General features: G+C 41.9%; 4 protein-coding genes across 9 annotated transcripts; 1 reads left to right on the top strand and 3 right to left on the bottom strand.

Moving 5' to 3' along the window:
* Positions 1 to 48,945: 48,945 nt before the first annotated feature.
* INSIG1 (insulin induced gene 1) lies at positions 48,946 to 59,402 on the bottom strand. Of its 2 annotated transcripts, none has more exons than XM_058023171.1 (6): positions 59,368 to 59,402; positions 58,579 to 58,991; positions 55,713 to 55,837; positions 54,466 to 54,632; positions 53,851 to 53,950; positions 48,946 to 51,202 (listed from the first exon to the last, which is right to left on the bottom strand). In XM_058023171.1, exons 2-6 carry the CDS (start codon positions 58,973 to 58,975, stop codon positions 51,173 to 51,175), a joined length of 819 nt encoding a protein of 272 aa, XP_057879154.1. In that variant the 5' UTR covers positions 58,976 to 58,991; positions 59,368 to 59,402; the 3' UTR covers positions 48,946 to 51,172. The 2 variants fall into 2 exon arrangements, with proteins under 2 accessions (XP_057879154.1, XP_057879146.1); XM_058023163.1 differs by lacking the exon at positions 59,368 to 59,402 and adding an exon at positions 59,240 to 59,357.
* Positions 59,403 to 192,846: 133,444 nt separating this feature from the next.
* On the bottom strand, positions 192,847 to 196,919 carry HTR5A (5-hydroxytryptamine receptor 5A). The gene is made up of 2 exons (XM_058031648.1): positions 196,179 to 196,919; positions 192,847 to 195,230 (listed from the first exon to the last, which is right to left on the bottom strand). The coding sequence occupies exons 1-2, from the start codon at positions 196,917 to 196,919 to the stop codon at positions 194,901 to 194,903; spliced, it is 1,071 nt and encodes a 356-aa protein (XP_057887631.1). The 3' UTR covers positions 192,847 to 194,900.
* A 20,528-nt stretch (positions 196,920 to 217,447) lies between these two features.
* PAXIP1 (PAX interacting protein 1) lies at positions 217,448 to 249,305 on the top strand. Of its 3 annotated transcripts, none has more exons than XM_058039887.1 (21): positions 217,448 to 217,578; positions 222,477 to 222,611; positions 224,451 to 224,494; positions 226,997 to 227,060; positions 227,401 to 227,514; positions 229,356 to 230,000; positions 232,836 to 233,433; positions 234,251 to 234,345; positions 235,290 to 235,385; positions 235,706 to 235,843; positions 237,136 to 237,257; positions 238,221 to 238,405; positions 238,529 to 238,572; positions 240,941 to 241,008; positions 241,380 to 241,482; positions 244,246 to 244,414; positions 245,961 to 246,061; positions 247,222 to 247,356; positions 247,441 to 247,516; positions 248,019 to 248,083; positions 248,564 to 249,305. In XM_058039887.1, the coding sequence occupies exons 1-21, from the start codon at positions 217,489 to 217,491 to the stop codon at positions 248,573 to 248,575; spliced, it is 3,099 nt and encodes a 1,032-aa protein (XP_057895870.1). In that variant the 5' UTR covers positions 217,448 to 217,488; the 3' UTR covers positions 248,576 to 249,305. The 3 variants fall into 3 exon arrangements, with proteins under 3 accessions (XP_057895870.1, XP_057895854.1, XP_057895863.1); XM_058039871.1 differs by having other exon boundaries at positions 232,710 to 233,433; XM_058039880.1 differs by lacking the exon at positions 217,448 to 217,578 and adding an exon at positions 218,422 to 218,469 and having other exon boundaries at positions 232,710 to 233,433.
* A 44,490-nt stretch (positions 249,306 to 293,795) lies between these two features.
* Positions 293,796 to 803,842, bottom strand: DPP6 (dipeptidyl peptidase like 6). 3 transcript variants are annotated; one of them, XM_058041744.1, is made up of 26 exons: positions 803,686 to 803,842; positions 471,428 to 471,542; positions 464,869 to 464,967; positions 440,840 to 440,934; positions 437,874 to 437,948; positions 417,245 to 417,297; positions 399,678 to 399,759; positions 382,276 to 382,396; positions 352,217 to 352,371; positions 350,662 to 350,759; positions 346,535 to 346,658; positions 345,667 to 345,705; positions 337,899 to 338,006; positions 337,265 to 337,356; positions 335,582 to 335,629; positions 333,543 to 333,661; positions 310,448 to 310,495; positions 307,249 to 307,347; positions 304,833 to 304,902; positions 301,853 to 302,047; positions 300,411 to 300,465; positions 299,452 to 299,557; positions 298,566 to 298,624; positions 297,217 to 297,289; positions 297,044 to 297,117; positions 293,796 to 296,051 (listed from the first exon to the last, which is right to left on the bottom strand). In XM_058041744.1, exons 1-26 carry the CDS (start codon positions 803,734 to 803,736, stop codon positions 295,905 to 295,907), a joined length of 2,400 nt encoding a protein of 799 aa, XP_057897727.1. In that variant the 5' UTR covers positions 803,737 to 803,842; the 3' UTR covers positions 293,796 to 295,904. The 3 variants fall into 3 exon arrangements, with proteins under 3 accessions (XP_057897727.1, XP_057897713.1, XP_057897720.1); XM_058041730.1 differs by lacking the exon at positions 803,686 to 803,842 and adding an exon at positions 717,092 to 717,931; XM_058041737.1 differs by lacking the exon at positions 803,686 to 803,842 and adding an exon at positions 557,427 to 557,872.
* Positions 803,843 to 1,153,433: the final 349,591 nt, after the last annotated feature.

Below are 1,153,433 nucleotides of genomic sequence, written 5' to 3'. Positions count from 1 at the left end.
CACCCCGCAGCCCGCCGTGGGACCGGCATCGCCATCCATCCCCTTCCAGCGGGAATGCTTTCCCATCAACGGGGGCAAAGAGACGGGTTGGAAAGCCTGGCTTCCACTTTCTTGCGAGATCATGAAAATTTCATGAGCTGCTCGTGGCGAGGGCAGAGCCCGCGGCTGCCGCCCCGGCCCGGCCCGAGGCGGGCTCCGGCCGGAACGAGCGAGGGCAGCGGAGCGGGGCACGGAGGATGCTCGGGAGGGAGCGGGTGAGGGTGAATGTCAGAGCCGTGGCTCGGGAAAGGAGCGCTCGGTCACGGCTGCCGTGCGCAGCGAGGAGGGACGGGGAGCAGCCGCCCCTTCCCACGGGAGGGAGGGTGCGCGGGTGGGGTGGGAGTGCCGGCCCCGGCTCGCCCTGCCCCTGGCCCGGCCCCTGCCCAGCCTCGCCCTGCCCCCGGCCCTGTCCTGTCGCTGCCCCGTCCTTCCCCTGCCCTCCCCGGCCCCTCTTCCTGCCCTGCCCCCTGCCCACGGGGAGCAGCCCCCTCCCCTCCGCCCGCAGGCTGGGACTGGGGACAGCCTTGCCGGGCCCATCGAAAACTGTCACACAACAGCGATAAAAGCCTCCAATTTTATTAAAGTTAGGTGGAAAGTAAGGGGTAAACAACAGCCCAGAGCACAATAATGTGGTGGTCGGCGAAAGGAAGAGAGAAGAGAAGAGAAGAGAAGAGAAGAGAAGAGAAGAGAAGAGAAGAGAAGAGAGAGAGAAGAGAAGAGAAGAGAAGAGAAGAGAAGAGAAGAGAAGAGAAGAGAGAGAAGAGAAGAGAAGAGAGAGAAGAGAATGGGAGGGGAAAGGGAAGGAAAGGAAAGGAAAGGAAAGGAAAGGAAAGGAAAGGAAAGGAAAGGAAAGGAAAGGAAAGGAAAGGAAAGGAAAGGAAAGGAAAGGAAAGGAAAGGAAAGGAAAGGAAAGGAAAGGAAAGAAAGGAAAGGAAAGGAAAGGAAAGGAAAGGAAAGAAAGGAAAAAAGGGAAAAGGGAAAAGAAAAGGAAAGGAAAGAGAAAAAGGGAAATGGGAAATGGGAAAAGAAAAGAAAAGGAAAGAGAAAAAGGGAAATGGAAAAGAAAAGGAAAAGGAAAAAGGGAAATGGGAAAAGAAAAGGAAAAGGAAAAAGGAAAGGGAAAAGAAAAGGAAAGGGAAAAAGGAAAGGGGAAAAGAAAAGGAAAGGGAAGAAGAAAAAGGAAAAGGGAAAGGAAAAAGGGAAAAGAAAAGGGAAAGGAAAAAGGGAAAAGAAAAGGGAAAAGAAAAAGGGAAAAGAAAAGGGAAAAGAAAAGGGAAAGGAAAAAGGGAAAAGAAAAGAAAAGGAAAAAGGGAAAAGAAAAGAAAAGGAAAAGGGAAAAGAAAAGGAAAAGGGAAAATAAAAGGAAAAAGGAAAAGTCCTTTCGGTTTCCCAGGGCAGTGTTCGCTGTTGCGTGGCTGGACTCCACAGCCCTCTAGCGCGGATCTCCCCGAGCCAGCGAGGCCCCGCCAGGACGCTCAGTGTCACTGGGTTCGCGCTCCCTCCCCGGAGTGCCTGGACTTTGTTTTGCCGAGCCGTTCTTTAAAACCCACCCGCCCGAAACATGACCAGGGATGAAACTATCTGTCGCTGCGGGAAAGTTTTTGGCCTGTGCGAAGAAATAGTTTGTTACTCCTTGTTAAAAATAAATAAATGAAATTAAAATAGATTAAATAATAAAGCCGGGAGCTAAACCTTCCGCCTGTGTCTTTGACTTACACCACAGCACCTTTGTAAAGAACCAGAAACGCGGCCCCGGTTTGTGCCCCCGCAGCTGGTGGGACACGGCCGGCACAGCCCGGCCCGGTGGCTCGGAACCGCCGGGGGCTGCTCGGGCTCTGTCCGTGGCTCTGTCCCGGGCAGGGCTGTCTGTCTGTCCCCGGCTGCGAGGGGCACCCGGCGCCTCTCCCGGCGCGGATCCGCGGGCTGGGATCGCCGTTCGCTTGCTCAGCTGTGGCTGTTGGAGGCAGAACAGCTTCGGAGAAGTACAAAATTATTTCCCTGAAACCATTTTTATTTAATCTTAGCGAGATGACGCGTCCGCCCGTTTCACACGCACCCCGCTATGCACCGGCGCCGACACAAGCGAGCACAATCGCGGATGTCGCGACTGAGGAACCTTTCCCCGCTTCTCCCGTGACTCGGAGGAGTTAATCCGTGCAGACACAACAGGAGCTGTTGTGACGGTAAAGTTCAGCAACTCTACACCGACCCCAGCATTAGCAGGGGCTGCGGCGAGATGCTGGAGCTGCTCCTGCACTTTCCACACAGGCAGCTAATTCCCCTAAATTCCCTTGGATTTACACCTCGGCATTTACTCACAGGCAGAATAAAGCCACCGCTCTAATTAACTAGGTAATTTCCACTCCAGCTCCTCACCGGATAATCAACTTTTATGGTCTCTCGAAGGCTATTTTCCAGCTGTTGCGGAGCGGGAGCGCAGCCGCGCTCGCACCGCACCGCCGAGGCTCCGGGAGAGCTCTGGGGAATCCCTGCCCTCCTCAGCAGCTCCGGGCTCCTGCCCCTTCCCCGTCCTTCAGTGCCCCGGCAATGCGGGGCTGGGGGGCTCCTGTCGGCCCCATCGTGGGGAGAAGGAGGGTGGGGGTCCCCGGTAGAGACACGGCCCCCCGCGCTGGGGCCGGGCTCTGGGGGCGTTCGGCTCCTGCCGGCGAAGGTGCCCCTTGCCCCGGGCTGTCCCCTGCCCCGGGTGCCTCTCGAGGGACCGGGATGGGCGAGGGGCTGCACGCAGTGACGGGGGCACGGCCCGGACACGCCGCACACACCCTGCATTTCCTCAAGGCTTCCAGGAAAACAAAATAAAACCCCCAAACCCAAGGGAAAAAAACCCAAAAACCACCCCAACCCCAGAACACAGAATACAAATAAAAATCTGCCTTTTCTTTTAACAAGCAACAAACAAAAGTGCAGTTCTCAGTGAGGGGTCCCTGTCAGCCAGGCAGGAGCGCTGCCCGCCGGCACCGGGGCCGGGGCTGGCTGCAGAACGGGCGGGAGATGCTCCTTCTGGTCCCTCCCTGCTCTCAGAAAGTTCCGCGGGGACACCAAGAGCCCCGAGCCCCGTCCGTGCTCGTCCTTGGCAGCTTCCCCGCCCCGCTGTGGGACCCCGACACCCTCCGTGTGTCCCTCCGCGGCCGCCGGGCCTGGAAAAGCGGGGAAAAGCGGGAGTTCGACGGGGGGAGGCTGGGCCAGGGGTCCGGGGGGGAGAGGGCTCTGCTGCACAGCCACAGCACCCGTTCTGTGCCAGGGAACAGGAGTGGGGAGGGCTGGCATGGTCTGCGATGGGCAACTTTCCTTCCTTCCTTCCTTCCTTCCTTCCTTCCTTCCTTCCTTCCTTCCTTCCTTCCTTCCTTCCTTCCTTCCTTCCTTCCTTCCTTCCTTCCTTCCTTCCTTCCTTCCTTCCTTCCTTCCTTCCTTCCTTCCTTCCTTCCTTCCTTCCTTCCTTCCTTCCTTCCTTCCTTCCTTCCTTCCTTCCTTCCTTCCTTCCTTCCTTCCTTCCTTCCTTCCTTCCTTCCTTCCTTCCTTCCTTCCTTCCTTCCTTCCTTCCTTCCTTCCTTCCTTCCTTCCTTCCTTCCTTCCTTCCTTCCTTCCTTCCTTCCTTCCTTCCTTCCTTCCTTCCTTCCTTCCTTCCTTCCTCTTCCTATTTTTCCCTTCCTTCCCTCTCTCTTTTCCCTATTTTCCCTCCTGCCGTTCCCCTTCCCGTGGCTGTTGCAGATCCCGGTTCTGTCACAGTGTCCGGTTCTGTGCCCGGACCCGCCGCAGGTTCTGTCCCTCTCCTGTCCTGCTGTCCCTCCCTCACCCCGAGAGCCCCTCCAAGGTCCCGGCAGCTGCCAGGGGTGGGGGCCGTGCCCTCCTCGGGCATCCCGAGAGGTTTTGGAGGTTTTCCCGACGGGATCAGCGGCTCCAGCCCGGCCAGCCCGAGCCCAGCGCCCGGCTCTGCTCAGGCGCATCGCGGGGCTCACCACAGACCTGCCCGTGAGAACAGCCAAATACCCCCCCAGGAACTTCAAAGCCAGGGTGTGGGGTGCTGGGGACAAGGCTGTCACCTCCCTTGCCTTGCCCGCAGGGATTTTTACGGGCGCTAAAAAGGGCGAGGGCGCTTTCAGCCCGTCGTGCGCGGTGCCACAGCGCTGAGCTGCTGCGTTTTGTGGGTTGATGCCGTCATATTCTTATTTTTTTTGTCCTCTAGTTTTCTTGGATTCCCGGGCTATATTTATCTTGTCTGTCTGGGGCTGCTTCCCTAAGTCACTGTATCCATTGAAAGGCTTTTCCCCCCTTTTTCTTCCCTTCCCCAGCTCACCACCTTTTTTTAATTAAAGCTTTTAACTCGCCTGGTGTTTACAGTCTTATGTAAAGTATCAAAACAAACAGACCCTGCCGAATACAAACACCAAAAAGAAGCTGGCCCCCCATTCTTACTCCTTTATTGTCCAAAAAAAAAAAAAAAAAAAAAAAAAAAAAAAAGCGCATCTCCCCATGTCATAGCTACAGTTCCAAAAGGAAATTGCTTTTATTTGTAAAGGAGGCTTTAAAAAGCAGTGACATGAAGGGGAAAAGCTCCTTAAGGGAGGAAGGTCATGGGGTTAGGGGTGAGATTAAAGGAGCTATCTTTCCACCTCGCAGCGAAAGCGGCGCTGGAGCCTCCCCAAACCTGGGGGAGAGAGGAGCTGCCCAAGGGAGGCGGAGGGGGCGAGGAAGGGGTCGATGCTGGGGGCCGGGGCTGGAGGAGGCCACGGGGCTCCAGGCAGCCCCTGGTGCCACACAGGCACCTCTCAGCTGTCAAAAGGAGTGGATGCGAAGGGGTAAAATCCCTCCCTTCATCGCCTAAACCCTCGCATTCCCTGTGTCATACAGGAGGAAACATCGCAGCGAGGGAAGCGGCCCCTCCAGGGCTCAGGAGGGCGGTGGGATGCAGGAGGGTGCTGGGGCTTGGCGAAGGAGATTGTGCCCCCTCCTCGAGGCTGCTGCCGCCGTCTGTTTGCAGGAAGCGGGGCACAGCCCTGGAAAGGGAAAGGGCTGCCGGAGCCATCACCCCCAACCCTCCCTTCCCCTCTTCCCCATCCATCCGTGACGGCTGCGGTTTTTGCTGAATTAAGGTCCCTGGTGAAGGCGAGTCAGCGTGAGGGATGCGAGGGCACTTCCCCTCGCCTCCCCACAAAGGCGGCACCCTGCCTGGCCTCAGGCACGGACAGGGGCCGGGGCTCGGGGGTCAGCGCCGACAGAGGTGGCCGCATCCTCCCTGCGTGCCCTCTGCCTGCCCTGCCCCTCTGGGTGGGCACGGAACGCTCCCCTCACCTCTCAAACCAGCCCTGCCCTGCTGGGGCCGTTCCTGCAGGGCAGCAGGGAAAGGACACGCAGCCCTGCTTTCGCTAGGGATGAAAAATGTCATTTACACGGCCAAGAGGGATGCAAACAATCCCAAGAGTGATGCAAGTGCCGATCTTGGCGCTGTTTGGAATTTGGGTGCTGACTGTCCGTGCTCAGGACGTCCCCAGTGATTTGTGACCCCCACGATGGCACAGGGAGGTGCCAGTGGCGACACCTCCCTTGCTCCGGGGCTGCTGCCAGCGCAGGGGAGCCGCCGAGACATTTCCCTGCAGCCCTGGAGAGGTGTCCTGCGGGAAGGGCGTTTGGAAGGAGAGCTGTGGCCATGAGGGTGGAGAGGGGACCGGGTCTGCCCAGTTCAGCACTGCAAGAGCTGTGCGCTTAGTCTTGAAGCCAGGATGCGGATCCAGGGGCGATTCTGCCCGGGCTGCACGGATGTTCGCTGCGTGCAGCGTTTGAGGGAGGTGTCGGTGAGGTGGCACTTGTGCCGTGACCCTGAGCAGACAGCTTTGTCCCCCCGTGTCCTGCCGAGAGGATGCTCACACGCCGCCTCTGCTGCTCTCCCCTGCAGCCCCAGGGCTCTGTGACATTTGGCTCGGCGGCTTCTGCCTGGCACCTCCAGCCCCCAAATCTATTCTCACTTTCTTCTCCAAAGTGCAGCGGCCGCATTGTTCTCTGTACTTAGAGAGAACGTGTGAGAGTGGTTGTGCGGGAGGCTGCTCCTCTCCTAAAATATGTGCATTTAAATTGTCCGAGGGAATTAGCGACATTAGCCTGCTTTGTTTTTTGGGTTTTATTAGTGTCATTCAGTAAATATCCCCCTGCAGCCCGGGTAGCGAATGCCCAGCCGTGCTCGCTGGAGATGCCGCTTGGCACTGCGCCTGCCACAAGTGCTGGAGGACAGTAAATCCATCCCTGCTTGGCTCGCAGGCTTTGGCTCTGCTTCGGCTTGTGCAGAGCCGGCTCCTGAGCCCGTCTGAGCCGGGTCACAGCTCCCCTGACTTACGGACTTGTGTGCCATGAAGCGTCTGCAAACTGCGCTGTCTGGGGAGCTCTCCCAGAGGTGTGGATTCCCCTCGCTCATGGAATGGACCAGGAATTTGTCTTTTTCCTTTTACCTTACCTTTCTGCATCATCGGTTTTATATAAAACCACGGGATAGAGCAGAAAGCCTAGCACACAGCACTCACTGAGAATTGACTGGGTATTGTAGATACACACTGCTGCCATAAATATTTATGGAGTTACAGTCAGCCTTGGTACGGGCAAACAAATGTAAATAACGCCGTGCACTCCTCGTGTGCTCCGGATGGTGCTGTGAGCAGGAATAGCCATTCCTTGTGAAATCAATTTAATGAATCACTTATAGTAGGAGGGAAATAATCCCAGCAGCATTATTATGCCTAATGGTAGGAGCATTGTGATGATGGCTGTGTTATCCAGCAAGCCCCTGCCTGGGAGCATGGGCCTGAGGAGGGGAGATGCTTCCCAGCAGAGGGAGAAGAAGATGAGATGTGGGTGCAGGTGATAGAAATGAAAAATAAAGTTCTGGATTTTCCTGGCTGCTACACATCAAGATGCTGTGATGTTACCTGGGGTAGTGGGTGTTGGGGCAGGGAGAGGCACTCTGGGCAGAAGGACTGTGTAGGGAGGGGGTGATCATGGGGACGATGACCTAAAATGGATGGGCTTGGGTGGGAGTGGATGCTGTGTGCCCTGGGCCCCTCTGGTTTCAAATGCCCCTAAGCAGAAAGGTTTATTTTCAAGTGATTTTGTCCCCTGAATATCTGCACTCTCAGCCAACACTGCCAAAGCTTCCCAGGACATGGATGTCTTGCATTTTTCATCTCTGCCAGAAAAGGGAAGAGATGAACAGTTCCAGGATGAAATCTCCATTTCAGATCAGAATTTCTCATGTCTTTGGGTGAGTGACTTCACCTTTCTCTTTCACTGGCTGTGGACATGCACCTGAAGTCATTCTCAGCCCACAGAATCATAGAACCATAGAATCCTTCATGTTGGAAAAGACCTCTGAGATCAGAACCATTGTTAGCCCAGCACTGCCAAACCCAGCACTAAACCTTGTCCCTGAGTGCCACATCCACATGTGTCTGAAATCCCTGCAGGAATGGTGTCCCCAGCACTTCCCTTTGCCAGGGTGTTTCAGCCAGGTAATTAATGTGAGGCCATGCAGGGAAAGTAAAAGCAGAAGGGGCTAGCCTATACACAAATAAAAGTGCATTTTTAAAATTTCAGCCTATATTTTGAGGTGTCCATCAGCTCAAACAGCAAGGAATATTTTCTTTATCTAGATGTGGCCTTTGCAGAATTCTCCGTGTGCTGATTCTGGGTTTACAAGCTCATAGGTAACTTGACCAAGATTTTCAAGGTGTTGGTAGAGCAGACAGGCCAGAGAAAAGCAGTGATTTGTTGTTTAAAGAGTTGAGCATCCCAGTTTTGATCAAAGTGCTTTCAGAATAACTTGAATAACTGGACTTGAGAGGCAAGGGGTGGACTTCCACATGGAGGAAGGATATGAAATCTGGATACAGCTGCATAGCACTGCATTAGCACTTTACAAGCATATTCCTAGCACTCCAATCCTTGATCCCACTCTTATTTTCAATTATTTAGTCTATCAGAAACTATTTTTGTCCTTGCTTTCCCTCCTTCCCCCAGTTTGCAAGGCTGTACTCAGAATTGTGCTCCCACACAGAGCTGTGTTTTGTTTTCATGCGTTTTTGGGTTGTCACTATATTGCATTAACATTAACATTCATTAATATAAGACACTTGGGCATCGTTAGATTTTTTTTTTTTTGTGGCATCTTTTCTTATTCTAATGAATGGAGTGAAGGTGTGTGAAAGAAAACCAGAAAAATGCAAGGGCCAGAAATGCTAGGGAATATGCTATAGGAAATCAGAAATTATTTCCTATAGCAATCAAAGATTTTGTCTCAGGGGCTGAATCCTGCTCCTTATCACAGCACCCAAAATCTGGAGTGCTCCACGGGGCTGAACCCCTTTCTCTGATAAGCCCAGGATGGGAGCAGGCACAGTTCTGCTGTGGCTGAGAACAGGCAATCAGCTGGGAGGGAACGGATCCAGGTGTCAGCTGAGCTGTGCAGCGGCACGGGGCTGAAAATAAAAGCAGGAATTTTATGGACCCTTGGCTGAGGGGACAGAGGGAAAGGACAGATAAAACAGCCTGAGGTTGTACAGTAGCTCAAAACACCCAGTTAGAAACCACAGTGCATTTTGGAATGCTCCTGAGGGCTGGTGTAGGTCTGTCGAAGAATGTTTCACTGAGAACTTGAGTAGAGTCTATGGAATTCCACGAAAAATAACCCAGGCTTTCCACTCCAGGCTTCATTGGTTTTAAGTCAAGAACACACAACCAGCTATAGGCAGGTTAGTGACAAATAGAAGAAAAAAATTGCGCTGATGAGCCTGAAAATATTCAAGATACATTGACCACAAGACGGTTTTTTTTTTTGTTTTTTTTTTTGTGGGAGGTTTTTTGTATGTTTGTTGGTTTTTTTTTTTTTTTTTTTTTTTTTTTTTTTTTTTTTTTTTTTTTGGTTTGGTTTGGTTTTTTTGCCAAAGACTCTTTTTTTATTTTTTTCTTTTTCAGTGAAGAAAAGCTCCTGAGGGCTGGTGTAGGTCTGTAGAAGATCCGCTGTCTACACTAAGCTGACCAAGGTAGGTCTGGGATTTTTCACACCGAGGATGCTCCAAATTGCCATCAAAGCCCCCTACCCTGGCTCCTGCAGCCAAGCAGAAGCTGGAAAAGCTCCGAAGTGCGAGAGGCAGCTGAAGCCTTCACGACAGCAGACGCAGAATATCAGATTGGAGGGAAGAAATTCGGACAAGGATTTCTGCGAGCTCTGTTTGTTTAGCCCTAAAGGAAGGAAGCAGGCTGCTCCCTCTCTGCTCTGCCCTCCCGAGCCTGGAGCATCCCCGGCGCTCCCCGGGGTCCCAGCCCTGCCGGTGTCACTCGCTCCGTCCCGCCCGCCACCGGCGGAGGTCACCGGGTCGGCGCGGCTTGATCTGCCCTGATCCCCCTTCACAGGGGAAATGAAGCGACGGGGACTTTGCTCCAGCACAGTGGCCACTTTGAAAAAATGTTTCAGGCAGATAATTTATCAGGTTTAATTGCTCTTTAATCCCCCTGATCGGCCTGGCGTGGAGAAATCCCCTCTGAATGGGGGATCCTGTTTGAAAAGAGCCGGGGAGGATGGGAGGGCTGGAGGGAGGGATGGGAGGAGGGATGGGAGGATGAAAGGAGGGGAAAAAGGGAGGAATGGAGGCGGGAGGGAAGGGAAGGGAAGGGAAGGGAAGGGAAGGGAAGGGAAGGGAAGGGAAGGGAAGGGAAGGGAAGGGAAGGGAAGGGAAGGGAAGGGAAGGGAAGGGAAGGGAAGGGAAGGGAAGGGAAGGGAAGGGAAGGGAAGGGAAGGGAAGGGAAGGGAAGGGAAGGGAAGGGAAGGGAAGGGAAGGGAAGGGAAGGGAAGGGAAGGGAAGGGAAGGGAAGGGAAGGGAAGGGAAGGGAAGGGAAGGGAAGGGAAGGGAAGGGAAGGGAAGGGAAGGGAAGGGAAGGGAAGGGAAGGGAAGGGAAGGGAAGGGAAGGGAAGGGAAGGGAAGGGAAGGGAAGGGAAGGGAAGGGAAGGGAAGGGAGGAAGGAAGGAAGGAAGGAAGGAAGGAAGGAAGGAAGGAAGGAAGGAAGGAAGGAAGGAAGGAAGGAAGGAAGGAAGGAAGGAAGGAAGGAAGGAAGGAAGGAAGGAAGGAAGGAAGGAAGGAAGGAAGGAAGGAAGGAAGGAAGGAAGGAAGGAAGGAAGGAAGGAAGGAAGGAAGGAAGGAAGGAAGGAAGGAAGGAAGGAAAGAAAGAAGGAAAGAAGGAAAGAAGGAAAGAAGGCACAGAGATTGAGGGAAGGAGGAAGTGCCTCTTGCTGAAACAAGCATTACCCTCTCTGGAGCCTGGTGTCCTGGTGCTGCTGCTGAATCCCTTTTGGAGATTTTATCAAGGCATTAAAAAGCCCTGGATCACCTCTCCTGCCTCCTGGACCAAACTGAGCCTTTCTCGGTCATGCCCACCCAGGGAAACATTCAGGTCAGCTTGGGCAGGGCTCTGGGCAGTGGGATCTGCTGAAGCTGCACCTGCTCACTGGGAGGGGGTTGCACCTTTACAGGTGAGTTGGAATCATCAGACACCAGAGCAAAACTAGACCTCACTGCAAAGGCAGGTGATACTGTGTGGAACCAGCAGAATAATCTGAGTAGCTTTATGTTGGAAATAATGGATATTTTAATTTCTTTGGTATGAAAACCTCCCCAGCCAAGGGCTTTTCCTGCCTCTGTTTTCATAACCCAACACCAGAACATCATTATTTTTATTTATTGGATATGTATGAGCCATTTCCTTTCAATCTTACAGATAATCTTCCTTTTGTGCTTAATTTCACCATGCCAGTTCAAGGTGTGTCTTGCCCTTTATCCCACAGGTACCATTCTGCTTTTATTACACATTGAAACCAGACTTTGACTTGCTTGGGCACAAGAAAAGACACTCCAGTTAATTCCCAGTGTTAGAATATTCTGCTGGGAACTTGACTAGGTTCTATGGAATCCCAAGAAAAATAACCCAGGCTTTCCACTCCAGGCTTCATTGGTTTTAAATCAAGAACACACAACCAACTATAGGCAGGTTAATGACAACTAGAAGAAAAAAATTGCACTGATGAGCCTGAAAGGTTCCAAGATACATTGACCACAAGACTGGCTGGGGGTTTTTTGTTTGTTTGTTTGGGTTTTTGTTTTTGTTTTTGTTTTTGTTTTTGTTTTTTTTTTGTTGGCTTTTTTTTCAGTGAAGAAAAGCCTCAAGGAAAAGCTTTGCAGTGGGAATGTGTGAGCCGTGGCACCAGCTGCAGAGGTCTGAGGAGATGATCATGGTCTGTCCTGCAAGCCCATCCCAGTTAGATGTTAGATGCCTGAAATGGGCTTTTTTGGGGATGAGAAAATTTGATCTGGGGATTTTGGCAGGTGAGGTGACACTACTGCTCCTCTGTGGCAATGAGCTCCATGGCATTGCTGTGACAAATTCCCGTGGAACCTCCTCACAGCAAGGAGCCCACCTAGGGGAGCCCACACCTCCCACAAGTAACCCCCAAAACCAAAAAGTCACTGAAACGAGGCCAGTCTGAAGGTTGGCTGGGTTTTCAACTCCAGGATTCATTTACAGATGAGCCTGCATGGCAAGAAACTCACAGGGATTTCTGAGCGATACAGTAAGGAGCAGAATTTCCCCTCTTGGTTCAAATAGATCATCCTGTTAAATCCAGGTAAAGATTTCTGATGATGTGACGTATGAGTGGAGTCTGAGCAGCACCTTTAGTTTTTAGCACAAGATCTGTTGGTTTCTCAGCCTCTGGGCCTCAGGGTGGGGGGCTCCCCTGTTGGGGGACACCCTCCTGGAGCAGTTTTGTGTCAGGAAAGGGAGATGCACTGGGTTTTTTGTGTCTTCAGGTTCTTGTTTATTGTTATCTTATCTAGAGTTTTGCACGCTGTCCACACCAGGCTCAGTGTACTGGAAAAGCACGGCAAAAATGGCCAACAATCTCTTGTTACAAGGTCTTTTAAGACTAAACAATCCAATTAAGAAGTGACAGCTAGATTATTTTCCTTTTAACCCAATAACTGATCCCACAGAGCTGCAATGGGGACTTTTCTGCCCAATTACAAATTGCCACCCAAACACAAGAAGAAGAAGGAAGAAGCATGAAGAAGAAACCCAGGATGAGACCCTGTGCCCTCCATCTTGCTTCCATCCACAACACACTAAAAATCCCAAAACCTCAATTTCTCACCAAGTGACACACCTATACTACTCTCTGCAATCTATTTCACACTTTTGTGGATTCTGGTCTATTCTGGAGTTTAGGAAACTTTCTCCATGAATGAGGGTCAGAGTCAGTGCTGCCCTGGTGGTCAGGGCACCCCAGAGCAGACAGGGAAATATTCCCAGTGCCCTGGGTTTCCACAAAGATCCTGCATTGTTCACCCAACGTGCTGTGATTCCTCCCTTCCATCCCTTTTCTGTGGTTCCCTCCTGATGGAGATGTTCCTTCCCTTCCTGTACCAGGGATTTTAGGGAGGGATATTTTGTCCTTGAACAGACACAGCCCGTCTAAGGGCTGCTGGCTTTTTTTCCCTTCTCCTTTTCTTATTTTAGCAATTTCTCCTTTGGCTGAAGAAACCCTCCCTGAGGCAGCAGAGTTGTTCTTTCCCAGGCATGCCAGGCGTGCTCCCCGGCCTCTCACTGCTCTAATTATTAGCAAGAGGACAAAGGGATTAGGAGCCATGAATGGGGTCATCTTCACCTGGGAAAAAATAAAAATATTAATATATCACCTCTGAAAACCCCAGGCCAGGGTGTGAAAGCAGGATTTGATGGGCACTGATGGCAGAGCTTGACTAGCCAAATGCTGGCAGATGCTCTGACCCCGGGGCAATGTCTGAGCTCATTTCCCACATAAGCACTAATTTACTGGAGAGAGAAGAGAGTGGGGATGAAAAGCATCCCTAGAATCGTTGCATCCTTCAGTATTGAGGAATTTTCCACGTGAAATTCCCAAGTAAGAAGCAGGAAATACCTTGTGGTCTTTGTAAGACTGAACTAACATGGGATGAAGAACCAGTACATCCCTTCTGCTTCTTCAGTCTGCTCCAAATCCTTGATAAACTGTCCTGCCTGCAGATCCTGCCTGCAAAGAGAGTCCCAATCTATGCTGGAAATGGAGATTTGGTCTTGTGATTCCAACCCAATTTAAAGGGGAAAAAAATAAAACAAGTGAAGATGTAGCTGGGACCACAGCTCTAAATATCTATTGGATCCTCACTATTCATTTAGGTCTGTGGAGCCTGGTGTCCTTGGGCTGGGCTTTTCTGGATGTGTGTGTGTGTGTGCTTGTACAATAAATCAGAAAGCATTCTTTCCAGGTGTTCTATTAAGAAGAAATCCTTTTTGCAAAATATTGCAATTTTTAAAAGAGTTGATTGCTTTCAGTGGGAAAGGGCATAGCAGGACACAGAAATCAGAGATTACACCAGGTCATTTCATCTTGACAGGCTGCTGCCAATTCCTGAGCTCAGTCTTTATCCAAAAACCTAGAAAAGTGTGTCAAGCTTGCTGTAATATTTAACCCTCCATGGAAAACACTTGCTCTCACTGCTGCTGGCTTAACTAGGACCAAACTAGGTTTTAGTCATAGTCAGCCCTAGCTCCAGCACGGCCAAGGCTGTGAGCAGCTCTCCAGGAGGAACGCAGGCCATGTCCTCACCATGGCAAAGGATGCTGATGGGAGGCCAGCTGCAGGTGTCTGTGGGCTGCAGCACATTGTTCTGAGGAGCAATAATGGCGAGGCACCTTCCTGACAATGAGTTTGATTATTTCGAGGAGCCTGCGTGGTCAGAGCGAGGCTGTTGCCAATTAATTGCTTGGGTGATGGGATGGAAGTCACAGCAGAGTCTGGGCTTTGAGTCTGGGGTTTTTCCAGCCTTTGCCACTTCAGCAACCAGCACTGGGTCCATGAGCTGGCAAGTGAGTCGTGAACAGATGCTCAGGAAAATTGGATCATTTACAAAGTGTTTACAAATACTTCCCGCTGGCCCCTTGCCAATTTTGCCATCCTCCCCACTTAGAGAAAACATGCATGAGTGTCCCCAGCCGCTGTCCTCGGGGTCCTTTCTGATGGGATTGGTGCTGAAGGCTTGGGGGGGCTTTGCAGGGACTTGTGTCCTCCCTATTAGCCCATCCACAAGGAGAAATGTCCCTGCCACAGCCTGGATAGGGAAGTGGAGGCAGCCACCAGCACTATAGGGTGCAAGGCACTTCTCTTTATTTTGAAATAAAGATACAGCAAATGGCTGATTATGTGCATTTAACTGAGTAGATACTGGAGGTATTTCCCCTCTGCTGTCACAGTTAGAGCTGCACACAGTAACTTTGGGTATCCTGACCCAGGGGAACCCCCAAGAAGGATTTGGAACATATTTTTAGGGTGAGATAAGCAGTGATACAAATTATTTGGGGGCCCTAAGTATAAACAAGACGTGAAGCTGCTTGAGCAGGTTCAGAGGACTCCATGAAGAGGCTCTGAGGGCTGCAGCCCCTACTCCTGGAGACAGTCTGAGACAGCTGGGGTTGCTCACATTGAGAAAAGAAGGTTCTGGAGAGAACTGAGAGCACCTTCCAGTGCCCTGTGTGTCAGACAGTGGGCTTGGCCACCTACTTGCATCATGAAAGAGCACAAGCAGTGCTCAATCTCTGTCTGCCTTCAGGACAGGCACATCTCTAAGCTGAGCCCTGGCAGACAGTGCCAGGGGCAGGGCTGAGCTTCTGCCTCCATCCCAGCCATGTCCTGGAGCTCATGACACATTTGCCCCAGTCTCACAATATTTGGTTATGGGTTAAACCTTCTGCAAGGGAGAGCAGGGTTCCTCAGGGCTGGCTGGGCTGATGCTGCAAGGGAGTTAAGGGGGACAAAAATCACCTCCTTCATTCAGCTGACCTCTTAATGATGCTACAGCCTCTCTAAGGCAAACAGCAGTGCTGATACAAGTCAGCATGTGCAAAGCCTCCAGGAATAAAACTTGTCCCTTTGCAGGCACCCACTGATCCTGCAGTCTTCCAGATATCTGTTCTTTGAGGTCCTGAACACAGGGGCCTCTGTGTTCTCTGAAACACAGATTTAACCTGACCAAGGGGCTCCAGAGCAATCACCCTATCACACCTTTGTCCCCACAGCTCTTTTCTCCAGCTTGCCTTTCTACCTGCCAGCAGCAGCCTGACACATGTGGCCAGGCAGAGAACATCCTCACTAGCTACTAAACCCTTTACTTTAATGTGAAAACAAGATCTTTGGCTGGACTTTCCCTTCCTGCTTTTGTGCATCCCTGCCCGGAGCCCATCACTGCTGCGGCCGCACGGCAGAGGGAGCACCCGGGCCCTGCCGGCTTCACACCCACAGCTGGCTTTTAATTTTAATTTTCTAGCAGCGGAGAGGTGGGCTAGAGCCGTCCATCACCCCCCCGGGTGGATTTTCCCTGACCAGCACGGAAGGCTCGTGGGTAGCAGCAGGGAAGGGCTTTGCTTTGGCGGCGCGAGAGCAAATCCTGCGGCGCAGTTGAGGTTTGCTGCCTGGTTAGAGGCTTGGAAATATTGATCAGGGCTGGAGAAGAGATGTGCACAGGAGAAAGAGCACAAGATTTGGGGATTTAAAAGTGATATAATTGGATTTCTGAATTAAAAACACAGCGAGTGGGAAGGTCAGCAGCAAGATGCAGCCGCGGGTTCAGGTTTGCTCAGCCTCAGCCTGGGTCTCCAACATGAGACTATTCCAGATGATGTATCCTGGGGAAAGGGAGTGTTGAGCAAATGTTTTTGGGAATTTCTTTGCTGATATGTCAAAAAGGTGGCATTGCTTCCATGTGCATCATGTCAGGCTGTTTCCCTGCAGTGGGATGACATGGAATGGTGCATCTGGTTGAGGCTGGACACTCTTTCTTTATGGAAAGTGATTTCTGGTTTCCAGGGCTGTCCCATAGCTGCACTTATCAGTGCTTTCTGTTTTCACTGATAACATTTAAAATATTTTAAAAATAACATTTAATATATTTAAAATTTGTAGGTTTTAATCTTTTATTCTTTTTGTTTTTGTGTAAATACTTAGACACATCTATTTATGTCCTACATCTTCCTTTATATAGACCTCAGGGACCACCCTGATCCTATCTTAACCCCCAAGCCCCAAAATCTGTCCCCAGTGCAAGGGACAAGGCCATGCACCAGAATCTCCACCTGAAGCTGAGACTCTCCAAAGCACCAGCCAGGTTTAGGTGGGAATATTTTGCTGTTAAACTCTGTGCTTATATTTGTTATAGGAAACTTACTAATCTTTTATTTGCATTTAAACATTTGGAGAGACTTGGGAGTCCCCAAGGAACAAAAACCCCGTGTTTTGCAAATTACCCCTTGTAGTTTTCAGGTATGGAACCCTCCCCAGGGGTTTCCCCACTCCCGGGCTGCCTCTGGCCGATTTACTGGCCATGTTTCCATGGAAACTAAACTGGATGGGTGAAAAAAGGGGGAAAAAAGTTCTTATAATAGGTGGCATTTCCCAGTTTGGAAAGAGGGTTTTTCCTAGGCTGGACTACTTCTTTTCCAGGATTTTTTTCCAGGCGAGAAGAAGGAAGGGCATGCCCTGATGTGGAGATGGATGGGCAGTAGTGAGTTGCTCAAGCTGCATTCAGAGCAGCAGCACTGATCTCCAGGCTTTAATGTTGTGATTTATGGCCACTTTGCTGCTATGGAGGTGTCAATTTGGTTAAAATAAAGTGTTTTCTAATGAGTGGGGCAGGACAGGGGGGCTGCACCATCCTGGCTGAGCCCACTCAGGGGTGTGACCTTCAGAAGCGATAATTCCTCTCTCTGTCTGTGCAGACATTTAATGATGCCTCTTCACTTTACAGCTCACTACGAGCCTTCATTAAAAAGCATCTGCAAAGGCTTTGAAGTCCTTGCTGGACACCTTGCACCATCATTGAGAGCAGTCACAGCAACACCATCCTGGGCTGGCACGGAGGCTCTGAGTCGTGATGAAGATATCAAACCCAAGGTGCAGCGCAGCCAGCTCAAAGCAAACCCGAAGTTACAGCCTCTGCAGGGAGAAGTGACAGCCCTGCTACAGAGATCAAGGATTTATGGAGATGGGGCAGCCAGATCTCTCTCTTGCATCCTGATAGCTGATGTGACACATCAGGTGTCAGGGTAGCTCCTATTCCTAAGAGGTTAAACAAGTTGTATGATCAGGAGGGGCTGACATGCTGGTCCAGGCGAGGAGCGAATCATTAAGTTGTATTCCCAGGGCTGAGACAGGCAGCAGCAGCTCACAGGGGTTTGCGTAGCCTCAGGTGAGCTGTACGACAGGAAAACACACATCTGATGGGAGGTGAGGTGCTCTGGATTGTGAAATGATAATCAGGAGAGCTGCTTCTTGCTGAGCCAGGCACGTTCTGTCCTGAGGGGCAGGGCTGTGGTTTGGGCTGGGCTTTTCTGGGTGTGTGTGTGGGTGTGCTGGTACAATAAATCAGCAAATGCATTGCTTATAATATTTTTTTTCCTTTAGGGTTCTTTTTATAAATAGCCTGCTTCACTTAAAAACTAACTTTTTAAGTGTCACAAGATGGAGGAAAGAGGATTTCTTGATGGGAATTAGGGCAGCTCTTGGCTACCTGTAGAAAAATGAGGCTGCTTTCATGTTCAGGGGCGCCAGCAGGAGAAACACTGGGGATGGACTGTGTCCAGCATGGAGAAATGATGTTATTTAGACATCATCAATGAGAGAGGAGTGATACAGGAAAATTTACACATGTATCTATTTACACACAAATATTTATCTATATATATAGATATGCATGTATTTGTATAAATGTACATACATATAAACATATGTACATATACACATACATATATATTAAAAACACCAGCATTTTGTAGAAATGCTTTTATATAAATTTTTATATAAATGCTTATGTAAAACCCCTATTTTATACATATACATATACATATACATATACATATACATATACATACACATTAAAAACACCAGCATTTTATAGAAATGCTTTTATATAAATTTTTATATAAATGTTTATATAAAACCCCCATTTTATACATATACATATACATATACACATATACATATATATAAATATACATATATATAAATTGTATATATATAAAATTTATATATAAATGTGTGTATATATATATATACATAAATGTATATATACAAATGTGTGTGTGTACATATATATATATATATATATATATATATATATATATATATATAAATAGACACATAGACACACACAGAAGGTGAGTGTCAGCATTTTTACCAAGGTGTGCACGCTTATGGGACACCTCTGTCCTGGGGCTGCTGAGATCATCCCTGTCCCTCACTGTGATTATTTGTATTTACCAGAGCTGGAAAATGATGCCACTTCTTTCCTGCCTTCTTTGCACAGCTGGGCTTCCTAACCCTATTTCTCTTCCTGCAGCTCCTGCCTATTTGCTTCAGGAATAGGATCAGGAGGTTTTAGAGCGACTCATAGAAGGAGAAACATCACCATCCTGAGTTCCTCATCCCTACAAACCTAACCTTGAGGACTGTGGGCACTGCTGAGGTGAAGGGGAGGAAGGAAAGTCTAATTTTCTCAGTTTCTCAGTGCCCAGCCCCATTCCAGGCTGGAATGCTGCTCCAGTGAGGAGGGGCAGGCAGGAACTCGGCACATATGGCGAGCCTGGCGCCACGCTGCTGCGGAGCCGCGAGAGACGGAAGCACAAGGGCACTGCCACGGAGAAAATATCAGCTCTGGGCTTTGGCTGGCTCTGGGAGTTGCTATTCAGAGCCACAGCACAGCCTTGTCGCAGAGGAGAGGGTTTGTTTACAAGCCCTTCTCCAGAGGGAAGGGGATGATGTCAGTTTTAGAGGAGCATGGTGCCTGCAGCAGCTGCTCATGCAAAGGGATTTGGGTTTGGGGTGATTTTAGGAGCTGGGAGGATGGGAGATGCAGCAAGGGCCCCCAAAGGAGCCTGAGCATGCTGTATCCCGAAATTGTGGTGTCTTCTGTCTCCTTGATGATGCTCAGAGAATGTCACTTCCTTTTGCTGAGCACAGTCCCTCTCCAGCTCCTTATGCTGGGACCCCTAAAACTCTCCCCAACCTTGTTTTCACTGGAGTTTCCCTGATTCCCATCAAGAATCCTCTTTCCTCCATCTTGTGCCACACTGAAAGTTTGTTTTCAAGTGGAGCATACTACAATAAATTATTCTTTAAAAAAGCAAACAACCATCTAAAATATTAAAAGAAATTAAAAGATTTGCCATTAAATGATGGCAAACAGCCATCTAAAATATTAAAAGTAACTACTGAGGATCTCCATTCCTCCTGTATGAGGAGCTGCTCCCAGTTTACCTGGGTAGAGTGAGTTGTCTCCAATTTCATTGCCAGAGCTTCGAGAGGAAGTTTCATTATTCTAATTTAGCATGAAAATACATTTAAATAGCATTTCATTTTGCCCTTTCACAGTATTAAGTAACTGCAAGAATCTTTTCAAGAGCAATTGCCCACAGCTTTTTGTGCAAATATTCTCTTCACAAAAGTCTCATGATGATTTGGGAGAAGCAATAGGGGAAAAACATGTTTCAGTGACAGAATAAAGGAGAAATCTAGTGTAATACTCAATACACTGTTATTTATCCTGTAGCTAATTACACTAATAATCTGCTGTATAAGGGAGGCATTTCAATGTCAAATTTCATAAAAGAGATTAACTCTCAAGGAAAGATGAAGCAGTGGGGGTCAGGGAGTGTTGGAGGAGCCCACCAGCACTGAGGGTCCCTCTGCTCCTCCAGCTGAGCTCTCAGCTCAGTCCCAGCCACACCCCAGGGCACCAGGAAAGTAGATTTGGAGCCGACTAATAAATATATTTGGTTGGCTTATTAAATTCATGGAATCAGAGAATGGTTTGGGTTGGAAGGGATCTTTTAAGATCATCCAGGCCAAGCTCCCTGCCATGGGCAGGGACTCCTTCCTCTATCCCAGGTGGCTCCAAGCCCTGTCCAGCCTTGCCTTTGACACTTCCAGGGATGGGACATCCACAGCTTCTCTGGGTGACCTGTGCCCGAGCCTCACCACCCTCACAGTAAAGATTTCTTCCAAATATCTCATCTGTACCTGCCCTTTTTCAGTTTGAAGCCATTACCCCTTGTCCTTGTCACTCTCCTCATCTTTCTTACAAATCCTCTTTCTTTGAGTATTTAAAGATCTCAGTAAGGTCTCACTGGAGCTTTCTTTTCTCCAGCCTGAGCAGCCTCAACTCTCCCAGTTTGTTTTCAGAAGAGAGGTGCTCCAGCCCTCTGAGCACCTTTGTGACTTCCTCTGGACTCCCTCCAACAAGTGACAATGTCCCTTTGAGCTGGTGATCCCAGGCCTGGATGCAGCACCCAAGAGGGGGCTCACAGGAGCAGATAGAGGGCACAATCTCCTCCCTTTACCCACTGACCATGCTGCTTGTGCTGCAGCCCAGGATGTGTTGGCTTTCTGGGCTGCAGCTGCACATGGCTGGGTCATTCAGCTTCCCATCCATCAGTGTCCCCAGGTCCTTTGTGCAGGGCTGCTCTCAGTGAGTATTGGCAGAGGGGATTGCCCTCACCCAGCTGCAGCACCTTGACTTGGCCTTGATGGACCTCATGAGGTTTTTGTGGGTTGATTTCTGACATAATTACACCAAAACAGCACAAATGTTGTGATTTTGAAATGTTTCAACATCCAAATGCGGCATTTTGTCAAAACATCAAGACATTGACATCTCTTCCCCATGGTCAGCAGGGGAGTCACTGGGCAGCAGGTTTACAAGAGCAGCTGTTACTATTCAGCAAAAGCATTTTAAAAACCAGACCAGCCACAGACCTCCTGCATGAGGAGCCTCCTCTGTCCCACATTTATGGCTGTAACATTTATCCTTGGGTTAGTGAATGGTGATCTGCAGGAACTGTATGAATTATCAGGTAATAAATCAAATTGCTTGCTCTGGAAAAGAGGGGCTCAGTATCAGACTGGGCATTGCTTAAGCAGGCAGAGACCAGAAATATTCAGGTGACACCCGTGGTGTTTTCCTGTCACTAATGAGGATGAACTGCTTGCTGTTGGTCGCCCATCAGCTTTTCCAAGCGGGAAATTTGCTCATAACCTTTCTGACATGTGCCTCCAGAAGCTGAGTGAAAAGGATCTAAGTCCCAGCAATGCTGTCTCTGAGAGGGCCTGTTCAATTAAATCTTCCTCAAGATGTCAATCACCTGCTAAATGGAACTGCTCTGGGCTTGGCAAGTGCAAATCAACAGGTTTGAATGGTCCAGGAAGGGCTGGATCACAGCAGCTGGTGAGTGGTCATGCCATGAGGGGACACCTGCCCAGGCTGAGACCAAACCAACAAAAATCCAATTTCTGAATTATGGATGTCCCCTGAACTCTAGCACAAAATGAAGCATTTATTCTCCTTGGGATGATGTACTTCATTCCAGAAACCAGAGTGAAGTTTCCAGGTATTGCACTTGTGATTTGTTGATCACTGATACTGTGGTGACCTTGCAGGTGACCTTGGAAAAGAGCAGTGGCCCTGTTTGTTTGTAGCTGAATTGTAAAAGGCAGCTAACAGCTCTCTTCTCCCATGGATCTGCATCTGTGGATTGAGAGCTTGTTGGGATGAGGAATGTTATGGTTTAGGCACAGAAAACACCAGGTGAGTTGATCCCTATATCCACCAGGGCTGCATGAGGCAGAGGAATAGTGATGATGATGACAATCCCAACAACAATCCTGACCAGGGAAAACCTTGTTTATAACACAACTGAGTAATTAGGAAGCTTTTTTCCCCCAAAAGCTTTAATGTGTGCAATTCCAGGCAAGCAGAATTGTTGTGAAATCACATATTCAGATGCTGTCTGTGCTCTAGAGGGTGAAGCGCTGCCTGTGCCTCCCCGTCTCTGGGCTCTAACCTAAAAATAAACCCCCAAGCAGAAAAGAACAAGCCCCCTGCAGGCAGGCTGGCACGCAGGCAGGGCACAGTCACTGCCAGGCATGTGCTCTCTTTGTCCTCACAGGTCAGACCTGGAGCTGAGTTAAGGATGCCAACCTCCAGACCAGCCACAGCTCCCTCCTGCCTGGCAGCCCTGCCCAGGGGGATCAGCCCTGGGATGGTGCCAAGCCCAGCACTGAGGTCAGAACAAGCTCTGAGGGCATCACCTCATGCCCTGTCCCCTTCCCCACCGTCACCAAGGGAAGCAAAACTGGAGCATTTTCTTCACCTGGTTGTGACAGTGTTCACAGGGGTCTGAGGATGAGGAAGAGATGAGGATTTGACTCCATGTTTCAGAAGGCTGATTTATTATTTTATGATATATGTTATATTAAAACTATACTAAAAGAATAGAAGAAAGGGTTTCATCAAAAGGCTGGCTAAGAATAGAAAAAGAAGGAATGATAACAAAAGCTTGTGTCTCGGACGGAGAGTCCGAGCCAGCTGACTGTGATTGGCCATTAATTAGAAACAACCACATGAGACCAATCACAGATGCACCTGTTGCATTCCACAGCAGCAGATAATCAATGTTTACATTTTGTTCCTGAGGCCTCCCAGCTTCTCAGGAGGGAAAATCCTAAGGAAAGGATTTTTCATAAAATGTGTCTGTGACACCTGGTGGCCCTGCAGCATTTTCACCCACACTTGTGGAAGGCATCACATTGCAAGACCTCAGCTTCAGAGCCAGTCCAGGAGAGGTGGAAACAGGAGTTTCATGTTGCCAGTGCTTTCTACTGAGTTCCCCTTGCTGCTTGCCCAGGGACCTGAGTCTGTTTGCTCAGGAGGGAGTGGGGGGAGGCTGGGCTGGGGTCTGATCCCATTTGTATCCTCCCACTTGCCGAAATCCAGGATAAACCACTGCAGTCCCAGCCCATCTGAAGCACAGCAGAACTAGAAAAGCCATGTCTGAGCTTTCAAAGTGGAAAGCTCAGCATCACCTGCTCTCAGGTGATGTCCTTTCAATGTCAGGACCCTGTTCTTAAGTCCCAGCCAACACTTGTATTTTGTTAAGCACATGGAGATAAAAAGGAAATAAACCAAACCTCTGTAATACAAGATTGAAAGAAAAAAACCCAAGCATGTCAAGGTTTCATGTTGCTCCAAATCATCACACAAACAGAGCATCATTAAAACAACATTCCTGGGGAAATTACCCTCACCCATCCTCTCCCCTGCCCCTGACTCCCAAGGCAAGGAGCTGAGAGGTTACAAATAAAACCCTAAAAGAGAGAAATTTTGACATCGATTCCAGCAACTGGGATTTCTAGTATGTCTCAAAAAAAAAGTGTCAAATCTGTCACTCAGTGCTTACAGGTTATCCTCTGTGAGCTCAGGCATGAGCCTGGTGTGTTTATTAAACCCCTGGCCTGGCAGAGGAAAGGTGTCTGTCTGAATTGCAATACAGCTGATTTTCAAACTGTTGGTTTAAAACTCTTTGTCCTGGTTTAGTGAATTACGGAGCACCAGGATAAAGTGTTCAAACACAGATTCTTGTGTTTTGGTACCAGGTGCCTTGCAAATGGCTCTGGCCACTTTAGCAGGCACTTAGGGCTCTGGGCTGTAGCACAGCAAGGTAAGATGCTCCTGTGTTCCTCTGTGAGTGTATCTGTCTGGAGGGATAGATATGTGCTAAATTTATATATATATTAGATTTAATTACGTGGGGCTGGCTTTGCTCTGCAATGCTCTGTCACAGACACATTTTATGAAAAATCCTTTCCTTAGGATTTTTCCTCCTGAGAAGCTGGGAGGCCTCAGGAACCAAATGTAAACAATGGTTATCTGCTGCTGTGGAATGCAACAGGTGCATCTGTGATTGGTCTCATGTGGTTGTTTCTAATTCATGGCCAATCACAGTCAGCTGGCTCAGACAGATAGTTTGAGCCACAAACCTTTGTTATCATTCATTCTTTTTCTATTCTTAGCTAGCCTTCTGAGCAAATACTTTCTTCTAGTCTTTTAGTATAGTTCTAATATAATATATATCATAAAATAATAAATCAGGCTTCTGAAACATGGAGTCAGATCCTCATCTCTTCCCTCATCCTCAGACCCCTGTGAACATGGTCACAATGCTCAGTGACAGGACCTGCCCTTCCTTGTGCCCTTTGGGGTTCCCTCCTGCTTGTCTGCCCCATCCCAGCCTTTCCCTATTGCTCCCCCCACTTCCACAACCCTTTCTTTTCCCCGTCTACACCCAGGAGCAGGAGTTAGTGTCTCTCTCCAGAAAATGTTCCCATTTATTTATGTTTCCCCCCTGCACAGGGAGATCCCACCAAAAGCTCTGAAAGCTGTATGAAGTTATTTTGCTTGAGTAAACTGACAGCAGCCCCTGGGCTAAACTTTTGATGCGTCAGTTTTCTGCCACCTTCACAAAGCACCTCTGGCTGCAGGCAGCAGCCATCCTGGGCTGGATGGGACCAGCACCCCTTGCCACAGGCAAAGAGAGCCAGCAGAGCAGGGTCTGGGGCTCCATCCTCTTGCTTGGCACCCCCAGTGTCCAGGTGTGGGTGTCTCCTGTCCCTTGCACGGGGGAACGCAGCAGAAAAAGCACACAGGGGCTCTGCTGTCAAAGCAAAGCAGTGTCACAGACACATTTTATGAAAAATCCTTTCCTTGGGATTTTTTTTCTCCTGAGAAGCTGAGACCTCAGGAACAAAATGTAAACAATGGTTATCTGCTGCTGTGGAATGCAACAGGTGCATCTGTGATTGCTCTCATGTTGGTTGTTTCTAATTAATGGCCAATCACAGTCAGCTGGCTCAGACTCTCTGTCCAAGCCACAAGTCTTTGTTATCATTCTTTCCTTTTCTATTCTTAGCTAGCCTTCTGAGGAAATCCTTTCTTCCATTCTTTTAATATAGTTTAAATATAATATATATCATAAAATAATAAATCAGCCTTCTGAAACATGGAGTCAGATCCTCATCTCTTCCCTCATCCTCGGACCCCTGTGAACACTGTCACAAACCAGAGCTGCAGGGACTTTGTCTTCCTTCAGTGACTCTCTTGGTGTTGTGCTTCAGGAGATCACCTCCTTCTGCTGCCCCTCAGGCAGGGGAAAAGTAGGAACCTGTCACCCATTTCTGTCCAGTTTTTCCAGAGCTTGCAGGCAATGCTTGTGGCTGACTCTCCTCTTCAGTGGAAGGTGTTTTTCAGTGCCTATCATCATCTCATATCCTGGGGCTTTTCCAGGCACTCACAGAAATTCAAAATGATCACACTGATGCCAACGTTGTTTCAACATTTACACTTCTGGGAAAAAAACCCTTAAAAATATGTGACAGGGATAAAACTGCAGGGAGGGATCCGAGCACAGAAGGAAGGAGATGGAGTGTGGAAGCTGTAAGTGAGAAGGCTCCCAGTCTACACTGAGTAGCTGAAATTTCCCACCCCAGCTTCTCTAGGATGCACACAGATCATCATGCTGTGAAACTTTGTTCCCTAAATAAATGGGAGGAACCAGCACAGATGAATGTCACCATCACATTTTCTGAAAAATCCTCTTTGCCCAGTATTCTTCTCCTGGGAAGCTGAGAAGCCTCAGAGAGAAATGAAAACAATAATTATCTGATTGCTTCTCCCTGTTTTGTTGCTTTGGAATGTGGCTTGGACATTGTTTATCAACTGGTCATTGTCTCATTGGTTTAATGTGAATTGTTTTTACTTAATTACCAATCATGGTCCAGCTGTGTCTGGACTCTGAGTTTTTTAATTATTCATTCTTGTCAAGTCTTCTCTGTGTATTCTTCTCTTTCTTTAGTATAGTTTAAGTATAGCATAATATGATATGATATAACATGATAATATAATATAATATAATATAATATAATATAATATAATATAATATAATATAATATAATATAATATAATATAATATAATATAATATAATATAATATAATATAATGTAATGTAATATAATATAATATAATATAGTATAATATAATATAATATAATATAATATAATATAATATAATATAATATAATGTAATGTAATGTAATATAATGTAATATAATATAATATAATATAATATAATATAATATAATATAATATAATATAATATAATATAATATAATATAATATAATATAATATAATATAATATAATATAATATAATATAATATAATATAATATAATATAATATAATATAATATAATATAATATAATATAATATGTCAGCCTTCTGAGAACATGGAGTCAGATTCTCATCTCTCACCTCATCCTGGGGACCCTCACAAACTCAACAGATGAAACCATGGGCACTGTGCATCCACAGGGGTAAAGAGAAGCACATCCATCACCCAGCTGATACTGAGAGGTTGCATGCTGTACCAGGCAGATACAGAACATGGGTAGATCCCACTCTGGACTAAACCACGTCCATCACAGACAAATCTTGGGAGTGGGATGTAGATGGAGATCTGTTCAGGGGATTTCCAGTGTTGCCATTCCTGTTTGTGAGCACCACAGCAGCACCAGAAAGTTATCCTGGAATGAAGCACAGAGGACAAAGACAAGGAAGGAAACTCTGCCAGCACAGGATAATGTCATCCCTGGTCCCTAAAAGGACAGAACTTGGGTTGGCACCTTGTAGTGACCCTTGCTCATCATTCTCACTGGGGGCCTTTGACATGCCCCAATTCTGAAGCTGTCTCTCAGAATTTGTCTCACAGCTTTCCCCATTAATATTGCAGATGTGTCTGGCTGAGAAGCAAATGAGAGCAGCAGCTCTGTCCACAGCTGGACACCCAACTCCACACTTAAGGAGAAGCCTGATTGTCTGAGATGTGGAGCATCCAAACTCCTCACAGGGTTATAGAAGGAGATCGACATATCTAACAAAACATGAGCTTTCTCACTGTCTCACTGGAGAATTTTAAGCCCAATTTGGCTGTTCACAGCTGTGCAGGAAAATCTGTAAATCAGGAGTTACTTCAGGCAAGATTTAAAATGCTCTAATTGCCTTTTGGATTTATGACAAAAGTACCACGAGAGACAAACGGGTTTCAGTACTCCACTGGCATAATTTAGGGGAAAAAAAATATAGCTTTCCTTCTGTAATAAGTCATTATTGCATTAGATTTGGTGCTCACACTTTCCCCATTAATAGTGCAGGGCATGTAGTGATAGAACAAAGGGGAATGGCTTTGAATTGAAAAAGGGCAGTTTTAGATTAGATTTTGGGAGGAAATCCTTCAGCATCAGGGCTGTGAGGCACTGGCACAGGCTGCCCAGAGAAGCTGTGGCTGCCCCATCCCTGGCAGTGCTCAAGGCCAGGTTGGATGGGGCTCTGAGCAGCCTGGGATAGTGGGAGGTGTCCCTGTCCATGGCAGGGGGCTGGAATGAGATGATCTTTAAGGTCCCTTTTAACCCAACCCTTCTGTGTTTCTATGAGATTAATCCCAGCTTGAGTATTTCATTTCCTCTGCTGGGTATTTTATTCCTCTATAATTTTTTGGAGTGAGAATTATAAAGCCAAGTTAAATAAGTGCACATAAATTATGGAAACAGCTGTATGAAGTACAGGAGACACTAAATTCAGGCTGTTACAGAAATTTTCTGTTCTGTGCCTGGATGGAACTCACTGACCTCATATGAGTTGAATTACAGGCAAGTGCTCACAACTTCAATTTCCTAAAAGCCCTGTTTTGGGGAAAAATACAAAAACAAATGATTCATCACAAATAGAAACAAGCAGGGATCAGTCCTGGACTGATTTGTGGGAGTGCACAAATCCCTTTGCTGCATTAACCTTGTGTCTGAAATGTGCTCAGCAAGGAGCCATGTTCTGGAAATGGGAAAGAATGAAACTGGATGTTATTCCCTCTGGAAATAAGAGCAATGGAGAGAGATTTTTGCCTGTTCAGATAGAAGACCATGACATTTCTGTACAGGCTTTGATGGCTTTTCAAAAAAGTTGTGTTATTGGGTGGTCTGATTTGTATTCCCTGCATTGATGTGTGTTGCATTTGGCTCCACCAGCAACAGTGAAGTTGCTGGGGGATGGGTTCTTTTTTTAAAGATAATTTCTTTTTTCAAATATTCTTGAAGTGCAGCTTGTATTAAACTGGGTAATAATTAGATAGTGAAAATGCTTCTATCTAATGCTTAGATTATTACAAGTGCCTGAGGCAATTCTTCAAGGTTTATAACAGACATAGAAATCAATGTTTAATGTCAAAAGTGATCCTGGAAGGTGTTTATTGAGAGTTATTTTTTAATATAAAGTGTAAAGATTAAAAAAATGCTTTTATTCTTAGTTTTACTTGCAGTGGTGACTGGGGGAAAGGTGTGGTATCATCAGGGAGAAGTATTACCATAAAAGCTGGTGTCAGACCTCCTTTCAAGATTCTTGATCCAAAATACCAGTTAAAACCAAACCAAGTCAGTGTATTTAAAGTCAATACCCCCCTGGCTGCTCTTACATTGCACTGATTTCTTAGAAAAGCACCAGGCACTTTCATCAGTGAAGCTTCATTACCGAGCCCTGTAAGAATCTTCCCTTTTGAGAGAAACTTCTGGTGGGTTTGGGCTTAACATCCATTAGAAAATCTTGTTGTACAGCATGGTGTGGACACTGTTTTCCTGCTGCTAGGATAATACACTCAGGAGCAGCTGGGGCAGCAAACCTGCTTCAGCATCCTCTGCCCCCCTCCACTCTGCTGTTTCACCCTTCACCCTTCCCCTCCACCCTCCCCTGGGCTGGAAGAGACCTCAAAGATTGTTCATTCCCAACCCCTGCCATGGTCAGGGATGCCTTGCACTGCACCAGGGTGCTCAGAAGGCAATAATTTGGAATCATAGATGGGAACCAGCCACCCCAGGTTGTCTGCTTGGGGGCACAGAGCTGTAGGAACCATTTCCCTGCGGGAACCCAAGCTGACCCCAAAAGGAGCTGTTCCACCCCCCTGTCCCTGCACAGGAGCACACACAGAGTCACTTACACTGGAGACAGCCACAGCTAAGTGGGGTAATCCCACTTCCCAGTGTCCAAACGATTTAATAGAGATGAAACCCAAGAGACATCGCTGAAAATGAGATAAATCTGGGCAGAAATGATTGCAACAGCGTTTGGGGAATGGAAAAAACAGAGTATACCCTGGCAGATACAGGGTCGAGAGAAAAATGCAGCTCTCTGGAGAAGCTTGGGTAAGAAGTGAAAGAAAGGCAGGAAAGAAGTGAAAGAAGCAGAAGCCTGGGTAAGAAAAGAGTGAATGATGGCTCCACAAGCCATCAGTGCTTGCTTGGACCCCATCCTGAAGGTGCTGGAATTGTACCTGTCTTGTAAAGAGCAGCTTTGGGTGCAGTGACCTCCCTGGGGGCTGCAGGAGTGGGATGGACACCCTGGACCCTGGGGGCTTTCCCAACATCCCCACCAGGCTGAGGGAAGACTGGGAATGGAGCTCAGTCCTTCAGGACTGACTCTGACCTGTGGCTGCCCAAAACCAGAGGAGTCACCTGCTTGAGGAGCTTTTGGGTAGGGGCTTCACACCCTGGGAGCATCCACTCCTCTCGCCATGGCTGTTAGGGCAGCCTGAGGGACACGCCTGGATGTGACATCTGCAGTGTCCCTGTGCACACTTGGGGAAGGTACCCAGCTCTCTGCAGCCCCAGGTCAACAAGGAGGGAAAAGGCTTCCCAGGGATGGTGGCTGTGGGTCAGGGAATGCCTTTTACCCCAGCTGGAGGGGTAGATGAGGTGGTGTTTGATGAGCTGGAAAGGCAGAGGAGGTGCATTGCACCCTTGCTTTCCTTCAGATCTGAAAGGTGCAGAGCCCACAGGCTCACTGCTGTGTGCAAGCACCCCAAGCAATCCAATGAAAAATGCCATTTCTCCCCACAAACTTTGCCTCTTTCAAATGCTTCACTAAGGATGAGCAACAACTGCCCCTACAGCAGTGTTTTCAACACAGTGGGAAGATTTCAAGCTCTCCTCAGGGCAGTGAAATCCAAAAAGTATGAGGTCATGACAATATTACCTGCCTTTTCCCAATATATCGCCACACACTTTGCAAACAGAGCTAAATGTGATTTGGACTCCAGGTATCAGCAAGAACATACAATGCAGAGATCAGGAAATGTCTCCTGGTGGAAGATAGCAGGTTAAAAAAGGAGAAAATGCTTGAGGAAGGATGGAGTTTAAGATGATAGAAAAACCAGAAATTTGTGGTGGAGGTGTAAATCTCCAGGTGTAAATCAGCACAACCTGGTGGATGCTGGAGTTTGCATCAGCCAGGGGTCTGCTCCCAGCTACTGGATCAAAAGTGGCTCAGTGCAGGGGAATAAGAAGTGGGAGAGAACAACTTCCTCCTCTGAGGGAGAGCTGGAATGCAAAATATGTCTAAAATAATACACTACCCAAGTAGTCTTTCAGCCTTTCCCAAAGGAAAAATACACTTCTCTACAAGGAAAATGCCACATATCTCTCTACAGCCCCAGGAAAAGAATGAGGTCACATCTTTCACTAATACTGAAAGAGAGGGATTTCTTTTATTATTTTTTTTTTTTTTGTGCAGTGTTTCATCCCCTTCTAGTAACTTGACATGCCTCACTGCAGTGGTACCCTGGTATTTATCTTATTTTGGGCTTCTTAAAAAAAATTCCAATTCTCACTCAATCTAAAGGGCTAAATCCTGCATCACCAAGGCAATGCTGCTTGGTGATGGAGGAAATGGGTTTGGCCCTTGTTTCCCTCAGTGTGAGCTGGGAGCAGCCCTCCCTGAGTTAAAAGGTGAAACCTGTCCCACTGACTCCAACTGCAGAAGGGTTCCTTGCCTGGGAATGAGGGAAAAAGAAACCAACTTCATAAACCAGATTTTGGTCTCTTTACACAAGGACAATTTGCAATAAACCCTGTGGCTAACATGAAGTTATTGCAGATTTGCACTGGCATGAATGAGGTCAGGAACCAGCCCGGGGTGGCTGGGAGGAGGCGGCACAGAGGTGTTGGAGCAGAGAAATTTGGAGTTTGGCTTTCTGCAGCCCCTGAACGATCTCAGAGCAGTGACACCCTGCCTTCAATGGATTTTGGGTCACACTGATGAGTGGCATGGCTCAGGACCAGGCACACCTGACATGGAGATGCCACATGGAGCAAGGGTGTGCTAATTAGAGCTGTCTGCTCAATGAGTTTAGCTTCAGCTGCTCGCAGAGTGTCGGCAGCTAGATTGGGATTTCCTCAAATTGATTTGTAATTTGAGGTTACTCAATTAATTTTTCTTTCTTTCTTTTTTTTTTTTTAAGTTTTTTTTATTATATTTTATTTTTGCTCTTTCTTAGTCACACAAGTGTTTGAGTCCCTGAATCTGCCCCTCCTTGCTTCAACAGGTGCCAGAGATCCCCACCTGGGTGCCCTCTCCAACAGCACAGCCCTGGCTTGGCAACCAGTGGGCCAAACCTCCCCAAATTCACCATCCCCATTAGGAAGGAGGTTACAAACAAGCAGGATGGAGGAAATTCAACCCTTTTCTTTTCCTTTTCTGGGCCACACAAGCCTTGCCCAAGGCGTTATTCATAGAAAAATTAGGCTGCTGCAAGATTCACTGGCGGGGTGCAGAATTTAAATAGAATTTTCTCTTGTCCCAGTTACACAAAGTCAGCCTGATTGTCCCATTCCCTATGCTGGTGTAAAGTGGGAGTAATTCCAGTCCTGAGGCTGGGATTTACAGCTCATTGGAGGGACAGATACCACAGGAGGCATCACATGAAAGCTGCTCCAGGCAGCAGCTCTCAGCCCTGGTGAGCTGGGTCACAGACACAGAGGATGTCAGGACCTTAAAAATCATCTTGTTCCAGCCCCCTGCCATGGGCAGGGACACCTTCCACTAGACCAGGCTGCTCAAAGCCCCATCCAAACTGTCCTGGAGGGGATGGGGCATGCACATCTTCTCTGGGCAACCTGTTTCAATGTCCCTCCACTCTGATAGTGAAGAATTTCTTTATATTATACAATCTAAACCTGTCCTCTTTCAGTTTAAAGCCATTCCCCTTTGTCCTAGCACTACCTGCCCGTGTAGAAAGGTCCTCACTGTGTGAGCAGCACTTTCCTTCTAACGTGAAAACCGACGGATGCAATTCAAATTTAATTTTTTCAAGCATTTTTTGTGGCCTAGCTTTCTGTACCAGCATGTTTGGAGGCAGAGAATGCAGAAAGTGTAAGAGTCAGTGCTGCAGAATCGTGACCCTGCATGGGTAATGCTTTATGGTGCTCACGTCCCACCACTTCTCCCATGGAGCAATCAGAGCACCCACTTGCCTTTCCAGTCTTTCAAATCTCTCACTACTTTGGGGTTCACAGACCAGAATCATTGCTGTGCAGTGGCAGTTTTGTGACAGGCAAATCTGGCTGATTCCAGGGCAAGGGTGCTGTCCCAAAACAAATGGTGCTCTTCTAGGAATGCTTTTGTTCTGGGAGTGAAAGTGTGGCTCCTGTTCAGAGACATCTTCTGCAGCAGCTGAGCCCAGAGACAGGAAGAGCTGAACCCTGCAAAGTGATGTGAATCTGCTGCTGCTGAGCCCTGGCCACTTGTTCCAGCACTCAAAGTCAGCCATCTGCTGGGGGGAAATTCTGGTGCACCCTGCACTCAATGAACTTCCCTTTCTCCTTAGGATTGGTCCCCAAAACACGTAAAATACCCCAGAAATGGTGCCAGGCTTTACTTGCACACCCAGGCAATATGGCTCATCATTTATGCACTTAAAAAGCACCAACACAAACACTTCTGTGATATTATGGGATTTTCATGACAGAGATGTTTGTTCTGGTTTCTGTTCAGCTTTGGGGAAGTGGAGCAGAGCCCAGAGCTGCTCCTCACTGCCTGTGGCTCTTCCAAGAGGGAGCTCAGACCCTCAGCCAGGCTTCCCTCCTCTTGACTTGAGATTTGCAATCAGAGCAATTCCTCTGACTTCAGAGAGCTGCTGCTCATTTCCAAACATATGCTTAGGAATATAATCAGGCTTACAAATCTCCACTGACGGCAGAGCCGAGTGCCAGCTTCCCTTAACAAGTAATGCAAAACACTGCCTGCTACCCAAAGCTCAAAAAAACCCAAAACAAGCACAGTCATGGCCTCCTCCTTGGAAATTGACATTTTATGAGCAGGATTGGAAATCTGTGGGTGCTTTGGTGCTGTGAGAACGTGATGGACCTGCAGAAAGGTGGTTATTGTGTTATTGTGGCACTGCTCTGCAGCCTGTGGGATAGACCTGGCATAGGGCAGGAGGGTCTCTGCAAATAACCAAACCCAAGGGAGAGATAGTGGGGCTTTCACCAGCAACACCCAAAGCACAGCTCACAGGAGCTGAGGGCTTCTCCCACCCTGCCCTGAGCAGCCCATTTCAGCTCCAGGGCCAGCAAAGGATGTCTCTGTGCTCATCCTCCCACAGGAGAGGCAGATGCAGGAATAAACGCCTGACACTGCTCAACATCACAGTGCTCCAGACACATCTCTGCTGATGGGAACGGTGGGGACTGTCAATAAACTGACTCATCTGCTGCCTGGCTGCTGCTGGAGCTGGAGGAAACAGTGCTCAAACTTTTGTCAAAGCTGCAGACACGCTAGGCAGGATTTAGCCCAGTGTCCCACGTTGGGCTGTACGTGTGAGTGAAGCAGAGCTGAGGTTAGCAGAGACTGGTGCCACTGGGATGGGTCTGGGACACTCCTGTGGGGATGGCAGATGTCACCAGGAGCCTACAACAGACCAATGCTCCTCTGCACCAGGTTGAGGAGGGCTTCACATGGGCAGCACAGAGGCCAGGTTCATGTAAATGCCCACATCCAGATACCAGCATTTGCAGATCCAGTCTTTTCCAGTTGTCCCCCTGTCTGTGTTGTTCCTCAGAAGACTGTTCTGGCCATTTGGGCTCCAGATATCAGCAAGAACAGACAATGGAGAGATCAGGAAATGTCTCCTGGTGGAAGACATCAGATTAAGAAAGGAGAAAATGCTTGAGGAAGGATGGAGTTTAAGATGATTATAAAAAAAACTAGAAAATTGTGATGGCCCTCTCTGACTATTTCTCCCTTCAATGCCTGGCCACTGTTCCCAGACTCTCTGGCAGTGCCCATCTCCAGAACAACAACAAATTCTTATCTTATTCAAAATTTGAGAAAAAACCCTATGGAAATGTTAAATCATCCATGTGAACCTTGGGAGCAGTGGAGTGGTTCTGCTCTGTGCAAAATCTCAAGGAAAAATTCATAAATTCAAACCCTCCAGGACCATTGATGGTGGGTGGACATCTCTGGGGTTGCTGTTGATAATCACTGCCCCGAGATGTGCAGGGTGTCTCTGTCTCTGCACAACTGAAGAACGAGTCTGGACTCTTCACTTTTCAGTCTTGAGGTTGTTTATTAATTCTTATCTATAAAATTTTCTTTCTGCCCAGCCAGGATCTGCCCAGCAGGGCAGCCACAGGCACTCTGACCGCCCCTGAGTTGGTGTTGTCCTTTTGTACTGCAAACTACATATAACATATTTACACTTAATTCCCAATACCTATCACCTATGTTAGACAGTGCACTTCTACTCTAAAGCAATCCCAAAGTGCCAACATCACTGCAGAAAATGGAGAACAAGAAGAAGAAAGAAGGACTAGACACGCCCAGATTCTTCCATCTTGTCCCCATAACCCCCATACCAAAATCCTAAAATCTACATTTTCACCCTGTGATCATTTTGTTATTACACTATTCAAACCTGTGTGACTTTCACGTCCTCACACAAAGTAGGCAACTCGCTCCAAGGGTCCAAATCAAACCCCCAGGTGTTCTGGGCAGCCTGCAAGGTCTCTGAACCCCCTGATGGGGTCCTCGGCAACTCTGGACACCCAGAGGGATGCACTGAGTTCCGACAGACATCCGTTCAGTCCAGGCTCACTGAGATGGCTACAGCAGTAAAAATGCACTAGAAACAGCACTAAAAGCAGCACAGCACCATACAAAACCAGTGGCAGAGGTGGCAAAACCCATGCCAGCTCTCTGGCTGCACTGGCACCTACCTGCATGAGGCCAAGCACATCAGCACCTCCAGAAGGAGCAGGGCTGGCAGCACCAGGGTCCTGGCTGGGTGACCAAACCTCCCAGCCCTGCCTCGGGGCACCCCGTGGCCCACCCAGCCCTACTGTACATCCCCTGTGTGTCCTCTGTGCCCCTGCTCTCTGCAGAGGAAAATGGAACTTGCCTTTTGTCTGGCAGGGGTCAGACAGAGCCGGTTTGTTCGATAAAGCTTTAACGCTTTGTGAACACGCAGAAAAGCTCAACCCGGGGCCCTTTGACAATCCCCATTGTTTTGTGCCTAAAAAAAAAAAAAAAAAAAAAGAAAGAAAAAAAAAAGGAAGGGAAAAAAAAATAAAGAAAGGCTGGTTCGATTTAAAACACCAAGTTCATGGCATTTCAAAGAGAAATGATACACAGTGTATGGATTTGTGTGATACGGGGAGATAAAGCTAGGAATAAAATGCCAGGCAGGAGCATTACAAATGCTGCTCTCGGGGGTGAGCCTGGTATTTTGCCATCTGATTATTTTAAGTGGTTTCCTTTTCTGCAGCAAAATCTCTGGCATTAGCTTCACATCCCAACTCAGCGTTTGGGGCAAAGTCTGGGGAAGGAAAAGGTGTGAAAAAAGATGAAAGAGTGAGTGATACTTCGCCCTGATGTCTGTCGTGCCTGGGAAATGGCACGTAGATGTGTGTACGGTCCACTTCAGCCACACTGGGCTTCATTGTCTGCTAAATTCATAAGCCACGTAATGCATCAGTTGCCAAGCAAAGCTGGGATATGAGAACCCTCCCTGCAGTTTATCTAAGGACTGAAATAAAATAAAATTAAAAAAGAAAAAAAAAAAAGTGGACTCCTGAAAGAATCATATGAGCTGGCACGGAGGTCAGTTGATTGAATATTTCATTTATTGAACGTGCGGTTGCCAAAATAAATAACTCGGGCAGGAAAGCAGTAGTCAGGAAATTGAATGTGGGGTGGTTTTTGTGTGTCTCTGGCGAAGTTTCCCTTGAGTGATTTCCTTTGGAGGCCGCTGCTGCTGCCCGCGGAGCGCATCCCGCTCCTCCGGCTCCTCGGGCGGCCCCGCTCCTCCCCGCCAGCCCGCATCCACCCGCCAGCACAACAAAAATGTGCCGTTTCACTGTCCCTATAATGCACAGAGGAAATAGGATTAGGTCCAAATAGCGGCAAGGTAAGTAGGATTAATGGCTGGCTTAAATAAACTCCGCCGTTCCTTACAAGGCTGCGGGATATTGTTTCCGCCTGGCTGTGCTGCGTGCCAGGCAGCGCTGCCGTGCCCACGAGGTGCACGTGGAGATAAGGCTGGGGGCATGTTGGGAATTCAGACCACTTTGTGGGGTTGTTTTTCCCTTTGTTTTTAATAAGAAACCTGAGATTTGCCGTTTTGAGGCGATGGAACCTCCCGGTGGGAGAGAGAAGGATGGAAGGGCGAAGGGTTGAAAGGATGGAGGCGCGGAAGGATGGAGGGATGGGGACAAGGAGGGATGGGAAGGATGCAGGGATGAAGAGATGCAGTCTTTGTGAACGCCTCTTGCCCCCTGGCGTCCCCTCGCTGCAAGGACAGCCGGGGATCCCGGGGAGGGCACCGGGGACACCGGGAGGGCACCGGGGACAGGGGGAGGTCGCCACGGGCCGTCTCTGTCTCTCATCGCCTCTTTCCCCAAAACCCGACCAACAAATGCAGCCAAACCGACGCGAGAGACACTCCCGTGCAAAACTTGTTTCTCCCTCTCCAAAACACCTCCTAAAAATAAAGATCCTGCCCAGTTCTTCAAAAGCAGTTTGAAGAGCAGGAAAAAAAATGTGTAAAAAATTTAAAGAGTTGGTTGCTAGGAAGGGAGTGTGGTGGCTTTTTTGGCATTTCTATCCTCTTTTGCTCAGTCTCAGTTTCAGCTGGCAGACCAGGATCTGTGTGGTTGCCTCCATTAAATCTGTTTCTCATTGCAGGCTGACAAGGTTTTAAGAAAGGTTCCTAATGACCGATACAGGTTGGCATCGCAGCCGAGTTTTGTAATTAAACGTTACTGAGCAGCAGCAGAAGCTGGGGATAAATGTCAAGGTGCTTTTTGTTTTTTTCTTTTTCTTTTTTTTTTTTTTTTTTTGCGATTTTCGGAGGAGAGTCTGGATATGTCACATGGAAATTGCAACTGCCAAAACAATCTACCAGGAGCACATCAATAAAAATAACTTCCACATACTTCCCCAGCGAGCCAAGGAAATGACACTCAGTGGCTGTCGATGCTGAGGATCTCCCAAATCCCCCAAAAAGCTGCAATTACCGACGGCCCCGGCAAATGCCCCGTCCCGCTGCGGCAGGACCCGCTCGATGCAGCCTGCACTCGTTAAATTGAATTTTACCGAGAAATGATGCTCGGTTGGCAAATTGACGGTAGGGAAATAAAAGAGGGAAAAAGAGAAGGATAAATGTGAGAGTTTTTGTGTGCGGGGGGAGAAGCGTCAGGGCAGGAGCGCTGCGGTGACAGCGAGATGCGGGCACTGCAATGGGATGCTCGGGAGGGCGCTCAGCTGGGGGTGTCCAGCCGGTCCCGGTGCCAATCCCTGACCCAAACCCGCAGTGCCCTGCCAAACCCAGGCAGCAAACTTGCCTGGTGTTTGTCTTCCCGTCTCTCTGCTGACTTTGTTGCTTTTTCTTTTTGATTTTTATTTTTCTCCCCCTTCCCTTCCCTTCCCTTCCCTTCCCTTCCCTTCCCTTCCCTTCCCTTCCCTTCCCTTCCCTTCCCTTCCCTTCCCTTCCCTTCCCTTCCCTTCCCTTCCCTTCCCTTCCCTTCCCTTCCCTTCCCTTCCCTTCCCTTCCCTTCCCTTCCCTTCCCTTCCCTTCCCTTCCCTTCCCTTCCCTTCCCTTCCCTTCCCTTCCCTTCCCTTCCCTTCCCTTCCCTTCCCTTCCCTTCCCTTCCCTTCCCCCATTCCCCCATTCCCCCATTCCCCCATTCCCGCATCCCCCTGGAATTCCGCGCTCCCCCCGCCCATTCCCGCGCTATGCCCGTTTATTCCCGCGCTGTCCCCGCACGGGATCGCCCCAAACCCCCATGAATTTATCTGAGTTTATCCCAAAGCGCATTAAACCATCTCCGGAGCGCGGGCCCGGCTTCATCCATATGCATGCGGAAAGTTTCGCGTGTGTGTGTGTGTGTGTGTGTGCGCGCGCGTGTGCGAAAATTGCGAAGTTAAATATTTGTTTTTAATTTTCTGGCTCAAAAATTTTAACTAAGAGGCGGGATTCCGGCCGCTCTAATGTGCTTGCATAAATGGCTTTGTTATTACGGCTTTCCTGCTAAAACAACATTCGCTCCTGGCCCCGACTCGCGGTGTTGGGGATCCGGGCAGGCTCTGCCATCCGGGATGGAGGAGCCGAGCGGCGGCACCCGCGCATCCCGCCCGCGCCCGCGCAAATTAACCCGCCGCGGCCTCCCATCAGCTTTTAATTAGATTTCCTGATTATACACGTGTTTAAAGGACAAGATTGCGTGTTTATGGAGGGAGATTTCCTCAGGAGTCTATTTGATTAAACGTATTTACAATAACTCCGGTGGTTAAACATTGTCACATTTTAAGGGACGGTTTAATGGAAGTGTGATTTTCAGACGGGGAAAAAGTTGCAGAGAATGGCCCGCTCCAGCCTGCCCCGGAGCTCGGATTTTATTATTTATTTATATATTTTTTATTATTTTATTTTTATTTTTATTTTTATTTTTTATATTTTATTTTATTTTACTTTACTTTATTTTAATTTTATTTATTATTTATTATTTATTTTATTTTTTATTTTTATATTTATTTTTAATTCATTTTTTATTTTTATATTTATTTTTAATTCTTTAAAAATTTTATTTTACTTTTTTTTTTTTTTTTTCTATCTTCTTTTATTTCCATCAGTCATTACAGCAAATAAACCACGGAACCCGGGGCCGGTGGCCCTACAGCCAGACAAAAGGGTGAGAGAGTCGGGGGGAGCCCCCCGGGCTGGGGGTGGGTGCTGCTCCTCAGGGCACAAATCCTTTGCTGCGCAGCAGGAGGGGCTTTATTTTTTTAATGGTATTTTTTTTTTTTTAGTTTTATTTTTAATTTTTTGAGGTTTTTTTGGGGGGCACCATTTCTCACTGATTCTCGCACTCCTGCCCCAAAAAGGTGCGGAGGATGCGGGGCACGGAGCGTCCATGCAGAGCCGGACACCGGGCCCCGACAGCACCGCTCTGCCCTGGGCTACACACGCTCTTCCTCCTCCTCCTCCTCCTCCTCCTGCTGCCCTCGGAGGCGGCCGGGCCAGGTCCTGCCGGCGGCACAGAAAGCACTCCGAACTCCCACCCACCCCTGACATTCTGCTGTGCCATCCCAAACTTATTGATGTGACACTCTGCTGTGACATCCACCAGCTAATATATATATATATATATATATATATTTAATTTCCCCTCTAGGTGTATAATTTCATAATGGAGAAGACTTTTTACCTCTTTTTGATTTTTTTTTTCTAATGAGGGAAGCTCCATCTGAGAACACATCTCTCTTTTTGTCTTGCTTATTAGATATAATTTAACATAAAATGCCTGTTATAATTACTGATTATACAAGGGATCCCTTGTTTTTACAAGCTACTAACAGGATTAGCTAACAAGTGCTGGATTTCAAATTAACCATAAACATTACGCTGGAATTCATTTCATTGCACTGGAGAGGAGGGAAGGTGTGGATTTGGGGATGAGGGCATGCAGTGATTCCGGAGCCTTTTGCCCAGAATCGCTTTTTCTTGCCCAAGCTGTCCACGCTGGGCAGCAGCATTGCCCCTGTAAAGCCTATGAAGGCATTGTTTTAATTATAAAAAAATTATAAAAATAGATCAAATGGAAAAAAAATCCCGTCTAAAGTGTTGTCTTGGGAGGGCTGGGGTGCCCTGATCCATCCTGGGGCAGAGCAGCAGCTCAGCCTCCTCCTGCCCGTGTCCTTCTCCCTGCCACAGGAAATGGAGGGCTATAAAAAACCCCATTACAGATGAGTTAATTACTGCTAATTGGAAAAGGGACCTCCCCTACACAAAATCGTCTCTCACCACAAAAGAGCATTTAAAAATAATCCGAGGGGGGAAAAAAGCCGAAAAACCACAACAGCATAATGAAGCTTTTGAGTGAAGGACCTCATGCCATCATTGCCGAGGAGGGAAATTCCCGCAGCTCCGGTCGAGCCCTGCTCTCCTCGCACACCCATGGTCTGTGTGAGCTCCGAGCAGCCCTGGCTGGAGCCCGGGCTTCCTTCTGCATGGAAATCAGCTTTTCCTGGCCACGGGGCACCTGGAGGGGCTCCCCAAGCACAGGGGACAGCGCTGCAGGGCAGGGGCGCCTCTCCATCCCTCCTGCCAGAGCCGCTGCTCCTCGCTGCTTCCCATCCTTCCACCAGAGCTCCGGCTCCTCAGGCCTGGCAGAAAAATAAATCCTTTTAATGAGTCAAATAATTTTGGACACAAGAAATTTTCTCCCCCTCTCCTTTTGTAATTAGAGCTGGCCGCGTGTCTAAAATGATCTGCTTTCCAGAGGGAAACAATAATTGAATTGTTGGGTGTCTCCCGAGCTTTGCAGGGCTCCGGGAAGGCTGCGGGGGAAGCGGAGCCGCTCTCTCGTTAGTGCCTGCAATGAGAGCGAGACACCCTCGAATTCAATTACGCTGCTCCTCCAGGAACCCTGATAATTATAACGTCAAGTTGTTTTTTAAAATTTCATAATTATGCTTTAGGATCCTTGTGTGGATGTTTGGGAACGCTCCTGCCCAGCCCCAACCCCTCCTCTTTGCTTCAGCACTGTCTGTGCTGCCGTGGCATTGCTCTGTCCCTGCACCCAAGGGTGCCCGGGGTGCTGTGTCCCTCTCCATGCCTGAGCAGAGCCCTCGTCTGCTCTGTGCCACTGGACAGCCCTCCCGAGTGCCACACGGTGCCAGGGAGCTGGTGGCACATCCCTGTGCCATGGAGCTGGGGGCACATCCCTGTGCCATGGAGCTGGTGGCACATCCCTGTGTTGGGAGCTGGTGGCACATCCCTGTGTTGGGAGCTGGTGGCACATCCCGTGCCATGGAGCTGGTGGCACATCTCTGTGCCATGGAGCTGGTGGCACATCCCTGTGTCATGGAGCTGGTGACACATCTCTGTGTCAGGAGCTGGTGGCACATCCCGTGCCATGGAGCTGGTGGCACATCCCTGTGTCAGGAGCTGGTAGCACATCCCTGTGTCATGGAGCTGGTGGCACATCCCTGTGTTGGGGAGCTGGTGGCACATCTCTGTGTTGGGAGCTGGTGACACATCCCTGTGCCATGGAGCTGGTGGCACATCCCTGTGCCATGGAGCTGGTGACACATCCCTGTGCCATGGAGCTGGTGGCACATCTCTGTGTCATGGAGCTGGTGGCACATCCCGTGCCATGGAGCTGGTGGCACATCCCTGTGTCAGGGAACTGGGGGCACATCCCTGTGCCATGGAGCTGGTGACACATCCCTGTGTTGGCAGCTGGTGGCACATCCCTGTGCCATGGAGCTGGTGGCACATCCCTGTATCAGGGAGTTGGGGGCATATCCCTGTGCCATGGAGCTGGTGGCACATCCCTGTGTTGGCAGCTGGTGGCACATCCCTGTGTCAGGAGCTGGTGGCACATCCCTGTGCCATGGAGCTGGTGGCACATCTCTGTGTTGGGAGCTGGTGGCACATCTCTGTGCCATGGAGCTGGTGGCACATCTCTGTACCAGAGGGCGCATTTCTGTGTCAGGTCTCCTGCCTGCAAAATTGATTCCCATGCTGAAATATTCCAGAAGAGCATCAGGGAGAAGTAGGTAGGAGAAACCAGTTGCAGAAAGTTTTGTGCTCAGCTGGTGAAGAGACAGGTGTCCAGGGTCCTCAGAGGGGTGACATTTGGGACATGCCAGGTGCTGCTGGGGACCTTAGCAGTGGGGTGCCACCTAGGAGCTCTGCCTATGCTCAGGTTGGCATTTCACCTACACCAATGAAATGCTAAAATACTGAAAACCTTTCCCATTCCTTTTGCAGGTGGAAATTGAAAGCTTGGAGGGGAGTGACACACCACTGGCAATGCCATGCAAGCTTGGCCTGGGAGCAGCATTACATTTCAAGGGTAGTTGAGTTACTTCCTGGCTCTGTTTAGAAAAGCGGCTCAGACTTTTACACTCCTGCTGAAATGAGAGAGCTGTGAGCCTGTCCTGCTGCAGAGCCCTGGCTCAGGGCTGCTTCTCTCCCCTGCCCTCACCATGGCCCTGCTGCAGACCCTCTGTGCCCTGCTGGACACGTGCCCTGGGAAGTGGCTGCCCGGGATTGGTTTGTGCAGACACCAGCTCTGCCTCTGCTGGATGGAGACCTGGCTGCACAGTGCTCTTTGAGGCGTTAAGGGAAGGAGATTCTTCTCCAAGACAAGAGACTGAGAATTTGAAGAATGGCAGAAGAGCAAGAAGATCAAATGGAAGGAATGTGGAAGAATCATGATCACTATGAGCTGCTTCTGTGAGGAGATGGTGAGCAGGAAATGGTGAGCAGAAAAGCCAAACCCAGTTAGACTCTGTTAGTGCACAGGTATTGCAGCACAATCTGTTTTCCAGGTGTGTGCTAAAATCCCAGCATCCTACTGTCAGAGAGATTTGTGGTATTCTGGTTTGGTTCTCCTCACCAAAGCTGAATGGGACCCAAGAATGTCCCAGAGTTTCATCCAGCCCAGTTTCCAGTGTCAAATCATGAAGGGTCTGTGGTGTGGGCTCATTTTGCAGAGCTCCTTGCTGTGCTGGACCAGGGGCCTTGCACAGAGGACTCTGCTGTGTGTTGGCCATGTCCTTTTTTCTGTAGAGAGAGAAACTGGCTCTCTGTATCCAGCAAAGAATTGCAAAGCACAAGCAGCAGCAGGCCTGGTGTTCTCCTCTCCTGCCCCACAGTCATTGCCAGGAAAGCCTGACAGCCTCAGGCAGAAAGCTGGTTAATCAAATAGTAACCACCCAGCAGCACCAAGACTGGCTGGCGACTCCAGAATAAACTTATTTTGATCCTGCATCTTGCACAGCTTCTGAGCTTGGACCCAGCTCCTGAGGAGGCTGCTGCTCCCCCTGCCTTTGTGGTGCACATTGCTGCCTGGCCAAGGAGCAGAAGATGAAGAGTTTGTCTGTTATTTGCAGGTCAGGGCCCCCTCTAAGAGTTGTGGCACTGGGACAGGAGAGCAGAGAGGAATTCACAATGACTGGGCTGATTTCAGACTGGGAATAGATTCGCTTTTCATTCTCTCAGACAAGCAATTAGAGCTGTCTCCCCAAGCAGTTCCCACCCAGCAAGGAGTTCCAAAATATGAAAATTCTTCCCTTTCATATTATTTTCCAGATGTTCAGTCTTCGCTTCCCTTTATTAATGCTTCTTTTGCCAGGGTGATTCATTTAACAATTAGCTAAGGCATAGGGTGGAGCAGCTGTTACAGATATTACCTGTGCCTCTGAGGCAAAGCTTCTTACTGTTGTTTTTTATCCATCTCTCCTTTCCTTCTAGGCCTTTAATAACCTGTAAGAATTATCTTTAAATTAGTGGGAAGCTCTGATTCCTCAACCAGGTCAACAGATGGCTCACTTGGACCTGCCTTCAATTAAGCAGGTGGAACATGCCCAAGGAGCAGGCAGACAAATGCAGCTGCTCCTTCCCCAAATCCCACTGCAGATCTGATGGGAATTATTCACCAGCTCCTGTGTGAGGGCACTTGTTCCATTGACCTCAGAACTTTGCATTCAAACTTCCATCACCTGGCTGCACCTTCCAGGAGAGTGATCCTTCCCATGACAATGAGTTGTGGGTGTGATGATGCTGAGGTACCTGAGCATTGCTGGCTTCATGGTCTCCTTCCAATGTTTGATTGTTGGGAAAAACGCCCAAACCCTAGTTTTTCTCATCATAAGCACTGATGGATGTCTTTTGTTCCCATATAAGTGGAGATTGAAGGTGGGGTTCAAACCTTGAGCCTCCGGCTGTTTTGTTTGGGATGAGAGGAAGCAGCCTCAAGTGAAGCCAGAGGAAGTTTAGATTGGATATTAGGAAAAATTTCTTTTCCTTAAGGGTTGTCAAGCAGTGGAACAGGCTGCCCAGGGCAACGATGGAGTCACCATCCCTGGAGGTCTCTATGAGGTGTGTAGATGAGGCACTTAGGGGCAGGATTCAAGCGATGGACTTGGCAGTGCTGGGTTACCAGCAGGACTCTATGACCTTAAATGTAATACCAGTGAAAGTGATCCTGTGATTCTGAGATGTCTCACATCCTCTCTGTGGTCTTCAGCTGCCACTTTTGGAGGCTGTGTGTCTCCTGTGCCAAATCCACCAGTCTATAGGGGCGCCTTTGAATACCCTGGGGTGTCTCCAATTATGGGAATGTTTATCCTTTGCAGCTGAGTTCCACCAAGAGAATCACGAATCCCCAGGTTGTACCTTCAATCTGTGTCAAGTACAGACTCATTTGTGCTGTGGTAGGACTCCCATCCCACCAGCACCACAAGTTGTGGGAGTACAGGTGGAATAAAAGCCAAACAGTGGCAGCAGGATCTGCCCTGGTGATACCAGGTGTTTGCTTTGCATGAAAAGACCAAACAATTGCTAACATTCTGAGTAAAATTCTGAGTAAACTGATCAGGATTGGTTATGCTGTTAGACACCATTACTATCTTCTCCCATTCAGCTGATAACTCAGGTGCTTACGACTGAGTGTGGCTCTTTTGCTGATGTCTTTATTCACTCTTACTCAACTGTTCCAGCAAGGTGCTTGGAAGGTGACCTGTGGGAGGTTTGGTAGGAGGATTATTCATGTCTGACCTCCAGCCCTCAGCAGTGACAGTCTCTGCAGCCCTGCTATGGCTGGGAGCAGAGCTCCAGCCCTGGAGCTGCTCGTGATGCTCAGCACATCTCCAGCCCCACTGGCTGCACCTGTGCTGCAGCTCAGCTCAGCTGTGTTTGAATCCTTTCTGGGGTGAGGATGTCACTGACTGCACTGTCTGTGTGCTGCAGCCAAGCAAGGAGAAATGTTGCAAAGAATTTCCCTGCTGCAGAGCTCTGCACAGAAATAAATCAGCTCTGCTTGTCTGGACAAGGTCTCTGCTGCCCAAAGAGCCCCTGGAGTTCTGATTTTTGCCCTGTTTATGTTGCTAGAGCTGGGTATGTCAGCAGGGTATGTATTCCTGGGGATTTTTCTTTAGCCCAAGCTCTGCATCTCCAGAGATTTCTGGACTATGCTGTCTGATCCTTGCAGGGCAAAATTTGGAGTGGTTTGATCAATGCTGGCAGGGATGTGTTGCACCTTCTTCTTTCATCAGTTCATGTCACCTCTTCCAGCAGCCCAGGAGCAGCAGATTTCCTGGAGAAATCAGATGCAGCAGCTCATCCCTGCAGCACAGCCCCACACAGCGCCCAGGCTCTGTGCTACAAGGTCCTGGTGCGAGAGCTCAGCAGCTCAGACCCCTCCAGCCTGGGCCATCAGCTGCACACCAGGGGTGAGCAGGGATCACAGACAGCTTCTCTTGCTTTTGGATGACATCTGTTCAAGTGATGGCCAGCATTAAACTCATCAGCAGCTGGGTTTTTTTTTTGTAACACAGGTATTAAAACCTGAGTGATGGCTTCTAGGATGCAGAGCTATCCCATCTCCAGGTGCTGCTGCTCAAAACCCCTGCAGCCTCCAGTGCCACATGGCAGTGACACAGCTGGCACTGCAAAGCTGCTCTTCTGAGCCAGGTGAGGAAAACGTGGGTTTGTTTGGATTGTTTTGATTGTTTTAAACATAAAACTTCACCTCCCCAAATGGAATTGTCAGAACAAGGCAGAGCTCTGCAGAACAGCACAGCTCCTTGCTTGCTCCCCCAGGTGCTGAGATGGGGATGCTGGTCCTTCCAGCAGGCTGACTTTTTATTGTAGAAAGAGTTTCTGACAGAAACAGGCAAGAAAACAGGAAAAAAACCCCAATCCTTGAATAAGTTCTGAGTAACATCTGAGAATGAAAAGGTGCAGACAGGGCAGCATGCAGACTGCAGATCCAGCACATGGACCTGCTGCCTTCCAAGCCCTTATTGGGGTGGCAGAGAGGAAGATGAGGTCTGAAAGACGATGAAGTATGAAGCCTAGAGAAGCTGTTTAAACAACAAAGGGCAGGAAGAAAGAAGAAAGTTATTACCCTGGGCCAGAAAATAAAAGATTGATGAGGGTGGTGCATAAGCAAGGTGATACCTAAAGTGATCAGAAATTTTTTGAAAAACCTTTTTATTGGGCCAAAAAATGCAGATTTATTAAAACAAAAGATAATTCCTACACCAACACATTCTTATATATTTCTGCAGCATTAAAATAACGGGGAAGAACATTTGGAAATTGAAATTTCTCATTTCATTTTTATAAAAAAGAGTGGTTTAGGTGGTTGAAGAGGTGAGGCATTGCACTGTCAGACAACTTGGAGCACTTTTCAAAGGTCAGAAACTTGGAGCACTTTTCAAAGGTCAGTGCATGTCAGGGTGGTAACAAGTGCTCCAGCTGACCCAAACTGTGAGCTTGGTGATTTTATCTAGCACAGCTTGCCCAGAGAAGCTGTGGATGCCCCATCCCTGGCAGTGCTCAAGGCCAGGCTGGATGGGGCTTGGAGCAACCCGGGACATCTCTGCCATGGCAGAGGGGGAGTTAGAACCAGATGGTCCTTAAGGTCCCACCCCAAACATTTTTATGATTCCATGATCTCTCCAGTGTCACGAAACTCAAAATGCAGCCAGAATTTCCGAAGCCCTTCTGTCTTAAAGAACTCCATAGTCACATGTGAACAACTTATATTTCCCCAGGAGCATCTCAGTGAGCCCTTCTGTCACTGGATGTGATCTTGACTCACCTCTGAATCCAGGTTAATTTATTTCCATTTTTTAGCCTCTACTCTAAGACACCTTGAAAAGGATGAACTCCTTGTGCATTTATATGAATGTGAGACACAGAGCCTCCCCTTCCCAGCCCCAACCCAAGGGACACTCACCTGGCTGCCAGAGGGAGCCCCATGCCAGCTACTGAGCTGGGAGAAAATGCTGCAGCTGTGTTGAATTTCTGCTGAATTGCAGCTGATGTTTTAATTCTTAGAAAACGGCAAGTTCATGTAATCTCTGTAGCATTTCTCTGATATTTAATAAAAGTGTAATAGCAGTTAAGCTACTGAACACACAAAGAAGACAATGAAATAGAGAAGGCATAATTTGCAGCTGAATAAAAGAATTCACTGACTAAAATTCAGCAAAGCTCTGACCTTTTATGTGTTTTTGGGTAGTAATGCATTATTTATAGGAATTATTGTATGTACTTTGAATTCTGTGTTTGAAAGTTAACTGGAGCAGGCCAGAAGCACCATCACAATCTACAGACTCTCTTGTCACACAGCCAGCCTCACATGAGGCTTTATGGAATATGAAATTCATCTGTCCCCATTTGCAGCCCATGAAGGCACAACATTATCAATGCACAATGTAAGAATTTAAACACATGATGACTCCAAACTATGCATGGGGCAGCTCCTGTGGTATTTCACTGGCCAGAAAGATCATCTTTATCTACCTATAGGAGCCCTTCTTGGCCTTTCAGCTGAAAGAACCCACTGTCACCCACAGCTCTCACCTATATGCTTTGTTCAATTAATCAAGCATGTAATGCTTTGTTCTCATGAATTTTGGAGCTACTCTGATGTGCAGTAAAGGCAATTGAGACCTAATTTCATTATGCATCTCAATATGTTCCTGCTGCATTCAGAGAACAGACCATGGGCCCTCCTGTGGCTAATTTAGCACCTGCAAATCCCCATGATTAAAGCCAAAGGCTGCACAAGCCACAGGATGGATCTGCAGGAATATGCACACGTCAAATCATCCCACTTGCTGGGAAGAGCAGTTTTTTTTTCCTTTATAAACTTTGTACACCTGTTCCTGACTCAAAAGGAGACCATCATGCTTTAGTTCTCCAAGACCAGGCTGTGTCTCACAACCTTTTATTTATATATATATATATGTATGTATGTATGTATATGTGTATATATATATATATGTGCATATTCACATACATAAAAACATGTATTTAATTCCTTTTCACAAAATTTGAGTGCAATTTCTGGGAAATCAATGTACCTGGAGAACATGGACCATGAGATTGGAGCTGATAACACCTCCTCAGCTGCTACACTGAAGTTAAACACAGGCTATTCCAGCTAAAATAGTTAAGAAATTTTAAGTTAAGAAAGGCAGTTAACCTGCCTAATGAAGGTTTCTTCAGCTAAGCAACTGAAAATTGACCAAAAAGTCATTCTACATTTCCACTGAAAATGCAGCAACTTCTAGAAGTCTAAAACAGGCATTTAAGTGCAGTAAAATTGAAGACTTTTGGTCTAAATTTGTGAGCTGCTATTAGAGCTGCTTAGCCTTAACAGCTCATTCTTAGCTTGCACTCTTCAAGATGCTTCAGACTTCAATAACCACTGCTGCACACAACCAAACCACAGCAGGAATTTGCATGCTTACCCTGCCCCCTCCATATTTTGTTTCAGATTATGAATTTCAGCATTTTGGAAGACAATGGCAGGAAGATTGTGTACTTTAAGGCACAAAACCACGACACACTTACTCTGCTTTCCTGCTATACAATAGCAAGGCTGTTTTTCTTCAACTGTACAACCCCTGCTGAAGCTGATCTTGCCAAGTTCAGTTTAGGATTTTTTTTTTTTTTAAACCACTGCATATGCATGACTGAATATTTGTTATGCAACCATAACAACTGTCCTTTTCAAGAAAGATTCCTGCATAATGCCAGCACAGAGAGTCCAAGGCAAACATGGTTTGATCTTAAAACTTTAATAGTAAAAAAAGTGTAAAACCAAACACACCGCTGAAAACTTACCAGTAAGAATGAGAATTTAAGTGTTCAAATTCAGAATAGTGCAAGTTTCCTTCACTCCCCTCCCCACCTCTTCCAAACTTAAATCACTTTGGTTAAGATACTCAGAAGTATTGGCAACAAACGAACTTTTGACTTATGTTTTTGGCTGTATTATTTCTAACAGGTACAGATTTAGTTTCAGTCTTTATAAATAAATCTGAGATACTTCTCTCTCAAATATCCATAGAGATCACTGCCAGCTTTACTCACATCTGGTTTCACAACATTTTGAAAAGGGTTTCAAGATGGTTACAAAGCTCTATCTCCAGCAAGGCAGCAGCTCCTTAAACAGTTGAGCTGAACCTGTCCCAATCTCTTCAAGTAGTTCTATAAAATTTCACTATTTAGGTTTTGAACATTTGAGGATGGATCTTATATCAATGAAATTACTTTTGATTTACACCAAAGTAAGGTTAGAATTGGGGTCTGCTCTGCAGTATAGACTTTGTGCTAAACTTTTGTTGCTAGCATTCCCTTAGAAGAGTGAAAACAGCCAGAACAGAAACCTCACCTCAACTTCTGTTTTGATGGTTCAACCTTTAACTGAAGCCTCTAACTATAACTGAAGCCATGTAAGATTGGAAAAGAACACAACAAAAAAAAAAATTGCATAATACAAAAAGGCAAATCCATAAAAGTTTACAAGTACACCATAACCACAAAATTGGGAGTATTTCTAAAAATTTGGGTTCAATGTAAGATACAACAAAACTAGCTTTACTAGTTAAATAAATTATTGCTCCATTTGACTCCATGCAGCATTGAAATGAACTCAGAACCCTTTTCTCTTGAATCTCTCATAAGAAATGATCGATATTGAAGAGAACTCGAGGCTCAGACTTACTGTACATTGCACTTCAACTTTTAAGACCTAATACTTGCTATTTAGGTCTCCTGTGGCCTAAGCTATCAAATGAATACGTTGTGCTCACCAGAACTATGTATTAAGAAACACCAAATGTTTAATGTAGTGACATAAGCACTTTTTGTTTTTAAGAAGGCAATCACAGATTGCAAGTTCTATAGGGTTGTGTAAAAACAAGTAGTGATCTCTTTCAGAAACTGAACTGAGAACACAAGCTGTTTGCTGTTCTTCACATACAGTTTAAATCACATTTGAGGCCCAATTCTGTTTCTCATCATTTCAGTCCAAACACAGATTCAAAGGACAGCTCTAGGAGGAAATGACAAATCAAAGAACTTGGAGGCACGTGCTAAATGGCCAAGCACTGACATGGAATGCATGGTTTTTCAGTGACATCAGACATTTGAGATATTTAAGATGTCCTTTGGTGAGACACTGAAGCAAGGTCTATTATTAAGCAGGCACAGTCACACACACACAGATTTCTTACTGAATTGTGGCCAGAGCTTGATTCTTGCAAATCTAACTGCAAGCCTCAGGAGTAATGAAATTTCCAGTTGGAATCTCTTGATAAAGGTTCACATTTGAACAAGATTGTCTCCTGTGCTTACTTCTCATACTGAAGTAATTTAGAAATTCCAAACTAGGGCTTTCAGCCTCTCATCCCCAAACCCTCTCCACCGTCAAAGACAGAAACTTAATGCAGCATTACAAGAAAGGGCATGATTCCTTCATAAGACTCCTAAAAGCATTAGTGCAATGCCTTTAATCTGTTTTGATCACTCTTATTTTTAAATAACCCTATTTTTTAAAGACTTGGATAAATACTATTCCTATTAAACCTTACTTCATCATTGTTAAGCACCATCGATCTACTTCCTTTGGGCACTGATACAAGAGCTTGTAATTAAATTTCAGTTTCAAGGCTTTAAAACATGGCAGCTGATTCAATAACTTACAGTGGAATCTAATACTTGGAAAACTGCCACTTAGCCTGAACAGTTGTATGCACTTGGTGTTAAACTCTTCCAGAGAACAGCCATATGCAAATGCTTATGTGGTAAATTGGGGTAAGATTTCAAGATAAGCAGTTAATTTCACTTGGCTACTCTAAGAGTGGATAAATTTTTTTTCCCCACAAGTCATTTGTGCAGTGAGCCCATAAAGAGATTATTTCTTCTAAATAATCTTCAGTTTTAGAAAGGAACACATCTTCATAAAGTTGCTTTCACACTGGCACTGGGTATTCTTCTTCAAAGGCTTAGTCATTGTGTGGTTTCTCTGGAATACCCTATGGATAAAAAACATCAAACACATGTTAGATTTTAATGCCATCTGATAAGTGACTACATGATGCAGTATTTTCAATTATTAAATAGTAAAGTAACTCCAGTTAGGCTGGCAATGACCTAGAGAGCATGGCTTATTTTAAAAGCTTAACAAGGACATGCTCCCTAACTGTGGACAAAAAAAAATCACTATGGGTGTTTGATGCCTCAATCAGTGCCTCTGAAAAATCCATCTGCCAATTGCATTTCTTTCTATAAGACTTTGTTATCTCTCCTCTCTATCTCAGTTTATTTCTTAGCAGAAGGCACTCAATGCTTCACTTAACTGACATTAATTCAGTTTAAACAGCCCTTTTTCAAACTGCCTTTAACCACAAGCTACTTCATTTTCCAGTCAAAGCCTGGTATCAGAGACTTACTCATTTCTTCCTAACTCTCTCTTCTAGTATGGAATGCAGCAATATGTCACTACAAGACATTTAACCCATTTTTCTTTGAAACAAAGCTTGTAACTTGTTATCTTTCTGAGGTCAAAATGCAAATATATTTTCAAGTACTGAATGCATTCTCAGTTCTCCAGCCTCTAGCACTAGTACACAATAGATATTTGTGAGGCCCAAGTTCTGAATACCACACTAATTTGTCAGATGCTGAGAAAGATGGTTACAGCTCAAAAATGAAGTGTTGCCACCCACTTAACCCAGCTGATGAGCACTGACTGAGCAACTCTAGGTGTCAGAATGAGCAGAAAGAACTGATGGCAGCAGCAGCATCTTCATATCTTCTTTTGCTATAAAACCTACTAAAAGAAAACACTGGACTTCATCCTCAAGCTGGTGGCAAAGAAATCCCAACAAGCCAAACAAAACCCCAAAGTCTCTGCTAACAGCAAGTCTGCTGAAAGGTCACACTGCACTTTGGGAGCTCCCTTGAAATCCAGTGACTGGAAAGCAGCAAGGATCTCCCAGCTAACATTTATCAGCATGGGAGGAGAGGTCTCAGGGACACTTTTCATTTCTAACTGGAAAATCTAGACAGGGGCTGAGGAAGAAGCAAAGCAACTTTACTTCATTAATTTCCACAGGTGCCCCCTTCTACTCTGGAAATATCTGTCACACGCATCAAACAGCTCAGGGGCTGCAGCACAATATAGCCAGAGAAATAACTGTTTAATTCAAGTATGGGTTAAAAAATTGCTACATTCCATCTTCCTGCCACAACCACAATGGCTGACAAAACAGACTGGGACTGCTGAATTACCTCTATAGAAGAAAGATGTGGTTGACTGGATTACAGACTCTACTTCTTGGGAATTCCAGCACACAGTGCTGCACAATGACTTGTAGAAGTCTTCCTATGAAAATGCTGCACTTCCCCAAATTTTTCCTGACTAAATAATGGCAATGTAAAACACATGAGAACACACCTCTAAATAACCAGAATGAAAAACTCTGCATTGCCAACTTTCCACTTTCTTTATAAGAAAGATGACAAGATTGACAGGAAAGCGGCAGGCAGGATCCAGGCCGATTTTAACTAACTCAGGTGAGATGCCAGGTGAAACAATAGTAAAGGAAAAAGTTCTATGTGTCTAAATTCATTTTAGCTCTTTCTTTAAGGCTGCCTTCCTCCTTTGTTTTCTAACAGGAGCAGCAGAGCAACTGGAAAGCACTGTGTGAAATACAGAACTGTAGCATAAAACCAACTATAATTTTATTTTGAGACTCTGCTGCAATACCAAAGCTTCAACAGAATTCAGTTAATGTATGGTTTCCACTTGATGTGAGTGGCAAATTTAAAAAGAGAAATTATGCTGCCTCTTCCCTCCATACATGTAGTCCTAAATAAACCCAAATGCTGATTGCATGCATCAGTGAGATTTGAAAGGGGAGTGGTGAACTTGTGTTTTAAAAATCCTCAAATGCCCTGCAGTAAAAATTGAAGGCACCTAAACCACAGCAGCCTTAGGAAAGTTAACTTGAAAGGTGTTTTCCAGGATATAGGACTTGCATAGCAAGGAAGACAGAAGTTAAATCAACATAATATTAATTATTATTATCCATCAGTGTCAGAACACATTTCACAACCAAGCCTTAGGCTGATGTGCAAACACACAGCCACGTTTACTCTTCAGTGTGCCACAAGGAAATAATTCCTTAAGAACCTGGCAAACAAGACAGCAATTTATATTATCCTTTTATATATGGAGTGATACTTGAATCATGTCTGAAGTAACCAGCAAGAGAATATTTGATTTTGGAGCAGTGGAATTTGATGCTATATAGGGACATTTCCCTATATATACTTTTGTGCATGAATAATTAGAGAAAGCCCAGCAGTGTCTCAGTTCTCCAGCTACCCTAAATGTTAATTATAAATACTGATGGAGCAGGAGCAATGTACTGATTCCAGTCTTATTTTGGCTGCCACTGGAAAAAGTTAAATACAAAAGATATTCAAACACTTACTAAGACAATACCCACTCTACTGGCAACACAGGTTGTCTGCTTACAACTCAGCTCTTAGGAATACATCTATTTAACTCTGACAGTTTGTGAGTCATACCCTTCAAGGCATAGTTTATTCTTGGACTAACAACAATGGAAGGCATTTGGATTGTTAAGGAAACTACTAATTATGCAGTAATTACCATAGCCAGCTGGCGTCCTATGTTTCCTACAGTCACACCTCCTGAGAAAAATATACACGGAAGCCAAGAACGAATGTAAAGGAAATCTGGGGATGTATACCTAGTGAAGAAAAGGGAACGAGTTAGAAAGTTAGAGACAAGTAATTTTCATCATCTTACATGCTCTTAACCAGATGATACAGAACTCTCTCCCCTGGGCTTAAACAAAAAAAAAAAAAAAAACAACCAAAAAACAAAAAACAAAAAAAGGCAGTAACAGTGGGGATAGAAACTCTTAATTTGGGAGACCAAATCAAGTCTGTAAACTTCACAAGCTTCTAAATGCCCTTGTTCTAGCCAGTAAAGTTTAGAAATTCACTCTGCTGAGAGCCAGCAGAAGTTCAGTTTTCTGAGGTGTTACCATTTCACCACACATCCCAATCCCAGTGCTCCCCACCTTCCACCCACAGTTCACAGTCTGGGCATTTGGAACAACTGGACCACTACCTTACAAAAACAAAAACATCTTCTTACAAAAATGTGCTAAAGATATTAACAACTAAATTCCAGTTCATGTGCACCCATGCTTTTAGTTAAGACAAGAGAATTGAAATAGTATTTTAGCAGCTAACTTACTGATAAACACCATTATATACAAGAAACTGGGTTATCAGTGTTGCTACAAAGGCTATTGTTATTCCAAGTCCGAGACCACTTCTTGAACGATCAAATGTCCACCAAAGCCCCAGTGATAAGGCTGCCAGAGTCAGGGACAGCTGGATGTTGTTTGCAAAGTCTAATTTCTGGAAAAAGATGTTAAGGACAGTGCTTTTTAAGTCTGTAGATATCCTGTGGCCATAACTGAACAAGTGCGAACAATTCTCTGTCTTTAAACACAATACATTTTAGGATTTGGTTTTCAGACCTGCCAAGCAATCATAGCCCTTGTTAACTCTGACTGGAGCATGACCGCAAAGTCAACATCAATTTTTGTCACACTGAGCATCTAGAGAATAGGTTACATTTTGAAACATTTAACTTTGATGGATTTTTGTCTCAAGTAACCTAAGTGAGCTGGATTACCCAGGTTTTCTGCTCAAGCCACCATATTTTTAATACAAAGAACACATTTTGTGCTTTTCACTATCACATCACTAGTTAGTTGTGTTAACTTTTAGATGTGGACAAGATGTAGATTAAAACAACACAGCTCACACTGTTATGCTTGCAGTTATAGAAGACATACCTCAATATCAGTGAGCTGTGTTACACATCTTACAGTAGCCACTGCAGCCTACAGCAGGTCTCACAGTGATATATGGTCTCTTCAAGCCAGTCTTATAAGCTCTTGGAGATTTACATCCCACCCAAGATATCTCAGCTACCTTAGAAGGCATAAATTCAGGTGGATGGCTTCTGTGGCAGCATTGGAAACAGAAAGTTTTAATAAAAGGCAAAATAACAAAACTCTTTACAGAGAAAACCCAAAGCCGGGTGCAAGAGGTTCTTGCTCCTGGTAAAACACCCCACAAAAGCCATTGGTTCCTTTGTTCTCTTCTTTTTCTAGTGAATTGCTTAGGCAGGACTTTTTGGCTCCTATCCAATTTGCTATCCTTAAGTTTGAGGTGAAGCCCCTCAGGTCCTATGAGGAGCCTTTTTTTACCTCATCGAGGAGAGAAACTTCTGGGCTTTTTTTTCCTGTTTTAGGAGACAAAGGAGAGTTTTGTCACTCCATCAACAGGGGGCACATTCCTATATCGCAGACCTTCTCTTCCAGCAGCACCACCCTTATCTTGGCAATCCTCCCCGAGACCCCAGAGAGTGGCAGAGCCAGTTTGCTGAGCCCAGAGCAAGCCCAGGGAGCAAACACTACTGAAGGATACAGCACTGGCGTGGTTGATGCCCACGAAGACGGCGATGCAGCGCATGACGCTGGCCCACTCCCGCTTGAACTTGTGGGGCTCCCCGAGGTGGCTGTCGATGCAGGGGTACAGCAGGCCAACCACAGCTGCAAGAGAAGGAACAACACTTGCACCAGCTGCCAGGCAAGGATTACTCCAATATTGCTAAATATTAGCTTGGCATGAAAGTGCTTGAGAAAGCAGTGAGGTGCTGATCACACTGCTGTAAGCCTGATGAGAAAAACACAATTATCACCTGCCTTTTCTACTTTAAAGAAGTAAAAGCCCAGCTCTTTGAACCTTTAAATATATATTGCATTGTTAAGGTTATCTGACTTGAAGCTCCTTTTGTTTAAAGAGATTTGTCACTTGACATCCTGAGCAAAGGCTTGTACCAATAAAAGCAAAGCACAATAAAAGCTTTGCCAGGAGTGGAATCTGTGTTCATTGCTCACGTGCAGGGCTGACAGCTTTATGAACATGATTCATCAGCTGTGAATCAGGCCCTGAATTAAATATTTGCATGGACTTAAAAGTTTATTAGCAGAGCTGCTTTCTCTCCTTCTGCTGGGCTGTAAGTCAGCCCAGGGCTCCTGTCCATGTCAGATGGATTTTGATACCAAACAGAAGCAGAGATGAACTGAAACAAGCAGCTGCCATCGGTCTATTTATATCAGGGAAAAATAGATACTCACACAATTAACCAGACAAAGTTTATCTCCATAAAGCATTTTTCAGCCTTTATCAGTCTGAAAGTTGATAGAAGAAAAACATTGGGTAGTGTTAGCTCAGTTGCTGGCAAGAACACCAGAGTTTCATTCTTCTAAGGATTGCAACTCCCTGAGTTACAACTCCAGGGTTAGACATGCTGCTTTTACTGAGTGCAACTTCTATGTTTATTAATTTCCTTTCCTGCTCTTTTTTTAATCCCTTAAACTCCTAATTGTAAGAAATGCTATGTTAAGAAGGTTACAGAACATACTATTCCAAGACAGATGTGTTCTGAAACAGCTTCACTGCTCTGATGCCAGCTACCAGGACTCTTGCCTTATGGTAACAGCTAAATTCCAAAGTTTAATCCAACTGTGACAGGACTATGAGAACTCTCACTGGAGAATATCCCAGGCCAGCCTTTAATGAACCCTTAATGTTCATCCTTTAATGTTCATCCATTAATGAACACAGTTCATTATTCATTTGAGTTTACAGTTCATCATTCATACCCCCTTCACTGTGTGATACAAACAGACATCACACAACTGCATGAAACAAAAACATGCAGGAGTTGTTTGAAGTATTTTCAATGCAAATTAAAAACCATTACAGTGGGTTTATTTCCTAAAATTTAACTTTTTTTTAATCCTCCAACCCTTCACCAAAACTTTGTCTAGACATGGACTGGGGGGGTTATGAATGATAAACCAAGAAGTATGTGCCAGCTGCTGTGACAATCACACCATGGCCTGAGCCTTCTGTGCCCAGCAGTGGGCAAGGGACAGGCAGGGACAGCAGGCAGAGGCCAGGCAGGGACAGCAGGCAGGGGCCAGGCAGGTGACAGGGCACAGTTAGGTGACAGGAGCAGCAGGCAAGGTGCTGAGAGCAAGCAGGTGATGGGGGCAGCAGGCAAGGGGCAGGCAGGTGACAGGGGACAGACAGGTGACAGGGGCAAGGGACAACAAGAGGGCAGCTGGCAGGGGCAGTGGGCAAGGGGCACCGGGCAGGGGCTAGACTGGTGACAGGGGTGGGGGCCAGGCCGGTCACTTTTTAAACTGATTATCATGCCCCATATATTGCCTGGTAGAACATCATCATGTTATTTTAAGTCACTGGATGATAGATAATAAATCATCTCACTTCTAGATTTTTTGGTAGGAGTAGCACAAGCATATTTGTACAACTGTCTTTGAGGACAAATTCAAAGCCTTAGCAATGAATTTACAGTAGAAGGGCTGGTGACAGGGCTCGGCTGGGGCCCGGGGTCAGGCCGGTGACAGGGCTCGGCTGGGGCTCTGTGGGGCTCTGCGGGGCCCGGGCCGGTGACAGGGCTCGGCTGGGGCTCTGTGGGGTCCGGGGTCAGGCTGGTGACAGGGCTCGGCTGGGGCTCTGTGGGGTCCGGGGTCAGGCTGGTGACAGGGTCGGCTGGGGCTCTGTGGGGCCCGGGCCGGGGACAGGGCTCGGCTGGGGCTCTGTGGGGCCCGGGGTCAGGCCGGTGATAGGGCTCGGCTGGGGCTCTGTGGGGCCCGGGCCGGGGACAGGGCTCGGCTGGGGCTCTGTGGGGCCCGGGGTCAGGCCGGTGATAGGGCTCGGCTGGGGCTCTGTGGGGCCCGGGCCGGTGATAGGGCTCGGCTGGGGCTCTGTGGGGCCCGGGCCGGTGACAGGGCCGCGCGCACCGCCGCACGTGACTTCCTTGTTGTGGCCCAGCCCGTGGCCAGTCGCGGGCGCAGCCAATGGCGAGCGCCGCCCGCCACTCACCAGTTCGGCGGCAGCCAATGGGCGGCGGGGGGGCGGGGCCGACACGCGGCGGAGCGGGGCGGGGGCAGCGCGGGAGCCCCGCGCGGGGCGGGCGGCACCGGGAGCGGCGGGAACGCCGCGGTCACCCCGAGCCCGAGCCCCGCTTCCAGCCAGGGACACCCCCCGATTCACCCGCGCACCGGCTCAAAACCGGCCCTGAGACACGCGGGGATGGAGCCGAGCGCGCATCCTCCCAAAAGGCCGAGCTCGCATCACTCGCTGCCGGATGGGAATGCGGGGCTCCCGCGCGCACGGGTCACGCATTCAGCCCCACCGCCTCTCCTCCACGAGAGGATGAGGAAAAGCCCAAAATCACCCGTGGAGGTCAGCGACTCACCTGCTGCTGTGCCGCAGCACGGGGGCACCCACCAGGCGGAGGAGAAGAGAGTAGAAATCACTTCGTCAGGGAACAAAGTCACATTCCGCTGGATCTGCAGCAAGTTCAGCACCAGGGCCATGAAAGCACCCACGACGAAGAGCACCACGCTCCTCTGCACCAGGTGCTGACTCCAGTTCAAGGTGCTGCTGGTGCTGCTGGCGGTGCTGCTGGCGCTGGAGGTGCTGGGGCTGCGAGCTGCGCGACCCACCAGCGGCAGCGAGGGGCTCGGCACGGAGGAGCTCAGCATCTCGCCCACCTTGGCGGCCAGCCCCGCCGCCGTGCCCCCCAGCTGGCTCCTGTGCCTTCCTCTGGCAGTGCCGGAACAGCTCCAGGCGCAGCTCTCCAACCTGGGCATTGGCTCCTCCGGACACCTGAAACACACGCACGGACACACACGCTAGTAAAGCCCCCAGCAACGGGTCAGGCCGGCGCCTCCCTCCGCCGCATCCTCCAGCGCCGCCCGGGCTCCAGAGGCGCCGGGGGATGCGGGGTGATCCCGGGGCTGCTCCGCCTCGTCCCCACGGGAGGACACGGACCCCGGCCCGCGACCCCCGCGGGGGCAGGGCTCGCCCCCTACCCGGGCCCGTCCGTCTGTCCCCGCGTCCCGCCGCCCGCTCACCTCGGGATGGGCTGGGGGAGCTGCGCCGCTCCGCCGCCTCCCTACCGGCTGCGCTCCGCCAGCCCGCGCCCCGGGGAAGGTTTATAAACCCCGAGCCGCGGATGTCACGTTACCCGCCGCCGACCTACCCGCGGCCGCAGGCAGCGCCGGGCCCGCCGCTCCGCTCCGCTCCGCGCCGCCGCCCCGCCCGTCCCCGCCCGGCCCCTCCCCGCCGGGCGGCGCGAGCGCCGGGCGCGGGAGCCGCCGCGCCAGCCCCGGGCGGCCGCGGCCCCGCTCGGGTGAGGCGGCGCAGCCAATGGCGGGCGGGCGGCTGATATGACGTGCCGGACACACCACCCGCCTCCCGGGCCCGCCGCTCCGCCCGCAGCGCGGCGGCGGCGGAAGGACCGGGCGGAACCGTGCGAGACCGTGCGGGGCCGTGCGGACGGGCGGGAGCGCGCCGGGGATGCGCGCCGCCCCCGGGCGGGAAGGGGAGGGCGGTGGAGGGATGGAGATGAGGGCAGTGGAGGGATGGAGATGAGGACGGTGGTGGGATGGAGATGAGGGCAGTGGAGGGACGGAGATGAGGACGATGGAGGGATGGAGATGCGGGCCGTGGAGAGATGGTGATGAAGGTGATGGAGGGACGGAGATGCTGGCGATGGAGGAATGGAGATGAGGGCGATGGCGAGACAGAGATGAGGGCGGTGGAGGGATGGAGATGCTGGCCGTGGTGACGCTGTCATGGAATCAGGGAATGGTCAAGGTTTGACGAGACTTTTAAGGTCATCGTGTCCAACTGTGAACCCAAGTGACCCCGTAGTCTTTAAATCTAAGCCACGTCACCCAGTGCCAGCTCCAAACGCCTCTTGAACACCTCCAGTGTTGGCATCTCTAGCTGGTCAGAGTGACCCCGAGAAAAGTTCCAAAGTCTGTTTTCCCAGCCCGGCGCTTGAAGAAAGAGTTAGGGCTCTTCATTTCTCATGTCCTGGGTCCTGACACTCCACCACCTCCCTGGGCAATCTATCCCAAAGCCTGACCACCCTAAAAGGGATTTTTTTTTTTGGTTTCCAACTATCTAATTTGAATCTCCACAGTGTCATTTTAAGGCCATGTGTCGGTGGCCTTTGCAGCCAAGCCCTTGTGTGCTTGCCCAGCCTGCTGCGTGTCCCTTTGGGAGATGGCAGCTAGTAACAGGGGAGGCTGTGGCGTCTCCTGAAGACGGAGGGATCAGTGATCTCTGTCATAATTCTAAAATGGTGTAAGGGGATCCTGCCAAGCCCGTGACTCCGTGAGACAGTGGTGCCAAAGCCAGACGCTGCGTCAGCGAGCAGCCGTGGGGTGAGCGGAGGATCTGAGGCTCCTGGCTGGTCCCTGACAGCCTGAGCAGCTGCTCTGCCAGCCCTGGCAAAGCTCAGGTCACAATCCTCCCACACTAAAATAACAAAAAGCCAGTTAAACACACGTTCACCCTCTGGACTCTGTGAGGGTTTGGGAAGAGGCCTGTCAGGGATGGTTGAGTGCGAGCTGTACATTATGGTAGAGTTCAGCACCAAAAAATGAGGGCACAGAGCAGGACTCGGCTCCCAGGGTCCTTTTTGAGTCCCCAGTTCTCCAGGACATGTGGGAGGCTGGTGTATGTAATTGGAATTGCTGGGCTTTGTGTTTATTAGCTGGCTTCAATGGACCAGCAGATCTTTTCACGTGAGGTGTGCCATCATTACACTTGGGAGGAATATAGGACACAAGGGCTTCCCAAGTGATGGCACTGAGGATTTAAGGATAACTGTTACGTATTTAGGATAACTGTGCCTATGATGGGCACAGTGATGGTCCAGGATCAGTGGTCAGTGGTGGTTCCAGTTGTCTTTCATTGGTGTGTTAAATGTAGCAAATCAAATACATGAAATCAGCTGAAGATATGGAAAGAGGCAGGTCTTCTCTGCACATATAATGAAGAGTGAAGTTAACCTGGGGTATGGCTGTCCCTTCTGATCTCTGCTCATTTCCAGCTGGGATGGAAAGAGTTAGCATAGCTGATCCTGCTGAGCAAAGTGCCTTTGGAAAATGTACTGGATAGATTGTTAGTGCCACTGCTGGAAGTGACAGATGAGCCCAGAATTTTTCTCTTAATGCCAACTGGGACCACCCCAGTAATGTCTTGCAGACTTTACTGCTGAACCAAGGTATTTGTGTAGTGTACTCTGTACTTGGAATTGTAAATACTCAGTTTCTATTGCTATTTATTGTACTGAAACAGCTTTTGGTTTTACTTTAATATGCTAAAATTGTTTAGATTCTTCTGTCAGATTTTTTAAGACACAATATATTTCTCTTTCTTCATTTGTTTTTGGATTTTCCCTGACCCAGTTGGATCTGCTCAAAAAGTTTGAGTCAACTATTTTGAGAGAAAACAGCCTTGATATATTGTCAGCTTCTGATGGGTTCCTCTGCAGAAATGTTTGATTTGTTTCAGGAAATCACATGCAGACCTAACACTTCCCCTCATGGCAACTGTGTATGAGCTTTGAATTGACACAGACAATTTATCTGCATCCCCAGACCACTAAGGAACACCTTTGGCATCTCTAAATAAGGGCTAGAGCTCATTCCCTGGGAAATACTCTTTCTAGGTGAATCACTCACTTTGAGATTTATCAACAGGATCCAAGATAAAATGATTCATCTTTATACAAAATCTCTTCCTGGACTTGGCTTATGGGAAACAAATATAATTCATCTTTGCTTGTGCTGCATTTCTTCTTTATTGGAAAAAAAAAATCTTTCTGTATTTAAATTCTCCCCCTGAATCTTGCTTCTATTTTCAGTGTTTGGGCAGAGTTTACATTCCCTTGTGCTGCATCTGCTAGTTTTCCTTCCTGAAAGAACCTCTTAAGCAATTTTTTTTTATCCTGTGTTTTTCCTTTCCTCATGGGTATGCCTCTTTTGCTACTTCCTGCAGAATATTTTATTTGAATATTTTATATGTATTTTTTTCATATTCATGATATCATGTGGTGGTGCCCTTCTTTCTTCCTGGTTCCTTTCAGACAACAGGGAACAACTTCTGAGAGGGTAAAACTTGCTGCAGCTTTTCCAAAACCAGCTGAATCAGTGCAAATCTAAACTATTCAATAACCTGTCCCTGAGCATATTTTCCCCAAAGTTACCCACTTAGAATAAAGGTTAAATGCCCCCTTTGTTCATGTTGCTTTACTGTCCTGTTGCTTTACATTTCTTTTTTGGAATCCTAAGGAAGGTTAGGCCTCAGCATGCTTTGATTAATGCCTGAAATTTTATGCTTAACAGTTATTTCTGGAAAGAAGCTCTCACATGTCTTTGTAAGATTAATGACATCGTTATTTTTATCCCATCCCTTAGCAAAGGCAGCAGAATCTCTAAGTACTCAGCATTGCTGCTCATTACATAAATAAATAATTTCACCTGTTCTTTCACACTTTCTGTGTTAAACTCTGCGATGTTCTGGAATCTGACAATGTGCTTGCCTCACGAGCACTGTCTCATGGGCCTCTTGTGTGGGAAGCTTAGGATACTTGGACAATTTATTTTTCTCCCTACTTAAAGTAGATCAAAACATGAGCTGTCTGCTGATATAAGCTCAGAAGGCAGTGGTGGAGAATCACAGAGCAAGGCCTGATTTATGGGTAAAACTGCTCTCCCTCTGCTTCACTGGAGATTTTTTTGACTTTTTTCACCTTCAAGACTTTTCTCCTATTGATACAGAGAATAGAAACCTTCCCAGTCATATGCTCAGCCTTAATCTCCTGTGTCTCCATGAAAGGATTTAGTGACATTCATTGTTTGATTCCCCATGCCAACCCTACGTACAAGAGTTCAAAAAATCTTTTGACATCAGTGGCAGTCTGTCATCCTGAGTTCTTTGCTTTATCAGAGGTCTCCAGTGTAGTTGTGTGAATTCTCAGGAACCTGCAGCAAAGCCTGCAGATCGTACAATCATAGAATGGTGTGGGTTGGAAGGGACCTTGAAGATCATCCTGCTCCAACCCCCTGCCATGGGCAGGGACACCTTCCTCTATCCCAGGCTGCTCAGAGCTCCATCCACCCTGTCCTTGAGCACTTCCAGGCATGGGATATTCACAAATTCCCTTGGCAACCTGTGCCAGGGTCTGACCACACTCACAACAAAGAATTTCTTCCTGCTATCTAATCTAAACCTGCTCTCAAGGGGAAGCCATTCCCCCTTGTCCTGTCACTCCAGGCTCTTGTGAAAAATCCCTCCATTTTTTTTGTGGGTTCCTTTCAGGTACTGGAAGGTGACAATTAGGTCACCTTGAAGGCTTCTCTTTTGCAGGCTGAGCAATCCCAATTCTCTCAGCCTTTCCTTGTAAGAGAGGTGCTCCATCCCTCTGATCATATTGGTGGCCTCTCCCAGAGTTGCTCCATGTCCTTCCTGATCTGGGGACCCCAGATCTGGATGCAGCACTCCAGGTGGGGTCTCACCAGAACAGAGACAGCATCCTCTCCCTCTCCCTGCTGCCCTCGGTGCTTTGGATGCAGCCCAGGGCATGGGTGTGAGTGAACATGGACAGGTCATGAACAGCTTCCCATCCACCAGCACCCCCAAATCCCTCTTGATCTGTTCCTCCTCCAGCCTGGATTGTCACTAGCATGGCCCCAACCCAGATCAGCACCTTGCACTTGGCTCAGACCACAGGAGATTCCTGTGGGCCACTTCTCAAGTTCATCCAGGTGCTTCTTCAGGTGTGGCCACTGCACCACCCAGCTTGGTGTCATCTGTAAACTTGGTGAGGCTGCTCCAGTCCCTTTGTCTATATCATTAATGAACACATTAAATAACATTAATGAAGACATTAAATAAAGCTGGTCCCAGTGAGGACCCTGGAGGACACCAGACCCTGGAGGACACCACTTGTCAGTGATGTCCTGGTTCCTTCTCAGAGGTCAGAACACCTGAGAGGGAAAAGGTGTATGCTGAGTTCTGCGGGGTGTTTCTGTGAGATTGCTCAAGCCCCAGGGCAGGAGCTCATTAAAAGCTGAAAGGAGAAGGACAGGGAGTGATTACAGGGTACAACAGGCAGGATGCAGAACGTACAGCTCTGAACAAGGCAAACTCCAGCCAGAACACTTCAGGCTTGTAAAACAAAGGGGGAAAACAAAGTGTGTTGGTGGTTAGTGTATAATAACGTGAGTCATCCACAGTGAGCAGAGCTTAAAAACTTGGCTGCTTTTACATAATCTGAGGGTGAGGAACAATAGTCGGAGTTTGAACATGGAAATTGAACCCTAAGATATCCAAACAAAGCCCTGTCTTTGTGTGGTTAATAATATTGTAGTGGGCATGTGACAAATGTTAATGGAACATTTTTTGTTTAGTTGCCGATGTTTCTCTAGCTGCTTTTTCTTTTACCAGAACAAAACAGAAAGAACAATTCTATGCAGGCTGCTGTCTTCAAATGTCTATAAATCCATGTAACAACTATCATATAATTAGCCAGCCAACATCCCACATGCAGCTGTGGGCACTGACTCCCTGTCAATGAACCTCTGTCCTGACACAAAGGCAGTGCCTCTGCCTCGCTTTTGACTTCATTCATCAGCACAGTTCTGCATATTTATGTAGCAGAGAGTTCAGTGAGTTCATACTTGGTATTCAAAGTGGTGATTTAATCTAAACTTCATCATGAAAAAATGCTGTTTGTTGGTTATAATGCTGGAAAAGTTACTTCTTTGGTGATGACAGTAGGTTCGTGAGGCTGACCTGAGCATCATTACTGAGGCAAGCTCTTCTAGCCAGGTGTGGTTAAAATTGTTGATACTCTAATCGTTCTATATTTCCATTTATGCATGTATTTATACTATGTCCAGACCTTTAAACATATTGATTAGAAGTGATGCTTCCATATTTTTTTTTAACATTAGCTGTGACATAAAGAGCAGGGCACAATGGACCAGGTTTCCTTGAGGGTAAATTTATTGACTGTAATAACTTTTTAAAGGAGTTGCTAGTCAAGTGTCATCTGAGGGAGTGGCCTGTGTTTTATAATACTAGTCCAAGTCATGACAGAGACTAAAGATTAGACACTAAATGGATGAAATAAACAGAAGTATCATGATAAACCACCAAACAATAGGAACATTTTATTTTAAATGCATTTATTTCTTGGTGGAAACATTTCTTGCATAAAGAAGAAGACTAGGTACATTTCTATCACCAGTCCTTGCATAACATTAGTCCTTTGCAGAAAGGCACCTCCAAGGTGTGTGTTCAGGAGAGCATGTCCATGGTTGATTTAAGATTAAATGATTTTCATTTGTTTGGTGACTTTGGACTCAGTCATTCCCACATAGGATAAAAAGTAACTTCCCTTAAGGATTGCATTGTGAACTGTCTTCCTCTTACATCCCTCTTCTTATGACACTTAATTCCAGCCCTTTTCCTCTGAGGCAGGCAGCCTCCCAGTTACTCTTGTCATATGTGCCTGAGGAAGATGCTTCTGGAATTCATATTTTCTAGTTTGTAGGGTTAAACATGAAACCCCCCAAAAGTGGTACTCCAGCTTACCTCAGGGTTTAGATTTCGTGGTGTTTCATAGTGGGGGAGGCATGCAGTGACACTGTAGGTTCATCTTGGAATGAGTGGTTACAGAGGACAGGAAGGAGCTCTGCAGCATCCTCATTTTCCAAACTGTTCCCACCTCAGAGGCTGCAGCCTCAATGTCTGATGGGGTGTGCAAGCTCTAAATCAGATCAGAACTCCTTGGGTCTGCCCTTCCCTTTCCCATCCTTCCCATGGCAATAACTATAAATAGAGCAGGAGTAGACTCAGTGTCACACACTCTGGTTGTGTCTGCACATCCTCACCTCCCTTCAACTCAGGAGCACAATGGCCAAGAGCTTTAGAGCTGCTCCTCTCATTTGGAAAACACTTTTTCCCATAGCTTTGCTCATTGGATGATTCTGCCAAATTCACACTGCTTTTAAAAAAAGAAAAAAAAAAAAGACAAAAGAAAAAGACAAAAAGGAAGAAGCCTTTAAGACATCTGTAGTTTATCTTAGAGGACAACATTATGACTACATGAAAGAGATCAGTGCCCAAGTACTGCCAGTGCCTCTTCCAGGCTGCCATCCTGAAAATGTGAGAATGCGGAGCTAACCTACCTGTGATTTTTTCCCCCCATCATGCTGTTGAGATTTATATTCAGGGAGCTGGCTTGGGTTTGAGCAGGACAATGGGAAAATCTTTCCAGTGTAAAGCTGCCCAAAGCAGCAAGAGCAGTGCAGAGGAAAAGCACCAGAGAGAGAACCTGCACATGTGCTAGTGCATGATGTGGTGTGGAACTGCGGTTTACATGTAACTTCATGATTACACTGGAAGTATTGCTGCTTTTCAGGCAAAATCCTAAGTTTCCCATGTCAGTGATTACATCAGTGCTCTGCAATGCAGCTCACTGTACCTTGGTGGGGAAAATTGCTGTCAGACATGGTTTCAGATTACCAAGCTGAACTTTAAGTTAAAAATGTGCAGCATATGGGAAGCCTACAACTTTGCCTGGAGAGATACTTTAGAAACTGCTGAAGCTAGGTTATGGTGAAAAATGTGTTTATGTAAAGCCAAACCCTTCAGCTTTTACTCATAAAAGGACACACTTGTAATAATAAGATCAGGCCACTTGCATGCAAACTCAAAGGACTAATTAAGTGCCAAGTTTGTTCTAGCTATACACTAATGTAACTCTTGCTATCACTGCACTGCAGGACTGGACCTTACACAGCAGCTTCAAATATGCCACTGTAAATTTTACTGTTTTTATAGGTACTAAAACAGATCAAATCAAATTCTAGGCAGTCTTAACCTCATTAATGATCTGAGCTGGTGCTGCCAGCTTTATTTGCTTATTCAGGCATATTTTTGGATGTTGCTTGCGCAGAGTGCTGAAGAAGAAGTTCAGAACACATTGGGCAGCAATATCTTTGGTTCAGGATCATGCACTGTGCCCACTCTGCTCCGATTAATGCCTGTGATGGTGCTGAAGTTAGGAGCTGTTGCTTTTAGCTGTTGCCCTTGGACAGAGCAGGGGGAAATAGAATCTCCAGAGGCTGCTGAGATCCCAGTTTGTCTGGGCTGGCCTTGGGAGTGCCCATTTCTGTCCTCTGACTGTAACAAAAGCTTCTGCTTTCTTTATTTAGAGGGAAGGAAGGACAGACTCGAGCTGTGAGGTCAGAGGGCAGCTGTATGTCCCTACCCTGTTATCATACAGAATGGTCTGTGGGTGTAGCACTCACCAGGTTTCACTGTTTGTCCAGGTTTGTTTGGGAATTGCCTCACAAAGTCAGGTGCTCGTGGCATTGGTAAAGATGAGGTTGGTGCCTTCACGGATGTTGCAGAGGCTGCAAGCTGTGATTGCAGAAAGATCCCAGGGCAGACAGGCATTAACCTCTTGGGTGTTACTGGGTAATAACATCCCACATCCGGCAAGAGAGAAAAAACACCAGGAATAAAATCCAATAACCCTGTCAGAGAAAACACAAGAAACCAATATGTGGAAACCCAGGGCCCTGGGAATATTTCCCTGTCTGCTCTGGGCTGCCCTGACCACCAGGGCAGCACTGACTCTGACCCTCATTCATGGAGAAAGTTTCCCAGACTTCAAGATAGACCAGAATCCACAAAAGTGTGAAATAGATTATAGAGAGCAGTGTAGGTGTGTCACTTGGTGAGAAATTGAGGTTTTGGGATTTTTAGTATGTTGTGGATGGAAGCAAGATGGAGGGCACAGGGTGTCGTCCTGGGTTTCTTCTTCATGCTGCTTCTTCCTCCTTCTCCATGGGTTTGGGTGGCATTTTGTAATTGGGCAGAAAAGTCTGCATTGTGGGCATTTGGGAACAGTTATTGGGTTAAAAGGGAAAATAATCCAGGTGTCAGTTCTTAATTGGATAGTTTAGTCTTAAAAGACCTTGGAACAAGAGACTGTTGGCCATTTTGTGCCTTCTAATGAAAAGCTGCCAAACTCACAGTAGTGAGACTTTTTTACTGATAAGAAATAATAAACACTTGAGTCTGAACATGAACTACTGTCTCAAGTGCCTTCAATCCAGACTCAGAAAAACCAACGAGTGGTATCCCCACACCAATACAAAACATCTCAAGCTGAATGGCTTTGTGTCCTGTCTGAGAAGCCAGAAAGTCTGTGCATCCCATCTGAGAAGCTCTTGGTCTTCTCATCAGCCAGCCTGGGCATCTATTCAACTGAATGTCTATTTAATTTTCTCACATGCACTGGAGGAATCTCAGCTGTAAAAATCAGCCAGACAACTTCCCCTATGTCTGAATCAGCAGCACGAAGATTTGTGGTTTTCAAAGAGAGCTTGCCCCTGATTTTTAACATTTAAGAATCTGCTGGTTTGTTGTTCCATGGTTAGCTGGTTGTCTGTGTTTGCATTCAGAAATCTGTTCTTGTGCTGTGTTGTTTCTCTGGAATGCTGTGAGCAGTTGTTTTTGTTTGTTCCTACTCGGGTGGAGCTGACTGTCTAATTGGGTAAATATTTGCAATGCCATACTTGCATGCACAGAAGACAAAGAGGGCTGGACTCCTGTTGACATAAAGGGCCTTTTACACCAGCCCAGCAATGTAAAGGCTTAAATAAAATTGATAAGTACAAAACCACTCCTTATGTTTATCCATATAAAGTGGATTTAATTTAACTGTCATGGCCATATTTATTTCTAATTACAGATGGACTGTATTTTCCAACATGATTACAGCCATAAAGGGGTTATTCACTCTGCCTTATTCACTGATTGCAAGTTCAAAACTGTTGGACTTCACTGTGTGGCAGTTAGCCCTGTTAATAAAATGGCATTTTTACCAGAGTGCATTTGGATATCAAGGGTGAGTTTGCAACAGATGTAGAAATTGCCTAAGTGAGCATTAGTAGGTCCAAATACCTAAAGGTGTTTTGAAAATTGCAAGCTTGTGGTGCTCAGGGAAGGTGTGTTTGTATATATAAAATACATACCTTGCATAAACCTTATCGGGTGACTATTGCACATGTAATCATTAGCTCCAAAGTACACTATAAATATCCACACACATAGAAACAGATTCTAAAGATTTGTCATTGAAGAGGCTATTAATAGGTAATTGAGCCTTTCTTTGAGCAAATGTTACTAAAAATGGTTGTGGCATGAGGAGAAGGGAACTTGAACTCCAAGCTGAGGTTTTGTGTAGACCTAGTTCAGCTTCTTTTTATTTGTCACAGCCTGGACCTTATTGGGAATGGATTTACTCTGGCTAGTCTTGAAAGACTTGCACAGTCTCATAGGGCCATTGCTTCACACACACCTGAACAGAAGTGTGTCTGTCTGTACGACTAAGAAAAAAAACTTTAGTACATGAGGGTTTTATTTTATTAACAATTATTTGTCTTGTTTGAACTTCTCACTATATTTCTTCAAGGTTCAACTATTTATTCATGTCTTCAAAAAACAAACAAGGACAATTGAGAGTTTCACCTCCACAAGGCCAAGCTCTGATTCTCTTACACCACCTGGTATCTTGCTTAGTCATCAGTTCCACTGGGTTCACTGATACCAGCTGTGGTGCCAAAGCCTGTGATAACCACGGTGCAGCCATCCCCTCCTCCCCTCCTCCCCCTCCTTTTCTGCAAGTCACAGCTTTTTGTCTGCCTTTATGATGTGAGTATTAAGGCCCAGGTTGCCTCTGAGCAAGCACTGATTGACCAGGTGCTCAGCCATATCTCTGCTCCTGCAGAGTTCATCCCATGGCTCATGGATCTCCCCACGTCACCATCCTGTGACCCAGGCAGCACAGGTTGCCTGCAGGTTTTGGCTGTGTCTGTTCCCTGGTCTAATCCCCTCCTGAACAGTGTGGAGAGTGGGGCAGGGCAGCTGTAGAGGCGTGGAGCCTGCTGAGGTCAGTGTGCCCCTGCCTGTTCTGCCCTCCCTGTGTGTCCCAGTGCAGCTCACCACCCAGCCCTTCCACCAGGGATGTGCTCTGTAGTTTCCTGTGAGCTCACTCAGCCTGTTTTCGTGTCAAATGATGGCAAACTGACTATAAAGTTTCATGTTGTTGGCATCTTTTCACTTGCTGTTGTGGATTCTTGTAAGCTCATGTTGAGGATTCCCCTCAGTCACGCATAACTGGAGTTCATAAAAATACAAATGATTCTGTGTTTCTCCTTCTGTCCTCATTCTGAAAACATCTTGAACTTTATTTCATAGTAACCTTTATCCAGCTGTAAAAGTTTTTTAAAACTGTCCAGTGGTTTGAAAGGTATGGGACAAGTAGGAAAGTGAATATTAGTGAAGGTAGCAAGGCTGAAATAAAGCTCCTTTCATTAAGAAAACAGGTTAAAACCAGTAGCACTTTGCTTCCCCAGTTAGATACTGGTGAGAGGGCAGGAGGTTTCATATTGATTGCTGTTGTAATGAGGTTGATTGCTCCTAGGATTGAAGAGATACCGGCTAGGTGTAGGGAGAAGATTGTGAGGTCAACTGAGGCTCCGGCGTACCGACAGCGATCCTTGTGATGTTGTGCTCACCAGTCCCATTCCTCTGCAGTGTTTTTCCTGTTCCTTGTGTGTAAACAAACTGTAATCACAACACCCTGACACCCAGTCCTCATCTTCTGGCAGCCGCCCCTGGAAATTACTTCCTCCTTCAAGTCTTGCCTTTTCTCTGGGTCCTGCATTTAGGGAGACTGGTGATCTCTGTGTGACTGTCCCAGGACGTTTCTCACTCTCCACCAGACCTTTTTCACACCAACACCGTGTTTTCTCAATACTTCCATCTGGTTTTGCTTGGAGTTTGGACAGAGCTTTCTAACCTGGATTTTATATGTATTTCCTTGACTGTCCTGTAAATGCTTATCTGAGCTGGACAGGAAGAACTTGTTCTGTTGTTTGGTCTGGGGATGTCACTGAAGACTCATTAAAGTAGCAGAGAAGCTTTCATGAGGCTGGGGAAGGAATGTTGTCATTTTGTGCTTCTGCTCATCTGCCTGGATGTGCTAAAGCAAAGGGTTGTCCATTCACAAGAGAAATTCTGTCATGAATGTCTGGTGTTAGGACTGGCAGCCAGTCAGAAATGTCTAACTGCCCAATGACTTTCCCCACAAGAAAAAGGTAAATTTGCACTTGAAATTTTCAGTCACGTGTAAAGTCCGAATCTTGATTTGCTCAGGGAGGTCATTGACATTTAGCTTTGTATTAGGAAATACCCTTTACCAATAAATTTCAATGGGAAAAGCAAAAACTTGGGTTTGTTCCAAAAGATTCATTCATGAAAAAATCTGCTGAATGAAAAAAGGAAATCTACAATTTTTTTGAAGACTTTCTCTATCTGGAATGAATGTTTTAATCTAGGCTAAGTGTACATTTTACAGATAATTCAACTCAATTTTAATTCAACTGATGCAACACTGTAATAAATAATGTAAGAATTAGTGGCATGTCTTTAATGTTCTTGCCTGCATACCATATCTGGATTCTCTGCAGGAATAAAGCCTGCTGTTATTTCATGTTGAAGGTGAAGTGTGTCCATCAATGTCTTTCCCAGGGGAACAGAGAGAACAAGGCTTGGGAGAAGGTTTGGCACACACACTCCTCGTGAGGAGCAAACTTGCACAGCAGCTTGTCTTTAACTCTTCCCAAGCAGTGGAGCGTGTCATTGCTTTTGCAATAAACCATTCCTCAGGAACAGATATAGACTGGCTGAAAAATAATTAAAAACTTAATTTTCTGTAATACTGTCCATCAAACAACTTTACTCAATCTTTTTGAAAGGCTGCTCTGCAGCATGGTAAAAAGACTGGCAGCAGTGCAAGAACAGGGAGTATTTATGACCAGTGGAAGCATGGTTGGCCTTTTGCCCTAGAGAAATGGCTGGATGAGATCTTCTGCCTAAACCAAGCATTAATAAAATAATTTGGACCTAGGCTTGAGGTGATGATGTTTGGCAAAGCAGCTGCAAAGCTTTTTTTACTGCCCAGACTGATACTGACCTGCAGGGATGTGCCGAGGTTCTGTTGTGTGCAAACCCACAGCTGTGGATTTGATCAACCCTCTCTTTAGGCAAAACCTGAATTTTAACTGAGGTATAAAATTTGTAGATTAGGTCTTTTACAAAGATTTGGTCCCAATAGCCAAAATCCTGTTGGATTTGTCTCCTGCAGTTGCTTTACAGTTTGTTGTGTAGCACCTCAAAGCTTTTTCCTCCTCTGGACAGCTGTTAGGGACAGATCCACTGACTCAACTGCTCAAGAGAACAACACCCAAAACTGGGTATCTTATTCCAAACTAGCACACATAAAAATTCTCTTCTTCCTAGGTCCACAGTTCTATTGGGTAGGTTTTCAACATATAACTAAAGACCAAGAGCAAATACAACAAACCCTGATATCAGTGTCACTAGTGACCTAGTCTGCTGGTAAACACAATTTTTTCCCTCCAAACTGCCTGAATCATAATTTTTCCAAAATTGTTTCCTATTTCCTGTCCTAATTGAGTCCATCTGATTATGCCAGCAGACATTATTTCATCTCCTGAGAAGACTGAAGAGGGGAGGATTCAGAGCTAGTGCAAATTCACTTTTCTCAAATTTCACTTTACCCATTAATCTGTGTCAAGTTATGCTGGGTGTGCTATTCTGAGAGACAGCTCAGGCTTCTTTATCTGTCACAGTAGCACTGCTTTGCTTTTCAAATCAGCAAACAAGAAGCCATGTCCTAAACAGACCTCTTAATTATCTTTTGTGTTGGTTATTTTTGTGCGGTGGTTTTTTTTCCCCTAACAAAAAACATAAATATTTCTTTATCACTGATAATAATTAAAAGCTGTATTTTCCCTTGTAGATCATAAACTGAATGGAGAGCCTGCAGCCATTTGTGTGTCCCTTCAATGGGGAAATCAATTCTCAGTTATCTACGCTTGGCTTGTCTGGCTTGAGGATTAACCAGGCTGGGGATGCACTGACCTCAGTTCATTCACCACGGGCAAAGTTGACTTTGGAGCAGGAGACTCTATTGATCCCAGCAGTGCTGCCTGCACATCTGTCAGTTCCAGGGCTCCCTCCAGCTCATCAGCACATCATCTCTGTCACTCACAGCTGTGTGGAGGCCCCTCCACAGCCTCTGCAGGCTGCTGCCATGGCCAGTCCTGCGGCAGCAGGGGGACATGGCACTTCCTTCCGCATTGACTTGGCATAAACTGAGCTTATTTATGCTCCTGGAGCCACGGTGGCAGCCCCTCAGCTGTCAGAAGTTGAGGAAACAATCTTCTTTGCTCCTTAGATCACCAGCAGAGGAGACATTTCCAACTTTAAATAAACCAGTTTGTTACTAGTTCATTTAATTTATTTAGTACAGAACTGGGGGAGATTGATACACTGCGCTTGTAGGCAAGGCTGCTCTTCCTGAAACCTGGTCATGGCTACAGCAAGATCCTGTTCCAAGTGTTTCCCAGCAAAATGGTTTTCCTTTTCACCCTCAGCACTTGAACTTGTATTTACTTGAAATAATTAGAATGTGCTGAGTTTAGGTCTTAATGCAGGTCATCAGTTAAATTTTAAATGTTTAGGTGTTTAAATAATAGACTTCTCATTAAAGTGATAGCAACAAAAAGGATCTAATTTGTATTGTTTAATTGGAAAAAACATTGCAGATTTGTATTTGCCTTGTTATATCTATCTTTTATTATTGCAAAGAGATTCTGAATAGAGATGTTATCTCCTCTTTAGCTGTGCTCTTGCAATCTTGCAATTCGTCAAACCAGTAATTTATGTTTCTGTTGAAAGGAGATGAGAAGTAATTAACTCATGCATTGCATCCTTGTCTTTGTGGGCCTTTCATTTTCAGCAAGCATCTACACTAACAGGTTATTTTTTTAAATTTCAGACTCTTCAAATCTCCTGAGCTTCCTCAGGAAGGCCAGCACTCTCAGCAGTGTCCTTGAGGGCTTGATGCCTTGCAGAATTAAGTCCCAGGAGTCCAGTCCTGCACTGATGTCATTGGTCACATCCACACTGAACTCAGCCCAGCGATTGCAATCCTGGGGTAGCAGGGTTCTTCGTCCCACTGAATTACTGGCCCTGGTTCCCAGGACATTTCCTCACTCTGCCAGGCACATCCACAGGTTGTTTGCTTGCCTGTGTGTGCTGCTGGCAGCCTGCATTCCTGGATGACCTGTTTTTGCAAGAGTGACATGCCCGTGGCAGCAGCATTTTATTGGCCCTTGCTGGGCTGACACCACTGCAGTGAGAGTGCTCCTGGTCAGTGACACTGCAAGCCCTGGCTGAGCAAACTCACCTCCTGCCAGCTTTGCAGCAGCTTTTATGGCAGTCACTTCCTAGCAGGAGAGGATGGGCTCATAAAGATGTGTTTTCCATTGACAGAACCAACTCCAAGGCTAACCAGAGAGCATGGCCAGTGTGGTGACAGAAATGAAGAGTTTCTGGGCAGAGCTCACCAATAAAGGAACCTGGACACCCTCCTCTTGTCCTACTGACCTGGTACTGAATCACATATAACTCATGGTTTCCTTTGTAGTTTCATCTTCCTCAGCTAAAATTGTAAGGGTGTGACAGATCAGCAGAGGTCAGGTGAGACTGGATGGAAGGGGAGGAGCTGCTCTCATTTAGATTTTTTTTCTCTGTAACAAAGTTGGTCACACCTCTAATAGCCAGACTCAGCTGTGTTTTCAGGTAATCTTAATAACAGGTTGCTAGAGTGCTTAGCTTGTTCAATCCATTCAGTAATTAGAGCTGGTGCTGAAGTCATAAAACTGAGTATGTAGTGAGATCTTAATGAACACAGTAATTGTCTGCAAGTACAGCTCTGTAGACCTTCCTCATGGATGGAGCAGTGCACTCACCAAACAGGGCAGGTCCTTGTGGCAGCTGGGGACACAACCTGAGCATTTAAGTGAGCATCAGTGAGATCAGCAGCGCAGGCAAAGGAAATTAAAGCCAGCAGCACTCCAGCTGGATTGGTTGTTTTTCCAAGTCTCAAGGTGCTGAGAACTTTGTGTTTTTATTCAGTGTTAAGGCTGATACTGCCAGAAATATCCACACGCTGAGGCAATGTTTTTAATGACTCAGGGGAAGAAGCTGTCCACTGAATCACCAGCATCCAAACCTGAAGAGCCCAACTGCTTTCTGTAAATCTGCATGTAATTAAGCAGAGTCTTGTTCTTTTCATTAGGCACAAAATAACCATAGATGATGAGACACCACTTACGTAACAGTTAAAATATTACTTGTTTTAGTTTTCTAGCCCAGAATCTGGAATGTATTTCAATGTGTTTTTTATAAGGACTGAGAAAAGGATAAAACAAATAACAAAGTATAAAACAAATGGAAAAGGATAAAACAAATAGAAGAAATGTATACCCTAAATATGAAAGCAACATTTCTGCTCATGAAATTCCTAAACCAGGTGTTGTTAGAAGCTGGAAAAATATTCTAGAGGGAACACCATGCAAGCTTGTGCTGTTCTTGACCCATTGGCTGCTGTCAGACCCTGGAATAGCAGGAGCTTTGATTTGATCTAGGGTGGCTGTCGTCAGCACTCCCCATGTTCTTTGAACACCACAAGCAGTTGCATCAGATTAGAAGAACAGGCAATGGGTGTTCCAGACTGTCCCAAAAATATGTAATAAAAAAAGCACCAGGTAAACATCGCATGAGGATGTGATTAATGTCAGAAGAACAGAGGGTGGAAGTCCAAGGAATGGCAAAAATTAATAATAATAACAGAAAATATGTATTTTTCAAGATCTAGAATGTAGTAAGAAAGATCTCCAGGGATGAATATCATTTAGTTTCAAAAGCAGACTAACTGAAAGGCTAGCAAATGCTGTAAAAGAAATGTTCTCACATTTTCATCTGTTGACCTGCTAATTTTTTATTTTTTGCTTTAAAGCATTTGTTACAAGAACTGTTCTGCAAATAATCTGGGGGCTTTTTTTTTTCTTGGTTTTGTTTTGTTTGTTAAAGCAGAAATCATTCTGATGCTGACTTGTCTGTTTTCCAAGCAGAGATGTGCCAGAACATCAGCAGAGTCATAGGGATTGCCCAATACTTGCCTGCTGAAGTGTTTGCACTAACTGCTCACAAAGAGGAAACTTTTTTTGGCTTTGTAGCTGGTTTTCATCACATCCTCCAGACTGAGGTGTAGAACAGCTGTAGAGAGCCAGAAAGAAGGACCCTGAGGCCTTCATCTTAAACTCCAGTTCTGTGTTTTTGCCTGTGTTAATCTGGAATAGGTCCCATTACATTGACCTGAATCGAAACAGGATTACATGAAATTCAAGTACTGGTTATACAGAAGAAATGTGCTGCATTCTCTGCTATATTAAGTGGATATTACTGTCTTAGTTTTGGGATAAACAGGACACTTTCCATGAATGAATGATAAAAATAGGAGGTAGATTCAGAACTTTTCACCTCGAGTTTCTACAATTCACTTAGAAAGGTATTGCATTTGTTATCCACATTGAAGTAGCAGATTTTGCCATCACAGTGGCATCAAGCTGACTTCCTCCCGATTGTCTTGTGATTTCTTCCAAAAGAAAACTAAAGGAGCAATCCAGGCAAGCTTTCCCTCTATCAGGTGTGCATGTCATGTGCACAGATGGACACACACAAGGTAAACACACTGCTAGAGAGCTGCAGGCGCTGCAGGTGCTGAATTCAGCTGTAAATGCACACACAGAAATAAGGCAGATCACAGCTGAACTCTGCTGAAATGCTAATGCGAAACTGGCCTCATGTTAATAGTTTTGTTGGAGTGGTTACATCGCCTGGAAGAGCAGAGAAAGGCCACAAGCTTTATAGTTATGACAAACTGCAAAAGAGCTGGAAATCGACAGTGGGAAGGGAAGACTTTGCTGCCATGTGTGTCTTCAACTGCAGGCAAAGCTCCCTCGGTGGCTCTGGTGCTATCATAGTTCTGACTTGTCTTTGATTAATGCATGTGGAACCCTGGGAGCCCTGGCACACTGTGTTGCTCCTATTTCATAACTGCCTGCAGTTTCTTGTTAAGTAATCTGGCTGTGAGAGTTACCAAGCTGTCCTGCTTAACATTCCAGAGGAGGAAAAAATGTAGTGTTTTCCCATTCTGTACTACAAAAGTGGCGGAGATTTACATCTTGCAAACAAGTGGGCACTGTCACTGGATGTGATAATTGAAAGTCTTCACTGATTAACTAGGTGAAAAATGCCTATTATATGATTGTCTTTTGGCAAATATTGAAATGAATATTATATGTGTTATGTTAGAAAGTTATGCTGTATTAATTCTCTTAAGTAGTGTGTTAAATATAGTTTTAGGTTATAATATAATGTTAAAATAGAAATTGTGCTATGTAAGATACTTTTTTAAAGAGAGGACTTGCACCAACATAGCAGCCACAGGACACCTAAATCCTTCAGAGAAAGAGAATTTATTGCTCTCTTATCGAGTTCTTCCCACCTTGCTTGGCCCTGAAGACGCTGTCAGGACTCAGAGGAAGAAGCTGACACTGACCACACAGAATCCTGTGTTTGAATGGAATTTATGCATCATGTATGAGATGTATGAATATGCAACAGGCTATTGCTTTTAAGGGTTAATCCTCTGTTAACTTGGGTCCTTTTTGGGGCTTATTTTGCCCAGAAAAAGGTACCCGGACGTCTTTGTTTATATTGTCTCATATTGTCGTAAATTCTAATTGTCCAAATTTTTATTACTCTAATTATATTACGATTTTTATAACCATTTTATTACTACTAAACATTTAAAATTCTAAAACCAAGTGATTGGCGTTTTTCACAAACCACAGCAGCTCCTCTCCTGAATGCCCTGAGTGCCTCTCTGCTCCTTGCCTCTCCCCCGAGCCACAGCAGCCCTCTCTGGCAGCCTGGGGCCTTGGAGACTTTGCTGCCTCTTGGATGCTGGGGCACAAAACACTGTTATGGTCTGTTCATGATCCTCCTCTCCTTCTGAGACTCAGGGGTTTCTTCTCTGGTGCCATTCTCTCCTCTTTTACTCTACCACCCACCCTGGAATTCGGGACTCCCTTTGCCTCCCACGCATCTGGTGCAGCCACCGACCCCGCAGACGTTTCATTCTGAGCTAGCACTTTTCTGGGAAGGCAGGATGCTCTGCCTGCCTGGGAAAGGAACTGAGGCAGAGTGTGGCTGCTCTCCAGCCTCTCCATGGCCACAGTGGTTTCTTTCCCTCCTCCCTGTTGCCCCAGTGCTGGGGCTGTGTGGGCAGACAGGGCAGCCCAGCCCAGCCAGGTGATGCAAGGTGCTGCAGGAAGGGCACAGGGCTGATGTTGCTGGGCTGGTGGCTGCCCTGGCCCTGTGGCAACATAAAGTTCATACATAATTCATAAATGTCATACACTGGCACTGTTTGTGCAATTTGCTCTTGAGGCTGGGAAGGTGTAGGAACGCTGCGTGTAGCCTCTTGTTACACAGAAAACCTGCTGGTATTTCCTGTCATCACTGGTGAAGGCATCAAAAATAGGGAAAATACTGTCTAAGCAGAGAGAAACAGAGCAGTGAGTGACTGAACCATTTACCACCACCCCCAAATGTTCCAGGATTATTTGTGTCCTGGACAGTAGTACTGTGAGTGCACAGGGCTCTACCCCAAGGTGCTGGAGTTGTTGGGGCTTTTGCCTTGAGCAGCTGGTACAGGTGGCATTGAGTGGGTGGGAGGAGGGATGCCAGTGTTTATTTTTTTTCCCAGCTGTGAAAACCAGAGGGTTGGACTGATTGCTTCACCTTCTCAGCCTGCAGGGACTCATTGCTGCACCAACACAGCCCCACTTTTCACCCAGGTGGCTGCACCCCTGTATTCACTCAGCTCTGCATAGATTATTCTGCTACGAAATTCCAATCTTTCAGCTGCCTCTTGTCACATCATTTTTCATTTCAGTCTGCAAGTAAGGATGACTGAAAAAATTATATTTTATTTGCTATTTACTATATAATTTGCTATGTGCTATTCTTATGCTGTTGCTGGAATTAATTGTTGACCAAGTTTCTTGTGGGGAATGTGATGAAAATGCAGTATGATAGTAATATATTTCTGGCATGATTCATGGCTACCAGAGGAAATATTTAATGATCTTTTAGTATACATATAGTAATTGCTTCTTCTGTGAGACAATAATAAGTTGCAATACAATTACACTCTTGTTCTTCTTCATATGAGAAATGGGCACATGAGTGGAACAGAATCAGAAAAGCAGAATGTCCCTGGTATCTTTTCAATATTCATCTACTCACCTGAGATTCTGCAGTCTTTTGAATAACACTAGACTTTTATAATCAGACTGATTGTGCAGACTTAAGATAAACAATTCATAAGATAGCTGAAGTTAATTTTCATTACAAAACTAGGCATCAAGGAGTTATTCCTAAGTCATTCCCTAAAGGTGAAAACCCTGAGGAATGCAATATGTTGCAGATAAATCCTCCTAATATAAAGCAATAAATCCTCAGTTACACAGAGATGAGCAACACTTATTTTTCTCTAATAAACTTCTGCTGGATCTTGGCTGCTGCTGCAAAAGCTGCTTTCTCTGAACAAAGGAGTCCCTGTCTTGTGAGAGCTCATTACCCATATGATAATACTGTTCATTTCCCCCACACAATTCATTGGAGGACCTTGCAAACTTCTAATTAGGTCTCACACTGTCCCTGAGCAGTAAGTATGATTTTACCCATTGTACAGTTGTGGAAGTTGGGCCAGGGGGCTGCAGCCAGTGGCCCAGAGGCACCTCTCCTGTCACTTCCACAGCTGGGAACAGACTCTGGATGTTGTTACTCCCTGCTCTCTGTTCCAAGCTCTAAAGCACAACCTCTTGCAGAAGCTAATTAAAAACTAAGAAAATTATTTGACAAGCTTTCAAAAATGTTATTGGTACTGCAGATTTCTTCTGGTACTGGAATGAAGCTTCTAGCACAGCTGTAATTGCTGTCTGTGTTGCTTAAGATTTTTTAAATCAGTCAGAGGACTCAAGCTGTATTCCTGATACATCCCAAAGTTCACCACAGTTCTTTGCCCTGTTTTTCACTGGCACCATTTATCATGGGCATTTAGAAGTGAAAACCCTGAAATAAGTGACACAACATCTTTCAGTTGCATGGATGCAGGCAAAAGCTTCTGGTGTGTGCAGGATGAGAGCTGATGTGTTTTCAATTACTTCTTATTGATTTGCTAGCTCTAAGATTATTTTAATTTTTGCAATCTGCTTTTAAGCATATAAAAAACCCTTAGAAGAAGTGTCCTGGGTTTGTTAAAATCCATTGCAACTCAGCTGTCAAAACAAGATGTGTTTGTGTTTGTGCTGGTGTTAAAACACGGAATCACAGAACCACAGGATGGTTGGGGGCTGGAAGGGACCTTAAAGATCATCCAGTTCCTGCCATGGGCAGGGACCCTTCCCCTAGCCCAGCCCCATCCAGCCTGGCTTTGGACACTTCCAGGGAAGTAGGGATCCATGCCTTAGCTCCATAAACCTTTATCTCACACATTTGTTTGGGGGGTGGAAAGGGGCTGGAAAGGGTTAAGCCACAGGCCAAGCTCCCTTGCTAACTTTAGAAAAAAGCAAGCCATGCAAAAGTCGAGGAGAAGTGAAAATCACTGAGGAAGTGGATTTTTGAGAGGAAAATATGACATGCTCAGCAGAATTCCCCTAAACCTCTTTCTCCTGGCACCACACATGGGTGAAAGCAGTCCCATGTCTGGCAGCGTGGCACAGGGCTCACAGGGAGAGGCAGCTGCTGCTCACCCACAGGGAGGTGTGAGCTCTGCTCAGCCTGGCTGAAACACTTCTTAGGAAGAGGATTTCACACGGGGCGAGGAGGGCTTGGCATATCAGTTGGAGCCTATTTCCCAACATCACATTAACTTCACATTTGTTAAAGCAACCCCATTTAATTCTGGTTTCAGGGTGGTGATAACTTGTGCTCCAGTGCAGTCATTGGCAGAGCCTGCTGCTGTCAGCAGAGCAGTGCTGCCAGTGCTGAAGCACATTTAACACTGCCAAGAAGCTGTTACTTGCAGGAATTTTGCTCCCTCTCTGGTAAAACTACAACAGTTTGCTCACTTTGAGTCATACTCAGAGCAAGGATTCTACAAGAGGATTTTAGAGAGCGCTTTTTTAGCTTGGGAAAGGGGTACAGCCTGAACAGGGAGTGTTTTCTTAACACACACACACATTTAAAACACACCAGCAGCAATGAGCTAAAAAGGCAGGGAGTCAAACTATTACCTTACAGATCAGCTATTAATCATAGAATCAGGCCTCTCACCCTTTCATCTTTCAAGCAGAGCGACGTGCCAGCTGTGAGGCTCTCCTGTGACACATGCAGGGTGTGACAGAGCAGGGCAGAGCTGCCTCACCCCTCCAGCAGCAGCACCACTGGGGTGACATGCTGTATCACAGACATCTTTTATGGAAAATCCTTTCCTTAGGATTTTTCCTCCTGAGAAGCTGGGAGGCCTCAGGAACAAAATGTAAACAATGGTTACCTGCTGCTGTGGAATGCAACAGGTGGATCTGTGATTGGCCCACATAAGTTGTTTCTAATTAATGGCCAAGCACAGTCAGCTGGCTTGGACAGAGCGTCTGAGCCACAAACCTTTGCTGTCATTCCTTCTTTTTCTATTCTTAGCTAGCCTTCTGATGAAACCTTTTCTTCTATTCTTTTAGTATAGTTTTAATGTAATATATATAATAAAATAATAAATCAAGACTTCTGAAACACGGAGTCAGATCCTCATCTCTTCCCTCATCCTCAGACCCCCTGTGAACATGGTCACAGTGTTGCTCCATCTGTGCTGTCCCTGAGCAATGTGGCAGTGTCAGACACTCTCAGAGGACAGGATCAATAATCCATCCTGCCAGCTACTGGCAATGATGAATCTCTTCTCCACGTGTGCACCCTATTTGGATTCTGCCTGGTATTTAGAATCTTGCTGCAGGACTGTCTGCTTTCCATCAGTTGGCCTCTGTCCTGTCTTCCAGCACACCAATAAATCAGGATGCTTTCCACTGGTTCCCCAGGTTGTGGCTCTGACACACCAGGCTTAAAGCTTTAGGGTAGGACTTGGATGTTTGGCACCTTGTGGGAGCAGCTTCTCCATTCAAAATGCCTCTCCACACTACCTCTGTTGGTATAGGGACAGACTTCCTCAACAAAGTCCTCATGTTGTGCTTTTACCACTTTCCAAGGTTTTTCCTTCTACTTGGCTGCCTAGAGTAGACAGAGAGTGACGTTCTTCAGTTTATACAGAGGTTAAACTTGGATTCATCAGTCTGATAGAGTTCATTGACAGCTTTTTGTCCCCTACAGCTTTTTATCCTTTTTCTCACTGGTAATATCTTATAAAAAGCATTGGTTTAATAAAACAGTATGCTTTGGTTCCTGTCCATATTAATTTTTGTAGAACCTTGCTCAAGCAGGATTAGTAACAAAGCACTGCTGGTGGTGGTGGAGCTTCAGTTCAGTGAGATTTCAGAAAATCCTCCATGTGACCGTGTTCACAGGGGTCTCAGGTTGAGGGAAGAGACGAGGATCTGACTCCACGTTTCAGAAGGCTTGATTCATTATTTTATGATATATATTACATTAAAACTATACTAAAAGAATAGAAGAAAGGATTTCATCAGAAGGCTAGCTAAGGATAGAACAAGAAGGAATGATAACAAAGGCTTGTGGCTTGGCTCTCTGTCCAAGCCAGCTGGGCTGTGATTGGCCATTAATTAGAAACATCCAACATGGGCCAATCACAGATGCACCTGTTGCATTCCACAGCAGCAGATAACCATTGTTTACATTTTGTTCCTGAGGCCTCCCAGCTTCTCAGGAGGAAAAATCCTAAGGAAAGCATTCTTCAGAAAACATGTCTGTGACACCTCCATGTCCATGTAGCCCATGGGAGAAACATAACCCTCATTAAACAGGAGGCTGAAGGCCTTGACAGTGTCCTGTGTGATGTGAGTGCTTTTCCAGCATCCCACAAAGCTCTGCCAGTGCTTTCAGTGCTGCCCCAGCCCTGCTGCTCTTCCAGCACAGGGCCCTCTGCTCCTCAGCCTTCTGCTGGGCTCTCATGGCTTTAAACTGCTCCTCTGCTTTTCTCTTTAAATCTCTGGTGTTTTGCCTTCCAAACCAGGGAAATTCTCTGCAGTTTAGGCCAGCAGACACGGGGAAGGATGCTGTGTGTGGATGCTATGTGCCTCCAGCCTGCCCTTGCACACAATCAGAGCTGAGGAAGAATCTGGCCCTTACTCCCAAATTAGGACCAAAAGGGCTTTGTTTCCATCCTGCTCTGGCACAAATGACTATGTGGGTCAGTGTGGAAGGATGAATCATGCCATGTGTCCTGTGCTTATTAAACCATGTTCTTTGTCTCAGGGCACATGCAGGTTCCTGGGGAGGGCTGCCAGGGTGGGGGCCCAGGCAGGGCTGGTTTCCACCACGGGCACAGAACTTGCTTGAACCACAGGGCAGCTTAAATCCAGTCCTGGTTTATGCATTCACCCTGGCTGAGGGAGAGGAAAGACAATTGCTTTGTGGTGGTGGTAGTGTACATGCAATGCTGAGATACTCAAGGTTTCAGTCCCAATTTTGTCATAATTTCTTTTTTTTCTGGCCTAGAGCAAGTTACTTGAAATCCTGTTTTCCTGGCTGTACTTAAACCACATATGTTTGTTTCTGATCAGAGAAGACCCAAGCACTGTTCCTTGTCTGAACAGAACCACAGTCTGCTCCCAGGGATGCTGGTGTAGAATAGCAGTGAACTGTGACTCTTACCCAAATATCTTACCCATTATGGTTGTCTTTGTGCTCTATAAATCAGAAAAACACCCTTCTCAGAGGGTATTTCTATAAGAATGAATGTATGGCTGATTTTAAGTACTCAATAGTACAGTAAGACATTGTGTTTTATTCCTCTTAGCTCTGGGGTGGAGGGTTTAGCTAATTTATTTATTGATAATTTTTTCCCTGGGTGCAGTGGCAGCTTTACCACTAAAACACTGCCTCAGTTAGGAAAGCAAGGAAGCAAAAAAAAAAAATAAAATCCTCAGTTCTGCCATTATCCTCCAAACAGCTTTAAAACTTTAAAGTGAGGATAAAAATCTCAGCTAAAGTTTGCTGACTTCAACAGAGACCTAGAGCTGAGCCACCCACCTCAGGCTCCCTTTGGAGCACATCTGTCCAGATTTGGGTTCTGATTTGGAGGAAGCTGAGCCATTGCATCCCTCCCTGCACAGCTGAGCTCATCTGGTGTAAGGGGCTGTGGGGTTGGTGGCTGCCCTGGGCTGAGCATTGTCCATCCTGTGTCTGTGGGGTGGGAAACAAGCATCACAGGACAGGCTTTGCATGTTTTCCTCTCTAAGCCCCATGTCATGTAGCAGCTGGAAAGTGGGAGCTGCTCCTGAACACCATCAGCATTCTTCTTAAGAGCTTTTCTCCCCTCTTAATTGCTCTGTAACCCATTTTGATTAGTCAGTGATGATTGCTGGGTCTGATGATAGCAAGTGCTCATTAGCACGTGGGCCAGGGGGCAGCTCCCCAGAGCACAGGGATTTACCAGGAGGGAATACACGAGACATGTGAGATTCCAAAACAGGAAACTGAAATTTTAGGATTTAATACAGCAGCATATTCTCCATTGCCATCATCTGCCACAGTCTAGAGGATGACACAAAGGGAATTAGGTCTGCATAATATAAACTCATGTAATTATAACAGTCAACCTGACTTCAGCCACTTGTTTTAGAAACAATTTTCAGCCACTTGTTTTAGAAACAATTGCCCCCCCTAAATATTGATGTTTGTCTGTAGAGAAGAAATACTCTGGGGTCAAGCTTAAATTTAGATAACAAATTAGAGGTGTAAATTAAAAAAGAAAAGCAAGTCACTTTGAAAGTAGCTACCCATGGTGTGATGTGGGAAACATCAGGGAGCTCTGCTCCATGGCCAGGGGTGCTGGGTGCAGCCAGCAGCTGAATGAGCATCCTGTCACAGCAGCACCTCCTGTGTGGGTGGGCTGAGGCCATTCATTCATTATGGAGAAGGCAGCAACCTGGGAACTCAAGGGCCAGGGTGATCATTTGGCAGTGGGTTTTCTTTGTACCAAAGCAGAAGGATCTAAGTGGTTGTCTTGGTTTGAAAAGACAGGTGTTTGCTAAGGAGGGCAGGAGCCTCCCCTGAAGCTGAAAATCCCTCCCTCCAAATTGCTGTAATTTTGAGATTAAGGGGCTCTCAGACAAAGATATGGGAATAGGAATAATGGATCTGTACAAGGGAAGAAAATAAAAATAAAATAAAAAATGCAGTAGTAAAAACCACCATTGACAGAGTCAGAATAGGACTTGTTACCCTGTGTGTCAGGGTGGTGTCCCAGCCCCATCCCATGGGGGCTCAGCCCTCCTGCAGTGCCAGCTGTGGCTCTGCTGCAGCAGGGATCCTGCACAAGGGGGGAGTTTTCCTCTGCAGCTCCAGGGCTGCTGCAGATGGGCCTGGGCTCCCTCTGGCCATGCAGGGCAGCAGAAAGCTGCTCCTCTGGCAATGCAGGGGGCAAAGGCTGCTGTGCTGTTCCAAACCTCAGATTGTATCCAGGTAGGAATGCTTGGCTCCTCCCCTGGGCGGAGCATCTCCCCATGGGATGCTGGGATTGGATCAGCCATGCAGGGACACTCACTGGCCATGGACAGCAGAGATCTCCTGGAGGGAGGATGGTTGTGGAAGAGATAAAGAAAACTGCCCTATGAACAGCAGAGAACTGCCCCAGTTCTGACAGATGGTGATAGAACACACCCCCAGCCACATCTTCCAACCTAAGACAATGGTCTAAACCCCCTGATGGGAGAAGGAGTCTGTGGGAGGCGCACAGTGCTGAATCCTGACACAGACATCTTTTATGAAAAACCCTTTTCTTAGGATTTTCCTCCTGAGAGGCTGAGAAGCCTCAGGAACAAAATGTAAACAATGATTATCTGCTGCTGTGGAATGGATCTTTGGCCCATGTTTGTTGTTTCTAATTAATGGCCAATCACAGCCCAGCTAGCTCAGACAGAGAGTCTGAGACACAAGCCTTTGTTATCATTCTTTCCTCTTCTATTCTTAGCTAGCCTTCTGATGAAATCCTTTCTTCTATTCTTTTAGTATAGTTTTAATATATGATATATAATAAAATAATAAATCAGCATTCTGAAACATGGAGTCAGATCCTTGTCTTTTCCCTCATCCTGAGACCCCTGTGAACACTGTCACACAATCCCGCTGAGGTCCCTGGGGCACATGGACATACTTATAGCTGTGACATTTATTTCCAGAGTGAAACTGCCTGAATCTATTCCAACATGAGGCACAAAAAGTGCTCTGAGTTTGTTCTTAAAATGCAAAAGCAAAGTCATTCCTGTGGAGATCTCCTTCATCCCATGCCTTGCAAACCTCACACATGGACCAGGTGAGAGATGGCCTGGCATTGCACTCTGGGAGCTGTGCATTTAAAGAGTCTCAAATCAAGAGGTTTTACAAAAAAATTAGACACTTAACCTGACCTCTACTGTGTGTGCTTGGAGCACAAGCTTTGCAAACACTTTTTCCACTTGAAGCAGCGAGAGAATCATTTTTAGCACCATAGGCAATTATTGTGGTCTGGAATTTCAAGATGGTGTTGACTTTTACCACAAATACACAGAAGAGATCAGTTTCAGCATTTCACAATAGCAGGGTCCCAGGAAAATATGTCCTCAGTCAGACTAACAGGGACCCAAGTTCAAAGTGGAGAAGATATTCCATTGTGTAAGAAGAGAGAAAAACAAGGAAAACCAAGGTATTGTCTTGTGCTGTTATCTGCTGGAGACCCAGCTGAATTTCTGCAGATGGCAGATAGCTTTGCCAGCCTTCTGGCTTTTCTTCCTGTTTGTTTTGTCTCTAGGGAAACATGCAACATTTAGCAATTAGATGTTGATCCAAGTATTCAGCAAGGTCAAGGAAAGCTTTTATGTTATTGCAGTTTTTTCCCCCTAACATAACTAGTTTTAGAGAATGTGCTCATGGGCCTCACATTGTGGCAACAGTGGAGGAAAAACTCTGTGACTGCAAAGTGCACAATTTAAAATGCAGAAAAGGCACTTGCTGGGAACCAGGGAAATAGGAGATGTGGATGAAACAGGGGCTTCCCAAGGAGCCCAGGCAGCAGAGCCACACCTGGGAGAGATGCTGCTTTTGCCTCATGAATTCTTTCTAACTTCACTGGGGTTTTGCACATAACTTCAGAGCTTGGGCCCATCCTCACAGAGACCCAGTCGTAATAAACTTGCATATTGAGTGTTTATGCCTTTTTTCCTTCTTATATTATTGTCTTTGTTTGGAAAGACAGGCGTCTGCTAAGGAAGGCAGGAGCCTCCCCTGAAAGGGAGAATGTAAACCCTCTCCTTCCAAATTGCTATACATTTTAAATTAAGGGGCTCTCAGGCAAAAATATGGGAGCAGGAATAACAGCTCTTTACTAGGGAAGAAAAAAAGATAAAATAAACAATGCAGTAAACTAAAACAACACTGACAGAGTCAGAACACAACCTGACACCCTATGGGTCAGGGTGTTGGCAGCAGTCCCATTGGAATTGTGGCTCAGCCCTCCTGCAGTGTCAGGGGTGGTTCTGTTGGAGCAGGGATCCTGTAGAAGGATGTATTCTTCCTCTGAAGATCCAGTGGAAGAAGAGACAGCTGCTGTTCCTCTGGGAAATCCAGTGGAGAAGCTGTGCTGGTGTTCCAGAATCTCCAGATTATATCCAGGTAGGAATGCTTGGCTCCTCCCTCTGGGCTCACATCTCCCAGTGGGATGCTGTAGTTCTTATCAGCCATGCAGGGACATTCAATGGCCTGTTATCAGCAGATGTCCCCCCAGAGGGAGGATTGGGTGTGGAAGAGATAAGGAAAACTGCCCACTGAACAGAAGACAACTGCCATACAGATGGCAAATAAAATACAATTTACTTGGCAATCCAGGACAGTTATGCAGTTCAACCAATTGTATTTTATTTTGCGCTGTTGCTTTCTTCTGCATCATCTGATGTCCTGCATATCACTCCATCATTCTTCCTTCCTTTGCAAATTTGCTGCAAAACTTTTCAGCATAAATGGCACAATACTAATAAAAATCCCCCCATCTCTCCGGTGTCAGGAAGGATGCAATAATTAAATATATGTCCAGAATTCTGTAATACAAATTGATTTGAACTTAGCTGAAAACCAATAAGTAATAAGGATTTGTTGGCTTTCCTACCACTTTGTATGACAGCAGAAGAAGATAGTGTCAAATCTCACATCCTGAAACACTCTGTTAAAAATAACATTCAGGGCAAAAGTGGCTGGTAGTGGTTAAAGGTCCATCCAGGATCCTGCAGAGCTGGGAAACGCACTTGGAGCCCCTGACAGTGCAGAGCAGTTCTTGGATGTCTGTCAGAGTCATCTCAGTGTAAGATGATGCAAACTGGTCTGCAGCTCTCAGGATCCCATTGTGAAGGCAGAGGGCAGGATGAGCTCATGTCTCTCCAGCAGGCAAGCCCGTGGTCCAGGATGCCAAGAGGAGCCACAGGGCACGCCAGGATTCAGACGTTGTCTTCGGCAGGAAGCACGAAAGTCCAGATCCAAAGCCAGGAATCAAATTCTGCTGGGAAGGGCAGAGGAATGAGAGAGCACACTATTTGTGGTGCTCATGTCACCCAGTAGCATTTCCTCAGACTCAGGAATTTTTCCTCATGTATTCTGTGGTGAGTTTTGCAATCAGATTTTGCTGAGAGAGGTTCGCTTTGGTAGGTCAAGGGTAGACTCTTCCAGAGGCCCTGTGCTGATGTTGAGTAGCACCAGATCTAACACTGGTGAAGTCCTCATCTGGAACTCCTCATATTTCCCGCGGAGGCAAAAATTTCTCTTTATCACACAGGGAGATCCTGACTGCAGCATCAGTTGGTTTCAGCAGCAGCAGCAGGGCTTGAAGCAGTGGAAGAAGCAGAGGTGGAAAAGTGGACCCAGCAGGAGTTCAGAGTGCAAAGCCATGATGTCATGATTGCAAAAATGATAGAAAAGCTGGCAAAGCCCACTTGTTTGGCACTTCAGGCCTGGTGGCAAGCTGTGCTGGTTCTTGTATTTTCCATTCAGCCCTGGCAGCACCATTGCAGAGCTTCAGTCAAAACCCCACAAGAACTCAGTGAGAGCCACTGCCCATAGAGGAAACACAGAGTTAATGCACCTGGAAAGGCAGCAGCTCCCCAAAATCCCTGAGTCTTTGTGGAAAGGCTGTTTGGCTCCACAGCAAGACCTTTCCTATATGTAAGGAGAGGATTCAGTGCAAAGGTCTCTCTGCTGCACCTTGTGTGAAGCAGGGTTTTCTCTGTATCAAACATCTGGGCCAAAAAGGCTTTCCCCAGCTCCTTGGTGATGGGATGACTCCATCAGGGGATGAAATGTGACCATGCATGATATATGGGTCTCCTCTAGCCAGGTCTCATAAGCTCTTGGAGATCTATATCACACCCAAGATAACTGAACTACCTTAGAAGGCATAAAATCAGCAGGATGGCTGCTGTGGTAGTGTTGGAAACAGAAAAGTTTTAATAAAAGGCAAAATAACAAAACTTCTACAGAGAAAACCCGAGCCAGGAGCAAGAGGTTCTTGCTCCTGGTAAAACAACCCACAATAGCCATTGGTTCCTTTGTTCTCTTCTTTTTCTAGTGAATTGCTCAGGCAGCACTTTTTGGCTCCTGTCCAATTTGCTATCCTTAAGTTTGAAGTGAAGTCCCCCAGGTCCTATGAGGAGCCTTTTTTACCTAATTGAGGAGAGAGACTTCTGGGCTTATTTCCTTTTTAAGGGGACAAAGGAGAGTTAGGTCACTCCATCAACAGGGGCCACATTCCTACACATTCATCCTTCCTCCTCTCCCTCCTGTGCCAGCCCCATACCCTGGGTCCCGTGGGAGACTTGCAACACGTGCCTATGCACAGGGTCTCATCTAAAGGCTTCTAATGAAATTTCTAATGAAATTACAGGAAAGAGTCCATGATCCACAAATGTGCTGAGTTGGGCCATGTTTGACCTGTACAGCTCCTGGGCAGCAAGTCAATGGAGCTGTGTTTGTGAAAGCTGACCCTTCCCCACCCATTCCTCATGCAAAGCAAGGGTGGCAGCAGAAGTGAAACAGGATAAAGGTCTTGGATAAAGCCATGTCTTGATTTTACAGCCACTTTGTTTCCTGTTTTTTCCCCTTTTTTCCCACTTTTTTGCAGTTTCCTGTCCACTCCTCTTTCTGCAACCAAGGTTCACAAAAGCCTGATGAGGCTGACAGGAATCTCTCCGTTATCTGGGAAATGAGGAACCATTATCTTGCCTCTTGAATCATCTTATTCTCTGCAAGACTGAGCTACTGGCAAAACCCTTGTCCCCTCCCAGTCCATATATTGCATTTCATCCTCATGAAAACCTGATCTATATTCTGTGGTTTGTGTCCCCTTCTGCCTTATTTTGATTCCATCCCATCAGTGGTGTTGCATGGTGGTAGACTGAAGTTTGTCTTTTTATAAATAAATTGGCACATGCTAATCAGTATTCAGGACTTGAAATTGCCATTTCTTTCCTGGCTTTTACAAAAAACCCCTCAATTTTCTTATGGAATCTTAAGAGATACCTGGTTCAGATGATTTGCATGGTTTCATCCTAGACTGAGGTATATTGAAAATATCCTCAGCATTTTTCTAGCATACAAAGACTTGATTTGTGGAGTAATTAAAAGCAAAAAAGCTTCTGTGCTGGAGTACATTTGGAACATCTTCTTTTTAAGTCAAACACAATATAGACTGGCATTGATGAGAATACTCTGCTCTGAAGAAGATCAGAAGAAGGATTTTTTGGCAGCACTATTGATCTGCTCAGGAAAATGAGGAGGCTGAGGGGACAGTGCAGATTTCCAGGGGACTGGAGGCTCCTCATCTCAGCTGTGATCAGCTGGCAGCTCTGCCTGTCCTGGCCTCTGAGTCACTGTGCAAGGCAGCTCTGCTCCCCAGGATGGGTGTGATGAGCTGGTCAGGTGACGTCTGGCAGGTCATTTTGAAGGGGGTGTTAATTTTCAAACAGAATTTCACTGAAATGCACTGATTTAGGAAATTTTCTTCAGGTTGTGCCTTTCCAGCGTGAAGTGATCTGTTTTTCTAGATGTCTTTACAGTTCAGCTTTTGATGTTTTCAAGTGATATAAAACAAAATATAAAGCCAATTTGGATTTTTTTCAGAGTCTAGAAATTTGAATAACAAACACATTTCCTTGGAATTTTAAGGAAATAGCAAATTTACTTTCTTTGTTGTATTTTCTAAAATGGACAAAATTCCAAATCATGCAATTTGCCATGAGAAACAGAAAAAAACAGATATTAAGAGTGTCTATGAACTTTAAAAGGAGTAACTCAGTTTAAAGCAGTACCTTTTTCTTATCCCTTTTTTTTCCTCATTGCATTAATTATCAGTGAAAATACTCTTGCAGGATCAGGAACTATTTAAACCAGATAAAATCTTATATCTCCTTGACACTCTGTTATCTTTTCAGCTTCCCTTTCCAGCTTCAGGCAAAAAGGCAAACAACAGTGATCTTTACACAGTTATTCTCAATTTTGTCTTTTGGGATCCAGCACTTATGGGGACAGCTGTAAGTCAGTTTCTGAGCCTGGAACTTCTTACAAGGGCACATGTTTTGGTGTGGATTCATCTCATTTAGGAAGTATTTGAGTGGAGCTTGAAGGTAAATAGGAAATATTGCTGATTTCCAGTAGCAGGTGGAATTGATGGGTTTCAGCCATCAACTAGAGGGGTTTAGAGGGGTTATGGCTGGGTTTTTGATTTATAAAACAGCAGGAAAGGAGTGAGTTTGGACAGCATATATTTTACCCTCTTCACGAGAGCAGTGTTTTGCGCCATCTAAACCACAGCAGAGACTGTCTGGTTTTATTAGGCTTTAGTTTTTGCCTTCTGTAATAGCTGAGTGTGGCCAGAGCAAAAATCCCAGGCATTTGAGCTGTTTCTTGGCTGAGCCCCTGGCCCTGGCGCTCGCCCCGAGCCTGGTGCTGCTCCCGAGGATGATGGAACGGCTCCCACTGGGAGCTGGATCAAGCTTTGAGCTGCTCCTCGCTGCTTGTTTATTTGTCCTATTCTCTGGGCTTGGCAGGTGGCATTTTTGCTCAGTGATTCATTCTCCAGCGCATGCATTTATCTGGGCTGACATTTTAATCATGCAAATAAGGCTCTCCTTAATGAAGAAAAAAATTAATTTCGCAACTGTTGCTGCGAACGCGGCGACAGTCCTGCTAATGTCATTACATTTCTAATACAATCAGTGGCTTTTCCATAATTGCTATAAACTGGTGCACTTAACAGCAGAGTAAAGGTTACACAAAGAGCTGTGAGGCTCCCCTTGTTCACTGGATTTTTTTATCCAGAGTGTTTGGCACTCTTCATGTGTCCTTTTGAAATCCTTTGGTCACCGCTGCTCCATTGCTTGTACCGCAGATGGCTTTGCCTTTGTTGGGGGAACAGACAAAATAAGTGGCAAGGAGACAACTCCTCTGTGACCTTTTGTGGCTTCTTGTCTTTCACATCACAGTCTGCAGGGTAAACACAGTGACTCATTCTCTTTCAGTAAGTAGCTGCCTTCCTTCCCAAGGTTTGTTTTTTGTTTTTTTGCAGGATTTTTTCCGCTATAAAATCTGCACCCAAAGAGCAGCGGGAGGGGAGCTGTGAGCAGCCAGTTTCTGCCTCCAGGCCACTGCACATTAGGTAGGCAATTAGGAATGAAAATTCCTGGGCAGGATCATACCTTTGTCATGCTTCCCTCCTCCTAAACCTTCCACAACGAGCTTCATTTTTTGGTTCTCCTCCAATGCAGTGTATCAGTGACAAGGTTAAAATAACAGTTATATAGCAAAAAAAGCAGTCAGAAGAAAGGGCTTCATAAGGGGGAAAGGGGCTAAAATGCTCTAAAATTAGCACAAAACCAGTGGCTTGGGGAACTGAGGAGTCAGGATGTTCAGCAGTGTTGTGCAGTGTCTATGGTATTCACGTTTTCTGGAAAAATCCCTTCACCCAGGATTTTTCTCCTGGGAAGCTGAGAAGCCTCAGAGAAAAAAGGAAAACAATTTTATCTCATTTGCTTCTCCTGTGTTGTGCTCATGTGGAATGTGTTTGGAGATTGTTTACCCACAGGTGATTGTTTCATTGGATTCTGCTGTGAGTTGTTTTCACTCTTTGGCCAACCAGTGCCAAAATGTGTTGGGACTCTGGAGAAAGAGTCACAAGTTTTTATTATTATTATTATTATCTTTTTAGCCTCCTGTAAATATCCTCTTTGTATTCTTTAGTATAGTATCGTTTAGTATTCTTTAATGTAATATAGTTCATAAAATAATAAATTTGCCTTCTGAGAGCATGGAGTCAGATTCATCATTCCTTCCTGCCATGGGGCACCCTGCAAGTACAGTAAGTGTCAGCCTGGGATGAGGAAGAGCTGTTTCAGAGCCAGTGTCTTCTCTTTGTCTTTGACATGCTGTCAGTGAGGTACCCAAGGCCCAGGTAAAGACCTTAATTCCTGTGAAGGGGGTTGGGAGCTCTGCTCTGGTCTCAAGGTGATATAAATCACCCTCAGGTTGTGTTACCCCTGCATAAAGGTATTTTCAGGTTGTATTTTGGCCTTTTTGTTAGCAAGGGAGGGTTTAAAAGTGCTGGAAAACATCTCTCAGAATAAAGCTCTTGAGCTTAGGGTACTTCCCACAGGCATTTGAGGTAGTTCCTTTAGAGCATTTCATGTGTCAATAATTCAGTTTTTACTGAAATGGGATGAGCTTCCCTCGTGGCAGAAATGCAGGAAAAGCAAAGCTCTCAGGAGCAGAGCAGCAGGTTTGCTGCCAGACCTTTGGGATTTCTCAGAAATGAAAGAGGAGGAGGAGAACAGAAAATGAATGGAGAAAAAGCACAAAAATAGAGAAAGGGCTGGAGGTTGTTGGCTGGGGAGGTTCATCATGTCAGTGGGCACTTCAGAACCCCTTCCAAGGTCACTTTGTTTGCCACCATACCTTCACTGAGTAAGGACATCATATATTTAATTGACCTACCTAAGCTGGAAAGCTCCTGGTTTAGGTGGAATATCAGACTGCATCAACCAGGTGAGACCTGTATCTGCACCAGCAGCAGTCCCTGTGAGTGGTATAGACTCAGTAAAAGCTCAGGAATTAAAAAAAGTCAGTGCTTGACCATGGTGGGCATGCTGCAGGAGCTGTTTCTTTGCAAAGCATCTCAAATGGCCTCAAGTTGCACCAGGTGAGGTTTAGATTAGAAATATTAGGAAATATTTATTCACTAGAAAGGTGGTCAGGAATTAGAGTAGGCTCCTCAGGGATGTGGTGGATGCGCCATGCCCTGAAACATAATTCAAAAATTATGTGATAGTGGCACTCAGGATCATGAGTTAGTGGTGACATGACAGTGCTGGGTTAATGGTTGGACTTGCTGATCCTAAATCTCTTTTCCAACCTTAGCAGTGCTCTGATCCTTTGATTCTGTCCCTGGGAACCAGAGTGAGTTTCTGTGTGCTGCACAGACCTGCCAGAAACTGGGACCACACTGATGAGGGCAGGACTGAGACCTTGGCACAGACCATCATTTTCACTGCCTCCCTCCCCTTAGAAAATGTGCAATTCTGCAGCTCAAAGAGACTTTTTCCATGGTGCCTTTCTGTCCTCTAAAGGCTCAGAATCATAGGTCAGGGGATCTGTTCATACATATAGAGGCAGTGCCTGTGTCTGGGCTGGGAAGCCCATTATTATTATTATTATTATTATTATTATTATTGGTATTATTATTGCTCAGGATATTTCCTTCTCCATATTCACCCCAGGGATTCTCAGTGGGAGATCACACCCTGTGACAAGAGAGTTTGTTGTCTTTGCATCAACTTCCAAGAGCCTGGAACGTGCCACTGCAGTGAAGGATCCCTTGAAATGTTACTGCATTTCTCTGGCTTTTCATGCAGGAGTGACTATCACAAGTATTTTTATTAACCATTCACTGTAATGTGTATTTTACCTAAGGCTGGAGCATGTCTCCAACCAGAGCCAGGGTTTGTAATATTCTTCCCCAGGTATCCTTCACAGCCCCAATGGTTTTTGTCTCAGAGTCCCAACCCACAGAGTTAAAATATCATTGATATCACCTTTGGTCTCCAAGACAAAAAAGAAAGAATGAGTGCTATGGCTTGCACAACAGTTTTCATTCCCTTTTGATTTTCCAGCTTTTCAGAGTTACCCTTTAAAAGCCTGTTTTCTGCAGGGGCTAGATCTTGGAGCTCATTTTTCAGCAGACATTTGTCCAGAACTGCATGACCCCAGGATCTGGAACAAGTAGCAGTGGAATCACATTGAGAGGACTGGCTGCTGCTGCTTTACCACTCCGACACAAAATCCATCCTGGTTGTGCCAGTTAATCTTCCTTCCTTCAGACAGAAGCGGAACAGCATCTCCCCTTATGCTGCTGTGCTGGTGGCCCAGCCCCAGGCCAGGCTGTGGGTTACCCTTGCCCTCTGTCTGTGGGGTGCCATCCATGCCCAAAGCTTACAGAACACCAAGTTCTGCAGGAGAATTAATTCTCTGAAGTGAGAGGTGCTGGACACTGTGTGCTGCTGGCGTGCCAGGGCTGGCCAGAGTGTGCCCTGGCAGGCTCCTGCTGCCTGTCTGCATTCCCTCCTCTTGGCCAGCAACTCTTCCCAAACCCTTTGGTCTTCTCCAAGAAATCTGAATATTCCCCGCCCCCTGCAGCTGTAGAATGGGACATTTCTCTGCTAGGATCCACTGGCTCTTTGACTGATCCATTTCTGGGATAGGAGAGGGGTTTTGGACCCACAGGTTTACACTTCTCACCACACATTTCTGTCTTCAGGATAACAATGGAACCTGACCAAGGTCTGTTGTGCACAGTCCGTTCTGCCTTTACATCAGGAAGAAAACTGGAAGAAAATTGGGAAGAAAAGTGTTTCTGAGCCTTTTCTGACTGAAGACAAATACAATTCCATGAAGCACAATAAAACTCATTAAAAAAATGTTTTGGCCAAAGCTTGAGGTGATGCTCTCTAGTCCAAAACCCCAAATCCCTTCTGAGCTCACAGGCAGCTCCTTGTGACACAAGCAGGGTATGTCTCAGAGTCAGCAAAGGAAAATTTGGCTTCAGAAAGCAAACTCAGCACGTGAGCAGTCATGTTCATGGCTGCTGGAATCTCCTCTGCCCCTTGCCTCCCTCTGCTCCCTCCCCCTGGAAGGACATGGAAATTCTTAGTTGGGGAATCACCTGCGGAAGATAAAAGGGACATTTCTGAGACACAGCACACGGGGGAAGCTGAGGTGTTTTGATCCATCCCAGGCAAGGCTGATGGCAATTTAAAGGAAGTGTTTTTGTACGTGCTGAGATGTCAGAATGCTGGGCTGATGGGCAGGAAAGCTGCTGGTGGAAAAGCAGCCTCATATAGGGGTTTTCCTGCAAGAGAGAGGCAGTCGAGGCAGGAACCGATCTTTAATTAACTCAGATATCAGAATGGAAACCACAAATACTTGCAAGATGATTTAAAAAAAAACACCCCAAAACAACTAACACTTAAGATAAATATTAAGTATTGGTCTGAACCCCATAGTTCAGTCCACTACAGACAATCTCTTCTGATTTAAATGCAGAACTTTATTCTTAAATATGTATTTCCGTGCTTTAATACAAACAGTTCGTGCAATTCAATGTTACAATGCACACAGCTAGAATATATTAAAAATGGTAGACGTTTTCTAGCTAGAGGTGATCCTGTGCTGAGTCAAAAGAGAGAGTGCAGCTAAGCCAGTACTGGTGCCTGACTCAGCAGCTGGTTGGACCTTTCCTTCTGCATCTTTCTTCCCAGTCTTACTTCCCTGCTCCAGTTTTCCTCTGCAAGGAGGAAATCTAGCAATTTGCCATCTTTAAATTGTCTTTGAAATTCAGAGTGGACATTGAAACAGGACAAAGCTCCTGTATCCTGAGCATGAGGTGCTGCTGAGCCCCTTAGTGCTTCACAACTAGTTTTGTTTAATTCAGAAATAGTTATGTGAGACTGCAGTACAAAGAGTCAACACTAGATAGCATTTTATGTTTGTTTTGAGGAAGAAAAGCCTTTTGTTCCCGTGTTTAGGTAGGTTCTGAAAAACTCCAAGCACATATTTTAGATATAATTAATTGTCAGTGTTTTATGGTGATCTGTGCAATGTCTTCTATAAATCAACAAAACTATATTTTTTTCTGTATGGCTTACTTGACATCATTGCATCAGTATAGAATTTATGTGCATTTCTAAAGTGATTAATCCTGTTTTGCCCCTGGCTGAAGAGGTCAGAGGCTTCTATTTGGTATTTGCATGGGCCACGTTGCTGCTCCTGTTGTCATCAGTGTGAAACCAACCTCCACCAGACTAAGGTGCAGCCCATGGTGCACTTGTAAGTGCAGGGCAGGGAAACCATGGCACAAGCAGAAAGGAACATTACCTGTGACCTGCAGAACAACAAAAAGCCTCAGGGTGGGATCTGGATCATGCACTAAGGCTCACTCACCTTGGTGTCTGTGTGGGGGTGCTGATGAGGAAAGTGTTGAGTTGCTGGCACTCAATCCAGTGTCCTTATTGGGCACCTATTACCATCCAATGCATCCCAGGATATCTGGGACACCCACAGATAACCCATGTGAGAGCCATGAGCTCCAGATGGGACACCCTGCAGCATTTCAGAGTACACCAGGCTCCTGAGTTTGGGCAGTGGAGTCGCCCTGATGTCCACTGACATTGGTGGGAATGAGGGACCACACCAACCTCAGCACCTCCATGAAGATTCCTTGACTCAGCTCTTGATCTTCAAGATGAATCCCATTCTTCATGAAGGATTAGGTCACCTAAACTTGGGCATGCACTTGAGGTGCCCTAAGGTACCTTGCCCAGCTTCCAGGTGTTGACCCAGAAGATTATAGGTCTCCTACAGCTTTTCATTAAAAAGCTCTAAGAAAGTGTCTTGGATACCCCAAGGTCTCTCAAAGGGCTCTACAGCTCTGTGCTTTGGCAGCTGCCTCCTGTTCTGAACATCTGAGCAGACACCTTCAGGCTCCGCCAAAACTGGTTACAGCCAGGGGCTTGATCCAATTGCAGCACTGGGTCTGGGTACTCTGTGGTGGAATTGCCCTCACCAGCACAAGCACAAGCAGAACATGACCCTATTTGCCCATATTCTACAGAAGAACTGCCACTGGGGGGTTCTTGGTGGAAGGTGGAGTGAGAACAGGCAGGGAACAGATCCTGAAGCATCCCAGAGGCTGCTGGAAGTGAGGAGCTCCCACACTGAGGAGGAGATGGTGGAGCCCAGCTGTGGCAGGAGGTGTGCTGTGTGTCCCCAGGGCTCTCCTGTGGTTGCACCATCCAGGAACAGCACTGCAGAACTCTCCTGGAGATGTGCTGATCCCACAGGAACTGGAGGCGGCTGAGCCACTGTGTGATAATTACCTGGCATGGCTTTAGCATGTGGAATTGTTTTGGAAGGGAATGACATGAGAATGTGTCAGGGGAGATTTAGGTCAGATATCAGGAGAAGGTTCTTCACTCAGAGGGTGGCTGGGCACTGAACAGGCTCCCCAGGGCAGTGGTCACAGCCCCAAGGCTGACAGAGCTCAAGAAGGTTTGGACAATGCTCTCAGGCACAGGGTGTGACTTTGGGGTGTCCTGTGCAGGACCAGGAGCTGGACTGCAATGTTCCTTGTGGGTCCCTTGGCATAATCTGTGGTTCTATGCTTTTTTTATGCAGGTCTAGTGAAGCTGAGCAGGATTTCAGAGCTTTGGAGCTTTTGTTTCTTTAAACACAGAGTTTTGGGTTTCTTTGGTAAGGGTTTGTAGCAAGACTCATTTCTTACCATCATTGCTGCCCCAAGACCTCATTTTTAGCATTAATAGTTAGTGCTGATATTTAAAATAAATCTGAGGTGTCTGGGGTGCTCTAGCACTGCTCAGAAACCATTGCTGGTGCTCACACCCTCACAGGGAAGCAGGTGGAGGATTTTGAGGATCAGCTGAACACTGAGGAACAACCTGCTCCTTGTTGGGACATTATGAGCCCACCCAGAGTTCAATCCAAAATTTTTGAGTGCTGGTTTTCAGTGCTGTGCCAGAAGAGCCCAGTCCACATATCCAACCTTGCAAGAGCCTTGTGAAAACTTCTGTGTCAGGCCTGGGGAATGCTGGCATTTCCACCTTCACCTCATCGCAGTAATAATCAGAATTATGGCAGTTTAGGTGGAAAAGGAAATATAAAAAGCAGTAAAAACAATAAACCCAAGAAAAAGTCCCTCAAGCTCAAATTAAAAGTGTTCAAATGTTTCTTTTTGCTGAATATGTTGATGCTTACCCCAGTCCAGAAGTGAGACAATTGCAGCCTGAGCTGCAGAACTGCAGCTGGGACTGGAATCCTGGTTTGTGTTTGGCTCTCTTGGCCCTGAGTCTTTCTTAAAGGATTAATCTGTGAAGGCACAGATGTGCCCATACAGGTCTTAACTCTGTGCTCCTCCTCAAGCTCTGCCCTGCAGGTAAATCAAAAGCATGATGGAGAAATGTGGGGTTTCTTGCAGCCCCATGTTCAGATTAATTGCACTGGGCATTGCTACCAGGGATTCTGTAATGGAAGAGAAAAACAAACGACTTTAAACTTTGGAATTCTGATATATTTCCTTAATTTTTTAATTTTTTTTTTTTTTTTGGAAGCAGAGTACTTGCTTCAAGCAGTGCTGTTTGCACAGCAAATGCTGTTATCTGCCCCCTGAACCTCCAAATGCAGCACCTTGCAGAAACTCTCTTCCTATTTTGGACAAAGAACTTGTCCTTCCTCCCAGACAAAATACTGCAGAGTCTGATGCCATGGCTGAAAGCAACCTGCAGCCAAAATTGATTCCTCCCTGCTAAGTCAAGATAAGGTGCTTTTAAACCAAAAATCAGATAGCCCCGAGCAGAGGGCTGCAGTGATCTGAGAAGATCCATTAAAAGCTGTGTCTGCACTGGCTTTGCCTGTAGCTTTCCACTCCCAGCAAGAAAATGCTCACAGGTGTCATCTGGTTCATGCTGACTGAATCTAAGTATGGCTGTGGGGGCAGGACACGAGAAATTATTCCAGAACTGAATTCTTTGGGATTCTTAAATACACTTTTAATAGCAGCAAAGGGAAAACACAGAGTGATCAGTGCTGAATGTACTACTCTTGACCTAGCATGCAGTCAGATTTCTGATTGAAATTTAGTGGTTTCTGTTTAATAATCTTCCTGACCTCTGTTTTTGTGGGAGGTATGTGTGAAGTTGTCACTTTTGGCTGAAGCAAACTCTTGCCTGATGTTCATGGGAGCTGCAATTTGTGTGTGCTGCACTGCAAAAGGCAACACTGGCTCCTCTCTGATGCTGCCACAACCCTCAAGGTGTGCTCATACAGAGCTGCTTCCCTTCTCCATCACCACAGGGGAGAGGATGGAGTCACTTACCTGCTCAGGATGAGAAGGAAAGCGACTTCACCAGTGCAGTTTCCATGTGGGATGGGCAGGGATGCAGCCCCTGCACATCACTGGGGCAGCGGGGCAGGCTTTTGGGAACAGGGGTTGGAGACTCAGCTTCCTCCTCTTCCTCCTCTGCACCTTTGTGTCACTCCAGGAGGATCGGGCACTGAACCTTTCAAAATCTCTTGCAATTTTATAGAAAATAAATAAGTTCAAGCATTTTACAGCAGTACATGATCAACTATGAGGAGTGGGAAGGTAACTGTGTGCGCCCTGGCTGCCATTGCTTTGTTGTAATTCTACCCAGGGGTGCAAATGACCCCCCCAAAAAGTCAAATTCAGGTTTTACAGAGTCAAGTGTCTGCATCATGCACGTTTAAAGGCACCACTGTCTGAAGTGTTGCCTTAAATTTAATACTCATTAACATTTAGAGGCATTTACATCCCATTTTAAAGGTGCTCTGGTTTTCACAAGGTTTAGGTATTAAAAAAAAAAAAAGCCTCTATTGTGTTTTCTCTAGTGTGTTTCCTCATGTTTAAGAAAATGTAAAAAAAGGAAAACAGAATGGGAACAGCCACTCAGGAGTACCTTAAACCCTGCAAGGGACCCAGGAATGGAACCTCTGAGACCTGCAGAAAGTGTGGGACATCATCCCCATCAGCCAGCAACTCTGTAGTTTGTCTTTTAAAGTTTGTGCTTAATAAAAAAAAAAATAATAATTGAAACAACTTTCTGTATAAGAATGTATCTTTTTCCCAATAAAGTTCCCAAATCTGAAATTTCAAGTGATTTTCCCACCTTATAAGACATTTTATGTAATTCTAAAATAACAGATGAAAACATTAGGTAAGGTGGAAAAAAATTAATTCAAAGAAAAAATTTTTCTAGAAAATGTGTGAACAAAAATCTGCAAGTAAGGAGAAAGCACAAATGGGAAGTCTCTCCAGCTATCAATGCTTTTTCAGGATTTATTTGCAGTCATTAATCTTTGCAGACTGCTGACTTGCCTGCTCCGTTTACCTCCTCCAGGAAGAGCACCTATTAAACCTGCACAGGTTTAACAGATGCAAACTGAAGTAAGAAGATTTAAAATAAGCCAAGCCTGGTTCTGTGCAGAGCCTGGAGAAGGTGGGAGCCCTGAGTTGAACTGTAGGGGGAAATGTTGCCACACACACTCTGCCTGCAGCTGCACAAGGCAGATAAAGCCATCCACTGCTTGGGTTGTTATGTGACACTCTGGATCTGCTGGGAGAGAATAAAAACTTGAGATTATTCAGAGACCTCCCTGCCCTGCCCTTTGCAGGGCACCTCAGTCTCCAGCTCTTGTCGGGACCCAGGACATTGCTCTGGCTGCCCTGGATGGCTCTAGACCCTTGCAAGGGGCTCAGAGACCTTGACACAGAGTCAAAAACACCTGTGCCTTTGATTTTAGCCCATGGAAACAATTACCAACTTTGTGTGAGGATTTACAAGCCACAAGGGTTTGAATAGAATGATAGTGAATTTATCACAGGGTGAAAAAGTAGAATTTTGGGGATTTAGAATGGGGGTTCAAGAGGCAAGATGGAGCAATCTGGGCATGTCCTGTGCTTCTTCTTCTTCTTGCCCTCCATCTTCTGCTGTGATGGTGACACTTCTGGATTGGTTTAGAGTAGAGACAGACTGTCTAACAAAGGTGATAGATATTGGAAAATTATTGTAAATAAAGCGCACGTAGTTCTTAGTATAAAAAGTTAACACCACCCCAAGGGCAGACACTGTGCCTCAACCCAACCTGCTGGACAGATCTCAACAGGTCAGAGAAAGAATGGAATAGATAAAAGAAAATAAACAACCTTGAAAAGCAGAGCTGAGGAATCTTGACTTCTTCTCTGGTGGCAGGGCTGGGAAAAGACGACTTTTAATACCTTGGGAGCCATTTCAGCAACAACAAACCCAAGAAGTTCTGACATCTCCATGTCGTGCTCTGCTCAGTGGTCTTTGCCTGGGACTGGATGTGCCTTTACAGCCTGGGGTCGTGATATGTGTTTAGTGTCCTTTTGGTCCCTGTGGCTGGCCCTGCTTGGTGCCAAAACACCCATTGATGCAGCGTTGGCACCGTCTGGGGAGAGCTGGGCAAGGGGGGAAGGCAATCTGTGGGTTTGGTGGAATAATGGGATGGTAACACAGTCCTGCTACAGGGACTGGTTGTGTTTTCATCCTGGAAGGAGGTGTAATATGATTAAGAAGGGACAAGGCTGAGTGGAGGTGTTAGCCAAGAGTGTTGGGGAAGTGACAGCCCTTCCACCTGTGGGCAAGTGGGTGAAACCTTCCCTCACTGCACAGCTCCCATAAAAGCACTGGAAGGGGCTTCCTGCCTCTGCTGCTCACTCAGTCCCTTTCACAAAGCTGAATCACAAAACTGAATTTTTCTTCTGCACGGGTAAACTGTTAATTTGAGGTGGTGGTGGCAACATTCACACCTGGATTTTGTGCTCAGCTACTTTGAGCCAAGGGAAATTAATTCAGTGGAAGCCAAATTGAGTGGCTTGGCATTTGCCCCCCTGTATTTGGCTTGGTTTTGTGTCCCCAAAATAAAAAGGTGAGCTGGGTCATCATTCTGCCTTTTGATGCACCAGGCTTTGATGAGGCCATTTTCATCAGCCAATGTGGATATTTTTTATCACCCAGTGGATACCAATGAATATCTTCATTCCAGCTGTTCATGTTGTGAAGTAACATGTGCTCCACATACAAGGACCAAAGATGTTATTTTTTCCATTAAGACATCTGTTGTGATTTAACCCCATCTGGCAACTCACTTTGCTCATACTCTTCCCCTCCACTTGGACCATTTTTGGGAAAAAAACAAGGTAAAAATCTTGAGTTGAGATGAAAACAGGTTAATTATTGAAACCAAATAAATTATAATATTATAATAATAACAACAATAATAGTAATAATTATAATGGAAAGGTGAAAGAGAGAGAGGAGCCCTAAGACAAACAAGAGGTGCACAGCACAGTTCCTTACCTGCTGACTGATGTCCATCCTGCCCCTGAATAGGAATTGGTGGCTCCCAGCCAACACTACCAGCTTATGTAACTGGGCATGAGGATCTGTGGTCTGGAACATCCCCCTGAGCAGCTGGGGTCAGCTGTCCTGGCTTTGCTCCCTCCCAGCTCCTGTCAGAGTATGGGAAACTGAAAATTCCCTGACTTGGGGTAAGCACTGTTAGCATCAGCTAAAATATCGGTGTGTTACCAAATTTATTTCCACATTACATTCAAAACATAAATTTGTACGAGGTATTAGGAAGAAAATTAACTCTATCCCAGCCAAAACCAGGAGTTGTCTGACACCCCTGACAGCCTCCATCACAACCTGAGGGGATTGCCAAGCCCAGTGAGCTGTCCATATCACCAGGTCCCTGTGTGTACTGAGTTATGGTTTGCTCTCCTGAGGATGACAAGGGCTACTGCAGCCTCTAATTGAGTTCTTCTTTGCCCTGATCCTGTGCTGTCAGAGCTGTGAGATCAGCCACGGGCACTGTCCTTCCCCACTGAGCCAGAGCTGAGCACTCTCAGCATCCCCAGTCCCGGAGTGGACAGTGTGAGTGGAGCTGTTCCTCCTGTCACACAAATGTATTTGTGTGTGGGAACCCATAAAATCAGAGGGTTTTCAGAAAGCTGCAAAAGGCAGCCTCAGAGACAGCAAGCTGTGATTAGAGCTAAGCAGTAGCCGTGAGATTGGTCAGCACAAAACTTATGTAAGAAGTAGAAAATTAAAGACAAATAGAACAGTGGTCTGTGTATTAATGGTGGTCTAGAATAACTCCTTAAGCTACAGAAAAGTTTATCTAGTGAGATATTAGGAAGTTCTAAGCTTAATAATGGAGCTCTGTGCATTGTGTTTTAAGGCTGACAAGCAGGTACTGTATTCGAAATAAGTAAGCATTGTTTAAACAAAGGTACGTGTGCTTATAGTGGTTGGATAGAACTACTGTCAATGTGCTTTTGCTTTGTGTGATTGGTCAAAAAACTTTTAAAGTAAGTTGTAACATTAAGTTCTGGGTGTGCTGATGTGCTGGGATGTGCTGATGGCATCTTCCCATTATCATAACCATGTAATGAGGCTGATGCTGGAAAATAAACAGCTCAAGGCACGTTCCTGGCGGTCCTGTCCCGTTGGTGATTTGTACACAGCCCCTGGTCAGTGATATTATGAACCAGGGCTGCATCCCTGCCTGGCTGGTTCCATGATGAATGGCACTCCTGGGGTTATTCCAAGGTGATACCAGCAGAGAACAGTGAGCAGTGCTGATTTGGGATACAAATGATGGAGATGAGCAGAATTAATGGACTTCTGCATCCTGAACATGTCAGGGAGAGTGGGAACAGCAACAGGCTTATTGTGTCTTCCAGTCCTGAACAGAGGCTGTATCAATCTCCCAAAATCTGAAACAATTCATAATCTGTTTTTTAGGGATTTTCAGGAAGGGTCTTTCTTTAAAAGTGCCTGCATGGAAAAGGAATCTGTTAATCCCTGCTGGGGGTTCCCTCCTCCTCTGTGATGTGGGCTCCTCACTAGTAGGGGGCAGGCTGGAAGGTGGCTGCAGACTTTCTTGCCAGTTTTCCATCAATTTGCAGGCTGGATGTTTCCCCTCCTGTCGTTATTGAGGGGAGTCCTGGCTGCTGCAGGATCTCAGGTTCCACCCCAAATGTGAAACGGGACTTGCTGTCCCCTGTGTCAGGCTTTGAATTGTAAAATGAACAAATGGGTGAAAAATACAAATTCTTTCATTCTGGAGCAGCTTGTGTTTTCTTTGCATGGCCACACATGACTTCATGTGGGAGGCTGGTGTTTTATCCTTACAAGATTCCTGCCCCTGCATGCACATCCCATCCTATCCATGCAAAAATCCTTTTCTTCCCTTACCTATGCACTGCAAAAGATCTTATGCAGGGCTACCATGTTAATGAAGCCTCTCTAATCACAAGAACAGATTTTTTTTTTGTGAGACCCCCTCTTCCCAAAGGAGCTGTGATGAATGCAAGGAAACTTGGCAAGAACTGAATTTTCACTCCTTTTTTTTGATTTTTTATTTTTTTTTACTCAGTGTCTGCCACATTGAGGCTCTCAGGTCTGATCACAGCACAGCTAATGCAGGAAAAATAAAGCTGCTCCCAAGACAGACTGACTGACAGACGTGTCATGATGATAATACACATATTTGAAATATTATGGCTGCTTTCTTGAAAACCATTGCTTGGGGAAGCTGTTTCCTTGAGAGCGTGTGGTAAAAATAACACCTGCTTTTTGGCAGCTGTGAAGATAAAGTGCAGGCATCTCCAAAAGCTCCACACATTTCGCTTTGCACACCAAAAAATAATAGGATTTTTTATGGAAAAAAGGCAGGATGAGATGTGAATTCCTAGGTACAAGGGGAGGAGTGTGCTGGGGGAATCTGTCTCAGTGGAACTAATAAAAAACCACCAGCCATGCCTCTCACATGAAGGTGCATCACTGTGAGGGTGTTCACAGGGTTCTTGGATGAGGGAAGAGACGAGGATATGACTCCATGTTTCAGAAGGCTGATTTATTGTTTTATGATATATATTACATTAAAACTATACTAAAAGAATAGAAGAAAAGGTTTCATCAGAAGGAAAGGAAAGGAAAGAAGGAAAGGAAAGGAAAGGAAAGGAAAGGAAAGGAAAGGAAAGGAAAGGAAAGGAAAGGAAAGGAAAGGAAAGGAAAGGAAAGGAAAGGAAAGGAAAGGAAAGGAAAGGAAAGGAAAGGAAAGGAAAGGAAAGGAAAGGAAAGGAAAGGAAAGGAAAGGAAAGGAAAGGAAAGGAAAGGAAAGGAAAGGAAAGGAAAGGAAAGATAATAAAATCTTCTGACTGCTCACAGGTGGCTGTCATTGGGCATCAAGTAAAAACAATTTCACATGCTGGGTAAACAATTCTCCAAATCACATTCCAAAGCAGCAAAACGTGGGGAAGCTGAAGCTTCTCAGCTTCTCAGGGGAAAAGGTCCTAATGAAAGGACTTTTCATAAAATATGTCTGTGACATGACACTGACTGCAGGAAGTGGTGGTGATCGTTCTCACTGCTCAGAAAACCATCAAGGCACGGTGGTTTCCTTATTTAGTGTGCCTTGGTGGCTAATCACCTTTCACGTGAAAAAAAAAAAAGTGTTCTATGGTTCATTGTTAACTGTTTGGGTCCACCTGTCAGCCACTGGTTCTGGTTTCCTGCCTTCTAAGGAATTCCTTCCTTTAACTGTATTTATGCTCTGTGATCAAACCAGGTTTTGGTCTTTTTCATGAATCAAGCAGATGGAACTTCTCAGTTTTTGTGTTTGTTAGGCATCATTATTACTATTATAACATTTATTACTATTAGTACTATTATTACATTATTATCACTAGTCTATCATTAAAAATCTGTTCTAAAATGTTGCCAGTTAGAACTACATTCAGTATTGTAGTTTCAGTATTTTAGTATTTCAGCATTTTAGTTTCCCTACATAATCTCACCAGTGGTGTACCTATACAGGTAAAAATTACCTCTCTGGTGTTTTATTACAGTGTTTCCTCATCCTTTTGTGAGTATTTTTCCACATTGCTTAAGAAAATATAATGTTGGGCTACTTATTCACGGCAAGTTGCAGTTTTACAGGATACAATCACTAAGTCTTTAAATTTGCTGATAGCTGTGTTCCAATCTTTACGCGCTTATTTTTATTTTATTTATTTGTATTTCTATAAAGCAGGTGGGTTTTTTTATAAATAGATGCACCTTGCCAAGAAATCCTGACACCTCCACATGCTATTGGAATTGCAGCTGCTGTTGCATTCCTCCCTGATTTCCCAGCAGCAGCCACTCTTCATGTCCCTCCTGAATATGAGCTGATCATTTGAATTTAAGAGATGAAAGATGCTGTCAACAGTTAAGATGCTTACACAGAGAATAGTTCTTAATAGGTCTTTCTTAAATTATTTTAAATTATTTTGATAGACTTCCTCAGTGAGCTAACAAGTTTAGCTGCTACAGGTCAATTGAATGCACTGAAATTATGCTTTTTAAAGGGTTTACAACCTATGGTGTGATCTAACTTTGTTAAAACTTTGCATAAAAAAATGGTACAACACATTGAATGGATTAAAAACGAACCTCTTTAATCTTTAAGCTAATCTCAAAAATAATTAAATTAATATTAATATTAAATGAATATTTTAAGTTAGGAATTATTAGACAATTTTTCCTTTCAGGAATTATGTATTTGCCCAAGAGATATCTGTGTATTTGCTGTAGGATCACAGGTCTGTCATAAATTGAGGGGAAAATATGAGTGAGTGGTGAAAAACATCCAAATGATGCAGTGATTGTTGGCATGAGGATGGGGCAGACATATCATTTACACAGCATGACCTTAATCACTTAATAGCTCAACCATAATTAAGAAGATATTTTAAGGTAATAAAATTAAGCTCATAAATTTAGGATTAAGGAATGCATATCATGGTACCAAAATGAGGGGCAGTCCTGGAGAAGACAGGATCCCATAAACATAAGAGGGCAGGTGAAGTCTCCAGGGGGTCAGCAGGCAGTGTAAGGTTTGACACAGCAAGAATTTGGGTCTCTGAGTATGAAACTGCAGCTCTGACTGCCCTCCTCAGCATTTAGTGAGCAGAACTCCTGGAGTTCTCTACTTTCTGTCTTAAAGACAAGATGTGACAATAGAAGATCAAAAGTGTCAGGCAAAGCCTCCCCCAGGCCTGTAGCTCCTCTCCAGAGCAGACACTTGTAGTGACACTTCCCCAGAGTCCTCTCAGCCTTGCAGTGATCTGTGATTTGGGACCTTCCCAAAGCCAAGAGCGTCTTTGTGTCAAAAAATCTGCACAGGGTTTTCTGCCATGCTTGTGCTGCTTGCCCTTGGAAACTTTTGGCGACTGCCACATCCTGTGGCCATGCACAGCTTAATGACTTCTGCATAAACAACAACCTCCCCAAACAACAGCCTGCTGTCTGCTGGGTGAGTTCCACCAGTCACAGTTCGTGCGTGGGAGTGGTTATCCTGTGTTACTTTAGTTTTTTAAGATTTTCTAAGCCTTCTGATGTTGACATTCTTGTAGAGAACTTTCTCGCACACATTTTCTGTAAATAACTCATTGTTTGGCATTCCTGTATAAAGAAAGAGAAAGTTGATAGACTTAGTTTGTCCAGTGTCACTGGAGAGGTGGCACTGTCACCCTCCAATCCACTGTCACTCTTAGAAAACTATAAATGTTAAAGTCAGAAAATAAACTTTCCTTTTTCTTCACCTTGAGAACAGCAGTGTGAACTTCTGTTCTTTCGTGTCCTATAGCGACAGTCCTGGCTCTGTGTGTGCTCACAGACCTGTCCCTGCTCTCTTGCCTGGTGCCTTCTGCAATCCTGGTGTTGGGATTCATCGCTTCATAGAATTCTTTGGGTTAGAAGGGACCTCAGACATGATCTAATGCTCATCCCATGGGCAGGGACACCTTCCACTAGACCAGGCTGCTTAAAGCCCCATCCATCAACCTTGTGACCGTGTTCACAGGGGCCTGAGGACGAGGGAAGAGACGAGGATCTGAGTCCATGTTTCAGAAGGCTTGATTTATTATTTTATGAGATATATTATATTAAAACTATACTAAAAGAATAAAGTATTTCATCAGAAGGCTAGCTAAGAATAGAAAAAGAAAGAATGATAACAAAAGCTTGTGGCTTGGGCAGAGTCTGAGCCAGCTGACTGTGATTGGCCATTCATTAGAAACAACCACATGAGACCAATCCCAGATGCACAAGTTGCAATCCACAGCAGCAGATAACCATTGTTTGCATTTTGTTCCTGAGGCCTCTCAGCCTCTCAGGAGGAAAAATCCTAAGGAAAGGATTTTTCATGAAAATGTGTCTGTGACACAACCTGCCTTGAACACTTGCGGAGCTGAGGAGAGACGTTGAAGAGTGCAGGAAATGCTGCACATAAACTGCATTTACCTCCCCATGATGCCCACAGAGAAGGGATTCCTTGAGGGTGTGCTCTTGGCATGCCCTGGGAAACCCATCCCAGCTGGGTGATCCTGCTGTGAGCACCAGGCTGTGAGAGAAGGGCAGAGATGGCATCTGTGGTTAACCAGACCAAAGATGAGCTTTAGGTGGGTCCTGAGCAGGAGCAAATGTTCCAAAGGAGGCCTTGCAGGATGGCTTTATGGTAACAAGGCTTCATTAAAGGATTTCATTTCTCTGGGAGTCCTTCAAGCACAACTGACTGATGTCAACAGCTTCTTCTCAAGCATCACAGGGAACAAGCAAACAGCTGATATATTGGTTCTGGCTGCTGTTCTTCATCCTCACCTGCCCAATAGATAAAGCAGCAGTGTCTGTGCAGATTTAAAATGACAGCAAACAGTGCTGCTGGGCTATATTTTTATTTCAAGGCAGGCAGGAAAATTTATCCTTTTGGTTGCTTCTTTGAGGCAGACCACAGCAGTATTTAGGTAGCTTTGATGAATAAACTTGATTGCTACAAACAGGGCAGCAAAAAGCATGCTTAGAGGTCTTGTTTTGGTTGACAGCAGTGCAGCACTGCTCCATCACCAGCTCCTGCAATTTTGCTGCAGCAGCAACATGCAGATAAAATGCAAAGGAACTGAACCTTGGAGTTGGACTTCCATGGAAATTACTGCTAAGCTAAATCTTTGGACAACCCTCTGACTCTCATTTATTTTAAGCATTAATAAAACAAGCTGTTGTTTATTTTAAGTGATAAATTCATTTTCAAGGGAGTTTGGTCCACACATGCCAACTACTTGAACTAGAAGGATGTAGCAGGTATCCCTCTGAAAGGAGTGGCATGAACCTCCTTGGGCATCTTTAAACATCCAGAGAAGCCAGATGGGATGGGATGGGATGGGATTACCTGGCCTGACAGCAGATGTAGAGAAGAAACAAACTTTGCATGGTGAGCTATCACACTCAGCTGCAGCAGTGTGGACTGGCTCCTGTCTCTCTCTGGTTCCTCAGGGTGTTTTTTCTTCACTCAGGTCCTTCATAAGGCTTTCTATTTGTGGAAAACTATTTTTCAGATCTGCTCTTCCATGCCTCCCTGATTCAATGTACAGTGCTTTGGTTTAGGGGGGATTTTGCTCTTCAGAGAAAGGAAATCCTTCCCTGGTTCAGCAGAGGAGTCCCAGGCTGGCTCAAAGGAAGACCCTGGGCTCCCTGCAGATCCATAAATGTGGCTCTGATGTTCCTGGCCTGAAGTGAGAGACCCGAGAGATCCCCACAGCCCTAAAAGCCAGGCTGCTTTTGCCATGGCAGGGAATGTCAGGGGGACCTTGGCTTTCCACATGGCTTGTGAGGAAGACCATGGAGACAAAATCCCTCAAGGACCATCCAAAGAGCCAGGAGCACTGCTGGGACACATGCCTGATGGCAAAGTGATGCCCCAGGAGCTCCTCCAGCTTAGGAAGTCCAGGCCAGCAGTGATGACCAACACATTTGGCAGAACCCAACCATGAAAGAGTTTGCGCTGTGCACTAAAGAAGCAAATGAAATGAAGGAGCAATTTGAAATAAACCTTCCCAGCATTAGCTGCTCTTCTCCAGGGGTCTGTTCAGCCCAGGGCACACAGGTGGGGTGGGTGGATGGCTGGACTGGCTGCTGTCACACTGAGTCCTTCATGGACAAGCAGGTATTACCACAGCCCCACTGAGGCTGGAAGGAGATGGGTGTTGCCTCTGTGACTCCTTTTGGGGCTCAGGAGCAGGCTGGTGTGCAGTGAGGCTGTGTTTTGATTAATTAATGCTGTGACTAAATGAATCCATCACAAGTTTCCTTGGTTGATGAAGTTGCCTTGTGACACAACAAACTGATGAGATTTTGCTGGGAGCCAGACTGTGATTTGTAGTGTGCATTTAAAAAACCACTATGCAAGGAACTATGTGCAGGAATCCTGATACTCTTTTCAACCCTTAATTCTCTACTCTTTCCCTTGAAAACACGTCCTGAGAGCTGCACAGTGGATTGATTAATAGGCCAACACTTCAGCTTTATGTGGTGATGATAAAAAAACCTGACACAGGGTTGGGTTCCTGTGACCGTGTTCACAGGGGTCTGAGGATGAGGGAAGAGACGAGGATCTGACTCCATGTTTCAGAAGGCTTGATTTATTATTTTATGATGTATATTATATTAAAACTATACTAAAATAATAGAAGAAAGGATTTCATCAGAAGGCTGGCTAAGAATAGAAAAAGAAGGAATGATAACAAAGGCTTGTGTCTTGGACAGAGAGTCCGAGCCAGCTGACTGTGATTGGCCATTAATTAGAAACAACTCTATGAGACCAATCATAGATGCACCTGTTGCATTCCACAGCAGCAGATAATCATTGTTTACATTTTGTTCCTGAGGCCTTTCAGCTTCTCAGGAGAAAAAATCCTAAGGAAAGGATTTTTCATAAAAGATGTTTGTGACAGGTTCCCAGTTACTTTATGCAGGAACAAACAGCATCAGTGTGTTCAGAGGTCCTTGGGCACAGCCCACCTGTCAGGCAGAGCTGTGTGCCCCTGAATCCCATCTGACAGGAAACATATTGCAGCACCTGGGAAAAAAATGTCAAAACAGCCAAAGTGTGAAAAAGTGAGGGACACAAACCTTCAGCAGCCCTGAGTGCATGGGAGGACAGACCCCAGGGAGCAGGGCAGCAGAGACCAGCTGCAGCACTGAAACCTGATGCAAAAGCCACTCAGTCAATGCCTTTAATACTTTTTCTCTCCCAGGGTTTGGCACACTGGAGTGAAGACAGGGCCAAGCCAGAGCTCTCCTGCCTCCAGCCCCCCACACCATCCTCTGCTGATCCCCTGCCCTCACCAGAGCAGCAGAGCTGGCTGGCATCCCTCCAGCAGGCCCTGATTCCAGCAGGACAGACACCCCACCATCTGCATGAGAATGAGGGCTGGGCTGAGACAGGAGCTGTGCCCTTCCCAGGATGATGGATGGGCACTGTCCCTGTCCCCATCAGCAGCAGCCCCCAGCTGCTGTTGGACACGAGCTGCTTTGTAAATCTGATGGTGTTTACACCAACAGGGCTTGATGAGCCTCATCAGGTTGCAATGCAAATGTCTCTGCATCAGCTGCTCCCCGAAGGAGGAGAGGCCACAAGCACCCAGCAAACACAAGCTGCAAACAAATTTCAGCTCACTCACGTGCTCCAGAAAGGAGCCAGAAAACAGAATTTTGTCAGGAAATAGATGAAGAAGCTTGAAGGCTTTGGCAAGAAATTTCTACAACCAGAATAAACAATAACATGGGCTTCAAACTAAGCAGTGTTTCTCCTCACTTAGGAAAGTGACCCAAGCAGCTGGCATGAGACTTTGTCTGAGTTCCTTCCCCACTGGCTTGTCACTCAGGAAGCAAAGAGCTTGTGTTAGCTGCTGCACGGGTTGGGCATCCTGCTCTGGTTGAACTGGGCTGCAGTGGCATGGATGCCTTCTTTGGGTGAGACCAGGGGGTGAGGGCTGAGAGGGGGCAACACCCTGGCACCCCTAACCCCAACCCTAACCCCAACCCTAACCCCAACCCTAACCCTTACCCTAACCCTAACCCTAACCCTAACCCTAACCCTAACCCTTACCCTAACCCTAACACTAGCCCTAACCCTAACCCTAACCCTAACCCTAACCCTTACCCTAACCCTAAACCTAACCCTAACCCTTACCCTAACCCCAACCCTAACCCCAACCCTAACCCTTACCCTAACCCTTACCCTAACCCTAACCCTAAACCTAACCCTAACCCTTACCCTAACCCTAACCCTAGCCCTAACTCTAACCCTAACCCTAACCCTAACCCCAACCCTAACCCTTACCCTAACACTAACCCTAACCCCAACCCTAACCCTAACCCTAACCCCAACCCTAACCCTTACCCTAACCCTAACACTAACCCCAACCCTAACACTAACCCTAACCCCAACCCTAACCCTAACCCCAACCCTAACCCCAACCCTAACCCTAACCCCAACCCTAACCCCAACCCTAACCCTTACCCTAACCCAAACCCTTACCCTTACCCTAACCCTCTCCAGTGTCCCCAGGGCTGGGGGTGCAGAGGGGCAGAGCCCTGCCTGTGCCCCCCACCCTGGCACACGCCTCCAGCAAGCTTCAGCAGAGTCTCTTTTCTCCAGCTCAGTGCTGGCACAAAGGCAAAAGATAAACTTTCAAAAGTAAACATCCTCCTGACCACCATGAGAAATTCCAAGCCTATCGTGTAAAATTTTGAATTGTACTTTGTTTAAGGCAGAGCAACAACAGAGTTTTCCCAGTGGCAAAGCTCCAGACAGTGTTTGAAGCCTAACTTTAGATGTACTTCACATGTAGATATTTGTCCCCGACACCAGACCAAATCCTCCCCTCTAAATATAACAAAACCAGGCAAATGATAATGCTTGGTAAGTTTAAACCAGGCTCATGGCATTAAAATGGGAGGAAATCCTGAGGATTCAATGCACCATCCAAGCAGACTGTGCTGTTTGATGGTAACAATCACACCAAACTATTTCCCTGAGCTGGACCCCAAACATTTCTGGGAAAAGAAGAGAATGGGAAGTCAAAATTTCCTTGCTGTACTCCAGTCTGAGGTGAGGTGGAGGCCCACCAGCCACAGGGTAGATCTTGGCCTCCCTCTAGTGATGGACCGACCAACAGCAATGGAAACCCAAGCTCCAGCTTCCTCCTGCCATCCTTCACCTCCACCCCTGGCCTCATGCTCAAACCCTTCACCCAGCCAAGGTCTCCTCACATACTTCCTGATATCTTCCCACTCCTCACTGGTGTGCAGAATTCCCAGTGCCTGGCTCATGGGATAACCCTCATCACTGAACATCTGAACGTATTCTGCTCAACTGTGGTATTTTCTGGGGTCCCCATTGATGGGAGGAAATGATGAATCTGACTCCATGTTCTTAGAAGGCTAATTTATTATGATATGATATGATATGATATGATATGATATGATATGATATATGATATGATATTATAGAATGCTATACTAAACGATGCTAAAGAATATAATATAATATAATATAATATAATATAATATAATATAATATAATATAATATAATATAATATAATATAATATAATATAATATAATATAATATAATATAATATAATATAATATATGATATGATATGATATGATATTATATTATATGATATGATATGATATTATATTATATGATATTATATTATATTATATTATATTATATTATATTATATTATATTATATTATATTATATTATATTATATTATATTATATTATATTATATTATATTATATTATATTATATATATAATAAAAGATTATGCCATAATAATTGTAATTTAATATAATAAATATATAATTATATATAATTAAATATAATATAATAAATATACTAAAGAGAAAGGATACAGACAGAAGGCTTAACAAGATACTAATGAAAAGCCCGTGACTCTCTCCAGAGCCTCAACACAGCTGGCTGTGATTGGTCATTAAGTTAAAACAACTCACAGGAAACCAATGAAACAGTGACCAGATGATAAACAATGTCCAAACCACATTCCAAACCAGCAAAACACAGGAGAAGCAAATCAGATAATTATTGTTTTCATTTTTCTCTGAGGCTTCTCAGCTTCCCAGGAGAAGAAATCCTGGTGAAGGGATTTTTTCAGAAAATATAATGGTGGCACTCAACAACTGTGCTGTTATTTCAAATCCAGATTACTGCATCGTGCAGGAGCAAGGGACAGGAGCTTCTGCCTTTCTCTGCTGCAGGGATTTCCTGAAGGACACCCATCACTGCAGCCCCCTGTGCCTGTCACCTCAGGAAAGGCAGAGACAAGCATGACACCCCTGAGTCGTGTGGCCCTTGGGGACATGCCCAGCCCCCAGTGTTTGTACTCTGCAGGAGCATCCACCTCCAATGAGGAATGCTGGAGAAGCTGAAGGTCTCAAAGCAGCTGTTCTGAAGTCACTTGAGGTAGGAGCCACTTACATAGTGTCCCTGTGTCCCATGGAAGTGAGATGGTGCAGCCTGGGAAGCTCAGAGTACCCAAAATCTCTGATGTTGGGTCATGAAGAAACCCAGAGCACATTTACTTCTGTGCAGTCCTTCAGGATGCACATGAACATCTTGAGTCACGTGTTGTGGGCCAATTTTGTTGGTAACCATGAGCTGGATGAGCAAGGGCTCCGTGGGTCTGATGGCATCAACAATTGTGTCTGCTGGATTTCACAACAAGGTCTTTCAGTTCTGTCGCTTCTCAGTGACATTGTCTCTTGCAGAGCTTCTCATTTTCCATTCAGAACTTCATTGCAGGATGTGATTAAAATGAGAAAGTTTCTGAAAGTCATGCACTTGAGAGGAACAAGCAAGGGAAAAATGCCCTGAGGAATGTGTCAACATGATTGGGAGAGGCAGTTGGGGAAATAAATGAATGACATTGTTTATGAGACATATTTTCAGCCTTCCCTTCCCTTCCCTTCCCTTCCCTTCCCTTCCCTTCCCTTCCCTTCCCTTCCCTTCCCTTCCCTTCCCTTCCCTTCCCTTCCCTTCCCTTCCCTTCCCTTCCCTTCCCTTCCCTTCCCTTCCCTTCCCTTCCCTTCCCTTCCCTTCCCTTCCCTTCCCTTCCCTTCCCTTCCCTTCCCTTCCCTTCCCTTCCCTTCCCTTCCCTTCCCTTCCCTTCCCTTCCCTTCCCTTCCCTTCCCTTCCCTTCCCTTCCCTTCCCTTCCCTTCCCTTCCCTTCCCTTCCCTTCCCTTCCCTTCCCTTCCCTTTTTAATTTTTAATGCTTTTGCCTAAAGATCTTCCTAGTAGGAAAGTATCACCAAGGTTTCTAAAAATAATTGGATTCCCATCTTCAAATGAAGTGGATATGATCTTGCATGTAAACATTTTCAAGCCAGGAATATGAAAAATGACATAAAATTACAAGAGAATGTATTATTTGGAAAATGCAGAAAATAAACAATGACATTTTTGTGGGCTGGACCTGCTGTTCTCCTGCCACAGAGCTGACTTCCCATAAAATAACACTGATTTTTTTATTGCTGTCTTTCTTGCAGTCAGACTGCCAAATGAGAGAGTACATGAAAGTTAACAATTCTGTAATCCTCCTCATTTTTTATGTATTGACATTTTGACTATTCTAACTCTAAGCATAGTTCTAAATAGACTTCATGTGCTAAATTTTTTAATCAAGGAATTGCTGAAGGCACTGACAGCAACAATGCATAAACAGCCAGATTTAAACTCCTCATTAAAAAAATTCATTACTGCAGGTCAGGATAACACTTAAGATTTATTTAAGGAGCTCATGTTTATGAAACATTTCATTTGCCTAGTGGTGTTTTCAAGAAAAGTTCCTTTCTGCTGAAGAGAAGGTGTGCAAAGGGATGTTCAGCACCCAGAATCATTTATTGAGATGGTTCCCCCATAGGCTGAAATATTAACAGGGAAAGTATTTCAGAGAATCGCACAGAGGATGGTGTCTCCAACACCAAACAAGCTGCTTTAGCTGCAGTTATGCCAATAAACTGCTCTGGGGTGTTTTTAAGGACTCTTGTTTTTGACAGAGCTGAAAGGAGAGTGTGATGTTTCACTACAGGGTCGAGCTGTTCTCTGTCAGGGTGAGCCCAAGGCCTTTCAAAACCCTTCATGACAAGGCACATTAAGTTCAGACCAAGTGAAAAAGGTGTTGAAAACCAAAAAGCTCTCAGGTGCAGACTGCACATCAAATAAGAAATAAAGCAGCAGCCTCCACAGCTGACAGCTATGGCAACACCACTGTCAAATACCTTCAGAGGCATGATGGATTTGAACATAGGTCATCTGGGTGCTAGCAAAATGTCGTGTCCTTGGGATGTGGTGTTAAACCCGAGAAACCCCTCTAGCAACTGTCTTGTTGAAGCACAGGGTGTTTTTCCTCACACAGCTTTGGTTTTCAGAAGCTCCACACGGGCCCAGCTTTGATTTTTTATTTAGAGTCTCAAAAGTATCTCAGCTCTGTGTCATTGATTTGTTCTCTGTTCAAATCTCCTGGCACTTAGTGAAAGGCAAACGTGAGCCTGGCTCATTCCTTCATCTGGTACAGCCTTGTCAACTTCAGAGCAATCTGGGAATAAAGATTGGGAAGAGACCCAACAAAACCCTGGGGGTTGATTCAGTTCCAGCCTGAGCACAAGGGCTGAGGGGAGAATTTCTGAATACAAATGCTGGAGGCTTCAATGTCACCTGTTGATAAAATAACAGAAAAAAACCCATGTGGTCAACCAATACTGGGTGTCTGAGGTCCCAGGTCTCATCCCCTGGGAAACAGGTCAAGCAGTGCTCACAAACAGGGACTTGACCTTTCCATCAGCAGCCAGCATGGTCCTGTTGGGATCTCTGCCAGGAAAAGCTGATATGACTGTGAATGAGTCCTTAGAGGCTGAACAAAAGGTGGTTTTGATGTTCATGTGCTCACTCAGAGGCTGAATCACTGCTCTGTGGGCTTGCCAGACTTCTGAACCTCCTTGACTTCCTGAAGGGTAGTGGAAGTCTCCCTCTCATGGTTTTATTCACACACCTTTTCTCTTTCTCAGATCATTAGAGGAATTAAAGAATAAGATGATAACCAGAAGGACTGAACAGGGGGATGAAGCAACAGAAAACTCCACCAGGAACACGTCAGACACGTTCTATGAATGGCCAGATAATTGAAGGAGAAGATGAGAGCCACAAAACAAGTGCATGTTTAATCAGAAGCTATAATGTTTGCTCTTTGATCCTGATAAACTCTAAAGAAAAACAGTTTATGAAAAGAATGGAATATACCCCTTCTTAACATCAAATAGGAAATCCTTGTCGTGGCAAGGAAATGAAATATGGATGACAGATCAAAGGTGTGTTCTGCAGAAAAAAAACACCTGTATTACATAAATATCTGCTCCCTTAAACATGGGGATTTCAGTCTTTGCAGGGCCCTTTTGAGAAATGCATCAGAGAATTTAGAATTATAGGGGATGAGAAAATAGACTTGTAAGATCCAAAATGAAAAATGCAAGATCAGTATTCTGAGAGAGAGAGAGAAAAACTGCTTTTCCTGTTATAAACTTGAGGTTACATAAGAAAAATTCAAAACCTGACCAATTATTTGCCCACAAACCAAGTAACCTCTTAAAATGAGGTAAAGTCCACCAGCAGAGAGACATGAGTGCTCTGTGCCCTCATGCACAGCAGACCCTGCCAAGCACAGAGCAAATGCTGGGTGTTGGTATGGACACCCTCTGTCTGTCCTTCAGGAGATACCAACACCATGATGAGACTGAAGGACTGGTTAAGCTTCACCATAAATAATGTAATTTGCATTGGTTGCCGTAACTTTCTTCCTGTTGCAAGGTTAAGACCTGAAACAGCATCAGACAGGAGGCAGACAGGAAACTCCCTAAGGAAAACAGAATGAAGTTGCTTCTGCTGAGAAGACAGAAACTGCTCCAGCTCCCCTTGGACAGCCCAGCACCTCCCTCAGGACCTGGAGTACCCCAGGCACCAAACACCACCTCATCCATCACCCCAAAGGCTGTGGTACAGCCCCTCCTCACAGGAGGAAGGCTGTGAAGAACCAGGCTCTGTCATTGTAATTCTTGCTGGAATGCTTCTTCCTCTCTGATCAACGTGAATGATGAGGTGCCAGCTTAAAATTTTTGCCCTCCCCAACTTTCTGTGGGCCTCTGCTCTCTTAATGTTGCATAAATGCTGATTTTGGCATTTAATAGTCTGTAGCTCAGAGCTGCAATAAAGTCAGACCGATCTAATAATGAATGACAAGCTTAATAATGTAACAAACTGGGAGCTTAAGTCAGTCTCCAGGGTTTAATAAGGCTGCCAAGTAAGAAAGCTTTAGCTATGTATTACAGCCCTAATAGCTGAAAATGTTGGTGTGAACAGAGCAGTAAGAAATGGGGCTGATGAGGGGTTTTTTCCTGGTGTTTGATGGACATAAAACTTCTTGTCAGACAAAGAGGTGTTAGGTGTCTGTTATACTGGTGTGCCTATGGAATGAAAAACAGCTGCCTTCTGTTTGCTGTTTTGTCAGTCTGACATGTTTTTTCTGGTTTGTTTGGGCAGGGAAGACAGGGAAGGTGTAGGATCACAGTTGGAAGGGACCTCTGGAGGTCCCCCAGTTCCAGGACACACATGGATCAGGTGGCTTGCTTTGTGCCATCAAGATTCCCCTTGACACCTCCACTGAAAACCCTTTTTTCCCTCACATCTGCTCAAGATTTCCCACATTCCATTTCAGATGATGTAGAAAACCTGGAGCAGGATGCCCAGGGAGGTCATGGAGTGCTCCTCTCTGGAGACATTCCCCCTGGATGTGTTTCTGTGTCAGCTGCTCCAGGTAACAGGAGCCCTGGCAGGGGGTTGGACTGGATGATCTCCAGAGGTCCCTTCCAATTCTGGAATTTCCCTAACAATTCTGGGATTCTATGATCCTGCTCCCATTTAATTTCAAGATGAACGCCTGGCTGCAAAAAACTCAGATCTGAACTTGAATGCCAAGTTCTAAGATGTTGCTTTGGCTCTTCTGTAGGTTTACAGGTAAGGAGAGATCAGCAGTCGGGGCTGAGAAGAGCACCTGAAATTAGGAAATGCAATAATTGTTGAAAGTGCCTCCAAAAACATTGACAAATGTTTTCAATGAACACTTGTGGTGCTTGAAAAATCTGTTGTAATAAAATACTTGTGTGTCCCAAGGAGGTGGAGAGATGAAGGCTGAAATCAGCATGTCCTCTTGTCCAGAAAGAGGCACTGCTGGAACAGAAGGGAATAATGAATAATCTCTTAAAATGTGCTGCTAGATCCTGGTTCATTCAGAGAGCAAGACAGGCTGAAATGGCAAAAGAGAGAACTGATTGCCTGGCAACCCACAGGAAAAAAAAAGGTGAATTAATCCAGCAATCTCAAATTAAGTACAGATAATGTGACTGCTGGGACAATGAATGCGAAAAAGTCAGAACCTCTCAAGAGCTCAATTTTTTCCATTAATTTTGGATATCTTATTGGCATAACATTTCTTTATACACTTTCATAAGAGACCTAATACTTTCAGATCCATAATTCAGTCTCAGCTACAGCAGAGAAAGCTGTTGCCTTTTATGACAGAGCTAATAAACTCATGTTTGCCACATAACCCATGTCAGAGGAGGGAAGTTATAATTTGCAATTTCCAGAAAATTTACCAAACAGTCTGAAGCTGCATTGTGATATACACAACAGGAAATCAACAAGACCCCTGTAAAATGACATTGGAGCCTTGGAGATAGAATATGCAGCAATTATAAAGCAGAGACACAGGCGTCATATTTCTCATAAGCATCATTAAAATTAAATTAGAAACAACGCTTCAAAGATAACAGATCATATTTTGCTTTAGCATTATCTTGGTTCTCTGGGGCTTAATAATAATTTCCAGAGAGAAAATGTCTCAGATCCACCAGACTTTCTGGAGTTTGCCCTGTGGTACTGAGGAGAAACTTCTTGTCTGAGTCATTGACTACATATTTTGGGTCATAACCCCTTGTTCATTTTTCTCCAGGCTTTGTCACAGCAAAATCAGCCAAGGGTGAGCAGCTGGGGTCTTGTAAAACAACACAAATGACTGCACAGACAGGCCTGTGACCACTCATGAACCTGGAGTCAGTGGCTACACACCACTCGTGTTGCTGTTCATGCCTTAACCTCTGCCATCAAGAAATCTCCACAAAATTGCTTCATATAATGCAAAATCTTTGATTTGAGAATTTAAAAGGCAGTTTTAGACCAGCTACACATCTTGGCTTGGCCCAGAAAGAACCTCAGTTAGAGCTGAGAGCAGACATTGAAATAGAGACAGTAAAAAAGAAGAAATAAGTAAGAGAACCGTGGGGAAATTAAAATGAAAATGAAACTCCAAGGAGCTAAATTAAATAATTGTGACACCATTAAAGTGATAAGGAAGTGTGTAGGAGGCATTTGCAAAAGAAGTTGGAAGATCTCTGGGCCTGGATGGTCAATGAGGTGTTACAGCACAGCCCCAAAGGCACAGGGGAGCACAGCAGCTCAGGGTGTGCCTGAAGCTCAAAGCCTGCCCTTGGTGCTGTCCTGGTCTGGAAAGACAGGTGTCTGCTAAGGAAGGCAGGATCCTCCCCTGAAATGGAAAATGTAAACCCCCTCCCTCCCTCCAAATTGCTATAATTTTGAAATAAAGGGGTTCTCAGGCAAAGATATAGGAGCAGGAATAACAGTTCTGTACTAGGGAAGAAAATTTTTACAAAACAAAAAAATCCAACAAAAAATAACCCAACCAAAAAACCAAAAAATCCAAAACCTAACCAAGACAAAAACAACAACAACAACAAAAAAACAACAACCAATGCAGTAATACAAAAAAACACTGCCAGAGTCAGAATAGGAGCTGCCCCCCTGTGTGTCAGGGTGGTGTCCCAGCCCCATGCCATGGGGGCTCAGCCCTCCTGCAGTGCCAGCTGTGGCTCTGCTGCAGCAGGGATCCTGCACAAGGGGGGAGTTTTCCTCTGCAGCTCCAGGGCTGCTGCAGATGGGCCTGGGCTCCCTCTGGCCATGCAGGGCAGCAGAAAGCTGCTCCTCTGGGAATGCAGGGGGCAAAGGCTGCTGTGCTGTTCCAAACCTCAGATTGTATCCAGATAGGAATGCTTGGCTCCTCCCCTGGGCGGAGCATCTCCCCATGGGATGCTGGGATTGGATCAGCCCTGCAGGGACACTCAGTGGCCATGGACAGAAGATAATTAATAATTAATGGCCCATGGACAGCAGAGATCTCCTAGAGGGAGGATTGGTTGTGGGAGAGATAAAGAAAACTGCCCCATGAACAGCAGAGAACTGCCCCAGCTCTGACAGATGGGAATAGAATTTCCCTATTTCCAACCTAACTCAGGTGTGAAGGGCCAATCCAGGTGCACACAGGAGGAGCAGCAGCTGTTCCAGGATTCCATAGGAAAGGATCAAGGAAGAGCATTTTGACTCAGGTGCCTCTTGCCAGGCTGCCCAAGGAGCCCTGGTGGGGAGGTGTCCTCATGGGCCACATGGGGTGACTTCAGAGAGCCCACAGGAGCAGGCTCTGATCACCTCCACACCCTGGCCAGCTCCTTCTCTCCTTCTCACCCTCCTGGGAATGGGATGTGGGGTGGAAGGGGCAGGGAGAGGTAGCTGCCCACCCTGGGGAAGCTGGAAGTGTTTCCAATGAACTTTTATGGTGTTTGAATTTCCTTCTAGTGGCAGGTCATGCAGTCAGGTCTTTGCAATCCCTGCTGGTTTGATTGCCAAGTGTTAATCAGACCCTGAACATAAAGAATTCTTAAAATAATTGGTTCAAACCCTCCTTTGTTGCTACTTTCTTTCATATTTCTGACAAAGTCTGTTGAGAGTAAAAGGCAAGAGAAATTCAGAAATTGGTTACATATATTTTTCATCCTTAGAAGGAAGAAAATTATGGAATGGGGAGGCAGGAATAAAAAATGAAAGAGCGCATAGACTTGGTAACAGAACCAGAGGCAGTGTAGGTGCAACCCTACTACATTGGATGGATACCCAGACACTCAGTCCAGTGCTCTAATGTCTAATAGCTCTGCCAGAAAAAAAGCCATTAAATTTTATTTTTTTAATGAAAATCTCTATGGCTGTAACCCCCAGAGGTGCCAGCCTGGTGCTGCACTGGCAGTGAAAGCAGAGGAATATCCCACAGGTGTGTGCTGCTGCTGAGGGGAGCTTCCACTGCGGACTGAGCCCCTGGCTGTGTCAAACTGACCAGTGAAATTTTAAAATCTTTCTGGAAGTTTTGCACCTGTCTTCCTTTGCACCTGGAACTTTTAGACCATTCTGGACCCTTCATTCTGTGTTTTCCCCTTTTCCAGATGACATATTCCTATGTGTATTTCTGAATTTTGCATCCTTTCCAAACAATAGAGGAACCTGCTGGTAAAGGAGGAGAAGTTTGGTTTAGAGGGATGAAAATATTTTCCTACAGTGTGTTGTGGTGTTGTTGTGAGGGTCCACAGGATGAGGTGAGAGATGAGAATTGACTCCAAGTTCTCAGAAGGCTGATTTATTATTTTATGTTGTTACATTACCGTCGTGTTATGTTACGTTACATTACCATTATATTATATTATATTATATTATATTATATTATATTATATTATATTATATTATATTATATTATATTATATTATATTATATTATATTATATTATATTATATTATATTATATTATATTTTAAAACTATACTAAAGAAAGAGAAAGGTGACATCAGAAGGCTGGAAATGAATGAATAATAAAAACTCGTGACAGACTCAGAAAGTCTGACACAGCTGGACTGGGATTGGCCATTAACTAAAAACATTAGTTAATTAACATGCTGGGTAAACAATTCTCCAAATCACATTCCAAAGGACCAAAACATGGAGAAGCTGAAGCTTCCCAGCTTCCCAGGAGAAAAATCCCGGTGAAGGGATTTTTCATAAAATATCATAGTGACAACAGTGTAAAGCCATTTCTCAGCCAGCACCATCAGAAGTAAAGCACAGGCATTTTGGGAGGTTGCAGAATGTGCTTCCATAAGGAATTAGGTCAAGTCCAAACCTGAATCTCACCTGAGGGCTGGGCAGGGGGTGCTGGACCCCTCATGGGAGTGCCTGGTGGCAGATTGCTGTTGTATGCACAGGGAGGGGACACGGAGCAGGGACACCGTGGGATGTCCCTGGGGGTCTGGGACCTGCTCTGAGCAGCTCCAGGAGGAGCATGGGCAGGAGATCCCCGTGCTGGAGCAAGAATCAGACACCTGGTGGTGCCCACACACCTGTGGGACTTCTGTATCAGCACCTGGATTGCCATTGACTCCTCATCTCCTCTGCTGTTTTCCTGCACAGGGTGAGAGCTGCTTTTGTTCATGACATGAGTTTCCATGAAGCCATGTGAGCTTTGTTTAGCTTGGTTACTCTCAAGCATGAAAATTAAGGCTAAATTAAAAAAAGCAAAACCCAGTGTAAATAGCCTCGTGTCTCTAATTAAGTTGTTTTGATCAACACTCTGCTAAGCGTGTATTTAAGGCACTTTTAGCTAATATTTTGGAGATAATAAAATGTGATTTTTACAGGCTGTGAGCTGTAAATGAAACTCTGTGTTTCATTTCAGACAAAAGGAAGAGCACACAATTGTAGACCAAGTGATAGATGGCACTCACAAAGTTCAAGCATTCAAGCAGAAGTTGAAGCAAAGGTGCCTGGTTGTTTAATAGGTGGTGTTGGATTTGAGCCATCTGAGCCTCCTTTCAGAAAAAAATGCAACAGATACACCCAAGCTCTTATTCTGCTGTTCTGGCCAGAATAAATTAGCCAAATTTACACTTCAAGAGGTAACAAGAGCAGAAGGAAAAAAAAAAAAAAGACAAAGCCGGAGATCCTGAATCAGCCCCACTTTATTAATCATTGGCATCTAATTACCAGCAAGACACAGCATAGCTACCAAGTGTGATGTTTCAGGAAGCTGCTTGTGGGTCCTGATTGTGTCGCAGAGTTGTGAAATTGCCACTTTTTTTTATTTTTAATTCCTCCAGAAATGAGCAGCAATGTGGCTGCCAAGGGCAGAGCCTGGGGCTCCCGGTTTGGAGAAGGAGAGGAGCTCTGAGCAGGATGCTGGGGATGCCCCTGGTCCCCAGGGCCACACACAAGGTCAGGAGTGGATAGAAAACTGAATGTCCCAGGCACCCTGAGCAGCCATCACATCTTGGTGTCACCTTCTTTGGGGTTCCCCCATCTCCAGGGCCCCCCAGGAGCCCACAGGACTCCTCCCCTGTGCCCTGTCCCCCCCTTGGCCCCAGGAATGTGGCCTGGGTGAAGTTTGTGCAGCCCTTGGGAAGTTGGGATGGAAGATGAGGTGTTCCTGAAGAATCTGTGTGTGTCACCCACTGCAGCCTTTGACTTTTCTGTGCTTGCCCTGTCCCTGGGTCTGCAATGAACACAGAGGGTGCAGAGGGTTTGGTAGTGGAGTTTCTATGCCATGAGTATTTGAATTGCTGATTTGTTTGTCCCTTTAAACCCCCCAGCTGTCCTCACCACCCTCTCACTGTCACATCACTCCTCTCTGCCTTCACTGGCATTTTTTCTCTCTGCACTTCAGGCATGGAGAATATTTGCAAACAACAGCTCTCCTGAGGGCTGGCACCTCTCCTTTCCAGCCATCCTTCTGGGAATGGCACTGTGGGTCACAGGGACCACCCAGCATCCCTGGGAAAGACCTCACAAGCCCCTTCATCTCCCCTTAATGCTCTCCCTACAGCGAGAGCTGAGCCTGCCCCTGCTGGAACTGATGCCATTTTCATCCTTGTGGTCACTGTTAGCAGTCAAGCAAGAAGATGTCAGATTTAATTACAGCATTTATTTACAAATATCTCTCCTGCTTTAAACTGGAAGAGAGGACCCCCTGTGCCTTCCTCACACAGGGCTCATGTGATGCTGTTAGAGAAACAAGTAAAACCCTTGCCAAAGAGAGTAAATCTCTACTCTTAGGTGGTAACACCTGCTTGTATTTCTTCTCAAAGCAAATAGCTGTAATCAATGACTTATTTAAAATATGTGACAATTAGATTTTTTAAAAATTGATTTTAAGCTTGCGAAGCAGGATCTGTAGTAAATCTGACACATCTCTGTTGTACTACTCTGGTAATCCCTGCTTGATTTTTATTTTTACATGTATTAGTTTTACTCTTTATGACAACATTAAATAAAATAGGTAAGAGAATACCAGACCTCTTTGGAGAAAGCACTTCAAGAAATATTATTTCAATGATTTTTCTGTGATCTGAAATTCCAGCTGTTTGGTTTTTCCACAGTCCCCTGAGCAGCTGTCCTCCGTCAACTTACCTGTCCTCATTTGCTTCCATCTCTTAGTTCATCTAATACTTCTTTTTTTACAAACTTTTCCTGGTGTTCCTCTTAAGTCTGTCAGTCAGCACCAACGAGTTTTGGAGGGTTTTTACACCAGGTTTCATATTTCCTGGAGTGGCTGGTAATGGCTGGTGGGGAAATCACTTTCAAGTTAACAGGTCTTTTCATTATTGTGAGTTTATGCTTTCTCTAGCTGCTTTCTTTTGAACTTCTGACTAAGCAAAAGTCTGTTCTGATCCAGAGAAGATGGAATTGGATCCATCCTAACTGATTTCCTTGTATTAGCCTTGTCTTTGACGCTTTAATGGGAGTTGTGGAAGGTGAAAAAGTTGAACTGTTTCTCTCCCTTGCACTTCTCATGACTTTTTAAAGTCTGTCTGATGTGTACAGTGTGGAGAATGACCTGGGTACCAGAAATCTCATCACACCCACAGAAAGACAAGCCCAGGCCTGGGAATCAGGCTGGTTCTAAGTGTTTGTGTTCTATACAGAAAATCAGTGTGGAGGAAAGATCAGAGTTCCAATTCACCTGCTTTTAATATGCACCTGAACAATCTACCTTGTTCCAAATGACATGATTTCTCAGTGTTTTGAAGCACAAAGTAGTGTTTATCTGCATAAGGCAGTGACACTGTTGGCTAAGAACCTGTGGCACTGAGCAGTGATTGCTTTCCTTCATCAGAAAACAGAGGAGGAACACCTTTGTTAGCCAGTGAAATGAGAGACATCCCAGTGGATATGAGTTGGTGACACACTGAACCAGCCTGAAGGAGTCCTGTGCATTCAATCTGCTTGAATCTGGAGAATAACCTTGGGAATATCATAAAAATATTAAGGGAGGAGTTTATTTTAAATTTAATGGAGTTCCTGGAGAGCAGGAAACCTGCTAGGGTTTATGTGACCGTGTTCACAGGGGTCTGAGGATGAGAGAAGAGACGAGGATCTGACTCCATGTTTCAGAAGGCTGATTTATTATTTTATGATATATATTACATTAAAACTATACTAAAAGAATAGAAGAAAGGATTTCATCAGAAGGAATGGATTTCCTCTAAGAATAGAATAGGAAGGAATGATAACAAAGGTTTGTGGCTTGGGCGCTCTGTCCGAGCCAGCTGGGCTGTGATTGGCCATTAATTAGAAACATCCAACATGGGCCAATCAAAGATCTACCTGTTGCATTCCACAGCAGCAGATAGTCAATGTTTACATTTTGTTCCTGAGGCTTCTCAGCTTCTCAGGAGGAAAAATCCTAAGGAAAGGATTTTTCATAAAAGATGTCTGTGACAATCTTCCTCTCACCTGGCCGCTTCCCTTGGATCCGAGTTCAGCTTTAACAACAGCAAAAACCTCTGGAGCCAGGAGCATGATTTTAGTAGGATTTTGGGACCATAGCCAACCTCTGGCAATGCTTTTGGAGAACAGAACCATGTCCTTGTTGGTGACAACCCTCCACATCCCAGGGCTGGAACCTCTGATTTCCTGTTGTGAAGGATCTCGCCTGGACAGCGAGCACAACGTGACGGGGCTCTGCTAAAAACATCACTCCTTCCAGGCTGAAAGTTTTCTTCCAGCATCCTTTTCCCCATTAATTGGGTGACCTCTGCTGCCCAGCACTGGGCTGTGATTCAGGAAAAGGTCAGGCCTTTTCCATGGCTGCTCTTTCCAATTAACTTTTTGGTGTTCTCAGGCCGGGGTCTCCTGCCCTTCAAGCGTGGGAGATGCTCAGCATGCCACAGAGCTCAAAGGAGAGCAGGAGGCTAAACAATCCTCCTTGGAGGAACCTGACCTGACTGCTAACTCTGGTTTTACGTGGCAGAAGGAGAAATGCCCTCACTGCTTTCTGCAGAGATATCACCACAGTGAAGCAGCTCCATTTTCTGTCATCAGCTGCACTTCCATCCCTCCCCAGCTCGGTTACCTGCTTGGCCCAATCCATGCCTCTGATGTAGGACTACCATCTTTTGTAGGACAGAACACTGCATTCAGTATTCCCAAAATATGCCTGCAAAGGAATAACCATTTGGATTGAAATTCCATAAGCAATTTTTGACCTGTGTGTGTTTCCTATAACCTGCACAGTTGTCAGTCTCTACCTGCCTATCCTCACTTTCACCTTTCCTCCTGAGGCTTTGGTCAGGCTTCTGCAGGTGGGAAGAAATTGTAAAGATAAGTAATTTTGTCTGAATTGGGCTAAATGAAAATGGGTGGCCAGAGAGAGGAGAAAGACGCACTGCAGACCTTTGCCAAAGAGAGAGTGGCAATGTGTGCTGAGACCATGCCAAGTGCCAGCAAATGCACAAAAATGGCAAAAAGCCCTTGTATTTGTGAATGAAATGTGAATGAAGCCCACTGAAGTGTGATGAGCTTGGATTTAAGGTCACTTCTCCTCTAGAGCCAGCAAAGAAGCAATGGGATAAAACCCAAAGGGCTTGAGGCTCTGGAGGCTCTGGTGCTCACCCTTACACCTCTGGAGGAAAATTTAATTCTCACCTAAAGGACAGGAACCCACTTCTGCCCTCCCTGTGACTCAATTACCTCCGGTTGTGAGGGTCTGTGTGTCCCTAAGTGTTTGGTTGATGCTCCACACCAGGAGGAGATGTTCCACCAGCCTCATTTCTAAGGATCTAATCTGCCTGGCTTGGCCCTGAACCATGTCCTCTCTGAAACCCGTCTGTGGTTTCTCATTGAACAAGAACAGGCTGAGATCATGTTTTTCCCAGCTCAAATGGATTTTCCAGCCTCACTCCTCAGGCACTCCAAATCAGTGGGAACTTCTGGCAGTTATAGAATCTCCCTCTGCCCCAGTGCCCCCTGCACAAGAGGAGGAGGATGAAAAAGCTGCTGAAGGTGGTAAGTGCTGGGTTGTTGACTCCAAAAAATGGCAGTGAAATTCTGAGTGGGTTATGGGCACAGTCCTGAGCCCAGGAGTGTCGCAGACATCTTTTCATGAAAAATCCTTTCCTTGGGATTTTTTACTCCTGAGAAGTTGGGAGGCCTCAGGAACAAAACGTAAACATTGGTTATCTGCTGCTGTGGAATGCAACAGGTAGATCTTTGATTGGTCTCATGTGGTTGTTTTTAATTAATGGCCAATCACAGCCCAGCTGGCTTGGACACAGTGTCCGAGCCACAAACCTTTGTTATCATTCCTTTATATTCTTAGCTTTGCCTAGCCTTCTGATGAAAACTTTTCTTCTATTCTTTTAGTGTAGTTTTAATGTAATATATAAAATAAAATAATAAATCAAGCCTTCTGAAACATGGAGTCAGATCCTCATCTCTTCCCTCATTCAAGAGCCCCTGTGAACGCCGGCACACAGGAGCAGTTTTCAGCCAGAGCAGGGTTTGTGCAGTGCCGTGGGCTGTGCCAAATCCCTGGGACCCCTCTGTTCCTGGCTTAGCTCCCCCTCACTGGGGCTGCTCTGCTCCTCCCTGCCCAGTGGCCTGATCAGCTCCTGGCACTGTTTTATTCCATGTGCACAGGCCAGCAGCAACATCCCCTCAGGACAGAGGAGGGGGAAATGACATTTCAGCATCCAGCAATAGGAAAGAAAGCTGCAAAAACTGGAAATCCACTACGGGCATTGCCTGCCTGGTGAGTGCCCAACTCTGCAGCCTTTGAAGCCCTTTGGAGTAGCTTGATACTGTCATACATATTTCCATGGTTATTCTCTTGCTGATCACTTTGGGCCTCCCCCTTCTCTGGGCAGGAGGGTTTTATGATGTTCAGAACAGGTTTTGTGATGTACAGAACAGGTTTATGATGTACAGAACAGGGTTTATGATGTTCAGAACAGGGTTTATGATGTTCAGAACAGGCCCCAGTCCTGCCAATCTCACTCTGCTTTATCCCAAAGCATTTGACCATTTCACCAGCAAAAAATATTTGCTCCCATCAGCACACCAACACAGCAAAAGTATTTATCACCTGATAAAATTCTGATTTCAGAATCACCCATTAATAAATGGGAATGCTGGAACTGGAAGTTGATGAGTATCCAAAGCCAAAGATTACCTTTATCAGTAGGGCATCTGTCATTGCTTAATTAAGATGCAAATCATCGCTGTCTCCATGGTGACAAAGTCACTTTTTGGTGTTGATGAAATACAAACAGCTGGATGTGCCCAGCTGAACTCTCAATAAGGGAAGGGAAAACATGTCAGGGCTGGCTACAGCTCCAGCAGTTCTCTGCCAGATTCTGCCTCATCTCCCCCACCAGCCAGCCAAAAAGAGGTCTCTGAGCATGGCCAGGTCCCAGCACTCACACCAGTGATGACAGACCGAGGTAGGTGCTTAAAAAGGTGCAGTCAATCAAGCAATAACAGGCTGAAGGGATTTTGTCACCATTTGCTCATGGCTGAGATCCCACCAGCCCTCCTGGGTTTGCCCAAAGACCAAATCCCAGCCAGGGCAGGGGCTCTGCAGAGCCTCAGGCAGGAGCCACAGCCATATTGCTGTGGGTGGTGAGAGCCATCCAACCCAGCTTGCAGGGAGCAAAAGGGCTTTAATTACAGGCAAGTAAAATAATTACAGGAGCCATAAAGATGTTTATGATATGTGCCTTCAGGAGGGATGCAGACGTGAAGATTTTATTCTGCCCTGCAGCTGCCATTTACCAGGTCTGTGATGAAAAAAACCAGTTTTCTCTGTTGTCACACTCACTTGCCAGCTGGCCCATGAGATCTTGTACATCCAAAGTGGGTGAAATACAAATATTCAGGCAAAAGGTCAGAGCTACCAGCGTCAGAGACTGTGATTGGTATTTCTGGGTGCCTGCCCCACCTCAGACCTTGGGGCTAAGCTTGTCTGGGTGTAGGAATCCCCACATTCACGCCTGAAAAAAAGCTGATGAAAATGGGAGAATTCAGGACTCACAGGATTATTTTTTTTTAAGCCTGGCCTTCTCCAAGCCTGTGTCCTGCCAAAGCTGGCTCCCTTGCCTGGTGGCTGTTGGTATCTTGAAGCAGCCACTGCTGGCAGCTGTGAGACTCCAACTCATTGCACAACTCCAGGGACCCTGATGCTGCCTCCTGAGGGACTTTGGACTGTCCTGCCTCAGTTTCCTTCTTCCTCACACCTCTGTCCCTGGAGTGGTCACTGCGAGCACATGCCATGTCAGGTGCTGCCCTCAGGGGGTTGCTGGGACCTGCAGGGGAGGCAAAGACCATCCCTCCTGCCTGGCTGAGGGCTTCCCATCCATCCATCCATCCATCCATCCATCCATCCATCCATCCATCCATCCATCCATCCATCCATCCATCCATCCATCCATCCCTCTCCAAAGTCCCCACTGGACCTGCTCTTCTGTCCATTTTCAGCCTTACCCACGTGCCTGATGATGACCTCCATGCAATCTCAGGTGTCATTGCCACTGTCACCCAGTGCCAGTGGCACAGAGATTTCTCGACTTTGTTAGGAAAATTCATCCACAAACATCAGAAGTTTATATCCTAAAAGGAGACAGAGGAGTCCTTTTACTTTATTTGAATAAATGGAGAGGCCATGGGGCATTCCCCTGGAATCTCTCTAATTTTTGTAGGACTCAGCCTCCCTTTTTATCCCAATTTCCTAGCCACATTTCCCTTCTCTCTTTCCCCATTTCTGAGGTACTTGAGAAGTATAGACTTCCTAGAACACCTGATACCAAAGATTTCCCTGTAAGGTATAATCCTCCCTTTTAATTTTTAATTCTTATGGAATTTAGGGGTTTTTCTTCCCCATTTTTCCTTTCATCTTTCAATGCCTAATTTCATTTATCAACAAACCTAAATATTTGTAAAAGCAAATATCTTTTTCCATTCATCAATCAATGGAACCCTTCCCATTGTTTCTTTTATCTCCCAGTGCTGATTTTATCTACCAGCCAACCCACAGCTTGTTTGTAAAGACAAATCCACTATTCCTCTCAACTTGAAGGCATCCCAAGAGCAGCCTCTGCTTGCTGGAGAGCTTTGTCACTGCCCTGACACAGAGAGAGGGTTTCTCTCCTACCTTATACCAAGCTTTGTGCTCCTGGCCTGAGTAGAAGCAATAAAAGCAATAAAATAAAATTCCCTAATGAGGGAATTTCCTCCATCAAGCTCCCTGGTGCACCCACACTAAAATTACTCACAAGTGGCCTGTCCCGTTCACACAGAGCTCATTTTGGCCTGTCCCGTTCACACAGAGCTCATTTTGGTCTGTCCCATTCACACAGAGCTCATTTCCTTGCCCAGCCCACACCTGGCCAAGAGCAATCAGCTGAGGCAGAGCAGGGCAGAGCCCAGGTCAGGCTGGCCACAGCAGTGGCTGCTCTGGAGCTGTGATATTTGTTTTCTTCCCACATTAAAGGCTTGGGAAAGCACAGCACTCATCAGAAAGCCAGCAGGATGGAGCATGCATTGCTGATGGCAGGCTGCTGTTCTTCCTAATTAAAGGCAGGTCCTGGGAAGGGCTGCAGCTGTATTTATTATACCTGTGCCTTCATCACTTCCCTCTCCTGCTTTCCTTTGCCACCTCCAGTCATTACATCCATCTATATCATGTCCAGATTGCTAATGAAGGCCTTGTTAGAATAATAATTGCTCTCTTATTTAGTAGACTCATAATGGCTATAACTGAAATACATTATCAGCCATAGGGCACAATCTATTTCAAACTGCAGAACATAGCAGCTGAGGTTTATGTTCCTTGGTGTGATTTCTTTTCCTTTTGTAGAAGCAATTATGTGCATTTGACTGTATATTGCTATTGTTGAAGCCTTTTGTGCAAGAGTTAGTTGTGCACAATGTGATTAAAGATGGAAAAAATCAAATTACAGGCAGCAATACAATGGGAACAGCAAGTGGGCTTAACCAGAAAGGAAACCGAAGACAGGAATGCAGTGTGCTCTCAAAAAGTGATCTGCTTCCACTCTCCTGATGGATTACCTTGTCAAGAGGCTGGATAATGGGGGAAATAGCAGTAACTGGATGTATTCCACTGTATTCCACATGCCAGGAATGTTTCTTTGCAGGGTGCTGATGGAGATCATAGCTGGGTGATGCTGGCAACATTCAGGGACAGAGCCTGAGGAACCACTTTTTGCTGTTCCTTGTGTGGATAACAAAATATTGCTGCTACTCTTTGCAGTTATTTCAGCAGTAAAAACATCTGAACTGGGGGTCTGAACCCCAACCCTCTCTCTGGAAGGTGTTGGTGTGACACAGCCTCAAATCTAAGTAGCCCAGAAGGTGCATGCACAAAGCACCGTGGCATGAGCTCCTTTGCCAAGTTCCTGGGGTCATATAAAGCATTTAAAGACACTGAAAAAAAGTTGTTTTAAGAGAAATTCATCACACCTGCTTTGGAAAAAAAAAAGATGTGGAGATGTCCTGCATTGACAAGCAAATTGCATTCCATTTGCCATCTGTATGGCAGTTGTCTTCTGTTCAGTGGGCAGTTTTCCTTATCTCTCCCACACCCAATCCTCCCTCTGGGGAGACATCTGCTGATAACAGGCCATTGAATGTCACTGCATGGCTGATAAGAACTACAGCATCCCATTGGCAGATGCTTTGCCCAGAGGGAGGAGCCAAGCATTCCTACCTGGATATAGCCTGGAGATTCTGGAACACCAGCACAGCTTCTCCACTGGATTTCCCAGAGGAACAGCAGCTGTCTCTCCTTCCACTGGATCTTCAGAGGAAGAATACACCTTTCTACAGGATCCCTGCTCCAGCAGAACCACCCCTGACACTGCAGGAGGGCTGCAGCCACAATTCCAATGGGACTGCTGCCAACACCCTGACCCATAGGGTGTCAGGTTGTGTTCTGACTCTGGCAGTGTTGTTCTAGTTTACTGCATTGTTTATTTTATCTTTTCATTTTCTTTCCTAGTAAAGAACTGTTATTCCTGCTCCCATATTTTTGCCTGAGAGCCCCTTAATTTAAAATGTATAGCAATTCAGCAGGAGGGGGTTTACATTTTCCATTTCAGGGGAGGCTCCTGCCTTCCTTAGCAGACACCTGTCTTTCCAAACTAAGACAGGAGAGAATGATGAGAAGTTTTTGGTTTTTATGCAAAATACTCAGTTTCCAAAAGCAACTGGAGACTTTTTTTTTTTCCAAAAGTACCTTGATTTTTGGCTGCTGAACTAAAATATGTTAAAAGAAGTGTTTGACAAGAGGTGGCAAACATAAATTTTCAACTAATAATCTACATGGATGTCTAAAAGGGAAACACCAAAGTAATGAGAAGCTTTAAATTTTAGCATTGAGAACAAAATGTACTTGGCTTGAGCTTCCCATGAACACTTTCCTTTAGCCTTTTTCTCTGAGTTTGCTCACATTATCCAGTACTTCTTTAGATCAAAAATTAATGGTATATACAGAATCTGCAACAACTTTTATTCTTCTAGAAGAAAAAACCCAAGGCTGAGCTTTCAGTTAGATGTTTCTTGGTTTTGCTATCATCTCTGTAATCTTGACTTAATTACTTCTGGTGTGCTTCAGGCCCCTTTTGGAAACTCCTGCATCGCTTGCTTTGTATTTCTCTACTGGCAAAATGCTTGAGAAGGGGTTGTATCCCAAGATGTGCCACACTGGCTTTTCCTAGAAGAAATTGTCATTGTCCATGTGCTATGCAGGAGTTCTGCATGCAGGAGTTTTTGGATGCATGTGGACAGATTCTTTGATGGCTACAGCAGGTCCAGCAGGTTTCAGAGGCATCAAACTCCGTCCTTGCCCAGAAAACACACTCAGAATCTCCAGGGAAGTCCAAGAGCCCTTAAATCCAAACCAGAGGGCATTGCCCAGCGGCTGGAGGGCAGGTGTGCGCAGGGCACAAACTGTCTGGGCTCATCCCTCATCTGAAATAATCAGAACTGGGTTAAACCAGATAATTTATGGACATTTGAATTTCTGTCAGAAAAATATAGTCCTAGAGGCAATTTTCATGGAGCTTTTTTGTGGGTTATAGGTGATGTGGATGATTTCATGTAACCTACAGGACAGTACGAGAGCAAGGGGTCCCAGGCTTGGATGGAGGCTTCTGCTGCTTCTGTGTGGCTCATAAACAACATTAACCTGGGCAATTAATTACTTTATAAGGGTTTAGCTTGTCTGTCAGCCTCCCATTTGCTGCCTGAAACATAAACTAACATGTTTCCTATTTTTCTTTTGTAAAAGCTGCTTCACATCTCCAGTTCCCTTCTAATGTCTCAGAACTGTACAAACCTCATTATCTTCCCCAAGACATTGGGAATTGGGATTTCTCCATGCTTACTGCAAATGCCAATTGCCAGTGCCAAAAAAATCCCCAGCCCACTGTGTTCCCCTGAAAGCACCATTCCTAGGAGCTGTTTGTTTTGAATTAAGAAATGCTGCAATAAGGATAATTAAATTAGGATGGAACTTAATATATAGAAATACTGGTAGGAGAGAAGAAGAATGTGGGCCTAAATTCCACCTGACAGAGGTAATGTGGCTGTACATCCAAGCAGAGGGTGGATGTTTTTTCCCCTTTCTTAGTACATCCCTGCCCAGTTTTTGGCATGAGATCCAGAATTTTGATAAGTTTCAGTGGCTTTCAGAAAGTCTGGATAATGACTGTTACAAATGCTTGTGATGAAGCATGATTTCAAAAATTTAAGATTTCAACTGAGGGTTAGAAGCAATTCATAGTGATCAGGATGTAAGTTAGATAGATGGATGATAGGTTAATGATTATTAGATGCTTAATCTAGAGCTGATTGTTATATTGTTTGCTATTATGAGCTTGTTTGTAGAAGAAAGTAGAGTAAGTGAACTGTTATAAGAACATATTGAAACCAGTAGAACAATGGTCAGGGTTTTTGTTTGGGGTTTTTTCCCCCCCAGGTAAGGAGAGTCTTGCACAGGAGGCATTTATCTCCTTCTCTTGAGAGCTTGGGTTGGCTCCTGGCTCCTCCACAGACTTCTTGTAACTTTGGTTCCTTCTTCCCTCTGAGGTGAGAGAGACCCACAGCTGGTTCTGGAGGGTAAATGCCCCCAAAGAGAAACTGTGCCCATGGAAGACACTGTCATAATCAGATCTCATTGTCCAGAGGAGAGAAACTTGTTTGAAATATGGGTCTCCTCAAGCCAGGTCTCCCAAGCTCTTGGAGATCTGTTTCACACCCCAGATAGCTCAGCTACCTTAGAAGGCATAAAATCAGCAGGATGGCTGCCGTGGTAGTGTTGAAAACAAAAAGGTTTTAATAAAAGGCAAAATAACAAAACTCTTTACTGAGAAAACCTGAGCCAGGTGCAAGAGGTTCTTGCTCCTGTTAGAACACCCCACAAAAGCCATTGGTTCCTTTGTTCTCTTCTTTATCTAGTGAATTGCTCAGGCAGGACTTTTTGGCTCCTATCCAATTTGCTGTCCTTAAGTTTGAGGCGAAGTCCCTCAGGTCCTATGAGGAGCCTTTTTTACCTAATTGAGGAGAGAGACTTCTGGGCTTATTTCCTTTTTAAGGAGACAAAGGAGAGTTTTGTCACTCTGTCAACAAGGGGCACATTCCTGTACTTGTCCTTCCCAGTCCAGAGAGAAAACTGGGGATGGTGTTGTTCCGACTTGGACTCTGCTGAGCATCTCTTGGCTCCCCAGCAGCAGATGGAGCTGCTTGCCAAGAACCAGGAGGAGCTGAGGCAGTTCAGGGCTGGCCAGGCTGACAGAAGGGCCAAGGCTGGGGACACTGGGACCACCATGTCTATTTGGACATTGGGGGACAGTCCCCTCTCTGGGACCCCCAACACCAGCAGGGCATCATCTCTTTTTGTGTGATTTTGTGTGATTGCCTCACAGTTGCTCTTAATGAACCTCTCCCATCCCCACTCATGGCTGTACCTGCTTTAGTATAGTTTTAGTATTACATAATATAATATAATATAATATAATATAATATAATATAATATAATATAATATAATATAATATAATATAATATAATATAATATAATATAATATAATATAATATAATATAATATAATATAATATAATATAATATAATATAATATATAACCTTCTAAGAACATGGAGTCAGATTAATCACTTCCTTCCTGCCACAGGAGACCCCAAAAATACCACAGTTTTGGGGTGCCTTAACCTGCCCTGCCTGGCCTCCAGAAAGCAGCAAGAGCCTTTTGGATCCTGTTCCACTCTGCCTGCACCACCCAGAGCTCCCAGGAGCCTGAAATGGCAGCAGATGCTCACAAATTCACAACTGAATTCCCTCTGTGTGTTTGTCCAGCTGGATCTCCCCCAAAATCTCCCAGAGGTGAAGCCCTTTGGTTGCATCAGTGGTGGATCAGCAGATGTTTGCAGCTGGAGCTAGTGAGGCAGTTTCATGGCACATGTTGATTTTGGTGCACTTTGAAATGCAGCTGAGGAAAAACCATCCCAGAGCTGCTGCCTGGCATGCTGGGGCTCACAGGGGCTGCAGCTCTCTGCTGCAGGCAGTGCTGGCAGCAGAAAAAATGGCTATCAAATGACCACAAGTACATTTGAACCTGCAAATTAATTGGAAGTTCTAATTATCAGGACTGCAATGCTCCCCCAGCATTCCCAGTGGAGCAGTACCAAATGCTTCTGAGGTGGATGAGTTTGCTAAACTGATCTGGAGACGAGGTTGCCATGGCTCTGGGTGAAAAAGCTTCATGGTGTAGGAAGGCTTTTAATTGTCTCTGCAAAGTGGGACACTTTGAATTCACTTGTAATGATCTGTGTTCCACAGGGCAGCCTGGAGAGTCCACAGGTCAAAGTTGTTTCCTTGCTTCATAATGGTAAAAATGATCTGACATTCCTTGGATTTTTTTTATTCTTATTGTTTGTTTTAACTTAATATTTCAGTATTTCCTATCTAGAGAAAAATTTTGAAAATTCATCTGCTTTATGAAAAAAAAAAAACATCAAAAGTTTCAACTTTTTTTAACACAGGAGAAAATTCAATATTTAACTCTCTCGGGCTGCAAACATAAATAAGTGACCAATTGGTTCCCTCGTTCTTATACATCTACTTCTCTGCTCCAGTGAGTAAAACATAAGTTTAATGAAAACAAGTTGAATGCATAAATTAAATAAATTATTTTTGTGGCTCATAGATAGAACTTGTGAGTCTTCTGGGGTGTCACAGAAATACTTGGGAAGGATTTGCTTGGAGTGAACACAGTGGGAAGCACCTTTTGATGGATGTCATTTGCAGGGGGTTGTACAGGCTTTCATTGATTTCAGTTTGTGGGAGTGCATCTCATTCAGATGAGAATAGAATTGAAGCTGAACAGAAAAAGGAAATAATGGGGTTGAACAGATTGTGGAAATTATGAATTCTGCTGTCAATGGGAAGATTTGAATAGCAAATGCTTCAGTTATATTCACAAATACTCCTCTTAAATTGAGCTAACTGCAAAATTCAATATTATTTCCATATTTTGCCTATTATAGAGCTTTTTGAACCCATTCCTGTTTGATTCCTGTGGAATCATCACAGCCCACATGGTTTTCCTCCTTGCAAGTTTCTTAGGAAATAGTCAGCAGTAATTTCCTTGATACTTTTCAGTATTTCAATAATATTTAGTAGCAAAAGGTGCTGTTTAATGGAGTCATTGCCTTCAGACAGACTCCAGATAAGCAATAGACCTGTGCTGAATGCAGAAATTGATTAAATTTCTTTTTCACATGGAGGTATGAAAAAAAATTATATTGTTCAAACTAAAATTAAACTAAAAATGATCAATATCTCAGAAAAAAACAGATGGTCCATAGCTTTAACTCTGTTTTTTGGGTTTTTTTCAGAAGCCACCTATTATTTCTGTAGTGTTCGTGGCTCAATCTTGCTCTCCTGAGATCACAAATCTTTTTGGAAGCAACATTAGAATGTGGTATTTTCTGGGTCCCCAGGACAAAGGAGGAATTGAGAATCCAACTCCACATTCTTAGAAGGCTAATTTATTATTATATTATATTATATTATATTATATTATATTATATTATATTAAAGAATGCTATACTAAAACTATACTAAAGAATAGAGAAAGGATACAGGCAGAAGGTTACAAAGAATGATAATGAAAAACTCGTGACTGACTCCAGACTCCTGACACAGCTGGCCTGTGATTGATCATTTAGTGAAAACAATTCACATGAAACCAGCCAAACAACCACCTGTTGGATAAACAATCTCCAGACCACATTCCAAAGCAGCAAAACAGGGAGACGCAATGAGATAATATTATTTTCATTTTTCTCTGAGGCTTCTCAGCTTCCCAGGAGAAGAAATCCTGGTAAAGGGACTTTTCAGATAAGTAGATGCATGTTTAGAGATGACTTTTGCTGGGCATCCTACAAGGACCTGGAAGCCTCAGCTCTCTCCACGTGGTGCTCAGTTGAAAATTCTGCTGTTTAAAAAAGAGTTTGGTGAATAGCTTGCAAAATGCACCAAAATAACAATATAGTATAACATTTGAAAAAATACTTCAGGGCAGAAGTCTTGCCCAAAAGTGGTAAAGCCCATGGAAGACTGAGATGTAGAGGAGCTGGGATGAGGTCATAGGAGAAAAAATTGAATTTTTTTTGTCAGTGTTCACCTTAATGTATCCTGGGGAGCATCTTTACTTAGGACTCAAAAGAAGCTTAATGCCAAAATGAGGTGCTGGTAGAACAGCTTATGGAAAAAAGTCTAGAAAATGAAGAGTTACACTCAGGACTGGGAGCTATTTATCATTGTGAAGCCAAGAAGAATCAGCTGAGCCATTATCAGTGGTGTGTTTTGCTCCTTAAATATGGCTCATTATCAGAAAACAGAGAGGTGCTGAATTTACTACCAACTTCTATTAAAATGGCTGGGAAGGGCAATGCAATGGGAAGTTTAAATCTTGGTGAAATTTAACAGAAGCTCACAATGCCTGATGTGCCCTAAAGGGCAGGAACATCACCTGTGTATCTTTTCAGAGCCACCTGCAGATCCTCTTCTGGATTCCAGGAAAAACAAGCTCAAGCCCCTCAGTTTGTCTGCAATATCAGGGTTTGGTGATGCTCCCCCTGCTCAGCTCTTGGCCATCTGCTGCCCTCTCCCACCCTGCTCCCATCCTTCACCTCACACACAGACCCCTTCAGCTTTGGATCTCAGGGAAACCCCTGCTCTTGGAGAAAGTGGGAAGCACCTTTTGATGGATGGTGGCTGCAGCTGGTGAAATTACTTCTACAAAATGTTATTTTAACTGGTAAGTACAAGTAAGTGTGACCGGCATAAATGTTTCTGAGTAAATATTTTGGGGGCAGAAAAATCAAGTAGTATGCAGGGATCATTTAGAAAAATGCTGATTAGCTTCAGAGTATTAGTGAAGCAGAAAACTGGCTTGGAACATGATTGTTAGCAGCTATCTTGAGAGCTTTATCCATTTATACCATGATTTTCCTTACAAATGAGCTGAGGGATTAACTTGCTCTAAGCAGACTTAGTTTAAGAAAGACACAACAAATTCCATCTAATAAAGAGCAGAGGACTTTTCCAGGGTTTTAAAAACGGACTTTCTTGTTAACTTGGCTGTTGCCAATGACGAACTTTTGAAGCTGCACATACCTGGCTGCTCCCCACAACTCCTTCCTCCCTAAGAAAACTTTATATTCATCTCTCAGTGGGGAATTTTGCATTTACCCAGTGGGATCTGCAGAAAGGGTGTGGGAAGGGCACCCCATTCCTGCCATGTTTAGTTTGTCAGGTCCGTCTATGTCCTGTTTTCACTCTGGACCCAGACACTGTTTGGCATTTGCTGCTGTCCCCTGTTCACAGCTCCAGGTGCTGCATCTGTCACAGAGCAGCTCCAAACCCTGTGCATGGAAATGTGCAGCTGCCTCAGGGATGCCTGGGAATCCTCTTGGATCTGTAGCCTTAGGGATGATAATTTGCCATCACAGCCACATCCCAGCCAAGGAGCTTCGCCACACACATTTGGGAAGCCGCCAGGCTGCAGCTTGTGACAATCACTCATCTTTTAATGACTATCTCAAGTCCTTGAGAATTATTTCAATAATTCTTTGTTTACAGTTGGAGACAGGAACTCTTGGGCACATCATCCTCTTTCAAGCAAACAGGACACAAATTCAGTTTGCTTTGAACCCAAAGGCAGAGGTTTGCAGAGTCCTTGCAGCCTGACTGAGCATCCCCATCCCTGGAAGTGTCCAAGGGCAGGAATGGCAGGTGGAGCACAGCAGTCCTGTGCCCTTCCAGGGGAGCTCAGGCAGGACACTGAGTGCATTAAAACATTGCCTGTGAGGCTAAGGAGGTGACAGTTCCATGGGTTTTATGTATAAAATGTTTTCTGATGTGAAAACATATTTCTCATGTCACCATATCATCACTCCCAGCAGCTGCATGGAACAGCTTTCCCCAGTTCTTACTCAGAACTTTCCTACCTTGGGTGGCTATAAATACAAAACTGTGCACATCTGAAATGCTTTGCTGTCATTTTCCTCTCTGAATCTTCATTCATGCTCAGAACCTGTTGCACTCCTCTATTCTTCATCTGCAGGGTGCATAAATTAATTTAATTCATGTTGACTGATTAACTTTTTCCCCCATTGACCTGAAAGCTTGAAAGGCCAAAAGATGATTGGGTATTTGCATGATGAATTAAAGGCTGATCAGAGCAGTATGTAGAATAGGCAAGAACATTCTGAAAGTAGCAGGAGGAGAATTGCTGCCTTTTCATTGCAGGATGAACTGTGGGCTCCACGTGCTTTGGTTTACAGGATCCAAACAAAATTACCATCATCAAGCAGAGAAATTCTCATTTTTGTAGCCTCTGGGTCAAAACAAACAACAGTGCTGAGGTGTTTGGGTCCAGCCAGTTCTTCTGTACCCTGTATATATCTGAATTACAGAATTGGGTGGGCTATGCCACAGAATCACAGAATTTTTGAGGCTGGAAGAGGCCAAGGCAGGGTCACCTGGAGCAGGTGACACATCCAGGTGGGTTTGGAATGTCAGTCTGGAATGTCAGTTGTCACTGTCATATTTTCTGAAAAATCTCTTTGCCCAGGATTCTTCTCCAGGGAAGCTGAGAAGCCTCAGAGAATAAAGGAAAACAATATAATTGCATTTGCTTCTCCTGGGTTTTGCTGCTTTGGAATGTGGTTGGACATGTTTATCCAACATGTAAATTGTTTTTGACTCAATGACCAATCACAGTTAGGCTGTGTTGGGACTCTGGAAGGAGTCATGATTTTAAATAGTATCTTTTAGCCTTCTGTCTGTATCCTTTGTCTATTCACTAGTATAGTTTAGTATAGCATTCTTTAATATAATATAGGTCATAAAATAATTAATTAACCTTCTGAGAACATGGTGTCAGATCCATCATTCCTCCTATCGATGGGGGTCCCAGAAAATACCACAGTCAGTCTTTCCCAGTGTGGACAAACCTTCCAGAGAAAGCTGGATATGAGAAGGAGCAAGGAGACAGGTGACAGTGGCTTGGGATCTGCTGTGCCACAGGCATTTGCTGGAGTTTGTTCACATTGTGACACCCAGGGCACTTCCATCTGGAAATAACAAAAAAATCAGGGTATTTGGGAGCCCTTCAGGCTGTTGATCCTAACAAAGAGGAGGGAGAGGAGCTGAGTGGCTTCTGCAGAAGGCATTAGGGGAGGTAAGTGCTAATGCTGCTTTATGATGTGTGAGATAAAATAATCTATTCATGGCCTAAGGATCCCAAAAATGTGAGGGAAGCTAAGTTAGGTTAGATTACCCAGCCCACGAATTTACCTCCACCAGAGGCCAATTGAGAGCCCTTCAGGAACTGCACTAAGGCTCCCCCAGGATGCTGTCCTGGGCTCCAGTTACTTGTGCCTCATGGAACTGCTGGACCAGAGATAATGACCTTAATGAATATTGCTAATTGTTTTTGAGATGATGGTCATAGATCCTCTCAGTCATTTCTCTCCCTTATTTTTCTATTAAGAAAATTTTTCAACAGGAACTTCACTTCATATTTGATCATCCCATCACTCTTTTCTTTAATTCTTCAATTTCTACAATATTAAATTTATGTGATACTAATTTTCAGTAGTGCCAGAAGATCAGATCTGTTTTTGATGTACTAGCACAGCTTGTTTGTGTTCTTTGCTCCTTTTCTAACCCTTTCTTATCAATGTACTCTTTGTACCAAGCTGATACTCTCATGTAACCTCATATTATAACCCCGAGATTTTCCTCCTGGTTGATAATAGCCCATCATTACACAAGCAAAACTATGATTATTTTCCATGTACATCATTTCATTTTAATCTCCACAGACTTTCGTGTGCCATTTCACTGCTTGGACACCTAGTGGCACACAGTGCTTTTGCAATTTTTCTGTTAACTCTTGTCTACTAGCCTGAATTTGTCATCCTAGTTATTGACCTGGATTGACTTTCTAAAGTTCCATTGATAAATACCCAAAGCAGTTTAGTCTGGGTGTGGCAGGTCTCATAAAGCAGAACAAACATGTGTCTGTTCTCCACTTACACTGAACCAAAGGAAAAATTAAAAGCCTCCAAATCTAAGATTGGTACCTCACCTCTGATACTCAAGTTTTGTGCTTCAACCTCAGTATTCCCTGATGTGAACAAGATTCCTGTGCTCAACATGGAATGCTCACTGGTGGCTTTTAGACAATAATACAAAACAACAAGAGGCTTGAACAAAAATGCATGCTGTGCAAGAAGTCTTTTCTTACCCAGAATTGTTCCAACAAACCCTGTGTGCAATTCTGCTCCAGCCATTCCCCTCCTTTTCTGCTTTCCTCCAGACATATCACAGCAAACACATTTATTTTTGACACAGCACAAATTTCCCCACTATTCCCTTAGCTGTGTTTGTTTTCTACCTAAAAGCTTGCTCTTTTAAAGAAAAGATGCTTTCAATAGATTTTTTTCCCTGCAAACCTGCCTTTATCTATTGTTGCCTGCAAAATAAACTACTTTAGCAGTGTTTCCCTGACCCCTTAGATTGAATCCTCCTGTCTGCTCATGGTGCCCCAGTTCAATATCTCCAGTTACTACAGATTCATCTCTGCTCTGCTGAGATCATGCACAGCCCATGGCTGGGAAAAGCTTGGTTTTCTCCTCTGCCAGGCTTATAAGACACTCAGTGTTTGCCCATCTCACCACTTTCCTGGGAAATTGAATAGGAATCTTCCTCTCCTGTGCATCCTCAGCCTGAGCACTGGGGGTATCTGAGTCGTGGCAGGTCTGGGATGAAGTTTTTGGTTTCTTTTATAGTATTTTGAGGTGTGTACTACTGCTGCTGATAAATGCACACTTTTCTCTCTCTAGATATGAGCAGCTTGACATTTGAGCAATGAATTATGTTCCCCTGGTCATTTCCTAACCAATTTCTCTGGTGAACTGTCAGGCCTTGGCCTCTGCTCCCTCTAAGCAAACAGCAGCCTCATGCAATTTGCACAAGGTATTGTTTTCCTTCCTTTGAAATGCCTTTCCTTTCCCATCACCATACAACCCTTTTCTCATTAGAACAGACAATTTCTATCGTGATTTCTCATCCTCTGTCCTTTCATGCATAATGACAATTTCATTACCAGGCCCTGTTTCACCCTGCAGCTCTGAGATTGCAGGAACAAGTCCTTCTGCTCCATGGTAAGAGCATGAGGATGTGCTGAACCTCATTTTCCTGAAGCTGGGAACACCCTGGAGATTGCCCCTGCCTGTGTGTGGATGCTGTGTGTGTGCACATTTGGGAAACAAATGACTGTAAGTGCCAAAAGTCTCCTTAGTGGGAGATGTACACGACTTCAGCCACGGTATCAATAACTCTCAAAAAATTAGTGACTGAGTGTGGTATATTTTGGAGTCTCCCATGGCAAGAAGGAAATGAATCTGACTCCATGTTCTTAGAAGGCTAATTTATTATTTTATATACTTATGTTATATTAAAGAATGCTATGCTAAAACTATACTAAAGAATAGAGAAAGGATATACTATAGTTTTAGCATAGCATTCTTTAATATAAGTACATAATTAGAAGTACAGAATAGAAGGCTTAACAAGATATTAATTAAAAGCTTGTGATTGCCTCCAGAGTCTGACACAGCCTGACAGTGATTGGTCATTATGTCTAAACAATTCACAGGTTAGATAAACAATCTCCAACCACATTCCAAAGCAGCAAAACACAGGAGAAGCAAATGAGATAATTATTGTTTTTATTTTTTCTGAGGCTTCTCAGCTTCCCAGGGGAGGAAATCCCGGCAAAGGGATTTTTCCAGAAAATTTGACAGTGACAACTGAGTCTATTGAGAATGGTCTTGATTTTGCATCTCAAAGCCCTTCTGCTGTGGGGAAGGTGGTCCCTTCCTGGACAGCACAGAAACAGCCACTGGAGGTGTAATAACCCATGCAAGGGCTGTGTGTGATACTGAGGTGTGGGTCACAGGGCTTGGGAGCTCTTCAAGAGAGCACAGAATTAATCCCACTGCCCTGAAAATGGATCATAAAATATATATATATATAGAAAATGGATCATATATATAGAATATGTTTCAATATATATAGAAATGGATCATAAAAACATATATAGAAGATCCTGGCAGCTGTCCCCAAATCTGTCCAAAGGGGAAGGCTCCACTGCCTCCAGGCACACACTGCCCTTCAGTGCTGCCCTTGCCATTTGCTGGTTCTTCCAGGGACACACAGAGCCCATTATTGTCCTCACTTGGTGTTTCAGGTTGTACTTTGAAATTTCCTCTGGTTTTCACAGGTTTTCAGTTCTGTACCATTGTCCAGCTAATGCTTTTCAATGCCTCCCTGTGAAATGATGGGCACACCATGATCAAGAGATCTGGAGTCACTTCACAGCACAGAAGGCAGCATTTACTGTTCCAGGCTGGTATTTTCTTTTTCCAGGAGATCCCACTCTCCAAGGGCTCGTATTCAAACAAAATCATTCTCTCTTTTCCTCCCCTGCCAGCTGGCCTTTTCAAAGCTGCCTCTGGAAATGCATGGGGCAAATTCTGTGATCCTTCAAGTGATGGCTGTGAATAGGCTGATGCAGTGGAACCAAAGATGATGAGACTTCAGTAATTGATGATACATCATTTCTTCAGGGGGTGTCAGATTGGTTTGTCTGCACACCTTGGGCCGCATCCTTGGAAGATGAGTAAATGTGTGAAATCCCTCAGGAATAAAAAATACTTTGAAATTCTCTATTATTTTCTCTTCAAAATGCCCAGCATCCATCAGACAAGGGGAGCTGTGCTGGTGTCTCCACCAGGCACCCTGCTTCCAAGGTGAAAGGTGCCAAGAGCTGCAGGGTCAAGGCAGAGCTGTGCTGTCTGAAGCCAATGACTGCTTCTGAATGGCTTTTTATCCACATCTCTCTTATTTATTCAGTTTAATATTGGCAAGCAATCCTAGAGCATGAGAGGAATACCCTGTGGTCCTCCCTACATTTGTTTTCTTTTCGTAAGTGCCCATGAGAAAAAATGAAGGTGTTTTATCTCCTAATACTTTATTTTTGTTAGGAGCTGTATAATATAATATAATATAATATAATATAATATAATATAATATAATATAATATAATATAATAAACGTAATATAACATAACATAACATAACATAACATAACATAACATAACATAAATGAGCCTTCTGAGAACACGGAGTCAAATTCTCATCTCTCACCTCATCCTGGAGACCTCACAAACAGCACATGAGATTTTCAGTAAACACTCCTCCAAGCTGGTGTGAATGACTTTTATTAAAGTTTCAGCTGATTTTCAGGCTAAAGCTCAATATGCAGAAGTTCCTTTTTCATGAAGAAAATTTTAGGTGAATCTGCAATAACATTTAACTCAAGAGGTGTCTTCTTCCCTTGTTCTTGTCTGTGGCACAGCTGGGAACTGAGAAAATGTCCATTCCATTTTTTATAGGAAAGCAGCTTTCTCCAGGCTGGAGGATGACACTGACAGACCACACAGGCAAAGCTTTCAACAGAAGTGGCTTTAAACTGGGTTTAAAGCTCCTTTTGGAAACACACCTCAAATTGCAATGCAGGTAGGGCTTTGGTGGATATATAACTGCACCTGTGTTTTGTGCATCCCTCAGAAAAGCCCCTCCAGACCCCATCACAGGAGGAAGAGCAGCAGATCTCCTCTCCAGCCCCTGCAGGCCCCATCACAGGAGGATGAGCAGGAGATCTCCTCTCCAGCCCCTGCAGACCCCATCACACGAGGATGAGCAGGAGATCTCTCCAGCCCCTGCAGACCCATCACACGAGGATGAGCAGATCTCTCCAGCCCCTGCAGGCCCCATCAGATGAGGATGAGCAGGAGATCTCCTCTCCAGCCCCTCCAGACCCCATCACATGAGGAAGAGCAGATCTCCTCTCCAGCCCCTCCAGACCCCATCACACAAGGATGAGCAGATCTCCTCTCCAGCCCCTCCAGACCCCATCACAGGAGGATGAGCAGGAGATCTCCTCTCCAGCCCCTCATCCCCACCACCCTGCTCTTTCTCCTCCTGCTGCTCCACTTCAGCACCTCAGGGCATCATTTTTAACCAACACTTCTAATGCTCCAATTTCACAGGTTCCTGGTGTATAATTAGATTCCTGACATCCTTGTCTCCTTCCTCCGTGGTGCCATGGGCCTGCTGAGAGGAGGAGAGAGGCTTTGCTCCCTGCCTCATGCAGAGCCAGCAGCAGGCCCTTCTCCAGGACAATGCATCTGTCAGCATCCCTCTGCCTCTCCGTAATTAGCTCTGAAGGTAACTGCTTTCCACCTCCCAAGGGGCCAACACCTCTGTGTTTACTTCTCACTGGAAAAAAATTCCTCCCACAGCCCCCTGAATGTGTCTGCAAGGCCCAAAAACGTGCAAATTCAGAGTGACGTTGCAAATCTCTGCTTAATATCCACCATGCTTCCCAAACAGAGCTGTCTGGGCAGGAAATGCACAAAGCTGTGGCACTGCCAAGCCAAAGGGCCACTCAAATAGAGGAGTTTTCAGACAAAGACAAGGCACAAGGGCTGTATTTCTAAAATTAATGTATTTTCCTTTTTCTCCCCATGGAACGGATTGTCACAATTGAGTGTTGCTGGGAGTGGAATGGGAAATAACTGGGGAGCAGGAGGAGGTTTTGCACAACAAACTGGGGCAAGTTTTCCAGCAGAGCTGAGCTCCAGGGACTGCACAGCCCCAGTGTGGAGCCCTCATGTTCACTTCTCTCTCCTGCCCTTCTCTCTGGGAATGGGCTTAGGCCAGTGGTGCAGCAGCCAAGGCAGATGCTATGCTGAAACTCAGACTTGTGTTTATTTTACCTCTGCCACTCATTGCCAGAGATTAGAAACATTGATTATAGCTTTCAGATGTCCAAAAGATTTCCACAAAAAAGACTTTTTTTTTTCTTTTTTTTTAACATCTATATGATGAATTATTCACACAATGATTACAGCCTAACTGAGCCCACCAAAAGGTTAATGAAAATTTTCCCAATGTCTTCAGGGCAGCAGAACCACATCAGAAACACAACCTTTGTATCCAAAGCACACCAATGAAAAAAAATCTACTGGTTTCAAGTGACCTGGATTGGACTGTACATTTTTATATAGTGGGTTATAACACTGTCTATTCACATGTTAATTTATTTGTGTAGTTCTTAATAATTGCTTTTGTTAGTGAGTTTGGTTTTTTTACCCAAAATGACATTTCTTTCCCCCATTCCTGTTTGTGTGTATAAAGCACTTGGTAGGATGGAGTCTGGGATGGGTGATGGGAAGGACCAGAGTGACTAAAACCAGCTAATATAAGGAAGAAAAGGAAGGGTGGGTTTGAGATTTAAGGTTTAGGGTGAGTTTGGGATTTAATATTTAGGGATCTTTGCTGTGTACCCTGTACAGGAGCAGGTCTGGGTTTAAGGATGAGTGAGGATGTTTATTTCTATTTTGCCCTTGGATTCCTAAAGACTGAGGAACCAAATGTCTAAGGTGTAACAGAGATTGGCTTTCTTCAACAGACTTTTCCTGAGCCTGGAGTATAATCAGCCCTTTTTGGCTATAAATCTGAGCTGTGCTGAGATTTCAGCCACATTGGGGATTTGCATTAGAAAACCCTGTCATGGGCATCTGCAGCTCCCCTGGAAACAGTCCTTTACTTCACTTGAATTAAAGAATGCTTCGAACATATTTTGGTAATGATTGAGGTTTAGATTGGCTTTGGAACACCCATTTTCTGTATTTATATGTACTAGGTTAGTTGGTGAGAGAATGGAGGTGACAGACCCCATTTGTGTGTTTGTGCCTGAGAAGGAGGAAAATTTGGTTATGCTGTTGCTGCATAACTCATTCTGGGGTTAATCCATGGATACATTGATAGTTTATTTCCCAAGGACATCAGGGATGACAGAGACCAAGTTATTTCTCTACCCAAGTAACAAAACCTAAATAGCCATGAGCTATTTAGCAGTGATTCATTATCAGTTTATCCACTTTTCAAAGGCTTATATTTCTACACCTGCCTCCTGCTTCTTCCCTGTGTCTTGTAGAAAAATCCTCAGTTAAGTAATCTTTTTGGGAGTTCTGACCAGTAAAAGAACCTTTGCAGAACTTTGCTGGTTCTATGAGCACAGCAGCAGCCTGGCTTTATAACTTTACAAAAAATCCTATTTCTGTTTATTCCTGGTAAGCACCAGTCCAACTTTCAAGGACTTTTAGAGGTAATTACTGTTATTACTAGAAAACACATCTGTCCCACTGAATGGTTAATTAATGCTTAGGTAGATTTCTGGGAATGTTCTCTTTGTGTGTTTAGAGGAAAGCTATCTATCAGTAGAATGTCCCAGCTCCTAAAAAAGTGTAAATGACTTCATGGTGAGATGATAGAAAATATCTGGATTCCAAGAAGCTTTTGTTAGGATGGGCTTTCAACTCCTTCAGATCCACATTCAACCTAAGATTTTTTTCCTCCCAAAACATAAGACTCTATTCTACCTTTCTTGTGCTTTCACAAGTTAAAATTCAGTCCCAGCCATAGAAACTGCATACTGGAAGGGTCTAAGTGGATTTTAAACATAATCTGGGTAATTCTGGAGACTAGCTCCCATCCTACCTTCTGTGCTTTCATCCTGCAGTGCAGATGATCTTCATGCATTAGTAAACAGAGTCAATATTCCAATATTCCTTCCACCCCTAGCCAGCAAACCCACATGCTTTGAATTTCAGAATGAGCCTTTTGTGGCTGGCAAGTCTGTGTTCCTAACAAAGGTGCCAAATATTCTGCATCACCTCGAAGTTCTGCCTTCCACTTCTGTGATCCCATTGATTTCAGGAGTGCTAAGACAAGAAGGGGGAAAAATCCATCAAGCTAATTCTTGAAAAAATGCACTAAATATTCTTAGGCAGAAACCAGCTCAACAAAGCTGTGCCTGAGGTTCCATCAATATTGAAACATTCTTTTAAAAGTGGATTTTTCTTCTTTTAAAATAACAAGATAGAACAATAAGTACACAAAGGAAGATAATACCACTGATGAGCTGAAGACTTTACTGTGTGCCATTGGGAACTGAACTGAAAGGAACCTGACATTTATTTCAGTGCAATTTGGATACTCCAGGATATAAAACCTCCAGGAGATGGTACACAAGTGATGGCAAATGTACTCAATATGTATCCCATACTGTAAAACTCATGGTCCTTTTCAGATAGAAAGGGCAAAGAAATGTTAATTAAGTGGACACCTAATTTCCTTTTTGAATCTTTTTGCAAAGGAGCAAAGCAACAGGAGGGACCAACAGTCAGGAGACATCCTGCATTTGGGGATGGGTTTTCTTTTTCATTTCCACCTGCTTTTCTTCCTTCCCATCTTAATTCTAGATTGAAAAAACCCTAGGAAAAACGACTTGCACAAATGTGCATTGTTATAAAGCAGGTTGTGTTGTTACCTTTTGCATGGCTATTTCAGGCAGTGACAGCTCACAGGAATGCTCATGAGCCAGGAATATTTAAGAATAAACAGGAAAATATTTGGAAATAGTTGATTTAAATGAATATGTGTAATGATTTCCATGGGAAACCCAACTTCTCCTTGGCCAAGACCAGAGTGGATCACTGCTCCTCAAGGGCTATGGCAAGGAGGATGGAGGGGAAGGGGACAAGGACTGGTTTAACCCCCAGCTCTCCAGGCAGTGAGCCATAAACCTGTTCTGTGCAGACACAGGAGGAGGGCTCATGAGTGCTTTGCAGGCTGTTCTCCCTGTGAGCAGCTTATTTGGGTTCAAATACCCATGTTGGATTTCCATAGTGCAATCAGGAGCCTGGAAAACCTTGCTTCATAGGACAGAGCTGTCACAGGGTTTCTTTACCCTACAGACAGTGGGGAACTGATGCTGTTGTCCTCCTCTGTTGGGGAAGATGGAACAGGAAAGCCTTATAAATATGATTGCCTGGCAAAAGATTTTGAGAATGTAGAAACTATAACTGAGTATGACATGAAAGCAAGCTTTGAGATACGTGAGTTACTGAACAATAGGAAAACAATGGTGTGGCCAGCTGAATGTAATCCCCTTTTGATTAAACAATACCCTCTGCTTGCAGACATGCCCAAAGGTCAGAGCAGACCCTGCCAGCTTGGCAGAAGGGGCCCAAAGAGGAGTTTATAGGGTTTAAAATGTAACACATTATGGTAATGTAGTGATTCTTATAGGCTGTATGTAAATGCTATAGGAATTGTATACTGTACTCGACTGGTTAGTGAGAATTAAAATATTCAACACAGAAGATTTATTTTATTGTAACGAGAACTTTGCTCGCTTACCCCTTTTACTCTCTTACCCCTTTTGCTCTCTTGCCTCTCTTACTCTCTCACCCTCTCATCCTCTCTCCCCCTCTCTTCTCTTGGGCCTGCTCTGAGCTGTGGCTGGCAGCTCCCAGCAGGGCCCTGCACCCAGGCCCTGTGCAATGAACCCCAAATCCCAGCAGGGCCCTGCACCCAGGCCCTCTGCAATGAACCCCAAATCCCAGCAGGGCCCTGCACCCAGGCCCTGTGCAATGAACCCCAAATCCCAGCAGGCCCCTGCACCCAGGCCCTTTGCAATAAACCCCAAATCCCACAACCTGGCTGCAGAGATCTCTCATCTCTATCCATCCCAACCATCCTACCCCCCAATGCTCCTACACTCCTCCCTCCCCTTATGTCATCATATTGACCTTGGCTTGGGTGAAACCTCAATTCCTCTTCCATTGGGGCTGAGACTGTCAGGAACCAGCCAGAAATGCTCCCTGCTGACAGCACTGCAGCTATTGAGCTTGGGAAATGAGCTGTCAGCACTGCTGACTGAGCTACAATTATGGGTAGGAAGGAGCTGAGGAATAATGTCAAATCAGTGTGATGCTGTTTGTGCCACACTCCAATCTGCAAATGAAATAGGAGAGAAATTCTTCAAATAAATGATTTGTTTAATGAATTATTCAGACAGCTTTAATTTACTCAATCAATCAGAAGTCCTCCAGCACCATGGGACATAAGTGGACTAATGTTTTTCCAGGCATCAGTACAGAAGGCAATTCCTGGTCAGCAGCACAAGTGCTCAGTGTTTTGGGCTGATAGATGTGTTCCTGGATGTAGCTGAGTCAATGTCTTCCTAAAGCACATTTCAGCTGTCCTACACTGAGATTAAACCCATTTTATTCTTCCTTAATAATTTCTCTCCCCTGGAACATCCCTGTACACAGCAGCCCACGTGGGCAGCCATGCAAAGGTCTGGTCTGCAACACCAGCCTGAGCTCTGAGGATGTGCAGGCCATGGTATTGTTGTGCACCATCCACCTGAGAAGGCAGGTGAGAGACAAATTCCATCATTTCCTCTTTGCAGCGAGAGGCCAAATCATTCCTTATGTTCAGCTTCTCTGTTCAGGCTTTCCCTGAGATCTTGTTTTATAGGAACTCTGTGTTCTCCCCACTGCAGCTCCCATGTACCATAGAAACACTGACAGTGATATTTAAATCCCACCATGAGATTTCTGGAGACCAAAAATCTTCACAACTGCTTTGTTTGGAAGCGGCTTCTCCTTTTCACGAGAGACTGAGCAAGCCACCTCATTTGCTTCTGTTTGTGTGGCACTTTCAATGTGATAAATAACCTCAGTTACACACATCACAGAAAACTCTCCCTCTGCTGCTTGGCACTGGGGCTACACTGCTCAAACATCCTCCTTCACCTGGTTTGGGCAGCTTTGTGCCTGCAAAGGCCACACAACAATTCACAGGGCTGTGTTTTATGCAAGCACAGGAAAAGCTCCATTCACCAGGCAGAGAAGTCTTGTCACAGACATCTTTTATGAAAAATCCTTTCCTTAGGATTTTTCCTCCTGAAAAGCTGAGAGGCCTCAGGAACAAAATGTAAACAATGATTATCTGCTGCTGTGGAATGCAACAGGTGCATCTGGGATTGGTCTCATGTGGTTGTTTCTAATTAATGGCCAGTCACAGCCCAGCTCACTCGGACAAAGCCCAAGACACAAGCCTTTGTTATCATTTCCTCTTATTCTATTCTCAGCTAGCCTTCTGATGAAATCCTTTCTTCTATTCTTTTAGTACAGTTTTAATGTAATACATATCATAAAATAATAAATCAAGCCTTCTGAAACATGGAGTCAAATCCTCATCTCTTCCCTCTTCCAAGAACCCTGTGAGCATGATCACAAAGTCTCATCCCATGGAGAACAGTTTTGCCAGGATGATGCATCCACCACCACCATCCTTCCCTGGCCCAGCACTGCCACAGAGCTTCAATCAGGGGCTGCCAGAGCTGCCAGCAGGGATTGGCCTGGGGACACAGCCAGGTTTTATTTTTGGTGTCACACCTGAAAAGCTCAGTGCAGTTCCACAGCTCAGGTTGGCTGGCACACGCTGCTCAGTTCCAGGACAATCATCTAGCCATGGAAGCAATCCCTAAATGAGGGATGCCATGGGAGCAATCCCTAAATGAGGGATGCCTGCAGTCCCCAGCTGGCAGCTGCTGGTTGCTTGGATTTCTCTCCAAAATCGAGAGTCACACTGTCATCCTGCTCTTTTCCTGGGGATTAGTTTGGGTATTTCAGCTATTTGGGATAACTCAGCTCCAGCTGGAGATGCTCACAGATGCTCGAAATGCTCCCAGGCTCCACCAGAATCATCTTGCACGTTTTTGAGTGAATTGAGGATCATGGAAAGCAAATGGGCTTCCTAAGAGCTGCTGTGGGCTTCAGTGAGAAGCTTAGTGAGTGATGTCAGCTGAGGACAGATTCACAACCCCAAACCTCCAAATTACTCACATTCTCCTGCAGACTGAGGGCATTTATCAGCTGGGGTTTGATGGTGACAGTCCTGGGTCTTATTACCTAGGGAATATTTCACCAGCTCCAAATTGCACCAGGAAAAGCCAAAACCAGAAACACCCAGGAGGAGGGAATGATCAGATTTGGTGTCTGAAGCCCAGAGTTGGGCATTTCTGCCTTTATGGCTGTCCCAGTTACTGATTGATTGGTAGGAGTCAGGGTAAATCCTCTCAGCCTGTGGAGAAGGTTAATGAGGTGTCTGCAGGTAAATGTTGGATGCTGGGGTGTCTGGGCAGAGCAGAGTGCAGCTGGCTCCTGGCTGGGTGCACACCTGCCTTCCCTCCCCTCAGGAATGGCCATGGTGCTGCCAGGTGGGCAATGGAGGGAACTGAGGAAGCAGAAAAGGGTCCAGGATCAGTGTGGGAACCCAGGACATCCCTCTGGCTGTCCAGGATGGCCAAGACCCCTGCCAGGGGGCTCAGAAGCCCTGGCACGGAGCCCAAAACTCCTGAGGGTTTGATTATGACCAAATTACCAACCTTAGATGAAGATCAGCAAGCCACAACAGTTTAGGTAGAATATTAGTAAAGTTATCACGGGGTGGAAAAGTAGATTTTGGGGTTTTGGTAGGGGGGTTCAGGAGGTGAGATGGAGGAATCTGGGCATGTCCAGCCTTTCTCCTTCTTCTTCTTGGCCTCCATCTTCTGCTGTGATGTTGGCACTTACAGATTGGTTTAGAGTAGAAGCTCACTGTCTAACATAGGTGATAGGTATTGAAAAGTAATTGTAAACATTGTACATGTAGTTTTTAGTATAAAGACATAACACTGCCCTGGGTCAGGCAGAGTGCCTGGAACTGTCCTGCTGGATGGACCTCAGCTGGACAGGAGAAAGAATTTTATAGATAAGAAACAATAAAAAACCTTGAGACTGTGAAATGAAGAGCCCTGACTCCTTCTTCAAGCACCGGGCTGGGAAAAGAGATTTTTAACAATCTTGGGGTCACAGTGATCCAGAAAGGCCCCGAGAGATCAGTAGGGACAGGGACAGGGCAGTGGAGGCTGAGCCATTGCAGCTACCTGGGTGTGAGAGCTGCAGGCTGAGTTTGTGGGTTTGAGGGGCAAAACAGAGCTCAATGGCTTTGTTTGGAGGTCATCTTCTGATCACTGCCACCACCACAGGGGACAGAAGTGCAGCCATGCTGCAAATAAACATCCTAAGCAACCTGATCCCATTGGAGATGGCCCTGCTTATTGCTGGGGTGTTGACCAGGGGTGCTCCAAAGGTCCTTTCCAACCCAAACTATTCTGTGATTCAATGAAACAACTCCTCTGCATCTTGGAAGTTGTGACAGTGTTCACAGGGGCTCGAGGATGAGGGAAGAGACAAGGATCTGACTCCATGTTTCAGAAGGCTTGATTTATTATTTTATGATATATATTACATTAAAACTATGCTAAAAGAATAGAAGACAAGGTTTCATCAGAAGGCTAGCTAAGAATAGAATAAGAAAGAATGAATAACAAAGGCTTGTGGCTCGGCTCTCTGTCTGAGCCAGCTGACTGTGATTGGCCATTAATTACAAATATCCAACATAGGCCAATCACAGATGCACCTGTTGCATTCCACAGCAGCAGATAATCATTGTTTATATTTTATTCCTGACGCCTTTTGGCTTCTGAGGAGGAAAAATCCTAAAGAAAGGATTTTCCATGAAAGATGTCTGCGACAGGGAGTGACTTTCCAGTCTCCTTGATGCTACTGTACAGTAGCTGAACAGCCTTTGTCACCCCCTGAAAGGAGATTCTGCATTCCCAAACCTGGATTGGAAGTTGTAGTTTTGTTTGTAATTAGGCTGAAGCAAAATCTTTCCTGTAAACCCCAAAGGATCCTTGTTTGTTTCTGACAGATGTGCTCAGATTCTCTGCTCTCTTCTACCACAACAAATCAATAGTTACTACATTAAAGTCACTGGATTCACACAATCCGAAATCAATGCAAAGCAGAAAGCAAACAATTCCACATTTTTATTACAGTAACAGGTATTGCAGTAACAATTACAATTGTTATCACAATACATTGTATTACAGGAACAGGTAATGTTTTGTCTCTCCTCATATTGTGATTGCTATTTTATACCCAGGGTATTTTCCCCTCCTCATTTGCATTGAGCCATTGTCTCACATCTTCCTTTGCTTTTCCATCCCTCCTCTCTCACATCCGCCCCTTCCCACCCCCACTGGCCAGGCTGAGGCAATCCGAGGTGCTTGTGCTTGTGTGATAACATATTTAAAAAGGGCAAAAAACTGCTGTGCAACGACAGCTGGGAGAGAGGAGTGAGAATGAGTGAGAGGAGCAGCCCTGCAAACCCCAGGGTCGGTGCAGAAGGACAGACAGGAGATTCCTCTGCAGCCTGTGGGGAGGCAGCTGTGCCCCCGCAGCCCAGGGAGCTCTGGGGGGAGCAGAGATCCTCCAAAATCCCCTGGAGAACCCCAAAGCAGAGCAGGGGAGGCTGGAGGGAGGCTGGGACTCTGTGGGAAGCTGGCAGAACCTGTGCAGAGAGGAGCTGAGGGTGACCCAGGCTTGCTGGCAGGACTTTGTGACCCTGTGGGTGACCCTGTAACAGTGTTCGCAGGGGTCTTAGGATGAGGGAAGAGACGAGGATCTGACTCCATGTTTCAGAAGACTTGATTTATTATTTTATTATATACATTATATTAAAACTATACTAAAAGAATAGAAGAAAGAATTTCATCAGAAGGCTAGCTAAGAATAGAAAAAGAAAGAATGAATAACAAAGGCTTGTGGCTAGGACAGAGAGTCTGAGCCAGCTGACTGTGATTGGCCATTAATTAGAAACAACCACATGAGACCAATCCCAGATGCACCTGTTGCATTCCACAGCAGCAGATATCCATTGTTTACATTTTGTTCCTGAGGCCTCCCAGCTTCTCAGGAGGAAAAATCCTAAGGAAAGGATTTTCCATAAAATGTATCTGTGACATGACCCGGGCTTGCTGGCAGGAGTTTGTGACCCTGAGGGTGACCCAGGTTGGCTGGGACAGACCCCAAGGGAGCACATGGAGAGCTGCAGCCCATGGGAAGGACTCACACTGGAGCCCATGAAGGAGTGACTGCCATTGGGAGACCCTGTGCTGCAGCAGGGGGATGGAGTGAGGAGGAAGGAGCAGGGGAGATGTGTTGGGAAGGATGAAAGTTTGATAAGAAAGTCTCACAGATATCTATGCTTAGCAGAAAGATTTTTTAAATGTAGAGTCTGACGAAGGAATAGAGATGAAAGCAAGTTTTGATATAGAAGAAGAGAATTGCTGAGCCAGTCTTACTGGCTAACCAAGGGTGTGTTAGTTAGATGGGGTTTTTATGGCTTAGAACAAAGGATAAACCCACCTCAAACAAGAAGATGTTTTTACCAAGCAGAAAGATAGCACAGGCAAACAAGTCAGCAAAGTTGCAAGTAGAAAAAAGGTCTCAGAATTTTCCACTGCAAGAAAACTGAAAAACAACTTGTAGCTTAAACTGTAATGTACTAACTTTTAGTGATTGGAGAATAGCAACATGAATATGATAATTATAGTAGTTATGATAGGCTATAGATAAAAGTTAAGGTATAGATTGGTTCTACTACATTAAGATTATCAGCAAAGGAAAGTATATAATACATTTGTAATCTAAACTAAGGGTCTCCAGGCCTGTCTGCAGCTGGAGCTGACAGCTGTAGCCACAGGCTCTGTCACCCATGGCCCTGGACTGCTGTAACATCTTGGATGGAATAAACTGAATTTTGGAGAGCCCCTGGAGTCCCACATCCCTCATTATGGCTCTTACAGAGATGAAGAGGAATGATGGATTTGCCTTTACAAACAAGCTGTGGGTCTGCTGGTAGGTAAAATCAGCACTGGGAGAGAAAAGAAACAATGGGAAGGATCCCACTGATGGAGGAATGGAAAAAGATATTTGCTTTTACAAGTGAACTTTAGGTTTGCTGATAAATGAAATTGGATATTGAAAGATGAAAGAAACGATGGGGAAAAACCCCTAAATTCCATGAGAATTAAAAATTAAAAGGGAGGGCTATACATTAAAAGGAAATCCTCAGTATCAGATATTCTGTACCTCTCAAGTACCTCAGAAATGGGGAAAGAGAGAAGGGAAATTTGGCAGGGAGATTGGGATGAAAAGGGAGGCTGAGTCCTCCAAAAATTAGAGACCCCAGGGGAATGTCCCATGGCCTCTCCCTTTATCTGAATAAAGCTACAGGACTCCTCTGTCTCCTTTTTGGACATAAAACTCTGGTGTTTGTGGATTAATTTTCCTGACCAAGTGATGTGAGCAGAACACAACCCCCAGCCCCTGCTCCCCTGTGCTGCTTGAGGGATGATTTTGAACACTGGAGGCTGAAGTTGACTCCAGGGAGAAAGGACTGGTGGGGGAAGGTGCTTTTAGATTTTCCCTTATTTCCTGCTATCATACTCTGATTAATTGTCACAAATTAATTTGATTTCCCCAAGCAGAGTCTGTTTTGTCCGTGACAGCCATGGCTCCCTGTACTTATCTCAATTTTTTTGTTATATTTTTCTCCCTCCCTGCCCATTTGATGAGGGGCTGGTGGAGCAGCTTGGGTGGGCTCATGACATCCCTCTCCAGTGCACTTTGGCCAATGTATTTCTTTTAACTAGAATTTACAATTTCCCCTTCTGACAAGAAAGAGAAGTGACACAAACCAGTCCATCCTGTAACATCTTGTGGCCCTGTGCTCTCTTTAACCTATCCCTGATGGTGCAGGATGAAAATTGGGATTTTGAGGGAGGTTTGTAGCAGTGTGAGCTCATCAGATAAACATTTCCACAAGTGTGTAGGCTGGAGCTGAAGCTTTTGACCATCAGGATCTTCTTGCTTTCCATAGAATCATAGAATTGTTTAGGTTGGAAAAGTCCTTCAAGATCTTTGGGTCCAACCATTATCCCAGCACTGCCAACTCACCGCTAAAGCATGTCAGAGGTGTTTCTGTCACAGTCTGTGAAAGGGCAGAGCTGCTCCTGAGACCTCCTGCCAGAAACTTCAGAAGATCCTAGAGATAAAGACAGAAGAAGAATTAAAGACCAAAGATAAAGGAAAGAATAATTCAGGTTTCTGCCTGCTCTTTCTGAAGAGCCACAAGTACAGACAGACCCAAGGCCAAGCACCTGGCCCTAATCTGTTCAGAAGGGTTAATAGCAGGCAGGAGCTGCTTCTGTTCCCTCTGAGAGATGTCTGAGAGGGGCAGGCAGGACCTCAGAGGAGCCAGGAAGATGCTGCTCCTCTGCACAGAAGCCCCTTCTCTCTAGAGAAAGCTTTGTGTAACTTGTGTTTCTTGCACTTAAGCAACACATTTTTAAAGGTAATGAATGTCTTTTATCATTGTATTTTTAATGAAGAGCAGAAGAGCATATTAAAAAAAAGAAACTAAAAAAAACCTGGCTAATGAACGCTTTTAGTCCCTATCATTTTTATCTCCATTAGAAGTGTTACCTGGTTACTTAACACACATTCTCTTTGGTTCCTTTAGCATTATTTTCCCTCTATTAGCCCACAATCTTTCAATAACAAGCCAGAAGATGAGCTCTTATCTCCCCTTAGAGCCCAGGCAGCTCTAGTGCTCTGTAGTGCATATGAGATGCACTGAAATGGCCTTTTCCTCTCCAGGTCTGCATGAGGAGCACACTCCTGCTCTCTCAGGCACTGATTTTCCATCACTGTGACATTCTCCAGCATTCCCACTCCTGGTTATCTCTCCCTGCTCGAGGTTTTGGCAGCAGCTCAGCCCTGCAGAAGGCAGAGTGACCACAGGGTCCCCCCTGAGGTCAGGGTTACCCCAGAGCAGGGGACACAGAGCTGCCCCAAGGGTTCTTTTCATGGAGGGCAGAACCAGCATGAAGCTTTTCTTTCCTTAGGCCATCCAAAATGACAATTTAAGATGTAATTCTTAGCAGCAGGATGATCCTTCCAGCTTGTTCCAGCCCTGGGCATGCTATTTATGTCTCTTCCAGGGTGTTTCCATGATCCTCAAGCAGCACACAGGGGAGAAACTGGTGCAAAGGCAATCTTCTCCCTGAAATCTGTGCTTGGATGTCAGCTGTGTGAGCCACTGCTCATTGATTGTGCTCATGGCACATCTCTAGGGTGAAACTCAAGGCTTGAACCTTATTTTTAAAATTTTGCTTCCTGTTCTACAAGCATGAAAAGTTCACAAGGAGGGAGAGGAACTAATCTAACGACAAAAGTTATTTCTCAGATGTTAAAAAATGCAAATGGAACTATGCCTGCCTGCTTTCTACAGATCCAGAGTCACAACTGGTCCCCTTGGTCCTCCCACCATGCTTAGTTTTTGTTCATTATTTTCTCCACAACAATTTCCTTGTTTTCTTGTCAACACTTCCACCACCTTTACCTTCTCTCTTGTGTGTGATGAATTTCCTTTCATCATTTTCTTTGGTTGAACCTGAAAGGATGTGGAAAAGATGTTCCTTGCTTTCCAGGAGAAAACTCTTCTTCCTCTTGCTCCTTGAGCTGTCTGTACTGGTGCACTGTTGCTAAATTCCTCCCATTTGTGATTGATAAAAATCCAGACTTTGCTTCAGCATATTTAATGATACACAGAAGATTGACCAAGCACTTCTCATTAACTCTGCTGTAATTATTTTCTCACAATTACACACTTTTCATTAAGGAAAAAAAAAAAGGCAGGTAATCACTGAAATTAAAAGCAATTCTTGGAAGTCTTAAATGCTCCAAACTAATGATCAAGTGAACCACAAACTGTGCATTTCCACTTCTGCAATCTCTTTGTTCATTTGAGTTCTTTTTTAGAAATTATTCTTAATTTCAAAATGCAGCTGTGATGGAAAGTTTGGTTCCCATCTGTTCTTGGCTTCATGGTTTCTGCTTCATGAGATCCCTTCCAGAAATGCATTAGTTATACATTCTTGCAGAGCAAATGTGGGCATTGTCTGCAGAGGCATTTACTGTGGCAGCCAGCAGGCATTAATAAACATGACACCTCTCCTGTGCTCTTTGAGCAGGGAGGTTTCTGCATTGTCATCCCCCAAACAGCATCCCTGTTAAACAGGTAGAGCTGTGCAGTGATCATCAGGCAAAAAACCATCAGCTAATGAGTGAACCAGCCTTTGGAACAGCTGGTAAGGACTGTAAGGCAAATCCCAGCCCTGAGTCTGAGCTCAGCTGGGTGCTATCAGACACGATTATTTATGGCACCCCCTGGGCACCAGCACAGATTCAGCAACAGGAGCTGGGTGTCTGAGCAAGCATGTACCCCTTCATGTTTGCAGCAGAATGAGGATGAGGATTAGCAGAATAATGTGATGACAGATGACTGAGACTTTCCCCTTTTCTTTAGCACTGCTGTTATTTGAAGTGTTCTAGTACCACCTGCTGAATGCAGAAGAGGACCAAAGTGTAGGGGGATACAGTATGGGTAAATGAAGGTGGCATAGAATGTAATCTTATCCCCTAAAGAGTTGCAGCTGAACAAATTGCTAAAGATGAGGAGCAGGCCTGATGCTAACAGGCCACAGCTGTAGCCAATAAGAAGAGTGTTATAAAAGAGTGAATTGGTGGGAGCTAGAGTCAGATAGTGACTGCAAGGACTAGGAAGAGTCAGTGCTTAGAAGAGCTGCCTACAAGAAAAATCAAGGAGGTATGAAACTCTGAGGATATGGAATCCTTGCACTATAATAATAATAGAACTCTTGATATATAAGACAACACCAAAGCATTTCTTCACTGGTGAGATTCCTCATTTTGCCCATTTTAGTGCTTTTCATCAAGGCTTTTCAAAGCCTTTTCCTTGTGCAGAGTTAATAATGACATGCTTGGGTCTGTATGGCCTCCAGTGCATGCAATTTTATCTGACATTTTGGAGGTTGCTGCTGTAGCTTCATCCCCCCAGACCTGCAGCCCCATCCAGACAGGGCTGATAGGAGGAACAAGAAGGGTTTTCTCCAGACTGAGAAGCAGCTCTCAGAAGAGGAGCTCTTCCCAACAAGATTGTCATTGTCCATAGCTAAATTCCTGAACTCAGGACTGGGGTGGGAGCTGGAAGGAGCGCTACTGTGTACCTGGGATTATGTAGAGTTAAACTCCAAAGAAACAAGGGGACTCTTGTTCATGTTATCACATGTTGTGGCCTGAAGTCCACTCATAAAAACCTTCCAGGTCTCTTGTTTGTTTTTGCCTGAGTTAAGAAAAAGGAAATTCACCGTTTGGAAACTCAGAGATGGGGGAAACAGATGCACATACCAATGATAGTCTTTGACAAGGCTTTGCCTTGGAGATTCACTTTAGAGACTGCTGCTTTTTTATGTTTTACTTATTGTCTTTTTTCCCCACCCCCAGGCAATTAGAAGATGGCACAGAGCCATGGCTCACTGGACAGCTTGGGGTGTTTTTGTGAGGAGCACCTCTTATGTTATTTTCAGTTGCATTTATATGTTGGTAGAACAGGATAATTCAATTTTGATGTCTCTCAGGCTTGTGCAGTCTTTCCCCCTTCCATCCTGCAGCTCTCTCTGCAGCAAACCCCCAGACCACTGTGACCCACATTCCTCTTGGTGGCTGCACAAAAATCTCAGAGCTGGGATGGAGCATCCTGAGCTCCCTGGAGCTCTCCAGGGAGGGATTTCCTTGCTGGGTGGAGGGAGCAGCAGCTGAAGGGGTCAGTGGTGAATGCAGCACCCACAGCAGGGGATACAGGATGCTGAGCCTTGCACTTACTGCCCATGTTGCTGGAAAAATGAAGGAGTGTGTGGATTGTCCTCCCCAGCCATGGCATGAATCTGTGAGCACCAGACCTGGGTGTCTCCATCCCTTTGCCATGGGCTGCCTGGGCAGAGCAAGGCTGTGCTCTGCCTGCTTTGCCTCAGTCATCACTCATTCCTTGGTTTCTGCAGCAGGAAACTGAAACACTGCTTTTTTACCTCATCCTTTTTAGCCTTTCATCCCCATTTCTTCCCAATTCTGTAAACTTTTGGACCTGATGACTTCTCTTCTACATTCTTTTTTGCACTTGTGTGATTTTGAGCTGTAACCCAGGCAACTCCTTCAGCTCTGAGAGCTTTTGGAGAGGCTGAATCTACAACATTGTCTGTGCTTCATCAGGGCTTTGCAGGGCTGCAGCTCACGTTACCAAGCCTATGGGATGTGTGTAGTTATAGAGCATCCCTGGGACATTGTGGTCACAAACATGGTTTGGTTTCCATGGTTTATAGAGGGGGAGGCTGGCCTGGGTCATTATTCTAAATTTCCCTCTTGAGATTGTAGAGACCTGGATCTTTAACTGTAAGTGCAAGAATGACAGTTCCTGATGAGTTTCAGTGGATATTTGTATTTTTTTCTTGCACAGATTGTCTGGATAGTGGAGATGTGTTCCTTTTTTCTATATGCTTATATGTTCTCCATATAGGCATAAAAACATTATACCCATGTAGGCAGCTCATTATCACAATATCTTTTTAGTTCCCTAGAACATATCAGAAGGGATTTAAGAGGTTAAGGAAAACCATCTTGAGGAAATTTGTACTGGTGGCTGGATACATATTGTATTTGCAGGGAATGCCCCGATGAAGGAGGGAATGATGTATCTGACTCCCTGTTCTCAGAAGGCTAATTTATTACTTTATAATACTATATTATATTAAAGAATATTATACTATACTAAAGAATACTTACAGAAGGCTAAAAAGATAATAATGCAAACTTGTGACTCTTTCCAGAGTCCCGACACAGCTTGGCCCTGATTGGCCAGAGAGTGAAAACAAACACCTGTGGCAGCTCAGCAAAGTGCAATGCCTGAAGTGTAGCATTACACTGGGCTTAAATCTCCCATCACAAACCATGTGCAGAATATAAAGATGGACCTTGACTCAAAGTATTTATATACTGGCTTTTATTTTAAAACTCATTTTAACTTGGTGCTATGATTTCTGGCTTCTTGAGATAGTTATGAAGGGCAGTATTTGTACTCAGAGTGGAACTGGGCTGTTGCTGACCCCTGAAAGTCCTGAGTTTGATATCCTGTGGTGTCATGCTGAGATCTGCCATGACAAAAGCCCAGAGACCAGGTGGTGAACAGCTTCAAACCCCTATTTAGTGTGCTAGCTCATTAGATGAACCAAGGGTTTGAAGGAGAAGTCATTTAAAGTTGAATGGAAACACTTAAAAATGCCTACAGAGAGAAGAGAAATACCAGCTCCATTAATTTCTTGGTGTTTTTGTAATGAAGTGGAAGTAAAATTTAAAAATGTCATTTAGAACTGCAAAGTATAAAGGTGACATTTTGAACACTGCAGAGTAATGAAAATTTTCTCTCTATTTTAGAAAATGAAGTGGAGATTTTTCCTTCTCATTCACTCTCCAGCCTCATCAGCTCCTCACCAAGCATTGCCACCCCCTCCAACCCTGACCTGCATCAGCCCTGGTGCTGTGAGGTGTGCTGGTGATTTAGAGTCTTGCACACAGAGGTGAGGATCCTTAGTGGGGCCACATGGAACAGAAGCTTTATTGTATTTGATGGATACCCCTGACAAAGGAGGGAATGATGCATCTGACTCCATGTTCTCAGAAGGCTAATTTATTATTTATGATACTATATTATATTAAAGAATACTATACTATACTAAAGAATACAGAAAGTTTACTTACCGAATGTTAAAAAGATAATAATGAAAACTTGTGACTCTTTCCAGAGTCCCAGCTTGGCCCCAGTTGGCCAAAGAGTGAAAACAACTCACACCAGAATCCAATGTGGGTAAACAATCTTCAAACCCATTCCAGGCAAGCACAACACAGGAGAAGCAAATGAGATAAGAATTGTTTTCCTTTTCTCTGAGGCTTCTCAGCTTCCCAGGAGAAAAGCCCTGGGTGAAGGGATTTTTTCAGAGAATGTGAATGCCACAAAACCTCACACCTGTCTGGCCTCCCCCTTCTCCCCATGATGGGCAAAGGCCTCCCCTGAGAGGGGCAGGAGGCGACAGCAGCAGAGGCACTGCCCATTCTGGTGAGCCACCCTCAGCCATCCCTGCAGCACACGGGACCTACAAGGGGCATTTATGGGTTCAGGACTCATCTGGGGCTGCCTGGTACAATGCCACTCAAATCCTCCAACTCTTCCCTCTAGAAATTTATATTCCCTGTTGGCTGTTCAGACCCTGTTTCCCTTATCAGCACAAGAAGTGGTGGAGCTGCTCTTCCAGCATCAAAGAGAGAGAAGGAAACCATTTAAAAGCAGCCCAGGCATAAAAAACACATCTTGTGCTGGTGTGATGAGAGGCTGCCACAGCCCTGCAGGGAAGGGAAGGGAAAGGCTCTTTGTCATCATGGCACTGTGGGAGGTCAGCTGGTCAAACACTTCAACAAGAGTTAATGGTACCAGGAAGACCAGAGAGAGGGAAAAATAAGACTTACCAGTTCTATCTGGTCATTTTTTTTCACAACTATAAGAAGGAAGGCTGTTTTGTGAAGGGCAGGAAATTAAATTTTTTATCCTTTGACCCTCTGTCTTGTAGATTTCTGGCAGTGAAGTGAGATGCAAGAGAGTAGCCATGACAGAAAAGTGGAATGATGTTATGGCTTTGAGACTCCCAAACTCTGTATTTAGTGTTTAGTTTAGTGCTTTCAGCCTCAGCCAGGGCAGGACAGAAAACTCCTTGCAGAAGTGATCTCTGTATTGTGAATTGGAATGCAGGTGAAAGTGAAGTCAAACTTGGAATCACAGAATTGTTTAGGTTGGAAAAGACCTTTAAGATTATAGAGTCCAAGCTCTGACTCAACATTGCCAAGTCCACCACCAAACCATGTTCCTAAGGGACACATGTTCCTGTTTGTGGAACACTTCCAGGGCTGTGACTCCACCACTGCCCTGAGCAGCCTGTTCCAATGCTTGACAACCTCTTTGGTGAAGAAATTTTTCCTAACATCCAACCTAAACCTCCCCTGGTGCAACTCGTGACCATTTTCTCTCACCCTGTCGCTTGTTACTTTGGGCAGTGTAAGGTGGCAAACAGATCTCCTTTGCTGTGGAGGTGTGTTGGGAAAATCAGTGCAGAGGGGGGTGGGAACTTCACTGCTGTGTCTGTGATTTTTGTGAGAAAAAAAACCCAATCAGGTTTTGCATAAGATTTTGGGGTTTTTGTGTGTGTGGGCTTTTTTTTTTTGTTTGGTTTGTTTTTTTTTTTTTTCCTGTTTTGTTTTTTTTTCTGTTTGTTTGGTTGGTTTTTGGGTGTTTTTGGTTTTTTTTTTTATTGTCGTTGTTTGGGTTTTTTGTTTGGGTTTTTTTAGTTTTTTGTTGTTGTTTGGTTTTTTTGGGGGGGGGGGTTGTTTGGTTTTTTGTTTCTAGATATTCCCTTGTAGGACTCCTAATATCAAAAGAATCACCATGAGAAGTTTGAGCTGCTGCAGCTGTTACCTAATTACACCATAAAACACTGCAGCTTCACCCCAGTTCTGTCCCTTGCTGATTTCTGCTCACGTCACTGGCATTTTTCTCCTGCTGTCAGAGTGGCTGAAGGGATTCAGAGGAAGAAAGCTGCTCAATAAAGGAGCAAATCCAGGCAGGATGTTACAGATATGATGGACTTCTCTGGGGAGGAAAGCCAAGGCTGCCAACACAGTGCCCTGACAGTGCCAGTGGTTACAGCACAGGCTTGGGGGTGATTTTCTCTGAGGTGGGTGAAACCTCTTTGGAGGTGAGATGTTTAATCAGCACCTTTAATGTGAGGCAATGTCACAGATGCTTAAGCAGGAGCTTGTATTCATAAAAGCAAACGTGAAATTACTCAGGAGTGCCAGCAGCCTGGGAGGAGATTTGTAGAGCATGGTACAGGAGGGAGCACGAGTGGGTGATGAGAAGCAGCAATTCAGGTAGTAAAGAAAGCTTTAATGCCTCCTGCCATCCTGTGTGCCTCTGAGACTGGGCTTTGGGACCCAGTGCTGGCTCAACAGGAAGCAGTGAAGTTCTTTGTGCTTGCTGGTTCATCCTGCACTCAGCAAAGCTGGGCTCTGGATGTCTCTGTGCATCAAGGTGGTGATGGTGAATCAGGGACTGAGCCTCTGCTTCTGCCTTGCACCCCATGCAGGACACTCAGGTATAGAGCTCTGAAATAAAGAGAGGTCATGGGTGAGTGTCTTGTTTTGGAGAGACAGGAGTCTGCTAAGGAAGGCAGGAGCCTCCCCTGAAATGGAGAATGTAAACCATCCCCACCCCTCCGAATTGCTATAAATTTTAAATTAAGGGGGCTCTCAGGCAAAAATATGGGAGCAGGAAATAACAGTTCTTTAATAGGGAAATGAAAAAAATAGGAGGATAAAATAAACAATGCAATACCCTAGAACAACACTGACAGAGTCAGAACCCAACCTGACACCCTGTGGGTCAGGGTGTTGGTGGCAGTCCAATTGGAAATGTAGCTGCAGCCCTCCTGAAGTTCTGTTGGAGCAGGGATCCTGTAGAGAAGGATGTATTCTTCCTCTGAAGATCCAGTGGAAGAAGAGGCAGCTGCTGTTCCTCTGGGGAATCCAGTGGAGAAGCTGTGCTGGTGTCTCAAAAACCTCTGGATTATATCTGGGTAGGAATGCTTGGCTCCTCCCTCTGGGCTCACATCTCCCAGTGGGATGCTGTAGTTCTTATCAGCCATGCAGTGACATTCAATGGCCTGTTATCAGCAGGTGTCCCCTCCCAAGGGAGGAATGAATGTGGCACTCAAAGGCAAACTGCCCACTTGACAAAGGTAATCTGCCATACAGATGGTAATTGAAAACATCTTGCATTACAATCTTCAACAGTAAGACAGCAGAAGTGCCCAGCTTTTAAAGGAGAATTGTGAGCCAGGCAAGGCAGAGCATGAAATAGAAAAGGTCACAAACTTGGGCGTGGCTAAAAAGGATTTAAAGCCCAGAGAATTTGCCGAAGGAGATAAAATCAGGTCTCTGTCAAGAGGAGCCAGTTTTCCTTAAAACGCAAAACATCTGGGCAACATCTTTCCATGACCAGCAAATGCTGAACATCTGCACATGTTGGGAGCCCACCAGCAAATCTCACCTTTTGAAACAGCAAACCAGCTCAAAAAATGACTCACTGCTCTAGAGCTTTTCCCATAGAACAGAGGAAAGCATGGATATTGAATTTGCAGAGCAGCCCTGATGAGGGGAGAGAAATTATGCATCTGACTCCATCTTATCAGAAGGCTAATTAATTACTTTATTATACTATATTATTCTATACTATATTTTACTATGTTGCATTACATCTAAACTGAATCTGCCAAGCACTCAGCTCTGCACACACTGCACAGTGTGACTGTCAGTGACAGTCCCAACACATACACACACATTTGGCCCTGATAGGCCAAGGAAACAAAACACCATCACTTTGGGTAAACAATCTCCATATTGCATTCTACTTTAGCACAAACACAGGCACAGCAAATGATAAAAATTTTTTTTCATTTCTCTGAGGCTCGGAGAATGTGAATCTCAGAAATATTCTTGGGAAGAATTGTGCCTTGCTTTTCTCTGTGAGGAGAAATGTGGCTACACATGGAAATATTGGGACTTACAGATATGCAGGGCAGCACAGGAGGCAAAAACCCATGATCAGAAAAAGACTCAGCGTGACCCAGGGGCTGGGCAGTGCAGTTGGCTCAGGTGGTGACGTTGGCAGAGGTGTGACATTCACAGCAGCTCTGAGGGGCTGGAGAAAGCTTTGGGTTAGAAAGGTGAGGTGTTTATGAGAGTCCCCAGGATGAGGTGAAAGATGAGAATCTGACTCCAAGTTCTCAGAAGGCTATGATATGATATGATATGATATGATATGATATGATATGATATTATATTATATTATATTATATTATATTATATTATATTATATTATATTATATTATATTATATTATATTATATTATATTATATTATATTATATTATATTATATTATATTATATTATATTATATTATATTATGTTACTACACTATATTATATTATTATATTACACTATATTATATTACACTATATTATATTATACTATATTATACTATATTTTATTTATTTTACTGTATTCTACTATATTTATTTCACTATATTTTACTAGTTATGTTACGTGTATTTTATTATATATGTTTTATTTTATATATTATATTGTGTTATGTTTTATTTTACTATATTATACATGCACTAAAGAAAAAGGAGAATACAGACAGAGGGCTTAACAAGAATGATCATGAAAGCTCATGACTGACTCCTCAGAGTCTGACACAGCTGATGGTGATTGGTCATTAATTAAAAACAATTCACATGTTTGGATAAACAACCTCCAGGCCACATTCCAGAGCAGCAGAACATGGAGAAGCTGAGGCTTCTCATCTTCCCAGGAGAAGAAATCCTGGCAAAGGGATTTTTCAGAAAATGTGACAATGACAGAAAGGACCTCCAGCAACTGGAAGTCAGGTGAGGTTTCCTTTAACTTCTCCCCACTCCCTTTTGGATAATGCAGGATCTCCCAGAGTTTGGAGGAAGAACAGTAGGAGGTGTTTCTTTCCTTTTTCTTGTTCTGACCTTTGCTAGAAAGAAAGAGGAGAGGTTGGTGGAGCATGAGCTCCCTGTGCAGATGGGTTTAATATGCATGAGGAAAATATTGATCCTCGGCTGCCTCGTGACATTATGGGATTCTGAGTAAAAGTCATAAATCCAACCTGCAAGACCGGGGAAATAAGTGATTATGGAAAAAAAAAAAATAAAAAAGACGGAGGCAATTCTGTTAACTGCAGGCACAGTGGAAAAACTGCCAAGAAAAAGGGCTACCCCAAATGAAATACCATCCAGGAAAAATTTAAAATTTAATTAAAAACTGAAATTACTCCTCCATTCTCTGAAAGATGGACGCTGAACTCAAGGAGCTGATGGCGGTGGGAAAAATATAATCTCTCCACATCTCATTTCCATCTTAACAACAACAGGAATTTGTCTCCTGTCATAATCAGATGTGTGGTGGATCCCAGCTGAGCCATCTCTGAGATGAGCTGAGTTGTGAGGTCAGTGATCAGATCCCATGGACAGCCACCTCCGCGGTGCCCACAGGTGACCTGAGGGACAGGTCTGCCACTCCCAAAGATGTGGGGATTCAACAAGGACCCTGGCACTGCAAAGTGGATGGGCAAATCCTCTCTGGGCATTTCCTTCAGGCCGATCTGAGAGGTTGGAGAGGTGCCCTGAAGGTTTGTCTGTGGCATTTACATTTTGAGATGGGGCCTGGCAGCTCTGCGGGGAGGATTTTTGCAGAAGAAGATGCAAGAGCCTGAAGCTGCATTTTGGGAAGAGATGATGTGCTTGGATCTGTGTGTTTCTGAGGCAGGGAAGGGATCATGAGCTCAGTGTTGATTGTGGGTGAAATCAGGTTGGTTGGAGAAGCAATGAGGTAAGGACAAACCTGAACTCCCACTGGTACCATCAAACACTTGAAATGTTGTCCAGCACTTGCTAAGGATCCTCAGGCCAAGACACATTTTGATCAGAATTTGGGAGATGCTCTTTGTTATGGATACAGCTTTGTTTAATACAAGTTGTACTGTGCTGGTTCAGCCAAAAAAAAAATGATACTGGGGGGAAGCAGATGGCAGCAAACAAAATTAAGTCACTTTTAAGATTCTTATCCATTACCACAGACATATAACTCCCTGGAGACTGTACCAGGCTGGCTTTTGGTTTTTCTGTATTAAATTTTTAACATTGCAAGTGGAAGTAAATCCAGAGGATGAGGGGAAACTGCCTTTGGAGCAGAGCAAAGCCTGCAGCACCTTGAAATGATGGCTCTGAGCCTGTGCATTGTTCCTGGCACATTTGGGAAGCTCATGGAGAAAGCATAACAAAGCATGTCTATTGAATTTCAAATAAATATAAAGCACCTTAATCCTTCTCAATTTATTCATTGAAAATATCTTCTACCTTTTCTACATATTGAGCCCTCTAAAAAACCTAGTTATAGAAGGACTAGTTGGGAGTAACTGGATTTGCCTTTTGGATGCTTTGATGTGCAGGATTTGAGTGCTTTGGAGGGGATTGAGTAAATGTCTCAGCATGCAAAACCAGCACAGATTGACCTGACAGGCAATGCAAATAGAAATTTCGATAGAGAGATAACAGTGACACTAAAGCAGTCACAGATCCAACGGGTACAATCCAAAAGTATTCCCCAAAGTGGAGATTTCAGCTCCAGTGGTGGGTATTTTCTAAATGATCACTGCCTGCTTGGTTTAACAAACGAGACTTTTATTCCCTTCATTGATTTTACAAGGGCAGAGAGTGATAGTACAAGGGGGGATGGATTTAAAACAAAAGAGAAGAGATGTAGGTGAGATGTTCAATCAGAGGATGGGGAGGCCCTGGCACAGGCTGCCCAAAGAAGCTGTGGATGCCCCATCCCTGGCAGTGTTCCAGGCCAGGCTGGATGGGGCTCTGAGCACCCTGGGATGGTGGAAGGTGTCCCTGCTCACAGCAGAGGTGCTGGAAATGAAGTTCCTTCCAACCCAAGCCATTCTGTGGTTCCACATTTTCATCTGTAATTAGCATTTTTTTAAATCCTTCTCAAGCCATATATTGTGTTCCCAGTTCTTGAAAGGCCACGTGTCCATGCTCTCCTGGGTGAGTTTGATTCTTGCACCAGGACAGATGCAAACATTCACAGCCAGAAGCATCCTCCAGCCCTTCACTGGCTGCGAGCTTGAAATTTGGCTTGTTTGCCCAAATTAAACTTCCCTGCTTTTCAATGGCTCCTTCACTTCTTCAAAACCAGTTCAATTTGGAACCCCAAGGTCTAGACAAAAACCCATCTGCACATCACCAGGCTGCAAACACGCAGCTGGTTTCTATTATTTGCAAATGTCAATATTTCTAAAGCACAAAGTGAAGAGCTCCCAGGGCAGCTGGGCAGTGCTGCATGGGAGCAGTAATGGGCATTACCATATATCTTGTTCTGAGGTTTATGTGCTTTGCACTGCTTTCAAGGCAGCCCTCCTGTAAAAAAACAGATTTGGGCAATCAAAGTTGTTCTTTGAACAAAAATGTTCTGAAAGAGCCATTCAGAAGAGAGGAATTAAATGCTGCACTGGGTTTCTGGAGTTCTGGGAATATTCTCTGCTTCATATGATAGGTTAAAAAAGGTATTATTTAAAGTATAGTTGGTTAAAATTACGGATGTTCAGCACTATGAAATACCCCCCAGCCAATCTTATCCAAGGTTTTTTCATAAAAGCTTTTCACATAACAGGCAGAGCCTGCCTTGCTATCTTCAGTAGCTGCTTTTAAATTGCCTGCAAACTGTGAACAAAGTGGAGACAGCATGTGAAAACCCACACATTCCTTACTACAGAGGATTTCATGCCTTTCCTGTCAAAAGATAACTACTACTATGAGCAGTTCAGGACAAGAAATCACAGCCCTGGAGCGAGCAGTGGGATACCAGGACAAGCTGAGTGTAATGTGTGGAGTGATCTCACTTTGTGACACGGATCCAGCCTCCCCAAAATGCTCTGTGGGGACTGAGTGGACCTGTGAAAGGGCTGCTGTGGTGTGGAGGGGCTGTTTCATGAGCCCTCCACCCTTCCAAGGTGGTCTCAGCATCCCCTCCTGCAGTGAAACTTCATTCTGCAGGTGGGCAAGAGGAGTGGGAGCAATATTGCTGTGTGATGTGCCATCTGCAAACAGGAATAACACTGAGATTCAAAGCAGAAAAAGGAAAAAAAAATGCTCCATTTGCCTCGAGCTGGTGTGTGTGGACTGAAAATACACAAGCAAGTGTCCTGGGTTGACTGTATGATGTTTTTATCCCAAATTGTCCGTTCTGTTTATGCTGAATAATAAGTTTTGCACCTTTATGACTTGTTCCAGAGAGTGAAGGGGGGACAGAAGAAGCAGCAGTTTGTTTTCAGACACTGCACTCACTCCTCCACACTCCTGCTCCTGGGCTGTGTTGTCTGTGGATGGACAGACAGCGGGACAGAGCTCTCCTTTGCTTTTAGTTAGTTTAGCTAGCTGAGGCAAAGAAGTTCCCTGGACTGTGGTTTTGTTTTTTTTTTTTTCCCTTTTCTTTGGACCTCGTGAAAAATATGTATTTTATGATTGGCTTTTCGCAAATATTAAAACTATTATAATGTATGCTGTGTTAGGAAGTTGTGCTGTATTAATTCTTTTAAGTAGTGTGTTAAATATAGCTTTAGGTTATGGTTTTTTAATGTTAAAATAGAAACTATGCTATGTAGGATACTTTTTGTAAGAAAGGGCTTGCACTGAGATAGCAGCCACAGGACATCTCAGTCTTTCAGAGAAAGAGAATTTATTGCCCCATTATCAGGAGAAATGAACTTCTTCCTGCCTTGCTCAGGATTGGAGACTGTCAGGATTAAGAGGAAAAAGTTGACACTGGCCAGAGAGAATCCTGTGTTTGAATGGAATTTATGCATCATGTATGAGGTGTATGAATATGCAACAGGCTGTTGTTTTTAAAGGTTAATACTTTGGTAATGTGAGTCCTTTTTTGGGCTTGTGCTGCCCAGAAAGAGGCACCCAGACATCCGTAACTCTTTGTTTTTATTGTCTCATATTGTCCTAATTCAAATTGTCCAAATTATTATTGCTCTAATTGTATTACTATTTTTATAACCATTTTTATTACTATTAAACTTTTAAAATTTTAAAAACAAGTGATTGGCATTTTTCGCAGACCTGTGTGAACCTGCTCTGGACTGAACACCAGCAGAACACTGACGGCTCCACCTGTGGCCACCTGGCCAGGCCTGAGCCCCATGGCATTTCCAGCAGCAGAGGGACTGATCAGAGACTGAGTGAGCTGAGCTGACACCCGGGGAGGAGACTGTGAAAGTTTAATAGTAATAAAAATGGTCATAAAAATAGTAATACAATTAGAGTAATAATAATTTGGACAATTTGGATTAGGACAATATAAGACAATAAAAACAAAGAGTTACCGACAGTCCAGGTACCTTTTTCTGGGCAGCATGAGCCCGAAAAAGGACCCACATTAACAAAGAATTAATCCTTAAAAACAATAACCTGTTGCATATTCATACACCTCACACATGATGCATAAATCCCATTCAAATACAGGATTCTGTCTGGTCAGTGTCAGCTTCTTACTCTGAATTCTGACGGCACCTTCAAGCCTGAGTGAGGTGGGAAGAAGTTAATTTCTTCTGATAAGAGGGCAATAAATTATTTTTTTCTGAAAGATTTAGGTGTCCTGTGGCTGCTATCTCGCTGTGAGTCCTTTCTTTTAAAAAGTTTCCTTGCAATCTGGAACGCACCCTTAACAGCTTTGTGCTGCTCTTACTCCGCACATTTCTCACCATGGAAGGAGACATCATAAATGTGTTTAAAAAAAAGATTGCTCTTTAGGAGAATGAGTAGTGGGAATTGCTTCTGTCCCTCCTCAGGCAACAAATTTGATTGTTGTTGTTAGGAAGCTGCTTTGCAAAAGCAGAATGCAGCTGAGAAACACCAAACAAGTTGAAAGGCAAGAGGTGTCTCTGAAGGGCCTTTCCTACCTCTGCCAGCACTGGGATTGGGACTGAAAACCCCAGCAGTGACAAGCTGCTCTGCTCCAGTTTGCACTGCTTTGTGGTGGTGTTCACAGGGCTCCCAGGACCTCCCATCTCTCCCAGGATGAGGGTAGAGACGAGGATCTGACTCCACGTTTCAGAAGGCTGATTTATTATTTTATGATATATATTATATTAAAACTATACTAAAAGAATAGAAGATTTCATCACAAGGCTTGCAAGCAAAGGAAAAGAATGGGATGATAATAAAATCTTGTGACTGACTACACAGACCAAGCCAGCTGACTGTGATTGGCCATTAATTAGAAACAACCACATGAGACCAATCACAGATGCACCTGTTGCATTCCACAGCAGCAGATAACCATTGTTTACATTTTGTTCCTGAGGTGTCTCAGCTTCCCAGGAGAAAAAATCCTAAGGAAAGGATTTTTCATAAAATGTGTCTGTGACACTGCTTGGTCATGTTTGTGTTAAAACTGATTTGCTAGCCCATTTTTGTTTCTTAAAACAACATTTTTCACATGAATGGGATAAAATCCCAGTAAATTTTATGGCCCCAGAATTGCTGGTGTGTGTTGGGGAATTGCTGCTGTGAAAAGGAAAAGCAGAGTCCCATTCCTGGGCAGTCCTGTAAGGAACAGGCCGGATGAGAACAAAACACTATGTTGTGTTTTGGGCTATGTTTGGCCAAAAAGTTGATCCTAAGGGCAGCACCAAGGGCATGGGACCTACAGATCATCCAGTCCAGCTGCCTGACCCTTTCAGGGCTCACCAGTTTGAAGGAAATTGTTAAAGGCATTGTCCCAATGCCTCTTAAACACTGACAGGTGGGAAGCGGCCATCTCCTTACCAGCTCCACTGTCCAACCACCCTCTGTGCACAGAAATGCTTCCCAACATCTACTGCACTTCTCAGGATCCAAAGGCCACACCTTTCACAGGAGAGTAAGTTATGAACCAGTGTCCTCTGTCCTGCACCAGAGGTACTCCACCCCTCGTTCCTCTTCATCCTCTTCATCCTCTTCATCACCCGCAGACTCCAATTAATACACTTGCATGACTCCAACTTGCTGGTCTCCTCACAGGGACCTGGAGATAGCCTTGCCATCTGTCTAAAACATTGCAGAGATGGTCTGAAAGGTCAGATTAAGAAAGAAAAAAAAGAAGAAATGGAGATTTTGAAATGTTCCTTAGTTCCGCTACTGCTCCACTACTGGCTCAGAGTGTAACCAGAACCAACCCAGCTGTATTTGTGTGGCCCAGACTGACTTTCTAAAGCAACTTCCCTACTATTCAACTAAATCATTTGGTGCTTTAATTTCAGTCTGATTAGCAGCATTCTAAACACCTCAAATGGTTGCTTACTGCTGTTAGTTTTAGATCATGATAATTCCAGAAAGAAGAAACTTTTATCATTAATAACAACTACTTTAAGGAAAAGTCTGCTGAAATGTACTCTGGAATATCTCTTTGGTGTTTAAGTTTTCTGAAATATGTTGTGGAATTAGAATGCATGAAAAATGCAAATTAGTTCATTTGGAGACAAAATAATTGCCAATGTATTGGGAAAGATGGTATGGACAGGATCTCCTAAATGGAAAACTCTTCTTGATGAAGATTTTATATTGGAACAGGAAAGGAGACTTGGAGACAAAGCAGCAACTCACAGCTTAAGTAAAGAAAAGCATTCTTTTTGTAGATATAGTGTATAAATAAGAGACTTCCCAATATCTGATGTCTCTATTTTCATTGGTGCTTCTTAGGCATCAGTGATCACTTTATATCTGCAATATAGAGGAAAAATGCAATTAAAAATGCCAAGAAATTATGTTCTAGATACTTTATTATTTGTAAAAGTAATTAGAATTCTATACTTGGCCTGATTTAGGTCTGATAATGACCTAAGTGAATGCTGCTGAATATTAGGTCTGATAATGACCTAAGTGAATGCTGCTGAATATTTCCAGATAGGCTTATGAATCTGTGAAGTTCATGCTTCTTCAGGGACAGCCTGGGAACATAGCACACATCCATCTTGACTTTTTCCCTAATTTAAACAAAAAAACCCATCTCAGATCAAGATACTTTCTTGCTTTCACATAAAATTCAGCTTCTGGTTCCTTTACTGTGTGCATAAACTTACCTAATAACTGGTGAATGAGATATTTATAATTTTTGTCTCTTTTCTGACTGGTGACAGCTTCTGGCAGTCTGAACCAGCCACGTAGATCTTGCATGCAGATGCATTTGTGGCCACCAGCCAGATCTCCAGGCACATTCCCAATGTCCAGGCAGGGCCATGACCAAGCCATGGCAAGGTGAGGGTCAGCCTGGGATAATAGCCATGGGTGGAGAGGGAGCTGCAGATCCTGTGTCCCTCACTGAGCCCCTGGCCAGGGAAAAGATGAGGGTTTACAAAAATCTCCCACAAAAACTCACATATCTTGGTGTCCAGATATTGTTGAGGCCACACCTGCTGCTGCTTCCTCAGGACAGTAGCTCTTCATAAGGAATTGTAATTTTTTCCAAACCTTCATTTTTCTCTCTTTTTTTTTTTTTAATCTTTAGCACATTTCTTAATGAATTTTATGATTTCATGGCCAGAAAGACCCCTCAGCTGGGGAGGTTCAGGAGCATGTCAGATCCTCCTCCTTGGTCATTAATTTAGCCTGGTACCAGGAAGCAGTTAAGGGGGGAAAGAATTGGTCCCTGTTATCTCAATAGATAGTTTAAATTTTTATTTTTTTTTAATTAAATTTTTTTTGGTAAATCAGTGAGTCGACCTGCCAGTTTTCATCCATATCCCAGGTAGTTACTGACTCTCTCAGGGCTCTTTGGCTTAATCCATAATTTTGGGTAATTTTTGGGAAGTGCAGCCAAGGCTCAGTGATTAATTGTTCTAAATGGAGAGCAAGCTGTAAACAAGATTTTTGGCTCCTGATTTGCAATGAGCATCCCCAAATCTTTGAGTTGGATTTTTTTTTTTTCTGGTAATTTTCTTAAGCACAGCTAAATTTTGGCAGCAATCTGCATTCTGACGTCTGGATTTAGATAAGTATCACTTCTGTAACTTTCCTACCAGAATGAGGAACAGTTTGAGGACCAAGGAGGGTTTGTTCTAGATGTTCCAAGTGTTCCAAGTGATGTTCCTAGTGTTCCAAGTGATGTTCCAAGGGTGGGTGAGATCCTGGAAGTCTCCAGGTCTTCAATACCAGGCTCAAGCACTGATCAAATCCAAATACTGGTGTAATGTGATTTTTTTCCTCCTGCCATTAACATGCCTTTAGGCACTTCTTGTACTCACTGCAGTTCTCTCAGTGCCTATCATTGACCATTTGGATCAAGAGAGTGGCTTACTGTGGGGTTTTTTTGGATTAGCAGGCTGGGAGTCTGAGGCTGCATTAATATTAATGTCAGCATCTCAGATTTTGGCTTCAGGGCAGTAATTTTTAAACATGAGGAAGAGGGAGGATTGAAGTATTTGAGGCAGCTGAATTCAGAACTCAGGCCGAAGCTGCAGAAATAATCCCAGATCTCTGAGTGGCTGTTGGCACCATACCACAAGGTGCCCTCTAATTATCATTTCTGTAGGCTTCCACCCTTGTTTTGTTCAGCAGCCTCAGGCCTTCTGCTACTTCTGGACAGAATCTTTCAGAAAAAAACCCGAGATTTTTGTAAGCAAGTAATGGTAAGCTGCTTGGTTAGCTCTTCCCACAGTTAACAGCTTTGGAAAAATTTAGCTTCTTTGTATGTGGCTGAATTTCACTTTGGCCCCTGCTGAGGAGGGTCCCTATTGTCCAAGTGTCCATGTGAGACAGGAAACAGGAGGATGGAAAGTAGGCATGGGAGAAGCTCAGATCCATGGTTTCCTACAGGAAAGTGATGACAAGAGCCTCATGAAGCTCCAGTGAGTTCCTCAGGGAGGAGATTTCTTTCCTCTCCCCACTTCATCTCCTGAGATGTGACCACAGCTTCCAAACCACAGCACAGCAGTGAATCACCCATTCAAACCCAGATCCTGTGGCATGCAAACAGTCATGGGAGACACCCCAGGGAGGGCAGTACAGGTGCTCAGGAGGCAGGGAATGTGCTGCTCCATGGTGCAACACCTGAGCATTACTGCTGGGATGAAATTGTGAGTTTCATAATTTCACGTATACGAGATTCCGCTTTGTATAATTCAAGGAGATGTAAAACACTACCACAACAGCACACACACTGTGATTTGTCTCCACAGCAAGCCTTCAGCTTGTGTCCCACTGAAACCCAGCAAATCTTGTCAACCCTTACAGCTTCTCGCTTTTTTCTGCCCACTGCCAACTTTTGCCATTTTTCCTCACTTTAAAAGGCATTGGGGATGAGTGGGTTCCAAAAGAATATGTATAATAAAATGTGGAATGATGACCCCAGAGCAGCCCATGGAGTAGGAGTGTGGGACCAGCCACGCTCAGAGCTCTTCTTGTTTTGATGCTTTGTTCAGCCAAACAATGCTTCCCATGCAGAGGAGCAACACAGCAAACTGTGGTGGTGTTCACAGGGGTCCCAGGATGAGGGAAGAGATGAGGATCTGACTCCATGTTCCAGAAGGCTGATTTATTATTTTATGATATATATATTATATGCTAAAATAATAGAAGAAAGGATTTCATCAGAAAGCTTGAAAGGAAAGGAAAGAATGGAAGGATAATAAAATCTTGTGACTGACCAGAGAGTCTGAGCCAGCTGACTGTGATTGGCCATTAATTAGAAACAACCACATGAGACCAATCACAGATGCACCTGTTGCATTCCACAGCAGCAGATAACCATTGTTTACATTCTGTTCCTGAGGCCTCTCAGATTCTCAGGAGAAAAAATCCTAATGAAAAGATTTTTCATAAAATATGTCTGTGACAGCTAATGTGCAAAAATTGTCTTCAAAAATACAAAAAGTCATCTGATAAGTGAGTCAAAAGAGGACAATTCGTATTCTGTAAGACTGCAGAGCTTGCTGGAGCATCACTTCCAACTTCCAAAGCACAGGACAGAAAACATCCTGCAAGAGTGACCCTGCTCCCACCGAGATGTCACTGCTTAATGTCAGTGTGTGCTCCAGAGAGGCACAGAGTGCCACTGTGACCTTTGGGCAGCAGGAACTCACCTCTTGCATTGCTCTGAGGTGTTGCTGTGCCCCTTTCCTGCTGGCCTGACTCAGGGACAGGTTAGAGGCAGCACCCAGGGGAGGTTACAGCTCGGTGAGTGCTCCCCACTCTCATTTTGTGGAAACCTGAGCTGCAAATGCCAGGAGTGTTTTGTTCTCCAGCACTGCCAGTCCCACCCCATTCACCAGAAACTGTCTGCATTGAGAGCTCTTCCTCCCAGCCTTTCTTTCATCTTGCACCTCCCATAAATCCTTTTGGAATCTGCAGCTGGGGAGCAGCAAAAATCCCGAGCTGGGATCGCAGCCCTTGGGAGGGAAGGATTTTACAACAGGTAGTAAAAGATAAAGGGGATGGAGTGTGTGTGCACAGATCAAAGGCAACATCCACACTGCCTGTCTGCGTGCCTTGGGCATCTATCTGCAATGCTTAAACATGGGCTGGTGCCTGGGATTTTCTGGGGTATCCACGTCTGGTTCAGCAGCAGTGGAAGGGAGCTCAGGGGAGCAGCCCATGTCAATGGCCAGAAGGGAACAGCAGAGCCTCCAGGAACCTTCTGCAGAGCAAGTCCTGGCCAGAAAACTGGCATTTGGAATTACATATAAATATTTTATGTATTAACCTCATGGAAAGTGAGAAACAACCTCTGCCCTCTTTCAACAGCATTCCCAAGCAAGCGCCATCAGCAGCAGCTCAGTGATGCTGGGCACCTCTGTGGGATGGGGACAGGGATGAACCAAGGCCAGGCAGGGCAGGGCACGGGGTCCATACAGAGCCTGTGGAGAGGCAGAGACAGGGTGGCACCACAAGAACAGCACCAACCCAAAGGACACTGTCATGCTTTCAGAGCACAGCGTGGGCAATGATGGTCCTTGGTGTGATGGTGTTCACAGGGGTCTTATGTTGAAGGAAGAGATGGAGATTTCACTCCATATTTCATATAAATAATTGATTTATTATTTTATGACATATATTACATTAAAACTATACTAAAAGAATAGAAGAAAAGGTTTTTTTCAGAATGCTAAGGCTAAGCTAAGAATAGAAAGGAATGACTAACAAAGGTTTGTGGCTTGGACAGAGAGTCAGAGCCAGTTGGGCTGTGATTGGCCATTAATTCCAAACATCTACATGAGACTAATCACTTGTTGCATTCCACAGCAGCAAATAATCCTTGTTTACATTTTGTTTCAGGCTTCTCAGCTTCTCAGGAAGAAAAAATCCTAAGGAAAGGATTTTTCATAAAAGGATGTCTGCACCTTGGTCAAGGCAGACATTTTCTACCTTCTTGCAGTGCAGAATTGCTTGGGAATAACCTGAGAATAATTAGGAAATGCAAAGTGCTACCAATAGAGCAACACTTACCTGGGTGGTGACTTCCTGCTGTTTGCCTGAAGGATTTTGAAAAACCAAATTAGAACCAGATGGGACCTGTTTAATACTCATCAATAACAGCTATGTTTTGAAGTGCTGTTCATGAGCCAGGTGCATCCATGTTTCACTTCTTGGACATCTTCTGAAAAATCCAGCTGGTGAATCCAACATCCATTTCCACTGAATATTGAAGGGCTAAAAAGCAGTGGCTCTGGGATTTTTAGTGTGGGTGCTTTTGGCATGAAACTGTGGGTTAGAAGTTCAGCCTGATGCTTTGTCTCCAGGACTGAAAATAAGTGTAACACTTGCAGTTGCCAGTGGTAAAGCTTTTGGTGTGTAACACCCAACTGCAAGAGAGTGATTTCCTTTGGAGATCACATGAGCCAGCACTTGAAACAGCATCAATATTTTTGCCTTTGGACATTCATGTTCTTATTTACAAAGAATGGCCAGTAGTCAAAGAAACTGTGTTTCTTTGTAAACCTGTTAAAAACCTGTAAAAACAGTACTTCTTTGTAAACCTGTTCAAAAACCACGCATTTCCCCATTTTCTTGCAAGGCATCTGTAGTAGATCTGCTATTGTGACGGATTTCATGAACCAGCTCCGAGGAGGAATTTGGGTAACAAGTTATTGAGCTAAAGAAGAAAGCCCCACTGTGCTCTCTCTCATTTCACCAAATAAAAAGAAACCCACATAATTAATTCCTGAGCTTTTCTCAGAACCGTGATTTCTAGCATCCAAGTCTCATCTTAAGAGATGCTTCTGTTTCCCAGACCCTCTCACTAACAGATTTGTGAGAGATTTTCACACCTGTGATGTGCTGGATTATCCTCAAGTGATAACTCCTGTTCCCACACCTGGGCTCTGCCTCTTTGCAAAGCCCATTTTGACTGTCTCAAGCAGAAGCACCAAGCAACAAGAACAGCACAGGGCTGTCAAAAACTCTTCCTGTGTGACCAGATCAGATCTCCCCAAAAACTCCTCCTGCCTGACCAGCTCTTCCTTCCCTTCCAGGAGCCAGTATGAGATGCACACGGCTGTGAGTGGAGGTGCCCCACCTGAAGCTGCCAGGCACACGGGGCTGCCTCCCTGGCACTGCACGGGGGTGCTTGGGCATTTCTGATCCCCACAGGGCGTGTGGAGGAAGGGGAGTCTGAGTACAGAGCAGCGAACTGGCAGCTTGTCACCTCCCCATTCAGATGAGCCTTACAGCAGAGATGGGCTCCACATCAGCCCCTGCTGCACGTCACTGTCTGTCACCTCCACACTCCTGACTGCTCTTCACTCCTCAAACCACCGTCTTTTCCCCCGAAATGCCAGTCAAATGAGTGATTGGAGGAGAGATGTTTAAGTTGTAGGCACAACTCCTCGTTCTTCCTCAGCTTCCCCCTGGCGAGATAGACACAGACATAACACACCCACACATCGCCAAACAGCTTCCACACAACTCACACAGCGGTTTTTTTTCCCTAAAAGAAGAAAAAGAAGAAGGAAAAAAGAGGCTATTACATGTTTTACTGCTTTAAATACTTGTGAGACATGTTGGTACAAGAATTCTCCTGATGATCCCTCAAGGTAGTAAGAAAAAAAAAGCATTTTTTCTCTATTTAAAAAGAAATATAGAAAAATTTTTCATTAATTCCTAGAACACTGTAAGTCAGAGTAGAGACTACATCCCTGCCTCCCACATGCAATCAGACACAGGAACAATACACTTCATTTAATTGCAGGTAAGGATGTGAATGTGAAGAGATAAAGCTATCTGTCATATTGCAGTCCAAATGAATGAAGCCCCTGCAAGCTTTTCCTGTTAGTCCAAAGCTAAAGACCCCTCAAAAAGGTCCAGTGGTGTCCAGTGACAGGGCCAGAGGCAATGAGGGCAAAGGAAAACACAGGTAGCTCCCTCTGAACATCAGGAAATGCTTTTGCTGGGGGTACCTGAGCACTTGCACAGGTTGCCCAGGGCAGGTGTGGAGTCTCCATCCTTGGGGACACCCAAAAGCCACGTGGAAATGGTCCTGGGCAGCCACAACAGGTGATCCTGCTTGAGCAGGGAGTGAACCAGGTGACTTCCACCCAACCCCAGCCACTCTGTGAACTCTTGGTCCCATTTCTAACTCTGTCTGTAGCAGTCTCTGTCTATAACATGAACCCTTCATGCATAATGATTAATAAAATTGCACTCATTCCTGAGGGATCAGAGGGATTACCAAAACATTCTGCTAATCTCCTCCAGGAAGAGCTCAGGAATTATCTCCTCAAATCACATATAATTAATGCAATAAAAAAAATTCAACAAGCTCTCAGAATTTTCCTTAGTGAAAATCAGTTTACCTCTCATTCACCTTTTCTTTTATCCTTGATGAGAGAGAGGCTTTAGTGATTAACATTTTTCTGAGAGAGGTTTTTTGTCCTTCACATGTTTATTCAGTATTTCTAGTCAGGAGCAAAATAACCAAAAATGAACAAAAATGGTGGATGCAGTGTGACTATTTCCCCATCCCTGGAGGTTTTCAAAGCCAGGCTGGATGGGGCATAGTGGAAATTGTCCCTGCCAGTGGCAGAGGGCTTGGAACTAGACGATTCTTAGGATCTCTGCCAATACAAACCATCCTACAATTCTATGAGTCTAAAATGAAATGCATGAGTGATTTTTTTGTGTGTATGTTTTGCAGGAAAAATGTTTGTTTGTGTTGGTATTTTCCAGAGTGTGGGGGCTGATCATTGTGCCCAAAGAGAACATATTTTCCTGGTATGTTTAGATATGCAGTGCTGTATGCTTGGTGGGAAAAACTCAGAGCAGTTAATCTAGGAAATTGCTGTGTGTATGTTCCCATGTGTTTTCTGCTCTGCTCTGCTTGGAGAGCAAAGGATCCCACACTCACCTGTGTCTAGAAAGGCTCATAAGGACATTTGTGCATGAAAAAGTTGCATCCTGGCCCCATAAAATAAACCAGTCATTCTTCAGAAAGCACATCACCCTACAATGTGGGTAATTGTGGTTTTCATGTCTTTTTGCTGAAGACAGAAAACACCCTGCTTGGGGCTGCAGCAGCCAGAGCCAGGCTGGGCAGCCGTGCCTTTGCCAGGAGCTGGAGTGTTAGAGGATGCAAAGCTGGACAAAGAAAGGAGTCTGGAAATGTGCAGTGCTAATTCTGCTCTGAGGCATCTCAGAATTCAGGGCAATCAGAAGAGGCAGAGGAAGGAGGCCAGTGGATTTTACAGAGTCACAGAAAGTGCTGAGTTGGAAGGGACCCACAAGGATCATCAAGTCCAGCTCCTGGCCTCACAAAGAACCAGCCTCAAGAGTCACACACAGGCCTGGGAGTATTGTCCAAACACTTTTTGAACTCTGTCAGGCTTGGTGTGGTTCAGAGGGCTGTTACAGGAGCTCTACATGGTAAGCAAGAAAGAAGTTTTCCACTTACAAGGGGCTGTGTGAAGCTGAGCATCCAAATGCTGAACAACATGAACACACTGCTCATTTTATACAGCGTTGAGACATCTCACAAAGCTGGAGGGGACCTGCTCAGTGACAGAGTGCATTTGTCCCTTCCACTGTCAGCACTAAGGTTTGCATTATCCAGGTTATTTAGGTGCCTCATTCCCATTCAAATAACAATTAAAAAAAGAAGTCTCTAAGCATGCTGTCATCTCTCAGGACTACATGTGGGGACAATAAAAGGGCTGTTGCTCCATTTCCCCCCTGCATGGCACCTGGCAGAAGGAATCAAGCCACAATGCATCTCTCTCTGCCCTGTGCTGCCGCCCTGGAGCAGATCCGAGCACACTCAGCTCACGTCTCGCCGAACAGAGCGATCTTGCCGCGGAGGAGCGGGAAGGCGAGCGGGCCAGACGGTGTTTTTGAGTGCCCTCCGAGCTGTGAGGAGCATCAGCTCACTGTGATCACCACGGGCATCACCTCGCTGTGCCAGAGCATCACCTCGCTGTGATCACTGTAAGCATCACCTCGCTGTGATCACCACGAGCATCACCTTGCTGTGAGAACTACCTCACTCTGATCACCACGAGCATCACCTCGCTGTGCCAGAGCATCACCTTGCTGTGATCACCGTAAGCATCATCTTGCTGTGATCACCACAAGCATCACCTTGCTGTGAGCACCACGAGCATCACCTCACTCTGATCACCACGAGCATCACCTCACTCTAATCACCACGAGCATCACCTTGCTGTGAGCACCATGAGCATCACCTCACTCTGATCACCACGAGCATCACCTCACTCTAATCACCACGAGCATCACCTTGCTGTGAGCACCATGAGCATCACCTCACTCTGATCACCACGAGCATCACCTCACTCTAATCACCACGAGCATCACCTTGCTGTGATCACCATGAACATCACCTCACTCTGATCACCACGAGCATCACCTCGCTGTGCCAGAGCACCCCCGCTGTCCAGGCGGCGTGGGGCGGGCACAGCGCTCCGGGTGCCGCCTGCAGCTCCAGCTCCGGTCCTGTGGGACAGAGCCCGCAGCTCTCTCTGCTCGCCCTTCTCTGTGCCTCCAGAGCCACCTCTCTGCGCTCAGCAGGCTCTGGGCTTGTGCAGGAGCACACGGTGGGTACGAGCAGGGATGGGAGCACAGCGCTCTCCATGTCCCAGTGGCCGCAGGTCCCGCTGTGCTGCTCGGGGTGAGCGAGCCTGTGACCGTGTTCACAGGGGTCCGAGGATGAGGGAAGAGACGAGGATCTGACTCCGTGTTTCAGAAGGCTTGATTTATTATTTTATGTGACATATTATATTAAAACTATACGAAAAGAATAGAAGAAAGGATTTCATCAGAAGGCTAGCTAAGGATAGAAAAAGAAAGAATGATAACAAAGGCTTCTGTCTCGGACAGAGAGTCCGAGCCAGCTGACAGTGATTGGCCATTAATTAGAAACAACCACATGAGACCAATCACAGATGCACCTGTTGCATTCCACAGCAGCAGATAATCATTGTTTGCATTTTGTTCCTGAGGCCTTTCAGCTTCTCAGGAGGAAAAATCCTAAGGAAAGGATTTTGCATAAAAAATGTCTGCGACATGAGCCCATCCCTAGAATGGGGGTCCAGAAAAAAACCAATGCCTCTCCCTCAACAGCGATGGAGAGACCAGGACTGAGACAATTCCTGAGATAATTCCCTCTTCATAAAGGAGGATCACACCTACTTTATGGTTTTGAAGTGCCCAAGCCCACTGCAATTTCAGAGAGATACCAGTGCAGCCCACTAGCGTTTTATAACCCCATTTAATCTGGGGCTTCATGACCCATTCAATTTATCATGTTTATTCAGTTTACCTTCTCCATGGGCCCTTGAGGAGCAGCCCTGACTCTGGGAGCACCACCACAGCTCTACAAAGCTCCACCAAGCTATGGAAGAACTCCTCAGGGCATCTCCAAGAGCAAGAAGGGAGCCAGGAGAAGCGGTGTGGAGCGGGAGCTGCTGCTCAGCTGGGGCTGCCAGACAGAAGGATGAGGAGCAGGGGTCTGAAAAGCAGCCCAGGTGCTCCTCACCCAGACACACCATGTACATATCAGTGTACCCTGAAGGCCAGATGACCAGGGAGGGGCAGGAGGTGCTGCCTTTCACCTCATGCTGGGGAATCCAGGACACAACCCCTGCAGGACAGTCACCTGTGGGAAGGTGATGTAGTGGGTATGTGGCATCTTGGAGATGTGTGAGTAAAAGTGGTGGGCAAGCTGATCTGATGAGCAGCAGCAGATTTTCTGTCAAATAAATTTCAGGTTTTTTGAAAGTCATTTGCTATGCTCTGCATGCAAGCACTGGCCAATTTGATGCTTTCAGAAAGAATTTATAGGGTTTATGCTACTTTCAGTGTTCTCCAGGTGCCTTAAATGCTCACTTTGATAAGAAACAGCCCTGACACTCATTTTGGTTGGCAACTATTAACAGCTTATGAAGTAGCCTGGGGGCTTTAGTCAGAGTAACGTGCTCTGAAATCCCCTGTAAGGCCAAGGTTTGTGCTGCAAAGCTGCTGGAAGCAGAGGAGCTGCATCACTTCTCCTCAGCATCTACCTGCCTCCTTTTTAAAAGTCTCAGAAAAGCTTAATTTCTTAATACCATGGCTTCTCAATTTCTTTTTGCATTCAAATTCCAGATACTGAGTAACCCCTTGGGCCAGCAAGTGTGCTTGCTCTTTGCATCTGCTGTCTGTTTAATATTCACCCCAGTGCTGTGATGGGAAGGTGGAAGGTCCAAGGCACGCAGCAGGAGCATCCTGCCTTAGTGCACCTGGAAACTTTGGCATCAGGTGAGCAGCTGAGGAGACAAAAAACATCACAGAACTGCAGCTCCCAGGCAATTGTGAGAGAGGCTCCATATGCTCCAGTGCCCACAGAAAGAGCCATTTGGCAACGCATCAAAATGAATCCTCCCCCTCCTCAAAGGCAGGTCTGCACTCAAACTGTGAAAATACGTGACCATGGCTCTGCTTTCCCCTCTAAAGTCTGCCTGGCAGCAGCACAGGTAGCTTGTGGGGCAGGATATCAGGCTGTTAGCAGATCTAGAAGGTGATCACATTTATTTTCACCATGGTCTGTGTGACACAGGCTCTTTTGGGTTGGAAACAGCCCTGTTTGGTCCAGCTGTGAGATACTGCAGAGGCAGCACCCTGAGCAATGTATGAACAGTCTTCTGACAGCCAGAGCTCCAGAACAGCACCACAGGGAAGCAGTGAAAACGTGAGACGTGTGATGGACTTTAGCAAGGTGAACCTGACTGGGCATGGGACTGCCCAGCCCAGTGTGTTGTGAAGAACCAGGTGATCCAAACATTGAATTGGGCAAGGAGAAGCAGATCTTGAGGCTTTGTTGCACATCAGCTATTTGTTTGGCATCTTGAGCCCAGAGATAAAGAGGTCTTCTTCACCAGCAGAGATGCTAATTTTAACAGGCTGCCCTCCTCTGTACCAGCAACTGAGGCTGGTGGGACCTGTGCTTAACGAGGATTTGGGGATGGAAAGGCACAAGGAAGAAGCACTGACCTCAGGCTGCAGCCCTGAACTGATGGAAAATGCAGTGTTTCCAACACCTGCACAGACTCAGGACCTGGTGAGCAGCAGGGAGTTTGGAATGGTACAGAGGTGCCCACCCTCTGCAGCCACCAGTGGGAAGGGACTGAACTGGGCAGAGTGGACATCTCAGCCACGTGGACGTTGTGTCCTCTCCCAGGAGGGCAGTCAGGGCTGGGAAACCTTTTTCCTGTAATTAGAGCTGCAGTGGAAGGTTTTTTTACCCCTCTCTTTCTCCTTCCTGCAGAGATGACCAGATCCATGGTAGTGGCTGCCTGGTCTCACCAGAAGCAGGGAGGGGACTAGAAGCTGGATTGGGAACAGTTTTGTTGGGAATGGCTCCAGCAGAAAACCAAGGGGAGGCTATAGCTCCAGTTTTATCCTTCCCCTTCCTAGGATAACCCCTGGAGCTGCACCCAGCCCTCTCTGGTCCCATCCATGGGCAGCAGTGGGGCTTCAGCATCACAGGAGCTGCTGTTCCCCCTGCTGAAATGGATAGACAGAGAACAACAACAATGCACTGGGGGATCCAGGGAAAGGACCCATCTGTCTGCCTTGCTTTTGAGGATGATTAGGGACAGTATTTGACTTGGCCAGCATGGAAAATGACACGGAATGGCAATGCTGAGGCTGACTGCCTGGCAGTGGCGAGGAAGAGAGAGGAGGGAGGAGCAAAAAGATGAACTGAAATCGCAGCCTCTCCTCCAGTAGCCAGAATGAAACCTACAGCTGAAATGAAACCTACAGCTGAATGAAACCTACAGGCATGAAATAAGCCTGCTTGTTCCTGAAATGCTGAAAAGTCCCATATGTTCAGCTCTTGATGCACCCCATCTCAGCCTTGTCTCTCCTCCTGCAATCAGGCCCCCATCCCACCGCTCCTGGACACGTGCCTTTCCCTCATGCCAGGTCAAAATGCTCCCAACCAGTTTTTATCCTCACTTCTCTGTAGAAGTGACCTTATTTTCTATATTTACACCTTCCCCAGTCCATAAGTCTCTAGCAATTATTGGACAGTTTGAACCTCATACTGGTTTCTTCTTCAATTTTTAATGGAGGCATTGAATGTTGTCAAGTCGGATTCATTATTGAGTGAATACTTTATAACACCATCAGCAATGAGCCATGTGCTGCAATCAAAAACATCAATGTGATTTATTTAAATTATATTTATTTCCTGTAATTTTTTATTCACCAAGTTATTTATCAGCTCCTCCACTTCTTTTGCCAAGGATCAATTTCAAGCTGTAAATCAGTAACAGCATTTGTCTTAGAAATACTTGGCTCTCAAAATTTGCCTTTTAAAAATACTGGCACAGCTCCAGCTCTTTTCCAGTCTTCTGTAACTTCCTCAGCACCTCGGTGTAACTGAAAATAATGAGGACTTAAGGAGCTCTTTGGCCATGTCCTAAATTTAATGAAATGCTGGCAATGTCATTATTTTCATGCCAGGGTGTATCCCAGTGGGGATGCTAATTTTGTCATGGCTGTTTCACCCCACTGTTCTTGCATGGAGCATTCATGGTGCCTGTATCATGTTCACCATGACTTTGCTGGAGCCCCAGGGGAAGCTCTACCAGTGATGGTAAAACAAGGGGTCCAAGAGTAAAACACAATGAACAAAGCAGCTCAAACCACTGCCTTGCACAAATCACTTTGACACTTTGTCAGTCGCACCTCACCACTGCAATCACTGGAAGGAATAGCCATTAATTAACTTTGTCAGGTGAAATTTCTTTAATTACCTACTTCCAGGAAACTCCCACTTTCAGCTGCTGCTGACAGTCCAAAGGACACATCTCCTAGCAGTAATTTTTTTGAAAAGCCCTGAAAAATTTCCAGAGGCTGAAGTCATGTGTGGCTCACCTCTGGCTGCGTAGGGCTGGTGCACGTCTTGAAATCACCAGCCTGTGATGAGAAGAGAGCCCAACAGGCTGGGGGTGCAGGAGGAAGGTGGTTAGCCAACCTGTCCTGTAATCCATGGGCATTCTTCAATGACCTTTTTTTTTCTTCCCTAAAAAGCAAAAGGAACCCAGAGCAGATTGCCCAGACAGAGAGCTGCTGTTCCTTGAGCCCTGACAGCACCATGAGGAGATGCTCAGCAGCAGCTGGAATTCAGCACACGCTGCCCTCACTACTGAACAGATGTTCATTGGGTTGTCAGGGCACTGAGAGGGAGCTAAATTAATTATAAGTGGGAGCAGGTTAGTTAAATCTGCTCTGGAAGTATTATATTGCCATTAAACTGCGTACAAAACTCAATAATAATGGGTAATAACGTTCTTCCAAGGAATTAAATAGAAGCTCAATTTATAATGCTGCTCGGCATTCAAACCAGAGTGTTCCACCTTCCTGGTACATGATCAACATTTTGTAATTAATCCTCACAAAGCCTCTGTGAGGCAGATCTCTTCACACCACTGATTCTGTGTATAAATGGGAACAAGGATGTACAAGATGCCTCCTTTGAAGCTGTGGTTGCCTATGTCTTCAAACATGATTTGCATCTCTGGGAGCCCACTCAGCATCTGTGTTTGAATAATGAGAGGTTTGTAAAAAGCCTCGGAGCCTGGATCAGGTGCCCAGGTCTCTTTGTGCCACTTCCCTGTGCTGGGATCATTGTGGCATGTTTCAATGTGATTCTGCAGTGCAACCTCTAGAATAATGATATTTTCCCTGCCTGGTCCTATTGATGATCTTCAGAAGGAAAGCCCATGGTGTTAGGTCTCAAGTATGAGCCAAAAGCTGCTGATCTTGTCAAGATTTAAAAGAACAAACCTTACCACCAACTGGAAGCTGTTTCTTTCCAGGAAATGATTTTATCAGATGTGGCCTGTCAAATAAATGTAAGAGTAATTTACACCAGGATGGTGGAATACTCATCACTACAGGCAAATTAGAATTATCTAGTGTCACTTCAAAATGATCTCCTGTCTCCCTGTCACTGTTTAAGGCACAGCATGAATAAACAGAGGGTGTAATGAAAGGGAGCCTCACCCCAGCACCAAACTGCAACTAAAGTAGGGAATTTCCCACTGATTTCAGTTTAACTCCTGTCTGCTCACAGTGGACATTGAGTTTACAGCTGATTCCACACCCTGCACAAGGACCCCACATAACAGAGACAAGAGAATCTGCAACACTCATCAAAAACCAAATAAAAATGGCATGGACACAGCTGGGACTGACATGGGGTTGTGCAGATATGATGTTAGGTGTGAAAATGGGGTCTAAGGGCCAACTTCCCAGGTAATCCATGCTTTAAAGTTTCACTCTGGTAGCCTAAGAAGTAGAAGAAGTAGTCTACTTTCAGGCACCACCAAGCTTAGCTGAAGTTCTTGAAGGCTTAAACAAGGAAGCATTTTTTCAAAGTCATTTTTGGCTAGACAGCCCTGTCACAACAAAAGCAGCAATTCCCAAACAGAACAACTCAGCATCAGTGATGGACTGTCCAGAGAAAGCAGCACAGCCTTTATACAGTCAGTAAAAAAAAAAAAAGCAGTTCAAGAGTTTATTACAATTTTTGATACATCAGAGATGTCACTAATAATATTTTAATATATAAACAAAGAAAGAAAATGCTCTTTACTAGTTGGAAAGATTGGCCCATGGTTAGGGGGCAGGTCAGAGCCTCTTTCATGGGAGTTAGAAGATTACTCCCATCCCATCCATCTTCTCCTTGAATTAATTAACATTAAAAATATGTTTTTACAAGACCAGACATGCCACATAAAAATCTGATTCACCAAAAAAATTCTCCTTTGCTTTCAATGAGGGCAGGGTTTTACCCAATATTTCTAACAGACTTTTATAAGATGGTGTCAAGGAAGATGTCAAGGGCTATCCTATTTCTCTTCTTGCCAAAAGGCAGGATCAACACTGTCCATGTCAGTGTTGATGGGTGTTTGTCTAACTGGTCCTGAAAGGGCTGCAACACTTTAATAGCACCTTGACCTCTGCATCCATTTTCACCTGTCCAGACACAACAGAAGAAAAAGGGCTTTTATTGCCAACTCTGCCAGGATTTTTGTCTGGTTTAAAGGACCAGCGACAATTTCAACATCTGATGTCTCATGATCTACTACAGATAGAAATTAATACTACCCAACCCTAGGGAGCTTTACCATCATTTATTGACATCTTTCCCTTTTATCTCTTCTTGAGATATCCAACATGAAATCGGGTCTTTCAGATTTCCATCTTGTATTTTTTCCACTGTTTTAATTGCCGTCTGATTTCAGTGGCTGTCCCAGAACCAATTTAATACTAAAGCTTTCCTTTATCTGCAGACCCATCAGTCCTTCAGTAGGGCAGTATAAAGTGTGTAACCCTAATTCTAGGAGTGAAATGCCAACTATTATAATTAAGTTGGCAATGTGGAAAGGCAGGGAGGCCACAGAGCAGTAACAGCCACGTGGGATGGAGCCTAAGAGGGGCAGGCAGAGAAGGACAGGTGGGCAAAAAAATAAATATTCAAGCCTGGTCCTTGCAGGAGAAAAGCTCCATGGTTTGATTATGCTTCCAGAAAGAAATGTCACCTGCCATTAACTGCCCTTTTCTTGCAACCCAGTGCTCATGGAAATAAAGTGGGGTTTTTGCTTTGGTTTCAAGTTCTGGATTGCATTCAGAAATAGTAAAACACAACTCCTCATTGAAAGGCAACTCGAAATACACCCCTTGCATCCCCTGAAACTACAGGAAATCTGCCCACAGCTGCTCAAAATACATTAATGTTTTAAAATGGGAAACAACAGGCAGGAAGATTAGCATTTACAGCTGGTATTTCTGAACATAAAGGTCTGAGGCAGATGCTCACATGTAGCAGCTGGGGAACGAGAGGTGAGTTTCCCATGCATTCTCTCTCATTCCAGGGTACACCATGCATTAAGCTTTCACAATTAGTTTGTTTTTATAAAAAAAAAAAAACACCAACCCTGTTACATAGCATCCAAAAGCAAAGAGACACAATTTGTTCTTCCCAAAGTATGTGAGAAAAAGCTTGGTACTTGTAGTCTGCACTTAACCCTTACCAAGGGTTTTATTTCCCAAAAAACCCAAACACTTTGCAGTCTTTACCAGTGAAAGACAAGACAAACCATTTTTTCAGCCAAGCCATAAAATGTGTACTCTCATATGTAACCACAAAACCTCCTGATGTTATAGGGTCCCAGCTTTGCACATGGGACAAAGATGATTAAATGCTGGGAGATTCCAGCAGTGGCCAAACCAAAGTTTCTTTGCCATTGGACTCTTCTGCACCTTTGGTGCCACCAAACAGAGCATCACTGGGGAGGCAGGAGGAACACAGCAGGGCACTGGAGCGAGGATGCCAGGCTGCTGGCAGGAGAAGCCCTTACATGCTACTTGCAGGAAGAACAGCAGCTGAGAGGCTGGGATGGAGAGCCTGCCTAGGGACTGGGACTGGGTCTGGGACACACGACCCGTGGCGATGCATTTTTGGCATCACCTCAGTATCTGCGGCTTTGATCTTCCTCAGGAATTTGGTCAGAATCATTGACACTTAAAATCAGCTTCCTGGGGCAGCAGGAAAGATTTTTCTGCTCACTACTGCCTAAAGAATAGGTTCCTGAAGGCGTTGTTGTAGTTTTTGTTGAAAGCAGTGTAGATGAGTGGATTAAAAAAGGAATTTGAGTAGCCCAGCCATAGAAAAATGCTCTTCCAAACGGGTGGGATGTCACATGAGCAGAGCGGGTTGATGAGCTCTGTGATGAAGAAGGGGATCCAGCAGAGCACGAAGACCCCAATAAGGATGCCCACCATGAGGGCAGCTTTCTTTTCCTTCTGCTCTCTCCATGTGTCTCCCTCCGTCTGGAACGTCACCGTGGCGTGACGGACAGTGAAGACCATCTGTGGCTGCTGGGCAGCTTCCTTCACCTGCCAAACACAAACACAAGTTGCACCACGTGTACCCCACTCAGGGGAGCCCACACAGCAGGCACAGAGCCCAGCAGGGCAAGCAAGGCCAGAGCTCCAGGGAAACACAGACCATGCAGGTCACACTCTAACTGAGGGCAAGGCGGCTGTGTAACCTCTTCTGGGTGATGGAGACTATTTAAGTGAGATTAGAAACTAGAGTACTGAGGGCACGTGGGGTTACTCGCAGTGCAGCACAATAACATTACTTCCCTGCTTACAATCTGATCAGCAGAACAGGCACACACCCACATGCCGTGCACAGAAGTCTGCTTACTTCCTCTAAATCCATTGAGTTTAAGAGTTCTTGGTAGGAGAGGGAAGAAAATTAGCACACATTTGCTTCCTCTCTGCAAGAAATCTTTACAGTGCAGAGTCACCGTGCCTGGGATGAACTGACACGATGCAGTCATGATTAGGAAAGATTTCCAAGGACATTCTGCTCAAGTGCTTGCTGTCTGGGTAAATTCACAGAGTCCCCAAAGCCCCAGCTGGTTGCCAGGGTATCGTCCCCAGCAGACACAGCTGCCCATCCATCCACTGTCCCCTTGCTTCCCCAGGGGAGGGACAGTGACCCCTTACTCATGCTGGTGAGCACTGATTCAGCATTCCATGGGGGGACATCTGTGAGTCACCGCTCGCCCACGTGGAGCTCAGGCTTGCAGTATGTCCCAAAGTTGTTCCAGCTACACCTTGAGTGCTCACACACAGCTGGGGGCTCAGATGGAGCCAACAGACTGGGTTTGCAAGGCTTTGCAGTCTGCCTTCCCTTGGAAGCCTCCAGGCTCCACAGGGCTTTGGTGGATCACTGTTCACTTGCACACTTCTGGTTTAAGTTTGCCCCATTTCTACAAAGGCTTGCCTGCTGTTAGTGCTTGACCTGAGCAAAACACAACCAAGCCGACCTACCTCCAGTGCTTCTGGTGTCACGGGGGTGATGGAGTTGCTCTTGCGAGATCCGACTCGAAACTTGGCAGCCCTGTAGATCTTCCAGTACACAAAGAGCACCACGCAGAGGGGCAGGTAGAAAGCCCCAAAGGTGGAGAAGATGGTGTAGGAAGGCTCCCGGCTGACTTGGCACTCTTCGCTGTCCTCTGAGTAAGTCTCTCCCCAGCCAAAGAGCAGCGGGGCCAGAGAGATGAAGGCAGAGAGCGCCCAGGTGAGAGCGATCATGATGTTGGAGATGCGGCGCCGGGTGCGCAGCGTGTACTCCAGGTGGCGGGTGATGGACCAGTAGCGGTCCAGGGCGATGGCCGTGACATTCCAGATGCTGGCAGTGCAGCACAGCACATCGAAGCAGATCCACACCTGGCACAGCGACCGGCCCAGCCGCCACCGCCGCCCGGACAACTCGTGCACCAAGCTGAGGGGCATGACGAGGGCTGCCACCATCACGTCGGAGACGGCCATGGAGGCCACCAGGTTGTGGGGCACCCGGTGGAAGCTGCGCACGCGGAGGATGGTGGCCAGGACCAGCCCGTTCCAGAGGAACGTGGCCACCACCAGCATGGCCAACAGGCTGAGGACCAACACGCTGAAGACGGAGAGATGGGGGGCCTGGCCGCCCTCGGGGCCGCCCTCGGACGCGCTCCTGTTGCCGCTGTCCGGCGTCGTATCGGCGAGGCAGCTGAGGTTGAGCGGGCGCTCCATGCCGGGGCTGCGGGCTGCTCCGCGCTGCTCCGCGCTGCTCCGCGCTGCTCCGCGCTGCTCCGGGCTGCTCCGGGCTGCGGCGGCGGCGGCGGGAGGCGCTGCCTGCACCGGCAGCGGGGGAAGCGCCGCCCTAGCGCGGGCGCGGGGGGTCCCCGGCCGCCCCGAGCGCCGCCGGCCGCGGGGGCTCCGGGCTGGCGGCCGCCGGGAGCTTCATCCCCGGCACGGAGAGCCCTGCGCCAGCCGCGGCTGAGGCACCCCCGGCCCGGCCCGGCCCGGCGGCGAGAGGCGGCGGCTCCGCGGGCGCGGGGCTGCGCGGCTGGAGCGGAGCTGTGCTGGAGCGGAGCTGTGCTGGAGCGGAGCGGCTGGAGCGGAGCGGGGCGGCGCTGGCGGCGGAGCGGCCGGAGCGGGGCGGAGGAGCCTCGGGCGGCCCCTGCGGAGGAGCCGCGCCGCGGGCTGGCGGGGCCGGGCCGGGCCGGGCCGGGCGGGCAGGTGAGTGCGGGAGCGGCCGCGGAGGGAGGGGGAGAGGGAGCGGTGCTGCTGCTTAGTCATGTCCGTGCGCGGCTCGGAACCGGCACCGGGCCGAGCGGGAGGGCAGAGCCGAGCCGCCGCTCCCTGCCCCGGCCGGCTGTCCCTGCCCGGGACGTGCCGCCCCTGCCCCTAGCGCTGCCCGCTGTCCTTGCCCTGCACCGTGCGGGAATCAGCCCCGGCTTTGTCTCCCCTCCGGGCGTATTCCGTGCCAGCCGCACAAAGTTATCATCCCTGCGAGATTGTCCCTGGGCTCCTCTAAAAATGTGTTAGTGAGGCGCCGCGGGAATTTCCTTGCTCCCAGATAGGCTCCAGTCTGCGCCCAGGAAAGCTGTTAGTAACCCTGGTTATTCTGCGTAGGGGCAATGTGGCAGGGGATTATTTCTTTGAGAACTTCTGTGCTGGCATTTCCTAACTTGTTAGCAATTGTCGGGGCTTTTATTAGAGATAATAATACACTTGACTGCTCTTATTAATTGTCTATTTAATAACATCAGCTATTAATGAAATGCTTGAGCATTTCCTATGGTTTTTAGCACACTGATTGTGATGAGTAGTGGGATTCTGGTCTTCCTAGCAGAAGTCAGAATTTAACCCCAGCGAGCAGGATTCCCTGTGCCCCAGCTCCATGCAGGGATGCCAGCTCCAGCCCACAAGCCTTGGATGGCATCCAGGCAGGGCAGTGCTGGTGCTGGCACTCTGCTCCTCCAGACAATCCTGAGATATCAGGTCCAAAGAACTTTTGGGTCAGACAGGTGAGGTGAGAAGCTGGCAGGCACTAACGTGGGGCTCACAGCTTGCATCTCTTGGGGGAGAGGGAAGGAAGGAAGGGCATCTGTGTTCAGATCAGGTGACAATGACATTTGCTGGTCAACTGCAGTTTGAGAGAGAGAGTTGGGGATAAGACACAAACAGAGATGTTCAGGGGTACCCCATGAATCCCATGCTTGTGGTATACAGAGGGTAAGCTGAACTGGTGCTTCCTTCTGCCTCTCCTGGATCTCTCTGGAATTTTTAATGAAAACAGCAAGTAACAATAACAAAGGGTAATGAACAAGATGTTTTCCACTGCTGCTGCTCGTTCCTCGGTGCTACCAAGGGAAATGCAAAGCAGCATATCCAAAACAGGTCCAGGACCTTGTTTTGGTGGAATGGGATCTTCCCCATAAGAATTTATTCAGTGCTGTGCTACCCATTCTCAGAACCAGGGATCCTATTGTAGTACTGGAACAAATGCAGCCTTAGAGACTATATCATCTTTTGGAAATAAACTGCCATCTTTTGGGGGGAGAAATTATTATTTTATCTTTTATACACAAGAACGCTGACAATTTTGGAATGAGTAGGTTTTTTATTTGCAACTCAAAGGACAAATAGGGTTTGCAGCCTTTCATAAAGCCTCTTGATTTAAAATTCCTGGTTTGTAAGGTGCAAAACATCATTGATTGTCATTATATTGATCAAAACACTTAGCAGCTCCAAGGCTGAGAGCTTTTTGTTGTGTGGGCTCTTCCTAGAAAAAAAACCTATGACCCAGAATTAATAGAATCAACCACAAATGATAAAATGTGTGCTCCTGAAAATAGATTATTATTTTTTGTTTCAGGAACAAATAGACAAAAATTACATTTAAAGGGAAATGAAAATAAAATGTATTAAATCTAAAGAAGTAAAACTAGATTATGTTCTCATGAAAATTCATTAATACTTTCATTATTTTACTTACTCAACTTTAAAAAAAAATATTTTTTTTATATATTCCAAAATTTAGTTGGAGCTGAATGGCTCAGTTGAAGGAAATACAGAATATAGACAAATATATATATATATATTTATGTGTAAGTATGTATATGGAAAATATACATATTTTCCATATACATGTGTAAGTATGTATATGGAAAAGCAAAGGTCTGCACCTGGAATGGAACAGAGCTAAATAAGAGTACAGGCTGGGGACTGACTGGGCAGACAACTTTGAGGACCTGATGAGTCTCCTGGACACATCCTGGAGCAGGAGCATCCTGGCCTATATGAGCAAGGTTGTGTCCATCAGGTTTGGGGTTATAACCATTTCCCTCTGGAATTTTTTGTCCTATTTGGGGTTCCTCACCAGGAGAAGTCCAGTCAAAGGTAATCAAGGTGAGGAGCAGACTCATGTATGATGTGTAAAGACAAAAAGAACTGAGTTTACCGCTCCTAAAAACAGAAGTTTAAGGGGAAAATCTTACTGCTGTCTCCAGCTACCTCAGGGGTGGGCATAGAAGGGGTAAAGCAAACTCTCTTTAGAGGTGCACAGCGATCGGAGGGGATGCAATGAGTGAGAGTCACAACAGCAGCTGCTGACTTGGGGCTGTTGGTTGGTGAGGAGCTCAGCATGAGCTGGGAGTGTGCACAGGCCACCCAGAAAGCCACCTGTGCCCTGGGCTGCAGCACAGGCAGCTGAGCAGCAGCTGGAGGGAGGGAATTCTGCCCCTCTGCTCCACCTGCAGTGCTGCATCCAGCTCTGGGGCTCCCAGTGTGGGAAGGACATGGAGCTGTGGGAGGAGTTCAGGGGAGGGCCAGGAAGGTGATCCAGGCACTGGAGCATCTCTGCTATAGAGGCAGGCTGGGAGAGTTAGGGTTGTTCAGCCTCTGGGGAGGCCATATGGCACCTTGCAGGACCTAAAGGGGCTACAAGAGAGCTGGAGAGAGACTTTTTTAAAGGGCATGGAATGATAGAACAAGAGGTAAGAGCATTAGGATGATGGAGGGTAGGTTTAAATTGGATTAGGCTAGCATTAAATTGGAAGGAATTCATTCCTGTGAGGGTGGTGAGTCACTGGAACAGGTTGCTCAGAGAAGTTGTGGATGGTCCATGCCCGAAAGTGTTCAGGGACAGGTTGGATGGGGCTCTGGTCTGGTGGAAAGTGTCCCTGCCCGTGGCAGAGTGGTTGGAACTAGATGATGTCTCAGGTTCCTTTCTGCCTAAACCATTCTGTGATTCTACATTCCAATTAGAAATTAAGAAATAAATATTCACCTGGGGAGTGGTCTGAAATCAGTTAAAGCAGCTGTGAAATCTTCAACCTTAGCAATGTGCAATTTTCCAGTGGACATCACTGAATGACCTGATCTGACTTTGGAGTTATCCCCTCTTCAGTGGGGGTTGGACCAGGTTGGATCTCCAGAGGTCCCTTCCAACCTGCGTCATTCCACAATTCTGATCCTGCATTTTTTAGGTGTTTTGGCTGAAAGCACCATATTCAGGAGGTGACTAAATATTGTTGTTTTTAAGGACAAAATGCTGTTTACTTTACACAGATTAGTAAGACCATTCATTTTCTCAAACTTGATATTACGCGAGCAGAAGGCCAAGATCTTTAGTGAGTGGATAATGCTTGTGGAACGATCACATCTGTGAAAGTCTCTGAGAAAAAGATCTATGTTACAAAGTCAGGGTTATCTCACATCTTCACTGATGGAGCCAGAGGAACTAAGTGACAGGACTTCCCTGGGTTTAGCAGCATCCACTCCAATAAAGACATTAAATGACGCTTGCTACTAAATGCCACTTACTGGAGGTACCTTCCAATTCAAAATATGTATCAGATAGTTGGAGGTTAGGAGGGAATTCACAATGTAATCTGTGCCACTGCCTAAATGCACATCCAAGTATTAGCTGCTCCCGAGCAAAGGCTGAATGGATTTCTGTTGTTAATCTCTATGGAGATCTTTTGAACCTCTGCCCTTATAACTGGCAGCAAAGGGAGAGGAGAAGGCTCAGGAGTTTTTGCTGGGCATGCTCAATGAATCAAAGAGAATTTCAGTCTCCAGGGTAGGTGGAGCTGCTAGGTTACACAAGGATTAAAGGAATACATATTCTCACTGTGTGTACACAGCACTACTGAAAGCTGTGCTCAGTTGCCAGCCAGACTGCTCAGTAAGTGTGCATCCTGTCACAGCAATTCCTAAACCTCAGGTATTCTCCACTTGAATTTCATTTCACTTTCAACCAGCCTCAGTCCTGCTTCACACCACATCCAGCCATGCTTTTGAACACCCTGGCAGACCACCCACTCTTCTCCTATTGCAAAATGGTCAAACATGATCACAGTGAGAATGCACAGACTGTGAGGCTGTTCTCATACCCTCAGAGCCCATCCTCAGCTCTGATGTCACTCTAGTCTTCTCAAAGCAAGAGCCCAGAATCATAGAATGGTTTGGGTCAGAAGGGACATTAAAGATCATCTATTTCCAACCAAGGTTCAAAGCATCAGAGCATATTGATCATCATGATGCTTCATAGTTCATGGAAGCATTTCCACAGCCAAGCAGCTGGCTTCTCTGGGTAGGATTCTCTCTTAGGTTTCTGGTGCTGCAGCTGGTTAACAATCACATATTTACTGGAGCTTGGACTTACTGGAGGTTTTCTCACATGCCAGCCAAGGGCCACAGTTGGAATCACCCTTTCTCTCTACTTACTTCAAAGTGGAGCAGTTCTCTGACTGAGAAGCAGAGATGAATCCTGGTGTGTGTTACTAGGAGACTCAGTGGGATTGTGGGAGTACCTTGGAGCAAGAACAAGAGGCACCTGAGTGCCCCACAGTGTCCCACTGAGTGACCTGTTTACCAACCTGTTTACCTGTCACCTGTTTGGGTTCTCTTGGTTTGAATGCTTATGAAGAACTTTGAGAAGTCTTTCTGTCTGGGGAAAGAAATTAAAACAATGAGTTGGAATCCTGTTGGTTTTTTGTTTGTATGACTGGAAAACTATTCCTCAGTCAGGTCTAATCCAGTTTAGGGCATGCAAAATTTCCTTTAGGGAGCCACCAACTGAATGACTGTCATCCCTTGAAGCCACTTGCTCCCCTCCCAAGTGAGGAAGAGAACTGGGGGGGGGGAAAAGTGGACCTCACGGATTGAAATAAGAACAGTTTAATAATTGAACAGCAATAACAATGATACTTCTGCTAGTACTAACGAAAAAAGAGAGGAAGAGGGGAATGAAATCCAAGAGACACACGGGATGCACAACACAATTGCTCAACACCTGCTGATGGATACCCAGCCCTGAGCAGCAGTCAGTGCCCTCAGCCAACTCCCCCCAGTCTATACACTGGGCACAATGTCCTGTGGTGGGGAATGTCCCTCTGGCCAGCTGGGGTCAGCTGTCCTGGCTGTCCTTGTCCTGCCTGTCCTGGCCGTGCTCCCTCCCAGCTCCTTGTGCACCTGTTTGATGGCAGAGCACAGGAAGCTGAAAACTCCTTGACTTAGGGTAAGCACTGCTTAGCAACAACTGAAACATCAGTGTGTTACCAACATTCTCATCCTAAATTCAAAACACAGCCCTGTAACAGCTACTAAAAAGAAAATTACTGTGTCGAGTCACAACCAGGACAATGATTTCAGTGACATAACTAAGGTGTTGTTTAATTCTGCAACAGGAACAAAGCAGAACAAGAACCAAAGCTGTTCAACCGAGCAGCCTCTTGCCTTGCCTGGAGCATGGTCCTCTCTGTGTAAAGTCAGTGGTGTCTCGGTGCTTGTGTATCTTGCATGTGGCCACAATTCCTTTGGCCTAGAGGCAGGATGGGCTCTGGTACCCTGCACTGTGTGTATGTCTCAGTAAATGGACTGCCAGGAGTGCTCATCTGTCCTCTGCCCAGCATGAATTAACTCCTGCTGGAATTAAACCCTCTGTTCTTGCATAGTGAGGAAGCACGTTCATGGTCACAGGGCCAGCTGGAATGTGACTCAATAAAGTCTGAGGGCAGCTCCCCCATCATTCCCTGCCACAGTTAAAAGTTCCATTCTGGGTAAAGAAACTAAATGTAAATAATTTTATCTCTTCTTTCATACCTTAAGGGGCAACATTAATCATCTGTGCAATTTCAGGGGAGTCAGCAGAGTTATGCTAGGCATCACATGGGCTTTTAGTCAAAGGTGCTTTGCAGTGAGCAGTTATGACAGTAATGCAATAACTTGGAGCCTGCCCCGGGGGCTCCTGCCCTCATATGGCATCTGCAGTTTTCATTTATTATTCTGGTGGTAGAAATACTTCACACATAAATACACCAGCACCTGTGATCTCTGTTACCATGGTCAGTCCCTGAGAAGTAAGTCTCCCCATTGACTCTGGTAGACTTGGTGTCTACAGGTGCCTTACAAACCACCACAGAAAATTATCCATATTTCTGATTAAAAAGAAAAAAGCAGTTTAAAAATACTAAAATATATTATGCTTCTGGGAGTACAGGGTATCCTGCAGTTCTGTGAATCATCTAGAATAGCAGGGCCATAGAAAAATAAGAAAATGTGTGTGGGAAGACTAGGTAAATCTAACTTAATACATGAGCTTTGGCAATCAAAGCTGCCAATGCAAGCTGTCAGGACTCTGCCAGGGAGACAGATGGCACGATGACAGCAAATGGATGGGTCTCTAAAACTCAATTACCATTTCAGTTCAGACCCTTTTTCCATATGCCAAGTTGTGGAAGAGCTTTGTTTATCTTGAGCTTTATGCATTGTGACAGATAATTTGCATAGGTGTGAAGCTATAGGGAAGGCTGTTACAGTGTGAGGCTGAACATGAGTTTTTCTGTTTGGTGCTTTCCAGGTTACCTTTCTGCTGCCTTGCAGGTGGCAGGTTTCTGAACCTTTATTTACATAAATCCATCCATAGTCTAGAAATGTTCTTTTGAGTTAAGAGGCAAAACGTTTTAGGATCTGTTTACCACAACAAGAATATAAATCACTCTCAACAGTTTTCTGAGCCAGAAGTTCTTCACCTCTTTTTCATATACCTGCTTTCATCCCCATTACATTCCCTTTGACTCCTTGTCAGTGTGTTTCCATGCCCACTGGGCAGCCCACTTCCATTGGCTGCAGTGCCTTATTCCCAAACCTCCTCTCACTTTAACATCCAGGACTAGTTTTGTTATTGTAATTAGTTGGTGATAGGTGCAAAAATTAAACCACTGATGCCATCTTCAAGGGACGTCTTTTCTCCCACTCCAACAGCCTGATTTCCTTATAGGCCTTTGCTTGCTACCTTCTTCCCTGGAGATCTCTGAGCAGCCACAGCCACATCCCTACCTGTGAAAGGAAGCACTGGCACAGTTGTACAGCTTTCTCAGCTAGGGTACCATCTCAGTCTCTCAGATTCATAGTCACATTATACTTCCTTCCAGCTCTGGAATACTTTCTTCCCCCTGGTTATTCAGTGTAGCTGGATGTTTCTGTGCCCCAGCCTACCCAGGTCATGCAGGTCAGCAGAATGGGTCTTAATTTAAGGAAGGTGAATTCCCAGTATTTTCAAGCCATACAACATGGCAGGTCATTAGAGAAAATACCAAAGCTGTGGAATTTTGCTTATTTGTATTTCATATCTGTGTTGTCGGGCAAGTGAGAGGTTCATACAAATGAGAGGAACTATTTACAAGTTTGAAAAAGTCAAATGGCAGGTTGTGACCACACACTTTCTGTCTGCAGCTAAAATGAGTCTGCTCCCATGTTTCTGCAAGAAAACTACTTGCAGATGTCTTCTGCAGGCTGATAAAGAGCTTGCCCCTGGATCATAGGCATGACAGCAAACTTTCCCAGCTATTTGAACAAAGACAACCATTTTTAGGGGTCCCCAAACATCATTTCCCTTGTAGAATTTGACAGTATCATGTTAGAAATATCTTGTTTTGGTCCCTACTACCACAGCAAGCACCTGATCAAGCAATCTACTTGCTACTGCCATAAAATTTTCTGAGCCCTTGGGATGGAAGGGGTTGTATAAATGCGTCTAAATGTCTGTGTTTTTCACAAGGTTTTTTATTAGTAGCATCATTATTTTTAACAACCAGTATTCGCTGCTATAACAGCAAAATGTTGCCAGACCTTTTTAATTGTCTAGCACTGCATTTTATTAAAAACACCAGATTTTTCTTCTGGCTGCTGATCTGTGATTCAAGGTTGGTAGATTGTGGCTCAGAGGTGGTGGCCCAGTGGTGTGTGAGCTGCAGCATCTCCCTGTGCTTCATGCTCAGCTCCCACTTTGGGGACATTTTGTGTGACACTGGGAACATGCTCACACAAGAGCTGCTGGTGGGAAAACCTATGCAGCAGGAGGGGCTGAGGCCAGCATCTCTGAGCCACCCTGGGGTACAGCTGTGTGCCCTCCTGTGCCTCGTCACATGCTGAAGCCACTAGGCTGCTGGCATCTGCCACCAGTGAGTTTCTCCTTTCCTCTCAGAGCCATTCTCTCCCTTTCTTTGGGTTCCTCCAGGCAGATGCAATGGATGATGTAATTCTTGTCCCTGCAGAGACTGACCTGAGGCAAAGGACCGGCTTGGACTTGGTCAGCTGCTGGCTCCTGTAAGCTCATCTTTTGTAGTTAATTTTTCCACCTCTTCTCTGGTTATTTTCTGCTTTTAGATTTTGACTGAAGCTTTTTTTCCCCCTGATTTTGTCAGGATTTTGGTGTAAATTAAGTAAAAAATCTTCCATGTTGACACTACTGAATTATTCAGGGTCTGATATGAGCATACTTAATGGTGTGTCTTCATTAAAGTCATCTGCACAGAAGGTGGCTTTGTGTAGTTAAAATCGTGTCTTAATTTGAAAAGACAGGTGTCTGCTAAGGAAGGCAGGAACCTCCCCTAAAATGGAAAAAATGTAAAAGCTCTCCCTCAGAATTGTTATAAATTTGAAATTAGGGGGGCTCTCAGGCAAAAATATGGGAGTAGGAATAACAGTTCATTATTAGGGAAGAAAATAAAAAGATAAAATAAACAATGCAGTACACTAGAACAACACTGACAGAGTCAGAACCCAACCTGACACGCTGTGGGTCAGGATGTTGGCAGCAGTCCCATTGGAATTGTGGCTCAGCCCTCCTGCAGTGTCAGGGGTGGTTCTGCTGGAGCAGGGATCCTGTAGAAAGGTGTATTCTTCCTCTGAAGATCCAGTGGAAAAAGAGACAGCTGCTGTTCCTCTGGGAAATCCAGTGGAGAAGCTGTGCTGGTGTTCCAGAATCTCCAGATTATATCCAGGTAGGAATGCTTGGCTCCTCCCTCTGGGCTCACATCTCCCAATGGGATACTGTAGTTCTTATCAGCCATGCAGTGACATTCAATGGCCTGTTATCAGCAGATGTCCCCTCCTGAGGGAGGATTGGGCGTGGAAGAGATAAGGAAAACTGCCCACTGAACAGAAGACAACTGCCATAGAGATGGCAAATAGAATACAATTTGCTTGGCAATCCAGGACAAATCTGAATCTCATTTTGGAAATAAATCACTGGTTTTTGAAAGGACTCCTCATCTGACCTTATACAACTTCAGAACTTTCTGGGTAGGCTCTCAGTGTCCTTCCTCCTCTCCACATTTCAGCATCTTCACTGTATGCTCCTGTGTCTCCATTCTTCTCTGTTTTCCTGACCACTATAGTAGTTAATGTAAGCAACTTTTACTACATCATCACTAGCAACTGATTTGGCTAGAGTTATAAATGCAACTGCATAACCATAACCAAGAATTCAGTGGAATAAAACCCCAAACCCCACCACCATTTGCATGTTTTAAAGCCTTCCATCCAACATTCACACATATGACATCCCCTGTCCCTTGCTTTGACTCCTAGCTGTAGTCCCAGTCTTGCAGAGCTGCCCACACAGACATGTGCTTCCCATCCCTCCAGTTTTGGTGTCACTCCAGCCAGTCTGGCTGTGGGTACTCGGTCCTTCTCCTGCCACTTTCCCTTCTGCAGCTTGATGGGAGGCTGCAAGTGGAGTCCTGGGCTTGAGTTGCACAAAGGCAAATGGTCTCTCCACAGTGCCTGTTCTTCATTTCAAGGAGGTTTTCTGTTTTCATGACAGCTGTGACTGTAAGGAGCCATAAATCCTGGTGTCCTTGTCCCAGGTAATCCCTCCTGCCCAGAGAGACACCTTTCCCACTGAACACCACATTACAGCCTCAGATTAATGACAGGTGTTACAAAAGAGCACCACAGGCCATGGAGAGCCACGGCAGCTTCCTAAGGGTGCATCTTGCAAACAATTACCAACAAACAACCAGCTGGACTGTTCTGCAGAGTGAGGTTTACTGTACAGCTGAGGCTGTGCAAACAGAGTTAGCCATCCATATGCCTGGCATTTATAATAAAAATTTATGGCAGCTGCTTTCTGTGAATGTCAGTGAAATAGGTGAGGAAATAGATTTTTGGAAGCAATCTATGGCTCTAGATGAATCTCTCCCATTCATTTCAAGGGGAATTATTATTCTGAAATGTATTAAGATTTTTTTTCTATATTAAACTGAGATGTCTAAAATGTAGATATCTAAATCCTGTGGACTGCTTAGTAAATCTCAGAAAGACATCCCTATCTGAAACAAGCTTTCTTTTCTTTAGCTGAATAATAATACTCCTCTACTATCTCTTGTATCCTTTATCATTTCAAGTGAAGAGAGACATGCTTTTGCTGTACAAAAGCAAGACCACTCTCCAAGGTATGTTCAGTAAGCAATCAAGGTAGCCTATTATGAGAAATTACCCTCCACAAATGTAGATACAGTAAAAGATGACATATATCCTTCTGTTCTTGTCAGGTTAAGATGCAAAGAGGGTTAGACCCACCTCTCTGCATGTCTCTCTTCCTTTTTTTGCACTGAGCCACAGCAGGGGTCAGCCCACAGAACCAGAAAGGCAATGTAACCTTCTGATATTTACCAACTGGATTATTTATGACTCTGTGAGTTGGCTCCAGCACGCAGGAGAGTCATGTGAAGCTGGGCCCTTCTGGGAGAGCAGATCTTCTCGTGGCCTGTGGTGGACCTAAATATTTGCATTGATTAGGTCCCACTTTGATGCTGTTATTTCATCATTATGAGCACGGTGTGACTCATAAATTATGAGCTTGTACTATAGAGCACAGGATGTGCAGGGCACCACAGCTTGAGGTGGGCATGTCAGCCTTTGGAACGTGGCCAGTGGATCCTTTTTAAGCTGAACTTATTTCAGGAACCCATCCTGATTCATGAGTGTTTCATTTCAAGTATGTGCTTTAGTCCTATCCAAACGAGCAGAGTTTGAGGATATGCTTAAAGCTAAGAATGGGATCTTGAAGTATCCCTGACTCAAAGGCAAAGCTTGGGAAAATTTTCACAAAGTTTGAAGGCAAAAAGATTGGACTGTAGAGAAATGTAACTACAGGGAAGCCCCCTCCCTTTTAGGAGGGGGATACATTTCCTTTTAGGAAAAAAGTGTAGAAATGTATCCAGTTCTCTGAAAGCAGACATTAAGGAAAATACTGTACTGCACATTTAGAATGAATTAAATCAATTGACAGCTATCCAGCCACAGAGAAAAAATAATGTAATTGTAACTGAGCAGCCAAAATGGTTCTGCCTAATAGTTAAACATCAGTGAGCTCCACTGTGTCTAATAAAATGCAGATCTCATTATCTGTTTGTTATGTGCATCGAGAGATAACTGTTCAAGTTGAAAAGTATAAAAATTTGATTTAATTCAGTGACATTTTGGATACAAGAGGGTCAGGTTGGTCTTATAAGAAATAACAGCTTGGGGCATATGGAAGGGAGTGTAATTGAAGATAAGGCTCTAGCAAGATGAGTGGAAAATGTAATGAGAGTTCAAGGATACATTAAACAAATGCACCCTGGCCCTCACACAGTAATCACCTACGTGTGCCATAAGGCAAGCAGCAAATGTAATTGACTCCCTGAAGGAAGATCATGACAGCTTTGGTGCTTGCTGCCTCATGCCACGATTTTTACTTCCATTTGCAGCTCTGAGAATTCAGATATGGGAAGTCCTGGGATCCTGAGGGGTTATGTAAGGAATAGAGCCAGCTCTAAATAAACCCAGAGACCTTTTGGTGGCTTTTTCAAAGGTTAAGCAGATATCTGTATCTGCCACAATGTCAAAGATTAAAAATGACCAACATTGACATGAATGTGGCTGAAGCCTCAGTGATGAAAGAGGTCCTTTGAGGAGGAGGATGGTCCTTTAAGCAAACGAGAGAAGTAACAAGTTTGGCTGAAATAGGCCAAAATAAAAAGAAACGACTTAGTAGCCTGGTGTCTTGAAGGGGCTCAGTGTGATCACAATCTCTTGTGTGTGGTGTGGCACTTGTCCTGCTTTCCCAATTCCTGGGCATTTAACCATTTCATTTTAACCATAACCAGATCTGACTGGGCTGTAGGGGTATCAGGGACATGGCAGAGGTGAAAGACCTCACCAGACACTGAAGGAGCCACACAGTGAACTTAAACCTTCCTTGGCCTCAGCCAGTTCCCAGAGGAGCTAGACCTGGGGACATAAATGGATTGTAGGATTTCCTGGCTCAGAGATCTATCTGCTCCTGTTGAGGGAGCTCTAGCATATCACAGAGATATCTTTCAACTAACCAAAACATTTGGAGGCTTACAGAGTCTTTATTTCCCTGAAAGCTTCCTGTGAGCCAAAAAATAGGATTAGAGCCAGAACTGGCCTAAGAGTACAAGCAGTTTACCTGCATTTGTCCTCAGCTTAGGCTCTAATGAGAAAGTCCTGACAGTGACACCTGTTTGTCTGAATCCCAACTCCTGCTTAGTACTCAATAGTTGAAATCAATATAATAGACATATTCTAGATATCAAATCAATAACTTTTTTTTTTGCATTTAAGAGTGGGAGACAATTAAGTAACAAATGCCTCATTTCATAATGTTTCCTGCTCTGTTATTAATTAAGGTGGAACCAAGGTCCTGTTAAGATTGATGAAGTGGATTCATCTCTTGATGTCTTCAGATTAGGACTCAATATTACCTTAGCTCAGAGAAGGAGTATTTGGGGTGAAATTTAAGGACAAATTATAAGGAAAACTGACTGGAAGAACTACTGATTTCTTCTGGCCTTGAGGCCATTATAAGAATGCTGTCAGAACACATTTTTCAAGAATGTCAGTTTAAGTTCTTAATTTCATTTGAAAATGCGTGAGAAACAGAAATCAGGTTCCTTCTACAGAAAAGGAATGTGGGATTTCAATCCAGCAGCAATAATACTTGTCTGCATAGTGCAGTCACATCCATGTCTAAGCACTGAGAGCTTCCCAAAGCTGCAGCCACAAACATGTGACAAATACATTCAGTTTCTCTGTTTGTTCTGTATCACAGGCAGATAATTTGCCTACCTGTGTCTGCATTTAAAGATGTGCAGGCACCTGTCTTTCAGCCACGCTGAAAATGCTTCTCTAAGCTTCAGCATTTGGGAAGGCCATAAAGCAGAAATGTGCTCCCAAGCAGGGGCTGCTTTTAGGGACGCACAATGGGATGATCAATTCTGCTCCCAGTGCTCCATGTGGAAGGTTAATCTGAATGGCCTTCTGGCCTTACACTCAGTAATTGGAGGAACTGCTCAGAAGATGATGCAGTTGCTGTGAAAATACATCAGCAATGAAATATTTTTCAATAGGTTTTAGCACTAAGATCCCATGGCTACGTATGAAATTCCCTGGTGGCACAGGTGGGCTGGTGGAGCTGCTGCCCTGTGTCTCTGCTCCAGAAGGGGAACCCTGAGTCACTGCCTGCTCCCAGCCAGCACTGGGTTAACTGAGGCAGGAGAACCTGAGTAAAACCAGCCACTTTTAATGGGCTGTTCCCAGAAAAACCAGCACAGGTCATCCCCCGAGACACTGGAGCTTCTGTGTGAGCACAGTGATGCATCCTCAGGCAAGGGTCTTCTGGCCATTCCTCCTTCTGGATGTAAAGGGAATATTTAACTATCTGGACAACATACAGAAAGAGAGAGATGGGATGTCAGTGTTTTATCAGTGCTAATTTATGGTTTTCACTCTACTCAGAAGCACAAAGCCATAAATGAATCCTGGAGATCATCTCAGAGCAGTTCCCAGGCTCACTCTTCACACTGTTCTGTAATATGCTCTGCAATGCCACCAACTTTAGTTGGCTTTTTCTGCTTTTATGCATTAATAATGTAAAAATAAACACAAATGTTAGTGTTTATTGAATAACAACAACAACAACAACAAAAGGATTTGGCACAAATAATGCCAAATTTGCTCATTTCTAGAAAAATTCATTTTGGTTACTTTGTGTTTCATTAGCTTTTTTCAAGCCTGCATGACTGAAAGCCCAGGCTCAAAGGAAAATTTGCATTCTCTGTTGTTTTGCTGATACTAATTTATCCCAATGGAAGGCCTGTAAATGATGTTAATCTTGACAAGCTACAAAGAAGGGCTACAGGGATAATTACCCACCATATTTCTCAAATTCAGAAAATGCACAGAAATTGGTAGGTACCTTATTTGGAGCAGAAACAAGGACTTCTCTTGAGGTGCAAAGAATGGAGTCTATAAATTATACTATCACATTTTATTTGTGGCAAATTTATTTGTTCTTTCCCAGAGCACTGGGAAGACTTGCATTCTTCTTTGCTGGTGCAATACAATCAGGTCCAAAATTCATTAAGAAAGTGTTATAATGCTTTATATATGTATTTTTATCTTATATATAAATAAATATATATAATATTTATATATATAATATTTATATATATTATTATATATTATTATATATTATTATACAATATATATTATATATGATATATGATATATTATATATTATATATTATATATTTTTAATATATCTAAAAGTATGTATGTAATTTTATGTATTAATTATATGTAATTTTTATAGAGGTGATTATTGGCAGTCTGAGGGAAAGACAGAAAGAATTTATTTCTAAAGGTAAATGAACCTTTCACATTCCTTAGCAGGTAACACAAAGGAGTATATCCCCTCTTTTACCACTATGTCTCACTTCTGACAAAAAATATCCTTACATTAAGATGTGCTAATCAAAACATTTTCCCCCCTGCTCCTTTATGCTCAGTTATAGTAAAGGTAGAACTTGCTACTTGGCACTTGCAAAAAAAAAAAAAAAAAAGTAACTATTATATTAAAAAAGAAAACTGTCAAGCAAATGACAAGGGATTCTCAGTGCAGTTCTGGAATTAGAGGAGAATCAAAAATGAAACTACCAGTTCCAAGGGAGCCTTTTAGGATTCAGTGTTGCTGTACAGATAATAAGAAAGTTTTTAATTATAAATCATATTTGCCATTGCAAGTAGTCCCACTGAAGGAAGGAGGAAAAAAGCATAGACAGCTCAAGCCAAAACAGAGCCCTCTGTGTACCTGTTTTGCACATTTTGATTCTGATTAAAAAGCAGATCTTGTTCACGTTAGGAAATGGGAATGGAGATGATGCAGGCAGCATGTCTTTTGGGTTTTCAACAACTTTCCAGGCACACTGAAACTAACATCAGCTTCTGTAAAACACTGGGTACTTTGTGAAGATATATTTTGTTGGAAAAGTAACATCTAGAGAGCCAGCTGCTACCAAACAAGTATGTATTATTAACAAAGGACTCAGAAAGCCTTCTGCTCACAAGAGTAAAACATATATACAATTTAATCTAAGCTTCAAATTTAATTAACTACAAATAAAAAACCAAGCTGTTGTTTTTTCACAAGCAATTACACCTAAATATGATACTGTAGGTGCATATGAATTTTTCATATAATCATTTGTGCACACAAGTAAGGCATTTGTGTAACCATGCACAAATCTTGTCAGCTCGGTGGGCTTTCACCTTGTGCAAGCAACACTCAGTACAAAATTTAGATCACAGTTCTTCTGGAAACAGGCTCATGAAGTTCTCTGTACAGAGCTCTCATAGTGAAGAGATCAGAGGAGTGTTTCTGGCACAGATGATGTGCTGTTCACATCGCTGTGGACTCTGGTGATGACAAACACTGTGCATGGCCAGGGTCACATCAGCAGGGACAGCTCCAGTGGCCTCACCCTGCTCTCCCTCTGGGGACACTGTGAGGCCGTGTGTGGTACCCTGGTTTGGGTTCCCATCTCCTGTTGCCGACCAACACGAAAGAACACAAGGACGCCACCGCTTTCAGGTGAAGGGAAAAAAGGGAAGTTTTATTCTCTGACTCCACTATTTATAGTTTTACAAGAGTGACAGTGGATTGGAAGGTGACAGTGACACCTCTGCAATGCCACAGGTCAAACCAACAGTCCATCAACTCTCTCCTCCTCCATAGAGGAATGAAAAACAATGAGTTGTTTACAGAAAGTGTGTGGGAAAGTTCACTACAAGAATGTCAACATCAGAAGGCTTAGAAAATCCTAGAAAACCAGGGCGACAATCTCCCTGTCTGCCCTGTGCTCCTCTGGCTTGTGGAGGTGGATCTTTGGTGGGCTGATGGTCCCTGGGATGGGCTGGAAGCAGCTTCAGAGGAGCTGGGCTCCCCCTGCTTCCGTTGTCACTGTGTCACTTGGCTCAGGCAGATGAGCTTTACCTCATAACCTCAAATCCATCTGAGGCTAAATACAGGTGAGCACTTTGCTCTACACCTGAGATCAGCCCACTGATCTGACTTATTTCTGTCTGCTGACATGTGAGCAGAATCCAGGATTTATTTCTGGCAAATTCAGGGGATATTTTTCTTCTTCAATAACAAATTTATCATGTTCAAAACCACACTTTTTCCATCTCGGTTTTTCCTCGTATGGTCTGGAAACAAGATCACACACATGATGCAAAACTGGAACTATTCATTTTTGTTAGAAATAATCTAATCACTAGAATTAAAAAAAAAATTCTTGACAGGCGACTCATGAAATCCATAAAGAAGTAAAAAATATGTTCATTAATCTAATTCCTCTGCTTATTTAGAAGGTACTTAAAGGGAAAAACTTGTGACTCATGGGAGCAGTCTTTTCTCCTGGGAGTGGTCATTTTGAAGACAAAAAAAAATGTGAATAAAGAAAGAAAGCTATTTCTGTGTGAGAAGATTAGCAGCACTGCTGATAATACAACAACCTGTCTGTGCAATCCAGTAGTGAGATCTACAAAATTTCTTTCTGGGGCCATTAGAACTGTTTAAAGTGCTTTAAGGCAGGTTTTGTGTAGAGTTGTTGCAGTGCATTGTTTCATGGTACATAATGCGAACTCTATTATGTGTGTTTTGACTGTGCTGCACAGCTGGGCACCTGCCTGGCATCTGCTCCAGTTGGGCTGGATTTTCCAAGCCCTCCTGCTCTCACCTGCTTTTCCTGGGGCTTTGTCCAGAAGCTGCTTCATTTGGGTCAGGGAGGTTGAGATGGTTTCATTCTTCAATTTTCTATAGAAAGCTCTGTGGTTAAAGAACACCCAGAGGATTTAGGCATCCCGTGGCCATGCCTACCTTGTGCCTCTGCAAATTTACTTTTATTCCATTCAGGAAGAGGAGGACAGACCCAAAAGTCCATGTCCCACACCCCAGGTCAGGGCAACAACAACCTTCTCTTTGCTATACAGGACCAAATTTATAAAACAGTTTTCTTCTGGTAAACCTATTACAGTTAATTCTTAGCCTTTCTCTTTTTTCACATTTCATTATACTTCCATGCTGTGGATGGAACCACACTTTATTCTTGGATTTTTATCATAATTAGTTAAAACAATTTATCCTTAAGGATAATTACAATTACTCTTATGCATGGTTACTTTTTATTTGTAAAACATTGATTTTGCAGTGAATTTCAATGATTTGATACAGTATTCTGACATTATATTTCTATAGAATTTTCAAATTGTTGTGATTTAAAACGGAAAATTCATCTCATATTCTTCTGATTTGACTAGCTGAACAAATGGGAGATCCAAGATGCAATAGCTGCAACTCCAGCTGAAAGTTTGGGAAGGAGCAATGAAATGAAAAATATGTGCAAGTTGTTTGCATTATGGTTTTTTTTTTGCCAGTATTAGCATAACTCTTGTTTTGAAATGCTTGTGATCTTGGAGTTGTACAAAGAACCAAAAATTATGTGACTCTGTAAAAAAAAATCCCAAGAATTAAAAAAAAAATATAGGCAGAGAAGGGAAATTAAGAGGACAAACCTTTGGAGGACAAAACTTTGGTTTTCTTTGTGTGGAACTGGAATATGTGATAGTGTAGGGGCTTAAATAAAAGGAAAGCATTCCTGTTGGAAAGGGCAATTTCTCAGTGATCACACAGAGAAAGATGAATCTAAGTAATGAATGGCATCAGGAAGAGGAAAGAACTCAGAGAAGAATGTGGAATAGAAACCTGAGAGATAGCTATATTTATCAAAGAAAAGAAGTGAAAATTACCAGTGCTGGAAGATGCAGATGATTACAGAGGCAATGAAATCCAGCAGGAAAGGAAGCTCAGGAAGCAGTGGTGGTAATGAAATCTGATAGATCAAGAAGAATAGAAAATGTATTTTGCTGCAGGTGAAGGAAGATTTTGGTCAAAGTAGTTCAGTTTGGTGTGAAGAAGTCAAAATGGATCAAAGATGGAATTGGAAAGAGTGAAAAGTATGGAACTAAGAAAGCAAAGGCTGGACATGGCAGCCTGGAGAGTGGCTATAAAGGAAACAGAGCTCAAAGTAATCTTTTCAAAGATAGTCCAGGAAACACATGGCACAGAAGAAAATTTGCCTGAACAAGGATTATGAGAAAAGATAGAAAGTGAGATGAGAATATGAATTGTTGAAAGAAAGGGCTAAATGGATTTAAAAGCAGATGGTTATTTCTACTTTTTTTTTTCCTGCCCCACAACAAAACAGTGCACCATGTAAAAGTTAAGGACTTTTTAGTTTTGATTTTCACTTTAAAATGTAAATTTCATTGGGAGGGTGGGCAAAACAGTAAAACTTTCAACCAAATGTCCTTTCTGGAGTGGAAAAAGAACAGGTGATATGTTGGGTATTTCTTGCATAGCTGGAGTAGAAAGGAGACAATGTCATGGGGAGATCCAGGGGACCTGGGTGAAGCCTTTACCCAGTAAAATTTTATCCAGTAAATAAAGTAAATAAATGACTTGTAAAACAATTTATAGTTTCTACCATAGTTTCAAGAATAACATAGGTAAGAAAAGAAAGCGAGACAGGCCTTGCAGGCAGGAGGGAAATAGTTGGTGCCCTGTATTTTCATTTCACTAAGTCTTGCAATGCCATCTCTTAACATTGCTCTAAGTATGAGAGGGAATCGTTGTCCACATCAAAGTATTATGAGGATGTTCAAAACTTTGGAAAACAGAATGCTTATTATATAGATACTGTTATATTATCTAATATTTGTATTTTAAGCATCCTTGTCAATGCAGCAATGCTTAAAATATATAACATGAAGCAGGCTCTGAAAGTGCTCGTTTCTTTCTGGTGACTCTAACCTATAGAAAGTGATAATTATTGTTTTCTGTTATCTGAAATGGGTAGGCAAGATACATCCCCCTCTAGGTGGGAATGCCTCACTGTCAATGTAGACGCATGCTTTCTAGTTTCTGAGGGAAAATACTTTATTTCGGTGGGGCTCGATGACCTTTTAGGTCTTTTCCCACTTTAGCGGTTGTATGCAATGATTTCGGGAGCAGTCGGTGCGCTCACTGAAGAGCTGCTTGTTGGAATACACACCACAGCCACCGGCTGCCGCTGCCGGCTGCGCGGCCCCGCCGCCATCGCCCGCGTCCCCTCACGGCGGGGCCGAGGGGCGGGGCCTGAGGGGGCGGGGCCTGGGCGACCCGAGGGGCGTGGCCAGGGGCGGTTGCCTTCCCTCCCCCGGCAATGGGCGGGGCCGGGTATCCCCGCTGCCCGCCTCTGTCGTTCGGGGCGAGTCCATTGCGTCCCGCGCGGGGGGAGCTCCGGATCCGGATGCTGTCTGCCGGTCCGGTTCGGGGAAAGCGGGAGGAGCGGGGATAGCGCCTGTGGATCAGAAGCGAGCGCGGCCTTGCAGCAGCCGTGGTGGCTGATCGGGCGGGGGGAGCCGCTTTGTGGGGGCGGCTCTCCCCTCCCCCTTCCACCCCCCCTACGTCCCGGCGGGGGATGGTGTGTCCCGCAGCGCGCGCCTTGCTCGCGCGGTTCGGCGGCTCTGCGGGGGGAGGGGGACGGGAGAGACCCGGGCCCCGGCGGGTTTTGCAGCGAGCGCGGGGGAATAGCGGGCAGGGGGGGAGCGCCCGCTGCTGCCGTCCGGGACCATGTTGGCGGACGACGAGGAGGAGCTGAAAGTCCCGGAGGAGATGTTCAAAGACGTCAAGTTCTTCGTGGTGGGAGACATCGACCCCAAGGTACCGGGTCATCCCTTCAGACCATTCCCGCCTTCCCCTCCGTCTCCCCCCCATCCCGACGGGGGGGGGGCACTGTGGAATCGTCCGGCTGCCGCGCGCGGGCTCGAGGCTCGCGCCGCCTCACGGGGAAAGGGCGGGAGTGGGGGCAGCGCGCGCCGGAGGGACCGTGAGGGATGGCCGGGGGGGGGAGGGGAGGCGGCCGGTCCCGATCCCGGTCCCGATCCCGGCACCGATCCCGGCTGAGCCCGCGGGAAGCGCCGCCGCCGCCGCCATGGGAGCCGCGGCCCCGCCGCGCAGGCCCCGCCGGAGCCGCCTGAGCGGAGGAGGAGCGGGCGGAGGGACTTCCTGTGCCGGGCCGGGCCGGGCGGGCAGCGGGGGCAGCGGCCGCCGCTCCTCCCGACTGGAGCGCTCCGCAGGCCCGGCCCCTCCCTGTGCCCGGTTCCGTGCGGGTACGCGGGGACAGGCCATGGGGAAGGCTCGTCACGGGGGGCCGGACTGGCTCTTCCCTCCCGCCCAGACCTTCCCGCCTTGGCGCGGCCCCGGGCACGGCCCTGGTACCGCCCCGGGCCGCCCGGCGCGGTGCTGCTGGAGCTTAGGCCGGGGGCCGCCCGCCCCTCTGCCTTCGCCCTGGGTAATGCAGGTGGCCTGGCCGTAACGCTCGTGGTGGGCGAAGGTGGTTGAAACAAAGTTTTTGTGGCGTGTCCAATTAGGCAGGTGTTTGAAGTGCACCCTACGGAGCTTTAGGACAGCGGCATCCTGCGAGCCGGTTACTGCATGCTTCACGCTGAAGTTAAAGTCTTTGCCTCTCTGGTATTTGCTGCAGTAAAGTCTCAGTTCAGCGTTGGGTTCCTTTAGCATCCTGTCCTGGCACTCACTGAGCTTCGGATGCCTGTAAGCGACCTGGAGGCACAGGCACTGGCCTGTTCAGATGGTTTTCATTCCTATTGTGCTAAAAGAAATACAGTCTGGGAAGAATACAGCTACAGATCAGGATGAAAACTTCTTTAGACAGTCTCTAGATATAAAATTTAGTTCTTAAGCCGTTAAGTCTTTACACATAAAAATTTTAATAGTGGCTTAGCACTCAGATAACAGATTCCTGTACTTACCAAAAAACTCTACAGCAGCAACGTTAGTCTGTGTATGAGGACGAGTGCAAAAATCCTGTAGCACTCTGGCACATCATTTGTCATAAGAGCAGTGTCCTCCAAAGCCTGCTCTTAGTTGTGTGTTGACATGGGAGGACAATGAGCAGATTTCCCATAGAGCAAGAAGACAAGCATTCTCTTAAACTGGTTTTCTGTCTCATGTTAAATTTTATTCTTCTTTGCAGTCATTGTCATAGGGCTTTGATTCAGTGCACTGAATTTTCCTCTGCCTGTCAGTGTGAGGAGGTGAGCTGGGCTGGGCTGAGCTCAGGGCCAGCTCCTGGGAGAACCCTCTGTACCAGCTCAAGGCCAGCTGGCAGCTAAGCACAACACAGCTGCTCTCTCACCCCCACCCTGTGCAGTGTAATGGCAAGGAGATTCAAAAATTAAACTTACAGGCGGAGATATGAAAACAGTAATAATTGAAAACCAGGTAAGGTACAATGTTAATGGTAAATAATAATGGTGAGAAAAAGGGAAAGAAAGGAAACCCCAAGCAAGTGATGTGCAGTACAGTTGCTCACTGTGCACTGACAGATGCCAGACTTCATTCCTGACTCCAGATCAATCCTTTTTGGGGGTAACTCCCCCAGTTTATATCCTGGGCATGACCTGCTTTGGTGTGGAATATCCCTTTGGCCAGTTTGGGTCACCTGTCAGGGCTGTGCAACCTCCCAGCCTTTTTTGTTCCTCCTCACTGGCAGAGCATGACCCAGAAAAATAGTCCTTGATTTAGGATAAACACTGCTTAGCAAAAGCCAAAACATCAGTGTGTTATCAGTATTATTCCCCCTCTGAATCCAAAACACAGACCTGTAGCAGCTACTGAGAATAATTCTTTTCCTTGCTGAGAGCAGGACACCCTCCTGTGAGCATCCTCTGTGGTACCCTGGGGCACCTGAGTGTGAGGAGCATTTATCATTTATGTGTTTTGAGCCAAGGCAGAATGCAGGAATTGTAAATCAAACTCAAACAGTTGAGTGACATTTGTCCCATGACTGATATAAGAATACAAAAATCTTTGGCACTTTTTTACTGCTTCATATACCAGTGGATGCCAACTTGATTTTTTCCTCCTTCATCTTCTGGGGAGGAGCACACTTTGATCAGCTTAAATTTCTAAATGGCTTCACAGAAAACCAGTTACTGTAATAAATATTAAAACAGACCTAGCACAAGTGAGTATGCTAATCAAAACAAATCCAAGAGCAAGAGGGAAAAAAGTAATTTTTTTTTTTTTTCAGGTGAATAACTGTATACCTGCTGCAGTTGTTAAACTCTGCCTCTTAGAGCATGTGCAGCATTCATTGGAAGGGAAGCAAAAGTCTGGAATTGTGCTGAGGTGTTCTCTGGCACATGAGGGAGAGTTGGGCTGGATCTCAGCTTCACATCCATTCCATTGGGTGCATTTTGCTCCCCACACCTTACTGAGGGTGATCAGTAGATGTCAGCTCCTCTTTTTGTTTTAATAAATGCTCTTCCTGCTTTCCTCAAACATAAAATCCCAAACCAATGTTTTGGAAACACCAGTTAAAATCAATATTTCCTTCAGAAAGAGATAAAAAGTAATGCAATGCAGCACAAGGTCTTTGAACAGGATATTTGGGATTTGGTTATCTTGTTTAATTTATTTTTATATGCCCATTGTCTTCTTAATTTTGAACTATTCCTCTTGCTTCTTCCAACACAGATTTTAGTGGGAGAGACCAAGATAAAATTTTAATTCTTCCCTTCCCCTCCCAAAAAAATTAATTTAATGGGTGTAAACCAGTACTTAACTGCAGGATTTTTACAGTGTTCATATTAAGGCTTTTCAGCATTATGTTTTCTAGTTACAGGTTCATATTTTCTGGTTATATGGTTGATATCAATGTAAGTGAGTTCTTTAATTGTGCCAATACAGCTTTTCAATGCAGGCACTACTTAATCTGAAGAAGTTATGTATTCTGAGAGGAGTTCTGAAATTGATGTGAGCTAAATTAGCCTGAGTCTTTTTTTCATGACACATAAAATAATCAAATGCATTATTATCTATCATATTTACAGTGTTTAAACTACATGAAACCAGTGTAACTTTTAGTGCAAGGAGATGCTTTGCACAAGTTCTGTAATGCAACATTGTTTTGATATAAAAAAATCATACTTTTAGCACATTTTTCATAGCTGCTTTGTGATGCTGTCAGATTTGGGTTCTCAGTTTTCATGACGTTCACTCCTTTTTTTAGCCTTCCCCTAAATGAGCAGTTGAATGGGATTGTAACTCAGGGGGAGCTGTGTGAGACAGGGAGCTCATGTGCTGAGACTGTTCTTTAATGCCTTCTGTTTTCAAAAGTGTTCTTTGGATTTAGCTTCTCCCTTTGGAGTGATATTTCTTTATGGACTTCATGAAGGAAGGTGTATCATGGTTTAGGGGATTGATGTGCAAAATGGAAACATTCACTCCTGTTTCTGGCGCTGGTGAGAAGGACAGCAAGCTCATGATCAATTTTCTTGGTTATTTTAGAGCATTTCTTTTGGTAATATTCATCCATTGCAGAAAAAAAAGTTGACTTTTGTTTTCTTTAATGGAGTTTTAAAGTCAGGTACTTCTGTCAGGAAGTGCCAAAGTTGTCTCCTCAGTAAGTGGTGATTTTTCTATCCCTGTTTTTCTACTTGGCAGAAATGCTTTATAAAATAGCTTGATGCTGTGTTTTGAGAGTCTCTTTTTCAGTGCTTCTTTGTCCTGGTGAGTGAACAGGGTAGGGAGTAATTGCTTAAGCACCAATTAATTTATTTATGCTTTGTTTGGTGAATGCATTGCCTTGCTCTGTGCTGTTCACTGCTGTGGGCAGAGCTCTGTTTTGAAGGCAATGTCCCCAGAAGGTTTGCAGGGACAAGCATCTGCCCCTGGCAGGTTTTGGGCAATGAACATCACACCAGTTTTGTTTTAAATCAAAGGGCAATGAAACAATGATCTTAAATGGCATTTTTAACTTTTAAACTCTTTTAGACTATAATGTTTTAAATAATTTTTCTCTTCCTCCCCTCTACACCCCACTACCTCTGTTACCTTCTTAGTTTAAATGAAAGTCCTGGTTTTGGGGGTGCAGGGCTCATCACACAGATATTACAGCAGAGCTGAGAGCATGCTGAACTCTTGAAGCACCACCTGCTATTTGGTTCTTGCAAATTGTGAGTGAGCTGAGCTTTGGTAGCTGGGAGGTGTTTTCCATTCTCAGGGCACAGCAGTGGAGTGAAGCACTTCAGTTCCAGCTCCTCGAGGTACTAATTTGGGGGAGCATGAGTCCTACTTGTTATTTTTCTTCTGTATTTCACAAAATCACTTAGTCCTTAGAACTCAGCTTCTTACTGGAAAGTATATTCAAGCACTTCCAGAGCTACCCTAAGCAAAAACAAACACTTAAAAGACCTTTCCTTCCCTGCATGAAGGAATTTTTTTTTAATATATTTTTTGAGGAATACGTGTTTTGGAAAAAACTTTCAATTCCCCAATTCCTTCTCCATCATCAATATTTTGAAAAGTAGCTCTTGAGATGCAGTGATGAAAATATAGTAAGGATGTAAACCTTTGGCAGTCAGGTTTTAAATGTGTTTGGCAATTTCAGGAGAAGTTCTGGCACCTACAGGAGGACAGCCAAGAGAGAAGGTCATATCCATCCCTCCAGTGTCAGTGTCTTCTGGCAGGAATGTTTTTCTCAAATAAAAGCTGCTAAAAATTGCTGACTTCTCCCTGTCCACTTTTGGATTTAGGTTATCCAACTTCTGAAAGCTGGGAAAGCAAAGGAAGTTTCTTACAATGCACTGGCCTCACATATTATTTCAGAAGATGGGGACAATCCAGAAGTTGGAGAATCTCGAGAAGTTTTTGATCTCCCTGTGGTAAAGGTGAGTGACTCATCCATGATATTGTCAAAGTACTGACATAGATCCTTCATTCTTATAACAAAATATTCATCTTTGGATGATGACTGAATAAAACATTTCTTGAAAAATCTTACATTCTTGTGACACAAACTTTTATCCTGACTTGCAGATTCTGTTACAGTTCTGTTCTCTCCTTGTGCTTGTTGCTCTGTATCTATCAGTGGTGTTGGGTAATTTTTAGTGCTCTGCTTTGGATTTTTTTCAGATTTTTCTTTCAGTCATCTGTGAGATGTTGTCCTGTTCTACTTTAGAAGTATTTCTGAAGGAAAGGTTCTTAAAAGCTTTTGGCAGTGGAAAACAATTTAGAATAAGTAGTAGTTGAGGAAGGTTTTTATAAAAACACATAAAATTGGCAAAGTGCAAAATAATTTTGTTCATTCTGCATATATGTACTGTGCTAATTATGGACTATAGAAACTTGTAGAAAATTAGGGGGTTTATTCCTCCTTAGTTTTTTTATGGTTTTTTTAGTATTTTTTCCTTTCTTACACTGGAATTACCAGTATTTTGTTACTACTTTCCAATAGCAGGTATTTGTCAGTGAAAAATTATGGGCTTCATCTTTGAATATGTGAACTTGTCACTCTGAAAGTCATGAGAGAGATTGGAGGAAATAACACTGGAATTTCACTGCTGATACCTTTGAGTCCATGATTTTGGGTTATTTTTTCCATACAGGTGCAGGTGGCAGTAGAGAATTTTGATAGGTTTTGTCATGAGAGCTCACCTGACAGTGCAGAACTGTGAATTAACTCCAAAAAACGAAAGGTGCTTGGATAGGAACCTTTATGGTTATACTGGGTGTACTGGTTAATTTGTAGTTCTTTTTTCTGAAGTGGTTTTTGGTGTAATTTTAATATCATAAGCCAGGAAACTGCTGCCATTTTCATGAGAAGGAAGGACATCAACATTGTATAGAGCACTTCCTGCTCTGTAATGCCACTTAAATAATTTAATTTGCTTCATAACTGCCAACTCATTTGCTGGAGAAGAGCAAATCTTTCACTAATGTCACTTGGCTTGACCTGAAAACATCACAACATGATCTATAATCAAGAAGATCAGACTAAGTATTAAAGGGACTGGAAGTCAGAGGCAGAAGTAGCTGGTTATAGGGAAAAAGGAAGGGGAAGAAAAGATCTTTATTTTTTTTCCAGAGGAGTTAGAAGTGTTTTTAGCTCTTTTTTGTATTATGCCTTATAGGGGAAGGAGAATAACCAGAACTGGACCACCATAAACACAGTTTCCACAATATATTCTTTTGTTTGTCTTTTGAGGAAAAATAATTCCATTCTGAATGTGATGTCACTCTTTGCCCATTCTTCCTTACCTGCTGCACTGGGACCAGTGTCCTACATCTCCTCCACTCAGTGCCACCTCCCTGTGTCCCTTTGGGCCCTCCTGTCCCAGAATGCTGTCAGAGAGGTGTCACTGCTCAGCAGCCAGCATTGTTCTGTCTTTAGAAAACTCCTTCTGTGTAAGGCTGTGGTTCTGCACTCCTTGCTGATGAGTGTAGAGTGGGATTGTCTGAATTATTTTTTCTTGCAAGTAAGAACTGCAAAAAGGGGGAGGATGAATAAATAATGTAAATGGCATGAGAGAAGGGGTTGCTGCACAACCTGTCTTTATGTGAATTCTTGCAAATAAATGAAAAGTGCAATGTCTTTGAAACACTTAAGACTTCCAAAGCTAGGACATGTATATTAAAACTAGCCAAAGCATGAATTTGAAAGGTAATTCATATTTTGTGCATGTAGAGCAAGGATTTTAATGTCTAAAACCAGGTTTTGTTTTTTTCAGCCTTCCTGGGTGATCTTGTCTGTTCGCTGTGGAGCTCTCCTGCCGTATCCTTTTTCTGTAGAAAACATCTTAAAATGGATACCAGTGAAGGATTCAAGTCTGTTTCAAATAGGTTCTGCTTAAACTTCTGAAATGGTGCTTGGAGCTTCTTTGTGCTCAGTTTTCCTGTCCTTTTGCCTATTTTGTGCTTCATAGGCACTTACAGGACAGCTGTTATCAAATGGAAAACAAGATCTGGTAGGTGCAAGAATCCAGGTGTTCATACTAGGAATTCAGGCCTTAATGTGCTTCAGAGATTCAGAATTTCTGTTTTATACCCAATAGTTTAAGGTGTGTGCCTTTGCAACTTGCTGTGTTTCTGTGATGTCTAGGCTAGTGATTTTGGTCATTTGTGTGTGGACATAATAAATGTGTTTGTTGTGCTTTCATCATCAGGGTGAGTGTTTAGTTGCTTATGGTGCATGTCTCTAAACCTTCTCCCTGTCCATGAGGAGTGTTCACAAAAAAAAAAAAAAAGCTTGGAATTAGCTACATTTTCAGATTTAAGTAACCTAACGTTGGTGTTAGCTTTACTGATGTTCTTTCACATGAAGAAGTTGCACTATTAAAAATTTGTTTTCCACCTGCAACCAGGGTTTTTTAAAAGGGTACTCTAAGAGCTGATGTTATTGGATACCCAGAAGAGAAATAAACAGATGAGACAATGGAATGGTGCAGTCCATAATTAAATTGTAGCTATAAATGTGGGAACGTAGCTCTCAATGGCTATTGCTCAGGAAGTCTTTATTGTGGGAACATTGGAATGGCCAAATGAAAAGGCCAGGTCTCAGTAGTGACTTGGGCTTCAGCTGCATGGAAGAAGGAAGTTTTGCACACCTGTGAGCAATAAATGTGTCCTTGGACCTTTGACTTCCTAGCACTTCATGTCCTTAGAACATGGTGGGTTTAGGTTTTACTCTGAGCCTTACTGTGCTCACTAAAATGGGTTGTTAAGTCTTTACTTCGTTTTAGCCTGTTTCAGTCTCTTTATGACTTCTAGTGCAGTGACATCTGGCCTTTCATGAAGGATTTAGGCACTGCCATAATGAAACAGATACAGTCATTAATAGGAATAGCTTAGCTTTTCTAGCTGAATGCTTTTGTTTGAGATTCTGCATTTTTGTCTTTAGTTTATGTTTTAGTTTGATAATGGTCAAAGTGGTCATTGAATTTCTGAAGAAGCAAGTCCTAGGAACATCTTGTGTCAGTTAGACATATGGATCTAATAAGAGCTTTAAGGATTTTATGTTGCCTTACCAGTTCTGGTGCTTATTTGATGGGCATTTTCCTGTCAGTTGCTAAAGGTAAAGTTTAATATAGAAAGATTTAATACATTGTAAAAGCACAGTAATTTTTTTCTATTTTAGTGGAAGTTGTTTTCACCAGAGGGAACTTAAGATGGCAGAATGTTCTCCTGTGCTCTGCTCACTGATGTGTGCAAAGTCTGACTAACCTGCAGTGGAAGGGAAGTGGCAGAAAAACGAAGCAGACTCTGAAGAAGGAAAGAGTTTCATGTGTGAAAACTGTGGCTATAATGCCTTAAAGAGGGCTGGCAATTTCTTTTGCAGCAAAAGCAAGAGTGAGGAGGGTGTGTTTTTCAATGGTCTTGTATAGATTAAAAAGAATCAGAGCACTTCTGAGCTTTTGTTGATGGCAGGAAGAAAAGTGAGTTTTGCTGTATTCCCTCTGTTTTATTTTATTGTTATGCTGCTTGTAACTTTTAAAAACGAGTCTCTTTCACTCCTGTTCTTTAGAGAGTGCAAGCTCCAGGCAAACTGATGGACCTCTTAAAAGTTAAATACTGACTGTCTCTGCTTTATGTGCTAGCAGTAGGTACTCAGGCAGGGAGTAGACACATGCACTTTTGAAAGATCCAGTACTGAATTTCTGCCTTGGATGAAATGGAGAACAATTCAGGGTGTTCATCAGGCTTGAACTTCTTGAGGTATTCTGGGTTTTGGCAGTAATTTATTCTGAAGTTTTAAAGTGCTCTCAGCTTTGTCATCAGCTTGCTGTGTGCTGTCTCTTCTGGCCCTCAAAATGTGAGTGTTGCTGGTGCATCTGTCAGCATCAGAGGGAAAATAATTTTGTTTCATTTAAAAAATCTCTGTCTGCATGTGGCACAATGTACACCCGTTTCTGTAGTCATTTTTTTGTGACAAATGTGTATGGATCTCAAACACAAGATGATATGAAAGTGTGGGAAATAGGGGCAAGTTGCAGAAGTCTGATAGTCCATCTGTCTTTCCCAGGTTAGTTCTGGTTTAGAATGTTGCCAGAATTGATCATAGTATTGATGGTGTTCTGATCCAGTTTGTACATCAGGTTTTTTTCTTGATGCATAAACTTTTATTGCAAACAGACAATGTGCTTTCAAAGATGAAAGTTTTGGAATGGTCAGGTACTTGGTATGATCTGAGAAGTACTGCATAGACTGTTTCATTTCCTTCTAATGTCCCTCAGGAAACTTATCTGATTATTTTGCATCCTTGACACCTGCTTTCCAGTGTAAATGGCTTTTCTCCAGAATCATGTCAGATCTTTTTTGGAGTCACTGCTTGTCTCTCTCAGGTAAGAAGTGAACCATATTTCAGTCTACTCCAGTGTGCATTGTATGTGGGATGTTTGCTTTTTTTGAGGAGAGATACCAGTCTTTCTGTTGTACTATGACTTTTTTTCCCTCTTTGTTTCCTCTGTCTCTGCAGGTTAAAAATTACTCTTTAGTGGTTTTTCTTGTGTGTCTTTGTCACCCTTTTTTCCCCTTTATTACTTTCTTGCTAATTTGGTATTTAAAAGTGATAGGTAATACATTAGCCAGCCTTGTAAATGGTGTGCTGTGGATTACTAAAATTCTTGCAGCTGAAGCCAGCTGGGTGCACAGAGCTAAAAGGCTTTTCCACCTTCCTTTTAGGTTTCATCTGAAGACCGAAGTACGCTGTGGGCTTTGATTACTTTTTATGGAGGGAATTGCCAGCTGAGCCTCAATAAGAAATGTACTCACTTGATTGTGCCTGAGCCAAAGGGGGTAAGAGTTTATTACATGTGCAGTTCTTGTTGTAGCTCTCATTTGCTTTCAAGTTGTCAAAAATTTTCCATCTGCCTGAAGTTAGAATTCTTAGCACTGTTGATTAACAACTAAATTCAGCAAAATTAGGCATTGCAGCTATTCAGTTTGCACTTGTTTTCTGCATGGCTTTAAGCCTGATTAATTTAAAGGATGTCCAATTTCACACTGGTATTTGAATTCCAGTTTGAATAAAGAATTTTATTCTGTATCTTGTTTGTCTTAGCCTAATTTTGATATGTCACAGTCATTAGTAATTGTGATTATATTATAAATCCACAGATACAGAATCAGTGAAGAAAAACAAGGGACAAAATTGAAATATTGAGGAATAAAACATGGGCTGGCACTGGGAGAAGAGAAAGTGTGGCCATGGGAAATGAGTGCTTTTCCTTCTTTAAAATATAGGAAGCTTTGTAGGGCTTGGTTCTTTTTGCTGAATATGTGTGTGTGTTGTTTTTTTTTGAATTAGGTGCTTGATATTTCTTCTTTGGACTGTTTAGAAGGGTGTATTGAACACCATTCTAGTTGTTCCTTTCATCACAATAAAATATAAAGCTTGGGCAAAACTTTATTACCTAAAATTTTGTTTGTAAGAATCAATGAAATGCCTTAATAATAGCTTACTTAAAAGCTTAAATAAGAAGCTTTTTAGAACAAAGGATGTTGTCTTTAGCTTGCCACTCAAGAAACTTAGAGGTTTTAGCATTCTCTGTCTGTAGGATACAAATATTTTAATGCACACAATCATGGAATGGGAAAAATTTTATGGGATTATTACTTTCTGCTTCCAGTCCTGCTGCTCTGATACACTACAAGGGAAACTGCAGCAGTTTGTAACAAGAACATTTCTTTCACTATGAAAACTTACATGATTGCTCTGAAGGATTACAGGATGAGAAAACAAGATTGTTAATAATTCTTAGCAGAAGAAAAGAATAAAATCTTGTGTTGCCAAATAAACTTGATTATAACTCCAATCTCTTTATTGTGCATGAATGACACTTTCATTGTAGGAAATAATTTCAGAGAATCACTATATCAATTTACTATGAATGTGCTTGTTGTTAATTTATGTTGTTTGACATAAAAGCTCAGTCATTTCTAAATATTAGATCCTGAAATAAGTTTCAAATTTTTGAAAGAAAGTTTTTCTCTACTGTTTTGATGTATGTGAGGGGTTTCCATTAAAGAGGATATTCAAATAAATAGGACACTGATTCTGTGTCTATTCTATTTATTAGGAAAGGAAACAGTGAAGCTTTAAGATTTAAGATATATTCCTGCTGAAGGGCTTTTTTTTTAGTGATCACCTTTTAAATATTTGTCTCTATTCTGAGATTCTGACTTTTTCCCCAAATGCTCTTTCGTAGTGGGACTGAGGTTTTTTTTTACTTTTTTTTTTTTTAATAGTGGATAAAACATAAACTGTATTTTGACTTGCCATTAATGTCCTCCTAAAATCACATGCATTTTAGTATTGACCACGATGTTCCTCGCTGCTGGGTTGGAATATTTGGATGATTGGGTTAGAGAAGAATTTTGCAAGTGAAGACATTCATCATCTGCAGTTGTGCCTTCTGAGTCCTTTATAGTGTAAATGTGGAGAATTTGTTTTTTTTCATTTTAATCTCTTGGAACTTGTGGTTCTGCACAGTGTAAGTCCTGTTGGATCTGGGCAAGATTACTCTCTGGTATTGGACAGTGTCCTTGTAATCTCCTTCTCCATTCTCTAGCCCTGATCTCAGAGAACTTATTTGTGATTGTTTTTGTCTTTAAATAACTTTTTTTCCCCCCCTCAGGAAAAATATGAATGTGCTTATAAACGGGACAGCATTAAAATTGTGACCCCAGACTGGGTACTGGATTCTATAGCTGATAAGAGTAAAAAAGAAGAGACTCCTTATCATCCTCGTTTAATTATATACGAGGAGGAAGAGGAGGAGGAGGAGGAAGAGGAGGAAGAAGCAGAAAATGAAGAACAAGATTCACAAAATGAGGCTAGTACTGATGAAAAATTATCAAGCCCAGCATCTTCTCGAGAAGGATCACCTTTGGGTGATCAAGCTTTTTCACCAAAATCTACTACTGCTGAGAAGGCAAAAGGGGAACTGATGTTCGATGATTCTTCCGATTCCTCTCCAGAAAAGCAAGAAAGGAATTTGAACTGGACCCCAGCTGAAGTCCCACAGGCATCTGCAGCAAAGCGTAGGTTGCCTCAAGGGAAGGACTCCGGGTTGATTAATTTGTGTGCCAATGTCCCACCAGTGCCAGGTAACATTTTGCCTCCTGATATGAGAGGCAACCTCATGGCTTCAGTGCAAGGTGCCCAAAGTTCTGACCGCCAGGAAATGATGGCCACGTGGAGTCCAGCCGTGCGGACGTTAAGGAATATTACTAATAGTGCTGATATTCAGCAGATTAATAGACCATCAAATGTAGCACATGTAAGTGTTGGATTTTTAATTTATAAGCTATTGGACTTTTGCTTAGGAGCTATAGTGTCCAAGAACTTCAGTTTTCTTTTGCTGTTCTTGAAATACCCAAAGTTAATGCTTCCCCTTATTACTTAAAATTGTAGCCAAATTCGTAATTTCCTTGTAATAAGTAACTTAATTTCTACCAAGTTCACAGAATGCATTTGGAAAAAACATATACACAGCTTTACTCTTTCATAACTGCAGCATGGTTTAGGTTTGCAGTAAGGACTTCTTGGTAAGAGAGGGAAAAACATGAATTTAGAATTATTTTGCTAGTTTAGGAAACCTGGTTTCCTGTCCTTCTAGATTCTCAGTCACTGCAAGGAATTCTTTATGCCATAAACACATGAAATTGTGGAACTGATTGTTCCCACAGCAGGTTCAGTTCTATAGTGCATTGTTCTGCTGGGCATTGTTAGGTTGTTATATAGTGTGCATATTATGATGGAGAGGTCCTAACTTACACTTCCTTATGCCACTTGTGTAGTTGAAATAATTGCTGCTCTTGTGTTGAATGTTTTTCTACAAGATAATAAAAAGCAAGTGAGCATGCTGCACCTGCAGCATTGAAATGCTTAGATGTTTGTGGGAAGGGAGGCCCTGGTAAATGTTAGACATTTCTTTCACTTAAATAATTGCATTGGTGCCTTTCTTCATGTTCATCTGATGGTAAAACTTTGAAAGGTGCCAGAGCAGTATAGAGGCTTCCAGTCAGTACTTACACAGTGTGGAGTCACTCAGAAATGTTGATTCTGTGCTGATTGTATGACATATTAATACAAAATGGAAATACAGGCTTTATTTGAAACCTGATTAGATTCCTCTTCTCAGTGCCTTGAATTGTTTAAGGGCTGAGACTTCTGGGCAAGGCCTGAGCAGAGCTGCCAACCATTTGCTCAGTTGGCCAGCACATCCTCTCCAGCCCAGTCACTGTGCCATCAAATACAGCAGGGGTGTCCCTGTGGAAGTATTTCTCTGTCAGCAATATTTGCAGAGCTGCAGGGCACTGGTGCTTGTGTGCTTTGGCTTGTCTCTGTTCACCCAAAGTCTGCTGAAGCAGGGGCTGGATGATGATGTGTGAGGGCTGTACCAGGCACCCTCTCAGGCTGCTGGGCCAGCTCCAAGGTTCTGCATCTTAGAATTGTGAATCTGCTTCCTGGAGGGAGGAATACCTGTTCTACCTTTTCCTCTATAACTTCTCTCTTTCTGCCCTGAATGAGAGCAAGTCTCAGTGAACATTACTGGAAAGTTAGTGTTTAGTTTGAATCTCAGATTTCTGCCAAGTAGCAAAATCTGTCATCATCAGGTGTTTACAGATACATAGTTACTTTCTGAATGTAGCCATAGAATGCTTTTGAAGGTTTTAGCCCTTTATTTTGAAATACATGTCCAGAAGCTTCTGTAATTTTGGCTTTTGCTTCTTGTTGTGGGGAGAAGCTCCTCACACCGAGCCTTGGAAACATTTTTTGTGTGTGTTATTTGTAGTTATTGAATGTTTCTACTGTGGTGCTGCCAAGACATGAGCGATGGGTGATGCATTGATAATCATGGCTGCACATGGGTGCAATACCAACCACATCAGAATTATTTATTGACACCTGAGGTGTTCTGATGTGCATTGTGCAAACACTTGAGCCACCTCTGATGGAGAGTTGGTGAATGGCTGAGAGGATACAGTAATTGGCTGTGTGCTCTGGTGATGGGCTTTGATTCCTCTCTCACACGTTGCTGAAGGTGACGCTGTGTGTGTTGAAGTAGTGAGGCTGAAGGAAACAAGCTTTGCAGGGTTCATCAAAGCTGATTTCATGTTTAAAAGACTTTATGAATGGCAAGTCTAGAATTTCCTCTTGCTCCTTCTCATTTGTAATAGGTAGTTTATATTAAAATATTTTAATAAATATGTAGAACTCATCTTAATCTATTAGAACTTTGCCTAATTTTCCCTTTTCCGATGCATAAAAATTCGCTGCTTAACTTATTTCTGCTTAGTATGCAATGATTTTTCTCTTAACAGTGGGTTATACATTTAAAAATAAAATTAAATTCTGGATTATTTCAGTACTCTATAAACCTAAAATCTAGAATTCTTAAGTAGGGAGGTTAGGTTGTTTTGGGTTTTTTCCCCAAGAAACCCTTAGTGCTCAGCAGAACAATGTTTCTTTGCTTTTTGGTATTGAGATTAAAACACAAGCTGTATTTTTCTGAATTGGTTCAAAACAGCACTAATTAATGAAGGTTTCGAACAGCACTAATTAATGAAGGTATCATTAGCAATTTTTAAGTGAAAATAGGACTATGGAACTAAGCTCTGAATTTAATGGGCCAGCGGGATTTTAAAATTAATATTGCAGTTGATCAATGTAATTATTAATATAGTGTTAATAGTCATAATGCTGTTGGAAAAAATATTAATAATACAAGGATGGGCTTTAATCTTAAATTTAACTAAAATGTGCATTGCTGTTTATTAGGAGTCACATGCAGCTCCACTCTTCTCTTTGTATAAGTCCTGTCTTTTCATTTTGCTATTAGGCACTTAAAGATTTTGTTTAGCTCACAAGGTATTTAGGTGTAGGGTTCTTTTCTTTTAGGAATTGTATTTTCCCAGTAGTTCTTTAAATATTTTTAAAACCGAATGACAACCAAAAGGTCACAAAAATAATCTTTGTTTTCTAGATATTACAATCACTTTCAGCACCTACAAAAAGTTTAGAACAACAAGTAAATCATAGCCAACAGGGACATCCAAATGTGGTGCTGTTTAGTCAAGTGAAACTAACACCAGAGACACATTTATTGCAGCAGTCACATCAAGCACAGCAGCAACAGCACCATCCTCTTTTACACCTTCAACCTCAGCAACTTATGCAGCTCCAGCAGCAGCAGCAGCAGCAGCAACCCCAGATCTCCCAGCAGCCTTTCCAACAGCAGCAGCCTCACCAGTTTCCCCAGCAGCAGCAGCAGCAGCAAGTCCATCAGCAGCACCAGTTCTCCCAGCAGCAGCTCCAGTTCCCGCAGCAGCCGCTCCACGCGCAGCAGCAGCTGCACCGCCCTCCGCAGCAGCTCCAGTTCCAGCAGCAGCATGTGCTGCAACAGCAGCTGCAACAGCTGCAGCAGCAACAGCAGCAGCTGCAACAGCTGCAGCAGCAGAACCTGCAACAGCAGCAGCTGCAACAGCAACAGCTGCAACATCAGCAGCAGCAGCTGCAGCAGCAGCACTTACAGCGACTGCACCAGCAGCACCAGCAGCAGCAAATGCAGAATCAGGCAGCGCAGCACTTAACTCAGACACCTCAAGCACTACAGCTTCCAGTTGCAGCCCAGCAGCCACAACACCACCAGCAGCAACAGCAGCAACTGCAGCAGCAGCCGCTTTTTGGGCACGATCCAGCAGTGGAGAGTTAGTAATCATTGCCTTCTGATCCTGGAAAAAAGTAGCTAATGATATGAAGTGGGGTAGAATATCAGAAAGTAATGCTGTGTTTACAGGATGGGATTGTAAGAAATGCCACTCCTGGCTCAGAACTGTTTTTTCTGATTTTTAGGCAAATACTTATATAACATCACATATAATATTAAAAATTATAATATTATTATAATTAAAATATTATAATAATACTTATTTTTTTATTCAAATAATAGCTAATGATGTTCCAGCAATCTGAAAAGCATGAGAGTGCTGAGAACGTTCTCTTTCCAGATATACAGTTGATACCACAAGCACACAACCTATACTTTCAGAACAGTGTTAGTAAATGCATAGCACAATTGTTTTAAAACTTTCCCTTGGAAGAGGGGGAGGGGGAAGCTTTCAAACAGCTACAGAAATACCAGTAAATTATTGAAGATTTAGTTTTGGAAAATTGTTACACCTTGCTTTGAATTAATAGTAGAACTGAAAGCTTTATGATTGCTTTGGCTGTTCATAGCTGATCTCTATAAAAGATGAAGTAGTTTATCTTTTCTTTCTGGTGACCCTTTAGCTCCTCTTCATCCAGGAAAAAAAAAACTACTCTTAACAAAATCAGACTCTGGGTTGAGCTGTGCCTTAAAGGCTTTCAGCTTTGGAATTTTGGATCCTACTTTTTCCAAGGAACTTAAAAGAGGTTTATAACCTGGTAATAGGAGGAGGTCAGTGTAGCAAACGTATTTTGAGATGAATTCTTCAGACTTTGAAGTTTTTAATTGTTTGTTCTTTATGTGCCATACTATTGCAGTTCCAGAAGAGTATTTCCTACTGGGCTGTGTCTTTGCAATTGCTGATTACCCAGAGCAGATGCCTGACAAGCAGCTGCTAGCAACCTGGAAACGGGTAAGATTGTGCATAATATAATATAACATAATGTCATAGTCCCTAAATTCTAAAAGAGAACATTGGAAGTACTTCTGTTCACTCTTCTTTAGGCATCCTTTTGTGTAATTCTTCTGTTACAAACTAAAAAAAAATATTCAACTGCTGCTGCCCAGAAAAAGTAATAGAAATACTTGAGGTGTGCAGCCTGGTTGAATTAAGTCTTCAATCAGAACATGATCTAAATAAGTTGCAGCCTTAATTATTTCCCAGTTATTTATGCTTTAATCAGGGAGCTGTAGTACAGCAAATGTAATATAGCATCGCTGTCTAGCTTTAACTTGATTGTATAAAACCATTCTTTTTTGCATATAATTTTGGCATTTAGTAGCCTGTGAGGTATCCACCTGAGTGAATAAGATGGAAGAATAGAGTGTTTCTATTTTTTTGCCAACTTCTATTTTTCAGAAAAATCTGATTGTATCCTTTCCTAAATAAGAGGACTTTGATGTTCTTCAGAAACCTCTGATGGATTTTATAGTTGAATTTTCCCTACAATTTTGCATAATCAAGTAAGCTGTTGACATTTTTAACAGCACTTGTGTTTATTGCTGAGATAGAATTGAATAGTTCATGAAAATTGTTTAATAGTTATACTGCAAAACATAAAAAACATGAGAAGGGTTGTTTTTGTTTATATATCTTTATTTTGTTTATTTTTTTCCATTTCTTCTAAAAAATAGACTTTTTGTTCAGTGAAAAGCCACATATTTAATTTTCTGTTTTGTTTTCAAAATTGTTCTAAAGCTAGATAACAAACCTAGTTTTGGGGGGTAACTCTTCAGTGAAGTGATGCTAATGAAGGCAGTGTCCTAAAGGGTGGACTTTCATTTCAGACTTTTTGTTTCTTAATGTCATGTAAAAATAGTTATATCCTAGAAGTTCTGCACTTGCTCTCTCACCAGATCATCCAAGCACACGGTGGGACAGTGGACCCAACCCTCACGAGCAGATGTACTCACCTTCTGTGTGAAAGCCAAGTCAGTAACATGTATGCTCAGGTGAGCCAGCTGGGAACCTGCTGGGTCCATGCTTTCATTTTATCATGGAAAGGCAGGCCTTTGCACTGTGTGCTTCAGGCTTAGACAGCAAATATAAAGTTTCTCATTGTGTTTTTATGATTTGTGGTTTTTTGGGTACAGACTTTCATAGTGTGTGTAGTAGACTTGTTCCAGAGAGCTCTGAGGAAGATGCTATGAGAAAGAGACATCTAAAATGTAGAGAAAAACAATTAAAATCTAAGTTTTAATTTGTAGAAAAAGTATAAAAAGAGAAAGCATGTATTTTGGGTTGTAAATGCTATTTGTGCCTGTGTTCCTAGGCTTTAAGAGAAAGGAAGAGATGTATTACAGCACACTGGCTGAATGCAATCTTTAAGAAGAAGAAGATGGTCCCACCTCATCGAGCCCTTCATTTTCCAGTGGCATTTCCACCAGGAGGAAAGCCATGTTCTCAACATGTAAGAAGGAAAAGCTTACTTTGAAAGAATGCTTGCTTCATTCCATGAGCAGCATTAAAACAGAGCCAGAAAGTTCTTTACACATTTCTTTTGCCTTGGAAGAAAAGCTTCTGTTAATCCTAAGGTGCTGTGTTGATGTGGTGGTGCTGCCAGGTGTTTGTCAGTGCTTTGCAAGTCTCCCTGAGTTCAGAGTGGTGAGGAGTAACACCTGCCTTTGTGAGTTACTCTCAGACACTGAGGGGCAGAGATTGCCTGACTTACACACAGCAAGGTAGCAGCAATCCAGGCTGCACATTTATAGCAGCAGCACATTGAACAGCATGTGCTTCCTCACCATAACCCAGGATTTTGAGAGGATTTTTAAGGGTTTTTCTTAGTCAGTGCTTAGCAAATACCTAAAAAGGAAGCATGTGCTGCTAATCAGAGGATAGGAGGTCACAGTTCCATTGCCTGTGCAATGAGGAGCTGTGAAAGTGGAATTTTGTGGAATTGAAAAACTCCAGTTCATTGAAAAGCATCTTGGAATGTGCTATGCTGTATTAACCAAGGTGCCAGAGTATGTCTTGGCATTGGATTTCTTTGTGCTGGATGCAGACATATGGGATGATGGCCTTGCTAATAGCCTGTCCTGACTGGCATAAAAAGAAATACAGATTTGGGAAAATTAGAGTATAACAACATGTGTGTTTTCTCAGTGGTTAGTAGTAAATGTAATATGCAATGTAATAAACACAGTTTTAAACAGAAGTACTGTTGCCTTTCCCTAAAGAAAAGGTGAGAATGGCAAAACCAAAAACCTGTCAGGATTAAAGATAATAATGGAAGATGTGGAATTACAGTTCACACCTATGATCAGCTAGCAGAGTTTATTTGGCTAAATTGCAGAGTAGAGCACAGTTTTGAGGTTTTTAGAGTAAAGCAAGTGTAAGAATTTTTTTGCTTGTGCCTCTATGTAAATTGCAGCAGAAGGAAGATGGCAGACATGTGAGAAGCAAATTAGCTCTGAGCTCTTCCATAATAATGCTGTGGTCTCTGTAAATAAGAAAAAGCTGACCAGAAGAATGAAAATTATTCTTTCTGAATCAGAAGCCTGAAATTTTTCTGTATAAACAAATGACTTTTAAATTGTACTGTTTGTATCCTACAAGCCACGCTTTAATTGAGTTCTTTACACACCATGCCGTGCAGTTCATTGTAATGTAAAAAGTTAGTCATGGAAACATATTTTTCATGGGAGTGTTTTATAAGTGCCATCAATGTTCAGTTACTTAAAACTGTCTTTCTGCCTGCAGATAATCTCAGTGACAGGATTTGTTGACAGTGACAGAGATGACCTCAAGCTCATGGCCTACCTGGCAGGTGCCAAATACACGGGCTACCTGTGTCGCAGCAATACAGTTCTCATCTGCAAAGAGTAAGTGCTGCACTCCACAGTCCCTGCTTTACAGTCCTTGCTTTCTCAGCAGCCTCTTGCCAGGTGGTGCCTCTCTGAATGTGAGGTGTCACTGACATATTTTATAGAAATCCTTTTGCTAGGATTTTTCTACTGAGAAGTTTCAGAAAAGTAATGTAAACGATAATTATCTGATGGCTGTGGAATGTGGTCTGGAGATGGTTTACCAACAGGTGCATCTTTGATTGGTTGTATGTGAATTGTTTTTAATTCATGGCCAATGACAGCCAGCTGTTTTGGACTCCCTGAGTCAGTCACAAGATTTTGTTATTCATTCCTGTCTAGCTTTCTGATGTCTCCTTTCTTTAGCACAGTTTTAATATGTAATTTTCTTTTAATATAATATATATCATAAAATAATAAATCAACCTTCTGAAACATGGAATCAAGTTTCTCATCTCTTCCCTCATCCTGGGGACCTTCAAACACCACCACAGTGAGGTGCTATGTGTGCTCATTATAAGAGTGTTAATTGTAATCAGTTCTGCAGTTTGTTAACAATAAACTTAGTGGTGTTATTTCTTGAACTAATTTACAGCATATATTAAGTGATAATTTGGCCTTCTGAACACAGATGAAACGGAAGTGATTTCTGACTTTCCTGTTTTATAATGTTCCTAAGTTGATGCTGACTCTTACATCATCCATAAATAAAATACCTTTTTTAATAATTGTTTTAAAACATTGGAGGAGGGAAAGTTTAAATCCAGGTCTAAAGTTTCCATTTTCAGCAGAAGTTCTCCCCTGACTGACTTGTTCTGACACATACAACAAAACCATTTTTTGGAGTATCTCCTCTGTCACAGTTAAAACAAACAATAGACCGATAAAAACCACTGATATTTTCGTTTTATTCTTAAAAATTCTTATTTTTACCAATTTCTTTGCAATGCAAATTCCTTTTCTCCTTCTCTGCCCACCAAGGGCCAGCGGGCTGAAGTACGAGAAGGCCAAGGAGTGGCGGATCCCGTGCGTGAACGCGCAGTGGCTCTGTGACATCCTGCTGGGCAACTTCGAGGCGCTGCGGCAGATCCAGCACAGCCGCTACACCGTCTTCAACCTCCAGGACCCCCTCTCCCCCAGCCAGCACCTGGTGCTCAACCTGCTGGGTAAGAGTCACAGAACCCTCAGTTCTGCAGCGTTTTATGTGCCTGTTCCATCAGCAGGAGTGTTTGCTCTGGTGTAAATAATTTGGCAGTGTTGTCATTTTTGTTCTGTTCTCCATTCCCTAGATGCTTGGAGAGTCCCATTAAAGGTGTCACCAGAACTTCTAATGGTATGTTGAATTATTGTATAATTTTTTGATAAGATCACTCCTTGCCTGTGCTGAAGCTCCTAGTTGTACTTTTTTTTTTTTTTTTTTTAGGAATCTGAGAATAATCTTTTGCAAAATTAAGGAATTTTAGTGAGATACACAAAATTAAATTACTGTTGACACACCTTGGGCTAGATGTTTCACTCTTCAATTTCTACATCAGACCTTAATACTTTTTAAATCAGTACCTAACACTCTGCATGTGAGACCACATAAGGGTTTTTAAGATAGAAGACCCCAAATCAGTAAGAATTTTGTTAGAATATTGGCTGAATTTTAAGTATGCTACATAATGTAAGTTAAGGGTGCTACTACGTCATATCATCTCTCTGATATATAGTAAGAATTAAAACCATGGGCATATATCCCAAGTATTTTAAAATTTAGAAATATATCATGCATACTAATAAGTGTAGTTGATAACCCTGAAATGTCAGCAGGAATGAACAGGGGAAAATTGAAAAACATACAAGAGAAGTAAATTTTTGTTGTGAAAGGTATTCTGTGAACCGTGCAAAATGTGAGTTTTCTGCATATTCAGATTAAGTTGCAGCTTTCCTGTGAGCTCTTACACCTATCTCATGTTTTTGTGTTGTAAATTTTCTTCCCATTTCCGATTTATACTCAATTTTTCACAGTATGTCTTGATGTAGGCAAATTTGTACTACAGGGGACTCTCAGATGACATTTTATAATTCACAAAAACGTTTTGCCTGACCTCTTGTGTTTGGATCATTTGTATCTCAGTCAGTTTGTAAACTCTTCAGAAAAGAGCTGCTCAGTAACTCTCAAAATGTAATTTGTAGCAATGTTTTAAATGGGGATTCTGGGCACTATAGCTTGAATACCTTTCAGCTCTAGCAATAAGCACTACTGTTTTCCTGACCCTAAGTTTGAAACATTCTTCTTACAGACCCTTGTGGATTTGTTTCATGGGCCTGTAGAAAACTGTCATTTAGAAAACTAAATGCTTGTAAAAGTTCGTGGTCTTCATATTTTCCTGAAGATGGAAAACATTCTGCTGTTACAAAAGAAAAAAGTCCTTGAGAAGGTTCAGTAACCAGTGTTAGGATTTAAAATAGCTTTTAACTAACTCAGTTTTGGTTTTCTTACCACCCCCCTTTGCATTCACATAGCAGTTGAGCTCATCTTAAAACTGGATACATTGTTGGTGTGGGTCAGTCACAGCAGATTTTTGTCCATGTTTTGTCTTGTGTAGCAAATGGAGACCTCAGAGATCTGATGGGTAATTTAGTACCTTCCCTTCTGTATTTTTATGGGGACCCTTCTGGCCCATGTGAGGTGGGAGTTTTGTGATTCAGATTGAAAGGAGCTTCTGGAGACAATCTAGTCCAGCTGCCCTCTGGGTGCCCACACAGGAATGTGGTTTGGTAATAGAAAATGCTGGGCATGTGGAAGTGTCAGGGAGGACAAGGTACTTCACTCCTTCACAGGAGACATTTCTATTTGTCTTGGGGTTTGGGGTCCTCTTCTGAGGACAGCTGTCTTGTCAGATGCTGTTGATGCCATCTACCTCTTGCATTTTCATAGTTGAAATGTCTATCAAAATGTGAATATGTGCACTTTTCTTTCCAGCTGCTCGTGCTATGGGCTGACTAGCATAAAAATGCCTGGCCTGAGAGCAGGGAACAAACCCCTGTGGCTTGTTCCTCCCAGAGGAACATTCTCACAGCAAGGCTGGTACAATGCTGCCTGTCTTTCTGGTCATGTGCCTCTTAGCATTCTTCATTAAATTTCAGGTATTGAAGGTTAAAAAGAAATAGATGTCACACACTCCTCCACCTGAGAGCTGTGGTTTCAAGTTACTCAGACCAAGGAGAACCTAAAAGCTACATTTGATCACCCCTGGGCACATGCTCTGGGGCTGATCTAGTACTGAGGAGATGGCACTTTCTCTCCAGCTTCTGTTTATGTAGTTAGGGAACTTGAGTTTATAACAGTATTTCCTGGGATATTACCATTCCATGAAATTTAGCACCAGAAAGAATATTGTATTTTTCATGTACTTAACAAATGGGCAGGCTTTAGTCTCTTTCTCATTTAATTAATTGGCTTTTCCATTGATAATTAGCAGTGTTACTTAAAGGAAGTAAATCCCACAATATTTTATTTGGTGTGCACTTTCAGAGTTACCCAAGTTTGTGGAGAAGCTTTGGCTGAATCTCAGCATTGCTGTTGGCCATGTTGTGTCAGTATTGGGTACCCCATATACAGCAGCAGGGTGTAATTTTCATTTGTGATTAATTCAGGACAGAAGTCATTTTCCCTGTTTAATTCAGATCTAAACATGTGACTGGTCTGATTTCAGGGAGTGAGGTTGCCTTTGAAACCAAAGCAGAATGAAGCCAGTCTTCAGCCGTCTTCCAAAAGAGCGAGGTAAGAACAGTGAGCAGTCAATGCCCCTTTATTCTCTGTTCCTCAGAAGTGTCAGCTGCACATCAGCCTGCACCATCCTGTGCCCTGCTCACTGAAATAACTCTCAGTGGGCTTTGGATGTTGCCAGTTCCTCAGCTGGCAGGGCAAAACAATAACTGGGAGAGTTGGGAGAGTGCAGAAGGAGTGTGAGAATATTTCATGTTCTCTGCATGGTGATTTTTTCTTTCAGAAAAAGTTATGCCTAATTCTCATTCATCTGGGTCATTCCATTGGTAAAACTTGCAAAAGTGTGCTTGTCTAAATTTCAAAATTACAATTCTACAGCCTTGTGCCCAAACATCACATTGTGCTGTATTTCCCATTTTCTGTAGGATTGAAGACCTGCCTCCACCTACTAAGAAACTCACCCCTGAGCTGACACCAATGGTGCTCTTCACAGGATTTGAACCTATGCAAGTGCAACAGTACATTAAGGTGACTTTCAGGCTTATCTCTTGTGAGCTACATTGAAACATCTGACAGTTTTTTATGGATGTTGAATTTTTGCTAAGACTTGATAAGCATATACCTAGTGGATAAAAACCAGTACTTACCAGCCCTGAGGTTAGGGTAGGTTTATGTGAAATGATTTTTATTTGGTAGCTGTTCTCCTTTAATTAACTACTTTACACTACTGTGCGACTTGCTTTTTCTTTCTGTAGGACTGCTTTAAAAAACAAGAAAGCCCTTTACACATTTGTTCTTAAATCAGCAAATTTCATGACCAAATTTAGGTGAGAAAAATAGTGATAGTTGTACTGGATAAGACCCAGGATTCTTCTAGTGGGGTTGCTGTCTGTAGTACCAAATGCTTCAAAGACAGCTGATGACAAAGCTTATGGCAGGTGTGAGATAAGTTCCTGGGGAGGTTTTGTTCTGTTCCCTAATAAAGCTCTGCTAAAACTTTAAAGTAAATTATTTATAACATTCAGATAGTGAGAAGTAACTGAGGCTTAGTTTGGGTTACTACATTTCTTAGAAATGTATATTTTGATGTCCTCAAAAATATAAAATATTTTCTTTATTATACCTATACTTGGTTTTAAAGTGGTTCAGCTTCAGAGGTCTTTTTTCCCTTGCAGTGTGTGCATTTGAAGCTTGATATTGAATATTTTGGGACATAAAATGTTTTTCAGTGTATCCCATAAAGTTCCAGTATCAATTTCTTGTTTCTGTCTTGTTGGTTCCAGGTTAATTATCTAGAGAATCTGTTTTGGTAACAGCTATGGCTCAGAAATTTAAAAAAAATCAACTTCAGCCTCAAAGCTTGTGAAGTTCAATGTAAACCTGTCAGCACTGATGCTAGGAAAACCATGCAGAGTTTGGGTACCTAACTGGGGCTGGGTACTCCTCATCTTACTGAGATGGAGGAGTAATCTTTGTGCCTGTATGGCCAAAGGGTCCCTTCTACATCAGGGTGGAAGCCTTGCAAGGTCTGCACTCATGAGTGTGAGTGCTTGAGGTGAACATAGAAAAGCAGCCTTTGCCTTTCAGGGGTGTGGGATCTCAGCACCTCAGGACTGATGTGCAGAGTGGCCGAGACCACCCTTGGGGGGCTCGGGAGTCCTGGAATGTTGCCAGAAGTGTCTGGTGGCTGGACTTTGATCCTACACAGGAGACAACACCTGTATGAGGATGGGAGGATTTCACTGGGTAAATGGTGAAGGGATAAGTTAGAGTGAAACACAGGGTTTAGGATTTCTGTACAGGGGGGTCTAGAAAAGTAAGATGGAGGAATTGGGGCGTCCTGTCCTTCTTCTTCTTCTTCTTGGCCTCCATCTTCTGTGGTGATGTTGGCACTTTGGGATTGGTTATTACTAGAAGTGCACTGATCAATAAGGGTGACAAGTATTGGAGGGAAAAGGTAAATATTGTATATGTAACTTTGAGTATAAAGATAGGTGACCGCCCCGGGGGCTCTCAGTGTGCTCATGGCTGGCTGCTGTGCAGACCTCTGTTGGGCTGAGAGAAAATCTTTTAGATAAACAACTAATAAATACTGAAGATTGAGAAAAAACCTGAAGCCTCTTCTCATCCTTTGGAGCGTGGGCTGCCCAAGGCTATCTCCGGCCATAAATCAGCCGGAGGAATCTGGCACAGGGGTACAATGTCCTGTTCACAGAGTGTTACCAGGAAGGAGGAAACAGTGGACAGGTTCAGTGTCATTAAATAATATTTTTGTGGGTCATCTTTATGCTAACCATCAGAGCATGGTAGAGAAGAGCCACAAGCACTGTCCCTGTCCTTTGTGCTCGTCATTATCAGAGCAGTGGAGTGCACAGAGACCTCTTAGGCCTTCTAATCTAACCAACCCTTAGGCCTTCTTGCTTTGGGACTCCCAGGCATTCATGCAATAAAAACCCTAGTCTGTTAAATATTTATACTTACAGATATTGGTATGGGTTTTATTTATTTGGGCCAGTTGTTTATCTCAATCAGAAGTCCAAGGTGCATGGTTACTAAAGCTGTCCAAGTATTTTTTTTATCCTTGAAATTTTTATGAGGGGAGCATTCTTTATCTCTGACACCTGTGGTAATCTGATGTGCCTCACCAACTCATTCATTGTGTCACTCATTCCTTCACATAATGACTGGCTTAATTGATAAGGTAGCAACTGTGAGGAGCTAGTTTGAGTTAGGTGGCTTAACCAAGGAAAAGGGAATAGTTGCTCAGTATCATCAAAAATGCATGTGGAATATGTGTTTTTCATGAGATGCTTTTCTCTTTAAAGAAAATCTAGCAAAATTAAGTTTGCTGTAGCTACTGTGTATACTGCTGTAGCTACAGTGTGTACTGTACACACCTACAGAAGAGAGCAAAATTATTATATATTCTTATTATTGCATACTTTACATTTAATATCCTGTTTCACTGAAAAAAAATTAATTTTTTCTTATAGTTAGTTCCTTGCTTTAAAAAAAGCACAACCCAAAATCAAAAAACTGCAGAAGTGGGAAATTGTTTTTAATCTTGCTAGGTGATGTTTATGTCTGGAAATATCTGGATTTTCAGTGGCTGTAAATTCTATCAAAATTAATCAGCTTGAGTAAAGGAAGCACTGCAACACATAAATCTATATTTACTCTTTCATTAGGAGCTTAGTTTGATTTGATGAGATGATATGATATAAAGTTTCTTTTTCCCCTCTATTTTTTAACAACTATTCCACTCTGGTTTGTGTTTTGTGCAACTTTCAGAAGCTGTATATCCTTGGGGGTGAAGTAGCAGACTCTGCCCAGAAGTGCACCCATCTCATTGCCAGTAAAGTGACCCGAACTGTCAAATTCCTGACAGCAATTTCTGTAGTCAAGCACATAGTAACTCCTGAGTGGTTAGAAGAGTGTTTCAAATGCCAGAAATTTGTTGGTAAGTTAAATTAGTGTCAATTCCTACAGTAAAATAAATGTTCATTGACATATTTAAATACACTTTGTTGTTTTGTCTTCTGACTTCAGTATTTCTTACAGTTTTCTAAGGAGTTCAGCTTTTGAAAGGAGAAATTCTAATTCTACAACAAGTCTGATTGTCATCATTCACACCTCTTGAAGAATAATTTGCAAAGATTTTAAATACAAAGCTAGTTTGTACTCCACTTGAGTTAGAATGTTGTCTTATTCTTGTGACAGCTTTGCTTAACCATACTGTTTGATTTTCTTTCCTTAAATCAAGTTCTCTTTCAGCAGAATATTTTGTTTCATTTCATTTTCATTTGTTTTAATACAGTTTTTTTCCCCTTAAATGGAAGAAAAACACACTTAAAAAGTTAGTGTTAGGGTGATTAAATGATTGGATATTGTTAAATACTGTATTTCTTTCTTGTGTAGCCATTTTGTAGATTTTTACTTGTGGCTGCATAATTTTTTAATTCACCCTTTCTGAGAGGGTGATTATTTGGTTTATGGTGATGATTGTTTTGTGCACATATAATTGTAAGAAAAAATGTATAACATCACTGGCTAATCACTGTAAAAACTTGAATCTATGGATCATTAACTAATAAACCAGCAAACATTTTTAGAAATCTCAAGAGGGCAATTTGCTTATTTCAGCATCAGTGAACTGAGAAACTGATTAATTTGAAAACTCTTAGAAGATGAAGAAAATCAGGGGATTTAGGATGGCTGTTGTGATCTAGTACTTGAAGTACTTTACTTGTTTTCTGAAATTAGGTTGATTTGTAGCTAATGGGCTGGTTCCAGCTTTGTCCCTGCTGTAATGATGGAAAATACAGCAGTTGTTTGCAAAAATTTTCCTAACTGTTTCTTTTGTCCTTTGGAAGAGTATTAACACTGTCTCTAACAAGCTGTCAGAATTGTCCTTGGGCAGACCAATTTGTTCTCTGTATAATTTTTTTGTTTTGGTTTTTTTATTTAGAGGTTTTGGATTAAATTTGATTTAGAAATGTGTTTGACATAGTTTTTGTGGAAAGATAAAGACTGAAATTCCATCCCTAATAAAAGAAGAAAAATTGAGTGAATTGCAGGACAAATAAAACAGATGAAAATTTCTTTCTGTTTAAGACTGTGTGAAGACTTGAAGATAGTTTCTGGGCTCCCATAAGTGGTCACAGTAATTTGAATTTAAACTTAATCCTTCTGCTTGATTATTCTCCTTTGCAGAAAACCAAAAAATAAAAATTTGCAAGTACCTCCAATAAACTAGAAAAAGGGACTTGATAGGACAGTGATTGTTGTTAGGTATGCAAGTGTAAAACAAAGTTTTAATTCCCCAAGTATTTGGGAGTCACCTTTGTAAAAAGCCTACTGAAGAGGGATATTATAATCTTGTTAAATTCTAGTTGGTGTCTGCCAGTCAGGGCCACTCTGCCACCAGGATGTTCTGCTCAGATTCCATCCTGGGCCATGGGGATGTCTGTGTTTTGTGTGCCACATCATCAGTCTTTCTTTTTCAGATGAGCAGAACTTTGTGCTCAGAGATGCTGAAGCTGAGGTGCTTTTCTGCTTCAGTTTAGAGGAGTCTCTAAAGAGAGCACAAGTAGCTCCACTGTTCAAGGTATGCAGTTTACCACAGCATTTAAACACTTGGGAGTTTTTCAACCTGATTTTTCAGCATTGGAACTGCAGGTTTTATATCTGAAACAGTAGAGCAAGCTGGCATATAACATGAAACATTTGTTGTAAATTTTGGTTTTGACTTTATGCCTGTTTTCTGCCTGAGCATTGGGGTGGATGTAAACCCTCTGAATGACTGGATCCTGTAGATGTTAACCATGCAGGCTCAGAATATTTGTTCCCTTCCAAAATTCAGAACATTGCTCTGTTACTTGCAGAAAGCCATTCATGGAAAGGACTTTCTTTTCTTTGTTTCCTCTTTTGTTTTTTACACCACCCTCACAGCCAGAGCACTTGCCCATAGAAATAGGAGTGTGAGAATGAGTTTGCCCCTCAGCCTCAGGGAGTTCTGTTGTGAATCTCCTTGGAGACTGCATTTCCACCAGGCTGTTTGCTAGGATGGTGGGAGATGTTTTTGTGCCTCTGGTTAAAATTACATTACAATTCAGAGAGGTTTCTGGTGATCTGAGTTGCTGAAGATTCTTCAGCCTAACTGAATTACAGACTGTTTATGGAGGTGAACCACCTAAAGCAGGTATTTTTTTCTGCCTGTAATGAAGAAGGATCTATGTCTTCTATTATGTTTAAATGCTACATTTTGCTCTCATTTTTGCAGATTAAATAGCAAGGTGTTTTCTGTTTTTTTTTATTCCTAGCTGATAAACAGAGATAATCTACTTTGTTATCTGGTCACCTATCTCAGTCAAGTAGTAGAATAATTTTTGTCAGGAAGTAATAAATTGGGTGTTAACTAAAAGGTAAAGTTCTTTTTTAACACTTGAGATGTCCCTGTGCTCAAAGAAGTGAGGAGCATTGTTCTGATGTGTCTCACCAAGCTGCAGTTGTTACTTTACAGGTTCAGAAATAGGCACACCTGAACTGTTCAAATTCATCAAAATTGTGCATTTGCCCCTCCAGGGGAAACATCAGCAGTAATTAAGGACAACTCATCAACTGATGAATCTGTGTCCATAAGCCCAACCCCAGCTTACAAAGCCTGCCCTGTTGTATAAAAGTGTCACATGACATTAAAACTTCATGTTTTACAGAAATCAAATAGCATAATAATGCTTTTTCTCATTCTTCCTTTTCTCTTTTTAGGGAAAATATTTTTACATTACACCTGGAATTTGTCCCAGTCTTTCCACCATGAAAGCCATTGTGGAGTGTGCAGGAGGAAAAGTATTGTCCAAACAACCTTCTTTTAGAAAACTCATGGAGCATAAGCAGAACAAAGTGTGTTGGGTGTTCCTTTCTAAAATTTATTTATAATACCTTACCATGTTTTTTCTGAGCTAACCATTCCTTTTTTTCCTTTAGAGTTTGCCAGAGATAATCTTGATTTCCTGTGAAAATGACCTTCATTTATGTCGAGAATATTTTGCACGAGGCATAGGTAGGTACAAGCTTTTGTTGTGATTGAACAGTATAACTGACACTTGGATTTTTTTTCTATTTCCCTATTATTATTATACAGATACAGAGATCTTTTGAAGCTTTTAGATACTAATAGAGGAATACATGGACTATCCTGCAAGCCATGGAGAAATCTAAGCCAGCTGTTTGTTGGATATATCTAATAGTTATTTTATTGGCAGATCACCATAAATTTTTGAATTTAGCATCAATTGAAACATCAGTGTATTACCAACATTATTCTCATCCTAAGTTCAAAGCACAGCCCTGTACCTAAGCTACTAAGAAGAAAATTAACTGAAACCAGGGCACCATCTTAGTATTCATCAACTGAGTTAGGGGTTTTCACTTCAGTTATTTTCACTTTAGTCTAGAGCCCCAAGAAATGCTGTATTTAGTAACAGTGCCAGGTGTGAGACACCTGCAGAATGAGGCAGAATTTCTGTGTAGAGTGTGAACTGTATGAATTTTGATATTTCCAGATGTCCACAATGCTGAGTTTGTCCTGACTGGAGTGCTTACTCAAACACTGGATTATGAATCATATCCTTTTTGTGTAAAGACATTCTGCTGCTTAGGGGAGTATGGTTTACTGAAAGTTTTTTCTTAATTAAGAACTAATTAATTGTAATTTTTTAGGATATGTAATGTTTACTTGGTAGGAGGGTAGTTTAACACCCAGGAAATTAACATAAATTCAGTATGGAATTACTTTTTGATGGGAAATACTTCAAAGGAGAAGTAAGGCAGGGTGGTCACAAAGGAGTAGTAAATATTAGTAAATAGTAGAATAAATTAGTAAATAGTAGAATATTAGGCAATGGGAAGAGAACTTGCCACTAAGGAAAATATTTGGCACAAGTTACTTTCAGATGAGGTAAGCAGCTTTTTCTGAAGATTACAAACCCTGTTTGGTAAATGCAGTGGAGGAACCACTAAGGCCTCTGTGTCTTTATACATGTTTTTTATAGAATTTGTATTTTGCTGTCATTTCTTACAGTTGTTCTTCCTTAACAAGCTTACATATAAATTTACTTGATGGATAGTAAAATGCCTTACTGCTCCAGGATCCTTGGAGCATTATATCTAGCTCTTCAGCCATTGTACAAAGCAACTAGAACTTCCTGTGGATGCTGTTTTCCAGCTGTTTTCCTAGGGATGATGAGCAGTTTAAAGCAGGAAAGCAAAAATAAACTGCATCTTTTTTAGGATGTGTAATTTTATTATGCTGAAACATAATTTACTATGTTTTGTATTATACTGCCATTTTAAAAGAGCCCACTTTAGGTATCATGATGAGCCCATTTTTAAGCATTTTAAAATAAATTATGGTACTTCAGCCAAAAGTGTAATTTGGATGTAAAAATGAAAGGGCTTGCTATCTATTAAATTATGGATGTCAAAGATGAAAATGTTTTGTACTTTATTTTTATTTCTTATACTCTATTTTCTTTTATATTGATATTTTGCCCACATTTGAAATAAATGTACTTTTAAATGTTTTACTCTATATTTTAGTGGTCGTTCATTTTTTTGAATACTGTGCAACAATAGCACTCTGGTAAGAGTAAATTACTCAAATCTTTTTCCAAGCAATGTGAAATTATTTTAAACTTATTTTACCAGGTATGTTTTAATATATGAATCCCAGTGTTTAAAGGGAAATAATTGTAAATGTATATATGTGTTTTTACTGAAGAAGAGAAGCAGCTTGAAGGAGAAACTATAACCCTGCATATTCCACTGTTGTGATAACCTTTTGTTTGTATAGTGAGTTTTACTAAATAAATATTAAAAAATCAGTCTCCTGAATCTATATTCAATGGTATTTCCTAAAACACACACAGTGCTAATAATCTGATTTGACCATTTTTATCAGTTTAGATTCCAGTAGATGGAAAAGTGATCCTAAAAGCATTTTTTTTCTTTCTGATCATCAAGGCAATTAGCTCTGATGCTGTGTAAACAAGTGAGTATCTGCACTCCCCCATAAGGAAATTACTGATTTCAAATCTCTTTTGTGCTGTGGCTTAAATCCAGCTGGTGCTTGCATTTACTGATTTTGTTGCCTTTCTCCCAGTGCCTTACTTGAACAAAGTGCTTAAGTGAATGACAAATTGCTGCTGTAAGAACACAGTGGTAGTAAATGTCACGATGAGTGAGGTTCCTCAGAGGTCACTGTGTGCCTGTTGCCTTTTATTGCTGCCTCTGGTTCCTCTCCTGAATCCTTGTCCTGACCTGCTCCTGGGCTTGGCTTTTCTTTTGGGAGCAGTAGGGGCTGAGTGAGGATCACAGGAATGGTAACATTTCTACCAGTGTGACTTTTGTAAGGTGGCAAAGTGGGATAAATGAGAATTTTGCACTTTGGTCACATTGGTTTAAAGTGAATGAAAGGTTAAAAAGGTGTGGTAAGGATGGGAGGAAATGGTAGTTTTTCACAAATGCCATTTATTTATGTCAGGGTTCTGTGTTTATTCTTAGTGTGATGTTCAGCTCTCTGAAGTGCAGCTTCCTTTTCACTATGAGACAGATGCAGGAAAAGTCTGTAATGTGGAGACCTAAGGTTGGAAATTGGTTATATGATTTTGTGCTTTAACTTTAAAAATAGTAAAAAAAAAAGGAGGGTCTGCAGTGGGAGGTAACTGTTGGTTGATGAGTTGTGGTACAAATTACTTGAATTGTTCAGACGTGTGGACCTGGCAAGTCTGGTCTCCCTGTCAGTGGAGGAGAGAACATCTCTGAAACCTGACTTGAAGAGCCCTGCAGAGACACATCTCTCAGCAGTTCAGCAAAGTAGTTCAGTTATCTCACTCTTTTAGAAGACAGAAAATAAATAAAGTTAATCCCACCCTAAAGAACATCACAATACATTGCATGAATACTATTTTTACTGGAGGAAATAAATGCACCTTTTTGCCCACATAAGAATGTAATACTGAAATGATCTAAATCTGTGTTCGTGTCTTTGAATGAAGAGATTTTCTTCATTGTACTCATTACCAAGGGCCAGGAAGATTTGTGAGTGCCTTTTCCTTTAAAACAATTATCACCTGTTTCAGCTTTGAATGCTTGGCAGTTTGGTGGTACACAGATCTTAACTTGGATGCATGTTTGTACCTGTCCTGCATTCAGCAAGTCTGCCTTCCTAGAGATGTGTTGTCCTATTATATATATCCAGCAAACAGTAAATGCTGCTTTTAGAGACAGGAGTGTTGTCAGTGTGTCAGGAGTGAGCTCAGTTGTGCACAAAGTCAGGCCCAAGGCACAAGACATTGCCCCACTGGGTCCTGGCAGCTAAAAGAGAACTGCTGCAACAGCTGGGTGAGGATGAGAGCCTCACTGAGGGAAAACAGGTTTGGTTTGTGGGCAGCTTCAGCCTCAGCACCATAGACTGCTCCACTCCATTTATGCTCATGAGTTCTCAGCCTCTTGCAGGATTGGCTTCCTCCACGTTTTCTACAACGAAGCAATGTTGAGGATATGTAATACCTTTGCCAAAAGCTGTTAAGAGATAAGACATGTGAATGCAGTAGCATCTGCAAGGTAAATTTCCTTATGAAAACTATCCAAAATGCTGTCAGATCCTGCACAGAGAAGCTTGAAGAAAACCAAATGTGATCATGGAACAAATGAACCCCTTGGGAAACATGAGTGGTAGTGCATCTGTTTCATGATCAGTGAGGACAGTGTGTTTATTTAGCCAACATAAAAGTATGACTGATTTGATTAACCTTTCAATTAGAGTGAAAAACACAACCTGCCAAGAAATAGTCTTTCAAGAACCACAGGAGCTGTCCAGAGCCAACTGGCTTGCACAGGTGTTACTGTGTGTGTGATTAGTGATAGAGAAAGGGTTTTGATGGAGTATTGTGGTACAGCATTGCTGTTAGGAACATACTCAAGTGTAATACTCAAATATCTATGTGATTCTGTCCTCTGTATCAGGGAAAAAAGAAAAAGTACCTTTTCATGTTGTTGCAAAAGATCCGTAATAAAAACTACACAACTTGGGTTGTGTAGAAAACCTGTTCTGATAAAGTAGTTATTTAAAGGTAAATTAGAACAGGTTTAACAGCAAAGACATTCCATCAGTTAGGGACAGGTTGGAAGTCAAGCACACATGGTCTCCACTGGTTACTGTGCAGCTTTCCTTGCTGTGAGTCATCAAGTAGAATTGTGGAATTGATTTTCAGAAATACATCTGGAGTAGAGCCCTGCATGTTAAGTGCCCAGTATCTCAAAGGATGGAGGTGCCACAACCTCGGTGGGCATTTTGTTTCTGCATTTTGCTACCCTCAAGAAAATAAATAAATAAATAATCTCTGTATTTAGTCAGAAAATCCATTGTTCCACAAGAGGCTGGTGATGCTCATTCCATCCCCACACCCCCTCCATCAGTGTCTGGCTCTCACCTTTTTTTTGTGACACACAAGAGGCTCTTCCCAAGGGACAGACATGGTTGAGAAGATTCCTCAGTGGGACAGAGGAGCTTTCCCTGGAGGACTGAGCCCTCGGGGGATGAGCACTTCAAAGAGAATTTTAGCCTGCATACTGTGTATGCTGACAAGTGTGAAGAGTGAGGGATGCTTGGAAAAATGCTGCCACCTTCACCAAAAGGATGAATTTTTCTGATCCTTGAGCAGTGTTTTGTCAGAAACAGACCAGGCTGGGTCTGCCAGGGAGGAAGCACCAGTAACAGCTTTGAGTGGGTTTGTCCTTGTAGCAAGCTACACCAAAAAGAAAAGGAGAATTTTAAACTCAAGAGGCCAAATTTCATTAATATGTCAGTCAAAAGACATATTAATCTAGCTCTATGAAAGAGATGGAACAGAAGTTTTCCTCCCTGCTTTTTGTGTCTTCATAGGACAGATCCTCATCTAATTCTATTTAACTTGGAGTGTTGTGGGCAATTACACAGCCCTTTCTGGTTACAGGAATTTTCTCCGTACAGATACTGCAAGCATTTCAATAAGCAAAGAGAAAACCTCACAATTTTCATGGCTTTTGGGATTTGATACTTAAATTTGATAAACTCACAGCTTTTTATTGACAATAGCTATGTCATACAGTCCCTTCCTGACTTTGTGAGAGAAGATAGAGAAATGTCTTTCTCAGAAAAAAAAAAACTTATTTTAACTGTATTTGTGAAGGCTGAATTAACCCCTGGGGCCCCCAAGAATGGAGCCCACCAGCCTTCCAGAGGCCAGGCTGGAGCAGAGGGAAGGAAGAGGAGCTCAGTGATAAGAGCAGGCAAAGTCAGTCAGCCTTACCCAGAGGAGCCCTCTGAAAAAAAAAAAAACAACTTCAAAGCAGCTCAGAATTTTCCATGTTCTGTTAAAGCAATGGAATATTTTCAAAGGAGAAAGGGAGAGAAGAGTGTGATTTTTCATGTGACAATTGTGGCTTCCAGCCCAGCATGGAGAGAGGCAGGCTGGAGCCACCAGGCCAGCCTGGAGAAATCTGAATTGCAGGTAAGTCAGGAGGGGTTAAAAAGTTACTGAGCTGTGTCTGGGCTGGGAGCTGCAAGGCTGTGACAGATGGGACACAAACCAACTCTGTTTATGCTGCTCAGCTGGGCCAGTGCAGCCACAGAGCCCTTGGGTGGTGACTCAGCATTCTTCAAACCTGGCTGTCTGTGGCTGTGGCCACACAGATCCTGCAGGTTTGTGCAGAGACTCTGCAGATGAGACTGGAATGTGCTGGAAGGAAAAGGGAGGGATCAAAAACAGGTGCATGCTCTTCCAGTGTAGCCATGACATTTCCTGAAAAATCCTTTCCTTAGGATTTTTACTCCTGAGAAGCTGAGAGGCCTCAGGAACAAAATGGAAACATTGATTATCTGCTGCTGTGGAATGCAACAGGTGCATCTGTGATTGGTCTCATGTGGTTGTTTCTAATTAATGGCCAATCACAGCTGGCTCAAACTCTGAGACACAGGCTTTTGCTATCATTCTTTCTTTTTCTATTCTTAGCCTTCTGATGAAATCCTTCTATTTTAGTATAATTTTAATTAATATATATATCATAAAATAATATCTCAAGCCTTCTTGAGTTGAAACATGGAGTCAAATCCTCATCTCTTCCCTCATCCTAAACCCCTGCAAACATCGTCACACTTCCAGCAGCCTTTATCTGAGGGGCTGCATAGTTACAGCTCACACCACCTCAGGGGAGAGCTCAGACTGTACAGACTGTGCTGGCCTCTCCTGATTATCGCTCAGCTGTTCTCCAAGGTATATTGAAGTCACCTCTCCAGCAATGTTTCAATCACAACAAACCTGTGCAATTCCACCTGGATAGAGTGAGACTCCCATCTCCCTGCCAAAACCAGCACCTTGCTTCTTCTGCTTCTCATTCAGTGAGTGTGTTGGTCAGTCCAGTGCTTATAGGGTCACATTTCACACTGCTTTTGCCCCTTGCTCCATTCCCCTCTTTGCCTGGAGAAGTCTGTAGTAGCCATGAATTAAACTTTCCAGACTCTAGAGTTCTTTACCTGGCCTCCCCAATTCTACCATCTTTCTGACAGAGCATCCACCACAGTATGAAAACTAGCCAGCATATTAAAAGTGCTATTTAGGGCATTAAAAGCAATATATTTAGTGTCCTTGGCCTCTGAACAGTCTGTAACCCCTCCAGGCTGCTGTCTGCAGCATGAGCAGCAGCTCTCATTTCCATCTGTGCTCTTCAGCTTGGCTGTTCCTCACGTGAGCATGGGCTCACAGCAGGGCTCTGGAGTGGAAATGGAGCAGTTTGCTCACGAGCAGATTCTCCACAGTTTCTTTGCAATGAGTATCTCAACATGCTGGGCTTATAGTGCATTTTCCTCTTGGAAAAGATTGCAATTCACAAAATTAAATTCTTTTCTACTCCCATGGAACAGACAATATAATGAAGTCCAGTTATTAAAGACATATCTCTTCATCTTGGTGGAAGAAAAGAGTGTTTGTAAAATGCTTTACAAGGAGAGAGATCATATTCCTAGAAGAGATGGCCAAGCTCTGAGTAATGTGTGCACCTGGAGAAGAGGTTTTGTGATTGGAAACTTGTTAATTTCATCTGGTGACATCATCTGATTAAGTGACATCATCCCTCTCAGCACAGGGCAAGCTGGGGCTGTGGGAAGCCCTGGGAGCAATCACAGCAAAAGAACAAACCCTGCCTGGGGGCTGGAGCTGCTGTCTGCAGATCATTTTGGATGATGAACTATTTACAGAGCCATTTGAAACCCCATTCTCACATGGGTGTGAGACACAGGGGCTTTCTGAGAGCCAGGAAAGTTGTAAGAGCTAAATGAAATGCTGAACTCAATGGCAAGGGAATGCAGAAGATGTGAGGGGAGCTGAGCATCCCATGCAGGTGTGGTCTTGCTTGCTTTGAAAGATGCAGGGAAAACAGCAAGCAAGAGTGGAAATTTCATGTTAGTGCCTCTGATCAATGAAAGAAAATGTACCCTGCCCAAAAAATGGGGGGTGTGTGGAATTTTGCAAGGATAGGAGCCTCTGGGAGCTGACAAATTAGTAAATTGTTCCATTTAAATTGATGTATATTGCAATAAACTTGATTTTAATGAAACTAGTTTGGGGGTTTTTGACTAGAAAGGCAAAATGAATTATTGAAGTATCAAATGATAATGTAACTGATATTAAACTAACTGATAAAATGAAATGGAAACAAAACCACTATAATCAAACCTGCTGAGTGTGGGCAAACTGAAATGGGAATTCTCATTTCCAGCTTTGCAGCAGCAACACTTCATAACTGCTGAAAAAATTGTGCAGTTTATCCAAACTGAACAAACAAGGAGAGAAACTTTTGAACTTTTCCTCAAGCAGCACCCTAGGCATAAGTGCTAGCTTACCACCTCCTCCTTGGCACCTCTTAACAGCAGGAGCACATCATGCAGCACTTCAGGGTTGTTCAGCCACTTATTTAGCTGATGTTATTAATTGCTTAACCTTCAGTTGCACAGACCTCCAGAATTCACCACCTTCCCTCCACACACGAGCTGCCAACAGCCATGGAGCCCTCTCTGAGCCCAGGGGAAGTTTCTGTCCTGAGAATCCTCTAAGGGGTCAGAAGTGGAAGGAGAAGTTCATCCTTCAAAGGACTGTCAGGAAAATTACAGGTTTGATAGCATCAGCCCATAAAACTTTTAAGCTCATCATGGGAAATATAAAGGCAGAAACAGGTCTTTATAGGTAAAAAAGGTTTAAATCAATTTCTTCTCCTTTGAGAAACTGCCAAACCAAACACCAGCTGGCACTGGGTTATATTTCACAGTGGAAAAACACGATTCCTGGGCTTCTCTACTTTTAAAAATTGGCAGTGACAAAGGAGGTTGAAGGAGCTGTTGCAGCCAGTGCCTCTTTGCTTTACCTTTTCCTGCAGAAAGTCTGGTTTGCTTTGCTGTGGTGAGTATGGCTCCCTGGATTTTGAGGAAAACAATATTACATCTTTGGGCCCCATGGAGAGAAGTTAATGGATCAGCAAAAACTGAGTTGCTCTCTCTGGGTTTACACTTTAGCTGCTGAACCCAGTGAAGGCAATCCAGGTAATGGATTTTCCCTGAATGAAAACGTGTTTAACATGAAGCGTGGGAGTAGCTGTACTGACCTCTCGTGATTTATACCAAATTCACCAAACTTACACCAACCCCTAAAGCACCAGAGCAGACCCAGCCTGAAAACGAGCAACCCCGGCAGAGCCACAGCCACCTGCTCCCTGGAGAATGAAAGATTTTGTGAATCATAGAATGGTTTGAGTTGGAAGGGACCAGGCTGCTCCAATTTCATCCAACCTGATCTTGAGGTCCAGGTTTCATGCTGGGGGCCCCAGAGCTGGACGCAGCACTGCAGGTGGGACCTCAGGAAGACAGAGCAGAGAGGGACAATTGCTCTCATCAAATTGTAGGGGTTCCATACTGTGGTCTCCTTATCACAAAAGTTCCATACCTTACTGGTGTTTCTCGTGGTCAGCTCCTCAGAGCACTGACTCTTTCTTCCTCACAAAGCAGCCAGCTGACTCCAGCTCCTTCTCACCCAGCCACCCCACTCTTTTATAGCATCTTCGTCTCATTGGTTGAAGCTGTGGCCTGTCAAAGTCAGGCCTGTTCCTAATCTTTGATAACTGGCCCAGCTGCAACTCCTTGGGGGTGAGATTACTTTCTACACTATCTTTATTTTCTTATATTCCATCCCCCTACTCCGTGCTCCCCGTGCTGCTTGTGGTGCAGCCCAGGCTGTGTTGATTTCTGGGCTGCCAGTGCTCATTGCCATTGTCACGTCCAATCTTTCATCCCACGGGTCCTTCTTGGCAGAGCTGCTCTCAGTCCCTTCATTGGCTCTGTGTTGGTTCGGGGGTTTTCCCTGGCTCAGGAGCAGGGTCTGCCCCTGGTGACTCCAGGAGCTGGAGCTGACAGTGGCACCCAAAGCACAGCAAGCTGCAGAGCTGCCAGCTCTTGTGATCTGCTCAGAGTTCCAGGGCCAAAGGAGAGCTGTGAGTGCTGCCCCTGTGGGCTGAGCTGTCACACAGGGCACTGAGCTCTTTATAACACACAGAGCACAGGATCGTGGTGGTAATTGAGTACTTCAAACACCAAAAAATCCTGTTGTGCCCTGGGTATGGAATACCTAATCAAATCATGTTTATTGCTCGGTGCTAGGCTGCTAATTTGCTTTGATTTAGAATTTATAAAGATAATTGTGGATGTGTGCATCTGCGTAGGGGGCTGTGAAAAGCCTTTCCCCCCTGTTTAATGAGCAGCACATTAATATGGACTGCCTTCTTTTGTGTTCCCTTTTCCAGTAGGATTGATTTTAGTCCCTTTGTTAGAGGGGATGGAGCCAGGGAAGGCCACTGCTCCCACCAGAGGTGTGGGAGATGGGGAGTGAGGAGCAGCCTCCTCTCAGCGTCTGTGGGATTCCCCTTGCCCTGGAGGAACCCTCAGGGGAAAAGTAGGGACAGATGCTCACCCTTTACAGCTCTGATATTAATCTTCTTGGTGGCACTTTGTGGAAGCCACTTGCACATATTTACCCCTGGTTTAGTGTTATTAAAAGTGGAGTGAGCTGAAAGCTGGAGTAGATGTGGTGTCAGCATAACACAGAAAATTATTCCTGTCTACCAGAACACTTTTCTTTAGGGCTAATTCCTACCTTCAGATGGTCCAAGGGATGAATCCCTGCTCGCACCTGCCTGTGCCCTGGTGCTGTGTGTTGCCCACTCTCTAGGGGCATTGTGGGGTAGGAAGGTTGGGACAGACGGACATGAGAGATCTCTGCAGCCAGGTCAGGAACTTGGGGTTTGTTGTAAAGCATGTGGGTGCAGGGCCCTGCTGGGAGCTGCCAGACACAGCCCAGAGCAGGCCCCAAAGAGGAGCCCAAAAGAGGAACCCAAGAGAAAGAGAGCAAGAGGAAAAGAGAGGATGAAAGAGAGGACAAAAGAGTGCAAAGTTCCCATTACAATACAATAAATCTTCTTCTGTGCTGAATATTCTAATTTTCACTAACCCAATCTAGTAAAAGAATGTCCTAGGTTGACTATATGATGCTTTTGTCCCCAGTTGTCTTGTTTTGTTTATGCTGAATAATAAGTTTTGCACCTTTAAGACTTGTTCCAGAGAGTGAAGTGGGGACAGAACCCCTTTGAGGGTTCTGTCCAAAATTTGCCCTGAACCAGGACAAATACACAAATCCTACATCATTTCCATACAGCCCATAAGAATCATTACATCACTATACTGTGTTACATTTTAAACCCTAAAAACTCCTCTTTGGGCCCCTTCTGCCAAGCTGTAGGGTCTGCTCTGACCCCTTGGACCTGTCTGCAGGCAGAGGGTATTGTTCCATCAAAAGGGGATTACTTTCAGCCAGCCACACCTTTGTTTTCCTGTTGTTCAGTAACTCAGGTATCTCAAAGCTTGATTTCATTTCAATCTTGCTTATAGTTTCTATATCCTCAAAATCTTTTGCCAGGCAATCATATTTATAAGGCTTTCCTGTTTCATCTTCCCCAACACTGCCCTTTGCAGCCTGTCACACAATCAGACACTGCCCAGGCTGGGCACACCTGGAGTGCAGCTCAGCCACCCCTTTTCCCCTTTTTTGCTGTTTATTTCATCCAGAATGACTCCACAGATCACCTTGCCTCCACCTCCATCCAGCCGAGGTTCCCTCCCAGGTACCAGCACCTACCTGGCAGATACCTGAGGTTTTTGAGTCTCATTAGTCAGAGCAGTTTTGAGGGTGAGGGAGCAAAGTTAATATGAGATCAAGTGTCTGGTGTGGGGAGCCTCCATGCCAGGCTGGTCAGCCTGGCCCCTCAGTACCCACATTTGTCAGAAAACACTAACTACAGACACCAAAGTGGAACAAAGGTGACAACTTGATGGCTGATCAACCCCCAAAATCATGGCAAAGGGGCTGGAGCAGCACTGCTGGCTGGGATTGCACTGGCTGTGTTGCTGCAATAACCCAGAGTGCAGCTCAGGCAATTCTGCTGCTGTGTGCTAAGAGCAAAGCAGAAAAAGTAAAGGACATCCTGGATGTTGCTGTGACCTTTGTCTGCCCTCTCCTTCCCCTGCCAACACGAATTTTCAGTGGTCCATACAGGCACTGCTGCCATCCTCTCACATGGGCTTAATCACATACAGAAACAGGCATTAAAATTCAGAGATCTCCTTCCTTCTGATGTTTCTTGCAAAGAGAGAGGAATCAATGCTTCTGGCCTTCAGGGATGGAAGCTTTCTCTGGAGATAGTCCTTGTCATCTCTTTTCCACTCATGGAAATGGTGATTAACTCCTTCAACTTTCCCAAAGTGGCATAAAGTGACAGGCTGTTTGAAATGTTGTTAAAATCCCTGAAGTCCTTGGCCACTCCAGGAGAAGTCTCATCATCCCAGGGTGACATCTCAAAGTCAACTGATCGTGGGCAGGACCCAGGATGAGATCAGCTCTTGTGCAGAATTCAGCCTCTTTGCCCAGTGCCAGGCTCCTCTCCATCCCTGTTTCCAAGATCTTTGTGGTTTTAGGATTTTTAAATGTGGATTTGGCAATCTGTGTTGAGGGGAGACAGATCATCCCAGTTCAGCATTTGGTGTCACTGCTCCATTTTTAGCTATTCTCTCTTCCTGTAAATGACATTTTACCTAAGCTGGCCTGGTATCATTTCACATGAAAGTGGTGTTGCCTGAGGGAATTCCTTGTGCTGGGTGTTTCCTTGTCCCAGGAGCAGCCTGGGCACGGTGTGAGGGCAGGGCTGCAGCTGCCAGCCCCAGAGATGCTGTGCAATCCAGACAGGGATGCAGGGAGCAGCACCACGTGTGAGTCTGGGTACCCTTTGGAGTATGAAATTTTTCCTTTATCTATTTCTTCAACAGCAGGAAACAAAAGCACCACTTAGAGTGTCTGCCCTCCCCAGGGGCCAGCTCTGAGCTCAGCCTGTGTCTGACACCTGTAAGAGATGAGCAGGTACAACTGTGTGACAGTGGTCACAGGGGTCTTTGCATGAGGGAAGAGACGAGGATTTGACTTCATACTTCAGAAGGCTTGATTTATTATTTTATGATATATATATATTACATTATAAATATACTAAAAATAATAGAAGGAAAAGTTTCATCTTAGAAGGCTAGCTAAGCTAAGAATAGAATGGAAAAGAATGATAACAAAAGGCAGCTGTCTCAGACTCTGCCCGAGACTGCTTGGCCTTGATTGGTCATTAATTATAAACATCTAAGATGGGCCAATCAAAAATCTACTAGATGCATTCTACAGCAGCAGATAACCATTGTTTACATTTTGTTCTTGGAGCTTCTCAGGAAGAAAAAACCCTAAGAAAGGGTTTTCATAAAAAGGTGACTGCGACATAACTGTGTCTCCTAAACCTGGAAAAGAAACTGGAAAACTCCCTGTTCATCTGCAGGGAATGTGCATTCCAAGGGATGCCTGATGCCAGCCCAGACAAAACAAAACATCTGCAGCCAGTGAGGGATGTCCCCACAACTCCAAGCAGCAAAACCTTTTCACCATCCATAGGGACCACATCAGAACCTGAGAATCCCTTCTGCCACTTGCTCAGTCCCTGACTTGCAGCAGAACTTTCCCCTTGAAACTCCATTTCTCTTGTTCACCAGCAAAGCAGGATTTCCTAAGCCCTTACAGGAGTTGTTTTCCTCTGTGTTTTGCACAGGAATTACAGCACATGAAGCAGATTTCTTGTATGATGAGAGGATGTTTTGCATACATCCCTTCAGAGAGCTATTGCTGCACCTCTGGGGAGCTGGACTGCTATATCTAATAATACACCTTAATTAAAATAAATAGTGCTCCTAATTAGGTCTTGTCACACAGTTTGTACCCTATAATTCATCAGTGTGATGCAGCTATGAATAAAACATTAAAAAAATATTCATATGTAATTTTACCCATACAAATGTACTGCTCATGGGCTTCTCACAGTGCTCTTAGTCTTTTATGAAGATGCTGCAGGTCACATCATGGTTTCCTTAAACTGTGTTTTCATAACTTTAAGGAGCTCTGATTCAAGAAGCAGTTTTGTAGCTGTGAGGATGCTGAGAGCCACGAGAACAGCGTCTCCTAACAAAATATATCTATTAATGGAAAATGGGAGGGAAGAAAATGAAAAGGGAGTTGCAATTTATAGCTAATGCCATGAATTAGGGCTACTCAAACAACAGGATCAAACAACAAGAATGAGCATCGTAATCATTCCAGGACTAGCTGGCACTTGTGGCTTCAGAAAGTTGTGGATTCATCCTGCTTGGGATGAAAAGCATCTTTGCAGAGCATCACTTCACATCTGGGGTCTCTAAGTGATCCCTGCACTTCTGAGGGACAGCAGCCTCTGGGTCACTGAAGTGGTTTGCTTTTATTCAGGATTCAGTGACAGTTTGGGCTCCATGAAACTTCTGTCTATCTCAATCCAGGCTCACCTGATTTCCTTATATGAGAATAAGAGAAGAGACAAGGATTTGACTTCATATTTTAAATTCATAAATTGAAAAGCTGATTGTACACACTCAACCTAAAAAAGAAAATGAAAAATGTTGTCTGCAAGTATCTTGTCCCTTATTAGTCCTCCTTTTGGTAGAGAAGAGGGAGTCTTCAGTTTTCAGAGTAATCCAGAATTGTTTTTTATTAACTAAAGTAGTTTAGTACTCAAAGTATAGGCTGTAACACTGGGTGTGGTACAGGAGGATCAGTCTGATGAGCACAGAGGCTGCTGGAGCTGCACTCCAAAATCAGCACTGACCAGGCAGAGGGAGCTGGGTTTAACACTGGCTCCAACTCAAACCTACTTCTTGAGAAGAAAGGTAACAGTAAAAGACACTATTAAGCCAATTGTTTTTCATTGCAATGGTCACTGAGGTATGTGATCACCTCCATGAAAATGTCATTGGGGGAGACACCTGGATTTGTGCTTGGCACTCCCTGCTTTGGAGTTTCAATCACAGACACCTGTGAAAGTCTCTCCTTTTGTGCCCCTCCCTTGACTGAGATGGGTTTTCTACCTTTTATTTACAAGAGGAGATTGGAAGAGTGACAGAAATAGTAAATCAGTTTGGATATCACGTCTCAAAAAGACAATGTCGTGCAGCAGGGGCAGCAAATCGCAGCTCTGAGCTGATCCCAGGATCCAGATCTGAGCCCCCTCCCCAGGGTGATCCTCAGCAAACACAGATCTGGGCTGGAAGAACTGAAGGCAAACTTCTCTGCAGAGTCACAGGGGACCCAGCAGCCAGAGCCTCAACCCTGCAATTCCCTGCAGCGTTCCTGTGTCCTGGTTTGGGGCAAATCTGGGAGAAAACCGCCAAAGGAGGCCCCTCTAGAAAGCAAACCCTCCTCTCAACAGTTTGGGAAGGATTTCTCACAGAGAAGTCTAAAGAACCTGTTTATTTAACAGTCACAGCACCCCCAGGACACAAAATGAACAATACCAGATGACACCACTCTGTCACTGCTCTGAAAAAGATGACAAATTCAGAAAGTCTCCTTTGGGGATGGTTCCTCTGTTATCAGGTCCCTCTGGCACTGGGGCAGCTCCTGCAGCCACAAGGTGCAAACTCTCGGTGTTCCCAGGTCCCAGCCCGGAGCAGGCTCGAGTGGTTCCAAAAAAGGGAAAGGAAAAACAATCCAGGGAAAATCTGGACTGCCTAGCTAAACTAACTTGCAAGCAGGAGCAAGAGCAAGAGCAAAGTAAAAGCAAGAGCCAAAACCAAAAGCTGCACTATGTACTGCCCTGTGTCCTGCCAGCTGTTGGGTGTCACAGACATCTTTTATAGAAAATCCTTTCCTTAGGATTTTTCCTCCTGAGAAGCTGGGAGGCCTCAGGAACAAAATGTAAACATTGATTATCTGCTGCTGTGAAATGCAACAGGTGCATCTGGGATTGGTCTCATGTGGTTGTTTCTAATTAATGGCCAATCACAGTCAGCTGGCTCAGACTCCCTGTCTGAGACAGAAGCCTTTGTTAACATTCCTTCTTTTCTATTCTTAGCTAGCCTTCTGATGAAATCCTTTCTTCTATTCTTTTAGTATAGTTTTAGTATTATATTTATCATAAAATAATAAATCAAGCCTTTTGAAACATGGAGTCAGATCCTCATCTCTTCCCTCATCCTCGGACCCCTGTGAACACTGTCACATTTGGGGGAGTGAGCAGGCTGATAACTGATAACAAAACAAAACAAAGCTTTGCTCTTCGTAGCCTGTCTGGAAGGCACAGGACATAATAATATCCAGCATAAACAGAACCATGACTGTGGATACAAGCATCATAACACCACGTAGGGCATCCTGTGACACCTCACAGCGTGTGACAGGAAAGGGAAGGGTGAAAGTGCCGGATTTCTGTCACTGCAGGGAGCTCTGGGCCGGGATGTGTCCCAGCAAAGCCTGCAGCACCCGCTGTCCCCCGTGCTCCAGCCCTTGCCTTCCGAGGCCTCAGCCCCGGGACCCTCCCGGGCGAGCATCCCCGGCAGCTGCTCCCGAAACAGCGCCGGGGGACCGGGAAAGGGCAGGGGGTGACGAGGGCCTGGCATGCTGGCTGCTGTGTCCTGGGACACCTTGTGCCCAGAGGGACACGGCGGGTCCCGGAGCTCCACGGCGTCCACGTCCGTGTCCGTGACTCTGTCCATGTCTGTGACTCTGGCCATGTCCTGTCCGTGGCAGCGGCATTCGCAGTGCCCGTGTCTGTGTCCCTGTCCGTGTGTCTGACTGTGTCCATGTCTCTGTCTGTGTTTCTGTCCCTGTGCATGTCCGTCTCTCTGTCTGTGCCCGTCTCTCTGTCCCTGTCCATCTCTTTGTCCGTGCTTCTGTTCCTGTCCATGTCCTTCTGTCTCTCTGTTCTCTGTCCGTGTTTCTGTCCGCGTCCGTGTTTCTGTCCGTGTCCGTCTCTCTGTCCGTGTTTCAGTCCGTGTTTCTGTCCGTGTCCGTCTCTCTGTCCGTGTTTCTGTCCGTGTCCGTCTCTCTGTCCGTGTCCGTCTCTCTGTCCGTGTTTCAGTCCGTGTTTCTGTCCGTGTTTCTGTCCGTGTCCGTGTTTCAGTCCGTGTTTCTGTCCGTGTCCGTGTTTCAGTCCGTCTCTCTGTCCGTGTCCGTCTCTCTGTCCGTGTTTCAGTCCGTGTTTCTGTCCGTCTCTCTGTCCGTGTTTCAGTCCGTGTTTCAGTCCGTGTTTCTGTCCGTGTCCGTCTCTCTGTCCGTGCGCGCTCCCGCTCTCAGCGCGGCCTCTGGCGCCCTCTGCCGCCCGCCCTGCGCCCCCGCAGGCCCCGCTCCGTGTCCGGAGCGCTCCGCTGGAGAAGAATATTTCATAACTGGGTTTTCGCAATTATTAAAATGAATATTATATGTGTTATGTTAGAAAGTGACGCTGCATTAATTTTCTAAAGCAGTGTGCTAAATATAGTTTTAGATTATAACATAATGTTAAAATAGAAACTATGCTACGTAAGATGCTGTTTTTAAGAGAGGACTCACTCCAGATAGCAGCCACAGGGCACCTAAATCTTTCAGAGAAAGAGAATTTATTGCTCTCTTATCAGAAGAAACGAACTTCTTCCCATCTCGCTCAGCCCTGAAGATGCTGTTAGGATTCAGAGGAAGAAGCTGACACTGACCAGACAGAATCCTGTATTTGAATGGAATTTATGCATCATGTATTAGGTGCATGAATATGCAACAGGTTATTGTTTTTAAGGGTTAATCCTCTGTTAACGTGGGTTCTTTTTCGGGCTTATGCTGCCCAGAAAGAGGTACTCAGATAGTCAGTAACTCTTTGTTTTTATTGTCTCATATTGTCCTAATCCCAATTGTTCAAATTTTTATTACTCTAATTGTATTACTACTTTTATAACCATTTTATACTATTAAACTTTTAAAATTGGAAAACCAAGTGATTGGTGTTTTTCACAGGCAGTGTGAGGTGTTTCTCCATCACCAACCACAACAGCCCAGACCACTTTCAAGGCTAAAAAAAAAAAAAATAGAAATATCCTGCTGGTGCCTCCAGCCCCAGATGTTGTTCCCAGTTAAAATTTGGCTGGGGAGCACTTGGAGAAGCAGATGGGTTTGGGGAGAGGGTCCCCACTGAACTCCTGAGCCTTGAGCTGCTGCTGAGGATGTGAGTGTGGAGCTGGGGATCCCTCCCATCCCATCCCCATCCCTCTGCACATCCCTGCTCAGAGCTCAGTCCCTGCCTCTCTGGGAGGTGTCCTGATGGTCCTCGCTGAGTCTGGGCCTTTGATGCTCATTCTGGGCTAATCCTGACTGTGCAGATTCTGTGTCAGACCCCAGAATGTGAGGAGTTTATGAACCAAGCAGCAATGTCACTCCAAATGAATGAGAATTCCTGTCCATGAATTTGATTTACTCCTCTGACTTTTCCCTTCCTGTTTAAAACTGCAGTGGTGCTACTGAGCCAGGTAAAAGCTGATCTCATCTCATCTTATCTTGTCTTATCTCATCTCTCTCCACACTCCAGGAGAAAGAAATGGATTTTAGAACAGCAGAACAAACATCATTTGCTTTCAGGGGACTTTCTCCTGTGCAACTTCACAGATCTCTAGGAATGTCACCAACTTTCCATGAGGATATTTAAGGTTATCATTCAATGCAGACACCTGTTCTCACTCAGAGCTCGGTATTTTGGGGCCTGTTATCTCTGCTAACACTGAGCAGTGGATAGGGGCTTTCAAGGCTTGAAGAGGGAGGACAGGCAGGAAAATTAGCACCTGCACCTGCAGAGAACATTGCACAAGGCTTAGCCTTGCTAAAATTAGCTAAAATTGTAACATCCCATCCCAGTGTCCCTCTCCTCATGCGACAACTTCCAGTTTTCTCTTTTATCTTTAGGGATACTTTTTTGTTTGGGGTTTTTTTTTTTAGGGGCATATTTTCTCTTTTATCTTTAGGGATTTTTTCTGGTTCTGTGGCTGCACTGACCTTTAACCTGTTTATCTGACTGTCCACCAGTATGGTGGTGGGATTTACAGAGCAGCCAGTAATTCTGGGCTTAAAGATTGACTTTCTGACCTAATCCAGTATGCTTTTAAACAAGAATCCAAGGAAGTTTGAAAATTAAGGGATGGAGTTAAGTAAGGAGGTGCATCCCCAGAATGGAAGAGAGGGAAGGAGTGGAATGGAGCAGTGGCAGGTGGAGAACTCTCCCCTCAAATCCTCTCTTGAACTCCATGGATGTTGGCAGTTTGCCTGCATTGGGATGGAGCAGGAGCACTCCCTCCTCGAGTTCAGGGTTTGTGCAGACATTCAGTGCCCCTTGTGAGAAATGGTTACTCACTTTTCACAATTTAGAAAGGTTTATTAAACCTTACCAAAAACACAACAGAAGTTTGATAGATGAGTAACACGATGATTGACTCTCACAATTAACAGACAAATACCATGGATATAGGTGAAGAAAAGTTTTATAGGTTTATAATTATGTTGTACCTCCTTGTGTGGTTATCAAGAGACAGCTGGAGTGGGGACATCTGGGAGGGCTGGCTTGTCACTATGGACATCTGACCTCTAACAAGGATCTGAGGAAGAGATCTCCACCACTGGACAGTGAAGGGCAGAACTTTGGGAGGGGTTAAAGGGTTAAAAGGTGAAATCTCCATTGTGTGGGGTAGCACATGGTGGGAAAATCCTTTGCTCCTGGTGCTGTAACGTTTTTCTCTATTCAGTCTTCTGTGAGAAATAGCTACTCACTTTTCATAGTTTAGTAAAGTTTATTAAACCTTATCAAAAATCCAACAGAAGACCGAATAAAGAAAAAAGGTTATGGTGCCAGGAGCAAAAGAGGTTCTCCCCACCATGTGCTCAGCCCCCTCACAATGGAGGATTTTTCCCTTTTTAACCCTTTAACCTCTCCCAAAGTTCTGTCTGTCGACCCCTTGTTCACTCTCCAGTGGAGATCTCTTCCTCAGATCCTGATTGGAGGTCAGATGTTCCATAGTGACAAGCCAACCCTCCCAGATGTCCCGACTCCCATTGTCCCTTGATGACCACATGAGGGGGTAAAACATAACTATAAATCTATAAAACATTTCTTCACCTGTATCCATGGTATTTGTATGTTAATTGTGAGTCAATCAGTGTGTTACTCATTAATCACACTCTGAGATCTGAATCCTTGCTTTGCTTTTGCCAGCCCTGGTGGATCCTCCCTCCTGCCCAGATCCCTGTGGGTACCGAGGCAGGGCAGGGCTTGGAGCTTGGCTGCTGTGAAAAACGCCAATCACTTGTTTTTAAAATTGTAAAAGCTTAATAGTAATAAAATGCATATAAAAATAGCAATATAATTAGAGTAATAATAATTTGGACAATTTGGATTAGGACAAATATGAGACAATAGAAACAAGGAGTTATAGACAGTCCAGGTACCTTTTTCTGGGCAGCACGAGCCTTAAAAAGGACCCACAGTAACAGAGGATTAACCCTTAAAAACAATAATCTGTTGCATATTCATACATCTCGTACATGATGCATAAATTCCATTCAAACACAGGATTCTCTCTGGTCAGTGTCAGCTTCTTCCTCTTAATCCTGACGGTGTCTTCAGGGCTGAGCAAGGTGGGAAGAACTCGAAAAGAGAGCAATAAATTCTCTTTCTCTGAAAGACTCATGTGTTCTGTGCCTGCTAACTTGGTGTGAGTCCTTCGTTTAAAAAAGTATCTTACATAGCATAGTTTCTATTTTAACATTTTGTTATAACCTAAAACTGTATTTAACACACTACTTAAGAAAACCAATACAGCATAACTTTCTAACACAACACATATAATATTCACTTCAATATTTGCAAAAAGCCAATCATAAAATACACATTTTCCACAGCTGCGGTGCCAGCAGCAGTGGTGCCTGTACTGCAGCCCTCCCTGTGTCCCACCTGGTGTCTCACAGCTCTGTGCAGCAGATTCCCACTAGATGGAGCGATGGCTGAGCCTCAGCAAACCCGTGGAAAGGCTTGGAAGTGGTTTCACAGGGGAAACAGCCACTGAACATAAAAGATTTTATTTTCCTAAGGCTTCTGTAGTAAAGTTTCCCAGCTGAGGTGTGAGGATGCCATGGGACAGAGAGAGAGAAATGGCAAGCTTTCCTCACAGCAGCTTGTGAGAATTTTTAGGGAGTTGTAAGGATGTGATAACTTGTTAGTATAAACACTTTGCAGGTAGTGTTTTTCTGCTTCGCCCTTCTGTTCTTCTCAAAGACAGTGTATGAGGCAGGTGTTTTTGTTAACTAGCCAATCAATAGAATCTATTGTACCACTCTATAAAAACCACTGGTGTGCAGAGCGTGGCAGCACCCAAAGCCCCTGGCCGCAGCCGGGGTGGTACCTGGATGTGGGAGAGCAGAGATGCTGCCAGGGCTGGTGCTCCCCTGGGTCAGGCACGTCCTCCTTTCCCAGCCCTGGGGGAGCAGTGACCACTCTGGCTCTGTCCTGCATGGCCCCATGTGCAGGGCAGGGTGCCAGGATGGCCCTGCTGGGGACTGTCCTCTCCCCTGTTATCCCTTTTGGGATGTAGCACCGGCCAGGGGCTGTGTACAAATACAAACAGGATGGGACTGCCAGGAACGTGCCTTGAACTCTTTTATTTTCCAGCATCAGCCTCATTACATGGTTATGACAATGGGAAGATGCCATCAGTCCACATCCCAGGCAGCAGACCAAGAACTCAATGTTACAACTCACTTTAAAAGTTTTTTGACCAATCACACAAAGCAAAAGCACATTGACAGTAGATTTACCCAACCACTATAAGCACATGTACCTCTGGTTAAAACAATGCTTGCTTATTTCAAATACAATACCTGCTTGTCAGCCTTAAAACACAATGCACAGAGCTCCATTATTAAGCTTAGAACTCCCTAATATCTCACTAGTGTGACAGTGTTCACAGGGGTCCAAGGATAAGTGAAGAGACGAGGATCTGACTCCATGTTTCAGAAGGCTGATTTATTATTTTATTATATATATTACATTAAAACTATACTAAAAGAATAGAAGAAAGGATTTCATCAGAAGGCTAGCTAAGAATAGAAAAAGAAAGAATGATAACAAAGGCTTGTGGCTTGGACAGAGAGTCTGAGCCAGCTGATTGTGATTGGCCATTAATTAGAAACAACCACATGAGACCAATCCCAGATGCACCTGTTGCATGCCACAGCAGCAGATAACCATTGTTTATTCATAATTTTGTTCCTGAGGCCTCCCAGCTTCTCAGGAGGAAAAATCCTAAGGAAAGCATTTTTAATAAAAGATGTCTGTGACACACTGGATAAACTTTTGTGCAGCTTAGGGAGTTATTCTAGACAAGCATTAATACACAGACCATTGTTCTATTTGTCCTTGCTTTTCTACATTTTATATATTTTTTCTGCTGACCTATCTCGTGGCTGCTGCTTAGCTCTAATCACAGTTCAGCTGTCTCTGAGGCCTGCCTTTTGCAGCTTTCCCAAAAACCCTGTGATTTTATGGATTCCCAGAGGATGCCCAAATCCAGTGGCTCTGGAGGAGGGTGCTCTGTGCTGGCTGCACTCTGGCAACACCCGGCTGCAACTCCTGACCTGGCTGTGTTTGGAGTGGTGAATTCAAGTCCTGTCACATTCTCAGGCCTCCTGTGGTGCAGGCATATGCTCCAGGAGCTGCAGTTCTGGCTGTTCCTGCAGGAGCTGGGCTGTGGTAGAGCTGCTGAATCCCAGGGTGCTGTCCCAGGGGGAGGATGTGAGTGAGGGTGCTTCCATCTGACAGCAGCCCCTCCTTCCTTGGAGATGATGCTCTGTGGGAGGAAGCAGGCAGAGAGTGGCACATGGGTGATAAAAGGGGAGAAGCACACGAGTTATAAAAGGTGAGAAGCACACAGGGGAGTTAGAGGGGCATTTCCAGCTGCAGACCAGCAGCCAGCCTGGGCTGGCCTCACTGATGGGTTTCACTGGGCAGTGGAACCTCTGTCCTTTTGCAGCTCCAGGTAATGTTGTGTTTCACAAGGGCAGAGGCTGTTCCTGGCTGATGCTGCAGACAATCTCCCCTCTTTGCAGCAGACCAGGGATAAATCCATCTGCACAGCAGGAGGGTGAGAGCTGCAGGAACCCTCTGCCCACACACAGCATAAGGAATAACAGAGCCTGGGCAGCCTCAGGCAACACATTTCAGAGTGACAAGCTGGAAGGCTTGGCTTCCTCCAAGCATAACTGGTGTCCCCAGTGAGTGATGATGAGGATCCAAGCAGGGAATCAGACACCCAGGCAGGCTGAAGGTCACCACATGCTCTCTGTTGGAGATGGCTCTGGGGATGTGGCTGCTCTCCACGTGAGCCCTGCACAAATTCTGTCAAGGTCATTCTGAAAACTTTACCTGACCTTGAAGTTTGGGGTTGGAGGAGCACTGATCTGTGGGAAATGGCAACTGATTCTCCCACTGAAAGGCTTCAGATGATCATGACAGAGCTTCCACTCAGGGGCCTGAGTTTCAGTTTGATGCCTCTTCTTGTCCCAGAGACTTTCATGGGTGTTAGGGATGGGAATTGTTTTACCCACCAGGAAACCACAGTAGATTTGGGGTAATTATTCAGCAAAGATTGTGTAGCACACAAAAGATCATTCTGCAATGCAGACAGACAGATAGAAGAACATGCCTGGCATTCTGGGCTGACCCTTCCTGTGGTTCATGGTGAGATCTTTCCTGCCATCCTTTCTGGAGAAGAACATCCTCTGAACCCTCGTGGATTGATCCCTCTCTGTCACTGGGCTGCAGACCCAGCTGAATTTTCTGAGTGTTTCACCTTTAATCCTAATGCAGGGGGGTGAAAATGCAAGATAGAGAGTTTTGCAGCCAAGTTTTCTGGTCATTTGGCTGCAAAGGACGGGAAAAATGCAAAAAAAAAATTTAATAAATTTGCATGCTTTAAAGATTTAGATATTGTTCAAGAATTATATGGTTTAATATGGAAATGTGCATATTATCTGATAAAAATGCAGAAAAAAATCCTATCTCTCTGTTACATTTAGAATGAAGCTCACTTTTAAGTGAAATGTTTGCTGTGATTCAGCACTTATCTGAGCCTGAGCTCCAGCATTATGACATTATCCTGCTCCCAAAGGCTCCCTGAAACCAAACTGAAGCAAACCTAGGGGGAGAGTTTTCCATCAGAGCAGCTGCCAGATCCCATGTGGGCATTTTTCCACCATATCCCACCAATCCCTTCCAGAGCAGTAGCTGCCAGCTGGGGTGGCTCTCTGGGAATGCCCTCCTGCCCATCTGCTGCTGTCAGGCTGTGCCTGGTGCTGTCCAGGTGTGCCCATGGAGATGATGAGTGTCAGGGGCTGTGAAATGCCCTAGAAAGGTGAAAACACAGATGTGTCTCCACTCAGCACTTTTGTTTTTACACCCACCTCAGTGGCATGGGGGATCAGGGCTGCACTGGCAGGTTGGAAACGTGAAAAGGTGTAAGGATAGTTTTCCCATCTCATCTTTGGGCTGTCCAGCATGGTTGGCTGCTCTCCTGTTCCTGGCTCAGACTGTTTGGGGGTCTTTGGTGTTCTCTGCTGGTGATGCCACTGTGTTTCCAGAAAAAAAACCAACCCAACCTGAAATAGCTGAACTTTTCACCCAAAGCCCATCAGACTTTCAGGGTGTGGGAGTGTGTGTGTGTATTGATCTGTTGTCCCAGAGCTGTGTCCTCAGCACACAGTCACTGTGGTCACTGTGTCCTGGCACAACCCTCCTGTCCTCAGCAAAACTGCTAAATTGTCACAGACATCTTTTATGAAAAATCCTTTCTTTAGAATTTTCCTCCTGAGAAGCTGGGAGGCCTCAGGAACAAAATGTAAACAATGGTTATCTGCTGCTGTGGAATGCAACAGGTGCATCTGTGATTGGTCTCATGTGGTTGTTTCTAATTAATGGCCAATCACAGTCAGCTGGCTCAGACTCTGTCCAAGCCATAAGCCTTTGTTATCATTCTTTCTTTTTCTATTCTTAGCTAGCCTCTGATGAAATCCTTTCTTCTATTCTTTTAGTATAGTTTTAGTATAATATATATAATAAAATAATAAATCAAGCCTTCTGAAACATGGAGTCAGCTCCTTATCTCTTCCCTCATCCTTCGACCCCTGTGAACACTGTCACACTAAATAATGAATCTCCAGCCACAAACCAGACCCTGTACAATCAGAAATCTGATTTGGCCCCTGTGGTGCAGCTCTCAGGAGCAGGGTTGTTGGATCAGAGCACTCTCCTGGCTCACAGTCAGAGCACACCTGGACCAAAGCCACTGAAAAGCCACCAGAGTGGCCCCCTGCCCTGTCATGGGCAGGCTGTGGCCTTTGCTGAGGGCTGCAGTGCTGAGCTCCGTGCCAGGGCTGTGCTCCTGCCCAGGGGTCACTCAGAGCTGCCCCCGTGCCTCAGCCATGCTCTTGCTCTGGCTGCACTTCTGGGTGGGTAAAATAAAGTTGCCTTGTGTGAAATAAAGCTCCTTTCTCTGCTCCTGTGGCATTTCTCTCTCTGCTGAGGGACAGAGCTTTGGCCGATGCCAGTGCAGGGAGGTGCCACTTGCAGCTCAGTTAATGTATGCTAAGTAAGAAATTTAATTAGCCAGCAGTGAGTCTGCAGGATAATTTGCTTGGTTTGATGTGCATCATTAACACTTCTTTGCTTTGTATGGGAATTAAAAATTCTGCTAGCATGTGGGTTTTTTTTTGTTGGTGTTTTTTTTTTCTATTTACAATTTCTTCCTTCTTCCTGTCACTGCCGTCTCTCCCCTACTTGTTGATGATAGATTAAAGCGAGCTTTGAATTGTACTAAGTCATATGATAGGATAAGGTAGAGTAGGGAAGAAGAGAAGAGAAGAGAAGAGAAGAGAAGAGAAGAGAAGAGAAGAGAAGAGAAAGAGAAGAGAAGAGAAGAGAAGAGAAGAGAGAAGAGAAGAGAAGAGAAAGAGAAGAGAAGAGAAGAGAAGAGAAGAGAAGAGAAGAAAGAGAAGAGAAGAGAACTTATTAAGACCTTAAAGTATGATATTAAGAGCATTATCTCTCTAAAGCACTGACCATCTTGGGGCACATGGAGCACTTCATATTCTTCCCTTTTGTACCTTGTTTTGATAAAACTTGTCCTCTCCATGTGTCTCATGCCTTGCATTTTTCAGGGAAGGGTACAGGTAAAGTCTGTGCTCTCTGACAGGGCCTAAAGTGGTCCTGCCTTCCTCACCCTCCTCTTCTGCCCTCTGTTGCTGGATGAAACATCCCTGAGGATGCATGTGGCTGTCATGTGGCTGCTCTCTCCATACGATGATATTTCTTATTGACCACGTTCACAGAACACATCCATCTATCCATCCATCCATCCATCCATCCATCCATCCATCCATCCATCCATCCATCCATCCATCCATCCATCCATCCATCCATCCATCTCCATTTCCTCCTCCCTCCTCTCCCCCTGCTCCCTGCCACCATGCCACTGCTTGCTCATCCCTGCTGCTTTGAAATCTTTTTTATTTTCCTGTTTGGCAGCCAGGGCCTGCTGATGGGGGCTCACCTGTGGGCTCTGTGCTGCCTCACCTCAGTGGAATAAGAGGCCTCTTACTCAGAGGGCAGAGACAGGTTGATAGGTGGTGTTTTACCTCTCTCTGAAACTCAGGGTTTGCTTTTTGGGGCTTTTTCAGAAGCTGTTCATGCACTGTTAGTTTGAAATTGTACTTGCAATAACTTATTTCTGGAGCTTTTCTATTGTGCTGTCTGTGCTGGCAATCAATTATTAAGGCAGCTTATTTACAGGCAGTGCTGACTTTTGTCTAGCACCTCCAGTGAGATGTGAATAGCAACATTTTTCCTTGCTGTCACAGAGAGGCAGACTCATCCTCCTTCAGAGCAAGACTGTAATCCAAACAATAACTCTAAGAGAGTCAACTTCGCTTTTAAGAAAAGTAATTCAGCCTTTGAAATCACACGTATAGGCCAGTGACCTTGGACTTGTTTGCTGTTGCTTTTTTGAAGTTTTTGTTTGTTTGTTTGTTTACACTTTACAGCAAAGGCTTTTCTCAGTAATTCCCATTCTCCAAGGCTGTAGTCTCTGTTGCTCTTGCATTGAGGCAATTTACAGCAGATGATTAAAAATCTGGGAAAGGTGAGTCCCTCTTCCTCTCAAGCCCATGCCTGGGAAGGAGAAGTGCAGTACTGACAGCTCAGCTCCCCTCCACCAAGCTGCATTTTTCTGTGCAGCTGCAGGCTGGGGACAGTGCTGGCTCCTTTGTCATCCCCCAGCACACAACAGGGGGCCGGACAGAAAGTCCTTGTGGATGTTTTTAGCATCAGCCTTCTCTGTCCCAGGGCTTTGGATGATCTCCTGTCCCAGGCTGGGGAAAAAGACAGGAGCTGCAGCCTCTGCTGCCTGAGGCCCAGTGGGAGAAGCCATCTGCAAGTCCTTGTGGGCTTGTAAAAGCCAACAGCATGAAGGTGTGGCCCATGGCTGCACTAAGGCCTGGAAAAAGCCAAAACCACAATGGGGTTTGTGAATTTTTTTCCCCTTTCTGTAGGAGCCATGGGAGGTAGCATGGTCGGGACAGACGGAGATAAGAGATCTCTGCAGCCAGGTCAGGAACTTGGGGTTTATTGCAAAGGGCCTGGGGGCAGGGCCCTGCTGGGATTTGGGGTTTATTGCACAGGGCCTGGGTGCAGGGGCCTGCTGGGATTTGGGGTTCATTGCACAGGGCCTGGGTGCAGGGCCCTGCTGGGATTTGGGGTTTATTGCAAAGGGCCTGGGTGCAGGGCCCTGCTGGGATTTGGGGTTCATTGCACAGGGCCTGGGTGCAGGGGCCTGCTGGGATTTGGGGTTCATTGCACAGGGCCTGGGGTGCAGGACCCTGCTGGGAGCTGCCAGCCACAGCTCAGAGCAGGCCTGAGAGAAGAGAGGGGGGAGAGAGGATGAGAGGGTGAGAGAGTAAGAGAGGCAAGAGAGCAAAAGGGGTAAGAGAGTAAAAGGGGTAAGAGAGTGAGGTTCCCTTTACAATACAATAAATCTCCCTCTGTGTTGAATATTTTATTTCTCACTAACCAATCTAGTACAACATAGAAATCCTATAGCATGTACATACAGCCTATAAGAATCACTACATTACCATACTGTGTTACATTTTAAACCCTGAAAACTCCTCTCTGGGCCCCTTCTGCCAAGCTGGCAGGGTCTGCTCTGACCTTTGGACCTGTCTGCAAGCAGAGGGTGTTGTTTAATCAAAAGGGGATTACCTTCAGCTGGCCACACCATTGTTTTCCAGTTGTTCAGTAACTCAGGTATCTCAAAGCTTGCTTTCATGTCAATCTCATAGTTTCTATATTCTCAAAACCTTTTGCCAGACAATCATAAGGCTTTCCTGTTTCATCTTCCCCAACACCTTTCCTTAATGGTAAATAGAATCCATCCAATCCAAGGCAAGTCTGGACCAACCAAAACCCAACCTGCATGAGCACTGGCATTTTTCCTTACACTTGTGCCTCTCTGCTTGACTTCTGCTTAGAAAGTTTAGCCAAGAAGTCAAAAATCCACCCCCTTTGATACACCAACTCTGCTGTTTATCTGCATTTTTCCAGTCCCAGCAACAGTCACAATGCTGAGAAGGCCATGACTGTAACCACGTGCTGGAAATTTCTCTTTCTGTTCAGAGATTTGGGGGATGTTTCTGTCCATCACCTTCCCCTTGCTCCAGTGGGACAGGAATCCTGTGGTGGGCTCAGCACCAGGGTCTTGATTCCAAGCCTTGCTCCTGAAACTGCCACAGCTCCTCCATGGACTTCCAGTTGGACACTGCCTCTGCAGGAACAGGCTCATGGACTGCTCTACAAACTGCCCAGGCATTTGTGCACTCCCTTAACTCATGGTCAAGACCTTCTCTTGCACAGGGAGACACCACAGAGATGCTCCTGGTGCTCACCTGGAGCCAGGGCTGCCCTGCCTGTGCTTCCCAATGGTCTTTTCTCTTCCTTCAGGCAGTGCCTTTGGCAATGAGTAGCACCCTAAAGCAGAACCCCCATGGCTTTTCCTGCTCCACTCTGCAAAATAACAGCTGTGTCCTTGGAATGCTCTTTTTCATTCAAATAGACACCATTTTACCCTCCTTTGCTCCCCCAAAGCTGTGGCTCTGAGCTCTGGCAGCTGCAGGTCTGAGCAGTGTTGTGGTGTTGTGAGGGTCCTCAGGACAAGATGAGAGAGGAGAATTGACTCCAAGTTCTCAGAAGGATGGTTTATATATTATATTATTATATTATATTATATTATATTATATTATATTATATTATATTATATTATATTATATTATATTATATTATATTATATTATATTATATTATATTATATTATATTATATTATATTATATTATATTATATTACATTACATTACATTGATATACTAAAACTATACTAAAGAAAGAGAAAAGAGACATCAGAAGGCTGGACAAGAATGAATAATAAAAACCTGTGACTGACCAGAATCCTGACACAGCTGGGCTGGGATTGGTCATTAAGTAAAAACAATTCACATGGAGCCAATCAAAGATGCACCTCCAAAAGGTAAGCAACCTCCAAACCACATTACAAGCAATCAGATAATTATTGTTTACATTTATTTTCTGAGTCTTCTCAGGAGAAAAAAATCTTGGTGAAGGGATTTTTCATAAAATATCAGGGTGACAGAGCAGGACCACAGGGCAGGAGTGTTTGCACCCAGTGCTCTGTCCCTGACACACAGCTGGACCCTCTGCTGAGGCACATCCAAGGGCTGCTCTCTCTCTCCCTGCCCTTTAAAGATGTGCTTGAAAATAAAACAAACACTGCCTGTGATGTTCCAGAGAGACAGATGCTGGTGAAAGTCCCCTGCTGACTTAGGGCAAGCAGGAGGACATGAAAAATTGTTTCCAACTTTTCCAGAAGTAAAAGATCCAAAAGAAGCATTTTCTGAGGAGGGAGGCTCAGCTCCCTCTCATCTTCACAGCTTCCCTTGGACCAAAACCCCTCAAACCTGGCAAGGGCAGTGGATGAACAGAGGAGCAGCATTGGGTGTCTGGGTTTCAGGCTCCTGCATTTTTCTCTCCCCTCTCTCACCTCTTGCTCTCCAGCACAGACATCGTTCCTATCAGCCACATTTATCTGCCTTCTGCACTTCTTTTTTCAGCCAGTCTCAAAAGCTGTCAACCAGATAGAAATCTCTGAAGGATTCAATGACCTTGAAGAGGTTTTGGGTTGTGCCCATCATGGGCTGTAGCACTGGACACTGTTTTGAACATGGTCCTGCTGTAACCTGCTCACCCCAAACTTCCCAAGGTATTCCTGCCTTTGAACATAGCACAGGAATGCTTTAACCTTGCCATGCTGCCTCCCTGCCCCTAACAGGGAGATTCCCCAGCCTCCCAGGGATGGGAGCTCCCAGTGCTGTGGGATGTGTGTGCAGAGACCTTCACAGCACCACAGGACCCACGGTGTCCTCCTGCAGCCTCCAAACCAGGCTGCTCTGGGAGGTCCTTGGGGACCATCTAGGAAGGAGGCACTCACAGAGACTCACAGAGGATCCAGCACTGCCCCAGAGATGTGTCCATCCTGTGTCACTCTGGAACTCGTTCCAGTGATTTTCACCTGTGGGCAGGAGCAGCCTGACCTAGAGAAAAGGGTTTTTCCTTCCTAGCGTTTTCAGGGTTCAGCATCTGCGAAGCTGCAGGCGCTCCAAAACAATGCTGGAAGTGTTAAAACAATAAACAGCAGGGTTGGTATTTTCCTTGTCCTAATAGATCCAGCCTCTGTGTGCTTCCCCAGCCCTGTGGGCAGTGCTCCAGCCAGGAAGGGCCATGCTGGGCTTATCCAGCAGCTCCAGGAGCTCTGCAGATGACCAGGGAGACCCTGACACCTTATCCTGATTAACACCATCCATCAGTGCCTGATTGAAACGAGCAGAAATGTTTCTTCTTTCTCTGCAGCAGAAGAGCTCTCTTATGCAGAAAATGCTTCTCTTAATTACCACTCTGTAAACCCTCAGTGAGACACAGCACCAGCATTGTAGCTTAATTCCTCTCTGTGGTGATAACCTTCTCATTTTATAAGTGCATAACGCAGGATGATACCTATGGGTTCCTTTCCTTTTCTTTCCTTTCCTTTCCTTTCCTTTCCTTTCCTTTCCTTTCCTTTCCTTTCCTTTCCTTTCCTTTCCTTTCCTTTCCTTTCCTTTCCTTTCCTTTCCTTTCCTTTCCTTTCCTTTCCTTTCCTTTCCTTTCCTTTCCTTTCCTTTCCTTTCCTTTCCTTTCCTTTCCTTTCCCCTTTTTCCTTTCCCCTTTTTCCTTTCCCCTTTTTCCTTTCCCCTTTTTCCTTTTTCCTTTCCCCCTTTTTTTCCTCTGCTATTTGTATCAGAGGTGTCCTTGTTTCAGTGATGGAACAGCAAAAAATGCAGTAGCATGGCAATTTCTATGGCAATTCCTGCAGCAATTAGAGGCAGAGCCCTGTTGTAACTCTCACATGGGGCAGGGGAGTTCAGGCTGAGATTGCAGATCCAGCTTTCACAGCTGGCTCATTTCTATTATCTGCTCATCTGTGCTCTCCCAGATTCTGAGTGAAACCCCAGCTTGGCTGACATCAGGGACAAAACTCCCATTTGCTTCAATAAGTTTGATATCTAATCCACTTTTCATTTTTTTTTCTTTTCATGCCATGACATGCTTCCTTTAAATAGATAAAGTTGGGTTTTAAAGTGTTTCAAAGCACAGGCACCTCAGCCACTTACAGAAGAGCATCAGTGGGCTTGTGAGAAGTGTGAAACTTTATTGTGAAACCTGATTGTGCCAACAAAACCCCCCAAAAATGGGACATAGCTGGCACTCATGCACAGCAAAAGGAACAGAAGGGCATGTGTTGAATAGGGGTGTGTGCCTAATCCTGTGTGGTGAGATTTGGACAGGATCCTGTGAGGCAGAGAAAGGGATGAACAGATGTGCCTGGGAAGATGCTGTAGCCCAGAAATGCTGGCAAGCAAAGACTCCCGAAAAGGCATTGAGGAATTTTTTGGAAATCAGAGCAAAAAAGTGATTTTTGGCTGGGATAAATGCAAGAGAGTGAAGGTGAAATATAAAACAAATGCAAGAGAAGGTGGGTAAAGTATAAAACAGTGCCAGTCACAGGAGGGGCTGTGAGGCAGGCACAGGGGGACAGAGGAGCAGGAGTCATCCTGTGTGCACCCTTTGCCCTGCTGGCATGTGTAGAAAGTGAGAAGAAAATCTTTATAATGGTTTTCCAGCTGCTTGTTGGGTTAAGAAGGGATTGTTTCAGCTGAGCACATAGGCTGGTGTGAAGGCAGGACAGAAAAATGCCATGGCACCTTGCTCCTCAGCAGGGATCTGCTGTACCCAGCCCCTTCCCAAACATCAGGGCAAAACACAGCCTGTGAAATGCAGAAAATGCCTTTTGCACTTTAAATTGTGGTGCTTTTTTTTGCCTTCCATGGAGAGCAGCACAAAGCTGTGTGGTTCTACAAGTGAAGAGGACAGGGCAGAGCTGAGCTGAGGCTAGGGAGGCAGGGGGAGGGATGGCAGCCTCAGCAGGCACAGGGGGGATGTGGGGGTGCAGGGGGTGCCCAGATTCTCTGCTGGGTGATGGGAGGCTGGAGAGCCACGAGTGAGGCAGGAATAAATGCTGGAAAATCCCTGGGGTGTCACAATCAGCAATTTGAGCTTTCCTGTGCTGCTGCTGTGACAGGAGAGGAAAATCTACCTGTGCCAAAGTGGTTTCAGGAGGTGGCTTTGACACGGAAAATCAGCTCTCCATATTTGTGGGCAGCAGAAAGTGGCCATGGAATATGGGAAAAGCATGGCAACCCTGACAAAGGGTGGAATGATGCATCTGACTATTGATATCAGACGGAATTATATTATATTATATTATATTATATTATATTATATTATATTATATCATATCATATCATATCATATCATATCATATCATATTATATTATATTATATTATATTATATTATATTATATTATATTATATTATATTATATTAATTTGCACAAGCATTCAACTCAACCGCTCAGAATCTTGTGACTATCAGCCAACAGTCCCAACACACGCATGTGGATTCAATTGGTCAATAAATCAAAACACTCACACCAGAATCCAATCACTAATTCCCTTCAGGTAAACAATCTTCCACAATGCATTCCACTTGTTCTAAAACACAGGAGCAGTAAATGAGATAAGAATTGTTTTTTCTTTCTCTGATGTTCAGGGAATGTGAATTTTAGAAAATCTTTGGGAAGTTGTGCTTTGCTCTCTGTGAAGAGAAGTGTGGCCACAATGGAACCCCAAAAATTCAGGAGCAAAGCTATAAGCTTCACCTGGTTGCCTGAATTACAGTCCAAAAGAAACCAAACCCAACATTTTGCTTCATGTTTTTGGAGCTTTTCAGACAGCAAACAAACCCTGTTCCCAAGCAGAGACTGGGGCAATCTTTGAGCTCCTGTCAAAGTCCCAGTCCCAGTCTGGAGAGCCACAGTCCCTTCTCCACCCTGGTTCCAGACCTGCTCCTGGCAGTGAGAACCAGAGCAGCTCCTGGGGGAACAGCCGTGGGGTTTGCTGTGTTAATCTTCATGAATTCTTTAGCCCTGCAAATGCCTTTTCTCTTGCCTGGCGCACACAAGATATTGACTTCTCCCCAAGGAAGAAGGGATTTTTTCCTGTTTTCAAAGGGGCCTCAGCCACAGCCACACAAACAGTGCCAGAGGTGGGCACAGCCTGGGCTCTGAGCTTTGCTCCAGGCCAAAGTTTCACCTTGAATGTCCTGAACAAATGACCAAATTCACAGCCTGGAAAAAGCAAAGCCCTGAAACGAGTCTGCAATCAGTTTTACCCAATTCTGGCACATTCTGGTCAGCCCTGTATGAGACACAAGAGACTCAAAAGTCCCAGGCAGACAAAGCAAATTTTAATCCCCAGAAGAAGAACAGGCTGTTTCAGCCTGATAGGAAATGTGGCTCTCCAGGGAGATGCCTGAGGGCAGGACTGGTCTCCAAGTGGTGGATCTGGCTTACCGCAGCACCAAAATGTAAAGGTTGTCAAGAGTTTTAATGGCTCCACAGCCCAAATAATGGATAATTGGTGTCCTCTGTAGGTTTTTGATTGTTGATTCTGATAAGCAAATACAACCACCTCAGAAATCCCACAAATTCACAGGGGCAAATATTACTTTTTATATGCCTTGCCCAAGACAACTTACCTTGCTCCTTCTCTTCTCTTCTCTTCTCTTCTCTTCTCTTCTCTTCTCTTCTCTTCTCTTCTCTTCTCTTCTCTTCTCTTCTCTTCTCTTCTCTTCTCTTCTCTTCTCTTCTCTTCTCTTTTCTCTTCTCACATTTGAAAAAACTTCCAGCAAGAATTTCCCTGTTCTTCACCCTCATTTCTAGACATAGAACCTTTTTCACACCTAATTGTCCTAATTGCCTGTCTCACACAATTGTGATTCACAGCTGTAAAATGCTCTTTATCTTCTGGATGAACACCTCATTCAGTTCCTCTCATGGAAAGCAAGGTGAAGTTGTTTTGCTTGGAAGAAAGGATGCCCAGAAGCCAGAACACCATTTCCCACTGCAAATCCAGCTGGATTTGGTTTCTGTCCCCATGCAGATGTCCCACAGACCACATGTCTGTGTGCCACCTCTGCAGGCTGGTGGAAGTGAGCAGCAGGGAAAGTGCAAAATGTAGGAGACAACTTCAGCATTCCTTTTTGCCCCTGGCAGAGCCAGATCTCCCTGTGCAATGTTTTGGGGTTTTGCTGTTTGTGGCTTCTCAGGGCTTAAGGTCCTGGAGGGAGAAATTCCAGAGGTGAAACGACATGAAAGCAGGCAGAGCTGGTATCTGTCCTTCTTCTGTCCTTTGAATAAACTCAGTGTCCATCTAAATACCCAGTGTTCCTCTTCAGCAGCTCCTGAGGGCTCCATTAGCTGTTTGAGAGACTGTACTCAGGCAACTCAACTTTTGCCAGTGTTTGAGTCACGAGTTCTGCACCACAGCACGGTGAGATATCAGCATGGTGCTTTTGCAAAAACAGTAACAGTGCCTGAATCTGTAATATTTTGGGGACTTTTTGCTAACTCCTGTCACAGACACCTTTTCTGAAAAATCCTTCCTTTAGGATTTTTTTCTCCTGAGAAGCTGGGAGGCCTCAGGAACAAAATGTAAGCATTGATTATCTTCTGCTGTGGAATGCAACAGGTGCATCTGTGATTGGTCTCATGGGGTTGTTTCTAATTAATGGCCAATCACAGTCAGCTGGCTCGGACTCTCTGTCCCAGATACAAGCTGTTGTTATCATTCTTCCTTTTTCTATTCTTAGCTAGCCTTCTGATGAAATCCTTTCTTCTATTCTTTTAGTATAGTTTTAATATAATATATATCATAAAATAATAAATCGGCCTTCTGAAACATGGAGTCAACATTCTCATCTCTTCCCTCATCCTAAGACCCCTGTGAACACGGTCACAAACTCCAAATGTTCCTGTCCTGAAGAAAGCATTGTTAGGAGTCTTGGAAAGCAGGGTGTTAGCAGCACAAAATACAGATGCACTGTGGAATGCTGAACAAGCTTATTAATTAATGAATTAATGCCGAACAAGGCTTGTCCCAGCACAGGGACACATCTCCAGATATCCATGGGATGCTCTGAAACAAGTAAAAACCAGCAGCCAGGGATCAGCCTCTTTCCCTCTGTTGAAGCTGTCAGAGGTGTGCACAGAAATGTGTCTGTTTATGCCACTCTGCAGAGTGAGAAAGTGATGAGGTTTAATCAGCAGACAACTGCCATATGTTCATATACTGACTGAAAGCCTGGGACTGCCAGTCTCTATTTGTTTTCCACAGTTGTATTTTCCTCACCAGCAGCTAGACACTGTGGATATGCATTGGATTTACCAGGTTTGTGCAGCAAGAAAGGTGCTGAGAACCTCTGGCTCAGATTTGTGGGGTTTAAAGTGTGTGGCAGAGACAGGGTGGCAGGTGCCAGTGAATGTCCCTCTCCAACTGTGAGCAAGGGTGGGGACAAGGCAGGTGGGCTTGTTTTTCTGTGTTTTCCAAGAACATTATCACTGGTAAATTAAATAACCCACAGCACAAACACAAAGACTCTACCTCGTGGCTTCTGTGGACACCAGCCCAGTGTACAAAATATGAGAAAATTTTAAGCTGTCCTCTGAGTGACAGTGAATTCATTTGGAGGATTTGACAATTCAGCAAGGATTTCCCTGGCAATACCCATACCTTAAAGCAGGCTGGTTTCCTGTGCAAATACAGTTCTGGAGCGCTGACCTGCCTTTCCCTGGGGTGTGTGGGGAGGGGAAGGCTGCACAAGAAGATTTTTGCTTCAACACCGGCACTTCCTTCATGCCTGGGAATATGCTGGATGGTTTCTTGGACGCTTCATACGTCTGCCCACTCTTTAGGGGAGCCAGGCACATTCACATCCAGGAGCACCAGAGCTCTGCTCTTGAACTGTGGTATTTGCCAGGTCCCCAGGACGAAGGAGGAATTGAGACTCTGACTCCATGTTCTTAGAAGGCTAATTTATTATGATATTATATGATATATTATTTCTATTTTATATCTATATTTTTATAGTTATTATAGTATTTTATTTTAGATTTATTATATTTACTATATTCTATATTATATTTTTATTTTAAAATATTTAAATATGTTATATTATTTTTATATTTTATATAATTATACATTATACTATAATTTTTATAATATAAATATTTTTATTACATTATGTATTTTAAGATTTATATTATATATTTTAATATTTATTATATAATATTTTATATTATATTTTATATTTTATATTAAACTACACTAAAGAATAGAGAAAGGATACAGACAGAAGGCTAAAAGATAATGAAAAAGTTGTGACTGCTTCCAGAGCCTTGACACAGCTGGCTGTGATTGGTCATTAAGTCAAAACAATTCTCATGGAACCAATGAAACAATGACCAGCTGGTAAACAATGTCCAAACCACATTCCAAAGCAGCAAAAACACAGGAGAAGCAAATCAGATAATTATTGTTTTCCTTTTTCTCTGAGGCTTCTCAGCTTCCCAGGAGGAGAAATACTGACGAAGGGATTTTTCAGAGAATGCGATGGTGACAGTGAACCAGCACCACTGATGCTGCTCCTCCCTCTGCTCACAGACCCGTGCAAGGACTGAGCTCATGTCACGTGCGTGGAGCTAAGGCTGCATTTGGAGCTGGAACTCTTGCTGTCACATCCAAATTGCCTGATTAGGAGAATAAGACACCCAGATGCTCTGAAATATGGGTGAGCTCTGTAGGGGGATGGAATATAAGAAGATAAAGATAGTGTAGTAACTAATCTTACCCCTAAGGAGTTGCAGCTGGGCCAATTATCAAAGATTAGGAACAGGCCTGACTTTAACAGGCCACAGTTGTAACCAGTGAGAAGAAGATGCTAGGAAAGAGTGGGGTGGTGTTAAAAAGGGAACTGGAGTCAGTGGCTGCTTTGTGAAGAAGAAAGAGTCAGTGCTCTGAGGAGCTGTCCATGAGAAACACCAAGAATGTATGGAACTTTTGTGATAAGGAGACAACAGTGTGGAACCCCTGCAATAAGGTGTCGACAGAGCTCTGGGAAGTTTACTTTTTATTTTATTAAAGAGGTAGAAGGTGCAGTCAGATGTAATTGGGTACCCTAATGGGCATCAGAGGGGGGTGACAGAATTCCCTTCAGTGATTCACTCCTGCTCTGTGCAGCATCATGACTCTGTCTGTGGAGCTTCCTGCAGCATGGGCCCAGCTCAGACTGGGCTGTGGGACATTCTTGGGATGTGTTTTATGGGAAATGCTTGAGCTACTGGCCTTGCACAGCTCCCCAGGACACATCTGTGCACAGGACACTGACCGAAGCACCTCTTGCAGCACATCTGCCCCAGCAGCTCATACACATTGACAGATACATATTTCTATAAAAGGACCCTTTTCAGAGCCCCTTTGTTTCTGCTGCTTTGCAAAAGCCCCTCCAGACATACATTAAAGAGCTTCACTGCTTTTGAAATGGCTTGTTTGCCTACTAAGGGAGGAAAAACCATCTCTGAAGTTGGTGCCTGAGCAGCACTTATATCTCAATTATCTGCACGTTGCTTCTCTGTGTGTGAGATTATGAGCTAACACGGTTTTCATGGCTTCATCAGCACCACTTAAGAGCAATATTTATCCCTGGTCATGTCAATCCTTTGGTCAGCTCAGCAACAAAGGTGATGCTTGCTGCCCTCTTGCCAGAGACTCCACTAATGAGCTGAGTGATTTATTCATTAAGGGCAGGGGAATCTGGAGCTTTATTCCAGAGGCCCTGGTGGGAAATTTGCATGAAAATTTCATCCTGTTCACTTGCAGGAGCCCTTCCCTGCTGTGCTGCCTTTCCCCTCACTGCAGGAAAAGGTCCTGCTGTGCTCCAGCAAACCCTTTAATAGAAATACTGAATTCAAAGGGGTTTTTCTGTAGTTGTTGTTGTTTTGAAAAAGTGGTGGGACAAGGATGTTGTCTGTTAAAAAAAATAAAGCAAAGTTGGGCTTTGGAGTCCTGGGTGGCTTTTTGACAGCTCTGGCCATGTTGAAACATCAGAAGTTTACTCTGGTCCCATTAAAGATCAGAAAAACAACCCCATTAAAACCTTTGGACATGCAGGAAAGCAGCTTCCCACTTTTGGAGCAAAGGGGTGGACCAAATTGGGTTGGCAGGTCTCCAGTATCTGGACTTGAAATTAAATTTGAGTGTATTTTAGAAACCAGGCTTCATATCCTCAAATGGGACTTTCTGTGTTGAGCTTGCTTAACTGAAGGCATTGCAGGCATTGGCTAGGATATCTAATGTCAAATCCAGATAAAATTTTTTGTGTTGTTTCATAGAGAATGTGGGGATTCCAAACCCAGGCTTTGTGCTGCTCTGTGCTGAGCTGATCCCCTGATGGCTGCTGGCCCCTGGGATTTCCCTTTCCCCATTTCTTTGCAGGAGGAAGGAACGGCAAAGAAATAAAAAATTAAACCAATATTTAATTATTTTTTTCAGAGGAGAAATGAATTGGGCTGCAAAACACAGCCAGCAACTTCCACATGGTCCAGCCTGAAACCTGGCTTTAAACAGAGAGGGTTTGATGTATTGACCCCAGAGGAGGGGGGCATGGACAGAGATGATGTGTGTGGGAGCTGATCTGGTCACTGTAACCCTGCCCTCAAACCAACCAGCAGCTGGACACAGCCTCTGGTCCTGTCTCTGTCTCTCAAACACCATTGGCAGAGGGAGATATCTTCAGGAGGAAAAGCCTAGGGTGGCTTCAGGTGGGGGTTCTGTCACAGACATTTTCTATGGAAAATCCTTTCCTTAGGATTTTTCCTCCTGAGAAGCTGGGAGGCCTCAGGAACAAAATGCAAACAATGATTATCTGCTGCTGTGGAATGCAACAGGTGCATCTGTGATTGACCATGTTGGGTGTTTGTGACTGATGGCAAATCACAGCCCAGCTGGCTCAGACAGAGAGCCGAGCCACAAACCTTTGTTATCATTCTTTCTTTCCCTATTCTTAGCTAGGCTTCTGATGAAACCTTTTCTTCTATTCTTTTAGTATATTTTTAATGTAATATATACCATAAAATAATAAATCAAGCTTTCTGAAACAGATGGAGTCAGATCCTTGTCTCTTCTCTCCCCCTAAGACCCCTGTGAACACGGTCACAAAGTCCCTTGGTGGAGATGTGACTTGGTCTGCTGGACTTGTTCATTCAAGTCTGGCTCTGTCTGCATGGAGGGTCCTGTCCTGCATGAAGGGTGAATTTGGGAGTGCAAGCTCTGGGATTGTTGATTTAATGGCCATTTGTGCAGCCCACAGAGGGAGATGCTGAAGCTGACATGTCTCTGAAGGCTCTCAGGGACCACACACAACCCCTCTGAGCGCTGCCACCAAGCTCCTGCATCCCTTCCTGTGGGGGGCTCCAGGCTTTAGGCTATTTTTTGACGGAGAAGCAATTTTGTTCTCTTATTGTTGGTGCTCCCAGCACTCCCTGTACCAACTGCCTCAGGGGCCTGGGTGGCAACTGCTCTGCTGAGGCTCCCAAGCAATAGATACCTTCTGTAATTGCACCTTCGGAGCACTCGACTGGCTCCTGCAATGAGCTCTTGAATAATTGAAGCAATATTTGCAGGGTTTGCACTGAAGTACTAACAGCTGTGGTATGTTTTGATATTTATGAAGCCAAATAAATTATGGATTAGTCAGTGCAGTGAGCCCAGCATGATGCTTATTACTTCTGGAGTGCCGGAGCTGATGGAGTGCTATTCATCCCCTTTTACTTCCATTGTGTGGCTGAGTATGACTGGTGTCTATTACTGGACTTAATAGAGCTTGCTTGCAGGTTCAAGTTCCAGTCTCTGAGAGCTGATGGGGTGTTTTAATTTGTTCTTCACTCTACAGGCTTTAGGAAGCCATGCTGGGGCCATATCTCAGGATCACAGGCCATCACAGATATGGAGGTGATTGTTCCTGTGGTTATGGGGATGGGTGCTGGCAGAATTAGCAGCAATTCTTGGCACTAAACTGGGAATTATACAAAATCCAATCTTCTTGGCAAGCTGGTCTGTGGGTAAATATTGTGTGTCTTCTCTAGGATGCCTTGTTCATTGCACAAACTTTTCTCCATAACTGAGCCAGCGCTTGTGAGATTAAACCCTTCATTCCATTTTCTATTATCTGAGAGTGTATTTTTTTTTATGGATGAAAAAATTTTCACTTCACAAATGTTCTGAATATATTTCAAATTTCTCCTATTAGTGGGAGCTGCCCACTGTGAAGGGATGAGGAGGGAGCAAGTAACCCATTGGAGCAGCAGATGGCATCCTACCCCTCCAAAGCTTCCCAGCACTGCAAAGTGTAATAAATACAAAATAGCAAGTGCCTGTGCTCTGCTCAGCAACTTGCTAGAAAACTGAGGGGTTAGGAAGCATTCCTTTACAAATAAAATACTTTCTCTGTTTCTTATCCCTGTTTTCTGGGATGAAAAGGGATTTCTGCATCTGCTCTGCTCACCCTGATCTGCCTGGCCCATGCAGCCCACAGAGTGTGCCCTCAGGAAGGGGGCACAGGGAGCTGGCTGGATAAATTTGGGTTGGAATGGGTGTTGGAACTAGGTGATCTTTAAGGTCCCTTACAATCTGTTCTAGTTCAGGGCAAATTTGAGAGGAAACTTCCTAGGGGTCCCTCTAGAAAGCAGATTGAAGCAGCCCTTCCTCCAACTGGTTTGGGAAAAGATTTCCTCAGAGGAAAGTGGAAAAACCTGTTTATTTGACAAGCAAAGTATTCACAAGCATAAAAAATGAATAATATTAAGCAATAAAACCTCTTGCTGTTCTGAAGAGATGGCAAATTCAGAAAGTCCTTGTTGTGAGGGGTAGCTTGGCTCTCTCAGTCTCTTATCAGTCCCTCCTGTGCTGGAAATGCCACGTCCTGGGCCCCAGTGGGCCACAGGTGTGACCTCCTGGTGTTTTATTGGGTTTTCAGTCCAAAGAAGGGCTGAATAGTTCCAAGAAAAAGAATAAACCACAGTCCAGGGAACTTCCCTGCCTCAGCTAGCTAAAAATAAACAAACTAAAAAGCAAAGGAGAGCTCTCTCCCACATGTCTGTGCTGCAGACAGCACAGTCCCAGAGCAGGATGTGGGGGAGCATGTGCAGCTTCTGAAAACAAACTGTGCTCTTCTCCCCCTTTGCTCTTGGAACCAGTCTTAAATGTGCAAAACTCAATATCCAGCATAAACAGGACAGACCACTTGGGTTACAAGCATCATAAAGCCACCCTAGGACACAATCCAAACCATGATTCTATGAAATTGTGCCATAAAGTGCCTGTTAGTCTGAATGAAAAGTTATAAAGTCTAGAGTGGCTGTCTCAGCTGATGCCTTGGGAAGGCTGATCTAGAACAGACAGAGTTAAAGAATAAAGTAGGGATTTGTTAAAAGGCCTCAGTGTATCCACCTTGGGCAGCACATGAGCCCAGCAAGGGCTACACCCAAGATGAACCAAAATGGTCACAAAATGTACAACTGGTCTCTCACTTTTATAAATTCTGGTCCATTTGCATATTGGAGTTAATTGTCCAATTACAGCTTTAGGTTATGAAGTACTTTCTTGTTTTTCTGTCTTCATTCTGCCATTGTTTATGCTCTTGGGCCTGCAATTTGAATTATTTGCCCTTGGTCCCCAGCTAGAGAAGGAAAGGAATTGTTTTGTCTCCCTGCCCTGTGCAGAGAGCTCACCACCCCCTCATATGAAGCTCAAACCTGCACATTAAAGCAGCACAAAATCTGAAAAATGTAAAAGCTGAAACCTGAGGCATCAAGCAGCAGAGATGTTCCATGTAGATGTTTCATGACATCTGCATTTTACGACACCCCTCCATGAGATTGGCTGACATCTGTACTGAAAAAACTGTGGCACTGTAACTTTTTCCTAAGAACATCTTTCTACAGGAGTTCCCAGAGGAGGTAACCCAGGACTACTTCAGATAGAGAAAGTCTTTGCATCCAATGAAGTGGGGATTAATTCCTCTTTTTCACTTTCTTTTCTGATGATGCTTAGTGAAGAGATGAAGGATATTTTCTCTTTAAAATCCTGATGTAAGTAAAGACTGTAGTTTTCCAAGTGTTATTGGCTGAGGCGGAGTTGCAGATACTTTAAAGGAAGCTTGGGCTGAGTTTGTGGCTGCTGTTCCTGTGTTGCAGATAAATTGTTTACAGCCTGTCTCTAGAGACAAGTGAAAAACTTTCTTCTATCCCAATTTCCTTGTAAACGATATAATTATCAGAATCATCGCAGCAAAAACAAAAGTCTACTGGATCACAGAGACATGAGGTTTGAATTAAATGTTTCTGGGGCTTCTACTTTCAAAAAATGCCTTTTCAAGAAGAACAGCAGCCCACTGTGCAGAGACGATAAGGATTAAAAATGATTCCACAGCTCTGGCTTTTGTTTGCACTCAGAGCTGGGACATTGTTTGCTGCTGTTCCTTACAACACCTTCATCACCATCATCTGACAAAAACCTTATCACCAGCTCTGGTGCTGATAGTCCTGCAGCAGTGATTTCTGCTCCTGCCATGGCTCCAGCCCCTCTCTGTCTTTTGTGTGCTTACTGCTCACATTCCAGTGCTGATTTCCTCAGTGACCATCACCTCCCATGAGCACAAGGTACAGAATAAAATTGCAGGCATGGCTGGTGGCTTTTGGGTGAGAATGTGCCCATAACTGTTACCCCCAGCACTCTCAACGTCATCATGGGTACGTACATGTGCTTCTTGCTCCTGGCAGCTCCGAGGGTGCTGGCTGTGATGAGCAGCTCCAAGGAGGAGCTGGGAGATAGATCTCAGCTGTCTTCAGCTCACATTGATTTTTAGACTCCAACAGAGTTCCCACAGAGGCTTGATAGCTAGGAAATTTATGTTTAATGTGTTAGTCTTGCTTTTCTCATCTGCCTTTTGGCACCTGCCTTAGTGCACAGACTGAAAATGTCTGGAGAGTCTTTCTGTTTCTCTAACCTTGTCAGAGGAGGGACTGTGTCTCAGGATGGGCTATCCCACCTCTGGGCTTATTTACCCTTTGCTCTGCAACACTTTTGAATAGATGACAAATTTTGGCATCACGTGCCAGCCTCCTGTGGTGGCCACGTGTCCCCCTGTGTGTGCCATGGCTCCTGTGATGGCAGCATCACTCTGATGGTGAAGGAGCTGAGTACAGGCAAAAGAACCTCCTCAATTCCCTGCTTTCTGGGCAAAACAGCCTCCTCAATTCCCTGCTTCCTGCACATTCAAATGGGAATTTACAGGGAGCAAAAGTCAACCAGGAGCTGGCACAGCCAGAATCTGGGCTCCTGACTCTCTGCACTCTTTTTTGAGGAAGGTGAAGGGAGACGAGCACATCCTAGTGATGATCTTTGTCTCAAATTTATTGATCCAGCTTACATACTTTTATAGTAGTGTTAATTAAGCTCATACATATTGCAAAAGCTGAGCTTTTGCATCATTGGTTACAGATTACATGTCAACCCTTCCTTTGTTGCTAATACCTGTGGCTTTCTTGTTGAGACTAATACTTGTTTTTTATCGTGCTGCTGACTACATTCAAGGACTCCATGTTTTTCACCATGTTTTTCTCAACATTTGATCAAGGATGCAGTGTTTTTGTTTTTCTCATAATCAGAAGGCTGAGAACTTACTGCTTACAGCTGCTTTTTACTGCTTAACCAGCTGTATATGATCATGGCCTTTTTTCCTTCAAGCCATGTCTGAACAAAACTCTCCAACACTTTTTCTGTGGTGTTTCAGAGCAGAACATGGAGCAGAGGATTTGCCTTGTCCATGCTTTGTTCTGGGTAAAAGACTAATCTCACTTTGAGTGCTCCCAAATAGGGTGGTGGGGAGCAGGTGCTCAGGATCTTCTGCAGGCAGGTTCCAAATACTCCCTGGAAATTACATGTCAGTTCGAGTTACTGGAACTGCTCAGCACAAGCTGCAGCTCAGGACATTGACAACAGCTGTTACCACTGCAAGGATTCCTTTCCCAGCAAGGATGAGAGCATTCACATCAGCTCAGAGAGTTGTTTCTTGCTTTAAAATGACCCAAAAGATAGATTTAAAGTGAAGGAAGGAAAAAAACCCAACAAAACAGCCTGGAGGGAACCTTGCTACTCCACAGGAATATTGGAGCATGGTTTACTTTTGTGCTTTCCTGGGGCCTTGTTCCATCTGTATTTGCTTTTTACTCTTCTCTGCTCAGTCATGGAAATGGACATCTTGATTAAAGCTGTTCTTCCAGTGAGGAGGCAGAATGTTGCATCATTTAATCTGAGACTTTTCATGAGTGTCTCAAAGCAAAAAGCAAAAAAAAAAAATTCATCATGCATTAGCTATTAGAATAAAGAATTTATTTTGGTTATGGCTTATTGAGGAGGCTCACCATGCTGGTTTTATATTTGTCTCTTCCTACTTTCCAAAGGGGTTCTAAAGCTCTAAAGCTGGGTTTGCTTTCAGACTGTGACCATGCTGAATGGGGAGAGGATGGAAAGATGAAGTGGGGAGAGGAGGCAGATCTTAGCAAGTGCCTTAAGCTCCACTCTGAGCCTCCAGCTGGGAGATTTACTTTAGAGAGCAGAATAAAAATAAGCAAACATTGGGCTCAGTAAAACAACACGATTAAGGAATTGGCAGCTGAGACCTTGAGCTTTTTCTGTATTTCTTTGCCATTTCTGCCATTTACTCTTCATTTGCTGGTGGAAAGCAGGCAAGAAGTCCAGGGAGGAATGAGCACCACAGGGAGCCAGCACTTACTCAGGTCAAGGAGGAAAGTTGTCCTCAGCCCAGGTCCCAGCCAGGCAGGTCTGGCAGCTCTGTGCCAGCCCCAGCAAGGGCTGCAGGCAGATGAGTCCTGAGATACAGCAAGCAAAGTTAAAACATCCAGAGCCTGGTCACTGCCAACCCAGGTGAGGTTTGGGACAACATGGGCATGACAGCAAATGCAGGAGTGTGACAGTGTTCACAGGGGTCCAAGGATGAGGGAAGAGACAGGGATCTGACTCCATGTTTCAGAAGGCTGATTTATTATTTTATATATATTATTATATTAAAACTATACTAAAAGGATAGAAGAAAATATTTCATCAGAAGGCTAGCTAAGAATAGAAAAAGAAGAAATGAATAGCAAAGGCTTGTGTTCCAGATAGAGAGTCCGAGCCAGCTGGGCTCTGATTGGCCATTAATTAGAAACAACTGCATGAGACCAATCACAGATGCACCTGTTGCATTCCACAGCAGCAGGTAACCATTGTTTACATTTTGTTCCTGAGGCCTCTCAGCTTCTCAGGAGGAAAAATCCTAAGGAAAGGATTTTTCATAAAAGATGTCTGTGATACAGGAGCATGTTCCAGGTACCAGCACTGGCCTGGTACCTTTGGTCTCCCCCACAAAATGTCATTTTTCCCCATTGCAAACAGCAGACTGCACTGTTCTTCCCATGGGAACATTCCACGTTCCCTTTCTTGTTCAATTTTTTTCCTTCCCACCCTTCAAAGAAGCAGTGTTTATTTGGCTTGAGCTTGTGAGCAGAGCTTGGATGGGTTTATGAGCTCTATGCCTGAACCCACAGACAATCACAAACATGGCTGGCTGCCTGGCTTTGTTAATTAGCTACCAGCAATGCTTCATTTTTCCCTCTGTGGTTTCCTTCTGAATTACTAGGGCACTGCTCATTAGTTCTCTTCCTCTTTGGGATGCCACAATTGAACATTATGGCATCCAGATATGCCAGGGAGCTGAGAGTACAAGCTTGATTTGTTTGGACAATAAAATATAATAGTTGCATTTAGATAATTAAACAAAATAAACAACAAAGCTATTTTGTACTGTTGCAATCTGTCCTTCCCTGTCCCAGTGCTCCATTTTCTTGTATCCTGATCTGCTGGAAAAAAAGACTGGAGTAAGTGTCCTCAATCATTTCTTGGTTTTGCTTTGAATTATTAAATTTCTCTTCTTCTAAATCTGGTTTGGTCTAGTGGGTGTCAACTGATGGGACAAAAGCAGCAAATCAGCACGTGCCAGTTTGGGCTCAATTCATCCAGAAACAGCACTTCCAGAAACTTAATGCTAATTTAGTAATTTAACACAAAATAACAGCAGTAGCAACCAGGGTGGTAAAATAATGTTTTATTCCATGAATGAACAAACACTACCATGCCACATCCTAAAGTTCTTTCTACAAAAAGATTGTGGACAGAGCAGATTTTTACGTTTCTCAGTTCAAGTTCATTTCAGGCTCTCGAGCCTGTTCAGCGTAGCAAAATCTGGACACGCAGCATTTTCATGGTCTATTTGGCTTTTTGCCAGATAAAGCAGATTTACACTGTAGTTCTTGTTCACACAATGTTGATGCACTGTAAATTAAAGGAGATAATCCCAACCAAACTAGGTAATTCTTGTGGTTTATCAATATATTTTTTCATGATGGTCAAAGTACAACCAACATTCAAAGCTTAAAATAAAGGTAATAAAAAAGACACACTAAAGAACACAATGGAAACATCATCATTGCTGTCAGGGTGTGAGTTTACCCACAGTACTATGTAAAAAGTAGGAACTGGCATTGACATTCAAGCTGTTAAAACAAGAAAAGAAATGACATTAATTGTTATATTTCCAAGCTAGTGCTTCTAAGGAGTCCTGACCAGCAAAGAAGTGTTCCCGCATGCATGTCGAACACAAGACTAATATTGGATTGGGGATCTGACAAAGAGCTGACTTACATTCCTTTATATACAACAAAATGAAATATACAGTATTAATACTGGCTGTACATTTGGTCAGAATATTTTACAAGGAGCGACACTGTCAAAATTCCTATGATGCAGCACGTGGAAGTGGATGGAGGTTGGATTCCTTTCTGAAAGCTGAATGTTTTCACAAGGAGTTTTAAAAGTTGCTTTCCACTGCTCAAATGAACAGTTGGACCTTTTAAAGCAAAAAAAAAATCCTCCTTTTTTCCCCTTTTACGGTTGTCAAAACTAGTGTGAAAAGAAGAGACAATTAAATGTGTTTGGAACATGCTAATCATTGACCTGGAATAAAACTAAGCCACAGACAGCATGTGCAGTAAATCTCTGCACATTGTCTCTGTTTAAAAGGCTTTATAAGATGATGTGTGAGGTCTCTGGTACAAATTCCTGTACCATAGCCTCACCTAGCTGTTCCCTAGCAGGTTACCAACCATTTGTTCCAACTCTAAAGAAAGAGAAAGAATAATCATGACTGTCGCATATTTTTCTACATCGCAATAAAAAATATCTCAATGTAAGCTGATTTAGCTTATTTATGTGCATATTTTTCAAGGCTGCAAAAGAAAATACTCAATCTTGCTGGCAAGAGCTATTTTGGGAACTCAAGAGTGAGTTTTTCTTTGCTTTATTCCAATAGATCTTTTAATATCTGGGTAGCTCAAGTCCCATTGCCTCATTAGACCCCTGAGGTCTAAAGTGAGTTGGTTAATTAATTTTATGTTTTTCCCCATCCAGAACAAGCTGAGAAGCTAATAAGGTAAGCATGAGACCCAATGAACAACAGAAGTAAAAGCAATACAGAATTAACAAGTAATTACAGGGAGGTTAAGATCAGTGTAGCTGTAGTGATATTTTGCCCAACTGGGTTTGTGTATCCTGTAGCAATGACAAACCTCCTGGAGATGGAAAAGAGCAGGCAAGTGCTGTATCCTTCAAAATAATTGTGCTATAATCTTCTCCATGTATTAGATTAGATTTTTTGTTCTGACACAGGGTGATGCTAACTATAGCAACCTTAATGTGGATGATGGATTTCACTGCTACTGCTTGACTGCTTGACTGCAAAGAGACATCAAATCTTCCAGTCCTCAAAGTGGTTTCTTGGAGTGTTCCTTCAAGTTCAATGTCTTCCCATTTTCATTCTAGAAGTCATTTTGTGGCAAACAAAAAAAAAAAATATAAAGGAAGAAAAAAAGAAAAAAAACCCAAACAAAGAAAAAGAAGATGTTGGTTGTGATGGATTTATTTCAGACAGCAGTTTCTGCTGAGTTCACCATGCTTAATGTTCTTCCATTTAGGAAGGAGTTGCTGTCAAGTAAAGCAGAGGAGCTGCTTTCAGTTTGGTTTTTTTTTGTTTTGTTTTGTTTTGTTTTTAAATACATGCTAACAACATCTCTTTCTTCAGGAAAATGATCCAGTTGCATATTGTCAGAGAGATCTGCCTTGTGCTTAGCACGGACAAGTAGGGTTAATCATCCTCCTCCTCCTCTTTCAGTGGGGCCAGTGGGACCTTGTCTGGAACCTGGAAACACTCCACAAAGAAGTTGACAATGGACTGGTACAAGTGCTGCTCAAACGCTGCATTGCTGAAGTAATGGCTTTGATCAGGGTAAATCTGCAAAGAAACAGGTAAATAAACAACTTTTAGAGTGAAAGTCTCAGGAGTGACCACCCACACCTGCAGCTTGAGCTGCAAACCCTCTGCATCTCCTCAGCATCCCGGGGCTTCCCATGGATGCTCCTGAGCCCAGGATAATTTGGGCACCACAGTGCTCTGCGTGCAGCCCTGCATCTTCCTTCACAAGAAACCTTTCTGGGGGGGAGGATTTTCCACTTAATTCTGTTCTGAACAGGTTCAGTCTAAGAAGAACCAGCCCACATTTTCCTTGTGAAAACCAAAAGACGTGCAGTTTTGGAGAGCAATGGCATTCAGTTATACTGACTAAAATGAGGGCTTTAAAGCAAAAATGTCATTAGTTAAAAAAAAATAATATAATAAATATTGCTGGAGAAGTAAATAAATTGGGAAAAAAATGGTGAAGCCAGAAATTAAATTGTTTAAACTCAACTTTTCAATAAAATGAAGCAGGTAACTTGAAGCAGATCATAATGGGTTGTCTAGGCAGGGATGCTAGGGTGGGTTCATTTTGAAAGATTTAATGGCTTAGACATGGACCATTCAGCAAAACAGAGATATAATTTGGTGAAAGTGGAGCTGTGCCATTCCCAGTGGGATGTCAGATTTAGGTGACATGTATCTTCGCAACTTTTCTGGTTGATTTAATATAAAACCCTGTTTCCCCAAAATTCATCCTGAATTTGTTCTGTTGTTCCCAAAGAAAGTCAACATGCATAAATTCTTTAGGGAAATGTCTGTCCCAACCTAATTTACTGTAATTCAATAATTGTTCTACAACTGTCCAGACCAAAACTCTGATGTCACATAAGCATGGGACTAATAGAAACATGTGATATGCTGGTGCTACTTCTACTGCCAGCCTGAGTTTGCAAGTGGTTTTTCAAACCTTGCTTCATAACAGCAGCTTGAGTTGAAATAGGGAAATAACTGTTCAAATAGAAAAAAAAAAAAAGAAACATATACTGTACCTGCAAGCTGTAATTAGCCTTTGCCCTAATTAGGTGTGTGATAAGGTCTGTAGTATGCTGAAAATGGATTTTTTCTGTGAAAACAGATTGCAATCATTAAAGAGACAAATTTAATTAACAAAAATCAAAGCTATCACAAACATATAATGAACTCAAATGATGGGCTAACTTACCATCAGCAGTAGGATGAATGATCAAAAATGTCTGGTCCTTTAGTAATGAGACTCTGTGTGATAATTTGCTGATCTGTGGAGGTAAAGGTTGCAATAAGATTAAAAAACTTGTAAGGAATTAGCAATTTATATGGAGGCAATAGGAGTGCTTATTTCCATTTAAAGCTTTATCACCAGGATAACAAGCAGGCACCAGCACAGCACATTCTCCTGGCTACTTATATAAATCTAGAGGTAAAATAAACCCCCACCCTGTGCTGGCAGGGCAATGTCAGCAGCAGGAACCTGTCAGAGACCCTCCTCTCTTCTGATATTGTTCCATAAAAGCCTGAACTGTAGAATACATGGAAAATATCAAAGTGAATAAAAAACTCTGATGAAAAGTGTGCCCAGGTGCCTATGCCTAAGGACACTTCATGGATCTGGAGGGACTTTGGTGTGTTTTGGAAGCTGCCTCAATGAGTTCTGGCAGCTTGGGGGATGATTTGATGTGAAATTCAATTGTCCACTGCTGAGAACACCTTTGCTCTCAGCTGTCTTTCAGATCCACAAGGGAATATAAATACAAACAATTTCCAAAACAACAAAAAGCGTTTGCACTAATGTAAAGATTATGAGCACAAAATTTGAGAGACAATGAACTCAGAGAGTTTAGGTAGCCAGGATAAATCTTCCCTTGTGAGGGCACAGGGTGGTATTTGCTTTCTCTGTGAGAACAGTGCCAGACCTTTGCTGCCTTCGTGTCTTCTGGCTGGACACAAGGCTTGGAAGCTGAATAGATTTTCTCCATAATTAATTTTGTTTGTGTGACTGTTCTTTATCAGGTTTTGCCTCCAAGTAATTTCAGCACAGGATCCAACTGATCCCATCACATGTATTAAACAATGTCTTTATTAACTGGTGCTGTGCTTCCTTTTCCATGTCCTGCTCAGTTCTGGCACAGAGTTCTGCCTATCTGAAACATCACAAAGCTTGAGAAAGTCAAGCTGAGTTTCACTTGAATTTGTTTATCTCAGAGAGAATCAAAGTAGCAAGATCATTGGCAAGAACTTTCCAGGAGGTCATGACACTGTGTCCTCTTGAGCACATTTGAGTCACTCAGCTCCTTCAGTCTCTAAAACTGTATTTACCCAATTTACAGAGGCAGACACCAGGACTAATCAATAAAAACTTCATCCACGATTACTATTAAGACAAGAAAAGCAGTAAGCAGGCTGAAGGACACCTTCAGAGCTGCACTAGAGAGTCCCTCTTGCATAACCTTGCTGCCTCCCCAAAGGAGAGCACATGGAAGGAGAGTTGAGGCCCAGTTCACATTTTATCAGGGAAATGCAGTGTCCATGCATTACCTCATATGCTCTGTTATCAACCCCGTGCAAGCCCAGGTATCTTTCAGAAAAGGCTGAAGCTTGAAGAGAAAAAATGAAAATATCACTTTCAGTCAGGAATACACTGCTGCTTTTGAGTCAAATATGGTAAATGCTAAAAAAACACCTTGTTTTCTAACATGGCCTTAATTATAGAGGATTCATTTCTAAAAGATTTGGAAAATGCACTAAGGATATGTGTGATACCACTGTCTGTCATCATCACCATGGACTTCTGGTCTCTAAATAAAACAGAAAAACCTTTTTTTTTCCTTTGTTAATGCAACTGAGAAACTGAGATAGAAGAGCTCTATCAGGTTGTGTCCCTTTCTCCTTTCACATGGACCAAGTTCCCTTTGGTCTCAGGGGTGACTGCACAGCTCCTGAAGTCTGGCTGAACACCACTGAGTTCCCTGGCAGCCCCCTGAATTTCAGTGGCACTAAGTGCAAAGGGAACTGCTCTCCCTGAGAGAAAGCACCCTCATGTGCAGGGCAGTGCTGTGGTCAGAGGCAGGATGGGCCAGGCAGACTGGACCTCAGCTTGCATGGGTGGGTGCTTCAGGCAGGAAGGAAGCATCTTCAAGGCAGTGGGGGTGGTTGGTGGAAACGGCTGGAGGGGTTTAAAGATGATTCTCCTTTATTTAAAAGGACTAATGAAGTGATTTGATTGCTCTAACTACCATGGTTGGTCTCACTGGTGCAGCTAAATTGCTTTAATGGGGAAAAAAGGTGTATGGCTACTCCTAAAAAGACACAGAATATAAAATAAGTAAGATCTTGGGAAAGAAAAATGGCAAGTTTTAAAGGATAGGGAAGAAACATCACTTGTGGTCAGCAGGGGATCTGTGGGCTGAGGAATGGGATTTACCATATAGTCTGAAGTCTGTCACTGGGGAAAGAGCAGCTCCACAGGTGAACACCTGGTTGTCTTCACCAGCTGGAAGCATATAAGTGCTGAGGTAACCACCATAATCCTGGAACAGAAACAGGGCAGGGGTGTCAGTGATCCTGCTGGGAGGCACTGCTGCTTTTGGGTTCAGAAACAGGGCAGCTGAGACCTTGCAGCACATGCTTGGCCATTACAGAGCCTGTAACACCTTGCTCTGGAGAAACACAAACCAAGGGACATCTCCTGGAGGCAGGAGGGTTGTGTGCCCAAGAGCTGGCCTTTCTCATCTCACTCTATGGCTGTAGCTCTAACCAGATCTGTTACCTCTCCAAAATGTTTGCTTTCTCTTACAGACTTTCTCTACTTAAAATGAGCATCACAATTTCAGTGACTGCTGCCAGCCTGTTAACAATTCCCTGCAGAGATGCTGCTCTACGTGCAGCTCTCCTCGCCCACTCCAAGCCCTTGTCTCTCAAGTAAACAATTTACACTCGCAGTCCCACTCTCATCTCAAACTGTTTGTACTTTACAGTGGCTGTTTCCCAGCCAGGCACACACGGCAAATCAGCCTCAGAAATCCACAGGGTTGTTGTACACATGAGTTAGATGTACCCACGTTCCCACAGGCTTTAGGAGACAAGGTGAATATAAAATGAAAGTTTGCAATGGGAAAAAAAAAAACGAATTATCTGATGATGTTTTCTGAGCAACAGTCACTTTTTGTACTTGGAAGTTAATTTAAAAGAAGTCATTGATGAATACATTGGTGATATGAAAGCCTCCACCTTTAACATCACTGAGCAAGGTGCAGTCTATCCCAAACATAAATAATAATTAAAAAGCCACCACTGATATATTCAATAAGTCAGGGTTTAACTCAGCTGTTTAGCCATATCAGGCAGCTGGGACAGCACAGAGGAGCAATGTCACAGCATTACCTTCCCAAACACACCGACTCTCGTTTTGTCAATGAAATGCTCCTCCAGCATTGTCCTAGAACATGAGAGAGGAAAAACAATGGGTTAAAAATATTTTTCTCTTTAAGAGCAAAACTTAAGAGTAATTTTAATCAGCTTTAAATTAAACTAGCCCCAGAAAAAAATCATAGAATGGTTTGAGTTGAAAGGGACCTTAAAGATCATCCAGTTCTAACTTCTCTGCCATGGGCAGGGACACCTTCCACTATCCCAGGTCACTCCAAGCCCCATCCAACCTGGCCTTGGGCACTTCCAGGGATGGGGCACCCACAGCTTTTCTGGGCAACCTGTGCCAGTTCTCACATCCTCTCACTTAAGAATTTCTTTCCAATATCTAATCTAAACTTACGCCTTTTCAGTTTAAAGCCCTTTCCTCTTGACACAGACAATCTAAATCAGGCCAAGCTGCTTTCACATGGTTCTCTCTGATTTAATCTTGTAACCTCATGTGTTGGATTTGACCAAGCAATGGCAACAAATAACCTGCACTACCTCTGGAAGCCATAATAAGCCATTGCACAGCTATTGCAATACTCTGATAGTGGTTTTAACGTGATTATGTGCAGAATAAATCTGACAATATGACAGGACATGACATTTAGGGTTTTGCCCTGGTTATTCTGTTTAAAAAGTTTAAGGATTTAAAGATGGATTTTTTTCCAACTACCAGGCAAGCAAAAGATTAATGTAGGAACAGATATTCAAGCTTGCTTGTTTGTAGCTGTGTGACTGTACAGAGCTAAAAATAAATAGTCTTTGAACATGTGATACAGATAAGTGTGCTCTAATTTAGCTCTGTTTAAGGCTTGTTTTCTCCCTCTGCTCTGGTTGACATGAGCTGCCTCTCACATGCAGTTGTGATTGCACAACATTTTCCCTCCCTCCCATCTCCTTGCTCTACCCTACACACGATTAAAGCAGTCAGGGCTAATGAGTCTTGGATTAATTGTCTGTGGTATTTTCAGGGTTCCCTGAATGGAGGAGGAATTGAGAATCTGACTCCATGTTCTTAGAAGGCTAATTTATTATTTTATGTTACTACATTATATTAAAGAATACTATACTAAAACTATACTGAAGAACAGAGAAGGGATTCATACAGAAGGCTAAAAGATAATAATGAAAAACTCGTGACTCTCTCCAGAGCACCGACACAGCTGGATGGTGATTGGTTATTAAGTAAAAACAATTCACATGAAACCAAAATGAAACATTGTTGTTAAGCAATGTCTAAACCACATTCCAAAGCAGCAAAACACAGGAGAAGCAAATGAGATAATATTGTTCTCCTTTTTCTCTGAGGCTTCCCAGGAGAAGAATCCTGGGCAAGGAGATTTTTCCAGAAAAGATAACGGTAACAATTATCCCAATGAACAAATTCCTTCAATAACAGTGCCATTCACCTGACAGCCTCCAGCTGATCCTTCTCCTCCAGAAGGCCCAGCCTCCTCTTGACCTCGTGCAGCAGCTTGGCGCCCTGGAAGCCGCTGCCGCGCCCGTCAAACTTGAGCACGATGGCGCTGTGCGAGCTGACCATGACGCTCTCCCACGTCACCTCAAACCTCTCCGTGACGATCTGGCTGCCAGGCGTGCCATCCCTGGAACAGAAACGGGCATCAAGGAAAGGTAACAGCACCCAACACCCTCCCCAGGGCTGTGGGATTGCTGTGGGATGGGCACACACAGCCCCATTGGGCAAAGTAAGGGAACACAGGTTTCTGGAAGGGGACTGCAGTCTCTGCAAGGATGGTGTTGTAGATGGATAAGGAGAGGATTGGTTCTTGCAATTAATAGATAACCCTTTCGTTAACTATTAAGAAAATTTTAGTGATGTATAGTTGTTTTAAAATTAAACAATTTTTCTCAAGACTTTGAGAAGAAAAAGGCTCTTGTTTATTAAAACCAACTACAGAGAATGGAGAGTTTGAGATAAGCTCAAACTCCCATGCAACAACCCAAAGATAACAAAACACGCTGGATTCTCCCCCAAAATTTAAGTGCCTCAGAAGGAGAAGAACCCCAAACTCAACAGAAACCCTCATTTTATAACCCCTCTCAGGTCCAGGATTGGTGGGTTTTGGATCCATGTGTTGATTGGTCAGTTTCCGGCGTTCTCATGGTCCTTATTGATATTCATTCTGGACCAATCATTTCCTCAGGGTGTTGAATGATTGGTCAAGTCCAATCACCCCCTGCCCCCTTTGACCATCGCTCCCACCAAACCTTAGATGTCCCTCCCCAGGACCCACAGCAAATATTCATCAACCCACCCCAAAACAACAATTCTCAACTCAGCCCTAATTTAACACCAATTGAACAGCATTTGTAACATAGTTATGTTATTGTAGTTTAGATGTCCTCTCTTCTCCCCACAGTTCCCTTTCCCCCCTGTATTGCTGCCATCACACAGCCTGGGCTGTCCAGGACATGTACAAAGAAGCTGCACAGGTGTCCCTTGCATGGGGCAGCTGGGAATGGAAAAGCTTGGTGCTTAGGGGGTAAGGCATGGCAACACCTGACCTCCAATCCAGTTACAAGAAAGCAGTCTCCACCAAAAAAAGGCAAAAAGCTGACTGACAGACCTTGGGAAGGGCCGGGGCTGGCTGATGCAACCCCCAGGGGTATAAAAGACTGAGCATCCATCTTGAAGATGAACTGGCCACGTGGTATCCATGAGGGCAGTTCCCACCACTGCAGCTTTTTCCTTATGTAGTTCTTTGTTGTATTTTTGTTGAGGTTTAATAAACCTTTTTATATTTTCAAAGTGAGCGGCTGTGTCTCACAATGGTGTGCAGGAGGATGATTGTGTAGGGTGGGTTTTTGAGGCTGGGTGGAAGCTGTGGGTTGGTTTCTGCCTCCCTCTGTGCACAGCAGCCCCCAAGCTGAGGTTTGAACCATACCAGCAAATCTCTAACTGGTCAGGATTCCTCCTGTGAGTAATCTGGTGTCAGTTGAGTTTTCCCTTTTATATGCCTGCTATAATGTATATCTGTTTTCTACATTCCCTAAAGTTCTTTATAAATTTCTGCTGAAGTGGTTCTGTTATCACTGCTTCACACAACTACAGAGGGAAAGGACTCTTCTAAAGTTATAAAAAACAACTTAATAATGCCCAGTTTGGCTCAAATTGAGAAGGGGAAAGGAGTGGGTAAGACCTCCTCTTGACCCTTCTGCTTAGGGTCTGATCCTGTACAGGGGAACCATCTTGAAAAATACAGACCCTACTTCAGCCAGGCTGCCCAGAAAAAATAAGGGATGATGATGATGATGACTTTAAGCAATAATTTTAGGCTGGGATTACTGTAGAGCCACTGGCATTTTTATCTGCTTTTTTTTTTTTTTTTTTTTTTTTGGTCATTTTTGTGGTTCTCAGAGACATCAGGCACTTCGCTGCAGGACTTCAATGCACATGTGTCTCCAGTCATTTACATTTATCCAAGCGAGACCCTAGCCCACCCAGCTCCAGGGGCAGCCTAATCAAGTGCTGGGTGCCTGATGAGAGCCAATCTTCCTGGAGCCCTTTGGAAATGAAGCAGGTTTTCTCTGCAGTAAGTCCATGATGTAATGACACGCTCCCTGCAGCGCCTTTGTCCTTCATGGAGGGCTGTGCAGGGTGGCACAGGCGTTCACCAGGCATTCATCCCTCCTGCATGAGGCTTTTCTCTCATGGGCTGTTCCCTGGCAGGCAGCAAGGGATGCACTGGGATGCAGCCAGGGCCAAACAGGTTCTTCCAAGGTCAGTGAATTCCCTCCCGCAGTTTCTTTCCAAATTGCCAAAAAAGCCCCACTCAGTAATGTGCATTATTGTTTCTAAATGTTGCATAAAGAAATACCCATCTGCTCTGCCTGCCAGGAGGAAAACCTTCCTATTTAATATAAATGCTAACTTTGTGGAGATATTCAAAGGTTTCCAGCTCTCTCTTTACTGTCACTTCAGCAAACACCAGCACTTAAAGGAGAATGATTTCTGCATGAGGGCACTTAAATTTAAGCTCTAGTAAGGCTGACTGAATTCCACTCTAAAATTACCTATTAATCGCAAGGTGGGTGCCCTAAGCACTGGGACAGGAAACCAAAATACATCTTGTATTCCTCCTCCTCCCATTTATGCCCCACAAGTGATTGAAGTGTGCATGAAACGCCTTCACAAAACCCCAAATTTGCTCTGCAGGATTTCAACAGGGAGCTGAAAACCTTGGTTCAAACCTGGGAAAGAAGGGATGTACATCTGGCCTCTCCCAGCTCTGAAGTGAGATGGGGTAGGAACCAGTGTGCTGGACTCTGGCATTTCTTGTACAAAACATCTATTAAAGGTTTCTGATCATGACCAAGGTTTCCAAGCTTCCCTGATAATGTGAACAGAAAGGACGAGAGAGAACTTACACAACCAAAAGCAAGGGGTAGTGAGCGGTGTCTGCAAAGGTTGCTGGCTTTAAGATCTGCATTGGCAATCCTAAGCAAAAAAAAAAAAAAAAGAACAATTACCAACGTATCTTTGATATGGCAATGCTGACATGATTCCAAAAGATTGTTCTGGCCACAGATAAGTAGGAGCAAAATGGAATATCACCTTAGAAACACCGATGTTGCCAGAGAAAAGACACACATTGTGATAGCTGAGGTGACAAGAAATGTAAATGGGGAGTACAGTGAGAGCTGCTCAGTCATGCATCACTTTTACAGCGTTCAATTAACACCTGTCAATAGCTACAATTTTCCTTTTTTGGCATCTGGATGAGTGATGCAGACAGAAATCAATATTTCAGGGCAGCAGAGAGGGAGGAAAATTGGCAATGAAAATGGTAATTTAAAACCCAATTAAGTAGGGTGGCTGGGGGAGAAATAGAATTATTTTGCTATAATGGTGTGAGGACAGAGGGAGAAACAAGTATTTGAATCCTAACTTCCAAAGGGTTAAATTTTGTTATAAATAGGAGGCAAAAGTGCTGAAGCCCAAGTTATACTGCTACAAAACCAATGTAAAGAAGGGGTGTGATCACTAAAGCTTCTTTTAACTGAATGTCATTTCTGTGGCTTTGTATCAGTAGCCAAAACTGCCTCCATAAAAACACTCTCTGCATCAACAACAGCACATTCATTTTTGAAATGTTAACTACAATCTAGATTAGCAAAGGCTCAGCAATTAAATCGGTATTAGGAGCATTTTCAGTAGATTAATACACAGATTAGCAGCATGGTTTAAGTGGTTTGCTTTGCAATCGTTGCCTGACACTCTGCCTAATTAGTTATTCCATCTGAATGCTAATAGCTGCAAATTGGATCAATGGCCCAGGGACAGCCAAAAAGGCCATGGATTGACTTTAAATATTCCAAAGTGCTACGTGCAGTGCTCCCCAGGCTGCTCAGCCCAAAGCTTTGGAAACACAGGGATGGCACAGCAGAATGGCCAGTTTTTATTTATTATATTTATATACACACAAGTATATTTTTGGTTAAATGAGAAGAATTTCAATGAGGCCTGTATTTAAAAAATTTAGTATCAAGCTGAGTTATCCCTAATAAACTGCCAGTCTCACGTGAGCTGGCTCATGGGGGAAATGTGGGTTCTTTATCCATCCTTTCCTGTCCATAAAACTTGGAATTGCATGTCGGTTCCTGTTATTTTATGCACTGGTTTATGTTCCTTATGCCCATGTGGCAAACAGAACATTTTAGGGCCATTGTTGCCCTTTTCAAATGGCAGCCATCTCCCAGCCTTTGTTTCACATTTTATAACTTCTGGAAATGGCTGCAATCAGTAACCTGCCCCCAGCACAGCTTGCTGCTTTCACTCCAATCCTCTGGCCTGAGAAATACACTTCTTCTGGCATGGGAAACATTATGGGCCACACTTTGAACCCAGAGTCTTTGGAGTTTTGTCCTAGAGTCGCCACCATACATGCAGGCTAGGACTTTGGGGAGTCATTGTGCATCTCTGAGTATGTGGATTTTCCCCATATGGGGAAGGTATCTGCCTACAGCCAGAGGAGGGGTTTTTTTTAGGTTGTTTCAGGTACAACTCCAGAGACAGGCTTACATTTTGGCTGTTTGCCACCAGGCTTTTCTCTCCCTTTTTGGGATATATATATATATATGTATGTGTATATGTATATATATATATGTATATATATATATGTATGTGAAGAATGATTATACAAGTGGTAGAAATAACACCAGCTGCAGGTGCAAACTGCTCTTAGTCTCTGCTTTCTTTACTACAGGTGAAATCTCCTTTTTTTTTTCCACATAAAGCTTTTTTTCTTTTTCTTTCTTTCTTTTTTTTTCTTTTTTTTTTTTTTTTTTTTAACCTCCCCAAATCATAGCTTTTTCAAAGAATCCTGAGTGACTCCAAAGGGCAGTCATGCAAGAGTCATCTTCATTCACTGCAGCTCAGGTTGTGCACTGGGAGGAAGCCACAGCTGTAGGCAGCAAGCACACACGTTATCCCACTCCAAACCCATTTCAAATGACACACACACACCCAGGGCAAAAGCTTCCAACAATGGGGCACCCCAACGTGTCATTTCCCAGAGTGGCTTTTTCTTCACAGAGAAAGTTTTAAGAGTAAAAAAAAATCCAACCCTATCATTTTGCCTTTCTTCAGCTGAGTTCTCATCAAATTCTGCCTCTGTAATAACCTCCTCATGTAGCACATTCCAGGAGAGTGCTTTGCAAACTGTGTGACTTTATTGAGAGTCAAAGTCATTTTTCCTCCTGCCAGTCTAGTCAGGATGGCTGTATCATTTCACAGCTACAGCAGTGAAAGAGGAAAATAAGTGAGAAGAAAGGTGCTACTTACTGTAATCATCTATCTTGATTTCCATGTATTCTACCTTAGGCATTTGCCTGTCATTTACAGCCAGCTGCACATTTTCATTTACCTCCAGCTCAAAAATTTCTGAAAGAAGAACAAGACAAAATCAAAAAATTTTGGCACAGTTTGTGAAAATGCATTTTAGCATTTTATAGTCGCCTTGATATATACAAAACAAGTTTCCTTACAAATGGATTTCCTTCTAGTCCTCACAGAAGTCCATTTCACTTAAATCTTTGAAACCCCTCCCAAGTTCTGCATTGGCAAAAAGCTGTAGTCCTGAAATCAGAGACATTCAGCTGATTTGCAGGAGGTGGAGAGGTGACCTGGGACACTACCACTCAGCATTGCCAAGATAGATCTCATATGAAGAGGTCCTCAAGGCTGTGTCCAAATTAAAGATAATAAATAGGAAGGGGAGGAGACTATGGAGGGCTTCAGCCAAAGTTGTGCTGCTGTGCGAGATAAAATCCATGGGAGGGAAAGCCATGGGGGCAGGAGAGTGGACAAAGCCCATACAATCCTGCAAGGTCAGGTTTTGCAGCAGTCTGGACTTCTGGAGTGTTTCAAAATTTTTTTCCTTTTGCTTGTCTGTCTGACCCAAGGACTGCCTGGGTCACAAATAGAGGATTCCTTCCTCCTTCCCGGAATTTAACTTTTATCCCCTCATCCTGGCCATGTGCTTTACCTGCTGAACCTCTTCTAGAAAAAACAGCCCCCTCCAGCAGCAGAAAAAGTCCTTCCCAGCTGGCAGGGAAAGGGCCTCTCTTTAGGGGACACCTCAGGCTGTGTGTCTTACATGGTGGGAAATGTCTCCATGTGTGGGCAAAGATCCTGAACCCCATGGAGGGAGGCTGGGGTGAGGGAATCCTGGTCTAGGGAGTGCTCATTCCCCTGGTACCAGTCTGAGTGTGAACCAGGGGGATCCAGGGCATTATCTTGCCAATGAACCCAAGGAGAATGTGAGATTTCACATGACATTTTGTGTGTCACTGACTGTAACTTCCCTTTTGAGACACTCTGATAAATTTATGTGTAACCCCAGCTCCTCAAATAACACTTCGGGTACCTGATCCTGTTTTCACTGCCCATGTCTGCTGGCCAGGCAGACAAACCCTTGCCCTTCCCAGTTAATATATTTCAGAGATGTCTCAGCAGTAGTTATTGGTTCAGTGACTATTCACCCTGCTTCTGCAAAGCCTGGCCCTTTATCAAAGCCACAGCCCCCACAAAAGTGGCAGAGCAACAGCCTATTACGTTTAGTTAAATATTAAGATTCTCATTTAATTATGGCACACACAAGTAGCTTTATCAGCAGAAAGGGGCTTGCCACGTAGGGGAATTTAGTCAAGCCCTTTTATTTGTTCATATAATTGCATTCACAGAAAGCCAGGAAGACTGGGGAGGAAATAAAAAAGATTGGCATATCTCCTAAAGGACTTTCCTTTTTGCTTTAGGACCACAGGGAGCTTGAGTCTGTGGAGTACAAATGGTCATTGCTTAATTAAATGTAAGCATTCTCTAATATTCAGTGCAACTCACTATTATCAGATTATTGCAGAATACAGAGGCAGACTCCCTTTTATAGAGTAATGGGCTCATATTAAATAAGTAAATTCAGTAACATGCAACTGTCAGTTGCCCTTTATTCAAAAGCAAAAGAATGACGGGGAAAAAAAGAAAAGAACCAGGGGAAATGGTAATTGTATGCAGAAAATCATGAATTTCAGTGGAGGATGTGTTCTGCACATGAGTAGACTGAGTTCTCTGTGTAATAGATACTACTCATATGCATCTGTCAAAGCAAAACTAGTCCTGGTGTGTTTTGGTTTAGTTTCTAAAGCCCTTCATTTACTGTTTCTGTTTTATATTGTCTGTCATTTTATTCACCTAAAAGTATTTTACAAAACTCTACAGGAGGGTATGAAACCACTCATGAGAGCCCTATCCCATGCTGGTATAGCCACTCAGACACCTCCATATCTACAGTAAAATTCAGGTGTTTTATTTAAAGTGGGGGAGAAAGAAAGTGACTTTGGAGCTGCAGGTCAGGGGGAAGAAACTCTCCTGTCTGAAGGGCCTTGTGAAAATCAGCTGGGCTGCTCTGGGGTTATCCCTGGGGAGGGCACTGCCAAAATCAGGCTCTGCTGGGATGAAGAAGGACCCGACACTCCCTGGTGCCAAAAGCCTTTCCTGTGACACTCACTGCCTCCAGTGGGAAATGAAACAGGTCAGCATTTCACAGTAAATCTTTAGTATATAAACCAAATTTCTTGATTTCCTCAGTCTCTTTTTTTTTTTTTTCTTTTGAGACAAGAGCAATGAGTGGCTGTAAATCCAGATAAGTAAAACTTATACTTGACAAACTGGTATTGACTGTGTAAAAAGCAGATAGAAATAGAATAAAGGTGTTGCTTAATATTTGGGTCATATCAGTGCCTGAAGTCCCTCACTGCAGTTAGGGCTAATTCTTTGTTAAAATGAAAGATGATATTTCCTAGCAAAATGATGGGAGCAGATAAATCTTGGTTTCACATGAGACTCAGTGCCACACTCTGTGACAGTGGGACCCCAGAATCTCCACGGATTTTTGGACTCTGCATTGCCAGTCTGCTAATGGCTATAAGGAGTGCCAAATATTTCATGGGATGAAACCTGTTTTTGGAATAATTCCAGCTTTGCACTGATGTAGATGCAAATAATTAGCATGACAAAGCTTTACCAAACAATAAGTGCTACAATCTCCATGGACAGATCTGGGAACCAGGCAGAGGCACCACTTGTGGGGCTCCCTCCCCTGCATTATCTCTGATAATTCATATCAGAGTAATTTTATTAAAACCGCAGATTAGGCTAAATATTTCTCATATTTATCTTATCTTATTTCTTATATATGAGACGCAAAACAAAATTAGAGGAAGACTAACAAAAAGAGAGATTTGAATTATGCATTTTTTTGAGGCAGAGGATAACAAACATGCCCCAACCAGTTTTTTCACCCCAAACAGCAGCTGTTGTGATGGCAGTACAACAGCTCTGCACATCCCTCTGCCTTGCAGAAAACTTGCATTTAGGCAGAGTCTGGAGTCCCCAGGAGTGTAAGTTTAGCAAAGAGCAGCCACATCTCACTGTCCTGCCCGGCTGCTTTTCTCTGAAGAGTTGCAAAGCTCAAGCCCATCCTTACTCTGTGCATCTGTTGTGTTGTGAACAGTCACCATCGGGACACGGGGACCTTGGAAAGGAAGAGAAAAGAACTTGGTTAAATTTCTGTCAAAACACACACACAGACACACGTGAACCTGGGTTTGAATTCCATGGAGCTGAAGGCTCTTGGGACTCGCTTTTCATGCAAGAGTAATCTAAAAAGCAAATCACACTGGTGTTAGAAAGAGTTTATGACTAGATGACAGTACTGTAGACTCAAAGACATGTGAGGTTTCAAAGCTCTTTCCCAACAGACCACTAAATGCATCTTTCCCTAATTTGTAAACATTATAATTAGCACAAACACAATTAAATCACTTGCCTTTAAAATTATTCTAATGACATCCAAACATCACAGCACAAAGCATTTACATTTTGTATGCTATGGATAAATATTGCTGTTTTGCATATTACTTTCTCTTAATGAATTAAACACCAGCTTGGCTCTCACACTAAAAAGGGCCACATATTCTGTCTTAAAATGCAATATTTGGGTATTGAAACCAGTCAGTGTTGTACAAAGAGGATTATCATTACTATGCAGTGTACATGAGTGAACCACACAATTCCCTGCCACAGGATGCTGCAGCATTCAGGATGCCACAATATTAACCACAAGATGCTGCAGGGTGCTTTAGTCCCTAGCACAGTGATCTGGGCTCATCTTCTTGTTCAGAAAGCCATCAGGTGAGTGATTGATAGGAAAAAGGGATGGTACATGAGATCAAACTCATATTATGGCTGTCAGCTTCTCTTTGTTTTTCAGTTGTCATCTGGTGACTGCTCTTGGAGACAGGACACTGGGCCGAGGTGAGCTGACCCAGGACAAACACTCACATGTTGCTCCCATGCCTGTTTGTAGATTTTTCCTTGGCCCTGACAGTACTGCTCAGGATGGAGAAAGTGGCCCTGCAGTGATTGTTAGCGTTCAAAAACACATAATCACGGAGTGATTATATGCTCTGCTTTTTATTTAAGAGCTCTGGGAATCAGGGTATCACCCAAATCTGATTCCGACCATACATCCAAGATGATCATGTTTTTATACTCTATTTTTATATAACTTTCAAGTTAATTATTAAACTTATATTGTTCTATTGTATGCATAGATTTCAGCTAAGCATATCCCCCTCTGAATTCCCAACATAGTTTCTCATTACTCTTCTTATGGTTATATAATAATTATATTTAACTACTAAACAATCATCACATCTAACAATTATATCATTTATCATATTGCTTTCGCAGGTGCAGTTGATCTGGGAAAACACAAAGCTTAACATTTTAGATTCTATCTTTAACTTTTTCCAGGGCTCCACTATCATGATGAAATGGTGAATTCTTCACCTCAGAGACAGTGGAGATCTCACTTTCCTTCCCTTTCCCCACAGTGTAAGGTGGTACAACAGCAGCAGGCGTGAGCAGCTGGGGGATCTCAGCTGTGTGCCCAGCAGAGATCCCAGCAGCAGGGCCAGGAGGTTCCCATGCTGTGCTTGTGGGAAGATCCCAGAACCAGAGACCCATGGAATCCCCTAGGTTGGAAAACACCTCTAAGATGATTGAGTCCAACCATTAACCCAGCACTGCCAAGCCCACTAAACCACGTCCCTCAGTGCCACATGTACTTGTCTTTTAAATACCTCCAGGAGTGGTGGCTCCACCACTTCCCTGGCCTATTCCAATGCTTGGGAAACCTTTTGGAGAAGCAATATTTCCAATATCCAATCTAAACCTCCCCTGGTGAAACTTGAGGCCAGTTCCTCTTCACTATCACTATTCCTTGGAGGAGAGATCAACCCCACCTGGCTGCACCCTCCTTTAGGGAGGTTGTAGAGAGTGATAAGATCTCCCTGAGTTTGTTCTCCTAAACACCCCCAGCTCCCTCAGCTGCTCCTCCTGCTTGTGCTCCAGATCCTTCCCCAGCTCTATTTCCCTTCCCTGGACAGGTTCCAGCACCTCCATGTCTTTCTTGTTGTGAGGGACCCAAAGCTGAACACTGAATATCAAAAAAACCCAACGTTCTTTAGGCTTTGAAAGTAAAACAGCTTTAAGAGATGATATTCCCTGAGATTTCAACACTTTTACGTTGCCTTCTGAAGCTGTTCAACCTAAAAATCCCAAATCCTGTGGGATCACCACTTGTGCAATGGCAATTTGGGTAGGGCTGGCTGGGAACATTCCTCTGAAATGCTGTAACTGGGAGTGTGCACACAAATGGCAACAAAAGCAGGTTCCTGTGAGCCGTTCACACTGCTTTGGTGCATGAAATAAGTTCTTGAGAGAAAGAAAAGCTTTAAGGTGCTGTAATTGTGTCAGTGGTTTTCCCTGTGCTGCCGCATCACATTGCAGGCAGTGTTTAATCAAGACTTTACCTATACAGAGAAAAGGCAGAAAATTATTTTACTTATAATTAAACTGACTAATATTGCAACTAATATCAGTTGCCACCTGATTTTATTTCCTTGGAATCAATAATCTTCTCCTGTGACAATCCAACTCTTTTGTTAGCACCATCTTTTAGTATGCAGGAAGGTGAATTGTAATGCACTAAGGAAAACAGGTTTGCTCACCAGGACTTAGCTGAATTTACCTTTCTTCTACTGATATACATTGATATGCTTACCATATTTATTTATAAATCTGCCCTGCTTTTTCCCTGTAGTCCCAGAAGCCAGACTGCTGGAAAAGCAGTGAAACCTAATAAACATGGGCATGATAAAATCATCACTGAAAATAAAAGGAATCCTCCCAAATGGCTTCAGTTGGAGCTAGAGCAGTCCTTTAATTAACACCAAAATGCCAACAAAAAGAAAGGGATAAAGAAAGAAATACAATGCATATAATCCTTTTATTTTCTATTATATTTTTCATTTTTTTGTTGTTGTTGGCACTGACAAAGATGTGAGAAACTATTAAATAAAGAGGAATTCTAGTGTGTAGTTTAGGAAGTTAGATGTATTATATATTGTGTTAGTCTCTCTACTAACTACTGCTACTGTTACTGTGCCATCTCCCCAAATCAATGTTCTTAAGCAAAGTCCTATATAAAGATATTCAGTTTGAGATAATATGAAATTTAAAAAAGTAATTAAAAATTAACAAGTGTTTTTGGAAAAGTAGATTTTTAAATTGCCTGATTTTTGTTTTTTAAAAAGCAAGCTAAAATAATAAAGACAGAAAACTACAGAGTAGAATCATCTCTGTGAAAAGGATTAGTCTTAATATTAAATATTCTCAGTGATAACACTCCAGCTAGAGAATGCACTTCACTTGTGAGTGGGCTGAAAGTCATCAAGAAGAAAAAGTCAATTTTTTTTAGGAATGACATAAATTGCTTATTTCAATTGAGGTTTTTAAAGTAAAACAACCCAGTTACATGCTAAACTGCATCTTTTAATGCATACACATCAGAAGTCTTTCAGCACTCACAAGTTGAGTGCCTAATGCCTGACAGGGACAGAAAGAATTCCTTGAAAGGAGAATTGTATATTCATTAACTGCCTCCCCAGCTTTATTTTTAAACCTGTGTTGGTGTGACAGTCCCATTACACATGCCATCTGCTAAATGCCATCCACTGTCATGTGTGGATCTGAGAGGGAAACCTAATTTGTTCAATGAGCTGCTGGGAGCTGACAGAAGCAGGGTGAGGACATCCCCTGCTCTGTCTCCTTCCTCCGGAGCCATCCAGAGGGGCTTTGATGGGGACTCCTGAGCCCCAGCACATTCTGCTGCTTCTGCTCTTTGATCTGCACTGATGATCCATCCCCCTGTGTCCACCCGCCCTCCTCAGGAACCTTGTGACTGCTCTGCCTCTTGCTCACAGGGGTCATGAGAGCATGGGAGTGCTGGGATCCTTGAAGGGTGAAACTCACTGGTGCTCCTTGAAGCATAAAACACAAAGTTCTCCCTCCACTTTAAAAAGTAAAGAGATACTGAGCTGTCAGGACCCAGCACATCCCTGTGGCTGTCCAGGACAGCCAGGAGCCCTGCCAGGGGTCTCAGAGACCCTGGCACAGAGCCCAAAACACCTGTGGGCTTGATTATGACCTGTGGAGCAAATTACCAACTTTGAAGCTCTGCAAGCCCAACAGTTTAGGTAGAATTATAGTGAAGTTATCATGGGGTGGAAAAGTAGAAGATGGTGTAGAAGATGGAGGGAACTGGATGTGTCCAGCCTTTCTCCTTCTTCTTCTTCTTGGCCTCCATCTTCTGGGTGATGTTGGCACTCACAGATTGGTTTAGAGTAGAAGCTCACTGTCTAATATAGGTGATAGGTATTGAAAAGTAATTGCAAGCGTTGTACATGTAGTTTTTAGTATAAAGACATAACACTGCCCCGGGGCAGGCAGAGTGCTTGGAACTGTCTTGCTGAACAGACCTCAGCTGGACAGGAGAAAATATTTTATAGATAAGGAACAATAAACAACCTTGAGACTGAGAACTGAAGAGCTCTGACTCCTTCTTTGAGCACCAGGCTGGGAAAAGAGACTTTCTCACCCTTCTCGGGGTCACTGTGACAAGCTAAAGATCCCGACACTGAGCTGCTTTGCCCTGATTTGCAAAGGCAAGAGAGACCCAGCTCACACCTTGTAACCCCATGACTGTCCCCAAAATCATGGGCAGGGCACTTTCTGCATGCCATGGTGAAGATGATGCTGTTGGATTTCTTGCCCCAGAGGGGTGGCTCCAAGCAGGGCTGTGACACTCCCCAAGGTGTGGGGCCTGGCACTGATGTTCCCTGACACCTCCACCAAAATTTTTAGAGGTGGCACCACACAGGCTCCTGCTGTCCCTCTCTGCATCCTGTGTGAGTGGCATGGGCTGTGCTTGAATGCCATTGCAGGCTCCACTCCCCTCTCCTGCCTCCAGCATTGTACCAGCCAGCTCCAGCACCCTGACAGAAATTTGAATGATGTTTCTTTATTTACAGCTTAAGAGAAAGGAGCAAAACTATTGACAGAACCTCTGTGTCCATCACACTCTGTACATCACAGATAGCTGCATGGTTAATAATGCTGCACAAGACTCTAGATACATCAATTAGATTTTCAATTAATACAGCTGAAAGTCTGGGTTTATCATAAGGCCTTTGACTTTAAAACCATTACTGTAATTATCCATGCAAGAAGTAAATTGAGCTATATTGCTGTAATGACAACAGGCGAATTTATCATCCAGGAAGGGCAACCCATCATGACCTGAACGGGCACAGAAACTCAGTGCCTCAGTAATTTGATAAGAAAAAACACTGGCCATGGTTTTTCATCAATTTTTAAGCAGCTTTTATTATTATTTCGAAGAGGGTTTTGCTTAAATATGAATGGAAAGAAGCAACTGTAGATATAAGGTAAGGTTAGATTTCTAAATTAAAAATGGAAAATCATTTTACAACCTTGAAGAAAATATTTACCAAACACTTATTTTGTAATACTTTCTATATTCCAGAGTATTCCTGATGATTTAAGCAGCATAGGGAATTATATCAGTTAATATAACTTTAAAATGAAAGTAGTGCTTATGAAAAGAATATGAAGTAAAATTGAAGAAAAGTTAATCAAAATTATAGAAGTGTTTAAAAAGGATAAAAAGAGGAATTGTCTTATTCTTCTCATCTATATTCTCAAAGGCTTCAATGTTGCAGATAATTTCAGACCAGAAGCTAAATTCACAGTGTGTAAACAATGAAAATTCAAATAGTCTCTGCCAGTGCCACCAGCATATCTCTTAAGCACTGATGAATGATTTAAAAGAGCAGCTGCAAGGGATGGGAGCTGAAAGGGTCTGGCTCTGCACAAGTGAGATAATTGGCAACAGCCATCTCTGTGTACAGATTCCAGATCTCTTTATTTGCTAATCCATGAATTATTTATATGTGCTGCATAAAGTTCATATGTTGGGGGTGATGTTATCAGCCTAATAAATAAAGACATGGGGAGTTCCATGAACCACTGCTCACAATTAAAAGATTTCCCCAATTTGCAGCATTTTCCAGCTGATGCTGTGGACAGATGTTTGTGCTGTTTGCTTTGCCAACCTTGCTGACATAAACATCAAACAGATTTATGCTACTATTCACCCTCCCCAAGGCATTTAATTTTTTAATCAAATCTTTACTTCCTCAAATGTAGCTTGTCTTGTAAAATAATCAATCCTGGCTTGTTCTCGGGCAACCACTCTGATGGTGCTGCTTGTCTCTGCCCTGTGTGATACTGGTAATAAATTTCATGCTTACTTTGTGTGGAGCAGAAATAAATCTGGGGGCTCTGAAGCAGCATCGGTTAGCAGTGACTAGAGGGAAAATGAACAAGAGATTTGGTCTTAATTCCACTACACAGAACAAGGCTGATGGGTTCTTCAGAAGGTTGCTGGAATGAATAAACATGGTCAGATCCATTCCATGGGATTTTGAGAGGTGCCTGCAAACAGCTTTGGGAAGCTGGGCTGGCACTGAGCAGCCCAGCCCGCTCTCTGCCCTATGGACACTGAAGGACACAGAGCCTCTGGGTCTGAGAAGATCCTCCCTTGCTGCTTCAGGAAATTTTGTGTTACAAAATATTGACAAAAACCCTCTAAATTTAATTGGGTTTGTTGATGTCTTGCTTTTCTGGGAGAAGCTGCTTCCAACTTGAAGCTGTAGTGGCTGTCACTCCTGTTTACATCTTTTTGGGGTTGTTCCAATAATCTGTTTTCTACTAATCATGAGTATTTCCATTTTAGTCAGAGCAGTCATGTGTCCCCAAAAGCTCTCATCCTGTCAGATAAACTAGACTATTTTAACTCCCTTTTGTAGGACAAAGTTGCTTTTCATCTTAGTCTTTGATGCAAAGGTGTTTTACATTCAGTTCCTCCTTCCTGAACAGAAATGACCAGAACTGCAGGTCATCCCTGCTGTTGAGGATGTCCTAATTGGTTTTTATAGTGAAACTGCTACTTGCTCATTCTGTGGAAAATTCCTTGCCTGATCCATCCTAAAAGAGCATTCACCTTTTCCATGACTCCACAGCAGGCAGGCAGTTTGCAGACATCCAGTGGGCAGCCTTGTGTGCCCAGGCACCATCTTCTGTGCTGAGGCATTTGTAACTTTTGAGCTTCAAAAATACATGAAAAATTCTTACCCTGAGTCACCATGTGTCTAAATTTTTCTCTTTCTATTATTAATTTCTCCCAATTCAGCCCTGCAAGACATCCAGCCTCGCTAGTATTTATCTCTGCCTTCTGATGATGCTTATCAGCTTTTTCTCTAAAATTCCACCAGCTTCAACCAGCTTTGGGTTCCCAGGCTGCCAGGGAGCAATGTGGGTAAGGTCATTTCCCACAGCAGCTCCTAATGAGCCCCGCTGCTGATCTCCAATTTGCCTCTTACCCCTCTTCATCATAATCCACTTCCTTTTGCTGGCACTTAACCTTCGCTCACAACTCTTTCACTAATCTCCCTCTTCTCCTTCTTAATTAATATCAGCCAATGAGGTGTCACACTGAGTGTTTCCTGAGCATTTCCTCTTTTCCATGAGGCTTTGGATAAGGTTTTCAGAAGCATAATGCAATAATGCATGTGGATAGATCCAAAGAGGAACATGGCAAACATACAAATTCCAGGGCATGGAGCAGGTGTCACTGTAGTGACAAGATCAGCTGTGAAAAGGAGATAGATTAGGAGAATTTTTTTGCAGAGTTCATGAGCCTGCCAGTGCCCCGCTGGAGCTGCAAGTACCAGAGGGAGGAGGGAAAAACTCCAGTCTACATGGGGGTACTTGACTTTCCAAAATCCCAGGCTATTTTGTTGTAGTGTGCTGGTCCAAGCTATGAAATCTGAACAGAAAAATCTCCATGCTCAACTCCCTCTTTTTTCCAGTTTCTGTTCTATTTGAATACCTCATTTAACCTCTTTCAAGTCAGTTTTAATCCAGGCTTCCTGCAAAGTCTGGAAAGAGATGAAACCAAAAGTTTACACTTGTCCCTATATTTAAAGACTAGGTTTCTTATTGGATTAGCACATGCTGGTCTCTTCCAATCCAAACCATCCCATGATTCTATGATATTCAGGGAAAAAAAGATAATTCATTATAATTGCAGCATGAAAGAAAATATTCTGTCTCAGTGCCATTTACACTTCATTAACAGACTGAATAAAACCCCATTTAATATTTTCTGTTTATTTCATTAAAAACCTAGTATAAATTGATTTAGATAATCTTAATTTATTCTTTTCCAGAAGTAAAATTCTCTTGCAACAAAATAATGGCTTCCTAGCTAATTAAGTAACAACTGGTGCTGGATATTAACTTAAAAAACACCACCAACAACCCATCAATACCATTGCTTCACATTGTCTAGTTATTAAGCTGTTTTCCTCTCATGAGTTCCCAGGTTTTAATACACCCTTAATGCACTGACTGCATTAATAAAGGGCTTAGCAACTACCATGCAAACAGCAAACAAAAGCCAGCAATAAACCTTACAGCTGGTCCAGCTGGCAACCAAGGTGAAAGAAGCAGTTTTCCTCAGAGGAAGCATTAAATCATGTGGGATGGTAACATCTGTACTACCCAGTGCAGAATAATGAGTTCATCCAAGGTTGCTCATATAGCTGGAAATAATGCACATGCACCCTGGTCTTGACATGCAGGAGGCTTCTGCCTGATTTGTGAGGCTTCATTATTTGGAGCATCAGAGGAAGCCTGTTGTCACGGTCATTTATCTCCTGCCAGTGGAGCTCAGATAAAATTTTATATGTACAGAATGACCAAGTGACAAGAGCCCTGGCTGGGAGCAGATGATAGATCACCTTCCTCTGGGCAATGCCAGGCAGCTCATATTTACAAGCAAGAACCAAAATGAAAACAGGGTGAAAACATTTAAAAGAAAAGAACACAGAGTGCTTTGCAGGAGAGGGCCATTTCAAAGAGGAGAGGAGTTTCTCTTTAATTCCACATTATTTTTTCAGGCACTGAAAATCACAGAAATTTTCCTTTCATTTTCTTGTTAAATATTCATGCATATTAGTTTGGGTTCTTTTTCACCTGTTTTTATGTTACTGAGTGTTTATGGGGAGTCTACAACACATTAAAGATGTATAAGACTAGAGTGTAATTGTTTATAACATAAATGAGAGATCTGCTTAAAGGAAGAAAAAATGTTCTGGAATATCCACAAAAGTCACCATATTAATTTATCTCAGACTATAAAAATAACTGAAGCCATAACTTTAATTAGTCTCAAACTGTAGTCATAACTGTATTGTTAACAAGAGTTAGAAAAAAAGTTCTCACCCAACTCCCAAACCAACAATACCATCCTCTCTTTTCCTGCAGGAAAACCTCTGGTGGTACCTTCTGTGCCAAAAGGGGGTTTTTCATGCCAGCCTGCTGTTGTGCAGTTGTACAGTATGTGGGGGAGTGAGAATGAGCATCCCCCACCCTGCCTTCACCCACAGGATCTGTGACCCATGAACCTCACACAAAGGGCTCGAGGAGCCAGAGCCAACCTCGGCTGTTAAGTAAGAAAAGGAGTCAAGTGAATGCAAATGTGAATTATATAGTAATTATAATATAAATAGGGCCAAGAGATTAAGCCTGCGCATGCTTTCAAACAGCAGAAACTAATTTAGGCTTCATAAGCCTCAGGAAAAGTTCCAGAAGGTCACAGTGTGCCTGGGAGCACTAATTACAGCGGCCTGCCACCGCGTACACAACAACCCGGGGTGGTGGCAATCATCCTTGTGTGGGAAACCACTCTGGTCACAGCAGATAACACTCCCCCAGTGTCCTGGGATGTGAGCAAGCCCTGGGAATGCCCCCCAGGCCCCAGCACGCTGCTGTGCCCGTTTAGCATCCCGCTGGGTGGCAACCTGCAGGCACGTGGCTGGGGCAGAGCCGGTTCCTCAGGCCCTGAGCGCATTGCAGGACATTCAGCTAGGTGTGAACATTGCCTCTGTGGTTCTGGGGTTTTTAGACAGGTATTTCGGGTGTTTTGGGGTAGAACCCAAGTCAGGATACCTGGCTTTTGTGGTCACATAAAGATAGAACCACTTGGGTTCTAGCCCAAGATAGATATTGGGTATCTTGGGTGCCCGGCTCTGCCTAGACAGACCCCCAGAGCACACAGTGAGCACTGTCGTAGACATCTTTTATGGAAAACCCTTTCTTTAGGATTTTTCCTCCTGAGAAGCTGAGAGGCCTCAGGAACAAAATGTAGACAATGATTATCTGCTGCTGAGAAATGCAACAGGTGGATCTGTGATTGGCCCATGTTGAATGTTTGTAATTAATGGCCAATTACAGTGAGCTGGCTTAGACTCTCTGTCCAAGACACAAGCTTTTGTTATCATTCTTTGCTATTCTATTCTTAGCTATCCTTCTGATGAAATCTTTTCTTCTATTCTTTTAGTATAGTTTTAATGTAATATATATAAGAAAATAATAAATCAAGCTTTCTGAAACATGGAGTCAGATCCTCAACTCTTCCCTCACCCTAAGACCCCTGTGAACACTGTCACAGAGCACTACCTGTGTTCAGACCCCCAGAGCACACACTGACAAATATTGGCTTTCTGCCCCTTGCTGGATACCCAGAACCCAGCCAAGGATAGCTCAGGCTGTTCAGAAAACACCAACTCTCAAGACCTGCACATCAATAACCAAGTAGCAAAAATTTATATTGAAGAATACTATAGTGGTGGGATTTTAAAAAAAATTATATCTGGGTGGACTGATGAAAACCAGATTTTATTTTTGAATGATATAGAATATAGATACCATTCTACTCTGGAGTGCAGCAGTAATAGGCTGTAGATATCAGGTGGCCCATAAAAAATTTCCAAATGATGCTTGGGATGGTCCTGTGCAGGGACTGGGGTTGACTTTGGTGATCCTTGTGGGACCCTTCCAACTCAGGGTATTCCATGTTTCTATGATGATGAAATCCTCACTGAGGTTCCCTAAGGCATTGAATTTGGAATTGTCCATTCTCATCCCCACCTCAGCACTTTGGTCCCATGCCAGCATGTCCCACTCCCTTGCAAGATCAGAAATGTTCGTAAAATCGTCCAGTAAAGCAGCAGAACAGCTTCTGGAACTTCTGATCCCAGCAGAAAAAAAATAAAAATCCGTTTAATTTTAATTTAGTTCAGTTCCTGGGCCCAGCTCAGAGTGAGTCTGTTTGTGGCACAGGCAGCAGCTTGGTGAAAAAGCCAGAGAATGGATCTGCCCTGACTTTGCCTTCCAGTCCTTGTGGACAGGCAGTGCTGTGTTCCTCTGAGATGTACTGAGGAAAAATACAATAAGGAGCTTAACAGGGGGTTATTGCATTTCTCAGGAGGGTGAGGAGGTGCCCAGGGAGGCAGAACCTGTTTGGACAGCAGCAGAAACAACCTTCCCCTGGGTTTCCTCCTCCCAGTCACCACCTGGCAGTTATTGCTTATAGTTTCAGCAGTAAAAAAAATATTTAAAGCAGGATCTCAACCTTGCCTGAGGTCTTCAGAGCTACTGGCATGTCTACATGGAACTGCAGCCTCCAGCTGGTGCATATCACAGCAATGAAATCCAGGTATCAGCTTTTCACATTTGTTTAAACCTAGGTGTGCCTTCTGCACTTTTATATCCATAGGCTCTTGACTTGGTTAATAAAACCCATTTTCAGTGCTAATAGTTATTTCAGCATCCAATTAAGTCTCTCTAGATCTCAACAACCTAATTTATCATGATATTTGCCAAAGGTCACCTGCCAAGATCTGGCCCTCTTAGCAGGACCAGCTGCACTTGGAAAGCATCTGCTTGAATTCCAGTAGGAAGTGAGCCTTTCTAAGATGCTTTGCCTTTACCATGATGGGCAGTTTTATGACATTTTTAGTTGACACAAATCCAGAAATCTTGCCAAGCAGCAGGCTTTCTACCTAACTAAATTTAAGTAGGGATTAAGTGAAGGTATTTCCTCTCCATGCACTTAATATTGTTTTTAGGCCCTGGAGTGAGATATTTGTATCCACAACCACAAGCTTTCCCTGGTTATCTGCCAGAGATGCTCGAAGTCACCATGGACTTGTTACCTGGGGAGGTTAAATGGGACCTTCAGCTTCTTTGTCTCTCTAGGAAAAGAGTTTAGATTATTTTAAATTGGGCATTATGGACAGAAAAATCTCCTAATGAAATATTAGCCCAGTAGCATTTGAGAAGCAAATTCTTCTAAGAATTCTTCTTCTAAGAAGCTCAGTAGCTCCATATCACCCACCAGAAGCAGCTAGCACACACATGCTTGTCTGAGCACCCTCCAAGTGAAAAAAAGCCACAGGAAGATAATTCCCCTTGCAATTATCTGCACTGGATCTCCCAGATCCTGATACACTCCCAGTACTGTGAGAACACATAATGACATGTTTTTACCAAAATGGGTTGTTACATTTTCCATATCTGCTTTTAGTGCTGCTGCAACTCCCACCCCAATCTGGTTTGAGATCCCTGCCTGTCTCTAAAGGCACTGAGTGCTGCAATGGGGGCACAGGAGGCTGGGCTTGCTGCAGCCCTGTCCTGCAGCACACAGAGGGACACAGAGGGCTCCTCTGATGCTGCAGCACCTGGGAGGACTGGCCCTGCACTTAATGAGGCCTGTGGTGTAATCACAGGCTCGTTTTTGGGGTGCTGTTGAGACGAGGCACAGCGTGAACGTCTCCAGCCATGCCTTGTTGGCCCCTCACTCCAGGGCCATTTAATCACTTTTTCATGCTGGTCCTGTCACTGGAGTGCTCTCCTGCATTCTGATGGCTGGGTTGCTGTGCTAGGAAGGTTTCTCTGCAGTGAATAGACTGAGGATTCACTGAAGCTTTCAAAACCATTCTGGAAATTTATCTGTCTCGGAGCCTCTGTGCCCCTTGTTGTCACTGCACACCTGAGCATGGCCGTCAGTAATGGACTTCATTTTCAGCTGGAATTACAAGACCTGCTTGAGTTCTCTAAAGGAGCTTGTGACAGCAGAAAAAAAACCCCAAATCCATGTCTCCTGTCCAGCATTTGGCAGCTGGTTAGGACTTCTCAGAGCACTGTTAGCAAATGTGTCCTTGAATTCTCCATGTTTGGATGTGGGTCAACAAATTAAAGCAACTGTTGTAAAAAACACCTGTTTGCAAGTGTATGTATCATAGGGATCCACATCCAAGTCAAGATTTAGAGACTCCAACAGTACTGTCCAAAAAACATGATTATTTTGTAACAGAAAGGGGAACAAAGAAGCAATCCACCTGCTTTTTGCAGATAAATTTGCCTAAATATGGAGCTGTTTTACAGTTCATAAATAGCCCAGTACATTGAGGGAAGAGCCAATGTGTACTTCCATTATGGCTTGCACTGATGTTTACCTGAGCATAACAACTGCTAATTACAACCTGCTTCCAGGGATGTTATTGATGAGACTGTGACATGCAACATTTCTATGTGATATTTAAGGCAACACATGGGCAATGCAGAGAGGTTTAAAACACTGCTTTATGCACTTGTGCTTTGTGAATCATTGATTTACATTCTGCTTGTCCGTGGTTAGTTAAAATATCCTTGTCTCCAGATTTTCCATTGCTTTCCTGGGATGGTAGGTCTGGCCCAAATGGCACAGGTTAAAAGGTCTGATTAAATGAAGGAACTGAGGAAGATGTAGAGAGAGGTTCATTATTCTCCTGCCTGAGGGCATGAACCAACCTCTTATTGCAGGAGCTGGGCAGACACATCCCTGATGGGTACATTATTGCAAAAATCCTGAAGAGGGTTAATTATCCACCAGCCACAGTGGAGACAGGCTGCAGAAGGAGTCATATTTCTGGTCTGCTCCAGGAGTCAGTGCTGCATTTCCTTGGAGTACTGGCTTGCAATATGAAGATGGAAATGGGGGTCACGATATTTGACTCCAGATGTGTCCATAGGCAAGCCCCCAATTTTCACTGTGCCTCTGCTCCCCACTTGGAAAAAGCATGAAAATGACCATCTGGAGAAAGGTTGCAAAAGGATTCTCACACCTTTCCATAATTCAAATTAAAACTTAGTGCAGTATTTATTTTGCCAGCAATAAAACTTCTACTCCCTGTATCCTGATAGATATCAGTATAGGATTTTCCTGAGATATTAAATAATATTAAGCTCTTTCTGTTGAAGGATCCATCAATGTAAAAATTGATGCCAAAAATATCTGTGTGACATGGCCCTCTGATTGTGATGGAGTCACAGAAGAATAATGTGATTTGATTCATTCACAGTGAAAGACAAATGTCATGATCTTCTGTCCTGAGGCAGAAAGGATTCAGACACTTTTATTCACAAACTAAGTCTTTATGAGTAGAGACCCTGTTTTTTGATGAATGTTGCATTCAAAATTTTCACAAGAGTGATATTTTAAGCAATTTTCATGTAAAAATTCTCCAAAGCCATTTATAAGAAGTCCAGATGAAACAGACTGAATCCATATGTAGATGGGCAAAACAAAGCAAAATATTAGTTTGTTAGTGAAATTCATCAACAAATCCATGTGATTTATTGATTTTAATTTATCTTTTCTATGGCACACATTCATTTCTGTCTAAATCAGCTGGAAATCCCATGAGAGAATAAAGATTTTCCAAAATATGAGTTTCCTCAAAAAAGGTCAATATCTTTATGCAGTAATGACATGAAGTATTGCCACAATACTAGAAACATTGCTCAGAATTTTATGTTTGCTGACATTAAGAAAAAAAAAAATAAATCCTGGGGTTTAAATCTTGAGCTGAGCTATTGAGTGATGCTGGATGCTGAAGCTGGTGCTTCAAAGGTTTTCCCACCCACCCAGCTGCTGGCTGAGCTTATCTCACACTGTTCATGGGATATGCTGCACACAAAGCAGCATTAATGACCCAGTTTTCCCACTTTTCTGACCACCTCCAGCCTCCATTAAAAGTTCCCTTGCCCAGGAATGCTGGTCTGTGAGTTTTAGTAGGAAACCTTCCCATATTATTGAAAGAAAGCGAGAGAAATGCTGGTGGGCAATCCCTGACTGGGTTTAGAGAGGTGGCACTGCTCAAGGACACAAACCTGGGTTTGGATCCTGGCCCAAACACCTCAAATGCTTCTCCTAAAGCAGCCCTCATCAGAAAACACTAATTTCACATCAGAAAACACATATTTCTCATCTGAAAACACTGATTTCACTCAAAGGATTCCATGGCTTAGACTCACCCATACTACAAATTTCTCTATCTATTGTAAACTCCAGAAGCACCAAACGTTTCAGACTTCTGTCATCTTGTGTTGTGTCCACATCAGTGGGCAGAACAACCTGGGATTCCAAATTCTCAAAGGATTCCAAACTAGAGATTTAGACCTCTTCACAGTGGAAGGCTGAACCTTGTTAAATCATGCTCTGGGCTCTTTGGTGCCAAAATGTGTTCGACAGCAAAGTCAGGACAACCTGCCACAAAGCAGAGCCAGATCATTTGATGAAACATGTTAGTGAAAATCTTTCCTGACCCCAGCAAAATTCTGGAAAATAAAACAAATGTGGAACAACAAAAGGACTTTTCAAGGCTCAGCATAAACCCATTAAGTGAAAGCAGCAAGTGATGCTCCTAAGTGCTCCCATCTCCAGATGGTCTTTCCAAGTTTCACCAAGAGGGAGGAAAGAAGATAATTAAATTCTCAAGAAACAGTTTAAGGAGCTGAGAAGTTTATAGCTACCTGCTGCTTCTATAAAGAAGAAAAACTTGCAGCACTTTAAAACTCATAAAAGCACAGACGGAATGAATGAATGTCCAATGGCATGAGAAACTTGACTCAGATCATTGCTAATTTGGTTGTGCTGCTCCTTCATTAGTGTGAATCACTCTCAGAGGAGATCCTTAAATTGCAGAGTTTTTTCTAATCAGTGCTTTTGTACCACTTGTTATCTGTGAATGGGATTGAAACACGATTTTGTCTGGCAAGATGTAAGAGCAATAAATCCTATTTTTAGGATTTTAAAGATTTCCCAGGCCTATGGGCACCCCTCAGTGCTCAGGGCCAGCACTGCAGTGACAGAGCTGTTGTCACAACGGGGAAAAGCAGATATACCCAGACCAATTCCGTTTGTACTTGTTCTTTAGGTATTTAATCAAGCACAGCTCAGTTACAACATAACATTTTGCTCCACAGCTGCAGAGTTGCCTGCTAGGAAAGGCAGAAATGGTTTCATTTTTGTTACCTGTCATTACTGATCTACAGCATCTAGGCTAAGCTGCTGAGAGCCCCTGTGCCAGAGAGGAGCCAAATCAGGTGACAATATTTTAACATTTTTCTTAAAAAAAAAAATCTGTTTTCTTCTCTTCAAAGAGAGAGGCAGCTTTAAAGTCATTTGGCCTGCACATGACTGACAATAAAGGCTGTCAGTCAGCCACAGACACAGCTTCCAGCAGAGATAATGTTCAAAGAGACAGAATAAATAATAGTGGTTTTATGGCATTTTGGAACAAAACAATTGTATTGTATCTGAAAGAAGAGGAAGAGCTATAGAAGAAGATAATTCCCTGTTCAGTTACACTGCTGCCCCTCCTCAAAGTGAAAGCTGTTTCTTCCCTAATTGGTGGCTGGTTGAAGAATAACACACAGTGTAGTGGCCAAGGCACTTCTCTATCCCCAGCAACCAGGCCAAGTGTGAGACAAATCTCCCCTTAGCACTTGTTACAGCCCTCTCCCCTCCAATTTTCTTTGTGACATCCCTAAACATGATTAATCCCTTCTTGATAACGCATGATTAGGGAGAACTTTGATTAGCAGGCTGGTAGGCATCCCAAGAACAACTCTGCCCTTCTCCCATAATTTTCAGTGTGTATTAAATGTCATTTATTGCAGAGATGTATGCACAGGCCAGGTCTTCCCCTCTAATCCTCTTGCCTCAGGAGTCATTAACCCTTTGTGGGGAAAACCACACAAAACCTAGGTCCAGGATGAGCTTCTGGATGAGGTCAGCTGATGGAAAAGGACCAACTGATGTAAAGGATGCTTTGATGCCACAGTCTGTAATGTCAGGGACTTGCACTCCAGGCTCCAGGGAACATTTGCCAGCTCTGCGAGTCCAGCTGAAAGTCTCTGTGAGCTCACAGATTTTTTTTACGACAATGAAGACACTGCAGCCGAAACACCTGAGTGCCAGAGTGCCAATTGTGCTGTGCCAGGAAGGGCTGCTTCCCTTGCTTTCCCCATGAACAACCTCATCAGGAGTTGGGTTTTGGTGGTGCTGCCTGGTTACACCGGGGAGAGACAGAAGGAGCCACTGAAGACAAAGTGTCCCCATGTGTCACACACATCTTTTGTGAAAAATCCTTTCTTTGGGATTTTTCCTCCTGAGAAGCTGAGAGGCCTCAGGGGCAAAATGTAGACAATGGTTATCTGCTGCTGTGGAATGCAACAGGTGGATCTTTGATTAGCCCATGTTTGTTGTTTCTAATTAATGGCCAATCACAGTCAGCTGGCTTCGAAAGAGAGTCAGAGCCACAAACCTTTATCATTCTCTCTTTTCTATTCTTAGCCAGCCTTCTGATGAAATCCTTTCTTCTATTCTTTTAGTATAGTTTTAATGTAATATACATAATAAAATAATAAATTTTATGATGTATATTACATTAAATAAATATATAATAAATAAACATACATCAAAAATAGTAAAAAAAAAAAATGTTTCAAGCCTTCTGAAACATGGAGTCAGATCCTCATGTCTTCCCTCATCCTCGGGCCCCTGTGAATATTGTCACACACCCATGTACAGTGGAAATACTAAAACACAGCACAGTTGACTACAGGGGTAGAAATTGATAGGGCTTCATCCTTCAGAGAAGGAGCTATCACCTAAAATGGGCTTTAGTGCATTATTGCCTGGTGTCATTCAGACTTGCCCCCTACATATCTGAGTCCCACTCAAGAAACAGGAATAAATTGCTTCCCATAGCCAAAATTTGCTGTTTCTTATGCTTTTTAAATGAAAGTAAAATTTACATCCCATTTCAGATGAGAAAAATCCAACCTCAATTAAATTTATGTATCAAATAGCAAACCACTTCCTTCCAGATTTTATTTCTGTTTATCTTAGAGGGAATCAGTGGAGGTGCTTGTGCTGGTTTATGAGAAGAGGCAGAAGTGTAAACCCATATATTTCATGGTGCAAATGACAGTAGGAGTGACCTTGGTCAAGCAGATATTGCTTTTTCAACCATGTCTAGAGGAGATAATCTAACAGCAGTCTGCAAAGCATCATGTTTCCTTAGATCCTGCTACAGTAATTCGATCATGAGCATATAAAATTAGATGAAAAATAAGGTAACTGGCCTTCTGGGACTGACTGATTGCAATAAATGCTGCCTCCTGACAGCAAGCACTACACTGTCCTCTTTCAAGAGAGGTTACCTTCTATTGCAGCAGCTGCTCTCATTTCAGCCTGTGCCAGGTAGCAAAGTTGTGAAATATATTCTGCAGGACAGCAAAAAATCTCTTAAAGAAATTATATGTTCCCTTTAAAGCATCAAAAGAGTGAGTAGAAAACTTCCAGCTCATGCCCTTTGGGATCAAATGAACGATGCCAGTCCTTTCTTGTTTTTTTGGGGTTCTTTTAGGGTTGATATTTTGCCTTTCCCTTGCCTTTCATTTAAGTATCACAAAGTATTTTATAAGCACTGATTGATTGCTCAAATCTTACAAACCTTGCCATCCATTGTAGAGAAGTTCAGCTGAGCCACAGGCATGTCTGTGGCTCTAAACTCAAAGAAATTTGCAACAAAAGGTCACAAAAGAAGAGACAGAGTGAAGCTGAGGTATGGCAGAGGTTATTCTCTGTCCATACAGAGATTGTTTTTAAGCCATAAAAATTTGTCCATGTGTTTGTCCTGTGTACAGCTGACAAAATACAAATTTTTAAGCTATTACAGGCTTGATTACAGGAAAATAATTTAATTTAGCTACCTCCAAAGATACATATGGGGCTGACATTGGGTACACCAGTATGAACACACATTTTCATGTCACAGTCACAGAGCAGACAGCAAGACCTGAACTCTGGGTGCTTTTATACACATTGATGAATTTTATATATTATGGAGAATTATGTACTTGACACATATTTAGATACAAATTTATGTATTTTAGACATGTTATGGAGAAAAAAAAGCACTAAACAGCCACAGGTACTGTCTGCCACTGTCTGGTCTTGAGCATTGGCTCCAACTCTGGGGGGATTTTTTGGGAGGAAGCAGAGATGGGAACTCCTGGCAGAAGCCCTTGGGGAAGAAGGAAAACTCTTGTTCAACCTGGTGGGCTTGCTCCGTCTGCTGGATCAACCACAGGATCTGCAGGGTCCCTTGATAAACCCTCATTCAAGGAGTGTGACCGTGTTCACAGGGGTCCGCGGATGAGGGAAGAGATGAGGATCTGACTCCATGTTTCAGAAGGCTTGATTTATTATTTTATTATATATATTATACTAAAACTATACTAAAAGAATAGAAGAAAGGATTTCATCAGAAGGCTGGCTAAGAATAGAAAAAGACAGAATAATAACAAAAACTTGTGACTCGGACAGGAAGTCTGAGCCAGCTGACTGTGATTGGCCATTAATTAGAAACAATCACATGAGACCAATCACAGATGCACCTGTTGCATTCCACAGCAGCAGATAACCATTGTTTCCATTTTGTTCCTGAGGCCTCCCAGCTTCTCAGGAGGAAAAATCCTAAGGAAAGGATTTTCCATAGAAAATGTCTGTGACAAAGGAGCTTTTCCTTTTTTGTGTTATATGTGCATATGAATAAATAAGATTTCCTGTTAATCTAAACAATATCAGAACATGAATGCTTGTGAGCAATGACCCAACACCCTGAGGAGCTGAGGCATGGCCAAGCTGTGGCTGAGCAGTCTGAGGAGCTGTGCAAGAGGAATTGTCCTCTTAGTGGATCCAGGTGATTCTCCATGAAACCACAGCACCTGTTTATATCACCAAAGCCTGACAGGATGATGTTTTTACCCAGAAATTTGTGCTTCATCCAGAACAGAGGTTTCCACTGACCTGGCCGACAGCAGCTGCAGCAGGAGCCAGAGGGAGCTGTCCCTGCTGCAAGTGCACCCACAGCACTCATTTGAATTGGATGGATCCTACATGAAAAATGCCAAGAAGAAACGTGGTTCCTGCAAACTGCTTGAAAGCCAACAGGTTAAAAGATCTCTCACTTTCAGTCATGTAAATAAGGAATAACTCCACCAAATGCAATAGACCGATATTTTTATAAAATCACTGAAAATGGAAATTCTGCCAAGATTTCTGGACTTTCCCATGTATGCATATTTTTTTAAAGTTTTCTGAATGGAGACACTGAGATGAGCTCCACAGATGAATCTAAGCTGAATTTGTGCTACAGTGAGATTTGAGGATTTACTCTTGAAGTCCTGAATAACTAAAATTCAAAGATATATTCAGCAGATGTAAATATATATAATCCTTATGACCTTATAATTGAGTTATTGTTTACAGCAGCTGAGGATCAGACTCATAGTTTATTTTTCAAAATCATTATCTTGTGTACTGGATTAATGTAAACACTAATAAAACTAATTAATCTCTTCAGGTATCACTGCAGGTTTTTTGTGGATGAGATATAATGTAATCAAAAACAAATCACCTCATAATTGTTGATAAGGCCCTTTAGAAACCTTAATTTTGTTATTCACAAATGCTTCTAATTACAATAAAAGAATTATCTTGGTGCAAAGGAAATGTACATTGTCTCTGGCAGCTCCTGATAGATGTTTTTGAAATGGAAACAAGAAGGAAACTAAGCAAGGTTTTTCTTTTTAAGGGAAGAACTTAGTAAACATGATATTTACTACAGAATTGAATGTTTATTGACAAATGACACTTCTCTGCATGTGTCTGCCATAACTATAAATGCAGATTTACAAATAAGTGCATTAAGTTAATTAGTCCATTAAATCAATTAGTGTATTGCCCTGTTAATGCTCTTTTTCTGTACTGTGCTGCCAGATATATTTTTAGTACCTCTAAATGCCTCTGACATGCAACCTATCATTGCCTTCCAGGTGAAAAACATGTTTTTACAATTGTCCTAGTCCAGGTATTTTACTTTATACAAACGGTTCCACTTCTCCACTTTATCTTGATTTTTTCCCATTTTACCATCTCAAATATTCCTTCCTTACCCTTGGTGCTCACCACAAACAGTGGCAGCAGTGGATACTTGGCAGTCAGAGAAGGGGCAGCTCCTGCATGACCAGAGCCCACTGCTGTCCCCCTGCCATGGTCACCACCATCCCAAATTGCTCAGAGTCCCTTCCAACCTGGCCTTGAACACTTCCAGGGATGGAGCATCCATAACTTTTCTGGGCAACCTGTGCCAGGCCATCATCTTGCTCACAGTAAAGAATTCCTTCCTAATATCCCTTCAAAACCTACTCACTTCTCTCTTGAGCTGTTGAAAATAAGGAATTTCTTGTTTGCTTTTCAGGCCTTTTCACAGAATTCACAGAATCACTGGGTTGGACCTTCAAGGTCATCGAGTCCAACCCAGCCCCACCACCTCAACCAAACCCTGGCACCCAGTGCCACATCCAGTCTGTTTTTAAACACATGCAGGGATGGGGACTCCACCACCTCCCTGGGCAGCCATTCCAGAACTTTATCACTTTTTCCATAAAAAACTTCTTCCTAATATCCAACCTATATTTCCCTTGGTGCAGCTTGAGGCTGTGTGCTCTGGTTGTGTCAGTGCTGCTGCAGACAGAGCCCAGCCCCAGCTGAGCACAGGCACCTTTCAGGAGCTGCAGAGAGTGATGAGGGCACCCCTGAGTCTCCTTTTCTCCAGGCTGAGCACCCCCAGCTCCCTCAGTGGTTCCTCACAGGGTTTGTGTTCCCAGCCCCTCTCCAGCCTCGTTGCCTCCTCTGGATGCCCTCAAACATCTCAACATCCTTCCCAAACTGAGGGGCCAGAATTGGACACAGTGCTCAAGGTGGGACCTCATCAGTGCCAAGTACAGGGGAAGGATGAGCTCCCTGCTCCTGCTGGCCACACCATTCCTGATCCAGGCCAGGATGCCATTGGCCTTCTTGGCCACCAGGGCACACTGCTGGCTCATGTTCAGTCACTGTCACCAGCACCCCCAGGTCCCTTTGTGCCTGGGCGCTGTCCAGCCACACCATCCCCAGCCTATGGCACTGCAGGGGTTATTGTAGCCAAAATGCAGAACCTGGCACTTGGACTTATTAAACTTCATCTTGTTAGACTCTGCTCATCCACCCAACCATTCCAGGTCTCCCTGCAGAGGCCATGCAGCCATTTGAGCAGCTTCACTCTCAGGAGCAGATGACTGGTGCGCATGCATTTTGCATGCAATTTTGGATAATCAAGCAGAATTAAATTATATAGGATTAAGTTTAGTGGAGTTGTGCATTTAGTCTTGACAGAGCTGAAGAAAACTTCAATGACTCTTCTGAAATGCATCTTTGGCCTCTTGGATACTCTCAGGCATTTTCAAAATATGAAATCCTCGTTGGACCTGCAGATTATGCCAAGTTAAAACAGATCTATGATGGATGAGCAGGGAAGCACCAAATATTCTGTACTCACACTGTCCATCAGGAGCACTTCTGTAAGCTGCCTTTTTGGCAAATTGTCTTCTCTCTGTAATTTACTTTAAATCCCTCTGTTCACAGTATTGGTTGATGTATCTGGAACTTAGTCCCAGTCACCCCCAGCCAACCCCACCTTGCTGGCCTCTCTCTCATAAATTTTCTGATGTTTTATATCCTCCAGGTTTTGCTGTTACTTTCCTTTAAGGATGCTTGTGGTGGCTGGGGAATCTACATCTACCTTCTGTGTGTGTATACACAGAAAAAAGTTGTAAATATTTGCTTTCCAGCTACAAGTAAAAATATAAAAGAAAATAAAAATGTCAAGAGTAAAGCTTTAAAAGAAACATATTCATGGCAAGTCTTTCAAAGCTGACCTCAGGTACACAGAATGTCTGAAGATGTCAGTGCTGGCTCTAAATCCTGTCCCTGAGGCACAACAACTGCAGTGACAGAACCCAGCACATACCTTCACATGTCAGCAGGAAGTATTCCAGATTGTGGCTGAAGGATGCACTGAAATAAGTGCAGTTTTCAATCAGATCACAGGACAGGCACCTCCTGTTGAAGTTCCCGTTTGTGCTTGCACTGAAAAAGTTAATACAATTCCATGAAGGTCACTGAGCAAATGTTATTTGAAAGCAACATTACTTGAACCTTTCTTTAGAACAAGAATATAAATCTAATGTGTCCAACATTAGCAAGAGACAAAGTATTTCCATTTGGTTGAGTTTAAATAGCAATGATGGATTTTTTTCCCCTCCTGCTTGAATAGAGAATATATAAATGGATACTGATGTCATCTTGCAAGGTCAGGTGGTTATGAAGGAAGGCACAGTTTTTAAAAGAAAATGATGGTTGCAATTTCACAAGAGGAAGTAATAATTTGGTGGATGAAGGCATGAAACAAAGGAACAACATTTCAGCACTTATTTATATTATAACAGACAATAAAGAGCTGGAATTGCTTCCTCTAAGTTTCTTATTGGTTTCACCACTGGTCTGATTTGTTAGCTGCTACCTCAGAGGCCAAAGCCCTTTGTACAGGTTTAAATAAAAATCCTCTGCTCTTAAAACCCCCAAGCAGAAAGGAAAGCTTGTATTTAGGGATCTGTTGTTGAGGAAGGTAATGTGGGCTGTCCATTTGCTCACAGGTTTGCACCTAAGAGTCCAATAAATGTTGAAGAATTACAGATTACTAGCAAATTTTATTAGATAGCATTTGAAACTTCAAGAATAGTAACCAAGAGATCTTTCTAGTATTACTGTAAAGGAGAGGAGTGTTTTTTGCTACCCTTTCAAGAGATGAGCAACCTTTTTAGGATCACAGAGACTGAAACGAGTAATCATGGGCTCTTGTTTAGGCTCAGATTTTATCTCTGACTACAATCCTAATTAAATCTACTAAATCAAACCCAAAAACGGAGGGGGAAAAACTCTCCTAAACAGGTCTTCATCTGCTCTGTCTCTGTTGTCTGTGTGGGGAGATGAGGCTGATGAGGCACCAGGGTGAGATGGATGCTGACAAGGAGGAGTGGGGAGTGCTTTCACTCATGCCAGCAGCTCTTGAACTCTGCCCGGACTCTGTTTTTAAAGTGAGGTTTCCTTCTCATTTCAATAGAAATGAAGGGTTAATTTAATTATTAAAATTTTCTTCAGGAAAATAAACACTCAAAAAACTATGGAGTGCAGGGAACAGACATACAGGTCTTTAAAGGAAAAAAATATTCCATCACAGGTAATTTACTTTGCTCTACTTTCCTTCCCACTGAGGAAAAAAAAAAGATATGATGTCATGTGAGAGAAGGAAAATGTACTGACTGTCCCTTGTCCACTGATGCCTTCACCAGCTCTGCCCTTCATGGCAGAGGTTGTGATGGCATCAGGGTGACTGAGAAGAAAAACAGGACAAATGGAATAATGATTCCAAAATGTTTATTTAAAAGTTTGTGTTTCCTCCACTCTGTAATCTGCTTCCACAACATTTCACAATGGCAACACTACCAATAGCTTGCTGTAAAACCAGCTTTTTACTCATCATATACTGAGGGACAATGCTAAAATCTTCTGGAACAGCAGAAAAAGGTTTGTAAACATAAAATATTGTTTATTCTTTTCAGTTTCATGAAGAGGTGAGCTACTATGAAATTTGTCAAAACCATTTTTGAAAAGTATAAAGACTATAAAGTCTATACCATTATTTTATATATCTCTGAATTCTTTCAAGTGCTAAGCAGTTCTATTGTGAACTATCTTTTTGTGATAGTCAATCTTGACACCAATTTAAAATTTGAAATGATATGAGAAAATTTCTAAATGTAAAACATTTCCAAGTGTCAAGCATTTTGATTGCTATGGTTACACTGTTTCTTCCAGTGACAGACTGAAAGATCTTGCAACGCCATTAAAGAAAAAAACTTAAGAAACTGCTCCTACTCCAATTGCTTATGATTCGTGTAAAACTGAAGAAATGGGAAATTCTGTATATGAAGTTAGTAAAGCACAAACCTGTATAAATGTCTTCTTCTTGGTGAATCTTCTGTGCTGTGGAAATAGCTGGAGGGGGAAAATAAAAGTGAATTGCACCTTTAGAAGGGTGTTTAGAAGTGTCTCATGCAACATCTTCACTCATACTGCCATTTTCATGATCTTGTAAAAGCAAGGCAAGTTTCAAACTGAACTAGGAAAGGATACAGAGGGACACATCACTGAGAGGGTCAAGGAAGTAATTGCAGACTGCACTGCAGTTAAAACAAGCATGGAAAACTTTGGGCCCTACACTGATCATGTCAGTGCATCAAAAAAGGATCAAGTGATTAAAAGGAAGACATCTACCTATTTACCTGAAGATTCATGGGTCAGAATTTCTTTTAAAGCTCCTTCTTCTCTCTCTAGAGGAAGCTTTTACTTCTCTGGCCACATTTATTCTTTGCCCAACTAGTCAGCTGATCAGAGCCTGAAGCTGAAGAACATTTTGTTATCCTTGTTCTGTGCTGAGCTCCTCTCTGGATGAACAACACAGGCTCTGCTGTGCACTGGCAGCTTCTGGAGGTAAAAGTGATGCTGCAGGAGGAGGCAACCTCAGTCCCACCTGTGAAATCTGATTTAAACCCCAGATGCATTTTGTGTGGATGATGCCAGAGCACAGGAGCAAACGTACATCCATGGTGTGAACAATGCCAGGAAGGGTTTTCATCCCTAATGGTCTGCACTTGCCTAGGCACACATCTTGATTCTACAAATTGTGTGTGCCATTTTCTGCTTGACTGGCCACTTAAAATGCCAATAAGGTTTTGGTGCTAGTCTGCTACTTAGGCCCCCCCTGGGAGTGTTCAAGGCCAGGTTTGAGGGGGAACCTGGTCCAGTGGAAAATGTCCCTGCTCACAGCAGGGAGATGGAACTGGATGCTCTTTCTCTGCCAGACCAAGCCATTCTGTGATTCTATATTTCTACGATTTTGTATTGTTCATAATATTGAAGTTATTGGTAATTGTAAGCATTCAAAATCTTGAGGAAGCGCTGTGCTCTTAATGATCTCTCAAAGTTTATCATATTCCACAGACTGTTTACTCCACTGTTCAGAGACCTTGAGTAACTGAGAGGTGAGAACCTTGTATCCACCCAAAAGTTTTTGTGGAAAGGAATCTGTTATTTGATTCCAGAAGCTGTCTAAATATTTTCTTATGTATTTGAAAAAGTGAATGTTTGCAGAACTTATTTTAAAATCATAAAGAGCAAGTGTGAAGAAGTGTGGGTTTTCTTTCCTTGTTTTTCTTTTTTTTTTCTTCCTCTAATTCTAACTAAATACTTTTTAATTTTTTTTTTTTCTCACTGCATTGGTATTTTTGCAGGTCAACAAAAGATTCTTTCCAAAACTGACTGAAGTGTTTGATGGAAACAGGCTGCTTTCCTACAGAAGGAAATATCCGAAGTTACACCAGGAGAAATTACTTGTCTGCTAAAGTATATTTAACAGTCATAGAAAGAGAGGTTTGAAATGTACAAATTATCCAAAATAACACAAGTGTAGTATGTGAGAGGTTAAGCCAAAATGGAGACAGCTTCCCCTGCTTTCTTATCCCCAGCTCCTCATGCTCACAGGTTTCAGTGCATGCACAACACCTTTGTAACTGACCCAGAGCCCAGGGCTAAACAAAGGAAGTCTGATTTGTCAGGCCAAAGTCTACTTACATTTTCTGCCTCTTTTCATCATATGCCAGTATCTTTGTCACATCCCAATCTCCAGATGTAATGGCCTGTAAGTCATCATTGCTACTGTTGGGCTGCCAGAAGGAAAAGAAAAGTAGATTTCTTTATTGTTAAAACTTCTGAAAAAGGGAGCTCTTCTGGCTCCATTGTCCATGAAAAATAAACAAAACATCTGCAATTTCCACCACTACACCTGCCATTTTTTTGTGAATCTGCAGGCACAGAAATAACAGAGAGTCAGAATCATCTTAACCATGACTCCACTGAAGATAATGAGGTGAATTCAGGCCAGAGCAACTTCAAACCCCTTCCTCTAATGCAGGTGCCCACATGCTTCTATTTATTTTTTTATGGGAGGATGGAAATTTACTTATCTACAGCTAAGGTGACATCACAAAAACCAAACCAATAATAATGTTTGGAAAGAGACAGTCCACTGACCTTTTGCTTTGGAAATTCACATTACCTTATGCCCAAATGAAGTATCATTGGAGGTTTTCTTTTATGCCCAAGACTTTTTACATCTGCACCTCCCCATCTCATTGCTACAAGCACAGCCACTATTTTTTATTGCTGTCTGCCTCAGGTGAGACCCAGGGCAGCAGCAGGGAGTTACCTGTGAGGATGACATGGCAATGTGGTAGAAATGCCCACGTCCTCCCTGGGGAATGGCCCGGACGAAGAAAAACTTTCGACTGTCCCTGGAAAAAACGGGCTCTTCATTCTGTAAAAGCAGCAAAATTAGGGGTGCGTTAGTGCTAATGGGTTGCATTTAGAATTGCTCAGCCCTCCAACACTATGTAAAATGAATTCACAGCAAATAGAAAGTACTCTTTGACAGCAAGCTGAGGCAAACAAAGAGCCCACTGAACACTGGAGGAAGTTTTGAGTTTTGCTTCTTGCTCCTGGGAAAGCAGACACCTTTCAGCTGGGGGAGGACGGGCAGCAAGGAGAGTTCCTTGGCTATAAAGTCAATTCCCATTTTCAAAGCCAAAATGCACATACACAGCTGGCTGCCTGGGGCACTTGGAGCCTTTAGAACTGCTGTGACAAACCCTGCTTACCCTGCTGGAAGAACCTCTGTGTTCTTCCAAGGGAAACACAACTGAACAGCATTAACTGCTGTCTTTTCCTACTGCCTTACAAATGCTTATCTCACCGAATTATTTATGAAGGAGAGGATGAAGGAGAGGATCTCCTGCAGAACTCTGACACAGAGCTCCCAGGTGAACGTGGTGATTGACTTTTATAGGGTGACTGGAACGTCCCCCCAGGGACAGAAGAGACTCAGCAGAAGCAAAATCAAACACCACAGCGGCAAGCAAGCATCTCCTGGAAAGGAGCATTCTTTTTGTGAACAAGAGCCCTGAGGCACATGAGAAGTCTCCACTACATGAAAAGGTGGAACAGATCACCAGGGAAGGCAGAAAGTTGGTCCATGTGGTGGGATTCAGGAGCACTGCACCAACAGGACTGGCTACATGAAGCTAACTCCAAGTCTCTGTGACAAGTGTTCACAGGGGTCTTAGGATGAGGGAAGAGATGAGGATCTGACTTTTTTTTTCAGAAGGCTTGATTTATTATTTTATTATATATATTGTATTAAAACTATACTAAAAGAATAGAAGAAAAGATTTAATCAGAAGGCTAGCTAAGAATAGAAAAGAAGGAATGATAACAAAGGTTTGTGACTCGGACAGAGAGTCCAAGCCAGCTGACTGTGATTGGCCATTAATTACAAACATCCTACATGGGCCAATCACAGATCCACCTGTTGCATTCCCCAGCAGATAATCAATGTTTACATTTTGTTCCTGAGGCCTCTCAGCTTTTCAGGAAGAAAAATCCTAAGGAAAGGATTTATCATAAAAGATGTCTGCGACAGTGCTCATGGTGTGCTCTGGGGGTGTCCTGTGATATCATGATTTTCTGTGCCTGGATGGGCCCTTCCTTGTTTGGGCTTTGTTAACCCTTCTTTATCCAGGGCAATTCACAAGGAGATTGATGCCAGCCTTTTCTGGGTCCTCTGAAGTTCAGTGTTAATCAAATCCCCTGACTTTCTGCTTGGCACATGCCAAGCACTGAACCACACTGAACCAGCAGGAACCTGATTGTACATGGAGACTTATGGCACAGCAAAGGAATAAACATTTTTATTTCCCATAAGCTAACACATTATTCTTACTCTATATTCCTTTGCTCCTTTGTTCTTTACTGATTAATTCTTTTCTGCTGTTTATCAGATTTGTCAGTGCTCTATTAGGTGTTCAAACTGTTCTTTTTGCCTTTTATTTTCCCCTGCTTATGTTTTCAGTGTATTTTAAAATGTGCCCATTTGCAGCTTGTTGCAGCTCAATGAAATAATGGTTTCATTTATTTCTGACATTGTTCTGGAACCTGAAACACGAAACTCTATATTATTTCCAAATGTCTTTCATGACAGCAGAAACCTCACTGAATAATGACTGTGATAGCTCAGGCAAACCTTCTGCTGGACAGGTTTTCCTTTGCTGAGGTGGGTAGCAATGATCTCACCCTCCATTTCTGTATCTGTGCCTCCTGCATTATGTATTCCAGCAATATGTCTCTGCCAGTGAGAGCAGGCTTTGTGCTGATGAGTTTGAGGTTCATTCAGAGCTGCAGGGGACAGAGGTTCGTGGCACAGGTGACAGATGTGATGGGCTGGTGATACAGGACAGTCTGTTTGCATGTTCCATTGCGGGAAAGGCAACACATGAATGAATGAGGCAGAACTTTGTGACAGAGATGATGGCTTACCCAGGGGGTAAATGGAGAGACAGGCTGAAATTCTCTTGGAACAGGATTTTATAATTTAGGGAACTACACCGGGCACATAATTATTCTGCTTGTGATATGAGCTGTCAGAACCTTTTGTCAACTATTGTTGACTGAATCCCACAATAATAGAACAGAACAGCCCTCTTTGAAAATAATAGATGAGTTTAGTGCTAGTAAAGACAATACTTTTACTATGCAGCAGGTATGGGATATTTGGAAGTTTTTGCCACAGGAGGATTATAGACACAGCTGGAATCAGTAGGTGAAAAAAGGTATTGAACAAACTCACGTTTCATTAATACATTTTAAAGGATATGGCTATAGTCTCAAATGTCAGTAATCTTTTTGTTGTAGATGATAGTGAAATATGAGAAAGTTATGCCACCAGGTACTTCAGCTTTATTGGAAAAGGGAAGGTCATGGGAGGCTGCTGGAGGGCTCAGAACCTCCTGGAGGGTTCAGTGCTGGAGCTCAGAGCTGCACAACTCAGCTCAGTGTATCTGCAAATGGTCAGGAGAAGAAAACAAGGAGTGCCTCAGGGGCTTATCCTGTGTCTGGCAGAATCAGGATGGGTGAGGAGACAATGCTAAATGCACTCTGAGCTTCTGTAGATCCTAGAGAGGGGCACAAAGTCCTGGTGTAAAGAATAACAATTAAAGAGAAAAAGGTAGAGTGTATTCAGTTGTGTTTGGAGAGGGATCACTGAGAATCACTGGATCTGCAGCCACCTAAGACTTCTCTGGCAAAACAAGGGAAGATAAGGTGTGTGCAGGATGGTGTGGAGTGCACAGGTGTCTCTGACTTTGGGGATTTGCATGATCAAACACACATCAGGACAAATGTTTGAAAGAGGAATTAACTGATTTATGGTGAGCTGGAATTTATGAAAGATTAGTGGGCACAGAAGGACAGCTCCACCAAACCCACCCACACATTAACATGGGGCAAACAATCCTCAGATTTCGGCACCACACATTGCAGCTCCAAACTGGTTTGTCCATGCTCAACACACTCCCAGCCCTTCTACAGGGCCTCACATGCTCTTGGACACATTTCCCCACAGAAATTAGTGGTAAAGCAGATTCTTTGCATGTTGGTTTTATTACTGACTGAGAGTTATACTTCCATAAGAATTATGATTTTCTGGTTTGTCCTCAGGTTTTAAAAAGGAAACAAACTAATCTGAATAACTGGATCCTTTCCAACTGATTCTCTGATGCATTTTCCCTTCCTCAGCACTGTCCTGCCCTCTCCACCTGATTCACCTTTGCCCAGATCCCAGAACTAGTGATTTTGCTGTGTTTTCAAATTATTCTTTCAATGAAATGCCCCAATACTTTCTGTGTCACAGGCCCATAGCTCTGATAAACAGATGGGTGTGACATGAATTCTTTTAATCCCTTGGTAAACACTTTGTTTAAATCCAACAAAGCAAACACCCAATGTGCATTGACTCTGATGGGACAATGCAGACACCTCCTCTTTAGGGCACAGGGGGAAATTCTCCTTCCATCTTCTGACACACTCAGCTCCAGGGGCAATGCTGAGCTTCATCCTCATCCCTATCCTCATCCTCTTCTGTGCCTGGGTGCACCGCAACTTTGGCCATCTCTGAAGCACCAAAATCAGGGTCAACAACTGGAGAGGATCCCATGTCTCTGGGTACAGATCCCTTCCATTGGGTGAAATGGGAAATCTTCATTTAAACACCAAAAAGATTGTTTGTAGGAGCTGCTTTTTTATCTCTGGTAGATGAATTTGAGTATTTGAGTTATGGAACTCTTGGTCCTATTTCTGCTGCATCCCTTGTCTTTAAAATTAGTTTAATTATGGGATAATTGTATGGCAAAAAGGCTTTACAGACTGAAAAAGTGGGTCCTGTTTGTAAGTTCCTCTGATCTCTGTTTTTAAATTAAAAATCTCTTTTCAAACCTCATATTAACTACATATAAGAATCATTACTGGGTTATCATGAAGGATTAAAGCAAGGGAGTAGTAAAAGAAAAATGGTGCCAGGTTTTCATTACCTCCACCTTTTAGGAGAGTCAGTCTTTAGCTTCAGACTGAGGTTATCTAAAACAATGGGCAAACAGGACTGGAAAGAAAAATGCAACCCAAAGAAGCTGTTATCAGGGAGGGCAGGCAGCCCATGCAGGCAGTTTTGGAGGTTATAGGTCTCTAAACAATTTTATGGTCTCCTGGTCCTGCCAATGTCAATACCAAAGACTGCAGCCTTTGGTGGAGTTGCAATTGCACCCTGGTTTCTAATGAAATCTTTTTTTCAGGTCACATTCACAATTAAATAAATAAAACAATTAAAATGCCACTAAAGTTTATCATCAGCAGGTGCTCAGAAATTGCCTGATTTCTCCCTTGCTGAATCATTGCCTGTACATGACCATCCCTAGAACTATTGGAAAAAGGCTTCTTCACAGAAATTGAAACAAAATTGTTTACAGCTATAATTAGTGTTTCAAACAGTTTGCGTATTTAAGCAAAAGCATGAGTGAAGTTCAGTCTGGCTCTTGTGATCAAAAGTGCACAAGCAAGTATATAAATAAAAGAAATATAAACTTGCAGAGTCCCTGGGCAGTTTTAGTGAACTCATCTGACAAAGAGTGACAGATACTTTTAACAATTCCTGTGTAAATATTCTTCATTATACTTTGGGTAGTTTATTCCATTTTTCAGCTGCACAGGGAGTGGCTGCATTATTTCTCCTTGCCTGTGTTGGAGAGAGGCTCTGCAAAGATTTTGGACTTGCATAAAATATATTTATGAACTTGAGCCCAGAAGGAAACAAGAGATTGTTTACCACGACCTTCCAAACACAAACTTTTAAATGCCACTGAGTCACCAAACTACCTAACAACAAAATTCAAATTCATGGCTTGTATGCTTTATCTCAGATCTCCCAGGATTTCAGGCAGCTGAAAAAAGTCAACCCTGTCATCCTTGGAGATCACCTCATGTCCCTGTTGAGTGTTGTCTTGTCTCCTGCTCCCAGCTGACTGTTTGTCCCTATGAAATTCCCAGGAAAAAGGTAAAATCTGTGCAAAAATCCTTTCAAACCAGGCATATGGAGAATTTTAAAGGAGTATTTTAAAAAACAAGGTAAGCAGTTGGATTCCTGGGTCCTGCTGATTTAAAATTGGGACACTGCTCACAAGGAGGTTTTTGGGGTGGGCTGAGCCCTGCCCAGGGTCCCTTGGCTGTGTGACCCCACTGTCACCACCCTGGTGTCTCACTTGCAAACACTTATATTGAAATGTCTCAACCAAGGAGTCCTCATCCTGAGCCCAGCCACACTCCTGAGCTCCTTCAGCAGCTGCCTGATGTGCAATTCATCTCCTTCTTGATGAGGTCAGTGGACGCAAACCAGCATTTAACTTTTTCACATCATCCTCATAATCAGGTACATATGCTATGAAAATACCTTTCCAGTTATCTAGATTAATGTGTCATAGAATAAAAAGCAAATATAGAAAATCTTCTTGTCTCCTGCTCCCAGCTGACTGCTTGTCCTTGTTTGAGGATGGACCTAAATTCCCAGGAAAAAAGGTAAAACCTGTGTAAAAAACCTTTCAAACCAGGCATATGGAGAATTTTAAAGGAGTATTTAAAAAAACAAGGTAAGCAGTTGGATTCCTGGGTCCTGCTGATTTAAAATTGGGACACTGCTCACAAGGAGGTTTTTGGAGTGGGCTGAGCCCTGCCCAGGGTCCCTTGGCTGTGTGACCCCACTGCCACCACCCTGGTGTCTCACTTGCAAACACTTATATTGAAATGTCTCAACCAAGGAGTCCTCATCCTGAGCCCAGCCACACTCCTGAGCTCCTTCAGCAGCTGCCTGATGTGCAATTCATCTCCTTCTTGATGAGGTTGGTGGACCCAAACCAGCATTTAACATTTTCACATCATCCTCATAGTCAGGCACACATGCCATGAAAATACCTTTCCAGTTATCTAGATTAATGTGTCATAGAATAAAAGGCAAATATAGGAAATACAATTATCCCAGTAATCATGTTCAGTCAAAACTAGAATTTTAAGTAATTTTGTTGTCAGAAATACTGGCAAAAGAGCTATATGATTCTTCAGACTGCTACAAAGGCTTTTGAAGGATGCTATCAAATGTCTCCAAAGTCCATAGAAAATGCTATTTTGGTTTAGCACTGAGATGTCTGACTCATTTGGCTGTAATGAACATCCTTCTCTAACATTAAACTAAGAGTGTGCTCTCAAACTAAGTATATGCTTTTTGGAGATGTAGTAAAACAAAATGTATTTCCCTGGAGCAAGCCCATTAGAGACTGACAGATCATTTACTTCAGATATGAGGATAAAGCACTATCTTTTAATGCCTGTCCACGTGGCAGGTGATGAAATAACCACAGCAGTGTAAAAACACAAGTTCTATTATGCTGTATTAGTAATATGAAACACAGAGTCTACTATACTGCAGTAAATAGCAATGAAAGGAGTATTTCACTGCTATTGCATTCAAATTTATAAAATAAATAATGCCAGGTAAGAGTGGGTTGTTGTTTTTTTTTCTTTTAATATGCAATATCTGGACAATTTAATTTTCCCTTGATTTGGCTTGTCTTTTAAGCTTTTGTTTCCCACTCAAGCCAATACAGTCCTTACGAATGTAAAGAATATTTCAGCACCATTTTTACTCTATATCAGCGAAAGATTATTTGAAATGCTTGGAGCACAAAATCTATTTCCTCATAAAATCAGTTTTCATGTGGATCACACACAGCCCATTGCTGCAGGACAGCCACTGGAACAGAGGAGAGCATTGCTCTTGCTGTGAACTGATGAAGTGCCATTTCTACAGGGTCTCGGCTCCTCTGAGCAGGCTGTGACAAAAATTTGAAATGCTTTAAATCCGGACTTGGAAAAATATATTGAACAAGCTATTTTGTGACACGCTGCTCCCTGTCTGGTGTTCATACAAGGCTTGAAAAACAGTTTGGTGTTGTGGCTGAATCGAGATCACAGCTTCTCTCTCAAAAAAAGCTTCATTTAATCTGAGGTGCCTTCACAAACTGACTCCTGGGCAAGTGTTATATATGATATATAAGTGACTCAACAGTCTATCTGCATGGCTTTGTCTCTGAATGGACAGAGATCCTCTCAATAAAATGACCAGAAAACAACAACAACCACAAAAGTGTTTGAACTGTCATTAAACTGTCATCATCAGTGTCAGGGCAGGGTATGAAGGGTTGTCTCTGAGGCTGATGATTCAGAAACTGCCAGTTCTCATATATATATATATATATATATATATATATATATATATAAATATATACAGATACTCCCACCCACATCAGCTTTTCATCTCTTTAAAATACAACTAAATTGCAGGCTAAGGACTATTGGACCAACCAGAGTGGATGGCACCTTTACTGAGAACTTGTTTGTTACTGAGAAGCTCTTTTCTGTTACACACATCATGCCATCTTCCAAGCAGCTCTCTCAAATCTGGAAATCAGCATTTTCTCTTTGGGGAAAAACTCAGCGAAGAAATTATCCTACCAAAAACTTGACTACAAGGGGAAGATCACTCTTACCTGTCTGTGCAGCCAGGCATCACTCTCATCTTCATGTTTCTAAAAGACAAAAAGATCATTAATACCACACTTGTCATATATTATGTTTTGCGTATCAATGCATGAAGCTGTTGGATTGGAGCTGAAAAGTTGCTCAGAAATACAGAGAAACTGTTTAAATATGTGCTTCTGGAGTGGAATCCAGTGGCTGCTTTTCTTGACTTTCCTCCCTGATGGATAAACATTCACTAGCTCAAGAAAGCATTTTACACATACAGAAAAAAACACATAAATCCAAAAGATGTACTATTCCCCAAAGAAATAAATCTTAAGAAATAAATAAAGGCTGAAATGAAAGTTTTTAAGAAAAAAACTTACCACCATGCTCTATGCACAGAATTGTATGATCTTTTTCAAGGGATGGGTGTATTAGAACAATTTTATACAGTGGAAATGCATGCCAGTTTAAATGGTGGAATCTGCTAATGGAATCTGCTGATCTTATATCAATACACCATTTGTGTTAGTGCATTTATAGAAGGGATTAATTAACTACAATTAAGGTATTTGTAGATAAGCATGAGCTTGTTTTGATGCTATTAAATACATATAATGCAGTTTGAATGTTGCAAAGGTATTTAGGTTGCAAATTGTTGCTTGTGTGTGGGTAAAGGTAATCAAGACAGGTAATCACTCTCCCTTCAAACACAGAATGTTCTTGGATTATTGGGTGTTAAAAAAAATTAAAAATTGAACACTGTTTATGTTCTGTCTGACAAAATTAATGTGTTCCAGCTGGCTTTTCACCATGAAAAATAAGTGTAATAATTTCTCCATGCATGGGTTTTGGACAGTGATGGCAAGTGAGTGCTCTGCAGACCCCTCCTACCTTGGTGCAGACCCCCGTGGTGGCGTCACAGAGCGTCAGGATGGACACGTTCTGGGCCCTGTTCAGCCAGTTCACTGCCACCTTGGTGCTGGTGGCCCATTTCACCATGGTGATGTAGTAATCCCTGCAAACACACACACACACACAGAAACCAGATCACAACGCTGCCATCCTGAACTGCCACATGGCAGAGCATCTGCTGCAGGCAAGCGGGCCAGGAGAGAGTTGTGGTTTTAGAGAACATCATGTCCTGATGTATCCAGACTGCTTTATGTATGGATTTCAACCCCTAAAAATGACATTTTTAGGACTGAGCAGGTGTTTTATCGGCCACTTCTGGAAGTTATTTTCAAAGAAGAGACGAATACAGAGATAAAGAATCTTTCAAGCTATTCTGTCTTCCAAGAGGGATTGAACTGCCTGGAGCTACACATTTATGCACAGGTGGAAAAGAAATTGCAAACCGTTTCCATTCTGAGCACACTAAGGTGAGCTGACTCAGACCCATCACTATCAATGGCTGGGTTCTTGATGCTTATGAAAAGCTGATGGCCTGCTGGCTACACACCAAAGTGTCCAGGAGTGTTGTATTAAAAGACAAATAGTAAGAAGGATAGAGTTTGGAGTTGACACAGGGTTCCTGTGAAGCAGATGCAGCTGGTTGCCATAAAGACATCAGCAGAGATAGTTTGCATGAGCAAAACCACCCTCCTACACTGCCTGCACCATTTATTGCTGGACATTTTCAGGTTGTGATGACACTTGGAGCAAGCCATGGGTGTGGGCTGCACAGTCCTGTAATTGATACCTCCAGGAAAAGTCCCATTCAATAGTGAGGACTGCAGCCACCTGGGCTGGGCTGGAAAATGCAGGAAAAAATTCTGCATTTATTGAATAAATTCAATAAAGGATGGTTGCTTTCTCAGAGCCAGGGCATGATGCTACCAATATCTACCTCTGCAGCAATTCAGGGCTCCACCACTTCATTTGTAGGGCACAACTCTGGCTGAACTGCCAAAGCTATGATGTTATAATATTCTGCTGGGCCATGTGGGCCAAGACATTCTTAAAGCATAATAAGACTTTTTACAGCACGCAGTCTATAAAAAATTTATTAGTTCATTTGTTTGCTATAAAATATGTATAAGAAATTGTTGCTCTCGTTGGAAATAATGCTCTGTGTCACAGGAGAGCCCTTTGTGTTCTGGCAAGAGCTCCTGCATATACTGAAGAGAAAGGGCAAAAGCACAAAGGTCTGTTTGTCTAGAAAAATAACAAGCTGGAAATTGATTTTGTACTTTTCAGTAATATTTAGTGCCTGAAATTGGCTGCAGGGAAAATGAACAAAAGGCCTCAATGCTTGCATCTACTGAACTAGAGGGAAGAATATGCCCAGGTGAGACAACAGCAGTCTGAAAATTTAGAGCCTGAAATAAAATTGTAATTTTACTCTTCATCAGCAACAGTGTAGGCCCTAAGAGGAAAAAAAAAAAAAACAACACAGCAAAATTAAACTGTATAGCTGTCTCTTCTTTCTCTCCAAAATGAACTGAGCAGATTCAGTCTCCCCAGAAAAGGATTGTGATTTTAGTACTTATTGTGGCTTGGAGCATTTCTTCTATAAATCCAATTTAAAGTTTCAAGGACATATATTCAATTTTTACATCCCTCTCACTGTTTGAACACAGGAGCCACAGTTCTTTCTCAGGAACTTTTAATTTTTATTTTGGGTGAATCATGGTCTTCCCTACCACCCCAGAGAAGGGCATGGAGTCTCAATTCCCCTCTGAACCCTCTTCCAGTCATCAAGATCATGGATAACCCATCAATTCCCTTGATGACTCTTCCAGTCATCAAGACCATGGATAACCCAGCCCACAGGTAACTGCAGATACCTGGATAGTCATTATTCTAGTTTTTTGAGTAGTGGGGAGTCTTAAATTTCATTTACTTCCCTTCGCATCTCTTCTATAGGACACCCAAGTTTTATGGTTCTCATTTTGCAGAGGAAAATGAGATGAGAAAGTGTGATTCATCTCAGCTAATGTTCAACATCTGCTGCTCCTGCAGCTGCACTGGTTGAGCACCAGTGGAGAGAAATGGGAAATCAGTGCAATTGCCAAGCCCTCTCTGCCTGACCTGTCCCACGATTTATGTGGAGCTGATTTAAGGGAGCACTTGTTTCTTCCATAGAACAAAATGCCAGCAGGTCCTTGAGCACTGCATTTACAGACATCCACAGCAGAGCAAAAGGGAAGGGACACCCTGCTTGAGCCCTGCCAGGAAGGGTGAAGCCATCCTGGGTTTTGCAATGGATTTGCACGTCCTGGTATAGACATTTTTGGTTTGATTTGAATCATCTGAGACTGAGGTTATTGTGCAGCAGCCTCGTCCATGCCCCAGCTCTCCATGGCTGCTTCCTGGAGGCAGGAATCCCAAACAGGAGGTGTGACCCTACAGTGTGAATATCTGCAGCATGGCCATGGTGACAAAGCCACAAACAGCACAAAGAGCAGACAGGGATTCATGACAGGCCAAGGGACAGGCAGCAGCCCAGCCCACGGTGCCTGGGCACAGACACTGCCTCATATCCAGACTGGAGTTGTCTGAGTTTTTCCATTATTTATTTGTTTCTGGCCCATGCAAGGGCCAGTGATGATTTCTGCACTTGAGAGAGATAATATCATCCCTCAATTTGCCACCTGAGAGGCAAATACGAGAAATAAGCTGGGTGATGATCCAATTCTGACCATCTTCAGATGAAACTCTTGAGGTCCAGTGGTTTTCACCAAAATAAAAAATGCCTGTCAGGCATTGAATGTTATAGTACTACTTTTCACTCTTCAATTTCCACCCCTTCTCTTCACTGTCTTTTTTTCACAGAAGAGCTTAGCATTGGAGAAAACTTGACAAAAATGTTCAGAATGAAAGATATTTAAAAAAGACAAATGATCAATATTGTACATTTCACCCACAAATATGTTTTCCTGTCATCAGCTTTGCTTCGTTTTTTCTTGTTTACTTTCCTCTTTGTTTATTTTATTTTATTTTATTTTATTTTATTTTATTTTATTTTATTTTATTTATTTTATTTTATTTTATTTTATTTTATTTTATTTTATTTTTTGGTTTTAACTGAAAAATATCCAATTTCTGTGGAAAGTTTCTGGCTTCTTTCAATTTTGAAAGAAAAAAAGGCCGTGGCATATCTCCACTTTATTCTCAGCTTTATTAATTGTACTAAATCACTTTGCTCCAGATAAAAAGAACACGAAATCCCACTCTGTCCATACATCACCTGCACTGAGCACACTGAAATGCTTCAGATAGGATGTGTCTGCTGGAAGATCCTTATCACCAGCTTCCCCTGCTTTCTTGAGACTCCCTTCTGTAACTGAATGTACAGTACATCCCTCTTGCATGTTTTAATAACATTTTATCACATTGATCTTCTCATTTCAGAAAACATATGCATAATGAAAATACACCCCTATTGCTCTGGCGGCACTACTTCTGTCATCCCTAGAGATGGCAATTGCCATGGTTTTGATGAAATATACAGGCACTAATTAATTATGATGTATTTTGCATCATTTTGCAATATTGATTGCAACTAAATAAATTATGGCCACCCATAACCATATAGAACAAATTTATGAACAACACTTGGATCCTGCAGTCAGAAATTATTGCTGTAATTAAAACCTTTCTGAGTCTCTCTGTTCACAGAGAATGCTACCAAAGAGAAATTATATTGTTCAGGAGCCACCATTCTGTTACTGTGATGGGGATACTGCGATCCTGAATTCCCACTTGCTGTAGACAGGTGTGAAGTTGTATTTTTGAAAGGCAAGTACCCATTTGGTTTGGCCACAGGTCATACATCTTCTTTTGCATAAATATGTTTGGATTAATTCAAAGTTATTCAGTGTAAGTCTGTTATAATACAGCATTCTATAAAATACATGTAAAAAATGAGTACATGAAAAAAAAAAAAAAAGCAGATTTACACAAAATGAAACTTTCTGATAGCAGCAGAGAAAGGTCCAGTGTTAAAAACTGAAAAATTATCTTGAAAATTCCCCAAAGGAACTGGGGCCAGCATTGAAGGGTGAGAAAGCACCTACCTCATTCTCTGATCATCTGGGGGAGTCATTTCCAGGTCATGAGTGGGTCCATTCAGACCAATCACGTGCAAAGAAATGGTTGGATTTTCCATTCCAGCCTGGAGTTTAGAAAAGAATAAATTACCATGCGATATACAACACAGAATGGTTTTGATTTATTGCATCCCCATGGATTATGAAAAGCATTCCCATTGAACAGGAGATGGATTGGACTGCTGTGGTCTTTCACAGGGAGGCTGCAAATCCAGGGATGTGGCACAGAGGTGTGGAGAGGCTGGCAGGCACAAAAAAAGGGGCAATTTTACTCAGGACACTTCTAACCTTAGTAAAAAAACCCTACTTTTCATGGCAACTAGAAATTTTGCTATTTCCTGCACCTTTTGACAAAAGATTGTCTAATGGGATGATGGCTGATACAGTGAAATACTGATTCATTTTGTACTGTAGGAAAGGGCAGGGCATCTCCTGCTGAACCATTGATTTCCACAAAACCTGCATATTTGTGGGTATCTCTCCTGTTAAATTATGCTCCAATTTGAACCAGCATGTGAGGTCTTAGGCAACCAGTGCTTAAAGGAAGAAACCCAGAAGGAATGAGTGCAGCAGACCCCCCTGTGCTGCTTTAGAGCAGGAAATTTCAGCAATACCAGCAGACTTTTTCTGTCTTTCAGGCACAGCAAACCTCTAAAAGCAATGTCTCCTCTGACATTAGGCTGTCCTGGATAGTCTGAGGAAGACCACATTGTCCTTCTATACAAAAAGGAATCTATGTAAATATAGGATATATGGATGTATGTGTCTATCTGTCTATCTATCTATCTATCTATCTATCTATCTATCTATCTATCTATCTATCTATCATCTATCTATCATTATCTGTCTATTATCTATCATTATCTATCTATCTATCTCTATCTATTATCTATTAATCATCTATATCTATCTATCTATCTATCTATCTATCTATCTATCTATCTATCTATCTATCTATCTATCTATTATCTAAATCTATCCCTGTCTGTTATCTATATATTAATAATCTATATCTATCTCTATCTGTTATCTATCTATTATCTATCTCTCTATCTCTCTCTCTATCTCTCTATCATCTATCAATAAAAAAATCTAAATATGAAAATGCATCTAAATATAAAAACATGTCTAAATATAGAAACATATCCAAACACAGAAATAAAGAAATTCCAAGCCCTCAGACACCAGCAACTCCATCCTGGAGACAAATCCACAGATTACATCCAACTTCCACCCATTCCAGCATGGAAGGACAATTGCTCTTGTGTGTGTAAAAAGCAAGGATTTTTAAATTTTATTTTCATTGTACACAGAGTTACTAATTGTCATAGAACCAGAAAAGTGCAATTTTACAAATGCAGCTAAAGAATGTGCTAAGTGCACATTTGCTGAGGAACAGCTGATCTGTTTATTTTCATTGCTTATGAGCATGCATTATTAGTCTCCTGTCTGAGCCTACTGGAAATAAACAATTATTTATTTCTGATAGAGCAGCAGGAATTATATTTTTATTTTCCCTTACCTTTGGATAATGGTATGTTTTAACAGTAGGGTAAAGGATGCCTGTATATATTGGGATCTCCATGGTGGGGACTCTGGAGGCATTAATTGTTGCATATGCCAACCTGGTGCCATCAGGAGACCACCAGTGAGCAATGTGAGTCTTCAAGATCTCCTCTAATTAAAAACAAGAGAGAGAGAACAGAAAAGAAAAGGCTATTAGAGGTAAATTACTAGTTAGCATTAAATGAAAGAGTGCAGATATGAAAATCCCAGTCTAATCACAGCACAGGGAGGATGCCACAGGAATATCAATCAAAAATACTCATCAAATTATGCCATATACACAAATGAGCACAATTGATAACAATTACTCTGTATTTATAGGTTATTAGGCTTAATTACCTTTGCTGAAGAAACATCAAATTATTCATATTAGTACACACACTCATGACAGCATAAAAGGCACTGCTGCTCCTGCCATGTGTCCTGCACATCATTAGAGTTCACAACATCAGACCAGACACATATCAATCAATTTAAACAGTGTTTATACAAGGGCTTCAGCAACAATTTAAATATTCCTAAGTTGCCAGTAGGGAATAAATAAATATAGAATTTTTCTGTAAATTATGAAAGGCTAGAACTTCAAGATACCAGGCCATAGAGTCTGTGCCTTTGATACCATCTTGACTTTTATCCCTATTTCATTTTTAAATCACTTTTGCAAGGCAATTTGCCATAAGGAGCCAGGATTAGAGACTGATCCTTTATACCACTGAAATTTGGGATTTTTGAGATTTCAGTAATATAATTACCAATGAAAATGTGCTCAGAAAAATGACAATGCAAACATGTCAGAGTTCAAGTATGTAAGGAGAAAACAATATTGCCATAATGTGAAATTATTTTTAATACTGGCAGAACCTAGTTCTTATTAAATTCAAATTCAAATTCAAATAGCTGCTAATTTCTAATACTTTTCATGTAATTGAATGTCCTTCATTGTAAAGATGAGTTCATCTTACAGATCTGCAGAAAAGCTATAAAATTCCCTCTTGGTCCAAAGTGTCTCCAGTTACTGACATTTGGAAGACATTAACTTGGCTTTTTAAACCTCCCATTTTGTGAAAGACAATAATGTAATACGTTTTCATTAAGAGGCTGAATATCATGTGAGTCATTCCTATTTAAACCACCAGAAGGGCTCGCATATGGTGTACAGATTGATGGGCAGGAAGATGGGTCCCATTACTTTAATGTGAGAATAAAAATTAGAGAGGCTACAGAGTGTTTCTAAGCCTTCACCATGAAGTCCGGATGCACAGGTCCAAGCAGCTCCAATATCTGCTGCCATCACTGGTTATTGAAAAAGGGATGAGCATTTTCTGAGATCAGACCCACCAGGTTTGTACAGCACCCTCTGATGACCCCCCAGTCCAACCAGGACATCCCTCTGGTCTAAAGAGTAAAAACTCACCAGACACTGTTTAATTAAAAAAAAAAAAATTGGATTAGCAATCCTTGGAGAAAAGACAATTATATCCATCACAGGGTAAATAAACACTTTGTTAATCAAGACTTGCATATGGCTTGGAATAAAACTCAAGGTAACATCACAAAAGGGTGCAAGGGAAATTCATCCTGGATACATATGGTTTTCAGAAATAACAAATTAATTAATCAATTCTTAATGCAGCATGGAAGTGGGGTTTTTGAAAGATATTTAGGAAGTTACAAATGTTTCATGGCAAAGCACATCTGGCAAATTTACTTTGCTGCATTGTCCCACCTGTTCTATGTACATTTAAAAGATTCTGCTTTTGACTTTTATATTGGTTGCCCATTAAAGAGATAATGAAGAGCATAAAGGAAAAGGAGTAAAGATGGATGGCACATGAATCATTGACATTTTAACATTAATTAGGGATGACTTTATTCAGCAAACATTTTCTCCAGGATCTCAGACTTAATGAAGCAGTTCTGCTGAAGGTCACATACCCAGGAAGGTTTTAGTGCAGGTTTTGTGGTCCTCTGTTAATGAGATTTAATTGAGTGAACCTTTGCCTTGAAACAAAGCCAGGACCTTGCTGTTATTGGAGAGATCAGTTAGTTTTAGCAAACCAGAGAACATTCTCGTGGACTGCAGAATGGATTAGTACTAGAAAATTCTTTCAGCTGAAAGAAAAAATGATTTGCCGACAATTGACTCTTGTAGAGAGTTTATTCATTGTGTTTGCATTTAGCACATGCTCTGAAAATCAGCTCCATTCAAAACTGTTGAGGTTTTCTAAAGTTAGTTCCGATCCTGCCTTGTGTGTGAAAAAACAGATTCTCCTTTACACTATAGCCCCCTAACAAATTTGGATCATGACCTCCTGACCAAGAGCATGAAGTGATAATTGACCAAAATTTTTGCCCTCTTCCCCAGAGCTTGCTGAGTGTCCCATGGTGCCAGGATGCTGTGAGTGAGCTGCTGAGATTCACAAAAGTCACATCCTGCTGGCTTTCTGCTCTTTCTTTCTCCACATTTTTGCCTGCCAGCCCCTACAGGACATCCAAACTTGAAAAATAATGAGATTAAAGTGTGTGGCTGCCTTAGCTGAACAAGGGCTGCTCAGACCTGCTGGCTGGCTTCAAGCACAGGGTTTGAGCCAAGTTATTCCATCTCAGCACATTTAGTAATCAATCACTCTGAAACAGCTGGATGACCCTGCTCTTGAGTAGTGACTCTTCAGTGGGGAAATGTATTAGACAGTGATGTGTTTGTGCCCAGGGAATGTTACAGGATGGGTATTTTAATCCTTTTTCCTAGTCGAGTATGGCCCAATTGAATGATCATTTTGAAGCTGTGTGAAACAAAGAGTCTTCAAAATTACCAGACCCTCAGGAAGAGAATTTGAAGTCCTAGGTCAGAGTATATTTGGTGACAACTGGGTGTATATCCCTCTTAGAGACTTCAATATCATTTGGAGGAGAAAAGCCACTGCAGGAAATACCAGAGGTGTGATGAGAGGGATCTTCCCTTGTCAGGGTACCTGTTGCTGATTCCCTGACTTCTGGGACTCTGCCTGGGCCCTCCCAGGGGGCTCTCCTGTCGGGGGAGACCCTCCTGGAATGGTTTTGTGTCAGGAAAGAGACACACTGGATTTTTTAGGTCTTCAGCTTTATTGTTATCTTATCTAGGGTTTTTTCACGCTGTCCACACAAGGCTCAGCGCACTGGAAAAGCACCACAAAGTGGCCAACAACCTCTTGTTCCAGGATCTTTTAAAGCTAAACTATCCAATTAAGAACTGACACCTGGATTATTTCCCTTTTTAGCCCAATAACTGATCCCAAAGAGCTGCAATGTGGACTTTTCCACCCAATTACAAAATGCCACCCAAACCCATGGAGAAGGACGAAGAAGAAGCATGAAGAAGAAACCCAGGACATAACCCTGTGCCCTCCATCTTGCTTCCATCCACCACATACTAGAAATCCCAAAACCCAAATTTCCCACCTAAGTGATACACCTACACTACTGATGCACCTACACTACTCTGTACAATCTACATCACACCCTAGTGGATCCTAGTATATTCTGGAGTCTGGGAAGCTTTCTCCATGAATGAGGGTCAAAGTCAGTGCTCCCCTGGGGGTAGGGCACCCCAGAGCAGACAGGGAAATATTCCTGGTGCCCTGGGTTTCCACACTCTCTGAACTGAATTCAGTGCTGCTGCATTTGTGCATTTTGTGGGTGTCTGTCTTTGGGATCAAGACCTGAGGAATACCCAGAGTGAACCAGGCTGCCCAAAGAGGGAATGCATATCTTCACAAGGATGTGCTTCCTGGTAGGAGCTCTCCTGCTCACCAACAAGGAGCAAAAGGAGAAGTCCCTTGTGGTGGCTCTCAGCAGACAAGTAGCAGGCTGTGTGGTTAATATGGGATTGGATGGAGCATTTGGCTATGATAGCATGTGAGTAATCCCTGGAAAGACTGAAGAGTGGATTAGAAGTTGGGTGGACATTTCCAGTAGGTCTGTCATCAAAAATTAGCCCAGCATGTGTAAAGTTAAGCAGGCACCCAGGTTGTTTCAAACTGCAATTTAATTCCAGCAGCACTTGCAAGAAGAGTGAAATGGGAGAATTTTATCTCACTTCAGGTAACAAACTTCTCATGGAATCACAGCAGATGAATTTGGAAGAGACCCTGCAAATCCTCTGACTCGTTCCTCCATGGATAATATCCACCTCAATCCTGTAAGGACCTTCACAAGTGGATTTTGCTATTCCTTGTGATACTCGTATAGCAACTTTAGCCATAGAACTCAAACATTTATAATTGTGACGTCCACCTCTGTCCAAACACTGAACAGTCCAGTGAAGAGCATTCAGACCTCTGAATTCCTTGATAGACTCAATGCAGGGAAAAGCACCAGGCCTTTGTCTTATGCCACCTCTGGGGCAACCAGCAGGTTCTGGACAAAAAAACCCTGTTGTATGCACCACATCTGTAAACCCACTGAGATGGTTTTAATGTTCTGAACCATAATCTGCCACTGGGGCATTTCTAAAGACATTTCCACGACAAATCCATTTCCCAGGCTTGCACAGAGCTCTAGACTGGCAGAGTTCCTCTTTGCTAAGAAACACATGCATGTAAAAGCCATGGCCATGGAGGTTTCTTCATGCTTTTCTAAAATCCAGCTAGTTCTGCAACCTATCCTGAGGCATACTTGTGATTTTTGCCTTTCTGCTGAAGGTGGCAAAGTTCTGGCTTGCTGTTTGGAAAAGATGAAGCCTTCACCAGTGACTGACTGAAAAATCCATTGGTAGCTTAGGGATTACTTCCGATGATATCAGGAGAAAAAACTGATAAAAAAGATAATTTGCAAGGAAAAAAAAAAAAACAAAAAACAAATCCACCTTTTCCTTAGCCTTCTTGTTAGAAGACACAAATAAATCGTAATTTTTAAGTGTAAGTTAAAAAAACAAAGACTTGCACAAGAAGACAAAGATGCTTGGCCAAGCCAATCCTCAGACAGTTTAACCTGTACCTTTTCCACTCTTTTCTATCACTAAAAATAAAATAAATTAAAAAAAAATCTAAGACATCAGCATTTTAAAGTTCTAAAGCTCTCAGGGCCAGTGTTTATTGCTGATATGGTAAATTACAGCAATTCTGGGGAGTATAACCAATGTTTCTGTTTGTGTGATGCATTGTAGCTGATGCTCAGATTATGAGGTATTTGGTGTGCTGAAGACATTTTGCTGTTTTATTAAAACTGTTAATAAAAAGGAATTTCAGGCAAAATGAAATTAAAGCCTGACATAAAGGCCGTGGTTTATGTTGGGAAAGAAAGCTCAAAAGAAATTGTCAGTAGGATGCATCAAAAGAACATGAGAGGAAGAGAGATCAGAGAACAGCAAGAGGGTCTAGGAAAGGAGAAAACAAAGAGTACTGAGATAGTGAAACCCCAAGGGTTCTCATAGAAACATCAAATAAATACAAATGCTTATTTGACAGCTGCCATCTGTTTTAAAATCAATTACTAGATCATCTCAAAGCACCAACCACGTGTCCAAATCGATTACTATTGTAGAGTGTGAAAGCAAGTATTTTTAGCCAGTTAGGGAAAACTCATTGCTCATATTCTCCTTTACTGACATGTGTTTCAGGGATGACTGTGGAAAATGACCTTTTATTCTATGCAACCAAATTTTTCTCTCAGTTGCTGTAGTGTAGGTCTACACTGACTTCCATTAAATCATTGTAATAGGTATAAAATGAGTGAAAAAAAGTAGTTATGTGTATGCAAATAGTATAAAACTGTTTTAGATTACCATACCCAATCTACATTTTCCTGTGTTGACATTATTTTGCGCTGATGTCAGCACGGCTGCACTGCTGCACTATTGATTTCAGAGTAATTAATCCTCTTTCACAGTTGTCTAATTGAGCCAGGTGGAAAAAAATTGAAATTTTGCAGGGTTGCTGAACAATTCAACAACCTTTTGTAGACAACATAAAAATTTATGTGGCTGAGGTCAGACCATGGGCTCAGCCCAATTCCTCAGTTCCTGACACTGAGATTAGCTTAGCTGGTCAGAGCAAGGTGCTGATAACACCAAGGGCTGGGTTTGATCCCTGTGCAGGCCAGTTTGAGCTCAATGATCCTTGTGGCTCCCTTCCAACTCAGAATATTCTGTGAATCTGTATGCAAACAAAACAACCCTTCTCAAGCTGCATTTTTCTTAAGGAACCCTTAAGAAAAATGAGCTGCAATGCTTCCAGAGATCCTCAGGAAAAAACAAGCTGCAATGCGCATCCCTGTGACCCTTTATTCCTACCCAGAACACAGAGTCTCCTCTGCCACTGACAGGCAACAAGCTTAGGAAGAATAAACTAATACTTGCTTTTATGGCATTCTTGAGGATGTGTTTTAGAGAGCCCTTGATAAATACCAAATCCTTGATCTAAAATCTCATGGTGGAAGGTGAGCAGCTCCTGCATGTTTGATATCCATGAGAGAATGGATAAGGGAAAAGAGTTCTGCATCTCCTCAAGCACAGGGAAGGTGAGGCCTGCAAGTGTCATTAGCTCCTCTTAGACATCTGGTTTAATTCTTTGGACATGGGTTGTTTTCTGCTCAAAATGTCGTGCTGAGACAGCAGGAGAGGGTTTGGCCACTGCTTTTGCCTCCCTGTTGCCAGATGCTGAGGGCCAGGAGAGAAGCTCATTCAGCAGGGCGGTTCATGTTGGACATTGAGGAAAACCACTCTTCATGTGTTCTGTGTGGTCAGCAGGATCATGTCTTGCTTCCACATCTCTGATGGGCCCCAGAGCTACTGTGCAGCCTAAGCCAAACCCAGGCTTGGCAAATGTCAGAACCCAGGAAATTCCTCTGGCTGCCCTGGAGGACTCGAGATGCTGACAGGGGGCTCAGAGACCTTGGCACAGAGTCAAAAAAAACTCTACCTTCAATTTTAGCCCTTGGATTCACAAGACATGAAAGTTTAAGTAGAATGATAGTTAGTTTGTTATAAGATAGAAAAGTAGAATTTTGAGTTTTTAGAATGGGGGTTCAGAAGCCAAGATGGAGGGATTTCGGCGCGCCTTGTCCTTCTTCTTTCTTCTTCTTAGCTTCCATCTTCTGGGTGATGTTAGCACTTTTAGATTGGTTTGAGTAGAAACACTCTGTCTAACATGGGTGATAGGTGTTGGAAAATTATTGTAAATAATTTACACATAGTTTTTAGTATAAAGCGATAACACCACCTCTGAGGTAGTCAGTGTGCCTCAACCCAACCTGCTGGACAGACCTTGGTGGGTCAGAGAAAGAATGTTATAGATAACAGCAAATAAACAACCTTGAAAACCAGAACAGAAGAATCCTGACTCCTTCTTTGGCTGCCAGGCTGGGAAAAGAGATTCTCTAACACATCTTGGGGTCATCCTGACCACAGACACTCCGAGAGGCAAACGGGCAAACCCCACTAAATGCAGACACAAATGGGCTGTGGTCCACCTGCACTGCTGTGAGAGGGAGGTGTGTGACCGTGTTCACAGGGGCCTGAGGATGAGGGAAGAGACGAGGATCTGACTCCATGTTTCAGAAGGCTGGATTTATTATTTTATAATATATATTACATTAAAATTATACTAAAAGAATAGAAGAAAGGATTTCATCAGAAGGCTAGCTAAGAATAGAAAAAGAAAGACTGATAACAAAAGCTTCTGTCTCAGACAGAGTCCAAGCCAGCTGACAGTGATTGGCCATTAATTAGAAACAACCACATGAGACCAATCACAGATGCACCTGTTGCATTCCACAGCAGCAGATAACCATTGTTTACATTTTGTTCCTGAGGCCTCACAGCTTCTCAGGAGAAAAAATCCTAAGGAAAGGATTTTTCAGAAAATATCATGGCTACAGAGGTGGCTCTGGGTAACAACACCACAGGCTGCAAAGCTCTGGAAGCAGACAAGTCACTGTGGGATGCTCGCTGGTACCTGGCCAGGATCCCTGAGGGAACACACAGGAATGAAGAGCAAACAGTGTCCAGCAAAGCCACAGTGGGCACATCAGAGGCAAATCTTCCAGCCAACCTGGCCAAATCCTGACCACTCCAACCTGGCCTCCTCATCCACTCTCCCAACTACCAGCAGTAACCACCAATGTTTCTCCAGGGTAATCTGTAGGACACCCATCCCCAAGAAGCAAGACAAGATCATGTTAGCATGGGACCAAGCTCCTGACAAACAGAAGAGAATTTCTGAAGCTATTAAATTCACTCTCTTTCAAAACTGCTATTTTAATGTGGGTTCCTTGTTTTGGTTTAGTTTTGTTTGTTTGTTTTTTTCCCCCTGACCCATTGATTCTTCTAATTTGTTGTGTTTCCAACACTAGAGGATTCTGTGCTTGCCATACGAGTCAGGGAATTAGGAATGTTGTTTATAAGGTTATTGGCAAGTAGCTGCCAGAGTTTCTTGAGTGTTTGATTTGCTTGGGGCTTCAAAAGCTGAATTTATTGAACACCTGCCTGATGCCATTTTCAGGTACACCTCTACAGCCCCTACAGAATACACACAGGAGGCCAAGCTCAGACTTCAATAACTAAGAAATCATGAATGTTTAAAATCTCCCTCAATCATGCAAATGCATTGGTTGGAAAAAAAGCCCAAATCAACCAACTAACAAAACAGATACACACAGGTATGAGATGTCAGCTGAGACATACAGGTGGATTCTTACAAATAAAAGAAGAATTCAGCTATTTGAAAATAGTCAGTGTGTTTCCTCCCGGCCACCTTCACACTGTGACACACTGAGTGCACCCAGCTCTGCAAATCCTACTTGAGGAGCAAAAAGCCATGGAGAGGAGCTGTCCTCCAGGTTTCACATGGATCCTGGTGCCCAGCAGGAGCAATGAGCAACTCCCCAGGAGGTTTGGCACCTCTCCAGAGCCATCACAGCAGGCAGACAGGGTTACCAGGTGTCATACACAAAGCCATACTATCCTCTTGGCATATCAGAATTTTGGGGCCTGATTTTTAATAAAAGTCATCCTTTTTCAAATAAACACACCAGAAAAATGTAGAGTTGCCTCCACATCCTCCCTCTCCTCTTTTTTGAAGTTTCTTTCTCTGTGCTTCTGGGTTTTTGTCACCTGTACCCCATCCTTAGGAATCCTTGATTTTCAAAAGCATTAATGGTTAATGCTCACAACTGCTCCTAACAATTAGCAAGTGTCCTTTGCTTGTGTGAGTCATTCTCAGTGTCAGTGACAACCTTTGGACCACGGTGACAAGACTGACGTGCAGATTCCGGCAGGGCTGTGATCTGTCAGGATGCTCAGATGTAATAATGAAAATGGGGTTTGAATTATGAAATGAGAAATATTAGCCATCCTACCCTCAGCCGTTCCTGTTTCCTGCACTCACTCCAAAGAGCAAATGCATCTAGGAAGCCCATCTGCAGTGGGAAACTGCTGTCTGCCACTAATGTACAATAAGAATGTGTTTTTCCACCACCTGGCACAAAACTTAAACCCGCAGCCTGTTGTCAGCTCCTCATGAAAGCCTGTTAGTAAAGGCACTAAATCTGTGAAACATTTCCTGGCAGAAGTCTTTGGAGCAATTTGCAGTGCAGGTCACTGATGTGAGAGTGAATTCTCACTGCAAGGTCCTGTTGTACCTGCTCAGCTACTGAGGACCCAGAGCAGAGAGAATCCACATGGCCCAAATGAAGCAGGGTTCCTTACAGACAAATCCTTTTCTTCTTTACCCCTCTGGAGCCACTGAACAGGTTGCTATGGCTGGAAATACAATTTGCTTATCTGTGCAATGCAGCGAGACAAATCAGGGCTTTCATTATGTGCTGAATATTTCTCTATTCAGACGTGCTCAAGCAGCTTCAACTTCACCTTTCCTTTAAATTAAAAGTTACAGGTTCTGTCTAACGAATCTGTGGGGTTTATGATAGGAGGAAGATGGACAGCCAGACCTGGCACAGGGGATCCATTTCAATAGCTGCAGATGTATCAAGAAAGTTGGTAATCACAAAACCCTCGGAATCAAAAATTCATTAGACGATTGCAATAGTTCAAGAACACAAGTGCCCAAAAGCAATCTCTTTTAATGTTTCATAAAGAAATATGAGAGATAAGAAGACTGAACAGCCTGACATTGCTATTAAAGAACTTGATTCTTCAACCCCATGGATTTTTATCAGCGCTTGCACAAGCTGTCTTTCATGTGAATTGCTTGCATGATTTATTCACCCTGAGCAGCACCTGCTAGTCACCTAGTCTGAGTGCTAATAAACGTCAGTTAATATTGCAGAATACAGCCCTGCTTTATGGAATGGGAACTGGAGCACACTGACTGAATTTAGTCTAGCTCCTAATTCCTTGCCCAGTTTAAACAGCTGAAGTCATTGAACAGCCATTAAAAAACCACTCAGGGTATATATTGCCCTGTTATGGCAATATTCCCGGAGGTTTCAACTTGAACAGTGACTCAGGACCTGGCTAACTGAGAGATTTAGCTCAATAATGACTCAGAGGGTGAATCTGACTTAACAGGACTGAATAATCAGAGGAACTACTGAGATCAATAGAATCACCAAGGAATAATAAAAAAAAAGAGAGCTGGATAAAACCAGAATTCAAATTAGCTTACAGCAATATTTCAGAAAAAAAATGTTCTTATCAAATAAGAGGAACATTTATTATTAATGAATGTAATGGCATGTAATCAGGTTATGCCACTGATGGATCAGTGGGGTTTGATGACTGTGTTTATCAGAGTTGTGGCACTTGCATGTTGAGCACAATTCTGCTCCTTCCTAGGTGTGTGTTTTGAAGGTCATCCACTCTGGACACAGGTAAGAATAAAGACAAACATCCCTGCAGGATAATGTCCATGCACCAAAATCTCATTCATCCCTGCTACCAGGAAATACTTTCTTTTATCAATATTTTTGATCTGTAGACTCTAGTGCAGTAATCCTAAATCTCCTGATAAAATAAGAGGAAAGCTGTGTCCCTGGGGCAGGGCCACCAACAAGGAGGAAGCCCCTAAGAAAGATGGGGACAAACTTTTTAGATAACCAGTTGTGGTAGGAAAAGAGGTGATGATTTTAAATTGAAGAGGGGTGGATTAGACATATAAAAGAAGCTTTTCCAATGAGTATGGTGAAGCTCCGGCACAGGTTGTTGCCCAGAGAGGTGATGGATGCCTCACCTCTGGTCATTCAAGATCAGTCTGGACAGAGCTGGGTTTGGTCAGGCTTAGGATGCTCATGGCATATTTCCCATCACAGGCACCACCCCCATGTACATCTCTATTCACTAATATTATTATTTTTGAATTTATGACCATCTGAATTTCCTCAGAGAGCCCAAAGTTTGTACCTCGAATGATCACTGTTTTTACTTTAAAGCTACAACAATTAGAGTCTTCTACAAAGAGTTTTAATTGGATAGTGAATTTAATACCAAATGAGTTTGACATAGAATTCCAGATATTTAAATGTGGCAATAGAATGCCAATTATTTAACATTCTTTAAAAATTTCATTGTATTGATTTTTCTATTCCCTGTTGTACCTTGTTTCTCTTGGCTGTACATTGATTCTATTATTTTCAACTTTTTAATTTCAGCCAACAAAAACTCTATCCACAAACCAGCATTAAAGAATCCTGAAAAAATATCCCAAAATATACAGAAATGTATATATAAAAACACACAGGGCCATGCAGTAACAGTGACAAGAAATTGCCTGTATAATTGGAACAGAAACTGGTAGGAGTAAAACTTATTAAAAATCAATATCATAGAAAGGCAATTAAGAATTTTAAGGGAAAAAAAAGCTCTGATTAATTAACTGCAAATTATAAGTATTACTTTGAATTGCATTGTACAGAACAGGCTCAAATTACCAATTATCCCTGCCCGCTTTGTTCAAAGATCATGAATGTGCATTTTAATTTACGCTGGAGAAAGCTAAATATGCTGAGAACCAGCATGCAGAATTTTGCAGAAATCACTGGGGATAAGGGTGAACTCCCCCATTACCATATAAATGACATGCACAGGCTTATAAATGCCATGCAGAGGATCCAGCTTGTATTGTTCCTTCAGATGTAGCAGGAAAATACCGGAAATTAAAATACAGCTTATAACCTGCCAGATAATAAATGTAACCCACACTGCACAAATCCCCATCTACCAAAGATAATTTTGTCTGCTGTTTTTTGCTGATTAAGGGTGGCTTTGGAAAGAAATACCCTCCTTTCCCCTCTTTATCTGTTGCACTTATTGGCAGGATGGAGATGGCTCTATTTTTATCTGCCCAACAGATCACAATACCTAACGTGGCATAATCTTAATTTCCAAGGTCGCTGTAGCCTGCTCTTAAAAGAGTTCCTATTTAGTACTGAGGACCATACCCACATAAAAAAACAAAAACAAGCAAAACAAAAAAAAAAACCCAAACCACAACCATTTAAAAAAGACTGATTATAGCAGCTCCTTTCCCACCAGTATATTTTTACCTCAACATCCATGACATTGGCAGTGCTGCTGTGTTGAGGCCACGGCTGAGCAATATTTCACTATTCCCTGCAGTGGTCTGGGTACCAGCTCTGGTTTTGTGGGGTGTTAGTTGAGCACTGAGCAGAGCCAGGCCACAGGACAAGCTGGTGAGAACTTTCCCATTTCCAGACTATGAAATGTAGGTTTTGAAAAATTGTTCTGATGGCAAACACCATGAAATTGCAAAGAAAATGCTGTTGTCCTTGCTGAGTAGGACCAGAAATGGTAATTTGTACTCTTTGCCATTTATCACTTATCACTAAAACCCAGTTTTCAAAGTCAGGTTATTCCTGGAACATTTGGATGTGGGTTACACTCAGAGGTGCCAATTTCAATACACATATTTTCCTTTCTTTCTAAGACTTCCTTGGCTGCCTTTCGTCTTTTCTTGGTAGCTAACTTTCCTCCTGGAGAGCCCAGCAGCTCTGGGCTGGCTGAGCACCCTCCTGCAGATGCCATGGGCAGTGCCTGAGGAGGGTGCTCAGCCCTGCTCCTGTTTGGGGGTGCTTGTCAGGGAGGGAGGCTGGGACTTGCTCCTCAGGCTGCTTCCAAGTGATATTTCTCTGTCATGCCCTCCAGTCCCCAAAGACTGTGTGCTCCAGCCTGCAGCTATAAATCCCAATTATGTTCTTGGCATGTTGGGTGGAAGGTTTCATCTTCATCAGGCTTAGCAGGATTCCACCAGGTTATGAAAATACTCAAAGCATGGTTACACCATGATTACACAGATTTTTATCATTATCATTTTTTTTTAGTGCAAAGAACTTAACTAACAGGATATCTGGTTTCTCTTTTGCTGATTTATGTTTCCAGACTGAAAATGTGACCATGATACACTGCTACAAACACAAGCACCTGGCTGACTAATTGCCTGCAAATTACCTTTCTGTGCCTCTTGTACTGTGACAGATGGTTTAATGTGGTTTTAAGTCCAAATTCATAACTGGTATAAATAGTAATACATACTTACTAAGGATCCAGTTTTTATTTTGTAATTTCTTTATCAAATATACAAAGGATGCAACTGTCAGGTTTGTCCACTAAGGACTCCTGTTTGAAAAGGCCAAATCCACTCCTTTAATTTCTGTGAATGCACTTGTGGTTCTTTCTTTGTTTTTCTCTTGAAACCAAAACCAGACATTTACCTAGGAAAACTGTGCAGCCAAGCAATGATTTTATGCTTTCTTTCATTTTTTAAGTGATCAGCAAAGTGCAAAGTCTTTCCACAAAGTTAAACTAAAGGTTTGGAAAGAAGTTAAGTCAGACTGGAGAAGTCACTCCATCTTTAGGCACAATTTAGCTGTTGTGCAGAAGGCAAAGAGCTGTTTCCCCTCTAAACCCTCTCTCAGCTGTGCTGTCAAATGTGTGTTTTCTCCTACAGGAAAAGATCAGGTCAAACATGGGACAGGGCAGGTCAGGAACCATCTCTGGATGTCCTAGGAAAGTTATTTTGCTGGAACCAAAGCCAAATTCTTTGTGATCTGGTATTTACTGTGCTCAGTGGACTTGCATTTGCGATTTCTATGAAGTCCAAGCAAGTAATTAATGCAGATCAATACCAGTTCTGGGAGGGAACAGAAGGTTCTGGTTCTGGAAGGTTCTGGAAGCTGGTTTAAAACAAATTAGTCAGGGACAAGCCTGGGCTCCAAGCAACGTGGCTAGATCCATCATGTTGCTGCGTTTTTCCTCTTCCAGGGGAAGAAGCTCTGCCAGGGCTGGATTCTGAAGTCTCAGTGGGAGGAAGGAAAACACACCTCTTGGCTTCTCCTCTCCTCCTGCAACTCCCTTCAGCTGCAGGGTCATTCTGCAGGGCTGTGCTGTGACATCTCCTCATTAAGGACAAACTTTGGCCTCAGTAATTGGGAGATCCTGCACTATAGCCCTTCCAAATGTCAGCTCAGTTGTTTTGAGGACTGCACTTCTCTCGTGTTACTCCCACCTCTCACCTGGAGCTGCAGGCTCTCTGCTAACATAGCCAGAAAAACTCCACTAAAATTACTATTTCTAAAGCTACCAATTCTTCCTCTGGGGTTTATTATTCTGTCTTGAGTAATCTAAAATCTCACAAAAGCACTGAAATATTCCTGATGCATGCCCAGCTTTCCTGGCTCACTACTTGCCAGCTCAGCCTCCTGTTCAATTTACTCTAAGTTGCAAGGTCAAAATCAGATGCCCAAAATTCACAGGCAAGTTCTTAAACAAGAGGTGTCCCATGAGCAGCCTTGTGTTGCTGTTTCTCAAAGAACATAATATTTTAGCTGGGTCATTCTCCAGAGAGAGTTTTTAAAAGGATCCTGAGTGGGCAGGAGGGAGCTGCTCCTTTGTCTCAGTGTGTTGGCACTGGGGCCATATGAACAGGGTGACAATTTCTCCCACCATGGCTCAGGGTCTGGTTTATCAGCAGTGCTCACAAGCCAGATTCACAGCTCCATTGGATCTGTTGAAATGGGGAAACTCACAAGGAAGGAAATCCCCAAATCCATTCCCTGCCCCAGAGAGCCAGACAATAATCAGAACTCCCTGCACCTCCTGACGCTCCCTTCCCACCACTGCTCACCCTCTATAATTGCTGAGATATCCACAGCTGTAGCAGATATGGAAAATGAATGAGGAGCACAAAAAGACTCTAAAAGAACAACATTTAGCTGGAAAATGATTTATCCAGTGTATCATCACACACAATACCATGTGGGCAAGGAGTGCCTTCAGACACGCAGCCCTTTGGGCGTTGGGGCACAAGGGTAGAGGGGAGGCAGAGTTAAAAAACAAGATCATACCAAAGCACCATAACCAATCCGTTCCCTCCTCATGGATTTATGCAACTTTGTGCTGTGCCTCCAAGGGGCAGCACAGCCTCAGCTATTGCATTCGAAATCCATCAGCTGCTGAGGACACAATTCTTGCCTCCTGTCCTATTCTCACCATTTCCAGCCTGCTGGTGATACTCCAAAATGCATGACAATTTAAGGGTTAGCATGGGTCAACTCAATAACCAAGTGAAGCTTAATTTTTTAAATGAGGTATTGAATCTTTTAAGTCATGTCCATGACTACAGTCTGAGGCAAAGGCTGGAAAATCAAAACAAATGCAATAAATACAATGATCTCCAGATAATTCCCTTCAAGTAAGATTTATTTTGATGCCTGTTTTCAGACTGTTGCCTTCAATTTTAAAAGCACAATAGCATGAAAACATAATGCTTTGGTTTTAGGAGCTGTTTTTCTTCAGCTCTGATTCTTACCAGTTTCTCAAATGTTTAATCTAGCAATCATGAAAGCCTCCTATAAGGAATTGCTTTTGATCTACTCTTATGCAGTAGCTACTGATGGCCATTTTTTTTCCTCCTGCTATTGTTGTTAAATCAAATACAAGACAATGACTCAACTTTGAGCAAAAGCAAAACCAATGTAGGAGGCAAATGCTTATGAGTCATTTGTGTAAAAAGGGAAGTGATTTGCTCCTTTTTTCTGGGATTTGAAAGGCAGGTAAGAGCCCATTAGTCCCTTAAGGATGCAGAAGAGTCTGCCAGAGCTGGGGCAGCTTTAAAAACAGGCATTTGCCTTCTGCTCACAGGGTGACCTGTGGGTTGGAAAGGTTCTTATTCCTGTGGAAATCACTAGGAATTAGCCCAGCCTTCCTGCAGAGTGACACATCTCTCCAGCTGTGCATCCCTCCTGTCCTGTGACCACAACTGAAGGGGCTCTGTGCTGAAACAGCCACATCTGGTTTTTTATACAACATTCTGCACTTTAGCTGGGTTCTAGGGACTAAGGTGAAACTCTGACTTCAGTTTTGTGTCCTAATTTCTCTCATCTCATCTAAAACCAGGTCAATAATTGTGCTTCAGTTTGCCTGCTTCTAAAAAGATGGTAATAACTCCTGTCCTACCAGGACATTATGTGCAGTTTTATTAATTGATGCTTGCAAAAGGCATTAAGATCAAGACAGAATAATTGCCTCAGTGGAGGTCATAATTAGACTTGTACCAAGAGCTACATCTGAGCATCAGCTGTGATGGTCATTTCATCTTTTTCTTGCACTTCAGCCACAAGTGTGGGGGTGCCAAGGGTGGGAGCTGCTCTTAAATACAGAAACAGCCACTGCATTTAGCATCAATTCAAGCCCTTTATGAACCCTGCATCGACCAGGGAAAGGCTCAGGCTGCAGGGAAGACAAGAAGCAGGGCTGGCAGCTGGACAGAGCTGTCTGGAGGGATCAGCAGCAATCCCTGCCTTGGCAGGGCCCAGCTCCCCTCGGCTGGGGTTCAGCTCAGGGGTCAGCACTAATCTGATCAAAAAGGGGATTGGGAAAAGCTCATCTGACTCAGGCTGTGAAATCATGCTCTTGAATCCTAATAATTTCTGCAGCAACCAGTTGTCATGCCATGAGGAATTAGGAGCTGGAGTTGAGGGGTAGGAGGAGAGCAAGGTGACGCATTTTTGTGAATCCCAAATCCTGCTGTAGGCAGAACTTCCATAAAAAATATATTTCCATATAATCTGTTCTAAAAACTACTTTATGAAACACTAAGGCTCATATTTCTAAATATTATAGAACTGGGAAGTATCCCAGATTTATCAGTAAAATTTGAAAAAATAAAAATTCATGCAGAAACGTTAAGGATGATTTCAAGAAGACATGCAACAGAATGATGGATTTTTGTACTCAAAAAAGCTTATGAATGACATCATTTTGAAGAGAGAACTTTCTTTTTCTTTCCTTTTCTGCACTCTGCTCACTTTTCCACTGAATATTTTATGCAACAGCATTTTGTATTAAAATTCAAGTCAAAACCCCCACAAACACACCACCAAAAACCCAACTGCACAGGCTAATCAAAAGCAGAAGAGGATTTAATCTCACATTGCTTCTTTCCAATCAGGATGCCATTTGCATACTATATTTTTTTTTTCTCCCCAGCAAATCATGCAGATTTCTGGCTGTTTGCAGCTCTCCTCTCGAATCCTGATGGGGAGAGGAGCTGCTCTGGCTCTCCACAGTTTTGCCACATGGTGGCAATGCAACCTCCACCTTCCTGCTCAGGAGGTGAGCTGCCTCTGATTTCCTCCTTCATTACTTCTTGTTCACTCTAATTATCATATTTGTAGGTGGCAATTACAGTCTTTCTGAGTTTCTGCTTTCTATTTCCTCAATAAATTTAATAGAGGCTTGTTGGGTTTATTTTTCAAATAAACTCTGCAACATTTCTAAGGACATTAACCCTCTAATAGAAGAGTTTTTCTTCCAGTTAATGCAATATTGCATGTTTTTCTGATCTCTAATGAAGTTTTGAGGACCACTCTGGAGCTGTTCCCTTTTGCCAACAAGCATTCATGTGCCCTTCAGCATTAACCCTTTGCTTTCAAGATAGGAGTTCTCTTTAGACTATGTTGCTTTTGTTGCCTCATTGGAATTGAGAACAGTCTCAAATTGTTTAAAAGCACCTTAAAAAGAATGAATGAAACACAAAAAAGAAAAATTAGGAATATGTACAACAACAAAACCAGTAAAAAATTCAGCCTGGAAAGGAATTACAGGTGCAGAAGAAAAGGTGATCCATGAGAAAACATGCTTTTAAAATCACTTTAGGGAGTAAACCTGTAGTCCTCATTTTAAATTACTGTGATTCTGAGAAAATGATAAAACAAGATCTATTTCTTACTAATTTTAAAATCAGTATGCATCAAAAGTCTACATCTAAACTGTAATGTAAACATTTCTGTCTGCACTTTTCAAAAGTGTGGATACTTCTCATATATAAATATAACATATAACTATACCAGGTCTCTGAAGAAAGGTTCTGTTCTCTGGTTCACAGACCAGGAACCACAGATTTAAGGCTTCATCAATGATAGCCAAGAACACAACATTAAATAAGTCAGTGAAAACACTCAAAAAATCTTGAAGCAAAACTCAGAGAGCTTTAAGGAATATGTACATTTGTTAGAGGTATCAGCTTCTGCTTAACTGTATAATTCTGATCTGGATCTAATACATGAATCAGGGCATTGTACATACTGAATGAGATTGTAATTGGGAATTTTACATCTAAATTTCTGGCAAATTTACCTGAACTATGGGAAATATTTCTCAGCTAGGAGTTTGAAATTCAAATAATGTGTCCAACAGGGTATTTGTTGTGGTCATCTCTGCTGTATAACCAATACCAGGTGAGATAGAGAGTAAAGAGTTTCTTGGTGCAGCTTATATCCATATAGCCAGTACAGCTGCAAAACCATCTAGGACACCTCACTACACCACAGGAAATTTAATAAATAAAAACACAGAGCACTTAATAGTTTGCTTTGGTACTATATGATACTTCCACTCATTAAAATCTGAAAAAACTTTAGAAGTGAAAAGACTTCCCTTCTAAATCCTCAGTTAAGGAACTTGTAAAGAAGAAGTATTTTAAATAACTATAAATAAAACACACTATTTAGCTCTTAGCAGCATTTTGTGCTCCTGTGCTGTTTGATGAGACTCAAAGCAATAGAATAAATTTTTCCAGTACGGAGCGACATGCAAGGACTTTCATGGTCTTAAAGTTTCTTAGGGTTGAGACTACAGCATAACAGCTTTTTGGAAAAATAAAATAAAATAAAATAAAATAAAATAAAATAAAATAAAATAAAATAAAATAAAATAAAATAACGTATTCTAATCACGATTTTCTGGTATGTAAACTGGCTGAGGGAAAGTTCATTCAGCACCAGAATGACACAGGCAAACACAGAAATGACCACAATCCCTTTAGAAGAAAAGAACTGGGAAGAATGGCAGCAAATCCAGCTCTACAAGGCTCATCTGTGCTGTGGAGATGGTTCTCAAAGAAACTCTGTTTTCAGTGGAAAGAGAGGAAAGCAGGCACAGAGGCTGGGCAACACGGAATTGTCGGGGCTGTTCTTGCTGGAGGCTGCAGAGCTGAGCAGACATCTCACCATGGGTTTGTTTTGGTCTTTTCCCCCCTGCAGGGTCTGGTTCTGCCTTGGTGGGCCATGAAACCTAGCTCAATATCTATCCCCCATCTCCAGACTCTGAGAAATCCTGGTGGATGTGGACAAGGGCTGCAGGGAGCCGGGGAAAGGTGCAGGTCTGAGCAGGGCCTGCTGCTGTTTGCCATGGATCTGAAGGAAAACATCTCCTACATGCCACTGCTTTGCTTGGTCTCTGCAGTCCTCATCCCAGGAGAGGACTGAAGGTTTCTGCCATCCCTCTGGAGCTGGTCCCTGCTGTCCCACACTGGCTGCTCTCCGCCTGTGTGTGCTGTTTGCAGGCACCTGGAGCCCCCAGCCTGGCACACAGCAGCCAATGCATCCCTGCCCACTTATACTTTACTGCTTAACCCATCCAAAAGCTTTAGGGTCACCTTTAAAACCTGCCATTTCCCCCTGCTTTTATAATTGCTGTAAACTCTGTGGCACAGTTTCCCCTTAGACCTGTACTTGAAGACTGGAGAGCAGCTGGTGCAGAAGCTGCACCATATGGTTGTTACTTATAGCAATGTAAACTAATTGAGTGTTGAGGGTGAAACAATCCCTGGGTGTTTTATCTTTCAGGAACTGCTGGAGTGTCAATTGATAGCCTTAAAGACCTGCTCTTCAGCTCTCCTGACACAGAGCAGAACCCAGCCAGAGTCAGCTCCTTGTCCTGGCTGGTGCCAACACTGCAGTCACCACTGGGCTGCTTTGGCAAAATCTGAGGAATTCCCTGTTGCAGACATCTTTTTATGAAAAATCCTTTCCTTAGGATTTTTCCTCCTGAGAAGCTGGGAGGCCTCAGGAACAAAATGTAAACAATGGTTATCTGCTGCTGTGGAATGCAACAGGTGCATCTGTGATTGGCCCATCTTGGATGTTTGTAATTAATGGCCAACCACAGTCCAGCTGGCTTAGACAGAGAGTCCAAGACAGCTGCCTTTGTTATCATTCCTTTCTATTCTATTCTTAGCTAGCCTTCTGATGAGAACATTTTCTTCTATTCTTTTAGTACAGTTTTAATGTAATATATACCATAAAATAATAGATCAAACCTTCTGAAACATGGAGTCAGATCCTCATCTCTTCCCTTAACCTGAGACCCCTGTGAACACGGTCACAATTCCCTGCACTGTATCACCCCCATCCCTCTTGTCTTCAAGGGCTGAGGTCCTGTGGAGAGCTGGTACTGGGAACACTGCTGGAAAACAGTCTTGTACATCCAGCAGGATCTGAGCATGTTGGGCATCATGCCTCCCGCAGCAGCAAGCACAGGCAGCACAGGAATATGGAAGGCTGTTTTTCGCATACAAAGATTTGACCTCTTGCTTATTTCACAAAGACTTAATCTCTGCTGGAGGAAACCATGGACTTGAGCTCTGTGGGGCCCTCCCAGGTGCCCAGCCAGCCCTTAGCACTGATACACCCCTTGCACTTCACATCATTACTCCTCTGCTCTTCCAGTCCCAGACCCGCTCTGACCTCTGATTGCTTCCAGATGGCATTAGGGTTTGGAGTTGTGTATTTTAAACTGCATTTCAATTTGGTTCTTTGTCTTTTCTTTTTTCCTTCAAATTAGGGAAGCTGATGTAAACAAATTATAATATGATTTTTGTCATAATTTTGGATGTTCTTTTCATTTCCCTGCTATTATACAACAATGGACAGGCCAGCTCTCTAGTGAGAATCACAAATGACAGCAGAATTTTCATCCTTTTCATTTGGCTTTCTCTCATTGGACATTCTAATTTGGACAGAGTACATTAATTTTTGATTTTTTTTATTCCTTAAGGCAGATACTCTTTATTCAGGCCAGCAGTGAGAGAGACAAATAGGAAAGTTATTTAATCAGCCTGTAGCTTTTGCACTGGCCCCTTAATTTCCACAAGCAAGGCTGTACCAAGAAAAAAACCTACAGGAAATTACCTTTTAACTCAAATTGATGGAATTACACACTAACATAAAATTTCTATGATTATCTTTCAATGTCTTTGTTCTTTCTGTAATAATTTCTTGATTGCGGCACTTTGAAAACATTAAGCTTTCTTTCTTTCTTTCTTTCTAACATGTTTTTCAAATAAAAGTTCATGGACATCCTCAGAAGAAGAAAATTACCAATTTTCCTCGGGGAAATAATGAGGCACATATAAATTTATGATAGGGAGCTCAATCCCCTACAACCATCATGTACAAGCAGTTTATGTGTATTTACCCTGTTGTATATAAAAACAGGCATTCTTTGTAATCCCAGAGCCAAAATGCCTAACTGCAAAGATATGAGAAAAAGACATCAAAACTATACACAAGATCATAAAATTGTAGTTCCAGAAGAAGCCCAAAGAAGTCTTAATCCCCTTCTTGCTCTGAAATAGGATTGATGTTTATCTCAACAACCCATGACAAAAATCTGTTTAATTCACTCTTAAAAATCCCTCAGGAGAGAGATCCCTGCAGTATCCCTGGGAAACATGCCCTAACAGCTATATTTCCACCCTATAATACTGTACATCATTTTTGTACAATTTAATTAAATTCTTTTAATCGCTTACAACATTCTACAGCCTGGAAGACTCCTACATGTGTCATAGCCCTCCAGCTCAATTCTACCAACATAGAAATGATGCATTTTTGTTTTACATGCAGTGAACATGATCACTTAAATACATTTTTTGTGTTTTATACTGTTAAAACATAGAAATTATTCTATGGAGGAAAAACATGGCTTTGAAATTTGACTGGATTTGAAAATAGTCTCTAACATGCCACTCTTTATTTTCTGGGAATAACAGTGTTTTAAGATATTTTCTCTGAAACCCTGAAAGTGGACATAAAACATGAATATTATAGCAGGACCCTCTCATTCAGCATCCTGGTGCAGATCCAGGGCATCACAATTATCTCCAGGGAGTTATTCCAGACTTCAACTTAGCGTGGCATAGGTCAAAATCTGTTCTGCAAGATCCAAAGTGCTGGTCTACTAATTAGTTATTAAAAATATCAGCATAATCAGAAAATGAGGACACAGCTCTCCAACAGGCAATTTAACCCAAGGCCACTGTAATAAAATTGGTGCAGAGAAACAGAACTTGTGTGCAAGCAGAAAACCAGAGTAGCTCTGTTATACAACTCACAATACACATTTTTTTTTTTGGGAAATATTTGACTCCAGTGATACAACACCTATTTTTTGTGATACCTATCAGGGCTTCAGGGCAAACAAGAACAACTTCACTCACTGAACGCCTTTAAAGCTGCTGGCTGTGCTGTGACATCAGGATGAACAGCTGGCTCCCTTCCACTGCCCCAAGGAGATCACTGACCACAGTAAATAATGTTCTCCTTTCCTTCCAAAAGCCATCCTGAAGCCTGAAGGATGCTGATCCAGAAATTAGAGGATGACAGGTGTTGGTTTTGGCTGGCATCCTCCTTCCAAACAACCTTCTGCAGGGAGGGAAGGTTGAGGACTGGGCTAGAGCTGGCAGGGTTTCTCACGGTGCAGTGCTGGATTTTGAAGCCAGTCCAGGTAACAGCACATTTTAAAGCATATTTTAAAGTCCAGGTAACAGCACATTTTAAAGCACATTCTAAAGTCCAGGTAACAGCACATTTCAAAGTTTTGAGGAGCTTGCTGGTTTCCAGGCAGGCATTCACAATGTGCACTGTAAATGGTTCAGTTTTTCCCTGACCTTTGCCAGCTGAGAAGGGCCAGAAGTTTATTCCTGGTGATGCAATCAGTAATGGGAGCTTCCTTGGGACAGGGGAACCTCCACCAAAGCCAGCACGTGATGGCACTTCTACAGAGCCTTTCATGACATCATCTGGTGAAATTTAAGACTCTTTTCCTCTGCTTTGACATGTATAAAGCAAAGTAATTTTGCATCTAGTTCATCTTCCTTGCAATGGAATCTTATATAGTAGAAATATCCACTTCAAACAAATGGCTGAGGTCAAGAGCTGCTCTTCATCCTTTGAATGCAACGAAACTGGGCAGGTTTTATGCACATTTGGTATAAATCCGTGTGCACATAACAGTTCATAGAAATCTAGTCACCTTAATGAGCTAAATAATGGCTAACTGAGGCTTGGATGGCTCCAAATGCTGCACAGCAGCTGCATGAACCCAATGGGCAACACTCAATGATGTCCAAATGCAAAACAGAGGAAAATTTCCTATTTTACTATGGGGACAATGCCACCAAAGCACCACTCTGCTTCTGCTACCTTGCCTGAGCAAGCACACAAATGAGGGAACAAATTCCATGCAGATTCCCCCAAAACCCCTCAAAAACACCAGCATGTACTTGAGAGCAAACTAATGGATTTTTGACTTGCATTTCTGGCACTATCTGATGTCATTTCCCAGTTCCATATGTTTTCCAAATTCCCTTTACCCCACAGCAGCTGTGTAGAACTGCAAATTTACCCATGTCCATGGAATATTTTCTTTGTGACTGAAAATAAGAAAGTTCCTAAAGTAAAATCTAGATTCTCTGTCCCAATGATTCTTCATTTCTTGTCAAAATAGAATAATTTGTAGTCCCATTAAGGCTGGTTTCTTTCACTGTCTGCAGAAATGACTTTAGTATGGCAGGAGATTTATTTATCCAGACTATCTTAAAAAATGCAGTGATGAGTCAGTCTAATTCCTCATCTCATTCTCCCCAACCAGGTTTTGGAGCTTCTAATTACTGGGAAAGGTTAGCCCTGCCTGTGAAATATGAGGATATGTCATCTCCTTCTCTGGTGGCACTAAACAGGAACTTTGGGACATACTTGCTTTCGGGCTAATTATGAATGTTCCTTTTCACATTCAGGCATAATTTGATCATCAAAGTTCCTGCTTCCTAGCAGAAGTTCAGCATTCTCATGTTATAAAATGAAAAATTGAGCCCACAGACGAATTAGGTAAGGCACTGCTTCAGCAGACTTACTGACTGCTTTCCCAGTACTAAGACCACTTCCAGAGTCTCAGAATTAATATTTCTAAATGTAAGAAATATGTCTACTTCACTTGCTAGAAATGCTATAGGCATAAAAGATACTGCTCAAAATAACTGATATTTGATTTGGCAGCTCCTGCCAGGCGCTGCACTTCCGAGACCAGTCATACATGATCTAAATTTACCCTCTGATATTTTCTGTGAGCTGCTGATTAAATTATGGAAAAGATTTTTCTTTATTACTGTGTTCTCTTTCCTCTCTTTATAAAGTGTACAAAAGAACAGAAGCAATATTAGCGTGAATCAGCCAGTGGCTTTGGATGCGGAGTTCCCATAAGCTGAGAGAGAGTTTCAGGGAAATGTATGTGAGTGGAAATTGGGAGCCTTTCCTAGATCTTGCAGCAAAAATAAAATCTGCAGTTTCATTGCCTTAATGGCGATGACATCCTGGCCTCTCCCACCAGGTGTCACTGCGAAGTCGCACAAGAGGATCTGCTGGTGATCACGCCGACAAAATGAAGATTAATAGGCCATGGGAGTCATCTCTGAATAAGAGGCTTTTCCCCCTCCTCCTCCTGGTTTCTGGCCAAAAAAGGAAACACAGCAACACCACTGTGTGGTAAGCTCAGCAAAGCAAGAGTATCAGCTTTAGAGGATGACTGTGTAAAGCTCATACTACTCAAGAGGTTTAAATGTGTGCTGTGGGAGCTGGGGCTGGGCTGCCAGGAGTGACTCCCTCTTGATGTCTGAGGAGATGTCCAGATCAGACATCCCAGCCATGGTGTCAGGACACAGTCTGGAATGGAGATTCTCAATTTGAGATGATCTTGAGATTTAGAGACTTCCAAATTTAGAGACATCCTCTGATCCTCTGACAGTGACACGAGATAAGGGAGTAACTCATATGCAATTATTACTTTTTAACTCACATGCTACTCCTACCAAAGAATCTAATACCCACAGGTGTGCCCCACAGAGCAAACTGCAAAACTGTTCCTTTGTTTTCCTAGTTTCTACTCTACTATCTGAGGACACATGCAGCAAACTCCTCATGTCACACTTTATGCATGGCATAGGACCATCTGTAGGTGAGAATCCTCCCTTCCCCTCCCAGCAGTGAGAGAAGCACACTCCACGGCGTCACATCCTTGATTTCCAAGCATGCACTCAGAGCATAACACCAGAAGTTATCCAGCTTTATCTGTGATTTGTTCAAGGAAACCATACCAGGACTTTCTAGCACTGCAGCCCAGGAGAGGTCCCCGTCCTGCTACAGGGACCCTGATTAACCATTCTGGGCTGCTCCTGGTCTAGCAGCAACATGCCAGTATAGAGGGAAGTTCTCCTGCCCCATTCCTCAAGATTCAGCATCACACAATCCCAAAATCAACAAATTTTCAAACTGCAGCACAGGGACATCTCAATCTTCTTTTGCCACTTAACAGAATCATGGAGGTGACCTCCATCAGAGTGCCCTGCTGCCGCCCCTCCTCACAACTGCTCAACAGCCTTTCCAAGTGCTTGGTAGCAAATTAAGGCACTTTAATTACACCATGACAGAATTAACTTCTCTGGAAGAGTGCTCTAAAAAAAGCATATAAATGAAATTAATTTTACCTGCAGTTCACTTTTTAAATGCATGTTATTTTTAAGATATTACTCCTTATACACAGAACATATAAATACTCTTATCTTATTGCTTTGGAAGTCCTTTTTGCTACACCAGCACTTGCTTTAAAATTATCTGTAAGACTTATCATTGCCAAAACATATTCTCAAACCAACAATGATCATACAGCAAACTGAAATAAAAACCACTCTTTGCTGCTGCTATGCATTTAAATGTGTAGCTGATTCCAGTGGCAGAACTTTAAACTCTGTTTTATAGGATATCACTCGATTTTAGTACAAGCATTTATCAGGCACAGCTCTGAAAATGTTAAGTCAGACTATGAAAACATTGTCAGTGTTTATTTTAGTAATAAACCCCATGCTTAATCTATGCTTTCATGTTACAGTAATCTATGTATCAATCTATAACCTTCCAGCTAAATGCACTAAGTAGATTAAGCTCTGATTGATTTGAAATGTTTTTCACTATATTATCAAAAGTCTACAGATCAGCATAAATACCTCGAAGAAATTTTTTCTCCTTTGGCAGATTTACAAAAGCAGAGCTTAACTTGAATTGCAATGAACTTCTGCATTTTTCCAGGGCAAAAAGCCTGTCAAATTTACTCTAGATCTGCTGTGCTTGTGGCCTCAGTAAAAACCTGTGATTAATAGTGCAGTGCATCTATTCTGTCGTGACAGGAGCGATGACATTGTGAAGAAAAGTGTCCCCCAGGGTCTGCCATGCATGTGAAGTGCCAGGAGCCACCCCAAAGGGTGGCACTGCTGGGTTGCCATCTGCAGAGCTCACTGTGCACACAGCTCTCACAAAATGAGGGGGAATTGCTGTCGGGGTGCTCTTGCTGTGTAGATAAAAGTCGCTAAAAATCATTAAAAGTCATCTTCCCCAAATAGAAAACCCTGAGGTTTATTTTCCATTCTGCACTGAGGGAAAGTGAGAAGCAGGGTGTGAGCTGTGACAGAAACCCAGTGGGCGCTGCAAGGAGGCTCTGCTGTCGCTGCCAGGGGTCACAGAACACAGCAACAAAAAGAGCATGGAAGGGAAGAGGAGTGTGCTGAACTCCCCGTGATCCTGATTCTCGCAGCTCCTCTGCAGACTGCCTGCTGGAGCTGGCTGCACAGATGGAGGGAGGGCTCTGCATATGCTCAGCACTCATCCTGGTGCTCACTGAGATGGCAGCAGTGCAAACAAACACGGGCCTGAGCATCCCACCCAGCTTGGCAGGGAGGTGGGGGAAGACAGGGCTACAAACCACAGCAGGAAAGGGTGAAAAGCAAAAGTGGTCTTGAGGTGGCACAGTTCAGTCTTTGCCAAGTTTTCAAGCATTTCCAGTCAGGTAAGTTTGGAGTTAAAATGAGGCCCAAGTTGATCCCACTGAAGAGGTGGCATCCAAGAAAAGGAAAAGCTTTGGAAAAACAAAGGTGATGGTGTGTTGTCAGAGTATCCCAGGTTAAATCTCATTGGTAGCCATAACTGGATTTTCTTAGAGCCCACTGGGGAGGTGTTTCTCATTTCTCAGTTGTTCTTATCCATTTATCTCCATGGAATATCCAGCTGCTTCTGGATCCTGCTCCATCCATCCGTGCAGGTAGGCAGCTGGTGTCTGTGCACTGCAGACCCAACAACACCATGGCCCCACAGCTGGTTCAAGCACACATCCTCAGTCCTGACACCAGTCCCGGGTTTATTTCCATGAGGAATGCACAAGTGATGACAAGAGAAGGAGCTCAGCTCACACAGGATTTGATTTTGGATTCCCATTAGTTGGGAACGTTTAAATCGGGTTTTCCTGTGGGACCTTCTACACATTGCTTGTGAAAAAAGACAGTTATTTAGTTCAATATAAACTGTATTAGCAAACAAATTGACATTTCCAAATCCTAATTTCTTTCAAACATAACCCCAGAGAACAACAGGTCCAATGGTCCTAATCTGCCTTGTGCCTCACAGGTTACAGAACCTGGCTTGGCATAAGCAGACTGCACTCGATCAGACATTCATTTCTTACCCAAGCACATTAACATAAAGTTAACAAGCAAATTCATTATAGAGGGCAAACCTGAAAGTCAATGTCAGTCAAGAAATTGCCTGAGCAATCCTGTAATTGAATAAAAACAGGTGTCAGCAAAACAAGTGTCATCCTGGGCTTGCTGATGTGCTCTGGGTTCATGGGCTTGACAAACCCCTCTCAGTGTGGGGCTGTGTGTGAGACTCTGCAAGGAGACCTCATGTACTAAATGATGTTTATCAGACAAATATGGGTAGTAGGAGTAGGCACATTTGACCTCCAGGGTCAAACAGACTGCCCACAACTTCACCAGCAAATTAATAAAGTGAAGGAAAATTAGCATTTTGTAAATTCTTAGCCACTTCTCTGGTTACAAAGTGCTTTCACAGCACAAGGAGGACACTTGCAAATATGCTGTATTGCAGTAGAAGCACATATTTAAATATAAAAAATAATAAAAACCTATCAGATTTTTTCCACTGATGTGTTTGATGAGTTTTTACACTGATTTATGGGATCAGCATCTTTAGGAGGGGCAAACAAACTCATTCATTTTAATTCCCTCATTTCTGGGTCTAAGGACCGTGGTCTAGCTGTGATACAGACCAATGTAAGTAGTGATTCCTATTTTTTCATCAATTAACTGTTAATGGCATTTTGTAACCTATTCTGTTCCATTAAGCCTCAAGAGAACTGGGAGCAGCCAACAGGACACAGTCCATAGATGTATCTGGAATTTCTCTCTGTAGAAGTAAGAAAACCTTGGGATTATGCTGGGACCTGTAGGAGAAAGGGTGACTTTAGAGGGAAGCTGAGTGAGAGGAAAGAGACACTGCCAGGTCCAAAAGCCAGGACCCCTGTGAAAAGGAACTGCTGGCAGCAGCTTAGTCAGCAGCAGAGAGAGATGCATGATATGTACCTGTTATACATATAGATATAGACAAATAGATACAGATATAGATGATATAGATAAAAATATATAGATAAATAGACAAAGATATACACATGGAAATATAGATATATAGATAAATAGACAAAGATATACATACAGATATATAGATATAGATATAGATATAGATATAGATATAGATATAGATATAGATATAGATAAAGACATATAGATAAAGATAAATAGACACAGATATAGATACAGATATATAGATATAGATATATAGACATATAGATATAGATATAGATATTCATATACATATAGATATACATATATGTGTGTGTGTGTGTTTTAAATTTTTATTCTGATATATTACTTTAAAAGCCTACAACAACACCCAAAAGAACTGGGTGTGGTGAGGATCCTCTCCCAAGCTAATAAGCAGCTGAGATCACTTTTCAAGCAGCTGCTCACACACACCAAAATGGCCATTTGCCAACTAAAAGGATCAAAGAGAACAGTGCTTCAGAGATGACCCTCCACCCTGTCAGGCCCATTTTCACTGGAAAGAAGCCAATTACTGGGGTCTGCTTTTAGAAATTTTTTTAGGTGGCAAGATGTGGGCAGTTTCCAAGGCCCACCTAGTTCTGTGTAAAACAGCTAATCAAGTAAAATTGTTTTCTCACTTTCTCTTTTAAGATAGAACCCTTTTCCCTCCCCATTTCTGTCCTTTTTTGTGATTTGAAAACTGCCACGTCCATGAGTGATTGCAGTTGCCATTAAATAATGAAGCAGTTCTGTTCATTAAAGCCCAGTGATTTATTAATTTTGGACTAAGGGAAAGAAAACAGCCTGAAAACAGAATTCTTACACCATTTCACATTATTTCCACTCCAGCACATCAGGCAACTCTTAGAACAGCAGGTTTTCAGCTCTGTGGTCCTCCAGTGCCCAGAAATGCAATGCTGGATGTCTAATTCCAGCAAGGTCTGTTATTATAGAGTGTGACTTAAACTCATTACTAACTGCTGGCCTAAATGTTGTGTCCTACCTTCATAGAGCCAGTCGCTGAGCCCATTGAAAATAACACCTTCCTTTCCTGTGGAGACCACTCGGATGGCTTGTTTCCCCACATGGGCACAGTAATAGATGTTATTCTCAAAGATAAATATCTGATTTGAAGGGAAAAAAAGAAGAAAAAGAGAACAGCATTAAGCAGTGGCTCCAGCATAAAATCTTGCATTTTGCTTTTACAATAATTCTCAGTACAAAATCACATATCACAGTTTTATGGCGTCTTTTGTCCAAAAAAAAGGATTTCCGCAGCTTGCTTGCAGTGCCATCAGCTAATAGAAAGATGCTAATTTACAACAAACTGAAGCCTTGGTGCTTTGATATAAGCTTTCTTTCTCTCACTCCTGTCTTCATTTCAGAAACTGAACAGTTCAGTCAGAGAGCATGAGATGAAGAGTTCCATTGCTCAGGTTTTGAGAGTTGTTAGAGCTATTGCTGTGAAATGTTCCTGTGAATCAGGCTCTTTATTCATGTGTTTAAATGCTGACCAGGAAGTAAAGATTTAGCCAGCCAATAATAAAAATATTGTTTCATGGCATCTGTCTTTATCGTGTGGTTAAATTGTTCTGTGTTTCTCTGTCACTGATAGAAAAATTCCTGTCCCCTCACCCCAAAGTGAACCACACCAGGTTCTAAGTAAAGTCACAGAATCACAGAATCACTTGGTTGTAAAACACCCTTAAAGTCTTTAAGGTCCCTTCTAACCCAACCCAACCCATTCTCTGATTCTAGGATCACTGAGTCCAAACATTAACCCAGCACTGCCAAGGCCATCACCAGAGCACGTCCCCCAGTGCCACATCTACACATCTTTTAAATACCCCCAGCGATGGTGACTTCAGCATTGCCATGGGCAGCCTGTTCCCATGCTTGGCAACCCCTTCTGTGAAGGAGTTGCTCTTGGAATCCAATTGAAACCTCCCTGGCACAACTTGAAGGCATTTCCTCTTGTTTTACCAGTTACTCCTTGGGAAAAGACTGATCCCCCCTTGCTACACCCTCCTTTCAGGTAATTGTGGAGAGTGATGAAGTCCCCCAATGCCTCAGGTTTTAGCTTTTTTATTTTTAGATTCTGTACTGCTTTAGTTTGTAGTTCTAAGCTTCATATTAGGGGTAGTAAGCTCTCTTTACAGAGTAGAGAGACAAAACAATTCCTTCTCTAGCTGGGGACCAAAGACAAATGATCCAAATTTCAGGCCCAAGAGCACAATGAAGAGAGAAAAACAAGAAGGATGGAACTTCATAAGCTAAAGCTGTAATTGGACAATCAACTCCAATATGCAAATGGACCAGAACTTATAAAAGTGAGAGACCCATGACCATTTTGTGACCATTTTGGTTCATCTTGGGTGTAGCCCTGGCTGGGCTCTTGTGCTGCCCAAGGTGTCTCTATTGAAACCTCCTAATAAATTCCTGCTTTATTCTTTAACTCCATCTGTTCTAGTCTGTGTTCTAGGTCAGCCTTTACAAGGCATCCACTCTCCTGAGCCTCTTTTCCTCCAGGCTAAACAATCCCAGCTCCTTCGGCCACTCTTCCAAGTTTGGAGCTCCAGACCCTTTCCCAGCTCCATTGCCCTTCTCTGGACAGGATCCAGCACCTCAAAGTCTTTCTTGTTGTGAGGGAGCTGAGCACAGGGTTTGGGGTGCAGCCTCACCAGTGCCTGGGACAGGGGGACAATCACTCCCTGGTCCTGCTGGCCACACCATTTCTGATCCAGGCCAGGATGCCTTTGGCTTTCTTGGCCACCTGGGCACACCTGGCTCATGTTCAGCTGCTGTCAACCAACCAGCACCCCCAGGTCCTTTCCCCAGGGCCACTTTCCAGCCACTCTGTCCCCAGCCTGTAGCACTGTCTGGGGTTGTTGTGACCCAAATTCAGCACTTGTTGAACCTCTCACCATTAGCTCTTTTTGTAGGCATTTTTTTGTAGGCTCTTTTTGCATCACATCTGCTGACCTCCAGTGACCTGGGTCCTCCCCAGTTAGCCAGGGCTGCTGGTAAACGATGGGGCAGTGCTCAGTGAGCACTTTGCCAGCTCCCACAGCTCCCTTGGATGGATCCCATGCAGTCCCATGGACTGTGTGTGTCTGAGAGCTGTGGCAGGTCACTGACCCTTTCACCTCATGGGACCTTAATTCTGCTCCCCATCCCTGTCTTTAACACATTTCTAAACATTTCAACATTTCTAAACTCTATTAAAACTGAAAAAAATGTTATCAGTAAGCTATTTAGACTGAAATGCAAACTGTTAACATAATTTAGTAGACATTTATAGATGGGTTTTTCTACACTTGAAGATGCTGGAATAAATGTTATGTATTTTTACCATGATACTAGAAAGCAGCTTCTCACATTATGAAAAGGCAGAATTGGGAAAATTATTTGCTTTCATCTTCTGTTTCACATCCTATTATGGTATATGTTTCACCCAAAGATGAGCTGGAAAGATTCCAGAAGAAAGTATAGATCTTAATTTAATTTTGGCAGGAGTTATAGCAGGTTTGCCTAAAGGTAAAAATTATTACTGAAACTGTAGCTTGCTCTACTTCCTTTTAAGCTAGGAAGAGCTGCATTCAATGAATAGATTTGAAAAGTAAAAAATACATTGTGAAAGATATTACATTCTTCCCTACCCCGAATTTTAGTAAACAGAGCAGCCAGATAAGGTATTCCAAGTAAAGAATTTTATGTATTAGCTAATCTGCATATGGGGAGGTTGTTGAAGTTTAAATGTGCATAAAAATTGTGAAGACTAAGCAGAATAAGATACTCAGAGTTCAAATAAATCAAAATCTCTGTGTCTGAGTACTAAATGTGCTAAGGGGTGCTTGGGTAAGAGCTCTTCTATGACAGGCACACAATCAATTGGATTTATTCAAGTGATGCAACCCTTCCCTTGCCCACGTTCTTCCAGCAAAATAAGGTTTGCAATATTTTGTGCTATATTCAATGTTTTATGAGTTTACAGGAAAAATAAAGAAGGTGGATTGACAACCTGCTCCCACCCTTCCCTTTTTAAATTATTGCAATGTTTCCATCTTCACTGTTTGATCTTTCAAAGCTTCATTGCACTCATCAGGCTGTGTGAGGTATCTGGTGCTGCAGTGGAGAAATAATATAGTGCTCTGACTTCAAACTGCCTCCCATATAACTCAGAGCCAAACTGCAGCACCTCATGGAGATTTGAAAATTATCCTCCTAACTACAGTGCCTTGTACCCTAAAAACGTCAACCATAATCAAGATAAAAGATAACTGAAGCAGCACAAGGAAGATTTCTGTGTAATGTATCTTATAAATTAAGAAAAAGCTTTTGGACTTCTCTTATTCATCAAGAGAGAAATGTCTTTGGATTACCTCACATCCCATGTTAGAAACAGATTTGAAGTTATTGTGAAATACCTGTGTAACAATTTTTACTGTTTTGGTTTCCTGGCATCAAAGCAGTGCTTTCTATCAAATGATCAATCCTGTCAGCTAATTAGGGGATAAGAAATTTCAGTACAGAAAAATAGTAAAATATGTTCAGACATCACTTTTACATTACTTCACGTCAGCTTTGCATAGCACTCCTAGACAAATTTAAAATGATGACAGAAGGGATCAAGTTCAGTTTTATGCCTCTCTGTACAGGAGAGAAAGAGCAGAGCCCAAATTTCTGGTATCTTCTCTTTTGCTGTGCATATTTGAGCAAGACTTTAACCCAGACACTCTTGCAGCACATGTGCCTTAAAATCCAACACTGAACACAACTGCTGGCATGGAAAACCAAGCTGTGCTAAGCCAGGAGAACCCTGTGCTCAATACCATGTCCCTTTTCATCATGACACATTCAACACAGATGAAAGAGAAGATATTCTGAAAGAAGTAAGAAGAATGGAAACATCCATTCATAGACTGAAGAAACAGAAATTGCTAACTCTACAGAACAAAAACAGAAGATGTAAGTTTTACAAGATCATGGTCAGACACAGAATAAATGAAAAAATCTATTTTTACCATTTTATTTCTCAAAAACAACAGGCAAACCAATGAAACCTAGAATATTTTTCCTAATGAAATCAGAATTAACACATGAAACTTCTCACCACTGGATCTAGCAGAAGACCTCTCTTTCTGCTGGATGTTTTAACAAATGCTCCCAAGATTCAACACTTAACAAAAATAACTGCAACATCTGAGGAGATTCAGATAAAGTTTGGGGTTTTTCAAATGCATTCATTTAATCCCAGGATAATAAAAATCAATGGATTTTGCTTTATGTGGCTCAGTTTGTGACTTTGAGCTGTAACCCCTTTATCCTCAGGTATCAGCACACCACTAACTCCTGTGATCTGGGAAGAAATCTCTGTCTGTATGCAAATGGTGTTAGAATTGAAAACCCCAAACTATTAGACATCCTTGCACCACACAATTAAAATTGGAGAAAAAAAAAAAAAAAAAAAAAGAGGGTGATTGGACCCTCTTCCACAAGCCTGAGACAGGAAGAAAAGTCAAAGCTTAAGTATCCAGTAAGATAAATTTATACAGTAGGGTAAATATTTGATCTAACAACAAATTAAACTTAAGTCACTTCAAACATGCAAGAGCCTTAATGACACTGACTGATTCAAGGATTTATTTAAAATGCTTTTGCGCCTGCTTAAGGGCTTCTAAAATAATGCTCTCCACCAAACTGACCCAGAGTGGTATTCAGAAATTATGCTGCATTAATCAAAATATTGGTACTTTTAAATGGATTCATTTATGGATTTTTTTAAAAGAATATAATGAAAATCATCTCCTTAAGATTTAAAAAGTCACAGTGACCAACTATTTTGAGTAGGTGAACACCTCCTTTTACAGCTGGTCTGCCTACCTTCCATCCAGCCAAAGAGGTGTGTGAAATTCCCACTTCTCAATAGATCAAAAGATAAGAAATTCATGTGCACTAATCTGCATTTTTAGTGCTCCTATTTATTTACCAGCTGTAGAGTGGCATTCTAACTTTATGTTCTCTTTACCTCACAATTCCTAATGCATAACTTGTCAACTGCATGAGCTGCATCACTCAAATTTCTCATAAAGATAATGCCTGGATGCTTATTACTGCAAGTTATTAGCACATTGAGAAGTGCAAATGTTTCCCACACCTTCACACAGTGCAAGGTGAGCCCACAGGATTTACCTGTGAGAGAAGAGATGACATGGAAAGGTTGGCACTCTGACATGGAGAGTCTGATCAACGAGAACTGGTTTTCATGTACAGGGACACAAATCTTTCCTTGGCACCGTGTGCTGGGTTTGGCTGGGGCAGAGTTAATTTTCTTCCCAGTGGCTGTGTTTTGGATTTGTGCTGAGCACACTGTTGATAATGCAGAGATATTTTTATTATTGCTGAGCAGGGCTTACACAGAATTTTCCGCTTTTTGCGCTGCCACGCTGTCGAGGATGCTGGGGGTGCCTGGGATGATGGGAGGGGACACAGCCAGGACAGGGGACCCAAACTGCCCCAAGGGCTGTCCCAGACCACACAGCATCACGATGAGTATTTAAAATCATCATGATGCTGACTCCTAAAGTCAGCATGATGACTTTAAGAGAAGGAAGGAGAAGGAAGAGGGGAACTTCTGCAGGGATGGTGTTTGTCATCCCAAGTCACTGATAGATGTGATGGTGCCCTGCTCTTCTGCAGGTGGCTGAACACCTGCCCAGCCATGGGAAACAGGGAATTAATTCCTGTTTTGCTTTGTTTGTGTGCACAACTTTTGCTTTCCCTGTTAAACTGCATTTATCTCCACTCACGAGTGCTCTGGGTTTTACTCTTCTGGTTCTCTCCCTGATCCCACTGGAGCAATCAGCTGTGTGGGGCTTGGCTGCTGGCTGGGGTTAAGCCACAGAACCCTGCTTTAAATTCAAAATCAGTTCAATCTTCCTTTGAGGCTTAAAAAGACCAGGCACAAAAAGGAAGACACAGTGAGTGGGGAAATAGAACTACAAATAAACACACTATCCTCTCCTCATCCAACATGATGTATTTCATTGTTTCTTTATTTTTTCTCTTTCTGCTCTTTTGTTGGAAAACCAGTTTACCTGAGAGCACATTCTGAATAATAAAAAAAGAAACAGAATAATTTTAAACTTTTTTGCACCTCTCAGAAACACTTGTATTTACTTTGAAGAATCAATAAACAAAAAAAAATTATGAAAAAAATAAAGACCTGCTACTGGTTAAAGACGAGCCCATCAGGGGCACTGCTAGTGCATCTGTGAAAATGTATTTATAAAAGGGTGAAAATGCTGAGTTTGTATGTATATGAGAGGAGTGATGAACTGTGAGAGAAACACAGACACCACAAACACCAAGGTCACCAGTAGATGGGGAAGGGTAGGAAGAAAAGCTGTGGTTATTTTTATTTTATTTCTCACTCTCACAATTCTGTTACAATTAATAGCAAATTATCAAACTGATTTCCCCAAATGGAGTCTGTTCTGCCCCGATGGCAACTGGCAGGTGATTCCCCTGTCCTTATCTTCACCCATGAGATTTTCATAGAATTTTCTCCCCCAGGCCCACTGGGGAAGGGGAGTGATAGAGCAGCATGGAGGGCAACCCACCATAATAATCCCACAAGGGGATTTAAAGATTTTCTTTAATCAAGGACTTTTAAAAAAACTTTTTATCATAAGGCACTGCCTTAGAACAGTCTGACTCCTGTCCATTTTTTTTTTTTTTTTTGGTTCAGTGACAGGAATGTTTTGTGCTGAACTGTATATTAACTGTCTACATATTTATATGGTGTTATTCATCACATTGATCAGAATGCCTCTGGAAAATACACAGATTTATCTTACCAATATGTTCAGGAAGTGGAAAAGTATTATGTCTTTATTTATATGCTAAGTAGCTGGCTGAGGTCTGTAACAGAGCCACAGCTTGTAAATGTGGTTTGAAAATGTCAGACCATGGACACGAGTAGCTTTGATTGTGATCAAACCCTTCCTGGAAATACACAAACAGAAAGACCTTCCCTCTACACCATTTCCAGTGCTCTCTAATTCCATCCAAATATTTTGGAGATATCCCCTCCAAAATTAGTGTTGTTTTTATGCTGCCATGTGAAACCTGGAAGCTGAGGACAGTGGGAATGAAAAACTGCAAAGAGAGAGATTCCCTGCTGTTTTTTTGAGTTAAATCCTGTCTGTGCCACCCAGAATCAGCCTGGGCCTGTCCTCATCCATGCAGCATCTTGAAGCAGAAACAATAATTGTGTTTTCATTTTGTGATCCCAAGGAAGTGTGACAAGCATTGTACCAGAAAGGTCTTGGCATTTTGCAGTTCCTGCCCTTACATCAACTTCAGCAGAAAAAATGTGTGATCAATTCAAAATCAGTTCTAAAGCTTGTTGCTGATTGATTATGCATTATTTAATTAATACTCTGCCAATTTCTTCTTTTGAGCCTCATAAAATGCAAACTTTGATGTTCAAATAGCTGTCATTAATGTATTCTGTCATTAGTGTTTTTCCTAATGCATATGATGTGATTACACCAGCTCTTATCAGTTCTTCAAAAAGGGGAATAAAACCATAAACTGCTCCTCACCAGTGAGCTTGCATAATAAGATCTAGTATTTTAATTAGGTTTTTCTTCTTGCCATTTAAAAATAGCTTGATAGCAGGTGATAAAAAAGATACAAGACAAAAAACTTCAAAATATTTTCATTCTCTCCTTCAATTGGTTCATGTTCATAACTTAGGAAAGAGACAGAATACAATTGTGATAGAGGAATGAGATAAAGAATTTTAAATCAACTTTTTTTCTTCATAAAATGAAAATGTTATTATTAAGACCAGTGATTACACAATTAAACTCTTCCACACAATCAGAACATTGCAAAGAATCACATCTTAATAAATAATTGACAGAAAAGGCTACAGTCACAGTTTTTCATACCAGACCATTTGTCTGTTTTAAGTCAAAGTAAGAAGCTAACTCCTTAAGACACCAGGGATTTAGAAGACATTGCAATTTCTGAAGGTATGCCACAAAGAGATAAAGCCCAGTTTAATTCAAATTTACCTGGCCCAGATATAGGAAAAGGTAATGTTTACATCACAGGGAATTTTAAACCTGTTTAAAATAATTCTGCAGGGAAGATTTCAGGACAGAGATGGTGAAAAAACCCAGGGGACCACTGCAGGCAGAGAATACAGAAGTGAAGATTGATGCATATAAGAATCATATTGATCCATGAACACATCAAAACCAATATTCATGACTCATCACTGGGGATGAAAGACTTGAAAACATCTGATTCCAGTGGTATAAGAGCTTGGCTGCACAGAAATCAGTGCAGTGAAAAGAAATGCAGCTGTTTGTGCAAGGAAAACCAACAGGACCAATGCAAAAGTCAAACAAAAATTCTCCTGCCTTCAGTGGCCTTGATTGCATATTTGGGAAAAGAGTCATTTGCAGAAGAGTCACCACAGTAAATCATGCTGATTTTAGCCACATAGGTTGGAAACTGCCAATATATCTTGCAAAATAAACATTAAGAACTTAATTTTGCTTTTGTTATGTGCGATCAACAAAGCAACCGAAACAGCAGAGAGAATGGAAAAAACATTCCTTCATACGTTCAAATAAAGAAACATTTCCTGTCTCCGTGGACAGTGTCCAGAGCTCCAGGGCAGAGTCTGAAGGGTTGCCCAGGGGGGATGTGGCTCTCCAGGCCTGGAGGTGACTCCTGTTGGGGCTGGGGTCAGTGATCTCCTTGTGGCACCTGGGTATGGGTGGAGGAGGGAAAGGAGCAGTGGGAACACCTGATCCCGGCTTTCTGCTCAGGAGGAAGGAGATGTGCCCTTCTCCATGTAAATGGTAGAAGGCCCACATTTAAATACCCTCATCCTCATGGGGAACCTTAACCTTTATCTCCTGCGGGGTCAAAACCACAAGCACAATAACCCAGAGGTCTGTGGAGGGCGCTTGTCCTGACACAGGTGATGAAGAAGCTGGTGGAGATGCTCTGCTGGACCTCACACTTTCAAACCTGAGAAATTTCAGGGCAAGGTGAAAGCTGGGAGTAGCTGATGCTGCACACACCGTGAGATGGTGAAATTCAGGATCACAAGAGGAAATATGGCAGAAAAAAGAATAAAGCCCTGGAATTTAGGAGAGCAGATTTTGGCCTACTCAGAAACTTGCTTGGAAGTATCCCCCTTGCAGTGTCTCTGAGGAAATCAGTAGAGTTTTTATGATCTTGTGGGTTTAAATACCTTTGGACAATCCAAAATTGTCAAAACTAATGCTTGAGATAAAGTCCCAAATAATAGACTATAGAAGTAATGGCATATTTCTATGATATGGAGACATATTCCCAAAATTTTTCCTTTTAAACTGGGTACAGAAGATTTCTTTCCCCTCTTGATTCTCTCAGTTTAAGTTGTTCAGTGCATTAATATTCTTCTCTGTTTTTTACAAGTTTTTAAATATTTTTGACATTGCATTGTTACAGATGCTGTGCATTTCAATTTGTATTCTGTGAGCAGGACAGACCACAACATGCATGGATTCTAATCACACCTAGAATTTGCCAAAGTACAGGTAAATAAACAGTTATCACATTTCTGGAGATTTAAAAATGTATGTTTCAAGAAAAATCTGCTGTCCTATTTTCTGTTCTTCAGGGAAGAAAGGAGGGTTTGCTTCACCTCAACAAAGAGAAAGAGCCATGTCTGCTTGTATTTCATTGCCCTGTATTCTAATGGGGTTATTTTAATTTATAACTGCCTTGTTATATAAAAGAATGTAATAGTAAATGTACCATTTAGTATGGAACTCTGCTTCTGCTTTAAAGTTCTGCTTGATGGATTATCGTGTATTCCATAACCTAATATCTCTGATGGTTATGTAGGGCATGACTATAAATTAGATTATTTAATGTGAGATGATACAGTGTTCCATTTAAAATACTTTATTGTGTTATAGAGAGAACACCTGACTAAGAGCAGCACAAAGATTATTTGTGTCAGCACAAAGAAACTGGCAATTGGGATTTAGGATTCCTCCAGGTGCACATCTGACCTTGGGCAGTGAGCTGGCCACTGCAATATTCCTCTTTAATTAGAAGCTTGGTTGTAGAAACACTCAACACCTATTCCAGCAGGTGGGGAGGAGAGCTAACAGAATTTTCCATGAAGTTTCCTCATCTCTCTGGGAAATGGCAGCTCCTGGGGAAGGAGAGAGCAGCACCACAAGCCAAGCTGGGACCCTCCTTGGGTGGCACTGCCCAGTCCTGCCTGTGGCATCCCAATGTCTGTAACTTCCCCACACTCTCAGCAATAATTGCTGCTGTCTAAAAGATAAGGTCAATATTTTCATGGCAGCTATCTAAAAGAAAAGGTCAATATTTTCACTGCACTTTTCAAGAACAACACTTTTCCTAAGCGCATATTCCAAAGGACATCCTCCACCTACCAATGATTTGTAAGATGTCAGGAAACACTTGTGCACAGACAGGAATATATTTTTGGCAGTCAGATCTCTGGAATGAAAACTGCCCCTAATAAAAAAGAGTGGTTCAATATCCATTAATCTCAATTGAAATTCAAGAAATTTCTGTAAAGGGAGGGAATAAGTTCCAGTGGTACTGAGCCAATACTGGAGTGTTTTCCTGCTAGGAATATTGCACAGAAGCAGGTGAGGAAATGTGGTAACATATAAAGGAAGAGAACTCAGTACTTTCCTTGTAAAGGAACAGGATGGTGAGTTCCTCTAAGCTAGCAAATCCATGGATATTTGCATTTCTTGCGAGAACACACTCAGTTTCCTTAATGCAGATTGAATGTCAGTGACATTTAATGCATCAATTCTGTAAGTCGATTTAAAAGTAGGAATCTATTGCTGTAACTTCACCAGAAAACAGAGTGACATATAAAAAAATCAAACTTCACCAGAAAACAAAATGACATATAAGAAATCCCAGAGGAAGCCTGTGGCAGTGTCTCACCCCCAGGGGAAATGCCTGCATCATCCTATATGTCATATTTGGGTGTAAGGGCAATTACTTTCTGATTTATTGGTGAAATTCTATGGCAAATAGCAAATTTCATTTTGTCCTCTGAAATATTTCACGGCCACAAAAAGAGCAACATCCTATTTTAAATAAATTACCTGAATATTCCTTCAGTAACATTTTATTGCAGCACCTGCAGTTAGTCTAAATATCCTGCTCTTTTGCCACCTGATGAAGATGCAGCACCAAGATGCTGGGAGGAGAAGAGATGTGACAATTTCTCAGCAAAGAACAAAACTCTGACTGTGCCAAAGCCTCCCTTTAGGGCACAAGGACCCAACACCAAGCCCAGGGTGACAAAGGAATGACAAGGATGTGAAAAGTTAAAAAAAGGACACTGCTGCCACTGTAAACAAAGAGAGAGCATCAAAGGAATAAAACCCTAACAAAAAAAAAAAAAAAAAAAAAACCAAAACAAAACCTAAACACAACACTTTCCAGTGGAATTATTTGAATAAGTGAGGGGAGAGAGGAAAGGAGTAACCTGTCCAGGTGCTCAGTCTATATGTAATATATTTAAATTAAATTTTCCTAAAAAAATCATATTCTGATGCTCAAGAAGGGAATGAGGAGATGGCACATTATCATACTGAAATTTTTGCTTTTCCAGAATGTAGGGACCATGTTAAAATCTGTCTGAATATCTCTCACTATGCTTAAATAGAGGTTCCATAAACTTTGGGGTTGGGGGAGAGGGACACAGGGGAGAAGTCTTTTTATTTTTCCAACTAGCAAGACAAGCAATCCAGAATAATTACATACAGTAGACCACAGCTAAATATTGATTCATATGTCATTGCAAAAAAGAAAAGGTGAGGGAACAACAGCTTGAAAATAATGATGCAAAAATCTATGAAAGAATGGTAGAGACAAATAGACCTACAGCAATTATTCACAGAGCAGTTTAAAAGCCCTTCTGGAATAGGAACAACAGCAGATGATTCAGTGCCTCCTGTGGAAATGGTGCCCTTCCCCTGATATCTGTGCAGCCCTTCTGCCTGGAACTAAGCTGGCACGACAGGCACAAATTCAGGCAGGGAAAAAGCTCCTAATTAGAGGAGTCACTCCAGTTTAGTTCCAGGTGTCATCACTTAACCAGCTTTTTTTTTTTTTTTTTTTTTTTTTGCATCTAGATAGACTAGTTGGAAAAACATTGTACTACAGCATTGAAAAAAATTATAAGGGAAATGGGTAGGTTCTGGTCATGCAGCAGGATCTACCATTCAAATGTTTTATATAGTAAAAAATCCAATGGTTCACTTAATTGTATTGCACTTTTAATATTTATGACACTAAGCTGTTTACCAGCATCAGCATTCACTGTTTGAAGGCACCTGCAAACCCTAACCTGGAAGAGGCTGAAAGAATCACTCAATTTTCCCCCTGGCATTTGCATTTCCCTGAAATATAGATTTCTTATTGCATCTTCTGCACCTGCTGTGAAACTTAACTTCTGTTACCTTAGAACCAATTATAAACTTGATTGCAGCACAATCTACAAGAAAAAGAGATAGTTCCTGCTCCGAAAAGAGTTGACACTGAAAAAGGCTTATTGCTATGAAGGCAGGAAAAACCTGCTTTGGCTCTTGTGTGGGGCTGCAGTAAATGCAAAGACATACAAAACTTCCAGCAGCCCCAGTCTGCTTTCTGGATCTTTTTTGAACTTAAAGCAACTGTGTAAACAATAATAGACTGACTGGTCAGGAGAACTTTAAAAGAAATAGTTCTCTTTGTAGAAGAATAAATATTATGGTCTATGAGAGAGATTTTTTAGAATTATAACTGCTGCCTCTGAAGTTGTGCAAAACTGCTTCCCCCAGCATCTGATGTGTCACCATTGCCATTAATATCTGTCAGGATGGTTACAGATTCTGATTTTGAAAAAAAAAAAGAAAGAAGAAAATGGCAGCGCAACAGAAGTGCTTCTGCTTTTGATACTGGAGTTTAACAGCTCCTGTGAACTGTATTTAGTGCTGTCAATGCAGACAAATATTCACTGCATTTTATTAGGAAAGATCTCCGCATCCTCTCTCCTTGTGGCAGCAAGGCCCATGGATAATTCTACCTTGTATTTAATGCACATACTTTGAACCTGGGTGTGCTCATTTTGGGATGACAGTTAAAAGCCTCCTGAAATCTTTGCGTTTATTGGATTCCTTGAGCACCTCGGTTACAGATGTGCACTGGGCAGTCCCTGAAGCACTGAAACACTCCCTGATTTTGTCTGTGCTGCCAAGAAAAACAGCAAAGAAAACCTCTTCACACAGCACCCACTTTTCTTGATAAATAGACAGGTCCAGGTCTGTCAGCCACACAAGCTTCATGAAGCTGAGCTCAGGATCTCAGGTATCATTAACCTTTTCTTAGATGCTGTTGGGGCAAATGTAGCACAGGAACATTGCTGAGCTCTCAGCATGTGGGCAGAGCCTTGGAACATGAGATGGGGAACATGATGAAACTGGTAAAATATTCCAATAAGATCAATTAACAGAAGGTTTTTATATTTTGGTGGCAAAATCAGAAGTGGGTAGCTGTTGAGTCATAAGATGGCATGATCAGAGAAAGAGAAGAAATCCAAGGAGTGAAGATTCTTGTGCAGATAAGCATACCCAGAACAGGACAAAGGTACAGAATAACACTTTTTTGCAGTCCTGTCATGCCACCCACAGTCTCATATTGCTGGAAAATATCACACAAACAGAGGATAGTACAGTCTGTTCACTAAAAAGCCACCAAGTACCATGCTGCAGGCCAGCAGGCTGATGTAATGGAATTCTAAGTGTGGCTTTGGGCTGTCAGGTGCACCATGGAAAGGATGGATTTTTCCCATAGGCATTTTGCATAGTCATTTACACCCACAAATAGTGAATATATCACACAGTTATTCCAAGTTAACAGTGTTTTTCACTTATTCTGGAAAGGCATAAATGATGACTCATGCTGTAGGACAAATGAGAGGAATGAGCCCTTTATTAGCAGCCAAAATTAGGGAATGTGTTCCCTCCTGCATTGAAATTAGTGGCTCTCTTTCTAATGACTCTGGAGCTCACATTGGTGAGGGCCCCATTCTTCCAACAGCTTTGTGAGACTTAATTTGTCAAGGCTTTGGCTGAGATCAGAGAAAAGCTGAAGCATTTTTTTCTGAGATGCCAGAAGTGAGAGCTTTTTTGCATTCTGATCTTCTGACAGATTTTCTCTGATCCAGTATCTGCCATTATTTAAACAGTTCAGTTGGCATGTGTGGCATTCTGCAGGCTAGTAAGAAGTCAAGAAACATGCTCTGAGGACTTAATCATCCAAAAATTGGCATATAATTTAATGAGAAAGGACAAAATAAAGCAAGATAAATAGAAAATTGCTCCTGGGAATATTCCACTATATTTTTAATTGCAGAGAATGCAGATCATTCAGGCTCCTTCCATTTCAGATTTATTTCTTTTCTTGAATGATTAGACATGCAAGAGAGAAAGAGGTCAGGCTCAGCAACCCAAAGTTCCCCTAGGAAGGATGAAACAGAAGCTACAAAGAGAATAAAAATTCTGGAACCAAGCCCTCTTACTCTCCTGCCCTGCCTTCCCCTTTATGTTGCCAAAAAAGAACAAACCAGGAGATTTCAAGGGGAAGGCTTTTTTTATTTCCTGAAAATTGGGGTATCTTCAAGGTGATGCAAAGCACACTTGCCCTTGGCTCCCTCCTTCTCTGGGAGATGTGCCCAGGGGTGCAGCACCAGGGCTGACACACAATTGGGGCCCCCCTGATGCTGCAGGACCCCCTCAAACACCCCCAGCAGCCTCCTGGGACCAGGGGAGCTGATTTGTGCTTCCCGAACCACAAATCCTTTCCCTCCCACTCAACACATTTTCCCTCCTTCCCCTGCAACACCACTCAGTGCACATTTAGCAAACACATTCCCACTATCAAATTTTAATAGGCTTTAATTTTTCCTCCGTCTTTGCATCTCCAAAGAAGGTGACACGAATTTCACTGGCAATTATATTCTGAGTAACCCAATTAGTCCTGAAATACAGAACATGAACATGGTGTGTTTCTAGATCTCATTTATTTTTCTTGTTTTCTTTTATTATTTTTAAAAAATTTTAAAATCATCTTTTTTTTTCCCTCTGGCAATTCTCTGCTGATTATTAGATATAAAAAGATTATATTGATGTATGTAAAAGCATGTTTATTTTATAAACTACAGCTGTAATTGTATTTCAAGGTCAATGACTGGCAAAGAAAAGGGCAAAAAGGCACATATGTTAGAAGTATGAAAAAATAATGCTTTAACTATCAGTGAGTTGCTCCTCACCTGCCCTGATTCCAAATGCAAGAACAGGGAATAGAGCTCAATTACAAGCCAATAATTTTGCAAATCTTGAAGTAAAAAAAAAAACAAAAAAAGACAAAACAAAAAAGGAAAAAATAAGCATGCAGAACAAATTTGCTGCAGCAAGATTTTTCCGAGATTCATATGGAATTCAACAAAGGGACTTTTAAAGGTACCAAATATATATATATATATATATATATATATATATAATGTACCCCATGGCAGGAACATGCATGAAACTGATGTCTTCAGGAATTCCTAGGGCTTTCACTGTAAATTTCACTGTAAATTACAGTTTTCACTGTAAATTGCTTAAAAAATATGGTGGAAATTGATACCACCCCCTTCAGCATTAAATTATAAAGTTTATTGTAAAGAAGACTTTTCTTCTCCTGGATTGTGCATACTCTCCTGTTGGAAATATATTTAATTTGTCTATTTTGGTATGAATATTTTTCTTTGTTTTGGTATAAGATCTCTTTCCAAGGTGGGAATCAGGTGCAGCCCTTCAGCTTGGTAAAATGAGCATGATGTGAGTGAGCAGTGAGCTGTGACCACAGGTGCTGAGGGCACACAATTCACAGCAAAACTCTGTAAAAGGAAGAAAGATTCACTTGTGGGGTGGAGAATGTGACAAATGATGCTCAATATTAGATTTTAATTAGAAAATGTAGCTTTTGTTACGTATTGTGGAATTCTGACTTTAGACTTAAAACAGAGCTAGTGAGCAGTGAAGGGAAAAATGTTTTGGCTTTATTTTTTAGGTCCTAAAGGTACTCCCTGCACGTGGTGGGGAGGGATTGGAACAAAATGATGTGTGAGTTCCCCCAGCCGTGTGCAGTGAAGGCAAAGAGCTCTTCAGAAAACATTTTGCACAGAGATAAAGCTGCTGAGCCCCCTCTCTGATCAGATATGGGGCCAATGACTCTCAAACACAATTTTCCTGATGGAGCAGCAGGAGGAGGAAAGCCTCCTGATGGAGGAAAGACTTTCCTGTTCCTGTATCTGTTATGTTTTCTCTAAATTGATTTTCAGGCTTGCAATGACAATGACTCCTATTTTTTTTTTTTTTTTTTTTTTTTTTTTTTTTTTTTTTTTTTTTTAAATCACAGAATTTAAAACAATCTAGTTAAGGACACAGACAAACAGTCCCCAAGAGACGACTGGGAACAGGAGATCCATGCCAGATTTTTCTTTTATAATGAGCTTTCAAAGCTCATTTCTTGGTATAAAGCCTCCATATCAAAAAATAAGTTGCCACTTTTTCATTTCTTGTTATGGTAGAAAGAGAACGTTTGGAATATAGAAAAAACTTAATATTGGATTTGCACCAGGGAATGAAGCCAGGGGATGTGGCCAGGAAATACATGCTCTGAAAAATGGGCACATCCAGGATGGCAGTGGCTGAGGGGTAAAATACTGGGGATTTGAAGATTTTTGCAACATGAACAGCTCCATGAAATAGAATGAATCCCTGACAAGTGGTGTGGTTGTTTTTTTTTAAAGCAGCTCTGAAAACTTTCCAGGATCCTCTTCTAATTCTGTCTATTTTGCAAACAACCACAGGGCAAATTCAGGGCAGCTCTGTTCTGGAGAGATGCATTCTCCAAATGGGGCTGCTAATATTAACATATCCCCAGAGCCAAGTTTGCAAGTCTGAAGATGCCCTTGTGAAGCAATGAGATGCTAAATAAATCAAACTATTATCTCTATAATGTGTCCTGTGTCCAACACTGGGAGAAGCAGGTGCATCCTCTCAAAAAGCTTTCATGAACAGTTCTTTCTCTGCATTTTTAGACACGATTACTTTGCAGTGAACGGATATATTTGGGAATTTTATAAATAAATTACATGATAGAACGATTATAAACAACTGCTAGAAGCTACCACACAGGCTTCAAGAAACTATTCAGAAAAGGAATTATTATTTCTTTACTTCCAAGCAATAGCAGCATGGTCTCTAAATGCATTTGCACACTTGTTTTTTCTCTTACCAGCTGTTGCCCTTTTGGACCCCAACCAGCATACTGAAGCTTTGCATTGCTGACCTCAGGGGGATACAAATTCTGGGGATCCCTGCAAAAAGAGAAAAATAAGATTTCAGCTTCAGAAATGTCCTTGTTTAAGCTGCTGCACAGGTGTCCTTTGGAAATACACCACAAACTTGTAAGATGCCTTTCAGCCAGGTTTCAGCAGATTTTTAACAGTAAGGTAAACACTAGCAAGTGTTGGTAAGGTCAAGCATTTAAGTGGCAATTTCTGTTTCTTATTAATAAGAAGCTAAACATATTAGTTCCACTGCTGACTTGCCTAAGCCTTAAGAATTAGTTCAGGGATGGCAAACAATGTAATTGTATTCATCAACTCTGATCATGTCCACAAAGGATAAACAATAATTCTATATTTTAATCCTACTGCCACAAAAAAAATAAAATTTTGTCTTCTGCACCCAAAGACTTTTTGCCTCATAAATTTTCTTTGAATATGATGGAAAAGATTAACAACTCTATAACAACTGATAGACTGACTTCAAATGGAAAAACTCCTATTAACACAAAATATCTACTTTTTTTTTTAGAAAATAAAATCAAAATGCTTTTCTTGTTCTTTCATCCATTACCTTCATTTGGTAGCAGAACACAAGTGACACACAGCAAATGCAATATAGAAAAAGGAGGCTTTTTTGGTAAATGTCAAAGCAGCATAATGTCATTTTCTCCCAGCATAGATAGCATTGCCTTAACTGTATTTATACTCAGCACAAATAATTACATTACATATTCTGAAGTCACATTGCAACAACCCTGTGTATTGTAACATCCTACAAACAAGAACTCTAATAAAGCCTGTATAAAATGGGCCTCATTAGAAGATCTCAAACTGCTTGAAAAAGTGAGGCTATTATCATCACTGGTCCACAGACAGGAATAACAAGGCAATTTGAGGCCAACACCACCAAAAACCAGAGAAAACAGCCAAACCCTGCCTGGCCTTTAAGCAAAAGGCCTTGCACAGGGTTTTGCAGAACATGTTTTCAAAACAGAACAGAGCTGCATGCAGTAATTCAGCACAAAGTGAATTCTCTTTGTGAAAAACGCCAATCACTTGGTTTTCAAATTTTAATAGGTTTAAAGAATAAAATGGTTATGAAAATAGCAATTTAATTGGAGTAATAATAATTTGGACAATTTGAATTATGACAATATGAGACAATAAAAACAAAGAGTTACGGATGGTCCGGGTACCTTTCTCTGGGCAGCACGAGCCTGAAAAAGGACCCACATTAACAGAGGATTAACCCTTAAAAACAATAACCTGTTGCATATTCATACATCTCATGATAAATAAATTCCATTCAAACACAGGATTCTGTCTGGTCAGTGTCAGCTTCTTCCTCTGAATCCTAACAGCATCTTCAGGGCTGAGCGAGGCAGGAAGAAGTTCGTGTCTCCTGATAAGGGGGCAATAAATTCACTTTCTCTGATAGATTTAGGTGCCCTGTGGCTGCTATATCAGTGTGAGTCGTTTCTTTAAAAAAAATCTATCCTACATGGCATAGTTTCTATTTTAACATTTTGTTATAATCTAAAACTATATTTAACACACTACTTAAGAGAATTAATACAGTATAACTTTATAAAACAGCACATGTCATATTCATTTTAATATTTGCAAAAAGCCAGTCATAAAAAACGCATTTTTCACATCTTTATTGCCTTTTTGGGGCCTGGTGCAGCAGCCCAGTCACAGTCTCTGGGCTGCTCCTTCGTTTGCACTGGGGCTGTAGGAGCAAGGACAGCTCAGCAGCAAGAGGGATGCTCAGAACTGATTTTGTGCAATCTTCCCACACTCATTTCCTCTGAGCCATTCAAAGGCCAGCCAGGATCGGGGCAGACCCAAGGTGGGGACCCTGATGGCCACAGGTTCCTCCTTCCATCACTCCTGCAGGTGGAACCCTCACAGTAAAGCTGGAGGTTTGATGGAGATGGGATGAACAGAGGGTGTGGAGGGGCAAGAGGGGATGGTTGAGGCACTGACACTTCAAAGTCTGAGTGTGCCATAAGGGACACAGACAGCTTTCATTTCTACATGCAAAATGTCATCCACAGCTGCTGCCTGTCGAGCAAAATTGTGTCTTTTATTATGTTTTTTTACCTAGAAGGTGCCTTTGTGAGCAGCCGAAAGCTGTTTTGGTAAGGTATGGATAAGAGAACTCATAGTGCTCATACTGAGAGCAGCTACAAAATTCCCTTTGCTGTAGAAAGATGAACCACACCACTTGTTCTGGATTGTGTGTGTTAGCTGTTTAAATTTCCACTCAGATATGCCTGTTAGGAATCAATCTCTCTGGTTAGCTGTCTTGATTATCTTAACAGAGGGTAACCTCTGAGGGTAGAAGGAAAAGAGAAAAACAGTGAATCAAATCAAAACCTCTTTTGGGAGAAAAAAATAGCACTTCACTATTTGTCAAATGAACTATCTAGTTCTTGGGTTATTTTACCCATGGTGAAAAGAAGAGCAAGAAATTACAAACAGAGGGGGAAATACCATCCCTAAATAAACGGATTATACAAATTGTAAGAATTTAAAGCTTTAATGCTTCAGATAACACAGGTGGAGCTAAGGGACAGACGTGCCAATTACAGCAAATAATTCAGACCAGAGCACACACAGATCCTGTCAGTTCTGTTCGTTGCATCATCTTTTAGAAGAGGAAACCTCTAATACAGTGAAAAATGCTGCATAAACCAGCTTTGGTAGCTGATAAGGCAGAAGGAAAAGCAAAGACCTGTGCTGCAGACAAAAAGAAAAAATAAAGTCATCTTGTCATTCGTGGGTATAGCCAAGGAAAAACAGAGTTGCATCTCCCGAGTCTTTTCTAAGTGGCTTCATATGGTTGGGAAGCTTCTTTTGTAGCAAAATCTTGTGTGCATTCATCCTCATGCTGTGAGTTATTCCCTCCTATCACAGGCTATGAAAGCAGACCAAGATCCCAACCCCCCACAAATGTTCCTGAGTGATGCACATATCCATCTTGGTAAATTTTGGCTTGTTTCTCATCTTTTGAGGAGAATCTTCTTCTCTGAAGTAGCCACACTCACTCACCTACGTGCAGCAAAGTTCAGTACCATGTGCAAGGGGGTTGAGGTGATTTTCCTGGCCAAGCCTGATCCCTCAGGCTTCAGAGAAACCACAGGAGTGTGACGGTGTTCACAGGGGTCTTTGGATGAGGGAAGAGATGAGGATTTGACTCCATGTTTCAGAAGGCTTGATTTATTATTTTATGATATATATTACATTAAAACTATACTAAAGGAATAGAAGAAAAGGTTCTCAGAAGGCTAGCTGAGAATAGAAAAGAATGAATAACAAAGACAGCTGTCCCAGAGTCTTTGTGATTGGCCAATAATTCCAAACATCCACATGAGACCAATCACAGATGCACCTGTTGTATTCCACAGCAGCAGATGATCATTGTTTACATTTTGTCTCTGAGGCCTCACAGCTGCTCAGGAAGAAAAAATCCTAAGGAGAATATTTTCATAAAAAGATGTCTGCAACACAGGAATCGCCTGGAGCTGGGGTGCACCAGCAGTAGCCAGGGAAACCTGTGCTGTCAGCAGGCCCAAAGGTGGCATGGAAATGGAGTTCCCTCACTTCAGAACCTCATTGTGAAAGCTCAAATTCCCACACATGTATTTGGGCTCCATCTGGGGCAAGGCCCGTGATGGAATATGCATGGACTCCTGCTCTGGTAGCCCCAGGAAACCCATTCCAAACCCATCATCAAGGACTCACAGACACAAATCCATTATCAAAGACTCACTCAGAGATAGCTTTGGGTTGGAAAGGACCTTACAGATCATCTCATTCCAAGCCCCCTGCCATGGGCAGGGATGCTTCCCACTCTCCTAGGTTTTTTCGAGCCCCATCCAGCCTGACCTTGAACACTTTCAGGTATTTTCTGGGCAAATTGTGTCCTAACTAACTATAAGATAACTTCTGTGGGCTATTTTATGAGCTGGAAGGAGAAGGAGGAGGGAGAGTTGTCTGCACAGCTGCTCCGGGCAGGACTGGCACAACTCCGTGATGCTCTCTTTGAGAAAGCTCTTAGGGATCCTCAAACTGAAAAACCCTTTTGGAGAGCATTTATCAACCACATTTCCAATTATCCCATGCTACTCTAGGCATTTAACTCTCCTTTGTTAACTTCCTGTAGGGGAATCGGGCCAAATGCACACCTGTGTGCCAGGAGCACTCCTCCATTTTACAGATAAATGGGATCTCATGCCACTCAGCTTCTTCTGGGAAGTATGTTATGCCTATTAAGCTGTAGCTCTCCACAGCTACACTCTTCCTTCTCCTCCAAAACAGCCTGCTTAGAATTCCTCTGTACTTTTTTCCCCGAATCAATCAATATTATGGGTCATCTCAGCCTCTCCAAAGAGCCAGTGCTCCTCACAGACCCTCATAATTAGGGCTTGTTTGGATTTGAGCCTGTCCCTTGTGAGCTCATTTGTGCAGGATGCTGGCTTGGAAATGGGCAATTCTGAAGGCAGTCTGTACATCTCTGGCTCCTGGTTTGGATGAAGAAATAGGTTCACTGCATCCTCACAATATTTTCACTATTTCCTCCCAAAAAAGAGCCTTAATCTTAATTTCCGGCCAAAGAACGGGCAAGACCTTATTAAACTGTTGCCATTATTCCTTCCACTTTTAAAATGATTGATCTTATAGCTGAGAAAGAAGGGAATAGTACATTTCAGACCAGACAGAAGATGGAGCAGGTGCTACATAAACTCTTCCACATTAAAATGACATTGTCTGGACCAGAGACTGTTAAATTGCTCCAGACACGAGCATGACCTCAGCACCATGTTCAAAAAACATTTCTGAAGTAATAAATTGAGAAATTTGCTCGTTTAAGTGAAGTTTTTTTGCCAAAAAGTCTCCCCTCAAAATTTCCAAACAAGGAAAGTTCCTGAGTGCAAGCAAAGTGCTGACTGCCAAGTCATCTTTGCTTGCAATTGAGCTCAGAACAAGATGTAGAATAAAACAAACTAATCAATCATGTGTTACCTGCATTTGACTTTAAAAATTACTTTGATTAATGAGGAACTTGTCTGAAAGGGTTTGTCCTGGTTTTCACTGAAATTTTTATACCTATGTGTTCCCTCTTCTGGCATTTTCTCCTAAAGAAGGCAAATTTCCCTCAGAGACTTTGTGGCACTGGTTCTCTTTCTGAGCACAAACATTATGAACTCTTCTATATAAAATTCTTCAAAAGCACCTTAAAAATACCCAGAAATTTTCCACTGTAAGTGAGGGAGTGGCTCCCTTTACTTCAAGAAGAATATTTTACAAGGTGAGACTCAAAATGTCTGAACCTGATAAAAGCAGTCAAATTCTGGGGTATGGTATAAGCTGCTGCTCTAAGGTCTGTTTTCATAACTTCATTTTAATTTCAAATACAGAACAACAGAATTGGTATGGAAATTCTTTGAATATGCTGTCACTGTGAACAGAAATGCAACAATTTTCAGCACAGGCTGCTCTGGTATGTCCATCCTCTAAAGAAATTATATAAACTATGTATGTATGTTTCACTGGGGAAAAATTTTAAACCTTCTTACTTCACTATGTCATAATTTTGGAAAAAATTTGTTGTGTAATTAGTACATTACATGTAATTAGTTTATAAAAGTTGAAGAAATAAAGACAGCTACAAAAACATGTGGGGATGGCAGAAATATCTCCTCTTGTTATATGCCTCAAGCCAGGACTGAATATTTTGGAAGACAACAGTCCTAAGGACATCAGCTCACAGTACTTTAAGCATTTTTTATGGTTAAGTATAAAAAACTATCTACCTAAACTGTCTGTTTCAGAACCAGAACTCAATGTCTTCACATCTACCTCTAATAACATAAAATCTGACAGCAGCTAAGACAGATTTCTTCTTCCTTAGAAAAAGGGAAAGAAAATAGAGAGTAAAATAAAGATTAAATTCAGAAGGGCAATAAAAAACTGGAAACTTCTTAATATTTAAAAGTTTTTGATGCATGATGAGGAAACCCAAGCAAACTTGAGGAACTTTGCAAAAACAAATAAAAGGATGTAAAACATACAGGTTAATTAATAAATCTACAAAGAACCATAGATAAGGATATGGAGGAAGAGAGGAAGATTTCTAAGAGGCAGGAATGCAATTCCATGAGTAGCACACACACAATTTTAATGAGTTGTTTTTAATGACTTGACACTATTAAATGACTTGTTTACTTCAAAATTCACCAAGGAGAAGAGAAGACAGGTGCCATTAAGAAAATTTCTCCCCAGGAGATACAGAGCCCTGCTGAGACTCACAGTGAGATAAAATAAAATATCATACAAATGGGAATAAAGACTTGCCAGAACAGATAATCAAGAAATCATAGTGTTAGAAGATGCAACTAAAAGAACCCTCCTGGAATTCTAATAGAAGTGCTTAATTAGATGGGAAAGGCTCTTCCATTCATCTAGGCTCATCCACTATTAAATATTTAATTCTCACTCACACACAAACATTTTCTTTACAGCAATGTAAAAAAAAATTCTTTTCAATGAACAAAAGTAGAAGGAGGAGATGAAAGTAATTTGAATTTATTAATTTAAACTGCAGATTCATATCAATTCATTCAGCTGCTCTTAAAAACATCAGTGCTCACCAACCATTTTTTCCAGGATGAACGAATTCCATGGATTTAGTGTATAAAATCTAAAAAGAAGGTAATCTAAAGCATTTGTCTCTAATTTGGTAATTATTTTGGATTCAGGCCAACAATTATGAGCTCAGAGGTCTTTTTTTAATATAGTCTGCCTGTGTCTGTAACCCCCCATCAATGTAATATTTGGTACTGAACCTGCAAACTCCTAAACTTTGCTAATACCACCTTAAAATCATAGAATCATAGAATGGTTTGGATTGGGGGGACTTTAAAAATAATTTATTTCCAGCCCCCCTGCCATGGACAATGACACAAAAACCAATCACTTGTCTGAAAAGGAGCCTCCAACTTCCATTGGTAATGGTATAAAATGGTGGCATGGACCTGCCCTTCTAGCCTAAAAATAAAAAAGATTTAAAAGTGTATGAGAGACTGGTACAGAGCCCTGAGTTGGAGTGATGGAGGCTGCAAAACATTGATCAAAAACTCTGCATTTCCCCGAGTAAGCAAACAGTGGAAATGGACCTTGGGCACTGGTAACATTACTTTTAAAATGATGACATTATCATGTTTCTCATGTGACCCCTCTAAATCACAGAAGACAGAGTGAATTTTTACTGTATTTTTAAATGGAACTTTTGTTACTGAGTAATATTTTGTCTCCTAAAGAGACAATGAGAGGCGATAGCACTCAGGTGATAAATGCAACCACTTAAAAGCAATTTTCTCTTACTCATGTAATTTTCTTTTACTCTGTAGATCTTTCTCAGTCAGCTCTGACCTCAGCACTGTGCAAGGCATATGGTAAACCCTGGATTTACCAGGGTTTCATTAGTATTTGTCCACAGTAGAGACATGAAAAATAAAATCTAAATATTTGAAAGCTGTAAAGAAGGCTAGGCAGAATTGCAGCTAGCCAAAGATCAGCTCTTCAGAATTTGGGGGGAAAAATGCAGGTTGAAGAGAAACAGCTTGATAAGCACTGAGATGTTTAAGAATGAACTGGGAAGATCTTTTGGATGAGCCTGGGTTGAGTGGGGTTCTTCTGAGAATCTCTGCCAATCTACAGGGAAGGATGTTTGTGATGAAACCTGAGCATTTTCCATCCAGCTGACCTTGTCTGACTTTCAAACACTAATAAAAATATGGCACAGTGATGTGATGCCTGCAGAGAGCAATCTGGGATTACTAGGACATAAAATGAGACACAGAAATGATCTCCTATCACCAGAGACAGCAGAAGGGCCTCGTTACCAGGAGACTTCCCTGGCTGCTGGGTCACACTTCTAATTGGGCAAGAGATTGATTCTTGGGTTTGTGCTCTAAAATTCAACAGCCTGTGCTACTTGGTTTCAAACCAAACCAGATGACTCAGTATTCTCTGTCTTCTTTTTGAAAACTAAGTCTTCAAGCAAATCTTATTTCTACTCATGTCAGGAGGTCCTGGAGGTTTGTGTGTAGGTTCTCAGGGAGATTGAGACACTGTCACCCTGGTTTTTTTTAAGATTTTCTAAGACTTCTGATGTTTACATTCTTGTACTTTTTCACTCACTTTATGTAAACAGCTTATCGTTTTGCATTCCTTTATGGAAGACAAGAAATTGGATGGACTGTTGGTTTGTCCAGTGTCATTGGAGAAGTGGCACTGTCACCCTCCAATCCACAGACACTTTTGAAAATCTATAAATGTGAGAGTCAGAAACTAAAAGCTCTCTTTTTTGTCTTAGAAAATCCAGTGTCCGTGTCTTTCTGTTTTGTGTCCTAGAGTGACAAGACACCTTTCTAAACAACCTCTCCCCACACAGACTGTCATCATCAGTTAAAATTAATGAGACATACATTTATTTGTGTCATTATTTCAATTTTTTATCATCAGTGATGTGATCACTTTTACCCACCACCCCACCACAATTGGACTGGTTTTTGGGTGGCAAAGTACTTTCCTTATTCAGAGGACAAAAGCACCACTCTAGCTCTGCACTTCTGCCCCAAAGTGGAGACACCTGAAGTAGCTACACAAGAGAGAATATTTGCATTTGAGAGGGAGTTTAACAGATATAACATATATAACATATATAACATACATATATAACATATATAACATATATAACATATATAACATATATGTAAGATATTATATATATTACATATATTACATATATTACATATAACATCTGCCCTCAGGGATCTGCAGATGGAAGGTCTCTTCATTTCTCTTATCACCTTCTCATGTGTGACATGGGAAAGCAACTTTTCCTATTCCAGTCTTATCTACTCAAATTTCTAGTGGAGCATTCAGTAAATGTCAGGGTAAAGGCTGAAGAGGCATCAGGACTGGAGTGACACAGTCTGGGCTATCAGCCAGGTATTTTACACCTTTGCCACAAAGAGATTTTCTCAGTGGTCACTGTGCCAAGGAAAATTCTGGCTGTAGCATCCATTTCCCACCCAGAGGTCCTCTCTTGCTTTCCAAAATATCCCCATATCCTTGTTCCCCATATGTTTTGAGCTACACAGGGGTTCAGGATGCCCATTTTGAGATAACAGGGCATTTTTTAGACTACTAAATTTGGTGAGTGATTACCTGAGGAGGGGTCACAGCACGAATAAAAAGAACAGGGAGCCCCAGGACATGGTGGGTGCACAAGAGCAGTGGCATGGATGGCCACATAATTCTCAGAGGTGGGGCAGTGTCCAGTCCTCAGTGGCTGGCACAGCTCCCTATATAGCCCTCACCATGTGATCTGAGCTCAGGACCCATTAAACCCCACAGCAGTGAGAAAATTCCCATAATCTTGCAGGTTTGGGTCCTCAAAACTGACTTTTTTCACATGGCCACAAAACAAATCAAGTCTGATTTTTGTAAGATAACATTATTCGTCCTGTGTAATCAAACAGCACAGTGTTTAATGGGCTGAAAGTTTATCACCCAACCACAGCAAGGAATAACCCAGGCTCAGCCTGCAGGGTGGCTCTGCAGTCCCACAGCAGCAGAGCAAAAACCAGCTCCCTGGGGAAACCTGTGTTTCTTGTTTGTATCCTCATGGAAACTCCATCCAGCACCTAGAGCATCAGGGCAAAAATGCAAACAAAAATTCCTGATTCCCACTGTGAAAATCCACCTACAATTTATTCCTGGGAAGGTGATTCATGGAAGCAGCAACTGTACAGGCTGTAGTTAGTCAGTGCTGAGCACCATCATTTTATAAATTCCCTTTCATCCACCTTTGTTTCCTTTTTCTGTCAAAACTCTGCACTAAATCAACATTACTGAGCATGAAAGAGGAGGAATACCCATGGCAAGGAGCTGATTGTTGGTGGTGATTTTTGGTGCTGGAGCCCCCCAGCAGTGGCTGTGCTTTGGGCTGACCACAGCCTGGGGTCCAGAGGGGGCTCATTCATCCCAAGGCATGAAAACATTTCCATCTGCAGACACGTTTCTCACCAGTAAAGAACATTTTATTCACTATTTAGACTTTAATAGGAGCCCTGCCTCCATTTAAGAGGGTGCTGTCTCAGAAAATCACAATGGGAGAGTTTACTTCAAACCTTTTTTTTCTTTTTTTTCCTATTTTTTTTCTTTTTTGATGAGCCATAAGCTCTTGACCTTTTCTGTAACATAAGGAGGTTGGTTGCTGGGCTTTTCTCTGCTAAAGTGCTAAGTGTCTAACTATTAATTACCCATGTTTCTTGGTTTTTTTTTTTTTTAGTCATTACTCTAATTCTTGATATCAAATCCTCCCTTCAGGGGACCATTCCTTGTTATTATCACTATACATGGTTTCTAAGGTGTCCACCCACATCACAACTGATTCTGGAAGAAAGAAGCGTGTGGTAGGAATTGCTTTGCCTGCACAAGAAAGGAACATTTCACATTAATAAAAAAAAAAAAAAAATAAAATAAAGCTGTGCAGTGACCTGCATGGGTGAGCAAGCAGCAAATCCCCTGGGGGAGTGATGTGGTGTTGAGCTGCTGAAGTGGATTTCCTCCCACCAGCACAGCCAAGAGTCCTTCCTGAGCTGCCTCCCAGGCTGAGCTGCTTTCAACCTGCCGCAGCTTGGAGCTGAGTGATGCTCAAATAGCAGCTTTGCCTAATGAAATGCTGGCTCTTTCTTTTCAAAGAGGCCCAAAATGTGCTCATAGGCAGAAAGCTGGTGTGTGATTTAACCACTATTCCAGTGATTTACAGAGTGTTTAATTCAGGAGATTATAAAAAGCAAGAAGCCAAACAGCTCCATCAGGGCTTGAGCCAAGTGCCAGCAAACTCAGATGAAAAATTCCTGTCCACATCAGAGGATGTAAGGTCAAGCTCCACCATCAAGCTACCAAATGTAACCATTCCAAGTTTTCTGTTGTCAAAATGCAACTGAAAAAGCATCTGACATCATGAGGATCTTCTTATTTATAGTCTGGCATAAAAGCCACCACACTGTGCAGAAGTGCCCTAATTAACTGCATAAATTATCTCAAAATGTGATAAAATGTATAGAATGATAATTGCTAGAGAGGGAGGAGAGAGGAGTAGAAACAGCAGGTCCTCCATGAACTACAGAACATAATTTTTTACTTATTTAACAAATTTCACATTTTCATTTGGTTTTACATACCTTTTCATAAAGATTTTATTTCAACCTCTAAAGATCATTCTTGGGGGAAAATATTCATCTGCTCTAAGTAAAATTTAATTAGCTGAAAACTGGTTTTATTAAATACTGTACTTTTTCCTCTTAAAATAAAATATGGGCAACTAGTAGAAGTTTATAAATGTTAGAGTGAAATTGTGCAGCAATCTGTACAACAATTATCACATTTTGCATCCTTTGGGTAGGTACAATTTCTTTTCTTGTTTTGCAGATGAGGACACTGAGGCACAAGATATTTTAGTGCTACAGAGATGATGTGTAACAGGCCAGATAGAAATAAAATACAACAGACTTGATCAAATGGGCAGGTTTCTGAAGTAAATTCAGTTCCCTGAAGTTATTTTATCTATGATTTTAAATAATGAATCACAATTTCTTTTTACTGTGAACATGGAAATGGGAACACATGCAAGGGGAAACTTCTTGTCTTTTGAAATATACAATAGGATACGTAAAAAACTGATTAAGCTTCCTCTAATTAAATTTAAAGTCCATTTCTTTCCTGCCAGTGGCTTGTGAAAAAAAATTATAAAAAAAGGAGGAAGGAAGAACAGTGGGAGCTCTGCACAGAGATCTATCGACGGCACTTTGAAAATTTACTCACAGTGAAGCACTGGCTCAGTTCCTCTCCCTGTTATCACTTCTGTGGATCTCCAGCACGTTTTGTGCACTCACTCCACTCCTGGGACTTCTCTTAAAGTTACTGGGGCTCAGCATGGGGCACTCGTGCAGGATTTTCCAGAGCTGTGAAATCCCTGGCAGTGCAGGCAGGAGGAGCTGAGCTCAGCTCCTGTTTGTGCTTGCCGTGTTCCTCTGAGCCCAGCACATAAATCCAGTAAGAAATTTGGATTCTGCTTAGGAGTAACTCAATTCCCTCCTTCTCAAATGCAAAATCAGCGAGGAGTGGGAAAAACTGCTGATTTTCTCCCTGATCCTGGTAAGAACATTTGGAAGCTCCCACTGACAAGTCCCAGCTGGATGTGCTAAGAGCTCCTACAAGGGGGTCAGCACCAATCCCTGACTCTTGGCTGTGTGCAGAGGCAAATGCTTCATGCAGATCTGGGTGGGTGTTGGCAGGTCTGAAAAAAACCATGTTTTATGCTGGGCTTTATTTGGTGGAATGCAAAAACAACTGTAAAAATGTGTAACATTTCTGCTGGCCACAGCAAGAGATTAAATACAGAAGTACCCCTTGGATATCCTATCCAAAATTAGCTCTTGCTTAGGACCTGCAGAGCCAGATCACACCAGTGGTCCAGCAACATGCACTGGTGGGAAAACACCTTAACACTGGTGAGGGAAATCCTGCAGCTGGGTTAGGGAAACACCCTGCTCAGTCCCAGCCTGACCATAAAAACTCTGAAGTAACTAAGTTTTTTTCCTCTTATTTCAGGGAAGGATGTGAATGACTAAGATAATTCATATTGGAGTAAATTTTCACAAGGCACAATTTTCAGTGCCTAGCTTTCCTAAGTAAGTTGTTGCCTGTATGGCTATATTTTTATTTTCCAAAATTAGGGAAAAAATTATTAATTAAATAAAAAATAATATTAGTAAATTACTAATATGAAAAAATTAATATTATTAACTCTAATCAATAAAATAACTTTTATTAATAAAATATAAATAATTTTAATTTATGAAATATAAATAACTTTAATCCATGAAATTAATACTAATAACTAATATTAAAATAATAATAGTAAATAACTGTATATGGTGCTGGAGTGCCACATTTCCCCAGCACCTTGCAGGAGAGCTCCCTGTTCCACATCTGGACTTGCATCTGGATTTCAGTACCTATAAATTACAAAGTTGTTGGCAACTGCAGTGCGGCGAGTGCAGCTGTGGGGCTACGAGAAGAGCCTTGCGAAAACATTTATAATGGAGACAGCTGGAAGGAGCTCTCAGGAGCTGCATGCGAAAAGCAGCAGAGGGGAGCAGGCGGGGCAGGACGGAGATGCTCATCCCAGGAACACAGGGATGGTTCCACTAGGTGGCACCCGGAGCCAGCAGCGCGATTTTGGGACAGCAGCAGGAGCAGAGCTGGGGACAGGAGGAAAGAGGGATTGAGCACAAACCCTGCTCATATCACCCAGGTAAATGGGAACCGCGGCTCTCGGCCCCCGTGCAAACCACGAGCCACTGAAAGCAGAAGGCAAATGAGCCAGAGTAAAAAATGTTTTTGTGGTTTGTTTCAACTGGCAACGGAAATAGCAAATGTTTGTACCTGCTGTGTGGAAAATAGACACAAAGGAAGGTTTTGAAAGTTTCTGACCAAATAGCCAAATTGCCACAGACATATTTTATGAAAAATCCTTTTGCCAGGATCTTTTCTCCTGAAAAGCTTCAGCTTCACCATGTTTTGCTACTTTGGAATGTGATTTGGAGAATTGTTTACCCAGCATGTGAAATTGTTTGTACTTGGTGACCAATGACAGCCACCTGTGTCGAGGCTGTGAGCAGCCACAGGATTTTACCTTTCCCTTTCCCTTTCCCTTTCCCTTTCCCTTTCCCTTTCCCTTTCCCTTTCCCTTTCCTTCTGATGAAATCCTTTCTTCTATTCTTTTAGTATAGTTCTAATATGTAATTGTCTTTTAATATAATATATATCATGAAATAATAAATCAGCCTTCTGAAACATGGAGTCAGATCCTCATCTCTTCCCTCATCCTGCGAACACCACCACACCAAATAAAGCATCGAAATAAAAGAAGTATACAGAAGTGAAAGAGATGAGGTAGCAAGATGACTGGTGCTTAAAATAAAATATAGGAAGCTGTGGTAAAGCTAAGAGATATTGCAACAAAACAACTAAATACTGCTGTATAATATAAAGCTTGATGCACTTGACAAAATCATGCAGCAGACACCAGTGTAAGGCCTCCCTCCAGATGACCACAAGGACAGGAAGCCAAAGACTACCTGGAAAGATCATCAAATTGCTGATCCCAGCTTATTGATATTTGCTGATTTGGACTAACCAAGCACATTGGAAAATGCTTTGTAAGTTTATAAACAGTATATATATTTTGCCCAACTTGTAAGTTGTGTGTGCCGTGAGTGGGGCGGTGACTCCCAGGCCACCCAGCACTGCTTGTTTTCTTTCTTTACAATAAAAGATATAGTAATAAAATTCTAAAGTTAGAAATAAAGAAATAAAATAGAAACATAGAAATAAAATATTAAAACAGTATATATACTTTGCCAAACTTGTAAATGGTTTGTGCCGTAAGTGGAGCGGTGACTCCCTGGCCACCCAGCACTGCTTGCTTTCTTTACAATAAAAGATATAGAAATAAAATTCAGATTGACTATTGAAAACTTTATATCAAAAGCAGTGGTGGGTTTTACCCCAAATTTTCCAAGAGGCTGTGAGAAAGCTGAAAGAACAGAAGGGAGGTACTAAAGCTGTGTGATCTCTTTCTGCTACCTCGGGCTTGTTTTAATTTTTAAATCAGATCCTTTGAGTCTGTGTCAGTGGCATCTGTTAGTTGTCCTATACAGAGCCAGTGTGAGGAGTTTACTTTGGCAACAGCACTTGTGGAAAAATGCTGCAGTGCTGTGTAAAATACCATTTGGGAACATAGGTACTGAGGACATTCCCAAATTGGTTTGTCAAACTTATTGAGAGCTCAAAATGAAATCTGGAAAACATCGGTATGAGCTCCTTTTGACTTCAGGCACAGCCTGAATCTGGAGAGCATGCAGAACGTGGCAAAAATAATTAGAAAATTCCCTTTAAAAACCAATTTATGCTGGCAGATTAATGGCATGTTATTTAAAAAGTGATGCCAGAGATTAGGTTAATTGGCTTCCTTATTAGTTAGCCTCAGCAGGGAAGTAGCAAGGGCATGAGTGGGTGCAAATTCTAAATTGCCTGGCCTTCCACATCACAGCTGAGGATGGGGAACAGGACAGAGAGAGGCAGCACAGGGAAAGGGACACTGTCACAGCCAGTTTCCAGGAGGGACACTGTGCAGGGGCCATGGGCACACACCAACAGGATGGAAAGCTGTGCCTGCTTGCAGAGGAGGAAAAACTGAAAACAGTTTGTAAAAATGGCAAAGGGGTCATTGCTCAGTGCAGAATTTTGTGATTCCTGCTATTGGCAGGTGGAGGACAAGGATTGCTGCTTGTGGATGGCAAATCCATCATCGCCAAAGAAGCTGGAATGTCAGACTGAACTGAACCTTGTGCTGTGCCCTGGCCTCAGCAACCTTCATCCACAGATATCCATCAGAGCAATAGTCCTGTGTTAAATGTTAACTAGGCGATGAAGAGGTTTTTATCCCTTCATCCAACAGAGGCTCTACTGTCAGCTGATGTATTTCACCACCAGTTACATCACATTCAGTGTTCGCCTCCTAGATCTGAAGTCACTAAGTTCTCTTTCCCTTATTTCAGTGAAGGATGTGAATGACTAAGAAAATTCATATTGGACCCTCCTTGTTCATGCACCACCCTAAAATATACAGAGAGCTCCGCGGTAAGGATAAATTCCCATGTTCCATGGAAATGGCAGTGTGCTGCCCTGTCCACCACTCACGTGCACCATCATCACCTGGAAGGTCAATGAAACATTCACTGCACAATGCAGTTTGAAATGCCTAAAGCTCAAACTCTGCAAACCACACCTTTACCAACAGGAGACTCAGTGATCCTTCCAGCCCTTCTTCATCTCGTGGCCTCCTGGTCCACCACCACCACCACATCATGCTGTGGGGACACCAATGCCTGACACACCTGTGTGCTTTCTGGTGTGCTCTCACTTTCCAGATTTGCCCTTTATGCTGGAAACTTCTCCTCTGACGTATCCAACCCTTCAGTTCCCTGCACTACTGCCCATCCAAACACAGAGAACAAGGGGAGCCCCAGGTGGGTGCACAGCAGAGTTGGAGCTGGGGGGAACAAGGACAAAGAAAGATCATGCAGCCGCAGAAAACTTCTTGGACAGCTGTATTGCTATTTTTTAGCATCTCTAATACATGTTATGCATGATACTTCTATTTTTTCCACCTTTGTTTTGTCTGGAATAGAACTGCGCTGTCAGTCAAGCCTTTCTTGCTCTTAGCCAGGTTTGCTGCAGACACAAGGCTTATGTGCTCCTGCTGTGGCTTCATCCTGTTGCTGAACACTTTCAGCCCACAAGCTACTGCTCAGATATATTGCCAGAGAGATGGAGTTTTCAAAAACTAAGCATATTGAGGAAATTCCCAGAAAAAAGCCAGCTCAACCAACCAACCCACCAAGCAACCAATACAAAACAAAACATAACCAAACAAAACAAAATATAACCAAGCAAAACAAACTGACACAAACCAAAGCAAAAACAAACAAAATCACACACATACACACACAAATCTAGCCCCTTCCCCCCCAAAAAAGAAAGCAAAAAACAAAGAGCAGATTGTGGAAGGGAAGGGAAGAGGCTGAAGAAGTCTGGAGTGTGTCACATGGACACTGCAACTTTAACAGGGTTGATGGTGAGAAATCTCCTAATTTTCATGTTCCAGCCATACATGGAAACAAACTGTAACTAATCAAAGCTAAAGAATCACAGAATGATTGAATGGTTTGGGTTGGAAGGGACCTTAAAATCATTCAGTTTCAAACCCCCTGTCCTGGGCATGGACACTTTCCACCAGACCAGGTGGCTCAAAGCCTCACCCAACCCTTCTTTGAACACTCCCAGGGATGGAGCAGCCACCACTCCTCGGGGCCAGGCTGCACAACATTCAGAGGAAGGAAATTATTCCCAATATTCAGTCTAAACCTGCCCTTTTTCAGTGTGAACCTTGTCCCAGCACTCCATGCCCTTGTTTTAAGTCCCTCCCCAGCCCACTCCAGGCCCCTTCAGGCACTGAGAGGCTGCAGCGAGGTCTCCCCAGAGCCTTCTCCTCTCCAGTGCTCTGGTGAATGGCCAACCATGGCTCTCAGCCAGACACCACCACATCTATATTCCAGACAAAACCCCTGAAATCTGCAATATGAAATTCATGTAGTCTGACTCTCTGGGGAAGCTGAGTACTTCTGTTTCCAGACCTCCTCATCTTTTGCACACGCAGCACACAGCGCAGTGGAGGCTGCAGCTGAAAGCCAGGCCATTGCAGAGGGCTGTCACAGGCAGCCATTTGTCACCATGCACATTGTTTTGCAGGATTCTTAATGGCTGAGTTTTTAAATGAAGACATTGAAAAATTGCTTACCCATGAGGTATTTTGCTGAGGACATAATATGCTGTATATGAATGCTGATACACCTGCAAAACAAAATTAAGAAAAAGACAAAACAACAACAAAAAGGAGATTAGTAACTGTCACCTGTGTTAACAGAGCTCTTTTTTTGCAAAAACAGTCTAACATTTGTGGCTGAGAAGCTCTCCTAACCACTTCAAAATGTGTAGTAGAAAAGAACAATGCATGAATGCACTTGGAGCTGTTGTGTTTCCCACCCTGCACTTTGTGATGGAGTTTGGCAGAGCTCACACACCCAGATGCTCGTTGTCATGGCCACCAGGTCTTTGATTAAACTGGGGGCACACAGCATCTGCAAGGGCTAAATTTAGAACAGCCATTAATGAGGACACCTTGGTCAGCTGGAGACATTCTCCATCATTATAACCAGACACAAGGCATGGGGGTTTTGTTGCTTTTTTCCACATAAATAAAGCAGGGAGTGGTGCTGGTGATATCAGAGAGGGTTGTCAGGCCCCTGTCAGTCAAGAAATAAAACTCTATTCAGTCAAGGCATAGAGCTGACCTCATGTTTGTATGACCTGCTAAGTTGCATCTTCATATCAGTCTGTGCTCTGTGGACCTTGGGGAGGAGCTGGGCAGCTGGCACAGCAGCTCATCTCACAGGGGACAGTTTATTACTTGTTTTCTAAATAGTAAATAATAACAGCAGAGTCAATGCCAGTGATTGAAGAGGTGGTGATTTTCCACTGGTGACAGCAGTCCTTTACAGTGATCAGGAGTCAGAACATCAGTGTGAAAGGTTTAAATATGAATGATTTTATACAAATTTATACAGGGCGTCACTTTTTGAAATTCTGTCCTGTTACTATATGCAACTAAATAAATAAATCTCCTAGCAATTATTTCATTTGGCTTCTACTGAAATCTTTTAACCATTTTTGCTGTCTAGCAGCTCTCAGAAAACATCCTGTCCCAGAGAACAAAGAATAATTTTCTTGAATACTTGCTTCACCAAGCAAGTTTGATGAAAGTTATTTTTTCTTAGGCTACTCTGGTTTTGCACAAGGATATATATATATATTTATATTTATATTTATATTTATATTTATATTTATATTTATATTTATATTTATATTTATATTTATATTTATATTTATATTTATATTTATATTTATATTTATATTTATATATTTAATGCTTATACCAAAAACCATGAGATGTCCTGATGTCCTGGATGGTGCAGGGAGCCCCAGCAGGGGCCACGCCAAGCACATCATCAGTATCACAAGCAAACATCGCTCACTCCCTGCCCCTCTGGAGGGCAAACCTGCAGGGTTTGTCCACAACAGCCCTGCAGCTTCTGGGCTCTCAGGGAAGAGGCAGATAAACATGAGGCACATCAATAAACACAAGGCACAGCACCCTGCAAATATCAAATCAAACTTCTCTCTTTGAAACCAAACACTGAATCCTCACACAGGGTGCATGAGCTCCCTGAAAAACAGGCACAGAGGTGACAGCATTGGATTTCTACCCATGAAATGCAGAAACTGATGCTGATTGATGTGATTTCCTTCCTGCCTGTGCAATTTCTCCCTGCATTACAAGGATATCATGAGGATATCACATCCCCAAATCCTATCTCCTTTCAGGCATTCAGATCCATAAGGACTCTTCACACAAGGTGATTCTCTGGTGTGTTGGTATCAGGGAAGGTCTTGGAATTCAAGTGAATTCCCCACAAGCCAGCATTTATTTTAGTACAAGTGTCATTTTTAGATCCTGTGTCAGATTATGTCAAAAAAATTTCCATTTTCTCATCCTCACCCAATCATACCAAAGAGCTCTTGAATCTTCTGATGTTGATACCTGAGACCTGCCTGATGCATGCAGCCTTAGAGTTTATTCCAGCTTTGATGAAGTCCTAAAACTGATACAATTCCTTAAAGAGAAAGCACTGGAAGACTGAATCTGCCTAAAGATCTGAAAAACCTGGTAATACATTGTCATTAAATACTGAGACATTTTTGTCTTCCAATATCCTGGCAGTAGGTTGGAGAAAATGATGTGGATATATAAATTCTGATCTGAGGCTGGGATGGTTGTTCATGGTTATAAACCCTGCTGTGTTGTCAGATAACAGAGAAACAAGCCCCCCCAAAATGAGTATGAACAGATGCCTTCAGAAGAAAATCATAAAATGTGGCAGGCTGGAGGGAAAAGAAGCAGCCAGGGGAGTTTTGAGCAGGACACCTGGTGATGTCCTTGCTTGTGGTGCAGAGTCCTACAGCTCAGAGCTGTCTTAGAGGTTTTAATGGAGAATGAGGCAAAACATTCTCTTTGCTGGGAGAGCTTAGGACTGAGGAAAACAAAAGTCACAGGACACTCAGAGAGCTCTTTTATTTTCTGAATGTCATTTGTCATCATCTTGGGTCTTCGGCCAGACTCTAAAATATCTCACATCAGCTGTGCTATAGTATACACACTTCAAAGGCTTGCAGCTGGCAGATTTCACTCAAAGGAGAAAAAAATTTCTCAGATAAATCCTTACAATTTGTAGGTTTGCTTATGTAAAAAAGAACTACTTGTATGTGCAAAGGTTTCAGGATCAGACATTTATTATTAACATTACACTTAAGGACAGAAGCACAGGCAGCTCAAAAATCCCTCTCAGCCCAACTATTTCAAACCTATTTGGAAAATACTCTGCCAGCAATGGTACTAAGCAGAGAAGAATCCAAGAGAAAAATCACTTTATGTCTTTCTGAGAAATTAAATGGCAGCTTTCCTCTTCGACACGCAAACTAAATGAAGTTAACTGAACTATTTGAGAGAATGACTGTGCTTGCTTAATATCGCTACTAAATTTCTGCTCGGATCAAGATGAATTTGACTGTTCACTTAGCAGTAGGGAAATCCCACAGCAGGGAAAAGTGTAGGGGAGAGAGGAACATCCTTCCCAAATCCAAACTAAGCCTCAGAAAATGGAGAGTACTTAAAAAGTCAGTATTCACTGCATTAATCCTGACTGCTGCTGAGGCTTGGCCAACAAAAATAGCTGTATAAACTCCATGTTCCCCTTTTTTATCAAAGGGGATGCCATTGACTGATTTGATGCTTCCAGCCCTGATTTTTAGCTGGATTCCGGGAGCTTTACAGCCCCTCTCAGCAGAGAGGCATATCTGGGGGTAGCAGAGGTTTTGGCAATTGCTGTGCTCTGTGGACTCTGTGTGTCAAACCATCCCACCCACATGAGTCAGAGCAGGTTTGGGAGTGCTCTGAAGGGCTCTGGGTATCACCACAATCAGGTCACAGAAGCTCCCATGCCAGCTGTCACCAACAAGTGCTGTGAAAGTCATTATGACAAAACCATTGGGCCAGAAACACTCTCCTGCTGGGCTTCTCATCCCAGGTCACAGCACAGATCTTGTTTACTTTCAATCTAAATTATGCCCTGCAACATGTGCATGTTTACACTGAAACCATACAGGGACTGAGAGACAGATCTATCTGTTCCACTGAAGCCTTGGAAAGGCAATTATCTCTCTAAAATTCAGAAGAATGCAGGGCTAATTACATGTGACAACACCTTTTTGTGAAGCCACTGACCTCATTTTATGCAACCAACAGAAGGAACCTGGACCTGGTCAGATGAGGGCAGAAATGGAAACACTGCAGCACATGGAGCAGCAGAGAAGGACATGTGCCTCTCTCAGGCCAACAAATTCCAAAGAAACAGGGAAATTGGGGTTCCAACAAGGCACAGAAACAAAATGGAAGAAGCAATTTCTGTGCTGTGTCACTACAGAGCAGTGTGGTGTGAATGGTAATGTCTCCTTGGAAACACTGGTTTAAGAGCTGTAAGGACACAGGGCCTTGTCCAGCAGGGCTTACTGAAATAGAAACTATCTGTTATTTAAGCATAGAGTTAATTTGGACTAATTTATTAATATACTTTAAATTAGAATCCATAGCTCTTGTATTTGCCCCAGAGTAACTGCAGAAATATGTAACATACATCCAAGAAATTTGTGAAATGGGTTTTCAGCACCTTATGGCTGGTATGAAAGATTGCACTACCTGCTGAGGGTTTATCCAAGGCATCAGAAAAAAATAAAGAGTTTAGTTTACAGTTCCACCTCTTCTCTGTGGGTTTCTATCTCACTTTGTGGGCTGACGCCAGGCCAGCACCAGCAATAATCAGCATTTATGGAAGGCTTTCTTTAATATTTGCATGACAAGGTGCTGAATCAATACAAAGAAGAGGCACCTCATTTTGAGGAGGTTTACAAACAAAGGGGGGAAAAGCCCTTGGAAGAAGGCTCCCCAAAACAGCCCAATCCACTCATCTTCCAGCAGGCTTTGCTACCAAAAGAGCTGATTTAGGATCTTACCACCCAGTGTATAACACTGCTCATGGATCTGGGATTGAACCCAGGTGGACTGGCTGCCATGAGCTCATTATTGTTACTCACTTGATAAATACAGGAATAAAGCATGCTTTGCATCCATTTTCTAAATGGCTCCATTGAGCCCCTGGCCCTTTGTACAGTAGTGTTATTTACATTAAAGAATTGCCCAGAAAACTCACAAAAAAATCCCATAAAAGTTAGAGCTCACAAGGGACCAGTACAGGGCAGAGCAGAAGTGCAGCTGTTTGCAGCTTGCAAGGCTAAATACAAATTTTTCAGTGTTTAGTGTCTTTCTTTTTCAGGAATCACACATTTTATCCAAAAATCCATCCCAGCCCTCCCAAATAAAACTGAACATACCAAATAGTCATCAGAAAGAAAAATGTACAACAGTTTGTTAAAGACTGAAAACAGCAAGAATATATTTTAATGTGATTAATCATAAAGCACCCAGGATTTATCTGGGTAAAATGACTCATTTTTTATTCTGTAACAATAAAGTATATCAACAAATAATAGATCCCCTCAGGATTCTTAACAGAGCCTGGTTGTCTCAAGAATCTCTCTGCTTTTACACTGTGCAGTAAGACAGTAAAAATATATCACAAGTGGCTGGTGAAACAGGAACTGCCAGATCCATTTAAAGGGTTTCCCACAAAGAGTCTCTAAAAAGACATTTGCTGGAAATAGATTACACAGCCCATTTTCCTACTCATATGAGCAGACAAATCCCCAAATGCGCACATGAATGTCAAGCCAATTGAATAATCCCAAGCATTTGACATAATTACATATTCCACCTTTCAAAATGGTCCTGGCGCCCTTAAACAGTAACTAACACTGTGATGCAAAATATGCAGGTAAAGGATGATTTGCCATTTGGCCTTTAGTGTCTGTGATATTTAACCAGGCTCTGAAGCTGACAGATTAACAGGGAAAAGGAATAAAGTAGAATGCAGGAAGGCTGCTGCTATGCATTGGCAAACAGCTCATGTATTCTGTACCTTGTTTTCTCACAGTGTCATGAAAGGGAGGGGAAAACAAGTTCAGGAGGAAAATACCAAGCAAACATTAGCCAGGGGTTGAGTTTCCTTCTCCTGCATGGACACAGCATGTGTGTAAAGGATACCACAGTGTCATATGGATCCTTCTATTGTCAGCCACCAATAAGCAAATCTGATGTTCACTTCACAGGGTAACTGTGTTGTTCATCAGATCTTCCAGGAGAGGAAAGGATAATTTTTTGACTAAAAATACCTCATTGACATAATGTGTTATGGTAGTGTGTGGATGATTAAAGCAGGTCACTGTACCTGTTTGCAGAATATTCTATATCTTTTATGAAAGTCCACATTAAAAACTGAATTTTCACTTAATGTGTCAACATCATTTGCCTTGATCAAAACTCTTTATGGTACCATTGGTTTCACTGAACCCTTCTGTTCTGTTGAGAAGAAATCCTTGTTTCACCATGACATGTTGAACTGGCCCTCCAAAAAGATGAAAAATCCATTCCTGCACTTGACCACCAACTTCTGTATAATGTTTTGTTCAATTTTTGTGCTTTTATTCTCCCCTCTGTTTGTGATTTAGAGCACAAGGGGTTACCTCTGTCTGAGGCATGGTTGGTTAATGCTCTTTTCATTTTTTCCTTCTGTGCAGACAGAATGGTCAGCAGTGTTCTCCTCACCCCAACTATTTTTGCAAAGGATTTTATTTTATTGCTAATAGGCACTCCATAGTAACCAGCTTGGAATTAGATTCTCTCAGAAACATCATGCTATCTTTTCTTTTTGTGTCACTGCAATAAAAAAAAAGAAACACTACCAAAATCCATACTGGTATTTTGTACCCTGCACTCACTGAATCTTGATTGCTTGCAAGAACAAAACAAATCAATAAAGCTGTATAATTTGAGGTGTCTCCAACATTCTCACCTTTCAGATTCATTGTGATACTGACCTATTTTGCTTTCTTCTGAGACAGCATATTCTCTTTTGTCCCTGCATTGAATTTTCCCTTTACATTTTATCACTCCTCCAGTAGAGTCTCATGCTGTGTGTCAACCTGCTTGCACAGCCCTCTAAGGAACTCTGCCCGTTTCTCTTCGTGCTTCCAATAAATTAGAAACCCCATAATGAAATGCTACCAAGGAGCATTTCCTGAGCAGCCAATACCCCACAGCTGCCATCAAACACCTGATTTGGGATGCCCTTGCCTGCTGTGCTGCATCCAGCTGATCAGCCTCATGTGGGATGTGCTCACAGCCACAGAAAGGGCTCTCTGGCACTGCTGGGACACTCCAGGACAGTCTGGGGAGCTCAGGGGAGGGCAGAGATGGGGGGAAATGGGTTTGAGCAAGAAAGGTGGTGAGAAAGGGGTGTGTGAATCAATCAACATACAGACAATTTTGTTGCCTGTGCTATAAAAAAAAAATAGTTTCTGTATTCCAGAGGAATTAATTTAACATTTCTGCAAAAGGAGGAAGATACAGACGTGGGGAATGAATGTATTAGAGTTGTTAAGGGTAGTAAAGCTTTTTCATGCAAAGAGGGGGGAAGGATCCTGACCCAGCAGTGAAGCTGTGCCTGGGTGGGGTGACACAGCCAGCAGTAACCTGTCAGTGCCTCAGAGAGAGCCAGCAGGTCTGTGCTCACCTCAGTCACACCACTGAGCATCAGTGAGCATCATTCCTCTCATTTCCATGTAGGAAATCAGCAACTGGGTGTCTCCAGAGCCAGGAAGAAACCTCAGCATTTGATTTGGAAGAAGGCAGTAATACAAGAGGCAGTGGATCATCAGGACATGTTTCTATTTTGCAAATCTTTTAACCAATTTATCTCTTAAAACTGAAAATTAAATCATTGTCCTTGTTATTTGAAGGACAACCAGGACATCTCTCCAGCCATGCAGAGCTGTGAATGCCCTGCCACCCACACCAGAGAGGCTTCCTTGGAGCACAGTCTCACATCAAGGTGACGTCAGGGAGGGACAGCACATTCCTGCCATGGGGACTTGCATTTTGGAAGCATTTCTAACCAAGCTGAAGCTGATTGTGGCGGGGTCATGCACCACAGGCAGCACACATGGTTAATATGCAAATCTCTCCCACAAACATCCAGAGGCTGGGCTGGGATTAGAAACTAATTTTCCAAGGACCAAACCAAAGGTCTCTAAACGTCAAAGCCAAGGCATTGTTCCTTGGCAAATAATATTGTCTCAAGTTTGCAAATCAACCATAAATAAAGTGTGATAGCAACATCCACCACAGCAATGGATGGACTGCCACGCTGTAAGAGCATGCTGCTAATTCACCTCCCACAGGCTGATTATCTATCTCAGTTGTTTCATGATAATAATTCTTTGATAAAGATTAGTTTTCAAATGACACTTTTGAGAGCCTTATTCTGCTGTCAGCGCCAAAAGGGAATTTTGAGGCCAGCTTGAGGATTTATGACTTTGTGACAGCAGCGGGGTGGAGTGGATGCTCTTTTTGTTGCAAATGCAGCTCCAGCAGCAAGTTAGGCCACAGGTATTAAGAGGCAGCTCGTGTGCCAGCTCTCACCCCTCAGAGAGTGTTAATCCAATCTGCCAACTGCTGCTGCTCTCTGATGCAGCTCTGCCCTGCCAAGCAATTACAAAAGGCTCCTTTTGCTCCAGAGCCACCTGTCCCTCACAGCGCTGCCCTGGCACCACAAAGCCCTGCAGCCACTGCATTAAAGGACAGCAGCTATGTTTTTAACTGGTAAATGAAATGGGGGCTGCAAAGCTCTCTGTGGGATTTTTGCACCAGCCTTTGTGCACTTGTTGGTGCTCAGGTTATTGGGAGGTAGCTGCAGTGAAGTTACAAAGAATTTGGAATCAATACTATCAATAATGAGCTATTTTTTTGTTATCTTTTTAAACTTTTGTAGGGGGATAGAATATAAGTAAATAAAGGTAGTATAGAAAGTAATCTTACCCCTAAAGAGTTGCAGCTGGGTTAATTTTTAAAGATTAGCAGCAGGCCTGATGTTAACAGGCCACAGCTGTAGCCAATAAGAAGAGTGTTATAAAAGAGTGGATTAGGTGGTTGAGGGGAACTGGAGTCAGTTGGCTGCTGTGAGGATAAGGAAGAGTCAGTGCCTGGAGGAGCTGCCTACAAGAAACATCAAGGAGGTGTGAAACTCTGGTAATATGGAACCCTTGCAATGTAACGACAACAAATCGTATCATATGAACTCCCAGGTTTCCCCTCCCGCCGTCTATTCAGAACTCAGAAACGAGAATGAAATTATCTAGTACGTAGTTGTGATTCTAACACACCAAACAATATGTCTAAGGAACAGAAATAAGAGACGAGGTAACATCATTATGTATTATGAGTACAAAAGTAGCCTGAGGCCAAATAAAATATTTAGAAGGACATAGCAATTCCCCCAAATGAAGGAAACATAGAATAAATTCAGATCCATCCAAATACACCCACTGAAACACACAGCTATGATTCTTTAGGAACATTTGGGATCATAATAATCCCAAAGTCCATCCAGCTCACTTCCCTGGCTCAGTGGCCCAAAGCCAATTCAGACAAGACAAGAGTTATCTGATTTACAGACTTCCTTTCCCAAAATACCTTCCCAGGCTCTTGCACTTGGCAACCTGGAGTGCCTCCTTTTGCAGCTGTATGTCTTGAGGGATGTCCCTGCTGCTGACCCCTCCAGTCACTCTTTACAAGCATTTCCCCTTTTTGCACCCCCAAACTCATGCAGCAGCTCCCTTTTCCAAAAGCTTGGGTGGGTTAGGATTCCTGTCAGCAGCCTTTGATGTTCATTTTAGCTTTAGAATTACACCCTGAATTATACATTTTACAGAGGCAGCCTGGGTTAGCTGGTGCAGGTGGGGTTTTACAGGGCTCACATCCACATTCTCTCTCACCTTCATTGTCTTTGGAGCTGCAGGTCTGAGGGCTGAAGGACAGCATGAGAAGTGAATCTTAATACAGCTTTTAATGAAACCTTGCATAATGCCTTCTTTCAAACAAACATTTCTTGAGCTGTGTGGACACTGACTCTGGAAATATTCTAAAAGCCTCTTTTTTGTGAAGTTTACAATGCAAATGGTAAAGCTTTATAACAATTATGTGAGAACCAAACCATGAAAAAGTGCTGAATGCTTAGTATATCTAATTAATTTATTCATTTTTAAATAATTCACTTTAGAGGCAGAAATTAGCAACTACAGAACCACAGCACATGTTCTTTTTATTAAAATTTACTCTTAACATGTAAAAATTGCTTTTTCTACTGTAGCAGCTGAGAATGTGAATACTACAAAGAAGTTAGTACTGACATTGAAATTTTTATAGTTGGTCCTAGGCCCAGGGCACTTTTAGAAGGCTCAAAGAAAAGAATCTGAGACCAGAAATATGAGTCTGTCAGAAAGCATTAGAGAGCAACAGTTTAAAAGCAGTGAAGTGGATGTGAAAGAAATGAAAATACTGAGATGTGTGCTAGGAACCTTGGTCAAAAATCCTCTCCTCCTTCAGTGAGAGATTCATTTTCCAGTTCCATATGAGATCAGAAGACTCAGAGCTGTACCTCAGTGTACACACAGATCTAATTCACTGGAGGAGACAATTTTATATTCTGACAGGAAAAAAACAAACTGAAATCACACAGAAGGCAGGAAAGACATTTTCTGTGTTATCTTTGTGATGCTGTGGGTAACTTCCATGGGGTAAATGGTCTGTGGTGATGAAAAGCATCTTTGGAAAGCAAAGGGGAGAGGAAGGAGCACAGAGCCTGCCCTGCTCCTTTCCTGCTGCAGAACCCTCCATAGCTCTGCCACCAGCAGCATCACTCCTGTACACAGAAATATGAGGACTCAAGCATTTAAAGACATGACTAAAGCCCTGTGATTCCTCTTCCCTTTTCAAGAATGAGCTTCTTTTGAGCAGAGAATAGAAGAAAAAAGAATAGAAGATTCCATTTTCAAATCTGGGTCGTTAGCTGCCCAAGGAGGAACATTAATTATTGGTTTTAACATCAAGCTGGTAAAAGCAGAGTTCTGCAGGCAGTTAAAGAGATAAAAGGCACTTGTTCAGGGTAAACACAGAGAGCCACTCACTCCTTGGATTTGGGATGTAACTCAGCTAAAGAGGAGAACATCGACGTCAGAAGATTTGCATTTCTGAGTACAGGAACTTCATTGGGGTGCCCTGCATAGCAAGAGCTGTTTTTTCCAGAAGAGGGCACTAAATATATATATTTTTTACTATTTCAGTGATTAAAAATTAAAAAAACCAAAAAAGAATAGAAACCAGAAGAATTAGATTAGAGACTGCTTCATATGTTTCTGCAGAGACACCAGAATTAAATTCTTTCTAATTTTTCCTTCTGAAGCTTTTAAAATCACTGTTGTTTTCTCATTTTGGATGCTACTCCTAATATATTTCTTTCCTTAACATTTTAAAATAACCACCTGTACTTATTACAATCCAGCACAAACCAGATGTTCATTGTCCCTAAAAACTTAGGAAGAAAATTAATGCTAAAAAGCAGGAACTCATCTCTAATGTAATTCTGAAGCCTCTCTATGTTGCAATGAATCTAATTATTTGTCATATTTTAATTTTTTTCAATAATTTTCATACTGATATTAATTTCATTCCTCGTAAAGCAAAGTTACCCCACATTTCACTAAGATAAATTCCCATACACAAGAAAGAAAAGAAATAAAACTGTGGTTATTTTAATGCTGTCCATCTGATTTTGACTGTCTAGGAGACCTTGTACATTATGTTATGAAGGCTTTAATCAAAAACAAATTGCAATTTTTTCTTAAGACTTTTTTTGGATCTTATTAGGACATTAACCCCTACCAATTTGTTCAAGTTAGCTCATCCATACACTCAGAAAAGGAAGCAGAATGAGAAATATAGCCTTATGCAAGCTAAGAAAAGTTGTTTATTTTTGTATCACAGTGTTTTGCCTTGAGGCTTTTTTTTTCCTTCCCTGCTTGATGAAAATCTCATTTACTAAAGAAAATATTTACAGAGGAAGACTGCTGATAGCTGATGCTGATACATAATGCACCTATGTACTTTTGCATGACAGGCTAATTATTTCTGAGTTTGGATGCTCCTCTAGTCTCCCCTGGAACTGTGGATTTCCTTTGCAGTTTGCTGATGTCTATCTGTGCCTGTGAATAAGTGCAGGATACAGTTTATTGTCCTTTGCTACATAAGCAAGGCTGTCCAACTTAGTCTTAAAAACAATTTTGCACTCAGTCATGTTCGTGCAATTTCTGTTGAAGTCTCCCAGCTCAATTCAGGAGGCTTCAGGTTTAGTTCTAATTCAATTTATCTGCATTATTAGGAGAACAGCAAGGGTTTAATCCATTGTTTTTAATAGGAAAGCAGTTAAAGCTCAGCAACTGAAATCAGCAGACTCTTTTTTTAATGCTCTGCATTTCAAGTTTTGTTGCAGTGATCAGACTAAACAGTCCCTGGAGTGGAGAGAATGGAGACTGAAATTGGGGTTTGGTGCAGTTTTCCCAAAACCACTGCCATGTAGGGAGCAGGCAGCAGCAGAGCTGGAATGTGGGGATGGAGGTTGTGCTGAGTTTTGCTTCCCAGCTCAGGCAAACACCTCATGTTGTGCTTTATGAATGCTCCCAGACCATCATTTCAGAAGCACAGACACCCCCAAAAGCAGGGAGCAGGAGAGCCAAAAATCTGGTATCCAGTGAGGTTTCATTGTTGGCCATGGAAGAGCTGCAGGTCCTAAGTCACCACAGTGGCTGCCAGTGATAAATCATGGAATGGTTTGGGCTGGAAGATCACCCAGTTCCAACCTCTCTGAGAGCAGCGACACCTTCTAAAGTTCCTTCAACGTGGAGATGATCCCACTCCAAGAATAGCTGCTGAAAATGAGGAGAGTACCCACTCTTTGTATTTTATGGGTGCAAATATATTTTCCATGGATAATAAACACATGCAGCCCCCACTCAGCCATTCCTCCTTGCTGCCACTCAGTGCCTATCCTTTCCTTTTATTAAGAATGGAAAACAAAGTATGCAGACTTGGGATGTGTCTTTTCATTCCACTTCCCCCCCATCCCCCCACTGCCCAGTTTCTACTCAGTTACAATGACAAACCCCTAATTTTAAATAAGAACCCATGACTCAAGGATCCTAAGTGCCAAAATGTCCCTACAATATATTTGAGTTCTTAACCCCCTCTAACTTTTTGTTCAAACTATTTTTTTTCCTCATTAAATCAAGCTGTTCCAAAGCAGAAGAATTGCTGTCAAAAGGAAAAGAACCATTCAGGCTACATAAAGGAGTACAGTTTCTGCTGGAACTTTGTCAGGATTTCAAATGAACCGTGTGGGTCCCCCAAACCAAAATAAAGAATAAATTCAACCCGTTTTCTTCCCCTGTGTTAGTCTAAAATTTGCCCTGAAATTTAGCAACATTAAATTAATTTATTTAGTTTCTCCCTCAAAAGAAAACTCTAGGATTCAACTTATCACTAATTATTGCTCCACTGGCCTGTAACTGCGTCCAAAAATTTCAGTTCTAAACAATGGGACAGAAATTGGTGGAAGAACAAATATTCTCCCCATTTGATGACATGTTTGCTCAATTAGAGTGGGTATTCACCCACCTCCCTGAGTAAGAAGTTTTAATTCTGTAAGCACAGGCAGCAGAGAAGGTTTGGCATCCAAAGGGCCCTGCTGCTGAAGGCACACTGAGGACACCTGAGAAGGCAATGTTTGCACAGCTCTGTAATCGAGTTTTGAAAACCCAGGGATCCCCTGAGAGCTGTGTGGCAAACTTCCCTCTCTCTCTGTGCCACTGCAGATATCAAATATTAATTAGCCTGAAACAATTACTGATACCTGCACATGACACACGTTGGTACCTCTGACAGAGATATTGCTGCTTGTGCCTGTGCTGAGATTCACTGGTAGGAAAAACCTCCCAGCTGCTGAGGGTTAGCAGCTTTAGTTTATTCAATGAAAGTTAAGAGCTCATCTCCTGCCTTAGACAGACTTTTCTGGATTGGACAGAAAAGCAAATGGGAGTGTGGAAATGTTTTTGAATCAACCTTGTCTGATGCCTTTGAAAGTTCTGTTTTGTCTGTCTTGTTGAAAACAGCAGATGAGGGAATTTGCTCATGGTGGGTTTGAGATTGGAAAATACAGGCTTTCACAGAGACCACATTAGTAATTAAAAATTTCCACAAGCTCCTTTAAAGCAAAATATTGCCTTTAGGTGTTCTCAAACAATAGCTGCTGCTTCAGTTTCAAATCCAAAGTAAACTATAACCCACAAAATTAACCTCTTATATGCTGCTAGCACATTCTTGTGCAACACTTCTGGACACACAGGCCTTAGCTTTAGTTATGTAAATGCAGCTGGAGCATGCTGTTCTACCACAAAGAGGTTAAACAGAAATTAGCAAACAAGATTATCACACTGCTAATCTTGGCCTTTAAAATAATACCACTCAAAACAGGATTTGTAAGAAGAAAGAAAAAGAAAGGTGGTCCCCACCTTCAGCCCTGACACCCCAGAACAGCCTCACTGACAGCCCACACAGGCACACACATAAAAATGCTGCCCTTTTCAGAAGCTGTGAGCATTTCATTGAAATATTAAAGATTAGCTGAATGGTATTAATAAAATTTGTTCTATGGCAAGTAACTGAAGTTGTTGCTTTCCTGAAAATTTAGGAAATTATCAGATTTGTTGAGTGGCTGGCCTATGTGTTTCCATTAATTCATTAATAACTTTATTTCTGCTCTTTAAAAAAGCACTGGATGTCTACAGTGATACAGCTCATCCTTCATTCACAACCACATTCATACAGCTGATGAACTGAGAAAAGAGAAGATATTCTGCCTGAAGATACACACACGCACAGATGTAATAAAAAAATATTTTAACTAATATAAACAGCATTTGTATTGAGTCCTTTTCTTCTTTTTGTTTAGTATGTGCTTTATCCTAATCCATTATTTATCCTAATAACAGTAACTATTTCTCACAAGTATATGAAATTACAGTGCTTTAGGCTTGAAAATGTTGAAAAAAAATAATTTTAGCCAGCAGCCTGTGATATAAGTAAATGATGCCCTTATATTGTACAGTTTCTAATAGAGGAGTCCTGATTTATGAACAACGATTCAAAACTGTATTCACATTAAAAAGAGGATATGAAAAACCATAAACATAAGCTTTTCACTTCAAAATGGCCCCTTCAAAAACTAATAATTTACAACAAACACCAAACATTAAATAAAAATCAATAAAACAGGTAGCATTATTTTATGACAGAAATATTCTCTGTGCTCACTTTATCATGAAATCACTAAACACTTTCAGTGTTTCTAAAAATAACATTGGGTGAGAATGAAAAAAATAAATTTGAAATATATTTATTGTCATATAAAGAAAACAGATTTATGTAAGCCTATTTCTAGGCCTGGTAAATCCATTTCAATTAAGCAATAAATATCATGACTACAGTCTGAGCAGTATTACTGATGATAGTTATGACAGTGTTCAATTTTTAGAGGTATATTTATCATAATAATGTTTATCACCTAGCTCAAAAGGATGTTGTGAGGATTCATTAATATTTATACCCATTAGTGTTTTGGAAATAACAAGAATTACATTATTTTAATTTTTACACAACTAATTAAATTAGTACGAGGTCGTAATTGGACCATAAGCACAAACCCCATTCATTTCACATAACAAACAGACTTGGAGAAATAATAAAAAATAGTAACAACAACAATAGTAATATATTGCTTTCTATAAATAATGCTTTTTTCAGTTCATTCACACTGTAAATACAAAGTCTAAGGTTTGCTCTGTGTGTTTCTGAGATCTCTTTGCTCCCACCACTTCTCTTAGAGATAGAGGCAGGGAGAACAGAAATACTGAACTCACCACATGAACTAGGCTAAAAAATAATTATTGAGTGTGTTCTAATTACAACAATGATTAATTCTTTCCAGCCATTTGGATTTAAAAAAGCATTTATTTTATTGCAAAATAGATAACAGCATCTGTTGTATCAGCTGCAAAGGCCTCTGAGCCCTAACTTTGTTCAGAGCCTTTGCAGTTTGGTCCATGCTAATCAACCAGCATTTCTAAGTGTAATTGCCCCTAACTGGCACAAACACAGTAATGGGCTGGTAAAATTGGAGACAAAGAGCAAAAAGTTTTATAAGGAATCTTGGCAGCTTTAATTCCTCTCTTGCATGATGACAACACTGATTCCTAATAAAGGCAACTAAATATTCACTACTTAACATCTCTCTACATCACTCCAGTAAAAAGGTTTTCTTCTCACATATTTCCTCAGTTTCTTTGATTCCATTACACAAACTGCACTGGTAACTGCCTGCCACACAAAGCTGCACAAGCTTTAGTTACTTTACTCTAACTTAAGTCTTTCCTCTTACCTCAGTCACAGAAATGCCTTGAGATTTAAGGGTTGCTTTGTCCCTTGGCTATTTGGGAGACCCCTTTTGGAGACCAGGGGTACCCACAGAGGTGGTGCCAGCCCAAAGTCCTGTGTGTGTCCCCAGGAGGCACATGGGGGGCACAGAGCTTGCCTGTCTATTGTAAAAGCAGGCAACCCAACAAGGGGAGAGAATGATGCACCTGACTCCATCTTATCATAAGGCTAATCTATTACTTTATTGTACTATATCATATTAAAGAATACTATACTATACTATACTAATACAGAAAGGATACTTACTGAATGCTAAAAAGATAATGAAAAACTTGTGACTCTTTCCAGAGTCCTGACACAGCTTGGCCCTCATTGGCCAGAGAGTTAAAACAACTCACACCACAATCCAGTGAAACAATCACCTGCGGGTAAAAAAAATCTCCAAACACATTCCTCATGAACAAAACAGAGGAGAAGCAAATGAGATAAGAATTGTTATCTGTTGGGAAGGATGAAACTTGGAAAAGAAAGTCTCACAGATATGTATGCTTTGCAGAAAGATTTTTGAATGTGGAGTTTGATGAAGGAATAGAGATGAAAGCAAGTTTTGATATAGAAGAAGAGAATTGCTGAGCCAGTTTTACTGGCTAACCAAGGAGCCAAAGGGTGTGTTAGTAAGAAGGGGTTTTTATGGCTTAGAACAAAGGATAAACCCACCTCAAACAAGTTGTTTTTACCAAGCAGAAAGATTGCACAGGTAAACAAGTCAGCAAATGTTGCAAGTAGAAAAAAGGTCTCAGAATTTTCCACTGCAAGAAAACTGAAAAACAACTTCTAGCTTAAACTGTAATAACAGCTTAAACTGTACTAACTTTTAGTGATTGGAGAATAGTAATATGAATACGGTAATTACAGTAGTTATGATGGGCTATAGATAAAAGTTAAGGTATAGATTGATTCTACTGTATTAAGATGCTCAGCAAAGCAAAGGATATAATGCATTGTAACCAAAATCAAAGGGTCTCCAGGGCTGCCTGCAGCTGGAGGTGGCAGCTGGAGGTGACATCTGTAGGCACAGGCTCTGTCACCCACAACCCTGGACTGCTGTAGCATCTTGGATGTAATAAATGCATTTTGATGAGAGCTGCCTGGAGTCCACCATCCCTCATTACGGCTCTTACAGTTTTCCTTTTCTCTGAGGCCTCTCACTGCCTTTCAGCCAGGAGAAAAGCCCTGGGTGCAGGGATCCTGTTCAGAGGATGTGAATGCCAAACCCATCAGTGCTGCTGGAGCCACGGGCTGGGCAAGAGCGTCCTTGGCTGGGCACCACCAGAGACAGCCCTGAGCCTCTGCCCCCCTTCTGCTGAGCTGCTGTGGCCAAACCCCATTTGCCCACGTGTTCTGGGGTTATTAAACCTCATATCAGAGCCCCACACACTTGTTTTGGTGAAGGATGATTTGAAATCAAAATTTCTCCATGGAGGTGTTTATTCCCTGATGCTTTCCCGAAATTGCACTCTGCTGTTTCAGCCTCAGGTTGCACCTTGTTGAGGTGTAAAGAAACTAAAAATAAACAGCAGGAAAACTGTGGGAGTATTTCAAGACAAAGGAGCTTGGTGCCTTTCCTGTGACCTTTCCAGAAAAAGAACAAATCTTCTGTGTTCAAGGTTAGAAAAGCTCCCTATTAGCACAAGGCTTACCCAGAATATTGCTGCCTGAAAGATTAAACTTCTGTAAATATAAGCACTGCAAAAAGAAAAAAAGCATTACAATGAAATCTGACAGCCAGACTAGCCACAATGTACCCACACCAGCCTCACAGCTGTCTGCCAAGCTTCCTGGGAGAAATATGTTTTAAGGAATGTGCTCTAATTCATTATCCTTTAAAATGATGAAGTGATACAACAGGAAAACACACATTAGCTGCCTCAGTGTCTTTGCAAAATAGGTGTCTGGCAGTTCAGTGCTGTGTTATTCCAGTGTGGGTGTCAGTGCTGTCACCCAGACCAACACCGAGCAGACACGCTTCTGTGCAAATAAATAGAAAAATATAGAAGCAGCTATTACTGGAAGGAAATGACTTTGTGGCACTTTTCTTAAAAATATTCCGCTTCATTGGAGTGACACATTGTGCTCCTCTATTTTGATGTTTATTCTGGGCTGGTATTAAACACAGAGGCTGAATCCATTCATTTCAGAATTCAGACAAATTATTAATTCATACCATGCATATTAAAGCAGCACAACTGTACTGTGTAAAAAAAAAAGATGAAAATATCTATACTCACAAACAATTAAAAGGCAGCACGTCACACTTTCAAATGCCAAAGAAATAAGAAACAATTTCTGATGGCTAAAAAATAAGTATGCAATAATTCCAAGAAGCTCCTTTTTTGAAATTGTAGAATTAAAGTTTAAAGACATGTCCTCTGCCAATACATCTCCTGAAATTTCCTTTTGACTTTGCAACAAGGACAACTGCCCAAGGCTTTCCTGATCAATTCCTTGTGCTGCAGAAAACAGTGTAATTTGAATTTTGTCCAAGAGTACAGTTTGAAATGCAGAAAATGTGAAGAGCTAACTAACATGCAATTATTTGCAGCCACAGTCTGCATACCAAGGGAGAAGAAAGCTGAAGAAATAATTTAACTGTTATTGCCATTTTAATACAGAGAGCCACCCATCATGGCTGAAGGCTGCAATAACCAAGACTGAACCCAACTACCCCTTTATTAGTGTGCTTCAAAACAGAGCAAAACAAAACAAACCCAGCAAATTTTCTTTTCTCCATAAACATGTATCTTAAAGGAATAAAAGAGGGTTTGTTTTGTTTTGTTTTGCTTTCAGGAGCTCTTGCTGTATAAGAATAACTGAACAATTTGCAATGTTCTCTTACAGTGAGTATATGCCACATCCTGAATCATTCCCAAAAATGTTTTCAGCTTCCCAACCTGGGTTTTCCTTTCTAGAAAAAGATGTGCTGTGATGCAGGAAGCACCTGGCTGTGTGCTGCTCTCTCTTCTCCAGACAGGCATCCTAAGAACCACAAACTCAGTATTTTTCTGTGCCTCAAACTCACAGGTCTGCAGGCACTGGCCTGCAGAGAGGAGGATGCAGAGGAAGAACATCCAGCCCAGCCCTTTCCATTCCCATGGCTTTCCTGCCACATTGCCCACATCAAGCACTCCTCCACAGACTGAATCCAAAATCTGGGCTGTAAAAGTCCCCTCCTGACCCTGCTTCTTCCAGGTCTTTAGAGCGTGCAGTCCTTTCAGTAAATAAAGGTTGAGAATAAAAATTTATTTTCTCATTACAGTTTTTCAGAAATTTAAATTTTTCTCTTTTTTTTTTTTTTTGGGTTTTTTTTTTTTTTTTTTTTTTTTTAGTTTTTTTTTTGTTTGTTTTGTCATTAAAGGCATGTTTCTGTCATTCTCAGAGGAACTGAGGAAGCCCTCCCTCCTCAGGGCTCTTGCAGCTTGCACAGTCCATCTGAGCAGAGTTGGCACAGGGCTTCCACAGACAAAGGCTGATTTCCACTAAAAGAAATGCATTTTGCAAAACATCTCTGGCTTACAATGCAGGGAAATTTGAGAGAAAGGCTTTGCTTGCTCAGTGACCCTTAGGCTGCCTTTTCCATGTTTAGAATTAACTTAACACTTCCCCATCCATCTCTGTCTAGAACTCAGCTAAGCTTCAGGTAAGTGAAGTCACACCACCAGTAATTTCCCAGGAAAAATCATTATGAATTACTCCTTAGGTTTCTGATATAGTTTTATTTTCCCTTCTTCTAAAACCAGACATGCTTCTTCTGGCTTTCATAGCACCAAGTCAGGAAAATCACAAAGATGATAGCATAGAAATGAGATATGCAACAGAGCTACAACTTTCACTGCCTGAAGGACCCACAAATTTCCTTTGGTTAGCAGCTGAAATGTTATTTACATTATGGACAAAAACAATTACAGCTGTCAGTGAATTAATTATTTTCATTTTGAAGAATTGGTGATATTCTAGACTGTGGAAACAAAATATATAGGGCTTATAGTTCATCCAAGTAGTAGAGCATAGCTATCACTCAAACATTTCAGGCCTTATACCAGCAGAATTGAGAAAGACAAAAATATTATTCATGCAGAAGAATTGCTTCCCCTATGTTTGATTCTTTGGTCATCATTTAAAAATGACTCATTACATTTTTCCCTTTTGAAGTCTGGTAAAAAATTTGCTGCAATCCAGAACTTAGCATCAACCTAATGGTGATTTTTTACAAATGATTTATACCTAACCCTCAGAAGAAAAGGATTTATAATGAAAGTGATAGCTCAAGCCTAACTGCAGCACTGGGAATGCTGACACCATAATTAATGTATTATTTCAGTTGTGGGAGACACTGACAGTAGCTTTTTGTTCTAGGAAAGAAATTTATAGGGTGATGGAAAAAGGCACTGTGGAAAAAAAAATCACAGAAGAGGAATAGAAATCCTTGTAGCAAAGACATGTCCTTACAATCCCCCCTCCCAGAGGCTATAAAACCCTGGCAGTGACAGTGTTTCCTCACAGTCTAATTTATACCTTTCTCCTCTACTAGATGGCAGTGTGACATGCTCTCAGAATTGCTAAGTGAGGGGGTTTCTTGCTTTCTTTCATAGGAAGCAATTAATTTAAAATATCATCTTGCTGGCATAAAAGTAAAAAAAAAAATTAAAAAAAAGAAAAAGTTTGTCACTGGCTGTGTATTTTGAAATGAAATCTGTTTACTTACAGGCTCAACATCAAAGGCAAACAGTGCATATTCCCTGTCAGGTGACACCTCATACCGGATAGCCTTTAAGGAGACCTGGAAAATAAACACAGTTTTGAAACAAATATTCATCAGTTTTCAAGATAATGACACCTAGAACTAATGGTTAATGGTTATGATCATCTCTCTAAGGATGAAGAATACTACCAGAATTAACTGTCTTGAAATATATAGTATCTTTTTTTTTCAAACCCCAGAAATATTATGTGGGCACTCATAAGAGAAAGAATAAATGCAATGTGACTCAGAGCAGGCAGCTATATTAAAAACCCCAGAATTTTCCTTACTGCACAGTGGCTGGTGAGGTGGCAGGTGTAGGCAGTAGTTAGTGGAAAGCTCTGATAAATGGCAATTTATTAATTTCCTCTCATTATCTGTATTCACTGGCCAGTGCAGAAGATAAATGTAAATAGCTTCTGGAACAAATTATTAATAAAGACACCACTACCTCCCTCAATTAAGATAACCAAGAGGAAAACTATTTTAACTCTGTTAAAAGTCTTTGGGATGCTGCAGTGATCCAGTGCACCCTGACCTGAGCTCTGCAAACATCAGCACTGTAAATCTTGCTAACAAGAAGGAATGCCAGGATATCTCAGACCTGCCAGGAATTACCTTTTTCCAGCCCCACTTTTCATTTGTGCAGTGAAGCCATTTCTCCTCCCCAACATGTTTCAGTATAATGCATTGCTGGCACAGATGGCACCAAGGTCAAGGAGAGGTGCCACTAACACATCACTCATGCACTGCCTTTTAAATCTCACCTTCTTATCTAACAAATTAGATCTGAGTCCTTGAGAGAGTCCCACAGGGCCAAACTGAAAGGGAATTGGGGAAAGTCCTCCCCAAGGCCAGGGGGGATGGATGTGCTTGGGGACAGCCAGGAGCAGAGGGGACAGGTGGCACCATCACAGAATTATTTGGGTTGGAGGGGACCTTTAAAGGCTGTCTAGTCCAAACCCCTGCAATGAGCAGGGACTGTTGGGGTCTCTCACTGGTCAGAGTGACTTTGAGAAATGTTAGAAAGTCTCTTTTCTCAGCCCGGCGCTTGAAGAAGGAGTCAGGACTCTTCATTTCTTGGTCTCAAGGTTGTTTATTGTATCTTACCTATAAAAATTTTTCTCTTGTCTAGCTGAGATCGGCTCAGCAAGACAGTCAGAGGCATTCTCTCTGCACTGTTGGCAGTGTTGTGTCTTTATACTAAAAACTATGTATACAATGTTTACAGTTACTTTCCAATACCTATCACCTATGTTAGACAGTGAGCTTCTACTCTAAACCAACCTAAAAGTGCCACCATCACCCAGAAAATGGAGGCCAAGAAGAAGAAGAAAAGCTAGACATGCCCAGATCCCTCCATCTTGCTCTCTGAATCTTCATTCTAAAAAACCCTAAAATCTACTTTTTCACTTCATGATAAATTAAGTAGAATGATAGTGAATTTATCGTAGCTTGCAGATTTTCATCTAAAGTTAGTAACTTGCTCCACAAGTCATAATCAAAACCACAAGCATTTTAAGGTCTTTTAAGGTGCCAAAGTCTCTGAGACCCCTAACAAGAGTCCTGGCTGCTCAAGACAGCCAAAAAGATATCTTGAGTCCTGACAAGGGACAACTTCAGCCAGACCGGGCTGCTCAGAGTCCCATCCAACCTGACCTTGAGCATTTCCAGGGAAGAGGCACCCAGCAGCTCTCTGGGACATCTCACAGGCCGCTGACCCAGAGCAGCTCAGGATGGGAGGGATGGGTTTTAGATTTTATTGACAGGAGACAGATTTGATTTAATTTTATGTTAATAGCATTGGGAAGGGAAAACATGACCAAGTAGAAAATTTTTCTGCCCCAGGGCTGGGAAGGAAGAGGAAAAAGACAATGTGTCTGAGTAAATATAATAGTGGTTCTTGCACTGGGGCTTTGTGCATTAATGTGCAGGTAACCTGCAGATGTATTTACTGAGAGGGCAGAGGAGCAAAGGTAAAACAGGCAGTAGGGTGGAAAATGGCATGAAAATGCAGGATTATCTTGTAGCACTGTGCTTTTCTTACAAATGGCAATAATTAAAATCCAGTGGAATAAACAAGAGGCCAAATGGAAGTAATTTGACTTCAACAGACCTTGACATTAAAGGAAGCCAGCCCATTCCCTTAGAATTGTAAAAAGGAGGTTACACTCTGGTAAAAGAGGATTGCTTATGTGATGCAGTAAAGTTTGAAGGTTAAATGCAGCATGTGAAGTTTAAATTTGGGCCCTGACATAATAATTCAGTAATAAATTCTTTGTCGCATTAAAAATTAATTAATACAATTGATGTACTAACCTCTGCCAGTATGCTGGTTTCATCTACTACACAAAACAATGCTACAAAACACTTCTATCACTATAAGCTGTATCAGATGTGACTTTGTTTTCTTTACATTCATTGTAGTAGTCACCTACTAACTTCTTCCCACAATTAGGGTTTCTCTCAAATACAGCTCCACTTCTTTTCTTTAGCACTGCTCATAAAAACCACTGAAATCACATTTCAACCATTAGGCAAGAAAAATCAGCAAATGCACAAATAAAAAATAAGTATTTGCGTGGAGGAATGTAGAGAATGGCAATAGACAGTAAATGATATCAATTGTCCTTTTTATTAAGCATGCAGAGACGAGAATTATGCATCTTTCAATTATATATGATATGCAAGACTAGCTGCAAATCTCTATATGATACTTTCCAGAAGTATGAGAGAAACTGAGCTTGCAGAATAATAACAAAAGCTGGAGTTCAATCTCACATTATCCATCACTGCATAGCCCATTGTAGCACCAGTGAATTGCTTCTCCTTGACAATACATGAAGTTGAAACCCAAGTCATTTTCTGCTTTACTGATCCAACTGCAAGAGAGCTGTGAAATTCAGCTACTTGTCATAGAAAATACTTACAATTTTTTTGTTTTCTATTAATATTGTTGAACTGTTGGTTTCGACATTCCTCAGAATCACTGTGCCATTCTGGTTTCTATAAATGAATTCATTATCTGCAAGGAGGAAAACAAAACGTCATTAAGGAAATCTGAAATTGTGTTTGTGTGGAACCTAATTATGGACTTAAAGCCAAAAGTACTGCTGGGAACTTCTTTCTGAAGAACTCAAATTATTTTTTAACACAGCCATTGCTAAAAGTAGCTTTGAGGACAGCCATAAAATGATGTGGTTGGTGTTTGTCACATGTTTGTTGTGCCACACTTTCCCTGAGATGAATGCAAGAGTGACCTGGTTTGAATGCACATACACAGCATGCTGTATAGTTAGTGTGGAAAACAAGGTAAAAAACCCCCATTCTTTATGATTAAAGGCTTCTCAGTTCCACAGTCTCTGTAGGAGTTTAATAAGCCTGGAAAATCTCTGAAAGGGAAAGGCAAATGACCCCCTAATAAAGCAGATTCTGGAACCTTAATATTGTGCTCCAACTCTGACATTTGTGCTGCAGACTTATGCCAGCAGGAGAAATATGCAGAGAAATCACCATTTGCACATGAAACAAGGCAAATCATCTTGTCTCTGTGCACTTTGGGACTGCTCCAGCTCTCAAGACAGGTGGACAAGAAGAAAAATACTGGAGACAGTGTCCAGCTCTCAAAGCACACAGCCTGCCCGACAGAACAGCTGGGGCAGACATATGAAAGGGACTCCAAATGAGGGTTAGGTAGCAGGGCAAAGGTTCAGGATGAAAAGCATTACAACAATAAAGGGATGTCATAAACTGAAGTTCAAGTCTGATCAGTGTTTACATGCACTGCCCTGCAGATAAAACACAAAACCTAAGTCCCAAGCACTCTGCCATTAAAGGAATCAGCAGTTTTTCTTGGCACGGGACTAGGGTTATGGTTTATTTGCAGCTTGGCTAAACTGAGAACTTATGGATTCGACCAAACCTCTGCTTTCTTTCTCTGATGTCACCAAACCTCAAGTTCCAGCTAGGGAAGCAATTCCTCACCACCTCCCATTATGGTGGCTGCCCCACGAGTGTCACCATGATACAACAAGGGCTAGGGACATGTGTGTGGGAGGATAGAATGTAAGAAAATAAAGATAGTGCGGAAGGTAATCTCACACCTGAGGAGTTGCAGCTGTACTAATCCCCAAAGATCAGGAACAGGCCTGCCCTTAACAGGCCACAGCTGTGTCCAGTAAGAAGAAGAGTGATACAAAAGAGGGGGTTAGCTGGCTGGGGAGAGAGTTGGAGTGTGTTGGTTGTGCTGTGAGGAGATGCCTATGAGAAATCACTGGGAAGGTATGGAACTTTTGCGATAAGATGGCAACAATCATGAGAAATCACTGAGAAGGTATGGGAGCTTTGCTATAAGATGACAACACATGTGGATGGTTTAACATTACACATAGGATGTCCTGGAATGAGTCAAAGTTGAGTTTAAACCCTCTAGGAGGGGTACAAGCACAAACCCAGCTCGCTGTACCTGCAGAGGTGTGGGCTGCCCAGTTGGGGTTACCTGCTAAAGGCTACACTGGGTTTGGAGAATTGGTTCTTTCAAAACTTGGGGGTACAGACCTAGCATACTCCTTATTCATGTTCCAGTCTTTTATTTCCAACCTGGTCATGGTAATCCTCATCACAGTCACTAACCAGTTTTATAAAATGCTCGGAAGGTGCAGATGAAAATCTACCCTCTACTTCTTGCTGTCAATAAAAAAAAAAAAAAAAAAAATCTCCTCCTCCATATCACAAATTTACACATAAGTGGAGGAAGAAGAAATCTTCCCTGAGACTGCATGGATCAGAGTCTGGAAGGGCAAATGGTTGCTGCAATACAGTTGATCCTCTCAAAACCACAAGGTTTTAGAGACACTAAGATTCTCAGAATCCAAATCAGAGCAGCAGCCCTGCAGATTCATAGGCAAAGTTCTCAAAGTAAAACTCTTTTTTGAATTATGGAATAAATTTTATCAGAAACGTCTGTCTTGAATAAAAAAAAAGGGATCTGAATTAGATTGACTTACATTTATCTTTAAAGTATTCCTTCATACAATTTATGACTGAACAAACTAAGAAACTTAAACTTAAGAACTGATTGAACAGAGCCAGGACAGAAGTCAAAAAAGTCATAAGCAGTATGGAGAAGATAAATAAGGGATGCTTATTCCCTTCCTTTTCCAGAATAAATACTGGAAGGCAGCAGATGACACCAGCCAGTGTCAGGTTCAACACAAACAAATGGGATTATTTCTTCACGCTGAAGGCAAACAAACTGTGGAAGTCACAGTCCCAGAGCAGCTGCCAGGGCTGCAGGTGGATCCAAATTAGAATTAGAAAAATGGAAGCAAAATCCCTCAAAGATTAGATTTCTTGAAGGGGAATGCTTTTCAGGAAGCTCAGGAACCAGCCCTTGGGAGGGACTAAAGGAATATCCTGAATCCTCAACTTGAGAGATTTGCCTACATTTCAGAATCTTCCCTTGTCCTAGCCCTTATGCCAGAAGAGAAAATGCCTGGGGTTTGATCCAGCACTAACTTATTTACAAGTTCCAGCTTCTGTGTCCAGATCCTTAAGAAAAGTGTTTATGCCAACAATTTAGGAAGTGAGGCAATAAAAGATTTAATGTTCTGTACATACCTGGTCTTTATATACTCAGGCCACAAAGGCTGAAGCATTATTTGTTATAAGAGGAAATTATGCAGACTAAATTTTTATTTTCCAGAAATATTTTGGGCATTCCAGGAAAAAAAAAAGGAAAACAGAGACAGACTATTACCTAATTATCAGATATGTTGAAAAATATTACTGGTTTAATAAATCACCCTCTGTCAACAACACAGAATGTTTTCCAATCCACACAAAGTTCCAGACAGAAATAAAAATCATGTTTTAGGCATGGCCAGCAAAACATTTGGATAATTGTAAGGCTCTCAGGATATTTCCTAATTACAGAAAAGAAAAGAGCAATGAAATTCAGCTCCAAGTTCAGAACATAGGTAAAGTAGCCTATTAATCTAATGAGTCTATGAAGCTGTTTCTTGAACATTGCAGGAGCTGATGGAAGTCACATTACTGCCTATAATGACATTGCTACCAAATTTTATTGCTCCTTATGCTCCAAAAAAGCCCCTCATAACATTTTAATAAACTATGAAACTTCAAGATTACATAAGAGTTGTTCCATGGTTGGAAGTAGGTGATAACAGACTTTCCCATTATTTGTTAAACCGTAACAAGTTTAAAATCAGGTGCTAATCTGCCACATGTACTTTTAGAACGCATAAAAAAAGAAATAAATGAAGCAGTGCTGATTTGTTAGGGCTCTAAATCTTGCCATTATATTCAAAACCAGCCATCAACACACTGTCTGAGTTAATGAACAGAAAATTGGTCTGTTTAAGAGAAGAACAAATTGATCTGCATTATACTTCAAACAAAACACTGTGAAGTTTAGCTGGGTCTCAGTCCTCAAAAGATGAATAATATTCCTGGACTTCTGTGATTTGTTCCAGTGCAAGAACATTTTTTTAAATGGGACATACCTCAATCAAAGCCAGAAAGCAATGCAGTGGCCTCTGTCTGTAATGAGTTCTGTCCAGCAAGCTGATGAGGATTTGCAGCCTGATTTATAGTTGTCACCAGAGCTGATAAAGGTCATCACTGTATCTCATTTTTTATATCTGCCTTTCTTTGGGGCTGGTGTTCAGGATAAATGATGCCGAAAATTATAATTTTCAGGCATGCAGCCATTTGTTCAATTTCTTTATTCTTTCTTGGATTTTTTCCATCTGTTCTTCACCAGAGAAGTCATGGATGTCCCATCCCTGGAGGTGTTCAAGGCCAGGATGGTTGGAGCTTTGAGCAATTTGGTCTAGGGAAAGGTGTCCAGTGGGGTTGGAACTGGGTGCTCTTTAAGGTTTCTAACCCAAACCTCTCTCTGATTCTATGATTCAACAGCAAAATTCACTTTTCCAACTCCTCACCTCTCTTTCAACTTCCAGGAAATTGTCTGGGTGGTATATCACATTTTCTGCCTGTGAATGTAAGCACAGGTGTGTGGTCACACTTGGAAAAAAGTGACTGATTGACAAAAAACAACGATTCCCAGAAATAATGGATCAGCCTTGAGGCTCTACAGAGCCAGTGCAGAGGATTAGGGAGGCCTGGGGAGAAACTTTTAAAAACCCGCTAAGCAGAACAGGTGAAATCATAAACCCCATCTGCTTCTGTGTCTTGAATTCAGTCAGGAAATCCACAGGCAGAGAAAACAGACCCAGGGAGAGGGAGCTCATGGCCCTTGAAGTCACTGAGCCCTCCCCAGGAACAGCACAGACAGAATACCAGGCAAAACAGCTCACCACAGAGGACAAGAAGGTTTGGGACAACTTCACTTCTAGCAGGAGTAAGTCTGAGTGCAAAGAATTTGAAGGAATTACATCCATTGACAAAAACACAGCATCAGTGCCCAAAAATTTAGTGCAGTAAAGCTTGTCTCAAGTCCACATTACCAGAGAGGAGAGACTGGTTTATAAAACATTAGCAGGACCATGCCTGTGAGGGAAACTTTCATTATTTGTGAGAGATTATGGGAAGCAGAAAGTAAAACTGAGCAATAAAATATGAAAACAAACAAAAAATTAAATCCATCTCTAAAAAATATTTTAATGAAATTGTAATTTTCTATAATTTTTATAACTGATGAATGAAAAGTAGACAAAAAAGTTTATGAAATTCACATGCATCAAGTCAGCAGCAAGAGACAGTTAAAGAGAGAAGGTAGAGTCAGAATTGTTAAGGCCACTCCAGTCTTAGATCAACAGATTTGAGGAAAAGGCAACTTCTTGAGCCCTGATCAACAGACATGAAAGATAATTGAATGAATCTCAGTATGATGAAAGCCAGCATCGAGGGAATTATCATTTTCAATCCCTAAGATTAAGGAAGATTGGTGAATAAAGGAAATTTGAGTCCTGAGGTTGTTCTAAGCCATTTCAGATAAATGAGCCTCCAGACACCAGCAGGGCTGGCAAACATTACCCTGTGTCAGGGGAGCAGAGAGCAGCGGCTCCTGTGGGACCTCTGTGTCCCCTCCCGAGGGACAGAGGCCACTTTGCCCCAGGCCATGTGCAGGGATGCTGGGATGGAGCTCTGCACTGGCACAGCAAACGTCACAGGGCCACCAAGCGACCACTGGCACCCTTCTGTCATTCCTCATGGGGGAAAAAAGAATGGTTTTGGGTTTTTAATGACCCAAAGCAGTCAGACCTTTGGTGTTTTACACCTGAAGGAGTCTTGCAGGAGCCCTGCAGCCCTGCCCAGAGTGGTGCTCAGCATCACTCAGCCCTTGGCCAGGCTGAGCCCACCCTCACTGAGGTGACAGCAGCACCTGAACCACCCAAGGGCTTCTTGGAGTCCTCCCAGGCAGGTATTGATTAGACACACCTGGATAACATTCACCATCTAACAAGATAACAGCAGGAAGATTGCAATGGTAGGACGGATGTTTCTTCACAAAATTGGTATTTTCAACAGGATGTAGTACAGTTGTATTCCTTTGGAATGAGGATCAGGCAGTGGAGTTTAGAAAAAGAAATCTTCTGCTTGTTTAGCAGCTCAGCAAATTTTCTGAAGGGTCAGGTGAGCCCCAGAACTGAATTTCAGAGGCAGCAGTTCTGCAAAACTTCACCACACAGGTCACAATGCAAAAGAAAAGCACAATCAGCCCCCAATGGAAGCCCATTCAGGTGTCCAGAGAGATGCAATCACAAGCTCAGGTGGAAAGAAGGCTGTTGGGATGATGCATTTAATGCTGTGATCTGTTGTTCTTTCAAGACGTGCTGCAGTGCATCTATTTGATATTTACAGCATGTACCCAACAAAAAACTGCCTCTGAAATTCCCTCCCCAGAGCAGAAGCAAAGGCTGTTTTGATTTGAGCTGCTTCCCAGGGAGAAAATACAGGGAAGGTTTCCCAGCCCCTGTCCCCTGGTGCCTGGGATAACAAAGTGGGAGGCAAGGATCACAAACAGGGAAGAGCAGCAAAACCCCATTTCCATGCTCACAGCTTTATTGTGCCCTCAGTGAGCTCTCCTTAGGGATGGGCCCTGTAGAGTTTGGCATTTATAACTTTTCACAGCCCCTGCCACCACCCTGCCTCTTTTTCAATGCACCTACCCCCACCAGTAACACCTTTTTCTTCTGCCTTGCTACTTTGCCTGGAAGAAATAAATAAGAATTTCTTAGACTCTGTGATGCTGATACAAGGAGCAACAGGGGACACAGAACAGCTTGCCTTTAACAACATTGCTGCAGCCTTTAATTCCAGGAGACAACTGGAATCTCATTTTTAGCTTTCTGCCATTATGGGTCATTATCCTTTTACTGTTCCCAGCACTTTTTTCACCACATGCAAAGCTGAAAGAAAAACTTCTTTAAATAGGTGATTTACTATAATCTAGCTAAATACTGTATAACACATTGAATTGGTATATTAAGTAAGTGCAACAAGACAGAATGTGCTTTATTATGTAAGAAGTGGTTTTAATTGCTCATCATCTCACTGCAGTTGCACTTGGTGCACCAATATAATGCTTTTACAGTAGTACCAGTAAAATAAAACACGATTATAGCTCAGGAAAATTCCCACATCAATGTGCATCTCTAGCAGGCTTGTAGATTAACTTGTCAAAAAGCTCCAAGAGATCGAGTCTTGGGAAAACTTAAAACTATAAAAATCAGCAATGCTGGTGTGTTTCTCTTTTTTATCTAATCCTAATTCTTTCAAGATTCAAGCCAAAAAAGAAAAAGAAAAAAAAACACATTAGTTCAACATCAAGCCTGAAATACAGGCAGAGCACACCTTTGACATTTGGGTCCTAAATTTGAAACCAGGTAAAATTCTGCTCCTTCCTAATTTGAGAAGATGAACTCCTCCTCAAAGAGCCCCAGTCTGGGAACTCTCGGGTGTTATATTCACATTTTTTGAAAAATCCCTTCACCCAGGATTTTTCTCCTAGGAAGCTGGGGAACCTCAGAGAAAAATGAAAACAATAATTATCTCATTTGCTTCTCCTGTGTTTTGCTCATGTGGAATGTGTTTGAAGATTGTTTCTCCACAGGTGATTGTTTCATTGGTTTCTGGTGTGAATGTTTTCATTCATTGGTCAATCAGGGCCAAGCTGTGTCAGGACTCTGGAGAGAATTATGAGTTTTCATTATTTTGTTTTCACCTTTCTGTAAATATGCTTTCTGTATTCTTTAGTATAGTTTAGTATAGCATTCTTTAATATAATACAGTATCATAAAATATTAAATTAGCCTTCTGAGGACATGGAGTCAAATTCATCATTCCTTCCATCATCTGGGAGAAACACAAATACAATACTGTGGGCTCAGATAATGACTCAGTGGCACAGGCATAAAGAGCTGAAATGCATGTGAGAAACTGAGACCTTGTTTCAACTTCAACTTACTCCTTTCCAACTTCTATCTGCTTTTATAACATATAGAGGGGCAAAAAGAGAGACACTACAATTAGGCAAGAACTGAATGAGATACTCTCTGGTCTAAATCCATTTTTATTCCATCCAGGGGAAACCATCTTTATTACAAAACTGCTGCAAAACCTTAACAACAGCAGTGCAACCTCACACCTTGCTGCTTGGTGCCCTCAATTTATCTTTCTAATGCCTGGGGGGAGGAGTGGAATGCACCACACTGAGATGACTTTGGTGTATTCCAGACCTGAGAAATCTCCCTCAAAAATTCTCTGCCATCTCACTCTCCTGTTCAGCTGTGCATGTGCTCTTCAAATGCTGGATGTTCTAGGAGGAGAAGTGATGACCCCTGGGTTACTGGACAGCTGGAGACAGCAGATTACACTCATCCCTTTGATTCCCTGCTGGAAACATTTCACATTCAACACAGGCCAGAAGCAATTTAACCCCAGACAACTATTTTCCTAGAAAATGGCCCTTAATGCTTTTATCCACACCCTGCATATTTTTCACAGTTTCATCATGCAACTGAAGACTGAAAAAAAGAAAAGTGCAGCCAACAAGCAGCAGGAATCAGCTTATCCCAGCTCCATGAAGGGACTGGGGTGGGTGCACAGCCCCAAATACACAATGGCACACATTTCACTGGGAAAATAATAATTCCAGAGCTTTTCCCACTGTAGTTTCTAGCTCAGATGGGAGCCCAAGTCACCACTGCTGCTGGTGGCACCCAGCTTGGCTGTTCCATGCAGGGACACTGCTCCAAGCCCTCCCTGGTTGTGCCCCAGTCCCAGGGCAGCATCACCCAGTGACCTCCCCGTTCTCTGCCAAAGGCACCAGGTCTGTTCTGCCTCATTTGGTTTGGCTTTGCACAGGGGAGTGCATGATCCAAAGTGTTGCACCTAAATGTAATAATCCACTTGACACTGAGGAAAAAAAAGGAATCCATGAATAAATTTTCATTACAATGTGACCCCACAGCTCGCTTACTTAATTTCTCTGTGCATTCCCTTGCCTCCTTCTCTTTGCCCCTAAACAAATTGCACTTGTTAATGGCCATGATGGGCAGGAAGAACACATAAAGTGTTTTTTCTTGCTTTTCATTATTACTATCATGGGAAGATTACTTGAATTTCAGTGCAGACTGAAGGAGACTGCTGTATGTTAACAAGCAGATATGCTTTGTGTGCAGCTACAGGTGAAGTTTTAATTATCTTTGTGTGCAATATTTCACAGTCCCTCTTATGTCAGCCAGTCATTTCAGATGTGTCTGGTGAGGAATGATTGTGATAAAGTCTAACTTCATGTGTGAGGAGTCTGTCAGAGTCATGGCCATCACCCTGACCTCAGGCTTTTGAAAATCAAGGCAGACAAGAGATGAAATCCAAGACCCCAATACACATTTTGGTTACTATCACCGTGATATTTTATGAAAAGTCTCTTTGCCAGGATTTCTTCTCCTGGGAAGATGAGAAGCCTCAGCTTCTCCCTGTTTTGCTGCTTGAGAATGTGGTCTGGAGATTGTTTATCCAAACATGTGAATTCTTTTTAATTAATGGCCAATCACAGCCAGCTGTGTTGGACTCTCTGAGTTAGTCACAGGTTTTGATTATTTTTTTCTAGCCTTCTGTCTGTATACTTTCTGTTTCTTTAGTAATATAATAATATAATATAATATAATATAATATAATATAATATAATATAATATAATATAATATAATATAATATAATATAATATAATATAATATAATATAATATAATATAATATAATATAATTAATATAAGATATCATAAAATAATAAATCAGCCTTCTGAGAACTTGGAGTCAAATTCTCATCTCTCACTTTGTCCTGGGGACCCTCACAACCCAACAGGTTATCAGTGCATTATTTCTGGTTTTGGAGTAGTCACAAGAGGGCACTCTGCTACAGAGCCAATGGAAACACTTTCAACACTTGCAAAGAACCATTAATAATTAGTTTGGTGCTGGGCAGGAGACTGGTGTGCTGAGTGAGATAGCACTGAGGGAAGGAAATGGCACCTGGGTGAGAACAGTCTTCCTGCACCCAGCTGCAAGGGAGACACTAATGGAGAAACACTTTGCAATTATTGATAAAATCCCACTGTTTTTAAACCAACTGATGATGGAATGAAAAAAAAAATCATGTCAGCTAAGCAGGGTGGTGAGGCAATAGGAGAGGCTGCCCAGAGAAGCCGTGGTTGCCCCATCCCTGGAAGTGTTAAAGGGTGGGTTGGATGGAGCTCTGAGGAACTTGGTTTAGTCAATATGTCCTTGCCCATGGCAGGGGGTTGGAAATGGATGATCTTTCATTTCCCCTCCCACCCAAACCATTCTATGATTCCATGATGAGTGAGGAGCTTTTCCTTAGCAGGGCACATTGGTTTGGTTTGCCTGCGGTTGCTGGGTCAGCTCTTACACACAGTCCTCACCAAACCCCAGAAAAGATTCCTGAATTCCGTATTTCACTTCTTGCTCCTTTTCCTCTCTCTACCATGGAACCAACATCATCCACCTGTTACTGCCTTTGTTCTATTGGTTTTGAATCACCAGCAGTTCTAAAAAGAGATTTGTGCTGATGCTGGTGCAGGACCAAAAGGGTTGATATGAACATCTGGTTCAAGTGCAATGGATGAAAAATAGTTACACCCAAAAAAAATGATTGCTCCTTCCTTCCAATTCTCATGAACCGTCTGTCCAAAATTACCTTCTCAACGGGTTAAGAACTTTCAGCAGAGGAGATTAAATCCAATGAATGCCCTTATTCCATGAAAAGAGCTTGACTTCTTCATATTTTTTCCTTATTTTCTATCCTGACATAACTTCGTAATAACTCGGGGCAATTCTTTTTATTGTGCATTTCCATGCTTCTGTCATGCTCTTAATCTTTCTCTGGACCATTTCTATTCCCATTACAATCTATCTCTTTTGGAGGGAGCAACCCAAGCTCACTCCAGTGATCAAGGTGATATCCCTCAAACTGGATAAAAAAAGGCTGTTCTCAGTATTTTTCTCTCCTGAGTATAGCTCAATATTGTTTCTCCTAAAAAAGTTGATTGCAACAGAAAATTGATTACGCTCTCAGTTTCCTGCCCTGGAAGAAGGAAAACAAATAGAAACTATGGAATTCTAATAATCCCTCTCCTGTTTTCTTATTCAAAGCCTTCTGGCTTGATAGTTTAGCTATATTATCCATTCTGTGCCAATTAGGGAAAAAAATCAGAAATATTATAATTATTGGTGTATATTTTTTAAAATATCTTCCTTTGTGAGGCATGAACATTAGAAAATCCTTAACAAACATGCTTTTATGTTAAAGGTTAATTTCGTGTAAGGCCATTAAGGCCATATGTTGTACCTGCTGCTGTGTTTGGTATCAGCTTCAAGGCAAAACGTAATAGCAAACTCTTAGAAATGCTGCCCCTGAAACTGACACCTGGAAGAAGGAAACTATGGAATATATGGAGAACATATATCTATATATATAGATATATAGACATATAGATATGTGTGTGTGTGCATATGTATATGGATATACATCTAAATTTATATATATGTATATACAATATTTGCTTTGTATATACATGTATATATGTATATATATGCATATATATACATATAGATATATATATGTATTCTTGGGCATATATATACATATATATGCATATATATACGTATATATACACATATATATACACATATATATACCTATATATATATGTATATATACATACATAAATAATATATAAAAATACATAAATAACATGCTTTTATGATAAAGGTTAATTTGGTTTGAGGCCATTTCTTATGCCTGCTGCTGTATTTGGTATCAGCTTCAAGGTAAAAGGTAACAACAAACTCTTACAAATGCTGCCCCTGAAACTGACACCTGGAAGAAGGAAAATATGGAATACATGGAGAATACATATATATATGTGTGTATATATATATATGTATATATATGTGTGTGTATATATATATATGTATATATGTATATATATATATGCATATATATATATTTGCTTTGTATATACATGCATATTTGTGTATATATACATAAATACATATATACATATGTATTCTTGGGAATATATATACATATATATGCATATATATACATATATACATGTATATATGCATACACACACACATATACATACATACATACACACATATATTCTCTTGGCCATGTTTTAAAGAAGTGTTTTAAGATTTTTTTTACATCACTGTTCACAGCCTACTTTTCCTGGGAAGGAGAACAAGGAAGGAAAAGATACCTGCACATTATTAATAAGCATTTTGGCTTATATATGAGTATTCCAAGCAGTTTGTCTTGTAAAAATGAGTCAGTCCATGAGCTGAGGCGGCAGCAGCCAGTGGAAACTGCTGCCCATGGCCCAGCACATGTGCATTAACCCCTCTGAGGGGCAACGGGCCAGCCCAGCCCCTGGCCCCACTCCCTGCTGGTGCTGCCAGGGGCTGAGCATCCAGAGCCAGCTGCAGGAGCAGGCCTGGCCGTGGGCTGCTGTCCACCAGGAAATGGGAAAATTGACTGCTGAGCACAGAATAAGTGTTTATTATCTTGGTAACAAATTAGAGTATTGGGAAAAATTTCTGGACGCTGTCTGGGGAGAATTGGTGGATTTTAGGTGTTTGTTCAAGTCTTGATGGTTCTTTTCAGTCTGCCTGAAGGTACCACGTTGCTTGGCAAGGCCAAGACTTCCAGCCAGACCCTGGAATGGTTTACTCTGCATACATGACCACATGGAACATAACTGCAATAAGAACACAATCTCTGAACTGCTGGATTCACCACCATTCAACGTGGAGTCAATTTTTATAGAGTCAATTGCATGCCAATAAATCATGATTTATCTAATAGATCCAGACTTTGGCCCATTATGGAGCAAACGCTTCTGAACTGATGATTTTTTAACTTTTCTTGGTTTCAACACTGCCTCCTTACTAGACTTTGTTTACACAAAATTTTTTTTACCCCTGCCATTCTGCATTCCCTGGAAAGCTAAAATGCTTTGAGGGTGATTACCCAATCTTTGTCAATTATTTTGAAACCTAAGCATTGGAAGACAGGTATAAAGCTTCAAAAGAACCTGATATTTTAAAAACATCTTTTCAAATGCTATTAAATGAATTTTTCTCCATTTACCTCCAGAAAAGTTTAACATTTGAAGGACCATTTAGAAATAATTGTGATAATATCTCTGAATACTAAAAATGTTTTTATTCATTACATTTATTTTTTGAATCAAAGTAGAGTATTTTTGTGTGCTGCCTTCCCCAGAGGCTGGGACTTTGTCAAGTAGCAAAAGGAAAACAAACCCAGCAGACCCAGTGCAGATTTCACATGAAACTATGAAGCTCTGCTGGGGACCTGAGTCGCACAATTTCATGACTTCATGATTACTTGGTGTGGCATGATTTGGTACAGGAACCTAAAGATTTTAACACACAGCAAAATAATCTGGCTTTGCTTTAAGGTCAAACAAATTACACTGCACGCATACATTTGTCTTCAAGTGTCATGAAACTCAAAATAATTTGAACATTTTGAGAAGTTAACTCAGACACTTCTGCGCACCCCTTGTGTGTAGTTCCCACCCCATCTTCTCCAAAATTACACATTTGAGGTGGAAAACATTTTTCCAAAGTCCTGATCTAAGACTGACCAAGCAAAGCAAATAGAAACAAGCTCCCAAGAACCCTTCCTCTTGCAATAGGTCAGTTAAACTCATGGGAGAAATGCTGGATGCAAGAGGCTCTGGAGGGTGCTTGGAAAGTGTCTCAGAAGAGAAAAATATTTTTGGCAAATAAACAGAAAATATAAAAGAGGAACTGAGGATTCTGAGCTAAAAAGTGAGTGAAGTTCATTTCCCTCTTACTTATTCTTGTGCACACACATCTTGCCTCCCATGGAAACAGGATTTTGGGCTGGGCAAACCTTTGGTCTCCTGTGCTCTTAATTGAATTTCCACTGATGTGAGGTTTTAAAGTATAATTACATTCCCTTGATCAATGATAATTATCTCATTATACATTTCTTTTAATGAATTATATAAGTCTGGGACTATTTCTTGTTTAAAAAAAGTGTTTTCCCTACATTGAACATCTTAATCCAGTCAGGAGATCCAAGATCACTGGGGACTTTTTCTTAGATAAGTAAATCTTTGCCTGCTACATTTTCAGTTACAAGACTTGATATGAAATTTAATCACCAGAAATACAGTATTTCCTGTCTTCAAATTACTTAATTATGGTATCTCAGCATATATTTATTTAATGTTCATTAATAGGAACAAGTAGAATACACACTGCTTTAATTAATACTTGGTAAGCATTCAATGTTCAACAAGTGTCCAAGAGCAGTAGAGCAAGCTCTGGGAAAGCTACTGAGTCAGGAAAATGTTCTTTGCACCGAGTAAAAATCTCCAAGAAGCAATCAAAGTTGGTCAGGGCAGCATGAAATACAGAAAATTGCCTTGATTAAAATATTCTAAAAAAAAAAGTTTTAAAAAGTAAGCAAATTGCATCCTAGAAAACAAAAAGCTCCCAGGTATGGACTGTGTCAAAAGACAAACGTTTCTGGAGATCACTACTGAAGGTATCAGCAGTGTGTTGTAATTTGGATCAATGGCTTAAGAAGAGGCCTGAACGCCCCAAAGAGTTCTCCTTTCTCCATCGCCCTTTGCAGTCCTCACTTGAATGTGCTTTTTGCTCAGCACATCCTGCAATTATGCACCTCATTTGTTCCATCTGTGCTTTCCTGGGTGCTTATCTCTTAAGTTGTAGCCATGATATTTTCTGAAAAATCCTTTTCTTTAGAATTTTTCCTCCTGAGAGGCTGTGAGGCCTCAGGAACAAAATGTAAACATTGATTATCTGCTGCTGTGGAATGCAACAGGTGCATCTGGGATTGGTCTCATGGGGTTGTTTCTAATGAATGGCCAATCACAGTCAGCTGGCTCAGACTCTCTGTCCAAGACAGAAGCTTTTGTTATCATTCTTTCCTTTTCTATTCTTAGCTAGCCTTCTGATGAAATCCTTTTTTTCTATTTTTAGTATAGTTTTACTATAATACATATCATAAAATAATAAATCAAGCTTTCTGAAACATGGAGTCAGATCCTCGTTTCTTCTCTCATCCTCAGTCCCCTGTGAACACTGTCACACCTAAGTGCCTCTTTCCTGAAATATTTTCATCCTTAAATCCGCCTGACTGTTAACAAAAACCTTCAGCAAGTCCGTGTAAACCCTCTTTCTTGACCTTCTTTTCCTACAGTTCAAAACTGAGTCTCCTTTCTAGCTACCCACATCTTCTAAGCAGAGCTGGATCCAAGCAAAATAAAATTTCCTCCTCTCTCCAGAAGCAATCCTCCTCATGGTGAAACACTGCCAAGCTCCTGGGGAAGGGAGGCCACCACCCTCTGCTGTGCCCTGCTTGCCCCATCACCCAGGAGCAGAGCACAGCTCCTGTTCCTCTCCTTCCCCTTGCCTGTGCTGCATTCCTCTGAAAAGTCAAAGGAAAAAAAATCAGCAACTTTATTTTAGTCCAAATTCAGCCAGCGGGAATGCAATTATTGCAATTATGGCCATCCTTTTTAAGGCTTATCACAGACAATTTTTGTCCCTGCAGTGTCCCCTTGCCCAAGGGCTGGGGACAGCTGGGAGCTCACCCTTACCTGGTTCACAGGTGTCAGCTGGGGAAGGGCATCTCTTCACTCTTCTTGTATCTATTCACACGGATTTTATAACTAACACCCACTGAGAGAGCGTCAAATCCCTCTCCCAGTTAAACTCCTGAAAAACCAGTGCTTTCCTTCGGCTCTCAGAGCAGCAGGGTTTTGATTTCAAGCCACTTTGAACAGGATGAAAAAAAACCTGATCCTTTTCCCGTTTCCTGACTGGATTTAAACTGTTCAGCACACAGGCAGGACTGTGCATGTGGTTCTGTGTCTGTGGTTCAGTGACATCTCTGTTGTGAGCCACATTCTTCAAAGTCCCCCACAGATGCTACTGCTCCCTGTGGCAGTGTTTCCTTCCCACTTCCATCCCTGCTGTTCTCCTTTTATTTTTTTTTAATTTATTTATTTTTATTTTTAATCAAAAGGCTCCCCACTGTGAATCCAGTGTCATTGCAGTACCTGCCTGGCTGGCAGGTGAAAGGACCCAGCACTGAATTTATCAGCTTTGCATTCACCAGCCTCGAAGTGCTGCAGTGCACCTTAGAGCAACACACAGCTGATGGGGAGGAGCAAAGAGGGCAGCTTCAACATAATTCCCAGGGACTTCTATCTCAAATATACAGAGAAATTTAACACACAAAGGAGCCCAAATTGTTCTATTTTTCACACACCTTTTACAACTTCAAATTATTCCCTGAAGCTGCTTCTTGCTGGCAGACACAGTCACGACAGGAGGCATTGCCTTGCTTCTGAGCTACTTTGAGGAAAAGCACTAATTTTAGTGGAGTAGGGCTTGAAATGGAAATGGGGAATCTGTTTTTGTTAATGGCTATAGAAAGTCTACAAAAACCTGCTGGTCCAACATGTGAGAGTGGGATGTTGGCTGTTAGGGGGAAGTTTATTTTTCCTCTTTGCTTTTTAAAAAAAATTGGTGGGAACAGAATTAGGCAGTTATGGGCAGTAGGTGTTAACAGAACCTAGACAGGAAGAAACAAAGTCCAAGGAATTCTCCTGCCTCCTCCAGTCATCTTTGATTCATTAAATGCTCTCTTTGATACTGCCACAGCATCTGAATGTATTTTCCAGCTCTTCATCATAGGCCACTAAGCCGCTTCTCAGCAGTACTTATTTCCAGACTCATTTTCACTCTTCACACAACTCCAGCTCCTGCTCCTGGACACCCCCAGGATCCTTCCTGCTTGCCTGGGCTTCTCCCCTGAGTCACTGTGCAGCACCACACTCTCCATACCCTCCTCATCACTCATTCCTTGCCTCTGTTCTCCCAGGTGACCTTCATGCCACCAGCCCTGTCCCTGACTCCGCACTCATCTGCAAGATGCAGAGACATAACATATGGAAAGCTATGGCACTGGATGCCTGGGGCCACTTTTTAATGCATGTGGGTTTTTAGGTGTTCTCTAACTACTCAAAAACACCACACACAAAACCCCTATTTGACCATTACTGTGTTACTTCTGCTTTTCCAGGGTGTGATGTTTTTCCCAAACATGACTTTATGCAACACATTTCTCCTTCTAAAGTCAGAAGCTGCTGTAAACGCCAAAGAATTATTTCCTCAGCCCAAAACCAGCACATGTGTCCCACCAGCACTCCAGCACTGCAGAGAAGAGTGCACTGAGGCACTGCCCAATCCTTGGCACCACACTCCTCCCCAGCTTGCTCCTGCAGGCTGTATTAATTTTTGAAAGAGCCAAATTGATTTCTCATTTCATTCTCTCTAGCAGTAATGAACAAAACAGCTACATGGCAGGAATGCTCTCCCCCATGGCCTATTATAGTCTCTTAAAATTCCATTAATTCCCAAGTTTCCTGTCTTTAGTGAACAGGTTACTGTCACTGCTGAACTCGGCAACTGCCCAGAGGCTGAAAATTTTCTCCAGTGCTTTCAGATCACAGAGCCACAGAAATCTCAAAAAAATATGATCCAGGAGGGGATCTAAAATTAAAATTATGATTCAAATGGTTTAACATGTTCCTCACTTCTTCCTCACTTCTGAATGTGGCAGTCATGACAGAGCAAGATCTCTTACCTACTCTCTTCGTGTCACTTCATGAAGGCATTTAGAATAAAAATAGTGATCAACTAGCTCTGAAGTGCATGGACATTTCTACTGGCACCAGTACTACCCAGAAGTTCATTTGACAAACATTCACATCTTTATAAATCATAACAGAGGGTTTCTGAAGGCCATCCCCAGCAAAACCATGCTATGTTAGACAAAAAGAGCTTTCTTAGACCTTCCCCTGTATTTTCTTCTGGCCCACACACGTTTTCCTTTAGTGTGGATGTCTTTACTCTCAGCATAAAGTCATCCTTATAGGCTGTGGGGTTCTTTGTAATGGGGCCTGGAAGTTCACTAAACCTTAGATACCACAATCCAATGTGCTGTGCACCAGGTATCTTGCTTTGTGTTTCAGAAAGTATTTCAAAAACATCTCAAAAGTCAAAACACACATAAAAATACTGCAGAAAGAAGCGGCCATGAGCTTGGATATGAGGTTTGAACTGAGAGTGGAGAAAGGTTTCTTTGAACAAATAAGACCAGTAAACCCATTCATTTCAGTCTTTTTAACACACATTTAAAACACATTGAAATGAACGAGCTAATATCTCTAATTAAAAGGTGGGCAAATATTGTGGTAGAGTAACCCAGTTTTCTTTATGCCTTCACCAGATTTACACTAACAAAACCACCTGTGAGCATTTTCTACCTTAAACTCATTTAACATAAGACAGGAGCTGGGATGGCATTGGGGCTCAAGGATGGCTGCACAGGAAATTCACCTTCCTACCACAGACCCCAAATGTGCACAAGACTGCAACGTGCAGTGCCCAAGGAAGGCAGCTTTGTCCCTTGGATGCAAAACAGAAAAAATGAGTTTTCCTTTCCTGCTGACAGCCCAGCCTTGCCAAGAGAAAGGGTCCTGCTGCCTTTACAGTTTGGATGGTCGCTTGCAAGCTGTCAATTGCTCTCTGCAACTACCTGACAAAAGGTTGTAGTAAAGTGGGAGTTGGCATCTCCTCCCAAGTAACCAGTGATAGGACAAGAGGAAATGACTTTGAGTCATGCCAGATTTAGACTGCACATTAGGAAAAATTTCTTCACTGATCAAACACTGGAACCGGCCGCTCAGGGAAGGGGTGGAATCGCCATCCTTGGAGATGCTCAAACCCCACGTCAAGGTGGGGCTTAGGGACATGGTTTAGTGGTGGAATTGGCAGTGCTGGGTTGATGGTTGGACTCAGAGGTTTTTTTACAACCTTAATGATTCCAGGAATCTTTTTGGCCCATGGAGAAGCAGCCCAGAGAAACCTGCACTCCAGCCAGCCACGCTGTATCTTCTAAGAGGGCAATTTAGGTCTAAAGAGCTGTCAAAGCAGCACCTTAGCACAAAACCTTTTTCATAGTGAAAAATATTAGCACTTACAAAGTTCTTAATATCTATGCAAAGCAACCTATAAATAATTCATTTACTCCACAGCATCTGGATCATTTGAAATGCATCAGTGCTTTTATCAATACAGTGCAATGGATTTACACTGCAGAAAAGAGGCTTGAGGGCATTTGGGCTATCTAAGTATTGTTGATCTGAGCATTATTACTAAAGGTAAACTGAAATAAATTACCTCAGTCACTACACTGTGGTTTTTTCAGCATGGTAAATAAAACCTATTAGTTCTAGGTCATTAAATTCAATATTAGGCTTTAAAAGAGCCCAGAAATTCTATGATGTTATTAGAGAAACATGCAACAGAACATATGTGCTTCAGTATTACAGATAAAATAATTACTTTGTTATATTTAGATATTTGTTATTAGTGTATTTTTCAAAGGGACTTTTGAGATAAAAGCCCAGCTGCCATTCTCAGAGGCAAGCTGGGCACACCATGCTCCTGGCTCTCACTGAGTGGCAGGCTTCCAAATAACTGAGACATTTCTGAAAATGTCATTTGAAGCCTCTTGCTAATTCACTCATTATTTCTCTAGTCATAAGAATAAATATTATTTTTCCAATATTACAGGTGAAGTGAGTGGGCAGGGACCTTAGAGAGAAGGGCTTGATTTTCACATTTTTTAAGTTCCTGTGACCCTAAACATGTCATTTGCTGTCCTGCACCTCGGTGCTCCCTCCCGACTGAATATATTGTGCTGTCCTACTTTTAACTTTTATTCTTGCCATTTGGCACTCTGCAAGGATTGCCTCCCCAGGTCTGGCCAAGGAAAATGCTCTCCTAATTGAAACCTCCAGTCGCTTACCTACAGCCCAAATCCTGACAAGAGCCACTGCCAGATACAATGTCTTGCAAGATGCCTACAGCAAGGCTGGAAAAATATCCTCTAAAGAGCAAAGACTGACACGTTGCACCCAATCCATTGCAATTCTGTCAGGATATTAAAGGCTGCTCTGCTGTTTCTCAACTAAAACAGCATCCAAGTACTTTCAAAGTGGGAAAATCTATTTGCCATTTAAGTACAAAGACAGAAGATTAGCAGAAGTCTCCACAAGTGGCACATACAGTTCAGTCTCCACTGGTTTCTTTTACATGATGCTCCCTCCCCACGAGGCAGGAGTGCTCCCAGGATCAGACTCACAGCTGGCAGGAATCACTGCAGCTCAAAAGGGCCACAAAACCAGAATGCACGACTCAACTTCAACTGTCTTCTCAGGTCAGGTTTAAGTAATGATAATGAATTATTGTTTATAGAAGAAACCAGAACGACCAAGCTTCTCTTCAGCACAAAATTATAACAAATTCCTTTGTCCTGTTTTTTGTTGAACATCACAGGAACACTGCACCATCCCATTGAGCTTTTCAGAAACCTGAGTTAAACTGCTGTGTGAGAGAAATTACAGGAAAAGCCCAGTAATTGCAAAGCCTAATTACAAGGTAATGTGGTGCTCACGAGCAGAACTGCTGAACAATTAGGGACCCGACTAACGAGCAGGCCACCTGTCAGCTGGGAGAGGGCTGAAGGAAGGCTGGCACAGGACACTCCTGACAGGCTCTGGAGGGGGATGTGAAAACAAGGAGATGTTCAAATACTGCATTTAAGATACACAGTGCGAAAAAAGGCACTGATTGGAGCTCATATGCTTGTTAAGTGTGTGGACAATATAATTATAGTTGTACAGGAAAGGGAAGTTCAGTGCAGCATGTGAGACATGGAGGGATGAGAACAGTGCAGGAGGGGTGGGATGAATGGGACTGGAACAGGAGCACAGCTCAGATGGACTGCTGAATAGGGGGGTGCCAATTAATCACCAGCAGAACCCCAAATTTCCTGTACTTCACTGCTTTACACCTACTGTGGTATAACACAAATGCTGCGCTGTCCTGAAAAACGAAACCTTCATAGTAAAGTCAGCTTTTAGTCACACTACAGGGAAAACCTGACCAATAGCAGTCCCTGGAAGTGGATCTAGAAATAAACTCTGGAGCAGTCTATGCTAGTCACAGAATCACAGAATAACCTGGGTTAGAAGAGATCTAAAGATCATCCAGTTCCAGTCCCCTGCCATGGTCATGGACACCTTCCACTATCCCAGGTTGCTCCAAGCCCCATCCAGCCTGGCCTTGAACACTTCCAGGGATGGGATATTCACAGCTTCTCTGGGCAACCTGTGCCAGGGCCTCACCAGCCTCCCAGGAAAGAATTTATTCTCAATATCTTGTCTCAACCTGCTCTCAGTCAGTTTGAAGGCATTCCCCCTTGGCCTGTCACTATGTGCTCTATGAATGCGTCGCTCCACTCTGGATCACTCTGAACAGAGCCAAAGTCAACAGAGGTCAGGACAGTAGAAGACAGATGCTAATTAAACAAATTATTCTTTCCTCTGCCTAAAAGAAGTGCAGGGAAATTCAAACTGAAATTTGAAATTACAGCGGCATCACAAAATTTGTAAAATGTTCAAATTTACAAAATTTTACAACTTTGTCACTCCTCACTTTGTGCAAGTAAATTTAATTGCAGTTCCAATTTAAAAAAATGCAAATATGTCCACAAATGAGCCACAAGTTGTGATTGGAAGCTGAGACAAAGCCTGTAATCTTTACACTGAAAGTGAATTTATGTCAGCTTTCAGATTGGTTCTTTTCTTTTGTCCTAGGTCCTTTAAAATCAATAGAATAGAATGACACAAAGCTATTGATTAGAAATACGTTATTTTTCCACATGCCTGCTGAGAATCAAGAAAACACTAAAACATGAGCTCAACGCATCAATTTTGTGGAACTTTCAGCATATTTTTAAGTGCAACCCTGAATATAAATATTTTATTTATTGAAATACTTACTCTAAGACTCAATCTAGTTTAAGGAAAGATCTTCCTCATTCCGTGTTTGAATCAGCCCCTTGCTTACTGGGAAGCACACAGATATTTTACTGACTGAATTATTTTGGGATCAAATCCCTCAGATGATTCAAACACTCCTAAACATGCAACATTCTTCATCTCTGGCCACCAACCTCCTCTCTTCTGCAATGATGTAGAGGGACAGGAAGGAAACAGAGCTTTGATGAGCCAGGAGGACTGAATTGTGCAGAGCTCTGGATGACTGTGATATTTTCCTGTATGATTAAAAGGAGAGGAAGGGGAAGGACACACAACAGCTACCCATTTATTTTATATTTATATACTTCTATTTTAACTGTGTTGATCCCCACAAAGCATCAGTTAGGTCTGTAAGCAGTCATCCAATTTTAATATGCTATTTTCAAATATGCATTTTTTTTCTTTTGCTGGGGCATTCCAGCAATCTTGTTACACTAAGTTAATTAGTTTGGCTTTGGCATTTTTGGAGTCTTTCATTTGCATACTGAAAAATAAGAGGCCAATAACAACATGTGCTTAGGAATCTGGCTACCAGTCTTTCATCTTAATCACAATTTCACCCCTTAGCCAGCTAGAGAAAGATTATGAAAAATCCAACTTTAATGCAGAAAAGCAACTAATGTTGTAAAATGGCTCTGGGTCCTTGGATGAATGACATTGTAGATGAGCATCTTGCCCTTAAATGCAAAGTCACCCTTGGGTAAATCTACAAAGTATCCATTGGCTTCATAAAATTTCTTTAGATGCATTAAAAACAGTGTCAGTGTTTGTTCTTGTCAAAATAATAGAGTAATTAATTCTAAAATTTCTGTGTATGTTTTAATAGTATTTCTTTTTATTTTGTCTCTTATGGAAACAATATTTTAGTAATTTCAGAAGCAAGACATCACTGGAGTAATTAGGGTACATGAGAAGGCAGAGGTGGATTTTAAAACACTCAAAATCAGAATCTTTATCTTCATAAAAGTTTATATGACTTTAGTATTTGACCATAATTGAAAAAGCAAAGGAAATGCTGATTTTTCACAGCAGACTGCAGTTGTAGAAAACAAGCCTGATGTCCACATAAAGTGATACTCATCAGTGGGGGATATTATACCAGCTCTATAGCAATACTTCATTCTCTGTTCTTGTAAAAGTTTAGTTATTCTCTCCATTATGTTCTATTTGCTATAATCTAGCAAATAAAGAAAATAGCAGTCAAGGTCTCAGTAAAACACCTTTTCCTTCATTAGGGCCATCAGGATATCTGTGCTAAAAGGAAAAGGATTCTGGACAAAACCCCCTGAACTACAATGCAGCTCATATTTCCATTATCACCATTCCTAGAAAGTGGTTGTGGGGAGCTCCATTCCCATGGAGAACTCAGCCTGGAAAAGAGCTCCTGCACTCTGCAGGTGTGTTTGTGAAGGTGTTTATTGTCTGCAACAGCTTTCCCTCTGCTTGAGTGGGTGGCAGAACCTGCAGCTGGGGAATGTGTTCATTCAGCACTACCCTTTAACACTCTCCCTTCTCATTGCAGGAATTAAAATTGTTCCCAATGGGCACAGCAGACAAGGAAAGCTAAACAGAGGAAGGATTTGATCCAGTTCCCCATTAAATTCAAAAGAAAAGCTAATAACTTCCATGATAATAAGAGCTGGACTGGAAATCACATGAGCAGCACAGCACAAATCATTTTATTCTCAACAAAGCTTGTTCTGACTGCAGCAATTTCCAGGGAGAGCTGGAATCTACATCCCCCAAAGTAGCTCCACTCCAGCAAATCCAACATGCATTAATTCAAGTATTATTTGGTTTTCCCCTGACTGGAAAATGTAAGGCAGCAGAGGATAAAAAGAGCACATGGCTTGTGTGCAAGCCCCAGCCCAGCTGCTGCTGGAGCACTGTTTGCCTCTTGTTTAGCATTGCTTCTCCTCCCTGCCAGGAAAAAAACATATTTGATGAGAGAATATAAACCTCCAGTTTTGTTTATGGTAAAATAATCACTGATGGTGCCCCAACCACTTCTTCCAACCATGTGTCACATCACTTACTGAGTTTTGGATGGTCTTGGAGAAAAAGGCTGTTGTTTTCCATGCCTATCTATGAGCTCACTGGGCAGTCCTAGATAAAAAGTTAGAATTGTGGTGTTTGCATGTTTAACAGGAGGGAAAGTGGAATAAGAATTTGAAGTTTGAGATGGAAATTTGGGAAATTTGAATTCTGGGCAAACAACTCTCACTGCTGGAGCTGGGAGTTGGACAAGATGATCTCAAGAGGTCCCTTCCAACCCCAACCAGTCCTTGATCCTGTAATTTCAGGGACAGCACAAAGAACTGGAGGAACTACGAAATACATTAAAAAAACCAATGGTCAGGGAGCAAGGAAACAAAGCAAAGATGCTACAAAGTGCTCAAAACTCACCAGTTATCCATTTAGCCTCCGGGTCATGAATCTTAAAATCATCACTGAAGAGGTCTTCCACTGTTATCTTCTTCTTCTGAGACAAGCTGTTATCTTCCACTGGAAAACATTCAGTAATAAACTACCATTAATTCAGCTTGGAAATGCGTCTGAAAGCACAGAAACTGTGAATTGTGACATATCTCATTTGGATCCAGTCCACATTGAGCTTTGTGTCACACACAAATCCCTTCCCACTGTCAGTGGTATTAAAGGAGCACCCAATGGCTCATTAACAGAACCCTCCTTGCTATGTATGCCTGGTCTTAACAGTTACAAAAAGACCAAGAAATTGTCCAAACCACACATTTTCAGACATAACACGATCAAAAAAGAATCGAAATCATGCAAACCCACCTATAGGTGTCATAGTGATATATAAAGCTTACTATTTGATGGCTAAACCCTAAAATATTTCTGAAATTATGAGCTACAGTTAAAAAAGTATTTTAAATGGCCCATTTTTACAGCTTATATTTTTATTTCCTTAATTTTTTTAACATAAAGCCATAGTTGGAAAGATGTCTAAACTTATAAGGGCTTATACAGATTACTTCAGAAATTCACAAAAGATATTCCATGAGAATCAAATATTTGGTTTCAGAAATATTTTGAAAAGTCTATGAGACATAACCCTTAATCTTTAGGTGTTGCATAGCTTGCCCACACTGATTTTAATTTTTAGTGAAAGAATATACAGTTTCATTTGTAAACATGGAAATATCAAAGCTGAAAGTTTTAGAAAAAAACCAACAAATTTGAAAACCCAACAATTTTGATTAATATGTTTCCTCTTTCCTTTTCTCCCATCAACTCTAATATTTTTTGTTTTGACAAGCAGTCACTCTCTATGAATAATTTGTTGTCAACATTCAATGTTTTGCTGAAATAATATTTTCATGGAAACCTTTCAGTCAGCTGTAAATACATTTGCTCTTTTAAAGAAAAGAGGAGGCCACATTCTGAATATTTCCACTGCAGGAATGTGTTTCAGCATCTTTCCTCATGACAGTATCCTCATGCCTGAGGTTTATTGGCAGCCTTAGATATCTTTAATATTGTTTAGTGCTAAACTTACACTGAACACTTATGATTAGAGAAGTGGAAGCAAACCCTGAAGGCACTTATTTGTGGAAAAAAAATCTTCTTTGCTGTACTAAATTGAAGCCCCTGAGCTACCTGAGATGACATAAAAATACCTGTGAACAGTGTTTTGTTCCACTAAAAGGTGTTTCAGAACAAACTTTCACTTTTACCAAATTAAATTATATTCTTCAGTGTTCATATTTTTCCTTAGTCTGGCTGAGACTTCAACCACACTGTTCACGGCAGCTTCCAAATTCCAGAACCCATTCACACAACTCCTCAGCCAAATCCCTCTGCGTGACAGCATTATGCCAAGTTATTCTGCAACATTTTATTTATTAAAATGGAAAATATAGGTGACAAGGAACCCAGGAAATCATTCCAATTAACTTCACTGTGGTGAGAGTGCCCAGAACTGGGGACCAAACACATCCTTAGGTTTGTGCCTGTCCAGGAGATGCTTCCCAAATGCCCTCTGGAGGAACACTGGAGGACACAAGGACAGGCACAATCAAACCTCTGTGCTGGAGATTTGGGAAGAAGCAGGGTGGGAAGCCATTCCTATTCCTCCTTTTTGCGCAGGATGGGGACAGCCAGTTTGGGAGCTGCACCATCTCTGTTCCTCCAGAGCACTCAGCTCCTCACGAGGGACAGCAGCAAGAGAGAGAGGCAGCACCTGGACCTTGCACTTTAGGAGCCTCTCTAAGGGATGTGGTGAAATCCCCTTCCTGTCCCCTGCCTTGGGCTGCAAGAGATGCAAGAAGTCCTCTGCTGGACCATAGGCTACATTCACCTCAGCCACAGAGCTGGGGAGAAAACAAATAAACTAAATAATACATCCATCCATGAATCTCAGTTATTAAAAAAAAAGAGAGAGATTTACTGGCCTCTCCTCTAACAGACAGGTAGGTCAGAGGGCTTACTAAGCACATCTCCCCCATTCCTCTGGCCCTAATGGAGACATTTATGGAGGAATAAATGCAGTTGTGGGATCTGAGGCACCTCACTCTGTCCTGAGCAGCAGATTCTGTGTGCCTCAGGGTGTGCCAACCAGCTGGTGGAGAGGTTGTGCTCTCCACACCCAGCTGCAGGGACGTGGAGGCCTCTTTGGGCTTATGGAAGGACGGGACTAAGCATGTGGCACTGTTATTGTTTTACATTCACATCCCCCAGCCCAGCAGATCCAGATGGCAGCCCTGCAAGTGGCACAGGGACTTGAGAGCTCAGTGCCAAGTCACAAACCCAGCATCCAAACTCCACAGCTACAGGCTGAGAGAACCAAGCAGAAACCGTGTCCATATTGGTTTGGATTCAATGTTAGAGGCGTGACAGGAGCCCTGTGTTTGGGTTCATCTGCCTGCTGTTGGTTTCCATGTTGGTTTCCATATTGGTTTGGATTCAATGTTAGAGGCATGGCAGGAGCCCTGTGTTTGGATTCATCTGCCTGATCTTCCTCCGTGCACCCAAACAAACCAGGATGAAAATTTTCATCCTTGCACTCAAACAAGCCTGGGCTGAACTGACATCCCATGGCTCTCCAGAACAAAGATCCTCCACAAATCCAAAAAAACCCAACAAAAAGGAGCAAGGGGCTGACCTCACTGCCTGTTTTTTTTATTCTCTTTCAAGCTTTTTCCTCATCTCCAGCCACACTCAGAGGCTTCATGATAGGTCAGAAGGCTGCAGCCACCTTTGGGTGCCCACCTTTCTTTCCATCACCCCGGTGCTCAGCCACAGGCTGGTGTTGGGTTCTCTCCTCACACACCTCCTGGGCTGTTGTGCATTGCATGAGAGGGACAGTGCCTCCATCCCTCTGTGGCCAGCACACCAGGAGCTCCATCCCCACCTCAGCGTACCTGCTTGATCCCTGGGCAGACCCAAGCTCTCTTTTCCCCTAGATGGCCTCTCTGTACCCAAAAGGCAGTGGCCAGATGTCATTGCAGACCCCCAGCTGGGTAATAATTAGCATTGACTCCATCATTCCAGAAGGCTGATCCATCACTTTATTACACTATACTTATTAAGAAACCCCTCACCCTTACAGACAGTCATGATACAGGTGGAACCAATTGGTCCTTGAATCCAAACACCATCACCACTGGCTAATTCAGAAACCATCCTTTGGTAAATAAATCTCCATAACACATCCCACATGTTCACAACAACAAGTGCAGCAAGTGAAGATAAGAATTGTTTATCATTCTTTTCTCTGACGTTCTCACAGCCTTTCCCAGGATGATGCCTGAGGAAGTTGTGCATTTCTCTCTGTGGCCAGAGAGCTGCAGCCACACCAGACAAGGCAAACAGACAATCTTTCTCCCCTCTGAAAAACCCCACCTGTTTGTACTGGTGTAAAATACACATTTATATATAACTATGGTTAAAAAATTGCTCTCCTGCACGGCTGGTCAAAGGATAATGCCTTGCTCTGAGTATCACAAGAGCTAAAAAGCCTTCTAGATAATGCCTTTGACTGTCAGACAGAATGTTGTGAATTAATGCTATGCAATGACTAGCTCAGTAACACTTCTGAGAAATAGTTCTTATGGATTTTTCAAAAATTTTAATATGGATAAGGGTGTAATTTTTTTTTTTCAGTTTAAAGGTCAGATTTGAAAGGAGCAAATGTGATATATATCTCCAGAAAGCTTTAAATATCAGGAACAGATGTATGAGAAATCAGCCTCTTCCTAAGCACAATGTCTAATGGAATTTGGGAAGACCCTATTTTACTCAAAATTTCTGTAGGGCTGGGTCTTTTTTTCAGCTTTTCTCTGTGTGTGTGTGCATGGGCAGACTTCTGGAAAGTTCTACATGGTCTATATCTTTATATAAATACACAAACAATGGAATGGGACCTGCACGGGTGCCACATGCTGTCACAAGTGAGGAGCTGCCAGTTAGGAAAGACTGAGGACAGCACTGTCATCATTTGTATAAATGGTTTAACATTTTTCAAAGGTGGGTGAAAGGACTCGCACACCGTGAAATTGGAGAAGTTCAGCCCAGGCAATGGTGTATGTGTGTTGTTCTATAGTGTAATTAAGTGTAAACTTCCACCTTTTATATAGATACAATTATAGTGTAATTAAATGTAAACTTCCACCACTTTGGATCCATAATAAAAACAGAAGCAGTACTGAGCTCAGAGTTTTTGTATGTGCATGTAAGACACAATTCTGAAATATCAACAGGGAGAAAAATCCAACCCAAGCTCAGCTTACCAGCACACCAGGTAATTAGAAATCTCAAGAAATGTGAATGGAAATTTCAGCAGAGAAAATTACTTTATATATTCCTCAGTTTAAAGCACAGAGACCCTCTCAACACTGTTACCTGGAGGTGTTGCTGGGTACATAATAAAAATTGTATGATTTATATGTGTGCATGTGTGTGCACACACACCCCAAAGGGAGAATGTCTTTGTGCATGCATATAAAAATATATAAAAAATACACTTATGATTTTTTTTATAACTGAATGTGAATAGTTAAAGAAGGAGAAGAAGAAGGAGACCCCTGGAAGCTACAGGCCTGTTAGTGACATTTCAGTGCCTGGAAAAGTTATGGAGAAGATTATTCTGGTAGGTATTGAAAAACACCTAAAAGAGAATTCAGTCTTTGGTCACAGCCAGCAAAGCCTCATGAGGGCAGAGTCCTGCTCATCAAACCTGACTTCATATCATGACAGGGATTGATCAGGGGTTTCCCACATTGCTGATTAAGGGAAGCCAGTGGATTTAAGGATTTTGGATTTTGGTGGAAGTGACACCCATGGTCCCACCCAGGCAGTGCTTTAGCTTCAAGAGGACTTGTTGAGGGTCATGGGTATGGACTGTGTAATCAAGGCTTTCCTGTACGTCTTTGAAAAGTCTGTGCTTCTGTAAAACTGCAGGCAACATTTGCATACCTAACAAGTTGTGCCTGATGTGAGTGTAGGCCACACACCACACCCCAAAATATCTCAGGGATGAACAGCCCTGTCCAAAGATGTTGAATCTGAGCAACAACAAAATTAATTTAATAAATGATCTTTAATGGAGTTTTACCTTAATTAATTTAATTACATAATTACGCTGGTATGACCACATGGAACTTAAATTTGCATTGAAAACTTCAGGATAACACAAAATAAACTGAATATGGCATGACAATAAATAACTGAAAAAATAATGCACTGATTGCTTCACTCATTTTCAAATTAACTCAATGCACTCCTGTATTTCTTGGTTTGTCCCTATCTCCAGTTCCTCACACAGCAGGACTGTGGGATGAGAATTTTGTCAGGGAAGATGGCCTTGACCTGGACTGGACTGGAAGTCTTTTGCATGTAATGAGCTGGAAATTTTTTGCCTCACAATTTCTGTCTCATTTTTCCACTTCCCTACCCTGTGCTCTTCCACTTCCTGAGGTTTCATTTCTCTCTTGCCTCCATTCTGCTTCTCAGCTCTGTGCTCTCTCTCTTGCTGTTCCCTGGATTCTACCACTCACATGTACTCATCCAAGGAGGAGTCCCTGTTCTTCTCCTCTACATCCCTAAGCAAGGGACCTTTGCCTCCCCCTGGGTTTTGTAGCTCCTCACCCCTTCTGACACTGAATTCTTTTTTCTGTGTCTTGTCTCTCATTTTGTTTGTCTTTTCATATTCAGTTCACAATCTTGTCAGTGCTGCAAAAGCGCTTTATTTCTACTCCCTAAGTAGGCATGGAAATTTTCAGAGCTGTATAAATGCATAGTAATCAATAATCATAATGACACCACATTAAAATTCAAGCCTACAATGTCAGCAGCTACTGTAAGAGAAGTAATTTACAGAGGTTACACGCACAGAACTTTGCTGAAACTTGGTAAGGGGATTAACTAAAAGAATTCCTTATTGGGAAGTTACTAATTATTTGCTGTGGATAAGTGCAATTTGGTATATCATTATCTGAAATTGCTTCGTAAACACTATGGTCTGAACTAGAAATTTATCCAACTGAATGGGATGGGATTTAGGTGCCAAAGCACCTAAAGGTGGCATCTAATGGTGGCACCTAATGCCATTTCCAATGATCCAAGATATGACACTCAAGAGGCAACTACTGCTCCACATGGACATGAATTTCAGAAGTTCCTGTGCCCTCAGTGACTGCCCCATGTGGGTTCCTCTCCTACCCTGCACATCTAAAATAACATTCCCCATCCATGCTAAGGCAATCAAATTCCAGGCTTGTGCCCTCAGGTCAGCAGCCCTGATTTCTGAACTGAAATGTAAAACTCTAAAACAATCTCCCTAAGAATAGCCTTGAACTCAGCATCACACTGAGATAAAGTGAGGAAGAAAGGAGAATTCCTTTGATGTCGACTTTGCAGTTAGTTTGCAATCCCTTTACTCTTGGAAGTGTAAAATTACAGAAGAAAACCAGACTGGAAGTGAGTTAAAGGTTATAAATACCTGGTGTCAGGAGTATGACAGAGGTGACAATCAGCGAGCAGATAACGAGAATAACAAGTAAGGCAATTGCAATTCCTTTCCAGTTTCTTTGAGGAGGATTACTCCCCACCAGCTCCTAGAAACATCAAAAGAAGATGAACATTAAGAAAAGGGCACTTAGACAAGGAAACAAGCACAGAATCCAGACAGCAATGTATGTCTGCAGATCTACACCCTGTGACCACGGCGGGTGACGCCCTCGAGCCAAACTCAGTTCAGGCTGTTATAATTCATGGTGCCATTAATTGAATTCATCCCAAATAATTATACAACAAATAAATGCAATGCGCCCACAGGTGGCTCACAGTGGAACCCACACTCCCCATTACCTCCTGGCACATGAGCACCAGCCCCCATCCCAGCACTCATCCAAACTCACTCATCAACGCCGATTTCCTACCAGCCCTCATTAAGTCTGGGAATGAGGAGCTTTACAGTAACCTTCAAGAGACTTTCATAATAAGATGTCAGAGAAGCATACAGGAAGATAAATAATTCACAGGGGCATGCATAGAGATAAAAATCAATAAGGATATCCCCCTGGTGAACTTTCCTGCCTTCCCAGAAAACATGACATCTCCTCAGGGCATACTGCGTGCACTCCTGGGTGGGTAGGTCTGAGGAACTGAAGACAGGCTTCTTGTCTAGCATATACATTAAATTTAATCACATCCTTAAAACTTCAGAATAAAAGCTCCATCACCACTCAGTGATTAGCTCTGACTGCACTGTGGTTGCACCATATGTTCTGCCTCTGATGTACACAGCAGCCCTGCTCTCAGGACTGAGGTTTTTATGAAGTGCTGTGTTCGCATTCGCAAGATCTTAAAAATTTATTCCACTTTCATGTGTTTTGCTGGATTCCTCTTAGCATTTTGCACTATATGTGGTTTCATGCACGCATTGAAGCACGCACAGGAGCTGTATGAAATATTAGTGCACTCAGCTTTTCTGGGAGGCTGAATTCACTCAAGGGATCTGGTCACAGCCAGAACAACTCTGGATGCTCCTCCTCCTTGTGAAACTCATCTATTTCAGTTTTTTTGCCTCATTTCCTTTATTATGAGGGATGGGTTGTCTAAAACAGAGCTGCTGGTACTTCTTTAAAAGACTATTTTCTTTCCATTTTAAATTTTTTATGAAAACAAAAAGCTTTCTAGTACACTCAGCTCTTCTGTTATTCAGAGTTTGCTTTACTTTTACTTCTTATACACAGCAACAAGACTGGAAGAAAGAAGTCAGGCAAACCTCACAGTTTTGTTTTCAGAATATCCTGGGAAATATTTTTTAACCTTTCCCTAGAATTCATTTTATAGAAAAAGATAATGTCTAGAATCACTTTCTATATGTTTGGGGATCTAGCCACTACAAAAGGTATAAATCTGCAATGAAAAGCCAAGTTTGAGGCATTAAACACCTGATGCACTCCATCATCTATTCTAATTCAGGAGAAGACATGAGGCTTCTCTTTCTTCTGGCAAAGAGGGGGAGAGGTGAGAACAGCCTCCCTTCCTTGTCTCCCCTTGTTTGTACTTGGCTTTCTATTTGAATTGAAAAATAATTAAAAGGAATAAAATTGCAGTTGCTGTTGTTACTAGAGAAAAATTTGAAAAGTAGGTCAGGATCTTTGAGAAATGCAATTTTGGCATCAAGCAAGCAGAATAAATACTTCCATTCCTACAGATTCTTTACCCTAAATATGAATACAAATGTTAATCAATTTAGTCTTCTAACATTTTTAGGAAACTGTTACGATCTCCAATTTTCAGGTGATGCAAAAAGGCACAAAAGGCACAAGAGGCATAAAAGGCACAAGAGGCATAAAAGTCTGTGGCTTTCCAAGGGAAGGAAATTTATAAACAAGCCAGGGAAATAATGCAGGGTTTCTCAGATAGTGGCAGAAATGTTCTTTCTTTCACATCAGGGTACAGGAGGATCTAGAGAGAAATGGGAGAACTGTGGAGAAGCAGGTGAGAAATCCAGCCAAGCCCTCAGAGTGTCTTGGGACAGAGGTAAAACAATGACAGTGTTACAGAACTGACGGCAACAGTCACAGTCCTGAAAATAATCTAACACTGTCACCACAAATGGTCAGAAGTTTTAAAATGAAGAAAAAATTAGCTCATGGACTTGAATAACATCTACAAACCCAGATGTGGTTCAAGAGCTTAATAACACCTTGCATGAAGTGTGATTTTCCCATCCATGAGTCCCAGTGTGATAGAAATACACACACACACTTGAGTGTTCAGGAAAACTGAACTTGCACTGAATCCATTATCAAGTCAATCCCATTAATTCTCCCGGCATTCAATCAATATTTGAGCAAAATCTCAACAAAAAAAAAAAAAAAGACTGTGGATTTCTAGAGTACCAAGAGGAGGAAAACTACTCATAAGCAAAATATTGGGGTTTAATACACTGCAAAGAAATAGGAAAGCATGTTCACTTTCTTTTCAAAATTCTGTCAGGAAATTTCCCCTGGTAAAAAGCAAGGAGAGATAAATGACTTTTCAAAGAAAGACAAACAGCTTTATTCAGCACAGGTTTGCAAAGCTGCTCTTTTCTTCTCAGTCATTTGAAGTCTCTTTAGATGGAATCACTTACAGCAAAGCTGCAGACACGTCACACCATATTCACGCTGGCCACCTCAGATTATTCCTGTCTGTATTTCTGTTGGTTCCAGAGGGATGTTGCTGTGTCACTGTGACCATCTTTTACCTCCAGGGGATTACAGCTCCACCTGCCTGTGATACCCCCGGCCTTGGCAGCAAACCCTCACCCTTCACTGGGATTCCTCAGGGGAGCCTCTGCACTTGGGACTGAAGCCAGAAACGTGTTTCATTCAGCCCTGAGCAGATGCTGATTCAAGCACATAAATAATGTTCGTGAAGAGGCAGCTCAAAGGGTGCATTTCCAGCACAGAGCTCAGAGCTGGAGTTTGCCTGGTCCTGAAAGACCCAGATTGCAGATAAACATGGAGAGCTAAACTGACCAGCAAGCAGATGCCTTTGTGTTAATCCTAAAGACACCAAATTTGGGTTTCATACTGAAATCTGAGCATATGACACAAAGGGGAATAAACTGAGCACATGTGGTTTCTGCTCTGATGAAAAGAACATGAAAGAAAACATTGAAGTCACTCGCCAGCAGGAACCACCTCCTCTCTGCCTCACAGGAAGCACTAGCACATCTTCCTGACCCCTGCAAACCAGCTAAAGCCCTTCAGCCTGGTTTTCTCCTCTGCTGCTTGTTTTTCACCTCCTTCTTCCTATTACGTGAAAACTAAATTGATTTTGGATTTGGAAAGGGAACCAGATGTTTCCACAGGTTTTTACATAAGCACACTTCATTGATGCTGCATATTAAAACCTGCAAATGCTATCGCTTACATATTCATTTGTGATTGAAAAACCTCACTAACCACCTGTGAAGTTGATTTTGGAGCCATTAATCTAGACATCTATGGTATTTTAAGACTCTAAAATGCAGATCCAAGGTGACATATTTTCCTGCCTGTGAAAGAATCACTGTGTTGACACGTTATGGATGAAGGCTGGATGTGCTCCAGCCCAAGATGCTGTCAACAAAATTATTCCTGGCATGTTTATTTGAAACCTGCCAAAAGCCTGCCAGCACAGTGGTCATATTACAATAATATAATGGATTCTTAAAACAACTCATCAAGCACAACTTCTTTTTTATTTTTTTAATAACCGTATCTGTATGGCTGAAGGGCAATATAGACATCACTTATGAAGTATAGGTATTATTTAATAAAACTAATACATCCTGGACCAAAATCTTTCAAGTATCAGTAATGAGATAGTCATGGTTGGCCTCTTAGTCTTTTTCAACACAGAGCTGCCATTTTTGTGCAATAATGATAAATCCTAGCTGTGTTATATTAAACAGATACATTCCAGATACAGGTGCTGGATTTAGAGGTTCCTTGCCAAAGCAGGTGACACTGGGCCATGGAGACTGAGCTCTGGACTCAGTTATACTGGTGTAAATCTGAAGGAAAAGACAAAAGAAAATCCAAGAAATTAATGGTATGAAATAAAAGCAGGTGCAAGATGTTTTGTTGGCCTCAGAGGTGGCATGAAGGAGATTTATAATTTTGTAAGTATAATAATTAATAGTAATTTTGTAGTTTCCACACTCACTACTCTTGCAAGCTCTGTTTCTTTCTTCTTTTTGATTTATTTCTAATTTTTGACCTTAAATATTACACTTATAAACACAGGAAAGAAATATTCTTCTAACAAGCTTGTTAATACTGTTAATTGAAAAATGTGTATTATACCTCTCACTCATGCCACCTGGCTCTGAATTAGGACTTCTGCCTGATGAAATGTGAGTGACTGTTGTTGTCAACAACTCAGCTTATTAAGTCCAGAACATGGCTCAGAATAAAAATAAAATTTTGTCCAAGACAAAAAAACCTCCTGTGAAGTTCAGTGGAAAAATAATCTTGTTGTTAATTAGTCCTTTATAATCCAAAATTGCAGCAAATTATACCTGCTGAATAGTACAACAAATGAGCAGAGGAGTGGGTAACCCATACAGTTATTAGATTATTAACCTTATGTTGCAAAAATGAAACACTAATTGCAATGATAATGGCAGTAAACTAAATGAATTGCAGTGGTTACAGCAGGAGGTTCACTGAGACTCCTGGTTATTCTGCTGATTGATACTGCATTACTGTCTCATCACCATCCTCCTGCCTGAATCCTCCCCTACCCTAAACCCAGGATGGAAGTTCTTCATGGGCAGGAATCATTTTTGATATCCCACTTGGCACAGAGGGAACCTCAGTCACTACAGAATTTAGGAAGTATCACAACACAGATAAACAATAATAAGCATGTAACTGCATCCTTCTCACCTCTGAAGTCAAGCTGAGTTACTCTCTCTTGGGGATATTTTATTTATTTCCTTTCCTTCCCTTCTCCTCCCTCCCTGCCTCCCTCCTCTCTGCTGCTGCAGACCACCCTGGGCCTGGGTGTGATGCAGAATAACCACCAGGTTCCAGACAGACACAGAGCCTGGGCCCCAGGCTGCAGAAACTCAGTTGTTCAGGTGCTAAGGGTGGCACTTCAGAGTGAGAGGAATAAAAACTTGCTCTGTTTTTACAAATGAGACATGGCATGTACGTGGGCTTTCCTGCAAAACCCCAACAGAAATAGGAGGGATAAAACCATCTGCCTGTTGTGGTGATGAAAGACAACTATGTTATGTTTTTCTTCATCTTCTGTTGATGCTTTTACTAATAGGGAGCAATGATTTTAGCAACAGTGAACATCTTTGCTGCCTACTCCCCAGCACTGTGAGACAAACCTTTTACCCTGCACACAGTGCAGCACATTCCCCTGCCCAGCATTTCTGGGAGGCTCTTTTACGAATGCCCTAAAGCCATTCTCTTTGGCTCCATCTCCTCCCACCATTATCTGCAAAGTGCACGCAGGCAAATGTTCAGGGGCTGGGCACCAATGGTGGGTTTGAAAGTGAGTGAGGAAAGGCTGTACCCAAAACACTCAGCTCCCCATGAATTTAAACCTTGCAGGTTTTCTGCTTTGGTAGAGCTTTCAGTCTTGCATGTTTCTATTACAAAGCCAATAGAAGAAAATGAATGCCATCTGCATCCCACACACCTCAGTGTATCTTTAACAGATGACAAGTCTTCCACAGTTTGGAGCAGGAGGCACCAGATCCTCAGTTAGCATTGACTGACACAGATCATTGGCTCCACTGGAGCCCAGCCAGTCTGTCAGCTACAAATGAAACCCAGCGCTGTTGCTAAGTTAGAAGAAAAATAAATCTGTAAAATTATTTAAATCCAGTAATATCTGGAATTCCTAGCTGTTTTGGATTGCAGAAATGGATATTTAATAACTTCCCATCATTTTTTATAGGCATTATGATGAAATGGTTTTGGATCACCTCCAGACCCTGCAGTACTAAAAGATTAATTTAGATTCTCTGTGTTTGGAACTGGCATTTCACATGAGTTTTGTACCCAAGTAGAATTACCACACTACAACACTCTCCTATGCCCTTCCAGCATATGTAAATAAGCACCACTGCCATTTGAAACATTCCCAAATTATTCCTAGTGCTTCAGGACACAGTGACTCCATGGAACTTTCAAAATAAATGAGAACCTTGGAACATGGACTCTGAAATCCTGCCAGAAGCCTGTTCTCAAGGTGACAAAATTCAAGCTGCAAACACCATCTGAACCCGTTGAACTATGAGTGATTCCAGCCAGAGGCACAGTCACATTCTGACCGTGGCCAGGAGGAAGGAGATGGCAATACTCTACCTGTGTATGGCACAGGACATGTGTGACTACATATACTTTTAGCCAAGAACTGTGTTGTCATTGATTTAATGACATTTATTAATGTCCTTCCATTCCCCCCGTTAGTTTGGTTCATTCTGGTGCTGTAACCCAGATGTTTTTATAGCACCTGGCACAGTGGGACTGTAAATCCTCTCAGGGGCCCTTAGCTGCTACTGTAATTCAAATCATAATTAAAGACCCATTCCCAGCACTGACAGAGCCCATAAAATCAACAGCATTTCTTTGATTTTATTTCAGTGTTTGATATAAGCACACACATTAACCTGCAAATCATCTCCTGCAGTGAAATATCTGCCACGCCACCAGTAAAACTTGCTTTGATGCCTAGGGTTTTATTCCAGAGGAGGCTGTGTGTTCCCCAAATCCATGAAAAGCCCAAATGCCATAGATTGGATCACTGATCTCAGGACTCCTCAGTGCCACAGCACTTGCCTAGATCTAATTTTTCCACCACAATGCTCTCACAGCCTGACTCCCTCCAAACCCAGCCACAGCACACAGGACCCCTGGCACAGCTCACACCCATGCAGAAAGCATCTGCAAAGAGTGCTGATGCCAAGGCAGGCCAGGATGGCATCTCCCTGCTCCATTTCTTAAGGAATTAGGATCTCAAGAAACAAGAAAATAAGCTTTCCTGAAAGATTTGAGAGCTTGGCAAAACAATGTCTCAGCTTTTTTTGTCCTCTCTAATTCTAACAAAATGGCATTCTGCTTACATTTGTTAAAAGGTAATTGAAATTTTTAGTGAAACTGTATTTCAGTAAAAATACAAAACATTCAATTTATTGTGGCAGTGGGGGTTTGAAGATATTTGCTCTCAACGTCAAGTTATCACTCTGAACACCAAGAAAGAATTTGTGATAAGGGAAAGGGTGAGGTGTTTAATCCCCCTGGGTAGAAAGACAGCATTAAAAATTTTGTTCAATGTTACATTTTATAAATTCCTAGGCTTTTTTATATCTTAGTTTACAAATAATTTGTTTCTAAATGGTACAGGAAGGAAAACATGAGGCAAACAAAGTTTCATTCCTCAATAATTTGCTTGGGAGCAATGTGAGGAAGAGCTATGAAGACAGCCAAGGCTTGAGGTCAGTGTGCTGCAGAGATAGTGGGAAGAGGAATATGAAATCCATATGTAGAGCAGGGGGTGGGGGACAAAATGTATTTTACACAACTTATTTTCAAGTACCAGTCATTTAAAATTTTGAAAAAGACAAATTGTTTCATGCATGGATGTTTCAAAGACAGTGCAGTTGCATAATTCATCAATCTACTAATATTTATATGAAAATGATACTTGTAATTTTACCTTTAAGGGATAATTTTAACTTTAATTTACTGTTGTTTCTAGGATCAAGTAATTTTTGCTATGTAGGTATCTAATGTTACAGCATTTAGCCAAGATTTTAAATAAAGTAATGGAAAGAATATTCTTTGATATAAATTTTAACTGAGTCAAACAATGGAAAAAGAATGTGTGAGAGCCTGCATTTTACACAATTCTTTTAGATTAAAAGAAATGAGAAGCTGTGAGAGCACAATCCAGAATGGAGGCTCTTCTCTCCCAGCTAAGTGGTTTTGTCCCCTGCCTGCACAGCCCAGAATGTTTGCTGAGTCTCTGTCCCCTTCTTCTCATCTCTTTAAAATTTCATTCCTGGTTTCACAAGTGAATACAAACCAGTAAATAAAATCACCCAAAATCTTGTCTCAAGGGTAATTGGCTGTGTTCTTCTCTCACCTAAAAGCCAAACTCTCCGATACTGGAGTGCAGCACAACCCCACCACAACTTCTTTAGCAAAACAGTCCCACTCTGTACATCAACTTTTTCTGCAGCATTCTTGGGACAGTCCTGCTATAATGGACCCAAATCACACCTGGGTGTTGCCCTGTTCTTCTAAAGTTCTTCTAGGCCTTCTGATGTTTACATTTTTGTAATGGAGTTTCTCACACACTTTTCATGTAAATAATGATTGTTTTGCGTTCCTTTCTGGAAGAGGAGAGAATTGCTGGACTGTTGGTTTGACCAGTGTGGTTAGAGAGGTGGCAATTTTGTCCTCCAATCCATGGTCACTTTTGGAATTCTATAAATATTGAGTTCCAGAAATAAAAGTGCCTTTTTTGCCTTGGACATCTCAGCATGTGAGTGTCGTTCATTTTGTGTTGTATTGAAACACCTGGGAGCACAATGATAAACCAGTGATCCCCTGTGCTCAGTGCTCTCCACCCTTCTGGGTTACCTCATCACAGAAATGCAGCCTTGAACTCCTTCAGCATCCCAAAACCTTTGCATTAATCCCCAAATCCCCCCAGTTGTGTAATTCTTTCAATTAAGGAAAATCTTTTGCTTGAGCCCACACTGTTACTCACACAGAAGTAAAGAGAAAGGGACACAACAGCAAAATAACAGATTGTTTTATGTATTTAATAATGCTGACTATTTGTTCCTGCCTAGCAGTGACCTGTGCTGACATCCATGGGCATCACTTGGACGATGAGGCAGAATCCACAGCCTGTGAAATGTCCTCAAAGTAGCTGGGAGACCCCTCACTTCTCCCAGTGGGATTTGCTTGGGCATTTCTCAGATATTCTTGAACCAGAAACCACTTCATGAACATCCTGATTTGATGTTCATAAAGTTGGGAGTTTTTTTTTAAGTTTAACTTTCCCCAGGCCCTTGTCCAGCATTATCTTAGGACAACTGTGCTTTGAAGAATTGCTGCTCTTTGAAGGGTGCTTGGGCTCTTGGCATGAAATGGCAGCAGCTGGCTCAGCCCCGGTGCTGCTGTCAGGAAAAGCGACTCCAAGGTCTCCAAAGGTTTGTGAGTCTTATGCTTGGTCTGTTTTAATTGATTTGTGTTTTTGCTAGGGCTCTCACAGCACACTACAAGGCTTTGCAAAGTCGTTTATTTTAATTTTCAAAACTTTCTGGTTGACAGGAAACACAACCAACAAACATGAAGTCATTTTTCCTCAGGAAAGCAAGATGCCAAATTTCCCACACTGAGTTGTGTTAACTGTGGCACAACACCACGGCAGCGTGACTCCTTGTATAGAAAGAACATTTTTATTGCTCATTTTTAATTTGAAGGAGTTATCCTTAATTCAACACAATTCTGAGATTCAATAAGTAAATTACAGAATGAAATGGAAACACCCACATTTCTACTCAAAACAGAAATTAAATAAAAGAAGCAAAACTGATTAAGACACAAATTGCAATTGTTTTTCCTCCTGATGCTCTTCTATCATTTTATGAGGGTCACTGTCACCAGGGCCACCAGCAGTAAAGCCATTGCATTATCATGATCATTTCTAATCTCCCTCAACAATTCATGTTACCTTGTCAGGAGCACTGACAAAAACACCTCTTCTCCTGAGTCATGCAGGTGGTTTATTCAAAAATGCAAGTATATTATACTGAAATAAACAGGCTGCAGGATTTGAAAAGAGAAAAATCACTCATGCAGACTCAATAACTTTTGTGTGACGGCTTCATTGCATCCCATGGAAAAATGCCCCCGAGATGGTAAGGAAAACAATGTCCTAGAAAGAAGTTTCCTCTCCACACCTCACCAACCTGTTATCCTCATGGGAAGCAGGGTTTGAGTTCTGAAACTGAAGGGTTTATCAAACCCAGCAGGCAGAGCCATGGCCAAATTTCCCTACAGACATCGCAGAGATTTGGATCAATTTGTGATCTAAAGACACGTTATAAAGATCCTCTGTCTCCTGTCCATCTCACTTACTCTTCAAGACTCAAAGACATCCTGAACTTGTGATGCCGGATGGACCTTCCAGCACAGACCTCCCTACCCAGCACCCAGCGTGAGCCCTCTGGTGTGGTGCTGCAAGCAGCACACTGCACCCTGCACCTCCTCAGAGCTGCTCAGGCCCTGAATTCCCTCTGGCTTCACCAGGATTCAGGCACAAGGATGCTCCTGAGGACCTTTGCCTTGTGCCTCTCTTCACTTGATCCAAGTTAAAAGATAAAACTCCTCCACAAGTGATAAAAGAGTTCAGAAGTGATCAGACATGGAGAAGAGACAGTAAATGACAGGGGATGGAATGCTGGTATTTTTAAAGATAGATGAGCATCAGCACAGCCAGGAATTCATTTACCATGTGAAAAATCCATTCAGAGCAGAATGGGAACTCTACCAATTAATACACTTCACAGATGTATCTCTTCAATGAGCAGAGTTACAGGGATCATTTCTCTTTGACACACACCATAAGGGAATGAAAAGGTTAATGTAGTGTATGTGAGAGCATTTTTAAAAATCAATTTAAGGGAATTTTGTCTGCTGTAAATTATGCTCTGGTACCAGGGAAAGCCATCAAACTCAAATTAACAAAAGGAACAAAAGAATTTAATCTAAAACTACATTATGATTGTATTGCTCATTGGTGCACACAAAAAAAGCATCAACATACATTTCATTTTTACCTCCTATGATTACAAAAAAGCTATTAAAAGTGAAAAATAATGTTGAACCATAATTAAAAGCAGGACTCTCCCTCCTACCAGCCTGCAAAGCACAACCTTTTCTGTAATGCAATATAAAGTCATTTTGGTTAGGAAATCCATTTGTCAGCTCTCCTCACATCACCAGGCTGTGACCCCTGTACCTCCTCCTGCACACACTCCTATAATCTCAGGAAAAGCAGGGTTTGGCTTCTGAGACTTGCCGTTCAGCAGGACCTGACCTTGGCCTTGCTACAGCTGAAGGTGTGAAGCTTCACTGGGTTCATGGCACCTGCCTAGAAGACCTGAAACAGTTTTCAGGTTTCCACTTATTTCAGCTGGCAGAAGAGCAAACTTCAGCTGAAATCCTGTTTTTTCAAGAGATCCAAAGCACTTCATGGCACTGCCACAGGCTCTCCACTCCCCATCATCTGGCTTGCCCCTGGAATTCTCTCCCCCTCACAACTCCGCACAGAGTGTCTTCTGTCCATGGAGAGGACACAGAGCAGGACAGTGACATTCACGCTCAAAGCCACAATCAGAATGCGTATTTGAAGAGACACAGCCCCACACTGCGTTTCCCAAAATTATCACCCATCACAGCCCTTGTGCTTTTCTCAAGTGACATTTGCTGCCACCAGGCTCAGGAATTGAAAGGTGGCACTGAGGACTGCAGGATTTTATGGCAACGGAATGAAGAGAGGACATGACACAACTCATCTGTGCTCTTCTGCTGGCTGCTGTGCTGGCTGCCAAAAGATACCACAGCACATGAAGGAACAGACAGATCCTGTGAGCTGCTCAGGATAAATTATCATTATTTATTTTCTTTCCATGGCATTGACATAAGCACACGCTTTGTTCCCCCTGTGTGTTCAACGGCTTTCCACCACTGGAACTTCCCTCTGTAGAGAGCAGATAATGGTCAATGTGGAGAATCTCAGTTATTTATCTTCATTCATTGCCAAATGAGGAACAGAGGCTATGGTGGTTTTGCTCTTGGCATTTTTCACCCCTAGAGTGTTCCCCTTGTTGAGTATCAGACTCCACACTTCCCTGCCCGTGTCTTCACAGTACCATGGGATTTTCCACCTCTACTTCCAGAAATTCTTCATCTGTCAGTAAATAATGGCAAGACTATTATGACTAAACACAACTGTAGTTTTTATGTTTGATGAAGGTGCTATGGACCATTTATTCCCTACTCTTACAGCTGGTTTGACCTATCAATAAAGGCACTATCAAGGGGTACTCTTGATTGCCAAGATAAAACACAAGGTTAAAGCAACCATTTCACCTGAAAATTGAACACAGGAAAGGAAGTGAGCCATGGTACTAGAAAAATTGCAATAATTTTTATTACGTTAATTTGGACAAGGGTTGTGAGGGAGTGAGGTTTAAAGAAACCCAACCAAAACCAACTTGGCTTGCACATATTCATTCACTGCTTTGTGTTGCTACAACAGTGAAGTATAGATGCATATATATATATATATATATTTATATATGTAGATATATGTAGATATATATGTCCATATATAGAGATAGATAGATAGATAGATAGATAGATAGATAGATAGATAGATAGATAGACACAACATTTTCTCTCCATGCCTTGGGAAAGCAGGGAGACTCACCCTTTACACACTCTTAGCTTTGTGCAAGAAGTCATTTCTTTTTCACGCACTATTTTTTATCTCCTTTAAATGTGAAATACACTGTCCTTCCATATGCTGAGTGGAGCTGGGCTTTGGCTTCTCAGAAGGAGCAGCTCACAAGTCAGTAGGTGCAGCCTCCTCCCCATCAGGCAGCAGTGGAGAACAGCAGCATTTTCACCCCCTCACCTAATCCTTTCCCCATATGGTCAGGGACTATGACTAGTCAATAATTAATTAAAATATGTCTAATCGGAAGTTCAAAGAATCAGAGGAATTGAAGTAAAGCCAGTGGCTTCTTTTAATTTTTTCTTCCCCAATTTCCGTTTTTTTTTGCCACGGCCTTGTTTGGGTTCACGGGGAATAAAAAGGCCCTTGGTGGTTGTGTACTCCAAGTCCCTGGAGGTGCTCATGACCAGGTTGGATGGGGCTCTGAGTAACTTGGTCTAGTGGAAGGTGTCCCTGCCCATGGAAATGGGGCTGGAACAAAATGTCTTTTAAGGTCCCTCCCAACCCAAACCATATTCTCAGTCTCAAAGCTCCCCCCATTCCCATTTATGCTCCTGACAGAACGGTGCTGTTGGGATCATGTACCTGCCCTGTGCCTCCCAAATCTCAGGAGGGCACCTTGAGCTGAGCTGTGTTTGGAATATGGACCTGTCTGAGAGCTGGGAGAGGGGCTGGGGCAGCCAGAGCAGCCACAGGGTCCTGGGACCCCAGAGAGATAATTTAGAGCTATGACTTGGGACAGTGACTGCAAAGCATTCATTTACTTTTTAGTAGTAGGATTGAGGAGAAAAAAAATATGCTTTATGACCTCTCCTTTTTAATAAGAAATAAGTTAAAACTGCTCCTTAGTGCCCGGCTGGGTTACTGGAATAGCAAAGAAGCAGCACTGATTTTTTTTGTATGCAATATTTTGTCTTTTAAAATATTGTCTTATAATGTAAAATGAAAAAATCATCTTATGCACAGGAAATCTCACAGCAAACTAATGGGGCACTACAAACCTAGGATTGCTCTCTTTTTCTCATTTTACTAGAATTTATTCAAAAATATAATCAGAATCTAGCTCATTCTCTTACATAACCCTTTGTGAAGGACTCTTAAAATTCACATCAACAGCATCTCATTCCCACTTTTCCCTTAATTTCCACTTTGTTTAATGGCTTCATCACCATTTATTTGTGATTTTGGTATTTTTTCCCCCTCTTGTGAGAGAGAATAACCTCTCCTGGGTAATAGGACAAAGAGTTGGAAGCTGTTTGCTTCTGTTGTGCTTCTATAAAAAATACATTAAAAAAAATTCTTTTACAGGGAATAAGCCCAGTTCTATTTCTTCTTTTTCCCTGGGGTCTGGTGACACAATTCCAGCAATGCCAAGGCCAGCTGCAAGTGCCACGTGAGGAGGTGCTCTGAGTTCCACCACTGCACAGCCCAGCCCCTTTGCAGGCTGAGGACGTGGTGTGCAAAATAATCAATCTGCCAAGGCCCTAACAAGCCCCTGTGCTACAGCCTGTACCTTGCCAGCAGCTTCCAGAACAACAAAAAATGCCCAGCACAGACAGAAAAAAAATAGCTGGAGGCTTCTATCAAATTTCTTTGTGAAATTACAGGAGGTAATTAACATTTGTCCTATAACTTTTCAATGGAAATGAGAACATTTGCCATCCACACAGGGAGTAATTGTCTCCCATGGGAATGAAAGACATCTTGAGATCATCGTGATTCTTTAACAGCAAGAATTCTGAACTCAGAAAATCTCAAAAGATGGGCCTATGAAACTTCTGTGCTTGGGTTTGTGGTCAGCATGGACTTCACAAGAACCTCTCATATCCTATAGCATCCACACTTATATATCTCTTAATTATAAGACAACTGCATTTTTGCTTGCATTAAGCCTTATAATAGGAATTTAAATTCTTAAATCAGAAAATGCACCTCCTTTAAAAAAAAAAAGAATGGAAAGACCAAATGAGAGAAATGGTTGAAAAAAGTTTAATTTTGACAGACTACTTCATACTTGTACTAGTTAATTTAGTTAATTTTTCTGATTTTGAACTAATCCTTCTCCTTATCAGCTGGTCACTCCATGGTAGAAGTGAACCATGTGGGGAGGAGCCCATGGTGTGGATCCAGTTTTTGATTCAGTAATGGACAACTCATTAACCTCCCTCAGTATCTATGCTGATCCCCAAATCTGCATCTTTCTGCTTCCTCACTGGTTTGTGCCTTTTGCTGCCACTCTTTCCCCAATAATTTTCCCTTCCACAGTATGAGGAGATGAAACACCCTCACTCAGAATAGAGTTTTTGGGTAATATGGAGGGTTTACTTGGTCATCTCTGCAAGATATTTGTGCAATTGCATCAAAAGCAGGATTATGTTTTTAAAAGCCATTTCAGTTCTTGACTGCCCTCAGTTTCCCTGTAGGCAAGGCTCCCAAACATCTGTGAAGATTGATGCCCAGTGCCTAAGCACCTCTCCATTTAAATATCATTTAACACCCATTTCCTGTCCTCACATACAGCAAAAGAACCTCAATCCCCCACAATAGTTTCGAGGTGGGGGAGCAGCCTTGAAGTTGAGGCTAACACACAAGAAGTTTTGCTGTGTGGGGCACAGAGAAGGGTGCAGCTCCCCTGACTTCTGCTCACCAGGACAGGCCAGAGCTCTCCCTGGGCAGCAGCATCCTCTCTGAAGCTGTGCCAGGTCACCAAACACATCCTGAGCTGCAGCTGCTCTCACACCCGTGCCCAGGGGCAGCACAGCTGTGCTGTGATCAGCAAGGGGGGAATGTAAGGGCAGAATTCCCAGTAAGAGGAGCAGGAGGTAACATCTAATCAGCTGTTTCCATTCCTTGTCAGGACAGGAGCATTTGAAGCTGGCTTAGAGAGCACCATGCTGCCTGTTACCTGCTGCTCTGCACAGGGAGATGTAATCCCTGTGCTTTTTATTGATTCCTCTTATGCTGCATGAATGGGCACCACAAAGAGTTCCAGCTTGCTGCTTTCACTTAAAATTATTAAAACATTTGATGCAGAGGGAAGCAGAACCCCTTTTCCCTCACAAACTGCCTGAGCTTCTTTCACAGAGCCTGATTTGGCAGAGGATGCTGCCATGGGCAGACACGGGAGCAGCAAGAGGTGGGGATGCTTGCTCTGTCTGTTGATGGGGAGCACACTTGGAACCAGCCTCTGGAAAAATGCTTCCCATGTCCATTAGGGATGACATTTACCTTAGTCCACGTGGCTCTCATCACCTTTTGTGCACCAGTATTGATGCAGGGAGACCCCAATGTAGGGAATAATGTGCTCTGACTCCATGATTTCAGAAGGCTGAACAAATGCTTTATTAAACTAGGTTATATTACACTAATACTATGCTATATTAAAGAGATATACTAAAAAGACACTAAAGGAAAACCCATGACTGTCTCCAGACAGTCACAACACAGCTTTGACCAAATTGGCCAATCAATCCAAACAACCATCACTGGAATCCAATTAATAAATCACTCTGGGTGAACAATCTCCATAACACATTCCACATGTGCCAAACAACACGGGCAGCAATCCCCATAACACATTCCATATGTGCCAAACAACAGGGGCAGCAAGTAGAGATAAGAATTGCTTTCTCTTCTCCCTCTATGCTTCTCACTGCCTTCCCCAGGAAAAAATCCTGGGGGAGAGAATTATGTCTGTCTCTGTTCAGAGAATGTGAATTCCACACACCGCTTAAGGTCTGAGCTCAGAGGGATGGTGTGTGCAGTTCTAAGCTGCAAGTGTCAGCCATGTATGCATGCACACAAATTATATATATATATATATATATATATTAAGGGAAACATGGGCAATTAAGCAAAGGAATAGAAAATAGGTAACTTCCAGAAAAAGAAAAATGTGACTCTATCATAATTAGGCTTTGCTTGTCAGTCAATGTTTCATTAAGTAACAGTGCAATGTGCCTCAGAGTATTGTTGATTTCTTCATCCAAATAAAAATTTAACACTGAGAGAGAATAGGCTGTTTCTAAAATTACTAACTGTATTTATTACTTTACTAAATCTTTTTGGTGCAAATAAAGAAGTGCAGTTGTCAGTTAATGCATGATGATGCACAATGGCTTTTCTCTCTCCTTTCTCACAGGATATTCTCCTACACCTACAAGGAAAATATTGCCAGAAAGGGCAGTGGTTTCCTTCGGCCCCACATGCCCACAGGCTCAGCTGTAGATGAACTCATGAAAAGCATTTAGTAAGATACGTTTTTGTAATATTCAGAGTTGTTTTCAAGTCCCACATACTTCAGTGGTGTGCAGATATGAGTATTTCAGCACTTCCTAGACTTTTTGGTGTATGATTTCCCAACACAAACATCTGCTCTGCAGAGAAAGACCCAAGATCCAAGGCAGGTGTCTAAACAGGGATATTACTTCCCTGGCAGGAGGATGCCTGCCCTGTGCACAAACTCCTGCAGCACCCAGCCCTCTCTGTACAGCGTGGGGAGCTGAGCCCAGTTCTTGGGTCTCTGTCTCAAAGAGGATCTGGCCCTTAATTAGGAAAGGAAATTAAATATTGTGGTGTTTTACATGTGTGGTAGGTTGACCCTGGCTGGATGCCAGGCACCCACCCAAGTCACTCCATCGTTCCCCTCCACAGCTGGACAGGGGGGAGAAAATATAACAAAGGGTTAATGAGTTGAGCTGTGGACAGGGAGAGGTCACTCACTAAAAACCATCGTGGGCAAAACAGACTCAGCTGGGGGATGTAAATTGAATTCATTACCAATAAAACCAGAGCAGGATGATAACAAGTAAAATAAATTTTTAAATCTTAAACCCAGCTTCCCCTCACCTCTCCCTCCTCCCGGAGCTCTGCCTCCTCCCTGCAGGCAGCACAGGGAGGCGCTTGGCCAGTGGTGGATCCATCCTGGAGCTGCCTGGCATTGCCTGGACATGGGGGAAGATTCCCACAAAAACCATGCCTGCAGCCCCCCCTAACAAAACCCAACCTCTCAAACCTAACACAACACACTAATGGCTCCAGAATATAAATTACGTTTGACATAACATATGAAAGAGCTCATAAAACTTCATCACCATGGCAGAATATATCCTGTGTTTTCCTGCTTTTTAATAATTCTAATAAATCAGATAAAAATGATACCACAAAATAACATTACAAGAGAAGATTATCAGGAGAGTAAAAATGAGTAAAACAGGGTGCTCCCACAAGGTTGGTTGGGACAGAAAGGTTGGGACAGAAAACAAGGGACAGAAAACAAAAACTTCCATTAAATTTCTATATGATTGATGGTGTAGATTTAACCACTCCATTACAGAAGCAAACCAATGTCAGGTTCCTCGCCTTGCTTTTGCCTGCATCTCAAGGGAGCTTATAAATAGTTAAACAGTTATATCAGAATTCATCAGTTTTTAGAGAAAAATTAAACCTCAACATTGATATAATGACTTACAAGTCACTGCATAATTAATCTTGATATTAACTGCATGCACTTGTGATATATGATTTATTATGAGATTTTCATCTAAATTCTTCTAAGATTATTGCTTCATGCACACACAATCTAATAACTTCCAAAGCAGTAGCAGGTGCTACTTTATAATAAAGACATTAACATATTTGAAAAAAAAGCCCTCTATATCAATTGCTCATCCTGTGTTTTCACTTCTTCAATGGACTTGACAGTGATTAAAAACTAATCTGGAAATACAGATCTTGTACTTCCATCTTCATCCTTACTGCCCTTTTCATCATTTTTCATACTGAATTTTTCTTGTTTCAGAGCTATTTATATAACTGTGGTTTCACATACTTACACCCTTCTTAAAGGTATTCCGGGAGAATAACATGTGAATAATAATTCTCTGTTGCTGTCTCTGTTTAGATTGGGAGTGCTCAGAGAGGATTAAGCATTTCAAGAGGCAGCTCATTCAGTTTGACTAACAAGGCTCTTCTGGACGATGCTGTAAAGCATTGTAGGATACAACCATTAATTTTATTTTGGTTTGCAGGCCTAAATTGTCTTTCCTCCTACTTGAATGCCAGCTGCCCTCAGACAGATTGCTCCTTCCTCATCACCTTCATCAAGGCAGCCATCAGAGATAGTGCCTGAGATAGACAGAGAGGTGTTTACTTGTCTTTGAGGAATGCTTTCAGAGACAGCTAAAAGGGAAAGCCCAGCACACATCAAATACTTCGAAAAATGCTTGAAACTAAATGCAAAAGTAAAGATATTCCTGCAGCAACCAAGAAGCATATGTGGGAATAAAATATAATGACCTTAACTGACCACAACTGACCACCACAGAAACATAACTATTAAAAAAGGATATTTCCTATACTAACATCACTTCTTTGCTCCCTTCTCAGATATTATTCCTCCTCAGACTATTCATTCCTTTACAGATTCCTCTAAATTCAGCCACTCTCCCAGTGAGGTAAGGGGATGATTGGATAAATCAGTAATTACCAGGATGTGCTGCAGCTTCCAAAGAAGATGGTGATGCTTGGGTTGGCATTGCCCTGAAAGGGTAGGATGCAGACATTAATGTACTCATACACCCACCACAAGCAAAAGAGAAAATACCACTTGTGGCTATCATTGTGCTTAATAACCAGATTTTCATATTCTCCTCAGTCTTGGCAGTGGACAGTAAATGTTTTCATCATAACTATGACCTCCCTGTGTTAGAAATTGTCCTGAAATTACTTGTAAGGTCTTAATTAGAAGAGGCAATGTTGACCCTAAAGCCCCCGTTAAGCAAGTACCTGCTGACAACCTGAAATGTTTCAGCATCATTAGTGCACCTCTGACACAGCCAGCACACAAAACCCATGGCATTCTCTGAAAATTTTAAGGTGATTCTACCAACCCTGTGCATAACAAAGGACTTTTGGAGTCTTCCTCTACCTCTACACATTTCCACAATGTCAAAGAGTTAATTTGTTAATAGAAACCAAATTCACGTGAATTAGGATCTATTTCAGGAAGCTTGGTCTTTTGCTACCTCATCCTGCCTCAAGGCAATGCCCTGCAGCAGATTCACAGCTGAAAATTCAGTTTTCTGCTATGCTCACCATATGTTAACTGGTTAGAATAAGATCCTTGCACACATGTGGGGTGATGTGATCTCCTTTGAAGCAGGCGAGGGGTTAACACAGGGATGCAGAAGACGGTGAGTGCAGCACCCAAGTCCAAGCAGGTGGCACAGCCTCCCTTTGCTCCCCTCCCTAGCAGGGAGTGCTCACACACAAAAACTGGGCTCTGTGTCCCACAGCTGCTCTTCCAGGTGAAAACCCACGAGCTCCCCAAAGTGCTGGGAAGTCCAAAGCCAGATCCATGCTAAGTTAACAGGTGTTTGCACATGACGCCCTCAGAAAGGAGCTTGCTGTGCTGTCACTGCAAATAACAGACAATTGCTTTAGTTTGGTCTTCCATAATCATTCCCATCAATGCCTCAGAGTTTAAAGATCTAATCCTGCCTGCAAAATTCAATTAGATTTTGCAGGGGGAAAAAAAAGAAAGATTAGTCATTTAAGTTTTAGATAAACAGATCTCAGCTAAGGTCAAATCTGCACCACTACTCCTGTGAATTTCAGCATTAAAGAAAATCAATATATTGTGTCATATTCCTGTAAAATATTATCTACAGTACCACTTGTTTTCTCATTTGTGCAGGAAGTTAAAATTTAGGTCCAGTTTTCAGTGACTGCTTATTTGCTATAAATATTAAATAAAATAGTAAAAGGACTATGGCCTTCTATACCTGCATGTTTCTTTTTAGAATAGGTGGCCAAGTAATGCCCTGACCTTTAGAGTGACACAGGAGGCTGAGCCCTGGTTCTGAACAGCCACCCAAAGGGGAGGCAGCCCAGTAGACTTTTATTAATCCAACACAGAAGTGCAATGATGATTTCAATTTGCAATCAAATAAAAATTATACAAGCTACATTTTCACTTTTTATATTTCCTTTGCTTGTCTCTTCTGCTTTCAGGGATACCTCATTGTGGGGGGCAAAGAAGTTTTGTGGGAAGGAGAGAGTTCCAAATGTTCCTCTGACTGATGGTATCTTACAAACCCCAAGTTCAGAGGAGGCACAACTGAGTTTTTCTCTCTCTTCTAAAGCTTATACGTTAATAAATGTTAATTTTATCTGACAACAAGGTCTGTCTCAAAGGTGATTTTCAAATTCCTGTTGATTTAGTAAAGAACTTAAGTGTTCAGCACTTGCAAAACCACTGCTGTTTCAATAGACACCTTCAGGCAGATTTAGGTGTTTAACCTGGAGAGTCAACATTTGCAGTACTCCAGCAGGATTACCTGGGCTTCCAGGGCAGATTTCCACATCCTCAACTGCTCTGCATGTTGTGCCAACCTGGATCCTTGCCTGGCCCCTTTAAATGTACCTATATGAAGTTTGTTGGTGGAGATGTGAGGTTCCTGCAAACTCAGGAACAAATCCTTAATGAGCCAGGAAGTGAGGAAGAAGCTTTTTTATATTGCTATTTTATTGAATATTTGCTCTCCTCTCACATGTTTCTGGGAGGCTTTTCAATGTGAACTTTACTCCAAGAGCAATCTGATAAATTCCTAAAGAACTGACATGAAAATCTTGGGGAAAAGAATAAAAAACAGCTTTGTTTTTTTTTAATTCTAAAATATTTAATACCTGGAACCTATAAAGAATTGTTGAAGATCTGCCAACATTTCCAATGATTTTCAAAGTCATACCATTTTTAGTTGCTCCAGAACTGCTGACATCAGCAAGCATGCCCTTCTAAATAATTTATTGGCATTTCTACATAAATTAGATGCTTAAAGGTGAAGATGCCATGAACCTTGTGGAGGCTGAGTGCTCACTACATGGACTATAATCCATCAACCCAACAGACAGATTTCCAAACTGGCTTAAACCTCAGCAAGCTCGCTGCTTGGAAGTAGTTCAAGGACTCCAGAGACTGCAATACGCTCTTGAAATGTCACTTGCAGTAAAAGTACATTCTACACAAAAATAAATCACCATAAAATAAGGTAGAAGCCTCAGAGAGTTATAAATTGATCATTTAAATCATAAGTTTGTTACTGCTCACAAAAATAAGAAATGCAAAAAGTATGTTAACTTCAGCTAAGGACAGTGTATTACAAAATGCAGGGCAAAACCATCAGCTAAAACACACATTTGCATGAAGTTAAATCCTCCAGTAAAACACTTTAATCCTTTCAATCAGTTTCTAAAGTCACCACGAACTTTTTGTTTTTTATTCCCCAAAAAGCCTATATAATTCTGGTTTGCAAAATTTAGCTATTGGAAAATGTTATGTTGGCATTTCACCTGTAATTACTTTATTTATAAAGGCTCCAGACTGCAAAGAAGGAAACAATCTGAAGAAGAGGGTGGATGATATTTCAAGAAGAATGCTGAGGGTGAGAAACTGATGAAAAAAATCCTTCCCCTAGCAACTAGCAGATAAAAATCTTAAACCTTCAGAATTTGTTTTTAAATGCAAAAGGGAAAGAAATTATCAAAGAAAGAAATCTCCCTTCCTGGCTAGAGAATCACTGCAGCCAGGGTGTGTTGGATCCATCATTTGAATGCATCCCTGAAACACATTTTTATGAAGGGGTAAGAAAAGCCAGTGATGAATTAAATGCTAAAGGGGATGTAAAGATGATAAAAGCTGTATTTTCATGAGAAAACAGGAGTGGTAGGAGTGGTAAAGTTTTTATTTGAAATACAAACAAACTGATGCATCAGGTTTTAGCTTTTATATTTTTCAGATTCCGTGCTGCTTTAGTTTGCAGTTCTGAGCTTCATACTTGGGAATGGTGAGCTCTCTTCACAGAGTAGGGAGACAAAACAATTCCTGCTCCAGCTGGGGACCAAGGACAAATGATCCAAATCTCAGGCCCAAGAGCACAAACAGTGGCAGAATGAAGAGAGAAAAACAAGAAGGATGGGACTTCATAGGCTAAAGCTGTAACTGGACAATTAATTCCAATATGCAAATGGAACAGAACTGATAAAAGTGTGAGACCTCATGACTGGGGTGTCAATTTTGTGACGGTTTTGGTTCATCTTGGGTGTAGCCGTGGCTGGGCTCTTGTGCTGCCCAAGGTGGATCCATTTAGGCCATTTAATAAATCTACTTTATTCTTTAACTCTGTCTAGTCTCTGTTCTAGGTCAGCCTTCACAAGGCATCAAAACAAGATTGAACAAGACTACAATGGAAATAAGCAGGTAAATCAACACAAATATCTCAAGCCATTAATTTGCAAAAAGTAAAAAAATAAAATATCATCAGGAAGTCAAAAGAATTATGAAATCAATAGTAATGGCCTAAAAGTCACAGAAATCTGGAGTTGGGAACCACAGTGCAAGCCCTCCCTGTAAGGACCCAGGGACAAGGGCAGGAATTCCTGCCTGAATACAAATCCTGGCTGCATCTGTTCAACAGGCTGATGTTCTTACTCATCCTTGGAATTCACAGGAACGCACACAAAGGAAAATGCCAGCATAGGGGACTTTTCAGCTCTTAGCCAAATAATTCTTTGCAATAGTGTTTTGTTGTGTGTGTTTGTTTTTTATTTTAATCTAGTTCATAGCATAAGCTCAGACTATGTGGGGGCACAAACAAAAGGAATAAATTAAGTGGGTGCTGATTATAAACTAGGGAAATTCCAAGCACAAAAACAATTAGTAGTTTCTGGGTTTTTTTTCCTATTTGTTCTCTAAAAAGTTATTTGACAATGAATCATAAATGTTTTGCCTGTTCTTATTCTGTAACTAGCAAAAAAAAGGAGAAGACTAGACATTTGTGTACTTGCTGCAAACCCTGAGTTTGCCTTGCTCCCCAGCTCTATGTTCTTTTCAGCGTTGATTTTGACTCTGACAAATCAGTTCTCCCCATCGCTAACCAAATTATGGGTTTGGGGCCCAATAGAAAATGAGGTTTGATGTCATCTTCCCTGTGAGAAGGGATGCAGAAATCTGTTAATCAGAATTCACTCACTATAGCGACTTTAACCATGCCTGACTTCCTGCCTTGCTACTTTGCCATTCCTACCACTGCTGCCTGTTTAAGGTGAGACACTCAGAAGAAATTTGGTTTTGCTCTCACATTTACACAACACCATTATTTTGCCTTAATGACCAGCACACCCTGCTTAATGAAACCCAGCAACAACTTCATTACATCCTGCACTGCTAATGATTTGGTAGTCACCTAACACATTAATCTTGATTCATGGCTCACTTGAAATATTTATATAGTACAAAATGCTTAAGTGGAGGTCAGTTGCATGCAAAGCTTCCAAGAATAAATAGCAAGACTTTGTGTTGCCTCTAGCTCCTCCTCAGCAGGAGAACAGAACCAGGGCTCTGTTCAGAGCTAGGGTAGGGAGCCAGGTTTAGGAAATGATCCAGCAACTGTGGGCAGCAAAATCAGCCATATGGCCACAAGCATAAGATTTTATTACTAAAGAAAGGACTTTATTTCCACTGCTTTTTAGAATCTTAAAGGAACAAATGCTTTCAGATGGTTTCATCATAATTCCCTTGACATTAAAATTGTGTGCTGGCCCATGGAAATCCAAGCTACAGGACACAATGCAGACAGCATGGGACCTAGAATAAAGGCAGACAGGGGAATCTCTGAAATAACTAGAAAGGCCTTTAGAATCACAGAATCATCAAGGTTGGAAAAGATCTTTAAGACCATCAAGTTCAACATTTGACCAAACACCTCTATACCCACTAAGCCATGGGGTGAAGTACCACATCCTCTCCTTTTTTGTGCACTTCCAGGAATGCTGACTGCACCTTCTCTGAGTACAAAGAGTCCCTAAATCCCAGATAGGGCTGCTTCTGCAAGACCATTCCCCAGCCATATGAAGCTGGCAAGGCCATGCAGTGTCACAGACTGCTAAGCCTGTAACTTTTTGCCCCTTTTCCAGTCCCTATCTCAAGGCACACAGGAAATGCCAGTACTGCTTCCAGCAGCACTCACTTTGTGTGCTAATTCTGCAGGTCCTATGTGGTGTCACTGACATGTTTTATGACAATCCTTTCTCTAGGATTTTTCTCCTGAGAAGCCTCAGAAGAGAAATGTAAACAATAATTATCTGATGGCTGTGGAATGTGGACTGGGGATGGTTTACCAACAGGTGCATCTTTGATTGGTTCCATGTGGATTGTTTTTACTTGATGTCCAATCATGGTCCAGCTGTGTTGGACTCTCTGGTCAGTCACAAGATTTTGTTATCATTCTTTGCTAGCCTTCTGATGAAATCCTTTCTCTCTGTTTCTTTTAGTATAGTTTTAGTATATAATTTTCTTTTGATATAATATTATAATAAAATAATAAATCAGCCTTCTGAAACATGGAGTCAAGATTCTCATCTCTTCCCTCGTCCTGAGGACCCAAACACCACCAGAACATGGTTTTCTACTGGACCATTTCACCACAAGCTGCTGGCTACAAGATGCTGTTGAGGCTGTGGAAGCTGGGCTTGATGAGGAGGAATCCAACACAACGCTCATTTTCTACACTTTGTTCTCTTTGCAGCTGTTTTTTTGCTCCCTGTGCACTGTCTGGTGACATGAATCATGGAACAGAAGGAACAGTTTAATCTATAATATGCTTAATTGCTAAAAATTACTCCACAACTGCAAACTCACAGCCAAGAGACCACACTATCTGTCACTGAAGATGCATTATGAGGGAGAAACAGAAAGGTTTAAGTGTCATTAGCAAAACAATAATAAAATAACCCATAAAAATTGAAAATATGACTTAGTGAGAGCATATAAACATAAAACAGTGAGGTTCCCAAGATTAAATCATATTGCACTACAGATAATTCCAGATAATGTGGTTCAAAATGGCAAACTGCATTTGTGTTTTAAGGTGTGCAGACATATTTATTACGAGCAGCCAGTTTACTCTATTGTTTTGTGAACTCAAGGAGAAATGTAGCTTCCATCAAATTGAATTGCATTAAGTGGCTGCTGCACATTGAGAAGATATTCTGTTGCTCTCAAGTGGCAGAACTATCTGCAAATGTGTGTGAGAACAGGAATTTCTGAATATTAGACACTGTGTCATAGAGCAGTGATTACAGTGAGTCTGTTTCAGCTCTGATCCTTAAATGCAATGCTTCCTTGAGCACTTACTCACTTTGCTAGGCAGATATATGTGAAGAGCCCAGCAAAATAATCTGCCTCAGCACTTCTGCTGTAATTAAATGCAGTGGCATGTTGGCACAAGTAATGATCACCATCTGCTCAGATCCATGGCTGGTCTGTCCTTCACCACAAACCACACATCTCCACATGTCCAGGAAAATACCCATTACCAGCTGATTCTCCAAAGCACCACATGAATAATCTCAATTTGCTGCAGGTTCATTACAGATGAGCGCTTATGTATTTGGTCTGCAAAAATGCTTGTCCAGGTTTGGATGCTGTAATACTGCTAAATGCTTAAAAGAAAACATACTAAATGACCCAGGCTACAAAGTCAGATCTCAGGAATTAGAAAAAGCCAAGACTTACACTGTCCCATCAGGCTGTAAGCATTTGGATACCCTACCATGTCCTGGGTTTAGCATATCCTTGCCTAAAACTGTATCTCTAATATTTCACAAAATTTGTTTCACACTATGCTCAATGCTACTATTTAATTGATTATTTTAATTCTATTTGTATATATCATTTTTTCATAACTCACCACTCAAATCTCATTACATTTAAAGGTTATTAACTCCCTTGAAAATTTCCCATTAGCATTTCTAAACCCTCCGTGAAGTCTGGGCTCTCCCACTGTTATCATGGTGGATTTGCACATCCTCTGCAGCATCCTCCAGGACAAAGCTCAGCCCTCCAGCACTGCTTCCAGCTCCCATTCCTGCCTGACAGGACTGGCATGGCTCTGGCACCAGCCTGCCTGGACACCACCTCTGCTGAGACTTGCAGTCTCTTATGGAATCTTTCTTCCTAACTGTCGCAGACAACTTTTATGGAAAATCCTTTTCTTTGGATTTTCCTCCTGAGAAGCTGAGAGGCCTCAGGAAATAAATGTAAACAATGGTTATCTGCTGCTGTGGAATGCAACAGGTGCATCTGGGATTGGCCCATGTTGGATGTTTGTAATTAATGGCCAATCACAGCCCAGCTGGCTCGGACACAGAGCCCAAGCCACAAACCTTTGTTATCATTCTTTGCTATTCTATTCTTAGCTAAGCCTTCTGATGAAACCTTTTATTCTATTCTTTTAGTATAGTTTTAATGTAATATATATAATAAAATAATAAATCAAGCCTTCTGAAACATGGAGTCAGATCCTCGTCTCTTCCCTCATCCTAAGACCCCTGTGAACACCGTTACACCTAACAACTGTTTTTAAGGAAGTAAGAATTATTTTTCTTGTTTTACCAACATATAATTAAGGCTAGACAGATGAATGTCCAAATCTACTTCTAATTTAGATGACTGATCCAAAATTCACTGAGTCAGTCTCACCTTCTGCAACTTATCTGGAAGAAAACTTCACTATGCAAGCTCTGCTTAATCTCTGAATTCATCAAGCTTGGAGAATGAATAGGATGGAGGATCCAGTGGAAAAAACCTGGGGTGAGCATTAAAGACTGTGCAAGGATAAGGGACACTTTATGGGACATGTGTGTAATGGACACTTTATCCTTGCATGCAGCCTGATTCTGCTGATCAATGCACAGACATCTTTTGAGTGAACACTGCCAAGGAATGTGAGCATCCCTCACACTCTTGAGACTTCTTTTCTTTGCTTTTATGGACCTTTGTTGAACAGAGAAAGATTTCTTGGTATTCCTTTCATGGACAACAAAGTCCAAGAGCAAAGGGCATGAGCTGTAACATGGGAAATTCTGATAGGACACAAAAAAATCATAACAGGAGTGGTAAATCTTTGCAACAAGGGCTGGAGAGGCTGTCACCCCCACCCTTGAAGAGTTTCACAGCTGGACTGGATGAGGCCCTGAGTAACATGATGGAACTGCAATTCTGCCCAGCTTGGAGGGAGTTTGAGCCACCTTTCTGCAGCAGAACCTCCAACCTAAGGTTTTCTGTGACTGTCCTGTGTCCTGTCCAACAGCTTGTGCTGCACAGTGGGGACACTGTCCCTCATGCACTGTGGACCTGCTCATTGCTCAGATGACAGGGAAATAAATGGATCACACCCATGACCCACTTAATCTTGAATATTTCATTTGTACAATCATATGATTGGTTATTCAGGTTATCATATGATTGGTTATTTAGGCATGACCCCTTCTAGGTCACCCCATGACTGAGCAGCCATCACACAAATCTATTCTCCCAATGAGGTGACACATTCTGGCTGAGGCAATTAGATCGTCATCATTGCCAGAAATAGAACTGAGCTATATATTGTCTGACATTAGTAAATTCAAGGGAATGAAATACCTTGTTCCAAATTATGGTATCATCCATCTAGACTTTCTGATGGTCCTGAAAGACAGATGGTCCAGCAAATGGCTGTAATCATCATATGGGTACAGTTTAACTCCCTAAGACATGTTAAAAGAGCAATATTTGCAGAACTATCAACCTGCAAATGTGAACAGAACTTTCTGACTGGGTAAGCTCAGTGAAACATTTTAGTTAAATTCCAGAAGATATTTCCTTTGAAAATTTTCCGCTTTCAAAAGTTAATTTAACAAAGAACTTAAAGATGACCACAATTAACAGATTTACCGTTAATAATAATGAATATGTCAAGCTGACTTCATGATCTTTAGTTTGGAACAACTTTTCTCTGAGACAGTTCAGAAGACTTATCTTGTGAAAACACAAGACCAGCATGACCCTCAGTAAATGATGTTGAAAAACTACATTTGGCTCAATAAGAGGCCAGAACTTAATCACCAATTCAGAGGCCAAAACATGATGGTCATTTTTGGAAGGGTCATAGCCCCTGTGTGCCCCAAATTGTTCCTCTCATGTTCCTGACCACCATGAGCCAAAAAAGTGCCAAGGAGCAGCCAAGGGGAACAGTAAGGGCAGCGCTCAGTTCTCTGTCCAGCCCTAACATCAACTCATTTATTGATGCAGTGCTGCAGTGCAGGACTGTGAATATGCCTGGGAGACATTTTTCCTGCTGCACAAAGACCTCAGCACAGTGTTATTTATTTCTGGCAAGGTTTTGTGTATTGTATACAAGTCCAAAACACGACTCTTGACATCCACAGAGCATCATCTGAATTTATCACCCAGCAACTCCTACAACAAATAATCCCAATTAGTTCTCAAGAAAGAAACCTCTGGACCATACTTGTTTTAAAGGAGAGGAGTTTCTGGAAGCAAGTACTGTCTCAGAAAAAAAATGGAAACCAAGAAGTTAATCCTGACATGATTTATTACCCCTTTCACCTCATGCAATACTTCAATTGTTCTCTGTGTCATGGTCTGATCCTTTAGTCCTTTCTCTTCTAAATCACCCTGTTTTTAGCAAAGGGAGAAAGGTCTGAAGGATTAGGTCCTGAACTCCAACCAATATTCGCCTCAGAGGAAAATGATGCATTCTGCCTGCTTAAATTGCCATGATAGTAGGTGGCATAGAAAAATGTATTTTTTTTTTTTTTGTAAACAAGGTTAAGTTATATTAATTCAGTTTTTCATCTGAGGAGAGCAGAGAATTTCCTTCTGCCAGTTTTAGTGGATTCAGTAAGTCAGCCATGAATAGAGCATGTGGGGAGGGAATGCAGAGTGTCTGTGGGAAGATCCATACAAAACATGCAGATGGGATTAATCTACTCATTCCCTCGTTGTAATTGCAGTTTCACAGAAATTCTGCTAAAAACCACATTTATTTGGCAGTAAATACGATGACTAATTGCAAAGGATAGCTGCACATAAATTCCAGACTGAATTTTTTGGCATACTTCTAATTGTCATATAAAAGAAAATGACACACTCTCTACTCATTTTTCCTAATTAAATGAAAAATATAAAATTATTCCTACTACTCTTATTGGTGGAAATGAAGGCTGTTTCAATTTAACTATGAAATACAGCATATGGTTCCCTGATTATTGGTAAACTGTGCAGCAGAAGTCCTGGACAGAGGATTCCAGAGGAGGATCTGGCCATGCCTGCACTAAGTCCCATACAAGAGGTCTCAATCCAGACTTGAAAATTCTTTTGTAGAGTTCTCTGAAGAATATGTGGCCCTAAATTAATGACTACAGGATTAGGGTTACTTGGTTGGGTTTTTTTCCCCAATATTCTCTAAATAAATGTCATGTAAATTTCAAACACAAATTTTGCATGGTAATCAAGATGCTAGAGCAATCCTTACCTGCCTGTGACCTGTTTACAGCAAAAAGCTCTTACAAACACTCAGCACCCAAAGTCACATGAAATATTTGGCAGCAGAAGATGAAATCAAATCTTTTGTGTCCCAAGCCAATAACGAACCTGACTCACCATAAAGAATTACTAATACTAGAAAAAAGGGTAAGATAAATTATGTAAAAATCATTTCCTGACAGCCTTGAATAATGAAGCAAAAAATCCTTTAAAATAGCACAGCATGTAAGGTACTCTAATATATGTGGCATTAAAACCCCCCAATCCTGCAGCAGCACTACAGTGCAAGTCTAGCACAGACCAGACATGTTTCAGCAGTGCAGAGGGAATTAAATGTTCCTGCCTTTATCTGCACACACAAGAAGAGCTCTGTCACTCTTTCCACATAACGGGATGCAAAATACGCCAGTTTATTAATTGCTTAACATCCACCAAACAGCACAGTATATCCCAAGTGGCAAAACACATGCTAAGAGGGGAAAAAATCCCAAACCCCACAACCAAACTGCAACTTAAAGTGTGGCAATTCTTAGCACTGGACATAAAAGAGATTCAGTAGGAATGCATTTGGTTGAACACTGTCACTTGCCCTGACTGCGAGCCCTTCTTTATGCATGAGGATTTTGAAGTCTAATGAGTATGCACAGAGCATTCCCACTGATTCACCACCACAGAGGAGAGATTTGGCTGGGATTTCATCCAGAAAACAGCTAAGAAAATAGAAAAATACAAATAGGGGAAAATCTCTGCTATGCTCAAGGATTCTGCCTTCTTTCCATGGCACAGGTACCTTGTATGACTGCAGATATTTTCCCTGTTTTGCTGCACATAAACCCTCTGTAAGCAGACTTTTGACATGTTTCTCTTAGGAAGTTCTCCCATGTCAAAAGAAAATGTGCTGCAAACCAGGGCTCTGACTTGCACATCTCATTCACTGAGCTCCTCTGCCCTGCACAGGAAACTCAAATGTCAATATCATGTCAGAGATAGACAAAAACCATTCTCAACTTTTCTTGCTAACTGAGCTCTGCCAACTTTTCAATAATTAAAGACCATCAATCAGACTCAAATAAAAACCAAATTATGATATTACTAGCAAAGAGACAAATATTTTCAAAATAGGAAACCTAAAATTTGTCATTAACTTTCTGGATTTGACCCTTCCAGCACATTCATTTCAAGGGATTTTTTTTCTTCACCTGTTTGGTTGCTCTAAGTTGAGGTCTGCATGTAGCCACTCACCTCCTGGAGTGGGGACATGAGGAGAAATCCCAAATATTGTGAAGAACTGTGATAAAAGCTGTGGCTCACAACCCAGCCAAGCCTCCTCCTCCACTCCTGTTTTGCCAGAGGGAGACAGATGAGCCCCAGAATTGCCTCACTCAGATTCTCATGGGAAACTTGTGGCTATTTTGGTGCCTACAGAACACCCTTCAAAGTGGGAGAGAAGGCTAAAGCCTTTGCAGCAGCAGTGTGTGGTCAGGATTTTAGTGCCATGGGTCAGGAACACAAGCACTGGGGTATTTTTGAGAAAGAGGCTCCACAGGGACTGCTGAGAACACAACCTTTTATTGCTTTTCCAGCCTCGTGAACACATCTCAACGCTGAGCTATTGACTCATCAGTGCCAAAGACAAAATTTTGGGTCATGAGATCTGCATGGTTATAGTGACAATCGTGAGATACTGCTAACCCTGGAAATTGTAATGTCAAACCCAGTCTCTTCAGCTCAGAGATACAAATCTCCTTTCATTTTCTGCTGCTTAAAGAGTGTCAGTGATGATAGGACTGCAGGACACAAACCTTAGATGTCATTTAAATATATCAGTTTAGGGGAAAACATCAGCAAGATACAGCAACCATATGAGCAACTCTATCAGCCAGAAACATTTTATATCTAAACATCAAATTCTCTAGAGAAATCCTCAAAGAAACAGCAAACCACTGTATAATTCATCTTCATAATCTTGGTGTGTGATTCTTATCACTGACATACTACTACTCTTCTGGCTCTTATTGTAGTCTGACTCCTGCTAAAGGTGTGCATTTGGTGTTATTTGGAGACAATGCAATAAAATCACCTTTTCCTGTTTTTCTTATTTGGAGTCAGTGAGGGACTCAATGACTAGATCTCAATGGCTAGATCTTATATTTGTTTCACCAGTGTAAATCTATTGCAATACCACTGATTTCAGTGACATAACATGTGGTTACATGTCACTATCATATTTTCTGAAAAATCCCTTTGCCAGGATTTCTTCTCCTGGGAAGCTGAGAAGACTCAGAAAAATGAAAACAATAATTATCTGATTGCTTCTCCTGTGTTTTGCTGCTTTGGAATGTGGTTGGAGATTGTTTATCCAACAGGTGATTGTTTGATTAGTTTCATGTGAATTGTTTTCATTTATTGACCAATCACCATCAGGCTGTGTCAGGACTCTGGAAACAGTCACGAGTTTTCATTCTCATTCTTGGTAGCCTTCTGTCTGTATCCTTTCTCTATTCTTTAGTATAGTTTTAATATAGCATTCTTTAACCTAATGGAAGTACATAAAATAATAAATTAGCTTTCTAAGAACATGCAGTCAGATTCTCAATTCCTCCCTTGTCCTGGGGACCCAACAAATACCACGGTTACATCTAGAGAAAGTTATATTTGATTTAGTGCAAGCCCTTCTCCACCAGGAAAATTTGTTTTGAGAAAACACAGTTGTACATTTCCCCTTTTTTATACTCTTCCACAACTATCTGTGAGTTGTTCCACAACTATCTGTGAGTCTCAACTGCTTGAGACAAGGCACTAAACTACAAGGGTCCTCTGTCTGCTCTCCTAAGGTCATTCCTCTGCTCTGTGCAGAGCAAATATCTCCAGAGTTCATCTAGCCTATTCATTTAGCCTGTAGAGCTGTACCTCAGAACCCATTTCTTTAATGGCATAAAACATTTGGGTTTTTTTAAGTGGAGATCGTAAATAATGCACTGTATAATAAATTTTAAAAGTCACCTGGTATTGAACAAACCATTTAATTTAACTTGGCTAATCTGGAATCAATATTACAATTAATTTTCTACTTCATCTGTCTTTTGAAGTGGTGGAACAAACCAGTTTGTGTCAGTTCAGCCCTGTAGGATTGTGTGAAATGCTGGGGCTGGATCCTTATTTATCCCTGCTAACTAAGACTGACCAGTAGAAGGGTTCCTTGCTTATAGGAATGCTTTATAGAAGCAGAATTCATTGTGGATATTCTCAGTTGAAGAAAAGCAGAGATAATTTCTCCCAGGCTGAGCCTAGGAAACTTAAGGAAAGAATTAAAACAATTATTATCTCTATTTCTGTAACCATTGTTTATAGATATGATTCTCCAGAATGTGCTATTCATAATTCACCAGTAATGTGAGAGAAGATTCCTAAAGGCCAGTCAGGCCTTAGGTCCATCATTGTCTCTATAAGAACTGTAGATTTCTAATAATAAAGTGTCTTTTCATGCCTTCTGATGATGGAGTCTCTGTATCACCTTTAACTGTCCCTAGCACCCCTTCAGTGATAATTTATGACAAAAGAAAACAAAGTTTCATAACTTCAATTTTTTGATTTAGTGTCTGATTTGATTTTTAAATGATTGGTCAGGCAGAACTGTACTAGCTTCACTTCAGGCAAATCATAAGGAACTGCCTGCCCTTTGTTCCTGTGGAATGCTGAGGTGCTCCTGGGCTCAAGGTACAGAGACTAACAAGAAAAACTTTTAGTCCGACTGGATCCAGTAGAGGAGTCAGCCCTGCCAAACTCCTCCAGTGCCTCCCAGCACAGCACCCAGGTGCCCAGTCAGTGCCAGAGCCACCAGACAGAGCCTCCCTCACCTCTGTGGAGACACAAAACCTCTTGGATTTACTACACAGCGCACATTTTACATGCCAGCTAGGGCAGCAATTCTCCTGGAAAAGCAGATTGTCACCAGCCCTGCCACCCTCTGGTCTGTTAATGACCCCAAAGCTGAAGGATCATCAGAAATCCTGCTCACACTTCAAAGGTTTTCCCAATTACCAGTCAGCCAGACACAGGGCCACAGGGAATATCCTCGGCTGAGAGCTCACAAACACAGCCCACACTGCAAAAAGACCAGCTGCTGCAGAGGTTAAACCTTTCCCCTGCAGGGAAGAGCTGCTCTGCAGACCTTCAGTTCCCTGGGATCTCCAATCCAAACACGCTACAGGTGAATTTTATAAATCGCTTTCTGAAAAAGTGTTTATTTTATCTGTCTCTCCCTTAACAGAATGATTTTCCCGTCCCACAGGAGCTCTGCAGTGAAATTGGAACTGGGACATCTTGGAAAAGTCTGCTTTTCATTTGTTCCCGTAACAGCAGTTTTAGGGGTCCAGTGCCCAGCCAGGGGCGTGGGTCTCTTGGCTTGGCATGATATCAAAGCTGTAAATAAAGTAGTTAGAGAATGCAGGCCCTCATAGAGATATCAGAATGATTTAATGACTTAAAACTTCCTTTCCAGAGTCTTCCAATTCCCACAACTCTTGTTTAGCTTAATAAGAGCTGTGAGCATGCAGATTTACTCACCAATATTGGGAAACTCTGCTTCCTTTAGCCTTGTGATGAATAAAAAATCCTTCTTTTTAAGGAAAAAAAAAAAAAAAAAAAAAGGCTTTTATGGTCCAGGGAGTTTATTAACATGATTTGAGTAATCCCTTAGAGATTCAGAAAGCCAAGCAGTAATTCAAGACAGCAAAACTGTTTAAACTTCCAGATTTCTAGGGCAAACAGTGATTTCTTGAGAGCTCAAATCAGGAGGCACTGGCACTGATAAGAGGAAATTGTGGATGTCCAGTCCCTGGAAGTGTCCAAGGCCAGGCTGGATGGAGCTCTGGGCATCCTGGTTTATTGGAAGGTGTCCCTGCCTGTGGTTTATAAATACCTGAGGCCAACATCTCTGCAATGGTTAAACCCTCTCTGATGCTTCACCTGAGCAGCACAGCAACCACATGTTGGTATCTCAAATAAATACCAGTGAACACTGTCCTGGCAGCTGGGCTTTCTTTGGAGGGGCAGAAACATGTACAAAAGAAACATTGCATGCAGAGATATCAGTTCCCTGCAGGGCTGCTGCAATCCCACAGCGTGCTGAGTGGGGCCCAAGGGAGATTTCTCCACTCAGCTCCAGTTGCAGGCATTTCTCTGATCCTGCTCTGGTCCAGCCCCAGCAGCTGCATTTCCCAGGAGCTCTCCAGGAATTGTAATGCAAGGGAAAAAACATGTGTACAGTTGAATGACTTGGAGATCTTGGAGGCTTTGTCCTTAACATTGTGCTGGTGGCAAAGTCACACTCTGCTACAGCAGAAGACATCAGAAATGACAAAATCAGAACAGAGCCCTGATTAATACAGTTTGCCTCCTTGCCCTTTACTGTATCTGCAGTGACAAAACTGGATCTGGCTTTGGGGAGCATCTTTGAACCCAGACTGTCACAGATCTGTTTTCTGAAAAATCCTTTCCTTATGATTTTTCCTCCTGAGAAGCTGAGAGGCCTCAGGAACAAAAAGTAAACATTGATTATCTGCTGCTGTGGAATGCAACAGGTGCATCTGGGATTGGTCTCATGTTGGATGTTTGTAATTAATGGCCATTCACAGTCCAGCTGTCTGGACTGTCTCAGTCACAAGCCTTTGTGATCATTCCTTTTCTATTCTTAGCTAGCCCTCTGATGAAATCCTTTCTTCTATTCTTTTAGTATAGTTTTATTATAATATATACCACAAAATAATAAATCAGTCTTCTGAAACATGGAGTCAACATTCTTGTCTCTTCCATCATCCTAAGACCCCTGAGAACACCACCACACCAGACTGCATTAAGAAATATATTTCCCCTTCCTCTGAAATTCTTACTTGAGTGCCTCAAACCCTTTTATGATAATTTTCATCCTCCCATAACATTCCCCTGTAATACATGTGCTACTGCAGGTTTACTGATTGAAACCACTCAAAGAAAAGTCTGTATAACTTGGCTTTTAATAATTTCATTTCATAAGAAAGAAAAAAACCAACAAAACAAAAAAATCCCTCTATTTTATCTATTTGGCTCACTGGATAGCAATTTTTGGGAAGTGTTGTTACCCAGCTGAATTTAGCAGCACACTAAGCTGTTGCAGTATTGACAAATAGAGAACAACAATTATGACAACAACAAACCAAGCTCTTGTCTGGGAATTACTGGGAAACTTCTGCCCTTTTGACAACTGAGATCTCCAGAGAAATTCCCCTGTGCCTTACCCAGTTTATAATTTTAAGATGAGCTGCAGCAGGCAGCAAAAGCAGTAGTCAAATGGTCTTCCCACACCAGCCCTGCCAACTTCAAAGGAGATTCACAGGGTACAGAGAGCAATTAAGATTGGTTTCAGAACATTCTGACTCAATACAGAGCATCATTGCTAAATTTTGTCCAGTAGCCAGTGTATAATCTCAGAGAAATTTTGAGAGAATTTGACAAGTAAATAGGGGACATTTGATAATTAACCTTTCTGAGACCAAAAGAGATCAAATTCAAAGCTAAAAAAAAACCCTTAAAAAAATTATATTAGCTAAGAGCCCTCTGAGCAATATTCTTAATGTTAATTCTTAATTCCATTCAATTGGGAATGCAAAGTACAGGATAGCCTGAATATACATCAAAAGTTATGCCACAGAAGTGTTTTAGTACATGAAAAGTACTCAAAGTGCAAAAACCAGAACTTTTTTCCATCCTGTATGTATTCATAATGTATAACCATCTCCGGGGTCTTTTTTTTTAACACCTGGTCTTTGCTTGCTTTTTGAATTAGGTATGACACTTTCATCACCCTAAATTTCTCACTTTAGCCCTTTTCTTGCACTACACGTGCTGATAAAATACAGGGGATTGTGAGCACTTTTGGGGGAACAAATGCAGCATTTGAATATCCAGAAACTACCACATATGGACAGAGAAATAGCACATGCTATGCTTTGTGCTAAGAAAACCTCTCACAACTTGCAAAAGGCAACACAATATTTATCCTCCCAGTAGAAGGGACAGAAAAAGTTAACAAGCACATATTTTTCATCCTTAATCTTCCAAGATCTGTGGAAAAAAACCAAACTGTGGCAGAAGGTATTTTAAAATAAATATTTCTAACACTTCAGAGCTAGTCAAATTTTTTGGAACAGAAGTGTTGAACCTGCCACAATCCAGTCCCAGAAAGTAACACTTCTGCTGGGAATGTGCTAATTTTGATTAAATCTTTAGAAAAGGTGTTTTATGCTTAGAATGGTCTGAACATGAGAGACACCATGGGCAAGAGCAACAAAGAGAGGTAAATATATTGAGGTGGCTGAGACCAGTTAACTCAGAAGTAGGTCAGAAAAATTTACTTTACCAGTTTCAGAGTTGGAAGCTGAACTTGGCCACTCATGTCCCAGGTGAATGTCTTTATTCTGCACATGGCCAATCTGTTTTCCTGGTCCAATTAATATTTAATTGTTTATGCAGCTGCAACAAGAAAGGCTGAGAGGAATCCAGCCCAGAGCAGCTAACTGCTGAATGGTTAGCACATTCCTTGGGGAAGTGGGAGAATGGAAAATGCTCTCATCTCTTTGCTGTTTGCTTAGAAGCTGTATGTTTTTTTGTTTTTTTTTTTACTAAAAACTTGCTCAGTTCTTGGGTTTTCACCCACACAGAACAGGAAAAAAGAGCATATTTGAAAAATACCACAAATCCCAAAAAGCCAATAACCCCCACAAGAGCAAACAAAAATACTTAAATCACAATTTTGAGCCTCTTTGCTAGACAGAAATATTTCTTCCACGGATATCCACAGTGCAGTGTAACTTTGGTCCCTTTTGGACTCTCAGAGTTGTTGAGACTCTCCCCACTTCTGCTCTTCAGCAAAAGATCCACTTATTTCCCCTCTTTTGAAGACATTTCACAGCAGGTTCTACAGCAGTAGCACTTATACCCAGAGCCCTGCTGATTTTGGCAGTGACACTTTTCTCTCTGAACTGAACCCCAAGTTAGTAGAAGTGATCAGATTAGCCAAAGATCATCGAATCTTAAAAAAGAAACAAATATAAAAAACTGAATTGAAAAAAATAAAAAAGCTTTAATACAGAAAAAAAAAATCTGTGATTTCTTGTTTACCCAAGCCTTTTATGCAGGTCACTTCTACCCTACCCCCTATGAGAGGGAGCAGCTCTTTCCTTCTCTCCTTTTTCCCCCTCTCACTTGCCCTTTTGGAAAGGCTCCCAAGGTCACTGTCTGTGTTCTCAGCCTGGTCAAAGCCCCTCTGCAGTGTCAGAGGAGTGTGTCACAGCAGATGCTCTGCATCCCCTGCATCCCTGGAAACCTCACCCAGGATGTGTGACACCACCAGCCAGCACTGCCCCTCCCTCTCTCCTGCCCCTGGGTGATTTTTATTCACAAATTAAACACCCAATGTGTGCCCTGATGCCACCACTGCAGCAGCCTCTCAACACATTGCTTGCATAACTTATCACAAAGGCTTCTCCTCTGCCAGTGAACTGAAAACTGAACTAGCACAGCTGTGAGTAATGAATGTTTCTTCACGAGTTGCTCAATACACCAAAGTTACAAAGGGATCCCTGGGAACTGAGTGATTCCCACACCTCCCAGAGTGCCTGTCCTGGATTGCCAAGCAAATTGTATTCCATTTGCCATCTGTATGGCAGTTGTCTTCTGTTCAGTGGGCAGATTTCCTTATCTCTTCCACACCCAATCCTCCCTCCAGGGGGACATCTGCTGATAACAGACTATTGAATGTCCCTGCATGGCTGATAAGAACTACAGCATCCCATTGGGAGATGCTCCGCCCAGAGGGAGGAGCCAAGCATTCCTACCTGGATATAATCTGGAGATTCTGGAACACCAGCACGGCTTCTCCACTGGATTCCCCAGAGGAACAGCAGCTGCCTCTTCTTCCACTGGATCTTCAGAGGAAGAATCCACCTTTCTACAGGACCCCCTTGCTCCAACAGAACCACCCATGACACTGCAGGAGGGCTGCAGCCACAATTCCAATGGGACTGCCACCAACACCCTGACCCACAGGGTGTCAGGTTGTGTTCTGACTCTGGCAGTGTTGTTCTAGTGTACTGCATTGTTTATTTTATCTTTTTTATTTTCTTCCCTAGTAAAGAACTGTTATTCCTGCTCCCATATTTTTGCCTGAGAGTCCCTTAAATTTAAAATTTATAGCAGTTCTGAGGGAGGGAGTTTACATTTTCCATTTCAGGGGAGGCTCCTGCCTTCCTTAGCAGACTCCTGTCTTTCCAAACCAAGGCAGTGCCAAATACCAGCTGTTCATGGCTAAGTCCCCCATTCCAGCCACAGGGCTCTTGCAGGTAACACAGCCAGGGATGTTCCTGCAGGAAACCATGAGCTTTGTTAGGAGCTCCTACACTGCAGAAATCAGACACTGATCTGTGCAGAGCCCCACATCATGAGAAAATGGCTCATATTCTGGCATAGTAGCAGTCAGTGTGCAGTGGCAACATTTATTGACCTATCCATACAATTGATGGCACAATTAATGGCAATTTGTTCTAGCAAAAATGCATGTGATTGACCCTACTTCATTAGTCTGGAGAGTGTTTTACAAACTGAGAGCAAAGTGCTGTGATTTAACAGATGAACTACAATAGCTGATTCATTTAATCTTATTTCAACTCTGACAAACCCAGTTACCTTTCAGAGATAATATATTAATGAAATAACCAAGTATTGGTCCAAGATTAAAGAAAGCAAGTGTCTTTTGTCTGGATTTGTATTTCAAATAGATTTCCATGTGCTTAACTTTATTGATTCAAGAAGTAGGTATATGATTATACAGACAGATACATGGAGTGTTTCAGCTGATCTATATTCATGACACCACACAAAAGCAGTCAAACAGCATTTTAGCTTTAATCTCAGATATCTGACTCCACATAAATTCTTTTTCTAAGCCAGAACATCAGTTTATGAAGCTGCAGCTGGAATAATGACATGAAGAACAGCAGGACACCTTTGCTAGTGACAAAGAGCCTAAATATCTTTTAATTGCAGTCTGTGGTGGGAAAATAAATAAGACAGCTTTTCATAGCCTTCTGCCTGGTGAAGGCACAGACAATCCCTTGTGGGTTCTCAGTGAAGGACTGAGACTGCAAAGCAGCTTTGACATTGCCTTAGGTGGGCCAGAGCTCCAGTCCCAAAGGGCAGGGGCACAGCAGAGCTCGAGCCAGCCAAAGCTTCAGAGACAAAACACCACATTAATAAGAGCAGCAATGAAAACCATTGTGACAAAAGGTCTCTGCCAAAGCATTTGATTAATAGAAAGTTGATTTTTTGCCTTGTGATGTTTTCAAACTGGGTCTGCTCCTGTCTCTTTTCAAAGGTATACTCAGCACAAACCAAGACAGACAACAGCCTTTTCCATTTGGTTCGAAGCTATTAACTTCTCCCCAGCCCTTGGGAAAGAACCATTTTTCATTTTTGCTTTGGAACTGCTGTAGAGAGAAAAAGTCATCATTTGCACAGCACCATGGATGTGACAGGCTTTGGAATGGGAAGGAGCAGGAGCAGATCCATGATCCTCTGGCATTCCCATACCCTGGAGATTCACCTGGGCAGCATGGGAATAGAAAACTGCACGCAGTAGACATTAGGAGAAAACACACTAATTACTAATTAATTAATCTGGTATTTTCAAAACACTGAAAAAGAACTTCGGGAGCTAACAAAGTTGCCTAATTCCCCTAGGAAATATGATAATCCCAGCTCCACCAGAAGTGTGAGACAGTACACAAAACAAACTGCTGTCCCTCCTGGGGGTGTCTGTCAGCTTTCATAGCTCAGCATCTCCACAGAGAGTCAGAGCTGTTTGACTCCCATAGAGATTCTGGCCCAAAATGATAAATTTTACTTAAATATGCTCCATTTTTAACATTATCTGTGACGGTGTTCACAGGGGTCTCAGGCTGAGGGAAGAGATGAGGATCTGACTCCATGTTTCAGAAGGCTTGATTTATTATTTTATGATATATATATTACATTAAAACTATACTAAAAGAATAGAAGAAAAGGTTTTATCAGAAGGCTAGCTAAGCTAAGAATAGAAAGAGAATGATAAAGTCAGCTGGCTCGGACTCTCTCTGAGTCAGTTGTGCTGTCATTGGCCATTAATCAGAAACAACCACATGAGACCAATCACAGATCCACCTGTTGCATTCCACAGCAGCAGATAATCATTGGTTACATTTTGTTCCTGAGGCTTCTCAGCTTCTCAGGAGGAAAAATCCTAAAGAAAGGATTTTTCATAAAAAGATGTCTGCGACAATTTTCTATGTGCTTTAAAGGACAGGGAAACCCAGCTCAGATCACACAGCTTATATGCACTAACCTGCTAATACAACACCCACTACAGAACATGATCTGAATTAGGAACCCTATCTCTCACCCTGACTTGTCCTTGATCACACTTCCTTCAGAGACTCGGAACAGCTGAGAGGAACAGTTCATGCTGAATAAACGACCAGAAATCCTCAGCAGTGAAAATCAGCATCAGAGCTTGCAGGGCTCAGCTCCTGAGGGGAGAGGGAGGAGGAAGGGCAGCAGCTGGCACAGGCTGGAGCAGGTTCTTGCTGCAGGGGCTACTTGCCGTCACCTTCTCCTCCTCGCATTTTGTGAGGACACTTGTTATTTCTGCCTTCAGCATGCGTTCAGCACATCTTGCTGGGCTGCCTTCCTGTGCCGTTTGTTTTCTAATGGATTCTTCAAGCACATAATTAGCCCTCAGGCTGAGTCAAAGAGGCAAATTAGAAGCCTAGAGGAATTAGGAGCCAAAAAAGGCACTTGGAAATGAGCATTGAAAGATATTCGAGCTTGTCTCAGACCCTCACACATCCTTCTGGTGTTGCAATAGCCCAAAGCAGTGAGTTCTATGCTTTTCTACTCTCCTAAGAGTTCTACTCCTTTTTATGAAGCTGAGGGATTTAATCTTATCTGTTTTCTTCCACCAGAATTGTATAAAGCTTTCTAAGGGTCTGTTGCTTTCTGTAACTTCCATTTTACACTCCTGTCATACATCATCCTCACCTGCTTTCTTGGTTTTTTCCTTTTTCTTTTTTTATTTTTTCTTTCCTTTTTTCTTTTCAAGATAACCTGTTTGGTGGAGAGAAGTTCAGCTTCTGTTGATTAATTCAGCAGTTAAGTCTGCCTGTTTTTCTTGTGAATTTTAAAGATGCAGACGGGATAGCCTTCCATCAATGATGTTATCAGGATATTTTTTTGCTCTAAAGCAAGCAGTAGCCCATTGCTGATTTCCAGCACAGAATCACCAGTCATTCCTATACAGTTTGGCTTTAAGGGATGGAGTCGTTGGCTGCTTTTGTCTCTTACATAAAAGAAGAATCAGCCTCAGTAATCAGAGCTAAATCCAAACACTAGGAGGAAAAAAAAAAAACCCGACTCTACTTCCCGGTGCCAAAAGCCCCACATGCTTACTGCATAAAGAGAGCTCTGTTAAAGCCCCTCAGCCAATGCTGACTAACCAAAGAGCTTTTAATCTGGTTAGAGATTTGGCCAGCTCTTTGATAATGATCGTCAGAAAACCAACACACTTCACCCTATTCAATTACCATTGAACTGCCCCTAAATTTTCCATAGGAAAATTGACCTGACAGTTTCTGTCATTTCTCATCTTTTACCTTTTACCATCTAAAAATGATCAGGTACAGGTTGTCCTATGAGAAAAAAAGACATTTTTTCATTTGATCTTATAAATTACCTTTTCTGATTGTTGCAAGATGCTAAAAAAAAACCCTGCAGGTTTGCCTTTTTCTCAAATCTAGACTTTTCCATTTTCAGATTAAAAGTTTTACCTATAAATGACAGTTTTGCTGTGTTTCAGTTACACTGGCATTACAAGACATATTTCCCCATGACAGGTACATTTGTCCACTTCTGTGTATCACCCTGGTGCAAAATATTCTGTAGGAGAGCCAGGTTCACAAATCTTATCTCTCAAATATATTTCAAGGTATTATCGTGCTGTGTGAATCCCTAAATTTCAGCAATGGGGCATAGGAAAGGACATAGATCTAGCCCAGTGCTGGAAAGAAAACACCATTGGAGAGGATGATTTTTAACCAAGGCTCCTATTCTCTAAAATTTGGTACAATCATTTTTGAAATCATTGCTACACAGAGTATTCAGGAAAAGAAGGGAAATTAAAGCAGACTGCTTCAAAATTAATGGATAGAGCTCTCAGTGTTAGCCAAAAGTACAATGAGATCAGGACTTCCTACCACAAGTGAAATGCCCATTTGCTCCTGGCCAGCCAAGTTGTTGCTATTCACGGAGATGATCTAAGTTTTCCTCATGTCCTGGGGGCATTTCAAGGGCTTTTAATACATAAAATTGTCATAACTGGAGAATCAGGTTGGAATTCAAGCTACAAGGGTACAAGGCCTGGCATGAAAGATTGCAGCCAGGCAGGGTCCAGTTCAGGACTTTGGCTCAACAGTTTCCTACATCTCCCATCCAGTCAAGGATGCTGGAATTAGATCTTCTGAGAAAATAAGTATTTCTTACTCCAGGGTATAACTATTTCCTACCAAATGAACTCACCTGGAAGACTGGAGGCTTTTAGAAAAAAATTATTAAAAGTTCTGCAAGACAGAGCAAGAACAAAGTGTCATGCAAAAAATTGATTTTTTTACCCTTCCTCTGAATCTCTGGTTTCTGGACAATTTTGGCTGGAAGTTTTGATCTTACAACAAGAATAATCAGTGATAAACAATTTCTGGTAGGTGAAACTTGTGAAAGTGGTAAACTACTATTTTATAACTCCTATTTTCAGAGAATCTAGGTTGTATTAGCAGTATTGGAACAAAATCAAGCAGGCATGAAAGCATCAATTCACATATTCTTCGGGGATTTCTGGAGAGAAACTGAGCTGCACTACAGGAATGAGATACAGACACACTCCCTGCCCTCTAAATAGCCAAAAACCTCTGTAGGCCTTTCTCTTGAGCTGCACTGCCAAAGGAAGCATCAGTGTTTCAGCCTCTCAGAATTACCAATTATTATCTATAGAGCAGAAAAAGCAGAAACGCAATTTTACAACTGTTTCTGTGTAAGACACAAGGGAAGAGTAGAAGTTTCCTTGGTACCTAATGATCAAAATAATTTTGGCTTCTATCAGCTGAATATGAGCCACTGATGCAACAGTTTCTGAAAAGCACAATAAAATGAGTGAATTTTAAATATGATCAAATATCAGAGGAAATCACTGCAGAAAAATACAGCTGGGGGAAAAAACCCCAAAGCTCTAAACAAACAGAATATTTCTTTAAAGGATATTGAGCTCACCTCCTGCTCCCCTCAATAAAATGAATGAGATGCCTTCTCATCCCATAATGAGAACAAGCCCAGTAGTCTGAAAATCTGCCACAAAGGATCTGTTACAATGCCCTTGCAATGTTTTGTACATGTAAGAACAGTTTCCACTGCAATATTGTGTCTAGAGCAAAAGGTTCTGGCTGAAATTGCTTTCACAGTTTCAGGCAATGCTATTGATGCATCACCCCAGCTCAAAGACAAGCAGATTTTTATTTGAATTTCATGGAATGACTGAATATGGAAAAGAAATGAAGAACAAAGGCAATAGAATAACACAGTCCCATTAATGCATAACTTGACCATCTTCAAACTCAGTGTCAATACTGTTAAAGAAATGAATAAAGTCATTGGTTTGTAAGATTGAGTTCCTTCTTTTTGGTTAAATTAAACTTAATGGAAAGAAAAAGAGAAGGACTTAGCTATATTTGCTCAGTACAGGACCTCTCACTGCAGGAAAGGCTTTGAGATGCTGGCCTGTGTCCAGGGAAGGGAAACAGAGCTGGGGAAGGGTCTGGAGCACAGAGGAGCAGCAGCTGAGGGAGCTGGAGGGGCTCAGCTTGCACGAAAGGAGGCTCAGGGGATCTTATCACTCTCTACAACCACCTGAAAGGAGGCTGTAGCCATGTGAAACACTTTTTACCCCCATGGAAATGGCTGCAAGTTGCACCAGTGAGGTCTAGATTAGATATCGGGAAAAAGTTTTACACTGGAAGAGTGGTCTCCCACTGGAATAGGCTGCCCAGGGAAGTTGTAGAGTCACTATACTTGGAATTGTTAAAAAAAAGGCTGGATGTGGCACAAAGGAACAGGGGAACAAGGGAACAAGGTCTAGTGGTGGACTTGGCAGTGCTGGCTCAACAGTTGGACTTGATGATTTTAATGGTCTTCTCATCCTTAAGGGTTCATTGTTTCCATGATTCTATAATTGTTTCAGAGAGAGGTGAAGCTTCCTTGAGGACATTGGCCCAGTCAAGAATTACACAAAGCACTGAGGACCCAATGTGTGAGATTTCCATGCCTTGTCCAGGTAATCTCACACCAGTAAAACATTTGCTAGAAGTTGCAGGCCCCAGGATTTACCAGAGTATTTTTCCTGGCTTTTTTCTTCTTTGTTTCTTTAGAGGTTTTGTGTGCATATTGTCTATTTCTCTTTCTAAGGAACTTGGTTCTCTGTAACAAATGGTTAGATCTTGAAAATTATGAAGCTGCATATAAATAATCGAGGATATCATCATGAATAAGTTACATAAATGGTTTATCAATTTCTATGTATCGGGAAAAATTCTGTTCTGTCTTGATTTGTGTCTCACTACAAATTTTCAAGGAGGCTCACACAGGTGATATAATAGTTTGTGTCATGAGATCACTTAGGAATTAACCATTGACACAGTAAACTTTGGGCATGTTAGGACAGTGTTAAAGGCCTAACTCAGAACTGGTTTTTTTTGCAGATCTTGCTGAAAACTTTCACAGTTTTCTTGCTAAATTTTTTGTCAGTAGAGCATTATGGTACATATCTTCTAGGAGAACACCCATATGCCCTTAATCCAAGGAGAAACAGAGAAACATCCAGCGAGTTGCTTTGATTTCCTTCCAGTTCCTACTTGAATGACAAAACCTATCTCAACTTTTGCTCCCTTGTTCTCATGGGAGAGCAATTTCAAGAGGGAGCTACCAGTAGCCTTGCAGTAAACATCTAAATCCCATGTTTTATCTGTGTAAGACTGGCAAGATTTGAAGATTTTAATATCTTTCATAGAGGAATTGATAGTGTTCTGGCTGAAACAGAGGCAACAAACTTCAATCTCAGTACAAAGCAGGACACACTGTTCTGAATTTCATTTAGTTGTGTTAATCAGCTGAACAACTTGAGAGAAAAGCTCATGAAGGGTAATCAGGGGAAGAGGTGATAAGGCTCATTTCCTTATCAGCTGGACAGAAAGCGGAGCAGAAAGGGTTTATCAAGAAAAAAAGGCTTAGAAAAAAATTGTAATTCAAAATAAAAATGAAGCTGTTGTGTCTGTATTTCTAATATCCACCAAAGTTACGCACTTTATCCCAAATTGCCTTCCTCAAAGGTATTTTATACATCTCCCCTGAGAACCCAGCTCAGGAAACAGAGATAAAGTAGCTGTTTGCTACTTCTCTGAGTACCAGTTTTCTGTCTTTTTCCAATTATCAGCAGAGAAGTATTTTGCTGCAAAGTCACTGTTTCACTCACATAATTCCAGGAGGTTATTTGGAGCACTAGAGAAAATACATCACACTGTAACATTTCTATGTGTGGAGCTCACTGGTTATTTGGTTGACAAGAACTTTTTTTTTTGTTTTTTGGTCGTGGCTTTGGAGATATTTTGGCAGCTTTTCTATTTGTTGTTCTCACACCCCCTTAATCTATCAAGCTTCTAATAATCATTTTGGTAAGGTTTAGGAGAGCTGTTTAAAGGAGAGGGTGAGCATGTGTTACTTTTCCAATTCAGGAGTCATAGGGTGATTTTCTGTATCCCCTCCGGGACAGTAGCATGAAACCTCTGGGCATTTTCTATTTGAGTGCTTAAGAGTCTTGTTCATGTCCTTGATTCAAAGATGGAACTATTTCCATGGAAAAGCATCCTGCTGCATGGAAGTTGCCCTGAGATGGCTGGGACAGGCTGTGTGCATTTTCCCGTCAGTGTGGATGCAGATGCAGCAATTTCTGACTCCATCACAGGCATGGGGGCTGTTTCCAGTAAAAGCTTGTTGTGTGGAATTGTGTAGGCTTGTGGGTTCTCTATAAGGAATACTTTATAGATTGCTCTCTTTGCTGCTGAACATGATACCTACCAACTTTTCCTGGTGTAGGAATATTTTTAAGACAGTTTGATGGAGGACAAGGTAGTTAATGTATTTGTGCTAAAAAAACAGAGAAAAGACTTGGTACTTGTCAGGCTGAAGAATTACATGTCCTACTCCTTTCAATCACATTCTAACTGGGTATTTACTTCCCTGCTCTCCCCACTGAAAATTCACTCTGGACATCCATCTGTGATTTCATGTTGCTTTACAAAACCTCATCAGCTCTTCAAGTCCATTTGTTCTGGGGATTTCATTATGTGAATATTTCAAAATCCATTTGTCAATGAATAGCAGAATGGCCAGTCCTTTCTTGGGGTCAGTTCTCACTGCATGTTTGTTGCCTTTCCACTGACAGCTGAATGACAAACCAGTGCAAGCAGAACTATTTGAAATAATAAGAAACAAGCCTATTTCTATGCTAATATGCTTGAAACACTACGTTTCTCTGACAATACCACGATGTTGGAGTTTATAAAATGTCTATACAATAATTGTTCTGTTGCTGTGCTAACAAACAAGGATTCATTATTCTAATTTTGTCCTTCATTCTCTGTAACCTTTGCAGAAAGAAAAAAAAAAAGCTCATAAATAACAGTGGTGATAAATTAACACAGAGAACTAGACATATTTACATGGACATAGACTTCATATTGAAACACTAATTACTGCAGGCAAATTTAGTTTTCCCTTTAATCAGATTTTACAGGTAATTAGCAGTTAACTAAGATTAATTACAATTCATTTTGTGTTAATGTCATCCTTTGGTCACAGAAAGTTTACACAGTATTTTATTTACCAGATGTAAAAGCTAATTCTTACATATCAAGGTTATGCAAACATTTTTTTAGCTCACTGCACACCTGTAGTTGTGTTAGAAATATGCTTTTGCAAGAGATACCCCGTGGGTCTCCAGAGAGGCACACGAGAACCCCAGGCACACCAGAACTCCTGTAAAGCTGCAAGGTGTCCCACTCAACCAGACTGCCACATCATTGTGCTGTAACCAAAAGGGTCACCAGAATTGTTAAGCTCAAGACATTCAGTATGAAACCACCCTCCTGAATCCCATCTTGCAGTCAGATTCCTGCAGCCTCTCTCCCATCCCCTATCCCAGTTCCAGATGCAGGCTGTGATCAGCCCTGCAGCTGCTGGTGAGCTGTGCTGCACTGTGATGACAACATGTCCTACAAGCTCAGAGGAGCTCAGCAGCTTGGTGGGCTCTGCACTTGTATCCAAGCATTCCAGTCCTTCCAGTAAAGCTGCACCCTGCACCCAAAGCCCCTCACACCACACAGAAAAAGGATGTGTGTTGCAGATAACTATTATTAAAAATCCTTTCCTTCAGATTTTTTCCTCCTGAGAAGCTGAGAGACCTCAGGAACAAAATGTCAACAATGGTTTTCTGCTGCTGTGGAATGCAACAGGTGCATCTGTGATTGGCCCATCTTGGATGTTTCTAATTAATGGCCAATCACAGTCAGCTGGCTCGGAGAGAGTCTGAGACAGAGCCTTTGTTATCATTCTTTCCTTTCTATTCTTAGCTTAGCTATCCTTCTGGTGATAACTTTTCTTCTATTCTTTTAGTGTAGTTTTAATGTAATATATATCACAAAATAATAAATCAAGCCTTCTGAAACATGGAGTCAGATCCTTGTCTCTTCCCTCAACATAAGACCCCTGTGAACACTGTCACAGATGTGTCCCAGAAAAGAGGCATTGAAACATCACACAGAGACACCAGAATCCAAATCCAGCCTGTAGATTTATGGCCAAGTTTGGCTCTGGGAAAGTTTATAGAAAACTTGTAGTAATAAAAATTTTGCTTTGCAAAAATTCAAGAGCCTGAGAAGGTTGATATTCTTGACTTGTAACCAGGTTGCACCATGCCAAGATGCTCTTGCCATGCTCACAACTTCAATAAGTCTATAATTCTGTTATAGACTTGCTTTCCTCTCTCCTATTGCAATCCATGTGCTGTAATTACTCAGGAGCATCATACAGGAGATTCACTTCCTGAAGGGCAGGTCCCCCCTGGATGAATGAACCTGATTCACCAAACTGACTCCTAAATTATTAGAGTCACCTTTTCTATCCCCTCCCAGGCCACTTTCTAGGGATGTGTGAAGTATCCTGTCAAATAACTGAGCTCACATTACAGAAGTTACTCTCTAGAGAATCAAAGCACCCCCTGACCTGTCATTGTTCAGAAACGTGAAAATGAAGAGCAAAAGAAATGATTTTTAGGTCTCATCACAATAATCAGCAATCAGAGCTGCTACTGACACTGGAGACTATAAAAACCCACATCTTCTGAATACCTGCTCAGAAAGTGAGCTGTAAAGGTCAGACACAAAACTCTAGGGAAGCTTATGGGCTCCAGCATCTCAGAAGGTATTACACTTTAAAGATCCTACTTCCTGGAGCAGGACATTTGAAAATGGCATTTTGGGTATACCTCATCTGTTTAGAACAGAGAAAAGGTCTATAAAATGAAAGACTGTAGTTGAAAGACAGAAAGCATCAATACCCCGTTTCCAGGAGAGCCACAGTGTCCCTGTACAAATGGAAAGGGTGGCAAAGCTGGAGCAAAGCTCACTGGTGAGTGATCTCTGTGAAAGAGCAGATTTCCTTGTGGAGCATCACAGGCCCAGTTTCACACAGGCTTGATCTCACTCAGGTGCCACACATTTGCTGCCTTTTCTGCTGCCCCCAAACCTCCACAGGCATGGAAAACTCTGGGATGTGGGTGACACCAAAACTTTGTGAATCTGGGGACTCATTGCCATAGTCAGATGGAGGAGATAAGGGCAGGGAAATGCTGAACTGATCTTTCCTCCTCTCACATTCAGCTCGTGCTGGTGTCAAGTGAGAAGACACTCATTGATGGGTTTTAATACTCCTCTCTAAACCAAAAAATGCTTGAATGCCATAGTCTTAGCTCAGACAAATGAAAACAAATGGCCAGAAATCATTGTGCAAAATCACACATTTTCCTCTTCTGTTTTCCCATTGCCTGCTTGTTGACCTTAGTGAAACAAAACAAAGACAAATACAGAAGTGTATGAACCAAAACTGAAGAAGTGGATATATACTGAACCCTGACTGTTCACCACAACTGACAGTGGAGCACACTGAGCACTGCTGAGCCTGAATGAGGAAATAAATCTGATTGAGAGCTGAATAATGGGGAGTATTTCATCAAGCTCACTTGAGGAAGGAAAGCAGGAACGCACACTCAATGTCTGCTCACTGCAAACCTTCCAGCTGCAGCTACCAAAACCACAAAACCCTTCTGAGTGCAAGACTAAAGTTTGAGGAAATTTTTCCCTCAAAACAGCACGAAAAACTATTCCAATACATCAATTCCCTCCTGCTCAAATGAAAACTCTCTTGTGAATATCTGCCCCAGAAAAGAACAACTCAAATGCCTGGAGACCCTCAGAGCAGGGGAGGCTTGCCAAGTCTTTCTTACAGTGGGAAGATATGGCCTTTGAGTTGGCCATGTAACAGTGGGAAGATAGTTTCAGAGTCACAGTACAACTGAACAACAAAAACCCATTGGCACTCTATTTTTAACTTCTCAGATGAGCCATTTAGCAGTGAAATAGTTTAACAATACCCTGCGCTGGTAACCTGTTTTAATCCAGTGATTTCAAAACACATTTACTTCGTAAAGCTGAACCTACATCACCCCTGGGAGCTAAAAAGCTACTTTATAGAATTTTTTTAGAGGAAAAAGTGAAATGTCCAGGGTGAACAAGTGATCTTACCAAGGCTACTCTAATAATCAGTGATAAAATTGGAAACAGGAATAGAAAGTGACAGTCCAATTTTCATGCATTAATCCTAGAAGAGTACTTTTCCCTCTGCAACTGTAGAGGGATCACAATTGCAGAGGTGATCACAATGATTGCCTGCAGCAGCCAGATCTCCTAATAGAAACAACAGCATTAAAATTAATTAATTTAAAATTTAAAGAATGAATTTTAATTAATGAAAATTAATTCTGCCTGCATATCAGATTCATCTTTGTATTCTCCTAATTAGGGCCTTCAAGCTGTTTTGTTTATCGATCCTACATCTAGAGGATGACAGACAGAATGTCATTGTCACTCTGGCACCAGAGCAGTGGTCCAGCTCCAGGCTCACCTTTCCAAAAGTTGTGAGTTTGTCACAGCCCTGTCGTGCCTTGCCAGGCACTGGGGTCCCACTTGGTTGGGCCAGGCTGCTGTGAGTGTAGGGCAGGGGTTACACAGCTCTGCATCCATCTGTCACAGACATCTTTTATGAAAAATCCTTTCCTCAGGATTTTTCCTTCTGAGAAGCTGGGAGGCCTCAGGAACAAAATGTAAACATTGATTATCTGCTGCTGTGGAATGCAACAGGTGCATCTGTGATTGGTGTCATTTTGGGTGTTTGTAAGTAATGGCCAATCACAGTGAGTTGGCTCGGACAGAGAGTCTGAGCCACCAGCCTTTGTTATCATTCTTTCTTTTTCTATTCTTAGCTAGCCTTCTGATGAAGTCCTTTCTTCTATTCTTTTAGTACAGTTTTAATATAATATATATCATAAAATAATAAATCAAACCTTCTGAAACACGGAGTCAGATCCTCGTCTCTTCCCTCATCCTCAGACCCCTGTGAACACTGTCACATCCATCCCTCCGTAAAATTCCTCTGCTCCCACTGAAGCAGATATTTGTAGAGAACTGGCTTTTCCTTTCCAGCACTTCTGTGCTCCACACTATTTTATTAAAGTGGGGAGTGACAGCTCTGTCAAGCCCTTGGTATCTGTTTGATATTAGGAGGATATTCTCTCTGTCCCCCTCATCACGCGGCGTGGTGATCCCTGCAGTCATACAGCAGTGAACCAGGTGATCCAGAAAAACTAAATCTGCACTCCAGAAAGCTGAGCTGTCAGGGCTGATAGAGGAGGACCTGTTGCTCTTTTTCAATTCTGCATAACTCAAAGACAGGGATAGACACGATAAACTATTTTTATTGGTCCCAGCTATTCAGTTCCTTGAACTCAGCTCTGTTGGGTTCAAGGGACTGTCCTTCTTGCTGCTGAGCTGTAATTAGGCTACCACAATGAGGCTTCAAAGAAAACACTTTTTAGCTGAAGTTGCTGCATGCATGTGTGAAACTGAAGTAATAAATCTGGCAAGATGGCACTGGGGGTCACGATGATATCTGAGAGTTTGCACAGCACCGTGCACCAGTCCTGCCTGGGGCCCCTGAGCAGTACACAGCATTAATATCAATGTTCCCTAAGGACAGCAAGTTCATTAAACTCAGCCAGGAAGCAAAGTGAACTCAGTAGACAGTGGAAAAAAACACAAGACAAATTAAGTGAGACTTTACACTTCACTCATGTGTAAGAATTCTAGAAGCTTCCACGAGATTTCAATAAAAAAAATCCTGCTGCAACAAGCTAAGCAAACCATCTTCCAAGAAGAACTGAATAACTGAGACAACTTTCAGCAGTTATAAAAAGAATTCAAAACTACTGTAGTTTATGCAATATTTCAAATGCTAAGCAAGGACACAACACCCAATTTACATCAAAAAATTCTTGATAAGTACTACATACACTTTAAATCAGCAATAATTTGGAACAAATTGGTTATATCTGTCTTCACTAAGAAACTTTTACTTCTTTTCCCCGTCAATACAGTTCTGTAACTACTGCTCTCTAAATTCTTTATACTTTAAAATCCCTGAGGCTGTAGTTTCTGTCTCCAAGCATCATTTTGGAGTATGCCAACACCAGCTTTTATGTCTTCTACAAGAATCTTACCTTCTATCCAATCCAGAGTATCATTACTTTCCATTGCAGCACTCCATTTTCTTTCTCTGACTTAATTTGTGCTCTTATGATGCAATATTTGCATTCTTTCCCAGTATCTCCTTGTCACAGAAATGCCTTCAAGAGCAGTCAAAAAAATTTAGTTACTTCTCCTTGATTCTGAGTCACTTGCCTCTCTTCTGAATCACTGTGAAACACTGCATTAAGTGCTATACTTAGAATATATTGCAAATAAAATGGGATTTAAAATACATTTCAATTATCAACTCATGTAATGTATCAATAGGAGCAATGAATCAGGAGACTGCAAATACAGAACTACCTATAAGTTGAAACAAAATTCTTATCTTTCATGTCATTTAGATGAACAGGAGAGCAAGCTAGCTATCCTAAGTGATGGCAGGCATCTAAGTCCGAACTATATTTTCAGAAGATTTTGAGATGTCTCATCCTGTAATATTAGAGGAAGAAGCTTTTAATGAGGTCTGGTTCATTAAATTATAGCTTGGCTATGGATTCCTCAACTGTGGTGCCTGGAAGTGGATCCTCAGTCTTTAATCTTTGGGCCACTACTGGTCCACAAAACAGCCCCTCAAAAATAAAATAATTCCCACCTGGAATGAAAACTCAAAGTTTTAACTGAGCTATTTTCTTATGCTGTTCTGCACAAGAACATTTAGAATTCTATTTTAAGAATATATAGCCTGTGAATAAGAAAGAGTGAAGACAGAGATGTCAAAGGGGGAAGGCAATGATGGAAATGCAGAGGTCATTCACAGAGGGGATGCTCTCATGGTGCTGGTGCACCTTGGTTTTCATTCATTAACCACGTTAGAAATGTCACATTTTACAAGAAACAGCTGAGAACTTGACTCCCTATATTTTGCAAGTTTACAACATATTATGAGACAGCAAAAAAGAAACCTACAGTGCTTTCTTAAGGCTAATATTCTCTGCAGGTAACTTCCTGAGCTGCTGCTTTCATGTGGCATAGCCCTTAGTGCAGACAGAACATGAACATCGAACAACTTTTCTCTTACAATGAGGTGCACATTATGAAAAGGGTTCACATAACCCCTCTCCATTCAATATTTGCAGGTAGTACCAGTCCAGCTTTCTGCAATCATTAATGAAAAGATCAGTCTGGAATTTCCTTCTTCAGCAACAATACACAGCAGGAAGCCATGCAGCATGACTGAAAGTGATTAATAAGATTTCCTTGAAATAGGGCACTGACAAAATTCCCCTTGCACTTTCAAACTCCGGTGAAGTGAAATCAAACTGAACAAAACAACAAAGCGAGCCTTAGTTTCTATATTGAGGATCAGAATAATGCTCTGGCTGAGTGGGTACCCTATTTCCAACTCACACTAACACTTTTAACCTCAGAGAGATGCATTTGTGCTCCACAGACAAGTGGGAGGAACCCAGACCAGGCAGGACTCTTTGATAGCAGCACATTTCAGAATAAAGAGCTGTGCCTTGGAGAGCAGGCAGGATTGGATAAGCAGCAAACCTGGCCCTGTATGGGATAGCTTAAAACTCCCAAATTGAATGAATACTTCAAATGATTCAGTAACATTATTTACTTCAATAAAAACTTGATACTGCAGGCTCACCAAAGGAGTATTTCAGTATATGTATGTTCTTGGGAAATGTCCATAATTTCAGTTTTGACTTTATGATGAAATTTAAGGACTAGGTTCAGAGAGGTGTATTTATTCATCTGCTTCCCAGGAAAGGGGGGCAGTGTATTTATCTTTGTGTATTAAGGTTAAGAGTACTTTTATTTAAGGTTAGGAGGTGTCCCCTTGTTTGCTCTTACTAAGCTAGGATAATATTTCAACCTTCATAATGCTGACTTGCTTGATCAAGAAATAATCCATCAACATCAAATTCTTTTTTACTGAGAGATGGCACAGAATAGTCATAAGATTTTTTTCAGAAGGGAACTATAAAATGCCAGCACTTAAAACTGAGAGCATCACTACTGAGTGAGAAAAAAAAATCCAAGAACTCTCTTATCTAAATATGCTGGGGGGAAGAAATAATCTTCAACAAAATTCTGTACACAGAGATGCAAAATATCATTCTCACATGCACCTAATCACAACTGGTTCAGAGCTGCCAGCTCAGTGAGTGCCCTGAGGGCAACAACTGCTGCCTCTGAAATCCACACTACCAAAAGAGCTTCCCTTGAATCAAAATACATCTTGTCAAGTCACCTTACACCTGAAAAAACCTATTAACAAACAGTAAGTAGCCAGCAGAGTATTTTAAAATGTCCCAAGCATATGACAAAAAATGAAAGCAAGTTTAAATAATGATCTACACTATTAAGAAATAGGATTATCTATGCAGAAATCTTGTGTATAATATAAAAGAAACAGGAAATTAGAGCTATTATTTCTATAATTTGCTTTAAAAACACATACATAAATGTATGCACCAGCCCACACATAGATATATACATTATTCTTAACCCTTGCACACACCAAGGCGCTTTAATTTATCTCCACACTTTAGTTTCTGAAAAGCAAGGACTTAAAATGATTGCTTCCTATTCCATTATCCTGTCTCACCTACTTGATACAGCCCTTCTGCTGCATGGTGGTTACAATAAATAACCCATGAAAATATTAAGCTTTATTTAATTACTTGTATTATCACATCTTTCAATGATCACCTAAAATTTTCAGTAAAGGAAGATCTTTGGAGTAGATCAAGCAGCCTGTAATGGCTTTTAATAAAACAAGAGACAGCACAACTGACTTTTTGTAGTCCTTCAAAATAAGAAATCAAGAGCTAGAATCCTTGATTTTCAATTTCTTTTTTTTTTTTAACGCAAGTACAAACATACCTATATAAAAAAAAATTGAATTTTATTCTGTGTTTATATGACCATTTAAAATGTTTCCTGCAGTGGATTTCTTCCCTTGGGTGGGAGACAGCAGGAGAACCTTGTACAAAAGTATGCAAACTGTGACAGCCCGACAGAGATGCAGAATTCAAAGCCCCACCACTGTGAATTTTATGGTTCTCTCTTCAGCTCTTCATAAAGGGAAGAGAATCAAAGAAAACAAAATGTATTTTCATGGGTACTTCTAAAATTAGCATTGACAGAAAAATTCCCAGATGAATGCCATTGTTTGATCTGTCTTCATTGTATGAGTAAAATTATTTTTTTAAAGATATCTTCTCTACACTTAATAGATCTGCTTGCCTGAGTCATGTGTGCAGGATTTGCCCATAAATATGGCACAACCAGTAATACAAAGTTTTGAGAAGGTGGTAACTGCAATAACAACTTATACTTTATTCATTGCAGATACATAACTAATACTCGCATGTAACTAGAAAAAGAAATTAGTGCAAAAAATATGGGGGCATAGAACAGTCTGGTACTTGATAAACACATTGGGCTACAACTTAGATCATGTATATTTGCAACACATCTTGAAAAATTAAGCTTCCTGGTGACATTTTCATCTGGCTCCAAAGTAGCTGAAATTTTTTTTGTCTCAATTGCATTTGGAGGAAAGCAAAAGCATTGCCACATGTACAGAATCTCAATAATGCCTGTCAATGGTGATACCCTCAATCCCATGCTTTTCTTCTTGGAGAGATCAGCTCACCAAGACAGAAATTGTTATTGAATAAATTCTGCATTTATTTGGAATTATTTCACACCTGATACTAGCTTGCATTTATCTCATTAGTAGTTGCGTATTTCCCTTTCCCCTCAGTACCTCCTATTTCTGCCCATCTCTCCTGAATAGTCCATGTTGGGTTTTTTTGACAAAAGTCCCTTGGGGGCCATATCAGTTACTTACTGCAATTTTTATTCATGTCAGCACAATATAGCCTAAATTGATCCTGGCCTTCCAGTGGTATTTCAATAATGCCTATTAATATACAATAATAAAACATCTGTGTGGGCTGGGAGTGTGGTGGTGGTTACAGGGGTCCCAGGACAAGGGAAGAGGTGAGAATCTTGACTCCATGTCCCAGAAAGCTGATTTATTATTTTATGAAATATATTCTATTAAAAGAAAATTATATATTAAAACTATACTGAAAGAATAGAAGAAAGGATTTCATCAGAAGGGTAGAAAGGAAAATAATGGAATGATAAAATCTTGTCACTGACCGGAGTCCCAAAACAGCTGGATCTGTGATTGGTCATCAAGTAGAAACAACTCACATGGACCAATCAAAGATGCACCTGTTGCATTCCACAGCAGCAGATAATTATTGTTTTTCTTTCCCTCTGAGGCTTCTCAGAAGAAAAAAATCCCGTCAAAAGGATTTTTCGTAAAATGTGTCTGTGAAATGGGAGAATTCTGGGTGCTTTGCAAAAATCAACACAATGTCAGAGCCTCGCGTGAGCTGAGTCTGAGTCCAAATTCCAGTTTGGCAGCCTCATCTCCACTATTACGTCCTGTGGGCTCACATGAATCATGAAGGAGGATTATTTGCCATTCTTTGCCATTTGCAGCAGCCTTTGCTCAGGGGCTCGTGTCCCTCCCTGCAGAGCTGTGTGGGCACAAATGTTCTGCTACAGAGAGAAAGCTCTGGGGCCATGAACTCTGCTGATGAGTGGTTACCAACTTGCTGGTCCTGGGCATCAGGGAAATCCTGAATTTTCAAGAGAAACGGGAATGGCACTGACTTCTGCACACTCATTTGAAAGCTTGTATTAATCTACCTCATTTTGGCTGGAAATCTTCAGCACAGATTAAAACTTGATGGTGTGGATGGTTCAAACAAAGCTGACATCTCATCAAAACTCTAGTATTAAGAGAAAAATATGACAACCACGAAAAAAGACTAATTTATTAAAAAAAGTAAAAATAGCAGAATCAAAGAACATAAAAGGATTTATGGTAGAAACCTCCTACTAAAAAAAAAAAAAAACCAAAAAAACCTTAGGAAAGCTAATCATTGTCTGTTAAAAAATACAGGGAGATGAGCAGATGGATGGAGAAGAAACAGAAAATTAAGTAAATTAAGGAAAGCCAAACATTACAGCTATAAATCTCCAGTGGTTATATTCTGTGTGGGTATTAATAAATTTCAAAGCTCTAAAATTGTCTCCTTATTCAGACCTTCACAGAAAACAAACCCATTACTTATGCTAATATAACTGTCCAACACACACACCCCACACATCCATGCAATTCCAGCTGGAATCCATTAGTCTGCCTGGACTCCTCCAAGCAAACTACAATTTTTAGGTAGAGGTTTACAGAGCTGTTGAGTCTTTACTACATGAGTTTTCCCTCTGATGTATCTGAGACAGAAAATCCATCAGCTTCACACTTCATTTGTGGTGACATATGCTATTCCCTTGGGAATTCTACAGTCACCCAGGATTTACAGCCCACTCCCAAGCTGCAACGTTCCTGTCACTAACCACTATGAAATCTGAATTTCTTTGCTTGAGGACAACTTGTGGGACAAGTGCTAAAAACGCAAGGAATCCTGAGAAATGGGAGCCAAAAGGAACGATTTCCAATGCTACAAAAGGAACAATTTCCAATGCTTTTTTTCCCAGAAGCTCAAGCCTCACTTTCTACACAGACTCTTCTTCAACATTAACTCAACATTTCCCTGTGTAGAATGCATTAATACTGGTTCTCTTCTTCCTCTGAAAGTTGGTCTTGATGAAAAGGGACTCTCAGATCTCTTCCAACACACAAAAAAAGGGTTAGGAAGATTTAGAGCTATGATCTGGACAGAGTTACAGCCCAAATCAGAAAATTGACCATGAAAAGGGAAGCTACTCCATTTTCTGCTCAGCCATGCCACTGCTGGGTTTGTGTTCCACCCATTCCCCTTTCAGAGGCATTAATCTGAGCTTCTATATTCCTGTTCACCCACTAATTTGCACATTTGGATTTAATACACTTGAAACCACTGCCTGTTCCATCACATTTGACTGAGATCAGTGCTGGGTTGCAGAGCAATGGGCAGAGATGGGCAGAAAGGTGAGGGCACAGACAGAGTGTGTTGAACACATCCTCCCAAATCAAGCCTAGAGGTGTTTTTTCAAGGAAAAGTTGTTTGTATCAATAGGCAAAGACTGTATCCTACCAGAATGTACAGTTTTAGGTATAATCTTGCAAATCACTTTATTCCACATTTTTTTTCATATCGCAAGCTGTATGTCTGAGTGATGCAGACATCCTTTTTCTCATCCCTCAGCAGCCACTATCAGTTTCTATGCTTCCTGCTGATTACCAAATAAAGAGTAATTTCAGATCTTTTGGTTTTGAAATTACACTGGAACTACCTTCATGATCCACTCTAATTGCATGATGTCTCAGATCTGGTTTCAGTGTAAGCAAATGAAACATTTCTGCTGTATGAATTACAGCAAGTAGATCAGTTCATAAACATTCAATTTATTCTTCCATAACTCTCTTGAACCAATAGATTTCAGCTTATATAGTTCATATATGTAAAGCTTATCCCATGATAAATACAGAAGAGAAAATCACTTTTGCATATGAGAAACTCATCTAGAGGAGGTAATCCTTGCTGTAACTCTTTCAAGTAAAAGAGAAATATTTTATAAAATCCAAAGAACTTACTTTCATGTCAATGAAAGGTGAAATAATGTCTGTATATATTTTGTGAAAAACATTTATCTTTTAGTTGTTCATAAATGTATATAATTGTTATCTGAGATGAGGTAAAAAGAACTTACTATGAAAATGTTATGGGGTACAAAAGCCACTGGAAGAATAACAACTCATGTGAAGTCCTTAAGCAGAGCTTTAGCTGGAACACTTTCTCAAAAAATTAAATATTGTAGCTCTGCAGGATTATGTGGAAGGCAAATGACATCAGCTGCCAGAGATTATTGCAGGAAACCAGACAGAAATTAAAAGTCAGTAAAAAAAATAATATTTCTGAACCAGCAGGATTCTGCTCCCTAATCACAGATGTCATGTGCTATTTTAAATGTCATGGTCTACCCTGCCTGGCTTCCCCTGCCACTCCAGAAGGATGCAGCTCTTTAGTTCTCTGTCTGTGACATGAAATGGCACTAAACATTTACATTCAAATATTTTAATGCCATTCTTAATGCCAGGGAGAAACCCCCACAATCCTGTCTGAAGTCATTTGCAGACAATGAATGGCTCTGAGGTAATGACTGCTTGTGGGTAACTTCCTTTTGGCCTAACTTCCATCTTCCAATGGCATCAACTCCCACCTCTCAGAATTAAGAAAGGCTTTTTCTTAAGCAGTTATCACAGCAATTCAGACTTCAGTCTGGTTCCTGCTAGAACAGTTTCACATAAATTTCTATTTATGTGTGCTTGTGGGCCCTCTACTATAATTCCTAGGAAAAAAAAGACAGTTGATTTTTCAGCAATTCAAGTATACTGTAGATCTATTAAACAAATCATATAATTTAATAATGACTCTGATGACTAATGATATCCCCACTTATAAGCAGCAATGAAATTTCTCAATATTATCCTTGCCCTGGTACAGTAGGGTTGTGAAGAAAAATGCAAATTTACTGCCTGAGGGTGTTTTCAAGTTCATTGGTCAAAGGGAGGGAAGTGAGTAATGATTGTTTCATACCATTTCAAATAGAATACCTTTATCAGAAATAAAGCATTGCTTCCAACACAGCACTTCAAAGAATGTGATGAAGTCACTGCCAGGCTATTCCTAAAGGAACTTCCAACATCCTTTTGTTAACTCAAGCAAACTCATGCTCTGTGTAACAGTGGCTTCTCCTGAGCAATAATCTTCATCTGAAAACTCCTTTCAAGGCTCAGGCAGTGCTGAGCAGTCATTTCCATTTGTCTGTTTACATGGATCCAATGAAAGCTTTAAATACCACACATTTTCCTAATATCAGTACTAAAACTGAAATATCAAAATGAAATGCAGCAAAATACTCATAGTAATACCACACAAAAAGTTGAAAAAAAAATCAAAATATTCATAGTAATACTTCACAAAAAGTTAAAAAATATCATAATTCCAACATCCTTTTGTTAACTCAAGCAAACTCATGCTCTGTGTAACAGTGGTTTCTCCTGAGCAATATTCTTCATCTGAAAACTCCTCTCAAGGCTCAGGCAGCGCTGAGCAGCCATTTGTGTGCTTACATGGATCCAATGAAAGCTTTAAATACCACACATTTTCCTAAAATCAGTACTAAAACTGAAATATTGCAGTGGAATGCAACGGAACTACTTTTAATAATAACATACAAAAAGTTGAAAAATATTATAAAAACAGGCAGCCACTAAGCATAACTAGAAGCCTGCTTATCAAGAGATACCTGTTACATCTTTGTTGTGTGTAAGATGAAAGAGGGGCACGAAGAAGCGTTTTCTTACAACTACACAGGGAAATTCTGGTGAGTTATCCCAGAGAAAAGCTTCCAAGGGGACCTTTTTTCTGCCCATGTGCCAATAGATAAATATTTACAATAACTGCATTTGCTTTTTCCGAGGAGCAGACATTGCCCTGGTGGAGACAGAGAGGATGTCTCACCCAAATTCAACATCCAAAGGTGTTTGAGGAGGAAGCCACCCAAAGGCAGTGCTGCTGCTATAGATCAGACAGCAGGGATGCAGCAGTAGCAAAGGTGCAATTTAAGATTTATTGAATAGCTCCTACAATCCAAGCAGGCTTCCAGCAAAACTGAGCCCATAATTCTTCCTTAATGCACATCCTATGCAGATTGACGATATTTTTCCAACATTGATATGACTGACATTCTGAACTCAAGAGAGGAGCAAGGAGGGATGAAAGCATGGAATAATATTAAATCACAGCTGGGCTGAAAGAAGGCTCACAAAAAAAAGTAAAAAAGTCCTGATTTTGACTGACTTTGCACCCAAAAATCCCAGAATCCTTTCCTTTTATTGTCCATCATATTTCTTAAGCGTCATGTTCTGAATGATTTGGATATCAGGTAAAAAAAGAAATCAAGCCTGTGGTTAAATTCTAGAAAATATAAGTCATTTAGAGCAAATTGCTAGGAAACAGAATTTTGCTGAACAATCATAGATATGCAAGAGTTCATGAAAGATAAATAACACGAGCTTTTAGCAAGCATTGTAAGTTCCTGGGAATGAAACCAAGAGTCACAAAAGAAATCAATAGAACTAAAAGGAAAACAGTGTTTCTAGTAGTAGCGCTTTGTGCCTCCAAATAACACTTGCTTTGTAGGTACTTTTAAAATAAGACTGACATTTCATGTAGCCTTTTGAGAGAAATTCCTGGTTACACTGCATTCTCTCCTTATTTATAAATATCAGTTCCCAGAATTAAGAGTTTGGTTTGGGTTTGTGGTTTAAACGCTTTTGTTTTTCATTAGTGTTTTCTGTAATGATCTGGAGAAGATTGAAACTGGAATATTTAGTCAGCTTTCTATAAACATGGCAGACCCACATCTTGTTCACTTTAACAAAATTATCCCAACAGTAGGGCCATTTGCAATGGCTTGTGCAGATGAACCTGTACTCTGCAAAGATTGAGGTGGCCCTGCAGGGGAGAACCTGAAGAAATGGAGCAGCTCAAGAGCTGCAAAAACCTTCCTACATCTCACAAAATTATTTCCTATAAACTCCTCCCAAGAATTTTCCTGCCACAGTAGCGATAAATACTTTTCCAATCCAGCAGAGGAGTAACTTCGCCATCCAGTTCTACAAAAACAGCTGAAGTCTTTGAGGCAATTCTATATGAAAATACATTAAATGCAGCTTTGTAGTGTTCACCATGATTCCATTATTGGTAAAATGTTCATATGTTTTATTTATCTTGCAGAAATTTTCTGGGATCCATCTTATTTGCTCTCTTGCTAAATCAGCTAAGCTGGAACAGGGGACTGAATTTTTTCTTTCAGAGGTACAGACAGAAACCTCAGAGATGCCCACCAACCACTGAGGATGTGCCCCAGCACATGGAGTTTGGTCTTGGTCACTCAGCAATGATCTTGCTCCTTGTAAAAATAAACCCTGAAATGGGGTGGATGGAGTGAGATTTCAAGCTATGAAACAACAGAGGCTTCCATCTCTTAGAGATGGGCATCCCTGAGTGCACACCACTGCTCTTAAGAATGCATTTGACACATAATATCAGGGATTTTGTGGTACATTCCTGTTGGGTAAGAGAACAAAGCCTTGTTATTCCTTTGACTAATTTATATCTAACATTTAAAATCTCATCATCACACAGACTGCTGCTACCTTATTAGGATTGTTGGATTTTTTTTAAATAATAATAAAGACAATGAAAAATGAAACAATACAGAAATGGGATTTAAAGCTAAGAGTTTGGTAGTCATTAACCAGAGAGATGAGATAGTAGGAGAGAGAGAATAATGAAATCACTTGGTTCAAATTCCCCTCAGAACTGTGTTGCCAGAATCACAGCAGACAAAAAGCAATGCAGAACCTCTCTTTTTGCCACCATCCAGTCAGGCTTGCTGGGCTGCATGTTGAACTTCCCTCCTGAATACAACAATGAGAGAAGAGAAGAGAAACCACTTTTCCTCCTTTTCAGAGTCCCACTGAAGAAAACCCTGATTTTTAAAAAGTGCCACTCCTTTGGGATGAGCACATTATTCATTCCTAATCATGGATTCTCAGTATTGTAATGTATAATCCTGTGCTTTAGGATCTTTCTTCCTAGAGTTTAGTAAAGTGGCCTTTTTATAATCTTATTTCTTTCTGTTTCACTGTTTGTGCCCATCAACAACATAATCTCTTGCTCTACACTTAGTTCTTCATTCCCTTGGAAACAGAAACCATAATAATGACCAGAGCTACCAGATATCATCAAAATATGAATAAATACAAGATAACCTAAAAATGGGAGTTAGATTTATGACTGAGAGAAAATGAAGGGTATTGGAAAGTCAATTGAATTAGAAAAATTCAATGAATTCACAGAAAGGACAGTATCTTCATCTATTCTTGCCACCTCTAGATGTGGTCATCTCTGAGCCAGAATTCAGCATGGCAGCGCCTTTCCAGCATGGCAAAGAAACATTTTCCTGTGATGAGCATCTCAGTTTTGTGTTACTGAAAAATTATTTTTGCTCCTTGATACCACTGTTCACCCCAATAAGTGGAAACCATGAAACAATGGAAAAAAAGACAAGTGCTGGACCAGTGGGTTTCCATGGGAGCTGACAGATGTTTTCCAAAACATTCCATTGGTTTGTGAGAGAGGAAAGCTTCCCGTGGTTAACACAGGTGTTTCAATCCAATTCCTACTCCTGCAGTGAAGAACACTTCGATTTGCTTTTGCTGCTTCTAAGGAAATAATGTTTTCTTCCCTGTGAGATCACATAAATTGTAGCAGTTCAAATGGCTCTTTTTTACTGCTAAGAAAATGTGCAGGATCAGGGAGTCTGTGCCAAGGGTATGGTAGAAAATTATTCTGGAGGTGGGAGGAATGCACTGTACCATCAATTCAGTACACTCTGACTTCCAAAGTTCAAGTGAGACATTGTAAGTGCCATTGGAACAGCTAGGATAAAAAAAAAAAATCTTTTTTGCAGAAGAAGACAATTACTTGCTAATAATATAAGACATTGCTTATGTAAAAGGGACAGAAAAATTCTTAAATGGGAAGTGGAAAAAAAGCAAAATCTCAGCATGCAGGCTGGAAGACTTTATCTGCAAAGGAGATGAGAAAGGAATTAATGCTGCTAAAATTACAGTTCTGACCCAACAGTTCTGGATCCTGCTACTGACTCCACTAAAGATTCTGTGCCTGACTTTGAGAAAGCCTCTCCTCTTCTTCAGTGAGCATAAAACAAATTCTGCTCTCTGCAGACCAGATTCTGCCTCCTCTGTGTGCAAAACAGGAATAAGAAAACTCAATTTGTCAATTTATACTGCCAGATCTTCATGGCAGTGTCTGATAAGAACTTGACACAATGAGGTTTTGATCTCTGATGCTTTCTGCAATATAAATAACACTAAAACTCAACTCTGGGTCATTTAAATACCACTCAGTGCACGTCAGATAAAAACCTTTGGAGGTTACCACAAGGTTTGTGATGCTCAGAACCAGGTCAATGGAATTCTGCATTCAAGGTTAATAAGAGAAATTGTGCCTACTCATGTTATGCACTGGCAAACAACAACAAACACTGCCAATACCTAATTTTAGCATCTCACACGCAAGGTTGTTCTTAATAGAAAAAGCTAACAGCCCTTAGGAAAGACAAGAACTTCACTGAGTTCAAGCATCAAACACTGCATTATTTTTTCCTCAGTGTATTTTTCAGGCAGTGTGCAACATAAATCCTTGCTTGTGACTTGGAAATACTCAACACTGATCTAGCTGTGCTCCCACTAAAGCCATCCATAAAGCCCTGTTGTCTCTACTGGCAACAGAGGAAAAGCTTTTGAAAATCTCACCTGTAATCAACAGTAAGAGACTGAATCTACCTTAAGGTTAAGGTACACACATAGGCAGTAAGTTGGGCAATATCAAACTCAAACCTCAAGGTTCATGAGCTGTAATTCAGCCCCCTGTACATATGTATTGTGCAGAAGCTCAATTATACATCCCACACACTTTCAATGCCTCAGACACTGCACCAAGGGGTTGGTGCTCACATGTAATGAGGTCTCTTCAATATTTCATTTGATCCTCCCTGCATTTGCAGCCCACCATCCCAGCCTGCTCTTGAGGCAGAGTTATCCATTTTCTCACAGTGGTTTCTATGGAGCTCATCACTACAATGCATGAGTGCTTCAAATATTCATCACTTTCTTTGCAGAGCACCTCTACGTGGGGAAGGGAGGATGTTATCCCATCACACAGATGGGGAGCTGAGTCAGAGAATGATTAAGGTCAAACATTTTGCTAATTTAGGGTGTTTAATTTCAGATGCCTGAGATCTGATTTTATTCAGAGCAATTATCATAACTTTATATAGTTGAGTATAGCTCCTATCTAGTTCAATTGTAGTTAGAAATGTCTAGCACTTCTGAAAGTCAGAAATAAGAAAGTTTAGAATCCAGACTCTTACTGCACAACTATATCCAGCTGAGTATTAGCAAAAAAAAAAAAAAAACCAAAAAAAACCCCAAAAAAAAAAAAAAAAAACACACACACACAAAAAAAAAAAAAAAAAAAAAAAAAAAGAAAAAAAAAAACAAAAAAAAGGGACAAATGGGAAAGAGCTAAAATTTGGCCAAGGGTATCACTCAGAATGATGTAGAAACTACAGCACAAGGTGTGAGGAGCCCCATGACAGCATTTAACCTCCTCAGCTAACAGAACATCTTTCTTGGTCCTTATACTCCATCTGATACCTTCAATGACTGAGCCTGAAGTCCTAGATAGTAACACATCATTGTTAGGCTCCAAAAATCACTCTTAATATCAAAGATTTCTCTTTTTAAAATCCTTAAATAAGGCATTTTTGCTTCTCTCAAGCTTCCCAAGATTTGGTTCAAAACTTATTTGCTTTTTTCTTTGGATAAGGAAGGTTGGTTTTGAGTGGGTATTTCCACTTAGATGCACAGGTCTGCATTTATTGCTTGATAATATGTGGACATAATGAAAATAAAAGTAGCACCTTGAGTAGTTCATTAAAGGGTTATTATACTTTGAAAAATACTTCTTAAAATCAGCATTTATTGGAGTTAATCAAGCGCCAGAATACTTTTCTTTTGCAAAATAAAGCCAGCCCTATGCCACTAACATTGCTAGAGCCAAAGGAAAGGGGGAAGACCACTGGAGTATTTCAGGACAGAAAATATCTATAGCTTCAGATGCAGAATTTCCAGAAAGAACAAGAAGCAGAGGCTGCCGATGATTTATTTTACTAGTCACTTCTCCTCATCCCCACATATGTATTTTTAACACTCTACATCTATTTTCAAGGGAAAGCTCTCCCTCCTCCAGCCTCCACACTTTCTCTAGGTCCTCTTGCCCTCATTAATTGTAGCTTAGAGAAAATGCTGTCACTGCCATGCTGTGAAAAGCAGAAAGAGAGGAATTTCAAGGATTTGCCTGAAAACCTCACCATATTTCTTTTTTTTTTATGGCTACAGAACAATCAGTGTAGGGGGACAGCTCAAAGCAGCTCTGTCCACCTGTCCCTCATGCCATTCCTATTTGCCCACTAAGGAATGACATATACTCTGCTGCTCGAGGGAAGCAAACACCCTTGCAGATTATAAAATAACTCCTTTCACTGGCAGTGACAGGAGACACTGAATTTCCTGGGAGAAAGGCTGATTCACTGAGGAAAGCACTGAAGGCACTGGAGGCAAGGGTCTGAGACAGGGCTGGGTCATCAATTTGTGCCTCTGTCCTCTCCCCGTGGAGGGAGAAGGAGGAATTAAAGGTAAGAGTGCAGCCTCTCCCTTTAGGAGGAATAAGCAGGCAGCCAAAAGCGTCTGTTCAGTTCCATGAGCTCTGCCAGCATCCCAGCACGGAGGGTAAATTCACCAAGAGCCGTGAGGCACTCAGCACAGGAGGAGGCAATATCAGTGCACCCAACAGGCACTTCTGGGGCTCACTTTATCCTGTCACTGCAAAGCACTGACCCACAGCACTTGGATATTTTTCTGACACAAAGCAGCAGATATCATGAAATTCTTCTCCCTTCAGGAAGAAATAACCAACCACTTCAAATTTAGAACCATCTGCAGGGGAAAGGCATTATTTTCTACTATTTTTTGAGAGTGGTGCACCAGTCTGTTTTTATTTCCCTGGTCAGTTATTACTTAGGCCAGTAGAAATCCAGTGAAAGCTGGAAAAATGCTGCATCTCCAAGGGGAGAGATAGTGCCCAACACCTTTCTGGAAGCATTTTAGATTTCTAACAGTGATTTCTTGCTCTCAGGTTCAGAGTTCATTGAATGCTGCCAGGAGTGAGGATTCATTTGGTGATTTTCATTGTGGGTTGTATGTCTGTGTTATCTGTGTGTGCACACATGAGAATATATAATCAGTGTGCACATATTCTCCTGATGGACTATTAATATCCATGGATGCTTTCTACAGCCTGGCTTAGGAGGAGATTCTTTGAAAGACTGTCAAATCTCAAGAAGTGCCCATAAAGATCCAAACACCCAAGTACGCCTGATCTCATTTAAAGGAATCCAAACATGAGTAGTGGAATGAATGGATGAATAAATTATTGTTAACATTCTCAAAACCCCTAAGCAATGTAGGACATGTCTACAAACTGCCTGAAGCCAGTGCTGACCCAGAGTGTTTGTCCCCACAGCACTGATCATCACTGCAATTCGTGGGCTGGGAGCCTGAAATGCAGGAGTAACACAGCCCTGGGCAAGGCACTCCATTCTTGTTTTAATCTTCCCCTTCTGCCAAGTGTGGGGAATGCAGTTTACCTACATCACTGAGATGTCAGAAAGAATATTTTTGAAAGCAATTCAAACACATAAAGCATGAAGGATGTGTTAGGCATTATTAGTATTATATGTGGAAAGAGCCATTTTAGCAACACACATCTTTCTGCAAGGAAGATATGTTTAAATAACATAACTCTATAATTAAAATTGATTTTCATTAATAATATAAACAGTTGTTGTAGAGCATCTCCTGAGGTCTGAGATCTTTCAGAATCTGTTATATTCCAACGAAAAAAAGAAAAAAAAAACAAAAACATTCTATAACTAAAATGACACTTCAGCTCCATAATTAACTCTTGGATGCAAAGGAAAAGACAAAAACTCAACAGGGCTGTCTAATGCTCTAAAATCTGAGAAACTGCTGCATTTTCCTTCTTAATGCTGCCCAAAAGACCACCCTCAGTTTCCTGAATTAAATGCCATCATTTCTACACAGGAGTTCAAATGTGTTTGCTTCAAGTGTGCTATTTTTCAGATGTTTTCAAAAGAAAACAGAGGGGAAAATAAATGACCAGTAATGACAGAAAGCTTTTAAAAAACCATCCTTTTTAATAAGCAAGAAAACTGAGCCTTCAAAGCCCATGCATAAGCACCTGCATAATTGGCTGGGTTTTCAAGAGCACTGAGCTTTCAGTGGTCCCCAGTGAGACCAACAATAGCTTTTGGATGCTCAACAATTTATCACGACTCAACAATTTCTCCCCTGGGCATCATTTACCAGCAATGTGGTCTACAGAAAGTGGAGACAGTTGAGACTGACATTTTTGGTTGGACTTGGAAAATTAACTGTATTAGGTTCCCTGAAAACAATAATTCCACTTCTTTTCTTCCTGGATCTTACAGCAAGAATAAAAAAAGAAAAAAAGCAAACAAGACTTAATTTAAATGAGCACTGCACACTAGGACTCAAATGCAAATGCTGTATCACGCTGGTAAAGGTTACATAAAGTAATGATTAATTAGTCTTTTTCCCTGCTCAGGTTTTAGTTGTCTGTCAACAAAAGGCAGTAGATGATTGCTTGGCTAAAATAGGCATTATTTCCAGCTCTCTAATATCCCTGAAAAGCAAGCAGCAGTTCAATTTGCCAGCAATAATTTATTGTGTAGAATTAAAATTCTGCAAGCAATCTCTTCTCATCTGTTACTTTCAACATCTCTCACAACTATTTGATTTTCTTCCTGGGTTTTCATGTTAACTGGTCATCTCCTGCCAAATCCCAGCTAGCTAAATAAGTCCCTGAAGCTTGTTGAGTAGCTCTAGCTGTGTTTTATGCATGCAGAGTACATTTCACAACAAACAGAATCACATCATTCAGCAGCATGACCAAGACAAAACTCAGGAGGACATTTGTCCCAAATGCTCTAAAGAAAAAAGAAAAAAAAAAAAGGAGGTACCCCAGCTTATTAAAAGCTAAATAATGTGGTCAGTGATTGAAGCATTGCCCAAATGACAAATAGAGTAAGTGGCTAGCAGGCAGTGCAATCTGCTGCTAAAAATGGACAGGAGCCTTCTGTGGCACCCTGAGCCATCTGCCCGTGCCTGAGCAGGATGCTGCAGCCAGGGAATAGGGAATGGGAAACAATAGAACCTCCAGAGCCCTCTGCAAACACCTCCCAGGCACTGAGAGGGGATCTGAGAGACCAGCAACAGCAGCAGCTGATTCTGCAAACATCTCTCTTCCCTTAAATCTGTAATTCCTGCAGGCTAGGGTCACAGGTGGATTTTATTTATTTATTTGTCTATTTATTTATATTAAAGAAAGCTCCCAGTCTTCTCTTGCTCACTGAAATTCCACAAAATGGTCAGGAGGGATTTTTATCAGTCTTGAGCCAACAGTCTGGCTTGCTAAAAATTTTTTGAGTATCCTCTCCTCCCTCACAGAATATGAAAGCAAAAGGGTAATGTAATGATAGGTCATATTTGCAAAGACAATCAGCACAAATGGACAAATGAAAGCCACATCTTTTTCAGACAGATCTTCACTTTTGCATCCTGCCAACACAACAAGTCTTGAAGAATCCCTTAACTGAAGCTGAGCTATTCTTGATTTAGTTGTATTATCTGTGTTGATGAATACTACATAAAATACAGTTCAATTGATTTTTGGCATGGGAGCCAAGCACTAATCATAATTGAAGGTTTCTATGATTGAAAGAAACTCTACAGAAACTGTCAAGGCAATGAAAAGTAATGAAGTATAAACATTTGTGTGTCACCTCAATTCAGTCTCCTTGGAGCAACTGTCATCTCTTGTTTTAACAGCAGTTTCAGCAACAAAAATAGATAAAAGTTATGCATTACACCTGACAAGCAGCAAACCACACATAAAAGTACAAACAGTATTTGGTGATTAGCTTGCAACAAGTGAATTCCTGAATTTTTTCTCTTTGAACAGTTTAAACCATTACTCAAGAAATGGGCCAAGGAAAAACAAAGGCTCTGTGGATATTGGAGGCTGTGTTTCTTGAAACCCACAGGCATTTGTGAGCAAAAATGGAAGTGCTTGGTTAGAATGGAAGGAAAAATAATCTGGAAGATGGTTTGTAAAATATGTATCACAGTCTCCCTGAACAGTGACTTCACAGAGAAAGAGCACACTCAGGTAGATTCATTACAATCTCTCATGAATTTCTTCCCCAAACCTCTGCTACATCTATTTTTCTGCACTGTGGGACTATGCACAATTTATGTACTACAGTAGACCTTGCTGTAGCAACTTATAAGAAGAAAAAATCAATTCTTTCTCCAACTTTTTTCATAGAGGCCAAAGTAAAATGACAAAAAAGCTATTTGGGAAACAAAAGCAAAGACAAATAAGCTCTACTTGCAGAAAGAGGGTGAGAAGTAGCATGAGCACAGACCATCCCAATAGGATTCATTTAGGATTATATTTTTAGCCTCAAGTACATACTTTATTTCTCATGTGTATTTTACATGGCCTGTTGAGCTCAATTACTTCATATCTTTGTGTACATAGAGCAGTATTTCCAGAATGCTTTATTGCAGAAATAGCAACCAGCCAAGCCCTCTTTACTTTTCTAGAGAAAGAAGGGAAAGAGATTTATGATGTTAATTGTGTGTGTGTGGGGGGTGTAATTAACTCCAGTTGTATCAAAGTGTGAAAAAAGTTTCTGTTTTCAGATATCTTAGAGAATAAACCCAGAAGTTTGTTGCACATTTGGGCAGCAGAAATATTTTTAGAACAAGTTTTTTAATTTGGTAATTCTTTGTCCCATTGGATGCTATTTTAGTCTTTTTTGGTTTTACATTTTAATGTAGACACACACAAATTAGGTAAAACTAGGTTTATGGTCCAAACATACTCAATATGGGACCATAGAATGGTTCTATATGGAAAGGTTTGGATTGGAAGGGACTTAGGACTAGACCATCTCATTCCAACCTGCTGCCATGGGCAGGGACACCTTCCACCATCCCAGGTTGCTCCAAGCCCCATCCAATCTGGCCTTGAACACTTCCAGGGATGGGGCAGCCACAGCTTCTCTGGGCAGCCTCTTTCAGACCCTCACCACAATCACAGTAAAGACTTCATTTCTAATCTAACCCTATTCTTCAAGTTTAAAGCCATTATCCCTTGTCCCCTCACCACACGCACCCGCATAAAGCCCCTTTCCAGCTCTCTCATAGCCCCATTTAGTCACTTGAAGGTTTTCTAAGGTCTCTCCAGAGCCTTCTCTTCTCCAGGGTCAACAACCCCAAATCTCTCAGTCATAGGAGAGGTGCTCCAGCCCTCCAGCCACCTTTGTGGCCTCCCCTGTCCTTCTCCCATCAGGGACCCCAGAGCACAGGGTTCCAGGTGGGCATCACCAGAGCAGAGTGAAAGAGGACAATCACCTCCCTTCACCTGCTGGCCACGTTTCTGGTGATGCAGCCCAGGATGTGGTTGGGTTTCTGGGCTGCCACCTTATTGTATTTGCATTTCTCCCAGATGAAGGCAGGAATGATGAATGTGACTCCATGTTCTCAGAAAGCTAATTTCTTGTTTTATTATACTATATTATATTAAAGAATGCTACATTAAACTATACTAAAGAATACAGAAAGGATACTTACTGAATGCTGAAAATAGGATAATGAGAACTCGTGACTCTCTCCAGAGCCCCAACACATTTTGGCACTGATTGGCCAAAGAGGGAAAACAACTCACATCAGAAACCAATGAAACAATCACCTGTGGGTAAACCATCTCCAAACACATTCCAAAGGAGCAAAACACAGGAGAAGCAAATGAGATAATTATTGTTTTCCTTTTTCTCTGGGGCTTCTCAGCTTCCTAGGAGAAACATACTGAGCAAAGGGATTTTTCAGAAAATGCAAATGTGACACCAGCTCATGTTGAGCTTCTCATCCACCAACACCCTCAGGTTCTTTTCCTCAGGGCTGCTCTCAAAATCACCTGTCCTTCCCCTCCTTTCAACCCTGAGCCACAAACTTTTAGCCAGCTCCTCACCCATCCCCAGGCAGAGCTCCATGGAGATTTGAAAGGTTTCCCCAATATATTTTGAGTTGGATGATTTAATGGGAATATCCTTGCACAAATGAACTGCATTCTGCAGAAAAAACAGCCATGCATCTTAGTTTCAAACAGCTGTAATTTACAGCAGAGAGATCACTGAAGACTTAAAACCTGGGCTTAGCCTGTGACAGGGGCTGTGTGCTATTGATCACCAGAGTCTCTCCAGAATTCACTGCTGGATGCTGAAGAACACAAAAAAAAAAAAAAATGTTGCTCCCTTTTGGCATGACAGACAGGATGACAATTTATTTACTGATAACACTGATTTACTGCCCAGATGCTAAGAGCATTATAACTGACTGAAGAAAGTCTGAAATGTATAGGAGATTGCAGGAATTTTAGGAACATACAGGAATTTATAGGAAGCACACTACAAGATGGTTTGGCAGGGAACCTACATGGTCCCCAAGTTCATTCTTGTTACCTCCCACCTCAAGGTCAGGAGAACACCAGTGTGATCAGTATCTCCTCACAAGCAAGAGGATGAGAGGCAAAGGGTAATAAAATAAATCTTCTGAAACAAATAATGAGGAAACCAGACACACAACCTTATTCCAATGTCTATACAAGTCCTAATTTATATTGTGGTCCTAATCCTGAAGTCCATTCTCAGACAGAGAAGGAGACAGAATCCATCAGATTTCCACACCTCTGAGGACGTAAAAGAAATCTGATTTCTGGAAGAACTTCTCTCTACCATGATAGAACAGTACAGAGAACTGTTTATATATCAGCCATTTCTATACTAAAAGCCACATGAAAACAGAATGAGCCAGCTGAAATAATTCTGTTAGTTACAAGTTTGTTGCTTTTTCGATTAAAAAGCCTCAATTTTCTTCATAAGACTTTTTGAGATATTAAAACATAGTATAGAGACCAGCTCATGGCTTGATGAAGTCAGCAGATTTATTCTCAGTGTAGACACTCATGCAAAACATCTCAAATTTCAGATATACACACTTTCCAAAATTTCTTAGAGTTCTGTTTTACACATGGATGCTCTGTCATCCTACAGCCCGGTATCAACACTGAATTCCTTAACTCATTTGAGGGAAAGATGCCTCATACACAACAACTCACTCTTGTAGTCTCTCAGATGGGCTTGGGAAAGCCCAGTTTGTAAATAAGGCACAAAACCAAAAGAAGACATGATCTATTTACTTATTATCACTCTCAGAGGTGGGAAAGAAACATTTCTCAAGCAGAGGAGTTGAGCCGGTCCTGCCAAGAGATCCTGATTTGGACAAGCAGGCACTGAACAGCCCTCAGCAACCAAAGTCAAAGCATTTCCCAATCAATATAATCTCCCTAATGCACAAACTTTGTGCTAAGTACTTTCCAGGGCTGCTTCAATCAATTTCTCCTTGGACTTTTCTTTTGCATATTTTTACAACTGCTGTTTATCTGGCTTGTTGGAATAAAACTTCCAATTATACCAGGACTTGCAATGGCAAAGTCAACCACCAATATAATCCATGTAAAACCATGTGTTGTACCTTACAAGGAAAACACCGTGGAAAATAAATCAATTAAATGCAACTGCACCCTCCAATGATTAAACTTACAAAGATTAATCTCAAATTCTTGTTAGAGTCAATGTATCAACATTCTCAGCAATGTTTGTAAATTAACTTTTAAATCACAGATATTGGGACATAAAAATTAGAAAAAGGAAGATTGTTAGTGTATTAGATTCAACTAAACTGTGATGTGCCAGGGATTCTTATGAAGAAGCAAAGTTTAAAAACAAATTTCCTGCTTTGAGGACTAGTCAGTGCTTATCACACTCACTGCAATGCCATCTGCAAAATCTCAAATTTAGGTAATAAAAAAGAAGTTTCATGATGCTTTCCCACCTTGAGCAATTGCTGTTCTTTCTCTAACACCACCATATCTCAGAGTAATAACAACCATGAAGTTTTTCCTTACTACATCCTTCAAGGAATATAATCTGATTTTCCATGTATCATCACATGCCTCCTCTCTCTCATTTAACATGGGCTAAGTTGCAATATGCTTTTCCTGTCCATCCTTGAGTTTCTTTCTGTCAGTTGGCACAAAATGCTGCAAGTGCATTTGAAAATAATATGTTTGCTCCTGGCCATGAAAACAGAAAAATCAAAGTGTGAGGCTCTCAGCACACTTAAGCACAGTTACAATTTAATATACCATTTGTTAATTCCAACAACCACATTAAGATTAAGTATCAGACCTCTTTAAACCCAACACAAAAAGAGTTGAGAGGTTGGTCACAGTGTGTAATTAAGTTAAATTAATGACCTAAAATGCATTCCACATAATATGCTATTACATGTTTATTACAGTATCCCTGACAGTCTAAATTAACAATAAATTAAAGTTTAAGTTGTGATTTCACTTTTGACAATATCTTACTACAACTAAGTCTTAAATATCTGCATGTAACTATTTGGCCACAGACATAACTGAAGGTAATGCAGTCAAAAACTGCAGACTAATTGCTGCAGATGAAGCCTTATTATCTCTCCAATTTTGAGCTCAGCAACAGTTAAGCAGCAATAGAAACTACTTTAGCCAAAGCATTGTGAAACTTTATGTAAAATTTACTTTTATTTTATATGTCTTATGATGTCATAAACAATAAAAGGAACAGCTATTTGCTTTCAGACTGAAAAACAATGTTAAGTGGAAAGGTTAAAAAAAAAAAAGGCAACAATTCAGCCTCCAGATCTGCTTGGTTTTGGTGTTTCATTCAAACTCATCCTCTTCCCCTTTCTAATGGCTCTTTGCACATTCTTTTTGTTGTCATTATAGTGCAAGAACCCTATTGTCATTACATTGCAAGGGTTCCATATTGCTGGACCTCCTTGATGTTTCTTGTAGGCATCTCCTCTAGGCACTGACTCTTCCTTATCCTCACAGCAGCCAACTGATTCCAGTTCCCACCAATCCACTCTTTTATAACACTCTTCTTATTGGCCACAAGTGTGGCCTGTTAACATCAGGCCTGCTCCTAATCTTTAGTAATTGATTCAGCTGCAGCTCTTTAGGGGGTAAGATTACATTCTATACCACTTGCAATTTTCCATACTGTATCCCCCTACGTCTTTTAACTTACAAGCTCAGTTTAACTCTTCAAAAGTGTTTCATTCAGTGTCTCTCACCCTCCTTCACCATGAGACACGTTCAGAGCTTGGCTCCCTGCTCAGTTTAGACTTGTGTATTGATGGAGGGGCAATGAGGGCACAAGGCTTTGGCACTCTGGGGTGGGGGGTGGCTGCCCACCAAAGGCATGAAGGGACTGAAAGGGACACACCAAGCTTGAGGGAGCAGCAGAGATGATGTTTGGATGCTCCTGCTCCCTTGTGACTCTCCAGGATCCCACCACGGCTTCTTCTCCATGCCAGCACTCACCAGCTCTAACAAAACTGGTCCATCCTCTGCCCATGTGTGACAGTGCTCACAGGGGTTTTTGGATGAGGGAAGAGATGAGGATTTGACTCCATATTTCAGAAGGCTTGCTTTATTATTTTATGATATATATTACATTAAAACTATACTAAAAGAATAGAAGAAAAGGTTCCATCAGAAGGCTAGCTAAGCTAAGAATAGAAAAGAATGAATAACAAAGGTTTGTGGTTCGGACAGAGAGCTGAGCCAGCTGGACTGTGATTGGCCATTAATTAGAAACAGCCATATGAGACCAATCACAGATGCACCTGTTGCATTCCACAGCAGCAGATAATCATTGTTTACATTTTGTTCCTGAGGCCTTCAGCTTCTCAGGAGGAAATAATCCTAAGGAAAGGATTTTCATAAAAGATGTCTGCGACACCCATGATTATCCATTTTCAGCTTTTTAAGGTGGTTGTTTGAGACAGGGAAATGCTCCTCCCTCACCAGCAGAGCAAGGAGTTTGTCCCATCCTTTCACCAGCCTCTCCCGCCAATGCCATTAGCCCAGAGGCACATTCCCAGGTGCTGGCACTGCAGAGCCATTTGACAAGACAAGATCCCAAAGCAGAGCCTCTGTTATGCCTCTGTGAGCAGATGTTGTTTAGCAGTCTAAGGCAAAACCCTCTCTGAGAAATTATGGCCTATCTGCACTTTTCACCTGCAATTTCCTTCACAGAATTGTATCTCATAATAGCAATAGCCCTACATTTCTTGCCACTGAGCATTTATCATGCAGACAGCACACAGTTGTCTCTCAACAAAAAGCTTCAGTCCAGCAGCAGTAAGGGCAGAGGCAAGCAGGGCACTCAGGGATGGGGAGTACAAGGGAAAGTGAGAGAAGCAGAGCCCCTTCCCTGACCGAAATGGGGATGATCTTGGTAATTTTCTCCCTTTTGTTGCTTTGGGAATCTTTTTGCCAGCTGACAAAGACAGCTGCTGCCTTTCCCCCACCATACCCCTCATACAGAAAAGCAGGCCATATCTCTGGTTACTGTGTTATTTAAGTACTAGTTTTGAAGGCAAGGTGTTTCTCTCAGGGAATCTGAGAGCTGCCCAAAATAAACCCCTCTTTGCTGCTTTGCTCAAGGCAGGCAGGTGAACAGGGGCCTGAAGCCACTTCCTCCACAAGCATCTTTCACCACCAAATCTGTGAAAAACGCCAATCACTTGTTTTTAAATTTTTAAAAGTTTAATAGTAATAAAATGGCTATAAAAATAGTGATACAATTAGAGTAATAATAATTTGGACAATTTGAATTAGGACAATATGAGACAATAGAAACAAAGAGTTACAGACACCTGGGTCCCTTTTACTGGGCATCATGAGCCCGAAAAAGGACCCACATTAACAGAGGATTACCCCTTAAAAACAACAGCCTGTTGCATATTCATATATCTTATACATGATGCATAAATTCCACTCAAACACAGGATTCTGTCTGGTCAGTGTCAACTTCTTCCTCTGAATCCTGACAGCACCTTTGAGGCAGGAAGAAGTTCCTTTCTTCTGATAAGAGGGCAATAAATTCTCTTTCTCTGAAAGATTCAGGTGTCTTGTGGCTGCTATCTCGCTGCAAGTCCTTTCTTTTAAAAAAGTATCCTACATAGCATAGTTTCTATTTTAACATTTTTTAGAACCCAAAATTATATTTAACAAACTACTTAAGAGAATTAATACAGCATTACTTTCTAACACAACACATATAATATTCATTTTAATATTTGCAAAAAGCCAATCATGAAAATATGCATTTTTCACAAAATCCAATCCTACTTTGGCTTCTGTAATTCCCATAACTAGTCCAGAGAGTTGTTACTCTCTAGCCCACTCACCATCTCCTCTCTCATGGATCACAGAAAAGTTAGGGTTGGAAGGGACCTCTGAATATCAGCAGTTTCCTAAATTTTATATAGAAAGGATTTTATATAGTGAAGGACTTTCACTAATGGAGGTGGGAAGTAGCTATGTTCTCTCCACTGCCATCACACTGAAAAGCTTCCAGCAACTTCCACAGCTTTTTTCAGGGCTTTCTCTCTAAAACCACCAGACCCTGGGCTCCAGCCTTGGCTCATCCCCTCATCCTGACTTTCAGGAAGGTGCTCTCCATCCATCAGCCTGCCCAGCACCAAACTTCAGCTTTCTGGCTTCCATTTCTGAAAGGTTTTGGTTTAACCTATGACCACACATATCCTTGGCTCACCATCCCCCCATTTGCACTTCCATTTAACCTCCCTGGCTCCCAATTATACTGCAATACTTCTTCTGAAAAAGATATTAATTACTCTTTCTGGGAAAAGGTCTCTGTATGATGCAATGGAGAGCTGAAAGATGCATCTCCATCTTACCTTAAAGTATAAAATTGCTTTAAGTTCCCAAAATCTTACTGTCATGCAATTCTGTGCATTATCTCTCTCTCATTTGCAAGTTTTTTCATAACTGTCTCAAGTCCTGACAGCATTTACCTTTATCTTGATATTTTTCTGCTGAAATTCTTATTCATATCTAAACCTTCAGAATGAGTTTTAACTTTCAGGTTTTCTCCTGTTACCCTTTCCCTACATTCTCCAAACATCAAGAAGTGCATCTCTCTGATATCTCAGGTACTTGTGCAGCCTGAGTTACTGTTGTATCTCAGAACTCCATATTTCACATAGCTGTCCTCAGGAGACTCCCAGATATTTTATTTCGCCCCCCATTTTAGGCAACATGAACTGTCTGAGCAGAAGAGAAACTGCTGACTGCCACTAAGGACTCAACACTCTTGCTCAAAGCCTCAGTGGATGTCTGAACACAGGAAGGAGTGTGGATTATTCCATAATCCATCACTGAATTGTCATTCAAAGCCAACCAATAAGCCCACTCAAAATTTGTCATTAAATCAGAAATTCATATTAATTTGTCTTTCGATTCTTGACCCCCTTCGTTGATTTCAAATACAGGTCCCTTCCAAATTTATTTTTAACAAAGGTATCAAACTTGCTGAATGCACCCCTCTCACAGTTAGTTCTTAACATCTTCACATCTGCACTTTGCAGGAGTGTGCACAGCTTTCCTGGTCCATTGCTGCTGGCACTCTCCTTTCTCTGATTCTTTTTCATTTACTGAAATCCCACTTAAGAATCAGAGTGAGCAGAACAGAAATGTGAAAGAGAAGATGAAAAAAAAAATGGACAAAAGATCCAAAAATGTGAATGTAAAACAAAGAGAATATACTGTGTTAAAATACTGTACTCTACATCATTTTAAAAGTGCTGCCTTTTCTCACATCACCCAAAGTGACCATGATTCACCACAATTTGATGCCTGATAAAGATCACAGTGAAGCAGCATTAAAGAACTGGAAGCAGGTACAACCACTGTTCATGAAATGCCTGTAGCAATGCACAGCACTGCTAATGGACCACAGCTGCAATGACACATCAAATTCTGTGAGAGCCTTGTGGCATTCAAACACAGCCCCATGACCCCAGATAAACAGTGAACTTCAGAGATACATTATTCTGCCCTTATCCAACAGCAAAAAAACAAAAGCAAAACAAAACAAAACAAAATAAAAAAAAAAAGCCAAAAAAACCCGACCCAAAAAAAGAAGAAAATATTTAATGGGAAAGAATGCAACACGAGTCACCTCTGCCAGGAATGGAGGGAGCAGCTGTACCAAGGACAGTGGCACAGCACATCCCACTTGGTCAAGGTATAAAGAGCATGTAAAACACACAGTCTTAAGCAGCATCTTATAGAAAAGTATGAACTTTAGAGGCTGTGGACTTCCAGAGGCCTTCCAGAAGCATTTCCACTTCAGCACTGGATAATGGAAAGACTTCTCTGCAGTCTCTTTTTGAGATACCAGTTTTGCACCAAACATGTTCCTTTCCACCTCTGTCTCCTCCTCTACATGGCTCAGCTGGCTGCATTCCTTGTGGCCAGCTAATAGCTAGAAAAGACTGGCAGTTTGATGCAATTCCATCCAGTGAATACAGTGTCCTAGGGAGTGCTATTACAGAAATTTAATCTCTTGAGGAATAGATCAGATACCATTAAGAGAATGGGAAAATATCCTCTATGCTTCCTGGAGAAAGCCTGTGTTGGGTCTATAATAAGACATGTAATTTAAAGAGTTGTTATCAAGAAAAAAAGAATATTTTTAATAATAAATAATAATAAAATATTAATAATAAAAAGTATTCTATATTAGTAATTTTTTAATTATGTCCTCAAACATAAAATACTAAATAGTTCCATTAAAACGAAAGAAACTTATCATTTTCTATGTAAATCAGAGCTTTCTCCTTTTTCCCTTTTCTTTGGCAGACACCTCCCCAGAGTAGGCATTGCCCCCGATTTCTGCACAGCTGTAACAACCTGAGCCAGAATATTGCAAGGAGAATGAGGGATCCTCACAAGCAGGGCCTCACCTTTGGGATGTGACAGTTCTCAGCTCCAGCCAGGAACGCAGGGGCTCTGCTGTCACAAGTCACTGAGATAACACACTAAATTAGCTCATCTCCCAGGAGACTCCCTCCCACCTGTTCAACAGCTCCAGGCCAGGCTCCTTTCAGCCCAGTGCTGGATCTGGGCACCTCAGAGCTATTCCATGGTGCTGCTCCATTCCTCTGCATGGATTCTGGGGAATCTGACTGTGCCAGACAATGGCTCTGTGAATCAGAGCTTTCTTGTGAATTCACAGCTCAATCTGCTTACAAACATTCAGTTAAAATGTGGAACTTCAAACCTTGCTAGAAAAGAGAGAGGGTTCAGCAGTGGCTCTTTGTGATCTAGCATACAACAGAAATACATTGACAAATAAAAGGGCAAAGTCCCTTCCCTGCTTCAAAAAGATAAAATTCACAACTTATAATTCACCGCTGTACAGCACTGCCTGTTTACAACGCGAAGGGATCTTGCACTCTTTGGACATAATTTGTATTGCTCATGTGCTGCAGGGAGGCTTTGCTGTCACAGAGAATCAGGATTGTTGCATTCTTTCATGCAAAGCATGTAGAACCAACCAAGACATTTGGTACCCAGGGGCAGTGATTTTCTGGACAGCAGCCAAGTGAGCAGAGAAGATCTGGAATGATTTTAAGTCACACCTCAGAGGAAAAAATATATGTTTACATGTATAAGAATATCTTTGGATACAGGTATGTAGCTCACATGAAGTTACATTTGTTTGAATTTTAGTCCTTCTGTTCCTTTCAGAACTGCACTGCTGACCAAATCTCTCAGTTGTACACAGCTGCCATGCTCTCACTCACATTTTGTAGTAGACTCAGAGTACAGAAACTGGCTTCATTTCAGATGATGTTTAGAGAGAAGATACTGAACAGCTACTAAAGAACATGCATGCCAGTCTGGAATTTGTTTGAAATAATCCCGCAATCAAAATTATGTGTTTGAGAACTCAGTATCATCTCTTTCACTCTCACAGGGTGGGTACACACCACTTCCCAATGTGAGCACACCCATATTTTTTAGTTTAATCTACTCTGGGAGCGAATTAACAGCACGGGACTCAGCTCACAATGACAGAGAACATTTACCACCTTGCAGGAAGACAGGAGGGCACACAGGGATTGGCATCTCCTGGTACAGGAATCCCAGAATTACCTGAATTAAAACAACAGAGGGGGACTGTCTGCATAATGCAGCTAAGTGCACACTTAGCTTCTTATTTGGATAAAGTTACACAAGTAGAGGCACATTTCAGCATAGTATATTAGATACTCCAACAGTATTCACTCTTCAAGATACTACAGGTTATTTCTGTGAAGTAGAGTGGCAGGGGAACATTAGCAGCATGAAATATTAATCTTTCCATCATTTTATTCCTGAGTCTGGCCTAGGTTTTCCAAGTAAAATGTGTTCTCTTTCCACTTGAAGACACCACACCTCTGATTTGGAATTCCAGCTGTTCTGTAAAATTCAGAATTGATTACCTTAATGACAGCTAATAGGCAGAACTGTTCTATTGATCTGATTCCACTCCTCCATGGAGCCCACTTCAGTAAGGCAGCCCTCAAGCTATTTTGTCTCCTCACTTATTTTTTGGTCTTTTACATGGATTCCATGCAGTCATTAACAACCTTGCCTAGGACATGAGCACATTTCAGAACAGGATCTTGCTCCCCATAAGCCCTTGACAGTTTTCTACACAGCAAAAGAAATGAGAACAATCCTTATCCTGAGTGTTCAAATACCCAATTAACCAATCAACCCTTTAAATATGTTTTATAAAAATTGTTCTTTGAGAATCTGTGATCCTGTTATACTTGATATGCTGACTCACTTTTTAAAATATTTAAAAGGCTCATTTTAGCATTACGCCTGTTACCACATTTTCATTAAAAAATCAGCCTCCTTATCTTTATATATGACTGCAGAGCTATTTGCACTCCCAAAGGCCATTAAAAGTAGCAAGAATTGGGCTAAACTAAGATAACAAATTTACAGGCTTATGTTAAAACACAGAGATCTCCAGCCTGTATAAATAGCTAAAGCGTTGTCAGAGTACTTGACCTGCTGTTGCTATTTTCTTCCCCTTTTTTAATGGAAAAGTGTTTTAATGGCATATCCACACATCCAGCTAACCAACCCCGAGGGGGAGAACAAGATTCTCAAGTCCTCTTGAGTCACATCCTGAGTCTATCAGTGCCTTTGCCACGCACTCCTGAGCTCTGGGCTGGGCAGGAAGCAGCTGTGCTGCTGGTGCACTGCACTGTGCCCAACTCCAACCCTCGGAACAAGAAACCACAGCTGCACCAGGAGCAGCCAGGAGCACAGGGACAACCACATCCAGCTCACATCTTGATCAAGCAATCACAGCCTGACAGTAACAGACAGCATTACTTATCACTTACAGAATGTTCCCTGTACGTGATGTCCAAAAGACTTAAGAGTTCAGACCCACGAGACAGATAAGCAAGGAGATAAATGACTGGAATTCTGAGCAGTTTGACTGGCATGGAGGTGAGCAGCACTGCTTATCAGAAAGGAATTGTATAGAAACATTTTTTAATTGCCTGAGGAAGAAAGGGATTGCCTGCCTTCAGCAGCTATAGCAGTGCTTTGCTTATCTCCACATCCCAATCATTTTCTAATTATTATCATTTCTGTAAATCTCAAGACAGAACACGACTTCATTTGCATATAGACACGCGAGTCTAAAGTAGATTTTCAAATTCATGCCTAAAAAGCTCCTGCAGACATTTTCAAACTTTCCCCACCCTGTTCCTGCAGTGTCTTTTCATGGCCAGCTTCTGTTTGGGTTAGTATGGTAGGACACAGCACAGATTTAAGCCAACTGTGACACTTGCTTGCCTCTGGATCCAGGGAATGTCACAGCAAGGAACACAGAAAAGGGATGGACAGAATCTCTTACGACAGCAGCAGCTGCTACTGAAAGAGACTCAGTCCTCTACAGCCAGACCAGCACTTTGCCTTCAATTCTTCTCCAAGCTACATTTTTCAGTTTCTTGATCACTTTTAAGCAAGGAAAAAAGGCTCAGTAATTCTTGATATGCATAAGCCTGGAAATAGAATTGCAGCTAGAAATAGAATTTGAATAGAGCCTTTTTTCAGTTATGAACAGTTTTAGATAAAATAAGGGTTTAGATCTGCTTTTGGTGTTGGAAGATAAAAGTGCACTCAAATCAATAGACAGAGATTGGATTCAGCCCCCCGCTGTCAAGCCATTTTACTAATAATGTATTGTGAAAACAATAAAAGAAATGATGGCAGTGAGCAAAGTTGCTCACAGACTCAGACATTAATATTCATCAATATGATTGATATTTATATATTCTTGATATTTCTATTTCATGCTCACACTAGGGCAGAGCTGAGAGAGCACGTACTCCCAGAATATTTAAGTGTACCATATGGGTATAATTGCAATTCAGCCAGTTATGGAATATACTCAATCAAGATTCTGCATATACTAGAGACCTATTCTGAGCATTTTGTACTTCATGTAGGAAGAGCAAAGTAGCAAAGACATGACATGCCCACAGCAAAATGGCATTAGGCAGGTAACACTGCTTGAAACAAAACCACCCCTGATTTATAAAAATGCAGCACATACTTCTTGACTTACAAAACTCAACACTTTTACACAGCTTTAAGAAGGAAGAAGGGACAGCTCCATAGCCCTCTTTGTTCAGAAAAGGTACTTATAAACCCCTGCCTCCCAGAAAAACAGGTAGACTCATTTTAACCTGCAGCAAACAGTGACAAAAAATATATATTCCAAAAGCATTGAAAAGAGAAGGAAAGTCCAACACCTGCAGGGTTAGATGAAGGTATAATTTCTTAACCTCAAATATCAAAGTTGTTTTCTTCTTGTTTCCTCTGAACCATTGAGCCTGCCTGTTTTGGTCATTGGTATAATGTCACCCTGAAAATGCAGATTATATGATGCTATTTGTGGTGCTTAGTGTCTTCCCATTCTCTCTCCTTCCCTAAAATACTGTACCAAAAAGAAAAAAAAAAAAAAGAAAAACAGTACGTGAGGCTCTCAGCCTATCACTCCAGGAAGAACTATTTTAAGAATTAATTTGTGCCCTGAGAGATCTGTTTAAATTATCCTCCTGTGCTGTCCTAACCAAAGATTAAAGTGGAGAACTTCCAGTGTCTCAAGGAGGTGAGGAAGGATTGCAGGACTGGAGGGTCTGGGCTCCACCGCGGAGCCCCAGCACGGGGAGGGGAAGGTGGGGATGAGGAGAAGGGAGATGTTGATGTGCCAAGTGCCCCCAGAGCCCAGGAGCCTCCACCAGCCTCAGCTGGAGCTCCGAGATCGCAGCCAGACTTTCCCTTATGCCACCACTTCGTAACTCTGCCCATCCTTTACAGCTGAAGATAAATCCCTTTTTTTTTTTCTGCCACCCGCTGCTTTTTAGACAGGGAAAGTTTTGATTTCATTCCATCCTGGTAAGTGCAGGCAGAGAGGAACATCCTCCAAAATACAGCCTTGACAGAGAAAATGAAATCTTTAACTTTCTACCTCTCCAGAAACACATAAAGCACCTACCAAGAGAAATAGATTACCCGAGTTCAGAGATGCTGTGAGCACAGCAATTTGCCCCAAAGCCAGTAGGAGTTTTGCCTACTTGCAGCTGCTTTTTGCCCCCCTGCCATCCCTGCTTGCTTGTGCACAGCCTGGGCACACTCTGTACCCTGAAGTGCCCCTCCAAGACAATGCCAGGCAAGAAAAATTCACTGAAAGTGCATGACAAAGTCAGAAGCTGCACACGACTTTTACAATTTTATATCCATCTGCAGAAGGGCTTTTAAATACCCTTACCCCCTTCTTCCAGTGAGAAAGGGCCTTCATCCCAACATACTCCCCCTTCCAGCACACATTTAAAAAACAAGTTACAGAACAAACCTCTGTTCCCTTCAGCAAGAGGTGCAGGCTGTTAAAATTATCACAATTTCAGCTTTCCCCCCAAGTCTCCACACACACCGAGAAAGCAGACCTTGAACCCAGCTACACAGCACTTCCCTCCTGCCACTGCCTGGTGACTCAGTTGACAATTTTAAGAACACACACCAAAAAGATTTTTTTAAAAAATCATAACAATCACGCGAGAAACACAAAGCTACACATTGCAAATCTGTATCTGTTTGAAATTGAGGAAAATTAGCATTTACCTGGTCTTGCTGTTGGGCTTGTTTCCCTGATGCATTTTGCTCCTTGGCTGTAGTCATGCTTACCTATTTGTGCCCACTGCAGTGGCAAACAGGATTTTACTCTGTGTGTGTGTGTGTGTGTAAGCTTGTCTGTGTGTTCAGACATACACGCACACACACACACACACACACAAAGACTAAAGGGATACGGATGAGTAACTAGTCCATCACTTAATCACCAGCTGAGAAATTTCCCACCCCCACAAAAAGAAATAAATAAAAATGCAATGTAAAAAAGCACTAGTCTGGCTGTCTTCCCCCTTGAGCCTCTAAAATAAAAGAAGAAGCAGGAGCAGAGAGAAGGATGCTGTGGGGGCTTCTTCAATTAGCAACAGCCTCTGCAATCGTCACAGAAACAATGATAACTGCTTGGCAACCAGCAACTGGCAGCTCGGAGCCGGAGGCAGCGATGTGGTCCTCGCTCCCTCCCTCCCCACCTCCACGGCGGCCGCCCGCGCCTTGCGCATGCACCGGGGCTGGCGGAGCCATCGCCGGGCTGTGCACGGCCGGCCCTGCTCCATCCCCCTCCGGAGCGCCGGCAGCGGGGCCGCTGGCCCGTCCTGCATCCCCCGTCCTTCATCCCCCGGGGGCCGCTGCCCCGTCCTGCATCCCCCGTCCTTCATCCCCCGGGGGCCGCTGGCCCTTCCTGCATCCCCCGTCCTTCATCCCCCGGGGGCCGCTGGCCCGTCCTGCATCCCCCGGGGGCCACTGGCCCGTCCTGCATCCCCCGTCCTGCATCCCCCGGGGGCCGCTGCCCAATCCTGCATCCCTGCGGAGCCGCTGCCCCATCCTGTATCCCCTGGGGGCCGCTGCCCCGTCCCCCATCCCGCATCCCCCGTCCCGCATCCCCTCGGGGCCGCGCACCCGCGGAGTTTCTGGCAGGCGCGCTCCCGTCTTCTCGCAACTTACAGAGGCTCCGTCAGTGCCCGGCTCTGAAGCAGAGCCGTGCCAAGCAGAGCCGTGCCCAGGGCAGAGCTGCCCAGCAGAGCCGTGCCCAGAGCAGCCCTTGCCCAGCAGAGCCGTGCCCAGGGCAGAGCTGCCCAGCAGAGCCGTGCCCAGGGCAACCTCTGCCCAGCTGCCAGCGCGGCTGCCGAGGATGCAGCGCGCTGCCAGGGTACCCAGGCAGCGATGGGACCGACGCTCCGGGGAGCGTCCTCAGTGAGCTCCAGTGAGCCCCTACACTGCCGAAGGGTGAAAGGTGGCCCCCAGCCTCCCCCAGCCCCCTCCATGTCCCCGATGTGCCGGGGGCCACCGCGCTGTGGCGGCTGCCATGTAGGTCACGTTGCAGGGTGACACACGGGCACGCGTTCCCTGCTGCAGCTCGCTCCCTGCAGCCTCTCTGCCATGGCAGAGATCGCTCCGGCACATCGGAGCTGGCAAAGGGGGCTCCCGAGCCCATCGCCCACCTGGCTGCCAGCACGGGGTGACACGGGATGTGCCGAGCATGGGGCACAGAGCTCCGGGAAGGAGCCCTGGCATGGGTGGACAAAACTCAGAGCAGCACAGTTCGGTGTTTGCTCGGGACTGATGGAGCCCTCACTCACCCCAACACCTGGTGACACGAAAATGTCACTTTTGCTGCCTCTCCCATCTTCACCTCCTACCCAGCACAGCCGGGATGGAGCCCGGAGCTGAGCTCAGGGCTGTTGTAGTGCTGTGTAAAGATAAATGTTCTCTCGCTCACGTGGTGCTGGGATCTCGGCTGAGCCTGCTAAGGAAAGGGAACATCACAGTGTTTATCTGACGGGGAAGTGATTATGCCTCGTTTGATACCCAATTCTACAGCACGGATTTGTTACACAAGGTCACATTCACCAACACCACTGCAGTCAATGTCTCCTTACACCTGGGATAATTTTGATCTTTGGTTCAGGAATAGACCAACACCAGGCCAAGTTTCCCTAGATCTCTACAAGGCACCACTCAAGACTCCCTAACTGTTTCTGCATTTTCACCATTACATCCACAAGAGTTCATAGGAACCATGGCATAAAAGATCTGCAACACAAAATTGTGCTGGTAGTAAACTGGACAACCTTGCCTTTTCCCAGGTGCCACAACTCAGGCAACAGCTCATTTAAAAAATAAGTGAATAGCACCTCTCTAACAAGAAACAATAATTTGCATTCAAATCTAACAGCCTGTGTTGATTTCTTGCTGAATTATACTCTGACACAGTCCTAGCTTACATTGCAATTCCATCCCTTCAGTCCCCATAGTTTAAGTCACAGTATTTTCTAAATGCTTACTGTGAGGTTGTTGTTCATACATTTTTCCCCAGCCATCAGAACAAAATTGTTTTCAAGGTTTTATATAAGTGGATCAGTTTAAATTTTCCAATTGGCTTGGTCTACTTTTCTACCTGTTGTGAGTGGTAATGAAGGCTTGCTTTACTCCACACTTCTGCTATTTTTCTTTCCGAGAGGAATTCAAATGAAACAAAACTGTATTTGGAATCGGTGTGTTGGTTTTGGGGTTTCTTTTTGGTTGTGGGATTTTTGTTATTTAGTTGGTTGTTTTATTTTACTCCTCCACTGTTCATGCTAGAAATTTCTACAAAACAGATCCCTTTTTAAAACATGGGCCATTCACTGTGTCCCTGACCCCCCTACACTGGCAATCCCTAAACTTAATTGCACTGCATGCCCTCCCACTGCAGATTCAATTCTTTCGCAGTTAACAACTTTAGACACAGTTTTAACTGTTGTTCTGGAAATGGCCACTCTCCCTCACAATGTAGATTTTTTTTTCCCCACTGAGCTTGTTGTTGGACACAGAAGAAGTTAATTGTGCTAATTAGTCCAGCAGTTAGCAATGCAAATGCATGTGGCTGAGCCTCATTACAGGGGTGCATTAGGAGGCTGCTGTTCTGGCACAGCCACCCCAGTGTTTCTGAAATCCTTGATCTCCCTTGTCACCCCCGACCAGGGCAGGCTGTCCCGTCCATCAGGTGGCTGCCAGCTGCTCACTGCCTGAGGATGTGGCAGTGACATCCTCAAGCTCTCTGTCACCCTCCTGCCTCCATGAAAGGGGTTCTGAGCTTGCCAAACACCTCCCGGGGAGACACTGGAGGAGCAGCAGTGGCCACTGCCATCCAGAAGTGATTATTAGTCACAGGCAGAGAATGATCTCCTCACACAGCAGCAGGGTGAGGCTGTCCCTCCTGACCTCTGGGCAGTGTCAGGATACCAATGCCAGTGCTTGGCTGAGCCATCACTGATGAAGGATTAGCACAGCCCTATCAAAGGACAAGAATCCGCCCCTGCCAAAGGCAGCAGGCAGAAGGATGGGTCCCAAACAGCCACATTAGGGGCATGGCAGGAGGCACTGGCAGACAAGGACCCTGGGAGTGCAACCTTCCCATCCATCCCTCCCCACAGCATCCCAGTGATCACAAGGACACAGGGAGCAGGTTGTTCCTCCCTGCCAGGGTCAAATGTACAACAGGCTGTCCAACCTGTACTACCCACACCTGAAACATGTTTTTAGCCACTCCTTGTCCATGCCATGGGAAGGTGTCAGTCTCCAGACTCACTCCCTGCCCACACAAACTGCATCTCTGCCATGAGCATCCTCCATCAATCCGTGTGGTCTGCACTGTGCCACCACTGGGACAGCTCAGGAGCCCACTCTGAGCACAGACAGCTCTCCCCATTAACCAAGATGTATGCTCAAAATGCCAGCTACAATCACATGAATGCCATCCCCAGGCTTGACAGCAGGACAGAGCCAACTCCCTCCCATCAGGAGAGGAGCCAGCAACAGGTGAAAGGAGTTGTTCCAGCTTCTCCACTCATCTTCACCCAGAGTGAACAAAATCATGCAGCACTGCAGTAATACAGATAATTTTTAATTACCTTGTAACAAATTAGTCACACATGTCCTGGAGCATTTTCTGTTAGAAGGAAAGTGCTTCACTCTCCTGAGACTGGTAGGAACAAGATTGTGGCCTGGGATCATTCTTAAAATTCTCCTTGGAGTTCACAAAGTCACCACAAAGCTTCTTCCTGCTCAAAGATTGTTGAAAACCTTGAGCACTGCAAAGAGGAATTAATGTTCCAGTGGCTCTGGAGGATAAGGTGGAACAAAAGCTCAAACTGTCACCACCACAAAGAGTCATCACCACAAAGACTTGTGAACTCCTAGGAGCTAAAGCACACAACCTTTTTTTGTGATGAAGCATTACAGTAACACGTGATAGCAAAAGGAGCAGTTTGTTACTGCTGCCAAACATTTTTTAGCAGATGAGGGCGCAAGGCCATCCTTGATTCTGCCCTTCCCTGGCAGCAGAGGTGTCTGGATACAGAGCAGCTCCTTTATGGGAAGCAGCAAGGGGCTCTCAGGAGTCAGTGCAGAGCATTCCTGCTCCCTGTGAGTTACAGAGGCCAGAGCCACCAGCAGCCTGGGCTCACAGTGAGCCCTGCAGCTGCACACATCTGTTCCAGGGAGCACAGACTAGAGCAGGGATAAGCAGCAGCAGCAGCAGGTACATTTATTGGATGCAGAGCCCTTCTGCTCCATTGAAACCTGGGGCTTTAGCTGTACCACACTGGGTTATTTATTTCCCTTTTATTACCACAGCAAGGAAGTTGAAGCCAGTGGGCAAAGTGGGTAGAAATTAATTCTACTTGATTAGCCATACATTTGATCAGTCTGTTAATGTACCCCTTTCTCCAGATAATGACCAGGTCCCATGGAGAGGTACTTATCTGAAATTTTGGGGGGTTCTAATCCATTAGTATCCTTAATATTTGGGGTGCAGTAATGTGCTGCCTCCGGCAGAACACATCACTCAATGTGGTTTTGTACAGCCAGCCCCTCTGGGCCTCACACTTGCTGAGAGCTCCCACTGGTTTGGCTGATTTGCTCTGGGTTCAGGAAGGACACAATGCCCTGGAGAAAAATGTACTGAGAGGTATGTTACAAAGGAAAAGCTACAGGTTTTTAGGACAGTTTTATAGGTAGCAGATATTTTAAAGACAGCTCAGGAAGAGAGACAGACTGCCAGCACTGGCATCCACTATGAGAAAAGTGGTATAAACCTTTAAAAATGTTGCAGCCATGGATTTTAGCATTCAGTCATTGGTCAATACTGGCCCACAGGATGCAGGTGGAACAATACTGGCCCACAGGATGGAAGGGGAGCAGTGCTCAGTGTGTGTTGGTGCTGCTGTCCAAGGTGTGGAGGCAGCAGGGTGGGAGCACAAGGCCTGAACAATGCTCTTCTAGGCCCAGCAGCATACTCCAGAAAAGGTAAATCTCCACTGATAAAAATACTGATAAAAATACCTTTGACTGATAAAATACCCTTGGTGCCCTATTCCACCACCATTCCAATTTCATAGAGAAATTCCAAGAGGAACAAGAGGGAAGGGTCCATAAAAATAAAGATGTCCACAGTCCCAAGATGTGCCAGGGTATGATGCTGACCAGCTACCATTCCTCAGTCCCAGTGCCAACATCTCATCCACACACAAAGCAATGGCACAGCCCCTCTCCTTCTGTACCTGCATGGCTCAGATGCAGTGAGTCACAAGGGGCTGCACCTCCTCTGCAGATCCCTCTGGAGGTGAAGGGCTCCTCATACAGAAGATGCCAAAGAACTGAAAGCTTTGAACCCATGAGGTCTGCATGGTTAGAAGCTCTTTTTACAGGAATTTGTGCTTTACATGCTTCAGAAGCAGGCAGACATCCTGCCTGTTCATTCTGGAGATTTCTGTTCTGTGCTCATCTGAATGAGCCTCGGAGAGGGAGAATTTAATTTTGTTTTGTTCAGAAAGCACAGTTTGTGCCCTGCCCCTCTCCAAGAATGTGACAACACTAATATCACATTATTGCACAGCAACGTCCCCAGTTGGAATTTGGAATTGGAAACACTTAGTGGGAGATCAGCTGACATCAGCCCTACTCCTACAAAGGCTGCAGAGAATCTCTATTGCCCACACACCATCCCCAGCACTGCTTGTCACAATAGTTCCTATTAGAAGACCAAAAAAACACTTTAAGTCTTGTTCCAAGTTAATCCCTAGCTTTGGCAAGATTTCTCTGTTTGTCAATGGACATCCCAAAACTAATTTGATTATAAAAGAAAGGAAAATCTTTGGCCTTTAAGGAGATGCATTAATCAGCTTTATCTTGCATCAGCCCTGCTACTGTTGCCCCTCTCTGGTTGTCTCCAACGTGTTGGTTTTGCCAAGGATCAGTCATGGGAGGGTCTCTGTGTCCAGAGGAACTTTCAGAAGCTCCACTGAGGACCTCTCTGTCTTGGGGATCCACTCAGATGGATGATTTTCCTGATTTCAGAGGTTCTGTGAAAGGACTAGAGGCAGTAACAGATTATGAATATAGTTACAGTTAAGAATACATCACATTTCCATTACGCATGACCAAAGCCATTAAGAAAGCATGACCAAAATCATTAGGAAAGCAATCTGGTGTGCTATTTTCATTTAGTAGATCAAATCCAGTTTATTCAGTCAATGCCATTAATTAGTCATTTGCATGAATATCTGTTCCTACAGGGGATACACTTCAAAATGTTCCCACAAGTATGAGAACTCCTGCTATCTGAGACAGCAGGTGTGTGGCAGCAGGGGACGCAGGGACAATGGGAATTGCAAGAACAACCTGTGTGTCTACATAAAAGTCTTGTGGTGTTGTTACCATTTGTCCATTACCAAAGCCTCACTAAGTTGCCTTTTTTTAAAAACATTTTTTAATCTTGAGCAGAAGATGGTGGTTTAAAATTATTATAATAGGGTGATTTGAAGCACAGTATTCTGCTGCTTCCCATTTCCCGCTGCCGCTCCAAGTTCCAGGACCCCACAGTTCATGGTAAACAAATAAGACAACACAGGGCATGCAAGCTGTGAAGAAGTCTGCTCTTTCATGCACAGCTAGAGCTGTTTTGCACAGCACTTTCCTTCCTGGATTGGAGTGTGTCTCTGGGGAACACAGCAGGCAGGTACTTGTGCTCTTCTCACTTCAGGATTCCACACCCACTTTGGTTTGCCTACCTAAAGATCAAGTGTGACAGTCAGACTTTTCTATTGAAGTAGTTACTGTTCAAAAACATTACTTTGAATCCACTGTGGGGTTATTTTTTGAGTCGGTGTATATATTTTAATACATCATCCCAGTCTCAAAGGCAGGGGATGAGCAGTGCCACAATTGTTTGACTCTGTTATCCCTGCAAGGAATGCAGACCCTGCTGCTGGCTTTTCTCTGCCCCTCTGCCTGCTCCTGCTGCTGTAACCTTGGCAGCTGCAATGCAACAGATGCCTCTTTCTCACTTGTTTATCCGTGTGAGAGAGACTTCTGAGGCCTCAGCTTCAGTGCCAGCTGTGAATGGTCTCCAAATTGCTTTTGCAAAGTTTGCTTCCTCACAGTCTGGCTCAGTGTTCCTGCTCCCTGTGCTCTTAGGGATCAATATTCACTGACATTTTCCCCCCATAGCTCCTGGTTATTTCTAGGTAGTGTCTGAATTCCTTCCTTATTGACTCAGTATGCGTTCTTTTTAATTGTTGTTTTAGGAATGGAAGAATTTATTTCTCAGCTCTTTTTCCTTCCCCCTTCCCTTCCCTTCCCTTCCCTTCCCTTCCCTTCCCTTCCCTTCCCTTCCCTTCCCTTCCCTTCCCTTCCCTTCCCTTCCCTTCCCTTCCCTTCCCTTCCCTCCCATAACACATATTTTGGAACTGAAATATCCAGGTGAGAAAATGTAAAAGACATCACCAGGGATGAGAAAATACCTCCCAAATCACTGAGAATCAAGTAGAGAATCCCCATGTTCACAACAGCTGCAAACGCATTAGGCTGTTTAGCAGCCTACTGCTTGGAAAAGAGGAAGCCTCATCTTCATTTTTAGCTCCAAAGTGATTTATAGGATGAATAAATGATCTGCATATAAGATGATGACTGGTTTAAACGTAAATGTTGTGAAAGACTTCTTATGTAAGCACATACATTGCCTGAGAGATCCTTGTACATAAAAGCTGCAGCTGGAGCAAGTGGCTTTTTAAGCATTTGTTTTATGAAGTACACTTTTCATCACAATCGCTGTTATTTTTCATTTACTTTTGTATCAGCTTTAACAAAAAAAAAAAATCAAAAAATACTTGAACTCACAACATGAACCACACACTTTTAATAGTGAGGTTATGGAAAATTGTCACAGAGATCTTTTATGAAAAATCCTTTCCTTAGGATTTTTCCTCCTGAGAAGCTGAGAGGACTCAGGAAAAAAATGTAAACATTGATTATCTGCTGCTGTGGAATGCAGCAGGTGCATCTGTGATTGGTCTCAATGTGGTTGTTTCTAATTAATGGCCAATCACAGTCAGCTGGCTCAGATTCTCTGTCTGAGCCACAAGCCTTTGTTATCATTTTTCTTCTTCTATTCTTAGCTAGCCTTCTGATGAAATGCTGTCTTCTATTCTTTTAGTATATTTTTAATATAATATATATAATAAAATAATAAATCAAGCCTTCTGAAACGTAGAGTCAGATCCTTGTCTCTTCCCTCATCCTTGGACCTGTGAACACGGTCACACAAAATAATGACACTGTTAAATGGCTGAGCAAAACACTTATTCATCCTAAAGATGTCTCATACATGAAAGTTGTACCAAGACAATCTCTGAAGTCTCACAGGTGATGGAGGCATAAAGACCAAACAACCTCAGTTTCTGAACATAAAAATGTGGATCCTGCAGGCTGGGCAGGCTGAGCCCACCTTTGGCCATTTGGAGAGGATCTCCTCAGGGCTTCCATCACCTGCAGCAGAGGCTGTGACCACTGGGCCCTGAGGAGTGATGACCCACTGAACACCATGTTAGCCTCACAACTTCTCTCAACCATTCCCAAACAACACCAAGAGGTGCAAAGATGTCACCTCTGCCACCTGCCCTGCTGTTTTCTCTGGTGTTCAGTCCCTCACGGGAGCTGGATGGGTTGTGGTGACCACTGCCCTCAGTTTCTGGTGGGGACTGTGAGGATTTGTAAGCTGGTGTGGTTTTTACCAAGTGTTTCTAGACTTCTTGGTATTAAATCTGTTGTGGTGAGCATATGTTGCTGCATTCCTGCTAGCTCTGTGGTAGATAAGCTTTTCCTCCAACCTAAAATAACCTCCTCAAGAGTCTGAACAATGAAAACACTGCCAACACTTGTCTTCTCTGAAAGAGGCACAAAGGGACCCAAAGCCCTTCCTGTCTGCTTCATGTCTTTATTTTTGGAGAAGGCAAACCCACAATGTTTTCAGATCTCTGTTCTCAAGTCTGAAAGTGGAAGGAAGAGGCAGAAAACAACACTTGGGCAAAACTCCACTGAGCAGATAAAACAAGTAATGCACAGATTCATGTCACCTCTCTCAGTTTCCCCCTGTGTGCCTCATTACCCACTCTGCATTCACCTTTCTGGACTGCAGGTCTTGCACAATACATGTACTTATCCCAGAGGACACACAAAACTGTTACTGGTACATTGAAAGCCCTCTATGGGAAATGCAATTTATGGAAAATGGGCCAACTGGAAAGGTCTACTCAGAACCCCAACACAGAGGTACAAGTGTGTGTTTACTAAAATAGAGGTGAACAGAATTGGCTTGTTACTACTGTAACCTCAAGAGTTGCTTCTGTTGTGATGAAGCAAACAGAAACCAGAACAATGCCTTGCTTCAATTTTCAAAAAACTGACCATCATTTTTGACGTGCCATTTCTACCACCTTAAAGAGCTTTAATTTTCACAAGCATGCTGGTACTGTGTCACTGGTTTAACTGCCTCAGAGAGGTACTCTTCAGCTCTGAGGACACGGCACCAAACCAGATTCCCGGCTCACTTGGAGCCAGATGACACAGTAAAGAAAGTGGAAACCTTACAGCATGATGTACAAACACATGCAGTGTGTAACTGCCCAGATAGAAACCAAAATAGAATAAATAATTCAAGTAGTGCGGTGGTGAAGTCCTGTTCTCATGTATTTATTAGATCTAGCTGTAGAACAAGAAAATTAATGCAGAAGAGAGGCATAACATCTATATATGCTGTACATCTTAGAGTAGAACAGCAGGGCTCTGGGCACAGCAAAAGACCTCTAAAAGGGGAAAAGATATCCATTATTTAGCCTTGATAATGTTCATTAATTACAGAGACTCAGCAGGTATTCAGCAATGCCACCTTGGGCACTCAGGTGGGGCTGGAGCAGGGGCAGATTCACAGCCCCTGATGTCCTGCAGGCAGAAGGGGTGAAACCCTCACATCGCCACTTTAATTTACAAAGGGTGCCTCAGCCTTGTCCCTACTGGAAAAAGGGGTGAGTCTTGTAAAGGCTGTGACTGTCAGTGGCACAAGAGCAGCAGCAGCAGAGATGGGATGTCCAAAATGTACAGGAAACATAAAAAAGTCTCTTGCCAAAAGTGTATCTCTCACTTTACAGAGTTTTTACAGAGCTTCACATTTATTTATGAATATGAATAAAATATTATACAGCCTCCCCAGAACATTTGCACAGGTACTCTGATGTTGAATTGTTCCTCACTCGGGGTCACCAAATGTTGAATTTGCAGGCAGTCCTGACATGGGAAGAGATGAGAATCTTGACTCCATGTTTCAGAAGGCTGATTTATTATTTTATGATAGATATTATATTCAAAGAAAATAATATATTAAAACTATAATAAAAAAATAGAAGAAAGGATTTCATCAGAAGGCTAGCTAAGAATAGAAAAGGAATGATCACAAAGGCTTGTGGCTGACCAGAGAGTCTGAGACAGCTGGACTGTGATTGGCCATTAATTAAAAACAACCACATGAGACCAATCACAGATGCACCTGTTGCATTCCACAGCAGCAGATAATCATTGTTTACATTTTGTTTTTGAGGCCTCTCAGGAGAAAAAATCCTAAGGAAAGGATTTTTCATAAAATATGTCCATGACACTCTGATGTACTTAATCATAATTTCCCACACTCAACCCATAACAAGAGCTGTGTCCTTTCTATAACACTCACTAGTAAGCTTGTCTCCAACACAGTTTTCCTACATTATTGTTTGATTTGGTATCTCTGACATTCTGATTTTACCATATTCTGAAGAGAGAAAAGTAGAAATAATGACACAAACATTTCAAAGTAGCCTACAGCTGGGAGCCTCTGAATTCTTGCACACACAAAAAAACCAAACCAAACCAACAAAAAAAAACCCCAAAAAACCAAAACAAAAAACCACAAACCCAAACTGTGATTTCATTTAGTTTAGAAAATAGCACAAAGAAGGAAAATTGAGATATTTTGACACTAACTTCCATAACAAGGTTACACAAAGCTATGCAGGAATGTAGACTTTTCACCCTGAACATAAAACCCTTAAGAAATCACACAAATATCAAATGTGAGCTAGAGTGTGAGAGAGCAAACCAGAGTGAGCCATTTTCTTGCCACAGATGATTAATGCATGTCTCATTTACATACCTCTCAAATTTCATGTAACCGCACATATGAAATATCCCCATCATGTGTGCACACATAAAAATCAGCTCACAAAGAGACAGAAACTGAGCCCACTCCTGTCCCAGCTTGTTGTGATCCTGCCCTGGTTACAAGAGGAGATGCAGGAGCACTTAGAACACACCCAGCAGGGTGGGCAGCAGAAGACCAATGCCATGTGCTCAGATCAGGCTTTGCTGTAAATATTGTGTCCTGAAAAACCCTGGGTCAGTGCCCAGCTCTGCCTGTGGAGTATCTTTGAAAAACTCACAAAGTTTCACATTCATGCATAAACTTATGCTAGAAAAAAGTTGCATCACCCATCACTGCATTCTCTGTTGAGCAAATCAGAATTTTTGAAACAAGAAGAGGCAGATTTCATCAGTCCTGAGAACACTATCAGCCCTTTATTGCAAATATTACCCAAATACATCTTTTTGGACATATTTTCCAGGGATAATAAGGCAGCTTAGGGCTTATATTTATGCATGGAATCAGCAGTTTTTTCATCTCTATTGTTCATCTCGGTAGATCAAGACTTCGACTGGTGTGGGAAGTGAGTGCAGGATGGGATGTTTACAGGCTTAATCTGCAAGAGTCTGAAATAATAGAAATAGAAGTTGGCCAGCATTAAAATAAATAAATAAATAAATAAATAAATAAATAAATAAATAAATAAATAAATAAATAAATAAATAAATAAAATTTCTATCTGCCTTGTGGAGCAATCCAGAGCACCAAGTTAACTAATTCTCACCTTGAGTTGCAGTTTGGTGACACCAGAACAAGCAGTAGCTCCTCTGAGAGGATTAATATGAGCAGAAAATAAGGAGATTGATGGGCAATGTATCTGAGCTCAGCATGAAAGGGAAACTGTTGTACAAAGCTTTAACAGACAGCATTCTTCAGAAGTACCTGCACTGATCACTTCACTCCTTCCAGCAGTCAAAGAAAAGTCAAAGTACATGGGAAAACTCTAAGCAACGGATCAGGCTTTTAATTATGTCCAGAAATGAAGAGACAAGCTTTCCAAAATAGATAAATCTATTTCCAACCTTTTCCCCTCTTCATAGATGCCAGAGACAGGCTGCATGTGATTAAAAGTTACAAAAATAGCAGATACAGTCTTGCAAGGATGCTTTCAATTGGCATTTTCTTTCAACTGATTTCACTTCAGATAATATTGACAGCAGGATGCCACAGACCTGATTAAACAGTTCATCTTAACCATTGAGTGCCAGCCTCAGATTGTTGGTTCAGCTTTGTGGTAGTGGTAGAAGGCAAATAAATATTCACTTACAGTCCATCCAGCACTACATTTTAATATTTTCTTATCAAGTGGTCCATTAGGATGGCGTGAATTGCAGTAAAATGAGCAATTTTCCATCTCACTGTTAAATAAACTCTGCAGTTGTCTCACATTCCTTGATACGGACACATTCTCCAGCAACACAGAAGATACAGACAGCTGCCTCAGAGAAACCTGTTCTAAAGATTTAATTTTTTTCCCCAATAACAATATGGTTTGTTGACAGAAGTTTATGCAAACACAGATGGTAGAATAAGCCCTCGTGATGCAGGTAGGCCTTTGCTGAAAGAGTAGAGCTCTCACCGAATTGTGGAACATGATATCAGAACATCACTTTGACTCTCCTCCCATGAGGAAAAGGTGTAGTTAATTTGTTTGGGATTAATCCTTTTTGGGGATACAGAAACTTAAGTATATCCATCAGATTTTGCACTGTAAATGAGGTTTAAATTTCTATAATCAGAGATAATTGATTGCAAAGAAGTCTGACAGAGCTTCCACCCTGGCAAAATCCTGCACATCCTCTCCCAGGTACTGAAGCTCCTTGATGTTACTCTGCCTCTGTGAAGTGGCTCAGAGTGGCTTTAAGTGCAAGGCACATCAATTTTGAAGCCTCCTTATACAGTCAGAGAAAGTGCAATTCCAACAGTTAAAATGAACACCCATTTTTTGTGTGCTGAAGTCAAACCCCAAAAAAGCATCTCTTCATAGAATAGTCCTGTGGTGTGGTTGTATGCAATCAATACAGCCACCATATAAGATCATTGTAATGAAAATTTTCTGAATGAAAATTTAGAATTTTTCTTTTTATACAATATTTGTATCACAACAGCACCAAGGAGCTGCACTGCTGAGGGCTCCCTGTGCTTTGGGCAAGAGGAGTTTTCAACAGAACAGCAGACCCTGCAGAAAATACCTTCCATTCCCAACAAGAATATTTTGCATCCCCTTCCACAGCACTCTGCTGCCTGTTCCTGAAGAGACTGCTTTACTATCAGTGATTTTCTCTCTCCACACAGGACAGAAATTTCCTTGTCCAGCCCTCACTTTGGAGGCACCCTGCAGAAGATTCTTTCCATGTGTGCAGCATTGCATCTCTGTACCCTTCCTGCACACACAAAGATTGAATGGTTCACATTCAGCAGCTTTTGGGATGTTGCACCTCAGTTTGGGTTGAGCAAGGATTTAAAATGTGCAGTTCCCTGCACAGGTGAAGCTCATTGGCAGGTGAGATTTGATGGAACCTGCACCAAACTCAGCATTCTGTTTCCACTTTCAGTGCTGGGCTTGGACACCAAGAGCACAACCTTGCTGGGGGCTGAACCTGGCATTTACCCTGCAGCTCAGAATTACCAAAATGTGCAACTTTGTGCTACAATTCAAAGTCCAGGGCTTCTTTCCTTTCACACAATGCACATCTAAAAATCATTCATGAATAAGACTCCTGATCCTGCCCAGTGGGATGTGGTGGTGTATTTATAGCCCAGAATCCATTACAGTTAATACTGCACTGTTTACACTCATCTGCCATAAATCTAATACTGTTGTTATGGCTATCCTGCTTAATGTACTCCAGGAATGTTCTTCAAGCCAGTATCAATTATATTTGCAAATAAACTAATGCTTTGGGTTAAACAAAGTGAAAACATTCTTCCTCTGAGAAATTCAGTACTTTTTATCTGCATCTATTCCAAGTGAATCTTGGTTTTTATTCAATTAAGCACCACAGATGACAACAACGATCCAGAAAACATTAAATGAAAACATTGATTCTGCAATAATAACATTGGATGAGCCATGAACTGCTACCAATAACATAATCCTGACACATCAAACTCAATTACAACTTCAAAATAGTAGTTTTATTTTACAGTAATTATTCAATATTATTTTCAGCTTGACTCTTTTATTACTGGCGTTTGCACCAAGCTGTCTCTAATTTAAAAGCTGGTATTTTGTGACCTCAGCCTAAATATCCGGCACATAAACTATCAGGTAGCAAAAATGTTATGGAATGTGTTCTTATCCTGTTCCTCTCTGACATTGCTGTTTTCAAGATTAGATTGTGCAGGCACATCAAGCCAGAGCCTTTGCACCAAACCCAGACATTCATTTTCCTTTGTCTTTTGCAACCCAGCAGGTCCCTGATGATGGTCTGGACAGGCCAGGCTTGAACCTTACTGGAGTTAGGAGAGTCTGCAAAGGAAAGGTCTTTGACACCTTTCCTTTCTGCATTAAATAAACCAACCAACCCCAATGAAAACCCAGATCCAGAGGTTTGCAAACGAGACACGGGAATAAAGAATTTCCAATCTTGTGCCATCATGGACTGATACAACACAAACTTTTTGCAATGTAGTGTCTCATAATGAGTGAGACTTTATCAAACATCCATCCCTGCCTCAGTATAATGGTTCAAAAGTCAATATCCATTCTCATTTTATCCATAGCACAGACCTTAAAATGTCACTTTTCCTTTACAGACCAGGAGACTTTGCAGCAATCTTCTTTATAATTATGTTTATTATCAGCATCAATTTCCATTTCTCCAGGCACCCCAGAGGAACAGCAGATGCCTTTCAACATTTACAAAGCAAACTGGCAATAATTGCTTTCCCCACTATGGAAACTCCATCGGCGCTGGGGTGATTTGAGGCACAGCAAGCCCTAATGATAGGAATAGCAAACACTAAGGAACAGCACCAGCCTCATTTTTCCAGGATTCCCTTCAGCTATTGATCCCTTACTCAGGACTAAAGTTCATCTGCAAGGAGGGGAAGTATTTATGATAAGGGATAGTGCAGACAAGTATGTTTGGAGAGGTTGCCATTAGGTATAACTAAATCCTCAGGGAAGACTCGTGTGTGAAGATTTCTTTAAAGTCCTCACACAGTGAGGCATGTGAGAAGCCCAAATTCCATTAAAAAACAGGAAAAAAAATCAATTTCTGGCCTTTCTGAAGAAAGGGGAAAGACTGACTTCATTAACACAAAGTGCAAAACCCAGTAGAGAGAAAAAGAGGCCTGAAAATATCCTTTTAAAATGCCAGCACTCTTTCTCTTCATTTTAAATGCTGATAAATTTTTCTTTTTAGTACTACTTTTTACTACTTGCACATTCAGGACTGACAGTACAGCAGCTCATTCACCTAAACATTTAGCAAACCTGACAGTATTTAGCTCTAATAACTTGAGAGCCTGAGAAAGCACAGGAACATCATCATTTCATGCATCAGATCTGTTTAAGAACAGATACAAAGTACTGCTCACAAGCCGGAACAGAAACAATATTGTCCCAGCAGTAAAACCACAGAATGGAAAAATCATGGAAATATTACCCATTTTTAAGTTCCATGCAAAAAAAAAAAAAAATCAAGAAGAGAAAGCAAAGAGGGTTTTGGTCATGCTGATTTAGCTAGTGAAACTCTAAAGGCAAAATAGAAGTTTAATGCAGGGTAATGAAATTGTACATTTTACATTTTCTTCTCAGCTTGAAGAAGACCCCCTGGTTAAAAGTGAATTTTAAGTAGTTTCCAATATGTAAAATTTAAAGGCTTTTTGTGGTTTTGTAGTTAGTTGTGCTGTTGTTATCTGTGATAAAGTGATACTAAATGGCCTGAGTGCATCAGTCTGGCAAATGTAATAAAATTGGAGCCTGCAAGTGCAGCCGCCTTATATGTGAGGCCATTTCTGAATGAAGGACATATTTGCAGCAGCAAGCAAGATCAAAAGCACAAAACACATTACATTGGATCAAGTTAATGATCAGTTTAATACAGCTTGCATTATGACAGCCAGAATCAGCCAGATTAAACTACAAAAATACTTTCACAAACCTGCTCAAAGGCACAAATTTTCTGTTATTAGTATTCCTACCAAAAGCTCTTTTTATATATTTCTAATCTTTATGCTGATGATTGTGAATGCTTTTTGTTCATGTAAATACAGGAGCACAGAGAAGACCTGACTAGAAATACAAATGGGTGAATTCAATGTGCACAAAACATAATTAAATCCAGGAAGTGTAAAAACCAGGAAGGATTCTGTGCTTCCAGTTTAGCTTTTATCTTCATCCCCTATACTTAAATTTTAATTTATGTTGGGGAGCTTGACTATCCCTCCTAAGAGGTGCTGCCGCTAATCAAAACAACGGCAGTACTCTAAATTTTGTTATGTTTTCATATTTTTCCCAAACCTGTGAGAATTAATCTCTCATGGAACTTGTTGTCACAAAAGGAGTTGTGTGAAAATAACATCTGTGTGTTCAATTTGAACTCAAATATTAGAAATGTGAGACTTATTGTCTGTTCAGAAGCTTTTATTTTATCTTCTCTGGACCATGCCTTGCAGCAGGACTTCGAGAGACATGGGGAAATATTTGGGGGGTTGGTAAGGACAACTATTTAACAGGAGTTTGGGTGGGGAATCTCATTGCTCTGGTTTCTGCTACCCTGGTTTCTTCCTCCCTGTAGCTTCTTGTGCATCTGTTCATCAATGACCATGAGCATTTGCATGTGAGGAAGGGGAAAAGATGTACTGATAATCTGATTAATCCCATTCCCTCCCTTCATCCTCTTCTACTGTGAGAGAAAAGGGCTCCAAAATTGAGGATTCCTGGCAGGATACCTTTGATACCCTCCTTGTGGTCTCCTTTCCAAAACTAAATAACACCACTATTTAAGAATTCTCCAGTCAGTAAGATTTACTTGAGCCTCTAAAAATACTCATCAGACACCTCTGAGCCCAGCCCTGCTTGCAACATTCCCAGGGAAACCACAGTGCTTACTTATACAATTATATAATTACATTATAATTACCCTCTGCATTATCCCCTGTCCCATTTTTAACACATTTCAACATCTTGTATGCATTTTGTTAATTCCCTTTTTATTTTTTTTCCCTGAGTCCTGCTAAGCTCCTGGCCTCAGTGATGTATTGTGGTGATGTAGCTCCAGAGGTGCACTGTCATCCAAGCAATTACTCTTGTCCATTATCAACTAATTTCCATTGTCTGTAGGAAAACTCAAGGTCACACTCTTGCACTGCAGCTTTTGGGCTGATCACCCAAAAGAATATGCCACTAATAATTACTATTTCAATGCTCCAACAGATGAATAGCAAGCACATTAGCAGTGGTTCAGCTATGAAGATTATGCTGGAGGAGGAGATTACCACACTGCTGGATCCTTCAAGGTGCTAAGTACTCACAATTCCTGTTTGAATTCCTGTTGGGTCAGTGCAAGAGGGCTGTCTGGCAGGGTAGGATGTGCAGCACAGGTAGGTATGGGAGGTGTGCTTCCTTTGCACCATGGACAGATCCCACTTGGAATAAAAATCTCAGCTGCAAGACACCTGCTACTGCTTTTTCAGTCTGCAAAAGGAGATAGGACACCCCTAGAAATAAATGCACCCCTAGAATGAAGAGAAAAGTGGGGAGGGGGAAAAAAAATTACTCCTTTGCATATCTCCTGCCCCACAGAGACACAGAGGGTCAATTTAATGCTGACCTATATCACTTTGGAAGGTGAAGAGACAAGGAAAACATCACACACAGAAAAAACAGCCCATTGCTGTTGCTTTGGGAGCTCCCACTGTATTTGCATTGCCCCCAGACGATGGAAGGAAGTCAGGAATGATGTATTTGACTCCATGTTCTCAGAAGGCTAATTTATTATTTTATGATACTTTATTATATTAAAGAATACTAAACTATACTATACTGAAGAAATACAGAAATAATACTTACAGAATGCTAAAAAGATAATAATGAAACCTTGAGACTTTCTCCAGATTCCTGACACAGCTTGGCCCTGATTGGCCAATGAGTGAAAACAACTCACAGCAGAATCCAATGAAACAATCACCCGTGGGTAAACAATCTCCAAACTCATTCCATGTGAGCAAAACAAAGGAAAAGCAAATAAGATAATTATTGTTTTCATTTTTCTCTGAGGCTCCTCAGCTTCCCAGGGAAAAATCCTGGGCGAAGGGATTTTTCAGAAAATGTCAATGTAACAAGCTCCCATCTCCAGCCAGGAGCAGGAATTCTTTTTGGGGAAGGAGCCCAGCATAGAGAGAAATGTTAAAAATATCACATTGCGTTCTTCATTCTTTTCTAATAAATATTTGCTGACATGGCATTCAGCTGTGCTGGAAACAATCTAGTTTGCCATCATTAATACTTTATGAGGCCAATCCTCCCCCCTGGCAGAGCTGAGCTCCTTTCAGTCAGAATGGTGCCTGAGGGGCAGCCCCTGTCAGCGATGGAAACAAAGTTTTGTACAGCCTAAAGACTTGCACAGCCTTGAATGGTTTGTGATGTTTCTGCCCCTCACTGCACCTGTACTTCGGCACAAGGAAGCACAAGGTTTCCCCCTTTTTCTTCTACATTTTAAGTCTAAAGCTCAAAACAAGGAAAATGTTGCACAAGGATGTCTAACCCGATGCAAATAGATCGTGCACAATGTATGTTTGCACTGTTATCCCTCTGCAGTTACTGACACTATTTGTCCTCCCTGAGCTAATTTTTAGTCATTTTCAGGAGATAATGTGCATTCCTTAAGCAGATCAATATTTTGCATGCTATGCTTTCAGAAAAGTCAGATAAATTATGGACTTTGTTTGACATTTGTCTTCTGCCACACTAATGTGTTTCAGAAAGTCAAGTGAATTGATAAGCCAAGAACTCCCAAAGTCCAAGCAAAATATCCTCTGTCAGTCATATTCTCACCAAAGTGTTGGTTTGGCACTGGATTTTTCAGGAGCATTGCTTATATAGAGCAACTACATCAGCCATGCTGCCCAATCCTCCCCAGCCACCCCATCCTTGGAGAGGGATCAAAAAATATCTGCCAAAGCTTTCAATTCCACTTGCTCCTCCCATCTCAGTTCTCAGATGTAACTCATCTGGATCCCGTGCCTTGACAATTTTTAACAGCTCTAATTGCCTAACTATCTGCCCTGGCATAACCATAAAACCTTTTAGCATTTCATCTTGCCCCCAGGAAAATGTACTCTAGTCTCTGATGTGACCTTCAGCTTTTTCTCTAAATACTAATGGCACAGAACCCATGGAGGCTTTTTGCAATGACAATCTCATCTGTCATTCCCTACTCATGTCTCTGAATGCCCCCATTGACCTCAAGATTCCCACATTTTTTCTGTGATATTTAAGGACATTGCTGCTGTTTACACATAAGCCAGTTACTGTCTAGCAGGCCCAGTTTAATTTTTCAATGCCTTTTTCTATTTTCTATGCAGTTTTTTTTAAGGAAAGTCAATCCCCTCAATCTCTTTATACACATGCACACAAATATGCATTTGGGAATAGGTTTTAGATGCATTCTAGTTTAGATAGGTAACTTTTGTTATTTAAACCTTCAGCACATTGGGATACTCACAAAAAGAAGAGAAAAAATAATTTGAAAAAAAAGTCCTTCAAGTTTTTACATCCAAATCTTTGAGGGTTTGATACATCTGATCCTTGAATTCATCTCTGTATGCAGAGGGGATTCAGGGGCTGAAACATTGGCGGGAACCTGCTCTCTGCAGAGACCCTTAGGACCACACTCTCATTCCTGCTGAGCTTCCTCCCATGCTACTCTTCTCAGAAAAATGTAAGGGGAGGTAAAATAAATTAAAATAAGAATGAGAATAACACTCCTTATCCTCTGTCTTTCACAGAAATTCAGCTTTTTCTTGGTATTTTTCCTCCAAATACTACACACTTCTCTAAACACCAGGCTGAACTATTCACCACATGGGATCATCTCAAACACCACATGGCTGGTGACAATTTCCCCATTCTCAAATGCATTTTCTCAGACATATTCCCTTTTACCACGTTGGCACCTCTGTTTTCTCTGCTGAGACCAACAGCCATAGGCTGCTCTGTCCCTTAGGGTAATCAGCCACTCCAGGACATTTCAATTCAGGCTCATTAACCACTCCTCCTTCATCTTCACCACAGGTTTTGTGTATATCTAAACATCTCCTTGGTAGTGAAGCACACAGACCAGTAGCAGTCAAACAGAGGGGAAAGATTCCTGTGTCCCATGTGTGTCTGAGCAGTTCCTTGAATAGTCCAAACAGACATTCAGCTATTTGGGAGTAATATCGCACAGAATCATAGAATCTGATTCCAATTTCCAATCTGATTGCAACAATCAAGGGCTAGTGTTGGAAGGGACCACAAAGATCATCAGCTTCCACCCCTCTGCCATGGGCAGGGACCCCTTCCACTAGACCAGGCTGCTTAAAGCCTCACCCAGTCTGGCCTTGAACACTTTCAGAGATGTGAATTTCTTCTTCATATCTAATCTAAATCTACCCTCCTTCAGCATTAAGCCACCCCCCCTTGTCCTCTGCCCTTTTCAAAGGCCCCTTTAGGGCTCTCTTGCAGGCCCTCTTAGGGTACTTGGCATACAAATCTACTTTTCTCATATAAAATGCCCTCAAATAGCCAAGTTTATTTAAGCATATTCCCTTCCTCCCCTCCACCCAAACACATTAATTTGTGTTAGCAGAGATGAAGTTACCTCCATTATCTGTGAGTGTTTCTAATCTCCATGTCCCTTTGTAGTCTTTTTCTTTCCTGCCTATTACTCACAGTTCCTCCCTATACAGAACCACACACAAATTCATTAACAGACTGTTTACTCCCTCTTCAGGATCATTAAATGGAGATGCTAAATGAGACCTGACCTAACACAGCTGCACGGAGCATCTCCTTGTAAACAGAGACTTTCCCATTTATCAAAAACTCTGTCGTAATTTTTAGTCCACACAAAGTTATTTACATGGAGGCAATTTCTAAAAGTTTTCAAATTCAGACTTGAACCATTATTTTACCTTGATAGAAGTTAGTAAAAAAGACCCTTAACTCAAACAAGACATCCAGCTTCAAGACATTAAACTGATGTCTGAGGAAGCTCTCTCCAAACCTTTATGAAAGGCTGAATACATTTATGGAGCCATGAAACAAAACTGGAAATGTGTGGTTCTCTTCAGCTGGAGCCAATGTGTGCAGGGCACCAGCTACAGCCAGCCCTGGGCTGCTGAAGAACTCACATTAATTGGAAGGAGCCCAGAAGAGGCTCACAATTGTCCAAAAATGCATCATATCTGAGGGAAGACTTGAAAGCATTCAGATGGTTTAATTTAGAGAGGCAGATGCTGAGGAGATGTAACATCTCTCAGGAATGGTGTGGGTATAATTAAACTCGCCTTTGGACACAAGGGTGAACTAGATGACCTTTAGAGATCCTTTCCATTCCTATTTTCTTTGGTGCCTTGATTGGGGAGGTTGTCTGCCCAAATTTCTCTCACAGACATCAGCCATTACAGCAGAAGCCCTTCAGCCCTGAGCCTTGCATTCTGCACCCCAAATGCACTCACAGCTGCTCCAGGATTGCATCTCCCCTCAGACCCCTTGGCTGAGGCACTGGCTGCTCAGTGTCCTGCCAAATCCTCATTTCAAGGGTGGGAAATCCAGCAAGGGCTGTAAGGAAGGTAAACGCTGGAATTGCTGAACATCAGGACACCAAGGTCATGAGGAAAGGCTCCCATGGTGCATCAGAGAAGATCTGAGCTCTTGATCCTCCCCAGGTCACCCACCAGCCAGAAATTCACATTGGGAAGATGTGTCTGGGAAGCTGCTGGCAGTGCTGCTGTCTGTTCCATCATTCAGGCTGCCCTTCCCTGAAGCAAGATATCCCTCAAGTCCTGCTGCAGTTATCTTACTGGCATTTTTCACACTTCTAACCACCCTCTTGGCCTTTCTAATGAAGAGATCCTCAGCACAATTTATCACAAGAGGTCACTTGCATCAAAGCACTTGTCTCTAGTCTTTATTTCTGATAATACTTAGAGAAAAATATCTTCCCTCTGTTTTTCTCTTCCTTAACAAACAAGGACATGAATCATTTCCCATTTATCACTTCTTAACCATCACACTTGGTCTCCACAAACCCTTCCTAGCCACTCCCAAAATGCTGGTGAGTGAACATGTAGCTTCCTACATCCATCCCCATCTCCAAAACAGCTGCTTTTTTATGCTCTCCTTCATTTGTGAATTTGCACAATCTATTTACAAACATAAATGCTTTAACTGTATTAAGGCTGACATGTTTTCTTTCATGCCCATAGTCTGCAGATTAAATCTGCTGCTTAATTAATTTGCACTCAGAGTTCCCATCTCTCCTTCCCTCTGACCCATGCTTCTGCTCTGCTTTGTGCTCCCTGCTGCACTCACCACATCCTCCCCTGCTTCCCTGGGGTTATTAATTGTTCCTTTTTCCCAGGCAAAGTCTGCAGACAGCTGGACAAAACTTCTCCCATTTAGAAACAATTGTCAGCTCAGGCATTTGGAAGGTGGGATATTTGGTTTTAATCAGGTACTTTGGGTAACTTTGTGCATCTCTCGTTTGATCATCAAAAGGGAAAAAGCTACCTGTGTTTTCTTTTAAAAAGCTCTGTTTGACAGCTGGTTGTGTAACACAGCCCAGAGGGCAGATGAAACTCTTGGTGAAACACACAGAATCTTTTCTTTGATCACCGTGTAAACATTTTCCCTCCGTTCCCTCTGCTCATTTACCTACAAGCCAGGCTCTCACCCCGCACCCTCCAGCTCCCTGCAGCTCTCCTGCTGCCCTGGCTCTGTGCAGAACCTCATCCCCCCTGCGTCCCCAGGCCAGGCAAGTCAAGCCACCCCACATCATTTCAAAGGAAAAGCTGAGATTATTGCCAGCTTTCCATTCTCCCCAGCAGTTTGGCTCCCGCTGACCCAGACAGCCCAGAGCCTCCCCCGTGTTGTGCAGCTGGGAAGGCAGAAATGCTCACGAGGCACCAGGGGAGTTGAATTCTCTGCAAAAATACATCCCTTCCAACACCCTGCTGGCTGCTAATGACAGCACAGCTCCCTCCGCCACCAAGAGACACGGGAGAGGGGTGTACATGAAAAGCTGATTGTGTCAAGCCTCAAACAGAGCAATGCTTCTTGTTGTCTGTTTTCCCACCTGCAGCCAGGCATTGCTGGCTCTGAGCTAGTGGAGCATCGGTAAAGGAGGTTACATTTGCAATTACCATGTGAGAAGCGACCCACATATAGGAAAAAAACACTAGCATTGAATAATTACAGACATAAGGCAATGGGTGGAGGAGTGCCCTGTGCCAATTTTGCAAGGAGAAGGTGAGCCAGATACTCCCTATTGCTTGAAAAATATAGGATTAAAAATAAGGGGGGGAAAAAGTCTTTTTGGTTCTTTTTTTTTCCATACTCAATAATACGCAAAATAACGTTTATTCCTATTCTAAAATATTGTTCCCTGCTGGAGAAGCAGGATCCTGGATCTGCCACACCACGTTGCTGCCATCATGTTGAGGTCCATGGAGAGCAGGCTGAGCTCCCACAAATCATGGGCTGGACACTGCCCAAACAGAATTCCCATGGCCACAAAAGCTGATAACCAACCCCTGCCAGAGCCTCACACGGTGCCGAGGAGCTACCCAGGGCTCACATTTTGTACCACAGGAAACACCAGGAAAGAAATCACATTTGGTATTCAAAGGTAAAGGCTAAGACCACTGTGGAGATTTTGGCAACTGCTCTTATTATAAATATAAATATAAATATAAATATAAATATAAATATAAATATAAATATAAATATAAATATAAATATAAATATAAATATAAATATAAATATAAATATAAATATAAACAATGTAGGTACACATATTTAGAAATATACATATATATACATACATACACACACAATACATGAAATTTTCTGTAGTTCTGTAGACTTATGCTACAGGATGTTTGTACATCTAGGTACAACAGCTCAGTGTGCCATCTGTATAAATTTCTGCTGCATCCATGGCTACAGCCTGGCTGTCCTCCACACCAGGTATTTAATTAAATGCCAGTACTCAGAAAAGGCTGAGCAAGAGTCTGAACAACCAGGCAGCAAAATCAAGCAATAAGGTAGAGAATGGATTATTCAGATCCCAACACACAGCAGACTATTTACTTTTTTATTTTTCTGCAGTAAAAATACTGCATTTCATGAAATTACTTGAGTTACAGGAAGTGGAACAGATGAAAAAAAAGAGACCCAAACTTGAATATAGCTGGGTAATATCTTAGATGAAATCAATTTGCAGAGACTGTGAAAAATGAAGAATGGGATTATAATGGATTATTTTAGTACAAGCTTTTGATGTTTTGTGTAAATGTTTTTGGTATTTTTGTTCCTCAAGAGAGATGTTTAATGACAACTGCTGAAAATCTATAAAATGCAGTACTTGTAAGCACCATGGAGCTGCCTTGAAGTTGTGAGTGAAATTGCATGCAGAGGATAAATATATGTTCAGCAGCAGGAGAACTACCAACAGAAAAAAACAGCATTAAAGTATTTCTATTCTAACACTTTAACACCTCAAGCCCCAGGTGAAATCTTACTTCATAAGGCACAAAATTCAGTAATACCCAACCCAAAGAAAAGTAACTTGTGGAGCAGAAAAAACATGCTGGCATATTATCAAAATGTTGATTATCTAACAGAATATTACAGAGAGAAGTACCCAGCCCTGTGAATCCTGGAAACCATCATAACCCCTCAGAAAATTTAATTACCCCTCACATCTGTTGAGCATCTTTTTCTTGAACCATTCACAAGCATCAGAGTTTTGCCTGGTGCATTGAAAAAATACATCTACATCCAGAAATGTGAACAGGGGAGGAAACGCCCAAAAAATTTTACATTAAAAGTATAATTGTCTCCTCCTTGTCAGGAAAAGTCTCTTTCTGAATCAGGCAGCTCAACACACTGAGACCTTTCCAGGCTCATGGTAACCTCAAACCTGACCCCACCATTCTGGCCTCTCCAGAGTGTCTGTTTGGAGATAAAAACTGCCTACAATACTGCATGTTCTCTTTCCCATGGCAAACTAAATGTAAATTTTAAGCAAAATCCAAGTGATCTGAAGGGGACAGAGCCTTTAAAAAAACCCCAAAAACAAGGTTGTTGTTCAACACATAAAATAAAAAAATGCAGCACTTGCTTTTTTTGTAAAGAAAGCTTGAGTGCTCTTAATTTAAAATCTAATCAGCATAATCTTTTCTCTTGTAAAGAGAGGAAACCAGTCCTCAGTGATGACTTATGGTCACTAGAAGATCTTATCTCTGCTTAGTTGTGGCTGTACTTGCCACTGTATAAATCTCACGGGCCAATTGGGTTATTCACTCGACTGAGCTGTGACAGGTAATAACACAAACACTGCTTCAGTCCTAATGACACTCTGCTGTGGATCCCAAGAAACTGCTTGTCTTATTAGATGGCAAGAGTGGTTTCTTGAGTTTGGACTCCCTATAAAACTAACACATGAACAGAGCAAAGAAAAATGTTATTTATAATCCTAAATACCATACCATTCCCCAAAGTGACAAGATCAATATTGCAGCTTGGCACTTGCTACTGTGACAGATGGTGCTATTAAAATACTGAGCATATCTTTTCTGCAGGAAAAAGAAAAATAATAAGCCAGGAGATTATATGTTGTCCTCATCCAATTTGCATTTTTTACCAAAAATTGGTAAAAAAAAAGAAGTAGAAAACACATGTTCTTCTTTCGAATATAACAAAACAGTGAAAAGGACTATTATATCCTTTTTGAAAAAGAGAAGTGAGGGATGCTTGCAGCAGTGTAAAGACTATCAGAAAAGGGTTTTCATTATGTTCCCGACTGTATTTTGCATTAATTTCAGCAGGGCATTTTCATTTTTAACACAAGTACAAGAACAGATAAGGTTGGGAAGATTACTGACGTCTTTGTGAGCAGCTCCATCGGCTCTGCCGGGAGCCTTTTGTGAAACACACCTGAGAAAAGCTCGGCTAAGTGTCAGTTGTTTCCCAATTCCCCAGGAATTTCGAATGAAGATTAGTTTAGGTACTTACAAAGGGTCAGCACTCGCAGAGCTCATTGTGCTGCTGCTGAACCTCCCAGCTGAAATCCTCTAAGGCTCAAAGCCATCTGCAACAACTTCTGCAATCAAGATTACTCATTGATAGAAAGTTCTCCGTTTTTATTTCTACCGATCAAGATTTCCAATTTGTTTTAATTACCTCCCCTCATTCCCATCTCTAGTGTTTACTTCTCTAGTGTTGTGAATTTCCTCAGAGTTGCAACAATTGGCTTTGTTCTAGTTATTTATCTGCTGATTTTGATACTCATGCTTAGGCAAAGAGGAGGTATTGGATGTTGAATCAGGAATTTTTTTTATTAACTACAGCTCTGCAGAAGATTTTCTGTGTAGACCTGGACCTGACCTTTCTTTTCCTGTGTTCTTTTAAACTGCTAACCCTGCTCAAGCAAGTTCTGTTCATTATCTTCTTTTCATTACATTCTTTTCATCCTCAAGGAACTCTGTCCATCTAGGTGATTCAGAAATATCTTTTTTATTAATGAGAAGGCTGGATGAGAAATTTCCAGAGTGAGAAACAACCCAAACCTTCCTATTAGAAACTGTTTATCTTTTGCCAGGTGCCTGTGTGGGTTGAGTAGGTGAGCATCTTGACCAACTGGACAAATTCATTTACTATCTACAGGAAACTTCTCTAAATTTCTTTCCACAGTGAGTCCACTCAGTCAAATTCTGGATTCTTCATAAAAGTGTTTCTGTGGATTTCCATGCTCCTTGAGTAGTGCTGGACAGGTTTGGGTAGTGACACAAAAGTTTAGGGATGGCTGCTGATGGTTGTTTTCCTAGGATGAACTGGATAGAGAAGATATTTTTTAAGGCTTGAAAACTGGACAATAGCTGCTTTTCATGTGGGTCAGGAATAGAAATCTCTGGGCTAATAAAGAAGAAGGGTCTAGTCCTAATGAATACAGAATTTTTAATGAAAATGTAACCTAAATGATGCTTCTAATGAAGCAGAATCTAATAAATTATAAAATCTCCCAAGAATGAAATATAAAGTTCAGTATAAAGCATAGAGTCACAAAAGAGTGCAAAAGGAAAGTTCAGCATTGGAGCTGCTAAATGTATCATATCAGAATCTCTGTTCAAAAATTGGGGTAGAAAATGAACTTCCCTAGGGATACAAAGAGGTGCTGGTCAAAAAGAACTAATTCCATTTAATGAAAAGCACAGTGAGTCTGACTGTTTTGTCTTTTAAGTAATGCTTAATCAAGGCTGCAAACATATTCTGGAATTGAAGACAGCTGTATTCCAGCTGCTCCAATAGAAGGATAAACCAACAACTGTTGTGTTTTACAGAGGTGCAAATCCAAATCCATTAAATTAAAACAAAAAAAAAACCCACAAAAAAACAAAACCCCAACAAACAAACCAACCAACCAGCAAAAATCTACTCACAATTTCATTGTCTCCATGTGTTAAGGCAATGATGAAGTGGAAGAATCGTGGTCAACTATTACCTTAAATGCACCAGGGATTTTTTTTTTTTTTTTGGAGCCAGTTAAGAAGGCTTAATTTACCCGCCAGACAAAAAAAAAAAAAAAATTATGAACACCATTGTTAATGAAAATAAATAATATCTGATCAAATGGTAGAAGAGATTTGGTAAATGAGGAAAGGAAGTCAAAAGGTGCTTTGGAAGAATCATGTCAGGTGATTAATCCTACAAAGAGCAGAACTATATATTTATAAGGGTTAGATAACTGTGTTTTAGTTGTTGGCAGGCAGGGCTAATAAAGAATAGTCCAACAAGAATAAATGCAAAAAGCCTGAGAGAAAAATTAACCCCAGTGCTGCTAAATACAATGTAGTCCATCCTATAGGCTAAATTTTGAGAAAAAAAAAATCAGTTTTAAATCAGAAACTGGTTCATGTCTATAAATTTCCATTTCTGTTGAACTGAAAAGAAAAAAAATAGAGACAAATCTTTTGATGCCAAGAATAGAATGTAGAATGAGAATAAATAAAATCAGGGAAGGAAGAATGAGAGAATTACATAATTCCAGCATCACACAATCACTCCCTCTGTAATTAGTGCTGACTGAGTCAACAAGTTTAAGCAGCCACGTTTCGAACAGCTTGATCTTGAAGTTAAATTCTACTAGGAGCAGCAGAAATGTTTGTCCTGATATAACCCTCTCTTGTGTCTGGGTAAGCAGAGGACAAGCAGCCAGCCCCAGGGCAGGCAGGTGGAATTTGAGAGCCCTTCCTTCACTCATGGCCCAGGAGATGGAAAGCCCTGCAGCACCAGCAGCAATTCCCTTCCTCTTTGAGTGCTTTCAGACTCCAGGGATGGGTTTTTTCTTCATATGCACAACATCTGCTTCTGTTTACAGACTTTGCAATCCTCCAGGAGCTACAGCAAGGTGATCCTTACCTACTGCCCTGCTGATTTAACATACTTCTTGATATTCTCTTAAATTTTCCTTTCAGGGAGTTTCTAAATAACCTAGAAAGTCACAGTAAATTATGAGCAATCTTTTTTTTTTTTTTTTTTTTTTTCCCCCTCAGGGCATCGTTGGGGAAAAAATATCCTACAAAATCAACTTACAAGGCATAGTTTGTAAGAACCCAGGAGCAGTCCACAAAACTACCAGAGATCCTTCCCCAAATATTATTAACCAGCAGGATGCAGGAGGTCAGGCCAGAAAAACCTTCAGGCAAAGAGAGGCAAGTAATAAAGTCACTTCCTCATGTGCAGCTCTGATTTCTGTGTCTCCTGCAAACCTCCTGCTGGAAATGGGCTGGTACAGGGGTGAAGATGAATTAACCACAGCTATGAAGGTGAGAAATAAACCCGGCTCTCCAGCAGCAGGGTGCCCACAGGGAAGTTTGTTAGTAGCAATCCTGTGGTGTAAAAGTGGCAATCAAAGAGGATGAGAAGGTAAATGATTCAACCCAAGTGCAAGGCAATAAATGAATTTCTTTTCATTTCTCTGCCACTTCAGAAGGTGAATGGGAAATATCCATCTCAAGGTGATGCTTTACAGGTAATGAAGCCAAGGTACTCACAAAGGCAGATGTATCAAGAAAAGAGGTGAAAGAACAGTTCAATAAATTAAAATGCAATATATCACTCAGGCTGGTTGGTATCACTCCAAGAGTGGAGAAGAAATGAAGGTGAGTGACAACATAAATGTATATTTTAGTATTAAAGCATTTGAATCACAGCTGCAATGTCTGTTTATTAAAAAGGATGCCAGAGAGTGAGATTGGGATGGGAGCTTTGCATTACCTTGTCTTGCCTCAGTGACAGGGGAGGGCAGAGGGGACACTGAATGAGGACAGAAAGAATGGGTAAAGGCACTTCAGTGCTTACCATAAAGAATGGGCAGATCTGGGCAAACCCACAAACCACTGGGGCATTTGCCAGAGCAATTGAGCCAAATGAGATGAGAAGGGGAAGCTGAGGTCAAGCCACTAATTGTGTTACTCCTTCTCCAGAGAGACATAACAAAAAAAAAAGATTAAGAATAACAGTGAATTCCCAAAAAGTCATTCCAGAGTCCTCAGAGTGGCATTTGAATAATAACCCAGGCATGGAGGGGAATGGATTTCTGCCACACTTTAGGAAAAACAGCATAATATTACATGTGCAGTTATTTTGGCACCCTGCAGGGTGATGGCAAAGAGAGTCCTAAAACTGGAGAGTTGTCACCACAATATTTTCTGAAAAATTCCTTTGCTAGGATTTTTCTCCTGAGAAGCTGAGAAGCCTCAGAAAAGAAATGTAAACAATAATTATCTGATTGCTTGGAATGTGGTCTGGAGATGGTTTACCAACAGGTGCATCTTTGGTTCCATGTGAACTGTTTTTACTTAATGACCAATCCCAGTCCAGCTGTGTCAGACTTTCTGGTCAGTCACAGGATTTTATTATTCATTCTTGTCCAGCCTTCTGATGTATCCTTTCTCATTCTTTAGTATAGTTTTAGTATAGTTTTCATATAATATAATATAATATAATATAATATAATATAATATAATATAATATAATATAATATAATATAATATAATATAATATAATATAATATAATATAATATAATATAATATAATAATAAATCAGCCTTCTGAGAACTTGGAGTCAAATTCTCATCTCATACCTCATCCTGGGGACCCTCACAAACACAACAAGAGAGAGTGGCTCCAGCTTCATGTGGCCAAAGGAAGATGCTCACACCTGAGCTCTCCACAGGATCTGTGGCTTCCTAGTCAAGAGCTATCCATCAATATATCCCACAGAAAGCCTGAGAAAACCTAGGTCAGAATTTATACTCTTAATGTGCCATTTTCTTCTCTCATGGCTATAAAGAGAGCCTGGAGTGACCAGGTCAAATACATACCCAGATATTAATTTTTCTGGCATTTGTACTTCAGAGGGACATATCCTATACAGCTCCACGCCTTTAAGGCACCATTCTTGTTTTTCCCCCTGAAAATGTGTACAAAGCCTGCAGGGAACATGCCAAAACTACAGACCAGCTCCAGAGCCAAGCAGGGCCCTGCTTGCAGCACATCAGTTCTCAGTAGTGTGAGGATGTCAGTGAGGATGGGGGCCAGTCCTTTCAGAAGTACCAAAATATGAATTAAATCTCTCAAACTCCTCAATGCTGAATCTGCTAATTGCAAGCATTTGCCCTCCTCACCTCCTTAGAGAAAAGTGGGTTTTGCAGGGAAGGAGGATGCAAACACCAGGCTGCTGGAGAGTTTTCCTAGAGAGTTATTATCTGCTCAGCCAAGGATGAAGCTCCAGGGAGGACACCAAAACCTTCTAACCTACTTTTTTCTCCAGTCAAACGTTAAAATGCAGCAGCTGTTTCCCCATGGAAGGCAGTGCTGTGAACATGGCTGGATTTTCATTCCACATTGAATCTTGCTGAGGCCACAGTCTCCCACAGAAGGGGAAGAGTATGAATTCACTCAGATAGGTCAGCATATCTCAGGAGTTACCAAATTTACAGGCAAACTGAATAACAATTTCTGTGCATGTTCTTCATTTGAAGAGGGAAACATAAACTTTAAAAACCTGTCAAAAGGATTTTATTTATTTAATCCTGCTTTCATCAGAAAGATCACTTTTTTCTGGCCTTAAGGTGAGCACAAATCTGATCAAAATAATAATTTCAATGACCTAACTGTATCTGATGATGCTATTTTACATAGGTTTGGGACAGGCAAAGGAAACCACAGTGCCCCAGTGATGGGTTTAGCCACCAGCTCACCCTGCAGCTCACAAGACACATTCTACATTGTAAAAGCCCAGAGAGGATGATACAATCCCAGAATTCATTTCAGATCTTGCTGCAGTTTCAGGTGTGTCAATTTATCAGCCTCTTCCCCCTCAATTCTCATTCTCTCTGTTTAGGATTCTGACTAAGAAAATAATAAGACTTTCATTTCTTAGAGGTAACTGCCTTATATAGTTTCTCTCCTTAATTTCTAAGCAAAAAGTCTTTGCACTCCCTTGATTTCTGGCCGCCAGATCTGTCAGGTCAAGTAAACAGCTTGAAGGGGTCAGGCCAAAAATCACAGATTCATTTAAATGGCAATGCAAGACCCACGTAACCTTAGGGGTGAAGTTCACCACTTGCTGAGCTGCCATTGGCAAATTTGGTCAGGATGCCAATTATTTCAGGATCCCAGCCCCAGAGCCAGGGAACCACAGAGCTCAAACCATCAGGTGTGATTCCAGGATGTGCAGCCTACATGAGAACCTCTCAGCTCTTTTGGTCCTCCAGCTCCAGTCACACCCTGTGCTGGGCTGGAAGCTCCAGGAACCTGACAGATTTCCATAGGATCTCCCTAAAACACCTTGAGAGCCTGCAGGCCCCAGCACAAGCTGCCAACTTGATGGGGAGAAAGAGCAACCCCAGGACCCTGCAATGTCCAAGAGCATCTCCTGGGGAACACCTGCCCATTCTCTCTGCAGGTGTGCTACTTACAGCATTTGATTGCATGTAATTTGATTATATCACCTCAGCAGGCTGGGCTTGGGAGGTCTAGGTGATAATTTCTCCTATTCAAGGCAGCTAAAAACGTGTTTTGCTAATGCAGGGAACTATTGGGCTGTTTGCTTTGCTCCTGGGGAATTCTCTGCCTGTCTCCCACACAAATATTATCAGTCCCATTTGCTGTCCTCAGTTCTCAAGAATTCATGTGTAGGCACCAAAAAACGGGAGAATACATTTTAGAAACTTCCTTACAATTTTAAACTGCCATGAAGCCTGACTCACAGAAATCTATTTACAAAAGCTCTCCTTAATCTAAAGCATTAACACACAAATGTATGCAGAAACCCAAGAATATGCAAAAAACCTAAGATTGTTTGATGCTTGGAGTCTAACTCAGTTTTGCCTGTGCCACACAGAGTTTAGTCATACCAAAAATTTTATCAGGTGAGTATATTTGTAGACAAACCTCGACAGTTATGATATGATTATATTCTGTGTTCTAGAATTATTAATTTTTTTAATACTGTGTGCAGTTTCTCAGTGTACCTTTTCTGATACTGGAAAGATTTCAGTGCTCTAACACTTCACATTTCTCCATCACTTCTCTTGCAAAAATCCCAAAGCAATCTAAACCATCAAGGATTTCTCAAAACACCACCATAAGCTCCATGTAATTATTTCCATTTCAGCCACTGGGGAACCTAACAAGAGACCTGCCTAGGTCTCTTGAAGTAGCAGCAGAACCTGGAATAGAAATTTGGAGCTCTAGCTCTGATCTCTAATCTAACCATTAAAAATTCTGGCTCCTCTATGGATTCAATAACCTTTGCATCAAGAAAGAAAATTTTAAAAAGAGCCTACTATATAAGGAATCATAGTTTTTCATTAGTTCTATGCTGGTCATCCAGAGAAAGCAGCCTCCAATGCTGAGGGTGGTGATCCAGGCTCATTTCTGGTCTTGCATATCTATTCCAAGCAGGCCACAATCTCTGTGGCTGCTTCTTTCCTGAGGAATAAAACTCCTGCCTTACTGAGCCAGTTGGAATCAACCCATTGCCTCAGTTGGTGCATTGCTGCAGAGCATGAAGCAGTGCTGAAAATCTGCATGCTAGGATGAAGTTAAAATTGGCCTTTGCTTCAGTTGAAGTTATCTCGATTTATGAGCGACTACTTCTTGAAGCTTTCCCTCTGCAGAGCTTTTCCTCAGAGCTCTGCAGCTCTGCACTTATGCTTAAGTTAAATGATTGTATCCCACCAGCTCTTTTGAGCAGGATAATTGGCAATTACTTATTTTTGACATATGCAGGAAATCTAGTAAAGCATAATTCAAATTCTGTTAGCAGTGATGAACTCCTTTTGCAGAACAGTGCATTACAGTGCTCCTCTCCACTGCCAATATCCCTGGCAGTTTTAATCACATCTCACAAGTATTATTTGCAGCACTTTGTTTCTTATCTGCAAGGTCCACACTAGAGAAATTCTTTTGTTGTGTAACCTTGAATCCTTTGCCTAAACTTTTTGAAACTCCTGCAACCCTTGACTGGTTGAAAAGAAAGCAGAACTGATTTTATCTCGTTCTTCTTTATTTAAATGGCTGAAGCTTTCTGCATAAAGTGTATTAATTATCTCTTGCTCTTGTTAAAAACAAATACATCCAGGCATGTAAATTGCCGAACAGCAGCTCATCTTACTGAGACATTTTTAATGAGAGTATGAACAAAACTGCCCACAGACATGCCTGGTGGAGCTCTACCTAGAAACCAGAATAATAGGCTCATTACAAAAAGATTACACATTAGATATGCTGCTCCCTCAGTTTGAGTGCAGATTATCTGAGTGCATTTAGACAACAATAATTTTACCTCCAGTAAATTACAGCTTAGGCCATAGGATACAACATGTGTGCAGCACATCACTGTTTTTTAGCTCTATCCAGAACCTGATGAATTATTTCAAATATCAAATCATGCAGTAACTGATTAAAAACTCATTAATGGTGCATTACTTTTGTAAAACTGAAGTTTTAAAGCTTTAACTGAAGTTAAAGGCTGTGCTACAGAGGGAACCCTGGATAAAATTTTAAAATTCGGGCCTGTTTCCAGGTAGTAGGAGCATTCTTAGTTTTGTTTCTTTCTGAAGAAATGAAAAATAATTTGAAAAGAAAATACTGGAAGTTACATTGGAAGGGTTCAAATTTTTGTACTTGTTCAAGTCCCTGCCTTAAAAACCTCCATCCATATTCAAATAACATTTCTAGGAGAAGCTGGCACATTTACTCAAAAAATAAATTCCACCCAACTCCAGTTGAAGACAAATAAGTAAGACTAAGTAGGGAGGACTTTGTACTCAATGCCATGTAGAGAAAATTTCACTCTTCAGCAATATCAAGGCAACTTTTAGAAGTACATGCAGCACAAGATAATATATACTTTATTTTAAAATAGAGCACCACATTTCTAACATTAGTGCTTATTGAGAATTTCTGAACAATTTAATTAGGTGGTGTGTGAAGTTATTGATCTGGTAGTTTAAACACTTTTTAAAAAATTCACTCCCTTATAAGCTACTGAATTTTGTAGTGATGTCATTCTTAGAGCTTACCATTATCAGTGCAATAAAAGAGAAGCCATTTCTAATTAGATTTTCTTAATGTGATACTGTTCATTATGGATTGATTTTCTCTTTCCCTCTGCTATTTCTAAATGAGTTAGGTGAAGTCTCATTTTTTTGCAAGTAGAGGTTAATTTTCACTGGCAAAGAAGCAGAGAAATTGTACAAAAGGTTTATGAAAACCTCCTTAGGCGACTTTGTCAGATCACCTCGTGTTCTGTTTCAGTATCATTAGCATTCCAGCCTCGAGCTCCAGCTCTAATAGATGCTGAAAGATTTGCAATATTACCCAAACTTGTGAAGAGGCTCAAACTTTTTTTCTGTAATGAACACAGATTGCACTACAGCAAAGCACTGCTGCTCAGGGGCTGGGCTGCTGCTACGAGGTGATTCACAAATTGGCAGCCACTGCTGAAGTGATTTGTAGCAGGGATTTTAGCGCAGGTAGGCACAGATAAATGAAGGACCTTTCACTGAGGGACCTTTGTGAGGTTATGGTGGGAAGACAGGCAGTGTGGGCACCCTGTCTCCACAAACTCCTCTTGGTTATTCTCAACTCAATCTGAGTTGAGGACTCCATTTGGTCATAATTTTCAAATTTCAAACTAATTCTTCAAATTGCACATGCTCAGCAAGTGCCAGCTGTTCTGGTCCCACTGGCTTTGGGTAGGAAATGTTTAAATGCTGCGTATGGTTTGAGATGAGGCAGCCAAAAAGCATGTGAGCTCTTATGGGCAAAACATGGGGATAACGTCAGTTCATACACCAAACTGGTGTGAGCAGCACAATTCCAGCAGCAACTGGCCTGAGCCAACTTCCCTAATCCCATTTCCATTAATGCCTCATCGATTCAAAGATTAAAACTGAGGCAAAATATGAAGAGCTTTCTTTCCATTCAGGAAGTGCTCTGAACAGAATGCACAGACATCAGGAAGAGTTAAGCAAAGACTGAAGGTCTTTCCTGCTGCGATCTGAGACAAAAGTCAGTTTACCAAACACAGCAGCTTGGGCACAAACCATCCCTTACACAGCTGATAAATGCTTTCCTTTGCCTTGTAACTCTTAAATATCTCTAAATCAATGACACTATGACTTCCTTTACTCAGCTTGCTGAGATTGAATTAGTTCCACAAAACCACCTATATCCTATTTTTTTTTTAGAAAAGCATAGTGAAAGGATTTGCAGAGAGTTTTGTTACCAATTTTCCTTTCAGCAAGGAAAGATCTTTCCTGCTGCCACCAGGCACATGTGTCACATGTGGTAGGAACTCAGAATTGAAGAAGAGCTGCTGCATCCTGGAGAGGCATCATCTATCTACCAGACTAAAACAAAGGGAAAGCCTCAAAATTCAGTCTGCTGCTGGATTTTTCCCTGTATTATTTAAATCATTTGATCATTTAAAAATACACTTTTTGGATACCACGAACTCAGAGCCATGCAGAGAAGCGTGTTTTAAGGCAGACTTCAATGAATCCATAGGGATTATTTAACACATGATAAAGCAGAAACAAACCCATGCCTAAAAGGCAGGAGGAAAAGAAACAGAGAGGCAAAAGAAGGGGAAAATCACATTGGCATCACAGATTGATCCACTCCATTTAGCTGAGTCAATGTGCTGGAGCCCTCTGCCCTGCCCTGCTCACTCTTCAAAGAGCAGGGGAAGAGAATATTGATAAAATTGTGGCAGAAGCTGGAGTGCAAACACATCCTGGTGGCATGCTGGCATGTGTGGTGTTTGTGAGGGCCCCCAGGACAAGGTGAGAGATGAGAATCTGACTCCATGTTCTCAGAAGGCTGATTTATATTATATTATATTATATTATATTATATTATATTATATTATATTATATTATATTATATTATATTATATTATATTATATTATATTATATTATATTATATTATATTATATTATATTATATTATATTATATTATGAAGGATACAGACAGAAGGTTTAACAAGGATGAATAATAAAGTGATTTACTCAGAGAGTTTGACACAGCTGGCTGTGATTAGCCATTAAGAAAAAGCAATTCACATGGAACCAATCAAACATTCACCTGATGTTAAACAATGTCCAAGCCACATTCCAAAGCAGCAAACACAGGAGCAGCAATCAGATAATTATTGTTTTCATTCCTCTCTGAGGCTTCTCGGCTTCCCAGGAGAAAATCCTGGGCAAAGAGGATTTTTCAGAAAATATCAGGGTGACAGGCATGCATGGGAATGTAGAAGGGTTAAATGTAAAGGCAACAACTCTGGGCTAGAGGAGTTGCTAGGAGATGGTGTCCTGCCTTGACATCATTCATCAGCCTGTGACAAACTGTTCCAACAGCACAATAATCCTATGAGTCACAGGTCTGTGTGCCTCCACTTAGTGTGGAGAAAACAGTTCTCACCCAAGGGTGAAGCCTTCCCCAGGCCTTTTATGCCTCTCCTTGCATTAATTCTTGTTTTTAAAATAAGTAAGTTACTGTGTTTTGGCACAGATCTCAGTAAATTCTGCAAAACCCAGCCAAGTGTTAGAGGTCATCTTTACTTATAAAATAAGACCAGGTCTGGTTCAACACTCATGGCAGTGTGAAGGACACGGCTCTGAGCATGAGTGAGGTTTGGGTCAAACCCACTGGCAGAATTTCTGGTCTGAAGACCCTGAAGCCAAAAAGAACAAAGGGATTGCAGGCAACAGAAGCCATGAAAAATGAGTAACATATGGATTATTAATAGCAGGGCCTGCACTGTGTAAAGCAAGCCACCCTTTGAGAGAGCTGACAGTGAACAAGGTTGTGGCTGGGCAGAAGGAGGGAGGATGTGCTTCACCACTGGGTTAGTCCTGTTAATTTTGTAATTCTCACTGCCATCTGAAAATAAAGTCAAACTGAATGGCTGCAGGTTGTATTTCTCCTACTGATGCTGTCAGGAGAAATTACTCCTGCGAAGAAACACCAATGGGGGAGCTTAAAGAAACAAAATCACAATATTTGTGATGACTTATGCTAAGAGAGGAAACATGGCCTTGTCTTTAAGGAATACATGACAAATCTGGGTGTTTTCTCTCAGTCCTGCTTGGTCACATTTGACAAATCACTTCTCCCATGGCTGTGTCATTCGTCCCTAAGGTAAGGATATTGATGTTTCCTCTCACATTTTTTCATCTTTTTAGATTACAAATTCTGCAAGGACATAACATTTCTTTATCATTAATGTAGTATGCCAGTGCTTTAAAAGCATTAATGGATTATACCTTCACTGCACCTCTGATGCTAAACACTAATAACAATAATCTCTTTTGGGAGATGGAGTGTTGAAGCTGACTGATGTACCCAAGGTCGCACAAGAAAACTGCAGCTCAGCCAAGCCTTTGGCCCCAAGTTTTTGCCCTGCACTTTTATCAACAAAACCAGATAAAACAGGTGAGGAAGAGCCTGGGAAAGGTTATTTTTAATGACTCTCCTCCAAAGAACTAAACGAATTCCCCTAGGCCATTCCTGAAAGATGCTCCTCCAGCATGTCCTGTTACTCCTTAAGTAGTGGGACCCCACACTACTGAAAATTTATTTTATTCTTCCTTTACTTAACATTGCCATTATTTCCTGATGTCTGATGAGAATCACCCATTACTGAAGCCCGTAATTTCTTGCCATAATCACAACAAACATGATTTGTAACCCTTCTTTCCAACACTTTTAATTGAGGCTTCCTTACAGTGTCATTTTCTCTCACATGTTGCACAGTGTTTTAAGGGAACTTCTACAGCACTCATTAATTTTCTGCTGCTGTAACCTGTGTCCCTGTTCTGTCATCCTTTCAGCTGTGCATCTGCAAGAGGTGTTGAGTCTGGCTCTCCTCCAGGCTGGATAAAGCCCCTCAGCATCTCCTCACACAGCCCTTGACCATTCTGGTGACCACCCCTGACCAGTTTATTGATGTATTTCTTTTTCTAGGGATCCCCAAACTGGACACAGCCCCTCAGATGAAGTCTCAGAAGTGGTAGATAATGGGGAAAGAGCAGATATAAAGAGCAGAGATTAATTGTTCCGAAAGTAAAGGTAATGTTGCCTATTTTATCCATTTATGACCCACAGCAGCCAGGAATTTATTTTGTGGTAGACATGACCTGACTTGCTCTTGAATCCAAAAAGAGAAAACCTCATGTGATTCTGCCAAGAGGAGAATATCAAGCTCAAGAGCTATTCCTCCCATGAAGCATTATAATTCCAATTATAAAGACATATTTTGATTTCCACTTCAAAATATATAAATGCGCTCTCTGCCCTCTGTACACCAAAAAAAGAACTCAGAGTGCCACAGATTTTTTTCTAAATCATGTCTTTAAATAGTATTAGGCCACTACAATATCAGTCTAGTTTTGCTGATGAATGCTTAATGGTTTTGGCTCATGATTATGCCTCCAATGCCAGGATAAGTCAATAGGATTAGGCCCATTATGTCTCTCACATCTCTGTTCTGCACAGTTCAACTTCAATAAAATATATTTAAAGGGTATTTACCTGTCTTTGAGGGGTGCTGTAAGGATAAATTCAGCAGTATTCCCACAGCAGACTGAAAATATATCTGAAATTTTCAAAGCCACCTAGCGGATTTTGATGTACCGTTCCCATTAATGTCAGTGGGAAGAGTATATCTCAGAAATCTCAGCTGTAAAGCGCTGCAATACATGAAGAATAATGGCAAACACAAAATTTAAGTAGGGAGCATAAGAAGATATACCTAAATCAATGTTCCACATAGAGGTTTTATTTCTAATTTTTATGTCCTTATACGGGCTAAAGGAAATGAAATCAGTAAAATGTGAGTCATCTTTTCTAATTACCCTGTTAAAATAAAAACTAATCAAATTATTTTTGGAGATCAAATGTAATGATTGCCTCATTAATATTCTCTCTTTTCCTCAGGATGACCACATTTACTTCATGTTTTTATTAAATTAGGTGGTTCTAGAACCAACTGCACAAATTAAGGCCTAATCCCCTTAGCAACGATCCTATACATGATATTTGGGAAATTCTGCAATTTTGAACTTGACAGGGAGGAACTTCCAAAGACATTAGATTTGCTCTTTTTTGAGAAGTCTGGCTGGTGTTTTACAATAACCTGGGGAGTTGAAACTCTTGCTTTCTGTAAAATAATTTCCCAACAAGAACAGCAGAAAAGAGCAGCAAATGGGGGGGGGGGGGGGGGGGGGGAACCAACAAACCAAACACCAAAAAACAAACAAACAAAAATTCCATTTTGGTTTCAATGTGGATACATCAATTACACAAAAAACAGACATTGAATAGGCTCTGCTGATGGATTCCAGGGGTCAAGTGCACAGTCCCCTTAAGGAATTTCCAGGAAATTACTTTCAAACCCAGGAAGGGGAAGCTGTGCAACATTTGAGCCTGCAGCTCTTGCCATATAACTCCTTCCCCAGGAAAAAAATCTACATCAGATTGCAAGTGATGTGAAAGGAAAATTCTCATTTAGGAATATTTAACTCTAAATCTTCTCTAGTGTGAAAAGACTACTTGAGTCACAAGGCAATGGAGAAAAAAAGGTTTTTAAGGTAGACTTTAAGCAGTAATCCTTAATATATTCTACTGCATTTGGAAATATTTTGTAGACTCACAAGCATAAAAATTAAGTAATTTGGAAATAAGGCTCCCATTACCTTACAGATTAATTGAATAATGAAGTATTTTAATAGGTGCCTATATCCTAATTCACAAAGTTTACAAAGATTTGGATTCGCTCCAGAGTTGCTCATTCCTCCACATACTTAATTTCAGAGAGTTTAATAATTACTCTCTGATGACTTTCAACCAATAGTTTCCCTGGAACCTCTGAAAAGCACTGAAATGGTAATACAAAAATGAAACTACCCAAAGAAAAAAAAAGAAAAAAGCAAACAACACTTTATAACATTATCAGAAGCAGAAATATATTTTGCCATTTTTTCTGGTAAATGCAGCTCCTCTGAATGAATCTGCTTAAATCAACTGAACTATCAGAAGCAATAAAAAACTGTAACAAAAGAAAAGATAATGCAGTGGTAAAGGAGAACATTTTCAGCCCATCACTGAGAAACCATTAGCAAATTAAAAATAATTAATGGAAGATTATTTTCAAGTAATAACCATTAATCTTTACTCACTAAATGTTAACACACTCCCTGTTTTTGAAAGCTTAATTCAGATGTGAGTGTAACCAGGATCCTTAAGAATGATGTAATGCTCTTATTGGGAGCCTTTTGGTTTACATCAGAATAGGAGGTATTTGAATCCACACAAATGAAATGGGAAAGCTTAAGTAAAAGATTAACAAATGAAGCTGAATGGTTCCTAAAGAATAAGAATTCTGGTGGTCTGAATCATCTTTAGCTTTTAGTTGTATTTCAGACTGCTACTTTTTCCAAAAACTAAGGATTAGCTAATTTGAATACAGGTGTGAAAACTGTTCATTAACAATAATTACTTTTTATTTACAAAATTTAAGACCAGACTCAGCTGAGGCTGGAGAACTCACAAGACTGCTCATATGGTACTGAGAGTAAATTAATGGTGGTGTGAAACTGGCTTAGTGAATTATGTTTTGGAATTTTTTTCCTTTAGTCCCTTTTCTGAAACATTATACATTGATCGTTGCCAAAAGCAAGGTACAAACCCAATAAATGAACACCTTTTTGACTAGAACCATCAAACCAGGCACTAAGTGGGACTCAGGCTGGACTTGAAACACGAATTTGGCTCAAGCTGAACACAAAATTGCAAATGGCGACTGTCTTCCCCCGTGATTGAATTGCTAGGTATGAAATGGGTCACCCATCTACTCCAGCCTATTGTATTTGAGTTCCCCCCAGACAAAGGAAGGAATGATGAATCAGACTCCATGTCCTCAGAAGGCTAATTCATTATTTCATGATATGATATTACAATATATTATATTGAAGAATGCTATACTATACTAAAGAATACAGAAAGGATACTCACAGAATGCTAATTGCTAAAATGCTAAAAAGATAATAATGAAACCTTGTGACTCTTTCCAGAGTCCAGACACAGCTTGGCCCTGATTGGCCAATGAGTGAAAACAACTCACACCAGAATCCAATGGAACAGTCACTTGTTGGATAAACAATCTCCAAACACATTCCACATGAGCAAAACAGAGGAGAAGCAAATGGGATAATATTGTTTTAATTTTTCTCTGAGGCTTCTGAGCTTCCCAGGAGAAGAATCCTGGGCAAAGAGATTTTTCAGAAAGTGTGAATGTGACACCAGTCCTCCTCAACAATAATGTAAAGGTAGCCTGGAGTGCTGGCACCAAAACCAGTGAGGAAATGTTACACATGGTAGGGAAAGTGTGTGACCTGAGGATTCAAATGGCTGTGAAAATGTCCAAGACACCAGGCTAGAGCAATAATTATAATTTCCACTAAAAGGTAACCTCGCTGATTTAGAAGATGGCTCCAGCCCCTGTTGTTAATTCAGGCACATTGTGTCTGGCACTTGCCTTCTAGGGTTACTCTTTTATTGCTTTCTTGGCTGAAATACCTATTTCCAGTGAAAAATCTCCTCAGTGCACCTGAGGGACAAGGATCTGCTACAGCAGGCACATTTTGATAATAGGAACTCTCAGTAAGACAAATGATGCTGTGGTCCCAAAGCGTTCAAATCCACAAAAGACCACTCGATATACCCTGGGCAGAGTCAGCACAGACGAGTCTAGAGGAAACTGCAGTAGGTTTTAAGTCATTCAACAGTTCCTTTGAATGCTGACCTTTGAGGGGAAAGATACACCCAATCAGGCTGTGCAAACCACGAGTTCCAGAGCCATCCTACATCAAGATGTCCAAGAGAGGAGATAGAAATCTTATTAAAAGTTTTGAGAGACTGATAAAGTGTATGAAGAATACCCTACTCATGAAAAATGACCATGATTAATGCCAACACAGTGCCCATTGTTTCCAAGGATATAAGTAAACAATCCAGAGGGATTAGCCCTGCCTCACAGCCATGGTGTTGACATCTCTGAGGAGTTCCAACAGTGCAAATGGTCCCAGAGAATGAGTGAATGCCATTAACTCAATTAGTAATTGATGACAAGTACTTAAACTCCAGACAGTGTTAAAGCTGCTCATTAATTATCATAGCAATGCCTGGGTGGGGAAAGGTGTGAGGGAGCTGCTCACTTAAAGGATCAGGAAAGAGGTAACTGGAGTCAGCCATTCTCCCCCCTCCACCTCATATAGAACCCTCTGTGCTTGCATAGTCCTCCCTAAATCACCTTGGCTCATTTATACTCTGAGCAACAAGTCTTTTGGGTGAATGAAGTATGGAAGTCTTCCCTTCCCTTCCCTTCCCTTCCCTTCCCTTCCCTTCCCTTCCCTTCCCTTCCCTTCCCTTCCCTTCCCTTCCCTTCCCTTCCCTTCCCTTCCCTTCCCTTCCCTTCCCTTCCCTTCCCTTCCCTTCCCTTCCCTTCCCTTCCCTTCCCTTCCCTTCCCTTCCCTCATCAGTTTGTCTAGACCCACACAAACACTCAAAACCTCTGCTAATTCGTTTGGATGGTAATTATAAATTCTATTTGTTCTCATTTAAGAAGCCCCAGATAGACTCCATGCATTATATTGCAGCTTCCATGTCCCATATTTAGGTTTTTACTGCTCTAAGGAACTGGCCAGCCCTGCCAGTTGTGCACCAACATACACTTCAGTGGCAGTGTGCTTTTGATGAGCTTAGTGATAGTTCCACAGTATCAATTATCTTTAGATTTGTGAAGCAAAGCAAAGATGATGAAGCAGACTCTACCAGGTCTTAATGCAGAACTACACAATGTATAATTTAGCATTTATTTTACTGCCAGAATTCTCTATATAATGTGTTAGTGCGCAAAATAGCCTATCAAATGCATTAGCAAACAAAAGCTATATAAAGACTCTTATAACCAAAAGGCAGCTTATGAATAATTCCCATTTCCATGCATTAGGAGTCATCCAGATAAAACACATAAAGTGCACTTAACTTGTCCCAGTGAATACCTATAAATTATATGAATAACCGTATATATATAATGCATATAATATCAACATAATATTTCAGATAGCTTAAAGGATAAAGTTGCTTTCTTGGATGACTTTGAAGACAATTTGCAAGCTTGCTCAATTTATGCTGACAGTAACTGCTGTACAGCTGCCTGATTTAGACAGAGGGGGGAAATGGATGCACTGTACAAGTTACAACAACAGAAGAAAAGCTGCTGGGCTACCTTTTGTGGTATCATTGGTACTCATTGACAGGACTGCTGCCAGCTGTTCAATTATCTGTCCAGAATACTCCAGAACACACAGTGCTTTATTGGTAGCTGAGGCAGAAAAAAAACCCCTACTTTTGACTCACATAGTACTTAGCAGTAGGTAAAGAAAACACACATTTATTAGATTAACATGGAAGATTTGGGAAGTATTTCAAAACTATGATGACAGAGGAAATTACATCTTTTGTGCCCAGAAATACAAAAGTTATAAATGAAATTATGGAATGCTCTGATTCTAAACAATTTTTGGTTCATTATCAATAATAAAATAACATCAAACTACATCTACAGGTCTGCAAATACACAAGCACAGAGTTTTGTGAGTTTGCACATTCAGCTAGCTGTGCACATTCAATTTTCAAGGCATTTCTTTGCTTCCACACTGCAATATCCACCCTTGCATTACCACTGGATAAATAATGATGCAACAGCCACAATTCATGGCATTGCTTCTGTGGGTTTCAAATTTTGCCAAGAAACCTTCAAGCAAGCACCAAGCTGCAACAGTAAAGGATGACAGAGATATTAAGCCATCAATGCAAATGGAGGCAAATTAAACGGACAATTGTGATTCCATGATTTAACCTTACAACAGAAGTCACAGAGCCTACAGAATACTTAAGGCTCCCCTAATTATATTTTTTGTAGGATTCGGCTCTTGGAAGGAGCGTGAATCATGGGTGAAGATGTAAAAAGGGTCAGAAATTTGGTATTTATGCTCATCTGTATACTGAAAAAAACACACAGCAAAGGCTCTGGCATAGGCACACACCACCTCAGCCACATTCAGCACTGCAGCAACACTTAGGTAATCAGGAAATATTACCATCATCCTCAACTCCCTTTCTTCTTTGGGATTGCAGCTGACTAATTACCACCAAATAATTTAGGAACAATTAAAGCATTTCTCAATGCGTGTTGTTTGAGAGCAAGTTCCTTGATGGAGTAATGAGCAAAGGCATACACTAATCACCCATTAACTGGCAGGGTGCTTAAACATCATTTCATCTTACTCTAGAAAGGGTTTTGTGCTGCTTAATTTAGTGCCTTTGGTAGACTCAAGGGTGGAAGACTGCTGAAAATGGGATCCAAATCTCTATTTAGTTAGATTGTCACATGATACAGCCTCATTGCCTTTTGACTGTGAATATTAGAGATTTATGGCTTTCTTTCATCTTGTGATCTCTTGGGATGGGTATTTGTCCTGTAGAATGAGTATAACAAGCTGCAAAACTAAGATGCCACACACAGAAGTTACACAAATGATTTTCAACTGAATATTCAGGAAATATTTGCTATGCAAAGGAATCAAGCCTTGTTCTTTCCTGGATTTAATTTTGCTGTGCTTTACCTAGGGGAGCACAACAGGGACTAATTCTGCCCTATCTGTCCTGGTGGACAACACATTTGTAATTTAGAGAAGCAGATTTGTTACCAGAGCCTGTAAAGCCAAGTATAGGGAAGAAGTTTGCTTTTCCTCTCTTCATGTGACCCCAGAATGCAGAAGGCACAGAGAGAAATAGCAAACATTTTGTGCATCTCCAGCTTGACTTCATCTTTTTCTTGCTCCCTGCTCAGGAAAGTTTTGCTCTGCCTTTTTCTCTGCCACTCTCCAGCTTTCTGTACAGAGAATCTGTCACAGACAATCCTGAGCAGTTTATGAATTGTTACCTCCATCCCCTCTCACTGCTCTTTCTTCTGATTGTGGTTGCAAACTCAGCTGTGACCCTGCAGAACAACATCATGCCCTCAAAAACACTGGGAAAAGGATTCACAGAACTCCTCACTGGCTTCTTATTTTAATCCTATTTGTTAAACCCACATTTCTAATGATTTTCTGATATGACTGTGTTGTATGTGTGTCTGCCCTGCTCAGTTTTGGACGTCTGGCTACCGAAAAAATAATTGACAAAATAAAGTTCAACAAACATATTAAAATTGTCACAAGTTTTGTGTAAGTGGGCAGCCTGGTAAGGAGGACAGATGAGAGCAAACATCTGTACAAAATGAAGTGAGATGACAAAAGCAATCCTGTTAGGGGGCCTGGAGAATTCACCCCAAAGACCATCCATGGCAGAGAGGATTCAGAAAATTCTCTAAGTACAGAACTACAGCTTGTAAAGAAAGCAAATTATTTTTTGCAAGTTTACTCAGATACACAAAACTTTGTGGGGAAGATCCTTAATCCTCTGCTGCAAATAAAGTATGCACTTAACCTTTACAGAAGACATCTTACTTGCCTTTACTTTTTTCTTTGTCAGTGAATCTGACTTTCAGTTAGCAGATGAATTTTATAAATCACATAACCAGAGAGTAAATTCTTGGTGCTTATTATGGAGTGCAGAAAACAAAACACAACTGGAGTCATTCTCTGAAATATTTCAGTGAGATAATCAGCTGAGGGCTTTTGGTGTTTTGGAAAGTGCAGGATTTGAAAGATTGTGGAAAGCTCTAGGTCTCTTAAAGTAAAAACCACATATATATCACAGATTAATAGTAAAATCTACTGTTAAACATCTGGTCAGTGTAGGAGCCTTCTAGTGAGTATTTGTAAATAATTGGAAGGTGTTGGTAGGTATGAACACTATGGGCAAGCCAAACATACAATTATGCTAGAATAATTAATTATGCTAATAAAAAAATTATGCTAAATAATTACTCTAGACTCCTAGAGGATAATTTTTTTTTAAAATCTACATTTCTTTCTGTTAGTCCTGCCGTTATTGACTTGATACACATAGGCTGGGGCTAATTTACACCTTTCTTGGTGACCCCAATGGAAATAACAGTGGGGCAGGCACTGTATTCCTTTCATACCCCAAATTCTTATGGAAATTCCTCCAGTCACCAAGTCCTGAAATTCTGATTTCTTTCGTGTTTATGTAGCAAAGCATCCCTATTGCAAACAGTGATTCAGCAGTGGAATTACAAGTTCCCTTGAGATTATCATAACCTTTTATCACAACCTCACCCAACAAGACAAAATAAGAGCATTAGGCAAGTCACATTTTGCTTTGAGGCACAAATTTTTCAAGGGTGTTTCAGTGTCATTGATCTATGCACAAATCTAATCCTGATCACTGCTGTGTCTAAACCTTCCTCCCCCCTCAGTGGAAATTATTTTCCCAGCTTTCTTGTGCAGTGGAAGTGTTATTTCAGCAAAGGGACCTGCAGCCCATGGTCTGGGAAATGGTCTGAGATTGCAGGACTGTGCAAGAAGCTGGCGACAACTGCAACCCCAAACCAGATACCTGAGAATAAGCTCAAACCAGCAGTGACCTGTTTTTCTTGATTAGATTTTGCAGCAGCAAGGCCAGGCAGAACTGCAAACACAAAGGCATCTGTCAGGAAAATGAAGTCTCAGTATGGATTTCAGTGAGTCTGTAGCTGGAACAGTTGTTTTAAAATATTTATAAGGCATTCACAATTCATGAGTTATGGGACATTCAGCCAATCAGGTTGTCAAAATCTCTGAACAGGTATTGGAGGATGCCTTCTATTTTAGAAATACACAGCAGTTCCTCTATGGTAACAATTGATAATAAGAATACTTGGGAAGAAACCCCTAACAACCACAAAAACAAGCAAACAAACAAAACAAGAAACTCAATTCAAAAACCACACTAAAAGACAGCAACAAAAAAAAAGCCCCAAACCATAGGGGGTTATTTTGTCCCTGTAGAAAAAAAAAAATGTTACCACAAGTGTTCACTAGTACCTGTAAGAGTACCTCTGCCCAAGTGTTATTTTACTCCCTACTCAGGCATCACCTCACCTTAGCTTACTGCCACCAACTTTTCATTTTGATCACATTCTCTGAAATCTGGCCTGTGACTGTGATGGAGAGCAGCCTTGATACAGCCTGAGACAAACCCCAGTAACAAGACTGGGCTTGCACAACCTTGGGAATGTAGCCTTAGGTCTCAAGCATAGTTTTGGGGCTTTGAAAGGGACCAGTGCAAGTGCCTTGTGCCTGTGAAGATGGGAATAGGAAGGTGCTGGTCCCTTGGCCAAAAGGATTGCAGAAGCCCAATTCTACTGTGAGAAATTTTACAGACCCAGAACAAGAGGGTTTCTCTCCCTCAACTAAAAAACAGAGGAAATCTTCACCTGGGTCAGCTTCTCTTTCCAATTCCCTATGAACTTTGCCATGCTCATGTAAAGGTGTTCACAGATGTCTAAGGATGAGGGAAGAGATGAGGATCTGACTCCATGTTTCAGAAGGCTTAATTTATTATTTTATTATATATATTACATTAAAACTATACTAGAAGAATAGAAGAAAGAATTTCATCAGAAGGCCAGCTAAGAATAGAAGAAAAAGGAATGATAACAAAGGCTGGTGGCTCAGAAAGAGTCCGAGCCAGCTGACTGTGATTGGCCATTAATTAGAAACAACCACATGAGACCAATCCCAGATGCACCTGTTGCATTCCACAGCAGCAGATAATCAATGTTTACATTTTGTCTTTGAGGCCTCACGGCTTCTCAGGAAGAAAAATCCTAAGGAAAGGGTTTTTCATAAAAGATGCCTGTGACATGCTCATGCAACCCAAGCAGCAGCATTCACATATCTGATCTCTGCTCACTGCAAAACTTCTTTTTGCATCCCTGGATTACGAATATTTTTATTCTCCCACCCTGTGCCAGCCCACCAGCCAAGCTGGCCACCCAAATTCTGTGTCCTGTGGCCCTTTGTGTGACATTGACAGGCAGCTCCTCAGTGCTGTGGCACGTGCTGAGCACTGACACTGGGGCTGGAGAAAAGCACAGCACAAAGAGAGAGCAGCACACAACAATAGCTCATGTTCCACATTCACACTGCTCAGAGTAGCTGGGGATCCTTCTGGTGGACAGGTGGTGTTCACACTTCAATCATTCCCTCGCAACGTGCAGATTTTCACTTCAAAGACATGGCAGTGTTGAAAAGGGATTTTTCAACCTACACAGAGTTCATTTCAGTTAAGAGAGGTTCATCTTCCCCAAGTTTGTACTGCTGGAATGGCTTTGCTGCTCCAGTGTTCAAAGTTCTCTCTAAACATCTTTTGATGAAGCAACACACCTCTCCTCCCTGAGGAGCACTGTGATGGTCTCCACAGGGTTCCTGGATGGGGAGCAGACGAGGATCTGACTCCATGTTTCAGAAGGCTTGATTTATTATTTTATTATATATATTACATTAAAACTATACTAAAAGAATAGAAGAAAGGATTTAATCAGAAGGCTAGCTAAGAATAGAATAGCAAAGAATGATAAAACCTTCTGTCTTGGACAGAGAGTCCAAGCCAGCTGACTGTGATTGGCCATTAATTAGAAACAACTCTATGAGACCAATCACAGATGCACCTGTTGCATTCCACAGCAGCAGATAATCAAGATTTACATTTTGTTCCTGAGGCCTGTCAGCTTTTCAGGAGGAAAAATCCTAAGGAAAGGATTTTCCATAAAAGTTGTCTGCGACAGAGCACTGCGGCACTTGCACATCCACAGCCACGTGCACTGTGTCTGTGGGGTTTTCATGTCTGTGTGTGTAAAAAAATACATGTAGTTATATTCTTCTGAATTACATATGGCACCAAGGACTCCAGATTTATGTCAAACTGCTATTTGTATCGAAGTGTGTCAATTTTTTGCCTTTTTTCTCTTCTTCCTCCTTCCCCTTTTATTTGTGAGCATAAGAGGAATCCTTGTCCCCAGGTCTGGGTTTTCAAGTGAGGGGATTTTGCTGTTTAAGAGAAGGCTTTTTGCACAAGCCATCCCTCAGCCAGGGCTTGGCTGAGTCCCAGGGAAGATGGAGATCCAGCTCCTTCCACTGCAGCGAGGCCAGAGGACGGATTAGGGTTGGTGAGTGAGTAATGGACTTTGATACTGTGTCAAGCCATGTAAGAAAGTTATCTGAGCATGCCAGGAGCTTATAAATGAAAGAACCACTTCAGAGATGAGGGTAGGACAGACCTGCGAGACTTAATGACTCAAAGAAAATCTATCTTCTAGTTAGGAAATGAATCCTTAGATGACTGACCTAAATCCCAAATAATTCCATACAACAGCAGGAAGACTGAGCTAAGTGCAGTCCTATCATTCAATCTTAAGTCTTTCTGTAGTATTGTAGAGCAAATGATAATACAAGGAACAACAATCAGATATCCAGAATAATGTAACAATACATGAAGGAGCTTAGCATAGGCAAGTAATAGCTGTAGGCTTCATTTGCTCTGTTTAGTTATGCTAATAGAAAATAAAGATTTCCAGAAAAGATTAGAAGCAAAGAGATTCAAAAGTGGCCTGGAGCTTTCTATAGGCAGAAGTCAGAAATCCAGCTGAGTTACAAATCAGTGAATAAATATATTCATTACCTTACAGAGAGAAAAATCATATTAGCAGTACGGGTATTTGTTTACCATGGTTGCATTAAGATAATTTAATAATACCATATTTAGTTGCCTTAGAGAAATTAAGCTAATGTTATACAAGTTTTAGATAATAAAAGGCAGATTGGTTTGTGCCAAAATGGAGTTCCTTAGCACTGAGCCTGCTTTACATCAGCAGATGGCCTCAAACCTCTCATGAATCTTAACACAGACTGAGGTAAGTCAGGAAAGACTTTCTCCACTCTTAAGTTACCTGCCTGTTACTGTTCTTTTCCTTTTCTGATTTTAATAAAATCTCCTCTTTTTTACATTTATTTTCTTTATCACTTCCTATCCACGTAATCACACATTCATATATTCCGTGTGACTGTAATGCATGTATCTGCCACATCATCTCTGTATGCTCTTCAAGTAAGCATGTAAAATTCAAAGTAAAATTATTGGTATTCACTAGATTGAGAGCTCCACATGCAGTATCTCCTGGTTCCCAACTCATATCTGGAGTCTACACAGCAAATTGCATCCTGGTGTGCTCTCTTACCTGATAAAGGCACTTTGACAATGCAAAGCACGGGCAGGTTCTCAGAGCCTTGCACAGGTCCATCCCTTTTCTTCCATTACAGCACTAGGTGAAATGCTACCCCAGATTATTCTCAGTGCCAGCCCTCTGGGCAGGGACACACTGAGGCTCTCAGCAGCTGCTCTGCCAGACCCCAGTAGTGTGATGTGGTTGGATTTTATGTTTAAATGCTGAATTTGCCTGCAGTTCTTTCAGCCTGGAGTGTAAAGGTGCAGTTTTCTAATCTAGAAGGCTCATGCAAGGTGTGTAAGGCCTTTTGTAGGTTCTCACAAACAAGCTGGTTTTGAAAAGTGCTGCGTAACTCCAGTGCATGCAGCAGTGGATATTCACAACTCTGGGAGAGCTTTACAGAATTCACAGAATCACTGGGTTGGGAGAGACCTTAAAGATCATCCAGTCCAACCCAGCCCCAACACCTCAACTAAACCCTGGCACCCAGTGCCACATCCAGGCTTTGTTAAACACACCCAGGGATGGGGACTCCACCACCTCCCTGGGCAGCCATTCCAGAACTTTATCACCCTTTCTGTGAAAAACTTTTTCCTAATATCCAACCTGTATTTCCCTCGACACTGCTTGAGACCATGTCCTCTGGTTGTGTCAGTGCTGCTGCAGACAGAGCCCAGCCCCAGCTGAGCACAGGCACCTTTCAGGAGCTGCAGAGAGTGACGAGGGCACCCCTGAGTCTCCTTTTCTCCAGGCTGAGCACCCCCAGCTCCCTCAGTGGTTCCTCACAGGGTTTGTGTTCCCAGCCCCTCTCCAGCCTCGTTGCCTCCTCTGGATGCCCTCAAACATCTCAACATCCTTCCCAAACTGAGGGGCCAGAGCTGGACACAGCGCTCAAGGCGCTGCCTCACCAGTGCCGTCTTTTCCAAGGAGCCGAACCTGGAAAATGAGGCTTGCTTGCCACAGTGAACTCCTTCAGAATTAATTACTGCTTATTTTGTCCTGAGAAATTCCTAAATGAGGGGCTGAGGAATAAATTTACCATAGGTGGTCTAACAGATTGGTGTCTCTGGACCATATCAACCATCCTGCACAGACACTGTTTCTGCCAGAACAACATCAGCACCTCTTGGTGAAAGCACTTCTGGTGCAAAAAAGGAATTAAGAAACCTCTTTTTTTCCTACAAGGCGTCAAACTAAAATATAACACAGTCTGCAAAGCAATTAGATGCAATTCCATCCCAGGCTCATGGAGGCTGGAATTCATGGCAGCAGTTGCTGTTTAGCTCAGTGCACAGCACAAAAAACTATAAACTCTATCTCTGAGGTTGTTTGCCCTCTGCACATCTCACCAAATTCAAAGACTATTGGATCTTGGGAATTAGTGATGGAAAACAGCCCCAACCTCATTCAGACCATCTTTTTAGCGATGCAAGACTGGTTTCCCAAATCAATATTTTAGTGCTTCCTCTAGGTCAGTTGAAAATTTTAATATAATAGAAAAGGGATTTAGTTGCATCTCCTGTGAACTATTTTATCACTAAGAGATGTTATAAGCAGTACAATTTTCTTTATATTCAGCATGTATTTTCCATTTAAAATTTCATTCCATGGGTGTAAATTAAACTCCAACTTGTTATGACAAATATTTTCTTGTTTTCCTCATGTTTACATCTTTCATAAATATGTAAACTGTTATAAACTCTCATCCACATTAGTTGTCATTAAATCAAAGCACTTTATACATATTTTAATGTTCTTTCTTGCACTAATTGTTCCAGTCCTTTGATCATTTCTTTCAGTCAGAGTGTAATCCTATAAAAGAGTGCTGAAGGAGACAAAAATAATTCACAGCAGAAAGCAAAGCAAAGCGGCAAACATGATTTCTGGATTTGATTTGGTAGGAAGAGAGGCCAAGGGGATCTCTTCAAGATGTTTTTAGGATCACTTTCATCACAAATCAAAAGGTCGAGTCCTCTTTACTTTGTGCTGAATTACAGCACCAAGAAATTATGTGAGGAGAGAGTGAGGAAGGAAAATAGGTGCAGTTTAGATACCTGAAGGGCACCAGCAGCAACACACCCACCAGCATCCCCTGCAAAGCAGAAATCCTGGGCACCAGGCTGAGCCCAGACCCTGAAAATTCCTGGTGGGAACCCCACAGGCCCCTGAGACCCCAGTGAGAGGGAAGCAGGAGCAGATTCACAGTCAGGGCACTCCCAGAGGCCAAAAAAAGAGCCTGAGAGATTTTAATAATGAATTTCACACTCTCTGCAAAATCTTCATGAGGTGTATCTGGCTGCTCAGACATGGGCCTTGGAGCATCCCAGTGGTTTTAGAGTGCTTAGGAGCAGAAATATGGAAAATTTTCTCTGGTTGTAGCATCAGAAGTAGCAGAGAGATATAAAACAGGAGGAGGACTTTCCACAGAAACAAATAGCTGGCCTGAACCAGGGGAAAAAAACACGAAAATGCAATTCAAACACATTCAAACACTTATTGAAGAAGAATCCATAGAGAATTTGTGTGTCACCAAAAACCCTATGATCTGTGGGAAAATATCCATGTGTGTGTAAAAAAATAAGATCTCACCTTCGTTTTATTATTTTGTTGCTTTAAAACAAGCTGGATTTGTTCTAAGTAACATATGTCCTTATTGCTTCATTTTATGAGCAAACAAATGATTCTGGCAGTTTTGACAGGGAGCACCACTACATCTGAGAGCTGGAAATCTGCGTGTAACATCTATTTAAAGCACCTCTGTGAAGAAATAATGTCAAAAAAATTCAGTCCACCCTACTGTGTCTTTTAGTGTCAGCCATCTATCAGTGCTCATGTGCTCCAGAAGGGATTGCTCTTCACCAAAAGAAAGACAATGCAGTGATTTCTCCTTCTGCAAGAGGACTTTTTGCTCTACAGCTGCTGAAAATCTAGCAGATGTTGTGGAGAGCAATATCTCATCTCCTTACTGCCAATTAAGTTATTATTTGAGAGATGGTTGGTTCTCAGGAACAGCCCAACACAAGCAAAAAAATCAGTGAAATTCAGAAAGCAGCCATAAACCTGTTTGCTTAGCGTGGTCCAGCAAATGCTTGCTCCAAGCTTTGTGGGGAGCAACAACAGGACAAGAGAGGGAATGGCAAGAAATGCCCACTAGAGAGCACTTTCCAAACTCTGCACAGGTCAGATCCTTTTTTCAAAGTAGATGATCCTAAATTCTATCATAATATTGGCTCTTCAGCCTGGAGTCTGGCCATATTCCCAAGGCAACATTAAGGCCTCCCTCCTTCCAAGGATTCAGCTCTGTACAAATCCAAAATCCAGATGGGAATAGATTGTGGAGTGCACCAGAATAGCCCCCCTTCTTTGTCACTGCACATTTTACCCCCTAAGAACATCTGTGGAATGCACCAACACAACAGACATATTCAAAACAAATGGGGAATTTTAATTATAGAGAGATTTCCACAACAAAAATGGCTTTCCTAGATTGGTGGGGACTAAGATAACATATTAAAACAGACCTCCTCAGTCTCTGAGGCTAACAAAATTAAGCTCTCAAATGTACCCTATAAGGTCTCCATCCAAACTCATGGTTAAATATCTGTGCCCTCTCGGCTGTTTTGCCAGCAGGAGGGTTTCTGCTGGCACCATTCAGCTCCAGATGTTGTACTTTTCTTTGTGCAGAAAAAGGAAAGAGCATTTCCTTTTTGTCAATGAACAAGAATGATGAGATTAAGACTGACCTCATAAGGATGCAAGAAACCTCCCTTCTTCCCTCTTATAGGTATGACAGGAGAAGAGAGTCAACACACAGAAATATTTTTCCTGTTTGCCTCACATGTGAGCTGTTTGGAAGCCACTGGTAGCAAAAGGAAATCATCATGGGAGAAAAATGGCCAGAAACTCAACAGTGGTATGTCTGAAGTGAGGACAAGAGTGATCTGGTAGTGAAATGCAAAGGAAAAATTTTCTGGTTATTAACTTGTGGAAAAACTGTCCAAAAATCACTGGAGGGGAAGGAAATAACCTTCCTGACCAATCCTCCAGATTAAGGAGGATTATGGATTTTCACCACATGGTATGAGGTGTGGGCAGCAGCCAGTGACCCTCCCTGAAGACAGGAGCTGGAAACACCTTGCCACAGAGCACCCAGTAAAAGGCAATGGGAGTGAGCCCTCAGATCTTGGTAGACTCCAGAGTTTGCATAAACAAATTCTTTATGAACTGAAAGATGTGTCATTTTATTTATTGCCATCATAAATCATTACTTTTACATGGCTTTTACAGGTACCAAATTGGTGCAATTATGAGGATTTCTGCATTTGCCATTTCCGGAGGCATTCTGAATTATTAGCATTGCTTCTCTAACACATGCAATTTTTTTGCCAGAAGGACACCATACCATTAATTCTGTACCCTCTGTAAATGCAGCAACTATCTACCAAACAGTTATTCTGTGCCATGCTTCAAGGATACTTTCACCTTCCCACCCTCCAGTGCTGTTGCTGGGCAAAGGAGGAGAAGCCACAATTACCCTCTAGGGAGAGAGGGTCAAGAGAAGCCCCAGGACAATTTCAACTTTCTTTAAAACACAAAAAAACAACACACAGAGAACCCTATAATAAATTACTGTATGTAGACCTCTACTGACTCTGTTATTTACCATTAAATTCTGCACATTAGTTCCCATGAGTATAACCTATAAAATTTTAAGATTAAATATTCCATTTAGCAGGGCACATGCAAATTAGCCAGCAGCAGGGTTCCTCAGGTGCCAGCCTGGACCAGGCTCACCAGTTTTCTTTCTCATGTAAGCTATTTCTGGGATCAAAGAGGCAAGAGCTTGTGTAATAAACACTTGTCCTCCGCTTAGAAGAGGAAAACTCAAACTGAGATGAGTAAGAAAGCCTCTGTAGGAAAGGTCTTTTTCAATGGAGATGTCAGGAAAAGGGGCAGGGCTGCTCCCTGCTCAGGTTTTCGTGTTGGAGAGGGTCCAGCTGTGCCCATGAGCTCTGTCACAACAAGCCCAGATCCCACAGAGCACAGGGACCCCTCACTCTCTGAGGGATGGGGTGGCAGCAGGTGTCCCCAAGGAAGATGTGCTGGGGCCATGGTCCAGGGATGAGCAGCACAACCCATCTCTCCCTACAGACCCTCAGGAGATCAGAAATTGCACATCAAGAATCACCCTGTTCTCACACAGAGACATCCTTACATCCCTCTAGCAAGAAGTCCATTGGTTGCATTAAAATCTTTCTTTTGACATCAGTATTTTGGTAAGTCCTTTAGATACAGCCAGTAAAAAGCTCATTTTTTTGCATAAATAGATTTTTTTTTCTCTCTCTGCTTGGAAGAGGCTAGGCCCTATTTAGGAGCTTAATTAGCAAGACTAGAATAAAACTCCTATATCCAATCGTGACACACAGACCTCCATTAACAAAACTCTGCCAAGAACAAAACTGTGGCTATAGAAAATGAATCAAAGGCCAAGTCCCAGCTCCCCATCCTTGCTTTTAGGATGTGCCAATGTAGAGAAGAGACCAATATGAGCCTGAGCTGTGGTGGGAAGAGACCCTTCCACCCTGGAGGTAAATAATGATGATCTTTAAGGTCCCTTCCAACCCAAATCATTTTATGATTCTATGAATACAAAATCAGAGAAGCTGTTCGTGTCATCCCTGAATAGGAGGGCTGAATTCTTGTGCTGTCCTCCTCGCTTCCCCTCCCTTCATAATTTAAAAATAAATTAAAGCAATTATGAATACGTTGCACCTCATTTAAATAAGAACAGAATATTTGAACCTGCCCCTCTGTGCAAGCAATGCAGCTAAGCCCCCATGCCACATGGCTTGTTAAATCAGATGCATTCATCCAGAAGACCCTGAGCACCTAACACTTGAAGTATAGCAACTTATTGAAGGTCAGCTCATGACTACAAGGATTTTACTCCAGAAACCTCAGATCCCATCATTCACAGTGAAAATGCTGACTAGAAATGCTGGAGTTTTTTACAGCCTGCTGTCACTGCTAGCAGTGATTACAGCCATCAGCACAGCATCAGTGTCTCACAAACAGATGTGCAGTCAGCTTCTTAGCATAGTCTGTTGTGAAAGGTGGATCAGGTGAAAAGGAATTTAGAAAGAAAGAGTTAAGCTGGAAATACTCATTTTCATTTGCCAACTAAGTTTTCCATTTTAGATATATGTTGCTGGAGTGTTTGAATTGCAGTGGTGTCACATTCAGATTTTCTGAAAAATCCCTTTGCCCAGGATTTTGCTCCTGGGAAGCCGAGATGCCTCAGAGAAAAGGAAAACAATTCATCCCTCATTTGCTTCTCCTCTGTTTTGCTCATGTAGAATGTGTTTGGAGATTGTTTGCTCACAGGTGATTGTTTCATTGGATTCTGATGTGAGTTGTTTTCACTCATTGGCCAATCAGGGCCAAGCTGTGTCAGAACTCTGGAAAGAGTCACAAGTTTTCATTATTTTTAGCCTTCTGTAAGTATCCTTTCTGTATTCTTTAGTATAGTTTAGTATAGCATGGTTTAATACAATATAGTATCATAAAGTAATAAATTAGCCTTCTGAGAACACGGAGTCAGATTCATCATTCCTTCCTTCGCCATGGGGGACCCAGCAAATACAATAGTGAGATATTATGAGAGTGTAATTTCTACTGTAGAAATGCTGCCCCTGTGCTACAGACACCCTGATGTCATCCCTGGTGTTAAACAAGCAGCCTCTCTGATATTTTCAGATGAAATGACCTGAAAGGAACTTGCTAAGGCAGCCAAAATGTTGGGCGCAAAGGGTTTTCCACCCTGGGAGGGTCTCCTTTGCAGTTTATTTCCAGGGTTTTGCATTCCACAGGACAGGAGGTGTATCCAAGTCCGTCAGAGGACCACCCTTGAGTCCCTGGTCTGTGTAGTTATGGCTCAGCTACATCTCAATCAGCTCTATCCAAAAATCTCACAGCACTGCCAGGACAGTGAACATCTAATGCCATTCATTTTTCAACAATTCACTATTTTTTTTTTTTCTGACAGGGCAGTAAACATTTATAGATATGTTGAATTTTATAGGCACTTCCCACAGAAACCAAAAGAGCTGTTGCCACTAATGGAATCACTCATCAAAATAAGGGTTTGTAGGATCAGTCTGTTAGGTTTCAATATTATTTTTTATTCATATGAGTTTGCAAAATTCAAATGGGGAGCAGAAAGCAGCTTTTTAAAATAGCTTGTGCTACATTTGTATCTAATGCTGCAGTGGGATGTATTTGCAGATTGCTTTACCAAGTCCACTTAAAACCTTAAATCAAGACATTTAAAGCCTGCTCACTGCAATTTGAAAGCATGAGTAAATTATTCTCTAATTCAGTTTGCACTTAACAGCTTTACCACAGCTGAGAGTCCCCTACTGACCTCAGGGACTGAGCAGTAGAAGATCTACCTCTTAAACATCAAGTGAATTAAGTTCTTCTTTTTGGACCAATATACCAAATACTAATATTTAAGTATAATTAGAAAACTTATAAGAGTTATAAAAGGAGCAACACACAGCAAAATCTGTAATGTACATTTCTATTGATCTATAAGGTTTTTCTCACTAGTTTCATGACACAAAGGACAGGCCCTGAATAACTAAGACCAGTTTGAGCAAATTCATCTTTGCAAGGAAGGCTTCTGTAGCACCAATTGTTATGCCCAAGAACACATTAAAATGTTATGTTCAAGAATATATAAAAATTATTTTCCTTATTATTTTAAATCAATGCAGTTTGTTTTCTGCCACCCTCACTAGCAAAATGCATGTCACAGAGAGCAACAAATGGCCAAATGCCTCCTCAAGGTGAACATTTGACCTTTTCAGTTTCATAAATAGAAGATTACAAGTGATTGATTCACATTTACGTGGAAATGGTTGGTTTTGAACAGTTTTCTTGGTTCACTTGTCTGAGCACTTTCCAAGTGAGTCCATGGCTGAGTCATGGGCCAGGACAGGAATCTCCAGAGGGGAGCATGGTGGAGAATCCTGATTCAGCCATGAGAAGTCCTTGAAAGCAGAGGACTTTGAGTGGACCAAGTCAAACCTTTCCATAATCACAGGAACTAAAATCCACACGCAATCATAGAATCTTTAAGCCCAGAAAAGTCCTCTTTGGACTGGAAAAGATCACTGAGTCCAACCATTAACCTGACACTGCCAACTCCATGACTAACCTGTGTATCTAAATATCATATGTAGATATTTTTGGAACATTTTCAGGGATGGTGACTCCATCACTTCCCTGAGAAGTCTGACAGCTCTTTTGGTGGAGAAATTTTTCCTAATATCTAATGTTAACCTTCCCTAGCATAACTTTAGCCCTTTTTCTCTTGTCCTATTGCTCGTCACCTGTGAGAAAGGAGCTGACCCACACTGGTCAACCTTCTTTCACTGTTGCTCCTTACCTGGGGACAAAGGAGTCTGAGGGACTGGAGTTGGTCCCAGCAGAAGCAGTGCTGGTATGAGCTGTTCCACACAAATCCCTCTTTCCTCCTCCTTTCCCCCTGATCACAAAGCCAGCAAAGGGAGGAGAGGAGAAAGCAAAGGGAGAACCACAAAAGCAGAAATCCTGACCCCTCCAAGACAACACAATAAGTAATTCCTCCAAGATACCTCCCACACCTGTACCTCAGATCTGGGGAGTCTCTGTGAAGATATCTCCCATACCTTTACCTCAGATCTGGGGGTCTCTGTCACCTCTCAGACCCCATTCCTACCTGCCAGCACTAACCAGATCATCCTCGGGCAGGTCCCCGCTGCTCAAGTTGCCAGAGGGCTGCTCCCCCTCCTGGGCTTGCACCCATGGGTGCTGCAGGCTCATCCTCTGCCGCAGGACCTTTCCTCCAGGATGTGCTCAGCCCAAGCCTTTCCCCACCTGCCTGTGCTGAGGGCTGTTCCCAGACTCTCAGGTGCCTCCTCCCTCTCATCTCCCAGTCATCCTTCCCCCATTAGTGCCTATTGCAGAGGATGGGAGCAGCATCCTTGGAAATGGAAAGTGGGGAGAGTGCTAATTGATGGGCTGCTGCAACCATTAGGCTCCTGTCAAAAGCCACTAGAGGGAGAGGCAAAAAAGAAAACCATCAAGAAGTTTCCAGAGATTGTGTTCCCTTCCTAAATCCATCTTTGCTCACTCAAACCTGGGGCCATCAACTCTTACATCAGGTCTGGCTTGGGCAGAGCTGCTGCAGGATGGTCTGACACAGCACAGCCCAGGAGCAGCTGTCCTGCATACTGCAAGGAGAATATGGAATTTTCCAGATTTAAAGCTGCACCACAGTGCTAGACAATCAGGAACTTGTACTCATACCCTGCGCTCAGCAGTGGCAGGGCAGATCACTGCCACTCCAGGGAGAAGGAAAGCCCTAAAAGTCTGGACATACATTCTCTTAACAGGCTAAAACCCTTCAGGCTTGTTGCCTTTAAGGCTGGGGTTCAGGCTACAATTCTTTAAAAATATAATGTATTTTAACAGCATTTAAATAAGGCATTATTTTTGCATCTCAGTCCCTATACATGCTAACACAAGCTACTTAACATAATCTCTACCAAGATTCGTATTTAAGAATCAGAGAGACATAAAAACCGCTCCAGAAGCAGTGTTTTTATACCAATTTACAGACTAAAATACAAAAATTATGAAGTAGGAAAGCACAGCTGCCTGATGGAATCAGTGACAGTTCCAGGAGCCCTTCCTGAAGAGAACAAATTGCTCCAGCCCACTACACTAAGCATTTCCCAGAACAAATTATAGGGATTTTTCAAAAAGGCATATTTGCTCCAAACACCCCTTCAAACACTTAGCATGAAAGGCCATAATAAGGTTTTATAGCTGTCATAGTCTATTGGGTCAAAAACACATTAAAAAACCCCAGAGCTTAAACACTTAACAGGTATGATGGATCACAATGGAGCGTCCTATTGAGTAAATAATGTCTGCTCCAAACTCTTTTCTAAATAAAGGCTTACACAAGAGAACCAGTGGCTTTCAAGTAGCCATTATGTTCTTTCATACCAATTTCCATGTTTCCATGACAATTGCTTCACTTTTTTATTGCTAAGAAAACTCAGCAGAGTGTTTTCTTCTGAGCTTGGAGCAGGTGTTAACCAGATATCTCTGCATCAGGAAGAACCATTACTAACAAGTCTCAAAACAGCCCAGCACCTGAGATAAATATTATAACTCTCAGTCCTCACCATAGCCCAGCAGTCCCATCAAATACCATAATCTGTAATTTGCTTTATAATGACTGTAGGCAGATTTTTTGAACAAATGTACACAGAATTGAGTACAGAAAGATTGATTGCTTATTGTTTCTGCTCTTTTTGACCCTATAATTCATTTCCCTGGGGTTGTTTTTCTGGTGAATTTGGCTTTATGTCCTTATTGGACTGAGCTGGTTGTATCTTCAGGGGTGTTTATTAACCAGCCACAACTCCAGCAGGAGTGGGTACCTGCTGAACACTTTGGAAGATTTAACTGTCAGTGATATATTTCAACCCTTTGGAGATCAGCATGAAGCACAGGCCAGATCAAGAATTAGTTGAAAACAATGAGAGGCTTCCCATGGATGGCAGAAACCTCTGGAGGAAAAAAGAAAAGTGAAGTTTCCTTGCCTTTTTCTGAAGGACATTCTATTTGCTGTGAAAAATGACATACTTTTCAAGCAGCACTATCTTGCAGTGTATATAATATTTCAAAAATATCTTGAAAGCTTCATATTTTAATAAACAGTTCCTACATCCATTTTTTATTAATATGTTTTTAAAAGAGGAGTAGAGAATTAACAGTGTGAGTCAGATCATCAAGAAGGCATAAATCATCACAGCTCCACTGGTTTCAATTTATACTGCTTCTGAAAAAGACTCTATACCTTTCTGGAATCACAGAGTGAATTCATCATCCCCAAATAATTAAGGATTTAATTTAATTATCTGTTAATCTCTTCATTTTATGACTGGCTTCTGAAGGATGGCAAGAACTGCGGAGAGCTTTTGCAAGGGATGTTAATGATAAGTACAGTGTAAATCATAATTTTGATATATCCATAAATACTGAGCAAGTTAATGGTGGGAGCTAAGTGGAGGAAGGGACTGTGTGCCATACCATAGACATATAATCTCCTGCATAAATATATTATGGCTTATTATAAAAGCACACACTGCAGAATATAAGGACTAAACCTTTTGGTTTCATCCCAACCATAAAAGCCCTCTTGGAGATTTTGATGTGCTTCTAGCCAGAATAGTTTGGAATAGGAAAAAAGAAAACAGTAATATTTAAAACTGACATCTGATTCTGCAGAAATTTAATTTTGAGCTATATTACCCTGAAATGCCAGGTACCACAATGATGGAACAGGGAAAATGCTTCAGGGAGAAGAGCAGAAAATGCATCAATTAAAGGATGCCTAATAGCCTGCAGTTAAACAGCTTTCACAAATAGGAGGTAAAGGACAAAGTGTTCAGCTGCACAACAGCAGACACAGCTATATGCAAATAAAATACTTCTATCCAAGAAGGACATTTTGTCTCTTACAACTAAACCACTCCCAGAGCCCATTTAAGCTCCATGCTTTGACTACAGTAATTATCTCATGTCTCTTAATATGATATAATATCTACTTATGCTTAATGGATCTGTTTTAATTTCTAAGGAAACTACCTGTTTGCACAAATGAAACTTGTATGATGATTAAAATATAATTTTCACTCAGGCAATAACACTTTTCAACAAACAAAACCATAAATAGAGATGTTACATCTATTTGAAGACAGACTTATAAAAATGTGAATGTCCTCTAGTACTCAATGCCCTGACTATAAATTGCTGCATATTATGGAAATTAACCATTTCTCATCACTGAATATCAAACAAAATGAATGAATATAAAACCAAAGCTAACTTAAAGTAGTCAAATCAATGTTACACTAAGTCAACTGAGCTTCAGAACAGGGAAAATACACATTATTTAACTAATAATGAAATATAATTTACATAATTAATTGATATCAGAGACCCATCTGCTGAAAGCATCCAAACAATGTATTTAAAGACTTTAAAATTCCTTTTGAAATGGCTACTGTTCGCAGCAAATTTAACAATGAGAAAAACCAACCCCAAACTCTTCAAGGAAACCCAGTTCATGAGACAACAGAGATGCCAATTCCACTTGTTGCACCACATTAACTTCACATTTTTTAAAAAATCCTCTGTTTAATTTCTCTTATTTCCAACCTATGAGACATTCAATTGTTTGTGAAGTAAATATGGCAATCTATTATTATTTAATTTGACCACCATGCTAGCTTCCAATGCTGCAAGGGCTGTAACCATATCCCACTTAGTTCAGCCCTACACCATATACCAGCTCTAAAATACAGCCTGAGGGGAAAAGAGGCTTGTTTGGTTTTTTTTTTTGTAATGCCTTTTTTATATTCATCCAACCTTAAATGGCATTTTTAAAGGCCACAAAGGAAATCAGTTTAGCTTAGTTTCCTCAAGAGCTCTTACTGTATAAATGTTGTTGTTGCAAATTCTTGGAAACTTTTCTCAAAAGTCAAATAAACTTGAGTGCTTAATGTCTGGAGAAATTTGCAAAAATGCAGCTAATACGAAAAAAAAAAAAAAAAAGAAAAAAAAAAAAAAAGAAAAAGCATACAATCAAGCCCTGTAAAAAATTCTGATCAAGCAACATGCATGCAGCCAGACAACTTGTCCACAAACACCAGAATCATCTGCTTGCAATTTATTTGCTACCATTGCAATATTTCTAATAGATTGATGCATATTTTTCACTCACCCTCCATATTTTTTTAAATCTCTTCATTCTGGACAAATTGGTTTTGTTCATCTCTGAGGTCTGCAGATCAAATACATATCCTATGTGGCTGTAAACATGTTTTACAACCAGTCAGGAGCTTAAAACAGCAGAGTGATGGATATTCTTGAAAACAGAGGCACTCCCTGGCTTTTAATGCTGCTTCCAACAACCACACAGTTCCCAGCTCAGCATAAAGTAACCAATAGCTGAACATAAGCATAAAAAAAAAGAAAGGAAAGCCAAAATCCCTTCTTTGAGATGATATAGGAAGAAGTCTTGAGCCATCCAATGCTTGATTTAGGTCAGTGAAAAAAAGAAAAGATGCTATTATGTCAGCCATCCAACTTTAAGATGACTTGTGAGCTGACAGTCATGGCACTTTAAAGCACCGTCATGATGAGTCTTTACAAAGGGATTGTTTTAATCCTATGGGAAAAAAATATTAAAAAATGAAAAAGGAAAAAATCCAAGCTACTTAAGCAGTATGGAAATCACATGATGTTATAAAAATGTCTTAAATGTGCTGCACGGGAAGAAAACTGAGAAATACCTTATGCAGTGCTTTCTACTTTATTTCTTGGTTTTTTAAGGGTGAGAGATCTGTATGATGGTGGCCATCTACAGACCTGCCATTTTTCCTAAATTAACTCTTTGCTTCTCTTTAAATAACAATAAAATATCATATAAAACAGAAAACACAGAGATGTCACTTTTTATGTCTCCTGAAAATCAATCAGTTACTCATTAAATTGTACCAATTCTTTTAGGAAGGAAAGGCATCAGTGAGAGAATCCGGGAGGGAGATCCCATAGAAAGTCATAACCATAAAAATTTTGATCACAGTTCATGCTACCCAGCTCATAGGATGCTATAAGAGAGAAGGACCATTTGGTTTTATCGTTCATACATCTGGACTTCTTATGTTCCCTTTTATAATTTCAGGAAGTGGAAAAGAAAGCAGAAAGCATGTGAAATATCCCTCTCTGGTAAAACACAAAACCCCCTACCATATCGTGAATCCATTTCTGGAATGAGAAGACAAGTTTGTTTGACAAACACTGGCAGTTACAACTCTAAAGCTGATATTCTGCGGTGTGGGGGAGCCACCTCTACACAGAGGACACCCTTTTGAAGTGTCAGCTCTGATTGAAATCCTGGGGGTATAACGCAGGTGCTGGAAGGAACTCCTCCAGCAAAGTTATAAAAGAGATTTGCTTTGAATATCTGGTGTTGTGACTGGCTCTCTCAATAAGGAAAGGGATGGCCACCATATCCTCGTGTGATTGATGCTACTTTCTTTGTCACATTGTGCTACCACACTGCAGCATCCCATGAACTCTCCCACCTTGGTCAATCCCCAAGTCCCCAGCCCTGGTACTACTCAGCCATAGAGCTAGCCCTCCCAAAGGGAAAAACAGACTCCCTCGTGGACTTTTGTGCCACAGCTTCCTCTGGTTTCTCCTTCCCCTCTCACTGGCTCGGCATCCCTGGTGGCCACCCCCTTCCCCTGGAGGCCAGTCCCCTCTGCCCAGCCCTTAGCTCTGCCTCCCACCCCTTCCCCTTTACAAGCTGTCTGCTCCACGTGGTTCACCCTCTTTCTAGCCAGCTTTCCCTTCAGGAACTGTGTTACTCTGCTGGAATAGGCTCTTTTGCAAGGTTTTTTCTCGCCTGTATTACTGACCCAGACACGGTGAGTGTTGAGTGGAGGTTTGACCATGTTGCCTGAATGTTAACTCAGCTTGCCTTTCAACAGGAGAGGTTTGCTGGGGACAAGAATTAGGCAGCAGCACCCACCTTTCTATTTGACACTCAACATGGGTCTCCATACCATACATCTTCATCTTTGCGCTACAGCAGCACAAAAGGAGCATCAAAACTCCTCTTGCCTTCTTACAACACAGTATAACTGTCCTTGATCAGATTACACTTAACATAAGACCATGTTGTCATTACATTGCAAGGGTTCTATATTGCCAGAGTTTTGTACCTCCTTGATGTTTCTTGTAGGCAGCTCCTCCAGGCGCTGACTCATCCTCACAGCAGCCAACTGACTCCAGTTCCCACCAATCCACTCTTTTATAACACTCTTCTTATTGGCTACAGGTGTGGCCTGTTAAAGTCAGGCCTGCTCCTAATCTTTAATAATTAACCCAGCTGCAACTCTTTAGGGGGTAAGATTACTTTCTATACTACCTTTATTTACTTGTATTCTATTCTGCTACAAGACCACATTTGATATTCTGGTCAATACTCACACAGCCCTCATGAAACCTTTTCTCTCCTCTGCAATGAAAGGCAGAAGAGTTGTGGGTCTGAACCTGTGATGTTCTAATTGTGCAAGGTGCCAAGCAAACCCACGTGGGGCTGTGCATTGACCTGCAGTTTGGGACCTGACTCATGCTTCCTAATGGCTGTGAGATGTTTCACTAAATGTAAGGATCCATTTCAAATGTGGATACCAAATTTAGTTTACATCAAGACCTGTTATGTGCTAGCTGTGGAAATGACAGACTGGTCCTGTGCATCTAATTGATTATTTTAGTCTCACATTTAGTATTAGAGTCCTAATTTTGTTCCATGAGGAGCATTCCCATTTATTTTAATGGCAGTGGAATCTGACCCTTGTTCAATAAAGAATAAAAGTTTCTCATCTCATGTTTATCTGAAAGGACTAGCTATACCTCATTAAATTTCTTCATAATCCCTTAGTAATCAGCCTCTCAATTATCTAACAGTATTCCAAACTTTTTCAGACTTAATTTTCTATCATTCTGGCAACACACCCTTAATCTGACTGCCATTGATGGGATGGGTAATAATATTTCAATTTTCTCTGTATTTATTGTTAGTCAGATTAGCTAATGATTAGTTAGATGTAAGAGAATGTGTAGAAACCCTTCTTGACCTGATGCAATTAGTATTGAGGCCCCAAGCACTTCAGTGAAGCTCAGTGCAGACAAGTGCTGTTCTGGGAGCACGTGCTCTGCCTGCAGGCACAGCTGTGTGACTTCTGCATGGAGCAAACCCAGAGTGACAGCTTCATGCAGATATGGGCCTGCCCACTAAGCTGGGTCACTCTCTGAGAGCTATTCTACTCTTTACTGCCTTTGTTTATGCACTACTAGACACCCACAGCTAAAAGTGCGCTTTCCTAGATTCCAGTGATACCCAAAATGCAATGGAGTCTCTCCCTGAAATGGTTCCTCTAACCAGTAGGAGAATGTGCTTTGTGTTCCTTTGTCCTCAAAAGATGGGGATGGACTTCTGGCTTTCCATGCTGTAAGAAGCAAAATTGTCCAGGAGAATCCTTTTGTTTTCTGTGACCAGGGCTGATAAACAACACACCACATCCAGGCCAAGGTCAAGCCAAATGTGACTCTAGCTTGTGGATTTCTCCTTTGTCATTTGAATGTTATGGTCAGGAGAGAGGGGAAATATTTTTTCTGAATTAAAGCCACTGCAGAATCATTCAAAATGCTTTAACCAAGTTAAGGGCTTTTGACATTCTAATGTGTTGAAAAGTGGCTTTCAGCACATTTTTAACATTGTTTCATGGTAAAATCCTCATTCAGAAATAAACTGCTGTGGTTCATTCACTATACTCGTTACTCTGACAGAAACATTTTAGGAAGTCCGAAGCCCACAAATGTCAAAGCACTGGAATTTCCTAGGTCTTGCTGACAAGGTGAGGGGGTTTGAGGAGGTTGGAGCAGAGCCCAGCTATTAATGACCAAATCACTCTCTCATGTCCTTCAACTCCTTTCCACAAACTCTGACCTCTAAATGAACCTTACAGCAAATATAAGATGTAAGTGTAATTCCTGTTCTCTCTTCACTGAACCATAGAACTTCTCCGGCATGACCTGCACTTTGGGAGAAACAGGAGAAGAAATGGAGACAAGCACAGGTATAAAAAGAGTCATATTGATATTTTCAAAAAAAAAAAAAAAAGCAGCAGCAACTGTCAAATTTCCCACAAGTTCTTACAGATGATACTTCAGTATTAACTTTCTCCATTTGGCTTCTTGGTGGGTTGCACATTTGTGCCATTGAGCAGTGGCTGCTGCTGCTGCTGTGGGTTTTGCTGCTTTGCTTCCAGGAAGGTGAGATGCTCAGCTTTTGCCCAGTAATTTAGTTAAACATAATGGAGTGAAATCATCCCAGAATATTTGCTGCAAGCTCAAAATCCCACCTCAGCTGCATTTACTGAGTGCAATAACACTGTGTGTGTTCCTGTAAGTATAATTTGGTTCCTATAGCAGCTCTCAAATTAACAGAAGAGGAAGAAGATTTGATTGCAGTAATCGATCACAGGATTATAAACCACCGGTGTGGAAGGCAGGGAAAAGAAAATCTGCACGGCAAGGAGATACTGGGAAAGTTTTTGCTTTCCAGTAAAGGCTGAGAAATATTAGTAGGAAATCACAGAGCACTGCTCACACCTCATTTGGATAGTGGATACAATTTTGGTCACTCATATTTATAAGAAATGAAAACAAAACAAGAATAGATGCAAATAATGGCTGGTAAATTATTGGGGCAGTGGAGAAACTGTCTCATGACAGAAAATACTGGAGCCTAATTAAAGTAAGGGTGCCATCTATAAATATACTGAGAAAGGAAGCAGAAGTGGGGAAAAGCTATTTAACCCCAACTTTAGCACTGACACAGGGCAGATATGTATAAACCAGAAAGAACAAATGCAAGCTAAAAATAAAAAAAATGGTTTGTGACCATCCAAATCTGGGGTATCTTCCTAATACAAACAGAAAGGAATAAATGTTACACAAATCTAAATCATTGTTGAGTGGTTTATGAGGGGGACAGGATGACAGGGTGCCTGCATTATGACATCCTGAAAAGCTGCTACCAATTTCCTACTCCTCACAGTGCTTTCCTGACAGAATTAGGCAAACATCTTTGCAAACTGGACCTGATGCTCAGCTGCACTGTGAGCCCCAGCTGTGACCATTTTCTGCTCCCAGTGAGAACACACTGCCCCACAAAGTGATCTTAGGACTGTTCCAACTTTCTCCATTTACCTATGCAAGACCCTGGGTCCATTTGGCACCTCCTCACCAGGACATGAGCTGATCATACCCCTGTATTTTGGCAACAGCCAAATGCAGAATGTTCTGACAAGTGAAGAAAATACAAAACTCCAAACAAACAAACAACCAAAAGCTAACAAAAAGCTAGCAAACAAAATCTACAAAAGAGGAAAAATATGTCAATCTGCAGTCCTGTTTGCTGATGATGTCCTTAGAAGTGAAAGAAGCTGAATCACACTCTGATTGCCATCACAGCTCATTAACTGACTCTGGAAATGGATATGGTACCCCAGAGCCACAGCCCAAACCAATGAACAGGGAATGTGAGATTCCAAACTCATGGGGAAAAAAACAGAGCAAAAAGACTCCCTGAATTATTGCAGAAGTAACTGCTGGAAGTAAAAGGAGCAGAACTGGAACACCCAGCACTCCATCTCATCTCATGAAGATCTTATAATGGCTTGGACATGTGTCAGTGCAGCTGAGCTGTGATGAAAACAGGTGCAAACACACGAGGCCACAGTGAGAGGAAGATGCTGTGCCCAGCTCTGCCCACAGATGGCTGTGACTCATGGATGGAAGCCTGGAGGGAAGAATTTTCACACCTCCAGCTTTCCCCTGTCTCTCCAGCCTGAGCTGCCCATTGTAGCCTCTGAAGATGATGGCAGCTTTTGGCCAAAATACAGAAAACTGACGTGTTCTGTTTTTCCCTTGCCTCCAGGACTGGTTGTACTCATAAGCCTGCTCTGATCCTGCTGCATGCTCAGGAGCAGGGAGGTGGATGTCAATCTTTCCCTGTTTTCAGCAGAGGGATAAGTCACCCCCAAACAGTATTTTCCTGCTCCTCCTGCCGCTATCAGGAGACTAAGGACAACATGCCCATTGCTATCCCACACTGCCCATGTGAGCCACACAGGTGTTTGAATGCTAAATCCTGCTCACTTTATTGCAATAACCCAGGAGACACTTTTAATGAAGTTCCTCCCTAGAGTGTGTAGCACACTGCAGCGTGCAGCCACCTCGGTTATGGCAATAAAACATTGTGAGGTGGCTCAGAAAATTCATCTTTTTTTTACCAGGTTATCTTCAGGGCAGGTCAGTTCACCTATCCCACACTGATGTGGCTCACAGCAGGCCATTGTGTACAGACCATTGTGCTGGCAGGCTGGGGACAAGCAGCTCCCTTCTCTGGCCCTGCCTTCCAGCCCCTCATGCTGGGATTGCACTGAACTCCTGAGCCTGCCCAGTGCTTCATGGAAACACCAGCGCTCTCAGGGCACGGAGTCAGCTGTTTGCAAGCAAAAAGCACTGGGAAGAAGCCACAGTGCAGCAGAGTGAGAGTACAGAAGATCATTAGCAGCATGAAATAATGTCTATTTAATGGTCTCTACTATTTGCATATATATTAACTCAAATGAATGCTTCAGCCACATCCATGTGCTATGTAGAGAAATATGAAAGGGGAAAAAATGTCTTTTCTCATAAGTAAGTGCACATTGGCAGGCATGGAGCCTTTGCAAAATGCAGCACCTATTTCTGCTTAGTTATTCCAAGTCACACTCAGTGGCTGATTTCCAGCCTGCAGGAGATGGAAGAGAGGAGGCTTGAAAGCAGCGTGGGCTCCTGGTGGAACAAGATAATCTGAGACAACCTGCCATCTCCACTGGCTGTCACTAAAAGGCCCCATTTGTTATAGATTTTATACTTTTTGCAAGCAGTGTCTTCATCAAACTCAGCTACACAGATTTTAGGATCCCAGTATGAGGTGTTTAACAGTTTCTCCTTCCCTCCACTGCATGTGTTCTGTCTCAGCTTGTATAAAAGCTGCACAGAAGAAAAAGCAACATTGTCCCATTTCTGTCAGCATGTTCAGACCACAGCATACAAGATATCAAACATCTTCATGGAAATTCACTGCCAAAAGTCAAAATCTTCTTACTCATATTAAAGGTAAAAACCAGACAGAGATTAAAGAGAGTTTTTCTTTTTTAAATTGTGATTTCTAAATCAGCTCCCTGAAAATTTCAATTCTCACCTACATGACAGATTCACAGCAACACCCACTCCTGATTTGCACCACTGGGCTATCTGTGAAGTCCTGATTCCTGGTCCAGCACTGATGATCTGTGACATACTGTGCATTCAGGAGCTCAAAATCTTGGACTCTCGTCTGCAGCAAAAGAGACTCAGGACTTTGGGGTCTCTTTCCTCTTTAAGGGACATTTGGACAAACCCTTCTTCTTGCTTGGGAAAAAGAGGGCTAAGAAAAGGAGTAGGAGAGAGAAGTGGACAGATAGAAACACAAAACCAGTCAAATCAACCCTCCTGAAAGGCCAAATTTGTTTAAATTGTCAAATATTAATAAACAAGAGATGTGGATCCATGGGAAGATGCACTGGTCAGAGTTACCAGATGTCTCTGAGCATCTCCTCTTTCCAGGCACCCTGCAGGTGGGGCAGCACAGCTAAGCAGAAAATTTCAGGGAAAGCAGCTCCAGGGCCATCCTCCACTGAGTATTGGGAGTTTGACAGCTCACTGTGAACCTCTTCTACATATAACAAATTACAGAAAATTATATTACACCTTGTTGTAAGAAAGTCCCAATTCTCTGGAATTAAATTTACAAAGTAGGAGTAAAGAGCTAAGCAGTTCCTGTCAGATATTTTTCCATCCCTAGTTTAGAAACTTCCACTGATGGAGATGTGACGACCTTTGTAGGCAATCTAACCCAGCAGCTAGAGCTGGAAAGTTATATTTCCAAGCTCATTATCCTATGCCATGTCTACATCAAGACCTAACGATAGTTTTTCTCTTTGTCATTACTCTAGAGAGAAAAAAAAAATGTCACTCTGTGTTCCTGTGACATCAGGCATTAAACAGTACCTGGGTTTATGCTTTAAAAATTAATTTTCCATATATGGTATAGATTCATTCTCAGACTTTATAGATGTTATTTTATAGAGACAGTTTCTATTTCTCTCCCTTATTAGGTACAGATAAAATTGTCTGCATTGTATTTAATGGTGCATTGCACTCTGTGTTTTGTCTTTCTAAATTGTGCTGCTCTCTGACACTGATTGGTGATACAACACTGTGCCTTGAAGATTTCTGCTTTTGTTTATCTATCCTGTGTATCCCTGGCTTGTTAGGAATAGTAATGGTTCACCAGCCCTGGTATTATTTTCACTAGAGCTGCTCAGCCTCCTAAAGTCAGCTTGTCCTCAGTCACTGCAGGCAAAAAAACCATTACATGAAAGGTGAACAAATTAGGCTTAAAGAAAATACACAGAAAGCAATTTTCTACCCTAAGAACATAACCTGTATTTTAGATAAACAAATATTAGATTATAGACAACATGAAATACAGAACAATTAGGACACAGATGCAGTGACTTTCGAAGGTGCCAGGCATGGGGAGGACAAGTCACTCTCTGCATGTGCCACCATTTCCTCAGGGTTTTTCCTCCTTTAAAGGACAAATTCTACAGGGGGGAAGTAAAACCCAATCACTGCCCTTGTTCAGACAGATTTTTCATCTGAGGTCTCCATCAAGGTGACCAATTAATGTTAATCCAGAGGGCATTTGTGTGATCAACCATTAGCGATGCAATCAACCCATTCACGGCCATCTACTGCCAACACATTTGGCTCATTATGAAGATGGATCATTTTGAGCTGCTAGTTAGAGGGAAAAAGCTTCTTATCCCACTCCCATAATAATTCAGACTCTGTTAGATGTAATTACTGATGGGCAATAAGGGAGCCTAAGGAAAGGGACGGAGTGAAATATGTCCTCAAGAGCCTTAAATGCTTTGGATCTTAATTCCTTAAAGCCCCTTATCATTCTAAAAATATTAGCTTTGCCTCCAAAGGTGGGACTCATTTGGTGAAACACAGACACGTGAGGTCTGAGCAAAGCCATCCTGGACACTTTTGGAAGTCAATGGAGCTCAAGTCTGTGAAATCAGGGGCTCCTGAAGGAGGCACCTAAACCCAGAGAGAAGAGGCAGCACCTGAAGTGCCGTCATTGCTTTTTGGATTATAAAGGGATTTTAAGGTGACTGCATCAGATGGAAATGACTTTGCTTCATCAAAACAAACCCTGCCCTGTGAGCCTCCTGAGCAACTTTTCCCCGCCTCTGATAAAATCCTTCACATTGCAACCCTTGTCCATTTTTTGCACTTAAGCAAACAGGATTTGTGTGTGCATCTGGATGCAGGTGAGCACACCGGGACAGGAGGGATGATAAATGTGCCCAGGGCTGGGTACCAGCAGACACCAATGTCCCACAGGGCAGTGCATTTCTTTTCTCTGTTTACTGGGAAAGCAGAAATGCTGGCAGGCTCCTTCTGCCACTGGATTTGCAAGCAGCTGCCCAATGACCACGTTAGTGGCTGGTTAGGGCAATTATAGCATTCTCTAAATGTTTAATATTTTATTCCTCCCTTGAAGCATCTGGTGTAAGTCACTTCTGGAAACAGAACGTTGGACCAGATGGAGCATTAGTCTGTGACATTCTGATCTGGTAATTCCTATGTTAATTTTTATGACAATTTTGATGGGCATTGGCCACAGGGCCCAATCAGAGTCAATTTATTATAGGAAAATTCTTTTTTTCCCCTTTTCATTTTCTATTGAGAAGCACTTTTTTTTTTTTTTTTTTTAATTATTTAATGTTGGTTTTCCCAGGGCAGCACCTGTGGAGAAAAAAAGAGGCATTGCAGATTTCAGGAGTTAAGAGGTGAGCTCCCACTGCTGCCTCAGATGCAGAATGAAAAGGGGAACATTTTTTACAGTTGTTATCTGCAGATTTGGCAGATGTCTTTTCAACTATTTAGGAGCTTAAGTACTGTGAGATATGCACCAGTAAATGGAGTATTTAGTGGTATTACAGTCAGCATCATAAAGAGGCCTGAAGGTTCCCTTATGAACCCCAGTTTTGTTGGCTCAGAAGGATACAGAAAAAAGTCTATGATTACAACATGCCGCATTTGCAGAAATGATCAATAATCCTGAGCATATCAGAGTCCAAAAGACCCAGCACAAGTGATCATAAAGAGAACTGATTTTCATCACATTTCTGAATATCAGAGTTCTTTCCATGCTGCACTCAAGAATAAAGGCATCCCAAGCTATCAGGCACCATCAAAATGCCATTCTGAGATACAGAAGTCTGTCCTAAACTGCACAAACACAGTCAGGTTATGCTGTGCCTCCGCTTGAAGACAGTTTGATTGATCAATGTTAGCTATGAATAATACTGACAATTTTATAGCCACATAATTTTCTTAAATTAAACCTCCAGCTTCTATCTAGATACTTCTCCCTTATGTTGTTTGTGCTTATACATCCTTGTGATGCCAAGCTGTGAAAAATTATATGGGTCATATAATCTTTTCACTGTTCTTTTCTTACATTAATGTATTAATTCCAAAAACACAGAGCAAAAATATGAACAAAAAGATTCATGACTACACTTCAGTGTGGGTAGATGGGAGTTCTTGCAGGCATTTTAGAGATTAGCAGTGCAACAAATTATTAGTTCCTCTAAATATCTGGTTCTGGCTAAAGAAACTAATCATATAAAACGGAATCATTAGCCTTTGGCAAACTGCCTCAGTTCCTGTTAGAACAGGCTGGTACAAGATGAGAAATTGAATGAGGTGGTTTGGATATTTTTTCTTTTTTAATAGCACAGGAATGCAGAAAAATTTTGCCCATTAATTTTCATCTACTGAATAAGGCCTGAAAACATCCAGTAAAAATAGATCTGTTGTTTTGCAGTTGTGTTTATGAAGGATTCCTTGTCTCTGCATGGCCATTTAAAATATACACTGTGATTGCACTTAAAAGTTAATGGGAATTTTCATGTAATTTTTGTTAGGGTTTTGTTCCCTTAAGTTACAGTGATAAAATGGCAAAGTGGTGACTTATCCAACGAGTTTCTCAGGGCGACACCAGCAATCACACACTCATCACTGCTTAAATGGAGTTTTCTGCATAAACATTCTGGGGTGGGTTTGTACCAGTAAGACATTCCATGGAGTAGAGAGGACACATCTCTACTCCATCACTGCACCATCACTGGTGCCATCAGCCTGAGGTACATCAGAGCACCCTAAGGTGCGGAAACCCAGGGTGCTGGGAATATTTCCCTGTCTGCTCTGGGGTGCCCTGACCCCAAGGGCAGCACTGACTCTGACCCTCATTCATGGTGAAAGTTTCCCAGACTTCAAGATAGACCAGAATTCACAAAAGTGTGAAATAGATTATAGAGAGCAGTGTAGGTGTGTCACTTGGTGAGAAATTGAGGTTTTGGGATTTTTAGTATGTTGTGGATGGAAGCAAGATGGAGGGCACAGGGTGTCATCCTGGGTTTCTTCTTCATGCTTCTTCTTCCTTCTTCTTCATGGGTTTGGGTGGCATTTTGTAATTGGGCAGAAAAGTCCCCATTTGGGATCAGTTATTGGGTTAAAAGGGAAATAATCCAGGTGTCATTTCTTCACTGGAGAGTTTAGTCTTAAAAGACCTTGTACCAAGAGGTTGTTGGCTATTTTGTGCCTTCTAATGAAGAGCTGCCAAACTCATGGTTGTGAGACTGTTTTACTGATAAGAAATAATAAACACCTGAGTCTGAACATGAAGCTACCACCTCAAGTGCCTTCAATCCAGACCCAGAGAAACCAATACTGAGGCAAATGCTCCTCTTGTTCATAACACCAGAGCCCAGAAAACCAAGATTTAGGGACAAGAGGGTCCTGCCATTTCCTGTCACCCTACGAAAGAGGGACTTGTAGCTCAGAGAGCTCAGACAGACCAAAATTTCCTGCTGAAATGCCCCTTTTTCAGCTCACCCCTCACATCTGTGTGATCTCCTTCCCATAACAAGCCTTTGCCAGATTTGTTTTTCTGCTTCACAATAGAAACCAGTTGGGCTAAACCCAGTCCTGTGAGAGTGCATCTGCACAAGCAGCCTTGAGAGGGGGAATGCCCTGGGAGAGACTGTGCATCTCAAAAATGTCACTTGGAGAGTTTTTTCCTGCTACCTGAGTAGCCAAGTGTCTGATTTACACCAAATTGAATAATTTGACTGCATTTTTTCACATAAAGAATTGAAACAGCTTGAGATAAAGGGGTGAATACATGAATGAATGAATGCAGTCTCATAGAGTGAGTTCAGAGTCCACAGCAAGCACCCACATCAGCAGTGGAAGCACCTGGGGATGCAGAAGGGCAACTTCTTAGAGGATGTAAAGGCACTCAGAGCTTGTATTTCATGCAATCACAGGATAATAGAATCATTAAGGTTGGAAAAAAATCTGCAGTGTCATCAAGTCCTACCTTTGACCAAATACCACCAAGACCACTAAACTATAGCCAAAGTGCCACATCCTTTTGTGTTCTGAACACTTCCAGGAATGGTGAGTCCACCACTTCCCTGGGGAGCCTGTTCTAATGGGCTCTTTCCATATCAAGGGGCATGGAAAATGCAGTTCTAGGAATTTATCACCATTGTATTTTCTGTAAAAGTCCCCTTGCCCAGGATTCTTCTCCTGGGAAGCTGAGAAGCCTCAGAGAAAAAGGAAAACAATAATTGTCTGATTTGCTTCTCCTGTGTTTTGCTGCTTTGGAATGTGTTTGGAGATTGTTTACCCACAGGTGATTGTTTCATTGGTTTCATGTGAATTGTTTTGACTTAATGACCAGTTAGTACCAAGCTGTGTGGGGACTCTGGAAAGAGTCACAAGTTTTCATGATTATCTTTTTAGCCTTCTGTTAGTATCCTTTCTGAATTCTTTTGTATAGTTTAGTATAGTATTTTTAAATAAAATATAGTATCATAAAATAATAAATTAGCCTTCTGAAAACATGGAGTCAGTTCATCATTCCTTCCTGCCACTGGGCACTCTGCAAATACAAAAGGACTTCCTTAAAATATGGCCCAAATTTGCCTGTTGCCTCATCATATCACCCTGTATCTCCCCAAAACCATCCCTGCAGCACCAACACTGCCAGTGTAGCACAGGGGAGTACAACCAGGACAGAAACAATTTATAAGTAGGGGTAGGAAGGCAAGCCTGGAGCTGAGAGATACGGGATAAGAAAGATCTTCTTAGAGCACACCTGAAAAGATTGAAGGCCAGGCAAGAAAGAAACAGAGAATCTCAAGGAAACAGTGATAAAGCAGCCTGGTGAGAAGGATGTGAATAAGAGAAGGTTACAGGAGCAGGAGGTTGCTGAAAGGCAAAGGAAGATGCCAAGAGGAAAGATACCTGGTCCTGACAAAGTGGGAACAGACAGAAGAAATGTTATCTGGGGCAGAGCAGCTCCCAGAATAGAATATGATCTGCTCCCCTCTTTGGAGTAGGAAATGACAATTCCTATCTATAGACATGTTTGAACAACTTACACATTATTTTGCCTTTATTTCCCCCGTTGCCTCCATCAAAACCTTCAACTGTCTGAAGTCACATTAAGCAAGTTCTAATGTTCACATGGAAGATTCATCATTTGTGTGGGGGGTAAAGCACATTTGTGTCATTGCCTTCACCTGCACAGAGCTCTGAGAGGCTGGTGTGAGATGAGATTTATCCTCTGAGCTGAAGTGCTTGTGAGGGCCATCAGAGTTCAAGGGGCAATATATTAGTTAGCAAGGCCTGCTTTGGAAGAGTTCTGGCTCTTTTGTCAAGACAGATGATTTTTCTGAACTGATTTCTGAAGGGAATAAGCCTTTGAGAAAATAATTCATTCCATCCTGAATATAATAAACAACAACAGGAAGAAAGAAATGACAGCATCCTGCTGAGTTCTCTAAAATATACGTTTCATTTTTCTTTAAAATTACTATCAGAAGCATTGCTGGGCAATTTTTACCCATTCTGTTGATTTTTACAGGTGTCTAAATTTGCAATCTATTCAATAAATAAGTAGGATGATGAAAAAGAGGTTCCCTGTTGGATTTCCCAGCCTGTTTGTTTCTTTGAAGATGCCTCTCTTTTGTTACTACTGGAATTAGGTGAACTAGTACAAGATTTTGGGAGCCTCTTGTGTGTCTATCAGAGAGAACATTGAAGTGGTATCACCAATCCAGGCAACTTCCAGTTAGAAAGATCCTGAGAGATCAGTTTTGTCAGTGGAAACTCTCTCCCACACTGCTCTCTCCCCAGAAGTGATGAGTTTTGCAATGGCTCAAAAAGTGAGATATTTGGGCTGAGTTTAAGCCCCTAATTTAAATTGTGTGCAAACTATTGGCAAATATGTGCTTTTTCAGTCTGGTTGCATCCATCAGACCCCGATTTGGATCCTGGAGCAGCCATCAGGTCTGAAGTGTTTTTTCCCATCGTTTGAGAAGGAAATTAAAGTTTTTAAAACTAAAACAGGCTGATGAAGAAAATTACCTATTTTGTAAATATGGTCAGTCAAGAGGAAAATCAGACCAAAAATATTCATGTTTCTTCAGAAGAACTCTGTGAAAGCAACACTTTCAGTAAAATTAAAAGAAGGGGAAATATGACAGAGCAGCAAAACTTGAAGGGCTAATATTAATGACTCTACCTCTTGTAATGATCAGAGGGAACTGTCTAGACCAGGAGACCTATTAAGTCTTTGAGAATAAGCAATGCCTCCTTTTGAGAGTGAGAGGTTCAACTAAATAACCTGAGTGAGTTTTTGGAGGTTTGGCCAAGGCAGCTTATCTATGGGAGACTGCCTCTGAAATGAGCCCGCAGGCCCCAGTGGAATGTGCTTGGCTAAAAGGTGGCAAATTCCATCAAAATCATTAATGATGTTACTTTCTGAATTCTGGAGTGCAGAGGATACCCCTGGGCTCAGGAGTGGTGAGATGAGCTGAAATAAAGCACTGAGTCTGTCAGAAGTCAGTCAAGCTTCTAAAAATAGTGCTCAGTGTTTTATTCATAGGGGTAAATTACTTAATTTCAGCTCCCTTCATGGTGTTCAGCTCCCAGCAAGGCTGGGATTGGCTTTCTGCCATACAGATGACCCCTGTGTTCACTCAGACACGTGAGCCTCAGGAAAAAAACAGTGAGAAGCAGCTCTGAAGGGAAACTGAGGCAGAGGGGACTGCAGACAGGGTGACAGCAGAGAGTGCACAGTAACCATTTTATGTACTTTCAATGCTGAATCTAAGACCTCTATTTATTCTAAAAATAGATAATTTTTTTTGCAAATTCTTGATTTACATTTTCCTTTTTCCCCCCTGATGTTCAGGTATTAATTTCCTGTGTTTACTTGATGTATGAGTTAGATACATTTAGTTAGAGATTTTTTTAAAATCTACTTTTGAAGGTACATACACACATGTCAACCTTTAATTTATACATATGCCCAGGAGTTCCTTTTTGCCATGGTCCACCTGGCCACCCAAAAGCCAAATGCTGTAAATTGATTGGCACAATGCAGATCATTGCAGATTTTGAAAGATTCTTTCAAGTTTGATGTGAGGGAAGAATATGAGAGCTCATTACATGTGCCAGGCTATAATCTGTTGGTTACCCTTCTTTCATAGTAGCTGAAGTTCCTTGTGATAATTATTATCTCTTATAGAGAAGTTTTTTAACAGTCTTTCCAATATTATTCACTATGCCTGGACAAACAAAAGAGGCTAGGAGGACTCTGTTTTTCCATTTGATTTTTTGCTTTTAAACTTTTACTATATTTTGCCCTAGGAATTCCACTGTCATCAGGATGCTCTTAAATTAGGGGCACTGGGGAATCCCTTTGAGTTTGATTTTCAAAGGCTCTACTATGCTTATTTTTTGCCTTTTTTCACTAATATGTGCACAAGAGTTCTACAGATTCAATGAAAAAATGCAAATTTTCCTATTTTTATCAATATCAGAGAAGCAATCACATGAATTGTTAAAAACTAATCCCTCTTAATATGGGTTTCAGTCTTGGAAAAGAGTGAATTGAGGAAGAATGGGTTAATAAAATAATTTTAAATGAAGAGAAGCACAAAAAAAGGAGCAACCAGCAGAAATGGGATGGAAGTAACCCTAGACCTCAACTCACCAGAGGGAAAAATATTTCCATGGTAAGAATAATCTGTATTTCAGTCTGTAAAATAACCTTCCAGTGCATTTCACACAAAACAACATTTCAAGATATTTGCAACAGAACTGGACAAGACATTGCACAGCAGGGGATACACAAACTGGATAATCTAATAGATATTTTCCAATTCCAGTGCTTGATGGTTTTGGAAAAGAAAAAAAACCACAATTGTTACAGCAAATACAATAAATCTCTTACAATATCAAGCAATAAAGCAGCAATTACTAAAGGTCATGACTATAATTAAACAGCATTATTTATTTTATTGCCAGTGCCTCATTTTCTATTAAGTTAGATGCTAACCCAGTTAAGCTAACAGCCACACTTATTTCTAAATATTTTTTAAAAATCTTTGAGAAAATTTATTGCTGGAAAGTTGAGTCTCTTTTGTTCATGCAATGGTTAGAATTGGCACCTTTTCATACAAGTATAGCAATACCTACCATTTCCTTCAATGTCAAGGTTAAAATTAATTTTTAATGCTTGCCTTGTTGTATTTTTAGCTGAATTCATTCATTTTTTTCAGTGTAGGCTCACTCATCTGAATCCTACTTTCTTGCCAAGTTCTCTAAGTCACATTTTGTTAATGCATCTCATCTACTACTGAAAGTACAGAACAATATCATGATGCTATTTCCTCCTGTTTAAATTCCTTCATTTTAAAAATTGGGATGGGGACAATTTTCCACTTGATGATGTGTGAATACTCACTAGCAGACTTTATTATTTTGTCAAATACTACTTCTGATAATCACATTTGTGCTACTATTCCTCAGCATTTTGATTTCCAACTCCACACTGGTTTCTTTATCCTGAATTTCTGAGCCAAACTGTGAGGCACAGTGTTGGGAAGGATGAAAGTTTGACAAGAAAGTCTCACAGATATGTGTGCTTGGCAGAAAGATTTTTAAATGTAGAATATCAAGAAGGAATGGAAATGAAAGCAAGTTTTGATATAGAAGAAAAGAATTTCTGAGCAAGTTTTACTGGATAACCAAGGAGTCAAAGGGTGTGTTAGTTAGAAGGGGTTTTTATGGCTTAGAACAAAGGATAAACCCACCTCAAACAAGAAGATGTTTTTACCAAGCAGAAAGATAGCACAGGCAAACAACTCTGTCAATGTTGCAAGTGGAAAAAAGGTCTCAGAATTTTCCACTGCAAGAAAACTGAAAAACAACTTCTAGCTTAAACTGTAATGTACTAACTTTTAGTGATTGGAGAACAGTAACATGAATATTGTAATTACAGTAGTTACGATAGGCTATAGATAAAAGTTAAGGTATAGATTGGTTCTACTGTATTAAGATGCCCAGCAAAGAAATGTACATAATGCATTGTAACCAAAACCAAAGGGTCTTCAGGCTTCTCTACAGCATAGCATGGCCCTGTGGTCTTTTGCACAAAATACATATTTTAACTCTCCTCACAATCATCCTATTCAAAATGTTTTCTAAGTTGTCCCCAGCCCCAGAGGATTTTAAGTTTATAATCTAAAAAACCACAGTTGAGCATACTGAAACACTGGATTCTCAGGGGCAGAAAGCCATCACAGAAGAAGAGATCCAAAAATGTCAAAGGTGATGAGGAGAGAGATGAGGCTGGAGAGGTGGCACAAACACACTGAGGAAGTGCAACCTCAGAGCCGGACAAAGCTGGGATGGAGCCCCAGGTTACAGTTCTACTATCAGGGTGACCTTAGACAAATTTTCTAATTTTTTTTTTTTAATGAAAAAGGAAAATTCCTACTCTGTCAAAGGTTTGGTGCGTGTGAGGCACTGTGGCATCAGCTGAGCAGCACTCCAGACATGGAATTGGGAATTCCTGTGAGCTGGGCTCCTTCTGGGCCAGCCAGGAGAACTGCTCACTTCCCAGCACAGCAGAAATAGCAGCATTACACAGCTTTTAGTTACATCAAGAACTGCAAAGATGATGACTATTATTCCAAGCTATAGAAAAGCCTCCCCTATTTCAAATGTTTATCTCAGCTAAACAGAATGCTTTGAAGTCTTTAAATCCCTATTTCTCAGCTAAACCATGCAGGCTTTCAAAGGCATCTGTGCACTCAGGAAAGACAAGAAAATGACAGATCTGAGCCCCATCTCTGCTTTTCAGCATTCACCCTGTGCAATAAAGTTAAACAAGTTGGACGATCCAGGACAGCTCAAGAGTTCAAGTTTTGCAACTTGAAATTCCAGTGCATTGTCCTTCTACCTCCTATCTGCATTTCAAATTGTATTTACCAAGTGCTTCAAATTTTTCTTTATAACAGGTTATTAATCTGACACATGATTTTGCAATACTTGTGCATTCAAATTCCTGCATAGTTTAGCAGATACATCTGACCTTGCTATTATCCTTCCTTTAGGAGATTTATACAGCATTCCTGCTTTGGAAAGATCATTAATTAGCATGCCAATAGAAAAAAATGAAATTGCCTGCCATCTCCTATGTAAATGCTTTCCCATCTGTTCCTTTCTCATTTCCTCTGCACAGACTCCAGCAAAGGTAGCTTTGGTTTTTATACTGCTTTTTAGAAAATAGTGCACTCATTGTTTTGCAATTTAAATCTGTTAAATGGTGTTTTATTGTGAAATGTGGCTCTATTAAAGTAATATATGGATCCATGCAGTCTCTCAGTATCTGAGCAACCTTCCAGCAAATTTGGTGGCTGTCCTTTCCTTAGTACCTACTAATTCAGCTTCAGCTTAAGGTCTAAAGAGTCAGAGTTTTATATTTTTGCATCCAAGACTGCTGCTAATAATAATTGTTTTAAAATTATTCCATTTATTAATTAATAACAACTTAGAGCAGTATTGCAGTAACAGCCCAATTCATGGAGAAAGTTTCTTAGAATTCAAGATAGACTGGAGTTCACAAAAGTGTGAAATAAATTATAGGGAGAAGTGTAGGTGTATCACTTGGTGAGAAATTTAGATTTTGAGATTTTTAGTATGCTGTGGATGGAAGCAAGATGGAGGCCACAGGGTGTTGTCCTGTGTTTCTTCTTCATGCTTCTTCTTCCTCCTTCTCCATGGGTTTGGGTGGCATTTTGTAATTGGGCAGAAAAGCCCCATTGTGTGCTCTGTGGGATCAGTTATTGGGTTAAAAGGGAAATAATCTAGGTGTCAGTTCTTAATTGGATAGTTTAGTCTTAAAAGACCTTGGAACAAGAGACTGTTGGCCATTTTGTGCCTTCTAATGAAAAGCTGCCAAACGCATGGTTGTGAGATTGTTTTACTGATAAGAAATAATAAACACCTGAATCTGAACACGAATTACTGTCTCAAGTGCCTTCAATCCAGACCCAGAAAAACTGACAACTGGTACCCCCACAACTGTTGCCCCCATGTAAAAGTAGCAGGGTGTTTCCACGTGGTACTGTAACACACTCCACAGCTCTTAGCTCTGCTGTGATAACAGGATTCTAGTCTCTGGTCCAAACCCACGGACTGTGTAGTCCTCCAAAATGCACTGAGCATTCACTTCCCAAACCAAACCATTGGCTCTCAAACCATGAGGAGCTCATGCAACACCCAGAAGAGTTCCTTGCACGACATAAAGGCCAAAAGTGTCCATCCCCATTCCTAATTGCGGTTCTCCAACACTAAGAGAAGAAACCCACAAGGATGATCCAGTCCAGCTCCTGGCCCTGCACAGAACACCCCAAGAGTCACAAAAGTGTCTGAGAGCATTGTCCAAACACTTCTTGAGCTCTGTCAGGTTTGTGCTGTGACCACTGCCCTGGGGAGCCTGTTCAGTGCCCAACCACCCTCTGGGTACAAAACCTCTTTCTACAATCCAACCTTAACCACAGCTTCAGTCCATTCCCTCAGGTTCTGTCACTGTCACACTGAGCAGAGATCAGTGCCTGCCCCTCCTCTCCCCCTCACAAGGAATTTGTAACTGCAGTGAGGCCTCCCCTCAGTCTCCTCCAGGCTGCACAGACCAGGGACCTCAGCCACTCCTCAGATGTCTTCCCTTCAATCAATATTTTGTATTTTCTCTAGAAAACAGACTTATTTTTCAGGGGCATGGAGGAGAGGGGGCCAACACAGCACCATTACATTTAAAAGCAATGACTTTTAACTAGATCACTATTGTCAATGTTTCAGATTTGGAAGCTCAAGATTTTATTTGTCTGCTCATCACTTCCCACCTGGGCAATGAAGCATGGTATGATCACTACTGCAGGTTGCTGTGTGATTGTGTGCTGTGTCTCTGCTTTATGTTTCCTCTTTATTGCAGGTTGAAAACAGTTTCCTGCTCACTTGTGTTCAACAAAGTTTTACACCACCTTTCCAATGAATTTTCTGGACATGGAATTTTAAAAAGTAATTATCCAAATATATTGCTAAGTCATCTTACTCATAAATATCAAATAGTAACATAAAAGAAGCATATGCTGTTGTGGTTCTCCAACTGGGTGCCAGATGGCAATACTAAGATTCAGACAGAATCTGTGCTAGAGTCAATTGGGAATAAACCACCACTCAGATAACTTTTTCTTTGCAGTAGGAAACACAATTTCAGGGAAAATCAACATTTTCCTTGTGTCTTTCAGCTCACATATTTCAGTTTTTCAAAACAGCACTACTGAAAGAGAATGTTTTGGTTTGTCAAAACGAGGGCAAACATCTTCATTTGAGTTAAACCATCAGGATGAGGACAGAGCAGGGTGCAGCTGTCACTGGTGTCCCCATTTTCATTTCAGACCCAGTTCCCAGGTGTCACAGCTTTGTCTGAGGTGGATGTGACAGAACACCCAGCTGGCAGTCCCATGTGTGTCCTGGATATCCCAGGGATGTGTCTGGGTGTGAGATGGAGCACACAGAGCCTGTACAATTACATCTTTGAATGCCCCCATCATCTTTCACTCCAGCATCTGAAAAAAATCTGGTTTAAGGGCACTGAGTTTTTTCCCTTCAGCCAAACAAAATGTCTGGCAGGTCAAATCAGAAATATCAGAGATTCTGATTTTCCAGCCAGGTGTACAGCACTGCTGAGGGAAGGGGAAGATTCTCTGGTGTTTATATCTCCAGACAAGACAGGATGTCTTCTTGGATGACAAATTGAAAGAATTGAAGGGTTTGACCCAGAGACAGGTGAAACAAAAGAGGGAAAAAATTTCACGATCCTGTGGTCTTTTGAGAATGTTAATCTTATAAAAAATAGAAACTTGTAAAGCACTACACTTCAAACTACGTGAAAAACAGGAGGCACAAATAACCTGCAAGGGAAGACAATGTTTTTTAATGAGGTTTACTAAGCTTATTCCAGGGTGAGATGTGGAAAATGCAGTGACAAGGCTCCCAGGCTTTGATCACAAATGTGACACCTCCTGGCCAGACAGCTTATCTTGTCTGGGAGCTGGCTCATTAAGCTACTCACTACCACACTGTCTGAACCCAAATTTAAATTCTTAAAATTATTGGGCAAAGTTATGGATTTGGATGGTTTTGTAACTTCAGCACAGCATGATCTCTTCATGTATTAAAAACAGCTCAATGATTTTGACTTTCCTGCCATTTAGAATTTGCTGCAGAGTTTGTGCACTACTTTGTTGGCCTTTCCCTGTACCATCTCTGCTTCTTCTTGAAGGTATTATCTTCCTAGAAGTTTAATATCTCACTCAAGTTCATTTAAACTTCTTTAAGTTGATTTTTAACTTCTTTAAAGCTCTGTTTTGCCAGAATGAAGAGGGGAGCTTTACCAGCCCCACACACAATGTCACACCAGGTTTCTCCTCTTTCTTATCAGTGTTACAAGAAAGATACTTTCTGCTGCTATTCATTGTAATTGCTTTCCTTGAGTGTTTAACCACTTCCATTTCCCTTTCTTCCCTGCACAGACACAGTGTTTTGTTTTGAACAAGAAAGCCCAGCAGAGAGTCTTCATTAATTCAAAGTCTTTCAAAAAAGGGCCTTATATTTTAACTTCAGTCACTTTAGCCAAAGGCAACACTGGGAACTTCAAGGAAGAAATACCTATTTAAGTTCTTAAGAATAACTTTCATCTAATGTTGCCTCCCATTTCTCCCTATCAAAGCAAAGAAGAAAACATTTTCGTTTTTCAGTGAACAGATTATGTTTTTATGATAAGCTCATTAGAAAATGAGTCTGCTCTTCTAGAAGAATAGTTTTGTTCTGCATATCCTTGATTTCTTTAAGTCCTTTACTTGGAAAATAGAGAAAATCTGACGTGCCAAACCTTCTGAGCTGTCTGCAGCCATGACATTGCACTGATTGTCTGCACCATGCACACCTGCACTCAGGGGTGTAAATGCACTGGGACATCACTCTTTAACACACCAACAGCAATCTTCACCCTCCTTTTCCTCCTTTTCACCCCCAAATGCCTGAGCCTTCAGTAGCTTTACACTCTGGAATCCTCTATAGCACAAAAATACTTTCACCACATTGCTCTCAACAGATAAAACAAAGAGAGATGGAGTTTTTGAGATTTCTGTATTCTAAGCAGGAAACTGATTCTTCAGATGTGCCAAAGATCAGGGAACATGAAGTAATCTCAGATTGTGTTGACAGAGAGTCCAGAATATCTCTAGAATCACAGCACATCATGTCTCAGCCTGAGCCCATCCATTCTCAGGAGATACCAGAGGGGCCTGGAGGGAGACACAGGATCTGTAACTCTGCTACAGCAGAAGGAGGAGGCTCTGTGGCATTCTGAGCTATCTGCTCTCCTAGGTTCTTCTCTGCATGTCTCATGAAGATGCAGCACAGCACAGTCACCTTTCCTCCAAAACTGCAGTGATTTTGCAGAATATCACTTCTAGATATTTTTGATTCATATAAAAACAGCATTGTATAGTATCTCATACAAATAAATGGGATATTTTATATCTTATAGTTATGTTTTATAGTTTCTTTTTCTCTTAGCAAGTGTTTGCATTTGAAGCAAAAGGTTCTGTTTCCAGAGAACCACAGCACAAACACCAGGCTAACCTTTCAGCTGAACATGACTTCAGCTTTTAGAGATAAGAAAGCCATAACAATTTGGGCTGACACCAGAAGCTGAACTGCAGCAGCCACGAGCTGAAAGCTTCCCTGGAGTTGATGCATGGCTTCCACATAAGAAAGCATCCTTCAACACACTCATGTGTGTTCCTGGATCACAGAGAAGGACGCCTTATCTGTGGTAATTTCAAGGTTCCCTGTGGCAGGAAGGAAATGATGAATCTGACTCCATGTTCTTAGAAGGCTAATTTATTATTATATTATATTATATTATATATGATATGATATATATGATATATGATATATGATATAATATTATATGATACTATATAATTCTATGATATGATACATTATATTATATTGATTATATTTATTATATTATATTTTTATTATATTTATATTATTATGTTATATTATAGAATGCTAAAGAATAGAGAAAGGATACAGCCAGAAGGTTTAACAAGATATTAATGAAAACTCATGACTCCCTCCTCAGAGTCCAACATAGCCTGACCGTCTTTGGTCATTAAGTCAAAACAATTCACAGGTTGGATAAACAATCTCCAACCACATTCCAAAGCAACAAAACACAAGAGAAGCAAATGAGATAATATTGTTTTCCTTTTTCTCTGAGGCTTCTCAGATTTCCAGGAGAGACATCCTGGGCAAAGAGGATTTTTCAGAAAATATGATGGTGACATATTATCATCTCTGAATAATCCATTACAGCAACAGACACCAATGAAGTTTTCCTTCTGCACAGAAAATACAGGGGTGACTCGTGTGTCTAACCAAGTTCAAGGAGGGAGTAGGGATCATCTCTACTTTTATTTAAAAGGCTGGAGATGATGTCAGTAGCCAAGACATCAGTTTTAAGCTACACCCAAAAACCAGAGCTGGGAAAGGACACTGCAAGGGGCATTCACTGCAGGTGCCCCAGGAGAAAATCCAGAATTGTGCTGTGGGGCTGCCAGGCACAGGCAATCCTGTAGATAACTGGCTCATGCAAAGGGAATGCAGCAAGGAAAGGGAGATTTCCCTCCCTAGATGCGTGTGGTCCCAGACCTGGATGCACCAACAGACCCTGCCAAACCTCATCCCCACTCTGGAGGTTTGGCTGGGTCAGGCCCACTGAGATGTGTCCTGGCTACAATCTGGGTCCAGGCCATGGGAAAGGGGCTGTGTGAGAGCACCTGGGAGAGGCTCCACCAGGGGCTGAACCCTTCACTTGGGTGATGCCTGATCCCCTCCTTGCCCTTGCCCTGAGTGATGCTGACCCCATGCCTGAGCCCGGCCATGGGTCCTGCTGGTCCCAATGTGCTGATTTGAATTCTGGCTTGACTGTGGACCTGTTTATCCTGTAGATATGTCTGGAGAGCTCCCTTGTTGGCAGAGCCTGGCTGCCATGGCCGGGCAAGCTCTGCCTGCCTTGCTGTGCCCTGCCCTGACTCCCCAGTCCCTGATGACTTTCCCGTGCTGAGCAAACCCACCTTGGGCTTCCCCAATATAGCCCCTCTAACAGGACCCAACAGCCACCTCCTGGTTAAAATAAGGGATGAGTCATTTCAGGATGGATTCAGAAATTATCTAATAGTGCATAAAAATAGCTTCTGTATCTCAAAAGTGCATTTCCAGAATTCCCAATCACCTACCAGTTCAAATGGCCATTTACATAAGTACCATGGGGTAGTGAGACATAAAACCACTCACAATTTTTTTCCTGCCTTCAAAACTACCTCAGAGGTTTTAGAAATTCACCTACCTACCTCACATTCAAAGAAAATAACATCACAGGTTTAAACATTGTATTTAAACTGAGCACTCAGTTTTATTTCCCCTTTGAATGGAAACAATAGATGCCAGAGGAAGGAGCAGGCGAGTGTCACATCACAAACCCTCCTCCTGCCTGCATTTCAAGGGAAACCAGAAACAGCTTGGTCCCTCCAATGACCTCAATACTCACAGTCTGAAAAGAAAAACCACAGCCCTCAAAGCAAACCAAACAGCTGAACAACAAAGAACATCGAAAGTATAAAATCAAACTCTTTTTCTTAATGGCCACATGCAAATCAAAAGTCTTTGATACTCATGGTGGTGTTTAAATTCATTTAAGCATTGTAGAGATCAAATTTCAGTTTCCATAAGAGGGAAATACTAAAAAAGTGTTCAACATCACCTCAGTGTCCCTGAATCCTTACATCTCACAAGACTCATTGTGCACTTCATTGCAGAGCTGCAATGAGTATGGGATGAGGGGGCTCAGTCCACCAGAAATCCAGCATCAGAAAAATTGCTGGTTTTATGCTGAACTGACATCAGGAAATAGTTCCCCTTGAATCAACAGTGCCTAAGAAAAGTAAAGAATCAATACAGAGCTGGTAAGGTCCTGTATTAACTACTGTATCCTTCTGATGCTCTAGGGCAGATAATCTTCTTGTTCTTTACATTTTTAATATGTAAATCTGCTATTATATAGTAGACTGATAGTTCTGCAAACAAGCTACTCATCCAAAAAATGCAATTACTTACAGAAGGGATAATTAATGATGGTTATAATTTTGCCCACAGCCCTTTCTGAAATTAGAGCCTGTGGACTTGTCATGTAAATATCTACCAGGAGGTACTATTTGCTATTAAGTCCTACTATTAAAATAAAATGAAAAAATCAGACAGAGGACTAAAGAAGAGCAAAGAGACATGGAAAAAAGTGACTTCCCAAGGATAGCTGCATAACACACACTGCCTGCACCATAAACCTTCATCTTACCTGTTCCATCTCTCTTACTGTATGTAAATACAGATTCTGCATTTTGAGCAGTTGTTTCATTCTAACATAATTATTGGTAACTGTTGAGAAGCCCAGAGCAGAATCTGCTCCTGCTGAACTTTCCTTAATTATCACTAGATGTAGTCTTAATGGATTGCCTGGAAGTGTCAGCAAAAATGAGAGAAAGGACCGTGGTTCAATGAGGTTAAACTTAAATTAAAATCAGGGCCTCTATAAAGGATCTGAGAAAGACAGAAAGGTTCATTCTTTCCTGGTTTGACACTTTTTCATTAAACATGGCTTGAAAGGTATCTTGCACCACCTTTGAGTTCCTCATTCACTCAATCAGGCTGAACTGAGCTTCCAAGACAGGCAGTGAACACAACAGAAAGCCAGTGGCCACTTAGCAGGGCAATTTAAGGCTGAGCAGAGTTTCCCCTCTCTCCAAAATCCTTCCAAGCCTCACAATACTAAGCCTGAGAGGCAGCCCCAATGCTGCAGGCACAGAGCAGCAGGATGGCAGTGCCCTCTTTCCTGTAGCAGTGGGGAAAAAAGGGAAAGGAAAGAGGATTTCTGAGGAGAAACAGAACTGTGACTGATGGAGGCTAAGAGATCCAAAAGTGTGGAGTCATGCTGTGGAGTCAGCAATTCTCAATCATCTGCACACGTTTTTACAGCTAGAAAAATACACCCTAAACAAGTTAAACTACCCACTGTGACCGTGTTCACTGTGGTCCGAGGATGAGGGAAGAGACGAGGATCTGACTCCATGTTTCAGAAGGCTTGATTTATTATTTTATGATATATATTATATTAGAACTATACTAAAAGAATAGAAGAAAGGAGTTCATCAGAAGGCTAGCTAAGAAGAGCAAAAGAATGAATAACAAAGGTTTGTGGCTTGGACAGAAAGTCTGAGCCAGCTGACAGTGATTGGCCATTAATTAGAAACAACCACATGAGACCAATCACAGATGCACCTGTTGCATTTCACAGCAGCAGATAATCAATGTTTACATTTCGTTCCTGAGGCCTTTCAGCTTCTCAGGAGGAAAAATCCTAAGGGAAGGATTTTTCATAAAAGATGTCTGTGACAACCCACTGCAACAAAAGCAGGCACTGCTTGAAGCAGGGATGGATGGTTCATTTTCCCTGTTGTACCTTTTACTTTCACTGGAGTCTAAGCAGTATTTAATACTCCACCAAACAGGGCAGAAATAATGCTTTCCTGGTTCATGTCCCCAGGCAGAGCTGTGATTAGTGACATTTTCAGGTTGCTGTCACGTTTATTTCATTAGCATGAAATAGAATTGCAGCTCTAGTTTGGAGGTGCTGTTTGCAGCTGCAAGGGCTGTAAAAAACCCTAAAATATGTCATCTGAGCAAAACCACTGAATTAATCCTCAGTGTGTAGATGTCTGGGAGACAACAGAGTCAAAGGAAGATCAATATCTGTTCTGGTCTCCTCAAAAGATTCTCAGCTGTGAAATTCAAACCCTGAACTGGGGCAATCATGGCAAGTATAATAATCATACGGTATTCCAATCACTTACAGTCATTTTTCAGGCCAAATACCCTATTTATTCCCATTTCCACTATGATAACTTCCACAAGGCTTTAAGGAACTGCATCTACAGAGTCTCATTCAATGATAAAACCAAAAAAGGTAGAGAAGATTAAGTAGCTTTTGGGGTGAGATTGGCCTTGCTGAGGAATACCTGAGTGTGACCACACAAACCATCTCCCAGTTCCCACTGCAGACCCTGCAGATCCAGTCAATGCAGGCAATGAAGTTCCAGGCACAGTTCAATTGATGAGGCATAGATTTCTGTGTTAGGGTGATCTGAATTCTTCTGATTCCACTAATTTAATCAACAACCTCCACTATCATGGGATCTTAGTGGGCTGCCCCACATTGAGCTGCCTACAGCTCTGATTTCATCCTCAGGGTTTGTTTCAGTTGCCTAAATGCAGGTAATGGCACCATCCAAAAAACTGCAAGGAAAGCAGAGCTCCAGCTGGCTCCTGAGAAGGGCTTGTGTTGTGGAAGATGGCCTCTGCTATTCAATTGCACTGTTTAAATATCTTATGACCTTCTGAGTGCATTAGTATCAAACTCATCTCTCTGCTATTTAATTTACAAAAAAAAAAAAAAAAAAAAAAAACAACAAAAGCTCTTTCATCACTCTTGGAGCTCTGGTCAAATGTTCTTCATTTGGTGGAATAAACCCAAAATTTCTGCCCTCAAATATTCAGTCTTGTTTATTTCTGAAGCACAAGCCAATGCCAGGGCAGGTCAATGAGCAGAACTACAATTAATTGTGTGAAGATCTATGTAAGTGACTCTTAAACTATCATCTGAACCATGCAAATGTTCCAACAGGTACTGTTACATGCTTCACCATAAAATTGCTGAATCTGACAGGTTCAAGGTTGTGGATAGGTTTCTATCAGAGAAGTATGGTTTGCCAGTGATCTCTAAGTTTGGAAACTGCTCCTCTTTCTTAATTCTAATAGAAAATAAAGAAAATTGAAAAAAATCCTCTTGCCGTGTTTGCCCAGCAACTGAGGAAGATGATTGGGCTTTTTTAAAAATCTGTATTTCTACAAATACTGCTTCACATCAAGAAAGACCTAGGTGATATGGTAACCCAAATATTCAAGGAAAATGCATGGATAAAAGCTCACTGTTCATGAATGCTATAAAAGGTAAATCAAAAGACCTATTGAGTGCCTGTCAGGAATTGCACACACCCACAGAATGGTGAGGTTTTTCTGAGTTTTGCTGTTTTAACTGTATTCTCCAGGTAGTGCTCTGGTCTGTCCTTCCTTGAAGCATCTGCAGATTTTATCTGGCTGCAATGACATGGCTGCTCTTTATCTCTCTGCTTTGTCTGGAGGTGTGCCAGAGGAATGTCACTACATCATTTGCAGTGATGCATGGTCACATAAACTCCAGGGTCCTGAAGCTTATCCTTTACAATTGCACAGTGAGTGAGGCAGACTTTAAGGACTCCTGAAAGAAAAAGCAGTCAGTGCCTATGATTCTGAAAAATAAGGATCTTCTACTTGGTATCCCGTGGCTTTATTTGAACTTTTTACTTGGGCCTCACAATTAGAGATTATTTTAAAAGCCACTTGTTGTTGTCTCACCAGAGAACAAGTGATGCTGTGCTTTCATTTGTCTGCTTAATCAACCTGTGGAGATCAAATACACAAAGAATAGAAAGACACATCTTTTTCTAACAAAACACATTGAGAAAAATTAAACTTCTGGGGAAAAGAAAAGAATAAAATTCAAATTCCCCAACTATTGTGTTGACTTTTATTTACAGACCTACTGTTAAGGGCTGCTGCCTGTACATTATTTTTTGTCCTGAGCAGTGTCTCATTCCTTCTGTGGGATTTCCAGAATAAAATTTACTATCTATGTGGAAGCAGGCTGCAAATTCACACTGTTTGTAGGTGGTAGGGGCCAGGATAACCTCAGTGTGTTCTACATTATTCTACTGCATTAGGAATGTGGAAAGCATTAGAAACTCATAAATCAGTATCTGTGTAAAGAAATGCCACAAAAATATACTCCAATTCTAGCAGTGCAAAGAGTATAACCCACTTTTAGGTTTGTTAGAATTGTCACTTAGAAAAAGGAACAAGAATAAGGTGCTACAGGAGCAAATCTCTTTGAGAGCAGCATTTTCTACATCCTAACAAACAATCCCATCTAGAGCCCATCACGATAAGAGGCATCACTTGAAAGCAGATGAAAGTATGATAAATAACTTTGACTTTCTCATAAAACTTTTATGCTCAGTAAAGTATAACTGTCAGAAAAATATTTTGGAAAACCATTATATCCATTCAGTCTAATTAAATGCCTAAAAAATTGAAAGAATTCGCTGCCTAGCTCCAGATGGTATGTGAGATGTATTGGCTTTTATATTAGAAAGAGTGATTGCTAAAAATACTGATTTTAATGAACCCTACAGATATGTAAGACACTTTTAAAATAGTATTGCTAGCAATGTTGGCACTTTTCTTTAAAGAAAATCCGATTCACATGAGAAAAGAATAAAGTAAAAGGTGCTGCCAGCCTAAAAAAAAGAAAAAAACAACTCAATCCTATATAGTAAATACAAATTAAAGGCTTAATCAGGGATTATTTTTCTTTTTAGTCTCAGTTGAGGTGGTAGAGAAAGCACCTGAAGTAACAGCTACTTTCCCCCAACCCCAAGGAAATGTTCTCTGTTCTCTGATCTGACAAACTGTGTTCAGTTAGGTCTGCATGGGAAAACACTGGAACTGAACACTGAGTATTCCACAGCTAGGAAATTCCTGGCACGACCTGGGAAGCCATGAAATCACATTGAATTTGCTGCAAGGACAGTTTGATTCTTCATTTTCTTTCGTCTGCTCTGTGAAGAGGAGGTTGCTGTGTTATTAATACGATGCTGTCCTTGGTCTCCTGGCAATGTCACTTGTCCTGGGCTGGGGAGCAGAGTTAATCACAGTTTACACATAAAGGGAGCAGGCTGGAGGAGGTGGCCAGACTCACTGGTGAGGGCAGAGGTAATTAATAATCTGGAATATCAGAGGTAGAAACTGCTCTATGGCTGATGAAGGCAGAGCTTCAAAAGGGGAAAACTTGATCTCTGCACGTCCTCATCCCTGGTGGGATTGGTTTGCTGCTCCCAGAGCCACAGCTTCCCTGCAGCTCCCTAAATGTGGCACCTGCCACAGACAGGGCAAATGGCCAGACCCACATGTGGGGTTTCCACCAGGTTTCCACAAGGCTAAAAATCCCACAGCATCTCCAGGAAATCTGTGCCAAGTTCTTAGGGGTTGTCGTCAGAGGGTCGTGGGACACCAAGGGTGGAATTCAACTTGCAATTCAAATACCTAAAATTAAGAACTTATATTAACCTGAAAATCATCTTTATTTCTCTAGGAACAGTTGGCTGTATTGGCTAGATATGCACAGGATGTAATGGGAGTTTAGACCCTCCTGAGGATGCTGATATTCAGGTCTCTTGATCCGTGAATTTATTCCCTCCTCTAGTACCTCATAATATTACCAAATGAGCTGACACATATGGCATGCAGTGGCTTTCAGAGCAGCCATCCAGGAAGACTGCAATGACCATAGAACTACCCTACTTCCCAACTCCTCTTAAAATTCTCTCAAAAAATAGAAAAAAAATCATTTGTGTTTAAAAGAACTGTAGATTTTTTTGTCCATCCATGACACCTTATTGGAAGGATACATGATTATATTTACAACTACAAATCAGAATTATCTACTTAGCATTTCTTCTTCAAAAATTTAGCACTTAGGCTGCTGCAAAGAAGCTGTGCTACATCTGTGTCGCAGACATCTTTTCTGAAAAATCCTTTCCTTAGGATTTTTCCTCCTGAGAAGCTGAGAAGCCTCAGGAACAAAATGTAAACATTGATTATCTGCTGCTGTGGAATGCAACAGGTGCATCTGTGATTGGTCTCATGTGGTTGTTTCTAATTAATGGCCAATCACAGTCAGCTGGCTCAGACTCTCTGAGTCAGAAGAGTTTTTTATCATTCTTTCTTTTTGTATTCTTAGCTAGCCTTCTGATAAAATCCTTTCTTCTATTTTTCTAGTATAGTTTTAATATAATATATACCTTAAAATAATAAATCAGCCTTCTGAAATATAGAGTCAGATCCTCATCTCTTCCCTCATCCTTGGACCCCTGTGAACTGTCACACATCTGTATTTTGATTCCTTAGTTTTTCTTTACCCAGTATGTTTTAGAATCTGTATTGGAAGCCATTGTGGTGAATACAAGGGTGTCAAGTGAAAGTTTAATGACCTTTGCATGCAGGATTTCAGATAGTACAATCCTTTCTGCCCCCAACATCTGTAAATGTGATTATATTCATGGTGAATCATGTGGTCAGCCACAGCATGGAGAGCCCAAAAGTTGACAGACTGTTTGTGACTTACAAAATCTCTTGACTTTGAGGTTACTTCTTTTATATGTAATTGGATCCAAGGTGTTTCCTCTTATCTTCCCAAATCCCTCTGTTTACTTTCAGTACAATCTACATCTGAAAGCTGCAAAAATGGATTTGATGCTGATGTACCATTTTTGACAGAAAATCTCCTGTCCCACTTCTCAGACTTTCTTACAGAAATGTGAAAGGAATATTCAGAGAATGCCTTAAGTCAACAGGATTAAGGACTGTCAAGTGCACTGCTTAGTCCTATCTACGTGCTAAGGATTTTATTGTACTTTCATGAGAATATTTGCACTGGCAGTTAGGGATATCTCCAGGGTTTAGCTTTTTTTTTTTTCTCTTTAATAATAGCTAGGGAGGTAAAAGAACTGCCTGTTGGGATAAGAAGTTGAACTCCTGCATGCCCAGCTCTCCACTGTCAGTTTAATTGAGTTCATTGCATAACCTTTAATCTGACATCCTTTACACTCAGCAGTGCATTATCTTACCAACCCTTTAATTATCAGTGTGCACCACTGCTGATGGCTTGCACTGCTGATGTGACCAGGCATCAACAACTCCCTGGGGAAACCTCCACAGTGCAGGGGGATCCTGGCTGGGAGAGGCTGAAGGGAAGATGGGAAGGTGAGGCAGGGAAGGAACGTGAATTCTGGGGAGGAGGCAGTGAGTATCAGGAGAGAAAAAATGCATGGCAGCCACCAAGGAAGAATAAGCGCTGGAGAAACAGGCAGAAAACAGGATAAGATAGAGAAGATGTAGAAATTATGAATAACAAACAGGTTTTTAAAAAGCCTGACAGGCACAATCTTGGCCTCAATAAACCTACTATTCATGGTAGAAACAGAAGGCAAATGATGCAGGTTCTGCCCCAATAAAATGGGAAGCACCCTCTGCACTTTGATGCTCTACAGCCCAAGAGTAAGTAGGAAAAAAGATGCATAATATACTAAACCTGAAACACCTCAAAAAGATAGAAATTAAAAAGAAAAATCACAGAAAGAAAATCCACAAGAGAGCTTAAAAAATAATTCAATAAAACATTTTCAATATAACTAGTAGGGATTTTTAAACAAATACATTTTTTGTGTTAATATTTCAGAAAAAAATCAAGCGTTTAGAAAAAATCATAGTGAATCAGAAAGTTTCTCTTTTTTTCCTGTCCTCTTCCTAATCTTCACCTTTATTCTGTCTTCCTTTCTTCCTCTCTTTCCCTCTTTTCCAAACAAAGGGGAAAAGGCACAAACCAACATTTTCTCAGCTCCAGAGAGGTGACAGCAGAGAGAAAGGAAAAAAGACCAGAACAGTGGAACAAAAATATTGTGTTTAGTTTGGAAAAAGTATACAACTTTATAGCAAACTCAAGTAAAAAAAGGTTGGAAAGGGAGGGAATGACAGAGAATTTCTTCTCCACAACAAAGTGCAAGTCACTTCCTTTATGTGTTTCCAGCCCACACAAACAATTAGTCCATTTAGAGACAAAAATAAGGCTTAATTTATTAATAAATGATAGCAAGTCTTCTAATATTATATCTGTGTTTTATTAACGTGAAGCAGTACAGTTGCAGATCTTCCAATTTACTGAACATCAAAGAGTAATTTTTTGCAGTGAATTATGTATTGAATGTTCCTACCTCCATCCAAAAGGCCAGTTTGTTCAAGGATGAAGAATAACACACCAGAAAATTGATAGAGCCTTCATGGGATGCAATAACAAGGAAGGATTGCATTGACTTGGCCCCATTCAGAGCCTGAGTTTATAAAGTAGTACTGGACTGTGAAAAAACATGACAAAAAAAATGTAAAAGTCCAAACCTCTGCTGAATGTTCCATACATATGGAGGAAGTGGGGGAAGGAGGCTCTGACAAGGTCTCCTGGCCTGCCAGTGCTTATGTCCTAATCAGAGAAAACACAGAAAGTCACCAGGAGAAATGCAAGGTCTCAGAGTCCAGCTCTGCAGGGCAGGGACCATCTGTCTGCTCTGTGTTCAGACAGAACCAAGCCCAGTGGGGTCTTTGTTTAAAAAGTTAAAAAAATCTATTGGCTTTTAGCTGAAGGTAATTTAGAGGCTGTATTTTGGGAACACTGATGGGTAAACAATGACCTTGACTGCTTTATTAAGATATCATGGCCATGGACTCATAGCAGCTAAGATTTTCCTGTTCTGGAAACATTTGCATTTAACCAAAGGACATGCCATTTACTGGCATTCAAATGCTCTCTAAAAATACAAGCCAAAGCCCAATGGTGTTATTGTCTTTTCTAATTCTTATTAAATAGCACTGTCTTGCTTGACCATGAAAAAATAAAGATTTCATCCTTCTCAGCTGTTACTACAAGAGGTGCAGAGAACTAGAAGAAAAAATATCAAAGAAGCAAGATCTGACATCTATAAACCAGAGAAGAAAAACTGAAGTGTTGTAGAGTGTGAGATGCCTTTATCTAGCTGCCAGCTTCTTTGATGACTTCACTCAGAGCATTTGCACTGAACTGGGCCTGAAGGTTCTGTTTCTCAAACATCCCCTCCACTCAAGGCAGGCTGAGTGCAGTCCCCACAAGGGCCGTGCTCGTTCCCAGAGGAAGATGGAAAGAATGAAAAATCCTCCCACTGTCCCAATCTGGATTTATGAGCCATTTTGCTCTTCTGAAGAAGGCAGCTGTCAGAAATGCTGTAGGGTTTATCTCAATCTCCTCCCATCAAGACAGGTGCTGACCATCACTTAACCCATTCAAAGATATTAAAAACAATGGGCACTAAAGTAGAGATGGAAAATAATTAAAATCCCCAAACAATGGAGAGTTCCACCTTTTGTTGTAAATTGCCATCTTTGATGTTTTTTTTAAAGATGACCAAGTATCTTCAAGGCTTCAGAAGTCACAAAGTGAAAAATGTGTTGACTACCAATACAAACCATGGGTTACAAACATCTTTACGCAGAACACACAAAGGTGAATTTGTTTCACCACAATTCTTGGATTAGACATAGTAATTACGCTGGAAGATACAAAGTGCTCTCATGAAAGCTACTTTTAAAAATGGTTTATAGCTTTTAGGGCAAACAAGTACGACAGAAAGGACCAGCTAATCCAAATGGAGTTGGAGTTTACCCAAACCCTGTTGGGTAAAAAAGCCAGCTTAGGTCAATGGGCAGTGGAGCTGCCTGGGTGAAGCAGATACAAATGTTTATAAGTCCCAAATTCAGCAAATCTGTCACAAGAACAGGTGGGGAGCAAGAGGGGTGAGATCCTCCTCTGGCAAACACAGAAAAAATAATTTCACAGCTCAAATGAGGACTCTGCACAGGGCAAAATCTGGGCTTCATTTTTTCTTCCAAGACACATTTGTTCTTCCTCCTCAGATATTCCAGTCAGGCTTTTGGAGAAAATCTGTTACATCAGGCTTCCTTCCATAGGGACCAGAGCTTTGTGCATACTTGGTTGCACATTCTTTGCACCTTTTTAAGTTGAAGTAGACAAAATAATAAGCCATCAGCAATGGCAGACTTAAAACAGCACATCATCATGCTCTCGATGTAATTATTTCATCAGAGAGAGGTTAACTGAACTGACAGGTGTGCAGTGCATGAATATGAGCCTATGACACAGTGTCTTGCTCACATTTTACCCTAGAAGTGCCTGCTCTGTGAATTTCAGAAGCTTTTCAGATGTCTGTTTCACTGAAGTGGAACTTGCTGTGGTTTGTTGTGGTTTTCCTTGTGGTTTTCCTTCTTTCGGAAGGAATTCCTTATTCTTGATTGAATAAGACTACGCTGAAATTTTTAGAAAAAATATTTCCTTACCATCAAACTATGAGGCATGAAATATGGCTCCCCAAATTAAATATCTGCCATAATCTATGCTTTAGTTGCTTTTGATTTTTTACTGTGCTTATGCTCTGAATGCAAACATCAAAAATGAGATCCATGAGTTTCTAATGGTGCTGCAAGAATTTCTGTACCCTGACCATTAAGTGTCATACAAGAGTGGTCTGAGAATGCTCTCCACAGTAAGAGTGAGACCTCAAGTAATAAAAGAGATTGCAAATAGAAATAAAGAAACTCCTTCCTATTTTACATGAGGCACAAAGTACTCATGTTGCTCAGACCACAATTAAAATTTCATGTTGGAAGTAAGAACTTGTAAGTCTGAACCAAGAAAATACTCTTCCTCATTTTCCTTTTCTTAAGCTTTCTCCACTTTGATTTTACGGAAAGTATGAGGCACAACAGTAAGACCTGAGTAGAAATAAATCTATTTATCACCAACATCACTATGGCCAAAGTGCTTCCAATTTGATGTGTGTTTGTTTTTCTGACTATTTCCAGCTAGGGAAAAAATGCCCATGACTGCATTTATTTTGATCAATAACATTGAAAAACCATATAAAATCCCTCTTTCATCTGAACATGCCCTTGAATGAAGGAAATATAATAAAAGAGGAATCAAGTTTCTTCTGTGACAAAGCTATGAAATAACACACTTTATTGTTTATTCTACCAAAGGAGATTGCAACTGCTGTATTTTAGAGCCTGTTTTGGATATTTCAGACCACAGGTGTGTTTGTCAGACTCCAAAGAATAATCATAAAGATTACAAAAAAATAATAATAACAGTAGTAATAATAATAATAATACAAAAAAACAAGATCAAGCATCTTTTTTATATACTAAACCACAATTATTCAACCATGGCTCCCATGTGGGTAAATTAAAGCACAAATTAACAGAATTAGGCATGAGCTTAAATAGTGTGGATTTCAAAGGGACTGGAGCCCATGTTCAGAAATGAGTCCCTTTACTGGGCTTAGGATGACAAATGCATGGTACAATTCCATGATTTATCAAGACCAAACTACATTTGGGAAAGGCACAACTGGGTGCATTTCGGTGTATTTGATTTCATAAATACCGGCTTCCCTTGATGCATGTGGAATACATTTAGTAGACTGAGAACTTCAGTGATGAGGATGCAGTAAATCAGCAACTCACCCAGTGCTTCTAACACAAGTCCCTTCTTATAATGAGGCTTTACATAGATTTCTGTTTGGTGATTTATATCTCAATATCAAGTTGTGACAAAAGTATGGAGTTTAGATCCAGGCTTTAATGTATAAAGAACCAGGAGTGTTTCTCATATCTATCCTTAAGTTTAGAAGAAATGATTGAGGGCATGACCCAAATCCTTAGAGGCTTTCTGCTTCCAGTGCTCTGAATCATTTGTCCTTCAAGGGTATTAAATTTTATTTTTTAAAGTTTACTAGTAAGAGAATGAAAGGCCTTATTTATTTCCACATTTCCAAGCTCATATTTAAACTTTAGGATATTATACCATTTCTGAAATGGAACTCATTTCAATTTCAAAACTAATTTCCACCATATAAAGATCTATGCTGTGTTATGCTTACTCATACACAGGATTGTTAAGAAAGGGACAGTCTACAAATGGAATTAGTTTTCTTTCTTTAAAATGTTATAAACCCCATCAGTTTCTCAAATTCTAGCCAATATTGCAGCCTGAAGTTAGGACTTAAAGAATGACAGAAATTATTGGAGTTTTTTGCATTTTCTGACCAACTGAAATATTTTAGATTCAAACCAATTTTGATGCAAATTGCTCAAGTTTCATGTTAGGTGTAATATTTTTATTATGCAATAGTAGTATACAAAATTACATATATATTTGCATTGTGATTTGATTTTTTTAGTTATCTTTTATTAAGTAATCATTGAGCATGAGAAATCCACAAATTCAATCTTTTTCAAGATTGTCAAAAAGCTTAATTTTTGTTAGAATCATATTTTTTCCCTGCTAATAAACTGATCTGTTTCTTACTTGAAATCAAGTCCATTCACTCTTGTTCTGCTCCTGACTCACTTTCCATTTCCTAAGAAGTTCTTGTGCACTGGAGATGCCTTGAAATCTTCTCATTTTAAATCAAACAAAGTCAGCATTCAAATAAGCTTAGCTTAGTTTTTAAATCTTGCCACTTTTGCTTTCCTCTGGATTCCTTTTGATTTGTACTTATAATTCTGAAACTGGAACTCAAACCACAAAAAAAAAGTTATTTATAGCAGAGTACTATTTCCCACATTCCATTAATGCCACTTATTAAAACTTCCCTCAAGAAATTCCTTACATCCTTACAACAGCATTACCAATGTCTACTTAATTTATGAAGAAATACCAGTTCTTTCTGTGTTGCCCAGTGAAATATTCCCTATTTTATATCTCTGCATTTGATTCCCTTCAGCCCTGTAGATAGTATTTGGTTTATTTACCTTTATTTTAGTGATTTAGGGCTATTTGACAAGTAGCTCCATGTCAAACTGTGTCCTTATTCTGCACTCTGCAGTGTCTGTAACCCATCCCAGGTTGGCATCAAGAGGAAATGGCAGCAGGGAAGATTTTCCTCCATCATCAAAACCAGTGCAAATACAGACACCAAGGCCCAAGGTTTGATGACTGTGTACATTCCAGTGAAATGCGCTCCTACCTTTAAATAAAACTATGAATAAGTTACTCTACTGCTTTTCAGGCATCTCTACAGCCATTTTGAGACCATGGCACCTCTACACCTTTTGGGAAAAATTATTTGGAATGGTATCGAAAGCCTTGCTAAAATTCAAGATATGTCACACCTATCACTTTTCATCCACTTGGCAGATCCTATTCTTTTACAGGGATGACACAATTTATACCTGACAAACCCACAGGATCTATTTTTATCTCCTCATTATGCTCCACAGGGTTATTAATTAATAGATCCATTCTCCTTTGGGCTATTGGAGTCAGCTGGACTGGTGCACCATTCTTCTTCCTTCCTCATGGTTCATTCCCCAAGGGTGATTCATTCTCACAGGTAATTTTACCCAGACAGTCCTAAACTGAATGTGTTTCTCTTATCTACATATTTTATAGTGTTTTCTCCTCCCCTCTTTTCTCCAGGTCATCTGTCTCCTTGTTAAATTTAATCACTTTAATTAAAGGGTCACAAATTTCTCATAGAAGACTGAAATTAAGAATAAAGATTTTAGCCTTTTCCCAGCCATCTTGTTTTTCCTTTCCATATTATGTAATTGTTTTCTTTTTCTTTTTTGCCTTTCATATGTTCCTAAATGTATTCATAGTGGGTTTTTTTTTGTTGTGGCTTTAGGTGACTTGCTTGCTGCAAGTTATTCTGTGCCTCAGCTCAACCTCCTCTCTTTCCAAATTATTTTGTATTCCTTCGCATTACCTTTTGAAACAGTCTGATCTCTGAGAGCTGAACCTTATGTAGATTTTTGCCCACAATAGAAAATACCAGAAAACCATCATGCCACAGAGTTTCCCCCACATCGTGTTCCAAGCAATCTGCTCAGATGCACAAATTTTTATGATCACAGAAATATCCCACCTGGGAACCTGCCCTACCAGACCACACAATTCAACTGCAAAGAAAGTTCAAATAATTTAAAAATCTGATCCAGAAATGTATTGTGGTTTTGGGTTTGTTTTTTTTCCCCTCACTGTGCCCAGTTGTGTAATTGCGAAGTCTTTCATAAGTCATAAAAAACATGATGAGCCAAAGCCACAAGGAAAGAACCAAATGAGCTATCATTTGCGGCTTTCCCATACCATTCTTTATCTTGATAATACAATTTAAAATTATAGTGGTGAACATGCAGAAATGTCAAGGGTAATAGCATTTGGGGGTGAAATAAAACAGAAGCTGGCAATCTGACTGCTGGGCTCTGCACTGGAGTCCTGTGGCACCTTTTCCTATTCAGCTTTTCCAGCTGTGGGGAAGGGCTGTCTGTCAATACAGCCATGTGTTGTTGTCAACCTATTTGTCCTTCCCATCAAAGCAGCAGCAATTTCATCTGATTGCTATGCAGCCTGAGTAATTTGGGCCCTGCTCTCCCAGACACTCTGGTGGCAGCTGCATTTCCATGGCTTCCTGCAGCACACCTGCAGAAGGACTGCAGTCTGATGGCTGCAGTGCTACAAAACACCATAATTAGATCAGATTTATGGCTGAAAGGAACAGCTTAACTTCAAGGGAACGGGGATTGGGCATTCCTGGATAGCTGGGATGTTACCTGGTGCAAAAAGGTGAGTGCTGCTACTTGGCATGCAAAGCAATCACTCTGACTGCTTAATGTGATGGTGAATTTTGCTGTAACACTGCACCCAAAAAGCCCAGCCTGAAACAGGAACTGAAATCCAAAGCTCTCTCCAAGCATCCACGTGCTCCAGTGCACCTGCACAGATCCATTAGAGCCAGTCAGAAAGGGTTTGATTGCAGGGGAAAATCCTGTGCTTGTGTGTTATTTGCCACCCTTTGGTATCAGAGCAGCAGCACCCAGCAGGGCTGTGAATCAGAGCCTCATTTACCACCCGCTGCTTAATGGGAGCTCTTGCCTGGGATTGCTTTCAAGGGTAGGTATTTGCTTTTAAACTGGGCTCTCCAACAGCCCAGGGTGGTCAGACAAGGGCACTGGCAGGGGGAAGGGCATCTCCTGCCTTTAAAACTTCCCCTGGGCTGTTCTATCAGTTTTGAAAAATGATAAGGGAAATTACCCACATAACCTGAACTTTCATTCACATGCAGAGAGATGGAACCTGCTCATTGAGAAGTAGTGAGAGCAGCAAGAAGAAGTAAAAGAGAGTTCCAAGAGATTACAAAAAACCCCACTGGGTTCACAGGTATAACTCACTGACTGATAATTCATCACTGGGAAATAAAATGCTTTGTTTCCAATAAACATCCTATGTTCATTTACCCTATACAAAGTGAAAGATGATCCTGAAAACAGCTGAAAGGAACATTTTTCAAAACCTGTGAGCACCAAAAATTGGTTTATTCCACTAATCCACACTGCAGAAAACAGCCTGACTTCACGCTTTTTTTTCATCCAATTCACATATCACTATACTTTTAAGACTACTACTGCTTCATGGGGTTTTACTCTGACCAGTGATAAATCCCTAAATGCAGTAAAGGTAGAGGAAGAAAGAGTTCAAGGAGTAAAAAATTAAGCTTGATTTTCCAAGCAAATAGTCCTAGGTAAAAAGTTAAAAAAAAAAAAAAAAGAAAAAAAAAAGAGAGACCCGTAATTATTTGATGTGGTGCACACATAATAGACTTTGAGGCAATTATTAAAGAAAATTCAATGGCCAGAGTTCATTTCCTGTGCAAAAGCTCCCCCTCCCCTGAGATTGTAGGCAATTGGGCTATGTAGCCTCAAGCACAAACCTCAATAACTTCATCTTTGGGGATTCCAACCCATTTGATCACTTTAATAGGAAAAGTGATGTGACACCTGTTTGCAACCAGCCTGGTTTCCTTTTGTGAGTCACTGGCTGCTGTATGGGAGGTGTGACCCCACATCCTGCTCCATTTGTGCCACAAACTGGGCCCCCATCATCTGAGAACCTTTGCATCTGCCTCTCAATATATCCCCTGGAAATAAATAATGAAATGCTCAGCACTTCTCAGGAGTAATGCTCTGATGTGAAAACATGTACTGTACACCTTCTGCTCCCCTGTTTCTCTCCTGTGCCTAAAACCTAGCCAGGGATCTGAGAGAGCAGCTGGAGCCCAACTTAGTACTAAAACTGAGTATTTGCAATGCTAATCCATTGGATTCTGTATCTTTTGCACCCTCTCCAAATGTAAGTGGCTTCTGGAAAGAGGCTAAAACAAAGTCAGGTATGAACATGGCAGAATGAAAGCTATCAAGTAACAAGGGCTTGTTTAAAATAGAAATTACTCCAGAAAGGGTTGTTCAAGAGAAGCTATTCCAAATAATTCACTATGTACACAGTCTTGTATATATAAATATGCAAAGTGTGTTTCAAGGACCCACCTGTGTGGGTCACACTTGTGTGACAGCACAGAATGCATTTGTGTATCCTGTACCAAGGACACACTTGTGTGTTCTGCCACCCACATTAAAAGTGAGGAAGACCTAACCCTACAACCAGCAGAAAAAGGCCTTGCTGATGCCTTATTTTTTTTTTTAATTTTTAGTGCATAAACAGAACTTGGACCATGCCCTGAGGTCCAGAAGAAGCCAGTGCCACAATGTGCTGGGCCCACATTTAAACAATATTAGACATAGCAGAAGAAGCCTGGAGCTGCAGCACTGTGAGCCTCGCCAGGAGCCTGGCAGATTCCCTTTCTTCCCATATGGGGATAAACAGCTGTAAGATGAGCAGCTTGAGACCAACCTACCTGAGAAGCCAGGAGGGGGGGGTAAATCAGTAGAGAAAACCTCTGCTGTGAGGAGACTACTGAGACCCAGGAGCAGAACCAGCCATGGGCCATTCCTACCTGAGCACCTTCTCTTTGATGCCAGATTGTGCCATGTTGTGATTTAGCCCCAGCCTGGTGGGATGAGGAAGGCAAATCAGAAAAATGTAAAACCCATGGGCTGAGGTAAGAATAGTTTAATAACCGAAATTCAGTGAAATATAATATTAATATAATAGTAACAATGATAGTAGCAGTCATAGTAATAATATGATGAAGAAGAAGAAGGGAGAGAAGTCAAAACTAAAAGAAACAAATGTTGCATTATACAATTGCCCACCACCTGCTGGCCAATGCCAAACCCATCCCGAACCATGATCAGCCCCTCTCCTGGGTAACTCACTCAGTTTATATACTGGGCATGGGGTTCTCTGGTATGGAATATCCCTCTGGCCATGCTCCCTCACAGCCTTTTTTGCACTTCCTCCATGGCAGAGCATGAGACACTGAAAATTCCTTGGCTTAGGGTAAGCACTGCTTGGCAACCCAAACCATCAGTGTGTTATCAACATTATTCTGAATCCAAAGCACAAGCCCTGCACCAGCCACAGAGAAAAAATGAACTCCATCACAGCTGAAACCAGGACACTCTGACAAGAGCTTGACTGTGAATCATATTTGTGTAAGGCTGTCTGTACCTCGTAGCTGACAGGAAACTAAACTGCTTCTGTCATTTCTTTATTTCATTTTCCAGCAATTTTCCACCAGTGTATGTGGGAATTTAAAGGGTGACAAACTCATTTTGGGTTTGTGCTGCAAACCCGATCAGCCGAGGTTTTGCTCACACACCACGACTGTCTGAAGAGATTTGGCAGAGCCTTGGATCCAGCTGGTGCTGGATGGAGTTTGGGCAATGATGCACTTTCCAATTGACCTGATAAACTGGCAGTCTTGGATGGCTGCATTCTGTCTAATTTGCAAGAGCTGCTACACAGAGCTTATTGGAAACATAAATTCTGGCTTTCTGGACTCTGTTTCTACAGGTACCTGATTTTGCATTTGGATTCTTCTTGGTGAGATCTCTTGTTTCCCTAATCCAAAAGACACTATGATTACAAACGAAAGGCTAGAAATCATTTGATACTAGATTCCTTAATAGAATACAGGAAACAGAACAGTGTACACAACAAGCACTTTTCTTCCATCCAGCATTTCCCCTTCTGAACACTGGGTTTCACAAAGACATGACTCTTCTTTTACCCAGGGAAAACAAGAATAATATGGATAAATATTCATAAAGAGTTTATCTCTAAATATTTCTACATTTCATTTAATTTCTCTGCCTACTACAGATAGATGTTTTGTTACCTATTTTTTACAGCTCTTTTATTTTCTTGCCCACTGAGTTGGTTGCTACCTGCATCTCTACCCTGTCTATATTTCTTTGTTGCTTTAATTCTTCAAATGTAACCTTGTACTTCTTAAGTTCTTAGAGTGACATAGAAATCAGCAGAAGCAGTAGAAGTTTATTTTGGAGTTTCAACAGAATTATCTGGAATTTCTTTTTTTTTACAAGAATATTCTAACACATTTTTTGCCTGCAGTTCACATATTGACAATCAACATCTAGAAACATCTGCTCGAGGGAAGTCTTAGGAATAAATGACTGGTTTAAGAAAAATGAAAAACCTAGTGGCAAGGACAATTCTCCAGGTCACAATGTGCCTCCCAGTAGCTTCTTTTCCGTGGTAAAACTTCATTGCCCAGCTTGAAGGGATGACCCAGCCATGCTCAAACAGAAGAGACTGACATTGTATGACATGGGACAGAAGACCAAGCACCTGCAAGGTGAGCTCAGTGTGAGGCACTCTCCTGTCACTGTCATATTTTCTGAAAAATCCTTTTGCCAGGATTTCTTCTCCTGTGTTTGCTGCTCTGGAATGTGGTCTGGAGATTGTTTATCCAAACATGGGAATTGTTTTTAATTAATGACCGATCACAGCCAGCTGTGTTGGACTCTGAGGAGTCAGTCAAGAGTTTTTCATTATCATTCTTGTTAAGCCTTCTGCCTGTATCCTTTCTCTATTCTTTAGAATAGTCTTAGTATAGCATTCTTTAATATAATATAATATCATAAAACAGTAAATTAGCCTTCTAAGGACATGGAGTCAGGTTCACTCATCTCTCCCCTCGTCCTGGGGACCCCAGCAAACTCAACACTGTCCAGCCTCACCTTGTACCTGCTCATGGGTGAAGCAATGAGCATCAAGTGTTCCATGGAGAAGGTGACTGACGAGCTGAGGGTCCCTGAGAACAGCCCTTTGGGTTATTGTAACACACAGGTCATGTATGTCCTACAATTTAAGGGGTTTTTTTGGCTTCAGTTCTCTGGTGTTTGACTGCCCCACCATTTGTAGCATATTTATTCTCTCCAAAATGAAAGGAACTGGTATGTACCCTCTGAAGGGTGAAAAACAAGGAACTGAGGAATAAGCGCACTGATCTACAATGCAAAAACACTGAAATGGAGCACAAGGACTAATTTACTCACAACTAACCTGGCCTGCAGGAGCACCTCCATCCATTTGCAAGAAAGAGAGGCATAAGCCCCTTCCTGCAGGACCTGAGCAGAACATTCCTTTGTGTCTTGGCACTTGCTCCCTCTCCTTGCTCAGCTCAACAATGCCCTTTCAAAACACACTCTGGAAAAGCCTTTAATGTGCACAATTATTGGAAAGAAAGCAGAAATCTCAGAGAAGAAAAGATGTGCAGGAAAGTGAGTAATGATTTTGTGTAGCTTTGATTTATTGACTAGTGGAAGTTATGTATGTATGGTTATTTAATGCCTGTGGCTGGCTGAGCAAATTTGTTACCTAATTCAGAGTGCTTAATGCTGAATGGTCATTATGTTGCTGTAGGCTTAATTATCTGGTGGGTGGACTATGGGTTTTAATATAGATGGAAGGGATTTTTTGTTTTAAGAAGCAAATTCTTTATTAATTTGTCCCTATTTTTTGGCATACTGTCTCAGTATTAACTATAAAAAATGTCAGAACATACCAAAGTCTTCCTGTCCTGGCCTTTTTCAGTAACAATCATTTTATGTTCTTAGACTATTCAGAAATATCCGCTCTAAATCCCTATCCAGGCATGGTTAAAAAAAAAAAAATACTTTTGAATGCATTTATGTCATCAGAGCCTTTCACATTTATATTTAGTTGGTACCTTTCAAGATTTGCACTGAGCTGATTTGATGGTGGAGCAGACATTGCTCTGGGTCTCAGGGCATGTTCAGTACAAGCCAGGTGATGAGCCTGATGAGTTGACAGCCTGCTTTGTCTCCTGATTTTCATGTTTCTATTTAAGTGTGTGACTCAGACCTGCAACATGACCCATTTCCCCATGGTATTCAGGGGACAGCCACTCAGGCTGCAGGTGATTTGTGATTTATGTCTGAACAAATGGAGCTGTTCAATTTACCCTGCATTCAAGGCTTCATTACATAAATCCTGAACTAAACTCCTCTTTGTCAGAAATTAGACCCTGAGCTGCCTATCTAGAGAATATTTACCTTCACAGAAGTAGGAAGCAGCAACTTGGAACAAAATTTTAAGCTGCTGGGGTATTTGGAAGGGTCTAGAAAACAGCTCAAGGAATCTTTCTCTCACACAAAGGGAGGCATAAATGCATCTATGCAGTGTCCCCACAGGTAATGAGCACTGGTCCCACATTTTCCAGGAACATCCCTAGCAGGCTCACAGAAACCATAAGGAAGGCCCTTGGCATGTGGATAAATTTGTGCTTTATTTATCAGAAACTTTTCCCTTTTGTGATCCAGTGACTTCCCTTATCACAACCCTAAGATGAGAGGTTCACACTGTTAAAATTCTGAAATCCATCTGCATCATCTCCTCCCCACAGCACCCAGGACAGCATTGTGTCTCCTCATCAAGGCAGAACAAAAGCACAGGAATGTCACCATGTCCCCCAAGGCTGGGCTGTGGTGGGCAGCAGAGAGGACCAGGACCAGGCACAGTAGCAAATGTGAGAATCATTTCTCCATGGAATTAACCAGGACATTCACTCTGGAGGCACAGTAGAAAATATGAGGATAATTTCTCCATGGGATTAACCTCTTCACAAGCACCTCTGGACTGGCTCCACACCAGTCCTCACTGCTGGGCTTTGCTTCAGCAGGTCTCAGCTCCATGTGTGGTTCCCAACTGGCTAAGTGAGGACTAAAGCATTAAAAGATTTGCAAAAAATGCTGCTCATTTTTATACAGTGTCAGCTCATTTATTACTATGTATCATTTAGCATTATGTATTTGCCACCAGTGCATCTGGTAGCAATTACTTTGCTACTGTAGACAGTTCCTATTACCTAATGTAGACATTTTCTATTAACTTCTCCTTTGTATAAGCCACTCTTAACAGTGCAAAAGGTGTCAAGGAATCGGAGGTCTGACCCATGGGGTTTCCTGGAAAGCACTGAAGTGGTTAATTTATACAGCTCCAGTAAGAATCAAAGTGCTTGGCAACAAGAATATCATATAAACTCTCCTCAGTGCAGGTAGTTAATTGAGTCTTGCAAATTTTACTTGCCTGCTCAGCTGGGATGAGTAATTATTTTTGATGGGCAAGTAAATTGCCATTAGTATTTCCATTCTGCTAAAGCTGGAAGATTAGTCTTTGTGGCTGAGCAGATAAATTTCCATTACAGTTTTGCAAGTCTGAGTGAATGGATGAAGCTGCGCTTTCAAACCCAGACACCAAATGTGTCCTTACAGGTACCCAGACACAGAATATGTCCTTACTCAAACACAGAGCCTCTTCAACATGCAGCAGGAGTGAATCCTGCAGGAACACTGACACCTTCTCAGCTCAAGGTCTTGCTTGGTCTCTGCTGTTTAATCGGGAGCAGTCATTACCTGAAATGCTACACCATGAGTACATCCACCAGGACTGCACTTGCTGTGTACCTAAAGCCCCTGTTTACTTCATTCCCAAATGCCTTTATATTGAGCTTTAATACAACTTGATAGGATGAAATATAAAATGCCTTTGGTTTCCTTCCTGTAGTTGGTGAGCGTGACTTTGGTGTCCTCTCATCAATTGTTTTTGTGCACTGGGACAGAAGAGCAGTGTGCTAATATTAGCTGCTGTTTGGCAGACTTGTGATAATCTGACTTTTAATGCTTTTTATTAATCTGAAGGGCTGCTGAGGAGTGACTCTGTACCTGAGGTTGGACAGGATGCTGCTGCTACAGTCAGTATAGCAGAAATATACTGGGCTGGATCTCTTGGATCACATTTTCTCAAGCTGCCCTGAGCTGTCTCCTGAAATGCCTCCCAAACCATTGCTGCTCTTTTCCCTGGTTTCAGTTCCAGGCACCCAACACCCAGCTGGAGCCCAGCACTCAGTGGATGTGGGACACAGAGTCTGTGCAAAGCTGATGGAGGACACAAACCTCTCCACGGAACAGGCAGGAGAGGTCATGGGTGAGGAGCTGATTGCAGGAAAATGTCTTGAAGATTGCATTAGCTGTCAAAATTCTTTAAGGAAAAAATCTTTCTAAAAGAAACTTTAGGCTTGAAAAATAGTAATAAGCATCAGTTCTCAGGATTACACAGACACTTGACAGGGAAGAGGTGTCACAGCAGGGACAGCACAAAGCAGCTGGGAGAACTGGCATTTGGTGCCTGAATTTGATTGCAGCAGGTGCATCTGCCCTCCTTGAGACACATCCTCCAGCAGCTTCCCACCATGCAGGAGTCTGCCCTGAGGTTCCAGCATTCCCACCAGCATCCATGAGTATGGAAGAAAGCTTTAAATAGACTGCACAGTCACATTTGTGTCCTGTGCATCAGAGGGGACACCACGACCCCTCACTGAGGCAAAGGCACACCCTGGAAAGGGTTGTTTGCACCTTTGTCCCCACACTGAGTCTCTCACCCCTCCTGCTGACATTCCTGCACCAACAGGTCCATGTGCTGTGGTTTTCACATTCTCTGAAAAAAATCCCTTTGCCCGGAATTTTTCTCCTGGGAAGCTGAGAAGCCTCAGAGAAAAGGAAAACAATTCTTATATCATTTGCTTCTCCTCTGTTTTGCTCATATGTGGAATGTGTTTGGAGATTGTTTACCCACAGGTGATTGTTTCATTGGATTCTGCTGTGAGTTGTTTTGACTCTTTGGCCAATTGGGGCCAAGCTGTGTCAAGACTCTTTCTTGAAAGAGTCACGAGTTTTCATTATTATCTTTTTAGCATAATCTTTAATAAGTATCCTTTCTGTATTTTTTGTATAGTTAGTATAGTTTTCTTTAATATAATATAGTATTATAAAGTAATAAATTAGCCTTCTGAGAACATGGAGTCAGATGCATCATTCCTGCCTTGGTAGGGACATTCCCTGTGAATACAATAGAAGTGCCTTCTGCAAAGGCTCTCTGTGTGCTCTGATAAGGGAGGGTCAGATGGCTGCACTGGCAAAAAGCTCTGGGTGAATTTTAAGCTGTGTCTTATTCTGGAGGGCTCTTCGGGAGACCTTTGTTACAGAGTCCTTACAGCCCTTATGTTCTCAGAGATGCTTTTCATGCCCTCCGTGTTTCTCTCTTCTTCTTTGTTAATAAGGACTCAGGAAATCACTGCCAAGTTTCTCATACCCTTATTAACAAGTGGATGCTGCGACAGTGTTTAATTATTAAATAAACCTGCAGTCTGAAAGTAGCTGGAGACAGGGAAGGATGTGAAAATATGCAACATTTTTATCAGATGCACTGAAAAATGGCAAGAAAATATGCCTAGCAAAAAGCCAGATCAGGATATGATACAAAATGCAGACATTAGCTAGATTTTTAAAACTGGTTTCACTGACATTTATAGATGCAGTAGAATGTATTTATAAAGAAAGTATTTAAAACGTAAATTGAAAAGCACTTTATTTGGGGAGAAAATTACCAGTAATTTTAGCCGCTCCAACTCCTGTCTACAGCAAAAATAACTAAAATAGAACAAAATAAAATAAACATCTCCTAGCCACTACTAACTTTGTCTTCTCTTTCCATAGCTTTATTTAATTGTGGTTTATACCAACTGCAATTCTATCCTACTAATGTAGAAAGATGCAGGCTCCCATGCTTACACATCAACATCCTGGCAGATAAAGCACATTATGGGGCACTAAAGCTCAAAGGAGGAAATGAGCTTTTCATTTGGAGCTAAAATTATTTTTTTTTTCACATTTCATTGTAGAGTGATACTGTGCTACTCCCAAAGCACAGGGGTGCAAACCCAGAAACAGGCCCTGCACCATCAGTTCTTTAATTACATGGGACAAGAATGATGACTGTTTTTGCTGACTTTCAAAGAACATCAGCACACCTGCCTGCTGTGCTTCTGAAAAACCTTCCTTCAAATATTTCTAAATAACAGCAAGGAATTCCTATGAGGAGCAGCTGAGGGATCTGAGGTGTCTACCCTGGAGAAAAGGAGACTCAGGGCACCCTTATCACTCTCTAAAACTCTCTGAAAGAAGGGTTTGGGGAGGTCAGGGTGGGTCTCTTCTCCCACATAAAAATCAAGTGAGCACAGGGAAATGGCCTCAAGTTGTGCCAGGGGAGGTTTAGGTTGGATATTGGGAAAAATTTTTTCACCAAAAGGGTTGTCAAACAGGTTGGAACAGGCTCAAGGGAAATGCTGGGCACAAGTCCTGGAGGTGTGCAGATGTGGCTCTCCACTTGGTTTAGGGTGGACTTGGCAATTCTAGAGATCTTTCCCAACTTCACTGATTCTATGATTCTGCAGGGATACTTTATTTATTAATTGCAAGGTGAAGTGAGTGACACTGTTGGTGAAATTTCCATTAAACACATAGAAAAGGGGACACATATTACCCGAAGTTACTGGCTACTGTTAAAAGAAAGGGAGTTTTTTTTTTTTTATTTCTTCTTACCATGGAATAAATCTGTATTCTAATCACATCACAGATGTGATTAGAATCTAATCTAAACTAAAACTAAACAAAGGAGAGCAGTTCCAGGCTTTGAAAGCATATCCACTCTCCCACCTTCACTGCATTTCCTAAAGCCACTAACTTTTGTATTTCTTTCCCCTTACAAATTCTCCAAACAGCCACTCGCACATCTTTATTTTGACTTATCAAGGGAAGAACTTACTCAGCCATACCTGACTGAGGGAATTTATCATCTGGCTTAAGGCTGCAATTCAAGACATTCTCAGAACATAAAAACACAGCAATATTTTATTGAGCACCTTTCCAAGCAATCTATGCAAATATATACATTGCTCCTCGGCTTTTTTTTTTTTTTAATTTTGTTGCAACCAGGCAGAGGAAACTATCACAGTGGCATGAGGAGACAGAATCTAATAAATGTGCTGGATCAGAACTGTTCTGACAAGGTTCAGAGTAATAAATATATGATGAAAACAACACCTTGTTAATCACCAAAACACATTCCCTTATAGACACCAAGGCTTAGACTGGTTTATGGGCAGCATAAGCCAAGCAGGGTTTGACAAAGCATTGAGAATAGAGATCATTGGTTTTTCAGAGCCATAAATCTCACATATCCAATTTTTAAACCACTGACAAAGCATCTCCATAGATGGACTAAATTTTTCAGATGGCATAATTTCCCAAGGTGTAGTGGCAGCACTGCAGGAATCATAAAAAGGACCCCAAAATGACAGTTTATTTTATGATTTATTATTTAACTTGTAGCAAAATTATTCTCTTACTGAACTAAAGGACTACATCTCTGGTTATGCCAGCAGATAGAAAATGAGCACCATCAGTTACTGAATCAAACCAGCAGGTTGGAGACCACCTGGAAAGGGAGTTTAACATGGCATGTGAGGGACATCCATCCATCCATCCATCCATCCCAGTGATTGGATCCACCAACCTCAGAGGAGCTAAAATTAAAGGAAGAAACCAGCTCTAACAACAAATGGAGAGAGGAGCCAAGATGTCACAGAGAGTTTGGGGGATAGGAAAAGAATGAAACTGGGATTTGCTCAAGTGGCTCTCAGGTGTCTTGAGGCTAAACCCTCAAGGATGAGGAAATGATGAAATGTCCCGCAAGAGCCCAGTTTAAACAGAGACAAAGTGATGCACAAAGAAGAAATGACCCTAAAGTTTACATAGAGAGTGATGGGTTTTCAGTAATTAGCACACAGAGGGGAGAGCTTGGGTTAAAACAAACAGATCTATGAAAATGTCACCTGGTGATCAGGATCTGTCAAGGATGCAAGTCAAATGCTGCAAGTCTTTAGGCAAGAAACAGGGAACAGACCAGAAAAAACACACAGGACAAGGGTCTGAACAAGGAGGTGTGCTCATAAAAGGTGAGCAGGGAATGCTTATTTATTCTATCTTTCAATATGATAATTATGCAACACTGTATCTAATGCACTAAAAAGGGATGTGGATTCAAAAGCTAATAGACAAATTCATAAAAGAAAAACTAGTTTAGGACTGCTAAAAAGATGGAGAGGTCTGGCTTATGAAATCGCTGGAGGCTACAAAAATATACTTGAAAATAACTAGGAGCATGTTCAGGAAATCTGAAAATCTGTGAATTTCAAGATGCTTGGTTAATAGCTAAACAACCTAACCAGAAAAAACTGTGTTGTTTTTAGAGCATTCTTTAAAGAATTTATTAATCAGCCACTGAACAGGAAAAACACTGCAATCATAATTTACAGAGATCTAGATACAGAAATGTGTTTTGTACTCAATGGCAAAGATAAATACACAGGAGACAAGGCTGATATGAAAACAGCTGGAGAATAGAAGAAAAGGCCAAGTTAATTGGGTAAATTTATTTTAATTGCTCATTGATCCAACTCTAGTGATACCATAGTACAGCATTCTCTTATTTCCCCTAACTTTATTGTGGAAACTCAAGCAGTCTGATCATGAGTCATGATCATCAAGGGAATAAGTTGTTGGATGGGCTGTTCTATTCCTTCAGAAAAAAAAAAAGTTAACCAGATGTATTCTAATGGCTTTAGCCCCTGTCATGCTTTATACTTGATTTCTGGATTTTCACACCAACAGATAATCCAAAGCTCCATCAAAGTGATCAAAATGTATGACATAGCAGTGTGCTTCTTAAAATGTCAGTTTGCTCTGTTAAATCGTCCTTAAGCTCTAACAACTTCTCTTCTCAGCAGAAAGCTCTAAAAGTTGTTCACATTTCGCATTATAACCTTACTAAATATCAGTAGGCTTAGAAATCCAAGAATACCTACCAGCAGCACCCTCATTTATAAGTCATAGAAACAGAATGGATTGGTTGGAAGGAACCTTAAAGACCATCTAGCACAACCCCTCCTGCCATGTGCAGGGTCACCTTCCACCATCCCAGGTTGCTCCAAGCCCCATCCAACCCCGCCTGGAACACTTCCAGGGATGGGGCAGCCACAGCTTCTCTGGGGAGCCTGTGCCAGGGCCTCACCACCTTCTCAGTTAAGAATTCCATTCTAATATCTATTCTAAATACAACATCTTTCACTTTAAATCCTTTACTCCTTGCACAATCACTCCACACTCTTGCAAAAAGTCCTTCTCCAGCTCTCTTTTAACCCCTTGAGGCACTGGCAGGTCTCCCCAGATCCCTCTCCTCTCCAAGCTGAACAAGCCAGTTCTCTCAGCCTATTTTCATCGCAGATGTGCTCCAGCCCCCTGAGCATTTTTATGGCCTCCTCTGGGCTTGGTCCAACACTCCTCGTCCTTCCCATATTGGGAGCCCCATGTGGGATCTTTTGAGAGCAGAGTAGAAGGGGCAGAGAGGGAGAGAATTCCCTGTTGTCACCTTATTGCACAGGTCCCACACTGTTGTCCCCTTATCACAAAAGTGCCTTACCGTCCTGGTGTTTCTCGTAGGCATCTCCACAGAGCACAGACTCTTTCTTCTTCACAAAGCAGCCAGCTGACTCCAGCTCCCTTCTCAACACCACCCCACTCTTACAACACTCTTCTTCTCACTGGTTACAGCTGTGGCCTGTTAAAGTCAGGCCTGTTCCTAATCTTTGATAATTGGCCCAGCTGCAACTCCTTAGGGGTAAGATTTCTTTCTACACTATCCTTATTTTCTTATATTCTATCCCCCTACAATCCCCTCTCTTGACCATTCTGCTTTTGATGCGACCCAGGGCGCAATTGGGTTTCTGGGCTGCAGGCACCCCTTGCCTGGTCACACCGAGCTTCTCATCAACCCACACCCCCAAATTTCTTCACTCAGGAAGGAACACATTCCTTCAACACATTCCCCACCCAGCCTCTGTTTGTGCTTGTTTTCACTTGAGGATTCTGCTAGATAGTGACTCACAACAAAAACTCTTTGCCTGCTACATAACAGCTATAGTTCTTTTTTTTAAAACTGGGCACATGACAAGGCTTGATGCCTGATTTTGTTTAATGGAACCCATGGGGAAAACATTTTTTGGTTTAGCTCTTTCCCTGCTAGCCAAGCAGTAAAATGGGAACTTTTTCAGGAAAATAATCATAGGAGTTACCCTTGAAGTTCTCTCTGACTCACCCTCTTATTTACATGTGCACCAACTTAACACATAATATAGTGAAATATCTTTTTAGTTAAAAGATGGGATAGCTATTAAATAATGATCTCAAATATGTTGGTAGCTAATTCTGTGGTAGGGACAGGTGGTTACCTGATGTTAGAGGATGGCATTGAGCAATGTAGGATCAGTCATTCCATTTAAAAAAAGCATAATGCTTCCAAAAATGGGTATTTATAAAGACCTGTTTTGTTGATAGCCATTCATCTCCAGGTGTTTAGGAATACCTCCTTGGCACTTAACCTGAAGGACATCAAAAGCAGCAAACTCCTTTCTCTGTGAGAAACAGCCCTGACATCCACACCCTTCCCCTGACTCCTTGGACACTACTGATTGCACCTACATAGCTCTTGTTTCTGCATCTCTCTTCTAAGCCACCACAACATTCTTCTGATGGGAAAAAAATCATTTTTGAGCATAGCACATAGCCTGCACATTACATAGCAATGAAATGTACAGAAAGACTCTGCTGAAGACAGCTCAGGGGAATTTCCAGTCCCTTACAGCAAAGTTTCCCAACTACCACTGACAGATGTTTGTGTCCTCTGTTCTGAATTGTTCTCTTCACAAAAAGTACTCTTCATTCTTTCTTAAAACCATGTATAATTATAAAGTTTCTTCTAAAATTTGACCAACAAATTTTTGTTGCAAATTAAAATTTCCCAGTAGAAAACTTCATTACAAAAAAAGCGTTTTCATAGCTAAGACACTTTTTTTTTTCTCTTCAGTTTTCTCTTTTATTCAATTAAATGAATACAGTTTTCCACATTTCTTTCATGTTCCTCAACCCTTCTGAATTCATCTGGAGTCCTTCCAGCTTCCCTAATGTCCCTCCAAGCATTACACCCAGCATTCAATTTCAGATTTCTCTGGTACCAAACAGAACTGAATAATTACTTCCCAAAACTTAAATACAACCATCAATATATCCTGGAATGAGCACCACCATTTCTGCAGTTGCACACATTTTGGATCTATATTTGACTTGTCAGCATCCAAGAAAACCACAAACCCCCTTTTCTGCAGGGAGCTGCTTGGGCAGTTATTCCCCATTTTTTCCTGGTGTCAAATGAGTTTCCTTCCTAACTTCAATACTCAGCATTTGTTTTTCTTGACTTTTATCTTATTGATTTCACACTGCCACTCACATTTATCATGATCATCTGAAATTCTATGCCCGTCCTCTTTGAGAGTGCTTGCAATTACAATTTTGAAAACTTTAATTGTACTCCCTCTTCCATTATCCAAAATGCTTACAGAACAAATATGCAGATATAGTGCACAAACTCTCCTACTCATATTAAAACATCAGCCTTTGAAAAATGACTGCAAGCATGTGGAAATCTGTAGAAAGGTATAATCATTGTATTAAATGAAAAACACACACACACAAAAAATGTCCTCAATTCAGAATTTCAGAAATTCAAAGCCACTTTTCCCCAGTTCCTGCTTCCAGGGGTACTTGTAAAGGAAACAGCTGAACACAACCCTTTGTAGGGATCCTACAGTGATTTTTACATGCTGACACACCACTCCCAAGGGAAACTGGCCTTTTAACAGGGCAAAGTCATAAATTCCACATAGACACTAACATTAAGATGGAGTCCTGTTGTCCCTCCATCACTGCAGAGAAAAACCAGTTATCCAGCACAAGCAAATTGCCCATACAGACTGAACTATAAGTTTATGTCTAAATTACTCAAATCTGCTTAAAGAAGTGGTAGCCTGTTACTGATGTGCCTACTTCATTATTTAACATAGGAACTTAACTCCTCAGTCTTCACACAACTACTGTCAGCTATCCACTAAAAAAATTGTGAAGTTCAATGTACAGCTATTTGCCAAATTGGTTTGGAAAGAATGAGGTTTCAGTTTATAAAAAGTTTTGAAACATGACATGACTTTGCAAATATTAATCTTCCATTTCCAAATATTATTTTAAGATGAATGTCCTGAGCACTTTAGATTCACTGAGCTCAAATTCTTCTTCAACTTCCCTAACAGCTCCAAAACACTTTTCAGGCATGAAGTGAACATAGCCTACCCACTTAGGGCCCTCTTATGAAGCTCCACCAGTCCCATAGCATCTGGCAGGCTGATGCAGTATTTATCATCACCACATTCCCAGGAGGTAAGGAATGCTGTTATCCCACTGTAACAGTGAAGGACTGCAAGACCAATAGATGAATAGCTGCCCATCCATGCAGCAGAGCTCAGCATAATGATTCCCAAAGTTGGTATAAGATGAGTCTGCTCATGAATCCCCTGAGAAATGTATTTTTGGGTGAACCATCATGCAAACATGAAGTCCTGCTTCAGCAAACAGATTTTGCACCACTGTGGTTGCCACCAGCAACGTCCACAGCTCCCACAGGTTGTGGATTTCTCCTGTATTCACAGCTTTACCTGTCAGCACAGTGAGTGCACTGTGTGTTCTCAGCTGTTATCTGGGTTAGGGTCACTGGAAAAGTGTGGCAGGATCTGATGCTGCTAATGCTGCAGATGTCTGCAGGAGTTACTCAAAGAGCAGCAAAAAGCAGCAGCAGAAACATCCCCAGTGTGACCAAAGAGAATAGCTCATTTCAAAATATGCCCATGGGTTAAAAAGCCAGTTCAAACATTTAGCTTTTATTTAACATTTTTTTCTACCCTGAATAACTCAGTTTGTACAGTTACATCATAGAAACCCCAGCTATGTGCTAATGCACAACTCTTCAAACACTGCAGCATCAGTCTGGTGGAATGAGAGAAGCGTACAGGCAATTCTGCAGCTGTCATTTTTCCTAATGAAGAAAGCACTCCCCACAACAGGTTTGGCCTAAAGAACCTGCAAGAATAACAAGTCACCTGCTGTCCTGCATCCTTTTTGGTCAAACTCTATGGCATTAACCAGCTTCACATTTCTACCTCATGTTGTGATTGCTGTAAATAATTTTGTCTGAGGGTGCTGCTTGCACAGATTTTTCTGCCTAGGGCAGGGCTGAAGCAACAAGAGGGTTGGCAGAGGTAGAAATATTAAGTTAAAGAGTAACCAACTCACAGAAAAAAAAAATCCTAACCAACCAAATGAATAAAAACAACAACAAAATAAAAGGAATCACATGAGAAGAAAACATTCTATGTCAATGCAAGGCAGACAGGACAAATCCAGCCCTGAAGTAACCTGTGCTGCAAGAGTGTCCGCAGTTATCTGTGTCCAACACATCCTGCAATGGAAAGGTCACAGAAGCAATGACAGTGCCAACAGTTCCATCTGAGGGCAGATCAGTGACACCCCCACCATAGCCAGGCCTGCACAGGAAACCTCCAGACTTCTCCTCCCCTTCCCTGCTCCCACAAAACCTCAGAACTTCTCTGCTCAGCATCATTCCTGCTGAATTCCCCCTTCCCTGGGACTCAGAGGTTTGATTACAGCAACTCCCACCCCCATGCGGCAAAACACAGAGATTTCCAGTTGCACAAGGAACTTTTTAGCTTTCTCCCAATGCACACCAGGACACCATCCAGAATTAAAGGCTGCTCTTGGCCACACCTGGTGTGTCTCTGAGACATCCTATCATCCTTGCAGGCAGCAGGGGCTTGTGAGCTGGCTGGAGCCTGTTGGATTCAAATATTTCCATCCAGCACAGCCCACTCAGGGCACTGGGTGCCCACCCCAGCCCTCCTACCTGTTTCACTGGAGCTGCCTCCTCCACAAAGAATTCTTCCATGGCTGCAGCTGCTCAGGGCTGTGCAGGAACCGGGGCGAGGGGCGGGGACAGGGGTGGAGGGGAACCCTGGAAACTGGCACAACCTAGATACACAGGCTGGCAGGGCCACCAAGGCTTAAAAAAATCTTAATTAATTACACAGAACCCAGCAAAATTCTGAACGACTGAGCTGGCTCTGGGGTTGGTGAGGGTTTTTTAAAGTTTCCAGAGAGGCAGAAGGTACTTTCAAAGGGTCTTTACTCTTTGCAGAGAGGTAAGCAAGGATGGCAGCCATCCTTTGAAGAAGACACACCACCAGCAGCCAGCAGCATGCCTTGGCATGAAACTGAAACAAGACCTGAAGGAGTTTTTTATCATTAATGGTACCTAAAAAGGGGCAGTTATTTAACCATGCTCGTGACCGTGCTCACAGGGGTCCCAGGATGAGGGAAGAGATGAGGATTTGACTCCATGTTTCAGAAGGCTTGATTTATTATTTTATGATATATATTACATTAAAAATATACTAAAAGAATAGAGGAAAAGATTTCAGAAGGCTAGCTAAGAATAGAATAGAAAAGAATGAATGATAACTCTGTCCAAGCCAGCTGGGCTGTGATTGGCCATTAATTACAAACATCCAACATGAGACCAATCACAGATGCACCTGTTGCATTCCACAGCAGCAGATAATCAAAGTTTCCATTTTGTTCCTGAGGCCTCTCATCTTCTCAGGAGGAAAAATCCTAAGGCAAGGATTTTTAATGAAAAGATGTCTGTGACACATGCCAGCGCTACAGTGATGTTTAGAAGGGATATTGGGAGTGCAAATGTCCCTCTGGAGCAATGGCAGGTGGGCAAAGCCAGGCAGAGACATCCTGCAAGCACGCCCTGAAGGTGGACAGGCTTTGCAAAGGCTGATCCAGGGCCACCAATTATGGCCTCACATGGGTCAAGTCAGTAGGGTGACTCCAAAGGGAAGAAATTCCTGCAAGGACAACAGATTTTCCCCTTCAGAAACACTGCAGGCTGTACCCCTGTGCCTGGGATACATCCCCATGGCATCACTGTTAAAATTCCCTACTGATTCCCAAGGGTCAGGATCTTCTGTGCCTGCAGGCACAGAAGAAAACAACCCTCTGATGAGCATCCAGCCTTGTCATAGCAGCTAGAGGTTTTCATAGTTCACAGGGAAAGTATTTAAAACAGTCTGAACAGTTGTAAAAAGCGGTAGAGGATTCCTGACATAATAAAAATCTGTTCCCCAAAGGGCATGGATTTGGAAAAAAAAAAAAAGTTATTAATTGAAAAGTACGTGATGTAGGATGGAGAGTCATATAACTGATGAAGGGGAAATGCACTTCAGATCTTCACAAAAACAAGTTGGAATCTCTCAGCTTTTCGCATTACAGATTTCTTCCCAGCAATCATATATTTTTTTTTCTTTATGCAAGTTGAGAAAATAGACTTTGAAAGTTCAAGAAACCCCAAGAAACTGTGTAGAAAAATAAAATTACTCAGATTTAAAAAAAACCCTACTATAGTGCAATCAGACACCAAAAGCAAATACTATTGGGTTCATTGCTAATGAAATGACCTTAAAAATCTACATTTCATTAAACGCGGTACGCAATAAATGCCACAGGGGAGACATTATTTTATTTAGTAATATCAAAAGCTGTCATTTTCTGCAACAGCCTGGGGCTACAGAAAACCATATTCCCACGAATAATTACCATTTGGCATTAAGAAGTATTTTATCAAGAAAGCTGCCATAGTTCTTAGTAGCCCGAGCAGAAATGTTGGAGAGTATTAATGAGAAGTTGACTGTTGGTTGTGTCTATTAATTTGCCTTTGTAGAGTTAAAATCAAAACCTTTTCATTATAGTAAAATTTTGTTTGAATATTAATTAAACTAAAGCCATATGAAAAATTCTGTACAAGGAAGAAGAAAGATGGAAAATATCATCAAGAAAAAACAACGATTTGCAACATTATAACTTGAAAATGGCCCTTTTCTGTGTTAACAAATAGCCCAGTTCAGTAAATCACATAAGCAAATTCCTAATTTTAAGGATACAAGCTTTTTGGAACCACACTTGATACTTCAAAATTTAATCTACTCTCTACATTTTAAAGGACAGGCTTCAAAACATTTTACTCTATGTAAAAACTTTTGCTGCAAAAGCAAAATTTCATGATCTTTATGGCATTTTTCACCTGTTTGCAATTAATAGTTTCCTTCTATTTCTGTGAGCTGGGGCCATAAAAAAAAGAATACAGTTTATAGCATAAACCTGCTGGCATTTCTAAAGGACTAAGCACAGGAAATTGTTAGATATCAATTTCCCTGCAGTAAATATGCACAATTTCACTTTTATGACCCGGCACTCAGAGGTGAATGTGAGGTAAGCTGAGTTAATCAAGCCTGGGCTGATTGAATGATACCTGGAGCAAAAGGGGAGAAAGGAGCTGCCTCCCAGAGCTGATGGTGGAGCAGAGCAGGCTCACACCAACAGCTCTGAATCAGCTGCCCTGAGGCAAATCCTGTAGTGCAGCAACAGGTGGCCATGGCAAAGCTTCACAAATCAGGAAAGCTCACACATTCACCAACTGGAAAGGATGTTTAAAGTCATTTATCCAGAAATCCTGATGGTTGCAGGTCTTCTCTGAATATGTTCTGTTTCAATTAGATAATCCATTACTCCTAACTAAAGAAAATCCCGAACTGGAGTTCATTACTAATTTCTTGGGAATTTTTTTCAGCTAGCAGACTAAACCTACCTGCCTCCTCTGGAAATATTTCCCTACCTTCAGTTTTCTTTACTCTGCTCTATTTACCTCTCTTTCAAGCAGATCAGAGAGATGATGCATTAGAGACCTGAACTTTCACTTCAACAAACAAATATTTCAAACTCACTCAACTTAGTGAGACATGTTTCTCCTTATGCAACAGCAGAAAATCTCTTGATCCTCTTCATTGTGCTCAAAACTTTTTGAAACATGGGCATTTGTCTCATGTGTATTTTTAATTAACAATCCCATCAGGATCAGTAAAAATCTACTGTAATTTCCTTCTTATTGAAGGGTTAAATACATGTGAGCATTTTTGAACACACCAGTGTACAGGGAGCTTGTTCTTCACTTGATATCCCTCAATGACACCAAATCTTTTTTTTTTTTTCACAGACATTACTTCCCTCACCCTTCAAATATGACCCATATTTTTTGGTGTCATTTGTGACTGACTTGAAACAGATGGGGTTTGTGTTCCTTCAACAGATCCAACCCATCGTGCATTTGTCACATTATCCTTAGTATTGACATAAATGTCAATGTAACACAATCAGAAAACTTGGTCTGCCATTGCTTCTTGCACCCTTATGGGTGAATTACACAAGTTTTGGGAGGGTGAACCAAGAACCTCATGCAGGACGGAGCACATTTACTCTGTGATGGTTCTTCATGTACAATTACACTATTTTAAAATTATTGACCAGATAACAGCCCAATTTTTATATACATGTTGAGAATGTTGATATCTTTGGGATTTCATCGTCTTTGTCTCTTCTTACTCTTACTACTAATGACTTTTTTTTTACTTGCATCCTGATTTAGAATTTTATATTTATAATCTCCTCCCTAGCTGTATTTAAAAATCTCCTTGCAGCTTTTCTCGAAAAGATAGGCTAGAAAACAAAAATAGAAATTTTTCTTTCTAGACTGGGTAATCAGGTCACTTAGAGGACTATTCCTGAGCAGAAAACAGAGAGAGGCCCTCTTGCCAAAGTTAGTGTATCTGAAACTTTCCTGAGATTTAGTTCCTGGAAGTTCATGGCCTTCAGCACTTGTTGGGAATTCTGGATTTTCACTGACATGAAAAAACAACAGCGAACCTCTGTCAAAGTTGTCAGCTGTCAGTTGGCCTTTCTCTTTTGAGATTGTGTAATTTCTACTTGATTTCTCCATGAAACTATTAAGGAACCCAGCCTTGCTTGAAGAAATCTGAGCCCTTAGTCAACCTTCAGAGGAACTGGAACCTGAATTTTGAGAATTTAGAACCAGGAGAGTTTGACTTTCTCTGGCCTTTTTCTCACAAGTATTCTGCACAGGTCAGATGTTGAGTAACATGAGTGTAGCACAAATTGTCACACAATTTTTCCTGCACGAGGGAAATGCCAGCAGCATCCTCCCAACCAAACCCAGCTCACCCAGGGACGTGGGGCTGTGACAAGATGCTGATAACCTGAAATGCTCTTGCCTTTGTTCAATCAACAGTACAGACTGAAAAGAACCATAATCCTTTCCTGTTGTCTTTTCAGCAATATTTATCATTTCCCTTCCTTTTACCAAGTGCTTGGATGAAATTTATAACAATTTCAATCTCTGAAAAAAAGTTCTCCGATATACTGATCTTTGCATTGTAAACAGAGAGTTCAGGACAGAGGGATATTTTAAAAAATCCAAATAGTGCAGCTCAGTTTTATTCCTTCTTTGATACTGCTCTTTTTTATGTTGCTACAGTATGTCTGCTCCATGTGAAAGTGAGGTTGCTATGGAAACTACTCATTATTTTTCAATAGGAGGCTAGCTACTTAATAAAAATCCTACATCTTTTTAATCCCTAGAGAGTCCTAATTTATCCCATACACAGACTTTCCTTCTTGACAGTTCCTTTAATATTCACTGCACTGCAGTGCACATTAATCTGAACATGTCCAACAAATCCACAACTTACTTCTGAAACCAACTTTCCAGAAAAGTTTGGGTTTTTTTTTTTAATATTTTTTTAGCTTGCCTTTTACCTGCTTATATTTCTGTGAAAGATTGTAGGTATGAACAGCAAAGCCAAGAGTGAGCCTGTGTAAGAGTCAGACATGGAAGAAAAATAAAATAAAATTCCTTTCTCTATAATAAATGGTAAAAGGTGCAGGAAGCGGGGATGGACCATGATCTGGTGAGCCTGGAATTGGAGTTAATTCCTTTTGCTGCCACAGCCTTCCCTGGCCAGCACAAGCAACATTCTTGGTCTCTCCTTTCCTCAATTCACCACATGTAAAATAGGTGGTGTCTATTTGGTAAATGGGAGCCACTTTCCAAAAGGAAATTTCCTGCGTGGAAATTGGAGCCCTCCCTGTTTGACAGGCTGAATTCACCAGAGATTGTCTCAGGCACTGGGGCCACAAACCACACCAGGGCAGAGGGTGGGAGCTGTGGGGACTCCACACTGTCACCATGTGTTAAACTTCCCACTTCTCTGATAGACATCAGACTGTCCCTCCTATTAATTTACTCTTTTTCCCCAAAAAAGCAAATTAAGTAACTATTAATGATTAATCAGTTAACTCTTTCCTACCTAAATCCTTTTATATTTGGTTTAATATTCTACATTGGGTTAAGAGAATGTTGTTGGTTAAAGGTCCTAATTTCAGAACCTCTGCTAGTGTTCAAAAGAGACTCCTCTCTTAGACTAAATATTTATTCCCCCCTTGAGGATGTAACTAACCTGAAACATTCATTCCCCTCCAAAAATGTGACTATTCCCACATTTCTTACTATTTATTTGAGGCAGATCAGTGGCATTTCAGTGGAGCAGCTCTTACAGAGCAGGAAAGAAAACCAAAGAAGCTGCAGCAGCAAATTCTCTCACCCTCCCCCTTGTATTAGGCAGGTTCCTCAGATTACTGCAGAATTTAACTGCTCCACCAAATGACAAAACTTCTCCAATAATACACACTAAAAAAGCAACAGGAACTCCAGAATTTAATGAAAGCAGAATTAGGCTAACAGAAAATTAAACTGTCTCAAGCATTTCAGAGATCACAAACAACAGCTTCATGCCTGTTTCTGTGACTCTTCTTTTTTCCTCTACATTTTCCTCCAGACAACCTTGCACACATTTCATATGGCCAATCACAAGTAAACCTGATTAAAATTCAGCCACAGATGAGAGCAGCTAAAGGGAAACTTTTCAAGCTAACAGGTCTAGATTTAAGTCTTCCTACACATAATCAGCTTTTCCTCATGGGATTTCTAAGAGGAATCAACTTTCTCATCATTCACTGCCTATCAGTCCTTGCACTGTGCCATTTAATCTCATTTTTAACACAGGAGTGAACACATTGGGGCTTTTATATAGTTCAAGAAACTTCCCTTCTAGCAGGCTGCTTACAGGTATTCCATATCAATATCAGATAGCATAAATAGATCAATAATTTGCCACACATAGTCTGAAAGGTTTAAAGCCTCAAATGTTTTTGCCACCAATTCAGGTTAAAGACTTTGAGCATACTTAATATTCTCCCCAGCCTTTTTGTCTGGTTATTACCATCCTAGGACAAGAAACTCCAGAATTTATTCTTGTTCACTGTAATTGAAACTCCTTCCTGCTGGAGTTTTTGGCTTTTTCCTGACCTCAGTTCAGAAAAAATTTCCCCGTGACTCTTTTTGTATTGCAATTTTACTTTGTTGAACTCTGTCACTTTTTAAACATTTCCCAAAATACAGACTATGACCCACAAAGATTTTTAAAGTTATATAGTCCCTGAACATACAAAGCTCATAAATATATCCTAAACAGCTTAACGGGACCAAAGAGTTAAGGGTACATTGGAGGTGGACACACAGAGAGTTATAAATTTTATTCAAGGAGATTTCAACAAGAAAGCTGAAACTGAAATGAATTTAACTGGAGGGCAGGAAGCAGAGTGCTGGAAGGGCATTAAAGCACTGAGAGTGGGACTCGGCAGCTCTTTCCTGAGCCTTATTTCTCTTAGCAGAAAGAATTTCTGCTCAGCAAACCCTGCCCTCTGGTGACTAAATGCCATTAGTGCCATGCATATATAAATATTTGGGGGGGTTGCCTCTTTGCACATACATTGCCACAAAAAATGCAAGAAAACATCCATTCAGTGGCACGATTTGGATTTTATTTGTTCCTTCTTCGGATATTAATGAAAAATATTGGGTTTTTTCTTCTGCTTCAGAGAAGCATTCATGCTACCTATCCTGTACATTATGTATATAAATATTTCATATTATATTCACCCCTTTTCTCTGGAAACAACCAGCCTGGTCACACAGTGCTAAAGATTTATTGTCCATCAATAATGGATATCTTTGGATGGACAAACATCACATTTGTGCAATTAGAAATCAAAGCCTTGCACAGACAATAAGAAAATTGTGAAATCCAGATGTGCACATATCTTTGACAAAAATCTTTTTTCAGAATTCCTATTCAACTGTTTTATTTAAATTTATTTTCCAAACTATTTTCCTAAACAGCGACCAGCTCAGCACACAACTGTGCTTATTTCTGAGCATTATAAACAGTGTCTGCCCCCCTACCATGGTACAAAAACTTGTGTGGTTGTAGCATAGACACCTTTTTCCAATTGCTATAAATCAAAATCCAGGTAGGCATCAAAACCAAAATAGCAGCTGAGGGGCAGAGATCAGCAGGTCACTGGATTTTTAGCAGTTGCCAGAGTTTATATATTCACTGGCAACTTGCTGAGAGCTGCCAGGTGCACACATTGTGTTTCTCTTCCAAAACTGAGGAGTTACCAGAATTTTCAGCGGATTTTTTTTTTCCCTGCCAATTGTTAGGCAGCATCGAGGCCCGGCACAAAGCTTGTCATGCTGAGACACACCTGGACAGGCAGGTAGAAAGGGAGGGGAGAGGCCCATAAATCACAATTTCTTCCCTGTCCAATGGCTGCACACCACAAAATATTACATTTTTTGCCAGTCCCAGGCTGAGAGCTGCACAGTGGAGGAAGAGTTGGGTGCCAGGTTGCAGAGAAGCCTTGAAAACAGGCTGCAAGTGACCCCAGAGCACTTAGCTGGGACTGGAGGACAGGTGAAGGGCTGGAAACAGCTGGGAACACTGGTTAACAGAGAGCATTTCTATTCCTTTCATTACACCACTCATTCCATGGTGTTAAACACCACAGCTCCTGCAAAGATGGCTTGAGAAGGCATTAAACAGATACCACAGCCAGAAGCTTCCTGCCCCCTCCATCCTCTGCCAGGAACACAAATATCTGTGGGGCCACATGATGACACACATGGGGAAGCCAGAAATTACCCCCAGCAAAGGGATGAAAGACAAGTTTTACCCAGAACTCACCCTTGGCTCTCAGCACGGGAGCAGGCAGGTAAATAATTTCCATTTTCCGTCATTCTGTTCCAAAAACTGAAAAATTCTTCTAACTCTCATGCAGTGGAGAGGCAAGAGAGAGAAAGGTGCTGTTGATCAGCAGAAGATGCCTGCTGGTTCCCTTGCTGGCTTATCATGCAAGTCAGCAAAGCTGCTCCCCTGGCTCAGAGGATTCACTGGGGAAGCAAAACACCTGCAGAGACCAAACCCAGCAAAAGCAGTGTGGGTGCTCCTGCTGCTGCTCCAGGGAAGTGTCCTTCTGCACAGCCTAAGGCAAGGAGAGTGCCCCAGGCAAGAGCAAAGCCACCCAATGTCCTGAAGCTGCACCAGGGGAGGTTTAAATTAGATACTAGGTGTTGGGGAAGATGAAATAGGAAGGCCTTATAAATATGATTGTCTGGGAAAAGATTTTAGAATATAGAAATTATAGAAATTATAGTGAGAATATAGAAATTATAAGTGAGATTGAAATGAAAGCAAGCTTTGAGACACCTGAGTTACTGAACAATAGGAAAGCAATGGTGTGGCTGGCTGAAGGTAATCCCCTTTTGATGGAACAATACCCTCTGCTTGCAGACAGGCCCAAGGGTCAGAGCGGACCCTGCCAGCTTGGCAGAAGGGGCCGAAAGAGGAGTTTATAGGGTTTAAAACGTAGCACAGTATGGTGATGTAATGATTCTTATAGGCTGTATGGAAATGCTGTAGCATTTGTATCTTGTACTAGATTGGTTAGTGAGAATTAGAATATTCAACACAGAAGAAGATTTATTGTATTGTAACGGGAACCTCATGCTTTTACCCCTTTTACTTTCTTACCCCTTTTGCTCTCTTGCCTCTCTTACTCTCTCACCCTCTCATCTTCTCTCCCCCTCTCTTCTCTCGGGCCTGCTCTGAGCTGTGGCTGGCAGCTCCCATCAGGGCCCTGCACCCAGGCCCTGTGCAATGAACCCCAAATCCCATCAGGGCCCTGCACCCAGGCCCTTTGCAATGAACCCCAAATCCCAGCAGGGCCCTGCACCCAGGCCCTTTGCAATGGACCCCAAATCCCATCAGGGCCCTGCACCCAGGCCCTGTGCAATGAACCCCAAATCCCAGCAGGGCCCTGCACCCAGGCCCTGTGCAATAAACCCCAAATCCCAGCAGGGCCCTGCACCCAGGCCCTGTGCAATAAACCCCAAATCCCAGCAGGGCCCTGCACCCAGGCCCTGTGCAATAAACCCCAAATCCCAGCAGGGCCCTGCACCCAGGCCCTTTGCAATGGACCCCAAATCCCAGCAGGGCCCTGCACCCAGGCCCTTTGCAATGAACCCCAAATCCCAGCAGGGCCCTGCACCCAGGCCCTTTGCAATGAACCCCAAGTTCCACGACCTGGCTGCAGAGATCTCTACTATCTGTCTGTCCCCACCGTCCTACCCCCCGACACTCCTACAACTAGGAAAATATTTCTTCCCAGAAAGCGTTTTCAAGCATTGCAACAGGCTGCTCAGAGAAATGGTGGAATCTCCATGTTTGAAAGGGTTATAAAAACCCTTATAAAAACAAAAAAGTGCCATGTGGAAATGGCACTTGGGGACTTGGTTTTGTGGTGAACAGGATTAATAGTTGGATTCAATGATCTTGGAGGTCTTCTCCAGCCTTAATGATTCTTGGATTCTACGATTCTTGCTAATGCATGAGGCAAAGGCAAAGCAGGCATGAAAAAAACAAATAAAGCAGTAAGAACAACAGAGCTCAAAGCACAATCAAGAGAACAATTATCAGGCTAAGAGGAGACACATTTTATGCTTTGCTACTTTCTCTCAGTCTCAGCCCTACTGCTAATAAGAACAGATACGATTTTCAGGCAGAGTGGGATTTTCAAGTTAATGGTGCCCTTAAATTTTTTTTTCTTGTCTTTTATTGCTATTCATGGCAGAGGATTTTACTGTAACTTACCCTGACTCAGCAAAGGTTTTACATGTGTGTGGGTTTAAGTTAATGCTTAAACCAGTATGGAGTGAGAAAACCCAGTATGGGTTTTGTGCTGAGCCAGGAGTCCACAGGAGTGCCTGGAGTTCCTGATTTTCTGATCTCAAGGCAGGGATGCAGCTGTGCAAGCGACCTCAGCAGCTGAAACAGAGCAGGAGGCTCAGGTGTGGCTCTGGGCTCAGGGCACTGACTCATGGTTAAGGGCCATGTGAGCACAACTTCAAGTCAATATGACACTAAAGAAGCTCAGACCTGCTGTGGAGCTCAAGAGGTGTCAAGAGCCAACATGTGCCAAAGAAGCAGAAAATCTGGGGCACAATTAGAACTTGGAGCAGTGGGAGAAGCCAGAGCACCCTGCCATCTAACTGCAAGCTTGGACAATTGAGTTCAATACAGTTTTCTACAGAAAGACTGCAGAACAAGATGGCCAGCAAGATGGGCTGTGCCACTCCCAGGTGCCTTGAGGCTGGTGAAACATCATGAGGTTTCAAGGATTGTTTCAAAAAAGCCAAGGATCTTCCAAAATCTTTTGTGTGTGGCACCAGTTCCAAGTAGGACTGAAATTGCACAGTGCAAGGGCCAGTGGCTCAGGCCCTGGATTTGCAGCACTGTGGGGCTCTATCAGCTCAGGTAGCCCACACAGTTGTGCCAATGCAAAGGAGGATTTCTGCTGTTGCAATGATTGTCAAATTGTTAATTTCCTGAAGACATGCTGAATGGCTTGGAGACAGAGAACATTTCTTTACTGCTGACAATGTTGAGCCTGTTCTTAGTACTAAATTGCTGGAAAAGGAGGGAGAGAAGAGGCAATTTACTTGCAATTGTCTTGTCTCCAGTTCTGTCGCTTGCTTTATATTCTTGTTTTTGTCTCCTCATCTGCTCCTGCCATAAATTCCTGTCTGTGCTTGTAAAGCCTTGTTCCTGTACCTCAGTGCCCAAGGGATGCAAGCCATACACTGAGCTCACCTTCTGTCACAGGGCCTCGGGAGGGCACCACCAGAGGCTTTGAGGGAACACTGTGATCTTCATTTCAGTGACACGTCCTGTTCATGCTATTTTAATTGTGGTTTAGTGGCTTCCAGCCAAGGCAAGGAGTGAATTTCAGGGCAGAAGGCAGACAGCTTTTTACTTTCACTCCCATCTCTGATACCAGCCACGGCTTCAAACCACCCTGTAACTTGAAAAGTGCCTTATAATGCACGAGCATGCCAGCCTGGTGGCAAAGCCACTAAGATGAAAAGCAATGACACACATCTCTTCTTTCCTCCCTTTTTGTGTTCATTGTCCCTTACTCCATTTCTCAGTTTGTCTTCCTTTTATCTTCACCTCTTTTCCTGGAAATGTGGAGAACTTGTAGAGCAGTTTGAAACTCGTGAGTTTTACGCAATTCTCACCTGGAGGCTGAAAATCAAAGTGAAGTCTGAGTCACACTGCTTAGGAGAGACTGGGGCCTTCTGTCCCCACTCCAGCATAGACTCACAGCACGAGGGCAGAAGCACAGCAAGGCTGGGCTCCCACACATTTTCTTCAGCATGTTAACTTCACAGGAATCTCTTCTGCCCTCCCCACACCATGCATTCCAAACATACTGCTGATGTAATGCAGAGACCTCCAGAACGTCCAGACCTTCACTGGTCACGCTCACTTAGGGAAACCAAAGGGGTTTTTCACCTCACTGGTAAATAATAATACATTTCTTGCTTAAAGTAGTTTGGCAAATTTATTGCATTGCATCCAGGGATTGCTCTGACTAGACACAAGGTCAGCCTCTGTCCCAGTTTCTCTGATTTCTAGGCAGTAATTTAAACTGCAGAGGGGAGCCCTGTTCCTTGATATACTGAGCTAGGACATAAGGGGAGCAATTCCACTGTGTCCAAAAAAAAAAAAAAAAAAAAGTTTACCTTACTGATTCTTAGAAATAAAAAGGGGTTAGGGGCTGGCCAGGTCCTGTGTGGAAACACAGAACTGATGGCTTCACTACAGGGATGGAGCAAGAAGTGAAGTGCACATCAGGGCTCAGGGGCACAGGAACAGCAATGTTGCTCTCAATTTATTCTCTTCTTACAAAAGACCTTCCTTTCTTTCTTTCTTTCCTTTCCCTTTCCAAGGGCAGAGAGTTAATCTTTGAAGCTCAGTGCCCCAGGATTCTGCGTGTGCCAGAAGTTTATATGTGTTTGTATGAAAAATCCAGTGACATGGCCTTGGGCACAGAAACATCCTCAGCCACAGGCTGCAGGGAGGACGTGCTGGGGGAGCTACAGAGTCTGTTTACACTTGTCTAATATGCTTTCTCCAGGCTACTGACAACTGTCAAGGAGATGAAAAGAGAAACTAATTTGACCTTTGGAGTGATCCAGTCTACACTCTGCTATGCTGTAGTACTGGAATTTACTTGGTGACTTCAGCTCTGTTTTAGAAGCTCAACACCTGAAATTATAGAAGCAAATCATAAAAGGCCTTAAGGGACTTAGAATTGTTTAATCTCCTGATTAAATTAATCAAATTTTAAATTGTGTAGGCTTTAGTTTACAGTTGCTGGGAATTTGCAATATTAATGCTACACACCTTTCATTTCAATGTTTGCCTCCTCTATTTCTCCTAGACAGTGCACTAATCAACAAATAAAGAACATTTCTCCTGCTGTCCTGTGGCAGGAAGGAGCTGGGAGGCAGCAGGAGTTAGGCTGTGCATTGCTCTGGGCGCTCCTCTCCCTGTCTGTGATATGTGTAAGAGAGCAGCACATGCATTCCCTGCCAGGGGACACACGAGACCCACAGGCAGCACTCCTGGTCCTGTGATGGAAAAGGAGCCATAATGGGAATCCTTGGAGTGCCTCCACATCCTGTGCACCATCCCAGAGGCAACAAGGGAGCAGAAAATTCCTGTATCAGGAATGGTGTGGCCAGCAGGAGCAGGGAGCTCATTCTGCCCCTGCACTGGGCACAGGTGAGGTCCCACCTTGAGTGCTGTGTCCAGTTCTGGCCCCTCAGTTTGGGAAGGATGTTGAGATGTCCAACAAGGCTGGAGAGGGGCTGGGAACACAAACCCTGTGAGGAACCCCTGAAGGGAGCTGGGGGTGCTCAGCCTGGAGAAAAGGAGACTCAGGGGTGCCCTCATCACACTCTGCAGCTCCTGAAAGGTGCCTGTGCTCAGCTGGGGCTGGGCTCTTTCTCCAGCAGCACTGACACAACCAGAGCACACAGCCTCAAGCTGCACCAAGGGAAATGCAGGTTGGATATTAGGAAAAAGTTTTTCACAGAAAGGGTGATAAAGTTCTGGAATGGCCTGCCTGGGGAGGTGGTGGAGTCACCATCCCTGGATGTGTTTGTAAAAGCCTGGATGTGGCACTCAGTGCTAGGGTTTAGTTGAGGTGTTGAGGCTTGGCTGGACTTGATGATCTTTAAGGTCTCTTCCAACCCAGTGATTCTGTGAATTCTCTGAATTCTGTGAAAAGTACAATGTTCCCTCCCAGGAGGGAAAGAAAGCTACCCAGGACTGTTCCAGGGGGCAAAACAGACACGCTTAGCTGAAGCTGAAATACTAGCCCAACTGATCAATGCGGAGTCCAATGCTTCCCTGGGGATTTCCATCAACTTTGCTTCTGAAAAGTAAGGAGTTCACCACTCTGTGCATTGATCTGGAGACTGGCAGTCAAGAAGAATGGCAGAATAAACCCAAATTCAAACCATTAATGCTGTCCCAACAGAGCAGCTATAACCCAGGCTCCACTGGAGCCTACACCCTTCATGGCCCTCACAGCACTTCAAAATTCCTACACAGAGGTTAATGCCCACATGGTCAGCTGGTTTTCTTTAAGCTGAGATCCCCAGCTCAGATCACAGGGTCATTCTCAAGCCCTGGGGCTGGCCATGAACAATTTATATCCCATGGCCCATATCCCATCCAAAATCAGCACATGCAGCTCTCCAGAGGCATGCAGAGGGGTTTGTTCTGTGAACTGAGGGGCTCATTGAGATTCTAGTTACAAAACAGGTTACTTCAGGGATGCCCACAGTTTGAATAATTTAAAGTCAAACTGGACAAACACAAGAATGCATTATGCAGAAAAGCCCATTTTGGAAGGATAGGAGATAACCTTCTTAGTCTCATCTCTCTCCTCATCACTTCTTAACTGTGTTAAGAACTTTAACTGGAAAATGTTTTTCCCAGTAGAGTTACATTAGGGCCATCCTGTGAAGAGCCTGTTTAAAAATCAGACCTAAGCACATCAGGAAAACCATCCTTAGCTGCAATGCTGAGGACTTGGAAATGTACCTGGTGAATCATCAGATCTCTGAAAATCAGCTTCTCCAGCAGCTTCAATTTCAATTTCAAAATACCCAAAGTTATCAGGGTCAGTTTACCATCTACCCCCTTGCCCCCTTAACAGGAAAGGGAAATTAATCTTTCTCTCTGCATAAGTAATGGCTTCTGTCAAAATGTTTTTCTGCACATATTCCCAGACTATTCTCTTGTGCTTTTGTGACCATTATTGTATTTTTATTTCTGCTTTTTCTCTCAATAGGCTGTTGTGTTTGATCACACACCTATAGTACATTTTCTGTAAGGGGAACTGGCTGTTCCCCTCCTTACCTATTTTGCCCTCCATTTTCTTTTTTTTGTCTTTGAATTTCATTTGGGATTGCATACAGAAGCCACAAATCCATCATTTATATGTCCAAGGGGACAATATTGGTGGAAGACTCTAGGCTACCTCCACAGTGATACTTAAAAGCCAAAAGCAAAATTCAGTTCTTTCCCAGACCAAACCCAATATTCAAGTTAATTATTATTATTTGTATTATGATTTTTTAAATTAAAAAGTGGCACATCCTAAATATTCATTTTCTGTTAAAAATATAACAGGCAAACACTACTAGAAGTGACCTTGTTCACTCAAAATTCAGCAATATCATTCAACAGAATTTCCATTCTGATCACTCCCATATAGACAATAAACAGGAAGTTTTCTGACTCCTAAGTGCCAAGAATTAATTTGAATTTCATGACAAGAGATAGGGATCAGGGAGAAATAAATTAAGAAACACAGTATATCTCCATACCCAGTGGCAGGAGACTGCAGCCCACACTCTCTTTGTTCCAGCAGGTTCAGGTCCCTGGAGCAGTGAAGCCCCAGCAGCAAGTTCAGCAAGGGTGGCCATGCAAACACAAACTTCCTGTCTCTGGCAGCCATGAGGAGCCCACAGTGAGATTTGTGGTGCCAGAAATTATTTCCTAATGGCATCCAGTCAAAATAATCTTTTATCAGACATGGCTACACCTATAGGAGCTGCAGCTCTACTTCCACAGTTGCAGTAATTCCTTTCCAAACATTTGCAGCAGCAAAAGAACAGGTATTTTTAATGGCATTAAATGTTGTATGTAGAAAAAGAAGTTAGAAAAAGTGGCATTATCAGAGGCCCACATTTATAGAGCATTAGTTTCTTCCCCTAACAAATATATTGAGTGATAGCAATGTTTTCAGCCTCCCAGAAGAGATCAATGCTTGAAATCTGAAGCCAGACAAATGCAGAAAAATCCAGGTGAAAAATGAGGCACAGAGTTGAGAGCAAAGTCATTAATGGCTGCATGATCTAAACACTTTGATGTACTCTGTGTCACTGGGGCATGGTCAGGTCACAACCAGACTCAGAAAGTTCCTCATCTCAAAGCTAGCACAACTCCTGGAAGCTCATGACCTGTGGAAGGAAAGTGTCAGTCTCACAGCTTCAGAACCATTCCACCTCAGGAGCACTTTGCAGTTGTGGAGATGCTTCCAGCCACACTCCCTGCTCTGCTGGGCCATGCCTGGGTGGGATGAGGCACAGCTCTGGCTCCCAGCACCTGCCACACAACCCTGGCAGCAGCAGCAGCAGATCCCCTCATCCCACAGGCAAAGGAAGCGCAACATTTCCTGAGCAAGAACCTTCCTGTTCCTAAAGCTAATAGAGAGGGATGGAGGGATGGAGGGATGGATGGATGGATGGATGGATGGATGGATGGATGGATGGATGGATGGATGGACGCATGATGGATGGATGGATGGATGGATGGATGGATGGATGGATGGATGGACGCATGATGGATGGATGGATGGACACATGATGGATGGAGGGATGGATGGATGGATGGATGGATGGATGGATGGATGGATGGATGGATGGACACATGATGGATGGATGGATGGATGGATGGATGGATGGATGGATGGATGGATGGATCCGTGGATGGATGGATGGATGGATGGATGGATGGATGGATGGATGGATGGACGCATGATGGATGGATGGATGGATGGATGGATGGATGGATGGATGGACACATGATGGATGGATGGATGGATGGATGGATGGATGGATGGACGCATGATGGATGGATGGATGGATGGATGGATGGATGGATGGATGGATGGACGGACGCATGATGGATGGATGGATGGATGGATGGATGGATGGATGGATGGATGGATGGAAGGAATTGTACCATGGATCACAGATGACCTGTGAGATACCAGAACAACCAGAATCAATTGGATGATTGCAATTAAGTTTACCTTCTCTAGTAAGTCACCATTTCTTAATTTATTACAGTCCAGTTTAGACTGACATGATGAAATGCCATGCCAGGAATGTGTCCTTATGAATTCTGAGTCTTGCAGACGCAATCAACACATGGATACCCAGACTTTTGTTCTGGGAAGGGGTAGAAGACATATGAGCTGTCCATCTGCAGAGGAGATGAGAGGCTCCCACCAGTCTCAGGGAAGAAGAGAAATATACAGTATTATTAGTGGAATGTTAAAGCAACAGGTGATCATTAGTCAGGAAATATAGAACAAGATGACTAGGACAGGGACAGGGATGCTGAAACTTTATGCACTAAAAATTCAAGTGAAAATCACAAGTTTAGTCTGAGATTTGAGGCAGCAGAGCAGATTGCTCTCACACACAGTGACCAGTCCATCTCTGTGTCATCACAGTGCCACTCACAGCCCAAGACTGCACTTGGAGAGGCACAAACAGGCTAAAGGATGGTTGCTCCTTGGGCTTCAGGATCTCTAAAGGATGGATTTTTCCTTGGGACTCAAGATCTCTAAAGGATGAATTGCTCCTTGGGGCTCAGGTGCAAACAGACAAGCTGCAGCAAGCAGTAAAATCATCACTTGCCTGCTGATGTGCAATAACTTTCTTTGTGCACTCTCTTAGCCCATGGGAATGTGAGGTAATTTGGCTTAGCTTAGCCTTTACAGGACTTACTGTCTGAGAGCTGCCACTTATGCCTAAACTTTGTGATTTCTGCTTTACCAGGAAGATGCAAGCTCATTGCAAACATCAGGTGTGCAAGCTGTCCTTGCTTGCAATAAATATGCCAGCATTTTCCCAGCAATGCAGCAAATTCCTGTTCTTTCCAACACAGGAGCTCAGGGTGACTGGGGAATATTGAATATTTCCTGGTGCTCTCAGAGTTACAAGCTCTTTACTGGTTAATTGTCCAAACTTGAAATCACAGCTCTAATCCAGCAGAATTTTGTGCCCAGGGAATCAGATGAACTGAACATAATCATGGAAAACAGTGAACAGACCTGCCCTATGTCTCCAAATAGTTTAGAATTATTCCTTTTAGCATAGGACATAGCACGAAATATTGCTCTATTTGATATTAAATCCATAATTTATTATCCCTGGATGCAAACTACTAAATATTTGCAGGCCAAAACCCTGAAATTTAACTTTCTTTAGAGAAAGAATTTTCAACAGTCTCAGGAACCTCACCCTTACTAGCCTTACTTCCAAATGCACCATATTTTAAGCTTGTTTTCCTCTTTGTGGCCAATTTTATGCAAATTTTGTTCCCAAAATACATTTGTGTCCTCAGAGCACACACATTAATAATTTCTTCAGCATTCATTCATAAATCTGTTTCTTTTCATTTTCTTCCTCAAATTTAGTCCTTTGAGCCTCTCAAGACAAGGAAAATTTCCATCTTCCAGGTACCTGAAATTTCTCCAGACTCAGAATTTGGAAGCAGATCTTCTGTAATATAAAGCAATAAAATAAAGCATCCTGTGGTGCTCTATTTCTCTCCTAGCAGGAGGACTCCTGCTTTCCATTAAGCAATGATGAATATTTCTTCCTGTTGACTCCTCCATGAACCCTTCTAAAACCCTGAGGATGCTCTGTCTTATTAAAAGTAGGAAAAATTTCTAGATATGTTACATCAGCTGTGAAGCTCTGCCTAAACTCAGTTCAGATTCACACAGAGCAGAAAGATGAATGGGAGACAATATTTCTATTCTTCTTTCTCAGGAATAAAAACACTGAAAGTACAAAAGAGATAAACATCTTTTGAATAGCTTTGGTAGAGGAAAACTGGGTGAGATAACAACATGAATTAACAACTAGAATAATTATGGTTTTGTGGAAAGTTTTTCTTTTCACTTAGTTGTTTTTGTCCCCCTGTTGACCTCCTGGAATTTTATTATTATGTATCTCTGGCTAAAGATTTTGGAAATATGCTTGGAGGGGGGGTACTGTAATTCTTTTCCATGTGAACTGATCCACTTTGCATGGATCAGCTTAAATGATTATGTAGGTCAGAGAATCCTCAGCCATGGGGTTCTAACCCACTCTTGGAAATAAACCCACATACCTGGGTTTAAAACTGCTCCTAGGCCTGTTTAATAACATATACAAGATGGCAGGACTTCTATAAGGCAGACCCATAAAATCCCGTGTATTTGTGATTAGGAAAGTTTCTGAAAGATGATTTCACCCATCTGGACAGATTGCTACGATTTCCTTATTCTGTTTTAATTTAGTCTAAATTAAATTGTCGTTGCCAAAACTGTCCCTAAAGTCAGGACAACCTTGTCAGTTTAATGTAAACTGAAATTAGAGAGTTTAGAAAGAAATCAGTTTATTTGAGGAACTGCTCAGCTAAGTTTACCTAAATTACCCCAGCACAAATCATATCCCCTCTGTGCCAGAAACTATATCAATACCAACAGAAAGATAAGTTCTACCAAAATAATTTATTGTTAGTGCATATTACAGAAGATATTCAAATGCATGCAAAAGGGGAACAGATAGTTGAAAGGGGTCAGAGCTGTTGATCTAATTTCCTAATGAGTCAGGTAGAAATTACTAAAAAACACCCTTTGCTCTGAGAAAAGAGTTCAGCATTCCAAATTCCTTAAATATTTCCTGCATTCTGACAACTGTGACTCTAAAGAGAAAATGAACCTCTTTCCCCACAACAGCTGATCCTTAAAGAGAATGAGAACAAAATTATTTTCAGTTCCTCCATTAACTCAAAGGTCTGTGGTGACTCTGCTGCATTTAATCCACTAATGAACCTCTGGGAACTCCGTTTGCTGACATGCAATGCCACCTCTTGTTTTCCTGCTGGCTTTTGTAAGAGGAGGTTGTTTCTGTAGACTCAGCTGGGGTCTAAAAAAGGTTCAGTTTTAGGAAGAGTCAGCTCATGAGAGAGGAATCTGAAGGGCTCATGCACTTGAAACTTGTTCTACCCACAAGACCAGTTATCCCAATAAAAGAAATTACTTCTCCCTACAACTCTTGCTTTAACTCTAAGCACAGTACATTTTTGGGGTATCTATGGAACTGATACAGTGCAATACAACCTTAATTTAGCCTCGTCCTCAAGCACTCAGGGATTTCTGATGCAAGCCCTCCTGAGGGAGTCACTGGGGCCATGGTGACATGCATGACTGGAAAGCAGCAGCGTGCAGCAAATGAAGTGCTGAGCTGGAAAGGTGCAGGGGGAACAATTTCATGACTAAGCAAGACATGCTGAGGACACAGATGATTTCCCTGTTTCTCATACAGACACATTCTGTGATGCTGGGCAAAACACTGAAGCTGAATTTTGCTGAGTGAGCACTACAGTGTTACTTGCTTCACAAATGTTCACCTTTGGGACTTCTGGTACTATTTGAGAAATGCTGAGGGTCAGCACTGCCACTGAGGTCACAGATCTGTGTTTTAGACTCTCACAAAAAGAGTCTTTACCTCTCAGTATTTGGGATACATTAGCAATTGCTCCTTAGCTCAAGGGAATAAACCCCTCCTCATGTTCAGCAGCTGTCCCATGAAAACAAATTCACTAGGTTTTGAGAACCTTTCAAAAATCATGGCAGTAAATGCTAGAAAAGAGTGCAAGAGAAAATTAAACAGTGTCTGAAAAGAGTACAGACTAAGGCCCAAGGCCATACATTAAACAATGGGCAGGAAATCAAACATTGAAGAGGTTTTCATTAAATGACTGTGAGCACAGGAAGGAGTTCTGTGCAAAAAATCCCAAACACAACCACAGTGAAATGAAATCATTTAATTAAAGATGCACAAAACACTCAAGGAAATTAGAGTAATGAATACAAGAAAAAATTAATGAAGAGATTCACTAGAGCAACAAAAAGTCCAGCAGTGTTGATATTTTTTGAGTGGTGATTCCTCTGATGCATCTAAAGCAACACTGAAAAACCTCAATCAGCAAACCGAAAGTTTACAGCAGGGTGAGTAATCAGTGGATAAATTAGTTCTGACTAATGTGAATGATCAGCAGCTGAAAACTTGCACTGCATCAGTGCAACAAAAAGCTTGTGGTACCCTCAGCTCTCCCACAGGAGCCTTGCACAGCTCTGGCACGAGGGACCCTCATCCCTGGGGCACACACAGCCCTGGGGAGGCACTGATTTAGATTGACTGTATGTTTGGTGACATGTGAAATTCCAGCTCAAATAACCATAAAAATCCTGAGTCCTCAACACATATTAGCACTTTGAAGCAGTGTGAACTCTGCTGCTTGATCTTTGCTGTATTGAGAAGTAAAAAATAAAAAGAGTTTTAGTGCCGCACAGTTTGGACATTTTGTTGGCTGAATAATTTCTAGCACAATGCCTTTTAGCCCAGGGCTTAGAAAAACCATCAAGAACAGAAAGCTCAAGTAAGATTATAGGATATAACAAGAACACTTCATCTTAACAGCAGTGTGGAAACAATATCAGATGGCTTTTATTGCATAACCAAAATCTTCTGAAAAATCTACCCAATACAACCTAGGGATTTAAATGTTCCTGAAAAATTAAATGCCACACAGGAGGAGAAGGCAGCTCTCTAACTCCCAGCCATGTGCCACAGCCATGGGTCTGGCTGATTTACTGCTCACATTCAGCTTGCCTTCCCTCCGCTGCTGGGATGAGATACCTGGAGGTTTCTTTGGCAATTTCCCACCATCATCATCACTGTCCTGAGCACCCAATCCACTGCTGTGCACTTGTGCAAAGCTGTCCCCTGCCTCCTCTGCCTCTAAACACACTGACAGAGCACCACTGTCACTGCTTCCCCTCAGCACCCATTCCAGAAAGCTCCACTTCTGCTGCTCCCCTCCTGCACTGCTCAAAAGAGCAGAATTCCCCTCTCCTCTCTCAGTGCTGGAATAATTGGTAAGAAATTTGCTGCCTCAGAGCAATCCTGCTACATTAAACCTCTTCCCACGTGTCATCACTTGATTTGGAGGAGTGGCTGCATGAAACCAGTCTGGGCTGTGGGTCAAGTTCTCACAAGTGCTCAGGGCCACACGTACCAGAGGACACAGCTGCTCACAAGCCATTCCCTCACTGGCAACATTGTGAGCTTGAAAATTCAGCACTAGGGATACTGAGGGGAAGAAGCCAACAGGAATTACCTGGCATTGCCTGTGGTAGCCCTTCTTGGGTCATTTTTGCACTCACCATCTGCTGAGGAGCACAGGCCTTCATCCAGGTACTCTTACCACCACCACCACACCCAACCATGCTCACTTTTCCTCAGTTTTGTTTCCAAATCTCCTGGGTTTCATCTGCTGAGGAGCACAGCCCCTCATCCTGGCACTCTCACCACCATCACCACACCCAACCATGCTCATTTTTCCTCAGTTTTCTTTCCAATTCTCCTATGTTTCCTGTGTTCAGAAAGGACAGGAGAGAGGAGACCCCTCCTGGCTCTGCAGCAGCAGCCAAGAGCTCAGCCTGGGAGATGGGGCTTGGAACAAGGCTGAGAATGAATCCCAGACTTCTCACCAGACAAATGCCACACAGTTAAGGGCAGTTTTACTCCTCCAGGTGAGGCCTCTAAAACATTTTGTGTTTCATTACTCAAATATTCCAATGCATGTTAAACCACTCTGAGCCCATACAGTGCAATGAGCCCTTGAAAGGCACCAGGTGTGTTCCTACATGAAGTGAACTCTTGCTCTGCCTGTTTGTGAGAGGAAAAACAGAGAAACTTTATGAACTTTTGTGCTTACAGCTGGGAAATTCTGTCACAGGAGCAGCACTGCTTCTATGGCCTGGAGGTGATTTGTATTTAAAAAAGGAAAATACTCAGTGAGGCCATTCAAACTCAGCTCAGTGTTCTTGATCATTTGAATGTACTGAGCTACTAAATTCTCCTAAAATCTACAACTCAGGTAGTCTGGAGATAATGTTCATACATTCTAGTGGTCCTATAACAGAAAACAAGCTGTCTGATATTCTGAGTTTCTCATCCATAGGCTTTTCTTTGCAAACTGTCTTTTTTATGGAGATAAGCAAAGTTACTATGAAGGACTCTGGGACTGTGTAGAAACACTAAAGCCAAGCAAAGAAAAAGAACCTACAATTCTACAACAATAAAGGAAAAAGAACTGCACTGAATTAGATTTTCCCCCACGGAATATTTGCAGCATAAATGTCTATAGATGCTGCTGCCCTCCTAGTGACAGACCTCTTGACATCTTCCCTCTGGAAATGAAAAAGTGTTTGGCCCACAGGGGAGGGAGCTGGAAATGTTTAGAGAAATATCATAGACATCTGACGCAAGTTGTTTGAAATGCAGCAATCAAGGGACTCTCAAATAAACCTGACTGAACTATCTTAAAATACCTTTAAAGGACAAATTCGGCCCTGTATAACCCATTTGACTGTGATTATTTTTTTAAACAAACACAGAGTCTAATAACCTTTACCTCATCTGGAGACTCTTTGAAAAGATGTTTATCCTGCATAATCAAAACTGAGTTCCTGTTGCCTAGCTGGAGGCAGAGACCTCTTCACTGGCTCATGCAAAATTTCAATATGTTTAGTTTAAAAAGTGGCCCATATGTTTTCTCTGCTTCATAGTGCAAGTATACAATCCCATAAAAGTAGGATTTCTGAGATCTAGCCTAAAGCTAGATATAACTTTTATCTTTGCCCAGCCTTTCTAGAAGACTCTTTCAATACTTCAATGCTCAAGATCATGAAAATCTTGTTATTTCCTGCCTAAAAAAATTTATGACCAGATCAGAGCCATCAATTCTTATTCCAACAATATCCTTCATTTAAAAAAACTTTACTGTCTCCAGAGAAGGGCCCATTGACCTGAATAAATGAGAATCAGTGATTGTTGAAGCTGACCAAGAAAAATGCTGCAAATGCCTCAGTCTGACAATGAAACTTTCTCCTAGATAGATATCCAGAGGATGGACAGATTCTCCATTTCCACCATTATCCGCAGAAAGGAGAGCCTAAGTCATGGAAAATTCTAATCTCCTGCTTTGATAAGAGATAAGACCTATTAAGTATAAAAAGCCTCTTTGTCTTTTAGTCAGCACACAAATTTACATTTGGAAACTCTGGAGATTATGTCACTGTGATGTAACAAACATATTCTGGTGCTGTATCTCTCTGGACTTCTCTGAGCTTCAGAGGAAGAAAAGAGAAGTAAGCACTAACTATGAGATATTTACTAAGTTTTCATCAGAAAGTTCAGCAATGTCAGCAGACAAGCTCTCAAATAACCCATTTGATTAAAAGCTGCCACCAGATTTCTGCACCGAATCTTAGAAATTTGGGGTATCTAAACTGAGGTTAAGAGGCTCAGTTTCAAAATTCCTGGTTGCCCCTTTACCCCTTAACCAGCCTCTGCTTCACATTCATGAAAACAAATGGGATAGAAAAATAAAACAGTCACATTTTCTCACTTGTTTGGAAAGTCACAGCCAGCCCATATGAAAGAAGAGAGAAGGAGAGAGGAAAGGCATTCCCTAATGCCCAACATGCATTTTACAACCAGTCCATAAATCATCCTTCTTCTCTTTGCAGCAATGCCCTGAGCAGAACAGAGCACTCCTGGAATGGTTCATTACTTACAAACATTTGATGAAAGTGGATTCAGCTTTTGGTTTATGATCCAACATGCTGGAGGAAGATGAGTTTTCCAGATGAGACACAGGCTATACACACAAAGCAAACTGCTCCTTTCTGCTCCTTTCTGCTTTTCAGTGCTGTCCAAGGTAAAGAAAAACCCAGGAGTGGGCTGCTGCCAAAATGGGCCCCACAGTTATCACTTATCCCTGCTAGACACATTGATCCTTGCACAATTCATCTTCACAGCACTGTGGCAAACAGGAAAAACCTCTGTTACACAGATTCTTTATAATTTTTTTCTTTAAGTTACTTTAAGTCTTGCAGTTTATGAGTCTTTCCCTCAATTATGAGCTATCTCAGCAATCTGCCTTTGAAGCAAGGCTCACCAAACCTTTCTCAAAGGGCCCTGGAGCCTGCTGATTGAGCTGTCTCACTGAAGCCTTGCTATTGGTACACCTTTGGAGTGCTTTTAATCATTTTATGAAGTTAGGAAATCCTCATCTATTAAACTGCAGCGGACCACAGAGAAATTTTATGGCTTGTCACCAATCGAGACCAGCTGAAAGGGAAGCAGAACGGTGCTTTCAAATTAAATTACAGTTTTTCAGCTTGGACTGGCACAATCTGTCTTCAGCAAAAGAGGGGGCCTTGTGTGGAACTTTTAGAGCAAATTCAACCCTCTGATTCACACTGCTGCTCCCTGCATTTTGCACTGAGCTGCACAGTTACAAAGGTGACTGTGGCACTCTCAGGCATCCTTCCAGCCCAAGGTCCAGGTGCTGTCTGCCATTTCCTATTTGGAAATATCTGCGCTATTTCCAAATTGGAAATCTCCTATTTCCAGGAGAGCTCCAGCTCAGCACACATAGGGAGGCACAGTGAAGGAACATGGTTATAATTTGAGGGATTTCACATGCAGCACACACAGGGAGGGACAGTGAAGGAACATGGTTATAATTTGAGGGATTTCACATGCAGATTTACTGAGTGGGATTAAACTGGTTTTAACCTTGCTCTTAACCTTCACCTTCTGTGCCCAGCGCCATGAGGCACTTTCTGTAACTCATCCAAAAAATGAGAGAGCCACCACAGAGCTGTGCAGTTGCAATGAGCACCCCTGGGAGAGAGGAAATGTTCCCTCATGACCCAACATGAGAGAAGACAGAGGATTTCCTCTCTTCTGCCTCTCCTCTAAGATCAAGTTTGCCCATTGCCTGGAGAAGAACAACTTACTGAGGAACAAATAGCTTGCCAGTGACTTAATTGTAAAAATAGAACAAAACACCAACAAAAAATAACCATTTTGGCCATGTTTATATGTGCTCTGAATTTACATCCTGTGAATGTGCTGTTACCTTCTCTGAACATTCATGGGAAGAAAATTTCAAACCCCCCTAGATTTAAGTGGTCACAGACAGTGAAGGTGCTCCTGTCCATGGGAAAGAAGATTTTTAAGATCCCTTTCAACCCACAATTCTGTGATTTCCATGATTCTCTTAGAGAACCTCTCCAAACATCAAACATACACTTCTATACAACCCTGTAATACAAACGCAGTTAATCTAGGCTGAAAGTATACCAGAAAAAGATAATATATTCTGATGTAAACTAAATTTTAAAGTGTTTTATAAGTGACATTACCTTGAATTTTTTATTCACATTTCAAACATATCAGAAGGATATTTTTTCTCCTTAGACTGCAGGTGTAGCACTACATAGCTAGTTACAAGTTAAGTATTTATAAAATACCTTCTTAGAGACACTAAAAAGGAGATGAGACTGAGAATTATACAGCTTTTCTGTCAGGTGTTTTATAAAGATATCAAATGTTTGCTGAATTCTAAAGAGAAAAAAAAATGGAAAAAGTTATCATAGAACCAAAATACAGCACAAATGGCTTCCAATCTCTTCCCTCTGGAGGCACCAGAACACTTCATAAGAGGGATAAGAGTAGAAGAGACAATTCAGGAAAAAACATCAGACAAAAATGTCCAGTCTTCCAGATTACAAAGAGCCTGCCTTCCTGTCAAGAATGAGCTGCTAGATTAGGCTAAATAGAACGAAAAGGAAAATATGGAATATTCTGTCTCAGCCACAAAAAGTATTTTGCCCCATAGGGAAAAAACAAAAAATTAGAAGAAAAATTCCTTCTATTCCAGTATCAGAGCTGGCTTCCAGTGCTGTTCCTCATGGCTTTCCACTTTCTTCTTTCTTTTCCTTGTCCTCGGTCTGTTTCTCATCCTCTTGTTTTTAATCTTGCTCCCAGAGTCTGCCTCATTCTTTCCCCCAGAGACAAATTAAACTGAGGACATTGATTGAAAATTCCCATCCAGGCTCTTAATGAGTGTATCATGGCTGTGTCTCCTTTTGGGCAAAGGAAATCTCAGAAAGGTTTTCGTTCACTAAAGCTGCCAGCACAGCCCAGACACCCCACACACACAGAAGGCAGAGAGTCTTTGAAAAAAAGAAAAAAGAAACCTCAGGGACAGCAACCACAAATTACTCCATTCTGCCCATCTTCCTTTCCATATTTGCTTCCCTTTTTTTCCTCAGTGGCCTTTCCCACCTCCTTAGTACGTGACTTTTAACCCAGACACCCTTTCCATCTATCAAATCTTGACACCTATATTCATGCTTCCCCAAGACCAACTTTGTCACTTTACCACATTAGCCAGGTTTCCCTTTTTGTCAACTCTTGGTGTTTTTTCCCTCTGCCAACCACTGCTCCCTTTTCCACTTTAGCAGCCAAAGCACAACAGTCTGATAACTGCTCACCCAGTATCATGTATCTCCTTATTATCTGCTACATTATCCTTATCTAATTGCATGCACTTTGGCTCAATCTGACATTTTCAAAACTACAGATGCTTATTAGCTTTTCTTAGCTAAAAGAAAAAATGTGCATTATAGTGATTATCAGTTCCTGGCAGTGCCTGTGAAACATTGTAATGAGAGAGACCTTTAGCCCACCATAAACAAGCACAATCAGGGCCTGTTTTGGTTATTAGCAATGCTCCTACAAATGTTGCCACTGTCAGAATTAATGACAGCACTACTAATTATTAATAATATCATGTTTCTGTCCATGGTTTCTTTTTAGCCCAAAGATTTAGGCCCAAAGCAAAAATTATTTAATTCTGCACCCTTCACAAGGAAGCCATGAAAAAAGTGACAGCCTTGATTCTTTTTGGTGTCCAAGAGATGCAGGTCCTGCCTCACAAAGGTAAATAACTGGCTGAAGGTCATGCAGCAGGTCAGTGACAGACCCAGCAACTGCAAGACTTCCCTAAGGGTTATTCCAGTGCTCCACCACTGATCCATGTCCCCTCAAACAGAAGGTATCCAAATGTGCCCAGAAATCAGTGAGAATTGCCCACTCCTTGAAGAAACCTGTGTCAATCTCACCATCCTCAAACACAGAGAGTATAAACAAGGCAAGTACAATAGAAGGGGTTACTGTGATCCAAAACCTTGGCTATGTCAGTTTTAATTAATTACTCTTGTTTGCAATGACTCACTGTATGTGTTCTGACAAGTGTTTGTGCTGCAGTTCATAACAGAACAAAGGAGCTGCTTCAACAGCTCCCACTTTATCAGAGACACCATTGTGAAGCACTATAATACCTTCAGTGTTTTCTCCATGTGTCTCCTCTTGTATCTGGCATTACACCAAAGAAATATTTAAAAAGAAGAAGAAAAGAAAAAAAAATGAAAAAGAAGTTAATATAGAGCAGGCAGAGGAACTGTATCAATACAGTGCAGAGATTCAATATGCCTAGCAGGAAGAGTAGTAGAAGTGAAAATCTTTGGTTCACTATATTTATGTGTCTATGGCAACATGGTTGTTGATTTCTACAGCTTCCCTGAGAACAAAGTAATAGAAGTTCAGTCTTTTAAATATTGCTTTTCTTTTCTAGCACCCAGATGAAATAGAAGTACAAAAACAAATTCAAAACCAAATCATATTTAATAGAGGTTATACAGAAACATGAGGAAAGATTAAGCAATAAATTACAAACAAAGATAGGATTCTGCAGTCACATGAAACATAATCCCACAAGCAATCTGTGCAAATCTCAGAGCTGTGTATGCAATAAACTTATCTTGGGACAATCAGTCTCTTATGCAAGAGGTCAAACTCTATTTAAAGCAGATCCCAACATCCCCTTTGCTCTCTGCTCAAGTCTGCCCGTGCTTTCCCATGAAACACAAGACAGCCCAGCCTATCCTGAGGGGAGGGCAGGGACCAGGCAGGAGCTGAACTTTGCAGTGCCAGAGGGAGCATCCCTGGGAAGTGGCTGGACTGGAGCCATCTGGGTTTGCTGGACACCATCCTTAGGAGCCAGGGCAGGGAGATAAGGCTGCCAGCAGCCCCCTGTTGGATAGGGAGGAAGAACTGACTCATGGCTTCCCAGCAGTGCAAAAAAAACCCCAGAATTCTTCTCCATGAGGTAGAGCTGAGGGATGGGAGAGAGGAAGAGATGAGCTGTGCTTGCTGCCCCGATGGTTTATAAGGTATCCAGAAGTTTTGGGAGCAAATTGGAAGAGCCCTCCACCCCAGAGCCACCTCCAACAGCACCCTACCAGCCAGCAGCAGCAGCTGCCACAGGATTCCTTTTCTGTGACCCTGCTACAAGCATAAGTGTCTGTTTTGCTGCTGTTAGCAGGTCATACTTTTTCTTTTGCCTAAAGCTGGCCTTATAAATAAAAGTCTTTTAAAATCCCCTTAGCCAGAGGCACTGCAGGACACTTGAATTCTTCTTTGCAGACACAAACCGTACAGACTGGGCTCTGCACACCACTGCTCACACCCTTGAGAAGGGACAGCAGCCAGAACCAAGCCTCCTGCTGCTGGGCTGCTCCCTCTGGCCCTGCCAGTACAGGAGGAAAGCAGCAGGCACAGGGATCCTGAGCAAACCTCCTGCAGGCTCTGCTCACCAAGTGCCTTCAGATCTTCAGGGCTTGGAGACTGCAGCAACATCTGTAATTGCTCAGTCTGCATGGGTTTCACTTCTCCTCTGACCAAAATGCCTCAGCTACATTCTTTCACAGGGAGTTGGAGCTTATTTTAATGGAGAATAAGGAACACAAGCATGCTTTTGTCATAAACACTTTAAAATCAATGACTGTGGTATAACTGGAGCTGAGGTTACCAAGCATTTCCCACTGCTGCATTTCCATTTCATGTAGCTCTGTATATCCAAAAGAGAAAGCCTGGGGAGAAATTTGCATTTGCTTTTGAGTTCTGCCTAGACTGAAATCTGCTTGAAATGCTGAAGCAGATGCTATTGACAAATACTGAAAAGAAATATAAAAAGCCCCAAACCACCCCCTCCCTGAAATACTATAAAGAAAGCATTAAGATACCCCTGTCCTTCCTTTTGCATGCTTTAAATCTCCTTTTGCTCAAAGCAAACTCCAAAGCCTTGAAGAGCTGGAAAACTGTCAGAAATGAGTGCTAGATACAACAAAGACTTAAATGTGCCAGACTTCACAATTAGCTTTACACCTGTAAGAATATCCATGGTGATAACTTGAACAATTTTTAGTATTAAAACCCCTGGGGCCCAAAACCAGAAACTGCAATAGCTCACAGGGCTGAGCCACAGCAGACCATTGCTGCCATAGAGCTGACATGAACTGTCTGTGTGCCACCTCAGCCCCCAATTTTCCATCTGCAAAGTGAATATAGTAGCAGTAAAAATAATAATAATAATAATAATAATAATAATAATAATAATAATAATAATAATAATAATAATAATAATAATAATAATAATAATAATAATGCAGTTTTAACAGGCACAGAGACTGCAACTCCTGGAAGAATCTATGTAATAGCTGAGCTCAAACTTATAAGCACCTTGTTTAGAGTAAAATAATTTACACCTTGTAAGTGATAAACAATTTAAAAACATTTCATTTTCCTCCGTAGAGAGTCACAAAATTGATCTTTTTCTGATTACCTCACACACTTCAGTACCTCTGTGTAAACTTAAATATTCTCAGAGTGAATGAGGACCAGACCCCTCTCTACCTCTCCCTCTGCCTCCGTAGTGCAAGTTCTCTGGGGCTTAAAAACTGCATTAATCTTTGCTGTAATCTTTGGGAAGACTTTCAAGTACTGTTTTGACAAAATAAACGATGAAATATCTCTAAATTAAAGTGCTTAAAAAATAAGATGCAATTAAAGCTCTGGTTGCATGTGGAAAATGTATGTTCCCAAACACTCTACAGGTGGAAATATTGTGAAGGACTTCTCTCTTTCCAGCACAGAGAAACCACTGCCCATTCCCCTTCAGAACACTTTCCTGGATTGTCCCACCACATTCTCCCTCTGTTCCCTCCTGCTCTGTGCTGCAAAACATCCATGAGCCAATACTCATTCCCATTCTCTTTTATAAAGGGGCAGTAAAAATTATGGCACAGTGGTCTATTCCTATAGATGAATGAACACACTCAAAATATGCTTTAACTCAGTCAACTCACCCACATTGAATCTTAGCAGTACCAAACACCCACAATTTAATGGATACATACAATATTTTCAAAGGTGCATATATCAGTAGAAAAAAACTAATCGAAAATGAGTATTTGTGCAACTAAATAGGAAATATATTTCAGTATCTATTTTTGTGTTTGACCACAAATGTTTTGAAACGCCTTGAAATGACAAACCTAAATTTTCTGCATGTACTTTTGAAAAAACACACTGTATCACAACCAATGGGTGAAAATCAGTGAGTGAAAGAGGCTTTTGGAAAAAAAAAATTGGCTTTTTTTTTTTTTTTTGCTTTCCTTTGGGAGAACAGAGAAAAACATTCCCTTACAAGGAAGGTTTATTTCTTCCCTCCTTCCTCCTTCCTCCAAAACTATTGCTGAACCCTTTCTTATGAGCTTTGAAAACAAATATTTCCACCAGAAGGTGAAAAAGAGAGTTACAAAATTGCCACGAGTTCCAGCAGACCCAGAGAAAGCAGGGAGGAGTTGAAGAACCCCCACGTGTAGGTGTGAGTGTGTAAACAAGGGGGTGGTTGATGTTTCCCTGCAAAATCCAGGAAAAGCCAAGCGCTCCATAGGAGCAGTGTGATCACCACACGCTGCCACCCCTTGGTCACGGGATGAAAATGCTCACACCTCACAGCAACGTGCTGGGAATCAGGCAAAAATCCCCCAAAAATCAGCCTGCAGTTAGTGAACTGTAATGGGAGGGTTTGCTGCACCAGGACAAGCATAAATATATTAGCCCAAAATAAAGTAAAGCTTTTTATTTTATGGGACAAAATTTTCTGACTCTCAAAGAGCATTTTCCAAGCTGGGGTACCCACCCTAAGGACTCCCTTCAGTCTGGCCTTTGCTGAAACAAAAATACATAAATAGGTGGAGAACAGCACGTACTCACAGATTTATATTTTTTTTCCCCACCTCCTATGTCTTTAAAACCCCTTGGAAACCAACTTGAGCTGCTCCAGCCCTGGGCTCAGTCTCTGCTTTCTGCACTGGAGCTCCCAGCTCAGAAAGAGAAATAACATGAGCCGAGTACTCCACGTGAAGCATCCCAACCTATGGCACAGTTCACTACTATTAGAGAAATGATTCAGCCTCTTCACACAGTTATTTCTGAATACTTAAAAATACATTTGCTCTGGTAGATTTTTTAGTGTGTGCATCATCACCACGGCTGGGGAAGACTGCAGAAACAGAGGCGGATTTTAAACCGGCAGCAAATATCATAAGTTTGTTTAATTATAGATATAGCCATAAAGTGAAGTGTAAAAAGTGTATCACTTGCAGATCAGTGTCCAATATTCAGAAATCATAAAATATATGATGAGCTTCTGTGCAAATAGAACCTATGATTTTAATAAGGTTTGTAGCTATTCCTTTTGAAGGAAGTAAGCAGCAATTTTTATTCCTTTCAAAAGGTGAGCTTACAGAATGTCAGCAGGGCCTAACTATTTCCATGGAAATATCCATTCCCACTCTCTGCATCTTAATGGCTGGAGGATAACTGAGTTCAGCTCAAAGAACTCACCAAGAAGATTCCAGGAGAATCTTACAGACTTAAGAATAGGAGATTCTTGCAGAGTTAAACAGTTGGTTTTGCCCATACACACAGCACTACAGATCTATAGATAGACTTCTGATACAATTCAAGCTGTTATAGTTTACAACAAAGTCAGGGTTTCTGCAGTCCCACAAACTCTTCCATAAAATCAGTTCCTTCATCTCTTTAGGAGAAAAACAGCCCAATTTTGAAATGCCTGTTGCCTGAATCTCAGGCCTCAATATTTCTGAAGGTTCTGTCCCTGACACACATTTCTGGGAGGTAATATCTCCTCCTGTTAGACAAATAATGAACTAAATATTAACACTTTCAATTAAATGTAACAGCAAGTCTGATGTACCAAATTACATTTTACTTTATTTTTTTACACTGATAGCTTTGATTTTCACTTTTTCAGACTCACTCTGTTAACAAAGAATATTTGATTTGCTAAATCCTTGATTTAATCAAGCACAAAACACAGTTTTACTGAGGCATCTCAAAACAATCTGTATTTATATCTGAATGAAAACCTTCTCAAAAGGTAAATAAGTCTGAATAATCAATTGCAGAATTAATAAAGTATAATATATGGCCAAATGTAATTTTAAACAAATGGAAAAAAGAAAGAAATATTCAGAAATCAGTTTTTGAAAGAATATTGAGAGGAATTAAAGCTTTTGCACTTTGAGACTGGCTTTTTTTTTTATATGCTTAAGTCTCAATTAAAGCCAAAAAGAGTTTTGGCTAAGTAATGAACCTGTAAGAATGCAGCATGTGGCTTTTCATACAAAAAAAAATGTTATGATATTTCACTGGAGGATTCAATATTTTTAACAGATAACTTAACAATTCACTTTAAAAAGTACTTCTGTGAGTGACTTATAAAATGGATCAATATTCCACGTTACAGGGAAGTGTTGAATTTTTTATGCACCTGATTAATGCATTGTTATCATCCCAGTAATTAAAAGGAGCGGCATTACACACAATCAGCATGATACATCTTACTCAGCACCTCCTGGCAGTTGCCTGCAAAAATTAAACTCATTAATCACTGTGATGCCAAGAAAGAAGCCTGGAAAAGATGAAGAAGCTCTATTTTATAGGAAAACAGTTCTCAAGTCAACATGTAGGAGAAAATCCCTTCCACTCTACGATATGCAAAGCATTTCTCTCATCAGTCTAAAAGGTAAACCAATCAAAATTACCATTTCAAAAGTAACATCATCAATCTAAAAAAAGAGAATTATGCTAACAAAATTGTATAACCTGATATACCACCACATTAAACTGAATGAAGAGTTCTCAGAGATGTTTCCTCATCTAAATAAATGTAGTAAAAAGCTAATTTTATAACAAGGTAAATATGTATTCTGAATTTTGTTTAAAGCGGTTGTAATAACTTTAATATCAATGATGCCACAGAGCCAACTAGGAAGTGTTTTTCAGGGGTCATTTACACAGAACCTAGTTTCTTTATTAGTCCTCTTGTAAATAACATTAATGTCTCATCAGATTAACAATTAATATGAACATTTTGCAAGACTTAATTCAGGTTTTCTCCAGTAGTTTGGTCTACTATATATGTTTTCTTATATACCTGCCATGAGTTGAGTTATAGTAAAAACTTTAAAATTCTAAAAATCATAGTAAAAATTTTAAAATTCAAAAGAATGCTGTGACCTCTACTTTTATGTTACTAAAACAATGTTCTCAAGTGTGTCTCAATAGTGCCTGTAGGTCAGCAGTTGTCATATAAAATCATTAGTGGTTTTGATTTTAATTTTCTTAGGGAGTTACCACCCCCTTTTAACTCTTTACAGATTTCAAGCAGTATTTTTCCATCAGTAGTACTTCCAGTGGACAGAATGCTTACTTATAATACTGTGACCTTCAAAGGCAACATCCTGTCTTTCCCTCTGTTTTGTTCTGCATTGAGCTCTGTGCTGGTGCTTAAAAATACAGCACACATATTTCAGTAGGAAAAGTCATCATCACTAACCCATAAAATACACTCAGTTCTTTCCCTTTTATTAATCACATGACAAAGTTAGGAACAGAACAGTCTCATTCTCAGGTTTGTTTTGATATTTCCAAGTGTGGGAAGGGAGAAAACCCTTTGTTTCTATATGTTTAAGTTCTAGATTCTCCTAACACATTGATGTCAAAAGATGAAAGAAAAGATGAAAGACAATGTGAATGCCCCAGTTGTGCAAGACAGAAAACAGAAGTCTAATCTTAGGAAAGAGTTTCCAGTGCTGCCCTTCCCCATGATGAGCAATAGCACGTACTCCTGGCACCCTGCACAATCAGATCACTCTCCCCGGACCTGTCCCATGCTCTTTGCCAGCTCTCTGCCTCACTTTCCCCCTTCCCTCAAGGCTCTCATGCCCAGGGCTGCATTTGCTCTTCCTGAGCGAGCTTGACTGCTGTCGCCACAGACAAGGGCGAGATGTCACTGTCAGCTCGCCCCAGCACGGTCCTGGGAGTGTTTGGAGAGCAAATAGCTCCTCCTGACCCGGGATAGGAGGGTTTGGCACCCTGGACTGCTCCTCCTAACCCAGGACAGGAGGAGTTCAGCACCGCGGACAGCTCCTTCTGACCCGGGAGAAGAGGGGTTCGGCACCCCATACTCCTTCCGACCCGAGACAGGAGGGGTTCGGCACCCCATACTCCTTCCGACTCGAGACAGGAGGGGTTCGGCATCCCATACTCCTTCTGACACAGACAGGAGTGGTTTGGTATCCTGGACAGCTCCTTTGGATCCGAGACAGGAGGTTCTGGGCACCTCAGAGAGCTCCTTCTGACCCGGGACAGAGGGGTTCGGCACCCCAGACAGCTCCTTCTGACCCGGGACAGGAGGGGGTTCGGCACCCCAGACAGCTCCTTCTGACCCGGGACAGGAGGGGTTCCATCTCGGACAGCTCCTTCCGATCCAGACGGGAGGGGTTCGGCACCCTGGACAGATCCTCCTGACCTGGGACAGGAGGAGTTCAGAACCTTGGACAGCTCCTTCTGACCCGGGACAGGAGGGGATCGGCACTGCAGACAGCTTCTCCTGACCCAGGACAGGAGGGGATCGGCACTGCAGACAGCTTCTCCTGACCCAGGACAGGAGGGGATCGGCACTGCAGACAGCTCCTTCTGACCCGGGACAGGAGGGGATCGGCACTGCAGACAGCTTCTCCTGACCCAGGACAGAGGGGTTCGGAACCTCGGACAGCTCCTTCTAACACGGGACAAGAGGGTTCGGTATCTCGGGCAGCTCCTTCTGACCCAGAAGGAGTCAGGGGTTCGGCATCCCGGACAGCCGCCCCAGTACCGTCCCGCTCCACCCCGGTTCAGCACCGCGGACACCTCCCGCCTCCCGCCTCCGCCGGGCCCCGCGGGCCGGGCCCCGCTCCCTGAAACACGCAATTTAAGGACATTCCCACTGGTTCGTCACGACTTCATCCTCAAGGCCTGAACGACCCTCTGCCAGAGACCACCAGCTCAGATTTCCCAGTCTCTGCTGAAGGGCTCTCTTGTGAACTGCCGAGCCACTTTCTAGGACAGGTTGCCCCTTTTAGAAACAATCACACTAAGTGTCCACGTGCGTTAAAGTGTCACCCCAAATCCCTGATTCTGGGCACACTTTTTTGCATTTCGTTGCAGAAGACACCAGGGAGGCACAGACAGCAGTGTCCCTCAACCGTGCCCAGCAGTCACTGGGCACCCACACAACTCTGAGGGGATGAGGGAAGAAAAGAAAGGGAAAAAAAAAAAAAAAAAGAAAGAGAGAAAAACTTTCCTTACAGAAGTTAAAGGATGTTATTATTATTATTATTACTCTGGAGCCTGTCAGCAGAAATCCCTCGCACATGATAAACTGCAGGCTTTCCTCTGCTTCCGCACTCAGCGCTTCTAGTGACCAGAGAAGCGGCTCCAGACATCTGCTGTCTGCAAGTCCAGGAAAGCGGAATTAAAACAATGAGGAAAATGTGCCTGAGCCCAGCCCTGGAGGTGGCACTCCGCTGGCTCGCAGCGACATCTAGAGCCCAGCACACGGCCGGGAAGGGCCTCGTGTCCCCAGCCACACCGGGAGAGAGTCACCAGTGGGTACGGGCACCCGGGGAAGGGCCTGGTGTCCTCCTGCACCTGGCCAGGGCCAAGGGCCATCAGTGCCAAGATCGTGAGCGATTCACAGGGAAGAGTCAATTCAGGTCCCTGGCACTGCTGTCCCCCGGGGCTGTCAGCATTCGGTCACCTCGGGGAGAGGTTTAGGTCGATTGGCCCCATCGCTGACAGAAGTGCCCTTGCTCTGTGGACCACAAAAGTCTTTACAAAGGGACGGGAGAACGGACAGGGATTTAAAAGATAAACCGAGAGCATTTCCCTGCATACACAACTCTCTCCACGGAGTGAAGCAGCCCTGCTGTTGTGGCTTGAAGCTGTGCCTTGCTTGGGAAGGCTCCCAGAGCCAAAGCTAAACCCTGCTGCAAAGCTAATGCGTCCCACTCGGGCAAGAAGTATTTTTAACAGGCACAAACATTATTCCCAGCTGCAGCCATTTGCTTCCCCTTGTGTGTGCTTCCACAGAGGCAAAACACACTCAAATCCCTCTGCAAACTGCAAACCTAACACCAGCCTGCCATGCGGAGCCACACGTTTTGATCTATCACTGGTCCTTGTTCTCTCAGTCTGTCCCCCTCCTCGCCACCCCAAAAGAACCAGGGGGAATCGACCCGGACTAGTTTAACTCCATCGGACACAGCAGGCAGCCAGCGGCCTGGATTAGTCACTCGTTACTAAGGCGATATGCAGATGCACCCTTTGAAGGAGAGGAAGGTGCGCGGCCGAAGTTTTCGGCTTCCCCGCGGGAGCCCGCCCGGGGACAGCGGGGAGGGGGCACAGAGAGACCCCGAAACGGCTGCTCAGGGGTTAAAAAGTTTCCCTGCTGCCAGCTTAGGAGGAGGCTGACAGGAAGGCGAGGAGGGAGGGACGAGGTAAAGACTTCTGCCCCGGGAGAGTGTTAAAGGGTAAAGCACGGAATAAAAATTCTAAAATATTTTTTAAAAAATTTAAAAATGAAAAAGGGCATGGGGAGGCTTGTCGCCTAGCTTGGGGGCAGCAGGACGGGGCTGGCACCTGGCGTTTCCCACGGCGCTGACCCCGCGCCCCCAGCCCCGTTCCCGGGAGCGCAGAGCCGCGCAGGGAGCTCGGTACCGGGAGAGCTGCGGGGCCAGCGCGGGGCGGGCGGGTCCCGGCTCCGCTCGGCTCCCGGCGGGCTCCGTCCCGCACTATTCCCGGCACTCCAGGGCAAGAGGAGCAGCGCGAACACCCGCCGGGAAAGACGAGCGGACAAAGCGCAAGAAAATCGCTGCCGGCTTAGAGGGGCACACAGCCATCCCGCAGGACAGGGGGCGGGGAGGGGGGGGCACCCAAAACCCAACCCAAAACCCAACCCAGCCCCACGCGAGCCACAGCGGCGCTTACATCCTCCTCCTCGCAGTCACTTCGCGACTGGTACTGGAAGCGGGGCCGGGCGCCTTCCTGTTGCAATGGACGCGGGGTCTTGCCGGCAGCGCCGTCCTCCTCGCTGCTCTGGGCGCCCAGGAGGTGACTCGCTTCGGGGGGAACGGGGAACGAGCGGGAGGTGTTGATCTTCCCGCTGAACCGCTGGTACAGCGAAGCCATGAAGTCAATCCGCGGGAAGCGAGGGAGAGGGAGGGCAAGAGAGCCGCTTCCTTTTTTTTTTTTTCTTCCCCTCCTCTCTTCTTTTTTGGCTACAGCATGCTACACATGAGGGTGAGGATCAGTCCCACATCAGTGGGAGGGAGAGAGAGGGATGCTGCTCCCCGGTCCCCTCTGCACCGGCACCCGGAGAGAAGCCGGGGGGTTCAAGAGAGCAGAGACGGGGGAGTGATGAGAGGAAGAAGAGAGAAGATAGATAAATAAATAATAAAACGCGATCGAGCCGTAACACCACAGGCCCCGGGAACGCTGCACCATCCAGTGTTGGGAAGGAAAAAAAAATAGAAGAGAAAAAAAAAAATCACCAAAACACTCCACGAAGACGTACCCCTGATAATGGCGCCTGAGTGGATCAGCATTAAATGTGCTTTGGGGGTGTGCGTGTGTGTTTGCAAAAGCACGGAGGAAAAAAAAAAAAAAAAAAAAAAAGGAAGGGGGGCTGGCTCAATCGCTGGCTGTCAGCGGCTCCCCAGGCAGAGGTGGCGGAGCAGTCGCCTCCGAGGTCGCATACCAACAGTGTGCACAGGCGAGAGGCAGAGTGACAGAGTGTGTGAGACGGAGTGGAAGAGGCTGGGAAGCCTCATTCAAAGCACGTTGCTCTTCCAGGGAAGGAGGGCTCTTCTACGATAATCTCCTTTTCGGTACCTTCTGGGGATATTTTCCTGCCTATATTTTTTTTTCTTTCTTTTTTTTTTTTTTCTTTTCTTTTTTTTTTTTTTTTCCCGGGGAAACAACTCAAAAAAGAAAAAAAAAAAAAAAAAAAAGGCAACAGACACCTGATCGCCAGCCGAGAGAGAGGAAAAAGAGGTGGGGAGGGGGAAGGCGAGGCTGGGAGGCGGGACCGGCGGCCGGAGGGGCTCTGGGAGGCCGCTGGGCGCGGAGAGGCTCGGCCCCAGCAAGGGGCGAGGGGAGGGAGGGCGAAGCCTGCCCCCAGCCCTGCCCTTCCCCAGAGGGCTCGGCTCAGCCCGGCCAGCGGGCACTGCCCGGTGCCCGTCCCTCCGCCCGTCCTGCTGCCCCCCACGGCCGCGGAGAGGAGCGAGAACAGGGGAGGGATGCGGCTTTTTTGGAGGTGGTCGTTGTCGTCGCTTTTTAAAATAATCCGGTAAATCGCGTCTCTTACTATTTTTGTATTAATTCATTTTTGCTGCATTAAAACGTGCTTCAGCGCCCCTCAGTGGAAATCCGCCCAAAGCTGCTGCCGGCGGCTCCGGCCGGGGATAAACAACCGCGATCCCGGCGGCGGGGATGGAGCGGGGCTGGGCTGGGGCCGGGGTCGGAGCTGGGGTCGGGGTCGGGGTCAGGGTCAGGGTCGGGGCCGGGACACACCGAGAGCCCCAGCACGGCCTTTGCTCGGGGCCCCCCGGCCCTGGAGCCGCGGCCGCCGCTCCGGGCGGGGACAGCGGGCACGGCCCCGGCGGGCACACCGGGCACAGACACCGGAGCTGCCAGCGGGGACACCGCGCACGGCCCGGGCAGCACCGCGGAGCCACAGCGAGGTCCTGCCCGGCCCGGCTGCTCCGGACAGGCGGTGACAGTCCCTGTTGCTCCAGCATCAGGCACAGGGGTTTCCATAGCAACAGATGCTTAGGTTAAAAGGAAAGTGGCAGAGTCGGTGTCCCCTCTTCTGCTCTCCGAAATCCTCCCCTTTGACCTCTAAATTTGCCAGAGATATTGAGATCACAATGCACAAAGTATAAACTGGTGTTTGCTCATTCCCACTGAGAAACTTGCTGCTTTAGAGCACACAAACTTCATTATAATTTAACTAGTGGATTTTATGGGCTAAAATTCTGTTTCTAAACACTGTCCTTGTTTGCCGTTTTAGTTGTTAAGATAATACCATCTCTAATATATGTAATTTCACCAGTCTTAAAAAAACCCACTTCAGTAGATCATGTACACAATATTCTAGAGCACAAAAATTCCCCCCTCCATGAATTCAGTAACTGCCTGATCAAAAATCACTTTGTGTCTGAATAGTTTCATCCACTCCTTTTTATTTGTGCCTTCAAAGTCAGGCATGAAATGTCTTAACATTTAGATGAAAAGGGAACCTTATCTCATCAGGAGAGAAAACAAAAACAAACGCTCTATCTCCTTCCTGATGGAACTTCAAAGAAGGAATCATTTTGATCTTCACAATTGAGATGCTGACATTTAATTAAAAAACAAGATGAGCACACAATGCTCTGAAGCAAAGGTCTGGCTTCTAAGTCATAGTGACAGCCATCATAACAGAGGTAACTTTCCAGGAGCCACTTGGACCCCTTTTAAATTCTGTTTCAGGCACAAATTGACTACCAAAAATCTGGACACATAGCTCAGCTAAATTCCACCTCAAACTGCATTAACGATATTTGGAATAGTCATGGTTTTATGATATTTGAAATTGGTGACAAATAGCACTGAAAAAAAAAAGGAATAAGAGAATAAAATTAAAAGAAATAATGCATTTTTAACTTCTAAGGAAAAACTAGGACACAAACAAATAATCAAAGAAAGCCACAAAAAGGCAAGACAAAACCACTAGGCAGGAAAAAACAACAAAGATTAAATGCCTGAATTAAAAAGTTTCAAAGAAAGTACAGAAAAAAGAAAACATTCAGCATCACAGCTAGCTCAAAACCAAAAGAGCCTCTAAGGACCAATTCAGATCTAAATACCTTGTGGTTTTAATTCTTAAGAACCAAGATCTCACATAATTGAGTTTGCTTAGTCATGCACACATATACTGGACATGCATGTGTGTACACAATTCCTGGAAAAATTATACTGGGGGAACACAGAATTGCAATGTCAAATACTTGAAAAGCTCAGTAAAAAAAAACAAAACAAACAGCCAAATGGTTCTCATCCACCAAGAGATCCTGATCATGTAGCTTTGGGCTGTGATTCATTCACCCAAAAATAAATAATTACAGCTATTTAAAGGCACTTCTGATTCGAGCTCTCCCCTCCATGACAAACCAGGGACAGCAGAAACAATTTAATGCTGTTTTCTGGGTATCATGGTGGGTGAAGGATGTTTGCACCAGTTGGGAACTGCAAGACACATTTCTGTCACCCTGTTTCAGCCAGGGTGACCTTGTGTGGAAGGGCTTTGCAGGCAGCTGGAGGCAGAAATATCTTAAACAACCCCCTGCAACAAGATGCACCAGGATCAGTCTGTCAATGCCATTGCTGAAAGCAGGAGGATTTTTCTGAGTCATAGGGACCCAGATGATTGCATTAGGGACTGTGGAGAGCACTCCAGCCTGCCAGGGCACAAGCCAGCTCAGGATGTCCCTGCAAATTTGTTATGGTAGCCCTGGCTGCCTGCTAGGGAGGGAGCCCAGGGCTCCTGAGGCTCTGCTCAGGGCTGGAAGCTCCTCTCCCCTCTGTCGCAGACATCTTTTATGAAAAATCCTTTCTTTAAGGTTTTTTCTTCCTGAGAAGCTGGGAGGCCTCAGGAACAAAATGCAAACAATGGTTATCTGCTGCTGTGGAATGCAACAGGTGCATCTGTGATTGGTCTCACGTGGTTGTTTCTAATTAATGGCCAATCACAGTCAGCTGGCTGGGACTCTGTCTGAGACAGAAGCCTTTGTTATCATTCCTTGCTATTTTATTCTTAGCTAGCCTTCTGATGAAACCTTTTCTTCTATTCTTTTAGTATAGTTTTATTGCAATATAAATCATAAAATAATAAATCAAGCCTTCTGAAACATGGAGTCAGATTCTCGTCTCTTCCCAGTCCAAGAACCCCAGTGAACAGCATCACTCCCCTCCACCTGCAAGCCCTGGTTAATGTGCTGCTCATCTGTGCATGACTGGGAGCCCAGAGTCCTCTACAATGTCCTGGTTTTGTCACCAGAGAGTGGCACACAAGCTGCACACTGACAGGGCATGGAAAACATGGAGCCAAAGCCAAGAAACACAGGAAACATGGCAGCAAAATGGCACTAAACAAACACCACTTCAGGAACTGGGGTTGCATTGCAGCAAAAAACCTTCCCAGCCCATGCCAAGATTTGAGAAGTGAGCAATTTTTGTTATGAAACATGTGTAAAGAGGCAAAATATTTCAAAAGTACGAACATAAGGTTCTTGTCTTTAAACACACATCCTACATGTAAGGAAAATCCTTTCCCTAAACCCTGCAATGAGATCCCAAGATAAAAATCAAGGCATTTCAAAATAAACAGTGTCCTCAAGCGTCTTTTAGTCGTATATTTAATTCAGCATCCAAAGTTTTGAAGGGAGGTTTGATTCCTAACTAGTGACATTTCCATCAAAATAAAGTGTGTTAGTTAAGACATTTTCCCTGCAGCACCAAAGTATGTTTTACTGACATTTTTGAAGCATTCAGAAAAAAAATGACACTTATTTCTCCCCATGCTGTACAAATAAACAGTGTCCCCATATTTCAGCACTATTAATGTAACACAATCAAAAGCAGGTCAAACCCAAGCCCTACTGCCTTTAAAACTTTACATTAAATATTTGGTTTCAGACAAATCAGCTCAGAATAACACTGGCAAAGAAACAATCCTGCAATATTACTCCTGGACATTTTTTATTTAGATATAACTTCTATCTGTCAGGGAATTCATGCATTGTTATTCATGTTCCATTCTTCTTTCTGACAAAGCAATTTATGAGCTTGCCATCTAAATAATATAGAGTTTGTTGCAGACAGAGCTGAACATGTTTCTAGTTTTCAAGTGGTGATAGCTATTAAGCAGCTGATTAGTGTATTTTTTAACAAAATATTTTTTTCAGTAGTTCAAGTACACTTTTTATTATTTGAACTATTATAGTTTCATTTTCCAATGAGCTTGTAAAGGAAGTTTAGAATTTCCTGGTTATTTTTTTAATATCACTCCCAAAAAGGCCAAGTTAATATTTTCTCTTTAAATGACTGTATTTATTAATATAAAACACCAAGGGTTTTTATAATAGCAACTGTCTAGGCACTAGAGAGACAAAGATACAATATTTTAACTCCTATTCCCATGGTCAGCCAAGATAAATCCATCCAGCTCATGAATCTCTAATGGCCCCAGGCTTTTGCCTCCTATACATCTGCTGCCTGGTGTCAACTGGAAACCCAACCAGAGCAGAACAGGAATTCCCTTTCCTGTGTCAGTCCCTGAGGACACACTCGATCATTAATTTTGATATAAGGGGTGTGCTGCACTGTGGCAAGATGTGACAGTAGGGCTGCAGAGGGGCAGTGGATATTGTGGAATTAGTGTGCTGAGTGCTCACTTTCTCAGCTCATTATTTGTGCCAACAGAATCTCAGAGCAAGAGATGTAGAAATGCAGCATTGGACAGTGAGTGAGGACATAGAGATGAATATTTCTCTCTGGAATCACACTCTATTCAGAAAAAGAATCTTGCAGATCTTAAAATGATTAAAAAAAAAAAAAAAAAAACAAAAACTGAAGTCCCTAAATTAACAAGGAAGCTCTCCAAGCCGGACTAAGAGAAACATTGGTAAAATTTGTTTCTGAGCACCACAAGAATAATTCAGTCTTCCACAAGTGGTGGAATGAAGGCTTTTGTGGGGAATAGAAAACACTGATACTCAAGTACTGAGAATAATAGATAATGGTGGCTTCACAGGATACAAGATTTTGGGGAAAAAAAGAAAGTAGGCTGAAAGAAAAGGCTCTTCAGGAGAAGAGGTGGGCCCAGAGGGAGCCAAGAAGAAAAAAAAAAATTGAAAGCATATAGAAGAGGGAGGGACACAGTGGAGTACCAGGAGGGCTGAGAGAAAAAGGAGACGAAGATGAGAGACATCAAAGAGGCAGAGTGGAAATGGACCAAAACTGTCAGAGATGGAAAGCACCAATGTGCCTGGGGAGCAGGGAGCCTGGCTGGGCTGGTACAGGGTTAGTTGGAGCCACACAATGGAGTATTTTCAAAACCAGGGAGATCAGCTGCTGCAGAGGGCAATTCCAGCACCTGGTGGATGAATGTTCTCTCAGGAGTCAGCAAAACAGGTGATTTTAACCAGTGAGAGTCCTGGTACCCACCAAGGCCTAATTAAACAAAATCAAGAGCAGGTAGCTCAATATCAGCAGGTTCTTCCCTGTAGCGTGAGCAGGACTGTGTCCAAAGGAAATAGGTGAAAGTCCTAATGCTGAGGGCACTTATAAATAGCCTGTATGAGGCATTAGAAAATGTGCTGTAAGGCATAATCCTGCCAACTGGCAAAAGTATAGATCACATGACCAAGAAGGTCTTTCCTATATGTTTTTTTATGATTTTGCAGTTGGTGCAGAGGTGATGAAAGGCAGGAAAAAAAAAAAAGAAACCAACACGGACGAGAGGAGTTGGGAACAATGGTTGTGCAAGTGCTAAAAAAGGTGCTAGAAAAGGTTATGCTACCAATGTACATGTGTTTGTACAGCTGCACACCACATCAGGGTCCTGGCTTAGCCCCATAGCTGGAACTGACATCCATACCAATAACATTTGTACTGCAGACTCTCTTTCTTGTCTTAATTAACATTCTGTCTTTGGGAGCTTTATCTGAGAGAAGTTAGGATGAAATCCCAATTCTGTGTCTTCAAGAGAAGCCAGGAATTGGAGCATTACAGATAAATACATCTTTCCTTGGATGCCACGAGCTGCTGGCATCCATGTGAGACTTGGCCAACATCCCTGAGCTGATCTCCACCGTGCACATTCCTCTCTGCTGTGTAACCTGCCAGGGTTTGGTACTCAAGTCAGATATGCCACGACAGCAACCAGGTTGCCTGATTAATCTGACCTCTCAAGGGGGTTTTCAGAAAGAAAAGGGAACATATTTGTCTTCAGAAAGGCAAAGCAGGCTGTTGGAGGTCTTTCAGAAATGCAACCATCTTGCAAAAGCATCCTTCTGTCACCTTGACTCAAGGCAAGAGATACACTCAGCCCTAGATGTGAAAGGTTCCTGCTCCATTTGTGTGCACGAGCCACATCTGCACATCCTTAATTGCCCAAGTTGGGAGAAGCTGATGCAATTCCTGCCTAATTCACCACTGTAAAATTGGCAGCACGCAGAAGCAAAATACCTTGGAGAAATTCTGAATTTCCACCTCCCAAAAAGCATTTGTGCATGAAGAGTCTTGGAGAAGCAGAAGGAATTTAATGAGTTAGCATTTCAAATGCATGCCACAAGATTCAAAGGGAGCAGACAAGACAAAATAATTTAACTTGAAGACTTTTTTTTTTCTAATACAAAGATTTTCTTTAAACAGATCTGACTCCTTAGATGAGCTGTCACTAAATTCACAGATTTTATTTTTTTTTTTGTTGCTTGGAAGAGAACTGAAACCTAGATTTACTAAAAGACTCAAGGGATGTAATGACACAATTTTAGATTTTGGAACCCCCCAGATGAAAGGAAACCCTAGAGAGAAATATGTATATGCAAGGAAAAAAAGTGTATTTAGAGAAGTGGACATGTCAAAAAGGCTACCTTAGGCTAACCAAATATCCTCCCACTCCTTTGTTCTCCTTCTGGCCCTGCCAGACATATGTTTCTTCCTCCAGTTTGACACAGATTCAGCATATTCAAATGTTCTTCTCTTGCAGCATTTACAGAGGAAGGAGCAATGATGAAGGTCTGTAAAACCTCTCCCTGTGAGGAGCATGTTGGATATTCTCTAGGAATAAATACCAGATCAATCTTGAAGGCTGTAGGTACAATTCGTCCCAGTTTCTGACTCCCAGAGCAGGATTACAGACAGGTGAGGAGCTGTTGTGGGATGTCTTCATGGGCAGTTCTGAATATGCAGAATTGCCACTGGGGCTACTTGAGGAAGTTTTCAGGCTGAATAGAAAAGCATCTGATGAGTTCCAGTCATCTGGAGCTAAGTAGGCTGTGAACCGGGGTTTTATAGATCACAGCTCTAGATTAACTGTCTGAAGTCCCCTGAAAACACCTCAAAGTAAATAATGTCATTTTGGATTTGAGACTAATTTAAATTGGTTGATATTTGTGCTTCCTCACTCTCAGTGCTGGTGCATGTTCTTTCCTGCCTGCCTATCTGGCTTAATAAATTGATTAAGGAAAAAATCTTACAGGCTTGCTCATTGTTTTTAAAGTACAAATTACACAGCTTGTCCAATTCACCTCTCTCAGTAACAAAGTTAAAAATGGCTGAGGAAGTTATTTTATGGAACTTTATGGAAGTTATTTTAAAGGTTTGTAAATGTTTCTGGTCAAGTGCCGTTATGTAACAACAAATATAGAGAATTATATATGGCTGTCAAACAGTGCATTCATTTTTTAAAAGGTGGGAGACACAAGGACAAGAATTGAATACTGATTGGAGACTAATAAATTACATCTTTACCAGTTTAAAAAAAGTTTATGAGCAAAGATGTTTAGGGTCAATAAAAAAGCCAACCAATGAGAGGTTTCCATTTTAAGCATCTCTTAGGATGTACCTGGATTAAACTCACCAACATATGTGCTTCCTTTTAATTTTAGTGCACTCTTTCAACATATGCCAGAGGCACTAAACTTTGCAAGGGTATTCAGCAATGTGAGGCACTGGAATACACACTGGAATTATCAAAATCAGATCAGTGATTGTATAATCAATATGAGTTGCTGCTTTGGAAAATTCCAGTGGATATTCACATGAGCCTTGATGTATTCACTGCATGTACCTAAATTTAGGAGCATTTTATTTCTAGTCTCTAGTTAAACTGACAGAGATCTTATTGTATTGTTCAGTAATATCTTTAAAAAACAAATAAACTCAATGCTCTGTGAAACAAGCCAGGCACACACCTAGTCACTCCTGACTTAGAGAGAGATCTATAGATAGATCCATATTATTTTCATAAGCCAAGAAATCATAAAAGCATGTCAAGTGAACTGAAGAAAGTATGAAAACGAACTTTAGAGATGTTCAATAATTTCACCACACAGATAAAAGCAATTCAGGACTCCACTAAGTGAGAAAAAAACAAACTGCTTCATCATTATCTGAATAAGTGCCTGACAAATGCAATCCTGGAAAATTCTGAATGCAACTGATCATTTCAAACCTCTGAAAAAGGTTTCTTCTTTCAGAGAAAAATAATCTAATTCCCTCCAACACAACTTCAGCAGCACAACCAGAGCTGCATTTTGTAAAAGCACCAACACCTGAATGCAATTGTTGAAAAAAATGAGGCCACCATGACTTAAAGAAGTAACTTCTAATGAAATATCACTTGATACACTGGTTGATGCCATCCCTCCAGGAACCTTATCAGCAATGGGCAGGTGGAACCGGCATCGCCATTTATCTGGAATTTATGGTTCTTAAATCACTAAATTGTTTCTCAGTGCTACATCTTCAATGATTTCATATAAACAACCACAATGTAACCTTCTTCAGCTTCATGAGGCCAAGAAAATTTTACCATTTTTCTGTGGAAGTTGTTAATTCTAGCCATTATTCACCAATTTAAATATATCTTTGCCCATCCAGTAACTTGGCAAAACAGAACACGCTGCTGATTCTGGGGGTGATCATTTTAGTGAAAATTTCCCTTTCTGAGAAAAGAATACCCCCATTTAAAGTTTTCTGTCCTTCTACTGGTGCTGCTTGGTATTCTTGGAAGTGGATGATGCTTCAAAAGCAACGAGCATGGCCCAGTTGTGTCACCCAGGAACATACGGGTCCTTGAAGATGGAGCACACGTGGCACCGACACTTGCGGCGCATTATGACAAATGCAGGCAACAACTTGTCAGAGGTGGAAACATTTGCTGGATAACAGTGATGACATAAGCAGAAAGTAGGACAGCCACCCCAAAATGGGGCAAAACTGTGTTTTGGCTAGAATAGGACATGCAGGAATTTAAATGACCTGGGATTTTCTTACAAAAAGCATCTGTCGTATCTTGAAGCACACAGCGCTTTCTTTGTGTTAAAGGATTTGCAAGAAAGTTTTGGAAACTGGCTTGTATCAGGGCTCAAGTCCTATAAGAAGTATTTGAGGGAGCTGAGGGTGTTCTCCCTGGAAGAAAGGAGGCTCAGGGGAGATCTTATTGTTTCTACAGCTCCCTTGTAGCCAGGTGGAGATTGGTCTCTTTTCCAAGAAACAGGATGACAGGAAACAGTCTCAAGTTGAGCAGGGAAGATTTAGGCTGGATATTACAAAAGATTTCCTCATAGAAAGGGATGTCTAGCACTGGACCAGGCTGTCCAAAGCACTGTGGAGTCACTGCCTGAAGGTATTTAATATGTATAGATGTGGCACTTGGGGCATGGTTTAAAGGTGGGTCAGCAGTCGGGATCAATGATCCTTTCCAAACTAAACAATTCTATGATTACATGATCCTATGGAAAAGGAAAAAAAAAAAACACCTGAAAGGAGTGAAATCTTTGGAATTTCCCAGTCTCCTAAACCTGAAATAGTGTGGCCTTCAGAAAACTCATGGAGGCCTATTTCTAAATGAGTGCAGCGACAATTATTTCATCTTTGGCCTGCTTTTGCCAGGGAGCTGCAGAGGAGCCCTGCATTATCTGGGATGTTCCTGAGCTCCTGACCCAGGCATGAGGGGCTCCCTGTGACTGTAGCCACATTTCTCTTCACAGAGAAAAGTAAGGCACAATTTCCCAAGAATATTTCTGAGTTTCACATTCTTTAAACCTCAGAGAAAGGAAAACCAGAAATATTCTTGGGAAGCCATGCCTTGCTTTTCTCTGTGAAGAGAAATGTGCCTACATATGACCATGACTGAACCTTGACTGGGATTCTCATGCTGAGCTTAGCTCCCCTCTCCACCACAGGCAATTCTCTAGCCAGGCCACCTAGTTTAGGAGGCAGCAGAAGCTGCCTGCCCTGGCACCTTGCAAGCCCCACACGTGCCCCAAAATGTCACAAAATGGGTTTGTGGGTCAGCTGCAGTGTGGGCTGCCTGCATATCCCAGCTCCGTACTGCAGCAACGGTGGGAGATGCCTGACTGCACCTTTCTGCTTATTTTAGGAGCAGCCTAAGGCAAGTTTACAAAGTAATCTCTCTCTCTCTCTCTTTTGGTACCAGTAGTGCTTTTCTATAGGAAAAAAAATACAATAAAAATGATCACACTGTGACTTCTAAGCTGACAGCAGGCCTTTAAGATCAGAGCACAGACTTTAAATTAAATATATTCCATCACACAAAGTTTTTGTCTATTATATAGCTTGTATTAGAAAATAGTTGTCATTTCTTTATCAGATCCCTTTGGAAACTCACTGCTGTTGGACCCTGCCCTCTACTGACATGCTTCTCTTCTGAACACAATGCAGTCTCTTATATAGATGGAAACCTAGATGGCACATTTAAAATGAGTCTTTTTTTTTCAAAAGAAAGGTAAAAAAAAGACAGGAGGACAAAGTTTACAATTCTAGTGATGTCTATTTTCTATGTCAAGTAACTGAGAGAGGGCAAAAAGGAAAAAATAAATTTAAATGAAATATTAATAACAATCAGAAGAAAATTCATTTGGATCAATACAATTTTATAAATAAGAGTCTGGACTGCCTACTACCCTCCAGAAATAAAACTGAATTTTTTATCATGTTTTTCAGGCCTGTTCTCTGAGTTTGGTCCAGAAAAGACACCAGACATGGAAGAAAGGGGTGATAAACTAGCAGCTGTGCCATTCTGCTAACCCACAGCATTAGCACACAGGGCACAAAGCAGCTCTGGGGGTGAGGGAGCACTTCCACTCCCCCACCCTGTGCACTGTGTCCAGTACAAATTAAGTGACAAGACAGTATCTGTGATATCTGGTTTCACTTAAAGCAGAGACAACACACATTAAGGCTTTCAGTAAATTTCTGAGATGAAATTTCTCATCAGTGTTTTAGAGGCCAGTGGAGCTGAGGGATTTGCTCATGTAGGTCTGTCCTGGGGGCAGGAGGGTGCACAGGCTTTTCGTCCTTTGGCCTTTTGTTTTACAGGGCAATGGCTCTTGTTGCTGGGAAGGCTCAGCAGAATTAGGAGGAGATGAAACATCAGGAGAGGTGCCACTTGCTAATTTTGGAAGTAGCAAGGCCCCAAACCAGGGCTGTTCATCTGATCCGGTGCCCAGCTGCTTGTTTAAAATAGGCACCTAATGGAAAAGGACCTAAACCACACAGATAGCAAAAATTCCTTAAGAAATAGCATTCATTCTTCCTAAGTCATTTGCTACAGATGTCACTGGGGTTGGTGTGTGTGCTCAAGAAATTGTGTTTCTTATGCCACAGTTGTTCCATGTTTGCACCACAGTCTGAGGAAAACCCCAAGTGCTGTTTCTCTTTCTATAGGGTTCTCAGGTTATTTATTCTAGCCAAAAGCCACAGTTACTGCAGGCACAGAGAACACTTTATGCCCTCCATAAAATCATTTGACAATCCAAGGAAAACTTCCCTGAGACTGTTGTGAAGATCCCAGTGTGATTAATTGTATTTAGTGGGTACTTCACCTCAGTAAGGACTGCAGGGACTGACAATACCTGAGCATTGAAATTATCCATAAGCCTAGAAATAAACATTTGAGGAAGAAAACCAACTGTAAACACAGATCAGCATCACCACTTGAGGGTGCTGCAGTAGTTCTTAAATATCAGCTCAAAGATGTGCTGCAAGGCAGGTACTGTACACAGAGCTACGCCACAATAATTCACCTAATTACCTCCTTGGAGGCACTCAGAGCATTTGGAACTAAATTAGCACAAAATACTGCTGAACAGGAGAGCCTCTTCTGAAATAGAGGTTTAAAATCCTAAAAACCTTCGTAACTAACTGCAGTGATAAACCAGGATTCTCCTTCAAAAGAGCTGGGAAAAGGAAAAATTTAATCAAACATAAGAGGACCCTCAATTACACAAGCACATGCATTTCCAGCTTCAAGAAATTCATTACAAGTATAAATTCTCAGCTCTGCACACGCATTTCCTTTGACTGTAATACAAGTGAGTATTTTTCAAGGCATATCAAATTGATTTTGCTATAAACTATTGCAGGATTATAGCTTCTTTGAATAGTCTTCACTACAGGAAACACACAGAACAGGTCTCTGTGGGAAATATATTGAACAGCCAGTAAAACACAAAGCAATATCAAAATACAGTAGAAAATGTTCCAAAAAAGCCACAGCAACCTAAATGAAGAGCCTGTGTCAAACATAATCTAGGATTTTCCTATTATGTAGAAACTCCTTTCTATAATAATTTAAAAAAACATTATTTGCTTGTGAGGATATAAAAACATGAAAAAAAAGATAAATGATGATAATGATGTATCTTTTGAAATGTATGAAATAATTTTGTATGTCAAAGCATAGTGACTGAAATGAGATCTCATACTCAAGAGAGCTGGTCAGGAACTGTTCCATGATATTCTTGGGAAATGCTGACCCATCCAAGTTAAAACTGCTGGTGGTAAAACAGCTAGTTTAAAAGAAAATTCCCTGTTCAAAGACATTGATGGAGGGGGATTTATTGCTTAAGGTAAGAAAATCTCAATGAGCCACTTTCAGCCTGAATATAATAGCAATTTATATGCCAAAATAAAGTGATTTCAAAATTTGGATGAAGAATGGAGGAAAAAAAAAAAAAAAAAGAAATTAAATCATTGAAGTCAAACCAAACTAATTTGACTCCTTGGCTTGGCACAGAGCAGACAATTGCAAGACTTATTACCCATCCCAGCTCAGAGCAGCAAAGTTTTTGAACTCTTGAAACCTTAGTTTCTCTCAGCTCTGACCTTCTTGCCCACTAGATGTTCTGAAAATTTCTTTCTGAAACTATTGGAAATGATGCTGATTACCTGGACCTTGACCATGAAGTCAAAGTACTGCAAAAATCAGCTGGAAGAGTAAGAGTGCCCCGGTGCAGGGCTGAGCACAACCTGCAAACAGGTAAGCACCAGGAACCCAGGACATTCCTGTGGCTGCCATGGAGGGCTTGAGACCCTGGCAAGGAGTCAAGGACACCTGTGCCTTTGATTTTAACCCATGGAAACAATTACCAACTTTGTGTGAGGAGTTACAAGCCACAAGGGTTTGAATAGAATGATAGTGAATTTAGCGCAGGGTGAAAAATGTAGAGTTTTGGGGATTTAGAATGGGGGTTCAAGAGGCAAGATGGAGGGATCTGGGCATGTCCTGTCCTTCTTCTTCTTGCCCTCCATCTTCTGCTGGGATGGTGGCACTTTTGGATTGGTTTAGAGTAGAGACAGACTGTCTAACAAAGGTGATAGATATTGGAAAATTATTGTAAGTAAATTACACATAGGTTTTAGTATAAAAAGATAACACCACCCCAAGAGCAGTCAGTGTGCCTCAACCCAGCCTGCTGGACAAACCTCAGTGGGTCAGAGAAAGAATGGAATAGATAAGAGAAAATAAACAACCTTGAAAAGCAGAGCTGAGGAATCTCAACTTCTTCTCTGAGAGCACAGGGCTGGGAAAAAAGACTTTTAATACCTTGGGAGCCATTCCAACAACTCAGAACCCAGGAAAGCACCAGGAATAGATCTTCACAGTGACCAGGAAAGAGTCTCCCCCTCTTTCCACGTCCCTTCCCTCAGGGCACCGCTCAACAGCAGCTGCTGCTGAGGTGGATGCCACCCCTGATCCACAGCTTGCATTGCCCAGGGCTCTGCTCTCGGAAATCAGGAACGGCTCCAATTTTTGAAGAAGATTGATTTCAACATGATGAACACTTTTCTGCAGTGCGTGTGCACTGCCCAGTGAATGCTTGAGCCTCTCCTTCCCAGCTAAAGATGACAGAGGGAAAGCAATGAGATGAGGGTGAGTGTGTGAAGGTGTGAAGAGCCAGAAATTCATTCTGCAAACTGTGCTTCTTCTCTGGCCTTAGCACTCTAATAGCCTAGAGCCATTTGGCTCCTAGATTGCAATACTCAGCAACAGAAAAAGAGAGAATAATCTACTATGGGCACTTTACAGAGACAAGAGTAATCTTTGAGGCTGTGTAGCAAGACATTGTTTTATTAAAACATCTGAAGTTAGAGCCAATATGCCAATATTCACTCTCTTTATAAAAAGTGTGTCAGAAATAGGCAGAAAACCTTGACACTATGTGGGTTTTTCTACAGCCTATTCATTTCTACATTGCATTGTTCAACCAGTTATTTTTAAATTTTCATTACATTGCACAAAGTGCCCTGATTATTCCATTGAGAATGGCATCCTTTTGAATACCTTTATAAATGCCTTTACACATGATTAACATTAGCCCAAGACATATCTGCTTCCCTAAGTCAAAAACACCAGAGAAATATTCCCAATGAGGAAAATAAAAGATATGTACAATTTTTACAAGTTAAAGGACTGCTGTGAGGACTTTTTTGAAAGACAAAAATAGGAAAAGAAGGTAGAAAACCATCTTGGCCTCATTTAAAATGTAATTCCATCTCACACAGGTGAGAGCTCCAGCTTGGCCTTCTCCTGCAGGAAGTGTCAGCAAACAGGCCAGAGTGATTTGGCTGTTGGATGCACAGACACGAACTCGTGATTATTGAAATGCATTTTTACTGCATAGGAAATTGTGCCTCCAGCAACTTTTACCAAAACATTTATCTCCTCTCAACTTCAGTCAGACCAGGATTAAATGTTGGGCAAACCTCTCTGATTGTTTCACTTCCCCAGGAATAAAATGTGTGCAGAACAACCTCCACCTACCCCAGAGGGGGCTGTGAAGATTAATGGCAGGAAAGCACCTGGATCCCAAGGACAGACATTTGTCCCAGTTATGTCTGTCTATGAAAAATGATCAGAACTCCCTTGTTTCTCAGAAAATGGTCATGGTTACATTAAAAGACATATTCAAGCTGTGAGTTATGAACTCAAACACCAGAATAGTTGAAACCATTAACAAGTAACATGTAACACTGGAAATGTTTTTCACTGGGAAAAGGTCAGCATTAGAGATAGGAGACAGCCTTTCACATTAGAATAACTCATATCACCTTCCCTTCATCAGTCATGTATTTCCATAACTGCTTTCTTTCAGTCATCTCATTTAACAAAAAGGATTTATGTTTTGTGGCAAACAGCACTGTGGAAAAGGCATATTTATTGAGTCTGCCACTGCAAAATCTCTAAGTGTTAGGAGCCCTCTGCTTTTTCAATAAATAATGTTATTATTTATTGCACAATAAACACTCCTACTTTATATTTTGTTCAGTTTAATTACATCAGTAACATGCTGGGTAACATTTCTAATTTTCCTCCTGTAAATAACTGGTGTCAGAGCAGACTCCTGTGAGCACTCATCACAGAGGAGGAGCACTGACACTCACTTTAGACCACTTTGGTTTCCTACACAAAAATGTTTCTAAAACATTGAAATCCTTGGGCTGAAATATTTCATTCAAAGGAGCATGTGGCTGTTTTGTGTCAACACACACAGGAGAGACAGCCAGCTGTGCAAACACTGAATTATGGCAAAAACTTCTCCACAGAAGCATTTCAAAACTTCTGTCCTCCTACAAGAAGACCATGAGCACTGCATTTTGTGCATAGCAGGGTTAGGATCTGCCATCCTGTTACTCATTTGTGGGCGGCATGCAGAGAAAGGGGACAACAAAGTGATTTCATTATTCCTGCTCCACATTCTTCCTTCAAGGATTCACTGATGAGCAGGAATACTGCTGCTATTGAGATAATTAGCACAGGTAGTTAATAAGAGATTGTTAATGTTTCACTGAAACACAAATAACAAAGGATAAATAATTCCTCCCTTAAGATCCAAACCAGAAAGAATAATTCACAGCTGGAGGGGAGGGAAAGCAAGCAGCTAGAACACACCAGAATTCCAGAATTCCCATCTGCCACCCAATTTTTTGCAGGAAAATGTGAATTTTGTGCATTATATAATTTATTCAAACATCTATCCCACATGAGCAAATCACCTGTACAACTCTCCACTGAGTTCAGTGATAGCAGAATTGCACCTGAAGTTGAAAATACTTATCCTTGGAAATGGCAAATCCTAGTAAAGTGATAATTCAGTCAACTTCTGTAAGAAATGTTGTTCAGTCTGTGTGGTCATCAATTGTTGCAGTATGTGAGGAACCCCAGAATGAGGTCAGAGATAAGAATTGACTCCAAATTCTTAGAAGGCTGATTAAAAAATTTAAAATAAATATAATTTAATATTTTTAATTTTTTAAATAATTTTTAATTTTTTTAAATTCTAATTTTTAAATTTACTTTATTTTTACTTTTATTATTTTTAAGTTTATTTTTTAGTTTTTTATTTTATTTTTTATTTCTTTTTAAATTTATTTTATTTATTTTTATTTTTTATATTATTTATGTTTATTTTATTAATTTTTTAAATTTTTACAGATTTTTAAAATTTTTTTGTTTAATTTTATTTTTTATATTTTAATTTTTTAATTTTATTATATGAAAATGCTATACTAAAGAAAGAGAAAGGAGACATCAACCCAAATCTGACTCCAACCATACATCCAAAATGATCATGTTTTATACTCTATCGTTACATAACTTTCATGTTAATTATTAAACTTATATTGTTCTATAGTATACATAAATTTAGCCCCTCTCTGAATTTCCAACATAGTTTCTCACTATTCTTCTTATGGTTATATAATAATTACATTTAATTACTAAACAATCATCACATCTAACAATTATATCATTTATCATATTGCTTACGCGGGTGCAGTTGATCTGGGAAAGCACAAAGCCGAACATTTTAGATTCTATCTTTAACTTTTTCCAGGGTTCCACTATCAAGAAGGCTGAACAAGAATGAATAATAAAAACCCATGACTGACCAGAGTCCCAATGCAGCTGGACTGGGATTGGTCATTAAGTTAAAACAATTCACATGCTGGGTAAACAATTCTCCAAATCACATTCCAAAGCAGCAAAACATGGAGAAGCTGAGGCTTCTCATCTTCCCAGGAGAAGAAATCCCAGCAAATGAATTTTTCATAAAATATCACAGTGACAAGTCTGCATGGAAATCTTTGCAAGATCAGGGCTACAGCTTTCTGGTATGGTCACCTCATAACCCAGTATCCTCCCCTCTGGCCTGTGTAGAGTTATAATCTTTCAGTCCTTGCTTTCTCCAGCTCTATCATTTGCTTTCCTGTTAAGAAAAAAAATCTTCACCACTTCTCAGTAGTTCATAAGTTCTTTTGCTCCTTGGGAAAGTGAGAAACATACAAAGCAGAATTAAAACTTAACAACCCTGTGTTTTAATTCAGGAACCCTAGAAAAAACAGCTGTAACTAACTCATCCTGCATTTCGTGCTACCTCAGGTAGTGCCCAACCACGTTTTCCTCTAGAAGACTTTTTTTCTTCAGAGGGATTTTCCCCATAATCTTCTTCCTAGGCCACAGGCAGCTCTTCCCCAAACTTATCACCACACCACGTTTTTGCTTCCTAAGCCTCATCACCATTTGTACTCCTTTTTGGCACAAACATACCCTTCTCCTAAGCACAGCCCTGGCCAGACACTCTGCCAGACTGTCAGTTCCTCAGTCTGTGTCACCCTTGTTCCCTCTGAGCTGAAATGCAGAGCGACAAACCACCACTAAACATCTTTGCTCTTGAAAGGAGATGGTCTTCACTAGAATATCCATTTCAAAAAAAACAGTTTCAAGGTTGAGCTTTTCAGGTGTTTGGAGTAGGTGATTGCCTGATTCCCATTATGCACTGATGGTGCTATGTGTAAAAAAATACTGCCCCATCGCAGTCTGCCATTTATGCATCCCTTCCAGAGCTCTGCCAAGCCTCAGAGCATAGCTGAGGAAGGCACTTGTACTTGCCTCTCACAGCAATTCTCGTTTGCTGTGTATTAGTAAAAGTCCCCTTCTTTCTCTTGGGGCTCTTGGCTGCCTCTTTAGGCAGCAGGTGAGCAAGTTCTGTAGCTGACAGCAGGCAACACCCCTCTGTCACTTCTCTTGTACAAAAAGAACCACAGAATAAGAACCAGAGCTGTTCTTGCTCCCAGGCTGTGTGCACACACAGAGGGCTCTTCAGTGCAGTTCAGCACACCATAGAAGCAGTGTTTCCATGCCCAGACACTTTCCTGTTTCTGGGATTACTGGTGGGCTGAGGAAGTGACTAGAGAATCACATCCATTTCTTAAAACCATCAGACTAAATCACAGAGATGTTTTCTGTCTGCAGCACTGAGGAGAGGCAGTTCTGGAGGAAAAGAAGGATTGGTAGAACACAGAATTTAAATACTCCATGTGCTATGACAACATTTGTTTATCTAGATTTAAAAGAATTCACAGATCTGCCTCTCCACGGGTCTCAGTGCCCTAATACCATTAATTACTCAATAGAATTTCAACAGCTCTAAAGTCATCAGGTTCACAGAAACCCAGGCAGCAAAACCACTTTTGAGCTATCACTTGCTTCAGTGCAGGTAGAAGTCCACTCTGCCTTTTGCAGTGTACTCCAATTCTTTAAATATGGATTATTGCAGTCCTTTAAACAGAAACTCATTCCAGAGTCCTGGAGAACATTCTTCTAATTGCCTTAGCTCCTCATAGACACACAGGTTGGGTGTCATCATCTTATTGCAAAAGTTCCATACCTTCTTTGTGATTTCTCACGATCATCTCCTTGCAGCACTGACTCCTTCTTCCTCACAGCACAGCCAACAAACTCCAACTCCCTTCACCCAGCTAACCCACTCTTTTATAGCTCTCATCCTTATTGGACACAGCTGTGGCCTGTTAAGGGCAGGGCTGTTCCTAATCTTTGGTAATTAGTACAGCTGCAACTCCTCAGGGGTGAGATTCCCTTCTGCACTATTTTCTTACATTCTATCCCCCCACAGTCAGGCACCCTTCTGATCTCAGCTTGATGGTGCAAGTTTGATCCTTGTGCTGGACAAGCTCCCAGCACAACAGATCATAGCTGGCAGATCTTGTGCACCATCCATGACCCCAAAATGACCAGTGGAGACCCTGGGCTGGCCATGCCAAGCTGTATGTTTTCCTCAGAAGGAGGAGCCTTGCATCTGCAAATGTGCATCTCCATAGCTGATCTATGACAGTGTGACAGTAACCTGTTAATAGATGACCATGCATGGACAAGGCAGCTGAAAAGGAAGGTCAACAGGCATTGTCCAAAGGAGATCAGATGCAATTCTTTCTTTTAAAGCACAGAAAATACCTGCCTCCTCATCCTAGCCTCAAAACCTCAACATTGCTGTAGATGAAGTTCAGGCAGTTTGCTTTAATCCACACCAAGTGGTGACTGGAGAGAGAAGCTGACTTCCAGCACTCCAGATTCACTCTGAAAATGCTCCCAAGTACCTCAGTGCTTGGTTAGGCACACAGTGGGACACACAAACATACAGAAACAAAGCACTGGCAGATTTTGGAGCCTCAGTCCAGACTGGAGACATGCAGGGCTCCCAAACACTCAGCAGTCTAAAGCTGGAACTCAGGCCTGATCCAAAGCCCACTAAGAGTCTTTTCACAGGCTCCAGGTGTTAGGCCTCTATGTACTGAAAAAAACAACTGAATTCTCCCAAGAGCAGCAAATTAAACTCACATAGGTACTGGCTAGGGGAGTAGAACATTGATGAGGTATTATGTCCATCCCTGGGATTATTTATATCTAGAGAACCAGGCTTCTTGTTTATCTGTAAAGAAAGTACAGCCACAGCATGCTGTTTAAATGAGCAGTATTTTGATCTTTTAGTAAGCTTTTCTATTTATACAATTGGGCAATATTTCACTCCCCTCCTGCACTCTGAATTTTACCTGTGATGCCCTTGTCTATAGACATCTTTCATGACTCTGGCAGAAATGACTACCACAGACATTTCAAAGCGCGACCAGTTATTTCACAATGGGGTAGAATACACAGCATATTGCAACTACAAAATACATTTTAATCTTTCCAAAACCTGTTTCTTTTGATGACCCATAAAAGGGAGAAGTTCAAAACACCATTTCTCTGCTTATTTTCCCTGCCTAGGCTCTGACATTATAAGATGAGAAATGTTATGAGTCTGAATGAAGTGACCACCTGCAATAACCAAATTTCTTTCTACTATTTGAAGAGCAAATATGCACAGGAAATGCAATAACCTTCTATACGTGTCAAAAGGGCAGAGGAATCCTTAAATTCAGTGGTCTATTTGTATAATTACCAAAAGGCTCTGCAATGCAGGCCAGAAATTTAATACAAGTGGGCAATGTTCTTTTCAAGCTGGAATAACACTGGTTTCCATTTAGAAAAGCAATGCAAAAACCTAATGCAGCACAAAAAGCATTGCATGAAAGCAATTTTTGATACCACTCACTTTTGCAATTTCCCTACTGCAAATTTCCTTCCTATTTCTTTCCATCTCAAGTCAGAGCAGCAATCTTTGCTTTCTTAAATCATCACAATGACTTAATGCAGGCATTTTACATCCACCATGGCCATGATTAATGGAAATAGATTTATCCTCACTGCTTAATGTTAAACAGCTGAGGTCAGGTTATATGCTAATTTAAACTTCAGATAATCCTCCTGGCGTCAGTGGGATCATGTATAGCACAAACCATTGCTCCAGTTGTATTTCTGTCCCCTGAAGCCTTCCCCTGCATCTTAACAAACATCTTTGGTGGGGCTCTAGTCGGTACAGAGCAATGAGAGTCATTCACAGCAGATGGTATTTTGTGCTGCTGCTTGCAGATGGCTGTACTGGGATTTGCCACTCACAATAAAAACCAACAAAATCAAAACTGGCCTAAAACCAGACCAAAAAAGCAGGACAATAAAAAAAACCCAACACATATTTTTGTGGAGCAGAAGTAGTGAAGCAAACTTTTCCAGCTAGGTAAAAGCAATTATTAAAGCCTCTTGTGTCTAATGAGGTATCAGTTCCAGGTGGAATTTATCCTGCAGGTGTGCATTTTATAACAGCTCTTCTTTCAGAAGGCCATAAGTGCTTGATAAGACAAAAATATTGCATAGCATTCTCCCTTTAAAAGCCTCTGAATTGTGTATTTTCTTACCAAGCTACCTATTTTAAAGAATATTGTAGTAGCATTTTTCCAGAGCTGGTTATAAAAGTACTGAAAGAGGCAAAATCAAATAGAAACACACCAAACATGGCTCTGTGTACCTCAACTCCTTTGGAAAAGAAGCAAACAAGAGGGAGTGTTGTCATCTTATCGCAAAAGTCCCACACTTTCTTGATGATTTCTCATGGGTATCTCCTCACAGCACTGACTCCTTATCAGCACAACCAACAAACTAAGTCCATCTCTGTTCTCAGCTAGCTAACCCACTCTTTTTATCACTCTTCTTCTTATTGGACACAGCTGTGGCTTATTAAGGGCAGGCCTGCTTCTAATCTTTGGTGATTAGTACAGCTGCAACTCCTCAAGTGTGAATTACCTTCTGCACTATCTTTATTGTCTTACATTCTATCCCTTCACAAGGGAACATTAGAAAAGCATTACCATCTGCATTTGGGGTCTTCAGACAATGAAATCAAGCATACTTAAAACTTACAAGCTCTGAAATCCCTCTCTGGGAGGGTACCCCACTCTCCACTGGCTCTAGAGACCCAACTTCCTTTCTAAGATATCTGAACCGAATGCTGAAAATTAATCTCTCAAGTTGTCAATTTTGAAAACCAAAAGCTCTGTGGATCCCCCAAAACATTCCCTCAGTGAAGCCAGGGAGTTTCCTTGGTCAAATTGGAATAACCCTTGGATGTGTCAGTCTGTGAGCAGCCCCTCCATGAGCTGAAGCTCATTCCTAAGGACTTCTAGGAAGAGAAGCAACCACATTGTTTATGCTGAAACACAGCTGGCACAAAAGCAAAGCATGGCAAAATTGCAAAGATTCAGATCTTTTGTGATATGAATGTGGCACATCCTCTGGGATATTTGTGAATATTGAGATGTGTTGTGAGGTGAGTCCTGTTTCAGCAAGAGAAAGATGCTGCATTTGGCTAAAAAGCCTCCTTCACCTATCAGCTCAGTGTTGCAAAACTGCAACACATTTACAGAAAAACCTTCACCACTACAGCACCTGTTGCCACTGAAAGGCCATCTGGGATCACTTCTATTTTATTTCTGGTAAAGCTCCATCCCAAGCTCAGCTGCAGCCACTGGGGTTCTGTTCTGACATCTGTAGAATAACTGGTAGGCAAGGACTGCGTGCACTCCCTGAAACATGTCAGTGATCTTGTAAAATAACTGAGCACAACCAAAGAAGTATCAAGAGATGCAGAGTTAGAATTACTGAAAGAAAAAAGAGTTTTATTACTTATATTCATGCAGCATACAGGAGCCACAAGTGGGATCTGAGTATCAGTGTGCCAGCCAACATATAAATACACATTGGAAGCCAATTCCAGCTCTGAAGAGATTACAGTCTTCAGAAGCAAGAGAGGTGGGGGGTGAGAAAAGAAACAGAGAGAATTAAAATAAACACATCAAAACCAGTCACAGAGCTAGGAGTAAAATTGTCTCTTTCCAGGCTCGGAAGCCTCCCCTCTGTCCAGTCTGTCATGCTGCCTGCTAGTCACAAGTTTGACATCTTTAATATGTTCACTTTCCGCAAGATCTCTGTGAGCCAAGCTGTGGGGAGCTCCAAGCAGAAAGCAGGTTGAATCACATCCCCAGAAACAAAAATGATCAGTTTATTCTGCTATAAATCTTCGTGAATCTACACTAGGTTATCGCTCCTTTGTCCTTTATTTCTCTTTTACCATCTTTTTTTTTTCCTAAGTAGGTCACCTCATCTCCTGAAGTATGAAGCCGTAAGACTATGAAAACATAAAGGAGATTTATTTCTCTTTGTGTGCATGATCTTCTCTGCTGAAAGAAGTATGGGAATGACTACAAGGTTCATCATCGACTTCCAAGAATAGACAAATGCCTTTGTTAGGCTTCTGTGGCATGTCTCAAACACAGGCAGCATGAAACCCCCAGTGAAGGCAGAAGAACTCTTGCCATTAAGTTGTTCTCTAAAACATTTGAGCACAGTCCAAGGGTGATAAAAGGTCAGAGAATAATTTCATTTGAGAGTTTTAATATGTTAGACTTAATATAAGGCAATTAATGTGGGGTTTTTTTTACCTCCCTGTGTCAGACCTCTCTGTTCCTAGGTACACATTTATATTAAATTTATGATTTACAAGCATCATGATAGACTGCCCTTTGCTAGCCTCTTAGAGGGCTCTCAGTCACAATGATTCACATATGATCCTTAATTACATTTTAATAAGTTGATCTTGAGAAAATAAAATCTCTAACAAATTAAACCCTGGACTGTCTAATATGTGAGGTTTTCACAGAATAAAACCAAGTACCTCTTTTTTCCCCCCTCAGTATTCTTATTTTGCATCCTTTTTAATTGATTTCTGTTTATACTGATTCTAGAGGTCTCAGTTCACACCACGAAAAAATGATGTTATCAACAACAGATGCTTGTTCTTGGGAAACACCTCCACATGAAACAAGGCAAGACTGGAGAAACCCACAGAGGGGAGCAGAGCCAGCATTCAGGTTGTCTCTATTAAGAGGTGGATGTCAATGCTATAATTCCAGAGCTATTTATGACTGTAGCAGATAGCACACACAAGCTCCCTTTGCACATTAACACAGAGTGTTCACCAGAGTCATGAAGGACTTTGATTCACCAGTGGACATTTAAACAAAAACACTGGAATGCTGACATTCCAATCCTATGGAAATTCTGACATTCCACTCTTATGGAAGATGCTTCTGACAATAGATTAATGACATATGTCCTTAAAAATTAATGATATAACCCCATATTCCAAGCTTCTCTGCAACAGGCAGATCCTTTCTGTAATATAAGCAGTAAAATTATGTGGAATAGGAAAATCTCTTTAGAAGATTAAAACAGAAAAGAGCGCACTAAGAATCTCTGATTTTTAAGGAGTTCCTAAAAATTCTCAATTTTTCACTTACATTTAAAGCCTACTAGCTTCCCTCAGGGCCAACACCTGTTAAGATCCAATACATTTCCTAGGAACTAATCACAAGTCTATGGACTCTGCCATTACCTGAAATACCATCTGCATTCCTCTGCATCTACCCACTCCCTTGGTGTGGATATATTTTTTAACTAAAGGCAGCCCTTCTTTCTGGGCATCCTTTATCAATGGCTCTTCCTTACTTTAGACAAAGCAGAGAACACAATGTTCAAAGCAAGAAAGCTGTTGTGTGCAAATAAATCAATGAAGTTCACAGGAGGAATTAGGTATCCAGCTATGCTTATATCTGATTCCAATGGAATCAAAGGCTACTATATTAATGTAGTGTCTGCTGACCTAGAGCTTTCGTTGCATTCACAGGGAAATTTAAGCTCTTCAAAAAACTTGTTAATAATGCCAGATGACACAGTTATGCAATTTTCTGGTCCACTTGTTTTGCAGTTTACAACCACTCACAAGCAGCTTTCCCACACTCCAAAAACTTTGATGAAAAACACTATTTACACATAGCTGATAACATATATAATAGCTGATAACACAGTGCTGACACCAGAAACTCTTCTCAATCCCTACTTCAGCTGTATCCAGGGCTGGAATAGAGATCTCTTCTGAGGATTAGGAGGGAAGTGTGTGTGAGAGCTCCTAATGCCCCTGGTGACTGCCAGTTCAGGTGCCTCACATGTACAGAGCCTTTGCAGGCACGATGTTTGAAAAACCAGAGTTTTCACACCACTTAGATTTTACATCTTGCTCCAGGAAAACTGTGAGCAGAATCACTAAGAAAGGAAACACCATGCCACTACTAAATTCTGAGACTTCATTTGACCTGCAGGAGCAGAGTTTGGTAGCTCTCCATCCATTAGCATTACTGGCCAAGGCTGCTCAATAAAGGCTTTATGTGAAAGCATAACAAGCACAGCAGGCATAATTCTTCATGTTCCTGTGGACAATGGCTAAATCAATACTGAACACCAGCCTCAGAGTTTTCAGATAGCAACACTGTAAGTCTTCCTTCTTCATATAACTTCACTAACAGCATGCAGTAAACCATTCAGCAGGCAAAGAAAAAATCCTGCATTTCAACACAACAGCATCAATTTTCCCCTTCTAGATTGTCCCCTGCTGTGGCAACAGGACAGATAGGGCAGTGTGAATTGTGCTACTGGACATGAATTCACTTCTCTGGATTTGCTCCTGCACAGTGGAAGTTCTCCTTTGTGATGTTTAGATGAACACCACTATTACCTCCAATGCATTGCCCATTTTCAACCTGCATCCTCAATTATGTCTGCAAGGTCACACAAATAAAACCCAGCAGTGACAGAAAAGGATCTCAAGCCAACACTCTGTCTGACTTTCTTTAGAAACAAAGCATGGAGCCCACAGTTAACTCATTGCTCCTTAATCATCGAGCTCTGGGCCATGCTGTACCCTCACTGTACCAGCTGAGCTTTGTTTCACACCTTTAACCTCCTACAATTTAAATATTTATAGCTAAGCTCATTACATAAGCTCCATTTATAAGTAATATCCACTGTAGGTTAGGAGTCATTTGATCTATTTCAGCACCTATTTCACAGAGATGAGTTCTGTGCAAGCCTTGCTAAGAGCTCACTGGATCTCCACAGATTTCAGCAGGAAACTGGGATGACCAGCTGAGATGCAGAATATCCACCCGTCTCGTGTCTATATTCCATCAGGAATCCTGAATCAGCCCTGCCCTGTGTGTGTCAGTCTCCTAAGTGGGCTGGAACACTGATCTCACATAAAAGTATCATAAATAAAAATCCTTAAAGCTGTTCCATGTGACTACTGAGGCAGCGTGGCCAGAGAAGGACAAGTCAGAGCTGAGACTGAGTGGCCCTCAATAACCACATATTCCGACATCTTCTTGGGCAGAATTTACTTCAGTAAAAGGAGATTTCCAAACTTAGGACACAGCAAAAAAACCAAGGGAGATGCTTGGGGTCTGATCCAAATTGAATGTATCCAGTACTCTCTGTGAAACATTTCTATGATTATTAAATAATTTTCAAGTACACCAAAATTGAAATAAACCAAGTATGGTTTCTTAATTGCATGTGTAATCACTTCTGTAGTATTTATGTAAATACCATAAATAAAGGCACTGAAAACACATAAGAATAAGAACAAAATGTACATTTTAAATGTCTGCAAAACCTCAAGCTACCTAGGATACCTGGCCGCAATTCCTTATCTGACTTGAGAGCACAAATGCCTTTGATTTTCAACCATTAACTCTTTTGTGACACTGGGATGCTCAGGGCAATTAAATTGAGGGTGGTGAAAACTGCAAAGATCCCTAAAGAATAGTCTGGCTTTTCCTGTGTGTGAAATCCCTCATCAGGGAATGCAAAAGGAAAACCAAACAGAGCCAGCCCCAACCACAAAGGTGATGGAGAGGACAGGGTAATACCACAATCAACTCCTTTCACAGGAAGAGAACTGTTTTCTTGTTAAATCCTCTTTCACAGAGGATTAAGCTACTATGGAAAAAAAATAAAAAAGAAGAACAGTGTCTGCATAACAATTCCAAAACTGCACCATCTGTAGACAAGCATCAGAGTACTTAAAATCCCACTGGCAGACCACTGAAAAACCAGTTTGGCGCTGTCTGCTATACTCAGAATCAAGTGTAAGGAGAAGCCAAGATTAAATCTATAGAGATACTCAGATGTGGAATCTCTCTTCTGTCAGATGTGGGTATTTCTGCCCGCATCACAGGCCAGAGAAAGAGAAGAGCCATGCAGACAGGCTGCAGCTGGAGAGCACAATCCTGTGGGGTCACAGCACAGGGGGAAGCCACGCGTGCTTCAAATGTGAGATGCTCAAACCAAGGGACTCGAGAGTGTGAGGTGGAAGCCAAATGTGTGATCTTATACTTCATGCATGAGACCCATCAGGCCTGCCTACAGCCCCAGAAAAACACTCACAAACCAATTTCAGCCAGCTGGTTTGTATTTTCATTGCATTTCCTAGGGGCAGAAAACAGAGTCTGCCCACAAACTGCATTCGTATTCTCCTCGTGTAAATTTTACTTTTCAGCACAGCTATGATGGGTTTAATTTCACCTTGATTTCTTTGGAGGGTAAAAGCATTACAGAAAAAATAAATATCTTCTGCTTTGCCTTCAGCCAGAGAATGACAGCAGCATTCTCCCTGTGAAGGAGCTGGTAATGCTGCAGTGATTTTTATCACTAGCACTTGTATCTCCTGGATATTAATAGATGTTTGGAAAATGCTGTAGTATCTCTTTATTTATAAAATATAACTGGGTATAATTCTGTAAAGTGATGAATTCCTCTGTATCCGGAGCTGAGCAGATTACTTGCCTTAACTCTGCACTTTACATTAATGGACCACTAAGGTTTGGCTCAGAAGGAGGACCATAATATCCCATATTATGCAATCACCATCTACTTTTGGCATGTCAAGGGCACAACTGCAGTCCCCCCACCTGCTGCCAAGTCAACAGATGTGGGTGCACCACCTGAAAATGCCTCCAGATCATTACAACGAGCAGGTGGGTCTGATTTTGGAAAAAACTGACCAAGACATTAGTCAACATACAGACAGATTTTAAGCTGGAGAAATGAAAAAAAAAAGTAATACAATAAGGACAAGAAATTGCATTTCAACAATAATGAGGTACAAAAATAAGGACTGAGGAATTTACAGATATGTGGAAGTTCTGAGGAAAAGAACTTTCTACTAAAACAGTTCTTAAACTTGATATGACACAACACTTATGGGAAGTGCAAAAAACTATAATGGAGTCAGTGAAAGACAGAAGAGCTTTAAATACACTTCTAGTAAGATTTTTACAAAATTTAACATTTAGGGTTCTGTGCCCATTTTGAGACACAAAATGCTGATCAGTTTGGAGAGAGGATGGAGAAAAACAATGAGGAACATGCAAAAGAAAAAGTAACTGAGAGGGTAAGGTAAAACCCCAACAGCTTTTAATAGCTGGTTATAAGGGAAGAGGCAAAAATTGCTGTGTCTGTGGTGGACAGAACAGACAGTACAGGAAGATAAGAGAGGGAAAAGAATTCTAAGGATGCTGCAGTATCACCCAGGAAGAGTGAGAAACCTACCCCATTAGAATTTTTGAAACATTGAACAGGCACATCCCAAGGGTGACTAAGGCAGAATGATCCTGGATTGCAGCTGAGCAATGAACTCAGTAAAACCTTATATTTCCCTCTAGCTCTGTATTTCCCTCTTTCTTGTTGGTGAGCATTGTTTCTTTCTGGTTTTGTTTATCCTGTGGGTGAGCAAGGCAGAATGCCCACAGCCTGGCTTTCAGATCCTGACAGGAGATTGCAGGGTGGAAGCATAAAGGAAAAATATTTGTATTTTGTGGAAACTATGCACACTTGAAATGATAAAATTCCACAAAAAAGTTTCATAGCCTCAGAGTAGGTATTTTAAAGATGCTTTTCATTATACTCCATATTTCTCACTTGATTATAGTCTGGTTCTATTCTCATTTTAATAGGTAGCATTTTACTGACTTCAACAGCATTATTCCTCCTGTTTTTACTCTCACTATGTAAATGAGGGTAGACCCAGCCCTAAATGAGTAAAATGGATTTAGCACTACACAATTTCAAACTTCTGGGTACTTTTTGCCATCTACTACTGTCCTCCAGGTTTCCTTTATACCTATAAATTGTCTCTTTGATGGCAGTGGCAGGGATGTATTTGTGTAAGACAGTGCTTGCTTCCACAAGCCCAGGAAGACAGATGAACCCCTGCAGAACCCTGCAGCTGGGGTGAGATTGATCTGTAACTCAGTCCAGCAGTTTTTAAATACAGGTAACATGAAAAGCTCTCCAGCAAGCAGCTGAATGCAGCAGTCTGTTTAAAAACAATTCAAGAAGTGACTGAGCAGATTCATCTCATTGTAACAAAATTCTCACTGAGTAAGACAAGCTTCCTCAAAAGGCTGGGTTTTCCACTCACTTTCTGTGACTTCAGCCCCTCAGGTAAGCTGCACTTCTGAGTTCATTAATTCAGTAGCATCAAGTAAGGAATATTGAGAATCTGGTGCTGTTTTCAGATCTCAGTCCACCTGTAGAGAAAAGCCCTAATAATGTTCAAAATTTTACACATTGGCTGGAGTTGAGGAAACACATTATTACCACAACAATAACCATAATGACCTGCAAGTTAAACTTAACTGGAAATACTCTGAAAGTCCATTTTAGTAAGGGTTTTAAAATTGCATTCAATATCAAAGCTGTGCTGATCTCCAGCAGTGCCACATCATTGCTCCTGAATACATCAGGAGCATTGGGCATCTTCCAAACACAAATTTCATTTTTTCAGACATAAAGTTTCTGCAGTTTCACAATGTTAAACTGGAACTTGTAAGATCTGAACAACAAGCTTATAAATGAGAACTTGCCTCTTTTTATCTTGGAAAGCTCCCTGAAGGAGAATATATCCAAAATAAGGGCATACCTATTTAATATCAAGAACACTGGGCTGTTCTAGTTTGAGAGACTATCCTTCATGGATAAAGGATATCCAAGGGTTCTCTTCCAAGAGTAAATAATCCTTACACCCAAGAAGATATTTAACCTCTAAAGGCTCTGGGAAAGTCACAGCAGGCAACTTTTAGTTTGTATTCTCAAAATTCACCGGTCTTTTACAGAATCAAAACGCTGAAGTGTCATTTTCTTGTTGAAGTATAGTCCAGTTTAAGTCCCCTTCCAAACTGTCTCACCTAGGAAGATAGCTGGAAATCTGGAGGTTTTTAGAGGGCCAGGAGGCATAAAGTTCTGTCATGACCCTTTTTTGTTTGCTAAACATAAAAGTTGAACCTGAGGAAATCCACAGAACTGATTATCACCAAAATTATCTTCCCTTGCCACTAAAAATAGGTAAGTTAAAAGAGTTTTTCGGGTGGAAAAGAGTTTAAATATTTTCACAGCAAAGAAATTCTGCCTACCTAACCACACTACCACCCCTTTCTCATAAGTCATTATGGTGACTTTTGTAAAGGACAATTTCAGGGAGCCAGGAGACAAAAATTATGTCATGACCTTTTTGTTTTTGCTAAACTCTTCCATAAAAGTTGAATCTGAGGAAATCCACAGAGCTGATAATCACCAAAATTTTCTTCCCTTTCAAGTAAAAATAGGCAAGATAGAAGTTTTTCGGGTGGAAAAAAGTTTCATTACTTTCACAGCAAAGAAATTCTGCCTACCTAACCACACTACTAACACCTTTCTCACAAGAGAAGTAATTGTGATGGCTTTTGTAAAGGACAGTTTCTGATTTCTGCATCTATTATAAGCAGAAGGCCCTAGAATCCTAGATAAGATGTAAAAAGAAAGTGCCTAAGATGGGGATAAGCCCATAAAACTTGGAAACTAATGTTGAATCCAGAGCTGGGGTTAGCTGAGGATGCCTTGAACATTGTGTGGATCATCAATCAAGAGAAGCACTGCAAAGGAAATGCTGCACCTGTGCTCCCTGTGAAAGGGCTCCTGCAGAGCACCATTGCAGGAAGACATTTCAGCACAGAACCGCTCCTTGATTGTGCAGGCTGCCAACAGCTCCCAGCATCTCTAACAAGCCACTCACAGAAGAAATCCTGAGCATTGTCCTGTCTCAAATCTATGGCAATTCTGCAGGTCGAGGGTCAAGTCCTGCGGCAATTAGCAGAAAAATTAGTTTGTTAATCACCTTGGAGGAACAAGCACCTAATCAATAGGGAGGTGCTGTGATAGGTGACTAAAGCTATTCACATAATCACATAGCAAGAATGTCCTGGTTTTGAATGACATTTCCTACCCAAAATAGCCTGGAGGAAGAGAAGTGCTGTTGACAAATGGGAGCTGAGTGAAGCTGTTTGGGAATGCAGGAACGGTGTGTTGCCTTAAGCAGTTTAAGGGAATCGGTGCGTACCGCAAAACTACATCTCTGAAACTACTTCAAAGTTAAGAGTTGCAAGAAGCTATGCAGGAAATAATGTGAAAAGCAGGTCTGGTGGCATCAATCAGAAATTTATAACCCTTGCACTGCATGGGAAATAAAAAAAAAATAAAAAAACCAAAAAACTGCACAGAAGTGAAACTACAAGAGCAAAACCATAGAGAAATCAATGATAAAATAAAACTGCCCAGTGGCTGCACCTGGGAACTCGAGCTCCCCTCAGCATCACTGTGTGAAAAACACCAATCACTCATTTTAAAAATTTTCAAAGTTCAACAGTAATACAAATACTATATAATTAAAGTAATAATAATTTGGACAATTGGGATTGGGACAATATGAGACAATAGAAATAAAGAGTTACAGATATCCAGGTAACTCTGTCTGGGCAAAATAAGCCCAAAAAAGGACCCACATTAACAGAGGATTAACTCTTAAAAGCAGTAGCCTGTTGCATATTCATACACCTCATACATGATGCATAAATTCCATTCAAGCACAGGATTCTGTCTGGTCAGTGTCAGCTTCTTCCTCTGAGTCCTGACAGCATCTTCAGAGCTGAGCAAGGCAGGAAGAAGTTAGTTTCTTCTGATAATGGAGCAATAAATTCTTTTTTTTTTATCTGAAAGATTTAGATGTCCTGTGGCTGCTATCTGGTGCAAGTACCTCATTCCTTTCTAAAAAAAAAATATCCCACATACATAGTTCCTATTTTAAGATTATTTTATAACCTAAGACTATATTTAACACACTACTTAAAAAAATTAACACAGCTTAACTTTCTAATACAACACATATAATATTAATTTTAATATTCGTGAAAAGCCAATCATAAAATACATATTTTTCACAACTGCATGCTTTGCTTTGGTGGGCATTCACTATCTATTAGCACTAATGAAATTGTGTCCTGAACGCAGCAATCAGGGTATGCTCAAAATGTTCCAAACAGGAGACCTGGAGTTTGCTTCTACTTTAAGATGAAAGGTCACAATTCACACAGCTTTTTATCTGGATCTTGCTCTGACATAACCTTTAGTAACTCTGATGCCATCCAGAAGGACCTTGACAGGATTGAGGACTGGGCCTGTGCAGACCTCATGGAGTTTGACAAGTGCAAGGTCCTGCACATAGATTGTGACTGGATTGAGCGTGGCATGAAAAGTTGGACATGACCCAGTAATCTGTGCTCACAGCCCAGAACCATATCCTGGGCTGCATGACAAGAAACAGAGTCAGGAGGGAGGGGATTCTCCCCCTCCATTCTGCTCTGGTGAAACCCATCTGGAGCACTGTGGAGTCAGAGCTGTTGAAATCTGGGGTCAGAGCTGTTAAAGCAGGTTCAGAGGAGAGGTCAGAGGGCTGAAACAACTCTCCTACAAAGAAAGGCTAAAAGATTTGTTCACCCTGGAGAGGAAAAAGCTCCAAGGAGACTTTCCTGGAGCCTTTCAATACTTAAAGAGAGGGGGATTACAAGAAATGGAGACTTTTCACCAAAGTCTGTGGTGACAAAACAAGGGGCAATGGTTTCAAACTCAGAGAGGATAGGTTTAGATTGGACATTGGGAAGAAATATTCACAGTGAGGGTGTTGAGGCATTGAAACAGATTGCCCAGAGAAGCTCTGGATGTCCCATACCTAGAAGTCGGATGGTTGGCTGGTTGTATGGGTCTTTCAGCAGCCTGATCCATTGAAAGATGACCCTGCCTGTGGAATGGGGTTTGGGCTACGTGATCTTTAGATCTTCCTGCCAACCCAAACCATTCTATGAGTCTATGCACTTCCTGTGCTTCCCAAGCAGGCCTAATTGCATTCAGTTCTGGGCAATTTTCCTTTGAGAGGCAAAAAAAAGGCACAATGACCCTAGACAGCCTCTCTGAAGTAAAAGCAAACTGCTTCTGCAAGGGAACTATGGATTATCACACGAGATGGATTACATGTAGTCTCTCTTCCCAAGAGTTTTTAAGAGAGCCCAATGTCTTCTAAATTGCCCCAGTTACAAAACCCAAGGTTTCCCATTTGGTTTTTGTTTCCCCTCTCTATCAACACATTCTTTCTACCATTTCCAAATTACTTATAAAAGTTTCTTAAACAAGGAACCTCAGTCCAAACCTCAAGCCCTTGTTTTATCCAATCAGCACTTTGATAAGATTTCAAGATCTTTATCTGTATTGTTTATCTGTCCTATGTTTCTCTAGGATTATTGACTTGACTTCCTGTAGAAGGTCAAAATAACTCTCCGGTATAATGAACAAACAGGAATAAGCTTTTGCAAAAATAAAAGGAAAAATCCTTCCAGATTTCTCCTTCCTCACCAGATTGAGCCACTGTCATATGCTGGGGCCCAGTACAATCACAGAGCAGAAAAATGTTCAGGAAACATTCCAGTCTTATGTAAGGCAGGAGGCAACACACTCTGCAAGTAAAATTTTCCAGCCAAAGTAGCACAGAAGCTCCACCAGGTCCCCTGTGGACTTGTGTTGCCTAGAAGCTCTGATTAGATTATCATAATGATCCAATTTAGGCCACAAAATCTATTATTCTGAACCAGCACATTATCAGAGATAATTTTGTAAACTGATGTCAACATTAGAGAAACTCAGATTACTATTCGATCAATACCTGGAACATTGAAATAAATTCCTTGGAGTCCTTATGTGTATCCAGTGCATCAGTAACAGACTGTAGTATTTGCAGAACTCAGGGCAAGTATCAAGTCTATTTGCTTAGTCAAACAGGAGTCCCCTGGATGTCTGTGAAGTTTCTCTTGCCTAACTGACATTGGCTAACAGTTGCTCTTAAAAATCTTACTGCTTGTAGTAATGAACCCAAGGAAAAACTCCAGGATGTATTGACAGCACCAACCTTCCCTCACCACCTCCTGTGCAGGAGTGGATTTTCTGACATCTTTTCAAAGAACTGAAAAGTCTGCTTTGGAAACAAATCAGTAAACTTCCCAGCTGGCAAGACACCAGCTTTCCCTGATGCATTCCTGTGATCAGCTAATTTAATGATGCAATTCAATCTTCCTCTGGGTTTTATCTTTAGAGATCCGAAATGTACACATTCATCTAGAAGGACCCTCACCACGGATAACAAGTTTAGATAATCTCTTTTGACTCACTCCATCACATCAGGCTTGGAAGTGAAGTGAGGGTGAGGTACATCCTGCACAGCTCTGGCTTTTTGGCCACAGCATCCATCAATTAAAGAGTCAGGAAAGAAGAGGCCACCTTCTAAAAAACATATAACTGGTGAAAAAGGGTAAGCTAAAGCTCCTTGTTGCTTCTCATCAGTACACAGGAGCAGTAAAGAACTGCTTTAAAACAAGCCATGAAAACAGCCTCAGTTTCCAAAATAATCCATGTTGCTTTGGATGCTTCTGGCTAATTGAATAATCTGGGGAAGATTAAAAAATCCAGAAATTCTCCTGATTGTCTTGCCCATAATTACCTGAAACAAGTAATAATGCAAAATTAATTCCTAATTCTGAACTGGTGTCTTCAGCTCCTCAACCACAGTAAACACCTCACAGTTTGGCTGATTCTTCTCAGCAGATGTGATTAACTCTCTCACTGATGGGTACATTGGAGGAAAATACTCTGCAAAATAATCAAAGCATTTAAAATGTTTTAATACACACAGATTTTCCAACCCAAAACATCAAAGAGGTGGGTTTTTTTTTGAGATTTTATCATAGAAAAGAACAAGATCATAAAATTGAGGCTACTCAGCCTGGAGAAGGGAAAGTTGCATTGAGACCTCTACAACCTCCCAATATTTGAAATTGTGCAATTGTATCCAAAGAGATGAAACTTCTTTTGTCCCTAAGCAAAGTGAGCAAAATTCATGGAGGTGTCCTTTACGGAATTATGTGTTTAAGTTTCCTGTATTTTTCCCATTGATTGGCCACAGAACACAGGTTTATGAAGCAATCTGATGCAGGCATCAGTTTTAAGGTGACTTGGGAGTCAAACCAGGAATATCTGCTTAAAATTGCATCTCTGCTGAGAAATAGCAATTGGTATGAGAGATACAGCTAGCAGAAGGCAACAGACACACAGCTGCTGCATTTAAAGTCAGGTATTGTGTCAGAAAATAGCCCAGTAGCTCCTAAAATAGGCCTCAGAACACACAGCATAGCACTAGACTCCTGCAATGGAAATTCTGCCAAACCCCTTCAAACTTAACAAAATAAAAGTGAAAGGAAGTGAAGCATTACTCAGTTTTGGTTTTCTAGCCTTATATACTCACTGAAAATCTAATTTTTACCTGTGAGTATATACATAGACATATATACCCGAGAAAAGCCTGTGGTGACCTATGTATTACAATATTTGAGATTACTGCACACTGCTAATATGTCCCATAATGCACTTTCTAAATTCATATCAGCATCTTCTAAAAAGGCTGTATGGGGTAGACTGCTCAAAGATTAAAGCCAGGAATATAATCTGATCCAAATATACCATAAAGGTGTTAATTCAGCAACTATAGGAAGGACAGAGAAAAGATATAATTTTAGTAGTATTTGTGAATTTTAATAGTATTTGTGATGTCCCCATGTCAAATCACAAGTAGCAAAGAAATTCAGTCTTCTAAAAGTCTGGCTGATCCAGGCCAGACCATTCTATTTTCTGTGAAAAAGAAAGCAGGTTGATTTTTAAAAGCAAAAGGAAAGGAGGAGATGTAGCTCTGAGAAGTCTCCTAAGCAAGTCAGGTAGAAGTTATTTAGCTGATTTACTTGGAACAGATAAGGAAAATCCCTATGGGTAAGCATAATACTAGGGACATGTTTTGCTATTGTATCTCTTGCTTCTTTATTCTATGAAATACATTTATTTTATTTTTTGTAATTTTTACCTTCTATGTAACTAATTTTATGAAAATTATAAGACAGATTTATTAATAACAATCTGCAATTTTTTGACAGTTTTTAGTAGAGCTAGTTTTATTAAAATTCCTGTTGCCACAAAAATTGTACAAATGTGTCCTTGCCCTCTATTTACAAGCAGAGCTAAGTAGTCAAGAAATTCTAAATCTCACATTTCTGTGCTCAGACCACAGTTCAGTAATAAAGAAAACTTGTCTGTAAGGCTTACAGCACCAGACCAGAAATTTTCTACCTACATGACACACCGGGCTGTCCAATAGAAGCTCATTCTGCTAAATCCATTACAGAAGTATGGACAAGTTAGGGTTGTAAAAAAGCAGATATTTTGGTGAAATCAGGTATAGTTTTGCCTTCCACAGCAGCCTTGGAAGCCAAAGGAGCTGACAGAAATGTGGGCAGGTGCCAAACCTCAAATTAGATCCAGCCCCTCTTGCTGCATTGTCCAATACTCCACTGCAGATGAGTACAGATGATTTTGAAGTCACAGCTTCTGCCTTTTCCAGGGAACACAGACTCTCTATTCCCACGGTTTTCCACTGGCCTCAAATTTTAATTGGGTTTGAAAAGCTCAAACACCAGCGGTATAGGGCAAGAGGAAGTCTGGACCACAGCACAGAGTAGCAAAAATGGCTTTGTTTATAGTGCTTCAGCAATTCTGGGCAGTTCAATTCTAAGAGAAACTCAGAAATACCACTCAAAAGAGGAGAGTTAGAAATAGCACCCACCTTGCTGCTTCAGAGGCTTTTGAGTGACTGAGAATTTGGTTAGTTTTCAGTGTCTAAAAAGTTCAGACAAAAAACAACTGTTTCTGGTGAGGGTAATACCTGTGAAAAACTCTCATTTTCCAGTGATGCAAAAAAACTGGTCTCTCTCTGCACATGCAAGATTTTTAAGAATCATGAGTTTTGCAATTGAAAAATCATACTGTTTCTTGACAGTTCATAGGGAAAATACTGGTGCGAGATAGGTGTGGCTGCGTGCAGTCTGAAATCAGGTGTGCCCTGGAGGGCAGGCCCAGCAGAATTTCTCCATTACCAGGACAGCAATGAAACTCAGCTGCACCACTTCTGTTCACACCTACAAGGTGCTCTGAGAGTGCATGAAATACAGAGAGTTTGAAAAAACTACTGGGGTTCAATACAGACAGAAACCAAGCTCTCCACTGTCTGAATGTTCAAATCAGAATGTTCAAATATTTCTACCTCGTCAATGATGCATGGCCTTTAATGTTGGTTGGCTGCACTCATTTTTTGAGGGGAAATAAAATATTTAAAACAAAAGCATAATAAACTATTTAATAACTCAGTCATCAGCAGAAGTCACAAAGACAGAACCTATAAAACAGTCACTTTTACATCATTGTGTGGTAATAAAAATGTCCTTAACCTGACATGATTTGTTATCAGGATGATGTTTTTTTACTACAGTATTTTCACAAGCAGGAGACTGAGGAACATTTGTAGCTTTTTGCTCTGTTTTAAAGGGTTTAGATATCTGAAATGACAGTCTGCACTATCTGAACTTTGGCAGTTAACTAAAATTGATCTTCAGCCCTATGTGAAAAACATCTCACTAACACAAGCAGACATCCAGGCACTCCATCCATTATGAAGAACTTTTAAAATACTATTCCATATGACAGTGGTAGCTTTTAAAATGAGTTGCAACTGGGAGTGTATTTTAAGAGGCTAAAATAAAGCATCAATTTGCATCTGACAGGCAGGGAGATGTGGGAGAAAAATAACACCTGTTTAAAATGGTCCTGATGTACAAGAAGATCCCTCAGTATTTTCAACAACTCCATCAAGGCTCATTCCTGGACAAAATAACTTATTTCAATGCATGGGTTTTCCCAGACATGTGGTTATTCTAGCAGAGAAGGAAAATATGTGTGTGCTTCTATTCTAGAGCACCTGGATTAGAACTCTGTGCAGGTTTTGGATAGCACCAGACAAAGTCACAGCTCTGGTTTGTGAATTGGGCTCATAGGTGCTACTCAACCTGAATTAGTGTCTTTTTATATTGGGTGAACATTTCCTCGTAAATATGGGTAAAAAGTAGATAAACTTTCACTCTCTGCCCAACTGCACTTCTTACAATTCTGCTAATGCTGTGCCATATGTCTAGTGCAGTATGCAATAACCTGAAATTATTGAGAAGATATTTGAGGATCTATTATCTTTTTGGTAGCACCTGCTGTAGTCAAGTTTCAGAACTCCACTCAAGATTTATTGTGTTTTCAAAAAGTCTGTTTTCATATAGGGATTTTGAGACTGAAGAATAATCCTTAAAATTATATTCCAGTGTGTTCTTCCATCTATGTGTGCATAGAATCATGCAACCATAGGATGTTAAGGAGTTGGAATGGACCCTAAAGATTCTCTTATCCCAACTTCCCCTGGCAAGGGAAGGAAAAACTCTCACTTGACCAGGTTGTTCAAGGCCTTATCCAACCTGACCTTGAACAACCTGCCAAGGATGGGGCATCTAAAACCTCCCTGGACAACCTGTTCCAGTGTCTCACCACCCTCATGGCAAAGAAATCCTTCCTAGAATCCAAATTCCCCTCTTTCAATTTGTACTCATTACTCCTTGTCCTATCATTTGTATGCTTGTATTTTTTTTATAGTTCGCCCCATTTATCATGCTATTATTTTTCATTAAATCAACAAAATAAATATTCAAGTGATTGCCTTCTAAATACAAGATAATATTTTAAGATCTGATGTTTACAAACAGACAAAGGCTCCTGGGAGAGCAGCTGGTCACTAATGGTGTCCAGCAGGGCTCAGGATTTGGGCCAGTTCTGTTTAATATCTCCATCAATGATCTGGATGAGGGGACCAAGTGCACCCTCAAATGACACAAAAGTGTGTGGGAGTGTTTATCTGTTGGAGGGCAGGAATCCTGCCCAACAGGAATCCAACATATCCTCTCTGGACAGAGGATCTGCCAATGGAATCCTGGCTTACACCAGAAGTAGTGTGACCAGCAGGGAAAGGGCTGTCCCTGTGTACTCAGCACTGGTCAGGTCATGCCTGGAGTGCTGTGCCCAGTTCTGGGCCTCTCACTACAAAAAGACTTTGAGGTGCTGGAGCAAGCCCAGAGAAGGGCAAAGAGGCTGGTGAAGGGTCTGGAGAGTGAATCCTGTGAGGAGCAGCTGAGGGAGCTGGGCTGGTTTAGTCAGGAGAGGAGGATGCAGCAAGGAGAGTGTTGGTCTCTTCTCACCAGCATCAAGCAGCAGAACAAGAAGAAATGGCCTCAAGCTGCACCAGAGAAAGTTCACATTGGACATCAGGAAGAGTTTCTTCACTGAAAGGGTTTTCAAGCTTTGGATGAGGCTGTCCAGGGAGGTGGTGGAGTCATCATCCCTGGAAATATCCAAGGAATGACTGGATGTGGCACTTGGTGGTTTGGTTTAGCTGATATGGTGGTGTTCAGTCAAAGGTTGGACTTGATCTTGGAGATCTTTTCCAACCTTAATGATTCTATGATTTTATTTCCAAGTAGTACCAAGAGGTGCCACAGAATACATGATAAAACCATAGACCAGAAAATCGGGACTGAAAGTTTTGAGCAGTTATGAATTAATTAGAGTGCTGAACTTCCCTAAATAATGCAAGAAGTCTAAAAATCGCAAAATCCAATAATTATTTATTCCTAGTGCTTTTATTTGCCATTTGCTTTTCAAATGACTAAGATTTCCATTTGCAAGTTCCTTCATAAGCATTATGGGCAACAACTACCTTTATAAATACTGTAATTGAATATTAGATTTTCCATTAAACACATGACTGCAAGGCTGTAAGATGGGAGGCAGTTCACTATATACTGACATACTCTCAAAGACATAAAAACTGATAATAAAAAGGCTAATATTGCCTTGATGTGCATGAGATTATAAGATTATAATATCCAAATATAACAAAGATAGGAGAGGAACATAATAACAAGTAATAACAAGACCATGGCATAAACAGAAAATGCATTTTCATTGAAATAAATGTTAATTACTTCCTAATCCAGAATGTGCACATCTATGTATAAACCCCACCCCAGCATTAGTAACAGAGCAAGTAATTTCAGAGAAGTGAAGTATCTCATTATGTTACTCCACACCTCTCAACACTTTTACAAGATCTATTATTTCATTTTACAGGTAGCAAGAGACACACAAAGTCTCCAGGAGCAGCCCAAGGTCACTGAGGTCGGTGCCAGCACGGTGAAATCAAAGCACCTCACTGGGGTTATTTGCTGTGTTCATACAAGGCTGCATTTGTGATTTCTCTCCAATTTCTGTTTGCTACACACTCAAGTGACAGAGACCTGATTAAGGATTCTTAAATCAGGTGTGAAGAGAATACTTTTTAAAGGTGTATTGTGGATAAAGGTTAAACAAAGGGGAAATTTAGAGAGCCACTGACAAGACAATGTCTTCTGCACACATTTTTCCAGTGCTCATTTTTTCTCAATAAAACTCCTCTTGAAACAGAGGTGCTGATTTTTCTAAGTGTTTTTATTACTTTAAAAATAGCAAGGTAAAGTGATAATTTCTCTGGCCTAAGGGATATTTACATTTATTTAGTTTTTGATCTGACAGATACAGTTTATAACTCGGTTCTCTAGGAGAGATATGCTATTTAAAAATACAATGAAACAAGCAGTGACAGTCTGAATTACAGTAACTGGTTAATTCAAAATGCATAAACAGGCCCTAGGAGAGCCCAAGGCTCCCCAGTCAAAGATAAGTAATTTAATCAGCTGCCCAGTGGGTCTTGTGATATCCTGTGCCCCATGAATCCCAAATTGCATTCAAGTTAAAATTTTAATAGCTAAAGAGAAAAGGCTTTTCTGCATCCAGGAAGGGACATATGGGCTTGAGACACTTAGGCAGCGGATGAAACTCATGCTTTACATAGGTGAAAATTCTAACAATGAGGTTTTGCAGAAAAAAATATAAACAATCCCTGCTCTATGCTCCTCCACCATTCTTCCTGAAGCAGCAGCTGTGTGGTTTTTCAGTAAGAGTTGATGAATCCCACTAAGGGTAGCAGCACCTACTGGAACAGTCCTGCAGGGATCTGGACAGTTTCTCCTGACCTGGCACAGGCAGAATATTATTCCATTGTGAAAAAGAGACAAACCTCATCATTCAAAAACAGGCTGTGCAGGCACTTGGCAGACTAAGATTAAAAAGGAAGATATTAAACCCACATAAATATCCTGAGTTTTAGGCTAGAGCTGATCCAAGAGCTCCAGGACTGTAATTCTTAGTTTACAGGACTAAATTCTTGACAGCTTCAGCTTTAATCAGCTGAATCCTGTTTTTTTATTAAGTTCTCCTTCCCTACAATAAACGTGTCTGTATCATCACTTTACCCCTGGTATGTGTAAAAATTAAGACTGGTGTGGACTGAAGAGAACCAGGGGTACATACTACAAAATTACCACTCAATCCATGTATGAACAAAAACCAAACCATTAAAGGAGTGAAAAATTATGACATGATCAATTGCAAAAGACTAGAAAGATGAGTACCCAGAAAACACGGATATTTAATGGTGGATGACAATCTTAATGAATTAATTTTCACTCCAGAAATTGAATGAGGCTCTTCATTGCCTCATATATCACTGAATCATTTGTTTAGCACATTAGCCAAACAACATGAAAGCAGAAGAGAAGAAAGCAGATCTTGAAAAGAGTTTGGTGAAGATGTAAGACAATACATTTTCACATGGCTATCATATAACATATTATATTTTTGCAAGCATTTCCCTGGAAAAAAAAAAAAGCAAGTACAGTTTTAAAAATGGGAATTCTTAAGACCTAACAATTGATAAAAATAACAGAGAAATGTAGCAAAGAACAGGGAGAGTAATAGGATAGAATACCATCTACTAAAGCAGCCAGATGGGAATTCTGGCTGGCAACTGAAAGAAAGTGATTTTCTACAAAAAACCTTTGCAAAAACTTGGAGACAATGAAAGGAAGAACAATTTGTATTAACAGCCCTCATGAATATTATGAGAACTTTTACAATTCATTTGCAGAAAAAAATGAAAGGCATATGAGACAGACTTGCCAGGAATAATGCCTCAAATCCAGTAACAGCTAATGAGAATGTTTAGTAAGTACCAACATTCAGAAGGAAGAGAGAAAAAAAAGAAAGGAAAAAAAACCAGAGAGGAATACATTTCCTCTTATAGCAAGAACCAAGAAATGGAACACAGTGGTTGGTTATTCCTGAGGAATGAGGGGCTGGCAGGTCTTGCAGTAAATGGGACCTTTCTGCAATTAACATGTGACTCTATTGTCATCAGAGATTCCTAGTCAGAGAAATGTTTGGAACATTTGATTTTATCGTGTAGGATTAAGGCTTGACTTGCACCTGCTCTTAGAGAAATGGTTGCAAGCAGCAAAGGTAAGTGATCTGACAGGAAAAAATCTGAAACAGGAAGAGTCAGACCAAGTACTGAAGTCCGAGGTCAAAGGAGAACAAGAAACCAAACCAATACAGAGGCATTTGGGTCCAAGATACACAGAGGGAGGATAAAGAAAGACAGGCAGGTCATGTGCTGAAAATCACTGTCTTGTAATTTTGAAAAACACAACCCTTTAAAGAAGAAAGGCAATGTATGCAGTTATTGGAGACAGGGATTTCCAATTAAACAGAGCTACACAAAGTGACTTCAGCCAATCCAAGGGCCATGAGTGTGTAGACATTACAGGAAAGAACTGCCAACAATTCAATCACCATGTTGGCAATTATGCTGTTAGGTCAATGGCCAATTCTGTTCCAGCAGCATTGAGCAGCCAGCTGCAATGTTATCCCTGCAGCTCTGACAAGGCACTAACAGCAGACCACAATATTTGTGAGCAAGAGCTGCCATAGACAATAAAGACACATTGAGGCCAAAAGCCAGGTGTCAATAGGAGAGTCACAAATAACCCAAGAGCAAATGCTGCATAAAGTTCACATTGGCTGACATGCAGAACTGAACGGGTCTGGGAAGCACAGGCTGTGGATTTAATCACAGTAAAACATCAGGAAAACTTGAAGTAATGCAGGCATAAAAAGTGTCACTCACAACAGGGTTTATGCTGCATTGCATTAAAATTTAGAAAAAAGCAACATATTTTCAGGCAATGGATTGAAAATAACATGTCATATATCCCGGGAAGAGAGTGAAATACAGAATTCATAGGAAGCTCATTTAAAACTATAATAGAATTAAGACTGTCAGTGGCAAACAAGAAGCTTATAAAAATTGAGGACTTTAACTTAAATCCACTTCCTACAGCACTGCATGGGGAAGTGTCTGCTCAAAAATGTCTGCTCCAGTTTCTCTGAGCTGAGAGGTCTGGAGATGTTCAAGCATGGACTGTTGACACAAGAGAAGAGTTCATCATGAGCAGCACATTGTCTCTGTTGAGCTCAGACACACTAAAAAGTAGACACAATCAGAATGCAGTGAAACATCCAAGTGCTGTGTTGCCAGTTCCTTCCATTTCTCCATGGAAGACAGAAGGGCCTAAGTGACCAAGAGACTAAACAGCAAAGGCAAGAGGGGAAAGTATGGTTTTCTTGCTCCAAAACATGGAAACACTGCAGTTATCTCCTTCCAGCAGAGGAAGGGGAAAGTCAGGGTCCTGCTTGGTCTCTTCAGAACAGGCAACTGCAGCCTAGGAGAAAAATTATCATCAAGCCAAGAAAACAGCTGAAGGAAGCTCAGAGCAGGGAGGCATCCTACTGCAGGAAAGAATTCAAGAGCACAAAGCCATTGGAAACAAAACATTGGTCTGCTTCTAGCTCTGAAACAGGCACACAAAGGGAATGGGGTTAACTGCAGCAGGACACAGCATCCTCCACAGCCAGGGACCTGGGGAAGTGGGGTGAGGACAGAACAGTGAAGGTAAATGTGGAGTAAATACAAAAATATGGATCAAAAGGGATGATCAGGGCAAGCAAACAGACTTGTGCTTGTGTTGTTTTGAAGGAGCAGAACTGAAGCTTAAGGATCACTACAGTGTCAGTCAGCAGCAGGGTCCATGCATCACCAGTAATAAGAGGAAATAATTGATTAGTGTTTGCCAAAGGGCTTGTTATTAACAGGAAAATCCAAAAATATGCTGCAGAATGTAAACCACAAGAACTACATAGGATTCTGTATAGGACTTATATGTCGCTGCACAGGTAGCAAGAGGAAAGCTTTAGAGGAGCAGCAAAAATTTTGTCTATTTCTTGACTACCTGGAGTGAATATGCACCCAAATTATCACATCAGGTAAAAAAGATCCCTTAACCTATGACAATTTTACTGTCAGGACTCCCAAATTCTCTCAGGCTATTTCCGAGCAAGTGAAGTTATTTCCACTCATGCAAAGGGAGAGTAAATCACAACAATTCTTATGTGGCAGAGGGCTATTCCTCCTTGCCCAGGCTGTTAATGACTGCCTCAAGCACAAGGCACTAGAGAGGCAGGCTGGAAATGATAACGAGTCAAGAAATCAGCCAAACATGAGCCAATTGCACTGAAATAGCATATTTTGATAGAGGTGAACATTAATAAATATTAATATAAATTCTTACTATTTGAAATTCTATCAATTTGGTTTATGTGCATTGATTTTTTTTCACAAATCTGCAAATATCAGCAAGGTTCAGCTGGCAAGTCCCTTCTCAGGGCTTTGTAACTGCGTGCTCATTTCATGGGTAAGAGCTGGCATCTTCAGCAATATTGCCAGAAATCTTATTTGTGTATTTATTTATTATTTATTATTTTAAAATTCAACTTTGAATATGATGTCACATCCAAAACGAGTTTTTCTTGCCTAGAATGAAATCACTCCTCATCTCTTCACATATCACTCAGACACTGAGTTTGAACACCTTTTCCTCTGCAGGTCTTGTGCTCTGGAACTGGTTTTTTCACACTACTATATCCTTGTACTTCCCCACACCATCCAAACTCCCTCAGGAGCCATCACTGGACCTCTTGCACTCCTGCCTGCTGCCAAATGCCTGTAACCTCCACAGAGCTACATTATTCTAACACCTACTCTCCTAAAAACATAAGTGGGCATATTTCTACTGCATCATCCCCTTCTCCATCTCTATTTCACCCACATTTTTTGCCTCTTGTTGTCCATCAGGAACATCCTGCAGAACCTGTGCCTACCACACCTGGCCCTTCTTCAGAGCAAAGACCACAGGTGCTCCTGGAGCATAAATAAGCATATAATCCATCAATTCTCAAAACTCACCAGGACACACCATTCTGCTTTTGCCTGCAGCTCTTAATTTGCTTCTGTCTTTGCTGTTACTTATGATTAAAAGCCTTGACTCTGTTATTTAACTCCGTGAAGCATGAAGCTTATATGAGATGGTGCAAAATGCAGGCTGGATCTTACAACTTGAAACACTTCATTATATTAAGAAGAAAAAATAGGTTTATGATTAACTTTGATTTCCAGCCACAAAATGAAACAGTTCAAAGCCATTTTAAATATGCTTCTCACAGTAGGAAACAGAATAAACCAACAAAATAAACTAAACATTATAATCAACCCAATTATTACCTTCTATTAGCCAAGGGCTTAAGGGATGAAAAACATCAGCATTTTAACCCAAGTAAAGCAGTACAGAGACATTATCCTGGGGAATGATTTTTAGGCTACTTTTAGGTTTATTCTCAAAAAATATTTGCCTTTCTTTTAAAGACATTCAGGTGATTGGTCTTATAGATGTGCAGGTGAGAAATTAAATCTTAGCACTGGGCTCCACTGTCTTCACATGTCTCATGGACAAACATCAGCAAGAAATGTGGGGGATGGAGTATAATAGCTTAATAATAAAAAAACATTCACATACAGTAATTACAGAAATTACAAAATCTGGCAGCAGCATCAGAGAGATGAAGGGGAGTGGCATCCACAAGAAGGATCCATAAAGCAAATAAATAACCAGCCGACCTCCCATCATCCCTGAGTTTTTGGCATTGTGCACAGCTCCAGATCACTCTCTGTAAATAAAACTGACTGCCCCTCCTCCCTGGGATTTAGAGGAGCATGCTGGATAAGATTTCAGCCTTTTTTCTCTCAGTGAAAAGCACAGGAGGTGTTTTTCTGGGCAAGATGAGGGGCCTAGGAGGTCTCAGCTGAACCATTGCTTCCCACCCTGCTGTGCCCATCAGAGGCACAGGCCCCTCTCCCTCAGCATGGGAAACACAGGGAGGCTCTGTTGACCACCAGAAGGGTTTTTCCCTCATCAGTGGAGTTTCCTCTCCCTCTTCCCACTCCTTTCTCCTCTCCCCACACTTTTCTCACCGATTTCTCAGCTCTGTTTCCTGCCTGAGGGGAGCCAGGAGCTGGGGGATGGGACACCACTGAGAAACACAATTTCCATAGTAATTTGTAGGCTGCTGAAACACTGAAACTGCATCGTGGAGATGAATTTATCCTCCTGCTTTACAACATGCGCTCTTGCTGCTGTGTTTAAAAGGCTGACATAACTCACCCCCTCCCCAGCTCCCTGAGGGGGCTCCTCACAACAAGTGGCCTCAGCTGCCCTGGCACTGAGATGGAGCTGGAGTGGGAAAAGCTGTTCCACAGGCAAAGCTCTGGGAGGTTTTTCTCATGAGAGGGAAAACCAGTGGGAGGTTGGGCCTGCCCTGCCCCAGGAGAGCTGCAGAGAGCCAGGGTGAGCAGCCAGGGAGGTTCATGGCTGGGGTGTGAGGGCAGAGCATCTGCCAGCTCCCTGAGGGTGTGCAGGCCATGGAGGAGGAGGAGGATGTGGTGGTCACTCACTGAGCTGAAATCATCACAAAGCCAGTGAGAAAGGGAAGTAAAATCTCCCTCCTCAGTCAGGTCAAGGCTCACCCTGCTCCAGGCCCCCTCTACAGCTGAAGGTGCTGATGGCTCTTGTCCCTGCAGCCTGGAGGCCCCTCATCAGTTTTCTCATCAGCCTCCCATCACCTTCCTCAGGGCTCAAATCAATCACCAAAAATGAAAACCACCATTATTCCTGGGGCTGTCCTGTGCAGGGCCAGGAGCTGGACTTTGATGATATCTGTGGGTCCCTTTCAACTCAGAACATTCTGTGATCATCCCCATTCCAGGAAACCATCCTCCTTTCTCCTGCTGTGTGTGGCAGTGAGCAGAGCTGATCCAGTCACAGCCATGTTAAGGCATGGCTGCCTCAAACCCTCATCCCAACCAGTGCAGCACTCAATTCCTGTTTCTCCTCTCCATTCTTTGGGACAACCCTTCTTCCATGAGCCCAAAACAGTGCACCATTTGGTTATGATAATGAATTTATGATATTTATGCTGGTGCCAAGCCTACCATAACCTACACCAGCTCCCTGGAAAATAGTTCCTTTGGCTTAGCCAAGCAAGCCATTTTATTTATGTCCCACTTAAACACCTGAATGCTATATTTAAATGGGACAACAAATCAATACTCAATAGGGAATGTGTGTGAGGAGAGGAAACAAAAAATTCTCTCTAGCTTGGCTCCCAAAACATAAATTTGGAGAAGCAGGAGGAAAAGATGCCCACGAGACTGAGTAAAACTCATCTGAACATATTCACCACAATCCTTATCTCTGGGAAACAATTCCTATTACAGATTCAATTAATACTTGCTGTGTGTTAAAATTAATAGAGTAGAAGGAGAGAATGATGGCATAGATAATTTTTGATCAAATTTGAATATATTTGTTTGATTTTGGAATAAAAGCTTGATTTAAGTTGCTCCATTTTCAAAAACTAACATTATCTACTGGAATTTGCAGTAAATTGATAGTTATTGATTGCCAATGGTTTGGATAATGGGACTTTTTTCTCCATACCCAAGAGATATAGAAGAGTTTAGAAGAGACTCACAATGTTTCAGATCAAATTGCACTCTTTCTTTGCAGTAATGGACAAGATGTTTCCCATTTTTCAAAGAACCATCATAGAAGAATTTGGGTTGGAAGCAACATTAACAACCATCCAGCTCCAACACCCTGCCATGGGCAGGGAAACCTTTCACCAAACCAGGATACTTGAATCCCCATCCAGCCTGGCCTTGAACACCTCCAGGGGTGGGACATCCACAGCTGCTCTGGCAAACCTGTTGCAGCGCCTCACACCCTCCCAGTAAAGAATTTCTTTTCAATATCCAATCTAACCCTGCCCTTTTCCACTTGAAGCTGTTACACCCTGTTTTATCACTGCATGTCCTTGCCCAAAGTCCCTCTCTAGCTCTTTTGTAGCCCCTTTGATGCCTCAGGGTTTAGCTTTTATATTTTTCAGATCCTGTCCTGCTTTAGTGTGTAAGTCTGGCCTTCATATTAGGGGATGGTGAGCGCTCTTCACAGAGTAGGGAGATGTTGCAATAGGACATGAAATGAACAACACACACAAGCTGAGACATCCAAGGTAAAGAAAGAGTAGTTAGAAACTCTAATATTTATAGACTTTCAAAAGTGACCATGGATTGGAGGATGAAATTGCCACCTCTCCAGCCACACTGGTCAAACCAACAGCCCGTCAATTCCCTCTTCCTTTAGAAAGGAATGCAAAACAATCATTACTTACATGAAAAGTGAGTGAGAAACTCCATTACGAAAATGTAAACATCAGAAGGCTTAGAAGAACTTAGAAGAATGGGGTGACAGGGAGACAAAACAATTCCTTCTCTAGCTGGGGATCCAAGGACAGCCAATCCAGATCTCAGGCCCAAGAGCAGAAACAACGGTGGACCAAAGAGTCAAAATAAGAAGGATGGGACTTCATGGGCTAAAGCTGTAATTGGACAGTTAGCTCCAATATGCAAATGGACCAAAATTTATAAAAGTGTGAAACTCCATGACCTGTAGTCCATTTTGTGGCCATTTTGGGTTGTGCTGCCCAAGGTAGATCAATTTGAGCCTTCTTAATAAATCTCTAATTTATTCTTAGTTCTGTCTAATTTCTGTTCTACATCAGCCTTCACAAGGCATCACCTTTAGGTATTGCAAGGGGCTCTAAGTTCTCCCCAGAGCCTTCTCCTTTCCAAGATGAATAACCCCAGCTCTCCCAGCCTGGTTTTACAGCAGAGATGCTTCAGTGCCTGGATCACCTTCATGACCCCCCTCTGGACTCCTCCATCAGCTCCACCTCGTTCTCACACTGGAGGCCCCAGAGCTGGATGCAGCACTGCAGGTGGGGTCCCACAAGAGTCAAAAAGAGAGGCAGAATCACCTCCCTTGACCTGCAGCCCTTGTGGTGCAGCCCAGGACACAGATGAGTTTCTGGGCTGCCAGTGCACGTTGCCAGGTCATGTCCAGCTTCTCATTAATCAGCCCTCCCACCTAAAGCACACATAATACACAGCATGATTTGGAATTTCAAACTCCTTCATGCTCACCAGGGGCCCGTGGCAGCTTGCTGTGCAGGGAATCACAGAGTAACAAGAACCTTTCAGGTTCAAGAGTTACAAGAACCTTTCCTGTAAATCTTTCAGATTTACAGAGGACATGGAAAGCATCAACAATGTTCACCCCTACTGAACTTGGATTTCTTACCTTTGAAGAAGCACTGCTGATCAATAACAAAAATTCACAACTGCACCAAGAGGACGCCTTTATGGTCATGATTGAATGTAGGCATTTACGGCCAAAATGTGTTGAAAATATTTTCACTGAGTAGATTTTTGTTTTGTAGTAGGGCCATATATCAGTAAGGGAGCTCTCAGAATAAACATTTGATGCTGGCAGATTAATTCTCCATGAATAAATTAGCTCAGATTTATGGCCCTGGCATCACATGTGAGATTAGGCATCCACACAGTGTTGACAGGCTCATCAGAATTGTCTTGACAGTTTAAGTAACATCTTTTGTCAAACTTTGCACCTTTGCTCCTAACCCTGTTTCCCTGAAGTCAGCAGGAAATTCCTATCATGAATGCCAACATTTTGCTTTGCTAAGGAGTTTTCTGTGACTTTTTTTTTCCTATTTCTATTTGCTTTCATCTATAATTGCTGATTTTGTTTTGCTTTTATATTATAATTTTTCTTCCTCAAATTAGTTTGTCCCAGTTACAAAACAGTGAAAAGTCAAGTAATTATTATATTTTTTCCCATAATCAATATTTAATTATTTTTGCCTCAGATATTTACTTTATGATGAGAATCTAGAAATGAAGGCAGTAAAAACTCCATCAACTGTATCTTCTTTTTTTCTTTTCTCAAAATCATTACAAATATGAGGCACTCTACAATCAATCAAAAGCTGCCACAGACTATCAAGGCATTGTGATCTCATCCCCTCTGACCTTTAATCCACACAGGGATGTCACCCCAGTCCTGTCTAGAAAAGCTGAGTGGTACCCAGGCTTCAAGGGAGCAGCCTCACAACTTTTTAAGTCTGTTTGGGACTTCTTGACAGCTTTTTTGCCAGTATTACAGTATTCAGTATCAGAGATGTTACATTCCTCTGAGAACAGTGGAAGCATGGAGTCTGTCATAAAGCTTCTCAGGCTTTACTCAAAGCAATTCCTGGATATACTTTTAATAAGTTAAATGTATATATGATCTTACCAGACACAGGTTATTGGATTTCTTATCTGTTCTAGGTCAGTTTTTACCAAGCCCTTATTTATGACTTGTGTCACCACTCCATAAATTCTGTATGTAGACTCACAATTTAAGTACCAACATGTGCTGTCAACATTTTATTCAACATTCCTTGTTTTTCTCTGCCACACTAGTTGGTTTCCTTTTCCCTTAGAGACAGAAGTGGACGAGCTTATTGCTCATGCTAGAGAGATTTTGGTCAAGAGATCTCAAAATGCCCAGGTACCAATTTATTCCTGCTGTCTTATTTGTTAGTCTGTGCAATTTGCAATAAGTCTGTTGTTTTACAGTCACAAGTGTAAGTTCCTGTCAAGCTGCAGTCTCTCATCTTGTTAATCAATGCAACTCATGCTGGCTCTTCACAGGAGTCAACCATTACCAGAAAGTGGATTATTATCCAGCAGCAAAGTTTCAACTCTAGATTACTGACCTAATTATTCCATTCTGCACATGTAACTCTGGGGGACAGGATAATGTTGAATTCTACAAGTTCATATCATTTCTGTTGTAATGCCACAGGGGTGCCAGACCAAGGAGCCTGTGTGTTAATAATCTTTGCACTCTGTCACAGGAAGCTTTGCCCAAATTTATCCTGATGGTCTGCTTGCATCAGGAAGGAGATAAATTAGTATTTCTTTATAGAAAGTTCTAATTGTAGGGGGGCTAGATAGCTCCATTTCCCAACTTGCTGAAGAAAATTCATGGAGTCAGGGTTTGCCCTAATTTTCATTGGCACAGTTATTTTATAGCTGTAGAGGTAAAAGAAATGCAATCCTAACTTAGACAATATGTACTGATTAAAAACAAAATCACCATTAAAGATGAAGAATCACTTTTTGAGCAGAGTCCTCAGCAGAGACTCTTTCTAAGCAAGTTCTTGGAGTAAAAGATAGATGTAAAAGTAAGTTACATACTCAGTTACAATCCCTTGAAATTACCAAATAATGTTTATCCAAACCCAAAACTCCATTACTGATAATAAATTTATATGTTCATTTTACCTGAGTTTGTCTAGAGAAATGAGATACTTCAGTAAGAGATTTTAAGGTAGTGTTTTCAGTGTTAATCAAATATTTGCTTCTTTCTCAATATACTCTCCTAAAAGAGAGACTTGACAATAGAAATGAGGTTTATCACTGAGAGAGCCAAGCATTAAAAGACTGAATATGTGATTGTTGCTTTTTTTTCAGATGTTCCTTCTCATATAAAAATGCTGAAAACCAACACCAGAACAAAGCACTTTAGAAAGACATTGGTACAGAATAACACTGAACATCTCTTCCATGTCATATTCTCCAGAAAATAAAAAACCCTTGTGCTAGATTCCTGTCAGAAGCTGCTTTTAACAGAGATCTGGCACGTAAGTTGTGGCATTATCTATTGGTTCCCTGGGTTGCAATAGGGAGGGAGAATTAAAGCTCCCATCAGTTAAAGTTTGCCTCCCATTTCAAAGATTTAAAGTGATATTTGCAGTTTTCTTTATTGCTCAGTGATCTATTATTTGGAAATAGTACCACCAAAGGAGATGGATCCTTTGTGGTGACAGTCACTGGCATGGAACAACTTTGCACTTAAGATACCAAAGGAACCCTGCTCAATTAAATACAGCCCTAATTGTTAACATTTATAATTTTTACTGCAGCCATGCATATGAGGTCTCACTAACCTCAAGACTTCATTGATATTTTATAGAAAAGAAAGAGGGATTGTCCCTTTTCCCAGAGCAGAGTTTTCCTATGCACAGCTGTACGTGGGCCAATATCAATATGCATTTTATTATCTGCATTGAAGTGGAGTCCTGAGGCAATAAATACCACTGCAATACACCTGTCTAAAAACCTTCCACATTTATTCCTCTGCCACTATGGGGGAACAGGGATATAGAGGTTAATGACAATGCCTTGGGTTTTCTCCTGTAGTGATGATTTAAACTGCGATGAAAGAACGAATGTTTTCTGGGCTGGTGACTAAATGCCACACCTATCACACCCTCCCTTTCAATAAAACAATTTCTTATTTAGAGCTGCCAGCAATAAGTGCTGTGATCCCTCCAGGGGTATGGGGCAGTGTGTGGCCATTGGGAGCCACGAGCTGCCCTAGAAAGAGCAAATGTGGCAGGTAAAGAATTACCCTCCAGGTCACTGGGAATAGCTGTCAGGACTGGGAATCAGGCTTAGTATTTCTTGCTTTGCAGTCTCATCCTAGAATCAGCCCGGATCCTGCTGCACATTTCACAGCATGTGCTGCCAGCAGGGCTGCAGAAAGTGTCATGACAGTCTGAATTAAAACAGAATGCTGTCATTTTTGATTGGGACACCTCAGTGATTGTCTTCATTTCACTTAACACATACAGGTCTATTTTCCAGCTTCCTTCTTTTGTCTGCTATCCCTATGGAGAGGATGCTCCCCATGAAATTAAATGCAATTAATATTATTGTCAACATTAGCAACAAGTTTGCATCTTAACATGAAACCCCAGCAACACATAGTGAAAGCTAAAATGAAATGAATACTGCTACAGTGAACAAAGAGAAAACCCCTGTATTACCAAAAAACCAGCAGCAATTCTACTTGAGATTTTCTTCACATTACCAGATGGGGAGGTGGATCAGACAGAGATGGGGAAAGTAATGAGACATTCAATGAGGCCAGCTTCTCTCTCCTCTGGTCTATAAACTGAGCAGAGGAATGTTTATCTGCTGTGCTGATAAACCCTGCCCTTCCAGTGTCTCCACTCCAGCAATGAGCACCAGGAAAAGCTGCTGAGTCTTTCAGACACCTCAAAAATAAAAACAATTGTGGAAGTAAACACACGAGGAGCCTTTCACCATTCACAGAAACACTTGCAGTTCTGCCTGGATTTCCACCACTGTACACTAATGCTCTGTGAACTCCAGCTCTCTCCACCTCTGCTTCTCATCCTCTGCCCCCAAGCTTCACTTCACACCTGCTTCATTGCTGTGCTTTTAGCTGAGTCCCAGCTGAACAAGCTGAAGCACAGTGAAATGTCCCAGAAGCTGTTATGAAAGGGCATTGCCCTGCTCTGTGCACTCTGTGTTTGTGTGAAGTCTGAAATGAGGACTCCCAACCTTTTTCCCACTAAACTACCTCACACAGACCACACACTTTTAGGGTAAGAGCTGCCTATTCTGGGTCCCTGCAGTGTCTGAGATACCAGGGAGCTCTCCTTGGTTACTTGGTAATAAAAGCAACTTTATTACTTACTAACAAATGAAACAGATAATAATGAAGTTCTTCCCCAGAGAAAAAATATCTGCTAAATCGACAAGGGAAAAAAATGAACGAACTCATTTTAATAACTTTGTAAATAGAAAGACCTCCTTAATCAGCATGAAGCTTAAATGAGGTACTTGCTTAGCAGGGACACCTACACAGGAACTGATTTTCAGCAAATTGTCTGAGATGGCCCTCTCCTCTGGCTAATGTTCATGCCAGAGGCTGAGGAGTAGGATATTACAGGTACTAACAGGAACTGCTGTCCTCTATATTACAAGCTGTGACATTCAGATCAATTTTCACAATGTATCCCATCTCACAGCTGCATTTGGGCTTCAAAGCCAACCCATTTCAGTACCCAGCTGCACAGGAAAATTAACTGCTGTGGCTGAAAAGCAGAAAAAAAATACATGGCTATGGATAAATTGATAGCATTGTATTACATGCACTCTAATCTTGAATAAAATAGTTTTTGAATTTAGTAAATATTCTGAAAGAATATTTACTATGAAATTAAGACCTACATAGCAATGGAAGTACAATTAATTTTTTTTTCTAGTCATATTGCTTTTCATAGTGGAAAATGAAAATTCTTGCAGCATTGACTATTACCCTGCATTGCTACAGTGATTGATTAACCATTGATGAGTGTGTCAGCATTCACCCAGGCTGGTGCCAAGGTAGCCACACTGCTCATTCATTTGGCAGCTTCTGCTTTGTACCACATTTTATTTTCAGCCTTCCTCCATATAATATTTCAATCTTAAGGGCCTTGGCAATGTGGTCACTGTCCACAAAGCAAAACTAGGACACTGCATCACTTCAGAAAATGAAATGTTTATTAAGGATGGGAATTGATCAAATGTAGATGCTTCTGACTATCTGACTTCTGAGCTGGCCACCCTCATTTTGTTTGATAGCCAACAGCCCTCAGGTAAAGTTGGATTCCTCTCCTCCTAATGTAGATGTCTAAAATAGGTCAGAGGAATTGTACCCTAAACATGCCACTCGCTCTCAACTCACTATCAAGGAAGTCCAGAATAAGCAGCAGAAAAAGCAGCAGAAATCCACACTGTAGAGGACTTGTTTGCATGTCTTTCTCATATCACCTCTTTGGTGGTTTAGTTTCACTCCTGAATAACTGACATGAAGTTATTTATTCTCCATTGAAAAGCAATTTTTAACTGTGGACAAGAAATACCACAGAAGTTCAGTTCTTTTAAGAAATTACTAAATGGGCTAAAATTTATTCTATCTAGTTAAAATAAATAAATTAATTTAAATCTAAACTGAATTCCTCACAGGAATGATTTAAATTATGTTCATAAATTGTTAGTCTGGTGACCCTTTGCCCATTTAAACACATTTGTTTTTCACATGTAATCACCATAGCATAAGAAATTAGTAGCTCCTGTTGAAATGGAACAAAGTTCAAAGCCATGTCTGAATTACTGAAATCACAAATGGAAGTTTGACAGCCTTTTAGTCACTTCTAATGTAAAAAGAAAATCCAGGTTTATGCTTCTGCCCTAAACTCTGCAACTTGTAATGAAAAAGGCTTGCAATGAAAAGGTACCAGGTTTGAGAAGTCTAGTTCATAAAGATAACAGAAATAAGTTGTCACTCACCCTGCTGGGGACAGGCTTTTATTAGACAAAGGCAGTGTCACACCCCTAAGAGACCTCTGCCAGAAGCCACAGGAATATTCCTTTAATTTATATCTGAGATGACAGGCTGGTATTTCTGCACCACCCTGAGCAGAACCACCTGCTTTACCCCACACTGGGATCAATCTCTGCCTCTCTGTGCTCCTCCATCTTCCAGCACTCTTAACTCAACAAAAGTAACTGCATTTGACATCTCTGAAATCTTCCAAGGAATATCTGAAAAGCCAGTTGATTAAAGTGGCTCTAGACCTTCAGTACAAAACATTTAATCAGCCCCCCAAAAGGAAAAAACACATAGAGCAAAAGAGAACAGTAGTAAAAAAAAAAAATCCTGTTGTTTAGTCTTTTTTTAAGAAGTTCCCCTCATTTTAGGTAAATAATTTCAGGTTGAAATACTAGAGTTTCCTGCTTCCAAAATACCCTCTCTACAACATTTTTATCAATTTGCTTGTTATTTTTAACTCAAATCCATCCCAGTGTCTCCTAGGTCAAGAGAACCTTGACACTAATTCCTAAAAATCACACAATTACAGCTCAATTATGGAACAGGTCTGGCCACATAGAGAATCACTCATAATATTGAGTAATGTTTACATTTACCCCTGTGGAAACTCTGCAGGGACCTCTCTGCAAACAAGCTCTGTGTTCTCTCCTTCCCTGCCAGTTCTCAGCACTGCTGTGCAGCTGTGGCAATCCAGGTCTGGGCCCAGGAAATCCATCCTGAATTTTGTAATTGGTTATTTTGCTCCAGGTGTCTCCTTTATTCCAGCCTCCCTCACAAGTTGCCCTACCTCAATTTACACTTTCAGGAAGTTATGAAACAAGAGTAGTGACATTTCCCAGTTAGAAGGGATATCTTCAAAGCTAGTGCTGGTTTGCTGGAATTTATTTTTCTGGAAAATCAGATCCTCATTCACTGCTTTCTTTTTTTCATCTTTAGAGGACTGCAGCACTGAATAACTTAATACCTGAGCTAATAAACAAAGCCCTTGAGCCCAAAGAAAGAAAAACTAAACTTCTGCTAGTCCTAGAAAACACAATGAGAGAACACCACTTAACCTTTAATTTTGACTGCACCTGGGAAATTCCATCACCTCGGGGCCATTACAGCTGTGCCTATTAGACCTGCTCTCAGCAGGGTTACTCAGGGATGGAGGACTAAAACACTGGTGTCAGCTGAGAGTTCATCACTTGCAGATGAACAAGTGGGACACTTTTAGATTTCCCAGTGGAGGGATAGGCCCTTAAGGCTGCTTTGTGCCTTATCAGGAAGGAAGGGGAACAAAAAAAAAAAAAACCTAAAAGCACTTTGCTTTGACATCTACCTTCAGTGATACAGCACTTTACTCCTCAGCAGGAGGCTCAACCTTGTGAAACAGATTGCACTGTAAAAAAATTCAACTGTCACTTGAAAATGCTGAAAATTAGACATTAATGCTGTGTTAGAGAAACTATGTATTTCTTTAGCATTGTTTGTACATCAAACTTAAGTTAATCTCATTGGTCAGTTCACTGAGAAATGAAAAGCTGATTTTGAAATATTGAAATGGCTTCATTTGGACATGGATTTAATGGACCAAAAAAGAATCCATGTACACACAGCCCTAGAAATCAATATTTAAACTTTTCAAGAGAAAAGAAAAGTAATTCTCATATTTTACATGTATGAAAGCAGATCTTGATACTAACAAACCAAATGCAAGTAATTATTACTCATTTTGGTAATAGGCAGAATGACATGATCATTTTTGAACTTTCAAGATCTTTTGATGGAAAGGAAAAAGGAAAGAGGAAAGGGAAAGAGGAAATGGAAGGGGAAAAAGGAAAGGAAAAAGGAAAGGAAAGGAAAAAGGAAAGGAAAGGAAAAAAGGAAAGGAAAGGAAAAAGGAAAGGAAAGGAAAGGAAAAAGGAAAAGGAAAGGAAAGGAAAAGGAAAGGAAGGAAAGGAAAGGAAAGGAAAGGAAAGGAAAGGAAAGGAAAGGGAAAGGAAAGGAAGGAAAGGAAAGGAAAGGAAAGGAAAAGGAAGAAGGAAAGGAAAGGAAAGGAAAGGAAAGGAAAGGAAAGGAAAGGAAAGGAAAAGGAAAGGAAAGGAAAGGAAAGGAAAGGAAAGGAAAGAAAGGAAAGGAAAGGAAAGGAAAGGAAAGGAAAGGGAAAGGAAAAAGGAAAGGAAAGGAAAGGAAAAGGAAAGGAAAGGAAAGGAAAGGAAAGGAAAGGAAGGAAAGGAAAGGAAAGGAAAGGAAAGGAAAGGAAAGGAAAGGAAAGGAAAGAAAGGAAAGGAAAGGAAAAGGAAAGGAAAGGAAAGGGTTTTCAACAATTAGGACCAGACATCAGGAGTACTTAACCAACCACTGTATTAATGAAACATACTTCAAAATAATAATTTACATCCTGATGACTACCATCAGGCTGGCAGATTTCTTCTTAGACACAAATTTGCTCACTTCTTATCTGCCTTCACACTGATGATTTCCCATGTCCTTTTGAATTCTTTATCTCACACCCTTGACATTTTGGAGACCAATTTTTTTCTATCAGTTGGATTGGAAATCTTAACTTATGGGGGTTTTTTTTTCTGGCAATTACTGTTAGTTTCATTTTCCTCTGAGCAGCATGGGACTGCTCTGTAATTTAGGCCTCAAAGGCATTAAAGTCAGAGTCAGTCATTCATAATTAAGGGTAAGGATTATATCATGTCCCAAATCTCACAATATCTTTTTCTTAGCTGTTCAGTCAGGCTCACCAGTCAAGAGAATTTTCCTGCACTCAAAACAAGAGCTCTCCCAGCAGTATGCCACAAAATGGGCAGATCCTAAAATTCTGCAGCTCTGGCACTTTGTGCTTTGTGGTGAAGAATATCTTCCACCATCATGCAGGAAAACATGTCAATCCCTCCAGAGACAGCAGTGGGAATGAGTAAGGTCAAAGAATGGAACAAATCCCACAATCAAAACACAAAAGGGGCAAGTGGGGAACTAGATGGACTCCAGACCTTTATCCATAATACTAGGGACAGGTTGGAGGAAATATAAGAAGGAATTCTTGTGTGTAGCTGTGAAAGAACTGGACTTGGGGAAGATGAGAAATTACTTTGTAACATTCAGTCCAATTGTCCCAAAAAACAATTAGACCCAGGCTTGCTTTCGTTTTAACAAAAGTAGGATGTGGTTTTTGGGATGGGTCAGACAAGGACAGAATAATTCTCCACCCTCAAAGAACCCTTTCCCAGTCTTCATCCTTAAACATTTTTGAGTGGCTCTCCTTCTCACTCCTCTCCCTGGAAAAGCCTTCAGTCAAAAAAAACTTCCAACATGTAAATTTAAACCAGCTTCACATCCTTTCCATCAAAATAGTTCTGAATGTAAAAGTCTTGGTGATAATTTATAATGGTGAGTAGCATTGAAATGTCTGCTTTATACTTTTTTTCTTTTACTTGTTACTCTTTGAAAATTAATCATTTTTAAAACACTGTGAATATATGAATGTGAGCTTCAGCTGGCACTTTCTCTCTCAGAAGATGTGACAGCAGGAAGAAGGTGATGGCAGCACCTCTTGTGATGGGACACATGAGGACCTAACTTTGTTCTGTGTTTTACTGTGCTGAATGTTCTACAAAACATTGTCAAATTCCTAAAAATTGCCAACATGAACAAACACTTGCTTTGGCCCTTTGGGGATGCTTAGCACTAGTCAAGCAATGGAATATCACAGCACATATCTATTTCACCTCTTCATGGATGCAGACTTTAAGAAGTTTGTCACTGTAGATTCATGAAGGGATTACATGAGACCATGGCCTACCCTGTGTTCATATGGTCTTTGCTTAGAAGAAAATTAACAAGTTGTTAGGTTAGGGAGGAGGGGGTGTTTGTTTTAGTTTTTTCTAAGTACACACAGCTAACAAAACCAGCCACCTTTTTGCCCAAAACCTCACACTCCTCAGAGCTCTGGCATTGCTTTCCTGTAAAACTGGAGGTGGGCTGAAAGAGAATTTACATCCTAGGATGGAAATCAAATCAGTTCATCAGAGTTGTAAGACCTAACACCAGTGAATAAGCTGCAGTGATCTTATAAACCTGTCCTGTGGGCAAACTCTGTTCTGCTTTCAGGAGTATATTGTGAAAGTACTGAATGTGGGAATTTGGAAACAAACCACAAGACTTGTGCCCTTATTTGCATGTTAATCCCTGCAATGCTTTTCCATGTCACTGCTATTTCACAGCTGGCAAATATTAGTGTCTACCCTGATTCCAAAGTGAAAGTTCAAGGCCTTTGCTTAAGTGTGCATGGGACTCTACCTTAGTGAACTGCACTGGTTCTTTCCCCACAGTTAAGTTCTTTGGCTACACACTTTGAAACACAGTGCCAAAAATGGGCACTGGTTGCAGATCTCTGAAAAATCATACCAAATTCTGTCATGGTAAAATAAAATAAATCAAAAGTATTTTTCTCTGAACAGGACACAAATAATGTTCAAAGCTGAGAAATGCACATGAATTTACATTTATTGAGAGCCTTCTGATTACAGGCAAAAAACAGGAATTGTTTGTTACATAACCCACTGGAAGAGGCCCAAACCCTTTGCCTGTTGTTCCTTGAGTAAACAGGCAATAACTGTGGGAGAAATGACAGAGTGCTGTGCTTCCCTTCTGCTCTTTCCCTCAGTTCTCACTTGCTCTGGGGAACCTGGCCTGGCTGTCTCAAGGGCCCTGGCCTCCCACTCACAGTAGCAGCTCCAGAACCTTAGGTGAGGATGCTGCTGAGCCTTAATAACCTCAGAGGGCAGCACTCTTCTGTTTTTCAAGTCCCCAGGGTTTCATTAGAGGATCTGCTAAATCAGGCTTGTATAGTCTGTCATTAACTGCAGAATTTAATTACGCTGATTTGCATTTAGGAAAGACTGAAGCTTGCTGAGTTGTTGCTGCTATCACGCTGTGTTTATCTTTTACTCTGTTTTCTAAGGGGGTGTTTTTACAGTGCATAAAGGTCAGGGGGACAAACATTCTCAGTGCAAAGCCACTCCTGAAGATGCAGTCACACTGGGGATTTGGGTAAATGCTTACTGCTAGGGGAACAGACTCAGGAGCAGCACTGGGTGTACCTATCCCACACATCAGAAGAGCCATCAGCAGCTTGGTATAATCAAAAGAAATTATGAGAAGAGCAAGATGATCCATTGAGGCTCTGAAATGCGCCCATGGGACATACATTTGCAAACTGCTTATTTAAAACATATGAGTTCCCCATACCCATAATGTCATTGAGAAAATGCCTGCTGACTTCAACAAGAGCTCTGCTAAGCTTGACACTTTTGGTAATCACATCTGTGTCGCTGAACTGCTGATCAAGCTTTTTGCTCTCTTCTAACTACATCACCCTGGATGAAGAATTGATAAAAAAACATCCCAGATTGTTCTCTCACTGTTGGAGTTTCAGTGATCTTGCCTGCAGTATTGACATGGTTTATGTTCTGAGTATTGACAGAAAGAAGTGATTTCCTTCAGAGTTCTTGCAGAGTGGAGAATAAGAACTATGCTGCTGTGGCTGAAAGTCTCTTTTCCCATCTTCCAGGGTCTCTACTGCACCAAGTTCCTACTTCAGCTCTCTCTACATCACCACAGGTCTAAGAAGCCCCGTGGAAAGCTCTTTATATTCTCATTCTAAACAGAGCCAAACGCAATCACTCTGTGCCAAAAGAAAAAGACTGCAGCTGGTAAGGAAATTAAATTTACTCCAGATCATCCAGTAATGCATTATAACATAAATGATGGAGAGATAACAATCAAGACATGCATAATAGTGTATCAGAGAGCACTTTAAAAGTTTAAGGCTTTATTTGAAAGAGCAAAAACCCATCTAGTTACCATGTCTTTTTTTCTTTTTGACTGGTGGATGGATTAATAAGAAAAGCAATGTATTAACAGTGCCAATATGACATTTACTCTGTGCTATTCATTTATCTCACAAGTCTTTTGAATCCCAGTAAATGCTACACCTTTGTTAATTTTTTTAAGAGAAGGCTGTAATTCCAAAACCCAAGACATTCAAGACAGATCACAATGTTTTCTCCAATGCAACCTGCCCCTTATGGGGCCTCATTGCCCAAAAATGCAGAGATCCTTCAGCAAGAATCTTTGTCTTCTCAAATACTGGAAAAATGAAAACTTCCTAGAGAAATCATTCTTGCAATTATTGCTTTCACACCAGCAGAATTTAAAAGATTGCATATTAGAACATACAAAATAATCATGCCTCATTTTTTAACATTTTAATAATTTTTTCTTTATAATTTCTCAACTGAACCTGCATTAAAAAGCTCAAACAAAAATCCAGAAAATCTACATTTTTTCATTATCTTTGCACCCATGCTAAACCCATGCTCAAAAACATTTCAATGTTTCCAATTAACAAGATAGGAGGTTTACTGCAGAGAGTGACAGAAATTTTAAGATATGACGAATTTGTGGAAATTTTTTCACTCTCTCTGAAATTGCTTTCAAGTACCTGGAATGCATTGCTAAGGATTGTAGGGACATGATGCTGTTTAGACTATTAGATTTCAATTTACATCACAGAAAAATGCATTTGTGAAGTATTTATATACACAAAGAAGCATAACATTAACTGCACAGTGGAGATGTTATCACTTACAGCCACTCAGTGCCTCAACTACAAATTAGAGGATAATTAATTTAAAATAGTCCTGTACTAAAACACAGACTAGAGTAGTTAAAAGAAAAAGCTTTAATAGTTCCCATGGTAGAATTTTCTTTATAGAAAGAGCATGAATGTTACATCCATTTGCTCAACAATGAAAGTTTGGAAGAGGTTGTAGAGTAAGGTTTATCTAACATAATAAATAGCCTTAAGCAAGATCTAGAGGCACAGTCTGGCATTAATCCCAAATTTGTCTCAGTCTCACTTTGAGGTCCTGTTTCACCAGATCTCTATTGACTGGATTCCAGACATGTCACCCTAGTTTTTTAAGATTTTCTAAGCCTTCTGATGTTTGCATTCTTGTGGCGAACTTTCTCACACACTTTCTATAAATAACACATTGTTTTGCATTCCTTTTTAGAGAAGGAGAAAATTGATAGACTGTTAATCTGTCCAGTGTCATTGGAGAGGTGGCTCTGTCATCCTCCAATCCACTGTCACTCTTGGAAAACTATAAATGTTAGAGTCAGAAAATAAACTTCCCTTTTTTCTTCACCTTGAGAACAGCAGTGTGCACTTGTGTTCTTTCGTGTCCTATAGTGACATCAACACACAAAAATGAAGCCTGTAGCTCATTTTTTACAGGGCTACAAGCAATACAAAATTATTGAATGTGTCTTTGTGGCAAATACAAGAAGTTGTGGAAGACCCACAATCCCTGAAGCTGGGAAAGGGCAGGATTGGACCAGTGCAGCTCCCAGCACTCGCTGCATCACTGGTGTGTAAGACCTGGCCAGAAAACACTCACCCACATGAGCATCCCTGCACATGACACAGTCCCCAGGGACTTCCAAGTACAAAACACAGGTGCAAGTTGCTCATGCACTTAAACATTTACAGGTTCAAAGCCTTGACTTCAACCTAGGCCTCTGATGAGAGAAATTATGGCTGCTCAAGGCCAAACTGTTTCAATTGCACGTTTGACTTTCCAGCAAGCATACTTTTTTTACAGAATAGATTTTTTTTTTAATATATGCATATCATGCCTTTTCCTTTCTAGATTTTTTTTATACATCTATGTAGAAACACACACTGTAGTTGGCAATTAAAGTCAAGAGATAACCTTTTACATGGAGAGAATTTCATTCTTCTCAAGCACTTAAGAAGATACAGGTTTTTGTCTTTTCCTCCCACCCCGCTTACTGAGATAATTACATAAATTTATTGAAGGTTTTTAACTTCAGGTTGTTGAATTTTTTCAGCATATTCAAATATGTCTGTAGCCTCAGTCCACACACTTGGGCAAAATAAATGCATATAACAGTAGTGAATAATACATATGCATTAAACAAAATTCTTCCTTCTTGAGGTATATTTCATGTTTCCTAAGGCAAAACTGGCAGAACCCTCATATCTCAGGTAATTGTGGTCTTTGCATCTGCTTTCCATTATTCTGCAGGAATTCTGGGACAACAAACCAGATTTTTTTTTTCTGTGCTACTTCAATGACACTCAAGAGAAATGGTCATTCATACTAGACATTTTCAAATGTCCAGGTAAGTTCTTACAGTTATTAAGTTATTTTTCATGTTCCAAAACATTATTTTAAATGTACAAAAATGTTATTTTACATTTTTAAACTAATGAGAGGATTAGTAATGGAAAGTTTCTTTACAGAGGCAAAGTGTTGGGAGAACCCTAAAAATCATTTTAATCCAATCCCCCTGCCACAGACAGGGACACATTCCACTACACCAAGTTGCTCAGAGCTCCATCCAACCTGCCCTTGAGCACTCTTAGGGATGGGGCATCCACAGATTCTCTGGAAAACCAGTTCCAGGGTCTCACCACCTTCACAGTAAAGAATTTCTTTCCAATATCCAGTCTAAACCTGTGTTTTTCCAGTTTAAATCCATTACTTCTTTTCTCATCACCACATGCCTTTGTCAAAAGTCTCTCTCCAGATGTCACATAGCCCTGGCACTGGAAGGATCTCTAAGGCCTGCCCAGACCCTTCTCTTCTCCAATACAAACAATTCCAACTCTCCCAGCTTGTCTTCTCAGGAGTGGTGCTCCAGCCCTCTGAGCATCTGTGGCTTCCTCTGAACTCACTCCAGCAGCTGCACATCTCTCTTGTGCTGAGGATATGATCAAACCACAGTACTCCAGGTGAGGCCTTACAAAATACAGATTGCTGGAAAGCACACCACTGTTTCCCAGGAAACTAAAAAAAAGGCTTTAAAATTACTTTAATAAAAGACAAGCAACTTCAATTAAAAAAAAAAAAAAAAAAAAAAAAAAAAAGAGTTTACAGCCTACTTCTTCTGCCTTTAATAAAAGTGCTATCTGTAAGCTACTTCCTTCAAACAAATCCTTATAGAGCTAGGACTCAAATTTGCAGAATGATTGTATCATCCAGAATGATATTAATTCTAAAGAAAAATTGGGAGTTCTGAATTATTAAGGAAGAATGTCATTGAAGTTTTCATTGAACATCCATATCCTGAAGCCATATAAATGTCACAAAAAGCCACAGCACTTTGGCTCTCATTCAGGGCAATTCTTTACCAGTCAATCAAAGTACTTCTGTATTTAAAGCTAAGCATGTGCACAGTATTTCCTGCTAAATCAGGCCTCAGATTCCCACTTCACTTTATGAATCTGTGACTATCATGCTTCTAAGCAGAACTCAGGGTCTTAAATTCCACAGAAAATATTTATAGACCTCAACAGAACCTGCTTTGTCTATATGGAGGGAAAGCTACAACATATTAAGCAAGGAATTCACAGTCCATTTGCTGTTCCATGTAAATTCCCCTGGCAAGCAGTTGGTACCCTTATTCATTTTAAGTTTAAACACTTTCAAAGTATATTATCAAACAGCAAATAAAGGTTTTCTTGATAAAGGCTAAAGAGCTTTACCCTAAGATTCTTGGAATGTTACATGTAAATTTACTTTGTAGATGGACAAGTTACGCCACATTAAGAATCTCTAAAGATGGCCCCTATGGAATTAAATGTTTTTAATTTAATTTAGCTTAATCCACTTCATGAGTAAAATAAACAAAATGAAATGAAGGGCACTTTAATTCTAAATGAGAGTTCTGTGTGGCTTAAATAGCCAACTGAAAAATTTTTAGTTAATTCATAGAATCATAGAATGGCTTGGGGTGGAAGGGACCTTAAAGATAATCTCATTCTAACCTTCCTGCTATGTACAGGGACACTTTGCACTAGACCAGATTGCTCAGAGATCATCCAACCTTCCCTTGAACAGTTCCAGGGATGGAGAATCCACAACTTCTCAGAGGAACTTTGCTGAAGATCCCCACATAGATGGTCTCTGACAGTGGCCAAACAGAAATAAGAGGCAGCTGATCTTGTACATATGTTCCTTCTTCTTTACAACATAAGGAACAAGGCAGAGAATAGTAGCATTATGTTTTCATCCTGGCTCCTGCAAGCCTAATTGTGGCCACATTTTAAGAAGACGCCATTCTCATGGTACTTTTGAAGCAAGTCTCTGTACAGTTCTCTGCACACAGGATTCCACTACAAACAAATGAATCAATGCCAAATGAATCACCATGTGCTGACTCTCAAGAAGAGGTCTGTGGGATAAAAACCAGGGAGTGGGAAGGCACTGGCCCAGCGATGGGCTGAGGACAGGCTCAGCCTTCCTGGCTGCCAGTGGCGGGCAGCGCTCAGGATCGAGGCCAGCACCCCAGCACCGGAGACAGTGCATGGCACTGTGACAGCACCTGGCACCATGGACAGTGCCCAGCACCACGGACTGTGCCCAGCACTGCAGACAGTGCTCAGCACCACGAACACTTCCCAGCACCATGGACAGCGCTCAGCATGGGGGCAGCACCCCAGGAGCAAGGACAGCGCCCCGGCACAGTGGACAGCGTCCATCACCACAGACAGCGCCCAGCGCCGTGAGCAGTGCTCAGCACCACGGACAGTGCCCAGCACCGAGGACAGCGCCCCAGCACCATGGACAGCACTCAGGACGCAGGACAGCGCCCAGCACCACAAACAGTGGCCAGCACTGTGGACAGCACTCAGCACCCCAGACAGTGCCCAGCACTGCAAAGGATGCCCAAGCACCGCAGGCAGTGCCCCAGCACCACAGACAACACTCAGCACCACAGACAGCGCCCCAGTGCTGTGAACAGCCCCCAGCAACACAGACAGCGCCCAACACCGCGGACAGTGCGTGGCACAGTGGACAGCACTGGGCACCATGGACAGAGCCCCAGCACCGTGGACAGTGCCCAGAACCACAGACAGCACTGTGGATTATACCCCAGCACAGCGGGCTGTGCCCAGGACTACAGACAGTGCTCAGCTCCACGGATAGTGCCCGGAGCTATGGATTATGCCCCAGTACCACAGACAGCAGCTGGCACTCCAAACGATGCCCCAGCACCATGGACAGCGCCCAGCACTGCTGACAGAGCCCAGACCACGGACAGTGCCCTGGCGCCACAGACAGAGCTCCAGCACCGCGGACAGCGCTCAGCACCAAGGACAGCGCCCCGGCACCGTGGACAGTATCTCGGCACCACAGACAGCGCCTCAGCCCTATGGACAGCGTTCAGCACAGCGAACAGTGCCCAGCACCACGGACAGCGCCCAATCCCACACCATCCGCTTCCTCCCACAGGATTTTAAGCCTTGCCAAAAGCCCGTGCAAAGAAATGCCTTTGAAATCAGATTCAGCTGGGAAGGTAGCACAGAACAGGTTGTTCTGAAAACACAGTGTTCAGGCTGGGGTTTTCCAGGCCACTTGGAGGATTATTCTATTTCCAGAGAACCGGACATTCAAATCTCATCAAGGCTTTTGGAAAACGTTCGACTAAGCAGCAACTGTTATCCTTTAAAAAGGATGCTCATCCTTCAAAGCTCATCACTCAAAGCTCACTTAAGTAATGAGTTGATTCTGTGATTCCAAATGTCCAAGACCTGAAAGGAACCACGATTACACTACAGCCTTGGGTTTCTTCTTTGTTTCTGTAAGTAAAGGCTGAAGAGGAATTATTGTAATATTCATCAACCTGGATGTAGAAGCACCTTCTTGGTACATGCTGCTGTCAGTTAAATATACTCAGGATTTGGTGGCTTTATTCTTAATTTCTAAAGGTATTGTTTGTGCATGTGGGATGAATACAAATACTATGTCTCCACAAAAACAGGCAGGGAAGCTGCTTTTGTACAGGAGCAGAGTGCTGACATCTTGCTGTAAGTGCTGAGCTGGACTTAAAATGGACAAGAAGAGCAGTGAAAGAGTGCAAAGAATCAGTATTTTTTATAGAGTCTGTCATCCAAGGATCTCTAAATGCTTTTTAAGTTACTCCTCAGCAAGCTGAACAATACTCCCATGTGACAGACAAATGTTAAGTTGCCCACTTTACAAATGGCTGAACAAAGATACAATGAGGCCCATTAGAGAAAATTTGCAGAAATAGAGATTTTTTTTTTCCCACCAATGTCACTGCAAAGCCCTGCCACAAATATGTTACAAAGGAGCCATATACCTTATGCTTCAAAGCAGGATCAAGCTGCATCAACAGCCAGCTGCACACTGAACAAAGAGAGCACATCTACCCTCAGTGATGGTCCAGAATACCCTCATCTGTAAAAGAGGTAGAATAGATACCCCCTCCATACTTGTATGACAGGCAAGCAGTCAGCTTTGACATATATGAAAAGGAAAAAAGACATGGTATTGTCATCTCAGAGGCAGATAAAAAATTGAGATCCTGAAAGACACACTAAGATGAAAAAATAATAGAAACCCCCATATTGTCTTCTACTACTTTTACTGTCTCACAAAATCAAGACACAGCATTAATTTTGTCCAAGTTTGCAAGTCTATAACAGTAACGCCTGTAGCAGCTGTTTTGGCACAAGTCTTAATACTTCACCTTTAGGCAGGTTTCAAAAATCAATATACTGTGAGTTTCCACTAGAGACAGTAATTAAAAAAAAAAAAAAAAAAAAAAAAAAAAAAAAAAAAAAAAAACCAACAAACCGATACCCAAACCTTCAAATGAAGTGATTCTTTTATATAATCTGCCCAATGACTGTCTGAAGTATAATTGCTCTAACTTTTAGCTATGAATAATAGCCACCTGTAAAACAATCTGATTAGAGAGCACAGATTTCATCTGTTATAATAAAAAATCTTGTTCAATGCCTTTCACTTCATCGGTAATTTGGTCGGAAAATTCAGAGTTATTTATGAAAGTGATAATCGGGGTCATTTATAGATCACACCAGCATACTCACAGCCCCATGAGTCTCTGCTGTGCAGTGCTGGGGCAGAAACAAAAAAAAATCTAAAAGAAACAAAAACCTTCTCTGCAACACAACCATCCTTTAGTCTATTTGGGTCAGTCCACTAATAGCCAGGAGCTCTTGTCATTACAACAGAGAAGACTGCAGAATGTGGCTAGAAATACAAGGTCCTTATGCACTGCAGCTTTGCAATGAAGCATCAGTTCTGATTTTTAAAAAAGCCCCATCACCTCAGTCTCAATAGCAGTTGGCATCCAAATTTCATGATAGAGTGTACATAAATATGCAGCTACACTGCCAACAGCTAAATCCAGTGCTTTGCTTTGGATTCAATATTTATCAATTGCATTTTGTAAAAATACGTACTGAAGTGCTCCTGGTAACATTGCTGAGTGAAAAAAAATAAAAATCAAGAAATAGGAACACCACAGTCATCCAAATTCTCTCCTGTTGAAGTTCAAAAGACTGTCTGCCTCTCCCAGCAAAATAAACCTATGACCTACATATACCATAGTACTGTAATGGTACAGAGATAAACCATGAGGAGGGCATGATTTTCATCCCACAGTACATTTGTGATCACAGAAAAGGCCTGAAGAAAGGAGAGTGTGGAAGCTAGATCTTCCATGCTGGGGAGAAAAACAAGGTTAGAACTACAGCTAAAATCTTTGTTACTGATGCTTTCGTAGAGTTATGTTAGAAAATTATTTAGAAGCACACAGTCCATGTAAGGAGCAACAACACTGCAAGAACTGAAACAGCATTTAAACCACTAATCCTTTGCATATTAGCTCCAAATAATTGATTGAGTGCTATGATTCAGTATTTTTCTTCTTTTTTCTTTTACTTCCTTCTGAGGGAGCTCACATAAACTTTGAAGGGTGTCCTTTATAAAAAGACAGCAAATCTCCTGGCCAGTTTTCATGCTCAAGTAATTTTTGGGTCAGTAAGCACCATTCCTGTAGATTGCTGATGGCTGCCCTGGGACCCTGGGATCTCTCACCACACACACACCACACCCCACCACCCAGGCAAATCTGCTATGGAATAAGGATTACCCTAAGAGATAGTATTTCTCTAGGAGCTGTTTGTCTAAAGCCAAGACACACATCTCAGCAGATTTAACAAGGCAAACAAGGACAGAACAAACTGTATTTAGAAAGAGTGAACAGAGTGGGGACTGTGATCAAGGTCAAGTTTAAACGTAGTCAGGGCATGACAGCAACTTTGGTAGATCTATCCAAGCAGGTCTGGGATGATATTAGATTAGTCATGGGAAGATGGTGCTGCAGCTGCCTGACCCAGATTCACTGCCAGTGATTACTTGAAAACAGGATAAAGAGTGCCTTTATGTACTGTGGTCTCACCTTGAGCATCATTTTCCTCTCTGTGCTCATCTTAAAAGACACAACTCTACATGATATGCATGGAGAATCAAGATCTAAATGGGTGGTTCCAGCGCAAGAATGATTACCCCAGATGAGAATTGGATCCATCCAGGCATGTTGGAGAATTTTGTCCATTTGGAGATCTTAGAATGCTCTGCTTGAAACCAACCCATGGTGCACACCAAGGACTTCAGGGATGCCAGCAGTACTCACTCAGCAGTGCACCCTTGGTAATGAGTGACTTTGAAAGCAAGTTTTTAAAGGAATATTCATGGCTGCAAAGGAGCTATCACATTCTTATTGTAAAAGCTGTAATGACTCTCTGGCGTCTCAACACAAAGAAAGCTATGTACACCCATTATAGATCTCAAACAGCAGGTGTCTTTCTGATGAAGACAGAGAAACCAGGCACCTCTCAAAAACTTTCCATCCTGTAAGGAGTTCTAGTCTAAATTCCTCTCACTTTATCCCTACCAACAACCTGAAAGGAGTCAAATCAGGCTACAAACACCATGTTGAATATTAAAGTGGTTGTGAATGCAGATTGTGGTCTTGCATAAGCAAAGGATGAATTAGGAACAGACTAATAGCCGATGTTTAAAAATGCTTTTTTCAGTCAGCTCAATTTACAGTATATTTTTAATGGTATTGGCAGGCTGTAGATGGATGGGAAAATTATGTGCTAAAAAGCAAAACCGAGGTGAGAAGAGGAAATTAAATCTCCATTTAGCAGAAAAATTATTTCAATATTTGTTTTCCTTCCAAAGCAAGATGAAAACAAGGACTGTTGAAACTTCCCAATAAACAAAATCAGTTCCCATCAATCAAACCTTCATTTTATTAAAACTGAAATAATTCCACAAATTATTTATATAACATAAAAGCAAACAACCATCAAGGATTACATTTCAAAGGAGTTTTTTTCAGATATCAGATTTCAACAGAGTACTCTAATTCATCTTTTTCTAAGCACTGCATTATCAAAACCATAATGTTCCTAAATGAGGTTAATGGCAAAAATACAGAAAGAAATATTTTATTTCGAAATTTTATACTAGACTCCACTATCTGCCAGAATTCTCTTAACGGAAATATTATCAATTTTTTTATTACTAATACATAGGATATTGTCTAATTCAGTAAAAAAAGTTAGCTTCTGTGCACCGTCTGTGACAAATTCTGCTTTGGTTCATACTAAAACCCTGACAGCCCCAAGCATGGGCATGAATAGAAGACATTATCCTCAGTTTTCTTTGTAATTTGGTATAAACCTGTTCTACAAGTGTACCCTGACCAGTATTGTATGGATTTGCAGATTTCTATCATCCCTTATTGAACACATATATATTGAACACATCTATATTCAATAGATCAATTACATTGAATCCTTTAATATAATTCTAATTATAGATAACCACTTATATTTAGCACAATAAGACACAGTTTATGGACTAAACAAATACAGATGGATATTATGGGAGTTTAAATTCCACAGTCAAAACCTAGAAAGAAAGGGAATGGAAGGAATTATCAACCTTACTCAACAAATAGGAAAGGGAGGTAAAGCCCAAGGAGAAGCTCCAGGCAGGATGTAGTTCCCACAGAAGGAGGTGGTAGAGCTGCCCTGCAGGGACACAGCTCTCTTGTGCATGGCAACAGCATGGCATTTGTCCAAGGTCACACAGGAAACCACTATCATATTCCCTTCAAATTCAAATTTGTTGTGTGCCAAAGTGGATTCATTGCAGGATACTGCTTCTCCTCAGAAACCATGAGAAGTCCCAGAGCCTGCATGAAGGAGATAAGCTGAGGATACCACAGTGGCCCCCGCTCAGCACAGAGAACAGCACCTGTTGGCATTTAAACATGGGGTTTCCTTTAATTTTCATTTTTTATGACTAGTTCAAATGCAATGCCCACTGGTTAAATATCTCACCCCCTCAACCCCATGCAAAGGCCCTACAGTTCAACAAATCACAGTTGTCTTGCACATCCTGGAGCCTCCAGTAGTCAGGAAACTTTTAAAGCCATTTGACTCTGTGCAGCTTTGGCAGACAAACAAAGTGGGAACAATGAAATGTTACCACATTCTGCAGTCACAATGGACATCAAGGTCAACATACACAGTGAGAAGAAAACTACTTAGACTATGGGGCTCAAGTGACACATTCACATAAAGGATTTACTGTTCAGAGGAACATGCTGAATTTTGATCAGACACTTTACATTTCATTACCACAGGTTAGTCCTTACTCTCGTTTACAGCCAAATCTCTAGGTTTACTTTTCCCCCCGTGGCAGGACACATTTGCATTAACAGCTCCTTAAGTTGCTCCACATCAAAGCAACGTGGCACAGGCTTTTCAGTCAGATTGCATGACATACACTTCCACTCCAGCACAGCACACACAGAACTCCATCAATATTCCTTTGCTTCTCACCCCAGTCTGTCTTTGCTGTAGTTAATTGTTAATGCCTTTCTTCTCTTCATGAACTTGTTTCTCTATGGAATCACCAATACCATTTTTGCCTCTCCTCACACCTTCAGCATACATTCCTACAGCTTGAAAACAATGTGGAACAAACAATACCATTCTTTAGGACTTTCCCTGATAACAATTCTCTCTGCCTCACACTCCCCTGTCCTCTCATGGATGTGAGCACTCCATTTCACTGATGCTGCAGATTCTCAAATGGACTTTCTTGCTGATGGTGCTCCGTCTCACCTTGTATCATAAAGTGTCTCCCTACATCTCCTCTTCACCCTTGCTGGTTTTACTCTCATGATTTACAGCATTTACAACCAGCCTTCCCAAAATTAATGCCCTATTTACCCACAGAAATTATATGGCTTGGTTGGTCTCCCTTTAGAAGGACTCTGTCTAAAAATGGAAAAGTAGTAAAGCTGAAATGGGAGTCAATTAATAAAGAATTAAAGGATAGCAGTATAATTAATGTTACTACATACAGATTTCTGCAAAATAGGTCCTGTCAAAAAAAGCCAATTTCATTTCTTGATGAAATTACAGATTTGATTGATAAAGGTAATGATGTAGGCATGACAGACTCAGGCATTTGGAAACGCACTTGGCTTCATTATTTGAACACATTCCATCACTGGATTTTCACAGCCCCCAACTGCCTGCTCTCATGTTTTCCAGTCACATCTTTCAGTGGCACGAGTACCATCACATGGCTGGGGAGATCAGGAGATATGACCTTTCCCCATTCCCATATATTGTATATGACCTCCCACAAAGCACAGGTCCTTCTTGTTAGCATTCAGCAAATGACTGACATCTATTTCTGAGCATGTGTGAAATTCGTGTAACAAGCTCCAGTGCAATACCATATGGAAGAAAATGGTATTTATTAGCGAAATTTGAATATGCTGGTTTTATCCACTCACTCATTCTCTGTCTCTCTCAGAGTTCATCCATCACACTGTCAAGTGCACTGAGATGTGTGTTCAGGTAGTCTGGCTGAGATGATTTGCACATGTCATGGCAGACAAGGGTTATCAACTATTAAGTTCTCATCACAACACTCTGTTTTTTTCTTGACTGGTAATGACAAGTAAGTTTTTTGGCATATCTTTTGTAATTTTTATGAGTCAGCAGCTGAGAACAGCTGATCCTTTGCTTCCAAATCTTGCATATTTAGGTATTCCTAAGTCTTAGTGAGGTTGCAGGTCAGTAACTGATTTTGTTTATATGGAGTTTGTCTGAAATATAAACATTTGTTTGGCAGGTGTAGCATTTGTTGGCATAGCAGGGAAAGAATTGTCATCACAAACACAATGTTCTAGTACCTTGTGGCCTTTTAGTGTCCTTAGAAAGTGAGGTCTTGTGCTGGAGAGATGTCTGTACTGTGAATTTTTTGGGCTTGACAGTACAGCACATTGCTCAGCTTTATTGCTGGGAACAATGCTCTCTATTATCAGCATATGTCATTCTTCTCACACTCATTTCACTGTTTTTTTCCAGTGTTTACAGAGACATATTTGCATCTGTATTTCATTCAATGTTAGTATTTCTGCTACAAGTCTCCACATGTTTAGTTACACGAGAGGAAAACCAGCTTACTATGAGAATCTCCAAAAGGAGAAAGCACAAGATACAGAATCCAGCAGAGTGGATGTGCTGTTCTGACACATTTACAAGGCACAAGAGAAATAAATGAATTCACTTTTCAAATAGCAAATGTGTTTACTGGGCTTAGCTTGTGTGATCCTATGAACTCTCCTAGCCTCAAGCAGATTTTCTCCAGCATACACCAATAAAAAAGATGTTGTGCTACAGTTACTTTAGACAGCTTGGAACTAGACTTTGTATCCTCCAACCCTATGTGCTGCAAGTTCTTGATGTGCTTCAACTGCAACCTTCCTTGGCATAGGGGGTCTGCCCTGTTGCAGACATCTTTTCATAAAAATCCTTTCTTTAGGATTTTTCCCTTCTGGGAAGCTGAGGCACCAGAAAAAGAATGCAAACAATGGTTATCTGTTGCTGTGGAATGCAACAGGTGCACCTGTGATTGGCCCATGTTAGATGTGTTTAATTAATGGCCAATCAAGGACCGAGCTCTCTCTGGGACAGAGTCGGAGAGACCTCCTTTGTTATTCATTCTTTTCTTCCCTATTCTTAGCTTAGCTAGCCTTCTGAGAACTCTCCCTTCTATTTCCTTTTAGTATAGTCATAATGTTATATATATATATATCATAAAATAATAAATCAAGCCTTCTGATCATGAAGTCAACATTCTCGTCTCTCTTCACCTGAAAACCCTTGTGACCACCGTCACACTGCCCACAAGGGGAGACGGCACGTGTCCTGACTATAAATTTAATTCGCTCTTTATTCCACTCCAGGAACCAGGATTTCAGCATCTGTGTTTCCCACGTGGCAATTCCACCTCCAAGCAATGCTGCTAGCTCCCTGCAAAAGGCACAGATCACAAAGACAGCCCATTCCAGAGCTTTCCCCACAGACATGGTGCACACTTAGGACACATCTCATCTCCTTCCTACTCTGATCTAGCCTTCTCTCAGGTTGTCTTGTAGCCTCAACCCTTGCAAGAAACAAACACACAGTCACACATCACAGAAAAAAATAACCTTTCAGGACTGAATCCTGTTCTTCAAGCTGAAGAAACCCCATGGAATTTATTTCAATTCCAGTAACAACAAAGCCATTTGGGAACAAGGGAGGTTCCTGCCAAGTTATGTGCAATGTGGATGCATCAGTCACTTCCAGAGAGTGCCTGAGTGGTCACAAGGTGGTTCAAGGCAATTCCTCATTCAGCTGGGGCTCTGTTCCTCCCACAGTACCCAAAAATGAGTGAGCAGGCAATGAACGTCAGCAGCCATCAATAACTATCAGTTTAGGATGCATTCAAAGATTGAAAGCTTCCCCTTACACGAATGCAAAATGCCCAAAGCCTCCCAGTCTTTCCATTGTTCTGCCTTTCTGCAGTCACGTCTATTCATAATGTGTTCTCTTCACCACAGCAGGAAGCAGAGAGCTCAGGAGAGCACTACAGCCATTTGTCACCATTCTGCAGATTAGTCCACTCTGTCTCAATGTTTTTGGTGATGGCACTGTTAAATATACAATGTTTCACTAGCATATAACTCTTAAAAAACTTAAGGGATTAGGCTAAACCAACCAATGTACCTGAATGTGAAAATTAAATATTAGGGAACTCTCTAGAAACCAGAAATTCAAACACAATAGAACAGTATAAATGGTGAGAGCAGGGGAAACTTTAGAGGAAACCAAGGCAGCCTCTCCCTGAAAATACTGAAAAGCTAAGTTTTGTGCCACTAAATTGAGGTAAAATGATCATACTCCTCCACATCTATTTAATATCTCCCTGAAAGCGGGTGCTCTTTCTCCTCATTTCAATCCATCAGAAGACCAGAATAGATAATGTGATGTTCACTGCTACATTTTTACACTTTGGCAAGTTGCTTCTAGGCATTCTGTGGGGTCAGAATGCCCCCACATTTGGTAAACAATAACTCCCTTATTCCTACAATAACCCCTTATTTTTCCATAGATGGATTTCTCTGCCTCTATCTCATCTTACTTGCTTTATTGAATAGATGAATAGATCACCTTTGACTTCACATAATTTTGCCTTTTCTTGAGAGACTCTTGAGCATCAAGCTCTCTTTTTTTCTCCTGTACTGAATTAGAATTCTTTTGATTCCATTTTTTTTTATTGTAGACACAAGCACGATGGATTCTAATATCACAAAGAAACCTGTAAGGACTTTATATTTTATGAAAAATATCTACAATTTATACATACAGCCAGCTTCAAATCTTAAACACTCCATATCACATCCAGGTGAGGCTTAAGGACAAACACATGCATAATTCATGAAAGCAGAACCATTATTGGTAGCTCTGTAGAATAAATAGTCCTTGGTAGACACTGTGCATTTGAAGGATGCACCATATTCATGCTAGCAATATAGAGCCAAATTTGTATTTATGGTGCACTTGCAATCCATTCAATTCTGTTTCCATTTGAGCACACTGGTGAAATAGAGTGCAATATTCTGTTTCAGTTACCAGCACAAGATGCACAACTCAAAGCAGAGCTCCCAATAGCCAGAGAGCACAGAAGAGCTGATGACTGCACAGAGTCCACCAGGGATCTTGTTATGGCAATCTAATTAACCTGGAAAATGCTCAGCTAGCACCACGCTCTGGGCTTGCACACAGATGGAAAATGGGCTGTGCAACTATTGTGTGTGCAAGGCAGGCTTCTCATAACTCCCAAGTCAGCAGAAACATTTAAGCATATGCTTACCATTAATGTTAAACAGGTGCTTAAGTACGTTCTGAACAGGGAACATAAAAAGGAGCACGCCTCTGGAGGATGCAAGTTTTGCTTTAATTGCTGTTGCATGTGATTTATTTGCTACCCTTATATATTACCAATGGTCTCCTTTCCCTACCAAGACTGCAATTCTGTTAAAATTTGAGTAGAAAAATAGTGAGAAAAACTCTCTTTATAAATAAAAAATGCAAAAAAACCCAAAAAACAAATCAAGGCATATCTATAAAACCCAAGATACTAGAAAAAAGAGGAGAAAACTTTAATTTTAAACTTTCTAGAACCTTTAAAGATTTTGATTCCTAATGGCCAAATCCAACCAAAATGAATCATCTTTAATGATGTTTTCAATGCATTACAAATGTAGACGTACATGGTTAATGCAAATGAAATAAAATGCACAGAGAATAACTCAAAATCAACAGAGAATATAACATGAACTTCTCTTCCCTGAGAAAAAACTTTAAATAGTGAGATCAGGAAAGGCTCAGTCATACTGATATGAACTACAATTAATTTCTGATACACACAGCATTTTATACATCCTTCATGTAGACCACAGATCCAGTTTTTAACAGAGTCAATAAATTCAGAGCTCATGAATAGTCATACTCCTGCATTATAATCAGTTGCTTTACAGACTAGATCTTCCTAAGTGGTACTTTCAGCCCCCTCACAGCCAGATGAGAAGGCATTATTATGAGCATATTTTTTTATATCCTTATAATTAGACACTAGAAAAAGGCAATACAAGCTTATTTCTAGGTTACTTTGGTTATATCATAGGCTGGAGAAAACTACTCAGTATTTACAGAAAATATGCCAAGCTGTATTTTCAATTTTTCTCCACGTTTTTAATAACGTCAGTCCCAAATGATAAACAAATAAAAATCTTTAATTTTCAGCATGTTTTCTAGTTTAGCATCATCACTAAAACAAACATAAGCAGAAATGCAGGAACGCAGCATGCTCTGGGGAGCAGCTGATGGAGCAGCTCATGGGGCCCTCCATGGGGGATAACTTATAAAATGAGATGGAGTAAAATATACAGAGTGCCTGTCTTGACCATGTCACTCTTCTTTTCTTCTGCTTGCTTTCTTACCATGCAGTTCACCCATTTTATCTTTTTCTCATCAACTGCAGTATATTTCACTGCTGTTACCTTTTAAAAATTACTGAAAATCCCTGGTGGCAGAGGACATGTCTGGGTTATGTGTTGAGACTCAGATCTGAAAGCACCCGAGCCTCAGACAGAAGTCTTACTCATTTCAGCAGGAGTAGTAAACCCATTAAGTTTGGCAAAAGTTTTGCTTGAGTAAGTGCTGAATAATGACTACAGAATGAGGCTATGCAGTATGTGACTGGAATTCATGCCAAGTCTGTCTACACATGCCTGAGTTGACAAAATCTCCTGGCCAGTATTCCCTGGGATTTGAGAGGGATTTTCCCCAGCATTGACCCGTCTGTTTGGCATCCAGTGCTTGACCTGGGCTTGCAATGTTCACCACTGCAGCTCATCCCACTGTCTTGAATTGTTTCTTTTCCCACACTTGCTTTGACTGGACATTTGTGTGCATCTCAGTATAACCCCTTAAATCATCATTCCATAGTAATTAAGGATGAGAGGGTGGGAATATTTCATAGAAACAGAGGGACACTATGAAAAAGGTCTTCTCACAAACAAAATCCTGAACAAGCTGCTAGAGATGCAGAGACTGCAGCTCTTCTATCATGCCTTGCAAGTGGGCAACTTGAGAACCAACTATTCACAACTGAGAGCTGGACTCAAATCCAGATACACTGATAATAATTATCCCTCTGATCAAGATATGACAGGCAATTCCACTGCTTCTGCTCCCACTCTTCACCTCTGTAGTGATGAAGAGGATATTGCTGGGCATACTGAAGCCATAGGGAAAATGTTGTGCTCAGAAATCACCAGCAAGGCACACACTTCTTCCCAGAGCACAGCATAAGCATTACAACACAGGTGCTCCAGGAATTCCCAAGACTTCACCAATATCTCCATAGAGGCACAAAGCCAGTTTTTGCAAAAGCAGAACTTAGACATAATCCTGATAATCTGCTCCAAGGGCAAGAGGACACTACAAAAGCAAACTTTGCATGCTACAATGCAAGGTCTGTCTGTACAGCCTCCTTAAGAGGTTAGAAAATCTATGCAATCTACAGGTGAATGCATGCTGCAGCTGGGTCCCAGTTCTCTGTGTATTGTAAGCATTCAGGCTCTAATAGTTCAGATTTATTTTTAAAATTGCATTCTCAACTGCAGCCTTTTCAAAAGGACTGAGTACTATGGGAACTTGCTAAATGCAATGCTCCATTGGGAAGGAATGCCAAGCTTACTAAGTGACAGCATTATGCATTAGTGGATTACATGAGATTTAGAGTACATAAAACAATTTAATAAATGGGCTTTGCTTGTTAATCTCACGTGAGTCACTGTGTAGTACAATACTGTACAGACAGCACACATGCAAACACAGACCTAGAAGAATAAATCCTCATATTGTATTTGTGATGGCATTAAACCACTTGGATTATATAATTCTAAAGCCAAAAGTGCATTATAATGTTCTAGGACAGCTCAGTTTACACAAACTACGGACCAAGAGATTTCTGCTAGAGGATGGCATCTTTCTGAGATGGAGCTCCTCTCCTGCTGCAGCTGGGCTGTGCTGCTGGGAGACTGGATCTGCTTCTGCACAAGCTTGCAGAAGAGCAAAGCTCCAAATGTGGAGCTCATCTATCTTCACGTGCTACTGCAGATGTAGTTGACAAACCCTGGGCAGATGTGCAGAGTGGTTTTTGTCTGATGTAACAGAGGAGACTGGAAAAGGGTTCTTAGCTTCACTGAGGATGCTCTGGAATATCTATGACTATGTTTAAGCAACAGACAGACTCATCACTTAGATATGTGCAGGGTAGATGTTTATGGTTCAGCTTGTACCCCATAACTCCTTGAGTCAATGGAGAGAAGTTGGCGTTTCAGAGTGCAGGTACTCTGGCCCATTTCACAATCTACATGAAGATGGGATGAATCATGGCCCAGACTCCACTGACTAATTTGTAGAGAGAGCCCAGGCTGACTAACTTAGATATAAATGTCTATACTGAAGAAGCCAGTGTTTAGTCAGAGGAATCCTATGCCCATCTTGTTCTAATGAAGAATTACCACACTCCCATGGAGACTGTTCCAGCAGTTCATCACCTTCACAGTAAAAAACAGGCACTTTCTCTTCTAGTTTGGAATGCTCTAACTCCAACTTCCAGCTTTGAATCTTGTTTTGTCTTTGTCAGCTGCATTAAACACCCTGTTGGCACTAAGGGTTGTGTACAAACGAGAGTTGTTCTTGGGGCATGATGCTCTGCTGCCTTCCCCTTTACATAATCAGTGATGCCAATACTGAGAGTGCAAAGCTCCGCCAAGCAATGAGACCTCTGAGATATGCAAGAGTGACACTTGAAACGTGCTGTGTAGTATCTGCTGGCAGTTGAGAGACTCATTCCACAGCGCAGAAAGAGAAGCTCTCCTCATCAAATAAAGCCTCAGGCCATCAACATCTACAAAACTTACATTTTAGGTATTTATCTTAACAAGCAAATCCAGACTTCATTAATGAATAAATGTAACCTCTCAAACACGAATGCTGCCTTCTTAGCTGCACAGACAGCTCTGTGGCTCTGTTGCTGCTCAGGGCTCTACAGCCACCTACTCAGCTGTCATTCACTAAAATCATAACAGTCCCTTCAACTTCTTCCCCTTTACTATTTGGGAAAACAGTGAAAAGATTCAGAAAGAGAGGGAGGAGACAGACTATCCTGTGAAAAGTCAGACAACTCAGAGGAGGAAGGGAGAAATTAACACAAAGTGCACCTTTTTCCTTGCATAAGAGGAACCAGAGAAGCTGCTGAGGAACACTGAAGAAAAAGATGCAGGGGTGAGGAGCACCATCAGATTCAAGATTTTGAACCCTTCTGACAGTGAAAATTAGAGTTAGACCACATGCCCTCCTTCAATCTCACAGTGCTAAATAAAGAGCCAGCAACGTGTAGTGCTTCCCACAGCTCCCAAAGTTATTCTGAGACAGCCTGGCACCTTGTATTTCTCATAGGTCCTGCAACTTTAGTGGATCTCTTAGAATTCCAGGCTTTGAACTTCTCTATCCCCTAAATAAGGATGTATCTGAAAGGACACTACATTACATGGATACTATTAGGATCCTACAAATCTTGTGGAGCTGTCTGCCATCCCACCTTAAATGTAAAAAGACTCCTGATTTCCACCGCCTAGCAGCCTGATATTGGAACAGTTTCAGCATATCTTACAGCTTCCCCACAATGCAGCAATTCCAGCACCTCCTATGGATTGTACACCTGCTGCACATAACAAAGGGGAACCCTTATTTCCCTTTGTGCCTGACCCAGAAATTATACGAGAATGTCACAGTCCTCCAAACATAACTTGCCTTCCAGCCGCAGTCCCAAAGAATTTTATTTTTTTTTTCGCTGCAATTCTTGCTGTAGTATCAGCAATTGAATTCCTGCCTGGCTTTAAACTTCAGCTGAACTCATGATAGCTCACCTGGGAACTGCTACCACAGCTCCCTTGCCTTCAGCTCAGGAGCTCCCTGTGTTTCAGCTGAGGTAGCAGACAACTGAGGAATAGGACACAAAATCTGGATTGCATCTGGCTCCTAAGTCAAGCTGAATATAAGACATAGGGAAGGCTAAAGTAGCAGGGAGCTGCATTGGATCACAAACCACCACTTCGGTGAGAGAGTTTCAAAAAAAATTAATCTTTACTCAGCTTCTTTAGCCCTTGTTAGGAAAACTGCATTTTTGGCTGAGAAGAATTTCACTCTGTTTCAGCACCATGTGGCTGAACACTGAAAGAAACACACCTGTAGGTAAATTATGGCAAATAAGGGAAATCACAGTGGAACACCAAGATCTTATTTATTTTAGTCAGAATTTATTGCTCCTGAGAGGCACCAGAGTCGTGTTTCTCAAGGAAGAGCAGGAGCACTCCTGGGATGACAGAGTAGCTCAGTCTTCATGTCAATTGTACCCTTGTGGTCTCTGAGGCCTCAGAGGTGCTAGCAAACTTCTGAGGAGATAACAGTTGCCACTGGGCTTATTTTATTTGGGTTTTATATATGTACATCAAAACTGCAGCTATCAGAGTTGGAATTTAAATGGTCAAACTGAAAATCTAAATCTCCAGACTCCCCTTCATCTCCTCTCACTGAACCCAAACTGTTCCTTTTTGCCCTATTCATAGATTTTTTCATCAGAGTAAAGCAGAAACATGACACATCCACCATGGCTCCTCTTGGCAGCTTCCAAACAATTGAGCAACTGCAGGTTAGACTGAAATTCAGAACACGAGTTGCACAGCAATATCCTTCTAGCACACATAGATAGAGCAGGGTGCTCACTGCTCCCACTGACCACTAAGTGTGCCAAAGTAACAGCCTGCTCACACACAGCACATTAATTTTCCTTCAAGACCCCTCTGTACCCCTCCAAGCCCATTTTTCTCTCACCTAATTGTCTACAACCAAAGGTGGTAGCTCCTTTTTACCATTGTTGCAATTGTACCTCTAACAAATTGGGATTTTCATGGGTGTGTGCAAGAGTAGAATCTGGCACTACAGACAAGGCCCTCTTCCAAACAGATCTTTTGGATACATTTCTTTGCAAATCAATCAACTAAAACCAAACAAAAATCCTGTGTACATGATAGATCAGACCCTGGGGAAGCACAGGGAAGTGTAGAATAAAACATGCAGTTGGCATTATTGTCCTTTACCTGACAACTGGACATGTAAGGAAGAAATCTGGAATATTTTAATCAAATAATTTATATAGCTATACCTAGAGTGAGGATAAAATGCAAGTGCATTAAATTTACTTCCAAAAGTGATAAACATTTATCTCCAGACCATATTGTTGCACATTAACTTCAAATACACTGTGGAAAACTCAAGAGTATGTCAGTTCTTACCAGGAGAAACCACTGTGTATCAATCACTCCCTACAGCTTTTATGTAGAATTAAGAGAAATCCCATTGTAAGAGCCTGAGCTATTTCTGTAAGTTGCATTCCCCTGGCTCAAATGATGAATGGGAAATACAGCAGTAAAATAAAAATAGGCACCTTTCCAGGTAAATGCTGTTGTTTAAAGAAAAAAACCCCAAAAACCAAACAAAGCCCTGGTAAAATACTGCCACAGGGATAAAAACATATATCTCAGTGTCACAAGAATGGCTTCGTTTTTTGCTGGTCTAATTAGGTAATAAAGAAATCACAGGTGTAGTGACTCCATGAGCTATTACCACACTTAAAAGGGGTCCACTGCATGGCCAGGGACCAGTGTGTCAGTATTATCACCTGCTGTCACATCATTTTAGGAATGAAATAGCTCAATTTAACAAAGATTTTTAAAGAGAAGAGAAATCAATATGTAGTTAGAAGCTTGTCAGGATTCTAAGCAACAGCAAAAGTGCCAGAAAACAAACAAACAAAAAAAAGTAATGGTGGGCTTTGAATTTTCAATGACTGTTTGAATTCTGCTGAGGCACTTACTGCAGGGCACACTGTAATGCACCTCCTGGGATTCCCCACACCCTAACCCTGTATCCTAAATCACTGCCAATATGTGAGGGAGGACATCCACAGCATAGGATTTGACATGTGTACTTCAGGATTCTCATTTTAATTGTAAAAAAAGTGATAGAAAAGCAAAACCACTATTTTTTAAACAACTTAAGGAAAAGGAGAAAGTACTAGGCTTAACTTGTTGGAATTTCCATCCAAGGCATACCTCAGTTTTCAGAATGAGGTCTGCTAAATACTATCTTGCAGAAATATAACATCTATTCAAGTATCTTAGAGTTCAAATATTCACCTAAACTTGGTTCTTGCTTAAATAAACTACAGATCCAGCTGTAACCACAGACTAACACAGAAACCAGGCGTGTGTTTGGTTGTGGTGGCCCATAAAAACAGACATGATCTAAATAAACCACCCGTCTCCCCCACCAAAATCAAATACAACAGTTTGCCTGTCTTTAAATGTGATGTCCAATGTCTCAAAAATGAGGTCTCTGAAGAAAAACCTTGCATTCAAGTCCAGGGAGGCTGCCCCAAGTGACAGAAGTAACCGTGACTTAGCACCCTGAGGGGGCAGATCCTGCTCCTGTCTGAGTCAGAGGCAAAAACTACTGTGTGTGGCTGAAGGCTGGAGTTGTGGGCAGCCCCTAGTGCAGATCCATCTCCCAGCCTTTGCTCATCCTGCAGAGCTGTGGATGTGTGGATCCATTTTGCCACGCTCTGGAGCACCAGGTAGAAATCCCAGCAGAAGCTCCAGCCCTGTGCTGAGTGGCAGTGGGGGAATCCCTGCCTGCTCCTCATTCCCTGACTTCAGAGACCAGCAAGGAAAACGTGCAAGAGGTTTTTATTAATTCTGTGATTTTACACATTCTGTGTATGTGAATTAGGCTCACCCTGTACTTGAATCAAACAATGTCATCTCAGCTGGTTGATTATTTTTCCTTACTGATAGAGAACATTCTAACCAAAGGCTATAATGACCACTAGGATGAGTAGCTTAAGCAGATAATAATCTAAATTTTTCCATGTTGAAAAAGTTCCAGCACTAGATATTCCCCAGGCTTTTAAAAAGCACAATAAAAGAAGCACACTGCAATCACACAGGCTGTGCAATTCTCTTGGAAAAAAAAATGTTTGTAGAAGTTCCTGTTCAGTTCCCTTACTTGAATTCACAGGTCACATAGCATTGCACCTTCCTCTTAAACACTACTGCTGGAAAAAGCAATATTATTGGAGTTGGAAAAGGAGGCACTTCCTTAAAAAGCCAGCAAAGCATTTTACTACAGAACTTGCTTAAAGGATGGTGAATACTTTGCCTGCTTCTTGAACACATCAGCAGAAGGCACGAGAGAAACAGATACCACCTTCTTATTAAATACCAGCATTTCCCCTCACAGGGGAGGCAAAACACACCCAGGAGCGCTCTGCCTGAGCAGAGAGGGGACAGGAGACCAACAGGTACCCTTTATGAGCTTCAGGTGATATGAAAGGAGTCGGTTCGAAGGCGAAGGACCCCGAAGCCTGTGCCAGGCTGCGGCGCGCCCCCGCCCCACCGCAGCGAGCTCCTCCCGGCTGCGGAGCCGCCGCATGCGGGGCCCCGGCACCCCCGGCCCCCGCGGGTCAGGCCAGCCGGCAAAGCGCACCGATACATTTCCATCAGCACAAGATGGCAACCAGCGCTTCTTCCGCCACAGCAGCTGCATGCTTTGATTTTTTTTTTTCCTTAAGGGAGGAGGGGGGTTATTGGAAAGGCATCCATCCTGAGTAGGGGATTTTTTGCCTTTTTTTTTTTTTTTTTTTTTTTTTTTTTTTTTTTAAATGGCATGAAGACAAATGTTTCTAGTAGTAATGCCGGGGGGGAAGGCGAGGCAGCCCGCACAGCCCCCAGCTCACGCACACACACCGTGGTCATCAACTTGGCGAAGTTGGCCGTGCCGGGGCGCGGAGCCCCAGCGAGCCCCGCTCCCCCGGCAAAGGGGGACACCCCAGTAGCCCCAAATCCCCCGCGACCCCTTCGGCGGGGGGACAGACGCCACGCTGTGGGGCAGGGACAGCAAGCACAGCCCCTCTCCTGTGTCCCCGGGCAGCCCAGCCCCACAGCGGGGGCTCGGCACCGACCGCGGCTCCGGCAGCGCCGAGCGGGGAGCCCCGACGCGCACTCAGTCACCGGCGGCGCCAGCAGCAGCCACTTACCAGCATGTTCCCTTGCATTTTAGCCGTTTGAAACATTGCCTTTTCCTTCATTGTTGCCGTGTGTGTGCGTGCGTGTGCTGTTCCCCGAGAGTTACTTAATCCAGCGGCTGGATCACTTTGGTGAAGAACTGGCGTGCACTTGCGATGGCTCTTTTTGGTGTGGACTGGAGGGGACTACGAGCAGCGCAGGGGGGAGGGTGCCTGCTTGCTATCTTTTCCTTCCCCACCCTTTTCAATATATATTTTTCCTTTTGACCGAAAGGCCAGGGAAAAAAAAAAAAAAAGGCAATAAAAATAAAACACCCCTGTCAGAAGAGAGGCGAGGCGGGAAGCAGCGGGGACACCCAGCTCTGTCACCACCCGGATCCAGGCTTTGCCCTGCGGGAGCCGGCGGGGCGGGGTGGGCAGGAGGGAGCCGCACACACGCCCCCCGCCCCGGCCATGCCCGGCCGCCGCCCCGGGCCCGGGCGGTCCCGCCGAGCCGAGCCCACCCCGCAGAGCAGTTGCAGAAAAAGGGAGGGTTTGGAGGCAATAAATAAAAAAAAGAGGGGAGCTGGAGTAGGCGGAGGGGCGCTCGCCCCCTCCGCTGGCCGTGCCCGGCTCGCCGCTCTCCCGTGGGGGGGTTACACACGCTTTTTACAACAGGAACCGGGGAGGGTGCGGGGAGAGGAGCCGCCTCTCCGGCGTTAACTGTTCACCGGCTGAGCCGCCGCGGCCCCGGCCAGGCCACGGCTGGTGCAGGGAGGGTGGGGAATGGAATAGCACGGCGCTGCCGCGGGGAGCGGGGGATGCTCGGCGCGTTTCCATGGCTGCGCCCCGGCCCGCCCGCAGCCCCCCGACCCTCGGCTGCCAGCCCGCAGGACACGGCGCGGGGCGCTCCCGGGGCATGCGGAGCTGCCAGGCACTTGTCCCAGCGCCAGGGTTTGGGATCCGGGGCGAGCCCTCGGCACGCAGCAGGAGCGGGCAGGGGGATGCCGGAGCTCGGTTCCCCCACGGGAAATGCAAAGCCAAGGGCATTGCCCGCGCTGGCTGCAGATGGACCCGGCCGTGGCCTCTGTGCCTTTGCAGAGGTGCCCACGCTTGTGAGAGGTTTCCCTTGGCTGTCGCTGCAGTCCCGCTGCCCCACAGGTGGCTGGAATACTGTGATCCTGCTGTCCTTGTGAGAACGTGGTCCCTGCTCCTCTTGGTGCAGCTTTCCAGGGACAGAGCCTTGCCACACATCCCAGAGGCTCACACCTCAGCTTGCACACAGAAAAATAATCCTTGTGGAGTGTGGTGTCTCTTGTCTCTCCCTGATGCACCAGAAGTAATTACATTTCAGGAGAATTAGGTGTCCATTGATTTCACAGGAAAGGGGATGCTTTGCCTGTTGCTCACACAAAAGGAGAGAAGAAACTGAGAAGTGATTTGCTTAATATCTGAGAAGAAAAAGCAGGAACTCTTCTTATCATCCAAGGTTTAACCAAGCCAATGGCTAAACCGAAAGGCTTTTCTTTCTTTTTTTCAGTGAGGGAACTGCAGACATGTCCATGCATCCTTGTTTTATGCCCATCTGTAGCACTTTGAACTCTGCTCCTTCTCAGTCTGCAGCATCTTCATAGGCAATGGGTGCTCACTAGAAATAGGACACAACCTGTGCAATCTCAGAGTGTTGTTCACACTCTAGTTTTCTTCAAGCCACCCAGCTGTTGAAAGATATTTAAATACAAAATCTCATGCAAGACATTAAGCAGATCTCTCAGAAATGATGGTAATGGGAGAAGTGATGCTCCAGGACACTTGTGGGAAGTACCAATGGCAGGTGATGCTGGAACCTTTGAGAGTTACCTGTGAGAGTTTTTGTTGGAAAAATCCCACTCCTCACTTGAAGATCTTGACTACTCTCTCCCTTGTCTTTATTTGGGAATGGCTTATACCTTACACAAGATGCATTTCGAACAGGAAGTTCTTCATTTTGTTCCTCAAACTCTGGTCTTGATTTCTCTAATTTTGGTGCTTTATCAGGCAGATCCTCTTCCATCTCAGTTTTTACCCTTAGGTGTTTTAATTACAAAGAAATGCAAAATATATCTGTGCTTGACTGTTAATAGTCCCATTTCCCTCCTGCATGACTTCATACACCAATAGAAATACCATACATTGAACTCTGGCAGTAGTGGGGTTTTGCATATTTTTACCTCAGATTTGTCATAATGCAGTTGCAGTGTTTATCTCTTATTTTCATTTCATATTTAATTTATGCACTATTGGCATAAAAGTAGCAATTATCTTGATTAAAACAGCTTTGTTTAAAGTTGAGATTACTGGCAAAATGCTTAGTTTACCACTGACAATATCTAGGGCTTTTTCTTTTATTAAACATCAACCAGGGTCCATTTGGCTGGAATTATACATTGCTGTGTTTCCACTTCTGCCATTGAAGGCTGACCCTATAATCCAGAAATTTCCAGAAACAGGAAACAAAAATGTTTTTAGGCGTTGTGCAAAATGACACTGATGATGCTGTGGAAAAATGCCAAACACCTTATGAGAGAGAATTCTTGTTTATAGCTTTTAATTCTTATTTTCTGACTTATTTGACACTTTGACAAAAGACATAGTGAAGACTCTGATAGGTTTTATGACCAGAGTCCACCCTTGGAAGTTTCCAGAGCTGAGTGGGTAAAGCCCTGATCAGCCTGGTCTGAAGTGAGAGGTCACCTTGTTCTGAGCAGGGTTGGGTTGGGTTGGGTTGGGCTGGAGATTTCCTGGGGCCTCTTCCAGCCTGAAGGATCACAGCACCCCAGACAGAGTGACCCTTTTAATTACAGATGAAAATGTCTCTTCAACGAATGACTTGCCTGTTGCTTTCTATGATTCTAAAACTTCATCCCTCGTGTTCCCAGAGAGTTCAGGTTATACTGATCACGACCTTGGCTGGTAATTTTCACTCCTAAATCACTTTTGCTTGGCTGATGGAACAGCCAAGGCTTGGTCTCAGATCTGGAAGTGTGAGACTAAGATGTGCTGCAGATTTCCACCTCAGGCTGTGGCCAGGTGATTCTGTTCAAACAGTCAATGACATTTTCCTTCAGATTTGGGACTTTCAGGGCAGCTACAAGTGATACCACCACATAACTCCCTCAAGTGTATTAATCTGACTGGACTCCTTATCATCCACCATTCAGACATCTTTTGAGCTTTTCTTCTTGATGGATATTCTCCATGTCATTTTAATGGGAATTCACTGGAGCTGCAACAAATACTCTCACTGAACAAGGAATCAACTTTTTTATTATTAGGAAGTGACATGGTGAATGCGGAAAGATGATCTGATATTTCTTCTGTATTTTTGTAGGGAACATATTTTTTTGCTTCCTTTGAATGATGTGGAAGGACAGACAATCACCCTGGGACCCAATAAAGTAGTATGATTTAAGTAGCTAAAAAGCCTCTGTATTTAAGACCAGAGATCTAGCCCAGGAAACCTCAATAAAACATGAAAAAATTCCTTCATCATATCAGGCTTTTTCTCAGAGGGAAAATGTGAAAATTCATTACTTTTGCATTCCTTGCTTTAGTCTCAGTGCACCTCCTTTGCCAGTACATTTACTTTTGATATGAATGGGGGAAGGTTTGGCCCAGACTCAGCTGCATCTTAAAAGCAAGGTCTGAAGTGAAACCCCTGTACAAAAAGGGTTTTTTGGGTTTTTTTTGCAATCTGTCCATTTGTATCTAAGGTGTATAACAGGAGGGAAATCCTGGGAAATCAGAAAGTTTTCATTTTAAATCTGATCTAGAGATAGCCTCTGTACCTCAGGTACTATGACAACACCAACATGGCAACTTCATCCCCCAACATTTTTATAGGCCCATTTTGAGAAAATGTACTTTTCTTACATCTCTCACAGAATGAGATCTAGGAAAAAAAAATAAAGCCTCATAGATATTCTATTCTTTGTGGGTTTCAGTACTCTGAGGCTGACTTTCTTTATCTGAGAAGGAACACAGGCTACAATGCTTACATCCTATTCACAATACTTTATTTAAAGCCACATTGATAAGAGACTGGGAGAATTTATTTTATCAAATAAAACCCATTCAATGCATTTGATGCTGGCTCTCTTGACTCTCCAAACAAGCCTAGGAACAGTCCTTCTGAATAGAAGGAAAGAATTAATTTCACAAAGTATTAGCTGGCTGCAGAGCACAGACATTCATTTTTTCAATATTTTGAAAGAAAAATCTTTTGAGAATGTAAGACCACAGACAAATGCAACAGCTGTTGTTCTAAGAGGCAGTTTTAAGAGCATCAGGATTTCACTTCCTCTCCTTAATTTAAGGTTACTTTTTACTGTCTCCAATAAAAGTATTTGTGTTTTCAAAATGCAACAAATGGCTTTTTCTTCTGTCAAACCTTTTTGTGAGGATCCTGTCTTCTACCTGTCAGCTTGATGCCACAAGCCTATGCCCAGGCTTCTGTCCAAACTTAATTTCAAGACTGTGTTCTCTAAGATTGGGCTAAGCCATATTACTCTTTTGCTCTGAGTTCTCTCCATCCTCTGCATCCAACCAGGTCCCCAGCACATTGTTCTCTCATGTGATGCACATTTAATTCCCTTCACTGGGCCCACAGTCTGAGCTGACCAGGGAGGAAGACTGATCTGCCCTTTCTGTAAAGCATCATTCGTGAAAGCTGGTGACTCCCAGTAGAAATGCTGAGGAGGAGCCCATCCCAAAGGCTTGAGATCAAACATCACTCAGAGTGGAAGGAGCTCAGGAAGTCTCCACCCCAGCCTCCTGCTGAAGCAGAGTCAGCTCTGGGTCGGACCAGGTTGCTCAGAGCTTTGCCATATGCTGAAATCCTGCAGGGACTGCTCAGCCTCACCAGGCAACCTGTTCTAAAGGCTGACTGCTCTCACGGGGATAAAGATTTTCCCTTCATTCACTCTTCTTGTTTCAACTTGTGCTTGTTGCTTCTCATCCTCCTGACACACCTCACTGTGAAGAGCTTGGTTCTCTCTTCTCAAAATCCTCCCCAAATAATTGGAAAGATGCTGCCAGGTCCCCTCAAACACATCTCTTCTCCAGACCGAACCAGGCCACTTCCCCCAGCCCCTCTACAAGGGTTAAATGCTCCAGTCCCTGACCATCCTGGGGGCTTTCTGCTGAACTTGCTCCAATTTATATCAGTCTTGCAGTGAGGCCTCAAAACAGAACCACAGATGTGGTCAAATGAGTGCCAAGAAGAGGAGACAACAGCTGAGGCAAAGATTGTCTCTAGCACTTGCTTTGTTATTAAATTATAATATTCAAGAGGAACAGAATTGGTGGGATCCCAAATGAAATGGTTGAGTGCTACACTGTGCAATGCTAAATAAGTCAGAAACAGCTTTAGTAATTCCAAATACTCTTATGGAATAAACATATTCCTTAAAAGTATTTAGTATTGCAGCACTGAAAAAAACCCTCAGAGAATTACAGCAAGGAATAAGATTTTCTTCCTAAGTGGATCAATTTTGAGAATTTCCTTGCTCAAGCCAAGCTACATGTCTTTTCTGAAAAATCTTCACTCCTAATATCCTGAAACTTTGCCCAAGTATTTACAGCTTCTAGTCTTGACTTGTAAGGAAGTCTTGGCTAGTCTTCCAGAGAAGAAACTGGAGGGAAAGATAAAGTAAATACACAGTTAAATAAACTTAAAATTTACTTCTGAGGATCACTAATTCTTCAAGAGATTAGAATAATGACAGAGCAGCTGCTGTTGAAAAGTTAATATTTGCTAGCTCTTACTGCATGAGGGTGCTTAAGCCATCTTTGTTAACATAAATGGAAGAGTCTGAAAAAAAGGAGATTATATTATCTCAGACAGCATCCTCTGTTTCCTGAAGGAGAAGTGAATATGATAGAAACCTCTGAATTTTAGAATTATATATATTTTTGATCTTTTTTTTTTAAATACTTAGGTTTTTTTGGGTTACTACTGACCTGTTCTCCACCTCATTTTTCTGACAGCATGTTCATTCATTTCTCATCCCTTCAGTTTAATGTTGGACTTTAAAATTTCACATGTTTGGGGAGTTTGCAATGGAACAGCTGAACACTGTTGTCTTTGGGAGAAGACTGATGTGTTCCTGTTACACCAACAGGAGTGTATTTTCCAAGGGTATAATTGGACAGTTTATTCCTCATATACCAATTTCCCAGGGAAAACAGTGGGTAGCTCAACACATCAGGTGTCTCCTGACGCTACTGAGACACTAAATACTGACATATGTGCTTTGACATTTAGTTCTTAGAAAACTTAGTGATTTTTTAGATTCACCAGGGATTTGGCTCGAGACACATCACCTGGAGCTCAGTCAACTCCCCACCAGCCCTGAGTGAATTATTCCCTGCAAACAGAGCATGGGGTCAGCGCAGAGATCCCAGCTTGCTTTCATGTAGCCCATGATAAACCCAAGAGCTCACAGGCTCACATGGGGCAGTGTCTTTTATTTTATTGTGCTCACCTGGCCCAGGCAGAACCCTCTGTGCTCTCCCAAAAGCAGATTGGATGGGGAGCTCTCAGACTCATCCCAACAATAATGAATTTTCCCTTCCTTAGGTAGAAGTATTTCGTACATGAGTTCCTGTCCACACTGAGCACAAGGTTTCCTCCTAAGACAAGCAGCAGATAAACTCTGTAGTACAGCCCAAGCATGAAATTATGCTGACAGCTGTAGGAGGGCAAAATCTGGAGGATTTCTACTAGAAGTATAGATTCTGCCTTAAGGTTTCTTTTTTTTTCACATTTCCAGCTTTTAAACTCCATTAATAAAAGCTAAAAATACACAGAGTTCAAATAATTACTTTTCCATGAATGAAATCGAAGTTGCTAAGGGATTCAGAGTAGGAGGAAAAGCATTCAGAATATGATTTCTGCATCATGTCTGGGCGTATGAAATTTAAATGCATGGGGATGCTAGGAAATCTGAGCAACATCATTAGAATTACTAGCAGTAACAGGAAAATGCTAATAAGAAGCATTATGGGACCTGTTTTTCAAGCAAGTACCACTTCTGGTTAATCAGAGCTAAAGTTTTTTTATACTTCCAAAACTACAAGTCCTGCTGTAGAATGATAAACTCCTCATTAATCTCTTCTAGCAAGTATCCTCATCCTTAGATGTACTTTGGATTTCCATCTGGACTTCACCAATTCCAGTGCCCAGCAAAAGGATCCCATTGTGTTTGCTAAATTAAGAGTATCCTGTGCCACCAAGCTTCTCCCAGTGCAAGTGGAGACTCAACAGAGCTTTAAAAACAAATGCACACAAAAGCCTAACTGGAATAAAGTATGCTGAAAGCAACATATGTGCTAAGGTTTTCTCATTACCAATGAAATGAAAATACAGACAGATTTGTGGTAAACATTTGAAAGTTTGTTATGCAACAGATTTTATCCTCTGAAACAAGTTTAATTTTATTTCAATACACTTCTGACAGCCTACATTTTTTAATCACAATTATGTTGAGAATGCAAAAAAGCATCAAAATCTCCTTCACTCAAATGTTCACTCCTGACAGTGATTTCAGCCAAGTTGGAAAGATACCAAAACCACAAGTCCCAGAACCAAGAAGGATCTCACATATTGCCAAGAAAATGCCAAGCACTCAGAGCCAAGGAGGCTCATCCCACTGAAATCAACACAAGTCCTGCCACTGAAGCCACAGCTGCAGCCAGGTCTAGCCTAAATTTACCTTCAACACCACCATGAGTCAAGCTCTACTGGGGTAAAACAGCACAGTTTCCACTTAAACCAAGCAGAAAACCTGGAGCCACAAATGAACCTTGTGTTTAGCACAAGCCCCAGTGATGGCACGTTGCTCAGAAGGCATTCTGCCTTTGGTATATGTTATTTCACTATTCCAATGCATTAGTCCTGCAGATAGCTTATTTTGTGAATATCAATGGACTTCTATTTAATTTGTGAAGCTGTATAGGATCTTTTAGGTAGATAATTTAATGCTTGCCAACTTCCATTAATTTTTAACTAGGCTTTCCAGCCTGGAAGACATACTGAAGCATTCTCATTTCAGATCAGGTGGGTCTATCGTTTGATTAAAGAGCCAATTTTTTTTCTTTCATTGTGATATGGATGATTAAATTTCTCTGCTAATTATCTGTATCACCTCAGAACACCCTGTGCCTGACATAAAATATTTCAACAAAATAAGACTACATTTAATTGCATTACTCCTTTTCTTAATGATGAGAGGTTGATATAAGCCTGTCAATTCACTTTGAGTTCTTTTCCACCTTGAGGGCAAAGATAACATTTCTTGCTCTTGGATTATGTTCCTACATCACCAGCAAATTATTTTCCACTTTGTAGTGGAATTTCAGTGGAATTTTAGTGACCGAATTAGATGACCAAATATTGCTGTGTAGGCATTTTAACAACAGTTTACTATTCTTAGATGTATTTAGTAATCTAATTTCTTAATTTTTTGAGGCCAGGTACCTAAGTTTCCTTCCTTTTGAAGAGCTTGATATCATGCTTAAAGTAATCTTGTTGTTTATTGGTGTGAATCAATTACTAGGATGGTGTTTTGGCATTCTCCGAAGTCAAGGATTTAGTTAATCTGTTGTGACAATCATTCAATTTCAATTATTTAAATTTATGAAAGTGTGAACTCTCTAGATTAGGGCCTTCACTTTTTCACATTTATAAAATATTGGAGCAAACAGGGCCCTGACGTATATCCAATAATATAAAATATTACCATAGAATTGTTGTTTTTCCACTGTTAGTAAGATGGTAGAGACCAAGAGTTTATCTCTGAATGTATAAAATATTTAGGAAGAATAGTCAAGTATCTAATTACTTCTACCATTTTAGCTCCAAATCAAGGTATATAGAAGGCAAACAATAATTTCCATCAACATTTTGCCCTCAGTTAAAGACAGTGCTGCCTAATGTGGAGGTGGAACTTTTCTTAACGGAATCAAAAGAAACATTGGAAAAGTTATTATTTTTCTAGGTATTAGTTCAGGTTGCTAGCCTTGGGGTAAAAGAACCAGAGTTTAAATCTGCCTTGGACTTTATTTTGGGGAAGTTCTCTTTGACCTGGAATCATAAATTAATGTATTCTCTCAATATCTTTCTAATGCACCCTATTGTGTCTTAGATACAGTTATTTAAAACTGAGGAAACAGTTAAGTAAGGAAAATGGTGTTCATTGCAACAAATGCATGGAAAAAAACAAACAAAAAGCTCTAGAAGTCCTATCTCTAGAAGAAAAAATAAGGATTATGCCATCCTTCACTTATGAAGACACATAAATGGGGTTTCAGGAAATTCAGCTATTGAAGCTCATGATGGGGAGGTGAGAGGAACCTCTGGAGACTCTCAGTTGACTTAGGCAGACTCAGTGTGTCCAAGTAGATGAATAAAAACATTGGTTTTGTTCAATACAGGATTGCAAAGAGCAGCTTACTGGGATACTATTCCAGACTGCAATGCAAGATGTATCCTATTACCATCTGTATGGCAGATTATCTTTTGTCAAGTGGGCAGTTTTCTTTATCTCTCTCTCTGAGTGGTCACAACCACTCTTCCCTCCGTGGGGACATCTGCTGATAACAGGCCATTGAATGTCACTGCATGACTGATAAGAACTACAGCATCCTACTGGGAGATGTGAGCCCAGAGGGAGGAGCCAAGCATTCCTACCTGGATATAATCTGGAGATTCTGGAACACCAGCACAGCTTCTCCACTGGATTTCCCAGAGGAACAGCAGCTCCCTCTTCCACTGGATCTTCAGAGGAAGACTCCACCCTTTTCTACAGGATCCCTGCTCCAACAGAACCACCCCTGACACTGCAGGAGGGCTGCAGCCACAATTCCAATGGGACTGCTACCAACACCCTGACCAACAGGGTGTCAGGTTGAATTGTGACTCTGTCAGTGTTGTTTTAGTTTACTGCATTGTTTACTTTATCCTTTTATTTTTCTTCCCTATTAAAGAACTGTTATCTCCTGCTCCCATGTTTATTTTTGCCTGAGAGCCTCTTTATTTAAAATTCATAGCAATTTGGAGGGGTGGGGAGGGTTTACATTCTCCATTTCAGGGGAGGCACCTGCCTTCCTTAGCAGACTCCTGCCTCTCCAAACCAAGACAGCTGCTCTACAGAAAGGTATGAGAAAAAAAAACTGATTGAAAACTTTGGGGTCCCTCCCTCTCTCTTTCTCTGAAATGACTGTCCAGGCAGCTCACCTGGCTCCTGAGTAACCACCCTGCATGAAAGGGGAACCAAAACTTGAGCCATCCCTTTGAACAAAAACTCTTTGTTCCTGGAATCTGGGGAAGATGGCATCTGCTCATGCTGATCACTGAGCTGCCATTGCAGCTCCTCGGATGGGAGCCACCTTTCCAGGGGAGAACAATTTCAGTTTTTTGGTGCCACCACCTCCAGCAAGCACATTCCCCAACTGATCCCAAACCCAAGGGTTATAAAGATGTGTTTCCCAGACCGGCAGTGAGTGAGGGATCCTGGCCAAGGCTGCTGGCAGGAGGAGACTTCGAGCTGCAGTCTTGGCGGACAGGAGAGGGCCATGGCCATGATGAAATGCAGGATGCTTGTCTGGAATTCAGTGTGGAGCCTCTCTGTGATTTCTGTGGGCTTTCATTATCTATTTTGTTTTCTATTTCAGTCTTAGTTATTCTCTTTTTTTTTTTTTTCTGAGAGAGAAGTAAGTTCAGTGCTTGGTTTGGCAAGAGGTTACGTACGTATAATCTTTTGCATAACAAAATATAATTAGAAAATGTAAATATAACTTAACTCTATTACTGCACTGAACAATAAAATGACCGCAACACAGACTACTGTGTTGCTCTGATAATTCATCATCCAAATTACACACCACATCTCCATTAGACTGCCCTTTTCCACAAAATTCATCTTGCCTTGTTGCGGCTGAAAAACAAAACCAATTTATTAAACACAAATACAAATGAAAAAACAAAGTTCAGTGTTTGGAATACAACATTAGGAAACAGTTTGAGGATTACAATCTTCTCTTACAGATGAGAATATATTTTTATGCTGACATTTTTAAAGGCACAACTATTCTTCATGAGTGATCTTGTTTTGAAACGCAGCTGTTTTATATCATGGGGGTTCATAAGACATTAACTCTTTTCATAGGATAGATCCTTGGTTAACTGATCTTGGCTTTCAACTGCTGGATTTTTTTACCATGTGTCTTATGCACATCATGGATATGGACAATGTGCCTTGCAAAAGGAATATTAACCAGAAACAAAGGCATAAAAAGGCAAAGCCTGGTTATGAGACAGCAAAACCTTCTCCCTACACAAGCAAGGAGAAAATGTGGAAGTTTATGAGGGAATTCCAGCCATGAAAACTTATTTATCAAAACCTGCCAATTGTGTCTAAAAACTGTTTGGTTTTAAAATTGATAGTTAAGAATTTACTGTCACTCATTTCCATTGAAGCTGAGTCCTATAAGCCCCCCAACAAATGAAGTTTTACAGACTGCTGAATATGAAAAAAACCAGGCTACCATTTCTCCCAAACTAAGCTAAAATATACTTTTTGTAACCAAAACTTGCATATTTATAAGAAAAGCTATTGACTTCTGTAATACCTATATGCAAGATGTTTTACAAATTGAACCCACCTCAATTGTCATTTTTATAGTTAAAACAACAACAACAACAATCAAGCAAGTGGAATCACTGATTCCAAGGATGAATTAGTGGCAAATTCAAAATGTAAACAACACATTTTGACCAATCCATGTTGTAAAAGGACCCAGAGATCAAATACAGAGCAACACGTGAAGAGTTAGAATAACTTTGCCACAGTGGCTCTGAAATGGAAATATGTGGAGCAAAAGGAATTAAAGCCAGCGGAAGACTTGGAGCACTAAAGCAAGATGTGAGTGGAATTCTGACATTTGGATTCAGAGATTCATGAGAATTTCAGCTCAGCCCACACCTCACCCTGGTACCTTTTCAGCTCCATGGGCATTGAGGTTTGTGACCGGCACAGTTGTCCTGGGTTCACACAGACCTGGGTGCCCCAAGCCAGTGCCCTGAGTTTGAGTAGCCATGGTGCTCCATAGCTCATCTGTGTGCCTGGGCTGCCTGAAAACCAACATCCAGCACCCACCCCACAGCTTTGGGGCAAGGTGTCCTCTCCTCAGCCCTTTCCATAAGGAACAAGGTGGATCCCCAAGGCCTCTAGGGCCAAGAGATATAACACACATGCAGACTCCCTTAGAAGTTGAGGAGGAGAGCTTGGAAGCAGTTTTTATGGAAAGAAATGACGTTATTTTCTCAAAACTTTACTGAGAGACAAAATTTATATTCCTGTGTCTGCTGCTGTAGCTAGAAGTGGATTGAGATCCTAACCCCAGGCAGCCACTCATTCTCTTTTGTCTCTCATTCAGTTCCACACAAATCCTGGCTACCTTCTTGAAATTCAAGTGTTCTGTGTTTTTACAGAATACAAAGAAAATACCTTCTGAACTCAAAACAGGTCCTACAGATTTGGGCCAAATTCAGAGTGGAGTAATTTGATGTAACTCCAAATGCTGCATGAGTTTGGCCATTACAGTTTGTATGCTTTGCTTCCTCTTGAAAGAATTGATTTTTTTTTAATAAATAAAAAATAGGCAGTTTTTGGTACAAGAGATACAACTTGTCCCTAAGCAGCTGAAACATGCAGTCTGTTAAAGCAGTTGCTCTGGTAGTATTTACCCCCTTGTAAGAGAATTTGAAATGAAAGGTGCTTATGAGACAGGAGCTAGGAATATGTCTTCTGGTGCTCTCTTTTTTTTGTGATGTTCCTCAGGCTGCTCCTGCCTGTGCAATAAATACTCCATCTATTCTGCTTTCAGCTGAGTCTGAACTCTGTGTGAATTTATGCGTCTATGAAGTGAATGAATTAGATGTGAGCCGAGATGAAGGAACGTAAGAGAAATTATTTTCTTTCCCTTATAACTCCCACAGATTAGTTCTAGTGCCATAGCTATTGTTTTTAAATTTAAAAATGGCAGACTACCAGTTGAGTTCACACAATACCTCTGCAATACTTACAGAATGGAATCCAGGCTGGCTCCTGCACAGGTAAAAGGGACGTGGGTGTTTCTTCTTCTTTCATGTACATTGCAGAAAAATGGCTTGGCCTGAGTCCTCTGTGAGAGATACTGCACAACCTCCTTTTTGTGCAATGTGCTCATGATCCAGGCCCCCTTCTCTTCTTTCTCTTCCCATCTACACCCAAACCCTTTTAAATGGCTTGTCTTTGAAGAAAATCAACTTACCCTTTACATTTCCCACATTATCCTTCATTTTCCCAAACTGTTTTCCATGGCTTATCTCCATGTTTTCTTTCATTCTCCATTATATATTCCATGTACCTTTTCTTTAAAGTAGCCTGTGCTCTGCAGTGGTCTAGAGCTCAGTTCTCAGGACTGAGCTAACAACAAACACATTTGTGCACTTGTTTACCGTTTGTGTAATATTGAAGTGGAAATCTGTGTGTTGCCCTACAGCCTGCATAATCCAGCCCATAAATGTAAAAGGAACTAAAATGCTGTGACATGTTTATGAATACAGAAGCAATTAAGTGATGGATGTAAGTTTGTAAATCGTATTAATTACAGAGGATGGATGCAGCACAAAGGAAACATGGTTCAGTGAAGATTTGTCATGTCTGCTGATATTTTTCTGTGACCTCAGGCACAGTTCTTGAAATGTCTGTAAAGGACTCACTGTCTTCCACAGGGCTGAGTGCCAGGGAGAAGAAAAAACAGGGCTGCTCCTCAAGGGAGAAGGAGCTGGGAGACACAGGGCAGCACCACACAGACCTGGGCAGTGCTGTGCTGATAAGAGCTCTATCCAGGTGAAATGGGGTGTCAAATGCAGGTCTGTCCAGCAAACTCCAGCAGGAGAACAGCCTAAGACAAGCTACCTCTGAGGAAGGTTTGGGGGTGTGTTGCAGCCAGAATTGCTGCTAGTAAAGTCCTGTTGTCATTATAGTGCAAGAATTCTATTGTCAGTACATTGCAAGGGTTCCATATTGCTGGAGTTTCACACCTCCTTGGTGTTTCTTGTAGACATCTCCTCTAGGCACTGACTTTTTCTTGTTCTCACAGCAGCCAACTGACTCCCCTCAACCAACCAACCCACAGATCTTTGCTTCTCTGTGCACCAGTCCATGGAAAAATTAGGACATTTCTAGCTCTATTCCAGGCTTCTCATTAGGAAAGAGGTTGTGATGCTCAAGATTTGTCCTAAGAATATCACTCAGAAGCCAAAAGTCGTTACAGTCAAGGAAAGAGCTTTGCCAGCAATATTACAACTGTTCAGTTCTTAACCTGCACACTCTGTTCTTGAATATTCACTATTGAAATGGGGAAAAAATTACATCAATCAAATAAGAGAATTTGCAGGTCTGCTTGCACCCATAAACCCCCATCCAGGCCCTCCAGGCTTTGGGCAGGGTCCAGTGAGCTGCCTCCCATCCCAGTCTTGTTCACCCTTTCAAAGCACAGCTGTAGCGCCTTCTCTATGGAGGAGTCCTGTGCCACCCAAAAACTCCTGAAATCTCTAATTTCAGGATTCAGGATGGGACCTCCATGCAGTTCTACTTCAGCACAGAGGGGCTGGTTGGGAATGATTAAAAAACCCTGAACCCCACAGTCACAGGATCTCCTTACAGGGCAGAGCTGCTCTCTGTGCAGTTACATCTCCTGACTCAAGGAGTTTGCACCAGTTTCTGCCTTCAAACACAATTCCCAGAGCAACCAGATTGTGCCCAGCCTAAGACACCACAGCAGAAAGTTCCCACAGAGACTGAGAGGGTGCCTGGGACCCTACAACACATCAATTACTGGGACAAATGCCAGGATTTGACTTTTCCTAAGGACATTCTGAAATCAAAGGCTGATGAGGGAGGCTTCCCTAGACTTCAAGAGCAACCTCCATGGTCAGAGCAGTCAGTGGGCTCTCCACTGGTACAGGAGTCCTCCTTTTCTGCCTGCACACCATTCAAATATCCAATTTTTTTTTTTTTTAATAATTTCTTACCAATCTCAAACATCTGACTTTCCTCTGGCTCTTTCAGAGGTACTGCCCCTGAAATGAACTGTAGAGCCGTGGGCACAGTAATTCATCATACACTTTTCACCACTGATCATTTGTTGCCTACCCCATTTTTCCCAGGGACTTACTTCAACTCCAAAATTGATGGTGAAATAAATAGACAAATAAATCAGCCAGACAGAAATATCTCCTCTTCCATTACCTGATGCTCTAAGATATGCTGGTTTCCTCCTCACCTCCAAATTTAGTTTTGACTGTGGAGCAGCTCAGATAATATTCAATCTCCATTCCTCTTTCAGGTTATCTGTATATGAAACCAGCATGAAAACAGCAACCTGCTGGCTCTGGAAAACTACAGTGCTATTGGAAAGAGCTTTCTGACTTTCAGGGGTTTTCACCACAACCTTCCAGCACACCAGGGTGCAGATGTACAACTTCATAGCAAAAAACAGCCCTGAACCTTGTCAGCACAACAGCTCTCAGCAGCTTTCTGGCTCACTCTGCTGCCAGGGGATCCAGGGACTAAAGGAGACCTGTAACAGGAGCCTTACAAATGCCATCAGCTGATCCTGACACGCTTTTGGCACTGCCAGAGGGACAGACAATAGTGCCCCACTGTGCTGTCTGGTCTTTTTTCAGTACAGATAAAATCTGAACACAGAGAAAGAACAAAGAACAGCTGAGCAGTGTCCAGTCAGACGTTGATTTACTTTTTATTTTTGACACAGCATTTCTGGTTATAAACAGGGCCTGGCAAACCTAAAAATTATGAGCAAGGACAGAAATTTGAAGCGGTTTGATGAGGCCAAGAAATCTTCTTTACCAGCTCACCCAACAGGGGAGAACAACAAATGAGAAATTACATTAAAACAAAAAAAAAAATTACATTGATTTGTGCTTCAGCCAGCACAAGTCAACACAATTCTGTTCAGGTCAGAGAACTTACCCTGATTTACATTAGATGAGCACCTGGCCCCATATACTTTATGATTCATCACAGCAGATTTAACTTTCATGGGTATGACCTCCTCCCTCTGGGATCACTCTTGTAGAGCTGGTGTCAAATGCAGCCTGTCACAGATGTGTATGTTTGCAGCTATTATTTCAAGCACACACCAAATGAGGCTTGAAATCCCTGTACATACTTAGAATTAAGATGCAGCATCGCTTCATGCCTTGACTGCAAGTAGCTGCATCCCCACTAAAAGTGCTCAGTAAATGTGTGGCAAGGAGCCTGACTGGCAGGGAAAGAGCAGGAGCTGCAGCCCCTCAGGGGCCGTTTCCTGGCTGTGAATGCAGCTTGCTGGAGACCCCAGGCCTTGCTAGAAACAAGCTGTCAGAGGGAAAAGAGCAGATGTGTTTGTGCAGCTGGCTCCTGTCAATCAGTTTTTAGTTTATTCCTGGTGTTCGGAATTGCTCCCGCTGCACAAACTTTCCATCCAAAATAAAAAGCACCGAAACAACCCTGTTTGAAAGTAGCCCTGGGTGGAGACATTTGTAAAAACAACAGTTCTCAACAAAATAATTCAGGGAGCAGTTCACACGGCAAAGATGACTGATTGGAAAGATGACACAAATCTCGAGGATGAGATGTGTACGTGTTATATCATGTAATGGGAAACTTCCTTGGGAATAACCAGAACATATCTGGCCAGTAATAAAACCAGTGATGTAATTTTGCAATCCAGTAGAGGGCAAACTTAGCCTATATATTCTCAAAGTGCTCCTAAGACAGTGCATGGCTGATATTCAGACATGTTTATCTTTCATTTGATAACCTACAAAGATATTTAGCAACCTGCAGCACCAGGATTTATAAGATGAAGCTGCTTCAATCACACCCATAATTCAGGGACTCTTCAGACAAATCAATGTTTATTACAAAATCAACAAACTGATAAGGAACAACATACACTTTGAATATTTTCCATTACCATGCTGTTTTATCCCATTAATTCCAAGATTTGATTAATCAGCACTTACACACCTATTTTCTGGAGTTTGCCCACATACATAACAGATAAATGAAGAATTCACCTCCTTGCACTTAATAACACATATCAGAACACCTGCATCAAGCAGATTTGTTTTGAGTTATCTGCTGTCTAAAAGAGTAACGACTGCTTTAAACCTGGGGTTGTGGGCAACGTGAAGCAACACAAGCATTTTTTGAGAACATTCTCTTGAAGAAGCTCTAGCCCCTAGTACAAAATCCTGTTGCAGTTATTGGCCATGCACTTTGCCCACAGCCTTCCCAGCAATTCCTTACCCTGGCCAGATGAGTTGAATGGTCCATTTTTGTTTCTCAAAGTCTGTTTCACCTGTGTGCCTGTTCCTGTCACAGAAATCATGGCTCACCTCAGCTGGAGGTGCAAGGAGCTCAAGCTCAGCTCCTCAGCTCTATGGGATGAACAGCAAAGCTGGTGCCTGTTCTTGTTGGGAGCCCTCAGAGACTGCCACAACAAACTTAACCTCAGAGCAAAGGTGTGGGGACATCATCACTCACAGGGACTGAGGGAAGGAGGGGTGCTGCTCACACAGGTGAGATTTAGGGGACAAGTGACTTTTCTTGTTAGTGGTGACTTTTTTTTGTGGAAGTGTGATGGTGTTCGCAGGGGTCTTAGGATGAGGGAAGAGACGAGAATGTTGACTCCATGTTTCAGAAGGCTGATTTATTATTTTATCATATATATTATATTGAAACTACACTAAAAGAATAGAAGAAAGGATTGCATCAGAAGGCTAGCTAAGAATAGAAAAGGAATGATAACAAAGGCTTGTGACTGACCGAGACAGTCCAGACATCTGGACTGTGATTTGCCATTAATTAGAAACAACCACATGATACCAATCACAGATCCACCTGTTGCATTCCACAGCAGCAGATAACCATTGTTCACATTTTGTTTCTGAGGCCTCTCAGCTTCTCAGGAGAAAAAAATCCTAAGGAAACAATTTTTCATAAAAGATGTCTGCGACATGGAAGAGCCAAAGCAACCAGTGTGAGTGCCACCCATAGTGAGAGGGACCCTTTCGGGAGGCTCAGGTGAACTTACTCCCCAAAGTCTCACAGCTCAAGACAGTTGAGTTTTACATGTAAAGCTGCCACTGACTTGATGGGTAAACCTTGAGTAAAAGGTTTACTCTGTTACTGCAACAGGGCAAACTGGCAGCCTGTATAAAGTGCTGAGATGAAAAGCACTGGATTCACGCCTGAATTTTGGGAAAAGCCACTATTTCTATGAGGAGTCTCCCTCTTGCAGAAAGCTGAGCAGCCTGGCTCAGACCAGGCACCCATTTATGCTTTTACTTTGAGCTTCAGTGACCATCCCCACACTAAAATTTCAGCACACTATTAAACACCCCCCAGCCTGCTGCCAGGGCGCTCAGTAGGACCCAGATTTATGTTGGCTCTTCAGAAGCCATCAGTGATATCCTCTCTTGGAAGTATCTAATCTTCTCTGAATTATCTAATCTAATCTTCTCCCTCTTTAGGGAGCTAATGAGGGCATGCACACATTTTTTAAAGCTCACAGACAAACATGCACAATAATTTACACTCAAGCAAATCCAGGAATGTCCACCTGAAATCAGCTCATTTCCACAAGAACAACCCCAACACAACCCATTTCAGCTGTGATGCTTTCAGCAAATCCATCTCATGGTCTGCCCAGCTGCTGCTCTTCCTAATCTAAATGAGCCATGTGTCATTAATTAACCTTTCACATCATTGATCTTGTGGGGGACACCAGTCTGTCTGTGTGAATTTGCCATTCCATCCATCAGCACCTTAAACTGACACCACTAAGAGTTACATCCTCTCCCTTCCCCGGAGTTAGCAGCAGCTGCCTTGCCTCATGCCTCCCACAAAACAGATTATTTCCTCTGAAGATGCCTGACAAAGACATCAAAAATCAGAAAGGGAACACAAAGGAAAAAAAAAAAAGACAAAGAAGTGTAATCAGCAGAAATATCTAAATCTTTTTCCATAGGAGAAAAAGGCTGCTGCAGGGTTCAGAATCAGCCCAGTTTTCTGCCCATTCATTTTTAAAGCCTAACTGAAAAGAAATGGCTAATGAGAAGGTTAACCTCCTAGACACAGAAACGGACCAATATCTACACATCTGCTCTCCAGGAAAATGCATATAATGGAATCAAAACTCTTCATCCCAGAAAAAATCCTGCACCAGAGAAGGAGCTACACAATCCCTTCCTCATGGGTGAGTTTTCTGCAGAAGGAAGGAAAAATAAAAAGAAGTAAGGCTTGAGTCTTATTTGAGTGTGTGTAGGTAGATTACAAAAGACGTAGCTCTAGGAAAGAGCAATAAGGCACAGGGAAATGCAGGTCACAGGTGGCATGGAAAAAGGAGAGTACCAAGGCAAGGTCCTGTGCAAGCAGAGCAGCAGAAACCTTCAGCTAAGCACCCTCACACTCTGCTGAGAGCTGTGCCATTCCTGCAGCTTGGGGCTGAACTGGATCAGTTAATAGCAGGGGCAACATTGGGCACCAGCAAAAGTCCTCATGGCCAGAAACTGGACCACATCCAGTACAACCAACAGTACATTTCTCATGAAGAAAAGTTAATTCCTCTTGTAACATGAATTCCTAGAGAGACTAAGGATTAAATGCTGCTAGTGGCTTTATGCAACACCAAAAAGAATAACATTTGTTGTTTCATGCATTCACTAAAGAGAAATTAGATGGGGTTTGCACAACTTAACATAGTTTCTTATGAAGCAAAAATTCACAATTTTTTTTTTTTTAATTTGAGTGTACTTAATCTTTCCTGTGCATCTGACAAACATCTCAACCTTCTTCTGTTTTGCTGTATTAATTCTACGTGCATTAGCAATTTTTGTTGTTGTAAACACTATGGTCAAGGAAGCTGATACTGAGGAATTAGTCTCATTTTACTGTTAGACTGAGTTGGCAAAGATCCCAATTCGGAGCACTTCTCAGTGGGTCACATGGAAGCTCTCCACAAGGATCACCAGACAATTAAATCCCTGCAGAGTTCTCTGTCAACCTCTACCCAGAGATATAAATTTGGCCCAACATTTGTAACCACAGGCACCATGCACAAAAGAACATCCATCTGCCCATTCTCATCTCCTCCGCTCACCTGGTTCATTGCTGAACCACACACCAGTTTCTTCAAGGGATGTCTGTTTTAATTCTGGCACTGGGTGAGGTGAACCAGTCACCAAAGCACAACTTCTCAAGGAGGAAGTGCTAACACTAGAAACTAAACACAACTTGAGAATGGAAGAGGGAATGGAGGGAGTTTCTCCTGCAGGATCTGAGACACACAGCCCAAACATACCATTTTGGCAGTGACTTTTCAAAATTGACTTTTCCAGCATTAAGGGTCTGAGAGTATTTGGCTGTCAAAGTTCTTAACATTTTAATAGATTTATTTCATTTATGTACTTCAGAGACACAAATGACAGGACGATGCTTTCCAAGAAGGCAAGCACTAGATGAATAAGACAGCTATTATAGTGAAGTCTGGCTGTGAATTTAATTCTCCTGTTTGACACAGGCACACTTGCTGAACAGTCTGTGCCAGAAATGCATGTTTAAGCAGGGCACTAAATCAATATTTACCATAATTTTGAAAGACGTCTGAGCACAGCCTGGGAAGGAAGACAACACTTGATGAATAACCATCAGTGAAACACGGGGCTCTAAAACTTTCCAGATAATAAACTGCTCACAGGGCACTGGATGTCAAAGACAGTTAAATCCACATTATAAGCAGCCAGACCTGGGTAATGCTATTTCAGCCTTCTGTGCTGTGTTCTCAACTACAAAACTTGTGTACCACAATAATTCACTTTTTATCATTAAATGAACTGTCTGATAGTCTGTGACTCATCTGGGCTCTGCCAGCCTCTCTTCCCCCAGGCTTTGCACCCTCACTTCCTAGAGACAGCTTTTGAACCACCCTGTCCAAAACCCTCTGCAGCTCTCCACATGGGGAATCATCTCAAGAAAGGCACATCTCTAACTGCCAAAAGAGTTTTTGGTACTCAGTGATATCTGGATGGACCATCTGGTGCCAAAGGTGGTCTGAGCAGAACTGACGTGGATCATTTGGTAAAAAAATATCAAAATATGGAGAAGCTAATTCTCCCCACAGTATATGAAGTACAGAGAAGGGGTTCATTCCAATTTTACTGATGGAAGAAAGGAATTCTTCATTTGAAAAAAATATCACCATTTAATTCCTCACTAATGCAAAACTCTAAAGGGAAATAAAAAGTCCATCAAGTGACAGGAAAGTTTCAAGTCTATAGCATTTTCATTAAATTGGAATTATAAATAAATGCATGATTAAGAGAAATATAAATTTTTTACTATGACAGCCAGAATAAAATTAATCAAAATGGTAAAGTAAAAACAAAATATTTTCTATATTTAAACAAAAGAAACCTGACACAATTAATTTTCATTCACTCTCCATTTAAACTTGTATCAAAATTGAAACCAATTTGTTCCTGAAAAATGTGCCTACTTTGATTTAGCTGTACTTCCTGATGGTTGTTAAATTTGAAATGTTTTTGATCATCTCTAATTGAGAGACTTCTAAAAGTCTAGAAACTGCTCAAAGCAGAGAGTATTTCAGATGAGAAAGAAAGATGTGACTAGATGTCCATAGGTATGTCAAATGGCCATTTGATGACAACCCGGGCCAGGAATATGAAGAAAGAAAGGAATAACACACATTTCCAGAAATGTTTGTGAAATATTTTTTATTCTTTCTCATTAACTCCTTCACATTGAATGACTTCCCACGCCTGAAGCATCAGGTTTTAGGGCTCTGCTTGAGTCTTACTTTACCAGTGAGGCCCACAAATGTCACATTTCTTAGTATAAAGAGATGAGTATGTGGAGAGTTTTGTGACTGAATTAATAAATCTGTGTTAACACCTTTTCTGCATCTCCCAAAAAACCTCAGCTGTGTGCTTCTTTTAGGCTCTGGTTTTTCAAAGGCTTTCATGGTTGCTTAACCTGAAGGAGATGAATGTGTATTTCTAAATGTTACGTTCATTTTTAAAAGATGTATATTTTTGGAAGTGAAATAGATACTGAAATCTCTGCAGAACTGAAGCACCAGAATATAAACTCCCTGAAACAATCTTCATATGTATCTCACACACTGTTGTCAGCATCTTTGGTTCTTGCTCTAAATCAAACACAACGTGAGAGCTACGATAATAAATAATGAAGTTTTCAGGACATGCTTTTGGGAGTGTGTGGAAGCATGAAAGAGAACTGTATCTTTTGTTTGACAACAGATGAAGCCAGACACACACAATCACAGAATGATGAGGTTGGAAGAGACCTCTAAGATCATCAAGTCCAACCTACGCCCTAACACCTCAACTAGACCATAGCACCAAGTGCCATGTCCAATCTTTTGTTAAACACATCCAGAGATGATGATTCTACCACCTCCCTGAGAAGAGCATTCCAGTACTTTATTATTCTTTTCATGAAAAATTTCTTCCTAATATCCAACCTGTACCTTCCCTGATGTAGCTGGAGTCTGTGTCCTCTGGTTCTGTCAGTGCTGCCTGGTGGAAGAGACCAACCCCACCTGTCTACAACCTCCCTTTAGGGCGGTGTAGAGAGCAATAAGGTCATGTCTAAGCCTCCTCTTCTCCAGGCTAAACAGCCCCAGCTCCTTCAAACGTTCCTCCCCAACCTTGGATTCACTCAGGGTTCCAAAGTGACCTCCATGCCCTGTTGCTGGCATGCCACATGTCCCAAGGCACGTGGCACGTCCCTTTCACAGCTCCCCAGGCCTTCTGAGCAAGGGCAGTGCTCTGGCCACCAACCTCTGCACAGGGACAGGGAGAAACCTCAGGTGCAGTGCAGACATGTGGAACAGCTCCTTCCCTGGCACACAACTGCATCTGGAGTAGGGGCAGAAAGGGGAAACATCCTTTCAAATTCTGCTGAAGCAATGTGGCCACGTCAACGCAAAAGTTCCCCTACTTCTTGTGGGATTCACATTCTCTGAACCTGAGAGAAGCAGAGAAAAGAATGATCAAAACAATTCTTATCTCATTTTCTGTGCCTGTGTTGGGCCAAAGTGGAATGCATTGTGGAAGGTTGTTTACCTTAAGGGAGTTGGTGATTGGATCCTGGTATGAGAGTTTTGATTCATTGGCCAATTGAATCCATGTGTGTGAGTCAGGACTGTCGGCTGACAGTCACGAGATTTGGTGAGTGAGTGCTTGGCAGATTCAGTTTAGATGTAAGGTTATACAGTTTAATATAGTGTAGAATAATATAGTATAATAAAGTAATTAATTAGCCTTCTGATAAGATGGAGTCCTTCTCATCACTCCTCTGGACATTGGACAAAATATCACAAATAACTTTTCCCTCTGAATTTACCTCAGACCCTAAAAAGAAAACAGTGGCCTAAAACTCTGCTTGGGAGGTGAAAATATCAACTATAAGTGTCAAATAACTCTATACTTTTAGATATGGATAGTGGAGGAAAGCAACCCATACACTTTCTAGAGCATGAAATGGGTTTTCTTTTGCTTTTGAAATAAGCTCAGAATTATATAAATGCTACCAAAAATAGGGAATGCTGCTACTTCTTCTACTGGAGGTAAAATTTCCTATTTTTAATGCAGATTATTTCTTCTCTATTGGATCTTGAATAAAGGTGACTGCTGTTATTTTCGATCATTTGTATTTGTCACCATACAAACAGAGGTGAAAAAAATCCAAGTAAGATCAGGTTCTGAGGAGAATGATGATGACACCAACACTGAGCCTGTGCTAGGAAAAAAGAGAAGCTTGTCTTGTTCAGCCTAGTGAAACAGAAGCCCAGAGGGGATGTGAATGTTGTCTATAAATACATCAAGGAATACAATAAGAGAGGAAGCAGAGCTATTTAAGCTAAAGGACAACATTGGCACAAGAACAAATGGATATAAGCTGGCCATGAATAAATTGAGGCTGAAAATTAGAAGAATGTTTCAAAGCAACAGAGAAGTGAGGCTCTTGAACAATTTCCCCGTGGGAGTAGTGGTGGTAAATGACCCAATTTGTTCTAAGATGGATCAGCTAATTAGTTTATGAAAGGGTTTATCTGACAGAGGCTGACTATGGCAAGGGGCTGGCCTCAGCCCCAGATGCCCTTTACAGCCCCACATTTCTAAGTAATTTAAGGTATTAATCCACTTCCTTATTGAATGGCATCTCATAATGGGTTCTAAATCCTAATTTATTGTTTTTCCTGAGTGATTCCATTATGCAACAACACTGACATGCCCATTACCTCCCAAACACCAAAAAAATGACCCTGCTTGCAGGAGTTCTGGTTTAGTCTTTTTTTTTTCTCAGACATGCACCAGATTGAGCACAAGCAAAATGGTGTTCAGATGTTTAGGGTGCAAGGGTGGGGGTGGTAGACAAAGGTAAGCCAAGGCAAGAGCAGCATCCTTGTAAAAAAGATTTTGAGGGAAACAAACCATGACCTACAACTCTTAATCTTAACATTTCCATCTTACTTCATCCTTTATACACCAAGCATTGAGTGTTTCAATCAGATTTAAACAAAGTTGTGAACTAAGGTTCACTCATAAAATTCTGAGTGATGGAGATGGAGATAAGTGGCCCTCTAGAGGACAGGGGCAGTTCTTGATTACTCATTTCTGGCTGTTCATCATTTCCAGCTACCTGAAAAGTCAGGTTTCCTCCTGCCTCTCACTTGGTGACATTTTTGCCTTGGTACCCTGTCAAACCCCCTGGCTGTACCAGCCCTTGCCTTGGTAAGTGCTGGTGTCTTTGTGAAGGTGTGCAGAGAAGAATACAGCTACATCTATTCCATGAACTTCTCATCCTACACAATAATAGAGTTTCTTTTAATTATTTGGGGGGTTTTGTTTGTGTTTTGGTGTTTAGTATTTGGGTTTATTTATTTTTATTTTTATTTTAAGGAATGGAAATCATTCAAGTAAACTTTGTTTACTTGAATGATTACTTCACCAAAACATGGTTCTGGTCAACTAAAATTTCTCATTTCCCAAACCACTTTCCAAAGGAAAAAAAATTATGATGCAGGTAGGTTTGTTGAGAAACCTTGAAGAGGAGGATAATGCTCTATTATGTGATCTTTGCCCAGCACATTCCTTCTCCCAGGGTTGCAGCCTCTCACTGTTTTCAGGGTTTGAAGGCTGGAGGTTGGGGGTTTTTTTTGGAGGGGTTGTTTTTTTTTGTTTTGTTTTTGTTGTTGTTGTGTTAGTTTTCTGGGTTTTTTGGGTTTATTTTAAGTTGGCTTTCATTTTATTAGGCATTTCTTAGTTTGGCTTTTTTTTTTTTTTAAGTAATTCCCTTTCAGAGATAATTGAAAATTCATCTTTTTGAGTTAAGGTACTACCAAAAAAAATTAACAGATGTGGTGTTTAAGGGCAGAAGAAAATTGCACTTCATAAACAGTGTTATTCTGGGGCAAGGATAGTCTATTGTCTAAATGTCATCCTGGTGCTTGGGGTGTCGCAAAGTGAATTGTACAATTGAACACTGGCTGCAATGTTGTGCTTTCAGTTTGAAGTTTTTACATAATGGGGTTTTTTGGGATTGTGGCGTTTTTATTCATGTGAACCGCTCAAGAGTGAACTTCAATATTTCCAGTTAAATTGTGAAAGAGGTGGAATAGGTATATCCTTAAAGGACACATTAAAGGATATATATAACATTTCTTGCAGCCAATTGCCTACACATAATGTCCAACTAACCAAGCAGGTGACCCCCAGTTTTTAAAACACCACTGAACATCCTGCACAGATCATTTGGGGTACGACCCCATCGTGATCTCAGCCCAGGACTCTTCGTGCCTACTGAGCTACAAGTAGGAGGCCAGCCTAGGGACAAAGACTGAAATACAGGACATCAAAATTCATTCCCATTTCCTTCTGCACCTCCTCAGGCTTTACAATCAGTGGCAATCCTGCCAGCCTTTCCTGGGGCGCTCAATTTCCCAGCATCCAGATTGTGCATGAACCACAACTTTGTCGTCTGCACCAACCCATTGTGATACACAAAGACCATGGCTCAGAGCAGCTTGTTTTGCTACCACTTTGCACAGTTATGTCTATGTAAAGAGACAAAACAACCCACTGAGCATCTTCTGTCCAGAGGCCAAGCACGGAACTCCAGCCATCCAGCTGCAGTCCCTTGCTCCTCCAAAGCAGGGAGCATATGCTGGCAGCCCACTGGGAATGTTCTTCAGCCTCTGCTGTGGCTGGAGCTGTGCCCAAACCCTTCTGAGGGCACCAACAGAGGAAAACTGTGCCAGCAGCTCTGAAAACAGACTGGCACCATGGACAGCTACAGGCAGCTGGCAGGGGCTGCCCTGGCCCTGGGCAGTTCACTGCATGGACACGCTCAGTACATCAGGCATTTCAGAGGGAAGTGAGACTTGTGTAGTCATACAGGAGCTTGCTTTTGTGCCAGAGCAAAGGAGACTAGCAATGATATCATAGCAATTTAATTTTTTTTTTCAGAAAATCCCTCAGAAAAAATCTGTGTTTGATCCAAAGCCCTCTAACAGCAACAGAAAGACATTCACAAGAGCTTCAGTGGCTTCTACTAGGCTGGAATAGAAAGTAACACCACAGATTAGTAACTAGGTAAAAGGAAAACATAAAGAATACAAAGTATTTTTCAACATATTGAGGATAGAAAGAGGTTTTTACCAAGATTTCGGTTTATTGATTTTGGGAGCAATACTTTGAAGCAAGAGAAATAGCTGTAGTCAGGCTAGGAAGCACTGAAAAAATGTATTTATACATTAACAAGGCAAACAATAGGCTGATTAGATCAAATCTAGTGGTTTTTTACATGACCAATATGTAGGGATGCCAAGTTTGACATAATTATGAAACTTTGCCTATTTTGATTTGACTGCCAAGCTACTGCAACAAGTAAAGATAAGCACATATAAAAAGCATTAGCCATAAAGGGCAGATCATCAATTACTGTAAATTGGTCCTAAAGCCAGTAGACCTAAATTAATTTAGGTTACTTTGGCTACAGCATTGTGACAGCAGCCCTGCCAAAAAATCTGAAAGTAATCATGGATGATTTTGAATTCCTGTAGCATGAAAGGGCACTCATAAAATAGGATTGCTCCACAGGGACAAGAGTTACCAATAGACTATCTATGAAAAACAGACCAATATTTTTATATTTAACCTTCTGAAAAATTAGTGAGGTAGCACTGTGTGTGAAAGGTTCTGCAAATAGATGAAGTTCCTGAATCTTCATGGATATGGACTATATGCTATTGGAATATAAAAATCCTGATATTTTTCCTCAGTGCAAGGTAAAGACAAGTTAAACTGAGGGCACAGTTTTGAGGTGGATAAGTGAACTAAAAAGACCAAATTTTCTGAACAGAGCAGCCAACCCTTCAAGTGTATGCATATAAATTGATCAAACAGTAAAAAAAAAGTCTAAGGAACAAATACTTCATTCTGTAGGTGCATGCATTCTGAAGCAGCTATGTTTAGCTAATGCAAAGCACAAGCTCTTTTTCCAGGTACTTTCCAGTAACACAGTGACTGGTGCATGAAATGAGTGAAGCTGAGTTTTACAGGAGCCAACACCTGATTTACAAGTTCAACAATACTGGGAGATGAAGACAATAAAAATGGAGATGGAAATTTAGATAAGAGCAGGCAAAAACATCAGAAACCAATTATAGAAGTTTTAAGGTCAAACCAAAGAAATTAAAAGTTCTTTTTGATCCAAGTGCTGATTCAGCCTTTGATGTTTTGTTTTGGTGGCTGACAGTCAGATATTTCCCTGATATTCTGCTTATTCACTGAAAACAACTTCACACAATCCTTTTTTTCTTTTTTTTTTTTTTTTTTTTTTTTTTTCTGGAACATCATCTGAAGGCAATGTCCTGAAATAGAATTCAAAGGAAGAGCTTTCTGCTAACAGTACTGAATTTCCCTTTTTTGGCAAAAAACCTATGTGAAATAATCTTTTGTTTTCATTAGGACTATGCTGCAGTTTCTTCCCCTATTCTGCACCTGCTTCTGGACACTGAAACAGCAACTAGGCCCAGATTCCTGCAGCTAATTTAGTCTTTTTGCCTGGCTGCTTCCACCTTTTCATCCCTTGCTAAATCAGGATCCCCCTTTGGCCAGCTTGGCTGCAAGGCAGGCAGCATTTACATCTCTGCAATGTGGGGTGTCACTGCCACAGTGCAAACTCCTGTTCCAAGAAAGGTCCTCCACCACCAGCACAGCAGCACAGAGGAATCCAAAGCAACAACAAACAAATCAGAAGGTGTGAGAAAAGTTTTAGTGTCAAATGGCAAGATTCACTAAGTTAGAATCATAAAATTGTTTAGGTTGTAAGAGATCTTTATGATCATCAAGTCAAACTTAACCCAGCACTGCCAAGCCCACCCCCAAACCAGGTTCTCAGTGCCACATCTCTACAGCTCTTAAATTTCTCCAGGGTTGGTGCCTCAACCACTCAATCACCACAGGTGCAACATCCCTATCTCCCTCAGCCTTCTTCCAAAGGTGATAAACTCCTTTTTCTTTCCCTGAGTGCCTGCCAAAGCCTCGTGTTCAGCCAGGCTGTGTTCCCTGCTGGCTTGTCCTACAGCTCATGGGAATTTCCTTCTTGAGGAACGTCCAGCCTTCCTGGACCCCTTTGCCCTTCAGTCTCCCAAAGGACTCTCAGCTAGGCTTGGACTGTTTCCTCTCTGCTGTACTGCATTTCCAGCTGACATGTGGTAAGCTGATATCCCCCAAAAGAACAAGAGCCAGCAATTGCAAGACTTATCCCAGGTGCCTATAGAATATTTCATCTGCCTCCTCATCCTGGTTCATAACAGGCTCCCACCATAATCCTGCTCTTTTCCCTGGTTGTTACCACCAAACACTGAACCTGATTGTCACCAACATTGTGCTCTAGAAAAGTTTCTCAAGTTCTGCCAGCGTCCTTGCAAATAAAATCCTGGCTGCAATAAAATCCACAGAAAACAGCACAAACTACAGCCTGCAATAAATTCCACAAGTGTAACATTGTGTAACATGATTAAGATTAAATATGAACATCAATGTTACCATTTCTCTCATTACCTCTGACACCCCAACCTCACTCAGGCATCAGTGTTTGATATTTTCAATGGAGAGAAATATGCATTTCCAGCAGTTTTCATCTAAATATCTCAGCTAGTGAAAAGCAGTCCATGGGAGGTGTCTCATTCTTCCTGAATATTGTCCCTTCAGTGAGTAGTTCACCCACAGAAATTAACTCTCACAGCTCTTAGTTAGGAGAAATTAATTGCACTCCAAGCAAGCAAAGAAACTGGGGAAAGAAGAAGCTTGTTGTGTTTCATATATTAACAGTGGGCACTTCCACTAGCCTCACGAAAAGCCAATCTTTTTTTTTGAGCTCCTCTAGTTCCACTAAGATATTTTAGCATTTCTTAGTTTCACACAGTGTTGGAGCATGACTTAAAGTATTGGCATTAATAGCAAAATTCTTAATGGACTCTGTGGCCTCTTACCCACTTTTCTTTTTGCTGACAAAATGTCTTTTTGATACAGGAATTCTCTCCTTTTTTTAATGGCATAGATTTTCTTTTCTTTTTTTTTTTTTTTTTTTTTTTTTTGAAGTTATGGGGTGGTTTTCTGGGAGAGCTGTTTGCAAAAACTGCCAAGATTTCAGAATGTAGGAGACGGCCTCATTTTGTCCTCCTTGAATTAGTCAGGGTCCCGCAGACTGTACGTACAATACTGCAAAAGTAATACCAAAGGATAATTTCCCCTATAATGTCAAACTTTTCAGTGATGAAGGCTACCAAAAGAGCAAGATTAATTACCTTAATTGCCTTTACACAAATCCTCTGTGTTCTTTTCCTCCTGTGCATACTGATGCATTGCTGCCATCATAAACAGATTTAAAAGGCAAGGGCTGCCATACTTTGAGTGGAAATTACTTTTTTCCCCCACAGTATTTACCTGCAGCTGTTGCCACATCAATCTTTCTTCAAAGTTTCAGTGCTGCCTCCTGTGCATTTTTTTTCAGGCTGATGCAGTTTTGTGACACCCACTATTTACTCTGTCTCTAGCAATCCTGTGCATCTCATTCACGTGTATTCACATTCAGTTCTTTCACTCTTAATAGGAATGAATTTTCCTTCAGCTGTCATTTTAATGCATAAACTGTCACGTCACACAGCTTACTCATACCTATAATGCCAGTGATTTCTGCCTTCCCCTGTATTTTTCCCTTTTTTTCTTTCTTCCTCTACAAAGCACCCTGTTTCAAAGAAATAAAGGAATTAGTAGAACCACTGGGCTTCTTTGGAGACAGGGGCAAAAGATGCCCAGTTCCACAGGAAAACATGCTGATTCCCACTGATTTTAACCATGTTCAGTGCATTAAATATAACCCCATGCCAGTATTTTACAGATCTGCTGTGCACAATAGACAGTAATGGCGCTGTGGAAGCTCTTAGGGCCTTTTATGAGAACTCTCAATATGAGAGAGTCTTTTATTCTTTTTGACAAGTGGATCTTTTAAACTGCTCTAGTAAAGGAAAGAATGGAATAAGGCAAAGCTAAAATTTTCGCTTTTGCTCAGCATGTCCAGATCAATGCTAATTAAGACAAACTATAAAAGAGACTTCTAGGGATTTTGAGTCTAAATGTAATTATGTGTAATATAACTATTAAAAACAGATCAGAGAGCTTGATGTTGAGTTTTAATGAATCCCTTTTTTTCTCAGACTGAGACACCTGGAGTCATACGCAGACCTATCTGAAAAGCATTCACAACAACCCAAATTTAGACCAAACTCATCTGATTTTGGGTCTTGTTATGACAGCAAATCAATTAGAGAGTTGCATAATCCTTTTGCTGCTCTATATAGGCAGTTGGTGCAATGAACAGAGCACAGAGGTGATGTGATTTCAGTAATCCATGCAGCTGAGGAGGCTTACAGCTCCATTCTGTACTAGAGGAATTTTTTTTTTTTTTTTTGGTCTGGGCATAAAAGTATAATTCTTTTCAAGGTCAGATAAAGTATTTTGCTATAGTAGAAGTGGAAAGTACTGAAAGAATTTAGTATACAACCAAACCATCGAGCCTGCACTGTTTCTGGAAAAGATGGCGCATAGCTCCCCAGAGGTGGGAAAGTGTGTATTTTTTACTTTTCTTTGGTGTGTGTCAGAGATTGCTGTGTGTCATTCAGAGTTGGTGAAATGTTTAGGAAGGGAAATTCAAACTTGCAGGCTGTTGAAGTGTGCCATGAGCAGAACACTACATTCTATCAAAGAGCCTTCTGCAGATCTTACCTGCCCACCTCTCTGTTTGTGGAGAGAGGATATACAATGAACTTCTCCAGATGCAGCACAAACACCCAACCTTCAAAAATAAGTGCAAGCTAAGAACAGCTCTTCAGAATTTAATTTTTATCTGAATCAGACTGTCTTAGAGAAAAGGCAGAGTGCACCTATGAAACAGAAGGGGGTGTTTTGCAGAGATCAGGGTGACAAAGGTGGTTTCTCCTATGGCAAATGGAAAGGAAGACCGGTAATTAATCAGTAGTGAAACATAAAAGAGTCCTCAGGGAGAAGAGCAAGTTCCTTCCAGATTAAACTTGCACCAAGCTGGTATTTGGGTTCAGCTCAGTCTCCAGCTGCAGGGACAGAGCTTAGAGGTGACACCAGCACTGTCGCTGGGGCAGGGCAGCATCCCCATGGGACAAATGAGTTGAGTTTTGCAGGAGGAGAGTGAGACCGCGGCACTGTGGAAATCCAGAGAGGGCTGGGGTACCCAGAGCAAAGCATTGATCATCACAAACGCTTTCCTGGAGTGCTGCCACCATCCTTTGGCAGGATGCAGAACAGCACCAGCAGCTCTGCTGAGCAGAAGGAGCCCGTTCCTTTCCAGAGAGGTAACAGGGCACCTTCCACCACTGCTCCTTCCAGGGTCCCTCCCAGATGGAGGTCACACTGGCAAATCTATGAAGCCACTGTGGCCAAATCCAAATTTTTATAAATATATGCTTGAACCTCTGCATTTTCAGTCACAACTCAAACACTGCAACTGTAATGAAACCATCAAAATTATGAAGATGAAAATGAAAAGGTTATGCTACCATGGTGGTTTAAAACTTTCAGGACTTTTATCTGCCTGTGACAGTTTCACCTGAAGGCTATGGCAGATACACACAGAGGGTGGGATTTTCAAATGTACCATTGATGTGACCTGGCTTTTGCCAAAGGCAAACTCATTTAAGTTAACTAATAATCACTGCCCTGCAAATATGTCATCTTGAGTTATCATCCTTCCACTTTACCAAGAAACAGCATGAGTTAAAAAGCCCTGGGGGATCCTGGGCCCTCAGACACATGAAATTTCCCTGGAGATTAATACAACTAAATGCTTTACAAATCTGTATTTTTTTTTTTCCAGCTGATAGAAGAAAAAGGACAGCAAAAATGGCTGGGTGGGTGAAAGATGGAACAGAACCTTTTCACCTGTACACCTGATGTTCCTCTTCATCCTGGCTTTTAATCTCTCTAATCTGGGCTATGAATTTCAGGGTCAGTAGTTAGTAGGAAACAACAAAGATAGTGGGATAAATATTCCTTCAGGAGTTCACTGGTACTGAAGCAATGCTCTTACTCTGCAGTGATGCTGAAACTGTGAGGGCTGAATGAATCCAGCATCAGTCAGCAGGAAGAAGTCAAGCATGAGCTCCTACAATACACAGAAATGCCATGGAAAAGGTATCTCTCCAGGGAAATGATCCACAAATTAAAGCTGGGGGTTCTGCAGCAGCATTCACTCTGTCAGCTTCTTGCTCTGCCTTTTAAAGGCTGTGCTACTGCTGTTTACTTCAAATTCACAGCATCTGATCTTCCTATAACACAGTTTCATAGTTTACTCTGTTCAGAAACACAGGAAACATTTCCAAATAAATTCCAATGTTTCTGAGATTCCTGCTGTAAGTTTTTGAGCATCAAGGCTGGAGTGGAATTGGTAGAATCTTTCCCATACCCATCTCTCAGAAATATCTTCTCTGTTAGTACATTTTATATTAGCAGTAATAATCATTAGGTCAGAAAAAGCTCAAAGCTTTTATACAGGTTTCTTTTTCCTTTCTTTTTATATAAATCAAAGAATTATCCTCATAATCATCTTGCTTGAAACAAGATGATGAGAGAAAATGTCCTGGGGCACTATCTAAGGTGTCAAGGTCACAGGAGAAAATACATTCCCATGAACAATAAAGGTAATGGTTGTTCTTTTGAATTTAGTGTGACATAAGTTCAATTTTAATTGAAATTCAGCAAAATTACTGCAAAACTTCTCTTATTCCTGATAGTGTAAATTCAGATGAGAAGTATGAAAGGGAAATGTTTCATTCCAAAGGCAGGGGATCAGTCTGCACAGACCTTTCACAGCCCTCATGTCATATGCATATGGGGTGCTACAGTTCAGAAACTATTTGTTTTCTCATTCAGCACAGACATTTTTCAGTGCTTTTCTACTAGAGTTTTAACATTACATTTTACCTGTTGAATTCCTTATTTTCTTGCATCATGGATCAGAATCCACCCAAAAATTTTGCAAAAGTGAGTACAGTCTGAAACGTGCAGAATAAGAGAACATATTCCAAAGTCCTGTATTAAATTTACCAAGGATTTTTTTAGTGTTTTTCAAAAAAAAGGGCAAGGGACGTACCCTACCAATGGCATTCTAAAGGGATAAATCCTACTCCATGAGAGACTCCTAGAAGAAAAAAAAAATTTTGAAGTCTTCCATGTGAGGGATGCAGGTTCCTGGATTGTAAACTGTGTTAAACTCTCAGTTATACCCATATGCTTAATTCTCCACTGCTTTTCAAATTAAAAAAGCATTTTCAAGAGGACTTGATCTCCTATCTACTTGCAACATTTCTTTTTTTTTTTTTTTTTTTTTTTTGTTTGCTTGTTTTAAGAACTACAGAAACTTTTAAGTTTGAGAAGACCTTGCAGATGATTGAGTTCAACTGAGCACTGCCATGTCCGCCACTAAACCGCATCCCTCAATTCCTCATCCACACATCTCTGAAATGCCACCAGGGATGGTGACTCCACCTCCTCCCTGAGGAGCCTGGTCCAATGTTGGACAGCCCTTTCAGGGAAGTTTTTCCAGCTCTACAATCTAAACCTATCTAGTACAACTTGAGGTCATTTCTCCTTGCCCTGTTCCCTAAGACAAGAGACTGACCCATGCCTGGCTACACTCTCAGGCTGTCATAAAGACTGATAAGGTCCCCCCTGAGTCTCCTTTTCTCCAGATTAAACACCCACATCGCCAGCCACTCCCCATCAGACCCTTCACCAGCTTTGTTGCCCTTCTCTGGACACACTTTGTCAAAATGGAGCCCTAAAGTTTGAGTCTATGGGAATTAACTATGGCGCAGAAATGGGAGAAATCCCTTTGGAGCAATTCATGTGAGGAAACTGCTCCCACATCAGCCCCCAGCCAAGCTGCATCTCAACAGCCACTGTCTCCTCCCTGTGGCTGTCCCCACCTGTCTCCACACTGGCCATGGACTGAGTGATAGCTGTGCTCTAGAAATAGTAACTGAAATAAATAAATGAAATTAGAATCAGTCCCCTACAGATGGCTCTGTCACTATAAAAGCCACCTGCTCTTGAATTAACACTTGTTTATATATAAATTTAGAACACCACAATAAATTAGCACCCACTCAACAGAAATGAGCTCTTCTGAATGTTGCTTCTCTTCCCAGTGGAAAATGGGAGGGGAAAATGCTTTTTTCCCTTGAAAGCGTTCAGAGCAGAAATGCAATAGCAGCACAAAGAGTGGAAGTGTTGTGGATGGAGTAAACACTTTCCATGTGCCAGCATTTACTCTGCACAGAAAACTTGGTTGGTAATTTTGCAAATCCCAACTTGGAGTAGGCACAGAGTACTGGTATCCATGCCTCAAATCTAAAAAATGTTCAGTTGGGTATTAAATCAATAAAGTGGTCAAGCTTAAAGTTCATGCAAAAAAAATGAAGAAAATAATAGGTCTAGAGAAAGGGAAAAAAGTAATAATAATTTAAAAAATTATAAAAATGAGAAATTTTAGTACAGAGATCAGGAAAATGGTTTGGAGCTGTTTAAGAGATTAAGGACTTTCACTGTGAGTAAAAGAATCCCAAATCAGTTAGTTCAATGTGCAGCTGAAATGAAGGCAGCAAACAAAAGATGTGGTTGCTAGGAGGATATAACATAAATCAAATGCACTACTGTAATTGCTATACACTGTAAGAAAGTGATAAGACCTCTCTGGGTATATTATACCTAGTCTTTGTTATCATCCCAAGGAAAGCTCCCATGCCAGTTCAAAGAATGCAGTGCAGAGCAAAACAAAGTGAGCAGCCAGCCTGCAAAATTTAAATTATTAACTACAGATAGAGTTTGGAAGGGAAAATGACAAACAGCAAAAGACAGACTCTGACAGATGTGAGTCTGAAAATTGAGTATTATTGACCAAAAAAAATTCTGCTTGTGTCTGTCAGCCCCAAAGTTTGGAATTAAATTCCTGTCCCTTCCCGAAATCAATGAACTGCACAAACACCTCCTAACCACCCCTGTATCCACCACTTCCCTGAGGGTAGAACAGAAACCCTTTCAAAGTCCTGAACATGTTCTGGTCAAAAGTAACCTACCTTTGTAGCTAGTCCCAGCCCATCAGCAAAGATCCCAAGTGAGATCTCATCTTACACAGATTCAGAAGTAACTGTTGGCCCTTGGTCCTTCCAGCAGAATGAAAGGTATTCCTGAAATACCTTGGACAAAGAATTTCATGGCACAGTTTCCAGTTGCAGAAAGGTGAAAGGACTTTCCTGCCTTGCAGGAGTAAGATGACAAAGAATGCATTAAACAGCAATGGAATAACTTCAATAAAATATTACTTCTCTAGATATATTGGCAGATTCTCTCTCTCCTGCACCCCAGACATACTCTGACAGGTTTTAGAAATATTGGATGCAAAATATGGAAGGAATGCTTCATACAAAAGTCATGGGACACAGCTCTTAGTTTTCTCATGTGTACAAAAAGATAAAGAATTATCCAGAATCATCCCACCTGAATTTTGCCTCTTGACTCAGGGCATGAAGCTGAGAATGCAGGTACCTCTAACTACAGTCTGTGTCCCAGAATGGTCTGCCTTGAGCAGCTCAGATATGGCCCTTCCTGAAGAGATCAAACTGCAACCCTGCAGACAAGGCAGAGCTCCTGTCCAACACTGCAACCACTCCACTCCTCCTCAGTGCCTGTTTCCAGCTGGCCAGACTCTGCCCTGGGCTCTCAATTCTCACCAACTTCCTTTTCCACCACACTTCAGGTGACTCCAAAGACCATGGGTTCTGTGCCTTCATTTGTAACATTGCCCACCTATTTATTGATCCATCAACCTCATGTTCAAGTTTGTTAAATATACAGCTATCCACTTAAACTGCAGCAATGCAGTCATAAACCACAAGCTATAAATCTAAAAAATGCATTAGCTTGTTTCTTATTGTATCAGAAAGTGAAACTGCAGTGAAGTCACCAGTCCATCTTCCATTAGGAATGACAAGAGTGTTCTGCAACACTTTTCAGCACAAGAAAAACAATGGCCAAACACTGACACTGGTCAGGCCAAGGCCGGAAGCTCTGAGACAGAGGATTGTGAAGAATGTTTAATATTTTGGTGGGAAGAATTGCTTTTGGGCAAGTTCATCAAACTCCACCACCTATAAAGGGAGCCTGGAGGGGACCAGACTTCTCACTTAACTTTGTCAGCAAGGTTGGATGAACCCAAGCACACAAGTCCCTGTAGCAAAGAGAACCAGGGTTCTGCATCAAGAGTAAAATGCTGCTGCTGTTACGAAGCTGCCTGTTGGAAGTGGAGAGGATTCTATCACATGGATATGATTGAAAGGCTTACTGCCAAAAATCAGGCAAATGCTAAAAAAGATTCAAGAAATAGGGCAGGAAAAGAACTCAGGACCTGATAAAGTGCTAGCCAAACACCAACCAGGCTCCAGGAAAAACAAAAAGACTTTAAAATTCTGGATAAAGTCCCTTGTAGATGGGGAAAAAAGACCACGAAATAAAATAAAAACTCATAAGCAATTCTACCTAGGATATTCTTTATCAAAATGTCAGAGAGTTCACATTTCTCTTTGCATTTAAAAATAAATAAGGAGTAAACATCTGTGTGTGTGTAAAGTATGATTATTATAAAAGTAATACAATATTTTCATCAAGAATGGGCTCACATCATGTAATGTGCTGTATAAGAAACAGAAAGAGCCTGTGCACCAGAAATCCCAAATTTCAGAGAGGAGACAGCACACAGACATGGACAGACAGACGGGAGAGGAACAGAGAAAGGAATGAAGGATGATAAGGAGGAAAAATAAAAATAATTTGAAGGATGGTAAGGGATGATAGTGAAATAGTTTCATAAATGTGTACATGGGGCTCCTCTCATGCAAAGGAAGAAAGTGAGTCCTTGTTTGAAGATGTATGTGGGTAAATGGCTCCCACATGCTTAATCACATCTTGTGATGATGGCTCAAACTGCTCATTAGCTGTTTTTATTGCTGTTTTTCTTTTAATTCCAGCACACACAATAATACTGAAAGGCACTGAAGGATGCTAAGTCTGGATCTAGATACACGTCTGCCCAACTTCTTCTACTGAAAATGCTTTCATTCCACTGCCACTTGTGCTGTCACTGGATGGGTGTTAGCTCAGCCTCCTTTGGGTCACCCAAATCCTCACACATCTGGGATCATTTCCCCAAGGAGTCCTGCCCCTCACAGCAACTCATGAAACATTACTAATTACCTGCTCACCCCAAAATGAGCAAAACCTGCTAAAAACTACACACTTCTCTTTAATTTTCTGGTCTTGAGGGCATGAGTGACAGGCTGTGTTCCAAAAGGCTGTGTGCCATGGCACAGCCAATGCTCACAGCATTGCTGCTCCTCACCCCAAAAGGAACCAACATTTCCTTGCAGAAAGGATGCCCACAAGTTCAAAGAAAGAAGCAGACCCCTGATGCTCCACCACAATGTTGTTACCTCAGGAAGGCAGCATTGTTTAGATGGCAGTTTCTTTGCTAGAAATTTCTCTGCTGGGCTGTTTTCCATCTTTAGCAGGATGCCATAACTTCTTTATTTGTTAGTTACTCATAGCCCTTAAAATAACATTATATTGCTGTCTGAAAGAACAAAGAGAAACTGAAAGAGGGGGAAATATTGGTTCCCTGGGAAATGAAACTACTGAAGTCTTGTCTTCTGTGGCTCATGGAGAGATTCTCTGATGTCTAACAAGATATCAGCTCCTGCTGATGCTTCTTCCTTGGCTGGAGCATTCCCTTGTCTCCTTTGTACAGTGCCTCCAGTGTCTCAGTGAGTAAATCCATACTGCAGGCTTTAATATGGTGGAGACACAAAAAGAATCTCTCTCCTTTATGAAGCCATTGATTTTCATGAAGTGTGTCAGACCTTTCATCACATCTGGCTGATACTGGTTGGTGGAGTCAAAAAAGCTGCTGGAGAGAAGCAAAGGCAATTGTGCACTCACACACACATTGTGGTCACATAACACCTCATTTTCCCAGAAAACCAGACTGGAGCTCTTCCTCTCTGTACAGGCCATTGAGAAACCACTTCCAACAGAATGGAATTGTTCACACTGTACCACAGAGGAGTTCTCAGCACGTACTCTCTGCTAACTCTGCTCAGTCGATGCAGAATCCACCAGCTCCAGGCTCTGAATTAACATGCAGACCAGCAATACAAAAACCCAGTCTTTTCTGCAGTTTCTATTCATCAGTTCAAGCAGGGATGAATGTACTTTATTTTTCTCCCCAGATGGTTGGAAGCTGCAAAGTAATTTAGCAGCCTATGTTCTTCTGAAGAAATTATCATGCTTTCTCTTTCCTGGGTGACTTCTGCATCCCCTGCTGACTGGCTTAATGGTACTGAGAGTTATGGAATGATATTGTTTTCATTATGTGCCTTTTTAAATTGCATTTTGACACACAGTCTATCCATTCACGGGTCTTTAAAGAAGAAGCTTTGCCCAAGTGCCTGCAACATCTAAGTAACAGAATGGTTACCTTGAAAAGACACTGAGAATAAGCCAAGGTGCCTTTGGGACAAGAGTGCTCATTTTCAGTCCTTTCATTTTGCCATTCTCTAAAGAGGCCATGAAACTACTTACTGACTTGTGAGAGTCAGTAAAACACTTCAGAAGAAGTTTTCCTCTGGATTTTAGTCCTAGCTTGGAGCTGTACAGAGAAATCAGGAAACTGTGTGATTTTAAGAAAGGTCTGACAGTTCTCTTTACTAGGGCCTCTCAAATGCTGGCGTTTCCTGCCCCTTGTGCAGCCAGCAGCACTGGGCATGGCTGTGAGATTGGTCCCCTGAGACGTAAAAGGGGAAAGGGCCATATGTCTCTGTTAATAAACTAACTAGAGTCAAGGTCCATTTTTCGGCTCTGGCCCTGAGGCCTTTACAGATTTAAATTGTTAACAAAATCACCTGTGTCGCAGACATCCTTTATGGAAAATCCTTTCCTTAGAATTTTTTCTCCTGAGAAGCTGAAAGGCCTCAGGAACAAAATGTAAACATTGATTATCTGCTGCTGTGGAATGCAACAGGTGCATCTGTGATTGGTCTCATAGAATTGTTTCTAATTAATGGCCAATCACAGTCAGCTGGCTGGGACTCTCTGTCTGAGACAGAAGCTTTTGTTATCATTCTTTCCTATTCTATTCTTAGCTAGCCTTCTGATGAAACCTTTCCTTCTATTATTTTAGTATAGTTTTAATGTAATATATAACATAAAAAATCAAACCTTCTGAAACATGAAGTCAGATCCTCGTCTCTTCCCCAGTCCAAAAACCCCTGTGAACATCGTCTCATACCTGCATGGTTTTGACCCTTGACAACCACTGCTCCTCCAAGCAGCTGCTGGGTGCATTGGGAATTAGCACAGGTGCTGGCCATTGTCAAAAAGCAGATTTCATCCTTTCTGGGTGGGCTCCAAGGCTCAGCAGTGGAGATGCAGGCAGCAGATTCCAGATGGCTTCAGTGCCTCAGAGGTGTCCCAGACACACCAAAGCTGCTGGAGCCAGGGCAGCCCATCAGCCTCAGGGAGCAGCAGTGTGCAGGCTGTTCTGCATGGGGACATCATGGGGACATCACAGGGACATCATGCACCCTCCTCTTGCTGCCTCCTGAGGCATTGCAGGAGAGACCCCACGGAGGGAGATCCGTGCTGAGGTACCTGGGACACTCAATTCAGCCCCTCTAACACTCACTCCAAAGGCTGTTTCTGGGAGTTTACAGGGTTTTGGAAGAGTGCTCTTCCCTGAGGAGTGCAGCCAGGAGAGGAACAAGTTGTGCTGCAGTGGCACAGGACTTCCAGCCAGCTGCTGGCACCCAGACCTTGGGCCACAACAGATAATTCAGTCTCCTGTTGACACAGAGTTAACAGACTTGGGCCAGAAGGGATCAGAACTCATTTAAGGTGATGGCCATCATCTTGCCTGGCACACTGGAGTCTTGAGGCAGGGCCATGCCACCCTGGTTCATGCCAGAACCCTCAGCTGGACCAGGTAGCAGCATCCATGTTTCTCCAGAGCACAGATGAAATCTGTTCTGCACACTCAGAGGGACTTTTTCTTCTGCATTTTATGATCAGCTGGAAAGGATCCCCTCCTGGCACAGGAAAACCTCCCACCACAAGAAGCAGTCAGGTGTATAAGACCTCCCCTCAAGAGTACATGCTGAGAACTTTCCTCTGTGGTACAGTGTGAACAATTTCATTCTGCTGGAAGTGATTTTTCATTGGCCTGTACAGAGAGGAAGATCTCCAGTCTGGTTTTCTCGGAAAATGAGGTGTTATGGGACCACAATATGTGTGTGAGTGCACAGTTTCTTCTGCTTCTCTCCAGAGCACAGATGAAATCTATTCTGCACATTCAGAGGGACATTTTCCTCTGCAGTTTATGATCAGCTGGAAAGAATCCCCTCCTGGCACAGGAAAACCTCCCACCACAAGAAGCAGTCAGGTGTACAAGACCTCCCCTAACAAGCTGCTTCAGGGCTCCAAGCACAAGCACATCTCCTAAATGTTCCTGAATATTCCAAGCTGCTGTTCCCTACCATTTCTTAGTCCAACAGCAGCAGATAGAGGGACCTGGGTCTTCCCAGCCATCCACTGGCAAGAGCTCTCAAGGTCAGAATCCCCCAGGGACAGGCAGGTGGGGCTCTGCCCTTCCAGAGAGGAGCTGCTGAGCAGAGCCAGCGCTGTCCAAGCACTGGGAATTGAGGATCCAAACCTTTCCCTCCCCTTCTGCCACTAACCTGCACTCTGCATCTCTGATTCCACGTTTCACACATTATCTTTTGTTTATTTTGGGGCATGGTGAACAGTAAGGATGTCTAGCACACACCTGAAATACAAGGCTACTGTGGTTCAAACACGAACCAATTCTCTGACGCATCTCCTCAAAAGAAACTGAATTTTTTGCCTCTTTCTCTCCAGTATCTTTTTTTCCCCTTTGGTTTATCTCTATTCCTGTACATTTGCCTTAACCCCAGAGGCCAGAATGAGATGAAGTTTGGGAAATGTTCTGGCATTATTTAAAGATTTAGCCCTGCTGCAACAAATCCTTTCATGCTTCTGGTTGCTAATTACAAGCAAATACTTTGATAACTGTGGAAATCACTTAGCTAGCCTTCCACCTTTCAAACACTGTGTCAAACTCTGTATAAATACACATCTTAATCCAGTTTGATCACAACCTGAAATGAATAAGCTAAGAATAGGCTCCTGCAGCTTAACACATGAAAGTTGAAAACATTTGCTTACTATTTGGGACCCATTTCTATCTGAATTAATGAGCACAGTGCTATAAATATCTAATTTCCATGAATTTCAAATAATGTGGGAGCACATCTGGGATGGCAGTATTGGGGAAGAAGCATCTTTCCTTCTTTACTGCAGCAAATCAGTGACATTTCCATTTTAACTTGAGGCCCCAGTGACTTTTTCGTGCCTCTGGAGAATTTGTAGCCAGTGACCACTTCTGCTGGGAGAAACAATACAGAGCCTGGCAGCACCCCACAAACCCTAATCTTCTTAATTAACTGTGATAGAGGTAGTACTCACATGAGCAAGTGAAGAGAACAGAATTGAGCCTATAAAAAATCAGCACTGCTGTTAGAAAAGACATATTCACTGTAAGGAAGTATAATTCTCTCTGTATTAGGATGCTTGACTTTTATCTGTAGTATATTATCTTTCTGAATGTTACTATGAATGTGCTGCCTTCTACAGTGTTTTTGTTTTAACTGACAGCTCATTCAGCTCCCTGATAGCAGGCTGTGCATTTTGAGCTTGAATATGCCTCTGCCACACACCTACAGCTTTCCATCACAGGCAAAAAAATGTATTTATTTCATTTTTGTCTTGAATTTTGTTTTGTGCAATTTTGTTTGCTCCAGACACATTTTAGCTACATTTGTGCTTAAATTCTATTGCCAGAAATGAAGATCAGGAATGTTGAGGAATTCTGCTCAGACCAAGACCTGACACTGAGGATGGATGGATGGATGGATGGATGGATGGATGGATGGATGGATGGATGGATGGATGGATGGATGGATGGATGGATAAATGTAAAGTCTCAAAACAGCAGTTCCTGTTGTTGATGTGGATTATTCTTTTTTTACTTTCAATGCACAAGCAGACAATTGCCTCATTCCACAGTCAAAGTAGTTTTAGGATCCTTATGTTATTTAACAAGATCTGGCAGAGGTTTTCCACAGGAATAGGTTTCCACCAGGAAAAGCCTGATTGAGAAAACCAGCTCTGTTTATACAATCATACCAATTTTGACAAAATTTTGGAGGACAGAAAAATTCTGACTTTTTATCAGCTCCACTCTCAGCAGTTGACTCAGGCACAAAATCCATGCAGAACTGAAACCTCATCCTTTATAGATATCCACATATCCTGGCTCCTCATGTAAAAAATATGAATGAAAAAAGTAAGAGCTGCATCCAATGACACCATTAATCATTTCTGCATTCTGTGGTATGAAACTTGAAATGTTTTGCTCTCAATGTCAGAATAAAAAACCTTCACTGTGTTACTACCGCATTAAATTCCTGAGCATGGTGGGGCATGGGTGGTTTCCACATGTGCCAGGGTGCTTAGAGCAAGGGAAAAGCTGCAAGAAAAACTTTGGGAATGGTCAGTGCTCTGCCTGCAAATACTTGAAGCAGAACTGTGCCAGCTCAGCCAGCCCTGAGTCACTGCACTATTACAGAGACACAGAGCCCCGTTCTTTCATTGGACATATTCATGCATGGGCAGCCTCTGGTGCAAGTGCAAATGCTGCAGTTCCTGACTTCTTCCTGCAGCTTTCAAGCAGGTACTGAAATGTTTGTATTGTGAATGAAATCTACACAAATCCATGAAAAAAACATGCTTGAAACTAGTTCCTGCAAAAGGTGACTGAAAACCCAGCCTTTGGTCCAAAAATAAGGGAGGGAGGGAGGGAGGGAGGGAGGGAAGGAAGGAAGGAAGGAAGGAAGGAAGGAAGGAAGGAAGGAAGGAAGGAAGGAAGGAAGGAAGGAAGGAAGGAAGGAAGGAAGGAAGGAAGGAAGGAAGGAAGGAAGGAAGGAAGGAAGGAAGGAAGGAAGGAAGGAAGGAAGGAAGGAAGGAAGGAAGGAAGGAAGGAAGGAAGGAAGGAAGGAAGGAAGGAAGGAAGGAAGGAAGGAAGGAAGGAAGGAAGTGGCGGAAGGAAGGAAGTGGCGGAAGGAAGGAAGGAAGTGGCGGAAGGAAGGAAGGAAGGAAGGAAGGAAGTGGCGGAAGGAAGGAAGGAAGGAAGTGGCGGAAGGAAGGAAGGAAGGAAGTGGCGGAAGGAAGGAAGGAAGTGGCGGAAGGAAGGAAGGAAGTGGCGGAAGGAAGGAAGGAAGGAAGGAAGGAAGTGGCGGAAGGAAGGAAGGAAGGAAGGAAGGAAGGAAGGAAGGAAGGAAGGAAGGAAGGAAGGAAGGAAGGAAGGAAGGAAGGAAGGAAGGAAGGAAGGAAGGAAGGAAGGAAGGAAGGAAGGAAGGAAGGAAGGAAGGAAGTGGCGGAAGGAAGTGGCGGAAGGAAGGAAGGAAGTGGCGGAAGGAAGGAAGTGGCGGAAGGAAGTGGCGGAAGGAAGGAAGGAAGGAAGGAAGGAAGGAAGTGGCGGAAGGAAGTGGCGGAAGGAAGTGGCGGAAGGAAGTGGCGGAAGGAAGTGGCGGAAGGAAGGAAGGAAGGAAGGAAGGAAGGAAGGAAGGAAGGAAGGAAGGAAGGAAGGAAGGAAGGAAGGAAGGAAGGAAGGAAGGAAGGAAGGAAGGAAGGAAGGAAGGAAGGAAGGAAGGAAGGAAGGAAGGAAGGAAGGAAGGAAGGAAGGAAGGAAGGAATTTTGTCAAAGAAATAATGTCTCCGGGTCCACAGTTCCTGAGCAAGTAACCTTCATTATTAACCACCACAAATCTCTGTTACTGACCTGCAAAACCATACTAATTAGTAAAGTGAGTAGAAGAGAGAGTTTTTGTAATATTGGACATTTTCAAGGGAGAAAATACACAGAACAAAAGACAAATAGCAGAGATCAAAATTTCTCAGAGCCTGAATCTCATGGCTTAACAGGAGAGTCTCCCTGACACTTTTGTTCAACTCTGTCCTCTTGCAGGAAATAATCAAGTGTACCTTGCTACTGAATTTGTACAATTAAACTTCATAAAATGGTTGGTTTATATCAATAAACATATTGCTGCTTCTCTCCTATGAGGGAAGTACATTGTTGCATATCTGAGGTCTGAAAAAAAAAAAAGAAAATTAAGAATAATCACAGATCTGAGAATAGAAGGAACCAAGTTCCTCATCTTGGGTTGAAGTCAGGAAGGACCCAGGATCAAACCCCAGTGCCCTCAGCATAGTCTGCTGCAGTGGGAGGCTTTAACTCTGCCTGTTAACCACATTTTCAAAGACTGATCTCCAGTTCACATCTCCTGATTTTCTTGTCTGAACTGTACAGCACCAATTAATTGCCTCTGTCTGAAGTAGCCTCCTTAGCATATAAATTCTCTCCACATCTTTTTTCTTTTTCTTTCTGCAGTGCACTGTGAAAGGAACTTTGAAATAGAATTACAGAAGTAACTGAAAATCAAGGAGATTGCAACTTGACCATTTTCAGATGGGAAAGAGCAGATTAAGTGGATGCCATGGTAAATTAAAAATAATCTAATTAGATAATTCTACTCTTAAAAAAAATCAGTGTATATCTTTTGGTTAGGATTTTTAAGAAGTGATATGTAGGTATCTAACTTTGCTAAATAAATGGCCTCATTCTTCTTCTTTTGGGGCTAAAGCCTTTCTAGAAACAGTCCTCTCACAGAGAATCTGAGACTGGAAACAAAAACTCTCTCAGATGCCAAGAGAGCAGTCAACAGGGGCAAGTATTGGCTATTCAACCTGCCAGAGAGGCCAAGATCTGAGTTGAAAGCTGAGGAGAATAAAACTTAAAAAAAAAAAAGATAGCTTGACATTGGTTCTCATCTTGAAAACATACAAACCCACCACATGTGCAAAACAGATCAGCACAAACTAAAAATCAAGGGACAGGCAAAAATGGAACAGTCAGGCCAACAATGTTTATTTTCCCTAGAGGAAAAAAAACACATGTAACTTCCCCATAACACAACAAATATAGAAGTTAAAGGAAAGAAAGGCACAGATTTCAATATGCAACTTATTACATCTGGGGTTTATTACAAAATAATATTCTTCTGCCAAAAGATAAACCAAATTGCACAGAACAGTCTTGATTTTCAGCCAGGCTTAAGAACTGTTCAGAGCAGAGAGAAGGAGCCTTTAAAGCATCACAAAGGTGGACAGAGTGATAAATAATGCATGGCAGAAAGTAGACTCTACTTGCCACTGGCACGTGAGGATCTTCAGCTTGATCTCCTGGAAAATGGGGTGTCACGGACACATTTTCTGATAAATCCTTTGATAGGACTTTTTTCTTCCTGAGAAGCTGAGAAGCTTCAGAGGAAAAGAAAAACAATGATTATCTGCTGCTGTGGAATGCAACAGGTGCATCTGTGATTGGTCTCATGTGGTTGTTTCTAATTAATGGCCAATCACAGTCCAGTTGTCTCAGACTCTCTGGTCAGTCACAAGATTTTGTTATCATTTCATTCCTTTCCTTTCTAGCATTCTGATGAAATCCTTTCTTCTATTCTTTAGTTTAGTTTTAGTATATCATTTTCTTTTAATATAATATATATCATAAAATAATAAATCAGCCTTCTGAAACATGGAGTCAAGATTCTCATCTCTCCCCTTGTCCTGTGAACACCACCACAATGGGGTCTCCATCACTGGGGTGCTGTGAAAGGGAAAGAGCTGAGGGGTTTTATTCAGCTGGAAATGTGTGGATGTGCCCTGGATGGTGTCCTGTGCCATGAGGGCTTTATAATGTCCAGAGAGTAAAAGAGCCCTGCTGAAAGCAGCTGTACTGCTGCAGAAACACAGCCCTGCAACTCTTGTTTGGCCTTGAGGTTTGACTCCAATGTGAGGGGATAAAAAGGCCTTGCTTTCTGCTGGGAGGGGCAAGCCAGAGTTCAGTTCCCTGTGTTCCAGCACAGCTCAGACATTTCAGCATGGTGACAGTGTTAGGCAGCTGGCCCATCACTGCTCTCTGCCTGTTGCAGAATTTTCTTGGGATGCTGGAAGTCCCTGCCTGCTTGAACAGCCTTACAGCCACCTCTGCCCCCAATGCTTTCCACAATTTCCCTTGTGATATTTGTCTATACCCAATATTCGGTGTCAAAATATGCCTTAATTGTTCATAAAACATTCAAATTTTCTTCTGAAACTTTGCTGTCAAGCACAGGCCTTAATTACGACCTAAAACTGGCAGCCAATTATTGCTGGCTATCAATCCTTGAGCCAAACCCATGCTCAGGTGAGGATGATGCACACCAACAGCACAGCACTGCACCCTCCCTGTTCTGGATCAATAAAACATGCTCCTCATTCCTAAAGAGTGTGATTTTCTCAGTCTGATCTCTTTCTCATCTTTATTTGATGGAAGAGGCAGCTTTGTAGAAGCACTGTGCCTGGTTAGACAGCAAAACTTTTTAATGGTTTCCATCACTGCTCTAAAAATCTAAAATTCACCTCAAGCCACAGCAAAGGAGGAGGATACAAGTCAGCTTACAGAAAATTAAGCATGCATGTATTCCAAAAACTTCCACTGCCCTTTTTCCTTCATGTCATGAAAGAATTGGGAAAGCAGGGATGTTACAAAGAGAAAAAAAAAGCCAGAACCTCATGATCAAAGCATTTTAAGGAGCAGCGGAGCTGTTGAGTGATTAGCAGAGAATGTATGAGTCCAAATGAACAAAACCCAGAGTCTGAGTGAGGAGACCTCAGAGCTCCATTCTAGGGAGGCATTTCTGCTTCCTCCCCACAGACTGTGCTGGGGAATGCAGCAGATCCTGTGTGCAAAGGTACCAAGCAGCATTCAGCAAAAATCATGGCTTAAAACACTCAGGGCACTACACAGCCCCCTGCTCCTGCTCTCTGCATGCAGCAAACATGGGAAGAAAGCAAAGAAGAGAGATTCTCAGGGATTTTTCTTCAGGGCTTTGCAAATTAAGGTTAATTAAATATTATAGAGGAGTTTTGCTCCCAGCCAAGTGAAGCATTTGTGTGTTTGTACAAATCATGGGCATGTCATGCAGAAAACCATCAGAACTGACCAGATGAAACAGGAAAATCCCCTTTGCAGGCTTGTGACCTTACAAATAATAAACAATTAGGAATATTCTGCATTTATCCCTCAGGAGTTCTGTGCACCTCCCAGTGCCTAAAGGCAGCCTACAGAAAAATTGTAGAGGAGCTTTTTCCTCTACTATTTAGGCTATGCAGTGATAGGATAAGTGGTAATGTCTTTAAACTGAAAGAGGGCAGCTTCAGGTTAGATATTTAAAAGAAATTCTTTATTGTGAGCGTGGTGAGGCACTGGAACAGGTTGCCCAGAGAGGTGGTAAATGGAAATAAAAGACCCTACAAAGGGCTCCCACCTCCCATGTAGAGGAAGACAATTGTGCAGGGACTACCAAATGTCATGTTTAAACACAAAAGTGAAAAATATATTTCAAAATCCAGTCCCTGCTGTCCCTGTTTCTCCGTTCCACTCTAAAACAGTAATATTAATCTAATGTAATTCATTCAATCCAATCTACAGAAAGCAGTAATTATCTGTAGCAAATCTCAATAGAGGCTTTGAGGAGCTAAAACATTGCAGCAATGGAGCCCACAGACATATCCTAGCTGATGATTGTCTCTTTTATAGCCTTATCTCCTCCCTTCTGAGGATAATGCATCTAAAACACAGTTCACTAAGTTCTGGTAGAGTTTTGAATATTACTTTCTAATGTGTGCATGCTTCCCCTTAGGAGTTGATGTTTCCCCCACAGACTTTACAAATTTTTCCGTCACTTGGCCATAAAGTTATTTTATAATGGAAAAATATACCTTCTTTAAAAATCACAACTAAATTAAATAACCCTCTTAAATGCAACAAGCCAGAGCAACCCACCAGAAAAAAAAAAAAAATTAAACCAACTCTATTTCCCCTGAAATAACCTTCCTGACATTTGCCTCTCTCAGAGGTCTAAATATTTTATATCTTCTTTCCTAAATATTAAAGAACCAGGGTAGAACTAAATGCTAAGATTTAACAGTGGGTAAAACAGGAACTGTTGGCAGTACTGAGACAGCCTGAATTTTCTTTACCATCAGCCATGTGCTGAATTAATCCCACTGAGTTTATGACAAGAGGACTGAGGGAAATGTCACCAGGCTGGCATTTAACCCCCTTAAGGGAGTGGAGAATGAGCCTTGCCTTTGGGCACTGAGGTAAATACCCCATCTTTAGTTCTTGGAGCAGTAAGGAGAGGACAATCTGCTGTGCAAAAATAATATATGGTACTCAGAGAAAGCAGTGTATTTTTCAACACAAGATCTCATCATTAATTAACTTTGTTTAGAGCAAAATCTACAAAATAAGGCATGGCCTGAGCAACAAGTGACTAGCTCATGTTTATCAGGGTTCCCAAAGGATCCAGCAGCCAGAGACAATGACATTGATATCATGCTCACAATTTCTGGCAAAGCATGATTTAACCTTGCCTGCTTTATATCTACATCTGCCTTCTGCTCTACACAGAGATTCATAAATCTTCTGTGCACTGATATCAGCACTCTTGAAATCTTATTTGCCTATTTCAAGAGAACTGGTATCTTCAAATTCATGTGAGCATCCTTTTTCTGTTGGTCCAGACAACAGGCTGACTCTCCAAGGATGCATCAAGACTGAAATGCAGACATCAATCTCAGTCAGATCAGAATAAACAAAGCTTTGCTAAATCCTGAACTTCAGGAAAATAGACCCAGACTTTTTTTCCCAAGCTCTGACTGCTGTGCCTTGTATTTTTATAGATAAATCACTCTCAGCTTTGCTGATTACACTCTGGTATTCAGCCATCCATCTGGACACACAAGAAATGTCCTGGCTCTGGGGAAATGGCAGGCAAGGATTTAATACCATAACTCTACCCACACTGACAACTGGTAGCACAGCAGACCAGGCTGATGCTACAAGAGGGATGCAATTTGAGATTAGGATGTCTGCACTGGGGTCTTTACATGAGTACCAGGTGTCTAAACTCCTATTAGAGCCAGCAGGGGTCTAGTCAAAGGAAATCAATGGAACACAAGCAGCAAGGCAGGGAGCAGCCAGCCCACAGCAGCCCTGCATTGAGTTCCATCACTCCCTGGACACCACTACATCCCACTGACTATAATGGGAGCTTAGGTGCTGCCTGTCCAATCCCACTGACTAAATGAAGATATCTAGCATCATTTGAGACATCCCATCCCCTCCCAGACATTCTGGTGGTGCCAGCAGACACAACTCAGGGGCTGTGGGATGTTCATGTCCCCGAGCATCAGCAGCTGGAAGAGTACATGGCACGTCTCACACATCACTAGTGCAGAAAAATCCTGCTCCTGAGTTACATGTGAGCAGAAATAAATGTCTTATTATTGGTGCTGTAATCCTAAACTGAGTCCTGTCCTTTAAGGGTCATCTTATATTGGTTTTCCAATTAGTGCAGAGAGGGAATTTAAGACTTTCTGAGGACTCATTCAAGTCCCTTGAAGCACTTTGGCATTTCTTCACCTCTGCAACAACACCAGCTATAAACATTTTATTTTATTTTCCTTTTTTTTTTTTTGTTGTTTTTTAAATGGAATTAATAAATTTCATTTATAATACTGTAGAGGTGCATAAGAGTGCTGTTACACCACACAGAGACAGAGAGCCAAAATGTGAAGATTTGTTCATATTTACACATCAGAAAGGCAATGTCCCTCCTTGATTGTCCAGAATATCCTTCTGACTCATCAAAAAATATTTCTTTTTTGACAAACACCATCACCTGGACCCCATGGTGCTGTTGACAAGACCAGGCACGCTGGCTTTCAAATGACACACAGGACAGAAGATACCTTTTCTACCACACAATGTAAACATATACCTTTGTTCTGGTAACAAATATATTTTATTACTTTATTGCAGTATTTGGATGTATCTGTGCACTTCAGCCTCTCCAAAGTACAGCTGCTTGTCAGATAAATACAGTTAGTGTTCAGATTAAAGTTTTTAGTCTTGGTTAAATTGCTAAGTCTGGAAATGACAATGGTAGGACCACAATGACATTTTCTCCCTATTCCTCTTTTTTAATTTCTATTTCCAAAGCATGAGAGTACAAAAATGACAATTCCATTGAATAAAATATTGATTTTTTTCATTAATGATGTCCATATCAAAATCCAAACCTACAAATGCTAACAAGGAGATATGAAATGATCTTTCAAGAAAGAATAAGTAATTTATGGTAATGTCTCTACAAACTATATTTTAAAGTGCAATAGTCCTCATTTTTGTACAATCACTAAAACTTTAAGCACCAGGAACTATCATTCTTCATTACTGATTCTTCAATAAACTTTATGTTTTACACTGGAAAAGCTTTAGGGGCAATTCTTCCATCAGCACACAGATTTAGGGATGTTGCTTTTGCTGGTATTACTGGAAGTCAGACATGGATATATTTCCTGTTCTTAAAGAAAACCAGGACAATGTCCCTCTCTTTCAGTTAGTCCATATCAGCCACCAATCAGAATTTCTCTGGTGAAAAATACATGTAAAATATAATGACACTACAGCAGGAAAGAATGTGGGGAAGGTTAACTGTTGGAGGTCCCTGCTGTCAAAGATAATTGTAGCATTGTGATCATAATGCTGTGATGGTGCACAGCATTGATCACTTTCCATTAAAATCATAAAAATCACTGAAGTTTTCTAAAAATAAAAAAGGATAAAAGAGAAAAAAACCCGCCACCAAATTCCTGCTATCACTAAAGAGTTTGAGGATTCATAAACAACTTAATTCCTCTCTTCTTCCTTGGCTGATATCTTTGTCACTTCCACTGTGATTACGCATGGCTAGAAATTCTCAATGCAGCTTCTGAATGGCAGCTTGAAGTACCTTCCTAAGAGCCACCACTGCCTTTTCAGTGGCTCATTAAAGATGTCTGTGTTTCAGTTCAAATCAGCCCTTCAGTGCCCCTGAGCTGGGCAAGCCAGCAAGGCAGTTTATATTTTGGGCTACAAATCCCTGTCCAGGCAAAACTATACACAGATTAACAACAACAACAACAACAACGACAAAAATACAGAGACATTTCCCTTATCAATTAATGTAAAGGAAAACCAGCTGGTTTTATTCACCAAAAGTAAATTAACTTCTTTGTAAAATGGAGTATTCAGTAATACTGCCATAAAAAAAAAAAAAAAAACACCCAAAACAGTAGGAGCAGAGCAGGCATAGGAAGGAAGCAAGAATGAACCCTAAATGAGAGAGTGAAAGATACAGACAGGGCACAGATATGTTCTATCATATTGTTCCAGCCTTAGGGAATTCTAACAATATCGAGATAACTGAGGTGATTAAATTTGGAACAAGTCAGAAAACGTGAAGGCACAGAGCACGCAGAGATCAGGACCTGGGAAATTGAAGGATAGCCCTGAGCTGCTGGAGGAGAGATCTGTAACAGTAAAGAGTGTCTAAAACTGGAGCAAATGACTGAAAAACCTCCGTGTGGCCTCTGCTGGCAGATTAACTGTGCAGTGGGTGGTCAGAGAAGAGGAGTGGCAGTGAGACAGCACAGTGTGCCAAGGGAAATGTGTTCCACTGTTGCTCCCAGAGGGTTCCAGGTACAGCTCTGGTATTCTCCAGGGTAAGGGAAGCTCCATGACCCTCAGTGAGCTCACACAGATGTCACTGTGTGATACCTCAGCCAAGCACTGAGAATATAAAGGGAAAAATAAAGTCCTAAGCTTGAGGGATGACCATAAAGCAGTGAACAAATTTAAAACCTAAGTTCTTTGATGCAGGAAGCAGTATTCTGCTATCTGGCTGTTCAATTGGATCCCAATATGCAACCAGCATTCCTATAGAGTGCTGCAATAGAAATAACACTGATGTTAGTCCCTGCTGCTGGCCCTTTCCAGGGCTTGTACCTATGAAAAACTCTCTGATCCTCCACTCAGGAGAAGCAGTTAAAGCAGTGGCAAAGGCTCTGTGTGAGGTCATTATCTAGCAAAATCAGACTTGAATATAAAACTGCACTAAAAGTCTGCAAACACTAGGATGGTTAGGATGCTAAGGGAAAGTCCAAGAAAAGTCAAAAGCCTAGAAGCATAAATTGATACATAAAAAAAGAAATTGTATTGTGTCTTTGCTGTCCTGAGTAGCAGTAAATTACCAGCAGCACACATCTGTCTGCCATAATTTCAGCCTCTTCCTAGCATTCCAATTTTGGAGGCCATCTGCAAATAAGAAAATTAGCTGATTTCAAAATGTTGATGTCCTGCCCTTTTTCAATTTGCCAGCGGAGCTGAGAGGGGCCCAGTGCTCACCATCTTTGTCAGACCCCAAGCTTCTCCCTGGAGCTCTCACAAAGGACAAGCCCTGACTTTGCTGTGGTGTATTTAATTCTGCCTAGTTGAAGGCATGGCACCAAGGAGAGCAGTACACGTTTTCTTTTTAAATTATCCAAGGTTTTAGAATTTTTACAGCCTTCCTTTCAAGTGAGTTGCAAATTGATGTGTTGCCTGCTTATCCTCCATGTACTCCACACCTGCAACACAACTCAGTCTTTTGGGTGCACTTCCCTCCAAGGTTGTCTTTTGGAGCAAGATTTGGATGACATGGAACAGCCTGTACAAACAACCATATCTCTGTCACTCCTCTACCTTTTTTCCTTCATTCCAAGGAATTAATGGCACCAAAATTTGTCAGATTCTCAGATGTTAAGCAGAGTAACAAGGCCAAAAATAAAGATGGGAACTCCACTTAGTGGATTACCAAGTTATCCTCCTCCACCAAAGAGCTCACAGACCATGGGGAGTGCTCATCCTTACTTTCACTAAAGAACTAAAGCATGGGCAGAACCTTTGTCCCACTCTCAGTGAAGCGGAACTACTGTGTGGCATTTACATTCTCTGAAAAAAATCCCTTTGCCCGGGATTTTTCTCCTGGGAAGCTGAGGAGCCTCAGAGAACAGGAAAACAATAATTATCTCATTTGCTTCTCCTCTGTTTTGCTCTTTTGGAATGTGTTGGGAGATTGTTTACCCACAGGTGATTGTTCCATTGGATTCTGCTGTGAGTTGTTTTCCCTCTTTGGCCAATCGGGGCCAAGCTGTGTCGGGACTCTGGAAAGAGTCACAAGTTTTCATTATTATCTTTTTAGTATTCTGTAAGTATCCTTTCTGTATTCTTTAGTATAGTTAGTATAGAATCCTTAATATAATATAGTATTATAAAATAATAAATTCGCCTTCTGAGAACATGGAGTCAGATTCACCATTCCTTCCTTTGTCGGGCTTTCCCTGCAAATACAATACTACAGCTGACTTTTGTGAGTTCACATCAGATCACCAAGTCCATGCCTACACTGGCAGGTTAAAGGCAGGTTAAAGAAGTTTTTCTTGTGGCAGTATTATCTGGCCTTGAAAATCAGCTACCACTTATGATAACATAGCAGTGTGAAAATGCAAAGCCTAAAACACTCAGACATTACCCCAGTGTAACTCAGGGCTTAATGCAGGAATCAGAACATTCCCCTCAAGTGTTTTAGCCAAACTTTATTAATGTAAATGCCATGAAATGCAAATCATCCTTGACTGTACCTAGATAAATACTTCATAAATCAGTGCTACCTGATTATCAAGCTATTTCACTGATAAAAAAATAAAATAAAACAAAATCCCAGCATGTCAATCTGCTTATTTTAAAAGCAGTGTAAAACTCCCCAGTATAATGCAAAGATCATAAACATCAAACTCTCCAGACTAGACACAGGCAAACAGCATGAAAATAAAGAAAAGCACTAAATAAATAAATGAATGAAACCAAATCACTTTCCTAGGTTTACTTAACAGTGCTGATATAGAAATATGCCAAATACATTCTACTGAGCAAGAAATTGAGTTTGAAGATAATCCCTTTATTTATTTTTTTTCTGTAGCCTAGAGGTTCTTTGTACTCCCATTGAAATCCTGCCCTCAAGTAATCCATACAGCATTCACAGCATGATAGTATATCTATTTTATTGGGAAACACAATAATCAAAATGCTAAAATAAATCTTCTTCCTATTATTTGATTTAAGCATTGAAGTATTGAAGCAGCTAAGCTAATTTATTTTGATTATCAGCACATTAGTCTTGGTATTATAAATTAACCCCACAATTTTGACAGACCTTCCAGCTACCTAATGTCTGAAAATCTGATTTTGTTTAAAAACATATCGTGCTAAGATTTATTTTGGAAATTTCAATTAATCAGTTCTGGTCTATAAAAAGTTAATATAAAGTGGTTTGCTGTTAAATGACATTGGCAACCACACATTTGCTCTGTCCTACACCAGTTAAAAGGCCATTGCAGATTCCCAGTTATAGTGCACAGAGCTCTGGCTGCATTTTTAAAGCACCAACTGTTAGTTAATTTTGTTAGCATAAACACCCAATAAAACTTTATGGCGTGTTCAACTCTCATTAAAGATGAAAAACAGCAGCAGAGCAGCACCCACAAACAAACAGGGATGGTTCTGTTGCTGCTGATGCCCAGAACTCATCCAGATTCAGGGCTCAGGGCTCCCTGTGCCTGAGGACACTGCAGGGATACAGAGCACAGCATCCCACACACTGCTGGAAACCCCTGGAGCTCCACACAGCTCCTCCATAAGGCTCCAGGCAAATATTTAATGGGAGAGGAACACTCTTTCTCCAGCCCCTAAAATAATAGCTGTTGTAAGCAAAGTACACCCTTGCTGGTGCATATTTGCTCAAGGCTACAAAAACCACATCTCCTTTTGCTCCCCATCACCCAAAACATCCCAGACAGGATGCTCCATCAACACCAGGGCTGGAGGAGCCTGCTGTTCCTCAGGGAGCATCCTGTGGTTGGATTCCCTGCAGTCAGGGGAAGCACAACCCCTGCCAGGAGGTTTTCTGATCATTCAGGACATTTACAGAGTCAGCCTGGCCATCTCCCTTTGTCCTCCCATCCTTCAAAGGGGTGTTTGAGCCTTCCACTGAAATTTCTGGTCCTGACCCAGCATCATTCTTCTTGCCAAATTTCCTGTTAAGGGGGACCTTTACGAGACAGCTGACACTCAGACAGTTGCTGCAGGAAGAGCTCTAGGGAACATGGCTGGAATTAACTGCCAAAAGCCATCAGGTTTACAGGTGGAATTACAGAGAAAGCAGATTTCACTGTCTGAAATAATAGGAAGATCAAATCAAGAAGTTCCCACAGCTATTACTCCTAAAATCCTTAGGGCTGCATTGGTTAAGGCAGTAAAATTTCTAAAATCATCTTTCCATTTACATCAGCAGAAGCAGAACTTCTGTCACTAAATTCAGTATCTGTACCAGATAGTGTCCACTGAAAATTACAGTTTACAAGAAAGTCAGAGACTGTAATAAAAAAACAGTTTCAAACACTTTGCTTTAAGTTCCTTGGAACATCTTCGTGATTTAGAGTCCACCACTTGAAGTTTTGATGGGTTATGCCTCTGCAGCATTGTGAAAGTTCCTCCCAAAGGATGTAGAAGATAGAGGATCTTCACAAATTGGTACAGGGGAAAGAGCTAAATCAACACAAGCTCCACTGCTTGTGCAAAATGAAACCTTGTTCCTTAAGGAGCCAAGCTAATATCAGGATCCCTAATGGACAGAGGACCCCAGTGTACAGTTTTCTCTCCCTTCTTTGCCCACAGTTTTTTCCTGCTGACATCTGCCCTGGACAAGGGATTTCATGCTTCATAGAGAGGGATATGCTTGTGGGATATGGAGAGCACATGCTGATGAACTGCTGGCTCTTAAAAGTACAATGATTAGTATTTCCTTATTTTCGGTGGCAGAAAAGCTCAACTTAAGTCTATCATCTCTACCTAGTCTGAAATTTTTTGAGGGTTCACTCCTGGTACTTCACTGCCTGCAAAACCAGAGTAATTCTCCCATTCTCCCAGATTTTTATTACTTATTGCCAACTTAAACCATAAATGCACTGAAGGCCAAGGCACTTCTGTCTGTGTGGGGTCACAGCATCCAGCAGGATGGGGCGTTGATCTTGTCTGTTTCTCTCATGCAATGCTATATTAGACCACTCTGAAGGGTTGATGTTTTGAGATGGAAGTGCAATTTCCAAGGGACTGCACTCTGAGTAAGGCTGGATTTTGGAGATAGCTGACCAATCATGTTTTAAAGCCCTGGCAGCTACATCCAGTCCTACTTAAATACTTATTAGGTGTGGAAGTCAGCCTTGAATTCCCTCTAGAGCATTAAAATTAGGAAACTCAAAAATACACTGCTTAGTTGTGCCCATGCAGGGTAACTTACCACTCACAGTAAAACGCAATGTGCAAGTAAAGCTGAACTTGTTTCTGCTTCAGCAATAATACAGAGGAGCCAGCACAGCTTCCTTACCCTAATTTTCTGCATCCAAGAGTCCTAGAAATGCTGTGCCTCTATTGCTTCCATAACTTTGGAGGTATTGAATCTCTTTGCAATTAAATCAACATAAATAAGCAGTAATTCAATTGAAATCAGTGGAATTCTTGTGAGGGAAATAGTTCATGGAAAAGAGAAGGTAATTAGATTTACCCAGTGTAGATACAATAATCTCTTACTAATCGTTTAAGGAATAAACTATAAAACCAAATTCCCTCATAGTCTCTTAAAAGGACATTATGGACCTCTTGCCCACAGCTGTAGAATTGTTGTCCTGTCCCTTTAGACCAGGGCATCCAGAACATCCTACATCAGCAGTTTGTTTTTCTCAGAGGTTAAATTTGTCCTTTTCAAAACAATGAGAGAGAGCAGCTGGGGGGTACAATCATAACTGCATTTTCAGTTCAGCTTAATTGAGTGTGCTTCCCTTTAACAAACACTTTACATTACTGCATTGAGTTGTTTTCATAACTGCATTCTTACATACCAATACTGCTAATTATGACAATTGTTTCTCCTTTAAAAGGAAAGAAAAAAAAACAATTTGTCCAAATGATTTGCTGTTATTCTTGAGCATTCATTATTGCTGATTAAAAGTGAGGTTACAGCTATTCAGGTGAATATTATAACTTTGTTTCACCAAGCTTTTTTTAATGCTTACATAATTAAAGCTGAGAGAGGAAAGGTGGCTTTTAGTATTTGCTACATTCCAAAATGTGACGTGTTGACACCAACAAAATCCATGATGGAAACAAGCCCCATTTGCTCAGGTTTAATGCAGATTTGTTTCCTTTTACCATACAGGGACTCTCATCATGTTGAGGCAGCAAAAAACACTTGTCTCCCACCCACACATCAGGATTGGAATGAGGGAGAGGTTAAAGCCTGGCAGCACAAAATAAAGATATAAATGCCTAATAAACACATAATCAACCCTCCAAACACATAACCAGTTTGGATATTTGTCAGTGGTGTCATAAGCTGCCTATGAGGATGGCAAAGGAGCTGGACTGATATCTCACCTGACAAAAGGAATCAGGTTTGGGTGACCTGATCCAGAATACATGAAATGACCATATCCAAGTCTGACCTCCACACAAAACATCTAAAACAGCTGCAATTGTTCAAAAATACACTCAGGAAGAAGTCAGAAGAGACTGAATATCAGCAGGGTTGTGCCAAACATGTCCTAATGTGCTGCTGAGGTTGCTGTACAGAGCTGGGGGTTTAGACCGTGAACCCCAAATTGCGCATGTGAGCCAATGGTTTGGCTAAAGGCATTTTCACCCAAAATAAAGAGACAGTGCGTTCCCCTGTGCCCAGGAGACACTGTGAGTTTCCATCTAACCCACTGCAAAGAACAGCTCTGAACTCTGCTCTGCCCCTTCCCCAAAAGGAGAGATGGGAGAGCTCCTGCTGTGGAGCAGGATGGGGCTCCTGCTGTCTCCTGATGGGTACAACAGTCCCCAGAAGGATGGAAGCTGATGGGTCTCTGAAGCCTCAACATTTAAAGGACACCAGATCCACAAATCCTGCTCCATAAAGGACACCTCCTTTCTCACTGGTTGAGGATGGGGATGGTCCTTAGATGAAGGATCCCAAGTATACTTGTTTCTAAAGAAAGTACCCCAAATTATTTCTATAGATATTCCTCCCTGAAGACAAATTTGGGAGCCCCAACATGAAACCAAGTGCCTTCTCACAGTGTCTTCTTTGGTATTAATTTAAGAAAAGAAGATAAATTCAAGACACAATTAATGCAGGAATCAGGACAGTCATGTATTGGCTGGTGTGGGGTTTGGACTGCAGAATAAAAGCCAAAAGCCAGGAGCTGCAACACGTAATGTTGAAAAAGCCTCAATCCCCATATGGATTTAGCCCTCATTAATTTTTTCAAGAAATCTGTCGAAATGTGGCAGCTTGGAACTGACCCCCAAATTCCTCTGGCAGGATGTGAGTGACTTTGCAGTGAAGTGCACTTCCTATACCAGAGTTAAAACCTGCTCCCAGCCCACACAAGAGACGTGGGTGGGTTTTGTACAGACTTGGGCTGCTCACCACCCCAACCACCCCAACACATCAGAAATCTTCCTGTGACACAGCTTTCCATTACAGCATTGGGGTGAATCCTCTTGCTTTCCTCCCACAAATTATCTTAGGGAAGGCAAAGGGATTAGTCACAGGCAGGAAAAAAGAGCATTAGAAGCTGTATGTACACAACTATTTCTCAAAAATAGTTCTCTCTAGACAATAAATCAGTCTTTCAAGAGCACTCACAAGTGGCTTAGAGCTTCTAGCTCTTGGTTAGAAACAGCTAAAAAACATTATATAGAAATGTTAAAAATATATACACCTTTTAGAGGGCATGCATTACTAGAGTTTGGAATGACAATCAAGCCCATCTACTTAAGGGCTTTAATTGTATCCCTCCTTTGAAAAGCTCCCTCTCTTTCTCACCACAACTGAGCACAGCTGTAAATCTTGCAGAAGAAATGTGAAGTCTAAGTGCCCATTGCCCAGCAAGAGGGAAGCTCAGAAGAAGCCAGGAACAAGAGTGACCTTACCTCACTGAGCTGGCATTAGAGCTAACACAACACAACTTCTTTGGGGGGAGGAAAATACCCCTAACATGTTGTTTCATCAGCTGTGACAACAAAGTGATTTATGACAAATTATTTGCTCAATACATTCCCCCTTTGGAAGACTTCAGCCCTCACCCAGAGCTCCCTCTTTGCCTCCATAAACTTCCAGTTCTTCTGGAAGCTCCTTCTCTCCTCCTTCCTTCCTCTCATTACCTCCCAATCTTTGCACAGCCTGTATGGGAAAAGAACAGATGCTCTTGTAGCAAAAGCCATGTGGGACAGGATGGGACAGATTTCTCCCTGCTTCTTCCTTTACTCAGGTATTAAATAATCCTTCTGTACTAAATTGATTTCCATGACACTTGTAGCAAACTGACACAAGATTACTCATATTTCATCAATTTTGGTTAAAATTGACAAAATAAGAGTAATCTTGTGTCTTGGTAATAAGAGTATATAAGAGTATAAATAAGAGTAATCTTGGTTGGCTACAAGTTCAAAACTTAGGAGATTGGGAAAGTAAGATAAATCCTGTCTGTGGTTCTGTTGTTTTATTTTTCATTGAGGTTTTGTTTGTGTGTTTGTTTGTTTGTTGTTCAGAAAAAAACTCAAACAAATGAAGCACAGATATGAAACTTCTCACCAGCATTTCTAATTTCTATGCTTTAGAAGTCAGAGTCACAGAAACTTGGCTATTCTGCCTCCTGTCTACTCCATCAGAAACCTCTTAAGGATCAGTTACTTGATTTTTCAGCCCCATTTGATAAACTCTCATTTCAGAACTCTGCAAGGTTTCCTTGAAACTAAATCAGTCATGCATGGAGCTTTCTGTGTTTTAATTAAGTCCTGAAATCATCAATCATTTCAATCTTATGACTTGAAAAAAAAAAGTATTTATTTCCAATGGAAAACATATCCAGCATTCGAAAATGAGATGAAAATGCCTTCAAGGCAAATAAAAATGTATCAATTATCATGTGCTAAGAATATACTCATTTGAGCCCCATCTCTTTCTTCTGCATTGAAGTATTAGGTCAGCAGCTTGATACAATAAATTATTACTGATGTGCAATAACCTTAGCTGTTCGACCCAAAACTCAAAGAAAAGCAGAAAGTGCAAAGGAAGGAGGCCCAACATTCAAAATTCAGGCAATATCCAGAGGACATTTAATTTAGAGCCCTTGAATTATGCAAAGAGCTTAGGTACAGGTTCAACTTCAAATATATGATTAGTCATGGAGCTAAGTAAATAATTTCAGCAGACTCATCTAATCTGTTTGTTTACTTCCACAGCCCTCATCATGTAGCATCTTTTAATATTCACATAGCCTTATGATTAGCAGTTTTAATCCTAAAATACAATATGAAAAAAGGAGGAACAACTGTATTCACTTCACAGTAGGGAAGATATGAAGTAAACCTGTGTGCCTAAGAGTTTGTAGGGTCAGGTTTACACTAACTAGACATGAAGTATACAACCAGGTGAGCAGCAGCACCAGCATCTCAAACAACACCACAACACCAAGTCTAGAGGATGGAACGGGACACCGGTATTAAAAGATAAAATTTAAAAAAAAAAAGTTAGCACAGCACCGTATGTGGTGAAATGTAAATTTTGCACTTCTTTAAGGTGCATTCCATTATGTATTATAGAATCATATCTCTCTACCAAATACCAGCCCCAAAAAGCACATGAAATCTTGGGGACAGTGGTGCGTCCACCATAACAGAGAAACACAAACACAGAGAAACACTTCAAAGAGTTGCAGAACAACAACATCAACAGAATTGCCTGTAAGAGGGCACATGCATCTGACTTTACAGCAGTGATACTCTGCTATATAAAGTTGTGTAGATGTAAAGGCTATGTTCATCACTACCTAAAAAATGTTAATACAAATTTGACCTGGATCAGGTACGAGCACCCAGAATTTCTACTGAATTCAGCAGAATGCCCAATGACACGCTTTATCTCAGTTATTTATTTTTCATGCTGGCTATGCAAGCACACTGTGGCAAGAAGTTAAAGCAGTGGCTAGAGCAGTACCTGGTCCCCCCTAGTTTCACTCCACAAACCCTCACCTCCAAAGCATTTTATCCCGTTTGGAGCAGGTGCACGAGTTCTGACCATTCCAGCACCGGATGCTGAGAGGCCGCAGCACCCTCAGTACCCAGTCCAGCACCCGCCCGGGTCTCAGCCCCAAGGGGTCACCCCTGTCCGGAGGCACGGAGCCATCCGGAGCCATCCCTGCCCCATTGCCCTGCAGGGAGACAGCTCCACACCCCGAGCGGCGGCGGGAGCCGGGCAGAGATGCTGAACTTCGCCAAGTGATGGGGGGCTAGCGGGGAGGGCAAGGATGCTCCCCGGGCTGGGGAACACTCTCTCAGCAGTAGGTTTGGGGACCGTGAGCCGAGAACGAGAACGGGGCATCCCTCCCGCCCCAGCGAGCCCCGCTGCCCGCGATGCCGAGCCCGGCCGCTCTTACCTTGGAGCCCTTGCCGGAGCAGCGGACGTGGTTGCTCACCCCGGCCGTCTGGTTCATGCTGGGAGCGGCGGGCGGGCTGCAAAGTTGGGCTTCGGGCGCGACTCTCCGAGGGGCTTCGGAAGGGGGACGGCAGCAGGCAGGGCAGGACGGGCTGTGCCCGCAGCGGGATTGCCACCCCTCGCCGGGATTGTCACCCTGTACGGGATTGTCACCCCGCGCCGGGATTGTCACCCTGTACCGGGATTGTCACCCGTGCCGGGATTGTCACCCTGTACCGGGATTGTCACCCGCGCCGGGATTGTCACCCGTGCCGGGATTGTCACCCTGTACCGGGATTGTCACCCGCGCCGGGATTGTCACCCGGTACCGGGATTGTCACCCCGCGCCGCCACTCTGCCCCCGGCCGCGGGGTCTGCGCGCTGGCGGCGCTCCCGCCTTGCCGGCTCCAAAACAGAACCCGAAGCGCCCCCCCCGGCCCTGGCACCGCTTTCCTCCCCCGCCCTCCAAAGCAGAGGCGAGGCGAGCCCGGCTCCGCCCGCCCCCCGCGCTCCGGGGCCGCCGCGGCTGCGGGGAGGGCGAGCCCGGCTCGGCTCGGCTCGGCTCGGCTCGGCTCGGCTCGGCTCGGCTCGGCTCCGCTCCGCGGGATGCTCCGCGGGATGCTCCGCGCCCCGGGGTCCCGGCCTCGTCCCCAGACCCTCTCACTCCTTCAGCATCGTTTTATTGAATCCCTCACCCGCGGCGTGGGCAGCGGGAAATCGCGTTAAAGATGCCACGGGTTCCCGCAGGGCTGGGGTTTGACCCGCTGGTGTTTGAATTAGCCAGTCCAGCTCTTTACAGAGAAAGAAATGCTGGGCAGATGTTTCCTCACGGCCAAGTTGAAAGATTTGGGTCTTGTTTTTTTTTGAGCAATTCCTTTTCCAGGTGTGCTAGAGTTCAGGGTTTAGGGTTTGGCTTTTTTGTTGTTTTTCGTTTTGGTGAGATAAGAGCTGCACAAGCAGCTCTGCTTTGCTGGTAAAAATTGGTGCTTTAACTTTGTAGGGTTTTTTAAAAAACAAACATAAAATATCCATGTATAGGATATCATTATCAGGATATTCTTCCTGTCTCTGGTCCACCCCTCCACTTCAGCCCATGAGGTCAGACACCACCTCCTCTTTTCAATAAAAGTTCAGAATAAATAAGAAAAGTGTTTTTTCAACAAAAATATGGCAAAACTCAGTTCTCAGAGTAGCAAAAGAAACAAACAAACAAACAAAAAAACTCCCAACATAGTGTATGTTTGAGTAACAAGATCTGGATAGCCAAGGCTAAAAGGATCCACACTGCATCTTATCAAATGAGGGTTTCTTTCGTCTTGGAATTGATCTATCCAAATAGATTCAAGTCTTTTTAAGCTCCTACATCATACTTTAAAACCTTTAAATAAATAAAACCCTTTCTGGAAGCTGCAGAAAGAACAGAAATATTTGCTTGTCCAGCCCCAAAGCAGGGGCTGCTCTCGAGAAGGTCAGCTCCCTCTTTTCTGAAGGGCAAACAGCCCACCTTTAACTGGCTGCATCTTCTGGCCATGTGGCTAAAAGAGATGTAAGGAGCCCATCGTGGAGGCTGACAGCAGAATAAAGTGTAGTTTAAAGGTAAATTTAGTTAGAGGCCCTTGGTCTCAGCTCAGAGGCAGCAGAGAGGACCCAGTGCCACCCTGCATGGCCAAACACCCCTCCTGTCAGAGAGCACACTGCTTTTGAGATGAGAGTGGTCATCTGAGGACTGGTTTTGTCAGAGAAACAAGTCCCTCTGGGCACAAACCACCTTGTCAGGGTCAGTCTTTCCTCCTCAGACAGCTGTCCTGTTGTAATAACCACACTCTGCTCCTGAATCCTGCAGTGTCAGCTCCTCCTTAGCGCACTGCTTCCAATGAGTCCCCCTCAGGGACAAGTGTCCCACCAATCTCAGTGAGTGCTGGCACCCCGGCTGCTCTATCAAGCATGCTCAGCCCCAAACTCCACATTACCACTATTCCCTGCCACAGCTCTAAGATGGCTTTCACTATTTTACACTAATTAAGATTTGAAGTTTCCTACTCTGACTGCTCCGTTCAAGTGCTTTGGTTTTCATACCTTCCCAAGGAAAATGCCTGCTAATAAATCCAATTATACACTTAGAGTTGCATATTTGATGGGGCCTGGCATCATTATACTCTCTCAGCATGATTTGTTGCACAGACACATGCAGAAGTTCCTAGATTATTTGCAATTGTACAAGTGAGCAGAAGAAATTTAGGGGGGTTGGGGGGGAAAGAGATGGGCAAGAAAAACTGCCCAAAGAGATTTGAAATGGCAAACCTTTCTGGCCACTACATGGAGCAGGTAAAAAATCTGTACTCTTTTCTCCCTCTTTCTCACACAAAAAATATTTTGCATTATACAGATGGTTCATGGGAGTGTTGTCCTACTGGGTTTATCAGGTTTTTTTTTGAAGCAAAGCAGAAGATACCACTCCATTCCTCATTTCTGAGCAGAAGGCCCCTCTCCATCCTGTAACCAGTCAGAGCAGGCAGGGAGTCTATTTTCACCATAGGGCACATTTTGTCTTATTCCCTGACAAGAGAGACACAAGGAAAGTTCCCTGGTCTCTCCCATTTTTCCACTTAATGCCTGTCCCATCATGGGCATCTCCATTCTCACCTAAAACCAAAACAAACCTTATGGCTCTGAACCTGCCTTCTTTATAGAAAAGAACAATTTCCAACTGAGATATCAGGGAACATTCACAGAAAAAGGATTATGCTTTCAAAAATGTGAGCAAGCATATTGATGTTTTCTAACTCTTGAAAGGAGGCTGCTGAATGCATGGTGGAAGTGCAGCCTTTGAAATTTGGGAGGAATCGATTCAATTTCAAACTCTGCAAAGATCTCTGTACATGATCCTGGGAGGAAAAAAATCACCACCATCTTTTTTTTGCCCATCCCACCTCTGCCTATCCTACTTCCAACCTCCCTAAGGCAGGACACACCTGTGCAAGCCTACAGTGCCCACCATCATTTTGGCCCTTGTTTCAGTGAAGGCCCCTAACTTCTGCAGAAAACCAACAGTGAAACCATTACAGCCTATAGTTTTTAAAACTAGAGTGGTTTATATATCTAGAAAAGAACAGACAATGCCACAAACAGCACAGTTTTCCAGTGCCTGTGAGAAAAGTAAGTGATTTGTAGATTAGTATTCGTAGACTGCTTAGTGAAGTGTGAAGGAACAACAATATACTGTCATATAAGCTGTGGCATATAAACATCCCTTGGCATTTTACACTTTGAAAAGGATTATACATAAGCTTGGCTGAGAAGAGTATTAAAAAGGAATCTCAGTCATACTTTTTGGGAACATTTAGTAATCTGTCTTTGGAGCTGAGCTAAGGCTACGCAAAATGAATGCAAGGAAATCCATGCAATCATGACATAAGACTTAAAAACAAAACAAAATTTTAAAGCCAAAGTTATGCCACAAAATTTAATAATGTGTGGAGGACTTTTTTGAGTTCTTCAAATTCATACTTTGCAGATGAACTCTGTAAAGCCGAGTGAAAATCAAAACTGAAATCCTGAGTTTTACATATTTATCCTGACTCCAAGAGCTGAGTCTTTTGAAGAAATATCCAGTGTCACAAAACTCAGAGAAAAAAGACAGGACTGCCAAGACTGTTCCATGCAACTGGTTTCAAGTTCCAGGTTAGATTTAGATGAAGACTTTTGAAATATTTCTTAATGCTTTAAGTTCTTCCCAGGAGCCTGTTTTGATCTAAACTTGAGCTGTCTGGGGCATGGTAGCACTGCTCTCTGAACTCCAGGGGTTTTGAAATTTTCTCAATAACATGGCAAAGACACAACCCTGCTGATTTCCTTCTCCAATATTTTCAGTAGGGAGCTGCCTGAGATTAGTCCAACACCTCACCACGCAGTAATTTTGGACTCCACTTGTGATGTAACCAGAAAAGCACATCCATTTTGAACAGGTCAAAGCCACAGTACAGGGACATAGAAACTGAAATGTGAACTGGCACTTGTACAGAGTTCAAAGTACTGCAGAAACCACCAAGGTTCACCTTGCTCTCCACCTCAGCAGAGAAATGTGGTTGAAAGGCTGGTTTAAGGGAAACAGAAAGATGAGCAGTCAACATGCAGTGAGGGCAGAGAAATGGAGAGCATGGGAGACAAGGAGGATGTGAAAATTGAGACCATGGAGTGCTAAAGAACACAATTCCAAAAATCAATGCAGCGATGGATCAGGAATGAATGCAAAAAGCACAGCACAGGAAGGCTATAATTAGATGGTTTAGTCATAGCCAGGAGCCCGACTGAGCTTTTTGAATCCACTCAAGTGGACAGAGTTAGTGCAGAGTTTGGTTTGATTGTTACAGTCCTTCTCATGACAGCAGCACAGAGCAGGCTCACGGGAGCTTTCAGTCTCCCTACAGCAATGAAGGGTAAAAGTCCATTAACACACACAGGGCCCTCTCTCTAATTTTCTTCTAACAATGACAAAGTGATACCTGCAGACAAGAGCATCCTCTACTGCAGCTCTGCTTCTGGGAGTGCTGTGGACTCAGCAGAACCCTGAAACACTTGGGCATGTTCTGTCCACACTGTGCTCTGTGGCTCTGCTGTGGAACTGCAAAGAGGCAGCTCCACTCTCACTTTCCTTTCATTGCTGCCACAGTGGAGGTTAATCAAAGATAAGGTAACGATGGGGAAAATGCCAGTGTAACACTGGTGGGAACATTAAAACTCCGCAGAAGAGACATCTCTCTAGACTTCCAGATTTGTCATCAGATGGGAAAAAGAAGCATTTTGAGTGCCCTGAAACCTTGATCTTGAAGAGAAATCTCTTCTCAGCAGACCCTATCATGGCATATCTATGCTAACTGTAAGAGGAAGAATACCCAAGCTGATGCTGCCAGCACAGAGCCCAGCTTGGCCAATATCCGCTCCTCAAGAAGGATCAATTTCAGTCCTGTGCATTCAAAGCCAGATCATGGCACCCCTGCAGCCCCCTGCAGCCTGCAGGCCTGACTGGTTGCAAAACTGCCCCTGAAAGAAGTTGACCCAATGAGGGTCACGGAAGGATGTGAGCACAAAAAACTCCACACTTTTCTGGTCTTGTTTCTCTCACATCAGCTCACATCTCCTCAATTCCAACCAAGTCCATCCTATCTCCTCAATTTCCAAATTTTTTTTTACCTGGTCTGTTGTTCCCCAACATGTGATGGCAAAAGAGAGCTTAAAAAGCAAAAACCAATTAATTCTACAATGCTGGACTCCTCTGCTCTCCCACAATATTCTTCTTGCCATTCCCTGCCTGCCTATCTCATCCCACTGCCATAATTCATGAGCAAGTGGTTTCTCAAACACTTGAGCACAAGCATGGAATGTGGGCTCCAAGCTTTGCTTTTGGCTCAGCTGCTGATCCACTGAGTCCTTTCAGCTCCCTGGATCATCCACATTTTCTTCCAGCTGCAGGTCAGCCAAGCAGCTGCTTTGCCACCCTTGGGGCACAGAAAACCTGCTAGATTTGGTAGAGGAATTTAGTGGAAGCAAAACACCCAAGTTAGTTAGAAAACACCCAACCTCACCTTTATATTTTCTAGGTCCCACAGGTTCTAAATTCACTGAGCACCAGAAAGCCCATCTGAGGAATTAAACCTGCATCCCTCAAAAGTTTTGAACTTGCCCAGTTCAAAATTGGGGCTTAAAAGGCCAAAGAACACATATCCAGGGCGAACATCTACAGTTTGGGTTCTTTTTCTTTTTAGTATTTCTGGGTTTTTTTCCTGCTTCTGGAACTGCATTTTATTTTATGCTATGCAGCTGCTGGATAAGCAGTTCTCTGGCCAGATGCATGAACACTCCCAGGTGAATGCTGTAACTATTAGGAATGTTTTAAGCATGGCATTATTAAGTAATAATTTACTCATTCCATTTAGTCTAGGAGGTCTCCTTATCGAGGAATGTTATTCATCAGCACCACTCTAGCTCTCACTCTAATTTATTTATACTTAATGGCCTTTCAAAGACATCTCTCCACATTACTTTCAGGCACCAGAATATATATGGGATATTAAATCACATCATGATACATGACATGTTACAAAAATATTGCATAATTTATATAGATTATAAACATAAGAAAAATCATCCAATAAACCCTGCCATCAAATTTTCTTCAGGCTAGATTAAGGCTACATGAGCCCTTTGAATATAATAAATAAAAAGGGAAATAATTTCATTCAAATCTCACCTTTGCAGAAGAAGCAAGCTGTGTGAAGCAGATGAAAGATTGGTATATCTGCACTGAAAATGAAGGGCATCTATCTAGCTAAAGCTCACATGCAGGTGAATGAGAGGCTTTTGGCAGTGATGCCATAATCCTGCTGACCATGAGGCAGTGACACATTTTGGCCGTGCCTGGGTTGGGTAATATGTTCAAAGAGCATCTCTGACCCTTACACTGGTCACCACTTACATGTTTTGAAAGTTAAGGTCACCTCTGACCAAACTGCCAAACAATACACAAAGTCCATAATAATCACAAAGAAAAAAGTTTACTAGATACTACCTAAGTTTCTCTTTAGAGAAGACTGAAGGGAGATCTTTTACTTTGGAATATCTTTGAAAAAAAATTGAAAAAACATTGAATTAAAAAAAAAAAATTAAATTTTAAGCTCCACAATATTTCATTAAAAAAATCAAGTTTAGGTGGAATGTCTGTCTCAGAGTTGCTCATAGGAGCAGTAATCCAAGTCCATTTCCCTGCACTTCTCAGTTGCTCTTCACCTGTCATGCTGCAGAACAGCTGCCTCTTGGAGAAGCACTAAAAATCCAGTGGGGTTTTTATGGGTTTGCAGTTCCTCAGTGGATCATGGACATCAGAGAAGGATAAGGAGATTTGGATCCACCAAATTAGAATTTTTATAAAAAATTACAATATTTTGAAATCAAAACATTAAAACTGTTCAGCAAAAAGCATTAAACTCTTCCCCCAGTGGTTAAGAAAACCATTGGGGTTTTTTCTTTGACGAGGTGATAGAATCCATATTGCCCTTCCTGAGGATTTCTCAATGGTCAATTTTGATGGAAAATTCCCAGGCAGGCTTAGTTCTCATTTTTTATTCTGCGTGAACTACTTAGTGTGAAGGATGTGCAACACAGACACGCAGTATCCCCAAGGCAACTAAAGCATTTGCTTAGATGGAAAAGGAACAGTAAAAAGATGTTTCAAGGCAAGATTCTTGAAACCAGATCGCTTCTTCTGAACGCTTCAGTTACTGGACAACAAGCTCAAAAGTTATTCCTCATTTTCACAAAGTGCTGAGCTGCAAGCTTTCACTCCCTAAAATCAGGTGCTTTTAAGACTTGCATTAGGCTCCTGAAGAGTTCATGTAGCAGCTTCTGAGTTCTGAAATGTGTTTTTAGCTGTTTATTTGGTCAGCTTGGAGTGGAAATCAAGGGTGAGAAACCCATGTCCCTCCAGTGTGCAAAGCCCTGTGCCACAGTCCCCCAGCAGGTAATCAGCCCCTCACACCTCTGACTGGGCACTTCCTTCTGGCTTGAAGGGTCTTTGCTCTCCCTTTACTCTCCTGTTCTCAACAAGGAAGAGAAATTTAAAATAAATCTAAGTGATTAAAAAAAATTTTCAACCCCAAACTCTAAGACAATTCAATTTTCTGCAAAATATTTTCTTTTAACTACATCAGTACAATGTATTTAATGGCTGGCTGGCTTCTCATTTGTTAGGGACAGCCACAAACTCCCTGCTGTCTTCCAAGACCCACTGTTCAAACCTCCATCTTTTACAAGACAAAAAAAAAAAAAAAAGTAATTTGATGAAATAAGCTCAAAAGGAGTTTGTTGAAATAAACTCCAGGGTTTGAAAACACAATCAGGTGGCATTTTCAGGCCCCCCAAATTAAGCCTGAGTTAATAGTGCCTGTAAAGCCTCCTGCCAAGGAATATCAGACATATACAAAACTTATTCTATCTGAAAGTATCCTGGTAGTACAAATCCTGAAAATACACATTAGAACATATTCTATTTAAAAGTGCATTCCAGATTCTACATTTGTTATGGTTTAGCTATGGCTTACTTTTTGCTTGTTTTAGGTTTTGGGGTGTTTTTTATTTTTTTTCTTTTGGTTTTCAAGGCAGGTAATTTTATCTCTCTAGGGGTATTTATTGTGGTGTTGCATGGGAACAAATTTTAGTTGCCAGGGAAGACAAAATGGCATATCCCACAGCAAATACATTCAGGAGAATTAATAGACAGCAGGAGAAAACCTTTGAGGTGACAGATTCTTCCTGCATCAAGGGCAGCAAATGAAGCAATCATTGTTACAGCAGTTACCAGAAAAACTAGTCATGCATTGCTGTGCAGATGTAAGTACCTTTTCTTCTTATTTTTTTTCCTCCTGCATGCTGTTTCTGATGTCTTTATCAAACCATCTACAGAAATAAGTTTTTCTATATGGACTTCCAAATAAAAGTGAAAATCACATAGGAGCTTAGAGAAAACTTGGCAAGAAGGTGCTTGTTAACTTAAATGAATCAATATTTAACAGGCAGTTACTTTGAAACACAGATTGTGTCTAGACTCTCCCTCCACCTCCATGTAAGAGATCAATGAGGAATAATTTGCACTATGGTGATGACACAGTCAAATCCCAGCCAGCAACTCACTTCATGCAGCCACTTTCTCACTCCCCCAGCAGCATAATGGGAGAAAAAATTGGAAGACTGAGCAAATTTGTGAGATGAGAAAAATACAGTTTAATAGAACAGAAAAAGAAAGGGAAATAGTAATAATAATAATAATAATAATAATGATAATAATAATAAAAAATAGTTAGAGTATACAAAACAAGTGAGATCACCACTCACTGGTTGCCATCATGGGCAGAACAGACTTGACTTGAGGAAATTAATTGGTTACCAATCAAAGAGAATAGGATAATGAGATATCATAATTAAATATTAGAACACCTGCCCTCCACCCGTCCCTTTTTCCTGGGTTTAACTTTAGTCCCAAATTCTCTGCCTCCTCCCCCAGAGTGTCACCAAGGCACAGGGAATGAGGGTTATGGTCACCACACAATGTCTCTGGTCCCCTCTACCAAACCCTTGCCATGCAAACCCAGTGCAGTTCCCAGAATTATTCTCACACTGAATCCAAAACACAGCACCGTGCCAGCCATTCAGAGGAAAATTAACTCTATCCAAGCCAAAACCAGAACAGCATCCACCCCTTATCCTATGCTGTGATGTCTTGCCCAGGTCCAACATTTTCCAGTTCATCCCAATTAATCATGATCATCTTTCCTGTCTTTTGATATACACACAAAGTGTTGGATTGTTGCAGGTTAAAATCAGTTATGGCTCCATCACCACTGTGTTTGTCTGGCTCTATCACCAAAATTCATTAGTGAATTTTTGGGTGATTTTACTGCAATGATGTTGATACAGCAGATGGTCAATCCAAAACACAACACTATACCTGCTAGAAGAAAGAAGTTTTAAATCTTTCCTAGTTGAAATCAGGACAGATGCTTTATAGGAAACCCATCCTAAAGTATTGATCATTGAGATGAAAAAGCTAGCAATACAAGTAGGTACTACCTAATTCTAACTAATATTGAAGGAATACCAAGCAGATTTTTAAACCAAAAAATCATTGTGGCTTTTATAGTTAAACCTGTAAAATCTCTTAGGGGTTGTGGTCTGTGTTAGTTACAGTCTGTCTAGGGAAGGGAGGGGGAAGTTCAGTTGATCTTTTTAGTGATGAGTTATTCAAAATAAAAAAAAAAAAAAAGAAAAAAAAACCACAAAAAAATCTACTGAAGCAATACAGTCAAGGCCAGCACATTGACCTGGCACTGCACATGGGAGCTTCCATAACAGCACACATACAGCCTTAATCTGACAAATAAATTAAGGCACTGGAGTGCTCTTGCTGACCTGCTACATTTAGAATTAATCAGTGCAGGACTGATTAAGGGGTATGTTATTAGGATATTACAAATATAAAACTCCAATTTCTTCATTAAAGGTTACACAGAAACAATACCCAGCACTGGCAATCTCAGAAAGTGCAGGGCTTTTTGTTGCAAAAGAACTGGATTCCAGCTGTTGTTTTAAAGTCATTGGGTCTGGTTTCAGGTTCTTCTCAGGAAGGTTCTGGTGAGGCCATCTCAGGATGGGTCTATGGGATGGGAAAAGGCAGAGAAGGGGTCAGGAATTCTGTGCCTTGTCCTGAGCAGATGGGATCTCACAATATACAGGTGCTGAAAGGGCTCAGATGAATCAGCAGATCCCAGCTCACCTGAGTTATAGGGACAAAGACTATTAAGAGTGACTCAGCCATAAATTCCTTTAGTGTTACAATCAGCAACACAAGTTTTTGTCGCTCTTACTTTTTGTTCTAAGGTGTTGACTGCAATAAATGGAAAAACCCATTTGACACCAAGGGCCTCACCAAGTTCTTGGAAACAGAGATCCTAAATGAAGCATTAGAAATTGGCAAAAAAAAAAAAAATACCACACTGAGAAATAAAAATGCTGAAATGCAAAAAAGAAGTGATGCTCACTGAAAAAAAAAAAAAAAAACAAAAAAAACCAACAAAAACCCAACTAAACCCAAACAAAAGCTCCCAAAAATGAATCTACATCCAAATTATGCTTTTTTCTTTCCCTTGTTTATTTATTTTTTTAACTGTTTCTCTCATACCATGCAGCACAACCAAGATAGAAAGCTCATTCCTGGAAAAAGAATATGGGGTAATTCAGGTGAGAGACACCACAAATATGAAGGAATTTGGAGCTAGGCTTCTAGGAAGGGAGTTTTCTGGTCTCCAGAATAGGACCAGGCTCAGCTGAAGCATTTTCTGCTGCTGGTGTGTTTGCAACAGTTGTCCTTGACAGGTTCTCCAGTACAATTTGGCTTCGTGCTGCATCTCTTTCCTCAATAAGGAATTGCTACAGTCTTGATCCTTGTTCTCCCAGGCCAGCTATCTACAGGAACCCCATAATAACTCTGGGACTCTTAATTCTCCATCCAGTCTGCTTAAAAATGCCTTAAGAATGCCAGTTCCTGCAGAAAGCTTTTGAGATAAACAGATCAATGTATACTCTTTAACAGAGATATCCACAGCACAATCATGTCTATCTATATCTATATTTATATTTTTATCTACATATTTAGCAAATTGAGTTGAAGGATCAACCACATGTCTGCCAGTACCTATTTAGTTTCTTCTGAGGATGCTAATTCCAGATGGATGATCATGATGATAGGGATTTATTATGAGTTTACAAGTGAGTGATCCTAATTTCAGCCTATTAAGTTGTTACTGAGGTTCTTGTTCTCTGCATGACAAAGTCCAACCCATTTTGATCTCCAGAGACTAATCAAAGCTTTCATTCTTACTGAGTTATACCTTTGTAGTTGTGGAGTGGGTTAGAAAATCTGAATTGCAATCTGTCTTTGGCTACTTTTCAAGTTTCATACTGAAACTATTTTTAATTTAGGTTTTAGACCTAAGCAGTTTTTATCTGTCATCTCTGACAGCTTAAGTGCAATGTCCAGCATTTCTGTGAACTCAGTAAGCTTGATGGAAAAGGGAAGAATCTGTTGACTAAACAGGAAGTTTTTATGCTGGAAGGGTTTTTAGGACACAGAAAAACAAGGTAAACATAACAGCAACCTGATTTGGGTCAACTCAGGAAGTCAGAAATTATGACTTAGAAGTGTCTCTGAATAGAAAAAAATAAAGAGCAAAATAGTAGAATTACAAGAATTCAGTCTTTTATTTCAGTCAGCCAAAAATTGAAATTCAAGAGATTTTTCTTGCTGGGTTTGCACTCTTTATAAAAAAACAAAACCAAACAAAAACCTAGAAAACTGAAGCAAGAACAAATGTATATTGTATAAATAAAACCACTGGCTTTTCATTCTCTTTCAGTTTGTTTGATAAGAAGGTAATACCATTTCAGTGAAGTGTCAAATAGGTATGTTCTTTTTATAGGTTCAGGGAAGTGGAGGACTAGAATTTTCTCCACTGTAATTCTGTTTTCTTCAGGATTTTGATTTGATTTTTGCTTCAGATTGATTTTCTCAGGGAAGGAGATTTCCCTGGAATCTGATTCTGCCCAACTGAGTCATTGTTCCAATTACCATGACATCTAGCTATGTTTCTTGCAATTTTCAATGTGTTTACTCTCAAAAAGGCTTTTCCCCCAGTTACAGAGGGGGACATACAAGGCTAGATAAAAAAAAAATCCTCTGCCCTCACTGATGCCCTGTCAATTATCAGGGAGGTGAAGAATGAATATGTTTAATTTGAATGCTGAAAGTCCCCAGATATTCCAGTTCTCAGTGGAGGGAGAGTTAGGAGAAGTGTCTGGAGAACATGGGAAGGTTCTGTTTGTCCATCTGCCCCTCACACCCTGGGCTGGTGGGCACTTTGCTGAGGCTGTCCTGCAGAAAACCACCTTTGGTTGTAGCATTCCTTTGAAACCTGGCCTGAACATGATCTCCATAATTCAGAAATAACCAGCTCCTTAACCCTCCCCACCAGGACCTGCTGGTCCCGGTCCAGCTCTATTTTACTGTGGGTGTTTTGGGTCCATCTCCCACCCTGAGGCCAGAGGTGAACCCGGGAAGTGCATGGGACTCCTTTAGGGGAGGGAAGGCTGGGAACCAAGAAAACCACCCTCATTTCCTCTTGTTGCACCTTCTCTGGATAAAGATCCTCTAGATCCAACAGCCTGGCTCAAGCAGCTGCTGGTTTAGGCACTCTGGCAGTGGTTGAGGAGAAGCAGGAGGATGCTGGCTGACCCACTGTCTGCAGTGAACAATAAAGGTTTCATATCCTCAAAAGTGATTTGGGTCCTTTATGGTTACTGAATTATCCAACACAGAGTACTGAATTATCCACATGAAGATAAAAATGTAATATATGTGTGATACATAAGCCTGGCTCTACTGCAGTCTCCTTTGGAAAGCAGTACAGGTCTCTGCTGTATTTCCCATGGAAAGAATAGGGGTTAGGGATTAATTATGAATGGAGGAAAGTGATGCATTGAGTGTCTGGAGCATAGGGAGAGTGGGACTTAAGGAACACGTCTGCCTGCTGCTCTCTTACCAACTGGTGCAAACACCTTCCTCCTCGGGTTGTGAAATCTCCTCTGAGGACATTGAGAGGATGCCAGGCCATTTCGCAGTGCAAGGACCAAGAATTCAGATCCTCCATGGGCCAAGTGGTCCTGGAAGGCTGTCAGACTGCTCCAACCTCCCCAGTCATCCTCTCCAGAGGAAAAACTGGACATGGTCAACACTGTCACTATTCAATCTCTGTAAAGGAATCAGTGCAAGAGGCAATACAAACTTTCCAAAGGCAATTATATTGATGAAAGACACATCGATATTTGTTTAGCTCAATACCATCAATAATTAGTACAGATATACAGAACCATATCAGGATAGTGCTGACTCCAGGAACTCACACAAACATGTTCATGATGACTGTGACTTGGCCATGAAAGTTGACACTTCTTGCTGTCACCATGCAGCTCTGCCTCATTTAAATTATGTTCATGCCTGTTATATACTAGAATTCCAATTATTATAATTCTATGTTACAGATTATTAATTTGCCTGCTAAAAAAAGTAACAGGAAAGAAAGAGGGAACTGAGTTACATTGAAAATCACTTTCCAATCCTGTATGTTATGACTTAGCATAAAATGCATTTTATTCCCAATTAAACTATGTCAGGGCCTTGTTGCAGAGCTCCATTACCCATTCTCCACAAAGAGGTATGGCCCCATCAGTCTTGTGATGAGATGCCACCAAATAAGGTTATTATGCCAAGAAGCAATCTAGGGAGAAGCTATTATCTGGTTTTCTACAAAAGCAGTTTCTAGTCTTATTGGCTTGCATTATGTAGTAGAAATTGAATTTATATTGCAGAAATTGAACTTAGGAGGGTACAGTGAAACAGGCATGCTACCCATTTTTCAGCCTAAGTGTAGGATGTTAAACTTCCTTTAGAGAGAGAACAGAGCTAATAGTCCAGGATCTTGTGGTGCACAGTCAGCATCTCAGCTGAAGATAGTGGAAGGAGTCATGCAGCTATGATAAAAAGGGTTATACAAAAGTCATGCTGAAATCTATTTCTCACCTAAATATGGTAGAAAAAGCCATCAGGCTAGAAAAGAGACTGCTATTCCTGCAGATAATTGCAAGTGCCTTCACAAGATTTTATTTACAAGAACAACTATAGCCCTTGCATGTGTAAATCCTGTCATTTATAAATGGAAGTTGACATGATTTGACTGCACAAGGATGGACCTCCATGTGCATTAATATGCCTTAGGGCCCAGCTTCAGATTAGAGAAATCTGGTCCTGAGAGCTCTGCAAATCTGAAAATTTGTAATCCAGATCTTGCTTTGAAGTATTGTGACTGAAATTTTGCCCATGGGTTTACATGGGAATAAAACAAGGACAAAATCTGTCCTCTTGGAATCTATTATTAAAATCATCATTATAATTGTTATTACAAGGAATTACTGTGATAATTTATTCTGAGAATGTACAAAATGTGCTGAAGTTCCAACAGAGGATTCTGTAATGTCCACTCAACATCAGCAAGTATACAGATTTGAAGGCAGACTATAAAATAATGCACTGGGAATAGATTTGTTTGAGTTAGGCAGAAAAATATTCAATCACAGGTGTTTAAACAAGAGTATTCACTTTCAAGTTATTCAGAGAGGAAATAAAAAAAAAGAGAAGGGAAAGTTCATGGGAAAGGGGAAAGACTATTTGAAGCCTTTTTGCCAATTTGGAATTGCGATTTGTGAGTAAAATAAATCAGATTTCATACTTCAAGATGAAACACACTCAGCAGTCTTGGGAGAGGAAACAAAACCCCCTCATGTCTCTTTCATGAGGTTTTGCTGCTTAACAGCACCACTGGTTATGCTGTGATTAAATTGTTCAGCCTTGATCTGTGATGTAAAACCATGTTCCACAGAGAGTGTCACCATGTCCTGTGTTCTCTGGGTTTGCAGCCACCCACAGCCTGTGCTCAGTGGAGTGCCTCAGTGTTTGCTAAGATAAATATGAGGCCACTGCCCATAATAACATCTCTGAGTGCTGAAATTCCTACCTTCACCAGAAATGCATTTGGAAAGGGGTGGTTTCAGGCTCATAGGAAAGGGAATAAGAAAATGAGTGCAGTTTTGGGAGTAGCAGTTCTGGAGAAACCTCTCTGGTTTCTGTCAGAAACACCAGCATTCCAGGAGAATCCATGGCCAGAATCCATCATATAACAAGGAGCAGCAAGGTGCAGTTAGTTTTAACAGATTTGAACCTCTATGTGTCTGCCACCGTGAAGCTGGCACTGAAAGGTTATGACAACTCTCAGGCCCTCCTTTGGAGCTGTGTCTGAGCCCATCCTGAGGGTTGTTTGAGGAAGAGTCAGCTCAAGACATCTGTCATCAGATCTGTGGCACTGTGCTGGCAGGCAGCAGACAGAGAAGGGAGAGGAGTGTTGAAGACTCTCTAAAATGGGAGAGACTGTACCCGGTAAGAGTAAGGTTTTTGGTGAACCCTGCTTGGTTCTAGTGATGCTGACAGACTGTTGTAGCCCTGGGGTTGCTAAAGGATCACAGCTCTCCCTGAAGAACTGCAGGAACAGAAAAGGAAAACCAGAGGGAAAGACACACATCCACAGCCAGACAGGCACCTAGAGATGGGAGGGAGGCACATCTGACTTCAAACGTCCTAAAGAAACTTGAAGGAGTCCCAGATGAAGAAGATTATTCTTCAAAAGAACTGGTAGAGCAAAGGAGACAGAATGGAGGAATTCACTGGCTCAGATTACCCTGGCACTGGTCATCATTCTGGACCCTGCAGGTTAAATCTCATTATAAGGGCATGTGGAAAGCAGGCTCACTGCAGTTCACAGGCTGGGCTGGAGAGTAGAAGGTGGTTTTGCAGAAGGTGGTAATTGCTCTGTCCTGAAGATGCATTCTTATTCAGATTTGGGACCATGAGGGCCAAGGAGAACTGCAGTTGAACACTCCCAACACTGCACTTCAGCCCCTCCTTTGGCATGTGGATTTTCAGTGCCCATAGTCCTGGTCTTCCAAATCACCTTCCTAAGGGACCAGAGGCAGGAAACGTCCACTGAGGTAACAGATTGTGTAGCTGCAGGGCTGCACAGTCAAAAGTAACAAAACAGTAGTAAGTCAAAACACCTCATCACAGCGAAGCCATCCCTCCCTGGGAAGTCCTCTGGATGATACTAACCTTGAAGCTGACATCAGATTTACAGCTCAATTCTCTTGGCTAATGATGCTGATTACATCCATACTAAAAGAGCAAAGCAAGTTCATTTCCTTCTCCTCTGCAGTGAGGTTTCACTCATGGCTGCCACAGGAAAGCCTGTGACAGGTTCCTGAATTGCTTGAGACATTTGGCAACTGCAGAGCTCTTTGTAAAGGATAGAAATCTTCCACTGCCCCAGAGCAGCTGACAGCTGAAGAAAGATGATCAGCCAAATTTTTTGTTGTAGCCACTCCATATGCCAAGATAAGTAGAGTGATTACACTGATTTATAGTTCTTGGATACCTAATTGCTTTTCTCCCCCCCATACAAGATCTGCAGAACAGGTACTCAATTGCTTAATGAAATGAAACAACCCTCCTTCTATTGACAGCAATATTACTTAAATGTAAGCAGAGGAATCCCAAAATGTTGGTTTAAGGCACATTCACCTTTCACATGTGGTTTGAGTCAAAAATCCTGGGACTCAGACTGAGTGATTTTGCTGGGACAGGTATTTAGCATGGGACTTGTCTGCCTAGCAGGAGGTAGCTACAGTGGAGTTATCTCCCTGTGAGTTACACTAAAGCCTCACTTTCTTGCCAGTGCAGAGCTCATCTGTCACCCAATGGACTCTAAGACATGATAATCTCACTGTAGAAGAGACATCTAAAATATATCAGATGAATCATCTCTGAAAATGTGTAGTTCCCCACAATTTATCTAAATCTGCACTCGTAGCTAAGGTTGCCTGAGAACCACGAAAACCAGGCACAGAGGAAATCCACTTAAATGATAAGCAGAATTCTCAAGTACCCTATCCATGCTGTTAGGCAGAGACCTTGCCCTTCTCTAAGCTCTTGTACTAATTGCTGCATTAACAACTCCCACACTTAAATCAGAGGGTCAGTGGTCACGAGGTGAGCCACTGCAAAGAGAAAGGGCAGGGACCAAAGCTCTTCTGACAGATCCTGCTGCCTGTCACTAAACCATCCATTCCCAAGGCCTTTTGATAACCAGGGGTAAGGAGGCTGCTGACAATTTGCAATACCATTTAATTTAAAGCTGCAAAGCTCTTGTTTCTTGGTGTCCTGTCAGGAATTTTATCACCAGCAAGGCTGGAAACAAGTGCTGCTGGCAAATACTCTTGGCAGGGAGCACTCAGAACCAACACAGCACAGCCTTTGAAGGAGGTTGCTTGGGGCAATCCTGCTCAGGTACATTTGCACTGCACATAAGTCTGATGATGATCCTAAAGAGGCAAAAAGTTTTAGGGGCAGTTGAGGCACAGCTCAAGGTGGTGTCATGAGCATTAACCAGGTCAGGACTCAGGCTGAGGGCTCTGGTACAAGTTCCCAGGTATCTTGGGAATATGAATGTACCAGCATACCTACTATAACTGCATTATTTAGAATATAGAATCTGAGGGGTTACCAGATTGAGTAATTTCAGTGATTCACACAGGAATATTCACTATTTTAAGTATATGTTTAAATATCTTTTCCTGTTGTGTCTTTATAACATATTCTGAGAGAAAAAAAGTGGTGTCTGAGGTAATCCTTGGTGCTAATCTGCAGCATTTCTCTTCACATGTTTTGTCTCTCTTTTTTTAGGACAGCCAGACAGCTTTCTTTGGGAACAGCAATGCAGGCAACTATCACCATATGCTGTGTGGGTTCCCTCTTTCTGCTCCTAAAGGAGCTGACAGCCTTGCCGGAAAAGAAATAAATCAGTGTACTTCATGCTCGCAAAAAGAGGATTTTACGGTTTTATTCAGTGTCAGAATAAAAAAAAATAAAGAATATAATCTTACATAGGAAAATTCAACAGAGAAACCTCAATAATTTAAAGCCTGGGATGTTGGTGACCCACTTTCCCACTTGGGTCAATGTACGATTCCCCCTTGGTTTCTCCTCTGAGTGCAAAGGAACTCAGACCATTGGGATATGGGCTGCTCCAAACAGAGGTAAATATTTTATACCTTCTGTTTAAGAGTCAGTGTTTCTGTACTGACAACATGGGTTTGACTAACCATTTTCTAGTGAGATATTTTTCCTGGTATGATGTGAGGATGAACATTTTCATTACAGCAGCTGACCTGTGCACTATTCAGTTTTCCCTGGAAAAAGCAGTCAGCTCTCCCTTACAGAATCTCAGATGATCACAAACATAATCCCATCACCCTTATGCAAATTTTTCACCATGTTGTTGATGGGAGTTGTAGGTGTGCAGAGCTGAACAGTTGTACCTGTAAAATATCTGTATTGCTAATATGAGGATTGCTGTTCTGGGTTTCAACTTGTGTCTGCTGCTTTTAACTACTTGGCCTGCTCTCCCAGAGAGTATAATTTGGTTACTTACTCAGCTGACATCAAAGGTGTTCTTCTCCCGAGGTTCACAGTGCCAAAACTTAACAGAATTCCTGCCCCTCTGAAAAATGCATGTGTAAGTTACAGCACTGCTAAGGGCAGTTGGCTCTTGGCTACCTGGGCTGTGGGTTTTCCATGCCAGAACTTCAGAGCTGACTCGGCTCTAAGTGAGCTCCTTGAGAAAGCACATGGAGATACAGCTCCATTTTTTCCAGGGACAGAAATAAGGCCATTCATTTTTGAGCTGTGCCAACTTGAAATAAAAACATGTTCAGAATAAAAGCCACTCTGTACATCTAGAGCTGACCCTGGTGTTCCTCCTGAGAACTGGCTGGGCTGAGATCTGGACCACAACCTGCACAGTTCCAGCTTCAACCAGCTCTGGTTGAGCAGGGATCATTGTTTCCAACCACAACAGATCAAGGCACATCTTCCTGGTTCCTGCCAAGGATCGCGACCAAGACAACAAAGTTCTCTGCCAGGATCACCTCCAAAATAACTGTGCAGGGCACTGAGGCTATGAGTGGCCTCAGGACACCTGAGCTTTCATCTGGAGCTGGTTGGAGGGCACTGACTCCTATGACCATGGGGAAGGAGGGAGAGGAGAGAAGGATGGGTTTTTTTGAGGTAGCGCCATGCAATCAGGATGTGGGACCAAGATTGGGAAAGTACTCCTGAATCCCTTGGTACAGGCATAACCTGAGCATCTTTACTGCAGTGAGCCTGGGTCCCCAACCTCTGGGTTGGAATCAGAAAAGTCTTTCTGAATCCAAACAGGCTGTGGTTTGTTAGCTTGGTTAGGACACTGGATCTGAAGGAGTCCTGCACATTTACTCTGTGCCTTGGCTTGGAATTGATCCCTCCAGGAACACAAAGCATGGAGAGCACAGTGCCAGTGCCTACACAGCAGCCTGCCATGGCCTAGGGTACACAGGGAACATCACATATGTGGCGTTCACATCCTCTGAACATGATCTCTTTGCCCAAGGTTTTTCTCCTGGGAAGCTGAAAGGCAGAGAGAGGTCTCAGAGAAAAGAAAAACAATTCTTATCTCATTTGCTTCTCCTGTGTTGCACTCATGTAGAATGTGTTTGGAGATTGTTTACCCAAGGTAAACAATTGCTTAATTGGACTCTGGTGTGAATTGTTTTCACTCTTTGGCCGATTGGGGCCAAGCTGCGTCGAGACTCTGGAAAGAGTCAGAAATTTTCATTATTATCTTTTTAGTATTCAGTAAGTATCCTTTCTATATTCTTTAGTATAGAATAGTATTCTTTAATATAATGTAGTATTATAAAGTAATAGATTAGCCTTCTGATAAGATTGATTCAAATACATCATTCCTTCCTTTATCAGTGGCCATCCATTTACAATACACATAAGCTGGAAGGACACCTTCCATGCCAGGTGCTACCAGGGATTTGCTCTTTCCCAGAGCATTCCAATATGCCAGCACCCTGGGTGATGGAGTGGTGACTGTGGTGCTGTAGGGACACCCCAGTTAATGAGGTGTGATGGCTGTAAGGACACAAATCTCCACTGCTAATTATGATGTAAGCTGAGTAATAAATAGATGCTGCTTTGGCCTTCCATTCAGCAATTCACGTAATAGATACTACCATAGTAGAGTACATGTACATCTGCTGGTGGATTACAAATGTGCTTTTTCAGATAAAAATACCATCCATTTTACTCTTTCTACCTTCTAGATTATTATTTTTAGGAAAATTAATACATTTAAGAGTTTTAAAACATAAATTGGCAATGGAATTCTTGTCTACTGCATTTTTCTAAATAAATTTTGCTAGTACCATACTAGTTCCCCACAAAGCCAAGCTCATTGCAAATACATTGTATCAATTAATTTTCTACTACAAACATGTTCAATATCAAATCTTCATCTGCCTACAAGCAGCACAGAAGTAAATTTCCTTTGAGGAACTCTTAAAATGTGTGCATCCACTTTTATGCTTGCAAGTCATATTGAAGGAACAATTTCAGTAGTAACTTTTAATTTGAACAAAAGGCCAGGTCTAGGGAACACAGATATTTTATTTACTCCATACTCTTACGTGGAGTTTGGTCTTTATTCACACTTTATTCCCTTTATCATGTATAGGTTAGAGGAGAAAGTTAAAGGAATGTTTCTTAGGCACTGTCCCTCACATAAATCTTCAAGTAATAGTGAGACTGCCTTTCAAGGAAAAAAAAAATCTTTTCTTCAGGAGCAAAAAAACCTTCATGGGAGGATAACTGAAATAAGGGGAAATTATGTCACCCCTGATCCTCACTCTTGTGAATTTGATGATGATGAAAGGGAAAATAAATTAATTGTTTCATCTCATTCCCTCAGGAAGTTCATTCTTGGTCTCTAAAATTAGGGACAGCTGGGCAATGTGCTCCTTGTATGCGGCTCATCCCCTCGCTGGGTCTCATGGAGTTGGAACACCACATCTCCACTGTGGCCAACTCAAAATACAATTAAAGAAGGGAAGTTCTGTGCTTTAAATGCAACTACAAGTCATAGAAATTAAATGTCCATAAGCTAAATTCTGAACCAGGAAGAGAAGTGCTGTGGGGAAGTTATAAGCATAAAATACTTTATCTAAAATGAAGAAAGGAGTTCATTCATTTCACAGTGTAAGCAAAGCTTGTCTCTGAAAAAATCATATTTTGTAATTTTTTTTCCTGCACTGTGTGTTTCCTACCCTGACTTTTGAGAGCTCAGTGCTCTCTGTGTGGTACCTGAAGTGTCCTGCATGACTTTCAGATGCTTTAATTGTGAAACTGGTGAAAAAGAAATAGACAGTGACAGAAAAGAGAAGCAAAAAATAATTGCCAGTGGTTTGTACAGAGAACAGAGAGAGAAAACAATACAAGAAAATCTGCAGATAGACATATCTCAGTGATTACTTTCTGATTTGGTTGATGTCTGATAATTGGCAGAGCTCCACTCCAAGAGTAAGCAGGGAAAAAAGGAGGGGGAGAGCATGAGATAAAATCAGATGGAGAGGGTTTGGTTGTCATTAATTTTCATAATTTTCATCTCCCAGCACTAAGCTTTTGAATCTTTGTTATTCTAGTGGAGATAGATGGAGAGGTAAGAGCACAGAAACCTTCATTTTATCACCACATATCCTTACAAAAGACAGGCAAAATAGCAAATTCCTTAGCAAGACAGGATGATGATGGAAGGGGCTGGGATAACTGGAAAGAGATGTGGAAACCCAGGGCACTGGGAATATTTTCCTGTCTGCTCTGGGGTGCCCTGACTCGCAGGGCAGCACTGACTTTGACCCTCATTCATGGAGAAAGTTTCCCAGACTTCAAGATAGACCAGAATCCACAAAAGTGTGAAATAGATTATAGAGAGCAGTGTAGGTGTGTCACTTGGTGAGAAATTGAGGTTTTGGGATTTTTAGTATGTTGTGGATGGAAGCAAGATGGAGGGCACAGGGTGTCGTCCTGGGTTTTTTCTTCATGCTGCTTCTTCCTTCTTCTTCATGGGTTTGGGTGGCATTTTGTAATTGGGCAGAAAAGTCCCCATTGCAGCTCTGTGGGATCAGTTATTGGGTTAAAAGGGAAAATAATCCAGGTGTCAGTTCTTAATTGGATAGTTTAGTCTTAAAAGACCTTGAAACAAGAGATTTTTGGCCATTTTGTGCCTTCTAATGAAGAGCTGCTGAACTCACAGTATTGAGACTGTTCTACTGATAAGAAATAATAAACACCTGAGTCCAAACACGAACTACTGTCTCAAGTGCCTTCCATCCAGACCCAGAGAAACCAAAGATTGGTACCCCCAGAACAGGGATGGGATAAGGGGTTTCCAAGGACTTCTCCTTTGGGAAGAGGCAGGGTTTGCAGTGCTGGCTTGGCAGAGGCAGTGCCAGGAAGAGCAGCAGCTCCTCCCATCCTCCCTGGATGTTTGCTGGTGTTTGTGGATCACTGGGGCTTGGGAAGCTCATCCCAGTGGGGTTCGTGCCTCTCTGCCAGTGCTGCACACAGGGGGTGACACTCCCAGGGGGCTGGGGACAGTGGGGTGGGGGCAGTCTGGGGACATTTGTGCCCCTGTGCTGCCCGTGCCAAGAGGAGAGAGGCATTTCCACCAGACTCAGGCATCTTAGTTAATTATCTTGAATGTAGGGAAGGGTTAAATATGAGCTGAAACATGTCCTCCATTCAAACTCTGGTTGTGCTTGAGAAAAGCAGCTGAATGTAATCTATAATGGGACATGGAAAAGCCGTGATTCAGCTACACATTTAAGCATATATATAATTTTTCAGCAAATGTCTCATAAGCAGTTGTTTATACAGTGCTGAATTAGGGCCAAGTTTCCCTCTTGATACTAGGTTGTGATTTTTTTTTTCTACTACAACTCACTGGAAAGAAGCTAGGCAATATTTTTGTTAATAAACTTTAGAACAGATCATAATAATTCAGCTTTGATTTTCTCATAGGATTTAAATTGAAAAAAGAGAAAGGCAATGGTGCTTTTTATGTTCTCTAAAGTTTATCGATTTCTAGGGGAAATGCCTTTTCCTTTCAGAAAATCAGAGGATGCTTTTTGAGGAAGCAAGAATATTCAAAGGATTAGATAGTAAAATCCCACATTACCAGGATGCATCTTATCTCAGCATGGCATCTTGTTAAAGTAAATGGAGATGAAGTGAAAACAAAGTCTTGGCAAAGTTGTGTTGACACTACCTCTGACTCTTAATGCAGAATACAGCCCTAATGTTACAGGATTTATGTTCTTTAGAAACAGAAAGAAATAATATTGGAAGTCAACCCAAATAATCTCAGTTCAAACTGGAATGAAATTCTTCTCTGATACCTTTTCTTTAGGAAGCTTAAGCTGAAGTCCCCGTTTGAGGTCATGTCATTACCAGGTCAAACATGACTGTACTGAGAATAAATTGTCCCTCCAAGGTAATGCCCTGTTCCCTAAAAATGCAATATGCTGCTGAATGTTAAAGTGAAAATGATCATCTTTCTAATTGCAAATAAATAATAATGAATTGCAAACATATAGTAACAATAAATAATATATTGGAGTGAATCTTGCATCCCTACAGCCCTACTCAGACCAGGTATATGAGCAGCTTCAGAAACCTGGAGGACTTTAACTGCTACGTGAAACATTTTGTCCTCTTTGGTGTCCTTCATTATTCCAATTCACAAACAGATACTGTTGTTTAGCCCAGAAACTTGTATTTGATCATAACATTTATTTCAGAAAGCTATGCTGGCTTTAAGGACAAACAAGTTGAAAATCTATCATTTCCTTTGGGAATTTTTCCAGCAGGTACATCCTTTGAATAAAGGACAAAACAGGTCCTTTATTCAAATTTAGCTTTGTCTTCACTTCCAGACACTGGTTCTCTTTATCCTTTTATAGGCTAAAGAGCCCTTTCAGAAGCAGGACATCTCCTGTACATCAGTACTCCCACAGCAGCAATCCAAGTGGATTCTAATCTCTTCCATTAGCTGGATGGGTGAACCAAAGTGTCCTGGTTTAGGACATCTTTCTCTAACACTAAAAAAGAATTTGTACCTTTCACTTGCAAACCTTTTAAAATTAATGCAGTGTGAAATATGGACTGAGAGCTATGAGGAACAAATCAAGTAGATGGGGAATTTTCTTTCTCACTTGGTATCTATTATCATCTTTTTACTTTCTTTTCCTCTTCAGGAAATATTGCTTTAGTGGAAGACAATACATTTGTTCAAACCATTTGGGTACTTTCTGATATGTCTCTTTTCTAAGAGATCAGCTGTGTTGCAGCACAGGTACAGAGGCTCTGGTGGGTATTTGGGATATTATTGCATCTACTGCAGCAGAAACAAGCTGTGAATTTGCCCAGCATCACCTGGATGGAAATAGGGGCCCCCAGCTGCATCTGAATCCCTGCTTCTGCTTTTTGGCTGGGGCCAATTCAACCCTGTGCAATCCAGCAGATGTGGAGGTGCCTGTAAATCCACATGGTCATGCCTGTGTGTCAACATGCATGGCTCATCCCTCTGCAGGTCAGGCTATCAAAGTAATTGTTGTTGTAAAGAAGTCAAACTCACCATTTTCAGTCCTAAACTTCTGTGAATTTAAGGTTTATTCCCTCAGCTTCTTCACTGTGGGAAGACTTTTACTGAGAAGGAAGAGAATGAAACTTGATGCTGCAAGTTTATTGCCTCCAAGTGTTTTATTCATAAGAACTTTAGCAATGGTACCAGAGGAGAAACACAGTGCTCCTGCATAGGTCCTTAAGGATTATCTACAATTTAGGCTCCTGCACAGACTCTGTGAGCAGCTAAATCAAAGCCTCTTGTCTCCAATATGTAAGAACACCACCTGACCCAATAGTCTGTGGCAACTTTAAGAAGCAAACAATAAGGGTTGAAAGGATTGAATTTCAAGTCAAGGGAGTGTTGCATTTAAAATCCTTCTGCCTTCAAAGAAGGTTTAAGATAAGTACTTCATAACTGAGTTTATAATCTTACTAATTCCTGCTGTGCCATTATTACACAGGTTTTATATTCAGAGTCCTCAGCACAGTGTGACCCTGCACCAGTGGAGACTTTTAGATGTAACCTTTATGCAACATTACAAAAGTTCATTTCCCAAGTCCTGATAAGCACCCAATGTTTATACAATGAGAGCAGGTAGCAAAGTTTTCCTGTTTTTCCTTAATTTTTCTGAACTGTTACCTACAGAGCTTCCACACCTCACAAAGGCTAACTGAGCAAAGGCTATATTTTTCACATGATAATTTACTTGTTATGAAGCACTTAACTTTTAATCTTAGTGGAGCATGACTACTTTAGGAGACATTCAGGAATTTTGTGGTTCAGCAGTGTTTAGCTGTACCCTTCATTTCCAATGCATGGATTTAGCAGTGCAAAGGAAAATTACTAAATGGACCAGCAAACTGGTGAAAGTTCTGAGATCCCAGAATATTATTATTTGCCTAGTTCTCCCAAAATCATCACTCCTAGAGATATCAAGCCTTAAATTCCTATGAAGAAAAACAAAAAAAAAAGGAAAGAGAATGCCTTAGCTGTGAAATGCTTGTGGGCCAGAGAGAATTCAGCTGCTAGAGCAGGCTCTGTCAAACTGCATCCCTTGTTTCATTAACTTTTAGAGAAAAGAAGCATACAGTCCATGCATTTAGAGGGAAGATTGCAAACAAGGTTTGCAGATAAGAAAAGCTACAAATGTAAAACCAGCATAATTATTTCATACATACCTTCATCTCTCTGATCTCCATTCAATTTAGGAAGTTTAATTATTAATTAATCAGCTGAATGGCATTGTGAGGAATCACAAGGTGTTAGGGAATCCATTGCTGCCTCAAGTGCTGAAGAGAGAGCATCTGCTCCACAGAGGACAGATAAACCCTCAACCTGCTCACCTTTATTTCTGCTCTCTGCTCCTCTATTAGAAAGCCCTCTGGCACTCAAGCCTCCAGGATTTTCTTCCAAGTGTTTTAGAAGTTCTAGCTGGGTCCATCTGAAGGATAAATTACCTTTTACCTGAACCACAATTTGGCTCTACCTGGTCATGTGTCCCTTTCTTGCTCTCTCTAATCAAGTTATAGATCCCACATATGTGGATCTTTCACCAATGTTATTTTTAGTAGAGTAAAACCTGTTTTTCTGGCACATATGAGAGGGAAGGGATTCTTTTTGCTATTTCACTTGACCAGAATTTTTATATGCTGCAATTGTTACCTTCTGTACAAAACAGCTGGGATGGAACAGAGATTTGAGCACAGGCTTCAAAGGCAGAGGGGCACAGGCTTCAAAGGCAGAGGGGTGGATTACTCAGCAATTTCACACTGATGAAAAGTTTCTCTCAGAGACCTTTAAATCTAGTTGAAAAATTAGTGCATTCTGTTGAACTGTATATATAACCTGTCTAGATCAGAAAGTCCTTATAAAGTCGCCTAGAAAATTAGTGCTTTGAAAATTAGCTAATCAATCCCCTGTCTGCATATTCAATCCTCAATCTATCTCCAGTGTTTTATTCCCTTAGTTTTTAGTTTAATCTGAAAAGGTAAAAAGCTGGCATGCAGCTCAGAGAATGTTTAAATTGATAAAAATTAACACGCTTAAATACAGATAAAATCCATGGTTTTGTGTGGTTTTTGGTTTGTTTTTTTTTTTTTTTTTGTTTTTTGGTTTTTTTTTTTTTTTTTTAAGAATTGTGGTTAAAAGAACAACGTAGAGGAAGCAGTTAAGGGGAAAAAAAAAATCACTTCTTGGATAGCTGAGGTTATGCACCAAAGAAAAAAAAAAGCACTTTTCCTATCAGACTAAATGCACAAGCAGAATGCAAACCAAGGCCTTTATTGTTCAAATCTCTGAATATAATTTCCAGGTGCTCCATCTGCAAAAGCTTTGGTGCCAGAAGATGATCAAGGCCTAAAAAGAGCTCAGAGAAAGAGTAAATCCAGGTGAGACAGCTGAAAAAGTGAATAACAAAAGGCATAGACTAGATGGTACTCACCAAAAACTAGCTGAATACATTTATGTAGATACTGAAGTATAAAATAGGTGAGCTGCTAAGTAGTACCTGGTCTTTTGTTTAAAACTGTTGTAATATCAAGGAGTAAATGACCTTATGATGCTGGTTTAAAGGAGGTGTGGAAGAAGAATCAGGGAATTGAAGCTTCAGGACAGGATGGTTGTCACACTGGGTAAATTGGTAGAAGATGTAGTATATCAAAAACTAACAGGCACCTTGACCAAATCTGGGATATATTAGGAAAAGCTGAGTGTCACCATCATATTTTCTGAAAAATCCCTTCATCAGGATATCTTCTCCTGTGAAGTTGTGAAGCCTCAGAGAAAAATGAAACCAAAAATTATCTGATTGGCTTCTCCTGTGTTTTGTTGCTTTGGAATGTGGTTTGGACATTGTTTACCAACAGGTGGTTGTTTGATTGGTTTCATGGGAATTGTTTTAACTTAATGACCAATCACAGCCAGCTGTGTCAAGGCTCTGGAGAGAGTCATGAGTTTTTCATTATCTTTTAGCCTTCTGTCTGTATCCCTTCTCTATTCTTTAGTATAGTATTCTTTAATATAATATAGTATCATAAAGTAATTTATTAGCCTTCTAAGAACATGGAGTCAGATTCATCATTTCCTCCCCTTGACAGGGGACCCCAAAAATACCACAGCTGAGACTTTTTTGCAGAGAAAGAAAAAGATAATTTTGCTCAAGTCTATTGGCGTACTTTGAAGGAAACTTGTCTGTGCACAAAAGACTGTAGTCTGATGAGGTAACTCCTCACTTTTCCTAAAGGCTTTTGAAAAATGGTTTTACCAGATATTCATAAAAAAGCTAGTTGGTTTGGAATATCATTGTGAACAATCTTTGCATGGACAAGCAGATGGCTGGGAAGTGGGAATAAAAGGGTAGGGAAGTGTGGGGTTGTCCCCAGTGCCACCCTACAGAGGATTCCAGCACATGTACTTTTCAAATTATACACAAAGGATGTGGAGAAGAGCATTGTCAGTGAGGAGATTTGCTGATATTTTATGATTCAGATTACTAAAAGACAAGTGAACCAAAAAGAATTGTGGAAGAATTACAGTACTATGTGGCTTCATGATTAAACAGCAGATGAAATTTAACACCAAAGTGCGAAGTAATGAACTTCATTTTAAAAATGCCAAAAAAATCCAAGCAAAATCTTAACTTTGCATACATGATTGGGCTGTGAGCTAGTTATTACTACTCAAGAAAAACATCTTGAGGTTAGAAAAGTCACTTTCATGCATCTATTAGCTGGATGCTTACTGACAATCAAAAAATAATAAAATAAAAAGGAGAAGAATAGAGAATAGAACAGAAAACATCATTATGCCATTATATGAACCTATTAAATAATCCCACGTTTGAAGTAATGCATGCAATTTTTATCCTTCCTCTTGAAAAGGATACAGACAATTGGATAATACACAGAGGAAGTTGCAGAGGTGAACAGAGGTACAAAATTATTTCCATATAAGCCACTAGACTGAATAGAACCAGCAGCAAAGATAAAAGTTGTGAGTGTCACAGTGGAGGAGGCAAGGTGGTGGTTGCACTCACCCTCATTGTACAAGAGTTAGAGGTCATAATTAGAAATGATGGGAGGTGGCAAGTTTAAATCAAAACCAAAAGAGTGGGTAAGTTTTTGCATAATGAATATTTAAGCTGTGGTAGTTTTGTCAGACTTATAGGTTTTGTAAATGCTAAAAGTTTGCATAGACTTAAAGAAATTACTGTATGAGTTTAGATGAGAAAAAGGGTTGGTGCACAGAGGGATTAGCCAAGTCCCTGGGCTTCCCTGGACCAGGCAAAGGGGGGACTGGGGGAGTGCAGCTGCCTGTCCACACCTTCCTCTCTACTTGTGTGAGTGCAGCACTCAAAAATGCATTAAATATATTTTTCTGCATGTCTTGGAAACTATAAAAAAGGCATTGGCTGAGGCACAATTCTTTCTTCATATCACCCCAAAATGGAGTAAGGTTGTACAGTTACTGTCCAGGTCAGAGATGGTTTTGCTAAGAAAGCTCAGTAGAAAAGACAGCTTGCACCTCTTAGCAAAACCAGAGCAGAGGCTGTTGGAGATTGCAATGCAAGGTGTTTTCAATTGCCATCTGTATGGCAGATTACCTTGGTCAAGTGGGCAGTTTGCCTTATCTTTGTCTGAGTGACCACATTCACACCTCCCTCGGGAGGGGACATCTGCTGATAACAGACTATTGAATGTCACTGCATGGCTGATAAGAGCTGCAACACCCCATTGTGAGATGCTCCGCCCAGTGGGAGGAGCCAAGCATTGCTACCCAGATATAATCCAGAGGTTTTTGAGGCACCAGCATGGCTTTCTCCATGGGATTCCCCAGAGGAACAGCAGCTGCCTCTCCTTCCACTGGATCTTCAGAGGAAGAATGCATCCTTCTCTACAGGATCCCTGTTCCAACAGAACCGCCCCTGACACTCCAGGAGGGCTGAGCCACAATTCCAATGGGACTGCCACCAACACCTTGACCCACAGGGTGTCAGGTTGGGTTCTGACTCTGTCAGTGTTGTTCTAGTGTACTGCATTGTTTATTTTATCCTTTTTTTTCCTTCCCTATTGAAGAACTGTTATTTCCTGCTCCCATATTTTTTTGCCTGAGAGCCCCTAAATTTAAAATTTATAGCAATTCGGAGGGGTGGGGTTTACATTCTCCAATTCAGGGGAGGCTCCTGCCTTCCTTAGCAGACTCCTGTCTTTCCAAACTAAGACAGAGGCTCAGCCCCTGCCACCTTCTCCTGCATGGACAAACCCTCATCCCAGCCCAGCTCTCTCTCTCTCTGAGCCCTGGGAGGTGCCCACAGCAGGGCTGGCATCACAGGATGCTCCCACCCTTGGGGAGTGTGAGCCCCTCCTCAGGGCTGAGCTCCCAGGAGCTTCCAGCCCCTCCTTTCATCTGCAGCCTCCCTGAAGTGCAGCACCTGTCAATGGGGATGTCTGGTCACCAGAACTGTCCCCTTCTCTCCAGCCATATGGAAGCTGGCAGCTTGGTGGGAGCAAGGGTGAAGAGGTCTGAGCTGCTCCTGCTGATGCTCCTTTGCTCTGGTTAGAAAGTGCCTGGGTGTCTTTAACACAAAGAAAATCAGGCCCTTTGTATTCAAATGAGGATGAAGTTGCTGCATAATTAAAATAATCTAATGGCAGAAAGTCTAGAGGGAATTTGCAGCTTCCACCATAGTGGATTTTTAATACAAACATTTTAAAAAGCAGTAACATATCTGTATAATGCCCAGCTGATTTACAGCCTAAGTGACAAACATCTTGGGGTTTAAAAAATAATCTCCTCTATTTCAATTTTCTCTGTATCCCCCAGCAAATGTATGCACCACAGCCTGAGAGACACTACCAACCCTGCTGAAGGATATTCTGATGAAACAGCTGCTGCAAACAAGTGTATTTTACACGGCAAGAAAAAGAGCATGAGTACAGCGAGGTGCAAAATGACACAGTCAGCATTACCATGTGTATTTACCTAGGCTGGAGCTCTGTGTAAATAATGTATAAGGAATGATTCTTTGCTGTGTCCTAAGGGAGGCACAGCAGTTACAACAGATCATCTTAATAGGACATAGTGTCTGGAATATTCCTGATGTAAAACTTCTCCCACAGTGTAAAAGTGTGCTTGCTTATGACCTAGCTTTTACAAATGCTTGGATAACCCATAAAATGCCTTTTGGGCAATATTTATTTACACATAACTCAACTGAATTTACATGGAAGTGTGAAATGCACAGAAAGCTGCTCAACACCAAGGCTCTCCCATGGAAAGATGCTCCCCAGCCATAATCCTGTTTGATTTTTTGGTGCGGAGCTTGAGGGTGATCATGATTCATCCAGAATGACAAGAAACACGATGGAGTGGCAGCAGAGAAAGCTGATTGCAGGGTGAAATGTGGGTGAGTGCTGGGACTGGGAAGGGAGGAATGGGGCTGACACCATTTACAGAACAGAAGCAATAAGAGGAAAGTCTGTAAAAAAGAAGCAGAAAAAAACCCCATGGACACATTAATAGTTAGAAGAGAGTTGTTACTTTAGGGGATTGTAAGCCATAAAGTGTTGAAGAAAAGTGAGTAATAATATTAGAAGAAGCTTAAGCATCAAGGAGGATGGGGAGAGAGCTGAGATCTGGAGCCATGGCCAAAAAATGAGTTGTCAGTGAGAGTTCAGGGAGAAGCTAAAATTGGGTGAAAAGCAAGCCAGAAAATGGCTGGGGGAATATAAAATGGAATTAATGGTTTTCATCAGCATTTCCAGTTAGTTGAGAGGAGAAGGAAATTAGGGAGGTGATAAGATTAACAGGAAGCAGGTGAGTACAGCTCTGGCAAGGTGCTGGGTGTGATGGGTAACGACTTGTAAAATCAGCTTAGCTAGTGCTTTTTCTCTCAGAAATGTTTAATGTTGGAGGCCTGGACCACTTCAGGAAAGGAAGCTATGAAGGATATAAAGGCAGCTAATAGCTGGGAATGCAGGATTGATCAATGGATGAAAGAACCAGGAATAGAGAGCAAGCAGAGACATCAGAGTGAGAAAAACAAGGGAGAGTGAAGGAAGATAAGATCATGAAGAAAGATGGAGGGGGCTGCAGCTTTGAGCCACTTTGTCACAGTTTGATAGTCTAGGGATTCTGTCTGGGAGCTGAAATTATAACTGAAGGAGCACAGGGCAAATGCTTGCAGGAAATTCCTCCAGTGTCCCTGAGCCCTCACTTGGCTGTTAACCGTACACTGGCGCAGGTTAATCAAAGCTGGAATGCAAAATTAAATTTTGGGGAAGAGCTTGAACATGTGAGGGGAAAGCAAATGGAAGAGATCTACACAAAGCACCAAGAACAGAGAGCAGATGAGAGAGGAGAAGACTTCATCGCTGAGATAATACTTAATCCTCCATAGAAGTGCCTGAAACCACTTGTTACTCATATTGAAGAGAGAATGGCAAGGAAAGCTACTGAGAGAGAGCTATAATCACCACAGAATCATCAGAAATGCTGAAACATATCCCTCTCATGAACACATCATCAGCTGAATCACTCAGCTTCTTCATTAGTCTGTGCTGAAAAAAGAAGGAAGGGAAACAAAGAATTAGATTTTTTTTTATAAGGAGTTATTTTTCTGAGCAAGCAAGTAAATCACAAGCCAGCATCCCAGCAGAGAGTTCCTGTGCAGAACTCATTGCAGGTTGGTTGTACATCATTTTATATTAAGTGTTGGACATATTGCAGAGGGACCAACTTGTTGCCATTTCACGTTTCCCAGTGGAATGCTGTTTCCACACTGATTTCTTTCTCCTGACAGCTCTGGTGATACTCTGGATGTGATGGGCAATGGCTTGTAAATTGTTTTTAGGAAAAAAAAAGTTGCCTTTAGTTTGGCATTATGGAAAATCTATTTTTCTTCCATTCAGATGTTTTTGCACCTGGCTTTCAGAACCCAGACATGGGCAAATACTGGAGCAAGGGAACACTGGAGTCCCTTTGCTTTCCACAAGCAAAAATCAGCATTTTAAGACACATCCCTGAAAATAAGGGTTTAGGGGACATGAGGACAGTCACTTTTTCTGGATCCTCCTCTGGCTGTGAGACTGAAATCACAGCTCCTCCTTTTCTGTCAGTAGCATCCTAAGGTTTATCAGAATAAAAAATATCTCCATTCTCTGCACCACATAAAAAGCAGAGCCAGCACAACTTTCTTTTCCCAATAAAACCTATACAGACTAAGAGTTTTCAGCCATTTCAGACAGTATTTTTCATTGTGTGGAGGAAACCATGCCTGGAGAAAATACAGCAGCCTGGCCTGGCCTCCTGCTTCCCTCCCAAGCCTGAAAGAGGATAATTGAATAATAGAAAAAGACGTGCCCATGAGCTCAGCAGTCAGAGCCCTCTTGTAACATCAGTAACACTTCACAGCACCATTTCCCAGCTTTTTTTCCCCCTATCCATCTATCCTTTATCACTCTCCTAGGGTGACTTTATGATGCTGAGTTGTACCCCTCATTTGGTCTGTTTAGACCAGAAATAAGTTTTGCATCTTTAAAATTAAATCTGAGGGTGAAGGGTAGGGGAGGAGAAGTGGTGGAATGTCTGAGGTGGTTGTTTTCAGAACGCAGAGATAGAGATCTTTTTCTCTCCTGGACTGTGCTGTCTGCAGCACAGATGGACAGCAGGAGAGAGCCTCTCCTTTCCTTTCTAGTTGTTTGTTTTGTTTTTTTTTTAGCTAGCTGAGGCAGCGAAGTTCCCTGGACTGTGGTTTTTCTTTCTCTTGCAACTGTTCAAACCTGCTGTGGACTGAAAACCCAATAAAACACCAGGAGGTCACACCTGTGGCCCACCAGGGCCAGGGATGTGGCATTTCCAGCACAGGAGGGACTGATAAGAGACTGAGAGAGCCAAGCTACCCCTCACAACAAGGATTTCTGAATTTGCCATCTCTTCAGAACAGCAAGAGGTTTTATTGCTTAATATCATTATGTTTTTTATGCTTGTAAATACTTTGTTTGCAAAATAAACAGTTTTTTCCATTTTTCTCCGAGAAAATCTTTTCCTGAACTAATTGGGGGAGGAGCTGCTTGAATCTGCTTTTTAGAGGGATCCCTTTGGAAGTTTCCTCCCAAATTCTCCCTAAACCAGGACAATCACTCAAAGGCAAAGGTGCTGCCAGGTACCTCTGTGTCTTCCTTAGGGCTATTATGACTTGTTCTTTAGGCAGCAAAAGCTTGTACACAAACATAAAAGGGAGCAACGGGAAATAGAACAGGAAACCATGCTGAGTTTGAGTTCAGGAGACTTTGTTCCATCTCCTGGCTCACACAGTCCACTGCAAGCAGTGTCACTGGTTTATATATCCACACTGTGGGCTGTAGCACAAGGTAATAACAACAACTTTACAAATACAGACAATTTAAAGAATTCAAAGCCTTTTACACCTGATAATTTCATTACATTTTACATTTCAACAAAACAGCTGAGACTAATTCTGCTTTCACACCAAGGGATTGCAGTGGAGAGGTGTTAGGATAGAAAAAATATAAAGTTTTAACTCCCTATATATTCCCCTCCTGTCTGAACTATTCCCATTTGTCTCTCCTCTATGTTTGTACAACATGCTCCCAGGCCTTGCCAGCTCCAAGTTTTCACAGCTATTTGTTTTATGCTATTAATTCAAAGCTGATTTCCCTGAGGTGAGCAGTGACTTTCCCTCTGCTTTTCCATCTCCCAACATAACAGAACTCAGCCCTGAGTGAAGCTTTAAGGAAGCTGGATGATGCAAAGTGCATACCAGCAATAGCAGCAATATCCCATTTTCAGTCTCCCTCTTGAAAAATTATTTATTACGAAAAAAGATAGGAAGAATGCCTTTAAAATCAGAAGGGGCTTAATGCATACAACTTGTTAAACTCCTGTGTAGCTAATTTATGGCTTACAGTCCCCTAAAGTAACAGCTCTCTTCTAACTATTCTTGTGTCCACGGGCTTTTCTTTCTGCTTCTCTTTTACAGGCTACATGTATTAATTCACAATTCAGGTACAGTAGCTGTAGTTGGATTAGAACTATTTTGGGGGAAAGAGGGTTTTCTTTTTGGTCAAATGTTGCATCCTTAGTGCTAGAGCACCCATACTATGTCTCAACAAGAACAGAGATAGTCAAAACCCTTCTGGAACCCAAAATTGCAGAAGTACAGCAATTCAGGAACAACAGCAAAACTGTTATTTTTTATTATCCCAAAGTCAACTGGTGCTGCTTCTGCAAGGCTGGAGCCCAAGCACAGGCAGCACTGGGTGATTGTGAGTGAAAATTACAGAGGTCAGTGAAAAAACAATCAGTGGAAATGTCAAATGACAATGTTCAGCTCACGCTCATGGGTAGGTGTTTCCTCAAGAAGAATCACTCAGGAAAAATCTCCCCTTGTGGCCATCTGGGCTTCCTCAGGGTGTGCAGTGGATACTTGTGTGCTTCTCCCAAATTCTGCTGTCCCTGTTAGAGGTAGCTGCAGATGTGTGCACAAAGCCTTCAACAGGACACTCTGCATCCCACCACTGCCTCAAGTAAAATTGCAGGCTAGCAACTTTTTTTTTGACAAATAAGCAGCAAGTAATGAATGGACATAATCAGAATGAGATTATAAAAGAAAAGCTGGGTAATCCACAGGTCATGTAACCAGTAGGATAAATAACAGATGGGCAAAGATAATCTTGGATTGGAGGCTGAACAGTGAAAATGCAATAGAGTGACTTAAGATGAACTTGCAATATGAAACTGTCCTTGCCAGGACCTCTGGCACAGACTCCTTTTACCCTAGCAAGGATTTAGAGTCAGGAGCTGTGGAATCCAGCTCTCCCTGAACTGAGGCAGGAAATTAAAGGGAAAGAAGACAAGAATACAGCCCTTTTAATCCTGAGAAAACACCTGGGCCTTCTATTTATAGAAATAAAACACGGTATTAATGTTTAAAATAAAGTGACAACCAACCATTAAATCTGCCACAGACAGGAATAGAATTCTTTCAGGGTTACTGGAGTCAGTGGTGATCTAAATAGGCATGAAATGAGGTTCTGAATGATTGTAGTGTTGCTTTCCTTTTCCTTAGGGCCACAAGTGGGATATTCACATCACCAACAGGGGAAGCAGCCAGGGAACTCCTAGGAGAGAGCTTGTTTGGGGGAGAAAGCAAAGAAGCCATGGGCAGCATGGGTGGCAGTTTCTTGGCTTTACAGGAAGCTGTGTGTTTGTTCTGCTGCCTTTTTCCCCCCTTTCACTGTGTAGAACACACTCCCTGGAGAAAGCAGACTTTACCCAGCCCCCTAAAGGCTCTCTGCTAGTCAAGCTGCCTAATTACAAATAACGTCACATCAACTCATCTGAACCCCCCTGCAGAGGGATTACAGACCTTTCGGGAGTCAGATGAGGCTGCTAAGTCTCAATTCACTTTCAGCATTTCACAGATAGCTACTAATCACAGGCAGGCTCTTCTGTGCAGCTCAGGAAGTGGGGTCATGTCTAATCTGGTAAATCAGTGCCCCTGCGCCATTGTTCTCTGGGTAAACACAGGACTTGTGTGACCTGGGGGTGACCTGGGCTTCCTCATCTGCAGCCAGCAGATTTATGAAACCAGATTGGGTGTACAATGAGGAGAAACTCTCTGATGGGGTGGGAATTGGGGATGATTTTAAGCAGTTATGGGCCTTTTGCAGGGTAGTACTTTAAGTTGGATGCTTTGAATTTTATTAATTTAAATTCCCTTTCCAAACCAGAGAAATGAGACTTTCTACCTGGAAGGTTACTGCTGAAGCAAATAATTCACTGTTGATCTTATTTGTTTGCTGAAAGTATGAATCTGTTGGCTCCTGAGTGTCGCAGACATCTTTTCATGAAAAATCCTTTCCTTAGGATTTTTCCTCCTGAGAAGCTGAAAGGCCTCAGGAATAAAATGTAAACATTGATAATCTGCTGCTGTGGAATGCAACAGGTGCATCTGTGATTGGTCTTATGTTGTTGTTTCTTATTAATGGCTAGTCACAGTCCAGCTGTCTTGGACAGAGAGCCCGAGCCACAAACCTTTGTTATCATTCTTTCTTTGCTATTCTATTCTTAGCTAGCCTTCTGATGAGATCCTTTTCTTCTATTCTTTTAGTATAGTTTTAATGTAATATATATCATAAAATAATAAATCAAGCCTTCTAAAACATGGAGTCAGGTCCTCATCTCTTCCCTCATCCTAAGACCCCTGTGAACACCATCACACCTGAGGATTTGACACTGAAGAATGGCCACAACAGATTCTGTGAAAGATCCCCAGAAAGGCACAAATTCTCTTGCTGATTGCATTGAAGTGCTATCACCCAGACAAAACCACAAAAGACCTCTCCTGAAATATTATTTACAGTCCTTGACATATCTGTGACTTCTCTGGAGTCTCCTTTGCTACCTCACTAATTCTTCCAGGGAATGAGAACAAGTTGAAAACCAAAATATGTGACCCTAGAAGCATTCTCAGATTTGAGATTTAATCTGGTACCACAATGAAAACACAAACTCAAACAAAGTATTGTTTATTTGTGGTTATTTTTGTCTTCCCTTAACACAAAATAGTTTAATAAAAGGTACTTGTCCTTACTAAAATATTTTTCTCTTGAGAAGATCAAGTTGTTATGTTTACTCAGAAATTGTTGGATTTCATTTTATCTTATATTGAATGGAGCTGTGAGAAATCCAATCCAGTTGAAGATGCTGCTGCTCATTGCCAGGGGTTTGGAACAGATGATCTCAGGCATTTCTTGGGTGTTTGATCACAACCTGCCTGCAGGTAGAAGCCAAACTCCTCTTGATTTTAGCTGTGTACCTTTACCCCCAGGAGCAGATCAGAGTGAAGGTTACAAAAGCAGCATTTTCTGCAGCCAGCCCGGGGATTCTCAAAGCTGTCACGAATCAAAAGGAAAGTCTGGCAGGTTTCAAAGAGCCATTTACCAACTGTCCCCCTTTTATCTCATTGTGGAGGAAGGTAGGAATGAGTGGAGACAGCCAGATCCAGATCCTTCCTCATTTTGATGGCTTTCCTCACTCTTCTAAAATAAATATAAGCAAAGTGGTGATGTAATTTACCTCTCAAATGACACAAAAGCTGCAACAGAAGACATGTCCTGCAAGGTGACTATAGTTGGATATCCCAGTCTATAAGAACTAAAAACACTTTCAAAGTGCTCTGTCCAGCTGCTAGATAGAGGTGCAGAAAAGCTGTACTGTTCAGAGCAGTGACTAAATGACAGAGTTTATAACTATTTTTTTTTCCTCAGACTCTCCTCTCTTACCTATTATTCATATTTCTCCCCCTTGTTTCAGCAGAGAAGGAATAAGCCAAAGTGAGGAATAGGGATAACATTGCCCTGGAAGTTGCGTGTTAAAGAAGAAAATTTAATGGAATGAAACTTTTGTATCATCTTTGGGTCTGAGTTGATGTGCTGTGGGGCCTCTGGGGAGCCTGGCTGGGTATATTTAGATCTTGAGGCTTTCATTCAGCAAAGCACTTAATCATGTGCCTTGACATTATGCTCCTGAGTGCTCCTTCTGGACTCCATCAGGAGTCCTCATCTCTCTGACCTTGTTCATGAACATGTAGCTACATCATTAGCTTCATCTGCATTAAGGGCCTTAATTAGAAAAGGACTTCATCTGAAGAGTTTGTAGCTGAGCTGAGGGCAGGGGGGAAATCAGCTTTTGAAATCAAGCCACTCTGTGTGACAGCCCTTAGCTGGGAATTTCTGCATCTGAAGGTCTTGTACAGGAGGGTGCTGCCTTCTCCCAACCATGGGGGTGCAAATACTGCTCTGGGTGTGATTCACAATTCCAGTGTCAAACACAGTAATGACGGCTGTCTTGATAAAAGGAGGCCAAACAAACTAAGAAATGTGCAGCACAAAGGGAATACTGACACTGCATAATAAAAAAAGGTTTCTGTACAAAGCCATGATAAAAAAGTTTACATTTATCATCCCAGTTAATTGTATTGGGTGTAAAATTAATGAGCCTTACCTCTAAACTCCATTTAAGACAATAGTTAATTGCTTCATTTTAATAAATTTTGGCAGAATGGTGAGTATAACAATGACTGAATGCTCAATTATTACCTAGGCTAGAAAATGAAGATATACAGTATTAATGGTATTCACAATCTGAAAAGCAATTAGGATCCTGAAGGTAAAATATACAACTCACTTAAAACCAGAGTAATAAATGAACTTTCTTATCAAACACAGGGGAAAACAAGTACTTAGAAACAAGAAATCTTATTGCTGGGGATTTTAGCTTGATTCTTATATTGTTCCCCTCCCCTGTGTCTGTGACGTGTTCAGAACCTGTCAACAGCAGTGTCATGGGAACAGGAGAGGCAAGCAAGGAGCAGTGCATTCCTGCTGAACAGCTGTTGAGGCATGAACTGTTTCTGTTTCTGACAGCAGCTTGTGCTGTACAGGGTGGATGTAGGAGCTGCATTGGAGAGCTCAGATTTACAGCAGCACCAACAGAGGAAAGGGGCACATGGCAGATCTGGGAACTGAGGGTCAGAAACAAAAAAACCCCCAAACTTTGGACAGAATTAATCTTCACTGCAAATATGTTGTACAGCTCAGACACACAGTGGTGTGTGACCATGTTCACAGGGGTCTGAGGATGAGGGAAGAGATGAGGATCTGACTCCATGTTTCAAAAGGCTGATTATTATTTTATTATATATATTATACTAAAACTATACTAAAAGAATAGAAGAAAGGATTTCATCAGAAGGCTAGCTAAGAATAGGAAAAAAAAAAAAGGAAGAATGATAACAAAGGTTTGTGTCTTGGCCAGAGAGTCCAAGCCAGCTGGCTGTGATTGGCCATTAATTAGAAACAACCACATGAGACCAATCCCAGATGCACCTGTTGCATTCCACAGCAGCAGATAATCAATGTTTACATTTTGTTCCTGAGGCCTCTCAGCTTCTCAGGAGAAAAAAATCCTAAGATGTCAGTGACAGTGGTGTATTGCTAAACCGTAAAATTCTGGGGTCTGGAGATGCTGTTTCTATTCCTACCACTTAAATTATTGCAAACCTCTCTTTTTCCTCAATTGTGTTTGCTCTGTGGGCATTGAAAATTCTCTAGAGCAGGGCATGTCCCCTTGTAAATTGAGTGAAACAGGAGTTTTTGGTCTCCAGGACACCTCTGGCACCTCCAGAGCTGCACCAAGGAGCCCTCAGAGATCTGAAGCCCCCTCAGGAGGGTCCTTCTGAGAGCATCATTGCAGTGACCCCCCTTGTATGGCAGGGGCACAGCATGGAGTGGAGGGGATTGTCGCAGACATCTTTTCATGAAAAATCCTTTCCTTAGTATTTTTCCTCCTGAGAAGCTGAGAGACCTCAGGAACAAAATGCAAACATTGATTATCTGCTGCTGTGGAATGCAACAGGTGCATCTGTGATTGGTCTCATGTTGGTTGTTTCTAATTGATGCCAACCACAGTCAACTGGCTCAGACTGAGCTGAGACACAAACCTTTGTCATCATACTTTCTATTCTATTCTTAGCTAAACTTTCTGATGAAACTTTTTCTTCTATACTTTTAGTATAGCTTTAAGGTAATATATATCATAAAATAATGAATCAAGCCTTCTGAAACATGGAGTCAGATCCTCATCTCTTCCCTCAACCTGAGACCCCTGTGAACACCATCACAGGGTATTTGGATAAATATTGCTGGAAGCGGCAATATTTCTTCTCTCTTGCACCTCTCCACATGTATTTTTTCTTCTGGGCAGTTTTACCAATCTGGTGTGAGAATGTTTACAAAAACAGCCTTTTCATCGGGCACTGAAGGAAAAGCCTAATTTTTAATTAAATTCCCACAACCCTCAAATTTTTGAGATGCATAATGTTAGACTTCATCTCTATTTTTTCCAATAAAGAGAAATTAGGTGGTTTCAGAAGAAATATCAGTTACTCTAAGTGGTCTTTAACTATGTACATTGTACAGAAACACTGTACTACCTCTCCTTTTGATTTAAAAATTATTATATTCCCCAGAAGTCCCAAGTCCTGTTTGCATTCATTAGCAAAATTGCTGCCTAAACTCAGGAAATTTTCTGAAAAATTTTCTGTTTCTTTGACAAATCTCTTTTCTTGTCAGTTTGCAGCCCTTTATTTCCATTTTCACAACTGCTTTTTTGGTTTCTTGTTCCGTGACTGACTGCGCTCTGTTTATCTATATTTAATCACATTCACTATTTGATATTACTTCAGAGTCCAATTTCAAAGCCCATTGTCATTTGTGAGTCTTTAGCATAATCTAAAAACCAGAAAACCTTGATTTCAGTGCCATTATACCCAGTGTTAATATAAACAATAACAAATCTCACATCCCACAGATGGCTTTTGCAGAGTATCTCATGGATGTTAAATTTTCTTTTAAAATAGATGATTTCCAGAATTAACCTAATTTTAAGCACTGTGCTAATATCTCATGCCTGTATAACTCTGCTTCTTAGATGTTATTTTAATTAGGAACCAAAGAATTGGGTTAAAAGCTTTATGAATTTCCTACCCAATGCAGTGATTGGTTTCATCACAGAAGCCTTTACTCTGACAGTAAAACTCATGTTCTAACAAGCCAGTGAAGCACAACCCTTTTTTTATCAAATCACGTGGGCTTTCCAAAGTAGAGCCTGTATCACATTGTGAGTCCTTCAAAAACAGATTCCTCCTTTAAACCAGATCCCTTCACAGGAGCTAGGACATATTCAGGTGGCTTTGGGGGTTTTGTGGCAGATCAAATGTGCAGCCTCAGCAGAGCATGAAAATCCTGACAGTGGCTACTACTGCTGCCTGTTTATATTAATTTTCTTTGTTTTTAATCATGGCTGCTCACTGGCACTGCTTTTCTAAGAAATATTTGCAAGATGAGTCTGTTCCCACCACTTTTATACTCCCTGTTTTCTGAATCCCGTCAGCTAGGGCTCATGTATCCTGGCTGAGGGATGATGCTCACCTGAATAAATCCTTGAAGCAATTCCTATTCAGCCAGCTTTGACAGTTTTGAGACCTGTAGAGCAAGGTGGGCTTTGTGTGCTTTGACTTTTCTATGACTTTTTGATATAGGGACTCTGCCAAGGAATTTCAACCACTGCACTGCTTGTGCCAGGCAACACCTGAGACTTTTCTCAGCAGCTTTAGTACCCCTTTCCCCAGGTGAAACTATGGCAGAAAAGTCACATTTATGCCAAGGATGACTGTGCCAATGCCTAGAAAACCTACTGAGCTGTTGTTTTTGGAAGTCAGCTTGTTTTCCCCTGGATAGTAGAGACTTCTGAAAGCCTGACGGCAAACATCTTCCAGGCTTGCTTTTCACTGAGGTTCCTCCTGCCTTTCAGCTCTTGCTCCTCCTGAACTCTGCCTGTATGGAGACAGTGACTGAATTTGCTTTACACAGCTCCAGGGCAGACCCTGTCACAGATATCTTTTCATTAAAAATCCTTTCCTTAGGATTTTTCCTCCTGGGAAGCTGAGAGGCCTCAGGGACAAAATGTAAACAATGGTTATCTGCTGCTGTGGAATGCAACAGGTGCATCTGTGATTGGCCTATCTTGGATGTTCGTAATTAATGGCCAATCACATCCCAGCTGGCTCAGACTCTCTTAGCTTAGCCAGCCTTCTGAGATGAAACCTTTTCTTCTATTCTTTTAGTATAGTTTTAATGTAATATAGATCATAAAATAATAAATCAAGCCTTCTGAAATACGGAGTCAAATCCTCGTCTCTTCCCTCATCCAAAAAGCCCTGTGAACACTGTCACACAGACCCAGATGCTCTTACATTTCAGCTTCTCAGTATCAGAGTGGCCAGTTTCTGTCCACTGCTTCCCACAGCTTTTTCTTCTTTGCTCCTAGTGTGATGGTGAAGAAGGGAATTGCAGGGCTAGACAGAGAGTCTGGTTAAAAATGTAAATAAATTAGAGATAAGGGAAGGAAATCAGAAAAATGCTTGGACAAAGAGATGAGCACTGGGAGGTACAAAAGAGACCAAGGAAAGAGAAATAAAGCTGGGATCAAACAGTCAAGAAGGGAAGGGAGAGACACCTGGTGCACTGGCTGGAAAACCTCTGAGCATGGTGGATGGAAAAGAGGTTCAGACTCTCCTTAGACTCTCCTGCCACTGATGGAAAAGCATGAAACCCCAGGCCAGCCACTGCCCTGCTCCTCAGTGCCAGTCTGCATTGGGAACAGTGACCAGCTCCTGCTCCAATTCACTGATCCCAATGACCACAACCAAAATCTAGTGCTTCACTCTGTGCTTGTGGGACACAGACTAATATATGTCACACCACTAGCTGAGATTTACCCTGGGTGGTAATGATGTTCTGTTTGGGCTTTTAACCAAAGCAGAATGGAGGAGCCTTAATATTAAATAAAAATGTCATTAAAAGACCATTACTGGAAAGTCAAACAGTCAAATATGAAATACAGATTGACAGCAGAGATCTCTCCCTGCTATAAACACATCTTGTAAGTGAGAGACGTGGAAGCCTTAAATCCCTCAAAAGTTATCACTCTGGGTTCCCTTTTCATAAAAAACATTAAAACAATGAAAAATTAGTTCTGTCAGCAGTCCTTTCCTTTGTGATTGTAAATTTTTATATGATATGGGTCAAGAATGAATTTTAGACATTCTTTTTCCAAAGGAGGAGCAAAAATCTTTGACAAGGAGAACAATGAGTAAAATCTGGACTGTTTTATCTGGAGAGGAAGGTAACCCTATCAATCTAATTAACTGCTTTAGTATCTTTGAAGATGAGAATTGGTTCTTTAGAGCTCACCTGTGTGGAGGGAAGGGTGAAATGACAGAGTGGAAATTGGCAACTTGGAACAACATTTCAGTTTACAACTCTGTAGGGAACCATGGGTGTGTTAAGTGATTTACTTAACGGGGGGGGGGGCTGTGTAAAATCTGGAAAAGGGAAAATAAAAAACTCACATTAGTGATGTATTCTGCTGATACCCCAGCTTAGTCCCTGAGAATTCAGTTTTGCAGTGTGTTTTACAGACATAAATGGCTAGATGCTTCCCCAAGATCATGTGGGCACACCAGCCAGAGCTCTTTGTCCTCTCCTGAGTAAAGAGGTGACCTCAGCTGAGATATGAGAGCCACTCAAACCCAAGAGTGAAAGGAGATGGGGGAGATGTTTGTCTGTCTCCAAGCATTTGAGACAGTCTGACTATTAATTGTGCCTTCTCCCAGGGTGACTCACAGAACATTCCTGATATAGAAAATTCACCAGATGTAGTCAGCACCCGGTCTTAGAGAGGAAGACCTGAAAGGACTCCAGAAAAATTGACTTTTGGAAGAGTTGGGAATTAATAGGAACCAACTTCTCAAACACTCATGGTATTTTATATTCCTGACAAAAGAACTGAGGCTGCCAAATATATTGCTTAAAACAGGTTAAAGTAGCTCATAAAAAAAAATAGGTGATTCTAAGGAAATAATCATAAACCTGTCTTTGGCCACACATCACTCTTGAACTTTGCTTCAACCACAGTACAAGACAAGATTATGGGTTTGTCTAGGGACAAAAGTGAAATTTATTTCCCTGTAAATAAATCTTTATATTGTGCTGGTTTTAGCTGGGATAGAGTTAATTTCCTTCACAGGAGCTATGCTTGGGATGTTTTAGTTATTGCTGGGCAGGGCTTACACAGAGCCAAGGCCATTTCTCTTTACCTGACAAGGGGTTGTGAGGGGACAAAGCCAGGACAGCTGACCCTGCCTGACACAGAGATATTCCACACTCTATGGTATCATGCCCAGTGCATAAAGCTGGGGGAAGGAGAAGGAAGATGTTCAGAGTGATGATTTTTGTATTCTCGTGTCACCTTCAAGCCTGAGGGAGCCCTGCTTTCCTGGGGATGGCTGAGCCTGCTCATGGGAAGTGAGGAATGAATTCCTGGTTTTGTTCTGCCTTTGTGTGTGGCTTTTGCTTTGCCCTTTAAACTGTTTTTGTCCCAACCCACAAGTTTTCTCAATTTTGCCCTTCCAATTGTCTCCCATCCCACTGGGAGGAGCTGTGTCAGTGTCCGTGTCAGCCTTAAACCAGGACATGGACACTTGTTTTAAACTTATTTAACCAAACATTTCAAAATAGATGGAGGCAATTTTCTTCCAAAAGGACATGATTAAGAAGCCTGCACACCAGATTGTCAGTCCTCCACCCTTCACAATAAAAGGTGATTTATCATCAGCAAGCAGACTGAAATACATTTTTGGAGTCTGCATCCTGCCACTTCTTCTGGACAGTAGAAAGAATGGCTTCATGAGCAAACATGAGACAGAAATGAAGAGCAAGGGCAGCTACAGTTCCGTCCCTGGCTCTTGCAACATTTCCTGATGGCACTGGCAAGTGATATGTCCCCTTATTTCTGTCTCAGCTTCTTCAGAAAACCACCATTCACTGGTGCTTTTAGAGTAGTTCAGATCTTTAGAGGGTGAGGGCAGAACTCCCTCCATACTGGACTCGGTAGTGGTTCTGAATCCACACCAATTACAGGAGACAAACTGTGAAATTTATATTTTTATTGAGGACCAACTCAGTAAAGTCATTGCACCATTTTCTAGCTAACTGGTGCTGTGATTCATCTCACCTACCCCAAGAGCCAAGCTGGTCACCCTTCATGGTCACTGGCACACAGAGTCACTTTGGGGACATAATTTATCACCTGTATTCACAGTCTCAGACTGCTGAGCTGTTCCCTACCCTGTGCAGCCCCCATCACTCTGCTCAGATATGGATGTCTACACTGCAGATGAATTTTAGCCTCACTGCCTGATTTTCAGAGAAGCTAAACTACAATTTTTTTTTAAATGTCAGAGGCCTGTTGAGGTGTTTGGAAATTGCTGCTGTTTAGCCTAATTGTGGCATAACTTTCTCAAACCCTCTGACTTGTCAAGACTACGAGATTGTGAGAGCTCTTGCAAAATGTCACATTGGTACTTCCAGAACACTTTTCCCTCAGTAGATACCTCCAAGCAAGGACATCTGTTGAAATACTTCTTGCAAAATGGATGGGAAAGCTCTTTCCTCAGAATCTGCTCATCCTGGAAAATCCAGTTCCTAATTTTTCTCTTATAAAAGGTTCACCTCCTCAGCAAGTCTGGGATCTGAACTACAGCTGGACTTCTGACGCCCTGAGCCATTTCAACATCAAAGATTAGGGCTGCAAAACTGTCAGAAAGTTGGAAGCATTTAGGGCTGAATGAGCCTTCTCCAAAGCAGCTGTATTAATCCTACCATAAAATTAAACCCATCCTCTCCAAAGCAGATGTGTTTTTCTGCCTGATGGAAGTCAATGGAATTTTTAATGTGATTCACCAGGGCCAAGTTTCAGACCTTTCTCAGTTTTAACCCTTTCTTGTGCATTTTACTAATTGAGATTCTCTTATTTAGCTCAGCACAGAGAATTTGGGGAGAAAGAAAGTCTAACAAACTGGTTTTGCTTGAAAAAGATAAGTGCACTAGCTACTCCCCCTGTGGAAGTTCAGAAATTTTATGGAAATGGTTTGCAGTGGGCAGAAAAAGGAAATATGAAAAAATTGGAGTTGTTTAGAAACTACAGATCTACTAATTTCTGAAGATGTTCAGAACTTCTTAAGTAAGGGCTGAAGAGAAATTAATATGTGGTGCCTCCCAGTGTGGTAACCAAAATGTTGTCAAAGTTACTTTTTGAGGCAATGTTTCTATTCCTCATATTTTATTTTGACAGTGGAAAAAAAATTACATTGGAGAGAGGTTAACTTAGCAGAGGTATGCTTTTGTTAGCTTTCCTTGACTGTTTTGTAACCAGTTTTGTAGAAAGGTGTTCCTATTTTAACAGCATCTCTCCTTTGTTATTGAAATGCTTCCAGACCTGTTGGTCTCACTGCAGACTGTGCAAGGTACTGCAGCTCTCCAGATCTGAATTTTGATAGATAAGAGATCTCCCTTATCTATCTCCCTAATTTCTTCCTTGCTTGAGCCATGGTTCATTTCAAGATGTTAATTAGTCTTTGATCTTCTCTTCTTCCCACAGAAAGAAATTTCTCTGATTTCAGACACATTTCCCTACCAGTGCTGATCATAGTGGGCTGCACAGAATGTGTGCAGACATCCCCAGGAGAGAAGGAGAGAGCAAAGGGACCCTTTGGCTCTCAGAGTAATGTTCTTGCCCACCTCCCAAGTTTTGTGGTGGATCAGAACCCGTCTGATCAGCTGCACACACTCCAGACAAAGTGTGCAAGACATTGATGTTTGCTGAGCACCCACAAGGGACTCACTGAACCCTGATGTCTTGCCTACAGATCTTCACAGGGTGGGAAGGAGTTTTCTTCACCCAAAATCTGCAATGGTGGCTGTATCTCTGTGCTCCACACTGGAATTAAGGGTTTAAATGCCCCTGTGCATCTGGAGTCCTGCCTAGAGGAATAATGGATGAAGGACAAGGGATGTGGAGAGCAAAGAGGGATGGCCAGGGGTGCTGAGTGCCTGGGGGAATGAGAAATAGTTGTTGGGGTACTTGTTGCTGATTCCCTGACTTCTGGGACTCTGGCTGGGCCCTCCCAGGGGGCTCCCCTGTCAGGGGAGACCCTCCTGGTGTGGTCTTGTGTTAGAAAAGAGACACATTGAATCTTTGTTTATTGTTATCTTATCTAGAGTTTTGCATGCTGTCCACATCAGGCTCAGCACACTGGAAAAGCACGGCAAAAATGGCCAACAATCTCTTGTTCCAAGGTCTTTTAAAGCTAAACTATCCAATTAAGAGCTGACACCTGGATCATTTCCTTTTTGATCCAAAAAGTGATCCCACAGAGCTGCAATGCCAACTTTTCCACTCAATTACAAAATGCCACCCAAACCCATGAAGAAGGAGGAAGAAGAAGCATGAAGAGGAAACTCAGGACGACACCCTGTGCCCTCCATCTTGCTTCCATCCACAACACACTAAAAAATTCCAAAACCTAAATTTCCCACCTAAGTGATGCACCTACACTACTCCCTATAATCTACTTCACACCTTAGTGGATTCCAGTCTATTCTGGAGTTTAGGAAACTTTCTCCATGAACGAGGGTCAAATTCAGTGCTTCCCTGGGAGTCAGGGCACCCCAGAGCAGGCAGGGAAATATTCCCAGTGCCCTGGGTTTCCACAAGTTGTAAACAGTGTCTAAGCTTGGTGTGAGACCACAGGAAGAGGAGGTTGGGCTGGAGGCACTTCAGCTCAGGTCCTGCCAGGGAAGCTTCCTGCAGATCATCCCAGTTGAGTTCCAGCACTGGCCCTAAGGAGATTTGGGGAAGGAGCCTCTTCTTGCTGGCGTGGACCAGCAACACCCAGCTCATCTGCTCCTGACCTTTGCAAATAATAAAGGTTTCTGAGACGTGCTGCTGTGAGTGAGAATGTGTGAGGAGAGATACGTGTAAGCCCTGAATTTATTGTCTGTATTATTTCATGATTGTTTGGCTTCAGTCTTAATACACTTCTTAGAAAGATTCAGAGGATGGAGTGAAGCAGCAGGCATGAGATACCGCATAACTAATCAGGGCTCAGCCAAATCCCCCCCAAAAAGTGAGCAATATTACAAAGGTGCTTCCACACTCTTTCCTGATTCATTTTTATGAGATTTCTGCCCAAATAAGGGGTGTTGGAAATGAAGGCCCATGATGATATTGCCTGACCTTGGAGCTCACATCACACAGCAACCAAGCAAGGATATAGAAAGGAAAAAGTTTTTAATAGATTCTTCAGGGGAAAAACCCACAAACCTAAGACAGAAATATGGCATTCAATCAACAAAGCCTGTCAGCCAAATTCTGGTGCAAGGAGCTCTTTTAGACTCCATGAGCTTATTCTTAAAAGGCAGAAGAAAAGTGTTCAAGTCCAAAAGTGTGACTGCAGTTCACTGTGTGATACAGATAATTACAATTGCCCTTATGTACAGCCACTTACCTGTAATTAATTCATAAAATAATTATTGCAAGAGTGCTGCTGTAGTTAGATTTTACATTGAACTTCAATAGAGAATTCTGCTGCTGCTGAATACCAAGAGCTAAAAATAATCAATATGAACTAAGGGCTGCCATAAATACTGGATGGGACTGATTTGCCCTGCATAAGGGAAAGACAGGAAACAGTAAAAGGAACTGGTTCAGCACTGAGGGAGAATTGATTGAACATGAGGTAGTAAAGGACTGAAGGTTCCTCCTCCTCCCCTTCCTCTGGGGTGAAAATTCCTCTGTTTGGGCTTTCCATGGTGTGTACTGTCAAGTGCTCTAATTTTCAGCTCATCATCTGAACACTGACCACTTAAAAATTGAGCACAGAAAGTCACTTATTTTGTTACACAGTAAAGGGAAAAAAAAAGAGCCAAGAAAAATTCAGAATCAATTCTTTCCCAGGAGGATTTATGTGTGGCACTAGGACAGTGAGCCACAAAAAGGGCAGGTTTCCACTTTACCAAGAACTGGGATAGATTTAAGAGGACTTACAGCGTCAACTTTCACAAATATTCTTTCTGATATATGCATATCACTTCTCTCTTGGTTTATTGAGCTTCACTTTCACCACAGTGACATTGCTTTACCTTTTCCATCTCGTTGGACTTATTTTACTGCTGGTGTGGGATGCATGTGGGAGGCTCAGTCATAAGCCCAAAGGTTTTCCTCTACTCTTTCCCCCTGCCCCTGCCATCACTCTGGCACTGGCCATGAAAGAAAACTGCTCTACATCATTTGCAGACACTTCACACACTGGCCAGAGGTCTGGGTCCAAGCACAGGATTTTCCAAAGGCATTCTTCCTATGGCTTCAGGAGACAGCCCACATGCCATGTAACACTCCTTCAGGACAGACATCAGACCTCCCTTGTACCTCTGAGAAAAAACATCTGCGTTTTCCCCATGGTGAGAGCTGGGACAGAGGTCTGAAATTATTTAAACACAACTTTTTATCTTGGAGCTGCAGAACAGCACAAGACTGGCACAGCTCATCGGCCAGGGGTTGATGTGTTTAAGTGTCTTTCCCTGTTCCTGGGTCATTTCTGAACACACAGACAACACCAGCCTTTCCAGAGATCCTGAATGTAGGACCTTGCTTTGCAGTGTGAGAACAAACTGTTCTTATCTAATTAATTAAGCAATTCCTGGTTAATTGCTTTCAGTGATTAATCTGGAGTAGGAATTTCCTTCTTATCCCTGAAGAACTTAGTTTCCTTAACAGCCTTTGGTGAGATATTTAAGTTTTTTAAACTTCAGCTCCTTTGTAATGACAAAACCATTATCTTCATGCTCTTTGGCTCCTTGCAAATAATCCTGAGATATGCAAAAGACATAACTTCCTTCTTTTTTTAAAAATGAAAATCCTGTTTAATATTTACAATATTTCAGGGTTTTGTATCTGTACTTCCTAATTCTCTTTTTTTATAGTGTCTTACACTTTTTTTGTCTGGTGGGAAAGACAGAATCACTAATCTCTCACTCCTAAAGCTTTTTTAAAGGGTAATAATATATTTACCACTGAGATTGTGTTTATTGCCCTGCATTGCTCACACACGGAAGGCTCAGTTTAACAGTACTTAGTGATTCCTCTATTTCATATTTGAATACCATTTGAATGCTTGAGTTAATGCATCCAGCTTTACGATTAGCACTTCATTTCAGGCCACCTTCTTCAACTCTGCAGCAGTAAAGCTGAGTTTGGGTGTAGGAGTCTTCCAAACCTGTAGTGAACCATGAAGCAAGAATATCATTTCACTCCTATATAAAATAACAAGTACTTCCCTCTCCAGCAAAGGTAGTTTATGAATATAATAAGAGGTTGCAATATTTCAAAGTATTTTCTCAGCTTTTGTTGTCAGTAATAAAATGTTGAAATAAAATTAATAAAATCTTACAACAAGCAGTAGTAAATAAATCCTTCCAAAACCCATTAGAAGGCACAACTGAAGGAGCAGAACTGCACATTAATTTTTGGATTACACATCCATGACAAATCGTGGCAAATTGAGTATCTCCTGTAGGAGTGCTGACTTAATGCCCTGTCACTTTGGACCTGCTGCCTCCTATTCCCCTATGGATAACTCCTCCCTTGGGAGAGCTCTGTGGCTCTAATCATCCCTAAATGTGAAAGCCTGGAGCTCATTATCCCAGTGAGTGTGCTGTGCTGAGAGTGACCTGCCACTTTCTGCCAGCCTGCACACAACTTGTGAAACTCTCAGCGAGATGGTTTTTTTTTTGCCAATTGCTGTTAAGGGCAAGGCTGGATTTGGGGAGATTTGGTTTTTTGTTTTGCTTTAGTTGTTTGGGATTCTTTTGTTTATTTGGGGGTGTTTTTTGGTTGTTGAGGTTTGCAGCTTCCCACAAGTTGCACCCAGGAGAGCTGCAGTTGCGTTTTCGATGCTGCGGCATCCAGACCTTAAAATGACATTCACCCATCTGTGCCAAATGCAAATCCAGCCTTAAAGGGTGGCTGCCCTGGGACTCTGCTCCTCCCAAGAATGCCTTTCCCTGCAGCATCCTGTGGGAGCTGTGAAGCCTGGAGGAAGCAGGGACTTTACTCACCTGCAGGCAGGGTGTCTAAGGGGAACCAGCCCTCCTCAGCTCCCCTTGGAGCTGCTGTGTTCATCTGAGCACAGCCTGGAGCAATTCAAATGGCTGCCAATGCAAAAAGCTCTGCAGATTATCAAGAGGCCTCAGGGTAAACTGCTCCAGGGTGGTTGCCCACTTTACCTCCCCTCAGCCTGGCTGTGGGGTCTTATGGGAGCAGCACAAGCAACCAGAGAAACTCAGGAGACCCTCAGGCTCCTTATCTGCATTTTCCCACCTTTTTGTTTCTATTTTTCCCTGTCAGAGCTGAGGCAGAGAGGAGAATTTCCCTGAGTTTCCCTGCAGGGCAGGCTGGCCCTGCTCAGCGCTGCGCCATATGTCCAGGGAAGGGCAGGAGCAGGTTTGTCCCCGGGCAGCTGGCCAGGGGAACAGATGGCTGCACCAAGGCACTAAAGACTGTGAATCAACCCTCAATGTGGAGGGCACAAGTCAAATAAAAACACTTAAAGGTCTGCCTAGCCTGCAGTTTTAAAGATCAGCCACCAGTTTTAAAGGAGAAGACACAGCATTTGGAAGGAGTGCTGGGGGTAAAATAATTCTTACTGGTGTGGCTCTATGAGTCCCAGTTAAGTGGCTGCTCCTTGGATCTCAGAAGCTAAGTGTGTCCCATCCTCAGAAAGAATAGCCTCTTCTGTCCCCAAAATGTTCCTGTGTTAGGGGAACTCTTTTTATTTCAGTGTGACAGTGTTCACAGGGATCCGAGGATGAGGGAAGAGATGAGGATCTGACTCCGTGTTTCAGAAGGCTTGATTTATTATTTTATGAGATATATTAGAATAAAACTATACTAAAAGAAAAAAGGAATAATGATAACAAAGGCTTGTGTCTCGGACAGAGAGTCCAAGCCAGTTGACTGTGATTGGCCATTAATTAGAAACAACCACATGAGACCAATCACAGATCCACCTGTTGCATTCCACAGCAGCAGATAATCAATGTTTACATTTTGTTCCTGAGGCCTCTCAGATTCTCAGGAGAAAAAATCCTAAGAAAAGGCTTTTTCATAAAAGATGCCTGCGACATTTCAGCATAGATGTTAATCTGTTGGTTTTCTTTTAATAGCCACCAAACCAGGCTAAATCGCTCTGAAGAGCCCTGCATGCACCATGGCAAGTGCTGTGCCATGCTTGATGCTGTTCCAGACACAGGGCAGTGCATCCTGCCTTGGAAGGAACAGTCTGAGACAGGGAAGTACCCTCTGAAGTAAAAAAAATCTGTGCAATGAGGCCAGCAGTGCTGCCTGCTAAGACTGCAGATGACTCATTTCTTATCTAAACAAGAAGCAGTGAGCATTCGGAAAGAGCAGGGCCAGTTTTTGCCTGCTTGGCTGTGCTTTTTGGCCACCAGGTCAGGAAGGTGCTAAAATCTGCTGCAGAGGATGTTTGCTTCACAGACTCAATAAATCTCTGACTATTCAGATGGGAAATGAATAATAGCATGCCTAATAAGTTTTCCATGCACAGTCCTTCCAGTTTTGATCAAGATTTCTTTTAAATTTGTTGTTAAGAGTGAGGAAATCTTTTTAGGTTTCCTTTATGCAAAGAAAGCCCTTTCCCATCTAATAGCAATTTTACTATTTTCCAAATCTTGCTTTGCACTAGTCATGCCCTGACTGTTTTATGGACACAAAAAACCACATATTTCACCATGTATTTTCTGTTGTTTTCTTGGTGTCATTTTTGAGGCTGTTATTTTAGCATTTATCAGAGATAAATAATTTTTTTAATATGCACAGTCAAAAGTTAGAGCCACTGTAATTAAAATTGCAGAAGAGATTTCATAATAAAACCTCCTAATTTCCACATATAAAGCACCAGATTCTATTTGGATTCCTTCACTAACATTGTTCACTGATGGATAATATTCATTTATAGATCTCATGGGAACAGCAGTTTAGAATGGCTGAAGGAAGATGATTAAAGGGATGATAAGAATCGCTTATAAAGTGTTAGAAACTCTGGTACATAAACACCTCATTAACTGCCTGGAGAGAGTTTTCACAGATTTATTGCCAGAGAGGTGGTGCAGAGGAGTGACAAAGGTCCTGGCTGGGCTCCTGCTGTGGCACAGGCTGTCTGTGTGTCCTTGTCACCCTCACTTAGCCATCAGCTCTATGGGGGTGCTGAGACACCAGGTGCCGCTGCTATGAGTAGAAAAGTTGCCCATTTTTTTAAAAGGTTGCAGAGTCCACAGGTTGGGCCAGTTGCTGCCAGGGTGGAGATCTAACTGTTTGTTGTTGTAATCACCTGTCCTTTTCATTAACTACTTGTAATTGATGGTTAAGAACTCCCCCTTTTGTCGAGTGGCGCCCAGAAGGTGAAGAGAAAGAGACCTTGGAGTTGGCATGCAAATTACTTCAGAACCAGCATGCAACGGGAGAAGCTCCTCACCAAACCTAGCCAAAAACCCCTAAAAACAATGAGCCAACACAAAACTGATGAATCAAAGTGATGACTAGATGTGAGGAACAGAATCTAGTACCTGCTAAGACCCTGTTTACTCCTCACCGTAAACGAAGGATGTTGGCTAGACAGAGGAGCTCAAATGTTGAATAAGGACTGGACTGATGCTCTTGTTAGGATGGAACCCCCAGCTCTGCCCACAGACCAGTGGACAAAGCTGCACTCTTCCTCCTCCTCTGAGTCACTCCTGGGAGCTGTGGTGGTGTGAGCAGAAACCCATTGGTTCTAAAGGCATTAAAAAGGAGAAAGGTCTCCTGCCCCTGTTTATTTCACCCCCAGCTCAGAACCAGTGCACACCTCTGCAGGTGTGGCCATTTGCTTCTTAGGGACACATTCCTGTGCTGCTGCTCCTCCTGTGGCCCCCTCACCAGCCTGATGGATAACTGGTAGATGCTGAAAGCAGCTCTCCAGCAGAATTAAACCTCTTCAGGTGCCCACACATGATAGCAAGGCTTCTGGTTTCTTCTTTATTTTTTTAATGCAAGAAATGAAATGTCCCTGTCAAGGCATGGAGATATTTCCCTCTGCCTGCCCAGAAGGAGGCATAGAAGTGAAATTCTTTCCAGCTCCATGAGGACCTCTGAGAAATGCAGTGCTGGCACGGGGATGTGCCTCACCTCCCCAGTGATGGGCTGATCTCACAGGGCTCTTTCACCCCCATGCACCAGGTGGCTCAGCATCCACACCTGCCTGGGCAGGGAGATGGAAAACAGCACAGTAATCAAGAAGCAGGCTCTCTTTCCCTTCCAGCACAGCTCTGCTGTGGCGATGGCTCTGGGAAGCAGCATCTGCACTCCTGAAATCCTGTTTCCTGTAGAGTTTTATGTCTGTGCCCTGGAGAGGAAGGGAAAAAGAGAATGAATAAGCAGTGTGAAATTAAGTGTCTCCTTTTGAATAGAATCTGCACAGAGGGTTGCTCCAGGCCATGGCTTAGCTGAGAGGTGATAACTTCAGGGACTTCTGTTTAATCCATGCCACATTTTCCTCCTCATTTTGGCTCTCCAAGCAGCACCAGGTGGCTTTGTGCTTCTCAGCCTTGGCCTTGGCCACAGGAAGGGATAAGGGATGGCTCCAGGACTTGGCTGAGAGGGGTGAGCACCTTTTGCAGGATTTTGGCTCTCACAAGCCCCTCCAAGCTGTGCAGCCTCCACGGAGCTGCCCACAGATGCCAGCCTGTGGCTGTAACTGAGAGAAATCATCATTCAGCAAGGCTGCATCTAAAGCCCACAGTATGCTTTCATTCTGCTGGCAGAAAATAGATCAGGAAATGAAAAAAAGCACTTTTTTTCACTGGTACTTTTTTCCTTGCCACTTTACAGCAATGTGAACTGAAGGAGGGGCGCGGGACTAATGAATTTTGACCTGTTTAGTCATAAAGATTTATACCCGTGGCTTAGAACTAATATTGACCAATCAAATGGCTCCCCAAATCCTGCCCATTTTATAAAAGTTAATCGCACCCTCATGGCAGACCAGGTACAAAATAAATTTTGATTTACCACCTGTACTAAAATGATTGCTATTTTATGCTGGTCATTAACAGTATTTCACTCTGGAGAGTTGTTACATTTGAAATCAGTAAAATGGTTTGTATCACATAATGATATTATATTTGGGCACCACACAGAATACCAAGGGCTTATTAAATTTGTGTCTGAATGGGAAACTGGTTAAAAACCTGAGCACTGCAAGTGGAAAAAGTGTGTATCATTTTCAGAAGTTTGTTCTGCTAACACGTGGCTGGTGCAAGAGTAACTTCTCTGACTTTGGTGTTATAAGTGATCCTGATCCATAAATTACTCACCAATGGCCACGTAAGAGGGCTGAATATTCACAATTGTTTCCTCTTTGGTCTGAGATACTTAGAATTATAGAATCCTGGAATGATTTGTATTGGAGGGACCTTAAAGATCATCCAGTTCCTACCCCTGCCATGGGAAGGGACACCTTCCTCTATAGCAGGCTGCTCAAAGCCCCATCCAACCTGGGTTTGAGCACTTTCAGGGCTGGATCCACAGCTTCTCTGGGTAACCTCTTTCAGCACCTTGCCACCATCATAGTAAAGAATTTCTTCATGATATCTAATCTAAACCTGCCCTCTGTCAGTTTATAGCCATTGCCCCTTGTCCTATCACTACAAGCCCTTGCCAACAGCTGCAGAGATTATTGGTGTGGGTAGGTCTAGATGCAGCTTTAATCTTCCAGCATAGCTAAGGTTGTTAAAATGTATAATTGATAGATTTCTCCTTTTTTATTCACCTTTCTTCAAAAATAGTTTCTTGTGTTAGGAACTACATGGTGTGGTTGTCCCAGAGAACAAATATGTTCCTCATAATCCTGACACCTGAGGGTTCAAAGAGGAGCAGCTTCCTAAAATACACATGTGCACGCATCACACTTGTGCTTGTACAATGCCCAGGTCCTGGAGAGTTCTGATGAGGATATTCAAAGAAACATGAGGGTGCATGGTCCAGCAAAAACATTTCTGAATCAGCCTCCAGGAGCAGCTGTAAATAACTGCACCACTTCTATCACAGCAGTCTGATTTCCCTTTCATTGCAGAGCATTTAAAATCATGCATTAAAATGTGCAGGAGAGTGGGATTGAACAAAAGGTCAAGAAGTTTGTAGGGAGTGTGATTTTCCTGCCCTGTTGTTGCCTTCATAAATAACATTTGAATTTTTCAACATTTTCAATGTTTTACGCACAGGAACAAAGCAGCTGACTTTTAAGAGGTAGCCACTTACAGAGGTGCCTGAGTGGAAGATGATTTTTGGGCAGACTCCTTGTAGCTGCTCATATGGTGACCCCTCTGAAAACACCCCCTGGGGTGTGACTGCTTTGTGCTATTATTTTGAGTGTCTGAAATTTCATCTGAGATGGTACATTTTATTTGGTTTACCACAGAAAGGGAGAATGTAAATGAAGCTCCACATCTCAGCTCACTACTTATTTTCCTCAGCACAAGGGAGCTGCTGTTAAAAAACAAGAGTTTTCCATCCAGCTTTCACTCACTATTAATTTAGGAATTGCTTTAACTTCCTGAAGCATTTGCAGATACAGGAATTTTCAAAGCAGCAGATCACAACCAGGGTTCATGTCTATTGTATGTGACCTCTTAGGAACCAGAAACAAATCAAGAATCCTCCCAGCTCACCCATCTCCCCTGTTGTATGAGTGATTTTATAAGCACTGAAAGAGAAGGCAATTTCAGTCTGTAAATCCAAATCAGTTTTAAGCCAGAATCACTAAAATAAGTCAATCTATGGCAAGTTAAGTTCATCCAGAGCAGGGAGGAAAAATCCAAATGATGCAGAAAACCCCAGAGAGGATGTAAACATTCAAAGTGGTATGGATCTGCTCAGAAGTGACAATTATGCTCACAGATGAACCAGGGTTAAATTATATTGTCCAGGCATTCAAATACCTTCCTTAAACTTGGTTATTTGCTTATCATTCCTATGTTTCAGGTTTTGCTCCACCACAGTGCCTTGTTTTGCTCCTCCCATCAGGTTCATATTTCATTCATATTTCCACCTGTTTTCAATAGCTACTTGGAGAGAAACAAAACCAGAAAATCTACCAACTGTTTGGCTGATCATTTTACAGAGCTGGCACCAAGGGAAGAGATGGGCAATTGAATGTATTGTTTATCTTGTTCTAATCAAAATTTTTATTGGGTTCTAATTCCTTGGATGGAAGGAAAAACCCCAGTCTTGAATTAATGGTGAAGCTTGGAGATGGAGAGAGTTGACAAAGCACTTTAACAACCTGCAGCTCCCTGAATGGCAGCTGATAATGAGCTCACAAACTTGTGACATGTGAGAGCTCATCCGTGAAGGGGAAACGTAAAAATTGCTTTTATGAGTTTTAAAACGCTCATAACTTTATTAAGCTCTCCTTTTCACTAGTAAAATAAGTTTAATTGCCCTTCATGGCTGAGGAATTATGTTTATTCTAAAGTGATTCATTTTTGTCTCCTGTTGAAAGGCTTCTTTTCTTTTGCCTTTTCTTGTGCATCTCTCAGCTGCTGGCTCGGCAATGAAAAGAGGGGAGGAGAAGGCTGTCACCAAAGCTCTGGCAAACCACTGACATTTAATTCTTTGTTTCCACTTGATGGGTTTATACTGTGCCGGTTTCTCCAGTGGTGTGAAGGGACTAAGTTCCCTTTGACAGCCAGTGAAAGCTGGGAGCCTCATAAACATTTCACCATGACAAGCCCTGTAATTAAAAATAACTATGACAATGAGCATTCAGCAGCGACCAGTCTTCAAACTATTTGTGAGTGTTTGGGTTTTAGAAAACACATCTTGTGAGAGTCACAGGCCTTGCTGTGCTAGCTGGATGCTCAGAAGATTATGTTGGTCACTGTGCAGTGATCCTGGATGGTTTTGGTCCATTTTTACATACATTCATGTTGTGTACTACAGGATTTCTCAGAAATCATGTTGACTGAAGGATTCCTACACCATCCTTCTTTGGAAGAGTTTCTCATAACTCTGCTTGCCAATGTTAAGCCAGACTTCATGAAGTTAAGCTTCAAGGGCTCTTCTTCTTTCCTAAGGTGATCTTCAAGGAGTGAGAGCAAGCATTGAGCCAAAAAATCCAAATTGAGTTCTGTCCTCCTGATTAAGATGCCTTTTTCTCATAAGTGGTAGTTTGTTCCTACACTTTTATCTATCAACTTTGGAAGTTCTTACAATGTTAGAGTCAAGGTCTTACAGCAAATCAGGCTGGCTGTGAGAAGAGACAGGACCTGTCTGCTGCAAGACCTAGGAACTCCAACATGGACCGTTGTGCTGAAAACACTTGGTAGAGGAAGTTGTTGCAATTCCTAAATTTGTGCAGTAGCTTAGTCGGAGACTTTGGCACCTACTGACAGCACAGCACATTACAGATTAATTCTGAGAAAGCTGGAATTCAGAATTGAAAAGCAGAACTGAGGTGGAAAGCTTTATTCCACGGGAAGATGAATAGACAGAAGGCAGAGAGCAAAACACTGAAGCAAAGGGGGCATTTATTAGGAACCTGGCAGCCAAAAATGTGGATATTTTATGATTGCAGTGTTACTGTCTCCTGGGTGCTTGGCTCCATTTCTAACTAACCAGGTTGTTTTGTCCCAGAGATTTAATTTCCTGTACACACAGTTTGTCTCATCACTTTCATTTTTTTTTTTTTTTTTTTTTTTTTTTTTTTTTTTTTTTTTTTTTTTATCAGCAATGATGGAAAAGCCCAGCTCTTCTTTTCCTTTTTGCATTTTGGCAAGATTCAATAATCTCTTCAGCAAATTAACAGGCTGGTCATTGGCTGAACCATCGTTTTTTAAGTGAGCCTGGCTGCTGGAGCAAGGCAGATTTAAAGTCACAGATTTCATGTTTAATGCAAAATACCTTTATTTTGGCAGCAGCAGCAACTGAGGAGAATCAGGGAAGTTTTAATTCACTGGCTGTAAGGACCATATGTACACTATAACATTGTAATCTAGTTACTTACTCCAGCAGAAATTACAACTGAGCAAAGGGACTTGCTGAGCAAGGTCTGTCATAAAAATGGGTACAGCTCATCAGTTCTCAAAAGGAACCATTTCCAGAAGATCAGGCTGGCCCCTGGCTCCCAGTGGTTAACAGAGATTCAGATGTTTTCCCATTCCTCCTGCAACATTTTACAGCTCTGCTGTTTCTAGCAACCTGAAAATGAGCACAGCATTTCCCCTCTCCACAGCCCTACACTGAGGCAGGACCAAGGTTTTCTGAGACTTCCCTGAGACAGGGATGTGTTCTTGCTCTCATTCCTAGGGGTTTCTTTGGGAATTTCATGGGTTCATGGTGCTGTGACCCCTCTGTTCAGAACCAGGCCAACAAGACAGCAGCCAGTTTAGTATTCACAGTTTCAGCCAGCATTTTCAAGTGCTTCTGTGGCTTCTTCACAAATGGGCAGTGCTTGTTCCATCTAAGCTGACACTGCACTCCTCCAGTCAATGAGCCTGCCAGGGTGTTTCCTTCAGTCTGTGGAGAGAAACATTTTCATGTCAGGACTGTAGGCATCTTTAGGATGAGATAAAATCCATCTTAAGTTCTCTGCAAATTCCCTGGCTGAGTTTCCAATGGCCACACAGGGATAACTAACAACCCTTACGCAGAAGCCTTCATTTTATGTGTCTATGTTCTGTTAGATTAATTCCTCAGTAATGATCACAGTGAGTCAATATTCTAGTCAACAAGGATTTTCAAATTAAGTGTTTTGATTGCCCTTCTGTCCTTCATAGTCTGTAATGGAAAGAATTTCCTTTTATTTTATTGTTTTGATTTTTTAACCTGGAAATTCAGAGGATTCCTGACTGTTGTAGTCACGCAATACAGTTGTAACAATGCAAACAACAATGCAGTTTCTCAAATTAATAAAGAAACTGGTATTTTACTTTAAATTACACATCTTTTCTGATTCTTCAGAGTACTTATTTTGCATTGTAAGGTGATTTGTGTTAGGTTAACTTCATTAAGGAAAAGGAGATTTGTGTTTGTAGGATCTATCTAAACATCATCTCACCCCTGATGTTCTAGTCTAATGGGATCTGAATTAAGTACTGGCATCTAACCTCTGTTAGCAGATTGAATCTAAATTATTTGTATGAAGGATTCAAGGACATCACTTTTGTCCTTGCTGCTATTCCCTCTTGACCAGCTGGTCTACAGCTCATGAAGAAAACATTCCTACTTTTGAGATTGATGCAGAAAGTGTTCTTAGAGGAGGAAATAATATTACAAGCAGAACTATGAGCTGGTGGAGGGGCTTTTCAGCAGCAAAGCACTGTGTCTTGCAATCTCCTGATAAATTTTCCTAAATACTATATGGCATATCTGTCTTCTTGATTAGGTGATTTACTATAGTAGAAATTGGTTTTCTCTGTTCAGATAGGAAAGTCTCACCTTCCATCACTGAACTATTGCACCAACAGAATGTTTGACAAAAACTTGACATTTTTGCAAAAGGAAATGCTTCCATGAGGAAACAAAGTTTGTGAGCAGTGTCTGGTTGCTGCCTGGATGGTGCCCAGAGCCTGACTTGCAAGCAGCTGTGCAAGAGCATCTCCATCTGGAGACCCATATGGGTTGCATGATAATCCCCAAAGTGCAGTTCTGACATCCAGCTCCTACATGACCACCATTGCAAATGCACAATTCAGGGTGTTCTTGGTTGTCTTAAACCATAGATAAACATTTACCATCTTAGTAAAATAGTGCAACAAAACAAAATAACAAAGAACTGTCCTCTTTGAGCCTTTCTGTATCTGCAAGAGAATTCTTTAATGTTTGTTACCTGTACACAATTGGATTGGTTTTGCAGTGAGAACTACCTAAGATACTTCAGATTCCCCCTCCAGGGTATTAATCCACACATCAAAATGAAAAAATTGCTCTGAAGCATAAATATTTTTCTAGGTACAGCAAACAAGAAGTCTTCAGGATAGTTCAAATTTCCCACCTAGAGAGTTACACTGAATAATTATATATTTTGCATGAAAGGTGGCAAGAAGTGAAGTCAGTCCCTTTGTTTCAGCTTTGTTGGTCCCCTGCTTGAACTTCAACCACTACTCTGCTCCTGGGGAGCTCCTGTTTTATTGAGGAACAAAATTTTAGGTCCTGACAAGACAGCAAGAAGGGTCAGGAGGAAATTAAGAGGGTAAGTCAATCCTGCAGGTTCATGCAGAGTTGTGTCACCACTCCAGATGGAGCAAACCACAGCACATGTGTAGATGGAGGAACTGATGGCTCCTGGCTGCACTGAACAGCCCAAGGTGTGTGTCCCCTGCCCTCCCCACAGAATGCTTGGCTTGGATTGCTGCTGCTCTCTGTGGGTTCCAAACACTCAGGAATAAACTTCAAAGCCCAGAGTTTTGTAAGAGCACTGGGAGATTTCATTAATTTTGCAAACCAGTCTCAAAAACAACATTGTGACATTTCAAATAATTTCCTCACCTTATTTGCATTATATTTTAGAGAAAAGAGATAATTCCAGACAGAGATACAGACAGAAAACTCTAATGAAGGAGTAACACAATGAGGAAGAGGCAAAGATCATTTTACCGCTCACTACACATTTCTCTTGTTTCATTTGGCTGTTCCTGGTTTTGCTCTTTTTCCCAACTGTTTTGCTTCCATATTTGAAGTTTTTGCAGATCACTGGTAGGCTGGACTGTTTGTACTAAAAGCTTATTGGTAGATTGGTTTATAGAACTAAAAGCTCCCTTAGACCATGAAATTTTAATAAAGCAAAATGTATTCATTCTTGTGAAAAAGCAGATGTAGGGAAAATAAATTGATCAGGAATGACTGATAATCAATTTCCTCTGATAAGCACACAGAATAATTATTCCTTCAGACCCCATTGTTTAATCTGCCTCTCCTGTTCATGCATCTTATAGACAATCCATCAGCACTTCCCTGCTTCCACCAGGAGCAAAATGAAATCCTAACAACACAGCTCTCAGATGGGGATTGTTCAAGTATTATGTGCCAAGTATATCATCAAAGCAATCCCTTCCTGAAAAATGTTCTTCAAAATCTTTAACCAACTCCACAAAATAAAGATATGTCAGAACACTCATTGGAAGTGAGATTTAAAAATGACAGCATCATTCAAACCAAGCAGTAGCTGTTAGAAACAATTTCATGGTCTTATCTGTAATGACTATTTGAGATTTAGTGGTGGCACCCGCAAATGGAGGTCAACAATGTCTCTGGTCTGATTTCTAGTCAGCTTGCTACTGCCTTGGGGAATAGTTCTTTGGAAAACAATGGAAAACAAGATGATAGAAATAGCATATTTATTATTGACCCCAAGTTTATAGCAAGTTAATAGCATGTTAATTATTGAGCTGTTATGTTGGAACTGGTGGTCTTGGTAAGGAATAAAGTTCCTCACAGGGCTAAACATTGCATAACAGGCAGAAACAGTGTCCTGTCCCCACATGTGGCACAAGTGGACAGATGGGGTTGCTTCTGACCAAACACAGGGGCCTGGAGTCACTGAGAGTCCCTGACATCCATTGCAGACATTGGTAAAATACATGTATTTCAAGTGAGTCACCTAAACAAAAGGTCTAACCTGGACTAGGTGAGTTACACCTTCCCTGTGCCTACCAACCCATGCTGGTCATGAGAGTGACAGGTTCAGAATTTCACCGCAGGCATCCCAAGGCAAGCAAGGTGATCCCACCCGAGAGACCAACCCAAGGAGACAGTGAGGTTAATGCAAGTCTCGCTGTCTGCCATCCCAGCTGGGCAGAGACAGAGATGGCCAGCAGAATCAGAATATCCTGAGCTGGAAGGGACCCACAAGGATCATTGAAGTCCAGCTCCTGGCTGTGCATAGGAAAACCCCAAGAATCCCACCATGTGCCTGAGAGCATTGTCCAAACACTTCTTTAGCTCTCCCAGGCTGGTGCTGTAACCACTTACTGAGGAGCTTGTTCAGTGCCCAACCATCCTCTGTGTGAAGAACCTTTTCCTAACACCCAACCTAAGCCTCTCCTGACAAAACTTCAGGCCATTCCCTCAAGTTCCATTCACTGGCCATTGAAGAACAGAGGTCAGGGCCTGCCCCTCCTCTCCATCTCACGAGGAAGTTGTATCTGCAGTGAGGCCTTCCCTCAGTCTCCTGTTCCCCATTCCCTTGTTCACAAGTGAAAAGAAAGTAGTGAATACAGTTATCAAAAATTCCTATATCTGCTGTGCTGTACTGGGAGATTGTGACCGTGTTCGCAGGGGTCCGAGGATGAGGGAAGAGACGAGGATCTGACTCCATGTTTCAGAAGGCTGATTTATTATTTTATGATATATATTATATTAAAACTATACTAAAAAGAATAGAAGAAAGGATTTCATCAGAAGGTTAGCTAAGAATAGAAAAGGAATCAATAACAGAAGCTTGTGTCTCGGACAGAGAGTCTGAGCCAGCTGACTGTATTGGCCATTAATTAGAAGCAGCTCTATGAGACCAATCACAGATTCACCTGTTGCATTCCACAGCAGCAGATAACCATTATTGACATTTTGTTCCTGAGGCCTCTCAGCTTTTCAGGAGGAAAAATCCTAAGGAAAGGATTTTTCATAAAATATCGTGGCTACAGAAGATTAAGATATTTCCTGAGTGGTCTGCAATAGACTCAGGGGGATGAGGGAGAATGGGTCTAAAACAGCAGTGTTGGTTCAGGCTCTTCTTGTCTGTAGCTCAAAAACCCTTCATCACTCTCAGCAGTGCCCCTGGGGAAAACTCCAAACTGAGGGGACAGCAGGCTGAAAGTGTCCCCACCAAATGTGTGCTGCATTCTTCTTCAGCTAAAAAATACCATAAAATTGAGCACCAACCACCCTGGCTGGAGAATGGGATGTCTTCTCCCTTGCAGCTCTCAAGGAGCAAAGCAACAATTACTCAAAGCACACTTTTGGGTTTCCTGCCCTCCAGGAGCACTTGTGAGCTATGAAAATAGAGTACAGAGAGCAAGCTGTGGAAAATTTCTCAAACTAATAAATTCCTGCAGGGGATAAGGAGTAGGGTGCTTGTCTCTGGGCGTGCTGGGCTGCATGCTCAAGATTGTTTGCTCAGTTGAGCCCCGTACTGGCGGAGAGATCTTATTTCCCTTCTGGCAAACATTTACTTCCTCTGCTTTCCTCTTAGATTCACTAATCCTTGAGGGAAATATTTTGTGGAATACAACAGCATTTTTTTCTGGTTTTTAATGCTAAATTATTCTGTTTGTGCACAAGTCTGACCCTGTGAGGTGCTCCATCCTCCTGCTTGCTCCAGAAATGAGTCAGGATGCACAGAAACTCATGGTTTGCAAAAGGATCATAAGATCTTCCATGTTCATGCTCATTGCAATTAAAACAAGAAAAATCTAGCACCCACAGCTGGCAAACCTGCTAAGCAAACATCAATGCTCGCAAGAAAAGCAGAGCTGGGCTACGTGATGGCTGTGCTGTAGCTGTTCTCATCTGCAGGAATAATTAGGAACTGAATACATTATTTAGCAACTACTCAATGAGCTTGCAAATGTTGCAGATACTGGGCTAAGGCAGGAATATATAATTTTTCAAGGGCACTTTGCTTTTCAGGTAGCACTGCTGGGAATAAGTTTTGTTAGAGGTGTCTTTCAGCAGTTTATTTCACAGCCCTCCACCAGAAGAAAACTGACACATCCCTTGTCCTGTAGTGCTGTTTTCTGCTAAGTATGGTCAAGCTCTCTCTGGTGGCATCAATTTAAAGATGGATTATGATGTTATGAGAGTGCTCAAATCAGTGGCAAAGCAGAGTAAAGCATTTCTCTAATCAAATCTAAATCTAATCATTTCTTCATAGGGAGAGTGATGCAGGACCTGGCCTGAGCACCCTGCTTCCCTAGTTACTTTCTGCATAGGAAAATCAATGAGAAATGAGCATTATAAGACACCCATAAACTTTCAGAAAAGGCTCTGAATGGGATTTTCAGATGTTTGCTTGCCTCTTAAAGTAGCTGAAGTGGAATACTTAGACTTATCTCCTTCCAGCCAGTTTCTAAAGCTGATGTGGATCAATAGGAAAAATGACTTTGTGCAATTCTTTTTTGTTCTTCAAATATTTTATTTTGAAATAGAGAACTTGGGGTAAAAAAAAAAAAAAAAAGAAAGCCAGGATGGCTAGGATGACCAGGATTTAAAAAATAAAGGTCTTGTTAAAAAACAAAATTTGGCCATGTTTGAAGAAAAAATTCAGTTTAGCCAAGCCAGTGTTTGAAGCAAAGCAAGTGATCTAGCTTCCTAAAATGTATCTATTGCCTTTTACCTCACTAATGATAGCATGGAGTTTGCCAAGGATAAGTAAATGGAGGGCTCTGATGCTCAGGCAGAAAAAAGAAATTACCTCCACAAACACCCCTGGGTACCACTGAGAAAGCATCTTCTGCCAAGGACTTTTGATCATTACTGTTTTTGGAAGCCTATAGGCAGCAGCTGTGGGCTTCCTAAATTATGTATGGGATCTACACAAACCACTGGCTTCCCATTCATAGGAATGAGACCTTCAGAGGTCAGCTCTGCTCAGAATCATTAACATATTGCTGACAGGTGCCTGCACAGCTTCTTCATAACAACCCTCAAAGGTGGAAATGCTGGGCCCTCCTAGAGTTTCAGCAACCTTAAAAGTTTTTCCTAATGCTTTACAAAACTCTGCATTGTTGCTGACTAATGCTGGTTCTTTACTCCTACCCCAAGGAACAGGCTGAGCAGTTTATTCCTTGTTGTTTGTAATATTTTTTGCATCTCTGAAGGCTGTTAATGTCCCTCATCTTTTACTGAACAACTCCAATTAACTCCTCCAAGCTCCCACAGGTGGTGTGCATTATTACTGCGGTGCTCTGGACTGAATGCTGTGCTTGAGCTCAATCTGTATTTTTCCTGCAGGGAATGGAAAGCTCCATTTCTAAGCATCCCATGCCTAATTCCATGACCCCACTGACCCATTTACCATAGCACCTGCACATATATCCAAAGTCTTTTCTGCAGCACCACAACCCACCTCAACACTCCCTAGCCAGTGCTTCTGTGCAGGTGATCACCTCCACCAAACTGGAACCAGGCACTTGCCATTCCTCAGCTACTGAATGTGGTCTATTTTTATAAATATATAATCCCCAATAGCATCCCTTTTGTAGCTTTTACCATAAACAACTGACAAAGACATTCACAGCTTTTAGGATTTGTCTCTATTTGTTGCTATTACATGCTAAAATGACATTAAAAAATTTACCAACATCAAAGCACCATGAATTTTTGAGAATTTAAATTTCCCTTGTGTTTCCAGTAGTTTGGGAGCAGTTGAATAATCATTCACCCTGCCACAGGGTCATACATATAATGGCTTTGGTGGATTAATTTAATATTGAAGGAAGCAGGACTGAATGTGCTACTAGGCAGGTTTGCAACACAAGCTGCTTTCACAGAACCCAGAGAGAGGCCTGGGAACATATTGTCCCAAACTGAAAAGTCAGTCATGGTAAATATTTCAGTGAAAAACACTCTGCCATCCCACCTTTTTCATTTCACCTAGAGAAATATTTCCCTGGAATTTCAGTCCCTGAGAGTTTCCCTAGTGCATTCCTGTGCACAGAGATTAGGAGATAATATGTCTTTATTAGGGACACAAGAAGTACAGAATAGTCTGATGGGCTTTTCCTGACAGAAAGAAAACAAGTTAAAAAAAAATAAAGAAGTAAAATACAATCATAGATTCATATGGAGGGATAAGGGTAATTCAGAAGGAGTCACTTAGCCTGTTTAAATTTCAAAGGCAACATAAATGAGGTACCTGAATTCAAGTGTTCATGTCTGTTGGCTATTTTACTACCAAACCACTTCCCTAAAGAGCAGCAAGAGTGTTTCTGCACTCGCATCACGTGCTGTGCTCAATGGGAGAAAGGGCAAAACCTTCCCAATTTCAAAGATGCTGCTCACCATGAAGTACCAGACTTGATATGTAAATCACCTGGGGGCTTTCCCTCTGTGATCAGCTGCAGTGGGGAGCCCAGAGCTGCTCTGATCCATGGACTCGTGCTCCAGAAGGATCCTTAACCCAGCTCTGCCTGCACTCCCCACACTGTGCATTGTGCCTAACACCACTTCAACTTTAAGTTCAAGGCTCCACTCCACAAGAATGGCAGAATTAAGCCTTGCATGGAGCTGCTTGGGCAGTAAAACCTCAGGGACCAAGCCATGCATCAGAATCTCACCGCAGCAGGTGATGCACGAGAACACATCTCACAGCTCAACGCAGACACATGGCTCTAAAAGCCAGATATTTCACATGGAGGTGCTGAGGCAGTTAAGCATGCATTACAAGAGGAACAAGAAGAGCTCTGTTCCTGCAGCAAACTATCCTGGCTGATGGAGAGACAAATTTATTCACATAGACCTAGATACACTTTATAAAGTTTAAGTCAGTTCATATAATTCCTATAAGAACAGAACATAGTAGACCACTAGAACTCCCACACACTCTATTAAATGTAAAAAAGGAAAAAAATCCCTTAAAAATGCATTTTGAGCCATGGAAATCAAGTCTGAATAGTATTAATGCAACAAAATAGATTTGGAGGTGTTGTTTTTCTAAGCATTGATCTAAGATATGTATTAAGCTTGGCAAAGTTATATGGAGGAAAAAGCACCTTTTGTTACATTAACTGATTTGCTTTGAAGTAACAGAGAGATTTCAGGCTTAAAAACTCTTTGCTGAGCCAGGAATAGATGGGACAAAATTCAAACGTGAGCATGGGCTGAGAGCAAAGGATGGAATTTAATTATGTTCTCCTAATCAGTTGTGGAGGGAACGTAAAAGAAAAAGTTTGATAGCTGTAGCAAAGAAGAAAGGGTATTGCAAAGGAAAAGGTGCCAGGAGATAATCTACCACTGGAAAGAGATACACAGAGAGAGAGAAAGGAGAGAGTAAGAATTTACTGCACATGGGCAGTTTCACTGGGAAGCAATTTGGAGTGGTGCTGAAAGGGGAGAATTGTAACATGCCATGAATGTTTGTCTCTGTTGAGGCTGTGACTTTTTCTTATCATGAGTAATGTCTTCTGATTGCCACCTTTGGAAAGTGTTTTGGAGCTTCCCCTGGAGGACAGAGACTGAGAAAGAGGAAATTGAATGTCTGTGTGGAAAAAGTTTTTAGTCTACTAATAACTGGATGTTTCTGCCATTCAGCTTTGCCTGTTATTTTTTCTGTCTCATGGAGGTTGTTATAGCCATAATGTTTCCATGAGGATATTGTGTAGTAGGTGAAGTATATTATGCTTTGGGAGGAGCCCTAGGCACAAGATTCAGGAATATTTTTGAGACTGGAGACATATTGGCAATTTTCCTACATTTTATTCAAGGAATATATGATTCCATTTGGTACATATTCTTCTCTGGGATTTTCCCTTTAATTATGAGTTTGGTGGTACATGGCACAGCTTAAGGGGTTTGAAGCAAGTTTCTGAGAAAGTATAAAAGAACAGTTTGTGTGGAAAATATTTACTTTCCAAGCAGCTTCTTCAGACTGTCAAGGTGGGAATGGGGGCCCTTAGAACAGATGTGATGGTGGTGAAAACCTCACAGCCTATTGTCTCTTTTTTAGATTTTGGATGACTGCGGGGTTTGTGTTCACTGGGCTGTGACTTGCACATTTTTATATAGCACAGTTTTTTGGATACCATTTTATGCTGACCATGGTTTGCTAGACTTTAATGCTGCTAGAAGAGAATTCAAGAGATATTTTAATGGTAGACTGAAGTGTCTTAAGCTTTTCTTAGAAACCAATGAGGGAATCCAAAATTTCAGCCCAGACAATACAGATGCCACCTGTGTTTCTCAGGTAAAAGGCTGACTGAAGCTGGCTTCAAATTGTGGGGTTTTAATCCTCTTCAGAAATGCTTGATGAAGCTGTTGAAGTGTGGAGACACCTTGGTTCCCACCTCTGTTCAAAGAGTCAGGAGGATTTGTGACCATTTTCACAGGGGTCTTAGGATGAGGGAAGAGACGAGCATCTGACTCCATATTTCAGAAGGCTTGATTTATTATTTTATGATATATATTACATTAAAACTATACTAAACGAATAGAAGAAAAGGTTTCATCTCAGAAGGCTAGTTAAGCTAAGAATAGAAAGGAGTGAATAACAAAGGTTTGTGTCTCAGACAGAGTCCAAGCCAGCTGACTGTGATTGGTCATTAATTCCAAACATCCACATAAGACCAATCACAGATGCACCTGTTGCAGTCCACAGCAGCAGATAACCATTGTTTACATTTTGTTCCTGAGGCCTCTCAGCGTCTAAGGAGGAAAAAATCCCAAGGAAAGGATTTTTTATAAAAGTTGTCTGCGACAAGGAATTGCGTTGGCAAGGGTTATTTAAAGATGAACTTGGGAGTGTGTTTGGGCTGACAGGATATTTAGGCTGGCCTACAGGCTGGCCTAATTCTGACAGGTCCTCAGGGCAGGCTGTAGGCTCCAGCACAGGCTGGGCTGCCACCAAGGGTGGAATGGGATACCAGTGTGCATCCTTCATGACTAAGGCAGAACAGCAAGGTAGTTTGAGTTGCACCATCAGGTTAATTTACCTTTGAAGGTGAGAGATTTTACTTTGGCCTGGAAGATGGGATTGTTTACCCAACAGTTTCCCTATTTTAGCTAGGGATGAAAATCAATCCAGAAATCTATTTCATCTCTCTCCAGAAAACCTGCTTCACTTACAGCCTCAATTCAACAAGCTTCAAAGCTCACTAAGTATTTCCATGACTTTTCAAAGCAGTGCCATCTGCTTTGGCTGCAGCCTGGACCAAGGTCCCTGAGCCCTCTCTGGCCACACAATACAGGAGACAACTCCCAGGCAGTGGAGCCCTGCCACCAGTCCTGGATCAGCCCCTGCTGCTCTTCCATCCCCAATCCCACTTGGGAGCAGCAGTTTCTCCATCCAAACAACCCAAGGCCCTGCAAGGACTGTCCTGGAAGGAGCACAAGCTGTTAGCAAACAATAACAATTTAATCTAAAGCCCACTGCACATTGCTGCACAACAGCCAAGGGCACTGATTGAATATATCAAGCTATGGCTTGGATTTCTGACAGCCATGCAGTGAATTAACTATGCAGCGACCGCTCATGAAAGAATTAGAGTCCAGAGAAGGGAACAAAAATGAAACAGCAATTATTTGACAGCAAAATAATTATTTATAACTATTATAATTAATTATAATTATAATTATATTCTTCTATTTTTATCATTATAATAATTAATTAATTATAATTATTTGACAGCAAAATAATTATTTATATCCCAATATTCAGAGTGCTTAGGTAGACACATTGTAGGTCAGTGAGAGAGAAAAGAAAAGGAAAGGTGAGGAAGGAAGGAAAAGACAGAAGGAGAAGGGTTGAAGGGGGAAAAAGAGGGTAGTGGAGAGGCAATGATTGCTCAGTCGTCAGATTCTTGTGAGAAAGGAAAGGGAGGTTTAGGTTGTATACTGGGGAATATTTAAACACTGAAAGGGTGCTCAAACATTGGAACAGGCTGCTCTGGAAAGTGGTGGAAATTCTCTATTAGTATGATAGTGGAAAATGAGGGGAAAAAGAAAAGATTGCTGAACCTGAAGAGAACAGCACTTAGGAAAAGAGAATCTGATTAGCAGTGTTGCAACTTTCCTTTGAAACAAGAAAAGAATACACAATATTTCAAAAGATGCAAATTATAGAGAGGGAAAAGGACACTCCATAAAGAAGTCTGTGGAGGCTGAATCACAGACAATAGCAAAACTGAACTAGGGAGGGAAAAAAGCAAAAATTACAGGAAAGGACAACAGATTTTTGTGCTAAGTACTAAGCAGGAAATTACAGGCAAAGAATGCAAATCCAGGAAAAATAGCAGCTGTACAGCATAATACAGCAATGAAACAATGCTTGCACCAAAGAAAAGTCACTTATGAAGAGAAATTGTATCCATGAAAACAACAATGACAATAAAAGGATTAACAATATGGGAACAACTGAAGATGCAAATATTTGTGTTAGAGAAAGGGTAATAATGACACAGAAATCAGTGACAAATCACAAGAATGGTTTTCACAGTGTTTCTTTGAATCTTGTATGAAAGAACTGCTTACAGCAGATGTCTTTCCCAGAACCTCTAGGAAGGCACAGACTTCTTCAAGCTTCTTGTTATTATTGTTAATACTTCTGGCTTTATAGGAGCTTAATGGCCTCAGCCATGGGTCACAGCTCCCTCTGTCCTATGCACTGCACAAATATTCAGGGTGACCTGTGACATGGAATACTTATGACACTTATAATCATAAGTTATGACCCATCAGGAGGAGCCAGAGCTGATAAACAGGAGAAGCAATAGTTTGGTGAATTTGGGGGTCAGTCAGTGCTGACTTTCCTGGAAGCCACCACTGAAGTGTGGTGGTGTTTGCAGGGGTCTCAGGACAAGAAAAGAGACAAGAATTTTGACTCCATATTTCAGAAGGCTGATTTATTATTTCATGATATATCTTATATTAAAAGAAAATTATATATTAAAACTATACTAAAAGAATAGAAGAAAGGATTTCATCAGAAGGCTAGAAAGGAATGGAATGATAATAAAATCTTGTTACTGACCAGAGAGTCCAAGCCAGCTGACTGTGATTGGCCATTAATTACAAGCAACCACATGCGACCAATCACAGATGCACCTGTTGCATTCCACAGCAGCAGATAATCATTGTTTACATTTCATTTCTGAGACCTCTCAGCTTCTCAGGAGAAAAGATCCTAATGAAAGTATTATTCATAAAATCTGTCCATGACAACTGAAGAGAAAATAAAAGTCCTGTTTTGGCCTACTATGATTTGGACAGTTAGCTGGCCTGGGACTGGTGTGGTTCATGTGGCTTCTCAAGCTGTTCATGACCTTCAGGAAATTGCAGTACTTTGAGAAAAATGAAGAGCAGAAGTCATGTCACATTGTTCCAGGGCTGCATGTTGTCTTAGCACTGCATTTCATGCTATTAAGGATTTTTCCTGGCAGCTTCCTTCACATTGCTGGCTCCTCACTCATCTCATAAATTACTGGAAGAGGTCTTAACTTGCACTTCCAGACAGAGCCTGGGCTGACAGAAATACAGCAGTCTGCTATATTAGTGCCAGAGCAATGCACTTGCACTTCCAACTCAGACTGTGGCAACATCCTTCCATCCCCCCAGCTGCAGAGGTGCACAAATAAATCACTGCAGACTTCAGACAGTGCTTGGCACACAGAGCCCAGCCTAGGAAGAGAAAGAAGCCCAGATACTCTGCTTTGGGCATATTATCAATCAGAAGACTTGCATGGCACTGAGCAATTTTAATTTTCCTGTGTAAACAGCTTGTTCTGCAAAGATATCTGACATCTCCTGATGAATCCAGAGGTGACAGGGAGGAACATCAGCATCAGTGGAAGAAAATCAGGAAATAATGTCAATTGGGAAAACTCAGAGTCTTTTAGATTTCCTTAATTAGATTTACAACATTATTTAAATATCCCAAATGCCCTCCCCTCACCAAATAATTAGGAAAGTGAATTAATGTTTTGACATAGTTCTGGTTAGTATACAGCATTGCTTAAGCAAGAACAATTTTGCTAAAAAGTCACTAACCCTGGAGGCTGGGTCTGTGATATTCAAAGAAAATGCTGTGAGTTCCAAGGCTAATTCTAAGGGAAAAGGTGAAATGTGAAGGAGAACCTTTAAGTGAATAGCAATCCAAGTTAAGCACATTTTAATGAAGAAGAAATAGCTGTGTACTGCTGCTCCTGCACCAGCTTTTCATCCAATGGAAGGGTTTGATGAATGCGTCTGCTCATTGCTTTCCTGGTTTTGCACTTGACATCTCTGACCCCGACTCTGTGCATCAGCTTGTGGATTTAGCTGACTAAATGGAAGTGGCTGTAGCTGAGCCAGTCACTGCAGGCTACCTTTAAAGTCAGGGGAGGTACAGTGAACAGGGGCAGAGGAAGGGGAAAACCACTGTACTGACAGAGACACCTGAAACAGGCCGGGTGACCTGCTCTCAAACTACCTTTTTATCCCCACTGACAACAAAGAGTCCCGTTGAGGCAGACCTTCATGATAAATCTAAAAGGGTAAAGCTATTTTGATTCCTCTGTAATCATACTTAGGTCTGACAAATTCCTTCTTATTCACATACCCTCTTTTTTCTGGAGTGATTTCAAGCCATTAAATAAAATAAACAAAGGGAATATGGTACTGCAGTTTTTGATAGAGACTCACATATGAAAACCATCTCCCCAAGGGATCTTAGCATAGATGGAATTGGATTCCAATCTTAGCATAGATTCCCAGGATTGGAATGTGATTTTTAGAAGCAAAGGCCTGAAGATGCAGAAGCCATAGGGAAAAAAATTTACTTTCAGGCCAGATAATTCCCTTTCCTGAATCTGGGAATTCCAGACAGCTCTGTCCTTGAGGCTGAGGGAAGAATCCTGTCCATAACACAACAGCATCAGTCTGTCCTCATAGGACCACCAAGCATCCATGTGTGTTAGCAAACCTGAAAACCTCACACCAGCTCTTCAAACTTTGGAATCACCTACATGATTTCTACCCTCTGCACCACCTTGTACATTCAGGTTCCTTTCTGCCTTGCAGGGTGACAAATCGAGCTTTGTTTCCCTCATCATTTCCCTTTCCAGGTCCTGTAGGGCAGATGCCATTCCCACACCTCAGGACTCACACCATGGACACAAACCCACGTTCAGAGGCAGAGTTGGGGTTGGAGTGGGTTGAGCACAGGAGTGGTCAGGAGCTTTAATTTCCACCCATTGTTGTTGATGTTGTTGTTGTGTCACTGCAAGGCTCTTGTAACTCAAGACCTCATAAATTCATAATCTGGGTTGAGTTTTGGTGGCCAGGGGACTCGTGTCCCTCCGTATCCCTATCACAACAAGGACAGACACTCTTCCTCTGTGTGCTGGATGGAGGCAGTTTCACAGGTCCTGGCAGATGGTTTTCACCACCACATAAGACAGCTCTTCCACAGCACAAGGAGAATTCTTGTCTCCCAGTGAGAAGCATGAGAGGAGTGATTACAGCATCTGTGCTGTCTAACACAGCCTCTGGGAGGCCATAAGCAGCACAGCTACACTGTAGTCGCTGCTGTTGCCCTTTATGGTCCTGTTTTTCTTTCTATTTTGTTCATTTTATACCTCAGTGCACATGATGGTTTTGGCTGTGCCTCCGGATTGCACAGGGCCAGCTATTGTTTCTGCAGAGATTTGTGCACCTTTCCCATTAGCCAGCTTCATGCTTCCACTTGCCAAATCTCTCCTTGTCAGCAAGCCAAGCAGGACACTTCAACATCAACCATGGCAGCTAAAAAATAACCATATCCTCTTATGGGTGGGTTTGTTCCTTTGTCTATGCCTCTGGCTGACATTTCCTAACAGATATTCACCAGCCTCTGCCTTGCAGGAGGTTGGGAGAGCCTGGACACAAACACAGAGCAGATGTTCCCAGTGCAAATGCTGGTTTTCACCCAGTGGTCTAATTGTCTTTGCTCTGCACCTAATTCTAGGTTCACCAAGCCTTTTTAGCAGTTTCTTTGTGCTTGAAAGTGGTCTCCAAGTCTCTTTCACTCTGGGAATGGTGATACCCTCAAGTGATCCAGGTTTCTCCAAAGTGAGGTGTGACTTTCTTACCCCATACTCAATGTGCAAACCAGACCTCTCCTCCAAAACATCTTATCCCCTTCCCCTCACAATTTTCTCATTTATACATCCAAAAATGAGCTAGAGTCCATAAGGTGTTAGAGTATTACCAAATGTGGATGTTAACATAACAATCCTCCTGTGACACTTTGAAGATTGTTTGACACAGTTCCAGTTAGCAAGTTCTAACACGTAATTAGGGTAAAAAGCAATTAAATCAAAACTCATCTGTTTTATGTAAACTTATTTCCCATTTTACAAGAGCAGTGCATTAGGGCCATGGTGCCCCACATGAGAATGAGATGAGCAATAGGAATTGGGATCACAAGTCTGAAAATGTTCCATCCAGCATGATGACAGAGTGCACAGCAAGATGTGCTTAAGAAACTGTAATGGAAATATTTCTGATATACTTTCCATCAAACAGATGCCTTTGAGCTCATGGTTTGCCAGGCAGAGCATGACAACTGGTTAACAAGGAAAACAGAGCTGGAACTCAAGCTGTGTGGAAACTTCTATTTTTTGGTCCATGTAGCCTGAAATTCTTTATCTGAACATCTGCTTCATTAGGAGATATTGTGATGCTATTCACAACAGCAACAAAGAGCTACAGAAAGCACTGTTCTCTCTCTCTTTTTCCTACCCATGTCCCATAGCCCCCTTCAAAACTTTACCACTACAGATGTGCACCACAACACTTACTGTTGGCTTTCACTGTGCTTCCCCAAAAAAAGGGTAATGAGCTCCAAGGGAACATCATGGAAAGCAGATCAGTGATTTCTGACTGTGTCTGAAGTAACAATCTATGCAATTTTATTGTTTCTGTTTTTGAGAGAGACCTTAAACTGGGAACAAGGGAATATCTCCAAGTAGTCTGCAGTTGTCAGAGCCCTGCTTGGAATCAAGTTGAAAAGGCTGAATTACAGAAATAGTTTTGGAATTCTGTGCTCTACTGATGACCAGCTGCATGAGAGGGCAGAATTTTAGGTTGTCCCTCAAGCAGAATTGAAAACACTGTTTTTACCAATATTTCTTCCTTCCTCAGCCTCTTTGGAAATTCATAGGAAAAAAAATGAAGATTACTAGGAAAACCTGTATTGAATATCCTCCGTTAACAGAACATCAGCTTTATGCTGCTTAGTTGTTATTCAGCTCATCCTTTTAGTTAATCTTGCTTACTGCTGATTTTGCCTTTGATTTCTTACTTGGTGACCTCCTGTTCCAGCCTCATTTAGAGAGGGCTGGTAAAGAACAGAGTATTTTAGGGCAAATACCAAGGATCCTCTGCCTCTACTCACTGATAACCTAGATAGACTAATAATGATAGTTTGATTTAAGAGCTAAAAGAGCCAGGGTGAATTGCAGCTCCAAAGAAGTAGCCACAATCCCCGGGAAAGTGCGACAATTTTCCAAAAGGTGAGTGAACAGGGATGTGGGACTCTGCAAACCTGAGCAAACATTAACAATTCCCCAAAATTCCTTATCCTGCCATAGCATTCAGCACATGGAGAGACTGGATTTATGACTTCATCTTCCAGGTAGCAGAGCAGTGCAGGTGTTAAGCCAGAAAGAAATATAGATTTCAATTAATTTTTTTCCAGATATTTGCTTATCTCCAAGCAGGCATGATATGCAGGAGGAGGAGGAGTGGGTGCTGCATCTTGCAGGCTGTTCTTTAAAAATTAAAGCAAACCATATCTTTATCCAGCATGGTCTGGCAGTTGTGCCTTTAAAAATGCAGTCAGCCACTAAATGCTTGTGCTGGGACCTACTCTCACCCACTGTCTCCTAGGCCAAAAATCAAATAAGAGTTGTGGACATATCCCTAAAATTTCAATGGAGTGAGCAGCAAGGGCAGTGAGGAGCTGTTAACTGACACAATATATCAAATATAATATATATATTATATAATAAAAATTGGAATTGTTGCTACACAGTCATGGAGAGATTGGGTCAGGGTTTAGTGATGCCTTGGTGAAAGACAGATGTGAAGAAGCATCACTTTCACATGCATCTGCCTCTGAGGAGAAACTTTTCTGGAACCTGCCTGTCCCCACATACCCAATACTCACAGCTCAGTGCTATAGGTGTATCTAGCTTTAAAAGTCTGCCTAAGTGGATAAAAGTAAATTTTGATGTCCCTAGGCCATAATTTTTTCCAAAATGAACTACATGAAATGAATTAACTTTATAAAGCAGAGGTCTCCTTCTCCTTCTCCTTCTCCTTCTCCTTCTCCTTCTCCTTCTCCTTCTCCTTCTCCTTCTCCTTCTCCTTCTCCTTCTCCTTCTTCTTTCTCCTTCTTTTTTCTCTGTTTTTCCTTTCTCATTTTCTTTTCTTTCTCCTTTTTTGCTTTCTTTTCCTTTTTTACCAAGGCCCTGTGTCCATGTGATCTCCTGGGCACTGGCACATAGAAATTCAGGCACATACTTTAGTTCCTGGATATGTGTTTAAGAGTTTAAAAAAAATGCTCATCATAGGCTCCTTAATTGATTTCTGCAACAAACACTAAAGGATGTGAAAGGCATCTCTGTCTCTCTCTAATCCCGTGATTGTAGGAGAAATAGAAGAAAGAATTTTTAGAACCAACAATATTCATAGACTAAACATCTTTCATCCAAGAGAGAAATACAAAAAAAACCTGAAAATTGTGTTAAAACCCAATAGCTTTGTTCATAAATCAGTTCATTCAGGAGAATTTTTTTCTTTTCCCAGGCATTTGGGTAGAAGTAGATCATGAGAAAAAGCTTTAAGAAATGCCATGAGCAATGGAGAAATACAAACAGCACTTTGCTGCTTCACTGACATGTTTAACATAAAAGAAATTTAAACGTGATCATTTTTCAGCTCAACAGTTTTTGACTTTGTAATGAGAAAAAATTTGAGGAAAGAAGAAGAAGAAGGAGAAATAAAAATACTACATTTAAAGGTGCTCCAGAAGCTTTGTGTACTAATGCCCAAGCACAAGGTATATTTTTTGATGAATATAGCTGGATTTACCATTAATATCAATTTTGGTTTGTTTGAGTTTAAAAAAAAATAAAATTAAGCTAACTCTCAACAGATAACGATTAATTCAATTTATGTCAAAAATCATCTCTCCCTTCTGGTGGTGCACACCATATTAGGCCCACAGCTAAGTCTGCTTCTCTGAAACTACAGGTTATGTTTATTTATGAAACTTGAATACTGAACTGGCTATTGCATTTTGCCATAATAAATAATTTTAAAATTTAAAATAATTTAAATAATTTTAACATTTTAAAATATTTTTTTAATTTAGTTTAAATCTTAATTTCTTGTTCACCTGACACTGGGCCTTTGTTTGGAGGAGATGATTCCCCCAGTCCCAATGGTGTCAGTGATGAAGAAAAATCGGAATTCTCAGGCTCTACCCCCCTCTATTGATCCCAGTCCCCTCTTTCTTCTGGGCATCCTGGGCAGGACCCAGCCCATCCCAAGCCCAGCGTGGAGAGTGGCACAGAAGGTGTTACTTTGACCATGAAAAGCCATTAGTAACCACCCACTGCTTACAGACTTGCCTTGCCATCAAATGGCTTGGAGAAGTCTAAAACTAGGCACTGTAACAAATGCCAACTTAGTCATGTTTCATTTCCCCTGCTTAACAGTCCTGATCATTATTTTCCTTACAGTGAGGTAATTAAGTGTATCTGTCATGTATTAGACTTGTAAGGTTACAGGCATTTGGTAAAACATTAAATGAAAACTGCAGTGATTCAGAGCTGTTAAGTTTCTAATATAATATTAATCCTCACTCAGACTTTTATGCATCATGCACACACAGTCACGTGCACTCTCACTCCTCCTGCTTGATTTTTCAAAACCTTTCCTTTATGTGAGTCATTATTTTAACAGGGCAAAACCAGAATGTTTCTGTCTCTTTGCAAAACATGTGGGCAGCTGCTCCTCACCTCCAGCAGGCCATGGAGGGATTTTAGAGTATCCCAGAAAAAAAAAGTGTGAACTTTTCAGTCAAGGCAGTATTTCTTTATATTACAGGCACCAAATTTGGGGAAAACCACCTGTGATGTCCCTTTTCCACTATGAGAGGCTGCACTGGAGACAACAAAATCCCACAGAATGGAGCTGTGTCTAAGGGCAGCAGGACTGGGACTCCTGCACACTCCTGGTGCCAGAGACCCTCACCTGGGTGCTGGGGAACAGCAGTACACATTTAAGCTGCCTTAACTCTGCTGTCACAAAGGTTAAAGCCTGGCTCACTCTGCAGAATTAGGCCAGCAGCAACTGCTTTGACAAAACTCACCAAGGGAGTTGCCAGGTAAGTGCTTTCCACGTTTCTATCAGGGTAGGGAGAGCAGAATTTTATTCATTATTCCCCCATTATTTGCTATTTCTTTCTCTGGAGGTGCCTCATTGGTTCATAAGCCATAAGCCACCAGCAGTGTCACTCATATTATTCTCACAGTTTTATTCACAAAACACTTTCTAAAACTTGGTGGTTTCTACTCTGTCACCCATGGAGCCTGGCAAGTGAGAGGACTATTCCTACAGAGTCAGAGAAAGGTAAATAAGAAAAACAAGCTTATTTTCAGTAGGTTTAAATTTGCTACACATACATCCTCCCACCAGGGAGTGGATGCAGATAAAATGTAGGAATACATGCATTTAAAGCATAAAAAGCTTCTAGGAGATAGCAGCAAAAAGCTTTTTTCCCCACTAAAGATGCATTCAGATGGCTAAATGTAGCTCCCTGCGCTTAAATATTCCAACCCACAAGGATCCCACCAGGGTTAGTGGATATTCAGCAAGAGAGGGAACAGAGTCTGGGGTGTGCAGCTACTCTGGAAACAAGCATCTGTAACACTGCTGCGGGTGCCCATTCCTCTCACTGAGTGTAAAGGAAGCCCAGGATGATACCAGAGATGTCTAAAGCTATGTGAGAATAAATCCAGCTGATTTATTAAGCCAGCAGGGCTCAAGAGCCAGCTCTTCCCTCCCACCCTGAGCAGTTGCGATCCTTGTGCACCATCCTGAATTAAATTCAGCAGTCCTGGGCTGAGGAGAGCTATTGACAGCTCCTCTCCTGTCCAGAGAGTTCATTGCTCATTCTCACTGCCTCATCTGCACCAAGCAAGCTGCCCCCAGCAGAAACAAACAGGCTTGTCTCATGAGAGAACAAAGGGAAAGACAAACACCAGCAAAGATGAAATACCATTCTGTCACCAGGCCTTTTGTAACAGCATCAATATTTTAAACAGCCACCTTGGCCCTGTTCAAAAAGTGGGCTGCCTTCTTTGTTTTCCTGAGATAAACACAATATTTTTCTTTTTAATTTTCCAAAAATATCCTGAGGGTTCAGATGTGTCTCCTGCCTCTGTGCAAGCTGGAAGAAAGAAGTGAGCAGCACTATAAAAAGAAGTTTGATATCCAACAGAAAAGGTTCTGAACAGCTCCAGAGGCTGTTGACAGGCTTAGTTCAAAAGATGGCTGGAGTAAAAAGAGGAGCAAGGAGAATTCTGTAAAATTTGCTGTTGCCACTGAAAATATTCTTAAACCCACATTGCCATGGAGATTTTTGTACACAGAAGGGATCAAGCAAGACTTTTCTTCTCTCACCTTGACCATGACTGCCAAATCCATGGTTTGTGTAGATGATAGCTTCTAATAGTTACTGCTGATGGGGGTTTCAGCTGCCTGATGTAACAGATCATGCAAAGTGTAAATATTTGCAGCTCTGGTCTCCAGCAGGCAGGACAGACCCAAGGAATGGCTGAGCTGGCACACGGAGATGGGTTCTGCTCACAGCTCATTTTCCCTCAGCTCTTCCTCCCTGTCCAGGCAGAGCACCCCAAATGCAGCATGATTGACTGGATGCCTGTTTGTTAGTGACACACCAGAATGACTTCTCAGACATTTTGATCATCCCTAGAGGCATAAATGACTTTTGAAAGGCTGAAATGTCATTTCCTCTCTTCCTCAGCAAACTCCTCTGGGTTCTGACCTGGACCAGCTGGACAGCAAATGGTGTCCAAATCTTCAACCAGTGCTCTCCACTGCTTAGAGACTGAAGACAGGAATGAGCTTTTGCAAAAGACCACAGGCAGCAAAATCTTCTCTATCCCCATCCACTTCTGCACAGTTACCACCAGAGCTGATATTTTTCAGTAGATAAATTCTGGGTGCTTGCCTGGAGAAAGATGTAGGATTTCATCAACTCAGAACAAAAGCTTTTGTTCTTGCTAATGTGCAAATTAAGTAACTTTCTCCTCCAAGCACATGGAAGTATTTTAAAAAGTGGAAAGCACTGATTTAATAATTGAATAAGAATTTCAGGCATTTCTAGTAGCCTTGGTCCTTACAGTAGTCTGCACATCCTTTGGAAGCACCAATATGCACACTTTCCTGTGTCCATCCCCTAAAAAATTTCACACTTTCTGTCCCCTTTTAGTAGATGATTAGGAAAAAACCCTGACCAATATTCACAGTGGGAGCAAAGCAGAGCACCAGATCTGGGCTGGTGCTGCCCAGGAGTGGTGAGCCCAGCCCTGCTCCAGCCTTAGGAGAGCTGCCCTTAGAGAAAGAGAGCAATTATTGAGATAGAAAAATGAGATCCAGCCTCATCTGCCCATCCATGTGCAGATTTCCCTGCCTACCCTCTAGTTATTTTATACCTGTTATAACAAAGCTGCTTTGCAGGAAAATGGGATTTCTGGCACATCTTATGAGCTGGAAGAATTCACAGTTGTGAGCCACAGCAAGGAATGATCTGGGGCAGGTAGATCTGCAGCAGCATGACTGGTCCCAACAGCAGATAAAGGAACATGATGACTTTTAGGAGCAGACAAGTCTGTCTGTGACCCACATAGCAGGCAGACATAAACAGTATTGCAGAGACTGCTGAAACACACCAAAAAATTAAAAAAAAAATAAAAAAGAGAGAGAGAGAGAGAGAGAGAGAGAAAATTCCATCTCTGGTGCTCTTGGTTCTGATTTCATTCATTTGGAGTTTGGATGATTTGCCTGTAGAAGTTGTAGCAAGTTTAGAAGTTCTACCAAGTGTCAACCTCCCTTCTTTTGGCTTCCTCTGCCACCCATAACATCCAGAGTTAGGGCTTTATCAGAGGAAACTCTGTTTATCTCAAGCCACAGTGCAAACTGTCCCTGCATCTCTCCAGTCCTGGGTCAGTGGGACCTTGTGGTGCCCCATAGCTCTGCCAGGTGATCCCAGAATGCAGCTGCAGTAGTTGAACTGTATTTGGATGCAAAATGCAGCAGGATTTATCCAGACTCAGGACACAGGAATAAAAAGCTGCTCCTTGTCTTTGGCTATGGCTGTTTATCAAACCAGATATAACAACCATGAAGGTTAAAATTAGCTGTGCTCAGATCCTTTTGTGGTTCAGCTGTATTACAGCAGCACTAGAGGTTGCAATCATTGTGTGCTATTCAGGTACAAATCTGCTTTTCTGCCTCTGTTTATAGCCCCTTGCACAACCTGCCCCTCTCTTCTCCATGATGTTACAAGACTGTCTCTAAATGGCTTTTGTCCCCTTTAGGCAGGTCTTGGTTTGCATTATTTAGTTGATTAGTGACATAACCAGAACTGCTGGCTGGGCTTGGATCAGCCTGGACCTTGGAAACAGCATTCCCTGTTTCTGTGGGTGCCAGCACCAGGAAGGAAACAGGAATGGCAGCTCAAAATGAGCTGCAGCAGGTATCAACTGTAACATCACTAAGTAGAATAATTTTGGCACAGCCCAAAGTTCTTCCTCCAGCTCTAGCCTTGCCAGCAAACCTCCCAATGACAGAAAATGCATTTGTTATGATTTCTATAACAAGCCTAATTCTCTGAACAACCACGTGTAACTGATGGAGATTGCCTTTCTCATTTGCTCAGTCTTGAAGCTTTCCCTGGAAGATCTCCAGGAAAATTCTTTAATGATAATTTTTCTTCCACTTCAGTTGCTCTTTATGAACTAGGACAATGAGTGGGCCATCCCTTTTTAAGTGTCCCTATTTGCCACCATAGAGAACAGTGCAGAATAGAAGAGAGCCATTAGAAAAGACTTCATTCCTGTTAAAAATTTGGAGAAGCAGAGTGATAAAAAGCACTGCAAGGGTCTTCAACACTTTTTGAAGGAAAACAGACAATCTTCTCTGCAACCAAAACAAGAAACAGATGCATTACAGAGAACAATTTTCTGTTGAAAGTAGGAGAAATGCTAGACAGACCTTCAGACTTTGTAGATTGAATTACAAAATTATAAAAAGATTATGAGAGGGAGGCAAATACATTCAGGAAAAGATACATGTACAAAACATTAAATCTTTGATTTCATTGGCCCTTTTAAATTTTATTTAACTGTAGCTTAAAAAAAACTAGAAAAAACAAAAACAGAAAGAGAAACAAAAAAAACCCCTGCAAATTGGCAAAAAAAAAAAAAAAAAAAAAAAAAAAATAAACCCACCTGGGTATTAGGTGAGGTACCAGATCCAAGGGAAGGGAGCAAACATTTAGAACAGCCTTGACCAACTCAGAAACTTCTGTTTGAAAAGATGTCTTGGTAGATATTGACAGTCCACATAAAGTAGTGTATTAAAAACATTTAATGAGAGGTAAGTCTGTTAGAGGTCTTTGCACACCCTTTACTGCACAAAAAGTAACTAAAATAGAATAGAATACATGGCCATAGCCACATGGTGCTAATGCTGTCACTGTAACCTAACTACCAATATCAACACGTTGTTTATAATTTCCTGCCTAAAGACATTTATTTAATGAGTTAGAAAGGCTTTATTTGCTGCTTCTCTGTCTAGGGAGGTGGTTGAATAGATGTGAGTGTAGCATCTTCTTCTTCAGAGAGTTTGATATGAGGGACAAAAGACTTTTTTTCCAGAAAACTGTTTTATAGTCATATGTGAGACACGCAAAATTTCTTTGGAATTACAATAATAATGGAGAAAGACAGAAACACAGTGATATATGAGTATTTTGGAAAAATTAGCACCAAGATTACATTCTTCCCTGACTAAGTACTGTCATGAGGAAAGAAAGAATTAGAAATAGTTTTTGTTTGACTCCATCACAAATGCTGTTTCCTGGGAATATTGCAATGTCTCATGTCACAGGAACATGATTTTCACTGCTTTTTTGTTTATAAACCTAAAAGAGAGGTGGCAAATACCCCACCACTCTGTAAAAAGAAAACCTGGAAAAGTGGCAAATGTAAGGAACATTCATTTCTATTTGCATCGGCATGGCATTTGCCTGGTTTTAGACTGTCAAAACAAAAAAAAAACCACCAAAAAATAAAAAAACAACCAAACAAACAAATAAAAAAGAATAATAAAAATCAGATTGCAAAGGCAGTAACTTTAAAATATTGAGATCTCTCAACAGCATCTGGCTGAGCTAATTCCTCATCTCTGTTTTCTGAAAGAGCAGAACTACTCAATGCAAAACTGAACACAGAAAATTTGGATCAAAAGGGTTGTAAAGAATTAATGAAGGAATGTTGCTCTGAGATAGCTGAAACAAAAGCCCACACATTTCTTTTGTCAGGTGTCTCCATCAGTGCTGGTCATGGCAGCAGGCTCCAAAAGCAGGAAAATCAAGTCCTGGACCCGTCCCAGGTCAGGAATGACCATGCCATGGTTTGGGTGCCTTCACTGCTAAACGAGTCACATCTTGGCACTGCTCTGCCTGGATGTCACAGGATGTCACACCAGGGCTGGGCATGATTTATTTCTATTTTCTCACTGCCTGGTAGGTACCCTCAAATAAATAATTTCACAGGGTTTTGGGCGATATTCCATTTAATCCCAAAGAGACTGAAAGCTCCCTGAGGTGTCATCTGCTATTCAGCATTACTAAGCAATGCTGAGGTTCTGAACACAGCTCTTAGAAAAATTTATTATCTATGTGTGCTGTAGCAATGTTAAGAAATCATCACCTGGGTTCAGGATCCTGCCGTGGTGGGCCTGAGAAAAACACATTCCCCCACTCTCTTAGTGAACCATTAAATTGCCTTTCCAGGCAATTCATAACTGCCAGTATGAAATTTGCTTTTGTTTGCGGGTGTTTTTTCTTTTCTTCAACTTGTTATTATTTACATATAACTCTACTAATTTTAAGCCAATTGCTTTGGGATTATTAGTGTTTATCTTCTGAGCTCTAAGTTGTGAATAATGACATTTCCAGGCTTTTCTCATTAATCATAAAGCCATTAATGTGTTTACACTCAATCAGAGGTAGAGAGGAGCGGTGCGTGATCACAGAGAGGGTCTGAAGAAATATTCTAAATATTCTGAGCTTTGTGAAAAAAAAATGGCATTGACAGCTAGTGCTTCATACAGCTACTGTTACAGATAGGATAACCACTTGCCACGAGCTGCTAAAGTCTATGTGTAAAAATAAGCTGCAAAGATGGGATAATGGTGCTGTCTATTTGCCAAATACCCTGCAATAAATTTACTTTCACCAGTGGCACCATGTTTTATATAGAGGCTTTTTAGTGAAATGCAAAAATAATGTGATTTATACATCAGAGAAAGAACCTGGGGTGTCATTTTAAGTCAGATTGTAGCATTTTTACCTTTAATGTGTTTGAAATTGGCCATAGAGTATAAAACATACAGTGCAGATAGAAACTTCAAATGCATACCTATGAGCTTGCTTGGCAAAGTCAATATTCAGTGTGGAAGAACTGATAGTTTAATTCAGCAAAAATTCCAACTTAAAAAACCTTAGGGTTAGTACTTGGCAATGTCATTAGTGGGTCTTTTCCTTGCTTTTCAGTGTAAGGAGGCAGTTCTGCCTTCTCTAGTCAATGCAGGTAGTGCTCAAATCATGGTGGATGAGAATTAACTATCTCACTGTGGTTCTTCAACTCAATACATATTGATTTGTGGGTCCTGTGACCTAAAAAAGAAGACAAACTATATTAAACTTCAAAATAATGTAAAATAAGGATGGGCTTCACCCAATTAGATAGCACAAAGCACATCCCAGTATCACTCTTGTGGTAGGAATGTTAAAAGACATTGGCTTTTGGAAACCATCCCTTACCAACAGAGATTTTATGTTGGCTAGTTTGATCTCTGGCCAGGCTGCCTCACTGGCATAGAAGTCCTCACAGCCATATCAATCCTGCCTGTTTCAGAGAGAGTTCAGTTCAGTGGTAATTCCTAAAGACATCTTGAGACCCTGTCATTGATACTATTGACTGGTATTGAAGAGAATTATCTCCAGCTCTGCTGCAGAGTTTGTGTATCACATTTTGCAAACCCAGGCATTCCTTTCCTCTCCATCTGCCTGGGGGCTGAAGGCCTTGACCACCCATCCCAACAGGGTTCTGCAGCCCTGATGCCCAGATGGGGATCTGTCACCATGACATTTTCTGAAAAATCCTAGTTTATAAGCAGACCATAATGGAAATGCTCATAGACAATGCTCAGGTTGCAGTTACACTGGTGGCACCAAGGGCAGGATGTGGCCTCAAGGGCAGGATGTGGTCCTTTGCTGTGACATTGTCTGTAAGCCAATCAGTGCCTGGCCCTGTTCTGTTGTTCTGATTCTTGCAGGTGAAATTGTATTTCTTCACGTCTTTGTTTGGATGCTAAATGTTTTATTTTGATGTGACACATTCAGGGGAAAATTAACAACTAATAATGCATTAAAATAATCATTTCATCTTCAGTAAAAATAGATGTGATATAAGATGCAATATTTACTGGCAAGACATAACTGACCTAGTCTACCTGGTAAAGAATCTTATCTTTTGAAGTCAGATATGTTGAACATTTCTGATGGAAACCGGGATAATTACATAAGAGTTTATTGTAGATATTTTATTACAGAACCAAAATAAAAGCCCTGCTGCTTTCTCCCACTGTACCACAGCCAGTGCAGACTCACCCATGAAGTTGCAGGATGGTGTGCCCCATGCAGAACTGGTATGCCCCTCTATGAAACAGGAAGATGCTCCTCTGATGGCACTTGTACCCACCCTTGAAACCTATGAAAATCTATACTTTGTAGGGCTGTACAGAGAATTTCAAGTAGGAATTCATTTACTGAGAGGTGTTCCTAATGCTCTACAGTCTCTTGGACCCATTTCCTTCTGCTCCAGGAGAATGATGCAAACCTGCTTCAATTACTCTGGGCCCAAAGCAGCAGTGTTACCCAATCTGTGCTCCAGCCACTGGACCTCAGCAGAGAATCTACTGAGGGTTATCAGTGCAAACAGATCCCTGTGGGGATTATCTGGTGGGGAAGGCCAGGTGTTTAATAGCTGGGGTTATAATCTGGCTTGTGGAGCACATCTTTACCTGTTGAATCTGTCCTATTTTCCTATTACCCATCTCATAAAGATTTATAGAACACTTTTGACACTCCTGAGCCATGCCTATGGAATATTTTTCCATTCAGCCTCTTTAATTTCCTCATTTACCCCTATTTTGCTTCAATGTTCCCTTACTGACATGTACAAGTCACAATTAGTACTCATTATTTGGACATAAGAATGTCCAAGGACAGAAAATGAGATCTCTGAAAGATTTGTCAGGAGTTTTGAACAATCATTTCTTCCCCTTTTTTTTCCTTTCTTTTACCTTATTCTCTTTTTCAGTTTTTCTCTCCAAAGCAGCTAGGATGGTAGGAACACTTTTATATTGAAGTACAGTTTGGTGCATGTTCAGTGAAAGCTTAGTGAGATTCTTTGAAAAGTTTTAGCCTCAAGAGGATCTGTGAAAAGTTGTGCTGAAGGGAACTATTATCAAAGACCAACTCATGAGCTGGCAGTGTAGGAGAATAAAAAGAGTGTGAAGAAGCAAAATATCTCCACTTCTGTACTGAGGCATTCAGCTTGCAACAATATGGCTTCTGATGCCAACAGAAGACAGGAATTAAAAAGAAAGCAAAGCACTTACCCTCTTCTAGGAAGCTCTCACCAATTTTACAAGGTAGGACATCAAAGAATAAAAAAAACACCACAATATCAAGGAAACACTCCCTGAAACATTCAAGGGCATGTAAATGTTAATAACCCTTGACAGCAACCTTCTGACTTAGTTGGCAGTGCCCAAGTGTGATTTTTTGGGAAAAAGGAACAAGAGTTTGAGAGAAATGGATTTTTTTTTCCCAAACAACATTAAATAAAGCGTCTTCACTGGAGATGCCTCTCAAAAAAGTTTTCTTAGTGTAACTTCCCTTTCAGTCCTCCACAGGATATTTCCTATTTTTTGATAGAGCAAAGGATATTTTGTATTGCTCTTGACAAAAACGTCTAGTAGCAAAGGAAAGCAGGCATAAAGAATTCAAGGAGGAATTTGTAATCTGAGTTCTCAAATTCTACAATTCCCCAAAGTCCAAGAACTCCTAAACTTTTATTTTCTAATATAGTCTCAAAAAGTGGAACAGATTTGGACACGGAAAGTCTTTCCCTCTGCAGCAGGATGTGATCTCAGATAATCCCTAGATAATCTGAGCATTCTCAAATGATATGTTAGGAACTGTTTGACACCTTGGCAAATCCATATGCAAATAAATCTGGCCTGAATTTTAGCTGTGTCCATGACAAGAACAAGACATGTGGATAAATGTAGCCACTCCCAGTGTTCTCTCTTCCAGAAAAGTGACCCAGAAGATGTCAAGAATTGTTCCCTGTGTGATAATTTCCCAAAGTTACCTCTGCAGTGTTGGGAGGCTCCTCCTGCTTGTCAGACAAGTCTGTCCTCTCCCTTTGAACAGTTCCACTTCCTTACTCATGCCTATAACTTGAATTAACTTTAGAAAGTCGTGTCCTTCTCAGGGCCACAATGGAAGGAGACACTCTGGCATGGAGAGGAGCCAGACAATCCATGTGGATCATTTACCATCCACAAAGCATACAGATTGCTACTGTGTTATCTGCTTTTATCTGGGTCATGCAGGTCAGAGATTTTTAAGATATTTATAGAAAGATAAGAGAAAGCAGTTATCAGAATTTTCTAAATCACTTGGCATGCATTGAAATGACAGATAAATAGCCATGAAGGTACTTTACAAAACCTATTCAATATCAACATGCAAAAATGCTTTTTAATACCAAGCCTGTATATTGTCTTAGACTAAATATGTGTAATTATTTTAAATGAGAAAGACAAGGTTTAGTGGAAAATTATTTTCGCCTGCTTCTAAAAAGAGCCAGAACTTCTTGTTTCTGAACAGCTCTGTGAGCCAGGAGGACACAAAGGAACTACTGGACAACACTTCCCTTTCCCACCCAAATCTCGGGATTCAGGTCCAATTTTACAAAATATAACACATGGGGGACAAAAAGAGGCAAAGCACTTTTTCTATATGACATATTCTGATTTTTTTGTTTAGCTGGCTCAGAGAACATCTGTCCTCACCCTGCAGACCTTCCTCCCATCTTAGGCTGACCAAGGACACAGAGGGGGAACACAAACCCACACAAGTGATGTTCCACATCAGAAATGTGCAGAGGAGTGTGGCTGCTGCCTCCCTGCTTTAGATGCCTCCTCTGGAGGATTTGTGAAGTGCCTCTTCTCCTTTGCTATACACTTTGTCCTGTGTACCAAAGGAAAGGAAACGCAGCTCATGCTACAGAAAAAACTGATCCAGTTTTCTACTCTTACACAAATAAACCTAAAAAAATATTCCCTTCTAGAACCTCAATGCAGAAAAATCACAAAAATAGGGGCTAAAAAGCCTGATGCTACTAGGAACACCCAGTACATCTTCCTTAAGACAGCTCTAAAATTAACAATTCTCCACTCTTCTTGCCTCCTAGCAGCCCAATTTTGGCTTAAAAATAGGAAAAATTAGTCTTTCCTGTTCCCTGAAATAACCAGGAGGAGTCCCAAATCAAGGGGTTAATATGGCATAAACATGATGTCCATGGACATGAAAAAAGGAAAAAAGGGATTTTGCTCTGTTTTGTTTTTCTAAGTGAGTTCTTGGATCAAAACCACTTCCACTCATTTAACATATAATGATTTAAAAATCCTCTGTAAGCAAAATGGACCACCTCCTTTAGAGAATCTTTCATGCAACTTAAACTTTTATGGAAAATAGTATTTGTTTTTCACCAACATGTTGGGATTGGCTCTCACCACCACCACCAATGTGACTGGCAAAGGCCCTGGAACCTACTGATTGCCAGAAAGCAATAAAACAGTGTCTGAGCTATCTCCCCTCTTTCCCTGATGGATGTGCACCAGGGCTGGGAGATCCCTCCCTTGTGTGAATTCTGATGTTCCCGCCTTTACTCCTCCTCCTGACTTGTATTAACTTCTTATTCAGAAAAATAATGGATATTATTTCAAGTAGAAACCTTGCCCAATAAATGTACTCTTGTACCAGCTGGAAAAATTCCTAGGTAAACACATTCACTAGGCCTTGTGGTCAATGGGCTGGAAAAACATCCTTTGCATTGTGCACAAACTTAAGTGATGATTTAAACAATGAGGGATTTAAGGACTTGCAAAAATTTGCTTAAGTCAGGTCTTCATCTTAGAAATTCTTTTTCATGGAGTTTCACAAATCTTCAGCTTTGCTTTTTTGCAAAGTGAACACTATATATATTTAATATTTATGTTAAAAAATTAAGCAAACAAACTAGAAAAAAAATCCCCCAAAGAGTCAACCAAGCTTGAAATGCTGTTCCAAATAAATAAGCTCAGATGTAACATTATGCAAATCAGTTAATTTGAGATCAGCTTTCACGTGTTACAGCGATGATAATGGGATCATTTACAAGGGGATGAAATCACATAAGCCTATGTAGGGCAGGGAAGGATGGAAGAGAAGCAAAATATGTGTTGGATTCCTGTTCAGGGCTTCACCTCTTTGGCTTTGCCAGATCTTCCTCTAAAAGAAACAAAAGCTCTGGATATGCAAAGAGCAAAGCAGGCAGTCAAATGCATTATGCATTATTTTTTGGCAGTCTTTAGAGATTACTTAGTTTCTCTTGCCAGAAATTTTCTGATTCTTTTTCTGCTGCTTTAAGGGGAGACTGTGTTCTGCTTGTCTACACCTTGTTTCCAGGCTGCGCACACTTTTGCTTTTTAAGCTGATGTTTATCACTCTGTGTTTACCTTTAAAAAGAGAATCTGTTTCCAGCAATTGTAGTTATTAATTCTTTCATCTCCTTCTCTATTTGTTTCATCTGCATTGCTCTGCTACATGGTTGATATTCTTTATTGTGCTATTATTTGCCTCAAATATGTTTCGCACGGTTGCATGAATTATTTTTGACAGCTGAACAAAGGCATGATGTTAATCCAAGGAAGCCATCTGCAGAAAGTGCTGTTTAACAAGAGCAGGAGTGTCTGTGCAATGTACCCTATCTAAAGAGGAAAAACTGGGAACCATCAGCCTGTGGGTGTGATCACACTGACAAAGCCAACTGCACTGGGATGTCATGGACCAGCACCATGGCTCGAATCCAGCAGGAATTAGAGAAATTAAGCACTATGAAGGCACTCACTCAACCCTCCTCCCCTCCCTACCTCTGTGGAATGCAGAGGAGAATCAAAAGTACAGCTTGTGGGTTGAGATAAGAACAATTTAATAATTGAAAACAAAGTAAAATACAAAAACAACGGCAAATAATAATAATAGTAATGATGATAATAAAAAGGGAAAACAAACAACCTACAAAAAGAAAAAAAATTATGCAACTATAGAGTTGTTCACCATTCCCTGACTGATGCCAGATCCCCCTTCCTGAACCCATATCAGTCCCTGTTTCCAGGGAATTTCCCCAGTTCATACCCTGGACATGCATTCCATGGTGTGGAATAGTGTTCAATACCCAAGCTATGCTCCCTCCCAGTTTTGGACACTGATTATATGCCATACATGCCTCATCCTTGGTAACAGACCTACCCATGGCCTATGTTTCATTTTCAGGTCCCTGATGTATCACTCAATAGGTTTCAGTTCTGGAACTGTAATCTTAAAACCCCACTTGCTCACAGGGCATGTAATAACATTCAAAAACCTCCATCATGCCAGAAAAGTTATCCTTTTTACCTCAGTGAACACAAAACTGCACTCTCTTTTAAGGTTGCTTAACTTTCAGCTGTTAAAACTGAAGCAGACACTTACCCAAAGCACTTACATATATCACAGAAGTAATAAAAAGCTAATGTCTGTTCATTTATTTATGTTCTGAAAGATGGCCTGAGTGCTGCCTCACTCAGCACTGGGAGGTATGAGTAACTCCTGAGCACAGATAATAAATACATATATTATTCCTTATTACTGACAATTGTGCATGGATGCAGCATGTAGGGCTCACTGTGCCAAGGGAAAAGGGCCAGGACTTGAGTCCTTTTACTTCAGAAAAAGTCATGCTATTCAAAAGGGTTGGAGGCCGCAGAGCAAGAATATGCTGATCCTATTCACGAATGGAGAAAGCACAACCCTGTCAAACACACAACTTCTGTAGCTCTGCAATTGCCCCTTCACCCTCTCCCCCCCACAGAAACCACTGCTGTCCTCTAGGAATGAATTCCAGCTCTCCATGTTGGCTCCTCATCAAGGTTCATTCTGATTTTTATGGGTGCTCCTGTTTTCCCATTCACAATCCTGACAAATAATGACAGCATTCAGACATCCATGTGAAGATTTCATAGCAGAGACTACAAAATTACCAAGGTGCTCCCTGAGGGCTGGTGAGGTGTTTCTTCTCTTTGCTTTGGGAAACACCAAAACAGAGAAAATCCATGTCCAAAGAGTTGGACACGGATTCACTGTTGTCTGAGAAAGAGGGATGCTGTAGCACAGAGACACGGAAATTCTCTCAATGGAGTAAATGTCAACAATAGATTTGAGTAGTTGGGCTTTTTAATATTTCTGTTTCTTTATTCATTTATTTATTTGAAATGTCGTAGTGCAAGAAGGTTTCAACCTTCTCCCAGCTGTATTTAGAAGAAAACAAAACTTGTGGGAGTTACATTTCTCTTTTTTTTTTGTTTACTGATGAAATCCATCTCACTCACCATTTTTCCAATAGGTGACCATTTTGCCCTTGAGAATGTAGATTAAAGAAAGACTTTTTATTCATTACCTCATGTTCTGCAAGAAGTCACAGGGGCTCCTGAAGTTCCCTGGCCAATCTAGAGAGCTGCTAAACAACTACAGGCAGATCAAACAGCCAGTGAGACAAACCCTCTTCTGATTTACCCTCTGTGCAAGCTGGCTGAAACTTTGAAGTTGTGAGGGATGTAAATCAGAGCAGGATTTGTCAAAGTCTTTTCCATGCAATTTTTACAGATTTTAATAGCTTGCCTGCTCTTGCACAGAGCACTCCTGGGGTGGTGGCAGCACTGTTGAAATATGGGGGAGTTTCTGTCTTCTCTTGGGGAGATCTTCCTTGGCTCCAAAAGCAATGACTCTTCACATCCTTACTCTTAAAGAGATATTTGGAAGGACTAAAATGCAAATAATGAGATTAAATCTGTCACTAAAAGGCTATCTGTGCTCACATTTCTCATGAATTTCAGTTTTCCCACTCCAGTGCAAGTGCTCATCCCAAATCACTCTCCTTGTGGTTCACAGCAGGATTGGAATGTCTGAGCTTAGTCACAATTGCCTGGAGAGTTTTTTTGATTCTTTAGCAGTGAAAGGAGCCCTGAATGAGACAAATCCCTTTTTGACGTGGTGCTAGTAGAGAAACATTTCTGTCATCACTATTCTAAGAGCACTTGGCCATTTTCCATCCTTCTTTCCATGGGCTTCACTCTGAAAACTTATCCATCACCTTCCCATCTTGATGAATTCCCCTTTAGCTCTCCAATCTCAGTGCTGTGTCTATCCCATCTCAAATGCTATTAGAAAGTCTATAAACAGTCACCTCCACAACACCTCCGCAGAGATGCAGCAACACCAGGTTTATTTCACAGGAAGGAGAGTTGTGGGGTTGTTTTCTCCACGTGAAAGAATCAGCACTTTGAGAACACAAACCAATCTGGATATTCTAACCATAATCTCAACTGTAACTAGGAAATAGATCTTACTATTCTGTCACCAGAACTCATCTTAACATCTGTGGTTGTATTACGTAGTTTCATGAAAAGAGGGGGGAAAATATTAAACCAGAAGTCTTTTCACACATATGAATCTATTGTTTGATTTTGAGACTACAGAAGTGGTTCATTTCAGCAGTGCCAAAATGTTTTGCAGAGATAAGGAAATAATATATCAATTTATGTGATGCCTTTGCAATGCTGTAAAAATACATATTGGCATGGGATGGAGCAGACTAGACAAAATGAGTCTGGACAATAGAGTCAGAAGAAAGCAATTTTTTCCTATCAAAATAAAATGAGAAAAAATAATTTGGATTTTCTCTTGTCCTATTTTGTGAAAACTGACACATTCTTACACACATTTCTATTTAAATAACTGGGATTTCTTTTGTGGAAACCTGTTGGATCCAAACTTTTTCATAAACCCTTCAGATGATTCTCTCTTGTCTTGTGGATCAAATAAAGTAGTCATCTTTTATTAACTGTATCCCACTTGTGGAAAATAAGGATTGGAGCATTAATTAAACCTATCAGTGGAAAAGAATCAGAGAAATGTGAAGAAACCAAAAGCAAAATGTTCCCTTGGATTATTCTGCTGAGAAAACTGATTCCTGGGTGCTGGAAAAGCCACAGCTTCTATTTGCCTATAGTAAAGCTTTTCAAGAACTGGATAATTACCTAAAGTGGTCAGCTATTGAATTTTTCTCTCCCCCATTGGTATGAGCAGCAAGCATGTACTTTTTGCTGGGCAGAACAGTAATCAATAGGTAATGGAGAAGTAATTTGTCTGATGACATCAACTGGATGCCAGTCCTTCAGCACCTCTACTAATAAATGTCATGTATCTATGCCAGGAGACTTGAGATCACATTGAGCTTTGAAGTCACAGTATTGACTGTGAAATATTTTTAAATAGTGTCTCAATTTATATGGCCAGTTTCCACATGAGATTCTAGATTGGATGTGCCTCTCATTTCCATTAGCTGGAGTTCTGAACAACTCCACTCGCTTACTCCAATATGAAATTCATGTTGCTGAAGGCAAGAATTTGGTTCACTGCATAAGCATCAGAGGCAAGTTTAATACTTTGCAAATCTCTAGCAGGACTCAGGGTGAATGAATATTTCTCTGCTGAAACCAAATATCTCACCCTGGAGATCTCCACAATGCAATTTAGGGTTTCAGTTTTCAGCTTTTATTCTCTGGTATGCATGCACGTCTTCAGAAAGCAGAGATTTCCCAGGGCACTGCAAAGGGGTGCAGTGTCATTGCAGCCCTACTAGGACTAGCAGCCTTAAAGGCAGAGGAGATCTTTCCCTACCTGGGGAACTAAAGAATCCTGTGATCCTTTTCTTTCCTCCTCATTCCATCACTCCTCACCCCAGATCTTGGAGGCAAATTTGCCGATGTGATTCTGGTTTGCAGGAACAGTTGCAGTAGCTGTGAACCATCTGCTTTCTCTCTTTTCCTGTGGAACAGAATGAACTTCACCTCATGTCACTTGTATCTTCACTCCAGCCCTATGTGCCCATTTTTTCCTGTTTCTCCCTCTGTTTTATACCGTACTCACTGTTCTAACCCTTTCCCTTCACTGAGATTTCTTCTAAAGCCTCTTGTGTCTCGTTAAGTCTTTGGGCTGTTCCTACACACTGTGATCACACACATGATTATGCTATTTATTAGTGATTCTAATTCAGTCTAGTCTTTGAATTCAGGGATGCAAACTGGGTCTTTCACTAGCACTCAGGGATCTGCAGTGGCAAATAAATGGATTAATAAACCATTGACTTTGGCATTTTTGGGACAAGCCTGCGATGCTGGCAATAAATTCTTGTCCAGTGACATCTATGCAATTGTGTGGTCTGAGAAAACTCTTTCAAATGCATTGGTATAGGTTCAAAAGAGGCCCCTCACAAGGAACTAAAATTCTTCTCCTGAGTCCAGTGGGGTCAAGTTTAGGGCTGAAAATTCAGAATGTAGAGATATGGTTGCATCAAAGTATGTGTGACAGCACCCATTAACAGTCTGTTACCCTCCAAAATCTGATGCAATTCAAAGTGAAGTGAGCAGATGTAGCACAACATGCTCCCAGCACACTCCCAGAGTCTCACAGGAGCTCTGCCTCAATTCATTTTGATTTGAAAAGCAATTAACTAATACAAATTAAGGAAAACAAGAGATAACTGTTAAATCTGTCTGTAAAAAGAACATTATAACACAACTGCCTCAGTGTCAAGTTTCTACAAGAATTTCCTTAGATAGTACTGGGTCCAACAGGATTTGTACACACACAGTAAATTCTTTTTAGCATATGTGCAAATATCATATTATTTTCTGAGAGACTGCCCACTTTTCCAAAATACACTTGCATCGCTGTTTATAGAGGGAATACTGTGTATTAGCACCAGAAATTGTGAGATAAAGTAACCTGAGTGTCAGCTGGCTAAACACCTACACTAATATGTTTGTTCTTTCAGTTTAGTGAAGTTCCCTGCAGTCAGTAAAAGACAGGCACTGGGTATTTTTGAAAATCAGGCTGCTTTTACTTCAAAGGCATCTCTGGCACTTCAACCCACTGGCTAAAATCCCATTAGCAGAGACCCATGAGAAATGGAAAAAGGACTGGTAGTGTTGGCACTTCCTAAGTCCCTGGCCCAGCCTGCAAGTGACACTGCTGTCATTCCCTTCTGCTTGTCTCCTTTAACAGGGAGAGGAATATTTTATTTTTCCTTTTAACCTCCAAATTGAACGAAGAAAGGAGTTTCAGTGGGAATGAAGTGTGCAGCCTTATGCAAGTGAAACTTCCAGTAGATTGATATCTAATTTCCAGAACAGGATAGTTGTTAATTTGGGGGTTTACTTTCAGGTTGGAGATTTTTTTGTTTCTGCTGAAAAAAATGGAAAGATTTTAGAAATAGTGGAGTTCTGTTTTCCAGTTTCACAAATCAATACTTTCTAACATGCTGGAACATTTCCTTTTAACAGCTTCCAAAATGAAACTCTTGGGTTTGTCACTTTGAAGCCTCATTTTCCATTCAGAAGCCGAAGAAAAACAGGAGGCTTTTACAGCCCACCTAAATGAAACCAAACATTTCAAAACAAGTGTTTTGATTACAGTGTAAATAGATGCCCACAAAAACAGGCTCCATCACAACCAAAGAAAGGGCTGGAGAAAGAGTTCTGCCAAGCCTGACAGCCTTGTGTTAGGGGATGGCCAGGACAATGGAGCCATGAGGGTGGACCTGAAGATGGTTCATCTATTTCTATTTTTCTTGCCCATCTCCACTTTTTTGCTCTACTAAATCTCTGCCTGTGCCCATGATCTTGTTACATGCTGCTCAACAGAGCCTTGTTCTGCAGCATTGGGAGCTGCTGTCCTCTCCTGGACACAAGAGTAGACAGTCTGATGGAAAACTCTAGGTCCTCTGCCCAAATATTTCACTTTTTCAGCCCTAAATCCACAATGCAAATATAGTTACTGTTGTAGCTGGAATGTAACTGGGGGTCTTAGTTTACTGTTTTGAGTTGTGACTGTGCCTCAAGGTAAGGAGAGGAGGGTCACTGGTTGCTATTTGCTGGAATTTTCACTCTGGTGTGTGGGTCTTACTCCTTGCTTTGTACAGATTAAATAAAAAGAAAACTGATGAGAGTTTAGTTGGTTGGAAAGAAAATTACTTCCTTCAGCTGAAATTCCTGGCAGAATCTGTACTTGGACAGAGATTTTCAGTGTGAAAGCACAGGAGCTGCCCAAGCCTAAAGAGAATGAATTCATACTTGAGGTGTTGTGTACAGCTTTGACACCTACCTAACATTTTTAGAGGACCACAAGGTTGCAAAAAGCATTTCTCAAAAACTCATTTTACCTTCTTTATTTGCCTTAAAACTATGACAAATAATTTCAGTGCCTGGTGGAAGCTAAAAAATTATGATTATGCATATTTGCAAAGAATTGTGCCAAGACTATCTTAGCAAATTTTGCAGTCTGTAACCTGGTTTTTCAGATGACAATTGTCAAGTGCTAGTTGTGTAATTTGTTGTGTGCCATTGCTGCAGGAACTGGCATGAGTCACCATGTGCTAACCCAGAGGAAATTACTTCTTACTATTAAAAAAACTCAAACAAAACAAAATTAAAAATAGCAATAACAACTAAAATAATAACAAAAATCCACCAAAAACACAAACAAAACCACAAAACAAAATAAAACAAAAAAAGAAAAAAAAACCACCCCACCCTGAAGGTGCATTTCTCAGCATCTGTTTAACATAGATGTGCAAACTAGTAACCAAATTTTGTTTTCATCACATCTTTTGCCTCAAAGACCAAGAAATACTTTCATTTCCTTGCCAGGTGTGCTCATAGATAAAATTTAATGTGGTTTTGAGAGGTGCTGATCCCACTTGGCCACAGATTATCCTGGCACACCAGCACTTTTCCAAACAGTGCTCTTTGTGCTCACCAGAGCTAATAGAGACATGGAACTGATTTTCCAAGGAAATGGCAAAATGGATTGAGTAATTTGTGAAGTATTTGGAGTGTGACTGTTTGTTTTATTGTCTCAAAATTATTCAGGTTATAATGTGCTGGCAGTGAATTATGAGAGCTGAGGAAACAAAGCACCCACGAGGAGGAGAACACATCTACCTATGGCAAATCTCCACAGAGCTTTTTGCCTTCAATATCACTTGAGATGATGTTTGCTACATCAATTTATTACCCCACCCAGAAAGCATTTTTGGCAAGTTCCTCCTATGTTGTCATCATAATATTCCTGAAAGGGGAAAAATGTCACTAAATTTGAATTTTTTTAAAAAGACACTTCATTACAATTATTCATGAAAAACAGACATCTAAACAATTCATGTGTTTAATTGCAACTAATAAGAGATAAACCAGAAAAAATTAGCAATTAAGAGGGATTTTTCCCTCAACTCACTTTGGAAACAAATTCTGCAGCAGCAGCTCCTGTGAGAGTAGAAATGATAAATGAGGAGCTGAGGACATCTTTTTTCTTTAGCTTTGTAGTTTGGGATGCTTGAAATATGAGAGACAAAGCAATATCCCCAGCATATTAGATGACAACCTTTCCATTAGCTGAATGGGACTGAGGGGAGTGTGTGATGCTGCAATGACCACAGGAGAGGGAATAAACAAAAGGCTCATAATCCTGCAGCTAATCAGGTCTCCAGATATTTGGTTCCAGCTCTTTCACAAGCTCTTTACATGAGACCTTGGACAAAGCACCTAGGATGAAATTTTCCAACAGTCACATCCTCAAAGTCCTTAAATTTGTGATTTTTTTTCAAAAAAACCCTTAAAATTAAAAAATTTGCATCAACAAAAATTAGAAAATGTAAGTTTCTAGACTTGCATAACTTGCAGAGTTGCACATTCATTCTCCTTGTTCCTACTACCACCTACAGCTCTATCTCCTGTATTTTTCATACCTACTGGTGATGAAATCCCCTCATCAGAGAAGGTGATTGAACAGAGACCTGCAGAATAATAGCAGTAATAATAAGAAGTATCCAAAAGAAGAATAGTTACAGAGAAAGGAAAAATTGAAGAAACAATCACACTAATGTAAGTGTTCTGTCATAAATTGATGAAATTGCAAAACAGCAGAGAAACACTGATGACTTGGAGGGAGTCTGATAAATGTGAACTTGATCTCTGAAACAAGGAGAAAAGGCTATGAAGAAAATCAGACTGCTAATTCTTATTGCTTTTGGAGCCCAAGGAGAAATAAAAGTGATGTATATTTTGTCAACTGCAATCAAGACACTTGGGGATTTTCTTGCGAGGTTATGATGGAACAGTATAAGAATAAAGCATAAAATCCATTCTAGATGCATTCAGATTACCAACTCAAACTTCTGTAACCATTTCAGGGTGTGAAAAAAGAACAAAAAATGCAAAATTCTAAAAATGGAAAGAAAAAAAAAAAAGAATAAAAATCCCTACAAAAGCCATGAAAGTCTTCTAGGCTGTGTGACTGAGCTCTGGATGTTCAGTAGCACAACAGACACAAATTGATTGCATAGGTCACCAGAAAATCTTGATCAAGGAAACAGGTCACACACAGAGCTGCCCTGAATGGTAACACTTATGCAGAAGAAGTTTTTGATCTTGATATTGAAGAAGACAGTGACAAAACTTCAAAGGAAGCAGGACTTCAGAGACAGCAGCACTGGAGCCAACATTGCGAGAGACATCAAATTAATTTTTAATGAACTAGTTTTGGATCCAATCATCCAGTTGTCACCAGTGATACACCCTCTGCAACAGTGATTCAGATGTTCCACAACAGTTATGACTCCTAGAGAAAGCACAAATCCAGTGTCCTTTATAATGACCAATATAAACTCCTTTATGCCACAGAGGAGCAACTGCACAGTCTGCTGAGAACAACATAAAAATCAATTATTTTGTTTATAAACACAGTCATAGAAGCTACTGCCTGTTTGGAGGAACACACAACAATATCCTAATTGTGGGGGAAATGTCCTTTGATATATTTTAGAATTAAAGAAATAATGAGCTGCTGTGATATAATTCTGGTTAAGCAGGAGGTTCTCACATTTACATCATTGTAAAATTCCCACTGACTCATTGGAGGCAAAATAAAAGGTAAAGAGCTCGAGTTTAAAACACTTATCACCCACGATATCCTATCAGCACTGTGGGATGGAAGCTGTCTGTGGAGTCCAGAAGCACCCGAGAAGGACTCATCCCCCAGGCCCTCTGGATCTGCGGTGATTTGTTGTGTGATCACCAATAAGTGGAGCTGACCACTCATTTTCAATTAACTTTATTCCTTCAATTACACTGTGAAGAAAGGAGGCTGGCAGATGAATCAACAGAGGAGGAGAATTCTTGCTAGGGAATACAATAATTTATATTTTCTTGTGGGGACTTTGAAAACCAGGTACTTCCTCATTAATCAATATTTTGCAATATTGATGCTTCCAAAGAGCATGTTTATTTTCACAGAAATCATGACAAAAAAATCCTTTCCAAAATTTTTGAGTCGGCTTTTTGCAAAACTTCTGAAATTTTAAAACACATGTTTGTTTCATTCTAATGTGCAAGCAGATATTGAGGAATTAACACGTCCATTAGTATAGAAATTTTATCCTCCATATGGTTCTGGTTTAAAACTTTTCTGCTCTATCTTTCTCTGATCTTGCAACTACAAATGGAAATGTGAACTCAGATATGGAAAGCTTTCTTCTTTCATTGTTTTCCAGGAAAAAAAAAACAGCAGAAAAAATACAGGAAAATATTTTTCTCCAAAATAAGTTTATTTGATATTTCCTCTTCAGAGGAAATATATAATAAATATTAAAAATAAATAATATAAATAACCTGTATTAAAGCCTTTGCACCCCTACCTGGCAACCATTCATGCAGCGCCTCAAAGGAAGGAGAATTTGATGTGAACATTCTGAAATGTTGTTTTCAAAGTCAAACTGCTTCTTTTTAAGAGGGTACAAGACATAAAAACCCCAGGACACTATGGCTCCCCATGGTAAACCTGTGTAAATATTTCCACAAGGTAAAAATATGTCATTATCTGTGTCTGAGACAAATTTGGGTGTTAAGCTTAAGAAATCGCTGCCACAAGTGTGAGCTCATGCAGATACTTAATTTTGGCTGGTGCTGAGGAGCTCTGTCAGTCTCACCTGCCAAAGTACAGAGTACAGTAATGAGTACAGAGTACAGTAATTCTCATTACTTCAAACATGTCAGCAATTACATTCCCCAGCTGAGGCTCAGGCTGAAGTGATTCTGAGAGCAGCACCAAGTGCAGGACTCCCATTTGGCTTAGTGATTTGGGTGGAAATTATTGTCCTGGAAATTGAAAACTTCCAGGAATTATCGGAATTCTTGCGTGGAGGACGTACCATGATCAAGGTTTACAAAAGAATCCCTGTGTTACCTGAGCTGATAAATTCATGTCTTTCCTGCAGTGTCCATGTGTAACCAGTAGAAAATCTTGGTGTCTGCACCTCATCCACCTCGCCAACAGCTTCCTCTCTCTTCCCCTACACAGGACTCCTGTGATCTTCAAACCTTCACTTCCATCTACCTCCTCCATCCCAAAGGGACTTCAGGGATTTTAGAACCTCACCCATCAGGACTTAAAGCGTCCACCTGTGATTAGAGGCTGGTGTGGGATACCAAATCCACCTGTATCCTGCCAGGCTCTGTGGCTTCCCTCTGAAACTGTTTCTGTGTTGGTGTCAGAGGCAGATTCTAAGCAAGGTGGGTTTCAGGTCTCTTTTCAGGTGACATGGTTCCTATATTCCCTGAATTCTATGATTTGCCTTTTTTCCTTAGATCAGGGGACTTTGGGACATAGAAAATATCTTATGAGGTTTATAAAATGCTGTGTAAACTTTAACTAGAAATCTATCTCACTGAGCAATAATGATAAAGAACAGAGTGTGAAATCTAAGCATTTAGAGGGAAAGGGTTTTATTTCAGAATCTCTACTTTCCCTGCAAATCCAAAAGCTCATATAATGATGTGAAATAGAATATGCTCCTTGACAGTGAGCCAAAACCTACAGCTTTAAAATTCCTTTTTCAGATAAAACTTTTGCTTCCTACATTTGGGTGACCTTTGATTGGGATGGTTATAATTATTATTTTTGCAGAAACAAAATTTGTGCTAAGCACTTTCAGAGGAGCAAAGGCAGGACAAATTATTTAACTAGAAAGAACCTTTGATCCATGGATAGGATTTGATGCCCACATTTACATTATGGTGGATCATTTTTAAAGCCGTGCTACATTTGGAATATGATTACTTGTGTTATGTTTGCATGGCAAGGTTTTGGTTGTGGAAGAGCCACAGGAGTGGCTTTAGTTCTTATTTCTCATTATCTTACTCTCATTTGATTGGTAATAACTTAATGCCAATAACTTTTTACAAATAATTGCCTCCTTCTTCCCATCTCTGCCTTCCTCCTGGCCTCTACTTCACTCCCAATTTTCTCTGCCCCCTCCCCACAGCAACACAGGGGGACAGGGAAGGGGGATTGTTCATCACACTCTGTCTCTTCTGCTCCTTCCTCCCTGTGGGCAAACTCTTACCTCTTTATCTGCTCCAGCATGGGATTCCTCCCATGGCAGTCATTCCTAAACTTCTCTAACATGGATCTTTTCCATGGGCTGCAGTTCTTCACTAACTGAGACATTTGGCATTGGCTCTATCAGACCTAGGGGCAGCTTCTGGCAGCTTCTCTGAGCAGCCACCCCTGTAGCTCCCCTGCTATCAAAACATTGTCATGCAAACTTACCACATTACTCCAATCATAATTTCAATTCAGAATTTTTTAAATTACTATTTTTAGTTTCTGGTGCTTTTAAGCAGGAAAGATATTTTAGGTGCTGTCCTTTCTTGCATGCTTGCTGCCCTGTTTGACAGATCCAGGGGGAAGCACTGACAGTACCCACAATCCCCGAATCTCTGTGCATCCCCACTTTGTGCTGTTTTGGTTCCAGTGCTGGCCCAGCCCTGCTGCTCTGAGCTCTGTGCCTCTGACCCTTCTCATTCCCCTCCTGCCATAATGCTCCCAGGAGAGGAGAGGAGGAACAGCCCAGGGCAGCCTCACTGTACAAAAACCATTGGAATCTTGGGAAACCCATGTCAAGGACCATTATCAGTCAAACCCACATCAAAGATCATTATCAGCCATGGCATTACAGTTATCAACATTATTACCACGGGGTACAGCTGCAGCCAGAACAAAGTGATGAAGGGCAGTGTGCTGAGGTGTTCCATGAGCTGTAAAAGCTCTCCAGCATTTCTAACACAACCCCTGCAGGAGCACCAGTTCCTCACTGGGACTCCCTAAATTTCCAGTTCAGCCACTGGATAATAGTGGGTCATTATGAATGGGGCATCTGTGGGAATGCAGCTTCTCTCACATGCATGAGCTCCAGGTAAGGGAGCTATGAACAAAGCTTGATGCTCCTACCCCTTGTGGCTCCTGGGCTTTACAAATCTGTTCCTTGGGTTTTACTCAGACAGTTTTACACCCTTTTATGGAGTCACAACTCTTTATTACAGAAATATTCCTAAGGAAAGCTGATTCTAATAGCTCCCTCTCTGGTAGGAATTTTTTTTTTCACCAAGTTTACGGCTCTTTAAATAAACACTGCCTCATACTTTTGCATCCCCTGTATTTCTCCTCTGTTAATTACACTGAACTTCTCTTGACCTCTTGTTTAGGCAGAGTGAAAATGAACAGGTTGCTTAACTAAGGATGACCTGCTTGTCACAGCAGTGCCAACAGCTCTGCAGGCACAGCACAGCCCTTGCTGCCTTCCCATCCTCCAGGGCTTCGTGGCACTTTTTTTGCAAGGGTACCTGGTGCTAGAACAAGGGGCAATGGCTTTAAACTGCAAGAAGCCAGGCTTAAATTTTAAGAAATTAGAGGCACTGGCACAGGTTGCCCCAAGAAGATGTGGATGCCCCATCCCTGGAAATGTTCAGGGCCAGGTTGGATGGGGCTCTGAGCACCCTGATGCAGTGGGAGGTGTTCCTGCCCATTGCAGAGGGTTGGAAGGAAATGATCTTTAAGGTCCCTTCCAACCCAAACAATTCTAGGTTGCTCTGGACTAAGAATTTTACAGAAAGGTGCTTCTGGACTAAGAAGCACCATATGACAAGTTTCATAGTCATTGCAGCTTCTGTGTCTTGCTCATTGCAGAGGGAAAGAACTAAAGCTGTTTCAGCTTCAAATTTCAGGGACAAATTAAAACATGAGAAGAGTTTCTTGTGGACTTAAGCCAGCCCAAGGCCAGGATGCAAATGTGCACACCAGGTGATATCATTGTGAGTCTTTAAGGAGCTTTGTATGAAGCATCACAGGGCAACACTGAGGTGGGAAGAGATGATCTTTGTATCATATCACAGTTAGCTATCCCTCACTTAAACATGCATTTAAGTCAGTTCTTAATATGTGAAATATTTTGTTTCTCTTCTAAAAATCAAAATCTTCCTACTGAAGTCTACAGTAGATACTTTTCTTGTCTCTCTTCAACATAACAAACTTCATCTTTTTTCATATAAGTCTATTCTTGGAAACTAAGAATAGATTTAGATGGCCAAACCATTCAGAACATTTCAGTCAAAACCCTAATTTGGGAATGCCCCTGATAACAGAATGTGATTTTAACAGCAAGAAGTACTTGCAGAAGCCTAATTTTCATGAGTGCAGTCTTGAGGAACATTTACAAAACCCTGAGAGAAGCCAGTCCATTGCCATCAGGTGGGACATTGGCTCAGAGCTGCATATTCCTGCAGAAGGTGCTCCAGCACCTGCAGACAAATAAAGATTATTTACCTTGTCTTACACTGGCTCTCTGACCTCTCTTCCTTTAGACAGCCATGCTAAGAATGAATGTGGCAGTTTTTGCAGAAGTAGAAAAAAATAATGGCAATAAGGAGCACCAAAAATCTATAATCAACCATGCTTTACCACAAGGAGAGTTAGAACAAGAAAAAAAATTATCATAACTGTGCTGTCTTTCCAGTTCTGTTTGTGATTCAGGGCATGGATTTTGTCCTGATGCCCTCTTGTTCTTCGTTCCAGCTCACACATTATAAATATTGTACTCAACAGAAAGGTCACAGAGTTCAGTCCTTTGGAATTAGCCAAGCCCTCAGGGCTGGCCAGCTGGAAGATGTGGGGATTAGTGCTGTAGCTTTTTAATGAGAATTCCCCAAATGTGTCCAGAGAAAGACAGGAAATTTCCTTGGGTCCCCATAATTTCTCAGAAGTCAGGCCATTTGCATTTAGGCGTTTAAAGGCAGGGTTAACAATTTTTGTTCCAGCCAGCTGGCTTTGAACCCTTTAGCCAGCAGGAACTTAAAGGAAGTGCTGGGCACACCTACACAACAGCAGTGTGTTATCAGCCCAGCCCTTGCCTTTTCCAAGACTATTCTTCATGTGTGACACAAAAGTCAGGGAAAAGCTATCTGAGCACCAGGACACAGCCAAACTGTTTTGAATGAAAAGGCAAAAATCAAAGAATGGATGAACATGTAAAGAAAATTAAATTTATGTGGTGGGATAAATGGGCTCTCTGAATGACTGGGATCCAGTGGCAAAATCTCCTAAGTGCTTGGACATGCCATGTCCAGAGGCTCTCTCCCCCTTGACTGCACACCCAAAGGCTGTTTGCCATTTCCATTACGTAAGGCAATTCTTGCTGGCCACCACTGCCTCTTTTGCCTGAGTAAAGCACACTCAGACTCCCTCCAAGAGCAGTGTGATGTGCAGCTCCTGCTGATTTGAAGGGCACCCCTCCTCCTCCTCCCCTGATGATCCAGGAATACAGCAGTGAAGTGCCTTAATGGTAGCATCAAATAGCCTCATGCCATACATTTTTAATTTCTGAAATGGTCCTTGTTAGAGTTTCAGTGTTCAGAGAGCTAGTGTGAAATGTTGCTAAAATGAACAAAAACTTCTTACCTAAAAGTAAATAATTGTCCAATCCCTGCTGCATCATCTCAGTCAACTACTGAGAGATTCTCTGGTGACAAGATGGCTTTATTACCACAATATCCAAAGGCCTGATAATCATTAAGGATTTTTTTTGGCCTTTTATCACCCTAGAGATGTAGTAGTGAAAAATATAAATCAGTGATGGTTTAAGAAAATGTGCATGGACTGTGCAAGCTCTTAGCACAGGCTCTGAGATCATGCACAGTATCAAGAGGATTGTGAACTGCCACCACACTGGAGGTCATCACACAGCCCTCATTGTCAGAAATGTTCATCCAACTTCAATTTCCAATGTGGGGCCTGAGGAGTTTGGTTCAGTGGTCAGAGACGTTAATGCCAAGCCTTGTTGCACCTTCTACTGACAAACTTTGCTTGTTTGCCCTCCCAGATCCTGTCTGCAGAGCAGTTGGGCTTGATCTCACCACAGCCAAATAGGAAATGTAATTAAAGACTCCTATTGAGTACCTAGCACTCCAGAGAACCTCCTGAAGGGACTTAAAGACAAGTTGCAAAATGCCCCTTTCCCTCTTTCCTTTTCTGTTAATAGATATCCAGCCACTATTTCCAATCTGCCCTCCACTCTGAAGCAGAACAGAGTGTATTACTCTTCCAAGTAAAAATCCACTTTTGAAGTGAACAGTGCTTTATTTCCCAGAGGAAGAAATGGAACACACAATGCAGACTGCTCTAGGGCTGAGTTTGACACGGGTGTTTTGATAGGACAGGGATGGGACAAGCAGTGATGGATACAGATTGAAAGAGGAGAAATTTAGGCTGGATATTGGAAAGAATTGTTTTACTGTGAAGATGGTAAGACAGTGGAGCAGGAAGGTGGTGGATGCCCCAACCCTGGCAGTGATCCAAGCCAGGCTGGATGAGGTTCTGAGCAGCCTGGTCTAGTGGAAAGTGTCCCTGCCTATGGCAGGGGAGGTGGGACTAAATGATATTTAAGGTCCATTCCAACCCCTTAGTGTTCTATGATTCTGTGATCATCATTAGCTGTTATTTTCACTGCCCCACAGCCTGTTGTGGTATCATGATTCCTTATCTCAAGCTGACCTCTCCTTGCTGCAGAACACAACAAACCTGGAGTGCTGACTCAGATGGGAGATGGAGGTTTACACTTGCAGCTTTCAAAAAAAAAATTAGGATGCTACCTCAGGTCATGATAAGACTTTCATCTCTTGTAACACCGAAATTATCAGGATGACTTTTATTTCATATATTTTCAAAGTTTCTACATGAGCTACATAAAGCTGAAGCTAATCTCATTTGCTTAAAGCGCCTTCATTAGCAATGCAGAGACAGATCAGAGCTGTATCCCAAATTCTTGTGGTTCCATTAGGATTCGTGGTGATCAATAACTACTGAGCTCTTAGGGCTGCCACACGGAGAGGAAAAATATATAGATAATCCTTTAAAGATCTTAATTATGCAAAAGCAAAATCATTATTTTAATAAGCCAAAAGTATTTAATATTAATCTAGTTGCAACAACTTCTGCCTGAGGAATGGGGATGGCCTACATTAATCACTGAGTGTATGAAAGCAGGTGATGGCAGATAAAAGAAGCAAAGTAGGCAGCATCTGGCAATGGGATCTGCTTGGAAGTTTGTCTGCTGGTAGGCACTGAGCTGTGGGATGTTTTGTCTTCATTTCCTCTGAGCTCAATGCTCAGAAACTCTAAATGGGGCAATATTTTCAAAATACATCTATTACAAGCAGCCAAGGAAATGTTTCTGGATGTCTGAGGCCTTTGAGCAGGTCAGAGGGGCTCAACCTTTTTCATGCTCTGAATTCATGTCTCTAAAGGGAAAAATTTCAACACATTCTGAGTCTCATCCCATTTCAAAATATCTGCCTTGCATTTTTATTATTCCTTTTGCAGTACAACTAAGAAGAAAGAGAGAAAAAGAGAGAAGAGGTAGATATTCCATGTGATTTTTAGATCAAGACTTTGTGATCCTAGTCTTGAACTGCAGTTGTTGCTAATTAATTTGAAGGAATTTCTTCCTAGTACTTAAGCTACATTTCCACTGTTTTAATTTGTATCCATTACTCCTTGTACTATCCCTATCCTATCAAAACAGAGCAGATAATATGCCCTTAATGTGAACATTTCAGCCTCAAGGTACTGAGAAAAAAAGCAACACAGAACAGCATAGGCAGAGCAGTCATATCTAGCACCCAGTTTGTGACTTTTTAATACTTAGAGATTTTCACATTTAAATAAAACCAAGGAGCTACCAGGCTGGGCATGGTGAAAAGCAGCAAAAGGCCCAGTGGTAGAAAAGGGGTTTTGAGGAAACAGAGTGCAGATGTAACATGGAGGGAAGAAAGAGGAACCAACTTCTGCAACTGGTGCCTCCTTTATCCTTGGCAGAAACGAGCGCTTTGCACAGAGTTGTACTAAAAGCCTTCTCCTCTCTCTTGGAAATCCCAGTGAACACATTTAGTAAGCAGAGACATGACTAACTGCCTGCCATTCCCAGAACAAACCCAATTTACTGCAACCATTTCCCCTGAGACACCTCCTTCTACCAGCAGGAGCTATCCCAATAGTGCTGCCTTCCCCTTTTCCCCACCAGTGTCAATTCCCCAGGAGCTGGAGGACTGACATGAGGTAGATGCACACCACATTTCCACTCTGGATATAAAACTTCTGCTCTGATGTCCCATTGATTCTGCAAGAAATTGGCATCTAAACACCTGGCAGCTCAGTGTCTAATTTGGTCACAATGTTCCCTGACATTTCCATTCTTGTATTATCAACTTTGTGAAATTATGCCCACTACAAAAAGAGACTATCATTTTCTAACAGCTTTGGCAAACTGCCCCAAATTTTTCACTGCCCTGGTTTTCAAGAAACTATTCAGATGAGGAGCCTGTGAAGCTTTTACAGATGAGCATCATAATAGCAATGAGCAAATACCTTTGCCATGGCAGACATAAAACCAGCCACAGAACAGACACAACAACACTTTGAGGCAAAAAGCAACAATTCCCTTTCTGAAAGTGCAGCAGGGACAAAATTATTCATCTTTTGGTCATTAAGGAAAAAAATTCATTTCATAAAATTGAGATGTACATAACTATATACTGCAGAGTACTGTTGCTCTCAGAAAGACAGCACATCTCTCTATTTTTAGAAAATAGTTTTACAAACACCAATAGAGAAATATGAATAATTTTCTTAGTTCAACAAATCAACACTTTACTGTTACTTTTCAGCAACTGACCTGTGTTTCTGCTTTTAGGCCTCATGAACAGAAGTTTAAAATTGTGTTAGCCCCAAGTCCTTCATTTACTGTCAGATCCCCTTAGAGGAGTGCCTGTACCTGGGAAATGGTCATGAAGCAGCTGCCACAGAGTGACTTCGTGCTCCCCAGTATTCATACATCCAAACATTTCCATGGCTGCTCATTTGGAAGGACAGGAACACCAGAGCTATCACATTGTAAATAATGCACCAGTGGGCCACTCTCAACTATTTTTCCCTGCAATAACTTAAAACACTTTTCCAAGCTGGTGTTCTAAACATGCAATATCATCATCACCATTTTCACAAGGACCAAATTTCTGTTGGGAGGTATTTTTTAACTCCTGTTTGATACTAGGACTGAAAAGACTGCAAGACTACAGAACAGTGATTGATTGAAAAACTGATTTCAGGTTTCCATAGTTACACACTAACAACTAAAAAAAAACTTCAGGCATTAAACTCCTATTTATTTCAATGGATACTGAGCCAAGATTTCTTCATAAAAATGTTATGGTTCATTTTTTCCCTACTTCCCTGCTAAGAGAAGGCTTGTTTAGGATAGACCTGACAATTAAAGGAATATATATTCAGATCTGCAGCTTTAGGTTGTACTGCCAGATACCATGATGGTTCACACAGCAGCACTGTCAGAGATCTGCCTCTGTGCATGCAATGAACACATTAGCCATCTGTGCATACAACGAGGACACAAATGCAAGGAAATACATAGTTCTGATTTGCCTTCTATTCCTTCCCAAGTTAGGACAGAAGAAATAATAGCTCTTTTCAGCTCAAAGTTAATGCATTTTGTTTGATGGCTAGAGGAAGTGCAAGTGAGCCGTATAAGAATCATAAGCTGCATAAGAAGTGCAAACATGAGAAGTATATCTGATTAGGAGATGTGCATTTTAGAATTTACAGTACTGCCTGTTCAGAGGCATTACTGTGAACAGTAATTAACATTTCAATTTTTATAACTGTCATAAACAAATAGACCTGAGCCTTGCTCAGCATACAGCCACCTACTCTTTCATTGTACACTTTCTAAATAATCTCTCAACTCTTCTATCAATCCCTAATGAGGGACTTTTCCATCGCTCAAAGAAGGACAGTCTGTTACATCCATAGCTGATACGTTCATCTGGATAGTGCTGGAATTTACATCTCCCCTCTTTCAGTTTAAAGCCATTTCCCCTTGTCTCATCACTACATGCATGTGTCAAAAGTCCCTCTCCAGCTCCCTTGTAGTCCCTTTAGGTACTAAAAGGTGCTATAAGGTCTCCATGTCGGGACCCAGGACATTCCTCTGGCTGCCCTGGGTGGTTTGAGACCCTGGCAAGGGGCCCAGAGACCTTGGCACGGAGTCAAGGACACCTGTGCCTTTGATTTTAGTCCATGGAAACAATTGCCAACTTTGTGTGAGGAGTTACAAGCCACAAGAATTTGAGTAGAATAATAGTTAATTTGTCACAAGGGAAAAAGTAGAATTTTGGGGATTTAGAATGGGGGTTCAAGAGGTAAAATGGAGAAATCTGGGCGTGTCCTGTTCTTTTTCTCCTTCTTCTTGTCCCCCATCTTCTGCTGTGATGGTGACACTTCTGGATTGGTTTAGAGTAGAAACAGACTGTCTAACATAGGTGATAGGTATTGGAAAATTATTGTAAATAAAGTACACGTAGTTCTTAGCATAAAAAGTTAACACCACCCCAAGAGCAGACATTGTGCCACAACCTGACCTGCTGGACAGATCTCAGCACGTCAGAGAAAGAATGTAATAGATGAGAGAAAATAAACAGCCTTGAAAAGCAGAGCTGAGGAATCTTGACTTCTTCTTTGGTTTTAGGGTTGGGAAAAAAACACTTTCTAACACCTCAGGGTCATCTCAACCACAGAAACCCAAGACCATGCCAGAGCCTTCTCTTCTCCAAGATGAACAAACCCAGCTCTCTTATCCTATCTCCATAGCAGAGGTGCTCCAGCCCTCTGAGCACCTTCATGGCCTCCTCTGGGCTCACTCCAACAGGTCCACACCCACCTAATGTATGTTGCTGGCATGTTTCTCATGAGAATCAATAATCTACTGGTTTGCTTTGGTTTGAAGAAGGAGATGCCAGGGAAAGACATTTTCTGCAAAGATGCAGATTAAGATCTTCTGCAGGGTGGCACAAAGAGAAATCTCTGTATGCAGTAGCTGGGACAGATAAATGAAGTGGCAAAGTTATATACTGGCCAGTCACCTGAAACTGATAACTTACAAACAGGTAAATAGTGAAATCATTCACATTTTTTCAAGTCCATGTAAAATTGTGTCTGGCTTCAGAACTTTTCAGGGACTGTGTGCTGAGCCAGCTGGAACTGCTTACACAGAGCATGTTAAAAAATTGTGATCAACCTGAATTCATTTTGTGAGCCTCTGAACAACGGGAGAATAAAACCAAAACTCTATAGGAGAGTCTAAAGTGTTGAAATGTGTTTAAGCCCGCTAGAAACATAAATGAAATGTGATTTATTTTATTCTGAAGGCTCTGCATAGCAGCAAAAGAAATGATAGTGCAGTGAAGGACAGAAAAGTACTCAAAGGAATAGAAAATACAGGTGAAAGATCCCAGCTGCCACACAATTCCTACCCTACAGAAGCTCTCTTAGCCCTGAGGTGACAAGTAAAAGAAGAGCTGGGAAGGCTTATTGCACTTAGAAGAGTGAGCTGTTGACTATTTCTCACAGTATGACAAATAGGCCACAAGAATAAGCAGCCTGCCAAACACCTTACCACACTTCAATTTTGTAACTCATTTCTGTGATATATCATAGAAGCCAGGAGAATAAATGGATTAAAAAACAGATTAGTCATAAGCTGTATTAATGGGTGGCAGGTCTACTGGCAGCTATTAAACACAAAGGTTAAAATATGTTTAAAATTAAAAGATTAAATCATTTTTGATTCCAGAGCTTCTTGCTTTTTTTCCTAAAATTTTCTGGGCAGGTGAGACTTTGGTTTGCTCCCAGATGATGGCATTTCCAAGAGCCACAGCTCACAGCATCTCCTTGGTGATGGATTGCAGTCACACATCTGCTCCCATTCCCTCAGACATTCCTTCTGTCTTTGATGCCCTTGATCAAGGAATCTTTGGGGTTTTTTCTCTGACATTTTTGGTTCCCACTAAGTCTGAAGAGATTTGCTCCCTCCTCATTTTCTGGGTGCTCTTGGAGCTGCATGAAGGGTGTCCAGCTGTTCAGGTATGCTTTTAAAGAAGCAAGTTGTGAGCCCAGTTTTGCTTCTCTGGCAACTTCATTCCTCACTTGCTGCTTTTTTTTTTTTTGGCCCATCCTGTTTCAGATGACATTGATTGGATCCCAAATGTTACACATTAAAACAAAGGGGATTTGCAGCTCCTGAGAGCCCCTTGTGCCTGCAGTCTCTTCCCCTGCCCCAGTGCTGCCGCCACACAGACACAGTACAGAGAGTTTCAGTGCACAAAACTGTCCTTAGCTTTAGACCCCTATTTTCAGGGAAGATAACAAGACACTGGAAAACATGGGAAGCATCATAGAAGATAACTGGCACTCTGCAGGTGAGAAAAAATGTTTAATTTTAAACTTGAGGCGCACATTCTCATGCCAGTGCCCCATGCTTGGCCTTTGCTGTAGCCAGCCTGTGGCCTTCACTGCTGAGAGCTCCAAGGTAAAATGTAATGCTTCACTTTGAACCTCTCCACCATAATAAAGAATTAAATCAAGGCTCTGACTCACATTTCACAGTCCATTTAAGGGTAGCTGATGTTTAGGCTCTCACAGAGATATCCAAACTGAGCTTAGGGCTACCCCTGAACTGCCACAATCACAGCCCCCAGATTAATGTAAATCACCACCAGCTACAGTTCATATTAACATCCTGGGCTTCAGCAGTGACTTAATTGCCTGCAAGCCTGAAATCATGGTTATACAGTTTGATATCAGTGTGGAAAGGGCTGGTTCCATCCCTCCCACTGCCCTGGGCTGTGCAATCCATAGGAGCCACTCGGCAAGGAGCCTCATTTGTCTGCCTGCATCGAGGTCCCCTGGCTCTGCTTCTGGGCCATGGCAGGCTGCTGGGGCAGAGAGCAGGGCAGGTTTAGGCTGTCTTAAACCAGCCATCAAACTGCAGTCTTTATCTGGTAGTTTTACAGGCCAGCACTTTTTGCCTGAAGAGGACGCTACCCCGGGGTGTGTATTTTAGACAAGCTCCAGGACTGGGGTGTCTGGGGCCTGTGCTTGTAGTTGTCAACAAAAAGAGAAGCAGTTATGTTTGTGTAGTTTTTTCTTATTGTCTTACAGATTAAAATCTGAACCAAATTGCTCCAGAAATCCTGTAGAGGCTTCATTCTGCTCAGCTTCAAAAAGAAAAAAATCACTGTTGCCAGCAAGACAAACAACACATATTAAGCCATTTTATTACCATGTCTAATGTTTTACTGGCTGTGAAATCACATTTTCCAGGATGAACTGTCTCAATACACTTGTGAAATATCCTGGTAGTGCTCAGTGTCCATTTGAAAGAAGGATTCTGTCCCAGCCAGAAGCAGCAGACAGAAGTCTCCTGCCTGAGGACAGCACAAGACATACAGCTCCATTCAACCCAATTCAGAAAACTCCCCATCCTCCTGTTCACAGCAATCCAGCTCCTAAAGACAGGCTTTGGGAGTTTTGGTGGGTGTACATTTATTTTCCTATTCCCTAAAATGCACATGAAATCTTCAGTAATAACACTGATAATAACCACAAGGACTAATATTGTGCATTTCTTTCATCAGCAAACAACACAATTTGCCAAAAAAAAAGGGAAGCATTAATATTTCTGTTTATTTTTGGGTTAAATGAGGCATGTCCAACCATGGACATCATATAGGCAATACTTAACCTGTTCCCTTGGGTCCTTGTACCATTTCTTGATTCAAAATTCACCCAAAGTGCAGTCCTGGAGTTCTTACTGCTTTCCCACTGATGTCAAATTTTCAAGGTAAATATGTAAGGACCAGTTGTGTTTGAAACATTCCTTAAGTTCTTCATGCTTTAGAAGGACCTTTCAGTGGTTACAAGCAGTGGCTGTCTATTAAATATGTATTTAGAGCTGGTATTTTGCCTTTCATGAGTCTGCACTGGATCATGGAGGAGAGATACAAAAGTAATTTTATGGTTCCTATTAGACATTATTAATTTGATGGTCAGGAGAATCCATTTACAGCATGAGGTGCTGTGGAGACAAGCAGTTAATCAGAGCTCTTGATGCAAGGAGCTCATATCTCACATGAAAACTTTAGATCAATATCTGTCCCCTGGGTTTTTCCCCCTTTTTCCTGAAGCACACAAGTAATTTCTTCCTATAACTGCACAAATCTAAAAGATTATTTCTCCAATTTCTCTCTATGCTGAGGACGCTGGTTTGGGGCAAGAGGATCTATCAAATCTATTGAACTTAATGTCTTGTTTCTGCATGAATAACAAAATAAAGAAATATTTAAGAAATCTTACAGTAATGTGTTATAAAATAAAAAAGAAAGAAGCATGAGGACTGGATCAACTCATCAACTGTACTCTCACAAGTACGTACTGCAAAAAATTTGAAACAACTATTATCACAGCTCAGGTGACTCAAGTTACAGAGCTTTCTTTCAGATTTTTTCTCTATGACTATTTAAGGAGTGCAGTGGGTTCAGGGAACCCAACAGCAACCCAAGTAAAGTTACATTTGAATCCCTATTTTCTGCATTAAAAAAGCAGGGGCAGCCTCCAGTTTTTCTGAGAAATAAAAAAAATTCCAGGTCTTTGTATGAGAGCGTGGGGACAGATGTTGTTGCTGAGGTCCCAGACTGCAGTAAAACAACAGCATGATGCCACATGCAGGTGTTGGACTCCACCATGGGCACATCTGCTAAACCTTAGCCCCTAAATTAGTAGAGCACATGATGCAAATGTGTTGCAACAGGAGTTAGAGTTGTGCCTTGCAGTCCTGACAAGAATTCATCTTGTCAAGTCTACGAAGTGACTTCCAAATCAGGCAATTGAAATATTTTACTAGTAGCCAACAAAGTGTAAACCAGGAAAAAAATTATTTCTAGATGCTTTATAAGCAAGGGAATGGGATGTCTGGGGAGGGATGAGTGCTTAGCATTGGACATCTTCAAGAGCAAGTTTGACAGCAATAATATTGATAAAGGTGGTCCTGCCCTGGGCAGTGAATGTTCTGGCTGACTTTGGAGGTCTTTTCCAATACCACAATGCTATGAACTTGAGAAATCAAATGACTTCTCTCAGTGATTCCTCTTGGGAGTTTAGGACAGATCTTACCACTCAATTTCCTTGCAGAAAATTGTAACTCATCTGTCTTCCTTTCACTCTGTGGATACAGTAAAACTGCAGCACACAATTCACACAGTGCAAGTAAACACCACCACTGCTGAGAAACCTTAGCACCACCCTAATGCCATTCTAATAACAATTTACCTCCTCTTTTTTCTCCTCAGTAATACCACATTTTGTATCTATGCCACAACTCTTCAGTTCTGTCAGAAGAGAGGAGGACTTCAGCCACAAGAAACATTTAGTTGTGAGGTTAATGAAAAAATAATCAGAACCAAGGAGCTCCTAGAGGAAAGTGACAGATATCTGCTTCTCACCATATGGTCCTTCCAACACCCTTTCCTCTGGTCTTGGCAAATGTCATTTTGCCCAGTTATAATCCCCACAAGATCTCAACAATATATTTTGCCCCCCATTTTTTTTTCTCTTCATTCTATGCATTTTTCTCCCCATCAGATAGAAATCTCCTCACTATCTTTCTTGTCTCTTTCAGTGTCTATTCTCACCTTGCTTGACCACTGCCTACTTTTCACCAGAGCAATGTCATTTCTGTCCCCAGCTGGCCCATTGTCCTCCACTGCCCACAAAGAGCACTTTGTATTTCCACACAAGGGCCTTCACCTCATTCTAAAGGCAGAAACCAAAAGCTGCTGAGAGCCTCTCTCCATCTCCACATGAAAACAAAGATAATTTCCTTCCAGCAGCTGCAGGGAGCAGGAAGCCATTTGGATGCTCAGAACTGCTGAGGCATTTGTCGAGTAGGAAAGCTTGAAAATGGTCCAGGTGATGAAAGCAGCAGCACAAACCCAACCTGTGCAGCATCTCCTCAGCGTTGTGACTTGCATGAAGGCAATGATGATCAAAATAACCTTTTAAATATAAGCTCAGAAGTGCTTGAATCAGAGTGCCTTGAAATAGAAAGTGCCACTTCAAATAAAGCAGTGAATCAGAAACCTCAGCAGATAGTAAAACTATCTCAAACACCACTACAATTTATACAGAGCAATCAATTAGTGGATGTGGGCTGGAAAGACATGAATCTTTTGGAAAAGAGTTGACTTTCTTTAGCATTTACCCACAGAAGGATTGTGAGCCACAACAGAGGATCAAATTCTGCTCTCTTTAAAGCAGCAAAACAAAGTAGCTCTCAAGACTGCAAAAATACCAGATTTAGCTAATGCATCCATTTTGGGATGCATCAGAAGAGGGGTGACTGGACAGTGCCAGAATCAGCAAGTGCCAGAAAAGTGCACTTTGCCTGCTCTAACTCCTCCTGATGAGCTAACCCAGCAGGAAACTACCCCCATGTTCGTGGACAAGGAATTGGTGAGCCAAGCTCATCCCCTCCCTTGTTCCCACCTGCCTTCCCCAGCTTCTGCTTTAGCTTGTGACTAAACCACCAGATTAATTTTAGCTTTTTGGACACTTCCAAAAATTACAGCTTTTACAACACATGTAAAATGTATCACATCTGGGAGACTCAGGTGACCAGCTCTTTGTAAAAGCATGATCCTCTTCTTTAATTAAACCTGCTTTAAGCAAGGTTTGCTGAGGGAAGTTTAGGGAGAGTTACAGTGATTGGAACTCTTTGTCACTCTGTGTTCCCCTGCCATTAACACTGTTTTTTTAACATGTCACTCCCACAGAGAACCACAAACAATATTCAACTAAAAACAAACCACCTGCAATTTTTTAAAAAATCCAACAGAAAGAAGGATTAAACCATTTAATCCCAAACCATTAAACAAATCCTAATCTTTATTTTTAGTTTAATTTTCAAAGTGTTCTTTTATGTGTTATTTTTACCCCAGCTGTCTAATTTTGTTTAGCATTTTATTGATTGGGCAGTATTTGATGAAAGGTATTTGTGGACTGTGGGTTTGTGTTACATCTTTGTCATTGGTTCATCTTTCACTAAAAAGTTTAGAGCATTCTCCTCATCTTTTAATTCCAGAAAGCCATAAAAAGCTGCATATTAACCACTTCTTTTCCTCCACAGAAAAAGGTACTCTCTGTCTGATGTGGAAATCCATTGCAACACAATTTTTTATCAGTGTAAAATAAGGGAAAAGTACAGTATATATTTATTTTAATTATATAAATATAATATATTAATCTATATAGGCAGGAGTAACTCTATATTTTGTTTAAATAGTTATGAACTATGGCTCAGGAATTAATTGATTTTCCGTTTAAGTTCACATTTGAATTCACTTTGACTGGATCTTCACCCAACACTGCATCTATTAATTTTCCATATGTTTACAATCATCCATTCTACAAAATCCAGGTAGCCCTTAAGAAGGACTGATATTTCCAAAATGCAGAATGGTGACTCTTTTATTCTCAAAGGAAATGATCTTTTACCAGGAGCCATTGTAAAGTCTGACTTCTACATGTATATTTAGGTATTAATATCCCAATTTTCCTTTGTTACTGGGCACCTATTGGAGAGCCAGATCCAGAGTCTGACAAAATAGAATTTCCTACCTCAAAAGGGTCATTTCTGAGCCTACCTGTGAGACCTGGAATTTGGAATTTGGAGATGAATAAGTAAACCACCAGCAGCAAGGGGCTGGACTTTTCAGCACTGTCTATAGCACAGGAAACAGTGCCAGGCTGAGCACATGGAGGAGGAGCACAGAGTTGGATGCATTTTCTACCCTAATCCTACAGAGATCACTTGGGCCAGGCTGTTGCTGCCATGGGGAGGGGACAGAGAAAGGTCACAGATGGAAGTGGGAGGAGGTGGATCCCAGGGAGACTGGTGTGGACAACATTTCTTCCCTCAAAAGGTCATTTTCCCCCTGCATAACCCCCCCCCTCCAGGAGCTGGCTGCCCAAACCCCTGATGTGTGTGACCATGACTACCTTCCCACACTGATGTGTGCCACAGCATCCCTGCCAAGGAAATCCAGAAACAACATCTATTGTATTTTCAGGGATCCCTGACGAAAGCAGGAATGATGAATCTGATTCCATGTTCTCAGAAGGTTAATTTATTATTTTATGATACTATATTATACTAAAGAATACTATACTAAATATACTAAAGAATACAGAAAGGATACTTACAGAAGACTAAAAAGATAATAATGAAAACTTGTAACTCTTTCCAGAGCCCTGACACAGCTTGATTCTGATGGGCCAATTAGTCAAAGCAATTCACATGAAACCAATGAAACAATCACCTGTGGGTAAACAATCTCCAAACACATTCCACATGGGAGCACAACACAGGAGAAGCAAATGAGATAATTATTGTTTTCCTTTTCTCTGAGGCTCCTCAGCTTCCCAGAAGAAAAATCCTGGGTGAAGGGATTTTTCAGAGAATGTGCATGTGACAAACATCCAGCTACTGCAATGTTCAGCTGAGAAAAGTGCCTTTAGCCCATCCAGATGAAGAGATGACTCTGCAGGAAGTAACCAGGCTTCAGAGCAGGGGATGGAAAACCTGTGCTGCTGAGGGGGTCATGGCAGACTCCTGTTTCCAGCTACAGGTGGAAGGTGCACAAAATGAATGATCATTTGCTTTTTTTAAAAAAAAAGGAAAAAGAAATTAAAATATACAGAGTTATGTAGTGAAGATGAAATTGCTCATTGTGTCAAATAATTAATGAGCTTGAAGTCTTGTCATGACTAAAGCAGGAATTCAAGCAGGAAAAAGATGATACTCAGAATAGTAAACTAAGGCAGTGATTTTTATAGCAGATATGTGGCCACCTACCACTAGGAAAAGTGGGGAAAAGAACCCATCTTTTACTCATTTGGCCAGTGGATGATACGAGCTTCAGAGTGAGGTGGGTTTAGCTGTAGCTAAAGTAAAACATTGAGACTAGAAAACACTAAAGGCTTAGGTCGTTGAACACAAGTCCAGTGCAAATCTTATAGAGAATAAGTAAAAATTCATTAACTTAAGCTTTACTCAAACTAACCACTTAATTTAATCTACAGTGCTGTAATTACCAGTCTCTGCTCTGGAGAAGATCAGTGGAGGAGCTGGCAGGTTCATCTGAGACATTTTCCATTTATTTAGCTGTTACTGTCTGAGCAAGTTGCAATCTGTCAGAAATGGCCTTGCCTGGCTCACAGCATTCCTGTGCAACAGGGGAATGCTCCTGCCTCTGTTTTCCAGCTGAGACCCGAGGATTGAGGTCTAGTCCACTGAAGGGCTGGGGCGCTGCAGGGCTGAGTGTCACCACAAGCCTGTCTGCAGGGGCAGAGCTCTGAGTAGTTATTACCAGCTGGATCAGTAATTCAAGAACAAAGCCTAAATCTGTTCTCTCTGGTGGTGCGCAGGTTCTGCTCTGTACCCCACTGTGAGAGGGAAGCCCTGTGCCCCAATCCACGTTCCCAGAATTCCCAAACCCAAAGACAGGGGTTCCAAGCACTCCTGTGACACAGATGTCCCACTGGCTCTGTCAGGACAGGTCAGAAGAGAGTTCTTTTTCCCCCTGAACCCTCACATCACAAAGAAATATGCATCATTAATTACCACATTAAAAGGCAATCAAAATGGCTGTGCATAAATTAGTAGTCTTCCCCAAATTCTGGTTTTCCTTAGCTTCTCTTTGCCTGATCTTGTAATGCTACTGATGTTTTCAAAGAGTTTTTACAGGGTTAGCACAAACATACATTCCTATCTTCATGCCACTTATGGCTTATGCAACCTCAACAGGCCAATGCTATTATCTAGTCTGACTCCAACCATCTGCTATTCCACAGACACTGAATTCCAGACAATACCTTCTGCATGCGTGACCCAACATTTAGCTGGGAGTCTTCTTTCAGAAGGCCATCTCATTGACACTTCACATTTTTTGTGCCTCTCCTGGGAAGGAGCTGCATTTGAAGCCTGAGTTGCCCAGACTCTGCTCTGGGCAGGCTATTAGGCTCACAGGGTATTTCTCCTGTGTGGGAGATTTGGCAGTAAGTGGTTTTAAATGCAGGATTTCAGCTCATTTCCCAGCTTGAAAATGCAATGTTCATCTTACCACTCTGCAGAGGAAAGCAATATGACTGGCTTGTTAAAAAAAAAAAAAAAGGGAACTGCAAAAATGAAAAATATGAAGAACGCATTTTGAAAAGATACTTCTAATATAATTCAAAATGCAAACACTGGGATGCTCAGTCATCTTGTGCTTCCCTATTTAAAATGTCATCTCTCTTTCCAGCTTCACCTGCGTTGTTTGTCTCTAGCTAAAAATACATGCAGTCATCTTCCTTCTTAAAACCATGGTGTATGAACTACAAAGCCAAGTACTTGAAAGTGGGTCTGTGTCTGCACAATTTGTCCACTCCGTCCTCAGTAACTCAGAGATGTAGGACCCTAAGAACCATTTCAAATGGTGACAGCTGAGAACAGAGAGAGAAAACAGAGACACTGAGTTGCCTGAGGGGTTTTAGGTGTTGTTTGCTTTTCATCTTTGGACACTGGACAGTGGAAAACACATCCCCAGGTTCCTTCCTCTCTATTTACAGCACATAGACTCAGTTATCCTCTCTTTCCACCCCCATGTTCCCTCCAGAGGCTGATTCCAGGAAGGGCCAATCATGATTTGCCTTGTGCACAGCAAAACAAGTGCTCTGATTGTTAGCCCAGTTTCAGAAAAGCTAGACAGGGATGGGGGATTTAATCTTTAATTGCATCAAGAGTATTTATAATTAAAACCAGTGCAGCTGAAGTGCTGCTTCCAGAGTATTACCACATATTGTGTTCAAAAAGGGCCAGAAGTAGAAGGCACATCCAGACAAATCAAGGCACTATCTAGGAACCACAGAGGATGTTAGAGGGCATTTCTGGAAGAAATATGTGGATTTAGTAGCATAAATCCTATTGCAACTGAGGTACAGGTTCCTAAACCTCTTAAGTCAGCATGTAAATCTCCTATTTATATCTTCATGGTCAAAGTCAAGTTTGTTTTCTGTGCCTTTTTAAATCATTTCTGCTCAGAGCAGCACCACAAATAAATATTTAGTGTGCCAGTACATTGCTAAATTATTCATGCTTTAAATTCATAAATGGGAAAGACAATCTTCCTGGCTTTACATGCTGTCTTGGAGAAATGTGTTATTCATTGGTGATTTTAATTCCATATGCATCTTATTTGTCAGTCAGTGCAAAGCAGAGTCGGAACATAGGGGGAAAACTGGCAAAACATTTCAAAAAAAGGAAAAGGTGTCAGAGTTACATGAAAATACTTTGAATGTTACAGAAATTGAGACACCTGATTAAACTGGATCAAAGTGGCACCATTTAATTTTGATCTGGTGACATGTAAGAGCCCTGTGGAAGGTGCACACCTAGGAAGGATGCTGTCCACCCACCGAATTCTGCCTGCTTGTTACACAAGGTGAGAGTCAGGGAAATGAGAAACCAAGGGACAGCCACTAGTGAGGAATGTTAAATGAGATGCACATGTCAGATCCAGTGACCATGGTGGGCTCCAGAGGTCTGATGGAAGCTGCAGTCTGCATGCCATGGGAATTAAAGAGGATCACAGAATTCACAGAATCACTAGGTTGGGAGAGACCTCAAAGGTCATCGAGCCCAACCCAGCCCCAACACCTCAACCAAACCCTGGCACCCAGTGCCACATCCAGGCTTTGTTAAACACACCCAGGGATGGGGACTCCACCACCTCCCCAGGCAGCCATTCCAGAACTTTATCACCCTTTCTGTGAAAAACTTTTCCTGCTATCCAACCTGTATTTCCCTTGGCACAGCTTGAGGCTGTGTGCTCTGGTTGTGTCAGTGCTGCTGCAGACAGAGCCCAGCCCCAGCTGAGCACAGGCACCTTTCAGGAGCTGCAGAGAGTGATGAGGGCATCCCTGAGTCTCCTTTTCTCCAGGCTGAGCACCCCCAGCTCCCTCAGGGGTTCCTCACAGGGTTTGTGGTCCCAGCCCCTCTCCAGCCTCTTTGATCAATGAGCATGAAAGTGATGGTGCAGCCCATGCCAGAAGGGCACTGTGATATTATCTCTAAATTATTCCACTACCAATTAAGTACTGTTTATAGGTAAAGAGTTCTTGTTTATTCACTCTTAGCAAATGACTCCTGTAACCCAACCTGAACAAGAAAAATATATTGGGACCATCACCTCAGAACCATCAGGAAAACATCTGATCTGTTACCGCTGTCAACAGGATGAGAAAATCTAGCAGTCAAATTGAGTTATTTCTGGTGAAAGGTGTCTACCTACTAGAAGGAAGAAAAGGGATAAACCCAGTAGGGATTGTGAGGGGATTAATGTTCTAGAAAAAATATGAAATAAGCATTACATTTCTTGTTTTAATAAGAAGAAAGAGGCAGGATTGCTTGTAAAGCCCAGGCAATCAGAGTAATGGAGCACAGGTAAAAGATTAAAGTCACATCCCAGGTAAAAGCCAAGTCCAGAGATCTCATTATACCCAGGCTATGGAAAAATCCCTAGCCCAGAATGCCGGGGAAAAAATCCCAGCACATAAAATCCAACCCTGACAGCAGGAACTGTAAAAAGCTTGCTGGATTGGGAATAGTCCCATAAAAAAAATAGCATGGCTGGGGGGAAGAGGGAATTCAGCATGAAAATAATCACTGTGAGCCAGGACTTTTCAGATGTGATATTTCCAGTAATGGCAGAGCATGGCAGGCATTTTCCCACAGGAATAAACAAATCCCTGCCTTTAATACTTCACTACATAACTTCAGACCACTGCGCTCTAGAACAAAAAAGAAGATTTGAAAGAGATACTTAAGACTTGCTGCACAATTCTACGAGAAAATAAGTTTGATCTCCTCTTACTCTAAAGTAATTTATCTTCTGTTTAACTCATTTGGTTTAAAAAATGAAAGAGAGATGATCATTCTGTAAAATGTGAGATGATGGATTGAGTATAAACCCTAGAGGGAGGACTATTAAAAGAAATGCTGGAACAAGGACTTAGCTGTCAGTAAATTTGGGCTGAGAATCATATTGCAGTTTCTGTTAGAAGAGTGAGGATTTTGAATGCCTTGCTGAAACGGAGGAAGGGCAATCTAGATGATCTCAAAATAGAGTTTGTCAGATTATGAACAGGATTTACAATGTTCACAAAGGTGAAAGGTGTCTGGACTTCATGACCCAGAACCAACCAAATGTTTTTTTATAACTAGTTCCTCCAGAGCTCAGTTTAGAAATAAAACACACAGTGGCACTGTTTTGGTGTGAATTAGGAAATTTCTAAAAGTCTTTTTTGACATCTTTGCTAAATAACACTCCTTACCTACCAGACAGAAGCATGAGCTTCAAGGGCATCATCCTCAAAAGTTCCTAAAGTGCTTCCCACCAAGTGGCCCCTCAAGCCCTGAGCTTGACCAAGGTGGTACCAGAAATAAGAAATGGTGCAGGTCTGTTATGACCTGAGCGAATAAATCCTGTGGGAATACAAGATAGGTCAGCTGGACCTCAACCTGAGCAGCTTCACTGCTGCCAGGCCACAGCTGGCATCTCCCCACAGTGCTGCCCTGTGCTGTGTGTGGTGCCAGCACGGGTCACTGCTGGCCCTTGTCTTCCATCCTATCCCACAGTTTAACATGCAAAATTTGAGGATATTGAGGCACAAAACCAGCAGTGAAATCACTCTTCCAGTTTTGAAAAAGTTCCTGGAGTGAAGCACCCATGTTCCAGGCTGCAAAGGCTTGACCATGACTGTCATTCAATGTTTGCTTGTATTCGGTTTGTTCAGCTCATGTCCATGAGGCCCAGGCACAGTAACAACCCAGTTATGGTTTGTAGGGTCCCACAGGTCCTGGGCACAGCTGATCACATCCCTGCAAACCTTTCACCAGGGCCATGAATGAGTGAGGTACACCTGGGCCTGAGACATTCCTGTTATCCAGAAAGTTTGGAAAGTCTTCTCCAAACTCTGTCCAATAAAGGAGAAAATATCTTATTTTGATGTGCTTGAGCTGGTGGATTTACTTCAGATTAATCTTACAGTATTAGTTTCAGAAATAAGCCTCTTGTTTCTAAGATTAGGTCCCAGAAACCGTGTCCACAGTTAATTAGAGACAGTGTTTTGCCAGACCTGTAACAGGTGAATCTGTGGTCCAATTTCTGTCATTGTCCTTCACATGATCATTTCAATAGTGACTTAAAAAGCATTCACTGGTAGTGTAAAAGAAAGTTGCATAAAGAGATTCCAAATAGAGTGCAAGACCTCCAAAAACTCCTAACCTTGACGGAAGGCTTTAAAAGATCCTCTCACGAAAAACTGTAACCTTTGAGAGATGAGAGGTGGGATTATTTCACCAGGCAGGTAATTGCTGCCACAGATATTGCCATGGGACACTCCAGGTAGTTTCTTTACATTATTATCCATTTTTCTCAAATGTTTAGAAAATGGTTGCACTTTAGGATTAAGGAGGGTGTAGCTTTGATGAAGATGTAGAAATCTCATCGAAAGAGAGATCCATTTTATCTAATGTTTAGAAATATCCATTTTACCCAGCATTCAATGTTTTCCCTATCTGCTTTCCACAATGGATGGATGTTTTAAATGCAGGGCTCAGGCAGCAAAGGAGATAAGTAAAAACAGAATTAGTTTAATAGATTGTACCCTTAAATTTTACTCACAAAGCAAGAATTAGCCAGATTACCAGGTCAGATAGAAGAAGCAGTAAAATTTTTTTTTAGTATTTATGTCCTTTGCCTGGAAGTCTGTATTAATAATAGTGAAAAATAGAGTGGAAACAACAGCCTTACATAAACTTTATGATACTTCATGTCCTAAACCAAGAATTGGCACACTGGGACAAAGGTACTGAAGGAGAACCAGCTTGTATTTTCTCCAGTGCAAGGAAACAATGGCCGTTGGGGTATGATAACTGATGGCTTAGGAAATTAAAATAATGTCAAATTTAAAAAATGAAAACCCTAAAGGATCAAGTTCTTACCATGCAAGGACTGACAGAGACAGGTCTGAATGCTTCCAAGGAGAACATATGTAACCACTCACAAATAGTGCTGAAAACTGTTTTCCAACCTCCAAGTTCTACCTGTTTTGTACCATCCCTCCTCCTTTCCTATACCTTTCCTTTCCTTGGGGAATTTAAAGGAGCCCTCTCTATTAAGCCAGTGGAGCCGACACAAAAGCAGACCGGTAGGTGAGCATTTGCAGCTTTCAAAGAGAATAAAAAAAGTTCTACCTGACTCTAGAAGCACAAAACAGAGCAGATAAAAATAATGGTGAAGTTAAATATGGAAATAGCAGATCTGCTGACTTTAAAGGGAATATTTTTAAATATTTTTGGCACAGTAAAAGGGTGACAAAGAGTTTTACAAAGATGACTTGAGGAAAACTGGGAAGCATGTGAAGTTTGATGGTTAACCCACTTTGTAAAAGCTGCAGCCCAACTTGCAGCATTCAGTGCAGCCCTGCAAACATGACCTGGCCCGTGCATGGGCATGAGCCCAGCAGACCTGCCTGCCCCAAGCCCACCTGTGTGGCTCAAGAATTGCAAAGAGTACCCTGAGCCCAACTCAGCCTTGGTTATGGCTGGCTCAGCAATGGCCCCATGTGGCTTTACCAACAGTAAAATATGTTTTCCGTTGCCATTTGAAGGCTACTCTGCTTGTAGAGATAAGCCAGGTTTTGGCTGCTAACATACCCCCAAGGCAACTTGCTGTAGTCAGAGCATGCCTGGGGAGCTCAGGCATGAGTTTCCAGCAGAGATATGGCTCTGCCTCATGTTTTTAGTGGTCTAAGATACACAAGGATGACTCAGGGCAGACAAGTTCCCCCAGAAACACTGACAGGAAGCTCATATCTGCCACACTGACTCTAAGGCGGTCAATTTCAGTCTATATTTTTGAAAAAATCTATGGAAATCGTGTTTTCCTACTGTTCTGAGAATCTCCTCTGTTTATAAAACCTGAACAATCCAAAGCTCCTCAGTTGTGAAGCTGTAGAGAAACTCACAAAATGCAAAATAGAGTTTTGTGTTAACTTGCTTTGTTGAGCATTTATACCAATACCAGCAGTCAGTCCAAAGTTAAAACTCCATAATCCATCAGTAAGCAGTCCAGTCACATCCCCAGCAGAGAATTTTCCTATTAAATTCCAGAAACACTATGAAAAGTTGAGTGTAGAAGAGGGGAAAGTGATTCTCCTGTCTGCAGGAAGCCAAAGCATTTGTATTCCTGAAGAAGACAACAACTCAAAAAAAGCTGCAAAGTCATCAGGAACAACAAGCATATGTTCTTCAGATAAATACAAGTGTTAGAACATTTTGGGGGAGGAGCAGAATTGCCCAAGGCTCCCTGGCTTTGCAATCTGTCAGGGAGAAGCTTCATCAATAATTTATTAAGAGAGGAATAGTTTGCAAGGCAGCACCTCACACTTAGTGGGAACAGATGCACTGCAGTGAGAGGACCCAGCTGCACTCAGGGCTGCTTGTGCTTGATGGAAGGCTGTGGCACTGTCCTGCCTGAAGGGAAGGCAGAGGTTCAGCAGGGTTTCACACTGCTCTGCATGAGCCACTCTGGGCAGGACAGACCCTTCCTCTGCTCTCCTTTGTCCCAATGATATTTTATGAAAAATCCCTTCACCAGGACTTTTCTCCTGAGAAGATGAGAAGCCTCAGCTTCTCCATGTTTTGCTCCTCTGGGATGTGGCCTGGAGATTGTTTATCCAAACATGTGAATTGTTTTTAATTAATGACCAATCACAGGCAGCTGTGTCAAACTCTCTGAGTCTGTCACAGGTTTTTATTATTCATTCTTGTCTAGCCTTCTGGTGTGTCCTTTCTCATTCCTTAGTATAGTTTTAGAATAGAATAGAATAGAATAGAATAGAATAGAATAGAATAGAATAGAATAGAATAGAATAGAATAGAATAGAATAGAATAGAATAGATATCATAAAATAATAAATCAACCTTCTGAAAACTTGGAGTCAGATTCTCATCTCTCACCTCGTCCTGGAGACCCTCACAACAACACAACACTCCTTTGTACCACACCCATGGTTTGGAGAATCTGGTGCAGCTTGGAGGAGGTTTCCACACCACAGCCTTTCCTGAAAATGTGGGAAAACTGATATAAACTCGTATTCCAAGGCTGGGAAAGCTTCAATCCCACACTTTGGTGCACATCATTGGTAGTAAGCTCCTCACTGCTCCACACAGCAGCTCTGTGTCCTTGCTGGAGGATGGAGGGCCCCCAAGGCTTTACAGGTGCTGGTTTGGAGGGTCACTTGTGTGATGGCCCCAGGCTTTCTCTCTGCTCTAAGGACAGCAACACCTGTATAAAGTCACCAAGAGTCCCCTCCTTCCCCCTCAGCAGCAGTCATGGGCCTGGCATTTTGCCTGGGCTCTCAGTTTAAAGAATAAGAAAAAAATCTTGCCATTTTGGTGGAGGGTTGACTTCCTGTTCTACCCCAGAATTCCCGTGTGCCCTTGTTAGCTGCCCTGTACCATCTGGGACCTGCCCCAGCCAACAGATCCTGTATATGAGCACCTGCTGGCAGAAAGGGAAAAGGAAGGTAAAACTTTATCTGGGGAAAAAAAATAGCCACCAAAACCAAAGGGGCAAACCCACAACCTCCCCCTGGCCCTGCACAGATCAGCCCTGATGGTGTCACAGAACAGCATCAGTGGGAGAGCAGGTTGTGCTGAGCACAGTGGAATGGTCCCACAATTAAAAAAAAATCAGTTTAAATGGCTGCTGTCTTTCCTACAGCCTACTGTCCAGATAATTCCTACCAGCCAGCAGGACTATTCCCTGTGGGATTTACTTTGATATGGGATAGTCAACAGATGTGTTGATACTGTAGATAGGAAGATATGAGAATTTGGAGAGGTTGGAGTGGTCAAAGATAGGAGTTTAAACTAGTAATGTGGACTTCTAAATGCACCCACGTGGGACAAAAGCAGGAACTTTGCAAAGCACTAAAATGGAGTCAGTTCTGGGAGACAGGGAAGGGCAGAGGATCAAATTTCTGGAAAGAAATACAGAAACACAGCATGGACTGCAGGCACTCAAGGGCAGCAGCAGCTAGTTTGGATCAGATCAGATCTATCAGTTCAGGAAGTCTCTGAAATTGGATCAGGTCATACAAAGCCTGCCCCTTCTTCCAAGCATGAAATGGAAATTCTCTATTTTCATTGCCGTGAAATTTGCATTTAGCTTTGTCTGCTTAGGAGGATAGATGCTTGTTACTGCACTTCAAATGTCATACCCCTTTGGAGATAAACACTGAACCACTCTGTGGGAACTGAAACTCACAGCTTCCCTCTTTTGTAGCGGAATCAAAGAAGTACCTGACCTGAGTAGGTGTTAACACTCTCACTGTGCATGTCCCTTTCAAGAGGAATTTAAAATGTTCAGTGTTTCCTGGGATCTGGTCTGAAACTCAGTTTTAAGCAGAGAAGCAAAAGACTGCAGAAATGTAGTTTGATAGTGGCCCAGAGGAGTTCACATCCCCGGGAGGAGAGGAAGAGCCACAGGCAGGAAGCAGCGCTGTGCTTCCATCCTCATTTTCCTGAGTGCAGAGAGCCGTGTCCCATAATAAATTAGCGTGATATTAATTTAGGATAATGAAAATGTCTTTAAATAAGTGTGTTTTGAGACAGTCTAACCAATCCCAACTTTTAAGTGTTTAAAAACATGTACAATGTCTGGTACACAGAAACATGCTCTAAAAGAAAAAAAAAGGCAACATCTAATGAAGTTTTAGGGGTTTGTTCTGTAATACCACATAGTTCTCTCCTGAACTAAGAGCAATGACTCCTTTTTCTATCAATGGTGGGTTAAATCCTACAAATGCAACTGTGTCACAACAACTAATATGAAAATTGAAGAAGTTGGGTAATACAAAATATTTTTTTAAATTTTATGTCAGAAAACAGCCTTACGAATTAAAATCACCAATTACTTTTTAAGCACAATGGTTAACTTATAAGAAGAACAAACTTTAATTTCAGATTGAGATCTCTGTTGCCTTCTATTCCAACTCTAGCAGTGGGTTCAGTGAGATGTCTGAAGCCCAGCTGTTAAGGGGTGTTTGGGGAGCATTTGAATGGGCCTCTGATTCCAGCTCACAGGAGAAAATCCTCAGTGTCTCCTTCTGTAAGTGACAGTTATAGATTTACTAAGGGCTGAAATAATTCAGATATCATTTGCTTATAAATATCCCAGCGCTATGTGGACAGTTGCTAAATTAGATTTTGAATTTTTTTTATTTTCTTACTAAGATAGATGAATCAAGGAGAGCTCTGTTATTAAGCTGAGGAAGAAAGTAACCTTTAATTTACAGATCTGCCAAGGGGCTATTTGGAACACTGAATTATCCCTGCAGATCTCTAAATGAAATTGTATTTCCTTTTCATATGACGTTATTCAGATCACAGATAACTTTGCTGAACTGCAGACATAAATGCTGTACCTAAATTAATACACAATCCATGCCAAAGGCCACCAGGATGGCTGCATGGCCAGACCCAAGTGTGGTGTAAAGATGAGGAGATCTATTGAATCCTAATCACCAGGGCTGCATTTCTGACCCAGAGAGTCATGAAGGTTTAGTGAGTTATGGTAGCAAGTTGTTTGCAAGCCTCGGGTATTGGATTAAAGACCAGAGGTCTTAGAATTGATGGAGTGTGAAGTCTTTTAGTAACCATAACAGCAGTGTTTGTCCCAGAGTTTATTTTCTCTGCTTTGCACACCTCCTCCTCTCCACAGCAGGCACATAAACCAGAGTATCTCTCACAGCCACATACCTGCATTCATCCCTCAGTGGTTCATTGATTTCTCCCATTGACACTCAGCTCCTGGGGACACATCCTTGGAGGGCAGGGTGCTCAGGGATGTACTCCCTGATGGATGACAGGGATGGGGAGAAAGGTTTGCAGATTACTTCAAGAGATATCACGTCCAAAACTCAGTCAGACAGTGTTCAAACTGGCATGAGAGCCAAAAAATCGCCAGCTGAGGACAGTAAATAAGAATTCATGTGGAGGTTAGTTCCCGACATGCACTCATGACATCATCCATTCCTTGTTAATGTAGAGGAGTGAAGGGCAAGAAGAGATTTCCCAGGTCTTTGTGCTTTCATCCTTCCTGCTGCAGGCAAAGTATGTGCCATCTCCAAAATAATCTGGTTTTGTATCCTGACCCCATCCAGAAACTGCTCCAGAGCCTTGCTCCCCTGATGGTTAGAAATCTCTTAACTAAAGAGTATCCCTCACTAGTCTGTGTATCTGTTCCTTCAGCTGTTTTAATCTTTTCTCTTCTCTTCTCTTCTCTTCTCTTCTCTTCTCTTCTCTTCTCTTCTCTTCTCTTCTCTTCTCTTCTCTTCTCTTCTCTTCTCTTCTCTTCTCTTCTCTTCTCTTCTCTTCTCTTCTCTTCTGCTGAGTATCCATCCTGTGCATTTTCTCATTAATCACAGATTTGTTGATGATTGCCACACACCTGCTTATCTTTTCTTTTACCAGGCTGTAGAAGTTTTAGTCTTCATTTCTCTCTTCATAAAAGACATTTTCTTGCTCCTACCCACTCTACTTTCCTGATTCCTTGTTATTCAGCTCACTTGAATGTAGGTGGCCAGAATTTTACATTTACATTCTATAGAGAAAAATGTCACAATTCCTGATGCCTGACCAATGCCCTACATTGATGCCATTTCTTACCTACCCTACTGGATGTGCTTGTGCCAGTGCAGCCTACCAAGGGATTTATCTTTTCATAACCATGGTGTCTCCTAGGCACTTTGTGAAGGAAGGTATTTATCTTTCCTCACCATTTCCCCTTTATTTGTTTATTAAGTGATCTTTCAAGAAGTATTGAAAAAGATTGTCAGTAACTTCCCTGAGATTGACGTAACTCCTGTCAACTACTAGAGCTTCCTTTCTGTCATTTCACTGTGCAGTTCTTGCACTGGTACTCATGTTTTCTGGTTTTACTTGCAGTTTCCCACATGGCACTTTCTCAAATGTCTTTTTATACAAGGTAAATCCCATGGATAAAATCTCTTTATCAGAGAAAGGTATCAAGCAGCACAACATGCTGTCCCTTTGATAAAAGCCTGTTAGTCTGCTTTTTGCTTACCTCAATGTATCTGATTTTTCCTTGCTTTCATAGTGATTAAAAGACTTTTGGTACAATTACAATCAGATTATTGATGTTTAATTGTCTCTATCACTTTTCAGGCATTTTTTTATTTTTCTCTCAAGGACAGCACTTCCTCCAATAGTCATAACACACATTTATAGAGTTACTGCTGTGAATGCAGTTTCACCCTTCTGACTTTTGGTATTGCAGGACAGTGATACTCCAGAATGTCCAAGCACATTAATCTCTTTACGTTCACTATTACCTCATATTTAACACTGTATTTTCCATCCATGAATTCTGACTAGCCAGCATACCTTTACTTCCAGGTCCAGTCTTATCCACTTTTTTGAAAGGTAATGCTAGGCAAAAAAATGAGGTTTTAATTTATATCTTTCTTTAATCCTTAAATATTATTGAAATGTTCTTCTTTTCTTGTCCACACTAAACTTGAGATTGAAAGGAAAGTCTAGTGGTCATCACAACACAGAGAAGAGAGAAGGGACAGTGTCCAAAAAACATTAAGAAGGCAAAGCTACATTTAAATGTAATTCCCTTTTGCTGAGAACTGTCCTGTTTTACAGATGAAGGATGATCTACCCACGCAGGATTTCATTACCTTTCCTTTGATATATCAGCACATTCAGTGTTACAGCCCTCCCACCTGTCTGCTTTGCTTTATTGTCTGCCATTACCTTGCAGTGCTAAGTGCAGCCTAAACTGAGCTCCTCACAGCACACACCTGCCATCCCACAGGTCCATAAAGTGCTGTGCCTAAGAGGCTGCCTGAATAAACCATCAGAATGTAATAAAGGTGACTGGAGTGCAATTACAGCTGCTAACTCAGCTTTGAAAATGACATTTTAAGTCGAGAACATCCAACAAATAGACAAACCATTGGCTGCATCTGGGAAAGTTTTGACTCCTCTGCAAACCCTGCCCTGGCTCTGTGGCCTTGGGCCAATCTGTTACCTCTCCAGGCATCCCTTTCCTCACATACCTTGTCTCTTTAGTTTTCTCTAGGGACAGAAGTGGATTTTTCTTTCATTTCTTTTTGTTGGCTGGTGCTTCTCACAACACAAAAAGTATACCAACCTGTCGCTCTGATTTTTTAAGTTTTTCTAAGCCTTCTGATGTTTACATTCTTGCAACAAACTTTCTCACACACTTTCTGTAAATAACTCATTGTTTTGCATTCTTTTATGGAGGAGGAGAAATTTGATAGATTGTTGGTTTGTCCAGTGTTATTGGAGAGGTGGCACTTTCACCCTCCAATCCGCTGTCACTTTTGGAAATCCATAAATGTTGGAGTCAGAAATTAAAAAGCCTCTTTTTACCTTGAAAAGAGCAGTGCGTCCACATCGTGTTATTTCGTGTCCTATAGTGAAATCAACCCCCTCAGGTTCTGGGTCTGTCTTAATCCTCCACCTCCACATGAAACCTGAGCTGTTCTTTTCTTCCTGTCCTGAGTGTTGTCACAAGCAGATGCACACCTGGGAGTGAATGACACAGGTGGGAGCAGGGCAAAGGAACAAAGTGGCTCATCCTTCACAAGCCCAGACTGGAATTTTATTTGAACTAAACGTCAGCAGAGCAGGAGCATCTTTTTCATTCTTTCAAGGACTGTGTCTTGAGAAGCACTTACTTCTTTCAGCATCATGCCTGAGGATTTACAGTAGAGTAGGTTTTCCTCACTCTCAAGAGGAAAAGGTATTCATCTATTTTTTCTAAAATTAGTAAGCTCCTTCAAATCTGCTCCCAAAAACCCTTGGCTAATGCTGCTCTTTCCCATTTTGTCTGTATTTGCCAATGAATGGGGATTTGACAGCTGGGTCGGAGAGCAAGAAAACTAGATAAGTTTTCCCAGAATCAGCTTGTGAGACTTTAGGGAGTCAAAGATAAACAATGATAACTTATTATTATAAACAACCTACAACCTGTAGGTGTTGTTTTCACACTCTCTGTTTTCCTGTTTTTCTCAGATTGTTTATAGGAAAGGTATTTTCTTAATTAACCAATCAGGTGAAATGTATTAATTAATTGACCAATCTAGTCTATCTGTATCAGAACAATGTATAAAAAAAGAGAGAATCCAAAGTAAAACAAGAATACTTTACTAACCAGCCTTCTGGTAAGTCTGTGTCATTTCTTACTCCACAGTGACAAATGAACATCACAACATGCTACACACGTTCCAGGTCCTGGGAAGGTGCATCTATGCTGATGTTTCTCCTCCTGTGGCAGCTACTGGTTCCCTGTAAGATATTAGAAAGTTGTCCCTAAAATCATTACTAGAAATAAAGCTCAAATGCACTTTTCTATATGTGGAATTGACCAAAAACTCAGCATGAGAGCAACAAGTAATCACTGCACACTGGCCTTGTTTTTATTGAATTGTATATAAAAGACATTGTAGCACTAGCTCAGGTGATACCTGAGGGATGTTTTTTTACAGAAGCTATCATTGTTCTTTGATTGAAAAGCAAGATGTTTTGACATGTTCCACATGCCCATGCCTATGGCTTTAAGTCCCTAACAATACATATTCACACCTGAGATGTGTATTCCCTGTCTTCTCCCTGCGGAGAAAGTCACCTCCCCACACTCTCTACTTTTCTTAGGAGAAAATCATGAACAAGTGTGAGGAGAGCAATGCCTAAGGAAAATAAGAGCAGCCTTCCCTGATGGGTTGGCTCAACTCTAGCTCAGCGGAAGTCTTTTGAATGCTGAGAATATCTACCATTACTACATTTTGCCAAATGAGCCTTATCTGCTGTGAGCAGATCTGTCCAATGCACATTGGTGGCACGGTGACATTTTTCCCACTGCTAAAGCACATTTTCAGGTACAGCAGGGTGTGGAGATTGCATTTTCAAAGGCAAAAAAGCTCCCCTCCTTCATATCATTGCTTTTCAATAGATTACTGAGAACTTGCCAGTGTTAAACTTCTGGGGCTGCTATCTGACACAGACGTGTGAGATTGGCCTCTTCAAAAGTCGTTAACAAGGTTTGAACCCCTGACCTGTGGAGCTGAACACACACCTACACCTCCCAAACTCAAAGCTGAACTTCACCAGCTGCATTAGACTCTTATCTTCTTAGACAACAGGGATGCATGACGTACACTTTGAAGGCACCTGCAAGTTCTCCTGAAGCCAACTACCCGAGGGCAAGGACTTGGCCTCTCAGTATTTTGTGGATTTCCTTGCTCAGACCACTCAATTAAAACACAGTAACATTTGCTACAATGCTCCCTTTTCCAGCTGTCTTTCAGGGTTTTTCAACAGGCTTTGGTGCCCAGCAGGAGCTATAGCGGGAGCAAGAGTCTGACATTTTAAATTCAATTCTGTGGCACTTGCTGGAATGACCCTTCTGAAGTCAGTCACATAGTATTCCCCTCATCCACCTGTCCAAGCAGGTCTGACTTGAGTGAATGCCTCTGCTGGCAGAACAAGTTTTCTCTGGTAAACTTTTGACACTTGTAGTGTTTATCAATGAAGAGTGAACTGAAGATGAACTCAAGTAAAACATTTCCCATTAGCATAAGCCACAAGAGAGAGACAGAAATAAATTAAAAGACGATAAAGACATCAACTTTGTTACTTAGACCAAGGCCAGTAGGAGCATGACAAAGGCCAAAGATGTTTTGAGCTCTAAATGTGTCAAAGTGAGCTGTGGAATACAACTCATTGCAGTCAGCAGCACTCACTGTTGAGTTGTTCAGTTCAGGTTTCCAGGAGCATTAAAATACTGAACATGGAGGGTAAGACAGGAGAAAAAAATTGTAGAAATAAAAAAACCCACTATGTTTTCATGCCTGTCTGTCTGGGACGATGGTCCCAAACTATGTGGACACCCACTGACTGTTGTCACAATAGTAGAAATTTATTTCATGGTATCACTTTCCAAATGGTCACTGTGGTCCTCTTCAGTGTAGCTCATTGCTCAGCCATGTACCAACGTGCCTGTACCTTCTCTCACAGCTAATCCAACTCAAAAGGATGCTTCACTGCCAAGAAGGTCCTCCCTCCAAGCTGTGGAGCCAGGAGGTGGTCTGGAGGAGAGGGAGAGAAGACTCCACCTTGTCTTGATTTCCTCAGGTTGCTGGCAGCTTGGTTGTCCACCTGTTTGTACAGCAGAATATTTCACATAGGCAGGAATGGTGCTGATACAAACTAAACTCACTGGGCCCAGCTCCAGAAGACTTGAAGGGTCTGTTCTCTGCCTCCCTGTGGGGTCTCTCTCTCAAGAAAACAAGTGGATCCTCAAGATTCATCCCAATTTAATAATGTGCTGCTGCTCGTGCCTCAATCTCTCCTCACTTTGTCTCAAGAAGTAAAAGCAATAATTTTTTCTTTGCTCCACAGCAGGGCATTCACTTCTGGCACAGAGAAGAAAAATTAGGGGCTGAGCTGGACACATAAAACAGGAGAGCTAATTGATTGGGAAGTGTTCAGCAAGATATTCCTTGTAAGAACTGATGAATCAACAAGACCTTTTGGTCTTTTATTTTTTCCTCAAAACCAGTTCATTGTTCTTGGAGAAGATGAAAAATTAAAATCTCCAGTCAGGATCTGAGTAGAGGGGGAGACACAACTCACTCTTTTCCCTTATGTGCTCATGTGCAGTTGCTACTCACAGTGGTAGCAGACAGTGAGGGGAGATGGAAAGATGGAAAAATGGATATGTAAAGAGTCTTTTCCCTCCTAACAAGCAGAGCACCCACAGGGAGTTCAGGAGAGGGACTTGACTACCAAACTCTTTGCTCTCCCAAGACTGCTCTGTTCCTTGACCTCCCCTTCCTCATTTCTCAGGAAAAATAAATAAGCAAACACAGTCATTTTGATAGGTCTTCAATGCACATGGGTTTGGCACAAAGAACTCCTTGAAGCTTCAATATTTTTCACAAGACAGGAAAATGGATTCACACTCACTTCTGATGACACAAACCATTTTCTGCTATGAACAGCCAGCGTTCAAAGCTACCTCTGAACATCCATCCTTCAGCCAGCTCCTGAAATATGTGCTCCTTCAAATGTGCCTCTGTTTGGTTTCTGATTAGCCTTCAAAGCCTAATCTACCTCATGAGAATTTAATTGCTTAGGGTGTTAGTACATAAGGACCACAGTGTATTAATGACCAAATAAAAGACATTTTATTCAACATGAAATGCTGTTTTTATTATTCCTTTTAATCATTTGAGTGGGCTTGATGATAAGAGGCAGAAATATTCTCAAAAATCCAAGAATAATTAATCTTGTTTGTTTATTCAGGGAAAATGGATAGATTCATGTAATATAAAACAAGGGCAAGGAAAAAGTAATTTTACACAAACGTCTTATTATTTTAATGCTTACTTCTGCTTCACATGATTGAAGAGGACAAGGAGATCAGAAAAATGAAAAGTGTTTTTAAAAACTAAACAATCCTTCCCACACTCTCTTGCCTTTTTTCTTTCACACATAGGAATTGCTCATAGACAACACTGTGGCAATTTTAATGACTTTTGTTAAGCTTCTGAATGAGGGGAGAAAAGACTCACCCACACAGGGGAAACTGGCAAGCACAATAATAATAGAGGGTCAGAAAGATTTCATCCAATTGAAATATTTCTTTATAAGGCTGTGGAAGTTTTTCAAACAGTAACCTACTGCTTGGAAAAGAGAAACACAACCCCTGTGCACAGCCAGGGATGCTGCCATGGGAGCAGGTGCACTGTCACAGTCTGCAAACTCTGGAATACGTGTGAACCTCCCTTCTGGAGCCAATGCTCTCCAAAAAATATTGCCACATGTTTGATTAGAGGCTGTTCATATGTGGATGCTGTTATCAGGCACAATGAGGTCTTGCCTCTGGCTTACTCAGTGTCTGGCAGCCTCAGGTGAATGGCTGAAATGAGCAAAGGTGTCTCAGATGACAACAGGTCAGCCATAATTTAGGGTCACGTGTAACTCAGAGCAGCCCTGCCTCTGCTGCAATGCTTTGTCTTGTGGATCCAAGAGGATACAACAGGAATTGTATATTCCCAATTAGCATCTTTGTGGTGGTGTTTGCAGGGGTCCCAGGACAAGGGAAGAGATGAGAATCTTGACTCCATGTCTCAGAAGGCTGATTTATTATTTTATTATGTTAAAAGAAAATTATATATTAAAACTATACTAACAGAATAGAAGAAAGGATTTCATCAGAAGGCTATCAAGGAAAGAAATGGAATGATAACAAAATCTTGTGACTGACCAGAGAGTCCAAGACAGCTGGACTGTGATTGGCCATTAGTTAAAAACAACCACATGAGATCAATCAAAGATGCACCTGTTGCATTCCACAGCAGCAGATAATCATTGTTCTCATTTCATTTCTGAGGCCTCTCAGCTTCTCAGGAGAAAAGATCCTAGCAAAAGGATTTTTCATAAAATATGCCCGTGACACGTCTTTCTCTCAGAGATGTTTGGCTACCATGAGGGAAGGGCAGGCAAAATCAGCTGTGTGTTCCTGAGCAATTTTCTATCAGGGAAGGCTCTTCAGTGCTGTCAGAAAAGGGCAGCACAAAGAACAGGGAGGAGAAAAGCTTCAGCCAGGTGGCAGCTGGGACTGGATGAGAACATTACCAGCACTCAGTACTGAAAACACTTCTGCTGACAGCCATACTAATAACTGGTTTTCTTCTGAGGTCACATTGCTCTCCTTCAGTAAAATGAGTTCCTTCTGTGGCAGTCACAGCAGGGAGGACAGAGACACCCAGAAATTCTCTGTTCATCTCACCTCAGTGCTAAGCCTTGTCCTGCACCAGACTGGAGGAAGATGAAATGACCCAGGGAGGTTTGAGAAAGGCACTCTCCTGTGCTATTTGCAGTGTGAAGACACAAAAGGGCCTCAAAGATGTGATTCTCCAACACCTTCTACTAAGCAGTTGTGGAGTCCTCCCATACTGAGTGATAATTGTGCAAGTGCCTGTAAAGAACTAAGGGAAGTCAAGACACAGCTTTCTCCTGTTCAATCCAATGGTTCTGAATCACTCATCCTTGCAGGTACCCTCCAGCCTCGCCCCTTGGAGAAGTTTGCAACTGAGACCAAGAAAATAAACCCTGTAAAATCTCCAGCACTCACCTCTGTGCTGCCTTCCCTTCGCACAGGAACCAGGATTTACACATGGCATGGGACAGGGAAGGACAAGAGCACCAGGAGAGTTGCACAGATTTTTCTAAACCCAGGACTGAAGTGAGAGGAAAAACTGTGCAGAAATCAGTCCCAAAGTGGAATGAACATGATGGGCCTTCAAGTGTAAAGATTTAAACAAGGATTGAGCCTTGCAGAATGAGGGCTACAATTCACAGCAACAAGTGGAGGAGCATTTTCATCAGCAAGGACTGAACTCATGGGAAAAGACAATCCTTAGCTCTCCATCTGTCTATCTGCAGTGCCTGATGAGATTTTCCAGTCTTCCAGTAAAATGATTATGCAGTTTAAACATTCACTTAAAGTAATACATTGCTAGACAATTTCAGAGTGTTTAATTCTGCTTGATTACCATTTCCCTTATTACTTCCATCATTATAGGTGCAGCATGAAGTTTATTTGTTTTAGGCAGATGAAAGACAAAAAGAGATATAAAAATCTTCTGCTGATCCTTTTTGTTTGGAAAGGCAGACAGATGCAGGGTTATTTACTCTTTTCCAAATATGACTGTGCAACATTTGAAAATTAGACCTCAGACTTTTGTATTTGTTCTAATACTTGATTAAGCTGCCAGATGAACATTTTTCAGCATTGAAAATATACTTCCTTTCTACTTAATGACATCGATATGAATTACTGTGTTTAAATTATCTTCAACTTTTTAATGGAGTGTGTAAAATACTTTTAGGTAGATATGCAACTTAAATGTCAATCTTTGCATGCTACTTTGATTTCACTGAGCATTTAGAAAAGGATTTCTGGCATAATGTAACACAGGAAATTCAGTCATGATTTATGAAAAGCCTCATTTAACATTAATAGAGCTACAGGGACCATTTGCCCCTGGTCAGTGCTGTATTCTTAAGGCAGAGCACAAAAAAGTGCCTTGAAATATTCTTTGCAGTGCCACAAAAGTAAAGAGAGAGAGAAAGAGTGGGGATTTCATCTTTACTGCTCAACCTTAACTGCAAAATAGTTAAAATAACAGAAATAAAATGCATTGAGCAGTCTCAGGTAGGAAAATCCAGCACACAAGGAAATTTAAATTCTGTCATCCTTGTTTCTGAGCGCCTCCAGTTTGCTGCTCATGCCCTGAAAGGCTACAAAAAGGGATGGGAAAGCAGTAAACAGAGCAGAAGAGACCCTGTGACTCCAAGGTGTAGGAAAGCCCCCAGATCAGAGAGTGCAGGGGGGCACCATCCTTTTCCTCCCTAAATGAGCTACACCAAAAGTCTTGCCAGATAAAGAGAGAAGGAAATTACATAACTAAAGGAAATAACATAACATATGCTGAGCTTAGAAGATATTTTTCCTAGAGAATTACTAAAAAACCATTCACTTAACCTGGTAATATACTAATATTATATTAATACAAAAAATACATAAAGCATAATAAAACTATTATAATTTTGTGTCTTTCTCCATGCTTATTGTGAATGTGGGCTTGAGAAATTTGATGTTTTTTGTAGAAGTGTCTAAAAAACCCAAAGATTTTCCTCATTTATCTTCTCAATATAACCTCTGTTCTTTCCACAGACATACTGGCAGGCAGAGTAAAAACAGGTCCTTAAATGAGATTTACAAAGGGAAAGAATGATCAGAACAAGAAGAAAATCCCAGAGCAGATAGTTTTGAATGGTCTCTGGACCAACAGGATTCTTGGTTGCGCAAGGTTGGGGAACCATGCCCAAAACCTGAGCTGGGAGAATGTCAGGGTAATGACCCCTGCAATGTCCTGGTGGCTGGATGCTGCAAAGGCAGGAGGGCAGCTGTTCTGGAGCACTGAGCTGAATATCAAAGACAAGGAACTGCTGTCTTTTCACCAACTTTTATCCACACCGGGGTGGAGAAACCTGATTACACGTGTTCCAGGTATCAAACCACCACTGACACCCACTCCCAAGGCTGCTTTGATTAGTGCATGCAAATACATCACAAAATGAACAGTCTGATTGCAGTAACCAGCCAAGTTGTGAGGCTGTCAGCACTGTCCTGAGTTGCCCACTTGCTGCTGCAGGGAAGAGAACCTGCCCTCTCTTGAAATCAGTCTCCTTTCCTTTCCTTTCCTTTCCTTTCCTTTCCTTTCCTTTCCTTTCCTTTCCTTTCCTTTCCTTTCCTTTCCTTTCCTTTCCTTTCCTTTCCTTTCCTTTCCTTTCCTTTCCTTTCCTTTCCTTTCCTTTCCTTTCCTTTCCTTTCCCTTTCCCTTTCTCTTTCCCTTTCCCTTTCCCTTTCTCTTTCTCTTTCTCTTTCTCTTTCTCTTTCTCTTTCTCTTTCTCTTTCTCTTTCTCTTTCTCTTTCTCTTTCTTTTTCCTTTTCTCTCTCAGCCAAGGAGGAAGATGAATTCCCAGCCTCAAAAATTCCCATACTTGGTCTGAGGGCATCTCAGGGAATTTAGCTGGGAGTCTCTCACCAAGTAGTTCAATGGGAGGGCAAAAAGTGATATTCATGTTCCTCCTAGGCACATTGAAGCCAGCAAATTTCCACATCCTTGTCTCTTCGGCTAGTCAGCCAAATCACTCCTTCACAAGCCCAAAGGGCACAAAAGATGTGAAGACATTGTCCCTGAAAGGCACAAAGGATTCTCTTCCTATCTCCCCAAAATGCTCTTCAGCTTTGATGTTCTGGAGTCATTGCAGTTCTAAAGGCTTTTCCTCTCTGATTCATTTTAGATCCAATTTGCTGCCTTTGTCCCTGCTATGAGGTCTGTGCTCCTCTATGGAGTCAGATATTGCTGATCTTCTCATATTTTCTATTGTTAGAAGGGTTGGGAGTCATGAGTCCTATTGCAGTTCTTACAAAAGGGCATTCCTCTAACTATCCAATGTGCTTTTTTTTTTGTAACTGCAGGGTGACATTACAAAGGATTCTGCTCCATCCCAGCCCCCTGAGCTGCACAGACTGCCATCTCCTTGCCATCCCCCATTTGCCACTGAGAGGTCTGATAGCCCAAAGACTGGGCTTCAGACAGCAGCTCCTGTTAAAAGAGAATTACCTTTTTAATGAGCCCTTATCACTGGTAATTATTCTGCTCACAACTAGATGACAAGCTACTGGATGTAGGGTCAGGGTAACAAAATTCTGCCTCATTAAAACCTCAAATGCTCTGACACAGCCATCATCTGTTTCTGCCACGAGTTGTAATTTCACTGCAATCACCAGGTTGGGTTACAAACCATGAAGTGTTATCCACTGGCGTTCATTTGGCAGAAGAAAGCCCTCCAAACCAGTACATTCTTTTCAATAGCATTCATGGCCATAACAGGTTGCTGATGCAAACAATCCCAAGGCAACTTTCTTTGCAGGAAGGTCACTGGAAAGCTGAGGCATGGACTTGTGCAACAACCATTCCAACTGACCATTCCAACAGTGATTTCTGCAGCTGCATTCCTCTTCACAGAGAAAAGCAAGGCAAAACTTCCCAAAGATTTTCTGGGATTCACATTCTCTGAACCTCAGAGAAAGAAAAAACAATTCTTATCTCATTTACTGCTTCTGTGTTTTGGAACAAGTGGAATGCATTGTGGAAGATGGTTTACCTGAAGGGAATTGGTAATTGGATTTTGGTGTGAATGTGGATTTTGGTGATTCATTGACCAATTGAATGCATGAGTGTGTCAGGACTGTCAGCTGACAGTCATAAGATTCTGGGCAGTTGAGATGAGTGCTTGTGCAGTTTCTGTTTTGATGTAATGTAATATAGTGTAATATAGTACAGAACAATATAGTATAATAAAGTAATTAATTGGCCTTCTAATATCCATGGAGTCAGATCCATCATTTCTCTCCCATTGTCGGGGTTGCCCTGTGTGGCGACCCTGGGGAGGGGCATTCCCTGGTCTAGAGACACACAAGAAGCTTCCCTCAAAAAGCAGTTAGAGCTAGCAGTTAGTTAGTTATTGGCTCCTTCCCCTGTCCCTATGTCTGTTCCTATGTCCCTGAGCCACTCCTTACCTATTCCCTGATTGACCCACAGCTTTGCACTGCCCTGAGACCAGAGCGAGCCCCCAGGCCCCTGTAGAGAGAAAGCTGGACCCTCTATGTGTGTGTGTCTGGGACCTGATCATCTCACCACATGGCTGAATAAAACATCTGTGCATTTTATGCAAAGGTCCTTCTTGCTTCCTTACCCTGGACTATGCTAGCAGCAATTCAGCTTGCTACAGCCCTGCTTTTACTATATGACTTCCCCACAAGCAAAACCCACTAGCAAATTCAGAATTAGCTTAATTATTTACAGCCAAGACATCTTAAACTCTTAAACTTTTTCTAAGGTTATAGAGGCTATGCAGCTCTTTTCTGTTTGTGTGTGTGCGTGCATGCCAGAGAAACTGTGTGACAGTCCTGCTGTAACACAACCAAATTCAACACAAACAGAAATCTCAGAGATGTTTAATGAATATTGGCTGACAAAGAGAGCTTGTAAAGCACTAAAAGATGCAACATGAACACACACTTCATTAGACACCAGCCAGCCAGCCACAAGGTATAACCTGGAGGAAAGGAGGCTGCATTAACTCCAGTGTGAACAGACCAAGGTGTTTTTAATACGGAGCCCCTGACGCCCAGCATCCCTGCTGCTTTTAGCATTAAGTACTTTGCTTCACAACAGGTTGGCAATGATAATTGCACTCAGTGGTGTAACAAATCCTCCCAGAAACTGAGGTAATGTCTAACTTTATAAATATTAATTTTAGAGAATGAGAATTTCAAGTGAACTGACTGGACTAAGTGAAAATCAGTGGTTTTCGACAGGCATATTTCATGGGATTTTTCAGCTAGTTCTGTGCACAACTCCCATGTTGTCACTGACATTTGGAAGCCCTTGAGATTTAAGCATTAATCCTGGCTCATCCCTATCTACAGGCTTTAATGTCAATATATTTAAAGGTTCATTCTACAAAGGACCCATGATCTCCTCGGGAATTTGAAAGCACAAGAGAAGACAAGGACATTATTGGAAAAAATAATGATGCTGACACAGGAAAATATTAAACAGTTAAATAATGACCTCACTTCCACTAAACTGAGACAGATAATTAAATCATCTTATCTTTGTTCAATTTAAAGTGCAAGTACCAGTAAAGTGGAGCATAAGCAAGCAGAACCAGTAAGGGAAATCCCACTGCCACCACAAGCTGTCAAATCTGGAGCCATGGCTTGATGCTGTTGAAGACAGAAGGGATGGCACTGCCACCATCCTTGTCTACCATAAGCATTCAATATGTCATTGTAGAAATTTACTGGCTTGCATCAGGGTGAAATGTTACCATAATTAAAGAAAAAATATTGTTCCACTGAAATGTATTTTGCAAACTTCCTTTCATTTTGAAAGAAATGGCAAAATAAAATCACAACATGCTTTGCATTTCACAAGGCTGTTTACTTAAGCATACTTTCAACCCTCTTGAGGAGTCAATTTCCCAATTCCCCAACAGGAAAAGATTTTATAAATATAATCAATTCAAACAGCATCATCAATAACCATATTTACTCTATCTGGGAAAAAAGAAAAAAAAACTCAGGAGATTAATGACTAAACTTATCCCAAAGACAAAATGTTTTGCTGTCTTCTTAATCTAAGCAGCAATCCACATGCACTGTGACACAGGGCAGTGACAGCTGGGTATGTGCAGAAAACACTGCACATGAGAAAGATGCTTGGCAGAACATTTGGCTTTGGCATTGGAGGAAAAAGTCCCACACATGCTCAGCACAATTTCTTCCCTTTGCTGACTGCTAGACCAGAAAACCTTGATATGATTGCACCAGTTAGAAAAGGCTATACAGTGTTTTCAGAAATCATTAAGTTTATTATAGAACATCAGCAGGAGGATGATGTTGGTAATTATTTAAACAGGTGATTATGCAAAACACAATTACCAAACAATTTGTATCTCTCTTCAGAGAAACCTAAACAATGTTTTCCATTAGTGAGAAGCTGAATCTGCTGCCATTCCTGGAGTTATGATAAGTAATAACAATAGCTGAGATAAATGCTTTGAGTCACTGTATGAAATCAATATGCCATCAATGAATTTTATATTTATATTCCTACATAACATCCCAAGTATTACCTGCAAGAGTGTTTATGATTTAAAGGATAATCAGAGGGCAGTTCAGTGACATCATATCCATTTATCTCATATAGTCAAAGGAGGTCAATTATGCATCTTGTAAGTCTCATCATTGCTTATATCAGTTAATTCTGTCCTCGGATTAATTGGTGAAAACTTTCAACAGCACTGTTCACAGAGCTGTTCTCCTCTGGGCTGCAAGCAAGCACTGATAGCCTAAGGGGAAAGAATTGCTGAGTGTTTAAATACCGCAAATCCCACCAATGTTAATAACAGACAAAACAATGCACCTGCACAATTCAGTAAATAATTCTTTTCACTCTGATTTCTAAGCTGGACAATGCCACCTGAGCCATGGTTGTTTAAGTGGGCAGTGACAGGAGATTTTTGGGGTTCACATTTGCAGTTGGCCTGAGCTAAGCACTGGGTCACTGAACTGCCAACCGTCCCTGTGGTTGATTGAGCTGACTCTATAATTCAGACAAATCTCTGGTTCATAAGTTACTAAAGCTTCACCTCTCCTCCTTCCAACCAGAAACTCCTGGATTTGGGGAGCCTTCATCAGGGTTTACATATGATCAGTGTAACTAGAAAGAAATTGGGGTCCCTTAACCTTTAACAGCTAAAAAAATATGAAGGTTTAAATCAGAATATCTCACATCAGGCTCACATTACAGACAATTGAGAGAAATTGGCACTTCTAGGGTGAGAGCCACTTGACTAATTTTAGATCTCTGCTTCAGAATGAAATAAAGTGCACCATAGATACCAGTGACTTACACTGACTTAATAGATTTAATCAGGGTGTTGTCAATGGACATATTGAGTAGCTCATAGAGATATCTGTGCTGTAGCTATCCAGATCTATTCAGACAAACCTCTGTGTGAGGCCATAATCAGTTTTCTAAGTGTAAGTGTGCTTGCTATGCAAAATGCCCTTGGGCATCAGGGATGTGTGTCTGGCAGACAAGACACAAGACTTACAGAAATTTGCCTCCTGCAGTGACACTGTTTGGGTGGGAGATGCTTGGACACCTCAACTGTCCCCAGGTGTGTTTGACCCACATTATGAGCAGGAAAAGGAAATTTATGACATTTTCGGACAAGCCATGGCTCCACACCGCCTTTCACAGGGGCAATGACAGCAGCAGCAGCAGCTTGGTGCCACACGTGCCCAGGGAAGGGAGCTGAGCCATCTGTGCCCAGCAGCCAGGCCATGCTGCAGGCTGTCCCCTGCCAGGCACAAGGTCCCTCCCAGCAGGATCCCTGCAGGTGCCACCAGCTGCAGGCCCCGCTGCAGAGCTCCCACTGCAGCCAGCAAGTCATGGTGTTTGTCCTGCCATTTTACCGAGCTCTGCTTCCAGACCTCACAGGTTGCTTTGCCCTTACTCAGCTACCTGAAGGGTAGATTTGTGGATTGGAGCAATCCAGTCTAAACTAATTAATGAAGAATTTATAGCAATTTTGTGTTTTTCCGATTCTGACCTTTGGCTGAAAGTGTTCCTTCTCCTCACTTTTACTTTCTCCTGTTACACTCACAGGCAGCAAGTTTCCTGCAACATATACACACATCTTTTATCCAAAGAATAAAAAAGGGAGAAGAAAGCATCTCATTTTTCTTTCTGGGGAAATGAACACATAGTCTAGTCATTTGTAAAATGAAAATCCTGCTTAAATTACCCTATATGTCTCTGTTCAGTTAACAGCCTGAAAGCAACAAATTAAAAGTGCAAAACATTTTTCTTCTCTACTTTGTTAGAAAGAATTAAGATTGGTCCTTCTTTTCTCCAATTTTGTGTTACAGGGATTTACATATGATGGGAGCCTGGAGAGGTGGCTCCTGTTCTCTGGCATTGCTATCCAGTGTTTACATCACTCACTTTCAAAAATGAACCAGGATTATCTCAGATTTTTAGAGGCTTCTGAGATGAGCCAGACACTTTTGTCTTCTTCTCACTAGGTTTCTCTGTACATTTCCTTACAGTTTAAAATAATGAAACATCAGTCTTGTTGCAAGTGATGCGCATGAGGAAGTCACTATAGATTAGAATGAAGCACATAAAGTTGAAAAATTACATGCAGTAGAGGAGGCTGGAAGAATAAATAGTTAAACAATGGTGGAATTAAAATATAATCCCCTGAGAATCTATGAAACAAGACAAATTTCCATCGGTCTGAAGCTGTGCTCCCAGAAGGATGAGTCTGACACTAGACTGAGATGCAAAATTAACCTTACTCTGACACACAGTCAGGTGAAGAAGAAAACTGATGTCTGATCAGAGATCAATGCTATATGTATAAATAAATATTTTACCTTATCAATTTGGAATGAAAAAGTTCTTCCTGGATGTGTTAGTCTTGAAGATGCTCCAACAGCCTGAAGCTTGACTGCTGCCTGCTCTGTGGCTTTGGACATCTAGTTTGCTGTCACCTTGCCCCAGCCCCTTGGTCATCTGCCTGGTTGATTTTGAGAAACTTCAGTGATTTTCCTGACTCTGGTTCTCAGCATTCCATGCTTCCATGGCTTTTTGGGTGCTACTAGTGACTAGAGAAGCAGTCACCCTCAGACAGTCAGTGACTCAGAATGAGGGGATGTTTTCCCTCTAAACAACTCTAGCAATGGGATGGGACCACAGCAATAAAAGACACAAACTTTGATAATGAGAACTACTGGGATCCCAAAGGTTCTGTATCTTGTATGAAGATCTGAATTGGCCTGCAGGCTTCACACAAAAAATAGAGAAATAGGAGTCATGTATGCTTGCTCCTCTTTTCTCTGTGCCTTTGCTAAATTTAGTTCAGCACTGTCCTTGAGGTGAATTTGGCCTTTTGTAAATATTCAACGATTTTGGATTTCTATACAAAAAGAAACTGATGTCATAGCTGCATTTTATATCAAACCCATGTTGTAGGTTGTCAACAAATGAGTCCATCTGCATTCACTTCCTGACATGGCAGTGAGCAGGAGGCACAGGCACAACTGCAAACCATTTGTATTCTCAGCAGGGTGCAGACTGCCAGGGGCTGAATGGAATACATTTGCTTCACAGGATTTTTAAGTGTCCAGTGCAGGTGCTAGAAACTATAAAATAAGTAGGTCTGCTGAGCAAACTCTACAGAAGTTTATCAATGTCTATATGATGGTCCTACTAAGTTATGATGATTTGTATTGTTAATCCTTCAGCACATACTCCAGGCTATCTCTCTAAAAGGATGCATTTCAAAAGGCCATACAAAATCTTCCCTGCAAAAATCCCTCACCTCTGTGAGTTCAGCCTAAATCCCAGCAACATTAAGACAATCTTTTCACTGATTCCAGTGGTGTTTGGATCAAGGCATTTATCCAGCCTTATAGAAAACACCACAAAATTGTGCAGTTCTGGTTTTGATGAATGGACAAGTTATACGTCACTGTCGTGAACTGCATCAGTTACCCTGGCAATGGTGTGCAAAGCAAAAACATTAATTCTATTATTTGTCAGAATGTGAGCTTGGTTCAAGAAAGCTCTTGTCCTCGGCACAGAGATATGAATCCTTGGGGTGTTTGCTGAGGTAGTTTTGATCTGTCTGGAATGCAAAAGAGACCCAGATATTCATGAAATACACCTAAATTAGAGCATCTTCAGCCTGACACAAAAAAAAAATATCACCAGGATCAGCAAATGTTGTTCTACCAGTCCAAACCAAATAAACAAAAAAAAAATAAAATGAGTGTACAAGCATAAGAAGCCAACTGTGCTCACAGCAAGCTCCAGAACATTATTGACAACAGCCTTTAAAATCCCACACAGACACGTCCTCTCTCTGGGAGCATCTCCAGGAGACCTCGCAGCACATGTAGCAGCAGTGCCATAAAATCTGGGAAGTTTTATGGCCCAGACTGGCACAACTGCTAATGTGCTCAGAGAGGAGAATTTAAGTGGGTTTTAAAGATTAAAAAATCAAGCTTGAACCAAAAGACTTGGACAACTTGGGTCGGTGGAACAGAAGAATATTTGAGACACACAGACTTGGGTGTCTCTGGCTTTGGGATGAAATCTGAGGTCCATGCTTTATCTTCACTTCTTTATTGCATTAAAATTAAAGTAGACTTGTAAGGTGAATAACAGCAAACTTCTTTTCTGAGGTTCTTAAGTGCTTTCTGCTTTTATGGATTTCAGTGGGCATAGTTTTCATGTAAAAATTAATCCACTTTGGTACTTCCAAGCATTCCACAAAAGAGAAAGGGCAATACCTCTACTTCCAATACCTCTCAAAGACCCTTTCAGACATCACTGCTAAGACCAGGAATTCTCTGAAGATTTGAGAATTGAGGAGGAGGTTTCAAGATCCAGAAAACAAAAATATTCTCTTACTGTCACTGTCTAGTCTTCAGTGACACCTGTAAACACACCCAGATCCACCCATAGTACAAATTTACCCAGAGCTTTCAGTGAATATGGCCAAAACTGTGAGTTTGCAACAAAACATGGAACCTATTACTGCAGTTCTCAGTTCTGGACTGAAAGTTTCACAGGAGCCTTGTTTCCTGTCTCTGATAAATGCCTTTTCAGGTGGTAAGGCTCCCTTTGAAAGCATGAAAGGTGTTCCCCTTTGAAAGTGCCTTCTGTGGAGATTAGGCATTCCTATGATCAATTTTTCATGCTGCCCTTTTTCTGTCTTTGTGAGATTCTGATTTTCAAATGATAACCTCCTAGAGTCATTGCACATTATATTTTAGCTGAGCTATCATTAAAAATAGCACCCTCATCATAACTCTCCCAGATAAATCATGTTATATTATGCAGGACTTTCTTTCCCCCAGTGAAAATAGTGACAGGATTTCCTTCACAGAGAACAAACTGCAACATTTTCCCTCAAAGAGATAGACATGTTGACTAGAGCTGACTCACTTACAGGTGAGGAATTGTGGGCAAATTGCTTCAAATTGTTTAAGGTCAAAGTTGAGTGATTGTCAGGAGAAGTTAAACTTGAGACATGTTAGGATCAAATGCAGACCTCTTGTCATTTCTGTTAATAAATCAATCCACCAGCTGAGTGCAGTCTCTGCCTGGTAACTGTCAATAGCTCAGATAAGAGCCAAGAAGCACACAGAATAATATCCAGCAGGAAGAATAAAGCCAGACTTTAAAATAATGTGGACTGGCATGATTTGTTAGATTATAGCCCTTGATTTGTCTATGGTTAGAATAAAAAGTACTCTCAGAGAGATAGTTATCATGATGTAGCCAGCTTAGTCAGACCCAAAGTTTATCAAAACTCTCAGAAAAGACCTCTGAAATTTCTGATGAAGTTTCTTGAGGTCTGATCTTATGGAAGTCTCTTTTGCATAAACTAGTTATAAGTGGAAAACTGTACATTGCTGCTCAGGATTTTATCCCAGAAGGAAGCCTTTGAAAGGCAACTAAAATGATCTATGAGACTGTGTATTCCTACCTGCTAGAGAGCAGCTGTGCTCAGAAGGACCTGGGAGTCCTGGTGAGTGACAGGTGGGCCAGCAGTGCCCTGGCCAGGAGGGACAATGGTGTCCTGGGGTGCTTCAGTGTTGGGGAAGGTGAAACAGGAAAGCCTTATGAATATGACTGCCTAGCAAAAGATTTTGAGAATATAGAAACTATAAGTGAGATTGAAATGAAAGCAAGCTTTGAGGTACCTTAGTTACTGAACAACTGGAAAACAATGGTGTAGCTGGCTGAAGGTAGTCCCCTTAGTTATGAGGAAATATTGTGGGAGCTTGGCCTGGTTGGTACAGAGAAGAGAAGGCTGAGAGGGGATCTCATCAACACAAATAAAATCACAAAGGTGGTGTCAGAGGATGGTGCCAGATCCCTTTCAGTGGTGCCCAGCAGCAGGACAAGGAGCAATGGCCACAAAGTAAAACACAATATATTCCACCTCAACGTGAAGAGCTTCCTCTTGTTGAGGGTGGCAGAGCACTGGAACATGACCCAGAGGGTCATGGAGTTTCTCTGGAGACATTCCAAACCCACCTGGAAGACTTCCTGGGCCACCTGTTCCAGGTTACCCTGTCTTGGCAGGGAGTTTGGACTGGATGTTCTCCGGAGCTCTCTTTCAGCCCAAACAGTTCTATGATTCTGTGATTCTTCACCACCACAGTCATGTGCACAGTGGAGGACACCCTATTTGGGTGATGAACTCTCCAAGAACCTCTGGGACTATCCTGATTAACCCACCATTAGGATCTAGAATTGAAGCCTCCTGCCATAGGTTTCCCATCAGTAATAGCTCTGCTTATTCAAATAAACGTATGTTCAAACTGCCAATAATAATAATAATAATAATAACAATAAGTGAAGCAGACAATATATGGTCCATGATAATTGCTACCCCATGAAAGAAGCCCAGGAGTCCTATTTATATGAGATCCAAAAGAAAATCTTGGGACACTTTCTACATGACTTGATAATAATATGCAGTTTTTATGCATGTGCTTGTCTACAAAGCATGGGTCTTTGTTCTGGATTTGTTTGTTTGTTTTTATAAAGAGGTGCTATATAAAAAGCTTCATGTACAGACTAATAAAAGTACTTAAAATTAGGTACATTTATTATGAATTCACCACACACCTCTGTAACACTTTTAATCCTTCAAAAGGACTTGACAGAGTGAATGAACAAAGCCTAGCAAGTAGGGCTGCTCTAAATATTTTCATAGAGCCTTCAGTCTGTACAAGCTGGATCTACACTCACAGAGCCACTGCAAATTCTCAAAGGCCTTTCAGACCTGGAGTGAGGCTGTGAAGCAAATCCCACCTGGCCTCTTCCACATTGAAGTTCACTCAATTTTCCCAGAGCCTGCGGCATTGGGGCTGCTCAATCAGACAGAGCAGAATTCACCCAGTCACATTCAGAAGACCCTTCTGCTGTAGGTGAGCACTGGGGCCCTCATTTTACAAACACCCCCAGAGGCAGCTAGAAAACTGTGGTTACAGATGGATTAAAAGAAGGAAAAAAACCCAAACAAACAGGTCAAACAAATTATTTGTTACATATTGCTCACTCAGCATCCCTTGGAAGCAGGGAAATTCATAGCAAGGTCTGGAAATGCTGTGCTGTTCCAGCATTGGTGTATTTTAATAGTTTCAGCTCTTTTTTTTTATTTTTCCCTCTAATTGGCAGACCTTCAGGCATTTCCACAGAGGCAGGAATCCCTGGACAGTAAGTTAGCCTAAGCATTTTTTTTCCTTATTTCTCCTTCAGGATCCCTAAGAAGCAAGTAGATTCCTTCTTAACCTCCTACCCTCCTTTTCCCTCCAGGTGACCACAGACTGGAAATCAGACTGTGCCCACATTTCTGTACATCTCCAGCCAAGACTCTTCATAGTTCTCTATCTAAATGAAGCCCTCCAACTTTCAGAGCTGGTCCAAATGCATTTAAAACCTGTCAAGAACAAAACAGGCTCCTAAAGTAACATCTTTGGGATCATAGAGCTTAAATACTGTAAATCAAAATCAGAAATGCTCCATTTATTAAGAACTGGTTGGAACATCTAATAGCTCAAAGCTGCTAAGATGCTATTTTTTTCCTATTTTTGTGTTCGTTTGTTTTGGCTTGGTTTTTCGTTGGTTTGGGGTTTTTGTTTGTTTGTGGTTTTTTTGCTTGGTTTTGATTTTAGTTTGGTTTTTATTTTATTTTTGAAGTAGCTTTGGCTGGACTGATTCTTTCTCAGTTTCATTCTGAAAAAATGGGTCTTCTGTTGGGTCCTCTGAAGGATGGACTGTGAATGTTGTCAGCTGTCTCTAGAGAAAGATTTCCAGAATTCTGTCACTTTATGAGCCAAGACATTGAACTCACATGGAAATAGAAAATGAACTGGAAAATTAGAAGTTTTTGTAACAAAACTCTTTGTAACTTTTGTAACAAGCCAGAACTCTTCACGTGCACAAAAATACCTCTAGGGACCAGTTTAAGCCCTAAGAAAAATTCTAATCTTTGCTTTCTTGTTTTTAAAGAGTCTGGCCATCCTAAATCTATTCTGATCAAATATCTGCTGGTCAGGGAGGAGAGTGACAACCAATCTTGACAATAGTTGATACAAAATCAAAATGACAGAGTGGATTATGTGCTCAATAAGAGATGAGGAATGGCCGAGAAGCCAGAGAGCAGAAGGTACTTGATTAAAAGTGGCTTTTATCTTAATTCAAGTCAAAATGGCACAGTGGACAAATTTGCCTTAATCTGTTCAAGTAGGAGTAACAAGAGGAATAAGTCAATATTTTAGAAGCAAAAATTATATACTTATGCTAAATAACTTGATAAAACCAAGTAAACCCTGTTTCTTGCTCTCTACAGTTTTAATATGCTGAATTGTCTCCATAAATAAAACTTTCAGTGGCTCTTACCAAGCATCAGTCAGCACCTGGTAATGTCAACTTCTGCCCTAAGAAGTGGGTTTGCATTAATGCCAATGTGAGATTCTGTGTTTAACACTTCTCAGTGGTTTGTAAATGAAGTGGACTCAGGAACTGAGTCATTTTCACATGGGACTACTCCAGTTAAACACATTCTCCTGAAGGAGAAAATAGAAAAGCAAAATAATGTACAGTGTGTAGCTGATGCAGTCACATGCCATTCTGCAGGCTTAAATGAAGTCTTTACACCTCAACAGATCCTCCTGCAGGAGCCTCAAACTCCACAGAACTTAAAAAGTTGTCCCAAGAGCAAGTACAATGTTCTGGAGAGAAGATAAATTTAAATGTCAGTCTGATGGGAAAATCAAATAAAATCCAAGAAATTGAATCCTTCAAAAATTATGCTGGAGCTTTTGAAATCCCCAAGGCGAACATCCCAGAGTTTCTGCTTGCTTTCCATGCTGCATTCCTGCTCATCACAGGTCTGGCTAAGGCAGCTGTTTGTGTGCAGAGGAGCCACCCAAGCAGGAACACAGGTGCTCTCTCAGGATGCATTTTGGGGCTGAAGGTGATGGTGCTGATCACAGCCTGGGGGACCCTCACAGGCCAAGAGGCTGCATCTGGGCAAGCCTGGCACTCACCAGGCTCCTCATCACACCCTGCACTTCTGCCAAGAGCTCACTTCTCAGAGCTAAACATCCCTCATCCCAAAACAGCCTCAACACACGCAGCCCAGGATGGGTTTGGTGGTTCCTTGGAGCCTGAGGAGGATTGAGAAGAGGTGAGACAGAAGGCCTGGCTGCGCAGTGTCATGTTTATCTCATATGCAGGCAAATACAAAGGCTTCCAGTCTCTTCCTTCCAGTCCTAAAGGTACATCTGCTCAAAATTTAGTGCCTCACCTTCATTCTATCTCCCTTCCTATTATCCTCATTCTCTGCTCCTTGGATGTTGTCGTACCTCACATATCAAATGAGGTTTTGATCCCATATCAAAACTCAGTGCATAAAGGTTTCATCAATGACAAAATTTCAGATGTGTCCATGACACCCCCATAAAGACAGGATTCTCCATGAAATTCCATTTTGTAGATTATTTGGTGCGTGCAAGGTCTGAGGTAAAAGCTGGGAATCTTAAACTAATTTCATAGAAATGACTGTCACAGACATATTTTCTGAAAAATACTTTTGCTAGGAATTTTTCTCCTGAGAAGCTGAGAGGCCTCAGAAGAAAAGCAATAATCATCTGCTACTGTGGACTGCAGCTGGTGCATCTTTGATTGGTCTCATGTGGTTGTTTTTACTTGATGACCAATGACAGCCACCTGTGTTGAGGCTGTGGGCAGTTGCATGTTACTATCTTTCCTTGCATGTTACTATCCTTCCTTACTATTTCTTTCCTTGTTAGCCTTCTAATTAAATCATTTCTTCTATTCTTTTATTGTAGCTTTAATATATAATTTTCTTTGAAAATAATGTATATAATAAAATAATAAATCAGCCTTCTGAAACACGGAGTCAAGATTCTCATCTCTTCCCTCATCCTCGGACCCCTGTAAACACTACCACAAATGACAGAATTTTTTCAGCCTTAACTGCTCTCAGGAGCATTAAAAGAAAAAAAAACAGCATTGGTTTCAATGTCTTTGCATGGGAACAAATACTTGGAGTAAAAAGACTTTGATGCTAACACACAAAGAGTCAAATGCACACTTTGTTTCCTCTTGCTGCACAGTTGTCCTGGCTACAACAGTAAAAAAGTGTATTTGTCACCAAACCAGGCAACCTTCTTGAAATAAACATAGGAAGCCACAACTCTATGGATAAGAGGGTGTAATTTTTTAAACTATCTTCTTTGCAGAAATTAATCTAAACAAGTTTCTGCAGTGGTATATATTGCAGTTTAAATGATTCATATACCAGTTTACTTTACAGTTTGCATATGATGCATTTTAATTTTTAATTTAAATACAGAAAACTCCTGGAAATGTATTAAGAGTGGATAGGAAAAGAATACAATCAGGATTTAAGGAACTGTTGCCCAAACACAGCTTCTATAAAATCTCTTAGTAGTAGAATGCTGAAGGTATTTCCCCACCACCAGCACCATAAATGCAGGATTATATGCATGCCATGATTTGAGAAAGAATTTATGTCCAAGACTAAGAGATATTATTTAATTAATCTCCCCAGTACATTTAAATTACAGTTCATTTTTTATAGGTAGACTGTTTTCATGGACAACTTAGTGAAGTCTTACTTAATTTTGGGTTTAGTTTCTATATGATAGACAACAAAAATAAAAAAATCTCCTCCAACAAGGACATTATTTGACATTTTGCTAAACATTAATGAGCTAGTAAGATACAATTTGCCAGACTTGTCATGATACAGATATAAAATGCAAACGTTTCCAGCAAGCTGTCAGTCAGATAATTATAATTGCTCAAATAACTTGTATTTGAGTCAATAATTTTCCTAATTTTATATGAACAGATGTTATTGCAATCTATTAATTAAAGACAAACATAAATAAACATTTTTACAAAGGATATTTCACGAAGAGAACTCTATTTTCAGTTACTATGTAGCATTCCCTCACACCTACTATAATATAAGAAACACATTCCACATTCATTGGGTGTTCTGAGCCCAAGGGCCTGGTGTTTATGAATGTTGTATTTCATGTTTATCTCAGTAGCATACAAGTATTTGTACTGCTAAAGGCTGATGAGATTCTCTGAAGCCTGTAGCCCCTGCCCAAGTTACTTTCTCTCACATCTGCAGAGAAGCGCTGTGACAGAAATAATAATCTGCTCTGGGTCGATTATGTTCACACCACCAACATAACTCTCCTGAATGGGTCAATTAGAGCAAAGGCTGCCAGGGAGCCATCCTACACATGTGGGATGGTTACCTCTTAATGACTGTTTTCCCTAAAATTCTGAAGGCTGTGCTGATTTGCAGTGCATACATTAAAGAAAACAAAAGCAGAACAGGAGAAGCATTTCTCACTCTTGCTCAGAGATTGGGTGCTCCCCCATAAATTGTTATAAAAGGCACCCCACCCTTTCTCTCAGGGCTTTCCAAAATTCCTCAGCTGAGGCCACTCTTCTGGCTGCAGGTTGGTGCCAACATCCCAGCCCATGACCTTGAACATAAACAGTAACTATCGATTTTCCATCAGGCATTTATAAATGCCAGGTACCTTTTTAACCTATAAAGCACAATAGAACAACCATAACCCGAGCTTGGACTCCACAAACAAAACAAAAGGGCTGATAATTTAACAAAGCTCATGCCAAGACTTCTCTTTAGATTTGGCCATTCCTTGTGTTTGCCTGTTAAATCTACAGCCCAATCACTGCATCTCAAACATCCCTTCTTTCACTTCAAAGCTGAGTGAAATGTATGCAGGAGACAAATTTGGGATCCTTGAAACCCTTTCCCAGGCAGATGGTCAACAGCTACTGGAATTAAGTTTTGTGAGAGATGCACAATAGCATCCTGTCTTTGAAAGCTGTAGGAGACAGCAAAACCACCATTTCCCCTGTTAAATTATAACATTTGTTATTTTCTTGGTCACCCAGATCTCTGGCCATGATGGAAATGGAGGTGTCAGTGCTGCTGGCAGAAAGATGAAGCCCAGAAATGTCTGCAAGCATGGGAGACCATATATATTTCCTACAAGGATTTAAGTGAAGTGAAACAGGTAGAAGAAGATAAAACCCTTAAGACTGTAGATTTTCTGGTCTGTTTCCTTCTCCAAGATGACGGTTTGCCTATGACTTGCCTGGGTTGGTTTGCAAAGTTTGGACTTCCTTGCTCTCCCCATTCTGGAAGGGCATGAAGCAAAGTCTTGAATGAACAGCACCATTAAAAGAAATATTTAGGCATAACCTGGGTCCACATATGTGGAAACTTTACAGGTCTGTCAACAATCATCAAATACTTGCTAGTCTTGGAATAGAGAGCAGTGATTAAAATATTATTTCTTTTCTCTCACTTCTGGCCTTCTGTCACTATGACAGAAAGGCTCTTCCCTTTCACTCACTCTTTTTCTACTGCTTTCTGCTATGACATCTTTTCCTCTGTTTCAGTTTTAGTGAACAGTTTCCCTGATCTGTGCTTTCTGAAATCATCAGTCTCCTGGCTACCTTTTTACCTTTCTGCTTGCTAAGGACAGTGTATTTGGAGCTCAGGTAAAATCTCCCCTGAAACCTTCCCCTGTGAGTGAGCCTGGTCAGATGACAGAGCTTTGCATTACCTAAATCAACAGTTATGGACCTATGTGGAATCAGCATCAAATGCAGTTGAGGTCCCACTTCACTACTAGATTTGGCAATTGTTTGTTGAGATTATTGGTTCTCTACAAGGTGGATTGCAAGCTGACAAGTACACTGCACTGGTTATGGCTCTGCCTTCTGCTTTGCCTCAAAAAGAATCATCTCAGTTATGCCACCACTGGATTCCTCTTAATCCAGACCCTTGGGTCTCCTATCCCCTTTCTCTTCATCACCCTTGATCCTTGTTCCACTCCTCTCTCTGCTGCTCATGGCCTTGGAGCTCTGAATTTAATGAGAAACAGGTACAAACTGCAATTTTTCAAATATTATTACTTTGTTTTTTGCTGGCAGGTTTTTTTCAGAGGAAGGGCAAAAGCACGGCTCTGACCCACAATCATTTAGCTGTAAACTTCAGTCTTTAGCTCAAAATACAGAAGGCTACATCTTCCCGACACTATGACTGCAAAGAAATATTTACCATGGCTAACATGACATTTTTATCCACTGATTCATTCTCTGGTTTTTTTCGGTTGGAATTGGAAAAGCAAAAAAAATTTTTTTTTTAAATTTGCTCTCCAAGAACTATAAGTTCAATAGGTGATAAATATGTTTTTTTTAAATAAATTCTGAAATCTTTTATTCAAGGTCTTTCATACCAAACTGTGATTTGGCATAGTATCAACATATCAGGCTTTGCATCAGAGGGATACATTCTGGCAAGAGATGCTTTCAAAGAAAATTGGGCTGATTGTCTAGGACATACAAAAAAAATAAAACCATTTCCCTATGTGCATAGAACAGCAATGACCAGAATAAAACAACTGAGATTTTTGGCATTAATATGTTGTCAAGAAATAATCTTTGAGCCTGGCTAGGCACAGCTTTCCTTTATCCCTTACAAATTGCTGGATTTGATTAGCATGAAGAGAGAAAAAATTTCTTGAGTTTAAAAACAAAAGCACTTCTGGCTGTGTTCAGAAATCAGCCTTAAACTTCATAGCAAAATTTAAAAAGTGAATGAGAATCAAGTCTAGATGTATATATTTGTCTGTATGCAGAAGGAGCAGGAAAAGATGAGAGAATCAAAGTACAGGAGCAGTCAGGAAGAGAAGAAAAACAAAGGAAATAAATAAACATGCAGAGAGAGACTCTCAGCTGGGATAAACCACTGCTGCCCTGGTAAGGTCAATACATCCAGACAATTTTTATCTTTAATACAAGACCCTTTGGCTTCAGCTGTGGTAGACCAATTGCATTTAAACACACACCATTTATTTTCAAAACTGACTGTAGGCAGAAGATACAATACTCACCCCACAAAACTTCTCTAGTACAGTCATTTTTTGAATAACAATTTCATCCAGGCTGAAGCAGGCAAATGTTTGGACAAAAGAGGGATAATACCACTCCCAAGCAAAATCTGAAAGAACAGTCACCAATGTACCTGACAGAAGGCAGTGGAGAAAGTCACCCACTACCAGCAAGTTCATGCATTTCTCTCCCTCTGTTAAATTGTTTCCTGTGGTTTCCTTTTCCCTTTTCCCTTCCCCTTTCCCTTTTCCCTTTTCTCCTCTCCTCTCCTCTCATCTTTCTAATCCAACATTTATTACACTGGTCCAGATTCACCTCCTACTTAAGTTTTCTGTACTGACTATGCAACACAAAAGGGCTTTTAAATCTCCTTTATTTAAGTTCGGTCCTACTGAAACTGGTTGTGATTTTTGCACATGCAATTACTCACAAACAAGTACATTCATTTTCTAATGACAGTTTTACCCAGACATCTATAACAAAACTCCTGCTTTAATGGGGAGAAATCAGGAGACACTGCCAGCTGAATGAATAGTTCGGTTTTTTACGGAGCTGTTCTTGGAAATAAAGCCTGTTTTGCAATAAACTGTTCCCAGGACTGAGCCTGATATTTGTTTTCTTGTATTTATGTCATGAGGGCTCTCTAATGTGAAAAGATGTATGTTCTAAGTAGCTACATAATGGCTTCCCTCCAAAAGGGCCATTACAGGCTGTAAAATAAATAGTACTCATTTAATTCCTTTTGTAAATATACACAGTTTGGAGACAATAATAACACAGAGAAAGTAAATTAAACCACAGAAAACCACTGCATCCAAATGAGTTTATGAAACCAATAGGAAAAAAAGAACCACAAGATAATGGAAGAGCATCTTGTGGCAAAGGTCCCCAGCTCAGCAAACTATTTAAGCATATGCTTAATGGAAGAAATGGTCCTGGGTAACTTGCTGAATTAAGACTTTGGTTATGTATAGACATATGATAAAACAAAAACAGCCTACAACAACCACCAACTGAATTTAGGATGTTCAAACCTCACAAAATTGATTGACTTGTCCCAGAGTTGAGAATCCAAGAAATCTCTCCACTCCACTGGTGAGACTCCCAGAGAAGGAGCGTGCAGTGGGTCAGTTTCATCCATCTTGAACTGCTCCCAGGGAAGCAGCTTCTTGAGCAGCAGCCTCTGTCCAGCACCCATCCCTTTGTTCTTTGTTCAGTTTATGACTTTGTATTTGCTGTTCCAAAAGCCACATTGCTTGGCCAAGCTCAGGTGGGCAATCAATGCAGATCATTCCATCTCCATCACACCTCCCCTCATTATTTGCCACTCCCCCAATATTATTGTCATCACCTTGCTTTATCAGATAGGATTTTATTCAAAGCATTGACAGAACTGTTAAATAGCAATCTTTACTAGCAGGTCACCTGTCCAGTAATGATCTCTAATTTACAGGAATGTTTTGAGTTCTTCCCATTAACAGCTTTTAATCAATTCAATGCATCCATGTTGATTTTCTACTTTTCTGTGTGGGACTGATGTAATTTTTTAGCAAAGCCTAAGTCCATCAAAGGGATAGCATTCTCCTTATCAGCATAGTTTGCAAAGCTATCAAGTAAAGTTATCCACTTTAGTTTGACAAGATCTACTGCTAATAATCTTAGGTAGATTAGCATTAATTACTTTACTGTTTTTTAATCCTGTATCAGTCAAATCCCAGATTGACTGTTCCATTATCTTCTCTGGAATCAATGTCATGCTGAAAGAACTGTAATTACCCTGGTCATACTATTTATCCTTTAAAAACATCAGTATTTACTTTCCTGCAGTTTCATTGTCTTGCTTACCATCAGTTTTAAAGAACTTAAGGATACTTTGGCTGCTTCTTTTAAAATTCTTGAATGTAAGTTATCCCCCTCTGTCCTTTCACAGTCCTTTAACTCCTTAGGAGCTGCAACAAGGGAAACGTTCATTCTGAGGGAGTACCGCCCATCCAAGCACTCTCCATCACAGGCCACAGGAGCAAGGATGTCCCAGGGGAATCCAGAGCTGCCACTGGCACCAAACTCTTCCAGGCAAAGAGCTTTTCTCAACATGGCATGAATCAGTGAGGTATGGAGCAATCCTTACCCTGCTCAGGAGAAAGGCACACTTCACCATTCAGGGGGAAATTTTGGTGGAAACAGAATTGTTGGAGGACACTGAAATCCAGGCTGTGCCATTCAGGAGTATCTGAAGGATCAGACCTAAAAACTCTTTTTAGGAATGATAAGGGAGCAAGTACATTGTGATTCTCACTGGGCCCAGCTAAGGGAACTAGGATTTTGTATCTCATAACTCCAGCACAATTTTCCTACTATACAGGAAACAGGGTGGCTCCAGGCACTAGAATTTCACCAACCATTATGATGAGAATTACTTTTTTTTGTGTTTTTCTTGTTTGAGTTTTTTTTTTAATATATATTTGGGGAGAGGGTGGAGTGTGTATTAGCACTATAATGTGATTCAAAGGGGTTTTTTATTTATCTTTTTACACAATCTTGTTAAAGCAAGACCAGTAAAGAAAGATTAATTCCTCATCTCTATTGAGTCATGTCCCAGTGCCTCGGGTTTTCAAAAAGGACTGAAACCCAAAAGCTGTTTAACACTGGGTCAATATGATTTATGGTGTTTTAATGGCATCACTACCTACTAGGTTTGTCTCACTAAATTAAGAGTTAAGGTAGTGAAGGTAGTGGCAAAACCACAGGATACTCAATGAATACTAAGAATGATTAAGTATTGATTAGCAGAACATAAAGGGTTTGATTTTAGGACCAAATCTTTTTACTTATCTTTAGAACCAAATCTTTTTGACAGTCATTTAATTTTTGCTTTGTTATTTACTAAACACATGTCGCTGTCATATTTTCTGAAAAATCCCTTTGCCAGGATTTCTTTCGGGAAGCTAAGAAGCCTCAGAGAAAAATGAAAGCAATAATTATTTGATTTGATTCTCCTGTGTTTTGTTGCTTTGGAATGTGGTTGGGCATTGTTTATCCAACATGTGAATTGTTTTTCACTTAATGACCAATCACAGTCAGGCTGTGTCGGGACTCTGGGAGGAGTCACAGGTTTTCGGTATTATCTTTTAGCCTTCTGTCTGTATCCTTTCTCTATTCATTAGTGTAGTTTTAGCATAACATTCTTTAATATAATATAGATCATAAAATAATAAATTAGCCTTCTAGGAACATGGAGTCAGATTCATAATTTCCTTCCTTCAGCAGGGGACCCAGAAAATACCACAAACACAGACTTTACAAATCATTAGTTCCCTTGCCTTGCTCAAGTTGCATTTGGCTGTGTCCAGCTTACTCTTCTCTAACTTTGGGAAGAGGTCTGCATTCAGCACCCAATTTAGTGTAAGAGAACAGGTACATTCAGAGAAACCAGGGAATGTACCCTGTTCATTTCCACGGTACCCAGATGATGGATTCTGCCCTCAGAGTGGCTGACAGTGAACTTGTCCCTTGCTTTGTACAATGTTCTGGACAAAATAATACAATATAGCTTCCCATTGTTGTTCAGGCTCCCACTTCTGAAACCCCTGGGTTGTAAGAGGCAGGTAAGTGACAATGTGTTACACATATACCCACAATGGCATGTCTGAAGAATTAAATTATTAAAGGCACCACTGCCAGAAGCTGAAAAGTGAAGGATTGAATTAAATACCTCCAATAGAACCCTTTCTTGTCCCAAACCCCTGCATTACACAGCAACCAGAGGACAACAAATCAGCTCAATGGACCTGTAAGACAAATGGGGAATGAACAATTTTATTTAAAGGTTTCAGGGAAGTATGTGTTGTTTTGCTGCTCTTCGTGTTTGCTGTTGTTTGTGGTTTTTATAATATGTCAAAGGTTTAGCAAATTCTAAGGTATGAGGTGACTTCACTATGAAAAATGATTTATTCAGAAAATGTCAAAAGTAGAATGTTTGGCTGCCTTCAAACTCTTTCCTTAGGTTGGCAGAGGGAGACAGTGTCTGATAGGGAGAGACAGAGAGGTTTAGAGAATTTTATTTGCTTTGAGCAAAATGTTTTTGACTATTATAAATATCTGTTGTTGCTGCTTTTAATAGATATAGATTTGGGTAAACCCACAATTTTTTTTACAGACTATCAAAATACAGGAAATTTCAATTAACTGTGTAAGTAGCCCCATCATTCCTGTGCTCTGACACTGGTATGAAGGATTGGCAGAGTCAAATCCAGGAGTTTTACTGCTTCATCAAGGGATTTGCCTCTTCTTGCGGTTGCTGTGAGCCCAACCTCCAGGCAGACAAGATGCAGGAAAGGATGCACCCAATCTTTTGCATAAAAAAAGCACTCAAGCTTTTTGCCATGCAGCATTTTATAACAAATTGCTGAATTTTTCCAGTCCTGGAGCACAGATGCCAAGAACCCTGCACAACTACAACATCTACAGCTCTGAGCACAAATCCCAGCCATGTGTGCAAATTCATTTTGTTCACAAAAATATTTTTACAGTTTATGGACACACAAAGTTCCCAAGGCTTTTTAGTAACACTAAATATCTTGCTATTGTTTGCTCGTGGCCTTGGGTAAGAATTACTAAATGGGTGCTTGGCTTAACTGTAATGGAAAGCGGATATGAAAATAACAGGTAACAGCAATATAAAGCAAATGATTCAAAGCATCTCCATTAAAGCATCACCATAAGCATCAGAGGAATGGTTATGAAACAAGAGCACAGCACTTTCCTCCTTTAGCTGCTCCTTTGTGAGAAAGGAAATGGATCAGGTAAAAGACAGAAAATCTATACCCATTTTTTTCTAAATGGCCTATTACATCAGAGTAACACCTCAATATCATATTAAGAATTTTATAGCTTAGCCTATTGGATTCACATGAATTTGATATCTGGTTTTACGTGCTGAACACAACTCTTTGTGAGCTCAAAGGGCTGCTGTGGACCTGATAAAGATCCTGTATGAAGGCAGCCTGCTCCCCTCCACTTTCAGGCCCTTCCATGGTGCTTCCAGCACACAGTGTTCTTTGGAATTCTCCTCACATGGAGGTGATTTTTGTTGTTTTATTTTCTCTAGTTTGTTCGGATATTGCAGAGAGTGACAAAAGCAGGGCTGTTGCCCTGTTCTTCTAAGTTCTTCTAAGCCTCCTGATGTTTACATTCTTGTAATGAAATTTCTCATGCATTTTTATGTAAATAATTATTGGTTTACCTTCTTTTCTGGAGGAGGAGAAACTTGATTGACTGTTGGTTTGTCCAGTATTATTGGAGAGGTGGCATTTTCATCCTCCAATCCACTGTCACTTTTGAAAGTCTATAAATGTTAGATTCAGAAAATAAAACCTCCCTTCTTTCTCACCTTGGAACTTCCAGCATGTGTGTCGTTTTATTTCATGTCCTATAGCAACACGGGGCATCAGATGTGGTTCCTTGGACCTCTGCTGTGAAGGAGACTGGAGGAGCATGAGGTGTCCAACATGCAGCCAACAGCACTAGAGGGGGATGAGAGATTGTTAATTGGCTCCACTGAGTGGGACATAATGTCCATGCTGGAATGTGCTGGCTGGAACTGTGCTCTGAGCTGGATATCAAAAGGGTTAATTCAGTTTCTCCTTTGTCCTGTGAGGTCCCTGGGCAGTGTATCACCCTTGTGGCTCTCCAACAGCCACACCAGCTGGGCTGGGTCAAGTTACATTTAACTAATATTTCATCAGTGTGGGAAACCAAGTTCTAGGTCTTGTGTTTACACTCTGGCTTTTCCAGACTTCCCTGCTGGGACAAGCCTTCAGCCTTTTGAAGGGGTAGATAAGCATGAACAAAAGGAAATGCCTCACTGAGCTGAGGACTGTCACTCCCAGGGATGGGCCATCCAGGCAGCAGGGTCAGCCTGAGACTCGGTCCCCTCCCAGTCGTGCTCTCCTCCTTTTTGTGCAAGCACAAGGGTGATTGGTTCTCCCTGGGGCTGGCACAGGCACACCTCACTGCCAGGTCCATTGTCAGCTGCTGCAACCAGTCAGGGTTCATGATGCAAGTGGGTCTTTAGCTCTGTTACCCTCCACTTGATCTCTTTGCTATCTCACCAGGGTGCAGGCCATTCACTTCTGGCTTCTACCATGTCCAGCGACACCTTTCTCATGAAACAGTCACAAAAGCATCAAACAGCCACAAAATCTAGTCTAGTCCCCCTCCAACCACATGGATCCCATCTCCATGGAGCCTGCTTACCTGCTATTTTTATCCCTTTGGGTCTTTGGAGTGCTCCCTCTCCATTTCAGGAGTCACCTCATTTACCCCAGATTCCTCCCTAAATGTCCTTCCATCTGGAGGCCATCCACTCTCACCTTCTGCCCATGTAACCACATCACAACAACCTCCAGAGCTGCAGTCCCTTGGCTAGGATATTATTTCTGATTTACTTGCCATCACTCAGGGCCTCCCCAGCACAGTGTGTGTGTGCCCATGATATACTTTATCCACTGAAACTGCCTGGTCCTGAGCTTCCCTCAGGGGAGTCTGGCTCTCTGTCATATTCACAGTTGGATGAGCAACAATTTTCCAGAGGTGAACATAGCAAACTGAAGCCACTAGTCCCAGGCAGATACATATGTTGACTTTTCAACCCAAATCTAAAATCTGAAGTACATATATTTTATTTTTCCAAGGCAGCTATGCTCCAGTGCTGCCTCCAAAATTCAGTGTGATGGGTATCTTTCACACAGCCCTGCTCCTCAGACTTGCCTGCCAATTTTATATTAGAAGGTGATGCCTTGGTACTGCTGGGTTTGCTGCTTGTTTTCCTTTCCTGACACTGTTCTGTACTGCATTAAATACTGCCCTTGGGATGGCAGGAAGAAATGCATAGCAGGAAGAGTTGGGGCAGAAATTATTAAGTAAGGTCTGGCTTACATTCACTTAAACATGACTCAACCTTTGTCTCCATGCCCAGTCCAAAGAATCTGTATTATGAATTATCTCACCCTAAAGCTGATGGCTAAGCAATCACATACATCATCCTCTAAATTGCTCCTTTCTGTTAATTGACTGAAAAAGGAAACAAAGTAAGATAAAATGGTTCCTCTCTCTGGGAGGAAGAGCTCAAGTGCTCAGACTGATCCCACTCTACCTGTATAATTTAAACAACGTTCATGGCTTTTTTTCATACTCAGACATGACCTATCTGTGGGTGGAATCAATTATCCTTAAAAGATATCCCCTGGGAGAATAACCAGCTACTGGAAGCTGGACAAAGATGACACCCAACCCTCCAACAATTCTTCCCCTTCTCTGTGTAAGTGGAGGAATGTAAAATACTGGCGGAGATACAGGTCTGTATAAGAGTGTGATATGGGGATATATTAATATTATCTGCAGCAGATTGCCCCCAGCAGCTGCTGTGATCTGCACGGGAGGCACTCACAATGCACAGGTTCCCCTGTTCAGTGAAAAACCTTTCCAGCACACATTTATATTCTGATCCCTGCTAGGTGTCCCAAGGGCATATCAGCACCAGTGTTCAGAAGGAATATGTTTTCTAACATATCAGAAATGTTTGATCAAGTGTTAGGTCAGTCTCTTCACATGCCTGTCACCATGTCCCTTCAAGTCCTTTAATCACGGTGTGGTTGGGGTTTTTCCCTGTTATCTCCCAAGAATAAGTAAGTTTGCTTTTTTTTTGTTTTTTTTTTTTTTTTAAGATTTGGGCCTATTTGGTGAAATCAAAATAGACTGAAACACAAGTTGCATGTGAGAACCATCATTTATTTCTAGAATGTTTTCACTATCTCTACTCAAGTAAGGGCTTAAGCTCACCATGGCTTGTGCTGTCAGCCAGTTCCATCCACATGACACCCAGAACTGCTTTTCTGAAGCTTAAATATAGTCGGAAAGCACTGTCGTACCCCATCTCCCAAGCTGTTTTTTCTTTGCCTACAAGCAGCATCTTACTCTAGGATGAAAAGCTGGAGGATTTCTTCAGAAGCTCTGATTTCTTTTCTGCCTTAAAATAACTAGACTCATAAATAAAGCAGAACTGTGCCCTCAGAATCAGATAGTGCTGCTCAGTGTGGGATCACAGCAAACAGATGAGGGTCCCTGTGGCCTTGGTGACTCTCTCTGTTGTGTAGTTGAAGTGTTTATGTACAAATAAGGATAAGGAGTTCTCCAAGTTCTCCTGCCAGTGATTTTTCTTCCAAGTTTGAGTGATTCATGTCACCCATCATGGCTATTATTTATAACAAGGTGAAGCATGTCTTGATCAATGGTGTAATTCTTCTCAAGCTAAAGATGACCTCTAAGATGGGTCAGATGAGCCACTCCCTAAATAAATATATTTATTTCCCTTTAACTAGAAGGGAAAGACAGCTAAAGTTGGGTTAAATCAATCTTGGCAAAGAGGTAGACCCCAACACAGAAAAAGTAAAGTAGAGTTTGGACTCACACAGCAGTTTAGGCACTGAATATGGAACAAAATGCAGGTTCTGCTTTGTCTGTTGTGATATTTCTGTCCTGTTGAACCTGTTCTCCCCAGAGCTCCTGAAAAAATCCAGGTATTCAGTCTGATATTTGTGTTGAAAGGCCAGTGGCAGAATAGATGCTGAAACTGCCCTTATGCATCATAAAGAAGCAATAAAGGGAGAAAACTTGTTTTTTCACATTTCAGCTTTGTAATTCACCATAAAAGGGAAAAGCTCCCAATAGTGTCTGTGGCATCCAGAGTTCATAAGAGCACTTGCTGTAAGACCTGCTGGAGCAGTGGCATCTTCTCTAACAATCTACAGCAACTTAAAAAATAAAAAGAGCCCTATAAAATTGTCTAGAAGAAAGAATCAAATCCTAATGAAATTACAAGAGCCTGCAAATAAGACTGCCATAAAATGTTGTCCCAGTCCTGCCTGCTCTGTGCAAGAGTTGCATTGCAGGGGTCAAAATTCTCAATGATTTCTTTCCAAATAATGTTGGCAGGTGGGATGTGTGCTTTACTGATCTACAGCCAATCTAATATTTGTCATATGACAGCCCAGGGAAATGCAGTGGGAATTCCAATCTGTGTTTTAGCTGTTTCAGAGATCTCTGAACTCTTTTATGCTCCATTGAGAGGCCAAGACTACAAAGGCTGTTGGTGCTGAGAGCAGGACAGCAGGATAAATAACTAGGAATGCACAAGATACTAGACAAATACATTCAGAAATTGTAGTTGTCATTAGCTATCTCCATGGGTTTCTGTTCATTTGAGTTCTTGCCAGTAGTGTGACACCATGGCCAAACTGTCCAAAACCACCAGGAGTGCAACTCAGTGATAGGAATTGTCTTTACTCAATATTAGGAAGAGGGAAACATTTGTGATACCTCATTGTTAGCCTTGTACCAAGAGTGTGGAGTTTTTCCTTTGTTTTCCAAAAAAATTAATAATTTTCAGGAGAAGAATAATGTGTGCCCTCAGTTATCATCTTTCACCAGCATACTTTCCTTTTGCTCTTGATTTTGCCAGCATGGCATCACCATGTCTTTAGTCCCTGATAAGTTTTCATCTCTTCTAAGGATATTCACAGTGCAAGAACAAAGTCAGAAGTTGAGCAGGCATTAGTCTACTTTCACCTCAGCTGTGTCTGGATCCAGTTTTGTAGCAGGGTTTAATAGCACAGAGTAAAAGCCACCATCTGTGATGGTAACTCCCTGCATTCATGATTTAGAAACATGATTTTCTCTCCTGTGAAAACTATACCAGCCCTGCTCAGTAATCCTCCAAAAAGCACCTGCAAATTCATTACAGACATAAATGCATACAAAAGAGAGAATAAAATGCATACAAAATAGGGAAAAGACTTCTTAGAATATCACATTATCTCAGGGCAGAATGAGGCATATTTGATGGCAGTTAGTTCTTCACTCTAAAGCTTCTTCCTAATACTACCAACCCCAGCCAAAAAATAAAATAAAATAAAATAAAATAAAATAAAATAAAATAAAATAAAATAAAATAAAATAAAATAAAAATATATTAAAAAAGACAAAGTGAAGTATATATCTGGGATATGCTGGCATATGAAGACCTCCCAGAGCTGTATCTAAGAAATGTAAAATAACAGCAAGATGCAGCATTAGGTTGTGTGTTCAGAGCCTGCTCTGTCAGGTTTGTTTTTCAGAGCTGTGTGGTGCCATATGGTACAAACCCACCCCCAAAGACTGGGCTTGGCTTGCAGTTGGAGGGGATTTTCCTTCTGTGCCTCTGATAAATCCTCTCCTCTCCTGCCTCGCAGCCACCTGCAGGTCCAGTCTGTCTGGAAAGGATTGGCAAATTAGTGGTGAATTAGTGAATTAAGGATCAGCATTCCCCCTCCCAGCAAAGAGCAAGCACTGGCTGTTGATGAACTGAAATGTGTTCAAGGGGAAATTATAGTCCAGATTTTGAGGGTAGCTTCCATTCATTCTTCAATTTATTCTCCACCCTGTTGTTCTCCACAGGGGCTGGCTGTGAATGCATAATTTCAGCACAGGTTTCAGCTTTGTGTGCTGGCAAATTCCCTGAGTGGATCCTCTAAAGTGGTTTTTTTCATGACCTAAGTGAAATAGGAGTTATCTTTTAAATACATTCAGGGATTTCAGTTATCTGCAATAGTTCATTGGAGCAGATGAAAAGCAGCTCTTGTCTTCACACTGAGCAATGCTCTAGGTCTGATTCAGACCTGCACAGTGGAAGCCCCACTTTTAACAGAGACTAAAATGAACTGAGATTCAATATCCCTACCACCACAACAAAAGTCCAGTGTAGTAGAGCTAAACTCCAATAGACAACTTTGGTAAAAATGAGGGAGCTTGTTAAAAAGTTAAACCAACCAGCTGAGGGAATTAAAACCTTTTAGGCAGTATGAAGACCACTGAAGGATGTGAAATTGGAAGCACAGTGAATACCACCCATTAAGGAAATCTTGAGGAAGTATAACAGGAAAGCAGCATGATGACTCAGCAAAGAAAAAGAAGTTATTAGAATTAAGAAGGCATCATTTCACAGAATGAAACTGTACCCAAAAAAAATAAGAGTAATAAAAATACTAGTGAAATATCATAAATTCTTTATAGACACAGGAGGTACGTTGGGTTGGGAAATCTTAAAATTGGGAAAATCTCAAATTGGCAAACCGAAACCACTATATAAACACAAAAGAAAATTCAGGCTCACAGAAAAAAAGTTTTTGAGAAGCAAATTACTAAAAGATTAAAACAAATGGTAATTTCTTCTTTCAATACAGCAGGAGCAAAATGTCAGCCTAGGGAGCCTGTAGGGCCAACTGATAATCCCAGTGGACAAGGATCACTCAGGAAAGACAAGGCCATTGCCAGCCAGATAATAAATTCTTTGTACAGGTGTTAGCTGTAGAAGAAACTGAGAAGAGTCTTGTATAGCCTGTAGGTCTGTCTGAGACTGAATAATCACAGGAGAGGTGCTGGGACAAACAGTAAAAGTCAATGTCAGCCACTGACATTGGGCATCCACTCCTAACAGAGCCCAGTGGTGAAATAGCCAAAATACCAATGGCAACATTTAACCTTTGCCTCAAAGCTCTCTTGGGATCAGAAGGATGTAGCAGATGGAAAATGAAAGGACCAAAGGGAGACCTGGGATAGCAAAAGCCTGAAAGCCTGGTAGTTTCACCAGTCAATTTAGTAAAGGGTGAAAGAAAAACAAATCAATCTTAGGTTGTGTGATTTGTTTCAGATTTCATTCCCATCATAGTTGAGTTGTCAGTGGCTGTAGGTGGTGCTGTTCATGCGGCAGGGAAGAGCTGGAAAACACAACACAACATTATTGGCTGAGCCCCTCAAACTCAGTGCTCCCAATACAGCTTCTCCAGAGCCGTTCCCTGCACCTCAGGGCTTTGCAGGAGCTGAGTTCTGAGGCTTGATAAGCAGCAGCAGGATGCACTGCTAGGATTAATAGACTTTTATCCTAATTGGAATGGTCACTCTTATGTTGTTAACACTCCTGCGGCATCTTGCACTACTGGCTGCTGCAAAGGTCCAAGCCATCATGTTGGTGCTTCTTTCATGAGGGCAAAATTGCTCTCAAATAATTTCAAATTAATTTGTTTCTTCAAATTAATACTGGATACAAGTATTTCTGCTGGTAGCACATCAAAGAATGAATCTGAATTGTCAAAAGAAGCTCAAGGGAAGACAAAGTTTCAGGCAGCAGTTAATGCTGGTCTGATTCTGCTTCTTTTAAAACCAGTCAAGTTTTGCTGCAGCTTTTTAGTTCTCAGCTGGGTATTGGAGAGTTTATTTGTGCTAAGACCTTCAGTAGGGCTCTAGGGCACATCTTCTTGATCACAGAAATATAAACAAATGACCTCTCCACTCACCCCTGTTATGCAGCCCAGTTCTGAAGCAGCTTACTGTTTGGGGTGTTTGAAATCCAGGCCTGTCCAGATTGTTTCTGGAGATATAGATTTATCAGACCACAAGACATGGGGTCGCCATCTGAAAGCACAAGCACAAAGGGCTTTTGTCTGGTTGCTGAAAAGACCAAATACTCCTTGTGGCTGTCCTCCTCAGAGCTGTGTCCCCTCCAGCCTGCTGCCTGTGCCTCACCCCAGCAGTGCCAATCTTCCACAAAGCACAGAGCTCCAGCAAGGAGGCATTGATACCAGCCATGGACTGGCCAAGTGAGGAATAAAGACTCCTGTGCAGGGTTACAAACCTGCCTACAAAGCAGCAAACACTGCTCTCTGGAAGAAAAAACAATCCTTACAGTCCTGTTTGTTCCCATCTCTTAGAAGCCAATGTGGAAATGTATTACCCAATGCTGAGGGGCAAAATTCTCTACAGCACAGGTCTCTGCAACTTTACTTTTCTTCTTAAAATTCATGTTTGCCTCAGATCACCAATAAAAATGTGTAACAAAAAATAATCAAAGCCAGAGTCGCCTCCTTGCTTCGACTTTCCTCAAGCAGGCACAGAAGCATCTGGACCTTCTGACAGTGACATCACAACCTTTGATACAATAAATTTACACCACCAGAAACAGAACATCCAGGCTGGCACACCAGATACAACAAAACAGATGACTATTCCCTTGATATAATAAATTGATGCCACCAGAAACAGAATGTCCAGGCTTGCACACCAGATAACCAAAACAGATTATTACTTCAGAGATTTTCTGCTTATTTCACACATAAAGGCTCCTTTAATTCTCTCTCTGAGTCTCTCAGCCACATGGGTTTTGCAGCCTCGTAGTGAATTATAATGGAACAGTCAAAAACTGCTATTGCCAGTTAATTTTGCATGGAAATGCTGACATATCCTGACCATGGGCAGCAGCAGCACTGCAGAGACTGATGGACAGACAGATCTCCCTGATCTGAATGTAGCAGGAGGACATGGCTTGCTCACTTGCAATTCAGGACTGATACACCCCATCCTCCTGTGGATCACAGGGACTGCACAGCTCACCAGCCCTCTGTCATCATTGGGATGCAGGGTGCATCTGCCTCTGAGAAAAATCCCTGGAAAAAGCGCTTTTCACATCGTTTCTGCAGCTTCACCCAGAATGAAAAATCACTTCTTGGGTTTTTCTGTGAAAGAAAAATGGGGTTTTTCGTGTGGATCAGCAAGTAGAAGAAGTTGCTTTTTCTTCCTGCTTACTGATAGAATTGGTTTTATCTCTTTCTTAAAGCCGGCTCTCCCTGGCCAGTCTCCATCTAGGCAGAGCTCTAACAAACAGTGACACGTGTCTAAGGTGTAAAAAGGAGAAACTCAATTCTGATCCCACTTTTACCAAAGTAAACCTAACCCAAATTTCCTGATTTCAGAAGTGTAACTGCTCTTGTCACCTGCTGATACTAGAAATGGAGATACAGGAGATAACAGGGAAGATCTGCAATTGAGAGTTTCTGCTGATTCCTAAAAGAAGTGATCCATTGGGATGCAGCATCCTACAGGATATTTCTGTCTTCCATTAAATGCTTCTTATAAGAAAATTTACTCCAATTTTGTTCTAAACCACTGTGACTTTCCTAATTTTAACAGAACAGTTTGATTCAGCTGAGGTTTTGCCATTAGGACCACATAACTGCACCGTAAATTCAAATACTCCAAACTCTCATATGGACTGATATTAGGAATCATTCATGGTTTGATCATTTGGGAGAACTGTAATCTGGCTGGTGAGGAATGTACAGCTTGCAAAATGGATTGGATTTCAAACAGGAACCAACATTCAAGTACAATCAGGCACCACAATGGTGTTACAGGAACATCTGGATGTGGTGGCTGGATTTTCTTTGCCTCTCTGCCAGTAGGTGTGGACATGTTACACATTCCTTCTTTGTAGCAGTATAATGTGGGAAATTACATTCTCTTCTTATATAAAGATCAGATCTGGAGCTGAAAAACTTATAGTGAAATTTTTTTAAGCTTTTTAGTAATTTATGACAAAGCCACACAATAAATATGGTCTTTTCCTTCCTGATGTATTTCCCCTCTCATGTGTGCCAGCCCTTTGTGCAGCCACCCACTTTGAACCCAGACTCCTTAACAATTAATCAATATTTAAACCTGAATCCACTCAATTATTCATTTAAACAACTGCCATGCATTAGTGTCAATAAAAAGCTCCAGAAAAGGGAGGAAGGGAGGGAGGGAGGGAGGGAGGGAGGGAGGGAGGGAGGGAGGAAGGAAGGAAGGAAGGAAGGAAGGAAGGAAGGAAGGAAGGAAGGAAGGAAGGAAGGAAGGAAGGAAGGAAGGAAGGAAGGAAGGAAGGAAGGAAGGAAGGAAGGAAGGAAGGAAGGAAGGAAGGAAGGAAGGAAGGAAGGAAGGAAGGAAGGAAGGAAGGAAGGAAGGAAGGAAGGAAGGAAGGAAGGAAGGAAGGAAGGAAGGAAGGAAGGAAGGAAGGAAGGAAGGAAGGAAGGAAGGAAGGAAGGAAAGAAGGAAGGAAGGAAGTGGCGGAAGGAAGGAAGGAAGTGGCGGAAGGAAGTGGCGGAAGGAAGGAAGGAAGGAAGGAAGGAAGGAAGGAAGGAAGGAAGGAAGGAAGGAAGGAAGGAAGGAAGGAAGGAAGGAAGGAAGGAAGGAAGGAAGGAAGGAAGGAAGGAAGGAAGGAAGGAAGGAAGAAGAAAGAAAGAAAGAAAGAAAGAAAGAAAGAAAGAAAGAAAGAAAGAAAGAAAGAAAGAAAGAAAGAAAGAAAGAAAGAAAGAAAGAAAGAAAGAAAGAAAGAAAGAAAGAAAGAAAGAAAGAAAGAAAGAAAGAAAGAAAGAAAGAAAAAGAAAAAGCAAGCTGTTTGAAATGCTCATAAACAGTGAAGAAAATAAACATTAGGAAAAAAGCTCATCAACAAAGATCATCTTGCAGATCAAAAGTGGAAGTCACAGACATGAATGTACATTTACTATTGTATAACTCTATGGTCTGCAAACAAAGCATTGACAAATCCTAGAGTCCAGCTAAAGGCCAATGGATTTGTAGAGGAGCATCTTGACCCAAAAACTCCTATTACTGGTGATGATGAAGATGCAGGTGTCTCCAACCTGACTTCTAGTTTTGAGTTTGACTTTGCATTTGATATTTGGCAGAAATTATAAAATTAATCTTTTACTTGCAAGACAAATAAATTGACTGAGAGGTCTGTGAACACCAGCCCATGGATTTCTATTTTGCAGGACACTTTCTTCAGCTATCCAGAGTGCTGATAATGTGAATATTGCCCACAGCGCAGCAAGCAGTGAAGGTTTAGCCCTCCCCAGCAAAGCACAGTCATACCAAAACAAAACAAAAGCCACACAAACAGATTATACATACAAAACTTTCTAGTGAACCATCTCTAAAAGGCTCTGAGCAGTGGCACTGATGGAGAAACCTCCTTGGGACACCTGCTGCCCAAATAGCAGCACAGCTGATGGGTACATGCAGACTTTGCTTTGCCCAAACCTGGGGCTGAGTGAAGCCAGGAGGGTTGGCTCCATGTTTCATGGAATCAGGAGCTCTGCCTCTTTTTCTGGAGTGTTTCCATCTCCACCCTCCAGAAACAATAAAGTCTATCCTAGGAGCTGTTCACTTTGTGTCTGTGAGTGGGGACAGATTCCCATCCCTCATTGTCCCTTCCCACATCTGCAGCCCCATCTGGATCTGACCTTGGTGTGCAGCTGATGCCTCCCACACACCATCCCTACAGCACCAGTGATGCACAAGGATCCAAGCTCCACTCCAAACTTTTTTAATGGCAATGTTATCACTTATATAAGCCCTTGAAGTTTTGTATGGTGGAAATTAGTGACACAACATTTAAACCCACACTTTTCAGTAGACAGCATAAACTGATACCCATCAGCCTGTCTCCATTCTCAAGCATCACTGTGCCAGATATGGAGTGAAAATGAATTTGATATGTGCAAGTACTTGTTTAGCTTCAGGGTCCTGTTAAGGCTATCTCAGGGAATTGAGAAAATAGTCCAGACTTGTAATATACTTTTCCCTGCTAGCAAAAATGTATTTACACTGTTTAAATACAGGAGACATTGTTTTTGTGGGGCACCAAGATAGATTATTTCAATTATTTTAACTGGTTTATCACAGACAGAAAGAATGAATGCTCATTTGAAGTCAGAAGGAAGTATTTTTATTTTCCCCTTGCTGTTGTTCTGTTTTGTTTTGTGGTTTGGTTGGTTATGGGATTTAAGTTTTGGTTTTGGGGTGTTTTTTTTTCATTTTGAATGTTTTTATTGTATCAAGTAATCTTTTTTTTTTTTCACTTAAAGCATTTCTATTCTGTCTTTGCTGGAGTCTAGGAGCAGAAGTCATATTTAACTCTGAGAGCTCCCACTTTAAAAGGACCAGGAATATACTGTTCTAGTCACCATTTGCTGGAAAAATGAAATTTTAATGGGTGAGATCACATCTCCAACAGGAGTTGTGGACCAAAATCCAAATGTTACCTGACTGTGAAAAATTTGCTATTACTTTAATGTGTGACCCCTTAGCTCTGATCTTTGCCTTGATATATTTTGCCAGATGCTCCAGAGAATGTCTAAACTCACAAAATACCAATCAGAGGAAGTTTTTCAATACTCTTGAGCATTAGAGCGATAGTGAATTATGGAAAACTTCTATTTCTTGAGACAGTGGGGTCTTTGCTCCCCTTGTGTGACTCTTCCTTTCTCTGCCTGATTGCATTGATATTGCTTCCCCCTCTGCAGACCAAACCATCACCTCCCACATTTATCAGGCAGCAGTGTCAGAGCTGCTCTCTCAGTACCTCAGTCACTGCTGTGCAACATCAGCATTTATGCAGCATCACAAATGCCAGCTGGTGCCCAGCTCCCCACTAGGATTTAGTCTCAGACCCACAACGGCTGTTAAGCAAATAATTCCATCAAAATCACTGAATATTAGATGGCTAATTCCTATCTGGACTGTTGTGTACCTTTGAGGACCTGGGTCTTGGCCACACCAATGCCATTTGGAGTAAAGTATACGTGCCTTGATTAATTTTTTAATGAGGCCGAAATTAAGGTTGTTTTATGATGGGAGTTAAATGTTATTTGTCCCTTTACAAATCACTAGTCCAAGAAAATGTGGTAAGAAGCGGATGTCTTCTAAAGGCTGTAAGTTCCCAAGGGCAGAATAATTAAATTTTCCAAAATACTTATCATAATTATGTTTTGTTCAGAGATTAGTGGAGCTCTCCTCTTGGGATCAATTATGAGTCATCCTAAACCCAGAAGCAAAAAAGTTTTTCTGTAAATCCTATTGAAATGAGTACCAGCTGTTCCACACAATAAAGTAGATTTTTTTCCCCCCATACATTTTAACATGCTAGTGAAGTTATTAAAACGTTGCTCTTGGTCATTCTCCAGCATTTTGCACAAAGCACTTGAAGGTCACTGAGACTGGCAATTAGAGAGTGGGATATGCAAAGGAGCCACGAGCCAGGTGCAGGAGTCTGTTCAACAAGAGCACATGGATTCTGTGAGAAAGAAATTAATATTGCTCTGCATTTTCTGATGGAAAGAAGCAGCAGGTTAGGAGGTTAGAACAGAACAGCAGAAAAAAATCAAAGCCCCCAATTCTGATTATCTCATCATTCCCAACCTTCAGCAACTCTTGTGGAAGCAGATCTCTCCTGCTCCTGCAAAAAAGGTGTCATTCTAAAAACTTCAGCATGAGGAAGGTGGTTTGGGGTGCTGATTGTCCTGGTATTTTTCTAGGGACAGCATAACTCTCTCAATTTACAATAACACCCCCTAAAAATCACATGGCAATGGAACCTAATTCTTTAGCTCTGTAATTCTGACCCCCTGTGATTCTGTACAGGTGCAAAAACTGCCAACAGCTTGAGTACCGAGCACAAACACCTTTTGGTCATGTTCGGAGGTGGTAGAAGTTGCCAAAACCTTATCCAAGCCTGCTACTTGAGACCAGGGAGTAAAATATTCATAAGGCAATGGTCTTCAGACCCTTTCTGTCCCCCAAAACAGGACTGGCACAGGCCAGTGGATACAAGCACATTTCACAACTGAACCCATGTTGCAAAAAGACGCCCTAGGCTTCGCCTTTGTGTTTTTAAGTCTTTGACACTCTTGGAAAAACTTTGTATTTATCTGTATGCATTTGATATGTTCAGCATTTAAAAGATAGTCCAGAAGATTATTAGAGAGAAAAAAGAAAGAGCAAGTGGTTATCCAGTATGTTAAAGAAGTTTTGAATTTGTATTTCTAGGATGGTAGATTCCTTTCAGTGGGGGTAAGGATTGATTCAGAAATGTCCCATGCTGGACTCCTGGCTGGATGAATGACACCAAGGCATTGCTGCTAACACCACAGAAAAGAGAAACTTCACACCCTGTATCATTAGACAGGCATTGCCCATCTCTCATCTTTGACTGGTTTAGCGAACTTGATGATCAGTTAAAATTACAAAGGAAGGATATTTTCCATAGGGAATAGTCTGCCTGTGACAAGAAAAAGCAGATTCTATAGTCAGGAATTATCTTCTCTCATTATTAAAATAAAACCCCTAGTTTTTATTCATTGTGACAAATCTCCTTTCTGCATCAATTAAGGACCTACTGAAAAGAGAAAGATTTCAGTGGGCAATTTCTTTCATGATGCTTTGCACTAGAAAAGGATTTATTTATCAGCTCTGACTGTGAGTATCATCAGCCAATCAGTACTGAAAGGGAAATCAATTGCATGAGCCAAACAGATCAATAAAAAATGGAGTCATTAATTTTGCTCAAGACACTTTACAGGATATCATTTGCCTAACAAGAAGGAAACACAATTACATCAATAACCTCTTAGGGTTAGAAAGGTCTGCTATAAGAAATAATTGGAAGTGATTATAAAGATCAGATTTCCACATCTACAAAGATTAAAGCATTGCAAAGTGTGATCTCTCCTTTGAAAAGCTATTCTTCAACTGAAGGGTACTGTAAGCAGGAAGAAGAAAAAAATAGCATTTGCATTACCCAAAATTCAAGCCAGACAGCTTAGGAGACAGTGTTTAGAGTACATATGATGCATTAATCTTGCCAATAAGAGAGAAGTGTCACTTTGTCTTTATTGAAAGTAAGTCCGTTATCAAAGTGATTTCTATCCCCATAGAGCACAGATCACCATGGTACAAATGCCTGTCTGCACATGGCCCTGCCCAGCCTGGGGAATCCTGATGCCAGAGGTTTCCTCACAGGAAAACCTTCTGCTGACAAAATCAGCAGCAGAATCAAGGCCTGTGTGGAGATGGATGCTGTTATCACACCGTGTGTCTGCTGCAGGCTTGTCTCTGAAGGACACAAGTGACCCTCAGACTGCTCAGAACCACAGCTGAAGCAGCTGATTGACAGGGTATCTGCATGAATTCATTCAGCCTAATTTTTCAAGCAGGGATTGCATGCCAAACTGGCAGCACCATTCCCCAGAGCAGCACCTGGTTATTTTGCTTCATATGGATTGCACAAGCACACAAGCATTTGGTCAGTCCATAAAGCAACGTGCGCTGGGTCTGCAGGTGATCACCTGGCATGGCTGCACCCAGACACATCCCTCTGGATGTGAAAATACAGCATAAAATACTGATCAAGGGTGAATCAAGCTGAAAGCACGTTGCCATGAGCCCCAGAAGTCATGGAATGGATTCCTAAAGCAATCTGGGTTGGAAGAGACCTCAAACATCATCTAGCTTCAATCTCCCTGTCTATGCAAGTACACCTTCCACTATCCCAGGCTGCTCAGAGCCCCATCCAGCCTGGCCTTGGACACTTCCAGGGATGGGACATCCAAAACTTCTCAGAAAAATCTCTTCCAATGCCTGACAGTAAAGAATCTCTTCTTAATATCCAATCCAAACCTGCTCTCTGTCTGTTTAAAGCCATTCACCATTATTCTATCTTTACCTGCCCTTGCAAAAGTCACTCTCCAGGTTTCTTGTAGGCACTTTCAGGTACTCCCTCACTCATGTGGGACAAACCTGAAACAGAGCATCCCTCACCTGTTAATCCTTTTCTTGGCCAGCCCCACGCCCTCAGAAATTTTATTTAGGCTTCCTCTCTCCAAGCAAGGGCTAAAAAATTCTGGAAAGACCTGGGAAATTAAAAAAAAAAAAAAAAAAAAAAAAAAAAAGAAAAAAAAAAAAAAAGAGAAAACCCAAAAACTGAAGGGATGGAAAACTTGAGAGTGTGACTAAAAACCAATTAAATACAGGACTAATGAGCAGGCTGCCTGTTGTCCATCAGAGGACTAATGTCAAATACTGCTGAGTGCAGAACTCTCCAGGAAATTAAATACTAGAAAAATAAAGGTCTATCCTGAAGTTAGTCTAAAACACCTAAGGTATCCTAGCTGAAAGGTTTTCCCAGAACCAACTTTCTCTTAGAGCACTAAGATATCTTAGATATCACCTCAATACATGTGAAGGATATTTTTACTAAGGCCTTGCTCCTGATTTTGCTTATGTTGATATTATATTCTATGATTTTGGTGGGATTGCTTCTGCTCACTCAGTTTGGGTGTAGAGCAACAGGTATTTCTAAGTCTGGCACTTTGGCTGTGCTGGTTACCACAGTGGAACAGAAAAGAGATACAACCAGGATAATAAAGAGAAATTAGGAGACTCTCATGTGCACTTGAGTGCTGCCACCAAGCTAAAAAGGACTGATGTGTCTGGTGTACATCAGTGACTTAGCTAAGGAATGGCTGCACAAACAAACAGGCAAACAGAAAACCTGTCAGGAGACTGTCAGGGCCAGTGAGCACAGCTGACAGTGACAAAGCCAAAGACAACACACAGCAATAAAAAAGCCCATTAAAGAAGCACAAGAAGATAAGAAAGGAAATTAGCCAGGCACCAAAGAGCATCCCATTAGAGGGAAATTTGGTGTTAACAACTGCTACTAACAGTCATCATATGGCCTTAATGAACAATTTGTCTTTGCCAAAGCTTCGTGTCCCTACTGCAAGCCACCATGTTTGATGTCCTTTTAATGATCCATGTGTTCCATTTGTAACAGCCCAATTAACAATCAGGCTTCAATAGCTCTAATTATCATCTACTGTTAATATTGTTTCTGCACTGTGGGGAGTTTGTTAAACCGCGTTTTGCAAAACTGAGATTTTCTAACTCGAAGTCCTGCTCAGCCTGTTAAACTTCTGGAGGGTAATGAACTGGCAAGGACAAGAAAAATACAGCTACAGAAGAAATGTCACTGAGCTGCTGCAGCAATTTCTCCTTTCAGGCCCAATTCTTAGCTGCAGAGAGTGTTTTATGTGCACGGGCCATATGACACAGGGGCTGCAAGAGCCAGGGGCTGATGAACAGTCAGGAAGAGAGAAACACTCTCTGTTGATTTACTTGCTGAGAGAGGAGCACACACCGCTGGTCGCTGCTGCTGAGCATCACTTCTTCCATCCTAGAAGTCAGCATGCTGCAAACAACCAAAATGAGGGGAAAACTGCACTCCTAGATGCACAGAGGGCCCAAGTGTGTACGGCTGTGAGTGGAGCAGATTAAGAGGATGGGTGCTGCTGGTGAACCCAGTCAATGTTTCTCCACAAACAAGGCATGGAAATGGCCAGGAACACAAAGAGGATTTCAGTACCCCCCAATAGGCCAACACAGAGGTGATAGGGAAAATCTCTGATTTATTTGAGGGGTAAGCTAGAAAATCTGGCTATTTACATCCTGTCTGCTGAAACTGCATCATATGAGACAAGCACAACAAAACAAAAGAATGGAAAAGAAAAACAAAAACAAACACTACACAACCCCACCACGAATTCCAGCAGCCCTTGAACCCATTACAATGTTTGCAGTCACTTTTTGGGCTCACTTATAAAAAGAACAAAATTATAACCAGATGATGATGTGGATTGACTTCCTATCCACTAACAATGCCCTGTGGGTGTCCTTAGAGGTCCACAATAAATATAAAATAAACAGCTTTAGTACATCTTTCCTATCACCTCATTATCTCCTTTGAATCTAATCCAGTTTGGGAAGGCAGACTCTCAACTGTACCTTTCAGTCTTTGTGTATATGCTGAACATTGGGGTTTTCTTAGAAACTGTAAATGCATATAATGTCTTATAGAATATACAATAGCTAATTTAACTCCATTTTTAGCTTTTTATATCCTGGGAGGTGTAAAAATAAATTAGGACTTTGCTAAGTTAGGACTTTAGATGCTAAAAAAAATGATCAGTCCAAGACCAATTTTTCTTTTCATTCTCCTTGTTAATTTGTGTTCCTTGATTTTCTGCATAAATTGGCAATATCTTTCTATGCTGTGTAGCATTGGATAGCTAGCAATCTGGAAAGCAACAAAACAACTTGCTATTTCTTTCTATTTATAAAGAAAAAATACCTGTTCATTTTCTTTCTTATTTTTAGCAGGTTATTTTTATTTTTGCATTAAAAAGACAAAAAAAAGCATTTAGAAAATCTTTGAGATTCAACGAGATGGAGACTAGGTTAACTCAGAAAGAAGCTTTATGGGAGAAAAAACATGAAATACAAAATACCTCACAACTTTCCCTGCTGATAGCATTTAAATATATTTTAGTGCAATGTATTAAAAGATTTGTGATAGCCTGATATTTTTATATATGTACTCAAAGCTAGAAGATCCAAATCCTCAGAAATTCAGTGCAAATTACCTGTGGGACTATTGACCTGAGAATATTAAAAATCACACAGAGGCAAGTGAAACAAGGCTGCCCAAAGCAACCAAAGTCCTCCTTGATGTACCTGATAGATGCTCTTTGAAAAGCATCTGGAAATCATGTTAAGTTTTCCTATTACAGCAATGGGCAAAATGAATTTTACTAAGACTAGCAGATTTTGGTCTTAACAGCAGAAATAATTTACCAGAAAAGGCAGAGGAAGAAAGGAGGATGTAGAAAGGGACTGATTAACAGCTGCACTTAGACAAGATCAAATAATCTAATAAAATTAAGTATCTCTGCAAGACCAAAATAAGATCCAGAAAACTAGACCCTGTTTGAGTCAAGTAATAAAGATGTTGTAGCCCATAAAATTTTATATGGAAACCTACTCCCCTAAAATGATAAAAACTAATTTAACCCAGAATAGTTATGAGGTTACCAAATTACCCTTTTTTTTTTTCAATTTTCTTAAAATGTCAGTCATATTTCATAGATCCCATGACAGATCTCAATGCGGCACTTGAGTTTCCACTCTGTGAAATAAGATACATAAATGATATTTTTTTTCTCTTCTGATATTTCTGAGACTGCTATTCCCAGACTTTTACCTGCACTAGCACGTCAGTAAGATGTTTCCTGCCCAAAAGATTTTATCATATTATTGATTGGCTTATTTTATATTTGGTGGATGGACAGGTAGAAAGTGCTCATCTTCAGTGTCTTCACAGCCCCCATCTTTATACCTCTGTAATGTGAGCACTTATATCTGACCTATGTAATCAATGGAAAGAAATAGGCACTTCTGGGGTTTTTCTTGACTCAGATGTCTGCTTTCAGGAGGTGACTCATACCTTTGCAGGGCCTTCTTGTCTCCACTGATATTAAGGCAGACTGAGGTCATTAGGTCAAATGTAAATTTGATCAGACAACCTGCCCACCCCTGCTAAGTGCATCAAAATGGGAATGTCAAAAAAAATTACTGTTGCCCTAAATTATACCTTCTTCCTTTTTCTCCTCATTTCCTGCCTGAGTCAGCTCCCTAGGGATGTCATGTTGTTAGAGGAGAAAGTTTAATTAATAAGTTGGTTCTCCAACTTAGCAGTAGAAACTTTCTGTTATTCTCAAAAGAGCAATGTTCATCCACAGGTTTGGCTTTAGCCATGTCACAATTCAAGTTATTCTGGCTGTTTGTGGGGCAAGCAGAACATGCTAGAGAGAATCACAGAATCATTTAGGTTGGAAAAGACATCCAAGATCCACAATTTCGGAGCACAGACACGTTCTACAGCTCAGGGTGCCCAAAAGGCACAAAGTTTGTGTCACACAAACATGTCCTGAACCTCCAGACAATGTGCATTCCAGCTTCCTCCCACTGCTTTCTGTTCTTCTGCCTCTTTGCACCAAGTGGTGAAGAGTCATGAGACAGGAGAGGGATGGCAAAGGGGGAACTTGAGGGATGGAGCCACATCCTCAAAAGTCTTTCCTGGCAGGGCCTGTGCAAACGTGCCAGATGTGGGAATTTAGGGTACTGGGAATATTTTTTTGTTTGCTTTGGGATGTTTTGACTCCTAGGGGAGTACTGACTTTGACTTTCATTCATGGAGAAAGTTTTCTAGACTTTAAGATAGACTAGAATTTACAAAAGTGTGAAATAGATTATAGGGAGTAGTGTAGGTGTATCACTTGGTGAGAAATTGAGGTTTTGGGATTTTTAGTATGTTGAGGATGGAAGCAAGATGGAGGGTATAGAGTGTTGTTTTGAGTTTCTTTGTCATGTTTTTTTTTCTTTCTTTCTTTTTTATGGGTTTGGGTGGCATTTTGTAATTGGGTAGAAAAGTCCCCATTGCTGGTTCCTTGGAATCAGTTATTGGGTTAAAAAGGGGAGTAATTTAGGTGTCAGTTCTTAATTGGATAGTTTAGTTTAAAAAGACTTTGTAACAAGAGATTATTAGTTATTTTGTTCTTTTTAATGAAAAGCTGCTGAACTCAAAATAATGAGACTGTTTTACTGATAAGAAATAATAAACACTTGAGTCTGAACATGAATTACTGTCTCAAGTGCCTTCAATCCAGACTTAGGGAAATTGACGACTGGGACCCCCACAACTGGTGCCTCTGTGTAAAAGTAGCAACTCAGTAAGAAGAAACTGTGCCTCAGTTTTCCTCAAGGGGAAAGATTTCTGGGTTTGCGCCATGGCCACTCCCTTCCTCTGGCAGGAGAAAATAGAGACACAAGCCACAGTGCTCCCCATTCTACACCTGCCTTCTTGCTACCTAACACATGATTCAGCCTCTCTTTTGAGTTTCTAGGTTAAGTGAATCAAAATATGATTTATAGACCAATAATACAATATGAAAAGTATTCTCATTTCCAGCAGTATGCACAGTAATTGATGTTGGTGCCTGTTGACTGGAAGATGAAGTGGGAGATAGGGAAATTCAGTAAGCCTGGCCCCAAATCCTTGGGTTATTTCTACTCTCTGCAGAGGGTTTTGGATGCAAGTGTCTGTGAGCCCTTCAGAGAGCTCAAAGTTCTCAGCACTGTGTTATTGCTAAAACATATTTTTTTATTTTGAAAGTTAGTGGCTGATTTATGACAGTTTTTCCTTTGTTATAGAGAGTATAATACCAGCTGATTTCTCTATTGGCAGTGACAAACTGTGGAAGATTTGAGTGGTGTTAGTCTCTTCCTGAGTTTGATTTAAAGAAGAATTTTCTCCCAGCAGTCTGCAGCCCACAGCCATACCCCATGTAATGCTCTCCCTCCTGTTGTATCCTGTAACCTTATCTATGCAAACACCTAATATATGTTAATTTCCACCACAACAAATAATTGTGGCTGAAATAGCTTGTCCACTGAGATTTTTTGCTGATTTGTAGTCTACCCTTGTCTATGCTATAGATTTAAAGTGATCCATCTACTGCTGAACAACTAGAGCTCCATTTGGATGGACTCCTTTTGGCAATCAACCACAATCTGTAGGACAATACCCTTGCCTGCTTTCCAACAGAGATAATTCCCACTGGTGGAAATTTTGGCTGTCACAATGAAGATTTGTCATTGTGCAGTTGTACCAGTTAGTGAAAGTGGGCAGAAATGTAGGCAGAACTGTAGCACACACAGTCCCTTTTGGAGTCTAACTTAGTTGCTGGTGAATTAATTGCCATTAAAATATATGCAAATGATCTGGGGTTGTCAAGAAAGAAATATATTACAGAATCCCCTATTCTGCTGGAAAATTTACTAGAACTCAGAGGGGAGGACTGAGACTGGCTGTAGAACACAACAATACTTGTGGAGCTCGGAAACTGAACTGCTGACTCAAAGATGAGGGCTGCACATTGCAGGACAACTCTGTGTCCAACTTGTGTTGGCCTCCTAAAAGTTTCCAGGATATCAGCCCCTACTGAATATCAGCATCCACTGAATATCATCCACACGATGAACTGCTAGACAAACTTTTGGTTTGAACAGTGTGGCCATTCATATACACAGTGGTAAAAAGAGAATTAGCAGACCCAAGTCAAGTACTTGAAGATCCCTGAGAGCCTTAAAGTCCCAGTCTTGTCCTTATCAGAGCATTTTTTTCTGGTAAGGATTTCAAATAATTAAAAAATTCAGACTTTAGGGCATATTTTATGTGCTTCGAGATTAAAAATAGGGGAATATTTTCCATATTATTTGCACAGTCTCAGAGGGATGATTCCTTGCTGATGGATTTGGGTTCATGCTGCCTTTGGAGAACCAGCCTTTAGTGACAATGACCAAAATATCCATGAAAAATACTCAGATTAAAAAAAAAAAAACCTCCAAAATATATTCATTGCTGTCACAGAATAAGAAAAAGTAGGAAATGAATTTCAAACAAAACAGATATACACTGATGATAAAAAAACCTGATTATAAAAACCTATTCTAAGAGAATGTGTTTATCAGATCTAGGATAGCTGAGTTTTTCACAGCAGCAGAAGGAAAACCATCCACCATGAAACTGCATATCAGTTTCCTTTCTTGGGGAAGGTTACTCATGAGAACTTCTACCTTTTCTTTTCCTTTTACTCAAAAATCTCCTTTTTTTCCATCAATCAGTTTACGTAAGTTGCCCTTTGAAACCACTTGATTAAATTTAGACTGCATTCCTTCACACATTTTGTTATCATCTTCAGGTAGATATTCTGTTATGTCTAGATGTTTACATGGAAAGCAGATGCATATACAGAGGCAGATCTTGAAATAAATACATAGATTTTAGAGATTACCTCTTCACACTTCTTATATCCTGCTTAATTCCAGCTGGTATGAACAAGCTCACACATTTAGATCATGCATCAGAGCCGATTAAACTCAATGGAAAGCTCACGCTGACTTCAACAGATATTAGATCATGCTACAGAAAGGTAATAGACCTTTCAGTGGAGAAAATGAAAGTGTAATAATACCCTGGCTTAGTGTATAATCATGTCTTCATCTAAGAGCAAGCCTCAGTGTCTGCAATAATCCACTGATTTCTTACAGCTGAAAGGTTTACTCTTTTGGCTCACATCTTACTCTTTTGGTACCCAAGGTCAAGAATTCACTTCCTTCCAATAGGCAGGATGTTGGAAGGGAGGCATGAGGTATTTGCTGGGTCCCCAGGACGAAGGAGAAATTGCGAATTTCTGACTCCATGTTCTTAGAAGGCTAATTTATTATTTTATGGTATTATATTAAAGAATGCTATACTAACCTATAGTAAAGAATAGAGGAAGGATGCAGACAGAAGGCTTAACAAGATACTGATGAAAAACTCGTGACTCCTTCCAGAGTCCTGACACAGCCTGACCATGATTGGTCATTGAGTCAAAGCAATTCACATGGAACCAATCAAACAACCACCTGTTGGATAAACAATCTCCAGACCACATTCCAAGGCAGCAAAACAGGGAGAAGCAAATGAGATTATTTTGTTTTCATTCCTCTCTGAGGCTTCCAGCTTCCCAGGAGAAGAAATTCTGGAAAAGGGATTTTTCAGAAAATTTGACAGTGTCAGAGGCAGCTGTATCTCTGTATGGAGACAGCCATGGAACAATGTGAACTCTGGCCTTTACAGGGATTTGTCAAAAAGGAATAATATCTGATGGAAAAATTTAGTTTCTGAATTCCTGAATCATGAATTCTTCCTCTAAACCTCCACTTCAGAGACTATAAACCCAGGTTTTTACTGACAGCACATGTAACTGGCACATAACTCTGTTTGCTGATAGAGACAGCTTTCTGAATACTGGCATTTGTGATATTAAAATATATGTAACTCTGATTATTGCAGAAGCCATATCTCTGCTACTAAACTGAAAGATGCCAGGCAATATTCTCAGACTATGAAATGCTGCTACACTGACAGAGGGCTTCCAAGGGCAGATTTGACCAATTTCTCCTGGAATCCCACGAGATTCCTGGGCAGATTCGACCATTCCCAGTAGATTACTTTGGAACATAAGAGAACCTGGCAATATGCACATGGCCTGGTTTCTGTCACATGGACATCCTGCCAGTGCCAAACAGTTGGGGGCAAAGGATCTGAATCTGTCTCCCAGCACATCCTCATCCAGTCCAGAGGAAAAGTGGTTATTAAAGTCAGTTCTAAGTAACATTGCTGCATTTTGAAGAGTGGCCAGGTGCACTAGAGTGAAGAATATTGCAATTGCTGTTCTATATTTCCTGCATCATAAACATTAGTCTGAGGAGGTTTCAGTGAAAGGATTAACTGCAATGATAATTTTAAAAAATTTTATAAAACAGAACAGATAATAAAGATTTATATAAGAACATTTCCTCCAAATGGACATGTTTTCAACTGACATGTATCTTTTATCTGTAGTGTAGGATGTGAGAAGAAAGACCAATATGCTGCTGCTTCAGGTCTTGATAGCATCTTATCAGCACTGTACAACAATGAGTCATGTAGAGCTTTTCCAGCTCATACCTGGTTGAAAAATTATTGACTGCAAGGAGGAACTGCTCCGAAAGAAGATAGCAAAGAAAAAGTATACATACCCTACATCTCTGAAAACACCCTCCCTTGTGTTCTTTGTCACTGGAAGAGACAGAAATAACAATACCAAAGGACATAAAATTAATCTCAGAACTCCAGTAAAAGCATATGGAGAAGGCTGACTCCAGCTAATCAGCTTTGGCAGTTGCTGCAATATACCATGAGTATTCTCCTGCAGGCTCCTTACAGGAAAGATAAATGGGTTTTTAAGGCAAGAAATTCTCTCTAATGAGAGATTCTGGCTGGTACAGGTTGCCAGGATCAGTGGGAACGTATTCCCAGCCCATCATCACCTCCACCTTGTCTTTCACTGTGTCTCTTGTAGCATTTTCCATTCCTTTCACAGATTCCTACACTCTCTCATTTCTTAAGTAAGCAGATGTAGGAATGCAGATGCTACCTTGATTTAGCAATAACCTCCTTTTCAAGATGTCTTCTACCAAGAATGTCAAGAGCCATGATTTCCAATCCCATCTTCTGTATTCTCTCCAGCCCATCCCACTGTCCATCAGCAAAACAGGTTTTCATATACGTTCAGGCCTATAATGGCAGAAAAAAAAAACTTCCTTTCAAAGTACAATATTCATTTACTCAGATGTTACTAGCATAAAGTAAGTTATAAAATGGAGATAATGTTCAGTCACAGATATCACAAAGCCAGAGCTTCTCTACCTTATTCTCAAGTTCTCTTATTAGCACTTTAGAAAAAGTACACAAAATACCTGTCATCTCCCAGATAGGACTCAGCAAAAAATCAGAAGTGCCCATTTTAAATTATAAACATTATGTTTAAACCTAATCCATAAAGAAAGGACATGGACTTTTAAGTTAATAATTATTTCAGTCCATTTTCCAGAGACAGCTTCTCCTCCTTTTCCTGGCCTAGGAAATACATTGCACCATAAAAACTTTAATGATATTATTACTATTGTAACTATGGCATAATAGTGTAGATTATCATAGTATTGTCACTAAAAATATGCAAAATGTCCAATTCTGTTATCACTGTATTGATTTAGCTGTTCTACACACCTCAAAAACAGCATCACTGACTCATGCAGTGAATTCAGCCTTACACTATTTCAGTTCTTTCAGTGCCACATTATACAAAATCTTCCTGCCTTACCTCACAAAGTCTCTGTGGGTGGGATTTCATCTCACTTAAACATCCACAGAAAGGATGTCAGCTGCCAAACAAATACTTGAGTGTCTCTTTATGGGCACCAGGAAGAATTAAATGATTCAAGCGTGTGATTAACTTAAACTATTTTAGGATGAGTAGAATAGCATCCCATGAGTCCCAAGTTTTGACTCTCGTGCCTGTAAAGGAGGACAAGGAAGGTGAATTCAGCTGGAGTCATCTACGCAAGTAACTCTTGTGGAAAAAAATCTTGCTGCTTGAGCTTTTCCAAAAGAATATTGACTTTGTTCAGGATATCAGACAAAATTTACATATGATTCAAAAGATTGAAAATGTCCAGCAGGCTTAACAAACTTTGCCTTCCTTATAACTTCTTAACTGCCATTTCCCCCTGCTTCAAATTTTAAATACTTAATTTTTTCAGCACAGCTAAAAACCAATGTGATTCTCCCTTAAGAGAAGAGTTTATTAAGTGGTAAACCCTAGTGGGTCATTTTTTGATGAGAAATACCAGAAGACCTGATTAAAAAAGAGCACTATGTTTGTATAAGGTTTGTGATAACTGTAACAAACACCTTCTTTGCAGTGATGAGGCTTTGTTGGAACCACTGTTTAGGGACAGAAATAACTAACAAAGACAAATCAGGAAATGCAAAGGAGAGGAGTGAACAATATTACCTGAATCAAATTATTTTGCCTCATTAAGTGTAAGTGCTACAGCTGAGAGCAAATCAGCGCTTCCAAATCAGAAAGTCAGCTCTGCCAGTTCCAGCAAGGGACAATTACACCCTTCTGCTAATTCTTCCAGGGCTTGTACCCACACCTGAGGGGCTCTGAATGCCTTTGGCTCCCCCAAAGACAGCCAAAGTGATGGATGGACATCACCACGAGACTGGGTGCTTACCAATCATGTGGTTCAGAGGTTCCAAAAAATCTATCTCTCATGGTTAAACACCCTACAGGCACTGCCTTCTTCCCTCACCCAGTAGGATGGGAGAGAGAATTGGGGGGAAAAAAAGTAAAATTCTTGAGCTGAGATAAAGACAGTTTTACAGGACAGAAAATGAAGGGGGAAGAATAATAATGATCAATAATAATTATAATACATATATCCCTTTGGCCAGTTAGGGTCAGCTGTCCTGGCAGTGTCCCCTCCCAGCTTCTTGTGCCCCTTGAGCCTCCTCTCTCATGTGGGAAGCTGAAAAGACCTTGATTTAAAGCAGCAACTAAAATACCAGTGTGATATCAGCATTATTCTCACTCTAAATTCAAAATGCAGAACTGTACCAGCCATTAGGAAGAAAATTAACTCTATCCCACCCAAAAGCAAGATAATCTCATAAAACCTTTTCTCTTTCCTTCTCTGACTATAAGCTGAATTTGTAGCAGAAGATAATTTGCACTTTTCCTTTGAAACAGAGAAAATATAAATTCTTGATTTTGCAGAATTATCATTAATTAAATCATTAAATAGCATTGATTGATTAAGCCACCATAACCAACATAAGGCAAAAAACCACTGCAAGCATTTCTCTTCTGCACTCTGAAAATCTGGCCATTCTTGCTCTCAGGACAATGAGTTAAGAGAAGTAACAGAAACACAATATGCTTTTAAGAAAACATTGACAGAAATCTTTTTTCAGCCACTTACTCTGATTGTCACTGGATCTCTCTGGGAAATAATCAGAGACTTCTTATAACTTATGAGAAACTATTTTAATAAGAAGAAAACTAATAAACAGATAGAAACAAGTGATTATTAAACAAGAATTTTTGATTAATACTGGCTGAATTATTTATAACAAAACATTCACTCATGTAATTGCAAGGCCTTATGTAAGACTGCAGCCATCAAATTCATTTATTACATTTTAAAAGCACTCCAGTATATATCCTTATAGCAAACAGAAGATCAAATACAGGAAAATCAACAACAACATAAACACAAGCTGAAAAATGAGAGGACTGCTTTCAAAACAAAAATAATAAACTTCTGTTTAATTATTCAGTAAAATTACTTAAAACTATAAAAGCAATGGAACTGTTATTAATGTTTCCATTAGGAAGCAGCATGTCTTTTCTCCAATTAGGTTTTTCACTATTAGTGAGGGGCTGTCACTCTCTGAGGGCAAATCTGTGCTTCAAATGGCTCTTACAAGAACAGGTTCAGATCAACCTCAGACACAAAGCTGAAAGAGAACTCAGTCTTCTTGAAATGAAGAATGAAATTAATTAGAGCTTGTTTCCTGTCTGCTGCATGTTGGTTGAGGTGGGCAGTGATTCAGACAATAACTATAATTTAGTCCATCCCAGAAGGAAAATTATAACAGTTCAGGAGGATTTTTTTTTAATACTGGTTGTAAGTGTGCAGAGCAGACTGTCAGTAATTCAGAAAAAAAACCAATAAGCTGGTGAGCCAGCAGAAAGAGAATGATCTTCCAGAGAGGGGCTGAGCCGCAGAGCTGAGCCAGGATCACTGACTCTGATCACCAGCTCTGAACTGCAGCAAACAGGGGCTGCCAGGTTTCACCACTCCTCTCTCTCCTGCTACACTCAGCAGATACACAAAGGCATTCAAACAAGAGGGGGAGGCTCCCGCACAAACACACACTGCATTTGGCACACTCCAGTCTCAAGGAAAATTCTTCACTACAGTTCCAAACCATCAGATGCAAAATATTTCATGCTCGAGCTGTTTCAGTCCAAACACTGATGAAAGGCCAAAATCAGTAAGGTTTTTGGAATTTGCCCAAGGCAAGGAGCCTGCCCAAAAAACTACTGTGGATGATTTTGTTACCATCAAGTGTAATCAGAACCCAAACCTGTTGCAATGGGGATGGGGATATTTGGTTTACTTTGTTATGTGATGAAAATGAGAAGCATTGCTGAATTTCAAGGAAAGCACCCAAAAGCACAGCAAAGACTCCCTCCCTAATTGTTGGTTTTTTTTTTTAACTTGTCATTTGCAATCTTATTTTTTATTTTGTAGCTAATACTCTGTAATCTTTGCAGCTCATCTGCCACCTTGTGGCCCATCTGCAGAGTTTTCTTGGAGCTGAAAAGGAAGAATGAGCTCCTTAGCAAAACCTCTGCATCTGTTCTGCACTTGCCAGCCTTCATTATTATTAGAGTGATTAGCTTTTCATTCCACAGTGTGAAAAATTAGAAATCTAAGTAGAAATCATCAGGCCATGTCTGTAAACTATCAATATATACTTGGTCTAGTATGTTGTGTAATTATATATGTGGGGACAGGATCAGTTATATAGTTATAACTATTAAATCATATATGTGAATTCTGAATACGTACATACATACATATATATATATATAAATCATATTTAGATATAGATATAGATATAGATATAGATATAGATATAATTTTATATAGATATAATTTTATATACATTGACAAAAATGAGTTTGGAAAAGACCTTGTGTTCTCACCTAGTGAATATTTTTCTGCAAAGCTGGACCAGATCTAACACATCATTCTTGATAGGTACCTAAGCTTTTCACAAAATCTTCCAACAACAGAGATTTCTCATCCACCCAAATAAACTATTCAAGTGCTGACTGTCTTGCTAGTAGGTAGCTGCTCTTCTGATTTAAGGCAAACCTTTGTTTCTAATCCCATCACTTTCTGCCCAGTGTGAACAAAAAGCATGGTTTACTCCTTCCTTTCACATGCACAGAAAACATTAATGAGTTTATATCAGTTTCAGCTGATATTAACTGATTCTCATATGGGAAAATGGTGGATATTTACACTAGAACTATCTGGGTTCAAATTATTTCCAAATAACTAAAGAGATTGCATGTCCAATTTAAATCTCATTGAAGAGACTTGATTTCTGAAGTGTCACTTTGCAAAAATAGGTCTCTGTATAGTGGGAAAAAAAAAGGAAACTAGAAACTGGGACACCAGAAATAACTGGTTGTTTTTGAAAATGAAAATGCTGATATTTATTTATGAAGAATAAATCAACATTTGTATCTCATGGTGATAAAAGTTTTAGCTAAGAGGGTCCAGGTGTTTGATCTTGCTATCTTGGCATCTTCCAAAATTACAGCACACACACACCCCTCCCTTTGAAAAAAAAAATTAAAAATTGCTTCAAGTTTTTTCATATTTTATCTCAATTTCAAAAACAAGCTGCTACTCCATCTGCTGCAGCAGAACACGTTTACAGAGTGGAGCTGCATGGGCTACATGCTAATACCATTGTGTGAGCTGCCCAATTACTGCTCAAAGACAGATTAGATCTGCACATCAAAAGGATCCCAGAGAATATGCCAATTTGAGGTGTTCATAAGGAGCACTCACTTCTACAGCTAGTGCCATGCTTATTAAAGGTACTTATGCACATTGCTGATATTAGAGATACCTCTCAATCTCATCTGGTTATTTACTGAGAGCTGTTTTTATATTAAATGTCATCTGACATACAGCTTCTTTGGCTGAAAGGGTGGAAGAAAATTGTACAGCAAAACTCATCAGGGAGATAAAATAATTTAATACCTTTTTCAGCCTTTGCTTTGAAGTGTCCCTCCCATCCCCAGTTCTCTCAAGCACAGAAGTTAACTACACTCTTTTCCTTCTGTGATGTTGCCTGCTGATTTTTTTATCACCAGTGCTTCAGTCCACATCATCTCTTTTTCACACACGAATACAATCACGAGATCCTCAGCTACAAATATGACAATATTGACTGTGGAGACAGAGACAGCCCCCCTGCAAGGCTGGCAGGTCCTTGCTCCAGCTCCCTTTAGGCACATTTGAAAATGCCAAGCCCCTCATTCTCACAAGCACAGAATAAGTTAAGCCCCATCCCATGTCAGTACACGGCACCAGGTGAGTCACAACTACAGCGTGTTCCACACCTGTTCTGGCTGAAGCACTGGCCTTAAATTTTTGGCCTCAAGATTGATTGTAATGGCAGGTGGATTAATTCAGTCCTGGGCATCTCAAGTGGTCAGAAAAGCTTGGCTGTCATTTTCTGACAGGAGACAGAAAAGTTAAAACTCAGACTACCACAGAGGGCAATGACTGATGCTTCCCTTGGAGGATCACTGTAATTTTTGTCTGAGGGCATTTATGGCACTTGCTGAAAGGTATCCCCCTGCTGATTTACTCACAATATGTTGGCTAGGGGCAGAGAAACCTGTAGGTTTTGTGATGATTTTGCCCAACTACAGCTGCTGGACATGAAAAGAGTTGAAAAGATACCTGCCAGCCATGTGGCAGATGCCTTACATCTCTCCCAGAGGGAGTCTGAATGCAAAAACAGCACTTTTTGTGGAAGCACTGACCTCAGCCTGTCTCCATGGAGGCACGAGGTTGTCTCCAACTTCCCCTCATCTGTCCTGCCAGCTTGGGTGCCCCTCACAGCTTCTTTACAGGCAGTGCATGCCTGCCGGTTTGTTAGCACTGGATCTGGTGCCTGTGATGGAGAAGATCAAACCCCATCTGCCTGCCCAGGGCTGTGTCTGTGCTGGGAGTGGGAAGGGGAAGGTGCTGGGACAACAGAGGAGGGGCTCAGCTGTGGCTGGCTCCAGGCAGGGAGTGCATAGAGCCATGCAGGGAATGCAAACAGCCTTACAGGGAATGCATAGAGCCATGCAGGGAGTGCATAGAGACATGCAGGGGGTGCATGGAGCCATGCAGGGAGTGCATAGAGACATGCAGGGGGTGCATGGAGCCATGCAGAGAGTGCATACAGCCATGCAGGGAGTGCATAGAGACATGCAGGGAGTGCATACAGCCATGCAGGGAATGCAAATAACCATGCAGGGAATGAATAGAGCCATGCAGAGAATGCATGGAGCCATGCAGGGAATGCAAATAGCCATGCAGGGGGTGCATGGAGCCATGCAAGGCTGCAGGCACCACCACATTTCACCAGTCTGGATCCCAATACTTCCATTCCCCCTAGTAGCCAGCAATGCCAGGATGCCTCTTGGGCAGCAGATGGGCCTGAAGTGGTACACAAGCCCTGCAAACCCCTTCAGACACTCTGTCTCTGTTTTCTGACCACACAGCATCGACCTCAGCATATTCCTCATCAACAGCTTGCACTTGTCCTTCATGAGCCCCAGGCTAAATATTTATTGGAAGTGGGCACAAGGCATGACCTGCACTCTGCTGCTTTCCCCTTGAAGTGTTTGTGCTGCAAAATAAAACACTATTGATCCCTACTTTAAAAATCACAGGGTGCAGCAGGTCCAGCTGCTTGTATGGTAGAATTATAACGTGTCACTGCTGCCTGTGAAGTGTGAGAGAGCAGGAGGAGTGATCCCCACATTCTGAAAATGGAGAAGCTCCACCTGCTCCACCTGTTTGATGGACTTTCTGCTGGCAGCAAACACAAGATGTCTGAATTGTTTCTTACAAAAAACCTCTTCCTGCCACCTCTCTGTGAAGTCTGGTCATCAAGAAATATAAACAGTGTCCGTGGTTTTGCAAGGGAGACCTTGGAATTACAGGGTATTATGGGTGAGACCGGCTCCTTTCCCATCAGCCAACAGCACGAGGGTGTTGCAGAGGCCTCTGAGCAGACTCTGCCCCAAGTACCTTCCAAGCAATTAAAAAACACTCTAATGAAGCACAGAGATGGCCAAAGCAGCGTAAAGAGAAGACATCTTCCATGTGGCCACTCAAGGCAGGTTTCAGATGAAGACCTCAAAGGAAGTGACAGAAAAGAGAAGAAATAAAAGTATAAGCAAGGTGGCCAGTTGTCATATCCTCATGAAGGATGCCTAAGAAGGAAGAGGCAAGGGAAGATTAAATAAGGTGGGCAGAATAAAGGATACAAGATGGAAAATATTTACCACAGCCTTTGAAGGAGGAAAAAGGAAAAAAATAAACTTTACAAGCCAGAGAGCATCCCTGCAGAGCATCTGATGGGATCACAGCTGGGTCCCATGTGCTATGTCTCCCTCAAATCTCTCTTACATATGTATTTAAGACCATCTGCATTCACTCTTTGCTATTTCAGAACTAGTCCAAAGAGCTCCCTTGAATAATACATTTTTTGTCTGTACCAATATTTTAAAACAAAGCAGTTCTGCATTATTTGTTCCAATCTGTCTGCAGTTTAAATTCTGCCACAGCAGAATGTTTCAGCATGAAATGCATTTGAAATATAAAATTGTTTATGCTGCTTTTTCCCCCCTTTCCAACTGAAAACAACCCAATGTACCAGTTGTAATGGATTTTTAAACACATTTATCATTAAAGAATCTTTCCAAGGAGTAAAAGCCAGTAAGTGAAGCATAAATGGACCTTCTTTACAATATTTCCCCATGGTATGGCTGTGCACTAAAATATGTGCCAGAGGCTTATACCCTCTAACAACATTTTCTTTGTATTTGTGATTAATGAAATTTTCAGATTAAAAGAAAAAGTTTAAAAGGGAACAACATCTTTAATTACTACAATTAAACAGACATTCTTTTCTCAGCACAGATTTCCCCACTGCCATTCATTATGTAGGAAAAACCAGACAAATCTCTTCAGACTATGGAGCATTTCCAGAAACGACTTGTTTTTCCTATCAAGGAGCTAAAAGACATCTATTTCTCAAATTAATAGAGCCAGAAGTAGCTAAGAACATCCCCAAAACCCCAAGTTTAGTCTATTCTAATTTTCCTAGCATCAAACAATGGTAAATTATTTGCCTACCTACCTGGACACAGTTTTGTTTTGCTCTTACTGTGAGAGGCTCTAAAACACTCTGTCACACCTGCATTTATAAATTCTCTGAATGCAAAGTGTTGAAGAAAGACCATATTGGCCACGTTGTTATTGAGATGATGTCTTGCCTCTGGGGAAACTCTTGCAAGCAGGGAATTTATTTTATGACTCAGTTTGTCCAGAGAGAGTGAATTGTGAATGGTTTTTTGATTGTCTGGAGTGAAAGTTTGATTTGCTTTTTCTGAATATCTCCCTGCACAATAGAGGCATTATACTAACTTTACTAAGAATTCAGGTTAAGAAAGCATCTAGATTCTATGCCATAGATATTTTTTTAAGGAAGAATTTATTTTCAAGGCTTCAAGATTTGCCACTGTTTGGGGATAATAACAGTATATCCTTGACTTTCCCATTGGCTGTCTCAAAATAAAAGACTCCTGAATTTGTACTTTCACTAAATATTCAACCCATTAAGAAAAGACAGAAGAGTTATGTACATTTTCAGCTCTAAATTACTTATCCAAGGGCACTGTTATGAAAATGTTACTAAGTAGAACATAAGTCTTCATTTCAACTTCAGAATCAGCAACAAACTGAAAAAATCACATCCTAAAAATTTTTCAGTAATTATAAAGAATATAGGAAAATAGTGACATCACACCCATCAGTTTAAAAAGGAGGTTTGAGCATGGTTTCATGCCTAAGAAGCAGATGTGGATGCAGAGGATTGCAAAACTTCACATGCCTAGTGACCCAGACATGTAAGAGTGGCCAGGATTTCTCACAGTGCTGCATCTCTTGTAGTAATGGCTGCTGTAATAGTTTCATGGCCCATAGAAGAAAATTAGTGTATCCAGGCTGGAAGCTGTAAGCTTGTGATCCTTGGCACTGTGACCTGAAAATCTGTGTTTCATTTGCTGGAGCTCTGTGCATCTTGCCACTCACACCCCTTCCAGTCTTGGCTCCATGCAGAACATAGCAAAGACCTAATTTTACCCTCAGAAAGGTGGATGCAGACACCAAAGGCTTCAGACAGACTTATCTGGCCATAACTGAACATATTTCAGGGCCCTTACTACTTGCTCTATGTTGCAGACATGTCTGCCCCCATCAAGAGCATCAGGACAAGATTCATTGATTGGTCAGAGAGAAAATTAACAATTAAAAGACTAAAACTAGGGTAAGGAAACTTCTTTAAAAGAAATCACTTCCTTATGACATCTTGTTTTGATTAAAAAATGATTATTAATTTATTTTTTTAAATCACAAAATGCCTCTGCAGTTGTAATAAAGAAAAGAAATGGAAATGAACATATTTATAATAAGGATGCAATCAGAGGAGGCCAGTCTCCTAAAGCATCCTGTTCTATAATCACAGCTGCAATGAAATATGTAGGCAAAAGCTCAGTGTTTTTCCCAGAAAACAATTTATATCTTGCCAGAAATGTTAATTATGCTCCCTGCTACTTTTCAGAACACCTTTAAAGGTGGGAAATCACATATTCCAGAGCCCTCAGCCTGACAGTTCTGACTGCATGGCTCTTGTGTTCACTGACATCTTTGCATCTTTATTGTGCCTTTAATGCACCTTGACTTAATGTGGCAGACAAAACTTAACTTCTGCCTGAATTTGCTCCAAAACATCTTTGAGAGTAATGGTGCAAAAAGAATCCTCTCCCTCTCCATCCCCTCCCTCCTCCCTCCTGTGTGTGCTCATGGCAGGGCAGACACATGTGTACCACTCATGCATGGATGTAAGCAGAATGTTTCATGCCTATTTTTTCTAAGCTGAGACAGTTTGTTAGAAAAAAAAATACCTTGGTGATTTGTTTAGATGCTCAAGTGTCAAGGAAAAAATCATACATTGTTATGATATGAAGTTTTTTGCTTTTATGTGTGCCAGCACAAACTTCATTTGGACTTGATGTTAGCAGAACGTGAATGTTTATGAGTCTGCTTTTCATGAAGATTTATTCCTCTGAATGTGTCCTTAGGCACATTTGAAAACCTCACTAGTGATGTGTGTCACCATTTACACAGTGACAATATGGGATCTGCCCATTGCTGCTCAACCTGCACCTGCTATAAAAGAAAATACTGATTTCACACCTTTAGAGCTCAGGTTTTCTACATAGTGAGTATAAAAAAAGAATTCTTGCCTCCACCCTATTTATTGATATTCTGCTGCATGATACTATGACTACAAACCTGTTCCTGCTTTGTGTGATGCTGCACAGCCCTGATCTCAGAAATTTGAGAAAAAACCAACTAGTTGTGATGCTTCTGCTTGTAAGGGTAGAGTAATGTAAAAGGCAAAACCTGTAACAGGTCTGTTACCTCTTTTCTTACATCATACACAAGAGGAACTGAACTGTCATCAATATTTTTAAGTCTTTGCTGTAGCCACATACTTGGAGATCGCTGCAATTTTCAGAATTTATGCCTCTAACTTGACCCTAGTTAATATTTTGCCATGCAAACATAAACATTATAGGTGATTATTACTGGAAAACATGCTCATACCATTTTAAGTGCCCTGTGCTTTGCAGTGGCAAGCACTGGGAATGCATTCCTGGATGACAAGTCCCCTGCACAGCTAAGCTTCCCTCTTAAGTCAACAAAATAAAACAAGACAAAGTGCAGGAAAACAGATCAATAGACAGAAAGCCTGAGGGTTTCTGGAAAAGGAAAAAGATGGAAGAAGGGGAGATTTTATTGGTTTTAGAAAGTATGAAGAGGAAATAAATAGGAAGAGGCAGAGTAAGAGATGTGTAGCACAGGGAAAAGCAGTGCAGAGAAAGGAAATGTAAGAGGAGGGGAACAAGTTCAGCATGTAAAAGATAATGAGAATGAGCCAAGAAGAAATTTTCTCTAAAAATAGCTTGAAAACTAATGAACCTAGTTCTAGTCCTCACAAAATTATCAGGAAAGGCTCAAGAACAGGGATGTTTCTATCCCAATCTCTAAAGCCAAACACAGCCCCATGTTGCTACTGTAAAGAAAATTAAACCAGCACCCAGCATTACCCTGGGCAGCTTTATTCAAGGGGTTCCTCTGTGTTTCAGTGTCTGCACTGAGTCAGACACATCCTACTGCTCATGGCTGAATTACACAGGGACATGGCAACTCCATCCAATGGATCAAAGATGCCTTCTCCCCACTAACCAGCTTGGGAAAGACAGGAGACACAAGATAAAAACACACATCACTGCATGTTTCTTGAAGGCTAAATTAAAATCCACATGAATGATAGAATATAGGAATGAGCTAATATAAAGTCACCCAAGACACCATTCAAGACTTAGCAGGTAGCACAACTGTTTGACTCCAAATTCTCATCATACTTTAACAATTTTGAAGGCAAACAAGACCTTGGGCAATAATCACTGACTTGCAAAACTGCCTTCTGGTTTTATGGATCAGGTCTTATTTATACGAGGAGGGAACACTGGGGAAATCAGGATCAGCAAGGACTTGTGGAAGGAGGCAAGCCCTCTTTAAAAGCTCCATGCTGGAGGGAACCCAGCACTCCCAGTCCTTGAGGGGGACCACTGACGCTGGGTCCAGTTTCCATTTCTCCCACAGGCCTCTAGACCCCATGGGGTAAAGCCTTTGATGGATCTATTTTGCCTGGAAGGGCTTCAAGAGAAAAGTTCAGCACTCAAGTAACCACAGAATACCAGTGAAAACAAGAAGAAAAGGCTTCTCCTGGGTGCCCTGTGCATTGGAATACTTGTTTTTGGGGTTGAAAAACATTTTAATTTCAAGATTAAGACAAAACAACAGACACTGGATGTCAGGATTAGGCACCCATTTGCACCTAGCATCCCTCTAGGTCTAAATTAATTCCACAGTTTCCTCAACACAATCCAGAAGTAGCAATAGATTTTAAAGAATTTTTTTAGTGTAAAATTGTATCACAAGCTGTAATCCCCTGAAGTAACTTTAAGAGAATATTACCCATGTGTTTTTAAATTTTTTTATAGTAAATTCTAGCTTTCTGCTAATATATTTAAAATCTCGATGTATTCTCATAAGAACTTGAAAATAAAATATGCATGAAAACTTTAACTAAGGAATAGGTGCCCAAGTGTGGCTCCCCAGGCTGGATTGGGATTGCTGTTACTACTTTGGGTATCTGGAATTCCACTCTTGGCCTCCCTGAATTGGATGGGGGCAGGGGCACCTCTGCAGAGCTCTTTAGCCCACCTTAAGATAAATGTCAGAAGAATCAGCATGAATTTGCTTTGTAGAACAAATGTGGGCTCCTACATGGGGTATTTCCAACATATTAATCACAGAGTGAATGTATGGACAGTGTGATGGGAATTGGCTTTGGCTAATTCCAGCTATTTAGCTTTGCTGGTGTTCTGACTTTCCACTACAGTTAAAGCAAAGGGAGGCAGGCCTTGAGAGTGCCCCTTGCTCAGACACTGCTGTTAGGACAAGATGGAATACCTCTGGATGCTTCTCACTCTCTGCCAGCTTCAGCAGGAGGCAGGACCTTCATTTTGAGAGCTTCTGAACATGAATACAGCCCAACCAATATATTTGTGCTTTAATGTGGAATACAGCCATGGTTCAAGCATTCCTTTTGCCAGTGGGTCTGAATCTCCAGTATTTTGCTGAGGCAGTGAACCACTCAAACTGAACTGGTCCCTGACTGAAAAACCCACAGATCAATGTGTTCAGCTGTGTGGCAGGACAGGGGAGAAGCAACCCAAGCATTGTCCCATTAAATCTGATTACACCCAAACAAATACACAGAGCCATGCAGCTTTCGAGGGCTCATTTCACACAAACCAATCAATATTATCCCACAGTATTTTCTTCTCTCTGAAGAAAAGGTTAAAGATCCATTTGACTGACACACATCCCAGCCAGAACACCAGAGCAATACAGAAAGATGAACAGATAGCATTTAACTGTGTGTTTTAAAGTCATGCCTAAAAATGTAGCCACAGATGTGCACTTGAAAAACAGTGAGGTGAATCAGACACCCAGCAATTACACTGTGCTTAAAATGAGTGAGAAGGTTGCTGCTGGGAGGTCAGGAGAGATCATTTTGTCAAGCGGTGTTAAATGAAGCAGTTGCCTTGTGTCTTTCTTCTGAGCTGCTCTGTGGAACACAGGATCCAGTAATTTAAAGGTCATGTGAAGAATAAGGCAGAGAGCTTTCAGAGAAAAAGAAAAGGCTGGCTGTGTCCATTTGCTTCCATTTGCAAGAGCATGGACAGGAAAAGATGAAAGATGCCTTTGCATGTCAATCAGTGCATCTCTGCAGGCTCCAGTTCTCTGCTGAAGGGGAAATAGGGACTCTGAGGCTCCTGGGCAGGATCTTTGCACAGCAGTGAGGCTTGATTTCATGCACTGAAGTTTAATTCTGGCATCCACTGATAGGCAGGGCAACCTGGATGTTGAAGATGTCCCAATTCCACTACTGAAGGTGTGATGCCATTATCAAAATCATGATGTAGCTACATAACTTTTTATATGGCATGAGATGTTCAGAATGTAAAAGGACTTCCCTGGTGTTTCCATTCCCAAATTTTCTTCAGCATTTTCATCTGAGCTCACCATTTTTAGTTTATTCTGAACATTCTCAGTATGAAGTATGAGAACTATAGGGAATAGGAGATTTCCCTTGTCTCCTGAATGAGACAATAATTTGAAATACAGATTGATCAGACCAATATTCTGAAACCTTGATGTGAGCACCAGCTATGGTTCATGTGCTGTGCTCTGTTTTCCCTGGTTCCCTGATCATCCATGGATTTGCTGACCCTGTGTCCAAAATTCTGGACCTTCCAAAATTCTTGGATTCTTCTGCAAGAATCTTCTTCTGCACACAGTGCAGATATATTTAACATTCCTTCATCAAACAGCAGCACACAAGAGCTTGGCACTATTTTCCTTGGAATAGCAATTACACATAATGTAGTGATGGTCATTGTCCCAAGAGGCAAGAATCTGAGTGCTACTGAAAGCAGTGAGAAAAAGATGTCCAGTGTGAAAGTTACCCTCTGGCACAGTTTAGCATATTTAAACATCACTAACTTTATGTTGAATATTCACAGGCCTTTAAGAGCCCCCAAGTGCTGAGCTGACCCCCAAGTTTGTCCTTTGTGACTGCAGTGGAAGCACACGATAGCATTTGCCCTTTAATGGGATTTCAAAAACCTTTACAATCATTTAATAATAAAAAAATACAATCAACAGAAAATAAAGCTGCACTTTCAATTAACAAGGACAATTACTTTTAATTGTAAAGCTCATACATTTTTCAAATGAAGAGATATCATTTTGCCTTAATTGGTAGGTGCAGTGAATAGGCAATTAAAAACACATTAAATTTGGACCCACAGATAACAAGGAGCAAATTTCTGTCCTGAGCAGATTACAGTTGTGAATGTGCCTCTGTTGTCACTTTAAAGCCAATAAAGGGGCTCCCTGGGCATATTTCATGGCTCCTCCATTATTACTACTGAAGATAAGGTATCAGCATTTCCATTACAAACAGTTGGGTTTCAGGGGGAGTTGACTAAATGATCCTGCAGACAGAAGTGTGTCGTCACTCAGCCCAGGAGAGCTGAGTGTGGTTTTGAAAACCCTGGGTTGCCTTTTGCTCCCATTAGTCGTGCAGTGCCTGCCCCCTGCACCCTGGGGGATGAGCCCCAGCAATTAAACAGTGCTGGGGACCACACTGCTTTTGAAGTGAGGATGCTCTGATGGAAATCCCCAACAGAAATATGCTCCTTTACCCCTTCACACATTTAAATGTGTATTTTAAAGTCACGTGTGCTGTGTGTGCTGCTGGCCGTTGCACAAAGTTGATAGCAAAAAAAGGATTTCTCACTCCTTCCCCTGGTCTCACTCCTGAGCATATCAGCCAGCTTTACAGAGGAGCTGGCTGCCCCTTGAACTGAAGCAGATAAGTCCTGGAGAACCATGTTCTTTTCTGCTACACATCATCATCATGGGACAAATCTACATGTGAATCCATTCATGCTGCTCTTTATCTGCAAACCAAGAATGGCACATGCAAAACAACAGTCACAGCTGAGTGTACTTTGCAAACTAAGAAAGCTTCTGGGTTCCAGTTCTCTTCATCTTGTTCATTTAAATCCTGTCTTCTTCCAACACTGTCTCAGTCAAGGAAACTGAGGCTCTCTGAGGGCATTAATAAGAAATATAATTTTTGATTGCTGGAGATTACTGGATTGTAAGTGTAAAATGACCTCCAAGATCAGAAGTTATGTCCATCATCCTCTCAAGCTGGAGGGGTAGAGAGGTGAAACCCAGGCCTTGTTCATAACAGGTGTTCAAAACAGCATTCACAACAGATGCTTGAAGAGCCATGCCACAGTCCTTAAACCTCACCCAGCAGTAAAGCTAATTTGGATTAGAAAATTCATCTAGTTACTATTCATACAGCCCAGGGAATTCTACCACCTAAAGTTGATAACAGACATCATTATACATAGGATTTTCAAAGCAAAAACAAATCAGAAATTGCCATTCTCTGGGGTTTTTATGCTCAGGAAAGCAGAAAGCACGTATTTCATTACTGAGATTTATCATGCACATGAACTTATTCCATCAAGACATCTTTACTTGAGCTGCTTGCATGTCTGGAGCTAAGACAGAGGAGAGCGGGCTAAAAGTAAGACCAATCAGATGCTTAAAGGTAAGTCTCTCTAAGCACCTGGCATCTCTGGCTCCTGCTAGACCCCCAGAAAGCTCCAGAGGAAGAGAGTTAGGGATGTGGACCCAGGAACAGCTCACAGATCAGTCTTACCTTGGTCACACTGGGGACTAACCCAGCCAATGGATGTTTTTATCTGGAGCTGTGAGAGCTGCCACAACAGACTGAAAAAGGGCAAAGAAAGCAGTGGGTTTGTTTCAGGGGCTCTGACCAGCCAAGTGAGTACAGCTACAAGTATTGCTGTAATATTGATCTCCACAAATACAGACAACATTGCTTCTAAAGCCCACTTTTACAGTTCAGTCTTTTAGATGTTCTCTTTCTGCAACACCTGAGGCAAACACCATGCTAAGGGCCAGAAACAATTTCTGTACATATGAGACCTTTGGTAGCCAAAAGCTCTAATTTATTTATTTATTTAGCAGAGAGACCTAAACTTTGGCTGGTTTTGCTAGATGGCATTCATGGCACTGTGCTGATGGCTGCCCTCCTTTGCACTGTCAGCTCTTAGCTGAAGGACATTGTTCATTTTGCACTTCACAGTGTCACATTCATTTTCCTGAAAAATCCCTTCGCCCAGGATTTTCTCCTTGGAAGCTGAGAAGCCTCAGAGAAAAAGAAAAACAAATTCTTATCTCATTTTCTTATCCTCTGTTTTGCTCACATGTGGAATGTGTTTGGAGATTGTTTACCCACAGGTGATTGTTTCATTGGTTTCATGTGAATTGCTTTGACTTATTGGCCAATCAAGCTGTGTCGGGGCTCTGGAAAGAGTTACAAGTTCTCATTATTATCTTTTTAGTCTTCTGTAAGTATCCTTTCTGTATTCTTTAGTATAGTTTAGTTTAGTATTCTTTAATATAATACAGTATCATAAAATAATAAATTAGCCTTCTGAGAACATGGAGTCAGATTCATCATTCCTTCCTTCATCTGGGGGGGACCCAAATACAATATCACAGCACCCATCCCAAAAGTTCCCTGGTGCATAAAAAACTGAACCAGCAGCTCCCTCTGAGTGCCTCAGGCAAAGTCTTTTAGGTGATGCACCACACTGAAAGGACAGTGTGGTGACAGGTGAGTTGCTGGCAGTTGCAGATATTCCCAAAGCTGCCCAAGAAGAAAAGTGTGCCCATGCTGCACTGGGTATTCCCCCACCTCTGCATGGCTTCAGGATCCACAGTGCTGCTGCTCAAAGGGAGATCCTGAGATTTCACACATCTTCCAGCCACCATCCCTCTAGAAGCACCTGCCAGCAGCTAGATCTCTCCAAAAGAGACTGAGAAAAAAAATGGCAATGGAAATCCTGTCTCTTGAAGCCAGGTCAGATTCACCTGAAGAGCAGAAAGAAAAAACTCCTTCACCTATTGATGGGAAGGAGTTCCTGCAAGGTGCATGGTCAGGGGTAACCTGGAAGTGCAGATGTACATTACACCACTTGCTGCTCCCCTTGGCTACTACAGGTTCCACAGCCACCAGCCCCAGGGCTGTGGAGCATTGCCAAGCTGGGCAAAGGGAGGAAGGAAACTAACAAATATTAATAACAAGCGATATGAATGAACTGGGTAAATGAGGAGGGTTGATATTACTGAGAAGGCTCTGTAAAGCTCCAGTGCATTTGGGTCCTGCATCCGTATTTCTCATCATTTTGTGGGTACATAGATAGAGGCAGCTCAGATGGAGAAAAGAAAATTGCAGGGCTTCAGTCACAGAGCATGTCAGGAGAACCACTAGGGAATTTTCTGTTTAGAGGCTTCTGTCCTCTCAGGAGATGCAGAACAGAAGACATTTGAGTGAGGAAGCTCACTGGGCTTGATATATAATATTTCTCTGTACTGTCAGAGAAAAGGTAAATGATAAACCTAATTTTGCATTGTATTTGCATCTAAAGTTCAAAAGCATTGCTATGAGGATTTTAAGGCACCAAATTTTATTCACACATCTGAAAAGAGTACCCCTTCAAATTAAGGCAATGAAAAAATATTTGCCTGAGAAAAGCTGATTTTTACCATGTTAAAATATTCCATGTACAGCAGCCCAAGTAGACTAAGAGGCTATTTCATATCTGGGTTGTGAGATGCATAAATATAATGCATTACATCAGGGAGCATTAAGATATATTTATAATTTGAAGGACTTTGGAGACTGTTTCAGTGTGGAAGATGAGATACCAATAAAAAGGGAAGCAATCTTGAAGAGGCCTGTGTTGTATCCCTCAGAAAGCAAGGCAGCAAAAGATAAACTATGACCACAGGCACATACTTAGTCGTTTTCCTTTATAAATATGTATCAGCTAAAAACAAGTACATCTAGTACATTTGTCTCAATATGCATGTAAAAACCTAATCAATATGAAGGATAACAGAGCATGGGCTGGGTGTGGTGAATGCACAGATGTTGTGATATATGAATATGTAAATGGAAGCCTGGGATGGCAGTGAGTGCATGGACACTGCTACAAATACACAGGTGGGGGCTCTTGGCACTGATCTTGGCTCTTAAGGGCAATGCTGAAGCAGCAGTTTGCCACTGCTTTTCCTGACTGGTCAGTGCTAATCAATAGCCTTATAAATCAGAGCATTTAGGGCACTGCCAGTCTGATTCCTCATGTAAACACTTGTCAGGTTCAATTAATGGCCAGCCAGGTCTGCTGCTCTCCCCTTGCCCTCTCCTGATGCAGCGCTGAGCCCAGGCTGCATTTAGTGTGGTACCTGGAGTTGTTCTTCTCTTCCATGGTGATGGAGGAAAGGAAACGGCATCACAGCCTCCCTTATCAGTGAGATTTCTAGGTTTGCTGCATTGCTCCTGACTCCACTGGCCTTGCTCCCAGCTCACTGCTGTGTAATCAATGGGGAAGGTCAACCTTTGTGAGAAAAAAACTCATCTGGAGGAGAACCACTTGAATACAGATGGGAAATAATGCGGTGAACCACAGGCATGGACAGACCAACAAAACAAATATATCCTTACAGATTAATGCACTCATTAAAATACAAGAAACAAAAGGAATAACAAAAACCTGGAGAGAGAGAGATAAAAAGGGAAAGGTAAAGTTAACAGGGATCCTCAAGGATCTGTCCCCACGTTTGTTCAGCTCAGCATATTCATAAATGGTTTAAGGAAAGGAATAAATAATAAAAACTTATTCAGAACAGTCAATTCTGTGCTGATTTCAAAGACTCACAAAAGGCTCTCACAATGCTGAATGACAGAGTGATAAGATTGCAGTTAAATTTCAATAGTAATGAATACAAAGTAAGGCATTTGGGGAGAAAAAAACCATAACCACACATACAAAATTATAGGTTATAGGAATTAGAGAGAGGGAAGAAAAAAAAAGGAGAGGTCTGTATAGGAACTGTGCAGACAAGAAAGACTGCCAAGAATTATTCATTATGCCCAAGAAATAGCCAGTGTGAAATGCAAGCATCAGAGGGAAGATAAAAAAAACCCAAAACGAACAGAAATTATTTTGTATGCACTTCATAATTAAATTGTGTAACTCATTGTCACAGGAAATTGTAGAGAAAAAAAATCTGGTTTATAAAAAAAAGCTTAATGTCACTGATAGAGAATATGTCTTTGCAGATTAATGATGGCTCAGAAATTCCTAGAACTGCTGTTTGCCAGGAGCTGGTAGGATATACCAGATAAAAATAGCTTCCCTTACAACCTGTTAATCCTCACCTGGAGGAATCACTGATTACAAACAGAGAAAGGATTGGACTCTACCTGCTTTTAATCTAGCTGGGGATTCTTATTTTTTTAATAACAATATTCTTACCTACTCTGGGAAAAAAAAAAAAAAAAAAAAAACAAACTACAAGACCAAACTGCCATACATTTCTACAAAAACTAGAGAAGGTGTAGAAGTAATGGAATATACTATTCCAAATTTCCAACCTATGGAAAAAGGGATTATTTCCCTCACTTTCCTATACATTGAGATAATATCCGTATTTTAATCAGCATCTCTGCTTCTCCCATCACCCTGACTTTGCCACAGACTCAATTGTTCCAAGCTGACAGCTTGCCTGGCAATATAGAGACTGTAGGTCATGAACAAAAAATGTTCTGTTGTCAGTAATGATTCACAGCATGGCCTTAACCATCTCAGAAACCCCATCCAGCTCCAAAATACAAAAGCTGAATGGTAAAGCTAAAAACAGACAGTTTTCTGGCAGTTCTCTCACAGGTTTTCTGCCTTCTTTCCCATCCACCCGAATCAATATTTCCAGTTCCTCCCAGTAAAGCAATTTGGGTCTCATGTGCCATGGCTGGTGGGCACTGGCTGAGTGGCTCCTATGCCCAGGATGTATGAGCCCATAAATGCCTCTTTAAGTGGTTGTCCTCTTTTTCCTTCCTTGGTGTCCCCTTTGGTCTCCCCACTCTTTGGTGCTCCCTTCGGTTCCCTCTTCTTTTGTCCTCTGCTTCCCTAAGTTTTAATGATATCATTGAGGTCTTCAATTCTCATAGAATCATTTAGGTTGGGCAAGACCTTGAAGATCATCAAGTTCAAATGTCAACCCAGCACTGCCAAACCCCCACTAAACCAAGTCCTTAAAAGCCACATCTACACACCTTTTAAATACCCACCATTTCCCTGGGCAGCCTGCTCCAGTGCTTGACAATCCTTTTGCTGAAGAGTTTTCCTGATATCCAACCCAATCCTCCCCTAGCACAACTAGAAGCCATCTCCTCTTGTTCTGTCATTTGTTCCTTGGGAGAAGAGCCTCCCCCTCCCCTGGCTACAGCCTCCTTTCAGGTGAGAAGAGTGAGAAGGTCCCCCCAATGCTCTTTTTCTCCAGGCTGACACTCCCAGCTCCCCCATCTGTTCTTCACGGGACTTGTTCTCCATCTCCTTCACCAGCTTGTTGACCTTCTATGGACGCTGTCCAGCACCTCAATGTCATTCTGGTAGTGAGGGGACAAAACTGACCACAAGAGCCAAGATGTGATTTCATCAGTGCTGGCAGGGACAGAGGCACTCCATCACTCAGTGGAAATGTCCACCTGCACCAAAAGCTGTAGAAGGGAACAAACAGACCAAAAGCTCCTTTACACAACTTTGATTCCAAGACACAAGGGTCAAAAAAAGTGTCACATATCACTCTTTTATTGTATTTGTGTGGTGCCCTGATGAAGGAAGGAATGATGAATCTGACTCCATGTTCTCAGAAGGCTAATTTATTATTTTATGATACTATATTATATTAAAGAATACTAAATTAAACAATACCAAAAGGACACTTACAGAATGCCAAAAAGATAGTAATGAAAACTTGTGATTCTTTCCAGAGTCCTGACACAGCTTGGCCCTGATTGGCCAATGAGTGAAAACAACTCACACCAGAATCCAATGAAAAAAACACCTGTTGGTAAACAGTCTCCAAACACATTCCACATGAGCACAAAACAGCAGAAGCAAATGAGATAAGAATTGTTTTCCTTTTTCTCTGAGGCTTTTCAGCTTCCCAGGAGAAAATCCTGGGCAAAGGAATTTTTCCAGAGAATGTAAATGCCACACTCTTTATTTGTAAAGCTTATGAAAATTCAACCTCCAGAGACAGAGTCATTAAGAGACAATCCCAGAGGGTATTAAAGGAAGTCCAGGAAGTCCACCATTTTCCCTAATAAAACAGAAAGATAAAACCAGCTTCTAGGGCATTTTAAATTATAAGAATATATTAGAGAACAAAAGGCCCCAAACTCATAAATATTTTCTGTGTTTTCTGTTTCACTATGAAGAGGGATCCTCTTTCCCTCTGCAGCATCTGATGAAACAAGAAGAGACAAACACAACCAAAGGATGGAAACAAATTGCAGACCCCATCCAATTACACAGTTCAAATTCTTAAATCATATAAACTGCTAGTCAAGCTTTTCAGTTCCATTTAGTCGAGAACAAGGAGAAGAAAAAGATTCTTTGAGAAAACTCATTTTGTCTGAAAGCAAAACACTGCCAGCCAGCCATGAGCTGCAAATTCAAACACCTTTGCTAAAAGATGTCTATTCATTTGCATTTATTGGATAGCATGGAGCTGCCCATTCTGGTTACAATTGCTTTTTTTAAATGCTTGGAACAGTGAAATCAAAGATTAATCACAGGCAATATATATTCATTAGGTAAATTTCAGATGAAAAATCAAATAGATTACTTTGCATAAACATTTCTCATAAAATATGAGAGGGAATCATATTTAATAAAAATCATGAAGAAGTGGAGGCTGATTGCCCTGCACACAAAAGCAATGTAAAATAAACACCTTCATAAGCTACAGTTTCACCACTTACCTCCACAACCTATTCATACATACAATCAATTTATAACAACAAAGGATCTAAGTTTTGCCATTTTACAATTATTATTCCCTCAAGAGAGAAAAAATATGAAACTTTATGGTAACTTCTCCTTTACTTAATGCTGCACATAAATTATTGTCAGATCAAAGGGAGAAAATAAGTAGAGTTAGTCTCATTTTCTTTCCATTCCTTCTTGTTTCCTTTTTGATTTTATTTTTTTTATTACTGCTCCTTTTGAGAAATATATTCCATGAGAGCATTTCCTTCCACATTAAAATATAATCAGTGTTTGGGGGGAAAAATGGGCTATAGGTCAAGTTTTATTGTTGCCTGTTAAGGGACTGGTCACATATCAGAGGCTGGAAGAATGAGCTGGGAAATATCACTCTGTGTTTCCTGCCTCTACTATTGCCCACTCTCATAGAAAGTACTGAGCAAGATGAACCTCTGCTCTGGCCTACAATTGTTTAATAGCTGATCATTCTCAGTCTAACCTAAGCTAAAAATGTGCTTCATGCTTTTCATCAAATACAAGTAGAAGCTTGAATATAAATAACCAGGTGTGTCTGGTGCAATGTGTGTGGTGCTCCAAGAAGAACTCCAGAAAATCAGGCAATGAAGAAGAATGAAGAGGAAAAAGTTGGGTAAAGGAAAATTGGAAGCTATGGGATGCAGATTACACCTAATTATCACTAATGACAAATGTCAAAGAGGCAAATGTAAAGTCACACCACTTAGTGAAAACAAGCACTATGAACTTGTCAATGCTGTGCATCATTTTTATTGGCACAGTCTGAGAGTTTGCTGGGGGGAAGAAAGTGGTTTTTTCCTTCACTGACACAACCAGTCCAACAACAGGGCTTTAAAGAGAGACAGCAAAGATAGGTTCTTGGCAGAGACTTTTGGGGTCTCTAGCTGCTCAGAGTGACCCCGAGATGTGTTAGAAAGTCTCTTTTCCCAGCCCAGCGGTCGAACAAGGAGTCAGGGCTCTTCAGTTCTCTGTCTCAAGGTTGTTTATTGTATCTTAGCTATAAAATTCTTTCTCCTGTCCTGCCAAGGTCCACTCAGCAAGGCAGTCAGAGGCACTCTGCCTGCTCCTGGGGTGGTGTTATCTTTTCATACTAAAAACTACGCGTACAATATTTACAATTACTTTCCAATACCTATCACCTATGTTAGACAGTGAGCTTCTACTCTAAACGAATCGAAAAGCACCAACATCACAGCAGAAGATGAAGGCCAAGAAGAAGAAGAAGGAGAAAGGCTGGACATGCTCAGATTCTTCCATCTTGCTTTCTGAACGCCCATTCTAAAAACCCTAAAAATCTATTTTTCACCATGTGATAAATTCATTATCATTCTACTTAAACTTTTGTGGCTTGCAATTCTTCATATAAAGGTTGGTAATTGTTTTTTCCAAGGGCTAAATCAAAGACACAAGTATCTTGTGGTCTGTGCCAAGGTCCCTGAGCCTCCTGGGCAGGGGCTCAAGTCTTCCAGGGCAGCCAGAGGAATTCCCTGGGTTCCCGCAAGAGACTGCACCTCACAAAGGTCTTCTTGAGCCTAGAATTCTTAAAAGATTGCTTTTCCTGTGATTGATCTACACTGTGGGGTTTTTACCTTATGCAGAAGATTCTTGAATGTGAGGGCCTCAAGGGTTTAGCTCTATTTTTCCAATTGTGTTAATAGAGAGCAGCCCAGGGTACCAAGTTAATACTCAGTCAAGAGAATAATTAATGCAAATCTTCATGTGTGTCCCCATCAGCCCAGAGTCACAGACACATCCCAGAGCACATTAATGGCTAACAAAGTCTCCAGAGGTGCTTTAATGATTTCCACCAGCTAGCCTGTAGTTTCTGAGATTTGGCTTTTTGCTTTTCAAAGGCAAACCTTGAGCAAGGTTTTCCCAGAGGAAAGAAAGCAGGAAAGAGGAAGAAGGAATTTAGGAGGTGAAGAGAAAGAAGGCATATTGGAATCCTATTGCCAGAAAAAAACTCAGCAAAGTTCTCAGAGCATCCATGAGGATCCACAGGCTGAACTGCACCAATCTGCAGCTTGGGTTCAAAAGGGATTGAGCTCCAGGATTGTTATTTTGCCCTCCTTGCTGTGCTGTCTGTATTTTATTGCTTAATCAACAACATGTTTCTCTTTTTCCTTTTATTCTATCCTCTTTTTTCCTTATTATTGAATCCTCCCCTCCTGAATCCACCCACAAACATACAATACTTTGAAATGGCATCATCCATCTTACCAAAAGGATGAAATTCTACCATTTGAATTAAAATGAGGAAAAATAACATGGATTCTATCTTTTCAGGCTGAGTTACTGCTTTAATCCATCATGCTGGCTACAGTGGTAAATGATGGCCCAGAACTCCTGGAGACCACTTAATTAGCTTTTAATTACCCATCACACTGATGCTGTGATAAGAGACATTGTAGGTTCTTGATTTCTACATGAATTGCATGAATGGCTGTGATTAACATAAATGCTGTGAGATTAATACAAGTGGCTTTGGAAGAGATTATGATGAAATCTTCTCAAATAGAAGCAAGAGCGAGCCATGCTTTGTGGGTTAAATTACAATTTTTCTTCCTCCCCCTCAAAATTTTAGTGTTGCAGTGCCAGATAATGTATTTCCTTGCATGCTCTCACAGCTATTTGCATTTGTAGTAGGCACTTCACAGCTGGTTTTCAGGGGAGAAGTGGCTGCATCACAACAAGGTTCTGGAGAGACAGCTTCAAACATGCATAGGTGATATGAATATTCCATAATAATGTTGTCCTTCTTCTGCCTCAGGAGCCAAGTCCTGCAGGACAATCTGCAAAATATAAATACCACAAATGGACATGAAAAAGTATACAGAAACAAAGAAAAAAAAATTTTACAACTTCTTGTCAAACTAAATGGCATTATTGGTTATTAACTTGACCTATTACATCACAGTGGTGGGAATTCTATTGAGGAAGGCAGAAGAAGAAAAGAAAATGCTGCATTGCTCAGCTGTAAATATTATGTTTATTTTTTAATTTCTTCCCCAGGTGCCACACTTTTTGACAGTGCTGAGATTAACAACCTCTCTCTCAAAACGTGTGGTCAGCCTTTGCACTCAAAATAACACTCTTGGTTTCATTTCCTGGTAGGTCTTGATAAGGCTTCTGCAGAATTTTTGATGCAGAGCATTATCACACTGCTGTGGTATTGATTGATCCACTGTGATATGGGCAGGAGGTGCTCACACAGGCTTGAAATCCCCTGCTTGGGCTTGCAAATATTTCCCCAAGGCAAGATTTCTGCTACTGAGAAGGGAAGAAGTAAAAAAAAAAAATTCACAGGGATTTTAGAGATGTAATTCCAGCTCCTAAACTGTTTGTATATTTTAAAACATTTGTGCAAAAAATGCATATATTATTTCTATTCCTTGTCCACAAACACTGTATCACTGGGGATTTCTCAGTGATTTGGAGGGAAAAGCTAATCTTCCTGCTTTCCATAGCACAGCTGTCAGGTTTCTCAGGCTCTGCACCACAGCCCATTTCAGGATCACTCTTAATTGGGAGCTGCAGTAACTGGATTTGCTGCTGCTCCTTGCCAGCAGACAGCACAGAGCACCCTGGGAGCTCAGAGAAGAGATTTGCACTGGCTGAAAGCACCAGCTCAGGGCAGGGCTGTACATCAGAGCACAAAACCACAGCCAAGAAAGGGGCCACAACAAAACCCAGACAGAAACAGACCATGTAGATTGCAGAAAACAATTTATTTGAAGGGGTTTTTTTGTCCTACTAGAAGTTGCAATGATAGCTGTGACATTTGACTTTACAGCATCAACTCGGCTTAGTCACTGACTGCACAGCACTGCATTTCCATTAACTCAATCACTGAACTGCTTTCCTCCAGACTGAATTTTTTTATTATTATTGCAAATTGATCTATACTCCCAGGTCTCTTATTCTGTCAGAGCTCACACAGTGATAATAGCAGCCATGAAAGTGCAAGTGCTGCTCAGTACAGAAGAGCATAAGACCTAAATTATTCCCTCATAGTAGTCATATATTAATTTCCATTAGTTACCAATTACCAGTATTTAGCATCTTTGGGCTCATGCAAAGAGGCAGCATGAAGTTCCTAAATCTCCTGTACAACTTGGCATGTGAAAGGAGCCCTGCTGTAACTCAGCTCTGATTTAGAGCTGGTGGGAAATACTACAGTCTGTGACTGCATCCTCAGGAAATAGCAGGACATCAAATTCTGAATGTTTTTATAAAACTCTCCTAGGAATAAAGTTCTCCAATGAGCTGCATTCTCTCTTATCCTTTTAGATTTGAACTTTGCTAACTTTGCTCTGTTCCAAAGTAGTTCTGTGATGGTACTCAGCAGCAGATACATGTCCTACCCATGTAGGGGAAAAAAGATGCTCAATGAAAAGAAAAATTATGTTATTTTCCAAAATTTGTTGCAGATACAATCACACTCTCCCTGGACATTAAACCAACCAGAATTACAGGTTAACCTATCTATAAACTAAGTAAGTTCTGCCTTTCAGTGGGAGGAATTGATAACACTGTCCCCTTGCAGGAGCAGCCTGTAAGGGATGTGGTGCAGAGCGCAAGTACAAACTACAGAGAATATTCAAATACATAAGAGAGAAGAAGCAACTGATTATGCAGCTCTTCTACAAAAAGTATTTGGGATTTTCAGAGGATCACAAAGTAAGAAAAGCCAATGTCAAGCTGCCTTATAAAGACAAAAAAGGGGGAAAAAAGGAAAAAACCCAAAACAAAAAACAAGTCTTGAAATACAAACAGAATTTCTTCTTTGCAACTCAAAGTTGACCAAATCACTAAGAAAACACTCTTCTGCTTTGAGCATCAAGTTCAAGGAATGCATGGATCAGAGAATAGAGAAAAACAACAACAAGAGCTCTGGAAAATGTGACCTATGGGAAAGACTTGGGGCTCAGTACAGTCGAAAAAAGGAGACCAAGAACACAAACATCAACAACATAAAAGATATACACAGAAAAAAATACAGTAATAAGGTGTTCTTCATGCCTGCTGTAGCTAGGAGATAGATATTCAAAAGCTGGAATAGATGGTAAGAAGGGGTTTGGGCTGCCATCATTAGAGATTTCTAAGAAAATGGTGGCTAAACTTCACCCTGCACCAGAGAAAAATCATCATTCCTTGTGTCAGCTTCAATGAGCACCTGCCCATTTTGTCCAGCATCATCCCTCAGATACAAAGCAGAGCAAACCATCCCAGTCTTGTGCTAGATAAAGGCTCCTGCCTATTTGTGTAGTTTGGTTTGAAACTGCTAATTAACCTGCATTTGGGAAATGCTTCAAGATGCTCTAAAATATGAAGGTGGGCTTGGAGCATGGAGGAAAGCAGATAGAACAAAGAGAAAAGCAAAATGGAACAAAGCCAAATTGTAGGTTGGGTTCTGCTCCTGTGAGTTGGGCTGGAAACCCAGGGTAGTTTTGGGGGTGTGCGTTAAATAGGGGCAATTAACAGAAAAAAATCATCTCTTCTGTTGCACAGACTTGTTAAGGATGTCATTTGCATGCTGAGCATCCAGCTGCTCTGTCCAATCCAAGTCTTTACAGGACAAAGGAAGCAGCAGCCTCCCCATGAGGTGTCTCAGTGTCTTGTGGATGTCACAAGTCTGCATGATCCAATTGTTGGTCATAGGGGGAAGAACATTGTTGAGTTGAAGCAGGGCAGAGAATTAGAAATAAAATTACTTTTTTTAACAAGAAGTTTAAAGTGAATTCTAACTGGATTACAATGTTCTACTACATATTGTTTCTGGTCCAGCTGAAGGAGTGGTGGTCCTTTAAGATTATTTTTTTGTGTGTGTGGAGAGGTAACTCTCACAGCCTGCAATTCATATACCTCAGAGTATTTCAGGTTAGGTAATTTGTGAATTCATATTTCTGCTTCTCTTTTTTTATGAGTTTCTCATTGCATTCTTCACATTGACATTGCTACCACCACAGCATATTTTCCAGCTATTTTTACAATACCAGCCAGCATTCCTGCTTGATATCCGCTTCCATCTGCCATGCCTTCACATAGGTTTGCTCTCCTTAAATCCCTCTTTCCTTGTTAATTCCTGTGCAAAGATCATCATCTTCAGTGACCAGGTATCAAAGAGGGATCTAAGGTCCATAATACAAAAACCATCCAGTTTTAACCCCTGCGGGGTGCTGGAATTTTGTAGATACCATTGCCAGCTGGAGGCTATGTACAAATCACAAACGGGATGGGACTGCTGTGGAACGTGCCTTGAGCTGTTTTATTTTTCAGCATCAGCCTCATTACATGGGTATGACAATGGGAAGATGCCATCAGCTCACATCCCAGGCAGCAGACCAAGAACTCAATGTTACAACTCACTTTAAAAGTTTTTTGACCAATCACACAAAGGAAAAGCACATTGACAGTAGTTCTATCCAGCCACTATAAGCACTCACACCTTCATTTAAAAAAATGCTTGCTTATTTCAAATACAATACCTGCTTGTCAGCCTTAAAATACAATGCACAGAGCTCCATTATCAAGCTTAGAACTTCCTAATATCTCACTAGATAAACTTTTCTGCAGCTTAGGGCGTTATTCTAGACAAGCATTAATACACAGAACGTTGTTCTATTTGTCCTTACTTTTCTACATTTTACATAATTTTTCTACTGATCTCTCTCATGGCTGCTGCTGAGCTCTAATCACAGCTCTGCTGTCTCTGAGGCCTGCCTTTTGCAGCTTTCCCAAAACCCTCTGATTTTATGGATTCCCACAGATAGCACCAGGAGCAGCCCAGCCATCAGCTGAGAGCTGCAGATTTGTACCTTATGGGCCACTTTAGGCTTCTCTTCTCATGGAGCTCTGCTGTCATTAATTAGGGGATTGCAAACTTGGGCTTTGCACACCTGACACCTGGAGACTCCCTCTCCAGCCACCAGCACACCCAGCACAATCTCTGATGGTGCCACCAGATGTGTCTGCACATCACATTCCTATTTCTCACTCACTCTGTGACTAAAGAGCTGCACAGAAAATGTACCTGCTTCAAGTGAAATGAAGAATACAAGGGATTATTTCACCACAGAAGAACACACCAGCCCAAATTGTTACAGGGTTCATGCAATTGGTCAGGAAGAAAGCAAGAGCAGGCTGTAAATCACACCTGAATTGGAAGTGGCTCTGTGCCTCAGAAAGCAGCCATACAGGACATAATGTGGCTCATGAAAAAATTCAGGCATCAGCCAAGGGTATCCAGCTATGGCATGTATTTCCCAAATCTCCCCTCATGGTCACTGAAAAACTCACTTTTTACTTCACTCCAACTCAGATGCTCATGGGAATATAGAGGCTGAATCTGATGAGAGATTAGAACATGAGGTGGTGCACAATCATACACATGTATCTAGTTTCTGAATATACTGGCTTTACTGAGAAGGACCTAAAGATTGTAGAAGTTGAGCAAAACTTTCCCTCTCAGAACTCTTTCTTAAGCCAGGTGGCACCTAATGGGGGAAAAATGTCACAGACGTATTTTATGAAAAATCCTTTTATTAGGATCTTTTCCTCCTGAGAAGCTGGGAGGCCTCAGGAACAAAATGTAAACAATGGATATCTGCTGCTGTGGAATGCAACAGGTGCATCTGTGATTGGTCTCATGGGGTTGTTTCTGATTAATGGTCAATCACAGTCAGCTGTCTCGGACTCTCTGGTCGGTGACAAGATTTTATCATTCCATTTCTTTCCTTTCAAGCCTTCTGATGAAATCCTTTCTTCTATTCTTTTAGTATAGTTTTAATATATAATTTTCTTATAATATAATATATATCATAAAATAATAAATCAGCCTTCTGAAACATGGAGTCAAGATTCTCATCTCCTCCCTTGTCCTGGGACCTCTGTGAGCACCACCACAAAAAAAAGTAATGAGAAAGCTGTTAGTCTTGAAACACAGAAGTAAAATTCCTGTGAAAATTAGAATATCAACTATGCCTTCAAATTATAAAGTACACACCATAGCATCATATACCCAAGGTGATGAAAAGAAGACTAAATATCATTCTTTTATACTGGCATATCTTAATTTTTTGAGATACTGATTTTGCAAATTGATCAGCTTTAAATGTGTGTGCATACAAGTAAAGTGGGAGCTCTGCATGGTTTCTTATTAAAAATAAAAAAGGCATGTCCAGTAAACCTTTTAAGACTCCTGGGTGCATTTTTATAACTCTACATAGTCTGAAATATTTTGTTTTAGGATTAGGCACCATTTCTATATGTCTGTAGCAATGTAATTTCTCTTCACAACTTTTTCTGATCCAATGCACTCTATCTCCCCATGTTCCCACAAATAAGACCAGAAGGAAGTGCTGAGCCTTGCTTTGAACATAAGAAAGGAAATACTGCTGGAATACCCTTTCTGAGAATGCTGCAGCTCATAATCCTCATTATCTTGGCTTTCAGAGGACCCCAGGTCTGCTCTTGAGGGCACATGAAAATTCCACTGGGGACGGCCCTTTCAGGGTTTCAGAGATTCAGGGGATGTGTTTGCACATCAGGATTGAGATGATGTGAAGGAAATGTGGGAGGAAGGAATCAAACAGAAGAATGGATCAGAAGGATGTCAGTTCTGCAGACAGCTATTTTTTGTGTCCAAAAAGGCTTCTCCTAGTTTGTTAGTGCTTTTTCTTGTCTTAATTTTGTTGGATTTTTATGTGTCTGATAAGCTGCCTACATCCAGGAAGAGATGCTCCATTAATGTGCATGTAGAAATTTGGAATGAATAAGTAAGTAAATTGCCATCTATTATCACCCCAAACTGCAAAGCCTGACACATTTATCTGCTTAAATATAACATTAAACACATACTGCAAGTTTTCTTATTTCACACAAAATCAACCTTTGAAATCTTTTTTTTTTTTTTTTTTAACAGAAAGAAAAAAAGAAAAAAAAACCTCCTTTTTATTCCTCATTCTTCTTTTGGCTAGGGTTCCAAGAAGCAATTTCTTCATCCCTGAGGGACACTATTTCTGCAGCACATTGCAGAAACCAAATTCTACCCCCACATAACAAAAACCAAGAACACAGAGCACAAGCAGACTCAGACTTCAGAATTGCCACTCTCAGCATTCAGCCTTTGCAAGTTTTCCCTCATTATTAGAGACATTACTGATTGCTGCTACACAAGGATGCAATTAAGAGGGACCAAAAAAAGGATTCACAAACAAGCAGATGAGCTTTGTATTTGGAGGGGGATTAAAAGCTGAATCATTTATTCATTTTTCTGTTTTAGCTGTGAAAGGAGAGTATAGACTCATCACAATGAAGTCTTGCAGCAAAGCTTGCAGCATAGATATAAAGTGGATTAAAGAGGGAGATTTCTTTTATGCTTTGTGCTCTTTTTTAATAGAATTTATGTATTTTTTTCAGAAATTGAGGACTATATTTTCATTTGGATCCCTGTAATGATGTTGCTGACAAAGAGGACAAAATTCTACAGACCACTGAAGTCACCAGAAACTACTGAGAGAAATAACTTAGAGCAATTTTTTTTCAATTTTTAATCTCAACCCAAGAGACTTTGATGATTTTCAGCCAAATTTTCACTAAAATAATTTAATTTCCTGATAACCTACTTTTAATCTATAAACAGCATCTCTGCTCCCTCTTTCAGAGAATTTCCATTTGTGAGTATTTCCTGCAGAACCTTTTAAGGCCCTCACTGGGAATTGCCACATAATGAATAAATGCCAAAGCTGAGCTGAGATCCTGAGCTGACCTCCAAAGCTGCCTCCTCATGCTTTCCAGGGACACTGACATCATTCTGATTTTACTTGGGACTCCAGAGGAAGCCTCGAACAGAATTAATTTAGGACAAGAGATTCTGCCCTGTGTGCTGCCCAGGGGATTCAGGATTGCTATTGAGACAAGGCAGTCATGAATACACTCTGAATGTGAACAAACGTTCTACAAATGGCCCAGGTGAACCAGACCAGCTGCTATATTGGCATTAAAGCTGTGCTTTCCCTGTTGAAAATTAAGAGTTGCCCATTTGTTTTGTGGAACCTTGGAGAGAAGGAGGCTTGTAGGAAAGCAGGAAATTACATAAGCCTGAATTCTCCTTTGCTTTCCCTTGCCAGCAGTTTAAGCACAACTCCACAGGATGCTGCTGGCTACAGGAATGAGTATTGGGAGCACAACAAACACATGAAGTAGACTGAATCATGGGCATATTCAGTGCACCTCAGCTCAGACACTGTGGTAGTATGACTGGTTTATTGATAGATATCAATAATTCAGCTGTCTGGAGGGTTTTCTCTACACTTTATGAACAGTGTGTACTCAGGGAGATGAAATCCTCTTTTCAGGAGCAGTAAACAGCCCATTTTCCCATCAATTTTTTTTTTTAATAAAGTGCTGACAAAGATTCAAAGCTGCTATTTGAGGGTGCCCTTCATCACCCCTTATTGAGATGTGCCATTTGTACACCTGCCCTTAAAATGGAGGTGAATAAACTGATTGTGAAATCTAGATTCATTTTGGAGAAGTAACTCTAACTATGTGAGCAGTCCCATTGAGTTCAAAATGGCTCAGCCCGTTAAGTCTCTGTTTTGACTTAGTCATACTGAAATATTGTTCTGTCCTATTTTGAGTTAGTGCTGCAAACTGCTGGATAATCACAGGCAATTTCCACAGCAAACTGACTCAGCTCTTGCAAGGCTTGCAAACATCAGGAGAGAATAACAAGATGCATTTCCTTCCCAAATTTCTCAAGATTTCCTTGAAAATGTTCAAATTCAAACACCAGTGGCTTTCATGAACACAAAATCTTGGTTTTAAACACAATTGTGTCAAAAGGAGCCCTTTGGTGGCTATCAGGGGACCTTATGTCCCTGCCTTAAATTTTAGGGTCTCCAGTGATCCTGTAAGATCTGACTAAGCCTTCTAACTCTATCAGATCCACTGGGATCTGAACATTTTTTCCCACAGTGCTGCCTGGAAAAAATGCTGTGGTACATCAGGACTTTCTACAGAGGTATTTAATAGAGAATTTGGTTTTATTATCAACAGAAGAAGTCCGCAGTATGTTATGGTTTGCTTCCATAGTAGGAGCAATAGCCATGAATAAACCATGAAGATGCTTAAGAGTGTTCATATATCTCAATTATAACATGTTTCCTACACTAATTAAGAAATATTCTTCCAACTTACTTAGACTCTGTCACCCATTCTATATTGGTCATGTCAGCATTATACTTATTTTCTTCCTGAACCCACTCAGTATTGACAGATTATTTTGCAGGCATATGTATTGCCCAGCGTCCCTACCAGCCCCTAAATGAAAAGGGACTAATCCTCCAGAGAGGTTTTCACTATGGATTTGCATCTCTCCTCAGATTATTAGATCATCTTCAACCCCAGTTCATAATATCTAATTACCCTGTAGCCTGTTCTCAATTATTTAAAGCCCAGCCCTTACTTATTGAATTTTATAGTTTAATGTTAATAGATCAGAGGTTAACTGGCTCAATATTAGAAAAGGAGTCACTGGCTCAGTAATACAAAAGGAGTCAGGATTATGTTGAGCTCCTCAGTATTATTAATCAGGCTTTGAAGAGGGAACAGAGAACAGCATATGTCTGCCACAGAAGGGTTTGAAGGAGAAAGTCAATATTTATAGACATGAGTGTCTCCTACCTGAACTGCAGACAATTCTGAGCAGCTGGGGCTTGATAAAGTCAGCTTCAGACTTCCGTGGATCAGACCAGAGCAAAGGAAGTGATATCAAAAAGGCAATAATTCACCTAATTAAACCTTTTATTATAATTCACTCAATAAAATATTTTATTATTTACTATGTATTATTATTATCATTATTTATTTATTTACCTTATTTTTTAATGCTCTTTTAACACTAAAATAGATGCAGTATTATTAGAGGACTGTTCTAACTGACTGGGCAGGAATGGTACAATGTTATCATCAGACACACAAGATACATGGTTAACCCCCCATTCTTCATCTGTTTTCCCCCCCATCTGAATGTGTTAAGGATATGATGGTGGTAATGCTGTAGGCTTTTAAGGATCCAAAGAAATATGGGGAAAGATGGCTTTATTTTTATTAGACTAGCTGATGTAGTCAGAAAAAGCATAAAAAGCTTTTGATCATCTGTTGGGTACCTATGGGGTAAATGGGCTGCTTGCCATGGTATGAGAGGGGAAGACAAACTAGGCAGTCAGCAGCTTTGATCTTCCACATAATGGTAAAGTAAAATCCCAGTCCCACCACCTCTGGTGCTTTATGAAATGTTCAGACCCATGGAGTTTGGGGATTTTTTTCTTTTTTTTTTTTTTCTTTTTTCTTTCAACCTGTACATTCAGGTGATTGAGAAACAGCTACCATGGGCTAACTGAGCCTAGATAACCATCCACAGGCACTGCTGCCCACAGCAAGTACAGTGCAATACACTTTATTTTAATCTCAGTGGAAGAAGCTTAAGAGCTCATTATCTCACATTTACCAGGATTTAGAGCGCTCCCAATACAGTGATTTCTGCTATTCTTCTCTTATCTTTTCAGATAATCAGAGGAATATTTTATGACACAGTTATGAACTAACATTTAGACCAGTTTCCAACAGCCTTTTCCCTGTTTTTATAGGAAGACATTTTTGACAGTTTGCATTAATTTTATACAAAAAAATCCCTTTTTAGAATAACTGTAAATCACATTACCCTTCTCCCAAGACAAGCCTTAGAAGCAATTTCTCTCACTTAAGCAAATAATAGTATTACTAGCTGAAATCAGGATTTCAGTTCATGTTCTTCTCTTCCTTTGAAGCATGACCATAGTGTAACTGGACACTTAACAGAAATTGTTCCAAAGACTTGCACAAATCTTTTCTGAAATCCAGGATTCAAAAAGTCCAGTCTCTTCTATGACTCAAATTATTGGGCCAGTTATTCTAAAAGCCATAACATTCCCAACCCTGCTGTTCTCAGCACCTATTGTCCAGAGTAGGAGTTCATATCTTTATAATACCTGAAATCATTCTCTTTTGGGGAAGATCTCTCTATTCACAGAATTCTGTAGCTTTTAGGCTTTTAAACCCATCATGCTTCTTTTAAGTCAAAAATTCCAATTACTCTTATTAGTGCTACTGAAATTGCTTGCAATATCTTTTTAACACCTGCACTGAACAGAACATTTTGCCACTCCAGCTAGAGCATTTTACCTGGAGTTTGCTTCTGAAGGAGCACAAGCTTTTGGGGGAAAGGTGAAACAAACAAAAGCACAGTACTAAATGCATGGAAGAACACTGAACCAAACCGAATCATTCTAAGAATCTGGAGTTCAGTGACACTGGGACTCAACTATCTGCTGCAAGGTGAACCTAAGCCTCCTAAAGTATCAAGCACTCCAGCTTTCAAACCAGCAAGAAGCTATCAGCCTGTGTGAGAGCTGACAGCACAAGGAAACTGTTATTGTGCAGCAGACTGCAGGACTGAAAGCCCCTTGTGCAGCTCTGGGGGCTGAGAACTCTCTGGGCCACACCAAGATCAGTACCTGGCAGCAGCCAGGAGCAGAGGGGCAGTGGGAGAACTCTCCCATGGAGGATTTTCCTGCCCCATGGAGTCTCCAGGTGTCCCCTTCACAGAGCTGTCACTGCCCAGCTCCTCAGCAGAGGCAGAACAGCGATGCTTTACTTGGAAAATCCACCCAAAATCCAGGGAAAACTGCTCAGCTCCTTGTGCATCCAGGCAGGGCACACCCGAGCCTGCAGCTCTCCTGACACCGCGGCACCAGGAGGAATGCAGGGGCTCACCTGGCAGACACCAACCTTTGTGCAGGGTGATCCTGGGCCATCCTTGGCCCCAGAAAAATCCAGGTTAATGGCAAATCACCTCTGGGACAGCTGTCTGAAAGAACAGTAGCAGGGAAAATCCAATCTATCTTCTGGGGTTTTTCTGGACTTGGTGTCCCCAAGGTGAGCACCATGGAGAATTGGACTTTTGACTATGTGGGGTCACATCCTACACATCCTACTCTCCATGGATCTGCCTTGTCCTCCAGATCCTGTGCTGATGATGTCTGGTCCAGGGACACATTGTGGCCCTACAGGCTTCTGTAATAACACCTGTATCCACAGCCTCTGCCCCCAGATCCCCAAATCCTCAGTGGTAGCTACAAACCACCAGCCCCTCACAATATTTTAAATTACTTGAATTGAGATGCACTTTAATATTATTGATAACTGCAGGAAAATATAAGAATTTGCACAAAACTATGAGCCCAGCTTTGATTATTTAGGTGCCTTTTGTCTTATCTGACACAGTGTCCTATCCAAATTATAGCTCCACATGCACAGAGGAAGCCTGTTACATTTGTCCTGTGAAGGGAATGTGTTTTTTCTTAGATGGATGGCATCAGCAATGCCAAACAATATCCTTGTTGGGAAAATATTGCCTTATTTCTGAGGAAAAAGGTTTGCCTTTAACAGATCAGGACAATTTTATGTCACCAGTGACTAAAGTCAATACAATTTCTACAATAATTATCCTCTTTTCAATTCCTGTTTCCAAGAACTCCACCAGCAGCAAATCCTTATCAGTTTCTCTACAACCACTGCTGGAATTTCCTTTACATCAGCAACATGTACTTCATTATTTTTAGTGATCTCATTAAGTAAAACATTTAACTGACCAGGACCCAAAATTAACAGGATTTGGAGAAGCCAAAAACTAAAAGACCATCCTATTTCATTTGTCTAAACTCAATTTACTTTTATGAGATTCCCTTTTTTAAGCTGTCATTTTTAACCACTCATTTTAGTAGTAAATTTTTTTTGAGTTAGCAAATTGTTCAGACTGTGGAACTGCTGCTCTTTTGCTGACATGAGTGCTGAGAGTACTTCTGGAGATGTGCTTGTGGTGGTCTCCTTTAATGAGGTGATTCAGTCGTCAGTGAGTCTAGAAAGACTTGGAGATGCTGAAAAACTGGAGGCATTTTAGTACACAAGAGGTATTTGAGGGTTTATCAGGCAGTTTCTTGTCCTTGCACAGCACCTCATCACATCAGCCCCATGGGACAGCTGGGCTTCCAAATTAATGTGCCCTGATCACACTGCTCCATCCATGCTGTGTCACTTTTCATTTCAGCTGCTGTGAAATACAGAAATACAGTGAAGATGGTGCAGATACAAGTGCCCTGTTGTAGCATCCCATGAACTCTCCCCCCTTGGTCAATCCCCAAGCCCTCAGCCCTGGAAATATCAGTAACATTTACCATAGAGTTAGCCCTCCCAAAGGGAAAAACAGACTCCCCCATGGCCTTGGTGTCACAGCTTCCTCTGGTTTCTCCTTCCCCTCTCACTGGCTCAGCATCCCTGGTGGCCACCCCCTTCCCCTGGAGGCCAGTCCCCTCTGCCCAGCCCTTAGCTCTGCCTCCCACCCCTTCCCCTTCACAAGCTGCCTGCTCCACGTGGTTCATCCTCTTTCTAGCCAGCTTTCCCTTCAGGAACTGTGTTACTCTGCTGGAATAAAACCTTGCAAAAGAGCCTTTCTCACCTGTATCAGTGAGCCAATCACGGTGAGTGTTGAGTGGAGGTTTGACCATGTTGCCTGAATGTTAACTCAGCTTGCCTTTCAACAGGGGAGGTTTGTTGGGGACAAGAATTAGGCAGCAGCACCCACCATTCTAACACCCACATTCTTAATTGGTACCCAATGTAGGGCTCAAACCCACAATCCTGGGATTGAGAGTTCTGTGACCATGTTCACAGGGGCCTTAGGATTTGACTCCATGTTTCAGAAGGCTTGATTTATTATTTCATTATATATATTACATTAAAACTATACTAAAAGAAGAGAAGAAAGGATTTCATCAGAAGGTTAGCTAAGAATAGAAAAAGAAAGAATGATAACAAAGGCTTGTGGCTCAGACTCTCTGTCCGAGTCATCTCACTGTGATTGGCCATTAATTAGAAACAACCAGCATGGGCCAATCACAGATGCACCTGTTGCATTCCACAGCAGCAGATAATCATTGTTTACATTTTGCTCCTGAGGCCTCTCAGCTTCTCAGGAGGAAAAATCCTAAGGAAAGAATTTTTCATAATAAAATATGTCTGTGACAGAGTCCCATGCCCTACTGACTGAGCTAGCCTGACATGGTAGTTGAAAGTCCTCAGGTGGATTAAAAACTTTTTTTCGAGTCCCACTACCAAAAGAATATTGAGAGAAAGCCCAGAAATGCAAACAGTTTCTATGTTGGAATGCTCAGTATGAATTCTGATATCTGTCTAAAGACTTTAGGGTATGTGAGCAGGTGACTTTGGTGGCCATTCAGTCCTCCCCAAAGCTCAGAGGTGTTGCTAACAGAGCTGAAGAGTGGGAAGATTAAAATGAGAGATCATAGGGGAAGCCAAGAGATTCCTCCCAAAACCACATTTTACTGCAGCACTGCAGGGAAAGACAATCTGTATCTGCAAAGTGTGTGCCAGCCTCTGAACTGCCTTATAACAACATCCTCAGATAACAGAGGTGGGACAGCAGGGGAAAGAACTACCGTGCCAAGGTATTTCTTTTTAGTGCTACAAAGCCAGACATTTATGCATTTTGCTCTTTTTAATGGTTGGTCAGCATTTTCTAGAAAGAAATCAAACCCAGCGTTTAGAGGAAGACGCTCAAAGGACAGCGGTCCTTTCAGTAGCAGCCTTTCAGCAGCAACTTTTGAACCAGGAGGTCTGTGTTCATTTCCGAGCCTTTTTGGAACTGATCATGGGTGTGAAATGGGGAGAAGCAGGAAAGAGCCCTCATCCACAGAGGGAGACTGGAAAGCAAAGTGACATTGTGTCATCATGGCTGTCCCTGATGCCAATGGCATGGGAAGGGACCCTGACTCAATGAATTATGCTACATGATTGCTCTAAATTGTCTCTTGTTTGAAATTGCTTCTCTTCCATCTCATCCTGAGCTCCTTGTTTGGAGTTGCTCTGGGCTCATGACCATCAGTAAACACAAGTGTTTTCAGGGAAGAAAACAGAGTGTGAAGGTGGGGTGGGATGTGGCTCCCTCCCTCCTCAGCACCAGGCTCTTCATTTCAGGCCCTGAACACTTCAAAGCAGTGATGGTTTCTGAAAGATGGGGCCTCATGTTCTGGGGTTAATGGAGCTAGGTGTATTACAGCAGAGAAGGAAAAGTCATCAGGCCTGATTTATGCCTGCCTCTGGAGCACCGCCTGTGACAGCAGCAGATTTAGGCAGAGGTGATATTATTTAGATCTCCTCAACACACCCAGATGAGAGACACTGGAAAAGTAACACAGTTCCTCCATGATCAGGAAAAACAGCAAAAGTGAACGCAAATTAATTTTGCCCTAGGGAAGGTGTGATGCCAAAGGACAAAGCAGGATCACTACCTATAAAATGTGCAGCTCCAGAAGATGGTGAGTGTGTTCTAGTGTCTCAGGGCTGGGGTAGATAGACCAGCCTGCTCTATGTTCTATGGATTGTTTAACACCACACTCTTTCTTCTTTCTGGCCATCTTCTACCCTGTGGGAATTAAAATTCCAGCTCCATGGCTCTGCTCTCCTTTGGTCATTCCCTCCCAAAAGGCCTCATCCCAAGGGAAGGCTCTGCTATCCCACCCTGGTGCCAGCCCTTTCTCACACACACACAGCCTCTCCAAAGAGTCTGAGAAATCCAGCCCACTCACAACTTTCTGCAAGGCAAAATTCTGTGTGTATAAATCACTCACTGCTCCTGTTCCTCGATGTCTGGAGCCACACAGGAAAAAGACACAGAGCACCTCAGTGGGAAGAGGAAAATGAGGGGTATCAGGGGAGAAAAATGAAATATGGGAGGATGATGCCTACTCTATTAGGGGAATATCATACAGAATGCAGACCAGGAAACATCACCATTCTAGAAGTTATTTCTTTGATTGAATTTAGTTCATTCATCCTCCCTTCCACGTATTACTATTTTTGATTAAATCCCACATGGCCAAGATTTTCATCTCTCATCTTGATAAGCACTGCTATGACATCACATATGGAGACAGGAGTGCAGCCAACCAGCCTAACAAAAGGCACCTGAACTATTGGGTTAGACAGCAGAACCAGAAAATCTCCCTTAAAATAAGAACTGAGAAAGGAAACAATTCCTGCATGAAGAGAAGTAGTGCAAATAGCTAGGTTTCCATCAAGAGGCAAAGCAGTCTGACAAAGAAAGAAGAAAATATCACTTTTGTTTTTGTATAAGTAGGTGGAAATTCCATTCCACAAATAACTTTAAAATATGTTAAAGAATAGGCATGAATGCACAAAATTGAATATAGCACTGCATTCACCAATGAGGGAATTAATAGTTGTTTCCACATATGCTATAAAATAAGGGTACATAGAACAGTCCCTAAATGAGTACCCAAGTACTAGAACATCTTTAATAAAGATGACTTTCGGTAACAACTCCACAGAAATGGCTTCTGGATTTCAAAAACTTGGTATTTTGCCATCTGGGTCTAGTTAAGTGATGGTTTTTCATTCTCCAATTTAAAATGGATTAAACAAAACAAAACTCCTAACATATAGGCCAAGAGAGGATTCTAATTCCTTTTCTGGGAGAAAAATTTAGGTGCATAGGAAAATTATTGTGTAAATTGGAGACAAGAGTCTCTTTGAGGGGAGCAATGCAAACTTTCATAAAAATGCAAGGAGGCTCAAGCAGAGAAATTCTGCAAAAATAATTTCAATCATGTGGGCAGAACAATTTTACACAAACAATGCATAAACAAAGTACAGCAAAAAGACTAAACTTAAAAGTATGAAATGTATTATTTGCAGCAGCACAAAGAACAGGAAACTGATATCACAGGGAAAGGGGCAGGAGTTTTCCTTAAGGAAGAACAGGATCAAAGTCAGCACGTGTCTGGAGCATTATGTCCTATTAATAAGATTTATTTGAGCATGAGTGACTGGCAAACACAGGTGAAGCAGGATTGAATTATTACATGAACCTCAAAGGAATTGTTATTCAGCTGCAGAAGACTGCCAAAAAGTTGTCAGGTTCAACTCAGTTATGATAGCCATGGACACAAAACACGATACAACCCTAAACTTTGGCAGCAAAATAGATCAAAATAGATGCTATGTCCTGATACTTTTTTTTTAATAATAAATGAATTAAATATCAAGCCCCACTCTTTTTTTTTTTTTTTTTTTTTTTTTTTTGGTGGAAGAACTTCAGATAATCTGTGCATAGAGAATATAACCAGAACATGTATCCTTACACGCCTCTTAGTTCTAGAAAAAACCCTCTTTGATCTAGAGAAAGCTGACTTTTTACAAAAAGGAAAGTATTACTGTGTGCTGATTTAAGAACCAGGGGTTTGCTGATGCCTTGAATTGAATTCCTGACAAGGAGAGCCTCTCCTGTGATTTCAGGAAACCTTGCTGAGGAAGATCTGAACATCCTTCACTTAGTCCCTGGTGGAAGACAGAAAATACATGCCTTCAACTCAGTCTGAATGAGTAAGAAATCTCTCTATGCCTTTTACTTTTATCAAAGCTGGTAAATTTAAAATGTGAAACAGTCTTTTTCCTTTTAAGCAACTGAGCACAGGGCTGTTGAAGGTTGCTGTTTCTCTACATCTGCCATATACTACATTTATCCATAAATAACTACAGAATGCACTTACAACTCAACACTCTGAGAAATGTTGTAATAGATTAAAAAAAAATAAAGATAGCTGACCTAGTGTAAATAATAAAGTTAGATTTCTTGTAAGTGTATAATATGTGTTTAATTCTGCTTGTAGTTTAGTCAATGATTTTAGAAAAATCAGGCCAAAACCAGGGAAAAGATTTATGGCATTTGGGAACCAATCCAATTTCCATTGCATTCCTTATTACTTCAAGGAAAAGCAAATGGTTTCTCAGGGGAGGTGTAAAAAAGCTCAATTTAAGTTGTATAGACCAGCTCATGCAGGGCATTGAAGACAGATCTATGCAGAGCCAGCTGCTCTGCTCAGAAACCCCAGAGTAAATTCACTTTACTACCAGTCATCTGAAATTTCTCTAAATGCTCACCAGTTTAACAGAAGAGAGCCCAGTGCCAGAGCTGTAATTTTCTAGGGGGTAAACTCAAAACCAAACTCAATTAAACAAAACAAAAACAACAAAAACCAACTACAAGACTCGAACACCTGGCAGAGACTCACAATTTACCCTTCAACTCTTTGGGCATGCAAGCAGAAACATGCCAAAGGCCAAAGTTTTTAGCCAATATTGGCAATAAACAGCCACTGAAATTTTGATGACAGAGCTGTGGAGTGGGAGAAATGGAAGCAGGACCCAATGTCTCTACAAGAATTCTCCATGGGACCATCAAAACCAGGCGGTGCTGCACTTCCCCCTCCCTGCACAGCTGGCACAGTTACAGGGGAAAACCAAATGTAGTCCAGGCAAAACAGTAAAACAGGAAAAACAGAGCAACTCTATGGGGTATCCCCACCACAGCACAGATGCACTGAAACAGCCTCTTGGAGGACAGGGCTGGATGGAGCCTTTCTGGGGATGAGAAGTGCAGATCTGTTTCTCATGACCTGTCAAGTTTTATCTTCTTTTTCTGCCTTGGTCAGGGGCAGGATTGAAAGTGCTCGAGATGGGATTTCGTGTTTGGAGTCAGATGTTCATTAGTCCCTTTCTATATGACAATCCCACAAGGCATGAGTTCTGCAGCATTTCACTAACAAGCTACAAAATGGCCCCATATCCACCTCTACAAGGTCCTTTAAGGAAACCTATCCAATTAAGAAATAACACCTAAATTACTTTTACTTTTAACCCAATAGCTAATCACCTGTGTCCTGCAATGTGGACTTTTCTGTCCAATTACAAAATACCACCCTAACTCATGAAGAACAAGGTGAAGAAGAAGGACCAGCCACTGCCCTAAAACCTCCATCTGCACTTTATATCTATTTCTATATTCTAAAAACTTAAACTCTAAGTTTTCCACCATGTGAGAGTACATACTTTTATTCAAATTACATACCCATAATCTCAGTGCTATCATTCAATTTTGGAAGCCTTCTCCATGACCTCAGGTCAAATGCAGTGTTCTCTTGAGGGTCTGTGCCTTTCAACACAGGAAGTCTAAAATTCTCAGCATCCAGGGTTCCATCAGTGACCTGCAGCATGGCGACAGCGTTGTGGCCTCTCCATATGCCCTTACTCATCAGCACTGCTGAAATGACATTTTAAACTAAAAAAAACCAGAAGGGTTTCCAGCTGCTCAGAGGACCTGAGACAAGCTGCTTGTGCGAAGCGCCGTTCCAGAGAGATAACCATTCAAAGCTGATAGGCTCCAGGAGCCATGACCCCTTGGCTCTCATGCAGGAGCTGCGCAGTAATTCCCACCCTTCACCTGCTCTCACTGATTTTCCTCCAGCTCTAAATCGAGTGCTCGCCCTCCAGAGACTCTCAGAATCAGAAGATGTGGAGCCAGGCCCCTGTGCTCTGCTGAGGTTGTTCAGCTGACACCAAGAACAGAGGCACAAGACTTTAAAGGACCTTGCAAGTGCGGTGTAGCTGTTTCGTGGGCTTTGATCTTGCTGCTCTGTGTTTCCAGGTGAGTGATGGCATGCACAGCAGGAAAGGAGGAGATGCAGCCTCTAAACACGCTGGGAACAACAGTGCAACACGAGCCAGGGGTAAATCTTACCTCCTGAACAACTGGTGCTGCTACTTGTAACACAGGTCATAGCCCTCAGGCCTGGTCTTGACTCTCCAGCAGTTTTTATGTGACCCTTGGAGTAATTTTGCAGTCTAAGAAAGGGTTTAGAAATACAGAAGGTGAGATCCTCCACAAAGGCTGCTTTTCACCTGGGAATGGGAAATGTTAGGGGTAAAGCAAATTGGCAGGAGTCCTTAAAGCCATTCTCCCTGTGCCTCAGCAATGGCTAGACAGTGATGAGGAAACAATCTCTTCTGTTGATTAACCAACATAAGGCTAGAATAAAGCTATTAAAGGACTGCAGAAATCACAGAGAGGCCAGTGGAAAAAACTATATGGGTTGTAACTGATGTTTCCTTTATAACTTAATCTTCCTTAAACTTAACTTCCCTGGGGACTGAACAGCCAGGTTCATACTGGCTCTTATTCCTCTAAAAAATTAAGTACAGGACAAATTTTGCTCTGCTCTTTATATTTGCAGTCATTGCCCTTTTAAATTAGAGGAAGGAGAACTTGAAAGGACACACTCTTAAGTACTTTTCCTATAGTTCAACTTTGTTTTCCTTTTCTCTTCACAGTTTGCAACAGCCCCTTAGGAGCTTAAAAACAAACACTGCTTCGTTCTCCTTCCAAATGTGTCTCCTTCTATTTGTCAAACACTAATTCCCTGCACCCCTTGTGTTACTAATTAAGCTTAAAATTAACATTCAAGTAAACAACTAGAACCTCGTTTGTGCATCTGCATCATCAGAGATGACAGAAGAAGAAATGTTATGTCAAGTCCCTATCCTCACAGCACGTCTCCTGGAGCACAGTGATAGCAAAACCAGTCAAGTTTCAAGCCTTGCTATTCCACAGGGTTACCATAAACAACAACAGATCTTCAAGGCAACCTTCACTGATTCTCAGATGAAGGGAAAGAAGAATGACTTTGGCTTGGAAAAGTCCACAAAAAGTTACCAAAAATTCCTCCAGCATTAGCTTCTTGTGAAAATTCCCACCCCTCTCACTGACATAAAAAGAGAAAAATATGCACTAAAAAGGCAATGGGCACAGCAACTGACAGGCAACTACCCAGGGAAGGTCCAGCTTGAAGCATTGCAGAAAAAGCAGGAGGTTTTTATGGTGATAGAAAAACAGGCTGTCACACCCTTTTGTGCAGCAGTCATGTAGGGAAGGGTGACTATTTCATGCCCATATATTAGGTTTAAGGGTATAAATTTTCTCCTCCTCTATACATCATTTTTCTTCAGTTGACAAGTGAGAGCTGAGCGCTTCTTAGAATAACAAAGTTTGTTTCCACTTTCCAGAGATTAAAAAAAGTAGGTAAAGCCCCAAACAGGAAAATCAAGACAAATGTCATACCTGTTCATTTCTTTTAAATTACAGAAATGCATATAGACTGTAGGGTTTTAATCTGGCTGACCTATATTGGCATAATGAAACCCTACTGGCAGAAAACCCACCAATTCCTTGAAAGACACATTTGCTTGAAGAGCAGAGAAAATTCCTTTTAGTCGTTGAAGGAAAGGCTCATTTCACCCCAATGGAACTCTCTGGAAGTCACAAGAGCAAGGCAGATGTCTCAACTTCCTCTACTTATATGGAGGACACATGTAGTCATGTTCCACCAATAAACATTTATTTTTAGGTGGGGGAGACTCTCAGGGCTTGTGACACTGTGGTGCCTGAAATAAAAAGCACTCAGGTACAATCCTGACCTTGGGGTCTCCTTTCTCCCTTTGATAATTATTTCCTCTCACAGGTCTGAGAGGAGCAGTGACAATGGCTGTGATTACATGCATGAAGGAAGCACTAATACAACTGACATGCTAATGGAATGGTTCTGGACAGCTTGCAAGAAGGTATTTTCTACCACAGAGCATAAAAATAACACAGATAGGCCTCTTACTGTCCCAACCTGATCATGGGGGAGCCCAGGAGCTGTTTCAGCCCCCAGATGCCATTGGCCTCCACACAGCCTACACACACAAAGGGAAAACAAACCACCTTTGGTTTTATTGGGGAGACACATACAGGAGGCACTACCCACCAAGGATAAGGTGAGGGAGTTAAGGTCATGAGTGATATAATCCCTCTGATTAGAAATCTACTTCAATCCTCAGATATGTGAGACCAATTTTATTGACATTTCTGTCCCTACTTTCCTCCACTGGTGTATTGTGATTTCTCTGGGATTTATCCACAGAGCAGATCACTGGGGCAGTCACTCATGATAGCAGCATTTCTGGAATAAATAGTCTTTTTATTAGCAAAGTGAGAGAGATGTGACCTTTGGTAAGTATTTCTGAATCTTTCAATAAAGTTACAGAATTTAACTGGAGAACAAGTACAGAAAGGAACAATATTTCAAAAGAAATATTTTCCTGTTTTGAATTTAGTTGATAGTTTGCCTTAAGTTTTGACATTCATGGGTTAGTGTCTCCCAAAACAAAATTCATTTCAGATTCTCCTCCCACTCCCTGGCAGTGAAATCCCAAGAACAGTTACAACATCAGCTCTTATTACCTCCTGTGTCACCTGCACACAGATTTTCCTGCCTTTGTTGAAGATACTACTGCATCAAGCTGAATAGTGAATAGTCCCTTCAGTAATTCATGTTGGTTTTTAACTAATTACAGGTAGAAGACCTGTTCTCTAGATATCAATCCACCAAGTCACCTAAAGTTCATATTCTTATGTGATTTATGACTTCCTTCTGACACGGAGCCATTTCCTTGAGCTCAGAAGGTGCCTTAATGCCTGCCTGACTACCTAACTGGCAATTTAATCTTTAATTGGAAAGTACTATTTCCGCTTTTCCAAGTGCCTTGGAAATATTGCTCTCTGTAATATTTCCTCTGTACAGAACTGATCAGAATGAAACTTTGCCACGGGTTCTGCCATTTCCTGCAGCTCACACCAGAGGCTGGGAGTGGAAAACATGGATGTTAGTAGAGTTGGATGCCTGAAGAGATAAATTCAGCTCTCATTCTCCCAGATCCAGGATGACAAGGACAGGGAAGCACTGTTATCAGCTAGGCAAAGCTGGGATTTGAACCTGTTTCTGCCAAAGCTGACAAGCTCCACCCAGCCTCCAGAGGTAATAAATACACATGCACTTTGCTGTGTCCTCATTTCTGGGCAGAGTGCAGAACTTAACCATAACAAGTGCCTCAAATGCCACCATTTTCCTTTCTCCTCTTGAAAACTGAATGCCACTGAAGTATTTACAATTTCTACACCAAGAATTACATTTCATAAGAGTTGCAATCACCGTGAGCAGAGGATGAAACCAACAATAAATGCAAATCCCCTGTCATGACTTTATTATGCAGCTCAGTGTCAGACATCCCTTGTGTGACAGTATTGAGTCTATACTTCCAAAGTCCACAGCAGGGCTGAGGGCAGCTGGGTTTGACAGCAGAGACGCTGAGGAGCAGCCCAGGGGAAGGTGTGGTGGGAAGGAGTGATGGCAGCTTCTGACAGATGGACAGCGTCTCCAGAAAGGGGATGTTCTGGGAGACAACTCCCCATGGAAAAGAGTGAAAAGGGAAAATTACTCTAAATTGGTTTCTAGGGAAAGGCTCAATCTTGTCACCCACTGAAAGCTACAGTAAGTCAAAGCTGCCAACTCTGAGACCCAAGGTTCATGAGGCCAACTGCAGGCTCAAAGCTGCTTGTGAGGAGTTCGCTGGGTACAGCTGAAATTACTTAGTTCAGGGACCCTGGCGTGGGTTTGGTTTGGTTTGGTTCATACAGAGTGGCTGTGTCAGCCTGGTGTCCCACAGAGAAAAGGGATTTCTGAGAGCAGAATGAGATGTTTAAGGCAGAAGGAAGCAGGACATGGACAGGCTGGAGTGAGTCTGGAGGAGGCCATGAAGACAAAGAGGAATGGGGCACCTCTACTGTGAGGAGAAGATGAGAGAGCTGGGCTTGATCAGCCTGGGGAAGAAAAGGCTCTGGGGAGACCTTTGAGCATCTTCCCTAAGGGGCTACATGAAAAACAAACTTTTCAGCACGGCCTGTTGTGATAGGACAAAAGATAATGGTTTTAAATTAAAAGAAGATAGATTCAGGCTAGAAATAAGGAAGATATTTTTTTAGAGTGAGGATGATGAAACACTGGCACAGGTTGCCCAGAGAGGTGCTGGATGCCCCATCCCTGGGAACATTCAAGGTCAGGTTGGAGGGTGCTCCCCATCTCCTTAAAAGCAATCCTGCTCATTGCAGGGAGCGTGAACTAGATGAGCTTTAAAAGCCCCTTCCAACGCAAATGTTCTATGATTCTGTGAATTTCACACTACAAATATGGAGCACATTTAGAAGGGCGAGTGCAAAATACTTATAAAATCCTAGACTCTCCATCTGAAGGGACATCTGACCAATGACTAATGTGCTGAAAGCTGTGCAAAAAAGAAAATCAGCCCAAAGCAGGAATATGGCTCAGGAATTTCTAAGCAAGGCCATTTTCAGAGGAGGGTTCAGCAGGCAGAGCTAAGCCCTGTCCCATTTTCTTATCCATTGGAAATACAAGACTGGAGAGGTCACACAATCCCTCACATGTGAGCACCGTGAGTCCCTCTCCCATCAGCTCTTGCTCAGCAGAGACCTAAGCAGCATTCTCTGAAAATGATGCAACAGCACACACAAGCCTCCAGATTTATGAGGAGGGGAATCATGCTGCTCCTCTAACAGTCTGCAGCAGGGAATTGTCATTCTGTTACATTTGTTTGCTCAATTAATCATTCAGCCTTACAAGTATGCAAACCAAAGGAGTATTGATCCGAGGATCCATTGTGATGTGTTGACATGGAATGCTGTTACTGGGGCTCCCCATGGAGCTCTCCAGGCAGACCCAGCCTCTCCTCCTGCTCAAGGCAGCTCTCCCTGCCCTACCAGCAAGCCTACCTGCTCTGGTAAACTCAGTCAGACCTGGGTACCCACCTCTAATGTATGGATGAAAATTTTTTTTTTTGCCTGTTTATGTAAAAGTATGAGATTGTAAAAATGTTATTTTTTAATTTTTTTTTTCAATTTTAACCAAATTACTCTGAAAATTTGAGTTGAGATATTTGTGTCCTCTGTCCCAGGTGGGTATATGGTCACTGTAAAGCTAAATGAGACAGAGCTGGAATACAAGTTGTCCATTCATCTAACATTTATTTTCCATTCTATTTATCTCAACATAACAATGAAGGAAGAAGCTGATTTGGAAGGATGGGGGAAAAAGAAAAGGAAGGAAAGGAAGGAAAACTGTGTTCTGTATGATACCTAAGTCACTTCACAGTTAATGCAAGCACAAAAGCATTTTTGTTCCTATTCATAAGCTCCCTCCCCCTGTGCTGTTCTAACAAAAGCAGTTTCAATGACTTTACGTCTCAAGAATGCCAAATGAACCTGCCTTTTATATTGCAGCACATTTTTTTCCATAGGATAACTATATCTCTCAGTGCCTTAAGTTGTGCTAATAGATGTGGTTGTTTTACTAATCCAATCTGGCCAAAAAATGGCATCTTCATATTTCAATAGAAGTTCAATGGCTCGTGGCACAAGAGCAGGGACATAATTCTACCTTAGTATGGGCTGTTAGGCCTCTTTTGGAAAGATTAATCAGTTTGCAGGATTCTTTCCTTTTGCCTATAAAATGAGGACTGTTCTTTAAGAGATTTTAGCTTTACAAAAAGCTGTTGATTAGCTGGCTCAAGATCCCAGCACCTCTTTTATTGCCTCTTCCATTACCCACACTCACATCAGCCTTACCCAAGCTGCTCTCCACCTACTCTGTAGGGTCTCTGGCCACTCTCCATTACCTTCTCAGCAGGGCCATATTTCAGCATGCAATGGGCAGGGTGGTTGAGTGACATACAACAAGCCACAGTCTTGAACATCGCCCAGAGAGGTCTGTAAATCTCCTCTCCTACTGTTTGTCCAAGAGTAGAATCCAGATATTCTTCTCTAATAGATCAAGTCCAGACCTTCCACCTTTTCTTTAAATGTCCTACATAAATCTGCCTGCAAGGTGATCTCTTTCCCTACTATTTCTCTCATTCTCCTACACTCCACAAAACTTGCACCTGTCCCAGATTTCTCCTGAAGGCCTGAAGCATTTGAACTGGGCTGTGAAGCAGGAAAACACAATGCTTTACAGAGCAATGGCCATTATTTTAAATTCCATGTGTAACAAGTAATTATTCTCACCTCATTAATATTGTCACGGTAATAAATAACCTGTGTTGTTCTTGTATTTTGCAATACTGTTCTCATAAACTTGCATTGCTTGACACCTCAATAACATATCACTATCAAGAATGAACAGCAAAGAAAGGCTTGGGCGAGGTTTAAAAACTTCTGGTGGGAACTGACCCAACTATGTCCAAAGGAACTCTGCAAACTCATTCCCAGCACAACTTCGTGGAACAACTTTGCAATGAAAGAGCTCTGTAATTAAACTTTTAAGAGCAGCAACCCCGGTGTAAGCAAAGGTCTGGGTTTCTTGTCTTGCCAGAATTGCTAACGCAGGAGGGTTTTTTGTGGGATGGAACCTGGAGCAGAGAACTTTGCCACCAGCTGTTGCTACAATTCTTGTTGCAGCCAGGTAAGCTGTGATTTGTGACCAACAGCTGTGCTGATAAAAGCTTTGCAGTGTGGTTGTGTTGCACATGTGACACCTCTGCTCTCCTGTTTATGGGGAAGGAATAAGCTGTGGCAGCAGAGACCTCTCCTCCCCAGTATCAGCAAATACTCATCACTACCTTGGCCAACAGCCACCAACCTTCAGGTCTCACTCTCCTTGGAAATCCACAAGACATTGGCTTTGGATTGTTGGTGTAGCATCAAAACCAGGTCTGGCCTCTTCTGTTGCTTATCACTCTTGACAGCATTACTCGTATCTTCTTTTCTTAAGTTTCCCTGAATAGTGTGTTTCTATACAGAACCAGTAAAAATTAATCACCAGAGCACTGGGGAGCCGTCCCCAGCTGAATTCTTGCAGTATCCAGGCTCCTTCCAGGCTTCTTCTCACATTCATGGAGAGAGGGATGCTGATAAGCTCTCACAAAACTACTCTTCCTGGCTGTTATTAACCCATTTTAACCTTAAGCCTAATCCTCCCTTCTCCTACATTCCCCTTCAGCAGCCATTTCATTTATTTTTGTTGCAAAAGTTTAGAAACACCACCTGAAAAATGTTACCCACACAAGAATAAAAAGCCAGATAATGTCCTGCTGTTCACACTTGGCTGTGCTAATTCCCTGAGACACATCACTGGTATAATCAGATTTAAATGTTCACAAATGGCTCATAGTAAGACGAGTGATGAATGGTGGATTAAGCATTAATTATCATAAAAACAGATAAATAGAAGTGAAAATGGAAAATAAATTGTATTGGGTATAAGTAAAAGTCCTCCAAAGGATTAGCTGAACACTGTTAACAATGATGCCAGGGAAAGTACTTGATTGTGGATGCTGATTACTAGCTCTGTAATTATGTTCTTCTTAGCATTTTTAATTACTATTTACTTTTACTAAAATCCTGAGGACTGTTATGGCTATTGCTGTTCAGTCCTAGAGATGTAAGAGCTTCCTCCAACATATGAAACCGAACCTCAGAGAGAAACAGATCTTCTAAGGCCACAACCACCTTCTGTCTCTCAGGGAGCTGAATTTAAATCAATGGCCACATTTCCTAGCTGGCAATACATTTTTGGGACACAGAAAATGAGAAGAACAAAAAAGAAAAAAAAATCACTGGTTTGTTTTATTCAGGCTACATGTTACAACATCAGTAGGTGAAAATGAAGTAGTAAAATTCAAAGCTGAAGTTGATAATTTCAGGGGAGTTCAGTAAAATGATGATAAAAGGTGATAATTTTTTTAAAGTCCATCTACATTAAAATTTCTGGCAGATTTTGAAATGTTCTAATCACAGAATATTGCAGAATAAATCTATGTGACAAAAAGAAATAAACCTCTGGCTGCCCCAACTCAGCATGACAACAATAACTCAACAAAGGAAAAACAACATTTCAGCACTCAACAACACGTAACTAACTTCAGATCTGTCCCTCTCAATCACAGATTATAGACAACCACTAGAAAACAGACTCTAAAATGATCCTTGCCCTGGCTGGGGAGGGTGAGAAGACCCAGGGTAGCAGATTTCTGCCATCTCCCATTTCAACCTTCCTTTTGCAGATCTCTTGGCAAAGCTGGGCTGAGAGCTGAGTGTTTATGTGCTCTGAACTATTTAACATCTTCAATAAACCCTGTGGCTGGGAGCTCATCATTTTACGTACTGAGAGCTCCATTAGTGGTGGCTCTAAGTGACACTTCACATTACCCAGATGATCACAGGTGCAGTTTTTGCCAGGGGATTCTTATGTGGAGAAGACTGCACTGAGAGGCTTTAATTACATTTCTCTCTTGGTTTTATACACACTGATTTATTTCCATTAGCTTTTTAGACTCAGAGGGAAATCTGGCATTCTTGAACATATAGATATTTTTGCCATATTTCTGCATAACAGGGCAGAATTATTAGCCCAGTTTTAATGCCTGCTCCTACATAAAGCAAGCTTCTGATTTTATGAGTAGTAGAAATAGCATCAAGACTATTCTCATGCCTGGGTAGCAAACGTGATTTATCATGTTAGACTGTAAATCCCTGTAAGAGCTGGATTTTGTTACCTCTTGAAAAGCTTTCCTTGTTGCCTGCAATGGTGATGGAACAGGACAAGGCATCCCAAGGCATCCTCAACACATGACCTCCTCCTTTTGCTGAAGGTCACTCACTCTCTCCCAGCTCACTCTCAAGGAGTTTACTAGGGAATACAGGACAGTAAGAGACTTTCTTGGCTGAGTGAAGACAGGCTTTGCAAACCACTGCAGTTTTATAGAATTTGTTTTGACATAAAGCACGCAAATGACATCCTACTTTGAAAAGAATGACATGTATGTGATTTAATCTCTCTAACACTTTCCAGATTTATCTTGGGATACATCTAACATTAATTTATCTAGAGTCTAGAACTGAGAATTCGTGTGGTAAAAGAGTTTCTAGCCTTTTAGATATTCTATTTTTTTATTATTTTATTTTGAAATTATAAATGATCATGGCATTTTGTGGGTTTATACTTCCTTATAACTCTTTTTGATGCAGTAAATAAAAAGAAAGTGACAGCAGCAGATCTATATGCTGTGTCCCAGCTGAGGATTTGCCATGCCTTAATCATCCCAAGCAATGCTGAGTTGAGTGGTCCTGAAAGACCTCCAGTGGTGGAAATTGTACATCTCCCATACAGCTCCACAGATTTCCAAAAAGACTTTTCCTAACTGCAATGTCATTCTAACCTGAACCTCCCTTTCTAGGGATTGAGCTCACTACTTCTTGTCCAACTCCTAGGGCATTCACATTCTCTATTTTTAATAAATTCAAGACATAGGTCACATTTTCTAGTCCTCTCCTTCTGGAGTTCATTTTTGAGGGTCTCTGCAGCTGCTCAGGATTTGCTGTAAATGTCTCACTAATCCATGTCTGTAACACTCAGCTGAGATCTCAGCACTGCTGGCTACAATGTGCATGCACCTCCAGTCTCTCCCAAATAATCACCTGTTCATACATCCCCCAGCCCTACATATGAGTGTACAATAGCATAGTACGCCAATGGTCATGAAGATCTGAGAAAAAGGCAATGCATAAAATTAGGTTTTCTTTCTTTTTCTGAAATGCTAATATCTGGAAAAACTTTCCCCCTAGAATGTCATAAATTAGTTTTCATCAACACACAATTTAGACACCCGTCTAAAAAAAAAAATCAATAAATTCAATTTTTCTGTTACAAATTTGCAAACAGCTTCTTTACTAACTTTGTAAACATGGACAAAGCCCACATGTTCCTGAGTAAAGCTGTCTAGAGACATCATTCTCTAGCAAAGTCTTTATCTCCCATGTAAGTCTGTGTAGGACAAGCACTTCTGCTGCCTCCACAAAACAGACACACTGCTTTCCTATTCCCACTGCCTCCCACTCTGCCAGAATTATAACACAGGCCAGGATCTCTGCTGGGATCTGGGCTGTCTTTTTCATTTAGGGTTACACTGGAGACTGCTAATCTCAATGTTTTGCTACCATAATTAGATTAGTCAGAAGCATGAAATGAAGTTATACTTCTAGCTGACCAAATTAGGCTTGGCAATAAATTCAGTCCTGTAACAACCACAGAATCATAGAAGGGTATAAACTGGAAGGAACCCAAAAGATCATCTAATTCCAACTCCCCTGCCGTGGGCACAAACACCTTCCACTAGAGCAGGTAGCTCAAAACCCTGCCCAACCTGGCCTTGAAGTTTTCCATGTAAGGGGTCCACAGCTTCTCTGGGCAACCTGTGCCCATGTCTCATCACCTCTTGAATAAAGAACTTCCTTCTAACATCTAATCTAAATCACTTCTTTTTAGTTTAAAACTATTCCCCCTTGTCCTATCACTGACATGCAGAGAGTCTTCATGTAGTGCTGAAAGCCCCTCACCAGGAGATTTGACAACTCTGTGATACCTTTGTATTCCTGTGTTGTGCTGGTCAGTGGTTTTCTAAAGCTTACATTTAAACCTCCTGCCTTCACAGCTGCAAACTAGATGACAAGAACTCCTGATTCAGTGTTTGAAGTTCTCCAGTGATTGCTTAACTGTTCCTGGATGATCACCTGCTTTACTGGTGGATTATAGTCCATTGCAATTGGGGGCAATTTGTGGTGCAGTTTTATCAACCCACCTTGGTGAGGAGAGAAATGCACAAATGCAATTTGGGAAGGATTTGAAATAAACTGAGAGCAATCAAAAGGGTAGGTCAGACCACAAAGAAAGTAAGTGGCAGTATAACATATTTGACAAGCAGAAACATCACAGCTAATAAGGTGCAGCAAAGCAGGGGAAGTTATGTTTGATTTTCAGTCATTTATAAGAAGCCCTTCAATTGCCTGTCACCATATTAGCATATTTAAATAGTTCTAGTCTGGTTTCATCACTGTGATTAAAATTGCTGACAAGGTTGGATAATAATGATGAACAGAATCAAACAGCAAGGAATAAGACAGTAAATGGGTTTACAGGCATTAGGACCAGCAGTACACCTAATACAAGAACAAAACCAGATCCCAAGAGGGAAACTCAGTAGGCAAAATTACAAGTGACCATGTTTTTTTTTAATCTATCAAAGGGCAGACAAACTTAACTATTAATTTCATACTTTTAATAAGTTGGTCAGTGTTAGGAAGAGGAAAAATGCATTGGATAAGGCAACAACACAGATACATAGATGAATTTACATTTGACTTTCTTTCCTTTTCTCACTCAAGTTCACTCTTTGAATTAGATCATAGATGAAGTGGGGGTCAAAGGGGTAGAAGATACAAGCATCATTCAAAAGGCACAAGTTAGGAGGTATTAACTCCCAAGTAATTTGCTCAGAGGCAGGAACTCTGATATGTCCTGTACTGTCAGATCTGTTGATGGGCAGAATTTGTTGGCACATCACTGTTCCTGTCAAAAATAACTGAAGGGGATGACAAATGCTTAGAAACATCACAAGCCTGAAAACTCATGGGACCTTTCCGAAATTATCTTTTGCTTTAAGCATTCTGATTTAAGTATTTCTTATCTTAACTTGGAATCTAGGAGAGCACTTTATTTGATAACTGAGAAACATTTCAAGTAAGGCTTCAAGGAAAAGCACTGATGGCCCTTGAATAAATTGGAAGACATGGAAAGTACCTCCTTTCTGCATGCCCCAAAGCAATTCAAGCAAGGACTAAATTCAATCCTTGAGCAAAACAGTAGCAGTAAAGTTATTTCCACATTAAGAGACAATTGATGTGATTTTGAAGAACATTCACAGTGTGGAGGAAGTTCCTCTGTATTCCCCAATGTCTGCAACAGTCTATTTTGAGCTGCTGGGTTTCTGCAGTCCCTCCTCACTGCAGATTGGAGATGGAGCAGCTGCTGTTTCTGGAACAGCAGTATGGCTTTCCTGAAGGAATTCTTCCCTTCAGGCACCACAGCCTTGGGCACTGCACACTGAGAGTGAGATGACATCTGTCTCAAAGTCTTCTCCACACGCCCATCTTGAGTTTTTAAACATTTAAGCACCCCAGAACATTTCAGACCCCCACACACAAAGAGGATTTGCATCTTTAGGCCTCCAAAATAACATTAAAAACCTGCTCTCTTCTAATATCATGCCAATGCGTTGACAGTGTGTTGTGGCATGTATGGTAATTGAGCTCATGTACTAAATTTCAGGCCACCATCCAGGACTATTCCTTCTCTTCTTTGTAGGGACTACAAGTCTCCAGAGGGCTGACAAAATCAGCATCTCTCTCTTTGTTCCTGCCAATGGGGATCACAGGGCAATGTCCCCAAGCTCGGATGCTGCCCCAGGGTCCATTTACTTATCCCCAGGTGTCACAGACATCTTTTATGAAAAATCCTTTCCTTAGGAATCTTCCTCCTGAGAGGCCTCAGGAACAAAATGTAAACATTGATTATCTGCTGCTGTGGAATGCAACAGGTGGATCTGGGATTGGTCTCATGTGGTCGTTTCTAATTAATGGCCAATCACAGTCAGCTGGCTTGGACTCTCTGTCCAAGACACAAACCTTTGTTATCATTCCTTCTTTTTCTATTCTTAGCTAGCCTTCTGATAAAATCCTTTCTTCTATTCTTTTCATATAGTTTTAATATAATATATATCATAAAATAATAAATCAAGCCTTCTGAAACATGGAGTCAGATCCTCGTCTCTTCCCTCGTCCTTGGACCTGTGAACACCATCACACACAGGTACCATCATTAGGAGTTGGGAGCTTATGGACCCCACCCAGCACCTGCCTCTGTCATCCCCTGCAGGATGTGGCCCTGGCTGTTTTTACTGCTGAACTGCAGGAGAGCCTGTGAAAGCTCAGCAGGAGGGTAAAACAAGCAGAGAGGAACCAACTGGTGTGTAATCAGAGACAGGAGAAGTACACACAAAATAGATCCCTCTTATTCCTACAGATCCATCTCCATTTGTATCTTTTACACCTAAGCTTTTTCCATTGAAAATGACAGAAGGCAATATGTCACTGAGAACAGAGATGACAATTGCAAATGGTAGGTGTTTTCACTAGAAATTGCCAACACAAATTTTGATGTCTTTCTCTCATGGAGGCCTTCAGGGAAAAAAAAAAAAAAGATGCCTTGGGGGTTTTATGAAAATCTGGAATATTGCAGTAAAATATAATTCCATACAAGGCTATATAAAATTTATGGGGCACCTTTTATGAGAATATCCCAGGGGGCTTCATATAATAGCTATAAAATAGTAAAACACACCAGGGCACAGATTTAATTTTTAAAATGGCAGAATATATATTAATGATTTACCATCATTACTCCTCATTGGAGGTCTAAGAACACTAATAAAATGGTTCTATCAAAAGTTAATTTAGGTGAAAGGTTTTTAATGTCTGAATATGGATCACATTTTAATAAATTCAATTGATTAAAACAACACCAAAACAGAAACAAAAAGTGTGTGCTTCATTCAGGAAGGGTTTCTGAATGGAAGTCACTGGAAATTTTTTACAGTTCCCCAAGGTTGCCCAGGTCCACACCTCCCAAATTTGCAAAGGGAAATTAGCTGAGCAAACTATTCTGAGATATTCACCCTTGTGCTATCCCGCCTGCCAAAATGCTCCCATCAAGGACAGGATGTAAAAAAGGAGGATGGTCCTGCCAAGAAACAGCAAATAAGGAAAGCAAGGGAATATACATCATCAACAGCATTAGAAATGCCTTGGCTCCCTTTCATACCTCTCCTCTGGCATTGCTGTGACTGAATTCTATGTCCCATCATCACCCAGACCACCTTACATATAAAAGTTGACAAAAGCCATGCAGTCCAGAGCTTTCCCTGAACTTCCAAGGGTTAACAGCTACACACTGATTTCTGCTCAATCTAAGTTTAATTTCTTTCAAACAAGAACTGGAACCAGATGGAACTGCAGCTCTGCAAATGAGTTGTTTGAAGAAAGATAAGCCAAGCACGGTGAAACATGCAATTAATACACTGAATAAGTTATGAATTGATCCCAGGGAATAAAAAGTAAAAGAATGGTGTCTGTTTTTCAGCTCTTTGATAATAGAAAAGAGGTCAAGGCTGAAAAAAAAAAAAATCAAAATCATAGACCAAAGTGGGAACATCAAGTCATATGGGGCAGTAACAATTAAATGCATTAGAGGTTGTGAAAGCTCAGCTACTGTATTTATCTGCTGCTGTACACTGAAGTTTAACACTAGAGTGACCACCAGCCCGCATATTTCAAAGAACATCTGAGGAATCTATACACCTGTAGGATCTTGAAATATCAAGAAGTGGCCTGAGCAGTCTGATGGACTTGTTCTGTTTGCAATCTGTCTGTGGGAAGTTGGGTTGAAGAAGCAGAAGTCTTGTTTTGTTCTAAATTCCAAGGTCCTTTATCCCACTCTGGAAATGAGCTGAAAAACCAGCAAAAGAGGGTGTTCTAGAAACAAAAGCTGTATCTTTGATGCAGCTGTTTAAGGACAAGGAAAGTCTTTTCCCATGAACAAAGACCATATTTGTGTGAAGTGCATCTACCGGTATTGAAGACCAACACAAAACACAAACCCACATCCTTGAATTTGACTGCTCCTTGACAGTATGTATGGAAAGGCTGGGCTAAAAAGGCACCTGCAGCAGATCATCTGCTGAAACTGCTGCAAGTTTGGCTGGAGGATGAGTGACAGCATTCCCACCTGGACATCCCCAGTGCACAGGCATAACACAACAGCCAGGCACACCCATTGGTGTGGAGAAGAATTCTTAGAGCCCTAACTCCTGGTACCTGGGAGGCAGAACCATGAGCAGAATGGGGTTTTATCCTCAGAAGAGTTATTCACAGTGATCCTCTGACGCTGCTCATGGACCTCTAACCACCTCTGCACTGCCTTCAGAAGAGGACAGACACACACACATCCTCTGTCTGCAGCATCCATGGAGTGAAAACACATTTATCTCTTGTCTGTAAACCACTGGAACAATGAAGGGAGCATCTGGATTCCTCACCTTTCCCTCCAAAGACTCTGGATAAAGCACCAGATGAAGCCTGGTGTGCTGCAAAGGCAGATCAGGGATAGTTCTATAGTAAAGCAGACAAACAATCCAGACAGGCATCCCCTGAACCATCTTAGTACCTGTCCCTGTCTCTGAAGGAAGCTGAAGGACCTCACATCCTCCACACAAGTTTAAAAAAAAAGTTTCTGCTGCCCAAAACTTTGCTAACAGATAGGCAAATTCAATCCCCAAGGACACTGAAGTCCCTGTATGGAGGGTCTGGGACCCCACAAGGGCTGAGTGCTCTGTATTGACAAAGGGCACACATTGGTCAAGCCAGCAGAAGCAAACCTAGCCTGCAATAGGGCTTGTCAGGCAGGATATCACCCAGCAGGCTTAATAGCTCTGACTGATCTGAAAAGCTGTAAATTAACAAAATCTGTATGTTTTACAAAATTGAGTAAGTAATCAAAGCCCTGCGGTACCGAAATGATAAGCCCAAAGATACAGCATAGGAGAAAGCTCCTTATTGCTTAATCCTCAGCTCTCAAGCAAGCCAAGCATAAAATCCTTTAATCAAATCTAATAACCTGGGATAATCTTCAAAATAATGTCTGCAAGGAATAACACATTCCTGTATTCATTAAAGCCTGAGATTTTAAAAAAAATGGATTTTCATTAGCAGCAGTGCTAAAGGTATTCTCACATGTTGCATTATGCATAACTTCCCACAAGTAAAAAAAAAAAAAAGAATATTTAAAACTCCATTGATTACACATTCTGACAGTATAAAAACCAAATCCCTCAACAGAGTACAGCCATTTCTTATGTACAGGGAAAGATGACATGTAAGTGGAACCATATCAAACACCAAAACATGATGCTCTCTGTCCTTAAAAAGTCGTCCCAGATATCAGAATTATTTATGGTTCGTGAGAACAGATTTATTAAGAAGAAAATTCTAACTCTTGTCCTTGGTTCCTCAGTGTTTTTTTTTAGCTACCAAACAGTCTTTGGGGGGTTTGGCTTCATATGTATCAGTCAACCCACAGAATCATTTATTTCTAGGACATTCTGTCTACAACTATTTTCTAAAACTGAGAGTACACAAGGCTAAAACATATTATGGAATGTTTAAATGCTATTAAACACAACAAACTCTGTCCTAATGCAAAACATCTCAGAGTCTAACAAGAGTCATTTATGCCTCCTCTGCAACTGATAGATTACAAATGATAGACAAGTCCTAACTCCTTGCCAATTTCTCTCTTCAGCAATTACATTTTGCCTTTCTACAACTTTCTTGCAGATTTATTCTATTCTGAAGCATGACAAACAATGAAAACGAAAAAAAAATAATATTTAAAAGCTGGCAAAATTATTTCATCTCATAGTGTGAACAGATTTGCCTGTACTACCAACAAGTGATCACAAAGATGTTTATTTTTCTGCTCGCTCATCAATTGTGAAGGGATAATGTGGTATTTACACATCACACAGAAACAAACAGTTTTCAATCAAAGGCTTTTATAGGAATTTCACATTCTGCCTCTGAAAGGGAAAAATCAGCTGTGCCATGGGATAATATCCCTCTTTTTGGTGACTAGAAGTCTGAAAGTAAAGATAGGGCAGCAACAAGTGATTACTGCCAGCAGTATTCCTGCTCATCCTCGTGTCACTCACAAGTGGCATCAGCAGGAGAAGGGTCACTGCCTCCAAATAGAAATGCAAATAAAAATTTAATTCACTTTCATTCACTCACACCACTGAAAATCAGGCTGGAAGAAATCCAGTCCAATCCATGGCATCACCTGTTCCACTCATCTCCCCACCCAAGGCATTCCTGCCATTCCTGATGAATATTTGTCAATGAAGTCAGCCCCAAAGACAGAGTCTCTGCAGCTCAAATTGAAACTTCCTTGCTGAAGGTCAAGCCTTCTCCTTTTTTCAGTTTAAAAATGCATTTAGAGAAAACTAGAGAAAATATGGGAAAAATATGTGAAAAGTAGAAAAGATAGTATGTTTTCATCATTTCAGCATTCTTTTTTTAGCTTGAACAAGCCAAATTCTTTCAATATTTTCTTGTAGGTCGTGTTTCCAACTGTTCTCAGCTAGCAAATAGATCATCTCTGTCTTGAAGGACAGCACTAAAAATGGCACAATTCTCTGTCTAAGGCCATCATTTTGCTACACAGAGGTAATTACATCACAGGGCAGCCTGTGCTCCTGTTCACACATTCCCTGTGACACTAAGTACTTTGCAAAGCTTGCCATCATTCATCTCTGTCTATTTTGCAGTTCTCTATAGCCTCTTCAGCCATCTCAGAATGTCCTGAGAGTTTTCTTCTCATCCTATACTCATCTACTTGATTATTCCTTCATAAGTGCAATCATTCCCTATTAAATAATGTTCTCATTTTTCAGGTCATACCTCCATTCTGTCAAAATAATTTTGAATTATGTTCTGTGTTGTTCTGACGGGGATTCTCATTTCAGAATCCTCTCCATTGTACAGGTCGCTAAAAAAACGACTGGTCACAGCCAAACCCTGAGGAAACCTTGAAGGACTTCACTGACTAAATCCTTCATTTCAAGGTGAAATCCTTGTGTGTTATGTTTTTCTGGGAGAATTAATCAGTCTACTGTCATTTCCTCTAGACCACACTTCCCCAGTGTCCATCCACATTTTACACCCACTGGGGACCTCACCTATCTCCAGGCATTCCCATAGGAAAGAAGGTTGCTAAGGGCAGCTAAAATTCCTTTGACAGAAAAATTTCCCATGATCAGTTTGAGAACTCCCTCTGCTGTTTTGCTCTCCTGCTCTGGCTGTCATTTCACTCCTTTTTGCTACAGGTATTATCAGTGCTGTCTCCCCGCTGGCAAGTGAAGATCACCACAGAATAAAGCACTCATCAGTTTAGGCTTCTCCAAATCTTCTGTCTATTAAGTGTCAACATTTGGACCTCTCCTAAGTAATGTGCCTTGCTATTTCATCTCACTTCATGTCTTAACCTTTCTGATTAGGTCACTGAGAGCTCTCACAATGCCTTTATTCTCCTTCTTAGTAACCTGACCTAGTTTCTACTTTCTATATCCTTTTCTCCTGTGTTTGAAGTCAATGAAAGGCTCATAATTTAGCCAAGCTGATCTTTTACTGACTTCTTATCTCTCCTCCACAAGGAGAGAGCCTTATTAATATTCTTCTTAAAGGACCTGCCAGCTTTCTAAAATTCGCTTTTCCATCAGTCTTGCTTCCCAGGCAGCACCTACCAATTTTGTGAGTATTGAAGCCTCCCCACTTGAAATCCGTTGTTACTGTTTTGTTGCTTATGTTCCTTCAAATCCTGTGAATCATAAATGTATCATTTCATGATCATTCTCAACTAACTTGATCTTTGTCTAAATATTGTCAAACAATTTTTTTCATTGGTCAGTATTAAATCAAAGTTCACCCTATTCTTCTTATCTTAATTAACTTCACCAAAGTCCATGAGAAACGCATTCAAAGCACTCGCTGAACAGGCTCTCTTTGAAATAGATTTTATTTGCAACAGATATGTGGGTAACTAAGATTTAAGATTTAAGCTGCATTAAGATTTACAGCTCCTTCTGCTTGTTCATCATCCTTCTTGCATTGCAGTGAGTGCTCTCCACTCCTATGACTCTGTGAGGAACAACTCAGCCTGGTTTTTATGTCCACCTAATTCACCATCTTTTATGCTACTTCTGGACTGATCAGTTCCAAGTCAAAGATCTTCAGTGGTCTCCATTTCTGCTCATCCCCTTGTCAAACATCATTCTTAGGTGAGGAAAACAAATACCTCTAGGTATGTAACCATGAATTTACTTCCAAGATGTGTGTTGTCACTCCCTGTACTGATCTCAGAATGAAAGATCTGAAAAATAGCATCAGTTGTGCCCTTGTTTCTCTCATCCTTGCCCCTTCTCAGCCCCTTATGACCCCTTTGACCTGCAGCACTGAAATGCTCACTGAAAAGAAGACCCACAAGACAGGAACCCAGTGAAACAGAAAGCTGCATGTACATGGCTGACCACAGCAGAGAAATCTACCTCAACAGCTCAGTGGAAGGAATTTAGCAGCTGGACAGAGACAGAATGATCCAGCAGCTGCACCATAAAAAGGCAGAAGTCAGGACAATGGAAGAGAGGAAAAGACATTCACAGAGAAAATGATGCTCAGAGAATCACTGGCTTTGGAGATTTTCAAACTGGACAGAACAAGGCCCAGGTCCCTGAAGCCTCAAAGTCTGTTCTACTGAAGTCTGGGGCTGTGATCCTGCTTTTGGGCCTCCTTTCACAATCCTGGCTTTTACCTTCGTGCAGTCAGTGTCATCAAGGTTTCTGCCAAACTTCACACAGCCCAGCACTGCAAGCATGAGGTTCAGCAGGGTCTCCCCACTCATCAGCTCCTCAATCCCTGTGTCAAGGAGCTCTGCTCAGTGCTGCATTCCCAGTCCTGCTGGGCCTTTCCAGCACATATCATGGTGGCTTAAATTCACTGTGGGGTTCAGGGATTGTGAACATGAAGTTTCTACCTGTTGTTTGAAGATAGTCTCACATATTATTTTTTTTCCTTCATCCTAAATGCTGAGTATTTTGTGAACATTAATACAAAAACTCAGCAAAGATGGAACTGCATTTACAAATTCACAGCAAGTCTAGAGCACTGTCCATTACTTATTAAAAAAATGGAAGAGACAAAATGAAGATGCAAATTTAAAGACCCTTTCACCTGAAGATGGAGTCATAAAAGGCTTTTTTATTAAAAAAACAGGTTATTAAAAAGCAAGTCTGTGAGCTCCGGGGGTGGATTTCACATCGCTGTAGTCAAGATATATACAGATGTGCATATATCAAACAGTAAAAGAAAGAGCTACACAGAATCCTAGAGAAAGGCCAAGAAGATATATTGATGATAATCTGTAAGCAAAATTAGGAAGCAGTTTGCAACAGAGATGAATTTTGCAAATGGTGGAAAGCAGGAAGCAATGCCACAACACAGCAATCAGCACAACTACAGGAAAAAAAATGCTACAGAAAAAAAGTTCAGGCCAAAAAAATTACTACAGAAAAAAACCATTCAGGCTATTGCAAAGGCAACGGGAAAAAAAGCTGTGTTGATGTGTAAAACTTATGTTCCAGTGTACTAGTAAGTCAGTGAGATGTGTGTTTTAAACACAGGAAAGAATTTTTAATCATTATTCCTAAGAGATTTTGTTCATTAAATAGCATTCTAGTAATACATACACAGCACACACAAGAGAGACACAGAGTAGAAAGTATAGCTAAAAAAATGACCAAATTACTGGGAACCACTAAATTTCACAAAAGGGTATCCCATACAGGATAATGCATGGATAATATACAGGATGTAATGAATGGATCTGATTTCTCCTTGGTTAACAGTAAAGCAAGGAAAAAGATATTGTTTACCTTTATCAGAATTACAAAATTCTATTTCATACCTCCTAGAGAACCTCCTGAACCTTCCTCAAGCAGGAGTTTTTGAAGGCAGGCTGGAGAACAGACACATGTAGATAGCCTGGGTGTACCTGCATGAAACCATCAGAGGGAGGAGGCCTTCTGTACATTTTCCCTGCATTTTCTCCTGTCTTCACCTTGGAAGAAAATGGGCCATTCTCTTGGATTGCATAATTTTTGGTTCTATCATGCAGCTGGACACAATTAGACAGAAGTGTCAAATTTAATGACATGAGAAGTTGAGCATTCTCCTTCCTCATGACAATGCCATGGGGTGTAGCAAAGGATCCAAAATGACATTTTTGTACCTTCTGTGCCATGACACAGGAAACTGGTAAAGCAGGGTGCTAAATTCATGAGCATGGCTGAAACCCTTACATCTGTTTCCAGCTCACCATGGTAAAGTAGAATTTAAATATTATACAGGAATATGCATAAAAATTTCAGTGGACAGCAAGCCAGAAAACTCATCTGAAAATGTGAAAGGGCTTGCTGATGGCCTGGGGATGTGAGCTGCAGCAAACACTAAGAATGACTGAAGCAAAGGGTCTTAAACAATAAAAGACCAGACCTTAGTCTCAAAAAAGAGCCATATTATATTAAAGTGCAAAAAAACCTTGCCCCATCACCTCATTTTCAAGTCATACTGCATGTGCCAAGACTCCAAGACAAAAAGGTTCAAAAATCAGAAGAAATATGTAAGCCCCCTGCAAAGCCCACAGAACCTGTGCTAGATTAGCAAACTGCCATGGGGGCTAGAGCACAAGAGGAGCCCAAAAGAGAAAAACCTTTTGGCATCAGCAGAAAACACCAACTTTTGACCTGTTGAAATAAATCAAACTCTCTTTACAGAAGCAGCAGGGAGGGCTGGGAGCAGAACTGCTGCAGAATCACAGAGCAGGCTGTTTATTAGCCTCATACACACCCACAGGTCTGGGAGCTGCTTGAAGATGTGTACACAAAGTGAAATAGATGGTGCACTTGCTATATTGACCCAAGCAAGTACCTATGAATAACATTTTCAAGCTTCCCCTGGAGTTGCACTTTCAAAGCAGAAACTAATCAATGAGCACTGGCTGTAAGACCCAAAAGAGAAACTAACAGATACCACCAAAGAGGATTTTGCAAATGTGGAAGTACTTAATCACAACTAAGGTTCAGCTTGGGTCCCATTAGTAATACCACAAACACTTTCAGGAGCAGCTAATGATCTGAAACCAGCAGTAAACCTGCATGCAAACATGATAAAAAGCTTTGCATTGAATCTGCAAGTCTGCAGATGAACCAGAAGCAGATCACTGAAGAAGAAGCATTGCAAATAGAAGATAATCAGTCTGTGTGCATGTTTCTAATATCAAAATTATAACACTGTTGTCTGGGATGCTTCTCATGGCTGAGCAAACCAACTTCTACACCAGTGGAAAGGAAATGTCAGAGTGAATACCAGAATCAGAAAATCCCAATAAAATGAGATAGTTCTCATTTGGCCACAGATAAATGGAAGCATTAAAGAAACACTAAAGTACCAAAAGAACGGAAATGTCAAAAGCAAAATAAATGAAAAAAATTGTTTTCATAGTTCAAAATAGCAAGAATTTGTTAAAATGGACAGTCCTAAGCCAAGCTATTATGTTACAGAAAGAATCATTTCAATCGCAGTCACTAAGAAGAGATGAAGACAAGACTTTTAAAGAAATCAAGCTTTTGAGAGAAGCTTTTTGACAGAAGGAAGTGAAAGGGGCAGGCACCTGATAATCCATGCATTGACAGCTCAGCAGAGTGCTGCTGCAAAACAGAGGCTTGGAAAGATTGTGCACCCTCCTAAGACACTGAAAGTTTGCCTGAAAGCAAACTAAAGAGCTATACCAGTTATTGGATTTATCAGAGCTTACTAATTTAATGATCATTTATTTAGAAAGTATAGAAAGGGATTGAAATAGATTAAATAGAGATTTCCAGGAACTGAAGCCTGCTTTTGCCATGATTTCTGTATCATATTGTGTTTTCTGCAAGATTTCATGTTCAAGTAAAGCAAACCCACACAGACTCTGGTTAGAAGATGGTATTTGTGAAGAAGCATTTCATGTCCTGCAGGGATAGATTCAGACTAGATATAAGGAAGATTTTTTTTAATTTGATTTCTTCCAATAATGTTCAGTGAAACACAGGAACAGGCTGTCCAGAGACGTGGTGAATGATCCCTGGAAACATTTGAGGCCAGGCTGAATGGGGCTCTAAGCAATCTAATGTAGTTCAAGGTGTCCCTGCTCATTTCAGAGGGGTTGGACCACATGACCTTTAGAGGTTTCTTCCAACTCAAACCATTCTGTGGGCCTGAAATCCTTACAAAATGCCCTTCCTTTAAATAAAATTTTCTTTGATGGTCAAGAGGTACAGCAAAGAAGCTTTTGTTTTCTGTCAATTTAAGTATCAGACAAAAACCCTGCATGCTAAACAGAATTCAAAAATCATGGGAAAGGGTTCTTATAGAGCTATTTCATAGACATCTTCTGTTCTGGCTGCACACTGCTCCTGAAGTCCAATTCACTCTCCTTCATACTCTCTAACAAGAACAAGTAAAGTTTACATCATTCCTTATTACCACTGTAATCACAGGCCTGAGACAAGATTCATATTAGCCATTTTCTGCTCTTGTTGCATCATTTGTCAAGAAAATGAGGAATAAGAATTTCAGCACCTAATATGCTCAGTGAGTTATAGGACTGTGCCAGGATTACACTCAGCTTTTCTGATAGCTGGTAGTTCTCTGTCCTACCTTTCTCTGCACGCATCTGCTTGAGAGCTGACTTATAACCAGCCATCACTTCACTTTTCTAGGGACAGCCTTCACTTCTGGGTCTGCCCAAGCTATGGCACCAAACAACCAAAAGAGGATAGTAAATCTGTTAATTGAACAATAGCCCAGCCATAAATCTGATTCCTCAATCCATTTTGGGGAGCTTGCTTCCAGCTCCCAGGTGTGAGCCTTAGTATGCACATGGTCCATTTGCAGTTTGTATGTGTGTGAATTAGGTGGGTGATGGATACAAACCACAGGAGTGTGTAAATTGAAATGGGCATGGCCATTGAGCCTCCACACAGAAATACACGAGGTGTTTGGTGTTTGTTTTGGTATTTGGTATTTTATTTCATTGCCTTTGTGTTTACTGAAAGGTCTCTTCCCACACCCCTATGCTGAGGGGCAAAGCCAAGGGCAGTGAAGCACTGATTGTGGTAGAAGATCAAAGCTGAGACTACACAAGCCTGTGAGAGCAGGAAGGATGCACCCAAGGGTGATGGCTGATGCATTAGGGATGTGTTCTCTTTGTCATTGAAAGGTCATGGTGACTGGGGAGGCTTGTGATGAGCAAGACAAACATCAGATGCATCTTCAAGGATGGCAATAAGGAGCTGGAGCAGGGGCTCAACAGACTGGAGAAATGAGGTGGTAGAAATTTCCCAGAGTTCAGGAAATTCCCTGTGGAGGAATAATCTGGACACTGGCACGGGCTAAAGGCCAAGCAGCTGGAAAGCAGCTCCACAGATAAAGATCCATGGGTGCTGGTGGGCAAATTGAGGGCACCACTGCAGCAAACATAAACAACCAATTACTGGGCAAAAGCATAGAGGACTAGTCAAGAGAAGTGATTTTTCATCATTGTTTGGCACTTGCAAGACAGCATATGGAGTACTGTGTCCCAGTTGGGGCTCCTGTACACAGGAGGGACACAGACATACAAGAGAGAGTACAGCAGATGTTCCAGAGCCTGGAGCACATGGAGTGCCAAAAGAGGCTGAAAAAGCTGGTTTGGTTCTGTCTGGAAAAGAAAGAGGGTCCAAGGGAGGATTATTACTGTCTTTAACTGCTTAGTGGATGGTATAGATAGAAGACACACAAAATGTTCAGGGAGGAGAAGTGAAACAGGACCAGTGAAGTGAAGGGGTAAGAAGTGGTAGTTAAAAGAAAAAAATCCCATTGAATATAAGTAAAAGCTCGACATCTTGAGGGTAGTCAAGCCTGAAATCAGTGCCCTCAAAAATGTTTACAGTCCAATTGGAAAATGCCCTGAGCAATATCACCCAACACTGAAGTCAGCCCTGCCTTAGACCAGAGAGTCTTCAGCCTAATTCATTCTCACTTTGTGATGGAAGAGCAAGTTCAACATCAGCCCTTTTCCTCACTGCCTTTGTCTCCAGCCTTGCAAGGTTGTGTTGTTGTCTCAAACACTCAAACACACCCTCCTCAGGGAGCCTTCTTCCAAGTCTCTAAATCTTTTGAAGTATTCTAATGCTGCCAGTAATTACTGTCTACCTTTGTGTTATGGATGGAAAGTGGCACATTGTTGAATATTAAAAGTAAAGTCACTCACAATGTACATTCTAACAACAGGGAACTTAGAGTGGAATTAATGACTGATGAAACCACAATGAATTGAGGAAAGGGTAATGAGCTCCCTGTGGCCTCCACTGTGCTGCCCACGTTCCATTATCTGCTAAAATCTCTCTTCAAAAATCTAGATTCCGACAATATGTGAACTGAAACTAATGAAAACATCATCTTAATTAACACAATATGATAAAACAGTTGGAAAGCACCTCTGAATAGCAATGAACAGCAGCCCTAGATGAAAACAGACATATGCAGACATAGATGTTGAAAAGAATTCTTTGCTGTAATTAATTTCTTCCATGGGAGTTGATTCCAGGAAAGTATTTACACCTCTTTCTTACAGATATATTTTAAAATTTCAAATTACATGTTCCAAAATATTCACAGAAAAACTTTCATATCAAAAAAGATAATAGGCAGATGAAGCTTTCCGTTTTCACCATAAACTTGCAACCCAGATTCCAACAGAAACTGTACAAAGCTTTTGAATGTGTTTGTACAATTTTATGGCTTTCAGTCAAATTCTCAAGTTCCTGCAGGCCTTCCAACAGCTGCCTCCCACACAGAAAATATCAGAGGGGAATGAGAAACAGGAAAGCCTCTCTTCTGCTCCTAGACTCTTCTTGCATACTAACTTGATTTAGGAATGGTATCACAGGGAATTTTTATCATCCTGTTTCACAGTTACAATTTTAGAACAGCAGGGTTTCTCTAGAGCTCTGCTGGACTGAACAATTGGGTTTTAGCCATTGTCAGGGTCCCCAGGGGACCAAAGAGGAGAGAAGGTTAAATGTTATCGGAGTCTTGGAGTCCTTGGAGTCTTTGCCGAGGAAAAATAAATGTACATTTTTTCCTCTCCTTATTTTGCTGCTGTATGTTGGACCAATTTAGATTATTGCCCAGTTCCTAAGGCAGAAATTCTATTAGTGCACAAGTTAGTCTATCTCTGGATACATATATAAGGAATTTCCAAGAGAATTATTTTTTCCTCCAAGTGATATCTTTTGTAAAACCAGTCTGTATTGGGTGGAAGCTGACAGGAGGGATAGGTTGTGTTTGTGGCCCCTCTGCACTGCTGACTTCAGGTTTCAAAGTGGCTCAGGGCATAGGCAGGAACGGCAACAATTTGCTGAAAGCTGTCCCTACAAAAGCATCCTCAAGTTGCTCCTTCAGCCATGGAACCACTGTCCCAGGTCACAGCCCTGGCAGGGACACAGGTTCCCATGATCCAGATGGTTCTCCTCCCTGATCCAGATGGTTCTTCTCCCTCATACCCTTCCTGAGCTGTGTTGGGAAAGACAGAGAAGGCATCAGGGTGATCTGTGCAGAAATCACTGTCCAGCCAAGTATTTGCCACTCTGACCATTCCCTTCAAAGCCTGCTGCAGTCACCTCTGCCCAGGATCTCTTAAAGCAGAAATCAAATTTAATGACACTCATGCTGCCCATCACCACAAATTGCAAGGCCCACAGCAGTGCTTTCCTTGTTGCCCTGCAAGGCCACTCTTTGTATTCCTTTCCTTCCTCAAGAGCTCTGTGCTGTATTTGCACATGTTCACTGGGCAGCCACTGTGAGGTGGATTAGGAGGAGCAGCAAAATAAAACAGCACAAATAACAGGGAGATGTGATAAAATAGCTGGCAGGCCTCCCTCATATTCCCCCTCACATTTACAACTTCATCTGCCTATTATCTCTTTTGATATGAAAGTTTTTCTGTGAATATTTTGGAGCATCTAATTTGAAATATTAAAATATATCTGTAAGAAAAAGGTGTAAGTACTTTCCTGGAATCAACTCCCATGCAATAAATTAATTACAGCAAATAATTCTCTTCAACATCTATGTCTGCATATGTCTGTTTTCATCTAGGACTGCTGTTCATTGCTATTCAGAGCCTTGTTTAGCTTTCACTGGGCTGCAGAAATCGCAAGTGGCAAAAACTTGTTTTTCTGACCCGAAAAACAAAAACTTGTTTTTCTGACCAATTTTGCTGTCTGGATGGTGGAGGCTCAACATCAACATCAGGCACAGGCAGATTCCTTAAGCTGGAGTTCCATAGCAGCAAAGTAAAGAAAAGGAAATGTGGGGTAAACAAAAATGAAAACTCTCTGTGAGCTGTCTCCCAGTCATTGTCCTGGGGACTGGGAATTCTGCATGGAGTATCCTCCTTCCCCCTTTTGGATACCTGCTTCAAATGTCTCCAATGCCATTTGGCAAAGCACAGAAGTGCTCTGCAGGGTCAAAAGAGCCAGAATGCCCTTTTGCAGCAGCTTTTCTCATGCCCCACAGCACCCAACTGGGGATTAGCACAGCTCAGGAGCAGTGAATGCAGGCTCAGCCACACACCCAGCTGGCTCTATCAGCACATGTCAATCACAGAAGGAAAAAATATAGAATCAATAGAAAAGACCTCTTTGGAAAAGTCCAAAATGTCCCCAACACCACTGTGTTCACCATGGGCTCATGGTGGGTCCATGCAGGGGTGGGCTTGGTGACAGCCAATATATTTCACCAGTCCATATATTGCACCAGGTGATATATCCCAGGTCAAAAGCAGGATGTATTCACACTAACATGGGTCCACTTCTTTCAGATGAGGATCAAGATCAGAACAAGCTGATAACCATCTACAAAAGACTAGATAGATCTGTATTCTGCCCCATTTTTCAAAGGATACAGCCTTATTTCATCCAGCTCCATGGAACAAACACTTTTAGGGTCCAATTCACCTGACCCATTGACCAAAAGGAGCGTGGGTTGTCTGGGTTTGGCTGCAAATATCATCAGCCAGGGGCTGTGCACAAATCACAAACAGGATGGGACTGCTGTGGAACGTGCCTTGAGCTGCTTTATTTTCCAGCATCAGCCTCATTACATGGTTATGGCAATGGGAAGATGCCACCAGCTCACATCCCAGGCAGCAGACCAAGAACTCAATGTTACAACTCACTTTAAAAGTTTTTTGACCAATCACACAAAGCAAAAGCACATTGACAGTGGTTCCATCCAACCACTATAAGCACAGGTACCTTTGGTTAAAACAATGCTTGCATATTTTGGATAAAATACCTGCTCGCCAGCCTTAAAACACAATGCACAGAGCTCCATTATTAAGCTTAGAACGTCCCAATATCTCACTAGATAAACTTTTGTGTAGCTTAGGGAGTTATTCTAGACAAGCATTAATATACAGGTCACTGTTCTATTTGTCCTTACTTTTCTACATTTTACTTAATTTTTCTGCTGACCTATCTCATGGCTGCTGCTGAGCTCTAATCACAGTTCTGCTGTCTCTGAGGCCTGCCTTTTGCAGCTCTCCCAAAACCCTCTGATTTTATAGATTCCCACAGCAAATGGTTTGATCACAGACATCCAGAGATAAATACCTTAATGACTGCACACAAACTGGACCTGGGGAGAATGATACCAACTGTGTTGAGTTGTTCTGACACCAGCAGATAAAGCAGACCCTCCTCTGGGGCTGCCTGGAGCAGCTCTGCTGACTTCTGTGGAGCTGCACTGCAGAGCATCACTGCCCCCATGGATTAATGACCAGGCTCTTTGACATGGGCTCATTACAAAGAGCATTGCTGGAGTCCATTTGGAGTGCAATGAGTACAACAAAGATCTCAATTAAAATGAAAGATTATAATCCTTTTTTTTTTTCGCTGTTCTTTGTTTCCCCTCAGCCAAACACTTGCAGATTTATAGTGAACAAGAAAAAGTGCAATAGGAGTTCTAGGTGGTAGGTTTTTGTACTGATGGGATGTGGGTTTTTTTAAGAAAAAAAAAAAAAAAAGAAATATTTGTCATGTACTACAGCCACTGTTGTATGCATCAGCACATGAAATATGACCCAAATTCCATCTTCAAAGCTATCACAAGAAATATTGTTTGTACTGAGGGTTTGTAAAAGGCTCTGGAAAGTTATTACATTTATAGTCTACTTTTTTTTTTTTTTTTCTTTCCTTAAGATTTATCTTCAATTTGTACTCAAAAATCTGGGGCCAGAAAAATCACATTTGAGCTTAAAAAAATAATCTCTTTTCCTCATTTCCTCTCAATTTGATAAGCTAGTCTTAGTACTCAACTTACAGATGCTTTCTGCAGAAATGCATAGTTACTCTACAGCCACAATGTCTTAAAGCAAAGAACTGATATTTTATGAGTCATTATTGTGAAATAGAGTTTAGAGTAGACTTTAGTATTCCTATTTCCCAGCTGTATTGCTGCAATTTAGCTGCCTTCATGAAACATCAGCAAATCCCTTATCACCCTTAGTACTTGTTGGTCTTTTCTTTCTGGTTTCAGATTAATGTGCTAACAACAAAAAAAAAATAATAATGAGAAAATACATTTTCTTATTGCCCAGACAGAGGAAAACTGGATAGTTCCCTGAACTCTGTTACTGAGATCCTTTCCATGGAGTGTGTTGGGCTGGAATGCTTTGGAAAAAAAGGAAAAACCTGTTTTAACTCTGCTGGCCTGATAATACCAGAATAAGGAACACTCAATGAAACAGTGAGGAATATTGAGTAGTTGTCTGCTGACTTCTTCTGAGTCTGAGACTGCTCCTTCACTGGTTTTTAGGACATGGCTGGTATACAACACAGAGCGGAAAGCAAATCCTTTTGGGATGACTTTCTATCTCTAAACATGTACTGCTCATTTTAAAAGTTAATTTCTGTGAAATTTTCAGATTAACAACAAGAGGAGAGGATGAAAAGAAAAATGCTATAGTTTACCTTAAAGTACCAGTGAAATATAAGAAGTAAAGCATTGAATTATTAAGCCCAAGAAAATAAATATACATCTCTCTATAACTCAGGTTAACAACATCTAGGATGGTTGTAGAACTGTGAAATCTAAAAATAGAAATATCCCATGGGAATATACAACTGCTGGCCTTTGAGACCATGGAGACTTTATGACTGGACATCAATCCATTCCATTTCTGTCATCATTCTCAGAGTGCAGAGGTCAAGCAAGGGTTCACAAAGGAGAAGGAAAAAAATGATTCAAGGTCAGTAAAATCAACTTTCCACCAAGAGTTTTAAAAATGCTCAGTTTGGCTTAAGTGATGAGTTAGTCTATAAATACCTACTCTAAGAAAGAGATTTTTCTGACTTAACAGGATCTTTAGGTCAGCAGACAAAGGCAAACAAGGTCCAATGTTAAAGTGAAGCAAATTCCAACAGGAAATGAAAGCAATTTTTTAGGAGAGAAAAACAAATCACTATAGCATGCCTACAAATGACTAAAAGCCTTCAGCTACTCCTTTCAATTAGAAAATTTTCCTAAAATTCAATGTCTGGGAAAAATAACATTAATTCAGGGAGACAATGCAACACAGGTTTGCCCAAATCCCAATGTATGTTTACAGGCACTCTTTTTCTCTGTGTTTCTGCAGAGGAAAATAATGCTGTGTTCAGAAAGCACCTCAGAAATTGGTTTCCAAGTGGTTCCTCACAGCAGCCACCATGGCATTAACCATCAGCTGGGATTTCAGCACTGGAAATTTTGCTTCAAAGCCCATTCATGCTCAATACACAGGAATGGGAAAAATTTAACTTTGCACCATCACTTGGGTTCATCAGAGAGTGTGAAAATATTTCCACAGTCATCATTCTTAGATGGACAGGCATGAGTATTTCATTTCCTACCTACACACGAGAGCAACCTTCTCCTTCCCACTCTCTGCCAGTACCCAAACTCTGCCAAACCCCTTTTGTGATTTCACCATTCAGAGAAAGTTCCTAAATCAAAGTGAGAAGGCCCCTGTGAGCTGTCATGAAAGCTAGATATGAACTCTACCCAAATAAGCAGAATCTCTTTCAAATCAAATGTACAAGTGCCCTCTGGCTGCTTAAAAGTCTGGATTTCTCTCCAATAATTTCCAAAATAACGTTCTTGCTTTTTTACATAATTTATAAACAAATTTTATTTTCTAATTCTGTAAGGAATAATTCTATAGGAATTACAAAATAAGTCTCTGTGGAAAGGGCAGGTATAATTTAATTTTGCTACAAAGTTTTATTTCCCATTTTTTGCTTAGAATGAAACTGTCTTCACATGTTACATGTAAAACAAGTCTTGCTCTCTGCACCTTCTGACACACCAAAGTGGTTTCAAATGCCCACCAGAAATTTCTCTCGAGAGTCACTGACTCTTTACACCAAAACAAGCAGAGATTTTTGCAGAGAGTCCTCCATCCACTCGTATGGCTAAGAAACAGCCATCAATTTTCCAAAGATTTGAACCATGGGTCCTGCTCCAACCATTTTTGTAAGGTTGATTTGAGACAAAAAAGGCTTGGGCAATCCCAGTGCCTTTGTGCATTCCCTTAACATCAGAGCCACTCAGTGATAATTGAATCAGAACCACTTCACTGAAAATTTGAGGAGAGGAACTGAAGGCTTAGACACATTTAGATCCTGAAATTTTTGTGAAAAGAGGTTCCAATGCAGAGGAAAGAAATTATATCAGCACTACTTTAATTATGGAGTCAGACATCAGAGAATCCCCCTGAGTGCAGCGCTACAAACGTTCTTAGAAATTCAGGGAAAGTTTCAGGCAGAGCCTGCACATAATTTGCTGGAAGATAATCCAACCACACAATATAAAGCCACAGGAAACCAAGATTTCAGTTTCCCCAGTCACAGAGCACACTGCTGTATTTTTAGACCTGCTTGGATCTCACCTCTGCAGCTCTTCTTAAGGCCTGTGGGCTCAGCACCAGTGAATTAACTCACCCCAGCCCATAAGCCAATTTTACTGATATTTAGGGTTTGGAGGTAAACCCTAAATAGGTTTATTTATGTTTAGGTTTGCACAAGAAGGGTATTCACCAGCAAAATCTTCAAGTCTAATGAATTATAATATTCAGAGAAAGCAGCTGAGACTCAGCCAGCAGCTGCTGTTGTCAACACAAGAGGCATCAACCAATCTTAAAAGGTTTGGTTAATGCCTAAGGGATTTTTATTAGAGCCTTAGAAAACATATGAGATTTTAAGAAGGATAAAGATTTTAAGAAGGATTAGCACACAAGAGGATGATTCAAAAAGTGTGGAGTACTGCACAAAAGGCAGAAGGATGCCAGAAGCAAGAGAAAGATAAAAAGAGAAAGTTGTGAGATGGGAGGAGATGTTGGCAGGCTCAGAACAATGTGCAGTCTCAGAATAACAGGCAAATTATAAAAATAGAAAAACCTATTAAAACACATCAAACTAAGAAAAAGAGGACAGAAAAACTGGCAAAGATTGTAACCTGTCTAAGAAATGGTGCAAAACCTTCAGTAATTCTGCTTGATCTAGCAGATATGCAAGCAGGTCTCTGGTAAAGGTGCAGCAAATCGAAGCTGCTTTGCCTAAGGCCATTTTCACCATCATATTTATGTATATCTTGTAGCACTATTTCACAAGTCAAGTTTCATTTTCCATCTTCTCCAAGACATCAGTTGCCTATTGATTTCTTCCTTTCAGAATCCATTGGCCTCAACTGGAGCACAAAGGGGATTAAGATGGCCATTGATTCAGCAACAGTGGATTAAAGTCAGTGCAGACACACTCACAGCTACTCAGTGAGGAGACAGGACCACCAAAACACCAAACTTGCACTGAGGGAAACAGCACAAACTGACAGCCAGAGCAAACAGACAAACTGCCAGCTCCAATGGAAAATAATTGTTTCTGTGGAATTAAAATCTTCAGTGGGTACATTCCAGTTTTCTCAAAAACCACAAAATTTCCCCACTTTCCCCAGCTACAAGAAATCCAAATTAAAGCAAAAAAAAGATAAACACTATTAACTCATCTTCTCCTGATTACATATCTTAGTGTGTACTTAGCTTTTCAGTCAAATGCTTCTTCCACTTCTTTAAATAAAGTCCCAGTGACAGTTTTCTTCAGCCATTTACACAACTTCATTAGGCAAGATGCTGTTCTTCACCCTAGAGTATATTTGGTATATTTGGAACCAATTTAGCAAAGCCAAGCCCTTAATTTATTAAGAGAAATCATTTTGGATCCATGCATGCAGCTGAAATTGAGGCTTTTCCCACTGATTCTTAACAGATGTTGTTCATATGTTTCTTTAAACCTTAAAGGCTTCAGAGTCAGATACAAATTTCTTTAGCTCTGCTTTACATACACATTTTGACAGAAACTCACTCGTTCTTGTGGTATTTTTGGGGTCCCTGTCATTGGAAGGAAATGATGAATCTGACTCCATGTTAGAAGGCTAATTTATTATTATATTATATTATATTATATTATATTATATTATATTATATTATATTATATAAAAGAATGCTATAATAAAATTATACTAAAGAATAGAGAAAGGATACATACAGAAGGCTTAACAAGATACTAATGAAAAACTTGTGACTGACTCCTCAGAGTCCAACACAGCCTGACCGTGATTGGTCCTTAAGTAAAAACAATTCACATGTTGGATAAACAATCTCCAACCACATTCCAAAGCAGCAAAACACAGGAGAAGCAAATAAAATAATACTGTTTTTCTTTTTCTCTGAGGCTTCTCAGCTTCCCAGGAGAAGAAATCCTGGTGAAGGGATTTTTCCAAAAAATATGACAGTGACACGTTCTTGCTATCACTCCTTCTTGCTGTCTCACAAGATCTGAGTTTTATACACTCATTAATCAAACTGTGACAAGAGCTTAAGGCAGCCCAGGCATGTTTAATGTGCAAGGGAAGCAAAGACCTGAGGACGTGAACTGAGCAAAGTCTGAGCAGGAGATGTGACACTGCCACTGGCTCAGTGGGGTTTAACAGGCACCAGCAGGGGCTGCACACACTCACAGGACAGCCCTGGGCTTGCTGTAACAAACAAACCTTGTTTGTTATTTGTTCCTTTTAAAATTTGTTTCTTTTAAAATTTGTTCCTTTTTAGTTGACTGAAGTTGTCGTGGTGCAATGCTCACAGGCAAAGCCCTTCATACCCAAGGGTGGAACTGCATTGACAAGATCTCAACTCCTTCCATCTCATTCAGCCAGTGAGGATTGGGTTAAGACTAGACTAAACCCAGGATTAACACAGATCTCAGGATCAGCTGTGGATTGCCCCACCTTTGTTTCTGCTGGTGTTAATATAGAAATACATTAAATGTTATTATGAACTAAAGCATTCTGTAGTCAAACCATATTCTAAAGAGAGTTACTACCTAGGAACACCTGCAATACAATAAATTCATTTTTCTTTTCTATTAGGAGATAATGAGACATTTAATTCAAAATCCTCTCATTGATCTGAATGTCACATGTAATTTAAACTTGACTCAGAATAAAAGAGAGCGCAGTATTGAATGTATTTAATACATTATCCATTAGATCACAATAATGTATGATCTATGGCTGATCTTACATTGTTATTATCAGTGCCATGGAAACCATCCACTACAGTAATATTCATGTTTAAAGATTAAACTATAAAGAAATAAAAATTCATTATTTCTGTCCTAAACTTTTTGTTCTCCATCTCAAGGTAAAAGAATAATGTTCTCTCAGTGATAAGAACTAAACAGAAACCCTAAGAAGATTGGAAGAAAACCTTTATGACAACTCATCTTAAAATAATTAGAATGCTTTTGCAGATATTTATTCTTGCCAAATTAAGGTGGCTTTTCTCAGACACATCTGAATTACAGTGGGGAAAAGCTGCTATCAAAAGTTCAAATAGATGAAAGTTTGTTGTACCTGCTAGGACCCCATGCTTTCAGTAGCCACCAAATACATTGGTCAAGTTGAAAAAAATTGTTAAGGCATATTTTTGAAAAATCCCTTTGGCCTGAATTTTTTCTCCTGGGAAGCTGAAAACCTCAAAGAAAAATGAAAATAATATTATCTCATTTACTTCTCCTGTTTTGCTACTTTAGAATGTAGTTGGAAATTGTTTATCCAACATATGAATTGTTTTTTACTTAATGACCAATCACCATCCAGCGTGTCAAACTCTGAGGAGACAGTCATGAGTTTCTAATTATTATCTTGTTAGGCCTTCTGTAAGTATCCTTTCTCTATTCTTTAGTATAGTTTTAGTACAGCATTCTATAATCTCATATCATATCATAATAAATTAGCCTTCGAAGAACATGAAGTCATATTCTCAATTCCTCCTTCATCCTGAGAACTCTGAAAATACCACAAAATGCTACAAAGAGAAACCTTAATTATTTGCATTAGTCCCATTTAGCTCAGCAGAAGTCACCCAGGGAATACACTTTATGAAGTGCACTGTATTTTCCTCAGTGAGGATGCTCTGCTAAACCCCAGCTAAGTGCCTGCCATCATATAAGGATTTCTCATTAAGTATCTAGAGAAGAGTAATTTTTGACCTAAAACTAAAATCAATGTCTCAGCTGGTGCTTTCAAATCACCCCCTCTGCTCTCATGCACATCATCCCTCTGCCAGCACTGAGAAAAGAGCAAAGGGACAGAGCAGGGCTGTGATCTGGACAATTCAGCTTTCCCTCTATGGAAATCAATAACACAACACCCCCTGACCCCCAGTGAGACAGGAATAAACCTCCAGAGTCTGGAAGTTTGCTCTGAACTCCAAAAATGCTTAAAACACACACATTACTTCCAAAAATATATGTAAGCATGCAGATCCTTTGCTCCCTCTAAGCTTTTGCAATCTTTTCTGGTGTCTGTAAAGCAGAAATGCAAAAATATTTCTCTAAATGCCATTCTGCAGATACAGTGCTGGGATGTTGACTTTTCTCTGTTTACTCTTTCCAGCATTATCAGCCAGGTAAAGAAGTCAACCAACAGAGTTATCCAGCTCAGTGTAAAATAAACACTCTCCCACCTCTCTGTTCTACTGAAGTTACTCAGAGCTGGAGTAGCAAACACACAAGATTAACATCTCTTGTAAACACAACAATTTGTTATGAAACAAATCCTGAGTTTCAATACCTAAATCCTGTGGAATAGTACAGTTAATTCATTAATTTACCAAGAGAATGATGGCACCAGTGGTTTTAGAAAAACCGTACTAGTGATCAGAGAAGAATGTTCTTTCAGTAGATTTTGTTTTTTCACCTGCACTTATGTATGGTATCAATCAAATAATTTATTAGTACTTCTGGTATGGTTGATGAACTACTTTTGTTTGTCTCTCTTGATAATTTAGGAAAAGAAGATATAATTGTGATATGTTTAAAAGCAAGATCATCTCTTGCACTTAGATGTCATTTCTCACCTTTCTCAACTTGTCCTTCTGGGAAATCTGGAGTTAGGAAGATGTTAGCAAAAGACTCATTTCTAATGAATGCAACATCTTCTGTTGCAGTGTATATGTTGCTGACATTAACAGTATTCTGGTTTTATTTTTCTTGATTTAATGTACAATTTTAATAACTGCTGGGACAGAAAATTTCTGCAGTATTTATATGGGCAACAGTAGAAATCCTTCCACCCATCAACTTCACCAAGTTATTTTCTGCTTGTCCATCCCCATCTAATATGTTGCACTTACCCAGTCCATTAGTGCTTGTTTTTATGAGTACACATTTTATTTCTGAGAGAAGTACTGCTGCTGGTCTGCTAGTGGCCAGCTTGCAGCTCATCTCACTTTCCATGAAGTTTCCCTCATTAGAATCCTAATGCCCAGTTTTTGTATTACATCCAAAGGTATTTTTAGCAAGAAACCACTTCAGTAGTTCTGAGAATTTTTCACCTGTGGCCTTTCCTTCTTAACAAACCTATGGTGGGAGCAGGAGATAGAAACATCCATGGATCTAGGAAGCTCAGGGGAATATCCCATTAGATTGCATCCATTGCTGATATTCAATTTGCAGTTAACATTCCTAAAGTAAAAATTGTGCCTTGCCAGGAAGGGAACACTGTTGATTCCTTCTTCAGTGTCCACCTCTTCAGATGACACCTGCATGTCACCTAGAATTATTAAATACATTGTAGGCAGCAAAACAAGCTTACTGATACTTTTCAAATAAAACTGAAAATATAAGATATATAAACAACAAAGTTTACAGCATAGATGATGGAGTTGCTCATCTGACAATTTTATCACATATAGAAAGCTGGACTTCAGGGAAGCCTGAAATATACCCCTGAGACATTTTAGTGCTCAATATCAAGTTCACCATTTTAGATTCTAGGCAAAATCATTTATTCATGCAACACTTTAAAAACAATGGATCATAAACTTCACTAGAAACTTCAAACTGATGAAATTTCAGCCACTACTGACATGTTAAAAATAAAAGAATCAACTGTGAGACAATTTCTTATAGTAGCCTCAGCCTGGCCAGAAAAGAAGATTAGTGCATAAATATTACCATATGCACACACTCTTTTACTTTACAAAAATTATTTCAGTCATGGGCTGACTGCCCATGAGCACCAATCCCAGAGTGCCTGGGAAGCTCTAAGCTGACACAGAGGGAGCACAGGCAGATGAATGGATTATTTATGTATTTACACTTGGTTGCATTAGAGCCTTAAAGGGCTTATGACCAACACCAGAGGTGTTACCATCCCATCAGCAAGGCAAGACATAAGCCCTGAAAGAAGGAAAAGCTTTGCATTTTCTTAAATGAGCAGAGATATGATTTTCCATGGATCACTGAGGGAAGCAATAATTGCCTTGAGGCTTATTGCAGTTTAGGCAGGCAGAGTTTCTCAGCTGCTCATGGAGGATCATCAAAAGACAGCATGCAAATGGGGCAGATGTTAAAAATTTCTGCTGTTTTTGACAGCAAAACAGTTGAAACGCTTTGTTGCCAAGGTCCTTGGAGAAGATAGAAAATGACAAGGCTGCAGAAGGGATAGAAGTGTCCTTTAGATCATCCACAGTCACTCTTCTGGGTACCCCAAGAACAGCAGCCAAGGTAGAGTGTGAACCTTGGATAACACAACTTAAAGGATGCATCTTCACAGTTTTGTGCCAAAATCTCTCAACTCTTCGTCCATATACCTCACATGTATATAAACCATATCCAACCAAAGAAAACCAATAAATATGTTCTTGGTTGCAAGGCAAGATGTATTCTATTATAATCTGTATGGCAGTTGTCTTTTTCAAGTGGGCAGTTTTCCTTATCTCTCTGTCTCTGAGTGACCACAATCACTCCTCCCTCTGGGGAGACATCTGCTGATAACAGGCTATTGAATGTCACTGCATGGCTGCATCCCATTGGGAAATGCTCCACCCAGAGGGAGGAGCCAAGCATTCCTACCTGGATACAATCTGGAGATTTTGGAATAACTGCATGGCTTTCTCCACTGGATTCCCCAGAGGAACAGCAGCTGCCTCTTGCCCTGGATCCTCAGAGGAAGACTGCACTCTTCTACAGGATCCCTGCTCAAATAGAACCACCCCTGACACTGCAGGAGGGCTGCAGCCACAATTCCAATGGGACTGCTACCAACACCCTGACCCACAGGGTGTCAGGTTGTGTCCTGACTCTGTCAGTGTTGTTCTAGTGTACTATTGTTTATTTTATCCTTTTATATTCTTCCCTATTAAAGAACTGATGTTCCTGCTCCCATATTTTTTGCCTGAGAGCCCTTAATTTCAAATTTATAGTAATTCAGAGGGGTGGGGAGGGTTTACATTCTCCATTTCAGGGGAGGCTCCTGCCTTCCTTAGCAGACTCCTGCCTTTCCAAACCGAGACGACATGAAATGGCTGAAAAGAGCTTATTCTTTCTCTACTGCCACTAATCCTTGAAATCATGGATATACAGAACATGATTCCCAAAACTGCTTGTTTCTTTGGGCTTCGAAAAGGAATAATCCATTGTCTGGTGATCGTCCAGGCAGCAGTGAAACTTCATTTAGATAACTGCAGGTGCAAAAAGTCAAAAAAAGTCAAATACTGAAGTCAAATAAATGGATGAGACTTCAAGAATGTAACCTCATTTGGAGCTGCTATTTTTAATATGTCTGATGCGCAAAGGAAAACAAGAATAAATATTTGCTTGCAGTCAGGTGCTTCATTGTCACACAGCATCACATAGCACAGCACCCTGAGAGAGGCATCCTTTGATCTGGAAGTTTATGTAACTTCTTTTTTCAGTCTCTTGTCATGTGCCAGAGGAATTTCAAAATTACAGGAAATCCATTTGTCAGCCTTCAGCACAGCAAAATGCTCAGGCACATCCACACAGATAATTACATGTATATCCAAAGGATCTCAAATATTTTCCAAAAGTTACCTCTTTCTATATAGTTAAGGTGAGGGTTACATTTTCTTCACAGTGATAAAGATGAAGATAGTGGAAAGACACTTTTGACTGAATAGTAATTATGAGCTAAAATTGTATGTTAAAAATTTCAAGGTGCTGTCTTAAGAATGGAATAGTCTCATCTGGGATGTGCTCAAGTCTTTGACACAAAAGATTCAGTGAAGAGGAAATGATAACAAAAAGAAAAACAAATTACAGAATAAATTCTTTAGTCAGATATGCAACCTATTTAAAAACATTTCAGGGAAAAAAAAATCTCCAAAAGTATTTCATTTTGTGGCATGAGCTGGCTCCTGAACACCAAATTTCACAGGAAATAAAATAAAATTACCCTGAATCAGTTTTTTCTCTCTGGGAAGAAAAAAAGTTGACTTTTAAGGTCCTGAACACTGAGACCAAACCATAATACAAGGTTGGATCTGAAGATGGGTTTTTTTAGAAACATATTGTACCTACTGGCTCAGTGCAGTGAGCACACACAATTTTCCAGAAACTTCAACATCAGTTTCCTCCAACATTTTTAAAACATGTGGAATTTATTACATCCTTTCCTATCTCTAATGCAGCTACAGAAAGAATATTTTTCTCTGTGAAAGGATTTGGGCAGATGCAGCATCTTGCTGAATAGGGATTCTGCTAAGGCTGAACTTCTATTAAAATTGTCAGTGGGAGAGGTATGGATTTTTATGACTAGGTTTAGGAAAACAAAATGTACTGAAAATATATAAAAACTGATAACATGCAGCATTTTCACCAATAAATTGAGGCTTGTGGTGACTGACAGTACATTTCAAAGTAGCAGAAATATACATTTGAGATAAAATACATGATTTACCAAGGGAAATGCTGTTTTCCTGAGAGAATGTCTAAAATATGGCTTTTTCTCATGATCCTGGTTATTATGCTCTGTTGGCAAAAAGCCAGTGAGGCCCCAAAGGTCACAGGTTACATTTTGGAGGACACATCAGACCAGGATCCATCCCCTGGGGCTGCACACAGAGCCCACAGTGCTTCCCAAAGCCATTGCCTCTGCCAACACAGCTCTGCCAAAGGAGCATTTTCAAAAGAAAACCTCATTTTCCAGTAAAACATTTCAGATAACACCCGCTCCTGCTAAAATGCTAATCTACCTCTGCTTTTAAATGCAACATTTATGGTTTGCTAGATCCACAAATTAAGTATCCATATTACATTTGCTCTGTGTTTTTTTCTTAATGTGCTGTTGAAAATGAGTAAAATCTGCAGTTCAGAAACCCTGTGCCTCGCTGAGGCATCTCTAAAAAAGCCCGGCTTGGAGATAACAAAAGAGCCTTGGAATCATCTGATGGTCTCTATTTTGTGGGTTTAATTTAATTTTTTTCTGCTGAACTCAAAAGCATTCTGTCTGCAGAGCACTTGGAGCTGCAACAGTGACTGTGCTATCATCAAATTCAAACAAATCCCACATGTATTTTTTCATGCTGTGGAAATGGTCATGACTTACAGGAAGAAGCATAATTATATATTCATCTTGGGTATCATTAAACCCAGAAAGATTGTTCTATAAGATAGATTTAGATATAAGAGTGAGCCAGAGGGAACTGAATCTATAGAGAAGCTTTGCTGAAAGATCACTGTAAATTAAATCATTTCAAAAGCATACCAAATAGGTTGGTAAGCAATTTTCCTAGAGAGCTCCCAGGGCTTTGCACAGCTTTTGAATGATTACAGATTCCTAAAAAACACAGAATATCTGTGACATAATAATCCCACTATCAACTCTGGATGATGGCTTTATAGGCTTAGTGGTTATCCTACTCTAATTATAAATAAAACCTTTTTTTTTTTTTTAATAGAGCTCAGCTTCTGTATATTATCCACATTACTGGAAGATGCAGTTTTGTCTTATTTGTGTCTTATACTGAAAGAAAAACAGCAATTTTAGCTTCTAGTAAATTGTTCTGAAGGTTTTCAGTGCTGCCTGGCAGACTCAGATATAAAGTGCAGCAGAAATAGAATTTAATTCCAATAATGAAATTCCAATTTTATACTCTGATGAGATTAAGAAAGCCAGGTAACATTACAGGATAAATTATGGGTATGTAAAACTACAGCATGCAAAACATTAGGCCACTATTTTATTACTCAATTACATATTAATATGGAATTAAAAGACATCATGGTGTGATTTTATTGCTAACCACATCTGTTTGCATTTTTTTATAACCAACCACTGAGTCCTTTCATAAGAAATTTCCTTTTTAAAGCCTGAATTACCATGCCAAGAGGAAATCTTTTAAAAATCAACAATCAAAAAGGCCAATCAAAAAGGTTTAATAAAGGCCTTCTACTGGAAAATGGCATTCATTCAAAGCATTCTCTTAGGATCATTTCAAACTTTAAATGAAAAGCCTAAACCACTATGAACTAAAAGGGGGGTGGGAAGAAAGAAAGAGAGAGAAATATTATAAAAATCTGCCCAGAAATACAGGTTCTGATGTGGTTCAGCAGTTCCTAATGCAGATTTTGGTGCTGTTTTTTCTGCCCTGGTACTTGGGCCAGATCCAGACTTGGCTGTCCATCCCCTACATCTTCGAGGCGACTCAGCTCAAGAGCACAGCTCACCCAGCCCAGTCACAAAGAAAATGTTTACAACTCAGTAAACATCCCAGTACAACTCCCAAGCGCCACAGCTTTCTTAATTTGCTTTTTCCCATTGGCAGCCAAAGAACAGGGAAGGTGGGAGCAGGTGGATTTGTTCTGGTTAGCATGGACAGGGCACATGTGGAAAAACTCCCAATCATGTCTAACTCATGCTAGTTGGGTTTACATCAGGGTATTCTGCTTGGTTCAAAGCAGCAAGGAGGTTCTCCAGTGAATCTCCATTATTTTTTCTATGCAGCATAGAGAAAAATAATGTTGGCATGTGTGAAATAAATCTCCTCTGGGGGAAACTGCAACAGAAGCTCTTCCTCAGGTGTTCATCAAAAGCAGCACAAATCTCCCTTCCCAAGGGGGTGTAGGGTTACAAACCAAGGGCTGCTCCTTTGAACACCTCCAAGTTACTTAAAAAGTGGAAAAACTCAGTCCAGAGCAACAGGTTATGTTTGGTTTGAAATAAAATCTATTATAGTATGAGGCTAAGGGGGGTACTCAGCATCAGCTCCTCTGAAGGGTCTTTCCTAACACAAACACAGCCAATTCTGGCAAACACAGGCAAATAATTTCCAGGCCTATGCCCAGCAGCACAGGTGTGTGCAGAAAGTGCCATAGCCAAGGCTCCCTGGTGCCCATAGAAATTTAAGTATCAACATCTAGTGATTTTATTGAGTGTTCAGACTGGTACATATGCACTGGAATAAATGCTGCCCAGAGTTCTGTGGAAATCAACCTGTCCTCCTTTAGTCAGTGCTAAGCATCAGCCTGGGTATGAGACAAAATCCAGGCACAAAAGCAAAGCAATCTGCTTTCTCACTTTAAAGAACAGCATCGCTGCAGCCTCATGCAGTTATTTAAATATTTTTTCCCCATCAGATCAGCCTCATGAGACAAATATCTAATTTTCTTGGAGTTCCCAGGGAGGCAGCAGTCATAAAATCCATGTTTCAGCATCCTGCACACAGCACAGACAATGTCAAGCAGAGCAGATGTCACCATGCTCTTGCATAGAAACGAGGGAGCAAACAAGTGGCCCGTGTCTTCCCTGCACCTGCCAGAAAAACAAGCAAGAGGCTCATGTGGTTTGCAAACAAAATTCATTTTGCAGTTCTGAGTAGTACAATCTACTGAAAAACTGACCCCCTCAAGCTGTATAATCTTCCTAGCAGAGTTCCTGCGTATTAGCAGCAAGGAAAAGAAATGGCAGGGACATAGCCACAGCCTCAGCTGTGCCTTTACACCAGCTCATGGCTTTGACCTCCTCTGGCTCCAGGAGGGACCACTTGTGGCTCAGCCACGTACAGAAGTAGCCAGAGCCACTGTCAGACCAACCTGCCCTGTCTGTGGCTCTGCAAAGGAAAAACACATTACAATAGGTAAGAAATGCAGTGTCATAGCCTCCAGTATCAAAAATTAAGTCACGCCCTACAATATTTACCTAGAAGTGATCTGCAACAGTTTCCTCCAGGCATTAAACAACAAGAATTAACCAAGTTGTGTGCATGGAAAGGGCATGGCATCCCCTCTGGTAGCTGCTTTGCTTTGTGCACTTGACACACCTTTTACCCATTTGAATTAAGGGGTAAACTTTTAAGGCAGCTGAGCTATTTCTAAGGCAATAACAGTGACTCAATGAGCAATATTTATCTCCTCATGCAAATGGTAAACAGGAGACAACAAATACAAAAATTTAGTGTTTGGCCAAGCACCAAATGTTGTATCAGGAAGTGATATTCTCTCAATGCCAAATTAGAAGTGAGAAAGGCAATGAATGATTGGGTACACCTCTTTGTCTTTAATTCACATTGTCTCTTATGCTAAGGTCTCTGTAGCAGCCTGATAATAACAAAACCAGAAACAACTGATAGCTGATAGAGGAAAGCAGAATACAGAACAGCTCTGTGAGACTTAACACCATTTCTCCATGGGCTGTTCTCAGCCTGAAATCTGCTGCAGGAGCAACCCCTGGCTCTGCTTTTTTAATAACAGCAGCATGGAGGAGAAGGAATAGCACAGGAGACAGGGGGAAATCAAAGCCATGCAAGATCAAACTCATGTCCCAAAAGCAAACCCTGGGTTGCACCACCTGTCTGGGCACCTCAGTGCCAGGCTGGGAGCAGCAGTTCAGGCAGGATGCACAGACAGCTGAAAATTCAGCTGGCAATAAAAGGGTCCGATGTAATTCACGGATTCAAGTCACCTTCTGACAAGCACAGCAGGTGCTGTGGGATGCAGGGAAGAGACAGCTCTGGCTGGTTTGCTCTCTTGTACCCTGAATGGTTGCAGCTAAGGCAGGGGATGGATCTGTTCAACAGCATCTGATCCTTCTCATGGCCAAGCTGGGCAAAGCCATCCCATGTGGTTGGAAAGAGGGAAGCATCATCCAGGTACTTGAAGAGGGACAATTTCAGTGGGGGACAACTGGGGACACAGAGCCAGAGGGTTGTGTGAGAGCTGTGAATATCTCACTTGGGCTGGCTGCAGCTGAATGCATCAGACTGGTGTGTGGTGTTTGTGGGTCCCCCAGGATGAGGGAAGAGAATAGAGTCTTGACTCCGTGTTTCAGAAGGCTGATTTATTATTTTATGATATATGTTATATTAAAAGAAAATTATATACTAAAACTATACTAAAAGAATAGAAGAAAGGATTTCACCCAAAGGCTAGAAAAGAAAGGAATGCTAATAAAATCTTGTGACTGACCAGAGTCCCAACATAGCTGGACCTGTGATTGGTCATCGAGTAGAAACAATCCACCTGAGACCAATCACAGATGCATCTGTTGCATTCCACAGCAGCAGATAATCAATGTTTACATTTTGTTTCTGAGGCCTCTCAGTTTCTCAGGAGAAAAAATCCTGGTAAAAGGATTTTTCAGAAAATATGTCTGTGACACTGGTGGAGCTGTGTTCATTTACACAGACCCGACTTTTTGTCCTAGAAAAAGTATCAAAAAGGACACTCTGCAAAGGAGATGTAGGGACAAAAGGAACAGTGGGATTGTCACCACCTGCAGCAGGTGCAAATCTGAACTGCTGAGTCAATATGGGAAGCACCAGCATCTGCAGGAGTGGGAGCATCCTTCAGTGTTTTTTCTTTGTCCTTGGGATGCTCCTAGCAGTGCAATTTAATTTTTATGGCAGATTCTATAGTCTGAGGTGGGGGTAAGTCACATGTATCAGGGCAGGAGCAGTGGAGAGGATCAATTGCATCCTGCCTCTCTCATCTCATGGCAATAAGTTAATAATTCACAACTCCTCACCTCTGTCTACTCCCAGAAGTTTTGTCATTCTCTATTAGCTCCTTAGCTCCCAACAACTTTATATGCCTCATACTTTGTTTGCAGTACACCCTTCATTAAATTTAGATGCCTGCCATTCATCTTGTGTGCCCCTGCTGAGAGATGCAATCATGGGGAATGCTGGAACTCAGGGAATTTTGTGAGATGAGGAGGACATGGAGGCATCCCTGTGCCCTCCCTACACACCTTCATGCAACTCCTGTTGTCTCCAGAGCCAAAGAACTCACCCAAGAACCCAAACACTTCCCATCTGTCCCCAGATGGAACTTGCTGGAGGTGAGCCATTATCCCAAAATCCCTTTCCTCCCCATGGAAGGACCTTACAAACACAATCTGTCTCTCTTGTTGTAGATACTCTGGTGGTGATTGAGTCTGGACTGCTGAGCTTCTCTTGGCTATGAAGGAGTCCCAGAGCAACCACAGCTCTTTGGATTGTAGATCTCACCCTTCCCAAACCTCCTGAAATGCTTCTTCAGGTCTTTTTGGTTGTTGTTAGGGCAGTTTACCCCTAAAGAAGCCACCCTTGAAAATTATTTCCCATTTCTTACATTTCATTGAACAATTGCTTGTCATTTGCTTAACTTCAGGGGACTGTCAGAGATTTTTTCTTTAGGCTGTTCTAACATCTGTTCCACCTTGCTCAAGGAACAATAAGGCCTGATTTAAGGTAAGGCAAAATTTAGTAAAATATGCCTCCCCTTTGGACAAGATCACTCTTTTTAGACTATAAAACTAGATAATTTCATGGGAAACAGAATAATGTAAAACATAAATTACAGTTCTCCTATTTTTCTTACTGCTCCCTAGAGTTCCCTGCTGTAACATTGATTTCAGTTTTGCATGGTATTTAGCACTCTGGTGAAGAGGAGCAGCCACTTAATGATATCCAGATATTTATGTCAGCAGCATGTTTATAAACAAAAGCTATTTAACCTTTTCTAATGCATTGGTCCTACCAAAGTACAAACCCAAGCACTGGAGAAGCCACTAGAAAAAAAAAAAAAAAAAAAAACCAAAAAAAAAACCCAAAAAAAAAAAACCAAAAAAAAAAACAAATAACTCACTACCTAATGACCTTCAGATTTATTGAAAATAAACCAAATATTTTCACTATGAGCTTGAGTGAGGAAAGAGACCATTTTGTGGGAAGACTGCTACAGAATAATAAAATGCCTGCAGTAAAAATGTCCACTGCATACTTCTATAACCTTTAGGGGGGCAGAACTTGTCTTTTTTTAACATTTCTAGTAAATGAACAGTAAAGAAACATCTGCTGAAGATATCAGCTCTCCCCAATGGAAAAATCATTCTTAAAAAGGCCTTGGATGTGGGCTGGTGGGATGAACCCCATGGCAAATATCCACAGCTGGACCTCAGGGCAAGCAGACCCCCTCTTTCCATGAGCTGTGAAGCACTGGCTGGTTGAAACTCACCCTTCAGAGCAAATGTTTCACGCTTTTATGATGTATGTTCAAAATCTTTGCTTGGATTTGCTTGCCAAATTGCCAATTTTCTTAACAAATTTTAACATCTCATGACTTTTTGCTTCACCAGTCTCCTTCTTGGAGACTATTTGAGGTTGGGAGGACCTTGCACCCACCTTGGACATAGGGGTATCAGTATTCCACAAGGTTATTTCCCTGCACTACACAGCACAGCACACTCTGATCTCCAGAAACACACAGGAAAACTAAAACATAAAATTCAATGTCTTCTTGGTTGCAAAGAAAACCATGTTTCTTCCCAACTTAACACATCTGACAAGCTTTATTCAGCAATGATCCCACCAGCGCAGACACAGGGGAGCTGCCCTGCAGGATGACTGAGGAGAAAGGCAGCAGCAGGGAGAAGTTGTAAAGTCTGTCCATGGCTGGGAGAGACAAGCCAGCAGCCACAGCCAGGACTCAGTTTGGAGAGTGACCTGTGCAGCCTTTAGATCACAGCTTGCACCTTCCTCGTGGGTGTCTCCTGCCTCTTTCTGCTTGGGTCTGAATGCAAAAGAGTTTGTCTTTTTCCCTCTGTATTGCAACAAAGAGAAGAAGCAAGCAGTCACAACTTGTTCTCAGGGAAGGATACTTGTTAAAAATGCACATTTTGTGAAGCTTCTGGTAGTGTTGCAGAATTCACAGAATCACTGGGTTGGAAGAGACCTTAAAGATCACCGAGTCCAACCCAGCCCCAACACCTCAACTAAACCCTGGCACCCAGTGCCACATCCAGGCTTTGTTAAACACACCCAGGGATGGTGACTTCAACATCTCCCCAGGCAGCCATTCCAGCACTTTAGCACTCTTCTGTAAAAAACTTAGTCCTAATATCCAATCTATATTTCCCTTGGTGCAGCTTTAGATTAAGATTTCCCTTGATGTTGCTTTCTATTAACCCTGAAAACACCTACCAGAGGGCTCAGACTATGACTACACCAAGCTTTAGTGTCTCCCATCAGACACTGAACTACTATTTAGAACTTACTGAGAGCACTATAATATCTTCAAGTCCTGTAGTGAATTTATCTTGTGTCACTGTATGCTAGCCTGACTCTGACCAGTGGTTCAAAATCTACCTGACTACCTTAGGGAGCTCAGTCTCTGCCAGCCATACAAGGCCTCCTTCATTCTGCTCAAGCAAGAAGCTATTTCAGTGGAAAAATACACTGAAGCTGCTTTTTATCAGATCAGAGGCTGCACTCACTAATTCAGTCCTCTCACAAGGACACAGAGAGCCCAATGTCTTTCTGCTTTTTTCCACAGCCCTTGATGAAGCTGGCATTATCATGCTAAATTATAGTTCAGGACTGCTGTGCATGTACAGATTTATCAGAAGAAAGCTATTAAATTGTCTTCAGTACTGTGTCAATTATGCAGTCCCCAACACATAATTAAGTAAGGCCCCAAACTATGTATTTTAATCAATCCCTGTTCAGCAAAGCACTTATGTGCTGGTGCTTTACTTCAACACTCATCCAGCAAGCACAGGGGTCCTTTTGTGAACAAGGAAATCATGGGAGCAGTGAGAACTTCACCAGTGCTGTTGGCCCAGGCACTACTGAAATAAGATGCTTTATTTTTTGGATAATGGCTTATATTTTCAAAGTATCTCTATAAATCAGAAGCCAAGACCAGTTTCTGGATGGACCTTGGCACAGAGTTCTAACTAGGGAAAGTTAAGGACAAAAATACACAAGTTCTGGAGGAACTAGTATTCTTTACTACATGGTATGCAGTTGGATAAAACTTGCAGAGTTTAGGCAGCAGAAATCTTCTTACAGGCCTATAAAGCTCAGATTTATCCTGTATAACCTGAGCTGGCCCCAGGTAAGCTCTGCTGCCTAAACAACTCACCCAGGATTTGCCTGCAGCCAGTGGAGAGCACATGTAGATGCCAGGGATGAGGGGAAATGGCCTCAAGTCACACCAGAGGAGTTTTGGATGGGATATTAGGAAAATGTCCTCACTATAAGGGTTGCCAAGCATTGGACCAGGCTGCCCAGGGACATGCTGGAATCATCGTCACTGGAAGTGTTCATAAAACACATCAATGTGACACCTGGATATGGTTTAGGGGTGAATTTGGTGGTGTTGGGTTAGCAGGGGTCTTTTCCAGCCTTACTGGTTCTATAAATCCATCCCATGTGCAGGTTTCAATGAGGGTAGGATGAACCATGCTCTGTTTTTCTGTTTTTGTTGGAAACCCCACACAAGCAGTTTAGATTAAACACCTGAGTTTCATCTGACCAAATTCACATCCACCCAAGCTCCCTCTGGGTACTAATGAAGATATTGATGTTGCACACTAACTAGACACAAGCTTGGCACCTAAGCTGAAATAATTCATGCCCTGAACACACTCATTTCTCTCTAGCTCAGCTGCAGACAGGGGGCCACATCCAGCCCTATAAACGTCAGGGCCAAGGCCTGCTTTGGGCCCTGTGTGTTGTCACAGATGGGCCCCAAATGCCATCCCACAATGACACAGGTCTGGAGTGGCTCCTTTAGCACCACTGTGTGTCATGGGATCTTGGTGGCACCCTGAACACCCCACAATTAACATCAACATGACCTTGAGTGAATCCATCCCATGTGCAGGTTTCAATGAGGGTAGGATGAACCATGCTCTGTTTTCCTGTTGTTTTTGTTGGAAACCCCACACAAGCAGTTTAGATTAAACACCTGAGTTTCAGCTGACCAAATTCGAGTGTCCACCCAAGCTCCCTCTGGGTACTAATGAAGATATTGATGTTGCACACTAACTAGACACAAGCTTGGCACCTAAGCTGAAATAATTCATGCCCTGAACACACTCATTTCTCTCTAGCTCAGCTGCAGACAGGGGCCACATCCAGCCCCATAAAAGTCGGGGCCAAGCCCTGCTTTGGGCCCTGTGTGTTGTCACAGATGGGCCCCAAATGCCATCCCACAATGACACAGGTCTGGAGTGGCTTCTTTAGCACCACTGTGTGTCATGGGATCTTGGGGGCACCCTGCACACCCCACAATTAACATCAACATGACCTAGGGTGAATCCATCCCTCTCTGCCACCTCCTTGGGGTGCAGCAGATCTCCTTCCCCCTGCCAGACAAAGCAATAAACAAAACCAGGTGGCAGAGGCCACTCATTTACACACATCATGGGCTCTCTCAACCAGCAGGGGCAGCTCCATCTGACTGCTCCCACTCTCAGCTGGCATCAGGCACGGATCATTTCAGAGCAAAGTGGTGTATCTACCCAAAAAACAAAGAAGCTGTGAAAAATATGTATTGACTCAGAAGCTGCTATGCAGCCTGAGCTACAGCAGTGAGAGCCTCTCTGTAATCCATTACAGCTGTGCAAAATGTAATAAAACTACTACAAGGTGCTCTAATTCCATTTACTAATAATCATAAAAGTATTTGAGATGCATCTGATGAACCGTTTACAGGGTGCATTTTTCAAAGATGATTTGTAGTCCAAAGAAAAGCCTTTAATACCATATAAATTAGATTTTATGTACAACAATATTTAAAACCATTGCAAAGGAGGTGTTTTGTTGTTTTATAGTCGCTGCTCAGTCTTCATTTAATAATTTCTTTGAAGAAAAGGCTTGGCTTCTGAGTTCTTCCCAATGAATCATAGAGCAAGAGTAATATCATAATTTATCATTTTTTTATCTGCAGATGCCATGGTGTTCGGTGCAGCTCTACCCAGTTAATCTGCACAGCTTCTGATGAATTGCATTTACTAAAACACACAAAATTATTTTTCGCTTAACCAACATCCTGAGCAGCTCCACTGACAAATCAACTCCTACAATCTGCAAACACACAAATGTTTTCCTTTTCCAGAAACAGGGGCTGGGTGTGCCAGAGAAATACTGGAATAAATAAATCAACCATTGATTGATCTGCTGCACCACTGATGTCAGCTAGCTTGATAGGTTGGAAGTGACTGCTATATTTTTATTTTTGTCTTACCACCAGCTTTTGCCATCACTGACACTTGTATGGCACCTCAAAGAAAAGGGCTGGTCTCACTCCAAAGCCTGATGCATGTGGAGGGTTTCTTACACATTTGCTGTATGCTGTCTCTGATCTGTCACTCCTGCAGAAAAATTCTCCTTTAAGGTACAATTTCCTTTGCTCCCATTTCCTCTGGGAGAGCAGGAGATTCCTGCTGGCCCCTGTCAACCTCAGGCTGGCTGTTACACTGAGTTTTCCATTATATTGCAATAGTGAAGACACCTCCACTCCATGCACCTGGCAGAGGAGAGCAGACATCAGGCACTGTCTTGCACCCATGCCAGCCTGACTCCAGGCCTGCCCTAATCTCCTCTCCTCCAGCCCACAGCCACCCAAACAAGGATCAAATCTTCTTCTCCCATGTACATTTTTCACCCACTTTCCTTTTGAAAAGCTGGCCTAGGAACTCTTGCCCTCACTCCTCACAATGCCATGTGATTGAAACATGGAGTCACAAAGAAGTCAAGTTTTTCAATCCTCCACCAGAGTAAAACACACTTGCAAAAGACAATCTATAAAACACAGTGAAATGGAAAATCTGTCTCTCCACAGGATTTCAGAACCTTTTCAGCAGACCACAATGTCACCATCAAAAGTCTCACAGAAGCAGCAGTGCTGGCTAACACTGCCAGGGGTACATGGGGTGTGTTAAAGGCAGCACAGTCTTACACAAAATCCCTCTGCCAACTTCATTCAAACTTCCCCCACCTGCAGCTTATGCTTGTAAAATAAAAATGAATAGGAGAAGAAAGCTGGAAATCTGAGCAGCACTCGGCTGCCATATTTTTTTTAGTATGTACCAAGACCTATATTGTCATCAGCTTTTATTCCCCTTTTTACCCATTGGTGGCACAAAGTAATGCCTTATCTCGAAAATTCTTACTCTTTTTTATTTTTTTTTTTTTTGCAGGGGCAAAGGGAATCTCTGAGGTCAGCTCTAAGAGCAGATAGAGAAGGAAGAAACCTCTGAAATGAAATACCACACACGAAGTGCTGGGATGAAAAAATTTTGACAACCCTCCCATTCTGCCCTTAATGACCAAAAAATGTTTGGGGAAGGTGGATAAAAAAAAGAAAAAAAAAATCAATAATTTTGCATTTAGAGAAAAGTCTTAATTTATTTTCTTATTTCTTGAATATAAATGTATATAAGTCACCACTTTCCTTTAAAGCTTATAAAGAAAAAAAAAAATTACTGTGGGAAAAAACTTTCCAGCCATGCTGTCCAAAAGAGATGTTATTGATTCTGGTTTAAGGATTTGCCTCTGCAGTAAATTTTGATCACTACAATGCCCCATGTAGTTCTCAGTTACTTACACACACACACCACACAGACAGTCCTACTCAAGTGTAACACAAACTTTTGGCCTTTTTTTCCAGCTTAGCTTATCATTTTAACCCATTTAAGTTGGGCTGAAGAAAAATATTTCCAATGCAGCAGAGGAGTTAAATTTTCATGGTTACATTTTCATGATACCCAAGTCTCAGCCACACTCCTGGAGATCAGCTCTGCTGGGAACTGAATAATCCCCATCCCCAGGAGAGCCTGGGTCACACTACAGGACCAAATCAGGGCAATTAGACAGGACCAGCAGAGTTCAACAGACTCAGTGCCCACTTTCCTGCATGTCAGACCCCAAAGAAGAAATTGCACCATTTAAATCTCATTTTCCCTTCCCCACATGCCCTGCCTGCCCAGCTGTGTGTGAGCAGAGCAATTTGTGCTCTTGATTTCCCTGGCCCTTTCTTCATGGACTGTTATATTTGGAGCAAGACTTCAAACACACACAGCAAAGTCACTCACATTTCACTGCAGTCAGAGCAGCTGCTTTACACCTGTCAGTGGGACTCAGTCCTCAAACCTGAGCAAGGCAAACTCCTATTTGGGAAATCCCACCTGCTCCCACTCCACAGAAATTCAGAGAAATTATTCACAGGCAGTGCTGGTACAGCAGCCCAACAGTGACTACCAACTAAACCTTCAGGGAAGATTTTGGCTGGTTGTGCTCCAAGCACTAGAAATTATATAAATAGGAAAAGGCAGCAGGAGAAAGATTTCCATCTTTCCCACTTTGACATTACCTCTGCTGCTGTCAGTACACCTCCCGTGGCTTTCACTTTACAGGCAGCAGAAGCACAAAATGAGGCATAAATCCTGCATTTCTGACTCATACCAAACATAAAATCTTTGCAGTCACACACCTTTACCTGGCAGCTGCCCTCTGCACTCCTGTTCTCAGCAGCCAGGCTGTCCTAGCACAACACAGAACACACTGTACAGCTTGGGCTGAAATAAATGAAAAAAAAAAACCCTTATTCCATAATCAGAATCATGGAATAATTCAGACAACTAGAGCATGCATCTCAAATCTCCCAGCACAGACCACGCTCTGCATTACAATTTGGTGTGAGCAGCAAGATGCTGAAAATGAGAGATGAAAATCAAGGCTGGGATGAAGCTGCCACTTAACACCAAACCAACAGGGGAGACTAAAGAGCTGCAGGTGCTTTTGACTCCTACAGGTGTAAAGCATATGCTAGAAAATTGAGTGAGTTGTTACAGTCTGAGTATTGAAACTTTCTGTTTCACCTAATTTGTTGCATAATTAGAAATGTGCCAGTTTAATTTGACTTAAGTGTATTTCTGCAGGAATGAGAAGTGTTTTTCTTCACTTGGCAAATGCTCCCAATGCAAAACTTCTGACAGCCAAGATGCACAAAAGTTTGACTTCAAATCTTCAGACAGTTTGTGAAAACAGAAGAAAGGAAACGTAGAACATCCTCTGGGAAACTGCTCAGAGGGGAGATGTTTTAGCTATTGTTTTCTGCATCCAGTTTTTATTCATGTCAAGAAAATTTTTTATTCAGTCAAGAAAAATTCCGATTCCTCCTTAAAATCATAGGCTACATCTTAAGCTTTACAGCTTGAGAGAGGTGCTAGCAGTGAGTACTGAAGTGTGAGGTGTGGTGTGGTGCATCCCAGACAGGCCATTCACAGCCAGGATTTAGAATTTGGACTGCTGGCAGCCACATACAACCTTTCCAGGGCAGTTTCATCCAGTCATGGAAGATAAAATAACATGGCTGACATGGAAACTCAAAAAAGCTGTCACATCATGTAACAGTAGAAAATTCACTGATCATGTCCTCATGCACTATGTTTTTGTTGATTTTTTTTTTCTGCCAGAGACAACAATTTCCAAAAGAGATGGA

This window comes from Melospiza georgiana, chromosome 1, assembly GCF_028018845.1.
Source record: "Melospiza georgiana isolate bMelGeo1 chromosome 1, bMelGeo1.pri, whole genome shotgun sequence".
Taxonomy (NCBI): Eukaryota; Metazoa; Chordata; class Aves; order Passeriformes; family Passerellidae; genus Melospiza; species Melospiza georgiana.
The sequence above is the reverse complement of the archived record's forward strand: the minus strand, read 5'-3'. Positions and strand labels throughout refer to the sequence as shown.

Coding starts and splice junctions, on each gene's coding strand:
- PAXIP1 (XM_058039871.1), top strand. CDS start 217,489: ATGTTGGCGGACGACGAGGAGGAGCTGAAAGTCCCGGAGGAGATGTTC. Junction 241,483..244,245: donor AAGTGCAACAGTACATTAAG/GTGACTTTCAGG, acceptor TGCAACTTTCAG/AAGCTGTATATCCTTGGGGG. Junction 247,517..248,018: donor ATATTTTGCACGAGGCATAG/GTAGGTACAAGC, acceptor TGATATTTCCAG/ATGTCCACAATGCTGAGTTT.
- HTR5A (XM_058031648.1), bottom strand. CDS start 196,919: ATGGAGCGCCCGCTCAACCTCAGCTGCCTCGCCGATACGACGCCGGAC. Junction 195,231..196,178: donor TGACACCAGAAGCACTGGAG/GTAGGTCGGCTT, acceptor TGTGTTTGGCAG/GTGAAGGAAGCTGCCCAGCA.
- DPP6 (XM_058041730.1), bottom strand. CDS start 717,292: ATGGCTTCGCTGTACCAGCGGTTCAGCGGGAAGATCAACACCTCCCGC. Junction 338,007..345,666: donor ATGCCTGGCTGCACAGACAG/GTAAGAGTGATC, acceptor CTGCTTTTACAG/AATGAAGAGCCCGTTTTTTC. Junction 307,348..310,447: donor CAACACAACAGATGCACAGA/GTAAGGATGGGC, acceptor TTCTTCTTTCAG/AAATTTTTGAGCTGGAGGTA.
- INSIG1 (XM_058023171.1), bottom strand. CDS start 58,975: ATGCCCAGGTTGGAGAGCTGCGCCTGGAGCTGTTCCGGCACTGCCAGA. Junction 53,951..54,465: donor GTATATAATGGTGTTTATCA/GTAAGTTAGCTG, acceptor TTTCTTCACTAG/GTATACATCCCCAGATTTCC. Junction 51,203..53,850: donor TAGGACGCCAGCTGGCTATG/GTAATTACTGCA, acceptor TTTTATCCATAG/GGTATTCCAGAGAAACCACA.